This window comes from Myotis daubentonii, chromosome 9 (assembly GCF_963259705.1).
Source record: "Myotis daubentonii chromosome 9, mMyoDau2.1, whole genome shotgun sequence".
NCBI lineage: Eukaryota > Metazoa > Chordata > Mammalia > Chiroptera > Vespertilionidae > Myotis > Myotis daubentonii.
In genome coordinates, this window is record NC_081848.1 from 25,327,779 (window position 1) to 26,481,211 (window position 1,153,433).

Here is a 1,153,433-nt window from a genome sequence, read left to right on the forward strand (position 1 = left end):
TTTTACATTATTTGAGGGAGGTAATTTGACAATATCTAAATGTAAAATGTGCATAGCCAGAGATTTCAATTTTAAGAATTTATCCTACAGAAATAATAGGTTGAGAACATAAAGATATACATATAAAGAGGCCTGTTGCAGCATCCTATCTAATAATAGAGAAACATGGTAATTAACAGTAACTTCGCTACCCTTCCCATTGGCTAGTCAGCGAGATATGCAAATTAACTGCCAACCAAGATGGCGGCTGGCAGCCAGGCAGCTGAAGTGAACAGGAGGCATGCTTGCTCCAGTGATGGAGGAAGCCAAGGTTCCCTGCCTGCCGCTGCCGGCCTCTGAGCTGCAACTCTAAGAAACAATGTTGCAATTATAGAAGGTAAATAAACCCCAGAAACCTGCTGTTAGCCGTCAGAGCTGGAACGAGCAGGACCGCAACAGTGTTACAATTATAGAACCCAAACAAACCCAGATACCTGCTTTCAGCAGCTGAGGTCTCAGAGCTGGAGCTGAGCCTCAGAGCTAAAGCGGGCTCTCAGCTCCAGTGACAGCCATAGAAGGTAAATAAATCCCAGAATAAAAAAAAGAAAAAGAAAAAAAGGAGAGGTTGGGAGCTTCAGTCACCTGCCAGCCTGAAAACGGCCCTCAGCCCCTCACCCAGACTGGCCAGGCACCCCAGTGGGGACATCCACCCTGAAGGGGGTGTGACCAGCTGCAAACAGCCATCATCCCCTCACCCAGATTGGCCAGGCACCCAAGCGGGACCCCCACCCTGATCCAGGACACCCTTCAGGGCAAACCAGCCAGCCCCCACCCATACACCAGGCCTCTATCCTATATAGTAAAAGGGTAATATGCAAACTGACCCTAACAGCAGAAGGCCTGGGAATGACTGGTCACTGTGACACACACTGACCACCAGGGGGCAGACGCTCAATGCAGGGCTGCCCCCTGGTGGTCAGGGCACTCTCACATGGGAGGAGCTCTGTTCAGCCACAAGCCAGGCTGATGGCTGCAAGTACAGTGGTGGTGGTGGTGGGAGCCTCTCCTGCCTCCTCAGCAGCGCTAAGGATGTCCGACTGCAGCTTAGGTCTGCTCCCTGCTGGCAAGTGGGCATCCCCCGAGGGCTGCCGGGTTGCCAGAGGGATGTCTGATTGCCATCTTAGGCCCAATCCCCTGGCGAGTGGGCCTAAGCCAGCAGGTGGTCATCCCCTGAGTGGTCCCAGACTGCGAGAGGGCATAGGTCTGGCTGAGGGACCCCCTTTCCCCTCCGAGTGCACACATTTTTGTACACCGGTCCTCTAGTTGTTTATAATTGCAAAAGAGGAACAAGAGAGAGCAACAGAAGAGTACATTAGTTATATATTACTGTGTATCAAATTATCCCCAAAATAGTCATTAAAAACAACATTGACTATCTTACAGCTTTTATAGATTACTAGAGGCTCAGTGCATGAAAATTCATGCACTGGACGGGGGTCCCTCAGCCTGGCCTGCCCCCTCTCACAGTCCAGAAGCCCTCAGGGGTGGGAGGCGACCCAGCGATCAGGGGAAGGCGATGCCCCCATCACACATCTGTTGCTGCCACTGCTGGCAGCGCAAGCCTCGGCCGGCCCTGGTTACCTGAGCCTTGGGCAGCCCTGGGCGGCTGGGCGGCCGCCATCCAAGGCTTGCTTGTGCCCTGGGCTGGCCCTGGGTGGCTGCGGGGGCTGAGGGGACTGGGGACTCTGGAGGCAGGCATGCCTGGGGGCAGGCCTGGCCTTGCTGCACGCCTGCACTCCCATGGGGCTGAGGGGACTGGGCGCCACCATCTTGTGGCTGTGGGTGCAGCCATCATTGAGGGCATGGCAGTCAATTAGCATATTCCCTCCGTATTGGCTGTGGGTGCCACCATCTTTGCGATGGCCTGAGGGTCAATTAGCATATTCCCTCTTTATTAGATAGGATGAATTTGATTGCAGTGTATCTGGGTGATTCTGGCTCAGGGTCTCCCATGTGATTACAGTCAAGACAGCTAGGACTGCAGTCATTGAAAAGCTTGTCTAAAACTGGAGGATGTGCTTCTAAGATGCTCACTCACGTGCCTGTTGGCAGAGGACCTCAGTCCCTCTGCACGTGGACCACATGGACCTTTCCATAGAGCCATTTGAGCATTATAATGACACAGCAGCTGGCTTCTCCCAGAGAGAGTGACCTAGGAGAGAGCAAGAGGAAGCTCAAAGGCCTTTTATGACCTATTCTCAGAAGCTTTACCTTATTATTTCTACAATATTCTACCCATTAGCACCATGCCACCAGGTCCCGTCTAAACTCAAGGGAAAGCAAGTTAGGCTCCGCTTTTTGGGGGGAAGAGTGTTGAATGATTTGTGTACATACTTTAACACTATCCCAACTTGTTCTCTGGTCACAGATCATTAAAATTCTTTGTACATGGAAAATCTACCCATCCCCTTCCAGCACTATCCCCTTCCCCTACCTCAAGTCTCACCCCTTCACAGCATCAGCTTAAAGCCCAGAAACGTGCCATGTTAATCAGATCCAGGCATGGATGAGTTTTCTCAGGCATCCTTGCTTAAGCGCAGCTCCTTGAGTGCAGTTCCTTCTGTCTGCAGCCCAGTGAGATGAAGAGACAAGTTGTTTGCTCATAGATGCACCCAACAGACATATGTGGAACAGGTATAGCATAACTACTTCAGACATTATTTCTCAAAAAGAGGAAAATGGGAGGCCCAAAGCAACCACTGCACTATAGCAATTCTGAAACCCACCCAGGTAGATGTTAGAAGTTTCTTGCTTTGGCCTGACTGGCATGGCTCAGTGGTTGAGCATCCACCTGTGAACCAGGAGGCCACTGGTTCAATTCCTGGTCAGGGCACATGCCCAGGTTGCAGGCTCAATCCCCAGTGTGAGGTGTGCAGCTGATCAATGATTCTCTCTCATCAATGGGGAGGGTGGTTGGGTGAGAGATAATTAACCAAAGACCTTGTATACATATATGCATAACCCATGGACACAGACAATAGGATGGTGAAGGGAGCAGGCTGGATGGAGTCAAGGGGGGAAATCAGGGGACATAAGTAATATTTTCAACAACAAAGATTTATTTTAAAAAATGATGTTTCTATCTCTCTCTCCCTCTCCCTTCCTCTCTGAAATCAATAAAAATATTTAACAAAAAATTTTTTTTCTTGCTTTGAACTCAGTTTTACTCCTTTCTAGGAATAATTTTCCATGGCTCTTGGCTCTACCCTTTGGGTTGTTGGTTCCATCCTCTCATTAATCCTTCCTTTTCCTTAAAAGGTAGCCTTTTGGGGATCTGTGTAGTTTTCTCAGTAAAATTTTAGTCTTTTTGTCTGTCTCCTTCGGTCTTAGCTGCTGGTATTTCTTTAATGATAACTATTCTTAGAAACTTTCTCAGTATCCTATATAATAAAAGCCTAATATGCTAAGTGTCCAGTCGTCCGTTCAACCAATCAAAGTGTAATATGCTAATGATATACTAAGGCCATTCAACCACTTGCTATGATGTGCACTGACCACCAGGGGGCAGATGTTCCAACTGGTAGGTTAGCTTGCTGCTGGGGTCTGGCTGATCGGGACAGAGCAAGACGGGCCAGACACGCTCTGGAGCCCTCCCGCGGTCCCTCCCCAGCTGGCCAACCTCCCACATCTCTCCCCGGCCCCAGTAGTGCACTGGTGGGGTCCCTCAGCCTGGCCTGTGCCCTCTCACAATCCGGGACCCCTTGGGGGATGTTGGAGAGCTGGTTTTGGCCCAATCCTTCAGGCCAGGCCGAGGAACCCCACTGGTGCACAAATTCGTGCACCGGGCTTCTGGTTATATATAATCTTATTGCAGTTCACTTCATTAGGCAAAAGTCACACTCACAAATCTCTTTAAGGTAAGTTCTTCTCTATTTTGGCCTTGTGCTGAACGAACTATTGTAGGACAATATCCTTAAGGTTCTTCGAAGCTCTATTGTTTGACTAGAGTCCCAGTGATGGCGAACCTTTTGAGCTCAGCGTGTCAGCATTTTGAAAAACCCTAACTTAACTCTGGTGCTATGTCGCATATAGAAATTTTTTGATATTTGCAACTATAGTAAAACAAAGATTTATATTTTTGATATTTATTTTATATATTTAAATGCCATTTAACAAAGAAATTTCAACCAAAAAAATGAGTTCGCGTGTCATCTCTGACACACGTGTCATAGGTTCGCCATCACTGGACTAGACCATTCTTTGAAGTCCAGAAAGATCTGACCCTTATTGTGGTCATAAACAAGCTCTTCCTTGGCCACACCCCTGGACCACATTTTCCTGGCGGTGACCTGGATTTGTTCTTTGCTGGGAAAGATCTAAACTTCTTAATTTTAGCTTTGTTTGCCACCTGGAAAAGTTGGGAATTTTTAAAGCCATCAAGTTCTGGCTCCACCAGTTTTAGCAATCCTTCCTTTAGTTTTTCTATTTTCTCTCACATTTTCTTATAACCAGCAAGAAAAAAGCAGGTGGCACCTCCAGCATTTTACCTGGAAATATCTTTCGCTAGATCACCTGGTTCATGTTCTACTTTCCCCATTACCACAGTATGGCTGACAAGGATTCTGCCACTACAGGACAAGGATTCTTTTTCCTTACTTTCCTTTAAGCTCTTACCCACAGCCTCTCTATGGCCATCAGGCATCTATTAGCAGTATCTTTAGGCTTTTACTACCACTCTTCCTCAAAGCCCTTACAGCCTTTGCCCACTACCTAGTCCCAAAGCAATCCCACAATTTTTTGGTATTTATTATGACATCACCTGACTCGCAGGTACCAAAATAAGTATCAGTTATCTACTGCTGGTAGCAAATTACTCCAAAATGGCATCTGGCAGTCGCCATTTATTATATCACAGTTTCTGTGGGCCAGGAATCAGAGAGCAACTTAGCTGGCTGTTCTGACTCAAGATTTCTCATATAGATTATGGTCAAGACATCAGTCAGGGCTGCAGTCGTTGGAAGGCTTGACTAGGACTGAATGTCCCTGCTAAGATGGCTCACTCACATGCATGTTGGCAGAGGTCCTCACTGGTGGTTGGTAAGAAGCCTTAGCTCCTTGCCACATGGGCCTTTCCTAGAGGCTGCTTGAATGTCCTGTGACACCACTGGTCCTCCCAGAGGGAGTGATCTGAGAGAGAAGCAAAGGGGGAGCTGTGATGCCTTTTATGTTCTAGTCTTAGAAGTCACACATCGCCAATTCTGCCATATGCCATTCTTGGAGGTGAGTCCCTAAGGTCAGCCCACACTCAGGAGAGAGGAATTAGATGCCCCCCTTTGGAGAGGAGCATCTAGAACTAGTGGACTTATTTTATTTTGTGAATATACTTTAAAGTTGCCCATTCAAGTCAATGAGTTATGTCAGAATCACTTAGAAAATTGTTGCAGTCCAGAGGAAGCTGATATCTAAACTCACACAGGTTAAAGCAAAGAAGTAAGTCAATTCATGCAAAGGTAAGATTTCCTTCTTTTTAATAGCCAAGTAGTATTCCATTGTGTAAATGTACCACAGTTTTTTTATCCACTCATCTTCTGATGGGCACTTGGGTTGCTTTTACATCTTGGCTATTGTAAATAATGCTGCAATGAACATAGGGGTGCACATATTCTTTTGAATTAGTGTTTTGGGTTTCTCTGGATATATTCTGAAGTGACTCGCTGGTGGGTCACAAGAGTTCCATTTTTAATTTTTTGAAGAAACTGCATATTGTTTTTCACAGTGGCTGCATCAACCTGCATTCCGAATAATAGTGCACAAGGGTTCCCTTTATTCCACACCCTTGCCAACACTGTTATTTGTTGATTTATTGATGATAGCCAATCTGATAGGTGTGAGGTGATATGTCATTGTGACTTTAATTTGCATCTCCATAATAATTAGTGATGGTGAGCATCTTTTCATATGTCTGTTGGCCATCTGTATGTCATTTTTGGAAAAGTGTCTATTCAGGTGTTTTGCCCATTTTTTAATTGGATTATTTGTTTTTGTGGTGTTGAGTTGTATATTCTCTTTATAAATTTTGGACATTAACTCATGAGCTGTATCGTTGATGAATATATTTTTCCACTCAGTGGGTTGTCTTTTCATTTTGCTGATGGTTTTCTTTGCTGTGCAAAACGTTTTAGATTGATGTAGTCCCATTTGTTTGTTTTTTATTTTGTTTCCCTTGCCCTAGGATATATATCATGGGGAAAATATTGCTACAAGAAATGTCTGAGATTTTACTGCTTGTTTTCTTCTAGGATTTTTGAGTCTAACATCAATTCTTTAATCCATTGCTATTTTATTCTTGTGTATGTTGTAAGAAGGAGGTCTAGTTTCTTTTCTTTTTTTTGCACATATCTGTATAATTTCCCAAACAACATTTATTGAATAGACTATTTTTTAAAATATATTTTATTGATTTTTTTACAGAGAGGAAGGGAGAGGGATAGAGAGCTAGAAACATTGGTGAGAGAGAAACTTCGATCAGTTGCCTCCTGCACACCTTCTACTGGGGATGTGCCTGCAACCAAGGTACATGCCCTTGACCGGAATTGAACCTGGGACCTTTCAGTCCGCAGGCCAAAGCTCTATCCACTGAGCCAAACTGGTTAGGACTTGAATAGACTATTTTTACCCCATGGTATGTTCTTGCCTCCTTTGTCAAATTTAATTGACTATAAAGATGTTGGTTTATTTCTGGGCTCTCTATTCTGTTCCATTGATCTATATATCTGTTTTTATGCCAGTACCATGCTGTTTTGTTTACTTTGGCCTTGTAATATAGTTTAATATCAGATGTTGTAATGCTTCCAACTTTGTCCTTCTTTCTCAAGATTGCTGTAGCTATTCTGGGTCTATTGTGTTTCCATATAAATTTTTGGAATATTTGTTCTAGTTCTATGAAATTAGCCAACAAATGCTATATGATTTCAGTTATATACAGAATCTAGTGAACAAAATAAACTAACAAACAAAATAGAAACAGACTCATAGATATAGAAAACAGACTGACAGCTGTGAGAGGGGAAGGGGCTTGAAGAGGCTGGGTGGAAACAGTGAAGGGAATAAGCAAAAAACCCAAGCTCATAGATACCAACAATGGTATCGTAATTACCAGAGGAAAAGTGGGATGGGGGGAGCTGGAAGAGGGAATAGGCGAGATAAATGGTGATGGAAGGAGACATGACTTGGGGAGGTGAACACACAATGCAATATACAGATGATGTATTATAGAATTGTACACATGAAACCTATATAATTTTATTAACCAATGTCAACCCAATCAATTCAATAAAACGTGTAAGTTGAAAAAAATTACTTAGAAAAATGAAATTTAGGAATGGGAGAAGTAGATCAGTAAACTACCTTTTCATTATGAGCCTTTCTATTGGACTTTCTAATTATGACTATTTGACTTTCTAACCATGTATACATATATAAAAATAAAAATGAAAAATTACTAATTATTAATAGCTCTATTTCCACCCATAGCCTAGAAACAGACTCATAATCCTTGCCAATATCTATTTTAGGCTTTTCAGAGTTGGGTCGTTAGGTGAGAACTATTGGCCAGTTTTGGCCTAAGAGGAAATACTCAATCTCTTATAGGCCTGGCCCTGGGTTTATGAATTTAAGTGAAAACAAATCCAGAGTCTGTTTTATGATATACCAAATTGGAACATGTATCCTGTATAACTAATTCTGAGAAACACCTCAATTAAAGGATGTAAATCACCAGTATAGAGCTCTATTATTCCAGTGAAATCGCTACAGTTGAAAAATACTATTTAGGTTTCTAAACACTAACATGAAGATGTACTTTGAAAGTTTATAGTACTATGATTGATAGAATTTAATTACTTCAGAGTTTTCAGAGTAGCACAAATAACTCCACTAGAGATATTGGCATAACACTGCTATAAGAAAATCATGTTTCTTGAAGTCAATGTATAGTTAATTCACATTTGAAGATGAGGCTGCTGTGACAACATGACAATTTAATGAGGTTTGAATAGCTTCATAAAAGGGATTATTAAAAGGAAGAGAAAAGAAATGCTTTATGACAGAAAAATAGAATACCGGACTTAGCTAGACAACTTTTAACAGTTATTTGTAAGGACTTTTTGTCACTCTTTTATCATAGTTTTCATTCTTTTTTTCCATTTCTATTACTACAGCAGTGGGGCTTATTATTTGTTCTATGATGAAAATCAGTTTCTGTACAAGATGGAAGGAGCATACTTAAATCTTTCAAGCACAGCAGCTGTTAAAATCTCCTGGCATTTTTCAATAGCACTTTTATATTCCTTGGAATTTTATTGTCTCTGCCTCCTCTTTATATTAATCACATGGTGAGTGTGCAAGGGCAAAAGTTTGTAGCTTGAACTTTCTGGCTCACAAAGTCTCAGAGGAGGTTGTATCTCAGATCCTGGAGAGGAAGACCTAATGGTGTGTGGTAAATCGGATATGGGCCAATGTGGGTAATGGTACAATGTTAGACAAAGCATCAGAAAACCGAGGGCCCCAAATTCCACCAAGCCAGTGGAATGATTTTGAAGAAGCCACTCTGAATCTCATCTCTCTCATCTGTAAAATGAGATGATTGGGTTTAATGATCTCTAAGATGCTTTCCTACATTCAAATCCCTTAAGAGTGATGCGACATGTTTTACTCTTGTAGGATTTCTATGGATGAGTGTTTGAACATAGAAAGTATGTAGGTAGGGTGGCCTATATTCTCCTAGGGAAACCAGAAAAAGCATGACCAGTGTTAATACCTGTGCCAGGATAAGTGCAGTGTATGTACGAATCCATTTGGGTAGTTTAAGGTTGCTATGATTATGTGGAGTCAGGGAAAGGTATTAAAAAGCTAAGTATCATTTAGAAAATATCTCCGTAGGAACTATCTATGCCAAGAATAAAGCTTTAAGAAAAGTGAAACAAGGAAATCCCTAAAGACATGACGTGGCTCATATATACTTTTACTTGTTTGTTTGTGGACAAGGTATGAAAAGGAATTATATACTTTTTTGGTGAGGAGATGTAACTTGGTTGAGTAAGATATGGGGTAGCAATTCAGATCACAGCCTTAGCCTTACCTCACAAATTTGGGTAAATTATTTTTATTTCTGGTTCATCACCAATTAAATAGTTAAATTCCCTTAATAGTGATGTGACATATTTAGTGTTTACATTTTAGTACTTTATAAAGGAACATAATGGAACAGAGTGATTATGTTCACTCTGGAGTCAAACAGAGTCAAACAGAACTGGATTTGAACCCCAGCTCCATGACTTTCCTCTTGTGTGTTCTTGGGCAAATGAAATGGTCTCTCTAAGCTGTAAGGAGAGAACGTGTCTGTGGTAGAAATCTTCCGTCTTTGCCTGCCTGACATATTTCGCCTTATTTTAGAAACCCTCTTTCCTGTAGGGACACTCCTCCCATGTGATTAGTTCAGATAGGGGCTGAAACCAGTCTGCTCTAGTCACGTGCTTGGGTATGACCTGGGCCTGGCCAACCACATTACCCTTCTCCCTAATCCAGCTCAACTTCAGACCTAAGTCAGCCAATCAGACAATTCTCTGGGCTTTGACTCCCAGAGCCGTGGACAAGATGCTTCCTTTCTATTTGAGTTACTAAAGGGGTAGAATATAAATTTGAGTCTAATGAGGAGACTTTTTGGAGAGATAGAGGTTGGGATGGCAGGACTCAGAGCAGGGGGCAGATGGCATCAAGGGCAGGTGAAAGAAATGGCCAGGACACTTTTATCTGTTAAGATTTAGTTTGTCTGCACACCCAACAACAGGAAACACAATTCTTGAACAGGATAGAGACTTGTTTCTTTCTTACATAAAATAGCTAAAGATAGGCAGCTTGGGACCGGTCAGGTCCCTCAGTGGTCAGAATACAAGGCTCTTTCTAGGTCACTGTGTGAGCCTCACTCAATATTGCACATGATGGCTTCTGGAGACCAAGCCATCGAGTTGGTGGTCCAGGCAGCAGTTTGATGGACGGGGTCCAAGCAGGGTCCATTTAAGTCTTATTATCTAAAATGTGGGTCATTTCCCCACACCTAGATGCAAGGGAGACTGGAAAATGTGTGGGCAGCAATGTATCCACCTAAAACCCAGCATTGTGTTACTAGAGAGGGGATAAGATGGGTATTAGGAAGAGATTAGTAGTCCCTGACACACTACTGGAGGGAAGCAGCATGAAAGGGATGAGGCTCAGAGCAAGGCAGTCTGTCATTGCTAAAAGGGAGGAAGCAAGAGCTACTTCACTTGCACAGGCAACAGCAATCACAGAGACAGACAGCATTCACACATCCAACAGTGTATTTGCTGTGTTCCAGAAAGATCTGTATGCATATGCACACACACACACACACACACACACACACACACACACACACACTTATGTGCACACAATACACAGTAGGTAAAAAATATTGTCTTACAGTTCTAAATAGTTTGGTTACAGAGATTAACAATAAATATGAAGTAGACTTGTCAGTTCTAAAATTCAGATGATTCAGCTTTCTCTTTAATAATAACCAAACCAGAGCACCCTATAAACATTTTCAAACATAAACTCCTTTGCTATAGTCCTTACAAAAGTTTTCAAACTCAGGGGAACTGAATATTCTAGGATGTCAAAAGGATTTTTGGAGATTTGGAAAATTTGAAGAGCTAAGAGTTAAGTATGTGAGGTGATAGCAAAACTAAAGATAGCCATTCAACTACCGTTTCAGACAATGTGTATATCTGTCCGTCAGACTGGTTTTCAGATTCTCAGGAGATCAGGTCATTAACAAATATTCCAGAGGCTTTCGCATCAGAAAAGGACAAATGTTAATTATCTGCAGACTCACTATGCGAGGAGGACGGGGGCCAGGTGCAGTTCTGCAGAGGCAGTGCCCAATTTACCAGAATCATGTCACAATTCCTTCACATTAAGGCAGTGTGTGTGCAAAATCGGCTTGAAACTGGACAAACATATGCTGGATGGCCACTAGGAAAGCATGTCTCCCAGGGTAATATATTATACCGAGCAGGTATAATTTATTCCTGATCTGCAAGACTCATTTGGCATTGTCTCTGGGCATCCATGTCAAAACCTTGAAGTGCTAGAGAATAGACTAGCATGAAACGCACAGGCTTGCCAGAGTTGACAGGGCATTCCACATTTGATGCTCATACATCGTCAAGTGTGTGCTAATGAATTACAAGTGGTGTCACACAGTCTTTGCATGTTGTGATAGTAGTTCAAGACTTCAGAATTCCAAAAACGCACTTTCGACATGGTTCAAGTGTATAAATATTAAGGAGGCATTAACCTTTATCAAAATGATTTTTTCTTGTGTGAAAAAGATCAAAATTTAGCATAACAGGGCACACAGTTTGACTTTGCTGTAAGGTGGTAGATGAAAAGAACAGCATTCACCTCCAAAATTATTCATGTAAAACTGAGACCTTTCCTTTACACTTCTTTGGTAATGGCAGGAGTGGGGATGGGAGCTGGGGGAAAAAGAGGAATATTGCAAGTAGTGAGAAAAGAGTAAATTGAAAGGCGTCAGTTCTTTAGTTAATATGCTGCTTGTCATTTTCTTAACGTAGAGAATAACAAAAACCTGCAGGCACTAAATAAGATGAGCCCTCCAGAGGTTTCTCGCCCCAGACAACCTACCAAGTTTGTGTCAATTTGGAATCGCAGATGCAAACATTTTGTTCAAATGATTTATTTGTTTTCTAGCCATATGGCATCAAGAAGAATGTTTTCAAGATCAAATGAATATTTTTATGAGTCAGAATGTGGGATTTCATGAACCAGCCTCCTTGAGGCTGATTGAGAACCTTGGTGAAGCAAATTGGAGCTTAGCTCAAGTCCTCCGACCAGGGACATGCTTACATAGCTGCCAATTCCCCTTAAAACAGCACTTTTTCTCCAGCAGGATTCGTAACTGAAGTCAATCAGCCTCAGGAGAGCCCAGACCAGAGAAAATAAAATAGTAAAACTACTTAGATTTATCTTACGTTGTCAAAATCTTCAATTTGGGGCAGCTTTTTGATGGTTGCATCAGCCCCGCACCATTAGGGCAGCAATCACATTGAACTTGTCCACTGGCATACCATTTTCTGGCCCAGTGCCTGGCTCATAGCAGGTACTCAGTAAATATTTGTTGAACAAAAACATAGATATCAAGGGTCACATGATTAAAACTGCCTATTAGAATTAACTTAGGAAACATATCAGCGTGTATTAAGCAGTAATTGAAATTTTGTATTATGACCTATGTCCCAGAAACTTCTTAAGGGACTTGTGAATTTGTAATATGCTAAGCTCTCATTTTGTAAAGAAGTTCTGTGCTTTTGGACTTGCATACAAATAATTGGGGGTATTTATTAACTCTGGGCTGTAGGAAATGAATCCAAGCAGTAGTAATACTGCTGTAATTAGCTAGTTAGTCACAATAGGAAAGGAGCAAAGGGGGAAGCCAGACATTATAGGTATGTCATTTGGGCAGCTTCACCAGGAAGCTGCAATTTCACACTCTCCAGGGAACCACCCGCTCATTCCCTGCAAAACACTGGGGGAAAGGGTCCACTACATGGGAGATAGATGCATGAGCAGTGAAATTGGGGTGACATAGGGAAGGTACTTGTCTGTCAGTCAAATCTAGGAATGGAGATTATTTGCCAGGCTAGGCGGGGCCATTGCAAGCCTGTGAAAGTTTGGGGATATATATATCCCCCAAACAAAGGAATTTTCTCTCTTGGCTTCCTTGCATTCACCCGTGTCCCCTCCAAGCCATGTGGCCCCGGGGGCCCCACATGCAATGGACTGATGGACTGTAGCAGGGAACACAAACTAAGCCGGCCTGATGCTGGACTGGACTCTGCTCGGCATGGAAAGGGAACTCCGGATGCTAGCTCTGATTCTAGCTCTGCTGAAGCCGAAGTCATGCTTCTTCCTTGGCGGGACCAGGGGAATTGGGGCCTTAGAAACTCAGGGGTGTAGTTCCATAGAAATAAATCTTTCTACACTGTCTCATCCTCCTGTGAGGGGCCCCTGGAAATCCTTATTCCAGCAGTACCCCAAGAACCCCCCTTAAACCGATAACAGAAGGTGCTTCCTATATAATTCTCTGTGGGAGGATAATATAAATTGTGGGACGCTTTAATTGTGATTACATAAACAACTCTAATGATATAGCATGCGATGGAAGAATAACACATTTAATACACCACTTACATCTCTTCCATTTGGAAGGGAGGTCCTTTCATGGAAACAACCTTCACAGCAGCCATGAAAGGGGCACTGTGAGTGTGGTCAGAGCATTGGGGCTTCCATTTTCCATCATACGGGATAACATTCAGCTTGGGCAACAACTCTGATTAGCGTTCCCATGGATTTATTTGGGAAAGAAGGGGAAGAATGGGCGATGATTTTACCTCTAAATTAAAAGAAGTTCCCTGGCTGGTGGTTAGAGCATTGGTCTGCATACTGGAGGGTCATGGGTTTGATTCCTGGTCAAGGGCATGTACTTGGGTTGCAGGTCAGATCCCCAGCCCTGGTCAGGGCATGTGCGGGAGGCAACTAGTCGATGTGCCTCTCTCACATTGGTGTTTCTCTCTCTCTCTCTCTCTCTCTCTCTCTCTCTCTCTCCCTCCCTCCCTCTCTCTCTGTCCCCCTTCCTCCCTTCCACTATCTCTACAAATAAATATCAATGGGAAAAATATCCTCACACACACAGTAGGGCATCTAGCCTGACTTTATACATCTTTATTTGAGCTTTCCTGGTTTGTAATTGTAAAGAATGTGTTGATATTTGCTGTTATGAGTGTTTATTTGTGTTATTTTAAAAAAATATATTTTATTGTTTTTTTAGAGAGAGAAAAGGAGAGGGATAGAGAGTTAAAAACATCCATCAGCTGCCTCCTGCACACCTCCTACTCGGGCTGTGCCCGCAACCAAGGTACATATCCTTGACTGGAATCAAACCTGGGACCTTTCAGTCCACAGGCTGACGCTCTATCCACTGAGCCAAACCAGTTAGGGCTGTTATGAGTGTTTAATACTTAATGCAATTTGTAAATGGTTGCTGTGACTGCTAGTTACCACCTATTGTGTTATATAAATGAGCCAAAGATGGTCTCTGGGTATTGCCCCTAGTTTATTGTTACACTGAAGGTTGAGATCTATTAGTTCAAAAGCCTACCAGAATCAAACTCAAAACTTTACACATTCAATTATTTTTAAAATAGCTAAACAAGAATATTTTTATCCATTTAGAGCCTACCTGCTGTGTGTATCCTGTGACACCTAACCCCACATATGTAGGCCATTGATAAGATAGCGTTTGTGGTTATAAGTCCCTGAGTTGCTGTGGCCCTTTGTAGCTCTCTGACCCAGGGACACATGACCTAGTCACATAAGCTTCCCCTCCAAACTTTCTCTCCCCTTTGATTTTCCTTGTTTCTCCCCTAATGGATGGGGCTCCCACACTGTAGCCTTTGGACATGTTCATGCAGTGGGGGACTTCCCCTCTCATGCAACCCTGTCCAAGCATTATCCATATGAGGGCACAAGAACATAGTCATCTATGAGCCAGAAAGCAAACCCCTGCCAGACGCAAAATCTGTTGTCGGAGACCAATTCCAGCATGACAGCAGGGCTGCATCTGGGAATGGCTGAAGGCACCTCCCCAAACCTGAATAGGATACATTAAATTGATTTCTTGGCTGCCAGGCAGCTAAAAGGCATCTTAATCTACATGTTATTGCCTCCTACTGGCCAAACACCTGAACAGCCGTAGGCTAATTCCCCCATTCTAACAATGCTTGTGTATACCCTTTGAAGTGTATATCTCTGCCTTGCCTCAGGACAAATTGTGTTAATAAAAAGCATGGGGTCCCGGGACGAAGAAAACCTAAGACCTTAGACCTAAGATCTTAGAACTTAGCTCCTTTAGCTAAGCTCCTCTGACCCCCCAAAATGCCTTTCAAAATTATATCTCGTTTCCAGACTCTTTATTAGCCTCTGGATTCCTATTTAACATCTACTCACAGCCTTCTCCAGATTCCTGAACCCTTCTTGATGCTGGGACAAGAACTCCAGCACTGCTGGAGCTTTGAGCTTGAACTTCTCAGAATCCAGAACTGTGAAAAGTAAATGTTTGTGATTTCAACTACCCAGCCTGTGGTATTTTTGTTATAGCAGCAGCCCAAAGAGACTAAGGCAACAGTCATCATAGCAGAAAGACTGCAGCCAAAGCTCGAAGTGGGAGCGTGAGGGATATTTGGGGGATAGCAAACAAGCTAGTTGATGGCGCCATGGAGTACATGCAGGGAGAGATTGGGAGAAAAGCTGGAAAGTGTCACATAGAAGGCCCTTGAACACCAGCACTGAATGCCATTGATTTTGGCCAGCAGTGAAGGGCCCCTACGGCTCTGGAGAGAGACAGCGATGTGATCTGGAGACAGTGTGAAGTCTGGTCTGAAGAGGGGAAAGACAGGAGCTTAAAAAGATTTCACTCCCATGGCTTTGCAGTAATCCAGCAAGATAAAGAAAGTCTGAACTAAAGTGGTGGAGGAGGAAGATGCAAGAGACATTCAGAGGTTATTGATCATTTCTCCAGCCATCATACAGATGATGCCATCCTAAGTGACTCATTCTTGTCTATTTTTATCATTGATGTTATAGATACCTAGAAGCCAAGAGGTATTGCTTATAGCATGACCATATCTCTTCACTTTGAACACATCGCAACACTCACAAAGAGAGTCTGAGCTCCCAAAAATACACAAACTGCAGAGGTAATTTACCAAACTGGTAGAATTAAATACTTTGATAGAATAAAAACAAAATGGATAACTAAAGAACCTTGTTGGCTAGAAACAGTAACTTTCCCAAATACAGTTAATTAAAAATGAAATTCGTAAGTTCATGTGTTGATTTAGTGGTATCTTTCTATAAAATACATTTGTAGTTGTTTTTTTCATAATACCTGCTAGCCTCATAAATTAATAAAATTTAGGTAAAAATGTCACTGGAAAGGAAATAATCAAGCATAGTGGACTTTTGCAGTTATGTGAAGCAATTATCTCAAATAACATTCATTGCTCAGGTGCTGTTAACAGTGCCCAGGCAATTGGAACATTCAAACTGCAACCACAGAGGAGAATGGTTTCCAAAGTTACTTAAAAGCATTTGCTGCCCTGGCCGGTTTGGCTGAGTGGATAGAGCATCAGTCTGCAGACTGAAGGGTCCCAGGTTCGATTCTAGTCAGGGGCATGTACCTTGGTTGTGGGCACATCCCCAGTAGGGGGTGTGCAGGGGGCAGCTGATCAATGTTTCTCTCTCATTGATGTTCCTAACTCTCTATCCTTCTCCCTTCCTCTCTGTAAAAAATCAATAAAACATATATTTTTTAAAATAGCATTTGCTATTGTCTTAATGGAGTATTCATCGCTTCTCCATTCCTTTATCTATTCCTCCCCCCCCAAATATGGGGGAGTCCTTTGGCTCCTGGAAAATCACCCCAGTTCCAGGGAAGAAACAAGGCCTATACTATTAATGCTTTCCATGGCTCAGTGTTTCCACTCCCACAGTGAATGCTTCAGCACTCATACCTGATCCGGGGAATCTATGGAGGGTCACTACCTTTTGCTTACTAACAACAGAAATTCTGACTTAACTTGGTTTTAATAAAAACATACACTTTCTTTTACAACAAGAAGTCTAAAGGTAGAGCAGTCTTAGCCACACCATGATAAGGACTCCGGTCTCAGCTTTGCCTTCTCCATGGCTTGTATTGTCCTCAGGATGTTTTCCCTTATGGCCACAGAAGGCTGCCAGCAGCAACAGGAGGACACATTTTGTCCCATACCAAGCAGGTGAAATAGAGAGGAAGCATATTGCCCTTTGATACAACTGAGCTCATTTACTAGTAGATCAGATGCTCACCCTGAGCCAACAGCAGACCAGGAGAATATTTTCCTGATTAACTTAAGGTTTGAGTCCTGATTCAATCACTTATAAGAGGAATAAACATACTACGATTGGGTGATACTAGTCGGGATCCATGCAAGGAGCTAGAGTTTGGATGGATACCCCCCAAAAAATGTTCTCTTAGGAACACCTCTTAGAGGTGGGGAGAGATGAATTTTGGTGCAAAAAGATGCTGAAATGCATGTATCATCTAAGGCAACAACATGATCAGTGAGTTGTAAAACAGATTACTGGGCAGAAATTTCACGGTAGATGGCAGAGTTGTCAGGGAACTGATTAGATGAGTCACTCCTATGGACGACTTGAAATGGGAGAGGGTAGAGATGGAGAGAGGATTTGGTGTGAAGGATTTTTAAAGAAAGAGCCGTGGTGTCCTGTGAGTCTTGAGCCCCCATCCTAAGCAGGCAGGGTGTCTACTCTTAGACAAGCTGAGTCAGAGGGGCTGCAGGGAGTCACATGGGTAGCTTGCTGTTTCCCGTGCAGTTAGGGAATCAGTGTGGATGTGGCTTGACTCTTGTCCTGGAAATCTCCAGTCTGGAGATGGGCTGTCAAGCTGTTTGGGTGGCAGAGAGAAGGGGGGTTGCTGCTACACTATAATGGACCTGCACTCACAGAGTTTTTGGGACAATAATTGTGCAAATGTTTCCTGTGGCCCGGTGTGGGCTCTATGTGTGAATTTGAGAGTCCATAGGAGACTTTCTTAGATCTTTTTCATTGGGATCATGGGAGGAACAATGAGACTTGAGCAGAAATGAAGCTGAGGTGGGTCACCCGTTCTGTAGAGCTTGTAGAAGAAGGAAGTGCATGAAAAGCATGCATTTGCTCAAAACAGAGAAACTGCAGGTGAAAGATGACAGAACCCCCTCCTTTCCCCCCACTCGACCCCCACGAAGTAAGTCAGCCTTAAATATCTGCCAGACCCACGAAGTGTGACGTCATCTTACCACACTACTGGTCACATAAAAACTCTCCCCTTGTCTTTCCAACCTCTCTGATATCTGCTCCCACAGCGGTCATAAACTGGAAAGCCAGTGGGATAAGGAAGAACAGGGAGAGAAAGAAGGACCATACCTTTAATGCAAGGTATGGCCAGCAAGTGGCCAGCCTATAGCAGGCCAGAGCTTCGTTCTGGGGAGGGAAAAGATTTTAAATTTGAATCAAGTTTAAAGAGCATTTTAAGCAATCGAATTGACATTGTCTTTGCAGTTGAAGGTGACTTTTGAGCTTGATGTTAGCTAAGAGAGACCCCAAATCATAGGCTTTCTGGGAGTTTTCATCCTGGCACCACTTCCCTTAGGTCATGACCTGCAAGAGCAAAAGGGATCCTCTGCGCCATACATTTCAATGCCCAGAGCTCAGTGACCAGACTCTGGGACCTCTGCTACAGCTGCCAAAAAAAAAAAAAAGGTATCTTGATGACGGTGCTTGCAAAAAGCCTCAGCAAAAGTGTGGCCTCTCGTGTATGATGTTTGCTTCCTCCTAAATCTGGCTCAGGGGTATCTGCCCAACAGGATCTAGACCAGGTGCAGAATTCAAGCTGACGGGAGTCTGAGCAGTCTGAGCTGTCTAGGCCCAGGCAGGCAGCAAGCCCACCCCTGTCAGGCAGTGGCATGGGATCCAGGGAGCCAGCCTGCAGTACCTGGCACAGCGCCTGCACCACACACCTGGGGTCTGTCCCTGAGTAATTTCACTGCGTGCATGTATTTACTCAGGAGATGGGTTAGGAAATTGCTTTATAGCCGCCCTGTGCATTTGGAAGCCAGCTACTCACTGACGTCCAGGAGCGAGCCACAGATCCAGGGGACACCCAGGGTAACCCTTCACTGTCTCCTGCTAAGTGGCCACCTTTCCCCTGGCCCCACCTTTTCCTTGAGCAATGAAGCTTCTCCCCACAGGTCTCTATTGACATCTGACCCATCCTTTGGGGTCCCCCAGGAGCCTTTCCTTGGCTCTCCAGTCTCCCTGAGTTCCCTCTTTTCTGTGATTTCCAGCCAGAACACCATCTTACATGCAGTTGCATAAGCCTTGAATTCATAGACAAATGTTTTCATTCATTTATCCATCCTTAAATGTATGAGGACCCTATACAAGGTGCTTTGCTATGTGCTAGGAGGTGAATTTGACAGGCATGGTTCCTGCCTTCTTAAAGCTTGAAGACTAGTGTGGAGGATATAGCCCTTAAACAAGCAAAAAACATATAAATATAGAAGCACAGCGTGTGATAAGAGTGTGAACGTAAACCTCCAGATGAGCTGAGAGGGTAAATCCTGGGTCTATCTTAAGTTGCACTATCAGAGAACGTGTCTCGGGGTAAGTGAAATATAAAGCGGGAAGCAAAAGTAGGGATTAGCCAGGTGAATACAGGAGGAAAACATTCCGGACAGAAGGAATCATATATTTAAAGACCTGAGGGGTGGAGCAGCGGCGAGGCGGGAGCAGCAGCGATGCCACTGGAACTGGAGCTGTGTCCCGGGCGCTGGGTGGGCGAGCAGCACCCGTGCTTCATCATTGCCGAGATCAGCCAGAACCACCAGGGCGACCGGGACGTGGCCAAGTGCATGATCCTCGTGGCGATGGGGAGGGGAGCGCTCCAGACGAGCGGGGTGCCAGGAGGAGTGGGCGGGGGGCGGGGGGGAGCCGGCCTGGGAGGGGCTCTGGAAAGGAGAGGGGTCCAGGGAAGCCGGGTCCACCTTTCTCTGCCTCTTGCTTGGGGTTCTGGTTTCGAGATCCATTTGTGAATCTTTTTTAAAAATATTGTCTTTATTGACTTAAGAGAGTTAGGGAGAGGGAGAGAGAGAGAGAGAGAGAGAGAGAGAGAGAGAGAGAGAGAGAGAGATCAATTATGAGAATCATTGATCGGCTGCCTCCTACATCCCAGACTGGGGATCGAACCCGCAACCCCAGGCATGTGCCCTGGGACTCGAACCCTGAGCTCCTGGTTCATAGGCCATTTTTGAATAAAGACCTGGAGTCAGGAAAGATATCTGAGCATTTTTGAAACGGAGAGGACAATATGTCTGGGACACTATGGCATGGGGCACGAGTGGGATAAAGTTAGAAATATAGGGGCTTCCAGGTTGTGTTAAGAAATTTGGATTTAAAGTTAAGGATATTGGAAAAGTTTTGAAGAATTTGTGGCAGAGCACTAATATGACCAAATTAATGTTTTAATGTTTTAAGAGAATGCCCTAGTTCTTCAATAGAAACCAGATACAGAAGAGTAAGCGTGAAAGAAAGAAAGAAAGAAAGAAAGAAAGAAAGAAAGAAAGAAAGAAAGAAAGAAAGAAAGAAAGAAAGAAAGAAAGAAAGAGAAAGAAAGAAAGGAAGAAAGGAAGAAAGAAAGAAAGGAAGAAAGAAAGAAAGAAAGAAAGAAAGAAAGAAAGAAAGAAAGAAAGAAAGAAAGAAAGAAAGAAACTAGGGAGCAATTACAAAAGCACAGACGAAAAGTCACAGTGGTTGGTTACTCATGGTGGTTGCAGGGGAGTTGGAAAGATGGTTTATAATTGGGATCATACGCTTTGTATCTATTGTGCATGCCAGGCATCTTGCTTGGTGGAAACCTATAGCTGTGCTCAGTCAGTAAATATAATCTATCTATCTATCTATCTATCTATCTATCTATCTATCTATCTATATATATATATAAAGAGCCAGGGGCTGTCACATCCGAAACAACTGAACAGATGACTGAACAGGCTGAGTGGGGCGACCAGACCAGCAGGGAGGTTAGTGAGGGATGACCAAACGAATGAGCAGCAGGCTGCGTGGGGTGACCAGGCCGTCAGGGAGGTTAGTGAGGGACGACCAAATGACTGAACAGCAGGGGTGACTAGGTCAGCAGGGGGGCCAGTGAGGGGTGACTAGGCTGGCAGGGGGGGCAGTTGGAGGTAACCAGGCCAGCAGAAGGGGGCAGTAAGGGTCAACCAGGCTGGCGGGGACAGTTAGGGGCAATCAGGCTGGCAGAGGGGGGTTTTTGGGGTGACCAGGCCGGCAGGGTGGGCAGTTAAGGGTGATCATGTCAGCAGGCAGAGGAGGTTAGGGGTGATCAGGCTGGCAGGGGGGCCAATTAGGGGTGATCAGGAAGGCAGGCAGGCAGGTAAGCAGTTAGGAGCCAGCAGTCCTGGATTGTGAGAGGGATGTCCTGGGGATCGGGCCTAAACCGGTAGTCAGACATCCCCCGAGGGGTCCCGGATTGGAGAGGGTGCAGGCTGGGCTGAGGGGACCCTCCTGCCCCGTGCATTAATTTTGTGCATGGCCTCTAGTGAATCAATAAAGTAATTAGTTAATTAATCACATGCTGTTTTAATCTTTTAGAAAGAGAAGCTGACCTATGCTGTTAACTGGATCAAATATTTCACAACAGGAAGCCATTGCACAAAAACATGGTCAATCTGGTTTGCTGGCTAAGAAGATAGACTTGTTATAGGTCAGTCTTGTAACTTTGGCCATATTAACAACTAAATAATACAGAGTTATGTTTAGTCACTATACTAGCTTAACTCTAACATCCCCAATACTGCTACTGATGGCTCCTCTGACAGGTAGCACTGGGAACCTGATACAGCCATTGCCATGGCCACCATCATCCCCAGAATGGCTTCTGGGCAGTCCTTGCTTCTTCATAATGCTGGTTTCTGATTCAAAGTCTAGGGTGCACTTCCGGTTAGTGGAGTGTAGCTGGAGTCTCATGTCCTTGAAAGGTGGGAAAGGGAGCTTCCAGGGTTGGAGGCAGATTTATAGAGTGCAGAATTTTACAATCATAGGAATAGGGTTTAGATATTGGGATCCTTAAAAAAGACAAATATCATCAACTATCCACATCAGTTCATAAAAGAAAAATCATTTAGTGCCAGACTGAAAAAGGGGGCAAATTGCAGTATATAGGACAGCCTATTAATGGAATACAGTTTTGTTTTTATTTTTTAAAATATGTTTTTATTGATGGCAAACAGAGGAAGGGAGAGGGAGAGGAAGAGAGAGAGAAATATTGATGATGAGAGAGAAACATCAATCGGCTCCTCCTGCATGCCCCCATTGGGGACTGAGCCAGCAACCCGGGTATGTACCCCGACCAGGAATTGATCCGTGATCTCCTGGTTCATGGGACGATGCTCAACCAACTAAGCCACATTGGCTAGGCTGTTTTGTTTTTAAGTAGAAAATTCGCTGTATTGTCCTTCCTGTTTTATTTTTTTATTGGTGGCAAATCTCTTCCTTGAGGCAGCTTGGTCCACAGAACTGTTTTGGGAGCCCATGTGTGTAGTGGATGTGGGCTTTGGAGTAGCAGACTTGGTCTTTGAATTTCAGCTCTACTACTTAGCAGTTGTACAATCTCAGGTGAGTGAACTCTGAGATTTTAGGTTATCGTTTGTAAAGTGGGGATAATAATTCCTAGCTCCTAGAGTTGTTGGGGGAATTAAATGAGATCATATATGTGAGTGTTTAGCAGGAAACCTAGAATGTAGGAGCTGGGGGTAAGTTCTCCTCTTCTGTTCTTACCATCTTGTTCTGTAACAGGGTCTGCATCCTTCACTAGAGCACTATACTGTCAGCCCTTCGCAGGAATGAGCTGAGCTAATAATTTTTACTGTTGAGCCTCTGGTACCTAGTACAATGCCTACCTAATAAGTCCATAATAAGTGCTAGTGACTGCTTGCTAAATAAACAAGTAGCTCTTACTTAAATTATTACTAACTAGGGGCCAAGTGCACGAAATTCGTGCACTGGGTGTGTGTGTGTGTGGGGGGAGTGTTCCTCAGTCCAGCCTGCCCCCTCTCACATACTGGGAGCTCTCAGGCGTAGACCCCCATCACCCTCCGATCGCCTGATCGGCCCCTTGCCCAGGCCTGACGCCTCCGCCAGAGGTGTCAGGCTTGGACAGGGGACCCCCATCTCCCCCTGATCACTGGCTCTGGCCCCCGCCCAGGCCTGAGGCCTCTGGCCCAGGAATCATGCCTGGGCAGGGGACCCCCATCTCCCTCTGATCGCTTGCTCCACCCCCCGCCCAAGCCTGACGCCTCTGACCCAGGCTTCAGGCCTGGGCAAGGGGACCATCATATCCCCCCAATCCCCAGCTCCGCCCCCCGCCCAGGCCTGATGCCTCGGCCAGAGGAGTTGACCCTCATCACCCTCCGATCACCAATCACTGGATCGGCCCCTTGACCAGGCCTGAGGCCTCCTGCAGAGGTGTCAGGCCTGGGCAGGGGACCCCCAGCTCCCCGTGGTTGCAGGCTCTGCCCCTGCTCAGGCCTAACACCTCTGGCCTAGGCGTCTGGCCCGGGCAGCAGGGACCCGCAGTGGCAGCGGCCCCGCGATCGTGGGCTTCGCTTTAGGCCCAGGCAAGGGACCCCTAGCTCCTGGGACTTCCAGCTTCGACCGTGCCCAGCTCCCATTGCTGGCTCCACCCCTACTTCCTGCTATCACTGGCCAGGGCGGAAAAGGCACCTGATTCTCCGATCATGGCTGGGGGGCAGGGCAAAGGCGGCCCCAGGGCCGCCTTTGCCCTGCCCCCCAGCTCTTAGCTCCCCCCTGGGTTTCCGATCACTGTCAGAGGCAGGGGGCTTCTTCCTGCTTTCCCTTTCACCTCCCTGCATTGTGCTTACATATGCAAATTAACCGCCATCTTGTTGGCAGTTAACTGCCAATCTTAGTTGGCAGTTAATTTGCATATAGCCCTGAGTAGCCAATGAAAAGGGTATCGTCGTACGCCAATTACCATTTTTCTCTTTTATTAGATAGGATTGTATGAAGTAATAATGTGAAACACATGACATCATTCTTGGCACAGAGTAGGAATTAAATATGAAATTGAAGCAGTAAAAACTCCCAGCAAGGGAGAACCAAGATGGCGGCATAGGTTAACGCAGGAGTTTGCTGCTTTGAACAACTACTTCAAAAGTGAAACCAAAAAACGAAAGGGACATCACCCAGAACCACAGGAACACTGGCTGAGTGGAAGTCCTACAACTAGGAGGAAAGAGAAACGCACACGGACACTCAGAGGAGGCGCAGTGCTGAAGTCAAATTCTGAGGTGCGGAGTGCGCGGAGTGCGCGGAGTGCGCGGAGCGGGCTGGCGGCGGAGGGCGCGGTTGTTGTTTTCAATCGGGAGGGAGTCGCAGACTCTGAGCACCAGATCCGGGCAAGTCTTTAGGGACCCAGACTCAAACGGGAGAAGCGGGACTGTCTGGCTTCGGTCAGAGTGCAGCTTTCTCTCCGAGCTTTGCAGCGGGTGCTGGGACTCAGAGAGGCAGAGCCCCTGGGGACAGGACTGAGAGCCTCCATAACTGCTCTCTCCGGCCCACCCTGTTGATCCTGTGGGACCCGCCCCGCCCAAGCCCTGCACACAGGCATTTGCCGGATAGCCTCAGGCAAAGGCTAGATTAGCACCTCCCTAGAGGACAGAAGTTCTCTCACTGCTGACACAGCTGATTCTCATAGCCACTTGGCCTGGAGGTCAAACCCTCCCTGGAATTAGCTACAACAATCAAGATTTAACTATAAGACTGCGAACAAAGACCACTAGGGGGTGCACCTAGGAAGCATAACAAAATGCGGAGACAAAGAAACAGGACAAAATTGTCAAAGGAAGAAATAGAGTTCAGAACCACACTTTTAAGGTCTCTCAAGAACTGTTTAGAAGCTGCCGATAAACTTAATGAGATCTACACGAAAACTAATAAGACCCTCGATCTTATATTGGGGAACCAACTAGAAACTAAGCATACACGGACTGAAATAACGAATATTATACAGACGCCCGACAGCAGACCAGAGGAGCGCAAGAATCAAGTCAATGATTTGAAATGCGAGGAAGCAAAAAACATCCAACCGGAAAAGCAAAATGAAAAAAGAATCCAAAAATGCGAGGATAGTGTAAGGAGCCTCTGGGACAGCTTCAAGCGTACCAACATCAGAATTATAGGGGTGCCAGAAGATGAGAGAGACCAAGATATTGAAAACCTATTTGAAGAAATAATGACAGAAAACTTCCCCCACCTGGTGAAAGAAATGGACTTACAGGTCCAAGAAGCGCGGAGAACCCCAAACAAAAGGAATCCAAAGAGGACCACACCAAGACACATCATAATTAAAATGCCAAGAGCAAAAGATAAAGAGAGAATCTTAAAAACAGCAAGAGAAAGAAACTCAGTTACCTACAAGGGAATACCCATACGACTGTCAGCTGATTTCTCAACAGAAACTTTGCAGGCCAGAAGGGAGTGGCAAGAAATATTCAAAGTGATGAATACCAAGAACCTACAACCAAGATTACTTTATCCAGCAAAGCTATCATTCAGAATTGAAGGTCAGATAAAGAGCTTCACAGATAAGGAAAAGCTAAAGGAGTTCATCACCACCAAACCAGGATTATATGAAATGCTGAAAGGTATCCTTTAAGAAGAGGAAGAGGAAGAAAAAGGTAAAGATACAAATTATGAACAACAAATATGCATCTATCAACAAGTGAATCTAAGAATCAAGTGAATAAATAATCTGATGAACAGAATGAACTGTTGATTATAATAGAATCAGGGACATAGAAAGGGAATGGACTGACTATTCTTGGGGGGGGAAAGGGGTGTGGGAGATGTGGGAAGAGACTGGACAAAAATCGTGCACCTATGGATGATAGTGGGTGGGGAGTGAGGGCGGAGGGTGGGTTGGGAACTGGGAGGAGGGGAGTTATGGGGGGGAAAAAAAAGAGGAACAAATGTAATAATCTGAACAATAAAGATTTAATTTAAAAAAAAAAAAAAAAAACTCCCAGCAAACAAAAGCCCTGGACTGGATGGATGGCTTCACAGGTATTTAATATAAATGTGAGTTACCAACTTTAATTTCTAATAATAGTCAACTAGGTTGTTGGGGTGCCCCCCCCCACCTCATAGATTATTTTAAATTGTGGTAAAATTCATATAATATAAAATTTATCATCTTAACTATTTTTAAATGTACAGCTCAGGGGTATTAATATGTACATTTATATTATTGAGGAATCATCACAAACATCCATTTCTAGAATTCTTTTTTTTAATTTTAAGATTTTATTTTTTTAGTGCAGTTTTAAGTTTACAATAAAATTGACTGGAAGGTACAGATATTTCTCATATTTCCCCTACACTCATACATGCATAGTCTTCTCCATTATCAGCATCACTTATCAGATGATACTTTTTATTTTCCAAGGATGAACCTATAGATATACATCATAATCACCCGAAGTCCATAGTTAACTTTAGACTTGACTCTTATGTTGCATATTTTATGGCTTTGGACAAATATGTAATGACATATGCTTATCATTATAATATCACAAATTGTATTTTCATTGCCCTAAAAATCCTCTGTGCCCTGCCTATTCATTTCTCCAACACCCCAACCCCTTGCCACCCCAACCCAGGCAACCACTGATATTTTCATTGTTTCTATACAGGGTGAGGCAAAAGTAGGTTTACAGTTATTTGTATGGAAAAGCAGTACAATAATGAATAATTAATAATGCAAGAATAACCTCTGTATTTCCTATACTCACAACTGCAAACCTCCTTTTGCCTTTTTTAGAATGTCATGTAGTTGGAATCATATGGTATGTAGCCTTCTGAGACTGGCTTCTTTAACTTAGTAATATGAATTTAAGTTTTCTCTTGGTCTTTTCATGGCTTGATAGTTTTTTTGTACTGAATAATATTCCATGTCTGTATGTATCGAAGTTTATTTATCCATTCACCTACTAAAGGACATTTTGGTTACTTCCAACTTTCAGGAATTATGAATAAAGCTACTATAAACAGCCATGTGCTGGCTTTGTCTGGACATGAGTTTTCAACTCATTTGGGTAAACTCTAGGAGTATAATTGCTGAATCATACGATACAAGTAAGTTTAGTTTAGTAAGAAATCTCTAAACTGTCTTCCAAAGTGGCTGTGTCATTTTGCATTTCTGTCAGCAGTGAATGAGAGTTCCTGTTGCTCCACACCCTTGCCAACATGTGGTGTTGTCTGTGTTCCAGATTTCAGTCATGCTAATAGGTGTGTGACAAATATGGAGCACCTTTTCACCCACTTACCTGTAATCTGTATATCTTCTTTGCTGAGATATCTATTAAGGTGTTTGGCCCACTTTTAAATAGGTTGGTCATTTTCTTACTGTTGAGTTTTAAGAATTCCTTTATAGTTTGGATAACAGCCCTTTATCAGATGTGTCTTTTGTCAATGTTTTCTCTGAGTCTGTGGTTTGTCTTCTAATATTTTTGCTATTGACTTTCACAGAGCAGAAATTTTTAATTTTGGCGAAGTCTCAACTTATTGATTACTTCTTTAATGGACTGTGTCTTGGGTGTTTTATCTAAAACAGCATTATCACACCCAAGGTCATCTAGGTTTTCTTCTACGTTATCTTTCAGGAGTTTTATAGTTTTTCATTTTACATTAATGTCTATCTGGGATCCATATTGAGTTAATTTTTGTAAAGAGTATAAGGTCTGTGTCTAGATTAATTTTTTTAATGTGACTGTCCAGTTGTAGCACTGTTTTATAAATGGGCCCTGGTTTTATTAGCCTTGCATTCCAATGGGGATCGAATTCATTGTCTTGTATTTGAACTAGGGAGCCTAAAAAATGCCCCCTTCCATAAACAGGGACCTGAAGGGCTACATTCTTAGGGTAAAGGTGAAATAGTCGTCATCCTGGCCTCAGAGGTAGATTTACCATGAAGTTAATGAAACTTAAACTTTAAGGCTCCTCATTTACATCAATGTCTTCTAGGGCCCAGGGAGGGCCTGGGAAATGTTTAACATTGAGAATAAAGAAAGGTGTCCATACTCCTAAGGGAAACCTGGTTGTTCTGTAGCCTGAGTAGCAAGAAGCTATCAGAACTGGTTTTAAACTCTTGTTCAATTGTCTCAACGAACACCCCTTTCAAAGTCAGCCAAACAGTGTCAGCCAATCACTCCTGAAAGTTAGCCAATCAGAGACTCACTCCAATGAACATGCCTCTGAATGTCAGCCAATCAACAAGAGGATCACCCAGTAACAGCTTCTAAAGATGACGTCAATCCTCTTGACCCTGAAGATCACCAATGCTGGAACTCCACCCTTACTAAAACCCCCTGTAGCTCAGCAGTCTGCTCCACAAGCAGAGGCTGTGCCCAAGTATAGTAGATAGTAGGCAATACATTCAGGTGTGTGTGTGTGTGTGTGTGTGTGTGTGTGTGTGTGTGCGCGCGCTTTCTTTCAAATATTGAGTGGCAGTTTCATGCTTTGACAATGTGATCATATGTTTTTGTAAAGTTTGTAAAAATAAGATATTTTGACTGTGAGCAGATTAGATGCTGTCTCTCTTTGGTCGCTTTCCCCTACTGGCAAGCTCCCTCCCGTTGGGGCTGTGCTGTTTCCACACATAAAGCTGTGGTAATACTCAGACCCTAGGGATGGACATATGTATGTAAAGTCACGATATTTTCAAAATGCAAATTTTAATGAACTATGCCAGAAGGATTACAGAAAGTTAGAAAAATATTTTTTTATTAATTAAATGCCTGACAACCTAGAATGCTACATTCAGTAAAAAGATCTTTTAAGAATAAAGGTCAAATAAAGATATTTGCAAGCAAATGAATACAAAATTTATCACTACCATAGAAGGAATGAAGGATAAATAAAATGAAAAAAGTATGAGTAATATTAACTGTATGAAACTATAATAATATAGCGTAGTGAGATTTTAAAATGAATTAACATATGAAGCCACCACAATACACAAATTGGAATGTGTTCTATTGAGGTATGATGTTCTAAATTTCTTGAATTATCTAGGAGGAAAATATAGGTGCTGGTTTACTTTACATTTTGATGAATACGTGTATTGTTGGATACTGTGGTTTGTAAGGCAACTCTCCCCAATAGAACTTTCTGAGATGATGAAAATGTTCCATTAGACTGTTCAATATAGTAACCACTAGATGCATATAATGTTAGAGCACTTGAAATGAAGCTACTGTAACTAATGTACTAATTTTTAATTTTAATTTTAATTAATTATAATATAAATAGCCATATGTGATTAATAGCTACTGCATTAGAGAACACAGTTCTAGGTTAACCATGAACAGAATAGAAACAAACTGTATAAATTGGAAATTAGTAGGAGAAAAATGAAGTAATAAGTGTTCCATTGATCAACAAAAGGTAAGAAAGGAAGGAAAGAAAAAAAACATTGAATAAGATATATGCATTAGAAATGAGAAATTATATTTTTAAATCCAAATATATCAATGGTTATATTAATTATAAACTAACAGAAGGATGCAATTAAAAGGCGAAGATATTCCAGCTACTATTTTCAGGAGACACATCTAAAATCTAAGGTAAACGTTTAGGAAAATATATACCTTGCAAAATTACCTACCAATGAAGGTTGGTGCAAGCTACATTATTATCAGAAAAAAATAAACTTTATGGTGAAACAACTGCTAAAATAAAGAGTGATTTCTTTATTTTGATAAATATATGGATAAATATATTCAGTTCCTTAGACTATCTAGCAATTATAAAAGCATATGATCAACAAACATCTCCTCTAAACATGTCAAGCTCAAATTGGGGCATTCTGAGAGAATACACAAAACTACAGAGTCGCCCATTTTAATCCACTTATCTCGCTAAATAAGCAAACAAATAAACTGACATGCAGAAAAAGCAAGAATACAGATTTGTATAATATAATGGATTAACTAGATTTAATCAAATTATATAGAACACTGCAGAATGCTACAGCTATTAGATATTAATATAGGAATTTTTATGAAGAACTTCATACCAATAAAGTTTTAAAATTTAGAAAAACAGGGCAATTCATAGGAAAAAATGTTACCAAGTTACTAAAAAAGGAATAGAAGTCAAAACCTAAATTTAGATGTGTGATCAAAACTTTCCCACAGACCAGGTGGTGTGGCTCAGTGGTTGAGTATTGAGAGGTCATGGTTCGATTTCCGGTCAGGGCACATGCCTAGGTTGCAGACTCAAGCCCCAGTATGGAGTGTGCAGGAGGCAGCCAGTCAATATTTCTCTTTCATCAATGATTCTATCTTTCTATCCCTCCCCCTTCCTTTCTCTCTAAAATCAATAAAAGCATATTTTTTAAAAAAACTTTCCCCAAAAGAATTGCTGGCCCAGGTGGCTTTACTGGTAAGCTCTACCAAACATTCAAGGAAAAAAATAAGTCCAATCTTGCACAAGATTGAAATTCTAAAAGAGGGTACACTCCCCTATGGTTTTAAGAGATTTGCAAAACTTTTAACCCAAAACCTGACAAGGAGTGTATGAGAAAAGAGAATCACAGTCCAATTCACTAATGAAGTTGGATGTAAACAAAAATAAACAAAATATATAATGGATAAAATATTATTACCAAATTGGTTTATATCAAGAATGAAAGATTGGTTTAATAATAGAATACCAATCTAATATCATAGAATATCACTTCATATGATCATCTCAATAGTTACAGAAGAAGTATTTAATAAAATTCTTTTCCAATCATATTAAAACGGTTAGTAAATTTACATAACTTATTACTTTCTCTTCCAAAAACTTTTGTGATTGAAAGAGAAATTCATTCTGGTAAAGAGTATTGTGATAAGGAATAGCCACAAAAATCTTCAGTGAACATCATACCTAATAATTATACCTAATGATTAAAAAGCTTTTCCTTGAAATCAGGAATAGTACAGGGATGCTTCTATCAATATTTTGTATTATAGATCCTTGTGAGACCAGTTAAACAAACAAAAAATGAATAAAACTATAAAGACTTTAAGGATTGAAAATTGTCATTATTCACAGGTAATATGAATATATGCACTGAATATCCAAAAGAAACTACAAAGGAGTTGTTGTTGTTGTTGTTAGTAGTAGTAGAAGTAGTAGTAGTATTTTTAATCCTCACCTGAGGATATGTTTTCATTGATTTTAGAGAGAGAGTAAGGGAGAGGGAGAAAGAGAGAGAGAGAAATATAGATAGGTTGCCTCCTGTATGCAACCTGACCAGGGATCGAACCAAAACCTAGGTATGTGCCCTGACCTGGAATCGAACCCATGATCCTTTGGTGTATGAGAAGATGCCCCAACCAACTGAGCCACACCAGCCAGGGCAAGGAGTTATTAATAAGAAGGATTAGCAAGCTAGTTGGATATAAAAAATATTACAAAATCAATACATGACAGCAGTGGAACTAAAGAACAGCCCACTGTCTATTAATAACAGAATGGATAAATGAATTATGCTATAGTCAATGGTTTATATATAGCAATAAAAATGAATGAATTATAGGTACATGCAAGTTTGTGGATGAATTTTACAAACATAATGTTGAACAGAAATGCAAGACACAAAAGAATCATAACATACATTATGGCTCTGTTTATATACGATTCAAAATCAGACATAAATCATGCTCAGCGAAAGAAGCCAGTATATACTGGGTGGTTCCATTTATATAAAAGTCTACCAAGGCCAAACTAAGGGATCTTGATAGAAAGCAGATTAGTGGTAGCCTGGGTCTGGGTCTGGAGTATTTACAGCAGAGGGACACAGAGAAACTTTGGGGGGTGATGGAAATTCTATCTCTTGACTCAGGTGGTGATAACATAGGTGTAGACATTTGCAAAACTCACTCAACTGCATGCTTTCAAATGGTGCGTTTTGTTGTACATAATATATGATATAAAAAATTTTAAAACAGGCTCGGTGGTAAAACTACAAGGAAAATAAGAAAATGATTATTCCAAAAGCCAGGCCAATGGGTTCCTCCAGAGAGAGAAATACATAGGGCGACTTCTCAAGTCTTGGCAATGTTCTATTTCTTTGCCTGAGTAGTTAGTGACTATGTCAATTTTACTTTATAGTGTTTTTTTGGTTAAACTATAAATATAGGGTGTCACCAAAAAAGTATACACATACTTTGAATAATTATAAGGGCAGTGTTTATTAAAATACAATTCATTTTCAAAATTGAGCTGTCAGCTGTTAAAGTGTGTATATGTTTCATGTGTGTATGTATGTATGTATGTATATATGCATATGTTTGTGTAATATGTACATGGCATACAGTGAACAAACCATGTTAGCAGTGACCATGTTGATGGACGATCCGAAGGACATTTCTTTAAAACAAGTTATGCCAAATGCCTTATTTAAAAACTATTTTATTGCATACAGTTTCCTGCTGGTGTAAGTGTGGGATTTGGTCCCCACTTCAGTGCTGACTACAAAAGAAATTTCTCTAGATTTTGAGGAGACTCAAGTTAAGAGAGGTTTAATACCCTTAAAAAGCAAACTAGATCCCTGGTATTGAGGCTTGACTCTCAGATACATACTTTTCAGACAAGTTTTTTCTTCATGTTTTTGATTTTGATTATTATCTATAATAATAAGTGTAATATACTAATTAGACCAGATGTCCTTCTGGACGACCTTCCGGACGAAGCCAGGGCTGCGAGGGAAGCCTGGGTCCTGGGTGTCTGCTGGTGGCCAGAGGGAAGTCCAGGTCCCAGGTGCCAGAGGGAAGCTGGTGCCGGCAGCCGGGGGAAGGAAGGCCTACTTTTGCACGAATTTCCTGTGTCTCTCTCTCTCTCTCTCTTCTCTCTCTCTCTCTCTCTCTCTCTCTCTCTCTCTCTCTCTCTCTCTATATATATATATATATGTATATATATATATATGTATATGTATATGTATATATATATATATGTATATGTATATCTACACTAATAAAAGAGAAAAATGGTAATTGGCGTACGACGATACCCTTTTCATTGGCTAATCAGGGCTATATGCAAATTAACTGCCAACTATGATTGGCAGTTAACTGCCAACTAAGATTGACAGTTAACTGCCAACAAGATGGTGGTTAATTTGCATATGTAGGCACAATGCAGGGAGGCGAAAGGGAAAGCAGGAAGAAGCCCCCTGCCACTGACAGTGATCGGAAACCCAGGGGGGAGCTAAGAGATCGGAGAAGCAGGCGCCTTTGCCGCCCTGGCCAGTGATAGCAGGAAGTAGGGGTAGAGCCAGCGATGGGAGCTGGACATGGTCGAAGCTGGCAGTCCCGGGAGCTAGGAGCCCCTTGCCTGGGCCTAAAGCAGAGCCCACGATCGCGGGGCCGCTGCAGCTGCGGGTCCCCGCTGCCCGAGCCGGACGCCTCAGCCAGAGGCGTTAGGCCTGGGCAGGGGCGGAGCCTACAACCGCGGGGAGCTGGGGGTCCCCTGCCCAGGCCTGACACCTCTGCCAGAGGCCTCAAGCCTGGTCAAGGGGCCGATCCGGTGATTGGTGATCGGAGGGTGATGAGGGTCAACTCCTCTGGCCGAGGCGTCAGGCCTGGGTGGGGGGCGGAGCTGGGGATTGGGGGGATATGATGGTCCCCTTGCCCAGGCCTGAAGCCTGGGTCAGAGGCGTCAGGCTTGGGCGGGGGGTGGAGCAAGCGATCAGAGGGAGATGGGGGTCCCCTGCCCAGGCATGATTCCTGGGCCAGAGGCCTTAGGCCTGGGCGGTTGCCAGAGTCAGTGATCGGGGGAGATGGGGGTCCCCTGTCCAAGCCTGACACCTCTGGCGGAGGCGTCAGGCCTGGGCAAGGGGCCGATCAGGCGATCGGAGGGTGATGGGGGTCTACGCCTCTGGCTGAGGCATCAGGCTTGGGCAAGGGGCAGAGCCAGCAATCGGAGGGGTCTGGGGGTCCCCTGCCCAGGCCTGATGCCTGGGCCAGAGGCATCAGGCCTGGGCTGGGGGCAGAACCAGTGATGGGGGGAAATGAGGGTCCCCTGCCCAGGCCTGACACCTCTGTCAGAGGCGTCAGGCCTGGGCAAGGGGCCGATCCTGCGATTGGAGGGTGATGGGGGTCAACGCCTGAGGGCTCCCAGTATGTGAGAGGGGGAAGGCTGGGCTGAGGGACACTCCCCCCCCCACCACCCAGTGCACGAATTTCGTGCACCGGGCCCCTAGTATATATATATATATATATATATATATATATATATATATATATATATATATATATATATATATATATATATGGCTAATATGCAAAATATCCCCTCAGGAGTTCAACCAGGAGACCGGGAGTTCGATCGCTTGCTATGACGTGCGCTGACCACCAGGGGGTGGCATGGAATGAAGGAAGGCCCTGGCAGACAGCTGGCAGCCAGGGAAGGCCCCGATCGACCCTGATCGTCGGCCAGGCCTAGGGACCCTACCCGTGCTCAAATTTCATGCACCGGGCCTCTACTCATGTTTATATTCTCAGAAAATTGACATATTTTCCCTCCAGAAGTTAGTTGCTGACTTTATCAGTTGGGTAAATTGGATTATGCTCTGTTAATAAAAACTGGTAAAATCTCAGAGGATTAATAGAACACACATTATTGCTGAGTCATGCTAAGCCCCCTTTTGGTCTGTGTGCCTCTGCAGACATATGTTCTCCATGTGGTGCAAGGTTGCCATGCTGGGCTGCTTCAGTGTCAATGTCAGCATGCACTTCCATGATCACCAGAGTAGGGAAGACACTGGCAACAAAATGTTTCCACATGGAAGTGGTCATGCCATACTTTCATTGACTGACACAAATCCCATGTTCAGTTGTACCTTCAAAAAGCCCGGTTCTCCTATAAGCCCAGAAGGAGAGGAGAACTGATATATTAGTGAGCAGCATAATGTCCCCCACAGTTACATATGAGGATTAGGCCAAAATAAAATTTATATTTTGTAAAACTGAATTGAGCCCCACTTGAATGAAAAGCATACTGGTGATCATAATATCTTACTTTTGTTTAATACTTTGGAATTTATGAAACATTTTCCCAACATATATTTATTCTGCAGGTATTTTGAGCACTAGTTTATGGGCCAGGTACTATGCTAAGTATAGAACATGTGAGTAAGATATAGGTTCTGCCTTTCCACATAATGATGTCATGTGGTTATCTTATATATAAAAAACCCTAATATGAAAATAGACCGAACAGCGGAACAACCAAACAACTGGTCGCTACGATGTGCACTGACCACCAGAGGGCACACACGGAACATGGTGGGCACAGGCTGCAGCGGGATAGTGGAGCAGGTGAGCGGGGATGCCAGACCAAGGCAGGGCTCTGGTTGCTGTCATTGGGGAAAGCCTCTGGTGGTTACTGAAAATTCTTTGCTCCCACATGCCACGGTCCCGCCTGGTGCTCACACATGCTACCAGCGCCAAAGCCACAGCTCGCACCCACTGCCAGTGCCCAGCTGGGGCCCCAATTGCCCCTGAGGGCTTCTTTACCTGCCCCTGCTCCTGAGGGGCGATCAGGGCAGCAGCCGCTGCTGGCACCTGCTGCTGGATCTGGCCCCAGTCGTTCCACGCCATCAGCGGGTGCAAGTGGGGCCAACACCTCAGCACGTGGGAGCAGGGCTGCCGGCAGACAGGGGACTTGGGGCCATGGCAGGAGGGGCTGAGCAGGGGCACAGAGGATGGGCCAAGACCCGCCCCTGTGCCCACCTGAGCCTTGTGGCCCACAGTTCCTTCCAAAATGCATGAATTCGTGCACTGGGCCCCTAGTTGAAGGATAAAAGGCTGGGTGGGCACAATGATGGCTGAAAGGAGGGAGTTCTCATCACCAACAGGGATAGAGAGACTTCTTACATGAAGTGATACTTACTTAGCCAGAGTTTCAAAGACACATAGGAGTTTATAAGGCTAATAGGATGGGGAAATGGGAAAGACAATTTAGGGAGTGAGAAAGGCATGCACAAAGGCACAGAAAGTTACCTTATAGGCTCTTCCCAAACTCCCAGGAATTAGACATGTAACACTCTCCCAATTTTATAAATAAAGAAACTGAGGCACAAAGAAGAGAATGGTTTTCTCAGCTTAAATACCTACTTTAAGGCAAAGTACATCCCAAGCCTTTTCATTCCAAATCCTCTGTTCTTAATACTTGACATCATAGAGGTAAAAGACACACTTTTCAGTAATGGACATATATAACTCACTCAAAGTATCTTGATCATATTCATGCCTGGCATAAAATGAGTAGTTAGTAAAGGATGGTAAAATGTAAAGCTTTAGATGACTTTGCCTTCTAGGCATATGGGCAGAAATCATGTCTCTTTTCTAAAACATTTTTACTGATTATTTTTAACAGAGAGGAAGGGAGAGGGAGAGAGAGAAACATCGATGTGAGAGCAATACATCTATTGGCTGCCTCCTGCATGCCTCCTATCGGGGACCGAGCTGGAAACCCAGGCATGTGCCCTGACCAGGAACCGAAACAGCAACCTGTAGGTGCATGGGATGCTGCCCAGTCACACTAGCCAGGGCCATGTCTCTCTCTTTTTTATTGAGGTATAATTGCGTATAACGTTATATTGGATTCATGTGTACAACATAATGAATTGATATTTATGTATATTGCAGAATGATCACCATAAGTCTAGTTAACATTTGTCACCATACATGGTTACAATTTTTTTCTTGTGATGCAAACTTTTAAGATTTATTCTCTTTTCCAATATACAATGCAGCGTCATTAATCAGTCAGCATGCTGTACTTTGCATTCCCATGGTTATTTATTTATAACTGGAAATTTGTACCTTTTGTGTCTCTTTTTTATCATAATTTCTCCGGTTCCAAGTACAGTATCTGATACATTATAGGTTCTCTATAACATTTATTTATAGAAGGAAGGAAAAGAAGGAGGGAGGAAGCAAGGATGGAAATAAAGAAGGAAGGAAGAAAGGAAGAAGATAAGGAAGGAGGGAGGAAGGAAGTAAGACAGGAGGAGGAGGGAGGGAAGGAGAGAGTGGAAGGAAAGGAGGAAAGGAGACAGGAAAGAGTCTCCAAGTCTCTATCCTTACACCAGAGGGGAAAGTTCCTCTGCTTTATTTAATCACGAAAATAATCCTCTAATTTGCATTCACAGAACTGCCAGGTTTTTTTCTGAGTGTTAGTTTTTCACTGACATAGAGCAGTGAGGACCTAGAGGTGGGCAGGGAGAGAGGCCAGTGTAGTGCTTTGAACATGGTAGGTACTCCCTACGTGTGGGCTGAATGACTGAATGGCAAGATCATGGCTGTCATTATTCATCTGAAATAACACATCTGTGTGGCTTAAGCCTTCAGAGACTGGAGATTTATTACACATTAGCGACTACTTCAAACATTGGAGATTAATGAGGCATGGGAGATTACTCCAGACTTCAGTGATCTCAGGAGTTTGGTAAACACTGCGAGCTCTTCAGTCAGCACTGCAAGGTCTGAGGAGGCCGCACCACCTTCTTTATAGAAACTCTCTTCTGCCCTTTTGTCTGTGAGAGAAGATTCCAGAGATGGTTTGGGGGGATTGCACACCAGCACTTATCCCAGTGGCCCATCAAACTGCTCCAGCCGGTCGCCTTTAGGAGTAACCATCTTTGTGTGGCTCTTCAGAGAATCTTGGACTTAAAACGTGGAAACTAAAGGACTACCTGTCTGTCAATCAGCAATGGGTTTTAAGAACTTACTATGCATCCAAGGGTACGTGAATTAGTCTGACACAGATACTAGAGAAACAAACATAAGGCATATTCCTTGTGCAAACCGGGTGGGGAAATCTAAGAGAAGTTTTGAATCAAGTGCCAAATAATTGGGCAAAAGGTCTACAAGAAGGAAATGCCCACAGGGTGCTGAGAGCATCCAGGAAGACTTCCTGGAGGAAGCTGAGCTGAGATTCTGGGTTTGGAAGTCAGTCCTGCCTGGGACTCCTGGGATCCAGGCACACGGTATTTCACCACCTGTGAAGCACACACATGTATTTTCTACAAAGTTATAGGCCTCATGACATTATGCATGGGCTGTTCGCTCTGCCTAGAATATTTCCCCTCTACCTTTCTGCCTGGCTCAATCGCTCTTCAAGGTTCAGCTTTACCATGGCTTCCTTTGCCAGAGCCTTCTCCTACTCCTTGGGCACCTGGGCAAACGTCAGCCCTCCCTGCTCTGTACCACCACAGCCTGAGTGTGTCTGCAACGCAGCACTAACCACACTGCCGTGGGATGAGTTGTTTGTGTGTCTGCCTCCCCACTCCCTAGTCCCGGACAAGTCATGGGCTCTCATTGTTCGCGTGCGTGGTTGATAAATTAACTGGAGGGGATCTTCCCAATGAGAAAGATCTAGTGAGATGGGACCAGACATCAAAGGACCTTGTAAAAGACAAGCCGAGGGCAAGGGGGAGAAGGGAGGGAGGGAGGGAGGAAGAGATACGTTCAAGATTCAGGGAAACATTGGAGCTGGGCGCTTATTTAGAGAACCCAGAAAATAAAAGCCTTCTGTAATCCCACTTCTTAGAGATACCATTACTATTAACGTTATTTATGTTTCCCAGCAGTTTTCCTATGCATACAAATACACTGGCAAATTTCCCTGCAATTTATGCTCTTCATGGAGGAGAGTGTTCAAAAATCCAGTCCAGTAACAAATATTTACTGTGTGCTTAAGGATTGCTGTATTATGGTAAACAAAAAAGATATTACCCCTGCCTTCCGTGGATTTACAGGATAGTGGATAAAACAGCAACTGAAAAATTATGAATTGTGATGTAAATTATACTCAAACACGCAGATTCATCTCCTCCACTGCTATGGATGTTTAACAGAGGCATGGTATGATGGAAGCAGCATTTGGGATGATTTTGTTGGCTGCAGAATAGACTGAAAAGGACAAATGTTGTGAAGGACCTGGGCATGGGTGATGGCAATGGGATGAGGGGAAAAAGTGGAACCAGGAGATACTTTAAAGCAAAAGTTCTTAAACTGTGGACCACGGACCCATTTTGGGGTACAAGGATACACCTTTTGAGCCCTCACATTTAAACTTCATGTATATTTCTCCGGCAGTAAGTTTCATAGGTTTCACTAACCTCTGTGTAGGCAATATAGCAGAGTGTTGTTTCCCCCCCAAAAAATAGTTTATTTATTTTTAGAGAGAGGAAGGGAGAGGGAGAGAAACATCCAAGTGAGAATGCAACATTGGTCACCTGCCTCCTGCCTATCAGGGATCAAACCCGAAACCCAGGCAAGTGCCCTGACTGGGAATCAAGCTGACAACCTTTCCGGAGCAGGGGACGATGCCCAACCAACTGCGCCAGGGCAGCCGGGGCTGGCAGAGTGGTGTAAGAACACGGACAGGCTCAAACACCACCTCTATCACTAGCTTTCAAAACTTAGGCAAGTTACTTAACCTTCTCAAGATAACAAAGCAACAAAACCACTATACTATAAAGTGCCTAAAACCCAATTTTAAAAAGTTCTTCAAGGGTCTGTTACCCAGAAGATAAAAATCAGTACTTTAAAGAAAGGACAGATAAAACTTGATGTCGGGTTGATAATGAGAGGGAGAAAGGAGGAGTAGAAGGAAAGGGAGTCCAAGATTTCTGGCGGAGGAGCTGAAATGGGTTGATTTATTATCGGAGCATGAAGGACCCTGTGGCACGCTCCTGTGGTGTAGGAGCCAGGCCCTCTGCACGGCACAGTAAATTTTTAGGATACAAGGCGGGCCCAGATTGTACTTTGCTTTAGAAAGTTTAGGTCACTGTGCTGATTATAAAAAACTAGGGGCCCGGTGCACGAAATTCGTGCACTGGGTGTGTGTGTGTGTGTGGGGGGGGGGAGTGTCCCTCAGCCCAGCCTGCCCCCTCTCACATACTGGGAACCCTCAGGCGTTGACCCCCATCACCCTCCAATCACAGGATCGGCCCCTTGCCCAGGCCTGACACCTCTGACAGAGGCGTCAGGCCTGGGCAGGGGACCCTCATTTCCCCCCATCACTGGTTCTGCCCCCAGCCCAGGCCTGATGCCTCGGTCAGAGGCGTAGACACCCAACACCCTCCGATCGCCTGATCGGCCCCTTGCCCAGGCCTGACGCCTCTGCCAGAGGTGTCAGGCTTGGACAGGGGACCCCCATCTCCCCCTGATCACTGGCCCTGGCCCCCGCCCAGGCCTGAGGCCTCTGGCCCAGGAATCATGCCTGGGCAGGGGACCCCCATCTCCCTCTGATCGCTTGCTCCACCCCCCGCCCAAGCCTGATGCCTCTGACCCAGGCTTCAGGCCTGGGCAAGGGGACCATCATATCCCCCCAATCCCCGGCTCCGCCCCCCACCCAGGCCTGATGCCTCGGCCAGAGGAGTTGACCCTCATCACCCTCCGATCACCAATCACCGGATCGGCCCCTTGACCAGGCCTGAGGCCTCTGGCAGAGGTGTCAGGCCTGGGCAGGGGACCCCCAGCTCCCCGTGGTTGCAGGCTCCACCCCTGCCCAGGCCTAACACCTCTGGCCTAGGCATCCGGCCCAGGCAGCGGGGCCCCGCAGCTGCAGCGGCCCCGCGATCGCGGGCTCAGCTTTAGGCCCAGGCAAGGGACCCCTAGCTCCCGGGACTGCCAGCTTTGACCATGCCCAGCTCCCATCGCTGGCTCCACCCCTACTTCCTGCTATCACTGGCCAGGGCGGCAAAGGCGCCTGATTCTCCGATCATGGCTGGGGGGCAGGGCAAAGGCGGCCCCAGGGCCACCTTTGCCCTGCCCCCAGCTCTTAGCTCCCCCCTGGGTTTCCGATCACTGTCAGTGGCAGGGGGCTTCTTCCTGCTTTCCCTTTCGCCTCCCTGCATTGTGCCTACATATGCAAATTAACCGCCATCTTGTTGGCAGTTAACTGCCAATCTTAGTTGGCAGTTAATTTGCATATAGCCCTGATTAGCCAATGAAAAGGGTATCGTCGTATGCCAATTACCATTTTTCTCTTTTATTAGATAGGATGTTGACCCGTTTTCATTGACTACTACAAGCAGATGTTGGTAGATTGGGGAAGAGAGAGGGAGGAGAAAGCTGAGCGGGAGAATGGGGCTGGGCAAGAAGATTTCTAAGGACTTTAGATTCTGAATCTGCAAGGAGACACTACTCACACGGCAGCTGATGAAATTCTTACACTTGGCTGGGAGTCAGACATTGTTTACAAATAATAACACACATAAAGGGTGTCCCCCAAAATGTATGCACACTTTAACAGCTGGTAGCTGTTAACTGAAAATGAATGTGTTTTAATAAACACTGCCTTTTTAATTTTTCAAAGTGTGTACACATTTTTTGGGACACCCTTTATGGGTGTTATTCAAAGAAGTTGTTGAGGATCATACAACTTAAACACATGTATCTCATTGCCAGCCCGCACCAACTATACTACACTGTGATTCATATGTTTGTTACTGTCGTTTTCCTTTTCCTTTTATTTTGAGAAAAAATTTAAACTATAGAAATACTGTAAACTGATCACTAAAATTATTTTTGTTAGAGTTCCTTCGTTAATTTGTGTATATCTTTTAATTATCTTACAAATAAGGCAGGACCCACAAAAAATGGAAATGACCCGGGCCTCTCCAGTTTTCTAAGCAATCTAGAGCTCTACAAAGTTACTGTGAGAGATGGAATGAGGAGGGACACAGAGGGCAAGGAGGGCACAACCTTTGCAAAGGACTCCAAGAGAATTTCTGCTTTAGTCAGACCTTGAAAACTATCAGAGAAAGAAAGAAAGAAAAGCAGGTTATTTCCACTTACCACCGAGCAAATGTTTGTCTTCAATAAGGCAGGTTGCAAGTGCTTTTTGAGAATCTTTTATTTACTTTCCTTGGAATTTGGGGAAATAGTAATTAAAATACATGGTTTTCTATTCTCAAGCGTCCAATCTTGCTGTGGCATCAAGATGTATATCCAGGAGATGATTGGGAAAGAAAAGCAGATAAATCCTGGGAGCCTCTTGGGTTGCTATTTTAGTGGTTCCTTCCTTGTGTGGTCAAAGAGGACAGTTTGTAATAACGCCTGTAATTGGTTTCAGCCCAAACCACATGACGCTAAGTGCATCCCGTTTCACGCAGAAGTGGGGTCATCCAGGAGAAAGGTGGTTCCTTGCATCCTACGTTGCCAGGATTAACGTTGTATGACCCTGCTACCCGGCCAAAATGGATTGAAACAGAAATCGGGTCAAAAGGAATTGCCAGGAGCTGAATGTAGTAATAAAAGCTACATATTTCATGAGCACTTATTGTGAGTCAAACACTGTGCTGAGGCCTTTACTTGATTGTTTTATTGAAGCTTCACAACTGTTCTGTCAGGTTGGCAGGAATATTATCAAATGCATCTTTGTAAGAATACACACAGAGGTACCCTGGCAGGACGCAAAAAGTTCTCAGTAATCATCCAGCGTTAACCATGCGTCTCATGACCATCCTGCAACATCACGGAGGCTTCGTAACTGGCCACATGTCACAGGGTAGGAAGTGGGGTTGCTGGAGCTTGAACCCAGGGCCTTTCTGTCTGCCTGACTCTAGAGTAGACACACTACCATGTGCAAAGGCAGTAACTAATGAATCCCACATGCCTGGGACCATTTATATATCTGCTCTTCTAACTGCTTTCTGTCCTTACTTTTAACCCATAGCCTGTGTGGTCACTTCATTTGCTTAATAAAGGTGCTCCATATGGGATGGCTACGATTCAATCAAATCCTCTCCCTCGGAAGGGTATGCTGAATGGAAGAGAGAGAGAGAGAGAGAGAGAGAGAGAGAGAGAGAGAGAGAGAGAGAATGGAAGCAACAGAAATATAAAGAAGCAAAGGTAGAGAGAAGAGGCTTAGGGCAATAGGTGTGAGAAGCAACCAGGAGGGCGAGATGCAGTTTTGTTCCCAGGGCTCAGGCCAGGCCACAGAAATGCTGGACACACGGAATGACCCCGAGGGATTCAACATCCCAGCTCTCCTTAGGCCTGAGCGTGACATTCCTCTCTGGCCCTTGTTCCCCCAAGCAAACCTAACTAACATGGAAATGATGTTTTGCTGGGGCAAGAATCAGGTTCCTAAATAAATTGTCACCTCAGAAAGTTAACTCTGACAACATGCTGGCACTTAATTAAAGAGCAACATGGAGCGCTCTTTAATTAATGACATAGATTACCAGTACTTCGAGAGAACTTAGGAGCAGATCTGACTATGAGTTGAGACCTCCTGAAAGCTTACTTGAAGCAGTTTCCAAGGCTGCCTGAGAGACTTATTAGTTTTCCAGACCTTCAGCTTCTTGAAATTCTCTCCCAGAATTAAATTAGGCCACCGTTGAGTCAAGATTTAATATTACGGTGTTTGCTGTAATGGAGTGAGTCATATAAAGAGCATCATTTAAAATAATAAATTCCTTTTGTGTCACTGGGAGTACAGTTCAGTTTTTCAGGTGAACAACATATGCTTCCTTCAATTACAGGGAGAATTTTAACCACACAGTAGGTTTCCTGCCGTTCTTGGCTGCCGGGAACACGCAGACACCCTATCACGTGCAAAGGCAGTAACTAATGACTCCCAGGGGCCTGGGACCATTTCTATATCTGCTCTTCCAAGAGCTTTTTGTCCTCATTTTTAAAAAAATGAACTGTTTTATATATTTTACTATTGTAAGGTATCCCCAGACATGCTTGAGAGTGGTAGGTTGAACCATGTAAGTTGCCAATAGTCAGTAACTTTTTTTTAAAGAGGTGAGATTTAATATATATATATATATATATATATATATATATATATATATATATATATATATATATATAATTGATTTTTTACAGAGAGGAAGGGAGCGGGATAGAGAGAAACATCGATAAGCCGCCTCCTGCACAACCCCTACTGGGGATGTGCCCGCAACCAAGGCACATGCCCTTGACCAGAATCGAACCTGGGGCCTTTCAGTCTGCGGGTCGATGCTCCATCCACTGAGCCAAACCGGTTAGGGCAATAGTTAATAACTTTTAACCCACAAAAAGAGCGATTCCAGATGGTTCGACCGATAAATCAGAAGTAAATGCCGGAGGGACGCAGGTGCCTGGGGAATGCCCCAGAGGGCAGCTGGCCACATTTTAATGGTGAGACCCTGTGGTGGGGCCCTAGATGCCTTCTCTTTGCTTCTTTCTGCTTTTTGTGTTTTGTACATTTTCTGTTGCTTCTAATTTACTCACCAACACGGATGCTTCCTCCTCTTTGCTCCTGTCACAGATTGTGCCTTAGTCCCCTGTGACCATTACTCTGCACTTACGACCCTGGGTTGTGCTTTAAAAAAAAAAATCCACTGTACCTGGCACATAGGAGGGGCTCAACAAATGTTTGCCCAGTGGAATGAATAAATGTACCTATGTCTGGCTTAACTAAATCAGAACATAATTTACTTATAACATTTTTAAGTAATTGATTTTTCGAAAAATAAGTGAATAAAGCTTCATAATGGCTTCTCGTATTTTACATCTTGTCTCCTGTGAATGTGCTGACCTTTGGATGACATACACGCTTAGATTATATCCAGGTGACATTTACATTTCCTTTCCGTTCATTCTGCCCCAGCAGTGGCTTTTAGCATTGCATGACTATGGCTCTAAGATCATACTTGGTTGTGTTCCAGATTTCTTAAATCGAACAGAAGCTCCGTTCAAAGGACGTCCTTGACTCTTGTCCTTTCTGGCGTGGAATTTTTTCTTTAATGAACCCAGTTCCATCGCAGCTCTGCAGCAGGCAACCCGGGGGCATTTGGACTCCGCTTTCCTCTAGTTTTACGTCAGTCAGCCTGTGTAGAGTTTACAGCATCCCTTTAAGAATGACCAGTTTCAGTTCATAATGGTGCCTGGGGCCTGAAATGCATCAGTCTCCCATGTGCACGAGGCAATTTACTGTGCATGCAAAATGTGGATTCTGATTCACTTGGTCTGCGGGTGGGGCCCGAGGTTCTGCATTCTAACAAGGTCATAGTTGGTGCTACTGGTCTGGGAGGAGAAGGGCTATAAGCCCTCTTGTGTAGCCCTGGGTAGCCTACGGGAGGCATGAAAACAGAGTGGGAGAAGGAAATGTGAAGACAAAGGCAGAGAGAGAAGTGGTACAGTCACAGCCGAGGCGGTCTCTGGATGCATCAAGAAATTAATACACTATTTCTATTTCTTAGTCTGTGAAATGAGCTAATGAGAGCAAGGCTAATGGCTGCACTAAGGTGAGTTTTCAAACTAAAACTGTGGCTCTCAGACCTTACTGGATGTAAGAATCACATGGGGGCTTGGGAAAACGGAGATGATTCTACCCCAGAGCTCTGATAGTATATTTTGGATTTATGAACCTGCATTTTCAACAATCACCTGAGGCTTTCTGACTTAGGTGGTCCATGGACCACACCTACAGGCATTGCTCAGTGTGTGATTATAGATGAGAGTTCACGCCCCTTGGTGGGCCAGTGGAGGAGATTTTGGGGGAAAGGAAACAAAGGTCTAAATCACCCCACGGGGCGTCTCCCAGGAATGAGTGAATCCTTGCAGGGTGCCTTGAAATGGGGTTGAGCGTATCATTTCAGAGATGGCATCCATAGGATAATGATGATGATTTTCTGTTTGGTAGCAGGAGGTGGCAGTAGCCTGTGCAGGCTGTCCTCAGAGGGTCTTGATTCTCCCTGGCATTCAGAGATATGGAATGTCCCCGGGATAGCTTGTCTGTCCCTCATGTTCAGAACACATTGGCAATTTCTGATTGAGAATACCTGAACCAAGTGCATCTTATCTATAAAAGCAATGGTCAGAAAAGAGGACAAACAGATTAAAAAATAAAAATAAAGAAAGCTTAGTTGGGCTCTTACCCAGGGGTGGGCAAACTTTTTGACTCGAGGGCCACAATGGGTTCTTAAACTGGACCGGAGGGCCGGAACAAAAGCATGGATGGAGTGTTTGTGTGAACTAATATAAATTCAAAGTAAACATCATTACATAAAAGGGTACGGTCTTTTTTTTTTTCAGTTTTATTCATTTCAAACGGGCCGGACGGGCCGTAGTTTGCCCACGGCCGTCTAGGCACTAAGACCCTGTTCTGAAGGAACTCACAGTGAGCTGGCGTAGGCAGGTAGCCATCACCGGGCCAGGTACAAAGGGTCAGAAAGACGAAAAGAATCTTATAGTAGAGGAATAAGAATAGCTGACACTTAAAGTGCTACTAATAACTTTAAAGAGCTTAATCGAATGCCTGTACCTTTCTTTAAATATGCCATCCATCAGTGTTACATGAGCCCATAGGGGATACCGAATTCTGCCTGCAGAGGGTGTGATGATTAATTTTGTGTGTCAACTTGAATGAGTCACAGGATGCCCAAATGTTTGGTCACACATTATTGTGGGTGTTTCCGTGAGGGTATTTTTGAATGAGTTTAACATTTCAGTTGATAGACTGACTAAAGCGGATTGCCCTCCCTGGCTGTCCGTCCGTATCCAATCCGCTGGGCCTGAGTAGAACAAAAAGGTTCACCTTCCCCCGCAAAGAGGGAATTCCTCCTGCTTGACTGCCTTTGAGCTGGGACATTGATCCCCCCGTCCCCCTCCACCCGCTGGCTCCAGGCTCACCTGGAAACATGGGCTCCCCTGGGACTCCAGCTGGCTAACTTCAGACCCTGGGACTTAACCTCCACAATTGTGCCTTTTATAATGAACCGCTTTCTCTCTATATCTAGTTACATCCTTTTGGTTCTGTTTCTCTGGAGAACTCTGATTAATACAGATGGTTATCGGGGAAGCCTTCACAGAGGAGATCACTTTAGGGAGATGTTGAAATAATAGATGATCTATTTATAAATATCCCATGTTATGATTATACATTGAAATTCCTCTAGCATTTGTCCATTTCAACATGCATTTAGGGTTGAGATGATGTAGTGAATGCTCATTGCGTGCCAGGCACTTTGCTAGGCACAGAAGTGGGGTCAAAGGGCGAGACGTCAGCCCAGCCCTCTGGTGAGGAAGACAGGCTTCAAGGCCGAGCACTGCAGAGCAGTTGTCACAGGTAAAGTGGCCTTTCAAAGTGGCAGTCCGATTCTTACAAAATACAAACATCCTGCCCAGTTGGGTTTGTCAGGTCAGATGTTCCATGGGACATGTAACCATTTGTTGTTGATCTGAAATTCAATTTAGTTGGGTATCCTGTGTTTTTAATTGCTAGATCTGATTACTCTATGTCCAGTCATCCCCCCCCTGCCCCCCCATGTACAGCATGGTATAGAGATTGGGAAGAGAGGGCTGTCCTTGAGGCCTAGAGAGGAAGATGCCTTTCTCTACACTTCTGGAATATTGCTTTCAGCCCTGCCCTCTCTACACTGCTGCCCCCCCCCCCCGCCCCCACTTCCCCCACCAGTCCCACCCCTGGGATTTTCACTGCACATATTGCCTTTCACGCCTGCTGAGAGTGTATCTCATCTCAGATATGATACTATAGGCCCGATGCACCGGGTAGGGTCCCTAGACCTGGCCGGCAATCAGGGCTGATCAGGTTCTCCATCTCCTTGCTTCCTCCTTCCCTAGCTCCCTCAGCACTTGCCGCTGGTCGCCTGCCATGTTCTGTGCCGCCCCCTGGTGGTCAGTGCATGTCATAGCGAGTGATCCAACTCCTGAGGGGACAATTTGCATATTAGCCTTTTATTATATAGGATAGGAAAGCCCTGCTGGGACATACAAGAGTGGGGACCTGCATGGCCTGACTCTAATTATGCTTTTCCCAAAGCCCCACCTGCTTGCATTACTGTTTGGGGTACTTTTAGTTATTTAAACCCCAGGGCCAGGGTGGGAAAGATGCCAGCCCTCCTTAGGGCTGTTAGAGACAAGAGGAAGTGGAGGTTAAACCCAGGGAATTTAGAATGAGCCACCTGGATCTGAATTGTTGCTCTGTCGTTTACTTGCTCTAGGAACTTGGCAGGTGACTTAACTTTCCTAAGCCTCCATGCCCTCGTTGCTAACTCGGGGAAGCTCGCTCCACTGTGAGGACTGAATAAGGACAGTCTGGTATCTACTCAGTAAACTGTAGTGGTTGTTAGTGCTTCTGGGTCTCTTTTCATTACTTTTCATTACATCTAATTCATTACTAGTTTTTTGTTTCAAATGTGCTGCTGCAAACATTTTTGTGTGCACTTGACTTTTGTAAAGCTTTGAATTTGTTTCCTGGAGTAAATGCCTAGGGCAGCGGTTCTCAACCTGTGGGTCGCGACCCCTTTGGGGGTCGAATGACCCTTTCACAGGGGTCGCCTAAGACCATCAGAAAAAATATATGTATAATTACATATTGTTTTTGTGATTAATCACTATGCTTTAATTATGTTCAATTTGTAACAATGAAAATACATCCTGCATATCAGATATTTACATTACGATTCATAACAGTAGCAAAATTACAGTTATGAAGTAGCAACAAAAATAATTTTATGGTTGGGGGTCACCACAACATGAGGAACTATACTAAAGGGTCATGGCATTAGGAAGGTTGAGAACCACTGGCCTAGGTGTAGTATGAATTTGTCAAAGACTATCAGAGGCATGGGGCATAGATGCTGAGCACAGGCTCTGGAGATCAAATCCCAGTTGCTCTACTTCCCGGCTGTGTGATTTGGGGCAGGTTCTCTCACTCCTCTGTGCAGCGGTGCTATGGAATTTAAATTGGTGTTAGTGGTTAATATGAGTTTGTGATGGATCTTATATCTAAGGGCAGGGTGCCTTTGAAAACTACGATAATTTGATTACCATATTAACAATCCCGTCCGACTCAGTATGGAGTTTCCTCAAAAAGTTAAAAATGGAACTCCCATTTGACCCAGTGATCCCACTGCTAGGAATATATCCCAAGAAAACAGAAACACCACTCAGAAAGGATATATGCACCCCTATGTTCATAGCAGCACAATTCACCATAGCTAAGATCTGGAAACAGCCTAAGTGCCCATCAGCAGATGAGTGGATTAAAAAACTGTGGTACATCTACACAATGGAATACTATGCTGCTCTAAAAAAGAAGGAATTCTTACCATTTGCAACAGCATGGATGGAACTGGAGAGCATTATGCTAAGTGAAATAAGCCAGTCAATGAAAGAAAAATACCACATGATCTCACTCATTTATGGATAATAAAGACCATTATAAACTGATGAGCAAAAATAGATACAGAGGCAGAGCAGCATTGAACAGACTGTCAAACTACAGCGGGAAGGCTGGGGAGAGTTGGGGGGCAAGAAGGGGGGGGTAAGAGATCAACCAAAGGACTTGTATGCATGCATATAAGCATAACCAATGGACATAAGACACTGGGCGGTAGGGGAGCCCGGGGGAATGTCAAGGGGAGAATAAAAAAGGAGACATATGTAATGCTCTTTGTAATACTTTAAGCAATAAAAAAAAAATTTTAAAAATAATAAATTAAAAAAAAAATCCCGTCCGACAGAGCAGACCCATATTCTTTGTCTATCGTTTTCTTAAAAGTGTTTTCACATTATTTCTCTGCTTTCCTTTATCTTAATTTTGTTGTTATCACATATATGTTTATTTTACATCTTATCTGTCTTTTCCACTATAAAATCTTCTGTTGTGTCAAGAGTAAAAATTATATTCCATTTGCCTCATGTAAATGGCTCTAACTTGGTCATTCAGGAAGTGAATGGGGAAGATATTTAGGAAATAGGAAACCTTTTTAGTATCTTCTCTGTATCACCAGTAGTAAGAAATTTGAGGGCAGTCGCAGGAACCAGGGACTCTGCGATCCACAGTAAGACTGGCTTTGAATGTGAGGTACAATTATTCGCATAGTGGCAAAGGATGTTTTTAGTAAAAGTAGAAAGAATGTCGGATTCAGGATCAGAATGTTGTTTTGCTTGTAGCATAGTCTTTGGCTGGTCTTCTGGTCAAGTCATTTTCAAACTACCTTTTAGAATTTTGCCTGCTGCTCCATAAGCTGTAACCAAATGAAGGGCCCTGTAGAGAAGACATTTGAAAAAGGAAAGGGGGCAGGTATTGTACTTTGGGCAATATAGACAAAAAGAAATAAATAGAAAACGGGACTAATTGCCTAACAGCGCATACTTCTACCACTGGCTCTAGAGTACACTGCCCTCAAGGGTAGGCATTTTGACTTTGGAGATGAATGGAAATGGATGTAACGATTTCTCCAGGACTAGTTGGATTCCACTAGGCCTGTACACGGAGCCGCAGAAGTAGGCAAGCCTGTGTCTCAGGGTATCACTTGAACAAGATGGATGTGAGAGAAACATCTGCTCCGCTTCTATGGAACTCTTCTCCTGCCGCTCCTCCCCAAATATTGTCCACTGGATTCAGGGTGACCTCTCACTGTCCCCGCCCCCCCACCTCTGCCACATCACAGATAGATGCACAGTTCTCTCTGGTTTATTTTCTCCTCATACCCAACCGGAAGAGCAAAAGTCCAATTTTGATTGGCTCCCAGTTTTTATCTGTTTAGGAAGATAAGGTTCATTAAGCACACTGTTCACCTGGCTGACTTAAGCTACCTGGTTCTTACTAGTTTTAAGTCCAAACATACTTACTACCTGAGTTCTACACATGACAGCATGCATTTACTCCTCTTTCCAGGGTTACATACAGAACAATGTTAGCAACAGGGAAATTCCCAAGCATAGACTGACGCCTGTTTTACCTGTCCTCCTTCTCCAAGGTGAGATAATCCCAAATGAAATTTAAAGAAACATTCAATACAGCAATCTGTTAGCTTCTCTCAATTTCAATTTCCTTACCTATAAAATGGGAATAATAGCCATGCCAATCCCTACCCACCAGAGTTGTTATGTTAAGTGACAGAATGGATACAAAATTATTTCATGAACCACTAAAGTGCTTACAAATATTAGTTAATATTTTTATTAGCTTCAAAACATAAGCCCTAATTCCACTTAGTACTAACAGAAACAAGAAAAAGACAAATATTCAGAAACACAGTAAGGATGAAAACAGCCAAAGCAATTAACTGGTGATCATTAAATATACATATATTATGTAGATTTAAATATTAATTCTACTAATTTTTAAAAATTCATCAATTTCATTTTAAATCTTTATTAATTTCATTTTTCTATTTTCCCCTGTTTGTTTTGCTGTTCTCTTTTTCTAATTTCTTGGATTGAGTGTTGATCTGTTTTCATTTATTATTATTTCATAGTGAAGAGTTTAAAAATAAAAATTTACCTGTGAGTATGACTTTGGGTGCACCTCAAATCTTTGATATGTAGTGCTATTACTGCTATTTTCTAAGTAGTCTGGAATTGCAATTTGATTTCTCCTTTGATCTGAGTTTCTTGGAGAGAGTCTTAACATTTTCAGGGAGTTGGAGTTTTTTTATTTACACTTATGTTAATAATTTCTACCTCTATTGTATGTTGATCAGGGAATATTGGTGGCAAATTTTCTATTTATTTTTGGAATTTATTGAGATTCTTTTTGTGGCTTCCTATATAGTTAACTTCTGTAAATAATCCTGGGAGCACATGAAAAGGAAAAGTGCAGTATTCTAATTTTCTTAGGTGTAGAATTCTATGAATATACTTATTACATCATTAATTAAAGTATTTATCTTCTCTGTGTTAAGATATTTTAAATGGGTGATCCATAGATGACCTTCAGGAGATCTATGTGTGCTTTTTTTTTTTTTTTTTTTTAATACGGAGAAGGTTCATAATTTTTTCCAAGTTCTCAAAGGGATCTGTGATCCACCCACCCACCCACCCCAAAATATTAAGGAAATGCTTTATGTCTTACTTGATCTGTTAAAGAACAAGAAAGGGAAGTTAAACTACTTAATATAACTTAAAATCAACATTAAAAATTATTCTCAAATAAAAATTTTAATTATTTTATTAAGATACAGGATTCCCGATAAACAGTTATATTGCATTTGCTATTTATCCACCCTATGAATTGTGCTAACTGGCCTTTACTTGTTTCATTCTGGGCCCTGGAATGAGACTCACATGGGGCTGGGCTTCTGTAGGACGGCAGAAAAAGTGCCAAGTCACTTACCAACATTTATCAAATCTGAAACATATCGGTCAGGAATGTTCATTTTCCTGTGAGTTTGCACTCAGTGTTTTACAATCTCCTCTGACGAATTCTCCATCTCTTTTCTGAATACTTCTCACTGGAGGCTCTCAGGAGACTCAGTCCCGTTCAGAAAGCTAATCATGTCCTTAGGGTGACTCAGTTCAAAGTCACATACCCCCTCGAGTGAGGCAACGAAGTAAATGCATCACTTTCTAGGATGGGAATGACAACCACTTAAAAACTGACACCAAATTATGGATGTACTTGGAACAGAAGTATCTGCTTGACAAACAGGTCATGCATTTTTAAACGTATGTGAAGAATTTTAAGTTCACCTTAAAAGAAAGACTGAAGAGGTCTTAAAAGGAACAGTGAGGACTGAAATTGTAACTTATGCTCTACAAAAGTCCCTATACCTAACCCTCAAAGGTACTAGAAATTCTTAGGGCTGATTTTTCCATTAGGTACATTCTCATGCTTGAGACTTTCAAGACCCATGAAAATGTCTAATTTTGTTTAAAAGCAGAAGGAAAATGACTCTAATAATAACAATGAATATATAATCATGAATCCAGCCTGGATTCTATTTATCTTTATACCAAGGCAGTAATAATATATTATGTGTACTAGAGGCCTGGTGCATGAATTCATGCATCAGTGGGCTCCCTTGGTCTGGCCTGCGGGATCGGGCCAGATTGCGAGAGGGCACAGGCCAGGCCGAGGGACCCCACCAGTGCATGATCAGGGCCAGGGAGGGATGCGGGAGGTTGGCCAGCCAGGGAGGGGCCGCAGGAGGGCTCCAGGGCATGTCCGGCCCATCATGCTCAGTTCCAATCGGCTGGACCCCAGCAGCAAGCTTACCTACCAGGTGGAGCATCTGCCCCCTGGTGGTCATTGCATGTTATAGTGAGCAGTTGAGCAGCCTTAGCATATCAGTAGCATATTACACTTTGATTGGTTGAACGGATGACTGGATGACCGGACACTTAGCATATTAGGCGTTTATTATATAGATTAATATAATATATATATATATAATATGTAATATGTATTTATATATAATATATTTATATATTTATATATATAATATATTTATATATATATATAAAATTTTCCCATGGAAGAAGGGACCCATGAAAGGAAAATCCCCTACATTCCATGAAAGTAATTACGAGGCCCTGGGAATAATTATCCATTCAGTATGGTGTTTGGTCAGTATCTGAGCAGAAGCCTTGTTTGATGTGTGTTTGTGCATGTTTTTATATGCACGGTATTGAAGGATTGTTTAGAATACATTATATTTTCTTAGCAGAATGGAAATCAAGGCTGTGTAGCCTTTTATGTGTGTGCTTCTTTCTTCCTGTTTGCCTTGCCCTGTCTCTTTCTCTCCATGAAGTTCTTTTACATGCTTATCTTTCACACATGGCCCAATAGTCCCGCCCCCATTTAGCACCAGCTCTACCACTGATGTTGGATTTTTGTGGATCTGAGTTCAAATTCTCTGCTGGAACATCTTTTATTCAGGTGTTCACCATATGTCCAATTAGCTGTAGCTAATCTTTCCCTCCTTTACCTTCCCCCACACTCCTGCATGCCCCTCAACCTTGGTGGAATGTATGGTGGCACCTTCTGCAAGCTGTGTTGGAGCAGCTAATGAAATGTCTTCTAAACATATAGTTTTAATATGACTTGATTATACTCCTACAGTAAAGTAAAAAATCACATGAGGAAAGAGCCTAGCAGAAAGTAGTGGTCTTACTATAATTACGTTATTATACTTTCTCATGCCCTTGATTGTCATTTTGCCACATATTCAGCACATGGGAAATGGAAGGCTCTTCCCCAGGAAATGCCATTTGCAGAAATTGTGTCTAATCCAGGCATTGCTCAGTGAAGAGCCGTATTGCATAATCAGGCAGGACTCCCGCCTGAAGACTGAGCCATTCTCTGAAGATGAACAGACACCCTGCAGAGGCGCTTTTTGCTGGATGAGTGACCTATCTGAGTAAGTACTCACATCACATACACTCCTGTCACTTCGGGATTGTAATAAGCCCTCTGCAGTAATGATTATATATTAGGAACATCTAGTAGATGTGACTTTAATAGCAAGCTGAATTTTATTTAATTATCACAGTGTCACACACCTCTCTACCTCTATAGAATTTTAATACTCAATAAGCACAATATTGTTTCACTATAAAGAAGTATGATTGGTATAGCAATGTGGTATTACCAAGATATATGTTGTCTATCTCAAAAAAGATGAACCCTGAGATATAAAAAACTCCCACAAGCTTTATGTTATATTTATATGTGTAATTCCTATTTAAAGTGAAGAACAGAAAACCTTACAGTCTTTTTTTAAAAATGTATCTTTATTGATGAAAGTATTACAGATGTCCCCTTTTTCTCCCCATTCACCCTCTCCACCCTGCTCCCACACCCTCCCCAGGCCTTCCCCACACTATTGTCTGTGTCTATGGGTTATGCATATCCTATAGAATAAAAGGCTAATATGAAAATTGTTCCTTCGACCAGGAGTTCAACCAGGGGTCCGGACCCCACCTGTGCACAAATTTGTGCACCAGGCCTCTAGTATGCATATAAATTCTTTGGTTAATCTCCCCACCCCCATCCCTGTGAGGTTTGTCAGTCTGTTCCATGTTTCCATGTCTATTTGTTCATTAGTTTATTTTATTCATTAGATTCTACATATAAGTGAGATCGTGTGATACTTGTCTTTTCTCTGACTGGCTTATTTTGCTTGGCATAATATTTTCCAGGTCCCTCCATACAGTCTTTCTCAATAGAAGAAAGCTTTGAGCAAAAAGACTAATCAATGACCATTGTTTTCCTTTTAATATTATATTATTAAGAGAGAAAAATCTGCTATGAATATTGTATTAGCCAGGGTTAAGTTTTGAAGAACAGAAACTATTCAGCAAGTTTAAAAGAAAGGGATTTATTAAAGGGTGTTTTGTGGTTTACTGTACCACTGGGAGGCAAAGAATTGCCTCTAGGCTGATCCTCCAAGATCAATTTCCAAGACCAAACTGTGGAACTGGGTCAGTGGAGCAGTTGCCTCTGCCATGGTCAAGAGGCTGCCATTCAGGAAGCTGATATCCCAGCTGCTGGCTCCTGTACAGTCTGTTTCTCTGCCAATGCTGCTGCCCATACCAGCCAAACAATGTGCCATCCTGTCTCTTGTCCCATGTGGCTTAGTTCTAAATCAAATTCTCACTTGAGTTCATTTAATTTGTGAAGCTATAGCTGCAAGGAAGTCTGAGAAGTGTAGTTTTTAGCTTTCTGGCCTCTGCATCTTAAAAGGGGGACAGAATGGCCAACTGAGCCCATTTAGAATACTCACCATGGGTATGTCATTGGGTGATACTAAAAAGTGAAGGACATATAAATATCTGTCACATTCCTCAAACCTCTTCTTGTTCACACTACATTCCTCTTAGCCACTGAAGCACAAAGCTAGCCTACAGCACTGTAGGGAACTGTCAGGATTCTAACCACATTGGCAGGAAATTGATAAGGACATAGAGCGTCCATTAAACTCAGCCTGACGTAGTGTAACAATCATTAGGCAGTGAAGTAACACTGAAGGTGCCACTCAGATATGGTCATCTTTAGGTTTTCCCCTTTCAGGACTGGACTTGTATGAATCCCATCAGTGATCTATGTACGAACACTAAATTATGTAATATAATAAACATTATGGACCCACCCACTACCAAAAGAAAAGCTAGATCTGTGATAATAACCTGCATCTAATCAGGCATCCCTCAACATTCCTCTACCTAGTTAACCACCACCCTGGATTTCATGTTTTGTTGCATTTATATGTATTATAAAATACCTTTTTATTTTAGAGTTTTGATACTGTTATAAAAATGGGATCATACTCTATGTAATCTTTTGGCTTTAACCTTTTGCTTTGAACATTCTATTGTTAAATTCATCCATAGTTTTGCATTTCACTGTAGCTCATTTCAACTGCTGTGTTCTGTGGCTGAATATGACAACATTACTTTATGTGAATATTCATCCGTTTTTCTCTTAATGGATATTTGGACTGCTTCAAAGTTTTGATCCTGGGAACAGCTCTGCTTTTCTTTCGCATGTAAAAGAATTTGTTGTGGGTATTTACCAAAAATGGAATTACTGGATCATGGATTAGAGTTCTTTATGCTGAATTTCATAAAAAAGATATGATGTTCAGCCAAATCTGGTTTAAAAGTAGTGAACTAACATAATCATTAAAGAATACAAAGTATAGAACTTAGAGATTGGTTTTTTTCCCTTCTAATTGGAGAAACAATTAAAAGTTTATTTTTGACATTTTTTATAAATAGTCTTCTTCTGAAATACCCTCACCCAGAGACCCAGCACACCCTTCCCTCTTGGTAGAGAGTGGCCAGCTAATCAAAGTTTCTTGATATTTCACAATCATCCTTCTTAGACCACAACCTTAGGACCCTGATCTCTATCACATTCCTCAAACCTCTTCTTGTTCATTCTACATTCCTCTTAGCCACTGAAGCACAAAGCTAGCCTGCAACACTGCAGGGAACTCTCAGGGTTCTAACTCCATTGGCAGGAAATTGATAAGGACATAGAGCGTCCATTAAACTCAGCCTGACGTAGTGTAACAATCAGTAGGCTGTGATCAGACGTTTGATGTACACCAGCCTGCCTAAGCTACAGAAAGAACCCTTAAATTCCATATCCGTCACAGAATAGGTTCCCTGGAAAAGAACTCTGAGGTAAAGAGTTATGTGCATCTGGTTTATTGGGAGGACGCTCAGTTACAACAGCTGTCAGGGCGTGAGGCAAGCAGGACTGAAAAATAGGGGAAGTTGGACTGCAAAACAGTTGCAACAGAGGTCTCAGCTGAATTGCTGGGAAGCTCTGGTGCTGAGATGACAAACTTTAGCTGAAGCTCTTTCAGTGCCGATTCCTCTTGGCTTCCGGCTTCCAAGGATATATTTTTTTTAATGGATTACCCTTCAGTCAGGTAATAATGTATGCCTTCTTTTCATTCCCTCTGCTTTAAGCCTGGTCTATGTCATTATGATCTCACAAGCCTAGACTATTGTAATAGTCTCTTACCAGCGACCTTCCCTCAGGTTTTTCTCAATTGAAATCTCTGACACGGAGCGGAGTAAGATCAATGGGCTAGAATTGCAGTAGCTAATGAGTAGCCACTAGCCACGTGAGGAACATAAAGCATGCACAGAAGAAGCAACTTGAATTAACTAGAAAACAATAGATCAAGCAAACCGTGTACTTAAAATAGCCTATAATAGTGTGATTCGAATTGCATATATAAGTGCAGAGAAAAAAAAGGACTCTATTCCACACATGTGTACAGAATTCAATGCCAGGGCTCAGAGGCCTGTTTTATGGCGATCCGCCTGTCTTGCCCAACAATATATCCAGATGGAGGCTTAAGAAATATGTTCTCAATTCCACAGTAGTAACATGTACAAAGCTCAACAATGGTTAAGGAATACACAGGGGGTCAATGTCAGATTCCTTTTATAGAAATACTTGAAGTGATAATGTTCTAAGGAAAGAGCACATGAATCAAAATTTACTAAACAAATTGCTCTCTGGGTTTCCTTTCCTTTGGGAAGGTACCTATCAGACCCCCATAGCGCTCCTGGCTTGTGCAAAAGGTAATATACTCCCTGCAATTCATACAGAGGCGATGGGGCTATCGCTAGGAGGTGCGGGTCTCAGGGTAAACCGCAGTCTGCGGGCTTCCCCGCAGCCAGAATGTTCATGCCATTGAACTCTGGATAAAAGAAACCGAATTTTAGCTTTTGAAACAGGAAACTGAATGGCAAGATGCAGCCTGAAGAATGAGGGGTTGGGGGTGTCAAATGTCTGGCTACAGTTCCATTTACTAATTAGACATTGAGACCAGGAGATGCAAAGTAAGGTGAATGAAGAGTCCAGTAGGTCAAACAGAGGAGAGAGGCAGTTGAGAAAATAACATACAACGCCTCAGACGCTGAGCTTTTGAGTAAGGAAGGCACAGAGCATGGTAGGGGCTCGGCCAGCTGTAGTGAGCATGCCCCAGCTAAGGAGGGAAAGGCCTCTCATACCAGACAGTTGTTGCCAAATGGAAATGCAGGCCCTGCGTTGGAAAGCTTTTGATTTTATAAAAGAAATATTTAAAATCTGGATTTTTTAAAATTGGAAATATTCCATTTTTAAAAAGCCATGCAGAGCAGGGGATATTGTAGGGGTAAAGGAGGAATATAGTATATTTAACTCTGCAACTATTTTCAGAGCTAATGTCAAACCCCAGGAATTAGATATTTTAGTGTCTGTTACTTGACGACCTATTAATGGAGGGGGAGGGAGCTTTTATTAAATCAATAAAGCCTTTTAGTAAATTTTTATTTTATTATCTTATTTATCACAACAGTTCTATTTATAAAACAGTAAAATGGATCTGTATGCGCCAAATATTTCATTTGTAATTTCATTGGTAAAGTTTTATGTGCATACTAGAAGCCCAGTGCACGAAATTCGGGGCAGGGGGATTCCCCTCAGCCTGGCCTCTGCCCCCTCTCATGGGGTCTGGGAGCCCTTGGGGGGGATGTCTGACTGCCTCGGAGGCAGGAGAGGCTCCCATCGTTGTGCTCACCAGCCGTGAGCATGGCTTCTGGATGAGTGGTGCTCCCCCTGTGGGAGCGCACTGACCACCAGGGGGCAGCTCCTGAGTTGAGCATCTGCCCCCAGGTAGTCAGTGCGTGTCATGATGACATGTCGTTCCACTGTTCAGTTGATTTTCATATTAGTCTTTTATTAGATAGGACTAGGGGCCCGGTGCACGAAATTCGTGCACTGGGTGTGTGTGGGGGGGGGGGGAGTGTCCCTCAGCCCAGCCTGCCCCCTCTCACATACTGGGAGCCCTCAGGCGTTGACCCCCATCACCCTCCAATCACAGGATCGGCCCCTTGCCCAGGCCTGACGCCTCTGACAGAGGCGTCAGGCCTGGGCAGGGGACCCTCATTTCCCCCCATCACTGGTTCTGCCCCCAGCCCAGGCCTGATGCCTCGGCCAGAGGCATAGACCCCCATCACCCTCCGATCGCCTGATTGGCCCCTTGCCCAGGCCTGACGCCTCCGCCAGAGGTGTCAGGCTTGGACAGGGGACCCCCATCTCCCCCTGATCACTGGCTCTGGCCCCCGCCCAAGCCTGAGGCCTCTGGCTCAGGAATCATGCCTGGGCAGGGGACCCCCATCTCCCTCTGATCGCTTGCTCCACCCCCCGCCCAAGCCTGACGCCTCTGACCCAGGCTTCAGGCCTGGGCAAGGGGACCATCATATCCCCCCAATCCCCAGCTCCGCCCCCCGCCCAGGCCTGACGCCTCGGCCAGAGGAGTTGACCCTCATCACCCTCCGATCACCAATCACCGGATCGGCCCCTTGACCAGGCTTGAGGCCTCTGGCAGAGGTGTCAGGCCTGGGCAGGGGACCCCCAGCTCCCCGCGGTTGCAGGCTCTGCCCCTGCCCAGGCCTAACGCCTCTGGCCTAGGCGTCCGGCCCGGGCAGCGGGGACCCGCAGCTGCAGCGGCCCCGCGATCGTGGGCTCCGCTTTAGGCCCAGGCAAGGGACCCCTAGCTCCTGGGACTGCCAGCTTCGACCGTGCCCAGCTCCCATTGCTGGCTCCACCCCTACTTCCTGCTATCACTGGCCAGGGCGGCAAAGGCGCCTGATTCTCCGATCATGGCTGGGGGGCAGGGCAAAGGCGGCCTTTGCCCTGCCCCCCAGCCCTTAGCTCCCCCTGGGTTTTGGATCACTGTCAGTGGCAGGGGGCTTCTTCCTGCTTTCTCTTTCGCCTCCCTGCATTGTGCCTACATATGCAAATTAACTGCCATCTTGTTGGCAGTTAACTGCCAATCTTAGTTGGCAGTTAATTTGCATATAGCCCTGATTAGCCAATGAAAAGGGTATCGTCGTATGCCAATTACCATTTTTCTCTTTTATTAGATAGGATTATTCATTCAGCATTTATCCACAAAGCTTTATGTCTATGCACAAAGATACCTAGAAGGGACCAAACCCATTGTATTTCTTTCAGGATATTGTCCCTTTTGTTTCTCTAGCAGCCGTTACTTACATAGGTTTCATCACAAGCACTCAAGTCTACCTTATTTTTGTTTATTAATCTAATCTTATATTTTGTCCAAATCTGCCCCTTTGTGCAAGGTAGCCTAGGAGGTAAGAGCATGGGCTCAGAGTCAAATTTTTACTCACAACTTCAACTAGTAGCATAGCTCTTACGCTAGTGAAGATCCTTTCCTGGATGTGAGCATCGGAAAACCTAGCTAAACTGTTTCACTCATGAAACTGGGAAGTCAGGATGACTGTGATCCAGGCATAGCTTCATCCAGGGTGTCACACAATACCTCTGTGCACTGCTCTCCTCCATCTCTTACCTTTGCTTTTCCTCCCCCCGCTGTGGAGCCTGAATTCTGAAGGGAGAAACCGGGTGACTGCCAGGGTGCCTGGCATCCTTACTGTGCCAGTCCCGGTCTGGAGTGTCTCCGTTTTCTCTCATCCTGCCATCAGATTTTGTACTTTTGAGTTCCGCTCCAGCCACTGCTGTGTCCCAGTCGGTGCCAGCCCACTTTGGATGAATTGCTTTCTATAATCCAGCCGATTGAATTTCAGAGTTCTCAGACATTGTGCCTGTGGCGGCTGAAATGTCAGACTTCTGCGCTGTGACTGCCCACATCCCATCATGTGTACTGTTCCTCTGGTTCTTTCCTTTTCACTGTGGTAGAAACCCACATCGTGGCAGGCTTCATGCCCCCAAGTCTGAATGTGCTCTGATGAAACTGCGCTCTGCCCAGGAACACCTGCTGCAAAAGATCCTGTAACCCAAGAAGAGTGTTCTTACAGGCTTCCCTAAACCTAAGTGGAAAAAGAATATCGCGTACGAGCTGTGGCCTGAAGATATCCTTGTTGGTCAGAAATTGGTTTTCTTATGATCTCATTGTCATATATGTACCAACCCTGCCTAAATCCCTGCCCTCTGGGTTAAAAGTTCTCCTTTTACACCCCCGGGCACATACCCAACACAAATTATTTACTTGATCACTGAAAGACATCTACAATAATGTTCACAGTATCACTATTTGTAATAGCCTCAAACTGGAAAGAACCCAAATGTATATTTATACAATGGAATGCTATACATTCATAAGAGTGGCCAAACCATGACTACACCAAACAGCAGGAATGCATCTTGCCAGCTAATAATGGGCAAAATAAGCCAGACACACAGGAATGCACAAAGTATGATTCCATGCATAAGTTCAAAGCTCGGCAAAGCTAATACAGAGTTTTGAGGTGGCTCACTTGAGGGTAGGAGGGAGGGATAGTGTTCAGAGGATGGCACGAGGGGCCTTCTGGTGCTGCTAACATTCTGTATCTTGACCAGGTTTCATCACTATGTTCGTTTTGTGGTAATACATTGAGCCACCCACTTGTGATTGGTGTACAGTTTTTACCCCAAAGGGGCTTTTCTTCATAAAAGTTGCCCATTAGATTCATTGTGAAGGTTTTGTTCAGGTCCTACTTCTGCACGAGCGCTGCTCATTACCAGGCAATTCTGGGGGCTGCTCTGGGCTGGGAGGGTTTTTCCTTGGGTAGCTGGCAAAAATGTGTGTGTGTGTGTATGTGTGTGTGTGTGTGTGTGTGTGTGTGTGTGTGTGATATATATCCTATATAATAAAAGGGTAATATGCAAATCGACTGAACAGCAGAACGATGGGTCGCTATGACATTCACTGACCACCAGGGGGCAGACGCTTAACACAGTAGCTGTCCCCTGGTGGTCATTGCACTCCCACAGGGGGACAGCTGCTCAGCCAGAAGCCAATAAGCCAGGCTCATGGCTGGCGAGTGCCTCTGCGGCAGTTGGACATCCCCCCAAAGGCTCCCAGACTGCGAGAGGGTACAGGCCAGGTTAAGGGACCCCCCCTCCCCATTGCACAAATGTTGTGCACTGGGCCTCTGGTATATATATATATATATATATATATATATATATATATATATATATATATATATAGAGAGAGAGAGAGAGAGAGAGAGAGAGAGAGAGAGAAGAGAGAGAGAGAGAGGGGATAAACTTGTTCTCCAAGAGGAAAATTAAGGTTGGAAGAAGACATACCATTCAAAAAAAGGGTCATAACTAGATGATGAAAAGGGAGGCAGAAACTGTTGGGGTTGTGACCCAGAAAACACGAGAAATTATAGAGCACGGTGGTTACACGTGGACTTTAGAGCCAGAATCCTTGGGCTGATGATCCCTGATCCCCTGACTTCTGTTCAGCTCGGTCAGGTTCTTGAACCTCTCTGTGCCTCAGGGCCCTCGTCTCTGAAATACACCTGAGAAATCAAGGTGTAACACGGGTCAAGCCCTCCCCGCCAGGCTGAGCCCCTCTCAAATACTGCTTACAGGTGTGCACAGGTCCAAGGTGAGTCCCAGAACATATAGACACATCACCCTTCCCAGTCCCTGGTAAGTCATCTCCATTTCCCTCCCTTCCCCCCTTAGATAATCATCCTAAGTACCTTTGTGACTGGCCTTGCTATCCTCTTGGGAAGGGGAGAGAAAGTATCTTTCCAAATTGATGCTGGTGAAGTTAAAGCTTCAAAAAGCTGGTGGGGACCCAACACATGTGAGTTATAGCTACTACCGCATCGGCATCATGTTTTGGTGTCATAGTCCCTGGACTGGAATAGGACTGCCCACTCCTTTGGAGTTTAAGAGGAAAATAGGGGACCATTTTCTCCCTCCCACTCCTAAAACTCCCACATCAGATACCTCCCCCGTACATGAAAGCTATACCTGCAGAGCAGGGTGACACTGTGAAAATGGCCACTCACACCACAGTAGTGAGTTGAGGGTCATAAGTTCAAGAAAAGGGGAACCAGTCGGTGTCCAGAAAGACAGAAGCGAGGAATGACTGGGGAGATAACCTAACAGGAGTACACATCAGAGGCCCACCTTTATTTAAAAGTAAACCATCCCTCTCCTCACAGTGTCGAGGTGTCCATTAACCCTGAATATTTGCCCCCAATTTAACTCTGCACTTAGTCAAGTCAAGACTGATATTTTTTCAGTTAGAGAAAAAACAGGTCACGCTTCATGAGACGAACACTTTTATTTTATATCCCGCTGGCTTTTTATTCGGTTGCTTTTATCTCAATGCTCTGCTTCTCCCTGTGTTAGCTCAGAATTTCTGAATGTTCTCCTCTAACAGCCAATATCAACCCAGTAAACTGTGTCGCAGTCAAGAATCTTGATGTAGAAGTGGAGGCACTTTAGCTCCAGGCATCCAAGGAAGCCGAGATACAGCGGGGAGAAGCAGGAAGCGCCGGTGATCCGCACTGGGAGATTTTACAGTGCTGGGGGCTGTGGCGTGGGGAGAGGGCCGGCGCTACATCGGCATGCTAAATTTCAGGTGTTAGCAGAATATTGAACAGGAATGTTGGCAGGCAATTCTAAATATAAGAAATGCTTAGAACAGTATGTTAAACAGAATAAGTGCTACCTAAAGATCGTTCAAAAGGATGTGTGAATGAATGAACAGAGGAGAAATCAAGCATTTGCTATCATTAATATGTAGAACTTTTGAGAAATCATGGGACCTTAGAATTCAAAGGGACCCATAAAGTCTCCTTGTTCCCCTCAAAGTGGTTTCAGCTTGAGCATCTCAAATATCAGCTTTGAATTAGGAGCCAGTAAGAAAGAAAGAAAAAGAAGTCAACACTGATCATGGATTTTTTTTGGGGGGGTGGGGGGAGGGAGGACAGATCTTTCTAAAATAATGAATAGCTGAAAGACAGTTTTTAGCAAAAAAAATCTATTATGGGAGAATTGGAAAGGACATCAAAGAGGTCATTTATCATGTCATCTCTCCTCTGGCTGTAAAATACAAAAATCATTAGTTAGTACCAACAACATTCTACATTTGTAGAGCACTTTTAGCTCCCGAAATCATTCAAACACATCTCCATTAATCTTCACAAGGAAGTAGGTATTCTTTTCAGAGATGAAAAGAAGTTACTAGCCCAGAAGTAATGGGTGCTTTTTGACTTACAGGAGTTCCGTGACCTTAAGACAGAAATAGGAAATGTCCTTAAAAAGAGAGCTCCACAAAAGTACCTTCACTCACAGGATGAATTCATGCACCGGGAGTTGCTGAGAATTAATTGGGACCTTGTATTTTTGAAGCTTTAACTTCACCAGCATCCATTTGGAAAGATACTTTCTCTCCCCTTTCCAAGGGGATAGCAAGGCCAGTCACAAAGGTACTTAGGATGATTATCTAAGGGGGGAAGGGAGGGAAATGGAGATGACTTACCAAGGATTGGGACGGGTGATGTGTCTATATGTTCTGGGACTCACCTTGGACCTGTGCACACCTGTAAGCAGTATTTGAGAGGGGCGGGGCTTAGGTGGGAGGTGCTGCTGGCAGGCCTTGGAGTCACATGGCTGTGAGAGGTATAGCCATAACCTACCCAGGGCAGCAAGCCCACTGATAACAAAGCACAGAGCTCGGTAGCCGCCATGGACAGCACAAAGGGCAGCGGTACGGGCCAGAGGCCTTTCCCTCGACTGCATAACTCTCAGAACTCTGGGATTGGGCTATGAACTACAGGAAGTAGAGGAAAATTGAACAAATAATGAAAGAATATTGGACTTGTTGCTAATCTTGGGAAGCAGAGATCTGATTTGATTTAGGAATATAAAGACATATGATGTTTCTTCCACTTGAGGTGTCATGGAACAATCGTTCTCAGGTTAGACTTTATTCAGTAAGCATTTACCGAGCACCTACTGTGAGCCTGGCTTCGTGGTAGGTGTTGGGGATGTAGTAAGAAACAAGATAGAAATGATCCCTGTCTTTGAGTAGCTTGTTATAGCTCTCAGAACTGATAGACGATGAAATAATGATAACAAGGCAGTGCGCTGAGTGTTACGGTAGGAGATGTACAGGGGTCTGCAACGCCAGAGAGCAGGGGTGCACACCTCATCTAGGGGCCAGGGCAGACAGCCCCACAGAAGCCACATTTAAGCTGAGATCTGAAGGATTCTGTCCTGTGCCACATCACACTTCACTGCCATCAACACGGCGCTACACATTTACATGGCTACACAGAGTTTGCTATTTTCAAATCCCTCACTCACCATTGAGCTCCTGGAGGTCTTGGAGCATGATGTAAGAAAACTGTTCTTTAAATCTTTGTGTCCCCAGCCCCTCTTGCAGAACTACTACAAACAGTAGGCTTTCCGTGCGTGGCTGCTAAGTGGGAGAAAAATGAAGTGGATGAGTGAGTGAGTGAATGAATGACTGGTATCCTAATTGCACTATATGGTAGAAGTGCTAGCGTTCATCTGCAAAGAGCCCAGGCTGGATGCTGTCTCCTAGCTAAGCAATGCCACTGCAATGCCCTTTTCCGTGCAGCCCATGATAAGCATTAGCTAATTAAGGCTATACTGCCACTGTGAGGGCAATCCAGGTAGTGCCCAGATTGGACAGGACAGGGATGCCCGCTTTGCTTAGCTTCAGGCTGGTAGCACTAGCAATGCAGGCTCCTGTGCCCCATTGTCCCCTTAGCTCAGACAGCAACCAGCCCTGCAAAAAAGGGCATAAAGTCGTTCCTTAAAATGGAAGGCCAGGTAAGAAAACAATTGCATTTTTATGGCATGACATTGGGGACACAGAGAAATGGTGTCAGGTCCTTTCTTCACGTGTAGGCTGGAAAGGAGACCTTCAGACCCACCCCACTTCTCTCATTGCCCAGGTTGATCATTATCTTAGTTCAGAGGCCTGGTGCACAAATTCGTGCACCAGTGGGGTCCAGCCAAGCCCAGCCTGATCAAGGGTGGGGGTGGGTGGGGGGAGGGGCCACAGGCAGGCAGCCAGCCCCACCCCCTGGTCAAACTCCCAGTTGAACTCCTAGTGGAGGGGACAATTTGCATATTAGCCTTTTATTATATAGGATACTCAAGAACAAGCCACAGAGCAGCTGGTCTGTGCTTTTCAAAAATATTAATGTCAGAAGAGACAAAGGAAGGCTTGGGAAACATTGTAGATTCAAGGACATTAAAGAGCTATGACAACTAAATGCAAGGCATCATTCTCTACTGGGTGCTCAATTAAGGAACAAACCATATTGCTATAAAGGATATTGTTGGGACAGCTGGTAAAATTTGTATATGATGCATGTTACATAATAGCATTATATCATCGTCAAATTTTCTAAATGATCATTGTTCCATGTGAAAGAATATCCCCGTTTTTAAAAGATAGATATGGTAAAGTGTTTAGGAGCAGATGGTCATGATGTCTGCAATTTGCTATCAAAAGATTTATCAGTAACATTAATTACAATAATATCATTGTATATGAAGAGACAGAGCAAATGGGGCAAAGCATCAGTAATTGGTGAGTCTCGGTGAAGGATACATGAGGATTCACTGTTGTGATTTTGCAAGGTTTCCATAAGCTTGAAATTTGCAACAACAAAAAAAGCAAGACAAATACTTTAATCCCTTAGGCAAAGTTCTCTCTTCAGCCAGGTGACATAAAAACTACTTTCCCTTTAAACCGAGGGGTCTCCCACTAATATTTGCACTGTCACCTTTTCTGTTGGTAACTTTCATTTCCCTGGCTTGGGCAGCTGGTGGACAGAGGTGACGGGTACAATTGGATTCAGTACATCTGAGGTGTTGAGGGGAGGCCCAATGAGGCAGGAGCTCAGAGGAGAGGTGGAGGCGAAGACATGGAATTCAGTGTCAGTGGTGGTACCCCCTTGAGAGTTATCCCGGGGGAGCTTGGAGAGTAAAAGTGTCAGCCATGAGGGAGACTAAGACGTGGCACCCCGGCAGGTAGAAGCCAGCGCACCGTGTCTCAGGAGTTAAGGAAGGACAGGATTTCAGCAGGAGGCCATGGTCAGCAGTGTAAAATGCCGAGGAGTAAAGCCGACACCTGAGAAGTCCACTCTATTTGGCAGGTAGGTGATCTGTGGTGACCTGGGCAGCAGCGATGTCTAGGGAGAGGAGGGCGGGGTCAGGGTTCAAACCTGCTGCGGTGCGTGAAGGAGCAGGTGTCGGGGGCGATGTGCTGAGTCTGCTCTTTGACCAGCCCATCCCAGAGGGTAGGAGGGCAATACCATGGAATCCACGGCGGCAGCTGGGTGAAGGTGGGTTTTGTTTTTGAGTTTTAAAGCTGAAAGGGGTCTGACCATGGATAGAAGGAGGTTGCAGAAGCAGCAAAAGGGAGATGCTTCAACGAGCAATGGCCCAGAGGAACCAGCAGGCAGGGGATGTGGACACAGTGGTGGAGGAATATCTTTCCCCACCAGTGGCCTGGGGCCCCGGGGCCTTCCCTTACTTCCTATCAGGCTTCTCCTCTCCTCGCTCAGCTCCCAACAAAAGTGTTCCCTCCTTTCCTGATATCTCCCCTTGAGCCACCCACAGCATCCTGCAAAGCAGAATACTGATGCGGGAAGAGCTCAGAATTTGGAGCGAGAACACAGCTTTGATCTTTTTTAACTTCCTGGTTGTGTTAGTTTTCTCAAGAAGCAATTTCCTTATCTTTAAAATGAAAAAAAAAAGTACTCTGTTTCATAGAGTTTTTTTCTGAGAACAAATTATGATAATATATGAAAACATCTTACAAATCTAAAGGGAAATGTGATTAGGTGGCTTTTGGTTTTCATCTTGCTGTGTGTGGGATTGTTTCTCTGTTTGCACCTATTGTGGCAAAGGTTCACCTAGCGGTTCTTTGTCAAAGGCTCGCCATGTGCCAGGCCCTCCGCTCTTCCAAGCCGAGCCCACAGTGTCCCAGTGCCCGGGGGACCTGGCCATTGCCAAGGACGTTCTGTAGTGGTCACTGGTCCATGACCAGGCAGCTCACACAGGATTATGTGCTTGTTTGCTGTTTTGGGACAAAGAAAGGAAAAAGGTGCATGACACAGACGTGGTCTCTGTGGTTGGGAATTGTGATGGGCTGTGCAATGCAGGTCAAAGGGAGCCAATCGCAATGATGCAGGGAGGCATTGCTCAGAGCAGCGTGTGTTAATTAATTTTCCGCTAGGTGGCAGCAGAGCCCATGGTGTTATCCCAACCTTCGTTTCTCTTGAACAAAGAGTGAGAACCTCCTAAAAGATGCTGCTGTTCTGAAGAGAGTAATTATTGCTAAATGATTATGACACATGCCCTTGAGGTGTCATGGTTGCTCTCTTGAGATAGTTACATTGCAGACTTTCAGAACGGATTTTAGTGTTTTGATGTTCTAAGTCACTTGAACTTACAGAAACGACAACAATAATAGAAAAGAGCTAACACTACGAAGCATTTGCTACGTGCCAGGCACTATTACAAGTGTGTAGGGCCTGAGGCTACCCCACTTCTTAGGGGTTTCAGAGGGACTGAAAGGGCTATTCCTGTAACTGTAATGCAGCAACATAAATGTGTGCTCACAGCTTAAGGTCAACATATTAATAGTTTAGTCAAAAGCCTTTGACAGGGTTTCATAGACAATGTTCATCTATAACTGGTGTTTCTTGGAGCATTTATCTTTTTTTTAAAAAAGCAACAACTTGTTTTCCTCTTAGACTCATGTCAACCCCTGGCTGGGTTGCTGCTTCTCTCGTCTTGGGGATGTCTGGTAAGTTTCTGGGCGACCCCAGGGAGTCTTTGCTAGGGGCCAGGCTGAAAAGCCTGGCAGAACGAGCTTGGCTCATCATGGTTCCAGGCCTCAACCATGAGAAGGGAGTGGTAATTAGGGCTGGTGGCTGGCATGTACTCCAGACCCGGTCCCTGGATGCTTGCCTGAGTCCTGGGCGGAGCAAGGGCTGAGAAGTAAAATGACAGGTCTGTCTGGAACACGCTGATGCGCAAGCAGGTCTGCTTTGGTTTTCACTATCAGAATATCACCTAGATACCAGAGAGCCATTCTAGCTGGCTCCTATAAAGCTGCCTACACAGCTTTATCAATTCTTAGTTATTTCTATCTCTGAAAGAAGGCTGGACAAAATTTTAAAAGGCACAACAGGCCAGACCGTGAAAAAGTAAGTTTTCCCTCCCACATGGTTCCCCACAGGAATCCACTGTCACCACCATTACCAGTTTCCAAGCTGCCCAGCTTTGGCCCCTGAGAGAACCACTGCTGGGCAGGGTCGCGGTAGAGATGCTGGCTCGTGACCTGGCAGTGAGAGTGGCTCAGATAATAGAGTTGGTTAGGCACATGTGGCAGCTCCTGATGATTCTCAAGGGGCTACGAGATCAGAGTATGTGGGAAATGAGCCAGGGGAAATTGGGAATTCATGACATGGTGACCTTATTAGTACCCATAGGCTGGGAAATTTGGTGTACTCTCATTATAGAAGTGGCACATGTTATCAAAGGAAAGTTTGAAAATACAGAAAAGTAAACCTCCTCATGTAAGTGCATAAATATACACATATACGGGCACATACATATATGCACTTCCATATATGTATACTTACATATTGTCTATGTATATCTATATATATAAAAGCCTAATATGCCAATTATCCCCAAAGGAGTTGACCAGGAGACCAGGAGTTTGATTGCTCACTATGACATGTGCTGACCACCAGGGGGTGGCGAGGAACAAAGGAAGGCCCTGGCCGGCAGCTGGAAGGCCCTGATTGGCTCTGATCACCAGCCAGGCCTAGGGACCCTACCTGTGCATGAATTTTGTGCACTAGGCCTCTAGTATTTATATATGATGCAGTTTTTCCCTGCCATATGGAACCCAAACCCCATTCTCCAAGTTTCATAGCAACCCAAGAGTTAGCAAACAATGTCTCCAAGCTCGGGAAGCTGAGACTCCAAAGGTCACCATGGACCATACCCCACAGTGCCAGCTGGAAACACAGGAAGGCACAGCCATTGTGGACTGGCAGCCAGCCTAGGCAGACACAGCGGCCCCCAACCCTCATCCATGTGAGCACTGGAACCAGAGCTTAGCTTCACTCAGACATGCAACCTTTCCATCTCTTTTTTCTCTGATGTGAAATATTAGCCCCGTAAATCATTGAGCCCAAGAGCTTTAGAGTCAAACATGCCAGAGGTTAAGCCTGGTGGTGGGACCTTGTTAACTGTTATGAATTTCACTTAAAAAAAATCTGAAGCCCTAACAGGTTTGGCTCAGTGGATAGAGCATCGGCCTGTGGATTGAAAGATCCCAGGTTCGATTCTGGTCAAGGACACGTACCTTGGTTGCGGACACATCCCCAGTGGGAGGTGTGCAGGAGGCAGCTGATCAATGTTTCTCTCTCATCGATGTTTCTAACTCTCTATCCCTCTCCCTTCCTCTCTGTAAAAAAATCAATAAAATATATTTTTTTAAAAATCTGAAAATGGGAATAATAATACTGATTTCACAGCACTTCTGTATTAACTGTCTCGTTGCCTAGAATGTAGCAATCACTCAACACATGCCCTAGTACAGAGAAAAGTCTCCTTAGGAAGACTCTTGAATGAGTGAAAGTGTTCACCTAAGGCTATGTAATGACCACTCAAGGGCACTGTGCTCTTTTCTTTCCAGGTAGGAGGGGGACTAACTGTCCCAGGTTGCCCAGGACGGAGGGGTTTCCAAGGATGAGGACTTTTAATGCTAAAAGCAGGAAAGTCCTGAGAAAATTGGGACAACTTGGTCACTATTAATTATGGTGCTATTTGTTCCTTTCCTGTTTTTGTCTGACCAGTCCAGCTTCCCCAGAGACAAAAGCTGCATTCAAAGAAAATCATTAAAGACCTGCTGATTGAACAGATATCCTCATTGTAATAATAATAATAATCTATAATAATAAAAGCATAGTATGCTAATTAGACCAGATGGCTGGACAACCTTCCGGATGAAGCTGGGCTTCCAGGGAAGCCCGGGTCCCTGGTGCCAGAGGGAAGCCGGTGGTGGCAGCTGGGGGAAGGAAGGCCTACTCTTGCATGAATTTTGTGCATCAGGCCTCTAGTAATAATAACAATAAGGCATATTTAGGAGGGAACCTAAATCTCACTGGGATGAATTTAACAGACATCTCAGAGCTCTAAGAATTAGCACTGGGAAGCTGGCTGCTCTAATGGAGAAGGAGGTAAAAAGAGAAGCTGGGGAAATTGTGTACTTCAGGTCTGGTGCTCTGATCCCCACAGGAGGGTGTGAAGGTGGTCAACCCCACCTGAGGCGTGAGAGCAACAGGAAGAGGTGCAAATGTGAGGTGTCTGCTGCCCTCTGGAGAGGTGGGGCCAGGTCTGGAGGGGATGCTGGCTTCGTGGGCTGCAGCCAGAGCAGTTGCAGCCTACCTGTGCCCCAGCCTGGACCCAGAGGAGTCATCACTCTCCTGGGTAGGAGTAACCATGGCTGAGGTTATTCAGAGGGATCCAGGTCCTCCAGAGAGATCCCTGAGCTGTAGCACTGCTGGGGCTGGGGGGAGGGGAGGAACCAAGATCAGGGCACGGTAGGAAATAGAGGCCACACAGGGCACAGCTTGGTAAACTCAAAGAGTTCAAGACGTAGGCTGTGGTCGTGGCTGAGGTACCAGAAGCTTCTTTGTACTGGGTGCCGGGCAGGTTGTGGTGGGAGTTGATGAGATAATGCAAATGAATAAATAGCACTATTCATGGCACACAGTCAAAACTTACTCTATGGTAGCTATGATTAGATTTGCACCTCAAAAATTAACAACTAACATCCCCTGGCATGTAAGCAAGAGACTGAAGATTAAGACATGGCTTTCTTTTCTGTCACTAAAAGTTGTGGAAGTCGTGTTTGTTCCGCCAACATTTTTCATTGGTGCAAACAGGCAGGTGGGAAGATAAGCATCCGGGTCTACAGTGGCTGTTACAGAAACAAGCAGTGATGAGACCTCTCACCCCACCCCCACCCCCAACCCCACCCCCAGGGGCATCATGACCTCAATTTACCCCACAGACCAAACCCCTAATGTTGCTGATCTATGAAGAGACAACTTATCTCTAAGGATTTGCTCCAAACTTACAGAAGACATATACAAACCATCATCTGTGTTTTTTCTAGTTTTCAGTTTTTATTGTTTTTATTTGTCAATGGTGTAATAAAATGAATGAAAGAAGGCCATGCACGTACTCATGGTGACAACGTGTCACTAAACAAAGATATTGGATAGGCAATTAGCAATGTCTGCCCTAACGGGGTACCAACTGATTAATTTTCAATGAGAAATTGTTGTGGGGATACTGGAGATTTTACAATCAGGGCTAGGTTGATGCTCAACCACTGAGCCACACCAGCAGGGCCCCAGCCTTTCTTGCTCATCTCTCCCAATGCCTCTCTCTGAGCTGTTCCAGAATCCTTCTCTAGGCGCTGGCCTTCACTTCATTTCTCTGTTTAAGTTAAACAGAATCTGCCTCTCTTTTTTATACCCAAATGCTCTCAGGCAATTCCCACTCTCACCCCCTTTAACAATTTAGAAGTACTGGGCGCTGAAGAAACCTTTCCCTACTGAAAACCCTTTTCTCTGAGTCTATGCTGACTTTGCCTTCTTGTGGCTTCTTCTCCTGTAGCATCTTCTTTGTTTCCACGTGACTCCTCTTCCTCCTCCACCCCTTGGAGAGAAGCTTCACAGAATGTTCTGATTGGGAATCTTTTTTACATTCTCACGTAGCCAACAAAAATTTCAATGAGCCAGAAACCCTGTCCCCTCAATTCCAATGACTCCAAATAGAGTCCAAGTTTTAGACGTACATTTGTGATTGGCTGGTGCCCATCTCCACCTAAGGTGACCCATTGTCATCTCAAATGCAGTGTCTTTAAAACCAGACTTGACATTTTAGCTTTCATATGATTATTTTTTCTGGTTTTCCTACCTCTACAAGAACAGCACCATCCCTGTAGCATGGGCTTACATATCAGAGTCATCTCTAATTCCTCCTTCCCATCTGGTCATGCATGAACCCCACTGATTCCAGCTCTGTGGCTTGCTCCCCTCAGCAGCACATGCCCACAGTCACCCCCCACCCCCCACTTCCCTGGGCGTGCTTACATTTACATGTCACTTGCTGTTGCAGGGGCTTGCTAACTCAGCCTCCGCAATCAGGCTGCGCCCCGCCCGATTATCTTCTACATTGTTGCCCAGGTCTTCCGAAAACTCAGTTCAAGCCACATTTCCCAGAAGGGCAGCCTTTCTATTAGTAGTTCTCACCTGGGAGGCCCCGCAGAATTGCCCAGGAGGTTTGAAAAAGTGCAGATAAGACTTATATTATAACCCAGTCTCCGAGAGTGGGACACGGGTGTGTGTATTTGAGAAAGCTCCTCAAGGGATCCGGATGTAGACCATGGTTAAGAGTCATGGCTGTAAGGGAACCTCAATAAGGTCTCGTCAATAAGGATTTCTCATTGCAATATTATAGGCACCTTTTGGTTTGTGCCGTATCTCCCTTCATTCCTTACATATTCTATAGTCTGGCCAAATGCATTACAATATCTACTGTTTCCTGAATGCCCCCGGACATCACAACTTTCATTCGTCTTTTCTTACTACTGGTAATACCCTTTCTGCTCCATTTCGACTTCTCTCAATTATACCTTTTATCATTTAAGTGCACGCTTAAATGAGGCTAATTTAGATCCTGACACCATAATTTTCATTCGTTTCTTTTCTTGCTACCAGGAATACCCTTTCTTTCCCATTTCTGTTTCTCTCAATTATACCTTTTATCCAAGCGCAAACCTAAGTGAGGCTAATTTAGATAAATACATTTGAAGTATAGAGAATAGCTCTTGAGTCATAATAAGCCTTCCATGAGTGCTAATTAATGTCATTATGATGATGATGATAAATAATAAATTCTACCTCCATGAGTCCGTACCATCCCTAAGTCAGGACTTCTCTCTCTTTCCTCTGTGTGTTCATTGCCCTTGGTTTCCACTCCTTTTAGGATATGTACTTACAGGTCCCACTTCGCTCTGCAGTTATTTTTACGCCCACCTTCCCTCTCCTGGCAAAGGGCAACTTTGCTGTCGAACTCTTTCTTGGTCAGAGACTACATCATATTCAAAAGTCTACTTAGTCTTGCTTGCAGTATATGCACAACAAAGTTTCACTCTGTTGGATTGGGTTCTCAATGACCTGTGTCTGCCACCCCATCCAGATCCAGATGTTCAAGGACGTTTCCAGCCTCCTTACCCAGCATGCTTTGTCTCAGAGCTGAGCAGAGGAGAAGCCTGCCTCGGAGCCCTTTAAATCAAAAGTGCATAATGCTCTCCAGTTCCATCCATGACGTTGCAAATGGTAAGAGTTCCTTCCTTTTTACAGCAGCATAGTATTCCATCGTGTAGATGTACCACAGTTTTCTAATCCATTCATCTACTGATGGGCACTTAGGCTGTTTCCAGATCTTAGCATTATGCTAAGTGAAATAAGCCAGTCAATAAAGGAAAAATACCACATGATCTCACTCATTCGTGGACAATAGAGACCATTATAAACTTTTGAACAATAATAGATACAGAGGCAGAGCTGCCTCAAACAGATTGTCAAACTGCAGCGGGAAGGCCGGGGAGGGTTGGGGGGCAGGAGGTAGGGGGGTAAGAGATCAACTAAAGGACTTGTATGCATGCATATAAGCATAACCAATGGACATAAGACACTGGGTGATAGGGGAGGCTAGGGGACTGTCTAGGGCGGGGGGATAAAATGGATAAATATGTAATACCCTTTGTAATACTTTAAGCAATAAAAAAATAAAATAAAAATAAAACAAAACAAAACAAAACAAAACAAAAAAAATAAATCAAAAGTGCATTCATGTGGCTAGGGAATTTCCAATTAGCGCTGGGGAAGAAGACATTAATATTTGAGTGCAAACAGGACATGTTTGCCCTGGGAACATCTGGGAGGCCTGGGGCTGCTTCAGCCCACCCATTGTTTGCCTCTGTGACATTTGTGGCTAATGTTTGCTCTCCAGGTGTTTCTGAGCATCGTAAAGAGGAAACAGTTGACTGGGTGGCAACACCAGGTATTTAAGTTGTCCTCTGAGCACTGGGGCCAGAGCTGTTGAGCAGAATTTGTAACTGATGAGCTTGCAGTACTCTTTGAGAAGTATAATGTTCTGTTAAAAGTGAAAATATCTGGGTCCTTTGCCTATTATTATCAGCCAGGTGGCTCTCTAAATGGTTTAGAAGGAGGATGCATTTTGAAGAGCAGCAGCTTTACCAAAATCCACACCAAGGGTCTTGGCCCATGGCATCGTGTCCTAGTGAACAGAACTGGGAATATAGATCCACCTGCTGGGATAAGGGGCAAAGGTGGCTTCCTGGGCATGTGCTCCCCTGTTGGAAGGTGTGTATGGGGTGGCCATATAACTTACTGTTTAAATTGGGATGTTGGAACCAACAGAATACATTGGGACTATCCGAGGCAAACCGGCACCTTAGAGATGAGATCATCCCTTTGGGAATGAAGTTAGTGACAGCCACTTCTTTCAACAACACATAAGTGCCAAAAGAGAAGGTAAGGTGTGAGTCCTGAGAGCAAGTACTAAAAATCTCAGGATGTGCCAGGTTAATCCTGAAGTGACTGAACAAATGCTAAGGGGTTGATTCAGTAAATCCCTAACAGAATGCAAGAGCGGGCGTCTCAGTCAGCAAGTCATGCCCTTGGTCGGCTGAGGAGAGTCAGGCCTCTCCTGCAAACACCACCCTGAGACAGTGGGAAGGCGTCAGATCTGCCTGAACACTGAGGCTGACACCTGACCTCGGACTCACACTGCTGCATCCAGTGTCTTCTGTCCCCTCCAGCCAAGTGGAAATCCCAGGACTTCTCCAAGTCCTGACCTTCTCTCTAAGGCTCACTAAGAGGTGAATTCCTTTGGGAACCATTCTTACTGTCCTCCAAATCCCATTGCTTTCTCCATCCCCAGAGATGCTCTAGCCTTCTCTACTACAGACTTTGGGATTTAAGGGGAAATTCATCACCAGCCTAACTAGACGGTATCTCTACTTATTCTGAATTCTTGTAGCCTTGAGAAGTGGTTTAGTCCAGCTGAGCCTTGGCATACACAGCTGTGCGGTGGTGATTTTTTTTTTTTACATGGACTGTTTTATCTTCCCAAATTGACTGGGTATAGGAGCCATATATTATTGCTCCTCCTCCATCCACAACTCGGTTATCAATGAATACTTCGGTTTTGAAAAGTTCATTTTGTACGGAGAACCATCTTGGTTTGTTCTGAATGGAAGAGCTATTTACTTCAGCAAAAGTTACCTGTGCTTTCCCATCATTTCTGAACACAGAAAAAAAAAATCTATTGTAATCTGGAAAACACATCAGACTTCTTAGAGGCATAGGGGCATGGGGCCAATATTTTAGCACACAGGATGATGCTAGAAGCCCAAAGTATGCAGTGGAGATAAGAGAATGAGTAGACAATTTGAAATCTATCAGATCAGAGTTGGGGGTCCTGGTTCTTATTGACTATGGGACTTTGAGATGCACTTCTTCTCTGAACATGTTTGTTTATTTCTAAAATATTGATAACAACATCTATTTTGCAGGGCTAGTGTGAGGATAAAATGTGATAACATATTAAAAGCACTCAGCGTGATGCCTAGAACAGGGTAAATGCTCAGTAAATGTAGATAATTCTCATGCTGAATGGGCCACTGATGTTGTTCTAGAGCAGCGGTTCTCAACCTTCTGGCCCTTTAAATACAGTTCCTCATGTTGTGACCCAACCATAAAATTATTTTCATTGCTACTTCATAACTGTAATGTTGCTACTGTTATGAATCATAATGTAAATATCTGATATGCAGGATGGTCTTAGGCGACTCCTATGAAAGGGTCGTTCAACCGCCAAAGGGGTCGCGACCCACAGGTTGAGAACCACTGCGAAGATGCCAAATCCTAATTCTAGGACAAGAGCATGGGAGTAATTGTGAGAAAAAGAGGACTGAAGAATCCTAATGACTGTGCCCGGTGCCAGATGCTTGAAAAGGAGTGTGGTGATGAAATAGTATCCTGAAATTCGAATTGACTTCTCCAGAACCTTTCCTGTTAAAGGCAACCAATTGTAAACGTATCCTCAGCCTGAAAATATTTCAGTGAATTTGGGAAACTGCGGAAGAGCATGTCCCAAAATTTGGTCCATGGCACACCAGTCTTAATAGTTAATTCATGAAAAATAGTTCTGATGTGAAGTAAATAATTCATAAGCTCTAAACTGCACGCCGCTCTGAGTTGTATGGTGAAATCTTGGGCCATCCCTCCCCACGCCCAGAACAGGACCCATCCCTTTGTCCAGCATATCCGTGCTGTATACGAGACCTGCCAATTAGTCATCTCCGTTATCAGATCACCAGTCCCGTGTGGCAGTGCTTGTGTCCCACGCATCTTTAGCTTACTTAACAGTGCCCCCACAGCCATTCACATAACTTTCATGCTATTATTATAATTGCTCCATTTTATTATTAGTTATTATTATTAATCTCTTATTGTGGCTAGCTTATAAATTAAGCTCTGTCATAGATGTATGTATAGGAAAAAAAACATAGTATATATAGTATCTGTGGTTTCAGTCATGCTAGGGGGTTCTTGGAACTTATTCCTGGGGACAAGGAGGTACTACTGTCTGCTGTTCTGCTGTTTTAGAATATGGTATATAGGAGAGCAGCCTCTTTTTTTTTTTTAATTCTTTGACCATTCAGTTGTAACAACCTGGAATTCAGACCAATTTGGACTGGAGGCTTCATTTACTCCAGGATATTCCTGAAGAAATCAAGCTGTGGAACATGCATAGCAACTGAGAGGTCCTGTTTAGTACAGCATGAGGCTGTAACGTATAGTCAACTCCAGGAGGCACCTTCTTAAGTGTGGAAAAGCCACATCTCCCCATGAATGGAACATCTACTCTGTCCCCATCCCTACTGTTCTAGCCTGAGTCCAGAAGGTATGAGGCCAAGCAAATTTTACCCACGGAGCTCTATATTTCAGAACTAAGTTTTGGTAATTAAAATAAAAATAAAGATACAATTAAGAGCTTTTTTAAAACAACAACAACAACAACCCTGAATGTTATGATTTAAATAACATTTTAAAAATATTTTAAAATAGATTTTAGAGAAGAAAGAGTAAGAGAGAGATAGAAATATCAATGATGATAGGGAATCATCGATCGGCTGCCTCCTGCATGCCCCTCACCAGGGGTTGAGCCTGCAAACTGGGCATGTGCCCTAACCAGGAATCCAACTATGACCTCTTGGTTCATAGGTCGACCTTTAACCACTGAGCTACACCAGCTGGCAAAATAATACTTTTTTATTTCCCTAAAAAGTCACATTTGAATGAACACTAATGCAGAGAAGGTCAAACTTGTTAGATGGTAAAGAGTATTTTGATGCATTGAATGGAGGTCCAAAGAGCTGACCAGAAGATGCATTAGGAAACAGTTATATCATGCGAAATGAACTGTTCCTTGGTCAATTTCTCACCTCTCTGACTTAATACAAAGGCTCATCTTTAAGAAATCAGTCAAAGACCTAATTTATTATAAAATGGATGCAGTCTATTGAGAAAAGTCAGGTCAAAGTGCTTAGCTGTTTTTATGAGGGAAAAATCAAACAATGAGCAATTATGTGTTATTAGGACTGAAAACAAAATCGACAGGAATGGTACCATATAAATGGAGCTCGATGTGACTGGCAACCAGCCTGGCCTTAAAGAGACAGGCTGGTGACATTTCCTCTTTCCAGGGACTTCTTGTCTTAAAAATTCCCGAGGACATGAGCTAGAATGCAATCCTGGAACTGGGCCACCTCCTTCCTCCCACGTGGAAGCTTTCTAATACCCATGTCACTTCTTTTTATTACCAAAAAGCAGGTTATACGTTTGTTTATTTTCTCTAATGAGGCCCATTGGGATTAGTGTCTTTTAGGCAGAATTTCCTAGTGAGCTTTGGTCTTAGTTCATCCCAGTGGGGCTGGTATTACTTAGCAAGACTATGAACTCGTGAGCAGGCTTCTGGAATCACCATGGAGAGTGTTCCAAGTAGCAGGAATTGTGAGATTCCTCCTGCATGACATATGTCTCAGGTGACCTACTTACCGTAAGTAAGTCCCATTCTCCCTTTGAACTGTGATGAAAAGGAGGCTACACAAAAGCTGACAGGTACAGCCTGTTAAATCCAACCCCAAAGCAGGCTTTGATGTGAAAATGAAAAAGAGAGGACTTATTAATTTACAGGCGAGGATCACAAATTCATCATGTCCACAGAAAACCCAGAGTCCGTACTCGGCACCACCACAGTTTTATGAGAAGACCACACGAGGGAAATGGTATCCTTGCAGGTTAATGTTTAACTGGCACATAATGCTTAAAATGGAGAGAGGCACATTTTTGAAAGCACTTCTTTCGAGTTTTTGGAATTACACTGGGGATTTACATAAGTACAAGCTTTAAAGCCTATTTCCCATGTTTGTTAAATACCGAGAAGAATAAATACCAAGTGTGAGCTTCCTAGCATTTACCATAAGTTGCTTTTTCTGTTGCCTTCGAAGAGTAATATTTTCAGAAGGCGGTGTTGAATATGTTAGCAGGGGACATTTATGTCAGTGTTAAGCTCCAATAGTGAAGCTCAATTGCCTGATTTTATGATGATTTTCCTATTCTTCCCTCAGCTGTATGAGAATGAATAGGCAGACGTGTACAGGGCTCTAATGCTACATCACACCACCAACCTGGAATGGCACCACAGCCTGGGGCTGAGAGGCACAGTGGCTCAGAGCACGTGTCCTGGGCTTGCAACTGAATTAGGTTTCCAGCTGTGGGATTCTGGGAAAGTTGCTTAGGCTGTGTAAGCCTCAATGTTTTTCAACTAAAAAAATGGGGTAATATAATACCTACTTCATAGGGTTATTGTGCAGGATAAATGAGGTCATGCTTAGCATGAGGCCTGGCTTAACACAAGTTAGATTTCCTTCTTATCATATTTATTAGTAGACTACTTTTAACAAAATTAACTAGACAATTGTGGTGTGAGAACTCTTCTTAACTTTTTGATATGACTACAAAAGAAAAGGTGAAGAGCAAAAATCTAGTTAAGGGGGCTACACTGAATTAACTTTGCTCTTATCATTTATCCCATTGTTAAGCCCAAACTGTGGCACACTACCAAATGACAGAAAACTGCAGCCTCCGTGGACAATTTTCCAGGATAATTTACAACCTGATGGCCCATTACTAGGACAGTGTATCCTCAGTGGGACCCTTCTGGGACTGAACAAGGTGAAGGGAAGATCAGAGGACCGGTTTGCAGAAAATTCTGCTCCCAATTTAACAACCGTGAAGAAAGGAGAAGAGGCTGCTGGATGGGCAAAGTGAGTGATATTTGACAAGGGACCCTCACTTGCTACCATTCCATCCAGCATGCTTATTTTTTTGTCATTCCCCATGGCCTGAATACATGTTTCTGGAGACAGTGTGGTTGAATCTTGACTCCTCTATTGCATTTTGAACAAATTGCTTAACTTCTCTTAATTTCAGTTTCTTCACTTACAAAATGCAGATAATCATTGAAGTTTTTTTTAGGGAAATAAATGGGATTATTTGTGTATGTGCACTTATAATAAGGATCTCACTAGGAAACAGCAGACACACTCATACAAAGTACTAATGGAGGGGAGTCAGGCAGAGGAGCTACTTACAATGACGTTGGGCTGGTTTTTCGGAAAATCGAGAGGGGATGATGTGGTGCCCTGGGCAGGCAGTGGGGAGGAAGGACATGCCTACCTCTAGGCCTGGACAGGCAACAGGAAGGAATGTTTGCAGGAGCCCAGGGAGAGCTGCTTGCAGACGCTGTGGCTTCCATAGAGGAATAGAGCCAACCTGCAGTGGGGAGGGCGCCAGACCTACTTGGCCTCTGTGCTATGACCTCTTCCACTACCTCCACTGGAAGCCAGAGCTCAAGAAAGCCCATTGAAGCCCTCTGTACAGGAAAGCCTTCTGGGCGCAGAGTAAGATGGAGAAGGAGCGAAAGTGGATCTGGAGGGGAACTGGAGAACATCATCATGTGCGTGGTATTTTCCCTGCCACACAGACAGTACAGGTGACTCCTGAACAACATCGTTTCGAACTGCACAGGTCCATTTGTTTGAAGAATTTTTTTTTCAATGAGTCTATTAGAAAAAATTTTGGATAACTGACAATTTGAAAAAACTTGCAGATAAACCATGTAGTCCAGAAATATTTTTTTTAAATTAAGAAAAGTTAGGTATGTCATGAATGTATAAAGTATATGTAGATACTAGTCTATTTTATCATTTACTACCGTAAAATATACACAAATCTATTATAAAGACTTAAAATTTATCAAAACTTACAAACACGGACCATACATGGCGCCATCTGCAGTTGAGAGAAATGCAAACAAGTGTAAAAACCCAGTAATTAAACCAGAACTGCCTGACATGTACTGCGGCACATACTGTAACAATTGTGTAGCCACCTCCCATTGCTATTGCAGTGAGCTCAATTATTCCATTAAGATGCCGAGTGATGCTAATCATCTCCCCGTGAGCAGTTTGTCTCTCCAGGAAAGTGAATGTTGCAGTAAACAGTCATCTCTCGCTGCTCCTGTGTACTTTTCATCCTGTTGAGTGCAATACTGTTAACCTTGACTAACCTCATGGGACCCATACGAAGTGGCACTAGTGCTGCTGGAAGTGCCCCCAAGAAGCAGAGAAAAGTCAGGACATTGAAGTTGAATTGCTTGATATGTACCGTAGATTGAGGTCTGCAGCTGCAGTTGCCTGCCATTTCAAGATAAATGAATTCAGTAGAAGGACCATTGCAAAAAAAAAAAAAAGAAAAAAAAGAAAAAAAAGAACTTCATGAAGCTGTTTCTGCAGCTACACCAGCAGGTGTGAAAAACTAGCACGTTTTGCAAAATGCATTTTTATTTTTATTGAAAATGCAGCTTTATGTGGGTGCAAGATTGCTATAAGACAGACATACCTATAGACCCTTAATATGATTCAAGGAAAAGTGAAGTCATTATATGATACTAGTTGCCCGGTGCACGAAATTCGTGCACATCATAAGGGAATTAATTAGAGGAAATATTTTAATATTGCTATTTGCCCTTTCTCTATAATAGAAGTATCAGAGGTGAAAGAAAATTAGTAAAATGTATATGAAACTCTCCCTCCTGTCAGAGTCTGGGGCATGCCTTGGGACCCAGAGTCAAGTCTCAGCCCACCCACGCATACCTCGAAATCCTGAGAGATGCAGACCCGGCTGGCCCTGCCCTCGTCCAGCCCCACATGGTGGGGGGCACAGCCTCAGATACCCCAGCCTGGCCCCGGGTGGGGGGTGCGGTCTCAGGTCCCCCGGCACAGCCTCAGGTCCCCCAGTGCCAGTGCTGGGGCAGGGGCATGGTCTCAGGATCCCCGGCCCGGCCTCAGGTCCCCGAGTCCCCGTGCTGGGGCAGGGGGCGCGGCCTCGGGTTCCCCTGCCCCAGTGTGATGGTATGAAGGCATGACAACCATTTGCATATTAGCTCTTTATTATATAGGACTAGAGGGCCAGCACACAAAATCGGGCACGGCTAGGGTCCCTAGCCCAGCCTGCAATCAAGGCCATCTTCCGCCCGCTCACCAGTCCCCAGTCCCGCCCCGCCACCGCCCACCCTGGTTCTCTGTGGTTCCCCATTTGCCATTCAGCGATCAGAGCCTGCGGGCCGGGAGGAGGGACAAAGAAGTCGGCCATTCCACCTAATCACCAGCCCCCAGTCCCGCGCCGCCGCCACCCACCCCGGTTCCCCGTGGTTCCCTGTTCGCCATCCAGTGATTGGCCTGCGGGCTGGGGGGAGGGACCGAGAGGTGGTCAATGCACCTCATAGCAACTGGTCAATTGGTTGTTCTGGTCATTACGCCGTTATGATTGCTGGCCTTCTGTTATATAGGACAGGATATGGAAACACTATAAGGAAGGTGAAGGATCTAAAGCTGCAGAATGTAAGGCCAGCGAAGAATGGTTTGATAATTTTAGAAGGAGGTTTGGCTTAAAAAATGTCAAGATAATGGGAGAAGCTGCTCCTGCCCACCAAGAGGCAGCAGATGAGTTCCCACATGCCAGAAACAAAACCATTGGAAAGCAAAGATATCTGCCTAAAGAGGCTTTTTAAAATTGAATTATTGGGGTGACAATGGTTAATAAAATTATATAGGTTGCAGCTGTACAATTCTATAACACATCATCTGTACATTGTATTGTGTGTTCACCACCCAAAGTCAAGTCACCTTCCATCACCATTTATCTCCCAGTTACCCTTTTCTACCTCCCCCGACCCACCTTTTCCCTCTGGTAATCACCATCCTGTTGTCTGCATCTATGAGGTTTTTTTCTCCTAAACAGGTTTTTCCTATTCTGAGGGGGGAAAGCCACAACGGATATTTATTAGTAAGGATCACCAATGGGATGAAAGAGAACCCTGATAGAGAGAATATAATGAAAGTCTGGGAGGATTACCCCATTGAAGATGCCATCACTGTTATAGAAAAAGGCAAAAAACCATCACGCCGGACACAGTAAGTTCCTGCTGGAGAAAACTGTGTCTAGATGTTGTGCATGACCTCACAAGATTTATGACAGGGCCAACCAAATAAATCACAGGAGAGATTGTGCATATGATCCCCCAAAAAGGCGGGGTGTAAAGGGTTTCAAGATAGGGATCTTGGAGAAATTCAAGAGCTACCAGACCCCACCCAGAGGACTTAACAGGAGACAACTTGATGGAGAGGAGAGCTTCTGAACCCGTGACCAGACAATGAGAAAGATGTAAACGCAGGGCCAGAAAACAAATGGACATCAGACAATCTGGCAGAAGAGTTCTGATGATTCAAGACTGCTTCTGACTTCTTTTACAACACAGATCCTTCTGCAATATGGCACTGACACTTCAGCAAACAGTGGAAGAAGAATGGGTACCGTACAGAAACGTTTTTAGAGAAATTAAAAAGCAAAAATGTCAGACAGCAATGACAACATATTTCTGTAAAGTTACCCTGTGTGTGCCTGCCTCCACTTCCTCCTCCACCTCTTCCGCCCCTGCCACCCCTGGGACAGCAAGACCAACCCCCCTCTTCCTCTGCCTACTCAACGTTTAGACAGTGAGAATAAAGACCCTTAAAATGATCCACTTCCATGTAACAAATAATATATCATCATAACACAGTACAGTTAATAGGCTTATCTGTTGTGGGTGGTGTGTGTCTTCCTGTGAAAATCTAATAACTGTGAAATGTTTTTGTGTCATCATCATGGCCTGAGTATTCATCATGTGCAAGACTTGCATGGAAGTGCATGGCCTAGCGTTACAGAGGCATAAGGTGAGTGATATTTCATCCTATCTAATAAAAGACAAAAAGGGTAATTGACCGTACCTTCGCTACACTTCCCATTGGCTAATCAGAGTGATATGCAAATTAACCGCCAACAAAGATGGTGGCTAATTTGCATATGTAGGCGCCAAGCGACACGGAGTGAAGCCAGCTCGCCCCGGGGAGGAGCAGCAAGCGAAGGCCGGCGTAGCAACCAAAGAGCAAAGAGGGAAGCCTGCCGCCCTGGCCCCGCCCCCGGGGCCCGAGCAGCGAGCAAAGAGCTAAGCCCCTCGCCTGCCGCGCCAGCCTCGCCCCCGGGGCCGGAGTGGCCGGCAAAAAGTGAAGAGCAAAGCCCGCCATGCCGGCCCCTCCTGGCAAAGAGCAAAGGCCTGAGTTCCAGGCGCTGGAGGAAAACTGGTGCCAGCAGCCAGGGGAAGGGGCCCCTAAGAGGCCCCAGACTGCGAGAGGGCACAGGCCAGGCTGAGGGACCCACCCGAGTGCATAGATTTTTGTGCACCAGGCCTCTAGTATAAAAATAATGTGTTAATTTTCTTATTATTTTATAACTTTGCTTTCAAAGAACTACATTACTGTACAGTATGTCACTCCCTCTCTCTTAATTGGAGAAACTGTATCAGCTTATCATCACAGGTAAGTGGTATTTTTTAAAAAGTAACAATGTTTCCAATACTATATTATGAATATGACTGCAATACTGAATGCTATAGAAATTTTATAATGATTTTTTTTATTTGTGTAGAGGCTAGGCTACTGTGAAGCAATCATATCCATCACACTAGGCTCCCATAAAACAATCATATTGCTGCTTTTTTTAAATCAATGCATGAGTCATTATACTTGTAAATGAATTTCTTTTTCACATTATATTTTCATTTTTGATGTCTAGTGTTAATAATATGTGTAACATGCAGTGTTTTATACAAGACAATATTTATGTAGGTACTGACAGATGATTCATCTTATAATCAGGTGACATAAACTTACAATGTTGGCAAATATAGTACCAGTAACTGTAAATGTATATCCTCTTCCTTGTGATTGTCTTAGTAACATTTTCCTTTCTCTAGCTTACCTGATTGTAAGAATAGAGTATACAATGCATGTAACATACAACATATGTGCTAATCAACTGTTTATGTTGTCGGTAAGGGTTCCAGTCTACAGTAGGCTATTAGTAAAGTTGCTGGGGAGTCAAAGGTTATAAAGGAATTTTTGACTGCAAGGTGGTTGGTGCCCCTAACACCCACATTGTTCAAGGGTCAACTGTATTTCCTTTCCTGCATCTATAAGAGTATATGCATCAGCTGTCAACTCCTGCAGGTCATTCTGTTGAAACAAAGACACAGAGAAGGATACAGCTTCTCTCCTGCAGGGACTCACAGGGTAGCTTAAGCCTCAGACAGGAAAATAAGAATTATACAAGGGGAGAAGTGCTTTAACAGAGATGTGAACAAAGATGGATACAAAGAAGGAAGTAATTGAGATATGATCCAGGAAGTTTAAGTGAGGAAAGGAAAGAAAGAAATTTCCAGGGTTCACACAGTTTGATTCTTGATGATGTCTCTGTCTCCAGTTTACAAGATCTGGAGCAGAAGTAACAGTAAATGTCTTCTCAGGTAGTGACATATGAAAACCACAATTCTCTTGCTCTTACGATCATCCCTATCATTTGGCTTATCTGCGCAGTGAAGACGGAGCATGGCTGCCCGCCTCAGCCCAGGCTCAGGCCTTTTTCCTTCCACACAGCCACATCTGCTTTTCCTGATGCTGAGATTGTAAGACAGTGACTTTTGATTCCTGTTCATACTCAACGGATAAAGTTCCTCTTTCAAGATACTGTCTCAAGTGTTCTCATTCTAAGGGGTAGTTTTATGGGCAGCGACCTGTCTGAGGCCTGTCTTCTCTCCCACAGACCTATCACCAGGTGCCCTACCCTGACTGGCGTTACGGACTATTCCTCAAGTTGTAACTCTGGATAGAGTTCTTTTTTCTCTTCCTCCCCTACATCTTTGTTAGGTGTCAGGAACATTTTAAATAAAACCTTTCTTTGGGGTTTGCAGGTGTATGTGTGTGAATGATTGAGGGTGACCTAAAGGAAAACAAGGGTTTTGGCAAACCATCATTACCACGAGTGAAATCTACAAAGGATGCAGCAGGAGGACAGATACATAAATATTATGTAATTGTGTACCGTTTTAATCCAGGAATTTTAAATATTTAACACCATTATCATGTAGTTACATCAGTGGTCTTAGAAGTTAGACACCCCTCCCTACCAAAAAAAAAAAAAAACCCACAACTTTTCTAAGAAGACCCCTACTGAAATGGAACCGACAAAAAGAAAAAGTGTTGTCTGGTGTCCTCACTTTAAAGAAGTATGAAATTAAAAGAAAAAAAATGAAAGCAATGTCAAAAGTTAAAATCACTTTCCTTTCTATCAAAAGCTTGCCTCATCCATTGATTCATTAAATATTTATTGGCACCCACCTGTGAGCCCCAGCTCAGGCTGCAGGTAGAATTTCAGCTTTGCCACGTGCGGAGCCTTGACTCCCTCATCTATAGAATGGATAGAAACGTGAGAATTATCTCACAGGCTTCTCATCAGAATTAAATACGACAATGCAGGCGTAGTGCTCAAGACTGCTTGACACCGCGTCAGTATAATTACTCTTAACCTTTATTTCCTTTCAGCCCTGCGGTTAACGTCAAATCCTTAAAGTGAAATTTTTGACTATATTAAAATCTACCGAGTGCCTCCTGTATCTCTAAATCAGGGCATGAGGAGATCAATAACCCAGGAGCAGTCTGAACTCAGCAGGGATAGGGCAAGTCCCTCCCGCTTTGGACCCTCCCAGGTGTCTGTCTTAAGGAGAGCTGAAGCCCTGCAAATGGACGGGCTCCTCAAATGTAGGTTCCAGGTCATCTTTGCAGATGCCCCACCCCTCAGGTCACCCGGCCTTTCCCCAGCCCGGCACCCCTCACTGGGGTTTGCTACCCGGGAACCCTTCCCCGACAGCCGCCTCCAGGGGGCCCCTCGCGCCCCCGCGCTGGGCGGGGCGGGCGGCCGCACTGCGCATGCTCCGGGCTGGCGGGCTGGGTGCGTGGGCCGTGGGCGGGCGCCGGCGCAGGTCCGCTCGCTCGGCGGGAGGCCGGGGCTGACGCCGGTGTCGGTGTCGCAGCGGCGAGCGCGCGCGGCGGGCGGCGGCGACCTGGAGACCCCCGAGAGATGGAAGCGGCGGCGCCGACGGCGGCCGAGGCGGCGGGGCACGAGGAGCTCGGTGGGTGCCGCGTGCGGGCTGGGCGCGGGGCTGCGCGCCCGTGGGATGCGCGGAGGCTCCGGGCCTGCTCCTGGCCTGGGCCGGGGAGGCGGGTGCGGGCGCCGGGGCCGCCGCCGACCCTGCCCCGCGAGCGGGGCCGGCCGCTTCGGGGTTCAAGTTGCTAGTCCCTGGGCAGGGAGAGAACCGCCCCCCCCCCCCCAAAAAAAAAAAAAGAAAAAGAAAGAAAGAAAAACATCCGGGGCTTCTGTGTGCCAGGCACTGTGCTAGGCACGGGTTGGAATTTAAAACCCAGCAAGGCAAACCCTCCCGAGACCTTTGGGACAAGGTGAGGCTCAGGAGTAACTGACTCCATGTCAGGGTCTACGAGGGCGTCAGGGGTGTGTGTGTGTGTGTTCAACCAAGAGAAGATAGGAACCTTTGTAGATTTAAGGAAAGATATGTTTATTTGGGCTCTGTTGCCGGGGAAGAGTTCCAAGAAGGGGATGTTTACATAGGCAGCCAGGCATCAGCAGTTCTAGTTAGTTACCTACGTTCAAGGAGGAGCAGGTTTGTTTTACATCAGGTGGGGAGAAGATGCAGATAAGGAAGGGTCGCGGAGCACCTGTGGTCAGGAGTCTTGGAAGCAATTATGTTTAAGTTTTATCAGGTTGAAGAAAGAACAGGCATTTCCTTCCATAGTTATTTACCTTTTTAATTGGAACTGTTTGCGTCTACGTGGCTAGCCCCGCGGAAGGCCTCGAGTAGGATTTACTGTGTTCCCTTGGTTACGAGTCGAGTCGGAGCAGCAGCTTCAGCCACGCCTTCTCCGAGCGCGCGGGGCGGGTGCGCTGTGTGTACACATCACCGCCAGCCAGGGAGTGGACAACACCCTTACGGTTTCCAGCTGCCAAAGGGAAAACAAAAGTAAAGATGTTCCTCTTAGTTAAATGCATTATACTAGTATTTAGGGATATTTTTAATTTGATGCTAAATGATTAAAAAAGAAGTGGAGTTTTAAAGAAACACCTTATTACGGTAACTAGTTGGTTGACATTCCTGTAATGTGCAGGGCACTACAGTTTGATATCTTTTAAGTCATAATAATGGTAGAAATAAACTCAGCATTTTATTGAATGTTTGCTGTGGATCGCATAGTGTGTTAAGTAAGTGCTTTACATATATGCATTATCTTCTTTAATCCTCACAACAGCGGGGTGAGGTAGGTGCTATTGTTATCCCCATTTTATAGATAAAATAATTTAAGTTCATTAATGGCATAACCCAGATATGAACCCAGGTTTCTCTGACTTTTCTTTTTTCTTTTTATTGAATTTATTGGGATGACACTGATTAACAAAATTACACAGGTTTCAGGGGCATAATTCTATAACATTATTTGACTTTTAAATTCATCAATAACCTATCTAGGTGAGGATGTGGGGAAATGGGCATGCTCATGCATTGTTGGTAAGAGTAGTATAATGCATTTATCCTTAAAAATGCACAGCCTGACCTACTCAGTGGCTGAGTGTTGCCTGACCTATGAACTAGGACAGGGGTGGGCAACCATTTTGTGAGTGCCAGCCAAAACCAGCAAAATCTCTGACTCAAAATTCTTCTGCGTGTCAACCCTAATTTTTTGAGAACATGTTACGCCTACTTGATATCTCTTAAGGTGTACGTATGTGAAGAACCTTGAAAAAATAATAAAATTCATTCGAGTGACAAAAACACAGTATATGATGATGAAAAATACATTTATTTTTTAATGTATACATGTACACTGATAGTCCGACAGAAAACTTTATGACTCCGTTTGATATTATCAGTGGGACTTTTGTTGCTGCATCACTGATGACAGAGATTTTACATCAGGTTTATATTTTGTGACCTTCAGAGATATGCACGAGCTACTACTTTCATCCATCAGGCTACTCCTATTATGAGACTTAACAAAATCAATCACTGAGAACAAAGATTCACAAGTGTACGTGGATGAAACCAAAACACTGGTTGGATCTAGAAAGGCAGGGAGAGTTAAGGCAGAGGCATAGAAATTGCTCTTCCCCTCTCTCATCAATCCATGTCTATGGTCTTTAAGATAACTTGTTATGTAAAATTATTTATCTAAGATGCACCTACACTGAATTTATCTGAAAAATAAAAAAGTTGATATTAAGAAAAAAATTGTAAATGGAAGATTATAAGAGGGTTTCGCGTGCCAGAAAAGTTACTAGCGTGCCATGTTTGGCACGCGTGCCAGGGGTTGCCCACCTCTGTTCTAGAGGGTGCGGTAATTTTAATTACAAAAATGATGTTTATCTACATATTTACTGATTGTCTACATACAATCAGTATGTAGCATCCCATGGATGCTAGAAGACAAGAAATGAATCATTTTAAAATGCTGAAAACAATTCTGCCAACCTAGAATTCTGTACCCAGCAAAAGTAATCTTCAAAAAATAAAACAAACAAAACATTATGGTATTCATGCTATGATTATTCAGCTCTTTCCCACTCAGCATATGGTACACTTTTGCTTGTTTTACTGAGACTTCAAAACCATAATTTAATGATATTGTAATACTTTACATAGTGGATGCACTGTGTAGTTAATTTAGCAATTTCCTGATTGTTGCACATTTAGATTGTTTCCAAATATTTAACATAAGTTATGTTTCAATTAATGTCTTTGTGCAGAAATTCTTTTCTCCATATACTAGCTTTTCAGAAGTGGAATTATCAGGTGAAAAGGATAAACATTTTAAGGTTTCAATACATACTGCTAAATTGTGATTTTTCTGATTAAAACTGGAAATTTAGCTTGACTTTAGTTTAGGAAATTGAGATTGAAATAATTGTCTGAACAATATAAGACAGCGTAGAAGCCCTGCATAATTTAAGAATGTCCCAATTGTATGCACCACTAATGTATACATATGGGTATAAAGTATAGTGTATAATACTGACTAAAGCTATGTCCATTTATAAGTTTTCCATGTATAAATAGAAATAATTAGGTCTAGGTAGCTTGACATCCATTGTTTAATAGTATTTTATAAAGTAGTGTGAACTTTTACTTACAGTAATCACATAGCATTTTTCAGAGGTTTTCAATTCAGCACTTGGCCAAAAACTACAGCATGACATTGGCAATAATAGACTTTATGTATAATGCAAATTGGATTTTATGATTTTTAATTACTTTGTGTGATTTTATTTCATATGTTTTAACTGTTAAAGCTTTTATTATGTTAGGTTTTTAAAGTATTTGTCTCCTTTACTATTATCTATTTCTTTCTGGCTGGCATAACACGTTTTGTTTATCTTTGTAGATTCAGTATTAGCTCATAAATGCTCAGAATTACTATTATTAGTAAATTAATTTTTTGTCAAAGCTTTACATTTAAAAATTCTATGTAGCATAATTTGCTTCTAATACATCATTTTATTAGAAGGGGAGGAAACTAGTAGTTATTGATACTGTGTGCCAGGGGCTAGGCTCCATGCTTCATATACATAATCTCATTTCATTATCGTGAAACCCTGTGAGGTAGAAGTTATTACTCTCATTTGACACAATGCAGAGATAGGCCCAGAAAAAATCCTGGTTAAAATATAATCAGATCATGTCATTCCTCTGCACAAAACTCTCTACTGTGGTATTGTTTAGTATGGTAGCCTTTAGCCATATATGCAATTGAAATGTGGTTTGTCCAAATTAAAATAGACTGTATATATAAAATATATACTGGATTTCCAGGACTTATATAAAAAATAGAGTGTAAAATATCTTGTTAATAATCTTTTATGTTAATTACATGTTGAAATGATAATACTTTAGATATATTTGATTAAATAAAATACATTACTAATTTCACTTGCTGCTATTTTCCTTTTTTAAGAAATATGGTTATTAGAAAATTTAAATTATGTTTGTGGCTCACATTGTATGTCTGCTGGTCAACACTGCTCTAGTGGCCTTCATGTCCATTGGTGTCTACAAGGCTGTATACCTTCAGCTCTTTGTAGTGCTCTGCTCTCCTCTCCCACTGCACCCCCCTTGCTCGCTCCTCTCTGGCTACTCTGGCCTCCTTCCTACTTAAACACACCAGACTCTCCACATGGCTAGAGCCTTTGCCTTTGTTGTTCCCACTGCCTGATTGCTCTTCTCTGAGATAGCTACAGTGTTCACTCTCACCCCTCCTCAGGTCTTCTTTAAAATCCCACTTTCTCTGTGACTATCCTGTGTAAAATTACAGGCTCAACCTTCCTGAACCCCAAATCAGGCTTAAGTCTCTCTCCTAAGTGTCCCAAAGCATCCTACAATCCCCCTATAACAGAGTTTTTAACACATCGTTTTATACTAGTAATGGTCAATTTTACTTGTATGCATTCTCTACTAACTGATAGGAAAGGTGTTAAAAATTGGTGTCTGTAAAGGATACATAGAAGTTTTGTACTATTCTTGAAAATTTAATGTAAATTTGAAAGTATTCGAAAATAAAAAGTTTTAAAAGTTATGTCAGTCATTCCCAACAATCATTTTGTTTGCCTCAGCTCTTTGTTATGTAGGTTTATTGTGTTTGAATGGAACAAACTTTCATGACTTAAACTATCCTGTACTTCAGACTTTACTAATGCATAACAGTCATCTCAATAAATCTGAATTTAGTAAATTTTACTAGAACAGGACAGAAAGTGATGGCTAGTGTTGCTTTTCTCCCTGAAATGAGCAAAATCATGCTAAAAATTGCTATATATAAGTGCAAATTTTGGTTCTAAAAATGTAATGGTTGGAATGGACTTATAATTTTAAGTATTTAAAAATATGATTACTTGTATATATAGTATGATTTGCAGTTAATGAGATAAAAATTCATTTTGTTATTTCTTCACATTTTTCATAATTCTATGACCTTTACTGTAAACCTCATGTAGACAAAGCAGAAAACATTTTGCATTGAATACTTATGCTTTTCATTTTGCACTGCTTAGTCCAAACAAAATGTTCAGCAAATAAGTCTAGTTGTTTATTTTTAAATATACTAAAAATCAGGATACTAATGTGCATTAACTTACGGTAGAAATAGTAAAGATGAGTACCAGTGGTATATACTACTTAAAAATTAATTTATACTAGCTTTATCCCACTTTTAAAAATAAATAGTGGAGTTCTTTGTTTTTCTCTTTAAAGATATGGATGTAATGAGGCCCCTAATAAACGAGCAGAATTTCGATGGGACATCAGATGAAGAACATGAGCAAGAGCTCCTACCTGTTCAGAAGCATTACCAGCTTGATGATCAAGAGGGCATTTCGTAAGTGTTATGGTTTACATGTCTCCTTTTCACTCAGTATATACTTTGTAATCTTCTATGGGCGAGGGGCCCTACTAGATAGTACAGAAGACACAAAGATGAATAAGACATAGTTCCCGCCCTCAAGGTGTTGATAGTCTATTTGGGAAAGAACAAATACATCTAAATTACAGAGTAGTGTATAGGAATTACTCCAATGATGATACATATCAAAGGTTATGGATCTTGAAGGAAGATCTCATTGAGAGGATATAAATTTTAAGAGAAGTTGCTTCTGAAATAGGAGTTAGATCGTGGGAGGTAGGTAGTAAACCCTTCGTTATGCAGTTGAACTTTTTAAAACTTTTCTTATTAATAGATTTGAGTGAGTTCTTATTCTAGGAGTAATTAATGATTTAGCAAAGTAATGTTTTAATTGATAAGAAAAGAATAGCATAAACTAAAAAGTTTTAAGCATTTTTATTTCCTAAGTTTAAAGTTTGTGCTAGTCTTCCCAGTTTATTTTTTTCTTGGTCAAGAGACCTCCTTCAAATGCCTGTTTAGAGGAAACTTTTCTTAGGTGAAACCCCTTAGGGCAGTGGTCAGCAAACTGCAGCTCGCGAGCCACATGCTCTTTGGCCCCTTGAGTGTGGCTCTTCCACAAAATGCCACGTGCGGGCGTGCACATACAGTGTGATTGAAACTTCGTGGTCCATGCGGTATTTTGTGGAAGAGCCACACTCAAGGGGCCAAAGAGCCACAGTTTGCCAACCACTGCCTTAGGGAGTTCATAGTCTAAAAGTTAACCAGTATTTATCTTACCTAATGATACACATTGTTTTAAAACTTGTATCTTTTTTTCTTTTAATTAACTTCCTCTTATGTTCATCATAGATCATAGATCAAATATGTTTAGTACCATAATTACATAGACAATGTCAGTAAATTGCTATCTTACCAACCTAGCTATATAATCTTCAGTATTGTTCTGAATATTATAGCAGCAAAGAGTCTTATGAGAAAATTACCTTTTCTTTATTAGTTTAACTAAGGGCCCAATGCATGAAATTTGTGCAAGGGCCTTGGCCCCGGCCCCCGCCTGCCGCCACAGCTGGGGACCTCTGCCGCCTCTGCCTTGCCCCCACCTACTGCGACTTTGTCTGGAAGGAAGGACATCCAGAAGGACATCTGGTCTAATTAGCATATTATGCTTTTATTAGTATAGATATGTACAAAAATAATTTTACTTAAATATCTCATTTAGTCTCCATAATAATCCTAGGTATTTTACTTTTATTGTATTTTTATTCTTTCTTTATTTTATTTTTCTGGTCAAGTTCTTAGGTAGTGTTGAGAACTCTTTTTTTGGGGAAAATAAATTAAAACCACTATTAAAAAAATCAGTCAGTTGTATTTTACTTTTAAATGGCAAAGATGGGACTTGAACCAAATATGACTTCTGGCCCATTTAACTTCTGGTTGAATGGAAATGTTGATTCCTTGCCTAGATTAATTTTTAATTACCTCCTAATGCTAAAACCATGATCATGTGATTTTAATAGCTTTTGTTCTAAAATGTTTAAATCTTACAACTTTTACTTTACAGATTTGTACAAACTCTTATGCATCTTCTTAAAGGAAATATTGGAACTGGCCTTTTAGGACTTCCATTGGCCATAAAAAATGCAGGCATCGTGGTAAGCCTTATCATTGTGCTCTGTAGTTACCTCACAGCTTTCAGTCTTCATTTACAGCAAAAATTACCACAAATTAACATCTGACCTAGTCAACTAAAACATGGTCAGGTGACAAATAAACATTCAGCCATTGTATTGATAAAGTTATGCCAATTATGATAATAGTATCTAACCAAAAATGACAGTTAATTACTCTTTTCATTTCTACTTAATTAGTAATATGTATTATTTGACAGAAAGATCCTAAACTAGTATTTGAGTTTACAGGTATGTTTATATCTTATTATTCTTGGATTTTCAGTGATTTACTAGTAAGCAGTGTACACATGTCAGCACATTTATTTATAGAGAAGATTATTTGTATTAGTGAACTTACAGTTTTTTAGATTCAGAATAAAATATGTAGTTTTCAGATTTCAAGAACAATAGTTAAAAGGAATAACATTTTTTGAAAACAAATATTTAAATATTAGAACCAATTATTATAGTTGTTGCAGAGACTCTAAATAGGAGAAAATTTACTTACGTAATGAAATTATATTTAACCCTTTTTTAAATGACTAGTTTTCTAAAAAACAATTTTAATATCATCTTTCTCTGCATTTGACTTGGTTCACTCTAATTTAGAGAAACTTAAAATTTTCTAATTATAAAATGAACTTTGGCAATATTTTGTCTGTGTCTCAGCAACCCAAGAATAACTTTAATTTTAGTAATAAGTACTTGAAGTTTATGTACCATTTTTTCAAATAATTATTTTCTAGGCACAGTTCCTCACACATAGTAAGTGCTCAATAAGCAGTCTATAGAAGAAATGGATTGCCCACAATCCCAGATTGATAAGAGTGCTGTTTGAGTCATTCAGCGGTCGCCAACAGGTGGTCTGCGGAACACTGGTGGTCTGTGAGGTCCGAAAGGTTGGCGACCGCTGATTTAGATAATGATTCATAGTTGCATGTAATTATTTTGGGGGGGCACTGGTAATGATAGACTTGCTGTCTCATGTTAAATAATATGTATTCTGCCCTACTTTGTTGCATATCTAGCTGTACTCTGTATTCATAGGTTTAGAATCCAGGGGTGGGCAAACTTTTTGACTCGAGGGCCACAATGGGTTCTTAAACTGGACCGGAGGGCCGGAACAAAAGCATGGATGGAGTGTTTGTGTGAACTAATATAAATTCAAAGTAAACATCATTACATAAAAGGGTACGGTCTTTTTTTTTTAGTTTTATTCATTTCAAAAGGGATCCGGCCCGCGGGCTGTAGTGTGCCCATGGCTGGTTTAGACAGTCAAGTTGATAAGATGGAATTATATGTGGTAATTTAAGTATTACTGGAATTCTTTCTATATCCAGTTTATTAGTTTTCCCATTAAAAATATTTAATCATTTTGTCCAACAAATATTTATTGGCAAATGCATAGTTTTTTGTCTTATTGCTTATAAGGCAACTTAAATTTTGTTAAACTTAAATATGTCAACCTTATAATTTTTCCCCTACAGCTTGGACCAATCAGCCTTGTGTTTATAGGAATTATTTCTGTTCACTGTATGCACATTTTGGTGCGTTGCAGTCACTTTCTCTGTCAGAGGTAAATGTGGATTTATTAAGTCTATTTATTTTGAAGCTGTGTAATTATTTAAAGCAATAGATAGTCTTACATTTCTACACTGCTTTGCAACTAGCAGTTGTATTTCCTGTAATCTGTTATATAGACAAGTTTAAGATAATGAATTTGGAAAATGGTAGCATTTCATATAGTTGAAATCTGGTTAGTATATATTTACTTATTTTAAAATATAGCCTTGCTCTAGCCCATATTGTATAGTGGTTAGAGCAAAGGCCCACGCACCAAAGGCTTGTGGACCCGATTTCAAGGACATGTACCTGGGTTGTAGGTTCGATCCCCAGCCCTGGTTGGGGCTCTTGTGGGAGGCAACCAATCAATGTGTCTCTCTCACATCGTTGTTTCTCTTTCTTATGCTCTCTCTCCCCATCTCCTTCCCTTTTTCCTCCCCCTCCTTCTCCCCCCTCCCCTTCCTTCTTTCCCTTCCACTCTCTCTAATTATCAGTGGAAAAAATATCTTCGGGTGATGATTAACAAAAAATGATAAAGTGAAATATAGCCTTATTGGCCTTAGCTGGGTAGCTCAGTTAGTTACAGTGTCATCCTGACACACCAAGGTTGCAGGTTCAATTTCCAGTCAGGGCACATACAAGAAGCAATCAATGAGTGCATAAATAAGTGGAACAACAAATTGATGTTTCTCTCTCTCTCTCAAAATAAATAAATATATTGCCCTATCAGTCGTAGAATGGTTTCTTTTATTTAGTGTAAATGAGAAAATCAGGAAAGATATAGGGGAAATGGAGGAAGCAGTACTGTTTTTAGTTATAGTGTAATGATCTCCAATTTGTTAGTAATTCAGTTTGGGGTATAGTGACTTTAGTGTTCTTTGCTGATATGTGGATTGGTAGATAGTCCATAAAATAATATTCTTTTTTCTTTATCTTTTATCATGAAATGCTTCTACTTTATAATGGACCACTTTTAAAAAATAAATATTGTCTATTCTAGTAAACTAAAATTCTTTGTTATTGTTAATCCTCACCCCAGGGTATTTTTCCATTGTTTTTTTTTTATTTTTTAAAGAGATTGGAAGGTACGGGGAGAGACACACAGAGAGAAACATTGATGTGAAAGTGACATGTCGATTGCTTGTCTCCTGCACGTGCCCTAATGGGGCTGTGGATCGAGCCTACAACATGGCCCTTGACTGAGCCAAACTGGCTAGGAATAGTAAACTAATATTCTAATCTTTAACTCTTGTTGTTTTAAATGTTCTTAAAACTGTGGGCAAGTCATTTATGATTTTTAAATAACAATGTATACTTGAAAGAAAAGTGGGAAAGAGGACTTGGGGAAATAATACCTACCTCATGGGGCTACTTTGAGGATTAAAGAAGATAGGTTATGTGAAAATATATTGTAAAGCCCTGTACAGATGTATTAAGTAATGCTATTCTAAGAATGCTTTAGTCATTAAAATTAATAATTTAAGCATGAACAATGTTTTTAGGTAATTGAAATATTTAAATCCGTGAAGCACAACTATTGTTATATGAATTCTACAAATATATAAACTTCAACAGTAATAAAATTAATATATTGGTAATAAGGACAGATAAAATTTTTAAATTTCATGAGACATACTTTATGCAGATCTTGAAATTTCAAAAAGAATGTCAGGGAATAGCCCTATAGTCATTAATTCCCATTTATTTGATGTCTTTCAGAGGGAAGGGTTTATGAACCTACTGGAATTTTTTTTTCACATACATGTATGTCATTAAATTACAGGTTTAAAAAGTCAACATTAGGCTATAGTGACACTGTGAGCTTTGCTATGGAAGTAAGTCCTTGGAGTTGTCTTCAGAAGCAAGCAGCATGGGGACGGTAAGTGCTTGCTATATTATTAATATCTGGTTATTGAAATTACATTAATTTTAAGTACTTTAACCTATAAATGCTGTTAATTTATACATGAATAAAAGTATGATAAAGTTGGGGGAATAAACATAATCTTTAAAGTTAGACAGACTTGGGATCAGATCTCAACTCTACCATTTTTCAATTTTATGACCCTGGACAAATTATTTTGTTTTAGTTTTCTCACTATCAAATGAGTTTATAATAATACTTGCTTCACAAGCTTACTACAGTAGTTTAAATAATATTTATTTAAACTATAGTTTAAATAATATTAAATAATATTTATGAAGCACCTGGCAAACTTCTATACTAATAAAAGCTTAATATGCTAATTAGACCAGACGTCCTTCCGGATTAAGATGGGGCTGCAAGAGAAGCCCAGGTCCCAGGTGCCAGAGGGAAGCCGGTGCTGGCAGCTGGGGGAAGGAAGGCCTACTCTTGCATGAATTTCATGCATCGGGCCTCTAGTATGATATAATCATGTTCAATCATTTTTCAAGGAAAAGAAAAAAGTTGTGATCTCATTATTTCAAAGAAAATTATGCTGTTTAGCTACATGCTTAGAAAACATCTGAAGTATGCATTTTAGGATATTCTTATCTTTTTTTTTTTTTTTTTGCTTAAAGTATTACAAAGGGTATTACATATGTGTCCATTTCCCCCCCCCCCCCCCCCGCCCTAGACAGTCCCCTAGCCTCCCCTAACCCCAGTGTCTTATGTGGATATTCTTATCTTATTGGTTAAATATAACTCTATCATTGGTGGACATGGCTAATCAAAGTGAGATGAATACAGCCCTGGAAAAATAAGCATAGGTGTTCAACAAAATGCTGAGTGTGGTACAAATGATATGTGCAGTGAAAATTAAAAGAAGAGGGCTTGCAGCTGCCTGAGCAGAGGGTGGGGATGCAGCCTGCTGATCCTGTGGTAAAGTAATGCTGTAAGGGGCAAATTTGCGTATTCCTCTATTAATAGATTAAATAGTGTTGTAAGGGCTAGAATGTCCTCTGAAGATTTCTACCCCTTGGCCGGATAACTCAGTTGGTTAGAACATCTTCCCAAAACACCAAGAATGTGGGTTCAATCCCAGGTCAGCACACATACAAGAATCAATCGAGAAACCAAGATGGCGGCATAGGTAAACACCGGAGATTGCTGCCTCGCACAACCACTTCAAAAATACAACTAAAAGATGGAACCAACATCACCCAGAACCACAGGAAGGCTGGCTGAGTGGAAATTCTACAACTAGAAGGAAAGAGAAAAGCATACCAAGACTCAGAGGAGGTGTGGTGCGGAAGTAAAATACTAAGGTGCGGAGGCGCATGCAGAGCCAGCTGGCGGCTGTGGGCGCGGTTGTCTTTTTCAATCGGGAGGGAGTCTCAGGCTCTGAGCTCCAGTTCCGGGCGAGTCTCTGGGGACCCAGACTCAAAATAGGAGAAGCAGGACTGTCTGGCATCGGTCGGAACTCGAGGGCAGCTTTCTCTCCGAGGTACTTGCACCAATTGCTGGGACACTGAGAAGCAGAGCCTCTGAGGGCAGGACTGAGAGCAGCCATAACTGCTCGCTCCACCCGCCCTGTTGATCCCTTGGGATCTGCCCTGCCCAAGCCTTGCACACAGGCATTTGCTGGATAGCCTCAGGCAGAGTCTAGATTAGCACTTCCCTAGAGATCAGGACAGAAGTTCTCCCACTGCAGACACAGCTGATTCCAACAACCAATTGGCCTGGAGGTCAAATCCCCCCCAGTGTTACCTACAACAGTCAAGGCTTAACTACAACAAGACTGTGCACAAAGACCACAAGGGGGTGCACCCAGAAAGCATAAAAAATGCAGAGACAAAGAAACAGGACACAAATGACAGAAATGGAGGAAAGCAAACTGCTGGATATAGAGTTCAAAACCACACTTTTAAGGTCTCTCAAGAACTGTCTAGAAGCCGCCGATAAATTTAGTAAGGCCCTCGAAAAGACTGGTGAGACCGCCGATAAATGTAGTGAGATCCTCAAGAAATCTAGTGAGACCCTCGATGTTGTGATAAAGGACCAACTAGAAATTAAGCATACACTAACTGCAATAAAGAATATTATACAGACTCCCAACAGCAGACCAGAGGATCGCAAGAATCAAGTCAAAGATTTGAAATATGAAGAAGCAAAAAACACCCAACTGGAAAAGCAAAATGAAAAAAGAATCCAAAAATATGAAGATAGTGTAAGGAGCCTCTGGGACAACTTCAAGCGTACCAACATCCGAATTGTAGGAGTGCCAGAAGAAGAGAGAGAGCAAGATATTGAAAACCTATTTGAAGAAATAATGACGGAAAACTTCCCCTACCTGGTGAAAGAAATAGACTTAAAAGTCCAGGAAGTGCAGAGAACCCCAAATCCAAAGAGGACCACACCAAGACACATCATAATTAAAATGCCAAGAGCAAAAGACAAAGAGAGATTCTTAAAAGCAGCAAGAGAAAGAAAGTCAGTTACCTACAAGGGAGTACCCATACGACTGTCAGCTGATTTCTCAACAGAAACTTTGCAGGCCAGAAGGGAGTGGCAAGAAATATTCAAAGTGATGAATGCCAAGAACCTACAACCAAGATTACTTTATCCAGCAAAGTTATCATTCAGAATTGAAGGTCAGATAAAGAGCTTCACAGATAAGAAAAAGCTAAAGGAGTTCATCACCACCAAACCAGTATTATATGAAATGCTGAAAGGTATCCTTTAAGAAGAGGAAGAAGAAGAAAAAGGTAAAGATACAAATTATGAACAACAAATACACATCTATCAACAAGTGAATCTAAAAATCAAGGGAATACATAATCTGATGAACAGAAAGAACTGGTGATTATAATAGAATCAGGGGCATAGAAAGGGAGTGGACTGACTATTCTTGGGGGGGAAAGGGGTGTGGAGGATGTGGGAAGAGACTGGACAAAAATCGTGCACCTATGGATGAGGACAGTGGGTGGGGAGTGAGGGCGGAGGGTGGGGTGGGAACTGGGAGGGGGGAAGTTATGGGGAGAAAAAAGAGGAACAAATGTAATAATCTGAACAATAAAGACTTAATTAAAAAAAAAGAAAATTAAAATAAAAAGAATAGTGTTAATGGTTTATGGTTAAATGTGGCCTTTCTAGGGATTTTCAGGAATTTAGATGTATTTATGAGCTGCTGAGAGTTCTTGATTTGCTGAGTAGGAAAAGGAAGAAAACAGTTTCAGGCCCTATGGATTTGCCCCAATAATTGTATCTTCTTCCTCCTGCTCCAGTCCAGAGGCATCTGTGTCTGTTTTTTCTATCAAAAGAATGGCTTCATATAGAAGTGGTTGGAATGATTACTGGTGGGATACTAAAGTCAAAGATGAATGAAGAGACCTTAAGGGGAATACTTAAATTAATTCATCAGAGAGAAGAAACTTGAATTCATTTCAGGGTACCAAGAATACTTCCAAAAGAGGTACCTGAAGAACCACGGAGAACTGTAGAGATAGGGCCAGAATGAAGATATAGGCAAGGGCTCTTTTAGTTTCAAATGGCAGAAGGAGGGTCTGTAGATTGGTAGACCAGATTATTTGACAGCTTGACAATGATGGTCACATGAGAGACTACAGTGAATTAGTAGGTGCATGCCATTGTAGTCACTTACTGTTCCCAGAACAAAACTGAGAATATTGCCTGGCCTAGTGGTTCAGTTGGTTGAGTGTTGTCCTGTACACCAAAAACGTTGGGGGTTTGAATCCTGCTCAGGATACATACTTAAGTTGCCAGTTTGATCCCCAGTTGGGGCACATACAGGAGGCAACTGATTGATGTTTCTCTCCCACGTTGATGCCCCCCGCCCCCTTCCTCTCTCTCTAAAATCAATAAAAATATCCTCGGGTGAGGATGAAAAAGATTGAGAAATATGGGCTATATATTAACATGTAGACAAATTTGTGACTTGATCAACTGCCATACCCAAAGAATGCTAATTTGGTGATATCCCTTTCCCTTCCTCCTATGCTATTTTATGTAGCTGGAATTTTATAGATATCGCTTTAGAAAATAAGAATAGAGCTAAGCTATTGAAGAGGTCTCCAATGGCATGATTCGGGCCATGCCCTTAGTCCTCTCCTATTCCATATTATTAGTGATTTGATAGTAGAGAGTATGCTCATGATATTTGCAAATGACATGAAGCTGGGAGGCTTGGGAAATACACTGGGTTAATCTGAAAAATATCGTGAGAAGTAGAAGAGTTGTGCTTAATCTAAAAGGAGAAATGTTTTCATTAAATTATTTTATAAGTATATACTCACAAACGGTTGAATTTCAGAAATAAGTGATGGGAAAATTTTGGCCTTTTAACTTAATGAAACATTCTTTTGCTCAATAATAATTGTAGTGATATACTGATCATAACAGTATGCTTTTTGTAGAAAATATTTTAATTTTTATTTTAAGGATGTGAAAAGAATATAGACTATTATATGTTTTTAAGTAGTTAAAAAGAAAATATATATTGATATTTCAGCAGCTCTTATTAATACTCATTTGTGGGTTTGTCTTTTTAGGAGTGTGGTTGACTTTTTTCTGGTGATAACACAGCTGGGATTCTGTAGTGTTTATATTGTCTTCTTAGCTGAAAATGTGAAACAAGTAAGTATTTTTCTCCAGTTATTGAAATCATTTTCTTCCAATGCCATAATTATAGCATCATGTTTCCTCTGAGTAAGCCATGGCCAAATATGCAAATGTGTTTCTTTCATTAATTATGTTTCTTTGTAGATTTTTCTTTAGTTGGATTTCTGCTATTGCTGATCTTACTTTTCTTATCATTATATCAATAATGCTTGTTCGTTTGGATCAGAACAGGACATAATTTACTGAGTCTTAGCTACTCAAATTTTAGGTACACAGATGTTCGGGAGCATATTCTTTACTTTGATGTTTTATAAAGACATATATAAGGCTTTAGCCAGCGGCTTAAAGAGTGAAGTACAAAAGTGGACATTACTAAAATGCAACAATTATTGCCATGGTCTAAAAAGTTACTGTGTCCAGGAGTGTACAGTGTTCTTTAATTTTCTCCACATCTCCACATGTAAATATTTGCTTTAAGAGGAAGTGGTTTGCAGTCTTAATAGAGGCTGTTGATTTGAACAAATATGCAAAGCACTGAAATAAAAAAGCTCCTCTATCAAAACAGTGACAGAGCACATTTCTTTATGTGCTTTCACTGGTAGTTTGCCTTTATAATTCCTACATTACACCCTGCTCTTTCTTTATTTTAATTAATAGAGTTTATTATCCACATGTGTATGGTGCAATACTAGGCATTTTACATAGTAATATGTAGTACTTGTCTTCTAGGTATTTTAATGCAAAATTATAATGTGACTGTTTTCTAAAGAACCCGTATGTATCCATATAAGTATATCTGACTCATTTTTCTAAGTATAAAGAATACTTTATTTTTTATTTTATTTATTTATTTTTTTATTGCTTAAAGTATTACAAAGAGTATTACATATGTCTCCTTCTTCCCCCCCCCCCCCTTGACATTCCCCCGGCCTCCCCTACCCCCCAGTGTCTTATGTCCATTGGTTATGCTTATATGCATGCATACAAGTCCTTCGGTTGATCTCTTACCCCCCCATCCCAGCACCCAACCCTCCCCAGCCTTCCCGCTGTAGTTTGACAAAAAAAAAGAGAGAAAAGAACTGATAAATGTGTCATACAGTATAAGTAAGCAAGTGGGATGGAAGAGATTTACTTCATATACCAAATCATAATGAATCTTTCATTAACATTTTGAGCCCCCTACGTGCAGGAGGAACAGAATAATAAACAGTAAACCACCAAAAAAAAAAAAAAAAGAATACTTTATTTTATATTTAGATCAAGGATTGGCAAACTTTTCTGTAAAAGGCCAGATAATAAGTATTTTCAGTGTTTCACTGTTGCTGGGCATATGGCCTTTGTCTCAACTCAGCCATAAACAACACTACATAAGCAAATAGATATGGCTGTATTTCAATAGAATTGTATTTGCAAAAATAGGCTGGATTTGGTCTTTGGGCCATAGTTTGCTAAAGCCACTGGCTTAGATTTCTATTGTTGGAAAGGCTTATTGAATCAAACCCCCTTTTATAAAAGAGAGAATTGATGCTTTTATTAGCATTACTCATTATAGATGATGTACTTTTAATTTTGCAAGTAGTTAACTTCACAAGTTGCAATTTTCTAGGACTACTAACTCAGTTGAGAGGCTATTTATTGTCAAGAACTGATAAGACATATCATCTTACCAATCATTTATGTAGAATACAATGGAAATGATGCTTTTCTAGGATTGTGCAACATGGTAGTATACTCTATCTTTTTTATTATCTCCTAAGAGAGCAACCAAAAAGTTTGATTTGAGTGTATGAATAATGCTAATGACGCCTTATAATTTTATATTTATAAGCTATGACATCATTTAATCTTTACAACTACTCTGTAATGTAATGTAAATACTATGCTCATTTTATGAATGAGGAAACTGAGTCTTGCCATATGTGAGTAATGTGCCCTAAGTCATATAAATTAGGTTGAAATTTAAGTTTGACACAGCTGCCACCCAGTATATTCATTGCTCATCACTGGACAGAACACTGTCTGATTTTAGGTGTGTGTGTGTGTGTGTGTGTGTGTGTGTGTGTGTGACATAAAGAGTATATAAAGTACATAAAATGAATATCTGAAGCTTAGGATTGGTGACGTTCTCCTACAAAATACTATCAGTTGCTTCCAAAGGGAAATAGAAAAATTTAACTCATTTGCACGTGTGCTAGAACACCAGGTAGAAAAGTGATGCTCTGGGAGGTAAGAAGAATGCCTGTTATGGATAGAAAGATGAAAGGCCTTGTGAGAAATAAAGGGCAACATGGAAAAAGAAAGACATTGAGACTTGAGAAAAATGGAAAGGAATGGTGAACGTGTCACCTCGGCACAGCAGACAGATGGTCACTGAAACAGCAGCATCAGAGATTTCCACTCTCTCCAGAGGCGCTCTCTCACATCTGATAGCAGTCTCTGGTAGTTTGATCAAACTTTACCAACACACAGGTTGATCAAACCTTACCAATTACTATTACTGTTACAGTTAAAAACGGTAAGATTATTACCGCCTTAGTCCACATAAAATTGCAAGTGTAGTATTTCATCAAACTAAAGAAGGGTTTAGATGTGTGAACCTCCTGCTCTGCAGCTGCCATATGGCTGTCTCATTACACCACCGTGGACAACTGGGAGGTGAAAAAGCCATAGTGCTCCCCATGATTTAGTCCACTGTGGTTATAGCTCCTCTTGGTTCTTACTCTAAGATACTCTAGAACATTTCAGAGAGATGAAATAGTATATATGGGCCTTATGAGAAATGAAGAGTTGGGAAGGGATATTAGATTTTAAAAAAAGATTTGGTATGGACTTTAGAGTTAAAAGATCTGAATTCAAATCCCTGCTCTCTCAGTTTTAACGCACTCATTGGGTAAGATCCCCTTATCCCTACTCAAGTCTCAGTTTCCTTGTTTGTAAAATGGAAATAGTAATAACCCCCCCCCCCTTCCCCGTTCCCTTATTGTGAGGTTCAGCTGACAAAAGGGTTGTGAAAGCCTTTGTAAACTGTCAAGCAGCATACAAATGTAGGGTATTATGGCTTTGATTTTGATTTTAGCTTTGCTGAAAAACATAACCTGCTTTGGAATTTTAACCATTAGATTACTAAATAATTGAAAAAAAAGTTAATAAGTAGTGATTTTTAGTCAATTTGAGCTCTAACTGGAAACAACTGAATTTAGTAATTTTATTTTATAATATTTATTTCAGTGTTTTGCATTTTGGTAAACATGTGAGATCATAGGAAGTCCTATTAGATAGCCAATCTCTGTCTCTAGAGGGCACCAAAGGACTCAAATGTTTACCTGAATCTTGCTCTAGGTATGTATCTACACTTTTATTTTATTTTTTAATCCTGAAAATTTTTATAATCATTGTTCTGCCAAAGAATACTAAATTATGAGATATTTGTGATAGAATTAATTTCAGATTCCCAAGCACCTCATGATTCAAAAAACCATTTTTAAAACTGGTTATGTAACTGCTTTTCTCTTGCCAGCTATCCTTGTTAGCACCTAACTTTGATCAACATCTAATCTGGTTATTGGAGTTACTTCTTTGATGCAAAAGTATTTGGCTCCAAATAATTTGGCTACTGAGAAAATTGAGTCAACAAATAAAATATCTTCTTAAGAGCCAGATATTGTGATTACCAGTTTAGCTTCTATTTCAAATGATAGAAAATAAAATACAAAGTTTTGATGGCCACTTACAAGAGTAATGTAAGCTATACATTTCTTAAATGGTGCATTGTGTAACTTGACAGTCCAGTATGAGTAAGAAATTGCCTATATAATTTAAAACTAGTAGATATATTCCCTGCAGTTGAAGATGATTTGTACATTTTTAGGTGTTTATTGTGGATTATTAAGTATAAAATTAAAGTTAACACTTGAATTGTTAATCACATGAGAATCTGTTCTGAACTTCTGATTTGTTGGCCTGTTAATACTTAATCTATGTAGAGAGAGAGATGTTGGAGGGGAAGCCAGGTGGCTACTTGGGCAGGGTGGCAGTATTTTATCAGGTCAACATGTAGCTCTTACAAGCTAGATTCTGGAGTCTCAAGCTTAGGTTTGAATTCTCCAACCAACACTTACTGACTTGAAATTATGTAAGCTTTTTTTTACCCTCCATAAACCTCAGTTTCTTCAACTATAAATTGAAATTAATACTACCACCCACCTCAGAGAGCTGTTTTGAGAATTAAATGAGATGCTGTATAGATACATAGAAAGTACTCTATTAAAAATACTTGCTCTTCGCCCTAGCTGGCTTGGCTCAGTGGATAGAGCTTCAGCCTGAGGACTGATGGGTCCCAGGTTCGATTCTGGCCAACGGCATATGCCTGGGTTGTAGGCTCCATCTCCAGTAGGGGATGTGCAGGAGGCAGCCAATCAATGATTCGCTCTCATCATTGATGTTTCTTTCTCTCTCCTTCTCCCTTCCTCTCTAAAATCAATATTATTTATAAATATATTTAAAAAATAAATAAATAAAAAATACTTGCTATTTATTAGTATAGTATCTGGTTCTTGAAATTTTATGTATTCAGAAACTTGATAAGTTATGCTCAAAAGAGGGTACAGTGTTGGGGGCAAGTAGATTTTCACTGGTATTTAAATTATGGTAAGATCAGTCTCTGCTGTGAATTTTTAAAATTGTTTTTAAGGTGTTCTGTCATTTCATTACTATATTAGTGAGTTGGGTTATGTGATTAATTGAATCTGAGACACATTTTAATACATGGATTCTATAAATCATTGTATCTCTTTTGAAAACTGAATATTAGTTTATAAAAGTGGCTGAATAAATTTTAAGGTAAAGTTGACTTATCTTAAAGAAGGTTTTTTCCTTAACAAAAATTTATCTACTGTCTAACATATGGCCATGAATGAATTTAGTGGATTCTTAATAAATACTTATGGATATGATGATCATGTAAAAACAATTGATTTTTACAACAGTTTTAAAGCTACTATGATTTCTAAATTTTATTTGGACCACTGCGCATTTCTAAGAGGCACTTGGAACTTTCTGCTGTGAAGAAAGCAAGCTGAGTAGCCTACCAGTGGCCGTTCTAGACAATAAGCCGCCTCTTCTGATGGTCTCAGACGCAGATTCAGCCTTTGCAGGATCATGAAGCATCATGGTTAGTCACAAAGCTTCAAAATGAGTTAGTAAATCCACCCTCCTCATTTTCTAGTCATTTTTCTGTTCACAGTATGGTAAAAATTATTTTGAAAGAAGAGTATCCTATTTTAATATCCTTAAATTTAATATATATATTTCTGGGAAACTAGAGCATCTTTTAAAATGTAAATATTGTAAAGGAATTTATCACTGAATGTATAGATCATAAGTTTCTTTTATGATTATAAGTTGATGGAAATTTTTTCCCACCCTCTTTCTTATTCTCTTAATAATCCTGTGTAGGTTCATGAAGGATTCCTGGAGAGTAAAGCGCTTGTTTTGAATAGCACCAATTCATCAAATCCATGTGAGAGAAGAAGTATTGACCTAAGGATATATATGCTTTGCTTTCTTCCATTTTTAATTCTCTTGGTCTTCATTCGTGAGCTGAAGAATCTGTTCATGCTCTCATTCCTTGCCAACATTTCCATGGCCGTCAGTCTTGTGATAATTTATCAATACGTTGTTAGGGTAAGTCTAACAAGTTTTCACTGTCATATGTTTCTTAATAAGTAAATTTTTTGTTTACTTTGGAGGTAAAAGTAGTGATGTGTGAAGACCCCTGCTTCACATGTGGCACATAGGAGATAATCAGAACAAGTTGCTTTCCTTTTAGAGCAGTGGTTCTCAACCTTCCTAATGCCACGACCCTTTAATACAGTTCCTCATGTTGTGGTGACACCCAACCATAAAATTATTTTCGTTGCTACTTCATAACTGTAATTTTGCTACTGTTATGAATTATAATGTAAATATCTGATATGCAGGATGTATTTTCATTGTTACAAATTGAACATAATTAAAGCATATGATTAATCACAAAAACAATATGTAATTATGTATTCAACTAGGGACTCAGTGCATGAATTCATGCACCTTAAAAGGAACTGTGGGCCGTGAGGCTGCGGTGGGCACAGGGGTGGGTCTCGGCCCATCCTCCGTACCCCCACCCAGCCCTCCAGCTGCGGCTCCTGGTCCCCTGTCTGCCGGCAGCCCTGCTCCTGCTGCTTCTGCTCCCACATGCTGATGGCGCTGGCCCACTTGCACCTGGGTGTGAGCAGCAGCTACTGCCCGAGCACCCCTCAGGAGCAGCGGGAGGTGAAGCCCTCAGGGGTGATCGGGGTGGCAGCCACTGCTCACACCCACTGCTCACTCCCGCTGATGGCGCTGAGCAGTCAGGGCTGATGCTAGGCACCAGTAGCAGGTACGAGTGGAGCTGGCGCTGGCAGCAGGTGCGAGCACCGGGCAGGACCGTGGCACATGGGAGCAAAGAATTTTCAGTAACCACCAGAGGCTTGCCTGGATGACAGCGACCGGCACCCCTCTTTGGTCTGGCACCCCCTCTCACCTGCTCCACATCCTGCCGCAGCCAACGCCCACCATGTTCCGCGGACACCCCCTGGTGGTCAGCGCACATCATAGCAACTGGTTGTTCAGTTGTTCCGCCTTTTGGTGTATTTGCATATTAGCCTTTTATTATATAGGATATGTGTTTTCCGATGGTCTTAGGCGACCTCTGTGAAAGGGTCATTCAACCCCCAAAGGGGTTGCGACCCACAGGTTGAGAACCACTGTTTTAGAGGATATTGCTGATTGCACCCATGTGTGACCTAGAGGTTTAAAGTACAGGCTTCATAGTTAGATCTGGTATTGAAGCTTGGTAACTGTGCTTCTGGGCTTTATGGTATGGCTTCCAAAGGTAGTAATACTCACCTATTAGAGTTGTGCGATTTAGGGTCACACCTTGGTACACTGCCTAAAAACTTGTTAGTGTTTTGTTTATTCCTTTAAGATTTGATTCAATCACAAGAGATGGGGGTATAGACGTAATTTTATAGTTTTCTTTCACTTCTGAGCCTTTATTTGCTGCTACCACTTCAGTCCACTCACACTGCATTAGTCTGTAACCTCTTTATTGGAACTGTGCAGTTAACCTCAACTGATTCCATTGTTCATAATCTGGGGATTCTTAACCCACTTCCCTTAAAAGAATGTATTCAAGGGATTCTGCAAATCCCTTGAAATTATTTGTAAGATTTAATGAGTTTCTCGCTGTATGTGTGTGCTTTCTCCTGGGTACCTATACAGCTTTCATCTCTCAGATGGGCCAAGGACTCAAGAAAGGTGGAGACTCTTTGTTCTTTCCTGACCCAATCCATCTTGCATATTGCTGCCAAAGCAGTTATTCTGAAATCTCCCAATAGCAGTGATTATAGATTCTCTTATGATGGATGGATATTTCACCCTCCCTCGCCCCCCGAATTCCAAAACCTGTAGGCTCTTTCTTATAGCATGTACAAATGGAAGGGGACAGGCAGGAATATCTTAAGACTTCCTGGAGTTCATGATCCTTAGCTGAACGAGGAAGAGTTAGTGGAGCAGAAAAGGAAGTTCCTTAAATAGAAGGGGCAGTGTGAGCATTGAATAACAGTTTAATGTTATCAGATGATCCAAACACTTTAATACCCTTTTTATTCTGACTCAAGCTTATATTTTTAGTCATGTATCTCCATTAATCACACAATTCTACCTAAGTTTCAAATGTTCTAGACCTCTCTATTTCCCAAATTACCTGTGTGCTTTCACACTTCAATTTCTTAGGCCTTGAATTCCCCTTGCAATCAGATAAGGAAGAGAACACGGTTGGGACTAGGAGAGTAGGGACTAGGAGACTTGGAGTTGCTGGAAGAAGTGGCCATTGTGGAGCCAGAGATCTTGAACAAGATGTGCAGTTTGTAAGTTTTCAGATAGTGAGAGTCGGAACAAGGCTATGAGTCAGGACCAGGTAACCGCAGCCCAAGTCAAGGTATATGCACAAGTAATAAGCTTCATGTCAGCTGTCAGGTCAGAGACTAACACCCTGAAAACGGGGGACCTGGGCTAGGGAGCAGCACAGCATGATGAGGTAGAAAGTCAGAGTCTGGAGCCAGGTGTCTTAGAGACTGAGCCATGAAAATAGAGAAGGAATTTTGTTGACCATCCATAGTAGTTGATAACTGATTAAATGGCTCTCAGTCTCTGAGTATGCTTATATATTTCCTGTTGTGGTAGGATCCATACCCAGTGTGAACAGCCTGGGATTTGCAGATGGAAACAGGTAATAAGGAGCATTTAGCTCAGATGGAATGTGTGGGCATGAGAAAAACAACTGCTTTGGCAGTGGAATCCTAACAGCTTGGCTACATTTAACAGAGGATGCTTCAAGTGCTTATTGAAAGAATTATTCATTTTGTAATGCATATGGGGTGGGGCAAAAGTAGGTTAACATTTGTTCATATGGAAATAACACAATAATGAAATAATAATACAATAATAATATCTGTTTTGGGTACTCAAACTGTAAACCTACTTTTGCCACACCCTGTTCTTGCTGCTGTAAAGCTGGGAAGTGTGTGATTTTGCTCTTTCATTTAAAATTCTTTAAAGTAAGTACAGATGTAACGTGCCTTATTTTTTTTCTTTCTCCAGAATATGCCAGATCCCCACAACCTTCCAATAGTGGCTGGTTGGAAAAAATACCCACTTTTTTTTGGTACTGCTGTATTTGCTTTTGAAGGCATAGGAGTGGTAAGGATTCAGTCTTTATTATTTTTTACAATATTAAATCAACTCAAAGATTTATGTAGTCTAGCTGCATTTAAAATGTATGTTTTTAATATTTCTATTTATTTCTAGAATATGATATGCATTTCTTAGACATATCACTTAAACTCTAATTCTCTTTATCTTAATCTGTAACATGAGGACATTATATTAGATGATTTTTAAAATTTTTATTATGGAAAATTTCAAACATATACAAAATTTAGAGAATAGTATGATGAATTTTTATGTAAGCATAACCTAGTTTAAAAAACCATTAACTCATGGCCAGTTTTGTTTTATCTATATTCCATTTATTCTACCAAGCCTGGATTATATTCAAATCCCAAACATCATATTGTATAGACTAGATGACTTGAAGTGAATTGAAATTGTTATAGTGTTACTCTTTCATAAGAAGAGTCAAATTAGTCAAATCTAATATTAATAGATTTGTGCGTATTATGTTTGTTTTGAAAATAATGTCATTATAAGGGTAATTCCAAGAGATACAGGCATCCTGAGGATTTCAAGACCTTAAATGATTCCTTTCAAGATTCTTCCAGTTTTTTAAAAGCCTGGAATGTGTAGATTTGTGGAAAATAGACTATCGCTCTCTACTCCGTAGCTTATGTTTCATAGTCTGATGGTTTCTTATGGGAGCAAAACTACTTACAAACACCTGTTAATATGAACCACAGACAAAACAGATGTAAAAGACAATTTTACACCATTTCACTTGGGTTTCTGCTTTCTGAATTCTCCTATAGAGAATTCTCACAAGTTCTTGCAGCTCCACTTACCACCGTTACAGGCAGTTTCATTCAGATTTTCATGTCTGTCTTTACCTACTAAGCTTTCGTTAACTGTTGGATATTTACAGTTAAGTGTTTTTTGTGTGTTTTTCTGACATCTCAAATTCAACAACTCCAGATTTTGACACATACTTTCTTAAGCTTTACTTTTTCACTTCCCTATTTCTCTCATTTTACTTTCAATAGCTGAAGCTTGAAACATTGGAATAATTCTTTTCACTCTGTTACTGGTTTCCTCATTCCAGTCAGTAATTAAGGCATGTTGATTCTTCTTCCATGTTTCCCCAAATCTATTCAGTGAGACTTGACACAGAGGGAGGCTTCCTAAATGCTAATTCTAGCTTCACCGGCACTATTCTTGATGGTAGCCCCTTATTTCAGGCCTGAATTATGTCGAGAGCACCCAAGTTGTTCCTTGTCCTCTCTTCTGTTAACCAGTTAATATTTCCATATGGATCTGAAAAATGGAATATTAGAGTTATTATTGCACAGGGTTATTGTGAGGATAATGTGAGATGCTACATGCAAAGCCTTTAGAAAAATGTGTGGTACACTGTAAGCTCTCAGTAAATAATTACTATTATTGTTACTTAGTGTCTTTACAGTATGGTCAAATCATATGGCCAAAGTCTCTGAAGATTTGCCTAAAAACTTAACATTTTAATTAGCCTTTTTTCTTTTCCTTTACTTTTTTACATAATAAAAATTACTTATTCATCTCACTAAATTAACAGACAGTAGATACAGATGGAAAAATATAGAAGCAATTATAGACATGTGTACACATGGGTTGCTCTACGTATGTTTTCTAGTACTGTCTGCTGAGAGGCCCATAAGCAGTGATACCCCAGTAGCAATAAGCACACTGAGCACCCAGATCCTGATTTCTAGATACCATTCTCAACAAAAGAACCAAAGTTCCGTGGAGAAATGGCTGATTCTGGGGTTGAAGCAAGGAAATTCAAGATGAGTCTGGAGCATCTTGTAGTGCCAGGAAATATGGAAGCGCTCAACAAACAAAAGAATGGAGGCAGGTCAACAGGACACAGAAACCAACCTGTTAGAATTTACAATGACCAAAGCTGGAACAATATAAGTAACAAAATAAATAACAGTGTTTTGTATTCATACTCAAAGTATAAATAAATACATGAATCCATACTATTGTAAATTAAATAATTACATAATTTAATCAAATAATTTATGTAACTGCTCCCTCTGCAGGAGGTGTAGCTTAATCCCCCCCTAGTCCCTGGAGTGTGGGCTGGCTGCCTTGAGTGACTTGCTTCCAAGGAACAGAGTAGGATGGGGGGGGGGGGGGGGAGAAAAGACCTTTACAAGCAGAGAAACCTGGCTAGCACTGCCTTAACCAAGTAATCAAAATTAACTTCACCAGTGATAACTCATGTTGATTACAAGTGTGATAAGAAGGGCACTTCATCCCTATGGTAACCTTTTCTAAAACTAAAATCCCAGTCTAGTCAAACATCAGACCTAAATAGAGGGACATCATACTAAATACCTAGCTGATACTCCTCAGAACTATCAAGATAATGAAGAAAAAGGAAAGACTGAGGAACTCTCACAGACCCAAGGAGACCAAGGAGGCTTGGTGACAAAATGCAGTGGGGTGTCCTTGGCGGGATGGACACTGGACCAGGAAAAGGACATGTGGAGAATCTAGTGAAATGCACCAGTGCTGGTTCTTAATTGTTAACAAATGTACTTTGGTTGTGTAAAATGTTAATAAGAGAAAGTGTTGAAATTATTACTTTTTAAACAAACAGGTTTGTCCACTAAGAACTGATTTTAAATTTTTTAAAGAGTTTAAAAATCTGTAGTGATAAAATACTTCAACATTTATAAGTGTTTTAAAGGAAAAAGATTTTCAGATAAACTACAGAAAGATTTATTTGTATATATATGACAAGAAATTAGATGGCTTTAAATGATTTGTATTATTTGCACTCTCTTCTTAGGTCCTTCCACTTGAAAATCAAATGAGAGAATCAAAACGCTTCCCCCTAGCATTGAACATTGGCATGCTAATTGTTACAACTTTGTATGTAACATTAGCTACCTTAGGATATATGTGTTTTCAGGATGAAATCAAAGGCAGCATAACTTTAAATCTTCCTCAAGACGTATGGTAAGTAGCTATGAGTATCTCAATCCTAGTTTGTATATTATATATAGTTTGCCAATATTTGATGATAAAGTTGAATTTTTGGATTTATAGTTTAAACATACGAATTTTTACTGATTTCTTTATTTGTGTAATCTAGAATATTTTTATAATCTTCAGAGGAGACCATCTTTGATTTTACAGGTCTTTTGGGGCTTTTTCAAAAAGATAAAAAATTGTAGATTGTTCCAAAATTGAGTTAAGTATAACAGTAAAACATGGATTCTTTTAATATAGACACTTTAATAAAAAGTTTAACACTTATTCTTACTGCCAAAAATCCAAAACTCCAGTTCCTGATAAAAGAATATAACCTGGCCCTACCTGGTTTGGCTCAGTGGATAGAGCGTTGGCCTGCGGACTGAAGGGTCCCAGGTTCAATTCCAGTCAAAGGCACATGTCCGGGTTTTGGGTTCGATCCTCAGTAGGGGGCGTGCAGGAGGCAGCTGATCAATGTTTCTCTCTCATCATTGATGTTTCTATCTCTCTCTCTCCCTCTCCCTTCCTCTCTCAAAAACAAAAACAAAAACAAAAAAACCATACACACAAAAAACTAAAGATATGTATGCTTTAAATAAATAATATAACCTGTCACTTAGGTACCCCACTATTTTACTGATCAGCTTAATATTGTATATACCCCAAATCTTTTCAGAACACAGAGTACATTATAAATAAATAATGTGTCTTAATAGTCTCTTTAATATTAGAACCATATTCTACTAAATGAAGCAGCATATAGTTCTTTCATTCTTTCAGAGATTGGTTTTTGGAGATTGAAACGAGATATTGGCAAGGATTACCATGCATACTTGTTCCCTTGTTTATAAAATGGAAGATAATCACTTAGTTTTGATAAAGGCAGAGAATACATGCTAAATTGATTTAATTAGTGTCACACTGCTTCTTTACTGCTTGAAACCTTAAATGTTAAATATCTTCTGACTGGCTTCCTGATGAAAGGTTGTCTGCTATTCAGCAATCATTTGAATCCTGGGCCTTTAGTAGTGTCAGAACTAGTGTCAGGATAAATCTATGTAAGAAGCCATTCATGATAGAGGATACCCAGAGTAGTTTCCAGGTTGCACAAGGGGCACACATGTAGTGGGTTTATCTTTTCTGTTAATTATACTTTTACTTTACCTGTAACATATATTTCATAAATATATTTCATTATGAAAGTATGAACAAATGCATGTCTTCTATAAAAAAGATATATATATATAGTTGTTTAGCATTATTTCATTAACTATGTTATAGTTTATTATATAATTGTTTCCTTCAAATGTGTTTTTTTGTTAATCTATACTAATTAAAGGCTAATATGCTAATTAGACCGGGAGACCTTCTGGATGTCCTTCCGGACAAAGCCATGGTGGCAGGGCCGAGGCAGAAGTGGTTAGGGGCGATCGGGCCAGGAGGGGAGGGCAGTTGGGGGTGATCAGGCCGGTCGGGGGGCAGTTGGGGGTGAGCAGGCTGGCAGGAGGGGCAGTTGGGGGCCATCAGGCCAGCATGGGGGGGGCAGTTGGCAGCTAGAAGGCCAGCGGGGGGGGGGGCAGTTGGGGGCGAGCAGGCTGGCAGACAGAGTGGTTAGGGGTGATCAGGCAGGCAGGCAGGTGAGCAGTTAGGAGCCAGTGGTCCTGGATTGCATCCCCCAAGGGGTCCCAGATTAGAGAGGGTGCAGGCCAGGCTGAGGAACACCCCCCCCCCCCCGCCCCTGTACACAAATTTCATGCACCGGGCCACTAGTAATTTAATATGGACTAGAAGTTTATAGTTTAATATAAGAGAATTAAGGCCAAAAATTATGGTAGTATAGTCTTTTCAAATACTATACAATAAGCATGTCAAACTTGTGGCCCATGGGCCACATGCCTTGTTTGTTTGGCCTGTGTTAGCCTTTGAGTTTGACATGCTTGCTATACAATATCTAGAAAGTAGAATGGCATTTTCCCCACATAGAATATTTAGACTAAATCTTAAAAATAATTTTATAAATAAATTAGGTAAGTTTAAAAAACTTACTGTTTTTATTGCTTTCAGAGAGGGGAAGGGAGGAGGAGAGAGACAGAAACATCAATTATGAGAGAGAATCGTTGGTTGGCTTCCTCCTGCATGCCCCCTACTGGGGATCAAGCCTGCAACCTGGGCATGCGCCCTGACCAAGAATGGAACTGTGACCTACTTGGTTCATATGTCAACACTCAACCACTGAGCCACACTGGTGGGGCTAGGCAAGTAATTTTGATGTCAAATATAAAACATATGTGGAACAATCTTAATTGTTTCCTACTTTTAGTCAGAAAAGTTTTTAAAGAAAATCTTAAGGGAGAAGGGACTGAAGTGGGAATGTGCATGCTCATCAAGTTAAGGTGTTCCTGACCTCAGGAAGTTTACAACATGGTGAAGGAACAGTGAGCAGAAATAAGTAGGGAATGCTTTTGGTACTCACAGTTTACTCCGGACGGGGGTGATACTGTCCCTGCAGTAGCTCTAGTTGATCCTTCTCCTTTTCTGCATCCCCCTTCTCACTCTCCCCTCTCTAATAAGAATGGAACTAATTGCAAGTCTTCATGAAAAAGGGACTATTAGATCATAGTTCCTATTCAAGAGAGCCTAGCTCGATACCTGCTTTTCATTTAGAGGAATGCCTAGGGCAAGTATGGTAAGGCACAAACTCTGGGAAAAACAGGAAAGGAAGTCAAGATAAATATTCTCCTTTAGAGAACTATTGAGTAATTTCTTTGCATTGTGGAGATATAATGGCTTTTGTGGCCTGTAGTTACTTTTTTTTTTTTTAATCCTCACCTGAGGATATTTTTCCATTGATTTTTAGAGAGTGGAAGAGAGGGAAAGATAGAAATATCAATGTGAGAGAAACACATTAATTGGTTGCCTCCTGTATGTGTCCCGACCAGGGCCCGGGCTGGGGGAGGAGCCTGCAGCCGAGGTACATGCCCTTGACCAGAATCGAACCCCATACCCTTCGGTCCACAGGCCAACGTTCTATCAACTGAGCCAAACCAGCTAGGGCAAGTAGTTATTTCTTTATGGTCTCTGCAGCTGGGGCAGTTAAAATAATAGCCACTGGAGAGGAGATGCTTGTCTTTTAATAGTGATAGCCTTCTGTAAAATAAGTTTGAACTAGAATAGTCAGGGATTATACCTAAGATTCCTTTCTTGACTTACTGTGTATGTCTCTTTGTCCCTTCCCTCCCTGTGCTTCAGGTCATGGGCCTCAGAAGTTAGAGAATGTTCAGTATACTCTGTTGGCTGAGTAGAAAGCCCAGCCACAAGAGCCTAGGGAACCAATAGCTGCTAGCTGTGTGAGATGGAATTAGAAAGCGCCTCAGGATAAAGCAAGTGTGAATTAGAGAGGCTCTAACTCAGTGGTTCTCAACCTTGGCTGCACATTAGAATCACCTGGGAATCTTTTTAAAATCCTGATTTCTGGGCCTCATCCTCCGGAAATTCTGTTTCTTTGTTATGGGGTGAGGCCACAACATTAGTAACAAAGAAACAGAATTTCCAGAGGATGAGGCCCAGAAATCAGGATTTTAAAAAGATTCCCAGGTGATTCTAATGTGCAGCCAAGGTTGAGAACCACTGCTCTAACCTATTACACCCTTACTCTTGCTAAGGTGTCATCTTTTCAAACTACAGTGGGGCCTTGACTTATGAGTGTCCCGACTAACGAGTTTTTTGAGATACCAGCTGTCTCTCCACCGATTTTTTGCATTGAGTTAGTTGATAGAGTAATTTGAGTTAACAGCTCCTTAACGAGCTCGGTCTTGGAACGAATTAAACTCGTAAGTCAAGGCCCCACTGTAGTTATGAGTAATATTGTTCAATGTATCGCATTTAGCTTTTAGAGTAAAGAGTATTTTAATAATGACAATGAAGTAAATCCACAATTTCGAGCTAGAACATCACAGTGGGGCCTCTCCCATGTTTATAATGCATCTCCACAATCTTAGCGCATTGCTCAGCATTTAGGAGGCACTCAGTAAAGTTTGTTAAGTAGTATTCCTGTTACTTGATAGCATAACCAAGGCACCACCACTAGTCCTAGTTGAGTGATGTTTTAGCAGTGTTTTCCCAAAATTTCCACTAAAGTAACCCCAAGTAGCAGAGGAGAGAAAGCAAGCATCCCCTTGGGAGTTTTGGGGGCAGTGTCCTAAATAGCCCGCCTCAAGCATAGCATCCATTCATGCTGTTTGAAAAAATACACCTTTCACATTCTAGTTCATAATCTCTAAGTTGCTTTTTATATTAAAATAATTCCTCCTCAAAAGAACCTTTGAGTAAAGCTGATGCTTCAGAGCCATGCTCCACATTTAGCCTAGAGCTGTGAGAGCCCCTGAGCGGGAGGTGAAATTACAGGCGCAGGGCAGTTGCACGCAGAACACAGGGAATGATGACCCTCTTGATACTGGATTTCAAAAATAGATACAGATAAAGTCACGATAACAACAGTAACAGACTATAAAATGATGTTTCTTTTCATCTGGATTGAAATTTTCACATCACTTTATGTAGATTCTGTTCTTTCACACAATTGGTCTCAGGTTTTAACATGTTACAATGTATTATTTCAACTTAAAGAAATCTCCTTTCCAACAAGGAGACTGAAGTAGGAGAAGTTTGTGTGAGATTAGTCTGAAGAAAAAATGGGGATGTGGAGTTAGGCGATTAACAGCAGAGACTTTAAAAGCACAGTATTGCTTTTTGAGTTTGTGTTTGAAAGTGAATGTCATGTTCTTATTCTCTTTAATATTAGAACCACATTCTGCTATCAGTGGTTCTCAACCTTCTGGCCCTTTAAATACAGTTCCTCATGTTGTGACCCAACCATAAAATTATTTTTGTTGCTACTTCATAACTGTAATGCTGCTACTGTTATGAATCGTAATGTAAATATCTGATATGCAAGATGGTCTTAGGCGACCCCTGTGAAAGGGTCGTTCGACCGCCAAAGGGGTTGCGACCCACAGGTTGAGAACCGCTGTGCTAGATGAAGCAGTATACAGGGCTTTTCCTTCTTTCAGATACTAGTTTTTGGAGTGACTGGATTTCATATTCTCTAACTCCTCTAGCAGTAATTTATGGAATTTAAATAAGACGATGCAGATTTCTAGCTTATGTTGGTGTGGAGACGATGGTAATCATTGAGTATGGGTGATGTAATAATTTCTCCAGAGGACTTAAAATAGCAAATAGTGTTTATTTGGGTTCTGTATTACTGTGTCCTCTTGAGTTATGGTGTGTACATAATGGGAACAAACATCTTTTTGTTGTTTGTTTCATTTGTTCAGTTTTTGTCTTGCTTTCTTTTTGTCAGTCTGAAACACAAGGTCTGTTCTATCACAGTTACTGTGCCTGTTTATTTGGCTTTAGTTAGTGGCTTTTTAAAACTACAACCCATAGTGAGAAAGGAAAATATGGTTTATAGAAAAATGCCTATAGGAATAAGTGTATATGTATCTGTATGTGTATGTGTTTTTGTGGTGCTTTCCTTCCACACACATAAAAATTGAAATAAGGGAAAGGTTAAATAAAAACCATTAGTTATTCTGCATACAATGTCCCCTGATATTCTCAGTTCCTGTCTGTACATTAGGAATCCATTCAATTGATATCATAACTCACTAAAAAAAGTCATGATTAGAATCTGAAAAATACTGGCCTAGAATAAATTCACATTTTACTCATTAAATCAGCACACATAGCAGTTCTACTAAGAAATATTAAGGGTATTTGATTTTCATACAAACATTGAAAACCAGTAAGGTGGCTGCTGGTGTTTCACATGTGGTACCTTGGTGAAGCATGTACTGGATAGGAAAATCAATCCAAAAATAGGGAAGTGATGAGGCAGGCCTTTTAATTTATTAAGATAATTAAACTGTTAGTTCATCCCCCCCAAAAAACAGAACAAACCCAAAGTCTAAGCCCATGTTATAGCATACAGGAGCCAGAAGTCTGAATATTCTGGGAAATAAAGCTGATGGGTAGTGAGTGACAGGTAATCAAGTTATGTCTTAATTGATCCAGGCAATCAAGGGGTTGAACTCTGAGGAGTTTATAACCTAACATAAAAATTTTTAGGCAGGCATGGACTCAGCAAGAGGCACAATAAATAGAGAAATAAATTTAAGGAAACTGGAAAAAGATGATTCATATATTCTGGACTATTCCTTCTGTCCTCTCCTTCACAAATTCTTAATAATCTTTCTCCAATATTAAGGTTGCCTATAATTAAGAACCCTGGCCCAAACTGCCTCTGCCTTTCCTCATTGTAATGACTATTATTAACTGCTAGAGGCCCAGTGCACGAATTCATGCACCAGTGGGGTCCCTTGGCCTGGCCTGTGGGATCGGGCTGAAATGACTCTCCTACATCCCCTGAGGGTTCCAGATTGTGAGAGTGCACCAGCCAGGCCAAGGGACCCCACCAGTGCATGATTGGGGCTGGGGAGGGATGCAGGAGGTTGGCCAGCCGGGGAGGGACCGCAGGAGGCTCCAGGGCGTGGTGTCTGGCCCATCTCACTCAGTCCCCCAGTAGCAAGCTAACCTACCAGTCAGAGTGTCTGCACCCTGGTGGTCAGTGCATGTCATAGTGACTGGTTGACCAGTCGACTGTCTGCCCCCTGGTGGTCAGTGTATGTCATAGTGAGCGGTTGAGCAACCTTAGCATATCATTAGCATATTACTCTTTGATTGGTTGAACAGACGACTGAACGACCAGACACTTAGCGTATTAGGCTTTTATTATATAGGATATTAAATTCAAAATGAAGGGTATCTATCAAATTCATTTATCTAGCAGATAAAGGGATTGGCAAAAGTAGGCTTACAGTTGTGAGTACATGAAACAGTGTACTTTTGTATTATTTATGATAGTATAATTATTGTATTAACTGTAAGCCTACTTTGGCCTACTAATCCTATATTTATTGTATGCCTTTTGTGTACTGGGCACTGTTACAGGCACTAGAGATACAGTGGTGAACAGATAAAAATCTCTTTCTCATAATGCTACATTCTAGTGAATATGCTATAAAAGTTTAGTGGTTCAAAGCATTCAATCCAGTGATGAATACTAGATAACCCTAGTTGTCTTATTTTTTAGCTGAGAATGAAATGAGGTTCTTGATAAGGATTGAAGCTAGTCCTCATAAACACTTCTTTTCTGCTTAACAGAGCTACCGGTAAACCCAAGATTCTTAATCTGTGTATCATGAAGGGTCTAAGAGGGACAGTGAGTTATCAACTCTTTCCAGGGGTAGCTTCTGTATGCAGCCTTGAGAGAAAGAATCAGTCAACAACTTATTTCCTAGATTAGCTTTAAAAATTTTTTAATATATTCATACCTGTAAATTAAGATTAAGTATTGATTTTTTTAACCAGTGTGGGGAAAGAATAGAAGCATTGCCAGTCTTGAAATCTTGTGTTTTCAAAACTAATGCTTTTACTGGACAATTTTTAGTTGTTCCCCCACCCCAAAATCTGATTTCATATATTGACTAAAAAACAATTATTTAAAAAATAGATTTCTGCTCTTTACTCAGATATGAAGTCATTTTGCTGCCAGCATAACATTTTGTTTTCAAGCAAGAATCATTTTATTTATTTTTTTAAAATATTTTTTATTGACTTTCAGACAGTGAAGAAAGGAGAGGGAGAGAGAGGGAAACAGAGAGAAACATCAGTGTGAGAGGGAAACATCGATTGGCTGTCTCCTGTACACCCCCTCTACTGGGGATCAAGCCCGCAACCTGGGCATGTGCCCTGACCAGGAATCAAACCAGCAACCTTTCGTTGCACAGGACGACGCCCAACCAACTGACCCACACTGGCCAAGGCCATTTTATTCTTTGAAGTATTTTATTTGTGATATTGAATGGGTATAGTTTCTAAAAATTACCTGTTCATACCCATTTTTATTAATATTAATTTCATATTTAATAAGTATCATTAAGTGCATTGGGGGGGGGTATACAGAGAAGAATAAAACATAGTCTCTAACTTTCAAGAACGTTTAATGTACACTACACATTACTTACAAGTGGTTTGATGTTCTTATATGACCTCAAACAAATTCCTGATTTCAAGAACATTTTTTATCCTTTGTCTAGATAGTTCAATGGGTATATTCTTATATGGACCCTTACCATAGATGCTCACTTAACACCAAAATGAGAACAAAATTTGAGTAGAGAAAAATAGTTAAGAGTGATTGAAAATATAGATGTCAAACATAAAAATTAATGGATTCTTGAAAACAGAAAACAAGCAGAAGTGGAACAATTGATTCTAAAAGACTGAAGTGTTTTTCTTAAACACTCTTATTTCTATGTTACTGTTCTTTGGATGATGATGTGCTAGTACACCCACTTTCAAAAGAGCCAAACCATTGTATTTTCCCATTTTGATTCTGTACAACACCAAAATTATAGTAGTTGCATAAAATGAATATTATTAAATGGTATTCATAATCAGATTCTTAGCCTGTACAGCTTACTATATATCAGTAGAAAAGTAATTATACTCATATGCATAATGATGTATTTTAAAATACATTGTTAACCATATTTTAAAAACATGTAAGTTAAAAGATAATTAGAAAAAAAAGGAATGTCCTAATAAACTAATAAGAACATTCAGTTCTCACAATTACATTTCAGAGCATATGAAGCAGGCATCTTTCACTTATTTTATTTAACTAATTTGATGATTTTGTGTATAAACTTTAAACCTCAAGCTGAGAAATATATCCTGAGATCATTTTAAAGTTAATGATTTATTGTTACCAGCCTTAAGGAGTTCCTTCTTTCCTCAACTATGCTGTTTGCAGTGTTTTCACATCTATTTCTGCTCAGCTTTTTTTCCTTCCTCTTGATGAATACGTTCTAGGGGGAAACTTACTGAAGTCTTTCTTGATTGGCTACAGTTGAGAGAACTGTTCATAATCTTGACTGCTCTGAGTCTTAAGACATCAGAAATAAGCTGAAAGCCTAATTAATGTTGAGGCTTTCTTCACCAAAAGTGGGATATTTTATATTCCTTTAAAATGAATGCATGCATTTTTCCTAAGAAAGAAATATAGTACTCTTCCCTATGCATAGGCCTCTTAGGGGGGAAAGTGGACGTCTTAAGGGAAGATTGTGGTGTTAATGACATTTCTACTTAAAGGGGACGAACGTCAGTCATTACCCCTAGTGCTGCCGCTCATTCGATCCAGTCTCCTCTCCAGTTTCTTTCTTACAAAATAAGAGTAATTGGGTTTTTCTTTTGATTGTTATAAAATATTCAGAATTTCAAAAAATACAACACATAATTTTATTCCTTATAACCCAAGGGAGTAGGTTCTACAGTGATCCTCTGAGTCCTACAATTCTATATATTCTCTGTCATTAACATTTAAAATAATCTTTTGCCAGATAAAATGAATTTTCCAATTTATTAAGACAATGCATGTTGAGTTTTGATGGGAGGCTATCTACAATATAGAAATCTAAAGATGTTTATAAAACTGAACATTGCTGTGCTCTTTTGAAGCACTGGGCATAAAAAAATAAGTTTATTTGGAAAAAACAATAACTAACCCAAATTTATTTCCCTTACTAATGCAACTTTAAAATAGGTAAAACTCCTATATAATCTGGACAAGTTTGCAAGTTGAAACCATTTAGGTGGCCTCTTTTTAGACTTAAGAATGATGACATTTCTGCAACCAATGACATACCTACCAAGATTTTCAAACAAGGAGAACTGTATAACTCAGAGTTATATCTGAAGTTTTTCTTCTATATATAAATGTCTGAGATCTCAAAGGCATACAATATGGTAAATTTTTAAAAAGAAAGTTGTAAAAACATTAGCTCTTCCTGGGGCTTAGCCTAACCTTCAGAACATTGGCTTAGCCTAACATAACATCTTTACAGCAGTATTTCACAGATCTTCGCATGCCACTCTTTCGTAGGTTTGTCAGAATGAATCGTCCACCTATTGTCTAGAAATTTAAAGATCAGCTGGCCTTTTTTTTAAATCCTCACCCTAGGATATATTATTTATTTTAGAGGGAGGGAGGGAGAGAGAAAGAGAAAGATTGATTTGAGAGAGAAACATTGATTAGTTGCCTCCCATATTCACTCCAACTGGGAATCTAACCCACAACCTTTTGGTAAATGGGACAATACTCCAACCAACTGAGCTACATTGGCCATGGTCAGTGGGCCTTTTTTTAAATTTTTTTTTAAATCATAAGCATTTAATTAGTAATATACTGGCCTTAATTTGTGTTGGATTTCTTGTCTAAACATTAAAAATGAAAGAAAGCTAGATTCATTCTAAGATGACAATGTGAATGAATCTCGAAGTTCATTTTGCTAAGTGAAATAAGCTAGACAAAGACAAATACTGCATGGCATCACTTATACGTGAAGTCTGAAAAAATGTACAGTTCATATGAGAGTAGATTGGTTCCCAGGGGCTGGTGGAAAGAAGAAAGCTCAGTAAAACTTAGTTTTAAGATAAATAAGGTCTGAGGATGTATTGTATAATGTAGTGACTATAGTTGATAATACTGAATTGTATGATTGAAATTTGCCAAGACAGTAGAACCAAAGTGTTCTAAATAAATAAAGTAAGTAAGTAAGTAAATATGGGAGGTGATGGGTCTGTTAATTAACTTGCTTGTGGGTATCTTTTCACCATGTGTATGCATCTCAAATTATCACATAAATTTTAAATATATTACAGTCTTATTTTTTTATGTTGTACCTCAATAAAGCTGGGAAAAAAATGACTAAATTTTGAATTTTTTTTTGACAGGTTATATCAGTCAGTGAAAATTCTATATTCCTTTGGCATCTTTGTGACATATTCCATTCAGTTCTACGTTCCAGCAGAGATCATTATCCCTGTGATCACATCCAAATTTCAGGCTAAGTGGAAGCAAATCTGTGAATTTGTGATAAGATCCATCTTGGTTAGTATTACTTGTAAGTATCACTACATATTTATATCATAACAGTTTTTCATTGTTGAATTTCATGTACTGAAGCAACTTCAAGTATACTTTTAAATATTTTTGAACAATTTTATTCACCTAGCTGGGATACTTGTTGGTTTAAAATTTTATTATTCTACATAAGAAAAAACACAACCAGATACTATCATACTTAGAAGAACTAATCAAAGTATTATTTTGAAAATGATATCAGTGATGATTAAAATATAAGTATATTTAAATAAAATGCATAAGGGATCCCTTATATTGTTGATAGACATTTTACTATGGTTCTAGTTTTCCTCCGGTTTTTTCCCTGCTAACTTTTATATATTGAACAGTTAAATTCTCCATGAATATTTATGGGAATGGGCTTTGTTTTTATCTTTAATAATTTCAGTGGGTTATTTTACTTATTATTTGAGGGTACATAATGTGTTATCAAGGTTTTGCACTGGAAAATGCTTTTACAAGTATTCATAAAGGAGACTTATGACAGGGAGTTAGGTATAATGGAGAATGTGAGTTGTAGAGTCACACTAACCTGATGGTTCAAACTCAGGCCTACCACTTCCTTGCAGACCATCTTTGTTTTAGTTTTTTGAGGAATCTCCATACTGTTTTCCATAGTGGCTGCTCCAATTTCCGGACGCACCAGTGGTGCACAAGAGTTCTTTTTCCTCCACATTCTCACCAACACTTGTTATTTGTTGACTTTATGATAATACCCATTCCGACTGGTGTGAAGTGGTATCTCATTGTGTTTTTCATTTGCATTTCTCTGATGATTAGTGACATTGAGTACCTTTTCATATGTCTGCTGGCTATCTGTATGTCTTCTTTGGAGAAATGTCTCTTCATATTCTCTGTCCATTTTTTTATTGGATTATTCATATTTTTATTGAGTTGTGTGAGTTCCTTATATATTTTGGATATATCAACCTATTATTCTATATATCATTTGCAAATGTATTCTCCCATTCAGTAAGTTGTCTTTTTGTTTTGCTAGTTTCCTTTGCTGTTCAGAAGCTTTTTAGTTTGATGAAGTACCATTTGTTTTACTTTTGTTTACCTTGCTTGAGGAGACATATCCAGAAATATATTACTAAGACTGGTATCAAATAGTTTGCTACCTATGGTTTCTTTTGGGAGTTTGATGGTTTTAGGTCTTATGTTTAAGCCCTTAATCCATTTTGAGTTTTATTGTTGTATATGGTGTAAGAGAGTAGTCTAGTATTCCCAACAACCTTGTTGACAAGACTATCATTTCTCTACTATAGATTCTTCCTTTTTTTCTTGTGGATTGACCATATAAGTGAGGGTTTATTTATGGGCTCTCTTTTTTTTGTCCCATTCATCTGTGTATTGGATTTTGTGCCATACTATTTTGATTATTATAAGTTTACTAGAGGCCTGGTGCGTGAATTCATTGGGCCGGGCCAGCCAGGAAGAGGGGCCACAGGTGGTTGGCCGGCCAGCCCTGCCCCCTGGTCAAACTCACGGTCGAGGGGACAATTTGAATATTAGCTTTTTATTATATAGGATAGTAGTTTGACATCAGGGTGTGTGATATCTCCAACTTGTTCCTCTTTCTCAAGATTGCTTTGGCTATGTTTTTGTGTGTGTGTGTGTGATTCCATATAAATTTTAGTAGTATTCTAGTTCTGAGAAGAATGTCATTGGTATTTTGATAGAAATTGCATTGAATCTGTAGATTGCTCAGTTAAATTTATTCATGTATTTTCTTTTTTTTACAACTATAAATAGGATTTTATTTTTCCTTCTGATGGTTATTAGTATATAGAAACACAACTGATTTGTGTAAATTAATTTTGTATCCTGCTACTATACTCAATTCATTTATGCTATTAATTTTTGGTAGATTCTGTATGGTTTTCTGTATAGAATATCATGTCATCTGAAAATAGTGACAGTTTTACCTCTTCATTTACAATTTGGATGCTTTTTATTTCTTTACCTTGTCTGATGACTGTGGCTAGGACTTTTAATACTATATTGAATAGTAGTGGTAAGAGTGAGTATCCTTATCTGTTTCTGATCTTAGAGGAAACACTTTCAGCTTTTCATCATTTAGTATAATTTTAGCTGTGGGCTTATCATATATAGCCTTTATCATGTTGAGGTAAGTTCCTTTTATACCCACTTTGTTGAGAGTATTGATCATAAATGATGTTGAGTTTTGTCACATGCCATTTCTGCATCGGAGATGATCATATAATTTTTATTTTTGGTTTCTGATGTGATGTATAACATTGTTTGGAGGATATTGAACCATCCTTTCATTCCCTGGTATAAATTCCACTTGATCATGGTGCATAGTCCTTTTAATGTATTGTTGAATTTGGTTTACTAGTATTTTATTGAGAATTTTTGCATCTATGTTCATCATGGTTACTCACCTGTAATTCTCTTTTTGTTCGTATCTTTGTCTGGTTTTGGTATCATGGTAAAAGCTGCCCTCATAGAATGAGTTTGGAAGCAGCCCTTCCTCTTTAATTTCTTTGAATAGTTTGAGAAGGATAGGTATTAATTTTTTTTTAAATGTGTGGTAGAACTCACCTGGGCTTTTGTTTGTTGGAAGTTTTTTTATGACTACTTCAATTTCATTGCCAGTAATCAGCCTGTTATATTTTCTATTTCTTCCTGGTTTAGTCTTGGAAGTTTGTATGTTTCTAGAAATTTATCCATTTCTTCTAGATTGTACAGTTAATTGGCATGTAATTGTTCATAGTATTCTTTAATGATCCTTTGTATTTCTGTGTTGTCTGTTGCAGTCTCTCCTCTTTCATTTCAGATTTTATTTGGGCTCTCTTTTTTTCTTGACAAGTTTGGCTAAAGATTTGTTAATTTTACTTATCCTTTCAAAGAACCAGCTCTGAATTTCATTGTTCTTTCCTAATTTTTTGGTCTGTATTTCATTTATTTCCACTCTATGTTTTCTTCCTTCTACTTACTTTGGGTTTTCTTTATTCTTCTCTTTCTAGCTCCTTTAGATATAAAGGTAAATTGCTTATTTGGGAATTTTCCTGTTTCTTGAGGGAGGCCTGTTTAGCTATGAATTTCCCTCTTAGAACTACTTTTGCTGCATCCCATACATTTTGGAAGGTTGTGTTTTCATTTGTCTCAAGGTAGTTTTTGTTTTTGTTGTTAATTCTCACCTGGGTATATTTTCCCATTAATTTTCAGAAAGAGTAGGGGAGGCAGGTAGAGACAGAGAGAGAAAAACATGTGTGAGACATACCAATTGGTTACCTGCCTCCCGCAAGCATCCCGACCAGGGCTGGGGATTCAGCCTGCAACTGAGGTATGTGCCCCTTGACTAGAAGTGAACCTGGGACCCTTCAGTCTGCGGGCTAATGCTCTATCCTTGAGCCAAACTGGCTAGGGCTCAAGGTAGTTTTTAATTTCCTGTTTCATTTTTCTCTTTGACCCATTGGTTATTTATTAGCATGTTATTTAAATTTCATGTATTTGTTTTATCCAGTTTTCTTCCTTTAGTTGATTTCTAGTTTTATACCATTTGGGTCAGAAAAGGTGCTTGATATGATTTCAGTCATCTTGAATTTATTGAGGCTTGTTTTGTGGCCTAATATGTGGTCTCTCTTGGAAAATGTTCCATATGTACTAGAGAAAAATGTGTATCCTACAATTTGGGGGTGAAATGTTCTAGAAATGTCTATTAAGTCACCCTAGTCTAATGTGACACTTAAGGCCATTATTTCCTACTAGTTTTCTGTCTGGATGATCTATCCATTGAGGTAAGTGGGGTATTAAAGCCCCCAACTATTATTTTATTACTGTTAATTTCTGGCTTCGTGTCCATTAATATGTGTTTTATATTCTTGGGTGTGACTATGTTGTATGCATATTTACAATTGTTATATGCTCTTCCCGGATAGACCCCTTTAACATTATGTAATATTCTTCTTTGTCACTTTTTAAAAACTTTGTTTTAAAGTCTATTTTGTCTGATATATTTATTGCTACCTTAAATCTCTTTGATTTCTATTTGCAGGGAGTATCTTTTTTCATACCTTCATATTCAGTTGGTGTGTCTTTTGATCTAAAGTGAATCTCCTATAGGCAGCATATATAAATGGTCTTGTTTTTTATACATCTGCCATGCTATGTCTTTTGATGGGAGCATTTAGTCCATTTACATTTAAAGTAATTATCATGAGGTATGTTGTGGCTTATTGCCAATTTGTTGTTTTTAATTTTTTTCTGTTTCTGTTGATTTTTTTCCTTTTGGTATGCCGGTTTTTTTCAATTAGTGTTTTGTTTGGGTTTCTTTCTCTTTAGTTTTGGTTACCATATATCCATCTATATCTACAGCAGTCTCTTTTAAGATCATGTGTGTTTAAGTTCAAACACATTCTAAAAGTACTACATTTTTACCCCCCCCACACACACACATTTTGTTAGTAATGTCATGTTTTATATCTTTTTGTTTTGTGTATTCCGTATTTATTGTAGTTGTAGTTTGTTTTGCTAGTTTTATCTTTTTAAGTGATGGATTCATTGTTTATTATTTATTATATACTAGAGGCCCAGTGCACAAAAATTTGTGCACTTGGGGGGGGGTCCCTCAGCCTGGCCTGTGCCCTCTGGCAGTCTGGGACCCCTTGGTGGATGTCCACCTGCTGGTTTAGGCCTACTCCCCGGGGGATCGGGCCTAAGCTGGCAGTCAGACATCCCTCTCGCAGCCCAGGAGCCCTCAGGGGATGTCCACTTGCCAGCGGGGACCAGGCCTAAGCTGCAGACATCTTAGCGTTGCTGAGGAGGCGGGAGAGGCTCCCGCCACCACCACTGTGCTGGCAGCCATCAGCCTGGCTTGTGGCTGAGCAGAGCTCCCCCTGTGGGAGCGCACTGATCACCAGGGGGCAGCTCCTGCACTGAGCGTCTGCCCCCTGGTGGTCAGTGTGTGTCATAGTGACCAGTCATTCTGCTATTAGGGCCAATTTGCACATTGCCCTGTTATTATATGCCTGGTGCATGGGTGGGGGCTGGCTGGTTTGCCCTGAAGGGTGTCCTGGATCAGGGTGGGGGTCCCCGCTGGGGTGCCTGGCCAGCCTGAGTGAGGGGGGCTGATGGCTATTTGCAGGCTGGCCATGGGCCCCAGCCACCCAAGCTCCCATTGGATGCTGGCTGGAAGCAGGTATCTGGGATTTATTTATCTTCTATAATTGAAACTTTGTTGCCTTTAGCAGAGGCCACAGTCGGCCAGGGCAGGCAGGAAGCTTGGCTTCCTCCATTGCCGGGGCAACCAAGCCTCTTGCTTGCTCCAGCTCTGTGGCTGCCAGCCGCCATCTTGGTTGGGTTAATTTGCATATAGTCATTCTGATTGGCTGGTGGGCATGGCTTGGGGGCATAGTGAAGGTATGGTCAATTTGCAAGTTTCTCTTTTATTAGGTTAGATTTGCCTTTACCAGTGGTTTTCTCCTCCCTGTATTTTATTTCAAGTTATTGTTTTTTCTTTTCTGCATGAAGAGGATCTCTTACCATTTCTTGTGAAGCCATTTTAGTGGTGGTGAACTTTTCATTTTTGCTTGTGTGGGAAGCTCTTTATCTCTCCTTGGATTCTGAAAAATAACCTTGCAGAGAGTATAGTAGTCTAGATTGTGGGCTCCTTTTTATGTCCTTTAATATTTCCTGCAACTCCCTTCCAGTCTGTAACATTGCTGCTGAGAAATCAGCTGAGTGCCTTATGGGGGTTTCCCTTGTATGAAACTTGTTTCCTTCCTGCTGCCTTAAAGATTGTCTCTTTACCCTTAACTTTTGCCATTTTAATTACAATATATCTTGGCGTGGATTCATCTTCTTTGAGACTCTCTGTGCTTCCAAGACTTTGATGTCCCTTTCCTTCCTCAGATTAGAAAACTTTTCAGCCATTATTTCTTTAATATACTTGCTGGCTCTTTCTCTCCTTTTTCAGAAATCCCTATAATCCTATAATGTTTGAGTGCTTGATATTGTGCCAGAAATCCTTCTTATTTTTAAAAATTCTTTTTCGTTTTGCTGATTGGGTGCTTTCCACTACTTTTTCAGATCACTAATCTGTCCTTCTGTGTTAACTAACCTGTTTATTGATCAGAATGGGCAAAAAAGATATTCATGTAATAAACTGTCCTACTGAGCTATCCAATTCCTTCTAATGTGTTTTCCTTTTAAGTTTTTGTATTCTTCATCTCTATTTGGTTCTTTATTTTCTAACTCTCTGTTGAAGTTCTCTGAGTTCTTCTATTGTACTCTCAAGTTTGTTGAGCATCCTATGACTGTTTAAATTTTTTATCTGACCAATTATTTATCTGTTTCAGTTTATCTCCAGGTTTTGTTGTTTATTCATTCATTTGGGGCATATTCTTCTGTTTCCCCATTTTGTTTGACCTTTGGTGTTTGTTCCTATGAGATGAGATCGCTCTCTCTCCCAATCTTGAAAAAATGGTCTTGTTTAAAAGTGGCCTCTGTGTAGACTCTGGGGTGGGGAGTGGTGGTTTCTGGGATGCTGCCTGGCCTGAAGTTGCAACTTCCAGGTGGTATAACCTGGTTTGTATGAGCTTTCCTGCTGTGTCAGGTGGGGCAGTCCTATAGGTTTGTGCTACAGAATCCTGCTGATTCTGCTTCTGATCTAGGTAGAACAACCTGGTGTGGGGGGCTGAGGCAAGCCCTGTTGTTTTGATTGACTGCTGCTGGTCTGGGTTGGGAGCCCTGTGTAGGCCTGAGGTACAGAACTCTCCCTCTTACTGGTGGGGGGGGGGGGTACTTTCTGCTATGCATACAAGGCTCACCCTATTGTTTTGATCGACTGTTGTGAGAGCCTGGTCAGAGATAGAACACCATGTAAACACGATCACCACAGCACCAATTTCCCTCTCTCTAGACACGGCTACCCAGGATGCATGAGCTAGGGTTCTCGTGGTTCTGCTTTGGGTGCTTGCAGCCGTGGCCTGGTAAAGGGTAACCTCTGCACCCTGTTGGGCCTGTTGATTATAGCTCCAGATGTGTGTGGGGGGGGGGGGGAGGGGAGAGGGGTAGGAGGGGTTGTGCACACCTACTATGGCTCACTTATTTTCCTGCTGGAGTTAGCTCCAGGAGGGCTGGCTAGAGATGTGTTACTGTAGCCTAGAAAGTCAGCCAGAGCACCTAGTTAAGCTCCTACTGAGCTATCTAAGTGCAGAGGGCATGTAAACAGTGGTGCTTACCAGTTCCTTCGTTCCTGATGGGTTCCCTCAGATTTCTGGTGGGCTCCCACAGTTCCCTACTCTTCTTTATGTAGTCTTTCTCTCCTTTGTTGTTCAGTTGTCTCTCAGAAGGAATTTCTCTAAATACAGGTGTACATTCAGGCATTTGGAGTTTTCATGGGAGAGGGCAAACTCCATGTCCTCTTTCACCCCCATTTTGGACCCACCTCCTATAATTATTAAAACCAAGGAATTAATACAACACTACTATTAATCTGTAGACCTTATTCTGATTTTGCCAGTTTTGTCTCTAATAATCTTTTCTGATCCAGGAACCAGTACAACATCCCACTTGATTTAGTTGTCATGTCTACTTAGTTTCCTCTAGTCTTGACAGTTTTTGTCTTCCGTTTGAAGTGTCAATAATTCTGTAGAATTTCCTTCAGTTTAGATTTGTATGATGTTTTCTTATGATTAGGTTGAAGTTAAGTATTTTTAACAAGAATTCCATAGGTGATGCTTTGTACTTCTCAATGCATCACACGGTGGTATCAATTATGTTTTATTAGTGATGTTAACTTTGATCACTTGGTGGAGGGTGTTTGAAAGGTTTCTCCACTATAAAGAAACTCCTTTTCCCTTTATAATTAAGTATTTTGTAGGGAGATTCTGCAATTATGCAATTAACCTGTTCTCTACAGTTTTCACCCACTAATTTTAACATCTTTTAGTGACTTTTCGTACAACAGTTATCACAGTGGTGTTTGCTTAATATTGATTTTCTATTTCTATTGTTCCTTCTATTTGGTTAACTGAAATTCTAGTGTAAGGAATAGCTAGCTTTCTCTTCTAATTTATTTAATGATTGATTTATTTCACACCACCTCATCTACAATGAACTGAATGGCAGAGTAATGAAAATGCTTTGGAAATAAACTATCCAAACTTCTTTGCCCAAAATCTCACAGCAAAATATTAAGTTTTTTATATAATAAATTCTGACAAGTCAAAGTTCAAGAAATGTCACTCACCATTGTGTTTCTTTGTCTTCAATTTTAGCTCAACAGATTCTTCCATAAGGATTTAGTAGTGCCTACTTGCATTAATTAACTTTAATGTAATGTATTGAAAAATACCTATAGTATTTATGTAATATTTAAAGACATTTCCATTTAACAGGTGCCGGAGCAGTTCTGATTCCTCGTTTAGACATTGTGATTTCCTTCGTTGGAGCTGTGAGCAGCAGCACATTGGCCCTGATCCTCCCACCTTTGGTTGAAATTCTTACATTTTCTAAGGAACACTACAATATATGGATGATTCTGAAAAATATTTCTATAGCATTTACTGGAGTTGTTGGTTTCTTGCTAGGTACCTATGTAACTGTTGAAGAAATTATTTACCCTTCTCCCAAAGTTATATCTGGTACTCCACAAAGTCCCTCTCTAATGAATTCAACATGCTTTACATCTGGTCTGAAATAGTTGACATGGAATTATGAGTCTTCTACTTTTGTCTCAATTCTGAAAATGATTAAAATAAGTACTACTAGAATACATTGCCATTTCCTTAAAAATAGAACCAAACTCTTTTCTTTTGGCACAATATTGATATTTTGGCAGTAAATTTCAATTCTTTACCAACAGTGGTAAACTATTACAGATTCTTGGTTTTAAATATTAGCAATAAAATTAAAACGTTAATTAAAAGACTTCTGTTATTCTTCATTCAGCCAGAAATAGTTTAACCAAGATCCTTTTATCCTCATGCTACTGTTTGCCACCCAGCTGAAGAGAGAACAGGATTCAACAATAAGAGAATTAAAGGACGCAAGTAAAACTCCAGACCATCCCAGTGAATGTCAAAGCATACTTTGTGTATAGTGTAAAAATATCTCGATTATTTTTTTTTTTATTAGAGAGCCAAATACTTATGATTAGCCCCTGGAAGTATAGAAAACTCTCACTAACCATAATGTTAGCATCAGAAATCCATAAAACCAGAATTATTTTTGCAATATTCTGTCATGGTACTTGATCTCCATAATGAAAACTACGAGGTACTCTACAAGATTCTGCCTTGGTGTTTCAATTAAATTTGAAAGAGACTTTAAAGGTTACCCAATACAATTCCCTTATTTCTCACCTGAGGAAATTAATGCCCAGAATGGTTAAGTAACTTGGTCAAGATCACTCAGCCTTGAGATCTAGAGAACTGAACTTTCAATTCCTAGTCCAGGATTTTTTATTTCTCACATCACATCTATAAAAAAGAATAAATTCAGTTCAGTTCAGTTTAACTTTAGTGCTGAGTCCATTTAATTATTTTTAATACTCTGAAAGCCGGTGATCTTTGAATAGCACATGTGACCTGAGCAGAAAATTGACTCTAAAAAGCCTGCACTTCAGCCATATAAACCTCAACAAGGAAAAGAAGCAATTTTTAAAAAAACAACAAAATAGAAACCACTTGCTAGTTTAACTGCTGGCTGGTAGAAGGTGCCAAGCTCTTACTATTTCTCTTTGTGGTGTGAGCTCTTTTTATTTCTTCCTTTGGAGGTTGTTTTAGGCACCATCCATTCTTCTTAATGGCAGAAAATAGATATCTGACAAAATACAGGATATTTTTTCATTGTTTCCTGCCCTGTGGCTTTCCGTTTATTGATCAGAATGGGCAGAATAAATAAAAAGATATTCATGTAATAAACTGTCTACTAAACATTGAGATACTCTGTTTCTTCCAGAGAAATACTTCTCTCTATTCCATGTTCTTCAAGCCCAGTTATTAGCCAAAACAAAGAAACTCAGTTGATATGGAGGATTAAAATTAAGTGTAAAACTAAGAATCCTGATTTTTAAAAAATTTATAATTTAAAACATGTTGAACTTTTTAATCAGGCTGGTGGTACTCTAATTTGTAATAGTATAAGACATCAAGATCACTGTCGTATATATATTCTATATTTTTATATGTAAATGTTAACTTAGTTCAAGTATATTTTGCTTATATCATGAATGAATCATCGAGTAAAATCCTAAAGAAATATCAGAAGCTTTATTTTGGTACAAATTCATATGAATCAAACTCTTTTTTAAACATTTGCATTGAGTAATACCAATAATTCTTTGTGATACTTTTATGTCAAAACAATGTTATGTTGAACATTTAGTCATATTGAGAAGATATGAAAGAAGTTATAGGAAAAGTAATCATCACTGAAACTAGTGTTATATAATTTTGAATCTAAGAATAAATCAGGAGTTTTAAAAAAAGTTTAGTGTATAAACTGACTTCGAAACCATTTAATAGAAAGCACTATTAAGTTTTTGTCAGCTGTTTTTACTATTTCTAGTCCGCGTGTGAAATTTTATTTTATACATTCACCTGTTTATTTCCCTTATGAATTCATCTAATTCAATGAAATTTTGATTAGTTTATCATAGTAATAGATAAAATTTAAATGAATAAATGTTGAGCACAGTATTAACTAGGCTTTCTCATGCAGTGAGTGCTTAACTGACATCCAATACTTAATTAGCAATACTTTCGGTACAAAGAAAAGTTGAAGTGCAGAAAAGAAGAGGACTAAGAAGGGAGAAAGTAGTTTTAATTCTTAACAGGAAACACTATTTAGATTTAAATTATAAATGTACTCTTATTTAAGGATTCTTTGATGATGTATTTTATTTGTAAAAAAATCAGTGGGCAATATTTTTCCTCTGAAAATTTAGTTTTAATGAGTCATAACATTTTCTAAAGATTTTTAGATAAGGTATTTTTATTAGACAAACCTTTGCTTTTATATTAGGGCCTGGAAAAATGAGAGTGATTGCACCTGCCAAATCTGTGTTTGGTATCTTTGCTCCATTACATTATGGCTAAAATTATTACTTCAGCATTTCATCTGTCACCACCATAAAGTCCCCTCTTCTCTGAAAGCTGATCAGGTGCCTGAGAGCCTTTCCTAACTGGGGTGAGGGAAAGGAAAGCTTTGATACCCTGTTTTCAGTTATCACTAGTCCCTTACATCCAAAAGGGCTTCACCAGTTTTAAAACTGACTTGTCAAAACACTGGTTCTCAGACATTTTTTATCAGAGAATCTTCTTTTCTTGACATGGCCAGATTTCTCCACAATTAAATAAGAACTAGGGTTTTTTTCTTGGTTAAAGACCAATTTGTATGGTGTTACCAAATGAAAGAGCTATTGTATTAGCAAGTGCCACATGTTTTAATAATGTCCTCACTGGATTCTCCTTTATTAAAACCATTTCTGCCTCTCACCTAGGATGCACTTAACATTTTATAAGCATCTTATGCAATATGCATGTTGTAAGTTTCTTAAGGCCTAATTTCATAATAGTTACAGAAAAGCTCTCTAACTACAAAATACTCTAAAATATTACTTGAAATATTAATTGAAGTTCTACATTAGTGCCATGTCTTGCTGTGGCAAAGCACAGGTTTTCTGTAGCTTACCTGTGGCACCTCTTCACTGTAGACATCCGTCAGCATAGCATCAGAACAGTACGTTTGTTTACTGATATCTATACCCATTGGGTCTTGGCCTCAGTTCTCCTTTCTCTAAAAGGAAGAAGATACAGAATATAGATCATGGAAATAAGTAAAATTAACACCAGTGGCTCAATGAATATTTTCTGTTGAGGAAAAAATAATTTGATAAAAATATTGACCATTGATAATATGAGTTTTTAAAAAACTGAGCCTATTTTTAGTTTCCCCTTCATACGAAAATTTGAGAAATTGTGATTTTAAAAGTATAACCATACATTTCCTAACATTAAATGGCTGACTGTAACAATTAATTAATACTTTAGCAATATTATGGTTAATCTTGTTTATGCCACTAGTGTTCACCAGGCTAAACGACTTTCTGCAAGTGATTGGTTTTTACCAAGGAGATAAGAAAACATGCTTAAGAAATGTCTAGGAATGCTATATATTGCTGTATGATAAATGGTAAATATTCTTAAAAATTAGCTAGTTCTTATGCACATACATCAGTGATCTATTTGAACTAGATACTAATACTAACGTACCATTTAAACTGGGTCCAGAAAGATGATGTGTTGAAGTATCACTCTGAAAATTATTCCATTAGCATTTTCTTGATAATATATAGGAAAACATGTTTATGCCATAAAGAAATTAAGCTGTGGATTTTTATTTTTCAAAATGATTGTGTTAGTTTGAGTGAAAATTAGATGTCATTGCACTTGAGTCAATTCTGTTTCTTTTAACTTATTTTTTTTTTGTAATTTGAAAAAAATGCCTTGAACTGTAACTTCTCAATTTTCAATAAAATATATTATTTTGCTTGCAAATGCCTTTTAAAATAAATTTGTCCTATATAAGGTTAAGAGACATTGACAAATGTCATAGCTGAAAAAGGCATTAGTTATGTGTAGTATTCTCATAACATTTTAATAACTTTTTGTGGTTAATACTTTGTCATGTGACCTTCAACCTTGGAGCTGAATTATGTACCTCTAAGAGCAGATGTTGATCAACCAAAGGACTTGTATGCATGCACATAAGCATAAGTGATGGATGTGGACAACAGGGGGTGAGGGTGAGGACAGGATTGGGGGGATGAGAAGACATTGGGGTGATAAGGACACATTTGTAATATCTTAATCAATAAAGGGGGGGAAAAAAGAAAAATGAAAGGACATTCGGCACTCAAAACCATGACCTGGACTTCCTACAGAGTAAATGCAGAATGAGCAGTCTGCAAATGCTGCATTCATGATTTAATGTACCACTTTCTTAAGGTCAAGTAGTAGTAGTAGTACATGCTCTTGGCAAACAACAGAAGGAAAACAAAGAAAAAAACCATAGGGTTGGGATAAGACTTAGGTATACAGATATATAAATGCAATGAAAAGCCCTATGGAATACTTGCTGAAAGAAAAAATTAGCCACTTTGTAAAATTAAATTTAGTGGTGGTTTTATGAAAAAGGTATATATAGAGTGGTGGTGGTTTCTTTGTGTGTGTGTGTGTTTTTAACAGATATACACAAGCGCTCAAAATTTTGCCTAGAATTGATGGTGTTCACATTTCAAGGTTGTCCGCAGACCTGAGGGTAAAAGTTTCTTGGGAAAGGTGCATCAGTATTTGAAGGACGGATTTGGTTCAAAGTTTCCCATAAAGGTAGATTTGAAGGCTTAAAATGTACAAGGGAATCAGGTCCTTTGGTCGTCCCAGTTTTCTGTACCATGAAGCACAGAACCACAAGGTACCAGGTGATACAGTGCTTCTCAAACTAAAGCTAATACATTAATCTTGCTTAGGCACTAGGGCAGCCATGGGCAAACGAATAAATGAATAAAACTATTGGAAAAAAAAAGACCGTACCCTTTTATGTAATGATGTTTACTTTGAATTTATATTAGTTCACACAAACACTCCATCCATGCTTTTGTTCCGGCCCTCCGGTCCAGTTTAAGAACCCATTGTGGCCCTCGAGTCAAAAAGTTTGCCCACCCCTGCACTAGGGAGTAATTTTGCTATATCCTCCATCCTGGATCTTTTTGTGGGCTGAAGGACAAGGACTAGATACTGACTATCCAATGCACTGAGCAGAGAGGAATGGTGTGGATCAAAGTTGGGCAGGTCTAGAGCAGAACAAGAAGTAAACCAAAAGACTGGACAATGCAGAAGCAAGCACCTTCAGATGATGTACCTATAACGTCTTGTATCTTTTAGCTCATGCATCTAATAGTGCTTCACAGAAGCACAGAATAGGCACTAGAAAATCTGATTTTGACACTTAAGTCTTCTCTTAGAGATGTATTGTCCACTCGTAGCCAGGAGTTTGACATGCTTGGTGTAGATGCTAAAAAAACAGTTGAATGAATGAATGAAGTGACAAACCTATCAAGGAAAAGTCTATCTTAGAGCTCTGGTATAAAAATTTTGAAGTATGGGGCAAAGTCATGTTTTTGGTACTGTCCTCTTCACCCCTGTGCCTATTTGTTTAATGACTGCAGCCAACCCATTTTCTGCTTGGTATGCTAGCTCGGTGGGCTACACTATTGCAAAAACACCTCCAAGTCTGAGTGTCTTACAGAAAATGCTATGAATCAACAAAGCCTTATAACATACAGGAGCTTCTGATGTGTGCAAAGTCTAATAAGGAAAAGACTGAAAACTCTTCCTCAAGCCTTTATGCCTTCGTGTTGTAATATGAGCAGACTGTTTTGTAAAACAACAACAAACAAAACCAGAAGTTATACTTCCTACCCATTATTTTTAAAAAATCACACATGACCTAGAATGCACTAGAAGGCAAGTGGTCCATGTTTGTCTAAAAACTAGAAGTATCTGCCTAAAGTGTGCCAACAGCCCCAATGAGTATTTTCCTGAACTTTTGATGCTTGAGAGTTTCTGCATGTGCAGCGGTTTCTCTCACGAAGGAGGGTGTTCTCTGGCTGCTCTGAGAAACTACCTGTTGTCAAAGTACACGCCATCACTGGACCCCAGGAAAGATCATACATACCAGAAAAAAAACAAGAGTGGGAATCTGTAAGTGTTGGGAAAGGTGACTGAGATGATCATGTTTTAGAAATAGCTAGAAATGAAAAGTGAAAGTAAGTGTAGGAATGGATATCTGCAAATTGAAATTAACTAAAAATCCATTTGCTCCATATATTGTCTTTCAGGTGTTATTCACTCAGAAAGCACAGTGTGTTCTAGGACCACAATTATACTTTCCAGTATAAAATAAATAGACGATTCTTTTCATTGGAAAAAGACAGGCTTTTCCACAAGGAAATTTTCCACTGGAAGAAAATAAGATTACATTCCTCATGGTAAATGCAGACTCAGGTCATCTTCTTCACTATATTCTTGTAGACTAGCCACCGAGTGTTGATGGCTTGTCAATATCCATATTAAAAGGCAGTGCTAAGACTGCTAATAGCAATGGTAGACATCAACATGGAAGATGCTCATCAAACGGGCATGCAGACAGCAGTTCTACTTTTCAGCTACCTGTATACTATGTATGTGAAGGAAGTGCTTGATGACCTTTGGTTGCTGTAATACAGAAAACGCAGACCACAGGAGAAGAAATATTTATATGTTATTTTGGAGCCATTCTATAGACTGGAGGTGTCTTGTGCTCATTCTGACAGAGACCCAGATTCTTACAAAATTAGAAGAGTAGCCCCTGCATGCAAATCCACACACTGGCTTGGTTTTCAGAGATTAATTAGCAGTCTACCATAGAGTCTCCTAATTGCAATTGTATGCTGAAGGAAATAGTGACAATTTTAACTATGATTAACTTGTAGCTATTGCGTGTACACTTTTTCAGCACATTCTGCCAAGAAATGGACAATGAATATGATACACTATTCCCCCACTGAAGAACCCTGGTTGGTAGAAATAAATGTGCTCTTAGGAACTGTGAGATAGGGGTAAGGAAATTTCTTCCTGACACTGATAATGCTGATTAAGACCATTTCTATTATTTCAAATGTCTGGTTTATCTCAGCAACACCCTCAGTTTTTTTTGACAAGCCTGAATTTATCACTGCAGGGATGAACTACAGCCAATTTTCAGTGGTGAGAATGAGATGTCAGGACTAAAACAAAACAAAACAAGATGTGGTACAAATGCCTCAGCCACTGGGAATTTGACTCACTCCCAATATTTAATGATTTCTTTTTAATTGGAGAAAGCCAAGCAATGAAATCTTAGGTATGTTTAAAAGCCACATCAAGGGGCTGCAATAAAATAAAGAATTGCTTGACGGAACACAACTGCAATCAAAGTAGATCAGGAATTTATTTGTTACTAGTCCAAGTAGACCCAATCAAACTGCCAGCCTTTAATTCAATTTCGGACTTAAGAATTTTCAAGAGACTTAGTCATTAAATCTCCATTAATTCTGGGTCCATGTTTGACCTGAATATCCAGAACTATCTGATGAAGTCTTCAAATACTTGCTGACATTCCCAATCACCTATAATTATAATTTTAGTCCTATAATTTAGTAGCAATAAAGAGGCAGAAAAGAAACATACTGTGTGTAGAACCCAATGCTTAAATTATTGTGCCAAAATTTTAGCAAAAGAATACACTGAGTAACCATTAAGTAGTTTGGGGATAACAAATGTTTGAGAAAAGCTGATCAGAGTGTTGGTGGAATAAATGGCTGAGGGCATTCTCTGGGATGCACAAGTCCTGAAGAAGATGAAAGAGAACCTCCAAGGGGTTTTTCCTGGTTGTAGTCATAGGAAATTGGGAATAAGTGTTGAGACCTGGTGCAAGAGAGGAAGTGTTACAAGTCCTAGGATTTGCATTTGATAAAGACAGTGAATACGGGGATGATTGAATCTTTTGAGACTTCAAACATAACTCATGTAAATAATCACATTAGTGTAAAATAAATTGCATCATTACACATCATTTTTCCTAACGGCATGACAATAGGTCAGAAGACTTTAAATCTGCCAAATGATGCTAACAATTTTTCCTCATGACAAGAGGATTTACTCACTAAAATTTGATCCTAAACTAGCCTGAAAATACTGTATTTTTGCATGGTATTCAAGTGACCTCTCAATGATTACCCTGAGAGAGCTCATTGAGTTTCAGAAAAAAAGAAAATAATTATTTTTGGTATCCACATATTTTTGTGAGCCTGAGGTCTAGAAATTTTGGATTCCCAATCTGATGTTATTATCATTCAATTCAGCCCCACTTTCAAACCTGACTAACTCAATAAAATTGCACCTTGATGAGTACAGTTGGGAGGGAAAAAAGTGTTCTAATGGTGTATTAAATAGGACAAGTAATATAGCTGCTATAACACACTACCCCAAAAGTCTTAGCAGCTTTCCATAATAAAAGTTTATTTCTTGTCCATCTCACAGTGTGTTGTTGAGCCCCTCTCCTCCATGTGGGGATATAGGGATCCCTGCTTTTTTGTATCTTGTGTCACTACCATACTAAACATATAACCTCCAAGGTCACTATGGAAAAGAGAGAGAGAGCATGGGCAACCTCGCATGGAGTTTTGTGGCCATAACTAAAGACAGAACATCACTGCCACCCACATCGCATTGCCTAAAACCTAATCGCATGGCCATGTGTTACTAATTCCAAGAGAGACTAGGAAAAAGTCTTTTTGTGTGCCCAGGAAGAGGTGGTAATGGGATTGGTAAACATCTAGCAAGTCTCAGCTGGAGATGTTAATAGAAAATACAAAAAACAATTATACTATTAAGATCTGAAAAGCATCTGTTTTTTTTTTTAAAAAAAAAATACAGCAAAACACTTCAAAGGAAATGAGTTTAAGGATTTCAATTTGGGTTCAACTATAGTCACCTGAGAAAATATATTCACATTCTGCTATCCTAACAGAAATCTTGGTAAAGAAGTCTAAAAAATTAGTAGCAAAGAATTCAAACATGACCACTTAGCAGAAGAAACAAAAATCCTCTCTGGAGAAAGAGAAAACAATTCCAGTTTTAAAATATTACTCAATTTTTTAAATGCTATGTCTAGCACATAATCAATGATAACCAGGCATTTGAGAACATGATACAGTAAGAACAAACAATAAAAACAGGCAGTGACTCCATATCCTATATAATAAAAGCATAATATGCAAATCAACCAAACGGCTGAACGACCAACTGCTATGATGCACACTGACCATCAGGTGCAGATGCCCAGCTGGGAGCCCCGGACTTTGAGAGCCCCAGACTGCGAGAGGGATGTCTGACTGCCAGCTTAGGCGTGGGGGATTGGACTTAAGCCAGCAAGTGGACATCCCCAAGGGGTCCCGGAGTACGAGAGGGTGCAGGTCAGGCTGAGGGAAGGACCTCCCCGTGCCTCTGGTATTGAAATTGTTTGACACAAAACTTTAAAGGAACCAAGACTCCAGAGAGGGAAGAACCTTGGAGAGGTGAGCTGACTTCTACAGCCACTTTTATCCTAAAGGCATGTGCTAATTCTGAGTGTAGTAAGAAGGCTGAGAGCATGGTGAAAAGTCTGATGCAAAGTTTGGAAGGGATGCTGTAGGAGAGCAGAGAAATTTTTGGCAGAGATGTTGGGTTCCTCAATCACAGAACTAGTTTCTCCCTCAGTACATTTCCAGAATACTAGGGATGTATGGGCAGACTAAAAAGCTTAAGCAGGAAAACTTTGGAAAGGAGTTTGTTAGCAGTCCTGTGAGGCAAGGTGAGAGGTGGGGGAACCAGTGGGGAAAGAGACCACATAACTGCAACAGGCTCTTATTTGAAACTGGGAGAGCCAAAGACAGGTGTTCCCACTTGGACTAAAATAATAAACCACCACCCTATTTGCCCAGTGGAGAGGTAAACCCTTTCTAGAGTCAAGTTATATCATCTGGAGCTCCACCACAGTTTTATACACATTGTCTGGCAACAAATAAAAAATATTAGGCATACCAAAGACAAGGCACTATAAACCAGAGAAAAAAATTATAGAAACAGACATACAGAGGATTCAAATATAGAGTTGACTAATAAGGATTTTAAAAGAAACATGATCAATATATTTTTAATAGAGAAGGAAATGAAGAAAATAGATGAAAAGATGTAAATTTTCATTAGAGATTTGGAATATAAAAATAGTTACTTTAAATTTTAAACCTGAAAATATTATAAAAGCATTAAATGGCATTTTTGAATTTTGGAATAAAGTAACAAATATTAATAATCCAGAAGTTGGATAGCCACTTGGCCTGGAGGTCAAACCCTCCCTGGAATTAGCTACAACAATCAAGGTTTAACTATAAGACTGCGAACAAAGACCACTAGGGGGTGCACCAAGGAAGCATAACAAAATGCGGAGACAAAGAAACAGGACAAAATTGTCAATGGAAGAAATAGAGTTCAGAACCACACTTTTAAGGTCTCTCAAGAACTGTTTAGAAGCTGCCGATAAACTTAATGAGATCTACACGAAAACTAATAAGACCCTCGATCTTATATTGGGGAACCAACTAGAAATTAAGCACACACGGACTGAAATAACGAATATTATACAGACGCCCGACAGCAGACCAGAGGAGCGCAAGAATCAAGTCAATGATTTGAAATGCGAGGAAGCAAAAAACACCCAACCGGAAAAGCAAAATGAAAAAAGAATCCAAAAATGCGAGGATAGTGTAAGGAGCCTCTGGGACAGCTTCAAGCGTACCAACATCAGAATTATAGGGGTGCCAGAAGATGAGAGAGAGCAAGATATTGAAAACCTATTTGAAGAAATAATGACAGAAAACTTCCCCCACCTGGTGAAAGAAATGGACTTACAGGTCCAAGAAGCGCGGAGAACCTCAAACAAAAGGAATCCAAAGAGGACCACACCAAGACACATCATCATTAAAATGCCAAGAGCAAAAGATAAAGAGAGAATCTTAAAAACAGCAAGAAAAAGAAACTCAGTTACCTACAAGGGAATACCCATACGACTGTCAGCTGATTTCTCAACAGAAACCATGCAGGCCAGAAGGGAGTGGCAAGAAATACTCAAAGTGATGAATACCAAGAACCTACAACCAAGATTACTTTATCCAGCAAAGCTATCATTCAGAATTGAAGGTCAGATAAAGAGCTTCACAGATAAGGAAAAGCTAAAGGAGTTCATCACCACCAAACCAGGATTATATGAAATGCTGAAAGGTATCCTTTAAGAAGAGGAAGAGGAAGAAAAAGGTAAAGATACAAATTATGAACAACAAATATGCATCTATCAACAAGTGAATCTAAGAATCAAGTGAATAAATAATCTGATGAACAGAATGAACTGTTGATTATAATAGAATCAGGGACATAGAAAGGGAATGGACTGACTATTCTTGGGGGGGAAAGGGGTGTGGGAGATGTGGGAAGAGACTGGACAAAAATCGTGCACCTATGGATGAGGACAGTGGGTGGGGAGTGAGGGCGGAGGGTGGGGCGGGAACTGGGAGGAGGGGAGTTATGGGGGGGGAAAAAAAGGAACAAATGTAATAATCTGAACAATAAAGATTTAATTAAAAAAAAAAGTTTTAAGGGATGACCAGTTTAAAAACCTAATAAAGTAGATAGTAGTTCTTAGGTAGAATAGGATTTAAAACAACAACAACAACTGAGCCCTGGCCGGTTGAACTGCTCACTCAAATGGTTGGAGTATCGTCCAGTAAACCAAAAGGTTGCCTGTTCCATTGCCGCTTAGGGCATATATCTGGTTGCAGGTTCCATCCCTGATCTGGGCGAGTACAACTGCTCGATGTCTGTATGTCTGTCTCCCTCCCTCCCTTCCTGCTTGCTTCCCTCCCTCCTCCCCCTTCTCTATCCCCCTCTCTCTCCTTTTCTCCCTTCCTCTCTCTCTGAAACCAATTAAAAAAACATATCTAGGGGCAGGGGGAGATCCTTAGAATTATTTCTTGCACTTAAGGAGCACATTTAATGAGAGAACCAGGCAACCAATAGACAATCTCTGTGACAAATAATGCTGTAGGATTAGAGGTGGTGTTGAGGGGCCAAGACACACAACTTTCCAGAGGAGTTGATGTGTGCCTTGAAGGACTTAACCAGGTGAACAGGAGGAAGATAAAGCATAACAAGAGAACGTAGATCACAAAGAATTGTACATGACTGGAATTAAGGGGTATGTGTCAGGAGAAGTGGGAAAGGAGGCTGGAGAAAGGGCATGAAGAATTTGACATGGTATGGCTTAAAAAAAAAAATAATAATAATCCAGAAGTTGTGTTTGACAGTAGATTAAACACAGCTGAATAGAATTTTTTTTAAAAAAAGAAGATAGATCAGAAAAAAATTATACAGAATAAAAAATGGGAAGAGAAAAGGATTAAAAATATAAAACAGAGGGTAAGAGACACAGAAAAGACAATGAGAAGGTGCACCATATTGCTTAAATGCGTTTCCAGAAGGATAAGAGAGAAAAAGTGTGGGACAGAGGCAATATTTGAAGTGATAATGGCTGAGAATTTCCAAAACCGATTAGTTCAATGCACAGATTTAAAAAATTTTCTGCAAACCCCAAGTATGATAAATAAAAAGAAATCCAAACCTAGACATCTCAAAATGAAACTGGTGAAATCACAGACAAATAGAGGATCAAAACAGTAGACAGAAAAAAAAGAATACCTTCAAAGGAGAAACTATTAGACTGAATTGATTTCTCATCAACAACAAAAAACATTCAAAGTCAAAATAGGGAATTTTGTAGAAAGAGTAGCTATAAGCCTAGCAGTTTATACGTAACAAAAACTCCTTTCAAGAATGAAAAGTCAAATAAAGACACTGCAGATATACAAAATTGAAAGAACTAATTGCCAGCAGACTCTAAAAACAAAAATAATATCCCTGAAAAAGTTTACAAATACTAGAAAAAGGCAAAGATATGATTAAATCTAAATAAATATTGCTTCTATAAGATAATAATATATTGTGACATATCTGTGTGTTAGAGAGTGAAGAGGAAGGCTGAAAAGGAGAGAAGGGGAGACGGAGGAGAGGAAGGAAAAAGGGACAGAGAGAAAGAAAATTTAAATATACAATAACATATACATCAGCAAAAGCATAAATATTGGGAGATTTAATAATTTAACAAAGTTAAATTATTTTAAGTTCCTTTATTGGGGAAGAGGATAAATCTCAACATATAATTTTGATCATGCAAGAATTCATATTATAGTTTCTAAGAGACTAGTAAAAAGTATACAACTTATAAATGAACATAGACAAAGAACATTTAATATAAATAGCGTAATCCTCCTATATAATAAAATGCTAATATGCTAATTAAATCAGATAGTGTAATGACTTTCTGGAATGACCAGTGGGCAGGGGGTGGGGCCACGAGGCAGCTGGGGCTGCGAGGGCCTAGCCTTGCATGAATTTCATGCATCAGGCCTCTAGTCCTATCTAATAATAGACACAGATTGAAATTAATCATATCTCTGCTATGCTTCCCATTGGCTAATCAGTGAGATATGCAAATTAACTGCCAACAAAGATGGCGGTTGGCAGCCACACAGCTGAAGCGAGCAGGGGGCTTGCTTGCTCCAGTGATGGAGGAAGCCAAGGTTCCCCGCCTGCCACTGCCCAGCTCTGAGCTCCACTCTAAGCAACAAAGTTGCAATTATAAAAGCTAAACAAACCCCAGATACCTGCTTTCAGCAGGCCGTGGCCTCTGGGCTGGAGTGGCAACAAAGTTTCAATTATAGAAGGTAAATAAATCCCAAAAGAAAAAAAAAGAAAAAAAGGAGAGGCTGGGAGCTTCAGTCGCTGGCGGGCTTGGCCAGCCTGAAAACCCTCAGCCCCTATCCAGACTGGCCAGGCACCCCAGTGGGGACCCCCACCCTAAAAGGGATGTGGCCAGCCTGGAAACAGCCATCAGTCCCTCATCCAGGCTGGCCAGGCACCCCAGTGGGGCCCCCCACCCTGAAGGGGGTGCGGGAAGCCTGAAAACAGCCATCAGCTCCTCATCCAGGCTGACCAGGCACCCCAGTGGGGTCCCCCACCCTAAAGGGGGTGCAGGCAGCCTGAAAACAGCCATCAGCCCCTCACCCAGGCTGGCCAGGCACCCAAGCGGGACTCCCACCCTGATCCGGGACACCCTTCAGGGCAAACCAGCTGGCCCCCATCCGTGCACCAGGCCTCTATCCTATATAGTAAAAGGGTAATATGAAAACTGACCCTAACAGCAAAAGACTGGGAATGACTGGTCACTATGACACACACTGACCACCAGGGAGCAGACGCTCAATGCAGGAGCTGCCCTCTGGTGGTCAGTGCGCTTCCACATGGGGGAGCTCTGTTCAGTCACAAGCCAGGCTGACGGCCACACGCCAGTGGTGGTGGTGGGAGCCTCTCCTGCCTCCTCAGCAGCGCTAAGGATGTCTGACTGCAGCTTAGGCCTGCTCCCCGCTGGCAAGTGGACATCCCCCGAGGGCTGCCGGGCTGCCAGAGGGATGTCTGATTGCCAGCTTAGGCCCAATCCCCCCCGGGAGCAGGCCTAAGCCAGCAGGTGGTCATCCCCTGAGGGGTCCCAGACTGCGAGAGGGCACAGGCTGGGCTGAGGGACCCCCACCCCCCGAGTGCACAAATTTTGTGCACTGGGCCTCTAGTTGCTTTATAAAAAGAAAAATATTCAGACACTAATGAAAAAAACAAACACATACTGCTTACCAGTGACATAACAAATACATGGATGCAGAAGGTTGACTTAAAAGGACAGGAAAAGATGTGCCTATACTAATATCAAACAAGATAGATTTTAATGTTGAAAGCATTACTACAGAGGAAAAAGAAGTGCTTCATAATGATAGGTCATTTGACCAGAAATTCTAAATTTGTATGGATAAAATAAGGTCAAAATATATAAAGCAAACCCTGGCAGAACTACAAGGAGAAATCAACTAATCAACAACAACCCAAGATTTAACATACCTCTCTCAACAAAACAAACAGATGCTAATCATTAAAGCAATAGAAGATTGAACCACAAGATAAGCTTGACTTAATGGACATAGAACACTGCACATGATAGCAGCAGATAGACCTTCTAAATAGGTCATACAGCAAGTTGCAACAAACTTAGAGTGGAAAGCATGCTTCAATCTTGTGATATTTCAGAAAAGAATATATTTGGTCATTCAGATGACCAAAACATTTTTCATATACATTTGGTTTTCCTACATGGTTCCAGGCTCACAACTTTCTAAATCTTTGGAATTTCCTAAGCTTTGAGAGTGATAAAAAGGTTCTTATATTAATGAAGTGACCTTTAGGGAGTATCTAGGGATGGAGGCTGGTTGCCAGTGGAGCCAATCATGTAATTAGAGGATTAGAACTTTCATTCCCACCCCCTAACCTCTAGGGAGAGGAGAAGGGCTAGAGATTGAGCTCAATCACCAATGATCAATGATTTAATCAAGCATGCCTCTATAATGAACCTTCCATGATAACCCAAAAGAATGGAATTCAGAGAGCTCCTGAACACATGGAGCTTCTGGGAGAATTGTACTTCTGGAGAAAGCATGAAAGCTCCACACCCAGACCCCATACCTTGCCCTGTGCATCTCTCTCATCTGGCTCTTCCAGAGTTGTATCTTTACACAATAAGCCAGTATTTTAGTAAGTTAAATATTTCTGAGTTTTGTGAGCTGCTCTAGCAAATAAATTGAACCCAAGGAGGTGGTCATGAGATCATCTGATTTATAGCAAGTTGGTCAGAAGTACAAACTACAACCAGAGCTTGTGACTATGGTCTGAAGTCTAAGGAGGAGGTCACAGTAACCTCTAATCTGTATCTAGTTGGTCAGAAGCATAGGTAACGACCTGGGCTTGCAACTGGCATCTGAAGTGGGGGACATGGGAAGGAGGGGACAGTCTTGTAAAACTATAAACCCTTAACCTATGTAACTTGATGCTCTTTCTGAATAGTGTCAGAATTGAGTTGACTTGTAGGACACCCAGCTGGTGGTGTTGGGAAAATGCACAGGGGCTGAGAGACCAAAAAAGGAGGTTGACAACTTCAGAACTATATCAAGTGAACTTACAGACAGAAGCAATAACTCGAGCAGAAGCAAGATGATAGACCTCTACACCCAAGAATGGCTGGGGCCTGTTATACAGAGTCAAGTGGCACATGCTAACACAGGTGGCATGTAGCTGCATCACTCATGCTGGTTAAAAGCTGTTTAATACAAAGCAATAAACAACCTAATGGGCCCACTTATCTATGCAAGAATATTCCCTTCAAGTTAAACAGGGTCCACTGCTGCAGGGGTAAACTGGAGGTTAGCTAGTTATGGTTGGTCATGTTAAGTACTGGGAATTATTTTGCTTGGTGGTATGGGGTGGAGGGACCCCCCTATATACATACACATGTTAAAATTGGTCTCAGAACCAAAAGACATACATTTTCTGACCACAGTGCAATTAAGCTAGAAATCAATAACAAAAATATAACAAATCTTTTTATGCTCTGAAATGAATAAACATATTTCCAAATATTTAAGATGTCAAATGGTAAATTTAAAATACGTTGAACTGCATAATAAAAATAGTACCTCTTTAAACACTGGACTATAGCTAAAGCAATCCTTAATGGAAAATGTTCTTAAATACATATATTTGAAAAGATAAAAATTAATGAGTTCAGGAATCATCTTAAAAAGTTGGAAAGAGAACTATAAATCAAATCTAAAGAAACAGAAGAAATGATGAGAACATAAATTAATGAAACAGAAAAAAAAGGACACTAAATTAACAAAGCCAATGTGGTTTATGATAACCCAGGGAGAAGAATTTATATTCGCTGCATGCCTGTGATGTGCTTTACTGAGATATAACTCACATACCATAAAGTTCGCCTATTTAAAGCATACAATTCAGTGGTTTCAATGTCAGGATTGTGCAACCATAATCACAATCTAGGTTTAGAACATTTTGGTGTCCACATTGAGAAACCCCATACTCTTAAGCAGTCACTCCTCATTCCTTTCCACTCCCCTTTCTCCCCCACCAAGCCCCTAGCAACCATTAATTTCCTTTCTCCCTATAAATTTGCCTTTTCCTGACATTTTAAATTAATAAAATCTCACACTATATTGTCTTCTATGACTGCTTCTTTCACTTAGCATCGTTTTCCAGATTCACTCATGTTGTGGCATGTGTCAGTAGTACTTCATTCTCTTTTATGAATAATATTCCATTGTATGGATAAACTACATTTTTGCTTATCCATTCATCAGTTTGATGACATTTGGCTTGTTTCCACTTTGGGCTCTGATAAATAATGCTGCTGTGAACATTCACATACAAGTTTTTTGTGGATTGTTTCTCAAGTTATAAGGGGTCTTTATATACTGGATATAAGTCTCTTATTAGATGTATGATTTTCAAAATATTTTTCATTTCTGTGGATTGTCTTTTAGCTTTCTTGATGGTACTTTTTGCAAATTATAAGTTTTTAATTTTGATGTAGTTCTAAGTGCTATATTTAGGTTAATGGTCGATATTTTAGCTCATTTTATGTATAATTTAAGGTTTACAACAGCTCTGTAAGATGGGTATTGTTATAATTATTTTATACTAGGGGCCCGGTGCACGAAATTCGTGCACTGGGTGTGGGGAGGGGAGTGTCCCTTAGCCCAGCCTGCCCCCTCTCACATACTGAGAGCCCTCAGGCGTTGACCCCCATCACCCTCCAATCGCAGGATCGGCCCCTTGCCCAGGCCTGACGCCTCTGACAGAGGCGTCAGGCCTGGGCAGGGGACCCTCATTTCCCCCTATCACTGGCTCTGGCCCCCACCCAGGCCTGAGGCCTCTGGCCCAGGAATCATGCCTGGGCAGGGGGCCCCCATCTCCCTCTGATCGCTTGCTCCACCCCCCGCCCAAGCCTGATGCCTCTGACCCAGGCTTCAGGCCTGGGCAAGGGGACCATCATATCCCCCCAACCCCTGGCTCCGCCCCCCGCCCAGGCCTGATGCCTCGGCCAGAGGAGTTGACCCTCATCACCCTCCGATCACCAATCACCGGATCGGCCCCTTGACCAGGCCTGAGGCCTCCGGCAGAGGTGTCAGGCCTGGGCAGGGAACCCCCAGCTCCCCACGGTTGCAGGCTCCACCCCTACCCAGGCCTAACGCCTCTGGCCTAGGCGTCCGGCCCGGGCAGCGGGGACCCGCAGCTGCAGCGGCCCCGCGATCGTGGGCTCCGCTTTAGGCCCAGGCAAGGGACCCCTAGCTCCTGGGCCTGCCAGCTTCGACCGTGCCCAGCTCCCATCGCTGGCTCCACCCCTACTTCCTGCTCTCACTGGCCAGGGCGGAAAAGGCACCTGATTCTCCGATCATGGCTGGGGGGCAGGGCAAAGGCGGCCCCCAGCTCTTAGCTCCCCCCTGGGTTTCTGATCACTGTCAGTGGCAGGGGGCTTCTTCCTGCTTTCCCTTTCGCCTCCCTGCATTGTGCCTACATATGCAAATTAACCGCCATCTTGTTGGCAGTTAACTGCCAATCTTAGTTGGCAGTTAATTTGCATATAGCCCTGATTAGCCAATGAAAAGGGTAGCTCGTATGCCAATTACCATTTTTCTCTTTTATTAGTGTTGATGAATCATAACTGTGACTCAGAGTCTACACGTGTTCCCCAAGATCAAATCAATATGCAAAGATGCTGGCATTCAGATTCAAATTTCAGACTAGTCGAGATACAAATTCACTACACCCCAAAGCCTGCCTAATGCTTCTACCATATGAAATCTAAGTCATTTTTGAAGTTGGCATTTTATTCAAGGATATACTCATTGAATGAAATGCTGTTTCATTAGGTGTTTAGGTTGGAAAAAAATAAAACAGTTCTGGTAACATCTTCTGGGGCTGGAGTTCATTAAAAAGACATGTAGAGTGAGATGAAAATACATATAAAAAGACCAACTACTCTACAGAGATGTTTAATAAGTCTCAAACCACATCCCATTATACTTTATTTCTTAATTAAATGCTATGTAAGTATTAAAGTACAATGTTTCTACTGTACAACTAACAATCTCACTAATATCAAAGGTCAGTAAATAGATGTCTTAAACCAACTGCTTCATGGCATCAAGAAGCTGATGTTTTCTCTGGGTGAAGAAAACTCAAATGGAGCATAAGTGAAAAATAGTTACCAGCAAAAGGAAGAAAAAGAAATTGGGGGGAGGGGAACCACCACTTATTTTTTAAGGCAAATGGTTTAAACAATGATTTTTTTATGAAAGTGCAAGTCTGAAATGAGAATTAAATAAACTGCCATTTGGAAATACTTTTTGCTAAAGAATTTCAAAGCCCAGGGTATGGGGAAAAAAGGGGGTTGGGGGAGAGAGGGAGAGAGATGCACAAAGTGATGACTGTTTTTCTTTGACACAGAAAACCTGACTGCCAAATGCTTGTTCCTTGATTAGAGGTGCCCTAGAGAATTTGGCCCTCCTATGGATCTCCCAAGAGATAAATTGAAGTACCGGAAATCCTTCCCTGGGAGAAAAAATTGGCAATAATAAAAGACATGAACCAAGCAAGGTGTGCAGACATTACAAATGCATTAGCAAGGACTTTAAAGAAAAATTTTGCTTTGGGCTTACTGTCGGTCAATTCAGGCAGCTTTAACAAAATACCACAGATTGAGTGGCTTAAATAAGGAGCATTTACTTCTCACTTTTCTGAAGGCTGGAAAGCCCAAGATCAAGGTACCAGCAGATTTGGTTCCTGGCCAGAGGGCTCTTTATGGTTTGCAGAACAGGGGTCTTCTTGATGTATCCTCACATGGTGGAAAGAGAGCAACTCTCTGATGTCTTATAAGGGCACTAATTCACGAGGACTTATTTCATGGCCTAATCGCCTCCCAAAGGTCCCACCTCGAGATATCATCACACTGGGGATTTGGGCGCTAACATATGAGTTTTTGGGAGACACATTCAGTCTACAACACTTACTAAAACATGAACAGCATGATGTAAGAAGAAATAGATTACTCATAAAGAATTTAGTGATTTTCAAATAAAATCTTTCACCCTTTCTCAGAACTTCCAGTATGTGAAATTAATAGCTGTCTGATCTTAGTGGCCTAGAACCCTATGTGGTTCATTCTCCTCCATTTCCAGCTAAGATACCTTTCATATAGCACACTGTTGAAAACTATTGCTGCTCCAGAGCAAGACAATTTCTTTTTCCTTTTTTTTTTTTAGCATTAAAAATGTTTTACATGAAGTGGTGGAGTGATAGATGGCAGTCATTTTGTTTTTAAGAGTTGGCTTGGCAAAAATCAAAACAAAAAAACCTGGCAATTTTACAGTGGCTTTGCAAATTTAAAAAATAAATCTGTCAAACTCTTATGGGTTGAGTAGTATCCCCCAAGAAAGATGTTGAAGTCCTAACCTCCAGTATCTCAGAATGTGACCTTATTTGGAAACAGGGCCTTTATAGAGGTAATCAAATTAAAATGAGATTTTCAGGTAGGCACAATATGACCATGTCCTTATAAAAAGGGCAAATTTCGCCAGAGGCAGACATGCATGGAGGGAAAGTGATGTGAAGACACAGAGAGAACACCATCTACAAGCCAAGGAATGCCCAAAGCTTCCAGAAGCTAAGATAACAGACTGGACCAGATCCTTCCCTCAGAGTCCTGAGAAGGAATCAGTCTGCCAACACCTTGATTTCAGATTTGTAGCCTCCAGAACTGTAAGACAATAATAATATCTATTGTTTAAGTCACCCTGTTTGTGGCACTCTGCTATGGCAACCCTAGGAAACTAGTACACAAAGAGGAAATATTATTGATGCCTGAAATCTCAAAGTCTGGGGAACACTCGATGAGCATATTCAAGAGAACAATAAGGACCATCTTTTCCCAGAATAGGAAGACAATCCATCCCAATGGTATCCCTCTCACGTAGCAGGCACAACACAAGGTTTGGTTTTACTCATCTCATTTAATCCTCATAGCAGCACTAAGATATTGCTTATTAATTCAATTCTATGGATAATGACATTAAAGCTCAGAGAGAATAATTTGACCTTCTCCAAGGCCATACTACAAATCAGTGGTGAGTCTGATTAAAAAAAATAATGATACCTAATATTATTGAACATTTCTATATCCAGGAGCTATGACAAGGGCTTTATGTGTATTAACTCATTCAATTGTCACAACAGCCCTGTAAGGTAGCACCCATGAATGTGAGCTACTGCTCAGTAATTTTTAAGGGTTTTTAAAAATAGAATTATCATCAAGACATTTTCTCCATAGATATCTTGTGTTTCTTTCTTAGATCAATTCCTCAAGACTATAGTTTTGTTGCTATTATAACATTTTCCAGTTGGTTACTGCTGGTAGAAATTAATGCTATTGTGACTTCTATAAGACTGTAGTTAAAATCTAGGCCCTATACCAGTGGTTCTCAACCTTCCTAATGCCACGACCCTTTAACACAGTTCCTCATGTTGTGGTGACACCCAACCATAAAATTATTTTCGTTGCTACTTCGTAACTGTAATTTTGCTACTGTTATGAATCATAATGTAAATATCTGATATGCAGGATGTATTTTCATTGTTACAAATTGAACATAATTAAAGCATAGTGATTAATCACAAAAACAATATGTAATTATATATTCAATATGTGTTTTCCGATGGTCTTAGGTGACCCCTGTGAAAGGGTCGTTCGACCCACAGGTTGAGAACTGCTGCCCTAGCCAGTGGTCGGCAAACTGCGGCTCAGCAAACTGCAGCTCGGGAGCCACATGTGGCTCTTTGGCCCCTTCAGTGTGGCTCTTCCACAAAATACCACGTGTGGGCGCACACGTACAGTGAGATCGAAACTTCATGGCCCATGTGCAGAAGTTGGTATTTTGTGGAAGAGTCACACTGAAGGGGCCAAAGAGCCACATGTGGCTCGCAAGCTGTGGTTTGCCGACCACAGCCCTACCAGTGGTCAGCAAACTCATTAGTCAACAGAGCCAAATATCAACAGTACAACGATTTAAATTTCTTTTGAGAGCCAAATTTTTTAAACTTAAACTATATAGGTAGGTACATTGTTATTAACTTAATTAGGGTACTCCTAAGGCTTAGGAAGAGCCACACTCAAGGGGCCAAAGAGCCACATGTGGCTTGCGAGCCGCAGTTTGCCGACCACGGCCCTAGACGGACACTCTCTGCAGCTTCACTCCTTGTTCTGTAACCTTGGACAAAATATTTAATCTGTTTCCTGCCTCAGTTTCTTTATCTGTATAATGGGGATAATAATAATACTTAACAAATAGGGTTGTTGTGATAACTAAATTAATACATTTAAATAATTAAAACAGGCCTAGATTATAAATGTTAGCTCTCAGCATTATTATTTATTGTTATTACCCATTTTACAGTTGATAAATTCTGTAAAACCTAGTTTTTTTCCTTTTTGACCAGACACACAGGTTTTCAAGTCAAACTGACCTGGGTTTGAATTGCAATTCTGTCATCTACTAGCTGTGTGACATCCTCAAAGTTCCTCTGCAGGTCTTGGTTTCCTCAATTGGGGAATTTTAACTGTTTAAGAGCAAATTAAAGTTGGGGCTACTTTAGAGTTTCTTAAGATTGCCAAAGCATATCTATTTTGTAGCAGTGCAGACAGAAGACAACAAAATGACTGTTATCTAAAATGGCAGAAAGTAGGTTTAGTTTCTTATGATATGAAAGAACAAGAGCTTAGCTTTAGGCAGAAAATGAAGGAGATTGATAGAGAGGAGAGAGCACAATAAATTTATTTTAAAGTACAGTGACATCTAAAGTGATTGGTGATATCTACAACTTATTAATGTCTTTCTGCCATTATTAAAACATGCTTTACAAACCTTAACATATAGTTAACATAGATAAGGCCAGATTTTTAAATAAAACAATTTAACATCATAGAGTTTTCATGGCTTTGCCTTTACAAGGAGAAGGGCATCAGAGCAAAGTGTCAGTTTGACGGAGGAGGCAGCATCATCAATTTTGTCTTTTGGGGTCAGCGAATGAGCTCTAGATCTCTAGCTCTGATTCACGGCTTTGTCAGCATAGAGGGAGGCCTTTAGAGAGCATTGCATCTGCATTACCACGTATTTTCATTTATAGTTTCCCTTTGATTAAAGCTGATTCCCTTCTTAACAGGACATTCCTGTTTTAGATTACATATTTCCTTCCTCAAAGAGAGGTCTTATTTGACTCTCTTTAATATTTCATGGGCTTGCTATAGGGATTTAATGAGGTGTTTGCAAAGTTCTTAGCACACTGGTTGGCAATGAATAAACAATCAACCTTGTAATTATTATACTTCCCTGGGATGTATAAACATTAACTTTCTATCAGAAGGAACATAGAGATGATCCCATGTTAGCAGCCAGTGCCTTTTAGTTTCTTAGGGAGATACATTCTTCTCCTTCTCTACCTTCCTAACTATAAGCTTTAAATGTCTTTTTTTGGTAAGTTAGTGGACTATGTCAGGGCCCTTAGATATTTTCAAAGCTTATATTTTTATAGTCTTATTTTCAAAAAGCAAAATAGTGAATTAAAAACAAAACAAAACAGAAGAGGACCAAAAGATATTTGAAACAATATTTGACAGTTTGGTCATCAAAAACAGCAATGTATTTGATTCATTTCTGAGATGGGAGAATAAATGCCCTTTAGTGATGTCTGTATGCATTTGTTCTCCAGAAAAATCACATAAAAACCTTGGAACTCAACTCTGTAGGGTGCCACCAACCATCTCACTTCATCACTTCTGGAAAAGTTTGCAATGCTGCCTCCTAAATGACAAACATGAAAGACTAGATGGCATAGCCCTGGCCAGTGTGGCTGACTTGGTTGGAGCATCATCCCGTACACCAAATGGTCACAGGTTCTATTCCTGGTCAGGGCACATACCTGGGTTTCGAGTTCAATACCCAGGCATACAGGAGGGAACCAATTGATGTTTCTCTCTTGCATCGATGTTTCTCTCTCCCTTTCCTTTCCTCTCTAAAGTCAATTAAAAAAAAAAACACCCCGTATCTTTGGGTGAAGATTAAAAAAGAAGCAACAACAAAAAAACCCAGATGGCATACAAAAAAGTTCCACAGAGTGATAAGAACAATTCCTACTATTTTGAGCCCTGCAAAAAGAACTACAGCTACCTCAAATTATGATGAAATATTAACTGAACTATATATGTATGAACATACATATTTATACTCCCATCTATTTCTTCAAATGATTTTAAAGTGGCTCATAATAAAGGACTTTCAATTAAATAATAAAATTTGAATAGAATAATATATGTAGGAATCAATTTTGAGGAAGTAGCATGATTAATGTAATTTGCATAAAATTTTGTTCTAAACTTCCTCGAAGCCCAAGCAAAAAGGGACTCTCATTATTGAGGTGGGGGAATAGTGGGGAGACACAAAGCAAGGTGTTAGAATTGAAAACTGGAGAAAATATGGAGCTACTGATGACTGCCTGGTGCTCTGCTGGACCTTCTCCACAGGTAAGTCCTGGAAGATCAAGTAAAGCCCCCTGGATTCTGACTCCCAACCAATCCCACACAGACATCCAAAGACAAATAAAAAGTCATGTGAAATGCCCACACAGCAAATTTGTCCATTTAGTTCACAGGTTTTATTGGGGTTTGGGGAACTGAAATGCATTGACCAATTAATTTTATAATGATCAGAACTCGCCTGTATCACTTTGGCTGATACATCTGGTTGTATGTAACAGGAACAAAATTTATCCAAATAGTCTTATCCCCCTCCCCACAAGAAATGGTTTATTTATTTTTTCATGTAAAAATATCTGGAGTGGGACAGAGGATGGGTCAGGCAGCTTCAGGAATACAACAGGAATGAATCCAAGCCCTTTCTTGCTTCTCTTTCCACCATCCTTAGTGCATGGCTTGTTTTCTCATCTTTAAAAGATGGATACTTTATCTCTAGGTATATATCTGTGTTCTAGGTAGAAAGTAGTAAGAGGACAAAGGGTTAAGGATAAGGAGAGGGGGGGGGGCGGAGGAAAGATGTATGAATTGTTGAACAAGCTTTCCAAGAGACTCATGTTCCATGTTTCTCATTAGCCCAAACTTGGTCGCATGGTCAATTCTAGGAGCAATGAAACCCGGAGAAGTGAATGTTTTTTAACTAGGTATCTTGATATCCTAAACAAAATTGGGCTTTTGTTGATAAAGAAGGAAGAAAAAATTGATATTGGATGCACAATTAACAATATTTGCCATAAAAATTTTGGCATCCTTACCTTAAAAAAATAAAGTAAGGCATATCAATTTCTTTCTTCTCAAACCTTCCCTGAGTTTTAGAAGGGGAGGACATGTGTATGGGTATGTATGTGTAGGAGATTTCTGAATCTTTCATATTTTTAAAATATATTTTGTATTGATTTCAGAGAAGGAGGGAGAGGGAAAGAGAGATAGAAACATCAATGACGAGAATCATTGTTTTGCTGCCTCCTGCTTACTCACTATTAGGGATCGAGTCTGCAACCCAGGCATGTGCCCTGACTAGGAATCAAACCAGTGATCTCCTGGTTCATAGGTTGATGCTTAACCACTAAGCCATACCAGCCAGGCCCAGCACCCATTTTTAATAAAAACTCTCAGCAAAGTGGGAATAGAGGGATTATACCTCGATATGATAAAGGCCATATATGACAAACCTACAGCCAATATCATACTTAGTGGGCAAAAACTAAAACCATTTCCCCTAAGAACAGGAAGACAATAGGGACATCTGCTTTCACTACTCATATTCAACACAGTACTGGAAGTGCTAGACACAGTAATCAGATAAGAAGAAAACAAAAGGCAACCAAATTGGAAAGGAGGAAGCAAAACTCTCATTATTTGTAGATGACATGATATTATACATAGAAAACCCTATAGACTTCACCAAAAAACCACTAGATTTCACAAATGAATTTGGCAAAGAAGCAAAATTAACACCCAGAAATCAATGACAATTTTATATACCAATAATGAATTCCCAGAAGGAGAAACTAAACAAACAATCCCATTTACCATTGCAAAAAAATATATAAGTAAATAAAGATTCTTAAGAGTAAGCTTAATCAAGGAAGTAAAAGACTTATACTCTGAAAACTACAGGACATTGAAAAAAGAGATAGAGGAAGATATGAACAAGTGAAAAAATGTAACATGTTCACGAATAAGAAGAATTAACATCATTAAAATGTCCATACTCCCCAAAGCAATCTATAGATTCAGTGAAATCCCTATTTAATTACCAATTGCATATTTCACAGATCCAGAACAAATGCTCCAAAACTTTATATGGAACCAAAAAAGACCCCGAATAGCCACAGCATTTTTGAGAAGAACAAAGTAGGGGTGGTCACAATACCAGATATCAAATTATACTACAAAGCCCTTATAATCAAAACAGCCTGGTAGTGGCACAAGAATAGGCACATAGATCAATGGAACAGAAGAGAGAACCCAGAAATCTACTCAAGTCATTATGCTCAATTGATATTTGACAAAGGAGGCAAGAGCATACAATGGAGTTGAGAGTCTCTTCAATAAATGGTGTTGGGAAAATTGGACAGGTACATGCAAAAAAGGGGGACTAGACTACCAACTTATACCATAAATAAGAAAAACTCAAAATGGATAAATGACTTAAATGTAAATCATGAAACCATAAAAATCCTAGAAGAAACTATAAGCAGCAAAATCTCAGACATCTCTCGTAGCAACATGTGTGTTGATACATCTCCTTAGGCCAGTGAGGGCGAACCTATGACACACAAACTCATTTTTTGGTTGATTTTTCTTTGTTAAATGGCATCTACACTAATAAAAGAGAAAAATGGTAATTGGCGTACGACACTACCCTTTTCATTGGCTAATCAGGGCTATATGCAAATTAACTGCCAACTAAGATTGGCAGTTAACTGCCAACAAGATGGCGGTTAATTTGCATATGTAGGCACAATGCAGGGAGGCAAAAGGGAAAGCAGGAAGAAGCCCCCTGCCACTGACAGTGATCGGAAACCCAGGGGGGAGCTAAGAGCTAAGAGCCGCCTCTGCCCTGCCCCCCAGCCATGATCGGAGAATCAGGTGCCTTTTCCGCCCTGGCCAGTGATAGCAGGAAGTAGGGGTGGAGCCAGCGATGGAAGCTGGGCACGGTCGAAGCTGGCAGGCCCAGGAGCTAGGGGTCCCTTGCCTGGGCCTAAAGCGAAGCCCACGATCGCGGGGCCGCTGCAGCTGCAGGTCCCCGCTGCCCGGGCCGGACGCCTCAGCCAGAGGCTTCCTGCAGGGGCAGGGGCGGAGCCCGCGCGATCGCAGCGCCCCCCGCTGCCACTGCGGGTCCCCGCTGCCCGGGCCGGACGCCTAGGCCAGAGGCGTTAGGCCTGGGCAGGGGCAGAGCCTGCAACCGCGGGGAGCTGGGGGTCCCCTGCCCAGGCCTGACACCTCTGCCAGAGGCCTCAAGCCTGGTCAAGGGGCCGATCCGGTGATTGGTGATCGGAGGGTGATGAGGGTCAACTCCTCTGGCTGAGGCATCAGGCCTGGGTGGGGGGCGGAGCCGGGAATTGGGGGGATATGATTGTCCCCTTGCCCAGGCCTGAAGCCTGGGTCAGAGGCGTCAGGCTTAGGCAGGGGGTGGAGCAAGCGATCAGAGGGAGACGGGGGTCCCCTGCCCAGGCATGATTCCTGGGCCAGAGGCCTCAGGCCTGGGCGGGGGCCAGAGCCAGTGATCGGGGGGAGATGGGGGTCCCCTGTCCAAGCCTGACACCTCTGGCGGAGGCGTCAGGCCTGGGCAAGGGGCCGATCCTGTGATTGGAGGGTGATGGGGGTCAACGCCTGAGGGCTCCCAGTACGTGAGAGGGGGCAGGCTGGGCTGAGGGACACTCCCCCCCTCCCCCCCCCCCACACCCAGTGCACGAATTTCGTGCACCGGGCCCCTAGTTTAAATATATAAAATAAATATCAAAAATATACATCTTTGTTTTACTATGGTTGCAAATATAAAAAAATTTCTATATGTGACACGGCAGCAGGGTTAAGTTAGGGTTTTTCAAAATGCTGACATGCAGAGCTCAAAAGGTTCGCCATCACTGCCCTAGGGAAAGGGAAAGAAATGAAAAAATAAGCAAATGGGGCTACATCAAAATAAAAAGCTTCCGCACAGCAAAAGAAACCACCAGCCAAATGAAAAGGAATCCCACTGTATGGGAGAACATATTTGCCAGTGATACATCTGATAAGGGGTTAATTTCCAAAATATATAAGGACCTATATGCATATATGCATAACCCGCGGACATAGACAATAATGAGGTGAAGGCCTGTGGCGGCGGGGGGGGGGGGGGAGGGAGTGGAGTGGAGGGGGCCAATGGGGAAAGAAAGGAGACATCTGTAAAACTTTCAACAATAAAAATAAATTTTAAAAAAATAATCTAATTTTCATGCTACATGACATCCCCAACAGTTCCATGACCATTGACAGTCAGAATGTCAATGACCTGAAGGGATCCAGCAAAGACAGCTACCAACTATGGAGAATCCACCCTAGGATGCTCCCTGAGAATCACCAGACCCGCCTAACCTCTGTCACCAAATGTTCATTCTACCTACCTGATGACACTGTTCCTTCTCACCATTCTTCTAGGCAGTACCCAAAGAGACAGTGATCCTGTCCACATCAACCCATGTAAATCCCTCCATGAAATTTGAGTATCCTTTCTCTCTAATATATCTGAGTCTAGATTGCTAATAAATGGTATCAGATTTTGCCACTAACATTCAGAAGAGTTGACTTGTTATTCCCCTCTCCTGCAATGTCAAGATTCCCTTGATGCAGTGGGAGCAGTGTGGGTATGTCTCCCTGTACCTGTTCTCTGGAAATATGTGTTCAAGAAGGACATTACTTCTATCTTAAATATTTCGTCGTTGTCTTACCCCCTGCTAGGGACACCAGCACATGTAAGTCACCTTCCTGGCTTCTCTGCAAACTTTTGTCCTGGCCTTTAAAACTTTCTCTTCCAAATGTCCTCCTGACACAGTCACCTTTCCTTCTCCACTAGATGCTGCTCTGCACCCACCTAAGACAACCACCATCCCCGGTTCCTTGGTTGCAGTGTGGATGAGACAGAGGTGATGTACTCCTCATTTTCTAAAGGTGAGGAGGACCGACTGCTTACAGGGCTCACTGACATTATGGTGACAACATTAACTTCAATAGCTATAACTGGTCAAGCACTCAGCATGTGCCACAAGCACTGTCGGCAGGTTGTCATGTGTCCACTCCCCTGGGAACCTTGAGGGCAGTACCCACATGTCCCCAGAGCCTAGCTCAGAGTTTGGCTCAGAGCATGACCTCAGTTAATGCTGGTGAATAAGTGAGCAAACTGCTGCAGGTTATACACCAAGCACTTAAAATGATTGCAACTAAAATACCTTATTCTTGGAAATGAAAACAAAAACTTAGCCATCCTTTTTAGTACATATTGCCAGCCAATTTTCCATATGGTAATCCTTAATCTGACCTCAAACTCATATCCAAAAATCGGTTCCAGGTTTACCTTGTATTGTGAATATAATTATTCAAGGTTAACAATAAACTTATAGAATAAAAGAAAGGAGAATGTTTTCATGATGTTGGGGGTATGCAAAGATTACATAACTAGGATAAACTGTGCTAACCATGAAAAAAAATCAACTACTTTAATATGAAAAACTTTCTGTTCATCAAAAGATACAATTAAGAGAATGAAAAGATAAGCCACTTAGTGGAAAAGGCTTTTTGCATACACATATCCAACAAAGAATCTGTGTCTATGGGGAAAAAAACACAAGAGAAAATGGGCAAAAGATGTGACTAGACTTTTCACACACAAAAGGGGACATCTGTAATACTTTCAATAATAAAGATAAATTTTAAAAAATACTTATGTGCTCAACCCCATTAGTCTTCAATGAAATGCAATTTAACAACCCAGTGTGATACTACGACACATCACCAGAATGCCAAAAATGAAAATAGTCAATATCTAGTGCTGCTGAGGATGGTTGGATAAATGGATATAATGCCCTGGACAACTATGTTCGTATTTCCTAAAACAGGACTCCACAGTTTCCCCTCTATATCGTCCCAACACAAACACACACAAACTGGAATATTCATAGCAGTAGCACCACTATCCTAATAGCCTCAGATGTAAAACTGTCCAAATACCCATCAATAGCCACTGGATAAAGTGTGACATATTCACACAGTGGCCACCACACAGCACTGAGAATGACCAAAGTACACCTGCATACAACCATGTGGATGAATCTCACAAATAAAGAGCAAATAAAATCAACACCAAAGAGTATCACTGCTTGCCAGATACAGGTCCCCCACTTATCACAGGGGATACTTTCCAAGACCCCCAAGGGGTGCCTGAAACTGTGGATAGTACTGAGCACTATACTGGTAATGTATTATGTTATTCCTATGCATGCATACCTATGATCAACTTAAGGTTTCCTTTTGGTATAACTGAATTGCCAGCATCACTATTCCTGAATTTTGGGGCCATTATTAAGTAAAATAAGAGTTACTTGGACACAAAGACTTCAAACCACAACCATCTCAGGGGTGGGGAATCTTTTTTCGGCCAAGAGCCATTTGGATATGTATCACATCATTCACAGGCCATAAAGTGCCAGAGGGAAGCCGGTGCCGGCAGCTGAGGGAAGGAAGGCCTACTCTTGCATGAATTTTGTGCATCAGGCCTCTAGTATATAATAAAAAATGTTTTCTGAAAGTTTGCCACAACAGAAAGTCCTAAACAACTCAACAATCCAAGTTCAAGGCCAGCCTTGTTTAACCTGGTGATATATTTCCCTTCGGAATTCAGAGCATGAACTTGCTTATAACAAACATAAATAGCAGCAACACATAAAACTGTGGCAAATTTTAACATTGCCCCAAAGAAGCACTTTCTGGAGCCACTGTACCAGTGTCAATGATATGAGGCGAAGCAGGGTCAACATGTTGGAGAGTGATGGCAGTAATGTATGAAAATATGAGAGCAACAGCCGTCCAAATGACAAGGACCAAAGGAAGGAAACTGAGTCCTTGCTGAATCCAAGGTCTCCAACAGGTCTTACCTGCTTATTTGGTTTTATCCTCCTTACTCAACTTTAAGTTCTGTGAGAGCAGGAACCAACAGTTTTGTTCATCATTATATTCCCAGCTCCTGTTTTAGTATCAGTCTTCAAATCTGCCCAAACCTGCTCCTTTTGTAGATCCTTGCTTGGATGCACTTGCCAAAGCAGACCATTGGATCCTGAGCCTCCAGGGTGGACAGAGATGGGGCAGGCCCTGGGGTGCACCACCTGGCATATTCTAATAAAATGATCAATAGAGCAAGACACAGGGGTACCCCGAATGACAACAGACCTGATCCTGAAATGAGGATAACCAACACTCCCAGTTTTCCTGTGAAGGTGGAGTCCCCTGACTTGAGACTTCAAGTGCTAAAAAGTCCTTAGCAAACTGGACAAATTAATCTTCCTACTTAAAATGGCACAAGTTGGTTAGACCCTCGCAAATGGAATAGAGCCTCCCCACCAGCTCATCTGGCCCTGCACGTGAGCATCTTCCATTCCAGATCATCTTCCTCTTGTCAGGTGATCATTTGACCTTAGTTCAAATGTTGGGTCCTGGTTGATATGACTGTCTGGGTAGCACCATCCAATGGACTCCTCATCTGTCCCCCCCAACCCACTGGAGCCTCTTTACCACACTAAAGCCAAGGTTCTTTAGAATAAAAAATGATGCCCTTCAGTTCCAGGGGCTGAAAATCCTTCAACAATTCCCCAGTGTTCCACTTACCAGTCCATTGGATGGTACCAACTAGACAGGCACATCAACTAGGACCAAAATTTGAACCAAGAGCCAAATTATTCAAGGTTATTACAAGAGGAAGATTATCTAGGATTGAAAAAAATCAGTTCTTACATAAAGTATCAGGAATGAAGTTCTGGATAAAGAGCAAATCCCTGGGAAGCCACAGATAGGACTTGGCCTCTGTCTACTTCTTACCTGAATCTTATGCCGTATTCTCTCCAATCATTCTGCTCTAGTTTCAGTAGCTTTCTTGCTGACCTCACTCACACCCATCATTCTCTTTTGGGCCACAGGGCCTTTGCTCATGTTCTTCCCTCTGCCTGGAATATTCTCCAGGCCTCTATCCTACCGCTGATGCCTGTTAATCCTTTAGATCTCAGCTCATGAGTGGCTTCCTTAGGGAAGCCTTCCCTGACCTCACAGTCCACGTAACAGCCCCTCCGTTGCAGCACCTTCATAGCTCACAAACTCACATGAGAGTGTTTGCATGTACCTGATTCATTCTCATCTCCTCCATCAGCTCCTAAGGGAATGACTATGCCTCCTTCAATTGACATTGTATTTCCAAGACTACCACCAGCCCTAGTAAATGTTCAATAAGTAATTGTTATTAGAATAAATGATGAATATTAATCAATATATATATTTGAGTTTTTTTTTTGAATGGGGCAAAACATTACTAGGGCTGTAAAGTTACCAACACAATTCTTGTTGAATCAATTGCATCTCAAATTTCCTCCTAGCCCAGCACAATAGCTTGGTCATCAGGAGACAAGGTCCTAGATCTTGGATTTTTTTTTTTTGGGGGGGGGGGGGCGGGTCGGGGCTGAAGATTGGAGGTGGGTGGCAGGGAGAGAAGGACATCAGATAGCAACACTTTTAATTTTGATAAACAAAATTAAACAAAAGCAACATAGACATGTTCATTGTTCTATAATTTCATAAAAGAAATGATTTTAACATCTAAAAATAGGAAGGACATAACTTCAGAAAATAATAATCACAGCCCTTCCCAGGCAGGGACAGTTGGTGTCTTTATACTGACACTTTGCTACAGAAAACTGCCACTGGTGCATGGATTTGAATTTTGTCTCCAACACTTCCTAACTGTGTGACCTTGGGTAAGCAACTTCACCTCTCTGCTCCTCACTGCCTCCTTCTTGGAGGTGTTATGAGAGTTAAATGGTTTAACCTATATAAAGCCTTTAGCACACTCCATACACTAGAGGCTAATGCAGATATATCACTTTGGTCATTCACTAGACAACAGCGCCACCTGGTGGCTCTTCAGCCCAGAGTACAGACAAGCTGCTACTGCAGAGCAATAATGAGGCATCCACAGGCAGTGAGGCTGAGGCAGAGGCAGGAAGAAAAGCCATAAATATTGGTGGAATCATAAAACTCAGATCTTTCTATCTTCCTAAGGAGAGAAAATGAAATCTCTCCCCCTGGCCCCTCAACCATGAGGTCTGCTTTATTTGGGGTGGGGAGCTGTCTATTCACTGGGGCTGACAGGAAAGTAGGGCCTTGGCACGGTCACCCACTGGGTGGGGGCAGGGTATGGGGGTCACTGTCAGCGGCAGCCCTCCCTGCCTCTTGCTTTCCTGATAGTTCTGAAGAATTAAAAAGAAACAGCAAACTGAGGAAGCTTTTCTATGATGTTCACAAACATCTTAAGTTCTGTGCTCTCGCTGATAAGGGTCTTGCATTGTTGGAGCCGTTTAGCCACTGGAAACAGCCCTGTGTCTTCAGAAAAGTCCTTTCAGGAGAGTCTGTGAGAGCTGAAAGTAGACTTGAGCACTCTCTCTTTTCATATTTCTTCCCCAGTGAGAGAGATTGACACTGACTTTCCTTTCTTGCCTCTGCTTGCAGATTTTCATTTACCCTGTGAACCTGGGAAGGAACCTTACTTAGCAAAAGACAGGGAAGGTTGGCTCTGGGAGTAGGTAGGCTTGTGTTTGAAACCTTGTTCTGACACTTGCTGACTATGTGACCATGGGCAAGTGACTGTGTCTCCTTGAACTTGTTTCTGCATCTATAAACTAAGAATGATAATATTATACCCCTTAGGGATTTAATATAAGACTTGAGTGTGCTAATGTACCCCACAATCTCAGATGCCTGCAGGGGCCAGACAGACATGATTAATGAGAAAAATGGGTCAAGTATAGGGCATAGGGAGTGGTGAGGACTGCAATTAACCAGGAGCACAAACACCAAGTAACAGGGACAGCTGCTAGTTAGCATCATCTGATTGAGCGCACTCATGTCTTTGATCCAGGGTATTACAGATAACCTCAAAATTCCAGAATTTGGCAGTTTTGCTTGAGTCCATGTGTGGGCTTTGGCACTGCTGGGCCTACCTGACCTGAGAGAACAGATTTGGTTAGGAATAAAATGTGGTAAAAAGAAATGTAGGCTCAGTGCTGCCAGTTTTTTTCAAATGTTCAAGAGAAACAATCATCTCTCTTTTTTTAATGCTGGCATCAAACATTGAAAAAATAATACACCATGATTCAGACAAAATCCTGTGTTAGCTTGTGACCTTGGGCAAGTCTCTCAACATGTCTGGGCTCTATTTCTTCATGAATAAGGAGGGTAACAATATACTTAGCTCCTGATCTTAGCAATTTATATAAATTTCTTAATTTAACCTTTCCCTCAACATGATAAAGAGGTGTTACTATTATCCTTTGTTTTTCAGATGAGGAAACAGAGGTACACAGGAGTTGAGTAACTTGCCCAGAATCCCACAGCTAGTAAGTGGCAGGGTTATTGTGAGGCTTTAGAAGGAAATGCATGTGAAGTGGTCAGTGAATAACAGTTATTGTTGTGTCGTTGTTATTATTATTACTATTATTAACACAAATGGTTCAAGGTCAGTTCTCATACTTAATTTGAAGGTCAGAGTATGTCCTTAGACTTTGAGCTGTCAGACAAAGATGAGGGCTAGCTCTAAATTATGTGGTATGTATTTTTGCAGGTAGCTCTTAGATGAATTAATAGTTCATTTTTACATAGGCACTGAGCCACCCTGCCTTTGGGTTGCCTGGGATGATAATTAGATTTAGACCCCTGGTACAGTCAATAGATTATCATCTCGGGGTGACCAAGCCAATCATGACCTGCAATTTACAGCTTGAGTTATTTTCAAATCAATATAGATTTGCTCTTCATCGAGTGGGCTGTAAAGCATGGGTGACAGACGACCCTATAAAGCGGTTGACATAGGAGTGGAAAAATTGCAGAGGCCTGGAGAGGGGCCAGGTTATTAGGGGAGAGATGAAGTAGAAAGTGGAGGAGGCCGACCTCTGGTTAGTAGGCTGTGGTAAGAGCTGGCCACTGTTACCACTGGGACCTACTTAGGACAGAGTCTTATTGAGAGAGTAGATTTGATTGGCAGAGAGTGAAGTGTGTTAGAAAGAGAACAAGTTTTGGAGATGGGTAGAAATGGACTGGTATTTTTGCTGTGCAATTTCCTATCTATCGTACTATGGGAAATTGGACTCTAGTCCCTGATACTTGGTTTTCTCATCTGTAAAATGGACAATAATTTATTGCTCAGATGAAGATGAAATGAGTCTATATTTGCAAAACACTTGTTTTTTTGTTTTTTACAATGCAAAGCTATCAAGTTCAGTCATTAAGAGGCCGTGTAGTCAGATGGACCTAGGGTCAAGTCCTACTTCTTTCACTTCCAAGCTCTCAGAGTAACTTTGGATTAAGTCGCCTGGTTACTTTGAGCTTTAGTTCCCTTATATTGGACTAACAATAGAAGCCCCTGTTTAAGACAGCTGTGATCATTATATTAGATAATGCACATAAAGATAAATTAGTACCATCCACAGAGGGTGAGCTCAGCAAGAAGAGGGCATCATTTCTGTCCATGTGAATTTTATCCATCCCATACTGGGCACAGAGAGGGCTCTCATGGAACACTGACTCAACTGCATGATGACTGAAATGTGTTCTTCAAGAAACAGATCATATCCTCAAACTGGGTAATTTGAGGAGAGTTTAATTTAAAAAATTAATGACACTAAAAACATATTTAAATAATAAAACAGCTGTTAAAATTACACATGCATGCATTATTTACAAACATGTCAATGGGGCATTGGAAAAACAACACGGGACAGTGCTAAAGACAGTGCTGTGCTAGGGAGGAGCCATTTCCATCTTGGAAAAGCCAAGATGATTGTTTCAGCACTTCTCTTCCTAAGCCATGTGGTCTTGCCGTGCCTCCAAATAAAATGGAAGAATGAACATCCTCACACCATTTGACCATGTGACTTGCTAAGGTCAACAGATTATGAAGCAGAAAGCAATATTAGCTGAGGCTAGAAATGTGCTTGTGTGGCTTGGCTCACCCTCTTGTATGTCTGTCATTTGCCATGAGAGAAGAATGTGCTCCAGGAATCAAGAAGGAAACTCATGAAGCAAATCTGAACCCAACTGGCAGTTTGGATCAAGATCAGCTGAGCCCAATAGTAACAGAGGTGACCTACAGATCTGAGCAGAAAATTAAATGTTTTCTCCAGTAGCTACTGAGATGTTAAGGTTGTTTAAATGCACACCTCTTGATTAGGAGGAGCAAAGGGAGGGACAGTTACTAGATTGGGCTGCATAATAGGAGCTGTGACCTCAGGAGAGGGAAGAGAAGGCTCACCTATACCCTGTTCCCTCCTTCTGTCTCCTATTGGTACCTCCCATTGGCTGAACTTAACTACAAGTGTAGAGCAAGGGATCCACTGGTAGAGCCATTCAAGATCAGGCCTCTGGCACAGCACATGGAGGAGAAGGTGGAGAATGGATGTTGACAGGAGAATAGGAATTAGTCAGTACAATTAAAGAGGAAGAAGAATATGTGGGGCTCTTAAATTAACAAAGTACTGTGCTAAGGGCTTTGCACAAGGAGCCCCATCCACCTGCAGCCCTTTGGGTACCTTCTTCCCAACTCTCTCCTTGGTCTCCCTGGTTTTCTCTTGTTCTGTCTGGTGATCGGGAACATTCTCTGGGATCTAAAGCTCAGTGGAGTTATCCAGCAGGGCCTCCTCAAACAATCTGACAATTCTTTCAGATTTCCCCCTCCCCAATCCATCAGCCAAACAAGAGGTGTCTCCATGATTATTATTATGGTTGAGAGGGAGCTTTCAGGGGATGCATTTTATTTCAATCTTTTATTTAGCAAAACCATGTGTTCCAATGTATTGTTCCCAAGAGTCCCAGGCGTCCCTTTTCTTGGGAAGCAGCAGTTTGGCACACATGTGCAAGCAAGAGTTTTGAAGTTAGAGCCAAGTGGTTGTAAAGCCCAACTTCCCCTCTTATCAGCTGGTTGGCCTTGAGCAGATAATTTCACCTGATTTCTGAACCAGTGAAGATAATATCAGCACCAGGCTCTGGGGTCACTTTGAGGATTAAATGGGATATACATTAATGCCCTTAGCATAGTACATTGTTAATGTTCATTAAACTAGTATTGTTACTGCAAACTTCCTAAATGATGTCAGGATGACTCTGGAATGGCGCTGGGGTGGCACAGAATGCTCTAGTTCAGCAGTTGCCAACCAGTGGTCCACAGACCACTGGTGATCTGTGAGGTCTGAAAGGTTGGCGACCACTGATCTAGTTGATGCCACAGGATCTGGTTACCCATGCCTGGTATTGGAAGGCCCATACACAGTTCATCTGTCAGCGAGATTCCATCAGTTCTTGAAAAAGCAAAATTTCTCTCATTTCCAGGCAGGTAGAAGCTGAAGCATCCTTTAGCCTTTCAGGGCTCTGGGCTCCACTGGGCGGGGAATTTCTCCTAAGATAGACCTGTTGGTGGTCTAGTGTTATCCACCTATCAAGCAGCCAACCAACTTACTCCATTCTAGAATTATAGGTATCTGTCAAACCCTGTGATATCCTGTAATTTATGAATTCTTAAGATTGAATATATTTGTATGGGGATCAATTTTATGATGAATTAAAACCTGCCTGAATTATACACACACACTATGATTGCAGAGGAAAAGGAGAGAACGTCTAGGAAGCTATGACTATTAGATGGGAGAGAAGTTATTGTCTGTTTCCATAAACCTATCGCACACCCACCCCCATTCACCACAAACCCAGCTACAGACTCATCTCTTCACCCACTACCCACTCCATATGACACCTAATGCCCACCCTATTTTCCATCCATTTATTTCTCCACACATGCATGCCCTTTCAAACCCATCCATCCACCACATTCATCCACTAACCATAGTTATCCATCTATCCACCCATCATCCATTCACTCACCACCCACTCAATCCACCATCCCAATCATCTATCTATTCATCCATTTATTCCATCTACCCATCTAGTCATCCATTCACTCTCCACTAACTACCATCCACCCATCCATCCATCCACCCACCAATTATTGACCTTTACCCATCCATTTGGCAAACATTCATTAGTTAGCCATAATGTGCCAAAACTTATATTATGGACCTGAGATACATATGAATAAGACATGGCTCCTTTCCCCAAGAACTTCTCTATCCAATGTGCAAAAAATATACTCCAAAATAAAAATCACAAAATACAACTCAGCTAAATTTTAATAAGAAGGCAGCATTTTGACCAACTTGACTTTGATCTGGGCTCTGCCACTTGCTAGATGGATATCCTTGTACCAGCCACAACACTTAATTAAGCCTCAGTTTTCTCATCTGTTAAGGAGGAATAATAATTGCATTTACTTCAGAGGATCATGGTGAACACTAAACAAGTTAATGTTAATTAAGTTAACATGTTGTAAGAGGGTCACATAACAAATAACTGCAGACATCCTTTAGAAATTGAGAGTAGCCCCAACTGACAACCACCAAGACAATGGGAACCTCAGCCACAACTGTGAGGAACTGAATTCTGACAACAACCATCTGAACTTGGAAAGAGATGCTGAGCTCCAGAAAAGAGCCCACAAACACCTTGTGGTAGCATTGAGAAGACCCAGCTAAGCTCTGCCTGGACTACTCAATTCACAGAAACTGGGAGACTTTGTGTGTTATTTTAAGCCACTAAATTTGATGTAATATGTGATGTGGTAATATTTAACTAAGATATTAAGTAACTTCCCAAGGCTACAAATCCCCTAAGTGATAGAGCCAGGGTTCATAATAACAAGGAGTCAGAGGAGTTAAAATGAAAATGATTTTCTAATTAGCATTCAATTGACTGGAAAATTCAATTAATCAAAATCTCTAATTCCTGGACCTTATGATTAGTGAGGGATTTCTGAACTTGAAATCAAGTTTTTCATGGCATTTGGGGCAAACACCATGGATGCCCTAATGTTGCTGGAGAAATGCAGTGAATGTAGAGTTGGGCCTGATTCAGATAGCCAAGTTCCCATTTTGAAAATGTGATGGGGATTTCTTATTGAGCAGCATACATCTGACCTTATGCCTCTACTCTATTTCTCAGGCCTTTACACTGAAACCCAAGGCTAAATAGAGATGATTGCTGGTTTTCCTTTATTTCACTTTACCAATGTCCCATGCTGCCTCCATCTTAGTGATACCTAAGAGGTGACTAAGGTAACGCAGCCTGTTACATCTGGAAGTTATTTTTAGCAAGTTCCTGTATAAAATCCTCTTCTCCTATTTTAGAAAGAAGTCTGCTTCCTTGATGCATTTTCTGGTTGGTATATTGTTTTATGGTATTCTTGCTGTGCTGTGTTGTAACTCAGGAGGCTCTCAGAACTTGTTGTGATGGACATGGGTCCTTAATTAGCAGTTTGAAAAACAATCTCTTCTTTGCCTTTCTTAGGCTACCATTCATTATGTGATCTTAGAGAGAACCAGGCTACTTTCTGACCAAGAAAATATCTTTGGTTTACTCTCTCTGTTCAATTCAAAAGTAGCTGGAAACTATTTTTTTGTTTTTTTTACCATATTTCCAAAGACATTTGAATTGATAGATAGAAGACAAGAACTAGATAATGTGAGATGCAGAAACAAACAGTGAGCAGTGTAGTGGGGTAGCTCCAGATAGGCAGCCCCAAAATGGTTGCACACAACATCTGAGAGCAATTTGTACCTGAATCCATCCAAGTGGACCCAGAGCCAACACAACCAGTGGTGGGCTTCAGACCACACCAGAGCTTGACCCAACTAGCCACACAAGTGACACATCCAGCGAAAGAATCCAGCAAGCACTAGACCCTGCTGGGAACAACTCCACGTCAGGTGGCAGCTCCTGCACACCTCATACATGGTGACTGTAGTTTCCCCTTATGACCACCAAGCCTGAAGGATTAACTCCACTAAAGGCCAACAGCATTCATCTAAAAAGTAACTAAATGGGGATCGAACAAGCCACAAGAAATATTCCTAGAGCACAGAGCATAGGTGATCTGGAAAATTGTTCCACTGAGCCCAACATGACACCTTGAGACTCCATCCACACAGCAGCCTGCACACTGTGGTTAGGTTGAGCCTCAGCCAGTCAGTCTATGGGTCAATCCTACCCACAAACGGGCCAACAGCAATCAAGACCCAATTATAACAGAAGGGCCCACATAATTCACACTAGGGACATTCCTAGAGCACCCAGCTCATGAGCTTAAGGAGATCTCTATCCCTTGCTCATTTTCTTCTCCTTCTGGTGCCTTTATGATGCAGATGTTATATTTCATATTGTCCCAGAGTTCCTTTAAAATATCTTTGTTCCTTTTTATTCTTTTTTCTTTTTGTTGCTCTATTGGGTGTGTTTTTTCTACCTTGTCTTCCAAAATGCTGATTTTATCCTCTGCTTCATCTAGCCTACTTTTAATTCCTTCCAGTGTATTCTTGATGCCAGATATGATATTCTTCATTTCTGACTGCTTCTTATCCACGGTTTCTATGCCTTTTTAATGCTGAGGTAGTTCCCACTAAGTTCCTTGTAGTTCTCATTAACCATTATTTTGAACTCTATGTCTGATAAAAAACATGTTCGCAGAGATAATGATAGAAAACCTCCCTAGTCTGGTAAAAGAAAAAGACACACAAGTTCAGGAAGCACAGAATATACCAATCAAAATGTCAGACTATACCATGAGTCCCAATCAAAATTAACACAAAGAGACCTATGCCAAGACACATCATAATTCAAATGCCAAGGTTAAAGACAAAGAACCTTAAAGGCAGCAAGAGAGTGACAGTTAATTACCTACAAGGGAACTCCCATAAGGAGCAAAAGTCACACACACAAAAAAAACAGAAACACTTCAAGCCAGAAGTCATTGGCATGAAGTATTTATTCAAAGTAATGAAAAGCAAGCACCTGCAACCAAAACTGCTCTATCCAGGAAGCTATCATTTAAAATTGAAGGTAAAATAACAAACTTCCCAGATAAAAGAAGGCTAAAGGAGTTCAGTACCACTGAAGCAGCATTGCAAGAAATGCTAAAAGGACTGATTTAAGAAGAAATAGAGTGAGAGAGTTTAACATAGGCATAAAGGGAAAAAAAAGGCTCAACATCACTAATCATGAGAGATGCAAATTAAAACCACAATGAGCTATCACCTCACACCTTTTAGAATGATTACCATCAATAAATCAATAAATTAGTGCTGGAAAGGATGTGGAGAAAAGGGAACCATATAGCACTGTTGGTGAGAATGCACGCTGGTGTAGCCACTGTAGAAAACAGTATGGAATTTCCTCAAAAAATTAAAAATGTAACTGCCTTTTGACCCAGTAATCCCACTTCTGGAAATATATCCCAAGAATCCCAAAATACTGAACAGAAATAGTATATGCACCCCTATGTCACAGCAGCATTATTTATAATAGCCAAGATTTCGAAACAGTCCAAGTACCCATCAGTAGATGAGTGGATAAAAAATGGGGCTGTAAAAAGGAAGGAATTCTTGCCTTTTGCAACAGCATGGATGGACTAGAAATTATAATGCTAAGTGAAATAAGCTAGTCAGATAAAGACAAATACCATATGATCTCACTAATATGTTGAATCTAATGAACAAAATAAACTAATGAACAAATTAGAACCAAAGTGATGGATACATGGTATAGTCTGACAGACATCAGAGGAGTGGTGGGTAGAACAGATGGGATGAAAGGCTCAATTACAACAGGAGGATGTACATAACCAACAAGGAACATTCCTGGAGCATGGAGCTCAGGTGATCTGGAAGATAATACTATTGAACCCAACAAAACACCTTCATCATAATGCCATCATGACAAGTTTGGGAGTCATAGCAGATACACCTAATACACAGAGACAAAATGGGAGGAGAAAGAAATATGCTCCCAAATGAAAGAATATGAGAGATCCCCAGTAAAAGAATTAAATGAAATGGAAGTAACCAAAATACTAGGTATGTTCAAGGACCTTAGGGGAAGAATGGATGGTCTCATTAAGATTATAAACAAAGAGATAGTAAGCATTAAAAAAAAAATACATAGTAAAAAAAATAAAAAAAGCCAGTCAGGGATAAAGAATACTATATCTGTAATGAAGAATACACTAAAATGGAATCAATAGCAGGTTAGATGAAGCAGCGGATCAGCAATTTAGAGGACAAGATAACAGTAAGCATCTAAGCAGAGCATAAAATAAAAAGAGAATTTTAAAAAAATAAGGAAAGTCTAAGGGACCTCTGGGACACAATCAAGCATAATAACAATTGCATCATAGGGATACGAGAAGGAAAAGAGAGTGAGCAAGAAATAGAAAACCTGTTTGAAGAAATAATGGTAGAAAATTTCCCTAACCTGGTGAAGGAAAAGTCACACCCCACTGTCATCAATGGATAAAACTTTCACACAAAAAATCAAAAAGGCAACAATTACCTTAAATAACACACTGGATCAAATGGATTTAATTGATAGTTACAGAAAATTTCATTCCAAAGCAACATGTACATTTTTCTCAAGTGCACATAAAACATTCTCAAAGATAGACTACATGTTAGGACATAAAATAAACCAACAAATTCCCAATGACTGAAATTATATCAAGCATCTTCCCTGACAATAATAATATGAAACTAGAAATCAATTACAATAAAAAACAAAACCTGAAAAGTATTCAAACACATAAGCTAAATAGTATGTCACTAAACAATGATAGGTTAACAATTAGGTCAAGGAAGAAAAAAATACCTGGAAACAAATGAAAATGAACAACCCAAAATCTATGGGACACAGCGAAAGCAGTCCTGAGAGGGAAGTTCATAGCATTACAGGCCTACTTCAAAAAAAAGTCTCAATAAACAATCTAACCCTACAACTAAAAAATTCTTCTTTCTTCTTTTTTCCTCCTCCTCCTTCTCCTCCCCTTCTCCCCCTCCTCCCCCTCCTCCTCGCCCCCCCCCCCCGCCCCCACCCCTCCTCCCTGACAACCCACAGCCAACATAATATTCAATGGCCAAACACTGCAAGCAATTACTTTAAGACTGGGAACAGGAAACTAAGATGGCGGCATAGATAAACACCGGGAAACTGCGGCCTCCCACAACAATCGGAAAACACCTCAAAGGACAGAGCAGACATCATCCAGAACAACAGGAACACTGGCTGAGTGTAAATTCTACGACTAGAAGGAAAGAAAAGCACAGGGAGAGCCAGAGGAGCTGCGGAGGTGAAGTGCAGAGGTACGGCGGCTCGCGCAGGTGTGCGCACGCGGAAAGAGGGTGGCACCTGAGGACGCGGCTGTCTTTTTGAATCACAAGCTCCCGACTGCTCTGAACTCCGGTTCCGGGAAGTCTCTGGGGACCCAGGACTCATACCGGGAGAAGCTGCACTGTCGGGCAGCGGGCGAACTTGAGGGGGGCTTTCCCTCAGAGGTGCTTGCAGTAAATATCGGGTCACTGAGACTCGGGACTCCTTAGGGCTGGGTGGAGAATCAGCCATAGCTCTTTGCTCCGCCCTTTGATTCCCGGAGACCCCGCCCCACCCAGGCTGCGGCAGAGGCTTTTGCATGTGAATGTACCGGCCCTTTGCAAACTGATAATTACCTAACTGCAGCTGAGCCAGGCAGACCCGGAACTTCCAAGAGAAGGCCCAAGGCCCCGCAGCAGCTTGCATTGCTTCACAGCTGAGCCTCCTCGTGGCTCCTGCTGTGTGGCCTCAGGCAGAGGCTGAATTAGCACCTCCTTAGATCCAGGAGCCACTGCACCCAGTGGTCAGATTGCAACCCCTCAGATCCATAAGGGACACACTCGGGGAGCAGACTCAGTGAGCACCAAAGCCCCACTGAAGCAAGTCTTGCCCCAGAAGGGTGTCTTCAGCACAGAAGTTCTCCCACTCCAGACACAGCTGATTCTCAGCCAATTGGCCTGGAGGTCAATTCCTCCCAGTGATCCTACAACAACCAAGGCACCAAGAGTGCACCAAGAGTGTCCACCTCAGGTAACTGGGGAGGCTGAGCCACTGGGCCCTACAGGACACCTGGTGCGCAGGGCCACTCTATCAACACAGGGAAGCAGCCAAAATGCGGAGACAAAGAAACAGGTCACAAATGGCAGAAATGGAGGAAAGCAAACGACTGGATATAGAGTTCAAGGCCACGTTTATAAGGTTTTTCAAGAATTTTATGAAAACCGCTGATAAATTTAATGAATCCCTCAATAAGTATAGTGAGAACATGGAGGACATGAAAAAGGACCAACTAGAAATTAAGCATACACTGACTGAAATAAAGAATAATTTACAGAGATCCAACAGCAGACAAGAGGATCCCAAGAATCAAGTCAAAGATTTGAAATACAAAGAAACAAAAAATACCCAACCGAAAAAGAAAAAAGAAAAGAGATTCCAAAAATATGAAGATAGTGTAAGGAACCTCTGGGACAACTTCAAGCGTACCAACATCAGAATTATAGGGGTACCAGAAGGAGAGAGAGGGCAAGATATTGAAAACCTTTTTGAAGAAATAATGACAGAAAACTTCCCCTACCTGGTCAAAGAAATGGACTTACAAGTTCAGGAAGCGCAGAGAACCCCAAACAAAAGGAATCCAAAGAGGACCACACCAAGACACATCATAATTAAAATGCCAAGGGCAAAAGACAAAGAGAGAATCTTAAAAGCAGCAAGAGAAAGACAGTCAGTTACCTACAAGGGCGTACCCATACGACTGTCAGCTGATTTCTCAACAGAAACCATGCAGGCCAGAAGAGAGTGGCAAGAAATATTCAAAGTGATGAATAGCAAGAACCTGCAACCAAGATTACTTTATCCAGCAAAGCTATCATTCAGAATAGAAGGTCAGATAAAGAGCTTCACGAATAAGAAAAAGCTAAAGGAGTTCATCACCACCAAACCAGCATTATATGAAATGCTGAAAGGTATTCTTTAAGAAGAGGAAGAAGAAAAAGGAACTCTTACCATTTGCCACAGCATGGATGGAACTGGAGAGCGGATAAATACCACAGGATCTCACTCATTTGTGGAATATAATGAACAACATAAACTGATGAACAAGGACTGATCCAGAGACGGAGAGGCATTGATTGGACTGTCGGGCCTTGGAGGGAAGGTAGGGGAGGGGAGGGGTAAGGGGGAAAGATCAACCAAAGAACTTTTATGCAAGCATATAGGCCTAACCAATGGACACGGACAACGGGGGGGTGAGGGCATGAGCGGGGGGGGGGGGGGGTAGAGGGTAACGTGGGGACAAGGACACATATGTAATATCTTAATCAATAAAAAATATATTTAAAAAAAAAAAGACTGGGAACAAGTAAAGGACGTACGCTTTCACCACTCTAATCAGACAATAAAGAAGAAATAAAAGGGATCCACATTGGAAAGGAGGAAATAAAACTGCCACTTGCAGATGACAAAGAAAAACTCAAAGATTCCACCAAAAAACTACTAGATCTAATAAATGAGTTCGGCAAAGTAGCAGGATACAAAAGTAATATTCATAAATTGGTGGCATCAGAAAGAGAATTAAGACAACAATCCCATTTACTATTGCAACAACAAAAAATAAAGTACCTAAGAATAAATTTAACCAAGGAGGTAAAAGACCTATTCTTGGAAAATTATAAGATACTGAAGAAAGAAACTGAGGAAGATACAAATAAGTGGGAGAATATGCTGTGTTCATGAATTGAAAGAATTAACATCATTAAAATGTTCATACTACCCAAAGAAATCTATAAATTCAACACAATTCCTATTAAAATATTAATGGCATATTCCACAGATTTAGAAAAAAATATTCCAAAAATTTATATGGAACAACAATAAAAAAATCCCAAAGAGCCTCACCAATCTTGATAAAGACTAACAAAATTGGAGGTATCATCATACCTGATATCAAAGTCTACTACAAGGCTATTATAACAGTATGGTACTAGCATAAAAACTGACATATAGATCAATGGAACAGAACAGAGAGCCCAGAAATAAACCCACACCTTTATGGTAAAGTAATATTTGACAAAGGAGGCAAGAGCATACAATGGAGTGAAGATAGTCTCTTCAATAAATCATGTTGGGAAACTGGAAAGGTACAAGCAGAAATATGAAATTAGGCCACCAATATATACCATGCACAAGAACAATCTCAAAATTGATTAAAATCTTAAATGTAAGTCATGAAACCATAAAAATCCTAGAAGAAAACATAGGCAGTAAAATCTCAGACATCTCTCAGAGGAATATTTTTTTTTCTGATATATCTCCTCAGGCAAGGAAAACAAAGGAAATAATTTTCAAAAATGGGATTACATCAAACTAAAAACCTCTGCACAGCAAAAGAAACCATCCTCAAAATGAAAAGGGATCCGACTGAATGGGAGAACATATTTGCCAATTATACATCTGATAAGGGGTTGATTTTCAAAATATATAAAAAAAGTATACAACTCAACACGAGGAAGATAAATAACCCCATTAAAAAATGGGCAAAGGACCTTAATAGACACTTCTCTAAAGAGGACACACAGATGGTCAATAGACATACGAAAAGACGTTCAGTGTCACCAGAGAAATGCAAATTAAATCCACAATGAGATAACACCTCACACCTGTCAGAATGGCTAACATCAAGAAATCAACAAACAGCAAGTGCTGGAGAAGATGCGGAGAAAAGGGAACCTTAGTGCACTGCTGACTGCTGGTGGGAAGGCAGACTGGTGCAGCCACTGTGGAGAACAGTATGGAGTTTCCTCAAAAATGTAAAAAGGGAAGTGCTTTTTGACCCAGCGATTCCACTTCTGGGAATATATCCTAAGAAACCCAAAACAATAGTTTGAAAGAATATATGCACCCCTATGTTCATTTCAGCATCATTTACAATAACCGATATTTGGAAGCAGCCCAAGGGGCCGTGAGTAGATGAGGGGATCAAACAACTGTGGGGTATTTACACAATGGAATACCATGGCAGCAGTAAAAAAAAAAAAAAAAAAAAGTTAATCTTAGCTTTTACATCAACACGGATGGACCTGGAGAGCATTATGCTAAATGAAATAAGCCAGTTCAGAGACCAAAAAATACCATATGATCTCACTTATCTGTGGAATCTAATGAGCAAAATAAACAGACGAACAAAATAGAACCAGGCGTGTATACCAGGAACAGACTGACGTCGGGAGGGAGGTGGAAGAGTGGATGAAAGAAGCTGAAGGGATTAACCAAAACTCATATATGCAGAACAGACACAGGCGACAGTGCGGTGAGCCACGGGGGGGTGGGGGGGTGGGCGCACCATGCAGTCTGCAGCTGACCGACTTGTACACTTGAGACGTGTACGGTAACCAATGTCACCTCAAAAAATTCAATACAAGTTATAATAAATATACTTTTAAAAAGCGTATTCCCCCCTCCGAAATCCTAAAAGTCCCTCCCGCGTGGCATCCCAAGACAGGCCGGAAGACCTGCACAGAACCGCGGGGGGGAAGGAAGCTGGCACGAGGGGTCCCCGCTGCACAGGCCGGGCCCCCTGGGACGCACCCCAAAGAAGCCCGGGGGGGAAGGTCCTTGCTGACCTGCCTAGGGGCAGGCTGTCCGAGGACGCTCCTGGTCCTGAGAACCCCGAACCCCAACCGCGTCCGCGGGGCCTGGGGAGGAAGAGGCCTAGGGCAGGTGGCCGAAGGCTAGAAGCCGACTTCCCTGACCACAGCCAGCAAGAGGCACCCGCCCAGGAAACGGGGAGACCAGCCGCGGCCTCCCTGGAGGAGACAGGAGGCGGGCGAGGGGCCTGGGACACTGGGGTGACCCGAACTTCATCCCGGGGTGGCGGGGAGGCCCCGCTGCCAGAGCAGCCCTTCGGCAGGCCCGGCCTCGGCCCCTTCCGCGGGGCACGGGGCCTGGGCAGGAGTGCTCACCTGCGGCGTGTCTGGTCCGGCCTCAGCCTCAGCGACGACACTCCTGTGGTGCAGGTCCCACAGGAACAGGGAGGAACCGCGGACTCGCTGGGTGCATGCACCCCACTGACCATCGGCCCTAGCGGCCCTCCGCCCCTCCTCAGAGGAGCCAGGCCGGGGGGGTAGTCCTGAGTGAGGAGCGCCCCTGACACCAGCTAAGGCTCTGTGCCGCCCCCGGGGTTATTTGGGGCAGTTGGCGCGGCCTCTGTGGAGGAGTCGCCCCGAGGAAATGGTCCTGATACTGTTGGACCCGCTCCCACAGGGCAGCAGGCAAAACCGCGCAGGGCCTGGGACCCACAGTGCGCATGCGCACGCGCCTCTCCCCACCGGAAGTCCGCGGAGGAGCGGCAGGTGGGACTGGGTTCCCGGGCTCTCAGGTGGGACTGGACTTCCCGGGCGCTCAGGTGTTCCTGCGCTGGGCCTGCCCCCGAGTGTCCTCAGCCAGGGTTGGGTAGGGGTGTGTGTGTGTCCCATCGTGGACATGTGGTACAGCCAGAAGGATCTGGAAGGGGTGGTGGAAGCAACACAAAAGGAGAACCTGTTGCTGAAGGGCAGGCGTGAGGCCTCCGAGTGAAGTCCCTGGAGATGGGGAAGATCGTGCAGGGGATTAAGGGGATCTGTGCCAGGTGAGGCAGGAGGCTCAGAAGCAAAAGGAAGCTGCCGAAGCCGGAATCCAGAAAGAGAAATAAAAGGATCAACTTACCGAAGACCTGAACTCCATGGAAAAATCTTTCTCTAACCCAGTGGTTCTCAACCTTCCTAATGCCGCGACCCTTTAATACAGTTCCTCATGTTGTGGTGACCCCCAATTTCATTGTTACAAATTGAACATAATTAAAGCATAGTGATTAATCACAAAAACAATATGTAATTATATATGTGTTTTCCGGTGGTCTTAGGCAACCCCTGTGAAAGGGTCATTCGACCCACAGGTTGAGAACCGCCGCTCTAACCAATTGAAGCGGTTTGAAAAGCTACCTGATAAAAATCAATGAAGTAAGTGCACTGGGGATTGCACGGTAAAAACTGAGAAGGAAGGCCAGAGTCACCAGGTGCATACGGGCCACGCAGAAGAGAAACTTAAACGGACAAAGGAGGAGAGGGCCTAGGCCCCAGCAAGGCCCGAGGGGAGGTCTTGGCCTTGCAGGCGAGCCTGCGGAAGGAGCAGGTGCAGGTCACTGCTGGAGAAGACCAGCGAGCAGAGGACTGCAGAAAACAATGACCTCACCAGAACCTGGGATGACCTCCTCTCCAAGCTGGAGTAGATCTGATATGCGGAACACCGACCAGCAGTTGTCCTCCCTCTGGTCTGTCCAACTGCCTGACTCTGTTAGGTTTCATGTTTTTTCTTCTTTCTTGACCTCAGTTTATTTTGAAACTAGATTGGTTTAAAAATAAAATTAAAGTTTTCCTTAAATTAAAAAAAACAACAACAAAATACAACAGACCAAAATGGTGATTGAGATGTTGGATGTTGGCGCTGGACTAAGGCCTTTATGATACAATTAGCCTGATGTGCTGCTCTGCTCTTTATGCTGTATCCATTCTTAAATTGAAGTAAAACTCATGCCTGGAAAGTCTATCCTGCATGTCTTGTAGCTCTCTCTCAGTGACAATCGGAACCTGGAATCCTTTCCAGTGGTCTTGAAAGTATTATGAGATTTATAGGTAAAAATATCTGAATTTGATTTATTCTCTGGGTAACTTTAGGCAAGTCACTTAATTTACTGAGCCTTGGGTTCCTCTTCCATAAAATAAGAACAAAAACACTTTATAGAGTTGTGATTCACTAAATTAGATAATATGTGCCAAATGCCTAGAACAGTGCCTACCCCAAAACTTAATGATTATGTAAAATGCCCAGTGGGTCTAGGAAAGGAGATTTTTCTATAGATTTCTCTCCTGCTTATCAGGGACTATCTGGGTCAGGAATCAAATCCCTAGTTAGTTATAAAGTTGCCCCTTGCGCAGCATTTAACTTTCTCTCAACTCTCACTAGGGGAGTCTTAATCTACAAATACAGCATTAGTTTCATGAGGCAGAGAATGTCTAATTCATGTGTAATTACCTTTCCTATCTTTTTTGGCAAAATGCTGTAAATACCTACAATTGTTTGGATTGTATGGTTAAAAATATATGTCCTAGAGAGTTGAAGCCATTAAACCTGCACAGGTACGTTGGTGTCATGTATTGATGGCCAGGCTGAGTATGGACTCTCTCCTATGTGCAGTGGGGAGCCATGGAAGGCTTTTGAGCAAGGGAGTGGTATGATCAACCCCATACTTACTATATTTATAATAACAATAGTTGTATTATTGACATCAATGACAATGGTACCAATTATAGGGAAATTTGAGCTCTTCCTTGGTACACAAAACTGTGCTAAATCCTTTACACCCATCATGACATTTAGTCCGCACAAGGATCCTCTGAGCTTAGAATATTAAATAATTGGCCATGTGCTGGATGGACTGAAGGGCAGAATGACTGGAGTCTTTTGAGACTAGATACAGGCCTCAATTAAGGGAGGACAATGAAAATGGAGTTGAGAAACCCTCAAGCACATAGCACATATTTGTCAATTGTACTGGTCAGCCAGATAACTCCTTCGTTCAGTAAAACATTCAACCAAATAATTTTAATCCCTTATGTCAGAAGAGTCCAAGAAGTCATGGCTTGTAGAGAAAGAAACTTATTAGGTTTAAAGGGACTGGTGTGACTTATTTGTAGCTGGATCATAATGTCCCCAGAGAGGACCTTATAAGAAGTGTTTGTGGCAGGTGCGTTGCACAGTGTAATGTGTGAAGTAGCAGATTTGGGGCAATTTTCTCCCAGGTACGGGTTGTGCCCTCCTGATTTGAAATATTTTTTTTCTCTTCAGTGAAATTTGGAGACTATTCTGAGTCTTCTGGTTGGCCACTATTTTATTTCTCTTCAACAATTCCAGTTCTACGCGCCACCACCATTCTCTCACTTAAGTCAGAAACCACTGTCATCCTAGCAACCCTCTCTGCCCAGTCCTATCAGGTCGCCAAGCTTGCCAAAATGGATCCCCCAAGAGTTCTTACATTCATTCCCTTCTCTCCATCCCCACTGCCACCACCATCCAGGGCACAGTTATTACTCATAAAAGAACAACAGTGGTGTTCTATACTGGTCTCCCTGCCCCAGTCTTACCTCTCCATCCTATTCTCCACATTGCAGCTAGAATGCTGTTTCAAAGATTCAGATTTGATATGCCATTCTCTGGCTTCCAGACCCAAACCCCATGTCCTGGTATTCAGTGCTAGTCATAACCATCCCCTCCCCATCTCCCTGTTTTCAAGCTGCCACTCCTTACCTGCTCCATGCCTGTCTGCACAAGGCTCTCTCAGATTCTTCTGGGGAATCAAGTCCTTAATCTGACACTGCAAAGCTCCAGTAGGTGACCTTATTTCTCCTGCCTCTCACTCCCTTGTTCATGCTCCCATCAGCATGTGGGGCTGGTACTAGTAAATGAGGGCCCTATTTCCCTGGGAGGTTCCTCTAGGCCAGTGGTCGGCAAACTGCAGCTCGCGAGACACATGCGGCTCTTGGGCACCTTGAGTGTGGCTCTTCCACAAAATACCACGTGCGGGCACGCGCGTACAGTGTGATTGAAACTTTGTGGCCCATGTGCAGAAGTCGGTATTTTGTGGAAGAGCCACACTCAAGGGGCCAAAGAGCCGCATGTGGCTCGTGAGCCACAGTTTGCCGACTACTGCTCTAGGCCAGTGGTTCTCAACAAACATTAGAATCACCTGGGAATCTTTTTAAAATCCTCATTTCTGGGCCTCATCCTCCAGAAATTCTGTTTCTTTGTTATGGGGTGAGGCCACAACATTAGTAACAAAGAAACAGAATTTCCGGAGGATGAGGCCCAGAAATCAGGATTTTAAAAAGATTCCCAGGTGATTCTAATGTGCAGCCAAGGTTGTGAACCACTGCTCTAGGCTGTAACTGCAGTTGTAGGTGAGATTGATGAACTTTCAAATGATGAGGTTTCTCGGGCATTTATTGACATATAAATCAAAACCCAATTTATGTGAAGGAAAATCCCAGTTGGTTACGTGGCAGGATTATGAAACAGTTTTTGTGTTGTGCACAGCTTCTTAAAGTCATATGATATAAAATTACTTTACCTTTCACAAAGAAAGCTTGACTTTTTAACTTCTGCTGGCATTTTCCTGGTGTGACCTTGACACTGGGTTCAGTTTGAGCACTTCCCATAAATTGCCTTTCTGAGGTTGCCAACTTTTGCCAGTGGTCTGACTGAAGGGAGGAAGGAAAGTGAAATGTGCCAGGCACATTCCTACAATGTCTTATTTTAAGCCTCACAACAATCAGCAGAGTATTTGACATCATATTGAAGACCTTATTTCAACCATGTGACTGTTCTTTTTCTGAGAGGGTGTATTATTTATCTATTGCTACATGACAAATTACCACACACTTAGCAGCTTATAGAAACTTACATTTATTATCTCACCATTCCTGTGGGCCAAAGTCCAGACACAGTTTAACTGGGTCCTCTGCTCAGGGTCTTACAAGGTTGCAATCAAAGTGTTGGCTAGGGCTGCGGTCTCATCTGAGGCTTGAGTGGGGAAAGGTCTGCTTCTGAACTCATATGCTTGTCGGCAGTGGCCCTTTACTATTGGGCTATGGAACCGAGCATCTCAGTTCCTTGTTGCCTTAAAATATGGCCTTTCCAACACAGCTCCTTACTTCTTCCAAGACAAGGAGCTACACAGAGTCTTAAAGAAAGACAGATGCTACAGTCTTATGTAACATCATCACAGAAGTGATGTCATTCCATCATCTTGGTCATATTTATTGGTTAGAAGCCAGACACAAGTCCTGCCCACACTCAAAGGGAGCGGGTTACACAAGTTGTGAGTCCCAGGAGATGGGGGTCATGGGGGCTGCTTCAGAGTCTGTCCCAGAAGGGTTAAGGTTACTCAGCTAGTTTTCTGTGGAATTGGGATTTCACGTCAGTGGTCACACTCTCAACATCATGCTGTCCCTTCTGCTCATTCCATAGCCTGTGAATTCTAAAGCAAAGTTGATCCTGGGAGATTTATCTTAACTGATGAAGTCTGGGTCATTTGTTCTTCTCTGGAGCTACTATGAGTCATCAGCACCCAAATCATTAAAACTGTTGTAGAAGTGAGGCAGTTCTTCAAAGAACAACTGGGGTATTAGTACCCCATATGGTGAAGGGATCCTGAGGGTCCACTTCTGCTGGAGTTCCATGGGATGGAGAACATATTCTCAGATAAAGCCCAAGTGATCCACTGTGGCCTTGGGAAGAAATTCACGTGGCTGCTCAGGGGTAAATACCATCTCAGATCTCTCTCTTTGTGGTCACCCTTCACAAGAGTGGCCTTCACCATCTGGCTTAACAGAGTATTGCTGCTGTGTTTTCATTTTTCCACCAGCACTCACAGCCTCCAATTTATTGTTTAGGGCTCTTCAAACTCTTAGGTTCTGAGTAAGACTTGTGTTAACTCCCACATGGCTGTCTTGTGTAGTTGTATGGGTTGTGTATTTCATAAGGGTGAGTGGATCATCTACAAAGCCAGCACATTGAGACTTTGTTTGGGAATGGCAGTGAACACACTCAAATCCCTTTCCCTCCTTGTAGTAAGAACACCCTAGTTGTGTTTTGTTTTGTTTAAGATACCTTCTCCCTTCACTCTAGCCTCATACCACTCATTAAGTCAGAAAAAGCTGTTTTCTGCCTGGGAGATGAGGCATCTTTCCCCACTTCACATACAGAGATCCATCTAAGCTTGCAGCTGGACTGGAGGCATGACACAATCTGCCCAAGTTGACTTTGAGAGCCAGCAACTCACAGTTGGATTTTTTTTTTCATTTAATTAAAAGTACATCCTATCTAATAATAGAGAAACATGGTAATTAACTGTAACTTCGCTACCCTTCCCATGGGCTAATCAGCAAGATATGCAAATTAACTGCCAACCAAGATGGCAGCAGTAGCCAGGCAACTGAAGCGAACAGGAGGCTTGCTTGCTCCAGTGATGGAGGAAGCCAAGGTTCCCCGCCTGCCGCTGCCGGCCTCTGAGCTTGCATTCTAAGCAACTATGTTGCAATTATAGAAGCTAAACAAACCCCAGAAACCTGCTTTCAGCCGTCAGAGCTGGAACAAGCAGGACCGCAACAGTGTTACAATTATAGAACCCACAAACCAAGATACCTGCTTTCAGCAGCCGAGGTCTCAGAGCTGCAGCCGGGCTTCAGAGATAAAGCCGGCTTTCAGCTCCAGTGACAGCCATAGAAGTAAATAAATCCCAGAATAAAATTTAAAAAAAAGGAAAAAAAGGAGAAGTTGGGAGCTTCAGTCACCCGCCAGCCTGAAAACGGCCCTCAGCCCCTCAGCCAGACTGGCCAGGCACCCCAGTGGGGACCCCCACCCTGAAGGGGGTGTGACCAGCTGCAAACAGCCATCATCCCCTCATCCAGGCTGGCCAGGCACCCAAGCGGGACCCCCACCCTAAACGGGGTATGACCAGCTGCAAACAGCCATCATCCCCTCATCTAGGCTGTCCAGGCACCCAAGCGGGACCCCCACCCTGATCCGGGACACCCTTCAAGGCAAACCAGCCAGCCCCCACCCGTGCACCAGGCCTCTATCCTATATAGTAAAAGGGTAATATGAAAACTGACCCTAACAGCAGAAAGACTGGGAATGGCTGCTCACTATGACACACACTGACCACCAGGGGGCAGATGCTCAATGCAGGAGCTGCCCTCTGGTGGTCAGGTCGCTCTCACATGGGAGGAGCTCTGCTCAGCCACAAGCCAGGCTGATGGCTGCCAGTATAGCAGTGGTGGTGGGAGCCTCTCCTGCCTCCCCAGCAGCACTAAGGATGTCCGGCTGCAGTTTAGGCCTGCTCCCCGCTGGCAAGTGGACATCCCCCGAGGGCTGCCAGGCTGCCAGAGGGATGTCTGATTGCCATCTTAGGCCCAATCTCCCAGGGAGCGGGCCTAAGCCAGCAGGTGGTCATCCCCTGAGGGGTCCCAGACTTCGAGAGGGCACAGGCCAGGCTGAGGGACCCCTCCCCCCCGAGTGCACAAATTTTTGTGCACCGGGCCTCTAATATATATATATTGACATTCAATATTATTTTGTATTAGTTTCAGGCATACAGCATAGTGGTTAGACAACCATTACTTCACAAAGTGTTGCCGGATATTTCCATTACCCACCCGGCACCATACATAGTTATTATAATATTGACTATAGTCTCTATGCTATACTTTACATCCCCATGACTATTTTGTAACTACCAATATGTACTTCTCAAGCCCTTCTCCCCCAGGTCCCCAACCTCCCTCCCCTCTGGCAACCATCTGTCTGTTCTCTATATCTATGAGTCTTTTTCTGTTTTGTTTGTTTGTTTATATTTTCCTTTAGATTCCACATATAAGTGAAATCATATGGCACTTCTTTTTCTCTGTCTGACTTATTTCACTTAGCATAATGCCCTCCCATCCATGCTATCACAAATAGTAATATTTCATTCTTTTTTATGACCATTGTATATATGTATCACCACTTTAAAAAAATGTTTTTATTGATTTAAAGAGAGAGGAAAGGAGAGAGAGAGGGAGAACATCAATGACAGAGAAACATCATCAATGGAGCCTGCAATCCAGGCAAGTGCTCTGACCAGGGATCAAACCGGTGACCTCCTGGTGCGTGGCCTGGTGCTCAACCACTGAGCAACACTGGCCAAGCTGTAACACCACTTTTTTACCCATCTATCTATTGATGGGCACTTGGGTTGCATAAAAGTTCCCTTTTCTCCATTTCCTCACCAATACTTGTTGTTTGTTGATTTATTGATGATAACCATTCCAACAGATATGAGGTGGTTTTAATTTGTATTTTTCTAATGATTAGTAATGTTGAGCATTTTTTCATATGTCTATTGGCCATCTGTATGTCCTCTTTGGAGGCATGTCTATGTCTATTTAGGTCCTTTGACCACTTTTAAATTGGATTGTCTTTTGTTTTGTTTTTTGTGTTGAGTTGTATGAAATTTGCTATCATAAAATGTTATTTTTCTCATTTTATAAAAGCAGTTATCTCAAAACAGTAAATAACTAAAAATAAAAAATAAATACAAAGAAAAAGGGAAGGAAATGAGATTTGGAACCCACTAAATATAAGATCCATATAACAAGAGGATGAGCACATGGATGTTCAAATAAGTAAAAATTTACCTATATTCTTCTGTCACATTAGATATCCAAGCACTTAACACTATAATTGTCAGAATCATAAATATCTTTTAAACATTTTAAAAAGCTAAGCATGGAATTAAAAACAAAATCAAACAACCATAGAATATACAAATGTCCAGAATTTTAAAAGGATAGATTATAAAGGAAATCTGTTAGAACTACTAGAAATGAAAAAAATATGGAACTTAAACACTCATTTAATGAATTGTAGCAGATTAGAGATAGGTGAAAAATGAAACATAGCAATGGAAGGTACATCTGACATATTTTCCAAGCTCAGGTATATAAAGAAATGGAATATTCACATGAAGCAGATAAATAATATGAAACACATAATTAGAAGGTCTGATAATCTCATTTTTTTTTTCAAGGGGAAAATCCAGACAATGGAGGAGATGAAGCATTCCAAACCCAACTGATAATAGAATTAGTACAAGAGTCCCAGGGTCTTTCCACTACCAGGGGTGGGCAAACTTTTTGACTCGAGGGCCACAATGGGTTCTTAAACTGGACCGGAGGGCTGGAACAAAAGCATGGATGGAGTGTTTGTGTGAACTAATATAAATTCAAAGTAAACATCATTACATAAAAGGGTATGGTCTTTTTTTTTTTTTTTTTAGTTTTACTCATTTCAAACAGGCTGGATCTGGCCCGTGGGCCGTAGTTTGCCCACGGCTGCCTAGACCATGATTTTTTATCTGCTTATTTGATAAATCTAATTAGGTTTTGTGCAGAAATTTTAAGAAGCACTGACTTCCAAAAGTTCTTAGTATAGAAGCCCAGTCATTTGCTGAGAATTGTGCAGTTGTAAATGTTGAAACCTAGGAGATGTCACACTCCAAAGGAAAAGAAGAAATATGGGAGTATTGAAATGACTTGCAATGAAACCTTAGCTAATCCACCAAGGGGTTGTCATTTTTCAGAGGATCAGGATTTCTGTGGAAGTCTGAATAGTTCTTGGAGCAGGAATGGGCCCCTGATGAGAATGCAATGTCTGCCAGGGACGCAGGGACCCTGTGGCTCCAGTCAGAAGAGCCGGGGTTACCCCGCAGGAAGCTAGCTCTCTGTGTAAGCCCCCGGTTCTCCTGCATATGTTTCCTTGTCCTACAGGGAGCTGTGGAAACGCTTGGGAGCAGTTAACATAGAAATGGCTCAAAATAATTTACGATGCTTTGTGTATAAGGTTAGCCTTTGAATCAAGTAGGGGATTATTACACAAACTCTGTGATCAAAGCCTTCAGACATTTTGGAGGCAGAATGTACTCCACTTCCAGGCACAGTTCCTGGAAAAGGCATTAAACTGCCACATTGGGGGATATAAGCATGAAGTGTACTTTTTCCATGACTGAAACTCATTAATGTTCGCATCCTATCACTTGGGGGGGGGAAGCATTTGTTAATTAAAATAGACCAGTGAGATTTATCAACCTAGACACTGTTTCCCATTGATTCGTTTTCTTGAAGAAATTCTCCAGTGCTGATCCAAAGACCCCCCGAGGCAGTTCTCTTATTTTCAATTTCATTTTCTACCAATATTTTATAGCTGTATTAAATGTAGCTTTTTAAAAAGTTTATTTCATCAGATTTTGTTGCCCTCTCCAGTGTGTTGTGTTAGCTTGTTGCCTGCATGTTTAGAGGCCCCACATGAAAATCAGGATAAAATTGGATGGTAAATCATCTCCACCATTGTTTGTACCATAGTCTCTGTTTATTTCCCTCCACAATGTCATCATAAACAAAAGATCAGATATGTTAACATTCTTGATAAACACTACAATTTCCAGGAGGCACATTCAAAGCTCTGACTATATATGGCAATTGCCTGAGTTATATGTAATACATATGTTCAGTTCTGCCCTTTGCCTATGGAGTATTTAGCAATGAACCTTGGTTAGTACTAGGGAGCATCTTTATTGGTCAGGGTCTAGTCAAGACAGAGAAACCACAGCAATTATATTATTATGGAGATAGCTTAATATAAAAGACTAGAGGTCTGGTGCATGGAATTCGTGCATGGGGTTAGGAGGGGTCCCTCAGCCTGGCCTGCACCCTCTCCCAATCCAGGACTGCTGGCTCCTAATTACTCACCTGCCTGCCTGATTGCCCCTAACCCCTCTGCCTGCCTGCCTGATCACCCCTAACTGTCTCTGCCTGCCTGCCTGCCTGATCACCCCTAACCATTCACCTGTCTGCCTGATTACCCCTAACTGCTCGCCTGCCTGCCTGATCGCCCGTAACCCTTTGCGGTCCAATTTTATTTTTGGAATTCAAACAGTCTTGTCCAAATTAATTGACGGGATTGAATGTTGAACCGGTTTTTGGTGTCTCAGCCTTGACATTGGACCTGCTCCCTAGCGCCTGGTCTGTCGAGTCAGCCTCCACGTTGGACCAAAAAGGGTTAATCCCTTTGCCTGCCTGCCTGATCATCCCTAACTGCTCACCTGCCTGTCTGATCACCGCTAACTGCCTCTGCCTCGGCCCCCACACCCGGAACCCAGGCTTCCCTCCTCCAGCCAGCCGCAGGCAACCGGGACCCGAGCTTCCCTCCCTCTGGCTGGCTGCAGGCACCCGGGACCCCGGGCAGCTTTGCCCGGGCCCCAGCTTTGTCAGGAAGGATGTCCGGAATGACATCTGGTCTATCTGGTCTAATTAGCATATTACTCTTTTATTAGTATAGATTGTTAGCTAGGTATCAAGAATTGTCAACAAAATAGGTAACTGAAAATGCAGATAGAGAACAATAAGATATCCCAGAGGTAGCAGATTCAGTTGGTTGCCCCACCCTGGACTGGGAGAACAGAGAGAAGAGGTTGTGATTATTAAAATTTAGAAGGTAGAAGACCCCAAGTTGTGACTTAGATCTCCAGGTGGCGGGGAATCTCTCAGCTGGTGCTGGCATTTCTTTCCTTGGCAGAAGGGCCCAAGGACCTGAGACGCCCACCTCTGAGGAGGTGACTGGTGCAAAGTTGCTGCTACCCTGGAAAACACTGCCACTGCCAGGGAAGAGGAGACATGTGGCAGGGGACGCTGGCAGGAAGGGAGACCAGGCTGTGCAAAGACCTGGTTACAAGTACCTGCTCTTGAGTCAGAAGGGCTGCTTTTGCATCCCAGCTCCGCCACTTTCTAACTCTGTGAAAGTTACTTAGCCTCTTGGCAAGTTACTTGGCCTCTCCTAGTCTCAGGTTTCCTGTACATAGAATGCAGCTGGCCCTCTTTATCTGATATTCCACAGTGACAGTCTATGTAAAGTGTGTACCTGGTACACAAGCCCCCAATGCACAATTGCTGCTATAGCTGCTAATAAATGCATGAGGGTTTAAATCAATGCTTCTTATTCCAGGGTGAGAAAGACAAATACTGTATCATGTCACCTAAATGTGGAATCTAAAAAGCCATACTCATAGAAACAGAAATCGAACGGTCGCTGTCAGAGATGTGGGGATGGGGAGATGGGGAGATATTGGTCAAAGGGTACAAACTTCCAGTTATGAAATGAATAAATTCTGGAAATCTAATGTGCAGGGTGGTGATTATAGTTAGTTATCCTGCATTATATATTTGCAAGTTCCTAAGAGAATAGATCTTAAATGTTATCATCACAAAAAAGAAATGGTAATAATGTAACTTGATGAAGGTGTTTGTTAACACTATGGAGGTGATCATTTTGCAATATAAAAATGGAACAGATCAACAGGCTGCACACCAACTTACAGTATTATTCATCAATTATATCACGAATAAAGCTGTGGGGGAAGACCTTGACCACATTCAAGGCTGTACCATAAATAAGTTGCCTTAAAGCCCCCATGTTTTAGCAGGGGTCCTCAAGCTACGGCCTGCAGGCCACATGCAAATACATATATTGTATTTGTTCCCATTTTGTTTTTTTACTTCAAAATAAGATATGTGTAGTGTGCATAGGAATTTGTTCATAGTTTTTTTTTAACCTATAGTCCGGCCCTCCAACGGTCTGAGGAACAGTGAACTGGCCCCCTGTTTAAAAAGTTTGAGGACCCCTGTTTTAGAGGAATGGGGTTGAGGATCCAATCCTACTACCAATAAACCCTGTGACTTGCCTTGACCAAGTCTGCGGCTATCTCTGCCTTAGGTTTCCTCTCACTGAAATTAAGGTCATTGGAAAGACTTGCTTGGGTTAATTCAGGGTATAAATTTCTAAGGTTTTTATCTTGCTTCTTTCTTTTCAGAATCTAAAATCTCCAGGTCTTCCTTACTAACATTAAACACACTAGTGTGTTTTTTTAAACCCCTTTTCCTGCTAGAGTGGAGATTCAATAAGGATAGAGATTTATTTACTTTGCCTGCAAATCTCTGGCTGTGTCTTCAGCACCTAGACTCTGGGTCCTAGAGTATTTCCTGGTTCATAGGGGAGACTCAATAACTTGAAAGTTGGATGATCTCAAGTCTTTTATGGTCTAAAGGTTGAGACAGGAGAAACAGGGGGTGGGACAGGCAATGGGTTTGTCAAATGCAGAGTAGGCAGAGCAGAATAAGAAGCAGCATTGGCTCGGTGGTTGAGCATTGACCTATGAATCAGGATGTTGAGGTTTGATTCCCGGTCAGGGCACATGCCCCGGTTGTGGGCTCGATCCTCAGTGTGGGGCATGCAGGAGGCAGTCAATCAATGATTCTCTGTCATCATTGATGTTTCTGCCTCTCTCTCCCTTCTGGTCTGAAATCAATAAAATATATATTTAAAAAAAAATAAAATGCTTAAAGAGCACTGGCTGGCATGGCTCAGTGGTTAGAGTGTAGGCCTGCATACGGAAGAGTCACCGGTTCCATTCCCAGTCAAGGGCATATACTTGGGTTGCAGGTCCAATCCCTGGCCCCCATCAGAGCATGTGGGAGGCAACCAGTAGATGTGTCTCTGTCACAATGATGTTTCTGTCACTCCCTCCCCACCTCCTCCCTTTCACTCCCTAAAATCAATGGGGAAAAAATATCCTCACTGCTCAGGTGAGGACTGAAAAAAAGAATGTGCTTAAAGAGATGTTATTTAAGCTGAGCTTGTAGTTTGAGCAGGAGTTTGCATGGAGAAAAGTGAGAGGGAAGACTTTATAAACAGAGTATGAGATATGCTAAGGCTTGGGTAGAATGAAAAAAGCAAAGTTCTTTTCAAAAACCGCAGACTGCCATAGTTTAGATCTGGCTGGGAACAAGATATAGCAAGGCAAGCATCAGGATATAACCTGAGAGGAGGGCCAGAACTGAGAGAGCTGGTCTGCCAGCTGGCTCTCACCTTCAAGGAGTGTAGAGCAACCAAAGAGTTGTGACATGGCCGGACTGGGGTGTGACAAAGCATTTACTGAGTGTAATGGGGAAATGTGGGGCCAAGCAAGAGGCAGGGAGCAGAATTAGACACCAGGTCTGCCTGTGGCTGAGCGGGAGATGGTAGATCTCTAATCCAGCCATCTTCTGAGTTAGCAAGGTCTGTTCAATTTACTATTATCAGGGGTTTCTCTGCTATTCCAGACAATATACAAGGTTTTAAAAACCTTCAAAACTCAAAACACCTTATAGAAGAATAATCACTGGGTATATTTTGCTAAACTCAAGTGAGATGTTAGTTGGTATTTCCATCACTAAGAGTTCCCTACTTGTATTGGGCTGGCTGGTTTTGAATGAGTTTTACACTGAGTCCAGTTTCTATATTTAGGTTCTATTATATGCATTTCCTTGGAAAGTTCAATAACATATTCTTTCATCATCATTGTCAAATTGCCTGGCAGGCTTTGTGTAAGCGTATATGCAAATATTTTTTGAACTTTAAATTTTCCCTACTAGACTCATTTCTGAAAAAAAAAACAACAAAAAACAAAAAACAAACATACTTGCAATATAATTCGTTCTTACTAGGCAATACCAATATCACCAAATGGGATCAAGTAGAAGCAAAGAAGAAAGATTTCTCAGTTTCTCATTATTCTGCGATTGAATATATCTTTCTGGACAAAGGGATTCATGCTATTTATTGAAGCGTGTTTTTCTTTTCCTTTTGCGCATTCACTCGTCATTTTTAACGTCTCCTTGTTCTCCTGTTACTATTTAAAGTTTTATATTTCCATATATAACTGTCTTCATATCAAGAAGGGAAGACTGGCCATTAGGGTCCAAATACCACTCACATTGTCGGGTTTATTACTCACTTTATGTAAAGGGAGAGGCAGCAAGTTTATCTTGCCCTTTTAAGATTTTCTTTTTATGTGCATAATTGTGATGTTTTTACAATTTAGCAGAACACATGCTCTTCCCCCAACTACAGATGAGACACAAAGAGCACCATTGAGTGGGTAACAATAAGTATCATATCATTAGGGCTTACCTACCTCATTACTCTGTTTTAATTAGCCCTCTAATTACTTTCAGCTGCTACTAATGAGCTTTAAATGTGCAAAGAAACACCCTTTTATTAAGCATTCTGAAAACTGCACTTGCTCACCTTTTCAGGTCAGTGGAGAGGGGATATTAACAGGTTCATTGGCAGTGAAAGTCATGCTGACTTTTCCCCTGTGGATACAGCTGATCACACTGAGCTTTTATCAAACTGATCATCTCCAATCCACCTTTTGATTCACAGTTTTTTTCTATATTCATGGAAGAGAAACCTTAATCTAGTAGCCTAAATTCAGACTCAGTTTAATTCCACTCAGCTCAGAAAAATCCGGAGAAGTTTTAGCTGAAACAATTTTTCTCCTGAGAGAGCATCTTCAGCACACGTGTTCACAGTGATTGTGCAGATTTCTCACAGACTTGGAAAATACATAAAGAACTATGACAAGTGTTTGCTTTACTGAAAGCGCTCCCTTCTATTCCATTCCTCAGGTATTTACTGAGCATTTACTATTTGCTTTCATCACCTTGCATGGCTGCTAAAGTTTTTTCAGTGGTGCTTCATTACTTACAGAATAAAATTCAAACCTCTTAGCCTTGTAGTCTAGGCCCCAGCTAGGGTGATTCTACTCCCCATCTCCCCCAGTTACCACCAATATACACAGACACACTCCAAACATGAGTCTCTAGATGTAAATATCATTCCTTCTTTTGAACCTATGCTTACATTCTGGACACTGCCTAGAATCCTGTATATATGATTTCTCATCATTCTTCAAGGACACCTATTGCAAGGAAGCTATAGTATGCTAATAAATATTTCTCCAGATTAACAAACAAACAAAATAAACAGATTTGCAGCATTTCCTAATTTCCATAAATACTCTCATTATGGCCAATGTCAATCTCCCAATGTGATGTCACTGAATACAGAGTTGGGAAGAGATAAGCAATGGCACACTGACATGAAGTATCTCTATCATTTCTATATAATAAAAGGCTAATATGCAAATTGATCAAAAGGCAGAACAACCAGTTGCTATGACGCTCACTGACCACCAGAGGGAAGACGCTCAATGCAGGAGCTGCCCCCTGATGGTCAGTGCACTCCCACAGGAGAAGCGCCACTCAGCCAGAAGCCCGGAGCCTGGCTCACAGCTGGCGAGCACAGCAGTGGTGTTGGGAGCCTCTCCCGTCTCCACAGTAGCACTAAAGGATGTCTGACTGCTGGCTTAACCCTGCTCAGATATCCCCCAAGGGCTCCTGGACTGTGAGAATGCACAGGCTGTGCTGAGGGAGAGGGATCCCCCCCACCCCAGTGCATGAATTTCTTGCACCGGGCCTCTAGTCAGATATAATAAACCTGAACAATCTCTAGAGCATAATAATAATATAAGAAAGCAAAATATTAAGAAATGAGGAGTCTTGAGTATTTATTACCTTTATTTTCCATATAGCTGAATTGTAACTTCAATTTAATTTTTAATATTGGCCATATTTAACAACTGAAAATCTGACAATTGGCTCTGGTGAGCGGTTTAAGCCAGCTCCAGTCCACCACTGCAGTGACCCGACCATACTTCCCTAGAAATCTCCCTCTGTATGCACTTATCTATATGACTATTCTTCCAGTTCATTCAAGCAAATATTTATTGAGTACCTACTGTGCACCAGAAATTCTAGCTCAGGGATTCTAGCTCAGGCAAAAGGCACATAGGGAAATAAAAATACAATTTCATATGTAATCAGTTCCACCAAGAGAATAGTAACTGGGAGGGAGTGGTACCATTTGTAGGAATGAGATACACTAATGGGATGAGCAGACACAGTAGGGAGGGAGAGGAGTAGGGACTTGGTTTCAGATGCCTGTTAGACACCTAAGGAGGAGAAGCAATTAGACAATTTTTATATGGATTCTAGCACTCAGAGCGGAACCAAGGCTGGGAATACAGCTATAGGGGTCATCAGCATTGATGGTATTTAAAGTCACAGGAGGGGAAGAAATCATTCCCAGAAAGAGTAAAGATAAAAAAGAAAAAAGCACAGGACCCTGAGATGCTCCAACATTTAGGAACCGGGTGTCATTGAGTGAATTTTGTACACACCAGAATTCATATGTTGAAGTCCTAATCCCCAGTAGCTCAGAATGTGACTGTATTTGGACATAGAACCCTTAAAAAGCTAAGTTAAGATATGGTTATATGTGTGGTCTCTAATCCAATGGACACGTGTCCTTATAAAAAGAGGAGGTTAGGACACAGGCGAGGACTGAGAAAAGGGATGTGAAGACCCAAGGAGAAGAGAACCATCTACAAACCAAGGAGAGAGGCCTCAGAAGAGGCCAACATTGCTGACAGCTGGATCTCAGACTTCTAAGCTCCAGAATTAAGAGAAAGTAGCTTTCTGTTGTTTAGCCACCCGCTCTGTGGTGCTTTGCTCTGGCATCCCCAGTGAACTAACACACCAGGCTAAGATAGTGGCTATCTGCTGCTTTCCACAAACTTTTCACGCATGTTTATCTTCCTTCCTCAGCTGAACTCTTTGATGACAGGAGCCTTGTATCCCTTAAGTGTCTGCCACGCAGTTGGGCTTATCATGCTTCCCCACCCAGGGGCTTAATTAGGCCCAAAGGCAGCAGCAGAGCGACTGGACACTCATACAGAGCAGAAAAGGAGCCGAGGATGCCAGTATCTCTGTTCCATACAAGGCAGCTGCCAGCCATTCATCCTCCTCGGGGTAGTGTGCAGCACTATGGGAACCCTAGAATGCCTTCTATTTGCATGGCATCTCATACTTAATACCAAGAGCCTGTGAGCTAGTATTATCATGTATTATACTTGTATTATCTAGTATTATCACGACTGTTCTACAGCAGAGAAAGTGAGCCCAGAGAGTGGCAGAGAGGGAGCCAGGTCTGGGGCAGAACCAAGGATGGAACTGAGATTTTCTGTCTCCCTGCCTGTTCGAGTTCCTAGGGCGGTTTTTGGTACAAAGGTTGATTCCTCAAGGGAACCTTAGGACCTAAGAAAGAATAAAATTAGAAGTACCATCAGGAGTGTGAGGCAAAGACTTCCCCAGAGAGCAAATAGCACTTCAACCGAGAAAGAAAAAAAGCAGTCTCACTACGAAGTTGGAAGTAAACAAGTTTGCATCATGCATTACTCAGAAAAGTCATTCCCTAGCATGATCCACGGTGCCATTTCACTTACCTCGGCTGGGAACTTATCCTTTTAATAATAGACTCTGAAGTTCCAGAGGCAAGAACCCTTCCCGCTTTTGTAAACACAAGCAGACCTCCTTTCTTTTAAAAATGTGCCTGAAATGCAGGCTTTGGGTACCAACAAGGAAATTAATGTAATTTGCTCATACAGTCATTTTCTTTGAGGACAAACCTCAATTACATATTTCGATATTCCTCCTAACACATAGTCTCTCCAGACACTTCGAAGACTGAAATGTAGTTATCTAGCATAAGTGGCCTTTCATCCTTGTTTTGGCACAGAAGGTAATTCCCACAGAGCTGGTGAACGCCCAAGTGCCTGTTAGTCCTCTGAATCAAGCCCTCCAGGTCTCAGTGCTCCATTTCCTAGGCTGCGCAGTCATTCACAGGAAAGAATACCTAGCTACCCAGAAGCCGCAACTGAAAATTTTCTGTGTATAAAACTGGCTTGACTGTTTTTAGAAAGAATGACTAGTACATTTACTTTTTGTGGTTTGTTTTTATATTTATTTGTCTTTTTCTAAAGCCACATTGGGCTTTATTTACTTGTACCCAGAAGCAACTTAAGAAGAAACATAATTTGTTAATGTTTTCTCTCTTTTAGTCTACTATTCAGTTCTGTAACATGCTATTTTCCCCAAATTTTTAAAAAGTGTGGTAAAATACACATAATGTAAAAATGTACTATCTTGCCCTGGCTGGTGTCGCTCAGTGGTTAGAGTGTCAGCCTGCACACCAAAGGATCCCGGTTTGATTCCTGGTCGAGGGCACGTACATGAGTTGCAAATTAGCAGATTCAATCCCCAGCCCCAGTCGGGGCATGTGCGGAGGCAACCAATCAATGTGTCTCTCTCACATGTCTTTCTCACATGTCTCTCTCTCTCTCTCTCTTTCTCTCTCTCTCTCTCTCTCTCTCTCTCTCTCTCTCTCTGTCTCTCCCCTCCCCTCTATCCCTCCCTCCCTTCTATTCTCTCTAAAAATCAATGGAAAAAATATCCCTGGGTGAGGATTCACAAAAAAATAAATAAATTTACTATCTTAATAATTTTAAGTGCACAGTTCAGTGGTATTAAGTATATCTATCACTATCCATCTATAAATATGTATGTATTTTATATATATTTTAAAAATCAGCAAATGACTCTCTCAGTTGATGTCACATCTGCAATCCACATAATAATCGACATATGTCACAGGTACCAGAAGGCTGACGAGGAAGTCTATGATGTCAGAGGGAAGCTATTACATGAGGAGAGAGTGGACTGGTTATGCAATTAGGGTTCCCAGGGAGGCCAACAAGTGTTTTGCTGGAGGAAGAGAACAAGAGTCTGGCAAGGGCAGATGCGTTCAACTAAGTTGTAAATTTTCAGCAGGTGTGGCCTGAGAGGAGGTGGCTAAAATAAAACAGAGATGAAAGTTATGGATTTGAGGAAGTCATGTAATAAATTGAAAAGATAGAAAAATGTCCTGTTTTGGGGTGACTCAGGGAGCTGTCCTTCTGTCTGTGGCAAGGAGCCCCTCTTAGGGTCCAGACTCCAGGCTCTGTCAAAGTTCCAGTTCCATCCTTTGACTTATGGCCTTCAATCAGCACACAACATTGAGACCGCTAATGCCATCCAGGAATGCTTCAGCTGTCCTTTTGGCAAAGGTCCAGTCTAAGCCCCCAGGAAGATGCACAGGTCTGGTGGAATCTTGGTAAAATAGCTCAAAGCTATAAAGAATTCATGTTCATGTGCAATCAAAACATTCTCCATGACACAGTGATTCCTGTGCCAGTATCAATTGCACTAGAGATAACTATCCTACTGTCTTTAAGGGCCCTGACAAACTGGTCTCAGGCCTTAGGAATAACTGGAACAATTTGGGGTGAGGAAACAGGTAAAACATGAAAAACAAAAGTAATCTTGTGGAACACTTCAGGGTTCACCCAGTAGACACAAACCTATATATGTACAATTACAGCCTGAAGAAGGTATATATATTTTGAAATACAATCTCCTATCTCAAAATTTGGACATAATTAGGGGTATAAAGGATTGTACAGAGTGTGAGGAAAGAGGACAAGAGGGAGTCTGACCTAGTCGAGGATTCTTTCTCTGAGGAAATGCTGCTTGAACTGGTATCTGAAGGATAGGTAGGTGCTGAATAGTAACAGGGGTGAAAGAGGGTGAGGAATATTTCAAACAAAGGCCAAAGCACGTGCAAAGGTCCTGAGGTGGGGGGTGGGGGATAAGTTTGAGGAATTTTAAATGGCTACTTTGGCTGGAAACTGATGATGAATATTTAGAGTGACTAATCTAGGGAGAAGGGTAGATATCTCAATATCAACTAGGTTGTTTTTGGCTGCAAGTAACAAAAGACCCTTAGTCTCTTTAGCTGAAGTCCAGAGGTAGAACAGGAGGCATGACACAACTTTACTAGAGGTCTTTCATCCCTCCTCATCATTTCTTTTGGGACTGGTTCTCATTGAGGTGGTTGTTGACAGCTCTAAGCTATATTCACTCCAAGAAACGGCTTCTAGAGACAGAAATGAACTTCTCTCTGAAATCTCCTTCATAAGTATGACAATCCTTCCCAAAAGCATCTCTTCAACACACACACACACACACACACACACACACACACACACACACACTACCCCAGATCTCTCTGTGATGGAACAGAGCTGTGTGGCATGCCCACCTCTACACCAGTCCCTGCCAAGGGAATGAGAATCACCAGAATTCACTGAATCAAGTTTTACCTTGGAGTAGGAATAAGGTTCCCTTCTGAAAAGCCAGGTATAGAGCTGGTGGACACTAAGCAAAATTGAGGCTCTGGCAAGAAATAAAGGAAAAGTGGATGCTCAAAAGGTTATCAACAGTATTTGCTATAGTGTGTAGGCCACAACGAAACATCATCTTTAAGACAAAGTTGTTTGTGTAAGCTCTCTCTCTCTTTCTCTCTCACTCTCTCTCTCTCTCTCTTTGGGAAAGACCTCAATTAAGTGGCCATGAGGCTTAAGTTTATTTTTAAAACAGATTAATTTGTTCTGACGTGAAAGAATTATGCTTTTGGACCATTGTGGCAAAAGGAAGGCAATTCTTAAAATGTTTCTACATTCACAAAATTTCTTTTAGTAGGCATGAAACCTACTATGTAAAATTTTATTGTCTCTCTATATAAAAGCCAAGCGACTGGAACACTGAAATGACTAAAATGACTGGACTGACCAGTCACTATGACCTGCCAGCTAACCTGCCCAATGGTGGGGGCGAGGGGGGTGGTGACCCCTCCCCCAGGCCAGCCCAGCCCTGATCACCCCACATTGGGGCAGGCTGGCTGGACCCCACCTGTGCATGAATTCATGCACCGGGCCTCTAGTTTTTTAATAAAAAATTGTAATTGAGGTGTAAATAATGGGGTAAAATGCACTAATCTTATCTGCATAGCTTATGGAATTATCCTACATGTAAATACTCATGCAAAAAACATCTGGATTAAGATACAAAACATTTTCAGCACGCTATAAAATGCTATTGTCCTTTTCCCCGTTGATACCCCCAACACCTGCAAGAGCTACCATTATTCTGACTTCTATAATTATTAACTTCACCTATTCTTAAACTTCCTATAAATGGAATTATATTGTGTGTACTTGGGTGTACTCTTTTGCTTGGTTTGTTTCACTCAACATGGTGTTTTGAGATTCACCCAAGTTGTTATATACTAGCCCTTTAAAAGACCACCCTTTCCCCCTGAATTGTAATGCCCCAACTATCTTTTTCACTCTCTACAGACAGATATCTCCTGGCAGGAGTTCTATCAGCCACTAAGATCAAGAAGATTAGAATTTGTCAGTGATAAACTGACTTGTGGTATTTTGTTTATTTTGTGTTTCCTTTTGGGTGATCTTTCACCCTTTCCCCAAACTCATACCTTCCCCAGGCTAATAAGCTAAGAAATCAATTTCACTTTGTTTTAAAAGAAGGAGAGCAAGAGGCATAAAAACTCTCTCTTTCCTACTATAAAATAAGCCAGGCTTTTCCTTAATTAGCAGCTGTACTCATTTGACAGCAGGATCATCTTTAATTCCCCAGGTTCACCAGACAAGCATGGTCGGGAAGCTGCACATCTTCCCATGCCTCTGTTTCCTCAGGATAAACGATGGAATCTGTGGTACAGTTAAGCGGAGCTGGAAATGTCCCTCCCGTGGGCTGGTGCCTGCCTGTGCCAGGATGCACGGCAAAGCAATCTAGGTCAGTAAGAACACTCAAGACACTCCTATAATCTTATCTGCTCTGCCCTCAGGGCTTCTTGTTCGTAACACTGCATCTTATTCAGCAGAAGCGCTGGGCTTTCTCTGGAGCATCAGTTCACACTGCCCATTTGAAAAAATACAAACCCCAATGTAAATAAACAAGCAAAACAGAAACAGACTCCTAGAAACAGAGAACAGACTAACGTCACTCAACGTTGCAGGCTCCAAGATCACGCGTGGGAAACAGAGCTGCTACTCGCTGTATAAAGACTGCTGGCGCCAGACTATTTTCTGAGAAACTTCTGATGACACCTTATCTTCATTTCCCACTAGTTTTGTTTCATATGAATCACGCATATGTGTACACACACACACACACACACACACACACACACACACATTTCAAAGGCCTTCCCTCGGCTTTTTGGTGATGGCATTCACCACCTCCAAGTAAGCAGGAGGCACTAGTTTCCCAGCTGGGGTGCGGTTACACTCATTTCCCCCAGAATTAAAGGGCCTAGCTAATGTATCACTGCCTGAAAAAGGATTGACCAGTCATAAAGACATGCTTTAAAGTCATTGATAATAACAAAACACATAGGGCCACCTTGCAGCCTCTTTTCCACCTTTTTCTTTATCCCTCACAGCCGTCATCACACATGATGGCTTACTGAGACATGACAACACTTGAGGGCTCATTTTCCCTTTTTGCAATAATCCAACCTGTCAAAATGAACGTTGCCACTCTCCCCAGCATGCAGTGTAATGCCACTATTTTGCGTATTATCATGTCTTAAAGCTAAAATACTTGCGGCCTGCAGAAAGAGATGGGTGCCGCTCCTCCTCTGGGATGCTGAACATCTCGGGGCTGACATGCCAGAGACGCCTGCTCAGTAGTGCAGGATGCAGTGAAGCAGGCTCTGCTGATATTTGCTCGAGTCTGTGTGGGGTCTTTGGCATCCTTCCAACAAACCAAAGCCAGAGCATCACCTCTGAGTTTTCAAGAGGACATATCCTAAGAAGGCGAAGACTGATAGTTGCAAGCTCCCAGGCTACTCACGAAAGTGGTAGGGGAAAGACTGGACCATAGTCCAAATTTACCCCACCAGAAGCAATTCTATTAATATACTCAGGATTCAACGTAAACAACGATCCTTAATATATTGTGTTACTGCCTGATAACCTCACCCCAGCTGGGAAACTAGTGCCTCCTGCTTACTGTGGAGGTGGTGAACATCATCACCAAAAAGCTGGGGGAATGCCTTTGAAATGCCAACTTCACAAACCTCAGAACTTTATTTTTGTAAACCACATTTACTCATACGGTGTCCTACAGAACACCAAGTCTCTGCTACGGCTTTGTATGCTTAGAGGCATGGGTTAGCTGATCGTAGCCCGGGTGCAATAGAGCGCAAATACTAGCTTTCCACCCCTCCTTGAGAGCAGGGCGAAAAAACATGTCCATCACAGTGAATACAATGTGATCTTTTCCAGATCAAAAGTATGTTTTTAATGCCTGCCAAATGCTCATAATTAATCTGTGGGTGTGTTTCATCTCTTCCCTGAGAGTCATATCAACTTGTGCTGTCAAAATAGGGCACCATCTCACCAGTCTTTGAACTGTGGTGTAAGTAGGCAGTATTTATTCAACACCCTGTACCCCCTTGCAACAAGTTGTCGAGTAATGTCTTTACAGTATAGAACACCAGCCATATTTGGAAACTGAACATTACTCTCAGAGCAGCGCTGAAACTCTCTTTATGGATCAAGCACCTTATTCTCTTCATTGCATTGTACAAGCTCTCCCCTGTCAGCTGGTATCCGCTGATAGAGCTCCAGCATTTCAGAGCTATGATGGACCTACATAGTTTGATCCTGAAACACCTTCATAACATGGGGACTTCTCCCACATGTCCCAGGAAGCCCAAGGCCTGTGGAAATCTGTTTAGCTTCAGGGACTAAAAGTGGAGATTCAGGGAAGTGAGATCCTATGCATGCCAACACCCCTCCCAGGACATCATGCTGAGTGGTCTCTCATACACTCACCCTTGTGGAGAGCGGCTACAGTGTTTGTACAGGTTCAAGTCTCGGACTAATGAGCTATAGTTGTAAGCTTGACTTTATGGTTCGAATCTGTGGTCCCACGTGGCTAAGTGATATGGGCTGCGGAAGGTGTAGCAAGTAAACAAAGCTTGATCAGGTGCATGTAATTGAGCAGATTTGAAACCCGTGAGAACCATGCCCTTTGCCTCATGGAATCTGGCTATAAAATAAAGCCTCGGTTTGCCAGCTGTGGCGCTGTCTCTCTATCAGAGAAGCAGCGTTCCACCTAGCCCCAGCTTTATTCTCTTGTCTGTCTTCTCCATCCTTCACTATCCCCTCCCAGGTTCACCCATGGCCATGCCGGCTCGGCACGCACCCTAAGACTTGAATTGTGGGTGCTAAACAGTCTTGAAAATCAGCAGTGACAAATCTGTTTAAATATTATTAAAATTGGTCCCCAAGTTTCCCCTCTAATGTATGTTTAACATGTGTGCTTCATAATTTAATATGAGGTTTGTAGCCTGGGTTCTTGTATATATTCAAAGTATTTGGGGGTCCAAAACCAGAGATATACTTGCCCTTTACAACAGCCCCCCCCCCCCCCCCCCCCCGCTTACTCTGTAGCAAAGCCTCACATTCGTATTTCTGTGAGGAAACACATCAAAAGCACTGACCACTCAGTGTCTTTTCTTGAAAGCTAGTCTGTGTGGTATTGTTTCTCACTGTGCCATTCTGCAAAAGCTGAGGGAGTGGGAGAGGGAGAAGCAGCACGGACCACTTCTCCTGCTGTGATGATGAAAAATATGTTTGCAATCACATTGGTGTTTATTCTTATTAAGTACATGGCATTGGCCAAAGATATGCATACAGCCTCCACATGGAGAGGAAAACAGTGGGTTCAGATACCCCCCGTGAAGGTGAACACAAAGCATAAACTGAGAAGCCTATCTCTTTCCAATGACCATCTATATCTTTGTGCATCTTTTCTAGGTCATCGGGAAAGGACTCTCCCAACATGGCCTGAGGAATAAGGAAGCAGTTGAGCCATTTCAAGCCAACAAAGTGTCTCTCATTCTAATGTCCCCAAATAAACTCCCCACACCCACCCTAGGAAGTCTGTGGGTTTCAGTTTCCTTTCTGGAGAACTGAATATTATTGGAGTTATATTTTAGGTCCAGAGATAACCCAATCAGAAAGCCTCTTTCTTAGATATTATAAGAAAAATCAATATTATGTCATCTGACTATTAGCAAAACTTATGTGATAATAAGCTTATTGCCTTATTAAGTGGTTCATAAGACATACTTTTGCAGGGGAGGGGGATAGGGGCTGGGTGGAGGTGGGTAAAGAGGGAAAGGGGGACATCTCTAAGAGTGTCAACAAATAATAAAATTTAAAGAAATGATTTTTAAAAAAAGACATTGTTTTGGAACTATTCTGTCCATGACAGTGCTGGCAAACTTTTATCCATTCTTTTCTTTTCATTAAATTTATCTTTATTGTTTAAAGTATTACAGATGTCAACTTTTCCCCCCATTGACTCCCCTCCTCCTCACTCTTGTCTCCTCCCCAGGCCTTCACCCCACTATCCATTTTCTTAATCAAATGTTCATATACTGACAAGGTACCCCTACATAATGTTGATAAAACATATTAATAAAAATTACTACTCTTTTTCCCCCAGAAATTGACAATAATTGTACTTAAAGTGGCTGTGGGAAACGACCTATTGTCTTCTCTAGCAGAGGTGTGGACAAGGGGGCCGGATTGCTGGTGACTCTTGAAGCCCTGGCAAAGGTCAGGGCTATGCACCCACTGTTTAGTCGAGACAATGGTAGCTGAAGCAACTTCCCGACCAGATAGTCATGTAAATCCTTACTGATAAGATAGTCTGTCTGTTACTGGAACTTGCCTGCCTAAGGGCTATAGGTGTATCCCAAACTGAATAAAAGGATGGCGAGGCCTGAGCACAAGTGGAGTCCATCCTCTTGGGATGGGCTCTCGCCTAGCCCCCCAATTTCCAAATCATTTCTTGTCTCATATCTTTCATTTGCGTGCGGCCCCTCTTCCAGATCCTGAACCTGAACCACACGGGACATGGGGGACCATTCACAGTGGCAGCAGTGAGTCTCTTGAAAGTTATTTTAACCCTTTGCACAATAATCTTGAGAGTTGCTGGATCGCTATGTCAGGATCTATAGATCCAAGTCCTTTCCTTCCAAGACTGTGTCTAACATTTGGGATATGTATGCTGATGGAATGCTTTGCTTTGTTTTGTTTTAGGTATACTCTTTCTTCTTCTGGAAAATTTTATTTTTTAGTGGTATAGGAATAGGGAGCTGCATTTTTGTATTGCCAGCAATGGCTAGAATCATTCAAGGTCAGTGGTAAGAACTTTTGTGTATGACTTTGTGAGAATTTTATACTCTTAAAAATACAGTGTTATATTTTATATATGGCAATTTATCCTGAAATACTTATGTATTAATAGTATGGTATAAATCCATGTGCAGATTAACCATGTATTAATCAGAAAAAAATTGTTTGGGGACCCTTTTCCCCTCCCCATGTGGGAGTCTGCGCATGTTCTTCAATAAATCTCCACCTTTGCTATACAGTGGGGCCTTGACTTACGAGTGTCCCGACTAACGAGTTTTTTGAGATTCCAGCGGTCTCTCGGCCGATTTTTTGCATTGAGTTGATAGAGTAATTTGAGTTAACGAGCTCCTTAACAAGCTCGGTCTTGGAATGAATTAAACTCGTAAGTCAAGGCCCCACTGTATTGCTAGCTGCTGGTTTACGCGTTTCTAGCGTTTCAAAGCAGCTGTTCTCCTTAGCATTCACTAGGTCTGAATTGGAGTCAGAGGCCACTGTGCCACCTGTTTGCTCAGGCTCTGGTAATGAAAGGGAGGAGTCACTCCCCATTTCCAAAGGAGATGTGTACCTTCCAATACAGTTCATAGGACAACAAAAGCATTTTTCAGAATAGATATCTCTTTCACAATTAAAGACCTGGGATACCACCCTGGGGCTCTGCACATCAGCTTTGTGTCCAGAGAGAAAAGATACATTCGACAGCGATATACACCTTCCCAGTTGCCAATGTCTTCAATTCCTTTAAAATGATGACAACTCCAGATCTAGTCTCTCCAGCCAGGAACTCTCATCTGTGCTCTGGACAGATCCATTCCAGCTCTCTACTGGCTCCAGTGTCTCATACATGTTCATTATTCTCTCCCCAAACCTTCATTACTGTTGCTCCTCCTCCTCTGCACCTCTTCCACACAGTGTATCCTCATATCGCCCACCATCCAGAACCCTGTGTGGTTGTGTGTATATGTGAATGTGTGTTTATTTGCTGGAAGCCAGTCCATCCTTGCTGCTTGACACAGTTGCTGCAGGGAAGAAACATCTGCACAGCATATGTTTCAAGGGACCTGGCGTATATGGCATACTGTTCTTAATATGTTTGCTCCCCTTCTTAGCGCTATGTGTTTTAACCAAGGTCACCTCTCCAAGAAAGGTTGTTTCCCCAGGTGGAGATTTTTCCTTGGAGTTAGGGATTAACAGGACTAAGGAAGGGAATAAATCAGTAAAACCCCTTAACTAAGTGCCAGGTGGGTAGTTAATCACTTTAACTACGAACAATCAGGTTTAAACTACATAATCTTTACTTAGGATAATCTCCTTCAGTTACTTCCTTGTAGCTTAACAGAACAATAGAATAGTGACCTTGGAATGGAGATAACAAACGCCCTAACCTTTGGAATAGAATGGATAGGATTAAAATCAACTGGTATAAATACAGATGTAACAGAATAAAGACAGAACCTGGCTGGAGAACCTGGCTGGAGAACCTGACTACAGAACCTGGCTAGGCTGCTGATCAACTGAACGCTGTCTCCGTGTCATTTCTTCTTCGCTGACTCTGTCCACACCTTTGGGAACCCCTGGACCTGCTGGGGTTGCACCCCAACAACTGGCACCCGAATCCAGTCAGGATTGGAACCATGTCGGTGGCCAAGGAGCTCTTACAGATGGACCTGTATGCGCTGCTAGGCATTGAGGAGAAGGCGGCGGTCAAAGAGGTGAAGAAGGCATATAGGCAGAAGGCCCTCTCCTGCCATCCAGACAAAAATCCGGATAATCCCAGAGCAGCTGAACTCTTCCACCAGCTTTCTCAGGCCTTGGAGGTACTGACTGATGCTGCAGCCAGGGCCGAGTATGACAAGGTCAGGAAAGCCAAGAAGCAGGCAGCAGAGAGGACCCAGAAACTAGATGAGAGAAGGAAGAAAGTGAAGCTTGACCTGGAGGCCCGGGAGCGGCAGGCTCAGGCCCAGGCCCAGGAGGAGGAGGAGAGCCGGGGCACCAGGACACTGGAGCAGGAGATCGAGCGCCTGCGAGAAGAGGGTTCCCGGCAGCTGGAAAAACAGCAGAGGCTGATGCAGGAGCAGATACGCCAGGAACGGGAGCAGAGGCTGAGAGGAAAGGCAGAACATCCTGAAGGCAAAGGAACTCCCAAGCTAAAGCTAAAATGGAAGTGCAGAGAGGAGGGGTCAAAAGGCGGCTACTCCAGAGATATCCTCCTGCAGCTTCTTCAAAAGTACGGAGAGGTGCTCAATCTGGTACTTTCCAGCAAGAAGGCAGGCACCGCCGTGGCGGAGTTTGCAACCATCAAGGCTGCGGAGCTGGCTGTCCAGAATGAAGTGGGCCTGGTTGATAATCCTCTGAAGATTTCCTGGTTGGAGGGACGGCCCCAGGGCAAGGACGGCCCCGGCCACCCAGGCCGGTCACAGGGCTCGGTGGTGTCCGAGAGGGACTACGAAAGCCTCGTCATGATGCGCATGCGCCAAGCAGCTGAGCGGCAGCAGCTGATTGCCCAGATGCAGCAGGAGGACAAGGTGGGGCAGCTGACGTAGCATCCAGCCCACCACCCCACAGCCCCTTTCACTAATAAACTTTTTTTTAAGTCTAAAAATAAAAATAAAAACAAGGAAATGTAGGTCAAAGGAGCAAAGGAGGACCCAAAACATACCATGATGTAACTATAGAGGCATGCTTATAGGATCAAATGGTATAAATACAGTTGTAACAGGACAATAAAGGGAGAACCTGGCTATGCTGATCAACTGAACACTGCCTCGTGTCCTTCCTTCTTTGCTGACTCCGTCCACACCTTCGGAACCCCTGGACCGGCTGAGGCTGGATCCCAACATTTATACTATTGAAACGTGAATACATTAATTCAATTGAACTTTGATTTTCATTCATAGTGGGGGTGTCTCTGTCTCCTTTCTGTCACTCAAGGGCCCAGGCTGAGACATGCCATTTTCACATGTGGCTTCCGAGGTCACTGTGGACATGGACATTCAGGCAGCTGACAAAGGCAGAGAAAATAGATTTGGCCTGTAGCCTGCAGTTTTCTGACCTTTGCTTGAAAATGTCAGCTCTAGAAGATCAGGAGTCTTACCTGTCTTGTTCACTCTATATCTCCTATGTGGTCAAACATTCTTGACCTTCTTGGAGAAAAAAAAAATCTTCATATTGCACTTGAAATCTGCTAGAGGTGCTATTTATTTCAAGCAGGATGCAGAGAACAGAAACTTCACTAGGATCTGATAGTCTTGGTGAGTGCATTTAAGGCAAAATCAATTTCCTCTAACAAGTGTACTTAACAGTCTAAGTGAACAAATAAAATTTCCTAAAATAAATGTTAAACAAGTTTTGCTATTATAAAAAATGTATGGTTAAAGTTTACAGTCCTGTGAAAGTAAATGAAATAACCCTGAGTATCTTAGAGAACTATCAACTTGCTTTTCAACACCCTGAGACTACTGGTGGGAGAGAGATTTAATCCAGAGACAGGTATGTAGCCAAGACTTGTTGGATATTACTAGGCATTAAAAAAGGGAACGTAATATGAACAAAGGATTCTTTTGGCCAACTTTCCTGCTAAAAACGACCACAAATACTGCAAATATTATATTTAAGAAGTACCACCTTAAAAACATGGAAGAGTTGGTAAGAATGCTAGTCATTAGGAATGTTTACCAATATTTCAAGTTCTCCTCCTTCTGAGCAAATGGTAGCATTGTCCTTCCCAGCCACCTTGAAGCTAGTGCAGCCATGTGACTTGCTTTGGACAATAAAATAGGAGCGGAGCTAATTAAGGTCCATGTATGATTCACCATATCCCTTCCCACTTCCAGATGACCATGCTTCTGTCAACTGCCTGGATCCCTGAGTGAGACAAATGTGGAGCACACCACCTGCCAACTTGACATGGAGATGTATATTATCAAGAATATATCTCTGTTGTGAGAAGTCACTCATTTATGGGGTATTATACATATATTAGTATATTGTGATTAATGTATTAAGATTATAAGAAGTTACCGAACTAAATTATAAAGGGGTGTGTGAACTCAGAGGGCTTAAGCAGGAATAGAGAGCAGAAGAAATTTTTTTAAAATATATTTTATTGGTTTTTTACAGAGAGGAAGGGAGAGGGGTAGAGAGTTAGAAACATCAATGAGTGAGAAACATCGAACAGCTGCCTCCTGCACACACCCTACTGGGGATGTGCCGGCAACCAAGGTACATGCCCTTGACCGGAATCGAACCTGGGACCCTTCGGTCTGCAGGCCGACGCTCTACCCACTGAGCCAAACTGGTTAGGGCGAGAGCAGAAGAATTTGAACTTGGTTTTGATGCTCTTGTGGTGCTGGGAATAGAGGTCGAAGTTCATGACTGTCCAAGGAGACCCCTGTCATGTTAAGCTGGGATCCTAAAGGGGCTACACATTAGAGTAAGGCTGAATCAGAAGGAAACTCACTTGCAGCCCAGAGAACTTCAAAGGAAGTTAACTTCATTGATTATAGCCATGAAGGAATTCAAAACAAACAAACAAAATCAACAAAACTCGTCCTTGTGAAACTGAAATCAAAACCCCTATCTCTAATGGGTTTACAGTCCAAATTCATAGCACGTCACCTGGTGGTACTATCCTGGAAACGCTTCCTTTGATGACTTACACAAGAAAACCCAAATTCTTTCCAGAGAAAGGATCTTTTATCCTAGACCTAAAAGAACACCACAGTAATATTTCAAAAATAGTGATCAACAGACAATAAAATAAATTTTACTAAGTATACAAGGAAGCAAAGCACTATTAGCGAGAGCCAGCAATAAACAAGAGCAGAGAATCGCAAGGACTTCAGATATTAAAATGATCAAATTTTTTAAAAAGAGGCTCACTTTGTTCAAATAAATAAAAACAAACTTGAAAGTAACCTCAGGAAAGAGGAAAATTATAAAACGTTATCTAGAAGATTACAAAAAGAATCAAATAGAACATGGAAAAGCAGTTATCAATATTCACGACCTGAGAGGCTTAAAAGCCCATTAGACATAGGTAAAGGATATAGTTGGAAGGCAGGCCAGAAAAAGTTATATAGAATGAAACATAGGGATAAAATAATGGAAGACATGGAAGCAAGATTAAGAGACACGAAGGATAGAGCAAGAAGTTCTAAAACACTTAATCAGGGTGCTAGAAGGGAGTAGAATGGATGGGGCAGAGGCAATATTTGTTTAGGCAATGGTTGAGAATTTTTTCAAAGCTGATGAAAAACACCAGTTCACAGATTTGGAATTGTGATTCCGAAGTAGAATAAACAAAAAGAAATCCTAATCAAACTCTCCCTAGTGAAACTACATACAGTTTTTGCCTACAAGATTAAGTCCTAAAAGTAGAAAAAAAGGTAGTTTACCTTCAAAGGAGCAATAGGTTAGAACTCCACCTGAACGCTCAAGAAGCTGGGAGACAGGGAAGTGATATCGCCAATGTGCTGAGAGAAAATAAATGGCAACTTTCATACTAAAACCTGTAGCATTCTCATTTTAAAAAATTTAAAAATGAGAATAAATTGATATTTTTCAGGCAAACCAACAGAGAGAGAGAGCTCGCCAAAATTAGTTCTGATTAGAATGAAATTTTAAAGGAAGTGCTCTAAGTAGACAGAAAATCATAACAGATGCAAGTCTGAGGTACAAGATTAAAGAAAGAGCTAAGAAATAGTAGATATGTGGGCAATTTGAAATGGACATGGGCTGCATAAAACATTAATGATTTGTGGGATTTTAAAAATAGAATGAAAAAAACATAATAATGTGTGAAGTATTCGTGCTGTAAATGAAGTAAAGTGCTCCAATGTTCCATGTGATCTGATCTGAAAGGAGGTAACAGCTTTGATTAACTCTAAAGGTTCATTACATATGCATGTTTTAATTTCTAGGGTGACCACTAAAAGAACAGAAACTCCCAAACGAATAGAATAAAATGAAATTACAACAAAAACAATCAATCCAAAAGAAGACAAGAAAGAAGCAAAAGGAAATATACAATAGGTGGAACAAATAGAAAGTAAAAAATACACTGTTTAATTTAAATCCAAATATATTCGTAATTATATTAAATATCTCACTAAAAATTAAAAACTGAGAAATTAGAAGATTAATCTTGCTTATATGAAGATAGAGAAAGTTTGAAAATAAAAATAAAGGTACACAATGCAAATATTAATCAAAAGAAAAATAATATATCTATATTAATATTAGCTAAAATAGCCTTATAGCAAAAAGCCTTATTAGTGATAGAAATAGCATATTTTAGTAATAAACTATTAATTTACCAGGAAAAATAACAATTCTAAAATCTTTTTCATCCAATAAGATCTAAAAATATATAAGTCAAAAATGTATAACATAAGGATAAATATATTAAAAATCAGGGCAACAAATTTTAATACAATCCTATATAATAAAAGCCTAATATGCTAAGTGGCTGGTCACTTGGTCGCCATTCAACCAATCAAAACATAAATGCTAATGATATGCTAAGGCCGCTGAACCACTTGCTATGACATACACTGACCACCAGGGGACAGACAGTCGACTGGTTGACAAGTTGCTATGATGTGCACGACCACCAGGGGGTAGATGCTCCGACCCATAGGTTAGCTTGCTGCTGGGGTCTGGCCAATAGGGACTGAGTGAGATAGGCTGGACATGCCCCGCACCCCTCCCGCCATCCTTCCCTGGCTGGCCAACCTCCCACGTCTCTCCCCAGCCCAGATCTGCACCGATGGGGTCCCTCAACCTGGCCTGTGCCCTCTCGCAATCTGGGACCCCCTTGGGGGTTGTCGGAGAGCTAATTTCAGCCCCATCCTGCAGGCTCTAGTGAATATATAATAGTGAGTTCCATTTCTATATGTTTACAAAACAAAACAAAACAAAAATCCAGAAAATGACATTTAAAAAAAAATATTCCATTTACAACAGGATCAGAGTGGTTAGTTGCAAAACACAGAACTGACTCCAGAGACTGGGCAGCTCACACTGATGCTAAGCTTCTAGAGACAATGGTTAAGTCCAGGCAGCAAGAAAGGAATTCATCCACTACTCCAGCAATGTTGCAGATGCTGCTCTGGAACTCGACCTGTGGCCGCCCTCCAAAGCTGAAGGATTCTGCCACAGTCCTCACCGGAAAAATGTTCCCCACATGGGGCCACCGTCCACAAGTTGTTAACTTCTAAATTAAAAATCTCATGTGGGTGAGTCATGTCTGTTCCAGGTACAAAGGACTATGTAGAGCAGAATTTCCTAGGTTTACCTGCTTCAAAAATATAAATATCAGCATAGATTCAAAGACTCAATATTGCAAAAATGAAAATTTTCCCCAAATTCATGTAGAGATTTTTGTAATTCCAAACAAAATTCTAACACAGATTTTGTGGGATTCGACAAGATGATGCTAAGATTTTTATGGAAATTTTAAGAACCTAAAATGGTCAAGAATAGGCTAGAGATTTTGGTCTACCAGAAATCAAGGCTAATTTTAAAGCTAAAAAAAAAAAAAAAAAAAGCCGAAACTGGTTTGGCTCAGTGGATAGAGCGTCGGCCTGCGGACTGAGAGGTCCCTGGTTCGATTCCGGTCAAGGGCATGTACCTGGGTTGCGGGCAGATCCCCGGTGGGGGATGTGCAGGAGGCAGCTGATCGATGTTTCTCTCTCATCGATGTTTCTAACTCTCTCTATCTCTCTCCCTTCCTCTCTGTGAAAAATCAATAAAATATATTAAAAAAAAATGAAGCAGATGTGGTTTAGGGCACAAATAGGTAAGTAGATCAATAAAACAGAGTAGAGAGCCCTGAAACCTAACCATTACTATGTGGGTAGAAATACATGGTGTGAGTGGCACAGCAGATTAATGGGACAAGGTCAGTCTTCACCATAAATGGTGCTGAGACAACTGCCTTCCCCCATACACAAAGTCAATTCCATGTGGAAGGCAAGATTAGAAAGACTAGAGGATGATTTTTTAAAGGTTTTTTAAATGTAATAATAAAAGAAAATTTTGATAAATTAGACCACATTAGATTAAGAACTTCTGTTTCTCAAAAAACAAACAAACCAACCAACCAAACAAAAAAAAACCACCATGAAGAGAATAAAAAAGGCAAGCTGCAGAGAGGGAAAAGATATTTATGTCATAAAACCAACAAAATACAGAATATATGGGAACTCCTGCAAATCAGTAAGAAAAGATAAACAACACAATAGACAAAACTCCCAAATAGGTACTTCTCAAAAGAGGAGATCCAAATATAGAATAAGCATATGAAAAAGTGTTCAACTTATTAGTCATCAGGGAAATGTAAGTTAAAGAGATAAGGTTTCATAGCTTCCCAAATTTAAACATCTTACACTACCAAATGATGGCCAGACAAGGGCGTATACATTGGAACCACCGATTTGAAAAAGAACATGGCATTTATTAGGTAAATTTGAAGATGCACAACACCTAACACCCTACAGTTTCACTCCTAGGAATATTCTCTAACAAAACTCGTGGGTGGAGATGTTTGTGATGGGAAGCGGCAGAAAAAGGGGTTTCTGGGGTGTTGACAATGTTCCCTTTCTTGACTAGAGTGGTAGTTACATGGACATTTGCTTTATAGTTACCACAGATCATACAGACCCGCCTTGTGCACTATTTTGTAAGTGCTGTATTTCACAATCGCAAAAGAAGCAGAGCACACGGGGTTTTAAATTTGTCACACTTGCCTATTCTCAAAGTGCTCCTCGTTCATGGTGCTCCTGTGATGGCCGGAATGTAGACATTCCCTGACTTTCTCGTCCTCTTTTTTTCTGAGAAGGGCAATAAATGGCCTTACACTTGGATTCTCCAAATACTTACTTCAACAAAATTATTTTTCCCATGAAATATCATGGTAATGTAGTTTCTTTTAATATTTTCAAGACTGATTCAAAGTTTGAGTTTATCATTTAGTTCTACAGATAGCAGGTGCTCAAATTTGTCAACTGAAAAGTTTGAGTTTATCATTTAATTCCACATATGCTAGGTGCTCAAATTTATTGACTAAATTATATAAACCTTTTTGGTAAGATAAGTCTATCTCTTTCTTTCTTCTAGGAAATTTCCCCCTTGATTTTAAGCATCCCCTGGAGCCTCTCTGGGGATTTGTAAAAGCGGTTAAAAGTACTAGACACCGGATATAAGTTAATTCTACTTTTCATAAAAGGGCAGAAATGGATTTTGCAAGCTACCAACAGGTAAGGATGATGTGCATTCAAGTAAGGTTCTGGAAAGGGTCGAATGTGAACATAAAAATGTGCTTTTCAGTGCTCTTCATAAAACAGGCTGGGAAGCTTTCCCTCTAGAACTAAATAGCAGACAAAGTTTTCTTCTGCTGAATACCCAGCATGAACTTTTTTTTTTTTTTTTTTACCATTTTGATAAGAACTATGTAGTGCACAACCTCAAATTTTACTCTGAACTGCAAGGAAACAGCTTCAGCCTCAACCTTATCAACTCTGAAAACCTCTAGTCTGCATAATTGGATTCTGTTTTCTGCCCCTGGCCAGTATCCCCATTCTGATTGAAAACTCCTTAGTCCTGCTTAATAGTGCATATTTATGCTTTCCTATTATTTAGTATGCATGTAAGACCCGTCAAGTCCTTACTGAAACAAGGTAAGGGCAGCAGGAAGAGAAAGGAAGATGGGATGTAAACGCGGCAGAGGACACCATTGCCATGGGTTTTAGTATGGTTTCTTTAAGGAACAAGTCATGTTGGACAAATCTAACTTTCTTTAATAAAGGGTCAGATTGGACCAATAGGTAAGGAAGGTAAGAGGCACAGGTACCTCGGTTATTTGTACCTTCTGAAATGCCAGGATGCCTTTCTGGTCAGCATGAAGACATCTGTAGCGATAGCAAAGCACCAGGGAGATTCAGCCCGTTTGCCTTTAAGCCATGGTGACTCAGAGGAATTCCGCCTCTGGGTGGCAGGGCTTGTGCGTGGGCCCAGTATCTTCATCCAGAGCAGCCTTATCAAAGTTCTGATGCAGTAAGCCCATCATAATCTGGACAGGCATGGGTTTGGTGTGAGAAAAAAAATACTGGTTTCAAATTCTACCTCTGCCCACATGTTAGCATGTCATCTTGGGTAAGCCATTGCTGAGCCTTAGCTTTATATTCTATAAAATGGGAATGTTAATTACACTTTCAGGTTTGTTGTGAAAAATTAAAGTCAGTCTACAGAGCACCTGACATGGAGCAGGTACTCAAAAAAATGTTGAATATACTTGATTGCATAATTAGGACCGGAAAAGATTAGGCAGGCTGGAGAGATGAATCGAAGCTAATAAACTAAGATGGGATAGCTTTATAATTTCGAATTTGGTTAAAACAAATGAAAATAAATCAACAAAAATAAATTGCAAAGGTCCATGGAGGGGAAGCTAGGGAACAGCTCTCTCTCTGCAAGCCTGACTGTACCGGACTCTGACAGCTTCACTTTGGGCACACACCTTAGCCAAAGTAGAGTCTGTGAGGAAGCCAGCTGTTAGCCAAAAGCAAACTCCCCATGTGCTAGCTGTGTGACCTTGCACGTGACCTGTGGTGATGCTCTCCCATCAATCTCTGCATGGAACGTTCCGGTGGTGAGACACGTAGATCCTACCCCAGTACTTTGTAGCTCCCGTGCAGCCAATGGAAAGCATTTGCTAAGCTGCATCTTTCTCATTCTCCTCTTCTTAAATCCACCTGTTCACGGCTTTGAGCACATCCCAGGGAAGTGCGGGACCTCCTTAAAATAAGTTCAGGGGTAGAACTTTTTCTGGGTGAGGACCAGAGATATGTTGGATTATCGTCTCATCTGGAATGATTAACAACAGCTCCCCACTCATGGAGAAATATAATAAAGATCATCTCTTGAATTTATTCATGTTTGCCTGAAGAGGCTAGAAGGAACAAGAGTTGTTACACAGTAGCTGCTTCTCCAGGTCTGAAGGGAAACCTAAAGTTGGCCTTTATTTTTGGCTCCACGAAAGGAATCCATTTAGTCAACAGAATCTGGTGAGTAGCTACGGTGTTTTAGGCACCACATTAGGAACATAACCATGAATAATGCTCTCTTTTGTCGGTATGCTTAACTGGTCATGGCCCCTATCATGCCAGAGGCCACAGCCCTTCCTTAAAAAGTTACTGCTTCCCCCTGAATTCATCTTCCCGCCACCCAAGGTGACATCACAAGTCAGTTCTCTGAAATCTCCCACCTGCTTGCTTTTTAACTCCTCATCTATTCTCACTTGATTGACAGCTTAGTCTCAGACGGTCACCTTGGCTCTGGTGCAGAAGCCCACAGAAAGCTGCCTCGAGAGACCGCCTCTCAACCCCACACCCTACTCCACAGGCAAGTGGAACTCAGGACTGGAGCACTGCAGGCCCAGCAAGGCAGCCTCCCCCAGACCCTCACCAGCCAGGAAGGGAGAAAGAGGAAACCTGTCCACTCGCAAGGCAGTCCAGATCCACCTGCACATCCCACAGCCAGCACAGCTGAAGACTCCCTCACAGACTCCCTGGAACTCCCAAGTGCAGAGCAGGTGGTCCCTCTGAATTCCTTGGAAATAATCTATGTAAATGCACAGTGATTTAGCTGTGGCAGAGTTAACAGGTTCCTAGGACTTGAATGGGATAGAAAACCTGTTGGATTCCTGCTTGCCTCCAATGTTGCCTGATGGATGACAAGCCTGAACCTGCTTGCAAGTCAGCCTTGCCTCTTCTCTTGACATCCCACAGCTTGGCTGCTCAGCTAACTCCACACAGCCGTGTCCCGGCTTCCAGGTGACTTCTGCGTAAGCTCACACTAGAATTCAACAGCCCTCCCTGGGTACTCAAACTGTGACTGCATTTCAGTGATGAACTTTTCTGTCATTAACCGATCTCATACAAAATGAGTGTTATTCACCAGACATGAGGGAGCTAGAATGTTTCTATTAAGAGAAGCTATACAGTGTAGCCAGAAGAATTAAGAGGAGAAAACTAAAATTTATTGAGCACCTACTATAGGATGTGAGGGTAGAGGAGGAGGAGGAGGAGGAGGAGGAGGAGGAGGAGGAGGAGAGAGAGAAACATCAAGTTTTTGTTGTTCCACTTACATATGCACTCATTGGTTGAGTCTTGTGTGTGTCCAAACCCTCAACCTTGGCGTATCAGCACGATGCTCTAACCAACTGTCTACCCGGCCAAGGCTTTATCTTTGCATTCTGATTGCCTTTCACAATGTTAAACAAATAAGAGGCACTTAATAAATATGTGTCAGATAAATGAAGAACAAACACAAAAGGAAAGAACCCATAAATGAAGAGGCACTTTCTAATTTATAAAAATATTAACTTTCACCAAAATAAATGAGTAACTCCCTGGGCATCGCATCCCTTCTGAGGTGACCTGAGAGGTTTTAGGTGCACCTGTCCCTGTTGTTCTCAGGACCTGCCATCACAGGGCTCTGGCTCCTGACACTCCACATCTCCGGTCTCCGTGGTTCCTTGGAAAGCACACCGAATTCTAAACCAACTTTCCTCTACCATGATGATAAACTGCTCGCATGACATCTTAGCTTTGTCCAACCACTTTGTCACTCCAGGAAGGAAGTGAAGTAGAAAGTGATGGTACTTTCCTAATGGTGAGAGCCATGGTAAATGGAATTGCCTGAGCTAATCTGAGTGCACTTCTGTGTCCAGAATGATCCTCTCACATTCCATTCCATTTTCAAGTCGTCTTCTCTGTGTCATATTGATTCATGAGACCTCTCTGAGTTGCATGAAATCATGGTAATGTGTCCCCTGTTGAACCGAATAATTAAAACGTTGTGTCTCATTTTTTAACTGCCTTTTCTGCTATAGAAAAAGGACATTGAGAAGCAGAGAGCACCATGGAGTTAAATTCCCTGCCTCAGGGAACACCCTATTACCTAGCTAAGCCAGTTCAATGGAGAATGACCTGCTTAGACATTTTCTTTCTCTGATCCATACATATAAATGCAAGAACTGAGTAGCCCCCAGTCTAGTAGGAAAAAAGAAAGGGAAATGAAGGAGGGGGGAGAAGGATTTGCTGGGAGCGTACTGTGGCTGGAACTGAACCAGGCACTGTCACACAAGCTACCTCACCGCAGGGGCTGAAGGACGTTGAGGGCTTGCTCAGGGCAACAGGCAGCCAGGTGGGATTCTGAGCTAGGTCTCTGCTGCCAAAGCCAGGGTCCTGAACACCACACGCCAGACCACGATGCCTCTTCCAACCTTTTGGTCTCACCCTCCCACCGAACACATTCATATACACCCTAAATTCCAGCCACAGCAGACGATTCTCCAAACTATATACTTTAAAGTTACTGCCAAGAATATATCTAAAGGAAATAAAATCAAGATCCATTCTATTTACACAAATAATAGTCATCCATACCTGCTGTTCTACACCTTGTGCTTTTTCTTCATAATGTACATTGGAGATCATTCCAGCTCAGATTATAAAGAGCCTTCTCTTCCCTTTACGGCAGCATGGTGTTGCACTGCAAGACTCTGCTGAGGTTTATGCTGTGACATACACTTGTTTCCAACCTTTTTCTCTGACAAACTGTGCTGCAATGATCAACCTAGTCCATTTTGCACAAGCATGAGTGTATCTCCAGGACAACTTCCTAAAAGAGGAATCGCTACATCACATGTAAGTGCATTTGTAATCATAAGAGATCTGCTAAACTTGTACCAACTAACACTCCAACCAGCAACACATGAGAGGGCTTGTTTCCAACACTGTTGTCCACACAATATCACATTCATTTCCCAATCACTGTCCATCTCATAGGAAAAGTCCGACTATGCATTTCAGGCCTTCAGACCTTTGCGTTTGCAGTTCCATCTGATTCACCCTTCTCCCTCTGACGGGTGATCTTCTATTGATTCTGCACTGTCCAAAGACATTCCTTCTGTGAGGACACCTACAGTTCCCACACGCATGTGAAATGCTCCCAGGGCACTTGGTCAGATCTCTGTTATTGCACCTTCCACATTATTTGTTTAGGTGCCTATCTCCCTATCAATTTCTTCAAGACAGGAATCTTGGCTTATTCACCTTGGTGTCCTCAGCACCCAACACCATCCTAGCAGACAGGTGCTCATTTAATGAATTTTTAAAATACCTTGGTTGCATGTCACTTGGTGATAAAATTAGCAGACTAGATTTCTGCAGTTTGAAGTAATGTCTCCTCTCGGACATACTTGGGTGGTAACCTGCCACACTAGACCATCTCTAGGTCAGGGTCCTTCTCTGATTTGCCACTGGATATTCATTCCTTGCAGAGAAAAGGAAAATGGTTGGTAGGAATGGACTGTGGAGTTGACCATCAGACCTGACACCATACTTCCTGGGTGATGTCTGGCTTTGAGTAATGAATGCATGTGAGCAGAGTTGTAAAATTCCAGGCTCCAAGGGAACACATCCCATCCAAGTCTTAACTAGAAAGGTGTTATAGCTGTAACATTTTAGCCATTGAGAATTTCCCTTGCAAATTTACACTGCCAAAATAAAGGGTTGTGGTATTGCCAGACAAAACAAACCAGACTTCTTTTAATGAAAGAGATGGAGCTAGCTTATTCACTAAGTATGAATTTTAGGGTCATGACAACAACCCCTGACTACTTTGAAAAGGAAATTAATGTGAACTGCCAACTCCGCTCATTTTTCTCATATATGAATGTGTCTTCCTCCTACCTACCTCTCAGCTGGGTTAACTGAAGAGGAATGATGATGTATCACATCTACTTACCTAAATTTCATTTTTTCTCATCATAAGCAATTTATATGAGGACTGGCATTAATTAATCCCAGCTTCATCTATCACATAGTTCAACATTTAATTTAATCTCATGTATCCAATAAAAAACTAGTATTCCGAATTCTAGAGTCCTTACCTTGAGTGAAAAAGGAGGCCATAAATCTAAGACGGCACTTGTGTCTCTTCCTTTTGCCTACTACTCCATCAAATACAAGCAGATACTGACTTCAGGAAAGTTCAGGAGAGAGAATCATCCAGATTGATGGACTTAGACCTGATGTGGCGGTATGCTTAACCATGACCAATCTCTCAATTCCTAATGACCCTCATAATAAGAAGTCTATCATGAGGACTATTTATCAGAAATTCTAAGAGCCTTAACTTTGAGTCAGTACTATGTATTTCTTTAGTGTGTGTTGTGATTTCTTTTTTGAATCCACAATCCTAACTAAAGAAATTCTAACTGTTGAGCTTTGGAGAGCCAGCCAGAAACCAAGGTCTGTAGCACTTTCCCAGTTACCCTGAATGGCACCAACACCTGCCTATTTCCCCTCCTTACAGCCTCCTGATCCAGAGCTCAGAACACCTGACCTTCCAATGTCATCTTGGCCTTGCCCCATACACTAGTCAGTGGTCATGTTTAAGTGAATGAATATCTTTCCACTGTTCCAAGTGCAATTTATTAAACACTCTGTTCTTTCTTCACTGATTTGTAATAACAGTTTTTGTATACACACACACACACACACACACACACACACACACACACACACGCCTTTGGACTTGTTTCTGTTCCACTGATCTGCTTATATATTACAGCAGAGTGCTTCAGGTAAGCCCAGGGTTAAAAGGTTCATGTTATATTAAGAGAATGGTTGGTCTTAATTTATATTTGCATCATACCAGTAAATACAACTTTAGTGTTCTGTGAGAAAAATTTAAAGATTTGAAATGACTTTCCTTGACACTGGTCGTTGGGATCTCCACTAGCTTCAGTAGAGCAGAAGAAAGACAGATTGTGTGAATCTGATAACTTGAGGACATTTAAAAGCTTTATTCTTTATCCATTCCATATATCCTATCTAAAGATTCTCTGGAGTTTCTGTTTATTCATTCATTCAGTTTAGATTTATTACACACTTGCTATGTAGTATATATGCTATATTAAACACAGAAAGAACAAAATTAGCTAAGAAACAGACCTTGCTCCCAAACAATTTATAGCCTCTTTAGGGAACACACAAATGCAAACAAGTTTTGTTTATAAAAGCTATGATAAAGGTAGGTACAAGATACAGCAGTGGCCCAGAGTGGGAATACACGAGATCAGGGAAGAGGAACAGAAACATATGAGTACTAAAGGTTAAATATGAGCTCACGAGGTGGAAGAAGGCTTGCCAGGCCATCCAACAGAGCCAGCACTGACAGAGGCACAGGCCACAGCTGGCCTGGAGCCCTGAGGTAACAATGGTGAGGGCTTCTAGGAGCTGGAAGACAGAGAAAACGCTGTTGGTGAAGTAGGAGAGACAAGCAAAGAAAAAAATCATTAAGGGCTTTTGAGCTTCATAAATGTGAAGAACTGCAAGAGTGATTTTCATAGGGAGATGAAATGATCATTTTCACATTTTGGAAAAATAACTTTGGTTGGAGTATGGAAACTAGATCAGAGGAAAGTGATATTAGGGCCACAGAGACATATGGGATTATAAGAACCAGGCTATTATGACATCTATATAGACAGAGATGACAGGAGATCCTGTGATAGGTTAAGTAGCCATATTGTTTTTCTCTTTTTCAAGCTACATTAATAATGATTGATCACTTAAAGAGAAAAAAATAAGAGATTTTTATTGGCAATTGGGTAAACTTGACAACACAATATGTACATAAACAGAAAACTGGGCAATAAAAGTTAGCTACAAATAAACTCTTAGAAAGATTTTTCTGAGTCATTAAAATAAGAGAGATTTAATCCTAGGCTATGTTATAAGTTACAACCTAATTCCCCTGACTGAAATTTTGAAAAGGGGACATCATCTTTTTGAGATCTACACTGTGACTTTAGTTCAAAACAATGACTCTGGCCTGGCTGGCGTGGCTCAGTGGTTAAACATCAACCTATGAACCAGGAGGCTCGATTCCCAGTGTGGGGTGTGCAGGAAGCAGTCAATCAATGATTCTCTCTCATTGTTGTTTCTCTCTCTCTCTCTCTCTCTCTCTCTCTCTCTCTCTCTCTCTCTCTCTCTCTCCCTTCCTCTCTGAAATCAATAAAAATATATTTTTTAAAAACCAATGACTTTGACTTTGGTATAGGAGTAACTAATGAGGCAAGCAGTTCTCTTTAAGTATTCTCAAAAGAGGTTCCCAGCACACCAGGGAGGAGTGTTCCCTACTTAAGCAGCAGGGGTATGGAAGCTAATATGTTTGGAAAACAGCTCTTCCCCATGGTTCCCCCAGGATATAACCCACTGCATTTCCTTATGAACTGAAAAAGAACATGTGCATTTCCTTTTGTCTTAGAAATTTGCACCTTTATCTTTATCCAAATTTATATTTTATATTCATTTAATATCAAGTTGACCAGTTAATATTTGGGGAGAGTCAAGAACCACTTCTGATCTGGTCCTAATGTGTGGAGTGAAGTTTCCAGCGATTCACGGCAGGTGTCATCCATCTCAAGATACTGAAAGCTCATGGGAAGAGAATTAGACAGGAAATTGGAGGCTACATCAAATGGGAGAGTCACTGGGCAGGTTCGCTTCTATCTTTCCTGATAAAGGCTCTGCCACTTGTCATAGGATATGGTTGTTATGGTGACAGCACAGAGGAGGATGGGATGGAGGGTGAGTAGAGAGGGTAAACTGTGGCAGTAAAGTAAAACATGACAAGCTAATGAGCTTGGGCATGCTTGTTTGGACGGGGGTAACCTTGTGCAAGTCTTAAGACCTCCATAGTCCGCTGCCATGATGAGGCCAAGACCTAGGATTGGTTCCTGTCCTCCCTGTCACCGGCTGGGACTGTCCTGCTGTGCCTGACTCATTTTACTCATATTTGATTATTATTTTTTTCTTGAGGTTACTGTCATCTCCCAACGCTATCCTGCTTCCTTCACCACCGCTCCGGCGATCCATCAATCTTTGCCTGCTTATGCCTATGCGTTCATTAGAAGCAGGGTGCCTGTGCCAATAAGGACTGTGGTGTGCCATCACGTGTTTTTCCTCAGCAGCACACCCACACCTGAGCTCCAACCACACGGGAGCCCCATGACATGCATAAAACACCCAGCACAGTGCCAGGGGCATGATTCCAGTAGGATTACGTAAGAGAAAGAAGTAGATAAATATCTCAAAATACCAAACCAAGTGTACAAAACACAAGAGAAAGGAGAGCTGCAACACCAGGAACGGGTAATCCCAGGACACCTAGGCTGATGTGCTTGGATGTGTGGACTGCCTGTGAGTGGAAGAGAACGAAAGAGACTAAGAAAGAATCATCAAGCGCTTTCAAAAGAACTGGAAGAAGCCCATTTTGTAAAGCCAAACACAACTCTAAATTATAACAGAGAGACCTTACTTTTAGGATTTTGCCTTAGGAGTGGGGGAAACAAGGATTTTACATTCCCTTTGACTTGTGCTCCTTAAACGCTTTGGGAATCTTTAAAACCACTTTTAGAATAAGCTTGCTTTGCCTCGGTCATGCGCATGGCTCCGTGTTGGCATCTACACATTAAATATAGGTGCCAGTGCAAAGAGCAATAGAACAAATGCATGCACAGCTGTAATACAAGGCAAAGGAAAGTAAGTGGCACCGAGAGTGTGTAGGACATCATGCAAGGACTTCATGCATGACCATCACACTGGTCTCTGAGAGGAATCGTGTGTGGCTGTGGATCTTGAGTTGTCAGGTTTGAGTAGATGCTTCTGCAGAGATCCTTAGAAAGCCTCTTGGCCACGCAAAGCAAAGTTCACTGGGCAGAGTGGGTAAGGGAGGACACCACATTAACAGTCTTAGTAGTATCTCAGAAGAGGCAAGTCAGGGAGGGTATTTGTAAGATGTGTGTGTGTGGGGGAGAGGGGGCCTAGGTTTAAGTGGTTTAAGGTGAGTTCCAGTGGGTAACTAGCTGGGATTGGGCAAGTTTTGTGACATGATAGTTTAGGATCAGCAAATCCTGAGAAGTAAGTTGTTGTCTAGTAAGAAGCCATTTGCCCAGATGGATACAATCTATTGTCCTTATAGTAGAGCTGTTTGCCGAGATGAACAAACTCTGCCCAAACCCATCGGTTTATAAAGATTTCCTGGAACACGCCATGAAATTAGATATGAGTATAAAACCTTATCTTTCTGGGCAAAAATTTTCATGAAACAAATGGTGAGGTATTGTTGACACAGATGGTCTCCGGTCTCTGTTTCATAGTTAAGGTCTGAGGTTACAGATAGCCTCAATTTCCAGGTCAGTGCTGAGGATGAATTAGAAGATAACAGGAGATGAAGCTGGAGGTTGGGTTGTTCTAAGCCCCGGCGACTTAACTGCCAAGTAGCAGAATAAATAAATAAGTTGGGATAACCTACTTGAAATCTGTAGACTTTATCACTGCAATGCTGCTAGCTTTGGTCATCTGCTTTCTCTTCATGTTACTACTATCCCAGGTAAAGTTTCTTCTGTATTTTTCCTAGAATTAGAGTCTTCTAAATGGTCCCCCACCCCTCTGGTCTCTCTCCTTTCCATCCATTCTGCCTCCTGCTCTCAGATTATTCTTGCCAACATATGACTTGGGCCCTGCCATCTTCCCACTCCCACACTCACCCCCGACCACACCACTCTTGAACTCTAATGAGTAAGCCTTCTGCTAGGTCCTGACCCTTCCCATTCATTTCCCACCCCTGCAATATCCTGTGTGTTCATGAACACCTGCCATGCCTTCATACCTCACCCTGACGTCTGAAGAGCTGGGAGGACATTGTGGATGAGGTGGGAGGGCGTCTCCAAGTTAAGAGGAAGGGTGTGATATACAAAGACACACTCTACCAAAGTCTGTGATAAAGACTCAAATAGAAATCAATGCATGGGGCTTAAGGTTTAGTGGACTTTAGATTTTTATTTTCTTTAAAAGTGGCTTTCTAAGCTGTGTGCTCAGTGTACTGAAAACAAACAGAAACCTGGTTTTAAGAGTGTAGCCCTGTCTGGTGTGTTTCACTGGTTAGAGCATTGGCCTGAAGGGTTGTGGGTTCAATTCCCAGTCCAGGAGTACACCTAGGTTACAGGTTCGATCCCCATTCTGTTCTGGGCGCATGGGGGAGGCAGCCAATTGATGTGTCTCTCTCACATCAATGTTCCTCTCCTCTCTCTCTCTCTCTCTCTCTCTCTCTCTCTCTCTCTCTCTCTCCTCCCTCCCTCCCTCCCTTCCTCCCTCCCTCTCTCCCTCCCTCCACTCTCTCATCCCTCTCTCCCTTCCACTCTCTCTAAAAAAAAAAAAATCAATGAAAAAAATATCCTCTGGTGAGGATTAACAAAAAAAAAAAAAAGTGTAAATAAAGCGCTTCCCCTTAATCTTGCCTACCAGTTTCGTCCTCATTATATATGAAGTTCTAGGGATGGGACAACTACTTTGTGCCAGCCCCAGTGTCAGGAACTTGACTACACACAGTCGTTCAACCCACTCCATGACCAGAAGAGTTGGCTATTATTCTCCACGTTTCAGAAAAGGAACCTGGGTGCTGAGAATTCACACAAGCAAGCTAGGTTCTCATTGCTAGAATGTGACAGGTTAGTATTTCATTTCAGATCTGTTTGACCCCCAGATCATGCTATCTTGGAGGCTGAATTTGCAAACCCAAATTTCAAAAGGACTCACAGCAACTCCATCCACCTCCATTCCATAGCAGCCTGCCTCGTTCTCGTACACCTGCTCCTTCTTCCAGAGACCAGGTTGCTCATGTTGATCAGCCGTAGCCCACGGAGAGGCCGTCCACTCACACCTCTTCTCCCCCAGCACAATGCTGCTACTACCAACCATACTACTGATACTGTTCTTCCCTCGGCTGGCCGCGGCCCCTCCTCGCCCCCCAAACCTTTGCTAACACTATGAGTACTTTCCCTGGGTCATCTGAGCACTCTGCAGACATTATTACATTGCCTTCTGGGAAGTGGGGTGGTGGGGGGGGGTGGGTTGAAGCATTTACAAAAGTATTTTAGTTTAAACCACTAATAGGTTGAATTCTTCCTTTTTTTTTTCCTCATAAGCATTTGACTTCACATAGACAGAAACTAACATAACTGTTTCTGATTCTGACAGATCTGTCATTGCAGAAGTTCTCCTGCAGCTTTCCCTTGTATCAGGATGTTTTCCCTAAACCTGGGCAACCACAGGTCCCCCTGTACCTGGGATGGTCGACTTGCACCTATTGTCTTTACATACTCATTAACAGTTCCTTCTTCCATTTCCAAAGTACAGTATTTGCTTATCCTACTTAAACCTGCTGCTGCAGCTAAGGATAAACAATAAACATTTTGCAAGGCTGTAGGGCTCACTACAGCTGTAACTGCACTTCTCTCAGAAAGCCTTTCCCAGCGGGCATCTTTGCTGACATCATGTACCTATCACCTGCTTTCTTCTCCTGGCCCAGGTGGGGCTCTGTTCCTGTGAGTGATGCTGGGAGTGTATGCACAGCGACTATCTGCATTCTTACCTAGTGTTTGTGCCATTCCAAGAATGGCCTTCATCCTCCTCTTCGCAGAATGAAGAAGAAAATAATGTGATTTGTACTGTGTACTAAGGAAAACAAATAGTCAAAGAAACACGAGGGCAGAGAATTCTCATGCCCCACAGGATGAATTTCCCTGCTAAGTACTAGTAAAGTCTTCCTTAGAATGCATCCGTCACCCACAATGGTGTGCAGGCTCCGTCTGCGGGGTGATGGTGGTACAGAACCTGATTTGGAAACTGCAACTTGATCAAAGGTTAGTAAGTTTCTATTTCTTGACTTCTTCTGTGCAATTAGAAAAATGTAGAGCTACTTGGCCATTCAAGAACAAGTACTCCTGATTAGGGATTTCCTGGAAAGAAAGCACGCCCCTCCCCCCCCCCCCCCCCGAGATAGTCTAATTGAATGAGGAAGCCAAGTTGAGAATATTTTGAAGGAAAAATTGCTTGCTGGGAGGCAATCTAAATGGATACCAGTATCAGTGTGCCTGTCAAATGAATAGGTACGCTATGAAATATTTACACAGTGGGGCTATGGTTCAGACCTTATCTCAGCAGTCACACGCTTCCTCATAATGGATGCATGTCTAACGAGTCTTGTCTCAGACCAACTCCCACAGTGGTGGGCAGACGTGATTGTTCTGCTTTATAGATGAGGCTTGGAGAGAGCCCCATACTCTCCCATATGAACTCAGTTAGGTGGATCCGTGTATACATTTAGGCAAGTTACTTAACTTGAGCTTCCCTTAAGCCTCCATAAAATGGCAATAATTACACCTAACCCATGGAAATGATGCGTAGAAAGCGCTTGGGTAGGGCTGCCCCACAGCAGACACTCAGTCAGTGGTAAGTGGCCTCGTCACTATGGCTGTGATCCTTCTCCTCCTCTCCTTCACATCGCTGCCCCCCTCCCCCAGTCAGGGTTCTAGCAGGAAAACCTAGAAAAGGGTTTTCTCCTTGCATTAGAAGTTCCTCCCTCTCATGGGACTGTGAACTGCTCAGAAGGCAGAAACCACGTGTGACTCATCTGAAGTCCCCGTCCTGCCAAACCCTGCGCAGTGCTGATACCGGTGAGCAGTCCGTGAGAGAGTCCAAGTGTGGCAGCCGCCTTAGCATGTGACAAATCAGCGTCGCCATCCCCCTCTCATCCCCGGCCTGTCCTTTGGCTGTGCAGGTTGGCTACCTGACGCAGGTCAGTGGCAGACCGCTTCATTTCTCCAGGCCTTCTGTTGGCCTAGCTTCAGGGTGGGGTCACCCACCGTGCACATTTTGACCTGGTGGCTTATTGATCTCCACGCTTCTACCTGATTATCATAAAAGAAACCGTACCCATGCTCTATGAGCACACTTCAGATCTGATTATAATTTGTCGGCTTGAGCTTTTCAAAAAGAGGAAACAGAACTCTACTACTAGCTATAGTCTTTTCCATTGCCCCCCTGAAAAACATTTTATTCCGCGGTGATTTTTTTTCTTTGACCACGGTTATTTAGAAGTATGTACTTAATTTGCAATACAGAAAGGTGCAGGGAAGAGCTAACATAGCAGGTCTGCGACTGGCATCCTTAGAAAGGCCTGCTTGTGAGGCTGGCTTTGGTGGCACCTGGGAATTGGATTTCAAGAGGGTTTCCACCATTCTGCACCTGATAAGAGCAGCTCATTGAACATAAACTATTTATACAAATATTGCGGTTTATGATGAACACCAACTTTCTCTGGGGAGTCTGCCAGGCAGAGGGTGCCTGTGTGACTAACCTCCAGATAAAAATCCTGGACATCTAGGCTCAGGCCAGGTTCTCTAGCAGATAACGCTTCGTGCTTGTTGTCACAATTTGTTGCTAGAATAACTATTCCCTGTGTGACTCCATCAGGAGAGGTCTCTTGGAAGTTGGTACCTGTTCTCATCCAGATTTTCCCTGTGCCGCTACTAATTTTGCTTTGTTTAATTTTCTCTGCTCTGTCCAGTTCTCTGTTAAGCCCTTCAAATAAACTTTTCATGTCTGATATTATATTTTTTATTTCAACAAACCCCTTTTTGGTGTAGATTGCATCTCTATACTAAAATTTGCCATCACACGTGTTGTCGACCTTTTCCACCACAGCTTTTAATATATCTGTCAAAAGTTATCTTAAAGTCCTTGTCTTCTGATTCCAACCTTTGTACCATCTCTGGATCTTCTTCTATTGACGATTCTTCTCTTGTTCATAGGACACATTGCCTTTCCTCTTTGTATGTCTCATAAGAACAGTCAAAACAGAACAGTCAAAACAGAAGTAGAATACATTAATCCCCAGGGAAGGACACGCCCACTCTCCTGTCAGGCTTCTAGTGGGGTAGGCAGTGGTCGGCAAAGCAGCTCGGCAAACTGCGGCTTGCGAGCCACAGTTTGCCAACCACAGGGGTAGGTGATTGGCCTGTCTAATTTGTAGTGACCTAGGACTAGCCTTTGCTGCAACTTTAGTCAGATTCTGTTCAACACTAGCTGTAAACATTCTGAAGGTAGAACTACAGGATTTTCTCTTGATTAAGCCACCCACTCTGTGCTTTTTATGGCAGCCCCAGCAAACTGATACAGATGGAGAGGAAGGTTGGTTGCAAGGCGTATGGTACCTTCAAACAAACTGTCCAGAGTCAAGAAATCAGAGGATGGATAGAGTTCCCACACTATTGTAGCAAAATTGTCTTTATTTAAGTCACAGCCATCCATGTGAGTATGTACATGGCCCAATGTCCCAGGTTTTCCCCATGCCCCTTCCTTCTCTCAGCTCCTGCGCCATCATCAAAAACCTGCGGAAACATAAAAGGTCCCAGTGAGTGGATGGTCAGTGCTGGGATCTGGCAAACCAGAAAACCAAAGAGGGCTTTTGTTCCTCCATTCTGTATTTATTGAGCCGCTCAGCTCAAAGCTAAGGATAAGGGGAGTACGAGGGGACACCTTGTTACCCCCACGACGGGAGTGAAGGGAAAATCCATGCCTTCGGCAGAGAGCAAATATATGCCTTACCTGGTCAGCTCATGCTCTGCCCAGAGCCAGGAAAAGTGGATGTAGCTCAAGGAAAAGCCTTCGGCCTCATGAGTCTCTCAGATTGAGGTCTGAACTGGGAGGTCTCCCTGGGCAGGACGCTCCACACCCAGCAACTGGATCCCAAGTGCCAGCAACCAGAGCTGGAACACCTACACGTCTAACAGTCTGGTCCTGACCTCCAGGGGCTGAATCAGATTCCTAGGGCCTTCCCCAGATTTCTACGCTGGAAGCCTTGTTTGTGGAGCCCAGAGCATTTGCTAATGTTTAACAAGCTCCCAGGCAACAAGGTGACTAAGCACAGCACCCGGCCTGATTCCTCACATTACGTGGGAAGGAGAGCATCGGGCCTAGTGCCGGAAGATCAGCATCTGGGCTCTTCCTCTGGGAAGCAGCCGGCTGGCGGAGGGAACTTCTCTCTCTCTCTTTGCAGCCTCTAGGCATCTTATATACTTGGGGTACGTACTCCACTCCACTTTGTTGCTGCCACACATTCTAAGCTGTATGTATAGGGGGAAGGGAGACAAAGTGGGTGCTGCAATCAGACAGACTTGGGCTCCACACTTAGCTTTGAATTCAACAGCTCTGTGAACTCAGGAAATCATCTCACTTCTTTGAGTTTCAGTTTCTTATGAAAAATATGGATAATCATATTCTCTCAAAGCGTTTGATAAGGATTAAGTGAAATAATACATACCAAGCATGTACCACAATGCCTGATACAAAGCTAACACCGATACATGTTAGCTGATATTGTTTATTAGCATACTATGGCTTCTCAGAGGGCAGACAACATGCCCTTTGTTGCTTCTGCTAGACTGGTACTCAATTAATATTTGTGGATTTGAAGAAGGCAGATAAGTCTGTTGGTGCTAAATGAAGACCTGACGTCTACAAATAGAAAGTCCATAAACACACTAGCCGTCAGAAATTCGGATGGAGCTGCCCTTCTCCCACTTCCACACACATCTTCCCTTTCTCTTTCCTCCTATTCCTTTGTGTGTGTGATTTCTTCTCTCCTTCAAGGCTGCCTTTCATTTTGTGTAGTTAGTTAGAATAATAGTAAAAACTAGTGATTACTCAGTGCTAGCCATGTGTCAGGCATTGTCCTCAGCAATTCATCACAACTATCTTACGAGGAACAGGATGATCCCATTTTAAGGTGAGTAACTAAGAAATACTGAGGTTAGGGGACTTGTCCCAAGTCCCTCAACTGAACTTGGAAAAATCAGGCAAGGAAACCAGGTAGACTTGGTGTTTCAAGCACATGAAGAGTGATGTGTAGCTCATTTGTGGTCTGTAACCACCTATAGTGTGATGTGTACATATATACAGATCACACACAGTGTGAGGTGGTGGCATGTACAATGTATATATGATGGTGTGTGTGCAGGTGCATGCATGTATGTGTGTGTAGGAAAGGTCGGGGGGGGGGGAGAATATAGACTGCTTGCCCTCTGCACCCACCCCAGCCCCCTGAGGCCCCTACACAGCTACCCACCTTCCAGCTCTTCAGAGCTTGTTCCTTCATTCTTGCTAACTGGAAGATATCCATTCCTGCCACCCCTCAGGGGGGAAAAGAGAAAGCAGCAAAGTGGGGATTGAGAACACCCGATGAGAAAGAATTGGCTTCTTCTGCCCCAGGCCTTTCCTTATTCTGTCTCTTTAGACCTTGTAGACGTCAAGCCTCGAATGCACCACTGAGAATATCTGCCAGGTCCGAGCCTATCCTCAGGGGACATGGCCCCCAGTACCTGTAGTTGTCCCTTGACCAACCTGAATCAAGGGTGGTAACAGGCTTCTGTCCACAGAATAAAGTTCCACAAGCCACGTGCTGTCACGCTAACAGGACAGCACAGCAGGGTGTCTGATCTCACCCTTGGAGCAGATTCACTTCTACCAGTGCTGAGTTTGCCTCCCAGCCGGTGTGTCTCAGATCCAGGCTAGAGAGCGTCTGCCTGGACGGGGTGCTGGGCATTAACAACAGGTAGATCCTGGCCCTGCTGCCCCTCAGTGTGGCTGCCCCTGGAAGTGTCCTGAAAGCAGAACCAGAGGACCGAGACAATCTTCTTGTATTCCCTGCGGAAGTTCTGGTTCAGGAGCCCGTAGATGATGGCATTGAGGCAGCTGTTGAAGTAAGCCAGGAAGTAGCTCGTGACAAAGAGCCCTTCTGGCACCTGAGGAGCCATTTCCTCTGGGCTGATGGCCACAGCAAGGCCGATGCAGTTCAGCGGGGCCCAGCAGACGGCGAAGATGACAAAGACCACGAACATGGTGAGAAAGCTCCGGATGTCGCTGGGCCGCAGGCGCAGCCTGCTCTCGGACTTGGCCTTCCTGCGGGCCTGGAGCACCAGCAACCAGATGCGCAGGTAGCAGAAGGACACGACGGCCATGGGGAGGAGGAAGTGGATGGCCACCACCGCCACGGTGTACTGGGTACTGGTCGTCTGGTTAAAGGTGCAGGAGTAGATGCGTGGGTCATACTCCAGGGACCCCACGAAAAAGTTGGGCACCAAGGCCACCACGGTGAGGAGCCAGACGAGGCAGATGTAGAGTGGGGTGTGCCAGTGCCGGTAGATCCGGTTGTAGGCCATGCTGTGGCAGATGTAGCAGTAGCGGTTAATGGCAATGGCAGTAATGTTGAAGACGGAGCAGATGACACTCAGGCCCATCACAAAGGCACTGGCCTTGCAGTGCACCTCCCCCAGGGCCCAGCCGTCATGGAAGATGGCCATGAGGATTAGTGGGTAGGGGTACAAGGCCACCACCAGGTCAGCCAACGCCAGACTCACCAAGAACAAATTACCTGGAACAGGAAACAGGAGGCAGGAGTCAGGATGAGACCTCGTGACTTCTATTCTGTAACATGTTCTATTCTTTGTTCAGTTACTTCATAGTAACTAACTGGGTTACTGTTAGTACTGGGAGTGGAAACCAGGTGGCTTTGAGAGACATGGAGTTCTGGATTCCAGCCGCACCTCTGCTCACTAACTGTGTGACTGAAGCAGTTGCTCAGACTCTCCGGGACTCATTTTTCTCATTTGTAAACGGGGGGTGATGATGCTACTTTATACTGTGACTGTGAGAATGAAATAATGGTTCATCATGCTTGGGGGCACAGTGGGTGCTCACGAATGGTAACTGGTTTCATGATAGGCACAGGTGCTCCGTGGTTTTGATCATTTAACTCCGGCAAGGATTCTGGGGAGATGAGTCTGAGAATCAGGAGTATGGACTTGCCATCCCTCCCCTCTTCCTGCCCACCTCCCGCATCTCTCTCTGACAGTTTCCTTCTGCATCCTCTCCCCACTGGTTGACAGGCACTTTCCAAGAGTTTTTAATTCATTTTTCTAAATGTGAATTGCATTTTGCAGGTGGCATGGAAGAAAGGTTTTGAGAACGGGAACGATGAGTTCTGGTGTTCCCCTGTCTGCCTTACCTGGGGCCTAAATGAAGCCACGTTGCCCTGTGGCAGACACCTGGCATGGTGGCTCAGAGTCCAGTTCTGTGGAGGGGAGGAGCTGTGGATGCTCCGTCTCACAGCATCCACGGGCCTCCCAGCTGTGCCTGCACATTCCCTCGCTTCCTGAACTGCCTCCCTCCTCTGAATAGAACATTCTCCAGCATCACCAAGAGCAGCCATCTAGGGCAGTGATGGCGAACCTATGACATGCGTGTCAGAGGTGACACGTGAACTCATTTTTTTGGTTGATTTTTCTTTGTTAAATGGCATTTAAATATATAAAATAAATATCAAAAATATAAATCCTTGTATTACTATGGTTGCAAATATCAAAACATTTCTCTATGTGACACGGCACCAGAGTTAAGTTAGGGTTTTTCAATATGCTGACACGCCGAGTCCATACTCCTGGCTCTCACTGATCTAGGGAGAGCCTCAGAAAACCTCAACAACCATCGATCAGTGTGTTGTAGGCATGTTCTGGGCCAGCATCCCAGGGAGGAGACAGGACTTAATCCAAAAGAACAGTCTCTGTTTCTAAACAGACACTGACTCATGAATGAAGCACCAAAAACCTGACCGTTCGGACAACATAAAGTCCCCAATGCCATTTGTTTTATTCACCGTGTCATACTCTCTGAGCCCCTACCGTGAGCTCAAAAGATACTCTCCCACCAGCAGAGGCTCTTGGGGACACAGTGGGTGCTGGACACAGTGTTTCAAGTCCTCTGTCCTCTTGCCACATGGTGAAGAGTGGCTGACCGCCGAGGGCAGAAGGAATGCATTCGCACAGGGGACTCTCCACGGAGGCTAGGACACTGATGCCCCACTGCCGCCATGCCTCTGCTCTGCGCTCCAGAGGCCGATGTGACCAGCCCAGGAACCCAAGGGTCAGGCAGATGGGAAGAGTCCAAAGGCACAGTGATCAGAGAGGCCGGGCTGTGTCTGGCTTCAAAAGGATTCAGATAAAGGGAGTCTCAGAGGCACCCAGCTGGGGGTTCCCGTGTCAGACCTTTAGGTGAGGTGGACTCCAACTTACACTTAGGGACCTACAAGGTTCTTCAGTCCTCTTTCATCCTAACACACATTCTCACCCCATCTCAACGAAGTTTCCATGGGACATGCGCCAGGTGCCCTTGGGAACCTGGAAGACCCACAGGCAGCCGTCCTGAAGTGCCTATTTTGGCCTCAGAGGTTTGGGGTCAACCCCACTCAGAACCAACAGCAAAGAAATCTGTTAGCTCCCTGGGAGTTCTCAGGACCTAACCACTCCTAAGTCCAGACAACTAGGTTAGGGCCTGAGGGAGACAGGATGTAGAGGAGAGAAAGAGATCATTTGGACAATTGGAGTGTTTGTGAGGTAGTGAGTGAGTGTCCCTGTCTCTTGAGACATTCACATAGAGGTTGATGGTAAAGGAGACTCCAGCCTCAGATTGACCTGCAGGATTCCATCCAAGCTACTATTTTAGGAAATCTATTTACTCAATGGGATAAAGCCCCCTCGTGTTCTTTCTGGTTGGGTCTGCAAGGCAAGCAATGCACATCTGAGGACTTTCCTGGGGTGTGGAGGGGTCTCCTGCTTCTCCATTTAATTCCCAGCCTTGTGTGCTGTCTCCACTGGTAGCTCTGTCTCTGACTCCCCTACTCAGACCTTATTTGGTCCCAAAAGAGTGGGGAGATTTCCTCTCTGCCAGTTCTTGTTTTCAGCTGAATTTTAAATGTCCCTTTGACATTTGGAGGTGGCGCTGGAGTTGGAGTGACTTGGAGTAATCTCAGTTCGGCCACTTTGTGTCCACGTGAACTTGGGTGAGTTAATGAACTTCTTTCTCTGTGTTGATTCTTTCATCAGTTCCCTGCTTGTCTTTTGAAGGCCTCTTTCCCCCTCCTCATGCACACTCCATATGGCTGTTTTGATGAGGAAAACCGCTTCTTTCCAGCACAGGAATATTGGTCTCAGCCAGGCCTGCTAAGTGGCAAACAAGCTTTTGGTACTTGCCAGTACCTGGGGAGAAAGTCAAGAGCTGCTGGGCACCGGTGCAAACCGTCCAGCTGTTTCCCCAGGAAAGTGAGTCAAGCTCTGCCATGTTAATGTGGCTCATCCCCTAATAATGCCCCAAAGGCTGGCAAACAGCTGGTAAATAGTGGGGAGGACACATCCAACTCCACGTGGAAAGTGATTCAATTACTCTCCCCTATTACTCTGGCTGTTCTTAAAAGGCTGAAATCAATCAGTTCATGCTGTACAGTTAACTGCCCAGATGTCATACTGTCTTCTGGCTTTCTTGACATCATTCTAAGTCAGGCGAATAAAATTCTGGTTTTGTCTCTCATCTGTAAGAAGTCAGGTTCTACCTGGATGACAGTCAAGGAAAGATAACCGGTTCTCTATCTGTTTCTTCCCAAGCCAGGTGCGAAATCAGCCAGGATGCACACAGCCCTAGTCATCACCCCATGCACAGGCTTCTGATGAATATTTATGTCACAAGTCCCAGTGTGACTTATTTCCATTTTCCTCCATCAGACAGGGCGTATTAGCAAACACAGACAACAGGGTTCTGTTTACTAATACGTAATTCGCTTCCACGTTCACACGCAAAGCACAACCCTTCACATATCAACCATCACGATTCCCTCTCTTCTCCCCTCCTCTCTTTCCTTCTTTCTGGGAAACCTATTTCTTGTTGAGGACCTGGTACACTAGGAAAGAGCCAGCGAGTGTTGAGCTGTCTAGTTTCCATCAGGCATGTAGGAGAATTCTGGAAGACAAAGCCCTTACCTCTCATCCTCATGCCCACCCTGCATGCCCGGGAGAAGAGTTTGTTGGATTTATTATTATTTTTTTTAATATATTTTATTGATTTTTTACAGAGAGGAAAGGAGAGGGATAGAGAGTTAGAAACATAGATGAGAGAGAAACATCGATGAGCTGCCTCCTGCACACTCCCTACTGGGGATGTGCCTTTACCGGAATCAAACCTGGGACCTTTCAGTCCGAAGGCCAATGCTCTATCCACTGAGCCAAACCAGGTAGGGCAAGTTTGTTGGATTTAAATTGTCACTCGTCACTGAGCTCAAATAGGCGGTGTAGAAATACACAGTCATTGAGTAATTTACTCAACAAATATTGCTGAGTATCTGCTAGGTCCTGGTTCTGCCTATGCCAGGGCTCAGGGAAATGTGGTGAGCAAGATAGGCACACTCCCTCCCTTTACAAAACTCAGGGTCTCAGAGAGGAGGTACTTAAATAAAAACAAGATGCAGTGAGGATTATGATAAGGAAGTCAACAGATGGTCTATTATTTCTAACGGGATTAAACTTCCTGTGCCTTGCGCTCTTTTCTATCTTCCACCCATTCAAATATGTAATGCGTTTACAGTATTGAGTACCTACCATGCTTGGGTAGGCACAGTGATGGATGAAAGACACAGCCCCTACCGCTGAGATGCCAACTGTGCTGTTGGGGGAGCAGACACAGAAACAGTGGCCCTTCAGTGGGTGAGAGCTGGGAGGAAGGCCAGGAGATGGTGGGAACAGTGGGGAATAAATAAGCTGGCGTGGGACTGGGGGCAGTGTTGGGGGATGGGGCTACTTATGCAGGATAATTCAAGAAGCTGGACAAAACCACCAAGACCCTGCAGCAGGCTGCCTTCATCCCTCAAATAGGACCCCTCAAATAGGATCTTGTCTGGGAAAGGGCATAAGAAATGAATGTGAGATTTCTTTATTACTTTCTAAAGATAGGCATTTGACATCATTGTGAACAGATCATTTATCAAAAACTTGATTTTCTTAAAAATACTAAAACAATGTCTTTTATATTAATGTAAGCTGTTAATTCGATTCCCAAATTATTTGAGGGCAGGAATTGTTTCCCTCAAAAGTCACATTATTTATGAAAATCCTAGAGTATGTGGATGGGTCATAAGGGCTGAGCTGAAATCTAACTTCACTTTAATTAATGGAGGAAAGGATGGCAAAGCAAGCTAATAGTGTAAATAAAAATATGATAGGGGATATTTCAACTACTTAAAAAGAAGTATGTTTAAGAGCTTAAGCATTCATTTTTAAAAAACTAACTGTGTATTACAAAACATTCTGCCAGAATCATTAAAAGAGGTCACTTGGAGACTCTCAGAGTAGCATTTTATTACCTTAATTATATGTCATAATAAAACAACAATTGGTAAAGCATCTTAAAGTTCATGATGTGTATTTATATAAATTGACTCACGTTTCTCAACAGAATCCCTTAATGTTCAGAGTGTGATTTCCATTTTCTAGGCCAGTGATGGCGAACCTTTTGAGCTCGGCGTGTCAGCATTTTGAAAAACCCTAACTTAACTCTGGTGCCGTGTCACATATAGAAATTGTTTGATATTTGCAACCATAGTAAAACAAAGACTTATATTTTTGATATTTATTTTATATATTTAAATGCCATTTAACAAAGAAAAATCAACCAAAAAAATGAGTTCCCGTGTCACCTCTGACACGCGTGTCATAGGGTCACCATCACTGTTCTAGACCAAAACTCCAACACATGAATTATGTGAATTGCCTAGAGCCACACAGAGAAAAAGTGCAAAAAAAAAAAAAAAGAAGAGAAAACAACAAAAAGAAATGTCAAGTGGATTAAGGGCAATAGTGTAGTCTCCTGGTCATCTCTAAAAGTGAGAAAGAACAGAAAAATTCCCATTTAGCTCAGCAGTTAGGAGACCAACAGTGATATCAGCAGGGGCAAATTCTGTTGAATGTTGGAGAATAAACTTTCGTGCTGTAGGTTCCACCTTCAAGGGAAGGAGAGAAGTAGAGTGGACTTAGAAAGGTATGTCCTTTGATGGGGGATTGTGCAGGGTTGGTTTTTTCGTTCTTTTCCTCTCCCTCTTTCTTTCGAATGAGATTTGTACCTGACACATAATAAGCACATAGTAATATCAGCTATCATTTAGGATTGGTGTTTTTATACTATTATTAGTTGCAGAGGAAGAACAAGACAGAGGTTCAAAGTGCTGGAGTAAGATGCAGAGTGAGTGTTGGACTAGGATGCCTGTGAGATAAGCTGTGAGAAGGCAGTGGAGAGGAGGAGGATAAAGAAGATAAAACGTGTCTATGAGATCCTTAAGAACTAAGAATTTGGAATTTACTTCCCAACTCTCTAACTTCTACTCCTTCAGCAATAAATATGTAGAATGGTGAGACATAAGAACAACATCAGTATCTTTTCAGTTTTGCAGTGTATCATGCTAATACAGAATCCAACTTTCTGGGTTTGGGGAAAAGGCAGTCAAACCTGAAAGTCTTCATATCCCTGGGCTATGGAGAGCTACACTGTAAGAATTAAAGAATATCGTGAGCTTTCATGATTATTTGGCTAAAGATGTAATTATGGGATTTAAAATGTGTTCATTTTTGCTCGGGAAGAGATAATAAGGTACTGTATTCAGAACTGAATTATGAGGTTGGAGAGCTCAGGCAACCTCAGGGAGGGACTCCACCTTAGCCCAGTTTGGTCTTCCTCTGATAACAAGCACTCCAAATTGGACAAACTCAGCAGTCCAAAGACATCTGTCACCAAGAGGCATCTCCATGAGAGGTCAGCAGTAGGACAGAGCCCCATGATGAAGTAGGCTCTCCTTACCCTGTAACGCCTGGAGGGCAAGGACTGTGGGTCAATTCAGCAATTTCTCCACACCTCTTGAGAGCCTTTGTACAGGGCCAGCCTATTTATTTGCTTACTAGAGGCCCAGTGCATGACATTTGTGCACTGGGGGGGGGGGGCGCGGGGGAAGGGGGATAAGTCCCTCAGCCCAGGATGCACCCTCTCGCAGTCCAGAAGCCCTTGGGGGATGTCCACCTGATGGCTTAGGACTGCTTCCCACAAGGCCGCTCCCCGTGCCCTGCTGTGGAGGCAGGAGAGGCTCCTTCCACTGCAGGTGCTCTTGCCAGCCGTGAGCCCGGCTTCTGGCTGAGCAGCACTCCCCCTGTGGGAGCGCACTGACCACCAGGGGGCAGCTCCTGCATTGAGTGTCTGCCCCTGGTGGTCAGTGCTCATCACAGTGACTGGTCTTTCGGTTGTTGGGTCGCCTAGGCTTTTATATATATAGACTAGAGGCCCGGTGCACAAAAATTTGTGCACTGAGGGGGGGGGTCCCTCAGCCCGGCTGTGCCCTCTTGCAGTCTGGGACCCCTCGGGGATGACCACCTGCTGGCTTAGGCCCGATCCCTGGGGGATTGTGCCTAAGCTGGCAGTCAGACATCCCTCTGGCAGCCTGGGAGCCCCCAGGGGATGTCCACTTGCCAGCGGGGAGCAGGCCTAAGCTGCAGTTGGACATCCTTAGCGCTGCTGAGGAGGCGGGAGAGGCTCCCACCACCACCACTGTACTGGCAGCCGTCAGCCTGGCTTGTGGCTGCGCAGAGCTCCCCCAGTGGGAGCACACTGACCACCAGGGGGCAGCTCCTGCATTGAGCGTCTGCCCCCTGGTGGTCAATGTGTGTCACAGTGACCAGTCGTTCTGCTATTAGGGTCAATTTGCATATTACCCTTTTATTATATAGGATGTCTGCTGAGAAGGGAAGGAAGGCAGAAGGAGACATAAAAATCAAGGAAAGTTTCTTTTTCTTTTAAACACTGGAGACCCCTGTATGTGTGGGTATGTGTTGGCTAAAGGTTAAGAGGCAGGCATGAAAAACACATAGAAAAGAGTGAAGGACTTTGATGGAGGAAGGTTCCAGAACAGCATGGGAAGGAAGAGATAGTAAAAATCCAGGGACTGACATTGGGGAGGTCTAGTCTGGGGTAAGAGGAGCAGTGCCTAGTACAGGGAAAATCCTCATCTGCTGTCAGGGGAGCCCCAAGAATGACAGGTACCCAGGAAGCACATGCTGAGAAGGATGAGATGCCAACCCTGTGCCAAGTGTGCTGTGCGAGGCTCTGAGAATACAGCAGAGTGAGCACATGCCTGGCCTCGCCTTCTAAGTGGAGTCAGTTCCCTGCATCTGTCTCCCCCTTCCCTCCATCCCTCCTGTCTGTCTTTCTCTAGTTCCACCTCTGAAAAAATCAACCCAACGCCTGCAGCAATAGAAGCGGCAGACAGGGCAGTCCTGACCACATACTCTGCCATCAGGAACACCCCTGTTAAGAATGGCAAGGGTCTGGCCCCCAGAGAAAATGGGTTTGTAATAGGCAGGCAAAGGATACTGATGTTTGCTATGAAAGATGCTATGGCCTTAATATAAACTGGGTGCCTTGGTTATCGGAAAAATGTGTTCTCATTGTCATGCCTATATTCTTAGCACCAAGGAATTAAGGAACCAGACTTAATTACAGAAAGGTCTGAGGTCAGTGTTTCTTAAAGGAAACCCAAACTCTTTAATAAGAGAAGACCTGATTAATAGTGGAATGAATGGTGCTAACTATTCAAAATTCAGTTTTTAAACTATATAAATATTTCAAGAGGATGGGAGAGGAACAGAGAGGTAGAAACATCAATGAGAGAGAATCGTTGATTGGCTGCCTCCTGCACACCCCTGACTGGGTGGGGATCAAGTCTGCAACTCAGGCTTGTGCCCTGAGTGGAAATCAAACCATGACCTTCTGGTTCATGGGTTGACACTCAACCACTGAGCCACACCAGCCGAGCTCAAAGTTAAGGTTTTTTTTGTTGTTCTTTTTTTTAAAGTTCAAATTTTTTTTTAATTGATTTTTATAGAGAGGAAGGGAGAGAGATAGAGAGTTAGAAACATCGATGAGAGAGAAAGATCGATCAGCTGCCTCCTGCACATCTCCCACTGGCGATGTGCCCGCAACCCAGGTACGTGTCCCTGTCCGGAATCGAACCTGGGACCCCTCAGTCCGCAGGCCGATGCTCCATCCACTGAGCCAAACCCGTTTCGGCTCAAAGTTAAGTTTTTAAGCACCTTCTGAAATCTCACACTGCCAACATTATTTTAAGTCAATACTATGATTTTTCATTATTATCATTAATAAAGCCAAATGGTTAAACTGAATGCCTAGAGCAGTCACTAGTGTGTGAGGAATCAATGTCATGTAGATATAGTGTTAAATGTTTATTTTCTGGTGCTGAAGCTGTACAGACTCAACAGGAGGCAGGAAGGATGGAATAGAGGATGTGCCAGAAATGTAACACGTGCATGACCTGCTCCGACCATGCTCTCAAATCACTAAGGTTTCTGTGAGCCCGACTAGCAGTGCAGAAAAGGCCAGCAGGACAGAAGCGGGGAAGTGGCACTCTCTGCCCTCAGCCACCAGCTCTCTCCTGGCAGGCAGCCCACAGTACTGAGCAGGGCTACAGCCCCACCAGGCCTGCTCTAAACACCCCATCAGTCAGGCAGAGAGGTGGCCAGTGTCAGAACCCGGAGGGCACGGTCCTGCTTGCCCCGGTCCCTCTGTGAAGGAAATGAATGTTTGTGGCTGCTGCAAATAGACGATGTGATGGACAGTATTAAATACAGCTTTCTAATCATAACCTGCTCTTTCCTAATAGACAGGCTTTTCCTCAAAGGACACAATAATATCTTGAAAATATTCCAAATAATACTGGCCACCGCTACTGAAAGGGCTGAGTTATTGTTTTCCTTAGTAGGAACAGAAGCTCACTTTTGTTTGTTTGTTCTTTAGATAAAAATCCTAGAGTCACAGGGCCACCCGAAATGTAAACATTTAGCCATTGACTACAAATGGCCATTCTGAACAGCCTAGCTCCTTAGGAAAGCATGTTTAAGCTATATAGTTGGCTTTCTGCTGTTACCTTTTCATTTTAATTCACACCAGTATATGAGTAGCCTCTAAGGGAGGAAATTACAAATTGACAAATAGGTCACTGAGCTTCTTCTCAAGCCGAAATGGTCAGCACACTGCTAGGACCCTCCAGGGCCAGAGTTCACTACTCCCTCCCTCTGGCTGTGTTCCCTTGCAGACCTGAGACTGGGAAAACAGAAATGAGACTGGGCTGAAAGGGGGAAAACATTTTCAAGACTGCAGCGCTATTTGGCCAAATCATTGTTTTAATCCTCGATCAATCTCACGAATGCCCTGCCCTCAGGACAAAAACCAACCAACAAATAAACCAAAACAGACCATCTCAAAGCAATCCAGCTCGGTCCAGGCAGACCCTGCAGATTTCTGCATTTGCACTCTCTGGTTGGAACTGGATCTTCAAATGGCCTGGAGATAAGTTCCTGACACAAAACCATCCCAATGCTTCTATTAATGCACGCATTGTCTTAGCAAATATTTTCTAAGCACCTATTGCTTAAAGCCACAGCGCTTGAGGGGAGAGTGAGGAATATTCAAGATCCTGAGATGTCTGTGGCCAGAGAGGGGCCCGATATGGACAGGCACTAGCTGGAACTCCAAGGAGAGCGAGGGTGTCCAGCCACGTGGGTACCCGCAGCCCCTGCGCCCCGCTACCAAGGGCGCAAGAAAAACTTTCCCCAAGTCCTGCCGGCACCCGTGGGCCAAGTGCGCCCTCAGCAGCTCCAAGAGGCGAGCATCAGAGCCGCACATCGGGGGCGAAGGCAGCAACTCACCCAAACTTCTGAGTTCAGGACCAAACTTGGGGACTAGATTAGAGAGAAACGAACGGGGGACCCCAGCACCCAAGAGGGACAGGGCGGCGGATTGCGAGGTCAAGGCCCAGGGGACCCCCGAGCCCAGAAGCGGGCGTGGCGCTCACCTGCGTAGTTGCGGAGCTTGCGGTTCCTGAGCACCGAGAGGATGACCAGCAGGTTGCCCAGGACGTCCACCACGGTGGTGACGACGAGCACCGAGAACAGAGCGGGCGCCACCCAGGGAGGCCGAGGGTGCCCGGACGGCTGCCCGCCGCCCGCTCCGGGCCAGTCTGGGCGCCAGGCCCGCCCGTCCGCCTCGCAGCAGTTGCGGAAGGATCCGTTCTCGGGCATCGTGGCCCCTCGTGCGCCGCGCTCCCGCCGCCCCCTCTGGCCGCCACAAGCGGTGCAGCGCCCGGTGGAGCGCTCGGCACAGCCCGGCAGGAGGCCAAGTGGGGAGGGAGCTAAACGAGATAATTAAGCCCCGGCAGGGGGCGGAGAAAAATGTGGGAACAGGAGGAGGTCTTGGGGTGCAGGCTTTGCCAAAGGGAATGCGTCCCTTGACAGCTTGCTCAGGAGCAGCTGCGATGGAGCAGCTTGCTCTGCCACCCAGAGACCAGCACTTGTCAGACTTCCCTTTCTGAGCGCAAGGATCCCCCCTTCTGTACGCCCCCCACCCCCACCCCCACCCCCCGGAAGCTGTGCTTACGAGGGCGGACAACCCAAGTTTGCAGACTAGATAAGGTGCTGGTGGCCCAGACCTGCTGTTGTCGGAAGGGGAAGGGCAAAGCGCAGCTCTAAAGAGAATGTAATCCCCAGGCGATGGGAACATAGCCCAGAGCAAAGTAAGGTGGAAAGTTACACGGAGGCAGCTGCAGGAGAAAGGTGAAGCTGTGCTATTTATTGAGCACTTGCTGTTCATCGTGGGAGGCATTGGTGACGCTCTGTGCTGTCCTCTATAAAACCGAGAAGGCACTTTAATAGATATGGGCAACTCTTTAAACTTAATACATGAACAGATGCATGGTCAACACTGGAGGTTATTGTAATGGAGGGCTTAAAACAAGAGTAAAATGATTATAAGGGAGAAGAAACTTAGATGCCCTTTATTTAGAATGTTTGAGCATTAACCCTGATAATAATGATAATAATAGCTAACCTCTTTGGAGGGCAAATCTTATGCTAGGAACTGTGCTGAGTACTTCTTGCATCACTGGAATCACGGAGATAAAAAGGCTGATAATCCTAAATTTGGGGAGGAGGTGAAGCACCTGGGACGACACTGCTTTCATCAGAATGCAAAGTGGTGCAGCCACTTTAAAGAGCTGTTTGGCAGTTTTTTGTGGAGTTAAGCATAATCCATCTTATGATCAAAAATGAATGCATAAGTGAAACATATGCCCACAAAAGGATTTGTGCAAGAATATCCAGAGCAGCCTGATTTATAGTAGCCCAAACCTTCAACCAGCCTAAATTTCCATCAACAGATGAGTGGGTAAGCAAATTGTGGAGTATTCATACAATGGAATACTACTCAGCAAGAAAACTACTGATACACACAACCACGTGGATTAATCTCACAGTATTAAACTGAACAAAAGAAGCAAGATATAAAAGAGTACATACTGTACCATTTTATTTATGTAAAGTCCCAAAACAGGAAACATTAAAGTGATAGAAATCAAAACAATGTCTGCCTGTGGGGGTGAGGATTGACTGTAACAGAACACAACATAAATTTCTGGGAGGTTATTTGTATTTGTGGGCTTTAATATAAATTATACTCTCTCATCTTCCACCACAAATACAAAAACACCAAGGAAGAATGAGCCTTGTCCAGGTAGATCAGTTGGTTAGAGGGTTGTCCAGATATACCAAGGTTTCAGGTTTGATCCCTGGTCAGGGCACATACAAGAAGCAACCATGAATGCATACATAAGGGGAACACCAAATAGATCTCTCTCTCTCTCTCTCTCTCAAATCAATGAATAAAAATTTAAATAAATAAAAAGAGAAAGGAAGCATTGGAGAGGGAGGGGCTCTGATGATGTGATTATGCAGAAGATGGTCATTAAAGGAACAAACGCCTTGAGGGATGAGCTCATCCAGAGGAGGAATGTTATTGTTAGGAGAGAAATGCTTTCTCCCCTACAGGAGAAAGGAAGCAGAAGCCAGGTGCCAACTCAGAAGTGTTTCTAGATTGGGTGAGAAGATGAACTCCTTCCTCTCTGGCTGCTATTCTCTCGGGGAGTTTGAGGCTCCCTCATTAGCCAGGATTCAGGGGATTCAGGGGGAGAGAGTGTGGGAGGTGTGCAGACAGAAGAAGGTATGAAATGTCATTTCAAAAATGGGGAAGTTACCTAGGAAAGCATGACAGGTATGCCAGGAGAACAAGTGGCCGTATGGTTTGAGATTGAGACTTTAAATGAAGCTTTGTCGGGTGGTTGTTAATCAGCAACTTGGAACAGCTGGGGACAGGCCCAGAGAAGGCAGAGGGAACTTCAGTGAGGATTGGAGTTTGCCAGCCAGGCATAAATAACAGAAGGAAATGCAAGGACATGGCAGGAAGATCGACTCTAGGATTTGCGTTAAATGAGGGATGATGAGAAGACAGAAGGGGGGTGATGGATCAGTAGAAAGATGTGGGATCGAGGGATTAGAGGGATTGAATTCAAAGAATTGTGGTGAGTGAATCTGAAAAAAAAAATAGATTGTGGTATTTTAGAGAGTGACTCCTTTGAAATTGAGATTTCTGAGCAGTGCAAATTGTACTGATGCGAGGGTTCTGATGATGATTATGGGAGTGGGGCGCCAGAGAAAGGTGAGGGAAAGCTTGTTGAAATGAGAAGCTTATAGAACCGAAAAGTCAGGGGGTAGATTTCATGATGATGAGATAAAACACCACCAACAACAACTATGATTCAGAAGGCAAATCCCCTATGAATGAGAAGGGATGCCCAGCTAGTTGGTAGTAGAGTTACAGGGAAGAGGAGAAGGACAGAACTGGATGTGTGAGTGTTCAGGAAGAAGAGACAGCCATGCTTTCTGAGTCTTACACACACACATATATCAAACATGTAATGGTGCTTCTCTGACTTTCAACAACCCTCATAGCAATAGATAAGTTGAATACAGGATAAGTTGCCCCAGTCCAGACACACTAATAGCACACATTAGGTTAATTGAGCATGAGGCAGGAATTTGTCCTGTGCTGCCCCAGAATGTGCACCCTGCCATATCCACAACAGTGTCTCTCAAGACCTTTCGGCACTGAGAATTGGGGTACCTTCTACCTAAGAAGCCAATGCTGTGCCTTGGCACAGTTGACCAAGCTGTGCCTTAAAAGGGCCGCGAAATGACCAAGCTGAGCCTTTAAAGGGCAGCAAAATGATGCAGCCACTTTGGAAGACAATTTGGCAGTTTCTTAAAAATAATAAAAACAGCCCTCACTGGTTTGGCTCAGTGGATAGAGCGCCGGCCTGCAGACTGAAGGGTCCCAGGTTTGATTCTGGTCAAGGGCATGTACCTTGGTTGCGGGCACATCCCCAGTAAGGGGTGTGCAGGAGGCAGCTGGTCAATGTTTCTCTCTCATCGATGTTTCTAACTCTCTATCCCTCTCCCTTCCTCTCTGTAAAAAATCAATAAAATATATTTAAAAAAACAACAACAAAAACAAATACACTCTTACCATACAATTTGGTAATTGCAACAAAAGGTATTGTCAACAAAAGGTTGCTGCCGCCAATCTAAAGCCAACAGGAATCCCCAACCCAGGGTGCAGAAAAAAGAGAAACTTTGTTCAGGTAAAGTTATCAAACCAGGAATAGCAATCACTGGAGGAAACTGAAATTGCATCCCCCAGAGACAAACAGGAGGCCAGCTTACATTGAGAAAGTTCCTGCCCTGATCCCTGATTGGTCCATTTTTATGCAGATCAGGAATCCAAATTTGTACAGTTTGATTGGTCCAAATAGCACTGTCCTGATCAGTCAAAATCTTGCATCCTGATTGGTCATTATGGAGCTGTTCTGATTGGTCAGGAAAACTGCAATTGAACAGGGAAGGTCTCAGCCCATTGGTTGAAATATGATTCAAGGAACTCCCTTATGGGGTTTGGCTCAGACAATAGGAACACAATGCACAAGGCTTAGAAGTTAAGTCTGTAGCTTTCCCCTGTTATCAGCATGAGTGAGAGGCCTCTGTTAATAATGGCTTCTAGACTCCAGTTATGAATTTGTGCCCAGTTGACTATGAGGAGTCCTTTTTGACAGATGTATTACTCATTGAGGTCCACAGAATTTATCCAAAAGAGTTGAAAACTTATGTCCACATAGAAATCTGCAGACAGATGATTATAGCCACTTTATTAATGATTTCTAAAACTTTGAATTAACCAAGATGCCCATCAGTAAGTGAATGAATAAATAAATTGTGGCACATTGATACAATGTAATATTGTTCAACACTAAAAAGAAATGAGCTACAAGCCATGAAAAGACTTGGAAAAAATTTAAGTGCATATTACTCAGTGAAAGACACCAATCTAAATAGGCTACATACTATCCCGACCAGTATGGCTTAGTTGATTGGGCATCACCTTGTGCACATAAGCTTGGGGGTTCGATTCCTGGTCAGGGCACATGCCCAGGTTGTGGGCTCAGTCCCCAGTGGGGGGCATGCAGGAGGCAGCTGATCAATGTTTCTTTCTCTCTCTCTCTTCCTCACTCTCTAAAAAAATAAATAAAATCTATAATAATAAAAGCATAATGTGCTAATTAGACTGGACAACCTTCCGGACAAAGCCGGGGCTGGGAGGGAAGCCAAGGTCCCAGGTGCCAGAGGGAAGCCAGTGCCGGTAGCCGGGGGAAGGAAGGCCTACTCTTGCACAAATTTCGTGCATTGGGCCTCTAGTATTAAATAAATAAGTGGCTATATGCTACTGTATGATTTCAAATATAAGACGTTGTGGAAAAGACAGAACTATGAGACAATAGAAAGATCAGTGATTTCCAGGAATTAGGAAGAGGAAACAAATGAATATTTGGAGCACAGAGTATATTTAAGGGCAGTCAAACTACCCTGATGATACTACAATGATAGATACATGTCATTAGACATTTGTCCAAACACATAGAATATACAACACCAGGTGTGAACCCTAATATGTCAATGTAGGTTATCGATTATAACAAATATACCACTCTGGTGGGGGATGTTGATAGTGTGGGAGGCTATATATGAGTAGGGGCAAGGGTTGTATGGGAACTCTTTGTAATTTGTACTCAGTTTTGCTTTGAACCTAAATCTGCTCTAAAAAATAAAGTCTATTTAAAAGGGAGGGGGCTGACAGGGTAAGAAGGAAGGTTATTGCCAGGGCGGCTAAAAATGCCCCAGATCTCAGTCAAAACAGAATCCACAAAACTATCAACCAGGCAGATATAGAGGGAGAAGTCATGAAGGAGAGGAGATTGGAACTAGGTCATCTGAGGCGATAGAGAGGAGTGCTCAAGTTTAAAAGAGGGCATTACCTTCAAGGAACTGAAAAGACATCTCAGAAGGAGTAAGCTCAGGGCAGAGAAGCTAGAGACTGGGCTAAAGAAGTGGGGAGGAGCCCTAGCCAGTTTGGCTCAGTGGATAGAGCGTTGGCCTATGGACTGAAGGATCCAGGGTTTGATTCTGGTCAAGAGCACATACCTTGGTTGCAGGCTCCTCCCCGGCACGAGCCCTGGTCAGGGCGCGTGTAGGAGATAACTAATTGATGTGTTTCTCTCACATCTATATATCTCTCTGTCTGTCCCTCTCCCACTCTCTCTAAAAAAAAAAAATCAATGGAAAAATATCCTCAGATGAGGATTATACAAACAAACAAAAAGGAAGTGGGCAGGAACTGGTCCAGGTAAGCCTCAAAGGCACCTTGAAGACTCTGGACTTAATTCCAAGTGCAGTGGAATCTGTGGATGGGTTTGCCAGACACCTGCACTCTGCCCCACTTTTGCAGTCTTCCCTTCCAATGCAGAGAAGATGTCTACAGCAGAAAGCAATTCCCGAGTTAACAGCCAAGTGTAGAAGCGTGGTGATTGCTTCCAGTGTTGCAGGCTGAACTAAGGGCTCTTAACTAAGAGGGCTCCTTTCACAATGGGTGAAGACAATAGTGGCTGCAACAGTGAAATACAATTATACGTGAAGAAAATCAAACCCTGAAGAAGGGAAGGGAGAGAGAAGAGAGGAGAGGGGTTCAAGATTCTTAGCTGGTCTCTTAACCAAACAAATCAAAATTTTGAATACCTACAGAGTATCCTAGGGTTACCAAAATGAGCAGGACTGGTGTTCCTCATACCTGCCTTCAAGTTCACACTCAAATCAAAATATGCTCACACAAACTCAGCTTCCTACACTCCAACAATAATACCTTTCACTCTGGATGGTGCTTGAAACTTTCTCCAAACCGCTTTTACACATGCCATGTGGTGTCCCCTCTTAGCAGCTCTGTGGGGCCCAAGGAGCAGGTCTGATTGTCCAGTTGGAAAACAAGGAAACAGATTCTCATAAATAGATAACTTACTAAGGTTAGGGGCTGATGATTGGCCAAGATGAGTCTGTTACCCAGATGTCTAACAGAATCCATTTATTTTATTGAATGCATGATGGCTTTTATTCCCTCAGTATGAAACGTATAAAAATAAAATCAAAATTTTGTTCTGCTAATCAGCTTGCAACATGGCTGAAACAACCGCTTGCTCTTTTAATAATACTATAAACAATAACATTAGCAGCCTCAGCTCATATTGCATGTCTACTCTGTGCTGAACATATGGGACATTGGGATTCTTTCATTTAATCCTCACATCTCTATGAGACGGATGCTTACTGTGCACCTTGAAGAAACTGAGATTCAGAGAGGTTAAGAAATCTGCCCAAGGTTGCCCAGCTAGTGGATCTCAATTCTAGGATTGGAACCTAGGCTGAATCCAAAACCTGGTGCAGCTTTTCTCTTGCATCGGGGAATATTAACACCTCTGGGCTCTTCTCCACCTCAAGAGAAGGATAAGGAAGCTCATGCATGTTGAGCAGGTCAAACCCTCTGAGAAAATGGTTTTGCCAGTTTTGAAAAAGATGATTTTTATAGGTTACTTAGAAGATATGCCACTGCCTAGCATCATGTCGCTGCCCTAATCTTTTCCTGAATCGAAGAATAATCTGGAAAGAGGGATATTATATAAGAAAAGAGTAAAAACAAAACAAAAAAACCAACTCCTTTGGGGCAATCTTCCTCATCCACCCGGCACATGGCCATGGCAGAGACCAGCAGCGTGACCCCAGGGCCAAGCCAGGCCAGGCAGGGTCAGAACAGCAAATCATCTCCACTGCTGGCTGCATGAGCTTCGCCTTTTCTGACTTTTTCCTTCGGGGGAAACATCAGAGCCAAAGCTTCAGTCCTGGTTATTTCAGATTTGAAGGTAGACCAACAGCTCAGTGTCCAAGCCAAAGGGGCTGACCATTCCCTGGGAATCCACTGAACACCAGGTCAGTGTAGCTCTATTAGCACACACTGTCAAGAAGGGGTTATTTAGCCAAAAGGTTGTATAATGAAAATTGTTTAATTTTTGCTTTATTGGAAGTTTTTGTTTATAGTTTTTAATTTACCAGAACCATATACTTTCCTAGTAAAGATGAATTATCACCTGAAAATCATAAGCAAAAAAGATTCAAGTGAAAGGGCTACACCAGTGTTGTAAGGTTTTGACTTCTGCAGAAAAAAAAAATTTATTTTACATCTTAATGTCTGTTTTTAAAACCTGGGGATGAGGGGACCCAACCATAGGTAAACCAGTCAAAGGACGAGCTTTGTTATTTTTTGTTGTCATTTTTTTTTTGTTTTTTATGGCCTTAAGTAGTTTTATTCTATTTTTACCTTTATTATTATTATTATTTTTACTAGTAGCCCGGTGCACAAAAATTTGTGCACTCAGGGTGAGGGTGAGGAGTGGGGCCAGACCCCTCAGCCCAACCTGCACCCTCTGTCATGTTCCAGGACCCCGGCCACTCCTGGCCTAGGCACAGGCCTACAGGCTTGGGGTAGCCTGGCTCCCGAGGCCCCATTTTATCAAGAGAACAAAGTCGGCGTTAGTTACAGCCCTCACCGAACCCAGTACACTGCATCTGTGCGTACAACTGCCTCGTTCATGTGCCTGCTTCGCCCTACTGAATTACTGACATCTTGAGGACATAGCTCTGTCTTATCCTGCTTCACCTTCAGTGCCTGGCCTGGTGCCATGGACCTGAGTGGGTTTGCTGAGTGAGTGAATAATGAGTGAGTGAATGAGTGAATGAATGAGCGAGTAAGTGAATGAGCAAGCAGCTACCAGCGGGGATAGTTCGCACTCTGCGCTGAGCTGCCTGATGCCAACCCTGGAAGTTCCTGCCCTGCTCCCAGCGGCCCCACTCCCCTCTCCCGGCTGCATAGTTCATGCAGGGCAAAGGCTGCCCAGGTGTGCGTTTTGGGAAATCAGTGCATTAGCTCCTGCCAACCTGGGATCCCAGCGGAGGGCCGTTTGTGGGTGTGGCCAGTGACAGATTGGTGCATTAGCACAAGTCAGCTGGGGATCCCCCTGGAGGGCCGTTTGTGGGCGTGGCCAGTGGAAGATCGGTGCATTAGCACCTGTAGGCCGGGGATCCCCGCAAGGGCCGTTTGTGGGCGTGGCCGGTGGCCAATCGCTGGGGTTCTGCCGCCAGCCCTGGGTCTGTTCCCATAGGGGCTGCCTGCCACCCGGGTCGAAAATAGCAGGCCCGGATGGCAGCGGGGCAGGCAGGATGGCGCTGTCCCGCCCTGCCTGCAATATGCAAATTAGCTGCCATCTTTGTTGGCAGTTAACCGCCATCTTGGCTGGTGATTAATTTGCATATCTCTCTGATTAGCCAATGGGAAGGGTAGTGAAGTTACAGTTAATTACCATGTTTCTCTATTATTAGATAGGATTATTATTATTATTATTATTATTAAATTGATTGAGGTGACACTGGTCAACATGAACATATAGGTTTCAGGTGTGGGTTTCTGTTACAAGATCTGTATATTGATTGCACCATGTGAAAGGACAAGCTACTTAGGAAGCAAAGCCCTGGCAAGAACAGGACTGTTCAGGGCCAATGTGGACTCCACCTCCTGGGGTGGAGGGAGCTGACATATCACCTTGAGCCTCAGCTGGATGGAAGGTGTAACCACCGTCCTGTCTTTTGGGGCCACGTTTATGACAGCAGAATTCCCACAGCCCCACAGAGATGCTGTTCGCAGCCGGGCCTCTTCCCCAGGGCCCGGCTGTTATCAGCCCACAAGGGCCACAGTTGCACCTTCACCTCCAAGGCTGGTGAGCGAAACTCTCAGCCTGGGGCAGAATTTCAACATGAATGACTCCCTCTAGGCCAGTGGTTCTCAACCTTGGCTGCACATTAGAATCATCTGGGAATCTTTTTAAAATCCTGATTTCTGGGCCTCATCCTCCGGAAATTCTGTTTCTTTGTTATGGGGTGGGGCCACAACATTAGTAACAAAGAAACAGAATTTCCAGGGGCTGAGGCCCAGAAATCAGGATTTTAAAAAGATTCCCAGATGATTCTAATGTGCAGCCAAGGTTGAGAACCACTGCTCTAGGCTCTCCCTGTGGTTGCTTAACTAGAGCGACTTCGCTCCCACAGCCAAGTTAATTAGCTAGGTCTGGCCTGCCTTATCCCCACACTAATGTCTTTTTCATAGAGATTTGAGTCTGCTCCTGAGCTTGGAGAAGCAGCCCTTGCTAATGTGTGGGAATGTCTCTATCTTTGTCCCGAAAGCCCCCCATCCCAGACAAGCTTCATGAGTCAGTAAAGAAGACATGTGTTAAACATGGAAAACCAGCTTATTTGTAAAGGCCTATCATCGCCTACACGTCAGGCAAGAGGCAGACCACCAACATTCATCCATCAATCAGTCAACTCCCTTTGACATGTCATTGGGGAATGGAGGGTTTTATCTTTGATCTGGAAGATGGTCTGTCCTAATAGGAGACAGAGTTATTGATCCAGTGCCTGGGGACATCATGAGAGCAGCTGAGCACTTGGCTGAAGTTCCTGAGAATTCACTGCCCATTATTTTCCCCAAGACATACGTATCACCCCTCTGGGCCCCTGCCTCCATTCCTCTACACAGGATCTTTCTGGTACCCAAGATCTACTTTCACCATTAGGAGAGAGCAAAATAGAGTGTTTCAGGTTCGATTCCCCATCAAAGTCAAGGGCAGTACCTGGGTTGCAGGTTTAATCCCCTGTCTGGTTTGCGGAGGCCAACTGCATTTATCTAGTGCAGTATATCCGGCTGCACCCCTCTTCCTTTGATCCAGTTCAAGGAGTTGTTTGACTTGATTAATTCAGCCAGGAATAGTGTTATCCAATATGCAGTGCACCAGCAAGCTCTCCACATCAGCTACATCTATGCTTACCTCTTTAGGAATAAAAGGAGTATGTATTCTTGAGTAAGGTTTAATTAATTTAATGAGCACTTGTGTTCTGATGTTTCACAAAAGCTCTTTAATGTGTGCCCTTACGAAAGGGTCATCCGTGATGCTGCTGTGATTTGTTTTCAGGATCTTCAAATTTAGTGAAGTAATTATTCTGATAAGCACTTACTAAATATGTTACCAGAAACCCCTGGTTGGGCTCAGACTGCCTGTAGCTGTGTCCAATAATGAAGGCAGGGTTGAATCATATTAGGCATTTATTGAGAAGGCCAGTCAACCAAGAAGACAGGGTGCTTATAAGCATCAAATCCTGCCTTCCAGCAAGGTGCAGGGGCCAGGATTATAAAGGGGAAGGGGCTGGAGTGAGGAATGCAGATATGTGCAGGCCTGGGGGTTCCACAGATGTCAGCTATTGTAGTTATCAGGCGATGAGACCATGTTGCTGAGATGATGTTGACGAGATGATGTTTTGAGTCCTGGTGGGTTGGCCTGACCATGCTTATTGGTTCTGCTTGCTGGAATCACAGTGGAGTCACCTACTCAATCACTTCACACAGGCCTTGAAAAGGAAACTTTAAGAAAAACATAACCCCTTATCCAAATATAATAAACTTAACCCCCTATTCACATAAGTATATGTGTTCTAAGATTTAAAATAATATGATTACTTTTCAGTTTAATTCAGGTGCTCTATTAGAGTACAGGTTCCTCCTATCAAATTCATCATGGTGAGAATTTCAGTACGGTTTGGCCTTCTGTGAGTCAAATGGATTTACTCCCAATTTCATTAGCATATTTGCTAAGACCAAATACTTTAAGCAAGTGACTCGTAATGGATTTCCTCATTTACCATAATTCTCAAAGGCTTCAAAAAAATCAGTGTGTGCCTTTTAAAATTCACCTTCTCTCAAGTGCATGTTACCTTGCGGCACAGACCAAGGTAACCCAGCCTGGCTGTCCCCTTCTACCTCAGAGCAAACACAGCTATGACTACAAGCACATTGAAGAGCACTGTAGATTTCTTTTTTTAATGTCTTGAGTGTACAGGGCAGGAGATTATGTACATGACTCTTGACAAAAGATTTTAAGACCCTTTTAAGCTTCTCCCTCTTTTTCTAAAGTTGCTTTGAGGATGGACTGTGCCTTCAGCAATTGTCCTGAATCTCTCTCTCTTGCTTTCTTTTCCCTTTGCCCCAGCCTTTCTCTTCCTTTCCAGATTTTCTGTGTTGAGTCCATTCTCGAGCAGAGAAATGTAGCCCTCTGCTAGCCCCTTACCCATCATCCTCACCAGCAGAACACTCCCAGTGATTCTTTTATTGCCCACTTTCTTTCTTCCCCTGGAGGAAGAAAATTCACCCTTCTTAGAAATTAATACCAAAGATATGGGCAACCTATGATTGATTTTTTCCTACTCCACAAATATTCTATATAATAAAAGGCTAATATGCAAATTGTCCCCTCCACCAGGAGTTTGACTGGGAGTTTGACCAGGGGCGTGGATGGCTGGCCAACAGCCTGTGGCCCCTCCCCCTGGCTAACCCCCACCCCCACTGCCCCCCCCACCCCAATTGGGGCAGGCCGGCCGGACCCCACCCATGCACGAATTCATGCAGTGGGCCTCTAGTTGTCTTACAATGGGAAAGAAGGGACAATGTTTGAATATATGTTAAGTACCCATTATATACCCAAGATATTCTCATTACATGCTCAAGTTAGTATGTATTAGCCATCCAGGAATAAGGCAACTTAATGAAGAACAGGGTCCATTTCTTCAGGGGATGAAGTCAGTTTTGTTTAACCACAAAATTATGGCTCATAAGGCACTTTATAAATATTTTGATTAGATATCAACGATTGGGTATATGAAGTTCTCACATAAAAATATTGACATCTGGCTTCTCTTGAAAAAATTGGAGCTTTGGCATGCCTGGCCTGACAAGGGTAATAGAAGCTGCCACCCCAACTACCTGCAATGGGGCCTGCACCCTGCAGGGTCCCACAGCCCCCTCCCCACTACTGTTACTGAGTTCTTCACACCAAAGTAGAATCAACTGCCATCTATCATCATGCTTGTACTGTTTCCTTATAGTAAATAGAAAATTTAATATTTTCAACGCGGGTAAATGAAAGATTTAGGGTGCTAAGTGCTCCTTGCACCTACCCACTAGTTCCATGGTTGGCAAACCACAGCTCGTGAGCCACACGCCGCTCTTTGGCCCCTTGAGTGTGGCTCTTCCACAAAATACAACGTGTGGGTGCGCACGTACGGATATATATCTTCTCATATAAATAATTTTAAGAATTAGAAAAATGTTATTGTTTTACCACCTCTCTAGATTTTTTGTTTTAGAAAATATGATAGTTAAAACCATTTAGCTCCTTTTCCAATACAATTGATGCTTCCTGGGAAAGACAGAGAATCCTGAGGCCAAGGTGGAAGGATGATGCCAGGGCTGGGGGAATGAGTATCCTCAGAGGAATATTGATTTCACTCTCGTTTGTGCCGACATCTCTCTCCAGTCTACCTCACCTTTATTTTAGACCCATTTGGCTCCTTACTAGGTTCTAACAAATGTACACTCTCTCCCTCATTAGACCAGAACACTTTGAGGATGGACTGTGCCTTCTGTTTCCTCTTTTAGCCCCATTAGTGCCTGACATGGTTTCGAGCATACGCGTTTAAAAATGCTCCTTGAAGGAATGAAACTCTTTTTTTTTCTGGCTGGAACACCCCCCATCGCTCTGTCCCCTCTCATGGCTCTTCCGTGTGGAGACTGAGGGGCATGCGGACACTGGAAGGGAGAGGCCAGCCCTGCCTCCAGTTTTTCCCGCTTCAGTTCCCACACATCTGAGTCTGGGAGACGCACAGAAAGGATTTATTGCCCTCAAATTGAGGAGGAAGCCCTTCCCCAAGGCAGGTGCTGTGGCAGATGTTTCTTAGAGGCCTGGGCTCTTCCCTCAGGGAAGGAAGGAGTGTAGATGAGCATCATCATTGCCTGGGGGTGTGGGCTGGCTGGGAGGGGCAGCCACCTGGAAACCAGGCCCCAGAGTGCAGCCCACTGCCCACCATGCAGGACCAACCCAGTTGGTGATGGACACCCTCAAATATTCTCACACCGTCCCTCAAACCAGTCACTGGCGCTTTATCCCGAATGCTTTAAAAATGAATTTACCCAAGCTATCCCCAATCTGCTGCTGGCAGCTATGGAACTGTAAAAAACAATCTGAGCCAACATTTACAGGGTCTGTGTGGCTGCTCTTTAGAAATCAGAAGCTCCGACACCCACGGCCTGCCTCCCAGCGCGGCCTCCATGGCAGCTGTCCTCCGAGGAAGGGCTGTGTCTCAGGCCCGACCTAAGCTGGTTTACTCGCCCATCGTGCCTGCCTGGCTCCTGCAAGCATCTGATCGAGACCCCATGGCTTCATTAGCTTCATCAGACATTTGGAGCAAAAGCCACCTTTGGAGCAAATGCCATGAGGTTGCAGAGCTCTTTGGGTTATTAAATCCTTTCAATGACAATATAATACCTGTATCTACGATCCATGTGTGTAAGGAGGAAAACAGCATCCAGTACTCTTCCCACCAGCCCACACCTGCCTGACCCTCGCTTCTGGCAGGATCCCAGCACACTTTCCTGTGACCCCGTCTCACTGGCTGTGTCCATCCACACCCTGTGCCCCTGCCTCTGAGCTCATGTTCCCAATGAGCAGCTTATACTTGGCAGCTTCCCTCAAGCAAGAGTGAGAGAGCAAGAAAGTATGCTCAGGACAGAAGCTACAACCTTTTTAAACCTAATTTTGGAGGCAACAAAAGGCATCACTTTTGCAATATTGTATTTATTAGACATGAAGGGAAGAGGTTACTCAGGGACAAGGATGCCAGAACACGGGTGGTCATCTACTACACATATCTTCCATTCATTCTTCCTTCCTTTCCCTGTCCATTCTCACTCCCTCACTGCTTCCTTCTAGTACTTACTGTGTGTCTATTATGGTCCAGGAGCTACATCAGGCACTGGGAATTGTAGACCCTAAGAAAGAAGATACCTACTAAGAAGGGCTCCTGGTGGCTAACTGGGCTCAAGTGGAAAAAAAAACAAAAACAAAAAAATAAAAACAGAGCCTAGCAGCCATTTCTATGCAGGGCTCTCATGCAAACCACACTTCAGGGAGCAGTAAGCTGCCTGCCACCTTCTGGCTGCACAATGCTCCTGCCATCTGAGCCAGTCTTACAAAGGAGTTTCTGGAATCTCATTTCAAGCAATAGGACTGAAACTTTCCCATCCAATCTACTCCCTGCCATCTACATCTTCACCAACCAATCAAAGAGGCTAAATTCTGACCAATCAAGACAGTCCCTTTTGGATTAAACTGTGAGGATCTGGAGTCCTCATTTGCATAAGGATGGACCAATCAGGCACCAAGGACAGGAACTATCTATATATATAAAAGCCTAAGCAACCATTACGACCAGTCGACTGAACAACTGGTCGACCAGTTGTTCAGATACTCAATGCAGGAGCTGTCCCCTGGTGGTCAGTGCACTCCCACAGCCAACCTCCCACAGTCCCTCCCACCTGGCTGGCCAGCCCCGATAGGCCCTGATCTGGACTGGGCGAGACGGCCCTGATCGGCCTCAATCACCAGCCAGGCGGAGAGATCCCACCCATGCACAAATTCGTGCACCAGGCCTCTAGTATATATATAAAACCCTAATATGCACATAGACTGAACAACCAAACAACTAGTTGCTATGATGTGCACTGACCATCAGGGGGCATGCACGGACCATGGCTGCCATCGGCAGCAGGCGGCAGAGCGCGGAACATGGCAGGCAGGCTGCGGCGGGATGGTGGAGCAGGTGAGCGGGGGCACCAGACCAAGGTGGGGCACTGGTTGCTGTCATAGAGGCAAGCCTCTGGTGGTTACTGAAAATTCTTTGCTCCTGCACACTGCAGTCCTGCCTGGCGCCTGCACCTGCTGACAGTGCCGGCCCTGCTCACATCCACTGCTGGCACCGGAGCCACTGCTCGCACCCACTGCCAGCGCCTGGCAATGGTCCCGATCACTCAGTGCTGTCAGCAGGTGCCAGCGGTGGCTGCTGGCCCCAATCGCCCCTGAGGGCTTCTCCACTTTCCCTTGCTCCTGAGGGACAATCAGGGCAGCAGCTGCCACTCACACCCAATGATGGCACCAGCCCCGCTCACACCACTGCTGGCACTAGCCCCAATCACTCCACGCTGTCAGCAGGTGTGAGCGGGACCATGCCGTCAGCACATGGGAGCGGTGGCGGCGGGGGGGGGGGGGGGGGACCTGCCGCCAGAGAGAGGACCAGGGGCCTTGGTGGGAGGGGTCAGGTGGGGATGCAGAGGATGGGCTGAGAACCACCCCTGTGCCCACCGCAGCCTCGTGGCCCACAGTTCCTTTCAAGGAACACGAATTCATGCACGGGGCTCCTAGTTATCTATAAAACTCAGCTCCCTGTTGGCTCAAAGAGCTCACTTTCTCTTTTCATGGAAGACTGAAGACTGTTTTCTTGCTGGAGCTGAAAAACCAAAGATATCTCACTAGAGCAGACCAGTGCAGGCTAGAGAAGACGGGCAGGCAGGGAGCAGAGCTGCCTCGCTGGAGAGGGGCCTGGCTGTGGGCCGCCTCACCCAGGGCCACCTTGCCCCAGCACCTCCTAGCAGCCCTGCTATTTCACAGCCACGTTGCTCCATAATTGAGCTGTAACATTGTCGAGCTGTTCCAAGCCATGCTGTTCTCGTAGCCATGGTGTATCGCAATTGAGTTGTTCTCACAGAATGAAATTTCCCTCTTCACCGCATCCCAAATTAGGGATTCCTGTTGGTGCCAACAACCATCAGCTGACAGAATACAAAGTCTGAAAACGCAGGTTCCCAGCCTACTGGAAGAGAAAGGGCCAACAAAATTAACTGTTTCCCAAGCTTCAATCACTCACCCATTGGCCATAAACATGAATGTCCCAAACCTTTTCTTATTCAATATTTTCCTTTAAGTTGATTCTCCTCTAGAATACAACCTCACCCTAAGCCAGTTCTTCACCCTGGCTGCCCATTAGCCGCACACAGGAAGGCTGCTTAGCCTGGGGGTGGAGGTGGGGCTAACACAGGGAAGTTATTCCCACTCCCCACATTTACATTAGCACCCACTTATGACCACCCCAAGAGGTCACCAGCAGGGAGATGGCAGCTTCCCTGCGAGGAGACCCACCTTCCTGACCTGTGACTCCAAGCTCTGCCTCCTTATTCTCCCCACCCCAGCCCTATACCCATGTCCCCCCCAACCCTGTACTCCTTTTACCTCTCATGAACAAAAGAGCTAAACTAGCTTGTTTCAGCCAGGCACAGCTCTCACTGAGGAAAAAGAACTTGGCTTTCTTAATAAGAGATGGTACCTTATTGTGGGCACTTGTGACCCCCGGTGGTAGAGAAGGGAAATACAGGCAGTGAAGTCAGGAAGGCAGCATCTCTCACCAAAGCCCCAGACTAGAGCCCTCACTTACACTAAGCAAAACAGCGCCTACTGGGGGCAAAAGCACCGCACACAAGATAAAGCACCTCCGCTTCTCACCTCTCAACAGGCACGTTCCCCAGGACAAAAACAGCCAGAAGATACAAATGCCCCTGTCCTACCTGCATCTTGTCCCTAGCATTTAGGGTGGGCGATTCTCTGTAAGTGGGACATCTCCTGGTGCCTGAAGGCAGCTGCAGTCGGTGGTGAGCACACCAGCTCTGCACAGACTGGCTCAGCTCTGACGAGCTGGGTAGCCTTGGGCAAATTACTTAACATCTTTGTGCCTCAGTTTCCTCATCTGTCAAAACAGGATGAAAATAGTGCCCTCTCAGAGGGTTCTGAGGCTAACCTGAGTTAATATAAGACATGCTCACAATAGTGGCTGACTCATAGAATATTAAAAGTGCCAGGAGGTATCCCTGTGTACTCGGCTGGCCATAGTATTGTCCTCTTCAGGGAGCAAAGCAGAGGCTCAGAGCAGTTCTCCTTCAGCATGACTTCTTTTTCTCACGTGGAAGATGGAAAATTTGAACCCAGATTAGGACTCTAGACCTAGTAGTCTCTAAGCCCTGGCCTCATAGCTCAGTTGATTAGAGCGTTGTCCTCCTACACCAAGGTTATGGGTTCTACCCCTGGTCAGGGCACATACAAGAAGCAACCAATGAATCCATGAATAACTGGAACAACAAATGGATGCTTCTCTCTCTCTCTCTCTCTCTCTCTCTCTCTCTCTCTCTCTCTCTCCCTCCCCCCCCCCACAAACATACAGTCTCCCTCTCTTTCTCTCAAATCAATCAACAAAAATTTTGTGTTAAATGGTGGTTAAAGAAAAAAGATCCAGTAGTTTTTTCCCTATACCCGTATGGGCCCTCCTGGGAGTAGGGGCTGGCTGTATAGGGCTTCCACTGGAAGCCTCAAATCCCTGAGGTGGGTGAGCTGTACATAGAGCTGGGACATGCAAGCTAGAGCATCCACATGCCAGTGTGCAAGGACACAGGTGCAGAACTGAACTGGGGTGGGAAAAGAAGGTGCCAGGCCATAGGCGGGGGAGGGAGGGGAAGTTGGGGGAGGGGGTCAGGGTTGGCAATCCTTGCGTTGACTGCCACATTTGAGCACAGAATGCTAAGAGTTCCAGGAATTCTAAATTCAAACCTGGCTTTCCAATACTTACCTGGCAGGGCAGGGAGACACCATGATCATGAGGGTGGTTTTCCTAGGGCAAGGCACTCCAGATATGCGATTTCCCCAGATGTGGGAAACTCTACTGCATAATCTATGGTAATGGGGGGAGCGGGAGGTACTGGCTTTCCAGGTCATCTTGAAAGTGAATTTCTCAAAGTAGGATAAAGCCTTTTATGTAATGATTTGCTACCTTGATATAATCGTTAAATATTTAGACATACTAGAGGCCTGGTATGTGAAATTTGTACACAGGAGGGGGGGTGTCCCTCAGCCCGGCCTGCACCCTCTCCAATCTGGGACCCCTCGGGGGATGTCCGACTTCCCTCTCACAATCCAGGATCCCTGACTCCTAACCACACGCCTGCCTGCCTGCCTGATCACTGCCTAACCGCTCCTCTGCCTGCCTGATCACCCCCAACTGCCTTCCCCTGCCTGCCTGATTGCCCCTAACCATCTCTGCCTCAGACCCTGCCACCGTGGCTTTGTCTGGAAGGATGTTCGGATGGATGTCTGGAAGATGTCTGGTCTAATTATCATATTACCCTTTTATTAGTATAGATGCTATGTGGACCTCTGCACTCTAGCCTAGAGCCTGATAAATGAATGAATAGATCTTATCCCTGGATCTCAGCATTTGCCACATGGAGTGTCTGGAAAAACACAGATGAATGGTTCATGCACATCAATCCCCTCAATGGCGAATACATCTTATTTGAGGTGGGGATCCAGTTGCCCAGTGAGTAATCTGTGAGGGATGACATGTTCCTTCTCAGGGCAGCTCTTACTTGATGCTTCCTTTCTGTAATTCAGTGACAAGTGTAAGTAACCGTAACAGCTAATATCTGCTGGGTGCTTATGTTCAGGCACTGTTTTAAGCCCTTTATATGGATTAATTCATTTAATATTCATGATCCTAGGTACTGGTATCTAAATATAAGTACTGGTATCATCTTCATTGTACAGATGAAGAAACCTGAGACTCAGAAAAATTAAATAACTTGCCCAATATCACACAGCTAGAGAGTGGTAAACTAGAATTACATCCCCAGGCAGCTTGCGTACCGTGTGTTGTGGTGTATGCACAAGTCCTGCTGTGTGCTTCCTAGTTATCAATCAAATCCTGGAATTGACTAATATTCCCATGTCTAATTTCTACATTCAGTCTCCTCTTGTAGACTTAGGAATGCAGAGATAAGACAAAGAGTATCTCGTGGTAAAGAAAGTTATTGGATTTTCATTTATTAATTACAACATCAAGGGGCCTGGATGGGAAAATAAATCATAACTCCTAACAGTGAATTTTTCATATGCTGTGAACTTTAATTAGGAAGAATATCGACTTTCTGCAAATGCTCTAGTTTCCATTGTTAGAAAGGAAAAGCCCAAATCCCAAAGTGAAAGTAGAGAATCCCTTTCCTTCTCTCAGGCCTTGGGATCACCAGCATCAAGCTCCAAGGATCCCCAGGTGCAGTCTAAGCCAGGTCAGAGTTGGAGATTGTGGGGAGGACTAGGATGGGAGAAGGAGAAAGGAGGATATGGACTCAAGATTAAGGAGTCACCAGAATACTATGTCCCCAGATTTTCAATAGGTGCTCACGTTCTTCCACGGGGAGCAGGAGGTGGAGGGATGGGTGCCATTACCAAGGTCAGGCTCAGTATCAGCTTGATATGATCTCCCTGGGGACATTCAGAGCCACTGGAGGAATATAGGGTAGTCTCATATGGTATCAGTGCTAGTCAACAATTTAGATAAATATTTTTGCCTGATAAAATGTTTTTATTTCAGTGTTATTTTAGGATGTTATTCCCTGCCCCATTGTTCATAATAGCAAAAAAAGGAAAATACCTTCTGAATTCTCTAACTGGCACTCAATTAAGGTCAATTCTTTTTTCCTCTCCCACTCTTGTCCTGATCTTCCACTTCCAAACTTACAAACCTGCATTTCACAGGCTTGTTACAGGAATGAGATGAGATAAACTATGTATATGCTCAGCACAATTGCCTTTTACCCCTAACCACGATTTATTGAAATGATGTAATGTAAAAGTTTCTGACACATGGTAAACATTTAACACATTTGCTAAAACAAAACAAAACAAATAAAAAATGCTTGGAAAATGGCTAAACTTAAAAAGACAACCCTCCCCTTCCAGGCTTCCATGGATGTGTCCCAGACGGAGTGATGGAAATAAGCCAGACGGAAAACTTGGGCTATTCCCAATGATTTCAAAGCAGGTAACAAAATCCAGGCTTTGGCACCAGCTTTCCTAACACACAAACAAGCACAAACTTCTCGGAACAGTAACTTCCAGTTCAAAGAAACTGCCTATGTTTTTGAATGATCATTCAGAAGTCACATTTGTCCCGGATTAACAAGTACTTTCAGTTCTCACCACTACTCTCCAGGACTGAATCTGATCTACTAGCACTCCTTGAGGCAGTCACATGACCTTTCCCCTCTGGGTGGCCTCCCACCCTGTTGCCCAGATGGTTCTTCCCTTGTTGTCATGCAGCCTCCTTCTGTAGGTCACATGGGCCTGGACATGGGAAGCCTGGAAGTAGGTTCTAGTCTTGCTCTGACCCTGCTTTTCCAGTTGTTCTTCAGCAAACCATTGGCCTCTCTGAGCTTCTGTATCTTCATCTGCAAAATAGTGACTGCAGATGGTCTGCCCCAGGGGTCCTCAAACTACGGCCCGCGGGCCACATGCAAATACAAATATTGTATTTGTTCCTGTTTTGTTTTTTTACTTCAAAATAAGATATGTGCAGTGTGCATAGGAATTTGTTCATAGTTTTTTTTAAAACTATAGCCCATGCTCCAACGTTCTGAGGGACAGTGAACTGGCCCCCTGTTTAAAAAGTTTGAGGACCCCTGGCTCTGCCCTATCACTCACTGTGTGACTGTTATGTTGGAGAACCTGGTGGACTGTTACCTCTTTCCTGTTACTACTTCCTTCCGACACGCCCCCTGCTGTGTGTTCATCTCTCTACTAACACACTTTGGATGCTGTATGTTTGGTGTCACCTTTTTTTCCTTACCTCCCTGGATCTCAGTCTCCTTAGTGCCTGGAAAGAGTGGTACTCAAAAATGTTTGATGAACGAACACTAAAAAGCACAATGCTCTAAATCAAGCAAACTTACTTATAAAAGTTCAGATATTTCAGGCTTTATGGACCACATGTCTGCTGGGGTAGTCCCCAAGCAGCCACTGACACATGTCAATGATGGATGTGGCTGTGTTCCAATTAAACCTTACTTATAAACACTGAAATTTTAGTTTTATCTGATTTTCACACATATAAGCCATCATTTTTCCTTTGATTTTTCCCCCCCAGCCATTTCAAAATGTAAAAATCATTCTTTTCATTCAGGCCAGACTTGAAAGAAAGCTACAATCATTTGATCAATTCTGTGCCATAAGTTGATTAAGTCATTGGAGGGAAGAGGACTATTGATGCTTCAAAAGTTGACCTTGTGACCTTCATTTCAAGCTCAAGGGATCTTTTAAACCTTCTTTTGCTTAGCGTCCCAGCCTACTTGTTACTGTTGAAAATATCCAACATTCTTTCAAAGGCCAAAGTAAAACGCCACTTTTACCATAAAGATCTGGGAATAGCAGCCCTACCTGATTTAGCTCAGTGGATAGAGCATCAGCCTGCAGACCACTCAGTTCAATTCTGGTCAAGGGCATGTACTTCAGTTGCAGGATCCTCCTGGGCCCTGGTCCTGGTCAGGGCACGTGAAGGAGGCAACCAATCGATGTGTTTCTCTCACATCGATATTTCTTTCTCTCTGTCTTTCCCTCTCTCTTCCACTCTCTCTAAAATTCAATGGAATCCTTGGGTAAGGATTAAAAAAAAATGAACTAAAAAAAATCTGGGAATAGCAGAAGGCATTTGCATTATACTAGGAAAGCAATATTCCAAAGGGATTCTGTATCTCAGTAGCATCTGTAGAGAAAGGATTGTAATGGTGCCCAGCTCATAGGGCTGTAGTGAGGATGAAGTGAAGCAATGCATGAAAAGTGCTCAAATCTGTCAGAAGGTCAAGGCTTTTCTTTTCTTTTTGTTATTTTACAGTGAAGCAAATTGGTAGTGATGATCTTTGCAGTTTACACAGTCAGCCTCTTGCTTGGTTCAACTATCATCAAAATCCGTCAACGGCATGCATCCATCATCGTCCCAATCCAGGGCCACAGTGGCTGTGTGGAGTGTGGGACTCACAGCTCTGCCAATGCATAGCTCACATGGATCCAATGGTCAGAGACAGGCACTGCTCTGCTCTCTAATGATATGAGAAAAAAAATGACAGCAATGGCTTTACTAAAAAGACTGTTCTCAGGTCTACAGAATCAATAAAGGCCAAAGGGGTCATTTAAAAGCCCCAGATACAGCCACACTATTGTATAGAGAAAAATGGTATGCTATAGGTGGCATTGAGAAATCTGGGGATTCAAGGTTTCACAATCTCTCATGATTGTTAAGTGCCAAAGATAAACAGGAGTGTGACTTGTTTCCTTATGAGAAATGCAACCACCATGGGGACTGCTTTTTCTGTTCTATTTTTCTGTGCTCTAAACCAGTATTTTCCAAACTGTATTTCTCAGTACATTAGTTCCATGAGTGGTTAATAGTATGCCTCTAATACCGGGTTCCCTAAATATGTGGTGCTATGAGCTTTGTTTTTATTATGAAACAGGGATTCTGGAATGTAAACTGTAGATTGCTCTGTTCACAGCCCTGATGAGGCTGCTGTTTTATCCCTACTAATGAAGACACAATTCCCCCAAGATTACATTTTTATTGGCTTCTTGGGCACCTAAAATGTACATATTGTTGCTCAGTTGGGGTTACTTCTCCAGAACATTAACCTCACCAATTACTCGCAAATTTTCTCATTATTTCTTCTTTTTTCGGTTTCATTTTCAGAGCATTAGCAATATAGATTTCCTTATCATGGCCAGGTAGCTCAGTGGATTAGAGCATCGTCCCAATATGCCAAGGTTGTGGGTCCGATCCCCAGTCAGGACACATACTAGAAGCAACCAATGAAGGCATAAATAAGTGGAACAACAAATCATTCTCTCTCTGTCTCTCTCTCTCCTCCACCTCTCTCTGTCTCCCTTCTACTTTCTCTAAAATCAATCAATAAATTAAAAAAAAGTATAGATTCCTATATGTTGATAATAGCCTCAGCTCACCTGACTAACTTTAGCTCATGTTCCTTCTTTTTTCATGCCTTCTGTTCTTGCCAAGTCTTTTGTTTTGACTTCAGTGATTTACCAAATACTTTTGACTTTTTCTATTTCATGACCATCCCCTCCCCCCATTCTCTGCATGAAGGTTAATACTGCTTATGAATCTTGCTAATTTTAATTGATTGATTGATGAGAGAGAGAGAGAGAGAGAGAGAGAGAGAGAGAGAGAGAGAGAGAATATCACTGATTGGTTATTCCACTTATGTATGCATTCATTGGTTGCTTCTTGTATGTGCCCTGACTGGGATAGAACCTGCAACTTTGGCATACTGGGACAATGCTCCTAACCAACTAACCAACTATGTTACCCAGCCAGGGCTATGAACCTTGTTAAAATGCTACCTTATTCAGTCAGTCTGCCAGCCAGTCAGTCAACTGTTAAACACTGAGGACCTTTATGAGCTGGACACTGTTGTAGGATCTGATTGAAAGGATCAATGAATTAACAGATTTACTCATCCCTGGGAGTTGGGAAGATCTGTTTAATAATGCATGGCCAGCCCTAACTGGTTTGGCTCAGGGGATAGAGCGTCGGTCTGCGGATTGAAGGGTTCCAGGTTTGATTCTGGGCAAGGGCATGTACCTTGGTTGGGGGCACATCCCTAGCAGGAGATGTGCAGGAGGCAGCTGATTGATGTTTCTCTCTCATCGGTGTTTCTAACTCTCTATCCCTCTCCCTTCCTCTCTGTAAAAAATCAATAAAATATATTTTAAAAATGCATGGCTAGGTATGGTTATCTTTTATGGAGACAAGTGCTCTATAAATCAGGGAACTATTGTAATATTTACATGTTGGTCTCATGAAAAATGATATAAGCAGTTTCCACTAGAATACGAATCTTGGTAATTTGCATTTATATAGCACATTATTGGCACAACAGCTTTGTCCCGTGAAGTAGCTTCATTTAAAATGGTTTTGTTTTAATTATCCCTCACACAGCAACTATAAACTGATTGTAAAACAATTTGTGTGTGTGTGTTATCCATAAATGCTAAATAACAGTTAAATTATAAGCACTATGCAGTAGAATCTGACACTTCTCGGGATAATATTTTGGTTGTTCACCTGATGTACTGTCAACTCTGGAGCATTAGCATCTGAAAAAGGGCAGGTGTGTGTCTGGGGAACTAAGTGGGGGGGGGTACACCTACCTTAGGAGCATCCCCGAAGAAGGAGAACTTTGGTTTGCTCTCTAAAATGTGTCTGTGTCTTACTCTCAAATGAAATTATTTCCAAAGAAAACCAAGGTATTCATAAAACATGTATGTACTCATGGACTGATAGCTTGCATTCAACTGTATCAGGTGCTTTAAGCATTAACTAATAAATGGGCACTAAATAGACATTTGAGCCCTTCATTCGGTCCTTCATTAATGGGCTCTGTGCAAATCACTGTGAAACAGCACTGACCGAGTCTGTCATGATCCCTGAACACCCATCAAACAAAGGAAGCACCTGGTAGCATTTACATAATCACTTTTCTCCTCTGGTGCTCTGGGAATAACATCTATGTTTGCCAGCACTGCAGAGTTAAGTTTAAAGTTCTCGGCCTCTGCTCACTTTGAGTACAGGTGCTCTGTGAGCCTACAGCTTCACTTCCAACCCACTATTGCATCCTTTTAAGGACTAGTAGAGGGACAGGGCAGGGGTGGTTTCAGACCTGTTCTACAGGTGAAGACTTCACGGTTCAGAGAGTATCAGTAGCTTATTACAGTGAAAAATGAGAGGCGGAACCTGAATTTAAGACCTCTGGAATCAAGGGAGGGGAGGGTGCTCACAAATATGAGACATCTGCAATCTGACTTCCCCTACACCACATGCTTCGCGATGAAAAAAGTTAGAATTGAAAGCATGTACTTTTCCATTGCTACATGAATGAATGCTTGATGGAATAAATGAATGAATGAATGGAAAGTTCTACTCTGATATCCTCTACTGACTTCTCAAATACTTGCTGTCTTTAAAGAAGGGTCCCTGTGACATTGAATTTTAACCGTGTCCTTAACATTTCTCTTGTTACCACCAACTTTATCGCCACCTCATTCTGCTTCCTTCTCCATCCCCATTGAACCACAGAGGAAAGGAACCCCCACTTTGCTCCAGTTCTTCTCCTGAGATACTCCTTTGAGGAGATCCTGGGGCTAGAGGTGGGGCAGCTTTGACAATTTCAGTCTCCCATCTGTGCCCTGCCCTGCCTCTGAAGTTCAGAATCTACTTACTGTTGGATTTATACTCCTATCTGGCCTGTGATCCAAAGTGAGTAGAGGTTGGGAGTTTCAAAATGAACCGCAGCCTGGCAGAAAGAGATGTTGCTGTGAGAGCACTGGAGAAGAAAATCAACTAGGCAAATATCACCAGGGGCTTCTTCTGTTGGATGGATGCTCAGCAGAGGCACCTGTGGTCAGTCAAATCCATCAGCAGGACCCAGGGAGGGTGTGTGATCCCACTGCCTGTGTATTGGAAGGGCCTGCAGTGTGTGGGGATAAGGGTGTAACCCTAGTTGGCCTGAGATATCCCGGAGGCACGGATTCTTCTTGCGCAGTGCCTAGCACATAAATGTTTATGGACTCAAATCAGATTGAATCAGACTTGCCTGAGCCTCAGATTCCACATCGAAGATGAAGGTTCTCTACTAGAATGATGCCCGGGGGACTTCTAAAAATGAAATATGTTCTGGCTGGGAGAAGAATGTCACTTTTAGAAAAGCACATGTCCTGATTAAAATCCCAGGTCCACTGCCTATGTACTAGTTGTGCGGTTTAAACTGGTCACATTACTTCTCTGAGCCATCTGTAAATGAAGGCAAACATGTCCGTCCACAGCATTGAGCGGGGGGGCACATTAACAAAGGAGCTCGGGGAGTATTTGTTGAATAAATGATGCTCAGATAGTTCAGAGGAACTACTTTCCATTTCATTTTTTAAAAATATATTTTTTATTGATTTTTAGAGAGAGGAAAGGAGAGGAAGAGAGATATAAAAGGTCTATCGATGAGAGAGAAACACGCCTCCCGCATACCCTGTGCTGGGGATCGAGCCCACAACCCGTGCATGTGCCCACAGGGAATAGAACCCTGACCTCCTGGTTGCATGGGTCGATGCTCAGCCACTGAGCCACACTGGCCAGGCCTGCTTTCCATTTTAATGGGCTTTGACCAAACCTACCCATCCTACAGTTTTTCCCTAAAGTTGTCAAGCTTTGGAACATTCCCCACCACAGCGAGGGTGGCTTGTGCGGAAAATCACTAATTTAAAGTCACTAAAGTGTTAAGTCCTTTGTCTCCTCCAGTGCTGCCACTCCAGCTCAGCGGTGCGGTGTGGGTGACCCATCCCTGTTTTCCACCTTCCACTGTTGACTCGGTGGGAGCACGGATCATGGTCGCACATGCTCCAAGACTGCACCCTGCAAGATGCTCTCTAAGCATTTGTTGCAAAGAAATAACTCCTTCTACTCAGAATTTTGTTTCCTGTTTCTGCAGGTCTGCAAACTGGATATCTCCTTCTCCAGGTAACAGCTCAGACCCTGGGAGAGCTGGCTTTCTCAACGCACTTGAAACTGGGCTGCACTATTTCAGAACAATTATTTAGCTGGAAAAACATCCATTTTATAAATTATGATAAGAGAAGCTTGGTTACTGGAGGAATTGGAAAGGGAGGTCTTCCCCATGTCTACCTCAAAACCTAACCGCTTCTGGAAGACACCCCTATTCTAACCTAAACTGGCTCCAAACAGAATGGTTTTATTCCTACCAGAGACACAAAAGTTACAGTGCAGTAACTTCTTCACTATTTAAATTAGAGCTATTTGCATGGCTCAACAAAAACAAACTGCTGTGGCTCTTCTAATTTCTTGGCATTGCATGTTGAACGGTCATCATCGAAGTTCCTCATTACTAACTTCAGCTTGCTTCATTTTGTGTGTTTCTTCTCAAATATACTAGTATTATTGTGCAGGCTCAGCCTATGTCTGTGATGAGTTTTGTCCTGAACTTTGGTCAGAGTGTGGGAATCTCATGGCTACACCTCTGCTCCCTAACTATAGAGACCAAGGGACTTTGGTTAATAGTCATTTAGAGAGATCAATTAATTGATAGATGTATTTAATTCATATGCCAATATTGGTGACATCATTTAGTCCTTTAGGCATTGACCCTCCATGTTGGGTTTTCTCTAGAAAGTCACTTCTCCTTGTATGATGCAGTTGCCCAACCAGCACATTTTACTAATGTAACTTCGTTTCTCTCTGTGACTTCTCATTGCACTGTGCTTGCTGTTCTAAATGATTTTATTTCATCCTAACCGCCTGAAGTCTGCATTACAGCCACTATAGATTCATTTCTAATTCTTAACCATCTCATCCCAGAAGCTCTGATAACTTTACATCTATGAATTGTAAATACTATTCTAATAAAATGAGAGTGAGTTGCCAAGTCCCTTCAAATTTGTAAATATTGGGAATATTTCCCTAACAACAGCCAATTACAGTAGGCAGGGAAAGTCAATCTAACGGGAACACTTATCCTTTAGCCTATTTCAATGTCAGAAAACCTCTTGATTCTGATTATTCCTGCAGTTCTGAGTCAGCACAGAGATATTATGTAAATGGATCAAATGGAAGAAGTGTAGTAATAATTCCTAATGGCGAGACCATCTGGCTCAGAAGCAGCCTGGAAACCCACTGAGCGGAGAGGTATTGTCCTGTGTCTTCATTAGCAGAAAGCAGTTATTGGCCACTTGCCCTGTGCCCGGCACTGTGCAGGAGGCTCTCACTTAATCCTCATAAGCAAGCAATCAGTATTATTTCCATTTTATAGGCAAGAAAACTGAAGCTCAAAGATACTAAGTTCACACAGCTGGTCAGTAGGGGCCGGATTTAGACTCAGGTCCATATGACTCTGAGGTGAAATGGTCTTAGATATTTAATTTGTCTTTCTGCTATTTCAGAGGCTGAAATTCCAAAAATGGTAATATAGTTTCAGGCTCAGATTGGCAATTTCAGACCCAGAGCAAGAAGTGACCAGCTGACCCTGGCCAGTGTTGCTCAGTTGCTTGGGCACACTGAAAGGTTGCTGATTCGATTCCCAGTTAGGGCACATGCCCGGGTTGTGAGGTTGATCCCAGTAGGGAGCATGCAGGAGGCAGCCCATGGATGTTTTGCTGTCACATCGATGATGTTTGTCTATCTCTCCCTCTCTAAAAATCAATTTTAAAAATCTAAAGAAAAAAAAAAGTGGCCAGGCCAGCTCAAATGTGTCAGTTGAATGGGCTATAGTGTCAGGAAGGGGTCTAAGCTCTGACCCTTTAGAGTTCATGGTAGAGTCTTCAGGTTGCTGCATCGAGGGCTTGACACTGACTTTGGGATGAAGGAGAAAATGTTGAAAAATTTATGCACCCCCATCCTGATGGCATGTACCCCCATTAAAACTCTTGCTACTTTCCTCTCTCTGACCCTCTTTTCTCCTTGTGTCAAATATGTATCACCTGCCATACCTGGCTGAGGCCCAGTCACCCCCACCAGGACTCTTGCAGTGGCCTCCCGAGGAGCACCCTGCCCCCGCTCTCGGCCTCTCCAAGCTTCTCACCACTTAATGAATAGAGTAATTTTTCCCACGAGGGCAATAAAGACTAATCAAGAGATTTAAGCAGGGTGATTACATAATTGAATTTACAGTTTAGAAAAATTAAACTCTGAGGAGTTAAAGCATGATGATCTCCCCCCACCCAACCTTCCCTAATCTCTTTAGCCACCATTTTCTCCCTCCCATTCGCTGCCCTCCAGGCAAATTGAGTGCAGGACCATGCTCAGCTGACTCCTCTGTCAGGTGCCCTTCCTGCTCCAGTGGGCCCTGGCAGGCTCACTGTCTTAAAGACCCACCACAATTTTCCTATGAAGTTATCCTTGCTTCCTCACACACCTGAAATAACCTCACTCAAAGCACTCATGACCCACTCAATAAATTGAAATACAGTTGAGCCTTGAACAGTGCCAGGGTAAGGGGCATCAACCCTTCCCCTCAACTCACAGTTGAAATCCCCATATTAATTTTAACTCCCCCAAAACTTAACTACTAATAGCTTACTATTAACCAGAAGTCTTATCGATAACATAAAAAGTCAATAAAAACAGATTCAGCATGGTATCTATATTATATACTACATTCTGACCATAACGGGAGCTTAGAGAAACGAAAACATTATGAAGAAAATCATGATGAAGAGAAAATACATAGATACTATGTATTGAAAAAAATCCAGGTATAAGTGGACTTGCCAAGTTCAAACCTACGTCATTGAAAGGTCAATTTTAGTTTATTTGTATTCTGTCTCCCCTACCAGAGTGTGAACCCCTCAAAGACAGGGGCTGTATCCCTCATATTTCCATCTACAGCTCCCACAGCATAGCCAAGCCGTGGTTACTCTCAGATGATAGTGGAATAAACTGGCTAAACAAATCGTGTCTTCTAGAAGATGACATGATAAGGAAAAGATACAGACACTTAGGGGTGAAGGTGGAAAATGACTACTGAAGAATGAGAAGTATGCCCTAGGACAGTGGTCAGCAAACTGCGGCTCACGAGCCGCATGAGGCGGCTCTTTGGCCCCTTGAGTGTGGCCATGAAGTTTCAATTGCACTGTACGTGCGCGCCCGCACATGGAATTCTGTGGAAGAGCCACACTCAAGGGGCCGCAGTTTGCCGACCACTGCCCTAGGAGGTGGGCCTCAGGGAAACCAGGAACCCTGAAAGTCCAGATGACTGGCATGAGTTAGGGCGAAGAGCGGGAGAAAATAGTGAGCATTTACTGTATGTGGGATTGATCTGTGCGAAGGACTTCCTAGGGAAGGCTAAGACCCTTGGCCTCAGAGAAAACTCCCAACAGCCACAGTCAGACTCAATGCAGCCCAAACAGATCTTTACAAAACTGGACAAGTCTCAGCAGACCCTGCTGTTTCTCCAGGAACCTGGGATGGCCTGCTCCCTAATTTGGGGTGCTCAGCATCTCCCTGCATTGAGCACTGCTTTTCTCAATAAATGCTGAATGAATGAGTGAATGAAAGAATGATTAGCTACCACTCTGCACTTCAGTCTTGGAGAGTCACCTGTACAAAGTCTGGCACTGTGAAGAATGTATTCTGTATTTTCTCCCCCATCTCACCTTTAAATTTCCAGTTTTCCCCCCATCACCACTCGAAAGGCCCAGCAATTTAATTAAACAACTAATACTGGGCCTCACCCACCCACCTTTCCTCCAAACATCCAATTAGCCCAGGCAGACGTCTGAGACGTTGGCCTCAAGGTAGGGAGTGGCAACTCCTAACAAGAGCTCTGGTTTCTGATTGTTTTTTGTTGTTGTTGTTAATCCTCATTTTTCCTATTGTCTTTTAGAGAGAGTGTAAAGGGCCATCTGCGTGTGTGTGTGTGTGTGTGTGTGTGTGTGTGTGTGTGTGTGTTTTCAGGAAAAAAAGTCTATTTAGATCTTCTGCCTATTTTTAAATTGGATTGCCTGGAGAAATTTTGCTATTACATTGTATATATAAAATATATATATATTTTAAATGGCTATTTTTAAAATATATTTTATTGATTTTTTTACAGAGAGGAAGGGAGAGAGATAGAGAGTTAGAAACATCGATGAGAGAGAAACATCGATCAGCTGCCTCCTGCACATCTCCTACTGGGGATGTACCCGCAACCAAGGTACATGCCCTTGACCGGAATCGAACCTGGGACCTTTCAGTCCGCAGGCCAACACTCTATCCACTGAGCCAAACCGGTTTCGGCTATATATTTTGACTATTAACTTTTTATCAGATATATGCCTTGCAAATATTTTCTCCCACTCAGTAGGTTACCTTTTCATTTTGTTAATGGTTTCTTTTGCTGAGCAGAAGCTATTCATTTGATGTAGTCCCAAGTGTTTATTATTGCTTTTGTTGCCCTTTGCTTTGGGTGTCAAACCTAAAAATCATCACTAAGACCAATGTCAAAAAGTTTACTTGCCTACGTTTTCTTCTAGGACTTTTGTGATTTTAAGTCTTACTTTCTAGCTTGAATCCATTTTGAGTTAATTTTAGTGTAAGATGGAGGTCCAGTGCAAACATTGTTGGCAAGTGGGGTAAGCTCCTCTCATTAGAAACTCCAAGACCATGTCTCTGCCGCCCTGCAAAGAGCTGCAAGAACTGACCAGCGTTTTGGGCTATAGCAGTGCAGACTGGCATGTGAGAGCTCTGGCATTTTACCTGAGAAGTAATGCCTGCGGGCCCAGAGCCCTTAGTCCTTAACATCATGTTGCAAATGGATCTAAGGCATGCTGGGCAGTCACAATTACTAGCTTCTTTGTTGACAAGTATTGGTGACTTCCCCGTTAGCTCTCCCCATGCCTGTCCCTGAGACCATTTGGTACAATGAAGCAAGTCTCAGACTGAATTCTTGCCCCCTGTGCCCCCCACATACTTCTATTACCATAAAATAGTCCTATGTCTATTGTAGGGTTTGATTAAGTCTCAGCAATTTTCCCTTTCAGTCTCTGACGAGCATCTCATGTGCAGGTAGAGGACAGCACCTGGCAGAAGGCTTAAGCTAGCCTTCCAGTGGCAGATAACCCTTTGGAAGTGACTCAACACAGGGTGGATCCCGCAGTGGCTGCCTCTCCAAAGGGTGGAGGCTGCTGGGCTCACCTGTTTATCCAGGAAGGTGCCTATACAATAGTTCTAGTCAACTCATATGTCAACGTACTCATTTCGCCAGGGAAAACCCTCTACTAATATTCATTGTGACAAACAACAACCCTCTGGTGCTGACTGGAGCTAGTTAAGGTTGAGGCTTGTCCAAGCTTGTGGGGGCTTCTGATTACTCAGTCAGATGCTAAATAACCACCTATAGAGTGTGTAGGCCCAATTGAGGGTCTTCAGGTGTTAAACAACCACCCCCACTGTGTATAAAACTATCCTACAGACCCCATGTGTCACATTCAGACTCCATATGAAGTCCTTGGGCCCACTCCTTCCTGAGAGATTACACAACCCCAACCCAGTCTCCCTTCCACTTTCTAGAAACCCCAACTGGCTTCCCTCCAGTCATGGGTCAGTGCTGGGGAAGCTTTCAGGCTGCCACTGAGCCACCCTCTGAGGTGAAAGCCTGCCGTACCCACAGCTACCTCTGGCAGCCCCTGGAGGCAGAGCTGGCCTGACTGTCTCAGACCCAAAAGGAAGCATTTGGCTCCCATTATTTCTCTGGGCACTCTCCTCTATCTGTCCTATTCCAGCGCCTAAAAAGCTTCCTGTCCGCCCTGGCCAGTGGGGCTCAGTGGTTAGAGCACCGGCCCCCACGAGGAAAGCAACCAATCAATGTGTCTCTCTCACATTTATGTTTCTCTCTCTTTCTCTTTCTCCCCCTCCCTCCCTTCCTCCTTTCCACTCTCTCTGAAAACCAATGGGAAAAAAATATCCTTGGGTGAGAATTACAGTAACAAAAAAAGCAGCTTCCTGTCCGGTGAGCTGTAAGGCCATCTCTGGCGGCCAATTCAGGAGTCTCTGTAGCTCCCAACCTCCTCCCTGGGTGGTCTGCGCCTGCGTGAAGGGAGCTGACACACATTGCTCACAGGGCCCAGCCCCTCAGCACTCCAGGCCGTGGCGGTGGCCCTTGATCCTGCAGACTCACTGTGGACACCTGCTTACCCCACCTGCCTGAGGCTAGGAAGGCGGGAGCCACTCACCTATCATGCAGGCATTCCTTCCCTCTTCTATCAGGTATTCTCGATGACAAGCGTGGTTGACCTGGTTGAACACTCAGTCCTGCCCACCCAGATATCCGTCTCTAAGGGAGACAGACAAGTGACTAGGAAATGATAACATGAATTGAGAAACGCTGTGATAGCCTAACTGCAGGAGGCTGTGGAAGAATGTAAAAGGGGCAACAGCAAAGCTTGAGGAATCAGAAAACGTCTTAGAAATGCTGACCTCTATGAAGAGCATGTTCAAAGGCCCAAAGGGGAGCCAGCCTAGGAGGGCGGCACGGCTGGCCTGCAGGTGGGGACGGTCAAGAACGGGCAGGTCATTGGAGGCCTTGGTGTCGAGCTAGGGAGTCTGGACGTGGTGGCAATGGACGTGAGGAGCCATAGCGTGTTCAGGTGAATACCTTTCCGCTCAATGAGCAGTGCAGGCTTTGAGCTGTCTCAGAAGCATCACTGGGGCCCTAATCCTATACTAATAAAAGAGAAAAATGGTAATTGGCGTACGATGATACCCTTTTCATTGGCTAATCAGGGCTATATGCAAATTAACTGCCAACTAAGATTGGCAGTTAACGGCCAACAAGATGGCGGTTAATTTGCATATAGGCACAATGCAGGGAGGCGAAAGGGAAAGCAGGAAGAAGCCCCCTGCCACTGACAGTGATCAGAAACCCAGGGGGGAGCTAAGAGCTGGGGGGCAGGGCAAAGGCGGCCCTGGGGCCGCCTTTGCCCTGCCCCCCAGCCATGATCGGAGAATCAGGCGCCTTTTCTGCCCTGGCCAGTGATAGCAGGAAGTAGGGGTGGAGCCAGCGATGGGAGCTGGGCACGGTAGAAGCTGGCAGTCCCAGGAGCTAGGGGCCCCTTGCCTGGGCCTAAAGCGAAGCCCACGATCGCGGGGCCGCTGCAGCTGTGGGTCCCCGCTGCCCGGGCCGGACGCCTCAGCCAGAGGCATCCTGCAGGGGCAGGGGCAGAGCCCACGCGATCGCGCCTCCCCCTCCCCCCCGGCTGCCACTGCAGGTCCCCGCCGCCCGGGCTGGACGCCTAGGCCAGAGGTGTCAGGCCTGGGCAAGGGGCCGATCCTGTGATTGGAGGGTGATGGGGGTCAACGCCTGAGGGTTCCCAGTATGTGAGAGGGGGCAGGCTGGGCTGAGGGACACTCTCCCCCCCAACACACCCAGTGCACGAATTTCGTGCACCGGGCCCCTAGTGTAAAATAAACACGATGACAGACCAAACCTGACACTTCCATTCGCTGCTATGTGGTCAGGGTACCCCCTCCCACTTCCATTAGACTGAGAGGGCCTAGTAAGGAGGGCATCCATGTCACTAGCCTGGAAATGAATGAGCAAACTCTACCAGACTGAGACAATCCCTTCCTGGGGTACAAGTGAAATTGAAATTCTGAAACGACTCTGCTGTCATTTGTCTGAATACAGTTGATTTTGTCTTGTTCCATTATACCAAGTCCCAGATACTAGAAACAGAAATCCAAGATGCCACTGCCTGTTCATATAAACAATTAGTTTTTTGGCCTTGGATGGAGACACACCAGCTCATGTTTACGGAGCTGTTTGCATTTGCTGATGACAACATAATACAACTGAGAAAAGTCACCCTATGGGAAAATCTGCTTTCCTTCTGTTCCGGAAAGCAAACTCACAGGACATCAGACAAAGCAAGCATGTCCGGCCTACGAATATAGCACAGCAGACTAATACCCTCAAAGAAAAATCTGCCTCCCCCTCATCCTGTTTACTTACAGGCCCACTGGAGGTTGGAAATATCCAGAGAAGAACTTTATACCTTACTCACTTCCGTTCCCATTCCCCATAATTAGGCAAGTCCTAATGACTCCCTGTATTGTCTCTGCCACATTAGCTTTGTGAGATGAGGGTGTGTGAGACAATGGTGCATAACTCAAATACAGGGCCAATCTAAACGAGAAACTGGCAGAGGGCTCATGGGACAATTGCATTATTCGTGAAAAGACATCAGAACAATTGGAGGATAACATTAGATTTTAAATCACAGTGGCAATTACAAGACAATTATCCAAAATGGTGTAATTGCTACGGCTTCAGTGTGCGTGGCAGAACCTACGCAGTGTTCGTGCCACTTTCTCTTCACGCCACGAGGAAAACAGGTCTGCGCATAGTCAGAGGAAATTCTCCAGAAGAAAATACTTGTATTCTCTCCCCCTTGCCCCAGACAGCTAGTAACCAGAGCCCAAGTGAGAAATGGAGCCTGAGGTCATGCCTAAGTCCTTCAGGACAGCACCCCCCCTTGCCTTGATTACTCCAAAACGTGCTGCTCTCAGTTATTCCACCCTGCCCCTGTGTGAATTACAATCCAAGCAGAGAACCTGAATCCCACTTTTTCTAGATGATATCTCTTAGCCACGGATACCCCATATGGGGCAATGGGGAGTCACTTACTTTGGAGGTAGCAAACTTGGTTTTATTAACTGTTGTAATACTGATATCATAATGTTGTGTCTGCTATTATAAAGGCAGCTACAATGTACTGAGTGAATATGACATGCAAAATACCTCTCATAACTTATTTAATGTCCTGTGAGTCTTGATTTTTATGCATTCATTTATTCAACAAATATTTATCCAATATCTTCTTTGTATCAGAATCTGTTCCAAGAGCTTGTGTTGTATTAGTAACAAAACAAGACTGAGCCCCGTCTTCTTGGAGCTCACCTCATGGGAGTCATTTTGCATAACCCTCATGGGTACAATGGACTATCTATAACACTGGCAGAGCCAAATGCAAATTGGTATCAAAATATTCTCCACTTCTTTCCTAATCTCTCTCCTTTCCTTTTTTACTGTCTTTGCTTTAGAACTCTGATTATTTTCAGAGAAATTCAACAAACACTACTTAAGCACCTACTAATTTGACAATAACTAGCAGTATTTAAAAGTGGGCATACCCTTTGATTGAACAATTTCAGTATTAGGTTTTTATCATACAATGTACTTGCACAGGATTGCTGAGATGTGTTCAATGATATACATTGCAGTGTTGTATATGAGAGACCCAGACTGGAAACAATGAAAAATGTCCATCAAAAAGGGGACTATTAAATAAATGAGGGTGGATCCACACATCAGAATATTATGCAGCTGCTAAGAGAATATGCTGACTAAGGGGAATGTCCAGAGACTCCCATGAAATGAAACAGGCAAGTTCCAGAATAGTGTGTACAGTTGAATCCCATATTTGTAAATTTCACATATATATAGAAGAAAGACTGGAAGGATATGCATCAAAATATTATCTTGGGGAGCCTCTGGGAAGTAAGTTGGGGATAAGGAAGACCTTCATTTTCTTCTTTACTTATCTTCTGATTTAAAATGTGTACAGATTGCTTTTGTAGTTAAAAATGTATGAAGAACATGGATCATCTCCCTAGCCCTGGGCACTGAACATTCGGAGATGACTAAGAAGGCATGACTTTCTGCCCTGGAGGAGCGTGATGGTTAGCATTAGGAGTCAACTCGGTTGGGCTATAGTGTCTGGGTATTTGATCAAATATTATTTGATCAAAAATTATTTTGTGAAGATGTTTTTGTTTTTTTGGTGTGGTCAACATTTATATTAGTGGACTGTGAATAAAACTGATTATCTACATACATAAAAAGCTAATAGGCAAAGTGTCCCCTTGGGAGTTTGACCAGGAGACTGGGAGTTTGATCGCTGACTATGATGTGTGCTGACCACCAGGGGGCAGCATGGAATGAAGGAAGGCCCTGGATCGGCCCAGATCGCTGGCCAGGCCTAGGGACCCTACCCATTCACAAATTTCATGCACCAGGCCTCTAGTCCTCTATAATATGGATGAGTCTCATCTAGTCAGTTGAAGGCCTTTAATAGAAAAATGACTGGCCTTCCCAGAGCAAGAGGGAATTCTGTCAGCAGACTATCTTTTAGATTTGAAGACAAATCATCAAAACGTAAGTACGATGGCTTTGTAAAAGCAAGAAAAATCTTATTTACACAGAGTGAATAAATAGAATCTATAATAATAAAAACATAATATGCTAATTAGACCAGATGCCAAACAGTGGAACAACTGTCCGGACCACCTTCCAAACGACCTTCCAGATAAAGCCAGGGCTGCAAGGGCCGAGGCAGCAGGGGCTGCGAGGGCCAAGCCCCTTGCATGAATTTCATGCATTGGGCCTCTAGTACAAAATAATGTCAATACTGTGATTACAACTGTGAACAATTATACAAATGAATGAAAGACTGTGAAGTAACAATAGAAAAGAAAGATAAATTGTTAGGGTGATAGAAGTGTGTTGAGTTCTCCTTGCCACCAATAAAAGTTTATTTAGTTCTGAGGGGCATGTGCAGCTGGCCTGGGTACCAGGTCACATTCTCTTGGGGCAGGGCCTCCTTTAGAATTTAGGGGTTAATTGTGGGGTACTTATGGATTGCTTTTCTCTGGCTCTTCTTTTAGTGGGGCCAAGAGCAATAGACTTCTGAAACATAACAGAGAATAAAGAAGCTTAGAGGGGGTTTGCTTTTTTAAACAGAAAAGGAAAAAAAAGAAAAGAAAAAGCTTATTTAGCACTGCAGTTGTTGCTTGTCAATGAACATGTGTCAGTCAAAATGGAAAACTGGATGAGAAGCACAGGACTGTCTATTTCTATTGGGCTCGTTCCTTTTCTCTAGGCCGACTTGAACTAGAAACTAGAATCTTAGCATGTGCCAAGCACTTATTGTATTTGTGACTATCAGCGGGATCTCATTTAACCACTTACCCGGGTTCTGTAAGGTAGATGTGGTTTGTTAACCAGTTCTTGAAATCTGGGAGTCAGCAGGGCTGGTTCCTTGTGGAGTCTCTGAGGGAGAATCTGTTCCCTGCTTCTCTCCTACTTTCTACTGGTTGATGACAGCCCTTGGTGTTCCTTGGCTTGTGGGCAAGTCACTTCAATCTGTCTCCATCTTCACATGGCATTCCCCCTTGTGTATGTATCTGTGTCTCTTTTCCTCTTCTTATAAGGACAATAGTCATATTGGATTAGGGGTCACTCCGATCCAGTGTGAACTCATTTTAACTTGCTTACAACAGCAATGACCCCATTTCCAAATAAGGTCACTTTCACAGGCATTGGGGGTGGGGCTAATATTTCAACATACCTTTTTTTTTAAAAAAAAAATCCTCACCTGAGGATATTTTTCCATTGATTTTTAGAGATTTTTAGAGAGAGTGGGAGGGAGGGGGAGAGTCAGAGAGAAACATCAATGTGAGAGAGACACATCGATTGGTTGCCTTTCACACATGCCCTGACCAGGGCCAGGGATTGAGCCTGCAACCCAGGTATGTACCCTTGACCAGAATCAAATCTGGGACCCTTCAGTCCATTGGTCATGCTCTATCCACTGAGCCAAACCAGCCAGGGCCAACATACCTTTTCAGGGACCACAATTCAACCCACTGCAGAGGGAGTCAAGCCCAGGCCTCTCTGTCTCCAAATCTATGCTGTTGGGTGGGGCCCTGAGAGATCTCCAATGCACAATTAAAGTAGGGATTTTATAGGTACAAAGTGAGGCAACAGAGACTATAAAATCATTCTCACAGTCTTGAAAATGCAGGCTAGATAACTGATGCCTTAATTAAAGCATTACAAGTGCACCTGAAAATATTTAAATAATCACTGTTGAAATAATGTGAAAAGTGGGTAATTCAAGCACAGTAGATTGCAGCACATTTTCTGTGAATGCTGGGTTCATCAAAAGTGAATTTAGTTCTTAAATTTTTAACTCTATGAGTACTAATTGGAGACTAAAAATTGACAGCCTCTTCCTGTCAAGGAAAGTGAGTGTAATTTCTTGGTAACTCGAGTTCGCCTCCATTATATATATAGGAATAACTTATTCATTTCCCTCACCCCAGCACAAAACATCAGATAATGAAATAGATCTACACACACACACACACACACACAAAGGGAGCAACTTAGTGTTAAGGAAGACATGAGATTCCATTGCAATTTGTACATTTTTCTCTCAAGTATTTTTCAACTCTGATGATCATTTCCATGATTTAAATTGAATTATTTGATCCCGATTTTTACTGGAAAGCCAAAATCAAAAGAAATAATTTAATTTGCTGACTGCAGTGTGTGAACCTTGCTCTTCACATTATCCAAATTTAAAATCTATGCCAGAAGATGGGAGACTTACATTTTCTCATTGTTAAAATGATTGGAATAATTCAGTGGCATGCCTCCAGGTTATGGTTTTTCTAATTACCTTGTATCCTGAGTTCTTAATTAATTATATTGAGACGTGAAGAAGTCCCTTTGTGCTCAGAGCTCATCCTAAGCCTTTTTCTGAGCTGGGTGAGTTATATTTACACAGTGCATCTCATCACTGCATTTCAGTTTTGTCCCTGAAGCTGCTGCCCTTTTGGTCATTTTAATCTCATTCCTCTCAGAATCCATTTCCTACCATTTGGAACAAGCATCCGGCCGGGTAGCCTTCCCACACACCAAGATCGGGTCACCTTTCACCTAATTCCTCAGTGACCGAGTTAAATGCCGTTTCTTTCTGGGTCACAGCAATGATGCAGCATTAAAGGCTCTGCCACGGGAAGCAGCTTCTGAAATTGATCAGGGGCTCAGCTTCATTAGAGAATGACTGGATGAGGGAAACGATGAGCCTCCATACGATATTCAACGGCATCAAAGCCCCGAACCTCCTATCTGTGCAAAACACGTTTATTTAAATGAGACGCTGGATAAGGCCCAAAGGGCTTTCTCAGCCAGCATGACTCCAGAGAACACCTGAGTTTTAATTCAAAGAATTTTTCTTAATACTTTGAATCATTATGACTGATGGGACCCCTGGAAATGATGAAAAGAAAGAGGGCGGGGAGAAAGCTCCTTTACACAGTGGGACTTGGAGGAAAATGAGGGAAAACGACACGTGGCTACCATTTGAGTGCCTATTTGTCAGGCACTGTACTGAGTTCTGTGCAGGCATAGCATCATTGGATCTGACCTATTTTGTAGACGAAGCAACCAAAGAACATAGTGTCTGAGTAACTCACCCAAGTCCACATGGCTGGTATGTATCGGAGTCCCCGTCAAAAACCCAGCGTGCTTCCCAGGTATTCACGGGCATACGAATCACCTGGGGGACTTGTTAACATGCTGATTCAGACTCGGTGGGTCTGGGATTCTGTGTTTCTAACAAGCTCCTGGTGAGGTCAGTGCTGCTGGTCTGTGGACCACAATTTGAGGAGCAAATTACAGTCTCTAAACAGTGGTTCTCAACCTTGGCTGCACATTAGAATCACCTGGGAATCTTTTTAAAATCCTGATTTCTGGGCCCCATCCTCTGGAAATTCTGTTTCTTTGTTATGGGGTGGGGCCACAACATTAGTAACAAAGAAACAGAATTTCTGGAGGATGAGGCCCAGAAATCAGGATTTTAAAAAGATCCCCAGGTGATCCTAATGTGCAGCCAAGGTTGAGAACCACTGCTCTAAAGTAATACACTATGGTTCCTCTTAATGTTCCCTTTTCCTTTTCGACTGACAAAAGCTCACATGGAAAGACACGTTTTAAGGAGTCCTTGTGTTTTTTTTTTTTTTAAATTGCAGAAATGAACATTCTCAAGGTTAAAGTTTGTGAAATAACAAACATTCAGACGCACCCGATGTTATAAGAACCTCAGCATTCAAGCTCTGTGGAATGTGCTCAGGTTTTTCTTGGCAAAATCTGTCTTGCCTGGACCCTCCTGTCTAAATGTGTGTCTCGAGAGCCAGGCATTGAATGTGTCAGAGAGAATCCGTTCTTGGTGGTTCGGCCAGCGGCCATCAGCCCTCCTCGGTGAGCCCTGCCCTGGACAGGCAGAGAGTATCACAGGTGACAGTGTTTGTAGAAGTGGAGACTTAATGGGTCAGTTCTCAGGGTGAAGGTAAGCTGCCAGAGCAGTCCCCAACCGAAGGTCTCTGAGAATCTGTGGAGTGTGGCTTCTGGAACATGGGCCAGTTCCATGCACTTGGTGGAGTGAGCTATGCAGTTGCTACATACTATGTGGAAATGTTGGCAGGGTTAGTCTTGGATGAAGCCATTTTGAAGGCAATTAAAAGGGGAGAAATGCTCTGACTTAAAAATGGACATACTTTTTGACCTAAAAATTCTGCTTCCAGAAATCTATTCTTCAGAAACCCTAGCATATGTGCCCACCTGTTCCTGAGAGCATTATCTGTAATGTCCAAAATTAAAAACAGTCCATCAATAAGGGCACAGTTAAATAAATTATGGAATGGCCATAATGCAGCCATTAAGAAGATCGTAGCACTGACCTGCGAAGGTGTCTAAGCTAGATTGCTAAGGGGACACAGAGAGTTTCAGGACGATATGTAAAATAGGCTCTGATTATGTAACTCCCTCCCATCTACATATGTGTCTATGCACATACACGGAGAGTCTTCATTATCTGAGCATTTTGAAGGCACCCTGCAGGGGTTGTTTATGTCCTTCTTTTGCCTGTCTTCACTTTCTCATGTTTGTAATAACCTTGTGCTGCTTTGGAAAGAAAAAAAGAAAGGAAAAGAAAGAAAAGGAAGAATGAAAGAAAGGAAGAAAGAAAGAAAGGAAGAAAGAAAGAAAGAAAGAAAGAGAAAAGGAGGAAGGAAAGAAGGAAGGAAGGAAAGAAAGAGGGAGGGGAGAAATAGCACCAGAAAAATTAAGGGAACACTTTTTAAAAATATTTTTGAATTTTCTACTTTTTAAAAAATTCCCACCTGAGGATATTTATTCCATTGATTTTTTTTTATAGAGAGAATAAGTGGAAAGAGGGGAGGGAGGAGGAGGAGAAGGAGGAGGAGGAGGAGAGAGAGAGAGAGAGAGAGAGATCCAACCTGCAACCCAGGTACATGCCCTAGACTGGGAATCGAATCTGGGACCCTTGGGTATGCACCAACCACTGAACAACACTGGCCAGGGCTTGAATTTTCTACCTTTAACCTACTTGTTCCTGCTCTGCTTGTTAGGCTGTCTTAATTTTTGTGCCAGTTGTTTCAAGTTATCATTTATTGTTAGATATTTAGGTTGTTCCAAATCTTCTTTATTAAAAACAGAACAGAGCAAGCATAATTGGCTGGAAATTAAATAGAATTTAAAAGCAAAGAAATGGAGACAAAAATGTAAGAATTTTGAGAAATGGGCCAAAATGCTTCAAGACAAATATCTAGGTTAGAAACTGCCTTGTTATGCTCCCAAGCTAGCAATTATTCAGAACTAGTTACTGAAAATGATACTTTTTGCTCAAATCAGTATTGAATAGCAACATTTGATTGACCAGCTTGTATTCACCCAGGATGTTTTGGCAGAATTGTGTTGGTTGGCTCCTCTGCTCCTGCGCAGGCCGCATGAAAGGGTCCACAAAAAATGCAAATCGTTAATTATTGAGAGTTTGGGCAAACAGGAGTGTCCACTCCAGGTAGAAATTTCAGGTGGAAATTCCAGAGGGACTGGGCAGAGACTAGAAGGCCCAATGCTATCCTCTGTAAGGCCTGCTTACAGGGTTGGCCCTTGGCTGGTGTCTGAGAACTTGAACTTGAGAGTGTTCCTACCACCTTGGTATCATTTATGCTGAACACCTGCATTCTTCCTGGGAGTCTGGAATGTTGGCACACCCCGGGCAGAGGCTGCTGACAAGACCTGACTCTAATGAAACTCTGGGTGCTGAGAGTGTAATTAACTCCCCAGATTAGCAATAGTCATGAGCACAACTATATGCTGGGTCCTGAGTCCTCCTAGGGAATCGAACCTGGGAGTGCTCTTGGGGACCCCGACCCAGGTACACACACAAAAGGGACCTTTCCACAGAGACCTATTTCCAAGCTTGGAACCAGCCATTTTTCTCAGGAACCAGCAAAGAATGAAGATTGACATGAAAATACTTTTCTTTTCCCCTTTCCCCAATGTACCAATACAATTTTTTTTTAAAATAATTTTTTTTAAAAAATATATTTTTATGGATTTCAGAGAGGAAGGGAGAGGGAGATAGAAACATCAATGATGAGAGAGAATCATTGATCAGCTACCTCCTGCAGACCCCACACTGGGGATCGAGCCCATAACCTGGGCATGTGCCCTTGACTGGAATCGAACCTGGGACCCTTCAGTCCGCAGGCTGATGCTCTGTCCACTAAACCACACCAGCTAGGACCCAATGCAATTTCTTAACTGACATCTCTGGATTGCTCTACCATTGCTGAGGTATGGATGGACCTGTAAACTAACTCTCTTTCTGCCGCGGGTGGCCATGTAAAAGACCTGGACAAATATTTTCCTGGTGCTTAATTCCTGACTACATCACTGTAGTGCTGGGGGAAAGGCAGAAGACTTCTAGCTCTCACCTCTCTTGAAATCCTTCTCACTGCAGTTTCTAAGGTCACCAAAATGAGGAAGGATTTATGAGGTCAAGGGGAGTTAGCTGGAGACATCATCGATTTATTTTTCAATCAAAAACATTTAATGAGGGTCAGTACTGTACTGGGAACCTGGAAAACAAAGAGAGTGAAGACACAACTCAAGTAGTTTATGGCCTTGGTGGGCAGGCAGTGGTACGCTGAAAGTGGCTCATACTGGCTTGTAAGGGCCACTGTTAGAGCTATTGCGAGCAGGTTCACATTACCTTGGTAACTTGAAGCCATGATAGGAGTACTTCTATCATAGAAATTGGCAAATGCAACCAATTGGTGCTCCCCCTTTTTCATCTGGTGTTAGGCATTTACCTGCATACCACAGTGGGGATGGCCAGGTGGTCAGAGGGGTGCCGCACACTGAACTCTGCCAGCACAACAAGGATTTCCAGTAAGGGAGGCGGCCTTGAAGGTGTGGGGTTGTGTCTAGCAGAGATTTCTGCAGAGACAGGACGCCATGATCCTCCTTTGTCCTAGTCTCCAGCACTGTTTTCATTTTCACCTGGGGAAACCCCACAGGGTATGTGCCCAGGAAGGAGCTGCATGCGCTTCCAGCACAAGTGCACCAGAACCAGCAGAAGTCTTTCCGGGGGTGAGAAGTCTCTGAAAAAACCCACCCGCCCTGTGGAGACTGCCCACAGGCCACGTGCTCAATAACTGAAGACAAATAGAAGGAGACACTGAAGAAGAGTCAACACAACGGCTAGTTTCATTTTTTTTCTTTTTACTTGAAAACTTGTTTTAACCATCAAATTTTTAAGTTATAAACCTGTACACTGTTGGGTTTTTGTTTTCTTTTTGGCTGTCTTTTTTGTTGTTTTTGTTCTTTCATTTTATTTATTTATTTTTTATTTTTTAGAAAAAGAACACCAGACTAATCCTGCCAACAGCAATATATGCAGAAACACTCCGTTTCCATCAGGGGCAAGATTTACTGCAAGTGTTAGCTTTCCCCTTTGCATAAGGTTTGGCGTGTGATGTGTGTGCAAGTTTAGGTGAGTGCACATGTGTGTGGAGAAATGATATGTTTTAGTCTGAATCTGAAATGGCATTGATATTAGAGACAGAGTAACTGGGCAAAACACACTTATTTAAAAAATGCCAATAAGAACATCTGCTTGAAAACAGAGAAAGCGGAATGAAAACAGTAGAACCAAAGAATGTTTACAGTACATTTTGAAATGATTAAAAAACACCATTTTCAAACCCCAAATCCTTTATGTGATTGTGTGTCGTTACCTCAGAAGGTTGCAGACCAACAGCATGGATGACTTAGAATTGTATTCGACCCCCCAAATTAAAGCATCCTGATAGGCATCAAATACAGTATCTACAAAAGCTTGGAAAATTGAAACCATTATATACAATTTTATAAACATTTTAAACACCAAAACATACATCTTTTACAAACCAGCCTGTTTGCAACAGGTAAATTTACAAGACAATCTCTCCAATACAGTGCTTAGAAAGAACTGCTTCCACTCCCCACACATTTCTCACTTCCCGAAATGCAGTAGTATGGGCTCATAAAATTGTTCAATAGTAGCAATTCAGGTATTGGTTTGCTGGAAGGGTACTACAGTACATACTAATGGGTCCAAACACTCTCCAGGTGACTATATGATTCTCTAGTGCATCCTAAACATTGGAAGAAACTTATTATGGCCTTTGTGTAATATTACATACTTGTAATTATTGCTTTCATTATTACATAAGGAAAGAAAATCTTAATTCTTTTCCTCTCTCTTAGCCAATTGGCTAAGTAGTAACTGATGCCAAAGCCACCAATGGTGACTCTAAACCCTAGAATTATACAACCAGAAGCTTAAAGACACTGTGGATTTTCACCAGAATAATGTGCAGTTGAACGTTGCAGGACAAAACCCAGGGAAAACACAGAACCACCTGCTCACAGACCACACAAAACTATGATGCTGAAGAAATGCCTTTCCCAATCCCCATGCCCCATGGTTTGAAGCTAAAAAACATAAGACATAAAAGCCTAATCACTTTATCAATACCTGTGTCTTGGAAGGGCAGCAGAGGAAAGAGAAGAGATAATTATTTGGGCAACCCTTGCAAAATGAACACTAAATCTTCCTGAATTTTCTCATATGAAAGCATTTTCTGGACCCTAAATGATTTATTTTGCTATATCTTTCCTCAATTTCCTGACTTTGATTATGTAGACACAGCATTAATGGGGACAGTGGGTGGGGTGGGGGGGAGTAAGTAGGAGATGGTTGACGGTATACACACACACACACACACACACACACACACACACACACACAATGGGCAAATGTAGGTTTATAGTTGTATGTGAAACAGAGTTTATCCTTGTACTATTATTTATTCTTGAATTATATATTTTTCCATACAAACAACTGTCAACCTACTTTTACTCACCCCTGTATATCTTACTTGCTTCTTTCAAGGCTGTAATAGTGATTCCTAAGGGGGATTCCCAGGGAAGTTCCAGGAATGCAGCATAAATTCCCTTTCCAGGCCTTCACACTGGTTCTCTGCTAGGGTAAACAATTGCATGGACTTGACCTACTCATATTGCTAAGTCTTCTCCAGTGGCGCTTTGTGAATGGGCAGGATGTGAGTACATGGAAAGCTGGCATGGAAAGGAACTCAGCAGCAACAAGGCGCGTACAAGACATTGAATAAACACCTACTTTATTCACCCTTTAAAGCCCCAGAGCTCTGCTTCCCATGTGACAAACATCCAGTCTCACCAGAATGTGCACCATACAAGAAAAGTGCCTACAACAGGCTATGGCATTGGCTTCCGGGAGGCGGCACATACATGTGAGCAAAATGGGAAAACACTAGTTGGCTTCCATCGTATCCGCGTGGTTTAGCACAGTGGCGGGAGTAGGAACAGACACCAGGACTGGTCTGGGGAAAAAAAGGAAAAACCACAATGCACCCAGTCGATCATCTTATAAACCGAGTGCCACGTCACCATAATTGATGACTAGCCTGGGTTCCATTCTGTAATTATCATTCCATCCTCATTTTAGAAAACATTCATTTGGTGAAAGCAGCATTTTGATACATGTTCAAAGAAATGTGTGAATTCTGTAACTGTACGCTCCCTAGCGGAGCTGCTAGCAAACATGAGGTCATGAGGCTTCCAAAGAAATAATCTCCACGATTTCTAGCATATTCCACAGCAAGAACGGTGGGAAGTCAGAAGTCCAGCAGATGCCATGCCCCAGGCAGTGTAACGGTGACTGTTACGTGGAAAGAATATTGGCCAAATGGATGTTCAGCTACTTAACCTCCTGAGTGAGGTTGGGCAAGTGCCTTCCCCTCTTTGGGCACGTTCCCTCTTTCATACAAATACAAGGGTTGGACAAATCTTAAGGACCCTTCCAGGTCTTCAAATCAGCAGACATCCCACCTAGTTCCATCTGACTGAAAACCATTTCATAATCTACAGGGAAGTCCAATTTTCCAAAAAAAATGAAAAGCTACGTGTTCACAGGGTAATGAATAAAAACGTACCATGCTTGTCTGGTATACATTTAGTTGCAGAGCTATTCTGCAGAAAACCAGGGGAAGCTCTTCTGATGAAGGAGGTATTTTATATAGGTCAGAGCCAAGGGAGGGCACGGATTTCTTGGGTGACTTCACAACTGCATTAGGTTCTATTTATTCCTTCATTATGGTGTCAGTCAGGCATTCTCCCCGGAGGGGATGCTGTGTAAGCAATAGTGACTCACTGGCATTAATCTCCTTCTATTATTTCCTGGGGGCGAGGAATGAATTGTTGGTTTTACTTTGATGGTTTTTATGACATTGCATCATTAAAAGTGTAGCAGTGATTCCATTCTAGACCATTAGCTTGTTATTTTCTCCATGATTCTGGAAAAATGTGCTTCTTACGTAAGAAAAATACCAAAGGTTTTTATCCTCCAAAGCAGCCAGGGTGAAATTCATGCATTTCAAGCCCACGGTGCAGATAATGTTTCCGTGAGTAGGTCTAAGCAAGAGACAGGCAGAGGAGAAAAGCCGAAACATTTGTGAAATGTATCCGTGGACTCAGGAAGCTTGACAATGAAAGGATTTTTTTTTTTTTTATAACAAACTTCAGGAACACTGACTCCTACAAAGAAGTGGATTCGACATCACTGAAACAACGAAAAATATGTCTGAGTGGGCGACACACAGACTCGGGACGGCGCAATTACACACCAATGTCATGTGTCATCAGAAACTGTGGACACAGATTTGCTCATGAAGCAGATAGTGCAAATATGCATTTACTTACCACGGCCACCACACACGCAGCCATCATCTGATTGAAGCGAAAGAGGAAAGTCACTCAACGTTCAGCTTCGAGTGCTGAGTTATTGTACTTCCCGTGGGATGATTCCCCTGTCAGTTTTGGAAACTCACGGCCAAAGTCCACATGTCAGATAGAGGAGAACCCCAGGGTGTAATGAAACATTACAGTTTTCAAACAAGAGTTTAGTTCCAGAAAATGATAACAAAATACTGTTGTATTTTTTTTTTAAAAAAAGCACAGTTTTGCTTTAAGTTAATATAAATGGCAGTACCAAAATAAAGTTAACTGAACCGGAGTAAAATATGGCGTTTGGTGTTTCTCTGACATCATAGATCTAGAGAAACTGGAAGGTCCGCTGCGCAGGCAGAATTTTCCACGTAGTCCATAGCCTAAGACGTCCACGTTCGCGGTCCTCAAGAGCAGCCTTACTGAGTGCAAGCACGTGCTTGTACGTAGGCACACACACACACACACACACACACACACACACACACACTATTATAATTTATACACCAACACGAATGTACTTTTCTAAAAACACAATTGCATTTATAGTGATGATGCGAACCAGTTTAGAACAACACTCAAATTGTATTTGCATTATCAAGAACTGTGATTATCTGGTTGAACACTTTGAAAGTGTTATATTTGATTTTTTCCCCTAAATTTGTGAATTCTGCTTAAACTTCTAAATATCTCTCATTTGTAGAGATTAAGGTACCAAAATATTACCTTTTTCCCCTCTTTTATTTCCTAATTCTCAGAAGAAAGGCCAATTTCTGCAGGAGTGTTAAAATTGTTGTTACAGCCAGGAATGTTTCATGGAAAACAGGTAATCACATTCTTTCTAATGCTTGAACAATGTTAACGTCCCCAGCCCACAGAGTGGTACCCAAATATCCTCTTGTTCCTCTTCACTGTACCTTTCTCGAAGATCATAAAACCCAACTATATAATATTGGATGCTTAACACAAACAAACAAAAATAACTAAGCATATTAAACATGTTACCTAAACCTAATTTTATAGCTGAAAATTGGGCAGCTTATAAAAAAAAATAAAGTTGATTTTTAAAGGCTCCAGCCCATTTTCTTGTTTGTTTAATAATATCTGTTTTTCTTTCCTTTTGCCTAAGTGACTAACTTTTCCAACAATGATAACTAGTATTTTCATTCCCTCTCCCCCACCATTGGCTGAAAAATTACATGCCTCTTTGCTCATTGTTGCCAGTTATTAATACTGCAAGGGCTGATGCTGGAATACTTTCCAGGGCACAATACTGCACAAAGCCATACAAGACCGACGGTGTAACTTAGGGGGTGCAATGCGTTCCTCCTTTAAAACCAGAGCGAGCTTTCTTGGTACTCCCATGGGATGATTTCCCATGGGAAATACACAGGTACATACTGCAAGGGCGATCAGTCCCTCTCAGAAACAATTTCTGAGCCTTTTCCTTTGCACCCAACTGGCTTGAAACAGCTTGACTTGTGAAGAAGATCCCCGTGGGAAATACCTGCATTTCCTCCTCCGCTCAACACACTGCTCTGCATGGAGACACAAGCCCAGCCAGTCTCCTTCCGAACCCAACAGCGCAAAGCACCGAGGCGCATCCCCTACACTTGGGTCTGGTGTTGAGTCTCCATAAAGGGGATGTGAAGGCTGGCGAGGCTGAGCTCCCCGACGCTCTCGTAGTCACTCATGGCTACGTCGGCATCCTCAAAGCCGCAGCTGGCCGACACATCGGAGGATGAGGTGCCTCTGGAATTGTGCAAGGACAGAGACACACTGTCTGCTGGGCCCGCGGTCTCGGTGCCCTGGTTCATGTTGACACCAAAAGTACTAAATTCACAGCCGGCTGGCGGGCCCACCAGCTCTGCTTCGTTGGGGAATGGGTGAGGTGGGAGGTACTGGCTGGGATGGAACTGGGGCCTCCTCCTGCAGTCTGGGCTCAGGGTGCCGGCCAGTGAGACAGGCTGGGAGGGTGGCAGGGCCTCGTACTGGTCCGGGAAGTCCTCCGGCAGGGGAGGGGGCAGCTGGTCCTGACTCAAGAACTCCTCTTCGTGAGGGGGTGGGTACTCGCTGTCAATGTCGTAGCCGCCCAGGTAGTAGTCGCTCTCCAGCTCCCGTGTGCTGCCCTGGTGTGCAGAGCCTCCCTCCTGGTTCTCATAGTTGGGCACCTCTTCTATGTCCGACAGGCGGGCGGCCGGCATCCAGTCAGAGGTGTCCCAGTGGTAGGCTGTGAGCAGAGAAGCCCTGATAGTTAATTTCCTCCAGGCTGGAGTTGGGGCAGGGTTTGGAAAGGAGCAGATAAGGGACCTGGCATGCAACTCACATCCGAGGGACCCTAAGGAGCCAAGTCACGTGCATGCTCCTTTCAGGCTCAATCAGCAGCCAGCCCATGCTCTGGCCCTGGGGGAGCAAGGCAATGGCAGCTCTGAGAGATGGGGCTGCAGCACCTTACACCAGCCATGCCAGGAGATGGCCAGCGAGGGCATGCTGAGGATCACAGAACCCCTACCCCATCCTCTCTTCCTATCCCTACGCCAAGTGCAGAGCCAGGCTGGCAACATGCTCCCAGAGAGATATGCGTCAGCTGTCCTGTGGACCACAAAAGTCAGGGAGGTGTGCACGCCAATGGATGAACCGCACGCATAGGAGTAGCTGGGGGATGGGGGGATGTGGGCAGGGCTTTCACCTCCAATACCAAGCTCACAAGACACCTGGAACATGCAAAACTCAGATCAAAGAAAAATGGAGGGAGAGGGACAGGATAAGAATGAACTCAGCCATTCAGAACACAGAAGGAAAACGTTATGCTGGGTCACAGCAGAGTCACCTCGGTTGTAGTTCTGTCCTTGATCCATGACAGACACTGTTTAAACACAAAGTGAGAGGTAAAACTGATCATCCAAGCCATGTGCAGGGGGCAAAGGAGAACATTTTAGACGACTTAAAAACATGCCTCTAGTTCTCCCCACTGTTATCTAGGAAATAAAAAGATAAATCCCATCCACACCAGGCCCTAATTGTATCATGACACTAATACAAGTTACCTGATTGAAATTGATTCCCAATATATTGAATGATTTCTTTTTTTTTCTCTTAATTGACTAAATATAGCTTTATTTAAAATTTAATAAAATGTTTTTTTTCTAATTTTGCTTTCGACCAACAATAACTTTCTCATGCATGAATGCCTATCTGTGAACCATCATTTAGAAAACATTGTAGTAGATGGCTTTGAATAATTGTTTCAATATTGAGATTTTAAAATACCAAACCATGTTGTAAGCCAATTACCCTCCTACTTCTGATGGTGGAAGTAGTTCAAATTGTTAAAGGCAAATAGACTTATATGTAAATGTCCCTTTCTTTAGCTGTTTATATTATTATTAACTAGAAATAGTTAATGAAGTTATGTCATACCTAGTACACCAGATCACTTTAAATCATTTTGATAAGGGTGAGACTGTGTTTAGCTCTGACCATAGAGTATTTATCAGAGCCCCCTGCTTTAGTTTAACCTAAAGTCTCACTTTAAGATGACACAATAATAAACCAAACAAGGGATTCTGAGAAGGCTGAGGGTACATCGAAGTATGTAATGTGAGTTGACCAATTCACAAATAATCATTTACTTCCTGTGCCCAGAGAGCATGGCATTTCCATGTCTGAAATCAGAAAATTCCATTTGTATATAGAGCTATTTAATGCTATGAAACCTTATTCCATGTAAATGAAGAGAGAAATTTTAACTTTCTGATGGAACAAATATAAATAACATCTTGGAAGTGACTTCTAATTCAATTTGCTTATTTTTCAAATGAAGAAAATGAAACCTATAGCTGTTAAGTAACTTGGTTAAGGTCATACTTCAAGTTTGTGGCCCAAACTAGGAGTTTAGACTCTAATCCCTCAGTTCAATGATCTTTCTATCAGACCATACTGCCACTCAGATCTCCAAAGCTCATTTGCAATGTTTTTAGAGAGATGTTTCTAAGAAGTCTGAATTTTCAAAATATTGAATGATTTCTTAAGTGTTCCCACTCATAGTAGGTGCTCAATGAATACACATTGCATGTAAGAATGAATTTAGCGTTAATCTTGATTCCAAGTATTTGGGTACTCTTCTCTTGGAAGAGATTTTATAAAAAGAGCATCCCATGTATTTGAAAAAATTATAAACTCGATTTTTTTCAAAATTTTAAAATTTACCCCAATTCCTTGAGAAATATCCAGTGTCTCCCTTGAAAGCACCTGTGTGTTGCCTCCTCTACTGCTAGCTGACTGAAATCACCCCTAGTTCAGCGTAACAAGGATGCAATATTCCCAAAAGGATAACTCTTTACACAAAGAAACGCTATGGAAGAAAAAAAGTAAATACCTTCATTCTCTATAGTGTCAACTACATTGTTGACAAGCTGAATGACAGTCACTATGGATGCTTGTGGCCGGGAGAAGAAGACAGGAGGGAGGGGAGGGACAGCTTCAGGTTAGTTATGTATTTTACACATACGTTATTTTTTCTTAACAACAGCAATAGCAACAACAAAGGTGCAGCATGCAAACACCCAGAGCCTTCCCACAGTCCATCCAGTAGGCAGTGATCCAGTGGCCACTGTTTTCCAGGGTCCCAGGATTCTGGGAAGAGAAGGGATATGGCACACATCCAGGGCCATTCCTCCTTGAAAGGCAGGATGGGCAGGGATCGCTGGGTCATACATTCACACTTCATGGCCCAGTGAAATCCATCTAGGAAGGCAATGGCTCATCAAGCTCAGGCTAATTTCTCATTAGCAACTCCCAGAAGCTCTAGAGGAGACCTCACTATTCCCAAAGAGAATTCTTTGTTGATCAGCCATGCCGCCACGACCAAGTGCCATGATGGAGGATAACCTTTGCAGGACTGGTGGCTTCACTCTCACACGATGCCACCATAGCCCAGAATGATCCAAGGCCCAGTTCTCTCCAGTAAAGTGTAGACAGACATCAGCATTTGACCTCTGAAACAGTTAGAATCAGGGAAGGAGATTTCTGTACTCTCTAAGAGTTGCATTAACACTGGATACCAGCAACTTGTTAAAACTAATGAGAATTCCTTGTACTGCCTAGTCAGAGCACATAGAGCAGAGCCCATGAGAATAGTCAACTTGGCATCACTGCGGGAGCTGCTGCCTGGAGTTTGGAAACTATCGGTTCTCGGTTGCTTCTCTACAGAACACAAACTGGTGACAGCTGTTTCTCTCTGGCTGGGGATGAGAAAAGGAATGAGCACCCAGGCAAACCTAGAGGCAGGCACCTGACCTCCTAAAAATGGTCAGAAGAAAATGCACTGTTATATAGTGTGTCATCCCAGCAGCCAGATAAACTGAGGCTCTCAGGGGTGCCAGTTATTGGGGTGGAAGTGATTTTGGGTAGTGGTGGTGACAGTGGACTATCTTATTTCCATGACTGCTATGGCCTTCGAGCTCTCCTGCTCCTGTGTTTACCTGGAGGGCAAAGGCAATGTTGTTTTCATTTTGCACTTCTGGGCACAAAATGTCCAGCATAGGGTTCAGCACACAAAATAAATTCAACAAGGGTTTATGGGTTGAATGATTACATAAAGTAATAAATATTCAGCTTTTGCTAAACCTATATAATAAAAGGCTAAAATGCAAATCAACCGAACAGTGGAATGACTGGTCACTATGACATGTACTGACCACCAGGGGGCAGATGCTCAATGCAGGAGCTGCCCCCTGTTGGTCAATGTGCTCCCACAGGGGGAGTGCCACTCAGCCAGAAGCCTGGCTCACGGCTGGCAAGAGTAGCGGTGGTGGCGGGAGCCTCTCCCACCACCTCAGCAGCGCTAAGGATGTCCAACTGCCGGCTTAGGCCCACTTCCTGCAGGGAGCAGGCCTAAGCCATCAGTCGGACATCCCTCAAAGGCTCCTGGACTGTGAGAGGGTGTAGGCCAGGCCAAGGGACCCCTCCCCGAGTTCACAAATTTCATGCACCAGGCCTCTAGTTGCTTATAAATGAGAAAATGACACAGGTAAGGCTAACTATCTCTGTGGATGACTATTTGAAATTATTCTCAGTTCACCACTCTGGCTGCATTAAGACCATTTCTGCTACAAGGAGCACAGCCCATCTTCCAAAGCTGGTTCCTTAGCTCTGGAAACCCAGTCCAGCAACCTCTTCATTAACGTAAGTTCACAAGAGGCAGAGGTAAATGCTTTGGAGTGCCAAGGAGGTCCATGAACCACATGGAATTGCATGCAACTTCTGGGTGTATGTGCATTTTTCTAAGGAGCTGGTGCATAGTATTCAACAGATTCTGCAAAGGCCCTTGACCCCAAATGATCATAAGGGGGTTCAACTGAATGAAGATGTCACTTCTGTGGGAAGGAGTTTCTATGGGAAGGTCTTGCCTCTTAACTAATTTCTAATAAAATGGAGGTTGGATGTATAGTGAAGAGATAATGATTAGTAAAATTTTAAAAAAACACACACACATAAATTACACTGTTTGCTAGTGGCTATCATTTGGGATGAGGCAGTTCCATCATGAACCAAATCAAAGAGAACGCATTACTGGAGGCCCAGGGGAACCTTGACAACCCCCGATGCAGATCCCCAGGCCTGCTCACAGTTGCAGCTCAACAGATGCTCCTTCAGCAATGAGGCCCAACAATGGAGCCAACCAGAAAACTGGTGAACACATGCAAATGCCCAGGATCAGGTCAAGAACCCAAACTGGTCACATCCCCTTCCTCTCAACCACTGATGCCAGCACAGGAAGCAGAAGCCACCCCGGGGAGACAGATCCATGACTTCTTACCATTATCGTCACCAGAATCCGACTGGAAGGAGCTCAGAGACTGCACTTCAGAGTTGCTGCCTTTGTTGCTGCCTGCAAAGCAGGTCACTTCTCCCGGGTCATCAACTCCTTTGTCTTGGTGGACAGCGAGAGAACAAGCAGAAATGACACTGGTTACCTCGTGCGTACTTCCAGCCCGGCCACCCCCGGAGTTCACTCCTCGGAGTTCTTTCATTTGCTCAGAGAAAATAATTTAGCTCCACAGCAGAGAATTGATTGTGCCACTGGGGGCAAAGGTCTGTCTGTCAATCAAGTGATTTACATTATGGATTCAAACCCTTAACCCTTGGTAAATGAGCTTCCAAAGAGCTGACAGCCCAAAGTAGCTGCTCCCTCCTCAAAGGGAAGCCTAACTGAAGAGTGAGCCGGGATGAAGTGTCGGGGCTGCTCTCTGCCACTCAGAGTTAATTTAAATCATTTACATGAACCCATGTGGTGTCAACACCGGGTTAAATGAGATTGCTTTTAAAATAGGGGTATACATATTTTATAGGCAAGAACGCCTTTGCATGATCCTGACTTCCATCTCTGGGAGCGAGTGGAGTTCTCAGCACTGCCTTCTAGAGGGCAGTGTCGCATCAGCTTTGGGAATGACCATGTTCTGCACTCAGGTAGGAGGGCAGCTGGTGGTGTAGAGGTGCCCTCATCCACACACTTCCTCCTTTGCCATACAAAGACACACTGAACTCCCTCCCTCCCTCCCTCCCTCCCTCCCTCCTTCCCTCCCTCCCTTCCTCCTCAGGGTTACCTTCTTATTTGATGGACTAAGGAAAACAATAAAAACAACCCATATTTTGAAACTGTCAAGTGAAAAATGAATTGGCGACCTGGAGATTGTTTCACCAGCTAACCGCCTTGCTTAACAAAGAAAGAAATGTATTCAATAAAAACCCAATAATACTTCGGGCGGGGGGGGGGGGGGGAGGAGGGGGGGCGGGGAATGTGAGTTTTGGCCTGAGGTGGATTCTGGAAATAAAGCTGTCACATTACGAAGCGGGTGGAGGGAAATGACCACCAGGAAAAGCTTCAAATCACCCTGTAACATGATGATGGCATGATGGTATGAAGAGATGGAGGCTTGTGACTCAGGGAAAAGTTGCTCCTGCTCGTGGCTGGGGAAATGCCTGATTCTCCCACAAAGGGTGATGGCAGTAGTGGGCAGCGCCGTGGCTCTGTCCCTGCTGTCAGATGCTGAAGACACAGCAAAATGATGAGCTAGCTAAACAACTCATCTGAGTGGAGAGAGACGCCCGCCAGGGAGAAATTCACCTTCCAACAGTCACACCACAGACAATACGAAGATATGCCTTTGAAAAGCATGAAGTGGGCACCAGGCTTAGCCCTGAACACAAGGGAAAGAATGACAAATGATCTACCCTGGTGAATATAGTGCCGTGCATAAAACTGCTCTCTGCATGTCTCCATTTATTCAAACCCCGCTTCTTCATTGTTAAATAAAAATGAGCCTTTCCTTTATCTAGTGCAAGCATGTCAAACTTGCGGCCCGCATGCTTCATTTATTTGGCCCGTGTTAGCCTTTAAGTTTGACATGCTTGATCTAGTGGCTCGGCAAGTTTAACTTTACAGATGATTTTAGAGAGAATATATTTATGGTAAAAAGTCCACCAAAGACATCAACTTAAAGTATAAATGTGTCTCCAGAAAACCAGAGTCAGTAGATTTAGAACAGTTGGGGCAGCACTAGAATAGAACAGAGGCCCACCTCCTCTAGCAAGGGATGCTCTCTCTCTTACATCCCTCTCCCTCCTTCCTGCTATAGCTTCCAAGGGCAGTGTTGGTGAGACCACAGGCTCTGAACTCTGGGGTACCAGGTTTGAACTGTTACCTCCCCCTCTTGCTAGCTACTTTCCGTTAGGTAAGTTATTTGGATTTAAGATGATCGCCACACTGCAGTGATGGTTTTTTTTTTTTTTTTTTTATCCTCATCCAAGGTTGCGTGTTTTTTAAAATTGCTTTAAGCGGGGTGGGGGGGGGGCGAAGGGGGGAGAGAAAGAGAAAGAGAGAGAGAGAGAGAGAGAGAGAGAGAGAGAGAGAGGAGAAAGAAACATCAGTCAGCTCTTTGTCCCAACTGGGGATCAAACCTATAACCTAGGTATGTGACCTGACCAGGAATCCACCCCATAACCTTTTGGTGTATGGGACCATGCTCTAACCAACTGAGCCACCTGGCCAGGGCTGCAGTGATGGCTTTTTATGTTTATCTCATACCTCTGTTTTCTCACCAAATCTCTTTGTCTTGAACCTTTGCCTTCTGGATTCTGTCTTGGTAACTCACCAAAATGCTCTTGAGATCATTAAGATCTTCTAAATGCTGAGTGCAATTCAGATTTTAGCCTGTGTCCTCCTTGACAGTTTTACAGTACTCAGCCCTGCAGACCTTATTGATATCGTTGGCTTCTGCATGGCTGCCCCTTCCTTTTTTCTGTGCTCTCTTTGTTGAGACACGTTTGTCTCCCTTTCTGGCCTTTCCCCTCTATCCATTTCCTACATGTTGGCATCTCCACGGTTCTTTTGCAGGCCCAGCTCAACCATCCTCTCTGCTCCTGCTCCCCCAGAGAGCTCACCCTCCTAGAGGTTCAACCCTCCTGCATGCAGATGTCCACCTCCAGCCTCACCTATCTCCTGAACAACAGATCCAGACACCCCGCGTGTGTCCTTTCCCCTGGTCCAGATGCTCACTGCTTCTGGAAGGCCCTCTCCAATAGGTTCCTACCAAAGTCTCACACATGCTCAACAACAGCAGTAGGCATGCCCCTTTCCTCCTGGAGGACGCCCAGTGTCTCCTCAGATGCATATGCTCTCTAGCTTCATTTGAAACCATCTTTTCTCCCTACCTTCTACCCCAACACACATCATAGTACACCCAGGGTATCTCTGCTACTCAAATAGAAAGCTATTTGGCCTGATGAAAAGTCACAGGTTACAATAGAGCTTGTCTTAGTTTTATCCTGACTGATGTTAGGGCAGGGGAAATCATCACCGGCCCTCACCCGGATGTTCACAAACACTATCTCTACTTTCTTCTTTCATTGGTCCCATTTAGTCTCTTCTCCAAGGAATAGAGCCATCTTCTAAAAATAAATTAGATTATGGCACTCAGCTGCTTAAAAACCCGCACTAGGCTTGCTGTTAAAATGCACCCACGCCCTCCGGTGGTCACCAAGTTCCGACTACATTGATCTCCTCCATGTTCTTCAACATGCCCAGGGCTTTCCCTCCCCGAGGCCTTTGAACCTGTGGCTCTTCCCTTTGCCTAGAATACTGCTGCTGCATGAGGCCGAAGAGGTGGGAAACACCACCGTCTGGCCTAGACCGCTCTTCCTGCCTTTGGTTCACTGTCTTGTTTCATGGACCCTGCATTCCAGTCAGATAGAACGACCTGCTTTCCTTCTGGTCATGTGGAATGTCCTCCTTTCTCCAGATCTATGATCCACCAGCATCCAACTCAAAGGCCTCTGCTCTTCTCAAGTCCTCACTCTGTAAGACCGGAAACACTCTCTTCCTCTGACCCTCCCGAGCGCACTCTGTGGGTATCACTCCTGTAGCTACACTGCTTGCTTTCCCGCCAGTGGTGCGCTTCTGTGAGAAGAGCCTGGGCTTCAGGGTTTGGCAGCCCTGCACGCAGTCCCTCTCATTAGCATTTAGGCTCTCACTAGCCTTGTGACCACGGGCACCTTACGATGCTCTCTGAGCCTCATTTTCCCCATCTGTAAATGGGGATAAGAACTAGAGCAGTTTTTGAGGGTTGCTCTGTGAACACAATATCAGAACATGTCATAACGAGTGCGTGTCTCTGCGGGTTCTCTCTCCCTCCCCAAACCCCCTTTCTCAAGTGCCCACACATCTGTGGCTTCTTGTGACCGCCAGTGGAATAGATAATAGATAAAATAGATAATAGATATTAGATAATAGATAATAGGTAATGATGCATAACTTCCTACTCACTCTCGGTCCCAGCATCCCAGCCATTCTTCCGGATGGAATCGCAGTCCGAGCGGCAGGGCGACACGGCAGGCAGGTTGGGGGCCACGCTGCACACGACCACACCCCGCCTGGCCGTCAGGATGCGCGGTGACTCGGGGTGGAAGGTGGTCATCTCCTGGTGCTCGCCCCCCAGCCCGTCCACGGTCTTGTCCAGGTTGCTCCTGGAGTCGCTCTGGAAGCAGGGGGTGTAGGCCATGGGGCGCACGGGCACCTGCGGGGGCCCCACCTCCTGGTAGAGGTTGCGGCTGTCCCCTCCGCCCCGCAGGTTCCGGAAGGGAACCCCGTTGCTCTTGTGGAGCAGCGCGGCCGTGGCGGGGTCCTGCACCAGCGTGATGTTGTTGCGGGAGTAGTGCTTGCGGAAGACCTTCTTGCGGAAGACGATGAACAGGACCACCAGGATGAAGATGACGAAGAGGACCACGGCGATGCCGATGAGCTCCTCCTTGCCCACGTAGGCGTGGCCGGCCTGGATGTTGGGCACCACCACGGGGCGCAGTCCGCAGTGCGGGCCCGCGAAGCCCGGGGTGCAGTTGCACAGGAAGGTGCCGAACACGTTGACGCAGGAGCCGCCGTTCTCGCACTCCTCCCGCTCGCACTCGTTGATGTCCTCTTCACACCTGCGGGGCCAAACACACACAAGCCCCCTCTCCAGCCGCGGACCAACCACACAGGCTCCGGCCCTGGAGCTCCATGCAAGCTGATGTCTTGAAAAGAAAGGACCACGTAAGGGGTGTGATGGTGTGTGCGGGAGGTGGCCTGCATCATCAGCATGCATTAAGGTATTTCTCTCCCCAGTCTCTCCCAGGCAGTCTGACCCTACCTGGGCGGGGGCAAAATAAAGGCTGTTTTGGGAGAGAAGGAGCAAAAAGAGAAAGAATGGATGCTGTGGACGAGGTACTGGTTCCCAAATTCTTGGGGCCAGACACATTTGAGAATTTCAATTTTTGCAATTTTAGAAATGACATATAGTACATATCTTTTATAGTGTGTAACAAACCCACCCCACCCAAGAAACAGGCATAGGACCCAAAATCAAACACACCAGTGTTTCCACAATAAAACATATAGATATTTACACTAAATGAAAGAAATCAAGACCAGAAATAGTTTTATAGTAGCTTTGGCTGTTTGGAGTACCAAAGTAGTTTGCCACTAATTTATCAACAATCCTGTCAGTTCTCTGAGCTTTGGGTTTTGTAGAATTGCAGATAAAGACCTGTGAAACTCTACATACCCTATATGGAGTTTCCTGAGAGGAGGAAGCCTTTAGTTCTGACAATTTCCTGTAATGGTTACAGTCATTTTTGGCCTTTGTGCAACTGGGGTAATGAGGTGTGATAGGTTAATAGGTGGGTAGGTGCATGAAGGGCTACATGTCTACATGTCTTCAGATTTTATGCCTATGTTAAAAGCTAATGCTAATTGCAGCCCCAGCTGGGCAGCTCAGTTGGTTGGAGCATCATCCTTTACACCAAAAAGTTTGCAGGTTTGATTCCCCATCAGGGCACATGCCTGGGTTGTTGGTTCCATACAGAGTTGGGGCAACTGATCGATGTTTCTCTTCCTCTCTCTCTCTCTCTCTCTCTCTCTCTCTCTCTCTCTCTCTCTCTCTCAAATCCTTAAAAACAAACAAACAAAACATATCTTCGGGGGAGGATTTAAAAAAATAAAGGTAATGCTAATGCAGCCATGATCGGAGAATCAGGTGCCTTCCGCCCTGGCCAGTGATAGGAAAAAATGACTAAAACATTCTAGTGAAATATAATTAAATTACTTTTATTCTCTTTAAAACAAGCCAAGACTTGCTTTGAGTATAATTATAAGGCAAACATTTAACTCTTACTACTATTTCTTAGGTTAAAGTTATTTGAGAACACAGAGCCATTTTTCCTTCCCTTTTCTGTAATTCAGCAGTTGTTCCGCTATATGCATTTAAAAGGCCCCATCACCTGTATTTTTGGTAATCCACTCCTTAAAATGTAGTCAAATGTCCCCAATTTGAACAGACTGAAGTCAAGTCAGTTGGAAATTAGTCAGAATCACTGAGTATTTAAAAAAATAAATGTAGCTTTATTACTTTAAATTGCATCCAAAGACTCAAAGTCAGTTAAGTACTTCCTGGTAAAGTCCTCAGGAGATTTGCTTTAATGAATACCTAAGACTGATCTGTAATTAGTCTATCACTTGCTTGAGATTACATGTATAGACTTTTAAAGCCATCAAGGATGGATGAAGGTGGCATTTTAGTAAAAATTTAAAATATTTCCTTTTCATCCAAATAACACTTTAATTTCCCTATTTCTTGGGAGTGGGAGAGAGAAGATTTGCAAAGGAAAGGTAGGCTTTAGTTTCTCAGAATGATCATAAAATGCTAAGGAGTAGAGTCCTGGTAATAATTTCTGGGGAAATGGATAGTATGTCTGCCTCAGAATTATACTGGAAGCATTAGGGGTCAGTGATGACCTTCTTTAAAAGAATTGTTTTCTTGGTTACATGACACATAGTAATTATATAAAAATTTGAAAATATAGAGAAGTATAAAGTAAAATATATAAATTACCCATAACCACATTACCCAGAGATAATCCCTGTTAATATTAGTTACTCGTCAGCACTCTTTATATAAAGACTAGAGGCCTGGTGCACAAAATTTGTGCAGGGGGTGGGGGTGGGGTGCTTAGCCTGGCCTGCACCCTCTTGCAATCAGGATCCCTCTTGCAATCTGGGACCGCTTGCTCCTAACCACTCACTCCTAACTGCTCACATTCCTGTCTGCCTGATAGCTCATAACCACTTGCCTGCCTGACTGATACCCCTAACCACTCACCTGCCTACCTGATCACCCCTAACCACTCGCCTGCCTACCTGATCACACCTGATTGCCTGCCTGCCTGATTGCCCCTAACCACTCACCTGCCTGCCTGATCGCCCCTAACCCCTCTGCCTGCCTGCCTGATTGCCCCTAACCACTCTGCCTATCTGATCACCCCTAACTGCTAGCCTGCCTGCCTGATCAACCCTAACTGCCTCTGCCTCGGCCCCTCACCACTGTGGCGTCGTCTGGAAGGTTGTTTGGCTGTCTAGTCTAATTAGCATATTACACTTTTATTATTATAGACTAGGGGCCCGGTGCACGAAATTCGTGCACTGGGTGTGTGTGGGGGGGAGTGTCCCTCAGCCCAGCCTGCCCCCTCTCACATACTGGGAGCCCTCAGGCGTTGACCCCCATCACCCTCCAATCGGAGGATCGGCCCCTTGCCCAGGCCTGACGCCTCTGGCTGAGGCGTCCGGCCCGGGCAGTGGGGACCCACAGCTGCAGCTGCCCCATGATCGTGGGCTTCGCTTTAGGCCCAGGCAAGGGACCCCTAGCTCCTGGGACTGCCAGCTTCGACCGTGCCCGGCTCCCATCGCTGGCTCCACCCCTACTTCCTGCTATTACTGGCCAGGGCGGAAAAGGCACCTGATTCTCCGATCATGGCTGGGGGGCAGGGCAAAGGCGGCCCCAGGGCCGCCTTTGCCCTGCCCCCCAGCTCTTAGCTCCCCCCTGGGTTTCCGATCTCTGTCAGTAGCAAGGGGCTTCTTCCTGCTTTCCCTTTCGCCTCCCTGCATTGTGCCTACATATGCAAATTAACCGCCATCTTGTTGGCAGTTAACTGCCAATCTTAGTTGGCAGTTAATTTGCATATAGCCCTGATTAGCCAATGAAAAGGGTAGCTCGTACGCCAATTACCATTTTTCTCTTTTATTAGTGTTGATATTAACCCTTTGCCTGGCCTATCACTGGTAAATATTTCATCCCAGTTAGTTGTTTACTGTTTTGTCTTCTTAGCAACAAGAAAAAGCATAAAAGACTTGAGCAATCTCACTTACGTGACTCCAGTGAGCCCAGCTTTGCAACTGCAGATGAAAGTATTTCCTATGGGGTCGCAGGAGCCTCCATTCCGGCAAGGGTTTGGGAAGCAGGCTGTGATCTCCGATTCACAGTTTCTCCCAGTGAACTGCGAGAGACAGGAACACTGATAGCCTGGGGAAACAGAGGACCTCATGAGCCACGGATGCTGCTGGTAACACTCTGAGTGCACAGACTCAGTTATTACATGTCCTCCTAATCCTTCTGAACCAAATCAAAGGCAGATCCCAAATTCCAAAGATGATTAGTAAATTGGTTATTTTGAACTTGGAACACAGCTTTTCACAAAAATGCATGTAATGGTTTGGGTATCCCAGAAGTCCTCAAAAATTCACTTCATTAAACACATATATGAATGCTCGTGAGAATGGTAAGAGACACCCAAGGAACACCCAAGATTCCAAGAGCAGAGACCAGGATCGGGAGGGAGATGCTACTCCCACCACACTGCTATTGAAAAGGACAGGATGCTTCCAGATAGGAGTTTGTCACAGGTCATGCCCATGTCACCAGCCTCCTGAGAAGAGGTTTATGTATAAAAGGTAAATGTTGTGAAACCTTGCATAGCTGACCATATCTTTACTTCACCCTTATGCCTCTTTGTTAGGTTGTGTATGGAATTCTAAGCCAGTGGTTCTCAACCTTCCTATGCTGTGACCCTTTAATACAGTTCCTCATGTTGTGGTGACCCCCACCCATAAAATTATTTTCGTTGCTACTTCATAACTGTAATTTTGCTACTGTTATGAATCATAATGTAAATATCTGATATGCAGGATGTATTTTCATTGTTACAAATGGAACATAACTAAAGCATAGTGATTAATCACAAAACAATATGTAATTATATACGTGTTTTCCGATGGTCTTAGGCGACCCCTGTGAAAGGGTCATTCGACCCCCAAAGGGGTCGCGACCCACAGGTTGAGAACCGCTGTTCTAAGCAATTACCTCCATGTTACTTTTCAGAAATCCGAAGTTGTTTTGTGTCCTCGTTTATGTGTGAACTGGTTTCTCTTCATAACAGCTTGGAGTGTGTTCTCTTGTCCCCAGTTTTCTGAGATTTCACAATGATGTACTTCAGTGTGGGTTTCTTTCAATCAGTACTCCGTCGGCCCTTGCAATTTGGAAACTCTTGTTCTTTAACTTTGGGAAATTTTATTTATCACATTGACAATTTCCTTTCCTTTGTTCTCTCTGTTCTGTCTTTATAGAACTTTTGTGGTTTTCAGCTCAGGTCTTTTGGATCTTGCTTGAATTTGGTCTGTCTCTCTTATATTACATCCCTGTGGGTTTTTGCTTTATTTTCTAAAAGTGCTTCTCAACTTTTGAAACTTTTGTGAGATTTTCATTTATGTTGTCATTTTCCAAGGGCTCTTTGTTTGCTGAGGTTTTCTTTTTTTTTAAACACATTGCACCCTGCTCGTATTTTGTGCTTGCCATATTTTCTCTTATATCTCTAAAGATATTAATAACATTTTTATGAAGTTTTCTCCCAGCATAGTTTCCTCCAAGTTGCTTTTCTTTGCTTCTGTGTTTTGGTCTCTGTGATGGTAAATTTTATATGTCAGACTGACTAGGCCCGTGGTCGGCAAACTGCGGCTCACGAGCCACATGTGGCTCTTTGGCCCCTTGAGTGTGGCTCTTCCTAAGCCTTAGGAGTACCCTAATTAAGTTAATAACAATGTACCTACCTATATAGTTTAAGTTTAAAAAATTTGGCTCTCAAAAGAAATTTCAATCGTTGTACTGTTGATATTTGGCTCTGTTGACTAATGAGTTTGCCGACCACTGGACTAGGCTATGGAGCCAAGTTGTTGGTCTAACACTATTCCAGACGTTGCTGTGAGGCTATCTGTGGAGGTGACTAACATTTACAATCAGGTGACTTAAAGGCAAGCAGACTGCCCTCCAAATGTGGCTGGGTCTTGTCCATTCAGCTGAACGCCTTCAGAAGAAAGGATTCTGCCTCGGAGTACCATACAGGAATCTTGCCTGGGTTTCCCGCTTTGAAGATTTCAAATTCAAGACTGCAAAATCAACCCTTACATAAATTTCCAGCCTACTGGCCTGCCCTATAGATTTCAGACTTTCCAGCCTCCACAATCCTATGAGCAGCTTTCTTAAAATCCATCTGTCCGTCCATCCATCCATCCATCCATCCATCCATCCATCCATCCATCCAATTGGTTCTGTTTCTCTGGAGAACCATAATAAAAATTCCCTTTCTTCCAAATTAGAGGAGTTCCTTCCTTGTCTGGTAATCCTGGCTTATCAGCTCACAGTGAAGAGTGGGGAGGTAAAAACTAGAAATCTGAGGGGAAGTCTAAGCACTTGAGTGAGGCTTGTTAATGATGATACTGTGTCAGTACCTTTGAGGTGGTCAATTTCCCTACAAATTACCTTTATCATCTTCACAGAGGGAGGTTCAAAGGCCTGTTTTTAACATGGGATGGGGGGGGGGGGCTGGGTGGTGGTAGAGGAAGGGTGGTCGTGGGTCTCAGCATCCACTGAGCACATCATACTTATTTACTCCATAAACCCTGCAAATAACCATCCTCACGAATGTGAAGGGCTCTTGGACTAATCTCTGTTCCCCCAGTGGTCAGTGACTGATGTTGGGATTGTGTAGGTTGATCTCTAAAGGTATAAGATAGTTAATAATCTTTAGATGGAAACAGCACATGCTCTCATAAACATTTTCCTGAATCCACACTACAGAGAACTCTCCTGAACAGGAGGACATTATGATTGCGTGTGAGTGTTCATCATTCAGAGAGAGAAAGACTCATCTTCAAGAGGCAAGAGAGCACTTTACATTCTACAAGGAGGGAACTCCAAGCTTCGCTGGCACCAAGAAACACAGAGACGGAGGCTGAGAGAGACACACTCCTAAATGTAACACCGATGAAATTCCAGGGAACTAACTTATAAGGAAAGAGCATTACTGATGCAAACTGTGTCTGCGGATGGCCAGCGTGAAGTCTGAGGGCAGGTGCAGTGGGCTGAGATATGCTTGCTTCAAATAATGCTGACGTGGGATTCTTTTCCAATTTGGAAAGTTTTCACCTAAATGGAACTGAGGGTTGCTGAAAGCACTTGGGACTGGGGAAAATGCTTCTTTGTGTCACCTGGCTACTCCTTTACACCACAGCAATCACTAACTGCTACAAATCAGGGCTTTTATTTTTAGAGAGCTGGCTTACCAGCACTCCTTGGCCAGGATAGCGTGCCATTTAGAGGTAGAGTAACGTGTGAGGATGAACTAGATTCCTTTTTTAGAGTAACAGGAGGGGTGGGACAGCTGCAGTACAGGATTCTGGAAAGCACATCGCTGGTGAGGAAGAGGGGAAGTCACAAAGGGGCAATCTAAGGCAAGGGGGTCAGCTCAGGTACCACTCCTCCCTCTCCAGCTCCTTTTTGGCACCATTCTGGCAATTGCTCAAATAAAATATAGCAGAAGTAGTCGGTAGCAAGGGAAAGGCTGTCTGGAAAACAGGGACATTTGAATCACTATCATGGAAACTGGATTCTAACAAGGGTCGTGGGTTTGATTCCTTTGATTTGATGTCTCCGAGCCCTGGAAAATCAGACTTTAAAACGAGGCCCTACCTCTAGTGCACTATTTTACGCCCACACATTTCTTTCTGCGTTTTGTCAGTTTCATGATCTTTTGTGGGCTCTCCAGTGCTACCTGATGCAGCAGCCAGCCTGGCTGATTAACCCATTCACTGCCTGAGTGCCTAAGCAATAGGCCGTGGTGTGTTGGGGCCAGCTCAGGCAGGGCGCGAGAGCTAACTGTTAACATTTGGGGAATTTGGCAGGCCTGTTACTGAACAACGGGTAGCCTGGCATCAGCCAAGGTGGGAGTATGTACACCACAGAAATCAGTAAATGCTACAAATCAGGGCTTTTATTTTTAGAGAGCTGGCTTACCAGCACACCCCTGGAATAGGGACTATGGCAGGCCCTGGGAAGACAAAGACAGGAAAATTATAGACAGCATGAGCACTAAGATAGCTCCAAAACTGCCCTGAGAGCAGGCACAGGGCGCAATGGGAGCACAGAGTGGGGACCTGGGGCCTGCGCTGGAAAAAACATGCACGACTGGGGAGCTCTGTTCTGCATCTGAGAGAACTTGCTGTCCATTTTGAAGATGATGATGATGACGGTAGCTAACACATGACACTTACTATGTGCTAAACAATCCTGAGCACTTTACATATATTAACTCATTTAATTCTCCAAAAATGCCTATGGAAAAGGGACTATTATCATCCCCATGTTATAGAGGAGGAAACTGGGGTATGAGAAGTTGATGACTTATTCACAGCCATGGACCCAGAGTGGATTTGAACAGGGGCAGTCTGCCATCAGAGGCCTGAACTGTTCAGTATGATCTCAAACTGTATTTCCATACATCACACTTCATTACACCCTCTACCTGGATTTCTCTGTTTAGCTAACAGGAAACCATGTTGGATCTGCTCTCATGATCTCAAACCCCTGGGACAAAGGAGAGACCCTTTGGAAGAAACCTCGATTTTTAGAACTTTAAATTTGGAGGAGTTCTTATGTTAACACAATGAGAGGGAAAAGCAATTAGATTTTTTAAAAAGTGGTCAGATTTTTTTTTTTTTAATGAAAGAAGAGTGATCTATTATTTGGCTTCATGAGAGAGGCTTGTTGATCAAAATTAACTTGTTCTCACAAAATGTTATTTATGGTCTCATTATCCAAGCCTGGGCACTATTATTAATAATTTTTATAATATCAGTAAGTCTGCTATAACGATATCAAGTGATCTAATGCTTTAGTGCTTTTAAGTCACTTTCAGTCATTCTATGGAGGATAATAATAATCCGAAGAAGGAAAAATAAGAGGCCCATTAACATCCCAACTCCATGGGGTGTTAGACAGGCTAGTGGCTTGTTCAAGGACATACAGCTAGTAAGTGATTGAACTTGAATTCAGGCTTTCAGATTCTCTAATCTTTCTACCAGACTGTATCGGCATTGGGACTTGTCAGTGAGCCAGAGCTCATTACTTGCTAGGAATAAGAAGGAGGGGCTCAGAGTTACTCCCCACAGCTCTCCAGGGAGCTGAGGAGCCACACTGAGATGAACAGTATCAGACACCCTTTCTGGGAGCCAAATAATCATTAAATAATAAAGATAAAAAATGGCATTATAAAGTTTCTCCTCTTCCCAAGCGTTACCATATGTTATTATAAAACACAAATAAAAGGAACAGAATTTCAAGAGATATCCAGGCATTATTTGATCACACATTATTTTCATTTTTGTAAATGTAAAAGAAAAAAAATAAAATTCAGTGGATGATCTCAAAATCTTATTAAAAAGAGCAGATTTTTTCCCCCCTCTGGGTTGGGGGAGAATGTCAAATAAGGAAATCATTAGCAAGAACAACAGCTTATTAGGTGCTAGGAAAAATGCTAAGAACTTCCTATGCATTATTCTCATTTAATTCTTAATAACAACCTTATGGTATAAATACTATTATGATAGTTATTTTACAAATGAAGGGGCTGTGGCGTAAATAAGTTGGCTTGCCCAAAGTTACACAGTCAGTTCAGTGGCAGGTGCTACTTTATACCAGCTCCCAGATTTAAAAAAAAGACAATCGGCCTCCCAAGTATTGAGATACATGTTAAAAAACAAAACCTAACAAATAAAAAACCCCCTCAAAACAAAGTCATAGCTTCTCTCCTCTCAAATCTGGCAGGATGAGAAGTGTATTTCATCGCCTTTCCTCAAAGCTGTGCTCTTGTTTACAATCCTTCTAGTTACTGTGGAGGCAGATGGTTTTGAAATCTGCATCCGGACGAATGTAAAATGCTCCCTCCTTTCCCCGCTCAGAGAAGAACATGGAAAAACCTATTAAGTGCAAAAAATAGAGGTGGTTTGAGCAATTATAGAGTGCATTTGGGCTGTGTAGGCAAATAATCAAGATAATGCCTATCTTACTTCTGTGACTTCTTAGTCGTTTTCCAACCTGATTCATTCAGGTAATGGCCTCACCCCTCGGCCCTGCTCGCCAGCTTAGGTGAACATCGTTCTGATCGGGGTTGGCTGCCTTGATAAGGAAACATCTGCCTGCCGCACAAAGGGAGAAATAATGACAAATGTGCAATGAGCACTTGGGATCGGGAGCCGGCATCAACCACTATGCTCGCTGAATTACGGGTTTCATTTAGAAACTCTGCGGACTTACATGGTTTGGGGAGGCAGCTGTGATGTGGGGGTGAGGCCCCAGATGTAAGTATATGTTCTGTCTGTTACCCAGGAGACAGGCATGATCATGGCCGAGCTGCCTGACCTCTAGGAACCCCTCTGTTTTTATCTGATAATTGAGCCTCACCAATACCCATTTCTCAGAGAAAAATAAGGTTTCTGGGTTCGCCAACCACAACAGAGCACCCACACGTGAGATGCTTCATTGTTGTGACTATTATAATGACTATGGATTCTGAAGTTTCTGTGTTGCTCATAAACCAAACAGTTGAAAGCGATGGGAGTTTTTTTCTCTTTAGACTGGACATTGGAAAATGTTGAAATTTCTAGTCTGTGTGAATCTCAGTGTGAAAAAACTAGAGGATGCTAAACCTAAGTGGGACCAGCACAGCTGCTGATCATAGCCTCTGTCGTTATGTCACCGTTTCAATGTGTAGGCATACGGACATTTCTCTCCCACCAACCAAGGACACACAATACCTAAGACCTTGTAAAAGAAAAACCTTTGAAGGCTGGCCTGTACCTTCCCCTAGGAAAACTGGCTCACGTTTCATATCTTGTATATTGGGTTGAGCCTCTTTGAGGATCTGGAAACTTTAATGTGTGAACAACACTAAGCACACAGTAAATCCTCACCTGCTAGCATGTTCTCTTGTGTCCACATATAACCTGACTGCTTTAGGGTTTTGAGTTTCTCTATTAGTATCGATATATTATTTATGCCGCTACCATGAGGTTTTTCAAAAGTATGAAGGAAAAGTTTAACTCTAAACGCCACTCAGAAGGAAAAAATTTCCCCCATAAGCTGCAAAGTTCAGTTAAATGATGGCCACAGTATATTCACGGGAGCCTGGCTTTTCCCTTCTCTGCCCTCTGTGCTCAGTGGACCAGTGTGTTCAGTCCCCTTAAGGCAGCTACGAAGGGACGGAGACCACGCAGTTCAGTCCATTGGTCACAGAAACGGCAATGGGACCCCAGAACTTAACATAAAGCTCAGCACAAACCAGGCATTTAATTAAAGTTTGACCAACTGCATTTATATAGACCCTTACAAGCCAGGGACACAAAATATTCAGTAAAACATCACCCAAAGTGCCCTAGCTGGTTTGGCTCAGTGGATAGAGTGTCGGCCTGCGGACTGAAGGGTCCCAGGTTCGATTCTGGTCAAGGGCACATGCCCGGGTTGCAGGCTTGATCCCTAGTAGGGGTCGTGCAGGAGGCAGCCAATCAATGATTCTCTCTCATCATTGATGTTTCTATCTCTCTCACCCTCCTCACCCTCTCCCATCCTCTCTGAAATCAATAAAAAATATTTTTAAAAAACCCAAGAAAAACCCATCATCCAAAGTAGCAGGGGGAGCTTTGTTGCTGACAACACTTCTATGCCCAAACATTTGTAACATCTAAGAACTTGTTTTGTGCAATTTGCTTAGAGGGACTAGGAAGACACTGGTACCTTTATCTTTGAAGGGATGCTCAGGGTGACTTCAGACTGTTGACTGTCTGGAGAATGAAGCTCAATCTTAATGTGAAAGCAATTATAAAAATGCACGATGAGCATCTGACACCAATTCCTACGTGTCCTGTGACTACTTAACTCTTCTGGAATTTACCGAGTCACATTCCTGCACACACAGAGTTTACTGAGATTGCCAAGTACCAGGGGTCCTCAAACTCAGATGTGCATGGTACCCTGGAGCCTTGTTAAAAACAGAGATTCCGGCATCCCTACCTGCGCAGGTTCTGAGATTCCGGCTTGTAGGTTTGAGTCTCCCTTACCCCACGGACTTTGCACTGAGAAATTATTCTTGGTGGGAAGTTCAGAAATTTGCGAGTACAATTCAGTGACCTAGCACAAGGTTCCTCTGACGGGGGCAGCAAGTGATGGAGGCGAGTAAACAGATGTTCCTTTTCCCTTAACAATCAAGAGACTCTTCTATAACACAGTCTTATCTTAATAAGGTCCTTCGGTGATGCAGCTGCACCTCAGAGTTCGAGACCCACGATGTGTAATATGTACAAACAAAAGAGAACAAGTTCTCCTAGGTTTCGGGGCAGTTAAGAGACAGAGAGGGAAATCAGTATATCACCTAGGGATCTTGTTAAAATTCAGATTTTGATTCAGTAGGTTTGGGGTGGGACCTGAGATGCTGCACCTCTATACCCAGTGAAGTCGCTGCTGCTGGTCCCGGGCACACACTTCGAGTGACGGGACAAGAGCATAGGCTGGGTGGTTCCACAAACTTTATTAGCTGTGTGCTGCTGGGATAGTTACTGAACCTCTCTGGCTTGTTTCTGTATCTGTAAAATGCAGGTAGGGGGAGAAAAATAGCACGGATCCCAGAACATTGTTGCGAGAATGATGTCACAGTGCATGAGCACTTGCAAGGTAAGCGTCTAGCACAGTGCCAAGCACATAGTGAGAGTTTAACAAACGGTAGCTCTTAGCATTTAAAAATTTACCAGCTTTTCGTTTTAAGATTTAGACTTCCAGTCTCATGCAAAGCTGTCTGGATGACTAGTTTGTTTGGCCTCGAGTAGCCTCCACTAGATTTTCCGGTAATGGGCTTAAGCTGATCAGGAGAAGGCACGGAGAACTGAGGACTCCTGATTCAGACTGTGGGTGCTCACTGGGCCGCTCCCTACCCACTGGGTCTGGAAATGCAGGGGTCAGAGTGGGACCAGACCATTTCTTCTCCACAATGGTTGCTATTTCCAGTTCACGTTATGAAATATATATAATTTGAAGGCTTTACCAAAAGAGAGCCTTCCCTCTGTGGTTGCTCTACAGCCTCATATTTATACTCTTATTACAAGTCCGTGTTCTGGCCTCTGAGTCCCCGGGGACTCCACGGCTTGCTCCTGGGACAGCCAGAGTCACAACACTGGTCAAACCCGCTGACCATGGCATTCCGAGCTAGCAGGCGTGGCTTCCGTGCCCTTCATGCCAGAATCTGATTGTGCTTGGAGGTGGTTACAGCAGAATCCTTTTCCTCTGACAGAAGATGCTTCTTGCTGTGGATTGCCTGCTGGAAGAACTCTGAGTGTTCTGCAGTAATGTGCTTGGATGGCCACAGTGTGAGAGTGGGCCATCAGGAGGGCCAATGAGCAACAGTATTACAGCATTCTCCAGTGGTTGAGAGAATGATTATGCTAAATACGTGTCCTGCAACGTTAGAGTATCACATGGTAACACAGGGTTCCCACAACAGTGAGATGTTCAAACAGTTAACTTGTGCTATCAACATTCTCCTGTGCATGAGGTCACATTTTAATGACTTCTTTCTACTCTCTCTAGTCCCAATTTCCTCTTTGAATACCGCACGCATTCTAGCCTTTGATCTGGGGAAGCAAGACTCTCTCCCTGCCATTAAACACTCCTGGCAGCCAGAAGGAATCCTCCAAGGCATGAATATTCTTTCATGAACGACTCAGTCTTATTGTCCTTTGTAAACTATCATAACTAAGATGCTTTTTATTTTAAATAACCTTATAATTAGCTACATAGTTTCACAGAGCTGAGTTAAAAGCCGGATTGTTGGTTCTTTCTGTTCTTGTCCCTGCCCCCTACTATTTGGCACCAATGGAGGGAATGTGCAGATAGGATACCAGGACCTGGCAAAAATTACTCTAATAGGAACAGATAATGGGGGGCAAGGAAATGGAGTCTCTCTCCTCCTTCCTTAGAAGCTGAGGCCTTATCCCTAAAGCCAGGAAGCAGGTAGGTGCCGCCTCACATATCAGAAGAGGAATCTTGCGCCTTTGATTCCACAGGAAGCAACAGAAGCCCTCTTCTTGGATTTCCTGGTGAGTGTCAGGAGTTCGCTCTCCCTGGGCTCAGTACTGCTATGCCTAAGAGCCCAAGGTTGCCCCACCTGGACCATGCCCTGGCGGCTGCTGAGATCAGAACCAGTGGGCCCCCTCCATTCAACAGAGGAGTAGGCTTGGGAGAAGGAGGTTGTGAAGATGGAGGTGAGGAAAGATACTTTCTTTGCTTTGGGAAAACATATGCTCCCAGGCCCGAAGGAGAGACTTGAGCAGGTTAGAGGCTCTCACTTTGGAAGAAGGAGCACCTGTTGTGGAATCCCAGACCCGATCATTGGTGGGAGTGGAGAGCAGGGGGACAAAGAGGAACATGAGAGAGCAAGTAGGCAAGGTTGACCTTGACCACAGTGGGCAAGGTTGGGTCCCTGGAAAGCAAGTTCTTTGGGCCATGTGAAAAGTATATGACAGGCGGGTCCTCAGTGCTGGAATCTGGTTAAACCAAAAGGGGATTAAAAAAATACAGGGAAATCGCTGTTGCTGATGTGGGTTACAGTCATTTCACGAACATACCTGCACTGAATACTTAGCGCAAGGATTTCATGGCAATTAAAAAAATAAAAATAAAAACGCACCCTGAAGAGCAAGAGTCCACAGGCTTTTTCCTTAATACAGTGGTTATTATTATTTTTAAAGCTAACCCATCGTGGAAGCCCATAGCTCTGCCAGAAGAAACCATGTCCTGCCATCGTTAAAAAGTATGTTACAATTTGTGGCTGTGTACCTAGCATTTGACATGGAGTGGTGTTCTATTTCAACCCAATTTAATTATATGCTCCTTTTATATATCCTAGATGGCTCACACTCGCAGAATTGTTTTGCCTGGTGAAAAACTGGCCATGACTTGTCATAATGGGCTGGTTTATAGAACCACTGAAGTATAGTTACTGCCCATCATTCGGGAATTATGGCACCATAACAACCCTTTATTTACATATACTGCTGAGATAGTAAAAACAGCAAATAGATTTCTTAAATCGAGCCTGCAGAAATTCCCCCCAGGGCACTCGGCCCTCATTGTGGCAGTAACATATGCAAGTCTAAATACCTCTGGTGTCTGTATTTCGGCTGTGCATCATCCCGCGGACAGTTCATACCATTCTAATAATAAAATGGACTCTAAATTTGGAGCTGGGCTTCACGAACATTAGATGGTAATGTGCACAGCAGAATCTCTAAGTGATTTGTGAGGACGGTTTAAATTTGCTAATCACAATGCCGCCGGGAGAGTCCGAAAAGGGGCTGCTGTAGAATCAGTGGCTGAGCCACAGGGAGGTGCAAAGGCTCCAACCCAGAGAGGGCCTGGCCTGGTCTGCATGAACGCACAATGCATCTGGGTAATGTCAGCGGTTCTTGTATCTGCAGACTCCCAGGACTGCCGTAACCTTGGCATTTCCCTCAAACAACAGAAACCCTCTGTAAGTCCTGCCACCCTTTTGTTTGGGGAGGGGGGCACCTTTTTGCTCTTTCTTTCATCTTCATGATGCATCTTGGGGAGGAAAATTATTGGGGTAAAGCACGAAACCCTCACTGACTGTCAGGAGATTTCAGGTCAATTGCCCTCTCCTTATTCTTGACTTTTCACTCCTTTATAGAGTTGTCACTAGACTCATCTTTGATACACACATTCTAAAGCATGCTCCAAAACATCTCCGCTATATTTCTACTCCTGGGTAGTGGGTTCACCCCCCGCCCCACCCCTTTAGCTTCCAGTAAAGTTATATGTCTACGTGTGAAAGGATTGTGTACCTGCTGCCATATGGTCTTCGTCACTCAGACTGCTACCAGTTATTCTGCAGCGACATGCAGGAGACTCAAGAGGGCAACAACTTAAAAAGGGGGTCTGACTCCTCCAAGCGGCTGGGGCCTGGGGGAGTGTGGGGCGGGCCAGGGCTGTGATAGCATCTCTAGATTCCTGTGGTCAGGGTCCTGCACCGCCTATGGGATGTTGCACATGGACTGGCCAAACTGGACACTCCTGTAGTTGCCAACCACTCAGACCCCCCAAGAGGGTTAGGAAGCTTTGCTAGCATCTTGGATGAATACCGTCTCCCGGCAAGCACTTGGGATGGCTATGCATGTGAGAGCGAGGCCCCCTGCAAGTCTATCGCCCCCCACCCCTCTATCCACCACTGCCCCCGCAGGGTGCCCAGGGCGCACCCGGCACACTCACCCCCGGAGGGCAGGCCGGCGCAGCTGCCCCCGTGCTGGCAGGGGCTGCGCTCACAGGCGTCAGGGTAGAGCACGCAGCCCAGCTTCAGCTCGGTCAGGCCCACCACCTCCGCGAAGCTGCTGCGCTTGTTCTGCAGGGGCAGCTCGTTGTTGTTGAGCACCACCGAGTCCAGGCAGCCCTGGAAGCCGCTCAGCACCTGCGTGACCCGCGTGTCGGTCAGGCTGCGGACGTTCTCGGCCTGCACCAGGGCCCCGAAGTAGATGGTACTCTCGGCGCTCAGCGTCTGGAAGTAGAGGGGCGCCCGGCGCCGCTCCACGTAGCTGTCATCCAGGGACAGGCTGGTGAAATTGCGGTTGAGCTCCAGGAAGACCGAGTGCCAGCTCCCATCGTTGACCGCGCGGCCCGAGATGCCCAAGAGTCCGGGGCCACTGCCACAGTCCAGCTGGAACCACAGCTTACCGTCCACGATCTGCGCGGGGGACGACACCAAAGCGCGTTTTAATATGCATCAGGCAATACATTCCTGTACACCCTGTCCTCCAGCGGGGACGGGGAAGGGAAGGAACATAGACCTTCCAGGTCACTAAGAGCTAAGGAGATATGAATGGCAAATGAATTCACAGAAACAGACGGAGCCAGTCTTTCCGAAAGGTTTGACTCATGATAGACCCGTGAGGGATTATCACAGCATCACTCATTCTCACAATAGATTACATCTCTGTGCTCCAGTATGTTCCACTTGCTCATTCTTGGGGACTCTCATTTCCACCTCTGTGGCTCCATGGATTCCCTGGTACCTCTTTTTTTTTTGGCATAAATTTCATAGGCTCATGCCACACAAGCATGTACACTATGTATAGAAGGTGGGAGGCTCTGTGAACCTGGAGAGCCCTGGGAAGTTAGGAATGAGGATCTAATTGGGGCTTTGTCCCGTATCACCCAGGTCACCTGGAGAGAGCCACCTGGTTGAACCCTTATCTGTAGAGCAGAGATATCTGCGGTGGCTTATTTTACCAGAAGACGAGGTCCCTAAAGAATGTTTAGCCACATCATGCACAGTTAGTACATACACACTCTGCTCTGTAATGCAAATGTTTGGACGTAAAAAAGACTGCAGACAAATATTTCTTTTCTTTTCAGAGAGCTTGCGTGAGTAGTCTATGCTGTTGTCTTTGTTACTTTTTCAGTTCAACAAAATGGACCGAGTGGATATTGTAAATCATACCAGAATACTTGCTCAGTGACAACTCCTGGATACATATCCATATTTTTATTTCGATGTGAGTCATAAAATGATCAAATGTGACTTCGGGGACTACCTTCTGCACAGTCCATCTGCTGTTATGCTCTGTGGCTACAAAGTGGTGCCCCTAGTCTACCGGGGGAAATCTGGTGGTGAGGGTACAATTCATGTAAGGTTCTGTAAAAGGAAGTATTCAATTAATATATTACTTGGTCTGTTCCCCTCCCCAACCCGACCCCCTATCTCTTGGGATAATAACCAAGTTACAAATTCACCCAGGAGAACTGATGTGGCTCTGATGTACTCCTACCCTGGAGCTCTGTCACTAGGAATCATAAAAGTATCCCAGACTAACACTGAGCACTGCTAAGGGTACCTTTTTCTTTCCTGTTGGAAAAAAAAATAACAGCAGCAGCACAACTGAATGAACAGGAAACCAGAGGCCTACATGATCCTCAGCTTTTTGAAAAGAAAACTCATCTGTATCTTCAAAATTCCAGGAGTTTGAAATTATAAGCCTTGTTTAGATGACAAACTAGAATGCTGATGCCAAAAGCTGCCTTGAAAAGAGTTAATCTTTTGCTATTTCAGAAGTATATTCTGCCAGGGAGAGAAAAGAATGCTCTCATTCTGGAAAATTATACTCTGATCCTATTTATTTTTCTCTGTCTTCAGAATAGGGTTAACCCAGTTTTAAAGGATCTCTCTTTTAAGAGAACAAAGCTTTCTCAAATCAGAGGGCAAGCTATTTTAATAGAATTTGAGGTGTGCATGAAACTGTAAAAAAAAAGTTTATAGCAATGATCTGAAATGATGTGCTGGGTGGAGGGAAGGAGGCAATTTCTTCAGTGAAATACATAATTCAGAGAGTATTGCCCTAATGTTACAAAACATTTAGGCTCTCGGGGTTGTTTCAAATCAGTGATATGCTTTAACTCAGGTCTTCTGTGGCTCGAGGCTTGGGAGACAACATATCAAGTTGCCTGTAAGAGGTCTTCTTGGAGGAATGTAGAATTTTGAGCAAAGAAGTTTAAATTGTGACACAGAGTCTTACTGCTTTGGATCTTCGGTGTGATAATAAACCTTGCAAGGGGGTTACTACATGTTCTTTGAAAAGGGGACTTTTAACAAACCTATTTTCACGGCTGCCATTACTAGCTCTCTGGCACACAGTAAGTGCTCAAAAATACATTTTGAGTAAATCAATTATCATCCCAGCCCTCCAAATCTTTTCTCTTTATAAACATTGTAGTGCCCTCAACCTGTGTACCTCTGTCAGAAGCCAAGACCTACCATTCCCCAGCTTTCACTTTGGGTATGTCACTGAATCTCTCGGAGCCTTGGTTTTTTCATCGGCGAAGAGTAGTCACCACGGGTAAGGGTTTAGGTATGTCATTATTATAATATGTTAACTCCCTTCTTAGTGATACTCTGATGCAGACCCTTTGGACACTGGGATCTTGGGTGGGGGGCTTCCTCTTTACTCTTCTAATCTATGTTAGAAAGATCTGGATTCTCCAAGTGGCCAAATAAGCTTTAAAAACCGAAGGAACTCTCCCTGACCAACCTCTCCTTCAACCGTGGGTGTGAAGCTAGCCATGTTCGAGAATCACCAACATAAAGCAATGCATCATCTAGAACTTCTCTAAAAGCTAAAACAATGTGACCGCTCTAAATGAATAAGCAAGGACTTGTGCTTTTGCTCTAACACTGGACCTAAAAGACGGGCACAGGGGAAATGTTACTTGTACCTGGCAAATCTCTCCTGGTGATCTGACATGTTTTTATTACAGGTTCAAGGACAGCCACAGAACCTACCCCACCATTTTCATTCTTGCGTTGGCTGCCAGGAAACTCAGAGTTATGGTTTCTGTTCCACTGAAGTAGCACCCCTAGATCTAGATATTGTAGGGATGATGTTCTGCCCTTCCCCACTTCATTGGTTGGCTCTTATTCTTTTGTGTGGGTTTTTCTTAATGGTGTTTCGATTTTATTGCATTTGGGTGTTTATGTTAAGCCTGGAATCTTCTGGAAGGAAACAGGGTGTCCATGTTGAACAGATGAATGCCCCCCTTCACTGCTGCCTGGAGATAGCAGCGCTCCCTGCCCATGAGCATTTTCACTTCTTGAGGTCTCCACGTACTTCCTTCGCTGTTTGCAAGGGATGCCCTCCACCCCACTGACTGTCTTAAGTGCTTTTTAGAGAATGTGCTCTAACTGGGAAAATATCAACAGCCAAAAGTGCAATTTAAACAAAGCATTTCAGCGTAGTCATTGAACCAAAGTGCAAGCCACACACCGTACCTAAGGCCAATAAAATTAAATCTTGCACGAGGTTGGAAATGTTAAGCAAACAGATCCAAATCCCCTAAGTGGATATTCCTGGCGACCGTAGGAGAATATCTGCAATAGTTCAGTACAGCTGTGTCCTGCTTTGGGTTAACCTAACATATGAAAAGCAAAATGTAAAGAACAGACAGATTGGGGGGTGATTATTCACATCACAAAGGGATTAATGGGAGAGAGTCCCTTCAATCGGCAACCATCCCGAGTTTATTAGAATTCCATTTATAGAGATTCAATTTACACAACTTCCAGAAACACACTTGTTCCATGAAATACAATCTGCCTTAGGAGCTAGAGCTGCCTAAAAGGTTTAATTCTTTTTTGCCATCCTCAGGGAGCTGCACATTTTAGATATTTTCCAGTGACGTGTCAAATGACAAGCTCCATTTTAGGGTCAAGCCATCCAGGTCCAAGGTTTTTCCTTCTTCTCAAGTTTAACGCAATTTGAGAGAGTTGCTAATAGAAAGTGTTTGCCTCATAAGGATGCTCTGCACCCACCAGCCCTTTTGAAGGAGGAGAGAGGAAGGTCAGTAACACTTAAGCAGAACCACCAGGAGCTGGCACCTTGAAGGGCAGAGCATTTCCCAAGCGATTAAACCAACCTCCACACTCAGGGTTTTTTCGAACGTGATCTATGGTTGAAGGCAGTATGCTTTGGGGCCAGGAGAGAACAAAGACAGGAGTTAGGTCTTTGAATTTTTCTTCTTCCACCATGAATATCTGATTTGAAGTCACTGTTTTCTAAAATTGCACTTCCAGAATAAGATTTTTATTGTTGCTGTTTTGTTAATCCTCACCCAAGGATATTTTTCCCAATGATTTTTTCAGAGAGAGTGGAAGGGAGAGGGGTGGGGGAAGAGAGAGAGAGAGAGAGAGAGAGAGAGAGAGAGAGAGAGAGAGAGAGAGAGAGGAGAGAGAAAGAGAGACATTGATGTGAGAGAGACACATGGATTGGTTGCCTCTTGCACAAGCCCTGACCAGGTGAGCCCCAACCAGGGCTGGAAATTGAACCCATGACACTTGGGTGTGTGGGCTGATGCTCTAACCACTGAATGCACTGGCCAAGGCCAGAGTGAGTCTTTTGATTCCCAGTTAGGGCACATAAAAGAATCAACCAATGAGCCCTGGCCAGTGTTTCTAAATGGTTAGAGCATCAACACGCACAACAAAGGATCACGGGTTTGATTCCCAGTCAAGAGCACATACCTGTGTAGCAGGTTTGATCCCCTGCCAAAGTCAGGACGCATGTGGGAGGCAACCAATCCATGTATCTCTCTCACATCAGTGTTTCTCTCTGTCTCTGTCTTTCTCTCCCCCTCCCTCCCCTTGGGTGAGGATTAAAAAAAAAAAAAAAAGAACCAACCAATGAATGCATAAATAAGTGAAGCAACAAACTGAGTTCTCTCTCTCTCCTTTGCTCTTTCTCTAAAATCAATAAATAAAAAAATTTAAACACAACGCTTTCCTTTGCAGAGCTAAAATTATTCTCTGAGTTGAATGAGTAAGGACAGTGGGCCTCAAAAGTAGCCAACTTTTGAATTCCAACTCCCTGATCACTTACTCTTGGCCACCAATACCTGGCAATAACACCTGGCAAAAGTCTATGTGACAGGGGAAGCCACTGGCATTCAATTCTCATTCAATTCTCTCCCCCTAGGATTAAAGTCTGGGCCACCTAATCAACTTGGATGTCACCTATAAACAATCAAAGGATAGAAGCTAGGAAGGTCCACCATGACTCCAGTTAAACCTAGTGATAGAATCCTAGGGAGGAAACACTGTCAGCCACTTCTGCCTGGGTGGGCACTTCCTGCAGGACAGACTATATATCTCTAAAGGCCCTTCCAATGGGCTGGTGTAGCAACCTGGTAAGAAACGCATTTGATTAAGCATGTCTTCCACATTCTTATTTCTTCTCCTCACAATACAGGAGGGATTAATCTGTCCTATAGACACCCAGAATGTGTTTTTAAAATTTTATTGATTGATTGATTTTAGAGAGAAAGAGGAAGAGAGAGAGACTTGTTGTTCCACTTATGTATGCCTTCATTGGTTGATTCTTGTATGTGCTCTGACAGGACATTAAATCCAAAACCTGGACATATTGGGATGATGCTCTAGCCAAGTGAGCCAGGGCTAGAGTGTTTTTTGTGGGTTTTTTATTTTTTTGATAAAATAAGTTATAGTGTCAATACTGAGAACTAGGGGACCATGGAGATTAAGAGACTGGAGTGCAGGTCCAGGGTCCAGGCTTTACCACTTTTATTAGCTGTACAACCTTAGGTAACTTACTTAACTTCTCTGAACCTCTATCCTCTCTATCAAATGGGGATGATCATATATAACAAATTTACTAATTTATATTAATTTTATAATAAAAATCAAATGATTTGTGTAAAGCTTTTAGTACTATTGCTGTTGCTGTTGTCATGAAGGTACCAGAAGCTCTGAGCTAACACAAATGACAGACCTGTTCTAAAGGAAATCTGGCTGCCTTTGGAGGGTTTCTGAGGCTGGAAATGACTTTAAAAATTGGGCTATTTGTGTCAGATAGGACATACAAAATCTTCCACACCCCACATCTCCAACTTCTCTCTGAGCAAGGACAGAAGTCGTCTCCGAGGTCAGTGGGGATAGAAGAGCACACAGCCAACCTTTTTAAAGGACTAACCCTGCCATGGAATTGATTAGGAGATACATTCTAATGAGCTGTTGAGTGATTACAGCTCCAAGGAGGCCAGCCCTTGAACCCACTCTAGAGAGAGAGCCCCTGTCTGCCAAGAACCAGTTTCGAAGCCGAATATACAGAAGGAAACGGGTGTTGGCACACTTCCCAGTTTTGCTGCTGCTCCCTCTGTCCTAAAGTCTGCTTCTGGTCTTCTGAATTTAAAAGACAACACAATTTCAGCAGCCCCCCAACCCACGAGCCAAAAGACTAACATGAGAACTGACTGCAGGAACAGATAACACATTTTAATTACCTTCAGAATTATGCAGGGATTTGCTCTGGTGTACATGATAATCCCGTTGCTTTGCAGTGTGCGCAGGCGCAGACCCAGCTTAAAGTCCTCTTCTTTGCTCTTCTCAGAAAGCCGGTATTTGATGTAACTGTTTCCAGCAAAGCTGAGAGAAGTGTGCCCTGAAAAGATCATCATGAGAAGACACACAGGCTTTTAACTTTCAGAAATGAGCAGGGACACCTGAAATCACCCAACAACTACCAAGCAAGGTGATGAAAGACCACGGGAAGTTAGTGAAGGCATTGAGGAGAAACCATTTTTGATTAAAAACTGGTTCTCCATTTCAGGTCACACTCAAATTTCAAAGTGAAAACAAATATTAATTAGTCCAGATGCCAAAAAAAAATCTTAGTTGTCTAATGACAAGGGCAACTTGGTAACCAGAATTTCATTAGTGTCACTAAATTCCCAATTCCCACTTTCTAAAATTAGCTCTATTACAGGATATCCCATCATGCCCATCCCCATCACTTAGACACTTAAGAACTTTCAATTCCATGGAACTAAGGGAAGACACAAACATTTTCAAAGACTATCCGTATTCCCCACCTATCCTAATGCCAAATAGCCAAATCATGACATTTGCACCAGCGTTTGAAAAAGGTAACGGATAGAAAGGGAGTACATGTCATATGCAGTCACAATTCTACCTTGACTATTAATTTCAAGGCTCCCCTTCTAAGAATTTTTAGCCCTATTCACATCATCCACTTCTGAGTTTACCCTCTTTTTTTTTTATTGCCTCCAACTTTATGTTTTAACAAGCAAAGTAATGGTTGAAAAGCTGTCTTGCTGGGAGGAAAGGTGCAAAGTGTGGAAATACGCCGAATGGATGATAATTGTGAACAATCAAAAGTGTTCTATATAGAGAGGAGAAAGGAGATGGGCAGAAAGTGACACCTGACATTAGGAGGCTTGGCCTCATTGTCACCCCCCTGTGCATCCCCACCTGCTATGTGCATGGCATGTGTGCTGGTGGGGGGACAGCATACATATCTTCCAAGTCTAAGCCTTAGATGACTTCAAAAGCAAATACACTGGTGATCCCTTCACTTAACGGGCAGCTCTGTTCTTGAAATCAGCTATGGAAGAGCTTTGGCTTCCATTTCTAAGAACAGTGCTTCTCTTTGCAAAGGCTGAATTTATTTCTGGAACCCACTGCTTAGCAAAGTGCCTTGCACACAATAGTCATAATCATTTTCTATTATCAGCACAATTACTATTCAATCATTACTCAATCTAGTCCTTGGATTCCAAAATTGGCATCAGTGTACCTGTATGTTAAATATATCCTCTACCAAAGAGAGGGTTTTATTGGTGCCGAAAGTGAACAATACTCTTGTTAGAAGAAAAAAGAGGTAGAGAATACATGAATCAAATGTATTGAGTGAAGATCAGGCACAGAGGGCCATTTGGATTGAAATCATATAAATATGGATTTCTTTCTTTCTTTAAGAAACAGAGGTGAGCACCTACAGTTTGGGGAACACGCAGTGAGCTAGACATCTCCAGGGGAGAGCCTTACGTGGTGCTCTAGGCTGGGCTAACCCCATGCAAGGCCAACTGGACTGGCTCAGCTCTACCTTCTGTTGGTCTCTGTTTTGGGGACTATGGGTCTGTGCACCCCTCTGAACATCAAAGGTCATGCCACCGACACCCCAACTCTCCTGCCAACAAATCGTTTTGTATGTTCCATAATTTCACACCCATACCATCCATGCAACATGATTGAAAACACATGTTGTGGTCTCCCCATTATGTCAGGAGTCCACGGTCACTGCACGTGTTCTTCACACAGGCTGCAGCTGCCATGAATGCCGAATGTGTTTGAGGGGGGAGGTCAGCGCTGGTCCATTCTGAAGGACAGTATTGCCGGCAGGCAGAAATGTCTTCTGAAAAGGGCCAGGGCAGTGTCATTTACTCAAGGGCAAGTGCTTCAGGACCAGGAATTTAGACCCTCGTCATGGCAACCCACTCTGCACCTGAGCACTCTCCGAGCTTCCCCGGTGGACACTGGCAGAGGAACGGTCTCCTGCTGGCTTCGTAACCGACACACTGCATGTCCCCTGGACACGGCTTCTCCACGCAAGGATCATTGGACCCCGGGCACAGTCCTCCTGCGACAAAGGGGGAACATGCATGATCAGCACAAAGGGAATCACTCTATACTCCAGAAGTACAGGAATGGGCGGGAGCTGGACTCCACAGGCTGCCCGAAGCAGGGGTGGGCTTCACGTGGTGTGGGCGCCCATCAAACGTCCCTGGATCTGCCAAAGCTCACTGTCAGACTCAAGTAGGTCGGGCACAAAGGGTAAATGGGACTCCTCCGCTGAGGCTAAAATATGCTAAGGTTGTGACTAGACCAACTTCAGCTGAAAAGAAATCTTACCACAGGGGCTCTGGTGGTCTTTCTTGGAGTGGGTTCCTGCTTACCTGGGGCCATTTATATGCATCACTTGAGTTTAGATTTCTTCTACACTCCTCTCCTGCCCTGGAAAACTAGGGGTAGACATAGACTTTTCTAAAGAAAAGTAGGACTACACAACTAATGCTAAATTGTAAAAGCACAACTAATGTTATTTCCTAATCCCTCCTGCTGCATGCTATTGTATTGATTAGCTGTAAACGTGCGCTACCGGCTCTCAAAGCTAGCAGAATTCTCTCTGGCAAAGGAAGGCTTCCTTCCTACTTGTTTGATGTTCACAGCTCAGTGAGATGAAAGGTTAATCCCTCACGGAGGAAATCCTGGAAAGCAGATTAAGTGATTGAGGCAGAATTCAGGGCCCAGGTGAGTCGTTTCAGAACTGCAGCGATGGCAAACACGGGTCCACTGAAGGAAGCGCTCTTTTCAAAGGCCTTGGCTACTTCACATGCAATTAGGCCACTTTCCAGCTCGGGAGAGTTTAAGCGGTAACGGGATTATAAAAAAGGAGACATTCAAAATAAGCCACAACTAGGTTAGCAGAGGCCGAAAGGAGCGCCCCTGCGAACCTAGAACAGGCTGGGCATCAGCAAGATCTGGGCCTTTATCACACTCCTCTCCATCCAAACTCTTTCCTCCTCGTTAAGCATATTATTCCACTATACAGTCATTTCCTTGTCTGGAAGAAAGCAAAAAGTTTTTTTTTTTTTTTTAATCTTCATCCCCAGATATTTTCCCTTTGATTTTTAGAGAGTCCAAGGGAGGGGGATAGACAGAGAGAGTGAAACAACGATGTGAGACAAACACATTGATTGGTTGCCTCCTGCACACACCCTGACCAGGGCTGAAGACCTAGCCTGCAACCCAGGTCTGTGTCCTTGACCAGAACTGAACCCGGATCCTTCATTCTGCAGGCTGATGTTCTATCCACTGAGCAAACTGGCTAGGGGGTTGAAAGCAAAAATGTAATGCTAACTACTTATAAACATTTTAAACACTGTAATCCATGAGAGGAGCAATATAAGTAGCGCCAGCAAACTTAGAATTCATAAATCCTATTTTCCACTGGTTTAGAGCTCAGCTTCGTATCAAAACGATACTCCTTGGCAATGGTCCAGCTTACATAGTGTTAGATGATGAAGGGATTTTTAACTGAAAATTTAGAATGATCCCTACAAATGGTTCTAAGAAGACATAAAGTACTACATCTTCCTATTTTCATTCAAAAAACATCTTTATTCCTGCCACAGATGTATCAATATTTATGGAATTTGCAAAAAGCTGTTCAACCACCTTATGATCTGTCTCAAGAGGCTTTTGATAACCAGTTTTTACATAACGTTTGGTGCATTCATTCAACAAATAATTTTTCAGGCCTAATGAGGTGATAGGCCCGGACATGTAAAGATGAAAGGAAATGATTGTGTCTCTTCCTCTCCTACGTAACAACCCACAAACACATGATTACAACAGAACCAGGAAACTGCTTTCATAGAGATATGTGAGTGCAACGGAAGTACCAGAGAAGGAAAAGTGTGATTCCTGGGAGAATGTCAGTCTCCTATAGAAAGGGAGCATTTTACACTCGGACTTGAAGGATGAGATCCTTTGAGTAACAAGGAACTGTGTTTCATGGGAATGAACCAACCATAGTTAGTCCTTAACTGCACTCATGTGTTTAAGTTTATTCATGGAAAGCTCACAACTCTACCAGCTGACCCTTTGCTGTCTCCATGAGTGGCTTCCTTTCAGTGTCTGATGCCCTGCACACTTCCATGCTGCTCCTAGATGTTGACGGGTGAGTATCCTATATAATAAAAGCCTAATATGCATATCGGCCAAACAGCAGAACGACTGGTCACTATGATGCACACTGACCACCAGGGGCAGATGCTCATGCAGGAGCTGCCCCCTGGTGGTCAGTGTGCTTCCACAGGGGGAGCACTGCTCAGCCAGAAGCTGGGCTCATGGCTGGCGAGTGCAGTGGTGGTGGCAGGAGCCTCTCCCACCTCCGCTGCAGGCTGGCAGTAAGGAATGAAGGGTCCCGGACTGCGAGAACCCTGGACTGCGAGAGGGATGTCCGACTGCCAGGGGGATCGGGCCTAAGGTGGTTGGCAGACACCCCTTGAGGGGTCCCAGACTGTGAGAGGGCACACGCTGGGCTGAGGGACCCCCCCCCCCCCCCAGTGCACAGCTGTCTTGCACCAGGCCTCTAGTATGCTAATAAAATGCAAATAGAGCCCAATGCTAACCTCTGCTACATGGAGGCGGCAATGTGCACAATTTAAAAAATGTATCACATGACATAGTTGTAACTCTAGATTACCTGCATAGTTCCTTCCAATAAGACACAGAAAGAGGAATTTAGGATTGAAGAAATCTGTTACGTCCCATTCCATGGACACACCTCTTTTCTTGTCCTATTTTAAACAGCCTAAGGACGTCCTTTCCATATATTTCTTCATTTCCGAGACACATCTTCATAACCTTTTCTGCTCTAACGTAATGGCTGCATTGCTATGAAACTTTGCATTATCAAAAATCCAGTTTAAAAGCCACTGTTTCCAAGGGGACAAGAGGGCTAGGTAATTTCAGACCCATGATAGAAAAGCTATTTTCTCCTATAAGAATTATGGTAACTTAAAAAAAAAAAGAATTTGCCCTGGCTGGTTTGGCTCAGTGGATGGAGCGTTGGCCTGGAGACTGAAGGGTCCCGGGTTCAATTCTGGCCAAGGGCACATGCCCCGGTTGCGGGCTCAATCCCCAGTGGGGGGCGTGCAGGAGGCAGTTGATCAATGATTCTCTCTCATCGTTGATGTTTCTATCTCTCTCTCAGTTTCTTTCTCTCTAAAATCAATAAAGAAATATATTAAAAAAGAGATATAAGTGCATATAATAAAAACTAAACACTGTATTTCAGAATAAATATAGCATTTGAGTAGTTCTCTCTTTTATTCACATGTTTTGACCTTTTCTTTGACTGTCAGTCCTGCCCTGGTAATTAGCACAGGGCCTTTCATTTTATCACTCATCTCTCTTTTTTGAAAAAAAAAAAAAAAAAAATTTGTTGATTCTAGAGCAGTGGTTCTCAACCTTGGCTGCACATTAGAATCACCTGGGAATCTTTTTAAAATCCTGATTTCTGGGCCACATCCTCCGGAAATTCTGTTTCCTTGTTACTAATGTTGTGGCCGCACCCCATAACAAAGAAACAGAATTTCCGGAAGATGAGACCCAGAAATCAGGATTTTAAAAAGATTCCCAGGTGATTGTAATGTGCAGCCAAGGGTGATAACCACTGTTCTAGAGAGAAAGGGAGAGGGAGAGAGAGACAGAAACATTAGTGATGAGAGAGAATCATTGATCGGCTGTCCCCTGCACGCCCACACTGGGGATCGAGCCTGAAACTTGGGCATGTGCCCCGACTGGGAATTGAACCTCAACCTCCTGGTTCATAGGTCGATGCTCAACCGCTGAGCTACGCCAGCCCAGCTCACTTATATCTCTTATGCTGGTTAAAGCACAAAGCCATTTAGACCCACAACTGAAGTTCGAATTCACAGCTTTTTTCTTCCTTTTTCCTTATGTCATAACCATAGAACCCATATAATTAAATCCAGTAAATTAATGAATTATGTTAGAGACAGTCCGAATTATGAAAATTCTAGGTGGAGGATCTGTAAAAATATATTAATACAAATATAATACATGTATTCTAAAATTAATGATGTATTAGGTATATAATAATGTACACTTCTAATTATTCTAGCAATTGACTCTGATAGGTTATTTTTCTTTCTTTTCCTTTTTCCAATAGGTTTTTTAAGGTAATGGGGACTGTTCTTGGCAAGCAATCTTACTCAACGCCTGATGCTTAAAATTCCTCCGGGGCCTCGTCCCCAGTCCTGGCTGAGCTGGGAGGAGCCATAAACAGCGGGGCTCCAGCTGCAGCTGTCTGTTTGCTCTGCTCACTGTCCACTCTCTTGTGGTTCAAGGAAGTATGAAGGCAGGTTAGCGTCTGGAGGTCCGTGTAAATACAACGGCTTCTTAGCTGGGGGCAGATGTGAGCATGTGCATAAAACACAGTCTCGGCCCTGGCTGGGCAGCTAGCTCAGTTGGTTAGAGTGTCATCTGGATATGCCAAGGTTTCAGGTTCAATTCCAGTCAGGGCACATAGAAGAATCAACTAATGAATGCATTAATGAGAGGAACAATGAATCAATGTCTCTCTCTCTCTCTCAAATCAATTTTCAATATGCAATCTATTCTGAGTAGATAAATACTTCTAGTTACTGAAAAACAGGTTTCCCAGAACTAAATAGTTCCCATATGCAGTGTTGTAGTTCTCTCTCTATGGACCATGATAAGAAATATATATTGTCAGAGAGACCTGATCTTTGAATGTCTACCCTGAACAATGTCCTGTGTCCTTCAACCTCAGATGTGCTCAAGTCTGGGTCCTGGGGACAGATTCCTGGGTTTAATGAGCATCTTTTTGAGCAAAGGCTTAAAGTCTCTAGCAACATAAAAGCCAGTATACTTTTAATGACGCTGAGCAGTTAACTTGTTCTTAGAGCCATGTTTATGTCATCCCCTTTACCTACTGTCGTAAAGAGCCTCTCAGGCCCTCTCTCTGGCGGTAGAAAGTGCCTGATCAGCTTTCCAGGACCAGGGAAGAGACAACAGTGTCAGCTCCTGTTGGCTTCTGGGAGGAAGTTATCTTATTAACTATCATTAACTAATCCAGGTTTAAGAAACTTGTGCTGTGATCCGGGACAGCCTGGGGGTGGGAGCTCTAGACCTCCATGCTTGGCATCTCCAGGCACCCATCCATTTGGTGCCAGAATGAGCATGAAGGGAGAAGGGTCCCACTTTATCAAACCAGCTGACGCCGTTTGCTGTACGTCAGAGCAGGACAGGAGGAGCAGACATTTTTAGCAACTGCCAGAACATAAAGCAGGCAGAGAAGCTCTGTTCCCGTCCCAGGGCCCCTCTGGAAGGCGGGGTAGTGTAATCGACAGCGGTGCTGCGCTGACAAGCAGCAGACCTGGATTTTGGCCCTGACTCCGTTGTTCAATTTATTCAGTGCATGGCTCTGAACAAGTCCCGTGATGTCTCTGGGTCTCAATTGTTTCTCAGAAAAATGAGGATAATGATTCTTAGTAGAGTTTTAACAATTAAATGGGCTAATGCATGTGAAAGCAACTTGCAAAGAAAAACAAACAAACACTTATAGTAGAAACAAATTCCAAGGTCCCCAAATTGGGGACACGAGCTTGCCCCAGCAACATGGCAGAGGCCTGAATTCAAGTGCAATCTTTTCCTTACTGTCCTTTCTGGGTCCAATTCAGCATTTTCAAATTGACAGGTAAAGTGAAATACCAGGTACATGGGAGACACGAAATAATAAGGCCTGGAGCTTTTTATGAATCAGTGTCCCAGGCCACGTGCATTGTGGGAGCCCCTTCACCGCCTTGGAGGTGTGCTTTTCCATCTCCCTCTAAGGAGAAACATGCACACAGTGTAGCCATTCTCCCAAAGAAGGTTTCCCACCTTCTGAAGTTTGGCTCAGACAGAAATTTAGGTCACTCTCCACAGAGTTAACAACATGCAGCTCACTCCAACAGCAGCTTCAGAGCTTTGGAAACCGCAGGGAGGAGAAAGGTAATCCTCTTGAGGTTTTAGAAGGTTCTCGCTACCATAGTTAATGACTCTCCTCTCTTCATCTCCCCAGCATTCCCACAGCCATCCCCCACCCCCGGCCCCCCGCCATGAAGTCAATGCCTTCAGCTAGCACATCAGTATCTAGCTGTGATTATTATCGCTGCCACTTCGAGCTGATTCAACCCCTCAATGCATGTTTCTGCCTCATTACACGGAGAATCCAATAACTAATGGTAAACAATATACTGAGAATCCAGTAACTAAATGGTAAACACCTTGAATGCATGTGCTCTGCCAAGCTGTCCTGTCTTGGCAAATGCCACAGAAGTCATTTACCTTCCATTTTAACTCCTGGACGACGTGACATTTTAAAACACCTTCTCCCAAGGTCTCTTGGCTTTGAAACGGTCCCTTGCGGTTCTCCCAGAAGCACAGAATCATGTGTGAAGGTGTTTTCTTGGCTCAGCCATATTTTCCGGGAGATTTTGCTAAGGGCTAAGTGAAGTTTCATTAAAGACAACTCTTCTGGGGCAGGTGTGTGTGAGCTGAATATATGAGGGAATACCCAGACACTGAGAAGCTGGACACCTCCAAACCTCTCCTGACATTTTGGGACTCAGGTGCTGGGGATGAGGGATTTGCAGAGACATAGCTAAGGAATGTCTCCTTTTAGATATATTTCTATATCAGACCTTTGAAAAATCAGTGAAAACTTTCCAAAATAGACAATCAGCCCAGCTCCATAGACTGCCCCTGATGCTCTGTCTGCCTGCTTTCCCTGAGGGGGCTCAAGGGCATCTATCAATGCCCTCGTCGCTTAAGTTGGTGTCAGGTTTTCTCAGTGAAGTGCCAATGTTGATTGGACTTCTGAAGTTTACCAGGGGCGATCTCATGACATCAGAACTTTATATCTCTTGAACTTCCGTTCAAACATGATGCTGAATGGGGGCTGGAATTCAATGAACCTGTCTGGCACTAAAATTCAAGTTTGCTCTCATTTTTCAAAGGAACTTGGCATTTTGGTTCAAGATGCTAATGATGCTATTTAGACACAAAACATTTGCATGAGAAAAAGAAGTTAGGAGAGGGATAAATATTGAGGCCAAATCTGTATAAATATTACTTTACAGCCCTCATCATCCTGATTATTCCACCACGTGGTTAGAAAGTCCATTGAGTGAATCTGCCAATTTTCCAGAGTAAGCAACCCAATACTAGTGTGTGTGTGTGTGTGTGTGTGTGTGTGTGTGTCTGTTGCAGGGGCATTTATGGAATTTAATTACCTCTCCTTTCCAATAAATGAGATGCCTAAAATGCATGTTTTCCTTAATAGTTCTTCACTGTATTTTATTTCAGAGGATGCTTTACAAGAAGTAAGAGAGCTATTACTATTATACCTAAAAGCTTGCCCCCTGAACCTGGAGGAAATTCTTTCTGCTTTATCTTGCTGTGAGATCTCACAAAGTTTGATTTTCTGACCACTAGCATTAGAATCACCCAGGCTACATATATAGATCTTAGGCTCCACCCAGAACTTCCTGATATATCTGAGTGTGGGGCTCAGCCATGAGCATTTCTTGTAAGCCCTGTGCATACTGCAGGCTGAGAAACCCACTGCCATCCTGAGGTGGTATGGTGAGTCTGGGCATTAGTCTGCTGGGAAAAATGGGGTTATTTGAGTATTCCTACAGAGCACACAGCACTGGGGTTATAACTCACATAAAAAAATGGAAGAGCCCTGACTGGTTTGGCTCAGTGGATAGAGTTGTCGGCCTGTAGACTGAAGGGTCCCGGGTTCGATTCCAGTCAAGGGCATGTACCTTGGTTGCGGGCACATCCCCAGTGGGGGGTGTGCAGGAGGCAGCTGATTGATACTTCTCTCTCATTGATGTTTCTAACTCTCTATCCCTCCCCCTTCCTCTCTGTAACAAATCAATAAAATATATTAATAAAAAATGGAAGAGTCCCTGTTTTAAGATGCAGATAATAAAATAGGGGCCCCAAATGAACCTTCACTGAATCAGCATGCCCCTTGCACCAGCTGTATGGCCCTAGGTAAGGCACAGAGACATAATATTTACAAAGCAGAACTGATCATATATCACCTGCTGAGACAAGATGACCTTTTAGGGTCCTTTTAGCATTAAAATCCAGTATTTTATTCGAAACCCATGCACTTGGGCGGGGGGTGTCCCTCAGCCCGGCCTGCACCCTCTCACAGTCCAGGAGCCCTAAGGGGATGTCCGACTGATGGCTTAGGCCTGCTTCCCATGGGGAGCAGGCCTAAGCTGGCAGTTGGACAACCTTAGTGCTGCCACGGAGGCAGGAGAGGCTCCTGCCACTGCGCTTGCCAGCCATAAGCCTGGCTTCTGGCTGAGTGGCACTCCCCTGTATGAGTGCACTGACCACCAGGAGGCAGCTCCTGCATTGAGCATCTGCTCCCTGGTGGTCAGTGCATGTCATACAGACCAGTCGTTCCACTGTTTGGTTGATTTGCATATTAGCCTTTTATTATATAGGATTATAAGAATGACTTGAAGGTGAGAAGAGGCTGTGGGCAGACCTGGATCTGCACAGAGCTCCCATTAAGGAAATGTTTGCTTTCCAAGCAAGGCTGCTCAGGGGATGTCTGTAGGCTGAATCACAAAACATTCCAACATTCTGCATTTATGGGGAGTAGAAAGGTTAATGGGGACTAGAGAACAGGAGTCCTGGGCAAGGACACCACCCCAAAAATTACTGCATTGAAAACATTAGTGTCTCATGCAAAATGCAGAGCAAGCCCCTCCCAATAAAAGTCAACCCACTAAATCCCTCCTTTAAAGAAGTTCTGCCAAGTCTGCCCTGTCTCTTCTTGATGAACTCATACCCCTCCCTCAAGACCAGTACCTAAGTGATCCCTCATGCACAAATGTCACAGAAAGCTTTCCTGTGGCCACAACAGGGAATCTGTCTTTTCTACTCCCTAGCAGAAGTTTTACTGCAACATTTTCATTGCAAACAGGTACTTGCAAGTTGACTTCACAACAGCCAGCTCCTGAGTGCAGGGACTGTGCCTTTTTTTACTCTGAATTTTCAGAGTGTGGGACTCTGCTGCCTCCACCGATTTTTGCTGAATGAAACCAGTTCTCAGAGTACAAGGCTTAATTAGCTGGTTTAGTTTCTCCCGAAGGGTCTGCCCAATCCTGTGGTGAATGCCTTTGGAACTCTGCTGTGAATTGTCTCACCGAGGCCCTGGCAGAGCTCTGGGGCATCAATCAGTTTGCCTACAGAGGAACCTAGGTGAGACCTGGACAGCTGGCATTCATAAATCCTGCATGTTGGTGGCATCTGCCAGAATGACACTGCACCTAGCGTGCATGCTTTGAGTTCTTCTGGAACGAATTTGCATATTCAACAGGTCAGACATCACTGCATCTATCCCATGAAAACAGAAACAGAATTCACTGGGTACCGAAGAGTAAGAAGCTGGAACTCGTCTAGGCTGCTGGGAGGCTGTGTAATTGTCTCTCAGAGGGAACTATGATCTTGGCGGTCTTCCTCTGATAAACTTATTTTCCAAACTGCAACCAAAAACTTTCTACACAGGAAGAGGTCAAGGCCCTGCCTGTCCCCCATTACCTAAGGGGATGTTTCACAAATGGCCTTTCTTCTGGCCACGGTCCCTTTGGGCCAAGTTCACACTGTCTAGAAGGACTGGGTGCAATTTTCCTAGAAGAGGGCAGTGAATTTTTGGCTCCACATGTCAGAGAGAGGAAAAGAGGGAGGGAGCAATGCTTCTTCCTGACCGCCGTGGGCATGCGACCCTGTGCAGTTACAGCCTCTGACCAGGAAAGGTCAAGGTTCAGTGATTCTTGTTACATCAACGAACACGAAGCAGTCCATCTCTGCTGCCCCGAGGGCTGACTTCATCCCTTGACTGTGCTCCCGGACATCTGGCCTCTGTTTTTCACTGAAGCAAATCTAGCTGACGTGCCCTCTGCAATGGCTTCCTAACTTGTTTCCCTGCCTCTGGCCTGGCCCAGGCTAATCCATCCCCTCTGCAGCCAGCACGCTCTTTGTGAAAGACAGAGCTGATCCCGTCACTTCCTCACTTCAAATCAGCCAACATTTCCCAGTGCCCTGGGATCATTTCTAAAATCTTCATCCTGGCTAGCCCTGTGTGGTCCCCGGGGCTTGCTCACAAGTTGCACCCGTCATCACTCCCCGCTCCTTCCAGCGACAGGAAATCTCTTTCAATCCCCTCAGTATAGGTTCCTCTCTTGCCCTTAAGCCGTCCTCATGCAAGGCACCCTCCGCCTGGAATGCTCTCCTTCCCCTACCTGTTTTCACACGCCTAGTCCCTACTCCCCCTTCACCTAAGCCCCTAGACATACTCCCTTTAGGAAACCTTACCTCCGGATTGGGTCCTCCTGAAGGACTGTACTTCCCCTAACAATACTGACTGCAGGTGCTCAAGCTGGCCTGTTTGTATGTCTGGGCTGCTCATGAGCCATATGTTCGATGGGAGGAGGGCCTGTCTTGTTACCCCCATAGCCCCAGAATCTCTCATGGTTGCTAGACACATAGTAGATGCTCAGTAAATGTACTGTGGAGTGAGTGAATGAACAAATGCATGCTCACCAGGAATGGCAGCCTAGTCTAATTAAATCTCAGGAGGTGAGGTGGGAGGGACTCTAAGCCGCACTCACCGTTACAGGTGCAGCGCACGTTCCGGTAGAAACGCGGACACACAAAGCTGATGCGAGCCGTGCTGTAGGTCATGAGCGCGTGGGAATCCAGCGACAGGCCCTGCTCACAGTGCTGCTCCTGGCAGTCCAGCCCCGAGCAGTTCTTCTCCAGGATGGCCGAGATGCGCATGACGTTCTCCAGGTGCCTCCTGGCATTGGACAGCTTCTGGATGAGGTAGGCCGGCTTGTAGAACTCGCTGCTGTGCGTCTCCACGGCAAACAGCATGTCCAGCTGGCCGGTGCCCGCCACGGGCTGGATGCTGATGATGTGCAGGCTGTCCTGCTTCTGGGTGAGGACCGCGTTCCGCAGGCTGCGCCGGAACCCGTGCATGTGCAGCCCCACGAAGTCCTCCGGGGACACGTTCTCGAAGCGGATGGTGACGGTGTTCTGCAGCATCTCGTGCACCAGCTGCTCCACGTGCACGATCACATCGATGGGCACCTGGAAGCGGCCGTCGCTCACCGACACGTTCAGGACGTACTTGCCACTGTCCAGGCCTCCCAGGGCGATGATTTTCCCATCATGACTGTTCACTTTGAACAAGCTTTTCTGCTCCGATTTCAGGGCAAACGTGAGCACGTCATACATGTCTTGGTCAGTGGCGTGGATCTTCCCAATGACTCCACCCGGAAAGTCGTCCTCCATGGTGACAATGAAAATCTCCAGAGGGATGGCCGTGGGCTTGTGGATACTTTCCTCAATGACCCGCACGCGGATGTAGGAGTGAGAAACTTGCTGGGGTTTGCCTGAGTCTTTCGCCTAAAACAACCAGGAGGGAGATAGGCAAGGAACGAAGAAAAAAAAGTCATAGTCATTAAAAAAAACAAACACAAACTCAGAAGACCTCTGCTCCTTTCACCACATTCGCTTCTTTCTCCATCCCCTGCCACTGGTCTGCAAAACGCTGAAGATGTGCACTTAACTAAGAGGAGCGATTTATCACCTTTAGTTCCCACTTGTCTGCTTTGCTATGGACACTAACATGTTTCAATACAATACATGGGGTGATCAGGGAAGGAGGCTAGAGGGTGCTGTGAGACCCAACATACCCACAATAGGCTGGCCTTTTTTTTACTTCTGGACAGAAGCCATAAGGGAACCTCATCAACTGGTGTTCCCTCTTGGAAGAAAAAGATGTTTTTATTTTTTATTTTTATTGATTTATTTGAGAGAGAGAAAGGAAGGGAGAAGGAGAGGGGGAGAGAGAGATTTGCTGTCCCACTTATGTATGTATTCACAGGTTTATTCTTGTATGTGCCCTGACTGGGGATTGAATCCACAACCTTGGCATATTGGGATGATGCTCTAGCCACCTGAGCTACCCAGCCAGGGCGGAGAAAAACTTCCTGTTCTCTTTGTATTCTTTCCTTTTGATTGGACCAGATGGCACCCCTTTGCACACTTAAGAAACAGCATTATCTAAGTGGGACTTGCACAATATTAAGGTTTAGAATGAAGAGTGGTGTATGGGAGGGGAAAACGGGTAGCCTAACTAGAGCCTCTTTTGTCTTCTTTCTTTATGTCAGCTGATGGAACAGCCACTCTGACAACAGATCTTCACTGAGCGCCTGCCACTGGCAGCATGGAGGTAGTCAGAGCTGTGGGGCTTCAATGAAGGGCAGGTTCCCACAAGCAGGGCCCCCAGGACAGGTGTCTGAGGATTCAGGGCTGAAGTAGACCTTGCAGGCCGGATGGAATCTGGGGAGGTGTGTCCTTGTAGGGGAAGGCAGCCTAAAAGCAGAGGCTTGGGCATCCCACAGACTTGAGTTCAAATCTTGGCCCTGCCGCTCATGTCTGGCTTTAAGTTACTTATCCTCTCTGAGCTTCAATTCTTGTATCTTTAATATGAGTAAAATAGTAGTTTTTACATCACAGGAGTCCTGCATTGTAAGGATTAAAAGACACTGTAATTGCCAAGTGCTGAGCCATGGCCTGACCCACAGAAGTGCTTCGTATATGAGAGTTCCTTTTATTACCCTCATCACATGCTTTATGGAATGGAATTTGTGAACCAGAGATGCTGACTCGGAAAATTCACGGAGAAAGGATATGTTTAGCAAAGTAGGTCGAACTTGGAGTCAAACTGTGGGGGGTCTCAAAAGACAGTGATGAGTTTGGACTTTATAAGCCAGAGGTTGCCCACTCAAATGTCTGAGGCCAGAGAGATGACAGAAAGGCATGAAGCCGCTGGGTGTAAAGTGATAGACCAGTGGGCTGCTGTGGCCTGAGGACTACAGAGTCATGTCCTCCTAAAGACCCTGAAATTCAGAATCTGAAAGAGTCTGGTCCAGAACTGAGCCTGCAGGCCACACATTTTCAGGGACTGGGAGCCCGCAGATGGTTTAGTTTAGGGCCGGGGTTGACACACCTCTTTTGTAAAGGGCAAGGTAAGAAACAGTAGTTTAGGCTTTCAGGGTTATACAATCTCTGTCAACTGCACAGCTATAATCCCAGCATGGAGGCAGCCACACAGCACATGTAAACAAAGGGGCCAGGCTGCGTTCCAATAAAACTTTATTGATACAAACAGGTGGAAGGCATGATGTGGTCTAGGGGCTATAGTGTGCTGACCCCTGGGGTAGGGGAATGACAAAGCGGAATGATTAATTTAGAAGTGGTATAGAGATGGATCTGAAAAGAATGCGGCTAAACCTGGAGGAATTACCCACGCAGCTTCTGCAATAGTATGAGCATGGCGCCATCTAGAATAAAGTGGGTGGTGGCAAAGGGAATGTAACTGATGCACACAGGGACCTTGGGAAGGCAAAAGTGCAGGACTTGGGGGGTGGTGGTTTAATGTGAGGAATGGGAGGAGAAAGCTTTCTATAGTATTTTCAAAGTCTGAGATGTGAATCCGCTCTCCAATAATCAGAGGAGGTAGGCAAGGAACCATACTCGCTTCTGCGAGACGGCACTACAACTCTCTCCTTGCCCTTAAGCATCTATACTGTGATATAAAACCACATAATATAGTTGGAGGAATGCATGGCAACTGAAGAGTTCACTCACATGCTCGGAGCCCAAAGTCATTCGTTTGGAAGGTTTTATGGAGCACAGTAAGTGATAACTTATCAAAAGAAACGATGTACACAGTTAAATGCTGTACAAATACAAAAAATTACTATGGTTATGATTGCCAACATTAATAATGACTTTAGGTTGCCCAATTGTGTATAAAAATGGGCACTCACCCCGGCTGGTGTGGCTCTGTGGTTGAGTGTCCACCCATGAAGCAAGTGGTCCCTGGTTCATTTCTGGTTCAGGGCTTTTGCCCTGGTTGTGGGCTCAATCCCCAGTAGGGAGCATGTAAGAGGCAGCCAGTTCATGTTTCTCTCTCATGGATGTTTCTATCTCTCTATTCCCTACCCCTTCTTCACTGTCTAAAAATCAACAACAACATATTTTTAAAAAATGGTCACCCAGTTTCACTGATGGGGCCCAAATCTTGTTCTGCCAAAATTCAAACATAGGGACATTTGGGTGCTCTCGCATTTCCTGCTCCTATCCACAGGATGCCCAGCCCGGCCCTTTACGCCTCTTTGTCCTGTTTCACTGTACACATGCCAATGACCTTGAGGGAGCAGGAATGTAGGGAGACCACTGCCATCTGAGCACTTGATCCCCTCCTGTCTCACTGAGAAACTTATCAAGCAGAGAGGTCTCTTCAAAATCAGAGGCCATGATTTGGCTCCATCCCGTTAGGACCAAGACTGGCAGCTTCCCCGAGTAGGGCGGCATGGCAAACACTACTCAGTACAAAGCAGCAAGCCTTGACTTTGGGGGTCAATTAGAACCCCAGGAGTTTTCGGAATGCAGATTTCAGCCCTGGGACTGCTGCCTGGCACACTCTGCAGGCATGTCCCTGCTGAACTACGACGCTTCCCTTCCTTCCTGTTCAATTTCACACACACAGGCCGCTTTTATTGGTGTGAAATTGAATTTGAGATTAAAAGGGGAACATGCCTGCATGGTAATGAATTATGTTGACGTGCTCCACAAAGGAAAACCAACCGATGGGCCCAGGAACAGGCCTGGGGGAGAGGCAGCAGGGCCCGGTGTGGCCAGAGGGGGAGGCGCACCTGGACACGCAGCAGGTATTCCGGAGACTCCGTGTGCTGGAAGACCACGGCTGACCGCAGCGTCCCGTGCGGGTCCAACACGAACTCCTCCTCCTCGTTTCCCGACAAAATAGAGAAGGAGAAGGGAGGCCCGTTGTGAAAGGAGTCTCTGTCTGTCACCACCAGCTGCAAAATGCTGGTGCCTACTGGCTTATTTTCCTGAATAAAAGAGTACATAAGAAAAGGGAGATAAAATTACACATCTGCTCACATTTTAAGAAGCCCTGTCATTACCGGCGGAGAGCGCTGTGCTAGGAGACAGGGCTTTAGAGGAAGGGATTCCCTGGGATAGTATCTCATCTTCTGAAAATACGCTGGTGTCTGAAAGCATCATGCTTCAGTCCTTGGCTGCCTCCCCACAGCTGCCCGATGAGACTAGGACAGGGGTGGGCAAACTTTTTGACTCGAGGGCCACAATGGGTTCTTAAACTGGACCGGAGGGCCGGAACGAAAGCATGGATGGAGTGTTTGTGTGAACTAATATAAATTCAAAGTAAACATCATTACATAAAAGGGTACGGTCTTTTTTTTTTTTTTTTAGTTTTATTCATTTCAGCCGTAGTTTGCCCACGGCTGGACTAGGGGCTGCAGGTGAGAACACAGGACTTCACCTTGAACAGGTCTAGAGGTTCCAAAGATGCTACTGCCCCACCTTGCCCTTGGCTAGGCTGGGGATGCACTGAGTTCATGCACAGCTCTGGAAATACATGGTGCTCCCTGGCCTTTGTGATCATATCAACACTCCTCTCAGACCAAGAAAACATCAACCTTTTGGGATGTGACATAATCATGTCACAACATGATTATGCTGAGGCCCAACATGGTGACATAATGTCACAACATTGGACTTGGGGGGAGGGGGGAGAGGACCTTCTGGCAACTTCCCAGTAAATATACAAACGCTTATGCCAGATGGGAAATGGGCTTCACACCCCACAGCTCAGAATTCAAGTTTTGCCATGTTTCTTGAGGAAAGAGGGGGGGGGGGTGGAATATTTCTCAACTTCATCAGAATATTTGGAAGCCTCGGAGTTACTATGTGAGCATTATTTTGTGGAACCTCTCTGCCTCTTCCCCCAAAATAGAAACACAAAGGTCTTTTCATCCTTTCTTGGCTCAAAGGCTAGCCTCGCTTTGAAAAGGCCAAGTCAAATTCCTCTGCAGCTCGGCCACTGGTCCCCCTGCCCCACGCTGTTTAGACTTCAGCATTACCACGGTTAGGGCTGAAGTCACTCTCATTAGTTCAGGCCTCGGATGATATCGATTTGGGGTTACATGAGCTTGGGTCGCAGAGATGAAGACAATGATACGCAGCAGTTTGGAGGGGAGTCACGCATGGGGCCGGTACCCTTGTTTCATGTGCTGAGTTAGTCTTATAAAAACCAGGTGTTGGAATAAGAAAAATCCTCTGGGTTGTAAAAAGGGAGAAACACTTTTTGTAGGAGAACAAGAGCAGGACCTCAGAGATCTCTTACTTTGCCCCTTTGCCTCAAGCGGTTTTTGGTCATCAGGATCGAGACTTGGCCTCCGTCTGGAACCAGTCGCGGAACCGCCTCTGCCCAGCATGGATTTCGTGTTCCACACTGACAGCATACTCAGCACCACACAAAACGGAAGACTTAGCGGTTTGTTTGCTCAGTCTACCAAGGCCATTTCCTCCATAGGAGAGATAGGGAGAGAGAGGGCGAGAGAGAGAGAGAGAACCCCTGGGTCCCCATCGGAGAAAGAAGGGTGAAATATAACATAGGCCCCTCGCTGCAGATATGAGCCAGGGTCACTGCTCACAGCGGAGGTTCTTGGTTCTTTCACTGCCGACTTCCTGTTGTGCATGTGGAACAGCCTGTCAAGCTGATGGATGTGTGTCATAAAACTGAATGTTGAGTAGGCAAAGCCCATTTTGTTCAGGGGCGAGCACCCAGAGGCGGGAGAGGCAGAGAGAGCCCAGTGGCGACAGTCTCAGAGAAGAGCAGTCCGAGAGGAGGAGGATGGGGGGAAGGTGCAGACCCTGCCTGAAGCTCCGTGGGAGCAGGAGAGAGATGGGAATGCACAGCTGCTGGAAAAAGCATCAGAGAGGAGAGGAAACCCAGAAGGCCAGCAGGTGAAGGGATCTGGTTTCTCTGGCAAAGCGGTGGGGGATGAGGAAGCAAGCTGCTGGCTTTATGACTGCCTCTCGCCCGATTCCTAGCTCAGCGGTGCAGGGGAGCAGGCTATGGATGGCCAGACTCAAAGTCTTGAATGTTATTCCAAACAGGCCCCTCAAGACCTGGCTCACTATCATCTTACCTTCTACCCACAAAGCCCTGGGCCCCATGAGGGGTGAATCTGAGGCCAAACTGGATCAAGCAGAAGCTGATTCTCTAGACCAGTGGTTCTCAACCTGTGGGTCGTGACCCCTTTGGCGGTCGAACGACCCTTTCACAGGGGTCGCCTGAGACCATCCTGCATATCAGATATTTACATTAGGATTCATAACAGTAGCAACATTACAGTTATGAAGTAGCACGAAAATAATTTTATGGTTGGGTCACAACATGAGGAACTGTATTTAAAGGGCCAGAAGGTTGAGAACCACTGCTCTAGACTATCTGTGGTCCCCCCAAGACACGGATATCAATCTTGTCTCTGCTAAGTCCTCCACACGGACTGTATTCCCGGACTGGATTTCCTGAACCTCCGAGGTCAGTTACCAGCTTCTAGAAACACGGGGAAGTGGAGGTAGCTCAGGCCTACTACTGTGCTAATTAAGTATCTTTTGAATAAGAGAAAAACAGATGGAAAAGAGAGTCATTCTGATTGTAGAATGCCAGAAGATACTCCATCTAATGTTAAAGAGCTAGTGGATTTAAAGTGCTAAACACATTGCTTATGGAAGAGTGGGTTTAGTGAGTAGCGGCCCTATCCTGAATTCCAGTCTCCCTTTGACTGATGACCCAGTTAGTATCAATCTCCCTCCCTGGCCGGGATAGTACAAAGTAGCTTAAAGGCAGCCTCTGTGGAATGAAAACAGTTTTTGCCAAAGACAGATCTGAGTTCTAATCCTGATTCTACCACTTCGCTGCATGATCTTGGGTGGGCTACTTAACTCCTCAGATCCTTAGCTCCTTCACTTCACGGGGGTGGGGTGGGGACAAAAGGTGTGTGGAACGTACCTGACACTTGAAAGAACCCCACTGGTGACTGCACGTCTCAACATTTGTGAATCAGTTGCAATAGAAAATTCAGACTCTTTTTATACCAGCCCTGTGCCTGGGTGAGTTGATATGAGGTAAAAAACAGTAATAAACCGTGCGGAGAAACAGCAGAGAAAGGAAGCTGAGTGTCAAGACAAGTGCCCGACAGGCCCGACTCACGCACCTGAATCACAGCGGTATAGTTAGCAGGTGTGAAGACCGGGCTGTTGTCGTTCACATCGGAAATGTCAATGTTGATGGTGGCAGTTGACGACATCACAGGAATGCCACTGTCTGCTGCCTGGACAAGCAGGGAGTATCCGGACACCTGTCGAAGCGCAGAGAGCTGACAGTGAAGAAGTGCAGTGTCTCCTTCCTTCTGCACAAGCTTCCTTCTGCAGGCTCTGCTTGGCTTTGTTGAAGTTCAGCCTTCTCCTCTTAGATTCTAAACCAGGGTTTCTCAACCTTGGCACCATTGGGGCCAGGTAATTGTGTGTTATTGAGGGCTGACCTGTGCTTGTACAATGTCTAGGGGCATCTTTGGTCTCAACCTACTAGAAGGCAGTATCACCTCCTGCCAATTTGTGACAACCGAAAATTGACAGGCTCCAAACATATGGTGGTGGTGGTGGGGTACCCATATGTTCCCAGGGTTGGGGGCAAACCCATCCCTGGTTAGCATCGCAGCTCTTGGCCTTTGTTCAGACAGGACCGCTGTCAACACTGATCTACCTTATCAGTTTCGATTCTTCGGGAGTTAGGGGTCTATATCACCCAGTGAGGTCATTCTGCTTGTTAACATCACTGCTAGAGCACCTTTATTCCCATATTTAATTTCTCCTTGAAGATAGTATTTGTTGGCTAAAAAAGATAATGTTTAGAAACTTAGTTCAACCTTGGACAGAGGAGTTTTCTGCATCATTCTTTTTGACCGAGATTCCTTCAGGGGGTCCTTCCGTACCACAGGCTCCCAGTGCTCAAGATGCTTTTCTGCCTCGTTGCTGGAGGAAGGACCAAACTTCAAACCATCCAGGAAGACACATATTTGCTTTTCCTTAAAACCTTTGTAAGTAAGAAACTGCCAACATCTATTGGCAGAAAATTCTTTCAAAGTTCTAACACCAATACACAGTGCTGCATTTTAGCCCCTCCCTTTTCACTCTTAGCATTTAGAGCAGAGAATCTTCCTACTGCTACTCATTGAGCCAGTGCCCTATTCCACTGAAGGGATGGGTGTGGATGGGAGTGGGTGGGAGGGGAGCTGGCTTAAACTAGCTTACCCGTTCCCGGTCCAATTTCTTCTTAACCTTCACAAGTCCCAAGACAGGATCCACAGCAAATTCATTGTCCCGATCGCCACTCACAATGGAAAAACGAATCTCTCCGTTGGGCTGGCTATCTGCATCCTCTGCTATTAGCTTGGTGGGACACAAGCAAAACAGAGGAAAGGCATGACACAAAAGGTTTATTCTTAGGGTTCTAGGTCTGCATAAAGGTTTATTCTTAGGGCTCCAGGTCTAGACACAGCTCTGGCGGTTTTTGGAGGCACTATGATCAGCAGCAACAGTGAGCATAACCCCAGGAAGACATGATGGGTTTGGTTCCAGAAGGAAGCCACTCATGCTGGAGCTGCCATTTTATTTCTGTTAGTTTTTATTTGCCGACAGCCTGCTGCTAGTTAGTCCTGATTTTTCTGAGGCCCGGAGCTAGTCAGGATAGAGCCAGAGCTAACTGTTAGGGATACTCTTGTGATTCTTTTCCAGTTCTCAACCTATGCATTCCCATGCTATGGAAGCCCAAGAAAACTCCCTCTCCCACCTGGCCGACATACTCCCCACGGCCTGCTGCTCATGTTGGTGCTGCTGGGATTTAAATGTGTGGGAACAGTTTCACAATGTCCAGGAGGGAGAGAGGGCCTGGGGAGCCCACCTCTGACGTGTAAGGAATACACACCCACAGCCTGGTGCCGGGAGGCCAGAGATAAGGATGAGTGGAAGGGACCTGCCCAACCTAGGGATGATGAGCATGGTACGGACGGGATTCACTGTTTCCAGAATGTAATGGGTAAGTCCCAGAGAGCCTGTGTGCTCGCAACACATGATTTGTTCTTATTAGAAAAAAAACCATCTGGAAAGAACTCTACGAGTGGCCTATTCATCTTAAACTTGCTCTAATTTCTCTCTCTCTCTCTCTCTCTCTCTCTCTGTAAGGGGCTGGGAGGGATTTTATTCTCTCCTTAGCTACCTAATATCATCTAAAGTCACAAGCTAGTAGGAACCATTATTACAACTTCATTCCACGGTGTATCTTATTTTCTCAAAAAAAAATACACAGTCCTGGGAGGACAGTGATTATCAGTCACGTGCACCTTGATAGAAATGCATTTTTCAAACCCTTTCTAAGACACCCTGGAGAAGGAACGTGGGAAAGACTGGTGCCTCACTAGGGTTCTTGGGGTTAAAAGGACTCTGAAAGGAACGTGGGAAGAGAACCCAAGACAGACTTGGCTCACTTTTTCACTCCATTGAGGTTTATCAGCCCCAGACATCTGGCCCTCCCACTGGCACCTACCAAAATGACAGAGTCCCCAACCAAGGCATCTTCACTTATGACCGCGCTGTAGACATCTTGGCTGAACGTGGGAGGATTGTCATTCACATCGGTGAGGTTGATGTTGACGGTGGCCACGGCGCTGAGAGCCGGGGTGCCCCCATCTTTAGCTTCCACCACCAGGTAAAACTTTTTGCATAATTCATAGTCCAGGACTTCAGAGACTAAAATACCCCCTTTGAAGAGAAACGGGAAGCTTTAGACTTGATTAGGAAAAAAACAGTGGTAAGCAGTTCCACAATCATGGAAATATTTATAACATCATCTCCAGCCAAGAATATTAGCCATTCAGGAATTTGTTTATTGAATGCCCTTCTGAAAGCACCCGGAGTCTGATGAATGCTGTCAGTGAAAACAGAGCGACCCATCAGACACAACGCTGAAGGCATCAAGTCTCTGCGTGTTTCTGCAATAGTTTTTTCTCAAGCAGCCGGAAAGCCTCTGGCATTAGTCGCCCTCATACAACCAGGCAGTAGGGACAAGAACCACACCCCTGATAAGTGTCTCCCAATGACTCCTCACGTGGACACGGACTGACGGAGAATGAGCCGAGATGTGTGGGTGTGAGTGTATGATCCCATCCCTCGTCAGCAAGTAAATACTTCCAGAAAGCTGAAATCTCATTAAAAATAGCTCCAATGTTCCGGGCCTTCAGCTTTCTGTGCTTATTTAAAACTAGGATGGCACAAAGAGGGCAAGGATCTCAGAAACGCCAAAGGATCGTGACACAGTGGAAAGGGAAATGCCTGGGAGTCAGTGGCCAAATAGTAAGTGTGAACTCAGGGTCCACAACTACAGGACAGAGGCCATGCCCGTGTCACAGATGTATTTAAATTAAGCAAATAGAACGGGTGAAAGCAGATTGCTGGGTGCCTCCCCTGGGGGAAGTTCCATGAGAGCTCTTTCCCTCCCAGCCCAGCCCTCTGTGGTGAGGCAACCCCATCCTGCCTTCATTCTGCCGTTGGTTACTGGTCATTGTACTGCCTGCAGAGCAGCTCTCAGGGGCACTGACCCATTTTCCCGCCTGAAAAGCAACCAGCAGGACCAAGGTGAGTATGTCACATCCAACTTCTCTAGGAGCGAAGGCTGCCCTTCACTTAAGGCGAGAAACAGAAGTCATACCAATTCTCCATAATTAAGTTTTCTTAGCAGTTATCACCCTTAGCACTTCATGTCTCGTTATCCAGTGCCAAATGTAAGCAGTACTTACCCATTTCCCCATGGTGTCCATATACAATATCATAATTAGACCAGCTAAGACTAACACATATTTAAATGAGGAAAAGCCCCATACCTTTTAATTTGAAGTAATGACCTTAAACAGAGTTACTGCTGGGAGAAGCCGCTAATGTAATTCTTTCATCAATATTTCCACCTCCCTACACTTAAGGTCAGGGACTCTATCTCCTCCATTTTTTTTGCACCCTCCATAGCATAGCAGTATAATTTAGATGTTAAGCAGGTATTCCAAAGTCAGAAAGATCTGAGTTCAAATCCTGGATCCTCTTACAGTGGACCCTGGGAAAATTATTTAACTTCTCTGAAACTCTGTTTTTCCTTTTATGGAAAACGTGAGAAATAACTAATGATGCAATAGGAATCTGGTGCATCTGCTATGTTAGTGACTGTTGCTAATTATGCTAATTATGATAGTTTCCAGTTTATATTTACTGGACTACCCAAATGGACTTCCTTTACTAACTTGCTCAACAAGTGCATATTCCTTGAGTAATGAGGGAATTATGTCCAGTGGCCGGGAAGTGTAAGACTCACCTTTCTTATTTGCAAAATGGGACTACTTTGAAAATATTAATACACACACTGTATGAAAATACAAGGATGAATATGTTTACTCTTCCAAAAACATCTAAGCTTATATTCTAAATTGCCACCCTTATTTACCCAAATTACCCCTAATAGTTTTAACTCTCTGATGCAAAAGCCCTAGGGGTTTCTCTTGTTTCTTCATGGGCACCTTTTTCCTAGATCAGCCGTCGCCAACCGGTCCACAGACCACTGGTGGTCTGTGAGGTCCAAAAGGTTGGCGACCGCTGGTTTAAGGAAACCTTTGGAGCAGCGGTCGCCAACCGGTGGTCCCCGGACCGCTGGTGGTTGGTGAGGTCGGAAAGGTTGGCGACCGCTGCCCTAGATGATGCCACATCTTCCCTAGGGTTTCAAAAGCGTGTGGTGAGAAATGACCATGTTGTGACCAGGAGCAGTGACAGGGTTCAGATACGGTCCCAGTTCCAGCTGACAGGGGTGCGGCTGGGAGGACCTGCAGGTCACTTATCAATGTCTGCCTTGGCAGGTGCCAGAGAGGCAGCCTGAGTGTGGATGGTGGTGAGCAGACGCTCATCTCCAGGAGCACTTCCAAAACTCATGATCCAAGTTAGAGAACCAAGAAACAAACAGCAAAGAGAGAGGAATAAACAAACCCCGTGCTTGCTGTGCAAAGAATACTTCCTCTCCCCAGCTAGGAAGCACATCGCTGCCCCCAACCTTCCTCTGGGAAACCCTGGAGACAGCCTGGGGGTCTAGTATCTGCCAAGTGAGCCCACAGCAGGGGCTTCCAACTGAGGAGGGCATCCTTAGAAGCAGGGTGCCAGAGGGCACTCTGGGATCTGCCAGCAGGCCCTGCTGTGTGAAGTCTTATTTCTGCTGCCAGGGAAGTGGCAGGAGAAAGAGCCCACCAAGAAAAGTGGTTAGGGGGTGGGAGTGGAAGCAGGACAGAATGAAGCCTTGAATTCTAAATGGGCTGCTGTTTACCCACCTGTCCTTGGGTTGATCCTAAATTTCCCTTGTTCATTCCCAGACCGAATGAGATACGTAATCTCAGCATTTGTGCCGATATCTTTGCTGGTGGCGAAAACAGTAAGGACTTGGGTGCCAGGGGAGGTGTCTTCAGGCACTGTCACCAGGTAGTCCCTCCTTTCAAACACAGGGGGGTTGTCGTTGATGTCCAGGACGGTGATGGTGACGGTGGCGAGAGAGGACAGGGCCTGCCCGGGGCTCTGGTCGGTGGCCTGCACGCTGATGTTGTAGGAGGGCTGCTGCTCTCGGTCCAGGGGCTGCTCCAGGATGATGATGCCGGACGACTCGTCAATGGAGAAGAACCCACCGGCCGAGTCGGCCAGGGAGTACATGACCTTCCGATTGATGCCTGCGGGAGACACAAGAGCGTGAGTGCAAGGAAATGCAGCCTGATGCTGGGCTCGAGAATCTTGTGGCTGTGCTGACTCCGCAGGACCACACAAAGGAAAACAGCAACTATAGAATCAAAACCCACAGATTTGCTCCTACAAAGATGTCAACTTCAGTTTGTAAATATATAAGCAAATTAAATAGTAAAGAAGTAAATATTGGCAACAAATATCAGAAATAGTTGGATATTCCTCATATATTGAAGGAAGATATCTAAGATGCCAAAAAATACATGTGTGAAAAGATGTGCCACAGAAAGAGAAGTACTAATCAATTAATTAATCACTTCAACAAATGTTTTCCCAGAGCCTATCAGGCACTGTTTATTCTAGTGCCACAGAAAGAGAAATACAAAATTAATGAATTAATCACTTCAATAAATGTTTACCTAGAATCTACCAGGCACTATTTATTCTAGATGTCAGCGAATCTAGAAATGAGCAAAAGCCAAACATTTGCTGTGGAAATTTTTTATATCCTAGTGGGAGTAAATAAAAGATTGACAACAAAGAATAAAAATAAATGGCATGTTCGGGAGTAAAAAGGGAGAAAAATGAAGCCATAACGGGGCATAGCAGTGCTGGGGGGAGAGAGTATTTGGGAGACGGAGGGCAGGTGGTGATTTAAAACACGGTGGTCAGGGAAGGCCTTGGCATTGGAGTAAAAACCCCCTAGGAGAGGAGGGAGTGAGCAGTGCAGCTGTCTGCAGAAGAACACTCCAGGCAGAGGAACAGGCGGTGTGAGGGTCCTGAGGGGGAAGCCCATCTGGGTGTTTGTGGAGCCCTGCAGAGAAGACAGTGTGACTGGAGCCAGGAAGAGAGAAATGAAGATGAGATCAGGGGGCAGATCCTGTGGGTGGGGTGGTCAGGTGGGAAGCCATTGGAGGGCTGGAGGAGTCATGTGATGTGACTTAGATTTTAACAGGATCACTCATGAACGAAGAGCAGGTAAGAGAGGAAGCAGCTGGAGGCTCCCGCAGGAATACAGGTGTGCGCTATGGCAGCTTGAACAAGGTGGTGGCGAAAGAGATGAGAAGTGAGAAGGGGTCTGGTTCCAGATCTACTCTGAACATGTAGGTGGTGAAGATACTGTTGTAATTAACTAGTTATTCATAACAGGAAAGGAAGAAAGGGAAGGCCAGACACTAGAAGCATGTTCCCAGCAAAACAATGGGGGAAGGATCCAATAAAGGGAAGATAGGCACATGCCCAGTAAAGGAGGGGTGACATAGGGAAGGTACTTTCCTGTCAATCACACCTGGGGACAGAGATGATTGGCCACAATGGGCATGGCCACTGCAAGGGTGTGAACATTTGGGAATGCATATTCTCCTAAGAAATTCATTCAATTGTTGTGCTGGACTCTTGGCTGTGGGGCTCTTTTGCTCCTACTCTCTTGCATTGGCCCCTGTGGCCCTCAGCCACGAGGACCCCCACATAACGGACTAATGGGCTGCAGCGGGAAGCACAAGCTAGGCTAGCCTGAGGCAACAATTGGACTGTACAGAGATGGAAAGGAAACTCAGGACACTGGCTCTGATTTTAGCTCTGCTGAAACCCCAGCTACATTCTTCTACGACTAGACTAAGGGAAACTGGGACGTTGGAAACACAGGGGTGTAATTCCACAGAAATAAAGCTTTCTACTATAGAGCACTCTCCTGTGGGGCCCCTGGCAATGCTTATTCCAGCGGTACCCCAAGAAGCCCACACCCATGAGCAACAGGGGAAGACGAGGCACCCCCCTCTCCCTTAACAGTGAGATATGACTGTTTTATGACTGTGGCGCTGGCAAGCTATGGGATGCGGCCGAAAAAGAAGATTCCAGGATGACTCTTAGGTTTTGGCCTGAGCAAGTGAAAAGAGGGAGTTACCATCAGCCAAGATGGAGAGGATGAAAGAGGATGAGGATTTGGATGGACCAGGAACCGCATATTGGACAATTAAATTTGTGATGGGCATTTTACTAGTATATTTAAGTAGAGATTCAAGTAGGAAGTTAGTGCAGGGGGCTGGAGATCAGAGGTTCAAGCTGGCGCTATAAATGGAAGGGTCCTCAGCATTCAGATGGTCCACTGAGCCAGGAGAATGGATGAGGTCATAAGGGAATGTAAAAGAAACCTAATGGCCAGTGAGCCCGGGGCACCCCGTCAAAGAAGGGGGGAGATCTAGTCAGAGGGTGACCTAATGGCTGGTGAGCCCGGGGCACCCCGTCAAAGAAGGGGGGGAGATCTAGTCAGAGGGTGACCTAATGGCTGGTGAGCCCGGGGCACCCCGTCAAAGAAGGGGGGAAGATCTAGTCAGAGGGTGACCTAATGGCTAGTGAGCCCGGGGCACCCCATCAAAGAAGGGGGGAGATCTAGTCAGAGGGTGACCTCCAGCTCTATGATTTAAAGCAATGTACTTAGTTGCCAGAATACAATTTTATCTTAATATATACGAAAGCTGAAACATATCAACCAGGAAATACCCATCAATAACCAGCAAGTTAGTGACTGATGACTGGGTTGACTTCTGGTTCTGAAAACCGGTTTAATTGTTTTCATCCGAGGATCTCAGCACTGCAACAAGGTTTATAAACCTCAAATTCACCAGTCATTAAGATTTATAAGAATAAAATTTTAAAAGCTGTGTAGGCTGAAAAAGCACCACTTGGATCCTAAGTACTCGTAATGAGGACAGTCAGCAGTCACGACTTCCGCTATGACAACATCTGAAAGTGTCTTCTGTGAATCATGGACCTGCAGCATAGAAGCACTTAGAGGGCCTAAGCCTGTGTTGTTTTCTGTGGTAACACCTCACCACGGGGACAGACATTTGGCAGTAACTCCTCCACTGTACAATTTCCCTTAAGCCAAAGTTCCCAGCAAACCAATAAAATAATATATCTAGAGGGGATGACATAAATTGCATTATGTGGCTTTAACCAAAAGGTCAACACTAAGAGCTTGTTCTTGGTTCCATTCCAGAGAGTCCATTTTTTCTAAAGTTTCATCATTTACTTTAATTTATTTCTCAAAACAACCACCGTATAATACATAAACACAACCTCTGATTTTATTGGTGGTGAGATTTAAAAAACAACAACCCGGCTTTCCTCTTCTCTTGCTGCCGCTAGAAATCAGGCCCCAGAGCAGAGGTTTTCGGGATGGTTTGGGGCTATTTTTAGAGTGTCTAGAAGATTTAATTTTTCAGCATCAATTCCTAGGCCCTAGGGTAAATGCACAGAGGGTTGTGCAGGTGAGCAAGCTTGCACCTGAAACACAGTAACACTGCCTGGGTGTCAGAGCAGGTTGCCTGCCCCAGAAGCTGCCTTGACTAGTTGGATGGTCACAGGACACCCCTCAAAGTCACAAGAGTGAATTTATGGGAACATATGAGCAATGGACATAAATACATCAAATAGTTTTCAGGTTTTTAAATCACACGCATTCCCTGTGGATTTGACTTCCACCCCCAACTCATGGAAGACCGGTTTTCCCAACAATAAGATGGGGCAGGAGATTCATGCAGGGGCGTTCCTCTGAGCATTTGCTGACAACTATAAAACGCACTCCACTGATGCATCAGCCAAGGCTGATGGATTTGCCTGGCGCCACTAGCATTTTTAGGTAAGCACCAGGGCCAACGTCCTGTTTTCCCAATGCTCCCCGCTCAATCCCTTTAAGGGTGTAAGTTCTGCTCTTGGACATACTTCCTCTTCAGGCCTGAAGATCATTTAGGAAGCAGGTCCTTTTGGATTCCCTGTGCTGGGAGCAGCTGAGTTGGGAGAGACAGGGGCTGGATTTAACATATGCAAGGCCTAAAGGGAAGGTGCCTGTGTTCCCTTCCTGGGACAGGGAGCTGAAATCTCAAAAATATCTCCCATGTTCCCGGTCTTCAGCTTTCTCGTCCAGCCCCATTCAGAGGCACCAGACTCTGCTCAGATGCCCAAGCAGGAGATGCTGCGTTCTCCCGTGTCTGCTCAGCCGGCCAGCCCTGTTGCTGGGGCACTGTACTTACAAGGCTGACATTAATCAGCCACACAAAGACCATGGCTCCCCTCCGGGCAGATCCTGTTCATTTAAACTCGGTGACAGGATTTTTCTGCTTTACCACGCAGAAAAACCATCCCCTCCCCCCAAGTTGCTGACCTAAACTCCCCCCCGCCTCCCCATACATTTTGCTTTTGACAGTATCTTGGGCATCCACACCAAGAGGAACTGGGAAATTTATTGGTTACCTCTCCTTTCTGTTACCAATCAGACCAATATGGAAGCAAGACCACAAAAGGTGGGAGGAGTGGGGGGATCCCAAACCAACGAACCTGCTAAATGGCATCTCTTATGATTTGGTGGCTCACAAGAAAAGAGCAGGATATATATTTTTGAAACATATTAACTCCAATTGAGACACAATTGTGATGGCTTTTAATGATTTCTAGAAATAAAGTCAGGCGTGGAAATGCCAATTCGGAGGCTGTACTTTTGGTGGAGCACTTTCTGGGCTGTGTTTCCAGGCAATGGGGTGCTGTCATTGTTAAATGAATGCAGGTCATGTCACTAAAGCAGAAACTTCCTATCCAAGGGTGTTTGATAAATGCCATCCTTCAAATCACCACCCCTTTGCTACATACCCAGCAGAAAAGATGAACCCGAGCAGAGGACTCGCTCGCTAATTGGTCCAATGCTCTCACCACATGTCATGATGTGTTACCTTGAGGTATAACATTAATCCATCATTTTGTGTCTGTGTTTTTAAGTATGTAATTCTGTTCTCCAATTTGAGCCTAATTTAATGAGGACGGAGCTACTTAGCTTCTTAAAATGCTGAAATGCCAGGCTACCAAGAGAAGTATGACTTTCACTGCAAGTGAAGTTTCTGCACGTTAGCTGCGGCAAATGGAGCAGGCCTTCAGAGGATTAACATCAAGCAAAAGAAGAATGATTACAATCCCTATTTGCTCAAAGGAAGTAATAGGTAGTGGCGTTCTGTAGAGTGAGGTTGGAAGACAAAAATAGCACATGAAAATTCCCAGTAGGGAAGGCTGTGAAATCCTGGGATGGGTTGCCAAGGGCATGTACATTCCTTCCCTTGAAAGGTTTCTAAATGGAGGTGAAGTTCCTCTCAACTTGGCCAAATGGGAAGATGGGTGTTTTGTACATGGGACTGTCAATTGGTCCAGACCTGGAAGACAGGAGACCTTGCTGCTAGCCCATGATCTGCCGAAACTACGCAAGTAAACCTGGGCGAGTTGCTTCACTTCGCTGGGTCTCAGTTCTCTTCATTTTTAAAATGACAGAATCGAAGTCAGCTGCAGTCTAAGAGGATCTTCCAGCACTCTGATTCATTTCCAAGTTTAACTAACGACTCTGGTTTTTATTTCCGAAGGACTACCCTTCTCCCACAGCCGCCCATTAAGTTGCTAGACCTGGGCAAAAGCGGGCAAAGAAAAAGTCCACAGACCCCTTGATCATGATGAACTACTGGATTTTATGAATAGAAAGAAACCTCAACACAGCAGATTGAAACCATTCAGTTAAATGTTCAGAGCTCACACATACAGCTCACAGCAAGGCTCTTACACCCCAGTGAGAAATAACACCCGCGGCGAGGATCATCCCCAAGGATCTAATCCAGTGTCAGAATAACTCCACTTTACGTTTGAGATTTTAAAGGTGTGAAAGTCAGCACCAAAACCAAATGGCAGGAGCGGGCAACACAGCAAGTGCACTGAGATTATTTTCAACTTGATCTTTAAAAAATGTTTTCTCTCCCCCTCCAAAGATCAAGCTCCCTGAATTAAGAAACCCAACAAGAGCTCACGTTGAGGTTGAGGTCTTACGTTGGTAGCTGCTTTGACTCTGTCAGGGCAGGGCCCTGTCTGTGACACTCATTGCCATACCCTCCTGTGACTGCCCAGGATCTGGCCTGTGTGCAGCACACACACAATGTGGGTCATACAAAATTACTATAAACTGGACTTTATAAAAGGGTTCAAATATACATGGAATACAGGGTGTATGCACACTTTGACTAATGATAAAGGTAGGGTTTATTAAAATACATTTCATTCTCAATATGTAATAGAATCTACAGACAAAGTGTGTATTCTTTTTTGATGACACCCTCTATATATCTGGGAAAGAAATAATTTGAAACAATAGCAATAAGCTGACTCCAGTAACACCTTAAATTTTGGTTCTAATCATTTTTATGTGACCTTCATTGAGGAGTCATAATTTACATACAATAACATGAACATGTTTTAAGTGTGCAGCTCATGAATTCTGATACGCCTACCCCCATGAACCCACATCCCTCGTTGAGATATAGAACATTTTAATCCTGAAAGTTCTTCATGTCCCATTGCAACCAGTCCCCTAATTCCATGCCCCAGGCAACCTAATAACTTGATTTTGAACCAGCGTTTTCTTCTGCCTTCATTAATGCCTATTCATAAGCGCTTAGAATCTCACAAGTCTATTTAGATTTCATAGCTTTTATGACCCAGGCATGGTGATTAAGGCATGCTCTTATTTAAACTATAAGGATTATCTTTAGAAGAAAAATGATAAACAAAGCTTTGGTTCTTGAATATGTCATTGCATTCCTTTGCTACGGCCTTTTCCTTAAAAGACAGTAGTTGCTTTTGAGAAGTGCAAGGGTTCTATCTTCCTCCCAGAAGACTGGCTATGACCCTTCCATTTAATAAGGATGAGGCACTGCATTGAGGGGAAGTGGAGCCCAAAGACATCGTCCCTAACTCTAGTAGCTCAGCAATGTGACAAGGGATTACTTAAATTAAAGCTTCCTGTCTGTCTTCCCAACTCCCCCCTCCCGTCTGATTCTGAATCTACCTCCTGTCTTGAGGCAGGTTTCACTGCCAGGTAAGGCTCCTGTCCCCTCTCACCCAGACTGCTGCAAGACTCCTGACTACAAGCTACTTAAGACTCTACCCTCTCCTGGCCAATCTTAACCAGAGTGAAGTCCTAAAACTGGATCCAGTCTTGCTCAGCTGCTCAAGACGGTTTCTGCCTTCTCACTTCTTACAGTCACAAGTAAAAACTTCTGAGAATGGCTCAGAAGGCCTCTGAGCCTGGTCCCAGCCCACTCTCTCAGGGTCACTTTCTGCTCCACTTTCGTCACATACTGTCTACTCCCTGGGCTCCTGAAGACATCACCCACATTTACTCCCCAGGCCTTGGCCTGCGCTCTTCCTTCTGCTCAGAAGGTTCGCTTCCTCTCCTTCCTTTGTCAAAACCCTACATATTTGCAGGGTCTCCCCTGGAACAGTTTTCTTAATTCCCCAGTTACTTCATTTTCTTTGGTCCTTTAACATTATTTTTGCATGATCATTAGTTATATTTATGTCTTCTCTCCTACTCGATTAAGGTACCTTTTGGGCAGAGGGACTGTGTCTTATTGTCTTTGTACCCTGTACTGAGCTCAGAGCCTTGCACACAGTAAGAAAACAAAGCACGCTGAACTGCAGAAGAAACAACCAGGGGACCAAAGCAGGTGTACCAGCATGCCAATGCAATGAATGGAGGTGATACGCATGCTGCGCATGCACGGCCACTGCAAATGCAGGTTAAAGAACTGAAGAAACACAAAAGGGTGCAACACAGAGAAACCAGGAATATTTAGTATTAAAAATGTACATAAAAACCTTCACAGCTATATCATAAGCTATTGCTAAATAAATGTCTGCATTTATGAAAAACAAAACAAAACTGGAAACTACCCAATTTTCCAAGAATGAGGACTGGTTCAATAAAATTTAATATATACATATCACAGGAACACTATATATACCTCATCATATGAAAGTGTAAAAGGACCTATAAGGACACTGAAATGAAGGGAAGGCAAAAGGAAGTTGACAGTTGTGAGTACGTGGAAGTTTACTCTTGTATTATTATTGAGTAAGTATTATATTATTTATTACAAACAAGTATAAGCCTACTTTTGTCCACCCCTGTATGTTGTAAGCCAGTGAAAAAGGCAGGTTATAAAATAATATCTAGTTTATGAGTCACTTTTTGTAAAGTAAAAAAAAAAGGCAGAAGGTACTTCTTATCAAAATGGCAACAGTGCTTAGAACTGACTTGTTTTTCCTTTTTGCTTGTCCTTACAGGTTTTGTACAGTGGACACAGATCATGTTTGTAATAAATAAAGTAACTATTACAAAAATCACATACAGGGAAAATAACTCTTTAGTATCACTTTTGGAGAGAAGTCTAAATTTCAAGGTATTTCTAGGCTAATTTAATGCTCACCACACCTACCAACTGGAATAGTTGTAGAAAAAGATACTTACATATGGTGTAAGAGTCCTTTTTCTGGGTATTTACATTCCTCATTTTAGTTTGTGCTCAGAAAGACACTAGCTTTACTTAGAAAATCATTTTTGTTAAAAGTCTTATTATAAAGCTATCTCAAGGGATACACTTTTTGGACAGTTTTTTTTAACACTAAAATTAAGCCATAGAATTTTTAGGCTAGCCTAAAATTCTCCTTTCATTGTCTGTGGGAAGCAAGTAAAATCCTATTACAGTGGAAGAACTCAAAGTGACTGCTCATTTCTATCTTTAAAATATGCCTGCAGATGCTATGAAATAAAACGGAAAGTTGCCATGAGGAGGTCCATGGAATTGTAATTACTTATCAAGTTAGAAATGACTTTTAAATAGACTTTCCATTTCTGTTTTAAGTGCCTTTTAAAATTTTTTCACTGGGTGATGACTAACCCTGGCACTTTCCCATGGGCAAAATACCAACTCTGGGCTCCGCAGTCCCTTGGGTCTTTAAATGGTCAAAAGAAAAAAAAAAGACAGAAGGCAGCACCAGTCACAGAGTCAGGGGGAGATCCTGATTATAGCATAAACCTCCTGGCAACTTGCCAGATGGCCTGGCACCAGCTCTGCTGCATAGGATCGGCGACATGCTTTGAGGTCCCATGCAACAGAAAAAAAGTTTGAAAAATATTAAAGAGTTCAACACAGCCACAGCAGAGCAATGAACCAAATAAGGGGCCCTTCTAAGCAAGGCGCTCTATATACCCACAAAGCTGGCCTCATTGCTGAGCGAGACCACCTCCTGTGATTTCACAAAGATAGTTCATCTGGGTATAAATTCTTTCAACTTTGGTAGGCCAGGGATAGTTAAGTGTAAGTAAATTAATTCATCAACTAAGTGCTCAAAACTCCATCTCTATTGATGCACAGAACTTCCATGCTGCACTGCTACCTAACAGTAATATTCAAAATGTTTCCTGCATGATTTTAACTTAGTATGATCATTGTATTGATTGATTGATTGATTCATTCATTCATCCATTCAATAAAGATTCACAGGACTTTGTCGCACTCAGATATTGGGGATGCAAAGAAGGATGGGTCACTCTTCGATCCTCAAATGGCTCTCATTTCTCAGGAGACAACCATGTATATAGTTGATTTTTGGAGAAGGGTGGCCAAGGGAATTTTCCCAGAGAAGAGAAGAACCGAATTGAATCATGAAAGAAAGATAGGAGCTGTCAGGAGTACTGAAGTGGAAAAGAGACAAACAGAATGAGCATTTCAGGTGACATGAACACATGTGAGGGTGAGAATGATGTAACCGCAAGGTGTACTCAGAGAAGGGTAAAGGGTTCAGCCAGTATTGCTAAATTAGAAGTCTGCAATGGCAGGAGCTGAAGCTGTCTATTTTCAGAGCCACCAGCAAATTATCAGCGCTGTTACAAACAATTATAGCTAGAGTAATCTAAAACCTGGGCATAAAACAATGGATACATTTGCAGAGAAGGAAGATGGGAAGGAGCAAGTTGGAGAGGGTATGTGGGTGGGAACCGGTTTTTAATATGTGGGAAGTTATTCAAAGAGCTCCCAGCGGATGATGGACAATATAATTGTGCTTGTCAAGGAGGCTTCACAGGGTGAAGTGAGAGTGTATATCCTGCAGCAAAGCTGATAAGCACACTCCACTGAACCTCGTCACGCCCTGCAAAGGCAGGGAGCCAAGGTGGGAGATCCTTGGATTCTGTACAAAATGCCCAGGGGGAGGTGGAAATCCCCCCAAGACACCCTAGCACTCCCTTAAATCCATTGTTTGCATTGCTGTATGTTGGATCAGGATTGATCCAGTTGAGCAGCTCAGAGGCAGTACCGACCAGGGGCATCTATGGACGAGGCCAGTGTGAATGGGTGAGCTCATGGGAATGAATCAACTGTTAGAAATTAGAATTCCTGCCCAAGATTGACTGCTAAAATGTTTCACGAAGAGTCCTTTTCTGAAAGGAATTAGTTATTTCATTAGACAACTAGTGTTTTTGGGGTTTTTTACCCCCTGCTTGGAAGACACTGGATTTTTAAGAGTAATAATAATGTATATGTATCAAATGCAAAGATTCCTAAACCAGACAAGGCATTACAGTCAAGTAGAAAAAAAAATATATATGTAGAGCCCTACCCTAGAATTTCTTTTTTTTAAAATATAATTTTATTGATTTTTTTTACAGAGAGGAAGGGAGAGGGATAGAGAGTTAGAAACATCGATGAGAGAGAAACATTGATCAGCTGCCTCCTGCACACTCCCCACAGGGGATGTGCCCACAGCCAAGGTACATGCCTTTGACCGGAATCGAACCTGGGACCCTTGAGTCTGCAAGCCGATGCTCTATCCACTGAGTCAAACCGGTTAGGGCTAGAATTTCTTAATCAGATTTTGGAGATGGATCCCTTGCCTGTTGGTTTATTTTTGACTGTTTACTTCAGTGGTTCTCAACCTCCTGGCCCTTTAAATACAGTTCCTCATGTTGTGACCCAACCATAAAATTATTTTCGTTGCTACTTCATAACTGTAATGTTGCTACTGTTATGAATTGTAATGTAAATATCTGATATGCAGGATGGTCTTAGATGACCCCTGTGAAAGGTTCGTTCGACCGCCAAAGGGGTCGTGACCCACAGGTTGAGAACCAATGGTTTACTTTAAAATCTTCCAAGGGGCTGCTGGTACATAGCCAGAGCTGATAATCAATTTGCCTGGTTTGGGTGCATTATTTTATTTGCTGCTGGATTCTAGAATTTGGGAGAAGGTGGTTCGTAGGGCCCTGATCAACTGAAGGGATCTTATTTCTTGTGCAGGGGGAGGGTGTCACTTCGTATTCCCAAATTAAGTCGTGAGTGAGAGAAGACTTTCACATTATCTCCAGTGGAACTGGAGAAGGGAACCCTCAGCCTCTGAGGATGTCTGCAGGAAGGACCCCAGGCTATGTGTGTGAAAGCCCCTGGAACCTTAGGGGATTTAGGTGAACTGTCTAACTCAGTTCCCCCAACAGCTTGACAGTTCAACAGACATGTACTGAGTGGCTGGTGCCAGTGCTGGCAACACAGGTTATCTGGCTGGTGTCCCAGCTTCCCAGGAGCTCATGGTCTGGTGGGAAAACAAAACAAGAAAAATTAATATCTCCATTTTCCCAGAGAAGAGGATTAGACTTCAGAAGGGTTGGGGAACTTATTTAAGGTCAGACAGATGGTAAGGTATGGAACTGGGATATTTAACCAGGTCTCATCCCAAAGCCACTGTATTAGGTGGCTTCCCAAAATGACAGGCAATGTGACACAGAGGTGATGGGATATCATGGCCCCGCCTTCTGGCTGCATGCACTGCAGAAGGTGTCCTGATGCTGGCGGGAGGTAAAGCATTCTGGGAGGGGCTTAGCGGACCCCAGAGCCCTTTACTTAGGACCACTCTTCATTTAACATGCCTTCAAAGAACCACTTAAACATTTTGAACCTCTGTTTTTCCATCTGCAGGTGGGAGTATCAAGATTTATTCTTGCCGCAGTAAGATTACATGTGGTACGTGTTTGGGGCTCTCTGGAGAAAGGCTTCAAATGTAAGATGATACAGTTTTTTATATCTGCAACAGACAAAGGGCTTTGACCTCAATGTGCTCGAGAGAGTGGCCCACATCTCTCAGTCTTTAGGGGGATGATTTAATTTTTGTGGACATTTTAATAGTTCCTCAACTGTCTTCAAGGATTTAATACTTCAGAGAATAACAGAGCTTTGGGAAGAAAAAAAATCACTGACCTATGAAGCTTAGAGGTAACATTTTCTAAGGTGTTAGGGAAGATACAGAATATATGATATTTAAGAGCAGATGGGCTGAATTCAGAATTGAATCCTTCATGAAACATCTTCTGGTAAAATTACTAGAATATAGGAGAGAGCACTGGACTGAGTGTGCGGATAGCCTGCTTTCAGCCCAGTCCTGCCACTGATGAAGTCATCTTGGGTAAATCTCTTTGTTCGTGGGCCTCAGTTTCCTCTTCAGAAAAAGAACAGACTGATGGTTGCCAGAGGTGAGAGGGTGTGGGGGACTGGGTGAAAAAGGTGAGGGGATTAAGAACTGCAAATTGGCAGTTACAAAACAGTCACACGGATGTAAAATTCAGCATAGAGAATACAGGTAATAGTACAGTGGGGCCTTGACTTACGAGTTTAATTTGTTCCGTGACGGAGCTCGTAACTCAAATTACTCTATGTCAAATCAATTTTCACCATTACAATGAATTGAAATGCTGGGCTGATGTTGTGGCGTTCACCGTGACGTTCGCTGCGCCAACTAGCGGTGGGGTATCTGAAGCTGGCTCGCAACCCGAATTTTAGCTCACAACTCAAAGCAAAAAATTGGCCGAGAGACGGTTCATATCTCGAAAAACTTGTTAGTCGGGACACTCATAAGTCAAGGCCCCACTGTATTGTAATAACTACTTATGGTGCCAGATGGGTACTTGAATTATCTGGGGAATCACTGTAAATTATATAATTGTCCAACCACTATGCTGTACAATTGAAACTAATATATAATGATATTGACTGTCAACTGTAATTGAAAAATAAAATTTTTAAAAAATAAGTATTTTTAAAATAATTTTTTATTTTTCATTACAGTTGATGAACAATATTATATTAGATTCAGGTGCACAGCACAGTGATTAGACATGTATATAACTTTTGAAGTGATCACCCTGATAAATCGAGTACCCGTCTGGCACCATACATATTTATTTTAATATTATTGACTATACTCCCTATGCTGTACTTTCATCCCTGTGGCTATTCTGAAACTACTAATTTGTACTTCTTAATCCCCGCACCCTTTTCACTAAGTCCCCCAATCCCTCACATCTCTGGAAACCCACAAAGTGTTAGTTCATCTTGTTTGGCACTCTCTATGGTTCCTAGACTTGTATGTCTATTTCTTTCACCAGGGAAGTTTTCCATCAATATATTTTTTTCCAAATAGGTTTTCAATTCATTGCTCTCTCTCTTCTCCTTCCAGCACCCCTATAATGTGAGTGATGGTATGCTTGGAGTTGTCCCAGAGGCTCCTTACACTACCCACATTTTTGGGACTGTTTTTCCTTTTTGCTATTCTGACTTGGGGTTGTATGCTTCTTTATCTTCCAAATTGCTGACTTGACCCTCTGCTTTACTTACTCTACTGTTAATTCCCTGTAATGCATTTTTCATTTCTGTTACTGTGTTCTTCATTTCTCACTGATTCTTTTTTGTTTACTATTTCATTTTTATGTTTTTATCTCTTGAGAGCTTGTTTGGAGGTTCTAGCAGGGGAGCGCAGCTACTCGTATACCCTTGACTGAAGACCGGTCCTCTCCTGGGGGGGTGTGGGGGGGAAGGTCGTCCTCTTCGACCGAGCGCGCAGCTTCGGGAGGGACGCACATGGATTGGTGAGGGAGGAGGGGGACACCCGCCTAGCCAGCCAGATCAGCCGAATCAACCCTGGCGATCAATGGGGTGACAGATGTCGCAGCCAGATCGCCCTCACATCCTATGTTTTTATCTCTTTGTTGAAGTTCTCAAAAAGTTTACCTACTCTTTCCCTAAGTCTGTTGAGCATCCTTATAATCAGTGTTTTGAATTCTACATCTAGTAGATTGTTTGTCTCCATTTTGTTTAGTTCTCTCTTTTTTTTAATAGTTTTTTTTTTTTAAAAAATCTTTTATTGATTTTTTACAGAGAGGAAGGGAGAGAGATAGAGAGTTAGAAACATCGATGAGAGAGAAACATCGATCAGCTGCCTCCTGCACAACTGCTACTGGGGATGTGCCTGAAACCCAGGTAAATACCCTTGACTGGAATCGAACCTGGGACCCTTCAGTCCGCAGGCCGATGCTCTATCCACTGAGCCAAACCGGTTTTGGCAGTTCTCTTTTTTAAAATATATTTTTATTGATTTCAGAGAGGGAGAGGGAGAGATAGAAACATCAATGATGAGAAAGAATCATTGATCAGCTGCTTCCTGCATGTCCCCTACTGAGGATCGAGCCTGCAACTCAGGAATGTGCCCTGGGCTGGAATCGAACCTGGGACCCTTCAGTCTGCAGGCTGACGCTCTATTCACTGAGATAAACTGGCTAGGGCTGTTTAGTTCTTTTTCTGGAATTTTGTTCTGTTCTTTCATGGGGCCATGTTTCCTCATCTCCTGATTTTGACCGACTCTGTGTGTTTGTTTCTATGTATTAGGGTGGAGCTTCTATGTCTCCCAGTCTTGGTAGAGTGGCCTTATGTAGTAGGTGCCCTACAGGGCTCAGTGGCACAGCCACCCCATTCACCCAAGCTGGGCTCGCTAGGTGTGCCCCCCCTTGTGGACTATGTGCCCTCTTCTTGATTGCTATTGGCAATCAATGGGAGAGATTTATCCCTAGGTGGATCAACTTCAAGGACTGGCTGAGACCACTGTGGAGGATCTGCTGTTCAGAGGGAGACCCCATGAACCAGGACTTGTTTCATGGGCTTCTGGTACCCTGATGAGTCTGCCCCTTGAGTGTGTTGCTCATGGAGATAGTTGGGTGGTGGTTAGGTTTAGTCTGAAGCTGTATATCGGGTGGACTGGCTCTGGGGCTTCCAATCTGACAATGGATTCTGTACCAAACTCAACCCCTTGCCTTAGGACAAATGTGTTAATAAAAAGCAAGGGGTCCTGAGACAAGGAGAACTTAGTTCCTTTAGCTAAGTCAGCGGTTCTCAGCCTGTGGGTGCCAACCTGTGGGACGCGACCCCTTTGGGGGTCAAATGACCCTTTTACAGGGGTCACCTAAGACCATCAGAAAACACATACATAATTACATATTGTTTTTGTGATTAATCACTATGCTTTAATTATGTTCAATTTGTAACAATGAAAATACATCCTGCATATCAGATATTTACATTGTAATTCATAACAGTAGCAAAATTACAGTTATGAAGTAGTAATGAAAATAATTTTATGGTTGGGGGTCACCACAACATGAGGAACTGTATTAAAGGGTTGTGGCATTAGGAAGGTTGAGAACCACTGAGCTAAGTCTTCTCTGACTCCCTATAATGCCTTTCAAAATTATGTTTCTTCTCGGGACTCTTATTTAATTTATGCACAGCACCTTCTCCAGATTGCTGAACCCTTCTAGATGCCAGATCAAGACCACCGGCACCACTTCCTCCTTATTTCTCAGCCTCTCCCCTTTTCATCTTCTCAGTATCAGGTTCTCCTTTCTGCTTTACTCTTTTTCATTTCTAAGGTCAAGTGTTCTCTCTGTGTTGCTGAGGCCAACATAGTCGCAATGTCACTCTCTCCTGTATTTTTGGGACCTGCTGAGGATGTTGTCCCTTCCTGCTTCCTGGCTGAAACGAGTGCTCACCAGATATCCCATGGCCGCCCCTACCTTTCCTACCTCACTCAGACTAGTTCTGGACAATGGACAGTGATAAGGTGACGTGGGCTTCTCCCCCAGCTAAAGCTGCTAAGAACTGGTGTGTCTCCTTCTTCCCTCTCTTCTCCTGCAATGGTGACCGTGGGAACCAAAGGTCAAGAATGTGGTGTTGACAAGATAGAGATCAGATCTCCATGTCACCTGTACTTCACATGGGAAAGAACTGAACTTTTGCTGTGCTAAGCCACTGAGACTTTAAGAAAAATTACCCCAGTGTAGCCAAGCCAACTTGGCTGATACAGTCCTCATTCACTCTCTCTCTCTCTCTCCCCATTCCCTTTCTCTCTCTCACTACTGGATTTTCCCCTTGTTCCTGCCCTTCCAAATTCAAGCCCCATCCTTTAATACCCAACTTATATGCTAATGACACTTTGTAGACCCTTCCTAAGTTGCCCCAGTTGAAAATTCATTGCTCACATATCAATGTTCCCAAAGGAACCTGTACTAACATTTTATATGTGCTGATTAATCCTTAGAAAAGTCCTACTTTTGCCAATGCAATTCTATTATAACATTTATTACCTTATTCCTTGAATGTTCATTTGTACTATGACTGTAAATCCCTTGGAGACAAGACCTCTCCGCTTTGTCATAAGTTGCAAACTTATCCTAACATTTTTTTCTGAAGGACTCTATTCTTAATTCCCTATTACCTCCATTTTTTCCTCTTTCTCTTTACACCAAGTCCTACTTCAGGCCACCTATTCTGTTTCTGTTCATATAGCACCTTCAGCTGTGCCCACACTTGACATCTTGCCTACCTTATCTTCCCAAAACTTAGAGAGTACACATCTAAAATATCTCATTGCACTGTTTAAAAAAATTTTCAATAACAGTTGACATCCAATATTATATTAGTTTCAGATGTATACCCCAATGATTAAACATTATACCTTACTAAGTGATTATCCTATAAATTTCATACCCATCTGACATGATACATAGTTATTAGACTATTATTGACTATATTCCCTATACTTTCCCTATGCTGTACTTTACATCCCCATGATTCATAGACACAGAGAACATTCTGCTTCTTTCTTTTAAATTACAAAGCCACCACTCTAATTTTGGCCCTTGTGGTCTTCCTTAACCCTCTCCTACAAGCTTTCCTTACCAGCATTTTAGAGGTTTCTATCGGATTCACATTTCCAAAACCCAGAGCTGATGATGTCTTTTCTTTCATTAAATATTTTTAATTGATTTTTATAAAAAGAAGAAGGGAGAGGGAGAGAGAGAGAATCAATGTGACAATGAAACATCAGTTGGCTGCTCCCTGTATGCATCCCCAATGGGGATCGAGCCTACAACCTGGGCATGTGCCCTCACTGGAAATTGAACCAGCAACCTTTCAATGCATAGGATGATGCCCAACCAACTGAGCCACATGGGCCACAGCAATTTCTTTTCAACCTTGTTTTAAGTACGTGATTCCCTTCATGAACCACCATCCTCAGTCCCCAGACTTTTTTCTCACCTCATTTACCTCTTTCATCCTGCACAACATGATACTCTCCATTTAGTTAGGTCCACCATTCCCAGCTTTACGACTTTATCTTCCTGAATGCCTTCCTATTGAAATCCTGGGAGCTCTGCCTTTTAGTAATGTATGTGTGTTCCTGACTCATGCCTTTCTTTACTGTGTATGACCTGAGGCCTGTCACTGCCTTTTCCTCATTGTGCAAATCTTGCAGCTCCTTCTGTAGCACCTACTACCTGGTTACTCATTAAATATCTGTTAAATTGAATGGAAAATAGCTGTAATGTGTGTTATGAGCCTCCAAGTTCCTCTGAAGCCCTGAAAGTAGTTCTGTGCCTTGAAGGAAACATTTTACGGGAAAGGAGTCAGTTGCTCATTGGAACATTTCTTTGCTTTATGTCTCTCATCCATAAGAGGAGAACCATGTCTTATTGCATTTCAAATATCTGGAAATTGGACTCTCAATAAAACATGGTCTATAGCATATATTCCAGTGCAAATTTACATTTTATTTTCATGTCATTTTGCCAAAAATGGTCATAGATTTTAGCTCTGAACTTTATCGTTTTATATTCCACTAGAGGCTTGGTGCACAAATTCAAAATCGTGCATGGGTGGGGTCCCTCTGGGTGGTCTGTGGGGATTGGGCCGACATCCACAGTCCAATGCCACCTGCAGCTCCTACCTGCTGCTCCTGCTCATCCTGGCCCCACTGTGCCTGCTGTGGGCTCGCGCCCAATCAACCCCTATCAGAGAGGCTTGTGTTGCCAAAGCAGTGCTCACCAGCTGTGAGCCTTGTGTCTGGCGCCCTCCCGAGGAGAGTGGCCTGCAGGATCAGGCTGAAACCAGCTATCCGACATCCCTCAAGGGGTCCCGGATTGTGAGAGGGTGCAGGCCAGGGTGAGGGACCCCACCGGTGCACAATTGGGCTGGGAAGGGACCGTGTGAGGGCTCCAGGGTGTGTCTGGCCCATCTCGCTCAGTCCTAATCAGCTGGACTAAAGCAGCAAGCTAACCTACCGGTCAGAGCATCTTCCCCCTGGTGTCAATGCACATCATAGCGACTGGTCGACCAGTCGACTGTCTTCCCCCTGGTGGTCAGTGCATGTCATAGTGAGCATTTGAGCATCCTTAGCATATCATTAGCATATTATGCTTTGATTGAACGGTCGACTGGTCATCGGATGACTGGGCACTTAGCATATTAGGCTTTTATTATATAGGATTTGCTAGAGTAAAAAACTCTCAAAAATTGGAACCTGGTAGACTAAATTGTAAGATATTAACCCAAAGAGCAAACGTCTCCTAATCCTTACTGAAAAGATTGAGTTTTATAATTGCTAGGTTGTATCATGCCATCAGTTCATGGGGTTGAAGATATTTCCATTTTATGGGAAAACTAAGAATTTAATGCTAAAATCTAGACAATTGCCATGCTATTTCTTAGAACTCCTAAAATGAGTATTGAAATTATCTTGTCCGCCTCTGGTTTTATTTTATTCTTGACCTAGGCAGTTACTTTCAGAGAAAGGAATATGCTTAACAAAAGAAGTTTCATGAACCAAACAGCCCTGTCATTTATACAAGTGCAGCCAATGTTCTTCATGAGAATCAAAACCAATTGAACAGCCTGGATGGACTCAAGCATGATGCCGAATGGAAAAAAAAAGGCAATCGCAAAAGGTTGCAAACTCTATGATTCCATTTAAATACAATTTTTGAAATAACAAAATCATGGATATGGAGACTAGCGATTGCCAGGGCTAGAGCAGCGGTTCTCAACCTGTGAGTCACGACTCCTTTGGGGGTCAAATGACCCTTTCACAGGGGTCGCCTAAGACCATCGGAAAACACATACATAATGACATGTTGTTTTTGTGATTAATCACTATGCTTTCATATGTTCAATTTGTAACAATGGAAATACATCCTGCATATCAGATACTGACATTACGATTCATAACAGTAGCAAAATTGCAGTTATGAAGTAGCAACAAAAATAATTTTATGGTTGGGGGTCACCACAACATGAGGAACTGTATTAAAGGGTCGCGGCATTAGGAAGGTTGAGAACCACTGGGCTACAGTCTAGAAAGGAAATGCAAGGAGGAGGTGGATGTGGCTATGAGGGGTTAATTTGTTCTTCTCCAGATAGCTTAGTTCTTTTATTTTTAAAAGCTTAATAAGTTCTACAAAAACCAAAAAAAAAAAAAAAAATGAGCCATAATCTGGTATCCTAAGCTAGAGCCCTGTGGTGGATGACTGTGGTGCTGGTTACACAAAGCTGCACAGGTGACAAAGTTACATAGAAACACACATGCGCGCCACACACACACACACACCTGATTATTTACTGCAGTTATGCAGGATGTTATCATTAGGGGAAAGTGCAATACATTTTCTTTTTTGCAATTTCCTATGAACCTATAATTATTGAAAAATGAAAAGTTTTTTAAAAACCAGATATTTCCTTGCCACTTTAGAGAATAGGCCTCTGAGATCAGCAGTAACACAAGCAGGTGAAGTGGGTGGGAGTAGGGAGGCTGAGAACTGCCAGATGTGAAGGAGGCAGCTTTGATTTGGCTCCTCCTGCTGTGGGGCTGTGCACTTGGAATTGCTGAGGCTTCTGAGGGCTGTTGCTGTTTTTATAAAATGCCAGAAACTAAAGTTTTCATGTAAAAATTTCCTGACTTTTATTAATAACTAATTCAAACTTTTTTTGAACACTGTATACAAGCCATACTAAATATATGTGAGGGCTGGAATCAGCCTAATGATTCCTGTGCAAAATTAGCTTCAGGCCAGAGGTGCAGTTTGACCCTGAGATGAACTGCCCACTTCACAACCTGGTAGCCTCCTCTGTGGTTCCTTTGGAAAAACGGAGAAATGGATTGTTCCCAACGAAGCACGAGTTCTTCTCTGGCCACTGCTGAAAATGGCATAAGCCACCAGTGAAATTCTGGAGTCTGTCGGTTTGATTACAGCTCAGAATCACGCTACCGCTACTGGCTTCTGACCCAGACCTTCACACCGGCCTCCTCAGCATGGTGTCCGGGACAGAGCAGGTCCTCAGTTTGTGTTTTTTGGAAGAGTTAATTTGTTCTCCAGATAGCTTGGTTCTTTTATTTTTAAAAGCTTAATAAGTTCTACAAAACTAAAATGTGAGCCACGATCTGGTATCCTAAGCTAGAGTTTTCCAGAGGCTGATACCATGGCCCGATGAATGCCATTGATATATAGGTGTCAGCAGCACTCACAACTTCTGTGTCTATTTGACATTTAGTGCAAATGAGCAGAGGGAGGTGTTGATAAGGTCATTATTCTGGTTTTGGTCCTTTAAAGGCTTTATCATCTCTGCCCTGTTCAAGGCCCAGAGTCTAGCCATCCTTTCTTCTCAGATTACCCAACAAGGACAGCCAACTCAGCAGAAGTAAAAAGGGGCGGGCCAATCACGTATTCTTCACTACACCACCTGGTGAGTCAGTAACATCGCCCCACCCTTCCCTCTGAAACATCACGGCACTAATCAGACTCCTTCTGTCTCAGTTTCTAGTAGATAGAGCGCGGCACTCCCAATTCCTTCATGAAGAAAATGAATAGAAAAATTCCAGTTTCCTACAATTGGAATTTTAATTCAATTTCATTTTAATTAAAATGCATTAAACCTTAAAATTTCACCTATGGCGCAATTACACATTGTCAAAGTCAAATCGAAATAATGAAAAGATTCATTTGCATGATTTCTGTCCTCTTTTCCCCCAAAAGTCTGCTAAAGAGAGTACAGAGAATGCTTCTAATCTTCCTTTAAAAAAGAGCATTTGTAGGTATTGCATAATTATAAGTCAATAAGAGCCTTTTCTTATTTATCATTTCTATCAAGCTTTATAATATGCGGATTTTAAAGGGTTGGTTCCCAGCCTCGATAATTATGCTGATGAGGTAAGAGCATTAATTTAAAGTGTAGCCACTAATTTCTCTAAGGGGACATATGCAAAGACCCTGGACTTTACATTTGTTTTCAACTAATTATTCTGTATTTACTTTTCCATTAGTCCAGTAATTTTTCTTTCAATTCAGAATTAAGCAATAAGACACTGAATTACATAAAGGCCTGTTTAGCATAGCAGACACACCCCATCATTCCCTAGTCCTCTGATTTACAGCTATTAAAATGCTAACCAAGAGGCTGTCTATATGCCCTTTAGTATTCATATTCCATCATGCAGTCACCTCAGTAACCTATTCATTCTCAGAAGGACTACCTGGCAATTAACTCCGGTCTTCTCTAACTCACCATCTCATTATGTAAAGTGGTTTTGAACACAAACTTTATTAGCAACTTTCATTCTCATTTCTTCTTATTTTATCCACCGTCAGCCTGCCTAGAAATGTCAGTTTATATGTGACCAAAATGCTCTGGAAAATGGCAGTTTAAAACCGTCTGCACCGGACAGGCAGCACATTTCGTAATTGGTCTTTGCACTGTGGGGCACTAGCATATTGAGATTGTCATGTTTCAGCTGAAGCATATGATGCAATTTTTTACTGAAATGGACATGAATTCCCCCCTGCCACACAATACAGCATTTTAACTACGTCCAGGAGGAACAAGCAAGTAAGGAAGCTGTTATTTTTATCCTAAAGATTAAAAGAAAAAAAAAAAACAAATTCAAAATTCTTTGTTGCAAGTAAAGGAACTCACAGTCTCGGAAGAGCTGAAATGTGGTTCAGTGTACATGTTCTTGGTAAGGAACCAGAGTGGGCTGATGAGACGATTGGAAAGACAGCACCTGAAAATGTGTTGAATCCCTGGACAGGGAGACATCCCACTGGTGCAACTGACTTACCAACGTCGGGATCCACGGCTTGAACTCTGGTCAACAGAGCCTTGGTGGCCGTGTTCTCATAGACACAGGCGTGGTAGTGGTCAGAAGAGAACACAGGGGGGTTATCGTTCACGTCTTCCAGGATCAAGTGGATGTCAGATTGGCAGAACCTGCCACCCCCATCAGTGGCCCTGGCGATCAGCTTGTATGCAGGGACCCTCTCCCGGTCCAGCGGTGACGAAGTTTTTAACTGGCCTGTGAAAAGAAATAGCCCACCTTTTCAAAAATTGTCTAAGTTCTTTGAAAAGCAGAGGATCAATTCTATAAAGAATCCCAACATAGGAAAGACCAATGATATTGGGGCTCAAGTGTCTCATAATTTTGAAAAATAGAACAAATATGGTTTAAAGAATCAGAGAAAAAATCCTGATATTTTGGATGCAACAACAAACCAACGGCAGGACCTTCAAAATAATTAATGCCACTGTGAAACCTCTGGCATTGGGGGTTCCTCCTTTTGGTTACATGGAGAAGCTCCATAGCTCCTTCGACCTCCCCAGCTATGTCTCTGGGTTTCTTCTGTCTCCAGAGAATGGGCCAGGGTCTGAGTTCTCTGATAGTCAACCATTTCAATAACCTGAAGACCCAGAAGGGGCAGGCAGTCTCTCTGCTTCCTGTTACCCACCATCTTTTTGCCCCATCTTTTAGAGCAGTGGTTCTCAACCTTCTGGCCCTTTAAATACAGTTCCTCATGTTGTGACCCAACCATAAAATTATTTTCGTTGCTACTTCATAACTGTAATGTTGCTACTGTTATGAATCGTAATGTAAATATCTGATATGCAGGATGGTCTTAGGTGACCCCCGTGAAAGGGTCATTCGACGGCCAAAGGGGTCGCGACCCACAGGTTGAGAACTGCTGTTTTAGAGGAAAACAAACAATCCTAACAGAGGCTGGTTACAGCACAAAGAGGACTTTAAGGAGCCCTATTGTGCCAGGTGAACCCTGCTAGCTGGACTGTACAGGGGTTCATGGTTGGTGGGGAGGGTTCCGGTGAAGAAATATTTGAGGAGCTCAGAGAAGCAGCTATTAGGAACCAACATGGAGGTAGGTTATATATTTTAACCACTGGAACACCTGTACTGGTGCTGGGTGTCAGACCCCTTGGAGATTTTGTGGTTGTTGTTTAGAATTTAATAGTTAAACATCAAGACCTGAATTAATGCTATTTGGTGTAAAGTATGACTCATGTAGTATTATTATACTTAAATAAAATGAGCAGGCATTGTGTGGACCATGCCAGCCCGACTCATAAAGCAGTTTCTCCCATGGCTTCCTTGATCCAGCCAGTTCTCAAAGATAGGTTAGGTTATTTCCCTCTCCTACTTCCAAACAGCCAGTTTTTTGGTTGGGCCATTCAAGACCCACTTGACATGGTGATGTGGCTGAAAGTTATTTTTCCCAGCAAGAACTTTGATCACAAACCATTCTACAGCCCCTCTCACCAGTGACAGTGCTGTCCGTGGCGTTCCCGGGATGGGCCTCGTCCTCTGCTCCTGCTGCCCCCTGCAGGGTCCTGTCTGACTTACTAGGATCCTGGCTGCGTTCAAATGTCAGCTATTCTTTAAAACAATTTTCGTTTTCCTCTCAGTAGAATATTACTTACTTCTTCCTCTGAGCCCAGATATATCTCTCCTGGGTCAATCATTTCATTCTGTCTATTATTATCATTATTGTTATTATTATTACTAGATGCCCATTGCAGGAAGATTCCTGCAAGAATAGGGCTTCGCTCCCGTCTCTGCGGCTCCTACCCCGCCCTTCTCTGCCGTTCCTACCCTGCCGTTCTCTGTAGCTTCTCTCCCGCCCATCTCTGCTACCTCGGCTCCATTGCTTGGCTTCCTTCTATGGTGTCTTCAGTCTTTACTCCCAGCCAGCATATGCAAATTAGCCACCATCTTTGTTGGCGGTTAATGTGCATATCACTCTGATTAGCCAATGGTGGGTGTAGCGAAGGTACGGTCAATTTGCATCTTTGTTATTAGATAGGATTAGCTTACTGGTCTGTCTTCCTCACTCGACATGGTTTGTTTTGTTCATCTTGGAGTCTACCACAAATATGCCATAAGTCCTTTTATGTGGATTAGCTACCCAATAAGTGTTAGCTATTGAATACATAAACACCAGGCACATATGGACAAGTAGTATATTCCTAAGTAGCTCAGTGCTTCCAAGTAGAAAAAGATGCTGTGGGAGTGAGCAAGGAGGAGCCACTACCTCTTGGAGTCTCAATATTTTGTGGTTCAATAGGACCAAGACAACACTGGAAACATGCAAGTTGTTCCATCTTTATACTCCATTTACAAATTTCCAGTAGATGAACCATCTAGTGCATAACACTGAAATAATTTACCTCCATAGAAAATGTCTTTTCCATTAGCCCTGGCCTTCAGTGCCGGCATCTGCTGTGGCGTACATGACCTTTCACTTTATACATTTTACCTGACTGTGTAAGCAAATCTGAGGGCTCATAACTTTGGAGGCAGGAATGTTTAATGAAAACCAGACAAGTGTGCTAATAAGCATCGGGAAGGGACCCAAAAGGGATTTCAACAGGGAGAACTCTCCTTACTCTGCATTGCTGTCTGGTTTGCATGGCAACTTGTGTTGCTGATGTAATTCTGTTTAAACTCTTTATAGGGCAGATGCTTTAACTCAACGACTATGAGAAACAGGAGAAGCAAGTAGACCTGTCTGATTACTTGATGCTAATAAATGTAAGTAAATCAGAGCAAGTTTATAAGCCAAATAAAGTTTGTGTGCGCCAGAGCACCCATCTTCAGATACCATGCACAATTAGGTTTTTTTTTTTTTTTTAAAGAATAGTTTAATGATTTTTAGAAAGTAAGGGAGAGGGAGAGACAGAGAAACATCTATGTGAGAGCACACCATTGCTAGGCTGCCTCCTGCATGCCCCCTACCAGGGATCGAGCCCAAAACCCAAGCATGTGCCCTTGACCAGGAATCAAAACTGCAACCTCCTGATGCACAGGATGATGCCTAATGCACTGAGCCACACCACCCAGAGCATGTGCAATTAGTATTTCTTAGAGCCCAAGATAGCCAGGCATCATATGAAGGCTCTTGTGTATTAGTTAGGCACTATTGATGAGACCATAGGAGAGCTTAACTTCTCTCCTGGACTAACAATGGCATTTATCCAAAGAATAAATGTCACCTTACCACTTTCTGGATCTAGAAAAAATTCATTGTGTCCAGATCCATAGAGTGAGTATCGTATATCTCCATTGGATCCAATATCGGCATCCTGGGCACTGACCTTCAGAATGATTTTATTTGAGGGAATGTCTTCGGGAAATAATGCTGTATATGCAACCTAGTCAAAGGTAAAGAAAAGTAATTACATCATTAGTATTTCTGGGGCAACTGCCATAGTTAGCATGCATTCAAATAATTTAGATGCATTCACATAATTTAGCTTCAGCTTTTTTTTTTCTTATATCATAGAACCAACCATTTTACAATATAGGATGAAACATGGTATGTCTCTTGCCCTGCCGCTCCCATGCTCATTCATTCAACAAATACTGATTGAACACTACTATGTGCTCGGTACTACTTAGATTCTAGGAGTACAGTGTTGAGTAAAACAGATAAAAATCCCTGCCCCTGTACAACCATGACGCAGGTCTCATATGGACCACAGTCCTCTTTCTGTTAAGCACCAGTGAATCCTTGGGACCCTTCAACTCTTTAAAAAGCTACTACTAGCATTTGGCATTAGTATGAGAGATTAAGTCTATTTGCATTTTTCTAAGCTACAGAATACCAATATTGTGGCTCTGGGTCCAGATGGTGATTAAAAGAAGAAAGGTAAATGAATAGGGATTTAATTTCAGTAAGAAGAAAACAAAACCTAGTACTGGCACCTTGCACTGACTGTCCTGTTTGTTATGTGATAGAAAAGCTATCTCATGATGACCTTGGGGATCTGGGTTCATTGCTAACATGGCCATGAACCAGCTGTGTAAACTTACAAAAAAAAGTAATTTATGCTTTTGAGGGATCCATTTCTCTTTTATGAAATCAATGATTTAGAATAGTCCTTTAAAGTCCTTCATGATTCCTCTAAAATTATTTAATTTTAGGACTCATGGTTTTGTTTTTATTTTTGTGGGCAAAATTATGTACCTGATTCATGCTACCTCCTCTACTCTTTCCATGTTTATAATATTCCATCCAAGACTCCAACTCCTAGCCTCTTATATCCAGTTGGAGCTCACTAACTAAGCAGGTCAGAGCAGAAATTAGCTTGGCCTTAAGCAGAGAAGGGAAATGGGTCTTGACTTAATTTTAGAGAAGCAGAATAAAAAGGAGCAATCTATCTGCGATAGCCACAAACCTTACCTGATCACACACTGGGCTATTGTCATTCACATCGCTGACAGTCACTTCCACCATGGCCTGTGTGACAAAGAGCCCATCGGTGGCCGTGATATTGAGGAAGTAAGCATCTTGTTCTTCCCTGTCTAGAGGTCTTTTCACATAGACCTTCCACTCACTCTGCACCAGCCCCAGGGCAAACCTTCCTCGGGGATTCCCTCCTGCAGTAAAAAAAAAAGAAAAAAAAGAAAGAGGTTTTGAAGCTGTGCAGTGACGGCGAGAGGACAGTGTAGGGTCATCCAGGTGCCCCACAAACTATATCATTTATGATACTGAACAATGCATTCTCACTTCCTTTTGGTTCTTGTGCAAGAAAGCCTGATATTTATATGCTTGGCTTGTGTGGAAAGTAAAACAGTAACTTTCAAGAGAATAAACTTCACTTAGAGAAGCCGGAGGTGAGCTCTTGTTTAGTTCCCCTTAAGGACAATCAAATTCAAACTGTGAAATCAATCCTTCTCAGGATGATACAACCGTCTTTCCACTTTGTCTCAAGAGAGGATGTAATACACCGTAGCTCTTGTTACCAAGACAATTTCATTAGCTGTTGATAATCAAGGAAAGGCAGTCAGTACTATTGAAGAATCTTTTTAATTTATGGGGGTGACATTGGTTAATAAAATTATATGGTTTCAGGTGCACAATTCTATAATACATCATCTGTATATTGTATTGTGTGTTCACCACCCCAAGCAAGTCTTCTTCCATCACCATTTATCACCCTACACCCTCTCCTACCTCCCCAACCCCCCTTTCCCTCTAGTAATCACCATACTATTATCTGTGCCTATGAGTTTAATTTTTTCTTAAGCCCTTCACCTTTTTCACACAGCTCCCCAACCTCCCCCTCCTCTCCTCTCCTCTGACAGCTGTCAGTCTGTTCTTCATATCTATGAGTCTGTTCCTACTTTGTTTGTTAATTTTGTTCATTAGATTCCACATATAAGTGAAATCATGTGGTACTTGTCTTTCTCTGACTGGCTTATTTCACTTAGCACAATACTCTCCAGGTCCATCCATGCTGTCACAAGATTTCTTTCTTATTTTCCTTCCTTCCTTCCTTCCTTCCTTCCTTCCTTCCTTCCTTCCTTCCTTCCTTCCTTCCTTCCTTCCTTCCTCTCCTCCTCCTCCTCCTCCTCCTCCTCCTCCTCCTCCTCCTCCTCCTCCTCTTCCTCCTCCTCCACTTCTTCTTCTTTCTTATAGCTGGGTAGTATTCCACTGTGTGAATGTACCATAGCATTTTTATCCACTCATCTCCTGATGGGCACTTTGGCTGTTTCCAAATCTTGGCTATTGTAAATAACACTGCAGTGGACATGGGGGTGCATATATTCTTTTGAATTAGTGTTTTGGGTTTCTGCTATTAAGGAATCTTTTAATGAAAGATTTATCATACAGCTGTACTCTCCCTATAAGGATTGGGGTTTGGGGGAGAGAAGTTTGTATGACAGAGGAAGACCATTAGTATTAAAGGGCCCTAATGAGGGGTCATTGAAGGTGCAGTTCAAAGATAAGCACTACAATTAGATCAAATGTATCAGAGCAAAGCTGGGGAAAGCGGGAGAGAAGGAGAAGAGGTGAAATGGAACAGCTTTTGATGACGCTGAAACACTGACAGTGGTCCCAGCAATACTACTTCCAGCACCACTGAGTTGCATGGGGGCCACAGTGGCTTGCAGAAGATGGGAACAGGAGGGAAGAAAATACTTGACCTTCCAATCCCAAAGAGGAAAATAATGTCGCTTCAAACAAGGAGGAAGACTGAACGAGACAGCTGGCAAGGAGCCTGGAATTCAGTTAAATCATCACTGTTTCCCTGGGTTAGCCATTTAGCAAGTATTTATCACCTGCTCTGGGCCAGACTCGGCTCCAGGCAGTGGCGCTACAGCAGTGGACAAAACTGACCCAAATTTCTCCTGCTGGAACTCACATTCTAGTGGGGAAGACTGACAGTAAACAAATAAATAAGGAACATATTGCATCCTGCTGCTACTTCACTGGAGTGAACTTGCCTTCCTACAATGAATCTTTAAAAGAGCCCAGGGCAGAGCTGCTGGTCCCGTCCAGGGGATGGAGTGGGAAGGGTGGCATTTTGAGAGCCAGACTGCGCACTGGATTATACGGCATGGTGGGGGGTGGGCTCAGTCTGGGGTCTCAGCGGTGTGGGGCTAACAGGATGAATGGCAGACAGTGCAGAAAAGGAGGGGTGCACCCTCCTCTAGGGCAGTGGGTTTTTGCTGGGAGTGACTGTGCCTCCTCCCCCACCCCTCAGGGGACACTTGTCCATGTCTGAAGACATTTTTGAATGTCACATCAGGGGTGGTGAGGTACAGCTACTGGAATCTATTGGGTAGAGGCCAGAGACACTGGTAATCATCCCACAAGGCAGAGAACTGCCACCTATGACAAAGACTTATCTGCCCAGAATGTCAAGTGTCCAGGGTGAGAAATCTGCTCCCGTGAGGCTTGGGGTCCTCCCTGGGAGATCACTTTCCTCCATCACTGGCTAGGATTCAGTTAGACTGTGGTTGAATATTCAGCATGCACAGATTTAACCTCGCCGATGCTTCTGGTGCAGGCCCACACTCTTCTTTTGTTAAATAAAATGATTAATGGTCCTTTGTTAATCTGTGGAAGCACAGCCAAGTTGTGCTACATCAAGAGCAAAAGTTAAATCTCATTAAAATCAGTTGGTGGTTGGCACTGCTAACAGTAACAGTAGCTTTAAGCTACTCTGTTCTCATTACCTTGGTAAAGTTGATAGGCTGGCCCCTTTAAATCTTCCATTCAGAGACAATGTATAAATAATTAAGGCTGAGTAACAGTTCTTCCAAAGAGAAGAGTATCCCTTAGAATGCTTAAGAAGCTTTTTATCTGCAACTGAATGCAAATGAAATCAAAGTGATGCTTTACTCACCTAGTTTTCTTTACCACTATTGCTCCTGTCTTTATTGCAGAAACATACATTCTAATAAAAAGGAAGTTATCAGCTAAAGCATGAAATGCATAAATAGCTTTAAACAGAAAAAATCAAGCAAACAGTTCCATGAAGAGGAGTAGCGTGGAGAAGTGTGGCAGTCGCTAACACGGACGCATATGCCCTCCCGTGGATCTTATTCTGCAGTGATTAATTAACTTTCCCACCAACGTACTTAAGCAGACTCTGTGTCCTGGGGGCATTCTAATTAATTCATTTTTCACGGTGAATAATGTAGTTTTTCTAAAGGGAAACCACCTGACTACAAGTATTGATGGATTCTTTAAAATCTTTTGGCACTTGGCTTATGTTCTGCCTTTGAATGTCACAACATCAAAATGTTCGTTTTAAAACCCCAAAATAGTTTTAGGAAGACTGCTCCCACATCACCAACCCTCTCCTCTTTGTAGTTTAAGGCCAATCACCCCCAGAAAGCTGCCCCTGATCAAGACACCCCTTCTTCACTCTGATGTGAAATCCTCAGGCTCTCAGAGCAATGGTGACATACTTTGTGCCCTCTGGGTGACCTCATTTGTCTATCTTGGCTCTCCCATTGAACTGCTACTTACTATTTGGAAAGACAGGAAAGGGATCCAAGAAAAATGAGCTGTCAGGAGAAATATCTTTGGCTTAGAGTTATAACATTATTTTATTTTTTTAGCAGAAGGTCAAATCTGGCTCTCTAATTTGTAAATGTGAATGTATATGAGTTTTCATTATCAGAGGAAACAGCTATTTGCTTCCCCCCCCCCCCCTTAAAAATGTAGGGAAAAGAAATACAGTTAAAATACATCTTATATATTTTAAAAATAACAGCAAAAAAGAGCTGTTATTTTCACTTCTTCAGCTGAGAAGTTTGGCTGGACTCCACTTGCAATGATAAAAAGTGACTCAAGGCCTGGGTACCGATCTGGGTAACCAGTTGCAGGCAAACCAATGAACTCCAAATTAAGGCTGAGTGAGGAATAACCAACAACCGTAACTACTCAGATCTCTTCCTCAGCCCCAGAGCATCAATGCTCTTAACCCCTCATCTCGCCTTCTTCTCTCCTACTCTCACTGCCTGCCACCTTCCATCTCTGGAAGGCAGAGCCCATAGTGAAAACCAAAGGGTGGTAGACTGACCTGTAATGTGGTAGCTCACTTGGCGATTGATGTCGGAAGTGTCTCTGTCCCACGTGCTGAGGACGGCTACCACCTCGCCCGGAGGGTCGCTCTCCTTCACATTCCCTTGGTACACCTCACGGGCAAAGACGGGTGCGTTGTCATTTATATCTGTCACCCTGACAGAGACCAAAGCCGTGGCAGAAAGAGAGAAGGCCTCCCCAAGGTCGGACGCCACCACGGAGAAGGTGAATGAGGGGTCTGTTTCGTGATCCAGGTCCTTCAAGGTACTGATCCAGCCGGTGTTGCTGTCAATATTGAACGCTTCCATTACCTTTTCGGGCTGGGAATCTGCGTGCAGGGAGTACGTGACCTGCCCATTAGCTCCCCAATCCATATCGATGGCTCTCACCTGGGTGAGTTTGGTGCCGATAGGCATCCCTTCCATGACCATGGTCTCATAGCTTGCCGTCTCAAAGACTGGCTTGTTGTCGTTCAAATCCAACACCTTGATGTCCACGTCCGCAGTAAATACAATGTCTACCTTGTCGAGGGGTATCGTGGCTGCTACTTTAAAGTGGAAAGCTGGGCTGACTTCATGGTCCAGGCGTTTGTCGAGCTTGATGGTGCCTGTGTCCTGTTCTATGATGAAGACACCCCCTTTGTTATTTTCGGGACGTTCCCCGTTAACTGTGCTGAATTGGACATTCTGACTGGGCAAAATCCTTAGGGTGTCCACTGTGCTCCCAATGGCCGTATCTTCTGCAATGGTAAAAGAATACTGAGACTGGGTAAATGAAGGCAAGAACGTTTCAGGGGGCAAGACGTGGATGTAGACAGGGATGAGGGAGTGCTTTACTGGAATGCCCCCATCGACTGCTTTGACAAAGAAGGACAGCACTGTGTTTCTCAGCTGGTTAAAATTGCCCTTCGTGACCATCCAACCGTTGTCAGGATCGATTTCCAGCAGGTCGGCCACGGAGACCGAGGCCTCGCTGTACAGGGAATAACTAATCCTTGAGTTGGCTCCGTCATCTGGATCCATGGCCTGCACCTGAGTGACCAAGTGGCCCCGTCCCACGTCTGCCCTGACGCTGGCCCTGTATTCCACTGTCATGAACTGGGGAGCATTGTCATTTTCATCCACAACAATCACCCTCACGGTGCAGAAAGTTGTTCTTCCCCCGCCATCAAGGGCCCTCAGAAAAATACTAATGTCGCCTTCCAGAGGGTTTTCCCGGTCGAGCCTTTCTGTTGTAATGACTTGTCCATTGCTGTCTATGAGGAATCGATCTTTGGCAAAGTCATTGATGATGGCATAGCTGATCTGCCCGTACGTCCCTGGGTCCCCATCTGTGGCTCGAACGTGAATCACCTTTGTCCCGGCAGCCGCATTCTCTCTAACCTCAGCTACGTAGGTGCTTTGTGAAAAGGTGGGGCTGTACAGGTTGGCCCCCAGCACCCTAATATGCACCTGTGCAGTGCTGGTGAACAACCCGTCAGAGACGGACACATTGAGACTGTACAGAGGCTCCATCCGCTGCTTGCGGTGGTTGGATAGTGTGATGACCCCACTCTTGCTGTCCATCAGAAAGCTTGTCCGGTCATTCCCAGATAAAATGTTATATTCCAACCGGTCGAAGTCAGAGCTGTCTGCATCGGAGGCCTGCACACAGGTCACAAAATGGCCCCGGGGGGCTAATTCACTCACATAGGACTCATAAATGAGCTGATTAAAAACCGGAGGGTTGTCATTAATGTCTGAGATGTAGACATGAACCAGGACCTCACTGCTCAGCGATGGGAAGCCACTATCAGTTGCTCTGACTTTCAAAGTGCAGTGCTGCACTGACTCGTGGTCCAGCATCCTTGCCGTCAGGATTAAGCCACTGGCGCTGTCTATGTGGAAATAATCGGTGCTGTTGTAAGTGTCCTGGACAATCTGGTAATGAACCATTTTATTGTTTTCTGAGTCCACATCAGTGGAAACAACTTGCAAAACAGGTGTCCCAATGAGAGAGGCTTCTGTCAATGTTGTATTGTATGTAGGCTGATCAAAAACAGGGGGGTTGTCATTCACATCATTAACTAGCAAGTCAACGGTGACTTCAGCCCTGGCACCGGTAAGGGCATCGCTGGCTCTTACTGTCAACTTATAAACAGATGTAACTTCATAATCCAAAGGGCTAACGACTTTCAGGACCCCAGTGTCAAAGTCGATGTTAAATTGTTTATAAAGATCCCCATCAATAATGATATATATGATGCCTTGGCCTTCTGGACTGGTGGCATTGATGCTTAGAATAGGTGTATCCATCCCAATGTCTTCGTTGATGGATGCTGTGTAAAAGGGCTTATCAAACACAGGCATCGCTTTGTTGACAATTGTGATGGGAAGTTCTACCAATGTGGACAAAGAAGGGTTTCCACCATCTTTGGCTAGGACAGTGACACCATACTCAATGTTGGACAAGTCAGAGTTGAATGCTTCTTTTAAAATAACATTCCCCGAATTAGGGTTAATTTCAAAGTGGCCATAGTCATCCTGTAGGACATAGGTCACTTCTCCATTTGCACCTTTATCTTTGTCGATGGCTGTCACCCGGTAAATCGGAGTCCCAGGCTCAGCATCAACTTGCACAGCAGCATAGTAAGGGAGGCCCACGAAGACTGGAGAGTTGTCATTTATGTCTTCGATGCTGACTCTGACCACTACCCTGGCCACACGCAAATGGTCCGTCTCACGGCTGGCTTCTACCACCAGCTCATATAACTCTTGTTCCTCACGGTCGAAGGGGACTCCGGTGGTCTGGATGACTCCTGAGGTAGATTTTATCTTGAATTTATTTCCTGGGTTTAAGATGCTATATTTTAAGGGCTCATTAAGGCGATTTCCAATGGCATTGACAATAGCAACTTTGGTTATATTAGGGTTGTTCTCTGAGATTGAGGTGGAGTAAAAGCTTTGTGTGAAGTGGAGGCCGCTGTCCATGGCTTCTTTAACCAAGATGGTGACCATGGACGTGCTGTAGAACTTCCCGTCCGAAACTTTAACTATCAGTGCATAGTGGTCTTTGGAGAGGTTGTTGTTTTTTATGGAGAGCACACCAGTATTTGAGTCCATTAAAAAGTAATCCACGCTGCCTTCCAGTAGGCTGTATGTCAGTTCGGGGGGCACCTCGGAGTCAGGATCTGTGGCACTAACTTTCAGCACCTCCACTCCGACGTAGGTAGGTAGGAGCAGGACCGTCTCAAACACAGCCTGGGTGAAAACAGGCGGGTTGTCATTCACATCTGTCACCTCTATGCTGACTTCAACGGGACTCTCTGCAGTCAGCTGGGGGCTGCCGCTGTCTCTCACGTGCACATGGAAATGGAAACGGGAGATGGTTTCGTGGTCCAGGGTGGCAATCGTTCGGATGGCCCCCGTACTGGAGTCCACCGTGAAGAACTTCTTGGCCGTGGACTCGACGATCTGATACACAAGCAGAGCATTCCGGTTGCTGTCGGCATCGGTGGCCCGAATTACCAGGGGGCTGTTATCTAGGCTCCTGACAATGCTATTAACTGGGGCAGCCTCACTCAGGCTGCCTGAATATTGAGAAAAGAGGAAAATGGGGGCATTATCATTTTCATCAACAATCTGAATATTGACGGAGACATTGGAAGCCATTCCTGCCATGTTCGTGGCCTGTACAGTGAGTAGGTAAGAGGCAGTTCGCTCATAATCCAGTGCTTTCCGGGTAGTGATGACTCCAGAGTATGGATTTATGGTAAAGATCCCATCTGTGTTTCCATCTTTGACATCATAAATGAGGGTAGATTGACTAATCGCAGAGATCAGAATGACCGATGTTCCAATATCAACATTTTCATTTACTTCGGCCTGGTAGTCTTTGTGAGCAAACTTGGGGTGAGAATTATCAGACATGGTGACAGAAATGCGCACAATTGCAGTGGCAGACATGGGCGGGGAACCCTGGTCTGTGACTTTGACTGACAGGACAAACTGACCCATAGTTGTCATGTCTGGTTCTTTGGAAACGGTGATGATGCCCAGGACTGGTTCGATCTTAAATGTGTTCCCCGTGTTCCCTAAAATAAGGAAATCAACGGGGAAATGAGTTACAATTGGGTCATTTTTTTGATCATTAACTTTTCATCTGAAGGCTACTTGACTGCAACATGGCAAGCAAAAAGCAATTTTTCATATTCATACCATCTCATTCTGAAATAAAACAAGAGACTTCTCTTTTAGGAGTATTCAAAAGCAACTGAAATGAGTTTTCTGGTAAAATTGTGAATTTCAGATCACTATCTTCTTAATCCAGGTTAACAACAACAACATAGCGCTGTGTACTTTAAACCTGGTGAATAAAAGCTTGAGGGGGAAACTTCTGTTTAAACTTTCTTATTCTCAGCCTTGTGAGATGAGGACCAGACTGGCCTGGCACAGGCTAATGTCACTAGTGAAAAGGTATTTTCACCTAAACCATATTCTGTGTTCCATGTTACGAGGAAGAGAGCTGTAGAAATTGTTTCGGAACACTACCACACAGTCATTTGGTTTCAGATTATCCTAAAGGTAAGCTTTACTACATGGAATTGGTATCGTTTCACGCTATCAAAACCCCATTCATCTGAAACACTACTTTGGTGAGGGGGTTTTGTTTAGGCAGGGAGAATTCTTTCCAAGTCGCTGTTGGCTTTGTAAATCATGAGGATTTTTTCTGACAAACCGATTCTTATTTTCCCACATCCCCAAACACACACATGCACACACAGACATAAAACTAGACAAATAATGATAAGGCAGTTGCTCCAATCTGTAACCGTTCTAGGCGCCAAATTTTTCAGAAGTTTCTGGTGAAGTAGGGAACTGTTGATCATCGGAACCAACATCCAAACCAAAGACTGAAGATGTAACCTTTATGAGACTGAAAAACGGGTGCCCGCTTGGCCACCTCTGAAACGGGAAGGGCTGTGAACCTGGAAACTGTGCGAGTTTAGAGCTCTGTCTCTGAAATGTGCAGGGGTGTGAGGTTGGGATTGTTGAGGAAAATTAAAGAGAAGATAATGGGGAACGCACAACTTGAAGAATGTAAAGAATGCAGTTCAAAAGTGGTGGATGGTGTGGAGTAGCATCCTTTACCGAGTCGCTTTTGCTTCTCTCATCAGCCTCCCTAATGCTTCTCAAGGAACACAGCTGCTTCTGTGTCTAGATTTGTTTACATCCAAAGTTAATGATGTTGGTTATTCAATTATATTGGGGTTATTCCTTCTTTTTGAAGTACTGCAGTATGGCAGACACATGGAGAGTTTAAATGTCATCATTAAAGAAGGCAGTTATATAATGTGTCCATTGAAATATATAGCAAGCACAGCTGTATACATACTTCTTACTTCATTCTTACTAAATAAACTTTTCCAGGTCTGAAAATGAAAAAGTCATGTCCCTATAAATCCGTTTCTGTAAGGTGTTTGCTTATTTTTAAAGAGGAAGTAAATGGAACAAAGAGGTAAAGAATTTGATTCTAGCCCCCACATGTTGGGATGACTCTTCCTTTGCCACCTAAACATGAGCATCCTGTGAGGACCACAAGTTCAATGATCTCCTAAGCAAGCCTGCAAATTTTCAACAAGCAGCACTGTGCAACTGAGTGGGAGTCTGACCTTTGATTCATAGATCCTCACAAGGAGGCAGCAATCATTTCACTTCAGCACCTCAGAGGAGAAAAATATAGAGGCAGCTGAGCAATAGTCACCTTCCAGCAATGGCACCAGCATGCAACCCTGAAGGATGAATGCAAGAGAGCACACGGTGTCCCACGGTGGTTTCCAGGTAAGTCCTTCCTCACTCTACACAGCAGATTTCTACATGCCCAGCAAGGTACCATGGCAGAGGCGAAGTGGAGCCAGCTTCTTTCTCGAGTAGACCTTCGTAACCCTGCTGTTACATGGTTGCTGGCTGCTCATTACACTCCTGCTCGTATGTCAGGTCCAAAGTGGGCTCTCTGCTCTTTTCCTCTTCAATGTACTGTCCTGTATTCTTAGAGTCCACTCCTGCCTATTCTCTCCTGCTGTACTTGGATCCTTGGAAACCAACCTCTGCTTGTTTCTTTGGAGTCTACAGCTGGGCAAGAGCTGTGCTCATCTTATCATTATTTATCTAGTAAACAGCACAGTACCTAGCACAAAGAAGGTGCTTGATAAATATTTGTTCAGAATGATTGGGAGGAGAGATTTTAAAAGATTTTTAACTCTCTGTCTGTATATATCTTGGGATCCAATACATCCCCATCCTAACTCAAATCTTAGTTCTCGTCTCCCCTGTACTGCCCGGTCTCAGAGCCACACACGAGCCACTCTTGGTGCCCGAGTTAAATAGAGCAGTGGTCGCCAACCTTTCGGACCTCATGGACCACCAGTGGTCTGCGGACTACCTACCGGTTGGTGACCACTGAAATAGAGGACCAAAGCTTTGCACTAGAATTCTGCCTCAGTCCTTCAGGCCAAACTAAAAAGCTCCAGTAGTTACTTACAAACCAGGCAGAGGACGGAATGCATGGCCCGCCAGTCAACAGAGTAAAATCTTTGCTCATCAGAGGGCTGTGAGAGAACTTAAAATGCACACTTCACACAACCACTTGGCATTTGCTTCAAAATGTTGAAGCCTCCGGGATCCACCTCTCTCCTACCCTGATCTGGGAAGAAGCTGGCCAGGTAGGACCAGTCCAGGTCAGTGTGGGTCTATCTGTCTGTCCACGAAGGGGCCCAGCGACCACCTGAGATTGATTGTATCCACTGTAATTCCCATTAGCTTTGTACACATAGAGGCAAAAGCTGCTTTTTGAGTTACCAATCATTCCTGTGGGTTTCTGGAAATTCAAGTGTTCTATATAAAAGGTGTTTTAAGGAAATAACTGTTCTCTCTAGTTTTAGTCAACTGTGAAAGAAATGACCAAGTTCTTTCTCTATGCACAGCACCAGGCTGTCCTCTGTGGAGGTTAAAAGGTAAGGGAGACAGTCCTTTCAGCTGGATGGTAATTTCCTTTTAAATTACTCTTCAAGAACATCCAATTTGGTTTACAAATGATCTGGCTATCTGAGAGGAGTATAATAGTAGCCTTCCTGACAAATATAAACAACAAGTAGGCACTCAGACAAATGCTTAGACAAAGTCAAGTAAGGAAAGTAGACATACAACCCTATACCTAAATGATTTCAGTGACATGAAACAATGGATATGCATGAATGAATATGGGGAAAATATATGTCAGGGGAAAACTGTAGAAAGAATATAAAGAGTTATTGGATTAGGTGACATTTTCTAGAATGTTACTGAAAAATTGCTTTTCTAAAAAGAAGTTTATATATTATTTGTAGGAAAAAACAATAAGAATGAATAAACTAAGAGATACAAAATACCATCTTAAAAATTATTAATCTAGAAAAGAAATGTGTGAATTCACTGGGGGTACCTGGCTGTTATGAACCAACATATTTTATTTTACTTTAATATTTTATTTTTTTGTATAGAGTTTAGCACTGATTTATGAAAAATGTGGATGCCTAATGCAGGGAATAATTTTAGATCGCAGGGTTTTTTAAATAAGGTTGTTGGCTTTTCATTTTCTACTAGTTTTTAGTCCAAAACTGTCATTTTAGCATTCATATTTTTGTTTCCACCAATCACAAAAATGCTCCCTATTTACATCAAGGGAAAGCTTTGCAGTGCTGGCAGGAGAGGAGACAGCGTCTGGCACGATGCGTGACAGACATAATGTTGCAGAACATTTTGGAAATATGTGGCCTGAATATTCCAAAGAAGAAGGAGAGGAAAAGGGAAAATAGAGTAGATAAAGGATATTTGTAATTTTTAGGTTCACAGTCCTATCCTTTGATTGGAGATTTATGTCTTCTGTCATTAATGTTTTTTAGTGTTCTATCCTCAAACTATGGTCCTCCTTATAGATGTTAAAATCAATTTTTAAAAAATCTCTAATTTAACAAGAGTCTGTATTTATTTATTTTTTAATCTCTCTCTCTCTCTATATGATATATATATATATATATATATATATATATATATATATATATATATATAATATGTTATAGATTTCAGAGAGGAAGGGAGAGGAGAGAGAGATAGAAACACCAGTGATGTGAGAGAATCATTGACCAGCTGCCTCCTGCACACCCCCTACTGGGGATAGAACCACAATCCGCAAATCTGGGGATAGACCGAGAATTGAACAGCGACCGCCTAGTCATAGGTCGATGCTCAAGCACTGAGCTATGCCAGCCGGTGAGTCTGTATTTATTTATCTGTTGGGTTAAGCAGGCAGTTTAGTACCTACCAACTACTCTGCTACTCAGATCACTTCCAATGAAGCGAATTTGTGTCAAGGGTAGGGGCATAGGAATCTCTGAAGCCCACAGCCCACCCACTGACAAGTAAACAAAGACATGTGAGGTTCATTCACAGAGCTGCCTGGCAGCCCTCAGATGATGCGAGGCTTTGGTCTTTTTCAGTCTGTGACCATGACTTGTTGACCCATAAGTATAAGACACCGAGTTTACTACACATTTCTTCTCTCTTTTCCATCCCAGAAAAATCTGAGATTGAACCTAATAAAAGGGAACTCTTTCCTTGCTGTCAGTGATGGAAAACATATGACTGAAATGCCAAGAACTTTATACACCACCATCATGCAAATGGGGCAGTTGCTTGGCCAAAAAAAAAAAGCAGTTGGAGATGTTCCAGCAGTAACCACGTGAATGTGACAAGGTGATAAATACTAGAGGGTCTGGTGCCATGCGTTATGCTGCAATCAGTGCAACAGCTCTCACCTGCTTCTATGGTATATATGAGTTCTGCATTTTCCCCTTTGTCTTTGTCCAGAGCCGTCACTTGCAGAACAGCTGATCCCAGAGCAGCCGATTCAAACACAGATGCTTCATACAGCGGGTTGGTAAAATAAGGACTGTGATCATTAGCATCTTCCACATTCACAATGACTCGGGCCAAGTTTCTTCGATAAGGAAACTCCTGATCTCTGACCTTTAGGCAAAATAACAAGAAGCAGTAGGACTAGAATCTTAAGTTGCAAAGAACTCACAGGGCGATGTCTGTAGTGAAAACAAAATGACATAATGTACACAGAGTGCTTGACACAGTCCCAGGCACATAGTAGGTGCTCAACAAATGGTAGTATTATCAAGTCAGATAATCAACTGAGAGCAGGGACCACATCCTCTTTATTACTTGGTGTTATGCCTGATGTTTGGTCTGTGTCCAGTCTGTGTTTATGGAACTGATACTGGATATGACAAACACAGCAATTTCTTCTGGTCCCCCTCACACAGCCACCACCTCTCACTTGTGCAAATAGCTGCTAATTGAATGGTGGATGGAGGCTCTCCTAAAGAGGAAGCTAAAAAGTGGAATTAATGAATGTAATGTAGGCATTGTCATTCATTCATTCACTCATTTATTCACTCATTCATTCATCGAACACTTATTGTCACCTATTATCTGTTAAGCTCCAGAATGGACTCTGGTGGTTCAATGGTGAATTAGATGCAGTCCCTGACCTCAAGAACTTTAGAGTTGACTGGGGAATGCAAATTAGTCAACAAACAGCTCTACAGCCCAGTGGAAAGTGCCAGGATGGGACTAGTGAGAAGCACTTCACTTTCTATTCTGCTTTTTGGAAGAGGTGACAGAAATAAGTACAAGTGGTAAAATGGTGTTGATGGTTGTGGGTGTGGGCACGTATCTCAGGCAAAAAGAACAAACGTAGACAGAACCCCGGTACTGGGAGAGAACCCTGTTCACTGGGAAGATGAACTGAATCTTAACTTCTAAAATGTGAGACCCCATTTTCACTTCACCAAGGAACCTGCCTGACTGCTTTCAAGTTTCCCCTCTTTTGCATACGGCAAAAGCTTGCAAATAAACAACTCTTGAACCACATGATTCTGAAGCAATTTTATGTAGCAATGATCAAATGTGTCCTTTCCGTTTGTTCAATTTTAGGCACCATAATTTGAAAGATGTGAAAAAAAATTAGAAAATGTACTGAGAAGAGCCATCAAAGGGGAAAGGGGGTTTTCAGAAATAATACCTAGAAGGAATGAGCAAACTGACTAAAATGCTTGCCATGGAGAAAGGCAGCATAAAAGACTTGTTTGCGCTAAATATTCAGCCACGTAAATGACAGTGGCACAGGGTCACCAAACTGAATTTTGAGTTTGTTAAGGAAAGAATGAACAGAAATGACTTGAAGAATCATGAGAATGAAGTTAGTTACCTGCCTACGGTTCCTGCCTCTGAAGAAATACCTGTAAAAGCAACCTGGTGAGTGCACTGGATTTCCCTGTCTGTAGACTGGCCGTCACACCCAAGGACCAAGCTGGACTCTGTATTTGGGGATTACTGAAATCCAGGTCTGTTCCACATGAATGCCCAAGGGTGCTGGGACTTTGTCTGTTTTATATCTTTGGTGCCTAGGACAGTGTTTGGTACACACTAGGTGCTGGAGAAACATCTAATGAATGAATGAATGGTGGTCAGAGTGATGGGTTTGATGATTCCCGAGTCTCTCTTCTGTTCCCTGGGGTCTCAGCTGGAAACCATCCCCGAGGGCACGGCACTCCGGTTTCCTCTGGTCCGGACAGGTTTCTGGACTTGGGAAGGAGGAGCAGCACTTTGAAGAACATGAATTCCAGCTGCTTGGGAACTGGTAGTCTCTTGGCGTGTTTTAAAGCCCAGCAGTACAGGAGATTAAGCCCCTGTTATCCCTCCTGGTCTTAAGGAACCCAGGAGGGCTCTGAAGGCAGAGGCTGTGCAATTGCCCCTAGGGTTCTTGGGTGGTTATAGGGACAGATTTTAGGCCATAAACGAACCAAGGAGGCTTCTTGTTAATCTCTACCTCCCAATTACGGGAACTAGGCAAACTCCACTTTAAAATGAAAGCAACATCCACATAACTTGGAGGCCCCGTGAACCCACATGCATGTTTAAGGCTCTCTGCAGGCTTCAGTGTGTGTGAGTTCTCTTTTGTGCACTGGTATTTACTACAAGGTCAATGCCGGAGCAACGGTAATAAAAGAATTCTCTAAATGCTTCCAAGGCCCGAGCACGGCATAGGTTCAGTAAAGAATTACCATTGTGATTAACTTCTCAAGGAACTTTCTTTAAACGTTTCCACAGAATCTTCTGGATGGGAACCAATACTATGTACACTGGGAGATTTATGGAAACACGGCCTGTTCCTCCCTCTCAAGTCAGTCTGTCGGCAGCATTTACCGAGCAGCCACTGTCTGTAGAATTCATCTCAAGTTTCAGTTTGGCAAAAATATGGAGTCGCTGCCTAACAATAGTAATTCCTCACTGAAATAAAAAGGTGAAAATGAAGGCAGCCCTGCTGTGTAGAGACCAGGTTTCCCACTGCTTACAAAACAGATGGGCCTTGTAGGTCTGGGGACTAAGGTGTGTGCCTCGAGGGGCCAGTGATCCTGCCAGGAGAGCAATTAAGCGTTTGGGCCTACCATGACGTTGAGGATGTGCTTGTCCTGGGCCTCGTGGTCCAGCCGCTCGGCCGTGTAGAGCACGCCGGTGCTGGGGTCCATCCGGAATTTTCTCATGCTGGCGGCGTCGATGCTGCTGTGCACCGTGTAGCTCAGCTTGTGCTTCTCGTCTCGGTCTGTGGCCTCGATCTGCAGGATCTCTGTGTCGGGGAGCACGTCCTCGGAAATGGTCACATCGTAACTCGGCTGAGAGAATTCCGGGCCGTTATCGTTATTATCCAGCACTTTGATAAATACCTATAGTTAAAAGAAGACAAGACTGAGGACTAATGCCGATGCCCTCTTTCCTCCCGCCTGGTCCTTGGATCCCAGCTTGGAGGAGCTATCTCAATGTGTAGGAAGTTCTTGTATGAAAATACTCTGTAATTAGAGGCTGACAGTAAACCAGGAGTTCACGGTGGCAGGGACATACACTACAGCTGATCAATACTCTCACTATTAACTGAACAGCTAAGCTGGCCCCCAGGGGTGACAACTCCACAGGGTCACTTGAGGCACCATGTGAGAGACCACAAGGTGACCTCAGTGTGTTTTGTTTCTGTTATCTTTTGTTTTTTTTTTATTAAAGCCATCTTGTGTACCTTTTTTTAAAAAAAAGTATATATTTTTTATTTCAGAGAGGAAGGGAGAGAGAGATAGAAACATCAATGATGAGAGAGAATCACTGATCTGCTACCTCCTGCACCGCCCCCCCCCCCCCCCCCCCGCTACTGGGGATGTGCTTGCAACTAAGGTATATGCCCTTGACCGGAATCGAACCTGGGACCCTTCAGTCCACAGGCCAATGCTCTATCCACTGAGCCAAACCGGTTAGGGCTATTATCTCTCTTTTTAAAAGCCATCTCATGTACTTTATATATATACATATATAACTTCAGAGAAGAAGGGAGAGGGAGAGAGATAGAAACATCAATGATGAGAGAATCATCAATCAGCTGCCTCCTGCATGCCCCCTACTGGGGGCTGAGCCTGCAACCCAGGCATGTGCCCTTAACCAGCATCAAACTTGGGACCCTTCTGTCTGCAGGCCGATGCTCTATCCATCGAGCCAAACCAGCCAGGGCCGTTCCTATTATCTTAAGTTCTTGTTACATGCTCCTCATAGTGGATTTAAATGTGGAGACAGGGATAGAACGGGGACAGGGACAGAAGAGGCTGAGGATGGAGGAGTGGACACAGGGGTGGCCTTCTCAGAGCAAGCAGAGCTTCTCAACTGCAGTGCCCACACATGGCGGCTCTTTCGGAAGGGGCGTGTTGAGTAAAGAATACGATAGTGAAATACGAAGTTCCTAACTTGTGTTCCTTTATAAATCATTTTGTTATAAAAATGTTCAGGCAGATATAAAAGTCATAGCTTAATGAACCTTCATGTATTCATTGCTCAGCTTTGATAATAAGGAATTCATGGCTTAAACTTGTTTCAACCCACCTGCTCCCCCAAATTATTTTGAAGCAAATCCCAGCCATCATGTAATTTCAGTGTGTGTCTCTACATGACAGGGACTCTTAAATGCACACAATACCATTATTGCATCTATACAGAGAGAACTAATTCCTTATTGTTATTAAATATTCAGTTGGGGTTCATCTCTCTATAATTGCTTTTGAAAATGTTATGTACATTTGTATTATACACATATATGTATATATATTTCATAGTTTCTTTTAATCAGGCTATGCAAATAAGATCCAAACATTGCATTTGCTTGATGTCTTTTGATTTATAGATTTTCCCTTTATTTCCTTGCAATTTTTATGTTGTTATCATTGGCAGTGAACAAACTGAGCCATTTTATCTTTATGGTTCTCACAGTCTGAATTTCACTCATTCCATCCCTGTGGTTTTTTTTATACAGGTCCTACTGTCCTTTGTATTACTTATACATTGGTAGTTTGATATAGGAGACTTGATAGATTCAAGTTTAATTTCCTCCTCCTCCTTTTTCTTTGACAAAAATACTTCATGAGTGATACAGTGCACTTCCATTCGGAGACACATACATAATACCTGGTTCTCCCTCTGGTTATGTGATATTGACAGCCATTGATGATCACTGTATACATAACATTAACTCATTAAAAATGCAAAATGGTAATGTTTTTAATTCTACAATTTCTTTCACTTATTAGTGTTTTGTTTCCTTGTTAATCCTCACCTGAGGATATTTTTTCCATTGATTTTTAGAGAGAATGGAAGGGGGAAGGGAGGGATGGGGAGAGAGAAACATGGATGTGAGAGAGATACACTGATCGGTTGCCACCAGCCTGCAGTCCAGCTGGGGCTAAGGATGGAACCTGTAGCCCAGGGAGGTTCCCTTCACTGGAATGAACCCACGACTTTTTGGTGTGCTCCTGCCACTCTAACCACTGGGAACACTGGCCAGAGCAAAAGTTCTTTGTTTCTAATAATTATTTCATGAGTTGATATTGATACCTACAATTTAAAATGAGGGCTTCTCGGTTTTTACTTAATTTTATTTTTTTAGTATTTGTATCTCCATTTTGCCATGCTGAAATTTCTCATGCCAATGACATCATCATAATTACTCATTGTTTTATTTGAAACACAAGAATAAAGCCTAAGCATAACAATGCCAACATTGTTATTATAATTACATTACAATTATGGACATTCAAAAACAATTTAGTATTATTTTGTAGTTATTTTTATCCTCGGGATTTATCCTGCTGGGATATACAGTCAAATTAATACCTTTAAAATCACTTAGATGCCCTAATGGGTTTGGCTCAGTAGATAGAGCGTAGGCCTGCAGACTCAAGGGTCCCAGGTTCGATTCCAGTCAAGGGCATGTACTTTGGTTGCGGGCACATGCCCACTAGGGAGTGTGCAGGAGGCAGCTGATAGATGTTTCTCTCTCATCGATGTTTCTAACTCTCTATCTCTCTCCTTTCCTCTCTGTAAAAAAATCAATAATAAAATGAAATGAAATAAAATAAAATAAAATCACTTAGATTAGTTCTTCTCTATGTGCTAAGCATTCTACAATGCAGAGGACAGTCCCCCACAATAAAGAACTATCTCACCCAAAATGTCAACATGTCACTTCATTATATCCTGAAGGTCAGTCCACAGCAGTTTAGAAATATTCTTTCAATGGGTAGATAAATCATAGTTAATTCAATCAATCCTCTACTGATGTTCATTTAAAATGTTTCCTACTTTTGCTCTTAGGGCAGTGGTTCTCAACCTGTGGGTCGCGACCCCTTTGGCCCTCGAACAACCCTTTCACAGGGGTCGCCTAAGACCATCCTGCATATCAGATATTTACATTACGATTCATAACAGTAGCAACATTACAGTTATGAAATAGCAATGAAAATAATTTTATGGTTGGGTCACAACATGAGGAACTGTATTTAAAGGGCCAGAAGGTTGAGAACCGCTGTCTTAGGGTGTATAATGAAGAGCCTTGTACCCATGTCTTTTCATATTTTTGCTAGCATACGTTTGGGACCCTATATTGGGATTACTGGATCAAAGGAGAAGTGCTCATTCAATTTTGGTTGATAATTCCATAGTCCCTGACCCAAAAGTTTTATCATTCGGCATTCCCAGAGCAACACAGAGTGGGGCCAAAGTAGGTTTACAGTTGTGAGTAGATAAAACCCAGAGTTTATTCTATTATTATTTACCAATTATAATATCATTTTCCAAACAAACAAGTGTATACCTACTTTTGCCCTACCCGGTGTATGAGAGTGACTGTCTTCCCACAGCCTATGCAGTAAAACTTAGAGTTTCTGCTAATCTGATAGTTGAGAAATGGCATTTTAATACAGTTTTCATTTTCTTTTCTCTTATTATGAATAGGGTTGAGCATATTTTCCAATTCATATGTTTAATAGTCATTTGCATTTTGTTTTCTGGTTTTTTCTATTCATTTATTTAAATTTATCTTTATTGTTGAAAGTATTACAGAAGTCCCCTTTGGTTTTTTTTCCACTGACCCTCTCCACCCCACAGCCACTCCTACCAAGCCTTCTCCACACTATCGTCTATGGCCATGGGCTATGCATATCCTATATAATAAAAGCCTAGTATGCTAAGTGTCCAGTCATCCGTTTGACCAATCAAAGCATAATATGCTAATGATATGCTAAGGCTATGCAACTGCTTGCTATGATGTGCATTGACCACCAGGGGGAAGACAGTTGACTGGTTGAACAGTCACTATGATGTGCACTGATCACCAGGGGGCAGACGCTCCAACCAGTAGGTTAGCTTGCTGCTGGGATCTGGCGGATCAGGACTGAGTGAGACAGGCTGGACATGCCCTGGAGCCCTTCCGTGGTCCCTCCCTGGCCCCCGATCGTGCACCGGTGGGGTCTCTCAGCCTGGCCTGAACCCTCTTGCAATCCAGGATCCCTAGAGGGATGTTGGAGAGCCAGTTTCGGCCTGTTCCCACAGACCAGGCTGAGGGACCCCACTGGTGCACAAATTTATGCACCAGGCTTCTAGTATGCATATAAGTTCCCCTGTTAATCTCTCCACCATTCCCCCCACCCCTGCCTTTCCTCTGAAATTCCTATCTGTTCCATGGTCCTATGTCTCTGGTTCTATTTTTGTTCATCAGTTTATGTTGTTCATTATATTCCACAAATGAGTGAGATCATGTGATATGTATCTTTCTCCGACTGGCTTATTTCGCTTAGCATAATACTCCCCAGGTCCATCCATGCTGTGGCAAATGGTAACACTTCCTTCCTTTTTACTGCTCCATTTCTTTTTCTGTTAAAACTATATCAAATCATTCTTTTATTAGTGAAATGGGCTTTCCCTTTATTTTTGGAAAATATAATGATATAAATGGCAAATGTTTTCAATTTTGTCATTTATCTTTATTTTGCTCATGGAGATGTTTTGCTATGCAAAGTTTTTATTTTTTTATTTTTATGGTCATGTAATTGAATACATCAATCTTTTCCCTTGTTGTTTCTGGACCTTAAGCCATAGTTTAGAACATTTTCTACACTGCTAGGCTACAGTGAACACACTCATTTTTTATAAATAACATTTACATGTTCCCTTTACTTACATTTCCATCTCTAATCCATTTGGAATTTTTCCTGGTATATTATGTGAGGAATGGATCCAGTTTTATTTTTCTCCCCACATGGCTCTCCATTTATTTCAATGCCACTTTTTAGATCAACACTTTCCCAGAAATTTAAGAAACCACTTTATTGTATACTAAGTTTATACATGCAAATGGTGCATGTCAGGCTTTTCTATTTAGTTGCATTGGTTTACCAGTCTTTTCAAGCATCGCTATCAAATGTTTTAATTACAGAGGCTTTTCAGCACATTTTAATTATTTGGAAAAGCTAGGTCCTCTCTTTGTTCTTTTTCAGGGTTTTCCTGGCTATTCTTGCTTGTTATTCTTCCAAATGAACTTGATAATCCACCTGTATAGCACCTGACAGAACTTGAAGCATTTTAAATTGGGGTTATGCTGAGGGAGAAACGGTTTCTTTAGGATGGAGTTTTCCTACTCAAAACCATAGTTTGTCTTTTTTCATTTGCTCAAACTACTGTTTTGTTTTTCAGAGGCGTTTTAATTTTTCTCAAATAGGTTTTGAACATTTTTTTTAGAATTCATTCATGTGCTATCTTAAATTGTCTTCTTTTCCATTACACTATCTTTTTAATATTTTTTTTTTGCTATAAACATAGGCTATTGTGTTTTGTAACTTAAATTTATAACTTGCCGCTTTACTAAATTTTCTTATCACTTCCAGTAGTTTTTCCATTCACTCTTTTGAGCTTTTCTGATACATAATTATACTACATGCAATAGGTATCATTTTACCTTTTCCTTTATAATCCCTATAATGCAACTTGCATTGACTACTACTTACAACACTACTTAGACAGCAGTGGAAATAGTGACATTCTTGTTGTATTCCTGACTAATGGGCATGCCTTTCGTGATCACCATTAAATATAGGCAGGCATTTGGATGCATTCCAGAAAACTGTTTACTTTTAAACATAAATTTAGTCAGACCATGGTTAGCCTCTTATCTGCACGTTGGCCCAGACGTGCTTTTTAAAAAATATATATTTTATTGATTTTTTACAGAGAGGAAAGGAGAGGGATAGAGTTAGAAACATCAATGACAGAGAAACATTGATCAGCTGCCTCCTGTACACCTCCTACTGGGGATGTGCCCGCAACCAAGGTACATGCCCTTGACCAGAATCAAACCTGGGACCTTTCAGTCCACAGGCCGACGCTCTATCCACTGAGCCAAACCGGTTAGGGCCAGAAGTGCTTTTTTTGAGTGAGAGAAGTAGGTCCTGGCTCTCACCTCTGTGCCAGGACCACCTGCCCATGGGAGTGACTCTGACATGGGCACAAGCTTTGCCGGTGGTTTAAGGCAGAAAAAGGAGTGAGAAGTGTGCCTATAGAGTTCTGGATATTGTTTTTATCCCCACTGTACTTGGAAAGTCTACTACATTCTCTGAGTGTCAATTCTTTCCTTTAAAAAGTTCAAGTTAACTTAGTCAAGATGCTACAATATTTGTGTTCACAGAAGCAGTTGCAGCAATGGGGTACAGAAGCCTTTGCAGCAGCAAGCCTGCCCTGACCTTCAGGAAGTTCCAAAGTCGATGTGCTCTTGAAAAGCTGGCCTCTTTCTGCTTGCTTTGTCCTGAGCCTAATCTACAGTCAGAACAAGTGTTCTCTGTAAAAAGACTTCCTTTACCTCATTTGCTTTTTATTTCCCACAGTTGGGGCCATTTGTGAGCTCCTGGACTAACAAACAAAGCAAAGTAACTCTCAAAGATGCTGTGTTCAAAATGGTCATTGAAAGGCCTAAGGAAGGACAATGGGCTCAAAGCAGGAGGAGCCCTGAATGTAGGAAGTCTCTTCAGGGCTGGTTTCCATGCTGCCCACCGCAAACAGTCTGGGCTTTGCAGGCTCCTCTCAACTAAGCCTGGGTGAATGCCAAGCCCGGCTTTACAAAGGCTCATGGTGGGAAGCCCATGGGGTGAGCTGCAGGGAAAAGCCTGCCTTTTACCAGAACCAATTAAGTCCTAAATGACTGAAATTCTGTTCTGCCTCTGTTGGTATTTTAAAACCATATTTAAAACATTCTACCGTTGTGATTTCAAGGGTCACGCCCCCTTGTATTTAGAATGTATAAACATAAAAATCATGTCAGTTTTGAGTTTGTTTTGCAGTGCACAAACCCGTATCATCTTTGTTTCTTAATCTTTGTTATCTCTAGTTTACCAGCGTTGTGAGAAGCAGAGAATTTGAGGAATGTGCCCAAGGTGACAATGGCAGGGCCAGACTTGAACCTGGGTCTTATGGAGCCACATTGTGAATTCATACCATGCATCCCATCATCCCATTCCATGTGCACTTAAACTCCACACACATTAATTGTGAAACACATCTGAACAAATATGTATGCAAATATCATGGACCTTGCTATACAGAACTCCTAATTTCCAAAATAGATAACTGACATGACAGCTTTCTCTTTAGGAACGTCAATCATAGGGTTATTCTAACTAGAAAGTTCTCTGCTGCCCTTAACATCGGAATTCGTTTTCAAAAACTGATTTATGTATAAACTAGGGGCCCGGTGCACGAAATTTGTGCACTGGGTGGCGGGGGGGAGTGTCCCTCAGCCCAGCCTGCCCCCTCTCACATACTGGGAGCCCTCAGGCGTTGACCCCCATCACCCTCCAATCGCAGGATCGGCCCCTTGCCCAGGCCTGACGCCTCTGGCCTAGGCATCCGGCCAGGGCAGCGGGGACCTGCAGTGGCAGCGGGGGGGTGCTGCGATCGGCGGGCTCCGCCCCTGCCCCTGCAGGACGCCTCTGGCTGAGGCGTCCGGCCCGGGCAGCGGGGACCCTCAGCTGCAGCGGCCCCACGATCGTGGGCTTCGCTTTAGGCCCAGGCAAGGGACCCCTAGCTCCTGGGACTGCCAGCTTCGACCGTGCCCAGCTCCCATCGCTGGCTCCACCCCTACTTCCTGCTATCACTGGCGAGGGCGGAAAAGGCACCTGATTCTCCGATCATGGCTGGGGGGCAGGGCAAAGGCGGCCCCAGGGCCGCCTTTGCCCTGCCCCTCAGCTCTTAGCTCCCCCCTGGGTTTCCAATCACTGTCAGTGGCAGGGGGCTTCTTCCTGCTTTCCCTTTCGCCTCCTTGCATTGTGCCTACATATACAAATTAACCGCCATCTTGTTGGCAGTTAACTGCCAATCTTAGTTGGCAGTTAATTTGCATATAGCCCTGATTAGCCAATGAAAAGGGTAGCTCGTACGCCAATTACCATTTTTCTCTTTTATTAGTGTTGATTGTCAGACACAGACCTATTAGAGGCAGCGACATTTTGCCATTATTTTTTTTAGCAGAAAGTCTCACATTAGAGTTGGCTTGCTGCCTTATTTTTTTCTCTATATAATTGCACTTGTCCCAGAATTTTCCTAACTTAAGTATACAAGGAAGTTTTGGGCCACTGCCCTTTTCCCTGCTATGCGTGCCACGGCACTACAAGACATGAAAGAACACCTTCGATGAGGGCAGTGTTCCTTGGGAGTCCCTTGATCTGGGGAATCATGGAGCAGCTTTGGCAAAAGTGGTTTCTTTCTATCTTTCCCTCCAGCACCCACCTTTTAAGCAGGTGCAGGGTGGAGAGAAAGGATAATACCAAGCCTGTGAGCTTGGCGGGTTAAAGAGAGGGCAGTGAGGAGGGTGGGATATCATGTATGGCTGGCTATGAGACATTCTATTCTAATCGCCACAGGGGGTGCCATGTTCCTAAGGCATCCACTGTAAAAAGTGTCCCCCTGGCAACTAGTAGGGCTAGGTAAGTTGCTCTTCCGGCCTTAGAACTGAGTTGTGCCTTTGAGAGGCAGCACAGTGGGTGGTTCAGAGATAAGGCTCTGGAATCCAACTGCCTGTGTCTGAGCCCCGATCAACTCAACTTCCTGAACCTTGCTTTGCCTTAATTTCCGTATCTATAAAATGGGCATGACAACAGGGGATTAGTTTGCGAATTCAAAGGGGTCTGAAGCTCAGGGGAGCCAGATGGCAGGTCTGACAAGATCAGTGACCAAAAGGAACCACACCGGTTGGTATGATCACAAATTCCTAACTGGGCAGGTCACAGCAGGTAGTCATGTCTCAGACCTGTGGTTTCCTCAGCAAAGACCCATCTTTACTGTAAAGTGAGCTCTGTCATTGTTCTCATGCAGGTAGGGTCACATGCCTTGGACATGGCCGAGTAACATTCTTTTCTAGACCCCTGGAAGGGACAACAGCAGGCACCAGAGCACCAGACCATAGGACCGCTCGTAGCTACCTGATCCCTGCATACCATCTCTGTGTGCTGTAACTGCTAATTATTAACGATCATATATGTGTTTCCATTCTGTGTTTTACCCAGTCCTAGAGAACTCCCTGCGTTGCTTTCTCCTGCCTCCTTAAGCTACCACCAATGGATTTCACCCACCTTCCTTCCATCTTCTTTGATTTTAATGTATAAAACAGCTGCCATTCTTCAGAGCATTTGAGCTCTTGCTCCCTGGCCTATGTCAACAGTGTGGCCCAGATAAGCTTATGAAAATTCCCTGGAGGTTTGGATGTCTCTTAGGTGGACAGTTTCCTATTTCTAACATAACAAATTACCAGACTTAGCTGTTTAAAACGACACTCATTTATCATCGCCTGGTTCTGTAGATCAGAAGTTTGAGTATGGTAAGGCTCAACTGGGTTCGCTGCTAGCGTCTCGCGAAGCTGAAAGCAGGGATGTGTTCATTTCTGGAAGCTCTGGGGGTGAATCAGCTCCAATTTGGCTGCATCCAGTTCCTTGAGGTTATAGGCCTGAGGCCCCTTTGTCCTTACTGGCTGTCAGCGGAAGCCGCTCTCAGCTCCTCAAGGCTGTTCATGTTCCTTGTCATGTTGCCGCCTCCACACTCAAACTAGTGGTGGTGTTTCAGATCCGCTCACGGTTGGAATCTCTGCCCCTTTTGCTGCATCTCCTCTGACTTCAGCTGGAGAAAGTCATCTGCTGAGGGGCCCGTGTGAGGAGACTGGGCCCACCTGGATAATCCAGGATATTCTATCTTTAGACCTGTCACCTGAATATTCTCCTTCCCCTCTCATAGCAGCTGGTGCTCCTGTGATTCCTCACCGTCCTCTAACCCTGTGGTCGGCAAACTTTGGCTTGCAAGCCACTTGTGGCTCTTTGGCCCCTTGAGTGTGGCTCTTCCTAAGCCTTAGGAGTGCCCTAATTAAGTTAATAACAATGTACCTACCCATATAGTTTAAGTTTAAAAAATTTGGCTCTCAAAAGAAATTTCAATCGTTGTACTGTTGATATTCCAACAGCGATGTGAAACACTGCGGAAACAGCCAGCTTGGTCACCAGAGCAGGGAGGCTTTGAAAACCAACAACCCCCTCAGGTGTGTAAGTTTCCTAGGAAGCATGGGTGGTTGCATGATGAAACTTTTAACTGGAGTTTCTGAGTGATGAAAAAGTGATGATGAATTAATTTATCCGATATTTTTGGGCCACATATGCATTTGGATATCTGATGAATACTAAGGATCTACTCTCTAAAAAAAGGAACATACACACCAACTTTTATAAACAGGTTCATGGGCTTAAGCACCTCTCAGACAATCTTGGAGAGTTTAATTTGTTTGCACACCTGGGTGCTGATCTGCATTGGTTTGCTGGAGGCAGCAGGGGTTAGAAGTTGGGCAGAGGTCTTGACAGGAAGGAACACAGCTGGAACCAGAGTGCGGGTCTTAAATCTCTCCACTCCACATTATTCATTTCTTGGTCTTGATCCTAGACCCTTGAGTGATGCTATTTCTTGTGCCAGTCATGAACTATTTGTTCCCATCCCATCACATTATACATGTAGAAACCGGCAGTAGGTTTTTAAAACCTTGGGGGTAATTCTTGGAACACAGAAAGCACTCAACAATGTTGGACGGTTTTAGGCAAAGAGAAGACTGTCAAAGAGCCATCCAAAGTGGCCATCCTGGGAGGGAGCCTCAGGAACTAGGAAAAACCAGGAGTGCACCTCTGGTGTGCTCCGAGGCCTTGACAAGTTCTGCCTGGTTCGATCTGCATTGCGGTTACCTTCAGGGATCATCTTGCCCTTCCATCCCAGGACAAGTCAGCAAGTGTCCAGAGTAGGCCTCCAGGAAAAGCCTGGGATGCAGCGCTGAGTCATCCCCTTCCCCAGAGCGCTGTCTCAGGCTCTCATTCATGTCTCACAACCACCTGGGTGGCAGTCTCCATGATACAGATGGTCACCTAGGCTAAGTGATGACAGTAATACTAGCAGAGGTAGCTAATATTTATTAAGAACTTACTATGTTTAGACCTCATGCTAATACTTCGTATTTGTAAACACATGCAAACCACAGCAATTCTAATGATGCAGGTGTGAGTCTGCCCATTTTATAGATGAAAGGACTAGAGTGCAGGGAAGTTTATCGACCTGCACCTGCTGGAGGGAATTCAGCTACTACGTGGAAGAGCTGGGATTAGAACACGGATTTATTGCTACCGAGCCCGTGCTGTCAAATACTCTGCTGTGTTACATAAAGTACAGTAACGTCCTTCATAAAATCAACAACTATTTTATGCAGAGGCCCTTGTCCATTTGCCAGGTTTCTGCATATGTTGGGAGGCTTTGTTCTTCCATTTAGTACATCTGCATCTTTGCAACTTGAACTCCACAGAACCATTTTACAGTCAGCACTCACGCTGGGGAATCTCAGTAAGGAAAAGGATGTTTACCCATCACCAGATAGGGTAGCTCTGAGGCACGAGAATCCTGTGAGTTGGGAGAACAGGCAAAACCGAAGATGAAGGAAGCATTTTCATGCAGACAGAGAGCCTCGAGGCTCAGATTTATTTGACATTCGCCAAGTAGACTTCCACATGTTGTTTACGGCCGATTGAAACGTGTGTCATACCATGTTTTATGATTCCAGATGAACAAAGTAGAGAATAGTTCCCAAAGGGAAAGCGAACAGGTGCTTGGGGGCTCCGGGGCATCTATTCAGTTATATGGTGAAGGGTATCTGTTTGATGGTGGAATCATTAGAGTAAGGGTTGGAGCACGCTTTAGTGGTTTCTAAAAGAGACATAGGATGCTTTTCTTTCTCCAAACACCCTCCTGTAAAAGTGACCTTGACACAGAGGGCTTTGACCGACTCGGAGAACAGCTGCTGTCACCACTGCCAGAGGGGCTGTGGCACATGTGAGCAGAGGCTGATGGGCAGAGGCTGGTGGGGTCTCCAGGCCCAACACAGCCCGGTAGACAGAGTGATGGCTTTTTGATGGTAATAATGATGACAGACAAGTTTGTACTTTGGAAACTGTTAGTTCTCATTTCTTGAGAGGGTCATGGCCCTGGGTTCACAGAGTAACTTGGAAGCTTTTGACATGAAAATCTCTTGATATCCTTTATTAGTCCACTTAATTTAGCTTAGCTTGGCCTTACCAAGGGGAGGCTCCAAGTTCGCCCCAATTCTCTAACGCCTTCCCAACTGCCCTGGCAATCATTAGTCTGAAATAAATTCCATATTATTTAAAAACTAGGTACACATTAGTGATCTGGTTTTAAAATCTGGATCACGGTGACCTCAGGCATCTAGTGCAGCTCCTAGCACATGGTATGCATAAAGAAGTAGTTGTGAAATGGATGCTGTGAACTCCTTTCTTGTTGGGTCCTAATGAAATTCTAAAATACAAGTTTCATTGAAAATTTTTTTGCTTTACGTGAATTGGTTCTGTGCTTTGGATCCAGCATGCTTGCCATACAGGTCCTGTTGAATATGTAGTGTCTGCTATTCATTTACTTATTCTAAAAATACTTAATATCTCTCTAGAACATCCTGGGCATACTGATTTACCATTTAATTCAATTATTCTAAAACCCTGGAGTAAAGTATGGAACTGAATATGGTTCCATGCTTTATTTGTATTTTACTCAAATATATCTTGTGTTTTTCAGTGGTGCTAGAAAGTTGAGGTTGGATATTATGCTAAGACATGGCTAATTTAAAAAGTCTGACTTAAATTCCCATTTAAAGTGAATTAGCACTGAAGACTTAGCAGTACTGCAAGTGGGTTATTTTATATTAGGCTGGTGTGATTCCTGTAGGCTGTCAACCACAGTGTCCTTTCCTGGTGTGCTGAAAATTCCTGGAAACTGTACAGATTTAGATAGGGTGACCATGTGATTTATTGTCCCAACTGGAGCAATTTTAGGAGTTAATGAAATACTATTAATTATACCAATGCCACAGGAGTGAATGGGACACTCTCAGGCAAATAGGATCCTTTAGTCATCCCAGGAAAGGACCAGGAGAGGTCACATGCGGGATGCTTTATCTTGTGCATGCCACTCCCTTTCTAGGTTTCAGTTTATTCAGATGAAAAGTAAAAGGGTTGTACTATAATAATCCTTATTGTTTCCTAAGATTCCCAGCATTCTGTGATTATAAACAGCGTCAAAGGGGTCTCAGCGTATTTTTGAAACCTCTTCAAATTAAGAGGCAGCTGCATAGACAAGCACATGAAACCCTCCTCCTCTTCTCCCCTTTTCAAAACTACATAGTTACAAAGGATTACATCATATTTTAAACACGTCAGCACTTGCTTACTGCAGGGCTGGCAAACATTGCATCTTCACTACCTGAAGGACTGTGTTGAGGAGGATTCTGAGGACATCTGGGCTCAGTGGGGAAAACGATCTTGATCAATAGTGATGGCTTCCGGGGTCATGGGAACAGGAGAGGGAAGTGGGAAAGGTTACAGGACATGTGTGTGTGTGTGCCAATCCTGTCATAACTGGTCTAAGGTATCTGATACTAAAATAAAAAAACAACAACAAAAACTGTTCTTGTATTTAGGGTATACCTGCCTCACACTGATAGCTAACAGTGTGTTAGTGTCACCTAGAGATTTTCTCCTCTTGATTCCATGCCCTCTCATAAGCTCTCAAGTAGCAGAGTCGAAGGAGTGGTCCTTGGCCTTGGCTGCCTGTTAGAATCCTGTAGGATCTCTGTGGGTGGACCCAGGCTTCAGTGGTTTTAACAACACCTAGGTCCCTCTACCGACCCATTGACATCCAGGCTAACATGGGAGGTGGGAGTCTGGGCACCTAGATCCCAGTCCTTGTCTTTATTAATGTGTGTGACCTAGCTGTATCACTCATCTGATCGCAGTTTGTAAAATGAAGTTGGACCCTTAGGTATTCTCCAGCTCTAACTTACTGTGACTAACAAATGAGGTGAAGAATATCATAGTGTGTTAACTCAGGCAATGTAGCTGTTCTCCTCTTTGTAAATTCAAGGAAAGCGGGTGTTGTCAAAGAGGCAGATCTACAGCAAATGATCAGGGAACAAACACATCTCACTCTCCTGCCCACGGATAATCAGGATTTCTGGAAAGAAGCAGCTAAGTTATGCAATATCCGTGATAGGATCCTTTTTCTAGGTTGTGCTCTCACTAGAAATCCATGGACCTAATTCACTATGTCCAATGCATTTTTCAGTTGTTTACAACTCTGATTTCGCAGACTTTTCAGCAAACCCACTATTGAGCAATTTGATGTCTTACCTGAGTGACAGCGATGTTTGTCCCGTCTGTGACTTCCACAGTCATATTATAAATGGATCTCTGCTCTGCATCCAGAGGTTTGGCAATGACAATGGTCCCGACACCCTTCTCTGCGTCAAAAGAGCTGTCAAAATTCCCCCCTGATGATGTCACAAAAACAACATCAAATTAGCATATCTGAGAAGTTATTACATGGATTGAAGCACATTGCTTTAAAGTGAGCTCTTATAATATTTTTGACAGGCATCCTTATGTCTCAATTTTGTACATATCAAATGGGACCTCTTTATATCTAACTTAATTCATATTGTAAAACACAGCTGCTGTAATACATAACAAATGTCACCCCAAAATAATGTATTGTAAAGAAAACCTCAGCACTAGTGTTAAGAGTAGTGAAGCATAAACTGACTCCATAAAATATTAAGAAAACTAAAGACCCATCAACCCCTCATGTCTTCTGGGCTAGGAATTTGTATAACTTTTGGCTTTTCCAAAGTGGATTAAATTCTAAATTAACAAACAGTCCAATTGTGAAGAACAAAAATGAGTAGACATTCCTAAATGTCTATTCCAGGATTGATGGTAAACATTTGGTGCTAGAGTTCAGAGTCCCCCCATTACATGTCAAAAATAAAATTATAAATACTGGGGGAAAACGCAAAAGCAAAATAAGAGAAGAATTTCATATAAAAATTTTATATCTGCAAGTTGGGATATTTATAGAAATGTTTTTATGCTATTTTGACAATGTGAATTATTTTTCTCCCTCCAAAGTAGAAAGTCTATGGGAGACTTACAAAATGAAATCTGAAAGAAGTTGAGAAAAACATCAGCTTATGTATATCAACTTATAAAATAATTAACATAAAAAGTTTAGAAAACTTCACTTGTTCCCTTCTGGAATAGGTATAATCTACAATCTGTGAACGATACACTTAAGACAACGCAGGCCTTGCAAAATTATTGTAGATGTTTTCCATTCCTGTGAACCAAAGTGTGGTTTATGATTGTTCCAAAATGAAAGGTTTATTTTTAGGGGAAAGAGAAGATAATGGGTTTATACCATTTATAGGCTAGAACAATTTTAATTAAATATCAGTACATGTTCGCAAGCTCTATTTATTTTTGTCTGAAATTTCATGATGTGAATTTTGCTCTTAGACAGTAGTTTTATTTAGCTACAGCTCACAGGGCAATGCATTTACTGAATTTCCTATTTTAGAAAAGAAATCTTGAGTTCTTTTACAGTCAGCATTCTTTTCCTTTCATTTTGCTGATCAATGAACAATACTCTATACAATTTTTATGATATTACAAATGAGCAGGTGAGTTCAGAGAAAGGAGACATTTACTTGAATTGCTAGAATGTGATATACAGTGACACAAAATAAATATAGTAGCCGCCCCCCTTATCCACAGGGAATAAGGGGGGATTCCTGATCTAGTTGCCAAAAACCCAGGATAGTACTGAACTTTGAATACACTATGACTTTTCTGACACATACATACCTATAGTAAAGTTTAATTTATAAATTAGGCTCAGTAGATTAACAACATTAACTAAAAATAAAATAGAACAATTTTAATACACACTTTGTAATAAAGGTTATGTGAATGTGGTCTCTCTCAAAATACCACCCACTGCACTCACCCTCTTCTTGTGATGATGTGAGACGGTACAATGCCTAAGTGAGGTGAATGACATAGATATTTTCAGACCGAGGTTGACTGCAGGTAACTGAGACGGGAGAAAGTGAAATAATGGATAAGGGGGCACTGCTGTACCATGCTTAATTAAAAAAACCTGGTCACACATATCTCAAATACTTATTGCTTGCAGCTGTCATATACACTGAAGATTATTTAATTGCCAGAGAGAGCATAATTGCCCTTGACATTTCATTAAAGTTATGGAGACACAGGGGTACCACAGAATTGCTTGGAGAAGATACATTTTTCAAAAATTTCATCTAAAAAGAGACTCATCATCCAATTAATATCTTTAACTGATTTACTGAGAACTAAATGTTAATTATAAATTTAAAAAAAAAGTATTTTGAAGAACAGGATAAGGAGAAAGGGGAGGAAATCTAGGCTGAAGAGGGAAGCAAGCCCTGGGTCACCACGTCTTCTCCAAGGGGGATGTCTCATGTTGATTACCGCGTGAAATAAAAGGTAAGGCTGACTCTAGGGTCTGGAATAAACATCTTAATGAGCAAAGGAAAATCATTTGCTATCGAGTGGTACCTTCTGAAAAAAACCTTTGCCAAGGAAACTTTCAAATCTCCTCAGACCTGTGTGTAAAAAAAAAAAAAGAATGCAACTTCTTAAGACATTTCTTAAATCACATTTCACATTAGTTTTAAACTGTTTTCTTAACTAAGACTTACAGTAGCTCTGGTTTAACTTTCAACTGCGGTCCAAAAACATTAAATGAAAAATTCCAGAAATAAACAATTCATAACTTTTAAATTGCTTGTTCTTAGTGTGATTAAATCCTGAACTGGCCAGCTCTATCCTGCCCTGGGCATGAGCGATCTCTTTATCCAGAGTACCTATGCTGTTTACGCCTCCCTTGGTTATCTCTAACCTCCATTCAAGTAACCCGTATTTGACTTAATAATGGCCCCAACGTACAAGACTAGTGATGCTGGCAAGTCAGATATGCCAAAGAGAAGGCAGAAGTGCTTCATTTAAGTGAAAAGGTAAAAGTTCTCGATGTAAGAGAACAAATCTTGTGCTGCGCCTGCTAAGATCCGTGATTAGAGTGAATTTTCTATTTGTGAAATTGTGATGAAACAGGTAAGTGTGCTAGTTTTGCTGCTGCAACCCAAACTGCAAAAGTCACCGTCACAATACGTAGTAAGTGCTTTGTTAGGATGGAAAAGGCTTCAAAGTTCTGGGCAGAAGACATGAACAGAAAATGGGTTCCAACTGATGGCTTCGTTCTGTGCCAGGAAGTATGGAGCCTCTATGAAGATGTCAGCAAGGGACCCCCGAAACAAGTGACACCAAGCCATTTACTGCAAGTCAGGACAAGGTTTAGACTGAAAAATAAAAACTACTGGAGAGAGAAAGACCACATTCACATAACTTTTACTGCAACACATTGGTACAATTGTTTTCTATTTTATTAACTTTTATTGTGAATCTCCTCCGGTGCCTAATTTATAAATTAAACTTCGTCATAGGTATGTATGTCCAAGAAAAAGCATCAGATATAGAGCAGGGTACCATCCGCTGTTTCAGGCATCCACTGGGGGTCTCAGAACGTATCTCCCGAGGATAAGGGGAAACTACTCTATTTTCTTAAATCTGAGGACACTGATTGTTTTGGGGGGTGAGGGTGGAAAACGAGGTCACCTTTCAACATCAATTATTTTAGAAGATGAAAATTTGTAGATTAAGGCAAAATAGAATTTATGCAAATTATAGAACTTTGGATTAGAAAACATGCAAGCAAAGATGTCCGGTCTCAGTTACTGTTTAAATGGGGCAATCCTATAGGTTCTCCCTCACCTGCTCGAGACTCACATTTTCCTCAGGGTCCTGTGCAGACATACATGATCATTTCATGTGCTTAGTGGCATCAAATGGACATGTTTTATGTATGGCATATACCTAGTTGATTGTGAGCTTTATTATTCGCTATTTTTCCTATCAAATATTATTTCTGGCTACTTTTAGGGCTGTACATTTTTGTAGTTCTCTCTCTTCCTCTGTGTGTGTGTCTCCTTCATTCACCTTTACTGTTTCAAATACTCTAGAATAGAAACCTCTAAAGGGGTCGGGGAGACAGACAGACAAAAAGCAGACCAAGGAGCGCCTGAGAGAGCCTGTGAAGTCGCTCCCAGTCCATCAGCATGGCTAACAGCCTGCTGATCATCGCCTCCAGGGCGTTTGCTCCTAGTTAAACCAAGATTTCATGTAAAGCAAGGTTCCCGAAATCTTGCCTTGTGTTCTAAAATGAATTTCTGACAGGAGACACAGAACCTAGACCAGCAGTTCACCATCAACCCTCAGACAATTTAATAACCTACCACTTAAGCATCCCATCTCATAGATGACTCCGTCTCTCCCCCGCAGGGCTCATTTTTCAGGCTCCCTTTTAGCCTGCAAGGTGATTTCATTTCTTAGCAAACCATGGCCAATTCATCTGGGGTGAGACTCTCGGATGGAAGGAGTCCGTTTCCCCGAGCAGCATTCCCTTTAACCAAGCTGTGCTTCCTCAGAGCCAGTAACACAACATGCAAAGCCAGAGTGTGCTGCTGCGGCAGCCTTAGCTCAACAAAAGGGGGGAGGAGAGAGGGCACCCCAGCGGGTCTGAGTTTCAACAAAGTGGGGAATTGGAAAAGTCACAGCCCGGGCGTTGCTGCAGGGGTGTGCGGCAGAGATGGTTAAAGCGAGGTTGTGAACAGCCCACATAACAGATAAGTCACGTTGGGGACATTCCTCTGTGACTGTTTTCCATCAAGACAGGGTAATAGGGTCAACAAAGAGCAGACGAGGCATCTTAGATATCTACTGGATTCTAAAATTAAATACAGCAAGAATGTCCTAAAAAGCTTTAAAAAATGGGACAAGATGAAAATACTATGAGCCAGCAGCTACCGCTTGAGTGTGCTGGGCGGCAGGGTGTTGGGCCACATTTGGTTGTTTTTCTCTAGGAAGGGTGCAAAGCATCACCATCTCTCCATGGTGAGCCCCAGGGGTGAGTATCACCCCCCTTCCCTCTCAGAGAAGCTTCCGGGCCCTTCCCCTAGCATATGATCCCATTCCACTCTCTGTGCAACTGTAAAAAATATCAACCCAAACCTAGTAGTCACCAAGGGGGAAGTGTTATTTGAGAAGCTTCCAAAACACTGAACTGCTGAATCTCAATGAATTAAGGGAGTCGTTCACAAGCTGTTCATTCAAGTTCCGTGTGTGCACGGAACTTAAGGGGAAATGCTAAACATTTGATCGTGAATAATTTTCTGCCTTGGAGTGAAGCAAGCACAGCACGGGGCTGAAAAGGGTATTTTCATGGAGGGCAGGAGATGCAGGGCGGAGGTCAGGAAACAGTGGTAGGAAGGAAAACGCCTTCAAGAATTTGATTTAAAATTCACTTTCTTAAAACAATGAATATAAAAACTGCTGCTTAGGCTTTTTACTAGTTTCCTAACATTTCTGCGAGTGTGCTCCCATGGCCTGCATTGTTGCTATGGAGAAAAGAGGTGCCTATTTGGGATCCAATTTGAGGCGGAGTGCAGAATAGCAGAAATGAAGTATTTGATGTCAACTGAACATCAATGGAGCAAACGCCACCTTGACGGAGTGGCAGCTATGTTAGAAATGGTGCACAGACATGGTTTCTTTCAGGAGGGGTGGGTAAGAGTGTTGTGATAAAGAAATGTGACCATTTGGTCAGAGAAGACCCAGACACGTCCAAGCTCTGGTCAGAGAACAAGGCTGCTACTAGTGCTACCAAAGAGTTGAACTTGTCCACGTGATCCAGCCCTAAAAACAGAGAGCTCCATTGGGGGCAAGGTTCAAGATGGACAGGTATTAAGCTTATGAGACAGAAGCATCCAAGAACCCAGAGTGTGCAGAAACCAATGACAATAAGGGTCCAGGCAGTCCCTATCTACCTGCAACACAGAAGAGTATTTCCACCCGAGTTGGTCCTGTGTGCTAGCCCACACCATTAGAGAAGTATTTCAAGGAATAGCCTGTTTCCTCTCTACACATTGGGTGAGGCAAATGTACAAAGATAACGTCATTATTTACTATCTACATGAAAAGCTTTTTCTAGCCTAAGTCGGGTCTGAAGCAACAAAAGTGGGTGGCAACACCCCCCATCAAACTGTGGGTGAAGAGGAATTACTTGAGGTGGGCAATGATGGGGGTCTTTACAAGACAAATATTTGCCATTGGGATAAAGATATGGGGACTGAACGGCGAACCTCTGTGTGTGCACATTAGCGAGTATGTAAATCACAGAGCTACTGAGATGAAATTAGAGTCTCCTGAGAAGTGTGAAGATATGTGATAAAGCCACCAAGGATTATGGGTTAATTTTGTTCCCTTCATTCCCACCCCCCACTTTTAACACACAGAAGGAACATGCTGTGCATTGAGCTGTTTAAACACAGAACAGCTGAACTTTATTATGTTTCCTTTTAATAACAGCTTTCTTAACTAGGTTACAAGTTGGGCTTCTGTTTCTGGAAGCTAAGCAGAGTCTAGCTGAATAACATCTTGTGAGCAGTGGTCTCTTTGGAGACACAAGAAAGTGACTGGCAGATCTTTGGGGCAGAGACTCTAGGCTCAGGAACAAAATCATGCTGGCCATACAGTTTCTGTAAATTCATATTTTGGTGGGAGGAAAAAAATGCAATTAAACAAGAATCAAGTAGATGTATAACTATGGAAATCAGGAGACTACTCTCAGGGGGAAAAGCATGCTGAAACACTGTGCTCACTTAATGAGAATTCATCCATTACAGCAGCTGTAAGCTGTAAGTGCTATATTTTCTGTTACCCTGGGTGTCAGTATAGGTGTCTGAATGCACTAGGTTTATAATGGAAGCCTGCCTTGACTCCCCTTGGAAGAGTCATAGAGTATTTACCTGGGCAAGACCTACTTTAACCGGAGACCCCGTTTCAGATCCATGCTGACACTGTATGCCTCGTGTCTATTCTTAGCATTCAATTATAGTGCACTGCTAAGTTTCTTAACCATTGGAAGTACTGTTCCCTCTTCCCTCTATTGTTAGCTTGGCCAGGAAAGATGCTTAGGTAAGGAGGAAGGGAAGAGAGAGGAAAGTTTCAATGGCTAAGGATAACTAAGCAGCAAATCTTAAAAGTGAGAATGAAACATTTGAATATGATTTTAAGAAAACAACAGGCTGTTGTCTGGAGATTGGAAAAAAAATCGTTAGATTAGAAAAGATTTTCAAAGGGGGATTTTGTCGAAGAGGGACCATATCTATACTGAAAGCAACCAGCGCCTGGGGAAAATATTTTATTTTTGCAGTGAAATAGAGAGTTGGTGTTTCAAGAAGTTGGGTAGAAATGTGGGGGTGGAAATAAAATCATGTTCTGTTTGAGCCTCCAGCTAAGTAAGTTCTATTTGTAGGAGAAGCTTGGCTAGAGGTTACCTGGCCCCCAGTGAAATCTGTGATGGAAACATCACAAGCCAGAGGGACAACCCTGTGGTCTTCATTAAAGGAGCTACTCAGTACACGGAATCTGAGAGGATTCTATAGGAAGAATGCAGCACTTAGAAACACAAAGAGGGAGAAACAGGAAACTGATGCCATGGTTTTGACAATGATTCCCAAACATGCATTGGGAGCAGCCTAAAGGGACTCTTCCTAGGGAGGGCTCTCATTTGCAAACTGCCCCTCTCAGGTGTGGTGGTGGATATGGCTGGGAATGCAATGGAAGGTCACACTAACTCAGTTGGTCTCAGTTGGCATCACAGGGTTAATGCATTGTCTACCTGGGCCGTCTCCATTGGTCACCATAGTTTATCCCACGCACCCTCAATGGACCACAACAGAAGCATTGGCAGAAGGAAGGAATGGGGAGACAAAGGTCTTGACCTTAAGGTTTATGGATGGAGATAGGAGAAACACGATTGAAAATATACAATAGCACTAATAATGCTGATATAAAACATGCAAGTAAGGCAACATGCAGTACTACTAGACATGCTTACCTATATGTAACCACACACACACACACACACACACACACACACACACACACACATGCAGGAAAGCTGAGGAATTACAAACTTAACTTGGCTAACGGGTCAGATGGCTGGTCAGAATGAGCATCAGAGAAAGGTGTGCTTGCGGCGCTTTTGAAGAGGGTAGGCAGGGAAGGTGGTGAGATGTGCTGAGGGTCAGGAGGTTGCATGCATGGATCACACAAGGGACAGGAGCAATACTGTTAGGCTGTCCAGGTGCTTGCAAACTGGACTGTCAGGGAAGGAGGGAAGTAAACTGGTGGCTGATGAGAGAGGGCAGCTCCTCCCACAAGTCGGGGCAGCACTCCAGCAGGCCCATTGCCTATGGGTTTGGACTATACTCCTTTGGGTTACCTAAAAGAAGTCACTATCACACATGCCCCTGGAGGCCCGGCACCAAGGACACATGTTGACATTGAATTGCACTTTCTGAGATTCCACCTGGGGGTGGTGGCAAAGGAATCACCCAAGCAGATGAAATAGGCAACCAGGCGATGCATATAAGCAACGCTTAGTTTCACCAAGAAAGAGAGAGCTGCCTCAGATAATAACCCAACAAGCTGAAAATTACTGAGAAGATACAGAAGCAGAGACATGTTCCATGGACCAAAGGAGGTTCCATTTCAAATGCATGAAGCAGAGATGAAGAAGGAGTTGAAAGCTTGGAATGAGGATGGCCATGTACAGGGATGCTGTGATGAATGCCAACTAAGTAAAACAGAGACGTCCTACCATCATTTCAGAAAAGTGACATATGCAGAAAATAGGCCCTTTCTTGCTTGGAGTTCGGAGGACCCTCTCTACTGAGGTCTGGTTGGGGGTCAGGAGGCATGCTTTTCCTGTGCCTCATTAAAACGGATGTGGAATGTTCTAAATGCTTTCCCCAGATCCAGCCATTCCTGGGAAAGAGAGGCAGGTTCTTGCCCATCTTTTCCAGGCAGTGACATGTGGAAGGAAATGACTCCCCCAGACCAGCAATCTGGATTCCCTGCCTCCCACAGAGAACCGTGGGAAGTCAGCTCTAGCTCAGCCGAGTCAGATCCAGGGCTGGCAGACACTCTCCCCTCTCTCTGAGCTATAGCCTAGGTTTCCTGGTCCTCAGCACTTATTTCCTCTCCACCGCTCTCCCTGCGGGTTTGTTGAGGGCAGCCGTGCTGTTCGCCCTCTCCTTTTGCAGCCTGCGTGCTTGCTTGCTTTCAAGGAATTCAAAGGTTGGCTCCCAAGGTCTGTCCTGTGTGCTTCCATCTGCTTTCTCTATTCAGCTCTTAAGGGAAGCTCTCACTGGCTATATATCCCGATTCCATTTCCTGCCCTTCCTTTTGTGGAGAGCAGCCAGGAAACTCTTCCTGGTGGGTTTTTTGGGTCTAGGAATGGCATTACTGCTGCAAAACAGACGAGTTGGGATATATTTTACTTTACTTCTCAATTGGAAAAGGCCCAGTTAAATAAACCAACCTACAAAAAAGATGAAAACAAAACAACAAAAAGCCCAGGATACCTCAAAAACAATGAATAATAAATCAAAACAACCCCCACTGGAAACCCAAACCCCATCCAACCTCAAACAAAAGAGTCACTGGATACGAGTAATGCAATCGCTGTTAGAGGCGGGTATGAGGTCTGTGGGCTGCACTTCAGCCTGTCACAGGCGGTTATGAAAGATGTCATTTAATTCGCTTTAAAAAACTGTAAAAGGCAGATTGGATAGTTGTATTTTAGCAAATGTGTTTGCACTAAGGGTACCTTCTGTTGAACAGTTCTGCCCACAAGCTGTCTGTAGAATATAGAACATCTCTCGAGCATGCTTGCCACCTTGAAGCAGGGTAGTCGGGAGCAGAAAAAAAAAGAACAGAATGCAGAAAAAAAGGTGAAGAAAAAGAGAGAAATGAAGGACAGCAAGTCTAGTACCATCAATACATTTAGAAATGAGATTAGCCAAGTGTGACAATAGAATTTAAATGACACACAGAAAGACATTAAGATTGCAGTAAATAACGTACTATGGAAAATCCAGCCAGAGAGCACTTTCTGTTCAGCTTAGCTACAGAGTCGGAACGAAAGCACATGTCTATTACTCATTTTACTGGCTCTTTTGCATTCCAGCACTATACATGTTTCAATCTTAGCACTGATCATTCGTGGTTTTTTTCTTAATTTGTTTTTTTGTTTGTTTGTTTGTTTTTTATTTTTTTGCTAGTTGCTCCAAACAGTCAATGATCACATTGCCCCAATACAGCTCTGGAGGACTCAAACTTACCAACTATGTCAAACCACAGAGGGGTGTTAGCTGGCTGCACAGACACAACCCCCACAATCTCGGTGACTCTATCACTCTCCATGACTGTGAAGTTATAAAATGGCTCATCGAAGGTTAGCGGTATAGGCGAAGGGGGTGGTTTCTTAATCCATTCAATGTGCAGACGGGCTGTGGAGGATTTCTGTGGGCGCCCATTATCCACCGCCTTTATCTACTCACACATGGAGAGAAAACAGAAAGATGTCTTAGAGCTCGGGTCCTCGCAGAAGTTTGGATCTGTCACCCATACATTGTTGAGAGAGCTGAATGTCTATACGCCTCACTGTGTCAGCAAAGGGAAGAAGAGAGTAGAGATTTGGGAAGAATGAGCTCAGGAACTGGAAGGGAAATAGCTTTAACTTGGTCACCTGGGGGTCCCATGCCACACTCACCAGAAGGGGATTTGGACCACAGCCAACCTTATAGAAGTGGAAAACTTGAAAAACAAATGTTGCACTTACAATTCTCAGCTTTTTATGGTCACGAATGAGAGTTACATGTGTAGAAATAGCTCATTTGATTCTTTATACCTCTGAGGGTGATGCTTGAAAGGGAATAAAGTATATTGTGAATCTCTGCTTAAGTGTGAATAAAGTGTGTGCACAGAAGTGTGTGTGTGTGTGTGTGTGTGTGTGTGTGTGTGTGTGTGTGAATGGTTATGTTTTGCAGCTCCTTCCTTCTGCTTTATTCTGGAGAAGGATTTCACTCACATCGTCCAGGATGAGTGGAGTAGGTGTGGGAAAGGCAGCAGCCTTGCTCTAACTGCCTCAGAGGCCCTTCAGTTATGCCAACTGAATGATGGTGAAGAACTCTCTTGATGGAAGCATGGGCTCCTGAAGGCAGTGGAGTGGGAAAAAGGGTGTTAATGATTCTTCTCTATGGTCTGATGTAAAAGCCAAGAAAAGCATGTCTCCTCACTCATATAAGCAGGGTAAACTGCTATGGTGTCCTAGGCTTAAATTGTGTGTGTGTGGGAGGCAGTTACGTCTAAAAAGCAGACACCACTGAGAGAAAAGGAAAACAAAGGATTTTTAAAATATCAGGTTAAAATGAACATTTATAGATGCATGGGTAATAGTTACAGCCTTTAAAAATGGTGGCAACTTCTAGCTCCCTAGTGCTCTGTGTTCATGGATGACCACTTTGCCCTAGAAAATTCCTTTGAGAGGGAGGGCCCTTGAAGATAGATGTCTTAGGTCAGGTTCCCTAGGAGCAGAGCCCGAGACAGGGATTTGAGTGCAAATGATTTGGGGGTGGAGGAGAAGTGTTCTCATGAGAAAGAAAGTGAAGAAAGCAGGATGGACAGGGGGAAGATGTTAAGCAAGGATGTGGTCTCAGTTAAAGTCTCATCTCAGCCTGATCCCATAGGGACCTTGGAATCATGAACTGCACCACTGAATTGGACCCACCTGGAGGCTAGTGGGTTGGAGTTTTGTATCAGGTGTTGATCAGTCATTGGTTGTGGGCTGCTGGGCTGGGGTGGGAAGGTGGAATCAAGAAGTTCGGTCAAGGATGACTCTCTGGAGAAGAGGGCACTCTGAGCCCTTAGCAGCCAACACCCAGTCACTCAGTTTGGGGATAGCTGCACCAGCCTAGTAACGGGAATCTGGGTGGGCACCAACAGCATCCACTGCCGTCCATGCCATCCTCAGAGATTCCCATCGGCAAGTCTCACACAGCTGCAACAGCACTTACCTCAGCAGAGCTTTTCATGGTACAAACAGGGTTAGTTTTTTATTATCTTCTTTTCTCTGCCCACTGTTTTGGATGCATTACTGAGCAGGAAAAGAACCCAAGTCCAGAACATAGGAATGAAAAGATAAATTAAGGGACAAAGGGCATCCTTTAAAACAATAAAGAACTGACTGTATACAGCAGAGAGGGTTGAGGACTAATAGAAAGATGGCAGATGGTGCTAACTCAGGCCATTTGTTGGGTCCCTAGAAAGTGTCCATCATTTGTAGGATGACCAGCCCCCTTTCTGGCATAAGTATTATATGTCTAGCGTGGTTAGGAGTGGGGGGAGCTGGCTGGAACCTTAGACATGGGAGATTAAGTCTCTATTTGAGATGGTGCTCATGTCTGTTTTTGTTTTTAATTTTCTAACACTGAAAAATTTAGTCACTTTTTACTTAAGGTCCCCCGACCCCACACACTTTTTAGAGAATAAGCATAACTGTGATTTGTGTCTCACAATTCACAGTTCATGTTCTATCACATTGTCAACAATTATAAGAGCTGTTTTATTTGGAAATTCTTGGAGACACATTGAGTGATGCTGAGTAGCAGGTGGAATGTGTCACTCTGCTATTCCCCTACCCTCAGTTTACATCTATGCACAGTACCTTGAAACAATTTACGGTCACAGGGAATGTGTTGAGTATGTGGTGGAGCAGGATGTGGACTGGGAATGAAGGAGGTTTGCTGATAGGACACAACCAAAGGAAATGGTATCATTAGTTTAAAAAATATCACTGAAACAGAGGTAGCCTTCCACTACTTTTTACTCTAAAGATTCATTGTTCAAATAAATATACATGAATGAGAAAGTGACTCCTTCCCCCTATTAACGTTACTGAGGTTCAGAAAAATCTTACCGTTAGGATGTCATAACTCCCTGCTGTAAATTGCTTTCTGGAAGAAACCATGCCAGTTTTAGGGTCAATAAAGAACTTTCCATCATCATTGCCATCCACTATACTGTAGGAGATTTCGGCGTTGGGACCCTCATCTCTATCAAATGCAAAAGCTCTGTAAATGGGTTCTCCCCTCTTCTTCCGGTCACGTTCCGGTAGCTTGATCTGGTAGACCTTCTCGGGGAACTGGGGCTTGTTGTCATTTTCATCCAAAACCTGAACCACCACCCAGATGGTTGACTGTTTTGGAGAGGAACCGCCATCTGTCACTGTCACCTGAGATTTGGAAGAGATAGCATTTTACAATCAGGAAGGAGAAAATCTCTTCTTGCCAGTCGTCCTCCTGCCACCCCACAAAAGGTCTATTCTGTACTTGAGAACATCTCAACTTTTCCTATTCCTGTAGTTCATGTCAAAGGCACTGCTCTTCATAGTTTACCCACAGAGGGAGGGGAAGCCTTAAATCCAGTAGCAGAAGCCATTGGGGAAAGGCTATGAGAAAGGCAAGGCTCTCATGGTATGGAGTGAAGAGGGAGAAGAAATAGGACTGCTTTACAAAATGAGCCAGCTTATGCAGACCTAGGGGACCTATCTTATGCTTCCCTCAACAGACACAATAAACACCATGACAATTAGTATATGTTAACCCATGAGTGTTTCTTCTGATCATTGGACAATGCTATCACCATTCAAATGTTTTCACTATTCATTTTCTTTTCTTTCTCTTCTATCTTCATGAAAAATTTGTAAATTTTACATTTTACATTGTTAATGGATAAAAGGGAAACTGTGATATATACTTTACAATTCTGTGGGTACATCTGACAGTTAAAATATGTTTTGGACAGTCACAAAATAACTTTTTTCCTCTCTGGAAAATAGGAGGGAATGGACACCCCTTCTCATATTTCTGAGATGCAATTCTTATGATTCTTATGTATATTGGTAAACATTGAGCATACCTATAAAAATGAAGAGCATACCTATAAAAATTTGCATGGCAGATATAAAAAGTAAGTGAGTCTTACTGTGAATGATCTTCTTGGTCATAGTGATGAGAATTATTATCAGATTAATACTTAACATGCGGATGGTGGCACAGTATATAAAGCATTCTTCCTTGCATTATTTCATTCACTTTCCAAACGCCCTCTTTAGTAAGTGAACAGGTTTATTTATTTCCATTTTACAGATGAGAAAATAGAGGCACAGAGGTCCCATTGTTACTAAGTGCTAAAGCCCAAGTATTGAATTTTTGGCAATTCTGCTTTACCACAAAACCTGAAAGAACCTATATTTAATCTTTTTTTTTTTCTGTTTAATCCCCACCTGAGGATTATTTTTCCATTGATTTTTAAGGAGAGTGGAAGAGAAAGGGAAAGATAGAAACATCGATGCGAGAGAAATACATCAATTGGTTGCCTCCTGCACGAGCCCAACCAGGGCCCGGGCCGGGGAGTAGCCTGCAACCAACTACATGCCTTTGACCAGAATCAAACCCAGGGCCCTTTGGTCTGCAGGCCGACGCTCTATCCACTGAGCCAAACCAGCTAGGGTCCTATATTTAATCTTTAAATACTACCTTGAATACAACAGCTTATTACTTCAAAATATGTATTTGGAAACTGGAGGGAACATGGAGATGCATTTGTTATCAATAGGAGGAAAAAAACAGTGAATTATAGAACCCGGCCATCCAGTTTTTCACCTAATAAACCAAACTGACAGGAATAACTGGAAAAAAAATCCCCACATTTGGTAAAACAAATTAAAGCCTTTTTGCAAAACAGAATTGCAATCTAATTTAGTTTCTCTTACAAGCTGCCTGGGAGGATAGCTTTAATACATTTAAGGTAAACTTTCAGAGTTCTTGCTTTCTTTGAAAAATCAATCAAGTTTCCTTCCAAAGTTATTTTCCCCATTGGTTTGTTAGGATTCATGAAAGAAACACATCGAGACCAATATGTTCCAAGGCTGGATTTTGACTTTTGAGCTAATTTCTGGACATGCTGAGTTCCAAAAAAGGCATGCTCTGCTGCTGCCAAGCTAAAATGTTATACTCCCAGGCGAGCTGTGTTGACCAAAACACATTGATTTCTTGGCTTTTCAATTCCTCTGCCTTTCTTTTTTGCTTGAACAGCCTCTTTCCAAATCCAGACAACGCTCACAGTCCTCACCTCCTCACTGCTTGTCAATAAATGCCCACAGTCAGCTCCAAGATGGAATTCCGGTGCCGATTCAGGTCCAGGTGGCTGACAAGGGAAAGAGCGACTCTCCTGGCTGTGACTCGCTGCTCACTTAAGGATCCTGCTATTGTAAACATGTTTTCCTTTGGAGTAAACCTGGACTGACAAACCCAGGTCGTCAACGTGTGTGCAAGCAGGGAAGAGTGGCAGTTGCATGGGCTCATGAAGCAGCTGCCAAGTGTGTTATGGAGAGTTGGGTTACCTACATGACCACCTCACCTCAAGCACCCACCTCTCGTTCTCTCAGGCTACACAGGCACCTTTCAGGCCCTTGAACACACTCTACCATCTCAGGGCTTTTGCACATGCCATCTTCTCTCCCTGGAGTGTTTTCCCCATCCCTTCACCTGGGTCTTGTCTATTCTTTAGGTCCAGTTGAAATGTCACTTCCTCAGGGATTCCTCCCCTGACCCCACAGACCAAGTGCCAGCCCCCTCCTCCATTCCCCTCCTGAATTACGTACTATTAAATTGCCCTAAGTACTTTTCTTTTGTAGTACTTATTGTTATGGAAATTAACTACATACATGATTCTCCAACCTAAGCTGAGAGGCCGCAGAAGGACAAAACAGACTTCGCCTTTTTTTATTCACTGCCCTCACCCATGTCAAGCTACACAGAACATGTTCCACACATGCTTACTTAATGAATTAAACTTTAATTCAACTCCAACTTGGACAATCTCTTTAGCCAAGGCAGTTTCACCATGTAAAACCTTCAGAAGTCACTCAAGGCCCTTTATAACATCACTACAAGCTGCCTTTCCTGCCTTTAGCCTACACGTCTTCCATCTTCTTATCCATGGCTTCAATCATCACCTATATGCTGATAATTCCCCAATGCGTACCCTTGTGCCTAAGCCTCGTTCTCCACCTCCAAACCAACATGTTCAACTATTTACTAGGAATGTACTCTCTGTCCCTCTCACATGTGCCCCAATACCCCAAATCACAGACTGAAATCATTATCCTCTTCCTTCTCCTATTTTCAATGAATGATACCCCCATCTACTCACATACTGGTCCATCCATCTAGAGAATCCTCAGCTTCCATCTAGAGTCCCTGCTCTGTCTAACTATTCATATCCAACCAAACTTGGAAGCCTTCAGGTATCTCTTATGTGTAGCCTTTATGCCAATCTCATCTGCCTAACTTGCCCTATGAACAAGCCTCATTTGCAACTTGCTTGGACTACCACATTAGTCTCCTGGTCTTCCTGCCTCTGGCCTTCACCTTTGTTAAAAAGTGTTATTTCTTCACCAAAATCTGACCTGTAAACTATTCTTCAGGGGCTCCTTGAGGACAAGGAACTGGCCTTGACTATCACCAGATTTTCACTATCTGCTCCTTTCCCTCTCTCTATGCTCAGTTACACTGAGAGCCTGGGAGGCCCTCAGTATGCCATGCTCTTGCATCTCCATCCCACTGCACAGCTGTTTGTCTCCATGGAATGCTTTCTGTTGAGAATACATATGACTCATTCTAGAGGCATCTATTCAAACACCCCTTCTTCTGCAAAACCATTTCTGCGTCCTGCACCTTCACCATATTCCCACTCCACTGTGTACATAGCTCCAGGACACTGATTATCATCTTGCATTTTTATGATATACTAGAGGCCTGATGTATGAAATTCGTGCAAGAGTTGGCCTTCCTTCCCCCAGCCAGAACCGGCTTCCATCTGGCACCTATGACCTGGGCTTCCCTCACAGCTTCGTCTGGAAGGTTGTCTGGAAGGACGTCCAGTTTAATTAGCATATTATGTTTTTATTATTATAGATTTGCTGGTTGGTCTTCACTCAATCATTTCAGACCCTGAGCAACTTGAGATCAGGGCCCATCTCTTACTCATCGTTACATCTGGCAGCTGGCGCAGTTCTAAGTGCCAAATAAGTGTTGTTGAATAAAATTAAGAATTAATTTACCCAAAACTCTTCCCTATGATAATAAATGGAGAGCACATTCAGATACTAAAGGGTCTGTCTCTGTTTCTTCATCTGTAACTAATAAAGAGGTTAATAATATATTATCTTCCAAGTGCTTCTCACTCTATGATTCTATGAATGGGGATCAGGTAGAGATAGACAAAATTTCAGCCATGTACTCTAGGGTTTATACGTCACTGAGAACACTACTAATCCTATGATTACTCATAATGATTTCTAGCCAATTCCAAAACTGAGCTGGCCACTTATCTCCAATCTACTGAAATGATTTATTCATGTGTTTGGCTCCTTCCGTTCACTGTGAGCTATTCAAAGGCAGGGACCTTGTCTTTTGTATCTCTTTCCTGGAACCTGGTGTACTCATAATAATGTTGGCTGAACTGAACTACGTCATTGCTAACCTCAAAGTCTTAATTTTCATTATTATTTCTGTGAAAGTTGATAAATACAAAGCTCATTTAAAATGGAGTTGAGAGGCTAGAAAGAGACAACTCTCACACACATGTCACTCCACGCATACTGCTGATCCCAATAGAAAGAGATAGGAACCCTGTATTGCCAACAGGAAGTGATACCACATTACTACCTCAGCAGGAGAAAGAAAAGATTCCTCCTTGCCCAGTAACAGCTCAGCCAAAGGGAAACTGCCATAGCTCAGCCAATGAAAAGACACATATAATATACTTTGAACTTCCACTTTCCTGCAATGGAGTCTTTATTTACCTCACCACCTCTAAGTCCATAAAAGAGCATTCCATCCCCCCTCTCCCCTTTGTTTCTCTGGTCTTATGTGTGGTTCAACTGTAGATCACATGCCCCAAATTACAATTCTTCCTTGTTTTCAAATAAACCGATTTTGCTGGAGAACTATCTGGCAGCCTATTTGTTTAAGGTCAACATTTTTCTAGAACCATGCATGTGTCCAGCTATGTTTGTACCTGGAATGTTAATCATTGATGTTTGTATCAGATTCTTAGACTTTATATTTAATACTGACATTGGCCTCAGCCCATCATGAGGAATTAGCGTATATGGGAGAAGTAGCAGCACTGGGGACTGAAGCAAAACTAGCTGAGATAAGTCACCATTATCTCTTCCTCTGTGTCATTTATCATTAACGATGCAAGAGATTAGCTATTGCTTAGAAACTACCCATTATCTTCTTGCTCTGCCACAACCTGACAAGAAAATACCAACTTAGATTTTTAAATATTAACTTAGATTTTCTATTCTCATCATTGATCAATAATCAGTGGTTTGGGAATTAATCAAAAGCCCAGAAGATTAATATCTTTCTATGTTTACAGCTAATAAAAGGAACCACAAATAGTTCAGTACCACTGAAAGAATATCACAATCCCTTTCAATTTCCTATTGTACCCTTGTGGTCTGTGAATATCAGGCAGAGCCAGAAGGTAATCCACATATCCCAATAGATTATGACAAAATTACAAAGGGGAACATGATTTCAAGTCTCCCCCTGGAAGATGCAAAATCTGTACAGGACCAAAAATGGATAGACATTGATAATTGTAAAGTTATAGCATCTGGTGGAAGGCCATACTTCTCACTCATTGAAAACTGCCTGATGCATTTATTTTGTTGTCTCTCTCCCTGAAGTTGAATATAATGTGTAAACAGTCTTAGAACTGAGACCTTGTGTGTTGCCCACTGCCTTGTCCCCAGTGATTAAAAGAGTGTCTGAGAATATATTCAATTATTTTTAATATGGAGAGTTCAATTCCGCTATTCTCCTCAAACATTAGCTTATCAAAAGAGGCTATTTACCAGACACTATATTTAAAGTTTTAAACCTTTCTTCAGGTTTACATATCTCCTCCACTGCTTTTTATTTGTCCTTGACCCTTTATATTTATGTGATTTCACACACACACACACACACACACACACACACACACACACACACACTATTTTTATGCCTATTGCATTTCTGCCTCTATTAGAATATGAGTTCCATAACGCATAGATTTTCATCTGTTTTGTTCACAGATGTATTGCTAGCACCTATAACAGTGGATGCAGTAAAAATTCAATAAATATTTGTTAAATGAATTAATGAGATTTTCATCCATTGCCATCTAGTTACAAAATTCTTTTCGAGGCAAATTGGGAAATAAACCAACAAACAAGTATACATAGATTCCTATCAAATTCATTTCTCCCTCATATCTCAAATCCTCTACAATATTCCAAACTGACTACAATCTAGATATTTTCAATAACATCTCAATACCTTATGAGACAGCCCACTTGTTATTTGGTAAGTTTAATTTTTAGAAAGCGCTTCTTAACACTGAGCCTGAATCTACCCGCCCATACTTAGCCTAGATTGCCTATACGTTGATAGACTAATTTTAGTCTTTGTAACTTTACAAAAAAGTCAAATTCCTCTTCCACATTGTCTCAGTTATTTAATGCAGTGTAACCCAAAATTAGGTGGCTTAAAATAACCATGACCCTTTTCTTGTCTCTCATGGTTCTAGGGGCAGTTCTTACTTGGTGTCTCTCATACAATCACAGTCATAAGTAACCGGGCATGTAGTCATCGAATATGCCTATTGGTTGATGGTGGCCACTGGCTGGGACCTCAGGTGGAACTGAGATCAAAAGCCCCAGTACTTACAAGGGGCCTCTTTGTGTGTCCTGTGCTTTCTCACAGCACAGTGGCTGGGTCCTTACGGCAAAAGGCTGAAGTCCAGAAAGCAGCAGTTGCCAATCGTAAGGCTGAGCTCAGAAACTGGCACAGCATCATCTGATCCGTATGCTACTCAGTAATAGTCTCAAAGTTCAGATTCAAGGAGAGAGGTCATAAACCCCACCTCTATGAGAGGAGAGTTAAGTTATTTAGAGGGTCATGTTTTAAAACTGTCATACTAATAAAATCCTGGAGTATATTTGAGATCCTCACTCAAGACTGAAAAACTCTAATTCATATAATCATCACTCAGATCATTCATTATTTATAATGAATTGGTTATTCATTATACTGGTTACTTCTTTCAAGTATTTTCTTATATAACAGCTTTCTTCTTAGAATACAATGGCCAGGACAAAGCAATACCATATTAAACTTATTCAGTCCATGACTACTTATTTCGGATGGCAGCCCTGTCACACAGCTCTGTGATATGAATGAATTAAACCACTTGGGTCTTTTTCCTGTGAAAAGCAATAAATTATAAGTTTGTGGTTTTCTTTTGGTAGCCAAACTGCAGGCTTTTCCATTTGTCCTTACCAAATTTCATCTTACTGGAGATTTTGACTCTCTACTCTAGATTGTTGGGATAACCATAATGATGGCAGGTACCAGGTGTCAAAAACCTACTCTCTATCTATCAAGGACTCACTGTGAGAGGCCAGCTCATGCTCCTTCAATTGTCCCTTTAATTCCTGTAGTTGTTAAAACAATCTCATGAGATAGTTTCTATTATTACACACATTTAATAGATAAAGTAATTGAATTTACACACTTGTCCGAGGTCATGCTGCTCATAAGTGGCAAAGCCTTGTTTTAATGCTGGCAATTTGGCTCTGAACCAGGGATCTGCAAACTCAAACCAAATCTGGCCACTTGTTTTGGTAAATAGTCTTATTGGGATACAGCCATGCCCCTTCATATGATCTATGTACATATTATCTATGGCTGCTTTGCTATGCTGTAAAGGCATAATTGAGTAGTTGAAGCAGAGACTGTAGGGGCCACAAAGCCTAAAAAATTTGGCCTTTTACAGAAGAATTTGCTGATCTCTGTCCTAAACCCTGTGTCTGCTGCCTCTTTTGTTATACTGATATCACTTATTTCATACCTGCTTTGCTCAGTGCACGGCATGATCACTTACATTCTCACTATTTTTTTCCCAGGAACCCTGTAGGCACTGCCATTTCTATTCTTCCGTTGCAGACAACGAGACTCCAGAGTTTAGTAACTCTTCCAGGGCCACTCAGCCAGTAAGTGACAAGACACGAGGCTGTACCCAAGTCAGTTTGGCGTCAGAGCTCATGCTCTTTCCCCTCCCCTGTACAGCTTATGTAAACGCACCTGGTAACCATCTGTGGAAAATCCCCTCCCCAGTGTGGCTCTGGATCAAAATCAAACTCATAGCTGTGCTTCAAGCTTTTCCCTCCTTTGATAATCGGGACCATCCTTGGCTGTCTCTAGTCTTTGCACACCTTTCCTGTTTTCCTCGATTGCTTACACACTGCCCCCAGGTGTGGCACACGATGGCAACTTCTTCTAGTTCTCCAAGTCTTAAGACCCACATTTATTTACATCTTCTGCTATCTTGTTACACTTCCACATCTTCAGCTCCCTCTCTCAAAATCTGCTCTACCCTTCTCCCCGATGAAGGAGGTCAAAGGAAGGAAGGGCTGGGTGGTCCCCAGTTTTCATTCTCTTCTATTTATCAGGCACCTGGTGTTTACTCTGTGCAGACCTTCTTCTGAGTGCTTCATAAATATCAACTCATGGGTCCCGGGAGAAGTGGGGATGATTGAGCCCATACTACAGATTAGAAACCAGCCCTGAAAGATGAAGTGCATTCAACCTGGTCCAGGGTCTGTGCCCCTAACCACTACCTTCTCACCTAAATGCTTGCCCCAAATAGTGTGGCCACACTTTCTGCCCTCAGAACACAGTTCCACTGGCCTCCGCACTGTGGTTTCTGTGAGGATGGCATGTGCGCTGTGCCTGCTCCATTCTGCCGGCTGCACCCTGAGGCCACAGTAGATAGCTTACTCTTCACACTGCAGGTGGGAGGTGTCCTCAGCACCCCCGATGGAGCTCCCAGAGCACTGTTACTGCTAAGGCAGCTGCCACTGTCCAGGCTGTACACCCCCAGATACCAAGTATCTCTGCACGCATACTTGGCTGCTGTCTCCCTTCTCCCTATCCTGGCAATTCTCCTTCTTCTTCCCCAGTACTTTGTGCCCTTATCCTGAGACTCCTGGTTGCTCTAAGCTACTTTAGCACATGATATTCTGCTTTGCTTTGACAAAGATCAAAAGAAATGTAAGAGGACATCCAGAAAGCCAAGAGACATATGAAAACATGCTCAAAGTCACTAATCATCCGAGAGATGCAAATCAAAACAGCAATGAGGTACCATCTCACACCTGTCAGACTGGCTATCATCAACAAATCAACAAACGACAATTGCTGGAGAGGATGTGGAGAAAAAGCAACACTTGTGCACTGCTGGTGGGAATGCAGACTGGTGCAGCCACTATGGAAGACAGTATGGAGTTTCCTTAAAAAACTGAAAATGGAACTCCCATTTGACCCTGTGATCCCACTTCTAGGAATATATCCCAAGAAACCAGAAACACCAATCAGAAAGGATATATGCACCCCTATGCTCATAGCAGCACAATTCACCATAGCTAAGATCTGGAAACAGCCTAAGTGCCCATCAGTAGATGAATGGATTAGAAAACTGTGGTACATCTACATGATGGAATACTATGCTGCTGTAAAAAGGAAGGAACTCTTACCATTTGCAACGTCATGGATGGAACTGGAGAGCATTATGCTAAGTGAAATAAGCCAGTCAATAAAGGAAAAATACCACATGATCTCACTCATTCATGGACAATAGAGACCATTATAAACTTTTGAACAATAATAGATACAAAGGCAGAGCTGCCTCAAACAGATTGTCAAACTGCAGCGGGAAGGCCGGGGAGGGTTGGGGGGCAGGAGGTAGGGGGGTAAGAGATCAACCAAAGGACTTGTATGCATGCATATAAGCATAACCAATGGACATAAGACCTGGGGAATAGGGGAGGCTAGGGGACTGTCTAGGGCAGGGGGATAAAATGGACACATATGTAATACCCTTTGTAATACTTTAAGCAATAAAAAAATAAAATAAAATGTGAAAAAAAAAGAAATGTATTTTCCCCTCTTCCCTCTCACTATCAAAAGTCTCAGGGTTCAGCTAATAGATTTTATGCAAGGAAGAACTCTAAAGATAAGACTATTTCAACTGAGGCATAGCTCCCAACTGCAAGTGCCAAGTAGATTACAGATCTGCAGCAATATTGATCCTCATAACTCTTGGGTAGATGAGTATAACCTCACATAGCTGGGCCCCAGGGCTAGTCACCTCTGGCTGGGGTTAGCCTTTCTCTTTACCTAAAGACACTGTACAAATATTATCAGAGCTTATGTGCATCATAATGGGAAAAGGAAGCTCTGTAATAAATTACTAACAATATGTTACCCTTCTCTTAGATTTTATTGCATTTTAAAATAATATATCTAGAGAGATCATTGGATCCAAAGGACACACCCACTTTTTAAGGGTAGGATTTTAGATGCTGTGACTATTGAAAACTAATTCTGGTGAGGAAGCCTATCTATTTTCACTAGTTTCTTACAAGACCAGTTGTGAATAGCACAGCTTTTACCAATTGTGTGTGCTTGGGTGTCTCCATCCTTGGTCACCACACAGGTAGGCCAATAGGTGACGGGACCCACTGTCATGTGTTCACATGTACTGAAGAGCTTCAGAGCAAAGGGAAACGGCCTTTCCTTGCCTCTTTTGTACACAGGAAAGCACAGAGTCACTAGGTATGAAGAGAACTCAAGAGTAAGTGAGAGTTTAGACATGATTCCGGCTCAATCCACTAGTTTTACAGATGAGAAAACAGGTTTAGACAGATGAGCTTCAGAGCCCAGCACCATACTACTAGCAATAACCTCAGTCTTCCAACATTGGTTCCATACTTCCAAACTGCCCCTTTCTGCACTGCATTCATAATTCTCATCATTATGAATTAATCACTTCTCATCTGGGGGATCTCAATACTGCAGAGGTTTTGATTAAGGTATTTTTCAGAATGTTAAACTCTTTAAAAAAAATGTGTTGAGTAGATGTTATATTTATTTGTAATCTTTAAAATGTTTCACCAACATTAAATAACATTAATCCTCCCAAGAGAGCCGAGGTTGAAAACAACTTTATCTCCTCTTCAAAAGTGGAGAAACAGAAATGACCTTCTCCACGCCTCAGGGGCTGATACCAAGGTGGGGGCTGGAGTACAGACCTGTCTGCCTATGGGCTCAGACCACTGCACAGTTGGGAAGACAAGTATTTTCAGCCTTTTTACGGAAAGAAAACTATGTGCAAAGAGTAAATTAAAGGGTAGGTCTCTAAGGAGGAACAGCTCTTGAAGATAAACTTTCTGAAAGCACTGAGCTAAAATTAACCTGGACTGTGACCCACATTTTCCATGGAGGAAAAGAAACAAGCCAGTCTTCAACCATCTGCTCAGGTTTTATTACACGTGATTCATTTGACCTATAATTTGGCAGTAAGAATTAATTCTATCGAGATGGGTAGGTGTTCCGGTCACTTACCGTCCTGTCTTCTCTGCCCTGTGTCATTATCTATTAGGTATGGTTGAGGGACATATACTCTGGACTGTGAAATACTCGTGTCCCTGCTATTTCCAGTTTCAGTAAGTCAGGTATTTCAGGAGATGTATACTTACTAGGTTGAATAAATTTATTGGATGGTTTATTTTGTAAGGGAAAAGTCTTCATCTGAAATAATAACAAGAAAAGAAGTAGGATTTAAAAAGAAAGAGAAGGAGAAAGAGACAAGAGGAAGGAAAAAGGAAAGGAAGAAGAACAGATGAAGTATGGAGTAAAGGGAAGAAAAGAAAGGGAGGAAGGAAGGTAGGTAACCTTTTGGGAAGAGGTGAATCTAGAAGGCACAGAGAAGCTCTCTCAAAAGAAAGAGGTGTCATCCCTTCATACAGGGAAGGCCCTTTAGAAAGGAATCAAGAGAATCCATTGGAATAAGATAGATCAATCAGAGGAGAGTTTACTCTGGAGTGTCTTTTGAAAAGTCCATTTTCCTAAAACATGTTTTGAAAGGCACAAATTAGAGGCACTCTATGATCTGTGGAACCATGGAACCTAGATATTGGGGGTCACACCATTCATTTTTGCATCTTTCTCTTTGCCCAAAGATGCCACAATAGTGTGGAGCTCCAGGACAAAATCTAATCACAATCAACCCAGAGACCCCCTCTGTGGTCTGTCTCATGCAGAGCGTCGATTCCCACAGGTCTGCCAGCTACTCCAGGGGCTAGCACAGCCTGGGCATGTAGTTGGTCCTCAATAAAATTTGTTGGTTGAATGCATATGTGAACACTGCATCTCAGGACAATGAAGGCATCTTTTCCTTGCCATGGTTAGACACAGCAACTGCTAAATGGCAGCTTTTCAGAAAGATCCTTAACCAATTCACTTTGGCAGAGGCTGCTAGGATTACAGCTTTGTCCAAATCTCTTTGCACTTTAGGAAATAAAGTATTTCCCAGCCTGACGTCTCTTAAAGCTTTTTTTTTTCCCTGCAGAGAGGTATACATCAGCTACTAATCTCATCACATTTCCATTTCCTTGCAGGCTCATCTGCTCATCATTTTCTATTCATAAAATGCGCTTGATTCTAATCTTCCCTATCAGCAGGAACTAAACACCTCCTCAAAGCTTCTTTAGAATGATGGTGATTACCACACATGTGCTAACTCCCCTTTCCAAACACATGGGTCCAATCTCTGGGCTCACATGTGAACCATTAGAAAAGTTCTGCCATGAACCAAGATGTGACATCATATTAGCCCCAGGACTAAATCCCCGCTTACTATTTCCCAGTTTCCCTGACATCAAGGCCTTAGTCAATATTCGATTCCACATTCCCCTCCCTGTGAGACAGAGTCCACCAGGTATGAATTACAATGCAAAGTGTTGATTCCTAGCCTCCCCTATTTTACAGCCCTGGGCCTCACACTTTATGGAACTTTTATCCAGGAAGACCCTCAGGCCTTACCTCTGCTGATGATGCTATTTGAGTTCAGCACTTCCCTTCCACTAGGCCTCAGAGTTTTGGTCTTTCTTCCCACAGTAAAGACTTCATGCAAAAATAAAAACATATTCTAATTATTAGCTCAGGAAACACGGCTTTTCTCCTCTCACTCAACAACTCCACATGAGTTTGCAGAGCAATTTAGCAGGTTATTTAACACCTTGTCTTCCTAAAAAATATGAATTTTCAATCTATCAACTTAAAAAAATTGGGCCCATATGGACTGAGGTAGGTAGAAATGATCAAACGGTGGCCCAGAGATATGCTTTTATTTTGTTTGGGCCTATACAGTGTATTGTAAAATTTCTGCCAACATTTCAAACTGGAGAAATGTCACATACAAAATTCAAATCGCCAGATTCTCCCGAAAAATCAGAATACCTGGGCCACCACTCTCTATTGTGTTCCTAATGCTGCAGCCTTATGAGTTGTCATTCATCACCAATACTGTCAGGAAAATTTTCTTGGAACTGAGAACTATTTCTCATGATCCATATTCCTATCTAAACTGGTGATAAAAAATAGATGGAGAAGACTGCATATTCAAAGGCAAATGGAAGAGAGCATATTTCTTTTTGTAAGTGAAGTACCTTCCTGTAAATTTAATGTGTGAACACTCAGCCTGCTATACACGTCACTCTTGATGCCTGAATGGGCTGTGTAGACATTTGAGTTTGTAACCCTTGGTTCAAGGTCTTCGTAAAATCTCTGTGTGATGGTAGGATGTATATTTTAATGTATGTTGGAGATAAACCATAGCTTTTAAAATATACCAGTATATAATATCTTTTTATTGATTTCAGAGATGGAGAGGGAGAGAGCGACAGAAATATCAATGATGAGAGAATCATTGATCAGCTGTCTCCTGCACGCCATCCACTAGGGATCGAGCACGCATCCTAGGCATGTGCCTTGACCTGGAATCGAATCATGACCTACTGGTTCATAGGTTGATGCTCAACCATTGAGCAACATTGGCCAGACAACCATAGCTTTTGAAAGCGACTGTTCAGAACAGTAGAACTGCACATTCATTATCCCTTCAGATACTATTATTTTAGAATTTTTTTGGAAAAAAAATTAAGGCCTCTTTAGCCATACAATCATTTAAATATGAAATAAGAGTTATGATGAAAGCTTCTCTTGCTTTCCTTCCACATCTCATCAGTCATTAACCAAACACACTGTTGGCTGCTGATTAGAACTAGGTGGCCTTCCTGAGGATGAATGCAGCCAGGCCCTGGATGTGCCGTTTACTCACAAAGAGTGGGGACCAGATTCATTTCCCTGTGACCTACTCAGCCAGGTGTCCCTGAGCAGGGCACAACTTGTATACCGCTAATGACAGCCCTGACAAGTTCTATCTCTGAAATATCAGTTGTAATTCTGGTTCTTGGTTCTGGATTCTTGGGGTCAAGCTCTCATTACCTCCTGTTGCACCTGTCTTCAACCTGCTCTCCTTGTCTCTGGTCTTGCCTCATCTCAGTTCATGCTTCAGAAGACCAGAGAATCTTTTAAAACGAAATTCAGATGATACAATTCCCTGCCGGAAGGTCCTTAAGTCCTCCCATTGCTTTGAGCAGATTTCATAAAATGTGTCATGGAGAACACCCATCTTGCACAGTGCCTGGCTTAAAAGAGACAGTCCAGGACCCTAGAAGTTTGAAGAACACTATGGAACTTTCCTGAAGCTTTACAATGCACGTATTCAGAGTAAAGGCTCAAAGAAAGTCCAAACAAACAAACCCGTAGTTTCCAAACTTATTTGACAACAGAACCCTTTTTTGAGTGATGTGTATTAATGTCCTTAAGATTTGACATTTTAAGGAACATACTTTGGATAAAGTTCACACACTTAGGACTTGCCTACAAGATTCTTTAGTAGTGATAGAGCATGTCCATGGGGCTATTCTCAGCCTTGAGTTTCTATCCACTCTATACCTAAAGTTTTAATCACACAATCAGATCACTTATTTCAACTCACAATGTGCAGTGTTTTAGACACTTTATTCTTGTACTTCTTAAAAAATCCTCCAAGGCCCGATCCAAATGTCTGTTCCTTATAATGCCTTCTCAGAGACCACACCCAGGTAGATTACTCCTTTTTATGACTCACTTGAGTTTATTCATATACTAACACATTGCTTATCACATATCAATCATTATGTCTGTCCTTTTTAACACCTTTGCATTGAACTAGCTTGTAAGCTCCTTGGGGTGAAGACAATGCCACACCAATTACTATACTGGCAGCATCCAGCACAATGTTCTGATACACTAATATCGGTTCCTTTTGGTTTTCATAAAAGGGATCATGAATAAGGCCCAGCACTGCTGAAGGAATTATCTTGCTTTGCTTTCCTACTTTTAATTTGAGTCATAGCAAGGATCTTAGATGGCTAATAATTTAGGATAAATTAGGTAGATGTCCTGTTGGTTAGAAACAAACATCATGCATTATCTCATTAACAGAGCTATTAAAAATCCTGTGTACTCTTGTATTCATCACCCAACAGGTAGGATTTGTTCTCTACACATAATGAAATTAAAAACCCTGGGGAAACATGTCTCCGGATACAGCTACTAAAAGAGAAAAATGGTTCATCTTAGATATTTAAAGTATCTTAATTACTATCACAAGACAAAAGGGAATACATGTAAGTTTTAAATAAAGATCATCAGTAGACTTAATAGATTCAGAAAGATAAATTCCAGGGTGAACATTATAATCAATATGCAATATTTAGGAAGTATTTATCATGTATCTGTAGTCAGCAAATTTATTAGAGTTGTATTTATATTCATCCAGTTCTTGCCTTACCTGAGAATGTAAGACACACACCCAGGCCCAAGTCTAAATTGTGTTCTTCTTCTGGGTTACTTCAGAATTTATGTTCATTCCGATCAAGCCACCTATAAGCCTGCATTAAAAGTGCTCATCTCTGAGTGCCTCGAAGGCAGAAACTGTGTCTTTCATCTTCCCATTCTCAGTACTTAGAATAGGATGAATGAAAGCAATGCATGGAAAAGTAAACTGCTAAAGATATGAAAACTCAGACATGAAAATTGTTGATGGTAAAATAATTCCACACTATATCCAGAAAATAAAACAAATCACAAATATAAAATATAAAACTCATCCATCAGATGAAAATCCTGGAAATTTTAATATTTTAGTAAAGAGTATAAAACAAGAAAACACATGTGTGGCTCTAAGACAGCCGTGGGCAAACTACGGCCCGTGGGCCGGATCCGGCCCGTTCGGCTGTTCTATCCGGCCCGCGGAGCCGAAAGAGCGGAGGGTTCTCTTGCTCTCCCCTCCGCTCCTTCACCAGCAGCAGTGTTAACATGGCAACGTCGGGAAACACGGCCGCAGCTCCTTCTTCTGAGTCCAGTTTAAGAACCCATTGTGGCCCTGGAGTCAAAAAGTTTGCCCACCCCTGCTCTAAGAGCACCTCTTTTGTTATAAATTCTTGAAAATGTGAACGTCTGTTGCAAAATCAAGAATGCAACAGTTTTCTTTTTAAATATAAACAGTGGTTTTTAAAATTCTTTCTACCAGAGAGAAGGGGGAAAAAGCCAAATTAACTTTGGTCATGAAATCAAATAGATTCAGAAACCCAAAAACTTAAAAGAATGAATAATTACCTGAAAGAATAAAAATTTTTTTGAAAAAAGCTTAAAGCTTCCACTCTGTTCCCAGTAAACACTCTATCTGTTTAAATTCCATGAAATTTAAATATCAAACGATTCTTTGCTTTTCCCTTTTTCAACAGTGGAGGCAGAGGGCTAAGTATGAACATTCTAATCATCTCATCTTATCACCAGACCTAAGGAATGTCAAAACAGAAGCTGTGAACTTTCTGCCCTGTCAAAAGCAAAACAGATTAAATGCGTTAAATCATGGAAGATAAATGAGAGACACACTGCTCCAGGAGTCAATCAAAAATGTATAACTCAGCCATGCACCTGTAAACTCTAGAAATAATATTTTGCACAGCAGAAAATATCGAAAAGGCACCTGAAACAAACAAACAAACAAAATCCTTCCAATATATACTCAATTTCTCTGCTGGGTGGAAATATAATTCAGTAGTTTTCACAGATGATACTTCACATTCCTGAATTTTATTCTCAGAGTGTTATTATAACACTAGAGGCCTGGAGCACAAAAATTTGTGCACTGGCGGTGGGGGGATGTCCCTCAGCCCCACTTGTGCCCTCTTACAGTCTGGGACCCCTCGGGAGATAACAACCTGCTGGCTTAGGCCCACTTCCGGGTGGCAGAGGGCAGGCCCAATCCCTAGGTGCAGCCCCTGGTTGGGCTCAGAGCAGGGCCAATTGGGGATTTGGGGCGCCACCCCCTGTCATGCACAGAGCAGGGCGGATCAGGAGGTTGCGATGCCACCCCCAGTCACGCTCAGGGTAGAGCCTATTGGGGGGTTGGGGCGCCGCCCCGTCACACTCAAGGCAGGGTCAATGGGGCGGTTGCGGCGCCACCCCATCACGCACAGAGCAGGGCCGATCAGGGGGTTGGGGAGCTACCCCTGTCACACACAGAGCAGGGCCGATCAGGGGATTGGGGAACTCCCCCCTGTCACGCACAGAGTAGGGCCGATAGGGGAGTTGGGGCACCGCCCCCTGTCACAGAGCAGGGCGGATCAGGGGCTTGGGGCACTGCCCCCTGTCACCCACAAAGCAGGGCCGATCAGGGGGTTGGGGCACTCCCCCCTGTCACACTCAGGGCAGGGCCGATGGGGAGGTTGTGGCTCCACCCCATCACACACAGAGCAGGGCCCATGGGGGTGTTCGGGTGCTGCATCCTGTCACACACAGAGCAGGGCCAATCAGGGGGTTGGGGCGCCTTCCCCTGTCACGAACAGAGCAGGGTGGATAGGGAGGTTGTGGCCCTGCCCCGTCACACACAGAGCCACAGGGCGATCAGGGGGTTTGGGTGCTGCTCCCTGTCACGCTGCTTCAGGGGCCAGGAGGCCTCACGGTTCCACTGATCCCAGTGCTGGGAGGCTTCGCACCTCCGCTGATCCCGGGGCGTGAGGCCTCGCGGCTCCGCTGATCCCGGTGCTGGGAGGCATATTACCCTTTTACTATATAGGATAGAGGCCTGGTGCACGGGTGGGGGCCGGCTGGTTTGCCCTGAAGGGTGTCCCGGATCAGGGTGGGGGTCCCGCTTGGGTGCCTGGCCAGCCTGGGTGAGGGGATGATGGCTGTTTGTAGCTGGTCACACCCCCTTCAGGGTGGGGGTCCCCACTGGGGTGCCTGGCCAGTCTGGGTGAGGGGCTGAGGGCTGTTTTCAGGCTGGTGGGGGACTGAAGCTCCCAACCTCTCCTTTTTTTCTTTTTTTTCTTTTTTATTCTGGGATTTAGTTACCTTCTATGGCTGTCACTGGAGCTGAGAGCCGGCTTTAGCTTGGAGGCTGGGCTCCAGCTCTGAGACCTCGGCTGCTGAAAGCAGGTCTCTGGGTTTGTTTGGGTTCTATAATTGAAACACTGTTTCAACTCCAGCTCTGAGGCACAGCTAGGTGAAAGCAGGTTTCTGGGGATTGTTTAACTTCTATATTTGCAACATTGTTTCTTAGACTGCAAGCTCAGAGGCTGGCAGCGACAGGCGGGGAACGTTGGCTTCCTCCGTCACTGGAGCAAGCAAGCCTCCTGTTCGCTTCAGCTGCCTGGCTGCTGGCCGCCATCTTGGTTGGCAGTTAATTTGCATATCGCCCTGATTAGCCAATGGGAAGGGTAGCGAAGTTATGGTTAATTACCACGTTTCTCTTTTACTAGATAGGATTATATATGACTCTCTACTATGTGCTATCTTCACACACCCCTGTGTGTAAAGGACAGCCTCTACCCATTCATTTTGTGAACCAGGACATGATATTACCAGGACAGTTTGACTACTTTATTTTCTCTCATTTTTTTTTTTCTCAGATGAGCTTGCCCACAATTAGCTATGTGTGAAAACTTCTGAGATCCCTGGTAGGCAGCACCAGAGAAAAGTGAGTAATGAATAATGAATGTCTCCTTGTAAGAGCTCTACTTAGCAGGCAGCGGAAACTATTTTTACTTTATGGCAAAAGTACTCTGGGAGAAATATTCCCAAATCACATTTCCGAATGTGTGAGAGGCAGCGGAGACTGCCAAGCATTTGGAGAGATTTAACACCAGAGTGCACGCTCACGGAAGGTTCAGTTCGTTGCTCCAGTGGTCATGAAAAATCTCGTCCTAGACTTAAACATGTGTCTTTGTGAATGAGCATCTTTCTTTTCCTTCTGGCTTTGTCAAAGGAGTATGTCAGGGATTCCGATATTCAACCAATGCAAGAAAAAATAATTCACTAAAATGTATGGAGAATGTCCTAGGAAGCACTGCACTATGACAGGAAGAGGAACCAGCTTCTGAAGTTCCCAAACTGATTAGATTTTACTAGAATAAAAAGCTCAGCAGAAAGCTTACGAGAAAAATCATTCTTGGACAGACTTCATGGGAATGGGGATACCTATTGATCGTAAAGAGTTATCAGTTTCCAGGCTCCAATGAATAGGCCTAATACCATAACACAGTGGTCGGCAAACTGCGGCTCGTGAGCCACATGCGGCTCTTTGGCCCCTTGAGTGTGGCTCGTGCACAAAATACCATGTGTGGGCGTGCATGTACAGTGCGATTGAAACTTTGTGGCCCATGCACAGAAGTCGGTATTTTGTGGAAGAGCCACACTCAAGGGGCCAAAGAGCCGCATGTGGCTCGCGAGCCGCAGTTTGCTGACCACTGCCATAACTCAGCAGTTCACAGACTTCCCTGGAAAATGCCAGCAATTATACAGAGAAAATGATCACAGGAGGCATCAGGACAGTGTGTCGGCAGCAGCTGAAAGCTAACTGGCTGCTATCCAGATGCTGGTCCTCTCAGTTTTGGGGGTCATGGGCCAGGACACATCTATGCGATCCAGGGCCGGCTGAGTGTGAGATGGCCTGAACTCTCGTAGCTGCTCCCCGGACACACGTTACATCCTCAAGCAGCTCAAGTCTTAGGGCTTTTCCTTGGTGCTTTTGAGGTTGGTGGGTCTGCTGCCACGGTGCTTTATTATTGAAAGTCACAGGGTAACAGGGACCCTTCATGTTCTGGGTCCCTAACCCATTACAGTAATAACAGTGCGGTCACCTCACTCATGCCACCCCATTCGGAGCTCTTTCTTACCTGTGATCTCATTCAATTCCTCCCAACAAATTAACTAGGAAAATTGGTTCAGGAATATTAATCCCATTAGATAGCAGATGAAAGACCCTGCAAGGTCGAAAGCTTTGTGTAAAGCCACGCAGCTCCTGGGTGACAGCATGATCCTATAAGACATAGCACTTTGTGAAATCCAGACCGATGGTATGACACCCTCAGACTCATAGGGCACCAGCTCAAGTTCACGCATACTCCTAGGAAAACCAACTAAATGTGGGGGAGGGGTATCATGTCTTCCTATATGCAAGTATTGTATTGTTTATATCAGAATGTGATGAATTCACTACTCCATCTGAAATATGTACTGCAGGTTCAGCAACCACTTCTTGGGGATCTGCAGTGAAAGGTACTGTGGGGGAGTGAGATAGCAAGATGAATGAAAACATGGTCTCTGCTCCTGCAGGAGCTTGCATCCAAAGAGGGAATGGGCATGTTGATGAATAAGGAAGGGATGATGGAAGGGGGATGAAGCGCTGCAAGTGGGCTGTGTAGGGAAGCTGTCACTCTAAAAGTTCCTAGTGGCATTGTTAATGTTATGGTGCTATTTTAAATGCCACCCTAGTGTCCGGGGGAGACTGGTGTTTTTAGGAAATTCCCTTTACTTTTGGAAAATCAAAGTCTTGGAGAAGAAATCTGTATTATTTATTTCTCATTTTATAAGGTGAGTATAGAAGTCTTCCTCATGAGATGGGGTGTTTTGCAATCTATCAGGAGTGATACATTTGTGCTGTTTTGGAGAGCTGCCCAGAGGGTTTCTCAAGGTCCTGCTTATCCTTAGACCTGTACTTCTCACAAAATGCTACAGAATAAAAGGTGATAGGTTTTACACATCCTATTTATGGATTTATAGGCCATCAAGTTTATTTGCCACTGGCTCTTGGCAACCCTCCCCTACCCCCATCCCTATGCCAATGTGAACAAGGAAATAAACCGTTCTGGTTGTTTCTGGGGGCAATCTTAGAACCACGAGGATGCCAGCATCTGGATAACCTGACAGGACAGCAGGGCAGAAGAGCTAGGTTTTTTACATTGTCACACAGTGGACCAATTCCCACCACTGCATGGCTGCTGGGCTCCTGTTACAGGAGTAATGATTTCTGATTCAGTTTATTGTTCCCAAATTTCAGGAATGAATTCTACTGTATTTTAAAAAGCTGGCTAGCCCTGGCTGGTATGGCTCAGTTGGTTGGAGCATCATCCTGTACACCAGACACTGGCGGATTTGATTCCCAGTCAGGGCACATACCCAGGTTGTGGGTTTGATCCCTGATCAAGGCAACTGATCAATGTTTCTCTCACACTGATGTCTCTCTCTCTCTCTCTCTCTCTCTCTCTCTCTCTCTCTCTCTCTCTCTCTCTCTCCCTCTCTCCCTCTCTTTCACTCTCTCTTTCCCTCTCTGTCTCCCTTCTTCGCTCCCTAAAAATCAATTTTAAAATTAAAAAAATAAAGTGCTGGCAAAAATATACTGAGAATTCTGACTGCTCATTTTTACTAATCATATGTAAAAATAAATTAACCATGTAAATGTTTTATCTAATGGCTGGCATTCTGTTTTTATTATTCACATGACTTTATCATGTGTTCCTTTATGAATAAACTTACACACACACACACACACACACACACACACACACACACACACACACACACACCATTTAACTGTAATTTAGGAAGATGCTCCGGGTGAGGTCTTTAGTGTGTCTTTGGATTGCTGTAGGTAGGGGATTAGGGTCCAATTACTTGCCTCTGACATCACCATATTATAATAGAACAAAATGCTCTTTGCTATTCTTTAGATCATAAGTACCTGGCTACCCAGAGAGAAACCCTGTGGTAATGAAAGGACCCCAGATGAATGGAAATCAGAGACCAAAATCAAGGGCTGGTACATCCTCTTTGTTACTGAGTGTAATCAGTAGGCCAGGCAGATTACTTGGAATTCCAATGCCCCCCACCTCTGCTGACAGTATGCTTTCTGTTCTGCTTTTCCAAACATTTTGAATTGTGATTGAGGATTCTAGGAGGCATTACAGCTTTAGTCTTCTGAAAGTTGCAATTAAATACACTCTAAGTAGCTGTCACCTTGCCACCTTTTTGGAAAGGTATAAGTGGGGAAAAAAATTAGCCATCAGAGGAAAAGAATTCATAGTTAGGGCTCTTTCTTCTTCCTTAACCACAATCTGTTGTCTCTTTATGGCAACAAATGTCTGTAATTGGAGTCTGGTTCCAGCTTTCTAAAGACATCAGCAAGATGGGACAGGCAGGAGGATCCTACCTCTGTTTTACACATATGAAAGGGGGAAAATAAAGGACCACCCTAGAAGTGACTGAAATTGCATCTGAGCAGCATATCTTTTAAATGAACGGATCAGAGTATGAATTTATAGCTCAACTACTAGGAATCTTTCATTTCCAAAAGGGTATAGGTGTTGCTATACTTATGAATTTCTGCATAAAGACAAAATTTCTATAATATCAGTAGCTGAATGAAGCTTGGGGACTTGCTGGAGAATTTGGTAGGACAATGCTAATGGCCTCTGGTGGCAGGCATTCAGGAAGCAGGTCTCTTAAAATGTGTGTGTTCTGGTAGCAAGCAATCTTATGTGGGTCTGACCGAGCACCTAAGGCAGTGGTTCTCAATCTTTAGGCCCTTTAAATACAGTTCCTCATGTTGCGGCCCAACCATGAAATTATTTTTGTTGCTACTTCATAACTGTAATGTTGCTACTGTTATGAATCGTAATGTAAATATCTGATATACAGGATGGTCTTAGGCGACCCCTGTGGAAGGGTCGTTTGACCGCCAAAGGGGTCGCGACCCACAGGTTGAGAACCGCTGACCTAAGGAGTCAATTGGAATTGTTTACTTTTTATTACTTAACAATTCTGCCTCCAAATGCCATTCTTTTACTCCATTTCACTCGTTTGCAGTGTAATCGGGTTCCACTGAATCAATGGTAATCATCTTCATGGTTCTCTGAACTCCGCCTGGTGGCCTGTGGGTGAGGAATCACAGTGTGCTCTGTGGAGGGTGCACATCTGGGCTTGGGGAGCATCTTGCATGACTGGGATCCTGAAAGTCATTACCTGGTTCATTGCATGAGCTGGGGGCTGGGCCTGCTTTGGCTCTGGCTCTTGGCAGGGGCTTCTTGAGTGCAGATATGAACTGTCTGCATCAGCACAAACGAGTGGGCCGCTAATAACGAAGACACTTCTCCATGACCTGAAAGCGTAACTAGGGAACTGTATAGAAGCTCAGGTCGGATCACATCACACAGTCCCTTCAAAGAGCCATGTCCATGGCAGTGGGGAGGGAGAGAAAAACAATGCTCCCGGATCACATAAGCTTGTGTTCCATTTCCACTTCTCCCTGCTTCCGAGCTGTACCATCTTTGGGCCAAGTTATTTAAATTATGCCTCATTGTCCATGTCTGTTACATGAAAATAGCGATATCTCCCTCACAGCTATATTACTAGAATTAAATACAATATTATGTTCATTATTCAGCAAACCTTTTCAGAACCCCAACTACCCGCCAGGTAGGCACTGAGGGTGCAAAGGGCCAGGACCCTCCCCCTCTGTCTTCCAAGAGCAGTTTTTTCCCCCATTGCAAAGGGATTGCCCCCCTAGCTGAACACTGCCACCATGCCACATAATTCCCACTTCTTTTTGTGGTGAGAACATTTAAGATGTACTCTCTTAGCAACTTTCAAGTATATAATACAGCATTTCCCAAAAAGACATACACATGGCCAACAGGGAAATGAAATGGTGCTCACTGATCACCAGGGAAATGCAAATCAAAACCGCGTGAGCTACCATCTCCTGCTTGTTGAAATGGCTCCCTTCAAAAAGACAAGAGGTAAGTGTGGGCGAGGATGTGGAGAAAACCCTTGTGAACTGCTGGTGGGAATGTAAATGGATGCAGCCAAGAGCTTTGAGTCTATTAGTGTTTGTAAGTGATCAAAACAGTGCCTTGAATCAAGCTGTTTTAATAAATATAAGTTCTCTTGTTACTAAGTCATTTTCTTTAAGATTTAAAAAAATAATTTAAAATTCGTTTTTAAAACTTATTATTTCAAAATTGTTAACATGTTCATGGAAACAGAGCATCCACTGCTAATATTAATTTATATTTGTCTATCCATCCATCTTCCTAATCATTCATTCATGAACAGTCTGCATCCATCAGTTTAACACACACACGTACACACATGCACACATACACACACCTGGTTTAATATTCAAAGAATTTAATACTGAGTGCGCTACTGTGGTAGCTAGGATTTTGAGAGCAAAAGCTATTTAAATAGTGATTTTCATGACCCTGGTCTCATGGGATGGTCTTATGCAAATGACTTTGTCCTAAGATAGCAAAATCTTCCTCCTGGGTGAACTGCAGTGATTATGCTCTCAGTACTGCAATTCAGTGTACAGTTGTGGAAATGCTACGATTAGCCCCCTAGTGACCTGAAAGTGTCAGTGCCACTTCCCAGAGTGTCAAGCACACAATCAAGCAGAAGAGCATCAGTGCTGGAAAGATCAGGCTCATCCCTCAGCACAGGTGGGTCAGAGAGGATGCTCCCAGGCAGATGTGACTTGCTCAGACTCCACCGGGAGTCCCTGAATGGTGGCATTCCAGCATCCTCGCCTGTTTATTCACACATTTGATCAGCCACCAAGTTCTGTCAATTCTACCATCCAAAACTATCTAAAGTCCACCTCGCTTCCCTCCCCACCTTAGTTCAGATCCCAATCATTCTCCTCTAGACCAGGGCAAGAACCTCCTGGCTTGTCTCTTGGAATCTGGTTTTGCTCTGGCTGTAATCCAGGCTTCCCGCTGCAGGCTCAGGTATCGTTTTATAAAGCAAATGTGATCGTTTACTCACTAACAATTTCAGCATGATCTCCCAACAAACCTGCACGCCAGGCCCATTCTTCCGTCCTCTGTGTTTTTGGACACATACCGTATTCCTTCCTTCTGGAATAAACACGCCTTATTCTTTAATCTCCTTACCTATGTGACAAAGATTTTTTTTTCCATTTTTGAATACTCTTAATGTTCCAAGGAAACATGTTGCTTTTTATAAAAACTAATAGACTTCCCAGTTTTCCCTATTATTTATTTCTTGTATTAGTGTGATACATTTGTTATAACTGATGAACTGATAATTATTATGATGAACTGGTATATTATTATTAACTAAAGTCCCTAGTTTACACCACAGGTCATTCTTTGTGTTGTACATGCTATAGGTTGATAAATGAATAATGAATGTGTCCACCATTACAGTATTTATTGTACAGTTCTACTGCCTTAAAAGTCCCCTGTGCTCTAGCAATCCATACTCTCCTCCCCTGAAAAATCCTAGCAATCGCTGAATATTTATTTATTTATTTATTTAGCTGTTGGTTTTCAGAGAGGAAGAGAGTGAGAGAGAGAAACATCAATGATGAGAGAGAATCATTGATCGGCTGCCCCCTGCACACCCCGCACTGGGGATCGAACTGTGACCTCCTGGTTCATAGGTAGATGTTCCGCCACTGAGTCATGCTGGCTGGGCAACCACTAAGCATTTTATTGTCTCCAAAGTTCTTCCCTTTCTAAAATATCATATTGATGAAATCAGACAGTATTCAGCCTTTTTAGATTGGCTTCTTTCATTAACCAATGTACTTTCATAATTCTTCCATGTCTTTTTGTGGATTGATAGCTCTTTCTTTTTATTATTTTATTTTATTTTTAAATATATTTTACTAGGGGCCCGGTGCACGAAATTCGTGCACTGGGTGTGTGTGTGGGGGGGGGGGGGGGAGTGTCCCTCAGCCCAGCCTGCCCCCTCTCACATACTGGGAGCCCTCAGGCATTGACCCCCATCACCCTCCAATCGCAGGATCGGCCCCTTGCCCAGGCCTGACGCCTCTGGCCTAGGCGTCCGGCCCGGGCAGCGGGGACCTGCAGTGGCAGCGGGGGGTGCCGCAATTGCGCGGGCTCCGCCCCTGCCCCTGCAGGATGCCTCTGGCTGAGGCGTCCGGCCCGGGCAGCGGGGACCCGCAGCTGCAGCGGCCCCACGATCGTGGGCTTCGCTTTAGGCCCAGGCAAGGGGCCCCTAGCTCCTGGGACTGCCAGCTTCGACCGTGCCCAGCTCCCATCGCTGGCTCCACCCCTACTTCCTGCTATCACTGGCCAGGGCGGAAAAGGCACCTGATTCTCCAATCATGGCTTGGGGGCAGGGCAAAGGCGGCCCCAGGGCCACCCTGCCCCCCAGCTCTTAGCTCCCCCCTGGGTTTCTGATCACTGTCAGTGGCAGGGGGCTTCTTCCTGCTTTCCCTTTTGCCTCCCTGCATTGTGCCTACCTATGCAAATTAACCGCCATCTTGTTGACAGTTAACTGCCAATCTTAGTTGGCAGTTAATTTGCATATAGCCCTGATTAGCCAATGAAAAGGGTATCGTCATACGCCAATTACCATTTTTCTCTTTTATTAGTGTTGATTGATTTTTTACAGAGAGTAAGGGAGAGAGATAGAGAGTTAGAAACATCGATGAGAGAGAAACATCGATCAGCTGCCTCCTGCACATCTCCTACTGGGGATGTGCCCGCAACCCAGGTACATGCCCTTGACCGGAATCGAACCTGGGACCTTTCAGTCCGCAGGCCAACGCCCTATCCACTGAGCCAAACTGGTTTCGGCTCTTTCTTTTTATTATTAAGTAATATTCCATTCTCTGGATGTACCCCAGTTCATTTATCACTTAATGAAGGACACATTGATTGTTTCAAAATTTTAGCAATTATGAATAAAGCAGCTATAAACATCCATGTGCAGTTTTTGTGTGGACATATGTTTTCAAATCATTTGGGTAAATACTAAGAAGCATGACTGCTAAGTCCCATGTTTAATTTTGTAAGCATTTTCCACACTGTCTTCCAAAGTGTCTGTACCATTTTTTGAATTCCTATGAGCAATGATGAGACTTTCTGTTGCTCTAAATTCTTACCTGCAAACACAGTTACTTGTGTTTTGGATTTTTGTTGTTATGATCAGTGTGTATTGTGTATCTCCTTGTTAACTTCAGGTTACCTCCTCATTTTTCATGTTCAGGTGTTTTCCCTTTGTAATACCCTCAGAACTCTCTTATACCAAGTGTTGATGTTCTTGAACTAGAGGACCTGTATGATTACTATGATTTTCTAAAATCTACATGCAATTCAACTACCATTATATGCTTAATGTTTTGTTAATCATAATTGTCAACTAAGTTAGATAAACAAGTTTATGTCATAAATTTAATATGACCTCGATATTACTTACAATAGATGTACCTTAGATTTGACATCACTAATAAAAGCAGCAGCTCTCAATCTCAGTTTCAAACATTACCCTCTGTGGTCATCATCTCCTACCCTTGCATTCTACCGTCTTCAGTATTCCTGCTCAAACAGCACAGTTACAAGATCCCATATCCACTGGATTTTCCACATGTTCACTACCTACTACGCCCCTTACTCATCTCCCTCCTCACTCAGCTTGGATTCCCCTCTAGCCTACTCAAGGGCTTTGCTCATGCAATTTTATTTTTTTCTCCTGGACCACCATTTTTCACTCCTTTAATAGTAGTCACCTTAAAAAACAAACAACAAAAGAAATGCCTTCCTTAACTGGAATCAATTGTTATTGCCTCTTTTCTTTACTCTCCTTCACAGCCAAAACCCTCAAAGAGTTGGTGCTATTGGCTAACTCTGCTTCCTAACTTCCCACTCCCATGTAGCTGAGCTTTTGCCTCCACAATTCCATTGAAACTGATCTTACCAACATCATCAATGCTGTGTGCTGGCCAAAGCCAATGTTCCATCCTGTCTTCATCTTACTTGGCTCCTCACTACTTCTGATACCTCCAACCATAGCTATTTCGAAATACTATCTTCTCTGAGTCCAAGGCACCATTGATTGTATACTCTCCTCCTGCCTTCAGTACCTCCACCTTTCCAGTCTTAGCAAGATGTTGGACAGCCCTTAGCCCTTACCCTTTCCTCTCTTCTATCTACATTTTCAGTCTTATGGCCTCAAAAACTATCCATATGATGATGGCTCCCAGCTTTAGATATCCAGCATGGGATCTTTCCTTAAAGCTCCAACTCCCAGTGTAAAATCCTTTAAAGCCTCCCCCTTACATCTGGAGTAAAATAAAGTGTGTGTGTGTGTGTGTGTGTGTGTGTGTGTGTGTGTGTGTGTGTTTAATATAGTTTTCTTAACCGTGCTTTCTAAGGCACCTACATAACTGTCAGTCCTCAAACTATGTCCCCAACTCTATCACTTGCTGCTATCTTACCCATTTACTAGGTTCCAGCCACTCACAGTGGCCTTCTTTCCGCCCCTGAAACATCCCAAATTCATTCTTGTTTTGGGCCTTTGTACTCGGTGTTGCTTCAGCTTGTAAATCCTATCCCCCACCTGTCCTCTTCTTTTCATTTAGGTCTTAAATCAAATAGGACCCCCTCACAGAGGCCATTTACGGAAGCAACCTCCCTAGTCACTCCACTTCATTATGCTACTTCTTTTTAAAAAATATTTTTTTATTGATTTCAGAGAGGAAGGGAGAAGGAGAGATAGAAACATCAATGATGAGAGAGAATCATTGATCGGCTGCCTCCCACACATTCCCTACTGGGGATGAGCCCGCAACCTGGGCATGTGCCCCTGACCGGAATCGAACCTGGGACCCTTCAGTCTACAGTTCGAAACTCTATCCACTGAGCCAAACCAGCTAGGGCTATTTCTCAACGTGTCTGTGGTCCACCTAATTCCACTTTAATATAGGCTGTATGAAGACAGGCACTGTGACTGCCTCCTCTCTGCTACATCCTCAGTGCCTGGCACAGACTGGTGCCAGCTGACATTATCACATTTAACTGCTAAAGCAAATGTTCAATGTGACTTAGCCTTTAGGGTATGCTTTAAATCACTGGCTTTTCTGCCCTACTTCCCTGGGCAAGGTCAGCCTCTGCTTCCTCTACTGCTTTTATAATTTTTGTATAGGTCTCTTTTTAGGCCTTATCCATACTCATTTTGATTCTTTGCTTGACTTGCCACAATAAGAACTTGTTGTATCCTTAGTATTTAATCCAGTGCCTGATACATATCAGGCACTCAAATATGTTGGGGTCCCATTGACATACATGACACCAAACTGAATCTAAGCTTGCTTCTCTCTCCCCACCAGAGACTCTCTTTTCTAGAAGAAGCAGGTAAACTCCCATGCACGGCATCTGCTTATTAAGAACTCTCATAATTAAGCTAGTGACGCCCCCCTATGTATTCCACTGTCAGATGCTCATAGAGTGCTTGGGAGGCTGGAAATTTTCACACTGCTTCCAAAGGTGTCAATTTACCATGAGGGAGTTAAAGAACACGCTGGCTTATTAGGTAGTAGCACATATTAAACAGATGTTTCCAGAAAAGAAAGTGTATTTACAAGTGCTGCTCTGTTAATCAAATGTCCTACAAAAACAACTATTTAACACCAGAAAAACTTCTTTCAAAAACTGACATAAAGAACATGAAGAAGCATTTGCTTATTCTTAAAAAAAAATCTATGTTTTGATGATTCCCAAATCTGTACCTTCAGATTCAATTTCTTGCACATGCCTTCCCCAGATATATCCAGGATCCAAATGGAAAGTTTCATTTTTTTGGCTCTCTTGCATCTAAAACATAATGCACCAAACTCAGCTCACCATCTGTCTCTCAAAACACATCTGTCTATTTCATCCAGGAACCACCATGCTGTCATTTACCTAAGCTTATACTTAGTTGCAGGCTCTCCCCTCTCCTTTTCATACTGCTGGTTCTTCCTTCCAGAAGACTGGGACCCCTCTCTTCATGGCTGTTTCAACTGCTCTTCCCTATGCAGGTCTATAGTTTGATGACTAAATAATAATCACATTATCTGGTATGCAAGCCTCAAGTCTTGTGCTAAAACACCCAACCCCTTTGCAGATAATTGACCACCAAGCCTACCAAATTCTACCATAGTCTTTGCCTCATTCTACTTAAACAAGCCTCCTAAATTTTCAAACATGATCCTTGGGCTAGTAACTCCAGAATATGCCAAATTCACTTGAATTTACACTTCCAACTTTCTGAAATGCAGAATTATTTTATTCATCTATTAAGTAGTTAGCAAGCACTCTGTTTCTTCCAGTGGCTCCCAGTTGTATCCATACTCTAATAATGCACACAAAGCCTGCTGGCATCCAGCTTTGCTTCTCAATTTCTTGTGTTCCTACTGTCCTTGTCCCTTTTAGCACCCCATGTCTCATCTTCCTCTAGCCCAGGGGTCCTCAAACTTTTTAAACAGGGGGCCAGTTCACTGTCCCTCAGACTGTTGGAGGGCCGGACTATAGCTTAAAAAACAAACTATGAACAAATTCCTATGCACACTGCACATATCTTATTTTGAAAACACAAAACGGGAACAAATACAATATTTGTATTTGCATGTGGCCCACGGGCCGTAGTTTGAGGACCCCTGCTCTAGGTTCCAGTCAACCACCTACCCATCAACAATCTGCTGTTTTGCTTTTATGTCTGGAACATTGATTGTGATCAGTTTCTTCCCAAGACTAAGTTCCAATCATTTTTAACATTTAATTGGTGGCTTTTCTCCCCAGGAAAGCTGTTTTTCTTCACCTCCAAGTCAAGTGAACCTGCTCTATGATCCCCTGGATGGAATTTATCAAACTATCCCAGAAGATTTGTTTACTGTCCATTTTTCCTTCCCAAATCATGAGCTCTTTGAGGAAGAAACAGTATTTTATTTATCTTTGTATCCCTAGTAGACACTCAAAATTGCTTCCTGAATGAATAAATGAGTGAGTGATGAGTAAAAATGAAATAAATATAATATGAATATGAAACTGTAAACAATACAATTAAAGCCATTCATTCATTTGTTACTTAATTTTTTGTGTTTCCATTATGCTAGGTACTGGCATTATGCCCTAATTTAATTTACTAAGAGACCAAAACAATATCCTTAAATTGTAACAAACAAAAACCAAACAAACCCTATTCTACTAGAGATGTAAAGAGAGGATAGAGATGAAGGAGTGACCAACTTCTCTCCTTTACTCTTGGGTGCCTTCTTACTAGCCTAAATGGCTTTTACCCCTAAAAGATTGAAGCTAAGGCCCCACAGAATCCTTACGCCACCAGAGAGCAAGCCACCTTCATTACCCTAGATTTGAGGTGAGAAGAAAGCCATTTGCTATGCAAGGTTACCAAGAAGAACCAAGAGCGAGTCTGGATCCCTGGAATGTTAGTGGGCCTGCTGGTTTAAATGCACATCTTGTAAAGCCCGCAGCTCTATTCTTCAGTGGGAAAGAGCTGAGAACATCTGGGAGATGGAGAGGAAATATCAACGCTGTTGATCTGTTCCAGCGTTTCTTACCATGGGCAGTACTGACATTTGGGGTCATGTAATTCATCATTGTGGGAGTATATCCTGTGCATCTGCAGAGGTTTAGCACCATCCCTGGCCTCTACATACTAGGTGCCCATCCCCACCGGGCTCCCCTGGCCCCTCACTATTTTGACAAGCAAAAAGTATCTCCAGACATTATCAAATGTCCTCAGAGTGCAAAATTGCCCCTAGTTGAAAACCAGTTATCTATGCCATGCTTTGAAAGCATTTCTGGTTTAAGAATAAGTGGAATGCAAACCATCAATTAGTTTTCTCACATACATTTTCATATTCAATAAAAATGTCTAACCACTATGCTGTACACCTGAACTAATCTCTCTATATAAAAGGCTAAGCGACCATTACGACTGAATGTCTGGAACAACCAGAACATCCAGTCGACCAGTCGCTATGATGTGCACTGACCAACAGGGGGCAGACGCTCAATGCAGGAGCTGCCCCCTGGTGGTCAGTGAGCTCCCACAGCCAACTTCCCACAGCCGGCCAACCTCCTGTAGTCCCTCCCCAAGTCCTGTTTGACAGGCCCTGTCTGTCAGCTGGCCTTGATCAGGACTGGAAGAGACAGCCCCAATAGGCCCTGATTGCCAGCCAGGCCTAGGACCACACCCATGCACAAATTTCATGCACTGGACCTCTAGTATAAAATAATATTGAATGTCAACTGTAATTGAAAAAAAAAATATTTCCTCTCAGTGATTTTTACTAGAGTTTTTTGTTTTGTTTTGTTTTTAACATAGCTATTTACAAATTGCGTATGTCTTAAGCACACAATTTCATCTCTGGTCTTTCATTTATCTTTTTTAAAAAAAATTCTACATATTTACAACTTTTGTTGATATGAATAACTTGTCTTCTGGTATGGGTTAAAATAAAACATTGGTGATCTCAAGTCTAAACTTTGATAATCCTTAGATTTCTAAACAAGACTACATGGAGTTAAAGCTTGGGAACAGTGCAGCAACATACAGACACTTCCTGATAGTGTCAGGGACTCACAGGCTACATCTAATGAATTTGAGGTGTTCAATCATTCTGGGATGCCACAGCTGGCCAGCATGTTCTCTCAAAGACCTACCAGCACCTTGAGATGTACAGAAGGTGACAGGGAACAGCAAGAATAAAAATAGGAGAAGAAAAGTAACTGGGAGACCAGCCTTAATGGGGGCCCTGGAGAGCACTCACAGAACAGCAACAGTAGGCAGCGAGAAGCTAGGAGCCTACAGGTGAGACAAAAGACAAAAAGGCATGGGACTGTGGCTTTAAGGACAAAGATAATCTGCAGCACATGTGAAAACAACAGGAAGGGCCCCTACAAAGATGAACACTGGAGACTTTAAAGAAAGCCAGCCCTCCTCCTCCACCAGGACCTTCTTGCCCTTGGTCTGCATGCCCTTGGTCTGCATGCCCTTGGTCTGCATGCCCTTGGTCGGCATGCCCTTGGTCTGCATGCCCTTGGTCGGCATGCCCTTGGTCTGCATGCCCTTGGTCTGCATGCCCTTGGTCTGCATGCCCTTGGTCGGCATGCCCTTGGTCGGCATGCCCTTGGTCTGCATGCCCTTGGTCGGCATGCCCTTGGTCTGCATGCCCTTGGTCTGCATGCCCTTGGTCTGCATGCCTCGGCCCCTGTAGAGCAACCACATCATCTGCAACACCTGCTGTGGGGATGACAACTCTATTCCTCTAATCTGTTCTGGCAGGCAGGAACTGCACTTCCTGTTTTACAAAATGTTTAATTACAAACCAATTAAAAATAGGAAGTTCCAGCTCTCAGGCCCTCCTCTCATTTCACACTACGCCTACTTCTTCTTCTTCTTCTTCTTCTTCTTCTTCTTCTTCTTCTTCTTCTTCTTCTTCTTCTTCTTCTTCTTCTTCTTCCTTTTTTTTTTTTTTTTTTAGCAGTGTTACATCATGGCTTTTTAAAAAAGCACTACTTTGACGCGAGCTAAATAACTAGTTGTGTAACTTTTATTTAATGTTTGTGTCTCTTGGTATACTGTAACTCCCATAAGTTTAGGAGCAATGTTTGTCTCAGTAACCACTGGATACCCAATTTCCTAGCCAGCGACTTTTGGCACTCGATATTTCTTTTTTTTTTGAATCTTTGATTATCCAGTTTGTTCTTTCTCTGACCAGATATCAGAAGAAAGCAGAACTGCCAAAGATCAATATGCTAAAATAAACAATGCAAAGCCAATGTGCTAAAAAATCAATGTGTTAAATTCACCAAAACATTTTTATTCTTGTAACTGTTTACAAGTTTAATGAAAATTCATTTACATTAGGTGGTTTTAATAGTTTCTAAAGATTTTAGGGAAATGACACTTTTTCTATTTTGTCTTAAGAGCAGCATTTTAAGTGAATGTTCATTTTGTTGAGAGTTAAGAACCTGAGTGACTTAGACTTCTGAATAGATTTAACATGATGATAAATTTGATCTTTTGAGTAATCCCATCCTATTTCTTTTATATCGCATTAGACAGTTTTCACTTTTCGGTAGCCTGCCCATTGCTACCAACTTGACATATTCCACTTATAGATACCCCAGTTGCTAGGGAATAACAAACGAGCTAATCATTTGAGATGGAATGATTTTAGACATTCTAGACTTCTTTAGTTGTTTTTGAATGTCATTTTCTATTATTTTAGAGTTTAACAATTCTTATATTTTCAATCAGAGAGACTGAGCCTTAATTTGGCTTCTGGCAATTCACTCGTTAAAATTTATTATATCATGTGTGAAGATGTTTTAGGCATCCGAATGTCTTCCATCCTCTATCATTAAAAATATTTCACATTTTAGGCATTTTATCATTCTTTTATCAATGGCTGAAAGGGCATATCAGCTTAAGATTTGCATTTCTAACAAGTAACAAAAAATTCACCATTTGCTATTGATATGGTTGCTCTGCAAGTTTCCTCAGCAAATTCGTATGCATGATGAATATATGGGAAATTAGTGTCATCCTCAATTGTGGTTGTTGACTATGAAATATACATTTCTGAATAATAAACATATTGATAAGAAAATTAAGCCAAATGTGACTCTTAGTTCTTAAAAAATTAAATATACTTAAAATGCTGGATACAGAAAAGAAAAAGAAAAACCCTGAATCAGAATTTCCTAGAAATTGTCACAGCACAGGCTGTGACAATTCCATTCAATGTGAAGTCCTGCAGACTTCAGAGTTGGTATTTTAGTAAATTTGGTAAAGTGCCTTAGAGATCTAGAGAGAGTTATTTTGGAGACTGAATAATCAAAAAATATTTTAAATTAGAAATTTTTAGAAATTTAAAAAATATTAACTGTCTGTTTGTAGAGCAATACTGAAGAGATGGAAAGTCTCCCCAGTGTAGCACCCTGGCTAGGCTTTCTCCATTGTTCCACTTGTGACTCAGTGGACAGAAATGGTGGAAAGGAGTCTCTCTATTAATGTATCAACCTGAAGATTATAGCAAAGAACAGAAATTTCTGCTTTAAAAAAGCTCTTTATAATCCTCAATTTACATGCTACTAAGAAACTGGCTTAGTACTTTTATTAAAAAAAAAATCTCAACTCTATCTGGGGGCAACAGATTATAGAATAAAAGAATCATTTAAGATACCCTTTAAGATGTTAGTCTTCTATAACTGTATAATCAGTTAAAAATAATCTCTAATGTAACAATTTCCTTCCTTCTTCTTCTTCTATCAGATAACTTGGAAGCAGGCATTTATTTTGATACCATCACACTGGAAGCTGTGTTTTTAGAAAATGAATGCCTAGGGATAGGAAATTAAACTGAACAGCACACTTTGATAAAGTAGTTGGGGCGTGAATTTTTCTGTTTGAGACCCAAGGTTGAACCTGAAGAGGTTTTTCAAAGTCGAATTGTAAAAATGTTTAATGGCTGTGAACAAAGGTCTTTGGTTCTGACATGGCTAATGTCAAATGTAGACTTGAGTGGTTTTTTAGCTTGACCTGGGCATTCTGCTCTCCACCTAAAAGGGGGAGACTTCTCTCTTAGGGACAGTTGGCAAGAGAATGATGATCTCATAGTTTTAACAAAGAGGTAAGATCATATTTGGCAATTTCCCACTTCCTGTTGATGATTTTCCTTTTGATGGGTAGCTTAACCAAGTGTGTATTTTATGAATGTATTTTCTAACATTAGTCAATAGGATGTAGGGTGTTATTTCTTACTCTTGTCTTGTTGTGTTTCTTGTTGTATTCATGTGAACGTTTTGGTCTACTCCCCAACTTTTCCCATTGCTGTGAGAAAAGTTCTAGCTAGCAAATGACCAGAATTAGAACATAAATCATGTTGTTGATTCTCAATAATCCAATGTGTACTAACCACAGCATAATTTTAATCCCATCAAGCGTTCCCCATGATCCTCTGGCATTAGATTTCTACCTAATGGTATAAAAATTAGAAGCACAAAGAAATACTTATGTTAGATAAATCTGTGGCAAAACTCAAAAACAAAATTTAAACAATTTTGGTAATGGTTGCTGTTATCCCTGCCACTTCCAATAAGGCAATTAACCCCAAACTTAATACATATGTAACATTATGACTGTGTATTTAACAACATCTAGGGTCAAATCATCTTCATTATGAAACTTACTCTAATTAAAATGAAAGTGGTATACAACACCTAACCGGATTCACATAGATAGTATATCATGGTGAATTGTAAAAACGGCCACGCAATTTCATAGCTCCCTGTATCAAGAAGAGAATTCTATTTCTATTTCCCCGGCTTTTGAATCAGGTCTGGCTTGGTGTTCTGGACTGAATGTTTGTGTGTCCCTCCAATTCATAAATTGAAATATAATCTCCAATGTAATGATATTAAAGGATGGGGCCTTTAGAAGGTCACTAGGTCATACGGATGAAACCCTTATAAATGGGATGAGTGCCCTTATAAAGAAAGACCAGAGACCTAGTTGGGTCTATTTTTGTGTGTGTGAGGATATAATGAGAAGTTGACAATTTTCAACCCAGAAGAAGGCTCTCACTAGACCCCCACCATGCTGGGACCCTGATCTTGGACTTTATCATCAGTCTTTGGACCTCTGTTATAGCAACCTAAGCTAAGACACTTGCTGACTTGCTTTGAATAATAAAATGCAGTGGAAGTGACATTGTGTGCATTCTCATTCTGAGCCTCAATAAGCTTTGTGGTTTCTGCTCATGCTACCCTTTAAACTCTGAGATCACTATGCAACCAAGTTAGAAAATAAGAGGCCAGTGGAGGAGAACAAAGCACCTCAGATGCCAGCCTGCCCACTGCCAGACATACAAGTGACTGTCCTAGATCAACCAACCTTCTCACCCGCTGACCACAATCTCCTGAAAAAGCCCAGCAAAGATCAGCCCAGCCAGAGAAGATAACAGCAACTCAGCAATCCACAACATTGTGAGATAAATAAAATGTCTGTTGCTTTAAGCCACAAAGTTTTGTTACATGAAATAGGTGACTGATGCAATTATGTTTTATATTTTACTAGAGGCCTGGTGCACAACATTCATGCACTGGGGGGCGGGGTGTCCCTCAGCTAGGCCAGTGCCCTCTCGCAGACCAGGACACCTTGGGGTCCTTAGTGCTGCTGAGGAGGCAGGAGAGGCTCCTGCCACCGCCGCTGCACTCGCCAGCTGTGAGCCCGTCTTCTGGCTGAGTAGTGCTCCCCCTGTGGGAGTGCACTGGTCACCAGGGGGCAGCACCTGCGTTAAGCATCTGCCCCTGGTGGTCAGTGTGTGTCATAGCGACTGGTCGTTCTGCCGTTTGGTCTATTTGCATATTCACCTTTTATTATATAGGATACCTTTGGCTCTCCAGGAGCAGTCCCTATCAAAATTGAACTCAATAAATACCTCACAATTGGCAGGATCATCAAAGATGCTACATTTTTATGTCATAAAATGGAGCCATAGCTACAGACAAGACAAAACTTAAAAAAACTTCTTGGGCAGTTGATGTTTACACCATCATAATGGTGCAGTTAATATTTGTTTCAATTGAAAGTTTATTAGGATTACCGATGCTTTTTATAGTACATGTAAATTAAACCATTCTTTCATTCCTTCACCAGGACAGTTCTTTATTTATTTTTTGTTTTTTAATAGATTTTTATTGATTTCAGAGAGGAAGGGAGAGGAAGGAGAGATAGAAACATCAATGTTGAGAGAGAATAATTAATTGGCTGCCTCCTGCACACACCCTACTGGGGATCAAGCCAGCAACCCAGGCATGTGCCCTTGACCAGAATTGAACCATGGACCCTTCATTCCACAGGCCAATGCTCTATCCACTGAGCTAAATCAGCTAGGGCCAGGACAAAGTTTTTTTTTTTTTTTAAATCAGCTTTACTGAGATGTAATTTAGATGCCATAAAGTTCACCTGTTTAAAATGTAAAATTAAATGTTGACGTTTTTTAATGTTTAAGATCTGTTTATTATGTTATTTTTACAAGTAGAAAAGTCCCTCTGTTTTCCCTCCAGGTTAATATATATGAATATAAAAAACAATTGATTTCCACAATGTTCACCCCACCCTCGTCCAACTGGGTTAATAGGAAGTTGTGAACCATAAACAGCCTCCTGAAGTAGCTGTGCTTTCCTCCTTAACTCAGTCTTGAACGCTAGCACCCCAGTCAGTCATCCTCTTGCTGATTTCTCTTCAGTTTAAGAAAATCGATGAGTTTGTGAACATCTTCCTGTGTAGAGAGGCCCACAGAGTCCTGGGGCAGTCGATAACTCAGAGACTGGGTTGAACAGTCACTTCACCGTTTGTGCCATGGAAAGCTGTAGAATCCTGCTCCAGAGCCCCTCCTTCCCTAAAATAATCTTTTAATTTTCTTCCAGATATTAGTTCTTCCCAAGTAAACAGCAGTGAATCTGTTACTTCACCCAACGGATTAAAATTGATTAGCCACACCTCCCCGTTACTGTCTTTATTATATCCAATACAAAGTCTTCATCTAAGAATTTATACTATCTGTGTTTCTTCAAGAAGTCTTGTATACATCTGAAAATCTCATCCCTTTGTTTAGAAATATGATCATAGCCTTGTGAGCAGTCCCTCTGAGAAATACCAATAAGCTTGTTTTCCTTGAGAAAATATCGGCACTCGGCCCCCAGTAATTAATTCACACCATTTTCAAAGCTCATATTCCATACCAGCATCTGAGGAGTCATCAGTGCAATGGACAACAGGCTGAATGAAGTCACAAGTGATGGAAGCAGAACTCCTGAGCAGTAAAAATATGTTGCTGAGGTTTTTAGATTTCAGAAAACGATTCATTGCTATCCAGTACTCATCCCTTGGGGTACTCCAGATAAGCTTAGGAAATACACTGCCCCCAGGGCATTGCTAGCTTCTTGGAGTCTAGTGGTGAACTCAGGAAATTCTGGTGCTTACGTGTGATTGTTTTCCTCATCCAGCCACTGCCTTTCTTCTGCCTCATCATCCCATCCAGCTGAGAAGCTGTTGGAGGAGCTTCTCTTCCTCAGACCACCAGAGTTCCCTCTTGGAGTAAATAATCCTTCACATTCGGAGGAAGTGGAAGAAGGACACTCTTGACGGGAAGGCTTAGGAACACAGTGTGTACCACGCAGAGAACTGACAGTGCAACACGTGCTCCTTCTAGGTCTTACACCACCTGCTGCAGCCTCTCTCTCTCCCAGCACCTTTCCAAGCCCACCTCTCCAGTGCCAGAAGCACTCACCGAGCTACAATGGCTCAAGGACTATTCTGGTCCACAAAGCATGTAGAAAGTGACAGAAAAGGCAGCAGAGGAGGAGAATCATGGGGTGTACTTTTAGGGTACACTCATACACTCACACACAGAGTTTGGGTCCCAGAAGAGGAATTCTCAAAGTGTTGAGAATGGGACTTTACGAAGCACATGGCTCCGCCCAGCTTCTCTCCTAGATGGGCTTGTACTGCCCAAAGGTAATCCTGTAGGGCTAAGTCAAGGTGGGGTCTAAGGATGCCCTGGGGGCACCTGTACATCCTCTTATAACTGCTCGGGGCTGTGTCTCATCAGTAGCGTGAGCTTCTCTGGAGACTGCTGCCTCAGATTCGTGTTTTCTTCTTTCGACTCCATTCCCAAAGTAGTCTTAAATGTTTTTTAGTATATTTATAAAGTTGTGCAATCACCAAAGTCCAATTTGCATCACCCCCAAAAGAGTCACAGCTTTTTACTTCATATTTTTCGAACAATAGCTGATAAGACCCTTTACTATCCCATTTAACTTGTAATAACATACTTCCTGCATTTGCTCAGGTAGACCTTATTGTACTATGTGCAGTGTGTGCTTGTTACTAAAGATATGCCATGGCATTTAGAATCCAGGACTAGCACACATAAATCCTCAGAGGATAGCAAAGGCTGAATTCAAATATTATTTGCATTAAAGGAGCTGTGCAATAGATTTTGAGTTTGAAGTCCTGGTGTAGGTTAATAATAATTCATTTTTATATGCAAAAACTTTATGTGAATTTAGATGGCTATTAAATAACTTCAAATTGCCATTAATAATATGGAGAAGAGTTAATTAAGTTCCAGAAGCTGGAGCATTGAATCAACCTAGAAACGGAGATGAAGAAAATGGGAAAACTAGATAGGGTTGAGACTTCTCAAAGTATCAGGAAACGCTTTTACCACTCTCTCACCCAGTGTACAATACTTTCAGATTATAAGTCATGTTTTAAATAAAAATATATCTCTAATTGTATGGCAAAAAGTGGCCAGAGAATAGATTCACTTTATAGAAACTAACTCTGTAGCTCATCTTGTGTATACCTATTTCTTAAAGAAAAGGTTAATTTGATTATATCTTAAAGTATTTTAAATTATAGGTTAAAGCAACTATATTGACAGTGGCTTCTTGTTTCATTTTCAGTGTATCAGCGTCCTAGATAAAAGAAGATAATCAATCCCATAGTTTCAAAGATGTGAAACTGCTCCTGGAGATCAATCAGTAAATATTCCACAACAGTTTTTAGGGCCTAAGCCGTAGGCACCATGTTAAGAAGTGAGAGGTTACAGATGAAAATCAACCTCTTATTCGACTTTAAAGATATCCTCTGGGATATCTCTGGAAAGTGGACGTGTTTCAAATTCTAGACCCTTATATTCTACAAGTTCCGGTCATAAATAACACTAATTAAGCCCCTATGGTATTAAAAAAACACTCAAGGAACAGTAATGCAACAAACATTTATTGTGCTAAGGGAGACTTAAGGGTGAATAATGCTCTACCTCTGATGGAGTAAGCTCATAGCATCACTCTCAGCTTTCCACCACATTCCCCTTAAACAGAGGAAGGACAATGGAAAGTTCAGTCTCACTCAGACTTTTTCCAGTGTGTCTTAGGAGGAAGGTCCATTTATTAATTACTAATACTAATAAAGTAGGTTTGAGGAGACTTACCAGAAAAAGTGTGTGTGTAGAGACATATATCATTAAAATTATCTCTCTCTATAAAACTCTAATATGAAAATAGACCGAATGGTGGAACAACCAAACAACTGAACAACCGGTCAGTATGCTGTGTGCATACTGTGTGCATACCACCAAGGGGCGCACGAGGAACATGGTGGGCATTGGCCGCAGCGAGATGGTGGGCAGGTGAGCAGAGGCGCCAGACCATGGCAGGGAGCTGGTCGCTGTCATCAGGGTGAGCCTCTGGTGGTTACTGAAAATTCTTTGCTCCCATGTGCTGTGGTCCCGTCCGGTGGTCCCACCCGGTGCTTGCACCTGCTGCCCATGCCAGAGCCACCGCTTGCATCCACTGCCGGTGCTGGCTCCGCTCACACCCGCAGCCAGCGCCAGAGCTGCTGCCCACACCCGCTGCCGGTGCCATCAGCGGGTGTGAGCTGCCACTGCTGGCCCTGATCACCCCTGAGGGCTTTTCCACCTCCCCCTGCTCCTGTGGGGCGATCTGGGCAGCAGATGCCTCTTGCACCAGCTGATGGTGCTGGCCCTGTTTACACCCACTGCTGTCCCCGGCCCCAATCGCTCCACACCATCAGCACGTGGGAGCAGTGGTGGCAGTGGAACAGAGCTGCCAGCAGACAGGGGACCAGTGTGTGTGTAGGGGGGCAGTGTGGGAGGGGCCAGGCGGGGGTGCGGAGGATGGGCTGAGACCCACGCTACCCCTGTGCCCACCACAGCCTAGCAGCCTGTAGTTCCTTTCAAGGTGCATGAATTCGTGCACTGGGCTCCTCGTGTATATATATAATTTTATATGTATATAGAAAAAATGGCAAGAGCTAGGGGTGTGAGTGTGGTAGGGATAACAATATGAGAAAATCTAAGCTAAGGGAAGCAACTAGTGTTCAGCACAACAGTTGCTCTATAATAGATGGCTAATGTAATAAAGGAGGAAATTTCCCAAGCCCCAGCTCTAAACTTGGAGATCCTGCTGCATGTTTCTTTCCTAGTGAATGACTTAGAGGACATTGTTCTGAGCAGCACCTGTACAAAATATTCAGAGACAGGGGGACATAACTGTGTGGGACGATAATGTCAAAAAAAATCAAGAACATAACGCTGTAAAAATATTTCCATGGGAAGCCAGTGTAACTTGATCCATGTACATGGTTTTCTGGCAATCTGACTTGATATGAAAGATATAGCTCAAAGCATAGAGAAGAAGCAAAGGCTAACATTCCCCAGCCATTCCTTTGGGGGTTTCAACTTATAGGAGAGGCAGCGCAAGCCACTCAAACTTAAGATCATTACAATTTACCTTCAGTGCACCTGTTCTCTGATGGGTTGGCTAAGCATTAGGATTGAGTACAGAGAAACTAATGTTCACTTGTAGAAGTTCATTCATACGCAAATATTTACTGAGCATCTATTGGGTGTCAGGTACTAATCTAGAGGCTGGAGATTCGGTGGAGAACAATATAGATTTGGTCTCAACCATTCATCACGCAGGTTATAATCTGTAGAGAGGGTAGAGAAATTAATAAAAAATAGGAAAAAAATTTAAAATATACTTTTAGGTGCTAAGTGCTATGAAGACACTTGCAATAAAGATTAAGAAAGAGTCTGACTCCCTTTTTCTGACTGCTAACAGCTTTCAGGCCCCACCACATGCTCTTCTCTCTTTGCTCCACATCTGGGCAGGTAAGTAGAGGAGAAAGCTCAGGTACTCCCACCTTCATGCTGGTAAGAAGTGCAAACCACATCAGCAGCAGCTCCACAGCAGGAACACGCACTTCAGCCCCAGCCCCAAGCACACGCAACCCCACGCCAGTTTCCTTTCCCTACTTTCTCAAGCCATTTTCGGACTAGCTTGAGAGTTTAGTCTGCTTTCTCCAGAAAGTGAATTATTCCAGCAACGAACCCTTCATAACCTTTTGGTGAATGTGTGGCATCATGTCTAGAGATTCAACTCAAAATTTGGTAGAAGGGTCCATCTCACCTCTGAGGAGTGACCCCATCATGAAAATGGGGCAAAGTCTCAGGATTAATAAGCACAGGAAGAACAGAAGCAATATCTTTGAGGGCCCCAGCTCAGAAATTCTACATGTTTTTTTCCGCTGGATACAACTGATGCTTGATCGCAGCAAGTTACCAAGCCAAGGTTCTACCTCTTGATGGGAGAAATTACGAAAATGTGTGGCCATTGTGACAGTTCATCTTGGTTATCTAGTTGAATACAGTTCAGCATCATCCAGTTCACCCTTTTCATTATAATGTCCCTGTCACACTGAACACAGAACCTGCATGTCCTAGGCACTGAAGGAATGGTTGTAGAAATGAACTAAAATCAATTTTAACTTAAGAACAACGTAATAGCTGAAAAATAGGAGTAAAAATAAAGTCTGCCATAAAATATTTTTTTTAAAACTCTTCTATATATGTTCATACAGCATATCATCCACATTTTTCAGTCATTTTAAACACAGCAGTATCAAACCTAGATCTGCAGTCCGGTGGCTGACAAAGCCATTCCACATACTTCTACTTTCTAATAACATAATTGGCCACCTGATCTGTAGGAGGGTGAGTCATCTGAGCCTCCTGACAGACCTGTGAGAGGGAATAAAATGGCTCACCTTCAGAAGTACAAGAGCAATACACACACTTGCATGTCAGCAAGGATGTATGTTAGCTGAAGTGCTGAAAAGATGCCTCCAGTGTAAGGCAAACAGGTATATTTATAGATATTACTGCTTTCCCTAGTCCTTAAAATGCCCTTTGGCTTTTGCATCCATCGAGCAAAATATTCACTGACTATGCTAGGGCTGTGCTAGGTATTGGGGACAATGAAACATGCCTTGTTTTTGCCTTGAAGAAGGAAATTAACAATAGTTGATATATTGCTATTGGCAAAGCATTCTGCTAGTCTCTCTACATATGCTCTCCACACAGCAATTAAAACCACCTAATGAGGTGCTATTATCTTCCCTCTTAACAGATGAGGATACTGAAAACTATCATAGATTACAAATTTGCTCTATTATCATTCAACAAATAAATGGAAGAATCTTGATTCAAAACACCTTGGTCAGCTTGAACCAAGACCCAGGCATTTTGCAGCCAGTAAAATGGGTTCCTCCCAGCTTTACAAATGTTCCATTGGTTTCCATTCTCTTAGAGAACATTAGACCACTACTACAGTCATAGAAGGGAAACCTCCCTCCTTTCCCTAAAGAATCTCTCTAGAGTCCATCTCTATACCATTGTGATTCAGTTGGGATGATGGATTTATCAGACAAAGAGGCCCTGGTGAGTGAACTGCCTCCTCCTCATGGTCACCTCCCAAGTACACATTCAGTGAAGAAGAAAATTAAAATACGTGGACTCTAAGTCAAACTCACCTGTGTGAGAAACACTGCAGTGGCCAGAGTGGTTGCAACATGCAGAGTCAAGAACTTTATGGAAATGAGTAAAACTAAAATACATGTATACTAGTATTTACAACAAAAAAGAAGAAACATTTTTCTTTCTATCCACCCCCCAGAAAATATGCTAAAGGGGCTTCTTTTTTTTGCAGAAGACAAGAATAGACGAATCCTGAGGTCATATTCTGATGGTGAATGAAAAAGAGATACTTAAACAGTTAGCAATCAGCATGATAAGCACATCATTTCATTTAGGAAGAATCACGAATGAAGCCAAGCACACTTACGAGGTCTTTATAGGTCGGCTGCTGAATATTAGCTTCTGACAACTGTGGGAAATAACTACCCTTGTGCCTCCCTTGAGTCTCTCATTCAGTCCCCAACTTTTGCACATTTCCCCACGTATCTTTCATCTTAGTGATATCCCCACTGTGTGTGATTGGGTAGCAATCCCCTCATACCTGGATCTGCCCTTTCTTAACTGGCTGGCTTGCTCTCAGTCCCTTTCTTACTCCAAAGCCCCCTTTCACTAGATACCAATAAATTACCTTTATATACAACTTCCATCATGTCACCATTTTGCTCAATAACCTTTCATTGCTCTGTATTTCCTATGGTCAAAACTACTACCTCATTCTCTCCACCCCCGCACTTATCTCCAAATCCTATTTCCCTTGTCATTTAGGCCAACCTAGTCAGTCTCCCAAGGGTGCCATATCCATCCCTGCATACTTGGATCATACATGTCCTCTTATTTTACAGGGCTCCTCTTCTTATCCAAGGCCAGATCAAGCCTCAAATCTTCCATGAAGTCCCCCTTGGTAAGTCAGCCTTTAATTCTTACAGGACATACACATTGTTTCTCACAATTGGATACATAATGTGATTACATTCTGTCCTACGGTTAATTATTGCATTAATTGTGTTATTCTGGTGTCCCAACTGTTTAAGAGCAACCTTGAGTCTAATCACTGTTTTATGTGTAGGAAGTAAGCATGTGTATGTATATGTGTGTGTGTATATATGTATCTGTAGTTACTTATTTACTAGGGGCCCAATGCATAAATTCATGCACCTTTAACTGTGAGCCATGAGGCTGTGGTGGGCACAGAGGTGGGTCTCAGCCCATCCTCCACACCCCTGCCCGGCCCCTCCCACCACGGTCCTGGTCCTGTCTGCCAGCAGCCCCGCTCCCGCTGCCACCACTCCCACGTGCTGACAGCGCAGAGCAATTGGGACCGGTGCCAGCATTGGGTGCAAGCAGGGCCAGTGCCGTCAGCGGGTGCAAGCGGCTGCTGCTGCCCTGATCACCCCTAAGGAGCAGGAGGAGGTAGAAAAGCCCTCAGGGGCAATTTGGGCCGACAGCTGCCACTTGCACCCACTGACGGCGCTGAGCGATCAGGACCGGTGCTGGGCACTGGCAATGGGTGCGAGTGGCGGGTCTGGTGCCAGCAGTGGGTGCGAGTGGGGCTGTTGCCGGCAGCAGGTGCGAGAGGCAGCTACGGCCCAGATGGCCCCTCAGGAGCAGGGGGAGGTGGAGAAACCCTGAGGGGAGATTGGGGCCAGCAGCCGCCACTCGAACCTGCTGATGGCACTGAGAAATAGGAACTGGTGCCAGGCACTGGCAGTGGGTGCAAGCGGGGCTGGCGCTGGTAAGCAGGTGTGAGCACCTGGTGGGACCACAGCACATGAGAGCAAAGAATTTTCAGTAACCACCAGAGGCTTGACCCGATGACAGCGACCGGTGCCCCGCCTTGGTCTGGCGCTCCTGCTCACCTGCTCCACCATCCCACCACAGCCAATGCCAGCCATGTTCCACGCTCTACCACTTGCTGCTGACGCTTGCCACATTCCATGCATGCCCCCTGGTGGTCAGCGCACATCATAGTGACCGGTTGTTCTGCCGTTTGATCTACTTGCATATTAGGATTTCATATATATAGATTGTATTAGCTATGGTCTGTTAACCAAATCTCACACCAAATATTTGCCTATTTTCACAAATAACTATTTACATAGATTTAATATCAAATTAAGTATTCCCACAGCATTTTATTACATTATCGATAAATTAGATTTTTAGCTCATTGCCCTATAATCCCAAATGAGATACAAGGAAAAGTTAAGGATTTTGTCAGGTAACCCCAACACTTTTCTCTTTTAAAAAAAGCAATAAAATAACCAAGACCCTGATTTTTAGAACAGCTGGGAATTTTCCTTCATGAATCATTCATTCATTCATTCATTCATTCAGCTAAATATTTCTAGAGTGCCTATTAGATGCCAGGTACTGTAGCAGGTATCAAGAACATTATGGGTATCAAAACTCTCTGTGGATAGTTTGTATTAAGCCAAAAGGAAAATTGAGTTTCATAAGAGAAATATACTATATATATGCAAACTGACAGATATTCCAAAGTCTACTGATAGCCGAATTAGGCTGAGGGACAAATTTGGTTTTTCTGACTTAAACACACACACACACACACACACACACACACACACACACACACACACAATCTTGTTCCAGCCCTGTTCCATTTCTATTTCAACCTCTACCATGGACAGACACAGTTCGATTGAGGTTGGTCAGAACTATTTAATTACCGTAGACCTATTCAATTTTTCCCTATTTCTCTTTTTTTGTGTGTTGGGGGATTATGATGTGGATGGCTTAGAGGTCAGAGGTTGGAAAAGCCGATACACTGAGCTTCTGAATTTTAGTGTGGGAAGTAAAGTTTCTCCGCTTTTTAATGAATTCTTGGCCAACCCCATGGCTTTGCTCCAAAAATGTTCTGCTAGAGTGGAGGATTATCTTACATGGGTCATTACACTTCCAAGCTCTAAGCCCCAGAATGGGCATTAAATTAAAATTCCCTGCACCTTGTAGGCAGCACATCGTGGCACTCAAAAGATGCAAAAGTGCTAAGTGAGTTCTGAGCAATAATATGATCACCACTGCATCTTTATTGAGTTCAATAGGATGCTAAGTACCATATAGACAGATAGTAAAAGCAGCCTCCACAAAAAAAGCAACAGCAATGGTCTTATAAGGACTCACTCATTCATTTGCTTTCGGAACAGACACTGTAACTAAACTTGTTAGAAATAGTCTCTTTTCAAAAGTATCCTCAAGGCTGTCTATCCCTTTTTGTTTGATTTAAAAGTGGCCGATTTTCTAGTTATCATGTATGAATGTTGCCATGTCTCCTAATTTCAAAATGACCATAAGAATGCTGTAGGCTTACACTGAAGAACTTCATCCTCTTGCAACTGGAAATTATGAATGGGGCTTTCTGAGACATCTTAAATAAATCAGTTGTAAAACATGATATACATACCATTATGTTTTTTTCAGTCAACTAACAAAATAAATGTTTTCAAAATTAATAACATGGCCTTTTTATACTCGCCTTCAATTTTCTGAAAAAAAGCATACATTTGAAAGCCAAAATAACTTATAATTTAGTCTAAAATTAAAGTGCAAATATTCAAAGATAAAACCATGAATCAAATGCCCTATTTTTAACAACTCTAGACACCAGCAGAGGAAAAGTTAAAGTACAATACATCCAATATGTATGTATAAGAACCAATACGCATGTGGGTGAGCACAAAGAATAACTTTGCATATACAAAAACTAATTGAATTTCAGAATCCTGACTTTCTTTATTTAAATGCCAGCCCATCAGGGTTAGAAGGGGGGAAAAAATCAAGCACTTTTGAGAAAATGGGTTATAAACTGTCATTGTTGAGTTTAGTGTTCTGACAACTTTGAAAGTAACTATAATGTAATTTCCCAAGTTGGTAGCTAAAATAATGGAACATCTGGATGCCATTGAAATGTATGACAATCAAGAAGAGAACAGTAAAGCAGTGGGAACAATGCTTTCCCTTTGATTATAATTCTTTGTGGTTTTGAACTCTGACTCCAAACCTGGGTTGTGGCAGTCCAGGGCAACTCCCTTCTCTAAGATTCACCCATCATTCCTGGTTTTATGAGTCCATCTCTGGGCCTACTATTGCTTCCAGCAGCTGTACTTTCCACTGGCTTGTCCTCCTAATCTGCTGTCAGACCTCATGCCTGAACACCTGTGTGAAATGGTAAGCAGCGGGCAGTGTCATATGTAAACTGGTCAGAGTGCTGATTTCAACCTCATATTCTGGGTCTGGCCTTGGGAAATACAGGCATCTCCAGAAAATACCATTTATCAGGCAACCACAGAGACATTCTATTCTTCTGAGAACAAGTGATCCTTGTGGATGACATAATGAAGTTGAACTATAGAGACAAATGAACCAGTTAGATTTGTCTTACCAACTGGCAGCCTCATGGATGGTGCTGCCTTCTATGGTTTCTGGAGTGGTTTTGCACTTGGCAGGTGTCTAACATTATATATGATGTTTGTAGAAATATCTGGGCACAGACCTACGTAGCTAACGCTCCTCCCAGATAAGAACTAATTGTAACTGAGTTGAGATCCATGTTTTCCTTCCTGGAGTCTGACCACAACAGGGAGGAGGGAAAAACATTTTTTTTTTTCAATCCAATCCAGCCAATACTTACTTTGAGTCTAATAAGTTAACCTCAGTGCCAGGAGGAAAACAAAAATAGTCATTAAGGACCTTGTAATATGAGGCCTCACAATAGACACATATTCATGAATTACATATTTCTTTACATTTTTACCCTCAAAAAAGGATATTCCATGGAAGCGTGTTATTTTTCTTGCCCTTCCTGACTAAAAGCCGCGCTCCAAGGTTGTCTGCAAGTGGAGTCACTCTGACTGCAGAGATGACTTATTCTTGGCGTGCACGCTAGTCTCTCTAGGGGCCCTTGTACTTCACGGCTCCAAGCTGAAACTGATGGGCACACGCAGGGGCTGCCCTTCTTCCTGCTCCTTCTACTTGCATCCTCTGTGGGGTCTGGCTTTTAAACATGGACAGCCATATGTGCCCTCTCAAAGACATGTCAAGCCTCAGCGACAGTTTGGGTTGGATCTCGTCCCTCTTTTTACACCACAATTTGTCACCGATACAGAATGCAGACAGCGATGCCAAATGCGAATGCCGCCTGCATGCCCACATTCGGCAAATATTTACCCAGATCTTTAATTTGGGATTTAATAGTCTATCATCTAATAGAGGATCTCTACGGCACTGTTTAGGGCTGACATTTTATGATTCTGTGGGGTTCATTTGCACTTTTGTGAACAGAAGCTTACAATGAATCATTTTGCCTTCAGTGAGAAAATGTTATAAAGTAGAATATTAATAGCTGCCCAATGCTGTTATATTCTACAGTGGAAGAGAGGGGAGTAGTTCACATTGTGTGTATAACCTTTAGCGGTCTATGTTTGCATATTTAGGTTACATGTTCAGGTTTCTGATATAGTTTTCCAAATGACATGCTATAATATGCAGGAGTCTTTTTCCCCAAGTGTTTCAGAGATGTTTCTTTCGGTTAGTGAATCCTCTAAGGAAGTCTTCATAATTCCAATCAAATGAAGGAATTTCACTCATACCTGTGAGCAGCCTGGTCAAGTGCCTGATACAACCTGTTAGATGACATCCTACCATGTCCAGGGTCTTTCTCCCAGCTGATCCACAGGCAGAAGAGAGGTTAAGTAAACACCCGGCTGGAAGTGGGCACCGAGCCCACTGCAGAGTGTGAATGGGGGACTGGGCTGTATCCACGCAATCTTCCAGAATAAGTGACAGACTGCCCATCCCTTAAGATCATTAAAAACCCTACCACATGCAATCTCACGCTACTGAAAAACTAACAAACTGAATATGAATTTGTTAATATAAAAAATGCCAAAAAATAAATTGACAAATGCAAAAGAAGGGGTTACAAAACAATATGCAGAGCATTATTTCAATCTTTTTGACAAATTTTATGCAGGATCATAAGTAATGCGTGAGCTTAAATACACAAATGCAAAGGGAAGTTTTGAAAGTTTATATTCCAAAATGTAAAAATTGATCATTATTACATGGGAAATTATGAGTGATACATTTTTTCAGAAACAGAAAAAAAAATTGCTTATCTCTCTCTCCTTTTTTTTTTTTTTAACAATGAACATGTATTCTATAGTACATATTTCTGGGACAACATAGTTACCCATTTCTAATTACCCTATAATTAGAAATAAATAGTTTTAAAATTCCTACCCTAAGCACTATGTAATTTCTAGAAGAGTCTTGAAAGAGACTCTAATTTTCTCTCTTTCAGGGAGGTGTATATACACATGCTTCAAACTGTTAAAAATTGAGTTCACTCTTCCTTACATATTGATGTCCTTGTGATATGACAGGAACTTTTAAATGAGTTGCTCCTGGAAGCATCATTTTTGAAGATGGGAAATGGTTTTGTGCACGTTATCAAAGCACACATCATGGGTCTGTCACAGCCTTGCACACAGAGATTTGTCATTCTTTATTGCGAGGTGGAGCAAGCATGTTCTGGCTACTGCTGATAGAGATGGAATGACACCCACTCTTGTAAAATGCTGAAGAAAACCCCACCATAGTCTCTAGCTGAAACCAAACAAGCCCGTCTCCAATTCCTGCCTTCCACGAGGATCTATGGCAGCCCTGACTCCTTGTTGGCAGGGCTATGCTGCTTTAAATTGAACTGCGGACATGCTGACTTCTCCACCTCATGAGCAGCGGCCCAAGGCCTTTCATGGTAGTGATGGAACATGTAACCAGAAGACTCGGCCAAGTGTATTCTCAAGTGGCAAAGAGGCTGTCCCCAAGCAATGAAGAGAAAAATGAAGCAATTTTGTAACCTATAGGACACCAAAAGTTGTTTTCACAGCATTCAACTTAAAAATAAGACAAGAAGCATGGATACGTGGAACAGAGATCTCAGAGGGGAGGGAGGAGCCTGGGTGAAAGATGGTGGAGGGATTAGCCAAAGAACATGTATGCATAACCCATGGACACAGACATCAGTGTGGGGAAGGCCCGGGGAGCGGGGTCAGGGGCTCGGTGGAGGTGGGCGAAGAGAGGGTGTGAAGAGGGACACCTGTAATAGTATCAACAACAACAACAAAAAGGAGCAAATTAAGTCCCTCTTTATATGAAGAAAGTTAGAAGACATCCTGCCTTTTCAGAACTTGGTGTCATTGATCAGCAGCCCCTGCTCCGGAGGTACTAGCTGCCTAATTTAAAGTGTCTGCAGGAAGCTTCTTAACGGGGCGATTAACGAGTCCTCAGGTATCTTTCAAAATATTGAGCTCTTTCTATTTTGCTTGAAAGTAGTACCCTAAAAGTAGATTTTATCTCAATTACATAATAGCAAAGCATACATTAGCACAGAGCTTAACCCCAGATCCCATTTTAAGATTTATCATCATATTTAAAAGTGTGTTGCAACAAGCCAGGAATTATAACACTTAAATGTGCAATGCACATGTAACCCGCCAACCCTCACAAAATCCTATAAAGAAGTTATTAGTGTTATTATCCTAATGTACAGAAGCAGAAATTGAGCTGGATGAAGAAAGATGACACAGCTGCGAAGTCTGCCTGTCTGTCTTCCAAACCTATGCTTTAACCATCTCTGTCTACACTGGCGGCACAAGATTCGACGGCTATAAATTTTAGATTGATGTGAACTTTTAAAGAACTACTATAATCAGGGCAGTATTTTAGGAGATGTTTTATTTCTTACTAAGTCAGACTGAATAGCTGTGTAAAATACATATATGGCTACAATAGAAATGATGAAATAAGCCAATTTATTACAGGTTTTCTCGGTTTTAAAAGGACTGATAGTATTTGCCCCGATATACCGGCCTATTTTCCTTGGCGCTGACTTTGGGACTCTCCTGCTTCATCTTCCATTCAGTGATCTGCCTCTCACTGACAACCCTCTCAGCATCTCACTGAACCAGCATTGCCACCAAATAGATGAGGCTGGTAGCCCCCAAATTGCCACCAAAGCAAGTCACTTGAAAGTTTCTGAAACAACAGCTCATTTGATCAAAGCTGTCTGCAGCGCAGGAGGCAAGCGAAAGGAGCTTTTCCTTTTCATTAGTAGGGGCACTTGAGTCGGCATCTCGTGTCCTGCTCCTGCTGCCGCTACATTTTTGTTCTCCCGCAGGCACACTCACAGTGCTCAACTGGGTCACTCACACCTGGTGCTCGGCACGGGCGTGGATGGTTTCTGAAGGGCCCAAATGAAATCGGACTGGACAGATCATCCCGCTGCTCAGTATGCTGCACAAAACAAACCAGGGAAGCAGCACGATGGCAAAAGTGGGAAGAGGAGCTTCAGAAGCGCAGGGCGGAGGGTCAGTTTAGCATCGCTGCGCTCAGGGGAGAGCCAGCCTGGCGTCCAGGATGTGAGATTCGCAATGGAGTTCAGGGATAAGCCATTTATGGGACCAGACCTGCAGGGTAAGAGGTTCTCCTCGACTCCTTCCCTCCCGACAGGACCCCACAGCATGAGCCCCGGAAGGAGCAGCACAGCACTCCATTCGGGAACCTTTCAGGAGTGGACACAAAAGCAGAGCCCTGGTGCCCAGCTCAACAAGCGGTGACCCGCCTGGAGCAATGATCACTGCAGAGTGCAAAAGCCGGCTCATTCCCATTTCCATGCTGAGCCAGGGAATGGCAGGACCCTCCCAGGTCCAAGGGAATGGGTTTCATTTACTGTTGCTCTGCTAATTAGGATTCACATTCAAGGGGGAGCAAGACAAATGCAACCTTGCACTACCAGGTAAACTAGAGGTGGTTATTTATGGCATCAAGGATTTATTCCAGACAATTCTCCTACGGTATGTGTTTGCCTGCAGATTGTTAACTTGGAGGCTAACCAGGAACACAGACAAGCAAGGTTAGGCCTGAAGAGCTGCCAGGGGGAGACAAAGCAGACAGGAGGCCCAGGAAAACTCTATGTAATCCAAGGACCCACAGCACTCCCCTGCCCTTCCCTGGTTCATAGCAGAGGGAGTGGGAAGACACCCTCAGCTGAGATCCGAACCAGGTCCTCACAGGCTGCTATTTCCAACCTCTGGGCTCATTTCTAATATTTCCCTGAGTCCAAAGGGGAACTCTGTGAAAAAATGTGGGTAAAAGAGATGCCACGAGCCCTAACTGGTTTGGCTCAGTGGATGGAGCATCGGCCTGCGGACTGAGGGGTCCCAGGTTCGATTCTGGTCAAGGGCATGTACCTTGGTTGCGGGCCCATCCCCAGTGGGGGGTGTGCAGGAGGCAGCTGATCGATGTTTCTCTCTCATCTATGTTTCTGACTCACTATTCCTCTCCCTTCCTCTATGTAAAAAATCAATAATATATATATATATTTTTTTTTTTAAAAAAAGAGAGAGATGCCACAAAACAAACTGTATTCTATAATACCTGTGAATTATTTTATTGTGAGAGGATTACATTATGAAGCAGGAAAGAAATCTTCCTTTATATCATATGTTGCAAAACAGAGGCTCATTTTAAAAAATGGAGGTGTCAACATTAGTGTAAAGAGATCTGGCATGTGAATCCTACTTTGCTACTTTGTCTGATGAAACCGGGCCCACCTGTTTCCACACCTGCCCCTGGCTGAGCCTGTTTAGAAGGGCAGGTGAGACCCTCCATCCTCTCCCTCTGTCCCCACCACACACATGCTGCTCCTCTGAATTCCCTGCCCAGCCTTGTGGGCATCTTGCGCTCTCTGTTTTGAACAAAGTACCTTTGAGAATTAATAATTTGTCTTGAAAAATTCGTGTGTGTGTGTCTGATTCAGTGTTCACTCTTTGGCCAATTGGGAAATACATCTGCAATTCACACTGCTGGGAGGATCTCACAAAGGATCGCTCTTCAGGGCCCGCACCAACCTGAAGTGTTCTGCAGAAACTGGAATGACAACTTCATGTGAATGTGCTTATGTATGTGTGTGCACACACCACTGTCACAACTACTGCCACGGCCACTCCTGACTGCCCTGCTGACACCCTCTCCGGGCATGATCCCAGACTTAAGAGAAATGTACTTCTGGGAAGAGCTTCATTCACGAGCTAGAACACATCCCCTGGGTAAAGCTGGAGGGTTTCTGGGCAGGAAACCCTCAGTGAGGACTGTGGAGGAGGCAGCGCTCAGAAAAGCAGGCCCTTGGAGCAGTTAAAAGCCAAGGCAGGCCCTGAAGGGGACTTCCATGAAGGTTTTAACTGGTAGCATGGAGCCTGCAACATGGAAATAACCGTATTTAGATGGTGGTTTTATCCCCTTGGACTGTAACTGTGGTTGCCTCAGTCCCTTTGGAAGCCTTGCGAGATGGTTGCGGAGAAGCGAGGGGCAGGCCGGGCCAGAAAATGAAGTCTGGCTTGCTGTAGGAGTTTGCTTTGGGTTGCCATAACAGAAGGTAAAGACTGGGTGGCTTACATGACAGAAATCCATTTTTTCATCCTGGAGGCTAAAAGCCCGAGGTCAAGGTGTGGACAGGGTTGGTTTCTTATGTGGCCTCTCTCCCTGGCTTGTAGATGGCTGGCTGTCTTCTCCCGCTGTCTTCACATGATCTTCCTTCTATATGTGTCTGGTCCACATTACATTTTCTTAAAAGGACAGCTATCCTATTGGATTAGGGCCCAACCGAAAGGCTTGATTTTAATTTAATTACCTTTAAATAAAATTTTAAAATTGATTTGAGAGAGAGAGAGATTCATTGTCCTACTTATTGATGCTTTCATTGGTTGATTCTTGTATGTGCCCTGACTGGGGATCAAACCTGTAACCTTGGTGTATTGGGAGGATGCTATAACCAATTGAGCTACCCAGCCCGGCCTAATTACCTCTTTAAAGACTCCAAATAAAGTCCCATTGTGAAGTACTAGGGACTAGGACATCTACATATGACTCTGTGGGGAGGTACAATTCAGCCCATAACATCTGGTCTATAGTCATTCTTCTGCTGGGGTCCAAGCTGGTACTCACAGTGTGGGCACAGCATCCTCTCAGGTGGTTCCCAGCAGCAGACAGATCCCCTGTCCAGAGCTAGGTGCGCAGTGAAGGAGAGAGCAGTAGGTACTGAGGAGCAGCTGAGGGAGTGGCGAATGGACAACCAAAGAGAATAAGAGAAAAACCTCGTCTTTCCAGACATGTGTATGCTGATCCCTCAGCACCTGGTAAATCTATTAGACAATGACAGTGGGCAAAGATGACTCAATTTGCCACATTTCAATATGCTGATGGATGTGTAGGACCGTATCCGTTCTATAAAGAAGGAAGACCTATACTGGGCACTACAATGAAGTGACGGTGTGACCTTGGACCTTTCTCTCTTCTCTTCTCAGTTTCTGCATCTATATAGTGGGAGAGAAGCAGTTTGGATGATGTGAATGAAAATCAGCTACTTGATTCCAGGACACCAGCTAACTGTAGTAGCTCATGAATAACCAACAGTTTTTAAAAATATATATTTTATTGATTTTTTTACAGAGAGAAAGGGAGAGGGTTAGAGAGTTAGAAACACTGATGAGAGAGAAACATCCATCAGCTGTTTCCTGCACACCCTCTACTGGAGATGTGCCCACAACCAAGATACATGCCCTTGACCGGAATCGAACCTGGGACCCTTCAGCCCGCAGGCCGACGCTCTATCCACTGAGCCAAACTGGTCAGGGCATAACCAACAGTTTGGTCTCTTAAAGACCTCAGTGTGAAAGGCAAATAGAAAAACAGTCACTTTGGTAACAGAACCTTACTGCCTACCCTTATGCCAGGCCCAGAATAAGCATTTGATAAAGCTTTTAAGACAGGAGGGGAAAAAGTGAGTTTCCATGAACTTAATTCAAGTTGATGCAACATGGATATGAACAACTAAGGCTTGAAAAGGCATGGGCCTGGAGGTAGAGACCTGGAAGAGAGGGTGCCATGCTCTCTTGGGAGCTCTGGAAAGCAGAAGTGATGCCCAACTCTTCTTCTGAGTCCTGAGCCTGTGACAGGTGCTGTTTATGTGCACATACATCCATCTTTTTTTGAGGGCCTGCTGGTACTTCTTGCAAAGTTTTTGAGGGTGTCAGAAAGAGGAACCTAATGAGAGAAACTTTCATTTCTCTCAGTTAAATGATCGAAATATGGGCTTTTTAATGGGTTGAAATAGGCCTGCGATTCTTCAGCACCAGAAATTACCATCATTTCCAAAGCAGATGCTTATCAAAGTAAGAAACCACTAAGGAGTGCACTCACTGAAGAAATCAATTTGCATCCTAAATCAAGGAGGAAATGTTATAAAAACTTAGCAAAGGGCAGTATATTTTTTCCCTCTCAGAAAATAAAACTGTAAAAAGGGATGATAATTTCAGACAGGAAGAGAAAACAGTCACATGAGATGCCCCTTACCCAGGATAATGGTTATGGATGAGTATGCGAAAGGGACAGAGACTAGGTAACTTACATTCCTATAGATCTAGTGTACTCCTCTGTAATGTGTTTTGCTACTTATAACAACTGTGCTATAAAACATCACCACATTCTCTTGGCTACTTCAGGTTATAAGCACACAGAACATCATTTCTCGCCCTCTGTCTTTATACGGGTTCCTGGGTCTTGTCATCCTCTTTGATTTGCAAATAAAATAATCTCTCTGTTCTCTTATCAGAACCATCCAGCCCTGAACAGAGAAACATTTCAAGATCAAAAGGGAGGCAAACTAATACTCTTTCAGCAAGCAAGATAAAGATTCACCCATAATTAAGCCAGCAGTATAGAGTTATTTAAGTGGACATATCTTTTAAGAATAGTCAAACTGCTATAAGCTATTCATACTACTGGGCTCAGTACTGAAAAGAGAAAGGGAACTGACAAGGCGTTTCCTGAGGAAAAGGAGAAAAGGGAGGAGGTTGAAAAAAGGGAGGCACAGAGGATGGCTCGGTAGTGTCTCTGTGGGCCAGGCCCTTTGTGCAGTTCATCCATGAGGTCGGGTGATTAACTCCGTTTTACAGATGAGGAAATGGAGGATCAAAGCAAATGGAAAGAGGCAGGGCCTTCCCTTCCATTCCTTCTGTGTCTGAGTTCATGCACTTTACAGTATGCTAATACCCCCTCCATGATCTCATCTGGGGGAAAATAAAGGTCTCAGATTAATCACTCAATCACGGGGCATTATTGAGTGCCTCCCATTTTTCAGGTATGGGTCTGGCTGCTCTGAATACAGAGATGAGAAAAGCATTTGGTGCTGACAACAGCCACCACCATTCAGGGAACACTTACTGTCTAACAGGCAGCATCCTGAGCACTTTTTACCTGTCATTTCATATACTCTTTCCATCAATGCTATGTTAGGCATTGTTACAGATGAGGAAAAGGGGGTTCAGAGAGGTCCAGTGGCCTCTCTAAGCTCTGTGAGTAGCTCTAAAATAGCACCACGGGCCTACCTGAATGTAACATCCAGGCCTTCCCACACCACTTCCATTGACTAGCTTGATAAATCAAGTTTCAATCCCACAAGGAGTTTAAATTTAGGAGGTGAGGAAACAATCTGTACAAGTGATTATAAGAAAGAGTTAGTGCCTTTATTTCTTTATTTCACAGCTGCCATCTCTGATAATGAGGTAATCAGGGCTGAAGTCACAACCACTAAGCTAAAATGTTAACTCACTATTTACTTTATGCATCCATTACCAACTTCTTGCACCTATTTGCTGGGATTAGGCTTCTACCTCCACTATCATCATAATTGGCTATAAAGTTATGTATATGACTTTGAGTAAGTGAGCTGAAAATTCCTGACTTTTGCATTTTATGGGAGGGAGAGAAGATCAGACCAATTATTTTCACATAACAGACTTCCAAATTAGGCAAGAGTTTAGAGCTCAGACTTCACCTAAGAAGTATAAGCTATACTTGTGAATTTTTCTACAGTTCTTTGTTCTTGCTTTTTTTGCAAGTCCCTTGGATTCTGTTAATAACTTTCCTCCTATAGTCAGAGATTTAAGGTGAATGCTTACAGACTCAAAAACCCTTACAGCCCATACATGGTCAAGCTAAATATCTTAAATCAATGTACAGGCAGACACCCAACAGTGTAAAAAGTGCCTACTATCATAAGGATTGAAAACTACAAACAAATCATTAATGTCCTCCTGGTTACTTATTCATAAGAGCACCTGCCAGGTCAGATTCTAAATGACTCCTTTCAAGAAGAGAAATTTAATTTTATTGGGATGGAGAAATATAAAATAGAGCCAGAGGTTAATAGGAGTTTAAGAGGAGCATAGGGTTATCTTAGCAATTAAAGGCTCTCCAGGAGGTTAATCACCCCCACATAGTACTTACAAATGACACATGTATCATCAGATATAAAAACGTGTGTACAGTGCAGAACACTAATCTGGATGATACACACACACACACACACACACACACACACACACACACACACTCACACACTGGAAGCCCAGTGCACGAAATTCATGCACTTGCGGGGGGGGGCGGGGGGGGGAGAGTCCCTCAGCCCAGATTGTGAGAGGGAGCAGACCAGGCTGAGGGATCCCACCAGTGCACTACTGGGGCCGGGGAGAGACGTGGGAGGTTGGCCAGCCGGGGAGGGACTGCAGGAGGGCTCCAGGGAGTGTCCGGCCCATCTTGCTCAGTCCCAATCAGCTGGACCCCAGCAGAAAGCTAACCTACTGGTCGGAGCATCTGCCCCCTGGTGGTCAGTGCACATCATAGCGAGCAGTTGAGCGGCCTTAGTGTATCATTAGCATATTACACTTTGATTGGTTGAATGGCCGACTGGACACTTAGCATATTAGCCTTTATTATATTGGATATATATGGTATATTAAGTATGTATGTATATATGTATGCATGTATGTATGTATTTTGCAGGACTGAGTTAAACTGATATTCTTTCTACGATCCATTCAGAAAAAATAAATGGCCCTGGCTGGTGTGGCTCAGTTGGTTGAGCATCATCCCATGCACCCAGAGGTCACTGGTTAGATTTCTGGTCAGGGCACATACCTGGGTTGCAGGCTTGATCCCAAGTAAAGGGGCTTGCCGGAGGCAGCTAATCAATGATTCTCTCTTATCATTGACCTTTTTCTTTCTTTCCCTCCCTCTTCTTTTCTCTCTCTCTCTCTCTCTCTCTCTCTCTCTCTCTCTCTCTCTCTCTCTCTCTCTCTCCTTTCTCTCCCCCCTTTCAAGAAATCAATGAAAACATTTAAATTTAAAGAAAAGATATGAATGTTCTTCAGATTGTCACAGCAATATTATCTGTAAAAAAGCAATGTGGCCTAGAATTATATGAGAGAGAGAGGGAGAGAGAGAGAGGGAGAGAGAGAGAGAGAGAGAGAGAGAGAGAGAGAGAGAGAGAGATTGATTTAAGTTGTTTCTGCAGCAGGAGGTGATCCCTGGAAGCATGCAGAAGACAAGTTAGTATGGCTCAAATGATCTAGTTTTAAAAATCTCCATTCTGACAACTCAGGAAGGCCAGTGTGCTGCTTTGAACCACTGCCTTCACCCTGTTGAAATAACTTTCTAGGCCCAGCATGGAAGTGCTCCTGTCCAGGGTGCCAGGTCAAAAACTGAAACAGGTAACGTTTCTGACCCTGTCAATACTCTGCTTGACCAGAAATGCAGCATACCCAGCCAGCCATGCCCGACCACCAACCCAACCCTGTGCCTTCTCACCCCAAGCAAAGCTGACTATGTAGTCCCAGCTGATGAGATATTTCCTCTTTTTCTCTCCCTTGTTCTTTATTCTTTATTCTATTAAAGCACCCTGCCTTCAGCCCCGCTTTGCAGTTCTCTAAATGGAGACAGTCCACTCAACGAAGTGTTAAATAAAGTGTGTTTCTATCACCTAGTCTTCTCTCATCATTTTTATTTAAATATATATATATTATTGATTTTTTACAGAGAGGAAGGGAGAGGGATAGAGTTAGAAATATCGATGAGAGAGAAACATTGATCAGCTGCCTCCTGCACACCGCTTACTGGGGATGTGCCCACAACCAAGGTACATGCCTTTGACCAGAATTGAACTTGGGACTCTTCAGTCCACAGGCCGACGCTCTTCCATTGAGCCAAACCAGTTAGGGCTCATCAGTTTTTAACAATGCTCATCCAAACCTCCATCATCTCTGGCTCCCACTAAAAGACCCCACTACTTGTGCCCTGCCCCATCCTGTCTGCCCAGGAGAGCAGCCATCTACCTCTTACACTGGCAATGGTATCATGTCATGCCACCTTAATGACTTGTCACTGCACTCAGAAATATTTCAGAACCGTTACTACAGCCCTGGTTGCTTTCTCCAACTGTTATACTACCACATTTACCCCCCTCCTCTACCTTTCTACCCTTAATCACTCTGGCCTTGGTAGTCATACTGGCCTTGAATAGAATCTTGGCTTCATGTCACCAAGTTGCTATCTCTTTAAAGAGGTCCTCCTAGCTAGCCTATTGAACATTGACTACACCAAACCCCACTTTCAGGCACTGCCCTGGAACCTTCTTTGAGTGGCCTCAGAGAGCTTGTAGCTGAACTCATAGCATTTCTTTCTTTATCACGTGTTTTTCCATCCTTCATGTTCACTCTGTATCTCTAGCACATAGGGCAGCCCCTACAACATGGCAGAGTCCAGGGGTTGCTGCCTGGGCTCCTTCTGCATTCCAGTGCCTGGAGCTACTATCATCTTGGAATGTGGAGATGAGTCAGATCTTTAAGAGGGCTCAGGTATTATGACAATATTAGAGGCCTGGTGCATGACATTCATGCACTGGGGGGAGGGGAAGGATCTCCTCAGCCTGGCTTGTGCCGAGCGGGCCTAAGCCAGCAGTTGGACATCCCCTGAGGGGTCCTTAGCACTGACATGGAGATGGGAGGGGCTCCCACCACGGCTACTGTGCTCGCCAGCTGTGAGCCCGGCTTCTGGCCAAGCTGCACTCCCCCTGTGGGAACGCACTGACTAGCAGGGGGCAGCTCCTGCATTGAGTGTCTGCCCCCTGGTGGTCAGTGCTCATCATAGCGACTGGCCATTCCTTCATTTGGTCGATTTGCATATTAGGGTTTTATTATATAGGATATAATAATAATTAAAATCACAGTGATTATAACTATACTTTACTGAGCACCTGCTTAGCACCAGATATTGGACTGGATGTTTGACAAAGATTTCATATTTGATTCTCCCAACAGCTCTCGGAGGTTGTTAACTGCTCTACTACGCTACTTCGTTAGGCAGATGATACCAGACACTAAGCCATGATGGACCAGATCCATCATGTCTGTCTAAAGAACCAGAATGTTTGGTCAGTATTGAGGAAAGTCTATAAAGGATGTATACTCACATGCCTGGAAAACACTCCTGTGTTTTTCTCTACAGTCACACTGCACCACACACACCCTGAATACACCACCTTTCCAGGGACAAGCCAGTAAGTGATCTCAGGCAGATTCCCCAGCTAATGAGAGCCCCTCCCATTTCCCTTCAGGCAGGTAATGGGTTCCACTATTTGAGAACACAGCCTCCCCAGGAATCCTGGACTCTGCTGCAAAGGCAAGGAGCACAAGACAATATAAAGTGTTACTGTTCTGGCAAACGTTCTCTAATTCTGGACCAGGTACATACCACAGCCCATTAGTGTAATTTTGAAAAAAAAATTAGAATTACTATTTTTTGGCAGCCTGGAGTCTTTGATCTTAAAAGATGATTGCAATGTTTTAAAAGGGTTATCAGGATGCTGCATCATCATAATAATGACCCTTTATTATGTACATTATGCCTTAAGAGCTTTAAACAGACTGTGATATAAGAATGTAAGATTTGATCCTAATAGCGATGCTTTGAGGTATACGGAGTAGTAATTATGTGTCACATTTCACAGTAGGGGAAACCGAGGTCCAGGGCACTGAAACAGCTTCCGAGACTTCACGCCAATCATGGCAGTGCAGTTCTGGGACCCAAGGGCACTGATTCCTAGTCCACTGTTCTTTATATGTCATTACAAGTGAACTGATTTAAAGGAGAACAGCAGGGATCTGAGGGGCATGCACGTGTGTGTGAGTGTGTGTGTGTGCGTGTGTGTATGCCAAGAGGACCTGTGAATTCCAGTGTTTCTTAAACTCTAACAGATCATCTTAAAAGCACAGACTCATTGCAACACCTCACAAACCCCTAACTTCTAAGCATTGTCATCTGTTCCGTACCAGACAATCATACTTAAATCACAATGTCGCACATACACCTTGGACTTCAAGCTTCCCAATAAACATACTTGAGATATGTACGGAAAGACTGTTCCACAAAGCTCTTTCATGCCTATTTTTCCATCTTTCCCCTTCTGGTGTTTCTTTTTCCCATCCAGAAATAATGTTCTTATAGTTTATAATTCTGCTGTTTCTGTCTTAATGAATTATAGGAGTGCATTTTATAGTTTCAGAAAAGTCATCTTGGGCAGTGAATCAACTCGCAGCCTTCCCTTCCTCAAATCTCTTCCAGGGGAAAAAATAAAAGAGGAGCAAAGCCAGGCGCTTCACAAATGATGCACTTCACTCTCAGGGCAGCATTCTGCTCCTTCTCGCTCTGCAGCTGAGGCTCAGAGGGCTCTGTTCCTGAACTTTCTTTTCCTATAGTTGACCAAGGAGCCTGAAGTCAAGGAAGAGACATCCATGCATCTGCTTGTTTTCAGCAGAATGCAAAGGCTGCTCTGCTTCCCTTGCTGGGCACACAGGCGTGCATACAGACCAATGTATGAGAAATCTCCAAATTCAGGACCAGTCAACCCCAGGTAAACACCTTCACTGTGTAGGCCAGTGATCAAAGATAGTAAAGTTATAGTCTATGTGGAAGGTTAAAGAAGTTCAGTGAAAGTGAGTTTTAATGAGTGTCAGTTGCCTCTATGCGCTTACCTCCAGAAAATGTTCTGCCTGTTGTTCTCGATCCAGTTTCCTTGAAGTTGTTGTAATCAGACCTGTGTAGAAATGAGAATATTTGACTTTTAAATATCTGGGGTATGGAGGGTGAGAAATAAGTCCAGTTAAAGAAAAAGCAGAAGTGATGAGAAACTGTAATTTTCCAGTCCCAGTGGCAATAAGATGGTCTCAGAATTCTTCTTTGTTTTATTTCTGGATAAGCAGTTTAGGAATCTTCAGAATTATTCTGTTATTTTTAGGTTAATCCTCACCCGAGGATATTTTTTCCATTGATGTTTAGAGAGAGTGGAAGGGAGGGAGGAAGGAGAAGACAGAGAGACATACATAGATGGGTTGCCTCCTGCATACACTTGACCAGGGGCTGACGATTGAACCTGCAACCCAGGTACCTGCCCTTGACCAGGAATCGAACCCATGATCCTTCAGTGTGAGGGCTGACAGCTCTAACCACTGAGACACACCAGAATTATTCTTAAAGCAAAATAACATTTACAAAGAAAACTTGAAAACTGTGTTGGGGTTTTGCTTACCTCAGGTAATGTAATCACTTTGGGGACATAAAAACTCACTGAAGAACCATTGTTTTTCTGATAAGAAGGAATTTCAATGATTTATTTGCATATGATTAAAATTATACAGTAGGAACCTCATTAAAGAGTTTAGAGTTCTTGAACAATTAATATGTTGTTGATGCAGATTAGATTCAGGCTATGAAACAGCACTTTCTTATTTAACCTTTTTATGCTTATAATTTTTTTTTGTTAAACTTGACAAAGAAGGTTATTTCTGTAATAACTATTGTGCACAAAATTATTGCAAATTTAATAACTCACATACCTAAGATTTCATACTGTAATTTTATCATTTATTATGTGTTTAAATCTTCACACAAAATAAGTCCCACCTGGGAAATGCCTATCTTTCCTTTGAATGGTGTTTCTCATAAATGAATCGCCCATTTGAGTATAAAGACAAAGCAAAGGGAATGCGAAGGCAAAACCTCCAGCCACCCAGCTTATTGCACCAATTTGTCTCTTGCAGGTTTTATTATTATTATTGTCAAATGGCAATTAGGAGGTCAAACTTACATGCCATTTCTTGATTCTGCAATGTCCCTGAAGACAAGAGACTTATGGATGGGGCTGTTTTCATGACATATGCTGACTGACAGGAAATTGCCGCCAAGAGTAAAACCCCATGAAAAGCTCACTCCCAAGGTTGGCAAAGTACGTGGAATAAGGAAAAGCTCTCCTACTGAGGTTGGCTGAGGATCTCATGACCTCCAGCTTTTATTTTATACAGAGGTGGTGGGTGGGAGTACGTGGTAGGCCTTAGAGAAAACCAAGAAGAGGCCCATAGGCAGTTAAATGGCCTTCAAAATAAAATCCCACTGGGAGTAGCAGGGCTCTTTACAAGCCACTCCCCTCCCCTCCTTTCTCACCTGTCTACAATCCTATGAAGGGAAATCCATGTTACCACTGCACAAATGACCTGCCTTTCTGTGAATTCTTCCTGGAATGTGTCCCACTCCACTACTTCACCCACTGACTTCAAATGTAGATCAGCTGTTAACTCAGGTGTTAGCCAGGGTAAGTGCCCATGTGACATGTCCCAACAGAACGGTGTCCTCCACCATCATTGTGCTTTGCCCTCTATGATCATCCTTTGCTCATATGTCTGCATTTCACCAACAGACAAGTTGACCCAGTTCCTTCATGGGAAGGGCCTGACTTTTCATTCATAAACCCACCTAGCTTGTGCCCTAAAACAAAGAATGGGAACTTCATTAATGCTCAGTTGACAAAAATTGCTGTGGAAGAGAGAGATTATTTATATTTTAATCTTCAATTTTACTACAGACTTAGAATGTTTGCTTGGGAGGGTACTGCTTAGTGCAGTGATGGTGAACCTTTTGAGCTCGGCGTGTCAGCATTTTGAAAAACCCTAACTTAACTCTGGTGCCGTGTCACATATAGAAATTTTTTGATCTTTGCAACCATAGTAAAACAAAGACTTATATTTTTGGTATTTATTTTATATATTTAAATGCCATTTAACAAAGAAAAATCAACCAAAAAAATGAGTTCGCGTGTCACCTCTGACACGTGTGTCATAGGTTCGCCATCACTGGCTTAGTGTGTAAGGAAAGTCTATGATGGTGGGCAGAATGTGGGTGCCTTGAACATTTATTTGAAGCCATTGATTGAGGTCCTCTCTGTGAATGGTGACATCCTCCTCACTCTCAGATACAAAGACGAGCAACTGTTCAAGGTTGTGGAGAGAAGACTGTTATCAGGAATTGTAAGGGAGAGAATCAGTAACTTCTCTTTTCCAGCTCCCCATCAGAGCTCCCAGGGAGACTCAACAATTAGATTCTATGTCCCACTCCACCCCATTTACTGCATCTGAATCTCTTGGGGTGATGCCTGAGAAGGCCCACTGATTCTAAGAGAAGGATTACATCATCCCATGACCCTTTGCTGAATCTCACTATGATTCTTTATTGATATTAGTGTTTCTGCTCAGCCACATGCAGGATGGGCGTACACTGAGCTGCTTCAGCATCTGGAGCAGACGATCAGGCTCAGTGTGTGCCCGGGGGTGAGCAAAGGGGAGATGGAGATGATGTGTGAGTGCACTAGTGGGTGGGGTGATAAAAGAGGAATAAAAGGGAGCACAGCTCCCTGGTTCATGTTGACTATGGGTCGATGTGGTCACACCAGTGGACATCTAACACGCCAATACGATGCCTTCATTTTCAGGCTAGTCTACCCTATAAGGTCATATGTCACAGAGGCCCTTTCCAAGTGAGAAGTCACTGTCTTCTCAAATGGGGGAGGGGGCTTTCACCTCTTCCGGGAGCATCCTCTGTGAGGGGTCACAGTGAGAATGAGAAATACTTGTTGTATTGAGGCTCTGAATGGATGAAGGGCTGTCACTTCTACTCTGCTGCCTGCCTGCTGCTCTTCAGGAGCCCTTTGCCCTCTGTTCCCCTGAGGGCACTCGTGTCATTTGAGGTCCTACTCGCAGAGTTTCACAGCCCACTGCAGTGTAACGGGGCCCAGGGAAGAGGCCAGCTTCCTCCCCTGATCATTCTTAGGGTAATTTTTTAGGAGGGTCACACATTTTAATAAAGCGCATGTGTAACTGAGAGAGCAGTGACTCCCCTCCCATCTGTATACCTTCACCAAGATGTGTTTTTCACATATTCATCAGCCAACAGAGGAAGCTACAGGCTTCCTGAAAAGTCTGAAACAGCATACACAACAGTGAACCTGGGGCTGTGAGGAAGACAAACAACATCTACACCTGCAAGAAAGGCAGGCCAGCCTCTGTGGGCTTCAGGTCTCTAGGTTTGTATTGCCTTTATTTTCACAGAAATAAGATAAAAGTGTCTAATGGGTAGGAAATCAGATGAGGTCAGCTTTCGGACAGGGATTAACTACTAATGGGCACAATGTTTCTTTTTTTGGGGGGGAGGGTGAGTAATGAAAATACTCTAAAATTATAGACTTGAATTTTTAAGGGTTTTAACCACTTTCCTTAAAAAATGCCAACTCATTGAACCGGAATTATAAATGTAAACAGTATACTCATCCTTTCACAGCTGTTTGAATGTGAGTTTTCAATGTTTTATTATATAAACACTAGGGGAACCGGGGGTGGGTGGTGGTGGGGGGCAGGGCTGGCTGCAGACAGCTGGGGAAGATGGCCCTGATCATAGGCCAAGCCTAGGGACCGTACCTGTGCAAGAATTTCGTGCACCAGGCCTCTAGTTTTATATAATTATACATCAATAGGGAACCATAACTCTGTCTTTTAGATTTTAACAAATCTTCCTAGTTGGAAAAGTCAGACATTTCAAAATATTTGTTGAATGGATGATGGGGTGAGTGAGTTATTTAGGAATCAGGCATGAAGAGGGGTTGGAAGGAAGAGAGTGATCAGGTTTGTCCATGGGGATCTGGAGCATAACAATAATGAACAAAACATTTTGGGTTAAAGCCACAACTGGTAATTATTGCACTGATAAAAATAATCCTCATCAAGCCAGGGACAACTAAGCCAAAAACGGGCAAAAGTTTTCTTCCTTCTAAAGCAGTGATTTTCAAACTTTTTCATCTCATGGCATGCATAAACTAATTACTAAATTTCCGTGGCACACCAAAAAAATATTTTTTACCAAGCTGGCAAAAAAGGTATAATTTGATTGATTTACAAATGATAATAGTAACAACAGAAATAAAAATGATATTAATTACTTCCCCTTTTGGCTCCAAAGTAACCTTTAAAAAAAAATCAGGTGCCTATAAATCTATATAAGGACTTCCGGTACCAAGAATTAACCAATGAGATGCAACCTTATTATGCAGCATGACCAATAAGATGCAACTCTATTATATGACCTATATGTTTATGGTCCAAGACAGGGCATTCACACTAATGGTTAATGTTGTGTTGACTGCTGTCATTTCTTTTATTTGACAATCTAGGGCAAAAGAGGTCAGTGCCCCTGACTAAACAGTCAGGTACTGTATGTTTTAAAAATTCTTGCAGCCCACCGGTTGAAAATCGCTGGACTTAGGGAACACACATAGGATGAGCTATGATGCTTCAGCAGCACCGTGTATTTTACCATCAGAAAGGAATGCAGTGAGCCATCCCTCACAGTCCAGAGGAATTAGTCGAAATCGCCAAAGCTGCATCTTCATTTTTAACAACTTTGTTGGAGCAGAAGGCAGTTGGGCTTTAGAAAAGGAAAAAGGATAAAGGAGAGCAACCTCCCTCTGCAACTGCTGTGATTCATCACCGTGGAAGGCCACCTCATTGCAATCTCCGCAGGAGACAGGCATGTACATCACGCATGTAAACTGCAGACCCATTGGGCACAGTAAATTGGGGACTGACATGACGAAATTGAATTTCAAAGATAAATCACCGGCAGGCGTCTGAATGTGGCACGGAGATAGAAACAAACACATCATTTGATATAATTACGTATGCAAGCCTCCAGTTGAGGAAGGGGGGGCGGCAAGTTCAGTCCGCAGTGAATGATACTCAGTAAAGAAGGCGGGAGGGCACACGGCTGGGACCGTGCAATTACTTTACAAATGGCCACTTTTGATTTTCTGTTGTGGAGACGGAGGAGTCTAACAGTCGCTCTCAGAAACAGCCTGAGAGCATGGACACGTGGCTGCCTGTCCAAAGGGGACTCAGCCTGTCCTCAGCAGTTACGGTCAGAGGCGTGACATTTGTAGGATGACATCTTTTCCCTGCTCCTTCTCCCCATGGGTGTCCTGGGACGCAGCTGGGCAATCTACTGCTTGACATTCACATTTTCTGTAAGTGCTACTTGAAGCACTGTAGTTCTTAGCTGTTTCAGCATAATTTTCCAAGACCCATGGAAGCTGGGTTTGTCTTAAAAATAAAACTAGAATTATCATTCCTGTGAACTGAAATTAGTGCTTTAAATCTGTCTTTTTCATATCCCATTTCTCCACGCCTACCCCCAGCTATCCAATAAACCCCTCACCATCCTTCCAGACCAGCCGTGGGCAAACTACGGCCTGCGGGCTGGATCCGGCCCATTTGAAATGAATAAAACTAAAAAAAAAAAAAAAAAAAAAAAAAAGACCGTACCCTTTTATGTAATGATGTTTACTTTGAATTTATATTAGTTCACACAAACACTCCATCCATGCTTTTGTTCCGGCCCTCCGGTCCAGTTTAAGAACCCATTGTGGCCCTCGAGTCAAAAAGTTTGCCCACCCCTGTTCCAGACAGTTCCCTGGTCTCCTTCTCTCTTCTAGCATGCTGCATGTGACTCTACTATTGCCTCAATCGCCCTCGTGATTTCAGCAAAGCAGAGACTGGGTAGTTCCAGTTGAGCTCAGGAGCATGGATCAGTGCCTATCACATTTGTTGAATATATAAATACTGCAGTCATATCACCCAATAGTTGGCTCTAGTTATTCCTTGAAGATTCAGTCTTTCCAGATAGTATATAGACTAGAGGGTAGTGACTAGATCTTATTCACCTCATGTTCTTGGTATTTAACATAGAATCAGACACATTGTAGGTATCAAGCAAAACATGTTTGAATGATGGTGACATGGATGCAGTCTCCCAGAATTCTCAACATCGTTTTATAAAGAGCCCATAATAGTCCCAAAGCATGGGAGTTAACGTTATCTGAATGCTCTCTTCTGTTCTCTGAATGATTTTAATATTTTCCCCATTTTTGGACACCCTCTTCCATGCTGATAGTGCGAGGTCATTAGAATAACTCCTGAGAGCCTTTAAACATTTTTTTTCAGCTGCTGATGAAAAATTGTATTCTTTAATGTCAGGCACAGGGGCTTTGTGGCTATTCCACCATTCTCCCACGTCTATCTAATTTACGGGAAAGGTGGGCAAATACTAATAGGGTAGTGTCCAACATTTGAGTACTATGTACCAGGCCCTATACTAAACGGTTTACCTATGTGTTCTCATTTAATCTCACAAGAATTCAGGTAAATGGGAACTGTTCTGACTCCATTTATAGAAGGAAACTGAGGTAAATAACTTGCACAAGGTCTCCAGTGACTGAGCAGTTTCAAACCCAGAAACTCTGAAGCATCTCGCCTCTTTCCCAGGCAGGCAAGCATGCGGAGTGGTGGCAAAGCTACCCACTTAGGAGCCAGGAGACCTGGGTCCCAGTCTCAATGCTGTCAGTAACTGGCTGTGCGATTACAGCAATCACGTCTTTTCTCTAGGCCCTTGTTTCCTCTTCTAGGAATGTCCTAAAGTTTCTTCCATGTAAAAAGTATAAATATCAGGACATTGAAAGGACATGATTCTCCTCCCTACTCTCACCACTTTCTTCTTGATGGACCGGAGTCCAGCTGTGTAGGTCACCTGGGCAGGAAGAGGGGCTGTCGTCTAGTTTTTGTTTACCCACAACATCAACACTTGAACACCCATATGCATACTTCTCAGAAGAGAAAAGGTAAAAATGTCATTTAACCCTGGGTGTATGTTTTTCACGAGGAAAATAAAAACCTTGGTCATTCCCAGGAATTTATTGTCTCTTCTCTAAGAGGATAACTTCTAGAACCTCTGTCTCCACCTCTCTTTTTAGCCCATCAGGAAGCCTTAAAATGTTCCCTGCAACATTTACACACGGACATAGGGCTGTACAATGAATTGAGAGAGAGAATAAAAGGGTCACAGTAAGTGCAGATTCAGGATTGTAGAAAAAATTACAGTTGAAGTGAACACATGTATTACGCTTATTTTTAAAAATACTAAGTAATGGGTGGTATCAGGCTATAGGATGCTCGTTTGGAAAGAAAAGAATAAAACAAAAGAAAAAAATATAAAAGACTTACAACATCAGTTAGGAGGGGGTTAAAAACAGGATTCTAGAAATTGGCCCCAGAAGACACGCTTCTGAAGTAAGGGCGGTTTCAGCAGGTGTAAAGATTTGGAGCTGCTGGAGTGAGCATGCAGCGCTGCTATGAAATTTACTTAAGAAAACCTGACAGGGGAAATCACCGAGGGAGCTTACACCTGCAGCTCAAACTTCCTTTATCAATAGTTACTTCCAAGATGCTCACAGAAGCTTTAAAACTGTGTAAGCGAGGGGGCATCTTTTTATTATTATTATTTCTTTCTTTATTGCTTAAAGTATTACAAAGGGTATTACATATGTGTCCTTTTTTTGAGGGGGCATCTTAAGCCAAAGTCTGAAAACCCTGAAAGCCAAAGTCAAACGTGCTGCATAGCTATTGCCTTTCTGTAACAGGTACGTTGCATGTTCTCGTTCTGTGAGCCCAGGCATTTCCTGCCTTAGCAGCAGGGAAATCAGAGGCGGCATTTCTCCTGCCAGAAACACTTTCCCCTTTGGACCCAGGATTCGGTAGCTGCTACAGGTAGCCGAGGGAAGAGCCAGCTTGTGAAGGAAAAGTGCTGACGCTGGCACGCCTGGCACTTTCCCTTGGGGTCTAGTTAACAGATGGAGTTGCCCACAGCCCGAGAGAGTGTTGAGGTGCAAGCAAGCTCTGGTCCCTCATTGTACCACTCATGGCAGACTAGATCAGTGAGGGACATCTGGGTCAAGGCACCTGCCACCAGGGGGAAGGATAAGATAGTGGCAAACAAAGGAGGAGTAATAAGTAATGAAGAAGATCTATGGTGGATAGTAGTATTTCCAAAGGCCTTTCCTCTGAATAATTCTCTCTGGTAGCAGGTGGTCCTGCCCCCCCCCCCCCAACACACACACACACTTAGGACCAGAGATGCTGTGAGCTTAATTTTGCCAGAATACTTCACTAGTCCCATATGTCCTCACCTCGATTCCTCTCCACATCACCAATCCTCATGGCTCTCCTGCAAATCTCACATAGCCCCGCGGCTCTGCCTTTTGATTTGGCTGGGATGGAGAAGTATTTATGTACCTGAATGAATCTCCAGGCGATTTTAGCTAAACCTTGAATGACATATGGATTTCTTCAGAGAAGTTCAGCTACAGATGGTGAACCGAGATTAAGGATGGAATATGAAATGATGCCACCTTTAGGGGCCATGAACATACCACCGACGTGTGTGCTCAGATGTGCAATATGGTGCACATCTCTCCCCTTCTCTTTCTGCCAAGATTTTTTTTTTGCATAATTCTAAATACTGGTTGATCAAAATAAGGAAGAATTAAATGTCCTGAAATCAAAATTACACTGTCTGGATGGGTCTTAGAGATGATCTAGTCTGAGAAGCATCCTGGTATACTGGTTAGCAGTATGCCAACCACACTCAGGCTCTGGCATCAGACTGCCTGGCTTCACATCCCAGCCCCACCCCTAGGCGACTGCCTGTGCTTCGGCAAGTTACTTAGCTTTCTAAATACCAGCCTCCTCCTCTGTAAAAGGAGGCTTATTAAATTAAATAACCGATTTAAAATGCTTAGCTTGGTTCCTGGCACGTATTAAATGCTCACAGGATGTTACTCTTACTAGAAGCTCCAAAGAGGATGCCTGGAGTATCATATGTGTTTAAGGGTCTAATCTTGACTCATTTCCATTCTGAGATTCCCTTAAATGTGTCTAGACATTTGGGCAACAAACCCTGTAAAATGTCTACTACATCCCCTGTCATCTGGCAGATAAGGACACTGATGCTCACAGTTTAAGTAAATTGTTCAAAGATTTATGCATAAGAAATCCGTCATCCATGAATTGGTAAGTGTTATTGCGAGGGCAGCAGATACCCTAGGTCAGTGATGGCAAACTTAGGACACGCGTGTCAGCAGTGACAAACGAATTCATTTTTTTGGTTGATTTTTCTTTGTTAAATGGCATTTAAATATATAAAATAAATATCAAAAATATACGTCTTTGTTTTACTATGGTTGCAAAGATCAAAAAATTTCTATATGTGACACGGCACCAGAGTTAAGTTAGGGTTTTTCAAAATGCTGACACGCCGAGCTCAAAAGGTTCGCCATCACTGTCCTAGGCCCTCAAAGTGTAGCACGGCTTAGCAGCATCAGTGGCACCTGGGAGCAGGTGAGCAATGCAGAACTGCAGCCTCTTCACAGGACACCCCTTTTTGAGAACCTGGACCTTAGGCCATTGCTGGTTTTCAAACTTGACGGCGTGTTGGAATCTCCTGAGAGCTTTAACATAGGCAGATGCCAAGGCCCCACCGCCAGAGGCTCTGAATGATTAGGTATTGGGGGTGGGGGGGGGGAGGCCTAGGCACAGGGATTTCCAAAACACTCCAGGTGACTAATATCCAGCCGAGGGTGAGAATCACTGTCCGTGCAGTTGTAATCCTTGGGTGATGGGGTTGCAACAATTAATTTTTGATTTGTCTAGTTTTTCCACAATGAAAATCCTTCAGTTTTATAATCCAAAAGAACTTCAAGGCCAATGCAACGGCACACAGTCTCCTGCCTGTCCTCACTGAATTCCACAAGGCTCTATCTAAATCTTCCCAGCAACGGAGTCCACTACCTGGTTACCAGGTTTGTTCTTATTTTAGATCTGACACATGCTTTGTGTCATCTTCCCCTAAGACACTGGCTTGTGTCAGTTACAGTGTGGCTTGTTCATGCCAGCATGCTCTCCTGTACTGCCTGAGGTGTACACCTCTCCCCGCTCCATCTGGCCCCCAGGAGTCTTGGAGCAGAGGTACAGCATTCTTGGAGCAGAGGTAATGCTACACATTCCCCAAGAAGCACATTGGACAGAAGGCACGGTGGTAAGAGCCACGAGGATACAAGTTCCCACGTTTGCCTTCATTTGCCTCCATGCAACAAACAACCCCTTGAGGTTGACAGACACACAGGCAAATAACTGTGATTCAAGGTGTGGTCTAATACATTGTCCTTGACAACCCAGGGTGCCCTGCAGAAGGAGAGATAATGCTGAATTGTGCGACTGGAAAAGATAAGAGAATAAGTTGTATTTTTACCAGGCCTCAAATGGCGAATGAGATTCCAATTGAGAAGTTGGAAAAAGTTACAATACCTAACCTGTAGCAGAGAATAAGGAGACAGAAGACTAACCTAAAAAGGTAAGTGGGAGTTTAAATTCAGGCTCGGCTATTTCTTAGCTGTGTGAGCAAAGACAAATTACATAACGTCTCTGACCTCAGTTTTGCTGTCTATGAAATGGGGATAGGAGTTCTCAAAGGCTTTTGGTACCAAACAGTACAGACGAAGTGCTTGGCAGAGAGCTTGCACAAAGCAGATGCTGTTTGAAAACAGACACAGCACCCATACAAAGCTGTGTGTTATCTTTTATGTTCGGTAAAAACCCTAAAGGCACTGGGATGCTATTCTGATTACATTCAAAAGGGAAACCTTATTGTCCCTAGATTGGTCCCCTCTGACAATGTCTGGACATTTAATAACCAGGCAACTGAAAGTTTGTTTCCTTCTGTTTACTTGAATGAACACCGTAAAGTTGTTTAATTCCTCCACACCCCGGAGGTGTGAAAACCACCACCGCACTCCCCTCAGAAATGATTTCACTGGAAATAATTTGTTTCTACATCTGTTTTCACATGACAGATGAAATCAGGAGGATGGATGAAGTGCAAATGACTCAGAGGAGGAGGTGCCAAGGCTTGAGAACACGTGTGTACTTCGTAGGTACCCAGGTCATTAAGAATGTCTTTGCTCCATGACTGATACAAAGTCTTAGGTAGGAGCAATGTTTTAAAACCTAATTTAAAAAATTCTCGGGAAAAATATCACTTGTTATGGAGAGCTTTGAATGTTATCAGGAGACTGACAACACTTGTAAAAAAATATCACACATTTTCAAGTTAATTTTCACATACTTCAATGCTTTCTTTCTGTTCTAAATTTTACATATTTACTGTAAAACCTCATTTTTCATTCCACCTATCTGGACATTTGTAATAGTTATGTGGCTGGTTGAAGTTTACCTTTGTACTACCGAGGTAAATTAATAGGGTGGAAAAGTCTCAGGGGAGTATTTAATGTACTGGAAACAAACCATTTGCAAAACCTTTTAATGTTAACAACCAGCATTTTGATGTTTTAATTGCAAACAAACTGTGTACTATTCATTAGAGACTGTCCAAGCAGGTCTTCTGCTAGGCAACACTGTTAATAGTAACATTAACCTTATGAAATTAGTAAACATGTGTTCCCACATTTCCTTTTTAAAAAAATTCTTTTTATTGATTTGAGAGAGAGAGAGAAACATTGATTTGTTGTTCCACTTATGTATGCATTCATTAGTTGCTTCTTATATGTGTCCTGACGAGGGATTGAACCTGCAAACTTGGCATATTGGGACGACACTCGAACCAGCTTGAGCTACCCAACCAGGACCAAACTCACCTTTTCAACTGCTATAAAATAATCCACAATGAGAGTCTGAATTAATGAAATTTTATGGTCTTTCTCTTCTTTGGGAAGAAGGGCCATCAATTTCAAGAATAATGAAATTTGTGCTTAATCATTTATCAGTGCAGCAATTTTGTGCAAGTCTTTAAAACTGTTGTATGCCTCAGTTTCTTCCTTTGAAACATAGCAATGATTGAATGGGGGAGCAATTAACCTCTTCCTCGCTAGGAGTAACATACACTTTTTTTTTTTCTTTCTAAGTGGAAATGAAGGAGGAGCTAGAATCCTAAACACTCGCTCGGGGAAAATGCTGTCCACTCTGGGAAAAGGTGTGTACTCCTTCTGCTATCATGTAAAGAGCATTATAAAAATTCTGTTATAGCTTTACCACACTGTATTCTGTCTGCATGTTTGTTTCCATCAATAGACCATGGCCTGTCCAGGACAAACATATTTTTATTCACTTATTGTGCATTACAAGAGTACCTTTTAAGAGCCTAGGCCAGTGATGGCAAACCTATGACACGTGTGTCAGAGGTGACACGCAAACTCATTTTTTTGGTTGATTTTTCTTTGTTAAATAGCATTTAAATATATAAAATAAATATTAAAAATATAAATCTTTGTTTTACTATGGTTGCAAAGATCAAAGAATTTCTATATGTGACACGGCACCAGAGTTAAGTCAGGGTTTTTCAAAATGCTGACACGCCGAGCTCAAAAGGTTCGCCATCACTGGCCTAGGCTAATCTTTGTATCTTTTATGTTTAGCACAATGCCTGGCATATGGACGGTGATCAGTTCATATTAGTTTGCTGGATGAACAATCTGTACTACTGAAAATATGTATGGAAGTATGTGTGAATGCATGTACATACACACCACCCATAGCAGGTAATGGACCATATATGTGAGGATGATCACCTGGCATTTATGTTATTGCTTGCAAAAGCTTCCATTCCTTTTGGGAAAGGCTCCCAAATAAATTCAAAATAGAATTATGTGCTCTGATAATTACTATTTTTGATTTTTAACAAAAAACATTACACATTCATAAAGCCATGTGGTTTTTTTTAAAAAAAAAAAATTTGGTAATGTATGTCAGAGTCTCCGTCTGTGTGGTTAATTGAGGTTAATGGGAGGAAATGGCAAATTGCCAATGTTAATATTTTTCTTGACTCTTTATACTATGTATTTCATTTCTCTTTTGCCTTTACTTCCAGTTTAACTAAATTGTTATTTATCCAAGAATCTGTCTCATAAGTAGGGATTGCTAAGCTGTCAGAGAGGGTTCAGCCCATGTTTCATTTCCCATGGGGGGGCGCGGGTGAAAGACAATGGGGAGGGTTGCAAAATCAGCCAGCCTCTGACTTCTGTAGGTCCACCAAGCATGCCATGGTGAACACTGAAATGGAAGAGGAGTCAAAGGGCCTTGTAGGCTCACACTCCTGGCTGAGCCGAATGAGTTCATCCATCCAAAATGCAACCAGTAATCTAGAAAGGAGTGTGCTAAGAGGTACCTCAGCTATGGAATATCAAAAGGGTAACGAAGTTTCTGCTTAGGAAATGAAAACAAAAAAAAATTGGCAAGAAAGTGAGAGACATTGAAAGAGTAGAGGTGAGGCGGAGTCAGAGAGCAGCAAATGCTGGTTCTGTGAGATCGGGGCTGGCTCGTGGAGTTGGGCAGCCTCAAAGCCCTCCGTGGCATCCGCCTCTAGTTCCTGTTTATTCCATATTTATCCACAAAAGCAACATAAACACATATCTATTGAGACCTCCTCTGTGTGACTCCTAAGTCTGTGCCCCTCAGCTAGCACACTGTAATTGTTTTCCTTCGTTTCCCGCTATTGGTTCTCTTGGTAGAAGTGGCAGGAGCTTGTTTGGGGCCTTCTCCTATGTCAGTGATGAGAACAGTGACAGCAGACCGGAAATGCGGGCACGGTTCCTGGCACATCCCACATGAAAGGCTGCAGCCGAGGGTGGGTCTGTGGGGCACACGTGTTCAGGTTTCTGTCTCTCTTATTCCTTCTCTTGCATCCCAAGGTGAACCTCCACCCCTCCCTGCAGTCCAGCCGAGGCGCCAGAAGCAGGGCTGCAAAAACATTTCTCCTGCATTGTCAGCAGTTTGGCATCCCCTCTTTGGGACCAACAGTTTACACAAGAGATACCCATTTTAAAACCAACCAGCCAAATAAACACGCCACCCATGTCAAAAGGAAATGTCATCTTTGTTGGTGTTCAATACCTATTGGACAAATGGCTATGCATCCAGAGACTGAGTGTGCATTTTTACTGATGTGTGTGTGTGTGTGTGTGTGAGAGAGAGAGAGAGAGAGAGAGAGAGAGAGAGAGAGAGAGAGAGAGAAGGAGAAGGAGAAGGAGAAGGAGAAGGAGAAGGAGAAGGAGAAGGAGAAGGAGAAGAAGGAGAAGGAGAAGGAGAAGGAGAAGGAGAAGGAGAAGGAGAAGGAGAAGGAGAAGGAGAAGGAGAAGGAGAAGGAGAAGGAGAAGGAGAAGAAGAAGAAGAAGAAGAAGAAGAAGAAGAAGAAGAAGAAGAAGAAGAAGAAGAAGAAGAAGAAGAAGAAGAAAGAGAGAGAGAGAGAAGGAGAGAGAGAGAGAGAGAGAGAGAGAGAGAGAGAGAGAGAAGCATCTATTTGTTGTCCCTCTTATTTATGCATTCATTGGTTGCTTCTTGTAGGTGCCCTGACTGGAGATCAAACCTGCAACCTTAAGTTTTGGGGATGATGCTCTTACCAACTAAGCTACCCTGCCAGGGATGAGTGTGGGTTTTTAAACTCTTCATAACACAGTGCCAGCCCTTCGTTCTCAGTGAGAATGAGCTCGGTTCTTCTCTGGTTGTAATTAGTGGCTGATTAGTATTTGTGCATGTCAATGCTGCTGCCTGGTTTAGCATCCATTCAACATGATTATTTCATTTTGCTGCAATTTTAATGCTTTCGTGCCGCACAGGTGCCCTGGCACTAGAAAACCTGGGACTCAAGCTCAATAGCCTAAGGTCTAAAATTATGTTAATGGGGTTCATTTTTTCCCATGGGGAAGGAGCATGTTGGAAGGTTGTAATCAACCAGCCAGCAGACAGGACAGAGGGCAGGATGCTTCAGCAGCCATTCTGGGCTCTGGGTTTCTAATGTAGCACAAGCTAGAGTTTCTGCCCCACCGCTGGCCTGGCACTTGGGGTGCTGAGCTTCAGAGAACTCTGAGAGGATGGGGAGTAGCAGCGAATAAATCAGTAGGAGGAATTATGCAAAGAAAGTAACACGAGGGCATGGAGGGGTCAGCCATGAACCCCACCTGGGGGTGCAAGGACATGCTTTTCAGAATGGGGTCCTTTGGTTGGAGTGAGTAGACGTTTGTCAGGTAGACAAGGAAGAGAGGAACTTTCGCCATATTCTGATGGGACAGGAAAGGCAGACCGGCAAGAAGTACCCCTGGGCCTGTCCCACAGTCCCTTCAAGAGACCGTGAAGTAACATTTTATGTTTTTAGTATTTATGGTTGGGAACAGAAGAAAAATAATACTTTCTCCTTCGGAGTCAGTCAGCTCTTAACTTTTAACAGGGAGGCGTTTTTACATTTTTGCACATGATGAAACAGCACTGTGGGTGACAGTGGGAAAAGTTCTCCTTCCATTCCTGTCACACTCAAAATAAAGGGACCAAGACCACATTACTAGCCAAGACCTGACCCTAACAAAGTACACATATGGGATAATAGGAGAACACCCACCAGATACCATTTATTCCCTTTGCCTCCTCTTGGGAGCAACCCTTTTGTAGGGTGAGCAACCATCCACTTTGCCCGAGACTATCATGGCTTTAGCATTGAAAATGGCAATTCCACATCCCAAGACATCGCTCGGCCTTGGGCCAACCAGGACAGCTGGGCTCCCTAGCATTAGACCACAGCGAACGCCAGATCTCTGTGACTAACTTGTCAAAGAGCAGGTTTTCAAGGCTGGGTGCCTGTGAGTGAGAGCTTTTACTATCTTGCCCTGGCATCCACTTCTGTTTGCAGAGGGGAAACTGAGGCCTAGCTAGGAGCAGCACTTCGTCAGACTCCACAATGCTTAGCTCCAATAAGTTGATGCACAGGCTCAAAAACACTCAGAACTGCTTTAGAACTTCCTTTTGTCTTCCTCACACAATCACGCATTTCTAGGTAGATAGTCTATGGTCTTATGCAGGTCACATAACCACTCTGTGACTCCCTAGGGTTAGTCCACACCGAACACGCTTACACCAGGGATAATAAGAACTATTCTTACACATAGCTCATCCATTTATCATCACCCAGGACTTCCTGACCACTACTTCTCAGTAGCCTATTGAGTCAAGTCCCAACTCAACCTGATGTTAAGGACTTTCTGATCAAATCCCAGCCCTTTTCTAGCCCTCACCCTCCTGTGCACTGTGCCTAGACATAGTGCTTTAGAAGACACCAATTGAGAGAATGAATGAAAATGAGAGGATACGCATAAGACAACTTTAAAAGAGCTATTTCAAATAAAAAGTGTTACATTAACAAAATAGAACAGTGGTTAAAGTCTTTCATATCTTAGGCCTTAGTATAGATATGTGACTAAAAAAGGATGTGAAATGACAAACCCTCCAGCCATTCCACAATTAAATCATCATGCTTTGTCTAACTTCTTCCTAACCATACCTATTTGAAAACCCAGTTTCAATGTCATCCCATTCATTGATTCACTCAACAAGAGTGTATTGAATGCTTTCAGGCTAGGCATCAGGATCCTTATCTCCTTCAGGAATTTTTCACGTATGACCCTTTGGGGACAATGCCTGCCATCTCATTTGCCTGTGGGTGAAATGCCTTTGCAGCAATCACGCTGACCTCAGCCATATCTAAGTTAAGATGACCAGAATAAAACATATTGGGCAATTAGCCAATGTGGCTCAGCATTTGAGCATTGACCCAGGAACCAAGAGGTCCCAGGTCTGAAACCCGGTCAGGGCACATGCCCAGGTTGTGGGCTCAATCCCTGATGGGGGACATACAAGAGGCAGCCAATAGATGATGCTCCTCTTTCAACAATATTTCTATCTCTCCATCACTCTCCCTTCCTCTCTCACTAAAAATCAGTAAAAAACATATTTAAAACAGACTGGGCTCTAGCCCAAGCTTTGTTCTTTATTTACCATGTGATATGGGGCTGACTCTCTTTGCTCATCTGTTAGGGGGAAAATAATAGCAAGATTATGTGCTTACTGAAACTATAAATTATGATCACACATATATAAGCATGTAGCATGAGGGTTGGAGCAGAGTAAGTGATGAGCCCATGTAAATACCTTCCTTATGCTGACCACATCACCATCATCCATGACTTCCCTACCACCGCATCTTCGTAGCCTGTTGAATCCTGATTCAACCTGATATTCAGGGCTTTTGGTGATCAGACACCAGGCTTACCCTGGTCTTAGCTGGATCATTCCGATTGGTATTAAAGTTTTTAACTTGGTGAAATGCAAGGGTAACAATTGTGGAAAGCCAGACAGACATTTGTTGCTTACTGCTTCTCAGGGATTCCCTGGTTCTTTTTCCTGGGCCCTGTGGCCTCAACCTCTGCACTCATTGTCCCCCTGTTGTGTTTCTCTTTCCAGAAAGGGACTCTCACAAAGGCTGCCCCTGTCATGTGGTCTCTGGAAGAAAAGAGAAGCGAACAGAGCATCCAGACAGCAGCATCCTCTTTACAGCTTTCTCACCTCTGAAACAGAGAGGCGGGGGGCACCACCCTAAATGACACAATCAGCCTAAAAGGGAAGACCATTTGTTTTTCTTCTGTGAAAACTTTAAACGAGGAGTAATATGAAAGGGAGGGATCTTGTGTTTCACTCCTCTAGGAAGGCTCCTTAGAGGAGAATAAGGTCAGGTGAAATTTAAGTTCAATTTGACCCAAGTTCTCTTAAGATAAACACACCTCAAATGGAGGGTGATGGGAACCTCATTACTTAGAATTGGACAAATAACCTAAGGCAGTAAGATTATAACCTGGCAGCAGCAATGGTTTGCTCAGCAAACGACTTGAACCTCTACTGGGAACATTTAACACCACTTGTATTTTGAAATCAGAGGCTACATCTACAGGCAATAAAGACCGTTATCTCTCCGATTCATTGCAGTTGCACAAACACCCAGTTAATTCAGCTATAACACATCTGCCCAGAGAAATATTTACTTTTGGAGCCTCCTGGGTATGCTTTAAATTTCTCCTAATGGCTACGCATTGGGTTCTAAGTTGAAGCTGTTGAGATGAACTTTAAGTGCTATTTCTATCCAGAGAAGCTCACCACTATCAAACATAAAGAGCAGGTTCTTTAGTACATGACCTAGGTGCCCATTTAGGAACTGTTTTCCTCCTCCAAACTGCACAGAAGAGGTTCTCTCTGAACCTACCTAAGAAGATGCATTTTTTTCTTCACTGCTCATTTGGCTTCTCAGTAGAGCAAACAGACGATAAATGTTTCTCAAGGATCACAAGGGGAGTAACAACATTCACGCTTCCTCTTTGAGAATTATAGTTCTCAGCTACTCAATCTGTAGGAAATGAAGTCTCGGGATACCTCTGTAAGTAGTGACAGCAACAAGGATTCTTATCCCATTAAAATGCTAAGAAAATAGTCAGAGGAAGATCAATTTCAGAGGAGGAACAAGGAATGAAACCTAGCAGATTTAATTTTCAGAGGTGGTGCTAATGATGAAAATACCTTAATGAACATAACTTACTTATCTTGTTCATTCCAAAACGTGTGTGTGTGTGTGTGTGTGTGTATCTTTTTATTGGTTTCAGAGAGGAAGGGACAGGGAGAGAGAGATAGAAACATCAATGATGAGAGAGAATCATTGATTGGCTGCCTCCTGCACACCCTCCATTGGGGATTAAGCCCATAACCCAGGCATGTGTCCTTGACTGGAATTGAACCCAGAACCTTTCAGGCTGACACTCTATCCATTGAGCCAAATCAGCTAGGGATATATATATATATATATATATATATATATATATATATATGTTTTTTCTAGATTATTTTGCTCCTTTAAGATGCAGGGTTAAGTAACACAACTTAGAAGTGAGAACTGGGGTGGGAGTGAGAAAGAGGGAGTCCTAACATACTGCCCCCAGGTTCTCCATGGTTTTGCTTCTCAGTGCACCACAGCACACACCTGTAAATCGTCCCCTTTCTCTCCTTGTCCTAAACCTCAGGAGCTCACACTAATGTCACAGTGCTCTGTCCTCTACTTCTCCAAATTCCTCATTGCTTCCCACATCACACTCAGTATCTTGCCTGGACCACAAGTGTTTCTATTGGTAAATTTCTGAAAAGTCAAGGAGAAATCCTCACTCACCTGGTTTCATACCATTTTTGAACCATTTCTACTGCATTACTAAAACATTTTTATTGCAAGAGTGAAGGTCAGACTAGATTGAAAAGTAATATACAGTGTTCATGTCATAGTTAATGTCCAACATATAACAAACTAACATAGCACCTTGTGAACGTGTAGGTATCTTACGATGGGAAAATACCAATTTAATTGCAAACTCTTGGAGGAGAGGAAATACGTCTCATCCTTCTTTGCATCTGGGTGTGTAGCAGCTGACCTCCCCCTGGAAGCCTCCCTAACCACTTATTCTCACTGAGGACAACTTACACAGTCTTCTTTACACTCACCTAGTATCTATATACTAACTTCCCTCACGGCACACTCACCACCAGCACTGTTACTGCTGATGGACTTGCCTGAATGTGCCCATGAGTTCCCTAATTACAAGGTCTATGTTCTCAGTGTCTAATACGGCCTGGCCCACCGTAAATAAGCAATAAAGATTTGTTGCACGAATGCACAACACAAGTGTTCAATAGTGTTTATTGAATTGAACATAATTGTATACTTAACAGTAAAAAAAATAAAATAAAAATGACACTTGGAAAAAGCTTTTTAGTTTATGACTTCGTTGCAGACCAATGAGTATGTGTTGTTCATGAAAAATTGAGAAAATAATCTAATTTCAATTTAATTTCCCTTTTAAATCAATTTAGAAAATCAGCCTGACCTTCAGATCCTGAGGCCTGAAGTCAAGCAGCCTAAATCCAAATTCAAGTCAAACCAATAAATGGAGTTTAATAATAATCCCAAACAGAATTAGAATGACTAATGCCTAGTGTGGAATGAGCTCTGTAGTTCATCTGAGAATCAATACGAATGCTTTTTGCAATATCCCTAACACATGGTCAACCAACCTCTATCTGGATTCTTCTCACAGCTTCATGACAAGTCATCCTTCACTTCTGAATCCAAAAAGAGATCATAATCCCGCCTTGTAGTGATTGAAATGTGTGTCCCTATCTACCTAGTATGTCCTCCAGTAAAACACAGAAAACTCTACTCCTGTTCTCCACACTCTGGATATTAATGAAAAACATTGAACTTCCCCTTTGTCTTTAAGGATAATCTTTATGTCCAAGTTCCCCATTCCAATTCAAGAGTCAAGGATTTCAGATCCTGTCCCATCATGGTCATCTGCCTCTAAACCAGCTCCCCAATCTGTATATCTGGTTAGATCACAAAGAAGTGGGAACAATGGGGCTGGCTGGTAATGTTTTAGGTGACTCTAATTGATGCTGAGACATGTCCTGATTACACCAGATATGTCTGTCAGCAGAGAACAAATAGCAATATGACTGCCAGAGACTTTCCATCATAAATTGCAACCATTTAAAATAAGGGGCAGAATCAATGGCAGCATTTACTCCGAGGTTTCAGATGTTTGGAAACACTGCAAAATCCATTTCTGCTCTAAAGAGGTGTCTGTTAGATTTCCCTGCCCATCCAACGATGAGCAGGCTTCAGACTACATGGATGGAGAGCCTGACTCTAACAGAGTCTTTCGATGTGATAAAGATGTCAGGGTGCCAGGCGAGGAGAACCAGGATTGGATGGATGGATGAGTATGGGGATGAGAGGTATTTTGTCCTATTGGCTTAGCAGTTTCCTATCCCTGCCAGAGACCTCATTCATGCATTAATTCATTCTAGAATTTATCTCACAAACCTCTATTATTGTCTAAGATCTTTACTAGATATAAAAAGGGTATCTAACAAAGAGCAAAGTAGATTCAATCCCCACCCTCATGGAATTTACAGTCTACTAGGAAAGACATACATTAAACAAATAAACACATAATTATAGGATTGGGATTTATAGGAAGTGCCCCAAAGGAAAACCAGTTAATACAATAAAATGGATAAAAGGGACTAAGTTTAGATTGGAGTTTACAGGGAAGGCCAGTTTAAGCAGGAAACCTTACAGGTGAGTCCTGCAGGATGGGCACAATCCAGTCAGCCCGAGTAGGGAGCCATTCTAGGCAGTGACCAGCATGTGGAAACCATTTGGGTGGGTGGGGAGAGCTCAGTGAAAGCAGGCCAGTGCGATTCAGAAGAAGGAGTCAGGAGTGATGGGGTGGGACGAGGCAAGGGCTTTGTAAGTTGGGTTTAGGAATTTTTTGAAAATTATTTTTACAGCACTGGAAAGCTACTTAAGAGTTTTGAGAAAGGGAGTGACATGATTGATTATCAGCATGGGATCTAGAGGCTTCCTGAGCCTTCTTCTTGTCCTATGATTAAGCTCCGGCTAGACTTGGAGTGTTCTGTGTCCAGACAATTTGTCCACCCTAACCTGTCTCGCTTCCCCGCCACAGGTGTTACCCATTTATAAAATGCCTTTTTCTCTTTTGAAATTCAAGCCATTTCTCCTGCAGATGTTATCACAGTGTAAGTAATCTAGCACCCGCTTTGCTACAGAAAATTTCAGGCAATGGAATTCAGGAAACTTGTGTCATAAAACACTGTCTGGCCCCAGTTCCCAGGCACCTTGGCTCAAAAGGTTACCTGATATGTCAACACAACTCATCCCGCTAAACAAGGCAGTTCGGCTCATTAACAAAGTACTTTGTCCCGGGGGTAAATTGAGAATCTAAAAGGATGCGATTTGCTGCTATGTTTCATTAATAAAGAAACAAGCAATGCGGCTGCAGATCCGTATCTAGAAATGGCTGCACAGTGGTTTTGTCTAATTGGGCGGGAGAGACACTGATCAGCAATGAGTCATCTGAAGTTTGTAAATGGGAAGTCTGCTGTGAAGGAAAGCTCCAGAATTAGAAAGCAGCTATTTCGACCAAAGGAGTGAAATGTCCCCATCACAAGCATATTCATTGAAGATCAATTAGAAATTGCCCGTGCCTCAAAAGTATGTCTATAAATCTGATGCCAGGCTATCAGAATGAAAGCCATCTCTGGACATCACCACAATGACTAATTAAAGCATTCATCAAAATAAGAAGGACACCACTTTTATTTTATCTCTTTTAAGCCAGAAAACACTGCTGCGGTATCCACATGAGAAGAATTATTAGTGCTTTTGACATCCTAAGGCAGTGGTTGGCAAACTGCGGCTCGCGAGCCACATGCAGCTCTTTGGCCCCTTGAGTGTGGCTCTTCCACAAAATACCACGTGCGGGCACGCATGTACAGTGCGATTGAAACTTCGTGACCCATGTGCAGAAGTCGGTATTTTGTGGAAGAGCCACACTGAAGGGGCCAAAGAGCTGCATGTGGCTCGCGAGCCGCAGTTTGCCGGCCATTGATCTAAGGGAAAAGAGGTCAGTGTCCCTGACTAAATAGGCAGGTATTGCATGTTCTAAAATCCTTGCAGCACATCTGTTGAAAATCACTGTGCTAGGGGCTAACCTCACAAGGATTTATTTTAAACTCACAAAGTTCCTACAGGAGGATACGGTTTTCCTTGTTTTACAGCTACTGGAAAGCCAGGTTCCGAAAAGCTTAATGACTTCACCAAGGTGACACCACTTGCAGGCAGCAGAATCCAGTTTCTAAGCCACATTGTCTGAGTCCATAGCTCATGTTATTTCTCCATCCCTACTGCAACCTCAGTTTCTACACTGGAAGCCCTAATCATTGCCTGAGGCCAGAGTGAAACAGAACCACCAGGGTCACTATGAAAACAGAAATTCAGCCCTAACCGGTTTGGCTCAGTGGATAGAGCGTTGGCCTGCGGATTCAAGGGTCCCAGGTTTGATTCAGGTCAAGGGCATGTACCTTGGTTGTGGGTACATCCCCAGTGGGGAGTGTGCAGGAGGCAGCTGATCGATGTTTCTAACTCTCTATCCCTCTCCCTTCTTCTCTGTAAAAACTCAATAAAATATATTAAAAAAGAAAACAGAAATTCAAGGCTACATTTCCCACGGTCAAGGGTCACTTCTTTTCTGTATTTTCCACTGCATGTGCTGGGTACATGGACGGTACTGAGGATATGCATTTGGAAAAGGCTCCCTGTGACAGGATTGGGAGCTTTGGTTGAGGGCACCGTCAGCCAACCCCACTCCTGATACAGGTCACTAAGGGGAGATCCCTCAAGAACCCCCCACAAATGCATGTTGACATTGGGTAAGAGCTCCTAGCGAGGTCTTTTCACTTTGTTGTCCGATCATCCAGTCATGGAGGCACGCTGGGCTCCCAATCCAGGAGACAAAAAAGGCAAAATATCAACCCAACAGTCCATGCAGGCTTCATGCTGCTCTGCTGCATCTTGCCGAGTGTGGAGGGAGTGCAATGCAGGCTCCTGTCCCACCACGCTCCCATAAAGCAGGTTCACTTCTATTTGCACAAGGAAAGCATACACACCACTATGCTGATATTGAAAAGGCCTTGGTGGCGAAAGTGGCTCATAATCCACTTTGATATGAGAGTCTGACATTTGGGCAGCAGAAAAAAAGAAATCCGTTCGAGCCAATGACATCTCTATGGGAAAGGCCCCGGCACCACAAAGGAGCTAGGGAAAGTGGCAGCTAACCCTGTGGTGGCCCTATTGTTCTTCATAAATGACTGGGAACACCAGGACCTCCGGGAGGAGGGCTCAGAGAAAGAGGCTGCCACCTGTTGCTAGGGATGACATCACCACCCCAGCAAGAGCAGCTTGTGTGTATGTCATTAATCAGCACTGGCTTCTCTGCAGGCCTGTTCACTAAGATCTCAACTGTCAGCACTCCGGCTTCAGGCTTCCAAAGGGATCTGCCAAAATGCCTGGCCTCCGTCCGAAAGAAAGTTGGCCTGCATTCAAAATTACCTTGGAGGGGAGGGGTGCTGGTGGTGTGGTGATATTCTCTTGCTTTGTTACTATTGTGTGTGTTTACAAGCCTGCTGGGGTTAAGTAGGAGAGGGGAAAGGGGAGCAGGGAGAAGGGGAGAAGATCAGGCAGAAGCCCACCTGATCCCATGTGAGTAGAACAGGAAAGAGGGCAGACAGAGTAATTCCTTTTACACAAGTGCTGTAGCCCATTTCTCATTCTTCTTTTTTTTAATGTTGAAAAAACCATCTAAGAATTAACTGCAAATGGTGTAGCACAGCGGTTGGCAAACTGCGGCTCGCGAGCCACATGCAGCGCTTTGGCCCCTTAAGTGTGGCCACGAAGTTTCAATTGCACTGTATGTGCGTGCCCGCACATGGTGTTTTGTGGAAGAGCCACACTCAAGGGGCCGCAGTTTGCCGACCACTGGTGTAGCATAATCAGCTCTGTTAAGGAGTTGGAATCACAGATGTTAGTTAAAAGCAAAATCTTAGGAATCACCTCTTCATCTTGCAGGTGAGTAAACTGAGTCCCTGAGATAGAGTCTTGTCCCTAGTTCTCTATTGGCAATAGCTAGCTCCTCACTGTAGCTTGTTTCTTCTTCTTCCTGTGCAAACCACTGGACTAGAATTCCCAGCTTCCCTTGCAGGTAGCTGGGTGTGGCCATGTGACTGACTTGAGGAGATGAGAAGCATGTCACTTTTAGGCTGGCCTGGGATAACTTTCCATGCCCTGGTTTCATGCTCTGTCCCTTCTGCTGGCTTACTGCAGCCACTGATAAGGCTGGACTGTAGCTCAGCTCTCCTATCTGCCCCTCTTCCCCTCCTGGTCCATGAAGTAGTGCCTGGTTCACGCTGCTATCTCTCACCATAGCAGAACAATTTACTCCAGCAACCTATCCTTCAGGATATATTTTTAAATGCCTTTCCAATTCATCTTTAATTATGCTTTAGAAATAAAATCGGGATAAATTAATCTATCAAGTATTTTCTGTTCCTTTGCCAAATTAATGTTTGTATCAATTACATCATCAAACAGAAGTTTCCTCAGACTCCTCTCTACCTTGATGTTCCTAGTTACTACTTTCATAACTCAACCCTTTTGTGAGCCTCTTCTTTTAGCAGCAAGTTGCCAACAGGCAGTATCATAAAATTTGCACCAAATGAGGCAGAAAAGGTGTTTTAGAATAGAGTATGTGGATCCTGAGAAAGAATACATCTGTCAAGAAGGACTTCTTGTGGTTAACTGGGCTAAAATTCATAACCAGAGTCCAGCAGCCATTAATGATAGAGGCCTCTCACAAGTACTGCATTTCAGAGAATAACTACAGGCTGAGCTGCCAGCCTTCTGAACTGTCTTCCTGATATCTTAGCCAACTCTTATAAAGGAATTCCCGTTATTGTCTTCCCACCAATGGGCTGAGACCTCCCTGTCCAATCAAAACTACACTGCTATATCCTCGTTGGCATCTTTACTGATCAATCAGAGCTGCTCCTTATGACCAATCAGGATGCATGATTCCGACAAATCAGGAGAGTGCTTTTTGGACCAATCAAGCTGTACAATGTTGGATCCCACATGTGCATGAAAATAGACATGGACCAGGGCAGAGACTTTCTCTATAAACCATGGGCTGTCCTTTGTCTCTTCAGAGCACACTTTTGGTTTCCACCAGAGGCTGCATCTCCCTGGTTTATAAATAGTTTCCCTGAATCAAGTTTTTCCTTTTATTGCACCCCAGATTAGACTCCTGTTGGCATTAGATTGGTGGCAGAAAACTTTTGCTGACAAGTGTCAAACAGAAAAATCTTGAAGTGCAAGAAATTTGAAAGTAGAAGAAAAGGAAGACTCAGAGCTACTTGCATCTCTCCAACACAGAAAATGTCACAATCCTGTGAGAGCAAGCTTATACAACAGTATGAATGGAATGGTTTTCAAGGCAGCCTGGTAGAGAAGAACAGAGAAGGGGAGAGGCATACCTAGTCAAAAAGGAAACTTATGCACACATAACCCGTTTCCCACCAAGCTTAGAGCTGAGATCCAGGAATGAAGAAGACTGACTTCATGCTTCACTGGTCTCTGGTCATTCTTTAATTAAGATTTCAGTGATTAGCAATTGAATGGCACAACTTGTTTGACAATTCAGTTCATGGAAGTTACAACAAGCTTAGAAAAACTCTCTTGGGGGTTCACTGAGAAACACTGCTGTCATGTCTTTCCTATTTTGAGCATTTTTATTTCTTCTCCTTTTTATTAATTAGAAAAAGAAACCTTGCTGTCAGTAGAACTGGATGAAAATAAGTACAGTTGGTACTTACTACATTAAAAATACGTTATTTTTACTGGCGTCATTCTTTTATACTTGACAGCATCATATTGTGAGATGCATTGGTCAACCACTCATCTCTGGTGATAGCACAACAGAGATGATGCAAGGTCAGTACAGTGGGGACGTGGCATTCAAATAAATGTCAACATGTATTTGTGGGAGGATCTTAATATATTTATTAGGCAAACAGAGACTCTTCAAACATTCCTTTCTGACATTATTAAAGTAATTTTGGCTGTAGAACATAATTGGATTAAAAATGACCTAACAAGTTCTTAGAGGAGGTTGAGCATGAACTGGCATGGCAACTATCATAGATGACAAATGAGACAAAAAGACTCCATGCTTAGAATTTTTAGGGTAGAAATTTCAGACCAAACATATGACTAAATTAAAACTGTTTCTTATTCATTAAATCAAATAAAATGCAAAACAAATAACCAATCCACCATTTTGGGAAGTAAAGGAGGGGGCTGATGGGATGAGGAGGGAAGACTAAATAGAGCAGAGGAATTCATAAAAGATTCCACTTCAAATGGCAAACAAATAAATAATATAATATTTGAATACTGTATATAATAAAAATATTTCCCTGAAGGATCAGAAGTTAATCTAATGTTTAAAATTCTGGTACAAGGACTTCACTGGTGAATTTTATAAAACATTTTAAAAAGAATTAACACCAATTACTTGCAAACTCTTCCAAAAGAAATCAAAGGTGAGGGAACATTCCCAAACTCATTTTATGAGGCCAGCGTTATCTTGATACCAGATCCAGAAAAGGACAGTAGTAGAAGCAAAAGCTACAGGCCAACATCCCTGATGAATATAGATGCAAAAATTCTCAATAAAATACTAGCAAACCAAATTCACAAGTGCATTGAAAGATCTTTCACCATGATCAAGTGAAAGTTATCCCTGGCATGCAAGGATGGTTCAACATGCAAATCAATCAATATGATACATCACGTTAATGGAATAAAAGAAATGAATCACATTGTCATCTCAATAGATACAGAAAAAGCACTGAATAAAATTCAACATAAATTCATGAGAAAAACTCTTAACAAATTAGGCATAGAATGAACATATATCAACATAATAAAGCCCATATATGGCAAGCCCACAGCTAACATAATCCATGGTAAAAGTTTGAAAGCTCTTCCTCTAAGGTCAGTAACAAGTGTGCCCATTCTCACCACTCCTATTTAAGAGAGTACTAGAAGTCCTAGTCAGAGTAATCAGACAAGAAAAACAAATAAAAGGTCTCAGGATTGGACAGAAAGAAGTAAAATTGTCTTTATTTGCCCATGACCTGGTATTACTTATTAAAAAATATCCTAAATACAGTTAAAAAAAACTGTTAGTACTAATTAATAAATTCAGTAAAAGTGCAGGATATGAAATTAAGATACAAAAGTCAATAATGCTTTTATACACTAACAGTGAATTTTATGAGACAGAAATAAGAATATAAATCCAATTTACAATAGCATCAAAAATGATAAAATATTTAGGAATAAATTTAAGATGGTAAAGATCTCTACTCTGAAAAATATAAGACATTGATAAGAGAAATCAAAGAAGACACAAATAAATGGATTGAAATAATTAATATTGTTAAAATATCAATATTGCCAAAAGCCATCTATAGATTCAATGCACTCCTCCTAAGATTCTAATGGCATTTATTTACAGAAGTAGAAAAAGACCACCTAAACTTATATGAAACCATAACAGATCCTGAATAGCCAAAAAAATCTTGAGTAAGAGCAAAACAGGAGACATTAAACTTCCTTGTTTAAGATATACTACAAAGCTATCATCCATCCAAAACTATATGGCATAAAAACAGACAAATAGATTCATGGAACAGACTTGAGAGCCCAGAAGAAATCCAAACACATACAGACAACTAATATTTAACAGGGAGCCAAAAATACTTAATTGAGAAAAGACAATCCCTAACAAATCATGCTGGGATAACTAGATATTCACATGTAAAAGAATGAAAGTAGATCCATATCTTACACCATTCACAAAAGTTAACTCAAAATGAATTAATGACGTAAGTGTAGGACCTGAAACTGTGAAACTCCTAGGACTAAATATAGGAATAAAGCTCCTTGACATGGGCCTCAGTAATAACTTTTGGATATGACACCTAAAATACAAGAAACAAAATAAAAAATATATACCAGCAGGACTACCTCAAACTGCACAGCAAAAGAACAACAACAAAGTGAAAAGACAATCTATGGAATGGGTCAAATATCGCAAACCGCGTACGTGATAAGGGTTTACTATCCAAAATATATAAAGAACTCATACAACCTGATGGTCAAAAACCAAATAACCCAATTAAAAAGTGGGCAAAGGACCTGAGTAGACATTTCTCCAAAAACACATATATGAAAGGCCAACAGGTATATGAAAAGATGCTTAACATCACTAGCCATTAGGGAAATGCAAATTAAAATCACAAGATACCACCTCATGCCTATTAGAATGTCATCATCAAAAAAACAAGAGATAACAAATGCTTGTGTGAATTTGGGGAAAAGGATAGCCTTGTACACTTCTGGTGGGACTAAATTGATGTAGCCACTATCAAAAACAGTATGGCGTTTCCTCAAAAAATTAAAAATAGAACTACCATATGACCCAGTAATTCCACTTTTGGGAATATAGTCAAAGGTAATGAAAATGCTAACTTAAAAACATATCTGGCCCTGACCGGTTAGGCTCAGTGGATAGAGCATCAGCCTGTGGACTGGAAGGTCCCAGGTTCGATTACGGTCAAGGGCATATACCTTGGTTGCGGGCACATCCCCAGTAGGAGGTGTGCAGGAGGCAGCTGATTGATGTTTCTCTCTCATCGATGTTTCTAACTCTCTATCCCTCTCCCTTCCTCTCTGTAAAAAAATCAATAAAATATATTTAAAAAAAAACATATCTGCATCTGCAAGTTAATAGAAGCATCTATATATATAAAAGGCTAATATGCAAAGTATCCCCTCGGGAGTTCAACTGGGAGACCGAGAGTTAGATCACTTGCTATGACATGCTCTGACCACCAGGGGGTGGTGTGGAACATGGTGGGTGGCCAGCAGCGGAGGCGGGGCACTGAGGGAGCAAGAGAAGGAGGAGGCAGGAGGTGGGGGGAAACCATCAGGTGACAGCGTGTGGGCAGTGAGGGAAGGAAGAAGTAGGGAGGGGGCGGGGAACTTGATCTCCGGCCAGGCCTAGGAACCCTACTTGTGCATGAATTTCATGCACTGGGCCTCTAGTTATTTATAATAGTCAAGACATGGAAACAATATAAGTGTCCATTGATGAATTAATAGATAAAAATGATGTGATACAATAGAATATTACTCAGACATACAAAATGAGGAAATCCTACCATTTCCAACAACGCGGTTGAAACGTGAAAAGCATTATGCTAAGTGAGTAGGTTAGATAAGAGAAATACTATATGATCTCCTTATATGTAGAGTCTAAACAACACAAAACAAAAACAAACTCATAGAAAGAGTGATCATATGTGTGGCAACAAGAGGCAGAGGATGGGAGAAGGGGGATTAGAAGAAGGTGATCAAAAGATACAAACTTCCATCCTATATAATAAAAGCCTAATATGCTAAGCGTCCAGTCATCCATTCAACCAATCAAAGCATAATATGCTAATGATATGCTAAGATTGCTCAACCACTTGCTATGACGTTCACTGACCACCAGGTTAATAGACAGTCAAGCGGTTGACCAGTTGCTATGACATGCACAGACTACCAGGGGGCAGATGCTCTGACAGGTAGGTTACCTTGTTGCTCAGGTCCAGCAGATCGGGATGGAGCAAGATGGGCTGGACATGACCTGGAGCCCTTCCACAGTCCCTCCCTGGCTAGCTAACCTCCTGTGCCCCTCCCCGGCCCTAACTGTGCACCAGTGGGGTCCCTCGGCCTGGCCTGCGCCCTCTTGAAATCCTGGATCCCTCGGGCGATGTCAGAATGCCAGTTTCGGCCCAAAACCACAGGCTAGGCCGAGGGACCCTGCTGGTGCACGAATTTGTGCACTGGGCCTCTAGTTTATAATATAAAATAAATAGGGATATAATGTACAACATGATGACTATAGCTAACATTGTTATATGACACACAAGAAAGTTGTTACGAGAGTTAATCCTAATAGTTCTGATCATATTTTTTCCTTTTTTTCTTTTCATTGAATCTATATGAGAAGACGGATGTTAGCTGAACCTATTATGGGAATCATTTCTCAATATATGTAAATTAAACCATCCTGCCATACAACTCAAACTTATATAGTGATGTATGCTAATTATTTTTTGATATAACTGAAAAAACACTCTGGGATGAAAGCATATATCAAATATATTATGTATTTCATATTTTATTTCATAAGTTACATTGGTAATTATTATTTAAAGAGATATAAATTACTTATTTTAAAGTACATGCTTATGCTAGTAGGATAACATATTTGTCAAGTGCAAACAATATGTTAGATCAAGCATGTCAAACTCAAAAGCTAACACAGGCCAAATAAACAAGGTTTAAGTTTATGTGGGCTGCAAACACACACACACACACACACACACACACACAAGCTTCAATTTTCATAGAAACGTAGGTTTATTTCTATAGAGACAAAGGAATACAAAGGGCTGAATACAAAGGTCTGTAATAAATGAGTAATAGTTAACATAAATAATAGCACATTTTAATAAAAAATATTATTTTTTCTTGAACATTAACTTACCAGACACTGAATAATTGCACAAATTAATAAGCATGACATAAATAAACCTATTTTTCTTGTTCTTTGAAAGCAAAATATTTCCTGTTGCACACACCAAACAAGTCAGTCCAAGACTAATGATGTGGCAACTACCTGCTAAAATATTTGCTGCTAGTATTAGTGGAGAGAAATGGTGCGCCCGTGTGTAAGGCACATAAGGGAAATGACTGCAACACAATTATAGTAATTAGCAAATGTTGTAGTTTGTTATTAATAATTATGTATAGCAGGGTATTGCAAAAATTAAGTTACAAAATTTTTATTAAAACGTTTCTTACATATCATTATATTGGCTGGGCCACAAAAATATTCATTGCGGGTCGCATGTGGCCTGTGGGCCACGAGTTTGACATTCTTGTGTTAGATGTTTTATCTCTATTAATTCATTTTACAGAAGAATAAAAAGTAAATTTAAATGCCATTTGAGAACCTGGTTAAGAAATGGAACATCGATAATCAATTGATCACCAAGATTCTGAATGTAGTCATCTCTGGACATTGATTTGTGTTTCTTGTTTATCAGGTGACAACAGGAGAATTAATATCAATCAAACCAAGTCACTATCTTCAAGAAGTTCACAGTTCAGCGAGAGAGGCCGATATGGGAAAATAGCTTGTTAAAAGGCAACGGATTAAAAAAGCTAAACTATTCCCTCTGCACTAGGCACTATCGGAGTATAGAATGGTGAACTGATCACTGTGAAGAGGGAACAAAGGAAATAATCCAGTTGGGTTTTGAAGGATGATTGGGAGTTTGTCAAGCAGGAAAAAGACATGACATGCTGAACATGCATTATGTATAAAATCATGGAGATAAAAACAAGCATGTGCATTTGCAAAACACAAGCCCAAACATGTTGGTGTGGAGTGGGGTGGGGTAATGGTGCCAGGATGGAAAGGAGAACAGGAAGAGGTGGCAAAATTGTGGTATCTACAAAAAGCATAGGTTCTTCCTTTGGTCATGGAGAGCCAATGTTGATTTTATAATTTGCAAGTTACATGAGTTTATCTGTTTTCAAACAATAAGCAGCAGCCACAGGAAGCCTGGACTTGGAAGGGGAAAACAACAACAGAACTGAATTGGCTGATGTAGGACTGTTTTAAGAGAGTGGCCGGAAATGAGTCATAGGAAATAAACAAATTCTTAAAGTAGGAGTGAGAATCTATCAGATGTGAAGATTGGTTTGAGGTGGGAAGTGGGAAAAAGCACACTTAAGAATAATACGGTTTTTTAAAGGTTTGAATGGGTGGGTGTGTGTTTTTCTCAAAAAGGAAGAATGAGTTTAGATTGGTAGAACTTTTCGACATGCTGGATTAAAGATTTCACATGAGAAATCCAGAGAGAGCTACTCAAGGGGCAATTAGATATTTAGGTCTGAAGTTCAGGAGCGAAGGCGTGGTGTGGTGGTGGCATATCTGGGAGTCAAGCAGCAATGTGCTCTTCCTGAGCTGCAGGTCTGTCACTCTGGTGCGGCGACTTCCTTTAGCTTAGCGGTTCTCAACCTGTGGGTCGCAACCCCTTTGGCGGTCGAATGACCCTTTCACAGGGGTCGCCTAAGTCAAAGACCATCCTGCATATCAGATATCTACATTATGATTCATAACAGTAGCAACATTACAGTTATGAAGTAGCAATGAAAATAATTTTATGGTTGGGTCACAACATGAGGAACTGTATTTAAAGGGCCAGACGGTTGAGAACCACTGTTTTAGCTCCTCTGCTGCCCTTAGAACCAGTGCAGGCTCCTTATCTAGACTTTCAAAGACCACTGTGAGCGAGTCTCAACCCTCTTCTCAGCCTTATTCCTCTCAACCTGGATGCTCAAGCCAAAGAAACCAGTCACTTCCTGAACAGGCCTTAGGTATCCGTGCTGTTACCTCAGCTTTGCATTCCTGTCCTGCACATTCACTCCATTGATTGAAATTAGACTCATTTCAGGTTTCATTCTGGACCTGATTTCCCATCTTGACTTTCAAGTGTTCCCCCAATGGTACCTCTCAATGATAATCTGCCTCTCTTCTTGACTGGACTCCCAGAACACACAGTTCACACCTCTGATGCAGGGTCTTATTCCTCCAGCCTGGCTCCATGAGTCACTCTCCTGCATTCGACTGGGAGTTTATCTGGAGTAGGGCAGTTCCCGCAGGACAAGCTAAATCAAGGCGTGCTGAACAGAGAGGCTCCTTGGGCATAAAGCACATAACCCCCATTGCTCTGCCCTTGGGAACAGTCTTGCTATCACATCGGAAGCTAAAAGCTTCAGGGCTGATCACTTGGGCCCCAGTGGGGAATAGAGGGCTCAGGATGATGTGATGAAACATGACAAATGACTTAGTGAACTGACAAAATTGCAAAGATTAGTCCTTCCTTCTTTCCTGGTGCTCACCCGGCTTCTCTACTTGACATGACCCTTCCTGCCAAGTCGGAGCATCAGGACTTCTGCGTGCAGAGCACAAGAAGTGGGGACGTGTGACTTCTTTGGCAATTTAATAGTGAGGTTTTCATGTTTATGTACTCATTAGATTTTTAAAAACGATGCTTGCTACTTATGTGAAAACACAAGCATCTGTGACCCTGACTATGGATGAATGGAGGCTGTGTGTGTGACCTTCACTGTCAACAGTTAATATCTTTCCAGGAAAACAACATAACTCGGCCTCTAATTATGAAGGGATTACTCTAGAAAGGAATTAGGTTAATGAGGGGCAGACCTCAGAGTAGAGGCAGCCTCTCCTTCCTTGTAAACTCTCTCATACCTAAGAGTGAGGGATGCAGAGACAAGTAGAAGATGCTCCCCAGCCCCCACTGCTGTTGAAAGGTTGACAGCACACTGTGTCTGCTTCGGATAATGGCTCCTGGCACCCGATGCCCTGTTCTCACTCCACATTAGCTGAAAAGACGCGGGCAACTTGGGTTCCAAGTGCCAACATGAATGCACATATCCTTAGGTTCTGTGCATGAAATAGAGCTCCTTCTCTGTTTGTACTGGTCAGCTTTGTTAATGTTATCCTAATAATTACGGCAACAGCAGTAATGCTATTAATACAGAGGTAGATGAAACAGAGCATCTTCTTGGCTACCAAGAAGCCACTTTTCTGTTTAATAATCACTTCCATTCACAGATGTGTAAGGCATACTTCCTACATCTGCTGGGAGATCTTCTGGCTGTCAAACAAAAAACAAAGATTCTTTGTGTGGCTCCATCTTATAATTCCTTTCTTCCCATCTCTGCCTGGACTATATAAATAGCCAGTGCTTATTTTAGGAAAAAAAATTAGATGCTGATTTATTGATCATTTGTAAAATGCTTGTCACCTCTCTCCAGTTCTTTCTGAAATGTTCGCTTTTTCAATTTCTGAAGACAAATCTGTTTCTCCACACATGAATGTCCTGATGCTTCCAAACAGATAGTGGAGATGGAAACAGTTATATATTTGAGTGGACCTGTGTCAACATGCTCTGAAAAAAACACACAGAAAAATGCAAAAAGGACACCAGTGCATCGCAGGAGCACTGCCAAGCACACACTTTAATGCCCATCCATTACGCCTTGGAATCCATGTATGAAACTGTCTTCGTGACTCTAGGGGGTCCTTGGCGGCAGGATGTGGGTCTTGAAATTGAATTAATTTCAAGTCTTCACCACATATGGTAACAGCATCTCCCCTCCGAGACGGTGGTGGTTGGGGGGCCAGTTCTGGACACTTCATGGACCACGGCCAGGGTTCAAAAGACCACACACCTTTCTGTCTGCTTCATGTGACCACATTTTATCAAGTGTATTCCATGAATATTTCTGTGCACCCTTGACTGAGATGGAATTATGTATTGGATGTGAACTCAGACAATTCGTGCCTGAACTGCTTACCACATAGTCACCCCTGCCTCCTGTCCCAACTCCACGGGCTCCTCTTGGGTTCTGAATCATTTCCAATACCACTCAACACATTTCTTTGCCTCAGTCCCACAGCTCCTTCTGCTTCATTATCAGGTACTTACATAATGAAGTGCCCAGATTAAAATATATATGTGTAGATGGACAGAGAAGTAGAATAATATTTTTTAAAGGATTAACTTACTAGGTCTGTTGACACTACAATATAATTGTCATTGGACCTAAAAGTTGAAGAATCCCCACTGTGAAGACAGCTGTTGCTGTTTAAGACAAAATCTAGAAGAAGATGTGTTTTATGTGCTTATGATTTTGGAGAAAAGTGTAGGTGAAAGCTATATGATGAAAGTCTTTCAGCCCATGAGGTCAGTGACGGGCTGACTGTTGTTTACCTTTGTCTCAAATCCATGAAATTCAGAGCAAGAAAAGGCTACGTCCACAGTTTAAGACCACAATTTAAATCACTGCATGAGAGACACAGACTTTTCATTCCCTCTTCTCCTCTCAGGGTAATACTACCTCTCACAATAATTACCATCACTCTCCAAAAGTCACCACCACGAGACACCTCTTCATCAAACTTAAAACAAGATTTCATTAGTAAGTGGGATGCAGGAGGGGCAAGCACTACTGGAGTAGGACTGTTTATCAATTTTATACATCTTAGTGGACAGACTGCTCTGAACCTCAAAAGGGTAATGCCTGCTTATCTCATCACCCAGCCTCTGCTACCCCTGTCCCGGCCCCAGCCCCCACCACTTGGTAAGATGTTAATGAAAATGAAATGCTCTTGATATCATTATTCAGTTGGAACTCTGAATTTTAATTTAGGAACTCATCTCTTTCATGGATTTAAAGACCTTTTTATAAACCGTGTCCTCCCCCCAACCCCTGTACAAATGTTCATGTATTTCAAATCAGCAATTCACTCTTAAAATAGATGCTAAAAGACTGCAAGAAATAAGTAAAAGAATAAAATAATACCAGTAGAAATTCAAAGTTATTTGTATTTTATTGTATTATTCTTATCCTTATGTGAACGTCCCTACAGTTTATCAGACCAAGAAAAACAACAAAATCCTAAGTGATGCATAACATGGCTACATCAAGTCTTTCCTAATTTTCCTTTCATGATTTCTGTACATGTCACCTGGAAAGTCCAACCATAATCTCAACATGTGGCTAAGTAAGAGCCCCAAGAAAGAACGATAAATCTTGGCTCCCATTTCTTCCTAGTACCTTTCCAGTGTTCCTCAAAGAGTTACTGCGTTAAGCAGCATGTGCACAGGCTTGGTGTCCACACATAGGCGGTCCAGTCTGAATTCCCTGAGATGCACTTGGCAGGCTCTCCATCGTCTCTCCTACTTGGCTGCTCCCTGCAGTGTGTCTTCATCACTGTCAGTCATCACTCGTCAGTCACTCATGCTTTGGGAACAATGCCATCTTCTTCCAACAGCTTCATACTTCCTTTTTCTTTTTCTTTCTTTCTTTCCTCTCCTCCTCCTCCTCCTCGCCCTCCTTCTCCTCCTCCTCCTCCCCCCCTCCTCCTCTTCCTCCTCCTCCTCCTCCTCCTCCTCCTCCTCCTCCTCCTCCTCCTCCTCCTTCTTCCTGTTATGCTCCTGACTTTACAATAGTGAGTCTGAACCTAGGCAGCAGCCCTCCCTGAGACATTATTTCTCTAGAAACCAATGTTTCTTCACTAACACTTGACTATTTTTCCTCTCAGAAACTTCCTGAATTTTTCATTGGCAAAATCAGGATAATTAGGAGGCATCGGTGAGGAAAGTCATATGATAGTGTTTTTGAGCATTCCTAGAAAGAGAAGGTAAAAGTGCAATCCTCATTTGATACTCATGGGTATGACTTTATAACAAACAGGGAAGAAGGCAGTCTGCCCATCAACTTGTTTGGGAGTACAAACTCAACAGACAACATAATTGTGTAACAATGAGGACTTGCAGCGTTATGACATTTCCTCCAATAAGGATAAATAGCATGGACACGGGAATAAAGTCCCTCTGAATTTACATCTGAGCTCTGCCATGTCATCTTGGGCAAGCTGGATAATCTCTGAATTTTTGCAATCTGTACTGTGAGGGTTATGTGAGAATGAATGCCTAGCATATTTTAGTTGCTTTTTCTCTTTTCCATAAACTCCACAGTTGGATACATGAGATGAGGACCTAGTTTCTCTTATCCCCAAATAGGAGCTTTAGTTGGATAATGAGGTTTTGGGGATCTAAAGGGAGAAAGGGAAGATGACCACACTGATGATGACAATGGCCAAGATGATGAGGGCACCTACTTTTTTGACCCTTTACCCATAAGGCACTTACAACTCCTAATGAGCCAGCTGTCTCTCCAAAGAGAGGTTATCTATTCAGAAAATGCAATGGGTCCTTGAGGAGCTATAAACATGCCTACTTTTAGAGAAGAACTTGACAAAACAGGTGACACTGTAACTATACAAAGACTAAAAATGTTCAGGCCTTGTCAGCACCAAGTCAACAGCCTCTGGGAAAACAGCAAGGCCAATGGCAGTCACTGGACTGGGGCTCAGCAAAACTGGATGAATTGAGATCAAACTAGAGGTCATTCAGTCTGGCTTCCTGCCACTGCGTCCGATGGATGACAAACAACTCCTTCGCATTTGCCCCCTGTTCTTGATCGAGACGCTACCTCATCCCGATGCCCACACTGGGTATGATTCTGAATCTACCCCTGCACTGTCCAGAGCACATGAAATGTGGCCAGTGCAACTGAGGAACTAGCTTTGAAATCTCAATTAATTTTAAGTAGTTCAAATTTACATTTAAAACCTGATACTTGATTTCATTTTGAAAACTTTTAAATGTATTTGGAACAACTTGAATTTGTGAATCTATTTTTTTCTACTATAAGTTTTAGGAAATCTAAATACAGATTATTTCTGGTGAAAACAGCATTCAAATTGAGACGTGCAATTAGTGTAAAGTGCAGGGTGGATTTTGAAGACTTCGAATGAAAAAGAATGTAAATAACCCATAAATATTTGTATAATAATGACATATCAAAATTATGTTTTGTGAATATTAAGTTAAATAAAGTATATTATGAACATTTATTTTGCCTCTATTTTTAAGCTTTTAATGTGGGTAGTAGAAATTTTTTAATTACAGATATGGCTCAAATTATATATTTATTGGACAGCACTGGTCTATACACTCCAGAGATAGGTATACAATTTCAGATATTGTCTGACCACTAACAATGTGCTGGGAATATCATATCCTTTGTAATGGATTTGGCAGGTCTCACAGGGCACAGACATTGGAGCCAACAGCGGAATCTGAATCTAGCCTCTACTAATTTAGATATCATCAGCTTGCTATTGCTGTCTGAGGTCTCCCTGATCTGTGATGCAATATTCAAAAGCATTTGCTTTCCCTTTTATCTTTATGTCCTCTGAAAATTTGATAAATATGCCTTCTACTATTTGGTCAAATGAAAAATGCTGTGGAATTCATCTGAGAAGGCTTCAAAGATGTATGAATTCCACAGTACACTCCAACTTCCTCACATCATTTGTAACAATTAAGACATCTCAGTCCTATCAAAGGGGCTCTTCTGTACTCTACATGTTGATTTCACAGTCCTCACTATAAGCCTGGCGACCTAAAAGTCCAGGGCTACAACCACTACTTCCTTTCCGTGTGTCCAGAGTGAAAATAATAATGAAATGCTGCCTACTGAACATCTGCCATCAATATTATTATCCAAGAAATATGAAATGAATATATTCAGCCTTTAGTGATTATTTTTATTCAGAAAAATTTGCTCACTCTGAGTTTATTGGGAACACTACTGGATGCACTACAGTAGATGCATTTGGGGGATGGCCAACCACTCAGAGTAATAGGGGATCAGCTTGACCCTTATTCTGAGTGGGCAGTATGGTGGGTCTTCGGTGATGCCACTGAAACATGGTCATGCCTTGCAACAGATCTGAAAAACACTTAACAATGTGACTTCCAGGTGGAAATATTAGCTCCAGTTTCACCCCAACCCTTTCTTCTCCTAGGACAAGGTCTTCTTTAGCTCAATTTTTGGTGGTAGTCACCAAGATTTTTTGTGTGCTATAGCTATCACAGACTTCTCCTCCCCTCCCCTCCCCCCTCTCCTCCCCTCCCTCCCAGAACAATCTGTAATGCAAGCTTCTGGGGAGGAAACATGTGGTAAAATGAACAGTAGAGGAGGAGGCAGAGAACTAAATGGAAAAGACAGAGCTCTGAGGGCCAAGTGTGAGGCAGCCTGTTTCAGTTGCTCCCGCTACAAAATGGAGTCCAGCATGACAAAGTCTTCCACGCAGGGAGGCTTCATTAATTGGCTAATTAATGACCATGATTCACTTTTAAAAACCCAAAGAATGTCATTACTGCTAAGTATTTTTACCACAGAAACCATTTAAGCAATTAGCGAAACTAAGGTCGCTCTGAATTAGAAAGTAAATTTTAACTTGAGAATCCATTATTAGGATGGTAAAATAAGCAGAACTAATGTGGTATAAGCCATCATAGTGGGGATTTTATATCACTGTCTAGTGGTTTGGTTGTGTCATTATATCAAGAAGATGGGTAATATGCAATGAGCGGGTGGCTTGGGTTATAAAAACAAATATGTGGAAAAAATGCATGCATGCAGGTGCAAAAATGAAGTAGAAAAGAAGACACCTATATGCTAGAGGACGATGGACCTTGCCCAGGACAAAGAATCACCACTGAGCGCCCAGTTGACTATACCAGCACTGGGGTGGATTTTAATGGGACAAGACAAATGCATCCACAGTTACTAATCTGTATTCTGCAGTTGAAACAAAGGGACATTTAATAACCAAGCCCCATCTTCATGCCACTGAACATTATATTATTTTGTTTATATTACCAAGATGACCTGGTGATCATTTGTCACAGGGAGAAGAGTCAGTGGATTGAATCAAATGTGAGGTTAAGCAACCCAATTCCAGGTGCTCATAAACCTCAAATTCAGAGGCCTGTGGGTCTTTACCAGTGTGTGGGCCAAGATTTCAAAGATCTCACAGCTCAGTCCCTCCCGTGTCCACAAGAAATACAGGGTGGAATGGATTTAATACATCTAGTAGCTTAAGATTTAGTGAAAATTATTCACTCAACCAATTACTCATTCATTGAATATCTATGAAATGAGAACTCCATGCAAGGTGTAACCCTGGCTAGACAATATAAAGTTACAAAGCGGAATTAGACAAAGGCCTGCTCTTCAGGAACTTCCACCCAAGCTTCCGAAATAAACCAGTAATAACCGACAAATAACCATGTTTGTACCCAGCACAACACCTGGTATCTTGTGGGCACCACAAGAATGTTGACTAGCAGAACACAAGGCAGAGAGGTTATGAATGCCATGTTCAAGGCAAACACTCTGGAAGGTCAGAGTCAGGAGAGGGCACTTCCCATCACCTCCACGGAAGGCTGGTGGAGCACCTTCCCCGAGAGCTGAGACTGAAGGATCTGGGAGCAGACAGATGGAGCGATGAGGTAGAAATGTACAGGGAAATAACAATAACGATAACAAACATCGACAATTGCCTATTTTACTCAGAGGATTATATAACTACTATAGTTGGTCTTCATGAAGAATCTCACTTACAGATAAAGAAGCAAGTGCAGAAGAATTAAGCAATACGTCTATGGACACAAAGTAATAGAGCTAGTATTCCTTCATCTTTTCAGCCAGCTATTCATTTATCCTATACTTACTAAATGTCTAAAACGTGCCAGAAATTGTTCTATGTGCCGGAGTTACAGAGCTTTACAAAACTGGCACAGGTGCTGCCCTCCCAGTGGGTTGGGATTCTGAAGGAAATGTGTAATAAATTTGTCTCTGATCAGTGTATCTCTTGAATGCTGCAGAGTGTGCAATATCTAAAGTCCCTTAAGAAAGTGCATTTCTGCCATCACTGGCAAAGAAAAATATTCAAAGTAATTTAAAAACATGCCACAGAATAAGAAAGGAATGTGGGCTTAGAATGGAGTGATTTAGTAACTTATAAGCAAAATTTAAAACAAAATATCACAGGCTTAGAAATATGCAATATGTCAATAAGATTTATGGAGAGCTTTGAAAATGGTAAGCAATATGTGTAGGAGTTGTTTTTCTAGAAGCATGGAGAAGCCTTGGTTTAGAGGCAGCACAAATAATCTATTCTAGTGAAAAAGAAAAAAAAGGAAAGTGGATATATTGAAAATACATGGAAGAATTAATGTTAATTAGGCCATGCTTCGGTAGCCACGATGATGAGGTGTAATTTGCTAGGTTCACAGTAGGAAGGAATAACAAGGAATAGGAACAAATATCTCCCCAGATCATCCAGTGCCCGTTCTGATTCCTAGCCGCCTTCTGATACCTGGAGGAGGAGCAGACGCCAGCAGTGTGCTCATTAGAAAGGTATACTCTCAATTGTAATGACAGAAAATGGCATTACTATCAGCTCTCTGTGGACCTGATAGTTCTGTAATGTTTGATCCCTCCTCGGTGATCTGATGAAGCCAATCGTCTCTATACACAACAAGGACCCAGTAGTCTCCTTGGAAGGGCAGGACTTCCTCTTCATGTATTTGCCGCAGAAATAAAGCGCACAGGGAGAAAGAAAAGGAAAAGAGAAAGGAGGCACATACATAAATAAAGTGGGTGTTCAATGAATGCTTGCTGAATAAATGACAAAAGATCACGAAGAACGGAGAATTCACTTATGATTTCATTTTGATCTCTAACCATCTAATATCTAGATCTCTGTCATTGCACACATAGAAGACAGACCAACCTGGCTTCACCAGAGCACAGGCACCTGCTCCTTTATTTGCCATCCCTGCACTAAGGGGCACTCTATGCAGCCCTGTGAGATGAAGGGCTGGGTATCCAAGCACTTAGCCAAGGTGCGAATGCCTGCTCTGTAGCTTTGGAAAAGACATTTCCAAACCACGGGCAATGGATGTTCAGAACAGCTACCTTCTGGCCATAGGACAAGGAGATAAGTCCTTCTCAACAAGGGGCAAAAGCAAAGGGAAATGAAGACAGAAAACAGCCACTTTTAGGGGAGCTCTGGAGCTCTGCGCTAAACTCCATAGTAGCCTGTGCCTCAGTCAGGCCAGTATTACAAAGAAGGGCAGGGAGATTTGCAGACAAAGCACACGCAATCTTTTAAGTCATCCAACGCTGATTTTTATGGCACTGCCCAGAGAGCCCTGCTTGCTATAAAACACGATCCTAAGGTATCTATAGCCGTGGACTTCCATTTAAAGATTCATAACTCCACACAAGTTAATGGAAATCAATAGATACGGTGACCCTATGTTCGTTATAATTAGTGAGAAATGCTGGTCTTCATCATAATCCGGGGTGAGGCCTGTTTCATCATGGGCCCAGACGCTGTTCCGCACACTAGATATGAAAGACAAACATCAGCATTTATGCCTCACTGGGCAGGGACCTGAAGCTGAATCATAAAGACAGATAGACATGGATGAACTCAGAACAGGACTGAGGAGAACAGGGATGGGAAACAGCAGGGAAGGAGAGCCTCGCTCAGTCCTGGAGGAACCGAGATGCTGGGAGCATTCTTGGGCCATCCCTGTTGTTTCCTGACAGCCTCAGACTGGGTTGCCATGGGCCTTATTTAAATGCCTATCGTGAGTCCCCGGCAAAAAGTACGGGCGTGACAATTGGTAGTTAGATCCTGGTATTGGGACACGATTTTGAAGACAGGATATATGTTGTGCTCAGGTTCCCCAGGAAGCAGACCTAGACAAAGATTAGTGTGCAGGAAGTGTGCTGGGGAGATCACAGGACCAACAGTCCTGGGCTTGTGACAGGAGAAGGATGAGGCACATGGAGGAACCGAAATGCAACAAAGGCCTCAGCTGATCCAGGGAGAGCGCTAGAACTTGGGTGACCTTGCAGAGTTTTTCTACCTGGAGAAAGGCAGGCCTTTGCATACCCCTGGCTGTGGACTGGCCCCAGGAGGACAGGGTGGCTCTCTTCAGCTGAACTATTCTCAGAGATGGAAGCAACTTAGAGCTTCAGCTGCCAGCACTCCCAGCAGCAGGAGGAATGGTGTTGCCATCCTGGAGGGGTCAGATAGCACACCACAGCATCTACTTCACGCTACAGTCTAGAGTGGTCGAACATGCTGCTCATGCCCCAGCCGGGTGGCTCAGTTGGTTGGAGCACTGTCCCATTCACCAAAAAATTATAGGTTTGAGTCCAGGTCAGGGCACATACCTAGGCTGTGGGTTCGATTTCCAGTTGGGGCACGTGAAGGAGGCAACCCATTTATGTTTCTCTCTCACATCAATGTTTCTCTCCCTTTCTCTTCCCTCCCTCCTTCCTTCCCTCCCTCCCTCCCTCCCTCCCTCCCTCCCTCCCTCCCTCCCTCCCTCCCTCCCTCCCTCCCTCCCTCTCTTTCTCTTCTCTGTAAAATACATATCCTCTTGTGAAGATTAAAAAAGTGCTGCTCACATACAAAGCTATTATAGTGCCTTGTCTGGTTTCCAGTGGTGTCAATGACCACACTGTAGTTATCCTTCAAGTAACCACCCACATGTACCTCTGTTGCATAAAGACTCATTCCTCCAAACTAAAATATCACAACTTGGTTCATCTGCTATTTATAACCCAGAAAGAACTTTACCGTTTTCTCTGCCTTATTCATCACCACAGTCACTTGCTGGAATATGACAGATCAAATGATCAGAATGAAGATAAAAACACCTTCTCTGCCTCCAATGTCCCCCACTGATCGCTTCCTGGGACATGGCCAGGTGAATTTCTACTGAAACCTCCATTCAGGTCATTCTGTCCCACGGAGGTGAAGGCAGCCTCCTGAAATCCAGGTCTGCCAGTGAAATGAGACTGGGCATAGTTTTTCACAGGGTGAATGTACATCACAGGAAACAAGCACATTATCATTTCATTTAGTCACTTCCTGTGTCTGTACATTTAACATTTATTAAAACCCTGGTCATGAGGAGCAGTGTATTTCCCCAAAAGTCTACTATTTCCTGTGTCCCTTGTTCAGAAAGCCAGAGGAATTAAGATCAGGAAAATCTGATAGGGGAAATACAGCTTGTCTGCTAGGCTGCTGGCTGCTAATCAACCAAAGTGTTGTCTCCCCAACTCTATTATGAGCTTCCTGGAAGTGCAAAATGCATTTTACCAGTCCTAACATTTCCCAGACCCCTAGCAGAGCTCGCTGTTCACCCTGGGCCCTCAATGATGACGAAATGAAAAATGTTATAAGAATTCTGACCAACTCTCTTAATGAGGAAAAGGATAGAAAAAAATATCCTTGAAAAATGCAAATCCTTGAGAAAAGGACATGTTGTATCACTTTGAAATACTTTGTCATATTGATGTCAGACTTTCCCAATTTTACAGTTAAGACAGGCCCTTTATTCTGGCGTTCAAGAGCTAGTCAGATGACCACAGCTCACCTTATTCATCTTATTTCTACCAATTATCACATTTGAAGTCCATTCCACATATCTGTCTTTGTTCTTTTTTAAAAAAAATTCAATATATATATCTCTCTCAAGGCCCGGTGCACGAATTCGTGCACATTGAAAAGAAATTAATTAGAAGGTGGCCGGTGGGTTTGGACTGGGCAGGGCGGAACTGAATGGCTGGAAACATCCTGGAGCCAACCTCCCACAGTCCCTCCCTGGTTGGACTGGGGCTCGAAGGGTGTCTGCGGAGTGAGCGGGGTCCCTTTGGGAGGTGGGGTCCCTCAGCCTGGCCTGTGGGGATTGGGCCAAAACCGGCAGTCCAACATCCCCCAAGGGGTCCTGGAGTGCAAGAGGGCACTCTGCAAAGTTGCTGTCACTTGGCAACTCCTGTGTTGAGCATCTGCCCCTGGTGGTCATTGAGTGTCATAGCTACCGGCCAGTCGCATAGGCTTTTATATATATAGATTTCCTTTTCATTGAATTTATTGGGGTGACATTGGTTATGGAAATGTTTATACAAGTTCAGGTGCACAATTCTATAACACATTATTTTTACACTTTATTGTGTGTTCACCACCCCCATCTATCACCATTTATCTCCCCCCATATCCTCTTCCACCTCCCCCAACTCCCTCCTCCCCAGCAATCACATTATTGTCTGTGTCCATGAGCTTTTCTCTCTCTTTTTCTCTTCTTTTTTGCTCAATCTCTCCATCCATTTCCACCCAGCAGCCACCCCCTTCACCTCCCTCACAGTTGCAGCCTGCTCTCTAATTCTTTGGTTCAGGAATCCTAAGTTAAACTATATATTCTTTTTTAAATAAGGATTTTATGTTATTTGTTCATAATTATTTCTATACCGGTTTTTAACTTTAAGGATTAGCATAATCAGTATGTGCTTGCTTAAATCATTTTGTGGACAGTTTTTCAGGTAGATTAAAGCAAAAAGTTCATACAATAAACTAGCAAAACAGAGATTTGGGATATTTGGACAGAAGAAAAGGAGATGCTGCAAAAATTCCAGATGGAAGGCTCAGTATAATTGCCCAAGCCTCAATTTGGGTCTGAGCCTCCCAGAAGCCAACAGGATAAAGAAAACAGGAACTGTCCCAGTTCTTGTCAGAAAGAAGAAAGCAGGACAGGTTTCACAAAGCCTATTCTTGGCATGATTCTGAAAAAGAAATCTCAAGGGATTCTATAAGGAGAATGCAACCAGCATTTCACAGAAAACGCAGTTGGAGATGGTGTATGTTGTTTCCTACAGTGCCTTTCTGAAAGTGGTAGAGGTGATATTCCAGGCCTATCCTCTCAGACAACTGGCCACTGCTGTCTTGCCCTCTGGGAACCCAGTGGGCCATGCTGTGGGAAGCCTAAGCCCCATGGAGGGGCCATACCGGTCCTCTGATCAACAGCCCCAGTTCAGCCCATCCTTCCATCCATCCCCCTCAAGGACTCGGCATGTGTAAAGCTGTTGTGGACCCTTCAGACCGCTTCATCTGCCAGCTGAGCACCAAGTGACCATCACCAGCAAGCAGAAGGGAAGAACTCCCAGCTGAGTCCTGCCCAAATCCCTAGACAACAAAATCTCGAGTTCTACTGCAATGATAGTTATTTTTTTATTTTATTGACTTCAGAGAAAGGAAGAGGTAGAGAGAGAGGAAAGAGAAAAACATCCATGTGTGAGAGAAACATCGATCGCAACCTCCCACATGTGCCGCGACCGGAAATTGATTCCACCCGCTTTGGTGCACAGATAGCGCTCCAATCAACTTAGCCACACTGGCCAGGGAAATGTTAGTTCTTTTAAGCCACTTAATTTTGGGGGTGGTATGGAACAATCTGTAGCAAATCAAAAGCATCCTGAGGCTGAAATCATGTAATCAGAGTATCCACCACATATAAGGAACTACTGTAGGAGCATAAAATGAATAAGGTAAAAATCTCTACTCTTTTTTTTTTTTAAATAGGTTTTTATTGATTTTAGAGAGAGAGAGGAAGGGAGTGGGATAGAGAGATAGAAACACTGATGAGAGAGAAATATTGATCTGCTGCCTCCCGCAGGCCCCCTTCTGGGGATTGAGTCCTCAACCCGGGGAATGTGCCTTGATGGGGAATCGAACTAGTGACCTCTTGGTACTAGGGTTATTGCTCAACCACTGAGCCACACCAGCTGGGCAGCATCTCTACCCTTTTAAAGCTGATGTTTTATGTGGGGGAGTCAGACAAGGAACATGAAAATAAATAGTGCTACTTCTGTAATATCCAAATTTCCAGGCACAGTGCTAACTATAGAAAGTGGCTAATGAATGCTGCACTTCTCTGCAGTACAACACAGCTAAATCTGTCACGCTCAATTTAACCAAAAAAAAAAACGTAACTGAATGCAAGTATTTGGAAGACTAAGTTACTAACAAGACATGTTAGATAAGCCAGAGAAGTTTATAAACAACCCATTTCTGGAACAATGGGTGTAATGAAAAGATGGTTACCTGGTTCTCTAAAGCAGCGTCTTTTGCTGTGGACTCCTACAACTCTTATTAAGAAAATGGGGGTAAACCCCCAGGTTTTCAGAAATTCAGGTTATTACCTAGCCAGGGTGGAATGTAATGCTCCATAAAATGTCAACATCAAAACAATATAGAAAAAATAATTACAGATAGTGTTAGTGTGGTAAGCGGATAAGGACCAGATGGTCTTTTGTATTTATGGTTTTCCTTGTGCATACAAATGCTTTGGGGATCTAATTAGCCTTCTACAAAACTCAAACTGGGTAATTACTATCATTATCCCCTTTTCAAATAAATCTCAAGTCTAAACTGCAATTATGTTTTTTAGTTTACATTTGGTATTCACACATTCTAAGAATTGTTCTTTGCCATCCACTCTGAAAACTTTTTCCCATGGACTGAAGTAAGTAAGGCGCAGGAGGGTTATAAAACACACTTTAAAAAAAACCCAAAACCAGCAACAACGAATCACTCTGTGAGAGCAAAGTGCTGACAATGAGTGAAGCACCTTCTCACCGCGAGTCCTGTTTCTGTCACATTTACACTCCAATCAAGAACACAGCCCCTGCTCTCTGAGGCTCCGTATTTCCACTTCTGCTTTGCACAGCAAAAGAGCAGACTTTCCACACGGAGACATAACCAGTCACGCATGTTAGAGAAAGGATTCTCCGCGAGATGCAATGTGGCAGCCACTTCAATTAACTTCTGACTCTGCCCCCAAAGTGCAGCACCTGGGCTGGCGGTGAGCTGTGGAGACGCGGCGGTACACATAACAAGGCGGGCATGTCATCTTTATTGGATTTTGGCCTCAGGACAGTCAAGTCACATGGCAACAGCATCTCCGTACTGCGAGGCAAAGGCGATGTAATCATGTGCGCCAGTGACTCATAATACGAATTCATCACAATCTATCTCCAGCGAGAAGTGTGAGAGAAGGGGTGTGAGGAGGCAATCATTTTATTGCAGGCCCAAGGCCAAGGCCAGAGGTTATCAGGGGACACGTGGCTCTTCCCCGACAGGATGAAACATGGACAGTGACAGGTATTGGGAGCCATCTCTTCTGCAATAGCTCCCACTGAGGACGGTCAAGAATATTCAGAATGTCTGGCCGATATCTCAAAATTTAGTATCATGATTATTGGTCCAGAGGGCACAATCCGGAAATAGTTGACAGAGGGGAAAATGCAGATGAGGAACTGAAACTGAAGCGGGTGCTTGACAGGGAAGGCATTTCTGCTAAAGAAGATGCTGTATGTCAGGGCAGCTTCAGGTGGCCCCCCTGGCCTGCCTGACTGAAGGGTGGCTCCGGGGCTACCGCCGTGGCCTTCCGCCCCAGAGACAGCCCTGGGCGGCTCTGGCAGGCAGCAGCTCAGGTGCCAGGCACTGACAAGGAGGGCTGCAAGGTCAGCACTTATCCTCCCTGAGTTGATGGCAGTCACCTCACAGCTCCCGGAAAAGAATCTCGAAGGCATGCATTCCTTCTTCCATCCACTCAGCAAATATTTACTAGGCATCTACTCAGTGCTTTCTCTGTGTGAGGCAATTTATGCAAGTTGGTGTGCCAATAACACATTGGCCGTAAAAACATCGCAGTCAGGTTCCCTTCATCAAAGGTGTGAGAGACTCAGCCCAACACTGAGCTGAAGTCCACATGCATAGCACGGTGCTGATGGCCTAGAGCAGTGATGGCGAACCTATGACACGCGTGTCAGAGGTGACACGCGAACTCATTTTTTTGGTTGATTTTTCTTTGCTAAATGGCATTTAAATATATAAAATAAATATCAAAAATATACACCTTTGTTTTACTATGGTTGCAAAGATCAAAAAATTTCTATATGTGACACAGCACCAGAGTTAAGTTAGGGTTTTTCAAAATGCTGACACACCGAGCTCAAAGGTTCGCCATCACTGGCCTAGAGGGTTTATGCACAAGCAGTGGGGTTATCTTTGCGTCTTGGGCTTCTGTGCCAGCCTGGCGTGTTCACAGCCATGATTATGGCTGGGGATTTGTAATGCAAGGGACAATCTATGAGTTCACACATCTCCTTGTATGAGCACCTTAACATTTGTACAGCTATCTTTTTTACAATCTATCTTTACTTACCACCATCATTCCCTCTTGTTGGAAGCCTGACATGATAGGTGGCATTACTCTAATTTTACGGATGCACAAGATGGATCAGAAGCATGAAGGGACTTGCCCAAAGCTAGAAAGCAAGTAAGAAGCCTAGCAGACTGCACACCAGGTCTTCTCACTGCAAACTCAAGACTTCCCAGACACGGCGCTGTCTGACGGGGACTCTTGCTGAAGCCTCTGACCAGAAGTTTGGGTGCCAGGGCACCTCGCCGCAGGGCTGTCTGAGCAGCCTGTTAGGCTGCTTGACATCTCAAATGTCCCCCTTGCTTCTGAGGTTACAGGTAAAAGCCAAGAGGCATCTGAATCAGGACAGGACCAAGGTACCTGTGTTAGTTAACTTGCAACCTGATGTAGTACAAAGAGCAAAAACGTTCAGCTGGCAGGCACAGGAGCAAGTCTCAGGCAGGCCCGGATGAGCAGCATCAAGTAACTTAACTTCTTTGGGACTTGGCTTCCTCCCAGGTATAGGTGACTGGTGGGTCTGCAGCAATTGATAGTAAATCGTAGCATCCTGAGGGTGACATGATGTGTTCAACTCCCTTTTTCATTCACACCACCTCTCAGGGTCACTATAAGGATGGGATGAGATGACGTGGCTAATATGCAGGTGCAAAGCCTGGCAAGTAGTAAGGGTTAGCTCTGCTCCTCCCTCTATCAGACTCCCCTGTGGGCTTTGTTCTACTCTGTAATGGGGGTGGGAGGAGGAGGGAGAGTGTTCTTAAGAGTTTCCATCATGGGGATGCCCCAGAACTTTTCGTAATGCAAGAGGCTGCCCATCTAGAGAAGGCCTTGCTGTGGCTAAAGGTCAAGAAAGCAATCAGAGGGAAGTCCCAGGCATGACATAGTCTGCTGTCTCCCAAGGAGTGAGGGAGGGAAGCCATGTCCCAGTGCTATCCAGATGTGCTCAGCACATCCTTCAATAGGCAGTACTGCTTCGGTGTGCGCCCTTGTTTAAGAATGTGAGTTAGGCCCTGGCCAGGTAACATGGTTGGAGCACAGTCCTGATAAGTCAAGGTTGTGGGTTTGATTCCCGGTCAGGGCACATATATAAGAATCAATCAATGAATGCATAAATAAATAGAACAACAAATCAATTTCTCTCTCTCTCTTCCTTTCTCTCACTCTAGAAATCAATGAATTTTTTTTAACAAGAATGTGAGTTAAAGAGAAAATAATAGCAATTGTGTCTGTAATACTATAAGCATTTCTTGCTGATTTAAATATAACCTTAATTCTCTGGTTAGGATGAAATCCAAATAACCTTCTAACACTCACTTAGCTGAGTGGGCTTCCTGCCAGTCAAATGGTTGCACGAGGCCCGAACAATAATTGAGATGACAGTCCAGTTTTGCACCGGAGGTTAAAATATCACATTGCATCAGCTCTGTGTCCTGATCGTGATTCACCCTGTCAACTTGCTGGGCTCTGCTGATGACAACTAAAGGCTCAGGTTGGCCATTCTTCTGTATGAGGGCATCTTTGAGTCATGCTACTCAGGGACTCAAAGGTAACCATGGGGCAGGATGAAGATGGGAAAGAGGATGATGGGGCTTAAGGCCCAGGCAGAGCTGCCAGGAACCTTTCCTCCACCTGCATGCATGGCTGTCTTGGATCAGTTCCTTGGATTTCACAACGGCAAATCACAAGGCAAGATTCAGAGGCCCCTGTTTGTGATATATGCATCTCATGATTTACCACAGCTGCTCCCATTTGGGGAATGGACAGGTGGTCCAGGTGGGACCAATGCCTTTCACAGGAACTCAGTCTTCCTCAAAAGACTCCTAGAGTGTGCTTTGTGATCTTCAACCGTGTTCTATGGATCTCAGCATTTTATGGTAGTCAGTGTGTTGAAATAAGTTTTCAGTTAACCTAACAGCTATTGTTTTTGTTTGTGTTTAAAAGTTGTAGCAATAAACTTCACTTCCAAACTTAACATAAATGATAGAGTTACATCATGGTTATAATAGGTATGCACAAGGGTTGTAATGTGTATGAAGTGGGTTGAATGGTTGCTCCCTCAAAGACAGCTTCAGATCTAAGCCTCAGAATTTGTCCATGTGACCTTATTTGGGAAAAAAGGATCTTTGCAGATGCAATTAAGTTAAGGATCTTGAGATGAGATCACCCTGGATTATCTGGGTGGAGCCTAAATCTAATGGCAAGTGTCCTTCTAAGAAAGGCAGAGGGAGAGGTGAAACACGGAGGGGAAAGCCCTGTGAAGAGGGCGGAAATTGGAGTTATGCAGCCAGGAGCTAAGGAATGCCTGGAGCCACCAGAAACTGGAGGAAGCAAGGACAGATTGTCCCTGAGAGCCTTCAGAGAGAGCAGGGCCCTGCATACTTTGATTTTGAACTTCTGGCCTCTTATAAGTATAGAGAATAAATTTCTGATATTTTAAGCCACCAAGTTTGTGGTACAGTAATTCCTCACATTAACCCTTGGAAATTAATACAGTATATTCATAACATGTCTATGTTTAATATATATCTATGTCTCTACCTATCATCTATCTACTCATCCATCTGTCCATCCATCTAGTGTTTGTGTATTATATGGTGAATGTATTGTTTCATCACAGGAAATATAAATTCATCATCCCAGGTTGCATGATGGGACACAAAATAAAAAAGGTTGTGACCCATTGACCAACCACATTCGACAATTCTTATATGGGGAAAAATAATGGTTCTGGAGCCCATAAATTGGGAACTGAGTTGAAAGAAAACAATACAAGGTTATGTTTTACTCAGAAAGAATCATTGAATACTAGGTCTAGTTAGGTTACCTGACAGAAATCAAGCTACCTGCATTAACAGAATATATACTCAACTACAAATGTGTAATCTGCTCAATAAATATTCAAAGGATATATGGTATGAAACATAGAATAATGGTTTGTATAAACTATTGTAATTCTATATCCTTATTTTTATATGTATGCATTTGGAGAAAACCTTTTTTATATGTTTCTAACCTGTTCTATAATAACCATAAAATAATAGTCATGATGGCTATAATTAACTAGAGGCCCGGTGCACGAGATTCGTGCACTGGCGGGGGGGAGTGGTCCCCTCAATCTGGCCTGCGCCCTCTTGCAGTCCAGGACCCCTCAGGGGATGGCCAGCTGCTGCCATCAGACATCCCTCTTGTAGTCCAGGGCTCTCACAGTCCAGGACCCCTTGCTCCTTACCACCTGCCTGCAATGGAGATGGGAGAGGCTCCCGCCACCGCAGCTGCACTCGCCAGCCACGAGCCCGGCTTCTGGCTGAGCAGTGCTCCCCCTGTGGGAGCTCCTGCACTGAGCATCTGCCCTCTGGTGGTCAGGGCACGTTATAGCAACCGTTTGTTCCCCTGTTCGGTCTACTTGCATAATAGGCTTTTATTATATAGGATAATTAATGACACCGAGTATGATTCAGACACCAGGCTAAACCACTGATGTATATTATCTTGTTTAAAAAGTCCAGACAGAATTTCCCTGAGGAATATATCATTGTATCTGTTTTTCGGATAAAGAAGCAAATGTCATGCTCGTCAGGATGCGGTCACTGGCCCACGCTGGTGGTTGTTCGAACAAGCAGGAGGGACAGCCTCCAACGACAGCTCTTGGGGTGCAGAGTCTCGACCCTAATGGGTACAGAGCAGGCCTGGGGCAGGTATGACCCAAAACCTGTGTGTGATCTCTCATTTACTAGTCATCAATAACAGGATACCGACTGACCTCTCCAAATTCCCTGCCCCTATTTGTTTGAAGACAGAAAAGGGGAAAAAAAGTCGCCATACTAAAATGAAGACTTGGAGAAACTGAGAGGTATCACCAAGCTGAGCCGGGTTTGGACAGAGAGAGCTTGGGAAATGGGCCCTCCAAGGAGGAGATATGGAGGTGGAAAGTACAGGCACGTTTGAGAATCTGGCCTGGCACAGACCACGGAGCCTCCAATGCCCAGCACGTGAGTCTGAGCGTAGCCCAGTCCTTTTCTTGTAAGGTGGCGATTTTCAACCGGTGTGCCGCAAGAATTTTTAAAACATGCAATACCTGACTATTTAGTCAGGGGCACTGACCTCTTTTCCCTTAGGTGGTCAAATAAAGACCTGACAATAGCCAACACAACAATGGCCTTCCGGTGTGAATGAATAAAAATAATACCCATTTCTTCTGTCAGAGAGGGAAAACTATATATTTTTTTGCTGTACCATGAGATGAAAATCGCTGCTGCAAGGTGATTAATAAATTTCCACTCCAGAGAAGATACTTGTAAAGTGGTTAAGTGTGAGCAAAATCCATGTAGTTCGTAAGACAAAGTGGTAATTCCCAGCAGCAACAGAGCCTACCTGCCAATAAACACCACGCCTGGCTGGTAAAGGAGTGCGGAGTACAGTGCCTTCGGAAGAGGAGGGCCCACAGAGGCCCTCAGACTCAGGCTCCTCACGGGCGGAGCAGATTCACACAACTCAGACGGTTCTGCTGCAGGCGAATTTCTAAAGGCAGGTATATTGTCAAGCATCATCCTCAGACTATAAATGGCTCCCAGCAGAGTGGGCCAGGTGGGTTAAGGAAGAGAGGAAGGGGGGGGGGGGAGAGAGAGAGAGAGAGAGAGAGAGAGAGAGAGAGAGAGAGAGAGAGAGAGACTGGTTTCTTTATAACCACACTGCCGCGCAACTTGCTGAGAACTACAGGAGAGGCATCTGGCCCAGTGGATAGTCATGATCCTTAGAGTATAATTTATTAGACTACGGTAATCAGGCTCAGTTGTCCCCCAACATAAGGAGAATGGCAGATACTAAACCTGGAGCCCCCAAGGTCCCACCAGGGCTTTCTGTTATTATTTCTCCCCCTCACACATGCATATGCTAATATACATATTAGGGAAGGGCCAGAGGGTTGATTCTAGTACAAGAGGGAACTTAGTCTGGAAGGCAGCCTGGCTTAGTTATCTGTGTTTGTGCCTCAGGCTATTAGCACCAATATACTTATCATATTATAATTACTAATTAATGTATTAATCCAGAGAAATATGGGTTCATGGGGAATGAACTATGCTGATTGTGCTTGGGGGTATGGGATCTGCGCCTTCTCAGACATGGCTTATGTCAGACTAGCAGGGGCACCGGGAGGTTAATAATAGATCAATGAACAAGTACCATTATAGTCTGAAACCTGCCTAATATCACTACCAGACCAATCATCGTCAAGTTCCTTTATTGTATCAGGTTGAACTTTTGGACCAAGGGATTAATGAGTATTGGAAATCAGCTTTGCTGCATACAATTGGCCAAGTTTCACTTACTCCTTGATGAATACAATCCAGAAAAGCAAAATTCACAGTGGAATGTCTTCATGACATCTAAAACTTACTGACACTGACATTCGCTGTGATGCATGCTAATAAGTTTCCAATTCAATTGCAGAATGCACCATGGGTCCAAATGTGGAGAACGGAGGGGAAGGACCTGTATTTCAGAACTCATTTCACTGAAATTTAAATACCACAGTGCCAAACATTTCTTTCCCCATTTATAAAATCTGGACTCCATAAAGTCCACATTAATGATCTAGCTTAGCTTACTCAGTTCACTGAGAGGTAAAGGGAGAATCACAGAGAAGCTTCCAAGGCTGACAGTCAGGATGGGATACACTTGAAATCTCAGCTAAGGCAAACTGACATAAAAGCAAGAGCGGAAAATGCCTAAGGAAAAAAAAAAGTCCTAAAGTAGAACTGTGACTACTTTATAGAATTTGGGTCAAGATCACGTTCAATAGATCATGAAAAGACATAGGAGTTCAGGGTTATGTATATACTTGCAGACACATGCTTATTTGCTGTCCATGTGATTTAATGTAGCTTAAATTTAATATGCAAATAGTCACCCTATCACCCAGTCCAATGAGTTCCTGTCAACCTTTCTGAAAGGCATTTTACTGAGCTCTACTTATTGAAAATTGAAGTGAATTAAATCCATGTGATGAGATTCAACATTTCCACATGACCATGACCCATGCCAGTGGAAGCGCCAAATCCGCTAAACCTAACAAGAAGTATGTGGGCTTCCAATCCTCAATAGTGCCTGCCACCTGAAGGAGGAAGGTGTAACATATTAAGGTAAAAAAGGTAATGTTCACACAACATGCAGCTTTTACTGAGAGTCAAATTAATTTTCAGGAGCTTCCTATGTCTGACGTGTTATCTTATTCACTTTAAAAACAAAAGCCCCATATATCATTATCTAGACATATGATAGAGTCAGAATTGTTTTCACAGCACAGACACTATTCCGAAGCCCAGGAAGGTAAGATAAACCCCATTATTCACAATTACCTTGCTCTTGTTTACTTGGGAGATTTTTAGAACCACATGGAGGTGAACACTGATGAAGTGGCTACGGCGCTTACATCTCTTAACAGCACATGCCGATGCCAGACCATAACTTACATGGCTACTCAGTGAAAATGAAAAGTGTGTGGCTATTTGTTAAGCCCTGCTGCGAGGAAGGCATTTCTGACTTCAGTGCCATTAATGATGAAGGTACCCTTTGGTTATTATTATTCTCTGTCATAATTCATTGCAAAAGTGATAGAAATTAAATCTTTTCAGCAAGATGGGAGACAGGTTACATTTTCTTAATTTTGTTGCTAATGAGATAAACGGTATAAAAATAGAACCCACCCTTCCTGACCCTGTTAGCCATTTTCTCTGAAAACAAACAAACAGTAGATATGAATGGGGATCTGAGAAGAAGGGATAGGCAAGAAGTTGGGTACTTTTACCTAAACCCATGTCCAGTGGAACATTGGTTTTTCAAACATTCCATCCCTGACACCACCTCCTCAACAAACTGTCATCCTTATGAGGGTAGGGACTGCCTTTTCCTTTTCATGTAACTTTGTACCTCCCTTTCTCACTTGGGTCCTGACTCTCTCTACATAGCACCTAGCCCTGAATTTTCCTCAGTAAAGGTTTGCTATCATTGAATGAAGGGTCCTTTGAATGTTGACAGAAATGGGCAGGTTGGAGGAGGGTGGAGAAAATATTATGAAAAGACAGTGTGAATGGTTTGGCACATGTTGAGTTTGCAGTGACAGCCAGATGTCCAAGTAGAGAGGATATACAGGACCTGCACTGATATTTTTAGCCAGGATGACTTAAGTTTACAAAGGTTGGTCATTAAGTCATGAAAAATATACAGCTGGGTTGTGCCCATGGTTATTCGACAGAAACACACTATCTAGTCTGCACCCTGCACCTACACAAAGGGAACGTCCAAGGATGTTCTGGGGAGTTGCTAAAATTTCCTATCCAACAGCTAGGATGGTCTAAATCAGGGGTGGGCAAACTTTTTGACTCGAGGGCCACAATGGGTTCTTAAACTGGACTGGAGGGCCGGAACAAAAGCATGGATGGAGTGTTTGTGTGAACTAATATAAATTCAAAGTAAAAATCATTACATAAAAGGGTACTGTCTTTTTTTGTTTTGTTTTTAGTTTTATTCATTTCAAAAGGGATCCGGCCCGCGGGCCGTAGTTTGCCCACGGCTGGTCTAAATTCTACTTAAACCTCTCAAGCCCTATTTGTCCCTGCTGCAGTCTAAGTCCTTTAAGAAGATGTAATGACTGAAAGGAATTGTAATTTCTAAAGAATTCTGACAGGAATATAGATTATGGATAAGGTAATGAGAGGTCTCTGATTTATAGAAATATGAGTCCCTGGTTTAACTTAGCCTCAACTTCTCTTGTCCACCCATGGATCATAATCAAGTTTGAAGGACACCTTTGTGACTTTTAAGAATAGAGCCCTGCCTGGCTGGTGTTGCTCAGTGGTTGAGCATTGACCTATGAACCAGGAGGTTATGGTTTGATTCCTTGTCAGGGCACAGGTCCCAGGTTGGGGGCTTGATCCCTGGTAGGGGGCGTGCAGGAGGCAGCCAATCAAATGAGTCTCATCATCTCTCTCTCTCTCTCTCTCTCTCTCTCTCTCTCTCTCCCCCCCCCTTCCTCTCTGAAATCAATAAAAAATATTTTTTAAAAATAATAGAGCCCTATAGGAATGGCTTACATCTATCTCTAAAGCTTTGTTACTGAATTGCTGCCCAGTGACACAGTATGTTTTTCCTAAAGATATTATAGCCACTTCATATTGTAATATTTATTTTGAATTGTGAGACAGAATACTTTTTGCCTATGCTTTAATTTTCCCTTAGCACAAAGGACTGTAAGTCATTCCAGTTACATTAAAAGAGAATAATCAGTTTCTGTTCGGTACTAGCCGAGTTAAATAGCAGCTCTGTTTCCAGAAAGATAATAATGTCAAAAATTAGAGAGAAAACAGCAGGCATTCTGGGGAATTTAACTATTGAACAAATGGCTGGGAGGTGTTTCAAAGTCAATTTAAATATTTTTTTAAAAAATTACACCCTGACTTGAGGCCTCAGAACTCTTTTTCTCTCTATGTAATTAAAACATAATGCTGAAGACCTCATCAGACAGTGATCCCTGATATTTTAATAATAAAGTAGAATGCCCTCATGATATGGCTGATTATTAAATACTGGAGGCCCGGTGCATGAAATTCATGCAGTGAGGGGGGGTTGTCCCTCAGCCTAGCCTGCACCCTCTCCATTCCGGGACCCCTTAGGGGATGTCCGACTGCTGGTTTAGGCCCAATCTCGCAACCGGCAGTCAGACATCCCTCTCGTAATCTGGGGCCACTGGCTCCTAACTGCTCACCTATCTGCCTGCCTGGTTTCCCCTAACTGCCTTCCCTGGCTGGCGTGGTCACCCCTAACTGCCCTCCCTGGCCAGCTTGGTCACCCCTAACCACCTCTGCCTCAGCCCCTCACCAGTATGGCTTTTTCTGGAAGGATGTCCGGAAGGATGTCCAGAAGATGTCTAGTCTAATTACCATGTTACCCTTTTATTAGTATAGATAAGTACTTGTCATATTATTCTCTACTTTTCTATATGTATTTAAAATACTCCAGAATATTTTAAGCAAATAACAAACGGTCAGGTTGTAGAAAAATAAAAGTTTTGAAATACAACCTGGTAGGCTTGAAAGCAACAACATTTGCGTAAAAGGGCATAAGTTGCAGTCGGCAACAAAACTTGTTGTTAGGATTGCTTGGTTAATATTCTTTTGTTGGAAAGGTGTGGTTTGGGCAAAGGAGAAAAGGAAACCAGCCCTATAAAAGGGAATATCTGATTGGGCCATTGCCACAGGTGTAGCAAAGGTTCAGGCTGTCCCACAGGCAAGGATGTCTGTGTGTCTGGGACACCAAAGGACACCTGTCATACCTGAACACAATTTGCTAACACTCACAATTGCAGAGCTCAGAAAGAATCCCTGTTTTTAAAACTATTATTTCCCTGACATATAAAATATACATACACATAAATATACATGCACTCTTCTGAGCTTCCCCTGTTCTCCACTTAATATTTGGCTATGGCCTTCTTTTCATGTCAACCAATTGGATGTACAGACATAATTTTTAATGGCTACAGTGTTATGCCTGACTGTGTGACATTACTATGGTTTACTTCACTAACCCTTTATTGTGGGGCAGGTTGTTTCAGTTTCTCCTGACATCAACAACTTCAGTAAACATATTGCTTATTTCACTGTTTACTTAGGACACATTCACAGACATGGAACTCCTGGCCCAAAGCTAATTCACTTGAATTGTGATCCACATTTCTAAATTGACTTTCTAGAAAGTGCTTCTGTTTGTTTAGTCCATTGGTTTTAAATCAGATTACACTCCCACAAATGGGTTAAGAGAAAACTGTTCAACATGCCTTGGGCAAATCGCAACTCTTGCTGAACTCCAGCGACCCCTTCCCTGCATAGCTTTCAGGGCACTTTTGAAGGAAGGAAAGGGATCCGGAGCCCCTATGGCTCTCCCGCGGGGACAGAGCTGGAAAAGTAAAGTATCCCAAGGAGGTGGAAGCCTAGCGGGGACCCTCCCAGCTGGGGGAGGGGCGTGCCTGGATGCCCCCAGCAGTCTAGGGCTGGGGTGGGGCACACAGGGAGGGGCCAGCCCTGGGTGGGCCCAGGGGCGGGGCGGGGCAGCTTGGCCATGTCGCCCTCTGGCCGCATCCTGCCAGGCATCCTGCCAGCCCTGAGCGGTTAGAGCCCCTGGCGCCCTTCCCTGTCCCTTTCCCAGAGCGGGTGGGGACAGTGGGTGGTGGGGAGACCATGGTGGCTCCCAGTCCTGACTCCCGAATCCCTCAAGCTATATTACAGAGAAACCTTAGGCAGGGACAGGCCATCACCAGGCGCAGGACCAGGAGGTAGAGAGACACATAGAGAGAGAGAAACAATATGCTGCGAGAGATGCACTGATTGGTTGCCTCCCGAATGCACCCCAATGGGGAGAAGGGGAGTCAGGATTGAGCCTGCAACCCAAGTATGTGCCCTTGACTAGAATCGAACCCACAATACTTCAGTCTGCAGACTGACTGTCTGAGCAAAACCAGCTAGGGCTGGTGTCAGCTCTTAGAAGGACATTAATACTATCAGATCAGGGCCCTACCAGTATGACCTTGTTAACTTACCTACTTAGAGGCCCCATCTCTAAAAACAGTCACACTGGAGATTAGGGCTTCAACATATGGCTTTTAAGGGGACACAAACATGTAGACTGTAACACTTTTCATTTCATCCCTGTTCTGTGGGAGGTGCCAGGTCCTCCGAGTGTGCGTGACTGGCCCCAGAAAAGCGAGGAAAAGATCTTACCACCCTGCCCTGAGGCCCTACAAGAAGCCCTGTGCTCTCCTCCTTGGAGCAAATGACCAGCCCCTGATTCAAGAAAATGAACTTTCTGAGGAAAGGTCAAAGGAACAGGAATCGTATTGCTGTGAGAAGATGGAGGTGACTTAACATCTTCAATATAGGAGGAGGTATTATGCATAGATTTCTGACCAGCTGTTCTCTATTGCTACTGGGAGCCAGTCAGGAGAAAACAGGATTAAGTTACAACACTGGAGAGGTTTAAATGAGATCTAATGGTTAGAAATCGTGACAGCACAGGTTTGTTGCCTGACCATGAGAACTGAGATACAGGAACCTGGATTACAGTGGGGAAACCTGGGCTCCCAGGAGCTGTAAGAAAGAGGCAAGGGTCCCAAATGGTGGAAAGATACAGTGAAAGGTCAGAAAGATCTGTCTCACCAGTCCTTGTGCAGGGTTCTGTTGTGTTTGAAATTTAAGATTTCACTGTTGGAATCTCAATTCCTTGGCATAGGAAATTAAAAGTTATAGGTATGCCATCATCGTTACATGCTCATGTACCTGTCTCTGCTTTAGCCCAAGCTCCCTGAGAGAAGCTGCATTCATTTAATGCCTATAGTCATAATACTTAGCACAGTACTCAGGACAGATAGGCAAGGATCAGTAAATCTTTCCTTTCCGAAGTGAAAATTGTAACACCTAGAGACAGAGATGATGAACCCACTGATCCTGGACAAGTTCAATTTTACTTTATCTTCAACCTCACCCACTGAAGATCTCTTTGGAAAACCATCATTGGAAAGGAGACCAACAGTGACCAGACTCATACTTATCAAGTGATATATGTCCTTCCTTCCTTTATCTCTAAAGCTAATAAGCAGCAGGATGAGCGAGAGTCTGGCATGGTTTGCTGACCATGGATTGGTCATGTACATGGTTTGGTGACCAATGTATATTGGAAAGGGGAAGTTCATTGCCTTTCATGGTAGGCCTGCATCTTTTGTTCTCCCTTCCCCATATCAGTGTGCTGAATCTGAGGACACAGAAAGTGAATGACACACTGTGGAATGATTCAACAGTCTACTGACTACACTGACCCCTCACTCGGTCAGCGACATTCACAGAGTTCACAGGGGCATGATCCTGATATTTAGGATGTGGGCAAGCAACGGATGCTTGTTAAAGCCACTCTCTGACAACAGAGTTGGCTTATTTTGCCTTGGAAACTGTAACCAGCAAATGTACGCTTTTGGTTGTTGTTGTTTGTCCTCACCGAAGGACATTCTTTTATTGATGTTTAGAGAGAGTGGAAAGAATGGGGAGAGACAGAAGAGGGAAATACCAACGTGAGAGAGACACATTGACCAGTTGTCTCCTACAGGCACCCCAACCAGGGCTGGGGGTTGAGCATGCAACCGAGGTAGGTTCCCTTGATGGAAATCAAACTTGAGGCCCTTCAGTCCAAGGGCCAAGGCTCTATCCACTGAACCAAACAGGCTAGGGCAGCAAATTTACTCTTATCTAGGAACACCCATCAGATAAGAAATGACTGTCTGAGGCCATAGGAGCCAGGACTTCCTGATATCAAACCTGGGAAAGGTGTCTCTTTTATATTAAACACCATTAACCCACGAGGTATTAAAACTCCCTTCGTTGTAGTCCTTTTGTGAGTGAAAAGCTCCTTTTGTGAAGCTACTTATGTATAAACAGAATTCATGAAAGTAGTCAAGCCACTAATATGTCATAAAGCATTAGAGAATGAAGAAAAAGAACCAGGAATACACGACTAGCTTTTTGAATAAATAAAGTAAATTTTACTAGTAAAACAATCATTTCAGTTAATCTTCAATACAGGTAGTGGGGAAAAAGAGAGAAACATGTGTAGAGGATCCGCATAGGAAGTACTGTCCCCGCTAACTGAGGCACTTTTTCAGAGGCAGTAAAATAACTGTACTGCCCAGCCCACTGATCCCATGGGCTCAAGACACGTGTTTCTCCAAAGACCGAGGGATAAAGAGAGGCGCTTCCTTCCTGACCTCAGGCCCGAAATAAGAATTAACCTCTGATTATACATACGCAGTGAAATGTGGAAGATTAAAACTACAGGCCAGAAGGTGAACTCCCTCAGTGCTTCTCTGCCTCCTGCCTCTGAACCCGCAGCACACGGGACTTTTCCTCTGACACTGATCAGGGACTGGATTCTACTACAGGAAATTGTGTACAACCATGTTTTGTTTACCTGCTGGACTTCTCTCGCATCCTCCTGAACAGAACCTGGCTGAGAGGAGGCCTCAGTGAATGCCTGTAGAACAGAAGTGACTGCCTAGCCTCAGGAGCAGTCAAAACGAGTTGACTAATGCCTTTTGAAGTGGATTTTCAGGAGCTGATTATCCAGTTGTTGCCTCAGCTCATCCCCCAGCTACAGCTCCTTCTCCGGTAACCCGCCTGCCTCTTGGCCATTTTGCCTCTCATTAGTGCCTTTCATGAAAGTGTACGGGGGGAGGGGGAAGGGAGTAGAAGAGGATGTGAAATTCAAATGACAGCCTGCGTGACAGCAGGAAAAGATAGATAATTCTGAGTGACTCAAGATTTTTTTTATTATTATTATCTGTAGACTTAAATTATCCATACCATGTCCAGTCCTCTTTGCATGGCTAGTCAAGGCCTTGCTAGAATGGCTATATTTACTACATGGCAGGTTATGCAGCAAGCTGCCCTTCAAGTCCTCACATATGTTCTATGTTGATGATCTTTCCAGTGGCTGAAGCAAAAAAAAAAAAAAGGCAAATAATCCTAAAAACAGTTGCTGTAAACATGGTCTTTTAAATGTCACCTATCACCCATGGCTACATGAATAAGTACTTATTGAACTTGATGTATTTCCTCCAAGAAACTACAGATGATGCAGTTATCCAGTGACGGGCCAGGAAAGCCAGCAGGTTTGGCAGAGGGAGATGGGAGTGTCAGAGGGAAGCGGAGTGGCTTCCTCAATGTCAAAGAAGACGGGAACTCTCAATTCTCCCAGGTAATCAGCTGACTGAACAAGTGCTTGCTGCCCTGTATATGGTGTATGGGGGGGGGGGGGAGGTAGGTGATGGGTTTTAATTTTTCAGTGATGTTTTATTGCAGCAAGTATTCCCACCCTGTGAAAGATCCAACAGAGGAATCAGAGAGGCGGCGAGGAGACTGCTATAGCGACCCTCTGTGACAGAGGAGACCCCAGCCACCCTGACCTGCCTGTAATTCATGGCTAATCTGAATAGGTCAGGAGAAAATACAAATTTGAGTAACTCATTGTACAGTTTGAGATTCATGGCAGTGAAACCAGAAAAAGGTCACTTTTCGACGCAATAGCTATCCTGTCTCTGTGTGAGGAAACAGTCCAAGCTGACCTAGTTTGGCGCGGGGGACCTAAGGGAGGGAAATAAATCGCAAACTTCTCTGCTTAACACCAATGCCAATCCGGTTGCTTGCAATTCAGGTTTTAAACACTCGAGCCCTCAAGCTCATTGCTTCGTAAGTTTGATCTGTAAGTAAGAATTTCCCAAGAAGCTGTGTGCTAGATGGCTCACACTTTCATTCATCTAACGCTATTGATCACCTGCCAGGCTTTCAGCTAGATGCTGAGAATACAGCATGAAGAAGCCATATTTTCTAACTCCATGGATCTAACCATCCTAGAGAGAGGTGGTGAGAACATAAATAACTGCTAGATGCCTGGAGGAACCTGTTAGAAGACTGTCACGAGGGGGCATGAAGGTCTGAAGCGGGGAGAGGAGAAAACGCAAAAAGAAACATTTAGGACAAAAATTGGAAGGTTTTGGTAATGTTGAATGTTGGAAGTAAGGAAAATTAAAAGGTCACTGCCCATGTTTGGCTTGTGTGGCTCTGGGATCTCTCCTGGGAGAAAACGTTCTTTGGGTGGTTTAGTGAGGAAGACAATGGGTTCAGTTTTGGACACCCTGAGCCTAAGGGGCTTCCAGGGCGTTCCCACATGTATCTAGTACCTGAAGATAGCTATGAATGTGGAGCTTAGGTAAGAGATGGTCAGGGATGCCAGTACATGTGGAGTGTCATCAACTTACCTGTGGCTGGTGAGCCATAAGGATGGATGAAGTAGCTCAACATCTTTAGGGAAATAAGATTAGAAGGCTGAGCATGGTATTTGGTGGTGGGGGGGGGGGGGACCAACACTGTAAGGATATGATGAGGAATTAGAATCCACAAAGGATACCAAGAAGGAATTGTCCAAGGGGCTAGAGCCGTGGTCGGCAAACTGCGGCTTGAGAGCCACATGCGGCTCTTTGGCTCCTTCAGTGTGGCTCTTCCTAAGCCTTGGGAGTACCATAATTAAGTTAATAACAATGTACCTACATATATAGTTTAAGTTTAAAAAATTTGGCTCTCAAAAGAAATTTCAATCATTGTACTGTTGATATTTGGCTCTGTTGACTAATGAGTTTGCCGACCACTGGGCTAGAGGGATGAATGGGAGAGCACAGAATCACAGGCACCAAATGGGGAAAGTTTCAAAGTGGGGGTGTCACACCACGTTCAGCGTTCTAAGTGGGCCATCATGCCGCTGCATTTAATGGTGAGGAAGGACACAGTGTCCTCAGCAAATGCATTTTCACTGGCATGAGGGTGATAAAAGCCAGATTGAGCAGGACTAATAGAGTCAATAGGAAGAGAAGAAATGAGGCGAAGAGTATAGATTAGGATCCAGGATGGACAGCACACCAGAATCAGCCATGGAGCTTGCTGAAAAGTATAGACAACTGAACTCAGGAATCTGCATTTTATCCAGCTTCCCTGGTGATGCTGATGTACAGGTTGGTTGAGCACAGGCTATTTTTTTCAAGACACCTGGCACAAAATAGAGAGAGAGATGGGCAGGAGTCAGGTTCAGATGGGAGTGGGGGCCAAATGTGAGAGACGAGCATATTTATCAGTTGAAGTCAGGGAGGGAGGAAGGAGAGAGGTCATGGTGCCAGGAGAGAAGAGGCAGAGGATTCAGGGGAGTAAACGGCTTATCACATAGTAAGTTCTCAATAAAATATAATCTTCTCTGCTTTCATTTTCCCTTTAGCAGAATAAAATTTCTAGCATTGTTATGAGTAAGTGAATTCTCTCACTGCTACTATATACTGATTCAGTTCCAGTCACACTGGTTAGCAAAGAATGACCAGCTTGTAGGGAACGATTTGGGTTCACACTACAAATTAAGTAGCAGGGCCCCAGATTGCTTGCAGTTGTAGGTAGTATCTTAGGAAAGAAAAGTTGTACATCTTCTTTCTCTTGTCAGTCTTTTAATCCTGAATGACTGAGAATCCAGGCTGTCTGAGAGCAGAGCAGAATATAAGTTCAACTAAGTTATGAACAAAAAAATGGATGCACTTTTCCCTTAAAAATGCCTGTGATAGGATTATTTTAAGAAACAATTCCTGCAGTGCAGCAGGGAGGGAGGCAGGGAGGGAGACAGGGAGGGAGAGACTGGGAGAGAGAATGAGATTGAGTGTACGTATCCTTCTTGTTTTAGAAGATCCAGCTGCCAAGTCACCAACTTAAATAATAGCTCCACACACATGACATCATAATAGTCTCCACAGCAACTGTGAATGATATTACAAACCTGTCGGCGACTAAATGGGAAAGATAAGCAAGAAGACAAGAGAAGACAATCTCCTAAGCAACAAATGCGCCTTTTCCATGGAAACACCGCCTTGTGGAAAAGAAAGGAAACATAGATAATAGACAAAGGTACACAATAGTCCCTAAGTACAGGATTTCACTAAGCGCTCTGTCAATTGCAATTTAAAGACCATTCCACCTATGAGAATGGTCGCTGGGAGAATCGTTTCCCCCGTTGAATGTTGCAGGAGAGGAGGGCAGAGGCATTGTCGTGAGTCAGTCACCACGTATCATCACGGCTACTCACACAGGAGGGCAAGGGTGAAGGCAAATTCTTGGTATGCCTTTAGGTTTTCTCCACTTTAAGAAAACACCACAGAAAAGAAGCCAACTTTATAAGCCATATAAATTATAAGTAGGAAATCAACATTATTAAAATCCCTTTATGAAGAGATTCAAGCTGGAGTCCTTCGGAATAGCAAGTCCACTTAGTGAATATAGGATAAAAATTTTTATTCTAAGAGTTATTTTAAAAAACAAATAAGGGAACATTTGCCAAACATGCCAACGACAGAGTGCACATATGCATTACTCAAAATTCAAGGCCCCATTGCTGATGGCCCCCTATCTGCAGACACTATGCTACGCTCTGGGCAACTAATAACTGAACTATCTTATTCAATATCCCAGTGAGGAAGACTATCATCATCCCTGTGTTAAATGAGGGTATGGTGTCTGTGGGGGCAAACATCTCCTGTTAACACAGTAGATGTTGAGCTCTGATTCAGACCTGTTTCCCAACTCCAAAGCCCCTCACTCTGTTTGATGGTCTCTTGCTCACAAAGTTGTTCACACCTTACCTTTCCCTAAATCCTTTCATGATTGATGTCAACTCAGCCTCATAGTGCCATCACCCTATTTTTTCAGTAGCATGCACATTTTACTCTCTATATTATAATCATTACCTGTTAGAGGGAGGGGAGACTTCAAGAAAAAATGACCAAGCATCTCATGTTAATGCTGAGAAAATCAAAGTGCAAAGAGCAAATTCCTTCCACAGATGTGAGAGTTGAATCATAGTCTCGCCTGGTTCTGGAACCACAGCTTCTCACCACCTCATCTACCCATGACCTAATCCTTGTTATTATTATTGATGTTATTTTCCTAAGAGGACATCTCTATCTCTTCTTCCTTTCCCTCCCTTTGCCCCTTGCAACTGTAAATTCCTGGATACTTAGGAGCCGTTTTATACGATAAAAGCTTAAATCCCAGGGACCAGTTCCTCCCACTCTGTTAACTGCTATAAAGGAGACTGCCCGAGGCTGCCTCTTCCCATTCCTCCCCAGCCCATTATAAAATCATACTTCCTTAGATTGCATTTATCTTTTCTGATGTAACAGAACATGCACCTATGCATCAGGCCATCGACCTTATTTGCTCATGGAGGGCCACTGAAATCACTGCCTGTGTCTTCCTTACTAACCTTTATATAAAAAGTTCTCTCTCATTAATCTGTGACAATCACTGATTAATGTTCACATGACTTACATGCATACCAAAGAAGACCCTGATGATTCGACAAGTCAATTTTCTCTGAAGGCCATTAACAAGTAAGACCTCTGTAGACTACCCTTCACTAATAAATGGGGATTTGCAGGCTGATTAGAATTCACAGGACGAGGAAGTCTAATCCAACAATGTTGCAGCTTTGCTGGTAAAATTCACTCATTTTTTCCTTAAGTGTATGTCACTGGGTAAATTAAAAGTGTCCTGTCGAATGGCTCTTACTGAGATGAAGAGCATTAATGATGGGCTCCTTCTATACCAGCACAAGTGTCGTACGTAGTTCATACAAAGTGAAATAAGCAACTTCCATAGCTGGCAGCACTGTGACAACGATCCCATTTACTCCACATTCTCCTTAACTCCTTGTAGGGTTGAGGAGAAAATCCAAACCTCTTCACAGTCACCCCAGTTCCTTGTGAAAACGCACTTCATTTCTCCATCAAAGCAAAGTCCCAGAACTACTCCCCATTCATTCTGGAGCTAGCACATCTGAGAAACTTCGGTGTCTTCTGGGTTATAGTAATTGGCCCAAAAAGGGACCTATGCCATGTCAATCAGTGGTCATTGGCACTAATCAACACCAACAGGAACCCCCAATTTGGGGTGGTGACTGGGGAGACTTTATTCAGTGTAATCAGTTCACTCGTGATACAGCAAAGCTGTGGAGCAGCAGAACTGTGAGACAGCTCAAATGTGTTACAGCTCAATTATGATACAGCACATCGCTATGAAGTAGGTATGGGAGCTAGGCGGCCCTAGTCTGCAGCTCCACTCAGCTCCCCATCAGCAAGGCAGCTGCTCTGGCCTGGTGTTGGAGCTTAGCCCCTCTGTGGCAGCATGGCTCCATTCCACTCTGGTCTGGCAAGACAGCTTCCATGTTACATTTCCAGCCAGGGAAACACTCTTTGATGGAAAGGGAAAGTGTATGCCCTGAACCAGAGGGGAGATGACTTATATAGAGAGAAGTCCCCATCTCTGGTCTCTGATTGATGCAAACAAGGACTTAATGCAAACAAGGACTTCAAATCCTCAGAATTTGGTACAAAAAGCATTGTCCTGATTGGTCAGAATGGTGCTGCTCTGATTGGTCAGTAAAGATGCTAATGAGGCTATAGCTGCACAGCTCCTAATGAACAGGCAAAGTCTCATTCCTATTGGTTGAAATGCAATCCTGTATAAGGGTTGGCTCAGAGGGTAGGAACACAGTGCAGGCGGGCAGTGCAGTGCAGGTGGCAGGCAGTTCAATGCCTGCTTCTCCCTGAAGCATGGCTTGCATGAGAGGCCCCTGTTCAGCACTGGCTGCTAGGCTGTGCTTTTGTTTGTTGGTTGGTTTTCAGTCCAATAAGCCACCAGGGGCCCTTCTTAGTATTTTTTTTCTCCTTTCTCAGGTCAACAGCATATATTAGAAACAGAAGCTGTCAAGTAATTTGATAAATTCACTAACTCATTAAGGAAAGCAAGACGTTCTATTTTTGAACAACAAAAAATGGATTATGCCATGCCAATGTCAAATTCCTTTTCCCTTGATCCAAATTTTTTTTGCTTAGCCAACAAAATAAAACATATGAATTTCTTTTGACCATTGTAATATAAAAATTTCCTGAATGTTAGTCCCAGAATGTTATTAAATCAGGCTACCAAGTTAAATCCCAACTTCTGAAACTATTATCTCAATAGTCTTTCTTTGAAATTAACTCTCAACAAAAATAATTTGGGCAAATATAATACCATTGCCTTTCTTCAGTTGAGGAGAAAAACAGCCTTGGATAAACCCAAAGTTAGGCTTTGGGGCTGTTCCAGGGGCTATAAGAAAAGGTGTTTTCCACAGTAATACTTGGTCGTTTTCCAAACCTCAGGCATCTTCCAGCTAATCCCCCATTAGGATGTCATTTGTTTGGTTCACTTCAAAACCCTGGCTGTATTCTTGCATTCTTCTGAAAACAAAGAGTTATCTGTGGAAATCACTGTGTCAGGCAATTTGGCAAGTCGCTTACAATGCTCATCAATTTCGGTACTTTAATTAAACCCAGGAAGCCCCTCTTTCGGATGTGAATCTTCTGAGTCACCATTCATCTCTGCCTTCAACAGGACCCAATGCTTCAAAGTGACAAAGGAGAAGACTCTCAGACTTGAGGGTTAGGTAAATATGTTTCCAGCTTTGGGCAATACTGACTATCCTGCTTTAAAAAAAATTAAAGGACAGATACTTGGTTTACTGACTTAGTGGTTGACCGTTTACCCACCCCACCTCACCTCATAGAGCATCAAATGACCATGGCCAATGACAACTTGGGGGAAAAGAAAGAGTCAGTGCGGTGTCTGAATTTATTTAGCTGCTACATTAGACAGCAACATCTTTGCTCTCTGGGCTACTGGTCTGGGCTTTGCTAGGGGCTCCAACTGACAGTATGATTGTGGAGAGCTCCTGCAAGCTGGTTTTGCTGGCCACAGGTGTCATTCCTGACGATGACAGCCACTGTCTTGAGAAGGGGGGAGTTGAAACATGGATTAACCGTGTCCACAGAGAATATCGTAAAGGCTATTCAATCTGACAGCCCATGTATAATAAGCTGGACAGCCCAGGGTTTCTCCACAGCAGCATTCCCTCAGGCACTGTCAGAGGACTGAACCAATAAATCCAGATAAACACAGAAACAAAGGTGCTGAATAGGCATAAAACACGTCACAAAAGCATGCAGCTCTGTGACTGTAAGACCATTTTTAAGCAAAATGTGGCACGGGCAACATATCATGAGACAAAATCATCCTATTAGCCCTGCATCCACCAAATCTCCCCCTGCGTTTTCAGTGAGTGGCCCCGCACCTACTGTCAGGGATTGAACTGTGTCCCTCCAAAGATATGTTGGGGTTCTAATCCCAGGTACTTCAGAATGTGATCTGATTTTGTGATAGGGTCTTTATAGCGGTTATCAGGTTAAAATGAAGTCATTTACGGTGGGTCTCAATCTGAAACTGATGTCCTTACAAGGTTGGGGGATTTGGATACAGGCTCAGACATATATAAAGGGAAGATGACGTGAAGTGATAGAGGGAGAAGATGGAGATCTACACACCGGAGAGAGAGGCTTTGCACAGATCCTTCCCTAACAGCCCTCTTGCTGTCTCCTTCATTCCAGACTCCCAGCCCTCAGAACTACCAGACAGTAAATTTCTCTTCAAGTCATTCAGTTTGTTATACGTTTTATAGCAGCCCTAGCAACTAAAACAGAAGCCAAGCCAGACATTGACATTCCATTTCTCTCCCTCACTCTCTCTTGATCTATAGCCAAGAGTAATCTTTGGTCTCACTAACTATATCTACTTAATGTGTTTAGAAACCATGCACTTTTCTCAACCCTATTGTTAGACTAGTTCAGATCGCCATCATCTTTCATGTGGATCACCACCCGAGGCTTTAGCTGGTCAGCTTGCCTTAAATCTTGTCATATTCCAATTCTCACTGTTGCCAAAGTAGTCTTTCTATAATGCGAACCTGTTCCTAAACCTTCAATACATATCTCCTGACATCAGTGTAGGGAAAGTGTTCTTGGCCCATACATACCAGAACCTTTGGGATCTTAGCTAAATTCTCCCAGACTTTTCTCTTGTTAATGTCCCCTCCCTCAAATCCATGGCTCCAACCTTACCTGGTTTCCTAAACCTTCCAGGCTCACTTAGCCTCATGAGTTTATGTTTATGTTACTCTCTCTGCTGGGAACAGCCTTCCCCTTACACATCACCTGGCAGAAAACCACCCAACCACAGCCAGGTGTCATCACTTCCAGAGGCTTCTCTGGGATGCTGTCTCTGACCCCAGTTGGGCTTAGTTCCTTTCCTGAATTGCTCCCATAGTACCTGTACATAACTCTGACAAAAGACTTATAGTAATCCCCATTACCTGCAGTCAAAGTTATTCCTAGTTAATCATGGTCCAAAAATATTAAATAGAAAATGCCAGGACTAAATAATGCATAGATTTTAATTTCATTGCTGTTCTGAGTCATGCAATGAAATCTCATGCCATTCTACTCCATGCTGCCCAGGCTGTGAATCACCCATTCGTGCAGCTTCTCCACACTGTGGATGCTCCATGCTGGCTAGTCACTTAGTAACCGTCTATGATGTCAGACCAACTGTCACCGTATCACCCTGCTTGTGTTCAAGTAACCCTTATTTTACTTCACAATGTCTCCTTCACCTCACGTCATCTCATCACATAGCCACTGCATCATTTCACATCATCCCAAGAAGGGTGAATATGGTATAACAACAAGATATTTTGAGAGAGAGAACACATCCACAGAACCTTTATTACATTGTATTGTTATAGTCTTCTATTATATTATTAGTTATTGTTGTTGATATTTTACTGTGCCTAATTTATAAATTAAATTTTATCATAGGAATGCATATATAGGGAAAAAAATAGTATACATAGGGTTCGGTACTATCCTCAGTTTCAGGCATCCAATGAGGGATTTGGAACAGAGGCCTCAGATGTATCCCCCTTGGATAAGGGGAACTGCTGTCCTGTATTGCACTGTCATAGCTTCTTGCCTGAGAGCAACTTAGGTAGGGGCCATATCTTTTCTGACTTTCTATCCTTGCTTTTGTATCTAGCATAGTGCTGGGCATGTAGTAAGAGATGCATACCTATTGAATGGGATAAAAAGTTTTAATATTTTAAAAAGGTGATACTAATTCTACAACATTCTAAATGTTATTTAAAAACATTCACAGTATCTCTCCCCCCGCCCCCAACAATTTAGTATTTCTTCTAAAGCAATAAGTAATGAATTATCTTGCCCTTAAACAACATTGATATGGCATATTACTATTCGCTTTTAGGTATACATAACAAAAAAACTTGAGTTCACAAATCCTCTGCTAATCCATCTGATTTAAGACTAATTAAGACCAATCTGCTTTAAGTCAATGTTTTTCTAACAAGAGCATGTGTACTGTGATTTCTGCATGTTGCACATTTAGTAGGGTATGGAGGGCACATGGGTGAGGAAGGCAGGTGGCATGGGGAAGATGAAAAATACCAACATGAATTATAAGGTCCATATCTTCAGTAAGCTCCAAGATCATTGGGGGAAGCATACTTCCCTCTCTGCGATGTCTAGCTTACTCCATATGGCTATAAAGGATCAACATTACAGAAATGTTTTGTATTCAGGTTCTTTTTTAAGTTTTTAAGATGATGTCAGGGATGAACACCAAGGCTTTCAAGAGGGAAGAGTGAAAGACACTCAAAGTCATCCCGGGTCAGCCTCAGTATTGGAGGAGTCTTGAGTCCTACATGCTGGGAGGCCAATCTGGGAGAGCTCTCAGTCAGTGACTGACAATATTTCATGGAACCACCCAGGAGCACGGCCGTAATTCTTTAAGAGGAAGCTTGTTCACACAGCAGAGGCAGACATGAGGTTGCTTTTATAGCCAAGTCTCTTACAAGGCATCTCGGGGAAGAAGAACATCATTTCAGGGAGAAGATTTAAACTCCTTTTTATTAACCTCTGTGGCTTCACGATGAAACTAGTAGGGCTCAAATGAGAACTCGACGTGACCCTGCACTTGAGAAGCAACCTCTTCTCCCTTTAGCGAATTTCCCACTACTTCCTAAAATCTCATGAAAACATGCCGGGAGCCGGTCCATCCTTGCTGTTTCAAGGGACCTGGCATATATAGCATACGGTTCTTAATGTGTTTGCTCACCTTCTTGGCGCTGTGTTTTAACCAAGGTCACCTCTCCGAGAAAGGTTGTTTCCCCAGGTAGGGATTTTTCCCTGAAGTTAGGGAGGGGATGAAACTCCTTAACTAAGTGCCAGGCGGGTAGTTAATCAATTTAACTACAAACAATCATGCTTAAGCTACATAATCTTTACTCCCTGGAATGGAGATAAGAAATGCCCTAACCTTTGTAATAGAGATTGACAGGATTAAAATGAACTGGTATAAATACAGATGTAACAAGACAGCAAGACACAGAACTCAGAACACAGGGCTTGGAAGACAGGACCAAGAGAGACAGAGCCTAGGCACAGAACCTACACAGAACGTTCTCTAGAGACAGAAGAACTTCGCTGGCGAGAGCATGCTGGAGGATCCTGGACAGGGACTGGCCTCGGAGCTTGGAGGCAAAGCCTGGCAAGAGAGCATGGCAGGGGATCCTGGACTGAACCTGACTGCGGAGATTGGCAGGAGAGCCTGACTAGAACCTGGTGACTGAACCTGACTGGAGAACCTGGACAGAACCTCTCTGGAGATCGAGACCAGAACTTGGCTGGAGATCCTGGCTAGGCTGCTGATCAACTGAACGCTGTCTCCGTGTCCTTCCTCCTTCACCGACTCCGTCCACACCTTTGGGGAACCCCTGGACCCGCTGGGGCAGGACCCCGGCAAAAACAGGTCATGCGTGACTTCTGACGTGCGACAATTTCACTTGAAGGTTGATATAAATACATACGGCATACACATTTTTTTTTTTATCACAATGGGAAACCTCAAATGCTCCCCAGGAGACAAGGCTGAGGAAGCAGCAAGGATGGGTTCACAAGCAAATCTCACTCGGAAATGACCTTGCCCTCTGTCTCTCTACCCATCTACTGCTGCAAACACTTGCTATTGTGTGTATTCTACTGCCTCCAGAGAATTGCTCAGCAAGGGATTATTGGGAATACTGTCTGTGATCAATAAGTAATATTTAGTACATAAAATGACTGCATTAGTAAGAGAGTCCGATCTCCAGAACTCTTTCAGAATTATGTTCTACCAGCTTTTTGAAGGTACTGGGGGAAAACTAACTAAGGGCTAACAGGACAGAATTCTTACGTACAATGAGTTTTTGCTCAATAAACCTCTACATCAGTGAATCTAAAACTTCGGTACATTAGAATATTGGGGAATTGTTAAAATTCAGATTCCTGGGCCACAACCAGAGCTACTGTACCAGGATATGATTTTCAAACAAGCACCCCAGCAGTTTGATACAGCAGTTCTGCTGATCAAACCATGAGAAACAACAGTGTGATCAGTCATTCAGGTTGGCTTTTAATATAAACTCATGCACCTTTAATGCCATTCTTAATATTAGAAACTCAAGCAACTCAAAGAAAAAAACTTTAGGAATCACACCCATTCAAAGAACAGCTGGATTACTAGGACAAAGTAAAAGAACAGGGAGAAGAACAATCCTGGTCATGAATGGCCAAGGACGGTCATGAGCTACCTGTGCAGTGGAAACTAGTGGTGCTGCAGTGGTGTCTGGAAGAGTGAGCCTCCTCACACAGTGAAGCTTTGGCAAGTGTCTTTGTGAGACACTTGACTCTCTCCATTGCCCCCAAAGAACTGATCTGGTTGCATGGACTTCAACGCCTCAGAGAGGAGGATTTAGGAATCCTATATATAAAAGGCTAATATGTCCCCTCGGGAGTTCGACTGACCGGGAGTTTGACTGCTCGCTATGATGTGCGCTGACCACCACAGGGTAGCATGGAATAAAGGAAAGCCCCAGCCTGCAGATGGCAGCCAGGGGAAGGAAGGCCCCAATCAGCCCTGATCACCAGCCAGGCCTGTGCATGAATTTTGTGCACTGGGCCTCTAGTGAAATATAAGCAAAAAGTGCTGGTGATTTAATCCACTGGGAAGTCGTTGCTTTCCAAAGATCTTAAAACTAATTTTTCTTTCTTCCTGACTTCTTACACAAGACAAAGAAATTTCTTGCTTCCTCCCATCTCTCTTTGTTTGGATACTCTTGATTCCCTGATGAACTTTGAGCATATATAAATGCATTACCTGGCTGACTGGGAAGAAGATGTTCTGATAGGAATAAAAGGCAGAATTAAAGTTTGGAGTCAAATCAGGAGGCAGTTTTCACAATCAGGCTGTGGCATAGAAAGGTAGGAACTGCATGTTCGTATTCCACTAAACTCATCTATTGAAATCTAATGCCTGATATGATATGTGGCGATGGAACTTGGGGAGGCAATTAAGTCATGAGGATGAGCTCTCATGATGGGAATGGCCTTCTGAAAAGAGGCCCAGAGAGCTGCTTCCTATCTCTGTGCTCTCCAATCTGTGAGGACACAGTGAGAAGATGGCTGCAAACCTAGAGCTGGGCTCTCACCACACACTGGTCCTCTTACCACCTTGATCTTGAACTTCCAGCCTCCAGACTATGACAGATAAATGTTGTTTCAATTTTCCAGTTTATAGTATTCTGTTATAGCAGCCTAAAACGACTAACGCAGTGAGGGAGGGAACAACAAAGGAAATAACATCAAACAAAAGAGATTTTGAATCAAATAAACCCAGTTAACTCAATCTTCAATTACAAATATAAACTGCAAAATGGACTGTGTTAAATAGTGGGAGAATAAAGGTATATGAAGGTGGAGTAAATAAAAGAAACCATTTAAAACTTTTTTTAAATTAGTTTAGGGGATGGAAACTTGTTTTTTAAAAAAATATGTATTTACTATAGGAAAATACTTGACAGAAAGGTGAAATTTTTTAAAACATGGGGCTTAAGTCAATATAAAAATCTGTACTATGGAGAGTTCTATGTCAAAGCACATAGATTGTGGAATAATTTGGCAAAAGATCAACAAAGAAATAGAAGACTTGTTTGGCTGGTGTAGCTCAGTGGTTGAGCATAAACCTATAAACCAGGAGGTCACAGTTCAAACCCAGTCAGGGCACATGCCTAGGTTGCAGGCTCAATCTCTAGTAGGGGGCATGCAGGAGGCAGCCTGTCAATGATTCTCTCTCATCACTGAATGTCTCTACCTCTCTCTCTCTCTTCCTCTTTGAAATCAAAATTAAAGAACACAGTGCTAAATAACCAATGGGTCAATGTAGAAATCACAGGGAAATTACAAATACTTTGAGGTCAATGAAAACAAAAGCATAACCTCTCATGGATGGAGGACAGAAGCCTCTTTCAGTCTTTGCCCATTCACTGAGTCCCTCTACAAATATCTCTAAGTGCCAGGCCCCGGCAGTGAACAGGATAAACATGTTCTTTATCCTGTGAAGCTTTTAGGATAGAGGGGAGAGAAGCACTAAAGAAAGACCTTTAATTGTGTAATTTCAATTATGGTAAGTACTATAAATGTAGGATGCTTTGAGATCATAAGGAGGGGATCCAACCTGTTCAAAGATGCCAAAGACAGTGTCTTTGAGGACAAGATACTTAAACCTAGATTACACAGGTATAAAGCGGAAGCTCAAAAATGGAAAGGATACTAACGTGCCTGAAAAAAAGGAAAGTTGGGGCTAAATACTGGTCTGAAATAGAGAAATGATGGAACTTTAGAATATTTTTAAGAGCGTAGCCTGCCCTGACAAGGTGGTTCAGGTGGTTGTAGTGCCACCCCGTACATCGATGGGTTGTGGGTTCAGTTCCCCATCAGGGTACATACATAGGTTTCAGGTTCCATCCCGGGTCTGGGCAGTAGAGTAGGCGACTGATCAATGTTTCACATCGATGTTTCTCTCTTTCTCTTTCTCTCTCTCTTTCTTTCTTTCTTTCTTTCTTTCTTTCTTTCTTTCTTTCTTTCTTTCTTTCTTTCTTTCTTTCTTTCTTTCTTTCTTTCCTCCTCTCTCTCAATCTCTCTCTCTCTCTCTCTCTCTCTCTCTCTCTCTCTCTCTCTCTCCCTCTCCCTCTCCCTCTCCCTCTCCCTCTCCCTAAAAAATCAGGTGAGGATTTAAAAAATAAATTTTAAAGGGGTGTAGCTTGATACTAAAGAAATACATTTTAAAGGGGTGTAGCTTGATACTTTTCAAACATATATTGTAACATAGATAAATGTTATAAAAATGTTTTCAAAGGTAACATGAACTTGTATTAAGGACCAGACTTATTCTACCGTGTCCCATTAGTATCTTTAAAAAATTGCAAAGATAATGTCCTTAAGAAGAATCTTCCTGACAATAAGCTAGAAATGTGCAATAAATACTTCCTGAAAGGGTGACTGAAATACTCCTGCTAATATGGTTTTTACTACTAATTTAGTATAATAATTTAATATAGTTAGCAATCCTTAATACCAGTACAACAGTAAATGTCAGCTCTATAAAAATTAAATTACCTCAAATTTTCAACTTACTAAAACGAATATTAAGTGAAGAAAAATTCAAAAGGAATCTGCTTAAAATGCTTTGTGAACCATTAATATGAAAAAAATGAGAATCTCGAATGGGAATTTATTTCTAATATTATTGACAGTTTCAAAGTTAGTAAGTAACTCTTCATTTTACTTATTAATAAGAAAAGACAACTTTAGTCTGCCAATTTTAAGTAGCTCAGTATCAATTATTCAATATCTAAACCCATAAATTAATAATAAATGATACAGCTTCCAGGCCTTTTTGGAGAGTGCCACTGAAATGGTATCAATAGGAAACAGTAGGATCAAATTGTAGACACACACACACAGCAATTTTCCGGTATGTGCTCTTATTCACAATAAACAATCCTTGATTTTCAACTCTGATAATTGTTGATTTTCACTTGTGTATCTGTTCTCTAGTTTTTATTAAAATCCCCAAACAATCTCTGATACAAAAGTATATTTTCTTGCCAGCCACTTAAGTTGGGTTAGACAGCACCTGATTTATAATGAGCTTTTGTATATTTGTTTCTTATAAATTCATACAGTGAAACTAAATTCGGAATCCATCAGAGATTTGTGTAGTACACATTTAAACACAGGGTAACATGCAAACTTATGTGCATCACCCCTAACAGACACACTCTCACAAGCACAAAGCAAACACATATTGCTACCTACAAATTCCCAAGCGCTTTTAACCTACATGTACACGAGTTATTAACTCGGAACTCTCCCGGCCCCATTCTGTGCTTCTGGAAGTGCTTTGCTATTATCAAGGAATTGCTTAAAAGTTCATTTTTTCCTGAGAAGCAAGCGGCAGAGAGACACCAGGGAGCAAGAGGTGTACACAGCGCATTAGAGTTCTGAGAACCGAACGACCCATGGTTAGTTATTCAGCAATCAAGAATAAGTATCAGTGGGAAAGAAAGGGCCTCTTTGTTCGTAAGTGCTCAAGGATACATCACTCTTAAAATGGACGCAAACCAAAATATATACGTTCATAAACAGCAGTATTCAAAAGCCGTAGCCACAAAAATTAAAAATTAGGAAGCGTCTCTAGAAAAGGCCCCCACTTATCCTCACGCTCTCCTTTCCTTGCTCTGTGCCACGAAACTGTAGCCTCAGGAAGCCTGGGCCAAGGCAAGAGTTTGCTTTCCATCTTTCCAGCAGGTTCCAGCAAAAGGGAAAGCTCTCAGAGTGTTCTCTGGCTGGCTGGCTCTCCAAGGTGACTTCCACCCTGCCTGGTGGAGGGGCTATTCTTTAGTCATCGATTGCTATGCTAAAACGGCCTCCTTGGATAGAAGTTTTTTTTTTTTTTTTTTTTTTTTTTTTACTGCTGAAGGCAGGACTGTAGTTTTATGGAGAACATTACCCCCACTATCAGATTCTTTTTAATTCCCTGATTCTTATAGGCATAATTACCCAAGAATACTACTATGTAATCAGCTAGCCCATTCTAAAAGCTATATCCTATTTCATTATATTGTCAGGGTGGAGGGGATAGTTGGAGAAGTTTTGAGGTATGATGCCAGAAGGAGAAACAGGCTGAAAATATGTAACCTGCAGATTCACATATTTCACACCCAAGCAGGATTTTTCCATTTAGTTTTCTATTAAAAGTTGAGTAATTGCAATATGAAAGCGTGAACACAAGATTGAAAAGTAACAACTAACAGCATATCATTCCACAAGAAGTTGAAAATGAAAAGTAAATTAACTGAGTCTTGGCAAGTTTCAATATCCGGGTAATATAAAAGCCATCAGAACTCATGTGTGTAATACTGCCTCAAACAACTCACTGGATATGGAAATAAAATGCATTAACTTAACGTTTGAAGATGTTAAGGTCAGGGAATTGGTATTTGTTCACAGCAAAAAGGCAGCAATGGCTCAGCTTTCAGATATGTGAAATTTGTTACACTTATCATCCATGTATCATTATCTCGAGGTTCCTGCAGGGATTCCAGCTTTTAATTTCCTGAACACGCTTAAAACTTCAAGCACAGTGTTAGATGTCATAGTATTTCATTTTAAGGCGAAAAAAACACACACAAATGTGCAAAAACAGAAGGCATTCTGTTGAGCTGACCATTTCTAAGGAAATGTAGGTAGGTGTGAGAGATGTTGGTCCAAAGTCCTATTAGGATAAAGGAAATTGGACAGGGCTATGGAAAGTGGAAACCAGTATTATTAAGGGTGACCAAACCCATATTTGTGTTTACTCACAGCTGTATTAGAACACAGCTGTGAAAAATGGATCAGCAAGGAAAGTTGTTGCCTTTTCCATTTTAAACGTGCATGAAAAATTGGTAATAATTTTTGACCAAAAACGTGACTCCTGTTTAAAGAAAAGGTTATAATAATAAATAGTACATGAAATATGGGGATAATTTTAATAATGTGGTATTCAAGAGGATCCTTAACATTTGAACTGTTTATCTTACAGTTAAATACACATTTAAAATATAGTTCTGCTTGGCTAATTTGTTTCAAGACTGCAGAGCAGAACAATAATTATGCCTTCATATATGCGAGAAATTCCTAAACATTTGTTTTAAAGGTGGTTTGAAAAAAAGTGTGTGTATGGGGGGGAACAGATGAAGTTCTTTAAGGAGACAAAACATTCTGTTATTAACCAAATATATTACAATTTCTCTAGAAGTAAATTTTAAAGATGGATGTAATTGCTGCCCTGTTTCTTTGATCAAATGGATGACAGATAAGTTAGCTAGTTGCATGACTAGGGGCAAGTCATTTTCCCTCTTTCTTAGTCTCCTCCTTCAGCAGCGCCCTGCCCTGCTTACCATGGCAGTGCATGCAGACATGAGAGAGTGCAGAGAAATGACGGAAAAACATCATGGGGTAAAGCCCAGTGAGAATGTCACTGATCACCAATAAAAATTTCTCAGCATCACAGAAAATTCACATCTACCAAAAATAGTAATTGTGCTCCCAGCTAAAATCTTTCAACCGAGAAATGCAAACATTACAATTGACTACTCAGGTGAAAACTAAGGACCTTAAAGGGATGTGATGGTTAGGTTACACCTGTTCATTGCTAATGATGGGGTGGCTTGGAACAGGGAGGATGAAGATGAAGGAAGTTGCTAAAGCTGTTCTGTAAAGTAACAAGATGCTAGGGTCCCTATGACACTTTCCATTTCCCCCACTTCACTGTCTTAGTCGGGAAGGGGTACCTGCAGTGAACCAAATGATCATAAATTGAAATGAGATGCAATACTTCCCACCCCCATCTGCTCCAAAGCCCACAGGAACTCATTAAGAACCAGGTTTGGGGCCCTGGCCCGGTAACTCAGTTGGTCAGAGTGTCATCCAGATACGCCAAGGTTGAAGGTTGGATCTCTAAATCAGGACAACACAAGAAGCAAAAGAAGCAACCAATGGGGGAACACTGGAGACACCTGTAATACTATCAACAATAATCAACACTACTAAAAGAGAAAAATGGTAATTGGCGTACGAGCTACCCTTTTTCATTGGCTAATCAGGGCTATATGCAAATTAACTGCCAACTAAGATTGGCAGTTAACGGCCAACAAGATGGCGGTTAATTTGCATATAGGCACAATGCAGGGAGGTGAAAGGGAAAGCAGGAAGAAGCCCCCTGCCACTGACAGTGATCGGAAACCCAGGGGGGGGCTAAGAGCTGGGGGGCAGGGCAAAGGTGGCCCTGGGGCCGCCTTTGCCCTGCCCCCGAGTCATGATCAAAGAATCAGGTGCCTTTTCCGCCCTGGCCAGTGATAGCAGGAAGTAGGGGTGGAGCCAGCGATGGGAGCTGGGCACGGTCGCAGCTGGCAGTCCCGGGAGCTAGGGGCCCCTTGCCTGGGCCTAAAGCGAAGCCCACCATCGTGGGGCCACTGCAGCTGTGGGTCCCCGCTGCCCGGGCCGGACGCCTAGGCCAGAGGCGTCAGGCCTGGGCAAGGGGCCAATCCTGCGATTGGAGGGTGATGGGGGTCAACGCCTGAGGGCTCCCAGTATGTGAGAGGGGGCAGGCTGGGCTGAGGGACACCCCCCCCCCCATACCCAGTGCACGAATTTCGTGCACCGGGCCCCTAGTGTGTATACACACACACACACACACACACACACACACACGCACGCACATTTTAAAAAGCAACCATTGCATGCATAAACAGAACAACAAATCATTTCTCTCCCCTGCCTCCTCTTTCCTCCCCCACCTCCTCTCTCTCTCTCTCCAATCAATAAATTAAAAAAGAAAAGAATCAGGTTTGGGATTCTGACAGAACCAGGTTTGAGTCCTGAGCAAATCAGTTGACTTTCCTGAGTCTTAGTTTACTCAGCTCTAAATGTGATTTCATAATAGCGACCTCAGAAAATCATGGTGAGGATTCAGTTAAACCATGCCCATGTGCATAAAGCAGTTAGTGGGATGCTGGCACAGAGCCCGCACTCCACTAATGAAAGTGCTTTCATTCTTGCTCTTATCACTTTCAGCAAGTGGAGGTGTCTGCTCATGAGTGAGTGGAATGCAGAGGTGGGAGGCAAAAGCACACAGGAGCTCCAGGCCATGCCCAGGTACTGGGTCCTGGGAGCGCCCGGTCCCTGGCCTACGGATGTTTGCATCCTCCAGGCAAGGACATGCGGGTGGCACTCCTGTCCTGGCAGGAGGAGGAATGACTGCAAACTGGGAGAAGCTGGAAGGGATGACATGGCTTCCACCCAAATGAGAACAGCATTTTCTGCTTAGCAATTAAAAAAGAAAAATAAAACCAGCAAGAACTTTCACTGATCACCAACAAAGATGTCTCAATCTCACAGGCAACTCCTGGGACAGAATCCCAAGGTACCAACACTGCAGTAACAGACATTTCCTAACTCGTTTGAGAACACGGTGATGCTTTCTTGACTTCGCAGAAGTAGGTGGAAAACAGGAGGCAGCTGAGGCTGGGAATCCGTCACCGGTTGTTGACGGCCTAATGAGGGGAAAGCAGACGCTGTATCACAGCACCGGCTCCCTCAGCTTGTAAATGAGGAGGGAACAGGGGTTTCTGGTTAAAGGATAACATTCCTCCACATTCACTGAATTTGCCATCTGCTCTGCTCCAGCCGCTTCCCTGGCTGGTCACCCTTCTGAAACCTGATGTCCAGGAGACCTGGCGAAGGGGCCCTGACAGGGAGGGTAACAAACTGATCATAAAACTAAGCACCCTGCACTGTGGCTACTCCTGGAGGCAGTCCAGGCTCTGCCAGGTCATGGGTGTTGATTTGGGTTAAGAATGACTCTCCCTGAGTTTCCATTTTCTCATTTGCAAATGGAGGATAATAGTGGCTATTTTATTGCATTTTTTGAAGTTTAATTTTTGGAGGCTTAATTTTTATGATGTGTACAGAATACACAAAGTAATAATATTATGCCATTTGTACCATTCAGATTTCTCTGAATTTTCCAAACATATTAGCACCCTCTCCCCTTATTCTTTTTCTCTGCATTCTCTTCTCTTCAATATATACTAGTGTGTGTTTATTGAAGCACCTTTTCCCCAGATGGTAGCCTGTCTGAGGGCAGAGATCTGCAGGGCCATGCTCACGGCTGGTAAAAGCCAGGGCCTGGGAAATACTGGGGGACGAGGGCCCCCTGACCCAGCACAGCACAGCCCACCCTGGAAGCGTGCTGTAGATCCAGGATCGCCTCCTTTCATACACATGCTGCTGACTTATACCCTCGGCAGGAGGAGGCAGGCCTGCTTTCACCAGGCAGCCAAGAGTCAGTAGGTATTTGTCAAGCTTCTCTTCTCTGTCCAACCAGGTGGCATGTGGGTATTCAGAAGACAGAATCTAAGCTTCTGCCTCACAGGAAGTCCGGGACTCTGATTCCAAGTGCAAGGAGGCAGCTTGGGAGGGAGGGAGAGGAGGGGAGACTATGAATGATGCTGGAGGCACTGGGAAACCTTCATAGGATGGACCCTGTTACGGCTTTGTGCATTGAGCACCTAGCTGCGCCAAGCACCGTTCGACACTCTACATACTTACCTCATTTCCACCTTCATAAACAGAGGCACTATATTTCCAGATGAGGAAAACCAAGTTCAAAATCTTTAAATAACTTACTCAGAAGTGCTCAGCAAGTAGATGCCAGAACCCATATTTGAACCCAGGCTTTGCTGACCCTTAATTCTCCGCTCCAACCATTACTGCACATCACCTCTTCCTGGGCTCCTTTGAAGGGGGCGGTCCATGCCTGTGAGGAGGACAGGGGAGTGGGGACAGCCCTCCTGGGTCCAGTACTGCTCTGGGAGCAGAGTAAGATGATGTAGGAGCATATGCTCGTTGGGGTCAAGTACCGCACGCAGAGCAGGGAATGCCAAAGCCCCCACGAAAAGTTTGAGCAGTGCAAGAAAATCCTCTTCTTGGAACTGATTATGGTCCTGAGGTATAGCACAGTTTGGCTCCAGGGAAAGACTGTGAGACTGGAGACCACCCAGGAAACATTACAAATGAATAACCTACAAAACGGACAATTCTTGTGCCATTTTTTTTCTTCACCATTCCTGGCTTAGTACTGTAGACATAGAAGATATTGAAGTATAATTAAGTATAATTAAGTTTATAACTTTATTTCTCACTCCTCAAGCACAAATCCATAATAAAATATATAATCCTTCCCCAGAATATCGGTCCCTATATATATTAACATCTGCTTTTTTACAAAGCATTTTTGGAACATTTTGCTGTCTGTTGAGTGTTAGGGTGGGATGTAGGCCTCCAAGGAGCTCCCCTCTGGGAGGGAATATGAGAAAGTGATCAGCACGGCTGATGGACACACTCACAGGACCAACAGAAGCCTTGGGCAAGGCAGACACCGAGGAGACGCCCACCGCATTGTAAAGGAGACTGTGTCGGCCTCCTCCACAGAGGGAAGTTCTGATGCACAGCACAGAATTTTCAATATAAGAGATTAAGATGGCATTTTCAACTGAACATTAAGGGCAAATTAAAATATGTATCTGGGTGTGTTTTCAGGGTGCAGAGTGTAAGTCCATGGAGACCAGAGATGTTGGAATAACTAAAAGTTAGGAAGAAAAATGTGATGTTGTGCTTCTTTTTGGCTTGTTACTTACCTGCCACCTGGTGAACTGCTCGGAGCTGTCCGATTTCACAAACCTGTTGTAGGCACGAGATACCTACAAGGCTTGGTGTTAGGTGGTAGGAAAACCCAGAGATGAAGCAAGACCCAGGGGGCGCAGAAAACAACGGGACAGAAGCACACCCGGGTGAGGGCACAAGGGAAAAATAAAACGCACTCAAACCAAAGAGCGAATGATTTCACCTGAATCTATACCTTTATGAGGAAGGTGGAGCTTCTGAATTCCTAACTCCTTGTTGAAATTGAGGTACAGTTTTAATTAATGGGGCTCTCATTAACAGCAAAAACCATTTGACTGAAATGACCAAGCGATTAGCCTTGAGCATTGCAGATGAACAAACACAGTTCAGTGTTCTCCCACCATTTAGACTGGTGAGCTCTGAGCTTTTGGCCTCATTCATACACAAACTAGTCTTCAGGAGGAAGCGGAAGTTACTATGAAATTGCATGGTCCTGGAAATGCTTTTCCTGGGACAGCAAGTGACAGGCATAGCTGCCACAGGGGTAGATGGGCAGCAGCAGGGCACTGGAGGGCTTGCAGTTCTCACTGATGACTTGGAAGTCCTGGGAAGCTTGCACACTTCAGGAATGACTGAGAAAACAGTAGCCATCGCAACGTGACTTCTGTACATCTATTCTGATTAGTGAAGTTTGGGTTAAATGATTTATCACCCTATCTCACAGAATGCATACTAAAAGTAATAAAGTCTTTCTCATATGAACCTCCCTTACAGTGTAGGCTATTAAATATTTGTTGAAAAGCATGTAGAAGCTGCTAGGATAATACCTTTAATTTTTTGTGACTGATAAGTAGCAGAGCCAACAAGTAAATGAAAGAAAACTCACCAAACCTGAGTCCACTAAATCTTTTGTTCAAGGGCTTAAAGCCTTTATTATTATTATTATTATTATTATTATTATTATTATTATTATTATTATTAAACTAGTAGCCCTGCGCACAAATCTGTGTGCCAGTAGCTCTCCACCCACTGCCCCACCCTCCTGTAGCTCCCCCCACCCCCCCTCATAGCTTGCTGCCCTGCCCCTTCCTGTAGACCTCTGCCACCTGCTTGTAGCCAGTAGTTCGCTGCCACCCTCCTGTAGCTCTCAGCCTGCTGCCCCACCTTCCTGTAGCTCCCTCCATCCCCCACACCCTGCCCCACAGCTTGCTGCCCTGCCTCCTCCTGTAGCTCTCCCCCACCCGCTTGTAGCTCACTGCCCCACCCTCCTGCTGATCCGTGATCAGGTCGTTATGCAGTTGGTCCTTATGCTTCATGGCGTAATGTATTTGTGTATTACATCTTTATTATACTAATAAATCCAACAATAAACACTTACCATCCTTCTATCAAAGGGGCCTGGGTTTGATTATAGCAGTGGTTTAAGAAAGAAATAGAGCAGATGGGGGTGGAGCGGAATAGTAAGCCCTTCCCAGGAGCAATGAGTGGCAGCTCATCTGAGCCTCTCTGGTTTGCCCCATGCTCCATCCACATTTGTATCCCTAAGAATTCTTACAGTAACTGGCATCAGCCCCTGAGGCCTGAGGGCGGTACACTGGTGAAGAGCCTGGACTCAGAAGTCAAGCTGACTGGGTTCAAATCCAGACACCTCTTCTCATTATCTGTCACCTTGAACAAGCAAATTGGCTGACTGCCTGTCTCCGCATCAACAAAATTGGGATAAAAATGGATGTGAACATTAAATAAGGTAATACACATAAGCACTTAGACTGTGCCTTGCACACAGTGTGAACTCAGTAAATGTCAGCTATTGTTATTCTTACCGAGGGAGAAGCAGAATCAAGGGTGCTCTAAGTACCTGCTGGAATCACCCCAAATTCACCTTCCAAAGCCCCAGATTCACTTAGGGCATATGCCAGCAACATTTTAGGATTGCTATTTTGGAATGAGAAACTGTGGTGTCATTTCTTTTATGGAGACTTTCAGAAGTGATCAATTGGAACTAATGGTGTGAATACCAACCTCAAGTTGTCTTGCAGAAAGATAAGCAGAGAAATGTAGCCTTATCAAATACAAAATTCATTCTGTATGTAATAGATTGCATACAGTTATGTCTTCCTTTAAACTCTGTGTGTTTCATTCTCTGTTATGCACACACACACACACCCTCTTGCATTCTATGTTTTTTTTCCTTTGAATATGCCTGCTTTGTCTATCTTTACAATCATCTCCACTCCTGCTGCCATCTCCACCTGCTCCCAGAGCATACAGGCAACTTTTTAAAAGAACATTTGGTTCACATCACTCTCCCCTTAAAACCTTCTCTGGCTTCTCCTTGCACTCACAGTAAAACCTGAACTCTCATGTGCTCCTGCCCTTCCTCCCTCTCAGAGGTCATTTCCCCTCTCTGCCTGGCTTCCGCCTCAGCAACTTGTTCTCTGGGCCTTGATGTTGCTAAGTTTGCTCCAGCCTTAAGGCCTTTGCATTTCCATTGCCCTTACTGGAATTCTCTTTCCCTGCTCTTCCCCTGGCGAGATCCTTCTCATCATTCAAGTTTCAGTTAACACCTCACCTCTACCATGGCCTTTTCAGCCACCTTCCCTAAAGCAGTCCCTGAAGCCCTCACTCAAAGTCTCTACCATTCACTTTCCTGTTTTTCTATCTTATTTGTTTCCAGCTATTTTATCCTTTGATATACTCTTTTTTTCTTTTATTTTTTATTTTAATTTTAATTTTTTTATTGCTTAAAGTATTACAAAGGGTATTACATATGTGTCCATTTTATCCCCCTGCCCTAGACAGTCCCCTAGCCTCCCCTATTCCCCAGTGTCTTATGTCCATTGGTTATGCTTATATGCATGCATACAAGTCCTTTAGTTGATCTCTTACCCCCCTACCTCCTGACCCCCAACCCTCCCCGGCCTTCCCACTGCAGTTTGACAATCTGTTTGAGGCAGCTCTGCCTCTGTATCCTTTGATATACTCTTATTCCTTTTTTGTTTACTTGCCTATTGTTTTTCTACTCTCACATATCTGCTCTATGAGAACAGAAACTTTTTTGGCTTATTTAGTTTATCTTGTGCATCTACAACACAACCTTGTCCATAGTAGGCACTGCATAAGTATTCTCTGAACAAATGAATGGCTCAAGTGAGTGAATATCACCTCTAAGTAATTCTCGGAGGTCTACTTGCTCTTATTCTATGAAGCTCTTTCTAATGGCTTCACCTAATCTGAACTCCTGATGCACTTACTATCAAGACTGAGCACTTTCTTATAAACATAACTGTTCTATTTCATCTGTAAATGTGTAAGTTTCCACTCCCCAACTGGCTTCCACTTCCCTTAGAACAGTGACCTCGACCATCGCAAATGCAGTATCAATCAGAAGTTCACACACTTAATTTGGGGGAGAGGCTGCTGGGGCCTCACGAAGGGTCTTACACAGGAATAAGAAGTCCAAAGGCACACCTATATGCAGGGAGGACGGCATTTCACAGCGAGAGTCAACCCCTACCTACCTCAGCAATGCCTAAGGTGTCATGACAGCAACCACCTTACAGCACAGTGTGATCACAGATGTGCTTACTGATTACTATCAATTATTAAAGACACGGGAACGTATTATGTATCTTAGAGCACTTTACAATCAAAATAAGTCCTTTGAGGTATAAGCACTTAAAGGCGTAGTTTTCAGTTGTACAGGTTTCTCCTCTTTGTGTGGGACACGTCTTTTCTGGTGAGGTCAAACAAATAAGGTGTTCTTGTTGCAGGCTCACAGAGGGATGCACGTAGTTTTTAGCTCTGGCATTCTTTCTTGGGGAACCAGCCTAGGATGTGAAACTCAGTCTCTGCAATTGCTAATTCACGTTGCTAAGTGGTAACAGTTTGAACTGCTATTGGCTGGGTTAGTGGAGGGGCGGGGTGATTGGAACCCCTAAACATTCTATTAATGTTTCTTCCTGAAATGTTGGGGTCATTCCTATGGGCATCTACGTCCTAGATAGTAACACAAAGCAGAGAGGTGAGAAACAGCAGAGGACTGTTCTCATCTCCAGACGTGATGTGGTCGGAGATGTCTTCCTGAAAGCGTCTTCCATGGCCATCAGGTGCGGGATGGCATGGAGGAAGGGGCACAGGCAGGAGCCAACGCCATTGCAAGAGGAGCTGACATTTACTGAGTATTTGTTTTGTGCTAGAAACTGTGCTGAGTACTTTTGACCATCATTTAATCCTAAGAATAGTTCTATTGGGTCTTTTCTATGACCATCATCATTATCACATGGAAGAAGAAACTGAGGAATTCAGAGCTTAGTACCTAAGGTTCACCAGCTGGTACAGAGAGGAGCCAGGCCTCAACTCCAGACCCCGTAATTCCAAAGTCTTTCAACTTATCATTTACACCACATTACCTCGCAAGGTCCAGTTTCTTTTTTAAAAAAATTATTGTTATTGATTTCAGAGAGAAGGGAGAGGGAGAGAGAGTGAAACATCAATGATGAGAGAGAATCATTGATCAGCTGCCTCCTGCATGCCCCCTACTGGAGATTGAGCCTGCAACCTGGGCATGTGCCCTTGACCAGAATTGAACCCGGGACCCTTCAGTCCACAGGCTGATACTCTATCCATTGAGCCAAACCAGCTAGGGCATAAGGTCCAGTTTCTATTGTGCCTTGCACTTTCTAGTTGGATGTCTTACAAATCACCTAAGTTTGCAGCCTCAGTTTTCTCATCTATAAAATGGGAATGTATTCATCCATACTCTCTCCCTCACAGAGCTGCATGAAGCTCAAATGACTCCCTTAAATCCCTGCAGAAACTTTTATGTGGGATACAAAAGTAAACTCTATATATCTGATTATTTCTATGTGAACACCCATATAGCAGAGGAAACATGTTTTTCGCAAACCCAAGAAACCCATTTAAGAAAAGAAAATGCTATCTAGCCTTTACACCAGGAGTTCACATGTTTGCTATTCCCCCCATCCCTCAATCAGATTCTTCAATAGGGATTTCTAAATTGTTCTCCTGCTAAGATTGTCCTCTTCGGAAACTTCAAGTAAAATACAGACCTTTTAAATAAGTGAGGCCATTTGTAGTCCCATGGGTTACTGATGCATTTTTTTTCCTTGAATATTTCACACATTTTCCCAAACGTCTTTTCCTCTTTTGATTCATATGGGTATGGCATGTTGAACTTTGTCATAAACTGTGGACCCATCATTCATCCCTGGGTCATTCGGTTTTGTATCCTGTTATCAATTAGATATAACAGAAGCTACTTTGGAAGAAATGCCTACATTTCTCAGAATATACTGTGAGTCCACATTTTCAGCAAGCTGCCCGGGAGGAAAGGACTATGTCAAACCTTTTACTCCTATTCTGCATGCAAATGAGCAGCTAAGGAAGCATTGCTTAAGACATGGTCATAGGGCAGTGATGGGGAACCTTTTGAGCTCGGCGTGTCAGCATTTTGAAAAACCCTAACTTAACTCTGGTGCTGTGTCACATATAGAAACTTTTTGATATTTGCAACCATAGTAAAACAAAGACTTACATTTTTGATATTTATTTTATATATTTAAATGCCATTTAACAAAGAAAAATCAACCAAAAAAATGAGTTCACGTGTCAAATCTGAGACATGTGTCATAGGTTCGCCATCACTGTCATAGGGTCTTCCAACAACCAAGAATTCTCCCCAGGAATTTTTCGAAGAACATATAGCAAAATGTAGTATTTTTCTAATAAACAAACGTGGTTGTGGTAGGACTTGTATATGGATAAAGATGACCTGGGAAACATCACTCTCATAAGCCTTCTCACACCAATGAGTTCTCCACCACCGGAAACCCCAATCTTTTCTGGGCCATACACACAAGCATTGCCTGATGTTCTCTCTTATTCTAAGCTAATCAGTAACAAGTGGGTGCTGATTACCCTTCCTGGATCTCAAGCATGAGAACATGAACACGGTAATGGGGATGGGAAGCTGCTCTGGGGAGTCTGACCAGGACTGCGACTGGGTGACATTAACAGCATCTGAGAACGTGTCTGTATGTGCATACAGTGTCAGTCTCAGGGTGTCACTGTATATGAATAAGCTGTATATGGATACATATTTATATATTCTGTCTAACGTCCAATCCACTGCCATGAGTACTTAAAATGCTTCCTAGTGAGAAAGTATGTGTTGTACCTTGGAATAAGATGTGGGAATAAGCCTGCCTTTAGAAAGAACTTATTACGTCTTTATTTGGGTTACAAAGGTCTGGTTCTTTTCTTTCTTAGGTCAAAAACCAACAAAAGAGAGAACAAATTCAACAAACATGGAAATCCCAGGCCAGGAAGTACCACCATAATGTTCGGGATGAAAAGCCATTTGTGCTGTGGACAGAATGCATTTCTCTTCCACTGTAAGCAGAGCCTTTTAAAAGCCTGTCAGGAAATAAATAAAACACTTTTCGTTCAGTTGCCCACATCCGTGTACTCAATTAAACTGACTTCAGCCTGCTCAGAAATGTCATCTAAGGTCAAACCAAGGAGGACACACAGGCTGGGGGGTGGGAGTGTCCCCTGGAGCTTTGTTCAGTAGGAACTCTGGCTCCCAGGGACACTGGCTTCACCAGAGACTCTGCCTCCGCCACCCTCTTCTAAAAGCACGTGCTGTTAAATTCCCATTCACATCCCTGCCAGGCTCATCCTTCGTGGCAAAGGGAAGCATTCATCTTAGAGAGAAAAAGAGGAGTGTCATTGAAGAGACTACATGTAGACACCAAGATCACCCTTATTCCTAGCTCCAAAGGAATTATATATACATATATATGTGTGAATGCTTTACTATTCATGTTTTTATAACACTGTATTTTATTTTAAGTGAACCCTACTATACATAATTTTTTCCTCTAAGCAATCCACCTCACAGCCATTTGGAAGCACCACCAAAATAGAAAGCGATTTGAAGCATAATGTGGATTTTGGCAGCAAATATAAAGGGAGGGGACGCGGGAGCTGGGTTTTATGGTAAAGCCATATGGGATACTATTGCAAAATGTATAGGCAGTCTTTTGACTAAGAACCTCTGCCTTATGAATGATCCATAAAAATCAACAGACATTAAGTTTGGAGACTAAGTTATGCTTCTCACCACCATATCCCCTGTGCCCAGCTGACCCACACTAAGTACCGAAAAGATGTGTTCAGTACAGTTTGGCCCACTAAGTGAAGGATAAGTAAGGTGCAGGGGGAATTTGTATACAGAGGTGAAAAATGGCCTTGGTTTCACGGTTCTAAACACCTAGCAAACCAGGAAGACTGTATTAAATCATTCCCTTATGCACATGTGTAAGTTAAAGGATTGATATTCAAAAGTTTCTGCAGTGTACCCCCACCCCCAGCTCCTTGAACGCTGCCTCTAGATTCCTCCTGGCTGTAGCGCCGAGCCCGCACTGTGACATATGCCACTGCCTATAATTGGGGAAAAGAGGGCTGGGGAAGGGGTCCCTGCCCCTCCTGTTTTGTTCAGGGTATGAATACGCCGAAGAGCCGGGATCTTGTGTTTCTGACATCATGACCAGAAGTGGGAGCATGTGTAACTGAAGTACTGCTTTATAACAAAAAACTATCATACCTGTATCATTGTTTGCTTCAAGGCTCTCCTAGCCTAGCCAGGGAATCCAATTCTATGTCACAATGGCATGTGTTCAACGGCATGTGTTGTTCCACATTCCTAGACTATAGAAGGTAGAGATGCTGCTAATTGTTGGCTGATGCCACTAGGTAACTGCAGATCAGTCAACTGACTGTAAGGAAAACACTCTCAGAGCTTGCACAACCTAGCCCAGAGTCTTCTACCCAGTAGGGGCTCAGTAAACATCTGCTAAATGGCTAACCAAAACCAAATCAGAATACCTCACACCCATTATAATGGTTACTATAAAAAAACAACAAAATAAATGTTGGTGAGTGTGTGGAGAGACTAGAATCCTTATGGACTGCTAGTGGAAATGTAAAATGGTAGAACTGCTATAGCAAACAGGGTGGTGGGCCCTCAAAAAATTGAAAATAGGCTTATCACGTGATCTTGCAGACCCACTTCAGGGTATATACCTGAAATTGATGAAAGAAAGGTCTTGGAAAGATGTTGTGCACTCATGTTCACAGCAGCATTATTCACAATAGACAAAAGAAAGAAGCAGCCCACGTGTCCAACCACCAATGAGTGAATAAACTGTGATATATACATACATACCATGGACTATTATTCAGCCTTACAAAGGAAAGGAAATTCTGACACCTGCCTCTTTGTGGATAAATGTTGAGGGCATTATGCCATGTGAAATAAGCCAGTCACAAAAAGACAGATACTATATGATTCTACTTATGTGAGGTGCATAGAGTAGCCAAGTTCATAGGGATAGAACATAGAATACTGAATGCCAAGGGCCTGTCGGGAGAGGAATTGGGGAGTTGTTTAATGGGTATAGAGCTCCAGTTTTTCAAATGAAAAGAGTTTTGGAGATTGGCTGCCAAACAATTGAACATACTTAACACTACTGAACTGTATACTTAAAAGTGGTTAAGATGGTAACACTTATGTTATTGTATTTTGCCACAACTAAAAAAAACCCACAAAGTCCATAGAAATAATAAAAAATAATATCCACAGTACCTAAAGAAATATACTTCCTTAAAATGATCAAATATCCATCAATAGTCAAATGGCCAATTGCCCCATAAACATCTTTTAAATATAGCTTGTTTCAACCAGTACTAAATATGGTTCATACTCTTTATTTATTTATTTTTTTAAAGAATTTTCTTTCTTTTTTTTTTTAAATATATTTTATTGATTTTTTACAGAGAGGAAGGGAGAGAGATAGAGAGTTAGAAACATCGATGAGAGAGAAACATCGATCAGCTGCCTCCTGCACACTCCCTACTGGGGATGTGCTCGCAACCCAGGTACATGCCCTTGACCGGAATCGAACCTGGGACCTTTCAGTCCTCAAGCCAACGCTCTATCCACTGAGCCAAACTGGTTTCGGCATCATACTCTTTAAACAAGAATTAAAAGATTCCTGATCTATTGTTGGGCAATATTGTGGTCTATGAAAGAGTTTGTAACTAGACAAGTTTATACATGATACATGTTCCATGACCATAAGACTAAAAAGGACATTAGGGCAGGGTTTGTCTGACTTATTCTATATCCCCAATGTCTAAGAACAAATACTGAATAAATGGCCAGAGACCACACTCTTTCAGTTTAACTACTTTTAAAACAGAACAGGTTCAAAGAAACATAGATAGAAAATGTTCATTTCCTTTGCAACAAATCATGTCAGAAGCCAGATGCTTGTTATTCTACCTGTAGCTAAAATGATAACATGCTATGCGTTTTTAGAAGTAATATATTTTAAGCCTCTCTTGTGAGCTTTTTAAAACAGCTTGTATGCTTATAATTCAGAAAAAATTGACTTGGTATTCCTACTTAGTGTCTACAATAGTGAAACTGCATTAGACATGGAAACTTGGAGAAGATAACCCTATAGGAGAAATAAGGAGGTTAAGAGTGATGTAATTAACACACTGAATGTCCCAGCTGTAATGCTTCTGTTGCTGTGATGCGGTTGTTTATGATAAAACTAGAAACCTGGTGCACAAAAACTCATGCATTGGAGGGGCGGGGCCCCTCAGCCCAGCCTGCATCCTCTCTAAGTCCTGGACCCCTCACTCCTTACTGCCCGCCTGCTTGCTGCTCCTTAGCAGAGGCGGGAGAGGCTCCCGTCACCGCTGCTGTGCTCGCCAGCCGTGAGTCCAGCTTCTGGCTGAGTGGTGCTCCCCCTGTGGCAGTGCACTGACCACCGGGGGCAGCTCCTGCGTTGAGTGTGTGCCCCCTGGTGGTCAGTGCGCATCATAGCGACCAGTTGTTCTGGTCGTTTCACTGTAATGGTTGCTTAGGCTTTTATTATATAGATAATGCATCCTTTGAACTGATAGAAATATATGAATATGTTCCATGGTGATGTTGAATACTTGCAAAATCACCTCTCCTAGAATGTTCCTCTTTTATAATGCTTCATATATGTAAGGCCTGCACTGTGGAAACGAACCCCTCCCAGAAGCCCATGTGTGCAAGCACAAGGGCCCATTAGGAACCATGAGCTATTCCGGCACTTGCTGCAGAGACGAGGGTTATTAAACTTCGGCCTAAAAGGATGAAGTCACTAAAGCCTCATTTTCAAAGCCAGAGGCCATTATAAGTACTTTCAGTGGGTTTTACTGTTTTGTTCCTGGCTTGGTAATAATATTCTTCCCACGGGTCCTGAATCTGTATTAGCCTTTTGGAGACTCTACCATAAAACACCCAGGCCAACATACTCAGAAGTCAGCCTATTTGGGCTTGTGGTTGAATTATCTGTCCAGTAGTGGAAATGGGTTCCTTCCCAATTTCTAGTCCATTTTCCCTGGTAACCAACTTAGCACAGCTTTGGTTCCGTGTCAAAATCCTAGCTTCTCGCCGATACCGGTTTGGCTCAGTGGATAGAGCATCGGCCTGCGGACTGAAAGGTCCCAGGTTCAATTCCGGTCAAGGGCAAGTACCTGGGTTGCGGGCACATCCCCAGTAGGAGGTGTGCAGGAGGCAGCTGATCGATGTTTCTCTCTCATCGATGTTTCTTACTCTCTATCTCGTTCCCTTTCTCTCTGTAAAAAATCAATAAAATATAAAGAAAAAGATATTAAATTAAAAAAAAAATCCTAGCTTCTCTGACCACATAAACAGAGATAGAGAGAGAGATTGTTATCAGAAGATGAAGATAAAAAATATCACCTTTACTTTTATTTACTTCTATATCAGCATATTCTCTAAGCCCAGCATACAGTGAATGCTAATAAACTAAGAATTACAGTGAATTTTCAGTAAGCAACAGCTTTGAAGTATTTGCACTTGACCAAACTAGAAGATTACTATACAACACACAGGACTATTTATGGATAAAAAAACATTAGTTTTCAAGCACTCTTTTCTTTAACCATTTTATATAAAGCCAGCAATGTTTAGGGCATAGCAGAAGTAGTGATAACTAGCCAAAATAAGAGTTTGATTTCATTATGAGAAATTGTACTTTGGTGAGTCTGACCACTTCCTGTAACATACATTATCAGTTACTTAGCCATCCACAATTTGGCTTCTATCTACTTATGCAGTTTTTCTCATTTACTCTCCAGCCCCCTCCAAACAGACTAGTGCACTCTCATTCTGAACTTTGTCATCTCTGAAACTCAGCTCTCCTTCCTGCCAGTCAAAGCCGTCCTATCATGTATGTCCTTCCAAGGTTTAATGGCCAAGTTCAAATCTTCTCAAGGAGCCTTTGTCAGAATTTCTCATTTTGAATTAATTTTTCCCTCCCCCATACTCCTCCAGTATATTGTTTATATATTGATTATACCATGTAGAAGTTCCTTGAACTTAAGAAGAAATTCTCTGTGTCAGCCTTCACATACTAAGCATCTGAACTGTGCACAGCACTATAATCATAGAAGCTGCTTCAAGGATATTTATTGAAATTATATTAAATAACATCCTCCCCCACCAAAAAAAAACACAAAAAACCAATGGGGAAAAGGGTTCTACAGAGAGAGAAGTTTGTTCCAACTTAAAAATCTACTGAAATTTAATTTGAGATAGACACAAGCACCTAGGCATCCATTCATATTGGTCTAATGTAGCAAGCTGGTATTCCATGTGCTCCCTGATGTGTAAGATTGATTTCCTGTATTTAAGCATCCTTTTATGACAAACGGTGCTTGATACAGAAGTAGACAGCAGCCTCACAATATGAATAGGCTCAATTAGGCCTCAGTTACACGTGTCACATCTCTGTTATTGAGATCCGAGGGGACGGAATTCTTGTTTACATGGCCAGAGAGAGAAAGACCATCAAAAGTCCTTCAAAAAGATAAGCTTACTCAAGTAAAGCAACTAAGATATAGCCACTTTGTTGAGCAAGTGTAGGCTTAAGTGGACGGCACAATTAAATTAGAAGGTGAAAACTGCTTAGATAGTGTGTGTCTACCCATGGGGAGAAGGTCAGGAATTGGTATCTATAGACTGGAACTTGCCAAACATCTTCACATATGAATCAACTCATTCAATAAATATATATTGAGTACCTACAAGGGGTAGTTATATGCCATTTGACAAAACTTTCAATAGTAAGGGAGAAGTGCTATGGCAAATGAATCTGCAGTCGAAACTGCCACTTGTCCACCACTAAATGTTCTCTTCTTACACAGTAATGGGAAATCATGGCCACTAGGCGGAAACCACATACATGTCTCAGCCTCCTTTTAGCTGGATATCGCTAGTTCAGGGCAATGGAATGCAACTCCCAGGTCATCTGCAAGGTAAAAGACAAGTCATATACCCTGGAGTTCCTTTCTTTCCTTTTTCTGAGAGCTGGAATATGAATGTGCCTATGACTCAGCTTCAACCATAGATATAAAGATAATGCCCAAGGAGATGGAGTAGAAAATTTCTAGTCTGTGACTAATTCCATGAAATAGAACCAATGCCCCTACCTGGACCGTCACTTCATATCTGTTAAAGAGAAATAAATGCTGGACTGTGAGAGTTTCTTTGCTGTAACTTAATTTCTATCTTATTTAATATAATTCTTCATTAATTCCCTATTATAAATCTCCCAGAACTATTGGAAGGTGGTTGCATTTAGACTTTCCATCTTGATTGAGAAGGGGGACTATGATATGACGGTCATATTTTGTGGGAAATGTGCCACATACTTTGTCTACCATCCTCTGTGGTTACTTTAGATCTTCACTCCACCCACACTCATCTGGCTGATGTCTAAAAAAGAATGGCTGAATTATTTCTCACCCTGTCTGATAGGTACCAGGGACTTGCTGAATGGTCTGGACAAGTCTCTTAATCCTTTTCCATCTGTGATAGAATAAATACCCATTTTCCTCTATGGTGTGTTTTGTTAATTAATGTTGGTAGGATAGAGGCTGTTCCAAAGCAGGACTATTATTTTTAGCCTCCTTTAATCCAACTGCATAAACAATGTTGGAACTAATCACTCAAGAAGCAAAATCAGTAGAAAGTTGTCAAGAGGGTCAGCCTGTAATTAATCAATGAGGTCACTGCCAATAACAATAGTACATTTGGTTACATGTGTAACTGGATTTAATGGATGTACTATACTAGCAAGTTACGGGGGGGGGGGGGAGGGCGCGCGGGGAGGGGCAGAGGGGGGAAGCACTCCATCTCTGCCCTGAAGTGGCATCTTATTGCAAAAAGCAAATGAAAAATCAGTGAGCCATGCCAAAATGACATCAAAAAAAGAAGAGTCACAGAGGCTATTGTTGGAAACACTATTGTTCTAAAAAGGGACCCAGGTAAATAGTGGGAAAAGGGCACTGCTGTTGAAAATACTAGTATACATGTTTTCCAAGTCTCAAAGCATAAATCTATTGGAAAATGTCAGCACATGGAGATCCTTAGACCTGCATGGTCATCCTCTTGAGGGTGAAGCAAACTGGGGGGCCACCTGCCTAAAGTCTTGGAAGTCTTCAGGTAACTCAGAGAAGGGATGAGATTTTACAATAGACTTTGAGTTAATGAAGGGTTGTTATTCAGTGCTGCCAGTCAACTTTTCTCCAATTCCGCTGTTAAGGAAAAAAATGAATGAATTTGTTCCTTGATGAGATTTGGCTTTAGATATAGCTAGGTAAGGGCTGGCTTTGCCTCTAATTTTATTTCTGTCTGTGTACGAAAGGGGCCACATGCTAACCTGGCAAGCTCAGGGAAGGCCTGCATGGCAGTCCTGCAAACTCAGAGATCTAAAGTAACCACAGAGGATGGTCTGAAATTAAACTTTAACTAAAAGCAATTATGGTGGATAGCTACATCCTAGACTGGTATCTTCAGTGACAAGGTCAACCTTTACCTTAACTAAGCCTATCTGTCTTTTTGCATCTATAATAGCATACCCTTGGAAATGTCTGGGTAACTTGTAACTTCCCTTTTGCTGGACCCCTTGGGGCACAACCTAATGTGCCTGGGCACCAGGACAAATACCACAAATTCCTTCATTGTTATCATGTTAACTAGAGGCCCGGTACAGGAACTCGTGCCTGGGTGGCGTCCCTTGGCCTGGCCAGCAATCGGGGCCAATCAAGGGGGCTGGCCTGTAGTGGGGAGGGACTGTGGGAGGTTGGCCAGCTGGCTGCAGGAGGTTGGCTGTAGGAGCACACTGACCACCAGGGGGAAGCTCCTGTGTTGAGTGTCTTCCCCCTAGTGGTCAGTGCACATCATAGAAACCAGTCGACTGGTCTTTTGGTTGCTTAGACCCATGGTCAGCAAACTGCAGCTCGCGAGCCACATGCGGCTCTTTGGCCACTTGAGTGTGGCTATTCCACAAAATACCAAATGCGAGCACGCGTACAGTGTGATTGAAACTTCATGGCCCATGCGCAGAAGTCGGTTTTCGGCCTGGGTGCGTCTATTTTGAAGAAGTACTGTTGATATTTGGCTCTATGAGTTTGCCGACCACTGGCTTAGGCTTTTATATATATAGACTAGAGGCCCGATGCATGAAATTCATGCAAGAGTAGGCCTTCACAGACCTGGCTGCCTCAGCCCTCGCAGCCCTGGTTGCCGGGGCCCTTGTAGCCCCGGCTTCGTTTGGAAAGTTGTCCAGACAGTTGTTTTGTTGTTCAGCTGTTCGGTCGATTTGCATATTATGCTAAGTATGTGTCTATCATTTTACTTTTTTTTAAAAAATATATTTTATTGATTTTTTACAGAGAAGAAGGGAGAGGGATAGAAAGTCAGAAACATCGATGAGAGAGATCGATCAGCTGCCTCCTGCACACCCCCTACTGGGGATGTGCCCACAACCAACGTACATGCCCTTGACCGGAATTGAACCTGGGACCCTTGAGTCCGCAGGCCGACGCTCTATCCACTGAGCCAAACCGGTTCGGCATATCATTTTACTTTTTATCCAAACCCAGGGGTTTCCCCGCTTTGCTTTCTCCTGCCTCTCTAGTCTACCACCAATGGATTTCATATAACCCACCTACATCCCTTCCTTTGATTGCAATGTATAAATATAGATGTAACCTGCCATTATCTGGAGCATTACCTCAATTCGTTGAGGTTCTGCTTCCTGGCAATTGTTGACAGTTTGGCTCAAATAAACTCACAAAAATTCTTTACAGGTTTGAATGTTTTTATGTTAACATATCAAAATAAAAAAAGAAAGAAAGAAAGAAAGAAAGAAAGAAAGAAAGAAAGAAAGAAAGAAAGAAAGGGAATTGTAAAGAACTGCCATGTGTTTCTTGAAGGAGGAACCAAATCCACATTAGCCCTCCAGGATACTCTTCAGGGGTCGGAGCTTACAATCCTACCTTCCCTGAAGCCTCCCAAGGAAAAAGAACGTCTATGTTCTCTAGCATCATGTGTGGTCTGAGTCAACAGACCATTCCAAGAACACAATGGAACATTCAAAATCAAGGTTTTATTTTGCTAAGTTAAACCTGATATACTTGAGCATTTTTAATATTAAAAATACCTTATATACATAAAACAAGGGGGGCATTTTATTTTTTGAGACTACAAATGATTTAGCAACATTTTTCAAAAGCCTGAAAAATGTTCATTTCTTGGACATGGAAGTCAGCTTCTGGGAATTTATTCTAAGGGGAGAATAAAAACAGATTAGTTTACAAAGATGTTGATCACAATATCTTTTGAATATCAGTAAAAATTTAAAAACAGCTCCACTGTAGCTATTGGAGACAAGAGAAAAGATGGTATATGTGATCTGCTGTAATGAAATTATACTAATATCCCACTTTCTATAGATCAAGGTCCTTGTCTTGAGGATCCTAAATATATTTTAATGAATTCATTTGTATTTAAGAGGAGTGTAAAAGTGGGCGCAGTTTACAATGAAATAAAAAATATCCCTAGAAAAGTCATATTGATATTTTCCCATCTCTGGAAGAAAGTGAAGTAAAGAGAAAAAAATCAGCTATAAGGAGATTCTCATCGCTACTAATGCAGGTAAACATATACTTAGTAATAGGAAATCAGTTGCAGAGCTTTATACATGTTATTTCTGCTATGCCTCTTAGATTTGAAATTATTCCAAGACAAGGAAAATCCCTTTCCCTTAATTACCTGGAATCTATCTTCTAAAACTCTTCAGTTAATATCATTCAGAAACACGATTTTACAAGAGCAAGTCAGAGAAAGTGGTTGCTGAAATGCAGCCCATTATTTAAAACCATGATATTTCAGTGAACCAAAATATGTTCCCAAAAGAAAGCATATAAAAATATTGCCATTATTCAGACTCATTAACTGCAATTAACAGAAACTTATTTTAATCCACGATTAGTGGAATTTTATAATCCCAGATTCTGGGGTCTTGGTTAAATTCCAAACTTTTAAATTTACTGACAAAAAGAACCAGAAAGTAACAAGACAACTCATTTCCAGGCCATTGTTATTATTTATTTATTTCAAAATAATTTTAAATTTACAGAAAAGCTGCAAGAAGAGTATAAAGAACTCTCATAAATCCTTCACTTACAGACCCCGTTTAAATTTGTCAGAATAATTTCCTTATAGTAAGAAAATCCAATCCAGGATCACATGTGGCACTTAGTGGTCATGAGTCTTTAGTCTTCTTCAATCAGGAAGACATTCTTCAGTCCTTTGTGACCTCCGTGGCCTTATCCTTGTGGACAACACATGCTGGGCTCAGGTATGCTTAAAACTACCAAGGTGTCCCTACTTCCAGGCATCTTTACAGGACAACACTCAAAAATATTTGTATGTAAATACACATAGATACACCCTTGCATCAATATTTACTTCTATTGCTAACTATATACTGTGAAAATGTACCAATACCTTGAAAATGTACCAATCCCTCTAATTCCAATCCAACATCACAGATTAGGACTAACTAGCCTTCCACTTCTCCTATTTGCAACACCCTCTCCTCTGATAGTAAAAACAAAAACAAAAACAACAACAAAAAAACAAACAAAAAAACAACTGGCTTCCATATTCCCTTCTATATTTGCTCAGCACCCCCATATATCACCAATCTCATCTACTGATACAATCAGCCTCTGCTCTTCCCAGAACCTTCCTCCCTCCATCTCTGACTCCCTGTGTCACCCCTGCTCAGGCACCATCCTGAGGCACCAACCCACCCTGTCACTCCTCTTCACCTGGGCCTGCTATTTTTTTTTTTTTTTTTTGCTTTTTTTTTTTTAACTGAAATAGAAAGAAGGAAAAAAGTATGGAAGGAAAGAAAGAACACTGTAGCAATACATAAGGAGCATTTAACGAAGGAAAAAGGTGGGGAGTGTGGAGGAGGAAAAGGAGAAAGAGAATAATGGTCTAAGAACATGGTCTCTGGAATCCAACTCTTGGATTTGAATTTTCAATCAGGTACTTACTAGCTGTGAAAATTTGGGCAATTTAATTTACTGTCTTAATGCTTGTGCTTTTCACCATCTTTAATACAGAAATCATGTGCCTATCTTATTAGACAAATGTGTTCATAGCATATATGTAAAGCACTTAGAATAGCACATGGTACATTGTAAGAGCAATTGAATGCCAACTCTTTTATTACTTATGTATAGAAGTGCATAATTTCTCTCGTTAGATAGTAGTATGAAAGATGTCACTGTGAGACAACCATTTTAAGACACAAATGAGTCCAACCAAGATTTTTACCTTAAGCTGTCCTGGCAGGAATGCTGATGATATAGAAAGACAGTACAAAATTAAATTCATAGTCACCAGAATTAGAAACACTGAAAATGCTACTCATTATCATATTCAGCCCAGACTCCTTCCTATTCCCTAATCCCTCATTTCTACAGAATGTCTACATCCTCAGAACAGTCTAGGTTTCCTTGGTATTCAAAGATTTGCAAATATTAATTACTCTCCCAGTAACTTCATTGCCAATGACTGCCTTTATCATTTCTATCATTTTTTCTTCCCACAGGATATTAAGATATTTCTTTAGCAGTTAGCATTCCTAGAATGAAAGCACCTATATAAATAACAAAGGGGTACTACTTTAAATTACAAATCTCCAGCTCAAATAATCTAAGTAAATTCCACAGGCTATTCAAAACACAGCTCAAGGCAAAATACTATCCTCCAGCTGAGATAATGACTTAATTTCCTAATGAGTCTTTTTTTTCAATCTACTGAAAATGCTCCCCAGCATTTATAAAATGAAGTGGTTTCTAAAGAAATATTCTAATTTATATATAGTTACCACACACACCTCTGTGATGATCACAGACTATCAAAAAATTAAAATGTATGCATTCCACACTTTTGTATATTTTGTAACACTTGTCACTGCATCAGTAGCCCATGAAGACCCATTTCAACTTCTATTTCATATTCCTGGACACAACTGTTTCACAAGTCAATGACACTAACATGGCCACAAAGTGAAACGCTAACTCAGCATATACTCTCACCTCTGGGTCTACAAACAGGTGCAGGGGTTGCTACTGACTGAATATTTATGTTCCCCTAAATTCATGTGTTGAAACCTAATCCACAATACAATGGCATGAATGGAATTAGTGACCTAATACAAAGAAACCCGAGAGAGTTTCCTCACCCTCTCCACCATATGAGGTTACAGAGAGAAGACATCTGACTATAAGAAAGTGGGTCCTCACTGCACACCGCATCTGCCAGCACCAGGCTCTTGGACTTCCCATATTTATTTTCTTTAAGCTGTGAGAAATAAATATCTGTTGTTTGTAAGTCACCCAGTCTGCGATATTTTGTCATAGCAGCCTTTATGGACTAAGACAGGCGCATCTGGGTAGTAAGATGATAAGGTAAAAAAATTTCCCCAAATGAGTTACTTAGCCTTCAGATCAGACTTTAACTAAATGTCAAACAAACAAACAAAAAAAGCTTTCTATACCCAAAATACACTTTAATAAACTCCATGAATTACAGGTAAATCGATTTTTTAAATGACCGAAAACACAAAGATTTGGTCTTGGAAGAATCCAAGGACCAGTATGATCGCTGATGTCACTGTGAAAGGAAAGTCATGGTGCCCTAGGAGGGAGTGGATGAAGCTGTGGGCACAGGGCTGCTGAAGGGACTGGCACACCTGATCCCAACCACCATATACATCATATGTTGATACCGTTGTAATAGCTGGTTATTATTTAACAGGAAAGGAGTAAAAGGGAAGACTGAATATGGACATGCCATTTATCTAGCTTTGACAAAAAGCTACATTTTACACTGTCCAAATCTGTTCCCCACTGCTCACTGATGGGGAAGGGACTAGACCAGTGGTTCTCAATCTTCTGTCACTTTAAATACAGTTCCTCATGTTGTGACCCAACCACAAAATTATTTTCGTTGCTACTTCATAACTGTAATGTTGCTACTGTTATGAATCGTCATGTAAATATCTGATATGCAGGATGGTCTTAGGCGACCCTAGTGAAAGGGTCGTTCGACCTCCAAAGGGGTCGCGACCCACAGGTTGAGAACCGCTGGACTAGACAAAGGCAGTTTAGACTCCTGCCCAGTAAGGTCTGAGTGACCTGGAGGCTAACTGCCTGTCAATCACACTTGAAAACAGACTATTGGCCAGGATGGGTGTGGCCACTGCAAGCAAGAGAAATTTAAATGTATATAAACAAAGGAGCTACACTCTTTTGGCCCTAGGGCCCTCTGCCCACATGGAGCATGGCCATGCTGGGCGCCACACATGGGTAATGGACTTTAATCTGGCCTGACTGCTGAGCTACAACCCCAGTGCAACATGGAACGAACACTCTGGACACTGGCCTCATTTCTGAACTCCCAGCTGTACCTTTTCCAGGACCGGCTTGGGGGAAATGGGACATTGGCACCAGAGAAATGTAACTCCATTCAAATAAAGCCTGTTTCCAGGTACCATCATCCGTGGGGCTTCTGAAAATTCTTATTTCAGTGGCACCCCAAGAGCCTCATTCCCACTCGTGTTTGGGAAGTCTCACCCATTAATCCCACCGGCAACAATATAACAATAATAGGTATTTTAAAAAAACATATTTTTATTGATTTCAGAGAGGAAGGGTGAGGGAGAGACAGAAACATCAATGATCAGAGAGAATCATTGATCGGCTGCCTCCTGCACACCCCACACTGGGGATGGAGCCTGTAACCTGGGCATGTGCTCTGGCCAGGAATCAAACAGTGACCTCTTGATTCATAGGATGATGCTCAACCACTGAGCCACACCCTCAGGGCAATAATAGCTATTATCTATGGAGATTCAAAACTGGCCTTCACCCAACAGAAAGCAAGGACAAACAAAGGAAGGAAATGCTCCCTACACTTTCCCCCTGTTCTTCCTCATTAACACAGAAGAGTGTGTCTCTATTCCAGGGGAATGTACCAAGCCCCCTCCCTTAATAGGAAAGGTCTGCATAATGCTAATTAGATCCAGTAAATGCAAAGATATTTCCTTTTAGACAAGGAAGCCTGAATTAAATTTAATTTAATGTAATTGTAGGAGATGGGTGGTTTAAAAAAAATTCTGCAAAGTGCTAATGTGATTTCACTGTAATAACAGTCTAATAAAGGAAACCAATGTTTACTGGGAAGTATATTAAGTGAAACACAAGATTATTAAAGAGTATTTAAAAGGCGCCTCATACAACCTATTTTGTTTCCACTGCTCTCTACTGTACCTATTGTGGCTAAGTTTGGATGTAGGTTTTGCTTTCATGCTTAGAAGAAGTCCATTCCTGAATTAAAATAATATGTAGAGGAATACATTTTCCAACTACTGAATAGAACTTATATCTTTATAACATATATTTCACATTTACTAAGTTAAGAATAGTGTTTAGCCCTGGCTGGGTGGCTCAGCTGGGTGGAACATAGTCCCTTACACCAAAAGGTTGAAGGTTCTATCCCCAGTCAGGTAGCATGTGGGAAACAACAGATGGATGATTCTCTCTCACATGACCTCTCTCTCTCTCTTTCTCTCTCTCTGCCTCTCCCTTCTCTCTCAAACAAACAAACAAACAAATGAATGAACATATTCTTTGGGTGAAGAGTAAAAAAAAAGAAACACTAATAGTGTTTAAAGAACACATACTTTTGCAGCCAAAAGGTTTCATCTGAAATCTAGCTCTGGACAAATTACTGAATGTCACTGAGTCTCGGTTTCCTCATTTCTAAAGTAATGGATGTAATAAATACTTTGCTTTTAGGTATTTTGTGTAAAGGGTTGCTAGGTTTAACAAATTAAAAGACAGGATACTCAGTTAAATCTGAATATCAGATAGACAACAATTAATATTTAGAGTAATTATGTATTTATTATAATACAGGATTCAATATTTGCACCCTATATTTTATCTGGCCTAATTGTGTAAATTAAGTTAAATAATTCATGTAGAGTATCTAGTATCATGCCGGGTACTACATACACACACACATACACACACACACACACACACACACACTGACTACCATATTTTCTGAGGAAAGTTTAATGGCAAATGAGAAGTTTATGGCATCATCTACCCCTTGGGATCCTTTATAAGCTAGCTGGTAAGATGAGCTACCCATTCCTGAAAGAATCATAGGATAACAATTCAGTCAAGGCCAAAATCATAAACACAATGTGGGGGGAATGAAAGAGAAAAAATGAGATGGCCTGAATTAGTGGATTAAAAAAAAATCATCGTCAGAGTAGACCTTAAATTGGGTCCTAAAGGAATTGTAAGGAAAAAAAATGAGAGTAAGGAGAAAGGTGTTCTAGGTGAGGGACCACTTTGTGTAAGGAAACACCCAAAGGGCATGAACCTTCATCCTAAACCATCACCAAGATCAGCCCGGCCTAGAGGAGTGGTTGTTTGAGGGTAGCTGAGACAGAACTGTAGATCAGCGGTTCTCAACATGTAGGTCGCGACCCCTCTGGGAGTCAAACGACCCTTTCACAGGGGTCGCCTAAGACCATTGGAAAACACATATATAATTACATATTTTTTGTGTGATTAATTATGTTCAACTTGTAACAATGAAATGGGGGTCACCACAACATGAGGAACTGTATTAAAGGGTTGTGGCATTAGGAAGGTTGAGAACCACTGCCGTAGATGCTGGCACAAGAAGTTGGCTTGCTAGCTTCACAGGGGCCATAATTCCCCTTCTTTCAAGGAGAACAGCACATCTCTGGCCCCTGCTAGGGTCTGGGGAATGCTGAACGGTGACTTGCACTGGGCGGGGAAAAACTTGAAGAGAAAGTAGAGTCAAGGGCCAGTTCCTGGACAAAACTGAAGTGGAAAGCAAAGCCAAGAGCTGTCCAAGGAGGGCGATGACATAATGGAATTAGCCAGAGGCTAAACACAAGCATGTGGAAACAAGTTAGAAACTAGGGACCTCAAAGCAAACCTGGGAAGATGAAATGGAATGGCATGACGAAGGTAGTTGTTGGAAAAGATCCCTGAGCTATTAAATTGTAGCTGTGGGGTTCGGATGGGCTCCCAACACTTGGCAGGTGAGGAGGAGACTGCCAGGAAATCCAAACATGCTCAGAGGCGGTGGTTGGGACAGGAATTCAGCTATAAATCACCAAGAGAGGCCCAGGCCATGATCGCTAAAATGAAAATGGCCAGAAGACACTCTGTTTGAAGGCAGAAAGAACAGGACAATAAAGACAGTGGGCAAACGACACAGGAAGGAGAGGAGATTCAACAGATATTTAGTCAGCATCCAATATGTGCACGATAACATTGTAAGCTTTGCAAGGAAGATAAGGGTAAGTAAGACATCAATTCCTTTAAAATGCTCCTGACCAAAAGGATGAAGATTGAGGATAAGATAGAGAACAGTAAACAGCCAGTTTCTGATGCAGGGCAAGTGAAGGCATGAGCTAGGTACTGTGTTCAAGGCAGGGAACTCTTACCAAATTAGGGGTGAGGAGGGAATTGAAGGAAGTTTGGTTGAGTTGGATTTTAAAGACTTGGTAGGGTTTTAACAGGTGAGCTAGTGCTCAGGGACATTTCAAACAAAGGTAACATAAAAAAATCATAGTAGGCCCCAGCCAGTACAGCTAAATGATTACAGTGTAGGCCTGTGAACCAAAGGGTTGCTGGATTGCTCTCTGGCTCTGGTTGGGGTGCGTGCAGAAGGCAACCAAGATGTGTCATGTGTCTCTCTCACATCAATTTCTCTCTCTCTCTCTCTCCCTCTCCCTCTCTCTCTCTCTCTCTCTCTCTCTCTCTCTCTCTCTCTCGTTTTCTCGTGCTCTTTCGCTCTCTCACACTTCCCCTCCCTCCCTTCCATTCTCAATGGAAAAAATATCATTTGGTTTGGTTAGGAGTAACAGATATATATATATATATTGGATTAAATGGCCCATTGGGCTCAGGGTATACTGAGGCATCTAGGTAAGACTTCTGTGTAATTGGCTGGAAAAACAAAATTAGAGCTAAGGAGAAAAGTAAGATTCTCAATAGGAGATAGGAGTCATTAGTCATCCTGACCTAATCTTTTTTGTAACAACAGCAAAAAGCTTACATTTTTAATTTTTTCCATGCTAACTTAAAAATAATAAAAACAAGAAGAAAAGCAAGGTTATTTAAGTGCCTTATGCAATTCAAGCACCTATGAGGCATATAATGTACCCTGAATAACTAGGCTTATGTAATATTCAAGTTTATGCCCAATAATTTGTTTACCCTAACTACTGGTGTGTTTAAAGTGTATTAATTACATTGAAATATTCAGAGATTATATAATTACTTCTTTTTATAAACCTTTTATTATTTTCAGAGAAGGCATCCAGCAGTTTGCCATCAGCAATATCAAGAAGGTGTTTCATAAGGTGATACAGTGTGGCTAGTCCCATAACTTGATTATGGGGAGACTCTTCTGATGTCATTGCTAAAGTGGTCAGAATTCTGTGACTGTGAGGAAGAGTACCTGCATTGTGCGTTCCTTAATAGAGGTCTTTACTTAATAGGCTGAGTAGCATTTGATTGGGGTCCTGAAATACTACAGCTCTTCCAGCGACAGACCATACACAGAAGTACTCTGTCCCCAGATTTCATTATCTTAGGGCATAACCACACTGCATGATAAAATGCACCCTTTTATCCCCAGCCTCTAGCAACCTGCTGAAATGGAAAGGTGGCCTATTATTAAAGATATCTCCAGAAAAAAAGGAGATTCCATAAATTAGATCCATAGTACATTTCAGTAGCTCACAAGCTCCAGGTGCATCAGGCTCTCCCTTGGGCGCCACCTATAGTCCTCTGGTCATAATTTAAATCCATTTCTTTCCATTCTGTCCTCCAGTTGCCATCCACCTCTCATATTTCTCTCATCCTGCAGCCTTGTCTTTTATTTTTTTCCTTCCCTCCAACCATTCCCTAATAGGTTTTGCTTCCCAATTCTTGAATCATTTTCACTGATCCATTACTGACCTCCTCCAAATATTTCATTTGATGTAGGTTCTTGACATAGCGATTTAATAAGAACAGATCATTGATCTTTAGGTTACAAATTTTACTCCCATACTAGCCTGGCTTTTAGTTAACAACACAATTATGGAACTACAGATACTCCTCTGGTTTTTAATGAAGAATTGTCTTGGTGAACCATGGGCTCAGGAATGCCCTTGTAAGGTAATACAATTCCAGTCGCAAAGGTAACTATTTTTATTTTCACTCCTTTCAACTCCTCTGTCAAAGCCACATACTTAATTACCTTTCCGGCATTGGTTATTAGGACACATTAGACGATTATGGTGAAAAATGTTACTTTGCCATGTACTTATCTTCTAAAGTACATAAAGCTTTTTTCGTACGTGATCTAATGTGTCCTTAAAACACTCATCCCTGAGAGATGGAAGGTTTTATTACTTCTTATAAACAGGGAAGTGAGGCCTGGGAAGATCACATGATTGAGGTTTTACAGATGGAAAATAGGGGCCGACATTGGGCTGCATTTCCCAGGCTCACTGCTGCCTAATGCAGCCAGGAGATAGCACTGTGTAATAACTCTCAAATTTGCAGTCCATTATCAAAATAGGAAGTATTTCCAACACAGTGTGACTCTGGGCAGGCACCATGGCCTGGTGGAAAGCTGACAAGGTCTGCAATGTGAAGATACCAGGTCACCACTTCTTAGATGTGTGACTTCCAGCAGACCACTTAAGCTCTCTGGGTTTTTATTTTGTGAAATGGTCTTGAAAACAATGTGACCCACAGGATAAATCCTGGAGGACAAAACAGTGCTTCAAACTGGGTATGGAAGTTACCACCATGATAAACCCCTGAATTTTTATTTTATTTCTTTATTTAATTTTTTAGTGTAATCCTCACCTGAGATTACATTTATTGATTTTAGAGAGATGGGAATGAGAGGGAGGGAGGGGGAGAGGGAGAGAGAGAGAGAGAGAGAGAGAGAGAGAGAGAGAGATGAGAGAGATGAGAGAGAAACATTGATCAGTTGCCTCCAGTACACACTCGGCCAGGGAACAGAACTCGCAACCTCTTAGTGCATGGGATGACACTTCAACCAACTGAGCCAACTTGGTCAGGAGACCCCTTGAACTTTTAATGCATTGTATAATTATTTAAGAATAGTGACCCAGTGCATGGATTCATGCACACTGAAAGGAAATTAAGTAGAAAAATATTTAATATCACTATTCGCTCTTTCTCTATAATAGAAGTGTCAACCAAATTCACATCGACAATGACAGATGGAAACACACACATGCAATTGGTGCCAGCAAGAGCTTTATATGTATCGTGCATGTGCGAGTCAACATTTATTTTAAAATTGCCAGTGCACATCATATGTATTGGCCGGTTGGATGTATGGACGGCTGGTCGGTCACTTAGCCTTTTAGTATAGATTACTTAGCACAGGTACTAGTACAACTTGTTAATAAGGACAACCAAGTTATCCTGTGACCCCTATGAGTCAGTGTTGGCTGAGTAATCTTCTGAATACTACCTGTTAGTATTGGTCAAAATGCTAGTTTTTCTTATTCTTAACATTTAATAGTCAAAGACTGATTTTTCTGGCAACTATTTCAGTATCTCTCTGAGCCAATAATTTATTAGCCTGAAAATAATTTTAATGTCTTTTTGTTCCAGTTTTATTAAGATATAACTGATATGCATCACTGTATAAGTTTAAGGTGAACAGCATAATGGCTTGATTAACATATACTGTGAAATGATTACCATTATAAGTTTAGTTAGCATCCATCATCTCATATAGCCATAAAAAGAGAAAGCAAAAAAAAAAAAAGAAGAAGAAAAACATTTTCCCTTGTGATGAGAACTCTTAAATAATTTGGCAGAGCCTGCACTTTATTTTACATACTAGCCATGTATCCTATCATACTGTACATACCATAACTATACCATGGATATCTGTTGGCTAATTTCTAATATTTTGATTACTTTCAATTGATTTCCTTTTCATTGTATAGGTTCTCTAGTTCAGTGTTTTCTCTCTGTTTATTACCTCTTCTTCTCATTCTCTCTCTAAATATCACCTTTCCCCCCCCCTGGTGCCCCACAAGACACAGGTGAAGGAAATAAAACAGTCAAAAATGTATATAAAAAAAAGAGAAACATCTGTGCATCACAAATAGAGCTATATTTTTGTTTGGAAATGACTAGTTTATTTCTGATGCCCTGGAATGTCTTTGCAGAGCTGCTGTAGGCAGCCTGCCTACAGGGTCTCAGTGCCAGGCTACTAGTTTTTGTTAAAGCCTCTCTTCTTTCTTGAGGAAGTTAAAACTTGACTATAATGCATGTACTGCTTCTTCCTCTTCTTGATCATTATCAAAAGCAAAATCTAAGTTAGATTAGAAAGTTGTTGTTCTTAAAGAAAGCTGGTTTTTCGCCACGGGGAGTGGTAAAAATGTAGTAGTTCTTCCTATCTTGCTCCCTCCACTGATTGAAACTTCTGACTCAAAGTTGCTGCCAACTTTCAGAGCAGGTATTCCTTAGAGAGTATGCAAACTTTGTGTGCTTTGCCCAAATCTACAACATGAAGCATTTGAACATCGAGGCTAGAATTTAAATGGAGTATCCCAAAGGCCTAACAGGGTTTCACAGATTGCACTTGGTGAAATAAGAACAGCGTACACATCCTGCTTGGGAATGAGCACAAGATCTATAAACAGAAATATGAACTCCTCTCTCTGTCTGAAGATTTATAAGTTCACTTGTGACATAATCCACCTGTTGGTTAAAACATCCCAAAGACCTCACCACAAGATGCTATTTAATGACACAGGCAAGATCCTGTTAAGGTTCAGACCAACAGGCAATTGAAACCAAACCAAGTAATTACATATTCTCTGGGAATTCACTCTGGGGAGGCCCCTCATCACTGCAGCTCTGTGAGGAAGCTGTCCCCTGTGAGACTGCTGCTTCCCTTAGGTCTCAGCCTCAGGACCAAAGTCCTTCCCTGAGAAACCACTCCGATAATCTGCCTGGGCTGCGAAGCCGGTCCCAGGTCTCAGCAATTACCTACACTGGTGAAGCTGGTACTCAAACTTCTAATTTATAATTCACTTTATGACAGCTAATTATGAAAGTAATTAGCATGAAAACTCAAATTAAGGATGGCACATTTTAGTACAACCTACAGGGCAAGATATCTGATACTTTTAAGTGTCTTTCATTATTTCTAGTCTCAAAAAAACAACAACCAGCTAAATATAGTTCTGAAGAAAAGCCTTTTCCCCTCTGCCTATTAACTCATTTGTATTAAAAATACTTCTGAAGTAATAATAAGATACTCTCAGGGAAAAAGAGAGACAGGAAGAGAGAAAGAGGCAGATAACATTTATTCATGTTATTTATGAAACTGTACCATTTAAAAGTGCCAAATATGAAGTTAGCATATCCTCTTATCACTAAATTATTATGACAAGCATGTGAAGTAACTATTATCAACCCCATTTTACAGATGAGGAAATTGAGGCATAAAACGGAAGGTAAATGTTAATATTTTCAAAGAAAGAACCCCTTCACCTACCCTCCCCACCCTCAAGTTCTTTTACAAGGTCTTTAGAAGAGCCTTAGTTACTTAATATTTAGATAATTAAGTTGACAGTAGAAGAGACAAAATACAGAAATAATGTTTAAGTGAAAATTTGTTTCATTTTAGGATATCTCATTATAGACTCATAATGTGTTATCATTATTGTTTCTGCCATATCATTTGCAATCGACTTATTGTGTTGGCTGAGAAGTAAAGAAACTGGACAGGGGGAGGTGGTGAGGGTGGGCATTGATTGGGAGGCTAAAGGGATTGTAGTAAGCGCATGCCTTTAATGGGCCAGAAATGGGGCTGGAGTTTACCTGTTAGTTCAATTAATTCTTACAGCACAGGTATTAGTTTTATATATTGTCCCTCAAAGTCCATAAAGTAGCTAAAAGATAAACATGGAAAATAATATCACAAATAACCAATAAGTGAGAAATCAGGGGAAAGGGGCAACCATTTTATAAAAGCAAGGCATAGTATAATACTAATGTTTTGTGTACTTGGAGGAGGCTTGGGCTCTGAAGCCACCAGGTCTGAATCCAAGTGCAGATGGCAATCTATCCTTTCACAGAGGTGGAACCTCGAGTTAAAGAAACACTCAAAGCCTCAGTTCCCTTCTCTGCAGGGAAGTTGCTGAGCACCTCACTACCCCCACACCCAGTTACTGAAAGATATGCAATTAAGACAATATCTATAATAATAAAAGGGTAATTTGCTAACTAGACGGGACCTCTTCCGGACATCATTCCGGACGTCCTTCCTGACGAAGCTGGGGCCGGAGGGAAGCCAGTTGGGTCCCAGGTGCTTGTGGGCGGCCTGGAGGAAGCTGGCCCGGATCTCAGGTGCTGGAGGGAAGCCGGTGCCAGCAGCTGGGGGAAGGAAGGCCTACTCTTGAACAAATTTTCATGCTTCGGGCCTCTAGTACGAAATACTTAGCACAGTGTCTAAATTGAAGCAATGCTCCACAAACATTAGCCACAAACACTAAGGGCAGTACACAATACATAGTACACAAGAGGTGTGCCAAAAGCCCAGTCCATTTGCTGGAAGCTCACCAGGATTTGGCTCCATCTCAAACCCATTAACGTAAAAGGGGAAAAGATCTGCTTGAGGGTGTGCAGGCTGTTTGAGAGGAGAGCAAATGAACCAGTGGGGAGAAGTAGAGCTGCTTTTCCCTGCCTGTAAGGAGGCTGGCGAGCAGCGTTTCCCGTGGTGGACAGCATTACCTCCATTCTATCAAAGAAATGAAGGCCTGCAAAGTTAAACTACAGGTTCAGGGGCATGCGTTAGAGGCTGGGCAGGACAGAGGGCTCATTCCACTTGAGCCCTTTGCGAGGTGAAGGCATCTGGGCTTTGCCGAGAGACTGCTGGGGAAGCCATCCTGGGAGCACATACGTCTGTCTTCTCTGATGTGCACCATGAACGTGTTTCAAAGTCTCTTCCAAATCCGATGCAAGGGCTGGGAGTCTGGGGTGGGATTTTTGTTTCCTGTTGCTTTGCTGATACAGGATCATCTCAGATATTTGTGTTTAACTTCGGCCACCCAGGACCACAACACTTCTAAACAGGTGTGTGGCACGGCTCTGTGACAGCCAGCCTCACCCGCTGCGACACTATTTTCAACCAGCCTGGGGAATAAATCCAATTTCTCTTTCCCCTGAAAGCCCTGGGGATGTTTCAAGGCATGTCGGCCTTGGGAAAGTAAACATTTGCTCTTTTATTAAACTTGTCTTGAGAGGAATGTGCCAGGTTTATGTGGTGGCTGAACGGAGAACTTTCATTGTAGGTGATTTCAATTTTCTTTATTAGGTTTTCTTGTGTTTTTTTTTTTAATTGACCAGTATGTTCACTTCCCAGGGCTGCTATAACAAATTACCAGAGAGTTGAAGGCTTAACTAAACAAAAATTTATTCTCTCACATTCCTGGAGGCTAGAATTCCAAGCTCAAGGTGTGGGCAGGACTGGCCTCCCTTCTCTGAGAAAGAATTAATTCTACTGCTTCTCCCATAGCTTCTGAGGACTGTGGGCAGCCCTGGACATTCATTGGCTTGGAGCTGCATTTACTCCAATCTTTGCTTCTATTTTCACACGCCTTTCTTCTCTCTGGGTGTCTCTGTCTCTTATAAGAAGGTTCACCATTGCACATAGAGCCTGCCCAAAATGACAGTGATCTCATTTTGAGATCCTTGATTTAGTGGCACAAAAAAATCGTCCAAATATAGTCACATTCACAGGTACTGAGGTTAGGACTTGGACATATATTTTGGGGGCTACTAAACAACCCACTACAACCAGTAATGATTGTGGTTTGTGTTCACTTCCAACAACATAGAAAGCATAGGGGTTATCTATTTGGGAAACTTCTATTCCCTACCAGCATGGACACCCCTAGGGGGCCAGGGAGGGAAGGCAGAGTAAGCCACTCCTTCAGGGTCCCCCACAGCACCCTTATTTAAGCATTTATGACCCAAGATAGTAATTTAAGCATTTATGACCCCACTGGTCTGTTGGCTGATGAGAAACAGGGGCAGCCTTTTTATATTTGTACTTTTAGCACCTGCATAGGTCCCAGAACATAATAATTAACACAGGCGAGCTATAAGGAAGGTAGGGGACAATGAAAGGAACTGGACTATGAGAGAAAATAAAAGAGCTTCAGTTTTGTACAATTCATTATTGCTGCCTAAGTCAAACCCTGGCATTTCTCAATTTTGACATGAATCTACTAACAATATGCCTTCTCCTTTTCACTTGAGGTCTAGGCATCATCTTCACATGGCACCGGTTTCTTAATTAGGTTAGCAAGATTCTGCATGCTCATCAGTTAAGTCATGAGGAAATCAGATGCTTACATTGTAAGTGCTGAAAATTCAATGTATATTAAAGAAGATGAAAGGTTCTGTTGTCTAGGCAACAGTACAGGCGGAATCAGGACAGCCCACCCATTCAGCAATTAGCTACTTCAATTACTAGTTAACTAGTTAAAAGCAACTCAATGTACACAGTCATTTTAATTCTTTTTTTCCTGTAAAATTCTTAATCTTTATTCCTCTCCTGACATGCCAGTGGTATACTATTTTCGCTGTACTATTAAGGTTGCAATATTGACAGCTTTTTTTAAAAGCACGGTCAGATATTATTACTCTGCTCAGGTAGCACAGAGAGCAGCACTATTTAAAATAGCCCTTGGCATTCAATGTGTGAATGAGAAAACATTGAACTATCTGTAGTGTTTATTTCATTTTATGTTCATTGTCAGATTCTCAGGTACCATTCCATCCTGACTGGCTTCAGGATGAATCTCTTCAGAATCTATCAGCTTTTGAGCATAAAAATTACCAATGCAACTTTTTGGTAGAATGATATAGTAGCTTAAGTAAATAATATATTTAACACTGTAGACCTTCAATAAGACCACTCAGTTTAAATTGTACAATAAATGATGCATTTTAGGGGGACAGTTTCTCACTGGGTGGTGAGCGCCCTGTGGGCAGGGGCTGTGTCTTCTTCATGCCAGTGACAGAGCAGATACTCAGCCAACACGGTCTGAATGAACAGGGAATGTATGGCTTTTATTGAACACTATTCAGTAGAGGACAGACATTTCATCCTCAGAGAATGAATGAATGAACAAGCTCCCAGCTCTGACACTGAAATTACACCTTGTCAGTAGTTTAGTTCCACTAGCGATTACTAGTAAAGAATGAGAATCTTGAGAAACCCTGGAAAAGGCAGTTCTGTGTAGTCAAAACAGGGCCCAAATACTTAGGGAATGTGCCTCTTCCCATCAGCAGCATTAAGACACCACGTAGAGCTTGCTGCTAGCAGATATCCCGTGAAGGCTGAGAATGCAAAATAAGTCCCGTGTTTATTTAATTTACTGCATTATCTGCACACACACATATCAAAACCTTTTCTATATGTTTTCTTCAAAATAGTCTGGTGGGTGAAGGGAATGCTAGGGTCAGAGATGAGACAAGGTTGGCCAAGAGTTGACAGCTGTTGAAGCCAGATGATCCCTTTTATGTACACTTAAGGATCTTCATCATCAAAACTTTATGAAACTATCCCAAGGTAACATCACTAATGATTACCCAACACGATGTTAGAGCCTCCCTCATGCAGCCCTTCATCTGGCATTGACTGAGGAGTCATATGTACTGAAACAGCTTTATGTGCAAGCATTAGGAGATCAAGGACTGGGCCTGTCTTAAGGGAGCTTACTGTCTAGAGGCGACACCACATGTGCATCTACTATTATTACGATACGGCAGAGGCTGAAAAGCGCTGACAGTGAATATAGAGCTAAAGAGTAAATTCAACTTAAACCAATTGTAGTTTCTCATTCTAGCCAACTGTTGCATATTCACTCTATCTTTTTTTTTTCCACAGCCCAAACCCGATTTTATTACATGAGGCCAAATAGCCGTTAAGGACACACTCACAACAATTCTCATCACCAACTGAGGTTGTGAATTTCAGGTACCTGCTGGCAGAGACATTAAAGGAACTTACACAGTCAGACAAAAGAGAGAAATAACACATCACAGACTGACAAGGGGGCCTGTGGTGAGATGAAACATTCACTCGGAGCTCCAGATAGCATGAGCTGCTGGAAATCACTTTTCCAACCAATTACGGTGATGAGCCACTGAGATGGTAAAGACCTGCAAGTCCCACAGCATACACTGGGCTCCTAATGAGGCGGCGAGCATTCTAGCTTTATTAAATATGCAAAATGATCTAATTAAAGGGAGGGGGCTTTAATTAAGTAGGGACATGTCCACTAAATTTATCATGAAGACAATGGGATATATAGCATAGTTAACCATTTCTTTCTTGGGGTAAACAAGAACAACTACAAAAATTACAGGGGCAGCAGTGTTTCTGCTAAATCTCCCACCAGCACCACAGGGAATCTTTCAAACTTAGAATTTCTCTTGGGAAAACAGGGGCAACAGTGATTTTGGTGTCCCCGTCTCATCTTTCTTTACTCTTCTTCCTGTGGTCACATCCCTCCCTCCATCCACCATATCAAACTTATTCAAAACACGCAAGAACATAATGACCTAAGTACATCATTTACACTTCGAAGGCTACACATACATATGTGTACTTGCATAGATTTCATATGTTAACAGCAGTAGCTACCTGCATTAAATGTTCTGAGAGCTTTGCCTTGAGTATCACATTCCTCCGACCTCATACCAAGGTTATAAAATAGGTGTGCTAGTTGTCTTCATTTTACGGAAAAGGAAACTGAGACACATAGAGTTAAGTAACGTAAATAAGACCATAGAGCTAGGTATATGGTAGAGCAGGGATTGTGTCCTAGCGGACTGACACCCACACTTAGCCACTGGGCCATGCCGTATCTGTTAGAAGTTTTACTCTTTTTGCAAACAGAGGGCTTGGATCTCTGCCCCTTCAAGTTCAGTCCTGTGAAAGCTGATGGGGCAGACACACTGGGGGAAACGAAGACTTTTTAACTCCTGAAAATCAAGTTTTACCCCGAATGCCTCCCAAAACAAAACTACGTTCATTTTCATGAGGACAGGGAGGGATGGCACGTGTTCACAGTTTAGCAAGGAAAAGAGAAAAGTAAAGATAATAAAAATAACAGAAACCTCAGGTTTGACAGGCATCCAGGCCAAGGTGCCCTCGGAGGCAAGAACACAGTGAGTAATAACCCTCTGGAAATACCCAGGGGACTTCACACAGGGGAAGATCTTCCAGCCGAGTTTTGAAGGACGAGTTGGAAACGGGTAAACAGGAGGAGGATGACATTCAAGGCATGTACAAATGTGAGAAACAGAACTGACAGGAGCCAGAGAGTGAAGATGGCTGTAGGCCAGGTCAAGGAGGATGGACCCTACCGTATTACGATAGAGAACTAGTCAAGGGTTTTAAGCAGGATCTTATGATCAGTGGAGTCACCATGATCTATCCGCTGCCTCAGGTTTTGTTCCAGTTTTGTGTATGTAGGTCTAACAGGGGCACTTTTGCTGTTCTTTGCATTGCTGGCATTAATCACAATGAAGCATCATCACATACATATTTTTGGCTCCCTCTAAAGCAGATACAAAATATAAAAACTTGCTTACTAGTCCACTTCCTCAGGTTCTGATGAGGTGGTGTCAATGTGAATCTGTATATTAAATACCAGTAAAATGTAAATTCTTCTGGTCTTGGGGGAGGTTAAAAGAAATGTATTTACAAATTCCAAAATGCATTTTGCTTGCCTCCACTTGGCAGGTAGACTTGTGTAAGGACAGAGACAGAGGCTGTGTTTATTTGTACCTTTCTGCATTGTCAGGGCCTAGAATAGTGCAAGGTAGCTGAGTAGACATTCAATTCTATTTTGTGCTGACTGAAGAGGGTGAATTTTGAATGGAGTTTGTAAAGTAGGATAGATGGAGAGAAAGTCAGACCCAAGAATTTCTTTAATTTCTCAGCTAAAATTATCAAGATGCTTATCCTTGTTCATATTTCTTGGCCAAGACTTAAAGAACTCTGAAACTTTTTTTATTAATATTAATAATAATGTATTTGGTGAACCATTTAATTTGTGACATTGACATAAATCTGTTCTTCAATGAATCACAAAACATTGAGGTGTTTTACTGAAAGTTGTGCCTGATCAAAAAGTTGGGAGACCACTGTGTCAGTTACTAAATCACCATAATTACTTACAGCCCCTCCTTCTTTCTCACAATTTTCTATCACTTCTACATAACCCGTATTATATACAGAGAATCCTTTAATATTCAAAGAATTAAGCAGCTACCCAGAGACCAATTAGAAAACTGTTTCTGAGCAATTACTCTCCAGATGACAGTGGGCTTGGAGCAGAAGAACCTTGGGTAGAAGACACAGAGAAACCAGAGGCAGAAGCCCACTCTCCAGCTCTTCTGAAATGCAGTCCAAAAATCAAAGCTGTTCATAAAAATAATCTAAATTCATACTCACAATAGCATTATTAGATATTATATCTATTTTCTAGGTGAGATAACTGAAACTCAGCATATTTAGTGATTTATTAAAACAATAAATTATGTGAATGCAGGGGAGAAAGAAAATTAATGAGAATGGATAATTTCATAAGGAATTTCCTTTTTTTGTACCTCCTATAGGAGGCAGCCACATATATATGTCACATAAGAATATAAATATCTCAGTGACTCATATGTATAAAAAGTTCAACTGGTGGAAGGCTAAAGAGTGACAGAGTTGAGCAGGGCAGGAAAGGGAACTGAAAGCATGCAGGTAACAGGATGGAGGGTGGAAGGGAACAACTGTCCTTTGCAGGGTATTAATTACCCAATTTAGTGAAAAGATGCCAACACTAATTAAATCAACACCCCCAAATCCTCCTCCTTAATAAGCAAGAGACATTTCTATTTATTGTTTAAAATTTCAAATGGTTGATGCCAATTAGAAAGAAATGTGTTACTCCCTCTGAGAAAACAAACAAAGCAAAAAAAAAAAAAAAAGTGGTAAAAACTATGAACCGCAACCTACTTTACTTAGAGTAAAGAAATGTATTTCAACACTCTAAGGTATTTTAATTGCATGGATTTGGGTGGAAATTTTATGAATATTAAACAAATAAATAATTGACTTTTCTTTGTATAAAGGCCATACTTTCTTTCAAAGAGCATTATTAATACATAAATCAGATAACATTACTAATGTATAAGGCAGATAAAAGTGTCATAATGGAACTATTTTTGGGTAAACACACACAGGAAGCAGAAAGCTCTGAGAGACTGTCAATGCTAAGGAGAAGAGCTATAAAAGTGTCAGGCTTGCTGTATACACTAGGGTACTGTGGTGACAAAAACATCTCTGAAATTTGGAGAATTTCTTTTCATATGCTTCAGATAGGCTATTAAGTACCTGAGAGAAATTTTCTTTCCTGCTGATAAGTGCTGCCTAACCAGGCTTAAATCACCTGTTAAATATTCTGTCAAAAAAGTTGATAACATAAGAGGGTAGTGCATTGACAGGTATTCTATCATATTGTTAAAAGCTTCTTTCAAATTTTTTAAGTTTTTGCAGTAAATACTACAGTATTTCTGTAAAAGTGTTTTTAGAAGGCCAATCTGGGAGAACAATAGAAAATAGCAAAAAACATAAACATCAGATAAAACACAGGAGCTGAAATATGTAGTTCACACAGCGACCAATAAACAACAGCAAAGCCCCAACCAAAGGTTGCCCAGCACTTACAATGTACAAAAACGATGTCTGACGGGGGAAAGGAACCTTTAGATAGCCCACAAATCGGATGACAGAAATTTCTATGATTATACATATCAGAAACAGGGTTTTTCAACAAATCTCAGGATTCTAGAACTAGGGAATATACACATAAAAAAGAAAAATATACTTGAGAACAATAAAAATAATTAGAAAAATATAGGGGCAAGTTTTTGTGACCTTGGTTTTCCCAGTCGGTTCTCAGATATGACACAAAAAAATCACAAGAAACAAAAAAATAATAATAAACTTGTACTTCATTAAAATTAGCAACAGTCCTTCTTCAAAGGACACTATTAAGAAAGCTAAGGACAATCCAAAGAGTAGGTGAAACTGTTTGTACATCATATAACTGATAAGGAATTTGTATCCAGAATATATAAATAACCATTACAACTCAGTAAGAAAAATAAAAATAAACCAATTAAAAAGTGGACAAAGGACTTAGACCAGTGATGGCGAACCTATGACACGTGTGTCAGAGGTGACATACGAACTCATTTTTTTGGTTGATTTTTCTTTGTTAATACATTGTATGTGGGAAACGTATTTATATGTTTTACTTATACGTTTTATGTTGACTGGTAGTAGAGCGCGGGACACGTATTAATATGTTTTTTATAGACTAGCGGTAGAATGCAGGTAATGTATAAATACGTAAACTAAAGTTATCGTAATTTTACTGAACGTTGCTATTTGCGCAAAAAATTAGCAAAAATGGCCCGCGCCACCTGTTAGCGCGCGATAAAAACTACCCGCAAACAATGTGTTAAATGGCATTTAAATATATAAAATAAATATCAAAAATATAAATCTTTGTTTTACTATGGTTGCAAATATCAAAAAATTTCTATATGTGACCCGGCACCAGAGTTAAGTTAGGGTTTTTGAAAATGCTGACACGCTGAGCTCAAAAGGTTCGCCGTCACTGACTTAGACATTTCTCCAGAGAAGATACACAAATAGGCAAGAAACACATGGAAAGATGCTCAACATCATTAGCAATGAAGGAAATGTAACTCAAAAGCACAGTGAGATAGCACTCAACACACAATGGGTAGCAAAAACCAAAAAGTGAGAGAGTAACAAGTGTTGGAGAAGATGTGGGGAAATTGAAACCTTCACATACTTCTGGCAAGAATGTAAAATGGTTCAGCCATTTTGGCAGACTCTAGGACATTCCTTGCAAAGTTTAACAGAATAACCATGTGACCCACGTATTCTATTCTTCATATATTCCTAAGGGAGTGAAAATATATATCCACCCAAAAACTTATTCACAAATAATCATAGTAGCATTGTTCTTAATAACCAAAACATCACAAATGTCCATCAGCTGGTGGATAAACAAAATGTAGTATATGCATATAATATTCAGTCATAAACATAAATGAAGCACTTGGACATATAGCAACATGAATGAATCCTGAAAACATGCACAGGGGCAGAATCAGTCACAAAAGACTACATCTGATATCATTTAACTGATATGAAATGTCCAGGAAAGGAAAATATATAGGGATAGAAAGTAGGTTTGTTGTTCCTTAGGACTGAGGCACAATTCTATGAATATAACCAAAAATACTGATTGTGTACTTTAAATAGGTGAATTGTATGGTATGTGAATCATATCTCAATAAAGGTTTATTTAAAAAAAAGGTAAGTTGGAAGTTGCCAGTGGCTGCAGGTGAGAGTGAAAACATACCTGGTGCCACAGAAAGGAAGGCACACTAGGACACAATGGAATTTTGAGACTGATAAACATAGGTTGAATTCCAGTTATAATACTTATTAACTAAATGGTTTGGGGAAAGTTACTCATTCTCTTTAAGCCTCACTTTACCTCTTCTAAAAAAAGGAAGTCATGATTTTACCAAGCATAGAATTATAATGAAGAGCACTGATTTGTTTTGAAACTGAAGGATTCAAATTTGTATGGAAAACTAAGAATTATCTGACATCAGTGGCTCACACTGTCCCTTGGCAACCAACAGAAAACAGAATACTAACAGCAGGTGCTCATCAATCAGCTGCAACCCCAACGGATACATCTAGGCCCTGCAGGCCACTGAGTCTGCCACTCTGGAATAATGATTAAGATCCTAGGGTTGGGAGAAATCACTCTTAAAATGCAAAAGTAGGTTTAAATACTATGTTACTAAATATCCATTTGCTCACCTCTGAAATGGGGAACAACAATAGTGACCTCATTGGTTGTGATGCAGGCCAAAAAAAACCACACACAAAAAAAAACAAAAAACAAACAAACAAAAATATGAAAATAACTGAGCACAACACCTAGCATATAATAGCACTTGGGAGGTTTTCTTTAAATCACTGGTGGAAGCCAGAACATAGTGTTAGAAAATGAGGGCTCTGGCTCAGTTTTAATATGCACCTAAGACTAGTTGCCGATATGTGTTCTAATACCCTCCGAAGTCCTCCTTGACCCACAATAAGTGGGGTTTGGAGGTATGTGAAGGTGAAGGAATAAACCACTGGAAGTTTTTCAAAAGTCAGCTCTTTGTCGTCAAGGGGAACAGCTTTCCACCCAGGTGCAAAGCAGCTATTTGCAAAGGCTCCTGAAAATTTCTTCTTCAGGTAACCAAAAATATAAAAACACTACACAAACAATTTTGCCCCTGTATTATTAATTACCTTTCAGGACAGAAATAAAACAAAACAAATTACCCCTGCTGAGTAGCGTGATAACCAGACACGGCACCAGATGAGCTAAGCCTGTTTCATGCCAGAGACAAATAGGGGTTGCTCAGTGCCAGAGATAAATTGGGCAGGCTCATCTCTCATTAGAAATAACCCTCAAAATACAAAAGCAGGTTGAAGCACTCAGCAGCTTGCACATGCACACACATACACACACACACACACACACACACACACACACACCCCACCCTACTGGCATACACAAACAGATCACACTCTACACTCACACTTTGGCTTCTGAGAGACCATTTGAAATGTAATCTAATGCTGGTTAGGCAAGAGTTTATCTTCAGGGGAAAAAATCTCCTCTTACCTAAACAAACATTTTATGGAATTATTACAATAAATTCCTACCCATGTTTAGTAATTTCGCTCCCTGGAATAAGCATCCTGACAAATGTATCTGAGAACAGACGGTTTCCCTGTGTCTTCCAGAGAGCCAAGGCTGCATGCCCGGCAAGCATGGGCCGTCATGGAGGACGATGGCATTCCTGGGATCCTTCACGTCTCCAAGCATTTCTCACACCCTGGAGGCCGGCAGTAAATGCCTGATATGATAGCATGAGACACCTGCTCTGGCCAAATAAAAGAAGCCACTCCAAAGTAAGGCCATAAAATACATGGCAAGTGCCTGCAGGCCTATGAAAGTTTCACATTTTGTCAAAAACAATCGTGGCGAATCTTCACCCCCAAATAAGTCATCCCTCAGGAACACAGGATGAGCTCTTTTATTTTCCTTATTAAATTCAGACATTTCTGGGTTTCTAGCACACCAGAGGCCAAGATTTTAAGGCATTTTTAAGTCATCATATGAATCTAGTTTCCTTGCTTCCAAACCAGGATAACCTTACTAAAGCACAAGTTTTATCCCCCCTTCACTGCTCAGGAATTTACAAGGCTCCCTCCAGTTTCACTGGGGCAGAGAGCTGCAGGCTGTCACTGCACCATGGCTGGATTCAGGGTAGGCCTGCCATTGACCCCAGAGTTTATCAAGAATGGACCAATCCCTCTTGGCAAGGTCAGGGCTGTGCAGATAAGGGGGCTAGGGTTAAACAGGAGTGAACTAAGAGATGACTTCCGGCTTGAGGGTTGGAACATTCCACAAGGCCAAAGGCAGGTAATGAAGGCACAGAGATAAAAAGTAGGGATCGACAGAGACAAGGAGAACTTTATTTGGCTTAAGGTCAGTCCTGTGCAAAGACTCTTGGGGGTGGGGGGGGCACCTGACAATTAAATTCAATAAACTTCTTTTTAGCCTGTGCTATATTGCAGGTGACTGACCTAGGGCCCAATAGGAAGCACAGATGGAGGAGCATCTGGGAGAAAGAGGGACCCCGTGATCCCTCCCACTGCTTCCCATAATGGTGGGAGTAGTGAGGGACAGTGACAGTCAAAGCAAGTTAAAGGGAACTCAAGGAAGCTCACATAAAAAGTGTGAACACCTTTGATAAAACATGAGCCGAATTCCTCTGGAGAAAGTGAAGATGGAGTGAAGGGTGCAGAAAATTTTGAAAGAGAAGCTGAGAGGACTGTTACAGAGAGAAAAAGAAAAGGTTAAAAAATATGAATAATGGATTTGCCAATCAGCAATCAGACTAGTTACAAGGTTGAAAATGAGGAACACATTAACTGACATAAATTCAACACAAACTAATTGAATCTGTACTTTAAACCAGGTTTTAATCAGGGGTACAGAGACATATAAAACAATGTATGGATCTCTAAGTTTAGTTGGGAGACAGTTACGTAAACAGAAAGTTACAACTCAGTGCGTGATGAGTGCTGTGATCTGCAAAGGAACAGGCATTTATAAATAATAATCTGTAATGGAGATAATTATCAACTCCTAGATGTGTTTCCTTCCTCAAGTGGGACTTAGCAGTCTAAAAATAGAATATACAACCAGTGACTCCACTGACCTAGAATTATGGGTTAATAAATTATACGTGAAGACACTGTGCTTATAAAGCAACACTATTGCTGCTACAAGTGTTTCAGCACCTTGGAGAGTACCAAGGTCAGACTAAGGCCCCAGTAAAAATGTTTAAAATTAGGAGTACATGAATTAAAGTAATAAATTTCCATGGCTCTTTAGTAAGTAGGAAGTTTATGAACAGATACAGAAGACTAAGGAATTGTGGGAATTCAGTTTTAGGAGCAGGGCTTAATGGAAACACAGTAGCTTTGCCATGTAAATGAGCTGAAGATTAGAGTAAATGGTTTGGGTTCAAAACAATGTACTTTTGGGAATCGTTCATGAAGGTGCTGTAGGATGACAGTGAGGGGAAGGATAGAGAAGATGATGGTAGATGAGGTGTGGAGCACACGATTTGTGAGAAGCCATCTGGGAGGCTGGAAGATAACAGCTAAAAGGAGAAGGTGAATTTAGGGCAAGAGTCTATATACATTACCTTGATTCCTATATTATATTCTCCTTTACTTGATACAGTTTCCAGGAAAGTGAAGTTCTCCACTTGTGAACTGGCTAAGGGTAAACTCATAAAAAATGCAGTCATCATTGCTAACATTTGTTGAACATTTACAGCCTGGGTGCTGAATTAATCACTGTACATGCATTATCCCGCTAAATCCTCACCCTAAGCCAGTACTGTTATTAGTTTCATTTTTAAAATTAGCAGATAGATGCCTTAAGGGTTTATGTTTAAGTTGTCTGGTCAAAAGCAAGTAGTAGTAGAACTAGGATGTAAACACAGAGTGCACACTTTTTAACTAATAGGCTACAGAATGGATGACAAAAATGTAGGGTTTGGGGATAAGTGTGGTCATTTTTCGGTGTTTTTTTATTAAAAATATAAAACTAAATAAACTTCTCAAAATGAATCCATGAATACTGTTGATTCTACCAATGGCTGAGCTGAGTCTTACTCTGGCCCAGCCCTGAGGAGGCATATGCCTGGCAGGATTAATAACCAGAGGCCACTCACTGCTCTCCCTTCTGTTCACACACAAGGCACAAAAGGGCAGTGACAAGGGAGAAACCTCTCTGCTCAGCTCAGCTCAGCTCAGCTCTGGGTGTTGGCTGAGAAAAACTGACCAGAAGGTGGCTGAATGAACACAGCAATACAAGCTTTAACAAAAAAACAAACTTGTCCTGGGAGTTAAAGGTTTATAAACTGTTGTTATCCCAGAGGGCACTTGGCTTAATAAAAAAGGAAAACATCTTCAAACAACCACAGCTCCCCATTTCCATTTAAAACTAATTTTAGGGCACACAGTTCAAGTTATTTCCAATGTTAAGTTGCATAAGAAAGAATATTATTCCTAACCTTAACCAAAGGGAACGTTTCTTTTTTATTTTGCACTTAGCTATTTAAATCGTTAATTCTGTGGTACAATCACTATTACATCATGGTAGTGACAATCACAGAATCTGTGAATCGCCTCAGCAAGTCATCTTGTCTTCCAGGAAGAGAAAATGTATCTGTGTTTGTGGTATCTCTGCAATTTTTCCATCTAAAGCACCAACTACTTCTAGGTATCATGGGGAAAAACTAGAATTCTTTTTGTCTTAAAGCTTTTGTTCTGACCATAGGATTTAAAAGCATGCCTCTGTAACATTAGATATTCTTTTCCTGAGATACTAGTGAATTAGCCCAGGAACACCAATGAATAAAAAGGTGCTACCAGCTCTCTAATCCTCAGTGTCATCATTCTCCCATTTTATGAGCTCTGTGCAGCACACGTTAGAATCAGAAGCTGAGGCGAAGATGTCTCACACTTTCTCCAATGACAGCCTCGGAAGTGCACAGGGCCAGCAAAGACACTGGCACCAACACGCCATGACACATACAGCACCTGTTCCCCCTTAAGGAGAGGGGACTACTTTGCTCTATAACCAGTGTGCACCGGCCATAGGAAATATAAGAGCTGGCACAAGAGAGGGGTCTAGGAGGACATACTTCTTGACTTTTATATTATGTTTAAAGGAAGTGGTGGAAAGATTGGGATTAGAGTTAGATCGTAGATGTTATAAGCATTGATCTCATCCACTAAACCAGTGGCCGCTTCTTCCTACTGTGCCTCCTCTAGTTATGGGTTTGAAATAAACAACGAATGCTGCCAAGTCCTACATTTTCTTTCTTTCCCAAACCAAATCCTACCCCACCCTGCCTCTCACAATGATAAACCGTAGTGGGTTCTAGAATATATGTCTTCAATTTCCCATCAGTGCCCCTCCAGGGATTATCTGCTCCTGGTGTGGCAAAAGCCCAACTTCGTTCCAATTTTGCACATGCACCTCTGGTTTTCCTGTGTGGTATCAGCCTTCCCCCATTCTACAGCTGAACAGATGCCTGGTAACTCCAGTGGTGGAGTATTCCTGCTGCGAATTCCTTTTTTTTTTTTTTTCCTGGAAGAAATAACCTCACTAAATGTTAAGTTCTTTGGAGCCAGTGTTTGTCCCTCATTCAACTTTATAATTCACAAAGTTCTTGGCACAAAAAGGAACTCCACAAACACTACTATTAATTTAAAAGGAGAGGGGGAAATACCTGGTATATGGGCAAGATCTAACCTTTGAACAAAATATAAAGAGGTGATGCTTACAGTTGTAAAGCTACATTAGCTGATTTGCTTCAGTGGTTACACAGTGTCAGCCTGTGGACTGAAGGGTCCTGGGTTCGATTCCGGCCAAGGGCATGTACCTCGGTTACAAGCTAGATCCCCAGCTCCAGTGGGGGTAGGGGGCATGCAGGAAGCAATCAGTTGATGTGTCTGTCTCTCATCTGTGTTTCTATCTCTATCTCTCCCCATCCCTTCCATTCTCTCTAAAATATCAATGGGAAAAATATCCTTGGGTGAGGATTAAAAACTAATAGTAATAAAAGATGTTAGCAGGGTATTAGGGACCATGTTAGATACAGTTAAAAGAAAATAGTAGCCACTATAGCAAACATACCATCAAATTCTGAGACTTTAAGATTAAAGGAATTGCTTCAAGCTATTTATCTTGTAAATAGCAGAGCATGGACTTGAATCCAGAGCTCATTAATCTAAAATCAGAACTCATTTCACCACATGTTTGTGCCTCTTCCTCCCTCTCAGCAGGAAATGAAGTAAATTCCTTATATTTATTGATAACAGTAAGTAAGAGTCGGATGCTCCATTTTTTAAAAAGGAAACAGAAAAGAGTGTTTTTCGCTCTGCAAATATTTTAAAATGAGTTGGTATTTACCAATATGATACTGAGATTTGACTTTTTCCATTTGAGTATGTGATGTTATAAAAAGAGACACTAATATCTAAATTATTTAAAATGTGATTATTCAAGCTATATTTAGTCACAAACACATCACGATTTTTTATGTTAAAGGAAGATAAAGTATCCCTTTAAGTAATTTTGACATGATTTTCTACTGTCATTCAATAACTGCCTAGTCCTGAGGAGACTGAAATTTTCATTTCAATTCTTAGAGTTAATATTTTACATCACTGGTTGCAACCCTAGCGTACGAGCAATATGTAATGTTAGCATTTCTTTGGATGCTGAATATTAAAGTCTACTTTTGTATTTCAAGGGTTATTTCTAATTACATGCACAATTGCTGATCCATCTGCCTACTACATAGATGTCTGTAGTTATATATGCTTGAATAATTATTGAAAATTAAATAACATTGGAAACAGTCAAATTAATTTCTTTGAGCATACCAAAGGCAGGGAGGCTGCACTAAGACAAAATATGACTTGCCTGGAGAAGCAGGAAGACAGCTTATCTTATACCTCGCTGAGTTTGTCACAGTCTATTCTTACTTGATAAGAGTTTTTTTGTTGTTGCAGTTTTTTGTGTGTGTGTTTTTTTTTTGTTTTTTTTTTTTAAAAAAACAACTTCCTAAAATTGGAAACAAGTAATACCCGAAAAGTACTAAATAGCAACAAACCTTAGCTGGATGAATAATACAAATTTTTAGTTTAAAGATGTTTCACTGTCAAAACAATAAGCCCATAACGTGTCCCTGTAAAAACATGGCCAAGTGTAGCAGTTTCAGGAAGAAATTCTAATAATACAGAATTATAAAAGTAAAAAGAGAGAGAGAAAGACTTGTGCAGTCTGTGAAAAATTTTTTAATCCAAATTTAGAAAACAGGTTGAGGAAAAGTTGGTTTGCTGCTGAGAACGAGAGGGAGAGAGAGAGAGAGAGAGAGAGAGAGAGAGAGAGAGAGAGAGCACCTATGCCTGAGTTGCAATTATAAAACAGGTCAGGTCTGGTGGGAGGAAACTGAAGGAACAGGTCTCCCTGTTTTAAATATGAAATATGAACGTCAGGGAGAATTCCATCCCATGCCTTAAAGCCAGATAAGAGGGTTTGCATTGACCAAATCATTTTCCTAGAGTGGAGAGATTTGGGAAGTCCCAAGGACTACAGATTTGAACCTTGTATTTCTACTGCATGTTCATTCATAGGGTGACCCCCATACTGGACCAAGACATCTGTTCAGTTGAGGTTATTTGCTATTAGTCTATAGTAACCATGTGGGGCCAGCCCTGCTAAAGAGGGATCTGATCATAGATATAGATAGAGGAGGATGGTGGCACAGGTAAAAGCACTTGGAGGTTCAGCCTCATCCAGGACAAAGAAGTACGGAATCTGGAGACTGGAGCATGCTCAACGGCTGAGGCTGGTGCAGTTCCTGGGAAGGAATCACATGCACAATTGCAGATCACCTGGAAGCTCAGGGACCAGAGGAGGGCAGAACACAAGTGCTCATTCATGGAGCAGGTGACAAGCACTAAGCAAGGTTGAGTGAGGACCTCACAGCCAAAGAAGGAGCATAGCTGGGATTGAAGAGACAGAAGGAAGCTAGGCAGTCCGGACTTGGGACTATAGAGGAAGGGGGGCGGGGCGGGAGGAAGTAGACCCAGGAACCCACCTGGGTGGAGTTACTAAGGCACCCCAACTCAACAGGAAAGGAAAGGCCTGCAGAAAAAGCATGGCCTTTAACATGTATGGGTATTGCTAAGACAGTTAGTGTGCAGATAACCAATCACAAGGCAGTGAGGCATATAAACCAATCCCAAGGATGTTACTAAGGCAGAATTATTTGAAAGAACCAATTAAAAACTAGCAAGCATGTATGCAAAAAAAGCATGTGTTCCTTTTTCCCCCTCACCCCTTGTGCACAATGGGTTCCTGAAATTCCTGTGGCAGGGGAGCACATCCCCTGCACCCACTTGGCTTATGGCCAGGTGTGGCTCTACACATGGACTAATAGACTTTAACACCCGACTGTAACATGGAGAGGAAGCTCTGGACACTGGCCTGCCCATGGAACCCCAGCTGCACCTTTGCCAGGACTGGCTTCTCTCAATAAACTTTGCTTCCATTATCCGTTTCTGTCCATGAATCCATTCTTCAATTTTGCCAGACAAACCCCACATTTTGGTTTCAGGATGCTGCTGAGGGAGGTCAGAGGGGTGAGCAAGAGGCCTGCCGGACACAGGGAGACCAGCAATGAGCTGCCAGCGGGCAAAGACACTCTCCAGTGGGGGCCCAAGGACAGTGTTTCCTGGATTATCCTTAACACCTCAGGGGTCCATTGTCCGTAGACACAATAGCATAATAAGCAGCCACGCTTTAAGTGTGAACTAAAATCATATTCCCATAAGTAGCTTCTTGAGAGCACACCCTGACTTAGAACAGACCTAAATTAGAGTTCTACTCCTCCACCTGCTGGCTGTGTGACCTTGGGCCACTTAACATGACAGTGAGCATCAGAACAGTGTCCAGCACATGCCCTTCCCCGATCCTACACTCTCTTCTTCTTTCTGTTGGCTCTTTTCTCACTAAAGTGACTATTGCTAGGGATAATATTTATTTCTTAATTACACGTAGAATTAAGCTTTTGTTTAATTCCTGCATGTTTATAGGTATCCCCCACAAAATATATTTTAGTTTTTTTTATTACCTCAATGTCACCCCCTTCACCCATAGCAGGGGTCGATGAATGTCCAATGAATAAAAATTAGGTTCATGACCTTTGGGGAATCAATTAAAATGTGAGTATCCCAGTTTCTGTTTCTGTATAATGGGGGGAAGCGAGGTTACATAAACTCTGAGTGCCTTTGAGTCTATGCTTGTACTGAAAGGAAACATTGGGATGACTTACCGCTCAACACTCTGACATACAGCACATATTCGCACATACACTCTATCCTCTTACAATGTTCAGTTAAGGTGCCAACAAGATGTCAAGAAGCAGAGGACTCTCAATCAAACCCCATACCTAATAAAGAACTGCATTCCAAAATGGAAGGCCATTCATTTTGCTAAGCACCTGTAAAGACCCAGATACGCTCATGCCAAGGACAGTTTTAACAAAAAAGCTATGAAGTCACATACTTGCACACACAAATCCTATATTTTTTAAGAGAAAAATGAGGCAACCAGGTGAAAGGAACAAGGTAATTTCAAAAGTCCTAGCTTTCTCTTGGCAGGGGATTTGGGTAATAGCTTGCCAATTGCTGGTTACTGCTGCCAAGGAGCAGGACTGCTGTGCTCAAATTGCTGGCAATGGCCACCTATTGTTTGTGAATTTCTATCTCAGCAGGGGCTCTGCAAAGAGGCTACTCAGGTCAGCAGGAATGAGATTTAGCCAGTCCTCCCAGGGGTCATCTCTGCCTAATACAGAGAAGTCACTAGAAACAACTTGAAAAAGAGGACACTTATGAAAGTATCCCTGAAAAAATTATTTAACATATTCAGGACATTTTGCTGTGAAATTTTATAATTATGTAAAGATTATAACATATACAATCCCACATATACACAAATGGATATGTCCTCTGCAAAATAAATTATAAAATAATATTGATAATAATCCACTCTAATCACTGAACATTTATAAAACCACAGCTTGCAGCCAGATGGCTCTCTGGATTGGCTGGCTGTTTGTTCATTTATACTGGGCAGTAGGTAGTACACCACACAGCCAGATAAAAGGACCCATTTGGAAATTTTGTTTGGTGAACTCAAATATAGATACTTTGGCATCTCTTTTATGGCTTAATTCTCTAGCATTATCTGTTAAATGTCATAGAAAGTGATTTTTAAAACAAAAATTGGCTTTTAATTCTTGAAGGTTTTTCCCCTTTCTGGTCCAAAGGCAATGCAGCACTCCTGGGGCTCCAGCGTAAACCCTAACTCCTGTACTTACAAGCCTTGTCAACGGGGCACAGTTATAAACTCTCAGGGCTTCCGTGTCCTCCGCTATAAAATGCAGCTAATCATAACACCCTCCTCTGGCTTGTTGGAATGAAATGAAATGAGAGCATATGTGTAATGCACTTCCTATTTCTAAAAACTGTTGGCTATCATTTATCTCTCTATGCATGGTGTACTGAACAAAATCACAGGCTCTCATGTAAGTGAGTCTGGCCTTGAGTCTGACCTTGCTATTGACTAATTGAGTGACTCTGGCAAGTTAGATTCCTACACTTCATTTTCTTCAATGATAAATTGGGAACGATCATTCTAATACCACAGGTTTCAGTGTATTATTGTGAGTATACAATTACAGCTGGCCCTGGCCTGGATGGCTCACTTGGTTAGACATCATCCTGTGTATGGAAAGGTTGTATGTTCGATTCCTGGTCAAGGCACATGCCCGGGTTGCAGGCTCAATACCCGGTGGGGGATGTGTAAGAGGCAGCCGATGAATGTTGTGCTCTCCCATGGATGTTCTTTTCTTTTTCTCCTTCTTCCTTTCTCTCTAAAATTCAATAAACTATTCTAAAAAAATAAAAATCATGGCTGTAAGTATGCTTGGCAAAGGCATATCAATGTATAAGCTCATCACCACCATTGTCATCAATCTGTCCCTTCACTAAGTGCCAGAATCGTAATAACACCTGCATATATCTTCTACCATTATCTGAGATCCACAAATAATCCACCGCCCAACTCATTTGGGCCATGTAAGAGAAGAGGAAAAAAAGGTACGTCAATGATAGGCTGATGGTGAATGAAAAAGAAAACCTTAATCCACAACATAATAAAACCAAATGGCTCCTTTATTATCAAATCAACAGAAAACATTTTGAATGGCCTTCTAGGACTGAAATATTATATGCAACTAGAATCTTATGCGTGTACCAAAATATGACTGATTGCATGTCCTAAATGAAAATGTCCAGATAGTAGGGACAATGCCTAAGATAAGTGCCAATGAGTCTGTAAGAAAGTGAGTGTCCAATGATACTTATTATATCTAAGAAGAGGCCCTAATGGTATATTTTTAGACATTTGGAACTATCCTGCACATAAAAGAAGTATTCTATGATGGGTTTATACAGCCTTACGGCTAGACAGTTAGTGAGCATTATTTTCTCAGCAGACTAATTATCCAGACTTTCTTTTTTAAACAACTCATTTAATATTCTAAATAAAAGAGAATATATGCTTGATGCCAACACTCAATGGCTGTCACTGTTGGCCAATAAAAACTGTAAGTGACAATTTTCTCAATTCAATATGAAGTTCTAAATTCCACACCAAATAGCCAGAGTCTTATAATTTAAGAAAGGTTTTGGTTTACATTGTATTTAAAATATGTTCCTCTCAGTAAGGAAACCCTCTCTCCCTCTCTTCTCTCCTTCCTTTCTAAAACAAAAACTGAAGGCTGTCTTTGCAAAGACCTCCTACTGAGGCCATTCCTCAAAGTGACTCAGGTATAAGTTTCCAGGAAAATTTAGGCAAGAATCCCTGCACCGAGTCTTGTGAACAAAATAATTTTAAAATTATGTATAGCTTTGAAAATAGTCATAAAGACCAGAAAAATGAAAAAGTTATGACCATCAGATTCAGAGAAAAGATGAACTTTTTCATGTTTAAACATCATCTTGCTAACTTCCTTACTCTGTTGTTGTTCACCTCATTAAAAAGTGAAAGATAATTCAAGGACTGGAAAGGCAGGCTAAGGCTGCCCTTGCATTGAACCAGAACTGCCTAAGCAAACAACTGTGGCTGAGAGAGTTACATGGGATAGCTCATTGCCAAGGGCGGATGTTCTGTTAGGATGAACCAGAATCCAAAGGTCTGAACCATACTTGGTCAGAAGAGCCCTTGATGTGCCAGAATAAAATGGACTTTGCCATTTTCCAGAGGAGCACAGCAGCCTCAAGGAAGTTAAGTCACATGCCGCTGACCTAGCGAGTGTTTGGACGAGGGATTAGGTTTGGGTATTCCCATATGTCTGACCAAAAACCTGTGGTTCTGCAGGAAGATGCACTGCCTCTCCTAAGCTAGATCCTCCTGTGTAAACTGAGACCTTGGGACTCATAAGGGGATCTTTAAGATCTCATTGGGAAGAAATAGTCCATAAACCACGGACTCAAACACTGCCTTTTAGATTCCAGCCACAGAGACCTCTGCCCCTACAATGCAGAAGGCACCCCCTGGCCCTCCTTCAGCCACGCCTCTTCCTGCAAGGCCAGGAGTGGAGGAGCCAAGGAGATATGCCCACGAGGTGTCTGTGCATATGTTCTTCCCCACTCATCCTCAAGTCTAGGTTCTAGAAGCTCTGTTTCTAGGCATGCGGGAGTTCTCTGCCCAGATGACCACCTAGGCCAGTGATCGGCAAACTGCGGCTTGCGAACCACATGCGGCTCTTTGGCCCCTTGAGCGTGGCCACGAAGTTTCAATCGCACTGTACGTGCATGCCCGCATGTGGTATTTTGTGGAAGAGCCACACTCAAGGGGCCGCAGTTTGCCGACCACTGACCTAGGCTATTTCCAGGACCAGGGTAGGTCTCTTTGCTGGATCTAGTCTCCCTAGGACAGGACAGGCCTCCCCAGTGCCCAGGATTGAGGATTGGTGAAGAGGAAGCTGTTTATAGGGGGTGGTGAGGTGAGGGTGGGCGATCAGAGCTGGAACATGTGGCCTGAGGTGTCCACACACCTGTGCATGGGACAGAGCCAGGGGTGAGAAGAGCAGCTGGGCAGAGTGGAGGGTAGGCAGGGCCTGTGCTCCCCATTCTCATAGGACTTAGAGAACTCTAAGTTTCAAATCTGGCCTTTCAGATTTGGATGTTTGTCAGAGTCAGAGGATGGCATAGATCCCTTTAATAATTTTGACAGCTTGATTTACTACTTGTAAATATTTACACTTGTGGTATGTGAGCTTCTACTTGTTCTCTTTTTTATCTCAGACCTATGAAAAGGTTAAGACCATAGGATGTTTTGTTAGGCTGGCAGGAATGACTGCTTCTTTTAGATTTGAGGTAACACTGTATAGTAATCAGGGGATTTGGCATGAAAACAGCAATTGGTAGCCACTTGTGAAGGAAGACCTCTGGCCATTCCAGGGCAACATTCTGGATTCAACCATCCTTTGGGATTCGCAGCAGCCCCCTTTTAGACAGGGCGGGACAACCATTCGGTCCCCGTCAGAGATGTAGGGTAAAGCTTTGGGCTGGACCGCGTAACCAATGCCCCCCTTTCCATGGAGACCTTTGACCAGGCCGGGTCACTACCTGTGAACCTTCCATTACCTGACTTCCTAGGTCGGCATCTGAGCACAAGGCCCCGGACCTGAAGAAACCCTGAGATAATTAGCTGAATCACCACACCTAAGAGGAGCATCCAGGGAAATGAATCGAATTGAGCTTGTTTCGTGAGCAAATTAGCGCCATGTGTTGTAATGAAAGATAGAGTCCCTGGCCTTGTGACTCTCACTGAAGGCAAGAACATGCAGGAATCACTTGCACTGGGAGAGAAGTCTCTTAACTACTTGTCTTTCTTCAGTCCAAGGCATGCCTGACAAGCAGTCAGTTAAGGGCATCTTTCCTGACTGAAGAAAAAAAAATCCCCCTTAAAAAACCTTGTTGAAAAATAATAAATCCAAACAATGAGACTATCATTTGTATCTTCACACTGGAACCTTCATCTTTAATAAGAAGGATAATGTTATTTGTGCTTCACTGTGTACCATAATTTTTTTTCTCCCTAAAATTGAAAACTCTACGGTGAGTCTAATTTCAGTTAAGATCAGAAAATAACAGCATATGGTGTATGGAAGCAAAGTTAATTATGGCCTCAACATCCCTCCTTAGCTCTTTCTCCTCATCACGTATTAATCTTCTGGGTACTGTTCTACATGTTAAAATAAGGAGTATGAATTGCGGTTAATATGCTGTTGCCAGGGTAAAGTACTAGGGAATGTGAAAATGTCAGAAAACAAATCCCAGAGAGAAATGAAACACTGTTTTCCTTAGCTTGTGATTACCATACAAATAGACTCCTTCTGAATTTAAATTACAATGACAAAAAAAAAATCCTTTACATTCACTTAAGCACACAGACAGGGGAGAGAAGGCAGATGATCCGCACACCAAGGTTCCAGGGTATCACCACCATTTCCACAGTTCCACATGCAAAAACACAGTCAGACAACACACTCCCGCTCCGAAACTTGGAAAGTAACATGTTGTAAAACATTACAGCAGATGAAATTTCTTGAATTAAGAGCAAAAATCTGTTATCTTCAACCGCAGGGAGAAGTTATTATAAACAACGTATGGGAAAATCTAACAAGCACGTGTGGAGAGAGGAGAGGGGAGAAAAATGACGACTTCTCTAAGGAGAGTTGTGAATGTTTCCAGGATCAGAAGCTTCCTTTTAGAAATGCCTGGTCACATTCACCGATCAGTTGTAATCTCAAGGTGGAAAGGTTATTCGCTAAGCACCCACATGTCCATGTCCAGAGGTGGCTCTGAAATGGCTTTGGTGTGCAGCATGACACACCCCTGACTGCAGAGGGAGAGATGCTATCCTTAGACAGAGGCTTGGCAAGCAAATTCCCAAACAAACCCAGGGCACTGGAGAGAGGATGTGGCTGGCTGCCTGTTTCCACACCTTCATGTCTTTTCTCTCCTTGACCAACTTGCCAATAGCTACACAGTTTTAAAGATCAAGTTTCCATCTTACCTACTCCCTGGCCTTTTGGTTTGGAAGATTAAGGCACGGCCTCTAGACTGCGTGAGTACAAATTTGGACCCCACTATGTGTAATCTCTCAGAGGGAGAATTCTGGCAAATGTGTTCTTTTACAAATTCATCCATTCATTCAACAGATATCTAATAAATACCTACACCTTGCTAGTCAATGTTCAAGGCAGAATAGTCAATGGTCCGCAAACAGATAACAGCCCTGTCTTCATGGAGGTTCCATTCTAGTAGGGGTGGGGGCGCTAAAGAATAAGCAAAATAAATAGGTTACATATGACCCTTGTTAGAGATAGTGAAGAGTGCTCAAGAGAGAAAGCAGAAAGGGGCAAGAAAGAAGTGGGAATTGCAGCAATAGATGGGTGACCAAGGAAGGCCCGGTTGGAGGATGACCCACAAAGTATGCCCAAAGGGACTTAGTAAGCCAGTCATTTGGGGACCAAGGGGAAGAGCATTCCAGGCAGCAGGACCACAGTCAAGAGTGTGTCTGAGTCTCAAGTGACTTAAGGAGGGAAGTGAGGAGTGAGGCGAGGAGGGGGCAGAGATGGGACAGATGAGACCTGTCCTTAGCAGCCAACAGAAGAACCTGAGCTTTGATGGAGCGGGACAAATGTCTCTGAACATCTGTGGAACAGTGAACACTAATTACAGTGTGTGCCCCCAATAGGTATGCGGCTTCAATAAGACCCTGGCACACATCAGTCTCACAGCTCTCTAGGAGGGCATTATACTTGCGCTGCTTTACCACCTGACCACATGAATGTCTGTCCATCTAGACCTGGAGTGCCCTGAGGCTGAGGTGGAAGCGGACTGTTAGTCCTTCCTGTCACCAGAGGAGGGCGCTGCACCCAGGAAGTACGGAGAGTATATGAATTCTAAGAGAGTCTTTGTGAATTCTAAGAGCTTTTCTGGTTGGGGACAGGACTCTGGGCACCTCTCCTAAGGATGATCCTGTTAAAGGTCCAGCTTTCACAATGTGATTTTCTTCCTCGGTGCGTGGAGGCAGGTCAGGTGCCGACAGACACAGACTGTCCTTGTCATGTTTGATTGGTGGTTATAACAGATCGGTGGGACTACGTTTACTTGTTAAAGAAACCAGCTACTCCTTGCCAACATTCTTTCAGACATGTGTACGGTTTAATGCTTAGCTGGGAAGTGTATGCCCCGAAGCACGGAGGTTCTTCTCTGTAGAAAGGGCTGACGACGGGCTTCACACACAGGGGAGCTCCCCTAGCACAGCGAAGTGCTGGTTTATGATCACTCTTGTCTTGGCAAAGAACCTAGGATGCAGGGGAGATTAAAGCTATACAGGGTAAGAAGCCAGTTGTTCAGCAGGGATCAGTAAAAATGAAATGAAGTACTGCGAAATTTGGAACCAAAGTCCAAGGGCAGTGGGCCGTGACAGACAGACCCTGAGGGCCTGGAGGGATGATGTGTTTCTCCTTTTGTTCTCTCAGGGCCTAGCACAGGGCCTGACACAGAACAGGTGTTTCATACATGTTTGTTGAATTAATTAATTCATAATTAATACATAAGTCAAGGCAAAATAATATCTATCATCAACTCATTAAAGCCAGAGAATGTTTAATTTATTCAGAATGAGTTTATGAAAAAGGCCAAAGCCATAAGCACACAATCTACTACTTTCAATATTTTGTTATAAATAAGCTTTACACACAGGTGCCCCTAATTTTATTTTATTTAATTAATTTATTTTGGGGGTTAATCCTCACCTGAGGATATTTTCCCATTGATTTTTAGAGACAGTGAAAGGGAGGAGGAGAGATATACAAATAGAGAAACATGGATGTGAGAGAGACACATGGATTGGTTGCCTCTAGCATGTGTCCCGACCAGGGCCAGGTATCAAGCCTGCTACCTAGGTACCTTTCCTTGACCATAATCAAACCCAGGTCCCTTCAGTCTACAGGCCAGGCCAACACTCTATCCACTGAGTCAAACCGGCTGGGGCTGGCCCTACTTTTATCACCACCTCCCCCTTTATTTATTTATTTTTTCTAACTGTTTTATAGCTTTTTTTTTTTTAAACAGAAAGAGGAAAGGAGAGGGTATGAGAGCGAAACATTGATATGAGAAATATCAATCTGCTGCCTCATACACACCCCCTACTGGGGATCCAGCCCATAACCATGCCATGTGCTCTGATGAGGGATCAAACCGGTGACCCTCTGGTGTACAGGATGACACTCAACTAACTGAGCCAGGGCGCTTCTCCCTTTATTTTAACTATCAGTGCAATGGCTGACCTTCCTCAAAAGTGAAGGATCTAATCAGTGTGGTCTGGTAACCTAGATTTGTCTGTTGCTTTTGATTCTAAGGCATAAAATTATAATTCTAGAGAACTTTTCTATAGATTCCCCAGATAAACACTTACCTTGTAAAAGAGGTTATTCTTAACCTATCATAGATAAACTAGGTAAGAGTTTTAATATTGTGAAGCATCATATAATTTACAATTATGATAGCAATTAGGGTATCCATTAGAGGAGACCAACTCCCATATTTTTCTTGTTCATGAAAGTAAAAGGCATTTCTCAAATAATTACTGCTCCCTCCCCCCACTTATCAAATACCATTAAAATCAAACAATAGAATGATAGTATCATAGAGGCAGAATATCAATGTTAAGACCTGGCACAAAATTGATGCTGCAATTCTCAAAGAGCTTTTATAACCTAGAATAAACTGATGTGCAAAGCAACTAAAGACCCCTTAATTTTCCTTTATGAACACTTACGAAATTTCTAGTATTGTGTGCATTCTGAAGACTTGTAAACCATGTCAATATAAAACTTCCCTTAATTCCTCAGAGGCAAGTGAATCCCGAGATGGCATTTTGAAATAGTTCAAATGTCAAGTGGAAGTTTAAACAAAACAATTACAAGAATTTCAGCCAAGGTTATATTTCAGTAAGGTTTAAGTATTTCTTGCTACAAAAGAAACCCCTGTGCAATATTAATAGATGATACATATTATTCAAAGCATTCATTCACCCACTCAGTCATTCACTCATTTGGCATTTCCTTAGAACACACCTACTGTGTACAAAGCACTGTCCTTGGGATAGATAACTATTGTCTTATTCCACATTGTACCCTGGTAATACCACAGTGCTTAGCACACAGTAGGTGCTCAATAAGGAACACTGAATGTTGAATAATAAAGGAGTAAGAAACAACCCTTCCCCCATTCTGAAAAACTTACCATCTTGTAATACATTTCCTATATTATGAATGACCTAAAAATAATGACAACATATTTCCTTGGTTTTTGCTTGCTTTTGCTGCAGATAGTTTGGATAGTGGAAACCAGAAAAATACACCAGAAGGAAACTAGAAATCACTGCAGAGAGAACACTTCTACTTGATCTAGCTGTTAAGAGCTAAGTAGACAAAGACAAATGAGGTTGCATAAAGGCAGGCAAACCTAGCAACTGCGACCTGTGTCAGAAAGGTATGCCATGGTTTACTTTAGCTACGTGGACAATCTGGAGGGACAGAAATGACTAGAATCCAAAGAGTTCCCTTATGGTCAATAGTGAAATCTTCACTGTTTATAGGATTGAAGTAACAGTGGTCTCATAAAAAGAAATCTCACTTGCCTTCTTATCATCCATAGTACTCTTGGAATAATTGGGCTTTTAAAATAGATTATTCACAACAGTTTTCCTTGAATGGAAATGGGCCAGAACTGCAGGGTCCCACCTGGCGTTAGCACAGAGACAGCCTCCTCCCCATGTGATCAGTCCAGGAGAGGCACGAAACCCGCCTGTCATCACTGAGCACATGTTGCAAAGGCTCGCTACTGATGCTGTGGTGCTTCCACTAGGTGGGAGGAGTCTTCAAGGTCACCCTTCAGAGCCTGGTGATTCTCAGCCTACTTACTATTCTAATGCCTTATTTATATGGTGTCTCAGCAGATGAGAAGCAGCAAATTAGAAGGCAGGGACCTGGAAGAGAGAGGCATACTGATAACAGAAGTCAGTGCTGGCAAGCTGAGCTCCACTGAGGAAGTGGGAACAGGGCTGCACTTGATGGCCCCAGACAGTAATTTCCAGTCCAAATGAAAACCTTGTATTCATGATGGGCTACATAATTTGCAGGGCCCAGTGCAAAATGGAAATGCCAAGCCCCTTGTTAAAAAATTATGAAGGATTTTCAGACCATGACAGCAGAGCATTAAAACAAGCGTGTGGCCCTTCTGAGGAGGGGCCCCTCATGACAGCATTGATTGCAAGTCCATGAAGCCAGACCCGCTTGTACCATTATACTCAGTATACTATGCTTGAAAATGAAAAGGCACATCTCATACACCTTGGAAAGCAGTTCAGAAATATCAACTTTGTTTGTTTTGGCACCTAAAGAGTTAAACTTCGGTCATCTGGGAAAACCATTTATGTATATCTGAAGATACTAGATAACACTGAAATTCCAACATGCAACTTCTGTAATAGCTCAGGATTCACCCTAAACACAGGCTTTCCCTTTACAGCCAAGTGTTTTTGTCTTGTGAACAGCCTGTTTGCTTCTTAGGACGGAGAAATTTCCTATTTCTTTGTATTCCTCCCCAACCCATGCTCAGAATCCAAATCCATAAAGGCTTACTAAATCGGAGAAGGATAAATGCATGAAATAATTCATGTCACTTATTAGTCATTACAACTCAGCAAAGCATTGCTAGAGATCTACTGAAAGCACCTCTAATATTTCTACACGTTTGCAAGTAAACACAAATCCACCAAGTGTATTTGATTGGAGACTCTGGTGATCAAAGTCCATTTCACACTGGAAGTCATTCCATTGGGTACTAAAATACTTAAATACTCAAATTATAGAAATACTTCTACATCTCGTTTTGTAATAACCATTTTAATAAATATCCCTATTTCCCATGCACGAACATCATTTCTTCAGAGGAAAGCATTTCTCACTGTGACAGAAAACAATTTAACTAAGTAAAAAATGAACAATTTAGTACGTACATAGCCAAGATGAAGTATGTCTTTATAAAGCAGGAAATTTTACGGAGAAGAGAAATTAACTTAAGTGGTAGGAGGTAAAATTGGATTTGTCTTCCTTAACTAAAGTATCTGCAATGGCAACATGTTTTTAAATGGCGCGCTGGCAAAGGCTTAGCATTTTCTGCCTGGTATAGTCTAATGTGATGGATTTATTTGACATCTCCTCATTCAATGTCTCAAAATGTCTTCCTTCTTAATACAACCAATATATACTATAACCATTTATTATTGTCAGAAAATAAAGTCCCATAAAAAGCCTGAAGATTCTTTTCATTTTAAAGCTGTGTGACAGTAGCAATTGATGACAGTTTGCGGTGAAATCACTCTGGCTTATGAGATATTAAAGGACAGAGTTCTTGTTTTACCATCCTCAGACCCTCTATGCCTAGCACAGTACCTGGCATACAGTAGTTCATGTATACCTGGCGTACAACTTGAACATGTATTATACACCTTAGTGTTGTTGTTTTTAAAGAAGACTTTCTTTTTTTTTCCTTTTTTAAAAAAAATATACATTTTATTAATTTTTTTACAGAGAGGAAGGGAGAAGGATAGAGAGTGAGAAACATCGATGAGAGAGAAACATCAATCAGCTGCCTCCTGCACACCCCATACTGGGGATGTGCCCACTACCTAGGTACATGCCCTTGACCGGAATCGAACCTGGGACCTTTCAATCCGCAGGCCGACACTCTATCCATTGAGCCAAACCGGTTAGGGCACACTTTAGATTTTTAATGTATTTAATCAGGATGATTCTTTCTCAAATTACAAGAAAGGATTCTTTATAAGCAAGTTCTGTTGAAAGGCAAGGAAGTTGAATGCATTTAATAAGTACTGGATATTAGTTAATATTTACTGAGCACTTCATGTGTACAAGGCTAAGCTACGTGGTTTATAAAATACATTAGCCCTTTTGCCCGCCCAAAACTCATGTAGTATCCCCACTTTACAGATGGGGAACCTGAGCCTGAGAAGTTACAAACTTGTCCTCTGCCATGTGACTGAGATGGGGCTCCAACTGAGAAGGGATCCAGGCTTCCCAAGGGTCGCTGGGTGAATTTCCCAGGGTGTAACTCCTGTGCATATCTTGTTCCACCAGTTAAGGATAAGTAGAGCTGTCTAAAATAGGGTGCTTGTTGGCAGATTTTCCTATGGAATGCTACAGATAAAATTTAAACCAATAAAACATCCATCTAAGAACTCTTAATAAAGAGAGAGAGAGCTTAATCCAAGCACATGCTGGAGACCACACAGATTCTGGGTCATGACCCGCAGAATGTCAGGAATGGCAGATAAGAAGTGGCGGTCAGCATTCAGGCTAATGTAGACGAGACATCCAGCCATAATGCAACCTAGAAAGACAAATACCTCCCGCTGATCTCTTCCGTTTACCCAATCTAATGGCTTCTTGTGGTCTTTAATCTGTTTGCAGCACCAACATGAGAGAACACATTTCTTCTTTCTGGAGCCTCACTCCTGACTTGCTTTCTACAGTAGCAGCCTCTTACGGCCCTTACATAACGAGAAACCTATTTCAAACTTTGGCAAAGTTATATATTATCAGACAATCGAAGGGCAAAGAATAGAGCTGAGTCTCACTAACATCGGGGCAGCCACCGGAAGGTCTTTAGGATCATGCCTCTCAGAGCCCATCTGTCCGTGTCTCTAGGCTGCTTCATGCACACAGCCACTACCTTCGTATGTTCTGGGCACCGTAACAACATACCTTACACTGGGTGGCTTATGAACAACAAGACTTTCTTTCTCACACGTATGGAGGCTACAAGTCCAAGGTCAAGATGCTGGCAGCCGCTTTCGGCATCTGGTGAAGGCCCACTGCCTGGCTGACAGATTGAGTCTCCTAGCTGCGTCCTCACATGGTGGCCGGGGAGGCAGGTCTCTCCGGGGTCTCTTTTATAAGCACCTTACTCTTAGTAACGAGGGCTCTGCCTTCATGACACAGTTACTTCCCAAAGGCTCCACCTTCAAATACCATCATACTGGGGCTTTGGTTTCATCATGTGAATTTTTTTTGGGTGGGGGGGCCGCAAATATTCACTTATATATAGTTCTAAGGCTTACAACTTCTCAATCCCACCACAGACAGAGATTATCTCTGAATCCCACTGACAAATCCCAGAAGGCAGAACCTCGGTCTCAGTGTCTATCCCCCTCTAACTGGCTGGGGCAAGGAGGGGGTACTCTGAGAAAAGGGTGTTGTGGGCTGGCCCAAATATGTCCAATGATTTACAACAAGATGTCTCCTCTGTGAGATTTCAAGCCTGGTGCCCCTTTCCTTACACCCTTCAGACTGTCTTCACCGCTCATGTCCACCTATTCTCAGTGTCACCAAGTCCCGGGTATCTGTATTTCCACCACGTCTCTACCCACAGTTCCTCTCTTTCCTTCCCTTCAATGCCGCCGTCATTTATAGACTCAGAGGCTATCAGAGGTAGAAATGATCTCAGGGCCTTCAGTGGAAAATAAATGCAACTTCTCCTAGCAGCTCCCCAACAGTGTTAGGCTGAACGGGTGCCAAGCATGGGCACAATATGAAAGGCTGTTACAAGTGATTAATGATGTCTACCATGGGAGCAGGAAGCAGGGGCGGCACCCATCAGGTACTGATGTATTTGATTCTTGTTCAAACTCATTGATTTATAGGTGAGGATTCCGAGGCCACGGGAATGAGGTAAACGTGTCCATGGTAACAAGAGTAGTTAAGGGCAGGGTCTGGATAACCCAATTATTACTACTAGTGCTCTTTCCAAGGCATCTTATATTTTATCCTTGCAAAGTAGATCTAAAACAGGGAGAGAGGTTTCCAGGAGCCCAAGAAAGGGCTCTCTGGCGCCATCACAGTCCACTTTCAGCTACAACTTAATTTAGATCAGCGGTTCTCAACCTGTGGGTCGTGACCCCTTTGGGGGTCGAACAACCCTTTCACAGGGGTCGCCTAAGACCATCGGAAAACACATATATAATTACACATTGTTTTTGTGATTAATCACTATGCTTTAATTATGTTCAATTTGTAACAATGAAATTGGGGGTCACCACAACATGAGGAACTGTATTAAAGGGTCGCGGCATTAGGAAGGTTGAGAACCACTGATTTAGATGCTCACACAGGGAAGTGAGCATGGCAGATGGACAGTCTTACAAGACGATACTTAAGGTATCTATAAGCAAAGTGTTATTGGTAGCTTGGAAACACCAACTGCCTACGAACTTAATTGCATAATGTGGATGCAAATTAACTAAAACAAACTGTACATGTGAAGACAATCACATTTTACATACATTGGGAGTTTACTACATGCCAAGTACTTTTGAAAGTACTTTACATATATTAACTCCTTTAGTCCTGGTGGTAAGGCAATGCACTAGATATTACAATTTTCCCCATTTCCGCAGAGGATGAAGCTGAAGCTCAGAAATGTTAAGTAATGTGCCCAATATCACACGGCTAAGACATCGTCGAGTTCAAATTCAAATGCAAAGACATCTGATTCTAGTGTCCAAGCTCTTGAACACTACTCCATGCAGCTCCTCCCCCTCCCAGTGTTATGACTTTGCATGGCAAAGCTCTAAACAAACATTTGTCATTTTTGCTATAAAGTTATGAGGTTGCTAACCATAACTCACCACATGTTGGTTTTATCATTTCATTGTTAGATTTTCATATGCTTTCCTAGAATAATCTACCTCAATGTGAATAAAATGTATAGATTTTCAAAACAATTGGGCATTTTCATAAGAATGTCAAGAAGCTAGAACCAAAGTCATTCAAAGATGGCAGACAATGACAAGAGGAGAATATGCAGTGGTAACAATACTAAAGCTGAACTTCAAGTTCTCAAGGTCGATGGTGAAGCTACGCTCCATCCTGGAATAACTTTTCAGGTAGAAACTTCCATGACTTAACAGGAAAGTACTTCAAGAGAATCTACCTTAAAAGACTGAGAAATCACTGAATAAATGAGACTCTGATGAGATCTGATTTATGAAGCACATCGAATGCCAGTCAACACTAACTCCCCCACAGTCAGCCCTATACAAGATGAGAGGGCCATCCACGGATGATCTCTCAGAAGTCCTGGCATAGTTATAGTGATTCAATGCCACATAAGGCTCTCTTCAAAGCCCTATCGCTTTTAGAACAATGAAATAATTAAACTCAACTCGGTCAAACATAGTGCAAAACAAACAGAAACCTAACTAAGGCCAGGCTTGACTATGGTAAAAACACACACAAAAAAACTACTTAAACTCTTAACATTTAGTCTAATAAGAACACTGATTAGGAGTAGGTGGCCCTTGGTTTTGTCAACTAGCTTCATTCACTCCCTTAGGAGAGCTCAACCTTCCCACCTGTAGCCTGAGATTGCACCTGTTTCCTAAAGCTGCTACAACAAAGTACCACACATGTGGTCGCTTAAAATAGCAGAAATGCAGTCCTGGCTGGGTTGTTCAGGTGGTGCGAATGCAGACCCTATACACCAAGGTTGTGGGTTTGATCCCCAGGTCAGGGCACATATAAGAAGCAATCAATGAAAGCATCAATAGATGTAACAACAAATCAATGTTTCTCTCTCTCTCTCAAATCAATAAATAAACAATTTTTTAAACAACATACTTATTCTCATAGAGTTCTAGAGGCTGGAAGTCTGTGGCCAGCAAGGCCACACTTTATTTGAAGAGTTGATAGGGAGAGTCCTTTGTGCTTTCCTAGCTTCTGGAGGTTGCTGGCAATCCCCAGCATTCCTTGGTTTATGGCTGCCCAACTCCATGCCCTGTAACCTCTGTCTCTGTGTCCAAATTCCCCTCTTCTAATAAAGACGCCAGTCACTGAATTAGGGTACACTTCAATCCAATATCGCCTCATTTTAACGTAATTACTTCCACAAAGACCCTCTTTCCAAATCAGGCCACATTCATGGGGACAGGTATAGGGACTTAAAGCATGTCATTTTGGGGGACAAAATCCCACCCATAATACTCCTGTAAAACAGAGAGTGTGCACACAGTCATCTGAAAGATTTCTGGGAGATCCAAAGTTCTAGGATCAGTAATGTGTTTATTGAATTTGCTCACATTTCTCAAATTCAATAGCCTCTGTCTTTAGCATTACGGACCATTAATCAGAACAACCCTAGCTCTGCACCTACTAGCTGGGCGACCTGGGGCCAGTCACACAGTTTCCCAGAATCCCAGCTTCCTCCCAGGATTGTGGTGAGAGCCAAAGGATTTTATACATGAATATGCCACCATGGCTCAGGTCACCAAGCAGACTTCTGTTCTGGGTTAGGGGTCCTCCTCCCACCCTCCCATCATACCTGGGGGAGGGGGGGGCACAAACTCAGGGAGATCCAGGAGTCTCCCTAACAATGCTCTGGAAGAATGAAGAGAGGCAGGCAATGTTTTCAATTAAAATTTACTGTTTCTCTCAGAACAGAAGAAAGTAATAAACTGATGTAGTAAATTATTGCAGTAGAATACCAGGTAAATAGCCAGATAGAAGAAATAGAAGAGAAATATATAACCTTAATCAATCTCTCTCTCTCTCTCTCTCTCTCTCTCTCTCTCTCTCTCTCTCTCTTTCTCTCTCTCTCTCTCTCTCATACACATACACACATACACACACATACACACACACATCATCATCATCATCATCTCTTTTATTTACATGACTCAATCACCTCCCAAATAATTCTCAGTAATTTCCAGTAGCAGCTATGCTGGCAGCTGAACTCCAGGGCTAGGAGTCTAGAAAGGCTGTCCCTCCTCCCCAGCCCCCAGGTGGGTGAGCAGGACACAGGACCAGCTTGGAAGACATGCAACACCACTAGTCACACGGAGTGGCTGGCACCCTACCCCTCCAGGAGTGCCTCTCAGTCGCCCACAAGACCAGAGTAAGTTCCCAGCCGAGCAGCAGCCTCGTTTCTCCTCTCTCCAACTTGTGCCAGCTCAGTCTTCGCTCACTTTTACCAAAGTTCCCATCCCTGCCTGTAGTTCAGTTTTATAAAATCAGCCCCTGTAAATGCTTTTTCCAATCACAGTCATATTAACTCAAAGATCTGAATCTCATAAATGGGGGAAAAAAAACACATGATGCTGCCTAGCTAGTGGCCAGGCCCATTGAAACTGGACTTAATTTGGGGGAAAAGGTTTCCTTCTTATTACTGAGGGTGGCACCAGGTCCCACTTAGCAAGTCTTTCCAATCCTAAGATTTATCCAAGGGGGCGATCTGGGACACTGGTTTATGTCCCCAGGAACCTACCACTTTCTGGGGCTCCTAAGTGAGTGCTGCAGGGTTCCCAGGGATGACCAAGAGCTCGGGACCTTATCTGGCGACATGGTTGCACAATCTCCAATCAAGGTCAAAGGGATTTGTTTTTCTTTTTCATCACTTTTATTCCAGGGAAGAAACAGTCTACATATGTATCTGTCAGAGGCTGACATTAAGCAGGAACAGGATTTGGAGCTGCTTAAGCATTTCAAGGGAATAAACCCTGGAACCCTCAAAATAATCTCTGCCAGCTGTCTTCGGAGAATGCTATTCAAAACTGACTCCGGTGAGAATTTTGTTACCAGGCAAATCCTCCCCAAATACTAAGATTTGAGAAAATGATAACTTCCTCCATATTCACTGTTTGTAGATTTGTTATTGTTTTCTAATAGATTTGATTTCAAGTATTCATAGGGCCTTCAACATACGAAGATCCTGGAGTTACAGTGCAGTGAGAGAAGGCTTTGGATTTCTTCCCCTTTGTATTTTGTCATTTTATTATTAACTAGTGACCTGGTGCACGGATTCATGAACATTGAAAGGAAATTAATTAGAAGGTGGCTGGTGGGGTGGGACTGGGTGAGATGGGCCAGACACACCCTGCAGCCAACTTCCCACGCAGTCCCTCCCTGGAGTCTGCAGAGTGAGCAGGGTCCCCCCAGCAGGTGGGGTCCTCCAGCCTGGCCTGCAGGGATAGGGAAGAAACCAGCTGTCTGACACCCCCTGAGGGGTCCTGGAGTGTGAGAGGGCACTCTGCCAAGTTGCTACTGTACAGGGTGTGGAACGCAAATGCAAGTGTGCAGTAACCAGATTCGGGGCTGACAGTGCCCCAGCAACAACCTAACTCACGGCTGAAGGGGGAATCGCGTGGCCCTGCAAGGAATCGGGCTCCCTCCTCTCTGGTTTTGGGGTGCGCCACCTGAGAACCGCCGCTGCCAAGTCACTGCAGCTTGGCAGCTCCTGCATTGAGCGTCTGCCCCCTGGTGGTCAGTGTGCGTCATGGTGACCGGTTGGATGGTAGGAGGGTCACTTAGCATATTAGCCTTTTATACATACAGATGATACATATGTGCCCATATATAGAGATATATGCGCATACACATTTTTTTTCCCGTTAACAATACCATCACACTTCTATAACCAGTACATCATTTTGTAGAGGGTGCTTTTCTCAGGGCCATATGTAATCGAGGCCTATAGAATATTCCGAATTACCTCATGACTCTCAACGAGGCAATTTTACTCCCGGAGACAATGTCTGGAGATATTCTGGCTGTCACAAAGAGGGGGAGAGGTGCTACTGGCATCTAGTAGAGGCCAGAGATGCTGCTAAACATCTTATAATGTATGAGATAGTCCCCTACAACGAAGACTGCTCCAGTCCAAACTGTTAGCAATCCTGAGATGGGAAAATCTGAAACCGGTACTTACATTCAAAACCAGCCTTCGAACAAAATCAAACCACAGGAAGGCAGAGCCAGAGTCCCCACCAGGAGAAAACATGGCCACTTTGACTAAGCCTTGTGCACCCCTGGGGTCCCCTACCCCACTCCCCAGCTCCCAGTTAAGAGTTGATCAAATGGGGAAACACACAGCCTCCTTAGGGACATAATGGCAGGGCAGGATGGTTCCCTTTGTCCTTGTTCACTGGGAGCTCATGCACCAGGGAGGCAAAGGTCACCGCTGAATTTAAATAACCTCCTGTGATAAATCTGCATGAGCCCCATTTGTTCTAGGGGACTTGTTGGATTAAATGAACACAATTGAATGTTCTATAGGACAAGGTCTCCTTTCATGGCTGAAGGAAGGAGCGAGGGTGATTTACAGTTTCATACATACTCATTCGCTACATTATCCACTTTGCGCCCAGACTTATGAATATCAACTCATCATCCAGCGGCCATTTCTGCTCATTCAGAAGTGAGCTTTCATTAGGCAGGAATAAGGAATAGGAGAGGGCAGCAGGAGGTTTCTACAAGGTTCACTATGAAGAAAAAGCACCAATATTCGTATGGACCCTTGTCCCTCATCCTGTGTGTTTTTTTTCTTTGTAATCTCTGATTTTATACATAGTAATTTATCCTTCTGTTTTCCAGGGAAAGGTGGTTTTCTAAGCAGAATATCACCAAACAGGCTGTGCATAAATCTAAGACTTAGCCTATTTAAGAGACCAAATTATTTTTGAGCACGGCTGCCTTAAGAACTAACATTTTTTTATAGAGATATACTAAAATCAAATGCTTGTTTATTTATCCACATAGGTATGTCTGAGTTCCACTTTAGTAACAATTTGTTTGATTCTACAAATATGAAAATAATACAAGGATTTCTAAGTATTATATAGCCCATAGTTTTGTTTTTATCAACTATGAACCTAGTTCTAATGTTTTGCTCTTGGAGAATTAAAAGGACAGAATTTTCTTTTTTCACTTCATAAAACAGGAAATATAAGCAAGTTGATTGGGGGTGATGGTGGAGAGACCACTTTAAATTTATAGTCAAATCTCAAAACTCCAGGACTCTAAGTGGATGAATTATAAAGTTGGCTACTTTGTCCTCAGGTGTATATCTAAGCACCTTGTGACCTCCCTCTTTTCTTTCTCTTTGGCTGCTAAGGTCCAGAGTCTTACTAACCAGGCTCTCAGGGAAGCAACATCAGCATCATCTAGGACAGTGATGGCGAACCTTTTGAGCTCGGCGTGTCAGCATTTTGAAAAACCCTAACTTAACTCTGGTGCCGTGTCACATACAGAAATTTTTTGATATTTGCAACCATAGTAAAACAAAGGTGTATATTTTTGATATTTATTTTATATATTTAAATGCCATTTAATGAAGAAAAATCAACCAAAAAAATGAGTTCGCGTGTCACCTCTGATACGCATGTCATAGGTTCGCCATCACTGACCTATGAACTAGTTAGAAAAGCAAATCATTGGGCTCTACCCCAGGTTTCTGCATTCTAACAAGCCTGACCTGTGCTTACTGTCATGCTGAAGGGTGGTCTAGATGCCTCTTTCAGTTACCGCTTCCTTAATACCCACTACATCTTATACCATAGACCTGTGGTCCGCAAACTGCGGCTCACTAGCCACATGCGGTTCTTTGGCCCCTTGAGTGTGGCTCTTCCACAAAATATCACGTGTGGGCGCGCATGTACAGTGCGATTGAAACTTCGTGGCCCAGGTGCAGAAGTCGGTTTTCGGCCTGGGCGAGTCTATTTTGAAGAAGTGGCATTAGAAGTGGTGGGTGTCGGTTGGTCGGGCGACGGGAGACATGGCGCAGGCGGGCTGCGGGGATACGCAGCGCGGGGGAGGTACATTGTTTTGAGGTACATTCGCTGAGGTCGACCCCTTCCAACTCTCCCATCCACACTCGTCTATCTGAAACAAGTATACAAGACGAGTGTGGATGGGAGAGTTGGAAGGGGTCGACCTCAGCGAATGTACCTCAATCAGATTGAAGACGTTTTTAGCAAAGGCCAGCTTAGGAGTACCCGAATTAAGTTAATAACACTGTACCTACCTATATAGTTTAAGTTTAAAAAATTTGGCTCTCAAAAGAAATTTCAATCGTTGTACTGGTGATATTTGGCTCTGTTGACTAATGAGTTTGCCGACCACTTCCATAGACCAAAGAGGAGCTGATGTTAGAGTTGATTTTAGAAATACGGGCATTCAATATTTTAATGAGGCACTCTCCTGTTTTAATAGGGAAAATGACAAACCCCAAGGGAATCAATGGTTAAGAGTAGGCTTCGAGGTTTTCCTGCAGCTACCACACTTTGGAAGAGGATCTCTTCCTCTCAACTCATCTGGCCAGCGGGTCTGCCTATCAGTCAAACAAGCTTTGGGCAGGGTTCTTGCAAGACGTTCACAGAAAGTAAAAGAAAGCTGAGCTTCACCTCCACTCAAATACAGGTGACAATTCCTGTGATGGGGCCACAGGGAGATACTGCCACTGCAGGAAGGACTTGAGAAAGCCCATGCCCCGGATAGCCAATCACGGGAAGATCTGGAGTGAGCAAGGAGTGCTTTCATAGACACAGGCCCGCAACACAGCCCAACTGATCTTAGACTTTCGTTTATTTCAAGTAGGCCTCTCTGAAGGAGGTTATAAAAACACAGATTTTAATATATTTAAAAAACACACAATGAAAGATATCAACAGACTAAAAAAGCCAAGGAGGTGTGCGTATTTGCTACTCCTGATATCGTGCAACACTCCAGGCAATTACGAGTCTGTTAAAATTCCTTTTCTAATCATCCAGTGCCTCTCAAACTAGCTCTAGTAGCAACAGATGGGTCTCAAGGTCAGTGTAACTGGTTTCTATTCCCTGGGTCGCCCTCTGGCTTTTCTCTGTGCAGATGGACCCACGCTTCGGGACCCACTTCAGGTCTGTGGAGTCCTTGCTCCAGCCCCTTTACTCCAGCTGGCACCAACCTCCCCTAATTTGACATGTGACCTTGTTCACAGCTGACATCCCATGGAGGTTGACCATATCTTTCCAAATTGCCTCATGTGATTCCTAGTTTTCCCCATGAGGCTAAATTCCCTGAGTGCATAACCCATTTTATACTTTGTAATATCATCTATCCTGCCAACATCTGGGGTCTAGAACAGCAGCAGTACAAAGTAGTGCACAATCCTCTATAATAAACAGCTAATATGCTAATTAGACCAAATAGCAGAACAACTCTCCAGACAACCTTCCGGACGAAGCTGGGGCTGCGAGGGCTGGCCGAGGCTGGGAGGGCCAAGCCCCTTGCATGAATTTCGTGCACTGGGCCTCAAGTATACTTTATTAAACTGAATGGAAGGCTTTAATGCTACATACTAACTGATAAGAAGAGACATCACTACCTTTCAAGTACACCTTCCTCAAGACAGTGGAGGTGTATGCTTGCAACTTACACAAACTTTATCCCAGTGAGAAATACAGGATGACTAACAAGAACAATTAAAGTCCACTGAGTGTTTTATTAAGTGTTGGCACTGTGCTAAGTGGATTCCATGCATGTAGACAGGACTGGAGTAAACATTCTGAACCCCTAGAGCAGTGGTTCTCAACCTTCTGGCCTTTAAATACATTTCCTCATGTTGTGACCCAACCATAAAATTATTTTCGTTGCTACTTCATAACTGTAATGTTGCTACTGTTATGAATCGTCATGTAAATATCTGATATGCAGGATGGTCTCAGGCGACCCCTGTGAAAGGGTCGTTCGACCGCCAAAGGGGTCACGACCCACAGGTTGAGAACCACTGTTCTAGAGGAACTAACTTCCTACACCTGTTCCCTAATTCAGCCTGGATGGCCAATCAGCGGCCAGCTTGGATTTTCTTACAAGTGCTAACAAGAAGTCTCTGATTCCTGCTCACCCAAAGAGCAAGTGAACACCAGTCTGCTGTGCAGAGCACACAGGCAGGGCTCCAGTTACTGACTGGCGAAGGCATGCACATGCGAGGGGGCTGCATTTGATTGAATTCACCTGCTCAGCCTGGAATTAATCAAATGTTTCTGTACAGTCCAGAAAGGACCTCACGCCATTACAGCTTTTGTTTTCCTTCTTAAGCCACAGGACTTACTGAAGAAGGTCCACACAGACTACTGATACTACGTGATTTCAAATCTGGTAGAAAAAGCAAACAGTTCTTTGGAGAGAGAACAGAGTGTTCAATACAGAAACCTCTCTCCCTTCCTGGGTCCAGGACATCTGTTATCTGCTGCAAGCTGTGGATCATAATTATTGATAGTATTTGACTTTGCATTCATCATTTTAATCTCTATTTATTATGTAGCACATTGCCAAAACAAAACAAAACTCTATAAATTTCAGCTCTAACCCAGAGGAAGGACTGAAAGGTCAGTTTAAATGAGTCTACATCCAATTTTTACTTGAGAAAATCTAAAGCACAAATCTTCCCTAAATATCCTGGGTAGGTACATCTCCAGATTCATTACTAAAAAATGTTACATTAACATAACTATTTCAGGCAAATGACTTCAGGGAGACAGGAAGGAATGCCAAAAATGAAAATGTCTCTTTGGAAAGTTGGTTGAGCTGGCTGAGAATTGCTCCACAGGCACCATGGTACTTAGGGCAACACGCTTAACAAAATTGCACCAGGCCTGTGGTTCTGCGAATCCCAATAGAAATGCCCATAGTAAAAGCACGATTCTTACAGAGCTTTGTAGTTCACCTACAGCCTTCAAACACAGCATGGCATTCAGTCTCATGAGCAACCCCTGGGTAGTGAGTAAGGTCATTCTCACTTTCCAGCTAAGAATCTGACGTGCAAGGGGATTAAATGGCATGCCTGCAATCTGAGTGGAAGCCCTCAGGATGCTCTCAGCCTGCACTGCACAGCTTCACTGTGCCAGGCACCAGGCAAAGCATTTCACAGGAGGTTTCGATAGTCCTTGCAACAATCCCTGCTCCCTGAACACTGGAGTTCAGAGAGCTCAAGAACTTTCCCAAGTTTACGAAGCTGGTGAAGCTGTCTGATATAGTCTATGTTTTCCTGTTTCTCAGGAAGTGCAGCAAAAGGATTGGAAACATAAGACTTCTAATCTCAAATGTCACCTCCTCCATGAAGCACTCCTTGACTATCACTCACACTAACCTCATAATGAGTGAAACTTCTCTACCATAATCAATTATTATACTTTTTATTGTATTATATATATGTGTATATATATATGCATATATATGTATTATTTTAATTTCATTTTTCCTTGGGTCCCTGAAAAAATTGGAACATATCTTATTTATTAGATCTTGTTTATAAACTACTGGGCACAACATTTGCTTGGTGAGCGATCAAATGAATAAACAATACCCAGTGTTTTCTCACCATGTGCTTGAGAATTACAAAGTATGCGATATATTTATCGTAGGCAATTTAAAAAGTTAGTCTAAAATGTCATTCCTAGCACAAATGCTTTTAAAAATCTATTGCAAAAACATAGAAATTAGAAATATGATTAAGACTCTTATTAGGTAAGATAGGCCAAATTGTAGGAATACAATATTTTCTGAACATTCATGTGCACACTTTTTAAAAAGCTATAAAAAAGACAGCTTTGGTTACACGCGTCTACAGATTCTCTGCACATAATGTACAGTCTACATTCTTCACATCCAAGCCCAGTTCTTCCCTGTGACATTCACACTTCCTTTATTTTCCGTTGAAAGTGCCCTTCTGCAGTGTCTTTTATCATAAGGAGCATGGTGGGCTCATTGTTAATGATCAAGGGCTAATGAAGTCAAGGTGGAAGATGCAGAATCCGACTTGGTATCTCAGATTCCACAGGGGCTATGAAATGTAAAGATGTTTGTGTCCTCGACCTCTTTGCTGTGGCTTTTTTGCCACTATTCTCTCTCTCTCAACTTTCTAATGTATCCGAATTCATTTCTCTGTCACCATGTGACACGGAGCTCTTTGTTACAGCAAGAAAGCGAATCAGGAGGGACTTCCCAGCACAGCTCAGGCGTTCAAGTGCACCAGCCATTTTCCCCACTTAATGGGGCTCTGAAACGTTGGGCCAGGCTCCAAATCTCTGAGACTGAGCTTCTTCAGGTTCAAGCAGGCCTCACTCACTGACAGATGAAGACCACTCTTTTTTGTAATGAAACACAATTCAAATCCTGATTCCACACTGTTAGAATGCTAAACTCTGCTTAACCAAATGACCAACTCACTCATCATTAGAGAAAATCAATAGTTTCCAAAATACTTGGCATCCTCTTCAAATTATGTTAATGGGAACTTCACATTTATAAAATGCCTGGGGTCAGCTATGTGTTTCTACTTTATGTTTTCTTTGGAATAAAGCAGGCAGGAGAAATAACTACCAACACGATCAGCCGTTTGTTTGGAAACCTAGCAGTGCCCACACCAACAAATAACAACCTACCCTAACTTTTCACTTTTCCAGGGTGCGATAGCAATAGTATCTATTTTTTACATTCTTCTAAATTTCAATTAATTAAAACTTTATCCATCACAACTCTCACTGAGTGTTTTACTTCCTGAGTTAAGATCTAGAAGAGGCAAATCACAAGAAAGCAACAAACTGAGATTCGCTCTACAAAGCATTTTCCAGTCTACAGACTTGTCTCAGAATGCATTCCAACAAATTCCACTCTGGCCCTTGATTCTTATTAAAAAAAAATTTTTTTGTTACATGCTCTAGAAATGTTTTGAGCAAAAGACCAGAAAATTAAATGTTTGTATACTTTGTGCAGAGATTGGGACACCGGAAGTTCTCCTAAACACTGACACTTCACTGATGGGCAGGTATAGGAATCACAAGAAACTACAGGCTTAAAGTTAAGACTTTCAGGAGCTCTTATAGCAAGCAGGACTGAGAATGAGCGAGGAGGAAGTTCTGAGAAGGAGGAGTGTCACAAATAGCTCACTCATAGCCAAGTTACTCTCTCCCAAGAAACAGAAAGACAGTAGTTGGCCCTCTGAGTATCCTGGAACCATTTTTCTTCTTTTTTTTTTCCAAATATATATATTTGAGGAAGGGAGATGGAGAGAGAGATAGATACATCAATGATGACAGAGAATCATTGATCGGCTGCCTCCTACACGCCCCACACTGGGGATGGAACCTGCAATCTAGGCATGTGGCTTGACCAGAAATCGAACTGTGACCTCCTGGTTCATAGGATGACCCTCAACCACTGAGTCACACCGGCTGGGCCATTTATGTTTTCTTTGGAATAAAGCAAATACAAGGCTTTCTATAAAAGCCTCTAATTTTTATTAGATCCCTTCACCTTGGTATCAGTTGAAATGTAAATATACCATAGATAGTAGAATGCTTAGCTTTTCAGAAACCCCCCTTTGAAAGGAGGATGCTGTTCTCCACACAAAATAAATTAGGGAATAAATAAAATAATACAACTAAGCAGTCGTCAGGCCGATGTATTTAAAAGCTGGACTACCAATTTTAAAGAGTCATATGAGCACGCTTACCTGTTTTGATATTGATGGCAAAAAAATTCTGAGGATTCCCACTTGTAATCCTGTATGTCAGTTTTTCATTGGAACTCGCGTCAGGATCCTCAGCTTGAATCTGAATGACAGACACATCCTTGGGAGAGTTTTCCATGACGACAGGATAATAAATGGGTTCTGAGGTCAGCGGGGCATTGTCATTCACGTCCTCAATTTCAATGTAGACCTCAATAGTGGAATAGAGTGGAACCACGCCCCGGTCTGTGGCATACACTGTCAGCCAGTAGGACCCTGTTGTCTCTCGATCCAGGATGTCTGCAGTAGAGATGACTCCTAGGAGAAAACAGAGAGCGTGATTGCTACCGTGAAATTGAAGGACATTAAGTAAATCATCCCGAATTCAGGAGGGCTGTGCTAAGTAATGTTGGCATATAAAAAGAAGCCCATATTACAAGATTACATTAAGATGTTTCCGCCTTACATAAGAAAACTATTTTCTGCAAAACCATATTAATGAGTACTTCTACCATTTGAGGATTATAATTACATTCACAAACGCCTTATTTGCATTTGGGGGATAGGCAGACTCTCATTACATGCGTGCACAACACAGAAGGCACAGTTGGAAGCAATAGAAAGAGAGCAGGGCAGGGGTCAAAATACTTCCCATGTTGCTTGAGGAATTTGAACAATATCAGGTTAATGTCTCCATGTGACCTGATATGGCATTGATTTCCTATGCAGCAAAAACTCTCTCAGGGTACATTATTTTATGTGCTCATTCACAAAAATAAAAAAGGACCTTTCAAATATTCTTTTGCCGATTAGGATACAAATAATTTGTATGCAGAGATGTCAGCCTTTTTTCATACTGTTTCCCCGAAACTCTAATGGCACAGTTATTCCAAACAATCACTGAAGACACCATATCAACACACTGGCTGAATGAGCTTTAGGCCCCCCGAAGAACACTACAGGAAGCCATAAATAAATGCTGAGACACTTGGAGAGATACTCATAGACAATTATTCAAAATTAAGACCAGATAAATGCCCAATCTTCTCCCTCCCACCTTTTCTAATTTCATGGATGAAACAAGTGCCAATAAGGAAGTGAGGCATCTGCCAGAAAAGCCAGATACAGTGCTATTCAGTGTCTTTACAGCCCTCACCCAAGTCACTGTGCTCAGAAACTGAGGACAGGGACCTCATTTCCACTGTGGTGGGGAAGATACTCTGGGGCTCGGCTTACAAAAGTTCTAAGCAGTTAGGATACTCATGGAGGGCATGGAGTTCATGTTATACCCCAGTCAAAAATAGTCCTTCAATTCTGATCTGAAAACTCTTACCTTCTGTATTTCTGACAGACTCTGGACAGACCATATTAGGCACATACAGACCCTGCATAAGCAGATTGACAAGTATAGCAACTGAGAGGGAGGAGGGCATCTGTCTAGAAACAATTAGGATGAAATTCTCAGTTGCCTAAATCTCAGAACTGCTAAACTTTTCAAAGGAGATAACCCAACTGCTGCTGACCTTTCAACTCCAAAGTTAGCCACTAAAGAACCCTGCACAATGTTAGCCATCTGAAAAAAGATAACCTTAAATATTCTCAATGGAAATATGTAAAGCATAAGGGTTCCTGTAGATTCATGGATGATTCCAGAAAGTCAGAAATGCTAATATGGCATTAGAAGAGTAAATACTAGATACGAGATTAAGAAGAAAAACGGGGGGAAAATATAATGATTGCCATGGCCAGTGTGGCTCAGTTGGTTGGAAATTCATCCTATACACCACAAGGTTTCCTGTTTGATTGATGGTCAGGGCACATGCCCCAGGTTTCGGGTTTGATCCCCAGTCTGGGCGCAGCAGGAGGCAACCAATGAGTTAAAAAATAATGATTGCAAACACGAGGCTAGGTGTCCATTGACTGAATGAATAACAGGCAGCCTCATCAAACTGGGTTGAGAGGTAGAATGTCAACATGACATTAAGGTCCAGAGAAGGCTCTGAGAGAAGGAGACCTGGTCAGGTGTGAGAAGATCTGCGAGTACAGGGCACATGCCCATCACAAAACCATGGCCAGCTGAGTGGAACACTGGAAGCCGTCCCAACCACGTGCCACCACACAGACCTGGGTTCCACCCAGGGGAACTGGAGCTCTTCCAATCAGAGGATGTTCAAATGATGGAGATCAAGTGGTCCCTGGAATGAAGACAAAGAGTAGGCAGGGGGGATCTGGGATGTGGGACACTGGTTGCAAAAAATTCTCTAAATGTGCTGGAAACACCTCTTGAAGACACCTGTCAATTGAATTCATAAGCACCTACTGGACCCTGTGCTGGGCACTGGAGGGACAGAGATAAGTGAGAGAGAGTCTCTGTCTTCATGATACTCAGAATCTTTCTGAGTAGACAGATCTTGAACAAGGAGAGCTGCACTGAGTGGATACCTGCACAGCCAACAGCTGGACTGAGTCTCATGTGCTTGAGACTGACAGACTGGGAAGGCAAAGGATCTGGAAAGAAGGGGTTGGGAGGTCAGTGGAATAGCGTTTACTGAGCATCTATGATGTTCTATGAGACTTGCAACACAACTTCCCTGAAATGTAAATATTATAATTCTTTCTTATAGATGAGGACATTAAGTCTCAAACTCAAGTAAGCAACTTATCCAAGATCCCACAGATGTGTGTAGAAAAACACAGTCTGTCTGCCTCGAATGCTCTAGTTTCAAATCCAGACTCAGTACTTACTACCTGCTTGACCTTGGACAAGGTATTTAAACTAAACAAGCTGAATTTTATTACCCATATTTCAGTTGTAGTGATCATGGAATTAAATGTATCCTAAGACTTTGGCCAAATGCTTGCAACATAGTAGATGCTGAGTGTAAGATAAATCAATGTGAATCAAAAGCATGGTAAATACTAACCACACCCCAAAGCAAGGGACAATCTTGAAGGGAGAGAAGTTTGGGATATAGTATCTTGTGAGATGTTAATTTCTTCTCTGGTCATGGGGCATTCTTGCAGTCTGTGTGACTTGCCCATGACATACCCTTTCATAAAAATATCCGGCCTGCTTGGGAAACGGAAAAGTAAGGCCACTAAAAAGAAAAAAAAAAAGCCTCAATAAGCAGCAACATGAAAGAAGTTGGTGTGGTTTGTACCTTCCTGACCATCCATAACACATGCCCTCATGTGCACTAACATGCGCCCAGATTTGCCTTCACAGAATTGCTCTGTGACTCTTGGAAGTTACTTAATTCTCTTTCCTTTCACCTGTCAGACAGGAAGTTGGTCTATCACAGACTTTGACATTAAATGACTTTGAGAAGTCCTTGGATAAAAGGCATCCACTAATGCGAAATAAATTATATGGTTGGATTTTACTGGTTTTTTTTAACAAAGGATAGAAAAGTCATCTAGAAATCAGAATTAACTCTCTTATTAAGATAAAACAATGTCTATGGCTATATTTACTCATTAACTAGAAGTGTGAATGAGTATCGTGGAACACAGTGTTCTGGCATCCATCTCATGATCCAACAGTTTGAGGACAGATTTAAAAGAGTGACTGAAATATGTTCACAGTAATTCCAAGATTCATCTCAGGCTCCATATTAGCCATATGACTGCTACCAATATCCAGTGATAGCATTTCCTCACTTTCTTCTATACTCTCACAGCTAATGACGATCTACAAGGTCACAACTGAAAATGTAAATCCACCTGATTTACCACCAAGCAAAAACTCACCTTCAAGGTTCCCCAAATCATGTCATGAGCCCTTAGCTTTGTGACAACCACCATGCATTCTTTATTACTTTTTAAAATTGAGATATAACTGACATAATAAACTATATATGTTTAAACAATTTGGCAAGTTCTGATATCCTGAAACCATTAAAACAAGCTAATACACATAACGACTAGCCCTACAAGTATCCACCTTCTCATTTTTAATCTCAATTATGAATGTTTCCAATTCTCCCTATTGCCAGGCATCAGATTACCTTCCTGTCACGAGATTACTTGGTATTTTCTTCAATTTTTACAGAAATGAATCATACAGGTGTACTCTTATGGTTTGGCTTCTTTCAGTTAGAGTGACTTTTTTGAGATTCACTCCTGTTGTATTCACAGTGTGGGGCAAAGGTAGGTTTACAGTTGTTCGTATGGAAAATAATCCTATATAATAAAAGTGTAATATGCAAATTGACCCTAACAGCAGAATGACTGGGAATGACTGGTCACTATGACACACACTGACCACCAGGGGGCAGAAGCTCAATGCAGGAGCTGCCCCATGGTGGTCAGTGCCCTCCCACAGGGGGAGCTCTGCTCAGCTACAAGCCAGGCTGACGGCTGCCAGTACAGTGGTGGTGGTGGGAGCCTCTCCCACTTTCTCAGCAGCACTAAGGATGTCCAACTGCAGCTTAGGCCTGCTCCCCGCTGGCAAGTGGACATTCCCCGAGGACTCCCGGCCTGCCAGAGGGATGTCTGACTGCCAGGGAGTGAGGCTAAGCCAGCAGGTGGACATCCCCTGATGGGTTCCAGACTGCAAGAGGGCACAGGCCTGGTTGAGGAACCCTCCCCCCCCCGGAGTGCACAAATTCTTGTGCACCGGGCCTCTAGTACAAAAAATAATAATACAAGAATAAACCCTGTGTTTTGAGTATTCACAACTGGAAACCTACTTCTGCCCCACCTGTATAACAACATATCATCCCCTTTCCCTTTTATTTCTAAGTAGTATGCCCTTGTATGGGTATACCGCAATTAAAAAAAAAAATTATTGACACGTTGAGGGACCTTTGAGTTGCTTTAAGTGTTTGGATGTTACAAATAAAGCTGCTAAGACATTCACATACAAGTTTTGTATGGGAGTACTTTCATTACTCTTGAGTAATTACCTAGGAGTAGAATGGCTATAGCATAAGACAGGTCTGTGTCTGCACCATATCCTCTTCCACCAGCAGTAACTGTGGAGCATTCCCGGTGCTCCATATCTTCAGTTGGCATGGTTAGTTGGGTATGTAGTCACATCTTGAGGTTTTAATTTGCATCTTCCTGATAATGTTGAGCATCTTTAAAAATGCTTACTACCATCTGCATATCTGGTTTGGTTAAATGTTCAAATTGTTTATCAATTTTTAAAATTGGGTTGTTTTCTTTTAAGTTTTGGGAGATTTTTATATGTGTGTGGGTAGAACTCCCTTATCAGATAATTTACTTTCAAATATTTTATTTCAGTATGTGGCTTGTCTTTTCATTCTCTTAATAATAAATATCTCTGGAAGAGCAGAAACTTTTAATTTTGATGATATCCAAATTATCATTTTTCTTTTGTAAATCATGCTTTTGGTACATATCTACAAATCTTTGCCTAATTCAAGGACAGACATTTTTCTCCTATATTTTCTTCTAGAATTTAATAATTTTAGGTTTTATGGTCATGTCTAGGATCAATTTTGACTGAAGTTTGTATATGGCTCAAGGTATTGGCCTAAGTTCATTTTTTTATATGTAGATATCCATTGTTCCAGCCCAGCCTGTTGAAAAAACTCTGTTTTGTCCACTGAATTACCTTTGAATTTTTCTCAAAGGTCAATTGAACATATACATCTGAGTCTATTTCTAAACTCTCCATTCTGTTTCATTGATCTAGTCTTCTATCTTCACATGGATATCACACTATGTTAAGGTAGCTTCATAGTAAGTATTGAAATCAGGAAGTGTAACTCTTGTTACTATGCTCTTCTTTTTCAAAGTTGTTTGAGCCATTCCAGATCCTCTGTGTTTCCATAAAAATTATAGAATCAGCTTTAGAATCCATATAAAATTTAGAAAAATCTACTATGATTTTGACTCTAAATCCTTTTGGTCAGAATTGCCATCTTAGCAACTTTGATTCTATTGATGCTTAAATCTATTTATTTATGTGTTCTCTAAATGATGCTTTATAGTTCTATTATACAGATTTGCACACTTTTGTCAAATTCATTCCTAAACATTTCATGTTTCTCATGCTAGGCAACAGCATTATTATTTTAATTTCAGTTGTTAGTTGTAAATATATAGTCATTTTTTATGTTGATCTTATATCCTATAACCTTGTTAAACTCAAATCTTAGTTTTAACAGAATTTTAGAGCTTTCTATGCAGATGACCATATTATCTCCAAATAAGGACAGTTTTACAAGCACTATCATCACTACCATCATCTCCACACCTATTCATTAAGGGCCTGGTACTATGGACATGCGATAAATGCATTCTTCATTATATTTTCTAAATCCCTCACTTATTTGGCAAATATTCATTAGTGTCAAGCACTCATGAGGTAATTACTGGTTTTTGTCCCTATATTACTGATAACAGAGATTAGGTTAAGTAAACAGTACACAGAAGATGTAGTTCTCAACACCTGGTCTGCCAAACTTCAGACCAGTTGTTAACTAAAACACTATGAATCCATAGAGATATCAAACTTGCATAGTATTTTGTGCCCAAAGAAATTTTTTTTCTCCTCTGATAGAGAAGTGTCATTAATTGAGTTGATATTTTGAGTTAATATTGAGTTAATATTTTCCTATATTAGTTCTTCAGGTTGACTGTAGAAAGCATCATAAGGTACTTTTTGGTATATCATTGTAGAATATTACTAACTAACTAACTAAATAAATAAAACAGTACTGGTCCTCTACAAAGAGTCTGTTTTTGATTTAGAAAAATATGCAGACTATAATGTTTTGGATATATTCTTGGCCCATTACCCAACACAGTGCTGGAGCGTTGATCTCTAGAAAGGAGTTTCCTTCCATACACCTGTTACAGAAAGTCAGCTCTGTAAGGAGAGTCTCTGTTTGTTTAATACGTTATAGTCTCACTGCCCACAATGGTGCCTGGAGTGTAGCTGGCACTCAGTAAACCTGTGTTCATGAATAAAGGAAGTCTTGATATTGAATCAGCAGTAAGTTAACTTAGATCAGTGATGAGATAAGTTTAACCTCACTCAAATGAGACCTGGAAGGGACTTCAAAGATCACTGACTATAATGAAAGCATCCCTCCCACAACATCCTTGACCAGGCACCCAAGCCAGTTCTTAGTCTGTGACAGGATCCTCTCTATTTACTAGGCTGTTTCAGCTAAAGTGAAGTTCTTCACACTGAGGTGAAATGTTGGTCTCTCCAATTTCGAATGCTATTTCTACCTGCACCCGCCTCACATCGCAGAATAAAACAGAACGGATCTGCCTGCATCCACTGTTTCCTGTGACAGCTGTTTAAATAGCAAATGTCTTTCTCTTTCCAGGGCTTTTCTTCTCCACTCTAAGAATCCCGCCCTCATGTGTTACGTAGGCTTCTAGTTCTTTCTTCTCCTCATCTCTGTCTCTGAATCAGCAGGGTCTGACCTCTGTCCATCCACACATGTGTATTAAGTGGCAGTGGACATGGGTAATATATCTTATTAAACAATAAACCAGTTACAGTGAGTTTGTAGCATGTTCTAGGTAGTGCTGCTCAGTGAAAAAATTCAGGTGTGATATCCAGATGTGGACTCCTACCTTTCACATTTTCATCTATCATGGAAATGCTCAAAGAGGATTCAAATGCGATGCTCAAATTTTATGCGGGTATGAAAATCTCATTTAAAAATTCTCTGGAAATATGTTTGAGATTTTTATACTCTTTATTTTTGAGATCTGTTTATGATCATAAAATTTTTCTTTTCCTGTATCATCTTTATTTGCTGTATAAGAAAGGCAATAGCAGACCAGAATCCTTTCGGCATCTTAATATTTGATTGTATAAACAAAGAAGATACACAAACAATATGTATGTATGATGCATTTATAAGAACTGAGAACAGCTTCAACTGGAATTAGTTGATCCCAGCATGTAGCACATGTAAGCTATAATTGCTCTTTGTTCAAAAACAAGTATTAGAAAAGGATGTGTAAAGTGTTCTCATCAAACAGGCTCTAAATATTTAAGCGGAAAGGGAAAAATGTACGGAGCTGTTCACAATCAGATGACTATTATATGCTGGGGTACTCACTTTTTCTATTTTCCAGCCATATCCCATATGCCATAACCCAGTCTCAATCACATATTGCCCCAAAAGAATGACACCCAAACACCCACAACAGTGCTAACACAGCTTGTCAAAAAATAGTTCAGGAAATCCTCTGGGGGTCATGTGCTTACAACATAATGAAAATGACCCTGGAGAGATAAGTATTAAGAATTCTGAGGCAGTTAAAAAAGAAAAAGAAAAAGACAAACAACAATATAAAAAACACCCTGATGGCACTTTCTTTGTAGATGATTTTAATAAAGTATACTTACTTGTGCTAATTCTTATTTCTAGTGAGTTAAAATATTAATTCCTCATTCTCAGTGCATTTAAAATATTTGTTACCTTTTTATTTTGAAGTCATTATAAATTCATAGGAGGGTATAAAGAAATGTACTGAGAGATCCCATGCACCCTTCACCCAGCATTCCCAGATGTTAAAATCTAAGTGCACTTTTAAATTGCTGAGAGCACCCTGAATTCTTTCAGGGGCTCTGAAACCACTTTTAGCCAACCTTGCTTGCCTTCAGCAGGATCACACAGATACCATGTTCTTTCTTTGCCTATTAATCCCTGGACTTGCATTAGGCTCTTAATACCTCAACAGTGAACAGATGGTCATAATTAAGGAAGAATGGGGATTTTTTTCATCCTCATAAACCCACGCAGTCCTATTGTTACATCTGTAACTGCTGCCAATTTGAAATGACATAACTGAAATGAGCTGACCTGGGATGAGCCAAGATGAGTAGGGAAACTGTGGGTGAAGAGGATCTTAACTTAGATATTTAAAATCATTCAAATAAATGTTAGTATATACATATTATATGTGCATATACTTTTATATACTTTATATATCACATACCTGATACACAGTGTATTTAAATGTATACTTTAATGTACTTTTTTAAATTGGCAATTTTAAGCGAATCGCCCAGCTCATCAAGTGACAGATTCAAGCCTGGAATCTGGAGCAGTGAATAGGAGTCACAGACTCTTTTCATTACAGGAGTTGCCTGCAGATCTATCCACATGTGTCCATTATCATGAAAAAGAAGGCAATTCCATGCCCTTGAGATCCTCACAGTGGGCTGGTACCAGCTCTTTGGTAATAGGAAACGCAACAGTTTTATTCCCTTCCTCCATTTCTAAAACAGGTCTCATTCTGCATCCACTTTTGTATCTTCTCAGAAGATTCTCAGATGGTGGGTTGGTTTGAGACCAGGTGAACTGATGGACCTAGTCTTCCTTAAATATCCATCACTCCTTTGCTTTTATAAAAGAATACTGCACATGCTGCTTCTTTGGCCCTGCCTTCCAAACTGCCTCTGTGTTCAAGTTTCAAGGGTTCAGATTCAGAGAAGGTCCCTCACTCAGCCAGGCTAGCTAGGGGCTTATCCCATCTGCCTTTATCTTAGCCTTTTATTATTGTCCCTGCAGCACTGGACTAAGAGCTTCCAATGGGAAGGAACCTGTCTTATTTTTCTCTATCCTAGGATGGTGGCTAGGAATCTGGAACACTGTAAATCTTGAATAAATAAGTGAAGAATAACATTATGACACTTGGTATATTCAAGCAAGTTGGGGTGTCTGACCAATAGCTGCATTGGGGGTAACTGGCTGTACTTGAGTCAACTAGATAGTTTGCTATCCTGGGATCACTAGGCAAAATGAAATGATGGACTGAGCTTGTCATCTAGTTTAGTCTTCTCTAATGCATATGCAGAATTGATAGTTAAATGGCTCTGAAATTTAACTATTTGTGAATTATCCTATTCGATAAGACCGTTTTCTTAAAAATCATGTCCAGCTTTGCGTTGTCCCTTCACTACCTAACAAGCAGATGGTGCCATGGTAATATCCTCTGAGCTTAAAGCCAAGTTGCAGCCTCATTGAGACACTGGTTGATTTTCTCCTGCACTTAGAGGAGAAAGGGAACACACCCCAGGTAGTCAGAATCAATGCCTTCAGGCCCCCAGGGAAAGCAGCAGGCCTCTTTCTCTCTGCGGGCTCTCATTCGCTGGTTCACTTCCACCCTGTGACACTTTAGTTCTACTCTGATCCCTCCTCTTCATGCCTACTCCTATTGATTAAATATCTTCCATCTTGGCAGAAGGAGAAGAAAAACCCACAACGCAGTGGTGGGGAACAATTATGTGCTGGAATGCAAGCCACCTTCATTCCGGTATTTCACAAAGCTCAAAGCTGGAGAGCGGCGCAGAAGACGAAGACAAAGGGCTGCTGGCTGAATTCAAGCTTTTATTGGGAGTTAATGAAAATGGACAGCTCTCCTTGTGTGTGTAGGACCTAGGAAATCTAAACTGTGCTGCCTGCTCTAAACTAAGCCTGCCTGGGGGTGAAGATGTGTAGGCTCAGTAAACATACATTTGGGGTTAAATAAAAAAAACAAAACAAAACAACCACCCACAAACTTTTAGGTACTGGTTTTTAATGAACTCAAGATGTATACCTGTTCTCTCTCTACAGTGATTCTAGTGTTCAGGCTGTTGGTGAGTAGCTGGCACCGAGCACCAACAGCCTGAAAAGAGGAAGCAGACAGGGAGTACGAGGCTGTGAGCAACACACCCAGCTTGCATTCAGTTTTGATCTTTTTCTTTCCTGTAACCCAGACTCAAATCTTTTCTGTGGTCTGCGCTAATTTGCATATCCACCATGCCCAGTACAATGGTATGAATCCACACAGACAAATGGAAAGGGAGGCTGAAACCTCAATGGGGAAAATGCTTTCAGACAATATAGGAAATAAAGTCCAGAAGTGGTTTTGTTAAGTGTCTGAAAGCACGGAGGTTTTTGCATGAAGGGCACTAATTAGCTAGATTCTATTTCTTTAGAAGAAGAAATGAGCACAAACTGGAGCACACAGGAGTTTGGTTGGATATCTAGACATAGAGTCTGATAGCAACGGTGGACAAAGGAATAGGGAAGCTTTTTTGTATTCCTGTGTTTCAGGCACAGATGATAGATGAGATAGATAGATGGGAGGGGAGAAGAAAGGGGAAGACTGAGGGGGAGAAGAGGGCAGGAATTTTTGTTGCAATCGAACTGGTTACTAGGTTAGTCTTTGTGTTTAAAAAAATTAAGACTTCATTATAGAAAAGATATGCAACATAAGTAAGTAAAAAAAAATCACTCACAAAACCTCATTATCTCATGACCCAGAGGTAATAACTGTTAACGCTCTTTGGTGTATTGCTTTATTCAATATTATTTTCACCCCAAAGCAGCATATTTCTCAGTAATTGTAGAACCTCACCATCGCATACTGAATATTTTTCCACATCAGTAACTATAGCTCTATATAATTCACTTTTAACAACTGTGGAGTAACGCTCACTTTCCCACTAGCCCACCAACACAATCAAATGTAAGCTTCTGTTGCATCATTGTTGTGTACCCTAAAGGAATGGCTAGTACACACTAGGTGCTCAGTAAGCACGTGATATACTCATATGATATTTTATCATTTATTTAATGAAGCCTCTCTTGATAGGTCATTCGTTAGGTCATATTTTATTTTTCCCTATTATAACTCATGATCAGATGAATAACCTTGTATCTATACCACTTTCCAATTATTCTTTAGAATAAATTCCTAGAAGTAGAATTAATAGATCGAAGGATATGTACATCTTTAAAGGCATTTGAATTATCTGCCTTATAGAATAGTTGCACCAATTATCACTCATCAGCAGTTTCTGATCACATTTTTGAATAAATCTTGGTAAGATTTGTATTATTGTTATAATATAAGTTACCATCTATAATAGATGGCCTCATAAATAAAAATCTTTAAACCATTCCTCACTGTATTTCCACCATTTGACTAAGCAACGGACAACCGGGAAGAAACTTTGTCGACAGAGACATGGTGCTGAAAATGCTGTTGAGAAGAAAAACTTCACACGAGGCACAGCTTTCATTAAATTAAAATTTGTCCGTAAAACTCTTCAACCTTGAAAAGTGCTGTGGGAAGTTTAAATAAAATGTCAGAACATAAGCCTTTAGCACTTCAAGTAAGAACACGTTCATGTGGACAGGCGGTCAGCGTTAGTCATACTTTAATCCAATATTTAGACTTACTTGCCACCAACTCTAACTCAGCACAAGGAGCGTCTGGGGCCTCTGAGCAGACCAGCTATACGCAAGTCTTCATTTGGACGGGGGCTTTGAGGTTTGCTTAGAAAAGCCTTTTTAGGTTGTAGATGTTAGCCTTGGAGAAAGATTCTCTAAAGCAAAACGACTGGGGCAATTGCTTTGCGGTGTGTACCCACGTGCCCATTCACAAAAGCACATGCATTTACTCTGCAAGCAATGCTGGATGGTACGATGCCCAATCCTGGCTGTGGGGCAGACCCACCAGTACTTCTCTCCCTTTCTTGGCTGTGGGGCAGACCCACTGGTACTTCTCTCCCTTTCTGCTGACATTTTGTGCTTTTGGGAAATTGAGGGAGCCCTATTTTCTTTCCTTGATTTCTCCCCATATCAGAATAGGAAAAGTGTAAGTAAAGCCACATCCAACCAGATACGCCTCTCCTACCACACGTCCACACAGAACAACAGCCTTCAGTGATGTCCTAATAAAATAACGGAAGCGCACAGCTCACTCATTCTTCTCTTAAGCAAATGGACTCTGCTTTCCACAGATGATTGGACACATTTACCGAGTAAGCAAAATAGCTGAACTCAGTCCCTTGGCAAAAATACATTCTAGGTGATGGAAACCAAACAGAGAACAAACAAAGGAAGATGGATGGGGTCTACGTTTAGTGTTGTTGCTTTTTCCTATTTGTGACCTAAAAACTGTGAACTATCTTTATTTTGACAAGTTTAGAAGAGCTTACCATGGGAAAAGCCCCCTACAGAACTTCTGTTTTCTTTCATCCTTTCAGGTTAAATCCCCCTAAGCATCCTTTTCCTTTGACCAGCGTGCTGGAAATCTCAGACCATGCCATGCTTAGGTAATTAAGTTAGGTTGATTAGGTTATAGGGACTGTACATAAGCATTGGAGCACATGAATGAAATCCTGAAGACCACCTCACCTTTCCTCACAATGGAAACAATAAACTCTTTGCTTTCCTATTTATAACCAAATAAGCAACTACAATAGTGCAAAGAAACCCCGGCCCAGAAGGAGAAAAGTGTATGGTTTTCTCTAATTGAGTTTCTCCCGTTCTCATCTCCTATAGAGGCCTGGGATTGTTTTCCAATTTTCATTCGCATTTCATCCCATTAAATGCTTCTAACCTCTGACTCGGGCTCCTCACCCTGTGTTCATCTTCTATGGGTAATTGAGATGAAATGTGCCCACTTGCTCTGGGCAGTACCAGAAGCATCCACAAGACACAGATAAGTACTAACTCACTGTGTTAGATCAGGCTCCGACAAGACAAGAGACAAGAAAACAAAAGAAGGATCTTCATCGAGTTACAGTCATGAAAATCAGTGTGCATATGCACAAGGCTTGCATTTTTGCTAAATATGTGGCTGTTAACTTGTACAGAGAAGGAAAAAAAGGGGGGGTATGCTGTTAGAAGACCCATGTGTGGTTACGATGCTGCTTTTATGCTGCAGATAGGATGTCTCTTCAAAATTTCTATTTCCATGTGCTTAGGGATTCTAAACTGTGTAAACAGCAATACGGGTAAATGTTAGTTTTAGAACAAATTATTAAATTTGTGAACAAATTACTATGCACTTTCCTCAAGACAGAGAGATGAAAAATCATGTTGATTTTTCTCCCCTTTGTAAGAATATTAATTTAGACCCTGCCCATAATGTAAAGCAAGCAATATGCATAGATAAGAAATAATTATTTTAGAAACTAAAAAAGAAAAGGTACTGTGAGAATTCAAGATGATATGAAAAATGTTCCAACCTTATATTAACAGACTATTAAGAAACGTGCTTGCTTTGTCCAAGTGAGAGATTGTGATGCTCGGTACAGACAGTGTATGTACATCACAGACACATATCCAATCTCCAAAGGAAAACTGATTCATGAAGTAAAAATGTATGAGAGTGGTATGCGGGAGCTATCACTCGACATAGGCAGCTCTAGGTTAAACTTGGGAGTTTCTTGGTCAGACAAGAGGGACAAGCTTAGGATTCAAGAGAAATAAAGGGACTATGTTCCAAAAGGAGGGCCTCTTGGATACCTTGGCCACCACCACATCCTCACCCCTTTCACTCATCTACACTTCAGAGTCCAATAGAGGTAAATTCTTAGGTACCTGTGGAAGTTTGCGACAGATAGGAAAACACGGCACTGTGGTGTGAAAAGAGAATGAAACTGGAATTGCAGATCATTCTGGATGTAGGTTGCATGGGTAATTTTTTGGTTTAGGGGCCAGTTCTGGCCAGCTGCCTGCTCAAAATGAGCTAGCGTGGCTCAGTGGTTGAGCATGGACCAATGAACCAGCAGGTCACAGTTCAATTCCTTGTCAGGGCATATGCCCGGGTTGTGGCTCCATCCCCAGTGTGGGGGTGTGCAGGAGGAAGCCAATCAATGATTTTCTCTCACCATTGATGTTTCTATCTCTCTCCCTTCCTCTCTGAAATCAATATAAATAAAATTAAAAAACAATATTTGGCATGTTCTCTAGCCAACGATGCATTGCCCTGCCTTTCTGAGGAGTGGGTTCCATCACATATGACTTTAATTGTAATGCTAATGTCCATCTCCCCCCATACACTATAATATCCCCCAGGGCAGAGAGGATCCTGTGTGTCTTACTCAACCCAGACGCTAGCACCTGACAGTTACTGCACATAGTATCTGAACAATAAATATTTGTTGAATAATGAATGGTATTTCTACTTCCAATGGAGCTTTCATGATTGTACAGAAGAGCCCAGCAGAAGATTATTATAATTTTTTTACATCCATTCACAGTGTCAACCACGTGGCCATGAGTTGAAAAGCAAAAAGAAATACACAAATACACCTAGTTAGCCCCAGGAGAGTGGAAACAGGAAGAGAGGCTAAAAGCAAAGTTTAATTAAAATAGCAGGAGGCCCAGTTGAGAAAATCTAAGCTTCTCACCAGCGGGCAAAGTCTTCACATAACCCAAGCAAAGCTGTCGCAGATGTAGCTCTGCAACCTTGTCCCACTGCAGGCAGCCCTGGGGGGCGGTGATGGAGGCCAGCAGCACCCGCCTGGCACTGCAGCCTTGGCCCCTCCACAGCGCATCTGCTGCACAACAGGAGCGGGACTGGAGATGTAAGCAGGCACCCAACGTCGTGAATCAAGTGTAATGTTGTCAGTCTCCAGTGAAAAGTCTCAGCAAGTCCAAGAATGACTGCAAAGGGAGTACCAGAGGGAGCCACTCTCCTCAGAGAGTCTGTACATGATCACATGGGTGAACCAGCACCCAGAGCTGCTCCAGAGGAGGCAGCAAGTGCCCCTACACAACCTCCAGTAGGCACACATGGCCACCTCAACGATCCTTCCACTCCTTTCTCCAGCCTCTTCTCCTTCCATCCCCTGTTCCATCCACACGCATACTCCACACACCCCAGAATTGCTTCACGTTGTTCCCTCATCCTGGGATAACCACCCTTCCCTGAACACTTCCTCCTCTGTGATGTCACTAACCCCCAGAACTGTCCTGGCCACTGATTTCACGCTTTATTTGTATCTATCACTAGGATAGTACTTACCACACTATTTTGAAATTTTCTTCATCTCTGATACCTTGATGAGTGTCTTACAGGGGGCCAATGGCTTATTCATCTTCTGTGCTCTCTGTCCCTGGCACATATAAGCTCTCAGCAAATGTGTGTTGGGTGAAAGGGAAACGTTCCTGAACTAAAGGCATTTGCAGAAGTGCCCTGTCAGGGAACATGACAACAGGTAACTCATGTCAGGAAGATCTGAAAGTTTGCCAGGATAACTGTTCTTGTAGAAAGAAAAATTATAGCAAGGAAGGGGAGGCAACAGTGCAATATATTAATTCGTAACCAGTGAAAGCAATGCTTCCGAGATATCCCCAACACAGGGTTTTTAAAATTAGCTATAAAATTGTTTCATTTTTAGCGGATAGAGCTTATCAGCCATTTGCATGACTTCCTGCAGAGAACTAATATTAAACTCCTAATAACCAAGGGACCTTTGGAATATCTTACTTCAGTTTCTGCTATTAAACCTGAGCCCCAAGCAGAGAACACAGAGGTTTCAAGTGGCCCTTAAACAAATAGGCATAGTCACTGGGAAGCATCCAAGAGAAGATGAGGTGGAAAAAACCCACCAAAATAAATTGGACCTGCTCCCTCCACACCCTGGTCTAATCATTGACCTCCCAAGCAGTCTGGCTCCTTCACAGACTCTGTGCTGTCTCCTGGTTCCCACATTGTATTTTTTATGGCACAACTTGGCTTTTGTGTATGATCTGGGACCTGACAGATATGGCTGTTCTCAAATGAAAAACTACAACCAGTTAGCTTCCATTACATAATAATTCACAATCTCTGATGGAAATGTTCAAGTCACTTAGGACTCTGATTTGGAACAATGTATCTGTTTTAATTCAGATGACAGCAGTAATTCATCTGGACAACATGATTCATATAATGTGCTTCTCCTTCACCATAACCTCTGCCGTTAGGAAATGACACTGTTTCATGGGACCCTCTCAAAAGAGTAAGAAGCAAATCCTTTTACATACATGAGTACTATCATTCATCCAATGTATACAATTGTTAGTCCTATAGGAAGAGCTAGAACAAGCCTGCGTTATTTTAAAAATTGTAATTAGTAATGATTTACTTAGTAAGATCACTTAATATGTTTGGCCTGTGTATTTTTTAAAAATGAAATACAATATGATGAAAAAAATCAGAATATGTTGTATGGAGTAAGGATAAATAGTGCTTTGTAAAATGTGTGTGGGGGAATAAAACAGGAGGAAAATGGAGGGAGGGAGGAAGGGAGGAAGGAGGGAGGAGAGAGAATGAGAGAAAGAGAGAGAGCGAGAGCAAGAGAGCCTTTGCAGCTACAGTGGATAAACGTATTTCTTTCCCCCACCCTCTACAACAAAATTTTATTTACTGCAAAAGGTTCCATCAATTCTTTTTTTTGTTTGTTTGCAATTAAAGCTGACCTATGATCTTATATTAGTTTCAGGTGTACTACAAAGTGATTAAACATTTATGTACCTTAGGAAGTAATCATCCCATTAAGAATAGTACCCATCTGACACCATACAGTTATTGCAACATAATTTTAAAATATTTTTTATTGATTTCAGAGAGTAACGGAGAGGGAGAGAGAGATATGAACATCAATCATGAGAGAGAATCATTGTCCAGCTGCTTCCTGCACGCCCCCCACTGGAGGTTGAGCACAAAACCCTGGCATGAGCCCTGACTGGAAATCGAATTATGACCTCCTGGTTCATAGTCTATGCTCAACCATTAAACCACGCCGGTTGGGCTATTGAAATATTATTGACCATATTACCTATGATGTAATTTACATCCCCATGATTATTTTCATAACTGGAAATGTTTACTTTTTCATCCCTTCACCTTTTTCACCCATTTCCCCAACCCTCCTCCCATCTGACAACCATCAATTTGTTCTCTGTGTCTATGAGTTTGTTTCTTTATTGTTTGTCCATATGTTTTGTTTCTTAGATTCAGCATCTAAGTAAAATCATATGGTGTTTGTCTTTCTCTGTCTGACTTAATTCACTTAGCATAGTACCCTGTTCGTCCATCCATTTCATTTTTTATGGCTTAGTAATATTCTATTGTATATATGTACCACTGTGTCTTTATCCATTACTCTATCAATGGACACTTAGGTTGCTTTCATATATTGCCCATCATAAATAATACTTAAATGTATTTCTTACTGAGGGTCATGGCCAAAAAAGGTGAAAAACAGCTAATTCACTGTAAATGACTTTGATTCTGGAGTAATGATGCACAGTGAAAATTCAGATGAAAAATCCCAATTTAGCTTATTTATTAGTTATGTGACCTTGTGCAAGTAACTTCTCTAAGCCCCCGTTTCTTCATCTATAAAATAGGGATGATCCCTCATAAAATTACTTGAGGTTTAAATAACATACAGTGTTTACTGGTAATTCACCTAGTACGATGATAATGGTAGAAAACAGTGGGTGTTTATTATTTAATATGTTAGCAAGGTGCCTGCCCATAAAACGCACTCTTTAAATGTTGCTCTTACTATTATTGTTTTTAAATCATGACTATTGTTTTATAAGGCAATATGCATATTACAATCCGGTGTTTTCCTAAAATGCAAGAATCAAATATTACTTCCCAAGTTCTATGGACATAACTAAATAAAGTAGATTGGGACTCTGTGGCCACACTTTTTGGTTCAAATTGCTTGACATTCATTTGAAAAATGAAGCCTTGCCTAACAAAATCAAGGACCTATGCACTGAGCAGTATATATCAGGGTTTCACCAGCTCATCTGTTACCAGCTAATCATCTCCAGCTCCCTTCTCACACTAAGGCAAATAATGAAGAGTAGGTGTAAAAGATTAGAGCAATAATTAACTACCTTTTATTGAGTGCTTACTATATTGTACTTACATGTATTGTATTCAATCCATTTTGAGAGAAAGGAACAGATTTAAAAGTTTCAGTAATCTTTTCAAGTTCACATTATTAGTAAGTGACAGAATCAGGCTTTGTTTCCAGGACCACTTGCCATGCCCTAAGAACTTCAACACTGTAAGTGCATCATGATCAGCAGAGGCAAACATCCATCGACAGCAGGCATTCAGCATCTCTTTAGCCTGGGTCTGAAGGCCTAATGTTTATGAGCTCACTACTTCCCAAGCTTTTCTGCTCCGAATGCGCAGCTGTGATTGTTAGAAAGTGCCTTCTCATAGCCGGCCCACATATTTGCCTGTGTGCACTTTCCACCCATTGAAACAGCACAGAATATTTATTCAGTCTTTTCTATACCAGGTTATCTTAAAACAATGAATGAATTTCTCTTTTTTCTGTCTTTTTTTTTTAAAATATATTTTTATTGATTTTTTACAGAGAGGAAGGGAGAGAGATAGAGAGTTAGAAACATCGATGAGAGAGAAACATCGATCAGCTGCCTCCTGCACATCTCCTACTGGGGATGTGCCCGCAACCCAGGTACATGCCCTTGACCGGAATCGAACCTGGGACCTTTCAGTCCGCAGGCCGACGCTCTATCCACTGAGCCAAACCGGTTTCGGCACTTTTTTCTGTCTTTTCTTCTCTGCAGTCAGCATTCTTAGTTGTTTTTGAACTTCACTCTATAAGATGGTTCTTACCCATTGGTTCCATGCTGCTTACCTTCTCCTAGGTGATAGTCAGTCTATAAACATCCCCTAATGCAATACTCCTGATGCCTGTGGCTTGCATTGGAGAAATGGCTTGTTTAAACTCACAGTTGTCTATCACTTCCTTCGAAGGCTGCATTATGCTTCTTGGAAACAAACAATTTCATACTCTGCTTCATCCCAGTTTTTGGTAAATACACACACACACACACACACACACACAAAACAAAACCAAAACATCAAGGTATTTTTCAAATGAACTGCTGGGCCATCTGTCCACCCTGCAGTTCTACAACCTCATTTCTGAACTTCAATTTAAGTTTTATTTTTATCCCTGTAATGCTTCCATGCCTTACTTTGGTCCAGCTTTCCAGCCTAGAGAGGTCATTTCAATGCTTAATTCTTTCTTTCATAAATTTAACTATTATTCTTGGGAGTAGATCACATACATGCAGATGTAAGAATCATGGGGTTACATTAAACTATAATAAGTTGACAGACTATTAGAGACAGATGGAAATTCACACACATACACAAAAGCCTACATTTTGGTTTCTCTCGTTAATTTCTAAACTCCTCGAGCGCATGAGCACTGCCTGACTCTTTTAGTACATCATGGGCACAGAGGTCACCATATTCATTTTGACTGAATGATTATTAATTTGCACATGTCAAAATTCACTGCTAGAACTGATGATAAGCCAAGAGGCAGGAGAGAAAATAAAACACCACACATCTGAAGTGCAGGTTCAAAGGCAACGACTGGCACATGTTGCTTCCCTGAACCCAATCAATCATAGAGTTGACAGAAAATGGGAATTCATATCAGAAAAGAGCCCAGCAGAAAGACAAAGAGGAGGGAAAGGGACAAAAAGAAAACACACGAGTGCACATGCATGTGCGCGCAGACACAGACACACACACACTCATACATATACACACTCTCTGATGGCTGAAATACCTTAAGGGACGGCTTTCACACATGAATAGCACCACCAAACGGCATTAGGTCTTTGACTTTGTATTACTATTAATAGGCAGTCTATTAGGGCATTGCTATTTTTGAGCTTCCACAAGGCAACATGATTTCCCAGTGGTATATGATCATTAATTGGCAAAAGACACTCTAGGAATACCGGTCCAAGACAATAGCTCAGCCACAATGAAGGCAGGATTGCATTTGCTGACCTAGACGACAAAGCAAAGTGTGCCTGGGAAATTCTCAGCAATATTTTACAACCTGAACTAATTAAAGATCACATTCCCCGTACAGCTAGAGAGCAGACATGAGGAATACCCACAGCTGAAGACTTTGCTGTTTGATGGTGACTATAATGACTTCAGTCCCAAAGGTTCAAGACAACAGAAAGCATTTCCATTTGAAGGTTGTGCAATGAAACTCTGACTTCCCTTAATTCTGGAGCAATTCCTCCTTGTGCAGCCCCAACCAAAGGCTGCAGTCCAATTTTTCTGCAGCGAACACAGGGAATATGGGGGCGGGGCGGAGGGGGGGCAGGGGGAGGGGGGCTGATCTCATTGTAGCCTGCTACACTTCTTAAACAGATTTAATGTTGACAAAGATTAAGAATAGCATATCATCATTGCCAGACGGTGTGCTGGATGAATTTCATTTATTAACATAGGCGAGCCTTTGCTCATCTAAAGGAGGCAGAAGACTAAAAATGTTTTCACTGTATGATTAAAGTATCTTTACACAGGCAGCCCTAGGCAGCCCAACTTATTGCTCTATCGCCTGGAGGTAAATTAAGGTGATACTTTTCCTTTTTCCCATCTCTAATAGGATTGTACATTCCGCTGCTGGCAAAACCAATTCCACTACTACCTATTGCTAAAACCTCATTCCTGAATGCTGATGGGTGTTCTGTCACATTTGGCTTGAGGAAAATTTACCTCTTACTAACTTTGTTCTTCTGATAAGGGGGAAACTCACAGGAAGAATGTTTCCAGGGCGCGAGAGAGAAACATAAAGGAAAAATGCACGTAAGGCCATGAGTGTGAGTTAATAGGTATCATCATCTGAAACGGTTCATCTTATTTTTCTTCCTTCACATTTCTTTTACAACCAGCTTAATCATGTTTGCCAGCATTTGCGACGATCAATGCTACCTTAATAGGTTCAGTTAGTTTTAACCTTGAACACAAATCTGTTCTTAGAAGAAAATAAATACCTCATAGATAATAAGATATCTAAAATTAAACTAAATTTTATAGTAACTTAATTTAAAGTAATACTGTAGGACCCAATACAAATCTTTGGAAATTGATCCTTAAAGGAAAATAAAATAAATATATGCGTATGTGATGAATCTTAGCATTTTCATGTTAATGAGACTTTTAAAATCCAGTCAATAAATATTTACTAAGCATCTACTATATTTGTAGACATTTCACAGTCTGTGGATATAGTGTGGAATGTGAAATCCCAAGGAAGCTTAAAAGCATTCTGAATTGTACGGCATTACTTACCCTTGCTATTCTAGCATATTGCTTAGGTCTCAGTATAGTCCCAGACTGAACATCAAAAGTTTCTACATCCATCAGACTACTGCTTCTCTGAGAAATGCCACATTTCTCATGCATCCTCTTCCAACACAAGTTAACTGACTGATTTTCTATGTTTTCTAAGGTTCAATATTTCAAATGATGCTCATTTCCAACAAAGCAATCAAAGTCTTGCTCATATACAAGATGACTCTACATGGCACGGAGAACAACAAAGCCCAGTTCAGATGTGACCACTGGGAAGTCAGCTAGGCCCACTCACTCTGCAAATCCTTTGCTTCCATGAAGCATCCAAAGTCAGGTGCTTAAAACTGGATTCTCACCTGGCCAGACTGCTCAATGGTTGAGCGTGGACCTATGAACCAGGAGGTCATGGTTCACTTCCCTGTCAGGGCACAAGCTGGGGTTGCAGGCTTGATCAAGTAGGCGATGTGCAGAAGGCAGCCTATCAATGATTCTCCCTCATCATTGATATTTCTATTTCTCTCTCTTCCTTTCCTTTCCTCTCTTAAGTCAATAAATATATATTTAAAAAAACACACAAAACTGGATTCTCAGTTAAAATTGCAAGTACTCATATCAAAGCACTCTCAAAGTAGTTTCTGAATAAATCCAAAACCACTGATACTAGATCCAAGAATAACTAGCATTTGAATAGTAAATGATAGTTCCACTTTATATAATGTGATAAAATATATGGTCCGAGCTACCACTCAGAGAATGAAGTTAAATAATTGGGTCAGCTCATACTGTATAGAGACTGTACCAATTCCTCTCCACCAGAATTAATTTCTCCATTCACTAGATTTCAAAAAAAAATTCTGTGTACCACTAATAAAGCACTCCAACCCGGCTAGCATGGTTCAGTGGTTGAGCGTGGACCTGTGAACCATGAGGTCATGGTTCGATTCCTGGTCAGGGCACGTGCCTGGGTTATGGCCTCGATCCCCAGTGTGGGGTGTGCAGAAGGCAGCCAACCAATGATTCTCTCTTATCATTAATATTTCTATCTCTCTCTCTCTCTCACTCCCTTCCCTGACATCAATAAAAATAATGATAATAAATGATCCTTATGCTAGAATCATTTTCCTTTTGAACATACATATTCAAGGTCACAGAATAGATACGGCCGCAGGTCACATGTAGTAAACACCTCTGTATCAAGAAGACAGTAGTTTCTCAAGAAATGTCTGCTACATGAAGGACACCACAATGCCACACAACAGAAAAATACACTATACATATAAAAGGAACAGCACAGGTGGCTCCTGTATTACCATGAGAAGTTTAGAGTGATTTTTAGTAGCAAGATATTCTGGTATAATAAGTAGAGTGCTGGAGGGTACGTTCTTTGAGGGCAAGAGCAGCTCTGCTTTTCCCCGAGGCACAGCGGGCCTCCCAGAGCTTCACACACTGTACCTGGCACAGCCAACACCCTCCATAAACAGTTGGGGGACAAGATGAGAAGTATTATAAGGGATCTCAAAACCAGATTCTCTAATTTGTGTACGTTTTATCTGTAGAGCAATCTTCTTTATAAGTACACTAACTGTATTAGAGATAAAGAACATAGATGTATGCCCCATGGACACGAACAATAGTTTGGTGAAGACCAAGAGATTGGGAGGCAGGGTGGTTAGAATTGAGCAAAGGAGGGAGGGGTAAGGGGACACTTGCAATAATGTCAACATTAAATGTTTTAAATTAAATTAAAAATATTTTTTTAAAAAGACTACACATCATGCAATTGCATCATCGAATTACAGACCAGTAGGGAGCCAAGAACCTTGGAAAAACCATTTAGTCCACATTTGCCTTTAAGAAAGACCTCGCAAAAATGACCACAGACTAGATTCCTTTATATAGTTCCTTGTCCTATTGATTGATGGTTTCGGACCATCTTAAGCTGTGTCACCTCCATAATTACCAGATGATGTCATGTTATAAAATCTGGAGACAGACTTGGGTCAAGGTCTGACTCTGTCATTAACTACCCATGTGACCTCCAGCCAAGGATTACATTGCTCAAGAGCCTCGGTTTCCTGCGTCATAAAATCGCGATGAGAATGGCACCCACCTCGCAGGGGAGTGAAGAGAGAAATGTACACGAGAGCTGCCACTGACTTGAGGATTTATTTGCATAAAATGGTCCATACTAAAATCATACGTTTCTAACCAGAAGCTCTGTGTTAAGCACTAATTGGCAGTATTTAAAATGCACATTGACTTAGATTTGATCCTCTCTATAATAATAATCTTCCTGATGCAGATTCATTTATCTAACAAAAATGCACTCAAACCTTAAATGCCAGGAAGCAGGGACCCAATCATGGTCCCTTTTCTTTCTTTTTTTTTAAAATATATTTTATTGATTTTTTACAGAGAGGAAGGGAGAAGGATGGAGAGTTAGAAACATCGATGAGAGAGAAACATCAATCAGCTGCCTCCTGTACAACCCCAACTGAGGATGTGCCCGCCACCCAGGCACATGCCTTTGACTGGAATTGAACCAGGGACCCTTCAGTCCACAGTCCGATGCTCTATCCACTGAGCAAAACTGATTAGGGCCATGGCCCCTTTTCTTCTGCAGTGAAAAGACTAAGAGAGAGACAGAAACTGGGCACCCCACTGTGACAAAGTGCATGGCTTTGAGACTAGATACACACTTAATTCATGACAGAAGGGGAAGCCCAGGGACCTATGGAAAGAGTAGCAGAGAGAGCCAACTAGGCTAAGGAATTCCAGATAAACTCCACGACCAAAGTCAGGTTCAGTGCAAATCATACTCAACCCAAGTGGGGAAGGTAACCAAAGGCCAGTGTGTGGCATCTGAGTGGCACAATGAAGTAATCACTGTGAAGAGTGTGCAGTAGGGAGTGTGCGTGTGAATCATTTTTACAATCATCACCGTGAGGGCGAGGCTGACTTTTAAGCCCTTCTCCACCTCGGAGTGTTCCTTCCCTGCTCTCTACGGCTCTCTCCAACCACACAGGAGGATCTCAGAATTTAAAACTTAATCCCCTTCCTCCTAGTATTTTGTTTTGCAAGTCTAATAACCTTTGGGCTACACTTAGCATTCCTTCCTTCCTTCAACCCAACAAGGAATTAGCAAGTGTCCACTGTGTGCCCACCACGACCTGTGAAAGAAAGAGGCCCTGCACTCATGGTTGTAGCAGACCTTAGAGATCCCACCATACGCGACAATGAAGGGTGTCAGAGATGGCCATGGAAGTGTGTGCAAGGGAAAGCGAGGCACAAAACAGGCACGCTATGAACTCTGGGGCAGATGTCACAAGGTCCCACAGAGGAGGAGAATGTGACCTGGCTTCATAAAGTGAGTAAGATCGCCAGGCAGGAGATGGGCTACAGGAGAAGAGATTTTTCCAAGAAACAACAGAAAGTATGGCGTGCTTGTAATGGAGGGCACCAGGGTTAGAAGTGTGTGTGTGTGTGTGTGTGTGTGTGTGTGTGTGTGTGTGTGTAAGACAGGGGAGCAGAGGTGAATGGAGAGTCAAGGGGTAAAGATGGCAAAGGTCCAAGACACTACACTGCACTTATGCAACAAATATTTACTGACAGGTATCTGAGACAGAATCGCGAGCAAAATCTCAATGCAGACAGAATATTATTTAAGCAAAAGGTTCCATACGCTGTAAAATCCCTTGGCCTTTGTTAAGTGCCCATTCTGTAGGTGGGCCAGCTGACGGGATGGTTATGTGCTGGGAGAGGGATCCTAGTCCGAGCCTTCTCTCATCCTCTGCACAACAGATTTAAGCAATCAACAGTCCCCGAATTTTTGCACTGAGAACTCTCAGCGCTCATCTTTTGCATGGATCCACACCAAAGCAAATGCACGTCCAGTGAAGATTTTACAGATTACCAAGATAAAGAGCTAAAACTTGGAAATGTCTCTTCAACTCTGATGTAAACCAGCCGATTTGGGTTCAAATAGCTAAGCGTTAATGACCAAAATCATCCCCAGCCCATGTGGTTCCCACTACAAAGAACTCTGTTAAAACACGCTATCGACGATCTGAAAAAACACTACACTGTGTACATAGTTTTATTACTCTCTCGGGACCTCCTAGTGGATGTTATGTCCCAGAAATCACAGTAGTTGGGTGGGTGTCCTCTCTACCATGAAGCTGGGCTCCATTTTACAAGCTCCAGGCAGATTATTCCCAGTCATGACTGACGAGAGGAGAGTCTACGTTAACCACTGACTGAAACGGCAAACTTCCCTGCTCTGAAGTCAGTTCAGGCTTCGGAGGAAACAACTTCCAAACCAGCCCCATGGTTTGCTTTCTGCCTCTTTCCTGCGCACCAGCAAACTGGAGATAATGTGCTCCTAAACTCCTTTACAGATACAATGGAAATCACAGTGAAAAGATCTTCAATTATTTTGAGCCAAATCAGCCAGTCAACATATGTTGAAGATTTCATTGAATACACTTTGTTGCAGCCTTCAGATACCAATGCAACAAGCGTTTGGGGGAAGATGCACACTGAGCCAAGAGACCTGGATTCCAGCCAGGCTGTTACTAATTACTCATGTGACCTTGGCTAGCACCCTCCCCAAGAGCCCCAGCCACCTCATCTATTCATAAAGAAGAATGTCCTTTGCTGGGCCTACCTCTCCTGGTGCTATGAGGATCAAATGAGACAGGTTTACAAAAGCACTTAGGAAAGTGTAACTTCCTAGACAAATGCAGAAAATTCTACCTATCCTAGAGGAGGTAGAAAGGAAAAACAAAACACAACACATTCTAGATTTGCTTTCCTGATAAAATCAGTATATATACCTGTTAACCTGAGGACCTTAAAGGAAGACATCAAACATTCATCTCCTAAACCCGTTTTTATGCTGCTCTAAATGATGCTCAGTGGCACATAATTTATGTATTAGGATTAGCTGGTCCTTTTGTCCATTTCTGGGTAAATCTGGGCCTTGGAAGACAGTGTGTCATGTGTGTTTCAGAGGCAGAAATTGCATTTCCACATGTTCTGTTAAGGCTCCTATAGCCAGCACTCAGGATAGCTTCACATGGTTGTTTTCCGACAACCCTGGAAGGGGCATTATAGGATAGTGGTGAGGAGTGTCGGGGTTTCAGCAGGACTTGTTGGCTGTAAATCTCAATTACTTATTATGGGAGATATTGGGCAAGCCACCTACATTCTCTAATCCCCAGTTCCCTCATCTGTGTAATATACGTATATGTCAATGAGCCTTCTTATCATACAGGATTACTGGGAGGAACAGTGAATGAGAAAATGTATAGAAAGTGCCCACCACAGGGCTTGGCACACTAAATGTATATTAATAATCAGGACGGTGGGAATAATAGGGTGGATGCCGTATACTCAGACAATGCAAAAGATACATGCAGGGAACTCCTTGAGTATATATCATCTTCAGTCTTGAAGTTAATAATAGGGCATTTCATTGAGTGCCTACCATGGGCCAAATGCAGTAGCTCTAAGTAGGTGCTACTAACCACAGTTTTACCGAAAGTGAAATGTAGCATCAGAGAACCAAATTTGAATGAGGTCCTAGAGCAGTGGTTCTCAACCTGTGGGTTGCGACCCCTTTGGCAGTTGAATGACTCTTTCACAGGGGTCTCCTAAGACCATCCTGCATGTCAGATATTTACATTATGATTCATAACAGTAGCAACATTACAGTTATGAAGTAGCAATGAAAATAATTTTATGGTTGGGTCACAACATGAGGAACTGTATTTAAAGGGCCAGAAGGTTGAGAACCACTGTCCTAGAGGTACTAAGTGATGGAATGAAGATTTGCCCTCCCGCCTCTGAGTACTGCTCATCTACCAGGTCATTCTCCCAGCTCACTGCTAACTGTGGCTCAGTTTCTGATACTCTTGGACTTCCTGGTATCTTCACTTTCCAAATGCTTAGTTGACAGTGGCCCCAACAGAATTAAATCTGAAGGATCTACTCATAGTCTCACTCTTGCCATTTTCCTTCAGCATGTCAGTAGGTCGTTTTTCCTTCTCTCCCTGTCTCCTTAGTTATAGGCATTAGGGCACATTTACTCTATGCTTATAGTGCACCAGGGGCTGTGGGTCCAATAAAGATTCACTTTTTATAGCCCCTGTGCCCTAAGAAATCAACCTACGAAACTAACAATGCAAATAGGTATTATATGATCATCATGAATGCTATGTGCTTAGTAGATAGCAAGGTAGTCTGGGTTGAGGACTGGAAGTGACAGTCACCCTCATCCTTGAGGATGGAAGGGCAATTCAATCAGAAGAATATGCATTAGCATATTCAAGAACCTGCAAGCACTGTAAGGTATCAGAAGAAATAACAAAAGACTGGGATACAGCTACTTGAACTCCAGCTGGAGCTCAGTCTGGGCCAGGGAAACTTGAAGGGCCTGAGGCAGGCAAGTGCACACCATCAGTAAAGTGCCCCAGGTACTGTCTGCAGCTTGGAGTAGGGCTGTGAGCCGAAGGGTAAGGGCTCTGGGAGTAAATAGGAAAAATGTCTCTCTCCCCTGCTCAGCCCCCAGTGGTGGGGGGGTCTAGTGCAAGCAGACACCAGAGGCCAGGGCAGAAGTGACTGAGCCAGAGAATAAATTCTGGGAGTTCAAACTGGGATTGGAAGGGGTGTTACCAGGAGACTGGTGCCAACAAGGGTTGAGATATCTCCATCCAAGGTCAAAACCATCTATGAGAAATGTCTGGCAATGTCTCGTGATCAAATCAGAAAAACATATTTCACCTTGGAGAATGATAAGTCATCTGAAATCTACTCAAGTTTGAGGGAGAGAAGAATCTCTGCCTATTTTGTAAAACTTAAAAGAAAACAAAGCCAAGCCCTGACTGGTTTGGCTCAGTGGATAGAGAGTTGGCCTGCGGACTGAAAGGTCCCAGGTTCGATTCCAGTCAAGGGCACATCCCCAGTAGGGGGTCGTGCATGAGGCAGCTGATCGATGTTTCTCTCTCATCGATGTTTCTGACTCTCTATCTCTCTCCCTTCCTCTCTGTAAGAAATCAATCAAATATATTTTTTAAAAAAAAGAAAACAAAGCCAAACAAAACAAAAACTCTGTGATTCCCCTTCTTTTCACCCTTGACTTTGATTTAACCTCCTTTTTTTTTTTTGCAAGCAGTGAAATCCACAAAGCATCTTGACGATGACTGCCTCAGGGAGAACAGAACCGGCATTTGTTCAGTCTCTACTTCGTGCCAAGACTTTTAAATGTTTCATTTCGTTTGGTTCTTGCAAATCACCCGGTGATGCTCAGAGAAGTTAAATAAACTACCCAAGGTCACAAGCTCAGGATCACAGCTGCTGGTGCAGGACTGGTACCATGCTGAGGTGGTGGGACTAAGCAGTACAATGCCATGGCGTGCTGGAGAGTGGGCGCTCTCTTAAGCAGAGCTCCAAAACACGGGAATGGGAATGCACCTCATCACCCTTCATATCCTCCACTATCATCAGCCCTGCCATAATAGCAGTAATAATACAGCTAATATTTGTCTAGAATACTTATTACCACAGTTTCAGATTCTTTGCATACCATTTCTAATCCAGAATACAGCTTTGCTAAGTGTTATGATGTCCATTTTAGAGAAGGCGGCATCTGCCAGAAGTCCCATAGCAAGCAAAATCCAAAGCCAGAATGCCAACCCAGATTTGCCAGCACACACATATTAGGGTTGAAAGATACATTGAATAGAATTGATTGTAACCAAATTGAAGCTGTGGTATAATAGAGAGGAGGGAATCATCCTGCATAATTGGTACAATAGCATGGAAGGCTAGCAAACTGCATTGGCTGGAGGTCCTGTATTACTGCGTATGAGCACCCTGAGTACCACCGTGCATGCTGCCTCATCTCATTTCTCTAGAGCTGAGACCACGGAGGAGACACTGTACCAGGGTCCGTTGATACAAAAGCTAGGAAAGACGTATTCAGTGCAGGTGTTCAAGTGCTCGCCTACATGTGATTCATCCCTTGCAGACACCCACTGAGAGGAGACCAGCACAGGTCTGTGGGGACTTGAGGTTGGCCTTGACTGCCTGCCCGCCTGGTTTCTGTAGAGTTGTCTCTCCATGAACTTAAGACCTGATGGGATATTCACAGGTTGCCCAGCAAAAAGAATGATCATCACAGACAAAATGAGTTTACAATCCAACTCATATTGTGAATTACTGCTAGAAAAAGGGAACTTAACACACTGCTTCAGTGTCATCCCACTACTTCTCCTCCCAGAAATGCTAAAACAGCACCAAAAGAGCTCAAACATTCCGATGAATTTCAGGCCTCTCTACTTTGGCAAATGCCTCACTCTTTGCCTGCAATACCTTTTGCTTCTCTATAGCCTGCTTGAAGAATTTTAAAATTATATTTTCAACCCCAGTTCTGCGTTGCCTCCTTCAAGCCTTCCCTGACTCCTCCAGCTAAAGAAACGTTTCTCAAACTTGGCACTACTGATATTTTGGGCCACATAATTCTTTGTTGTGAGAGGTATGGCTGTCCTGCACGTTGTAGGATGTTTAGCCGCATCCCTGCTCTCCAACCACTTAGATGTCAAGAGCATCTATCTGGCCAGCTGCAACAATAAAAGCTGTCCCCAGATATAGTCAACTGTGGAGGTGGGGGCAAGGGTCATGTCACCACTAGAGTATTTTAGTGCTAGATCTATACCTTGGTTACACTTAGATCTCAGGAGAGGAATAAATCAGTGAAGGCCCCTCCTAGTTCCATGTTTCTTCACTAATGTGAGTGAAGGCTACGAGTCAAAGAGGGGAATTTGCACAGTGATCCACTCCAGCAAACTCAAGGTCCCTTTCTGTATTATTTCCATTATTCTTCACAGAATAGAACTATGCCATGAGGACAAGAGAACGATGAATTATAAAGACCCAAGTTCAAGCTGTATCACCTTGAACCATGATCCTAAATTTCTTATCAGAAAAATGGAGCTAATTTTATCTTCTTCACAAGGTTTCTGGGTTAAGTGAAATATATACATCAAGCTGCCTAGCAAGATCACCTTTCCCCTTTCACCAGGTTAGGAATGGGTTAATATGTGAGAAAATGTTTCATAAATTGTAAGTGCTAAACAGTTTTAAGTTGCTATTATCTGATGTTTAAAAACAATCAGTAATAAAATCTAGCTTTCTTTTCTGAATATAGCATTCAACCAAACTTTACAAAATCACTTTAGGATGATATGAATTAGAAATAATAGTCACTTACAGGTAAAGAAGACATTATCCTATCTAATAAAGCTAGGGTATGCAAATTGACCACCACACCATCGCAAAGATGACGGGGCCCATAGCCACAAGATGGCAGTGCCCAGTCCCCTCAGCCCCACCAGAGTCCCACAGTCCTTTCAGCCCAGCTGGGGGAGGGGACACAGCAGGTGCACGGTGAGGCCAGACCCGCCCTCAGCCCCCCAGTCACCTAAGGCTCCCCGAGGCTCAGATAACCAGGGCTGGCTGAGGCTTGCGCTGCTGGCAGTGGCAGCAGCAGAGGTTTAATGGGGGCATCGCCTTCCCTTGATGGCCGGGTCGTCTCCTGCCCCTGAGCGCTCCTGGACTGTGAGCAGGCCAGGCTAGGGGACGCACCCCCCCCTCCAGTGCATGAATTTTAATGCACCGGACCTCTAGTAGTTTATAAAGCCCTTTCATTACACATAATATCTTTTTAATAAATATTCTCATCTGTGGATATGTTCACTTACTTTTTAGAGAGATGGGGAGGGAAGGAGAGAGGGACAGAGGGAAGGAGATAGTAAGTGAGGGATGGAGAGAGATAAACATCAATCGGTTGCCTTCCATATGCACCCTGAATGGGGATCAAACCCATACCTGGTAAAAATGTAATTAGCTAGTTATTAATACCAGCAGTACCCCCAATAACCCCACCTCCACCAGTAACACAACCTTTTGGTGTACAGAAGGCCACTCCAACCAACTGAGCAACCTGGCAGGGCCATATGATATCTTTTTATGATCTTGATCGTTCAAGACAGTATTAGAGGAAAAGTGAGGACACAGCCAAAGAGAACTAGAGAATCTCCCCACATTTCCAGAGTTGGAAAGTAGAGACACAAATCCATTTTGCAATAATGTACTTGTTTCCAGTGAACATTGCAGTAATACTTTAAACATAGAACAAAGAGCCATTCTGTCCAACCTTCCAGAAATTTTAATTATATCCTATATGCAAAACTAGGTAGACAGTAAAGATCATTAGAACTGATTATGTCAATGGCTATCATCATTAGTTGCATATAAGTCAGCATTAAGGATTTTCAGACATAAGAAAGAGCTAATATTGTATAATTGTCCAAAGCAATTATAATTATCAAAAAAACATGTTCAACCCAAATCAGATGGAGGAATAACAAAGGGGGCAGCTGGGTAACTTCCATAATTGCATACAAAAACTCTTAATTAAACCCAGACATTCAAAAGAAGTTTCAGAAGAAAGGTCACTAAATTAGGGTAGAGAGGAGAACATCTCCAGGGAATCTTGCAGACTGTAGTTTTCTAAGCCAGCTCTCAGGATAAAGTAAAAAAAAAAAATCTACAGAATACATTTCTTTTAGCAATCAAGAATGAAACTGAGCCACCCTCCAGCACAGTACAAAGAGAGCTGTGTCATCATCTCTTGTGGAGCACTCTGACCAGCCCTGAAGACAAGTAGCTGAGTTCTGGGCTTGATCTCAGAGAGATCAAGTTTGGTTTAGAGCAATGATGTGCTATTAGCATCTGGTAGATGTACCACTTTGAAACAACATTGAAGTGAGAAGGAAAATCTTAGGAAGCAAAAACATTCAAGAGTTTGACCCAAGTACAATTATTGTGTGTTTTTATTTTATTGATTTCAGACAGGAAGGGAGAGGGAGAGAGAGATAGAAACATCAATGATGAGAGAAAATCATTGGTAGACGCCCTCCTGCCTGCCCCCTACTGGAGATCAAACCCACAACCTGGGCATGTGCCCCAACTGGGAATCAAACCATGACCTCTTGGTTCATAGGTTGGTACTCAACCACTGAGCAACACTAGCTGGGCTATTGTGTTGTTGCTTTTTAATCTTTACCTGAGGATATGTTTTTATTGATTTGAGAAAGAGAAAGAGAGAGAGAGAGAGAGAGAGAGAGAGAGAGAGAGAGAGAGAGAGAGAGATTGACCACTGTGAGAGAGAAACATCAATCAGCTACCTTCCATAAGTGCCCCAACTGGGGATCAAACCTGCAACCTAGGTATGCACCATGATGCCTGACCGGGGATCAAACCTGCAACCTTTTTTGGTGTTTGGGACAATGCTCACAACCAACTGAGCCACCCAGCCAGGGCTCAGGTATAATTATTGAAGAGTACATCTCCTCCGTATTCCATGGCAAAACCAAATTGTAGGTGATAGTATGGAGTCCACTGGAACCCAAGATCAAGGACAACCTAACACACTCATCATAACCCAGTGGATGAAGGGTAGTACTCAGGGACTGGTACAACTAGGAACTGAAATATAGAGGAAACTGCCAACTGGAAAGAAAACATATTGATCAGGGAATAGGCCTCCTGGACTGGGGTTGTGTTACCTTTCATTCATTCATCAAATATGCACTGGATCTTTTGACTGTCCATGTTGTGCCAGGTACTGCTCCAAGCACAGGAGCTAAGAACGGACGCAAGGTTGGCCATGAGTCCTACTCTCTTGGTGCTTATAATCTAGAAGGGGAGATGGAAATTCAAAAATGCAGAATTACAAAGCACTGAAATAAGGGAACATGTGTCTATGGTATAGCTCACAACAGTAATAACAACACAGAAAGCCGGAACCATCACCATTTATTGAGAGTACACCAAGTGCCAGGCAGGTTTCCATGCATTTAACTCATTTGATTTTTCTCTCTTAATAAAATAACCCAGTACCATCAGCCAATCAATCCCATTTTAATGCGGGAGATGTTAATTTTCCTAATATGATGAAGTAACGAAGCATATCACTTTAGTATTGAGGAAAGGGAGACGCATAAAGGTTAATTAATTTGTTCAAGTTTCCATAGCTAATAAAATGGTGGAAGTGAGATTTGGACACAGACCGATGAGTTTCATAAGCCCATATAGTTCATCCCCAAGTCAATACACAAAAAGGACTCCTCATCCAGGCAGAGGTCAGAGAAGGCTTTGCTAAGGAGGTTGCCACTTGTGCTAGAAGGTGAGTACAGGTTCATCCAAAGAGAGATCAGAAGTTAATCTGGGTGGACAGGGTGAGTCTAGGCAGAGGAGGGAACTGGGGAATGGAAAGAAGGACCTGTGTCAGAAGGGAGGAGGGAGAGACAGCCAGGGAGCCGGGCTGCAGCAGCAGAGCGTGCACCTTTGGGAGGTGCTGAAAGGTTTTCAGGAAACAGTAATATGATTTGCATCTCAAGAAGTTCTCTGGCTGCAGTGTGAGAAATGGAAGAGAGAGGTAAGAGAGTGTATGAAGAGAACAAGGAGGATATAATGCAATTGTCTAGGTTCTAGGCCAGTGATTCTCAAAGTGAGGTCTCTGGACCAGGAGTATTACTATCCCCAGAGACATTCTGATAAATTCAAATTCTTGGGACCCACCCCCAGATCCACTGAATCAGAAACTCTTGTGTTAATTATCTACTGGTATGAAAAAGGTACCACAAACTTAGTAGCTTAGAATAGCTCATATTTATTATCTTCTAGTTCCCATGGGACAGGAGTCTGAGCACGACTTAGGTGGGTCCTCTGCTCAGGGTCATAGGAGCTTGCAATCACAATGTCACCCAGGCCGTGTTCTCATCTGGAGGCTTGACTGGGGATTATCTGCTTCCAAGATTATTCCAATAGTTGGCAGCCTTATTTACTTGTGATTGTGGAACTGAAGGCACCAGGTTCTTGCTAGCTATCATCTAGGGGACGCTACTCTCGGGCCCTGGAGGCTGCCAGCAGTTCCTTGCCACATGAGCTTGCTCAGATGGCTACAGACTTCATCAAGCCAGCATTGTCTCTACAGCAAATCTGTTAGCAAAAGAGTCTTTATAAAACATACTGTTAGGGGTAGAAATAGAATATTGGGGACCAGCTACAATTATAAGAAATATTAATCATGCTCTGTTAACCATGATGGCTCTGTTTTGCTTAGAGAAAGGACATCCTAAACTCGCTGGGAGTTATACACCCTGGGACACTGGAGCTAACATCAGAATACAGTCCATCCTCCTTCAGAGAACTGCCTATCATTATGGAAAGATTTACAACCTTGTGGCCAAAACAATCTAGTCCAGGAGGCACCTGCTCTTTACAACCTCCAGCCCCTATTACCTGTAATCTGGTCCCTGGGCACCCGGGAGCACCTGCTTTCTGTGACACACCCCCTCTCCAGCCCACATGATTTATAACCTGTAATGATTATCAGTGCCCACTTTCCCATGCCTGCAATTCCTACTTTCCCATGTAATATTTTTCCTTCTACCCAATATAATCAGCGGGCTCACGGTGGGGTGGAGAGCAGATGTTTGTGGATGACCTGCTTCTCTCCCATAATGCCAGCATTATTGCAATAAACACTCATATAAGATTCAACCCTGTCTCTGCTTTATTGGGGAAGTAGTGACCTGCAGCCCAGACCTCTTGGTTGTCCAGTTACAACACCATAATCATGAAAGTGATAGCCATCACCTTTTCTATAGTCTACTGGTGAGAAGCAAGTTATGAATTCCTTGCACAAAAAGAGGGGATTATACCAAGACAGGAACAAACATCAGGAGGTAGGGATTGTAGAAGGCCACCTTAATATTTGTCCACCCCAGACCCCATGCTCTCGGTTTTAGCAAGTTTTCTAGATAACAGTGATGCATGCTCAAGTTTAAGAACTATTAGTGCTCACAGCACATGTACTAAAATTAAAACAATACAGAGAAGTTTAAGAACCACTAGCCCAGACAATAGAGAGACATTTTGAAGGCAAGTTCTTTGAACCTTGCCTTCTAGGTCAAAAGACGGAAAGATTGTAGTAGCTCTGTTGGATTACATAGCTCAGTGGTTCCCAAACTTATTTGGCCTACCGCACCCTTTCCAGAAAAAATATTACTCAGCGCCCCCTGGAAATTAACTTTTTTAAATTTTAATAGCAATTAAACAGAAAGATATATGTATTAATGTTTCTACCTTTTTCGTAAAATATAGTAAAGAAAGGTGTAAATTAGAAACATTGAAGTTTGAAATTATGAAACTATTTATTGAACTCAGAATAGAAAGGTAATACAAAAAAAGTTAAAACAAATGCACCTGTGGCCATCACCGCCCCCCTGGATCGCTGCAGCGCCCACCAGGGGGCGGTAGCGCCCACTTTGGGAATCACTGACATAGCTTAACACTGTGGTCCTGAGCATGGGCTTTGGAGCTATCAATATCTAGGTTCAAGTCTCTACCACCTTCTAAATTATGTGAACTTGGGCAAGTTCCGTAACCTTGTGTGGCTTCAGCTTCTTTCTCTATATGATGGCCTTCCCACGGAATCTGTTTCTTAGAGTTTAGGGTTGTTGTGAGACTTAAATGATCATCAATGTAAACTATATCTGGGTCTGAAACAAAGACCACGCTCAATAAATAGAGACTACTGTTGCTAACATATGTGGGGTTCAGTTTCTTCTGTAAAATGAGACTAGAACGTGTAAGATGTAATGTTCCTCCTAGATTTCAAGTATATTATAGATGAAAAATCTTACTTTTGAGAAAGGCGTATTTTTTCTCTGCTACCTATAATAAGAATAGCAACACCCAGAGGATGAGGTTTGTTTTGGTTTGATTTTTTAAAACTCCTGTGTAACTGAAAGTAAGCCACCACCAGCTCCCCTCCGTTTGCTAGAAAAAAATGTCTTCTGTGTAGACCTCCTGAATGCTTTGTATACCCTCCAGGGACCCAGTTCCTATACTTACCTCCTTTGAAAGAAATAATATGAAACAGATTACAGAAAGTTATACCAACACACTCAAGGAAGTAGCTAAACGATGACCCTGTGGGGAGCCCATTCTATGGAAAGCTTGCCTTTAGCACTTACCACACAGTGCTGTGACTGTGGGCTGACTTTTCTATCTCCCTTTCTAGACTGAATCCTCTTTAGAGGCAGGAGCCATGTCTTATCGTCCTGGATAAGGGGGAGGAGAAGCTACTTCTGCAAAGTGGAGATGACTCTTTTATACCCCAACCTGCTCTCTCCCCTGTTCTTTGGGGTCCCCACTCTCTTCTCCAATCACAATTACCTTCCCAATTTTGGGGAAAGCTTTTCACTTAAGGGAATGTCTGCTAGTAGGGGTCTGAAGGGAGCTGGACACTAGGGAAAGTTCTTGGTAGAAATAATAGACAACTAATGTCAAACCCTCCTCTAGTTCTCTGTGCCATAAAGGTAAGCATGAGAGTTCCTCTTTGTAAGCTGTTTTGTTTAGAAAAGTCACTTGCATGCACTTTTATCCTTGCAAAGGTAAAACAAAGACTTAGAGAATAGAGATGAGGATACAAGAGAGGAAGACACGAGGAAACATCTGGAGAATACCAAACTTACAGCTATTGGTTGTGGAGTTCTGGGTCGTGTTATTTGGGCAGATCAAACAGGAAAGATAGAAATGCTAGGAGTTGTTTAAATTGCACTTGATTACATTATCTAGAGCAAAGTAAGTGCTCAATGCTTATAAAATAGAGAATAAATGAAATAAAATCCTATAATCTTGTCCCTGTACGTTGCAATTGACCTCCCACTACTGACCACTGAAATAAGAGATGGACAATGTCCAAACAAATAGCACGTGTGAAAAAACACACATACACAACGTGTCCCTACAAAACAGGCACCACCATCTGCCTACATTGGGAAGTATAATTTAGTGAAGAAACAGGCAGAACATGCAGTTCCGAGAATGTTAATACACAGTCAATAAAGTAACTAACCAATCCATGGTAACAGCCCCCCAAAGGACAATTCTGGAGTGTTTTATTCTGAGAGCAAATTAAAGCAAAACAAAGATGAGTCTACCAAAAAAAAAAAAAAAAGGCAGGCTCTCCTCTATTTCCCATATGAGTCCTTAGAGGAATTCATGGAAAGTATTGCTATCTTTCCCCTATCTCCTACTTACAGCGTACAGTGCCCGCCTAAAACCCCTTTGTTTCAGGGCAGCTACACTGTATGAAATGTGGGCTCAACCCTTTTCTATTCCCTGCACACAGAATATTTTCAGAATTAACTATTCATGAGTAGTATTAATCTAGAAACAGAGATTTGATAAGGTTGCAATTAGCCAGTTAACCAGTCAGAAGTCCTTTCATCAAATCATTAATGGCTATTTTTAAACAGTACAATTCCTAAGAGTACTAAAAGCTGGTATTTTATTCTTTGTGATTGAGGACTGTTTCCATGCCTTTTTGGTTACTCCAGCAGCTGACGAGAACTCCCACGGAATGTGTGCTTGTTTAGTACAAACACATTTGTGTGTGTATGTGTGTGTGTGTGGGGTGGGGTGGGGGGCAGAGACAAATGCTTTGATTCACATAATATATACAGGACCATAGAATTAGCTGTCCAGACGCTAATTTGGAGCTTAGGCCCTTTCATTCCTCTGCAATCTATTGGATTTTGTGCCTTCATTTAAGATAATTAAAATAAGCCAGTCTATCAATATGTGGTCCAATTATTTTGATTGTCTAAACACAGCTTTAGCCTGGTCCTTTTCTGTCTCTACAGAAGAATGATTTTGGAGATCACTTTTCTGGACCTTTCTCAGGAAACTTTGGACACTCCACTCTCCTTTTTGCCTCCCAAAAGAAATCAGTCAATGAGTAGATGAGTGGAGGGTGGATGAATTTCTCCAGTCTTCCATGTTTATTTAATACCTATGATAAGTCACAGTTTCCAGACAGTAAGTAGTGGACAGTAGGGTTATAACCCAACACTAGAATTCCAAGGAGGTAAAATGTCATGTTTTCACTGTATTACCATGATGTATGGAAGCTTTTCAAATTTGAATTATTATTTTCTTTGAAGTCAATTGACATTTAAAATGACCTGTTCCCCCCCTCCCCCCCCGCAACAGAGGAGTCCACTTGTAAACTTAGTTCTTCCTCTATTCTTTACCCTGTTAATCTTGTTCTCCAAATTGGTATACTCTGTAAAGTTTGGTTGTATAAATATATACATGAACACATTTTCACCACAATCATATTTTTTTAAAATATATTTTATTGATTTTTTACAGAGAGGAAGGGAGAGAGATAGAAAGTTAGAAACATCGATGAGAGAGAAACATCGATCAGCTGCCTCCTGCACATCTCCTACTGGGATATGCCTGCAACCCAGGTACATGCCCCTGGCCGGAATCGAACCTGGGACCTTTCAGTCCGCAGGCCAACGCTCTATCCACTGAGCCAAACCGGTTTCGGCCACAATCATATTTTCAAAGGCATTTTTCAAAAATTACTTGTCCAATTAACTTCTTTATGAACAAATAAATCCTGTTCATATATAGATAAGCTACACTTACAGTCTAGCAACTGGGTGTCTGATTTCAGAATATTATTAATGACGGTTATTAGTTGAAGGTGCAATGTAGAAGTGATCATATAGGGTGAAATTTATAGTTACTGCTCTGTGGAGAATAGTAAGAATGACTCAGTCCTTCTAATTTAACTTACATACAATATGCTGTGGGTTTCAGATGAAATGATTAGGTTTTTTTCTGTAGTCCAATAATTTACATAAGATAGAACTGATGCTTTGTTATCAGCTTCCATCATCCAAGATTTTAAATCTTTCTTTTTCCTTCTCTGAGGAGGTCTAATGAAGGAGATATGCCATTGCTCTAAACTAATTTTTATTTTCTCATTTTCCAGGTATATTTCATTGAGTTGCATGCTATTCCTATACCTACCCACCCAATGAAAACAGACACCCTTATTAACAACATTCTTTAAGCAGCATCTCCCAAAAGTTTTTTTTTTCTCTTTTTATATATTTATTGATTTTAGAGAGTAAGAGGCGGAAGGGGGGGGGAGAAGGAAGGGAAAGAGAGAGAGAGAGAGAGAGATCAATCTGTTGCTCCACTCACCCATGCAATCACTGGTTGACTCCTACTTCTATACGTGCCTCAACAGGGCATATCAAAACAATGCTTCCTGCAACCAAGTGAGCTACCTGGCCAGGGCTCTCTTTTTCTTGTATTAGTCAAACACTAGTGAAAATTCTACACATGGGTAAAATTTGCCCAACTTGACAATATATATTATGGTAATAGTTCTGGCATAAAAAAAGTAAATAAAATACAAAACAAAAATAAAACTACTAAGGGGGAAAATCGCACAACAGAACCTGTGAGTTAATAATTTATTTTATTAATTTATTTTTAATCTTCACCCAAGGATTTTTTTTTCCTAATTGCTTTTTAGAGATAGGGGGAGAGGGAGATAAGAGAGAGAGAAACATCGATGTGAGTGAAGCATCAATTGGTTGCCTCCTGAACATGCCCCAACGGGGGATCAAACCTGCAACCCAGGTATGATCCCCCTGACAGGGGATCAAACCTGCAATCTTTTGGTTCACAGGACAACACCCCAACCAACTGAGCCACCCGGCCAAAGCAACAAGAATTTATTTTTATACCTTACATAGCATAGACACAGGGTCAAGGGGGGGGGGGGGCTCTATGCCAAAAACACACTTTGAAACAATAAGTGATCTTTTAGAAAATTTGTGCAAATGATCACCTTGAAAAAGTAAAGGGAGTATAACCCTTGACCACCTGCCCTTCTCACATGCCAATTCTTAGAAAATTAACACTGATTATGAGCCCTGACAAATCACCCTCATCTTAGTATATTACAATAAAAATAACTACCGTATTTTCCCGTGTATAAGACGCTATGTTTTTCTAAAATCATTAGACTGAACATCAAGGGGTGTCTTATGCATGGAAGACAGCCAAGGCGGGAGCTGCATGGGTGCTCAGCTGCCCATACCTTGTCAAACAGGCTTCCTCCAATCACGAGCCTTATTGTTACTGACATCAGCTGATGCCCTAATTGGAGGTGGTGGTGGAGAGTGCACAGATGCAATAGGGGCTGGAGAGTTCTGAGCCCATAAAGATGTCAAAAAATAAAAAGACAAATATGGTAAGCGATTGTCTTACTCTGCAAAATTCAAACTGAATGTAATCAGCCATGCAAAAGAACTGCAAGGAGACAATTTGGACCTCCTCCCGCTGAATATATAATCAGATAGTGGAGAAAACAGGAAGAACAACTCCTTAAGATGCCAGAAAAGAAGAAAGCCTTAAGAGGAAAATCAACAAAATGTTTAAAATATTGATTTCTTAACTTTGGGTTTTAAGAGTGGGAGTGTCTTATACATGGAAAAATTACTGGTACATTAACTGGGCAGACAAGATGGGAATTGTATCATGGCAGCAGGCATTCACAACTTGAACTGAATGAATGAGCAGACAAGTCAGTCAATAACCCTGAGAATCAGCTTCCATATCTGTAAGAATTTAACAAATAAATGTAATAAATGCCTTTCTTGAGTATCTTCTCTGTGTCAGACACTATGTGAGAGTCTAGGTTTGTCAGCACTTTCTATTAGATAATGAGCCTTGTAAGAAAATAGTCTGCATCTTTCACACACTCATGTATCTCTAGGGATATGATGTGTCTCATAGTGCCTGGCAGAGAAGAGATTGTTAATAAACTTGGATGGGAGAAAGGAAGCAAAAAAAAGGTAGAGGAAAATATGGTGAGAATGAAAGATAAAAGAGATAGGATCCACACCCACACAGATCTCACAGCCTAAAAGACAGCGAGCCACATAAACAAATGTTAGAAAACAACTTTGTTTAGAAATAACATAAGAAAATAAAAAGTAGAAAAAGAAGTGTTGGAAGGGGAAACGAGGATAAGATTTAGAAAAGAGTTGAGTTACGATGGACACACAGACAGTTTCCAGACAAATGTACTCCTCCCACACAGCACCCAGAGGTCATTCAAATACTGTACAGTCTGTACACTGTAGTTCACATACTTGTCTAAGCATCAGCATGAGATGGTGGTTATTTTTGCAATATGAGTTTTACCGAATGACATGCCAACATCTTCCAGTTCATTTATTTGGCTGCTCCCAATACTTGGTTGTGCCAGTATGATTCAAAGCACCAAATAGCATGATGACATGATGATTTTCCATTTTGGACATGCATTCATTTTTCTTTCCATTCCCCCACCAACCCCCGATTTATGAGGACAGCTGCTCTTTGTGACTGACTCTGAGACTGCTGGTCAGCTGGAATCTGTTGGCTGACAGCAAAGGCATTATAAATCCAGAAAACCTAGAGGGAACTTTCCCCTCCCACTCTCAGGCTTAGGTAGGCTTCCACATCTACCAGGGATGTAGCCTAAGCAAGGGAGGCCAACGCGGGCTTGAGGAAGGCTCTGGGCACAACAAGGGCGGGACTGGAAGTTTAGGCCTGTCTCCAGATCTCAGGGTCAAAGGAGAGGTTGGGGGTTTATACTTGGCTGCCAGGACAGCAAAGGGGAGAGAAATCTGGAGTAGAAATTCAAGCTGAGAAGAGAGAATGTGTTTGGGTGGCAAAACTCCAATGGAGATGTAGGCATGGCGATGGTGGCAAGAGGACATCGATGGCCTATAGAATCAGAGAGACCCGGGTTTAAGTTCAGATTCTGTTTCTTATTTGCTAGGTGACTTTGGGCAATTATTTAATCTAAGACCTAATTTCCTCAGCTATAAAAAGAGGAGACAAAAAAAAACAACCCTGCCTAATAGGTTGTGGTAAGAATTAGAAGGGAATACTGCACTTTCTCAGCAGAATATCTGGCACATAGTAAGGACAATAAAGTTACCAATGGCTACCACTATTAATATTCAATCTATAATATCCACTATAAGGATATTAATTAACAGAAATACGTAAGTGAAGATGTCTATTCACTGTAATAATGTTGGAAGTAATAAAAAATGGAAGACAATCCAAATGTTCACTAACAAAAACAGGGCTTATGTCATAGTACATTTCTACTATATTAAAATTAGTGTTATATATCTCTGTGAACTGACATGCAGATGCCCAAATGTATAATTAAGTAAAAAAGTTCAACAATACCATTTCTCCAAGTAAATAAAACGCATATTTTAAAATCTGTAAAGTAGAAGCATCAAGTTATTAAAATGGTTATCTCTATGGAAGGATATCATGAAAGAAGATGTTAATTCTTTAAATTATATTTTGCATGTTTGTGTGTTTTAACAAATATGTACCTATTTTGTAATAATGTTAACTATTATTTCCAAGTAGCAGGTATTAAGATGGCTGAGCCTTTTCTTAATAGTCTTATTCCCGATAGTCCATTTGCTACCTGGTGTCCACTGATAACTGGTGTTTTTCCACTTCATCATCAGCAATTTAAATCTCTCTGCAATCTCACAACGGAGAGAAATAAAAGGTGCAGTAATTGAAGAGACAGAGCTGCAAGCACAAAGCTCTTATATTGAAGGTGTTGACCCTTTCTTCATTTCATTAGTTAATTTGCTTCTGAGAAATTATTAGAACAAATGAAACATTATAATTTTCCTTGAATAATACCAACGAATCCAAATCTACCTTCAATTAGAAACTCTTCAAAACATTTCTAAACAAAATAAACTGGATTAATGCACAAATACACTGTAATAGGTAATATGCTATTTCCTTGAATTTGTTAGTTTCGTATAACCTCAGAGCTTATGCTCTAATTGCTTTATTTTTTTCTTCAAAAAGTACTTTGGAATTAGATTTAGGAAGTGATAATGCAAGGCTAAAAACATCACTAGGATCCTAATATATAATATGAAGAGATAAATATTCCACACAAAAATAATACTTCAAAGTATACATAAAAAATTAAATATCATTGCTCAGATACTTTTATTTAGATGAGCAAGGAGTGGAAACAGTAGGATTCCAGCTTAACTGATTAGAATAATTTAGTATTGTCCTTGCAATGCATACTCACAACTCAACAAATGCTGAAATGAAGCTATGATTACATTGACAGTCCAAGTCTTCCTTCCTGATCAACAGTCTGTTTCTTATAAGTGAAGCATTCTAACTTCTAAATTTGCAACAATGTCTTGCCCAGCGGTTCTCAACCTGTGGGTCGCGACCTCTTTGGCGGTGGAAGGACCCTTTTGCAGGGGTCGCCTAAGACCATCCTGCATATCAGATATTTACATTATGATTCATAACAGTTATGAAGTAGCAACGAAAACAATTTTATGGTTGGGTCACAACATGAAGAACTGTATTTAAAAGACCAGAAGATTGAGAACCACTGGACTCTTGTCACTTATAAACATGAATAACAGGAATCTGACAGAGTGGTTTAGTCGCTTTTTTAAGCTTCATTCACACAACAAACGTTTGCCAGGAATTCTCCTAATATCTCCTCTTACTGCTTCTTGCATAAAGTCATAATTTCACTTTACATGACTTATTTATTCATATGTTTTGGTTATGCAGCATCCAATGAACATATTTTATTCAAGTCAAAATTGGCCACTGGTCGACTCCCTTGTGCTATAACTCAGTATTTACTTCTCTTATAGTCACAGTAAAATAAGCATTGCTTCCATTTATATGACTGGAGCTTTTCTGATCTCCCAGAGAAATTCTCATGTATCATATAAAGTTACTGAAGGGGAACGTGTGGAGGATTAGGTACCTTTTGCAGGTAATCTTAGCAGAAACTAGAACAGCTGTTTCATGGGCACTTACCAGGAAAGCAGAACATAAAGTTAGTCATTCCTCTTGCCTTTCACCCCTGGGTTGCACTTCCTCAAAATACTCACCATTGTGGTTTGAGCATTGAGAGCCCTTTGATGAAAATGCTTTCCTTAATTCTAGAGAAAAAGTTCTCCCATCAGTTTGCTCCATAACTCAGGGTAGACAGAGACAGTCATCTCCAAAACATATCAACTCCTTAAATTTACTCCATTTGAAATGTGCATTTCTGGCACTGTTTTAATGGGCCCCTGTCTACCTTATATTGAGAGAAGGGTTCCCAACACAGGGTCATGGGAATGGCAGAACACAGGACACTCAACACTGGACAGATGAGAGCAAGAGCAGTTTATTAGTCACAGGCACTCACAATGCAGAAGAGGAGGATAATGCATGTCATGCAGGGTCACAAGGGGGCTGTACTCAGGAACAAAGTGAACAACTAGAGGCAGTGGGAGGCAGGCTTTGTGGTACTAAAGGGGAACAGTGACCCCTGGCTCTCATTGGATTATGTGATTGCTTTGTTTGAATAATTTTGCAGGCTGGCAGGGATAAGCGGGAACTGTGCCTGGTCCCATTGATAAGGGGGGGCATCTGACCAAGGGATCTTATCTGCAGGACCAGAGTGGGGAGGAAAACTTGCAGTTAGGCCATTCAAGGCCTTCCTGATTTTACCAGATGTTAGGGTAGCACATAATACCGAGCCTTGATTTTAGGCCTTACACTAGTAAATGCTCATACGTATTGTTCAACAAGTGAGTGAATAAATGAATGTGGTGAAAGTGGGAGAATTCTAAAACTTTGAAGTATGCCTTGACCTTGAGTAAGACGCTGAACATCTTAGCTGCATGTCAGTCATTGATAAGGTGGGAATTGTAATATCTATTCTATTAATCTCAGGAGGTTGTTTGAGAGGCTAAAATCATCAACAAATGTGGACTAGTTTCCCAATCATTCAAAAGTTCTAAAAGGCCCTCCACAGACTACCTGTCACACACCGCAAACCCATCTCCCTCATATCCCAGGCACACGGGCCTTTCAATAGATGGTTCCACAGTCCTTCTTACATGAACAACAGGGAGTAAGGCATTCTCTTTATGTGCTTTCAGAGCAGCCCGAGTTTCTACTTCCCAGCAGGTTGAAACTCTTTGTTTGAAGCACATCTCCTGAATGCCTGACACAAAATAAATGCTTAACAAATGTTTGTGGGAGAAATAAATGAATAGAATGTGATCATGTTACCATAGACAGTCCATTGGAACTCAGACAGCTGGCAGGGTGAGCAGCAGCTGGGGGGCCACTTTAGAGCGCCGGGCAGAGTCAGGGATGCGCAGAGGACTCAGGCACCCCAGAATCCAGGGGTGCTCCGCAGACTCCAACCGGCTTTCCCAGATTTGCCTGTGCCATGTCCAATGTGGAATGCAGGCTGAGGGCTGCAGCATCTCCAGACTCCCTGACAGGTCCTGCAGCCCACGCCCTCCACAGTGACTCTGATACCCTAGACCAGCGGTTCTCAACCTGTGGGTCGCGACCCCTTTGGGGGTCAAATGACCCTTTCACAGGGGTCACCTAAGACCATCGGAAAACACATATATAATTACATATTGTTTTTGTGATTGATCACTATGCTTTAGTTATGTTCAATTTGCAACAATGAAAATACATCCTGCATATCAGATATTTACATTACGATTCATAACAGTAGCAAAATGACAGTTATGAAGTAGCAACAAAAATAATTTTATGGTTGGGGGTCCCCACAACATGAGGAACTGTATTAAATGGTCGCGGCATTAGGAAGGTTGAGAACCACTGCCCTAGACAGTCAGGGGGCAAGCACCAGGGTGTCTCCTTCATTGACCAGATGTAAGCAGGTTCTTACACCGAGCGGGCCAAAAAGCTAGAAAGATGAATGGACAGAAACCGAGTGCATGCCAAATGCTAGCAATATAATGGAATAAAAAACCACCCCCTAGTTCCACCAGAGCAGACATCTTGTGCCTGTGTCATGTGCATGAGCCCCATAGGGCCAGGGAGACACCCAGCTTCTGCGTGGGGAGGAGGCCGAGGCCACAGCTCAGCTCCAGGGAGGCTCCGGCCCCTCAGTGCCTGTGTCTGGCAGAGCCGGTGTGAGAGGAAGAGACAAGCCTTCCCTGCTACCAGGGTAATCAAGAGTTTTGGCCAGACATTTGAGCACACACCGAGATAGTGGGGAGCCAGGCACAAAGCACAGACGATGGCACTGAGAGGGATTAATAAGGAACTTCGTGACTTGGCCTGTGACCCTCCAGCACAATGTTCTGCAGGTCCAGCTGGGGATGATGTTTCATTGCCAAGCCACAATTATGGGACCCAATGACAGCCCATATCAAGGTGCTGTATTCTTTTTGACAATTCATTTTCCTACAGACTACTCCCCTTCAAACCACCTAAGGTTGAATTTACAAGAATTTATCATCCAAATATTAACATTAATGGCAGCATTTGTCTTGATATTCTAAGATCACAGTGGTCTCCTGCATTAACTATTTCTAAAGTTCTTTTATTCATTTGTTCACAGCTATGTGATCCAAACCCAGGTGACCCTCACACCCCTCCCCCCTAGTGTCAGCGATTGCATGGATCTATAAAACAGACAGAAGAAAGTACAACAGAATATCTCGGGAACGGACTCAGAAGTATGCCATGTGATGCTACCTTAAAGTCAGAATAACCTGCATTATAGCTGGAATAAACTTTACTGTTCCTTTTTTAATTTTCTTAAAAAAAACAACAACCAAAAAAACATAAAAAGAAAACAAAAAGAACCACCACCCCTTCCTTATTCCTATAAGAACCCTGGGCATACGCAGGAAGCAGGATAGTCTCTGAGAGAGGAGGCCACTATTCTCCCAGGTCGGGGTACCTAAATAAAGTTCTTTCACTTTGCATCAGAACTTGACTCATGAGTTTGGCTTTTCTTGTGGCAGTCAGCTGAACCTGCGTTTTGGTTACAATAATATCTATACAAGCATACTTAGAAGTTCTAAGCACTCCACACAATTAAAAGGGCAAAATTATTATGACTTTTGCCTCCCTATTCACTTGTGAGGAGAGCCCTCTCTACCCTTCTCCACGCTGCCTCCTTTGTTCAAGCCATACAGTTGCTGTGGTATCTGTCTTGCAGAGTGAGAAGTTTTGATCTCAGCTAGTAGATCATAAAGTTCAATCCTTTCTTTTGCTGTCCCAGAGCTGGGTTCTATCAGAACAGACATAGAAATCCCCCACACAGCAAGAGGTAAATTTTCATCATTCTTTTACAATAAAAAAGGAATTTAGACAACCAGAAAAGTCTAAAAAACACTAGTTCCTCAGTGTTTTATAATTTTCTGAGTACAGGTGTGTCACACCCTTGGTTAAATTTATTTCTAGGTATTTTATTGAAGAAGATACTAATAAGGGCAAGTGTATACAGTGTTCATGGATAGGAAGAATTAACATCATTAAAATGTCCACACTGCTCAAAGCAATCTACAGATTCAATGCAATTCCTATCAAGACACCAATGGCATGTTTCACAGGAGGTCATATTAATCAAATCTTCATGGTACTAGCATATAAACAGACATATAGATCCCTGGAACAGAATAAAGAGCCCAGAAATAAACCCAAGCCTTTATCATTGATTCATATTTGACAAAGGAGGCAAAACATACAATGTGGTAAAGACAGACTATTCAATAAACGGTTTGGGGAAAATTGGACAGATACATGCAAAAAAAGAAAGAAACTAGAACACCTTCTTTCACCGCACACTGTTGGAAGCCGATCCACCCTGGCTGCTTGAGGCAGTCCCTGCAGGAATGTTTCAAGGAACCTTGAAATAGAGATGGGAAACGCCCTAGCCTTTGGAATGGAATGGATGGGGTTAAGATCAAATAGAATAAATGCAGATGTAAGAGGACAATAGGGGGAGGAACCTGGCTAGGAGAAGAGAGGTTGTTTCCCCAGGTGAGGACCAAATAGTATAAATACAGATATTAGATGACAATAAAGGAGAGAATCTGGCTATGATGGTCACCTAAAAGCTGACTCCGTGTCCTTCATTCTTCGCTGACTCCGTCCACACCTTGGGGAACCCCTGGACCCGCTGGGGCTGGACCCCAGCAGCACACAAGAATAAACTCAAAATGTATTAAAAACTTAAATGTTAGACTCACTACCATAAAAATCCTAGAAGAAAACATAGGCAGTGAAATCTCAGAGATTTCTTATAGCAATATTTTTTTCTGATATATCTCATTGGGCAAGGGAAACAAAAGAAAAAAATAAACGAATGGGAATACATCAAACTAAAAAGAGCTTGCACAGCAAAGGAAAACATCAACAAAATGAAAAGACAATTCACTGAATGGGAGAACATTTTTGCCAGTGATACATCTGATAAGCGGTTAATATTCAAAATTTATAAAGAGCTTATAAAACTCAATACCAGGAAAACAAACAATCCAATTAAAAAATGGGGCAAGGACCTGAACAGACCCTTTTCCAAAGAGGATAATCTCAAACGGCTAATCGACATATGAAAAGACGCTCAATGTCACTAATCATCAGAGAGGTGCAGGTCAAGGCACAACCTGTGCTTGCCCAGGGCCACCCAGTATGAGGTAAGAGCGATCTGCAGGTAGCTGCTACTTGTGCTTGGCTTGGAGGTGCCCAAGAAAGGCCCCCCACTGAGAACAAGTGAGTTCCTGGGCGGGTCTTTTAAGAGGAACGGCTGGGGCTCCAATAGCCCTCCCTCTCACTCAGCTACAGTTCTTGCTGGTTTTCCCCGCCACAATTTATGGGACTTTTGTTCCTGGCAATGGAACCCTAGGCTGGGGGCTGAGGTGGGGGTTGGACCCCTGACTGCTCAAGGGGGACCTCCAGAGCTTAGATATCCCTCTCAATTTCTCACCTCCCCATGTAGGTATGTGAGGCACCAGTCCATTCCACATCGCTGAGCCTCCTATCAGTCTCATCGTGGCTTCTTCTGTATAACTTTAGTTACAGATTTCTGTTCAGCTACACTGCGGGTGGTTCTGAATGACGGTTGTTCTGTAATTTAGTTGTAATTTTAATGTGGCTGTCGGAGGAAGGGAGTACTACATTTACACATGCCAGAATCTTGACTGGAACGGGGAAGCAATTTTTTGAAAAGATACGGAGAAAAAAAATAAGAATCTAGTATGTCTGTTCTGGGTGACTGGGAAATGATGTTTTTAGAATCAAAACTAGATGAAGCCAGAGAGTTATGGTGATGAATGCAGTCACCACATCAAGAGGTTTTCTGTGAAATATGCATCTTGAATACTGAAATTAGTATTTTCTAGGACTAGGAAAACATTTTGTTTTGAAAATGTTTGCCTGGCCTCACATAGCCTATTGCTAGCTACCTTAAATAACTTTCCTACACAGTAATTTTCCCCAAGGACACTTTAGAAATGTAATGCGCCTTTCTGGCTTACTCACAGATGTACAAGGCCTTCTGACTTCTATGCTGAAGGCCATTACCATGGACAGTATTACTGACTTCTAAGGAGCCCATTGTTTCACAGACCCAAGCCATGCTGCCATTTTGACAGACCTCCCAGAGCATGCTGTTGTAAGGTACCCAAGGTCAAGGCTGATTATGGCTTGCATACCCTGAGCTGCCTATCTGATCTCATGTTCTAACAGAGACATAGAAAAATTCCATAACCTTGAACAAGTTTAACCCTATGCATTGAGTGGGCATCTGCTCTGGGGTCAGACACCAGCTGTGTTAAGTGTACGAGCTCCAAAGATGAATAACACATTTTCTACCTTTAGGAAGCTCACAGCCAAGCCTGAACTTAAGACAAATACTAAGTACTCTCACACACATTAAGTACGAGAGGAGATGTAGATATAATGGGTGAGAGAGATGCTGATATTCAGTGAGATAATAAACAAGGTTAGGGAAAGAACACCACAGGAGAACATTTGAAGTATAGACATGTCTATAAGAACAAGGCTTTACAAAAGGATAGGTACAAAAATTACCCAGAAGAGGGAAGAGGCACACTCAATTTGGGGGGTTAGGTTACAGACCTCATTTTGTATCTATTTATTCAATTCCCTAAACTAGGAGCCTGACAGTTTGTATTTTTAGAATGCTGCATTTGCAACCTACGTAAGCATGGGGCTGTGGACAAAAATACACTTCACATCAGAAACCCCCAAATAGTGAAATCTACATTGTCATCTGATATAAAGAAAAATAGTCTCAGGTTACCACAGACACCCCCACTCTCTTCTGTGGGAAAGTATTTTAAATAAAGACATCAGTCTCATTTGAAAATAATAAATGAAAGAGCAATTATGGTCCCCCTGGATTCACTAATAAAGTTCATCAATGAACTTTCACCATCAGGTATTCAGAAACCAAAAAGGTGGCATATGGAGGAATTTTCAATGCAATTAAAGCACACCATTTACATTTTATATTACCACCTTTGCCTGCTGGTAGTCTGAACAGAATTAAATAACTTGTTACCCAAAACTAGGCCTCACATGGTGGTCAAGGTAGCAGAAGAAATAAACAAGTAGAGGAGAAAGTCACAGCAAAATATACTTGATACGAGCAATTTCCTACAATTTTCTAGAACACATTTAATTCATTTTTAGCCCTTTTGAATCACTTTCTTCTGATCCTCCAATGCAGTGTACTCATACCTGGATCATTTTAGTAAATGTCATTTTGCTTCCTTTTGCCACCTGTGTTTCCCACCATGCCAAGCTCTTCAGGTGTCCTATTATTTAAAGCTTATGGGCTCCATTAGGGCAGTTGTTAGCTTTATATTCTCCCAGGGCTCACTACTTACTGTGCTCTGATAGAGTTAGTGCATATAAATGTCTTTTATGCTGGCCTGGCCAGTGTGGCTCAGTTGGTTGAGTGATATCCCATGCACTGGAGGGTTGCCAGTTCAATTCCTGGTCAGCACACATTCCCAGGTTGCAGGTTTAATCCCCAGTAGGGATATGTATAGGAGACAACCCATCCCCCCCCTTTCTCTCTCTCTCTCTCTCTCTCTCTCTCTCTCTCTCTCTCTCTCTCTCCCCCTCCCTCCCTCTCTTCCTCCTTCTCCCCCACCCTCCCTCCCACTACATAAATGTGAACTGCTAAATCATTTGCTCTCCACTTTCTTCAGCATCTCATGCTATTTTCTGGTTTTGTGCATTTCTGCATGCATATATGTACAGACTGTGTGGTGTGTGTGCTGCTCTGCTGAAAAGTCCCATAAAATTCCAAACCCTCTTTGTACCTCCACAGTAAGACCGTAGCCTATGGAGGACAGACGCAAACTTGACTTAGATGTAATTTTTTTATGACCCAAACACACTTATTAGATGGCTTCTATGAATAGTGTTTAAACTGGATTACACAAATGAGAGATATCATCAATTGAACATTTCCAACTGGTCAGCTTGATTTCAGCTGACCTTGTCAGGGGATTTCAACAAAAAGATGGTGGTCCCGCCAAAGCCAAAACAAGGTAAAGCAAGCATGTCAAACTTGTGGCCCACAATGAATATTTTTGCGGCCCAGCCGATATAACGGTATATAAGAAACGTTATAACAAAAATTTTGTAACTTAATTTTTACAATATCCTGTTATACATAATTATTAATAACAAATTACAACCTTGGCTAATGACTGATTACTATAATCGTGTTGCATTCATTTCCCTTATGTGTCTTACCTGCAGGCACACCATTTCTCTCCACTAATACTAGCAGCGAATATTTTAGCAGCCGATTGCCACGTCATTAGTCTCGTACTAACTTGTTTGGTGTGCGCAACGGGAAATGTTTCGCTTTCAGAGAACAAGAAAAATAGGTTTATTTGCATTGCGCTTACTAATTTGTGCAGTTATTCAGTGTCTGGTAAGTTAATGGTCAAGAAAAATACTAATTTTTATTAAAATGTTCTATTATTTTATGTTAACAATTACTCACTTATTTCAGCCCTTTGTAGTCAGCATGTCTTTATTGAAATAAACCTACATGTCTATGAAAATTGAAGGTTTTGTTTTTTGTGGCCACATAATCTTAAACCTTGTTTATTTGGCCCATGTTAGCCTTTGAGTTTGACATGCTTGAGTTAAAGGCTACCCTCTTGACATGTGTCTTCTTTTCAGTGTTTTATAGACACCTCTTTACTGCACACTCACCCCATTCTGAAACCCTGTCCAATCTGCATATATGCTCACAAACACTTGCATACACACTCACACTAACTCATTGCTGGTCGGACTGGTGCTTCCACTAGGCATGTGAACTATGAAAGGGAGTCAATCTCTTGCTTGGCTTATCTCATAAACCATTTAACCTTTCTCCTGTGCTCTATATTAACCTTTGGTCTTTAGTTTCTTCCTTCTCACTTGATTTCATGATCTGCTCCTCTCAATAAAGCCTTTTCATTAAGATTTGTATTGAGGTGACTCCCTAAAAATAAATTTATATTTGTCTATGATGATTCTACTCTTTTAAAATTTTGGACTATTCCCCTACATTTTGTTCTGCTAAGGGATTTTTGGTTTGTTTCTTTGTTTTTGCCTTCCACCGATCAACAAATAATGTTAGCATTTTGTAAAGTTAGGACTGAAAACTTACACCCGTAAGAGTAAGAATTGTAAGATTTGTGTTTTTGAGGGGCGGGGATGGGGGGATAGGCATATAACCAGCTTTTCACATGTATATGTAGGTCCTTTCTGACCTGTTCACCTTCCCCCTGACCCTGGACTCCCCACAATGAATAACAACAGTGTAGAGCAACATCCTAGGGTATGTCCTTGTCTTTTCTTCATCAGTGACCCAAGGACAAAACATAGACAGCCTGGACAAAAGAGCCAGCACAGTGCTGCTGATCTGTGGCGTTCTCTGCCATGGATGAGCAAAATGGCTTGAAAACAGTCACTAAAAACAGCATTAAAAAAATGCAGAGCATCACAGAATCTCTGAAGAGACAGGAGAACTACGAAAGAGTGTTATCACCAAAACTACAGGAGACACAATCTCCACACTCCACAACCTTGTCATGAAAATGGGAGACATACATGAACAAAAATAACCTTTAATCAAGACCCACGGTGATAAAAAACACCCATCCACATCAAGCAGGATATGGAGAATGGAGTCACCTCAGACCAGCAAACACCAAGGAAAGGCAATGTTCTCCTTTGGCCTTCCCCATGCACTTCATCACCATATCATCACTGCTTGTATTTTTCTAAACAGAGCAGACAGTAAGTAGAATCGGTGAGGGATGACAGACTATAAAGACAGCAAAACACATGCTCTGGCATCTCCAGTCTTTTCCCCACCTTCCAGCTTTTTAACTCCCTCTTGTCACCAGCCTAGGAGTAATGTGGTATCAGTCTTTACCTTGGCACCATTTAATGGAAAGAAACACTATCTCTTCCCTTGGTAACTCATACTCAAACTTCAGGCTTTGCTTTGATTTCTGTCTCTGAAGGCTCCTAGTTTATAATTGTCATCCTGTTGTGGGATCCCAGAGTCTCCTCTTCTCACTGCGACCATCATCACCCTCTGGTTCATTGTCTCAGGCCTCTTTCCCCTGCCACACTGCACCTTAAGAACCTGGAAGGCAGCGATGACATCTATCGGATCCATCCCTCTTATTCCCAACACACAGAACACATTCAATACATGAATTCTTACCAATGGAGGTAGATTCTGTGCCAACCCTATCATTCCCAAGCCCATAATTCAACTGGCTATAGTGGCTCAAGGTTTTATAGGAGTTAATCTACTCTTCATGCTATTTTGGGGGAACATATTTGTGTATCTCCTTTTCTGTATCTCTTCCTGGTAATAAATTTCCAATAGAGAAACGTTTCATTGGCACAACCACTCGTCACTAGCAAAGAAGTTAGTATAGCCTGTTAGCAGGCCTAGGAGATCCCCATTATGCAAAATGGGAATTTGTGTTGGGAACAAGCACAGGAGTGAGCCTCCTGCAAGGTTCATGAGAGACCATTGGGACAGTCAGGAAGAACTCTCATCCTGAAGAAAAAACAAGGCTGCTCGTTTATCTTTTGACCATTCAAAGTTCCATTCTCCACGTCGATTTCACTTTATCTAACGACAAGACATCCATGCAATGTTTGTGATTACCAGCCCCACGAGCACGCTGGCAGCAGACTGTCCTGACCACAGGCTTAAGTAACAGTGGACCCCAACATTCCCATGGGAGCGAGGAGGCCACTTAGTGAGTAGTATTTCTACACATAAGGCCCACGAAGAACTCCAATCATTCCGGACTAGGACTGAAGGAATGGCATTTTGTTTTATCGGTGGGGAAAAAAAAGCATTCCGAGTTTCTTGCCAGTCCCTATGTTCCCATGGTGTTTTCTCTGTGAGAGGACTTGCTGAACCAAGTCCACTTATTTCCGGTATGAGACATAACACACATGATTACTGGGACCCCAGCTTTAGAAATTAATATTTAACGTCAATGCAAACCTGAAGACAGCGAATGTCTCAGAAACCCTTGGAGAGCGTCACCATGTTTTTCACAGGGATTACTCCTAAAATGCCATTTAGTTCTCTCTTTATTGAAACCAAAGACGAAATAATCAAAGATGTGCTTATTAAATTTGCAGATGACGTTAACTTGGCAGGTGTTCCAATACTATAAATAAATGGATATACTTTCAGTTTCAAAACTGTAAGGAAAATATTAAATGCAAAAGATAGACAGACGGAGTGAAAATATAACAAGACAGTGGCTGACATTCATATTCATCCTCTCTCTCTCCCCCGCCTCGTGTGGGGGGAGGGCTGCTTGTCGTCCTCATTCTCCCATACAAACAGAGATTATTTCTAATTCCAATTAAGTTCACAAACATTTACCGAGTACCTGTGCTAGCACTGTGCCAATTAAGTATATAAACGTGAAGAACATAGTCTGGCTGTAAGAAGCTTATAAGCCTAATTAGGGAGATAGATACACACACTAAGAGCCGCAGTGAGGGCCAACGTGTGCAGATATCGATATGCACAGGGACTCAGGGGCCCACGGGAGAGACTGAGAAACTCGGAAGATTTTCCGCAGGAATTTACATGTACGCTAAGTCTTAAAGGAAAGTCAGGTTTGCCAAGCAAATGAAGGATAAGAAAATTCTAAAAATGCATAAGAACAACCTAGAAGTCAAAGGTGGATGGAAGAACAAGCGGCCTTCTAAGAACCACCATTTGGCCTGTGGAGTGTGGGAACTGGGAAGGAAAGTAAGTGGGAGAGCTTAGATGATGAGGCCTCAAATGCTCAGCTAAGGAGCTAAACATCATCTAGCATCTTCGGAAAGGCTTAGCCGCAGTGGCATTGGCAATGGTGTAGAAGAACTTTACAGTGACCCCTCTGGCCAGTTGAACAAAAAGACTCCTCTGGCCGGTGGACAAAGGGAAGCAAACTGGGGTTGGAAAGCAGTCTGGAGGCCACGCCAGTCACACTGGAGATCAGCTTCAGAATCTGAAAGGGTGTCAGTACTCCAGTTTTTACATCGAAAATCCAGTTGCACTGAGGACTCAAAACACTGCATTTTGCACATGTTAGATACTCAAAACCATGCACTGACTTGAGTGATTAGCTTAGCTGGAAACAACGTGGGAGTTTAAAAGGGTCAGGTAGTTTGTAACAAAGAAAAATCTGTTCCACTGCTTGGAAAATAACCTTGATTCTTGCCAATCTCCCAAATGCTTTTTGGTTTTCACAGGAAAACTAAACTAGAGAGTGTGGATCTATCAGGCAGGTCAAATCTATCAGGGCTGATAGAAAAAAATACTCAAAATTAAGCTGTGGAGACACCGTTATTGGACTGCCATCAGAAATGGGGTGGTCAAGGTTGGAAAAGGTAGGAAGCATAAATAACACAGTGCCGGTGGAAGCAAAATTTGTTCTTTTAGATTTCAGAACACTAAAAAGCACAGAAGATAACTATAATATACACTATGTACTGCTCTATTTAGCTTAAGAGCTAAAACTTTACAAAAATAATTGAAACCCTGTGTAGACGTTCTACTCCATTTCCCTCCATATATCACTACCACAAATTTCTCATTTTCGTGCATGCTTTTTAATACATTTGATCCATGTGAATATCTCCAAAAATAATATATAGCAATGTTCTGTGTTTTAAATATTCTTTAAATGATAGACATATATACACAAAGCAAGCTTTTCTGATGCCTCCATTTCCCTTCAGCAGCCTATTTTTTTAAATTTATTTCTACTGATAAATGTGCTCTTGTTTGTTTCACAGATACACAGTATTCAAATGCATGAATAGACCGCAGTATGTTACCTGTTCTTCCAGAGACAGACTTTTAGGTTGTTTCCTAAAAGTATAACAAACTTTTGTGCACTTATAGAAGCATGTTCTCTGGTAATGATTATCCTAAGTGCATTTTCACCTCTCCTTCATTAAATATGGTTGAATTGTTCTACCGAGGTGTTGAAATAATTTACACCCTCCCAGCAGTGCCTGCATTTCTATTGGTTCGCAGCCTCAAAACCACTTGGTTGGAGCCAAATTTAATTTTTGCCAAATGATGAGTGTGAAATGGTTTCTGCTATTTGAATTTGTTTCTCTGATTGCTAGTGAAGGTGAGCATCTTTTCATGTTTACTGACCACTTTGGTTACTCTTTGGTAAAATGTGTAGACAAGACATATACCCATTTTTCTATGGGACTATTTTATTGGTCTGATTTCTTTTTACAGGTTGATACTAATCCTTTGTTTTAAAACTTTATAAACAACATATTATTGCTATGTGTTAACAAGGCCTTTAAAAGTGTTCAGACTCTTTCACTCAATAATTACACTTCAATGAAATAAAAATAAGAAAGCAATAAAAGTGGGTTAAAGATTTAGGTTCCCTCGTGCACTGCTGGTGGGAATGCAGAATGGTGCAGCCACTGTGGAAAACAGTATGGAGTTTCCTCAAAAAATTAAAAATGGAACTCCCATTTGACCCGTTGATCCCACTTCTAGGAATATATCCCAAGAAACCAGAAACACCAATCAGAAAGGACATATCACCCTTATGTTCATAGCAGCACAATTTACAATAGCTAAGTTTGGAAACAACCTACGTGCCCATCAGCTGATGAGTGGATTAAAACCTGTGGTATATTTACACAATGGAATACTACGCTACTGTAAAAAGCAAAGAACTCTTACCATTCGCAATAGCATGGATGGACCTGGAAACATTATGCTAAGCGAAATAAGCCAGTCAGAGAAAGATAAATATCACATGATCTCACTCATTTGTGGAATATAATGAACAAAATAAACTGATTAACAAAAACAGATACAGAGACAGAGAAGCATTGAACAGACTGTCAAACCTTAGAGGTAAGGAAGGGAGGGTGTGGGAGTGGGTATGAGATCAACCAAATGATTTATATGCATGCATATAAGCGTAGCCAATGGACACAGACACTGGGAGGTTGAAGGCACGTGCGGGGAGGGGTGGCCAGGGGGAGGTCAATAGGGGAAAAAGGAGACATGTGTGATACTATATGTAATACTTTAAACAATTTTTAAAAAGTCCACCTTTACCCCCCCCCCCCCACAAAAAGATGTAGGTTCCAAAGTTGCTCATAAAAGCATTGTTTATAATAACAAATATCATAGCCAATATACTTAACGAATATCCACAAAATGAAAACAATATTAAATTTCCCAACAACAACAAAAGATTGGCATATCCAGAAAACAGACTGCTATTTAGACATTAACTGACATTTATAGAAGCATGTTTAATGTATACAAAAATATCAAAAATATATTAAATGGAAAAAGCAGATTACACAATCTTCTCAAATAAAATTTGACACCCAGTGCAATTACTTTAGCTAAAAGAAATTTATTTTCTTCTTTTTATTCTTATGTTTTTCTAAAATTTCTATAAAGAATTTTAATCATTTTTAAAAGTTTTTCATATAAACATAAAGAGGAGACTCTTTCACAATTGGACTATAAGGAGGAAAATCAATCTAAAAGAGAATTTTGAACAGCACCAGATTGCAAGGAACATTAAAAGGTACAAATAAGGCCGGTGTGTACATGTGCGCAGGTTTTCCATTCCCACGGCCAGGTATGTCAGCCAAGCCCACAGAACATGATCACCCTTGGATCACGGCTGTCTCACCGAATGGGAAATAATAGCCCCCAAAGTTCCCTGGGTTCCACACACACCAGGGCTGGGTGATTCCCAAAGGACTTCCATTCTAAGTAAGATGGATGAGACCATTAAGACAAACAGACAAGGGATGAGAAAGGCAATTTGTACCCCAGTCATGGAGTGGGCACATGGTTTCTGTGTCTATGCTTACATTTCAAGACGGTTTAGGGAGAATCAAGCCAGATCTAAGTGGAAAATGTAGCTAGAACTGGATTCCGAGGGTTTTAAAATAAGTAAATTTTATGTAGTTGATAGTAGAAGACATCAATTCAGAATGAGAAGACAGATTTTAAAACACTTTGACCCCAACATCGGATGGTCTGAACCATTGGTATAAGTGACTTCACTTTATGAAACATTTTGGTTATAATTATCCAGAATTTTGAAAGAATCAAGGGCACATATTGGAACAGAAGACAGAGAGCATCCTCCAGTTACACCTGGGTGAAACCTTGGGCACATTTCTCAACCTCTTTAGCCTTAATATCCTCATCATAAGAATGGGAATACTATCAGAGTATCAACCTTGCATGGCTATTAGAGATGCTGAAAATAAACCCTACATGTGGCATGTTGGAGGCACTCAATAAATGAAAAACATTAATCTCAGGAATGCAGTGGTTTCTTCTGCACTTGGAATTAGATCATCATTGGATAACATAACCCAGATATTTAACTGCTACACTATGTAAATCACATAAAACTCTAAAAGCTTTGATTAGAAGCTTACTGGCAATACAATTTGGTTTCAAGCTATATTTTTTCCATTAAAGTATATTTGTTTATCTTAAACAATCAAAAATTAGAATGATTTAAAAGATAACTTATTAAAAAAGGAGTAACCCACAGTCAAAGGCAAATGCTAGCTCTCCCTGTTTCTTGCCCATGTAAAATATACAATTAATATTTTAATCTAGCTCCTAAAATAGTATCCAACCATTTCTCCTTTGTCTTGCCAAGAAGAGACAGATGGCACATTAGCTTATAAATCAGCCCCCAAAATTCTTAAAGGCAAATAAGTGCTTTATAAATCAGGGCTCTAAAAAGGTCTCATTTTTATAACAGTTATTACTTTGAAGCAATCTTTCCCTAATTATATTCATAAACATTAACAGGGCTAATTTATGAGTTCCTGAACAATTTTGGGTTTTTGAATGAAACAATCAAGATCCCACATGTCTGCCTTTTCTCTTTTAATCATCACTAACATATACAATGACCTTGATCAGCCCTATGGTTCGTTAAGCTATGACCCTCATAGGCAATGAAACCATGGTGAAAAATTACTATTCAGCTTTAAAACTCAGATTACATTTGAAAATGACTTGGGGATAACAAGACACCTTGGTGATTTGGCCATTTCTCACATCCAAAAAGAAGAAAAGATCAGCAGGAAAAATTACTTATAAAGATTACCACAAAGTTTCTAAACACTCCCCCCGCCCCCCAACACACACCTTTTCAATGTTGTTTGCTTTTGCAATGGCCTCAGTTTCCCAGAGGGAAAAAGGGAGAAATTATGCTACACCTCTCTTCTGAAAATAGTGAGCCAGTGCATAGGAATGATTTAAGAAAGGGTATATATTTAAGGTAAGTTTTAATAGAAGAAGCAAGACAGTAACTTAAGGGTACTTAATGAACGTGAACATGTGAGTGTGTGTGTGTGTGTGTGTGTGTGTGTGTGTGTGTGTGTTTTCACAAAAGAGGAAAATTACAAGACAGAGCTGTCTAGGGATTCTGTCAAGTTTATAAAACACCATGTTAAGCCAACAATATTCAAATTTGGTGCATCTCTATAAGAAAATATGTACTGTTGTCTAATCAGAGAATGGAGCGTTGAATTTCTATAAAACGGCATGTGGCACACAGTTACTTTATACAATGATCCTTGTGTTATTACAGGGCTCCAATTCCTGATCTATCCACAGCTCTAAAATCCCCAAAGCTCTGAAAACTCGTTTAACTATAAAACTTGATGTAACCAGAAATAGTTTAATGATTACACCCAACCTTGCTCAAAGTGGGGCTATTATACTCAACCCACCAGTGTGACTCTCCATATGTTTTGCCACTGAAATACTAAAGTATTTGATTACAAGCTATTGCCTTAGACCCTGCTGAGGATGTCATGCATATGTTACAGTATATGCCCCCTCTCTATTGCCTTTCAAAAATCCTAGAGAATTCTAAATTCTGAAACACATCTGGCCCGAAGGGTTTTGATGCGGGACAATGGACTTGTGTTAACGTTTGTATTTTCCTTTCTTCAACTAGCAAAGGAGAAGTTAGTGCTGCAGCCCTAGGTTAGATAAACAGTGAAAACTCAGGCAAGTATTTTTTAAAAATGGTAAAACTGTTGCCTCCAGATTAGAGGGCACTGTGGTAAGGTCAGCCCTCAACCACACAGTGACTCAAATGAGTGGTTCACTCTGGGTATCTGATACAAGCACAGCCTGAAGGAACTGGCAGTGGGCAACAGACCAACACTAATGAACACATACTGGACTCAAGTGAGCCCTGGACAAACACAGACATGATGGACCAAATCATACAGAGGGCAAGAGATAAAGTTATTGAGGACTGGAGAGTGAGGTCATGATAAGTCTGCATCCTTACATAGCAAGAATTGAAGCTGGGATCATGACTCTTCCTGATTAACCCAAAGGAAGTAAGTTTTAATAGAAGAAGCAAAAGAGTAACTCAAGGTTGGCACCTATTGAGTGTGTGTGTGTGTGTGTGTGTGTGTGTGTGTGTGTGCGTCTGTGTGTATGTAGAGGAAAATTACATGTCAAAAGACATCAGCAAAGGAGGCAACGATGTGGCCTCTTGGCAGGCCAGGTGAACAGGGACAGTGGGGACACATCAAAGATGCTGAGTGCTGACGTGATGGACTAAATCATGGTTTCAGAACCAAGAGATAAAACTCTATGAATGCAACATCTGGGAACCATGTTCTTATCTACATACCTCAATTTTTGGTTTTTAATTGCTTGCTTTCCATTTCCCTTTCCCAACCTCTGGTTTCACTGTATAATTGGTAATAGTAATAATTACCCTGTATATCCATTGAGATAGCACTTTTCAATGTACTAAACATCTTCATAACATGAATTGATTGAGGTAACAGTGATTCAAGGATAGGTATTATTATCCCTAAAAATGAAGTGAGAGTCAGAGTCAGAGTTCAAATCCCCATTGGTTTGATCATCCCTTCCTTGGATAAATTGATTAAGCTATTAAATCCTCAGTGTTTTCCTGGAAAGACAAAAAATTTAATAACTCCTATATAAATTTTAACAGAATTAAATGATGTGATATACATGAAAGTGCTTTTCAATGCTTATTAACTCTATACCCCTGTACCTAGTGTCTGTGATTATGGTGAAGACTAAATCTGCGATGTTCACGTTTTACCCTTAGGAATTATCTCCAATCTTTTCTTCCTCCTCCACGAACAATTTATTTTTTGTTAAAGCAGTGCTTTTATAACACAGTCAACATCAGTACTAGGAAGCCTCAATTCAATTTTCACTTTAAAAATAATCCTGATAATTGCACTGGCTTAATATGAACTTTCTGGCATAAAGCAAAACTGGAGCCTAGCAAGGCACTCAACATTTAAAATGCAATTCCATTAGCTTGCAATTAGTAGTTTTCACACGTACAGGAAAAATAAATTGATTTAGCACCTTTCTCCTGTCCACAGTAACACTGAAGATTTTTTTCCCTCGCCGTTATTGTACCCTGGCTGCAAATATTAGTCACCCTAACTGCATATCACCTAAATCAAATAAATGTTTCTCCCCAATTCCCTCCCCCCATAATCACGCTGGCAGCTGCTCCAGCATGTTTCAATGGCCATCCACTGGAACTCATTAAGAAAGCATTATGTATAGTAAATTAAAATGCAAGGTCCATGATCTGCAGACAAAAAGATGACAAAGCTTATCGCATGTATGCTTTGGCCTTCTCATTAGCTCTCGGGGTTTAAATGACATTGTCCTCTCTAACAGGTCCCGGAGCATTTTTATTTGTTAGGAGCACAGCGAAGTCAGACGACCTTTATATGCCAGAGATAGTTTCAACATCCCAAAGAAATCATTTTAAACAGAAATTGAAGCCTTAGATTACAGCTCAGGGGTATTCTAAGAACTATTCAGAAGCACTTACTTTTTCTGTTCAGCTTTTCAGTGTTCTTCCACAATGACTGAATCCATTCACGTCAGCATTATAGGTCCAGACATGATTGTCAGTCGCAATGGTATTATTTCAAATGAGAAACAGTTGCCATATAGGCCTTTTAAAGGGCCCAACATGCTCTTCTGCTGAGGCATCCATGCCATGAGAGCTGTTTCCTTAGTTTCTCTTATGGTCGAAGGTACTAGTAACCCTGCTAATGGGAGCAGAGCGTAGGAATGGGGAAAGCCCCACAATTCCTATATGAGAAACAACTGAAGAGCTGGGGATGCTGACGTGAAAAACTGAAGCAAGGGAGAATATGACATCTGCCTTCAGATATTTCAAGATGGCACCTTCAACCAAGGATGAGACTTACTCTACAGAAACCCAGAGGGGTCTATATGGCAAGGACAAATAATTAGAATGCACAATTGGCTTGCTACACCAGAGAGCACTTGTGACAGAGATGTGTACCATTTAGATGATCTCCGCCTGCAGGGAGTGGTAAAGGAGTGATAATAAATTCATCCGATGAGACTAGTTGATCCTTAAATGCCTTTCCAATTATTGGGCCCTTCCAACTGCTGGGAGCCACCCTTCATTAAAACACTGCAAACTTGAAGATGAATACTGTCTTCATATCCCCAGCTTCTAACACAGTGGGTAACACAAGCTCATGGGACCAGCAGCCAAGCTTTAAGCACTTACTATGTGCTAAGCACCAAGTATTCGGCATTTATGGTTCACCACATTCATATAGTTTAACCAAAATCTTAGATGGCATTATTTCTATTGTACAAGTTAGGAAACAGAGGGCCAGTGTGTTTAGGTAATTACCCAAACTTAAAGAGACAGGAATCGGCTGAGAACTGAAATTCGGAGGCATGTTTTTCTATTTGTAAATTCCAGTCATTTACCCTTTGCTGTTCTGCAGTTGACAAGCTCCAGTAAAGACATGGGTGCCGGAGTACCTGTGTAAGAATAAATGGGAATGCCCTGACTGGTTTGGCTCAGTGGATAGAGCGTCAGCCTGCGGACTGAAGGGTCCCAGGTTTGATTCTGGTCAAGGGCATGAACCTTGGTTGTGGGCATATCCCCAGTAGGGGGTGTGCAGGAGGCAGCTGATCAATGTTTCTCTCTCATTGATGTTTCTAACTCTCTATCCCTCTCCTTCCCACTTCTTCTCTGTAAAAAAAAAATCAATAAAAAAAATAATAAACAGGAGTGCCTGTGAAAACCACAGATTCTGGAAATTACCTGGAAAAGCTGATTGAGTAAGTCTCAGCGGGAACCAAGAGCTGGTATTTTTAACAAACTCCCCAAGTCAATTATGATGCTAATAAAAATAGCTGCCATTTATTGAACACTTATTAATTGCAAATTCCTACATGAAGTGCTTTACACAGACCATTTCATTGCTTTTCACAGGAACTCTATAAGGTACTTCTAATATTATCCCCATTTTATAACTTTGGAAGCATTCAGAGCCCTCCCCAAGGTTACATATGTTGTTGGCTGGCGGAGCTGGAATTTGTACATAGGTTGTTTTGTTCTGGAACCAGTCCTCTTAACCATCGTGCTACATTATCTCCCAATAAACATATCAATGATTCGATAATTTTCACAAGAATATCACCACGCACTTGTTCAGAAAAGGCTGGTATAAACTGAGAGCATTCCAGAGACTATACTTACCACAAGGTAGATAAATGTGGTTAGTCTTCCACATTTGGTAGGCATCTTTTAAGTGCTGGCACAGATACTGGCTCCTCTAGGAAGTTTCACAAAATATCCATGAGAAATAAACTTCTCACTCTACTGTGCTTCCAAAGCACAGCAAACCACCTCTGTCACCCACAAACCAGTGAGAACAAAGCCACTAGATCTGGCCATGGACTTGTGGGTCTTGGTGCTTAGCACAGTTCCCAGCCCATAGCAGACAGCAACCTGTGCTTGTGGAAGGCAAAAATAAAGGGCAGAATTGGTGCCAAATGGTCAACAGATTCGGCTGCCGAAAAATGGCATGTTTTTTTCTGAGACAAAAGAGATAATGAGATGTCGGAAGTTCTGTTTGGCCAGTGAACAAGACAAACACTCATTTAATCTCTTACATTTTGTTGGAATCCCAATTCCTAAAACAATTAATTTTTCTCCTAGCTTTGCTGAGGTATAAGTGACATATAATGTGTAAGTTTAAGGTGTATAACATGATGATTTGATATATGTATATATTGTGAAGTGATTGCGATAAGTTTAGTTAAAAGGGTCATCACTTTACATAGCTATGTGTGTGGTGAGAACTTCGCCAGTTTCCTATACACAGTATTGTTAACTATGGTCACCATGCTGAATATAAGAGCCCCATAACTCATTTTATAACTGGAAGTTTGCATCCTTTGACCAACATCTCCCCATGTCCCCCACACCCCAGAACCCTGGAAACCACCAATCTACTCTATGTGTTTATGAGTTTGGACATTTTTAGATTCGATATATAAATGAGATCATACAGTTTTTGTCCTTCTCTGAGTCATTTCACTTAGCATAATGCCCTTAAGATTCATCCATGTTTTTGTAAATGGCAGTTTCATTCATTTTTATAGATGAACAATATTCCATTATAGATTATATATATATATATATATATATATATATATATATATATATATATATATATATATATATTTTTACATTGTCTTCATCCATTTTTTTTTGTCCATCATTGGTAGACACTTGGATTGTTTCTGCATCTTGGCTATAAAACACAAGTTTTAATGAAAAGCTTGGACAAAGATAATCAGCCATTGCAGCAGGGTGTTAAAACCTGAAAGCTAATTAATAATTTATATTTTGAACTCACCAGCATGAAGCAAAGAAATGACTCAGGGTAAGCACAAAGCCTCCCAGGTTTTCTCAGAGAATAAACAGGGAGAAGACAGCGCTTTGTGGAAGTTCTCTAAGTGGTCCTCCACTTTCTCTGGGTTCTCTCTTCCCTTCGGTGTTTGCTCACTTTGTTTCTGCCTTTCTCAGCTATTTTTGGACACAGGTGGACAATGACTATACCTTAACCCTTCAGATAAAATCCTACCACTAAGATGAGCTGGTATTTTCTTTGTAAACCAAGGGAAAGAGAATGAACTAAAAGAAACATAAATAATATAAAAATATGTATTCAGACTATAGGATTCTGAGGATACAGCAAAGGGCTAGCTGGAGTCATAAGTTATCTCTTAGGACATATTGCTACTCTCAGTCCCAAAGGTGGAATATCATCAAGGTACTACCTGCTTTTCTCAACCAGGTTGGTGTCTGCTATCAGCATGTCTTCTTGGACACTAAGGATTAGTTTATGTCACAATATTTATTGACCACCATGCTAGACACAGGGAATAAAACAGTCAAGACACATTCCTTACCCTTGTGGAGTTTTCAGGCTAAAGGGGTTTAAAAAAATGTAACCAAGCACTTACTATACTGTGAAGCTGTGGGTGCATCAGGGTGGAGAGAGAGAAAGTCTCTTAGAGGAGATGACATCTCAACTCCATCACCCCTATCTGGACTTCTAACCTTAACCTTCAGAGGCCATCCTATTTTGGCCCCTGCCTCCTATTCCAGCCCCTTGAGTGCCTCCCCTCCTCTACCACCTGCCTGTCCCATTTGTCACTCCCTTTTTTTATAACTTGGCTCTTCACCACAATGCATCCTCTGCATGGCCTTCTCTCCCCATCTCACCTAGCGCACTAACACTTCTCATCAGGTGTCCACAGCTTTTCCATGTGGCTGTTTCTGACTACCCTGGATGAGGTCTGGATGCATGCAGGAGGCAACTGATAAATGTTTCTCTCTCTCTCTCTCTCTCTCTCTCTCTCTCTCTCTCTCTCTCTCTCCCTTCCTCTGTCTAAATCAGCGGTTCTCAACCTGTGGGTCACGACCCCTTTGGGGGTCAAACGACCCTTTCACAGGGGTCGCCTAAGACCATCAGAAAAGTTTAAGGTGTGTAACGTGATGATTTGATATATGTATATATTGTGAAGTGATCGGAAAACACATATATAATTACATATTGTTTTTGTGCTTAATCACTATGCTTTAATTATGTTCAATTTGTAACAATGAAATTGGGGGTCACCACAACATGAGGAACTGTATTAAAGGGTTGCGTCTTTAGGAAGGTTGAAAACCACTGCTCTAAATCAATAAAAATATCCTCCTGTGAGGGTTAAATAAACAAACAAACAAACAAATAAATCCTATATAACAAAAGTCTAATATGTAAATAGACTGAAAGGTGGAACGACCGAACAACCAAACAGCAGATCGCTATGACGTGCCTGACCACCAGGGGGCATGTGCAGAATATGGCGGGTGTCTGCAGTAGGAGGCAGAGTAGGGAACATGGCGGGCGTCAGCCAGGACGAGATGATGGAACAGATGAGTGGGGGCGCCAGACCAAGGCAGGGTGCCAGTCGCTGTCATCAGGGCGAGCCTCTGGTGGTTACTGAAAATTCTTTGCTCCCGTGCACTGCAATCCCACCCAGTGCTCACACCTGCTACCAGCGCCAGCCTTGCTTGCATCTGCTGTTGCCACCGGAGTCTCCGCTCACACCCACTGCTGGTGCCTGGCGCCTGCCCCGATTGCTCGGCGCTAATAGTGGGTGAGAGTGGCGGCTGCCAGCCCCAATCACCCCTGAAGTGTTCTCCACCTCCCCCTGCTCCTGAGGGGTGATCAGGGCAACAGCCACCACTCACACCTGCTGATGGCACCTGGCCCCGCTTGCACCCACTGCTGGCGCTGGCCCCAATCACTCTGTGCAGTCAGCAGGTATGAGCAGGCCGGAGCCTTCAGCTCCTGGGAGTGGAAGCAGCGAGGGTGGGTCTGCCTGCAGACAGGGGCTCGGGGTCTGTGGTGGGAGGGCCGGGCGGGGGCACAGAGGATGGGCCAAGACCCGCCCTGTGCCCACCACAGGCTCACAGCCCAAAGTTCCTTTCAAGGTGCACAAATTCATGCACTGGGCCCCTAGTAAACAAACAAACAAACAAATTACTAGTGCTTTGCATTTTGTTAAAAAAAAATTGTTTATTCTAATTTTTAAAAGTGTGTTTACTCTGATTTTATAAATGTGTTTAACCTGATTTTGTCTATCGTTACTTCCAGACCATTAACTCGATGAATGTAGCCACTGTGTCCGATTCAATTATTATCACTTAACCAGGAGGGGATACCAGGCAGCGGGGACAGCATGAGAAAGCTCCTGTCTCTGACCTCTCCTGTCAAAGAGAAATGCAAAGGGCCCCCTTGGGAACAGAGTGATACATGTAAGATACCCATCTCACATGCAGAACTTCCATAATCTCGACAGATAAAATCCTAATGCGACATTTAAAAAAATAAGTTAATGTAATCCATAATAAACAAAATATCAAAACTTTGAATAGAAACAAGGTCAGCATTACTGAGTTTTCCTTTATTGGCATGCTCCAATATGGCTAGGCATGCATACCCCTGCTAACATCTACCTGCTTCATACAGCTCAACACCAAAGGACCTCTTTGGTTTCTGAATGACTTAACAATCATCTGTAAAGTCAACAGGGCAGTGGTGAATGGTTCATGTGGAGAGGAGTCCCCTCCCCTCCTCACAGAGAAAGAGCCTGTATCATAAAGCTTCCCATTTTATGTCTGCAACACAATTATACTTTACCTATAGGACACCCATAACGTACATCTAATGAGAGTAGAGATACTGGGTATAGGTGTTTTGACTGCGAATGAGCATGTTTCTGCAGAGCATAAAGGTCACTGCCTTGCAGTGTGATTCTAAATTTCATCTATTTGTTCTATAAGCAATAGTGGGCTAAAGACAAAACAAAAGAAGACGTATTTTTTCTTTGTTTTGAACTAACCATAGCTCCTGTCCCTTGATATTACATTCCGAAGGAGCTCTAGGCATGTAGACAAGGCAGGCAAAGTCACAGATTAACTAGCTTCTGAACCAATCAAATGGCAAGAACACATCATGTCCTACAACAGCCAGATTCCTGTTCGTGATCCCCAGGGAAACATGGGTTTGATGGTTGGCAGATAGATGACACCAAACCACTCTTGGCTGCTCCCCCAATTAGCCAAGTGAGGCAACTGCTGTACTTCCAAATAAGCAGAAAGTGAATGAGGTCCCATCTGCTCAGATTGGAAAAGTTTTGGCCAAAATCATCCATGTAGAACTTTACATTCATCCTCTCATCCAATACTTCCCAGCACGGCCTCTGCTAGGGGCATAGACAGTCAAGTTAGAGAGAGTTTCAAGGAATGTGGGGAACTTATTTAATGGAACCTGACAACAGCCCAGAAGGTAGGTACAGCCTAGCCGGTTTGGCTCAGTGGATAGAATGTTAGCCTGAGGACTGAAGAGTCCCAGGTTTGATTCCGTTTCAGGGCACTGTACCTCTACCTCGGTTGCAGGCTTGATCCCCAGCCCTGCTTGGGGCATGTGCAAAAGGCAACTAATCGATGAATCTCTCACATTGATGTTTCTCTCTGTCTCGCCCCCTCCCTTACACTCTCTCTAAAAATCAATGGGAAAATATCCACAGGTGAGGATTAACAACAAACAAACAAACAACAACAACAACAAAGAAGGTAAGCACACATGGAATGTTATCACTGTATTATAGAAAAGAACTCAAAAGAACTCAGAGAGACAGGTTGGGATTTACCCAAGCTACAAAGGTGGCAAGGAGGAGATGCAGGCACCCAAAGCTGCTCCTTCCTTCCATTATTCATTCTCTCCATTGTCTTTTGGCTCCAGAACACCAAGAGAGCAGCTCTCAGAGCCAAATGGAACGTCCTATAAGGGTGACGGGATGCACCAATGTGCCAGCAATGGTTGTGAAGCCACAGTTTCTGAAGGAGCACACATCCTATTGCGCACACACGCACCAATGCCGCCTCATTCAGCCACCGGGCCTTCTGGAGTTGTGCTCTAACAGGACTTCGGACAGGTGGGCCGATCGCCCTCGGCAGTAATGGTCACAAGACTGAAACACAGGGCTGTCTGCATTTCACTTGTCAGAGGACGCCTTTTTGATGTGGGGAAATATACTCAACTGTCTTAGCACATTATAGGAAATAGTCACAAATTTGCCTAAATTCAAATTTAGCAAGTTATGAAGAGCCTGGGCTTGGCCCCTAGAGGGCACATACATCATTGACTGATGAGTCTTGTTGAACGAAGGCATTGGGCCAAACTCTGATGGGATCAGAGCAAGGACTCCAGTGCTCTCTGAAGGACTGATGTCAGCCTGCCCAGACCCAAGACCACACAGAATGGTGCTGCCTCTTGTCATTTCTCTCCCTAGTGTATTACAAGCTAACAAAGCCAACAGGTACACATCTCTGGAGAAACCAATAGAAGGTCATTTAACCTAAAAATGACAGTCACAATGGTCCACACCATTTTGGAAATTGAGCGGGTAACGGACACAAAGGAAGGTCACTGTTATAGCTGAAAAGGGGAATGGCAGAAATAAGGGGGTGCAGATAACAGCACTGGGTTTCCCAGTTTCATGGCAACTTACAGAAAACAAGCTGGATCTCACTAGTATATGAACACTCTTCCCTACTGAGTAAGCGGTGAAGAAAAACATATGTCATAGGTTCTGAAAATGTAAAGAAAATGACTCTATGGAAAATGCAGCTACCTAACCTACATACACAGGGGTACAGAGTACAAGTACATGCCAGAATCTGCAAAAAGCAAGAAAACACTGCTTCCAAATATAGATTAATGGACATTATGGCATTTATTATTCATCAGTTAGCCCTGTATAGTTCTGCTCAGCGCTGTGAGTCCCCAAGGCAAAAATATAATAAAATTCCACTAGTTAAAATATTTAAAATAACCAAGCTGGAATACCACAGTCTCCTGATAGCACTGTTTACCATAGAAGGAAAAGGAAAATCAGAAACCACCCAAAAATAAGTGATATGTTAGAGAAAATGAGGGATTTTCTTCTGGTTATAAGTAGGAGGCTTTGATGAGAAAGGTGATGCTTTTTTCTCAGCCACTAGTCAGGTGAGAGACAGGAAAGACTGCTGGCTTAATTTTGACCCAGTGGTCAAAGAAGTTTTAGTTTATTTTAATGTGGAATTATATTCAATACAATCTTATTCTTTGAAGTTACACTGATTTGGATAAGTCATTTTCCATGGATTATATTTTAAGGTAAGGATATCCATTGATGTTCACTGATCAGCTTTTCGTCTTCGTTTCTCTGGGCAACCAAAGTGGACCAGGGTCCTCTTTGCAAGGCAACTCACAGGCAGTGACCACAGGCTCCCCAGAGTGATCCCAACCATGAAATTGTCCTGCTAGCTTCTCAGAGCTCATGGGACCAAGCCTCACCTGACTACACATGCTACTTGCCCTTTTCAGGCACTCTTGCATTTCCTCTCGACCTGGTGTTTCTGTTTTGTTTTGTTTTAATTAACCCTCAACTGAGGAGATCTTTGCATTGATTTTTTAAAAATATATATTTTATTGATTTTTTTACAGAGTGGAAGGGAGAGGGATAGAGAGTTAGAAACATCGATGAGAGAGAAACATCGATCAGCTGCCTCCTGCACACTCCCTACTGGGTATGTGCCTGCAACCAAGGTACGTGCCCTTGACCAGAATCGAACCTGGGACCCTTGAGTTCTCAGGCCAATGCTCTATCCACTAAGCCAAACCGGTTAGGGCAACAATAATTTTTACAGAGAGGGAGGTGGAGGTAGAGAGAAACATCGAACAGTTGCCTCTTGTATGAGCCCCAACCAGGTATCAAACCCATAGCTTAGGTATGTGTCCTGATCGGGAATTGAACCTGCAACCTTTTGATGTATGGGATGATGTTCCAACCAACTAGGCCACCCGGCCAGGCACCAATCTGTTTATTTTTATTTATCATCCAAAACATGTTTCAAGGTTTTCCACGTAGCCCAGCTCACAGAGCTTTTGGCACATCTCTGACCTCTTAGGACAGAAGTTCACAGACCCAGAGGGACATGGGCTGAGGGGGCCAGCCCTGCAGTGACCTGCTAACAGGGTTCTTCCTAGGCTTCCTCTGCAGGGCCTGCGGGCTTGGCTTTGCTGGCCTTGCCTGTCCTCTCCTACACCTGAATTCTACTGCATTTTCCCTCCACTCTAAGGCTTGCTGCCTGGGACTGCCTCTTCCTGCACCTCCCTCTGCCCAGTAAGTGGACAGCAGGTCCACCTCTGCCCTTACCTCCTAGCTGCAGACCCATGCCTATCCTCTTTACTCAGAAGTTCAGATCAAGCAAAACACTTCCCCAGGCTGCACGCCAACCATTTTAGTACAAGGTAGTCTCATCATAGTGACGTTTCCATGGCGCACATACCCACCAAGGATAGCTCCTAAATGTCCAGCACTGGGGATGGGCTGCGGGAATTATAGCATAACCATACAACAGAATAGCATTTGGTCATTTAGAAATTATTGTTGAGAAACATTTATTGATGGCTAACAATATTCATTAAGAAGTCCAAAAATAGGTAGCAAACAGTATGGGTAGTATAATTCTATTTTTAGAATGTTTGTATATATATACATTAGGAGAAAGATGAAAAGTTATATAAAATACATCAAGATATTGAGCATATTTATCTCGAAGTGGTGTCATTATGGGTTTCATTTCCCCCTTCACCTTGCTTATCTATATTTTATAATTTGCCTACAATGTCCATACATTGCTTTCACAATAAGAAAATATAAATAGAAGTATTTGTGTTGGTATTTTGCTTTTTCTTTTAAGTCATTTGAGTAGGGCAGCGGTTCTCAACCTGTGGGTCGCGACCCCTTTGGCGGTCAAACAACCCTTTCACAGGGGTCGCCTAAGACCATCCTGCATATCAGATATTTACATTACGATTCATAACAGTAGCAACATTACAGTTATGAAGTAGCAACGAAAATAATTTTATGGTTGGGTCACAACATGTGGAACTGTATTTAAAGGGCCAGAAGGTTGAGAACCACTGGAGTAGGGAATGATGAGGAGGTACTTGTAGATGAGAAGATTGGAAATCACTGTTCTTGACTACAGGTTATACCACACAGGTGGCAATGAATCAGAGATTACTAATTATTTCATGTGCAAGGTCTGCCTCTCCAAGTAACCTATAAACTCCAGAATATTGTTCATTATTGTGAACAAGAGCTAATTGCTCCTGAGTATTTACCACGAGCCAGGCACTATTTTAGGCATTCGATATGTTTTACTTATTTCATTCCCACTGTGACCCTATGATGTAAGTACTATTTTTATCTGCATCTTTATAGATGAAGAAACCAAGTGGTTGAGGACCTTGCCTGAGTCACTGAGTTAAAAAGTAGTAAAGCCTCTAGCCGAAGCCCTTCTGAAATCATTACACGGAACTGAAGGCAAAAGTCTCGTTTGCAAATTCTCAGAGTTCAAGGATTCAAGCCACATATGCAGCTTGCTCCCCCACCTGTAACATCCTTCTATCTTTTTTCTACTTCTTTATATACTCTTATTACCCAAAACTACCTAGAGTACTATTTTAAGGAGCTTTTCCATGTTGCTACTAGTAAGTTAACAATAAGTATCTACATACATTTGCTAAAAGGTTAAGTAACTTCCAGATCTCAAAGTAAGAAGTGGAGTTAGGGTTTGGGTCCAGTTAAATCTCACTCAGGAGTTTATGTTTTATCCCGCCCTCCAATTAATGGAATTTCTGCTGAGTAGCAGCCCAATGAAAAGACTATACTTACCAAATGACATTCTTTCCACCCAAAATGATATCATGTAACCGAGCTAGTAGAAGCAGACAATTGTCAATGTTTTCCTTGCCTTCTTGATTTGATTTCCCAGATCACTACCTACAGGAAGCCATGCTTCAGCCTGGGAAACATCAGCCCATGAATTAACAACATAATTACCATATGATATCAGCAGACACCGCACAGTAGTGAACAGGTGTCCTGGTAGAGTAAGATTAATGAAGTGACTGCAGCAGGAGCTTGTCAGAGCCTCAATTTCTGGGAGCAGAGAGAGTCATCATGTTGAAATTGCAAGGTGTGGGTAAATGAAATTATACCCAGAGAACAAAGATCTTTTTTTTAAATCCTTGCCCTAGGATATGTTTATTGATTAGAGAGAGAGGAAGGGAGAGAGAAATAGAGGGAGGGAGAAAGAGAGAGAAACATCTATGTGAGAAACATCTATTCATTGCCTCCGGTATGTGCCCTGATCAGGAATCAAACTTGCAAACCTGCAACCTATGTATGTGCTCTGACTAGGAATTGTACCCACAACCGTTTTGTGTATGGGATAATGCTCCAACCAACTGAACCATCCAACCAAGGCCCAGAGAACAATCTTGAGTCTCCAGGACTATGTTCAAACTGTCCCCCAAGGTTTAAAATAGAAATGCTATGATCTGCACACACTCAGAACTGAAGAAAGTATTTTGGCACTAGGTGTCATGGATATTCAGTGCTCTTCTCCCAAAGGACATATACATGCGCAGTGGTTAGTCTACAGCCACACAACCCTGACTGTTCCAATCTTGACTGAACCCAGAAGGAGAGGATTCTCAGATAGAGAGTATATGAGAATCCCAAGTTCTATACTAGTAATAGCATGGGCTCTGGCATTGAGCAAAACTGACAATGTGGAACCTTAGTCAAACTTTTCTAAACTGCCTAAGCCTTCTTTTCCTCCTCTATATAAGGAGGCAATACACAGAATGGTAAGGATTAAAAGAGATGATGCATATTAAATAGGGCTTGGTACATGGAAAACACTAAGGGTATGTTAAGTATTACTCTTATTATCTACTTCCAAATAAACACATGCACCCATATCCATTCAACTTACACTCTATTGAAATTTCTCTTGCCCTCAAAGACTAGTCCAGTGTTCTAACTAATGGGTCTCAATAATATTCTTCTACTACATCCACATTCCTACCAGGGTTTCAATACACACCAGGTCAACTCAAGAACCTATCCTAAACAAAATTAAATTTTATCCTGACAAGGTTAAAGAAGGTTATCCTGACAAGGTTAAATTCCTGTTGAATTTCAGTAAGTCATAAAGACTTCCATTAGCTATGTTCCCTCTCCATTGAGTAAACCTGGATGAAACTGGAGATGAATGAAACAAACATCAAAGAAACATAAATATACAACTAAATATCTTTTACTAACGGACTCACAGGGGCGAATGATGATGTTGGGGACAAATGAGAACTGGGTGCACCACACTCCTGGAAGCAAGGGCAGAGGAGATTCTCCCAGGAGGTCATCTTGGGATGGAGCTGCACTATCCAGAGTATTAGTCACTAGCCAATGTTGCTACCGAGTTCCTGAAATAAAGCTAGTGTGACTTGAGATGTGTTGCAAGTATAAATTATGCCCGGGATTTTAAAGACTTAGTAGAAAAAAAAAAGATGTAAAGTGTGTTATTACTAACTTTTATATTTTGGATATAGTGAGCTCATAGAATATACTATTAAAACTATTTTCACCTTTTTCTTACCCTTTTTACTAGAACATTTAAAACATATGTTGTTGGCAATATGCCTATTGGACAGTGCTATTGTCGACCATGAGGTCCACAAATCATACATGGGTGTATATCATTTGTTGTCCTTTTAAGTACCTATTTATTTGATGGTTTCACATGTCATATATATTTTAATTTATCTTTATTGTTGAAAGTATTACAGATGTCCCTTGACCCCCTATTAACCCCCTTCCCCTCCTCAGGCCTTCACCACACAAGGTGTTATAATGAAACAAAAGCAGGGTAGGCAATAAAATTATGCCCAGGACAAGAGAGTTACTCAATAAATGTTAGCTATTTAGAATAGTTATTATCATGCTCAATACAGTTAGTTAAAGCTTAAGTTTAAATAAAGCAAAATGTTTGGTCCAGGGCTCCTCCGAATACTACTCTATATTTATCTGGAATCTGATTCTCAAAGTTGGTAAGTGGCCAGTGTTTCTCAGATTTATTTGATCACACAATAATTGCATTCTTTTTGTTTTTTGAGGACCAAATAGGACTAATTTTTCCCCCAAAAGAAGTTTTGGGAAATGGCTCTAGTCTTAAAAATCTGGAGCAGTACAAAAAGATGTCTTCTACTTGGACCAGAGACTTCGGAGTGTGACAAGCACAACAAAAAGGACCTAAGAAAGAGAAATAGACCATTCGGCCTGGCCTAAAATACAGAGGACGTAGTACGTAGTAATACATGATGGATATTTAACTTATGGCATTTAGTTTTATTAATGAACAGTATGAAAAGCAGCATTTGAGAAATAATCTGTCTCACTATGACCCACTCACTGAATCCAAGCCCTAAGAACATCTTTTGGTTAACTTCTCAACATTCAGATCCTCTCAATACTGACTGTGGACGAGAAGAGAAGCTAATGGCCAATAATGTGAGTGGTAATGGGTAAAGATCAGTAACTAAAATAGAGATATCCACTTAGAATTGTCATGATGGATGTTTAGCAGTTAATCCCCCTGCCCTCTTTGTAGTCATTTCTATCAAGGAAGGAATATATGCTTGTTGTTCCATTGAGCACTAACTAAATCACGCTATTCAGGTCCTTGTAATACCAACCCTACTTTGGCAATTCGGAGACTTTCAGAAAATCTCTTCTCTGCCACATTCTTTACCAAATAGGTATTGATCAACATCCTCAGTGGCAAAGATGCTTATCATGCTCTTCATAAGAACAAAGGACTTCCATTCAGATTCTACAATCATCTGTTGGTCTCTACTACTTGTCTAAATCATTTCCTTGGAGGTGTCTATCAGAAGTCACTGTAAAATCCATGTGTTTAAAGCTAGATTGATACTCTTGCTTTATCTTTGGGGGCAATCAGACACACTATCATTTGCATATTTTATGGCAGTAATTCTAACAACATGAAATAAAGGCTGGAATAGGCCAGAGGACAAACACACCATTACAAGAGCTCACTAGCAGACAGCATTTACAGATAGAATGCTAATGCTCATTGGTTGAGAGTGTATCTACTGCCTGCTCTGGAAGCTCCCACTGGCTGAAAGCATACATCCAAACTCAGAGCAATCAATAGACAGATAGAACTGTGTCCTAAGGGGGCTGTTCTATAGTCTCTCTTTCTCAGCCTCTTTCACTCTTGCTCTCACTCTCTCATCTGTCTATCAGTCTATGTATCTATACACACTTAAAGAAAATTTCAGAGAAAACAATGCTAAAAAGAATCAGAGTTGTTTGGAGAAGTGTTAAAAAGACATGCACTCAAAATCATATGCTGCACATTCTTTAGGCTTCTACTTGTGACCGACCTACACTAGGCACTGTCACAGATTAGATATGTAATAAAATGAACATACACAATATCGTGGCCTTAAGTTCTTTTTGCAGCAGAAAACTTAATGTAGCCTGAAACTAACTTTTATCTCTCTTATAAAGGTGTTTTTAGTTCTCGTCCCTGTTCATTAATTGAGTTGCCACTATTCACTTCCCGCTGTTTCATGTGGCTGGTGCTACCAAGAAAATTAAAGGGAAAATGCAGTATTACATTTCAGAGGAATATCTACATACCTATGATAAAAAGCATCCCAAAATGGCCATGCTCACATAACTAATGTTCACGTCCTCTCATTCAAAAAGGTTTTCTTCTTTCCTCCTTTAATGTCTTCCATAAATTTGATCTCCAGGGAATGTTGCTGCTGTTAATTAGGCATATTGAGTCCCGCTGTGCCAGAGGAAACGTAATTATTCTAATTTTCAAGGTCACAGAAACATCCAAAGGTGCAGGTTTGACAGTCCGAAGAATAATGCTAACTCAAGGGAAGCCGAAACAGGGCTTGTTATGGAAGGCTCGTTACAACCTCATTCATGGAGCGCTGCTGAAGGGTCACTAGTTTCACAACCCAAATCAAATCGCTTAGGATAAACTCCCCCAGAGTGACCGCCCAATGACCTGGCCATAAAGAGGAAACACAAGAGGGGCGGGTGATTCTCTTTCCAGGGTCCCTCGAAGCTACAGCCTCTTGCAGATAGGTAGGTGCTTGTGGAGTCACTTTGCAAAACCACTTAAACTTCCTGCTCACCCACCAAGGTTTCAGCCAGGGCAACATGAAGAAGGAAAAGAAAGAAAGTGCTTTGTATAATCTATAATAATAAAAGCGCAATGCAAATCGACCAACTGACCCAACAGTAGAACGACCATCCATAAGACCTTCCAGACTACCACGCTATGACACATGCAGGTGCAATGCAATTGGTCGGGGGGGCTGCCATTGCCCCACGATTGCCCCGCAGAGGGAGGCCCAGGCCACTCTGCAGGGCGATCAATGGGGGTCGGGGGGCTCCGTGGAACCTGGGCTGAATCAGGCAGTGCCAGGCCAAGGTGGTGCGGGTGGGGGGGGTGGGGCCATGAGGCAGCCGGGGCTGCGAAGGCCTACCCTTGCTTGAATTCCGTGCATCAGGCCTCTAGTCTATATATTTAAAAGCCTAATATGCAAAATGTCCCCTTGGGAGTTGGACCAACAGGGAGTTCGATAGGTCGCTATGACGTGTGCTGACCACCAGGTGGAGGCGTGGAACAAAGGAAGGCCCTGGATAGCAGCTGGGGAACGGGGAAGGGAGGCCCTGGCTGGCAGCTGGCAGCCACTAGGGATGGACCCTACCCTTGCACAAACTTGTGCACTGGGCCTCTAGTTTTAAATAAAATCTGTTCTACATTTTTTAGGAAAAATATCTCTAGGATATATTTCAAGAGTCTGGCCTCTTTGGAAATAGAATCAAGGATCAGGATTCTATTTCCAAATTTCTTGTGGAACCCATGTCTGGAAGCCCAAGTTTACAGGATTCTTATATTTTAACTACAACTGGCCATATTGAAAGACTATTTATTACCAAAACAATGCAAATATATACAGAGAATAATATTTTGAGGGAGCCCAACCAATAAAGTATCCATATTATCAGTTTAGCAGACCCACAAATGCAAAGGATATTTTGGTTCCTAAAATTGCTATTTTTGAGGTAAGTAGGCTTTGGGATTCCATGGCTTCTGAACTATAACTTCTAATTCACCCAAAAGAGACACAATTCTAAATTTCTGCATCTAACTCTGAGTACAAGATTAACCTTTTTCCTCCAACTTCCCAAATCTTGCTGCTACTGATTATTTCCAGCCATATGTGGTTCATAAGGTCTCAGGGAACCAGAGGCTGTGATACTGTGTCTCCTTCTGGCTCTTTACCTAGCTCATTCATAGGAATCTTCCAGGAAGCCTCCTATGGGAACTGCACCCATAAATCCCTCCATATACACAGCCATGAGGAAGCCAAGTTCTGAACGTGAATACAGTTGGATAGCAGGGTCCCATCCAATGGCAAATGTTTAAAGACTGCAATTAAAATGTTTAAATATTAAACATCACAATAATCACATTTTAAAGAAGGAGATTGTTTTAAAAACAAGCCCTCAAAAGAGATAATGGGCCCTCCATTGGTCTGCCAATGCAACAGGTCGGGTAAGTGGTACAGAGCGGGTTGTCACAGTCTACTGGTGCTGGGGCCTCATTCCCCTCTGGCTAAGGAGGTGATCAAGGCTAGGAAGACAAGACATTGGGAAGGAAGTGGGTTTCCAAGTAGTCTGTGGTCTAAAAGCAAGTTTCCCAGGTGTGGCTTTCATATACTAGGTCAGAGTCAGCTTTAAGAGGAAAAAGTCCACTGACCAGGATAACTTCATGCGAAGGTAGTGACCTGTATCCTGAAAGATAAGGTCTCCAGCACTTCCAACAGATTGGTAAGAGCGAAAGGACAGTGAGCCAACCTAAGGGAGGAAAAACCTGTGTCACCACTTGGTTTAGTTTATGGAAAACCTTGTTTTGGATTCCAGAGGATGAGTGACCTTTCATAGATCTTTCCTATGTCAAAATGCCAGTTTTTCAATTTGGAGAAAAGCTCTAACTCAGCCTAAGGTGGAAGAGTGGAAAGACTGTATTCAAAGTTAAGTTCCACGGCTAAGGCGATGGTGAAGCCTCTGCAAGTTTTCTCTGTACCTCCGTTTCCTCATCTGAACTTTACCCTCCACTGATTCCAGGAGGATGTATTTTCCCTAAACCAACTTCTGCCTCTCTCCAGCACTTAATGCATTCCATTCATCCACAGGAGGGGTGGCTCCTTGGTGTAGTACATTTGGGAAGAATACTGTACTACAGCTCTACACTGTTTCCTCTGGGGACTGAGCTACCCTCAGAGAAGCCCAATTCCACTGCCCTCCAGGGCTCAGATGCTGCTGGGGACCCAGGGTCCAGGTAAGGATGCTTCCACTGCTGTTGTAACTGGTGTGCACATCTGCCGAATTCTGGAATTAAGTCTTTGCGAGCTCATTTGGCTATGACGACAGCCTATGACCGCCAACTTAGCATCTCTACAATAAAGATGAATTCTGGCCTCCATCTTTACTCTTTTGCTTTATTTCTTAAATTGTTCAGAACTCAGGCTGAGAGGAGTGATCCACTCGGGCATTCCCAAAAATCTACAAAATAGACATCAGAATGTCGTGAGGACTATGAGGACTTATCTGAAGCCTCCTAATATTGAGCCCAGTCCATTGAAAGATTTCACTAACTGCTGGCCAACTCGAAATTTCATACCCACTCCGAACTGTTGACCCACGTGGGGCGAGTGCATAGTGTGCCAGCCAGCCACACACAGCTCCAGACTTAAGACAGGGGCTGTCACCTGAGCAGCCACATGCTGCCCTTGGGAACTACCTGGGTAGAAACATCTGTGAGCCTTGTAGTACATTTTGCAGTAACAGCATGAAAATCTTAGCAGAATCCAGAGATCAGTGGCGATAAACTGGGCTTAGTGACAAGTGAAGTCCCAGAGACTCTGAATGCAAAGGAGCAGGGAGAGGGAGGCGTGAAAGCAGAGTTCTGTTTTCCCAGCACACTTTCCCCAGGCAACAAGGACAATAAATTAGTGAGCATGGGAGGGAGTCCAGACCTACCAAAAACCCCAGCTGTGGTTATAGGAATTTAGCACAGAGAACAAGACACACAATTTGAATCTTAAACAAACACCTTTGCTAAAAACTAGACTATGTGCTAACGTCAGAAATATGTGGACCGTTTACAGACTTTTTGTTCTGCCTGGCAAATACATTCTGTACTACTCATGCCTATCTGAATGCACATTTTGCATTTTACAGATTAATAAAGACGATAAACAATTCTTAATATAAAAAGCAACTATTTCCATGACTTTAATAACAGAACCGGCTCAGGACTTAGAATTCATAATGCCATATATGTATCTGCACCCAGAAAACCAGAAACCTTCAGAGTCATCTTTTAAATGGAAAAGCAGATAAATCCAGGTACAATCATGAAAAAAGAGGGGGTGGGAACCTTAGCAAGAGAAAAAGTGCCCAGTCAGACCTCTGGGGTTAGGTAGATTATGACAGCTAACATTTACTGAATGCTTACTTTTTGCCATATATTGTTCCAAGCACTTTCGTAAATTAATTTCCTCAATCTCCACAATATACCCAGAAGGTAAGTGCTATTTTACCCCCACTGTATAATTAAGGAAATGACCACAGAAAAGCAAAAAGACTTGTCCAAGGTCATACAAGTAATTAGTGGCTAAACCAAGAGCTGAGCCCAGGCCCTCTTGTCCCTAGTGACTTCAGTTGGCCACCTCCCATAAGCTCTCCTCCTAGCTCTGAAATGAGCTTTTAAAACTCCAATTCAATTTGAACTTCATTCTTGATCTTGCCTACCTGTCATTACGTTTGCAAGATTTTATTCAGCATCCACCCTCTTCAAAGCTGTAAGTGCTCTAGACAGGCCTATGCTCCCTCTCCCACGGGGTTAGCTTTGACTAAAAGGAGCCTTCCTTTCCACTCTCCTTCCAGAAATGTTTCTACGTTCCTGACTCATGGTCCTGACTCACTGTGGTGGATGGACCTGCTCACCTGAAGACACTTGTTCTGGCAACTTACACAGGAAAGCCTCGTCCAGATTCAGCAAAAGAAGTGTGGTTTTGTCTGTTTCCAAAAAAAAAAGACTAGGGGAAATTCACTGCGTCTTATCCTCATTGTACCTGCATATACATGTTACACCTTGCTTTGTACATTACCATATTTCAGACTGGGGTAAATGGTAAATGGAATTTTAATTGTAATATTGCTTAGCTCTTATTGGGCATTTATTGGGCCATACTGGCACATCTTCAAGAATTCCGCCTTTATTCTGTCATTTAATCTACACCTGCCAGTCGATATTATTGTCTTCACTATATAGAATAAAAGAGAGAGAGAGAGAGAGAGAGAGAGAGAGAGAGAGAGAGAGAGAGAGAGAGAGATGAGGAGAGGTCCATTAACGTTGCCAAAGTGACTTAGGGAGTGAATATTGCAGTGAGAACTTTAGTCTAAATTAGCTTAACTTTGAAACATGTGTTTGAAACCACAACATATACATATGTATGTATCCATTCACATATATTATATGCATTATATGTATATATAGCATTTCCAGTTAGAGAATATGTTAATAACAATTATTATGCTACATTCAATCAATATTCATTGGCTACCTAATTTGTTCTGCAATTTGCCAAGCTCTAGATTTAGAGATGAGTTATAGATAATTGTCAAACCTCAAAAAACTACAAACTAGATGATTTTAGGAGATAAAATGCTAAGACATATGTGGCTGCAAATCCAGACACATCAACTTAAAAAACCATTTGCAGATATTTACTCTGATGACTATCTGGACCCACGTAGAACTATGGAAGTGTCTTTGCATAGGCAAAACACTACATATAAAAATATATATGCTCCATTTGCAATGACAGGAAAATACCAGAAGGTTGAAGACTAGAATATAGTAGGCAAAATGGAAATAGTTTTTGTATTAAGATGGGCTTATAAGTACAGGCTATGGACATATGGATATTTTTATAATTCACTATAGGAGAAGATTATTACAGAAACCCACCAGATTCAAGGAAATCATACTATATTACTTTTTTATAAGTGAAAATAAGAGACTTGTGTAAATGAGACAATAACCCTAAAATATCCATTTCATAAATTTTGACCTTGGTTTTTTTATTGGGAAGCCTGCTATAACCTGATATTGGTTAGGAAAACTAAAAGCCACGTTTGCTAGGATTAGGTCTAAAAGAGAACAAAAGAAACTGAGAAAAGGGCTTATGGAGGAGTTGATGGGTAAGTTTAGGGTTGGAAGAGACTAATAACTGTTAAGATCAAGGGCTCTGGAATCAAACTGCCTCTACAATCTCTTAGCTCCAGGATTTTAGATGAGCTACTTGACAGCTCTGTCCTGGCCTCAATGTGTTCATGTGTAAAATGGGGATACTAGCATTATCACAAAGTTGTTTTAGGATTATGAATACAAATAAGCTTCTTGCTTGTTGAAGACAATACATATATTCATGCATACATACAAACATAACATATACCTACATACACACACACACACACACACATAAAACAAACAATAGGCCATTCTGAATCTAAAATATCATCAGAATCACTTATAGACTGTCTTAAACATATAAACTGCCCCATCCCAGAGCTCCAAAGATACAATCAGAATGTCTATGAACTTGCATTTAAAACAATCTTTTTTATTGATTTCAAAGAGGAAGGGAGAGGGAGAGAGATAGAAACATCAATGATGAGAGAGAATCATTGATTGGCTGCTTCCTGCATGCCCCACATGGGATTGAGCCCACAACCCTGGCATGTGCCCTGACTGGGAATCGAACCGTGACCTCCTGGTTCATAGGTCAACACTAAATGACTGAGCTAAACCAGCCAGGCTGAATCTGCATTTTTAAGTAGCTGCTCAGATGATTCTAAGGATCCTTCAAGTTGGACCATCCGTGATCCATTGGCATGTCTTCCTTTGCTCTGGGACTAATGAGCCTCAACTACCCAGTGGGTGGAAGTTTTGTTTTCCCTCCTTGAAAGGAACTGACTCTAAATTCTTCTGAAAGACAATGGAGATCAGCAATTCTCAACCGAAACTGTACCAAGATCTCCTGGAAATTTTTGAAAAACAGCCATCCAGGCTCTGTTCGCAGCAATTCCGACGCCACTGTTCTGGGATGGAGCCCTGAGCATTGATATTATTGAAAAGAAAAAAAAAAAATCTAAAGTGATTCTAAAATGCAGCCATATTTGAGAGCTATTGACTTAAAACAGCGTAGTTTGCTAGGGTTGCTGTAACAAAGCCCCACCAACTAGATGGCTTAAAAAGACAACAGGTTTTGTTTTCTCACAGTTCTGGAGGCTGGGACGTCCAAGATCAAGGTGTCAACAAAGTTGGTTTCTTCTGAGGCCTCTGTCCTTGGTTTGTCTTCTCCCTGTCTCCCCACATTATTGTCCCTCTGTATGCATCTGTGTCTAAATATCCCTTTTATAAAGGTACCAGTCATATTGCATTAGGGTCAAGCCTAATGGCCTGGTTTCCATTTAATTAGCTCTAAAGACCCTATCTCCAAATAGTCACGTTCTGAAATGACAGGAGGTTAGGACTTCAAAACGTGAATTTGGGGAGAGGGGTGGAACACACAAATCGGCCCATACTAGTTTATGGCTATTGAATTTTATTATGTTCCATCAAAATGACAGAACGTTTTCCTTCTAAGACACATGCCGCTGAAAGGGTATAGTCATTACTTTTCAATTATGCAGTTGCTGCTAATTTCCTATTGAGAAGGGACTTGTGCACCGACAGCTGCCACAATTGGATGTACTGAGCATTCTTATCTAACTTCTGTAAAGCTGAATCATCCATTCTTAAAAATCGGTGTGCTTCTAAGAAAATAATATCAACTATATGTTGCATTACTTTATCCCGTAATATTCATGAATATCATTAAAGTCTTTTTCTTCTCAGGAAATCGGTGGACATTTTCCAACTATGTCAGAGATAAACTCTAATAATTATCTGTGCTTCAGTCTTTCTTCCCATAATTAAATTTTTATTTATCAAATTTCAATATAGGCCGAAACTGGTTTGGCTCAGTGGATAGAGCGTTGGCCTGCAGACTGAGGGGTCCCAGGTTCGATTCCGGTCAAGGGCGTGTACCTTGGTTGCGGGCATATCCCCGGTGGGAGATGTGCAGGAGGCAGCTGATCGATGTTTCTCTCTCATCGATGTTTCTAACTCTCTATCTCTCTCCCTTCCTCTCTGTAAAAAATCAATAAAATATATTAAAAAAAAATTTCAATATAGCACTCATTCTGGGCAGGACCCTGGGGTTCAAGCCTTTTACAAATCTACTAGGTCACATTGTAAACTCCACATTGTACATGTAGAGCTATGAATGCAAATATGGGATAAATCATTTGGCAGAAAAATGTATCAGAATATCAGACTTTGAATCACAAGTTCAAAGCTCTAGCCCTGTCATTTTTTTAAAGATCTACGACACATAGGAAATAATACCTTTAAAAAACTGTTTCTACTTCTCCCCACCCTCCAAAGAAAACCTATTTCTTCACTTGTGACATTAGATGTTAAATTAGATACTAACACGGAAAATCACTTTGCAAATTTTAAAAAAAAACAATTTGAAGGATATAATTATGAGCTCTTCCTCTTCCTACTCTCCCTCCTTCCTCCTTTTTCTCTTTTTCCTCCTCCTCCTCCTCCCACTGCCAAGAGCATGTCACTTTGGAACAAGAGATTATAAAAGTAAAGAGCTCTCTTCCCACATGCAATGAATTGGCTTCTTGCAAAGCCCTCCAGGAAATATCTCAAAATATAATGTTTCAGACAAAAATGAAATACATGCTTCCTGCTGGACTGGCCCTGGTGACTCGCAGTATACACTGGACAATTCTCATGTGTAAGGGGCCACATGGCTCTCCATCTCTATTTTTCAACTTCTGTTCTCTGGGCCAAGTCAAGGGCTTACATCTCCCTCTGGCAACAGTTCAAAAGAATCCAGGAGAATCTGAACATTTTATAAAAACAAAATTAAAAGAAAAAAAGCTAAGCTGTTAGAACAGAACACATATGCCAGGAATTTTCTCAGTAGCTTTGCAAGCCTTTGACGATACAGGGCACTCAGGGACTTGCAGCTACTGACATCCATCCTTGCTCCCCAACAGCTGTGCCAAATTAAGCAAGCTTATTTTTAGAAACAATAAACCAGGAAGAGCCTCTCAGAAGATTGGTTTGCTGACTTGGTTTTGCTTTCACTGATTTAGGAGATTGCAGAATTACATCTCTGGGTTTGAAAACACAAACGGTGCCAATGTACAAGACATGGACATTTACTTGTCTGAAGCTTTCATGTGGTTATGGTTACAATTAATTAGAGAATCAAAACAGACATAAAAGAGGAATCAATTTTTTGTCAGATTAATTAATAGACAGCTCCTTGCTAGCGTTTGTTTATCACTGTTGAGTTTTCAAAGGCTCTCTCTATATATTTTACATTTGTTATTAGAAACATTTTTTGAAAACAGAAAAGGGAAAAATCTGAATTTTAGAGGATGCTGAGGTTTGGTGGGATCAAGCATGTCAGCTAATAGGTCGCATGCAAGATACTAAACCTCAGGTCTTTAAAGGAGCAGCCTGGGGTTCTCCTTACTACACAAGACAGGGAAAATTCCCTGGCAAGCTTCATCAGAGACGGAAGACGCATCCTGCTTTTGGTTCAGTAGTGTGAAAATATGGCCTCCCTGGGCACCAGAGCAGCAGGCAGACAGAAACACATTAAAACACATTAAATGCAGCAAATGCACGCAGCGAAGGAGCTGGACCAGTGTCATGTCTCGATGCCTTTTGCCGGCAGCCTTGCAGGTGTCTGTGCCTCACCGCTATTTTGTAAAGTGCATTAAGTCTTCATTTGCCAAGTAATTTTTCAGTTTCTTCAAGACAGAGAGACTATAAATGTATTGGTTTTATGTATTTATTTTTGGTGGCACGACACATAGCAATCTGAATATCACAGGTACACAAATATATGTCCTAAATTTTGCATTAAAAAAAGACTATTTCAGGACTTCAATACTGCACCAAATGCCTGATTAAAGAGGTGCACTACATTTCAAAACATCATTTATAGAATAACCCCTAGGTCGTGAATGTGCCTGCAGAAGGTAGGTAATCGAAGGAAAGAATAAACTTCTAAGAGATCTTTGTAGAGTTTATTTATGTAGGTTCCATACCCAGGAAATTACTGGTGTTCTTTATGGCTAAAATACATCCTGAGGAGTTCCCCCATCTATAGTGGCTGGATCTAGAATAATTTGGTGGTTATTATTTATATTTCAAATCCGAACCAAGGTCCACTTCCGCCTGTGTGTTGGTCAAGGGACAAAAGGGGACAAGGCCTGTTTTATGGCATTTTAAACACAGGTTCCCCTAATTGGAATGAGAGGTCATTTTTAGTCTTAAATCACTGAGATGGACAGCAGATTCTCCACGTTCTGATAGGGAGCAATGAAGTGAATCTAGCGGCTAAAGACCGATATTAAAAGGCCGGCACCCACTGTGGAGTTCCAATTGGTCATACCCGTGCCTCCCACTCAGGGGTCAGCTATAATTCACAGCCAGTGCTAAAATGCTTTCAGAAGTATTTATTATCTTCCAGGCACAATTTACTGCTTTTGATTATTCATTTTTCATTACTGTGGAAAGCAAGATTAAATTGTTTCAGAAGCAACTGCTTATAGTAATCTTTCAAACACATGCTCCATGTAAAATTCTCTGTCAGGCAAACGGATATATTATAATTCCTGCTCCAAAACAGCCATCAATAAAAATAAACCAACACTAAATAAAAACAGTCCTCCAGTTCTCGAGTCCAAGATGAGATGCAAGAACACCGGCAGACAGAGAAGATACAATGGAGCAGGTTCAGAGGGCAGGTGGGGGAGGGGAGGAATGATGGGGAGTCCATTTATTAGACCCATCAAATTTATTCCATGGACATTTAATTTCAAAAGTAATTTAAATTAGCTCTTTATTTAAGTGTGGAATTAGATTACCTCTCTGTTTAACATGTCATACCCTTATGAGCTTAATAAACAGTAAGTAGTGAGTGAGGTAGGAGTCAGACCACATCTTTGGATCCATACAAATTGCATTTTAGTGCTGGGAGAGATGGGAAACAACAAGCTCATTGTACCCACAGAGGCCTGAGGCCCTGAAAGGAAAGGCAGGTATCTGAGGTCACACAATTAGCTAGTAACAGGGCCAGAACCAGAACCAATTTACAGAGCAAGTTGTCCATTACACCTCTCCGGTCAATGCATATCAGGATGGTTTGGGGTTTGAAAGCACAATTACTACTGTCCTTTTAGCAACGTATTCTTTTCCCTTCTTACTGAAACTCCCCCTCTCACCGACTCACAAGACACTGCATGGCATTCTACTTTATCTCCGTCTTCTCTTTCTGTTTCTTCCACTGACACCACAAGGGACCACTCATTTAATGGAGGTACCACAACATTCTATTCTCTTCCTTTTGTTCATGCTGAAATTTCAAGCTACATACAGCACTGAAACTACTGCCTGAGATTTTATTTTAGCAACAGAAGCACACTGCACCTGTGCATGGCAAGCTGAAAGGGCCAGCATCAGCGCCCCTGAAAGCAGTCCTCATCCAGAGATAGTCTGAGAGCTGTAGATAGGGGCTTCCTTGGCCTTCAGTTGGGGTAATTCTGAGGTGTGTTACACAGTTTCTCAGAGTTCCTCAGTGGGGCTGAACTCCACTGACCCTCAGTGGTCATGGGCTTCCTAACACACCATTACTGATTTCTTTCCCTTCCCACCTCCTTTCTTTACCCCCCTACTAATGTTTCCTGGGATCATCGCCCAGTAAATGACTCCAATTCTGCTTTTGGGAGAATCCAATAAGACATTATCCAAACACCATGCTGTACATCTCTAATTCTCCTCTCTGACTTGAGCTATTCTTTCAATTGAAAACACCCCTTTGGTGCAGATCCACTTTATCAAGGTCACCCCCCCTTCAAGGTTCAAGGCCATCTTCATCCCTACTGATGCTCCTTAGCCACTGGCCCATAAAGAACTCCACCCATCCGAGAACTGTGTAGTCTTAATAGCATACTTCAGTGGGCCTTGTATGAGGACGTGTACATGTGTATTTACTTCTACTACAATCCAATGACTAAATGATGAGCTCCTGGAGGCCAGACACCCTGTCATATTCATTCTCGCCTCCACGGGAGCAACTGTGCTTTCCTGTGGTAGACATTCATTAAATGCCTGCTGAAAGGAGGTGAACCTTAGAAATGTCCCTAAATAAAACCATGTGTTTCTTATTGAAGGATGCTTCCTTATGGAGTGTTTTTCTTTCTTATCTCACAGGAAGACCTGGCATTCACATTGTGGAATAAATATACCTAATAAGATAGAATATATCAGAGGGAAAAATGCTAAAATACTCTCAATTCTCTGTTTTAGATCTGAGGCACTGGGGCCTGCAGCTCTAAAACAGATAATTGAGAGTATTTTGCAGATAATGAAAAAAATAATTTTATTACTTTGAGAACTTCAGTTAATGTTTTTCAACAAAGGCTTCTATAAGTTAAGGAATTTGGATATCAGAGAATCCAAACATATCCAGCATAAAATTGAGGTTGAGTTTCTTTTTGCTGGAACAAAGCAAGGCTCTCCCAGTCAGCCATAGGCTACTGCAAGGATTTCTGCCTCTATCTATGTTTTTCTCAGACATGTAACCTTAACCAGATTTCAGACTCTTGGTTTCCTGAAGGTGGTATGACCATGGAAACGCCAGCTCGGTCAGGGATCTGGTGGTTCAGCCACAATTTCCATGCCACTATAATCAGCTGGTGCCCACCAGAAGCCTACAGGGCCCACGTCCTAAGTCCAGTTGCCATCGACTTGTCATGCCAAATTTATCTCAGGAAAAAGCACCTCTAATCCAAGGGGATAAAAAACTGCAAATAAAAATATTAGACAACTGGGCCTTCTGTCAGTTCCTGTACTTCCTTTGCATTCTAAGTGTCATGATCTTGACACAGGATATAATTTCCCACATCACAGCAATTATTAAAAATATTACCTATGTTCTAGATATGGATAATGGTGATGGCTGCACAACACCGAGAAATGTACTTAATAACACAGACTTGAACACTTAAAAAATGGTTCCAATGGTAAATTTTAAGTTATGTACATTTTACTACAATAAAAAATCACCTGTGACACAACTTCACAAAAAATAACCATTGTTAACATTCTTTCTGAACTTTTATGGTTTAAATTCTTTCTGCACTTTTATGAATGAAGACATACACTTTCACACACACATGAATTTTTTAAAAAAAATGAGATCACACTGACATAATAGTTTATACTTTAAAAATCATTTTAGCACTATCTTGGTGATCTATGTTAAAGTTTGTTAGTTTTAAAGCACTGTTTCTGAATACTTTTGTATTCCAAATTACCAGGATGGAGGGAGGTACATACATTGCCAATGACCTTCTATACTTTCACCTTTTAGAAAGAGGGCCTCCTCTTTCTATACATCACCATCCAGAAATGCTCTCTTAGCCCAGCTCTCTGTCGCTGTCTGTCTCTCTCTTTCACACACACACACACACACACACACACACACACACACACACACACACAGTCATCTATTGGCCTCTCTCCCCCTCTCAGACTAATAATTGAAGTTTAAATCCCATGTCCTGGCATTCAAAACCATCCATGATCAGGTTTCAACTACTTTTTCAGAGTTTGCCTCTCCCTTCTTGCACTAATGCAACCAGGACAGAGCCAAGCTGGATCACTCCCCATGTACCCATTATGACCCTCAATCCACTGCCTCTGTTTGTGTCCTTTCTTCCTGGAACATCCTCACCCACCACTGACACCTGTTGACAATGCCTTCTTTTTTTTGCAGTCCATCTCAGAGCACATTTGTTCCTGCCCTTCCCTGTACTCCATCATAATAGCTACTATTTACTGAAGTGCACTAACCAGTGGCAAGTTTATCTCATTTAATTTATAACAGGTCTGTAAGCTCGATGGAGAATATTACCTCCTGTCATATAGATGAGGACACTAAGGCTTAAAGACCTTAAATAACTTGCCCAAGATCACATCGTTAATAAGAGAGGTGAATTCAAACCCACTTCCTCTGCCTTGATTGAATCACTACATTAAGTACCACTAGGCAAAACTTTTAACTTGGCTTTAAGTTCTCTCACTTTAACATAAGAGATGGTAGATTAATTAGCCATGGAAGTATTTTCAACTCTGATATGCTATGAGATTTCAAGAGTTTCTTAAATATTTTATGTCCTTTGCATCCTTCACAATAACAGAGAGGTTTGTCTGCTGCCTTCTCAGAACATTACTTAGGTAAATAAGATGTTGTCCTCTAAGTTCACTGGAGACAAGAATAAAAAAGTCACCACACACTGCATACATGTCATTGCTATTGCTACTCTTAATGACCAATCCATTCCCGAGAGTGGCAGCATAAATATTTGCCAAAAATGCACTGACCTGGCTCAAGATAGCATTGGAAAACTAGTGTCAAAAAACTACTTTTCATTCAAGACTGAAATTTCGAGGCTTCCATGGTAAGGGCAAACATGCACCTTCTCTTGATTTCTTCATTTCAGGGCAGCTGTGCCACACATACTATCATCCTGGTATATGCTCAGGAAACAAAACAATACAGAACAGAAACCAGCAGAGCCAATGGACCTGTCAGGATTGGAAACTCAGAGACAGAATGGTACATGTGGGCCTCAAAACAGACCCAGGGCATCCAGTCAGAGGCTCGTCCACATCTCTAGGACCAGGAAGCAGATTTTCATCCTTGTTCCCAGGAAGAGCAGTGCCTGCTGCCAGCCCAGCCCCTGGAGGGATTAGGAACCAGGTTAGGAAAAGCCAGGTCCTTGCCACTATGCTAAGCTGACAGGCAGTGTCTGAACTCTGAAAGATAGAACCTGTTCTCTCAAGAAGGGATTCTTGTCTGAACAGAGGTAATTTGGGGTATCAAGCTAAAGGGAGAATAAAGTGGCCTTCAGGCCTGTGAATCATTAGGCTGTGTCTTAGGCAAATGAGTGCATCATTAGATGTGCTTTAATTCACACATTTATATATTCATAATCCGGGCACTACTGGACCACAGAGCTAACATGAGGCTACAGATAGTAAAAGGCTGTTTTATTCACCTAAAACCTTCAGCACTTAAAGTACTAGTGATGGGAATAAAAAGGAAATGAGAAGGGAGAGGAAAGTCCTAAAGAATAAAGTCCTTAAGAGATGTGTTATCACCTTGGGCTATTTCTTGGTGATGCACAAATGCCAGTTAGGACCAGTCACAGTGTAGACACCAAGGAAGAGCCGCCCACTGGTATACGGAAATTTCATGTTGGAGGACACTGATGTAGATATCATTAGGGAAATCCATTAATACAAATAAAAAGAGCTTCGTTTAATGTGTACTTGTCATATACCAAGTCATGCATGAACTGCTAGAAGTAGATTATCCAGCCCTCAAAGCAACTCTGAGCAGTAGATGCTACACACCCATGCTAGAGAGGAGCAAAGAGAGACATAGAAGGTTAAGCAGCTGAGGTACACAGCGAATCAGTGGATGAGACTGACTTTTGAGCTTTGATCTGCCTGGCTCAGTGCAACGAACTAGTGTCAGGGCTCTAGAATGGCAGAGGCAGGAGAGATTCCTAGTCCCTACCTACTACTTGGGGTCTCTCCACATTGCATCATGATCAAGAGTGGTGATGCCTCTCCTAGGTGAACACAAGCTTTCCTGACCACATAAATAAGGCAATCTGAAGGTTCTCCAGACTCCTCTGATGAAGATTATACTCACTGCTGATCTATTTTAAGGGTAAAAGAACTACTGAAGACAGGAGCCCTTAGTGTACTTTAGATGTCAGTAGAAATGATGTAAGTAGACCTGAACATGAGATTCTAATAGCGCTAGAGTCCCCCTCCATCCCCCTTGCCAAAAATCCCCTGTGTTGCACTGGCAGTGAGAAACATGAGCATCCCCAGCAAGGCAATTTCCATTGCACTGCCAGCTCCCTCTCCTGGACTACAAGTTCTTTGAGTGCCTGACTCACCAGCCTCCATTAACCCACAGTGAAGTGAGATAGCTAAGACTGATAGTGCCTCTCCCCTGATCAGCATCCCTGAATCTAAGTTAAAGGCTCCTCTGAAAAATTAGCTTTTTGTTGCCACTTACCAAGCAGCTCATCCCTTCATGAAGGTCTCCAAAAATGCTGATGAGGTGTGGGTCCTGTCCAGCCAACCTCAGGACCCAAAGCAGACAAGGCCCGATAGGAATGCTATAATCCTAATATTCAAAATCAGCCAAGAAAATATCTAAAACACACTAAACCACAGGAAAGCTTCATTCATAAAGCTGTACATTACTGCTTTATTTACAACAATGGAAAAAATTGGAAAACAACTTGAAGGTCCAGAAGGGAAGAACTCTAAACAACTTAAATGCAACATACCCACATGATGAAACTGTATGTGGATTATAAACCTAACACTTGTAAAGAGTACTTATTGTCATTGGAAAAGGTTCTCTTTTAAAAAAAAAACACCACAAACATTTTTATTTATTTCAGAGAAGAAGAGAGAGGGAGAGAGAGATAGAAACATCAATGATGAGAGAGAATCATTGACTGGCTGCTTCCTGCACACCCCCGCAACCCAGGCATGTGCCCTTGACTGTAATCAAACCCAGGACCCTTGAGCCCACAGGCCAATGCTCTATCCACTGAGCCAAACCAGCTAGGGCGGAAAAGGTTCCCTTTTAAGTCACCTGACAAAACACAAGTATATAACCAACATGGTTATATATGGAAGTATATACCAATGAAATCTTAATTTTTAAAAGTTCCCAGAAAATAAATAGAAGGAAATATTCATAAGTTAATGATTATGCTATAATATGATCAGAGCTATCATTTTTTTATTTCTTCAATAACTTCCAAATTTCTCTATAAGCAATCCTTCTAAAGTTGATGAAAATAAAAAAGGAATTCAGCACTAGGTTGACTACCAGTTCAGCAAAGATAAACTGATGAGAATTTCACTTTAACGTTTTTCAGTATGGAACTTTGCAGAATTCTGTCTCCTGCTTCAAACATCCTAGCAAGGCCATGTTTCTGCTGGAGATTTATCAGCACCTCTGTTGAAGTTTACTAAAGGGCAAAGGTACCTAATAGGTAGTTCCTGCCAGTTTGTTAGAATCAAAACTTTCACAGATTCTTGAGGCACTTCAGAGCCTTCATTGTTTTTCCTGGAGCAAGAGAAATGCAAGTTGCTGAATAATTATGAAGGCATTTTTGTGGCAAATTTTATAGGATAAATAGTGTGTCCAAGAAGACATGCTAATCAAGGAGCATTCTTCTCCAAACATTTCACAAAATATTTCATACAATATTTAAACACCTTTAAATATAAACAGTTACACATGGTTAAAAATCTATCTCAATTACCAAAATGAGAAGTTAAACCTTTTTAAAAACATATTTTAAGAAGACATAAGTTCAAAATGGCAATATTCAGTAAGTTCTTTGCTAATAACTATGAAAGAAAAAAAACAGCACAAACATTTTAATAAACTGCCCAGCCTCAGCATAGCCATGGGACACTAAAGGAAATTCCGTTGCTGTGTCCATCCACTATTTGTATTCCTTAACACTAGATTGCCCAAGGAAGTCATTTTGACTGCTTTTTAATTTCAATTAGAAAAACAATTATGTATATAAGGACACAATGTCTTAGAATTTTGTGGCTTTTTGTACAAGATATAAATGCGTTTATTAATAATTGTAGTTACCTCCCCCCTCCTTCATTTCCGGTATATATATGTGTTATACCTATATTGCCCAAAAGCAGTCATTTTGACTGCTTGGGAAATTTTAAATAATCAAATGACTCTTATTATTGAATTGAGTAAATTTCTTATATGGCCAGTTCGGCTCTGTATTGAAATAACAGTTTTCATTTTTTTTTCCGATTACCGTCACATGATAACATACAAATACATGATAAATTGTTGATACTTGATAAGTTACAGTTGCTCAATAAGCTAAACTAGTACTTGTTATTCGAATCTTTATGCAGTGATACTTATTCTAATAAGTTGTTTATTTTATTTCTTTTGTGCCCTAAATTCATGAAAGAAATGTCGAATAGAAGTGAGTTATTGGAAAAGCTAAGGAACATAAGTGAAGAGTGCTCCGATATTATTCTTTCACAATTCAGTCATTTTGACTGCTTTTGGGCAATATAGGTATATACTAAGTTTCAGTCTTTCTAGTGTTAAATAAATAGTGTGCTGGTTACTTTTATATGACAATGTAACCAGAACCAAGGTTCAGCTGTCTGTCACCATGAAAGCCAAACAGATGCTGGTGAAAAAAGAAAAGTGGTTTATTCAAGTGCTAGTAACCTGAGAATATGGGAGACTCTTATAGCAAAGCCCATCTTAACATCTCAGTGCAGGCAGAGGTTTTTATAAGGAGGGAGAGGGAAAGCAGAACAAAGAAATCAAGGGGAGGGGGTTGAAAAGTTCTTTACATGTAAAACAACACAGTCCATTCTCATAAGGATCCTGAAACTGTCAAGTGATGGTCTAGTGCAGTGATGGCGAACCTATGACACGCGTGTCAGAGGCGACACGTGAACTCATTTTTTTGGTTGATTTTTCTTTGTTAAATGGCATTTAAATACATAAAATAAATATCAAAAATATAAGTCTTTGTTTTACTATGGTTGCAAATATAAAAAAAAAATATTCTATATGTGACACGGCACCAGAGTTAAGTTAGGGTTTTTCAAAATGCTGACACGCCGAGCTCAAAAGGTTCGCCATCACTGGTCTACTGTATGTCATCCTGGTCATCATCATCTGGTTTTATGGCTGAAGGTCAGCAAATCTCCTAGGACTGAGATGACCGAATGTTGGAGTCTGGAGCTTCTGAAGTTAGTTCCTAGGATTCTTGTACAAACACACTAGTGGTCAGAGTCAGCATTACAGAAATAATGTCAAAAGAATGGTAGGGTGAGTTGTAATTCCCCACTGTTACAACAACTTGGCTAGGCTATGGTGCCCACTTGTTTGGTTAAACAGCAGTCTAGATGTTGTGGTGAAGGTATTTTTTTATACGTGATACATATTTAAATCAGTGGACTTTGAATAGAGCAGATTACCCTCCATAATCTCGGTGGTTTCATCCAATCAGTCCAAGGCCTTAAAAGCAAAAACAGAAGTTGTCTAGAAAAGAAGTAATTGTCCTCAAATCTGCATCAAAGGAAACGTGTCCTGAGTTTCAGGCTGCTGTCCTGCAGCACAAATCAGATTCAAGACTGCAACTTCAACTGTGACCTGAATCTCCAGTCTGCTTCTGGCCTGACTTACAGATTTGGCTTTCAGACATGCCAGTCCCCACAATCAGGCAATCCAATTCCTTAAAAATCTCTTTCTCTCTGTCTCTCAGATAGATGATAGATAAACAAATAGATAGATCTAGACATAGATCTATATAAAGATATGTGCATATATATATGTATAGATAGATTTATATGTAGATCCATATATAGATGTGTGTAGATAGATAGATAGATAGATAGGTTGAGTTTCTCTGGAGAATTCTAATGCAGGCAGAGCAGAGTGACTCTATTCCTTAATTAGCTTGAGGCAGTCCCTATTTATGCTGTGTGCTGTGGTATAATTAAAAGCCACCCCTTTCCCTCTGAAGTGTATCCTGGTTGGCATAATAAATTATATGGTCTCTTTACATGCAGAGCTGAAGAAAGATTTATGGTATTCCTAAGTAATGAGCTCTTTTCACTTATGATGTTGTTTTTCAGTCTTCTTGGTGACCCACAGTAAGATATATATCTTCTGTCACAAAACAGAACTGACCCTTATGATGTGCAATGCAATAGGCTGTTTTATGTTTTATAATATGTGTCATTTCAAATGCTTTCTGCAACCCACTAACTTCATTGCATGATCTGTGGATGGGATCATAACTCAGTTTGAAAAGCTGGCTTAGAGGAATCCAGGGCTGACTGGCATTCAGTGTTGATTACTTACTTTACCCCAGGACACACTGGTGACAGTGAGGGGAGGGAGGGGAGAGACGGGCACATGTATCAGAGATTTTACTTTGTCTATACACCACATCGCCTTAGATGTGGGGTATATTTCTCCTAAATATAAATGAAGCGATAGTGAATGTAAATATATCATCTAGAAGCATGATTCCAGATCATTTTCCTTCATTGCATCTCTACTTTCCTAAGAATCCTACACACAGAGAAGAGGGAGAATGAATAACACTAGCATCCCAATGGGTTGCACTGCCTCTAGCTTCACTCTACTCCAGTCCAATTAATTTCTCTTATAGGAGAACTCATAAAGTCCTGATGCAATCATTGTCCATCAATAAATCATCGCCGACTGCCAGTGTGAGGCACAGGGCAAGGCACAGTTTCTCCTGAAGCTAAGTTCCAACAGCTCTCAGCTGCAAACAGAATAAACTCCAAGCCCTATGTGTGTATTCCAGGCCCCACGCTGCAGGTTCAACTGACTTTTCAGCCTTTGTCTCTCTCACCCTTCCATGCCCAACAGAAGCATCCTATCCACATACTCACTCTCCTCTCCTCCATGTGTCCTGCCAGGCTGCTCCTCTTCAAAGCCCCCTTCAAACTGCATCCCTTTCATAGGGCCTTCCAGATGCTGCCAGTGAATGAACAGGTCCCACCGCTTTAAGAAAGGATCTGGCTCAAGCATGAGGAGCTCAACTTTAACACAAGCACTTCCTCCCCATCAAAAGTTGCCCTTAGGAACTGAAAAAGTACAGGAGGGTCAGGGAAGTACAAGTAAGAGGCGAAGTCAGGAAGAGAACTGGAAATGGAAGGCAACAGGGGCAGGAGACAGCACAGTCCAGTTCAGGAATGAATGGGTCAGAACTCAAACAAAGAGGAAATGGGGTTGTGGGTAGAGGTTACGAAAGAGAATCGGGCATATCTCTTGGTGGGGCAGTCAATTAAATTTGACCCGAGAACCTCAGGAAAAAGTGACAGAAGGTTTGCCACAGGTGGGCAAAGGGCACAAGAAGTAGCCTGTGGCCTTTCGTGCCTGTCAGATCTGCACTGAAAGCTCCTTCCTGTCACTTGCTGGGTGACTCAGACAAAGGTCACCTCACCCTCTAGATCTCAGTGTTTTCATTAGTCAAACCAGGAGGAAAAAGAGCAACTTATAGGCAAGGACAGCTATGATGGCGCCCATGAAGGCTTAGCGAGCTTAAGGCACTCCACCTGGAGTGGGTGGGGGTGGGGCTCAGCCAACTTTTCCCCTTCCTCTTGCATGTCGCTGGCTCCCCTCACAAACAGAAACTTGCCTCAGTCATCAACAGAACAAAAACTCAAGATATGGTCAAGAGTAAAAGGAAATACATCTTCAATGTTTTGAGGTAGATTGTCATTCAATAAAAATGCAAAATGTATTTTTAACTAAAAGACAATATTTCAGAAAGCTTCCTCTTCAAGTCTGTTTAGATACAAAATTTTTAAGATCTCCAAAAATTGCTCATGCAAATTTCATAAACCCATGTAAACACACAATTGCTGAATTACCATACACACGGTCACTTGCCAATAAAACAAGAGGAAGCTAAAAAAAAATAATAATTCAGATGCCTTATGCGTACTTAGATCTCTTCAGCAACAGACTGAGACTCAACAGAGAATTAAACACCACACTGACACATTAATCTAGGACCAGATATATTTTCTAATTACTTTTGCAGACAACAGGAGCTGAATAAATGGAAACTGAATTACATCTTTTTATCTAAAAAACAGAAAGTAAATGTTTTATAAAATGTCCAGCAGGCTCTCAGCAATAAGAAACTACTAAATAGCAAACCACAAATTAAAACAGTTAAATTCAAAGTGATGCAAAGTGATAGTCAAGTTACAGCATTAGAAGTAAAATTTGACAAACAAAACCAAAAATTATTCTTTGATATTTATTCAGATATATTCATCTTAACCAAACTTCAAAGAACGTTCTGTTAGTGCATTTGAAAGACGCATTTCTGTTGAGCTACACAGTATCAACAGGCAGGAGAATTATCTGAGACAGGAAAACATCGACTAATGGAAAATTAGAAAATTAATAAATGAAGTCAAACTGGGTATTTTACGAGCACTGCTGAAAATACAATTGATAGAAGTAAAACACCATGGTTATGACTGAGCATAATAAGCCGATTACTTGTCTTAAAGGCTATGTGTGATAGAAATCATTTAAATCAATTGAGTTACTGTTTCTTAGCAATTTGATAAAAGGGAAAAATAGTGTAATTGAGAATCAAGTGCTCCTTTGGGAGCTTAAAAACAAGCTAGATGAGTTGGTAAGAGCATTTTCATCTGCTTGGGCATTTTTTCCCTGCTTAAAAAGGGAAGGACAGGAAAGAGTCCCTCCTTTCTTGAGTCAAGCTGGAAAGTCCTGAAATTTGTAGAATTTAAATTATTAGTAAGCGTTTAATTAAGATAGTTCTCTCTGCTCCCTGGGCTCTGTCAACGAATTACATGCCTGGTGAGAGATTATTCTAGCCACATCTTCTGGAACTGTTGAATCCTCCCCGACTAGAGACTGAATATGAGATCCTGCTCTCAATGAAATTGGGGGTAGATGAGAACAGCGGCCCTAGGATGTCTCCCTAAACTGACCATCACTATCTACACACAACCTTGGTTTCTGCCTTTCCTACCACTATATTCTTTTTGAGTGGTCAAAAAAAAAAAAAAAAGTTCAAACACTTTTAGGAAAGCAGCAACCATAATGTATGGATTTCTCAATAAGACCCCTGCTTTTTACAACTTAAAATTATTAGCTAGATTGTCCTAAGAAATATTAAGCACCAGTCATACTTTAAGGCAGGGTTTGGGAAACTTTCTCTGTGGAAAGGGTCAAATTAAGGTTTTATATAATTCAGGTAGTAGGACAAGTACTCAACTCAGCCCTTTGTATGCCAAAAGCTGTGTCCCATTAAAACTTTATTTATAAAAGCAGACAACCAGTGTGCAGGCGATACTTTGCTGGCCAATGCTTTTACAATCAACTATAGAAATCAGGATGCGCTTAAAATGTCAATGAACTTCCTGCCTTGGCCATCCTTGAGAAAATGATTTTTCATATAAAATATTTCACATTTTTTCCTAAAGACTCTAAGTTATCCTGGAATATGATCAAGTATCCCTTGAGCCAATGTGTGATTTTGTCATTGAGCAAGAGGGAGGCACGAAGCCTTTCAAATAAATTTTAAGAAGCGCAAATGAAATGGACTCACTAACTCTGGATTGTCACCTATCTCACTTGAGACTGGAAGAGGGCCTGGTTTTAGTGACAGGCATATAGCTGAAGATGAACAGATATACAACTAAATAGAGTACTGAAAAGGCAGAACGTCAAAATTCAAAATTCTACCCTTTCCTTGCTAATCCAACCCTGGAGATAAGAACTACCCCAACACACAAATCTGAGGTCTAAAGGAAATGTACTATACTCATCCTACCTTTACTTTATATCTTACTAGAGGCCCAGTGCATGAAATTCATGCACGGGTAGGGCCCCTAGGTCTGGCTGGTGATCAGGGCTGAACAGGGCCTTCCGGCTGCTGGCTGGGGCCTTCTTTCCTAGGCTGCCAGCTGCCAGCCAGGGCCTCCCTTCGTTCCACACCACCCCCTGGTGGTCAGCACAGATCAAAGCAAGTGATAGAACTCCCAGTCGAACTCCCATGGGAACACTTTCATATTAGCCTTTTACTTATATAACTAGAGGCCTAGTTCATGAAATTCGTGCACATCAAAAGGGAATTAATTAGAGGAAAGATTTTAATATTGATATTTGCCCTTTTTCTATAATAAAAGTATCAGAGATGAGAGAAAATTAGTAAAATGTATATGAAACTCTCCCTTCTGTCAGAGTCTGGGGCACGCCGTGGGACACAGAGTCAAGTCTTTGCCCACCCGCACATGACTCGAAATCGCCAGAGACCCAGAACCGGCCGGTCCACCCCAATCAAGACCCGCAGGGGGGAGTGGCACAGCCTCAGGTCCTCCAGCCCCGGTGCTGGGGTGGGTGGCGCGGCCTAAGGTCTTCTGGCCTGGCCTCGGTGTGAGGGCACGAGGGCACAAGGGTGTGAGGGCATGATGACCATTTGCATATTAGTTCTTCATTATATAGGATAATTAATCTACATGACAATCTTCAGCTTTTTCCAAGCCCCAAATGCTCTGCTTCAAGGCACCCTTAGAATAAGATGAGCAAAAATGGGGGCCCCATGAGTTTCCTAGATCTTTGTAGGTCAATATGCAACTCATTACAAGGTTTCCCTGAAAGTCCAGTCTATTTAGGAACATGGAAGTGCCTTAAACCACTTTTAAGAATGCCACATAGAGATGAAACAGCATCTGAGCACACCACCATGAAACACAGCAACAGAAACATTAAGCTGTCTAATAAGTTTACATTAAAAAAAGAAATTAGAGGTCATCATAATGGTTGCAGTCTCTAAAGGAGTTTCCATAGAGAGCACGAACACTTTAAGGTAGGATATTAATTGGATTTAGGGAGCAAGAAGCCCGCACTCAAGGGCTTTCATTCAGTGAATCTAAATCAGGGGCCTGGGGTGAGGAAGAGTCTGAAAACCCCTTTGCTTTGTTGGTATCTTTTTTAACTGGAGAAATGTTTGGCCCAGAGGTCTGGATATTATAAAAGTGTTTTTCTCTCCTGGCCCAGTGATTTCTTAAAAGCTACAATAGGCGCATCTTTGTCTGGCAAAGCCTGAGAGCGCTCTGAAGGTAGGAACCTACACTCTGCTAGTGACGTATACCACTGAGCCAATTCCCAGCAAAGTTATGTCAATTTTTTTTAAAAAAAACAGCTTTTTGAAACAGAACTTTGATTCACAAAGAATCCAAACAAATTCCCTGAGCAAACCACATTATGCATCTGTCACTGCTGACAGGGATGTGTCCTCATGGCTGGAGGGGCTCCCAGAGCAGCAGGGTCAATACACACTTCTGTTGGGTCCTAGGGTCCTTCAGGAACAGTGAGGCGGACTTGCTCCCAGTAGTCTCTTTGCCAGGTGCTCATGGCCTTCGGAAGACTGGGCGCGCCGGATCACACCGGGAGGGTGACCATGAGGATTGCAGCAGGTACAGGGTCTGAGACGCTTGGTAGTGTTAGGAAGGAAACATCTATTTTCTCTTTTGGGGGATGAAAAAAGTTGTTCAACTCACTAAAGTTTGTTGTTGTTAGAATTACTCCTAAATATTATTTTTTAAGGTAATTTCTTCTCTAAGCTAGTAAAAGCTAGCTTCCTCAGGGTCTGTATCTGCCCTGACCAGGGATCGAACCTGCAACCATTGAATATCAGGTTGATGCTCCCAACTGAGCTACCGGGTCAGGCCAGAAGATGGATCTTGCCTATGTTTAAGGACAGCTATCTCGTAAAGCTCCACAGGAAGCACCAACATGCTGTGTTATCATTAGTACAGCCAGAGTCTATTAATTAATTGGTTTTTATTTTAATTTTTAATATTCTGTAAGTCTATTCTTTCCCATCAAGAGGGATTTAAGGCACATAAAAAACCCCATCTATGTAACTTCACCGTGCTGTGACCCTGCCCACTTTTCCATTGTATATCTTTTTCCTTTCTGGTGAATTCCTAGCCACCTGACAAATTGCTTCAGATACCACTCCCCCTCAGAAGATAGCCCTGCTTCACACACCCCTCCAGGAGAGTTAGCCATGGCCTCTTCCATGCTATATTTTTTTCCTTATACATTTCTGTGGCTACACTCACTCAACACACTAGTTGGTAGTAAGTGATCTGTATATATGTCTTCCTATGATAGAGTAAGTTCTAGGGGAACACAGTCCATTTCTTCTCATTTTTGATATCTCAGAACCCAGCACAATACCTAAGAGGTATCCTATATATGTTTATGCTAATTTGAGTGTGCAATTCAAAATTGAGGGGTTTAATTATCCAATGAGGAACATACCCTGTTACCAGCTGAGTGTTCCCCACAGCTGCGATTTAGAAATAACTTGCATAGCGTGTTATAATTTTTAAAGGAAAAATTAAATAACAAAATTCCATCATGACTTCTTAAGAACTATCAAAAGAGCGGGTTATGCAAATGCAATGATGACTAGAATTCATTTTTAACCCCCCCAAAGAGCTCATAATATCAGACAGTTGACTCGATACCCTATTTATCCTCCACTCCCTTATTACAGCCCTAAGACTGTTCTGCGTGGCTGGTTTTTCTAAGGCATGCGTCCAAGCTACCTTGGCCAGATTCCCCGGGACACTGCCTAACCTCCAGCATCTGTCGTGGTACCATCCTCTGCTCCAACCCAAGGTCAGACACATCAATCCTTCTCAGCGGGAGGTGGACAGATCTGCACCTGTGAAGAACGCTAGCGGAGCCATCAAGAGAGGCGCTGGTCAGTTTCCCCGTGTGTTTGCCCTCTGAACTGAGACCTAATAAACAAGGCATCTCACAGGTGACCTCACGCCCCACTAAAATCTCATCCATCCGGCAAGGTTTCTGGGGTGGGCTGCTAAGGTGTGAAATGCTTTCAAGGAACAACATTTTGTGTGAACTGTTTAGGTCTCCAGCCACATTCCCGTGTATAGCAGTTAAAGCACTGGTAGAGTTTAGAAATACTCCGCTCTGCCAGTGGCTTCCTCCTTACTCTTCAGAGAACACAGCATCTCCTTCTACCCAACTACAGGAAAATGTATAAAATATACTAGGTTGAGCCGAAACCGGTTTGGCTCAGTGGATAGAGCATCGGCCTGCGGACTGAAAGGTCCCAGGTTCGATTCCGGTCAAGGGCATGTACCTGGGTTGCGGGCACATCCCCAGTGGGGGATGTGCAGGAGGCAGCTGATCGATGTTTCTCTCTCATCGATGTTTCTAACTCTCTATCCCTCTCCCTTCCTCTCTGTAAAAAATCAATAAAATATATTTAAAAAAATATATATACTAGGTTGAGTCTCACATTATCATTAATGTTGATATGAGAAATGTTTTCTTAAGAAGGCTTCGATGAGTCCTATCTAATGTGTGAAGATGTCTTTCTCTGAATTATAAGGAATAGGGATCAAAACAAAGCAAAAATTGTTATTGTGAAAGATGGATAGATTTCCCAGTATGACTGTTTACACCCCTTCTTACCGTCAGAGGGGTAGAGGCTATAACAAAACATACTTGAGGAGCCAATTTGGACGTTGCAAAGCTCACAGTACAGGGAAACCCCCAAAGGTAGTCCTAGACTTCAGCTGCTTTGAACCATCTGAAGGCACATGGATTTGTGCCTATCAGTATTTCTGTTCCTTTCAGACACTAGAGGTGTTCTTTTTTCAACCGCGGCAAACTAGCATCTTCCCTAATCACTGCCACTGAGATGTGAAGATGGAGGCAGAGGATGGTCTAGGGAGGCTTCTCATTTCTGAAACGGGGCCCACATTAGTAGGTGAAAAAAAACAACGCAATTCTGCTCCTCCAGTGACGCAGGAGGACAGATCAGAGGCCGGAGGCATCTGTCCCCACCCCCAGGGTTCTGATTCCATGCCCACTGTGATTCAGACAGGCCAAGCACACACAAACATCTAGGCATGCAGCACCCAAGGCATGTAACAAACTACGAGGCTGATCAGTGTGTGGACTGCCATCAGCACTCACTGCTGCATACATTAGATCAAATGAGAACACATCTGAGATTGTGAAATGGCAGGATTATTCTAGGCTTGTAACTTACAAAGAGAACAAGTGAAACAGGCACCATGGTTATTCATGCTGAAATTGGCAGGAGAAGCTATTTCCCCCCAGCACATCAGGAAAAGAAAGTCTTGTATTTTTCAACTGGGAACGTTCTGAAGCAGAGATGTCACTGCAAAAATATTAAAATACAAGCCAAATGTATCTAAGTGAGTGTATTCTTTAGATTTTTTAAAGCCCAGTTGTGAGAGGGCAGTGTGTTTTGTTCTCCTGCTGAGAAAATTATGCTTTTATTACATACAGCTTTGTCAAGCATGTTTCCAAGAAAGAAAATCGTCCAACCCCATGTGTTGTATTTCTTCTAGGCCAAGAAGTAGCAGAGAAATACAAAACTGGTGCAATGCTCTAAAAAGGTAAAATAACAAAAGGCATGCTAAATTTAAAATTAAACTTTGTGAAAGTAACTGCATTTTGTTTTGCAATGGAAAGCCATCAGTGCCAGGACTTGACAAAAGGGAAATCACGTGGGACGTCTAATTTTCTAATCGATTTCAAATATGCTGCATTGACCAGGTCACCAAATCCACGAAGCCTTTTTCTGGCCCTCTCCTTAAACATGGGACTCTCACTTGTTCGCTCCTATGCTTATGAATTGGGGCCATAGGGGGTGAGGATCTTTCCCAGCTTGTTTTCAGATGGGTGAATTTTGTTGTAAGCAAAGTAAAGCCTAAGGAGAGAAGACAAATAGAAATGACAAAGAGAGGAAATGATATTCCAGCTGGCAGAACAAGAAGAAATCATATGAACTGAGCAGTGAGATATCAAAAAAGCACCCATACAAGGACATTCTCAACCCCCCCTCACATAAAATGCAAAACAGACACAGAGGGTAGGTGTGGTGTCATCTGTTTCTATAGCAACAACTAAAAGGGCAACCTATGCCAACATCACCAACAGACACCACAGGTCACAGAGTTAGAGGGAAACTTGAGCCAAGAAAACTGTACCTCCTTCATAAGAGGCCCCATAGAGACCAGCCACACCTTCATCTCAGCTCTGCTAAGAACATTTACTTAATCCTCAATACCCTGCAGACTCCTGCATCAGAAATGTTCCTCTCCTGCCTGTCAGTGTATATAGAAATGATGTTCTTGGTGAAAATTTAAATGATTATATAGAAAGGTGTCTTAAATTTTCCATGTGGTGCTTTTCAGCAAACCCACTCCATACTATGTCCTCTTTTATTGCTTTTAGTTCAAGCTCAAATACTAGACAATCAGTAGAGTATGAAGGGACCTGTTACGGCAAAGTACACAACAGAGAAGGCCAACTCTGACAGAGGAAACTCAAAACGGAAGCTTTCCTCCATCCCCTCCCCACAGAAACTTAACAAGAAGAAACTAATAAGAACACAGGGGTGTCGCTGGAGAAACTATGGCCCCATTTTACCGATGCGATCTAAACACCTACTATGTTCTTCTACAGACTGTAACCACTTTATCGTCACAATCAGTATTGATGGATAGTTTTCTCCCTATTGTACAGATGAGGACAGGCCATCATGTCCAACGTCTGACCTATTGTCCCAGTAAATGTGTTTTCAAATCAGCAGGGCTCCTTTGTTGACATTGATAACTGCATATTCCCAACATGATAGACTTTTAGTCTAAGGAAACACAAGAGGATAAAACAACAGATTTAAAATGTTACTAATCCCTATTTCAGCTAAATATATCAGGAAAAAAAGATAGCATGCTTTTATGTGGGAATCATGATAGTTATTGAGTCTCTGGACAATGGCCGGTACCTACATGAGTCTAAGAATCCCATAGGAGCATAATTCTAGTCCCCACAGAGTCCACAGAGAACACATTAAAATACTACTCTACACACTGCTTCTTCTCTAGGTAAATTCTCACAAAGGAAGCTAACATGTGGGGGCTAAGATATTAATCCACTCTGCCTACAGAGATAGAGGCCTCAGCACAGCACCAGGTTTAGTTTGGGTCTTTGTAACTTCGGAGAAATATGAAAAATTAGGGGAAAGTCCAGACAAGAGCAATGAAAATGATGAAAGAGTTGGAAGGTAAGAGAAAAGGCTGACGAATGAGGATTAATTAGCCTGGGGAAGAAAAGACGGTGGGGAACTTACTATTTGCCTTGAAATATAGCAAAGACTATTACACAAAATATAATCACCGTGATTCACAATTCCACTGAGAATGGAAGCAGAGGAAACAGCCTCATGGAAAAGCATGACAAATGGAGATTAAATGCAGAATAAATCTTTCATTCTAAGAGATGGAGGCACTAAAATAGGTGGCAGCCTAAGGACTTTGCGAACTTTGCTTTCCTGCAGTGCCTACTCGTGTTCTGTAAGCTCCTCCTGACCAATTTAAACACCAGGTCCCCCAAGAGCCCCAGGATTCTCTTTATGCAGTGAACAAAGCCAATATTTCTGAAACTGCAGTGAGCATCATTGTCAAAATACAGATGCCCGGAACCCATGTCCCAGAATAGGATCAGATGGGGCCCATGAAACGGCATTTCCAAGAGCAGCTAATTTGCAGATACACTTTTAGAAGCAAGGGACTAGATGCAACCTTTCCCTACTTTGCCTCTCATAAAAACACATCTGTACTTCTCTGGGCACTTGTCATTGTTCTTATACCATAGCATGTGATGTGCTTTCCTACTAGACCTCGGTTTGATCTGACTTTGACACTTCTATGGTGCCAACACCCCCTTAGCATGTTCCCTTAAAAGTGGGTCATCCTACATTGCCTAGAGTTTTTGCTGGCTTTCGTATTTTTCATGTATTTCTTTATCCTGTTTGCTGGTCTAAGTGACTCCACAGCTTTAAGACATTCCAGTCATTGCATGTGAAATTGTCACATATGCCAACTATAGCTAATGTTCACAATTAAGAAAATAAAATCTAGTGTGATATATGAAAATTTCCTTCCCATAAGGTTTATTTTTCCTCATTAGAGCAGAGTTTTGGCTTCTGCTTCCAAGACTATAATCCAAGAAAATGGCAGGAAAGGAGCCATTTTTTTTATTTATTGTTTATTTTGCCTGGTTTCTGGCAGGCAGGCCAGGGAGGTCAATGAGTAAATAAGGACCTGGCACGTCTGAAAGCATGCTGGTTGCAGCTGAAGTCTGGGCCAGAAACTTATCTGGAAAATTATTTAGTAAACTCCCTGCTCCTTCTATTTAACTACCAAGCTAACTTATTCACTAAGAACTAAAAGCCAATAATGCCACAAGAATTTACACAACATCAAAAACCAGGACCCCCTAATAGAAAAATTGGAGAAATGTCTCTTGGGCTTCAAGTTAACTCAAGTTCACTTAACAAAGCTATTTGTCAGATGTATGCCCAGCACTAGGACATCATATCATAATCTCTCGGATGTTTCTAAAGCATAGGTTAAGCTCCACTATCCCCCCATATTAGCCCCAGAGTGATTATTCACACACACACACACACACACACACACACACACGTACAGTGAACTTTTAAATGACCACATAGTACAATTAGCATGTATGTAAGAAAGCTGGGCAGAAAACAGTACAAAGGATTTCTGGGTTTGTGGAATCCCATAGCTGATGACAAAAAAGAAAAGAAAATCATAGGCCACCTTACACAGAGCAGCTATAATCATAAGCCTAAAAAAATTCTCAGGTAAAAGAAATCTAAAAAGTGCACTTTTTTTTATTCCTTATGTTCTGACCTGCGTTTATTCTATGCATTTTTTTCTTTTCCTAGCATCAAACAATGCCTGCTCTTTGTTACCTCTTCTTACAAATGAGTAGATAAACCAATGCACCAGCACAATTTAGCAGTCAGAAAGATGATGTCCATTCCGCTGCACTCTATTTGGGAACATTAAACCGCCAGGAGAAACACTGTCTGAGGCTAGCGTAACACAAAAGAAAATAAAAAATACAAGTACACTTCATCTCGGAGCAACTCTAAGCTGTAAGCACTACCCTGCAATCACACCGGCTCATAGCTGTGAAGTACGGTCATTATCTTATAGAACTGATCTAATTTTGCACTCACTGCCCTAAAATGAAGGGTTTCTTTTGAATATCAAATATAAGAACTGGGACTGAAAAAAAAAGATAATAATTTGACAGCACTTTAAAACACAGTTCATTTTCCTCCCTCCTGTCACACTGAATAGCACCAACTGACAACTACCTCACAGGCTGAATGAATGAAAGAAGATGCATTTGCTGAGCTCAGGAAATGCCACAGACACACTGTAGTGGAGGAGTGATATCAGCTTCTTAGAGGGCTTAATACATAGGCACAAACAGCATCTTTAACGAAAATCTACAAAGGTATTGAAATGCAGCTGGAATAACATACCATGATTTTTTTTTTCAGTACAAAGGAAGAGATAAAAAAAATGCTTATCTCTTTGAAAGTGCCAATGATTAGGCTGTACTAATGGATCATATATATATATATATATATATATATATATATATATATATATACACACACACACACACACATACACACACACATACACACACATCATATATATATACACACATACATTGATAATATATATATATAAAAACTTCATTAATTTGGATAACAAAGAGCATATATACTGTGGTGGCCTTTATTAGCATTTGTGCTAAAATCATGAATAAGAATTTTATTTAACGCTTGGCCAGATGAGTTTAATTTGAAATACCATGAAAAGAAAGCCCAGGGAAGATGTAAAATATTTTCTCATGAGACTTATTTGCAGTGCGGAAACTAAAAACAACACTTCTATACATAATGTTTAATTCATTAACAGCAGACAGGATTATTAAAGAAAAATATTTAAAGATGGCCTTAATTTTAAAACGAAATTCTGCTGAAAATTATTCCATTTCATTTTCTCATCAAAGAAAGCCCTTAGCCTAATCCCATGATTTGGAAGAATAGAATTAGGTCTCTCTCTCATTTACTCCAATCATAAAAATGTCTTCCTTAGCATCACTATTCCATAATTTCCATTGAAGTTAATGCACTTGCTAATCCTCTCATTTTCTCAGCATCACCATTTCTTCGGAAAAATCACATGTCCCCACATTTGATGCAGGCTTCAGAAGATTTTTCATGCCCTCCTGGAATAACCTCCACTAATCATTGAGAGAGGCATCAATACCAAAAATGTGCCTGCAAACCTGGGGCCCAGCCTGCCCCGGCAAAGAAGGGCAGGATCCAAGTGACCATAATGTGGCAAGGAAGAAGGTAGAGGCTGGCATTTGGTACACCTCCTGTGTGCCCTGCCCTGGGCAAGTTCTTTCATACACATATTCAATTCACTGCAATCTCTCGACTCAGGCTCTGATTATTACTTGCATGATCTAGGTAGTCAGGGAGCCCACCCAACTGGCCACAACCAAAACAGGTAAGCAGAGAAAAAACTGGAGTTCAAACCTGAAGCTATCCCTCTATATCAGTGGTCGGCAAACCACAGCTCGCGAGCCACATGCGGCTCTTTGGCCCCTTGAGTCTGGCTCTTCCACAAAATACCGACTTCTGCGCATGGGCCACGAAATTTCAATCGCACTGTACATGCACGCCGGCACACGGTATTTTGTGGAAGAGCTACACTCAAGGGGCCAAAGAGCCGCATGTGGCTCGCGAGCCACAGTTTGCTGACCACGGCCCTATTTGAACTGAAATGTGTCTCCCAAAATTCTCATATCGAAGCCCTAACCCACAATATGACTATATTTGGAAATGGGGCCTACAAGGAGGAAATTAAGATTAAATGACGTCAGAAGGGTAGGGCCATGCTCAGATAGGTCTAGTGTCCTTAGAAGTCTCTCATTCCCTCCCTGTCTTTTTCTCTCCCTCCTACCTTCTCCTTCCCTCCACCTCTCTCTCTCTCTCTTTCTCTCTGCACTTTCTCAGAGGAAGGGCCCTGTGAGGACAGAGCAACCATCCAGAAGCCAAGAAGAGAGCTCTCACCAGAACTGAATCATCCTGGAACTGTGATCTTAGACTGCTCAGCCTCCAGCACGTGAGAAAATAAATTGCTATTGTTAAAAGTCCTGCCCCCCCCCCAAGTCTGTGGTATTTCATTCTGGCAGCCCAAGCTAAGACACCCACTCTAAAGCTCTTCCCTGTCATGTTGCCTTGTGGGATGGGAAAGTTCATCCCTCAGCAATTTCTGCAGCAAATGCTTCCTTCTGATCCTCCTGGTCTTTCATTGTCTCCTTGTTAGCTGCATCCATATGAATGAAATGTGTGATTCTGCAGGAGGCTCATCGTAATTTAACAGGAATTAATGTCCTCTTATTATAAAGGGCCCTACAAGCCGCTGCTTAACAGTCAGCAACAGCTAGAATTAATTCGTGTCAAATGAACATCAAGAAAATCCATTTGTGACCCCGAAGTCATGAAATTTAGCATAATTACACATGCTCTTGTTTGGGTAATTTTTTCTCTCCTCATTAAATTAGGAGTCTACATTAGATTTCAATCTGATCAGTCCTGACCAGTTACATGTCTGTAATCAAGGGCATTTCCTCTCAAATCAACCAGGGTTTCGTAGGCAAACTACACTAAATGCATGAACATAAGCTGAGGTACAAGAGCTGAAAAACTTTGAAAATAATACATCGGTGATTATACAGAAATTCACTCATAATATTGATTCATATGTTCCCCTCAACAAATTTTATTGAGTACCTACTATGTGCTAGGCAGTGTTCTAGCTATTTTGGAGATGTATAGATAAATATAGCATGAGGACAACTCTAAGTAGCTCTTTGATAACAGTACCTGTCTTTTTTCTCACTACTGTATCCCTAGCTCTTAGCATGGCCCCTAGCACTTGATATTTGTTCTATCATCAATGGGGAAAGAACACATTTTCTAAAAAAAATAATCCTTAAATGTTGAAAGTCAATCTCAATCTCCCTATCTTTTTCTTAAACACACTCTGCCCTGCCTACTATTTGAAATATCGCCTAAATAAATTTTCTAGCAAATAAAATCACCTGTTTAAGCCTGAGTAGAGCTAATACTCATGAGGTAGGTCTCTGGCAGCTAGAATGATTTTCAATTTCAAAAAAGTTTAGCTCTTCACAGCCCCTTGTTCTGGCCTTTTAGAACACTAAAGGAAACTTTTAAAAATCAATAAACTCAAAATGGATAAAATACTTAAATGTAAGTTTTGAAACCCTAGCAATCCTAGAAGAAAACAGAGGCAGTAAAATCACAGACATCTCTCATACCAATATTTTTGCCAATATATATCCTAAGGCAAGGGAAACAAAGGAAAAAATAAACAAATGGGACTACATCAAACTAAAGAACTGCACAGCAAAAGAAACCATCAACAAGATGAAAATGGAACCCACTGTGTGGGAGAACATACAGTGGGGTCTTGACTTACGAGTGTCCCGACTAACGAGTTTTTTGAGATACCAGCTGTCTCTCGGCTGATTTTTTGCATTGAGTTGATAGAGTAATTTGAGTTAACGAGCTTGGTCTCAGAACGAATTAAACTCGTAAGTCAAGGCCCCACTGTATTGGTCAATGATACATCTGATAAGGGGGTCATTTCCAAAATATATAAAGAACTTATACAACTCAACAACAGGAAAACAAACAATCTAATCAAAAAATGGGCAAAGGACTTGAATAGACACTTCTCCAAAAAGGATATACGGATGGTCAATAAACATATGAAAATATGTTTTCATATGTCACTGATCATCAGAGAGATGAAAATTAAAACCACAATGAGATATAACTTCACAACTATCAGAATGGCTACCAGCAATAAATTAACAAAGAGTGCTGGTAAAGATGTGGAGAAAAGGGAACCCTCGTGCACTGCTGGTGGGAATGCAGACTGGTGCAGCCACTGTGGAAAACAGTATGGAATAACCTCAAGAAATGTAAAATGGAACTGCATTTTGACCCAACCATTCCACTTCTGGGAATATATCCTAAGAATCCCGAAACACAAGTCAGAAAGAATGTAGGTACCCTATGTTCATAACAGCACACTTTACAATAGCCAAAACCGGGAAACAGCCCAAGTGCCCTTCAGTAGACGAATGGATACAAATGCTGTGATACATTTACACAATGAAATACTACGTGGCCATAAAAATGAGGAACTCTACCTTTTATGAAAGCATGAATGGATCTGGGATTGTTATGCTAAGTGAAATAAGGCAGTCAGAGAAAGACAAATACCATATGACCTCACTTATATGTGAAATGTTATGAACAAAATAAACTGATGAATGAAACAGAACCAGAGGCATGGATACATGGAACAGACTGGCAGCTGTCAAAGGGGAGGCAGGGGTGGGGGGGAGAGGGGGGACTGGATGAAAGAAGGTGAAGAGATTAGCCAGAGAACATACGTATATGCATAACCCACAGACATAGACAGCAGCAAGGTGATGGTCAGAGGGAAGGAGTGGGGGCTGGGACTGGGTGGAGGTGGGAAAAGGGGGGGGATGGGGACATCTGTCATAGTGTCAACAATATAAGTAAAATTAAAAATCAATGACTTGACAATGTGATGAAGAAACAGAGGCCTCTCTAGGCTCCATAGGGTAGAGTCCTTGATTGATCAGGAAAAAGGCACAGACCTTGAGGAGCCTGCCTTTGCCTATAAGGATGTGTCTATTCAATCTAGGTTGGCAATCTCAGTCAACTAGATCCCAAGACACCTGAACCTGTACACTAGGGAGCCACTGCCATGTGCTGTTTCTGGCTCCTGGGAAGGGGTTGAAATCAGTGTTACTCCAACCAGGTTCACATGGGGCATATGACTGGAATGACTCCACATAGTTCAAAGTTATCTTTCCCTTTTTAAAAAGGGAAATTCTGGAAGTCCACTGTGATCTATGCAGCATCCAGGCCAGCAAATTAATCATGTTCATGAAGCAAGGAAATCAGATTATATTTGGGGAAATGAGATTTGGTTCCCTTGGTTATTCTAATTTAGGAGCCACTAGGTGTTTATTTAAGAAAGGGAACAGTTAGTTAAGAAGGAACTTTTAAGGATCCCTCAAGTTCTAAAAATGCAATTAGAAAGGAAGTGTATAAACTGCTACTAAAATAGGGTTTATATCATGGATTGGGGTAAACACAAGGAACCAGAAATAAAACAGCTCAGTTTTTTACACTACTAACTCCTAAAACAGTTCAATTCTACAAGACAATCTCCATAGAAACACTGAGACAAAGTCAGAGAACGTATGGCTCAAATGGTAAAAAGGAATCCTTTTTAAAATTTTACTGCTGCCAGGCTTAAGACCAAAAATGGAACTCTTAGTGGAGACTAAGAAGGATTTATAAGCAGCACTATATAAATCAAGCAACATGTATTAATAAACTAAGGAATGAAGCAAGGGGTTTTTTTTGTTGTTTTTTTTTTTTTAGCTTTTGCAATAAGAAAGCATACTTCAAATTTCAGAAATGCATCCTGAAATATTCAAAGTTTCAAAATGTTCATGGGTTTAACTAGGAAACTAGAAAAATTCCAAAACAAAACAATCTTTCTTAAAAAATGCAAACTATCACTGGTGATAAAGAATTTTAAATTTCTTTGCAAGTTGCTCAAGAATAGAACATTTCTAGTCACTCCCACTCCCCTCTTTCCATGCCCCACAAATACATACTTTTCTAAGAGTTCTCCAATTGATTAATGGATCTTACTCTATAAAAACCATGTTTAGATGCCACTCCAAAAAGTGTTTGATGAGACCATGTTATAGAGCAAGTTCTTGACGAATAACAAACCTTTCTCATTTGAACCAGGCTTGAGAAAGGCTGTGCCACAGTGAATTTCACATTTCAGCAGGAACTGTTCTAACGATGCTCCCAGGTGCAGCCTCAGTGATCTCTGTGCTTCTCTAGAGCATCATGGGAAGGCATCAGGCAGGCATCCTCCCCAAGCAGAGTGATTTATATACATGTGGGGAAAGCAGAAGCAACCTCCACCCCGGGAAGTAAAGTATCTGTCAAACAGGACAGCTCTCCTCGGGGAGAAATGGCCACGGAGAGCACAGGAAGAGCCAGTAAGTAACAGGTGTTTTGGAGCAACTGCCAGCAAGGCAGCTTCATCCACCTGCCACACTAGGCTCTGAAGCCATGACCCACACACACACGGGGTCAGGCTGTGACCAAACACAGATGGAGGACCTCCAACGTCCACTGATTTCTCAGCGAGAAATAGTGCTGAGGACCTGACAAAGATGGATCACGTACGCTAAGTCGTCCAGGGTAGTTTACTTGAGATTACATCCTCCCAGTGATTTGTTATTCTTCCCCCTGCCTGACAAAATTAATCACTCCTTCTTCTGGGCCTCCCATACCCACTCATACATTCCACCAATAGAGCACCTGTCGTAGTTTCTTTCAGTTATAGACACATCTATCTTCTTAGTTGCAAAGCTCCTTGAAAGCACAAATCATGTCCTTTTAATACTCGTACTCTGGATGGTAGCATGGAGACTCAATATTTGTTGAATGGGGGAACAAATAAATAATTCACAGATGAAAGTTCCAAAATCTTTATCTGTTGTTTCATTATAGTATAGCATCCCAAAACAAACTTTTTCCATACTTATTTCCCAAAACTCCTCAATACAAACTTTTCCCCCTACCTGGAGCAGAGCGAGCAGGACATTGGCCTTCAGGTTCCCACCTCCCGGCATTTAACAGTGCTATTGGCCTGGCCCTCAAGTCCTTGTAAATCTGCAAATGGCAGTCCAAAATTCCAAGACCTACTTCAACTCTAATTCCTTTATTTTGTCTTCCTAGACTGTGTCCACAGATTTCATCTCTAAAGTAGAGGCCTGGTGCATGAAATTCATGCACAGGGGTGGGGGTCCCTCAGCCTGGCCTGCACCCTCTCCAAATCCGGGACCCCTCGGGGGATGTCTGACTGCCCGATCCCTTGTAGGATCAGGCCTAAACCAGCAGTCAGACATCCCTCTCGCAATCCAGGACCACTGGCTCCTAACCACTCATCTGCCTACCTGCTTGATCGCCCCTAACCACTCTGCCTGCCTTCCTGATCACCCTTAACCCCTCTGTCTGACTGCCTGATTGCCCCTAACCACCCTCCCCTCCCAACTTGATTGCTCCTAACTGCCCTCCACTCCCGGCCTGATTCCCCCTAACTGCCCCCCTGCTGGCCTGATTGCACCTAACCACCTCTGCCTTGGACCCCGCCACCATGGCTTTGTCCAGAAGGAGTACCGGATGACTGGAAGATGTCAGGTTGACCTGGTCTAATTAGCATATTATCCTTTTATTAGTATAGATGCCTACTGTACTTGTGTTCTGAAATATCCACATGCTACTTAATCATATGTTGAAATATTATTTGCATTTAACTTGCTTTTTCTGGGAGCCTTCTCTGTGTTCCAAAGAGCAACTCTCCTTTTTAGGAAATAAGAGAGAGTAAGAATGTCTAAGGGAAGCACAGCTAATATCAGAGAAACCCAGGGAACTTAGAAGACTGGGTAAAATAAAGAAGAAACAGAAACCCATATAAAAGGTCAATGAGACATCCTGCTCAGCTACCACAATCTTTTTCTATTTGCTGCCATCACAGCTATATTTGGCCCCCATCCTCACTTCTCTTTATCTTTATTTTTTTACATTTATCTTTATTGTTGAATGTATTACGGATGCCCCTCATTTTTCCCCCAATGACTCCCTCCACCCCACTCTTCATCGCACTATTATCTATCCATGGGTTATGCATACATCTTTCTTTCATAATGTACTATAAGGCCAGTGCATGTATTCGTGCACCGATGGGGTCCCTCAGCCTGGCCTGTGGGGATCGGGCTGAAACCAGCTCTCTGACATCCCCTGAGGGGTCCCAGATTGCAAGAGGGCAGTTCTCAGAATCAGGCTCCATCCTCTCTGGGTCCAGGGTGTGGGTGAAACAGATTTGGGGCTGACAGTTCCCCAGCAGCAACCTAACCCTTGGCCAATTCTGTGAGGAATGGGACTCTGTCCTCTACTGGTTGGAATGTCTGCCCCCTGGTGATCATTGCACATAATAGCTAACAGGCAAATGGTCGAACAGTCAGATGGTCACTTAGGCTTTTATAGATAGATATAGATATAGACATAGATATAGACAGATTTTTTAATTGATTTTTGAGAGAGAAGAAGGGAGAGGGAGAAAGAGAAACATGATGTGAGAGTGAAACATCAATCAGTTACCTCCCACACATGCCCTGACCAGGGATTGAACCCTCAACCCAGGCCTGGGCCCTAACCCAGAATCAATCCTGCAATTTTTCCATGTATGTCAGTGATACTCCAACCAAATGACTCACACTGGTCAGGGCTTTTTGACTTTCTTCAGAGAAAGAATCTATATGTATAAAACCCTAATATGCAGAGACCAAACAGCAGAACACAGAACAACCAGTCACTATGATGTGCCCTGACCACCAGGGCGTGTGTGCGGAACATGGCGGGCATTGGCAGCAGGCAGTAGAGTGCAGAACATGGCAGGCATCGGCCACGGCGGGATGGTGGAGCAGGTGAGTGGGGGCACCAGACTAAGTCAGGGCACCAGTAGCCGTCATTGGGGTGAGCTTATGGTGGTTACTGAAAATTCTTTGCTCCCACACACTGCGGTTCCACCCAGTGCTTGCACCCGCTGCTGGCAACGGCCCCACTCACACCCACTGCCGGTGCTGGTCCCGCTCGCCTCCGCAGCTGGCGCCTGGCACCAGTCTCAATCGCTTTACGCTATCAGCGGGTGTGAGCAGCAGCTGCTGGCCCCGATTGCCCCTGAGGACTTCTCCACCTCCTCCTGCTCCTGAGGGGCAATTGGGGCAGCAGCTGCTGCTCACATCTGCTGACTGCACCGGCCCCACTTGCACCCGCTGCTGGCACCAGCCCCAACTGCTCTGTACTGTCAGTGGGTGCAAGCAGGGCTGGTGCCATCAGCATGTGGGAGTGGTGGCGGTGGGAGCAGGGCTGCTGGCAGACAGGGGACTGGAGGCCGCAGCAGGAGGGGCCGGGTGGGGGCGTGAAAAATGGGCCGAGACCCATCCCTGTGCCCACTACAGCCTAGCAGCCCACAGTGCCTTTCAGGGTGCACGAATTCATGCACTGGGCACCTAGCAGTTGATAAAATCTTTGGCTCTGGACTATGCAAGGTGAAATCATAGTACCATCAATCAATAGCTATATGACTAAGCAAATTACTTAGCTAAACATTTTTTGATATGTTAATCAGCCTTTTTAATTGACAAACTTCTTAATGTTAAACTATCTCCTAGGAGAAATACTACTTGGACATAATGTACTTTTTAGCTTATGGTATTGGATTCTGTTGATAATATTTTATTTAGGGATTTTCACATTTACATTTGCAAATGGGAACTGTCTAGACTTTTCTTATTCTGTACTTGTCCAATTTTGGTAAGGAGGTAAGACATATAAAACAATTTATGTAATTTCTCTCATTCCCCATCTCCATTAAAAAAAAATTCCTAGAAATGTTTTTTGTTTTTTTTATAAATTAGAGTTTAAAGTTAGGTAAATTTGGTTGTAGCGCTTATGTATTGGTTATCTTATTAGGGAGGAAGGCAAAGTTGGGTGGAGATAGAAAAGAAGTGTGGGACAGTTTTGGCTTCTGATTCTACTTTGTCATGTTCCCCTGGCACTGCCTTTTTTCTCTTTGTCTTTAATTTCCTGCAGTTTGAATATAACGTATGGGTATAAATTTTTGGTGGTTTTTGTTGGGTATTTACCCTGCATGGCATCATGTGAGCTTCTTGGATCCGTGGTTTTTGTGTCTGACATTAATTTTGGCAATTTCTCAACCATTATGACTTCAGATATTTCTTCTGCCCTGTTTTCTCATAAAGATATGTTACAGATTTTTTAAAAAAATATATTTTATTGACTTTTTTACAGAGAGGAAGGGAAAGGGATAGAGAGTCAGAAACATCGATGGGAGAGAAACATCCATCAGCTGCCTCCCGCACACCCCCTACTGCGGATGTGCCCGCAACCAAGGTACATGCCCTTGACCAGAATCGAACCTGGGACCCTTCAGTCCACCGGCCGATGCTCCATCCACTGAGCCAAATCGGTTAGGGCTATGTTACAGATTTTTATACTGTCATAAAGTTCTTAGAGGTTTTGTCCTTCTTTCCCCATTCTTTTTTCTCTTTATATTTTAGTTTCAGAAGTTTTCCTATTATTTTGGTGTTGTTGTGTTTTTTTTTTGGGGGGGGGGGGAGCTATGTTAAATCTACCTAACAGCATATCAAAATTATTTTTTATTTTTTACTGTATTTTTTATTTCTATCATTTCCTTTTGATGCTTTCTGTTTACATTACCCATGTGGGTTTGTGCATTCTCTACATTTTTTTCATTAAATCCTTCAATATGGTAACTGTAATTACTTTAAATTCTCTGATAATTACAGAAGCCGTGTTGTATTTGGGTCTGGTTCTGATGACTGTTTTGTGTGTGCACATGTGTGGGGTTTTTTGTTTTGTTTTTGCCTTTTGTCATGCCTTGGGAATTTTTTATTGAAAGTAGGATAGGACATCTGTATAGGATAATAGGCATTGAAGTGAATAGGCCTTCAGTGTGTGAATTTATATTAACCTTTCTAGGAGGTGACCTATGTTTAATGTGTGTTGTATCTATTGGTACCTGGGGCTTCAAATTTCTATAGTGGTCTTCTTTGTTCCTTCCTTTTGGCTTTGAAGTTTCCCTCTTTACTACTTCTCAAAGACAGTCTGTGCTTTTCAATTTCTTCATGTGTACTCCATTGCTATTATTACTGGAGGCTTGGTAGTGTAGCAGAAGGGTTTAGGGGCAAAAGATATTCTCATATATTTTAATTAACTCTTAGTCTTAGTGAGCATATCTTCGGGGAATGGCTTTCAGAAGGGTGTGATCCTTCTCCAGGAGTAGAGCTTTATTTCTGTCCTGTTCCCTATTGGCATGCCTGGCTGTAACATTCCCAGTCTATTTCATTGACGCACTGTCTGCTCTCTCCTCTGTTGACTATGGATTTTATTTATTTATTTCCCCTTAGGTGAAAGAAGAAGGATATAGGCTGCTGGAGGGGGCAGGGCCAAGTTTCCTTCCCTCAGCTGGGATAAGGATTTAGGATTGCCCTGTGGAAAAGTCCTTCCCTCTGGAGACTAGGCCTTTGTTAGGTTTCACGATGCCTACTCTACCCTACTCTCTTTCTCAGCGGTATGAGAGGTGCTTTCTGGAATCCAACCCCTGAGTACCTAGTAGGATTCCAAAGTGTAAAGCTTGTAAAGTGTGGGGACCCACGTAGACTACAGCCCCCAGGAGCTTTTCAATCTCCCACTTCTCTGCATTCAGCCTCCAGCAATTCATCAACATTGGTACTAAAATATTCTTCCTAGTTTATGGGACCTAGTGTTTTCAGGTCCAGGTAATGAAATCTCAAGAATCAATTTGTCCAGTAATTTTGTTGTGGTGGTAACATCAGGAGTAACAGCTTCCAGTCTCTTTACTTGCCAGAGCTAAAGCTAAGTATCTTCTTTTTATGGTTTTAATCTTTTCAGTTTTTCTATTTCTTCCTGGGTCAATTTTAGACATTTATATATTTTACAGAATATTGTTCATTTCACTTAGATTTTCAAAATTATTGGCACACGGTTATTCATAGCATTCTCTTTGTGTGTGCATGTATTCATATAAATCTTTTTATTTCTACTGAAGTTAAAAATGTGTATTTTTAAATATAACTGACCTGTGTTTTCTCTCATTTGTCAATAGATTTTTCATTATTTCATTTTTTAAAATATATTTTGATTTTTTTACAGAGAGGAAGGGAGAAGGATAGAGAGTTAGAAACATCGATGAGAGAAAAACATCGATCAGACGCCTCCTGCACACCTGCTACTGGGGATGTTGTCCGCACCCAAGGTACATGCTCTTGACCGGAATCGAACCTGGGACCCTTCAGTCCGCAGGCCTACGCTCTATCCACTGAGCCAAACTGGTTAGGGCTCATTATTTTATTATATGTTATACTGAATTTCTACTTATCTTCCCTCTGTTTGTTTAGCTTATTGTTATTTACCTAATATTTAAATGTTTAGTCTCACATTTCTTTGGGAAGAAAACTGCATAGACAATACCTTTCTCACAGAGCTGTTTATAAGAAAAGGAACTTCCGATAAAGTATAAGTAATGCACAAATAGAAGATGATATGACTACCTATTGCCAACACACAATACTTTTCACATCAGACACCTTCATTTTGGATACTTTCATAATTTAGCTCACGCACTATACTAGCCATTTCTCACCAACTTACCCTCTGAGCATTCGGCCAATTTAATGAGGAGTGTGGTCTGCTGAGAGTACACTTAAAAGCAAAGTCAAAGCGTATTCCTTTCATGTAAAAGTGATCCAAGGCTAAGATAGTTACAAAAAAAAAAAAAAAAAAAGTCTTTCAATTGTTTCAAGCCAGGCTGCAGACCTCCTATAAATTTCTTTGGCATTAACTTACAAAGTTAATGAAACACCACTTGGCATTTCCCAATAAAGACCCAGCGAAGATAAACATCTGCTTTTTTCAAAAATCAGCTTAACCTTGTTTTGCTATTTTTGGCTATCCGAAAATAATGACACAGTCAAAGAGTCACCTGCATCAGCTCCTCCACTGTGAGATGTGGGTTCTCTTCCAGACAATCACGAAGGTGCTGGAGAAGAGCCAGGAAGCTGGAGAAGAGAATATATCCCAAGTCCACTCCAGGAGCACCCTTGAAGCACAGCACACACCAAAAACTTACCTATGAAAGTGCACTTCTTTCTCCATATAGTTCTACTCCTAATGTTGGCTAGATCTGCCTTCCAAATCATAATCTAAGTCCTAAATCAGTGGTCAACGTGCAGGTCGGAGGGAATGTAGAAGGTTTAGACAAGAGGCCCGTAAACCAGCGATTTTCAACCTTTTCCATCTCATGGCACACATAAGCTAATGACTAAATTTCTACGGCACACCAAAAAATACATTTTTTGCTGATCTGACCAAAAACAGGTATAATTGTGTTGCATTTGCGCTGGACAGCTATTGCTGTGTTGGCTGTTGTCATTTTTTTTAAAATTTGACAATCTAAGAGAAAAGAGGTCAGTGCCCCTGACTAAATAGTCAGGTATTGCATATCGCAAAAATTATTGAGGCACACTAGTGTGGCCACTGCAGGCACACTGGTTGAAAAATCACTGAGATCCGATTCACATAAGTAGTTGTTAAAGCTGAAACTCCCTTAATCCACCAAATCAACCATTGCTCTAGATTTCCTCTATAACATAGGGGCCAATGGCCATGTCAGACTGAAGGGTCTTGGCCAGTGGGTATTTCTGCAGGTTACCTCCATCTCTGCCCCCTCTAACTGAGCCACGTCCTCATTGAGTTCGTACCCTAAACTGTGCATGCCAGTTTTACTTGTTAGTAACATTTTATCATTTAATTAAATATTCAGAAGCTGAAAAGATGAGTGTGAACAAAAAGACAGAAAAGTTGAATGAAAATCAAATTTTAAAAACCAGCCATCATATTAGATGTGAGCAAGATAACTGTGAAACTTTCCAGGAAAGCAGTTAACTACTTTTTTACATCAGCAGAGAAATCTCTACTGAGAATTCTATACTCATATTACTTTGTGTTTTTAATTCACTCCATTACATTAATTTAAAAAACCTTTAAGAGGAAACCATAAATGATAATGAGCTTTATGCAAGAAAAATGCAGTGAGATATAAACCATGGGACTCTTAAAATAACATCAACAAACAAAACTCTTGATCCAACATTAAAAGACTAGAGAATAAAAAATTAATTATATCTTGTACTGTGTGTGTGTGTGTGTGTGTGTGTGTGTGTGTGTGTGTGTGTAAAATTGTTAATAGTCCCATGTTTCATTGAATTTTTTGATTAACAGATCCTGGTTATACCAGACATAAAGGATTCTATGTAGTTTCCCTGAGCAGATCAGAAGGTACTGCTCACAATTTCCTATTCATTTTTACTTTTTAAAATTTTATTTAACTTATCAAGCACCTTCTCATATTTTCTTATTAAGTCTCACCATAGACTTGTAGAGATTATATTTTCATGTTTAAAGGAGGAAACTGAAAATCAACAACGCCAGGATTCAAATGCATAATCACTGCCCTAAACAGTATTTTCCAATTAATGTAAAATCATTTCAGTAAGAAGCAAGGTCCATTCAACGAGAGAGTGGAATAGACATTAAGGCATTATTTAAGGGTTAGTTTTCCTTATTGGTTGAATTTGTACCCCCAAAAAGATATGGTGAAATCCTAATTGGGGATATCCCTCACTCCAAGACCTCAGAAAAGGTGACCTTACTTGAATGTAATGTCACTACAGAGGCAGTCAAGTTGAAATGAAGCTATTAAGGTGAGCCCTAATCCAATGTGACTGGTGTCCTTATAAAAGATGTGAATCATACACAGGGACAGATATGCACAGAGGAAGGTGATGTGAAGACATTGGGAGAAAAGGAAAAGATAGCCATGTGACTGGAGTGATGCATATACAAGCCATGGATCACCAGAGCCTGCCAGGGAACACCAGAAGCTAGAGGCAGAGAAGAATTCTCCCCTAGACTCATCAGAGAGAGCACAGCCTAAGCTGACCTTGATTTCGGCCTTCTGGCCTCCAGAACTGTGAGGCAATAAATGTCTGTAGTTTTAAGTCAACCTGTTTGTGGTAAATTGTTACTGCCACCCTAAGAACCGAATACAATGCTGTTTTGTGAAAGCTTCTATGGAGTGGGAATGGGTGTGGGTGTGGGTGTGTATTCTGGGTCACAATGTAAATTTAATTCCTACTGTGGATTGTGGTCAAAAGGTTTGTAAAACAGTATTCCATAACCCAGGCAAATCTGTTACTGAAATCTATCTGGGCAATCCCCTAAACCAGAAGGCAGGCAAAAAAAGAAAAAAACAAAAAGAAAACCACTCCGGATAAAGAACAAGAGAGGTGTAGTGTTTGGGGTGGGGATGCAGTTTTCCTGAGAAGATGGGTAGAAAGAACAGCATGATTAAATGGAGTAGCTGGCAACTGGGTAATATACTGTGTGAGAATAACCATGTGTCCCTTGCAAGAGAAAACAAAAATAGCCGTTTTTGGCAGGTCTTTGGGGAAAGGTTTTAGCCAATCCACTTTGCATAAGTAGAAATGATTTAACCTAGCCAAAGCTTCAAAAGAAGCTATGTGAGGCGTGTTAATGATATTGGGCACTCCATCCAGACAGGGAGAAAATCAGAGTAATGGAAAAGCAGACCTTAAGGGACCCATGCACTATTGACAACAGACGGCGGAAGACTACTTAATATTCTTACACAATTAAACTAATTCCCTGTAAGCTTCCTTCACATACCATAAACAAGATCTCTGTATTCCTTAGAAATTAACTTTTAACATCTGGGCAAATGTATTGCATAATGTCCAAATCTCAAAACCCCCAGTTTTGTGTTGTTGTTGTTTTTTACATATGCCAAACCAAAAAGCATTTTGTAGACAGTTTTAGCCTTGCTTATGTCATGCACATTGTGACAGGTAAGTGGCACAAAATTTCTATAATGTAGGCTCACACTATCATTGACTGAGAAAAGCTGCATTATTACCATATCTCATTTACTTATAAAAGTGTGTAGCCAATGAAAGTGTCAAAGATGAAACCTAATGGCTTATTCTGTTACTGAGAACAAAATGGGGAGATGGGGAAGCCTGGCATGATTTCCTCAGGAGTTGCTTTCTCATGTAATCACAGGACTTGCCATGTGGTCCCCTGGCTATTCACACCGAGCTAGAAGAGACAGCTGATTCACAACACACTTAAATACCCAACACCCACTGGCAAGAACCTACTCCCTGGTGCTTCATATACACTGGATCTCCCATTTCCAGCTCACATAAGCAAGCAGATGGACTTTTAAATTCTTTTTTTTATACATTTTTATTGATTTCAGAGAGGAAGGGAGAGGGATAGAGAGAAAGAAACATCAATGATGAGAGAGAATCATTGATTGGCTGCCTATTGCCCGCCCCCTACTGGTGGGGGGAGGGGACTGAGCCCGCAACCCAGGCATGTGTTCTTGGCTGGAATCGAACCTGGGGCCCATTAGTCCACAGGCCAGCGCTCTATCTACTGAGCCAAACCAGCTAGGGCTGGACTTTTAAATTCTGTCCCTCTAGCTCACATGATAGGCCAGGAGAAAAGATAGTAAGGTAGCAGAGCAAGAAGGGAGATGATACTTTCAATAAATCAAATTTTAACATGCAGTAGCTCCATGCCTCTGGTTCCTCAGGAACAAAGCAGATTAATGATCAGACTCCTTTCAAGGAGTTTCTGAGGATTTAAGGAGATAGATGGTAACTGAAATGCCTGGCTCACAGGTGTGCTCCAGTCCCCTCAGATTTCAACCTGCACTTGTACCTGAGGGAAGCTGTTGCCCACTCCTTCCATTTACATGTATAGCGTCCAAAACATGCTGGGGACCGAGTGGGTGCCAGGGTGGGATGGTGTGAGGGAAGGAGACGGGGGAGGACACAAGGGTAAAAGCGCTAGTTTCCCGGAGCTGGACAGGCTCAATCCTGAAAAGTAGAGACCTGAGGCACCCAGATGAGTGTACACAATAGTAACATGGGTTCACTATGTCCACAGAAGGAGAAGCAAAGAGTCAAGAATGCCCAAGGAAGAGAACAAAGAAGGTGAAACTGAATATGGGCCATAAGGATGCAAATTAGGGAAGAGAAAAAGACATTGGGGGCGGGGGGGGGGGGGGCGGGGGGGAGAGGTAACATCTTGGTAGAAAGCAAGAAATGTGCTGAAATGTAGAGAGGCTAAAATTCAGGACTCTGGGTAGACAAAGGTCAAAGGTAAATATGCTATGAAAGACCTGGGACAAATTGCATACAGTCTTGTTTTAGAAGTTCTTATGAGCAAAAAAGGTACCCATGTACAGAAGGGAACTGATAGTCAATACGACGGGCAGCCATGTTTCCATAAATATAATATTTATGGAGCACCCACTGTGTGATAGGGGCAGCTCCAAGCGCTGAAAACTGTCAATACCATCAAACAAGTCAAGTGTATTTGAACTCTAATTCTTTCAGCTTCACAGAAAGACAAAACAAGAAATTGGTAAAGGATGAAAAGGATACATTGAGGGAAATTATAGAAAAAAAAATTAGTACTCCTGAAAATATTTTAACTGATAGTATTAAGTTGTAAAAAATATTATGTATACCACTCTCAATTAAATTAGAAAGGGTGTGGGGTTCATTCATTCATTCACTAGCCAACATTCAACACCTACTGTTGAATATTGTGTGACAGGCTTCTTCTAGTCCAGCCGTCGCCAACAAGTGGTCCGCGGACCACTGGTGGTCCATGAGGTCCGATAAGTTGGCGACCGCTGTTCTATTCAATGGGCATGGCAAAAAATAAAACAGACAAACATCGCCGCCTTACTGGGAGTGGAATCCTAGGGGCATAGTTAATGTTTACTTAATTTAAAAAGTTAGGCAAAAGTAGGAAAACTCTTACCCCTTTAACCTTCATCTGTATAGGTAGGTAGAAATACTCTATGGCACATATACTAAGGTACATAAACTATTGTTTTCTATTAATTGTGGACTGTCAAAGAAACTCTGGAAAGATTGTACATATAATTTAAAAATGAGTTTTCTGCTCTAATTCTTGTTATATGTAGATCACTTTTTAAAAAATATATTTTTATTGATTGAACGAGAAAGGGAAGGAGGGAGAGAGAAAGGAAGGAAGGAAGGGATAATAAGAGGGAGGGAGAGAAAGAGAGAGAGAGAAAAACACCCATAATGACAAATAATCACCGATTGGCTGCCTCCTGCACGCCTCCAACTAGGGATTGAGCCCGCAATCCAGGCTTGTGCCCTTGACCGTAATCGATCCCTGGACCCTTCAGTCTGCAGGCTGACACTCTATTCACTAAGCCAAATCAGCTAGGGCATTTGTAGGTCATATGATAAAAGTTTAAACTTTCATAATCTGTTGATGACTTAATTATATTATAATGTCTCCTAAATAAACCTTATTTGTCGATGTTATTTTTTCACTGAGTGATTTATTGAGCAACTCCTAAGTGTGCGATGCTAGTGCGTGTCTAGGGATGAGAAGAAATAGAATGTGGACCCCTACCCTTAACAGGTTTATCACTTCTCGTGAGAATGAGGGGATGGATAAAACATACACATCTGAAACAACTGGGAAGCATTCCAGAGCAATTCTTGAGATATTGCAAGATAAATGAGTCAGTAGCCTGTGAAATGCATGTGTTAGTGACAATGGCAAGTGGAAAACTCTTCACCAGAAGTTAGGTAACTTTTCTCAGCCCTGGATGCTGTGGCTCCGTTGGCTGAGTTCGATCCCTGGTCAGGGCACATGCCCAGGTTGCAGGCTCCATCCCCTGTAGGGGGTGTACAGGAGGCAGGGATTCAACGTTCGACTCTCACAGGGATCTCTCTCTTTCTCTCTCCCTCTCCCTTCCTCTTTCTCTAAAACTCGATTTAAAAAATAATAAAGAAAATTTATCCTGCCTCTTAAGAAAATACCAGCTTTCAAGTGAAGCCTTTCATGCCATTCTGTTTAATGATGCTTCTCACTAACAACCAGTCAGTAGATTAGGCCTGGGAAAAATACCACTCTTTGTAATTAATTAATCCATTAATTACACTGTCAATTATTGTGAGTAAGGAGCAAATTCAACATTATTTTCAATACCGATTGTTTCAGAAATCAAAACTACAAAACATCCCATCCTCTCCCGTTATCAAAGCCAAGCACAAGCTGTGCTTATCCCCGATGAGATGTCGGCCGTTGATCTATGATGCCTCACCCTTGAAAGACCGGGATGCGGGTATTACTGCTGATGAGAACATATGGTTTGGGTGGTTTGGCAGGCAGAATCCTGGCAGAAGAGCCTGAGCATCAGCAGATGCTGCCATCGCACAGACATCCAAATGGTGGCATAATTGCCGCTGCTGCTTTGACACCACATGTTTCACTGTGATGACAGCGATGCCTTTTCCCGAGAGGCTGGGGGCACAACAGAACCCCTTCCTATTTCCCACAGACAGACACACAGGAGTGTGCACGCGTGCATACATACACACATACACACACACACAGGCATGTGTGCATGCACATGCACACAGGTACACACAAAATTAGGTGAGGTCTGCCTTCCACAGGTCCTTCATCCATCTCCAGGGGTGTAAAGCCAGCTAGAAAGGGAACAGCAACTGGAGAACTATTTTGTTCTTTGCTTACAAAATGGATCCTTGGGTTCCAATCAGAAAACAGGAAGTCGCCACCAGTCTTTCACCAAACTCATAATCAGAGAAAAGATGGCCTGTTGGCAACTTAGAGATAGGTTCAGAGTCCCCTGGTCTCCCTACCGGCCTGTGGCACTGACAGATCCCAACAGCTCCTGTCACAAATTGCTCAGATCCATCTTCATCAGACTCATTCAGTTGGTCAGCAAATATTTACTGATCGTCTGCTATGGATCAGGAGGGGAGGGGACTGCAAGAGCCACAGCCTCAAAAGAGATGAAAGGTTGGATGCTCCCCTAACTACCAAGTCACTTTCAGTCATTCATTCCACCTTTACCAAACAGTGACAGTCTGGAAACACAGTACCAAACAAGACAGACATGGTGCCAGACTCTAGCAAAGGAGTCGGCAAGATAAACTAGTGAATGTGGTGTGTTCATGCTACAGTAAGTGATGGGCTGGTTTGGAGGCCCTGGGAGTAAGGGGGCAGCACACCGAGTCCCCAGGACTAGTTGGAGTTAGCCAGGGGTTAGGGAGTACAGGCAAGGCAAAGGAAGCAGACTTAGTGTCAGACAGAAATTTGTTCTGGGTCATCAAATGCTCTAAACATTAGCTCTTCAGCTATTAAAAGGGAAAAATGGTAATACTAAATGAGAAAATGTGTTGTAAAGAACTTAGGACTAAAAAAAACTGATAGCCATATTATCATTACTATTGTTGTTGTTATTATTAACATCTACAGATGCTTGGAGGTAAGAAAATATAGAACATTCTGGAAATTTAACCTGGCTCAATTTGGCTGTAATATAATATGTATTTGTGTGTGTGTGTGAGAGAGAGAGAGAGAGAGAGAGAGAGAGAGAGAGAGAGAGAGAGAGAGAGAGAGGGGGAGAGGGAGAGGGAGAGGGAGAGGGAGAGGGAGAGAGAGAGAGAGAGAGAGAGAGGGGGGGAGAAAGGAATGGAGACTAGAGGGGATTATCTGATGGTAGATGTCTGAGTTACTTCCACCTTGAGCATGATGTTGAATGCTAATGAACAGCCACAACTGAGTCCAATCAACCGTCATCACTCCACTGGATAGGAATATAACTTCTGTATATTGTGGATTCCTCATCTATGAAAAGATCATGAAGATACTTGTCCTGTCTATCTCAAAGAACTGCTGCTGTTAATGGATCCCATTCTGAACTCTCAGGTGCCAAGTAAAACTCAGAAAGGACAGGTAAAAGTATGAGGAAAGAGAGCCACTGTCATGCTAATTTAGATAAATCTCCAAGTTGGAGTGAGTAACTGATCTAAAAGCACAAAACTGCCAAGCCATCTGTTTTGAGGTGTCAAACATTTGCAAAGTCCACATTCGTCATTCACTGAAGGAAAGGTAGACAAATTAATGAGCTGACAGAATACAGATCTAAACCATACATATGTAATAAGAACTCACAGTAAAGCATGCAAATTGTCTTCCCAGGGCACATGAACTAAGTTACTCTGAAGGAGTGAGGGGGAGAAATTACACACCTGGATCTCTTACAAAGCACGGATCCAGGAACTAAGATGTCAGGATAGAAACTGTCTTCCAACAGCCTTGGAGTTGGCCAAAGCTTGTGGAGGATTCTCTCCGATTCCACTTTTCAGTCTAAACAGAAATTAAAAGAATGAGGGCCCACACAACCTGGGAATAACTGGGCTAGAAGAATTTATGGGGGACAGAGGTGTTAGGGATTTATACTCATTTGCAAGGCTGCAGGAACACACTGACCCCCTGGAGGGACAGACTGGAGTCTGACTACTCTTGAGTCAAGAACTGCTCAAGGTGGAGGAGGAGCTCAGGGGCAGCTTGGTAGAGCTGGAAAAAACACAAGACGTTGCCTCACACAGACAAACCTAGAATTCAAATCTGAGCTCTACCTCTTCTCAGTTGTGTAGACTAATGTCAATTACTTAGCTCTCTGGTGTTGTTTTTGAATATTAAGTGGGTCATATGTCTGTGTTAAATGCATAGTAGAGGATTTCATGGAGCCATTATAAAGATCGACAAACAAATAAAAGATGGTTTCAATGGCTCCCCGTTGACCACAGGCTGAACTCTAAAGGATCATTTCTCATTCAAGACATTCTATGACAGAGTCTAGCCCCGACTTGTAGGATTTAAGTACTTCCACAACACGCACTAAGCTTTCCATGGCCATGTGTCTGCTCACTCTGCTCCCCTCCTAGGAGGCTTTTCCCACCTCATCTGTCCTCCCAGTACCTTCCCATCCCTCAAGGTCCTGCACTGGCGCCACCTGCTCCTGCAAGCCATCTTAAGTACTCTTCACTTCTTCCTCTGAAATGGAGTTAGTCCTACCCAGGTGGTTCACACCAAGACTCTGCAGAATCTCAGGGCAGAGGAGGAAGCATTGGTTCTAGCAGCACTCACACAGCCACCAGTGAAGGCCCGCAGGCGGTGATGAGCAACCCCTGTGGTTCCTTGACACAGGTGTCATCTGACACCCATTACAAAGGTGAAGGAGAGTAGGTTTGGGCGGGGCTCCCACAGATGGCCATGGATGGTGCTCGGCATGTTCTCCACATTTGGCTTTGCTCTTTTGATGCTAGTCTTGGAAACTCTCGGGCTGAAGAAGAAAGCTTCTGCATCTTCCTCTAGTCCCTTTCTGATTTATTCATATGGCATAGACTCTGCCCAGCTGTACCAGAGACCTTCACTTTTTATTCTCAGGAGCCTTTTCTTCTAACAAAAGTTAGCTCTTGAGATAAAAAACAAAAACAAAAAACAAAAGAAAACTTCTTTGCTTTTAAAACTGTCAAATGTAAACTTCAAAAGCCTATTTTGGAAGTGAAAAAAAATGTTAGCCTCATTTTTTCTTTGCTTTTGTGTGGACATGCCTCCTGCTTAGTGTTCTCCCTGCCTAGACTATCCATCATTCTGCATAAGGAAACATGAAGACCACCAACTGACTAGCAAGCCAGATGTAAGGCAGTGTGGAGAAGGAAACCTCAAAGTTTAACATCTCACAGTGTTACACTGCTTGAATACCATAGTATTTCAGAGAATAAGCACTGGAAACAAACAGACCTCACATTTACTCTGACACTAATACAGATGTGATGGCAGGCAATTAACTTGCCTGTGCTGATTTCATCATCAATAAAAGAGAAAAGTAATAGTACTCATTTCTAACTGCTACTGTGAAGTTATGTTATAAATTACTAATTGTATAAAGTGCTTCCTTCACCCAGAATATGTCACATCCACGGCACTCAATAGAAGTGTAGTTTTATTATGCACCAGGCATTTGACAACTGAGTCGGTTCTGGCCTTACAGTATGTCTAATATCATTAGTCTTTATTATTTAAATCTATTTTTATTTCACTTTCCATGCATGTAAGTCTTCTCTCCCTAGCTAGATTTTAAAGTTCATCCACTATTTTCTCAACTGTAAAAAAGGAAAATGAATAATTTGCCTCCCAAAGTTACAAGCATTAATAGGGGTTGTAAGCATTAATAGTTCTTAGTTTGACTCTAGGACAGAGAACAATAGTCATTACTGTTATATCCCTTATGGGAAAAAACTAAGTACCCAATAAACTCATCTCTGAGCTTGGATCCATGAAAGAAAGGCAGGTGGCAGAGGAGACACTGTCAGTACCCTGCTGATATCCCAGGGACTCCGCCATTTCAGGGTGCTCTGGAGGACTTCCCACAGCATCTCTGGGTATGAGGGGTGGCTTTTTTTCTGGAGCTAGAGCCATTTTGCCCCCTCATAGTATGCTGAGTGCCAGGAAATTAATTTCCCCCACCTCTCAGCAGCTCCCAAGCAATGACTGAATGCACATGGCACGGTAATACTTCAGCTCCCTCACCCCTTAGAATCCTTCTGAAATGTCTTTTATACCATTTCCCAGAGTTTCTCCTCAGAATCAGTCCCAGTTATTCAATGTGGTAATAACATGTCCATTGGCCAGCAGCACTCTCTGCTTACCCCAAACAACCTCCCAAAATTCCAATTCTGGGAACCCCGAGCTAAGACAGTAGCAGCACATGCCCATCCACAGAGGAGTGGACAGAAACATTGTGATATCCTATCTAATAAAAGAGAAACATGGTAATTAGCGTACGACCGCTACCCTTCCCATTGGCTAATCAGGGCAATATGCAAATTAACTGCCAGCCAAGATGGTGGCCGGCAGCCAGGCAGCTTAAAGCGAACATGAGGCTTGCTTCCTTCAGTGACGGAGGACTCCAACATTCCCTGCCTGCCACTGCCGGCCTCTGAGCTGCAACTCTAAGCAACTATGTTACAAATATAGAAGCTAAACAAAACCCAAGAAACCTGCTTTAGTCTGCCGGGCTTTAGCCAGCAGGATCGCAACACTGTTTCAAATACAAAAGATAAACAAAGGCCAGAAACCTGCTTTCAGCAGAGGAGGCCTAAGAGCTGGAGCCAAGCCTCAAAGCTAAAGCTGGCCCAGAATTTAAAAAAAAAGAAAAAAAGGAGTGGTTGGGAGCTTCAGTCACCCACCAGCCTGAAAACAGCCCTCAGTCCCTCACCCAGATTGACCAGGCACCCTAGTGGGAACCCCCACCCTGAAGGGTGTATGACCAGCTGCAAACAGCCATCATCCCCTCACCCAGACTGGCCAGGCACCCCAGCAGGCACCCCCACCCTGATCCAGGACACCCTTCAGGGCAAACCAGCCGGCCCCACCCATGCACCAGGCCTCTATCCTAAATAGTAAAAGGGTAATATGCCTCCCAGCACCGGGATCAGCGGAGCCGAGAGGCCTCCCGGCACCGGGATCAGTGTGACAGGGGGCAGCACACCAACCCCCTGTTTGGCCCTGCTCTGTGGGTGATAGAGGGCAGCACCCCAAACCCCTGATCCGCCCTGATCTGTGTGTGACAGGGGGCAGTGCCCCAACTCCCCTATTGGCCCTACTCTGTGAGTGACAGGGGGGAGCTCCTCAACCCCCTGATCGGCACTGCTCTGTGTGTGACAGGGGGGAGCTCCCCAACCTCCTGATGGGCCCTGCTCTGTGCAAGACAGAGGGCAGTGCCCCAACCCCCGGATTGGCCCTTCTCTGTGCATGACAGGGGGTGGCGCCACAACCTCCCCATCGACCCTGCCTTAAGTGTGACAGGGGGCGGTGCCCCAACCCCCAATCGGCCCTACCCTGAGCGTGACTGAGGGTGGCATTGCAACCTCCTAATCCGCCCTGCTCTGTGCATGACAGGGGGCAGCGACCCAACTCCCCAATCAGCCCTGCTCTGAGCCCGACCAGGGGCTGCACCTAGGGATTGGGCCTGCCCTCTGCCACCCGGCAGCAGGCCTAAGCCAGCAGGTCGTTATCTCCCAAGGGGTCCCAGACTGCGAGAGGGCACCGGCCGGGCTGAGGGACCCCCCTCCCCTCCCCCAGTGCACAAATTTTTGTGCACCGGGCCTCTAGGATGTATATATAATGGAATATTATTCAACCATAAACAATAATTACTAGTAAATCTTACCATTTGTGACTAGAGGGTAGTGTGCTAAGTGAAATAAGTCAGGCAGAGAAAGACACATGCCATGTGCTTTCACTTATATGTGGACCCTAAAGAACAGAATAAATGAACAAACAACATTGAAACAGAATCATAGACACAGAGAGCAGACTGGTGGTTGCCACAGGGAAGGGTGGTTGGGGAACTGAGTGAAAGAGGTGGAGGGATTAAGAAGCACAGACTGGAAGTTACAAAATAATCATGGGGATGTAAAGTTCAGCATAGGGAATATAGTCAATAACATGTGATAACTATGTATGGTGCCAGTGGGGACTGGAAATATGGGGGGGGGGGTGAGGAGGGGGGCACTTGGTAAAGTCTATGACAATCTAACCACCATCAGCGATTTTCAGCCTTTTCATTTCATGGCACATATAAACTAATTATTAAAATTCTGTGGTAAACCAAAATATATATTTTTGAAATCTGATTTAAAAAACAGGTATGGGAGAACATATTTGCTAATGTTATCACTGATAAGGGTTTAATCTCCAACATTTATAGGGAACTCATACAATTTAACAAAAGGAAGATAAACAATCCAATCAAAAACTGGGCAAAGGACCTGAATAGACACCTTTCAAAAGAGGACATTCAGAAAGCCAAGAGACATATGAAAACATGCTCAAAGTCACTAACCATCTGAGAGATGCAAATCAAAACAACAATGAGGTACCATCTCATACCTGTCAGAATGGCTATCATCAACAAATCAACAAATGACAAGTGCTGGAGAGGATGCGGAGAAAAAGGAACCCTCGGGCACTGTTGGTGGGAATGCAGACTGGTGCAGCCACTATGGAAGACAGTATGGAGTTTCCTCAAAAAGTTAAAAATGGAACTCCCATTTGACCCAGTGATCCCACTTCTAGGACTATATCCCAAGAAACCAGAAATACCAATCAGAAAGGATATATGTATGCATCCCTATGTTCATAGCAGCACAATTTACAATAGCTAATATTTGGAAACAGCCTAAGTGCCCATCAGCAGATGAATGGATTAGAAAACTGTGGTACATCTACACAATGGAATACTATGCTGCTGTAAAAAAGAAGGAATTCTTACCATTTGCAACAGCATGGATGGAACTGGAGAGCATTATGCTAAGTGCCAGTCATTATGTCAGTCAATGAAAGAAAAATACCACATGATCTCACTCATTTATGGATAATAAAGACCATTATAAACTGATGAACAAAAATAGATACAGAGGCAGAGCAGAATCGAACAGACTGTCAAACTACAGTGGGAAGGCCAGGGAGGGTTGGGGAATGGGGGTGAGAGATCAACCAAAGGACTTATATGCAGGTATACTTTTAGTTGATTTACCAAAAAAAAAAATAGTAATAGTAATTACCAACCCTTTTTGTTCCAAGGTGACTTTTTAAAAATTCTTTATTGTTGAAAGTATTACATGTTGCCTTTTTCCCCCATTGACCTCTCCCAGCCTGCTCCAGCCCCCAGCACAGGCCCTCACCTCCCTACTCTCTGTGTCCATTGGTTACGCTTATATGCATACAAGTCCTTTGGTCGATTTCTTACCCCCGCCATCCCACCCTCCCGTGCCTTCCATCTGAGGTTTGACAGTCTATTCGATGCTTCTATATCTCTGAATCTACTTTTGTTCATCATTTTAATCCACAAATGAGTGAGATCATGTGATATTTATCTTTCTCAGTCTGGCTTATTTTACTTAGCATGATGCTCTCCAAAAAAATAGTGATAGTGATTACCTACCCTTTTTGCTCCAAAGTGACTTTTTAAAACAGCAGGTGCCTATATTTGTATCTACCAGTAAGGATTTCTAGTACCAAAAATTAACCAATCAGAAGCAACCTTATCATGTGATGTAACTGATATGATGCAACTCTATTATATGAACTATATTATTTATGGTTCAAGACAGGGTATTCACATTGAGGCTATTGTTGTGTTGGCTGTTGTCATTTTTTTTAATTTGACAATTTAAGGGAAAAGAGGTCAGTGCCCCTGACTAAACAGTCAGGTATTGCATGTTTTAAAAATTCTTGTGGCACACCAGTTAAAAATCGCTGCACTAGCTTGTATTGCTGAAACCAATGCAAGATAATATTAGAAGTAAACTAATTGAAAATTTTTTAAAAAGGTAACAGGAGCACCCATGTACACTGCTTCATTGCTCACTGAGCTTCCACGGGGATGTAATATACTTATTTCTAATATGGTGATGCTAATGAACAAGGTGGTTTAGTAAAAAGAGTCTAAGTGTTAAAGTCAGGAAATCTGGATTTGGTCATGGTTTTCCTTCAAATAACTGTGTGACTCTGTGCTACATACTGAATGTTTGTGTCACCCCAAATGCCTATGTTGACACCCTAGTCCCCAATGTGATGGTATGTGGAGATGGGGCCTTTGGGAGGTAATCAATAAGGTCCTGCAGGTAGAGCCCTCCAGAAGGAATTATGTTCTCTTACAAGAGACAGGAGAAAGCTGGTTTCTCACTCCCTCATCCCCCACCAGCCACATGAGGACACAGAGAGAAAACAGCCCTCTACAAACCAGGAAGAGAACCCTCACCCAAACCCGACCATTCTCAGACTCCTAGCTTCCAGAACTGTGAGCAAATGAATCCCTGTTGCTTAAGCCACCCAGTCTATGGTATTTTCTTAAAGCTGCCCGAACTAAGACCCCTTGAGAAAGTTTTCAATGCTCTGACTTTTAGCTTTCTTATCTGTAAAAATGGGACTGATAGCAACATCTGCGCCAGGTTGCTATTCTGAGAGTAAAATGAGAAATTTCATGCTCTACTATGGCACTTGCAGAGCCTGGCAGGGGGCAGGAAGTTGCACAGACAGGGGTCCTGCCCTGAAGGGGCTCCAGGATAGTGTAGGAGAAGAGACTCCTGCTAAGAAACTGCAACACAAAGCCAAAGCAGCAGATGCATTTGAAGAAGCGCAGATAAAGCATAAAGAAAGCCCAGCTCAAGGAAAGGGCATGACCTTCAGCAAAGTTGCCATCTAGTTCAAACAAGGAAAGCAAGTCTGAGACTGCAAAATAGCACTCCCTCTGAGAAGAATTCCTCACAGTTCTCCAGGTGGTTATGCTCTGAACCCCCATGCTATTGTGGACACACTTCCTTTGCAGTACTTTTCCCTCACTGCTTCGCATTTGTTTGGAAACCCATCTTCCCCTAGAACAGCGGTTCTCAACCTGTGGGTCGTGACCCTTTGGGGGTCGAACGACCCTTTCACAGGGGTCGCCTAAGACCATCGGAAAACACATATATAATTACATATCGTTTTTGTGATTAATCACTATGCTTTAATTATGTTCAATTTGTAACAATGAAATTGGGGGTCACCCCAACCTGAGGAACTGTATTAAAGGGTAGCGACATTAGGAAGGTTGAGAACCACTGCCCTAGAAGTTATTAAGCTTCTCCAGGTCACCACTACTAGGCCCACTTGTTTTATATATGAAACCCCATCTGCCCCCATGAGGAGACGAACCACAATATCTGCTACACAATAATAAGTCCTAAATAAATGTTGTTGAGATATAACCCAATTTTCTATCTTACCAGGTCTAAATTTATTATTATTTTTTTGTTAATCCACACCTGAGGATTTTCTTCCCTGTTGATTTTCAGAGAGAGTGAGAGGAAGAGGAGAGACAGAGAGAGAGAGAGAAACACCAATGTGAGAGAGACACATCGATGGGTTGTCTCCCACACATGCCCTGACCTGGGCTGGGGATTGAGCCTGCAACTGAGGTACATGCCCTTGACTGGGAATCAAAGCCTTAAGTCCATGGGCTAACACTCTAACCACTGAGCAACTGGCTAGGGTGCCATGTCTAACTTTAGAAAGATTAAGAAAGAAATTATGGCAACGTCTTCAGTTTTCTAAATATTGCTTCCCCACTATTTCTCTTCCAGGAAATATCTTGACTTCAGGAACTGGGCACCATAAAGTGAGTAACCAAATGGGTGATGAGTTATATTCTACCCCCTCGGTGAGGGTCAGGAGATGAGGAGGAACCTCCCCTGAGAGGATGTTAAAATGAACTGACCGAGTATTGAGGGGAAAGGGAACCAGCATAGCCAGGCTCAGCCACAAGGAGAGAGCAGTTCTTCTAAGAACTGGCATTTCCTTCCCTTTCAAAAAAACAGATAAACATTCGCTTAGCATAATGCTCTCCAGTTCCATCCATGCTGTTGCAAATGGTAAGAATTCCTTTTTTTTTTAACAGCAGCGTCGTATTCCATTGTGTAGATGTACCGCAGTTTTCAAATCCACTCATCTGCTGATGAGCACTTAAGCTGTTTCCAAGTAAGCCATTCAGAGAAAGATAGATATCACATGATCTCACTCATTTGTGAAATATAAGGAACATAAATCAAGGAACCAAAATAGAACCAGAGTCATAGAAGCATCGAACAGACTGTCCAACCTATGAGGGAAGGTGGGGGATGAGAGGGTAAGAGGTCAACCAAAGGATTTGTATGCATGCATATGAGCAAAACCAATGGACACAGACAGGGAGGTGAGGGTATGTGCTGGGGGGTGGGAGCAACCGGGGAGAGGTCAATGGGGGGAAAAAGGAGACTTATGTAATATTTAAATAAAGAATTTAAATTAAACAAACAAAAAAACACAGATAAATAGTTGTGACATATGCACAACACCATGCTGAAATCATAAACATTTCATTCCTTTATCTGCTTGGAGCCAAGACATCAAAACTATAGTCAGGGCTAATCTACTTCTCTCTGCTTCTAAGTGCTACCTCAAATAGCTGACAAAAAGTCTCCACATGAACATTCGTTATTCAGAGTAATTCCTTTCACCAGAAAATACCCTTGTACTATACTGAAAACAAGGACAGCATACCATGGTTCTTTACTGACTCGAGAATTACTCTGAGAAGACAGAACTTAAAATAAGCTAATAACACCCAAAGCTACTTCATCAGGAAAAATCCAGAGACATATATTAATTCAACTAGAACAGTGGCTCTCAACCTTGCCGGCACATTAGAATCACCTGGGAATCTTTTTAAAAATCCTGATTTCTGGGCCTCATCCTCCGGAAATTCTGTTTCTTTGTTATGGGGTAAGGCCACAACATTAATAACAAAGAAACAGAATTTCCGGAGGATGAGGCCCAGAAATCAGGATTTTAAAAAGATTCCCAGGTGATTCTAATGTGCAGCCAAGGTTGAGAACCATTGAACTAGAAGAAGATAATCTGCATGAAGTTCGTGCTTTCTGGCATCAGCTCCACAGCAGTTCCTACTCTGTGCCAATCCTATTCAGGAGCCCCATCTGATATGTCAGAGGCTCATCAAAATCCACAGTGTAACTAGGTGGTTGAGTGTCAACCCATGAACCAGGAGGTCACGTTCGATTCCAGGTCAGGGCACATGCCTGGGGTTGAGGGCTCAATCCCCAGCAGGGGAGCATGCAGGAGGCAGCCAATCAGTGATTTGCTTCCATTACTGATGTTTCTATCTCTCTCCCCCTCTCCCTTCTTCTCTCTGAAATCAATAAAAACGTATTAAAAAAAAAACCCCACTGGTACTTATCTCCCCATCTTCACCTTAGTCTTTCTCCTATGTTTTTAATCTATATAAAAGACCTCACACCATTCCATGCACACCATGACAAGCCAGAAACTTGAGAACCAACTCCATCTTACTCAGCTCACCACCACCCTTCTCCCTGGCACAGACACATCCATTGGTTGCCAAATTCAGTGAATTCTCCCTCCTTCATAACTTGAATCAGTTCCTTCACTTCATCCCTGCTGCCCTATCCTCACTCCAGCTCCTTATTTCTGGTTTTCCTGCAGTGAGGCTTCCTGGCTGCAGTCTATCGCCAGACACCATAAACACCGCTGCTGGCTGGCTCTCCAAAATGCAGCTCTGATCATGTCATTCTCTGCTTAAAAACCATCCAATGGCCATGCACCCCATCCAGCATTCACCCTAGACCTCTAGGCATGCTGAACTAAGGATGATTACTCACCGCCATGGCTTTCTCACTCTCCTCAATCTTTGTAAATGTGACTCTTGTGTCTTCAGTGTATAATAATCTCCACCTACCATGGGAGGCTAATACTAGGCCCTTCTTGGGACTTGGCTCCAACTGGACCTCCTTTGAGAGAGGATGCTTTGACACCACCTCTCTCCAACACACTTGCACATGCACACTGGCTCCCACAACCCTGGCTATTGTTGGCTCACAGCATGTATCACAGCACATGATAATTCTTCTTTGCATCACAAGTCTCTCTAACAGACTGTGATCTCTGCAAATGTCTTTGGATCTCCAGAATCAGACATAATCCCTGCCACTCAGCAAGCACTCGGAAAATGCTTATTGGGGACGAAAATGAAGAAGGTGAATAAATAAAGGCTTCCCATTCTGCCATGAGATGATCTTGCCCCAGATCTATTTCCCATAACAGTCAGGCTGCAATGGGAGCAGTTTAAACAACTGAACACACCCAGGAAACCTCCCAAGCAAAACAGCCCCTTGGGAGCTCTCCATTCAAATTGGGTACCAAGTGGCTCACCACTTACTTATTGTTTCATGCATCTTCTCCTATCTTCTCTCTCAAGTTAAAACCACCCAAAGGCAGTGACGGACATCCATTCATTCACCGAGTACCTGACAAACAGTAATCATGTGTCAGGCAATAATAATAACTAATGCTTATACAGCTCTTGCTGTGCCATGCTGGGTCAAGCAAGCTCCATTATGTTTTTAGTGTTGCTGTAGGCAATGGACTAGACACCAGACATACAAACAACTTCATACCGCATGGGAAACATTCCACCTAAGCATTCAATGTCTTTTCCAACAAACATTTATTGAACACTCACTATGTCCAAAGCCTTTTAAGTGTATCAAGTCATTTTCTTGAGGTAGACATCCTACTTTTATCAAAGAAGAAACCGAGATAGCAAGAGATCAATTATTTTCCCGAAACCCCACAGATGAGAAGTGGTAGAGCTCGGATTTCAATCCAGGTAGCTAGTTTCAGAGCTCCTCATTTTTATACACTAAACAAGACCACATCTTGCTGATTGCTTCAAAAATAACAAGAATGGTTATCTGTGAGAATAAGTGAGTTGTCTTTTTATCATCTCCTCAATTTCCTTTCGTTTTTTGCTTATCCATGTGTTCTAGTTTTTCTACATTGAACCATGTAATAATCTTGAACATCTACACTAATGAAAGAGAAAGATGCAAATTGGCCATATCTTTGTGATGCCCACCAGCCAATGAAGAGTGAGTATGCAAATTAACCCAACAGAGATGGTGAGTTGATTTGCATACACAAGCGCAAAGTGGCCAGGGCGGGGCAGGACTCTTGTGTCGTTTCCATGGCGACAACACAGGTGCTCCGCAGAGCCCCAGCTGCTCCGGGCCTCTGGGCAGCATAAGGCAGCTCTGGCTGGAGCAAAGGCGGTGCCCGCAGCTAGGGGAAGGAAAGCCCATTCTTGCATGAATCTTCATGCATAGGGACTCTAGTAATTTATAACAGAAAAAATATAGCTGACTGTGCAGTGAAAACAATTGCTACATTAGAGAGAAAATGAGCAGAGAGATAATAAGATGCTAATGGGATGAGCTGTCTAAAGTCAGTGGGAGTTTACTACCAGACTCTCCACTGATGGACATTCAGGGTCACCAGCCCGCTTCCTGAGATATCACTAAACCAGCCATAGTCAAAGACAGTAAAAATGCTGTAATTTAAATGCTTAAAAGATCCCTTCATGAATTCAGAAAGAGATGCCATCAAGAATAAACAGGAAGACTTGGTTGTTGGTGCTGTTTTCTTAGGAGGAAACTACCAGTGAGTGATTTTCAAGTGAAAACATTGAAGTTCAAGGTGCTGGGTGCCCCCACACTGTGCTGTTCAGCCTGGAGCCCAGGGATCCTTTCTCTGCTCTGTCTTCTGGGTGTCTGCAGAAATCTGGGTCACTCAATCACATGGCTGACCCACATTTACAGAAACCCAGCCTTCCCATCCTATTAGAAAAAAAAAAAAGAGCTCCGTGGAAGCAAGTTTTATGAATAACTAAATTTACAGATAAGCCTGTTTTAATTAGCCAGGGAAGAATAACACCATTCCTTCCAGAAAAAAAGCCAATACTAATGTTTCTACATCGGCACATCCTGTAAACTGCTCCCGGCCTCTTCCACTGCACTGATTAGTCTAATTTAAATTCCCTTTGAATATCATTAATATGCTTTCCCCACTCTTAAATTCTGTTCATCAGAAGGGCAGCACTTTTGAACCACCAATTTGCGTGGGATGACAGCAATGTGTGATCTCCCAGCTGCCTGGTACCCAGTTGCTGTGTCAGCTTCAATTCAGTTTGCTTCAGGTTTTCACAATGATGTGGGGGCAGTGGGGGAGGAATTAGCTTAAATAAGGGGTGAATCAAATTTCTTTCCTGTCATTTCATAGTCAGAATTATGAGGTACACATATTCCTACTACTTTCCTTTTTCTAGAAATACACCCTCTTAGAAATACAGTTTTATCATTGAAATGTGCCACGGGAATTCCCTTTTTTGTTTCAGGCAGCAATTCCATACCTTTTTCTTCCCTGATACACAAAAGAAACAGAGGAAGGTATCAAGGCCACTTAGCAGTAATGGGAGTAGGGGCACGCAGATGAGAAAGTGGGGGGTGATCAGTATAAAGCCTTTGGAGATTTTTACAGGAAAATGCCCATCTCTGCACCTTTCCCAAAAATCATTGCTTCAGGGTTAATAGAGCCCCCCACCCGCTTCCCATCACACAACGAGGGAAGTTGGTATTGAAGATTTAAGTCTGCACACGTTCCTGTGGGGAGGGGAAACCTTTCTGTAAAACGCATGTGGATTTCTTTGTTAGGATAGAGTGACTCCTGGGAAGTATATCTTACAATCTGCGCGTTCCAGATGAAATAACCAAAGAAATTTGTTGATTCAAATTTATATATTTGGATCAGCAGGAAAGTGGATAGCATGCCAAATTAATCCCACTTTTGTCTCCCTTTGTTTAAATTTAACTTTCCCTTCTCTTTTCTTCTTTCCATTTTTTAAAAAAAATGTGTTTGCTAAACGGGTGGATCAGGAAATTTCTGCACATCTAGCATAGCTGGATGTCAGCAAGGCATTTGATAAAATCTCTCCTGAGATCCCAAAGGGCAAGACGGGGGAAATGTGGGCCGAATGACAAGCCAGGGAACAGGGTTTAAGAGGGATTGAATTTCAGAACACACAAGGCAGTGTCAACCTGGAGAGAAGTCTCCGGCGGCTTGCCTCAGGGCTCTGAATTCAGTCTTGTGTCTGACAACATTTTTCCTAATGACTGGGATTAGGTTCTGGACATCTCACCAAATTTTTACATGACTTAAAACCTGACCGGACAACAAATATACTGGATGACAAAGCAAGGCCCCAAATGACTTCAATAGACTAGGAAGGTGTTTCTCAAAGCATATCTGTATATCACCTATATAAGAATTATCTGATTTATATCAGATTAGAGGCCTGATGCACGAAAATTCGTGCAAGAGTAGGCCTTCCTTCCCTGGGCTGCCGGCACCAGCTTCCCTCTATCACCTTGGACCCGGGCTGCTTTGCTCAGGCCGCCACACCAGGCACCTGGGACCTGGATTTCGCTCTAGCCCCAGCTTCGTCCAGAATGATGCCAGGAAGGACGTTTGGTCTAATTAGCATATTACCCTTTTATTATTATATATGATTTAAGGTTAATCATCTGGCCCTGGCCTGTGTGACTCGGTTGGGCATCCTTCTATGCATCAAAAGGTTGCTGGTTCAATTCCCCATCAGGACACATGCCTGGGCTCATTCCCTGGTGGGGGGTGTGCGGGAGGCAGAAATCAATGTTGCACTCTTGTGCTCTCACATAAATGTTTCTCTCTTCTCCCTTCCTTTTTCTCTAAAACTCAATAAACTATATTTAAAATAAAGAAAGAAAAATAAAATCAATCATCTGGTTTAAAATGCAGATGCCTGGCCCACACCAGGTCTGCTGACTCATGGCAGGTACCGTGACCTGAAACAGTAGATCCTGACCTGTAATTTCATGTGTCTGTGAACATCCTTTCTGGTGCATACATGAAAAAGCCCTTCAAATGCTTGCTACTTCAAGATCAGCAAAACTGGAAGGAGAAAAGAACCTCTAGAAAGTTTGGTTTTTGTTTGTTTGTTTTTTAACTCGAGAAAAAAAAAACAACAAGGAGCATTTTTTTTAAAATGAATTCAAGCTGAAGGCTGATAGGCATCTAAGTGGCGGCATAAGAATTAAGACAAATTACACTCAGGTAGAACGAAGAAATGCTCCAGTTCAACCCTTAGGGGTTCTTCTTGTGAGGCAGGACCCTCCTGCTCTCCCCTCAGTAAATGAAAGGTTTTGTTCCAGGTGCTTTCCTGCGAGTAAGCACCTCAGCAGGTAATTCCATTAGCTTTGTCACTTTAATAACAACCAGATTTACCAAAGAAAAATGGAAGAAAATATTGAACAAAGGACAATGTAAATATTGTTTGTTCCTGAAAAGGACACTCCAACTTATTGCCATGCTTGTTATTTTTCTATTTTAAATAACAACTCTGAAATCCACTTTTAAAGGCCACTTTAAGACTAATGCAACTTTCAAACTTGAGCAAATTAAAAATACATGTGAAGCCATGTCTTTTCACTATTAAATACTGGAAGTCGGTATTAAAATCTGGAATCAAAGGAAAACCCAGGTCTTGCCTCTTTACATAAGCCTGCTGTCTCCTACTATAATATGCAATTGATTTGAGCCCAAAAGTTCAATTTTCTCCTTGATATTCTGCCATTTTATGAGATTTGGCCCTCTGAAAGTAACTCATACTGCAATGAAGACGCAACAAAACCTCATGAAGCAAAAATCCTGCTGAATGAACACAAATGGAGGAAAAGACAGGATCTCATGTTTCCTTCATTCTCTTTTAAACTCCTGATACAATCATTTTCTCATAATGAATGTTCAATGTTTCAAAAATATTTCCCTTTAAGGAAAAAAAATGGAATGGGGTACTTAAAAGAGAGATTAATCCATAAATTTCCCAGACTGTTACTGGAATTTGCTGGAAAAAAAAATACAATTTTAAAATGGAAAAAAATACCATCAATTCGTAATTTTTCAGCTAGCTGCCTCTCTCCTTGAACAAAAATATATGAGTTTACTTCTTGAGAGTTGGATCAAAGGTGCTTTAAAAAAATTAACATATTTCTTTTATTACTAAAGGGTAAAGCAAGATGTGGCTTTATTCTTGAAACTCACCTCGTTGATTTATGATAACATAAAAGAAATGCCAGTCCCGAAGATCCCATCTTCTCTTTTAACATCGGGGTAATTGAATCATGTTGCATCCCATATGGTTATCGTCTATGCTTATAAAAACACCACAAAAATAGGAGACAGAAAACATACTGGTGGTGGCCAGGTGCTCAGGAGGGAGGGAGATGGCTAGGAGGTTCAGAACCAGAGAGAGGTGATAGTTGTACAATACCATGAATGCCCTAACTGCCACTAAATTGAACTCTGGAAATGGTTACTTTTATATTATGAAAGCTTCATCTCAATAAACCAAAAACAGGAAAATTACATGATTTCCCTAAGGACATCATCCCATCAACAGCTGACAGACAGAGAGAGCTCAATGGGATTCTAAGGGCATTGAGTGGGAATCTATATTCTAGCACCCACTCATGGAAATGTGATCTCATACATTTCTCAGCCTATAAAAGAATTGCAGCTGCTAAGCAAAAAAATCAAAGTACCACCAATAGTTACCTCTCAAAAAGAGCTGGTCTAAGCGTGAAGGGATCTGGGTTGTGCCTCAGCTCTATGACGAGCTAAATTATGCTATCTGTGAATTCTTATCCCTGAAGTGTGGGTAATTATACCCCTTAGGCTGGCTGTGAAGATCCCGTGGGCAACACCTCACGTGAGGGAGCACAGTCAACACTGTTTATTTTGGGGTCTTCAGGTCCAAACTATCCACTCCAGGTGTGAGCAAGAGACACAGTGTCAAAGATCAACCACAGCCGAACCGGTTTGGCTCAGTGGATAGAGCATCAGCCTGCAGACTGAAGGGTCCCAGGTTCGATTCCGGTCAAGGGCATGTACCTTGATTGCGGGCACATCCCCAGTAGGGGGCGTGCAGGAGGCAGCTGATCAATCTCTCTCATTGATGTTTCTAGCTCTCTGTCCCTCTCCCTTCTTCTCTGTGAAAAATCAATAAAATATTTTAAAAAAAAGATCAACCACAAATGGGAATTGTGAAGATAAGAGACACTCTATGTGACTAACGGGTGCATTCTCATTAGTTTTCAAAATTGACCTTTCCCACACATAATCCCTGTTATTAAATTTAACAAGAATTATCTTCACAACAGAACCTCACCTTAACATTTTGTTCCTAGCTTCCTTTAATACACCTCTCTCCCTCTCTCCCTCTCTCTCTCTCTCTCTCTCTCTCACACACACACACACACACACACACACACACACACACACACACACACACACAAGAATCTGATACAAGATACCATTCCAACCCCAAAACATCATCAAAAAAGAACACAGTCCATCTTGTTCCTCATGGCTACTGCCTCCAAATGTTCTTCCAGTTAATGATCTAATCAGCACATTTAAACTGCCCTCTGACCCCACCTAACCTCACAGCCCCATTCTGGGACACCAGTCTTCCAGGAACTGGTCTGATTCCTAATTGACCTTCTTCCTTTCCTATATGGTTAGAGCTAAGAAGTCCATATTCTTCTACTCCCAAGATCCTATTCTGACCATTTTAGTAATTCCAAAAGAATGACAAACATAAAATACAAACCCTATTGAAAAGTTTGAGTTTTTCCTAATACTTAGCACGTTTTCAATCGCATCTGTGAAGGTTCTGGTCCTGAAAATGAACAGATGAGGAAGTCCAAGGCAAGAGCTGACCCACAATCTTTTTCCCCCCTTCATTTGTTCACAAGAGCTTCCCAGCTGTCAGAAAACGAACTGTCCCAGTCCCAAATTTCAGGCTTCATTTTCCTCTATAGCCCAGCAAAGTGATTTTGGAAGAGGCAAAGGCAGAATAACGTGCCTGGGTCTGAGTTACCACCAAGCAGCCTTGGAACAAGCTAGTACAAAAGAGACGACTTCCTGTTCATGAGGACTGTTTTTCTGGCCCCATCAACCAGAGTAACTACCAAAAGTAGTGTAGGTTACCTGCCAGAAGAAAAAAAATGAAGTCACGGCTTGGTCAATGCAGACATGTTTGATAATGGAATGCTTTTTGTGTTTCACATTGGCATGTCTGATGGTGTAGGGGCAGGTGCTATGGAGCACACATAATGCCCATTACATTCCTTTTGGAACGAGAAAGGCTAAAATACATACATAAGGAATCCAGACACGGTGCTCTATGCTGCATATACAATAACTCATTTAGTATCTAATACAAAATTGGTTGTGGAGCAAGCTCAAAACTATGCTCTCTGAGGAGAAAGACCGTTTCCTACTTAAGATGGAATAAAGGAGAAGCTAGAGTGTTTTTAAAGAAAAGCTCTGCCTGCAGAAACCATATGGATGGAAGGGAGGGTGAAGGTCAGAGACCCAACTTAGAAAAACACTAAAGTACTTTAAAAAAAATACCAAAAAAGGACCATGTATATAAAATAGAAATCGAGGGCCTTGAGGATGAAGATATTAAAAAACTCTTTAAGAGAGTGGTGAAATCCGAGGTCTTGGCACAGCAGAAATGATATAAAATGTCTTATATAATTGCTGCCTAAAATGAATCCAAAGTTCTAACCTGGGTATGAGAGGCAGCAGCTGCCCAAGGGAGGAGGAGGTATGGAGGGACTTGGTTAGCTAAGTTCCCAATAATAGGTTTATGGGGCCTTACGAAAAGATAGAGAGGAGAGGAGACAATAAATGAATTACGTTGATGATAAAGCCCTCCAGATGAAAGAAATATAAAGTGTCAATCCAAGACTTGACCAAGTGAGCATTAAACACATTATAAGATTAGAACAAGCCAGGTGACAAGAAAGCTTGGGGAATTTGAGATGACTGAATTTGTGAGAAAGTGATGGTTAGGTTTGTAGACACTTTCTTGGCTCTGTTAGGGCAGGGAGAAAGAAGCCATAAATATAAGCTAAAAAACCCTACTGGGTTCAATAAAATGGACTGAAAATTATTGAAAAGTCAAATGTTTTTTTCAATGTAAGTTATTAACATTACTTTTGTCACTACCTTAAGTGGCTCGTGAAAAAATAAGCCACAAACTCCCATATTTACAGTTAAGCTCTTCGTAGATCATCCATGACTCAGTGTTCTCTGTCTACACATACATTATTCAAAGCTTTGAATCACAAAAGAACAAAGAAGGTACTAGAACAAATCCCCAGCATGTTCAGAGGTGAAGCTGATGGGCAAAAACATCTCTCCATCTAATCCACCCTTGGAAAAGGAATGTGACAGAGACTCGGGGCTGCTGTTGGATATATATGCACAGCCAGCCCTTCCTTCTCTTCCTTTCTTTGCAAAATTACCTACTGAGCAGCGATCATATGCAGAGCTCTGACCTGCCAAGACACAGGACACAACAGTGCCTTAGAACTAAATCCTGCCTTCAAGGAACTTACCATGAAGCAGAGGTAATAAGACAAATACACAACTGATGCTGAAATAAGATGAAGTATGGCCACTGGCTGTGAATTCAGCTGGGCCTGTATACCAGATCCGTGGGCATGCTCAACCATCCCAACCAAACCAGCTGATCTCACAGCAGTAGGTGGAAAGAGCTAGACAGATTCTTTGACAGTATGACGATCAGCTAGAAAAGTTTTATCTCTTACTCTCTGGGCAGCTGAACAGAATCTTAATGCGGACAGATTATAGAACACTTAGTCTAAATGTGATTTTAAATAACTGGACAACAGTTTTTATTTAATTTCCTAGGGACATGGGCAGCACTGTTGAATTTTTTAAAAGTATCCTGTCTAAACAATTAAGTTCAACCATGGGCATTAACTCCTGTCCCTGGTTGAGTGTTCCTGGAAGAAAAATGTAATCAATCTTTGAAGATAGATTGTTCAAATTGTTAATCTTAAGATTTACACATTCATAAACACAAGAAGAAACAATGATTTGTTGGAAAGATGAAGTATTTGGACAAGTCACCAAACCTTACTGTGTCTCATTTTACTTATTTGTAGAGTTGAAAGAGGGTAGATAACTCACAGATTACCTATAACAATAAAATGACAAATGTAGCCCTGACCAGTGTAGCTCAGTGGTTAGAGTGTCAGCCCAAGCACTGAAGGGTCACAGGTTCAATTCCTGGTCAAGGGCATGCACCTGGGTTGCATTCAGGAGGCAACAATCATGTGTCTCATTTACATGATCTCTCTCTCTTTCTCTCTCTCTCTCTCTCTCTCTCTCCTTCTCCCACCCTCCCTCCCTTCCACTCAATGGGAAAAAAATACCCGCAGGTGAGGATTAACAAAAATGACAAATGCAGCAATACTATCAAATGTTTTACCAATATACTGTTATATATTCTCCATGTTGCTATATGCAATGGTGTACAGATGATGGTCATAAACATTTGTTCCTACACATGAGCTCTTGCTGGGTTTCACTCATTTCTTCATATTCATATACGTACAGGATGCACAGTTTGAAATTTGTACCTCAATATTCTGAAGCTCTGAATCTATTTCCAATTGAAAGCCATCTTCTTAATATCTACTGAAGGGAAATTACAGTGTATTTATCGCCTGGACATGATCATTACCTTCCAATAAAAATGACTCATTAAATAAAAAGCAATTTTCACCTGTGAGCTCCTAGGATATATTTGCTTACTTATAGCCTCTTGCTCAATATTTTCTGTATTTCTCAGTACAATTACTTAAGGTTCACATGTCTGTTCAAGGTTTCCCAAATCAGAGCAACTCAAAAACACTAAAAGACAAAAAACAGTAACAACAAACACCCAAGGGAAGAAAAACACACTCATTATCTAAAGTGAAAGATTCTAGGATCCATTTTAGAAGGACAGAGAACATCTGATCTTTATTCAGCTTCTGGTTAGAAGTCAAAACACAGCAGGTTTGCTGTTTCCAACATCTTCATTAATAATCCCATGCACCTACTCGGAAATATTCCCCTGCAAGAGAGAGGAATCTTGAGAGTGACAAGCCATTCACGCATACCTGGGGTATGGAGCTCTGCATGTTAAATGAGCACTGGAGGCCCCAGAATGATTAATTATTGCCTGAGAGCGGACTGCACGTTCCTGTTCCCCACATGGGTTGCTTTCCCAATGCAGCTCTGTCTGCCTGAAACTAGAACTGGTACTAGACAAAGCAGATAATTTAATTTTACCAAAGGGCTGGAAATTTGACCTTACAAGTTGGAGAAACTGCATTGGTTTGATCAGAACAAAAGAATGCAGAGCCTCTCTTTCCCATCTACCCCTAGCTAAAGTACGGGGTCTAAACAGTCAACCCCAGCAGAGAATTGTCAATGCTCCAGTGTACACCCAGGGAAGCTGGAGTACCAGGGACATCACTTTGTATAACAGGCACTGTCAGGAGTGATAGGGGAGGGGTTGTGCTGTTCATGTTCTTCTTAGCTCCCTAGTATTTTATAATAACCACTAGAGACCCGGTGTACAAAATTCATGCACTGGGTGGGGGGGGGTCCCCTCATCCCGGCCTTTGCCCTCTTGCGGTCTGGGACCCCTCGAGGGATGTCTGCCTGCCAGCTTAGGTCCAATCCCCAGAGGGCCTGATCCTGGCACTCATATACCCCTCTCGCACCCTGGGGCTCTCACAGTCCAGGACCCCTGCTCCTTACCTCCCTGCCAAGGGGGAGGAGGAGAGCGCTGCTCAACCAGAAGCTGAGCTCGCTGCTCCTTAGCCCTGGCCCCACCGCCTGCCCACTGATGGGGGGGTGGACGATCAGGGGCCAGGCCGGCCTGGGAAGGGGCTGTGGGAGGTTGAGGTGCTGTGGTCACGCTCCGTTCCACCTCTGTGGAGGCGCTGGGACCATGCTGCCCCCTCTCCTACCGCCTCTACAGCCATCTCTGTGGAAGGGGAGGCACCGGGACTGCCATGGCTGGCCTGGCGGCACAGGCTCGCTGGCCCCACCCTCCGCCCACTGGTCGTTCTGCAAGGTCGTTCCAGAAGGTCATTCCAAAGTCTGGTCTAATTAGCATATGAGCTCTTTATTATATAGGATGATACTGATTCTCGGTTTAATGTCTAGTGTCTTAATGTTGGTTTTGTCTTACCCAAAACAACATAATAATTGCAGAGTAGGAAGCCACTTTGGGAAAAGAATGTTTGCATATGCTCATGATTTAATTTAAAGAGTTCTGTGACTAAAATCTGAAGAATTGTGATTAACAAAATATGCTTTCATCTGTGCTTCAAATGTTATGTGCGATGTTTTCAGGTCAGTAAAGAACAGAATGTGAAATACTATGTAGCAAAATAGCATGAAGGGTAGGATCACTAAAAAACTTCCTAAGTGCACCATAGTCAACTCAGGCATCAGCCATTCTTGTCAAAGGTGATGCCTGCTTACAGCCAAGTCAGTAACTCATCTCAGCAATAAATACAGTTAATAATGACAACCTAAGACATTTTTTAAAAAGCATGTTTTGAATCATCAAGACATCTTGGAGCAAAACAGTGCCCAGGCTTAAATGTCCTGGGTTCAAAGCTCAGTTGTACCAATGACCATGGGATCTGTGAAAAAGCCACTTCATCTCAACAAGTTTCATCTTCCTACATGATACAGGTGATGGTCCTGACAATGCAGACAATGACAATGAGGATACAGTGACAAGAAATGAAGATGGGACACTAAGTTTAACAGACAAAACTCTCACAAAATCCTCAACCTCTAGGTCCTCTTCTATCTCCCTCTGCATTTCTAGCCCATAAATTTGTACACACACATTTGATAAAATAGTACACTGTGTCAGATGCTTCTAAGAATGGAGAGGTACAATGGTATGACTTTGCCCACATCAGTCACAGAATAAGAAATGCTGACATTGCTTCCCTTGTAGTACTAAGCAATCCAGGGTCTGGAGAAACAGGAATCATACCACCTTGACCAATAAGAGCCTTTAGAAAACGTGTTGGTTTGTGTAGTTGAGTTTTCTGAAAAAGTAGTTGAGCATCTGCCCAAGCAGCCATCACAATTTTATGGGTCATGTTTCCTTTGTTTTGAGGAGAAATATTTCCCCAATACACTGCAAATCTTTGCCCAGGGTCAGTTTGCACCATCAACATCCACTCATCCCAACCTGTTCCACCACTTCCCGGGCCTCAACTATTCACCAGCTTCCTAACAGGAGCTCTTGCTGCTACAACAGAAAAAGGAGCTCCCCCCACAGCTGACAGGAGACAGAGTAATGAATGAATAATGCTCAGACTGTACATTAATCACAAGGTCCTGGATTCCACATAAGTTGCCCAGGCACAGAACACAATCCAAAAGAGCTGGGAAGTTCATGTCCTGGGTGGCAGATCTTACCCATAAGAGGTAAAAAATGGGAAAGAGTTAAGAGGAAAACTGCTTGCCCTCCTCTTCAATTCTAGGCCTCATTCAGCCTCCCCGGAGACATACAGTGACTGAGAAAGATGTTGAAGCTATGGGCAATTCGATAACACTCCACTTTATGTTTGGTCTCCCTTCTTTCCAATCTGGCTTCCTTCTTCCTCTCACCCTTGCTCCACTGGAATCCACAGCCTCAATAAAACATGAGCATGTATTGTAACTTTTGCCTCAGGTCTGTTTTCCAAGGAAGGAGAGCCTCGACAAGGGGTGGGAGTTTTCATTATAATGATCAGCTAAGCTGTGCGGTGATGAAGTGATGGGCTCCCAAGTTCTCCATTAACTTATTACTACACATTTCTGAATCATGCTGTGTGACTGTGGAATATAGAATTCTGACTTAGTATCAACACCCTTGGTTGAAACACAGAAATTTAGGGACTATAAAGGGAACTCTCACCTAGTATGATTCTGAGTATTTGCCCTCTAGGATAAACCTACCAGACAGGCAGAAAAAGACTACACCTGCACTTTTAGCAACTAGAACAATGCTTTATGAAATTGGTACTCATAATTTAAATACTCTTTTCATTTTAAGGCTCATTCAGTTTAACCATGTAGTAAATATTCCTTTAGAAATATCCTCATGGTGTGAGAAATCTCTGACTCCAGCCAGGTTTGGGGAAAGATGAGCAATATCATGCACAAGAGCAGGGCATCCACATACTTAAGACTAACTTACTCTCCATCACCAAGCTTCATTCAGGATCTCAGGGCCTCATACTGGTTCAAGTATGATATGATATCCCAAGTATATAATTCCATTTGGAAGTTGACTGAAAGTCAATGTTTATTTTTAGTAACCACAGGGTTTTAACAAAGGTAGAGTCAAGGAAATCAGAAACATCCTACCAATCCCAGCAGCCCAAGGATATTAAAATTATTGATCGTGAGATGTGCTATTGCTATGTACATTATAATAGTAATACATTAGATTATCTATAATAAAATTTGATAGTAATATGGAAACTATGGTTCAGTGAAACCCATGTGGTTTGTGGGAAAACCCCCCAGTCAGGTTTTAGGATACAGATGATGAGTCTAAGGGAAAGAACTGTGACCGTCATTAACACACCTCTCAAAGGCCCTTGTATTTGCTCCCAGGTCCAGATGTATTCTCAGTAGTGAACTGCCAAGTAGGTGTCATAAAAAAGAGTGGGCCCACTGAACAATGTCATTCTCTCACCAGCCATCTGCTCTGAAAGGACAGAGCTCACGAATGTATTTCTTAAACTTAGAGATTTTCTCACACGTCCAGTACAGTTGGCAACAGAATTTCCAGGACACCTCCTTGGAGACACCTGGGGGCCAGATCCACTCACATGTCACCTTGAATTTATGTCCTTCACACAGGTTTGTCTGCTGGTTTAATAATACATGAGAGTGACAGAAACATTAAATCTGGTCTAGCTGTCACAGATTTTCAAATCAGGACCAGTCTTTGTGGCCTGGCCAAGCATAGTCATTCTTCCGTGATGATCTTGAAGACTTACTTCTTTTGAAAAGTGTTCATGTACTGACATTGCTAGGCAGGCAGATGCATATTTAACAGGAAGTGTCAAAGTTGAAGCTTCCAAGCCCTATGTAAGACCCTGGCAATATATCTCACGGTTAAACATTTTTGCAAAAGTAGTATATTTTAACAACAATAACTTAATTTTTGTTTTTCCTTTTTTCCCCTCCAGTGACATTTCCCATCATCAGGTAGAGTGGCTGCAGGCATCTGGGCCATCTGTTCAAGGGAGAATTGAGTTGAGGATACATTTAGTTTGAAGTTAGTGGCATATGTTTATGTGGTTCACCATCAATTCCATGTACAGTCAAATTGTTGTTAGTCATCCCAATGTAGAAATGATTCCAAAAACACGCCTACTGTATACTACACTGAGACACATAACACTATAGCATGGAAACGAAGGACTAGTACTTGTGTCACCATAGGAAAAGCATTTCTAAACTATCAATAATAAAACACAAATTTAGATCAACAACACTGGAGGAAAACAAAATAATCTTTCTGTACTTTCCATTTTTAAATTTTATTTTTCTTTGTTTTTTGGTTAATCCTCACCCATTAATATTTTTTCCCATTGCCAGTCAGAAAGAGTAGAAAGGAGGGCGGGAGGGAAGGGGACTTTAATAGAATCAGGTGGAGAAAAACCTATAAAAATGGTAGAAGCTCTATGTTATAGATTTTGGGGTAAAGCACAACGCCTTTATGTTTTTACCACAATATCGTGTGTGTGTGTGTGTGTGTGTGTGTACCTCAAATTTTTAGCTTAATTCCTTCAACCTACATTCACTTTTTGACCCAAGACATTTCATATTCAATGTTTTTCTGACTATTATTCTCAGCAGCATACTGCTTTCTAAAAGCAACTAGAATATTACCTATGTTATGCAAATGAAAATCTGTGAGTTTAATCACAAAGACTGGCCTTAGAGGAGCCACTAAATCCTCCAATGTCCAATGGGAAAATCTGGAGAGCCCTACTATATTCAATAATTCATTGACCGGTTCCCAGAATTTAATATAAATTGAACTGAATGCTACATACAACTCTGTGTAGATTCTGTCTGTTGATAAGATGTGCTTTCATAAAAACTGGCAAGCTAAAAATACAGACTACAGCCCATTTTAATTTTAATTTCATTTTTTTTCAATGAGACATTGTGAATGTAGTGGCATCACAGAAATATTTATCGAGCTCTGTAATTCTTCCAAATGTAATGATAAATGAAAGTATCTTCAAAACACTTGCAAAAAATATTTTTAGAAGACTGAAATGAGACGCGAGCTATCCAGAGTCAACACATTTATCCCACACATTCTAAGAACCACTAACATGTGAAGTAATCAGTTGGTAGGTTTTGTACCCTCTGCTTATTAGACCCCTGAATTTCATTCCTGTTAACTGAAGAAATAAAAACAATCCAGTTTCACTTGGCACTGAAGAAATAACGACCGTGACGTGAAGGGCCAGGTAAGCCATTAAAAATTTCCATTACATTAATAAAAGAAAGTCCAATTTCAGAGAAAAGACCACAGGAGTTTCCACCTTGTTGGTTTGCCACCCTATTTGAATTTCCTCTTTATGGTGGTCATTATTTTTATCACTTACTAGTTACACAGGGACAATAGCAGCTCGAACTTGCTACATGATGCAGACATAATTACAGATTTGAACCAACAGTCCTCTATTAAAACCTAAATTGCCTTCAGCCAACAGTTAAGGAAAGGTCAAGAAGAAGGCACCTGCTGAAAAGAGTAATAAAAACATGCTGTTCATTACTTTCCAGAAGCTTCTAATCCTTTCTCCCACCTGGCTTACATGACAACCACTAAGTTCATCTGAGTGTTGTGGAGTGTTCCAGACTCTGCTGGGACTCATTATTTTTCTCTCAAATAATTATGTTCAAAAGTCTAGACCTTAGAGTAAAAATCCAGATCCAAGAAATGTTTCTCAGTTGACCATAACTTCATTTCTCTCCTTTGCTTGCTCTGGTCCTAAGGGCAAATTTTAAGGGTGAGCGTGGGACAAAAGTCATTGAATCTCTTTTGACTTAGATGGGTGGAGGTAAAAATATCACCTCAAACAAAGAATGAGGATGGGGAATGCATTTACTCTGGGATTGTCATGAATTGCACCAAAGCCACCAAATAACACCTGCTTTACTTGTCAAGGAGAAGTTAATAAGCAAGTTGGAGGAAAAAAAGCTGGAAAGATGAAGAATCGCCATAAGATAAAATATGACTTCCAGTGCCTCGGAATAGAAGGAAAAGGAAGCTTATTATTATTATTATTATTATTATTATTATTATTATTATTTATTATTACACTAGAGGCCTGGTGCACGAAATTCACGCGTGAGTACAGTCCCTAGGCCTGGCGAGTGATCAGGGTCATCTTCCCTGGCTGCCCCCAGCCAGGCCCAGCCCCACCCCCACCCACCCCCGGTGGTTCCCCATTCGCCACTGGGTGATTGGAGCCTGCTGGCCGGAAGGAGGAACCAAGAGGTCAGCCTTTCGCACCCACTCGCAAGCCCCTCCCCAGCTGTGGGTTGCCCTTGGTGTGGGGCAACTGTTGGGGCAGGGGCCTTGGCCTGGTGCCACCCGTGTGCCATGCCACCCAACCCTTGTTCTCCGTTTGCCATTGGATGATAGGAGCCTGCCAGTGGGGGAAAGGGACCAAGAGGTGGACAGTTTACCTCATAGTGACTTGTCCAGCAGTTGTTCTGGTCATTCTGCTGTTAGTGTCAATTTGCATATTACCCTTTTATAATACAGGATTATGCAAGATCATGCTACTATGGGAATTACCCAACACTTTAAATGTCTGGGCTGGGACTAATGGTTCCTGCTATGATGAAAAGCTCCTTATATTTCTAATTCACATTTTCCCTTCCTTGTTTTTCATTTACTCACTCTTAACTAGCTGATGACTACAGACTACAGACTGAGTATTAGACTCAGCACTGGCACCCAGAAACCAGTACTTCAGTTGAACTAACTAAATAAAGGCTGCTCAGTTTTATGTCTGAATTTCTCCCCAGCCACCAGTTGAAATGAATCTTCTCCCTGTAGCAGATCAAAGCACCGCATCTCAACATTTGGGAGCCTGAGAGATTCTGATACCACACCATCCATCCGGCTGCTCCACCTTTTCCTATGCCTGATGGATCAGAATCCTCAGCAAAGCATTTTCTTTTCAAAGTAGAGAAGATGGGGAACGCATAAACTAGCTGGGGAAGCAAAGCCCTCTGGTTCACCTTCCCTTGTGAAAGGAAAGTACTAAGTAAGTCTTATTCTGTTGTTTCTCCAGGTCTCCAGTGGAATGTGCGAACACACAGAGCAGCATCATAGGGATTGGAATTAGTAGGAGTTGCTAGACCACATCAGCTTTAGAAATGCTTTTAAACTTAAAATTTGTTTTAGGGTATTTACATACGAAACATATTTTATCAGCCAGGGTCCCGTCAGAAAACAGATGGTACACTCAAACTGGGTAATTGAGAGAAGCATTGAACAAATAGGCTGTTTACAAAGGTGTGGGCAGGGCATAGAAAAAAGTAATCATAATTAAAAAACAGATGCTGTGCTCCAGAGTTGATAACAGTAGGGAGCTCTTTCTACCCATCAATGGGGGGGGGGGGGGGCAGCCAGTCCACAGTAACCAGTGTGGAATGAGTCAAAGGGAGAAATAACCTGAACGAACTCTCTTTCATTCTCCATGTTCCCACCAGCAGAACCAACAGATGTCAGGGAGCAAAGGAGCCCACCGGCTGATGAGCTCAGGCTCCTTCCTGGACACGAAGCAGAAAGGAGGGTGGAGAGTGAGTCTCGAGTGGCAAAAGGGAGAAAGCTAGCACAGATACTAAACACAACCATAAAGCTGTAGTTATTGTTGGAATGGTCTGCACACAAAAGGAGTCGTTAGTTTTACAGTGCTTAATGACTGTGAGAAACTTATTACAGGTGTCTGTTTGAACCAAAGTGCTCATTAGACCTAAGTCTCTGCTGATTCTATCAAAACATTCGCAATAAAGAAAGCATTCTAGGCTCACAGAAGCTGGGGAAGTGCTGTCTAGAACCTCAATATAAAGAAAGGTCAATGTGAGTGCATGTTTTTCCTTTTAAAATACCAGATGTGTAAAAATAAGAACACAACTGTCCCTACCTTATGGGACAATTGAATGAGACCATCTGTATAAAGCATTTGCACAGAACTTGTCACAGTTAACCACTGCCGCCATCGCCACCAGCACCATCACCTGCAGCTGCATTCTGGCCTCTCAGACAGACTGGGAAACTTCCTGGCCTGGAAGGCCCAGGCATTACACCTGTAGCTGTATGTGTCTCTAGTGGTTGGCCCAGGGCCTTACACATAGGTAGCACCCAATTAATTTTAAGTTTATAAAGACCATAAGAGAGTTGTCAGAGGCTATGTCAGGCTGTACTATTATTCAGTAAGTATTCATTCCTCTTCCCTCCCTCCCTCTATAGAAATATTCTTCACTGCCCCACCTCAACGCTGAGCTTAACCCTAAGGACCTGCTCTGGCTAATAGGATGTGAGCCCGTTCTGAGCAGAGGCTTTAAGAGGCACTGCAGGTTTCAGCAGCCCTGTCGCATGTCTGACCTCCCCTTTGAGAACATCACATCCTAGATAGCTGGGCTCTCCTTCGGCCTGCATCCTGCAATGGGAAGACATGTGGAACATACACTCAATCCACAGCCTGCAACAGGGCTGCTTCAACTGTTCCCCAGGCTCCGGAGCAAGGGAAAAAAGTCTGTGTCGATAAGCCACTGAATTTTGTGACTGGTTGTTATGCAGCCATCATGATACAGAAAAATGTGACCAGTGGATGTTTATAAAGGTTATTACAGCATGCTGGAGTGGAAAGAGAGTGACTAAAATGACATTTGGTGCCCATTTCTGGAGTTCCAATCCCAGCTCAGATAACGCCCAGGTGATGACCTTAACTGGGCAAGCATCATTAAACTTGACCTTGCTGAACTACTATGACAATTATAAACAGTGTCCATAAAGCACCTAGCACAGTGCCTGGCATATAATAGATACTTGATAAATGAAAAAAAATAATGTAATTAGCAATAATGGATGGCAAAAATATCTTCCCAATTATAAATGATTAATGTCCTAAACTAGAAATTATTTATCTTAATTAAGCATTTATTTAATCTTAAGTAAATAAAAATGGTGAAATCATTGCTTAAGTTTACAGCTTGCAAAAGAATCTAGTGGAAAATAACAGTTTAAAATAGATAATGTGTGCTTTCTAAGCCATCTAAAACCTAAACATTAAAGAATATGAATTCCTGTTGTGTCAAAGAATAAGAATGCATTCTTAGTGAAGGAAACAATGATTACATTCAGTCTTCCAGACTAGTAATTTAAATTGTGATCAAATCCACTGTGGATGGGCCCCACAGTTAATCCATTTATTGTGAACATTATTAAACATTTATTAAATGCCTGTGAGTGGTAAAGAACTGCAAAGGTATGGTTTTGTTCACTGAGTTCCAGAAACGTGGAGAACATAAAATTACTAAATGGATCAACTAATCCCAGCACATGCAGTTTCACAAAACAGGAGCATGCAATTACTGAGGCACAGAAATAGATTTTTGATCCATTGGGAAGGCATTCAGGAAACTATCATTGCTAATAAATGATAGAAGATTTATCTGGATTGTAACACTCAACTAATAAGGAAATTTATCTAAAATATGAACTCAATTCCCTGCCTTTCAAAAGAATAAGGAAAAAGACTCTACAGGAAAGATATAACCTGGTAGACACTCTCTGAAGAGGCCAAGTAAATTTAGGGTAGTGTTTCCGAACCACACGCAAAGGGAATGCCTGGAGTGCCTGAATGAAGAATCCTGGGCTCCTAGCCCAGACCTACTGAATCGGCATCTTTGGGACTTGGCCCTGGGAATCTGCATTGTTAACAAACTCTGTAGCTGATTCATGTGCACTCCTAAATTTGAGAACCACTAGACAATGTGAGCTATTAAGTAACCTTTGGCAGCTGACTTAAAGGTTCTTGAAAGACAAAAATCCAAACAAGTTTAGGCCATTCTATGCCCAAGGGTCAAATGGAGACAACGGAGTCTGAACTACAGTCTCAGTAACAGCTGCAGGGCTAAATAGCTGTTCACGCTGCCAGCAGCTCAAGCCATGATTTTTAACACTGGGAAACCAAGAGCTTATGGATCATTCAACAGAAGTGCAAACCCAACAGCACCATGGTGATGACGTCTCTCTTGTTGGGCGTACATTTGCCAAACTTCTTAACCCTAGCATCTCCCTAACACAAGTCCAGGCAATCATTCCTCATCAACGTCTTGGGCTCAGCTATTAAAATCTATAAGAGGTGAGAGGGGAAGAAGTAAGATGATTAAGAATATTATTATATGGAAATTCTAACCTTCATTAAAAACTTCAACATCGGGCCCCAACTTTTTTTTCTATCATATAGAGAAAAGCATAGTTTTACTTTCGAAGAGAAGGAAGCAAAATGAAAAGTGGAAAAGGACAATGCCACTATAGTTTTAAATATTAAAAATCCTCTGGGGAAGTAAGTCAGAAACATATGTAATGAATGCCCCCAAAAGAGCACTGTATTAGGAGAGATCCATCTACGTCCTCTTGTGGGCATGTGAGCAGACATGACTCCCGTAGCTTCTCTTTAACCCAAAGGAGTGAATGTTTCCAAGAACGAGCTTTTAAGTCACACAGCAATGTCAAAATGTACATGGCACTATTATCATCCATGGCAAAGCGCACTGTATGTACTTTAGGATCTAACAGAACAAATGCAGAGCAGTGCGGTGATTTCTCAAGAGAGGTAAAGGACCTCAAACTTCTGAAGTCAAGAATTATAAGGGAAGCTATATCATCAGAGGAAATGATACACACATTTTTCTGAAATAACACCCAAGATGAGAACAAAATAACATGGTACAAACAGAGGAAATCTAGGCCACTTTCAACAAACTGTTCCTGTTCTTCCCTGCATCGGGCTACACCAAGATGAAACTTCCTAATAAAACAGCTCAGTGTGGCTTAATGTAGTCATCTAGCCAGCAGTAGTTAATGATTCAGTCCAACGCCTTCCTGCTGACCCAACTGCCCACATCCACCTGGGTCCTAAAGGTAAGCTTCTCTAACAGGAAAGCCACACAAACAATGGGATTCTAAGGGAGATAGAAAGGTGATTAATGACCTGTGTCATCAGCCAATGAGCCCAGGGTTTAAGGACTTTAAAATCTGTTCAACACTTTATTGTCTTACAGATTTTAGATCAATACCAAATTCAAATATATGTAGGAACATGCAAGGAAGTCCATATCGGCTCTAGATGGCAGACAGCATAATATACTGCAGCACTCAGAGCTAAGTTTGAAACCTGACTCGGGTTATATACCTTCTCTGAATGTCAGTTCAGGAGTTCATTATTAGTTCTACTCATGGGGCTATTGGGAGAAATAAATAAGACACGATTATAAAGCCCTTCAAACATTTTACTGCCCACTGTAAGTATTCAAAGAAATCATTATTAGTAGTAGTAATAAAGTATTAGCACAGAGTAGACACTCAATAAAGATTACTTCCCAGCCTTGCTCATTTTGTATGTCAAAGGTGAAAATATATTCCAAAAAATATAGCAAGTTATATATAATAAAATAGAGTAGGTGGCTGAATCAGAACCCAATTTTCTTGACATTTACCTTTTCCTTTATTATGGCTATGAAGACAGATTTTATCATTTAACACCGCCCATAATCAGAGCCCAGGTATACACAAAAATTACAGTTTAAATTTGTGAGGGTACACATTTGTAATTCCTATCCAATATTTCATAGATTGTATCAAATCCTTTTTCTGGTGTGATTGATGTACAGTTAGTATCCCTATAATGGACCTTCCCACTCCCTGTTTTAATTATCATCAACATTACTGGGAACAAAGCGCCCTGTGAGTGTTGTTGAAAATGATTTAATATAGACACGTATGTCCTGAAGACTGTAAAATGCTAATATTACCACTTACACAAGAATAAAGAAGACACAGCCCCTGTTTTGAGATGTCTTCAATCCAAAGTAGACTAGAAAAATGCACAGTGCTAATCAAGGAACATATACATATATGTACATGCCCAGGCGCATGTACACTTAAAGGACACATAATAAGAATAACAAAAAATAGAAAAAAATATACATATCTGTATTATGATGGACGGTAATTAAATAGGTAGGGGGCAATAATAATATTGGGTAAATTCTGCCCCATATTCTAAAATATAAAAAAATAATTCTTAAAAAAAATCTTAAAATAAATTTATTTACTAAATAAAATCTACAACACACCTGCTCTCATCTATCACGAAAACATCTGTAAAAGCAGGTCTCTATATGTTAATGGAGCATATACGGTGCAAATGCTGTTGTTCAAGGGGCCAGATGTGCCCTTGAAACACGAAGACCAAGCTACTGATATCACTTCAGCAAAGCATTACTGTAAAGGGAAAGATTAGTACACAAGAGCCATTTGAAAATCTATTTCACACTTCTAATGTAAAGCCAATTCAAATGTAATTTTCTTTGTCAAGGCCCTTAATTTAGTGAAAGTCAAAAGTGCAATCAACAAAGGTGAATATTACTTATGCTTATCAAGAGATAATCTAGAAACAGTGCTAAATAAGAACAAAAAACAAGGACATCTCCACTGAAAGAATGACCATCACTATATAAGCAGGTCTTTTAAATCAACGTATTCTAAGAAAAAGCTTTTACTGTGTCACCTCCACACCAAATACAACCTCATTTGTCATTCTATTGTAGTGTGTGAGAATATCCATTTACTATTCCATTTTGACGATTTGTGAGAGGCCAAACTTACACTTCTGACACAAAATATGAAACTTACCACTCTCGTCATCTATATTGAACCTTCCAAGACCACTGCCATCCCTGATGGAGTACTGGATCTCTCCATCCCTCCCAGAGTCCTCATCTCGGGCAGTCACCTGCAGCACACTTGTTCCAATACGCGAGTTTTCTTTTACAGATCCAACCACAGCAAAGTCTGGGAAATAGGGGGTATGGAGGTTTTCATTGACATCCACCACTTCCACCTCAACAAAGGAAACCGATGACAGAGAGACAGGCCGCCCTTTGTCTTTAGCCCGAACCGTGAGATTGTAGAACTGCTGCTTTTCATAATCCAGCTCTTTGCTCAAGCGAATGGCACCACTTGCTTTATCGATTTCAAATCTCCCGTTATAGTCATTGACCAAAGAATAGCGCACTTGACCCCCCAGTCCAAGATCTGGATCGTGGGTCTCCAGCCAAGCGATGACAGTGCCCACGGGGAGATCTTCAAGAACCTTCACGCTATAGCAGCTGGGTATGAAGGCTGGGGAGCAGTCATTGACATCATCCAAAAACACCTTAAGAGTGACAACTGAAAAGAGCTGTTGGCCACTTTCCGCCTTGTCTCTGGCTTCTATTTTTAGTGAGTAGTTTGCTTTGGATTCCCGGTCTAATTGATCAGCTACATAAACGATTCCAGTTGAGCTGTTGATGGCAAATTGCTGTGTGTCTGTCAAGACTGAGTAAGTGACTTCACCATTAGAGCCCAGGTCTTTGTCTCTGGCTTCCACTTGTATAATCTCAGTGCCAATACTTGAACTTTCAAGAATGTTAACTGTGTAACTGTCTTGAAGAAAAATTGGGCTATTGTCATTAGCATCCTCCACATTGATGGTCAGCAACCTCCATGAAGATTTCTGTGGATTTCCTAAGTCATAGATGGTGATATTAAGGAGATAGAGGTCGGTGTGCTCTCGATCCATGGGCATAAGGACTTTAAGTTGCCCAGTCTCCATATCAATATTAAAGCAACTATCCGTATTGCCATCAGATATTGTAAATAGCACCTTTCCATTGAAGCCAGAGTCGGCATCATAGGCTTTAATCTTCAGGATGTTAGCACCAACTGGCAGATTCTCCTTCACAGCCACATCAGAGGGAAATGACTTGTCAAAATGTGGTCCTTGCCTATTAATTGAATAAAAATCAAGAAATCCATCCTCCAGATTCAGTTTCCCATTTGCTTTTGCCTTAATGAGCAGTTTCTCTGCCAGCTTTTGAGCCACACGAGTTTCTCTGCAACTGAAGCTCTTTGAAGACACCTTCCCGTGTAGGACAGAAATGTTTACAGACATGGGATCCGCAAAATTCTCTCCATCGGTCGCTGTAATCCTGAGGGCAAACTGACCATTTTTAATGCCAGAATTCATCAGTGACTTTTTAAGCTGTAAAACACCAGAGTCGGGGTTTAAATAAAAGAAACCAAGTTCATTTCCAGAGATGATTTTGTACTTTACAAGTTCAAGTTCATCAATATCGATGGCTGAGACAGCTGTGATGTGACCCCCAACTGGGAAATCATATGAAAGAACTCCCTGGCAAGCCACTTTCTCAAAGAGAGGGGTGTTGTCATTGACGTTTCCTATTTGAATAGTCACATTTACTTCACTTTCATGGCGATATGGGGAACCCCAGTCAGAGGCTCTGACAATGAACCTGTAAGTTTCTGGAGAGGATTCAAAATCCAGCTCCTCCGTTGTGCTAATAACCCCTGTAAACTGGTTAATGGCAAACGGCAACATATTCAGGCTGGCGATACTGTAGGTGATGTACCCATTTTCTCCTTTATCCTTATCAGAAGCTGAAACCATCAGGACGCTCGCTCCCACTGGAACACTTTCATTCACAAAAGCATCATACAGTGGCTGCTGAAATTCTGGGGTGTGGTCGTTCGCGTCTTCTATGCCGACGGTGACTTGTGCTTTTAAATCCCCTTCCTTGTTGGTCACCGCCAGTTTATAAACCTCCTTCTTAATGGTATTCAGCGGCTGTGCTGTGACAATGAGACCTGACCGAGGATTAATTTTAAAGTACTGTGCATCCTCCCCGGGTGACAATTTGTATTCCACATCCAGCGGTTCGGGACTTAATTTTACTATAGCAACCACAACACCAGGAGGGGAAAATTCACTAATGCTCACATCATACATTTCTTTTTCAAATCTAACTGGGACTGTGTCTCTCCTGGGGTTTGCAATGTGGACTATCTTGACGGCAGAGGATTTCTGCGGCGAACCCTTGTCTTTGGCTTGAAGAGTGAGATTGTAGCCATAGGGAAAGCTCGCCCAGTCAACCTGTTTTCTCTCCTTAATCTTATATTCATGTATCCACTTTCCTTCCTTAGTCAGGAAGAACTGATCTAAAGGATCTCCAGCCACAATGGAAACAGACTCAATCTCTCCATTGGCCCCCTCATCTAGGTCATCGACGGTCACCACTGCATATGTCGGCTCTTTGTCCAGCGAGAAAGGAACATGAGTGACTACATGGAGAGTTGGGGCGTGTTCATTTATCCGTTCAATGTGAACATAAAGCTTTGCAGTACTGCTCACTCCGTTGTTTCCATAGAGTTTCATCCCTCGGTCCACAGCCAAAATTTCCAGATCATACCTGTTCTTTTCATCATAATTCAATCGTCCGCTTAAAGAGATGACACCACTCGTGGGGTGAACGGAAAAGAGATCAACTTTGTTTTTAAAGTAGTAGTAGAACTCCCCGTTGGAACCGATATCCGCATCTGTTGCTGTCACCTGGGCGACACTAGTCCTTAGAGGTGTGCTTTCTGCTATTGTAACAGAGTATGTGGTGGGTGAAAACAAAGGTCTCAGATCATTCATATCTAAAACCTGGATATTCACTTTGGTCCATGCTTCCAAATCCTCCCCTCTGACAGAACCTTTAATTATCAATAAATAATTGTCCTGAATCTCCCTATTCAATATGGCCGAATTCCCACCTTTAGTTCTTATTCTGAGAAAACAGAAATCTGCAATGATGACTTCTTCTGCTTTGAAAAAGCCTTCCTCGTCTCCAGATACTATTCTGTATTTGATATCCCAGGACAGATCAATTAAGGTGATGCCCATTCTGCTCTGACTGTTGATGTAGGTCCTGGCTGCCGAGTTCTCATACACTGTAGCATTGTAAACAGAATGTGTGAAGTGGAAGCGCAGGGGCCCGGTCCCCGGCAGCCCCTGGGAGACGGTGGCCAAGAGCTTGAGAAGCAGGAGGACGAGGCAAGAAGGAGGAGGCCGTGTACCCACACAGTATCCCATCGTTATATCCATCACATCATACTTCCATCCTGGGGGGGGGGGGGGAAGAGAGAGAGAAAAATAAGTTAACTTAGAGGAAAGTGGGAGAAGGCCTAGGAAATAACTGTTATGAAACAGCGCTATTAATACTATTATTATAAAATCTTTTTACCATAATGAAAATGAACATATCATAGAAATGTACACTTGAAACTGATAGTATCCTATTAACCAATGTCCCCCCAATAAATTTAACTTAAAAACTCTTTTTACTAAAACATAAACGCAATTTTAAAAAAGTAGAAACCTTTCTACTACACAATGACAAGGAATTCAAAATCACCAGGATTTAATCTCAACTGGTTGATTTTTTAAAAATTGACGCATACACTACTGATGGAATAATTCCTTTGTGAAAGATTTCTTGCATTCTGAAGGGTGATTTAGAAATATATGCTGGAAGAATTAAAAATTGCATTTAGCTTTGACTTGGAATTATCTTCTAAGCATTTATCCTAGGGAAATAATTATACAAGTATACATTTACTTATAGCTCAATTTAAAATACAAAAAAATTGAAAAGATACTAATTGCTTATCAATAGAGAATCAAATAATTTGGGCGTATTCATAAAGTGAAATACTATGCAGCCAGTAAAAATAATTTTTAATAAAAAGACATGTATTTTCAAATGTAATAAGACATAATGCTAAGAAAGAAACAAGATCATAAAATAGTATTGAGGTATAATTCTATTATTAAACATCTAATGTACAGCTATATTTTTATATTTAGAAAGGATGATCTGTGTAGTGTGATTTATGCTCATTTTTAACGTTTCTTCAATTAATATTACTCATTGATGGTTACATAATTACTTCATAATTACTGTATTTTAAAGAAATGCATCCAAGACATTATCATCTTTTGCCGTGCTGACTTTTAAAATGATCAAGGTTTATGCATAATCCAACACAATGAGAATGAACAAAACATCACATAACAAACAAAGCAGAGAGAACCACCCCTAAGAAGTTGCACCACCTAAGTGATATCCATGAGCGGACTGTGCTACTCAGAACAAGAACGGTAAGATTTTGTGCAAAAAAAATAAATAAAAATAAAACCTACAAAAACGAAAGAATTGTAAGAAATTTATTTTCTTAAGAGTAATTCAAGGAATAATGTCCAATTATTTTTATCAGTCTATTCAATTGCCACAGTCACAACAGTTCTATGAATATGCAGATTAAAAGATAAAAATATTTTCCAATTTTGAGCTCTGTCAAGTATTTAAAACAGAAGGTGGAGAGAAATGGGCTCTTTAACAAGAAACAGCTATTCTATTTGCACCCTGATGGCTTCGATTTTTAGAATCCCCTCGTTTATGGTTCTTCCACTAGGGGACATGCTGCATGACCTCACATTCCCTTTCTCCTCTATGGGGAATGTGGGGAAAATCAGGCATGGGAAATTAAATGTTTTGCACATTAAATGGGAAATTAAATATTTTGCACACTGTGAGTTGGGCATTGTGTCAGGAATTTCCCCACTTTGTTATATTAATCCTTATAACAACCCTAAGCTACTACCAAACTCTGTTAGAAAACTGAAAGAGAAGTTAACCTATTGGGTTGGACTACTGTCCCAATCAGCAGAGGTCTCGGTCTTCCCGTGGTAAGTCACAAAGGGGGATCTCAGACCCTTGTCTTTGTTATTGTAAAAGCCATGTGTTGTTTTTTCCCCCATCGCACCATCTTTCTCTCTAAATTATTTGCAAGAAGAATGAAATAATTAAAGCCCCCTAAAAGCATGTATATCATCATTTAATTCTATTAAACTAGGAAACATGTATCATTGATGGGAAAGCATAAAACCCACCCACCTTTTTTCTATTTGGTTATCTCCTTTCTGGTTTTAAACTAGTTCTGATTACTGGCTGTAAGCTGAAAATTACCCTACCAAATTTTAACACTTAAAAATATTATAAATTATTTTGTAGTTTGTAGTAGTCTCCCCTTACCCAAGGGGGATACTTCCCAAGACTTCCCAGCAAATGCCTAAAACCACAAATAGTACCGAACCCTATATATACATATATATAATGTTTTTCCTACACATACATGATTTTTCAGTTAAAGAAAGCACTTTATGGCTTGTCTTTGGCATATCCCAATTTCTAGGATCACCCCTCTAACACTTTGGAGCCATTATTAAATAAAATAAGGGTTACCTGAACACTGAGCTACCATGGCAGTGGCTTAGTTCATCAAGATGGTGGCTACTACGTCACCACCAGGCCTGAGCGTAAAGGGCGTAGACACGCTGGACAAAGAGATGATTCACGTCCAGGGCAGAATGGCAAGAGGTTTCGTCACGCTACTCAGAATAGTGCCCGATTTTAAACTTGTACATTGTTTATTTCTGGAATTTTCCATTTAATATTTTTGAACTGAGGCAGACTGTGGGTAACTCAAACCTTGGAAAGTGAAACCATGGATGAGAGGGGAACAACTGTATAAAACGCTTTCACATCCTGGATTGGCAGGGCACGGGTTATTATACCCTTTCTATAGATGAGCCCAGCAAACCTCATTTTCCTGGTAGCAGAGGCCAGTGTCCAGGCCCTCTCCACACCGAACAAGGCGCGCTCTCTCTCTATTTTTCCGCCAAATTCTGCTCTTCAGGAGACTCTCATAAAGCACAATTCCAGACATGCATTGCTTGGTTCCAGCTGGGAGTGAAATATGCCTTGCCATTCTCCTCTGCTTTAATAGCTAGGAAACACTGAGTAGGCAGGTAGAAAGAGTACAGCTTAATATATGGATTTCAGAAGCAGAATAGACAGTAAAAATGAAAAGCAGAAATATAGGATACCTTTTTATAATGGGAAGCTAATTTCACATGCAACGCCTCTGCTGTCTGTCCTTAGGAAACGCCTCAGGTGCTTAGTGTGGGAAGCAGTAGCTTGGAGGCAGTAGGTTCAAATGGGACCAGCGCAACCGGAGGTGCCTCGCTATGGAGCACACAGTGAGACATGGAAGCGAGAGAGCCCTGTTTATGGATCAGGGATGTGAACCAGAAGAGGCTTTAATAATACTTCCTATGCCTCAACAGACTCTTATTTCATCATCTGAGAATGCTCCAGGATAGGGAGGTATTTTGGGGTTCACGATGAATATAATAGAATGAGACATGGCTCTCATAAGGGAATGACCAAAGGCCATGCATACTCTCTCCAAGTAGAAAGCGGAGGTCACGTCTAGCATCCCCAGGGAAATACCAATACAGTTTCTGCCTCATTTCCCACTCACTGCCGGTGGGAGCAGTTTTGTTGACACTTTCCTCAAAGAGTCTGGACTCTGTGGTCATCAGGGAAGAAGACAGCTCCAGGGGCAAATTCAGTTCAACTGAACTTGTTTTCAGTCTGTCCACTCCCCCCCCCCCCCGGCCATTACCACCCTAAACCCAGACTAAAGGAAACCTGAAGGGAGGAGCAGCAATTGTAGCTCATCCTATTCCCAGCACCCAGCACAGCAGATGCCATGTAGGAGGAACACATACTGGTTTGCTGAACAAAGCATTCAGATCCAGGTTTACCCGGAGGCCCAGAAGCCTTTACTATATTCAGTTTCCAGATCCCCCCAAAATAAGCACATCTCACTTCAGGAAACAGAACCAAGAAAGTATTCAGACTCTAAAGAGCCTTAAAGACTGGCTGGTCCAATCTCCTGAGTTCACAGATGAGGAAACTGAGGCCCATAGAGATGAAGTGATTTCCCTAATACTAGGTCTCAGATCTCCCAGGTACAGAGCTGGTGCCACACTGAAACGTGTGTTAATTGAATTACTTTTTCTTTGAGTTACTTAACAATTTGAGAAATGTGGTTTTATCATCATTTGGCAGTGATCATCATTTTCTGACACCTTATTACTCTCCCTGGTCCTACTCTCCCCTCTAAGTAGTTAACTGTTTCTAAGTAAACATTTAAGTGCCCAAAGGGGACAGTTACTTTTACAAACCCTTCTGGTGAATCCTGCAAAGCACAGAATGCTGTCATAATATGAAAAAAAATCATTCAATTTAACTCTTCCAAGGTTGGTATGTTGCATGCTAAGTCGTTTTGTTTTGTTTTTTCCCCAGCAAGATACACTGCTGGAAATTCTTTTCTTATAAAGCAGAATCAGTTATCTTAAATGCAAATAGAAATGACTCCAAACCAACCGGTCATGGAATAGTATTATTGTGTACTGAAATTTGGGTTTAACACCAAAAACTGAGCAGGACTAAACTTTTGGACTCAGTTCTTAAAACTAAAACATCTAAACAATCATACGTTTTTTACTTCCTTATTTTGGGGAGGGGGGGGGGAAAGTAGAAAAGAAAAAGCCCTATCTGGCACAAATTAATTTAAAAGCCTTGTAAGTTTTTTTCATTGGTTTAGAAAATTAGTGAGTGCTAGAAATTAAGAATTCCATAAAATTTTCAAAGTTAATACTAGCACTGCTTTTTCTGCACTGAAACCAACATGATGGTTACAGTGTTGTGGATGTTCTACATATTGATTTATTCTATTGCTCCTGGGTTATTTTAAAGAAAGCACTTAGTTCCCAACCTCAGAGCCTATTTTCTATGACTTAGTAACATAATCAATATTTTTTTGATAAAATCTCCAAAGAGCTCTTCAAGCCATCAATCAAACTTGGAGACATTTATTTTTCGGAGGCAGTCCGACGGGCCTCCCCACCCTGCCCTGCCCACTTGGAGTGGATCTGAGCATGGGACTCAGAAGGGCAGGGCAATTTTCCTCTCCAGAGGTGAAGAAATAGCAGAGACCTCAGGAGCAGGGACCAATCCTCACCAAGGCCACCACTCTGGCATGCACTGACCCAGCAGGGTGCCTCTGCTTGCTTTGGTAACCCAGTGAAGCTGTTTTCTGCCATCATTAAACTAGCCTCCTTCAGTAGCTGAAATTCCTGAAGAGTAAAAGAGGCATCTTAAGAAAACATCCTATTTTCACTCCATCCCTTCCTAGCTTATATATTTTGAAAGGACAGACATGGTACTGAGGAAATGTTCGGTTAGGCCGCACCATAAAGAAAAAAGTCAATATACGAAGGCCGTAGTTTTGCAAGACATCCTTCATGAAGATGGCGTGTGTTAGAATAGCAAATGGAAATCAGCTGCCGCTCAGGTGAGTCCTCCACCTACACACAGGCTGTGTGTGCAGCGGGGTCCGGAATACAAGCTGTGATGCCTGACCGCCTGGGTTTGAACCCCAGCTCTGCCGTTTACTTGTGTAACCTTGGGTACATTATGTAACCTCTCTGTGCCTCAGCTGCCTCTTCTATCAAATGAGAAAAATCGCTCCTACCAACCAGGATTCGAGTTAATAAAAATGAAGCACTTAAAACAGTTCCTGGCAAGTGGTATGTATACAACTGCTAGCTATTAAGTTAAACATGGAACTAAGACAAAATCTGTGGGCCACACGATGGGGAAGGAAATTTACAAGCTACTCTGACATTTTCTTTTCCACATCAAAGGTAAAGGAGAGGATGTATTTTCTTTACTAAAGGCAACGGCTTACTATATTATACCCCAAAGTTAGAGAACCCTGACTCAAATCCAGGCTTTGTCGCTTTCTGGTTGGGTGACCTTCGGGTAATACTTAAGGCTTTTTAAATCTCAGTTTCCTTATCTTTAAAATGGTGACTATAAGAATTCCCACTGCCAGATAAGAGGGTTGGAATCGTGACGGGCACACAGTACTGGTACATGTTCCACAAATATTATATGGCATTTCATTATGAAGGTGTTCAGAAGAAGGGATGCAATATGGAAAGCAGGTTGAACAAATGGGTTAAGGATCAAGGGTCAAGAACGAGACGATCCACAGGGTAGCCATCCCCCTTCCCCAGGCCCCATGCCATGGGTCAGGGTCAGCGCCAGGGAGGCATCTGTACATGGTGACACGGGCCAAGGGCTACTGCCACAGCTCTGCAACCTATTCCAACTCCCACATGTACACTTTCAAAGTTAGGAAACTATCGCTGCATTAGGAGCTCCTCTGCAGATCTGCATTTAATTCCAGGGGAGTTCCAGGAGCATTTCTATTGCAATGATGAGTCCCAGAACAGTCAGATACTGCTAAGCCTGATCTCCCAGAGCAGCTTGCTCCGATGCTGCTCAAATTACCATCCTCATGACACTGCTTTATGTTCTGGGCCCTTGCTCCTGAAATCAGTTATGCACTGCCTATATGACACTCAAGGGAATCAAGTTTTACTCTCTGGCTGATGCTAATGGCCGCCTGAAAAGAAGGAAAAATGTTTACTGTGTCGTTTTTCTTAATACAAACCATTGTAGCTTGAGCGTGTACAGGATAATATACTAGGCACTTGGGTCACAAATAATTCATGTCGTGCCATTACTCAGCTAGTACCAGAGCCACGTAAACTAATTGAGTTTTACAGTCAAAAGGATCATAAAATTGTCTAACCCAACACTCTAGTTTTAAAGTGAAGGAAACAGATTGAGAGAGGTTAAGTGATTTGGACAAAGTCACATAGCTTGCTAGTAAAAAAGCTAGAGTTGGCCCTCAGATCTCTACTGTGATTTTGACTCATAGTGCTATTGCCTCCTGTAAGAATATAGGTCTAGCCCAGGCCGGTGTGCTAGGTGGTTAGAGCATCAGCCTGCATACCAAAGAATCATAGGTTCCATTCCCAATCAAGGGCATGTACCTGGGTTGCAAGTTTCATCTCGTCTTGGTCAGGGTTCATGCAGGAGGCAACCAATTGATGGGTCTCTCTCACATTGATGTTTCTCTCTCTTCCCACCCCTCCTGCCTCCCTCCCTTCCACTCTCTCTAAATATCAGGAAAAAAATATCCTAGGGTGAGGATTAACAACAAAAAATGAATATAGTTCTACTGTTCCACTGTCCACAAGTTTTACTCATCTTCTAAGATTAAAAATGCCACCTATTCTATGAAACAATCCCCGAGATTCTCCATCCAAGTGTGAACTCCACTTCTAACGCTGTGATTCTCAAACGTTCCCAAGAATCAGAGTCATGGTGGGCTTCACATTGCTGGGCTCCACCCCACAGTTTCTAGATCTGATGGTCTGGGATGGGGTCAAGAATTTACAATTGCGACAAGTCCCCAAGGGATGCTGGTGCTGGAACGACCATCCTCAGAACCCTGGCTCAAAGCTTTTTCTGGCTTTTGCCTACATGTACCTCTCTGATAGCACGTCCTTCTTTGTATTGAAGTTCATTATGTGTGCCTTTAAATTACATATTGGGTAGTAAGCCCCCTTATTTCTTCTTACAGTACCCTTGAAAGGCCAAAACTCCATCAATTTTTATTGAGTAAAACTTGCCTAATCAGCATACACCTGAATTCCACAACACGCTTTAGGAAGAAGATGAAAGTGAGTCTCAGACAAATCAGGAATTATAAGTGAAAAACTTAGAGACCCTCAGGAAATAGTCAACCATTTCCTTTAACACATGATTTGCCAGTTCCATGACACATTATTTTATGAGACGTGAATAGGTCTACAACTAAAATAGCAACATTTTAGGAAACACTGGTTAAACAAACATAAACAGGTTACATAATTTGTAATTTCTTGGAGACTTTAGTATGCTTCAAAATAAATGTTCCCCATTTCCTATCCTTAGTCATCGCTGATCATTTACCCTACTTTGGTATCTCCTTATGAAAGCACAGTCTATATTTATTGTCTATTTCCACTAATAGTGGTACCTAGGACTGGTACCTAGGACTCAGGAAACACTTGTTCCACATACAAACACGCTAAGTAAACCGTGATTCCAAGGGATATAATATGCACAATTTCTAAAACCTATTTGTTCATTAATCTCTCTTCCCACTCCTCACACCCCCAGCATACATAGCCACTTGCAGGGGAAGACAGCATATTTTGTGAAATACAGTTGGGAAATACTGTGCCTTAGACAGTTCACACAGTTGCCTGGAAAGCTTTGGATGTGAATGTCATCTAGGATTCTTGAGACTAGTTCATTATTCTTCCTCCTACACTATATCACAGGGTATAAATTCTCATTTCAACTAAGCTGAGAGTTATTCATGAAGAAATTGCTTCAATACTTGTCATATAAACACATCTCCATGCCCCAACTGAAGAATGAGATGACTGCTCCATAGTTTGCAGTGCTATTTTCTCCTCACATAAAAACAAAAACAAAAAAAGCAAAGAACTGGCATGGTTCTATGTGCTACAAAGACTGGCATGAGAGGAAGAAACTTAATGTTGACTAATCATCCATACAGCCTCATAGTTTTTTCATCTATTTTTATATAGTCAAGGCCAAAATCAGGGGGCCAAGTCAACCATACTCTGAGATGCAAAACCTAAAGCCAAGTTCAGATTTCACTCTTCTCTGGAAAATTCAGCTTATCTCCTAGAGTCCCAAGTCTAAGCAGGTTTTTCGAAGCAAGAAAAGCATTTCATTTACAAGGATATGGTATCACCTCTTGTCACTCCGAAGGAGGAAAAAGAATTCCAACCAGCCAAGTGTACCTTTACGCAACGCCCCTCCCCTCCCCTCCCCCGTTTTCATGGTAATAACACTGTAAATTCTAACTTTGTCCAGTGGTGCAGATCTTTTGTTGTTCAAAAGTGGTCTCTCAGGAGAAAAGTCAGTCAGCATGAAGCAAGTGTAATTCAAGGAGGTCCTGAGAAAAATGGGAGAGCCAGCCACACAGGGGCAGTGATATGAATGCCCTCCTTTTCTTTCTCCCCAGGTGCTAGACATATTTCCATACAACACTGGTTAATGTCAAGTATCATTTCATCAGCAAATGCTTTGAATTCAGGGCTAATTCAACCAGGGGCTATCAGAAGGAAAGATTAGCATGTTGTTCAAGCCTTTTAAAAATCACTTCTCTCTCTGGAGGAACAAATTCATCTTGAGGTGAGAAAAAAAAATTATATGGAGAGGACATAATTTGCTCTTATGCTTGGCTGAGAAAATATTCCAAAGAAATGCATGATTTCAGTTTTTCTCTGGTGGCCTCCCTGAAAGAAACCAAAGGGTAAACACACTAGTATTCACTTATGCTCAAGATTTAAAAAGCAAAACAAGAAAAACCATTTCCAAGTAATTATTTACTGTGACATAACTTCCTGAAAAAGGTTAAAAAAAAAAAAAGAAGAACCCGAATAGTTTCAAATAGAACCAATGTCTTTAATGGTGTTCATTCCAATACGTAGGGGCACAATACGGTTGAGGGGGACAGTGCTCTCGAGCTTTCTGCTTGCTGCACTCGGACAGAATTCACATTTACTGCTGGGTTAGGTCCCTGCGCTCTATCCGGTTTCCAAAATTTAACATCCTTTGAGCCATGGTGACTGTCATTCTCCTTTATAAAGGAGCCTCCTTCAAGAAAAGGAGTATTCTGCATGGTAAAATCAGAGATCAGGAAAGCAGAATAGTGGAGCTTCCCACAGCGCACCCCTTTCCTGCAGTGATAAGCAATGGCAATGTTAGGGCAAGAGGAAAGAGAGCATCCATGGGAGGGCTCAGGGGGACACAGAGCTCTAGGACCTAACGGAGATCAAGAACATAGCATGTTTACCTTTTCTGAAAGAACTAAACCACCAAAGAAAAATGTGAGAAATAAGAAAACATCCTAAAGGTTGTAGAGGACTTCTGGGAGAATAGGATTCAACCCCAATTTTTTCCCAGGTAACTCCTGGGACCAGGTCTTACTGTGGATAAAGCAGACCACTGGTTCCATAGAGCAGTTCTGGCACTGCCTATCTCTTTAACCAAATGCTACCCTAGAGTGTGAGACAGCAGCACTGAGCCTGCACATGTTAGGTGCCCAGTCTAGAATTGCTGAGTATATCTAATGAGGAAGGAGTTACACACTCAACACAACAGAGTAATACCCCATGTTCACCTCATGAAAGTTGGAGCACTGATAAATGCCGATGGGGAAAAAAGAATACTTATGCAAGAAAAAAAGAAATGGCCTTCACCAGTTTGGTTCAGTGGATAGAGCGTCAGCCTGCGGACTGAAGGGTCCCAGGTTTGATACCAGTCAAGTGGTGCATTGGTTGCGGGCAGTTTGGGTGTGTGCAGGAGGGGGTGTGCAGGAGGTGGCTAATCGATGTTTCTCTCTCATCTATGTTTCTCACTTCTCTATTCCTCTCCCATCCTCTCTGTAAAAAATCAATAATACACACACACGCACGCGCGCACACACACACATATATGTATATGATGAATCTGTATAAAAAAAGAAGAAAGAAATGGTATGTCAGGAAATCGGCGAGATTCTACTAGGTGCCTCAGTCAACAATCATAATGAACTCTGAAAGGAGAAGAGATGACAAAACAGCTTACATGTGGAAGATGAATATATTATGGAGAAAGCTTAAACTTATAACATAGAAGGAGACAAAGATTATTTGGGAATAGGAAAGATAAAAGTTGCCAGGATTTAAAACAGCTTGCATGTGGGTCAAGAAATGCTGCCTAAAAGTTTGCTGATAATCCAGAAAACCTGTCAGTCACCTCCCCTGGCATTGCCATCATGACAACTGTGTCTGAGCAAACAAGGCAAAAATGCAAATTTGGTTCCTTCAGCTCTCCCGTACTCCCCATTAAGATGATTTATTATAGATGGATGGGTTTATGCCCACTTGCCTGGGTTAGTACTCAGGTCTAATGAGACCAGGTCACAGGTTCTGTGTCCACATGGGACCACCCACACAGTCTTCCTAAGGCGAGGTCAATGAGGACATGTGAGCTCCAGCCACACTCCATCTCAACTAAAATGCTCAAGGCTACAGAACCATCCGTCAGTGGGGTCCTCGTGTTCACCTAAGGCAGCATATCTTCTTAGAGGGGCAAGACATTTTTAAACATTACTGTAGACACAAGCTGAAGGAACTGTCAAAGAACCTACCAAGCAAGTATTAACAATTTTTAACATAAACAACCTTAGCCTAACATACTAGGTCCAGGACAGGGTTACTATCCAAAAGCCACCAGAAATGGACTAGGAGTGAGAACACTCAGCGCCTCAGTGATGACCTGACAAGAGTTCTGCCCTCAGAGGCGTTGCCACACACAGTGAAGGCGAAAGGCCAAGGGCAGATCCTGTCTTTGGAGAGTGATTATTAAGCACACCTGGGCAGGACTGGTCGATGTTTCTCTCTCATCATTGAGCTCACTCTCAGTGATGGCGAACCTTTTGAGCTCGGCGTGTCAGCGTTTTGAAAAACCCTAACTGAACTCTGGTGCCGTGTCGCATATAGAAATTTTTTGATATTTGCAACCACAGTAAAACAAAGACTTATATTTTTGATATTTATTTTATATATTTAAATGCCATTTAACAAAGAAAAATCAACCAAAAAAATGAGTTCGCATGTCACCTCTGACACGCATGTCATAGGTTCGCCATCACTGCTCTAGGAGATGGGAATCCCACTGCATCTCTGTGAATACTACGGTACATGGCAACTCTGGAGGAATTAGGGCCCCAGTGGTAGTTGCTTAATGAAGTGGCTCCCTGGGACTCACCCTCACCCTCCTTCTTGGGACCCTGGCTGGCATCATTTTTGAAACTGAAAGCCAGAAGTGAGAAAACACTTAAATGCAGTAGGTTCAAAAATCAAATGAATGTATGAGAGTTCAATGAGTACATACCCCAGGCTTTGGAGAAAGAAGAAATCAAATTCACACTCTGATGAAAAAAATGAGGGTGCCACTAAGAGCCAAGTGCTGGCCCTTTGTGTAAAAGAGGACAGTACCCTACAGCCTCCACCCCTGACCAGCCGGATGCATCACCCTCACCCTCTCCATAGCATTCCTGCTACAACCAGCCAGTCACTTACCTAAAACCTGAGCAAATCCTCCTCCTGCTGAAACACTTCAAAACCTTCCCTATGCTTTCAGGTTAAGAGAGACCCAAATTGCCAACACGGCTGAGACAGTCCGGCCAAATTTGGCCCTGACTTCTTTTCTAGACTCATCTCTAACCACTCTGAGTTCCAGCCACAGTGGTCTTTTCTTCTTTCTGGTTCTTGGCAGATCACCTCCTGCTGCAGGTGCTTTGCATAGGCTGCTGCCCTTGAATTCAACTCTCTTCTCCTTCCTGATTCCCCATCACAGAAACACACCACCATTCTCTGATCCCCGAGACAACCTGCGGCCCCTCATTATGTGTCCTCAGAAAACCCAGAGTACTTCCTTCATGACATTAATTACCATTTTAGTGATATTTCAGTAAGACTCTTTGATTGGTGTATGTTATCCCAACTTGACTGCAAATTATATGAAGGAAGATACTGTCTCCATTGGCCACCATTGCTGCCCATTACTAAACACACTGCTTGGCACATCATAAGTGCTCAGTAAATATTTGCTGTTGGATAAAACACAAATGACTTATAAAACCTCACGAAAATATAGGATTAGAGTAGTGGTTCAACAAGAGACGATTTTGTCCCCAGATGGCATTTGGCAGTGCCTACAGGCATTGTTCAATGTCACAATGAGAGAAGGGCTACTGGGATCTAGTGGGTACAGGCCAGTGATGCTGCTGAGTGTCCTCCCAGGCACAGTACAGCCTCTGAAACAAAGCCTTACCCTATGTAAAATGTCAATAATGTTGAGGTCACACTGGCGTAGAGGAAATAGGGCAATTATATTGAGAAGGATAGATCCAAGTATACAGAAAGAACACAGAATTCCCAAGAACAGTCCATCGTGGATACACTGCATGGAACTCTTCCAGGGCCACTGAGATTTCCTAAGGATCATGCCTCATGGAGATCAGCTCTGGATCCCTGGTGCAAAGAACTGGGCTCCCCTCCTCTGGACTTCTACTCTCAGAGTATAAACCTGGCTGGACACAGAGAATGCAGGCACTGTCACCTCTCAGGGGTAGAACCGTTTGGCCTGGCTTCTCCAGGAAGAATTCACGAGTGGCAAGGCCATCAGTCACCCTGACAGCCAGGATCTCCATTTGCTCCCAAGGACTGATGTTCACCAGTTCTGCATCAACCTGACTGGGATCGCACTCTTTACAGAAGCTATTACTCTGCCAACAAATTCAAGACCCTGAAAGATTGATATTTCTAGGTCAATGGAGGGCCACCTCTCTGAAAGTTTACATCATTTTCTCTGCATGACAAAGATCACAGCCTCCTAAGCATTTAAGTGGCCCCACTTGTCCATGGTTTTGAGGAATCATTTTACTCTGCAGCGTGGTATACAAAACAGGACTACCAAACCATGCCCTGGATTGAGAGACCAGGCACAACTCCTCCCACAATCCTACCTCAAGCTACAAGAACAGAAACAGATTTTCAAACACTCTTTAATAGCAACAGCTGCCGGAAAGTAAATGGGTGGTTACTCTGACAAGACTTAAACCAAGGACACTCATTACAGGTTGTTAAATTGAGTTTTCTTCTAGTCCACCCCTGAGTACATGTAGTTAAAAACCAAGTACTATACACTTTGCCACTAATTATGTACTACAAATAAATAGTTTACACAAGCATATGTAAACTGTGAAGGGGGAGAGCAGCACTTCTGAGCATCCCCAGCAGATGTTTAGGGACAGCTGTAGAGGGAAGCTGATGAGAATTTAGATGAAATTTATTTTAAAGTCCCACTGGAGAGAGAGAAGGTTTGTTTAACCTTTACCACACCATTCCACGTAGGTGGCTCAGATCTGAATTTTCCTTTAGAACAGATTTCTATTGTTGTGTTTAACAGGACTCTCTGACTCTCTCTCTCTCTCTCTCTCTCTCTCTCTCTCTCTCTCTCTCTCCCTCTCTCTCCCTCTCTCTCCCTCTCTCTCCCTCTCTCTCTCAACATGTTAAGCACCCACTCAGTCACTGGTGACTGACATTATACTTTCCATCCAAAAGACAAAACAGGCTGGGCACTTAACGTGTTAAAATTAAAGAAAAAGCCTTAGTGATTTGACCATGATGGGCAAATTTCATTAAACCATTACAAATGTAAGCCCAGAAGCTTGCTTTTCCATGTCCATGTCTCAGCGGTAAATGCTAACAGACAAGAGTAAATATTACTAATAAAGAATTTAGCAAGAGCAAAGTCTATATACCAAGTAGCTAATGTTCTGAGCGTCAAGAATCCACTAGGTTACACAACTGTTTTCAAGAACTTTTATCTTCCACATCAAAAAGAAAGATGTTAGTTCTCAACCTCACCTGTGTAACAATACCATCCTGCCAATACTTATGTGTTTTTAGGAGAAAGAAAAAAATGGTTTGATTGGTGAAAAGTTACTGATTAAACATTTTTAACCAGAATTTTGACAGCAGCAATCCTTTGCCTCGCATACCTATATTCTTCAAAATCAACTAGGTATTCATAAATGTTAGCTGACTTGGGGAATAACAGTTAACACAGAATGAGCACTGGCCACATTGCCTGACCTTGTGCATTGCTCTGTTGTATAAGATAACTGAAGGTTGGTGATTCCGGAATTAGGGAGGTTAAGGGGAAGAACTTTCTGAGGATTTTAGTTCAGCATCTTTGCCCTGGAGTTGACATGATGGTGCCAGAAATTCAGCAGTCGTCACACAGGCTTGCTGATGGCAGGGCCAGGATGAGAACCAAAACTCCAGACTAAAAACACACAGTTATACTGCTAGTATCTTTTAAAATAATATTCTGAAAGTACAAAGAGAATATTTATTGACCATCTTCTCACAGAATCTCAGATGAAAGCCATAGACTTCATGACCCAACCTCTCCCACTCTTGAATTTAACATGTCATAAGAGATAGTCAAAAACCATTATTTGATAGTTTAAGATTACCTGGTTTTGCAATCAAATAGTTACTGGTTATTTGATTTTTTCTTAAAATCAGTTCTGTGCTAGAGCATTATAATGCTGATCTTTCCACTAAGTAAAAGTTAAATAGATGAATACATTATTTGTGTAATTTTGCCCTTCACAGTTCATATACAGATTATATAAAATATATGCCCAAATGATTCAACACATAGCAATCTACTTTTGAAACACTGGACTTTACTGTGTCTATCTGATTAGGGGATTGTGGGGGATTTGGGAATGACCTTTATGCTCTAGATCAGCGGCCCCTTTGAAATGAACAAAACTAAAAAAAAAAAAAAAAGACCGTACCCTTTTATGTAATGATGTTTACTTTGAATTTATATTAGTTCACACAAACACTCCATCCATGCTTTTGTTCTGGCCCTCCGGTCCAGTTTAAGAACCCATTGTGGCCCTCGAGTCAAAAAGTTTGCCCACCCCTGCTCTAGATTCTTCTCCTTCTCCTTCTCCATTGATTCCACTTTAATATAAGTCCCAATTTTTTTTCACATGTTCAAAATTTATGTGACGTACTGTGTCCACTTCATTCTCCCCTAGCACCACCTCAAAACCATTAGCTTACAGTTGGAAAATAATGCAAATATATTTAATACTACTAAACTATACACTTAAATATAGAGGAGATGATAAATTTTATGTTACATGTTTTTATCAGTTTTAAAAATTTAAAATATTCCTTCAAGGCCAGTGCTTTTATGTTTTTACACAAGATTTATATGCTGACATACAATGCAGAACATCTGAGATTTTTAAGCAGTCAGGTTTTTTGGAAGGGGGGTGGGAGGGAGTTGTTACCGCAGACTATGTAATTGCAAACAATCCCCTCACTCAAACCCAAGGGAGAACACAATAACTCTAACACATCAGCTTCTGTCCATCATCCCATGGATTGCAAAACTAACTCCTGGGCCTGTCAATGAAACCTTAATCAACCACTTAACCTAAATTAAAAAGTCAAAGCAGGAAAACCTTCCATGTCAAGTCATTTGGGAATTTTGCATATGTTCCGTGTCTGAGTGGGGAGACAGGGAGACATTTAGGGGAATTATTCCAATTTTTAGCAAAATACACAAATAGGTTTCCAATGTAGACAACAAAAGATGGGTTCAATGCACAGGATGGGAGGAAATGGGCAAAGGGAACTCCTAGGGCTATTCAAAGCAGTCAGATGACAGAGATGACTTTGTCTCTAAGGTTCCCGCTGTGGCATCATCTCTTAATGGGGTGAGCCCTTCTCCTTCCTAATATATGCAGAGTTCATCAAGATCCTGGCACACAGCCCCTCCAGGAAAAGGATTTCCACAGGTCTAATCAATGGCGAACACACAGGGCAGTGCCTCCAGCTTGTCATTCCCTCACATAAGCCTAATTTAATTGTGAACAATTCTTATCTGAGTCAGCTCTTCACACAGAAGAGAGGAGCTCTGAACAGGTTTCACAAATGCTGGCCTGAGGCTGTTTCAAAGTCTTTCCATAATTGAAGCAGCTATCTTTGCTCCTCAAGGTGATGTTTTCATATGCTACCTGGGAAAGAATTCTAAGCTAGATATGAATGGCATTATTGGCATGGAGGGTGCACCCTCCAAACTCATAGAATCACTGCTTTATCAATGGCACTCTCTGGAATCTCTCTATATAGGTGACTGGAATTAAAAAATGAAGACAGAAAGAAAATCATACACCACAGATTAACCTTGTATGTGGGGGTGTAAAATAAATCCTGAGCAAAGTGGATCCTGACAAAAGCCATAAGGTATTAGTAAGATATTTTTCCAAATTTACCAAATATAATGGTGTTACTCCCTTTTAGTTATTGAACTCCTTTCTCCTTTTAAGAAATATCTTGTATTGGTTGATTTGAGAGAGTGGGGGAAAAAACACACATCAATTTGTTGCTCCACTTACTGATGCATTCATTGGTTGATTCTTCTATGTGCTCTGACCAGGGATCAAACCCACTACCTAGGCCAGGGGCCCTCAAACTATGGCCCGCGGGCCACATGCAAATACAAATATTGTATTTGTTCCCGTTTTGGTTTTTTTACTTCAAAATAAGATATGTACAGTGTGCATAGGAATTTGTTCATAGTGTTTTTTTTAAACTATAGTCCGGCCCTCCAACGGTCTGAGGGACAGTGAACTGGCCCCCTATTTAAAAAGTTTGAGGACCCCTGACCTAGCTAGGCATATGGGATGATGCTGTAACCAACTGAGTTATTTGACCAGAACTATTACTTCCATTCTTCATGACATCACTATAAATGAGAAGAAAATGCAATATATAAATATAGAAAAATACTGGTGAATTCTTTGCTTCCTAATTAAATATTCACCTTCAATCCCTTGCCAATTGTAATCTATTTAACTGGAAACAAAATGAAAAAAAAAATTCTCCCCTTTAGCTCTTTTGGAAAGCAGGTAGGATAATGAAGGGACGGTCTTGATTACAGAGTTGCTCTCGGGAGGGTAGCAAAGCTCTGTATGTCTTGCTGCTACCTTAATAGAGAAATAAAGTAAGTTTAAATTAAAAGATATCTGTAATATATAGGGAGGATGATAATTTAAACATGATTAAAGGTTGAAAGAAACTTGCCTGGTTTTTCCTATCTCTGATGCTTCAAGATAAGAATCTAGAGAATTCTGATTAGGTTCAGGACTTGGTGCTCCAAAAGCCCCACCAGATAAGGGCACTCAGAGAGAAAACACACATATAGGGTGGGGCAAAAGTAGGCTTACAATTGTGAGGACATAAAACACAGAGTTTATTCTTATATTACTATTTATTAATTTCCGTACTATTTTCCATATGAATAACTGCAAACCTACTTTTGCCCCGCACTGTTTATAGAGAAAGGAAAAGGACAGATGCAGAGTGACTGCCAAACACAGAGCATGCACTCCCCTTCCCTCCTGGTCACAGGCCACCAACATCTGCTCCTTTACTGGAATAGGAGCTTGACTCCTACTCTATAATTTCAGTGATTTGAGTAAGTCAGTTGCTATGATTACTAGCAAGTTAGCATTGCTAATATAATTTAATGAGAATCTACAACACAGAGAAATCACTAGTTCAATAAGTACTTGCAACTTTACAAAGGGTGCAGACGAAACCAGTGGTGCCTAAGTCCAAATACCCTGGATATGTTTCCATGTCGAATGACCTTCGCTCAGCTATTTGACCTCTTCTGTCCTCCCCAGCTATTTACAATTGAAGGATCTGGCCTTCAACTCCGCTTGTTTTCAGTTATTACACTATAAAAATATGATGCGTGGGCTTTCGGCATGGCCTAGAACTATGTGTTATCTAAAAGAAGTCCCATTTATTTTATGGTGAAATCCATTTAAATCTACTGTTACTAAGTACACTCGTTCAGCAATTCAACTCAACCAACATTTGTGAAAAATACCTAGTAAACTTCAAGGAGCTTAAGGAAATGGAAATGCTGACAGAATATGGCAATACCATCAGGTAAAGATCCAAAGGGTTATGCGAGGGGAGGCTAACTGCTGGGTGGGGCAAGAAAACATGAGACCATCCATGGGGGGAGGGGGGTTCATAATATTTTACCAAGTACCTACTGAACGCCAGGAATTTTGATCATCCATGCCTCACATATTTAATTCTCACAATAAATTCATGAGGTGTCATTATGTCCATTTTACAGATGATGAACTGCGTTTTGGAGGATGAGAGGTTCTTGCCCATGTTCTTATGCATATATGACAGAGCTACAATTTCAAGTTGGGTGTGTTGGATTTCAATGCCCAGGCTTTCACCCAGCCCAACATCATACTCTTCTCTGAGGTGGGTCACAGAAGGGCAGAAAGAATGCTAATGATTGAGTAAAATCTTTGGGGTAAGGAAGTATAAAAAGTGCAAGGCCACTGAAGGAACCAGTGACCCAGTTTAGCTGGCCTAGGGGGAAGCAGCAAGAGGACAAGATGGGGAAAAAAAGGTAAATAAAGCTAAAGAGATGGGCCAGCAAGCCTTAAATATCAAACTGAAGACCATGCACTTGAACTTAGAGGAGATTCTGGAACCTGCTCCCACCTCCAACAGCCACTCCAGTCATTGCAGCTCTGTAGCTAATGTGTGTGGGATGTAATGGAGGGAACAGACAGATAAGAGGCAGGGAGGTCTGATAAGGAACTCTAAGCTAGAAAAAGGCTATCTTAAGAATATATAATGGCCCTCAGTCAAGTTAATCCATCTCAGCTTAAGTATTTTATATATATGCATTATTGTTTAATGCATAATTTTATTACATGCCAATACTATCTTTATCCAACAAATAAAAAGTGATCAACAAAAACATTATATTAAAAAAAACACCTTATTTTTAAAGCAAAGTTCAAAGTCAGTTTTTGATTCATGTTAGGCATCACTGTATTATGGATGTCACAAAGCCAAAGACAAGAGAGTAGGTATCTCGTTCCTGGAGTATCTCAGTCCGAGATCAAGGCAAAGAGGTGGGAATGGCACTTTACAGCCACTTGGGTTCAAAAGAACATCAGCTGCTCCTCAAGCCCTGGGACAGCGACTTTCATCAGGAGGGTTTACTGCTGAAATAACACCCGCAGCTGCCCTGGGAGGCTCCCCCAGCGCCCTTTCACCACTACGTGCACTTCAAGTGCCTTTGCCACAAGCCTTTATTCTGTTAAACAAACTATGATATATGGCCTGCCTGAAGAGAAAATATTTATTCAGATCAGAGAAGGACTTTTAATATCTTAGAGCGGTTTAGCTGGAACTCTCATTTACAAAAAAAAAAAAAAGAAGAAGAAGAAGGAAAACATACCTTATGTGCATTGCATTTCATTAACCATTCCCCACACACAGATACTGTAAGGTTGAACTGTGCAATAGGAGTGCTAAATATTCTTAAATTACTCTTGATCTACTACCTCTAGAGAAAGGCAGAAATCTTACTTTCATTAGCACGGCTAAGTATACATTTTATTTGACATGATAAAGTATTTTATTACAGGTTTTATTTTCTTAACATTTATTTACACAACTGTGTCTAGCATTTGATAACAACATTTGAAAAGCTGTAAATGTAGTTATAGTTTTACACACACACATCCTGTCAGTTTCATAAGCAATCCCTTCCTTTACCTCATTACCATAATTTGCAAACTAAAGTCAATGAAAACTCATTAAAATACTTCGTATTATTCAATATTTACTATGTTTATCAGATATTTAAAGCTTTTCCTTCCAAAGTGCTAATGTTTCAATAATAAAGCAATTACACATTTTGGAGGCATAATGGCAACATTCAAAATGAATATTTACTCAAATAACAATGAAGCAATAAAGTACTCTATGTAATTGCATATTTTTGCCCATTGTCCAAGGTCATGTCCTTACAGTTTATAACAGAGATTTTCAACCTTTTTCATTTCACGGCACACATAGAGTAATTACTAAAATGCTGCGGCACACAAAAAAATGTATTATAGTTGTTGCCAATCTGACAAAAAGAAAATATAATTTTGATTCATTCACACCAGACAGCTATTGTTTTGTTGGCTGTTGTCATTTTTTTTTGACAATTTAAGGGAAAAGAGGTCAGTGCCCCTAAACAGTCAGGTATTGCATGTTTAAAAAATTCTTGCAGAACACCGATTAAAAATTGCTGATTTTAAACCTCAGCCAAGCAGTGGAGCCAAAGAAATTGGATTCAGAAAGTGAACACTTGAGTTGCACTCCTGCTTGCCTTGAGACCCTAAGCAAAACATTTCAACTCTCTACCTCCGTCCTCCTCACTTAACTCCCCGAGTGATAATGAATTTGAAAGTGCCTTGAAATTTAATGCAGAAATGCCCCCTCATTGTCCTGATGAAGAGGCCAGGGATGAGAGAGAAAATCTCTGGCCCAGAGTCAAAGCCAGAGGGCAAGACAGACAAGCCAGCTGTGCTAGGTTCCCCAACAGGCAGACTAACAATTGTTAAGATTTCAAAAAGGAGAATGGAGGGGAGGGCAGCTTCCGTGACTTCATGCCAAATTCTGCAGTCATCCAATCTAGAAATGTGTAGGCATACGGGCATGAGCGGAGCAAGGACAATAGGCCAGATACAGAAGGACCTTACCTAGCAAGGGGACGGTCCTTTCCTCCCGTAGCCTATCACTGTCAAGTGGTTTAGACCCCTTGACCTTTCAGATCGCAGGTCATGCAGCTCAAGGCCCCTCCCTGTGTATGTAGCTATTCATGTGGTAGACGCCCTTAGAGGAGAAACATGGGGGCCAGAGAATAGCCCCATCAGATTCCGATACAAGCCACTCCCTTAAGCATTAAGCCCTCAGGACAAGGAGGTTTTGACCCGCATCAAATTAGGAACGAAGCCTCCGGTCTTTTGACCACAGAGACAGAGTTTCGGTCAAACTAGAGAGAACATCTAGACCAGCGGTCGCCAATCAGTGGTCCACGGATCACTGGTGGTCCGTGAGGTCCAAAAGGTTGGTGACTGCTGATCTAGACCTCAGTTGCGTTTCAGTTCCAGGCCCAGAAAAGTTACAAGGCCAGGCAGGGTGGCACCATGACCAGCTTGGACAACTAATGATCCTCTACCCTAGTGCCAGCCAATCAGTGGAGACCATAACCCTGAAAGGACACACATGGGAAGCTGATGAATGTTCGATTGAGGGCCTCTCCTAGGACCTCCCATAAACTCCCCTCCTTAAAAATCCTCAAGAGGAGGACCCAACACGCTCGCTCTGTCTAGAGCCGAAACTGCCTTCTTCCTTTAAGTGTGTACCTTTGCTTTCTTTCTCCTAGTCCAGCCGTGGGCAAACTGCAGCCCGCGGGCCAGATCCAGCCCGTTTGAAATGAATAAAACTAAAAAAAAAAAAAGACCGTACCCTTTTATGTAATGATGTTTACTTTGAATTTATATTAGTTCACACAAACACTCCATCCATGCTTTTGTTCCGGCCCTCCGGTCCAGTTTAAGAACCCATTGTGGCCCTCGAGTCAAAAAGTTTGCCCACCCCTGTACTGGGAAGGTCCTGTTGCCATTTCATAGCCAATAGAAATGCAATATTTTAATTTCAACATACATGAAGGTTATGACTTTTCAAAAAAAATAGCACTTTATTTCGATTTACATATGGAATATACATCATAATCTTCCCATGGGAGGGGGGACGGGGGGGGGGGGGCAAAGGAAGGTCTTAAATGGTCTCTAGGAGAAAAACTAGGTCTTCTACTTTATCCTTCAGTTCTCTTTCCACTACGCCATAACTGCTGTTAGGTTTGTCTCTTAGTCTTCTTCTCATGCTATGGATTTGCAACCTTCACTTGAAAAACACTAAATGTTCAAAGGCAGTTTAATGTTTGACTTTAAGAATATGGCCAGTTTCTATTAACTGAAAAATCTGTTCAAATGAGGCTGAAGTTTATTAAGCACAGGTAAGAACTTCCTAAGTTATCAAGTGTGCAAGTTTCAAACCTACCCAATAGGTGATTACTGAAGAAACTGTCAAGATTCATACTGATAGGCAAGGCTCACAAACACTTGGAAAAAAGCTAACAAACTCAAACTGCAGAGGGGTATTTCTGTTCCTTAGTTTGCATTCAACAGTCCTTTATGCAACCTGCTCAGAACTCCTTGCATGAAGCTGCCAGGCTATCACAAAAGAACTGGACACTTGTGCAACCATTAACCTCTGTTTACTGTCTGAGACAAGAAACAAAGAAAGATAGGTGCCCAGCAACGGAAGCTCTGCAGGAAGAATTTAACTTGGCCCCCAACTCTCAGAAGCTGAAGTTAAAACAAATTACCCAACAGGCAGTTTCTCCCCAGCAATTCCTTGCATCCTGAGGGCTCGTTGGCTGAAGATTTTAACAGTCAAGGTTGCATTAGATGCAAACAACTCTTAAGGACGAATGAGTGCCTATTCAAAAACTGCTTGCCAAGATCCACTTCCCATAGAGTTCTCCAAGGTCTTGCTTTTGGGAATGTGAGCTCTGGAGCATATGACTAGTCACAGGTCTCTGTGGCAGGTAGGTGAGAACGCAGCCAAAGGCTGATGGATGCTTAGCGCCTGTCTCTAAACCACCCTTCATCTCTCCAAAATGAGAGTCAGGGGGAGTTTTTGACAATCCATCTGGAAGTAAAGCATTTTAATTTGACTGGTAAGGAAGCAATACAGAAGCTTTATGAGATTCTGACTGGACATGGATACCTCAACTCTCCACATTGGAGGAAAACCTGGAGCATAGCTCAGTGGCAATCTATGATCATCACCAAACTTCTATGTAGTGTCTTCTACGTGCACAGCACTTTGAGAGCTAGACACTGGTGGATAAACAAAACTAGACAATGTGATCTTTGCCCTAGAAAGCTTAACACAACACCACAACACACCCTCCTTTACAATGTAAAAATACAATTCAAACTTCCCTTCTAAGCAAAACACACACACACACACACACACACACACACACACACACACACACACCACAGAGACACCGACAACTGTGCAGTGACAGCCAGAGTGAAAGGGGGTGGGGTAGGTGGAGATGAGCAAAAAGGGGATAAAATAAATAGGGACAGGAAAAGACTTTGCTTTGGGCAATGGGTGCACAATGCAGTGTTCAGAGGCTGTTTTTGTTGAGTTGTACACTTGAACCTGTATGGTTTTGTGAACCAATGTCACCCCAATAAATTAAATAAAAAATAAATTTTAAATGTATCTATAACGTTTTAGGGCAAAATAAGTAAAGATAAACATTTTACTGTCATCAAAAGAAACTTGACTTATATCAGAATGAAGAACAAGAAATGCTCACAGTCACTTACAGCACATTTTATAATCTCTCCATCTGCCCAGGGTTTTCCTAATCATGCAGGTATTTTTTATGTGCACTAGCTTTTTCTTCATAGCAACCCTTGGAAGCAGTCATTATCTCTCCTTTTGCAGGTGTGGAGGCTGAGGCTCAGAGAGGTTAGCTGACTTGAGAAAATCAATCCACTGATAGGATCCAGAGCAGTGACTAACATCCCAAGGTCTTGGTTCACAGTGGTCTCAATGATACCAAGATGTGCTTTCTATATTTCCAAGAAAAGCGTACTAGGAATAAATTCCTTCTGCATGCAATTTTTCCTGGCCTCATGACCTCTATAAGCAGTCCTCTAAGCCAATTATCTGTGCATGTTCCCTAAGCCATTTGGACACTCTGTATTATTTAAACACACTTTCCACGAATGCTCCGGCTTTGCGTTCTGCATCACCCACGTTGCATCTGCTTATTGGTAGGATTCTCTTCCAGATGAAAAAAGGTATGAATTCTGCAACCCAGCATAAATGTGGGTCTTTGCTGTACTCCATCTCAAGATGCTTGCTCTAGCATGTATCTTCTTGGACATCAAGCATAGTCTTTTGCACTGTCTACTGAGGAACCGATTCAAATGACTTGTTTTCTTTCATTAGTCATGAAGTCCTGGCGGACTGGTCCTGAAACAGGCCTTGATGGATTTAAAATAGGAGCACGTGATAGTTTATAACCCCTAAGATCTTGGTGGGAAAATTGCTTTAAGAGGCCCAGCACCTTGTGGGTGATGCTGATCATCAACTGCACCCCCTAAACGCTTCTTCAGATCCTAGTCCCACTAGGAGTTCATTTTGTTTTCCTTTCTCTCTCTCTCTTTTTTTTTTATTTTGAGGAAACTCCACACTGGTTTCCCCTGCAGCTGCACCATTTTTACCAATAATGCACCAGGTTCCAATTTCTCTGCCTCCTCACCAACACTTACTATTTTACTTTTGCGTATTTTATTTTATTTTTGCAAGACCCATCCTAATGGGGGTGAGTGGTAGTTTCTCATGTGGTTTGACTTGCATTTTCCTATTGGCTCCTGATGTTGAGCATCTTCTCACATGCTCATGGCCATCTCTGTGTCTTCTTAGAAAGACCAGCTTTTCTTCTTTTTTTTATGGTCAATATTTTGTTGTTTATTTAAAATGAAATTTTTATTTAAATACAGCTTGACGAAATTGCAAAGTTAGCACAGAGTTCCCCTAAACCCTACTCCTGGTTTCCCCTGTGAAGAACATGTTACATTAATATCGCTCATTTGTTACAATAAAACAACATCAGTGACTCATTATTAACTAAAATCCATATTTTTCCAGATTCTCTGCTGGCTCAGAATCTGGTCTTGGCGCAGATTCAAATCTAACAGGAATCCCCTAATTTAGGGTGCTGTGAAGGAAACTTTATTCTGTAAAAACAGCTCAACTGTGATAAGCTCAGCTGTGAGAACAGCTCCACTGTGCTGCAGTGTGGTTGTAACATATTCATAACAGGGGAACCTGGGAGCAAGGCTGCAAGGCCGCCCTGGGGCCAGCCCCTCTCTGGCTGCACAGCTCTGCTCTGCTCGCTGCATGCTTTACACGCACTGGTGGGCTCTGCTATGGAAAGACATCGTCAGTGTATCAGCTCAGCCACGGAGATGCAGTTCAGTTTTTGGTGGAAAGGGCAAGTGCCCATTTTGTTTTCTGGTATAACTTTATATCTTATTTTTGTTCCTAAAATAATTTTCAGTTTTTATGACTTCACAGTAAAAACCATACATGAATCAGGCATCTATACACTAAAACAGCCAAACAAAAGCAAAAAACAAAACAAAACACAAAACAAAAAACAAACAAAAAACCCACAAAACGTTAAAAGTACTACAAAATATTTTATAATATTTCTAAAATCTTGGCAGGGAAAGGTCTTCCTTAAATATGACACCATATTTGCAAGCCATAAGAAAAAGGCTAATGGACTGGACCACATAAATTTAAAAATATGAGCAACAATAATAACAACAAAACAAAAATGCTAGAGAGAAAATTGAAAAACTAAAAACAGACCAGAAAGAGATCTTCCTTACCACTAAGAGGAAAATAAATACTTCAAAAGAAATTTGGAACAAATATATGAACTAGCCCTTCACATCAGAGGAGATACAAATAGAAAAAAAAATTAAAAAAAGATGTACAACCTTCACATGACCAGAAAAATATAAATTCAAATGAGAGTCCTTTATTTGTTTATAAAATTGGCAAAATCAGACTTCATTCCCCAACGCTGGTGAATGTGTGGGGAACTGGACCCACTCTGACACTGCTAGCAGAAGAGTAATTTGGGGTGACAGTCTCACAGGACAACAGGGCAGCCCTTATTAAAATTTTAATGGAGCACATTCTAAAACTGCAATTTCATTTCTTTGAATCTGCCTACAGAAAAACTGTCATAATACTTTCTGAAAGATTGTTTAAAATAGTGATAAACTGAGGACTACCTGTTTAAAATAGTGATAAACTGAGGACTACCCACGTGCCCTTCAGTAAGAGTGAATATTTCTGGTGAGTCCATTCTGTAGAATTTCAGGCACCCATTAAGAAGAATCAAGTAAGTTGTGTTTTTTTTTTATTAACAAAGGAAGATTTTTTAACACCAACTATGATTCATTTAATATATATATTTATGAATATGATATATATATATTTATTTTTATAACATAAAATATACTTATGTATATCTGTGTGTGTGGACACATATATTGATATGGTACACAAAATGGTCTGGAAGATTGCACACTCAAAACTAGCTCAAAAAGAGAGATTAGAATGGAGAAGATTTTACATTCGGTTTTATAGAGTCCTTTGGTGCCTGAAGAATATTCTTTGAAGAACAAAGACTTGTTATTTATTATTTGGTGATTTAAGCACAATCTTCTAACACATTAAACCAGATGGTGGCTCTGTCCCATCCCCAGTGAACTGTCCTGACTATGCCACATTAAGTACTATCACCAGGTGGACCGTACTTAATGAGACAAGTCATGGTATAAAATATCCCCACTCCTCTGTGCCACTCAATCAAACACCTGTCTTTGCTGAGTCCACTTTTAAAAGCTGGAGAAAGCCAAAAAGCAGCTGGCAGTAAATGTTTTACACCTGCAATAAATAAATAAATAAGCCTCCATACAGCTGAGCTCTGTCTCACTTAGTGGTCATCTTCTCAGTCAGCATGACCCTTCAACATGACCCAGTGTACTTGAGTCAATGGGGAGAAAGCAGATGAGGGCCAGGAGGTGGAACTTGTGAAGAGGTGGCTCTCACAGAAGCCAGCGCCTCCATGGGAAGACTTGGGTGCCAGTTCTTGGTTTTTCGCTTTTTAGGCAGATGACCTTGAGCAGTATCTGTTCCACCTCTCAGAATCTCGGCTGTTAAAATGAAACAGAAAATTCCAGTGAAAGAGCACTAGGTAGTTCATGTGTCTGGTATGAGGAGTATAGTAAATGGGATGCTTAAAGTGAAAGCCTTCTGCAGAGGACGAAGCGCAGTGGTGGTCAACCTTCCTAATGCCGCGACCCTTTAATACAGTTCATGTTGTGGCGACCCCCAATTTCATTGTTACAAATTGAACATAATTAAAGCATAATGATTAATCACAAAAACAATATGTAATTATATATGTGTTTTTCCGATGGTCTTAGGCGACCCCTGTGAAAGGGCCGTTCGACCTCCAAAGGGGTCGCAACCCAGAGGTTGAGAACCGCTGTTTTGTAGGGTGTTATTTATATTTCCTCCATCTAGTCTACCAACTGGAGATCCTTTTCAGGGGGACATGATGCTCTTTAAAAGTGCAAGTACCCCTGCTAAAGTTCAGCATCATTTGACAACCCAATGTCCACCACTTTAATCAAATAATCTGGCAACTAGTTGAGTTTGGTTTCTGTGTTCAGAGAGTAGAGAAGTTGACAGGAATGGGGACTGCATTTCGAAGCAGGAGGGCCAGCCTGGTGGGGTATGAGAGTCCAAAGCACTTAATTTCTGGGCAGAACAACAAAGAAAGGTAGAGGGGCAATGTCCCTAAATCCCAGAAGGAGGGGCAGCAAGAACAAGGGAGGAACTAGAGGCCCCCCACCCCCAACCCAAAGAGCTGGTCTGTACACTGACAATCACAGTCTTTCTAGGCACTGTCCTGTCCTCTGTGGAGACAGGGGCTCATGGAAGCTTCGACCTCTCCTTTGCCCACAGTTAATATCGGCTTAGACTCAGAACAGTAATCCAAGAATTTCTAGATTGCCTTTAAACTACACAGTTCAAAGTGAGAGCAACACCCTGATCTTAGAAGCTGAAGAAGCCAAACAGCCCCATTGCTTCATTAGTGAGAGCTCTCTCAGGTTAAGTGACTTCCTCCAAGTCAATGCTAAAGGACCCACACTTCTCAGCCTAGGGGCTGCTCTTGTCTCCATCGCCCACACACATGGGGAGCTGGTGGTGTCTGAGACGATTCAAAGGCTACATGCAGCAGGAGAGACACTTTTCACCCACCTTGTAAGAACCTTGGTGAAAGCCATTTGTCTTTTCATGACAGATTTTTAAAAATCGCCAAATCATTTCCTTTTACTAGAAGAAAAGAAACCACGCAGACCAGTAAGTGTTTTTTAAATGTTCTACAGGCCTCCATCCACTATAAATCTTGGCTTCTGACTCTTCTGAAACACCCTGCTCTAAAATGAGAACCTATCAGAGTTGAACACGCCAAGAACTCCCACACTGTCCTGGTCTCTCAAATACAATGTGACCTGGTGCTGTTCGTCCCCTGCTTCACTCTGCTTGAACAATAAAGACATTTGAATTATCTGATTCCATGGTTCTGACTCCTGGCTTTGCAAAGTAGAAAAAATAATAATAAAATGAAATCTACCATTCTGCCTAAGTTGCCTTTTAATAGGAAGCCTACAGATTTTTTTTCCCTTTTTATTCAGAAAAGAAAAAGTCAGTAACAAGTTGCATGATAAGCAGAAGCAACTCCGTATCTTTTTATAAATATGATTGAAAAGCTATCTACACTGCATAAAAATATCTTCAAGTTATGGTTATGCCTATTTCACATTGAAAAATGACTGGGTAAAGGAGAGGGGACGTCTAACTTTGTGTTCCAAAGGCAATAGTAGAATAAGGAAGCAGCTACTTCATACGGGGGCCTGGGAATGCTGATTCAGGCGCGATTTAGTCTCCAAAATTATTACAGAATTATTCAACTGTGACTCACTAATCTAGGTAATAATGGAGTCAATACAGGGCCCTATTTCTAAGTGAATCTTGGGAGTAAATAAGCAGATAGGAAATAAGCCCACAGTTTGGATGAAGCAGGGATGAGGGTGGGGAGGGAGGGGCCCCTGCATGAATGTAGACTGTGTTAGGAGAACATACCAGTTGGCTTTGCCTGGTCCTGAGAGGGTGTATTAGGAGTAACAGGCTCCATGCTTGTTTGGATGCCTTTAGGTCGGCACCCACCATGGTAAAACATGGTCCCACATCATATCCATTATATCCACCATAAACTACAACCATCCTGATGGATGTAATCAAGGGAAGAAAAGCTGTCATGAAGTCAATGGAGACTGGCTGGTTCAAATGCTCCCCCATGTGTCCACTGCACCTAATAAGCAGTACTCCATTAAGCATGTTCAGTTCACGCGGAGAGGGATGAGAAGGAGCCGCATCAACTGTTTCTCCCTGGTGTTTAATTCCTCTAATCCAGAAGGCAGCTTTCACAAAGGCTAAGCTGAGGTCTACAATATTGTCAGAGACAACTTTTGTCTTCCCGATAGTCATCACCCTGCGGTTGCTTAAATGGCATTGTATTTAATTGTAGCGCCAATATGTCCAACTCCAGGTGACTATCATAGTTGATCTCCTTTGCAGCTAAGATGTGACTTAGGTTAGGCCAATGAGACTAGCATAAATGACAGTCAGCAGGGCCTTTCCCTCTTCTTGCCTGAATGGAGATGTGATGTCTAGAATTCACTAGCCATTTTGCAACCACATAGGGAAAAAGGATGAGAGCAATCTATGAGAATTACAGAAACATTGGACCTAATATTGCTGAGGCCCTAAACCAAAGCTAGCAGCCACCCATCTTTGTGCAAGCTGCTGTAGTTAGGTTTCCTATTACTTGCTGCCAAATGCATTTCTAAACAATACAAATGTTCTACCTTGTTACGAAATTAGGTAAAATATATTTAGATATAACTAAGGGGTGGGGGTGGGGACTTTAAAAATAGCCCAAGTAAAAAAGTAAAGTTAAGGAACACCAAAGTAATCTTAAGCTTGCTGATGTGACAAGTGCCAATCTCTTTATTCTATTTTCAGTCACAGCCACCAACATAAGACAGTTTCCTGAGAGCAGAGATGCATTAATTCAGAAATTCCATTCCACATTTATATCAGTATCATTTATCACTTAAGACTGTCAAAGAAAGACCTGTTCTCCAAGAAGATAAAAGATAGAGATATTTTATGTTACTGGAGTGACTCCAAACAATAATTACAGTACCACTTATAAAGTACCTACTGTGTACCTTGACACTGGGCTTTTAAATATACCCTCATTTTACCTTAAGACAACGCTATGAGGTAGGTTTAATTAGGCTCTTTTCTCAGATGGGGAACTGGGTTTAGAAACTAGTCAGTATATGACGAAGCCTGTGGGAACCCAGTGCTCAGCGTTCTTCGTAATGTTATGTTGCCTACTCAGGAAGCACTGCTGGTTTTATACTATTTGGCCAACATGCATATGGCTTGGGAGCCAGACCCTAAGTCATCAGGGCTTAGGCATGCGTGAAAGAAATGCACACATCCTCACAAATAAAGAATGGCCCCTAAAAGATGTCACTCAAGCTGCCGCAGACATGCGCCAGCTCTGCCTTCCAAAAGCACAGACACCACTGTAGCCACATGTCAAATGAGAACGAAGGTAAGGAATTACTGTCAGAATGAGAAAATGTCTGTTTTCAATTAAAGCTCAAGTAAAAATGAAAAAGAAGAAGAAGAAGAATGATACTCAGGCTATGCAACTAGACAGTCACCGATAACGGGACCAAGGTTTCTAACTTCATAGCAACCATCAACCTGAGGGCCTTCTACCGTTCTCAGCAAAACATTCTTTCACGCACCTCAGGCACAGGGAGCAAAAATTTTCACTGTTTGTATTACAGGAAATCAGAGAAGCATCCTCAGGTCCCTACCAACTGTTTGGAGCTGTCAGGGCTGGCAGACAAATCCGACAGCATCAAGACAAGCTTTTCATAATTGCACCTTAATGACTTCACAAGCTGTAGGACTCTCACCTGCTCCAAATGTCACACAAGGATCCCCAGAGAATATTCAGATCCCGGAGGTCTCTCCCCAGAGCCATCATGGAATTTACCTAACACGCTGGAAATAGATTTTGAATGTTATCAGATGAAAGGTCCTGGTTCCAAGAATATCTCTGCAAGAATCACCTTCCAATTCAGGTGGCAGGATTCAGTGAGGAACTACAGAGAGTTCCAGCACACAAGAACATCAGAGATAATTGGTCTTTTCTTCCAAGCATCTTCAGATCAATTGTAATTGTCAGGAAGCAGGTTAGAGGCCACCACTCATGTACTGTTTTGCTTTGTTATCTTACATTCACTTGATTTCCTTGGACTGTAAGACAAAGCCTACGTTTAACCCCGGTCTGCATTTCAGCAATTAAGTTTTTTGATGACGACTGTATGAACATTTTCAAAGCCCTTTCATCTATACTTATCATCTTAAAGGTACAGTCCCTTGAATAAAACTGATTAGGGTTACACTGTCTTGAATGAAGTGAGAGTATAAAACAAAGTTCACTTCATATTCCATTCAATCTCTGTGGGGAATGACCTCTGCAAAGAAGAAAAACAAATGTCTAAGGACAGTATCAATGAAATGAGTGTCACATTAAAGAATAATAACACATCAAGATGGTCTCAAAGTAAGAGTTAGATCTTTACTGCTACCTGAACTACCAGTCTACCCAAAACATACAACTCAAAGGTCCTAACCAATAAAATTGCTAAAGATCATTTTTACATTAAGCCTTTTACATTAAGAGAATGTGTGAGCCAGCGTTTTCTAAGCTGTTAGTTCCATAAATAAATTTTTGCTGTAAAGTAAGTGGGGGGTGGGGCTGCATTCTGCATGTCAGTGGGACCTTGGACCAGTGCTGAAGCAGACTAACTAAGTCACTGCCTAAAAGTAGTCTCCAAACGTGTTTGTCACCTTCCACAATTATGATTCCACTAGAGGCCCGATGCACAAGGATTCATGCAAGAATAGGCCTTCCTTCCCATCGCTGCCAGCACCACCTTCACTTTGGCCCAGAGACACCTTTCCACCTTTGCTCTGGCCCGAAGCCATCTTCCACCTTCATGCACTGCTCGGAGGCCCGGCCCGGCCTCCACCATCTTTGTCGTGTCAATTTGCATATTCCATCCTTATTGGCTGTGGGTGCCGCCATCTTTTGTCATGAAGTGATGGTCAATTTTCATATTCCATCTTTATTAAATAGGATAAGTCCATGAAGGGTGGGGATTTGTGATTATGATGCCAGATTTCAGGACTACTGCTATAACCCATGTTGGAGATTCACAATGCTCATCAGCAAATTCAAGGTTATGAAAAGCATAAATAACTAAAACCTACTTACTTCCTTTAGTCCAATATTTGCCAAAATCATTTGGCCATGGGAACTCCTTCTGTCCTTCTCCTCTCCCATAACTGTTAACATTTTCCCATCAAATAAAGTTTGGAAAATACTAATATAAGCGAGTTCAGAATTTCCATAACCCTCATATTCTTAGAATCTCATTTTTATACACACTAGATCAGAAATGGTAAATATACGGAAATGCTCATATCAGGAATTTATTGCAAAAGGACTCCCTGGAGATATATACTAAGTGGTTCCTATTCAGAGCTCCGTTTCCCTATCTCCTACAATAAAACTACAGAACTATAAAAGAGAAAATGACTTTCAGAAGCAGATTTCCATAGTCTTTCATTGATGTATAAGACCTTAAGGGTAGGGGTCATTTCTTACTCATTTTTGTATCAGCAACATTTCACACAGGGTATTAAATGAGTCAACGTTTGTTACCGGAGCAGTCAAAATGAAGATTCACATCATTATATTTACTAAACATAAGAGTTTATGAAGTTTTTTTAATATCATGAATTGAAGCAAAAATGGTTTATCGTTGCCTAAAATCTCAGAAAAATCAAACAATGTTTGAAGTCTAACACTTTGTATTTTTCCAATCATTCCTTGTCACCTGTTGAACACATAATGTTCACTACTTGTCAGCTTGACTCATTCCAGACTATCAACCAATGATACCCCAATCTATCTGAGCAAAGATGGAAAACTATAACAGACACCCAAAGGAAGGCTTTTACCTTTCCACCTCCTATTTGTGAAAATAGGAATTACACAGGGGCGGGGATCCTCTTTTCTTTACCCCATGTTCTTTCAGAGAGGTGCTAATAATCATTTTGGAGTGTATCCTTTTCCAACTGTGTGAATAAGCAAATGATCAAAGTTCTCCCATTGGGTTGAAGGTCTCAAGAGAGGAGGATGTTTGTTTCATTCATTGATGGTTCTAGGAGAGTGCCAGGCATGCTGGCTCCATAAATAGTTGTGCATAGATGAGGGAATTAATGAATTCCACATTCAGCACATGCACTTTTTCAAATGTGCACGGTTCTGACCTTCCTTCTCTCCAGCCCTTCTTCCCTCCCTCCCACCATCCTTCTTTCCTTTCTTCCTTCCTTCCTTGGGACTGACCTATTTACCCTCAGAATCATCAGTACTCAAATCTCAATTCCTCATCTGCTACCTCCTTGTTGAGGCAGCCAATATGCTCTCTCTATGTCCAAGGATTAATTGGGAGGGTGAATGGTTTATTCATTCTTTGGCCCCAGAATGGTAAAGGATTGGAATGTAGGAAATCATGGCCTGAAAGCTACAATAAGGCTATTAAATAGTTGACTCCACTTAGCACAGCAGCATAGAGGTCCCACAGACCTTCCTTAACCCAGACCCATGATCAAAGAACGGATTGAAATGTAATGATTCCAAAGTGTGATTTAATAATCTTTTCCCTCAACAGAAAAGTTGGGCACATGCAATTTCAGCCACAATTTACTTTGTATGCATTTTTCTGCTTAATTTTGTAGAGACTTGACAAAACAGATCTACAATTTGGTTGTGTGATTTGCCAAGACTAACCCAAGCAGTTCATTGGGCAGTGCTCAAGGAGTAAATCATCTCCAATTCAACTTCTAAAGCCTGGCCAGCTGGGGCATATTTCTGGAGTGATATTAAGAGGACCTTTGTGAATAGAAAAACAGACATTTAGATTAGTTTTTGAAACCAAAGCAACTAATAAATATGTATTGTGTTTATTTCTTCCAAAACCAATAGATATACCACTGCCAACAAGCATGTTATCTTAGAGTGCAGACTGTGTCTGAGAACTGAAACCTCACACTTTTCAGCTAAATGAGGCCTGTACCTGCTGAGCTCCAAGTGGAGTATCTTCTCTATGCTCCCTAGGTAACCGCTTCTTCCTATCCATTTTGTATGCCTCATTCTGCTTTGTTCCAGGCATATCAGAGGACTGTAGACTCTCCCTTTGGGGATCTTTCAGCCTAGCATCGTCTATTCTATTCATTTTTAACTTGGGAACCCTTTTTTCACCATAATGTGTAATCACTGGAAACCCCTTAGGAAATCTTTTAATCATTTCATCCTCTTTTTGCCGAGTAGATGATAAGGGATGTAAAATAAAGCATTTCACTTGAGATCAATACATTATTAAAGATTTTATCATAAAGTTCATTTAAAACAATTTTTATAAGATTCATTATGTATGAAGACAATCTCAACCTTTCCCTATTTAATAAGTAATACATGCTGCTTAATTTACTTTAAATTTATAAGAATAATAATGATTTGTCTACCATTAAAATTTTCAATATCATTATATCAGGTTTTATTTTAGGGATCAAGCACATATTAAAATGTAAATTGAGTTTTAAATATCCAATGTTGTTTCATAAATAAACACATTTTGGTTGTGATAATTAAATGTATCATATACCTGCACAACATCTTTATAATTTTCATGGTTTCAGGTTTTGATTTGCATGCACCTCTCAACATATAACTGTAGAGTGGGTATAAATAATTTTTAACCTTAGCAAATGAAGAGCCAAAGTGGATGAAATAGACATTGTATTTTATATTTTTAGCACCTGTTATACTATATAAGAACTCTGATCAACTCATCTTTGATCTGCTCAGGACAATCTCAAGGTTATTAGCAGGATTATAATTTCTATGCTTACTTGTCAACTTATTTATATGTCAACATCAATGTTTCTTACGTTTCTTTTTAAACAAAAGTTCATAAGGTTCTAAATTAAACTATGCATTTGTATTAATCTGCTTGGGTTGCAATAAAAAAACATGAAGGCTGGGTGGCTTAAGTAGCAAAATATTAATTCTCACAGTTCTGGAGGATGGAAGTCCAAGTTCAAAGCACCAGCTGTTTCAATTCCTGGTGAGGACTCTCTTCCTGGCCTGCAGACTGTAGCCACCTTTTCACTGTGTCCTCACAGGGAGGAGAGCAATAGCTGGTTTTTCTTCCTCTTTTTACAAGGACACTTGCCTTGCTGGATTAGGGCCCCACCCTTATTACCTCATTTAACCTTTATCACCTCCCCACAGGCCCTATCTCCGAATCAACAGTCACACTGAGGGTTAGGGCTTTAACATATGAATGTGGGGTTGACAGGAATATCCAGTCCATAACAGTATGTTTAAGTGTACAAATTCAATAAGTATAATAATGCTCAAGGCTCAGACCTTAGTCACTCTAGGTAAGTGACTAAGTTCTGAGCATGGTTATCTTACCTTCTCTAATGACCACAGATGTGCCCAGGAAGCTAGCTTTCAAATGGTTACACTTTAATAGAAGAAGTTCTAGGGAAGGGGCAGGAGAGGAGCTCCATTTTACAACTGAAGACAACGGAACCTGGCCCTAGGCCTGACAGATAACAGAGTTAGAAACCAGGGGCTCTAGGACAACTGAAGGGCCCCAACTAGCTCCACACTCTGACCCAGTCTTGTTCAAATCCATAGAGAAGTTCTGCAATGTTCTAACGGGTAAGTTTGCTGGTGAAGCAAACAATAACCTAGCAGGAAGTGGCCCTAATGGTACTGAGAGCACCATCAGGCTATAATTACTTGGTGGCCAAAAGTCAGAACCATGAGCGGAAACAGAAACAAAAGCCCAAACTCCAATTACCAGGCCCACAATACGAAGACATTAAAAACAAACCAACAGGCCTGCAGTGCATACTACCACTCTATCACTTCTGAAAATTAAAACACCCTTTCTTTTCTACCAAACCAGACAGGCATTCTTGTTTCATACAATGATGAGCTTAGTAATTTTTCGTAAACACAAAAAAATGAGCAAATTTGGATTCATTTGATAAAATTTTATACCAAAAGTATGATACTATCTCCATGTTTAAAACTGAAACTTAGAATCTGTTAAAAATTATACGATCCAATGACCTTAATTGTTAATTACCTAAAACCACAAAACTCTTCTTATTTCTAGGTTTTGACCAAGACTTTAATAATTTTCCAGAGGTCTTCACCTTTGAGAATCCCACACAAATTTCCTTGATATCTGGAGGTTTAAAAAAATGATTATTCTGAGGCAATCCTAAAGAGCCACTAGGGGAAAAAATGCAAAGTAGGAAAAAGCATGTCAAGTTGACCACGTTCACAGAAGATAATGCTGGGACATACAAAATGCCCTCAACATTTAGCCTCTTAAAATTTTAACACACCAGAATCATTACAGTCAGTTCTGCTGCAACAAAACATGTGTTCTTAAAAGTATCTATGCTATGCAAGTGGGGCCATAAAAACCAGAGAGGGCTTATAGAGAACACGGGGTTAGCAGTACAACACTGAGAAAGGATATCAGTAACATTAAATCAAAATCAGAAGCTTAATAAAAATGGTAGCACAGTTCTACATATGTAAAATGGTTAAGAAATCCATAAATACTACAATATTAATGGCACTTTACCCCATAAAAAGCCTAGAGTTTGCCTAGAATTGGGTGTGGGAAAGGATGCATCTTGTGAGTTGTCCTGCAGCATGGAAGAAGGGTGAACTGACATTAACTGGAAAGCTGTAACACCAAATGTAGTTGGGTGGGGCTCATAACACATGGGTAAACTGAGGCTGTAGATGACCAGATGTATACGTGCATGCGTTTAGCTGTCCTTCAGCTGGCTGTAGTTTGTAGTTCCCTGCATTCACCTACTGTTTCTCCAGGAGGAAACGGGACATGTGCAAATGGAAAACATTTGTGTTATGTCTGTTCCCTAACATATCCAATGCTTTGCAACAAATCCTTATTTTCAAAAGAAGTGTTTTAGCAGAACTGATTCTACAGAGAACTGATTAAACTTAAAAAATAAATAAAGACTCAAGTTCAGAGTTTAGAAAGTTGGGAATGACTTCAGGATCATTTAAGATAGTATATCACAGGTAATATTAAGATATCAGTATCTTTGAACTTTATTTTCTTTTAAGGGTCTTGCCTCTATTCCTTAGGGACCTCTCATAATTTTTAAGACTCATTCTGAAGCAGAGAAAATACTAGCAGAGAGAAGCTTTAATAGGAAAAACAAACGCTTAGGTCACGGCCATGGATATGGTGCCTCATCTGATATGTAACATCTACCTATAAGTGCCTTAATAGTTGTTTGGGAAATCTATAATTATTATCCCAGAAGCACATTCCTAGTGGTTCAAGTGAAAAGATACATATAACCCAAAAACAGATGTGAAAAGAGAATGTTTTAATTTGCTGGGTTCTCTCCATCATATATTTTGAGGTTCAGGAAAGCCAGGGAACTGGGGTACACAGTAATTTCTAAGAGGACTGTCACTACATCACTGCTACAGAAGTAACTACAGGGATGGGCAAAAGTAGCTTCACAGTTGTAATACAAATAAATAATACAATAATGAATAAATAATACAAGAAAAAAGTCTGCTTCACATACAACTGCAAACCTACTTTTGCATTGTTTCCTGTGGTGGAAAATGACTAGAGGACCCTATTCACCTACTTTCCCAGGTGTGAAATATGTGCAAAAGAAGGCCATCTTTCAAAAGAAGCCTGGTTTTTCCCAATATGCATGTAAGACACATAGAATGCTCCAAGTTCAGCTAAAGAGGAAAAGATTTTGCAGTAACTGTTAAGCAATATGGCCTGTTAGAATCTACTTTGAAAACATTTCGATATTTCACATTCAGTGAATATTACTGAACACCTACCATGTACCAGGCACAGATGCCAACTTGCAGAACAAACTCCTTGATGGTGGCAGCTAGAGCCCGCATTATTCAAACACTACGCAGGTGAGCCCTATGACCATCCCCAGGTTGAGAGCCATCAATTTAGTACATGAAAGGGTACCACACTTTAAGGGATAAAGCCAGTTGAAATTCCAGAAAATAAAGCACAAAAACTTGGAACGGAAGAAAAAATGCATATCGAGAAGTGTCTGGATTCTTTTCCTTGTTTATTTCGTCTTTGTATAAGAAGGAGATGTTTGGGATACAACATTGAAGGGGGAACTTAAGGTCTTCATGAGAATGTGCTGATCTGAGCCATTCCTATTGATTTTTTTTCCTCCTCACCCAAGGATATTTTTCCATCCATTGATTTTTAGAGAGTGGAAGGGAGAGGGAGAGGCAGAGAGAAACACTAATGTGAGAGAGATACATCAATTGGTTACCTCCCGAATGCCCCTGACCAAATCCAGGAGTCTGCAACCCAGGCCTGTGCCCTTGACTGGAATCTGGAATCTGGAATCTGGAATCGAGCCTAGGACCCTTCAATCCGCAGGCTGACACTCTATTGACTGAGCGAAACTGGCTAGAGCCCTACTGATTATGAATGGAAGGTCACCCATCCCTGCTGACACATTAAGAAAACCAGAGGACTTGGTGACAGAGACACCACATACACTATGGGAAATGGGGGTGCAAGATGGCCATGGGAGAGAACCGGGCTCTGAAGTCTGAGCCTTGCTCTCCTTACTCAACTTTCAGCAGTCCCAGTGGGAACCTGTCAGAGTCAAGGAAATAAAACTTTTCCCCTTTACAGAGAGCATCTCCCCTTCAGTATCTGCAGTACTGCGAGTCTCTTCTCAAAGACTAAGCACTAAAGGAATCAAGTTTGTTTTGCTACTATCACTAGGATGTGTAAGTAGATTCATCAATACGCCCTTTTGGAGGGAACACTTCCCACATGCTCTTTGGACCAAATTTTATAAAGTAATATATAAAATGAGTTGACTTAAATCGGGTATCCAAACATACACCTTCCCTACATTCGTGGCTCATGAGACACATTGATGAATAGAGCTAGACTGCAACCCACATCACATGCCGTGAGTAGCAACTGTAAAAGAAAATATCATTAAAGGGATCTCCATCTCCAATAAAATACAACCTACATTACTAGCAAAGAGACATCATCAATCACCAACGCTTAAGAAAATAAGGCATAATTTTTTTTTTTTTTCAGTAAAGCTCAGTTGGCTTCAAACTGTATAAATTCCATAGTGATGTGCAATATGTTTTTGGAATTATGTTTGTTAACCAAAGGTACATTTTTCCTGAGAGATAACAGGCAATTGATATTCTAGTTTCAATTACTTTAAGTAGGAAGCTTAAAAACATAACCGCATGGTCTATATTTTTATAAGAGTTATTACTAAAATTATTTTGCCTGTGCTTTCTTTTATACCTGAATTCTGAAGACAGAAAATTCCTTCTAAACATACATAAAAAAGGAAATATGGGTGATTTATGTTTATCATACATGTATTTATCCATCCTAAAGTAAACAACCAATGTGTTACTATTCATTTAAATAGTCTCCAACGTTCTTCACTCTGATTACAGACAGTCCTCGGGTTACATCGGACTTGACGGACGTCATTTCGTGGTTATGTCACCATCTCCCATTTATTTATAAAAACAAAAAGTTTCGTCATTTCGACGTATGTACCTATGTGCTTTATGTTTATTATTTATTTACCACAAGTAAAGGTCAGGAATTGTTATCTCTCTTTTAAATTTTGTTTACTGTTTCACTTCATTACTGCTGTGTCTGTGCTCCAGGTGCTTATGTAGGTGGGTTCTGACTTACGGCGAAAATAGCCTTATGTCGCTGTAGGAACGAATCTCCGACGTAACCTGAGGACCTACTGTACTCAAATGCACTGTAATTTTTCATTGATAAAATGTAATCTGCTAAATTAAAATATTCTTATCTTGGGAAAGGACCACAACTCCTATTCCCAAAGTTTACAGAAATCATTGAGAATGGTGACTATACATGCACCTCATGTCTTCATTGGTGACAGATTTTAAATGAAACATCATGGAATCAACGTTGTTGGTGTGTTTTTTTCCTTGAATACATGTAAATAGACTTTCCATCATTAGCCACAAGACTGCCAAGATTAGTTTTCTTTTAGATACTCAAAAACTCAGACAGATCTAACACGATAAGCTACAGAAGTCATGCAAAATCTCCCAGTCCAATCTTCCATCAAGAGCCAATTAGTTGAAGGCCTTAGAAATAGAACAATGCCCCAATTCTTTGCAGCAGCAAATTAAAGAAGCCCTTACCTTTTAGTCAGAATAAGTGACAAATAACCAGCATAATAAACTCAACAGACATGCCTGCAATGCACATTTCTCAGTGGACTCCCCAGAGCACTGTGCATAAAACCCCAGCCTGCCTGCTCCAACCTTCACTGTCTGAGACACCCGCTACCAGGGTAACAAGAAAGGGCCGAATGAAGCAGCAATCTTAGTTTCTTAAAAACCTTTGTCCTGGGAAAAGGGAGGAGAAAAGAGCAAGGGGTGGGGAGAGGGAGAGGAGGAGGAGGACAGAATAATTACTTTCAGGAAGGTGAAGTGGTGTTTGCCATAGACTAAATGCACAGCGACCAGCTTTTCAAGTTTGAATGGCTCTGCTTGCAAGCTCCTAAAAGAATCTGCCCCTACTTCTGCCACTTGAGGGGAGAAAGTAAGTGTGTGTGTGTGTGTGTGTGTGTGTGTGAGAGAGAGAGAGAGAGAGAGAGAGAGAGAGAGAGAGAGAGAGAGAGAGAGAGAACCAATGATGTATGGACAGGGAAGGGAGGGAAGGGGGATGGCTGAAGGAATGGGAGGCCAGTGGAAGGGTGGGGGAGAGTGCTAAGATGTGACCCACATGTGGAATGAGCATTAGAACAATGAGGCCAGGACAGCCAAACCAGTGCACTCTGGGGCAGCAGTTTTCAAAACAAGGCTTCACAGCTTTGCAGGAAAGAGGGTATAGGGAAACATAATACAAACACAAGCTAATTGAAATAAGCAACCGGACACAAAAGGAGCTGGCCAAATCACCAGCAACTGGGACACTGTGGGCTCCTGGAGTTCATTTCTATGCAGCCTGTAGGGTTTTTTCCCTCCTCACTGGAATGTTTTTTTGGTCCCCGGGGTCTAGAATTCCAGAGGACTCAATTAACACCATACTTGGCTAGCTCCCTGGTCTGATCAATATGAAATAAGCTGCCTTTTAGCATCTCCATAAAATAAAAGAGCCCCCAAACTGGGGCTGCTGCTCTTTTATTTCCTCTGCAGAGTAACAGCCAAATGAGCGCTGAGGGGCAGGGGAGCCACACGCATATGACACATTAAGAGAGGATAGAAAGGGCAAGATGACGGGGTTGGACATACTGAAGCATCTTAAATCTGATAGAGCTGTGAAGTCAATGAAACCAGCTCCTGCATCCTGAGGCCTTGGAATGCCAGCGGTGTTTCACGTGTGAGACGTTTGAGCTTAAACTCACTGAGACTCTAATGATTGCTGTGTTCTGTGTAACATAATTCTGTCTTTTGGCAAAGGATGCATTCATACACATCTCAGAAACACTGATCCGGTAAACATTACACGGTCCCCCCCCAGTAACCTTCATAAAGCCTTCCTTACAAGTGATATCCTCTCTGGTTCTGATTTCACTTCACTGTTAAACAACTGATTTTTTTTTTCAAAGCCCAGAGATAAAACAACATCAAAAATAACATTGCTAAATCTAAGTATTTCATTTTTTAAAAAAAGGATTGATTTTTTTACATCCTGGCTCAAGAAAACCTTCAAATGGGGTTTCTTCCATCCCAGTAGCTTTTATTTAGTAATACTTTATTTCTAGTGCAATGAGTGTTATATAATAGTGCAAAGCATTTCTACATCCTGCCCACTGCTTACTCTGGAAATGCAGGTATTCAAACAACCTGTGAAACAACAGATGACAGCAAAACTTTCCAAACACACACACACACACACACACACACACACACACACACACAGTCAATTTTAGAATGAGTGCCATGTTTCTTGTGTGTGTAATTCCAATATTCAGATTTCAAAAGTGTGGGACCAGGAAAAAAAATGTCCATGGTAAATTCAATGCAATGCTAGCTAGGTTCACAGCAAGAGAAAAAAAAAAAAAAGCAAAAACAAAACAAAACACAAACACCTAAAGATCAAATTTCCATAAGAATAAGCTCAAGATAAAATCTTCATGCAGAAAAAGATCCTTAATCTCCAAGTGTTACAAAGGCCTCACCAGTTAAATCATGGAATATGGAAACCTGTGTTTAAATCATTTTTAGGCAATGACACAAGCTGAGGAGGAAAATAAAATAAATAAGTGACAGGAAAGAGGGGCTGTCAACACCAACTCCAAATTTCATGCTCCTTGGCTTGATCTTGTATTTCATATAACACAGGTATTATCTTACGCAGGAATAATGGGCCTCTTCCTGTGAGGTCTGGTTCTTTAAAACCTAAGTTTGAAGAAACTTGGGCTGTGACTTATCTGAGAGATAAAATGAAGTTGGATTAGCTGGCGGCTGGGCTGGGGCTGGAGGCTACAAGTATTCACTGGTGTTTACAGCTGCAACTGCAAGTCATAGTCCAGGCAATGTTGCAGCTAAAGGTCCAAAGTGTGTTCCTTGGAGCAGTGATCTTTTGGATGTGGCAAAGCTGAACTTCTGGCCAAATAAAAAGGGCGCTTTTTATTTGCATTTACTTTTGTTTTATTTGTCATTTTGCCTAGCCAGGCCATGAATCAAATCAAACAAAGGAACACTTTCAAAATGCTATATTCCAGCTTCAACTTGATGTTGTTTTTGTCTCTGCTGTTTTGAAATATGAGCCAGGATGTAAATGGGCTGTGTTGTCATGCATGGGGGCTGCCTCAGGCAAAATATTCCTATTAAGTGGGCGCATTCCAGGTATTGTGGGGCCTGAAGCAAAGCACTGGAGGATCCTCTTTAAGAAAAGTGTATAAAATTAGAAATTGAAAATTAAGTAGAAGGCTTTGGAAAGGGCCCATGAAAGTGAAGGGGTCTGAAGCTTAAGCTTCAATATATTCACAGTATACAGGGTGTCCCAAAAATGCATAAGTACTTTGGATGATCAGAAAGTCAGTGTTTATGAACATTAGTTAATTTTCAAAATTTAAAAGAATCTACAGAAAAGAATACTTTTTTTTGTGAATGCCTATTTTCAAACTGATGACCCTACTAATCCAGGCACTGCTGATAACATGAAGCAATGGAACCTCAAACATCAAGAATCATTTCCTTCTGTATCTGTGCACCCTCAATTGCCAGTTTTGTACCTCAAATTTTATCTTTGATATATCCCCATAAAAAAAAAGGTTTAGTGGCACTTTTGAATAAATTTTCTTTGTTCAAAGCTTAGTCTGACTTCACCCATTATTACAAATCAGTTCAACTTGAAAAGGAGTGGAAATTAAGTGACTTATCAGCTATGAAAGTGTGCATACATTTTTGGGACACTCTATATATGACTCTACTATGGGACCTCCCTCAAGAGCACTTCAAGGGGTCCAGCCAGGGTTGCTCAGTGGTTGAGCATCAAACTATGAACCAGCTCAATTCCCAGTCAGGGCATATGCCAGGGTTGCAGGCTCCATCCCCAGTGAGGGATGTGCAGGAGGCAGCCCATTGATGATTCTCTCTCATTATTGATGTTTCCATCTCTCTCCCTCTCCCTTCCTCTTTGAAACACACACACACACACACACACACACACACACACACACACACACACACGAGCAGCGGTTCTCAACCTGTGGGTCGCGACCGCTTTGGGGGTCAAACGACCCTTTCATAGGGGTCGCCTAAGACCATCAGAAAACACATATATAATTACATATTGTTTTGTGATTAATCATTATGCTTTAACTATGTTCAATTTGTAACAATGAAAATACATCGTGCATATCAGATATTTAAATTACAATTCATAACAGTAGCAAAATTACAGTTATGAAGTAGCAACGAAAATAATTTTATGGTTGGGGGTCACCACAACATGAGGAACTGTATTAAAGGGTCACGGCATTAGGAAGGTTGAGAACCATTGTACTAGAGGCCTGGTGCACAAATTCGTGCACCAGTGGGGTCCCTCAGCCTGGCCTGCGGGATCGAGCAGAAACTGCCTCTCCAACATTCACTGAGGGGTCCCAGATTTTGAGAGGTCACAGGTCAGGCCGAGGGACCCCACTGGTGCACGATCAAGGCCAGGGAGGGACATGGGAGGTTGGCCAGCCAGGAAAAGACTGCAGGAGGGCTCCAGGGTGTGGCCAGCCCGTCTCAGTCCTGATCAGCCAGCCCCCAGTAGCAAGTTTACCTACCAGTCAGACCGTCTGCCCCTGGTGGCCAGTGCACATCATAACGAATGGTCAACCAGTCGACTATCTGCCCCCTGGTGGTCAGTGCATGTCATAGCGAGCAGTTGAGTGGTATTAGCTTATCATTAGCATATTACGCTTTGATTAGTTGAATGGAGGACTGTATGACCAGACACTTAGCATATTAGGCTTTTATTATATTGTAAAGCACCTCAAGGGTAGGAAGGCCCAGGTACTAGAGAGAGCTGGAACTTCCATCCTCCTATAGTAGAAGTGTTAGTATCTTTTATTATTGGTGATAAGAGAAAAAAGGAGCCTTGAGAAGCTAAAAAATTTAGTCTGCATATTCAAGTAAAATGATAACATCAAAGTCTCCATGTGCTTTTATTTTCTTAGATGACTAGATCTGTTCAGAGACAGGATATGAGGGAGTTCATGGATTCACTAGTTCACTGAAGCTAATGTCTCCTAAAGAAAAGAGTTTTCCCTTCTTTTTTCTGAATTTCAAATTTACAAAAAAAGTTGAAAAGCTAGTACCACTTTCCCACTTACCTGTCACTCAGCTCTCCCAGATTATATAACATTATAAAAATTATAGGAAACTAATATTGATGCTATGCTATTAGCTAATCAACAGACAATTCAGTTTTTGCCAACTGTCACAGGTATGTCCCTTTGCTGATACAGAATCCAATTCAGGAACCCACAGTGCATTTAATTGTCATGACTCCTTAGTCTCTAATATCTGTAACATTTCCTCAATCTTTCTTTGTCTTGCATGACCTTGACCTTTGAAGAGTAGTAGCTACTTATTTTGTAGACTGTCTTTCAACTTAGCTTTATCTGATATATCTTCATGATTAATTTAAGGCATGCATTTTTTGGAAAGACTATCATAGAAGTGATGTTCTCCTTTCTTCTGCATCATATGAAGAAGTACATGATATTGATTTGTCTCATTACTGGTGATGCTAACTTTGATCATTTGGTAAGGTCGAGGTTGCTAGGTTTCCCCACTGTAAAATTACTATTTTCCCCTTTTAACGTATATTTTCCTATGGTGAGATACTTTGGGACCACACAGATATCCTGTTTCTCCTCATACTTCCACCCACTAATTTTAGCACACGTTGATGCTTTCCTCACCTGCAACAATTATCGCTGTGTTGTTTCCTAAAAAAATAATTTTATATTTCCATTATTCCTTCTCCATTTATTAATTAGAATTCTACTGTAAGAAAGAGCTGCCCCTTCTAGAATAGAAATAGGATAAAAACTGAATTATCCCTAAACCAACATAGTTGGTTTATCCACAAAATAGCACCTCTGTGCCACCCAGACTGTGATAGTATGAACATTCGGAAGGCTTCCCTTTCAACCTCTGCAACTTTCAAGCTCCTTCAGCAGCTCCACTGCAGTGAAGGAGAGGGCAGAGGCAACGGGAGGACCCAGAAATGCCATCAGTTTCGCACTAGCAACTAAGGCTTATAATGAGAAAAGTTTGTAACAAATGGATAACTTCTCTTACAAATGTCTATGAGGCAGACTTAGCCAATATATCCCATTTATGGCATTTTTCTGGTCCAGGATTGAATTCAGCAACTCACACCTCATTCTGTTGTCATGCCTGGGTTGCTCTGGCTCATTTAAAGGATCACACCTGCCCGGCATGATACACCTGGCCTGCAAAAGGCAATGAATGGCCAACATTCCACACCTCACATCTGCTGACCACCAGTCCATCCTGATCGCCATGTCTGTGCTTCCTCTGAGCCCTGCCTCCACGTGCCTGCTCCAAGTCTATGAAAGATCTAGTTTCTCTGAGTCCCAGACTGAAGCTGTCTCCTTAACATTCATTCTTCAAATAATGCCTCCCAGTTAGAAACTGCACAGACCTCATCTTTCCTACCCTAGTGTGTCCTGATCAAAGATAAGACCCAGATACTAACAGACTTTGCCCCTTCACATCTACAAACACCTGAGAGAACCACAAGCTGGCTTAACGTACTAGCTATTAGACTACAATTCCAGGCATGCAAACTAACACAAATAAAAATAAATTCAGTCAAGAGGAAACTCTGTGACAGCAAAGCCAGATACTCATTCCAGGAAGAGAGGAGCACACTGTTACCATGATTGAGACACACGCTTGCCCAAGGTTCGACTCCTCACCAATTCTTTCTCTGGGCATCTGTAAAGTAGAGGAACCTGCCCTGGGGTTTGGGCATAGATCACACTCTGCCAGAAACAGCAAGGAGAGAACAAAGAAGCAAAACAATGGATCATTAACATCCCAGAGAAAACTCCCAGGGGGAACCCTGATGTATTGTGCAGGAGGAAGGCTGGAGGCCAGCAAAGGAGCTACCTAGACCAGTGGTGGCAAACTCATTAGTCTACAGAGCCAAAACTCAACAGTACTACTATTGAAATTTCTTTTGAGAGCCAAATTTTTTAAACTTAAAACTATATAGGTAGGTACATTGTTATTAACTTAATTAGGGTACTCTTAAGGCTTAGGAAGAGCTACACTCAAGGGGCTAAAGAGCCGCATGTGGCTCGCCAGCCGCAGTTTGCCGACCACAGACCTAGACCCCTCTGAGGTGCCATGGAGAGGTGTACTGGGGCACACTCCTCAAGCTGGCATGCCTCACCTGGTGAGGATTAGGTGGGAAAAAGTCTTAGGAGGAAAGGTTACAGACTTACTTGGAAACCACATTACATAGTTCCCTTACTTTTTAGGTATATGCTCCACAAACATCCTTTAAAATCACTAAAACAGAATATGTTTCAAAATCCCATGGGCTTTCAATCAAAACCTGTATATAACCATACAATTGCTAAAACAGAGCTCTGTATTGATTATTTATTATTGGTATCTAAAACCTTTTAAATTGAATTTTAATAGGCTGTTGACACTTCCTCAAGATTTGCAACACCAGGGGCTAAATTTTCATCCAAAATAAATGATGATGTAATAAGGTGAATCCAATCCACTCCCTGTTATGATACCATTGTTTCCATAACTGCCCATCCCAAGATGGAAATATTTCATAAAGGAAAAAAATGAAAAGGCTACTTCAGCACCTAAGCTGCTACTGGAACTCTGAGCTAAACAATAAATGTATTGCTCTTAAATTAATTTGTATGGTCATAATTCCAAAGACCTAGACTCTATAACAACAAAATGCTGAAGCAATGTCTTCCCCTTGGTTTAAAGTGTACGGCTCAATACTTCAAATCCCAGGGTAATCAAAACTATTAGTCACTCAGACTGTTAACTATCCAGATGGTACCTTTAAGAGTCAGAAAACTAAATAGATGTAAATCTTTGAAAGATATTCACAAGATACAACCAAAAGAGCTGACTTAAGAGAGGAAGATCTCCATTCTGACAAATGGGTAAAAAATGCCTATCACCATTCAATAAAGAGAGGGAAAATGGAAGAGGAAATAATGCAAAAGAATTTAAAAACTAGCACCAACAGACCAATCCTAATTTTACAATAAAATTTTACCTCCAAGTCTATATATAAATTTTTCGAAAAACTGATTTCTACTTAAAGGGGTTTCCTCTTCTGTACATTATGAATCAGCACAAATTTAAAATTATACACGGGCTCTCAATCCCCCCCATTAATTCACATGGATCAAGCATCCATGGACACATCATACTATGGTAGAGACTAAGCATCTTTCATCCAAACTACACTCTCCTGATGTCCATGCCCACCCCCGTGACTCACACCCTGAATAGTTCTACAACCTATTTTCCCACAAACACTTGCTCTGCTCATTAGCTATGCACTACAATACAAGATGACAACGCCTGGCTCTGTGCTTATTTCTATAGTTGTTATGAAGTAAATACCATTTTGGTGAATAAAATGAAAAGAAACCCAGGTACATGACAGGACCTCTTTCCCTTCCTTGGGGCCTTATTTACATAGCACTGCCAGAAAGTTCATCAACACCATACAATTGTGAAATAGTTAATAAAAACAGTGATTATAATAATAAATTCCAACTTGAGACCATTTCTCATTCAAAACAGGTCTATGAGTTCCATTTGGATTTTCCTGCCAGCACGAAAAAAAAATGTTTACAAATGTAGAGACTGTTTGTAAAGGCAGCACCTTTCATGCTACTTAAGAGGTTAGATAATATTCCCCAAAGGGTGCTTTCTATCAATAGTTTTTAGCAATTTTTTTTCTTTCTTTCCCTAAATTAAACCTAATATACACATAAATGGTGGCAAACCTGAAAGGAAAAAAAAAAAAAAAAAAAAAAAAAAAAAGCTCAGGAAATAAAACCACCTTTCCAGTAACATGCTTAACATGAGAAAAGGTTAGGCAGATAATTACCATTTACATTTACACAGTCAACTGCCAGATTTTTAAAGCTGACTAAATGCTACTCTAGTTCATTATGTAACCATGCGACAAAGGCTATTTTTTTCTTTAGAATTTCAGTTTCCCTGAGGTAAAACCACCAGGAGATTTGAATATTATCCAACAGTATTTCAAAACTTCATTGAGACATATTCTCATCTTTTGTTAGGCAGTTTCTACCACTTTGGCTAATCGTATATAATAAAAGCCTAACATGCAAATCGACCAAACTGTGGAATGACCAGGGAATGACCAGTCACTGTGATGCACACTGACCACCAGGGGGCAGATGCTCAATGCAGGAGCTTCCCCCAGCCCGGGGGCCCCAGGCCAGCCAAGGCAGGTATGAGCAGGGGCCCCCTGATTGCCCTGCCGGTCGCCCCCCAGATCAACCCTGATTGCCATCCAGGCTTAGGGACCCTACCCATGCATGAATTTCATGCACTGGGCCTCTAGTAATCAACAAAAAACAAGGCAACTATATTATCTATGGTGGAGAGGGTTATGGTATGTATGTATGTATATACGTATGTATTTGTGTGTGTGAGTGTGTGTGTGTGTGTGTGCATATGCACTACCCTCCCCAAAGCAGAAACTAGATGGGTTAGCACCCTGATGTTACTTGAGGATGTGTCAGTGGAACTCAAGCAGGTTCAGCAGAGTTAGGCTGGATAATGAATGATTCTCTGGGCCCTTTGGAAAGAGGTAGGGAATTGTGTGAATGCTTGTGCTTACAGTTAAACCTAAAACAGATGCACACGCACATGCACACGCACATACACATGCACATACATCCCGAGTCTAGACCTAAAATGAGGCTTACAAAGATGAACCAGTTATGTCATCTAACGTTTCCACAACTGTGATTCCCCTGCTCCCCTGGAATAACTGTAAAATAAACAATAAGCTCGGTTAGAACAGAAAAACAATAAAACAGCTTAACTGGCTATTCTGGGTCCCAAGGCTGAGAATGCAGTAGGAGTAACTGTCCAACTGAAGAGTGGGGCTGGGCTGCCCATCCAGCAAAGCTAGTTCTGCAGCCTCACCCCATCACCCACCTCTAGACTGCAGAGCAGAGGCGGTCACACCAAGGATGACTGTTGCCTAGAGCTGTGGGCCCAGGATGGAGAGGTCTGTGCCTGTTCTGCTCTCACTCCATGGAGGCAGAGCTGATTCTACAGAGGGAGGGAGAGAGGTGCCACCCAGTCACTTCCAGCCAGTGAGCAGAGCCTTCCGCACTCAGGACACTCACCTGGTTGGAACTCCAGGATTTCCCAGTCACAGCTTACCCACTGTAGTACCCTCGCTTGCCATCTACCTATCCTCTTCCTTCAACTCTGTCCTTATTCCCTATGCAACAGTCCGCAGTGACTAAGGAAAGAAGGGGGAAAAACAACTTGTTTTCTTCCCTCTCAAATGTAAGTCACACACAAGGTTGTCCATCTGACTTGATGGATACAAGCAGCTGAGAAAGACAAGGGAGGTCAGGAGACAACCCCTGACCCCAGGCTGTCAGTCACCAAAGCACAGGAGTGGAGGGTTTGGGCCTCTGTGATCCAGAAAGCGCTCATTTTCTGTGCAGCATCTGCTGAGCAACGCTCCACAAAAGGTTAGTGGCATGGAGCTAAATGTGGCAAAAGAAAAAAATGCCATCCCGCTGCCATTATCTTACCAGCAGGGAGGGGTAGAGGGGTGGGAGGGTGGAATCAAGCCCAGATAGAGAAAACACTATTAAAACATTGTGAAGAGGTTTGTTTTTTTTTTTAAATAATAAAAGGTTTGTTAGACCAGAAACAAAAACAAGGTAAAAGGGAACCAAATGACTTCCATGACGAATATGGACTGAAGGCTTTCCATGGGGCAGAAACTGTTCTAGGTGAATAAGACAAATAACGTCTCCATTCTTAGAGAACTAACATTTAGTAGCAACGGACAAAGGCAATTAAGAAATAACTTCACAGAGTGGTGTACGCTCTGAAGACAACGCAAAGCAAAAAAAGAGAAACTTGGACGAAGAGAAGGGTCTATTTTAATAAGGTTGCAGGTAAGGCTCTCTGAGACTGAGTCATCCATTCAGAGGTCTGGGGAAAGGTATTCTCCGCAGAGGGGACAGCAAGCGCAGAGTCCCTGCCTTCCCAGGAAAGCCTGCATTCCTGTAAATTTCATGAAGCTGCTATTTTTCACGAAAGTGAGCAAGACAAATCCCCTGCCTCTGAAGTCGCCATGTGGAGTGACATGATAAGTGCACACCCAAGCAGCCACACGAATACCAATGGCAAGAGTCCGTCACAATTTCCAAGAAGTCACCTTGAAGCATGAACTTGATTGAAGAGTTGGATTGTGCTCCAGACCTGTTTAAAACAACATGCTGGGCGCAGGAAATAGACTGAGCAAAGGCATGACATGTCAATGAGCCACACCTGTACCCTGTCCATTACACTCTGACACCATTTCAGCACTTAATTGTATGAATTTGTTTCATGTTTCCCTTCACTACTGGAATGTACATTCTCTGACAAAAGGGAACTTACTCATTTTGAACCTTGAGTTTCTTGCACAATGCCTGGTACACAGAGTCAGGGAATGTCTGTCCAGTATATGGGATGAGGAGTGAAAAGACAGGTTGGTGGTACCTTGTGAAGGTTGGAATGTGCCAGGGGATAGAAGTCGGACTTCTTTCTGTAGATATGGGGGCCATCAAAGACTTTCTAATTTACAAACCTTATGAATGACAAAAGTGAGCTTAACCTACCACTGAACCCGGAAGCCTTCCTTTATACTAGTAAAGCTTGTATTGGTGGTGCTGACAGCTGCAGCTGATGTTGTTTAAATGAAGATGTGGCTTTTTGTTTCCTTCAGGGAAGAGACATATATTAATTGCAGTGCTTTTTAAGACATGAAACATGGTTTTAAAAGCTTGATAATCACTTCTACTAAAGGTTTCCTGCTGCGATTGTCAAATATGAGTCTTCACCCATTCCCTGTGACCCACTTCCCTGCCATTGCCTTGCTCCACATTGAATCAGCCAACGCATGTGTATTTATTGCATTCCTCCTCTGCGGACAGCGAGGAGTACTGTGTGAGATAACATATCCTTCACACTTCAGAATAATAAAGTATCCTTAATGGCCAAGGGCATTTTTGTTCCTACTGTATGTTATTATCCAGTGCAACCCTTTCATCTCATTTTCAACCCAGGTGGCTAGGCTGGCTCCTGGAAGAGCCAGATGATAGAGTGGGTTTCCTGGCTTCAGGTCATCAGGAACCACACTTTGTTCATCTTGGGTACCTCCAGGAATGACCAACAAAAGTGCTTGGCACTTCCAAAGCTCTAGGCATTGCCTCAGATAAATGACTCCATCCTGTACCACCATTATAACTACTCTCACTTCTGTCTTTTTGCCCCAGTGGCCCTCTCCAATCTCCACTCTCTTTTCAGACCTCAGCAAGATGTCAGAGCATTTGCTCATGGAAGCTGTAGAGAGCTGCCCGCCCCCTATGGTGTAGCTCTGTGTACCAGCAGGAACTCGGGCATGGAAACAGATGCCACAATTTGCCAACCAGAAATAACACAGACGTGGCCGCACACCTTCAAGTACACAGGCACTAAGATTAGATAACTGTTCATTTCAACAAAAATGCAGCCCAGCTGATAAGAGATCCATTCGTTTCAGAGACCCATCCCACTTACAGAAAGGAGCAGGCAACTCCATGAGTCAGGTTCAGATGCAAACGGAGCACTCAGAGGTTCCCAAGCTCACTCATACCCTGACAAGTTCTAAATACTCCATTTTACTGGGATTCATTCATTCATAGTTCTTTATGCTACACGGGGTGGTCCCCCTTAGAGAAAAAAAAAATTACAAGAAACATAATGAATGTCATTAATAGTATGATGAGTTATCATGAGGAAAACCATGAAAGGTAGTTGACCAGCTCAAAGACATTGAACCAAAATCAAATCATCAGCAAGAGACATCAACAAGCATGACAAATGTCTCTTCTAACATGTTACTATTTTTAACTCCTGTGACTTGCTAATAATCTAATACCACCCCCTTTTATAAAACACTAGCTTGGAAATTAGGAAGTTGAGACACATGAAGACTCACTATACACAGTGAAAGGGAAAATCCATCAAGAGAAAGGGAAAGATGGCTCTCTAAAGGAATGGGAGGAATGGGACCCTGGGGGAGGACCAAGTATCCTAAGTAAACGAACAAATGAAGAACTTCTCCAACAGTCCTGCAGATTCCCACTTACTATGCACAGTTATTTCCTTAAGCATAATGCATTTATCTCTCCAAGACAGAAAACCATAATTTAATTAAAGTTAAAATGAAGAACTTAACGAGTTGCTACATTATTAGGTCCCTTTGAAAGAGTTAAATGTTTGCATGCTCAGATCTCCTCTCTTCCTGTGCTTCAAGATAAGTACTGGGAGATTTATGTGCCATGAATTTCCAATTACCCATCTCTACCAGCTGGGCTGTCAATCACCACTTGTCTTATCCTGGATGTCTTCACCACCCCCACTTCCTCCTGTACTCAGAAACAAGCTTATTCTTCCAAAAAGAGCTTACCACCAGGCAGGCAAATGCTAGTTTTTATGTCCAGTTTCTGCTGGACAGAATTTCTCCCTCAAATTACTGCCATCCCAGCGTCCCAACATATTCAAATAAACCAAGGGTTGCCACAAATTGTGGGCAATTTAAGATTTCAAAAGAGAATTTACATCATGCATCTTCCCAGCGTCCACTGAAGCAGAAATGATGAGCTCTCCAGAGCAATCCACCTCCCCCTTTGACATCTGGAAGCAGGTGGGAGAATTCTAAATGATAACTACCCTCAGACACCAGCATAACACAGAAAAAAGCATGTCTGCAAATGCATGCTGACATACTAGTTGTAATCTTGGAGGAAAATAATGCTGGAAACTCTCCACTGCTCTTGGACCTGGGTTTTATCTGGAGCGTGAACACTTAAAAATGAAGGCATCAAAGACTCCAGAAAAGTAGTTTAAAAGGTCTGACTATCAGTATCACAATTAGATACTTGAAAATAAATAACAGTTGTCGTTCAATGGTTAGCATTATGGTGGTAAGTCTTAAAGGCACGGATTCGTTTCTTGTGATTGTGCCCAAAACATGTATCTCTTCAGCTGACAAATATTGAATACTTACTATGTGAAAGGCTCTGTGTTAAATCTTCAGGGAGATAAAAAAAAAAACAAAAAAAACAACTAATCCCACAAGCCCGTGTTAGAAGGTTGTAGAAGTATACGCATAAATAATATTAGCAAAACAAAAATTGGTATCAAAATGCCTGTGGAACACGCTGTGAATTCAGAGGAGACAAGATCTTGCATCTGGCTGGAGGAGGACAGGAATTCAAGGAGAACATCATGAAGGAAGGCTTCACGGATGGTGAACTAAATGCAGTCCACTACAGTATGGCAGTGCTGTGGACCTTCTAATTCTTCGGTTGTTCCTCTTCCTCCTGTCCTACTTTGCTTGTTTCTAGAGGACAAGCAGAAGCAAGATAATGGAAACTCAAGCTCCAATTTTTTTTTAAATATGCAGTTTGGATAATTTTGACGTATACAGTCTTATTTAATTTAGAAAATGAAATATATGGATCACTTAATGTTCATTGCTCTGGTTACTGAGAAGTATAAATAGCATGAAAGGCATATTCAAATCCAGAAAAGTAGTCAGTCCTTCTTTCCAGGTTCTGAGCCTGGAGAATGCCATGGCACGGGCACTGTCATGAGCAATGGGACCCTCCGTTCATGCACCATCCTGATAAATAGGGCAGTGATGAGGTGGGAAAGTCAGACTAACCACTGAGATCAGCTCCAATGCACCCAGGGCTTTGAAATGTCTATTACCCATTTCATCCATTTATTCCCCCAATTGTCAGAAACGCATGAAACAGATGGGGCCTGACACGTTGGACCTGATGTGCACCCAGCCACCAGCAACTTCCTGAACTTGCTTTCCACTCCTCTGACGTTAGATAGAGGATAGCCCCCAGCATTGTTAGTGCTGCGATGGTACTCGTGGGCCAAGATCTGTTGTTGACCCTCACACTAGATATGCTGCCACCATGACAGCCAATATGTGGTGGGCCCTGCCTTTGTACTCAGTCCATTGAAGTGTTTGAGGAACAGTCTCATTTAACTATGAAACAACCCTTAGATATATGGATTATCCCACCATTTTCTAGAGGTAGAAACTAAGTCAGGGTAACATTAAACAATTTCCTTAAGGCCACATACCTGCTAAGTGGAAAAGCTAGGATTTTAATTCAGTTCTCTCCAACTCCAAAGCCTGTGGTCTTAACCATGTGCTCTTAGCCACAGCTCTGTACTGCTTCCCTGAGACTGCCTGGGAATTAGAGGTGGAATTCTGAGTTTTTATCCCAGGATAAACTGTCAAGGATGTGGGTCTAATGCTGAACAAAAACTTCTCAATATATTCCCGCACGCTGACTTTGGCCATGACCACTGGCCAAAAGAAACCACTAACGTGGCCTCCTCCCTCTGCTCCTCATGTCTTATCCCCTCTATTTACCTGGAGCAACTAACTGTACCAGACCAACCATCCAACCAACCATACCAGGGTGGAGACTGAACTTGATCTGGTGACATGGGGGATCTCAACCTTGGCTGCACATTAGGACCTCACGCCCCCTGAGATTCTTCTGGCCTGGGTGAAACCTATTTTTTTTTAAATATCCAAGATGATTCTATTGTGTATCCAAGAATGAGAATTATGCCGAAACCGGTTTGGCTCAGTGGATAGAGCGTCGGCCTGCGGACTGAAGGGTCCCAGGTTCGATTCCGGTCAAGGACATGTACCTGGGTTGCGGGCATATCCCCAGTAGGAGATGTGCAGGAGGCAGCTGATCGATGTTTCTCTCTCATCGATGTTTCTAACTCTCTATCTCTCTCCCTTCCTCTCTATAAAAAATCAATAAAATATATATATATATATATATATAAAAGAATGAGAATTACTATATTAAGGGAAAATGTCAAGGGTTTGAGGCCCTTCTTTTCACAGTCAGCAGAGCAACTGGCTTCATCTCATGCTTTTGTGAAAGCCCATTACTATCTCCCTGCTGATGACAGATTGCTCTTTCCAGAAGAGAACAATGTCCCAACTGTAACCTAAAATTTAAGGAGGGCAAGGAAGAAAAGCAACAGAGGAGAAACGTCTCAAAAGAGTAAAATGCATTTCTAACCACAATTTAAATATAAAATAACTGATCATAATACAATGGGACACTATTTTTTGCAACTGAGAAGATTCTTTTTATTTTTGACCTTGCATCCACAATTCAGTGAGAGAATTATATTTAGGCATCACATAGCTCAAATTGGCAAATATGCAGTTTGTGTATGAGTTTAACAGTATTTTCTATCCCTGCGCCAGTCTACTCCTATCTCCAGGTAATTCTCTCATTCTGCTTTGTACCCACTAGTTTCACCCGGCAGGGTTTAAGGCAAGTAGTAAATACTTTGTAAATATGAGTTGAATAAATAAGACAGCAAGATGAAAAATGCATTTGACAAGGAACCTCCAGCTCTCTGACCTCCTTTTCTTAGCAAACTGAGATTTCAGGTTTGTTCCTGATGAGGTGATTAGAAAGACCTTGAGAGAAGAAACCATGCCTATGGACACTGAATAAAGTGAGAACGCTGCACTAGAAGAGATCAATAGAGATTGATAGAGATTACGCAGCTGTACTAAATCTTTCAACTATCTCTTTAAAATGACAAGACTTAGAGGGAAACAGAGAGAAGTGCATGTCTGGAATTAATATCAAGACAACTGCCTGATTCCAGGCTCTAAGTTTTATTTTATTTACTAGAGGCCCAGTGCGCAAAAATTTGTGCACTCAGGGGGAGGAGGGGTGTCCCTCAGCCCGGCATGTGCCCTTTCGCAGTCTGGGACCCCTCAGAGGATGACCACCTGCTGGCTTGGGCCCGCTCCCCGGGGGATTGGGCCTAAGACGGCCATCAGACATCCCTCTGGCAGCCCGGCAGCCTTCGGGGGATGTCCACTTGCCAGTGGGGAGCTCCTGCTCATCCCGGCCCCACTGTGCCTGCTGCCACCTCTTGGTAGGCTCGCTGCAGCTCCGCTGCAGTCTCCCAGCTGTGGCGGCCAGCCAAGCCCTGCATCTGGCGCCCGTTGGTCAGCTGAGTGGAGTTCCCACTGTGAGAGTGCAGCTCCTGTGTTGAACATCTGCCCCAGTGGTCAATGTGCGTCATAGCAACCAGTCGGCAGGTCCTTCAGTCGCTTAGGCTTTCATGTATATGGATATTCCAAATTTTTAAAAAGGGGTGGATAAGATAGAGGATTTGTATAGCTTACAAGTTTTCATATAATCCAGCAAGATGATGCCAAATAGAACAAAGTAAGAAAGAAAAGACAAAAATGAGTTCTATTTCTTTGTGCCAGAGGTAGACAGCAATAGAGTCAACCCTGTTTGCCTCCTCCTCTCCTACCTGACACCTACTTATCTCTAAAGGTGTAATTCAGATGTCACTTCCCGATGGATGACCTAACTTATAATCCCATGAGTGTTTACGCTCAATTCCATTCTTGCATGATATAGCAATTGCTTATGGAAATGTCTCCATACCTAGGGCTCCTTAACAGTACAACAGCAATAGGCACCTAACACTGTTCGTTGGACAAGTGTGATGAACTCAATATTGTATCATATTCTGATACATATTCTGAAGCCCTAACCGTCAGTATGTGGCTATCTTTGTAGATGGGACCTCCAAGAAAGCAATTAAAGACAAGGCCCTGATCTTCCATCCTCTGGTAGAATTAGTGCCCTTCTAAGAAGAGACACCAGAGAAATCTGGAGACTTATCTATCTATCTGCCTATCTACCTCTACCTCTAGCTCTATCTATTGTTATCTCTTTCTCTTTCTCTTTCTCTATCTGTCTCCCTCTCTCTCCCCTCCCACTGGAGATCATTCACCAAGGAAAGGCCCTGTGAGGACAAAGTTAGAAGTCAACTATCTACAAGCTAGGAAGATGGCCCGCACTAGAAACCAAATCAGCTGAAGACTTTATCTTGGGTGTCTAGCCTCCAGAGTTGTAAGAAATAAATTTCTTTAAAAATAAGCAACTGTTGTTTAAACCACCCAGTCCATGTTATTCTGTTATAGCAGCTCCAGCTGACTAAAGCAACAAGAAATTGATGAATTTAATAACGTGGTGGAAAAGCCGCTTCATTAGAAAACTCTCTCTCCAATATGTATTCATAAAAAAGCAACGTAAGTCCAATATTCCATTTCTTCGTCTCTAATATAGACAAGATAAAACCTCCTTTATCTAGCCTTAGTGACACTGTAAGAATCACAGAAGCTCTGAATAAATAATTATTATTATAAACAAAGCTGGGTCCTTCCCTATGTACTCCGACAATCAGTCTTCAGTGGCCTGCGTGCTGTAAGCCCTCGGGTCCTCCTCTTGAGGCCTCTCTCTTCCCACAGGCCATTATTTCCTAATTGCTCAATTAAGAAACCCGATGGTTAATGTATTAAGTATAAGGGCATAGTTGGTATATTCAAATTAGATAAGAAAAATCTTATCTGCTATTTGAGGCTCTACTTCAAAAATATATCTGCTTATATCAGGTTCAGGTAGTTATGAACATGGTTGTAATTTTCTTCTTTATATTCAAGTGTATTCTCTAAATCAGGGGTGGGCAAACTTTTTGACTCGAGGGCCACAATGGGTTCTTAAACTGGACCGGAGGGCCGGAACAAAAGCATGGATGGAGTGTTTGTGTGAACTAATATAAATTCAAAGTAAACATCATTACATAAAAGGGTACAGTCTTTTTTTTTTTTTTTTAGTTTTATTCATTTCAAACGGCCCGCGGGCCATAGTTTACCCACGGCTGCTCTAAATTGTCAAGAGACAATTGAGTTAATTTTGAATGAAGAGCAAGAGAAAATCACACAAGGTAAAGACTAAAGAAAAGAGTCACATCCTACCCAGCAACCTCATAACCGCTGCTCTGTGCAAAAACAAGACCTCACTCTTCCTCCACGACCTCACCTGCATCTCTGCTTTCCACTCCTGCTCCTTCACACAAAACCAAAAATGTCCTGGAAGTTCCCAAAATGCTCTTCTACTTCATCAGTTCAGGTCACTGAGAACTGATTTTATTCCAAAGTGTTCAGGGTGATCCAACCCCATCACTACTCTGCCTTCTTAAAATACCTCTAATTTCATACCCTGGCTGGTGTGGTGCGCAGTCAGTTGGGCATTGACCGGTACACCAAAAGGTTGCCAGTTGGATTCCCAGTCTGGGCACATGCCTGGGTTTCGGGCTCAATCCCTGACAGGGGGCATGCAGGAGGCAGCCAATCTATGTTTCACTCTCACGTTGACGTTTCTCTCTGTCTCTCTCCCTGTTCCTTCCTCTCTCTCTAAAAAAATCAATCAAAAATCTTTAAAAATAAATAAATAAAATACCTCGAATTTCTGAGTTCAGTAGGAAATGCCAGCTTGTGCACAAAGCACAGATCTAGCCCACTGCCAGGCACTAAGAAGGCTCTCCATAAATGTCAGTTCCCTTCCTTCCTACACTTAAACCCCCTTTTAAATAGAAGTGTCACTTGAGGGGGGCAGAATTAGCCATATGCAGTATTGTCTCAAACTTTTGTACACAGTCACACAGATATTCAGGGACATAAAAGGAATTTGCTTAATAAACACTAGCATCTCCATTCTGTGTTTTAAACTACACATGCTAATTTTCTGGAAGACAGAAGGCGAGTGTCCCACAAATTAAGTTTCCTTATAGACAAAAGCAGCTGTCTCACCTCACTTACCATCCCTACGGTCATGTTCAACAGCTCTAGCTTTCAAACTGCTGCTGGAGGTACATTTAAACTTAAGGAAAAATACAGTTCCGGACATCTGGAATCATTAAAAAACAACCTAGCTTCTTCTCTCCCTAAGGATGATGATGATAAAGCCCATACTTAATGTAGTCACACTCTTACGCTAAAGTCACACAGTTAGCATATTTTAAAAATTCTTCTGCTTATTATTAACCTAAGAATATGTTTAACCATCAGGCTATGTCTCGATTAACGGATCAATATCTGTTAATAAATACACTTGTATGGGTTTCACATCCATTGCTATATTTTGCCTTGTAACAGAAAAGAGGGATTAAAAGAGCGACCAAAATTTCACACGCCAGCATCCACATATAACATTACTTACACAAATTTATGTTTTTTTTCTATGAATAAACCAGAAACAGAAAAGCAAGTCATGATATTTGCTAACTGTCCTTACTATTCTCTGGAAAAATAACTGCAAATTTTCTATTGCATTTTCGCTCTTAGGCTGAATCTTAAGTGCAAGTAGAGTTCACCAGAGTAGCATGGAAGGGGAGTTTCACAGGAGCAGGAAAGGAGAATGCGAAGTCCAGGGTGAGGCAGAGAACCACTGGTGGGCACTCAAGGACAGAGAAGTCCTGCAGCACAAGCTCCCAAATCCACTTCCGAAATCAATGCTCTGATGTTGGTCATCAGAGGACATTGGGATATTCCCCGTGGCTCAGGCATCAGGAAGAAGCGATAACATACAGAGAAAGACAGACATTTGGACATCTATTTACACCAAAGCTCTGTGTCCAGAGGGAGGTAAGAGGTCCACGTTGTGTCCAGCAAAGTGAGATGTTCTGGGCTCCTCTTCCCAACTGAGTTTTCCATTTCCTAATGCTCCTCTCCTCCCCAGGGGAAGCACAGGGCTGAGGGTAGGGATTGGATACTGTCCTGATCCTTGAGGAAGGGGCATGCACTGTTCTCACTCTGTGTTCTCTCTGTACCCCTGCTGGGCCTGGTTTTATGAGTGCAAGGGTCAGCTCCCACCAAAGATAGAAAATGAAGGATCTTAGTGAACGCCTGAGGAGTGAGGAGTCAATCCCTCCAACAGAGCAACAGAGCAGAGTGGTTACACACCTCCTGACATGACCACCTACTAACCTTTGAACTTGACAAGTTACTTAAGCTCTTTAAAACCTTATGGTCCCCATTTGCAGAATGGGAAAAATACCCACCTACCTTACAGGGAGAGAGATTGCAAAGCATTTTAGTAGGGTATTAGCCAGATAAAGGCTCAAAGAGTGTCAGATATTTAGATATTCTGGCTTCCCATGTACCTTTGCAAGTCCTTGCCTTTCAAGTTAGTATTTACAATATCACCATTATAAATATGTGAAAATTCCCTGATTAGATAGAGAAGAGAATCACATGGAGTTCTAAGGTGGCTGTTGTGTAGCTGTCAGAAGCCATATAAACTAAACCCATTCCTTCTGCTGGTGGGCTTAGAATAAAACATACTGACATCACAGAAAACAGAAGCTTTGGGCCAGGAAAAGGCAGATTTCACCAGAAAACATTTATTCCGTTATTCCAGGTACTAATGGCTTATTATGGGTCAGGCCCCATTAAGGAGCTAGTGATTCAGGCCCAGAAAAAAAAAGAAAAAAGATGATAATCTTTGCCCCAGAGGGGTTTACATTCTAGTGGAGGGAGACTAAAAAGAAATGAAGAACGAAAGTATGTATGCTAAGGACTGTGAAGGGAAAGAAGTAGGAAAGGAGACAGCAGCACTGTGCGCAGGTTAGAGTTTCAGCAGGGCCCTCAGGTAGGATGACACTTGAATAAACATGTAGACATGTGGGCAGGGGCAACCCAGGCTGCAGACGCAGCACAGTAAAGGCGACCGGATGGGAGCAGGCCTGCTGTGCTCCAGAACAGGAATGAGAGCCTATGGCGAGTCAGTGAGCTAGAGAATGGAATGAGACCTCAGAGAGAATCAAGGCATTAGATTCCACAGAGTCTTTGTCAAGTTCACCCCAAGTCAGAGAGGACGCCCTTAGTGTTTTGAGCAGAGAGAGATGATCAGACTGATGTTAGCCATATTATTGACCTGAGGTGTTGAGGTGGTGGCAATGGAAAGTGGTCAGACTCTGAAAATATGTATATCTATAAATATACCTTTATATAATTCATAATTTTAGAAATATATAATACACAATATATAAATGCAATTTATATTATAATTTATAATATATTATCCTATCTAATAAAGAGGGACTATGCTAATTGACCCTCACGGCATCGCAAATGATGGCGGTGCCCACAGCCAATAAGGAGAGAATATACTAATTGACTGTCCCACCCTCAAAGATGGTGGTACCCACAGCCAATAAGGACGGAATCTGCTAATTGCTGCCCTGCCCTCAAAGATGGTGGCACCCACAGCCACAAGATGGCAGCGCCCAGTCCCCTCAGAACCTCTGGGGCAGCCTTGCCACATGCCTGCCTCTGGAATCCCCCAGTCCCCCAGCTGCCCAGGGCTGGCCTGAGGCACAGGCAAGCCTCAGATGGCAGCTTCCCAGCCGCCCAGGGCCACCTGAGGCTCAGGTAACCAGGGCCGGCCGAGGCTTGCACTGTCAGCAGTGGCAGCAGCAGAGGTGTGATGGGGGCGTCGCCTTCCCCTGATCGCCGGGTCGCCTCTTGCCCCTGAAGGCTCTCAGATTGTGAGAAGGGGCAGGCCAGGCTGAGGACCACCGCCTCCAGTGCATGAATTTTCCTGCACCGGGCCTTATTAGTTTATCATAATAAGCCAGAGTAGGATGAAGCTGCCATTATGGAGGTGAGACAAGGCAGATGGTGGAAAGAAGCAAATGTGTGGGATTAAGACGTGGAGATTCTGATTGGACATGCTAAGTTCTAGAACCCTTTAAAAAACACATTTGAACCTGGACTGTAAGCGAGCGTAAGGCTGGAGCTCTATATTTGGGGTGTACAGAAGGCATTAAAAGCCTGGAGGCTGCAGGGAATCACTAAGGGAGTGAATTTCATTTCAGAAGAGGAGAGGTCTGAGGACTGATCCCTGGGCACTCCAGTGTTTGGGGATAAGGGAGACCAGGACTGACCAGCAAAGGTACTGAGAAGGAGCGGCAGAGAGGTGGGAGGAGAGCCAGTGTTTCCTTGGATGAAGAATCACTCTAAAGCTAGAGTGATGGAATGATAGGTTGTGTCCAATGCTGCTGGTGTGTCAAATAAGAGGGCTGAGAGGCACTGTGGCTGGTGTGGCTCAGTTGGTTGGAATGTTGTCCCGTACACTGAAAGGTGGCAGGCTAGATTCCTAGTCAGAACACATACGCAGGTTGCGGGTTCGATACCTGGTTGTGGTACCTGCGGGAGGCAACCGATCAATGTTTCACTCTCATAGTGATGTTTCTCTCTCTCTCTCTCCCTTATCTCTCTCTCTCTCTCTCAAAAAAAAAATCAATAAAAATGCATATCCTTAAGTGAGGATTAAAAATACAAGAGGGTGAGTGCTGACGACTGGATACAGCAACATGGGTCACTGTGACGCTGAAAGGAATAGTTTCAGTGCAGTGATGAGGACAAAAATCTGACCGGGTTGGAGCTAAGAAAGTATGGGTGGAAAGCAAGTGAAAGAAATAAGAATAAGCAACACTTTAAGGAGTTTTACTAAAAGAGGGAGCTTAGGCCTTCAGACATGTGAAATCAAATAAAGGAGTTTTCTTTTGAGTTGCGAGGGATTACAACAGACACGTGTGCCATTGGTAAGTAATAGGCAGCAGAGAAGATGCAGGAAAACAGTACAACAGGACTTTCCATTCAGAATCAAGGACCCAACCCTGAACCTGGAGGAAAACACAGGTAAGAGGCAAGGAAAACTGACGGCCCCTGAACAGACAAGCATTGGAGTGGGACCCTTCAAACACTGGCATTTCCAAACTGCCAGCCAGCATGTGCGGAGTGATTTAGAGAACATGGGCTCCTGGGTGAATCTCAATGGCTTATCTATGACTGTTTTCACAGCCCTGCCCCTCTCTGCCTCAGGCCTGACCTAGCCCTCTGACTCCTGAGCCTGCAAGCAGGGCCTGAGCTCACAGCAGATTATTACCTTTCAGGCTCCAGCAGCTGGGAGGCAGAGTTGTCAGCACATTGACTAGGAATAGAAAGAGAGGCAATGCCATGGGAAACCTCTATTTTTCTAGATCAGGTTTAACTACCTTTCACCAAAGAACTTAGCCAAGTGTCATCCGGCAAACCTAGCAGATTAAAAAAATGCAAATATTTGAATTATGCTGCTCATTCCCTAGCAACACTGCTCGGATACTCACAGGCACTTGAGGAAATGTTAGATGCTGTACGTTTGTTTCATTGTAAACACAGTCCTTGTCTTTATGCAACTCCAAATTTGAGGGGTGTGGGAGGGAAAGTAAGCAAGATCGACAAATGTGCAGATTTATAATACGGATAAACAAACAGATTGATAAGAATGAACATGTTAAAACACAGAAGGCAGAAATTCATTCACTTATTTATGTATTGTCTTATTTTTGGAAAGATTTAAGATGAATTAAAAAAGAGCATAAATAAGCCAGCAAGCATCAGGGCGGAAGGACAGAGATGCCGGAAGATAACTCAGTTACTGACAGACTCCCAGGCTTCAGGGACATCCCTTAATCGCTCTCGGCCACAGTGTCCTCCTCTCTAAAGCAGGGGACAGACCACATGACCTCAGGGCCTCCTTTACTTCAACACATTTTTGACCTCCCAATTCCTCTTACTTCCCAAAAGATATTTCTCAGCCCATCTGTGACTTCCGTTTTATAAATGCATTCTCCATGCCTACAACCATATCACAGACAACTCATTTACTAGGCGACATTCCTGTGCCTGCCAAGTGGCTCCAAACTCAGGCCACTTTCAGTGATGCCACAGCCCCCAGTTCCGGGGCTATTCCAACATGGTTCACAGCAAACACATAAAAATAAACAGCAGAGCCCTGACCGGTTTGGCTCAGGGGATAGAGCGTCAGCCTGCGGACTGACGGGGTTGGAGCTAAGAAAGTATGGGTGGAAAGCAAGTGAAAGAAATAAGAATAAGCAACACTTTAAGGAGTTTTACTAAAAGAGGGAGCTTAGGCCTTCAGACATGTGAAATCAAATAAAGGAGTTTTCTTTTGAGTTGCGAGGGATTACAACAGACACGTGTGCCATTGGTCAATTCCAGTCAAGGGCATGTGCCTTGGTTGCGGGCACATCCCCAGTAAGGTGTGTGCAGGAGGCAGCTGATCAATGTTTCTCTCTCATCGGTGTTTCTAACTCTCTATCCCTCTCCCTTCCTCTCTTTGAAAAATCAATAAAATAAATTTTAAAATTCCAGCTCGACACAGTAACTCATGGACAGCAGAACCTGCTTCTGAAATAAATATCCTGGCTGGTAGTTGAGGATGAAAAGGACGACACCATGAGATCACTTAGAGAAGAACACAAGTATTTGGAAGGGTGAGGGGAGATCTTAACCAAGGAGGAAAAATGTGAAATAGAAGATCTGGAAGGTCTGAGATTTGCTTATTATTTCTGCACACAATTCTACCTCCTGACAGTGGTATTTCTGACTGAAACAGTAAGACGGGAGAGCCAGGCCCCAAATAAGCGCTAAATAGGGCTCTGCTACAAAACATGCTAGGGTACACTGGGTAGAAACAGGCCGGTAATAAAGGGCCCCCAGTACTTCTAAACAAGTTTCTCAACTGCGCTGTACATTTATTCCCTCAGATATCACAGCAGGTTTTCACTGCAAACCACCCAAGTATGTAGATTTTTAAACACCACTTAAACGCTCATCTCCCCAAGGAATTAAATTACCATGGATAGCCTAGTCCTCTATTAAAAATTAATGAATTTCCCAGCTCCTAGGATGGAGGCCTTCATTTGTTTCATAATGAAAAAAATAAAAATAAAACGCTTTGATCTGCAATTCTCCAAGGCTGGGATTGTTTTTATTCTTCGGTCCTTCTCATTAAAAATAAATGCTCCATTCTTTAAGATACACCTGCAAAGCACTTAAAACACCCATTCGAACAATGGGAAGCCTATTTTCGTCTCCCTGCAGAAGAATCCGCTGCTGAAAGCACCGCGGCAGTGGGAAAAGCACTTTTCTTCAGTCCCAGGCACCATTCTGGGTGGCAAAGGAGCAAAATTGAAGGTTTGCAACTAATCAGTGTTTACAGAGCAAGCTCAAAGGGCGACTTCTTAGAACCGAACATCTGAGCTGTAATCAGAATCCTTCACATATTGTCTTTTGCTCAAGAGGGAGAAACGAGCCAACTTGCAGTTATAGTTCAATTCATGGAATACTTCAGGCCACACCCCTACTTCAGTCCAAATCGCCTGGAGCACCTTTTCTCTAGCAGATGCCACACAGCCTTAATAGCCAAAGGTAAATTAGCGCTTAGTGCATAACCAAAACACGACCAGCAACAGCTAGAGTTTTCTCTCTCAAACGATCACTGTAATAAAGTGCTCCTAACCAGGTCCTAAGTGTTTTATGTATTATTAAAACAAGGGGAGTGTGAGGCCTTCCAAAATGAACTAGTTATGAGAGACTTCCTGGTAATTCAAGTGTGGTCATTCAGAAAAACAGCTACATCAGAACCACGCTCTGTCCTTGAATAACACAACCCATCCCACGCCAGTGACCCAGTACTGATTATGTCAAGGACTGGATGCACCAATGGAGTGCGTCCCCTCACAGTCTGAGGGGAGGTTTCTCAAAGCAATTTCCAGAATCTGGGCATTCACATCCATTACTCACCCTAGATTACCCAAGCTTCTGAGACTCCAAATTTGGAATAATCAACAACCCTGGACGGACCTGTCACTGGCAGTGATTGCCTGCCTAGCAGTCTGAAAGCAGACTGGAACCCTGAATCGTTCCAAGGCACAGACATGGCTCGCTGACTCCCTACCATACATCAGCTGCTGGAATGACAAAGCGTCACCAGCACTGTGCATCCCCGCTGCCAGAACTGGGAGAGTTTCCCACTAGGATCCCTCTCTGATCTAAAGCCTGGGGCCAACAGCAAAGGGAGGCAGGCCATCTCCAAGGAGAGGGGCCGAGTCATGCTGTTGTTGGGCAGCAGCTCCTGCCAACACTCCCATCTTGGGGAAGAGCATCTGCAGGGCTACTCAAGAGAGCTGCCAAGCTGCTTCCCCACTGCCTGCCATCCTGCCCACCCATTATCCTCCACGGAGGGGCAGGGAAGCAAGGTGGGACATTCTAGAAAACAAAACAGAATCCCCCAAATGAGTGACATGGCAATACTCCCCTCCCCCACCACCACCTCTCCTCAATGGAACACACAAAACATAAGTACATAAGTGACGAAAGAGAACTGTTTTTTAATTTTGGCACTGAATTAAAAATATATGAATGCTTCATCTTAGGAGACAAAACACTGACATGCACAACAGAACCAGATATAAGACTCTTCTGCCAAGATGACTGCTTTTCCCTAAGTATAAAGAAAAGAATTTCGAATTTGGCTGAGATAAGATTGTTTCAATGAAAACAGAGGAGCGCTGCCTGCCTGTCCCCAGATGTCACACAGATGATCGAACGTCCACTTGAGGAGACTCCTCAAATGAGCTGTAAGAAGAGGATGGGGCTCTGAATAGAACAGGCTCAGCACTTCACAATGTGCACTGTGTATTACTTCTGCCAGCACCCTAACTCCTTCACCTCTCTACATACATCAATACTGGGGCAGAGCGGTCAATTCACCTACGTTCTGGAAAGCCTAACTATTTGGCAAAACAATGATAACAGCATTAATAAAAATTACTAAGCCCTTGCCAGTGTGGCTCAGTTGGTTGGGCGTCATCCTGTGTTCTGTGCACCAAAGAGTTGTAGGTTCGATTCCCATTCAGGGCACATGCCCAGATTGTAAACTCAATCCCCAGTGGGGGGCATGCAGAAGGTAGCCAATGTATGATTCCCTCTGGCATAAATGTTTTTCTCTCTCCTTCTCCCTTCCTGTCTTTCTAAAAATCAATAAAAACCTTTAGAAAAAAAAAGAGCATTGTAGCATTGTAGTTGATAACCAATGAACAAAGTCTGATGTTTAAAAAATAAATAATAATGATACCATGTTAATAGATAACAGCTTGTCCTTAGTAGAAACTAGATGTATATACAAGTGTGTGTCTAATGGGAAAAAAAATAGACTGGATAGGTTTTCAGAAGTTGCATTCTTAGCTGTGAACACACAATTCATAAGCAGACCCCCCGCAAAATCATCCTAGATACTCTGCTCTCTCACTCCTCCCCTCTAAAAAATGGAAGACATCAATCTCTGACTTGATCATGCAACCCCAACTTTCCTGAACACTCCCCAGTTCACATCCCAGAGATAACTACTAATTTCACGACAGTCTGCTGCCCTCCTCTGTTGCAGCTCCCTCCCATTCCCATTCCATAAAGAAACCAGGAAAATAATATCTGTAATGCCATTTTCCTAATAGAAAAATTCTATCACCAATGAGCTATGCGCACCTAACTTCAATCTAGATGAAAACCCTGTTTCTTCTGTCCCCAAGGTAATACCTTCCTTGGCTATAATTCAGCAATTCAATTCCACTCAGATGATATTTATAGAGGATCTGCCATGTTCCAGCACTGCACTCGATCTGGAGAAACAAAGAAGCATGAGCCAGCAGCAGCCAGCAGTGGAGAACTGACCTGAAAGCACTCCAGGGCAATATTTCAGGTATTATGTAGGGAGTATGTACAAAGAGCTAGGGGCAGATCGATAAAGTCCCCCTAGCACTCAGCCTCTCCAAAGTTCCTCTTAAAAAATCCAACACAGGTCAGTTCAAACACAGCATGCCCCACGGTCCACAAAGGAAAACTAAAAGCACCCTAGGGTTGGATGGGCCCATTCCAAGAGCCCTGGATGCCTTCCCACCCCAGTCCTACTCAGTCCTGAGCTCTGGGAAGGATTTTCCAGGCTCTAATCCTCATAACACGATATTCCCATTCTAACCCCATTCTGAATTGCTTTCGTTTCCTTAATACCTAAGAGATGGAGTCTTCAGAACTGGTGCAAAGACCAGTGAGCAGCAACATTATTGGCTTTGCCTCTTCTGCAAAAAGTACCCCTAGCTCCTTTTCCAGCGTTACGTCCATTCTGTACCTCTGTGGATTCCACACTACATCCAAAAAGAATCACTTCTGGAATCACAGACTTCATGATTTCCCATTTTTGTATCTCTGATAAGCTGCATCCTTTGCGATAGAGCCTTCCCTCCCTTTGCTACACGTCCATCCTTTAAAGCCAGCTCAAATGCCACCTCCTTGACCATCCTCCCAATGGAAGTCTGCTTGATGCTGTGCTAACTTTCCATTTGTTTATTCATTCACTACACATTTACTAAAAACCTTTTCTGTGCTTTGTTTGGTACCAGAGAGGCAGAGTGAATGAATAAAAGTTGCTCCAAGCCCTCAGGGAATTCAGAGACATGTACATATAGAAATGCAACATGATAGGATAAGAGATATAATCAAGTCCCAAGAAAACATTTGTGCCCCCAGACCCAGGAGAAAAAATAGCATCTGCTTGGGTAGGTCAGGAAGGCTTTAAGGAAGAGGTCTCATCACTCCTTTTGGACTTAATCTACTCTAGAGCAAGGTCAATGTCTGGTTTGTAACTCTCAAGGTACACCAACCCAATAAACAGTCGGTAAAAGAAAGGAATGAATGCATGGATGAATAAATAACATATCAAACTCACCCTGTGGCTTTCACGATATGCAAGGCCATTTTAATCAATATTTCCAGAAAGCACCAAGGTTCCAATCTCACTGCGAAGACAGGGGAATAATATCACTTAGCTGTTCCTGAATTGAAGGGGAGAACAGAAACATACTCAAGTGAATAGGCCGCCATTAACTGTAAAACTGCAAAACTGGATTTAGCTCTTTGGGGCATTCGCCAAACTGCGAGCTTAAAAGTCCCTGAAACCCAAACTATTAGAACTAATCAGCAGAAAACCTAGGAGGTGTTGCAGAAGCAGTGTCCTGACAGAACCAGGCTTACCTGACTGTCATAGCACCGAGGCCGCTTCAGAAAATGATTTAAGGTTTCATTCTTAAGGTAGCTGTTTGCTGTCAACATTTTTGACTGATGAACTTTATAATACTCCAACCTCCATGTCAAATAAAAAAACCTGAATGCCTCTCAACTCAGGGGCAAAGCTTGACACCAGTGAGTCTCAGATTTTATTTTGCTTTAAGGGAAATAAAATGGTTAGCAGTATAACAGTTTCTGGGGAGGCAACAGCAAGATGATGGAAAAATAGTTTAAAGAGAATTGGTCAGAATAGCAGACAAGAGCACTGAACTAGGATTTGCACAGGAGTGGGATTCTGAAGCTCGTGTTCCAGTACCAGCCCCATAACTTAATTGTTGTATGGCTCTGGAGAAGTCAGTCAACCTCTATACCTTACTTTTCTCATCCATAAGACAAGGGTAAGCATGCTTACTTCAAAGGCTTATTTTTAAAGTTAAATCAGATTATACATTTCAGGTACATGCAATGGATAAAAAATAGAACTCACAATTACTGAAGGCCTATCCATTGCTGAGCTTATCTGCATTCATAGCAAACCTTAATGTGGAATACAGATTAATTTATGTTTTCTAAACAGCCTAATTACAGTGGGCCAAACAGAATTATATTTTTGTTCTACAAATGAAGGAACATAGAGGAAGCTGGGTCTACTGATTTTTTTTAAAATATTTTATTGACTTTTACAGAGAGTAAGGGAGAGGGATAGAGAGTTAGAAACATCGATGAGAGAGAAACATTGATCAGCTGCCTCCCACACACCCCCTACTGGGGATGTGCCCGCAACCAAGGTACATGCCCTTGACCGGAATCGAACCGGGGACCTTTCAGTCCACAGGCCAACACTCTATCCCAGGGGTCCTCAAACTACGACCCGCGGGCCACATGCAAGTACAAATATTGTATTTGTTCCTGTTTTGTTTTTTTACTTCAAAATAAGACATGTGCAGTGTGCATAGGAATTTGTTCATAGTTGTTTTTTTAACTATAGTCCGGCCCTCCAACGGTCTGAGGGACAGTGAACTGGGCCCCTGTTTAAAAAGTTTGAGGACCCCTGCTATCCACAGAGCCAAACCGGTTAGGGCTGGGTCTACTGATTTCACATCCAATTTTACATCCAAAATGTCACTTGGTACCATGTTATTTTGTAAACTCTCAGGCTCCATAGATACAATACCAACTGTCACCCAAACACAGACCTTTATAGGTTCTTATCAGGTGGATTTCAACAGATTCTCAACTGATCTCTCTGCTTCCCATATCTCCTCCTGCCCCCGACTCCAGTTCTTTCTCACTACACTTCTCCTTTCCCACGACTTTCCAGCATCGCCTTACTTATCCACAGGGCTGCTCATGCTTTAAGGAAAGTTCCAATGTTCTTTCCCATTCTCTCCACCACCACCCTTCTTTTAAACTAAGACTTGTGACCGATTTATGTCCTTGAAATTCATTTTGTCTTCTCCCACTTTTGTTTTTCTCACTGGCCACCCCAGGGTCTACTATTTCCTCTACTACTCTCCAGCTCTTACCCATGTTTCAAGGCTCAGCTCATATTTTGCCTCCCCTGAGAAGCCTATGTATATACACCTAGTGGAAATCAAGTCTTCCATCTTCACACTCCCCCTGCACACTGCCAGTATTTTTCTCACTCCACTTGTCCCGTACCATGTCTAAATGTAGAGTCTCTTAGTTGAGGCTGAGATATCATTCTGAGGACCAGTAGTCATATTTTGTCATCTTTAATGTATCTGTAGTTTTCATAGTGCTTTACAAATAATAAGCATTTAGTACCAGCTTGTTGAAGTGAATGAAATTGAATTTATTCAGCCTTCACTGTTTATTCCACAAATATTTACTGAGCTCCTTCCATGCGCCAGGCACAGTTATAGGCTGTGGGGATACAGGTGAGAACAAAACTAACATTCATCTCTACTAACCTATTTGAGGTTATAGGTAAATGAGTAAACCATTTAGTATGTTTGATGGTGATGATTACTATAGAGCAGTGGTTCTCAACCTTCTGGCCCTTTAAATACAGTTCCTCATGTTGTGACCCAACCATAAAATTATTTTCGTTGCTGCTTCATAACTGTAATTTTGCTACTGTTATGAATCGTAATGTAAATATCTGATATGCAGGATGGTCTTAGGCGACCCCTGTGCAAGGGTCGTTCAACCGCCAAAGGGGTCACGACCCACAGGTTGAAAACTGCTGCTATAGAGCAAAATAAAACAAAAACCAGATCAGAGACATGTAAAGTTCCAGAGCAAAACAAACAAACAAACAAACAAACAAAAGTTTTCAGTTTTAAATTGACTAGTCAGGGAAGACACAAATGAGAAAAAAAATCATAAAGCAAAATTGATGATATATGGAAAAAATCATTTACAGAGTACGGACTATGCACAAAAATGTCCTTAGAAACTGCACTATTAAAGACTGCAACCTAAACCAGACATGCTCAGACCCTTGAGGATCCTTAAAGTATGACAACAGAATAAGACACAGACAAAAAATAACTAACATGAGACAGAAGACAAGAAGTCCTAATAAAGAGACTTAAAAATCTCTGATCACAAACAACAGTGTAATGACTTCCAGGGGAAGGAAGGGGTGGGGGTAGGTGGAGGAGGGGATGGGGGGATAAATGATGTTGGACATTGTTTGGGATTTTACTGAAAGACATGAGCATTACTGTGGAGGATGTGTTGCTGAATTGTGCACCTGAAACCTGTAATTTTGTTAATCAGTGTCACCCCAATAAGTTCAATAAAATGGGGGGAAAATCACTGATCTGACTAGAGACATCAGGACGAGCTTCAAAGAGCTGGAAGTATCTGAAACTGACCTGAAAGAAGGGGCACAATTTGTACAGGTCATACAGTGCAGATGGGGACTTGAGCAGTAAGACCCTTGGATATGAGGACTGGTTTAAGTTCTAGGACAAGGAGTCACCCAAACATACAATCATTTCTCCCAGGTCTCAATGCTTTCAGGTCTACTGTTACCACCAATAGGCTAGGGAGTGATTAGGTGGCTGCCTTAGAAGAATCTAGTTTATTGATTCATAACCTTCAATTGAGCACTCACGATAGGGCAGTTGCTGTGCCCGGATCTGAGGAAAAGCCATTTTTAAGACTCAAGGCTGCCCTTAAAAATGTCATACTTTAGGATTGGGGAGACACGAATAAATCGGGGATTGGCATTCAGTGCCACAAATGCACAAATAAAGTGAAGCATGAGGCCAGCAGAAATGCAGGAGAGGCATCCTGATCAGCAGGGGAGTTCGTGGAAGGCTTCTCAGGCAGGTGCATACTTGAGCTCATTTGCATGTGTTTAATTAGAATGCTGTCTTAATTATAGAACATACTTATACTTGCAGAATCTTGGAAAACCTAATAAATTAGAATATAAAAAAATAAAAACCACCTTAATTCTACCACCCAAAAAGCTTCTACCAATTTTAAGCTATTTCCTTCCAGTGATATTTGCAACCTCTCTCTTCCCCTCCTCACTAAAGATAGCAATAAACACTCAAACATATACATGAGAATACATACACATGTATTTGTGTTTCATACTTTTTATGTTATAGACCTTTTCTAATGTTATCAAAAATTTATGACAATACAAATCTAATGGCTATGTAATACTGCGTACCATTTATTAAACCATTTCTCTAATATTAGATGTTTAAGTTGCTTCAGATACAGTATTTTTGCTATTATAAATGATGCAATAAACATACTTGCACCTAAGTATTTGTTACAAAGAAGTGGAATTATTAAGTCATAGAGAACATACATAATTTAAACAGGCTTGAGTTTTGAAGAACAATAGAAGCAAAGTAATAAGAAATGCAAGGGCAGTATTAGCACAAGAAATAGTATTTATGAAGCTACATGGTCATGAAACAGCCTGACAACTTCTAGGAACTTCAAGTAATTTGGCAAGGCTATATCAAGGGGGTGTGTATGTTGGGGTGAGGGAGTGGCTGAACGGAGATGAAACTGGACTGATGAACAAGGACCAAACCATAAACATAAATAGTCTTGAGAGCTGAGTTATAGGGATTTAACTCCATCACAGAGTTAGTCATGAGAAACTGAAATATTATCAGGAAAAGAGGAACATGATGATATTTATGATTTAGAGAGGCCACACTTGGGCAATGACAGATGGGGAGGAATGCTGAAGCAGAAAAGACATGTTTGAGGGCTACTGTAATAATCCAGGAGAATACCATGAATGGTGTGAAGCAAGGCAACAGTGATGTACAAAAGGGATACAAAGGAAGGATACTATGCTGCTGGAATCTACAAAGTTTGGTAACTGATTTGGATGAATGAGAATTCTACAGGTAATCTACATGGTCCTCATGTCAAATATGCTGCTGAGGTTCTCTCCAAAACCTTTGCATGTCAACGTACACTGAGTGGTCAGATTATTATGACCACTTGATGTTTGTAGGCAAATTAGCCATACACTGCATCGTATATGGAAGCCGAAGGTCTGTTGGAACACCTTTGCTGTCTGCAGTTACCAAGATAAAACGTCTCCAATTCACACAGGAGCACAAGGATTGGACAGTCGAGCACTGGAAAAAAGTCATGTGGTCCAATGAATCACGTTTCCAGTTGCATCATGCAGATGGCAGAGTGAGAATTTCGTGGAAACAGCATGAAAGCATGCACCCCACATGCATGAGTACAACCCTTCAAGCTGGTGGGGGCAGGTTTGGGGCATGTTTTCCTGGCATGATTTGGGCCCTTTAATTCGTGTGGAACAACATCTGAATAGCACAACATACCTAAATATCATTGCTGATCAAGTTCATCCTATCATGTTGATGGTGTATCCCAATGGAGATGGCTTCTTCCAACAAGACAATGCACCATGCCATGGCGCTCATATTGTGCAGGAGTGCTTTCAAGAACATGAGGGAGACTTTACCTTGCTTAGGTGGTCCCCTCAACCACCAGATCTCAATCCAATTGAGCATTTGTGGGACAAAGTTAGAAGAGCCATCAGGCAGCTGGTTCCACAACCATCAAATCTCACAGAACTAGACAGTGCTATTCATCAGGCATGGTGTCAGATGCCTCGCATCACCTTTCAATATCTTGTGGAGTCAATGCCAAGAAGAATCGCAGCAGTATTGAAGGCGAAAGGTGGCCCAATGAAGTACTGATGGGGTGGTCATCTGCTGACTCCAGACAGATGTGTATTCAATACCTTAGAGTTTTGTCTCCAAAGTGACCTCCACTTTGTACCTATGGAGGAGACCATGACCCCAGCAGCAGTCAATGAAGGGAGAGGTAGGGTCACACATGGGCAGATCACAGCAAGAATGGAAAATAGGTGAGCCCTGATGGGTTTTTAGACAAACCTGCATACTGTAAGGTTACACTGTACACAGTACACAGGGTTTATGAAGTCTTACCCAAAGGAACAGTAGTGTAACTTTAAATGATGTTACTTTTCTTTGGACCGACCTTGACACTACACATGTGAGGATTTGATCCTTATGGTACTGGTATTTCCTAGTTCAGGGCTTTTGTATTCCTTTCCTCTTCTCTGTGCATATCTGTGGTCCTTAGAATCCAGCTGTACCCACCATAGAGGACAGGAAGGAGTAAACAGGGCACACTTAATCAACAAGCACTGTATTTATCATATGTGAGATAGATCGTCTCCTGAGATGGGCTGGTCTCCAGAAAAAACGTCCCTCACTCTATCACCAAATCTTTTCTAATTGGCACCCGGGGCAAGGGAACCTGGCATGAATCACTGCATGTTGCAAAGTAACTTTGTACAAATAGAATTCAAAACTAAAGAGCTCAATCACAACTTGTTTTCATTCCTCCAGGTATTTTGACATTTGCTTATGATTTGCTTCTATAGGAATAGTGTGTATATAAAATGTATGAAATATATGTATTTGTGTATATATACTATGTGCTTTGTAAAATACACACACAGATATATATATATATATATATTACTCCAACCACCACAGCTTTCAGCTTCCATTGTTATGTTATTTAAGAATATTCCTAGATTTAACAACCCCCAAAAATATGACCTTTAAAATTACACATGGAAAATCCAAAGAGGCTTAACAAATTCTAAATATGTAGAACATCCCAATATATGCCTATCTATACGAAGAACCATTACAGTGAAGCACAAACATAAGGAAGTGTTCATTCCAATAGTTGAAATTCTTCATGAATATCCCAACCAGGAATAAACGCCAATGAAATACCCTTTACTAAGTTGTTCTCTAATCCAATGGTTGGTCAATTACTCTAAAAAGGTGATTAAAGTGGTTAATTCATGTTAAAACATGAATTTTAACATAAAATACGAGTTTATTCTCTAATCGTCTGGAAGAACCAAGGCCTCTTTCAGAACCATCTTGTAAAAGGCATACTTAGGTCACTGCCTGTGATTTCCCGTCAGGCATTCTCAAAGTAGTCACTTAGGGATATTTACAAAGAAGCTTCTGGTCGTTACAAGTTTTCCATTTTCATACAGTTATCTGACCTGCCTAATTTGACAGAAACTTTTTGGAAACTAGCTTTCTCCCAGCATTTAACCTGTTTCCCAGGAGCAACTATCTTTACACAGACATGTTTCAGGATTTTACATTACGTTGAATTAAAATATATAAGTACAACCGGTATCAGCTTGAGCACCACTAAAGCTTATTGCTCTTGTGGGCACCTAACAGCCACTGAGGGCAGAAGCATGTGGGCACACTGAAGAGTAAGCTACAGGCCATCCATGAGGCACGGGGAGCAGCAGGCTGTGTCTGAGTGGGAAGGGAGAGGCTGTGAACCCAGAAAGGAATGGAAGTGGGTTATTTAGGAAAGTTTCTACCAGAAATGAAAATTCTTTAATAACAAATACGGTTGTCCTCTGAGATTGTATCAATAAGAAATTGCAGCAATAATGCTACATAACCAAGTAGCCCCAAGGCAATGGCAAGTAATAATAAGCAATTTGTTCTCATGCTCATAGGTCCCCGAGTCAGCTATGATGTGGGCAGGTCAGCACCTTTGCTTCAAGCTTAGGCTACATGAGCTTGGTTCCTCATTGTACATTGGGCTGGGTCTGCTCTATACACAAGCATCCAGGTGCCCAGGCTGAAAGGGCAGCAGCTATCCAGCATTTGATTTTGTCTGCTCATGACAATGACAAAGCACAGAATAACTTTCAAGCCTCCTCTTGTGTCATGAATGCTAGTATTCTATTGGTCCAATACAAGTCACATGACCACACCAGTCATCAAGGGACAAGTAGCAAACTCCAAGACTCACGTGGCCAAGTCCCAGATCCCAGAGTGAGAAAATACACTTCTCCTACAGAGATGGGGGAAGGGAGTGAATGTTTTCACCAATAGTCTAACCCACCACACAGACCAAAGTAAAATGCTTATTTGGAATCTTGAATATAATGAAAATTCTGGTTAAGACTGATTTTCAAAGTTACTTCCAGCATTATATTATGTTACAATTTTATAACTACTTTATAAAAAATTGAATGTTAATGGAAATACAAAGAATTAGGGTTTTAGACATTATTTTGTCAAACAGTTTGGGATGAACATTTTTGTTTAGGGCTAGTTGCCCATGCAAAGTTGAACACAGAGAGCTGCAATTTATCCGAAAATATATTTCATCATAGGACAGCAAAGCGCCCTCCCTTTCACATCCAATATTTGATTTAATGAGTATAGTGTCCTTTTAAAAAAATACTGTCACTTTGTGTGTATCATATATGTATGATATCATAAACATAACTATGTACTCTTAAATTTGATTCAAATTTTAATGGTGAAAATATTCTTGAGATAAGACAGACACCTAATCCAACTCATTCATTTTATAGGTTAGGAAAGTTGCTGGGAAAGTGGAATTATTGGATATAAAGGTTGTGTTTAAGAAGCATCAATGTATACAGGTCTCAAATGAGAGAATCATTATCATCAAAATGAACATTTAGAGGTGTTCCTTGTTTTACAAAGCATATGTGCTCCTGAAAAGTAAACCAATCAACTGGGCGTTAAGTGTTACATTGCTGGTAGAGACTTAAGTGCTGTCTTTGGAAGTAAGAAAGGGTAGTGACTTGGGGCACATGATGAAGGTAAGAATCAAACTGGACTTTGGAGGATAGATAGGTTTTGATGTAAATGAAAAAAGAAAACACACCTGAGGAAACACACTTCAGAAGAGGGAGGGAGTCGTCATAACTGAAGTCATGGAAATAAGAAGAACATTATGTCTGCCAATGAATGGAACCGTAGATGAATGGGGGGGGGGGTTGTTGACAGTTAGAGAAAAATAAATTTGAATATAGAGATTGAGGTCAATTATGGCAGCATTTGAAAGTAAGACACTGGAGTTTGGATTTGAGATGGTGAGGAATTTAAATGTTGGAAGTGGCTGAAAATGGAAAGACATATGGAAGGATTGATTGCTAGGGCTTGGCTAGGATTACAACACCCCCTCATGGAGAGAGAGAGAGGCTCCTGGTTCCAGTGTGGTGACCAGGATGACTGTAGGATCCAGGTCTTAGAATTCATGGCTCACCCTACAGCAGCCGTTCCCTGTCACTGTTGCTATGTGTACTCACATTGCACTAAATGCCTGATATGTATATACAACTAAAATACGGAAGTAACCATTTTGTGTATGTGTAAATGGGTCCTTGTTTAAAAATATATCCTAATGATCCCCATCTACAAAGTCACTGTTCTTTCATATAGATCTAAGGGTTTCCAACAGCTGTGCAAAGCTCTTTATACTAACATACATAAAAGCAAACAGCGCAGCAAAATAAACATATAAGAAACATACAGACAGATGCGGGTGCCGCACAGATACATAAAAAGGTCAAGAATTCAGTGTCTTATTTTCTTCTGGGTTTAAAAAAACGGGTAAAATGAGACTATTAAGGTGATATTAACATCCCTATGCTATAGTTTTGTCCCTAAACTGGTAAAAAAAATCACAGGAATATAGTGAAATAACATAAAGGTTTTGCTAAGTGTAAAGTATTTTTAAAGGTTTAAAAATATATGTATACTCTTGGCCAAAATATCTTCTGTAAGAAGAGGTCTCATATTCTTTAATTATTTAAGAAAACTTGGTAACTAACATGTCACATTCACAGAAGAAGAGATTTGGAAACAAACCTGAGTGGTCGAGTAAATTAATGCACATGTAAATTGGTGCTTCTCAGGTGTTCAAAAATCTGGGTCTCTAAATTTAAACCTAACGTTTGCAATGTATTTAACTAAATGAATCACACTACATAATTTCTTAGAAAACACCCTTTTTACCAATAATTCAAAACCAAACATTAGTGACCCTCCAAGCTATTAGAAATTGAATTGAACACCAAATCAAGGGTTTGCAGAATGATTACAGTAATAACAAAACAGTTGCTTTGTGAATAGAATATATATATATATATATATATATACTAGAGGCCCGGTGCACAAAAATTTGTGCACTCGGGGGGGATAGGGGGTCCCTCAGCCCGGCCTGTGCCCTCTTGCAGTCTGGGACCCCTTGGGAGATAACGACCTGCTGGCTTAGGCCTGCTCCCGGGTGGCAGAGGGCAGGCCCAATCCCTAGGTGCAGCCCCTGGTCAGGCTCAGAGTAGGGCTGATTGGGGAGCTGGGGCGCCGCCCCGTGTCATGCACAGAGCAGGGTGGATCCGGAGGTTGTGATGCCACCCTCAGTCACGCTCAGGGTAGGGCCGATTGGGGGGTTGGGGCACCGCCCCCTGTCAGACTCAAGGCAGGGTCAATGGGGAGGTTGCGGCACCACACCCCGTCATGCACAGAGCGGGGCCAATCAGGGGGTTGGGGAGCTCCCCCCTATCAGGCACAGAGCAGGGCTGATGAGGGTGTTGGGGTGCCTTCCTGTCACGAACAGAGCAGGGCGGATAGGGTGGTTGTGGCCCCGCCCCCTGTCACTCACAGAGCCGCAGGGCGATCAGGGGGTTTGGGTGCTGCCCCCTGTCACACTGATCCCGGTGCTGGGAGGCCTCGCAGCTCCACTGATTCCAGTGCTGGGAGGCATATTACCCTTTTACTATATAGGATACAGGCCTGGTGCACAGTGGGGGCTGGCTGGTTTGCCCTGAAGAGTGTCCTGGATCAGGGTGGGGGTCCCACTTGGGTGCCTGGCCAGCCTGGGTGAGGAGCTAATGGCTGTTTGCAGCTGGTCACACACCCTTCAGGGTGGGGGTCCCCACTGGGGTGCCTGGCCAGTCTGGGTGAGGGGCTGAGGGCTGTTTTCAGGCTGGCGGGTGACTGAAGCTCCCAACCGCTCCTTTTTTTCTTTTTTTTTTTTTATTCTGGGCCAGCTTTAGCTCTGAGGCTTGGCTCCAGCTCTGAGGCCTCGGCTGCTGAAAGCAGGTATCTGGTTTTTTTGGGTTCTATAATTGAAACACTGTTTCAACTCCAGCTCTGAGATCCCGGCTGGCTGAAAGCAGGTTTCTGGAGTTTGTTTAGATTCTATATTTGTAACAATGTTTCAAACTGCAAGCTCAGCGGCCGGCAGCGGCAGGCGGGGAACATTGGCTTCCTCCGTCACTGAAACAAGCAAGCCTCATGTTTGCTTCAAGCTGCCTGGCTGCCGGCCGCCATCTTGGCTGGCAGTTAATTTGCGTATCGCCCTGATTAGCCAATGGGAAGGGTAGCGGAGGTATGGCTAATTACCATGTTTCTCTTTATTAGATAGGAGATATATATCTATATCTATATCTATATCTATATCTATATCTATATCTATATACTGTTCTCTGCCCTGGATCCCTGTCAGAGTTTCTAAAAACCCTTGTGATTTCTAAGTGATAACAGCACTAAGAACATCTTTTATTCTATTTGGTCTCTGAGCCTAGTTCCTGACACAAAGCTCCTAAATCCACTGGAATTTCCTGGGTGATAAAGGTGTCTTTCCTTTTAGAGGTGACTCTTGGTGGGCCCCTGTATAGCTACAGGATGAGGGCTGATTACCAGAAAGACCAAACCAGGCTAGAAGCTTGGGACTTTTCATCCACGTCTCCATCCTATGGGAAAGGGAGATGGACTGGAGACTGAGTTAATGAGTGATTAGGCCTTCCTGATGAAATTGCCGTAGAAATCCCAGGAGTACAGGGTTCAGAGAGCTTCCAGGTTGGTGAACTCCTGGAGGTGCTGGTACAGTGGCTCACCTGGAGAAGGCATGGGAGCTCCCTGCTCCTCCCCACATGCCTTGCCTTGTGTGTGTACCTCTTCCATCTTGATGTACATCTGCATCCTGTGAATGTTTCCCTCAGTTCTGTGAGCCATTATTGAACCCAAGGAGGGGGTCATGAGAACCCTGATTCAGTGCCAGTCTTTTGGAAGTACAAGTGACAACCTGAGACTTGCGATAGGTGTCTGAAGTGCAAGTCATGTGGCACTGAACCTTTAACCAATGGCATCTGATGCTAACTTCAGACAGAATGTCAGAACTGAAATGAATTGTAGGACACCCAGCTGGTGTCGCAGGATTGCGTGATGTAGGCAAAGCCCACACAGGTGATTGGTGTCAGACACAAAGTGGTGGGCAACAGTAGTGTGAGCCTGGGGGAAAACTCACAGAAGTGTGTTTTCCAACTTATACTTATTTTCAAAAAAAAAAAAAAGGCACAGCTCCCTTAATTATGCTCAACCATCCTATATAATAAAAGTGTTGTATGTAAATTGTCCCCTCCGCTGGAGTTCATCCGTGAGTTCGAACAGGGGGTGGGGCCAGCCAGGGAAAGGGAGGGAGGCCCAGGCCAGCGGTGGCAGCAGCAGCAGGTGACCAGGGGCAGAAAGGAAGCACCCAGCCGGAAGCCTCTAGGGATCCTACCAGTGCACGAATTTTGTGCACTGGGCCTCTAGTTATTCTATAATCATGTTCTAAATTCTGCATGGGAAGAAACAGTGAAGAAAGAATGCTGAAGGAAATTTCAATAACTTCAGTGCCTGAGAAAGATAATGAGAGCACAAAGTGATTAAAGTAATAATGAAAGTTTTAGAAATATTGAGACCTGATTTTTAATAAGGAAGCTAAGAAATACCATCATAATTTTCATTAAACTTTTGATAACAGCAGACATTTCATTATGGGCCATTAAAACCAATGTGTTGAGTTATGCACTAAACTTGCAACCTGCAGATAGCAGACCCCTCATAAAGTTGGTTTATTATACCAGAAATGTCCTAATGAACAGAATCATATTCTACAAATCAAGCAATCTTGTGTGCTAACTCACGTCAGCTCCGAAGAAGAATGATTAAAGCAAATAGGTGGATGAGGGCCTCATTTTTTACTCTCTATTGAATAACAGGCTCTAAGAGACTCAGAGCCTCACACAGATATTAACTTAATCCTCAGAAATCTATTCTGGCTACAGAGCTTTATAATCTTCCCCTAATTTAGTCCTAGGGGCCTTGCTGTTCTTCTACTGTCACCATCTTCTAGACCCTCTGACTTCCATTTCATTTTACACAGAGGCACCATAACAACTTCATTTGCCGGCTTTTAAATTATTTTGATAAAATGCATGATATTATACAGTTATTACAAGTAGGACCGCAGGAAACATTACCAGATCGATATCACCATCGCCCATTAAATGGCGATTCAGTGTGTCAGTAATTTCCTTTCATTGCACTTCAAATCCTAAAATACCAAAGATCTTTTTTATTATGTCCTCTACAACCCCTGCAGGCTCAGAATATGACAGAGACTGGAAAGGGGGTGGGGGTGGGGGTGACAGGAGGGAGAGGGAGATGAAAGAGAAGGACTTAATAGGACTGCTAGGAAGATGTTGAAGAAGTCATTTTCTTTTTCTCCAAAGCTGAAATGATTTTAAAGGCCGAAGATGCAAGTTCTCTATAAAGAGCCTTGGCTTCACTTGTATAAAATACCTGAGATGAATATAGGAGGTATACAATTTAGGAAAACTTATAACAGACTCATGATTTCACAGACACTATCGTTTAGGATGCGATTCAATCTATTTAAGTAAAATAGAGGATAGATTTAAAGAAGATTATGTGGTAAGGAATGGTACCCAGTAGTGGCACATCTGTAGAAGGTGGTGTATGAAAACCTGATTTACGGGGAAACTGGGACCTGCAAGAACGGGTCGGATAGACTTCCCCCAGGTCCATTGCTGGCAGACACAATACTGGACAAGGTTTAGGGTCATATCTGACAGCTGGACAGCAGCTCTGCAGATAAATAGTTTACTTGGCTCAAAAGATCTTATTTCTGCAAAATGTCTAGCAGCATTCCTTGGCAATCCTTTCCTTGACAAGATAGTCCAAGGTCATTGACAATAGCAGAATGAAGGAGGCCTGAAGAGTGCTCCACCCCAAACCACATGTGCTCCCCAAATGGCACCCCTTCCATGCAGCTCTCCCTTTCTTTATTCTCTCCTTTCCCTCTTCCTTCTCCCCGGTCCTTCTTACAACCTACCTGGGACTCTCCCCCTTTAAACACTCTCCCATTTTTGCTTTTCTTTCTTTCTTCTGGCTCAAATCATATTCTGCCTATTATGCTGGTGGTAATTTTCATATTTATTAATGAAGAGCTTTTTGAACACAGGATCCATGCCTCACTCACCTTCTCATCCACTCTTACCAGCACTACTCAGTGACTCAAAAAATGTCAGACATTAGGAACTCAGAAAGTAGTTTTATTGTGCCATGGGAATGCAAAGTTTATGCTAGAATAGAGAATCCTTAACCAGAAAGTTGGTGTAGCCCATTCAGCCTTACACCCTGGCTTCCTTTCTAGCTTAGTGATCTGCAACCAGGCGGGATTCCCATAGAAGCAGGGCACAATGAACAGTGGGACCCCCCTCCTTCATTTCCCTTCCTTTGCCTTTCAGTGGCTGCATTGCTTCTTCCCATCATCACCTTCCCACCTCTATATAAAATGTGTGTAGGAATTTAGAACAACCTCAATAAATGAGCTCTCTTTGATGAATAACACAGATCTTTTTCCTTCTGCAACCCCAGAGAAGTGAGGTGAAGGGCAAGGACTCCTTGGGAGAATTGATCTCAGTTCTCATACAGCCAATAACAACAAAGACGTAATCTCAGGGTAAACCACTCCCAACCCGAGAGAGAAGAGAGAGAAATCAGTATAATTTTCTTCCAAGAGTTGTCATGCATAGGTTAAAAAATGGGACAGGAACTTTGCAACATAAAATAAATCCACTTCCAAACCTGGATACCTAGAGAAAGACAGAAAATGCAATGCTACATTAAAAAAATTAATGGGATCTGGGGAGATAGTTTATTCAGATGAATGTGGCAAATCCAATTTACTCAGCCCAGCACATCAAAGGGAATTGTTACCTCTTTCCTTACAAGGTAAATCAAAAGAGCTACAGAAACAAAGAGAAAAATATAGTCAACCCATGTTTATCAAGCAGCTACTATATGCTCACTACGAATACACACTGGAAGGCATCAGCAAGATAGTAATTTGGCCTGATATACAGTTTGGCTCAGTGTGGGTGAGGGACTTTAACAATACAAGACTGGAGGCAGGGAGTCTGTCCCAGACAAGAACTACTGCAATAGTCCTGGGGAAAGATACTAATGGATTAAATAAGTGTTATTAAACGGAGATGGTGAGAAGTGGTTGCCTTTGGGATATATATTGGAAGTGAAAGAGACAGGATTTGCTAATGGATTGGATGTGGGAAATGACAGAAAGGAAAAAAAATCAATGATGACTCCTAGGTTTTTAGTCTGAGAAAGTGGGTGATGGAGGAGCCATGTATGGAGATAGGAAAGACTGGGATAAACACAAGTTTCAGGATGGGGATGGAGAGAACATTAGTTCTCTTTAGCCATGTATGCACATGCTATCCTTTAAACATCTAAGTGGAAGTTCAATTGGATACATAAACTTAAGAGCAATTAACCTAGAGATGGTATTAATAGCAATGGACTAAATGATATCACTCAAGGTAAGGAAGGAGAAGAGATAAAGGAAAAGGAGGATCCAAGATCAAGCTCTGAGATTCTCTCAATATTCAGAAGGTGGCTGGAGGTTCAATAAAGGAGACCAAGAAGGAATGGCCAATTAGGTGATGTGGATGGAGAACCAGGGGGCAGGGCAATATAACTGAAGACCAGAAATGAAAATGGTTCAAGATGAAGAGAGTGATTATCTGTGCCAAATGCTGCTGAGAAATACCACCTCCTCTGACAGCTTAGAATCCTAAAATACAAACCAACAAGATGGTATTAATCACAAAGCAAGAAAGTGCCTTAATGGAGAGGAGAGTGGCCACAGCCAAAGTAGGAAGAGCACAACTTCTTCCTCAGATGGCTTCACCATCAATTATTTCTGAAGTATCCAACTAATAGCTTAATGCATGTTCAAAGAAGTGAGTTTCAACAGACAGCAGGGAAATGGCTTTTCAGTGGCACTAGAGAATGTATGGGGAAGGCTTCCCAAAGCCCAGCTTTCTAGTGGGCTGTCAAATAGGAAGGGGGAGTGGGGCAAGAGGGTAGACAGGTGTCAAGTGAATCGAGTACTTGGATTTTCTTCTGAAACTCATCTACTCCATTTCTAAAACGGCAATACTCAACACTAAGTATCTTCTATCTAATAAAAGAGAAACATGGTAATTGGCATACGACCGCTACCCTTCCCATTGGCTAATCAGGGCAATATGCAAATTAACTGCCAGCCAAGATGGCGGCCGGCAGCCAGGCAGCTTAAAGCGAACACGAGGCTTGCTTGCTTCAGTGACGGAGGACTCCAACGTTCCCTGCCTGCCTTGCCGGCCTCTGAGCCTGCAGTTTGAACATTGTAACAAATATAGAAGCTAAACAAAACCCCAGAAACCTGCTTTCAGCGAGCCGGGATCTCAGAGCTGGAGTTGATACAGAGTTTCGATTATAGAACCGAAACAAACCAGATACCTGCTTTCAGCAGCTGAGGCCTCAGAGCTGGAGCCAAGCCTCAGAGCTAAAGCTGGCCGAGAATAAAAAAAGAAAAAAGGAGTGGTTGGGAGCTTCAGTCCCAGCCTGAAAACAGCCCTCATCCCCTCATCCAGGCTGGCCAGGCACCCCAGTGGGGACCTCTACCCTGAAGGGTGTGTGACCAGCTGCAAACAGCCATCATCCCCTCATCCAGGCTGGCCAGGCACCCCAGTGGGGACCCCCACCCTGATCCAGGACACCCTTCAGGGCAAACCAGCCAGCCCCCACCCATGCACCAGGCCTCTATTCTATGTAGTAAAAGGGTAATATGCCTCCCAGCACCAGGATCAGCGGAGCCGCGAGGCCTCTCGGCACCAGGATCAGCGTGACAGGGGGCAGCAACCAAACCCCCTGATCGACCTGTGGCTCTGTGTGTGACAGGGGGCGGGGCCACGACCTCCCTATTGGCCCTGCTCTGTTCCTGACAGGAGAAAGTGCCCCAACCCCCTGATCGGCCCTGCTCAGTGCCTGATGGGAGGAGCTCCCCAACCCCCTGATCGCCCTGCGGCTCTGTGTGTGACAGGGTGTGGCGCCCCAACCCCCCCACCCCACGGTCCTTACTCTGTGACGGGGTAGAGCCATAACCTCCTCATCGGCCCTGCCCTGAGTGTGAGAGTGGCGGCGCCCCAACACCCTGATCGGCTCTGCTCTGTGGGTGATAGAGGGTGGCGCCCCAACACCCCCACCCCACGGGCCCTGCTCTGTATGTGACGGGGTAGAGCCATAACCTCCCCATTGGCCCTGCCCTGAGTGTGACAGTGGTGGCGCCCCAACCCCCTGATGGGCCCGGCTCTGTGCATGACAGGGGGGAGCTCCCCAACCCCCTGATGGGCCCTGCTCTGTGCATGACAGGGGGGAGCTCTCCAACCCCCTGATGGGCCCTGCTCTGTGCGTGACAGGGGGTGGCACTGCAACCTCCCCATCGACCCTGCTTTGAATGTGACAGGGTGCGGTGCCCCAACACCCCAATCGGTCCTACCCTGAGCATGACTGAGGGTGGCATCACAACCTCCCAATCCGCCCTGCTCTGTGTATGACAGGGGGCAGCGCCCCAGCTCCCCAATCGGCCCTGCTCTGAGCCCGACCAGGGGCTGCACCTAGGGATTAGGCCTGCCCTCTGCCACCAGGGAGCAGGCCTAAGCCAGCAGGTCGTTATCTCCCCAGGGGTCCCAGACTGCGAGAGGGCACAGGCCAGGCTGAGGGACGCCCCCTCACCCCCCCGAGTGCACAAATTTTTGTGCACTGGGCCTCTAGTATACAAATAAGTGAGGAAGAAGGTCATTGTTTTATTGCCCAAGAGCACTTGGTACTCTGGACCCATATACATTATTGCTTCTATCCTTTCTTTTTCCATAACTTCTAATTAGAAATCGTCTTAATATAGATCCATCCTATGACTTCAAACCATAGGCTCTTCAACAAATAACTTAAAGATGAATTATAGAGCAAAAGTTCTGTTTGTTCAACGAGTATGACCCAGATTCATATTTTTCATGGGATGCGGATAAAGTCAGAAAAATAAATATAAATCAATAGGATATTTTTCACTCTCATCAAAATATTCTGTGAAAAGGACCAGTGGGAGTCTTACCTAGTACATACTTGCTTCCAGGTCTGAGAACAGTTCTAAGTGATTTGAATTCAGGGCACTTGTGGTTGGGGGGCTAAATGGCCAGGCAAAAGTGAGTGTTTCTAACTCATTAAGACCACACATCTCTCAACTCCCGCGGCCTTTCTGGAATCTGTCAACATTGTGAGTCATATCGTAACTATAAGGAAACGCTTTTAACTTAACTTTTGACCTTCAGTATAATGAATCCTCTAATTCTACCAGTTCAAACTGTTGAATAATTCAACAAACAGTGTTCTGACCCAAGGCAATTTAAAATATGGTGATATTTTTGCTCTGAGATTAAGAAAAGAGCTGATTCTGCATTTCATTCCAGCTCATCATGTTAAAAACACCTGAATACTTTCATTTTTTTAAATTTTTCCTATGCAGAATTTAAAAAAAAAAAAAGCTGAAATGGTAAAAATAATAGTTTCAAACCATAGTCTCTCTTTACTGTAACCAAAATCTCCCTTGAAAACGCCTCCCTTTCCCTCCCCCTTAAAAGGAAGAAAATTGTAAGTTGGAACACTGCTTACCAAGGGGTATATTTTGTGCATGCTTGTAAATGCCAGGAGTTTTCTGAAGCCAAGGGTAACTCATATTTTAGTCAATTCTCTATGAATGCCTGGGGAAATATGTACAACATTAATCAGGGTAACCGCAATTGCAAACTATCCTCCAAACGGAAAAGAAATACATACAGAAGAGTGACTGTAGATTAAAATTAAGTTAGTGATGTGTCTGAGAACTCTATGCAAAGAATCAAACTTTAAAACAAAAAAAAAGGGAGGGGGGATTTTGAAATTACAGTCTCAAGCAAAATTGTTTTTACTCTTTAAAAAATTAAGAAAAGGAATTCTATGCTAATCTCTTTTAGAGTTGGCATACATGTTTAAATTTTTTCCAAGTTAAGTAGTATGATATATTGGGAACTTTATTGTTTAGTTCCTAGTCCATTTCTTTATCACTAACTAGTTGAAAGGCCCTAACTTTGGGTAGTAGAAAGAGCATGAGCTCTGTGACCAGACAGATCTCAATCTAAAAACTCATCCCTGCCTCTGCTGTGTGTCCTTGGGCAAGCCCCTTAACCTCTCTGAGTACATTCCTCATGTGTGAAATGGTGATAATAGCAATCAGTCAGGGCTAAGATTACATAAGACAGTGATCTGAAAGTGATCAGCACAGAGCCGGCACCAGGATGTGTTCTCCTGCCTGAGGAACATCAAGAGATAACTAAATTTTCTTTATACTCTAAAAGCCTCTAATTTTAGGATTATACACTGAAGAAAGAAGAATCTAATTTTTCAGTAATCTAGGCACTCGATCTGAAGAACCAGCTCCTCCCAGGTCCTAAAAAGTAAGTGCTCATGTATGTCATTCTGCAAAGTGTTCCTTATAGTTAGGTAAATGATTTTCACAGATTCAGATTACTGAAAACTTTCCAAGTGTTAGCCTTCATGGAATACCTCCAAATAAGTCATCCAATGGCTTCTGCTGAGAACTGTCAAAATTAAACATCCCCTTTTTTATATTCTTTTAATACACTTCTGGGTAAAACTACATTTTAGCCACTTAATCAGAAAATATAAAAAATCGACAGAAGGTGAGAGGTCTAACTGGTAGATCTATTTGGGGGGATCACTTCCCATCACCGTTACTGCTCTTTTCCATATCTCCAATCCCATTGGCTGTTCCTTCCTAAAAGCAATTGTTCCTAAGGTGCCATGCTTGGCCCAAGGACCCTCCTCAAACTCTGTGCACCTTCCTGGCTGTGGAGAGGACCTCTGGCTTCTGTCCTCTTGTTCCTCTGTCCCCAGTCAAAATCTATCCACCATTCTTATACTTAAGGTTTAATTTCTTCTAATTAACTAATTAGATTTCCGGTAGGAGGTTTCAGGATTTACTTAGAAATTCTCTGCAAACACGGAAGAATGTTCCTGCACTGGGGAATCTGTACACAGTTTTCATCTTCTTTGCAAAGTGAAGGAGCAAACAAATACAAAGATTTTGTTTTCTATCCCACTTCTTCTGTCCCGAATAACAACTAATAGGATAAACTCATGAATACCAAGTAGCTTTCTTTTCCAGTACATGTTTTCAATAAGTGAGCTGGTGGGAATGTAGGGAGCAATGGCTTGTGGCAGGCGGGCAGCCATTCAATGTCCTTCCACACCACAGTGGAGGAGCAGCAAAGTCCAAACTTCTCCTAGAAGACTGGTATCCGGTCAGGGCAGCACGCACACATGCCCACGGGCCACTTGCTCATTGACTTAACTCTGTGAGTGATATGTCAGAGTTAACTGAGAGGTATGGAGAGTGAATCACAGAAAAGGGAAATCATTAGGTACGCTAGGGGAGAGGCCCCCAAAAAGCATGCCCACATTTTCAGATGGTGTTTCCATAAAACTCGGGCAAACAGTCGTCCAAAGAGAAGACACTCTCTCTGCACAACAGAACTACAAATGGGGTGAGTCTCAGAGCAATTCCTGCTGCCTCTGGGCAGAGGGCTTTTGACCAGAGGTTGGATAAAAAGGCTTCCCCAGTCACTACCAAGCCAGACAGAGCAGGCTGAGGCTGTTCAGAGTGGAAAGGGACATGCATTTGTCCAAGGCAAAATGTTGTACTAAATCCCCTAATGGAAAGTGTACCCACTCAAGTTAATAAAGAAATGAAAGCACTCTAGATTACGCTTAATTTTCTGACACAGAGAGTGATAAAAGCTGAAAAGTACCTATCAACTGAGGCCACACAGCTCACTATGCTTCCCTAATGACACTTCATTAAGGAGGATTTGTACGTGTCAAACAGGGAATAAATAGCATTTTGGTCCTGAAGACACTTCCTTTGCTCCTGCCCATACTAAACAGAACATCCCGTGTCAAGGGTATTTGGACATAATTTTTCATTGTGAGGCCAGTTCTCAAACTAGAAAAGGAAATAAACAGCATGAATTGCTCCGAGAGCTACTTTGATGAATTTTTGAAAAGAAATGTAGCCTATTTATTACCCCTTTCCCTTAATGAAAAACGAGCCGGCATTTCTTTAAAAGAGGCACTTAGAACCTGAGATAAATCTCCTTCCAAGTTAAAGACTTGAAGGAAAATATCACCAATTGTGTCTTATGTTTAATAATAAAGGGTAGTTATTCAAATCATAATCTGAGTTGGGACAAATGTGAAAATTAATATCAAAAGATGGGTAGAAAAGAGGAAGAAAGAGGGAGGGGGAGAAAGAAAAAGCAGCCTGAAGCCTCCGGCCCCTGCCTCAGCCTTAGCCATTCTCTGGGAAGTCTTCCCAGCACTGGAGGCCTTGGGGTTCCCCTTGCCTATTGTAATTTCCTGTTTACTCCTCTGTCTGTCTTCACCATGAGAGTGGGCCTCTGTGAAGACTGAAAGAGATCTGCCCAGTCACCATTTATCTGCAGCTCCCAATACAGTGCCTGGCACTCACTCAATATGGGAGGATGGCAAGGAAAGGGAAGGGAGCACAGTAGAGGGAAAGGATGAATATGAAAGGACAAGGTGGAGAAGTGGTTGTTTCTTTTTAATCTCCTTAACATTTTCTGTCATTAGCCTAGTGAGCAAAAGGCAGTATGCTTTTGACCTTTCCAATAAATGCAGGGCTTCAGCTTCTGGATAACTCAAACATTGCTGAACCATCGCCTACAGCTATCTGACTCTATCATGGTTCTCTGAACTCACACGGTTGGTCCAAAAGAAGGGCCCCCAAGACAAAAAGCTCTAGGGTAGAAGTCAGTGGTAAGTTTTAGACTCTTGGCTTAGCAATTGTTGTGGTTTTTATTTTCTTCTCCTTTCTTCTACTTTTCTTTCCTCTATGCCAGTGGTCGGCAAACTCATTAGTCAACAGAGCCAAATATCAACAGTACAGCGACTGAAATTTCTTTTGAGAGCCAAATTTTTTAAACTTAAACTATATAGGCAGGTACATTGTTATTAACTTAATTGGGGTACTCCTAAGGCTTAGGAAGAGCCACACTCAAGGGGCCAAAGAGCCACATGTGGCTCGCGAGCCGCAGTTTGCCGACCACAGCTCTATGCTGAATGCCAAGAAAACACCCCAAGAATCTTCCCAGAATTAAGTCCTTACAATCTAGAAAGGTGGGCATGGAATAACACTGACTCCGAATCCTCTGTACCCAAGGAGATTTAGATTTCAAACCCCAGTGGAAATAAATACCTATCTTTGAATGATGATAGTAAGGAAAGATGTGTCATCTCTTGGCATAACCTCTCTAAGGAAAGACTATCAATGTGTCTAATGACAGCCATGCTGAGTCCCTGGACCGTTACTGAAGGGAAGAAATGATTGCATAACTCAGAAGGGGCATGGCGAGTGTCCTCCTCACTTCTTTCTCCTTGTAACATCAGTCAGAAAGGATAGATATGAAATGCAGACTTCAGCAATATTCAAGCTTCATGTGTTTATACTCTAAAAAGGAGAAAATGAAAATATTTCCATCGTCATAGCAACCTGACTTCGCCCACAGTAAGTGTATGCTATGTGATAGTGGTCATTCTGAATTACTGGTTAAGCTCCCTCTAAATGCGTAGTTTGTTCTACAGGGCAAGGGGCAGAGATGAATTCAATGTCCTTAAAACAACTTTGGTTTCTGTGATTTAACCATTTTGATATGCAGTTCCCTTACACTGCATATAACCATTTTCATGTTCTGTTCTTCAGATGTGGGAAACAAAGCACTGTCACACTATCCTGAAACAAGTATAGCAAAACAAGGCTCAAAATTTGAGTCTCAAGGTGTTCCATATTCCCATCAGAAGTAAACACAAGCACGAGTGTTCATGTCCCTTGGTTTGTCATGAGAAAAGGAAAATGTCATGTTACTCATGCGATTTATCATTTCCATGATTGAATTAGACAAGGTGAACAAAATGATGCCTCGAATGCACCAGGTAGAAGAGTTATAATGATGGAGTCATAATGGGACTCGTGGCTTTGCAGTGATTGGCCAGCAGCTCAAATGTAACTATGTACCTACAGCTCTTGACTACTCCGCAGCGCAGTTTCTCAAGGCACCTACCTTGCAGCACTTCTCCGAGCGCTGCCTGTCTAGCTCAATGCCTAGAGCACTGTGGTTGCTCAGTACGTGTCAGCTTTCTTTCATCTTAAGAGCTAATCTCAGATGCAGAGCCCTGCTCTTGGGGCCTTAGAAATGTAACTGCAAAAGGCGGGACAGAAAAGGAGAAAGAAGATGAGAAGCAATACAAAGTCAGATATGATCAATGCTGACAGATGAAACACTGGGGAAATGCTTCACCATTTGTTCATTTTTAAGCATTTAGAATTTAAAATTAATGTTATAGCATGCATCTACATTTACATTCAAATACCCCACTTATCAAATGGAATGTATCTACAAGTTCCAATGCTAATCTTCATACCTTCTGCAGACACGAGGAAGGAAATTTTACAGGAAGGATAAACAGGTTTTTTTTTTTACAAACCTTTAAAATGGATATGGTTATTATTCCCATAGTTTTGATGATGTAAAATCTGTTTCTGTTTCAAAAAATCAATTGCCTATTTACCACTGCCTAATGAGACATATAATGACAAACTACAATATATACATAATTCTAGACTGTGATATGACACGGATCCCTGAGGAAACCAGGTTAATTTTGGTACCTCCTTGACCAGAGCAATTATCTCTTTCTCTGTGCTTCTATATTCTGTTCTCTGTGGGACAGAACTGGCAATCATCCTTCAGAAGCAGCGACAATCACTTGCACCTTGGCCACGTGCTGTAGATCTGGAAGCATGAATACTGGTATTGCCACCCACCCACATTTCCTGTGAAGATTTCCTAATCCTGGTTTTATCATAATCCCATATGAAAATCTTCTCATTTTCTCCAGAAGGGTATGGATTGGATTCCCAAGTAATTATCAACATAAAACTTGTTTCAATTCTTTCATTAAATTATTTAAAATACATCATGCTCTGCCCTAGTCAGCAAAAGTTCCACTGAATGGGGAAAGGGGTTTGTCTAATTCCCGTAGACTCTTATGTATCATTAAAGGATCTGATGATCTCTTCTGAGTTCTGACAAGAAGCATCAGGCCAAGGATCCCTGAAAGGTATCTACTAACAGTTCAGGGTTTAGATTCTCCAAATTCTGAGCTAAGGATTCCTCAGTTGATGGAAAGAGCTTGATATATCAAGTAACTCCTCTGAATTCAGTAAAAGTTAGCATATGCTTGGATATTTTTCCATTGATTTTTAGAGAGAGTGGAAGGGAAGGGAAGAGACAGAGAGAAACACTGATGTGAGAGACAGACACATCCATTTATGGCTCCCCACACACACTCTGACCAGGGCTGGGAATCGAGCCTGCATCTGGGGTATGTGTCCTAGACCAGAATCGAACACCAGAGCTTTCAGTCCAAGGGCTGGTGCTCTATCCACTGAACCAAACCAGCTAGGGCTCAACGCAGTGCTTAAATGATTCATTGAAACTACTTTGGAAAGAGACAACTACTTACAAGAAAATATAGGAAAATGAAAGATTAGGAATTCTGAAGTTTTTTAAAAACTAACTATGAACATGTTTTCATATGTCTCTTGGCCTTCTGTATGTCTTCTTTTGAAAAGTGTCTATTTAGGTCCTTTGCCCATTTTTTTATTGGATTGTTTATCTTCCTTTTGTTAAGTTGTAGGAGTCCCTTATAAGTGGGCTCTCTTGTTGTTTTGTTGATGGTTTCTTTTGCTGTGCAGTTTTTTATTTTGATGTAGTCCCATTTGTTTATTTTCTCCTTAGTTTCCATTGTCCTAGGAGTTGTATCAGTAAAGATATTGCTACGACCTATGTCTGATATTTTGCTGCCTATGAATTCTTCTAAGATTTTATGGTTTCCCGTCTTATGTTTTAAGTCCTTTATCCATTTTGAGTTTATTTTTGTGTATGGTATAAGTTGGTGGTCTAGTTTCATTTTTCTGCATGTCCAATTTTCCTAACACCATTTATTGAAGAGACTGTATTAACTGCATTGTATGCTCTTGCCTCCTTTGTAAAATATGAATTGAACATAAAGGCTGGGGTTTATTTCTGGGTTCTCTATTCTATTCCATTAATCTATATGTCTGTTCTTGTGCCAATACCAGACAGTTTTGAGAACAGTGGCTTTATAATATAGCTTGAGGTATTGTGATCCCTCCTAATTTGCTCTTCTTTCTCAGGATTGCTGTGGCTATTCGGGGTCTTTTTTTTATTCCATATGAATTTTTGGAAAGTTTGTTCTAGCTCTGTGAAATATGCCATTGGTATTTTAATGGGGATTGCATTGAAAACATGCTCAAAGTCACTAATCATCCAAGAGATGCAAATCAAAATGACAGTGAAATACCATCTCACACCTTTCAGAATGGCTATCATCAACAAATCAACAAAGGACAAGTGCTGGAGAGGATGTGGAGAAAAAGGAATCCTCATGCATTACTGGTTGGTGATGCAGACTGGTGCAGCCACTGTGGAAAACAGTATGGAGTTTCCTCAAAAAATTAAAAATGGAACTTCCATTTGACCCAGTAATCCCACTTCTAGGAATATATACCAAGAAGTCAGAAACACCAAACAGAAAGGATATATGCACCCCTATGTTCATAGCAACAGAATTTACAATAGCTAAGATTTGGAAACAGCCTAAGTGCCCATCAGCAGATGAATGGGTTAAAAAAAACCCTGGTACATCTACACAATGGAATACTACGCTGCTGTAAAAAAGAAGGAACTCTTACCATTTGCAACAGCATGGATGGACCTGGAGAACATTATGCTAAGCAAAATAAATAAGCCAGTCAGAGAAAGATAAATATCACATGATCTCACTCATTTGTGGAATATAATGAACAACATAAACTGATGAACAAAAATAGATCCAGAGACACAGAAGCATCCAACAGACCATCCAACATCAGAGGGAAGACAGGGCAGGGGGAGATTAACCATTGGACAAGTATGCATGTATATATGCATACCCCATGGACACAGACACTTGGGGGGTGAGGGCATGTGCTGGGGGGGTGGGAATAGCTGGGGAGAGGCCAATGGGGGAAAAGGAGACATATATAATTCCTTAAACAATAAAGAAGCTTAAAAAATAAAAACAATAGACTAGAATTTAAAAAAAAGAAACAACAACTACCTATGAACATTTATTACCAGTCAAGGGCACTTGGTATAGCCTTCCTGGTCTAGATCCTATTTTGTTTGCTGTTCAACAGAATTTCTAAGTAAATATTCCTTCTTGGAGGTTCTTATCACTATTCCATCTTTGCAGATGTTTCTGCTAAGCAAAAGGTAATCTAAATGGTAGCCTTTGTGCAACTGTTTCTAGGTAACGAGGAAAAAAATAATGCCTGCGTCGATTTATTCTTCTAGGGACTTAAGCAATAAAATATAAAGAAAAGAAAAAATTAAATATGCATATTACTTTAAGATATCTTTACACTGGGCATAGTCCTCCCTCACCTTTCCTATGTAAAGATATGAACTCAGTAAATGGCTTTCTGGCTTGGATGAATTCTTTCCTACATTCTAAAATTCCTCCCATGAAGAAATTAAAATAATTTTGCCTCTGAAAATACGATCTTGTAAAAAAAAATCCCCTGAGTATAGGGATTTGGGATGATTTATGGAACAACAGTCATCTGAAGGAGTTCATTGTCACAGCATTTTTTAATATGAATAATGATACATCTCCTTCTCCTTCAGTAACTCTGCCCTATAATAAACTATCACCACGCTACCCACAGATAATGATATAACATTTTCCCCCAGCTATTCAAACTGCTTAATATCTGCAGACAAAAAGCGAATCGGATACCCACTACTTAAGTTATTTTGCTGTCTATCTGCTGTCCTGCAAGTCAGCCTACTCAGTCAGCTTGCAATTCTCAAAATCTGCTCAACTCTCCTATGAATGTTCTAACGTCCACTTCAACTTCTCAAAGACAGGCCATCTACTGCACGCACCCACTGAGATGGCAACTGCAGTGCCTCACCTTCAGGATAGATAATGGACCAGGTGAGACTTTACAGTCTATTTATTACAGACACTTCCTGTAGCCTTCCTGGTCTAGATCCTGGGTCCTGAATTCTCTTACAGCCTATTTCCTGGAATATAACTGGCTGAGACCATGTTACACTGATACATTTACCCACAAGGCCTCGAAAGCCCTTAGAGAACTATTAAACGTGTAAGTTTACAAAGATTTTAAAGAAATTGTCAGCAAAATTCAACTAGAGGCAAAAAGCCCAGCTATTTTTAGGCCATCTGTTCCAATTTCATGCCTTACCACTTTTATAACCAAATAAGAAAGCTGATAAGGATTTCTGCTCCTCTTTTTCCCTACAGGGCAACATTTCCAGTGCCCTGAGTCATTTTTTTTTCTCCCTTTGGATGCCTAGAAGACAAATAGGAGTCAGAGTTCAATCATACCAATGAATACTCTTAGAACACACACACATTCACACATACACACATACACCACTTCTAAGCTGCTAAATCTGGAACATTCCTAATAGGAAACAAAAACAAACCTGATGAAAGAAGAGGGCTAGAGGCGAAAGAGGGCACAGTCAAAGGTTGCATCTGCCCAAGAATCCGGGTCACACCAACAGGTTTTATCAAATGGGTGCTTAGAATTCTGCATGACAGCTGTGCAAAGCTCTTCAACTTCACTTCCCTGCCTCAAAAATAGCAGCTGTTTGGGCTGTAATAGATCCTATTCCTGGTAAGTAAAATTATCTTATCCTTGGAAGACTTAAGGGCAAAAAAAAGAGACTTAAGTCCCATCTTAAAAACACCCCAACCACATCTTCTGCTCTCCATCCCCTATTTGAAAAGTACCCAAAGGAAGAGGAGATGAAAGCAGGTTGAAAACTTTCTCCTTTAAAAACTGGGGAGGTCATTTAGGTTCCCTCCAGCATTGAGGAAAGCTCAATCCATTAGTTTTCAATGACAGGTCTGGTTCCTTTCCAATTCATTTCTACTCAACAAACGTCAAGTAACTTAGAAGCCCTAAGTTTATTTACAAGTTGTCAGATGTAGAAAAACAGCTGAGTTATTTCTGAATATTGAGTTTGAGCACTAAATACACCGATACCACCACTGCAAGGTGGAAGTATTCTTGTATCATCAACCACCTATAAAGGTAGGACAGGAACTTGAAGGTACCATTTTTTAAGCTTCTAATGTTCATTACATATTCACTAGCGTGGTCTCTTAGTAAATTTCAACCTATTTCCTATTTATTACACATTACACAATTAGCCTTGACTATAAATGTGGCCAGTGTAGGTGCTGCCCCACATTACTGCCATCTTAAGTGTCAAAGGGAAAAACTTCCTCTTCACTAATTAACATACCCTTCCGTTATTCATTCAAATTGCATTTTTCTGCTTTAAATGTCAAGAATCTAAATCTTATGCAGTGGCAAGAAGTTCAGAAAATTTCCATATTCTATTTCCTCTTCTTCCCTTTTCTCACTTTCTGAGAACTGTTTGAACATTTCATTCTCTATTTTTCTTAAAAAAAAAATTTGAAATATCGAATCATAAGAATTGAAGATATATTTCCCAAGTGCAGAAACATGCGCAGAGGGGTAAAGTACTTGCCCAAGATGACAGGGCTAAGAAAATGTCAGATCAAGCTCTGAAAGGAAGATATCTCCTCCTTCCTCACCTAATTTTGTTACCGTCACCATCTTTCTCTTTGTCATCCAACCTCTAGTCCTTCAGCTTCCTCCTCATGCTGAATCAGTGGTTCAACTGTTGGTTCTCCTTCCACCATAGTCTTGGTCTCTGGTCCCCATCTCCATCCCATCCACTCTACATCTATCCCTTATTACCACTGATCCTAACTCACCTGCCTCTTCAGTCTTTCAGTCTCTCTCTCTCTCTCTCTCTCTCTCTCTCTCTCTCTCTCTCTCTACCTCTACCTTTATCTCTATCTCTATCTCTATCTCTATCTCTATCTCTATCTCTATCTCTATCTCTCTCTCCACCATGTCCTTCCAATTCACTATGCACACTACACAGCCTCCATATAACTCTACACTAGCCCTGGTTCTCAGAATAATGCCAAAATGCTCTGATTTTTTTTCATAGGAGTCCCACTTTCTCATTGATAAGGTCCAAGCTTCCTCCCCGACACCCAAGACTATTCGAAATCTGGCTACAATTGTCTCTCCCACTAGCACCCTCCACACAAACAATACTCTGTACTGCCCAATCCTGGGCCTCCCCTCATGTTCCTGTACCTAGCTGGAATGTCCCTTCTTGGCACAGTCAACGCTAGCTAAATCAGACGATCTCTCCCATGACCCCTCAAGCCAAGGTGAAATCTCCCTGTATGAACTTCATAGCACTTTGATCCCTTATAGCTTGCTCCATATAAACCAGGTATTTCCATTTCTTCTGTAAATGACTTACTTCTCTCAATGCAGAAAGCAGTGAGCTGGTGTTTGTTTCCCTTGGGGTCCACCTTGGCAGTAACACAATAGTAAGCACACAGGAAGAACTCTCACTTACTGTTCCGATGACTATATTTGGCTGGCTCCCGCTATAGGAGCACAGTTATTCCCAAAGCCAAGCATAGTCTTACATGCATCAGCCAATAATTAAATTTAGAGAAGTAGGAAAGGTAGTAAGAACAGATACAGTGTCATTCAGGGACAACATGAATAATCATAAAACACATTAAAATAGAAGGAGGTATTGGGATATATCCAGAGGGGGGAAAATGCCCTTTAAGTTCCTGATTCCAGATACAATTTCCAAGCAAGTTGGGGATGGAGTGTAGGAAGTGTTCTGGGTGAAAACTGATTACATACTGGGACATTGTGACCAAGAAACCTTGGTATGCAAACAGCTAAGCCTTTAGAGTCTATGGAAAAAGAAAATGCTTAATTATAATTAGTTTATGTTGTACATTAAAATATAGTTCCAGCTGCACCCAAACCCATCTTGAAAGGAGCTGAATCTCTTCACTCGCAATGCTTTTGAAGGGGAAAGGGGCTAGATAATTTGTGTTTTCAGTCCCACATCAATCTGATTTGTCTCCCTTGCTTGTCTCTATTCCGTACCCACCCATTCTTGAAAGGCTGGCCAGGAGAACAGGAGTTCACAGTCCTGAAGAAAAATGGAAGGGGTTACCAGTTTCACTTTTTTGTTATTTTTTGAAAGGTGGTGTGTTCTTTTTTTCTTTCCTAAAATTTTGAGATGGAAAATCCATTAGGTAATTATGTACAACCCAAGAGCCCACTTCAAGATTGTTCCCTACAGTTCACTCTCCAGCAGTTTTCCAGGCCACTTCCCCAGGGAAATGTTAACGTTGTCTCCCCCCACAGTTACTTTCAAATTCAGCCGGAACCTGGTACCACTGCAAAGCTTTAAATGTAAACTTTATAATAAGACCTGAGCTGAAATTGCAAACAGCCAAAAAACAGGATCTCTGCTTTTTTGCAAAGAAGCAAAAACATTTCTAGGCACAAATGAAAAAGAACACATCATGCTTTTAAGCATTTCTGAGTTAACCTTACCAGAGCTGTTCCCCCGAGCAAGTCTCAACTCCTCTGGGGATTTTTTTGGTGTTGTCATTCTCAGAAAAAATGACAACTTCTGAGCTAGGTCACAGGTTTTTATTTTGGATTTTTTTTTCGATGCCAGAATGCTCAAAAGCAGGCTACCAACTTTTAGAACTTTCAAAACATTAGTGAGAGGAGCAAGGTTTTCTCAGCATCCTACCTAGGACCTGCTGTTAATGTCACAGGATGCAAGTTTCCTAAGGGCTGAGATAGTATGATTTATAGCCTAACTGTGGTCAACAAAACAGATCTGGGAATGAGGGCAGATCTGGGTTCCAATCCTGACTCCACATGTTACTAGCTATATGATCTCAGACAAATGAAGGGATGTCTCTAAACCTCTGTTTTTCAACAATAAATTGGACATTATATAAAGCCTACCTCATAGAACTGAGGTAGATGATCTTGACACAACACATAATCAAATGCTTAGCACAAAACATCCTGTATTCCAGAGTAAATCCATAGTAAATGATCTATACTAATAAAAGTGTAATATGCTAATTAGATCAGGCATCTTCCAGATGACCTTCTGGACCTCCTTCCTGACACAGGCAGGCCTGGGCAAAGCTGCCTGCCCGCAGTCCCAAGCGCCAGCACCTGCGCCTGAGGCCCAGGAGAGGGAGAAAAGCAGCCTGCCCTGCGGTCCCAGGCGCCTGCAGCTGTGGCCAGGGTGAAGCTGTCCACCCACAGTGCCCTGCGGCTGCAGCTGGCCTGGGCAAAGCTGGCCCCAGTCCCGGGTGCTTGCGGCCGGCCAGAGGGAGGGAAGCCCGGGTCCCAGGTGCCTGCAGCCGGCTGGAGGAGGGAATCCTGGATCCTGGGTGTGGGGCCTAGGCAAAGGTGGTTAGGGGCAATCAGGCAGGCAGGCAGACAAGTGGTTAGGAACCAGAGTCCCAGATTGTGAGAGGCATGTCCGACTGCAGGTTTACATACCACCAGCAGTAGGACATCCCCCAAGGGGTCATGGATTAGAGAGGGTGCAGGTGAGGCTGAGGGACACCCCCTCCTCGTGCACTAATTTTGTGCACCGGGCTTCTAGTAATGTAATAAAAGCACTTCATTTACTATTAAACCTAATAGAACCACAGCACCTTGCATTTAGAAAAGCTTGATCCACACATGCCAAGTGATGCCTGAGTTTGTTTGTTTTTTCTTCTGGTTTTGTACTTTGTTTTTTTTTATAATTCTCTACCTCCTTTTTATTTATTTATAACCTTGTTTGTTTATAATATTAACAATATTAAATTGGGAGGATGTCTTCTATCTATGATTTACAGTATTTTATAAGCTTTACAAGTAAGTCAGACATAGTCTTGCTCACTTGGAAACTCCCTGACTATAAATTCCAAATACTGAAAGCATTCCTCTGTCGCTGAGGGAGGCTATGAGCAACTCAACAGTGTACGTGAGCTAAGAGTGCACTGTTCCTACGGTGGTCCCACCCAACGCCCATCTTCCTCCTGGAGCAACATGCCCTGCTCCATAGGCGATCTACTTCTGTGCCAACAGATGGATGCCAAATCCTTTCAAAGTGGAAGAGGGAAAAGGTGAAACAAAACAGCCCCAAATACCCAGTGTCATCTAGGCTCAAGAACACTAATCTGCCCTATCCGGTTTGGCTCAGTGGATAGAGCAGTGATGGCGAACCTTTTGAGCTCGGCGTGTCAGCATTTTGAAAAACCCTAAGTTAACTCTGGTGCCGTGTCACATATAGAAATTTTTTGATATTTGCAACCATAGTAAAACAAAGACTTATATTTTTGATATTTATTTTATATATTTAAATGCCATTTAACAAAGAAAAATCAACCAAAACAATGAGTTCGCGTGTCACCTCAGACATGCGTGTCATAGGTTCGGACATCGCTGGGACTATGCTGGGTAGGGGTGGCCCAGTAATGAAGAAGACAAACACTATGTCTGCCCACAAGGAGCGTATAAACAAATAAGACAATTTTTTTTTTAAATCCTAACATTAAAAATTATCCAAATACTTAAATAAAATTTACCAAAAAAAAACAACAAAAACAACAACAAAACCCTACAATGAGAAATCAACAACAACAAAACCAACAACAAAAAAACCCTACAATGCAAATGATTCATTAAATAAAGTCAGGATCACTGCTACAAGACAGAGAGGACCCTGTGACAGGATACAACAGGGGACCCATTCGGGTCTGGGAAAGCAGGGAACCATATTTCTGATGCTGCTGATGGAGCCACTACCTAGGGTTAACTTTAGCCACAGCATCTACAAAGGCAGTGACAACTCAATGTGTGTCTTTAACATTTGGATTCCTGATTCTTGCCCATTTGGAACTGTTCAGTCAGTGCCTGATTTTCAAAAACAATACAAGATAGCTGCCGATAAACCTTCCTTCCATCCCTCCTTGGCTGTCTATGTTACTCCTAGGAATCAGATCAGTTTACAGGTTCGATAGGGTAACATGTCATAACATGCTTTCCCCAGTCCTAAAATCTCAAGTTGTTCTGAATCCTCTAGCCTGGCATCCAACATTCCTTTGGAGTTTACCTAAGCTGCCCCCCTGCCTAATGATTTGCAAGTTTTAATATAGAAAAGTTTTAATATACAGCAATGCCATTTTTTCTTCTCAAATTCTTATTGGGGGAAAAATCAATAGTTCTAGCCAGCAAGATCTTAATTATTTGAAACTTCTTTTTTATACTTTGTCCTTTAAAATCTTTCTAAAATGCATTAGTGCAAGGTTTCATCTTAGTTAACATTCTGGTGAATAAAAAATAAAACTGATCTCTAGTTAGACAGGATCTTGGATCCTTCTGTAAGATTTCTCAAGATATCAACATTTCTTAAGTCTTGACACACTGACCATATTTGGATGTGGAGAACAGGGCCCTTGGTGTGCAAGAGGCGGTATAGTTTTCATAGACCACAGAGAAGCGGCCCAGTTGCTGGGTTTCTGCTTTGCCCCCACCTTCCATCTCTCAGCAAGAAGCGCACACACAAGTAGAAAGAAGAAAGGGATAATGTAAGAACCCTTCACCCAGAACCCATCAAAGTACAGACTTCTCTCCCCCTGAAACCAGAGGAACTTCAATTTTATCTAGTTCAATCTGGAGCTCCCATGAAGGATTTCAATGTCAAGAAAGGATGCCACTTCTTTAAAAGGTCAGGGAACTACTGATACCTGATTTGAATTAGTTCCAAACCTAAATGAATTAAATCTCAGAGTAACCTAGGAATTTGCAATGTGATCTTGTCATTCCAGAATTCAAGGATACACTGGAAATCTTTTCTAATTCTCTTCCCATTTGAGATTCTATAACTTAACAAATCTGCTGTCAGCCTAGACCGCTTAAATTTGGAGGTTTCTGAAGTAATCAAATTCCTCACAGAGGCTGACTTTCTTAAAACCTGCCTATTAAAAATGTATTGAGACGTAAGAGAATGGCTAAATCACAGTTACAATTTTGTCTAAGAAGGGTATTACTTCATGTTAAAAGAAACCTGAGTTGCTGTGAAGAAATGCTCTCTATAAATACCAAGTACTGAATAATCATCCTTAGGCTGATTTCCAGTTGGTTTCCTTTTCAGAAAGCCAATAAATATGTCCTAGGTGCTCCTGGCAAAGGAAAGCACAAAGTCCCATTCCTTGGAGGGGAAAACTCAGAACAGAAAGCAAGAAAATAAGCAGAAAGAATGAATAACAAAGAAGGGCGATTATTAACTGTGAAGTTAGTGTTGACATGTTAAAATACAGGGTGGGGCAAAAGGAGGTTTACAGTTGTTCATATGAAAAATAATACAATAATTAACAAATACAAGAATAAACTGTGTTTCATGTACTGACAGCTGTAAACCAACTTTTGCTCCACCCTTTATACCAAGGAAAAGCAGATCAATGGAAGAGAGTCCCCCCAAAAGAGGTGGGACCAAATCTGAAAGCACTGGGTAGAGCAAGGGAAACTTGCTGGGGTCCTGCCCCAGCGGGTCCAGGGGTCCCCAAAGGTGTGGACGGAGTCGGCGAAGAAGGAAGGACACGGAGACAGCGTTCAGTTGATCAGCAGCCTAGCCAGGATCTCTAGCCCGGATCTCCAGCCAAGTTCTGCTCTGGATCTCCAGAGAGGTTCTGCTTCGGATCTCCAGCCAGGTTCTGTGGCCATGTTCCCTCGCTAGGTTCTCCAGCCAGGTTCTGTCCAGGTTCTCCAGCCAGGTTCAGTCACCAGGTTCTAGTCAGGTTCTCTTGCCAATTTCTGTAGTCAGGTTCAGTCCAGGATCTTTTGCCATGTTCTCTCCAGCGAAGTTCTTCTGTCTCTAGAGAACTTTCTGTGTAGGTTCTGTGTTCTGAATTCTGTCTGTTGTTGTCTTGTTGCATCTGTATTTATACCAGTTGATTCCAATCCTATCAATCTCTATTCCAAAGGTTAGGGCTTTTCTTATCTCCATTCCAGGGAGTAAAGATTATGTAGCTTAAGCATGATTGTTCGTAGTTAAAATGATTAATTACCCGCCTGGCGCTTAGTTAAGAGGTTTTATTCCCTCCCTAACTTCAGGGGAAAATCCCTACCTGGGGATTCAACCTTTCTTGGAGAGGTGACCTTGGTTAAAACACAGCGCCAAGAAGGTGAGCAAACATATTAAGAACCGTATGCTATATATGCCAGGACCCTTGAAACAGCAAGGATGGACCAGCAGAAACTGAAGCCTTCCAGAAGATGGGGAGCTGAGAAAGGGGTTGACAGCCCTATTACGGTGTGATAGACCAACGTTGCTCCCTCTGAGTGGACACATCACCCTGATCCACTCAGGACATGGGACAGGGAGAACCGGTTTCAGCATCACAGCAGGAAATTTGGCCAAACTTGCTTAGCTCCTGCCCAGGGCCTCCTCCCACCACTGTTCAAAGGGAATAAAAGATAAGCCACAAGGCTGCTCCCCAGGCAACAGGGAAGAGGTGACGGAGTCGGCTTGATGCGCACCAACTCCTACAAAACACAGCTTGATTCAGGCAAAAAGGCAGAGGTAGTAGTAAAGTGTGGCAACAACATGAGGAGCATGAGGAGCTTCGGCTTGACTGCTGATCTCAAAGTGAAAGTCAAGCCCCCTGGGAAAAGCATCACGGGATATTTGCAACTCACGGCAAAGTTCTACCGGGCAGGAGGAGTGGAGGGGGGCTGATGAAGAAATGCCTTGCCAGCAGTTTCGCTGGTGAAGAGCATAGAAATAATGCTGCTCCTAAGGGAAGGTTTACCAGCTCTGACTTGCTTATGCTTTGCCAATTATGAGCCACAGTCTGGGGATCCTGGGGATCTGTGTTTTAGAACCTTCCTGATTACGATGCTCCGCCAGGTTTTGGAACCAGAGCTTAGGAAAAAGCATTCACACTAGCATCTGACTGTTAGAGAAACAAACATCAGTAGAAAGGAAAGGAAATGATGCCTGGTTCCAATGCACTGTTTGCAGCCAAGTAAATTCTTTGAGGTTCTCAGTTGACATGATTTAGTTAGGAAAGCTGTTCTCTCCTTAATGTCACCTCAAAGAACCATCAGCACCGGATTCCTAAGAAAGGGTCAAAAGTTCCGGTCCCAGCTCTGCAGCTGTTAAACCATGTCACTGTGGTGGTGGTGATGGTCACCGAGGGCAGATGAGGCTAAAGGGCTTCATTTGATTCCATTTCACTGACCCAGATACGTAACTTCCTAGAAAGAGTCTCAATCCCAAGGATTGTGTAAAAGGCTGGTCTTGGGCAAACTCACTACATTTATTTGCTGCATTTTCCTCTCGGGCACTTCAGGCCTCCCCTCAGATGTGTGGTCCCTGACGCCCTGGAGCCTCTCCAGAAGGTTCCCCAGCCAAGTGGCTTCTGCTCCCTTCACACATTGCTGACCAGCTCAAGGCCCTCAGAGCCTTGATATTTCATAAACTGTTGAAAATGGAGTAATATACCACCCTAGGTGACCTCATCACATTTTCAAAAGTAGCCAGTGAGTTATGTATGTGTGAAACCGCCTGGTCTGTTAACACAAAACAGAAGGGAAGAAACAGTTTGCCAAGTAAACTAACAGCACTTTCAACACAAGCACGTGTTCGCTGCGTCTTTCTCTAGGTCACAGACAATTGAAAAGTGGGTAAAAGCAAGTCACATTTATTATCTGTCTCTCCTCAAAACACCATACGTTTTATGTATGTATCACCGGTGGCTTCAGAAAGCTGACACAAGGTAAGCACTCAAATTTCTGATTTTTTTCAATGAACTAATGGAAAAATCATTTGTAATTATGAAATGTAATTTGTGGGCCTTTACTCAATGGACTTACCTTTTTTAAATTAGATTTCAATTTCAATGAATAGTAAAAAATGTATGAACTCCTTAAGCACATTTCTGAAGAAATGAGAGGTAAGAAAACCAGAATAGGAAAAAATATCCTAGTTGTGGAAAATCTACAATAATCATGAGGTAACTTTGCTCAATAACTTCATCAGTTATTTTCCATTGTTTTAAGTTATGTACCTGCCTTTTTGCCCAAATGTAATATTGTAAATGTTTCTAAAGAAATGAAGACAAATGATTAGATGGATTCAATTAGTATATGATATATGCCACAGCCTTTAAAGGAAAACTATGATCTCCAACATACGTGGGTTCCATTACTTATCATGTGTGGAACCATCAACAAATTACCCTCCCTCGGGCTCAGGTTCGTCATATAAAGCTGAAGGGCAGTACCTACCTCAGAAGCAGTGAGACTTACATAGACAATCTATACAGTAAGCGGCACAGTATTGGCTTTCAATCAATAGTGATGCTTTTTATTACTAAGGCACTTGAAATTTATCCCACTGAGGTGTTGTTTTGTGGATTTTGGTTTAAAGGGAATTTCTCTCAATCTGTATGTTTACTAAAAGTGTCTCAGGAAAACACCACACGTACTGTAGAAATGGACTGAGCCACAGTAAACATGGCAATCCTTATCACATCACTTCCTTTCTGAAGCAACACTGTGAGAGTTAATGTCATTTCTCTAAACTAAGGCAAAAGACACACTTATGCCTGTAAATTGTTTGCAAACTGTGTTAAGGAATGACAGCTATTCCCAGAACATTTCCTGTCCTCCTGCCTCATCCTCACGGAGAAAATATTAGCAATGGCTCCGAGTTGCTAAAGTGGAAATTGGTGCAGAGACCCTCTTCTCAAGCCTCATTTGTTTTGCTCTTTCTAAGCACAGTCCCTTCAGAATAAGCCACTTCTCGCATATAAGGGTTTAGTAGTCTGCAGTTCTTCAGAAGTCAGCTCTATTAATTACAAACATCCTCAAATTCACTGTGGCTTTCTTTTTCCCTTTTGATGTATTAAACTGGCTGTCAGAAATTAAATTAATTCAGACAGGAATGACTGAATATCTCCAAATTAAATCAGTTGTTAAAGACTGCCTGGACTATGATTTTTTTGTTGTTGCCAATACTGGCTTACAGAGTTGACTGACTTGCTATTTAAGAAAACAATAGGCATTAATACTGTACAACTGCACATGCCTTTCCATTAAAAGTCCCATATAAGTGGGTTATATTATATTAAAAACACAGATACTAAAATATAGAAAACTATCCCCTTCAGTGTTTATATACCGGTTTGTAAACAGGAAAAAAATGTTATAAAACTCATCTATAAAATAAGAATTTCAAATGTCAGATAACTGCTTATCTTACAATCAAGAACACTGAGATGCTAGAAAGAGCAAAAAAATTGTTTATGTAGCAGTGTCTACCTAGAAACTATAAAAATGAATATTTTAGGATTCATCCATAAAACAGGAATTTAAAAATGTCCACAGAAGAAAGAATAATGGACACCTTTTTCATAAAAATGTAACAAAACTTCGATTCCTAAGACTTATTCAGGACATTTTAGGAGAAAAGATACTTAGGTATCAATTCATCTGTCACTCTATGTAGGCAATATAAAATATAACCCTCCAAGGCTGATGAAACTCTATTCTATTCTGCACCAAGATTACAGATTTGCAATCGGGTAATAATGTCTGTCATTATTTACAAGGGTGGCATCTCATCATGTAATTAATATTAAACTCTCTTCTTGATTTCTAAAGTCTCTCCCACTCTCTCTGATGACTTCCATGTGTGCAAGGCAAGAGGTTCCATCAAACTGAGGAGGGCTGGATGCTAGTGCCACAGCTTTTTATAAGGTGTTTGCACTGCTTTTAAATTTGTTTCATCATAATGACACGATCTTTTGATGCTTCACTCTTGCATATGAACCTGAAAGAAGGAAGATGAAGTTCTTTGTTGCTATGATTCGAGTATCAATCTTTTCCAGTACTCTCACTCTACACACACAAAAGGCAAGAAACCTCTCAAAAGAAGGTGATTTATGAACTTGTAAAACCCAAGAAGTCAATCAATATGTAATGAAGTAAAGAGAAAAAGAAAGAAAAGCAGGCAGGTGTGACAGAACGCCTGGTCGATGGCAATTACTGGCCTGCCTGGATTGAAAGCATTCAGTTCACTTACTAAGACCTCCAATTCTGATAAACACTGATTGATGAGAGAGAGACACATTTCAGATTGCTTGTCCCCCTGCATTTTCACTTCTCCTAAGTCAACAGGTGGTGGGTCTGTACTCACACAGGCTGCCTTCTTACAATCTCACATCCCTGCTTAGGATCATCATTTTCATCTCAATTGCTTCCTGCAAGTTCACTTTGAGGTGATAATGTTTGTTTCCAGAGTGAAGTAGCTGTCAAAATGGTCCCATGTTTTGTGAGCAAAATGAAGGTAATACATTAACTTACTTTTAAACCACAAATTAGTATTTAATATGCCCACTACAACTTTAAAATTGAGCCTTAAGTGCTGAAAATGCAAGTGCTTAAAAGTAGATGGCCAATTCGGGAAGGCACACAGGATTTTAGAATATTAAATTCTAAGCCCTCCACAGGTCCCTAATTAGTTATGTGATCCTGGGCAATTCAGTAGCCCTCTATGAATCTCAATTCATCCGTTAAAAAAAAAAAGTAAATCAGATTCACTCTAAATTTTCTTCCAGTCCTAACTGTCCATGACTCTTAACATCCTTTCAGGATCATTAATGCAGCTATTTTGTTGGAATTTATTCTGCCCTTAGGGATTATCTATATGTACAGGCTATGGAAATACCAAACTATATGCATATCCAAAATGTACAAAGAAATATCATTGCTATGTGGTAAGTTCTGAGATCCTATGTTTGACCCCCAAGTTCTATTACCATAAGTTATTTCTCCTTGTCCAATACCTATTATTTTCCACAACAACAATATACATAAACTAAGTTGGGGTAGAGTTTTAAAGAAATTTTTTTCTTTTTAAAAATTTTGATTTCAGAGAGGAAGGGAGAGGGAGAAAGAGATAGAAACATCAACGATTAGAGAGAATCATTGATCAGCTGCCTTCCTGCATGCCCCCTACTGGGAATGGAGCCCACAACCCGGGCATGTGCCCTGACCTGGAATCGAACAGGTGACCTCCTGGTTCATAGGTCGATGCTCAACCACTGAGACAGGCCAGCCGGGCTTTAAATTTGTTTTTAATGTTTTAGTTCTCAATATATTGGTCAATGTCAAGTACAGGGTAAACTTTTCAGCACAGATTTAGTCTAAGGGTAAACTTTTACACATTCCAGCAAAACAGATAAGGTATTCACAAATGGCTATTCTAAACAATCTTCCTCTGATGTGCATTAATTACCTTTCATATTTCTTTCCTTTGGTGATTCCTAACTGGAATGAAATGTGCAGAGGACAATGCCATAGTATGAGATGTGAAATCTAGTGAGATGTGTTGATTCCAAAACTTAAAATATGATACTAGTTCCAATTCATTTTCTCTGACTTTTCAACTAATAACATGACAGTATGAGATAGAAATCAAGCCATTCCCATATTTATTTTAAAAAAAAGTTTCAAAGACAAAGATAAATTTAAAACATCGTCCTCTTTTCTGAGATGAAAGAACATTGTTGTATCCCTAAGAGAAAAAGAAAAAGAAAAAGGAAGGATTGTGACAATGGGGAGATATTTCTACTGAAGCATGGGTCCTCTATAGTGAAACCGTTTTAACCAACAGTTTTAAACCCTTCTTAAAATTTCATTTAAATGTTAATCTTGATTTGTTATGTACATGAGTTTGTTTTTAATTTAGAGAGAAAAAAGGGGAGGGGGAGGGAGGGAAGGAGGGTGGGTAAGGTGGGAGGGTGGGAGGGATCGATTTGTTGTTGCACTTATTTATGCATTCATTGGTTCACTGGATGGTTCCTGCATGGGCCCTGGTTGAGAATGAACCCACAACCTTGGCCTATGGGGATGATGTTCTAACCAACTGAGCATGCGTTTCTATTTTTTAATAGAAAGAGATTCAGTTTATTTTTAGGTGATCATAAATCAGAAGCTTGACTATGAAAGACAAATGAGCTCAAATATTTTACAACAGACAGGCTTCCTCAAAGAAGCCAGCTGCGACACAGACTTGAAGTTCCCAGCAAATGTTCAGAAATGCCTAACAACCATAACCTAGTAATGTTTGGTAGGGAGGAAGACTTCATCTCTCTTCTATAGAGGAAACTGGAACATGACTTCAGTCTGTTTTGGAAAGGATGGTCACAGAGTTCAAATGACCAACACAGAAGCACCCTATGTATCTATAATCTTTCTTCATGCTTCTGCTAGGTGGAAAAATGAGCAAAGTGGGAGTGAAAATGTCTGGTGAATTACTTGAGTGGTCAGAGAAGAGGTAAGCCATACCTGGCAAGGGCAGAAGCAACCATGAGCAAGGACTGGGGCGATCCTACACAAACCAAAAGGAGAGACAGGGTTTCAAATCTCAGCCTGGCACAGAGGGTGAGGCAGGTGGAGGACCGGGTCTCCGTGCTGTGGCAAGAGCTTTCTCCTCTCCTGCTATCATCTTGTGTGACTTCAAGGTCTACCCTGCTAACCTTCACAACATACTTACCTCAATTTCTGACAACCCTCCTCCTAACGGGACTTCAGAACCTAATTCCTCAGTGACACCCCAGGCCTTTGCCATGCCTTCGAATTGCCACAACTCTGAAATCACTAAGAAAGTCCAATCCTCTCCAATTCCCTTCTGTCTCGCTCTAAACCTGTTCTTCATCTTCACCAAGACTCCACTTGGTTACCTTTTCTTCTCCATTTAGTTTTCCTTAATATCCTCATTCATGGGCATCTGAAGATCTATGACTTGATGTCTTTCTGACTCAAATCTCTTAACACACTGCAATTCTGACTATCTCTTCCGTCTGCTTTATTTTTCACCCCCCACCACCCAGGCTCCTAAGAACAACAGCAAAGTCCCATACAACAGGGTGATACCGATGCACTAATACATGAGCTCCAACTCCAACAGAATCCTCAAGGCCGCCTGGTAAACTTGGTTACTTACCTTTGGTGTATTCTCTGCCTCATTGTCCACTCCAAACCTTCACCAATTTCCTTCAAATTCCCAGTGTTTCCCACACTCTCTCTCCACTCTAGCCTAGCTTCCAACTTTTCCAAGGAAACAGACCATCAGTTGGGAATGCCCTGACTTGCCTTCCTTGGAAGTCCCTGCAGGAGGCCCTGCAGGCTCTCTTAATCCCTCTCCATCCTGGCTCTTTTGAGAACCTTTCTCCAATAATCCTCTCTCCTCTCCTGTATTTTCATTTGCTCCCTTTTCAGTCAATACCGCACAATTTGGGGGTACAATTTTCTTAGGAAACAATGTGTTTGCAGCCCAGGCTCCTGTTTCTGCTGGTCCTTTCCTTTCTGCCTATAAACATACTTGTTTTCCTCTTATCCTCATTAAAAAAAGGAAAAAAAAACCTTCCTGAACCCAACTTTCTCCTTAAGCTTCAGCCCCAACCCCCTTCATTCCTTTCCTGCCAAACTTCTTGAAAGAGTATTCAACATTCACTGCCTCCACCTCTTCCTTTACTTCAGCCCATTGCCATCTGGCAGGCATCCCTCCCCACCACTCTATTCAAACTGCTCAGTCAACAGTTAGTTATTACATCCTAACTGCCAAATGCAAGGGCTTCTTTCAGCATTCATCCACTCCTGCATCCTTAATTGCCCTGCAACAGTGGCTGAGAGTGACTCCTGCTTTCATTCTTGAAAGTCTCTGATTCCTTGGCTTTGGGGACACTCTCCTCGCTTGCATCTCCCACCATCGCTCAGATTGTTCTTTCTCTGGTTCTTTTTTCTCTGCCCAGTTCTTAAACCTGGATATCCTTACTGCTCATTTGCCACTCTAGAGCAGGGCTTGCAAACTATGGGAGCTTCCGTGGGCCAAATAGGGCCAGTCACCTGCCTTTGTACTAGGAAATAAGGTTTTACTGAAACGTAGCCACGTTCTTTCGTTTACATATCATCTATCACCTATGGCTGCTCTCAAGCTACAAAGGTAGAGTTGAGTAACTATATCAGAGACATTACAAAGCCCAAACTATTTAATGTCTGGCCCTTTACAGAAAACGTTTGCTGATCCCCTCTAGAATACCTACTACATGGTGGCTCCCAATGTCTGGTCTCACCCCAGCAGAATTGACATTACCTGGGAACTTGTAAGAAATGCAGTCCTCGAGCCCCACTCCAAACCTACCAAATCAGACATTATGGATGGGGCACAGATATCTATGTTTTACAACACCCTCCCACATGATTCTGAGACTCATTCCAGCCTGAGAACCATTGATTGGTCTACACAATGACCCTGGCCAATCTCCAGGGCTTCAAGCACCCCCACCCCATGCATGAGACGGGGACTCTTGAATCAAGTTCTATTGTGCTCTAAGTTAGAATTTTCAACTATCAGATATTTCCATAGATTCTACAGGCTCATTCAGTCATTCAACAAACCCTCTCTCAACACCTTATATAGGATAAGCTGTGATCTGTGCAGGAGTCCGGTTGCCAATAAAAATATACTTCATGCAACATTTGTGACATACTTTACTAAACAAATTGTTTGTTGCTTCTCTGAAATTCAAATTGAACTGGAAAGCTGTATTTTTTTTTACTCATCTAGCAATCCTATGCACAGCTACAAAGTGAACATGAAAGGGTTCTTACCCCAAAGTAGCATGGAGTTCAATCAGGGAGCCAATGATGTAAACATAGTACAAAACAATAGAATAACCTCAAAATCTCACATTTGAAAAACCTCCCTCCCTTCTTCCTTAGTCAGTGAATAACTAGCTAACTGCAAGGTCTTATTGGGTGAAGCTACTTCAAAGGCCTCTTCTAAATACCCAAAAAAGGGCTTCTGACCCTGGAGTTGAGGGAAAAGTGGTAAGGCAGAGAGGAGCATTTTAATCAAGTGTGTGCATAAGAAAAGGGCTGTGCTATGAATCATAATGAATTCATAAGAAAGACATTAAAAATACTTGGACGTTCACTTCTTTCAGCTTTGATCTTTATCAGTCATTACATATAATGAGCAGTAACATAGTTGGAGCTTACTATTTTAAGATATTTTAATAAAGATTGCTTCCATTGTTTAAAAATGATATCCACTGAAAAGCTCATGGCTTGGAATCTGGATCTAAGATTAAATCCTTGGCTTCTGGTTCAGACTCCAGACCACAAGCCAAAGTGCTCTGGCTCATCTGGTAGCATTTAACCCCATGAGCAGGCTGAGGATCCAGGTAGAACTCTTTAACATTGTGTTTGCAAACACTGATGATGACAACAGTATGTGTACAGCATTTTATTAACTAGCATCCTTGTAACAAGAAGGCGGATTTCTAAAACAAATAGGTAATTTGACGTGGGCACATGGTCCTATATACAGATTATATAAATTAGTAATCCACACATGTAGCCTATATGTTCGTGTAGACTAATGTCACCCCAATAAAATAAAAATATATAAAAATAAAACAATATGTAAAATTACAAATATTTGAACAAATAAATTTTTTTAAATTTTCTGACAGTTTTCTATTTAGGAAAAAAATAGGCAATTTCCTAAAAACATAGACCAAGGCCTTTTAACAAAAAAAAAAAAAAAAAAAAAAAAAAAAAAAATCGAGGTTTCCAGCAAAATACATTTCCATCTAACTCTGAACAAACTCATTTTGAAAAGTTTGCCCACAAGCCCCCAAAGAAAACTTATTGCTACTATAATTCACCCACGCCTGAACACTCTGCACTGAATCATCTGGGGTAATGGAAACAATGACAGCAGAGACCAGTGCAATGCAGACTTTATCTCATTTTAGCTAATACATAGTCTTTACCTTTTTCGCCGCTTCTCATTTTAATCAATATTGGTCGATTTCAATTCAACAGGTCTGGCCCTCGACATCTGGTTTAGCTGGAAATAGGAAGGCAATGGAAAAGAGGCAGCTGCCAGGCATCGGGATATTTCTGTAAATTTAATACAACTATCCCCTGACTTTAAATGCCTAACATTGTTTTAGTAAATCCAAATTCACAACTCATAAATTATACGTGTTTCTTTACAAAAGAATAACGTGTGCGGCTTCTTCAAGTGAAAAGATTTCACCACCATTTAAAAGAGAAAAAACAAACATACCTCCAAAGATTTCTCCTTCTGTCTCTTAGAACAGACCTAATAAACAAGGTTTTCTTCTAATCCTTCCTTGAATAAATCTTTTAAAATGCCAGAACAGATCGGGAGCAGCAGGTTGAGAAACCTGACTCTTCCAGGGGTAGTTATTAGGTCTCGTAAGCCACCCTGAGCTACTGTATCAGGCTGAGCAGCATGGAAAGGGGAGTCCTGCTTGGAGGTGACCACAGGGTCCAGATGGGAAACCAAATCCCTGGTGAGTTCAGAGAGGACCCTGTCATGTCAGAACCAGCAGGACACAACCACTGCGGCAATACCACTTTCTATTCCCTGGAACAGGACCTGGCAGCCTTATCTCATCCCCATACCTTAAGTTCCTTTAGGTCAAGAACAGTAGTTTTTATCTCCTTAACCCTTCCAGCATCCAGCAAGATGCCACAGTATAACAGAGCTCCATGAATATTGATGAACCAGTAGAGAACAGGATAGGAAGTGGGGAACCACACCAAAGATGGTTCTAAGCTTTCATTTTGAAGTTGCACTTAACTGGCCCTTCAAATATTGTTCCACTATTTTAACTAGTTTTCTACTGTCCTTGATAAAAATCATGAAGGTATAATCCCTCTCTCGGCACATTTAAAGATAACCTGTCATTATCAGCAAAAGTCTGAGCAGTTCTTCATGCCAGCAGGCAGTCAGATAAAGACACGTTTAGAAAAGTACTGGTTTATATGAGGTCAAAGTACCATCTTTAAAAGAATGTGTGTTTCAGTCAATACCTTAATCCAGAGATGCCTTCTTAATCCTTAAAAGAGTCAAATCCTCATTCTGGAATTCTCAAGTTAAACACAAAGTTGTTCAAATCACCCCTCCCATCAATGTCATCATTCTAATTCTTAATGGGTAGGAGACAGTGGTGAAAGCTGAATATTTTCTCCACAGTTCCCAAGCCGTCTTATACCAAGTGTAAAGTACACTTTCTTTGAGTTAGCAGTTATTTTTTGCCAAAATTTCAGAGCAAACTCAGTGTTTAGGCAGCTCTGTATCTGACTGTGTGTAAAGAAAACCCACTGTACTGAAATAATCCTTAAGCGTATAATTAATTAATAAGTTAGCCATTTAAAATATGGCCAGTTGCGCAAACTGCAAAAGGCTCATCCAAAACTAGAATTAAAAGGAAAAGAACTATATATATATATATATATATATGCCTAAGCAACCAAATGACCGGTCCATCAGTCGCTATAATGTGCACTGACCACCGGGGTGCAGACACTCAATGCAGGAGCTGCCCTCTGGTGGTCAGTGCACTCCCACAGTCAACCTTCCACGTTCCCGCCCCCGCTCCCCGCCAGCCAACCTCCCACAGCCCCTCCCCCCATATGGCCAACCTTCCGTACCCCCCCAACACCCCCCACCCCCACCCCCAACCCCATAGCCCAATGGTCCTGATTTGAGCAGCCAACCTCCCTCAGCCCCTCCCCTCGGCCAGCCAGCCAACCTCCCCCAGCCCCTCTGCCCCAGCCAACATCCCATGGCCCCAATTGGCCCCGATCGCTAATCAGGCTGAAGACCCCACCCGTGCACAAATTCGTGCACCAGGCCTCTAGTACTTCTATAATTACTTAAAAAAAACAAAACTATCTTACTAGTGAATTAAACACACCCTTTAACCAAGCAAATGAAACACCAGTAAAAAACCTGGTACTTATTAAAGGTAGCTCATAAATTACACGTGTTTCTTTACAAAAGAATAACGTGTGGGGCTTCTTCAAGTGAAAAGATTTCACCACCATTTAAAAGAGAAAAAAAAACAAAACATACCTCCAAAGATTGCTCATTCTGTCTCCTAGAACAGACCTAATAAATAAGTTTTTCTTCCAATCCTTGGCCAGGTAGCTCAGTTGGTTAAAGTGTGGTCCCAATATGCCAAGGTTACAGGTTTGATCCTGGGTCAGGACACATACAAGAAGCAACCAATGAATGCATAAATGAGTAGAACAACAAGTTGATGTTTCTCATTCTCTTTCGCCCTCCCATTCCCTCTCTTTCTAAAATCAATCAATATATACAAAATTAAAGGTAGCTGGTCCTTACTGAATTAAAATCAGATTCCACTACCGTCAGTAACTAGTTACTGTTAACACATCTGCTAAATCAGATGAAATCAAATCTGAATTGCAGATAACTTTGAAATAAGTATTACATGAACATTTAACAGCATCGACACACATTTTTCTATGAAATATTTGCAAGAACTCATCACAGATGCAAGTGAATAAAACATCTATCTAAAAATGCAGTATTTAGTAATAATAAAAATACTTGAGACACCAAAAGAAACACATCACACATGAGCTTTCCCAATACTGCCTTGGCATACAAACAAGTGCACCTTGCAAATGTGAGTACTGGCTTTCCTGAGATAGCCCGTGCTGAGAAGCTCAGGAGAGCTACAAAAAAGTCCCTGAAATGAAAACTTCCACTAAAAAAAGGTGGTTAAGCTCAGCAGCCTACAATAGCAAGTTCAAAGCCCACAAAGAGTTAAACACATAGGCTAGCCCAGTAATGAATGCTTAGCAAGTTTGGCCAAGGAATATCAAGTAGATACCAGGGCTAGAGCAACTGCTAAAGGGATGACCTTCTTGCATCTCATTTGCATAGCAATGAGATGTCACAAAGGCATTAAGTCTGAAAGTACAATGCTGTTTCTAATCCATGCTTTATTTTGTTGTGACATTAAGCAAACTGCTTTTTAAAGTAAAACAGAACTGATTCCAGCAATGTGGGGCTGGGAGGTTGTGAAGAAGGGGCACCAAGTATGGATTATAAAACAGTCTGGAAAACAGCCAGGCAAAGAGCTACTGAGTCACTCTGTGAGCAAAACCAGCTGAAAAGCATAATCAAGTAATAACTTCGGAAGGCTATTTCCAAAGTGAGACCAGGTAAATTACTGGCTTTTGTCAACTGATATGTTACTTGGTCCAAGAATAATTCAGGTCTACTCACAACAGACCAAACAATATGTCAATAAAATGAGCCCAATTCTCTCAAAATATCTGTTTCTGCCTGAGGCTGTTGCCTGTTAATGATGCAAAAACCTTCCTTTAAAGCTTGGGGCTTGTTTTTGTTCTGTCATATTTTGTTGTAAGAAATTGTGCTTGCAAGTATTATCATCATTAGCTACTACTAAGATGGATGGAGGGCTTTTCCTCGACCCTTGAGGAATGAAACTTCTTTTTAATGCACTGGATTAAATTACACTTCTAGCCAAGGCTGCAGAAGAACAAGGAAAAAGCAGCACTGAAGTCAAGCTTTTGTGTTCCAGCAGTGACAAACTGAAAAGGCATTCAACAAAATCCTGAACACTCAAGCTCTACCTATATTTTAAAAAAAGAACAGTTCCAAGCTTCAAATGTCACAAGTTCATTTCTCTCCCAGAGTCTTAGGCATCAAATTCAAACCCAGTCACAGTGTAATTAAAGGAAAACAAAACAAAACCAAAAAACCTTTCCCATGATTCCTTGAATATTTCAGTTATGGTTGTTCACTACAGTGATTACCAAAGAACATGAGATTTTTCACTCATTTCTGTCATAAAGACAGGCAAAAGGAGAGTACCATTTTAGCTGCCTATTACTCAAATTCCTGAATCACCTTTCCAAAAGCATAAAATAATAACTCTATTACTTTATGATTTTGACAGAACTTCAAGTTTTCACCAGACCATATGAATGTACTTCAGGCAATGAAATTAATATTTCAGTAAGTCTTCTTCCATGAAACAGAAAGCCTTTAAATAATGACCTTGGACCTGAGGATAGAAAAAGAAAAAAGTGCTTCCAAAGACAGAGGGTAATTGCAATTCAAAGACTCATTTAAGTAAATGAGACCCCTAATAAGCTAATGCCATTTTCCAAATTTTAGCTTCCATCTTTTTATTTACATTCAGCTGTGAAGCCCAAATCAGAAAATAGCAGAGCTCCAGCGTCTGGATTCAGCCTGTTGGGGGCAAGCACAGTGATGGAAAATGCATGCCAGTCACTCTTAATCCCAGAAGTACTAGTAACATGACAGGAACTCAGAACATCCCAACAATTCTGAAGTCAGTTCCAGCGAGGAGTGAATGGCTCGGGCAGGGGCTATAACCCACAGTTTTGGGGCACTGGTTCACTTTTCCATTTCCTTTGGTTATCAGACTAGTCTGGAAGGGAAAAATCAGTTCCAAGAGGGAGCTGTGCGTTGCTGCCAGGCCTCTCTGGAGGCAGTCCACGTGCTTCCTGCTGACCTGGGTGCACATGCAAGTTTTAGAGAATCGGGCCAGGTTTGCCAGGACCGTGCTGGCAGGTGTTTTCAGGGATGCTGGATGCTTCCACAGGTCACTTGAGAGTCACTAGCTATGAATAAGGCCCCTGGGACAGGCCAGGAATTCAGAACTCCACCAAGAAGAGAAACACCTACTGGCCCAGAAGAGGGGTAGTGAACAAAGGTGGTAAAGTTAGATAAAGCCAAGTTAGAATCCGAACTGACACCTGCTGAACCATGTCACCTTGGGCAAGTTACTCAGCTCTGGGCCTCAATTTCTTCATCCATGAAGTGGAGATAATAAATAGTACCTGCCTCAAAGATTTGGGGGATAATTGAGATAATAGATGTAAACCTCTCGTCCAGATTGTTGTTAGTAAATACCAAAATGAATGAGAAAGTTGTAAATGGCAAAGTTCTAAACAAATGCAAGTTCAGTACATGTTGCCCAAGTATTAGTAATCTTATTAAGAATTCCTTTTAACAGTATCCTATCAATTCAGTGCTTGCTGACCATAAGGAAGTTTGGGAGTGTTCTGTTTTTCAGGATTCTTAATCCATATTCTCCTTTTCTCCCTTCGTCCATTAACTTTATCATCCACACAATAAAACCAGGATAATAAAACAGCCCCTTGCAAATTAACTATATGCCTAGTATTTGTATTTGTCCTTGCCAGCATTATTATTATTATTATTATTATTATTATTATTATTCAAATAATGCAGGGAGGTATAATTCTGAGTCTGCTCCTCAAACTGGATTAACATCAGTTTATTATTGGTGCTTAAAGCTCCTGGATAAACAAGAATGAAATCATGGTGAGTTGTAGCAACTTCCCTATCTCTGACAGCTCCAGGCCCCTGAAAATAAGCATGCAATCTAAGTAAAACTACACTAGCCATGGAAACAAAATTTCAAGATAGACTCCCCAATCTCTCGTCCCACCAATCACCATCTTTGATTCTCTTTATATGGAAATTCCAGAGATGTCCCAGAGGATATACTGGGAACAACTTTTAGATGGGTCCATTTTTAAAGATTCTTGGGTGGTAGGGATTAAGTACTCAAATAATTTATTTAAAATGTCATGTTTACATAAACACATTATAGAACAGATTATAAAATTCACATGAATTTTTGAAGCAAAATAGTCAGCCAGCAAAGAAATCTAAATGATGCTCATGCCCCATATTTAGACTCTACCACCAAGCTCTGAGAGTATGAGACCATCCTCCTCCTGCATGGGAATTGGTGTGGCTATATTTGAAAAGCCCTGGTTGTTGGCAAGAGCTGTGAGTCTAAATCCCAGTCCTGCCAATTAAGGTCTATGACCTTGGTTCAATTCCTATCCATATCTTTACCTGAGAAATGATGCTAACATCTACCTCTTAGAACACAGTTGATACCAGAACAAGACTACATATGCAAAGAGCCTAATACAACATATGCTAAATAAATCTTAGCCATTTTCTTCTCCCTAACCCCATTCCCCTTTTCCTACTTGTTATTCAGGATCTCAGATCATAATGATGCAGGATCTCAGATCATAAAGATGCTTGGAACTCCATCAAATATCATCTATAACTTCTACAGATGTGAAATCACTCCAGCATCCAGTTCCTACGTAGCAGCTCATTCATTCATCCACTTGGCAAATATTCACTGAGCATCTATTTTGTGGCAGACACTGCCTATGAGTGAAAAGGCCCAGCAGGCAAGAAAGGATATGAAAATATACTATTCCAGGTCACAATTTTACAGATGAAGTATTTTCTGTGACATCCAATGACTACAAAGCTTTCTCAATTGGGGGGAAGAGGGAAGCAATGACAAAACATGCTGGAATTCGGATAATTCCTGTGTAGTTTAATGTTCTCACCGGTGTTCACAAAGATACTGGGGTCCCAATTCACTTCTCATCAGGGATATTAAAAATAACCAAAAGCTAAAAGGGAGGCCAAAAGAAAGAAATGAAAAGCCCTCAGAACCAAACAAAGAAAAAGGTTTCCAGCAGCAAAGAGCCACCAGGAAGAAACTGCTGGAAGTTGATCATTAGTGCCTCATCTACACAGCCTGCCCATTTTCCCTCTTTCTAGTTCAGTGGTGACAGAGATCACACCATTTAGACCCAGCACTCCCAGACTGCCCCCGCATTGCCAGAAATATGCATGGAGCAAAGGGGCCAAGTGCCCTTTCATCTATAAAACTGTGCAGGAACTCTCTGCCCATTTAATTGAGATTACCTCCCACTATTTAGAAGGATTTTTTTTTTTTTGCATCACAAAACCAACTCTAATCAATATATGCAGTATATCCCAGCTGATTAGTGTAATTCTTGCTCCTCTATGGTGCTGGAGTTGTGCCAGCCTTACCTAGCACACAATTAAATGTCTGGTAATGCCTGCTGCTACCCAGCAGGCCTCATGAGTTAATAAGGAAGAAACGGGATTCACATTTGCTTCTACCAGCCCCTCAGTGCCCTTGCTCTCTCTCATCTGCTTGTAGACACGCACAGAGCGTGCCTGGATAAGTAAAGGCCTGGAACAATCGCACAAACCTAAAAGGCACAGGCGCATAAGAAAAATATCTCCAAAGTCCAACGCATCATCTCCTCTTTTCAGCAAATCCTTCCAGAAATTAAGACATCACTTTCCCCACCATCTATTCCAACACTGAACTGTGAGTGCATTCTGTGTACAGACAAGACTCAGGTATCCACACTCACCTAAATCCAATATTATGAGTTATGTTCAGTGTACCTTCAAGCCAATTTTCAATAAACACAAATCATTGAATAAGAAATTAAGAGCATTACACATTTCTCATGCTCCCATGGATTTGGTATTAATGAGATTTTTGTTTGTTAAGCTCACAGAATGACAAAGTGTCTAAAAGACAGACACAGCCTTTTCCAACTTCCATTCATTCAACAAATAGTTATTGAACAATTTTATAATTTAATAGTCCCAAGTCACGCACCCGTTTACATGTTGATGTTACATGCCTGCCTCTCAACTAATGCTTTAGTGCAGTGCAATTGAAAAAACACACACATGATATTTGGAATTTTATAATTCTTGCATTTTAACCTAGCCTATTACTAACTGCCAGGTAATTACATTCATTCATTTGTACACAGAGAAACTTTACTATGTGCCAGACACTATAAATTTGACCCTTAAAGCAAGAGTCTCTTGCCCACAATGGTGAGCAGTACCTCTCTGCACCTCCATGATGCAATATACAGTGGGGCCTTGACTTACGAGTGTCCCAACTAACGAGTTTTTCGAGATACGAGCCGTCTCTAGGCCGATCTTTGCTTTGAGTTGCAAGCTAAAATTCGGGTTATGAGCCAGCTTCAGATAACCCACCGCTAGTTGGCGCAGCCAACGTCACAGTGAATGCCACAACATCAGCCCAGCATCACGTGTCTCACTCGTTCACTTTAATGATTTGACATATGAGGGATTTGAGTTACGAGCTCGGTTACGGAATGAATTAAACTCATAAGTCAAGGCCCCACTGTACACTGGAATGATGTAATGATTATGACTTAGGGTAGCAATGGTGACAGCACAAGGTGTATATGAAAAATTTAAATTTTAGATATAAATTATAAAGGCTCCAGGGATCCTCCAAAGAACATTCTATGTACACATTCTAAGCTTTCCTGAGACAGAAAAGACTCAGCACTGCGATGACTCCCACCTCTCGTGCCTATCAGCCTCCGTGCCTATGTACCATGAGGCATACAATTCCTCTGGCAGGACCTCCTCAAAAAAGCGGTGTTCCTGGAAGGTAACCACACATCTGGATGCATACAACATGCCTTCTTGGTGTCTTCATCACACTCACTGGCAGCTTACAGGAAGGACCCGTAGCTCTGACAGAACCTCAGTATCAGAACATGGACTGAAAGAACTATCAAGAAGCTGGATGTATATGTCTGGAGGATCTTCCCTTCAAGTAGAAAATGTGGGCTTCAAATGCACCATATCCCATCAGCACCAGAATCCCAATGCAGTCCTAATGCCTCAGGGATATTTTTTTCAATATATGGGCATGGATGTCCCATTGCAAAAGCTAATGACACACTATTCAATTTGAACACAAACAAATATGGTCTTTCATTTCTAAAATTTAACACTGCCAAGACCCAACAGTAATAAGAGTGGGGTATCAAAGATTAATGCTACGCTGCTGAGGTCTGGGAATAATGGTGTATAACGGGGGAAGACAACAGAGGTAGTTCCATTATAAGGGAGATGCTATTAGTGAAACAGGAATTTTAGGGGTAAAATAGGATAGGTTTAGGAAATTTTAGAAATTAAGGGGACCATGGAGGAAGCACAGGGCTGCAGAGCAGCAGAAGGTATTTTTCCATAGAATAGGGAAGCTGAAAAGCTTCAACAGGTATATTCCATAGAATGAGGGAACTGGAAACAGCAAAAGGTCTATATTTACAAAATAAAGGGAAGGAAGGCCTTCATCCAGAAGGAGAAGAAGAAAGCCCAGAGGGAACAGGAAAACAATAAGGAAGGAGGGGGGAGAACCTCCTATGTCCCATGTCAGGTTCAACCTTTGAGCCCAGGAGTTACTATAGTAACCACTCCAAGAAAATAGTGACCAATCAAAGGGGATATCAAGGCACTAGGATTTTCAGCCTTTATAAGCCATTGGGAAAAAGGATTCAATGGGACCCTTACCCCCTTCCCACCTGGGAGTCCATTCTGTGGGACTCTTTCCCTCTCCCCATGTGGGAGTTTGTACTTGTTCTTCAATAAATCTCCACCTTTGCTATAATACTCTCTGTCCATGGATTCATTCTTCGACTCTGACAAAGAATCCGGGTTCCAGCCCAAAAATTCCGTTTCATTAGGTGGCATAATAGTAATACAAACTGTAGTGGGGACCTGAAAGCAGAAATGTGAAAAAGAAATATAGGAGGTGAGCTCTAAGCAAACCTTGAGGATGGCATAGGGCTCCAAGCAGTGACTGCAGGAGTTGAGAAGAGTGGGGAGAGCTATAGGGGCCAACTGGCAACAAAGAGAGCAAAAGGTAGGAGTGGGGACTGCAGCAGGCAAGAAACCCTGAGAGATAAAGGGAAACCTCTCTGGATATTCCAAAGTCTGGAAACAAGGGTGAGCTTATTCAGTATATTCACAAAAGAGCTGATGCCCTCAGAGGAATAACTGAGTGGGACTGGCCTGAACCTACTGCCCCCAAACTCTTAAGCTTTAACATTTCCCCTAGGTCTCCATAAATAAGGTGGGCATTTTTCATCCTAACTGCAGCCCCATTCTGTCTTCTCTTTAGCATCCTCTCTCATGTTTCTCAAAGCAGTACATTTCCCATAAGTATACACTCTTGCCTCTCTAAGAAATTTGATATACAAAAATTTAAAGTTAAAAAAGATAAATTAAGGAGAAACAAAATAGTCTTTACTTTACAAAAGAGTGTGCTATGGAATCTGCTTCAATAGTGAGTCTTCCTAATTGAATGCATTTAAAATGGGATTTGCTTTGAAAAACGTAATTTACACTCACGTTTAAAAACATATCGATTGTAAAAAAAGGCAATCTAGGCTTATTTACTTTGATTATTATAACAAGCACTGATGAGCTATATAAAAGTGGCAAACCTCATAAAACACAACTCCCTCTCTCTCTTTGGAGAGGAGGTATAATGTTATTAATCCTACCTATTTAACAGAAACCTAGAGTATAGATTGAACAGACTTATGCATTGCTGAATACAATTTGGGAATAAAGTGATTAACGCAAATAATTACACATACAAAATCTACACTTCCCAAGTAAAAGAAGATTTTCTAATTATTGGATAATTCAAAGACATCTAGGAAACCGATTTGGCAATACAGTAAGTCTTTGTCTTACATTTCCTAATCAATTTTGTAGATTGCATAGTTTCCTCCTTGTAGTAGTGAAGTATGGTAGCAATCATCTCAGGTAGAAACTATAGTTTAACTTAAACCTACTGTTTGGCTTCTGTACTTATTTGCTTTGTTTAACAATAGAAAAGTTATTTTGATTTTCTAAACTATATAAATCATCCCATTCAATTGAATACCTTATTGATTGTATGGTGAATACCCCATTGGTTGTGGTCATACTGGTTTTAGAAAGCACATTCCTCTGTACCTGGGAACCAGGACAGCACAATTATTCCAAGACCCGAGGGTTCCAGATAATGTGTCCCTGTCAACTCAGTGGTCCCAAGACCCAAAACTATAATTAATCTTTGTAGATAACTAATCAGCTCAATCTCGCTTCTGTAACTACTTTGTGCAAACCAGGGTCCTCATTCCAAACCCTGGGATGTAATCAATACTTTTGTGATCTTTGCCGATATAAATCTGATGTTGGGGCTGAGGAGGGCACTATGAGATCTGGGAGAGGGAAATGCCCACTCATAGTCCTGGATTGCAATAAATGTCTCTTTAATTCGACTTCTTGAGGCGTCCTTCTGTGATTCGCGGGGTACATTACAACAGTAGTATCTCCTGAATACAAATGAAAGGCATTATGGTCCCACTGTTAACATAGGAACTTCCAAGCAGTTGATGTCTCCTCAACTCCAATAAAAGATGCTGGTGCCATCTTTCTGATTTGGGGTCACGCATGCCTGAGGCCTACCTAAGTAAGCATTCATTATTTGAGGAAGAAAGCTAACTTGTGAAGGGTCAGACACCACCTTTGTTTAGTATGCTCTATGCAAAATCAGACCAAGGTGATAAGAGCGCTCAATACATTTCTGCCAACAAGGACATGGATTTGAAGAATCCAGCACAGGCCATCAGACAGACTAACAATAAAATGTGCTCCTAGTTCACCAAGACTGTGCTGTGAATGATCTGTTCTGTCTATAGGAAAGATGAGATGTTAGATGATTTTAACAGCTCCTAATGAGACAACATACGTATGAAGATGAGGAATTAAGAAATCTTATAAAAGTAGCTGTTCACACTAATGCCAATACAGGAGGCAGCTAAAATTTAAATTGCAAAAACAGGCAGTGACAAATCCTCAACGATCAAGGACCCATGAACCATGTTTCTCTCTCCCTCACTCGTTGTCAATATTTCCTAGGTATTTCTTTACGCTAATGGCAGTACTTCCAAGCATTTGTAATCATCAAATGCAGTTCAAAAAGACATATATCTAGCCTGACCTGTGTGGCTCATTGGTTGAGCATAGACCTATGAACCAGAAGGTCACAGTTTGATTCCGGATCAGGGCACATGCCAGAGTTGTGGGCTCAATTCCCAGTAGGGGGTGTGCAGGAGGCACCCAATTGATAATACTCATCCTTGATGTTTCTCTCTCTCTCCCTTCCCCTTCCTCTCTGAAGTCAATAAAAATATATTTTAAAAAAAGAAAAGACATAGATCTCACATTAAGGATTTTAAAAGAGAATTTCCAAGTCTCCTGTATGATTGGAAACTTTTCCACATCTACCATCTGGGGGAAGAAGGATTTATACCACTAAAAACATCGACTACTAAAATGGAAAAGGACAAGGAGAAAAGCGGATTTAAATGTAAACTATGCTGTTAGGTAAATATAATAGAAAGTTTTACAGAAGAAATTAATCTCACAAATTACTTTCAAAATGCTAGAGCAAAAATTCCACAATTAATAGTGTTAGTTCTCAAGCCTTGTTTTTCAGGGATTCAAACCCTGCCTGACGTTTTGGTGACACTTCATGACGTTAGAAAATACCACGTGCTCAGTCCATTGGGAGCTGTACCACCATCACAATGAGTTGCAAAGCTAAACCAACAAACAAAAAAGAACAAATCACAAGTCAAGAAGCTCAAAATGACAAGTGGTCAAGTCCCAACAGCGATAAAGATCCAAGACATTATAAGCTTTTAATGAGTGAAACATGCCATGAGAAAGAGACCCTCCATCAATAAATCCACATCCTGGTTCACTAATTAAACCATTTAATACAGTATCTGAATATGTAGACACTAGACTTCAACATTTCTTAATTATATTCAATCCCAGGCATATTTTTCCATTCTGAAATGCCTTTACAGCTAGGTACCAAATTCTCACAGGATATAGCTACACGCTTCTGAATTTTGACTCATGTGATTGAAATTGTTTTTATGAAACTTTTTTTTGAAATGTAGGAAAGATTCACACCCCACTTTCTCCATAAAAACAACAATGTAAAGTCATCTGCATCTGGCCCACTTTTATGTGTGTATTTCTTATTTTTGTTTTGTTAATCCACACAAGAGGATCTTTTTTCCAGGGATTTTTAGAGCAAGTGAAAGGGAGGGAGGGAGAGAGAAAGAAAAAGAGAGGGAGGGAGCGAGAAACATCAAAGTGAGAGGCTCATCAATTGGTTGCCTCCAGCATGTGCCCCAACCATGTGGAGATGAACCTGCAACCCAGGTACCTGACCCTGACCAGGAATTGAACCTGCAGTCCTTTGGTGCAATGGCCAATGCTCCAACCATTGGCACATATCGGCCAGGCTCAATGTGTACAGTTCTTTATAGTGAGGCTCTCTTCAGCCAGACCAATCTGATGGAATTGTAACGTGGCAATGGGACCTTGCCATATGAGTCACACAACATACTGCTCAACCAATCACAGCACCAACTGCCATCATTCAGCCATTACTTAGAGCCTAACAGAGAATTTCAAACCAAGCCTTAAAAACAGACTTCAGATGCACTAATATTAATCACATACTTAAGACTTTTTTTAAAAATCGACAAAACGCCATTTGTAATAAATGCTCTAGGTTTCACAAAAGATCAGATACCCCTCCTCCCAAGATATAGCCTCATTCTGCCTTTGAAGAACAAACACACACTCACTCACACACACACACACACACACACACACACACACACACACACAGTTTATCCAATAGAAAAAAGAAAGATGATATTAATACTGTCATTAAGCACATTTGTCACTATATTGAATCTATATTATCTGGCATGATTTCAGATGTTTACAAGTGTTTAAATAACACTCAATGATATTTAGAAGCATTCATAATTGGGGGTTTACTTCAAAATGTGAAATATGATAGCTGCTCCAGCATGCTCACTTTTTAACCTTCCATGGTACTGAAAAGGGTATAATTTTTTTTTTCAGATTGTTTGGGATTTAATTTAGTTGAAGTCCTGAAGTTACAACTAAACCTCCAGTTAACCTTTCATACCTGCTTCTCATTCAACAGCTGGACTTATCTCTGACGATTCAAAATAGAAATAAAAATAACTGAAATATTGTTTGTAACTGCTTTGCACAGTGCAGGTATCAGCAAGCCAAGGTAGAATGTCCAGGTTCTAGCCTTTCCACCCACATTCTGGAAGCTAGTGGTACTAAGCATATCATTTACTTGACGTTCATTTTTAAATGTTAAAATGCAAGCAACAGACCTGAATGCTGAATTCTTAAAGGACAGAATACCTCAGAGTTCTCTGTGCCAAAGCGAACTCTCAGACTCATAATTACACCTCAAACACAGGAAAACAGGGAACTCAGAATACGCCAAGTACCTCATTTTGAAAGAATGAAGTTTCTTCCTAGCACCTGCCAGAAGCATGCCTGCCAAACTTAGTAGGTTCCTACCACCTCCAACATTCAACAGTGCTGTGAATTTTTCCTTGAATGTACACATTCTTAGCCACAACTCGACTGTAAGCTCCCTCAGGACATGATTCATTTTTTTGGGCAACCCAGCTCTTGTAATCCCTTCCAATAAAAAGAGAATTGAGCAAATATTGATGAATTACTTTGAACTGACTCCCTGAATTCAGAATTTCATATCAAATAGACTCCAGAGCAAGAGTCCAATATGATAAGAGGAGGCATTCCTGGAGATGTCTGAAACCTTCCAAATTTCATTGACCAGCTCCTGGACCATGCTCTGATTATGATCTGGAGAGGAACTGAGGCAAACTAGAGTGAAATTGAGGATAGATCCACATCAGGCAACAGAAGGAATGTAAACCACTAGCAAAACTGAGAACCAAACAATGCAGGAGGGAGGAACCCATGAAGCTTCCTAGCCACCCGCTTCAGGGTCAGTCCAGCACAACCTGAACACAGTACAGAGACTCAGGAGTTCCATTCCCAGCAGGAGATGGAAGAGCATGTAGACCAAGCATGTCAAACTCACAGCCCACAGGCCACATGCAGCCCACACAAATATTTTTGTGGCCCAGCCAATATAACGGTATGTAAGAAACATTTTAATAAAAATTTCCTAACTCAATTTTTACAATATCCTGTTATACATAATTATTAATGACCCACTACAACATTCACTAAAGACTGATGACTATAATTGTGTTGCATTCATTTCCCATACGCGCCTTACGCAGGCGCACCATCTCTCTCCACTAATACTAGCAGCGAATATTTTAGCAGCCGATTGCCATGTCATTTGTCTTGGACTGACTTGTTTGGTGAGCGCAACAGGAAATATTTCACTTTCGGAGAACAAGAAAAATAGGTTTATTTGCGTTATGCTTATTAATTTGTGCAGTTATTCAGTGTCTGGTAAGTTAATGTTCAAGAAAAATATTACTTTTTATTAAAATGTTTTATTATTCTATGTTAACAATTACTCATTACCTTGTGCCCTTTGTATTCAGCATGTCTCTATTACCTACGTTTCTATGAAAATTGAAGCTTTTGTCTTTTTTGTGGCCCACATAAACTTAAACCTTGTTTATGTGGCCCGTTAGCCTTTGAGTTTGACATGCTTGATGTACATGCTCTTGATTTTCACTCAGATTCCCTGAGGTCTAGGAGCTGTAGACAGTAATGAAGATCTGATGCACCACCTTTGTAGCAGTGTTCCTCAAACCAATAAAATCTGCAAGGCTTTAAAAAATGCTGACGCCTGGGTCCCACCCTCAGAGATTCTGATGTGAATGGTCTGAATACCACTTGTGCATCAGTTGTTTTAAAAGCATTCGGGTGATTCTAAAGTGCAGTCAAGGTTGGGAACTCCTGCTTTAGGACCACTTTTGAGAGCTTTGGGTAGTGTGAGAAGCCCCATGGAGTTAACTATTGAGGAATCATAGGTAGTGCCAACAAACAACCTATTACATTCTATGAAAACAGCAAAAATGGATGACTCCCTCAAATGCAGCTTATTTGCATGGATACTTTTTCGTTACTACCAACAGGCAACTGCAAAACCCAGAATTAGAGATGTAACCAACAGGAAGCACAGTGTGTGTGCTATGTTTGGGAGGAAGTGGGGTCATGCAGACACATTTAAAACACCTAAATGTCCTCTTTGAAGTTGGAGGAGTCCACCAAAGGGTAATGGAGAAAAGCGCCTGAATAAATTCTGGTGTCTTTCCAAAATACGGACTAACATTCCAACAACCCATGTGGCCTGTTCCATGAGTATGTTCTTCCAAAAGGAGCCCTGTCCTACAGAAATGAAAGAATTCATTCGTTTTATGGTTTTTGCCCACATTAGGGTTTCACTAAGAATTATGACAATGGATTCTATTTACTTTATACTCCTCCTAAAAGTTTGATTCAGCTCATATCTCTCCCTCTGCCTCTAGGTCCCTGTTCAGTGAAACTCTTTTGTCAATTAACAAATATGGCCAGGTGCTGATTTCGAATTTGCACATATTGGCATCTCCCATCTTCCCCACAAAACAGAAGCACACAGAAGCAAAGAATAGATTTTACTTTCACAAAGGATATATGTGAATCTTGCCCAATGGTTTATAGGATGGTAGGTTCAGGAAACATTACTAAAAATACGTTTAAAAGAAATGAATTTTGTAAAGAGATAAAAAGAAACAAAGAAAAATAAAATAGGGAAATATAAAAGTGAAGCTTTTTTAAGAAAGAAAAATAAAATAAGTGCCTTTAAACTCTGTGTGACTTTACAGAATAAAAACAAAGGGATAAATTTAAGACATACAAGGGCAAGAGTTAATTAAGCAAACTTCCTTTATTAACTAGAGGATATTATCCATAGTCCTGGAACCCTGAAAGATCAGAAAGATGAAATACTAAAATGTGCTCAAAGAGTCCTGTACAACATTCTGTCCAGGCCAGGGAATGCTCTCACAAAGCAATGTCTAAGGAAGATGTCACATAACCCTCCCTGTAACTCCACCTGGGCCTCCGCATTCATACATATCTACCCAGAAAAGGAAGAAACACCTCTGATGATATGAAGAGCTTGATCATTAAGTTTTACAATCTGGCCTCTATTTTTCTCTGAACATCACCATGCCAGCAAATTCATTCTCAAATTGTCATCCCTCCTGCTTTAAACAAAATACCTCAATCCCAGGATAGGCTAAAACTAAGACTCACCTGGGAGTGCCATCCCACCTCAGAACTACTAGAATGGGTCATTTGTCAGTATTCCACATAACTGATAACCTATTCCAGTAGATCAGACAAGTGCCAAATATGTTCTCAATAAATTCAATCTGTGGCATTAAGCTGTTTTTTTTTTTTTAAATATATTTTATTGATTTTTTACAGAGAGGAAAGGAGAGGGATAGAGAGTTAGAAACATCGATGAGAGAGAAACATCGATCAGCTGCCTCCTGCACACCCCCTACTGGGGATGTGCCCACAACCAAGGTACATGCCCTTGACCGGAATCGAACCTGGGACCCTTCAGTCCGCAGGCCGACGCTCTATCCAGTGAGCCACACCGGTCAGGGCTAAGCTGTTTTTTTATTTCATTTTATTTTTTCTTTAAGGGAAGGCAAGCTTTCTTAGAGTTATTTTTAGAAACTTGTACACAAAAAAAAGAAAAAAAGAGCTTATTTAAAAAAAAAGATACTCTTCAATTGACAAAAAATCATTAAGTCTGAGAAAGACTATAGAATCAAATAGACCAAAACACAGAAAATATCTTTATCCTCAGGGTCTTCCCAGAGGAAGTCACCTAAACAGCCAGTATTTATTTTGTGCCTATTAGGCCTTAGGCACTAAAGTTGTCCTCAAAAGGACTATAAAACATAGACCCAACCCTCCCTAGTAGGTAGAGAAATGTTCATGATGATATAGTCAACAATTAAGAGACTGAAAAGTATTTCAGAAAATGGTATCCATAAGCAAAGCAATATACAGAGGAGTTGTGTTTCTTCCTTCAATTTTTTAAGACTATGAATATCTGTGAAGTCAGGGCTGCCTTATTTGCAGAAGAAATTGGGCAGGAGATGTGTCCTTTCCTCTGGGTCTGTCAGAGCCCCTTCTTTTAAATTTTCATTCTTCCCTGGTGTTTGTCACCATCAGCAAAGACAACTGTTCATCAACAATCCTTCCTCAGCAATCAATGGGAATGAACTTGCCCACCTGATCCCATCAGATGATCCCCCACTCAATGCTCCTGCAGAAGGGAGAAACCTAGGAATGGCCCATATTGGGGAAAAAAAAACAAAGAAACAAAACAAACAAACATCCCCCATATTATCCTTTGCCTCTTGTCCAAGAGGAAAAACCCAACCCACCAGCCAGTGGACAGCAGGGTAGGTAGCATGGAATGCCACACACCAACTCCACAAATGGGAAGGTGAAGCCCTCTTAGTCCTATTTGCATTATGAGCTATTAAAACAGCACACAACAGCCATCGGGGGCACTCCTCAGACCAGCTGGTAATAACTAAATACGCTCTTCTCTGGTAATTGCCTACTTCTTTCTATTTGACATAATTCACCAGCCAGATGAGAGCAGGTCATTCTGCCGCGAGTGAAGAAAGCAAGGATAACATAACCTGACACATCAAAATGTTCTTATGTGAGCTGCCTGAAGAGCTGCTGCTTTACAAAAAGCTATGAGCTGGCAAAATAACCGTATCGCATACAGGTCAGTGGGCACACACTCTGTTTATTGCTACTCATTTCATTTTTGAGTAGCTCAGCACCACTGTAATTGCTAGTTAAGAGAAAGACTGGGTCCTGACTATTTTTAAAAAATCCCCCAAAATGACTGTGCCAGGAACCAGAATAAATAAAATTTGGGAAAAACAGCAAAAGGGTGGAGTGGGGTAGGAGCTTGATAGCCAGTCACTGGGCAACAAACACTGGCTGTGAAAATCCTGCAGCGACAAGAGATGGAGCCAGCCCAGCAGCTGACCGATTTCTGATCTCTGAGCCAGCTGCCTTTCATGTGGAGTTCTCTGTGTGGTTCGGATATGAAGACATTATAACTGGACAGTTCTGGGAACTTTTTCATCCCAGCGCACAGTGCATAGAAATTGGGCTCAGCACCCTTTATTGTCCAAGTTCCAAAAAGGCAAGGACTAGGATTCCTGGTTAAATGCTGGCATTGGTTTGCATTCTAAGAGACAACTTTTCTCCTTGTAAAATGTTAAAAACCCTTCCCCCACTCCAATCTTACTAGAGGGGAAAAAAAAAAAGAGCACATCAAAGAGCTAAAGTTATTATGCATTTTTTTTGTCTTTGTCTCTTGGCACCCTGGTTTTCTTGGCTGTTCTTTAGTCTCTCACTGCTCAAAGGCTCCAATTTAGGAATAAAAACTCAAAAAAAAAAAAAAAAGAGCAGGAGCAGTTGGCTTTGTGTAATTTCCAGGATTCTGCAGAATCCCAATCTCCGGATGGCTTTTCCCTCTTTCTCTTTATCCCCGTCCTCCGTTTCCTTGTCAGACTCAAATCTCCAACGCACAGTCCAAAACATCGTTCAAGCAAGCGTTCGATAAACGTTAAGAGAAGTTCCGTGCCTTGTGGTGGAAGCGAAATCTGGGATCGATAATGAAAAGTGGGCACCTCAGTCCTCAATTCCTAGATGGCAGGCTTCTCCTTTTCACCACCTGGACTTGCCTTCTGAATCAGAGGCAAAGTCGTCTGCAGTCTTTCAGGTCGGTTCCCAGTCCCTGTGCATCTATTTTAACTCGACCCGGGTTACAATCAGAGAATCTAATCCTAGCAACAAAGCCAGGAACACAAACCCACCGAGATGAACTGGTCTGCCTGCTCCCCCACCCCCTTCCTCCCACTGCCTCCAACTAAGCAGTGGGGCCAGCAAATTAATACGTCCGAGGCCAGGAGGAGAAAAGCGGCGGAATACATGTGGCCAGGGGTGGTTTGGGTTTCCTTCTTTTGTTTGTGTATTTTTTTAAGCATCAAGGACCCGCAAGCGTGAACCCAAGCTGGACAAGCCCCCTAGGATGCGTCGCACAGCCCTCAGCGCCGACCAGACAACTCAACCCCCGCCCCCTCCCCCGTCTGGCTGGGGCCCGCGCGAGTGGGGGAGGTTTGCGCGGGTTTGTCTGACACTTGTAAATGGAAGTGGGATCCAACTTGGAAAACAAACGCGCTGGAGTCTGGGGCGGGGAGAAAGAGGAGGGGAGGGGAGGAGAGGAAGAGAAAAGGCCCTTCCAACAGTAGCCTGGTCTTCCCTCCCTCCCTGCCGCCTAGGTTGCAGCAGGTTCGCCGAAACCAGCAGCGGAGGCAGCGGAGACTCAGAGGGCGCGCGGCGGTGGCGAGAGGGAGCTGCGGCTGAGACCCGGGAGTCAGCCAGAAGCCGCCAGCTCTGCCACCGGTGCCCACGCTCCTGGAAGCAGGCGCCTCTCCCTCCCAGGAACCTCTCTTACCCCTCTCCCCCACTCCCCATGGCTACCTCTGCATCCTCCCTCCAGCCTCACGCTCTTCCAGGGACCGCTTCCACTGCCTAGTTTGCCCACACGGAGCTGCAGCTGCAGGATGCTGCCACCACCGCCACCCCACAGGCGCACACCTCCCGGGAGCGCCACCCTTTCCTCGTAGGCTACTCAAGAGGCTCCCTTAGCTCACAGCCAAACTCCCACCACCTCCTTGCTCCAAGCGCACGCCAGCCCACGAAAGTGGGGAAGGGAAAAGCGAGCAATAAAAGTTGTTCTCCGCCAAGCCCAATGTTGGCCCATGTTTAACCATCGCCGAAAGCACACGCGACAAAAGTCGGCGGGATACGGGAGGAAGGAACACAGCCCACAGTGCTGCTAAAAATACCCGTGCTCGCCACCTCGCGCCGGCCCGGGGGCCAGATGCACTTTAGCTCAGCGACCCCCACTGGCGGAATCCTGGCGCGCACCGCGTGCAGCGCGCACAGTCCCGGCCACGACGGCTGCCTCCTTGCCCGCGCCCCTCAGACCCCCACCTCGGCCCCGCACTCACACTGGTCCGGGCGATGGGGTCCATCCAGAACCTCCGGTGAAGGGGTTCCTAGTGCGGAACTGGCACGCCCTCTGGTTCCCAGCCCCCGACCCAAAGATGGCTGCAATGCACCCCTAGGACAGTCAGGCCCCGCTCAGCTTCCTTGTCAAAGAGAAGCAACCTTCACTCTCGCCCGCCAAAAATCCTGCATTCTTCCGGGGCACTCGGTTTCCCATCCCCTGTCAAGATAGCGGGAAAAGTCCCTCCTCCAGCCAGTCCTTAAAAGGCTGTCGCTCCAGTCCGAGACCCGCTGCAAATCAGTAAAGCACACCCCGCTCATGAACCCGCAAGCCGGCATCGAGCGTGGAGCCGACCCACAGACCGGTCACTCCTTCCCCTCCCGGGTCAAAATGCATCTGGGCTCCCTGCTCCGTCCGGCGCCTCGCCAAGCTACGACCCAACTTGTGGCTCCCGCCCCCTCCAGTGCATTCATCCGCATCCGAACATCCCTCCTGCGCCTGATGGGCACGGGCTACCGGGCAGGCACGCCGCCTGGACCCTCTCATCCACCTGCACCGGCGGCCGGGGCTGGGAAGGGGCGGGGAGAAGTGCCCCTATCCGCAAGCCCCTCTCGCTTCCTCCCTAAGCAAGTCCTCAGTCCCAAACTTGGCCAACTCTCCATGCCAACCTCCTGGCTACCACCGCAGCACACAACCTCTTTCCCCTCCTTGCGGCGGCGGCGGCCCAGGTGGCTCGGAGCCACGCCGAGGCAGGAACTTTACAAGGTGAAAAGTTTCCCCCCACGCGCTCCGCCGGCTCTCGCCTCCCCGAGCCCACCTCGCAGCCCTTTTGCGCCTGTGGTTAGGGAGCGCGCTCCCGCCGGTGCAAAGGGCAGCCCCCAAATCACGTTATAAACCCCACGCACCCTTGTTTCCGCCGGCGATCCACGGCTCCACCGGGCGCTTCCCCCGTGGTCTTCCTCTCCCGGCGCTCCTGCTCAGGGCGAGCTGGCCACCCGGCCGCCGCCGCCGCCGCCGCCGAGCTCACCGCGCGCTCGCAGCCGGCATAGAGCCACAAGCGGAGGCTCAGGGTGCTCTGCGCTCTGGACGCCGACCGCCCGCCGCCGCCGCCGCCACCGCCACGGGGGCTCGCAGACCGAGGAGGGTAGCCAGGAGGAGGGGAACGGGGGCGCGAGATCCCAATCTGCAGCCCAGATCACAGCGCAGCCTGCCGGGAGGAGCGCCTACTCTCGGGCTGGCTCCGAGCTGCCGCCGCCGCTACTGCTCGCCGCCTCGCTGCTCCCAGCTCCCCATCACAGCCGACGCCGACGCACGGCCAAGCCCCTCTCTCTCCTCTCCCCCTCTCGCTTCTCTCTCGCTGTCTCCTCCTCCCAAACCGCGAGAGAAAAGGGCGAGGGGGAGAGCAGCTCCAGCGTCCGGGCTGACTGGCGATCTCTGAGCGCGGCGCACGGAAGAGGGGGCGGGCGGGGAGAGGTGGTTAGCGGGGGAGGCACGCGGAGCTGGAGGGCGCTCCCGGCGCCGGGCCTGGCGAGCTGGACTAATTTTAGAGCTCTAGGCTTCCCCCACCCGTCTCTCGGGGCGCGAGGATCACACCAACGTGCTTTCCTGCGGCGCGTAAAGTGAAGTGCCGGCTTCACAGAGCGCACGCACACACGGCTTGCAGTCCCAGCAGTCCCAGCCGCACCGCAGCCCCGCGCAGAGGTCCAGGACGTGTTACTCTCCTAGGACAGAGGAAGAAACTGAGGCACATCAAGGTGAAAATGGCTTCTCTTAGAGCCCAAGGTTAGTTTGTAGTGTGGAGATAAAACCCTCAAATGTCTACCTTGATTCCAAATGTGCTACACAGACAGGGCTCCTGCTACTTTGTCCATTTGACAACCTTAGGAGAAGGGAGGAATAAAAACTAAAAGGTAATGTGGCCCATTCTCTTCCTTCCATTCCTGCCCCCAAATAGTTTTCAACAATTTTTGTGGAAATGGAGGCACTCTGAAGGGAATGAGTGATTGATTTGGGGCTTGATGATTTGCAACTCAACCTGCCAGTAAACCTGTTCCAGTTCCTTCTGCACCCACACTCCTAAGACTCCTGTATCACCACCAACCACCTCCACCAACACACACACACTGCTGCAACCTGAGCCTACATTTGTCTCCCCCATTCCTTACCTCCTCACCCAGCCCCTCTCTGTGTATCCTCACTCTTCCACTTTTCTTTTTCTTCCTCTCAAAGCAGAGAGGCAGTCTTACACCCCCACTCCGCCTCCCCCAGACACACACACGCAGAGCAATGCACAGATCTATCTCCCTAAAGCCAACATATAAACGTGCCCATTGCCTGGGATGCTGTCTCCTCCAGTGGTCGGCAAACTCATTAGTCAACAGAGCCAAATATCAACAGTACAACGATTGAGATTTCTTTTGAGAGCCAAATTTTTAAAACTATATAGGTAGGTACATTGTTATTAACTTAATTAGGGTACTCCTAAGGCTTAGGAAGAGCCACACTCAAGGGGCCAAAGAGCCACATGTGGCTCACACGCTGCAGTTTGCTGGCCACAGTACCTAGGCTGTTTCTCCCCAGCTCAACCTTTGATACATGGGGAGAGGCTCACAGGGCCTGCAGATCTATTCTCCAGAAGAAAATTTTACTTTTTTTTGAACCATGAAATTCTCTTTTCGGAGCTAGGTAGGGGTTGCTATTAGGGGACTTTGTACTCAGCCACTAGAAGGAGCCTTTGAAGAGCCAATTCAGTTTACCTTTCTGTCCTTCCAGCTCCGAGTCTAGGGCCTCCTCCTTGTCACAGCTACACAATGGCCCACCACTCTTCACAGGTGGAAAGTTTCCCTTGAAAGCCTCTAGCACAGCGGTTCTCAACCTTGCCTGCACATTAGAATCACCTGGGAATCTTTTTTAAAATCCTGATTTCTGGGCCTCATCCTCTGGAAATTCTGTTTCTTTGGTATGGGGTGGGGCCACAACATTAGTAACAAAGAAACAGAATTTCCAGAGTATGGGGCCCAGAAATCAGGATTTTAAAAAGATTCCTATGCCGAAACTGGTTTGGCTCAGTGGATAGAGCGTCGGCCTGCGGACTGAAAGGCCCCAGGTTCGATTCCAGTCAAGGGCATGTACCTGGGTTGCGGGCACATCCCCAGTAGGAGATGTGCAGGAGGCAGCTGATCGATGTTTCTCTCTCATCCATGTTTCTAACTCTCTATCTCTCTCCCTTCCTCTCTGTAAAAAATATATTTAAAAAGAAAAAAAAAGATTCCCAGGTGATTCTAATGTGCTGGCAAGGTTAAGAACCACTGCTCTAGCACCTTGGCCGCCTTGACTGCTCCATAAAACATGCCACGCTCTGGCCACTGTGAGAGTTTAATGTCAATACTGAAGGACAGCGACAGCTCCCCAGACATCAGCTAATTCGGAGATAATCAGCATGTTACCTAGGGCTTCATTGTCAGATAGGCCAGAGGATGGGTCTGGAAGGAGGGAAGCCACCACCAGGCCTAGAAAGACTTACTTGCCCTCCAGGCTGTTATATTGTGAATAGTTTTATTTGCATCTTTATATCAGCAGCTTCCGAGGGCATTGAAAAGTTTATTACCATATCAATATGTCCCTAGCATGGCATTTTTCTTGTGACCAATGGAATACAGCTAACTGCATCAAAGATTTTAATGAACCAATATACTTCCCACCTGAGTGTTTCTGTGCAAGCGCTGAAGTAAGTTGGTTCCAGAAACCAAGTACTGTGGGTAGAGTCATCTGTTGGTTGGTTGGCCAATGGGATGCTCAGGGAAAGAGTGCTGGCCAGGAAACTGGGCATCTTCCACCTTTAGCCTGGGAAGACTGCCAGATAAGTGTAGGTGTGGCCGCTGCTGCTGCTACTGCTGGTGATGCTCTGATTCCAGCTCCTAGAATGTTCTATTATGCCTCAAAGGTATCGTACAGGTAAGTACAAAAAATCTCTCTAAATCTCAGCCTCCTATTTCCCTAGGCAGTACATAGAGAATAAAGTAAACAGTCTTTACTCAAAGGGCAGGCACAAGTCATGGGTAAGAGACTTCCTGCAAGGATGATAGAGTGGTTTATCTAACAGAACACCCTTCTGGTCATTTAAGATTTGCATAGCACTTAATCCTCATTTAATACTGATTGTATTAGAAGACTACTTTATTGTATTTAAAATTTCCTATTGTGTGCTAGTACCGTGGTAAGCACAGTGTCCATAACACACTAAGCTTTATGACAGCAGAGCGTCTGTTTCTCAGACAGGGTGGCACACAAGTAGGTTTACAGTTTGCATAGAAAATACTATAATGATTAATAAATAACAATACAAGAATAAACATTGTTTCCCATACTCACAACTGTAAACTTACTTTTCCCATACTCCATGTTTACATTTCTATCCACAGTTCCCTACATAGGGCCGGGCACACTTAATGAATTATTAGTAACTGCTCAATACATATTCAAAGAATATGCAGATAATGAAGGCTTGAGATGGAAGTTGCTATAAGAAAGGAGGCCCAAAAATTAAAGATTGTGAACCTATAAGAAAATAATGTTACTTGCTATGTTACATGCACCAATTTCCTTGCCAGCACTCTTTCCCTCAACATCCCATGCACCACTTGAACTCCTCTGAGTCTCACCTGTGTCTTTCAGCCTCTGCTGGGATAACCAGTTCTAAATGGCTCCGGCCAGCTTCACGCAGGTGCAGTTTGACATTGCCTTGCTTTAGGCCTCTCATACATCTCTCCTCCCACTGACAGACTTCTTGGTTAAAGTTTCAGGGTAGACTAAAATCCAGAAAGAAGCACAAGAGATTAAACACCCTGTGATAAATCTTTGATCAATGGGAGATGAGAGTCCACTCACTAATAAATGCTCCCCTTTCAGGCCTCAAAGAAAGGATGCTGAAAAGTGTTACATGGTGCTCCTCAGGTGGTCTTACTGAATTAAGCAGCCAGTAGCCAGAAGCAGGGGCCAGCTTGATAAGGCATGCAGGTACTGGCTCTCCTTCCTCTGCTGGCCCTCCCGCTGTCCCTCACAGGCTCCCTAGGAATATACTCCCCAAAAATGTACTTCCCACGAGTCCTTACAGCAGTCTCTATTTTCTGACAATTCCAGGCTAAATATCCACATTTATCCTAAATATTTACATCAAGGAATAGTCAAATGATTTTTCAAAGTGCTCTATAGCATATACATATGTAACACACACACTACTCTTTGTGATCAATTACACCCCCACCCAGATCTGTTCTTATTAATCCCGTTCAGTTTATTTGTGTTTTACAAATCAGGAAGGAATGTGTGTAGTGTGACATTTGAGTCAGTGACTATCTTATTGTTAAGCTGTCCATAAAGCATTCAATAATGGAAGAATTTGTTACCACAATGAGCTATTGAGGAGAATGGTAGAATTTCCTTCCCTGGAAGTACTGAATCAATGGATAGATGTTTATCAACTTGGGATGGGAGTGGATCTGTCAAGAAACTATGGTAATAGGATTTTTCTTGGAAACAGATAAAATCAAGCTATATTATGACAGAGAGTCAGTTTAGGTTGGTGGTTAAGTGAGCAGCCCCTGGATGTAGGCAAACTGACTGAATTAGAATCCTCACTTTCCACCCTCAAGCTGTCCTATCTTGGATATTTTTTCTAATTTCCCTAGGTCTTAGTTGCTTCATATGTAATATAGGACCTATAATAGTATCTATCTTATAAGATTATTGTAAGAGTAAATGAATTAATTCATAAAAATGTGTGCTCAACACATAATAAGAACCCAACAAATTTTAGCTATTATTATTTTGGAGACAGATTATTGAGCAATTATTTCATTTCACCTGAGCTTAAAGTCAATTCCAGAAGCCAGCACAAAGTTCAGACTCTACTACTGTAGTAGGCAGTGAGATAGGCCTGAGCAGAGCAGGAAGGATGGGCCAGATACAGAGGGTCACCAGGGTCAGGACCTCAGGTGCCTGGCAATGGGCAGAACTACAAGCCCTTGCTCCACCACTCCCTTAAGCATTAACCCCTGGAGATGACATATAGGCCTCCCCTGTATTTCAACTGCAGACCCATAAAAGCAGCAAAACCAGGCAGAATGAAGAGCCAGCTGTATCCACTAATGACCTCCACCCCTGGTGCCAACCAATCAGTAGAGACCAGGAGGGGGCACACCTGGAAAGCTGGTGAATGTTCTATTGAGATCCTTCCCTGAGACTCCAGATAAAAGCCCTCAGGATGGATAACCCCGTGGGGTTCTCTATGGAAGATGACCCTTGCCTTTCCCACCCAGCGATTAATGCTTCTTTTCCCAGGGGGTCTCTCTCTCTCTCTCTCTCTCTCTCCCTCTCCCTCTCCCTCTCCCTCTCCCTCTCCCTCTCCCTCTCCCTCTCCCTCTCCCTCTCCCGGAGTACTCAGAAACCAGGCACCTATCCTCCCTCTTTCGTAAGATAAGGCACTTATCTCTCTCTCTCCCTCTTACTCCTAGGCCCCAAGGGTCCTTCTACTACCTCTGCAATGTTCTAAAGAAAATTTCCCTTATAATTCGAGTTCCTGGGCTCCGAATTCTTCTCCCAGCCAGAACTCAAGTGCCCAGGTTGCTGAACTGAGGGCCACCTAACTCATCTCTAATGCATGGTGCTGCTAATGCCTGGTGCTGTTTTTCTGCCTCTAACACTGCTATCATCTTCCATACTAAAATTCTGATTCCAACTCCTAGTCTGGAATTACATCTTGTTATCCACATAGCTCTTACAGGCCAAACTTTTATTCAAAACTTATGGAACCTCTTTTTAAAAATACACATATATATATATATATATATATACCCATATTCTTTGCATTATATTTCAGTATTTTCAGATCCTCTAAATTCTCTCCATAGAACACAGATTAGGGAAAATGTTGTACATGAAAAAATACAGTTCAGAATTCGAGTTCTGTTTCTTCAGGTTTTTAGTTACTGTGCTAGCATTGCTTTTTTGAATTTACTGCTAAAAGGAAGGAATATGTAGTACTTCAGGAGTTGGAGGTACAAACCGTACCTGAAATGAACTTGGGTCATTCCAAACTCTTGAGAATTTACTCTTAAAACAAACATGTAGCCCAGACTGCATGGCTCAGTGGTTGAGCTTCGACCCATGAACCAGAAGGTCACAGTTCAATTCCCGATCAGGGCACATGCCCAGATCGCAGGTTTGATCTCCAGTGTGGAGTGTGCAGGAAGTAGCTGACCAATGATTCTCTCTCATCATTGATGTTTCTATCTCTCTCTTCCTCTTCCTCTCTGAAATCAATAAAGAAATTTAAAAAAAAAAACAAAAACACAAATGTGTAGCTAAGGCCGCCTGTGTTGGGACCCACTATACAACTAGACATTCTCTGAATTAACTTCTACTTAGACTACAAAACTTATTAAAAGATAAGTAATTAAAAAGTGCTAATTTGGGATATACAAGCTCCAAATTAAAACTCAACAGTAACCTAATTAAGACAAAAGTGACTGCAGGAATTTTTTAGAAATTAGACCAAAAATATCTTATTACAGAGGAATGTTTTATCACTGATGTTTCTCAAAATTGCAGGCATACAGCAATACTATAAAGCAGACTTTTTTTACTATCTGAAGTTTTACATATGTCTCCTTTTTCCCCAATGACCCCACCCCAGGCAAGCCCCCACTGCCCCAGTATCTGTGTCCATTGTTTATGCTAATATGCATGCATACAAGTTCTTTGGTTGCTCTCTAACGCCCCCCCACCTCCACTTTTTAAATTCTCTACAGATAATGCTTCCACACAATCCATTACCTGCACATTGTGCAGGTCCCTCCTACTGCCCGACCCTTGGTGTACCCACTGCTGGTAAGACTTGCACAGAACCTTCATTGCCACTTAACTCTCCTAAGGCTGATCAAGCCAATCCCCCTTATTTAGAAACAACAGACAAAACTTGGACAGATCTAACTACTTGGCCTTTACCAAGTAAATTGTCTTGCTGACTGTTCTTATCCTTAAAAAATATATATATTCTATACTCCTCTTTGGCTATGACTCCCCCCTCTTTGGTTACACACAGACTAATAATAAATGTAATTTCATTCTTAACACATCTACAATTCTATGTTCTTTAAACCATTTCTCTTTTTCTTACTCTCTTATTCATTCATTCAAAAAAATGCTTTTGAGCAGCTGTATACTCCATTCTCTGCTAAATGCTGGGGATATAATGGTTAGCAAAAACTTCTAAGATACCTGTCTTTTTGGCTCTTTAAGCCAGAGGAGAAGTCATCATTTATCAAACTGTTCCTGGCGACAACCAAAACAGCACCAGGTGTTAGACCAGTAGAGTAAGGCTGGGCCTCGGTTCAGCAACCTTGGTACTTGAGTTCTGGCTAGGAAAGAATTCAGAGACAAGACTCAAACTATAAGAGAAAGTTTATTTAGAAAGTCACAGAGGTAGAAGAAGTGAGTGGTAGAAGAAATGGGCTCAGGAAACAAGTCACATACACAAAGGAAGGGCCCTTGAGGCTTAGGAGAGAGAAAGGTAAAGGTAATGGGGGCAGGGCAGTAGAAGAGAGGGAGTGGGAAGACAGGGCATGTTCCTGGGAGGGATCATAACCAGGTCCTCCATCCTACAGGCTTTTAAGGGCAGGGATTTTAGGGAAAGCCCCATGGGAGGGTCTCAATAGAATATTCATCAGCTTTCCAGGTGTGTCATCTCAGGCTCCTGGTCTCCACTGCTTGATCAGCAACAGGGTAGTAGGTCATTAGTCAGTACAGCTGGTCCTGATGGCAGCCATGGCATCACTTGTCTTGTTTTGCTGCTTTTCTGGGCCTGGAGCTGAAACACAACTGAGGCCTAGATGTTCTCCCTGGGGACCGATGCTTAAGGGTGTGGACATGCAAGGGTCTGCATAGGGGTAGCATGAGGCCACTCTTGGCCTCTTGTTCCTCCTCCAAGGGGGTCTACTGCCTGATTATTGACATCCAGGGGAGGAAAGGTCAGGGGAGGGTCTGAACCAAATGACCAGGGATAGGAAAGGTCAGGGGGTTTAAACCACATGACCAGCCATACACAAAAGGAGGAAAGATTACCCTGGGGGCCAGGTCCCTGTTTGTCTAGTTTTGCCCAGTTGCTAGGCACCTGGTGACCTTCGGTACCTGGCCTACTGTCCTTGGTCTGCTCCTGTCTGTCTAACTGCCTAACAGTGGAAAGGGCTACATATGAATGCCTCAGGTTGTTTGTTTAAGGACCATCACCACTCCAGAGAGGACAAATTTTTAATTATCTCCCTACTTTATTAATAAAGTTCAGCACTAACCAGGGCTGATAAGCAAACAGGACATTGAGTGCTACACCTGGTATATGTTTTGACACAATGTTATACATGACAAATGTCATCAAATACTAAGGTGTTAATAGTTTGAGGATCCCACTTCAACATCTTCACCAAAAGTTTCCAACTACCCCATTGACCTCTAGTTAAACCTTCTTTTCCTCAAGTATTCTGAGATGAAATTTTAGTTTTTCATTCAAAATCGCTGCTTTTAATTATTTATAAATTATGGATAATTATTATCTGCCCCTATATTTCAATACAGTTATATTCAGAATGAAATATGCTTATGTGGGCTAATCTAGTTAGACCACAATTTATAACATCTTTCTGTGGGAAAAGGCATTCCAAGTTTAAAACACAACTGGCTTACAGACTTTTGGAACATGACTTGTTTGTAAATCAGGACATTCTTTTACCAAAGGGAAAGTTACTATATAACATAAAAATGAGGTAATCATTTCTTATAAGTTCTATAAAATCTTAAGAGTTAGAAAAGTAGTTAGAGTTTATATCCCTCACTGTTTTGACATTTGCCCACATGTCTTAGCTGCTGATTCCTTCAGTTTTGACTTGCTTCTCTAGTGCGCCTCCAAAAAATAGTCTAGACACCGGGTGAAGACTTTTGTCTACTGGCTAAAAGGAGGACATTTGTGTCTTTTCTACCTTATTCATAGATGAATGCAGAAAGGAAAGTTAAAAAGAAATGCAGCTAAACTAAGCAGCTCCAAAACCAAAGGAAAGGAAAAACCCTTTCCAAGAGTTTGGTGAACAAATTATAGCAATTGATTTTTTAAAAACCAGATCTTAATTGAATCAGTGAAGTATTATTAAAAATAAATGCAGGCATATTGCCTTAAATTAATGACTATAGACCCCCTTTTCATTTTGAATTCATGAAAAGGGTCTATTTACCTTTTATTTTTTGAATACTTTAACTAAATGAGTTAATACCTACTTCATTTCACCAGGCCAAATGTTAGCCATGAATGTCAGTGTAATTTTTCAAAAGTGAGCTGCATTAAACAGTTTGCATAACAAAAATGTCACTGTGAGCCAGTACCTTGCTCCCTTTGGCTGTTGGAAGCTAGGTGAACATCATCTATTTTCTTATCTGACAGTTTTGTCCACCGGAAAATAACTGACCCTTACCAAATGCAGTTGATTTTCAGTAAAGTTAAAAACAAACAAACAAAAAAACACAACTACTGAGTATGAGGAAGTAGCAGGTTCAAGGAGTTGATAATAGGATTCAGCTTTTTATTTTTCATTTCAAAATCTGCCAGTCCAAATTCAAACCAGACTTGTGGTGATTAAAAAGTTCTTTTCCTCTGGCTCTGACTCAGGAGTCAGTTTGAAACAAGTCACTTCTCTCAGTACATTTTCCATTGGGCAGATCAGCTCATTACACAGTATTTATGACACATTGACAGCAATTCATTCATACGCTGAAAACCTACTATGTGCAGAGGGGCAGATGTTGGAGATCTTTTTTTTAATTTATTTTTTTATTGGTTTTAGAGAGGAAGGGAGAAGGAAGAGAGAGTTGGAAATATCAATGATGAGAGAGAATCATTGATTGGCTGCCTCCTGCACACCCCCATTGGGGATTGGGCCTGCTACCCAGGCACATGCCAGGACCTGGAATCGAACCATGACCTCCAGTTTCATGATGGATGCTCAACCACTGAGCTATTCTGGTCCAGCTAGATGCTGGAAATCTTTGCAGCATAAATGGTCCCTGATAAAATAGGAAGCTTACCCATGATAACCACCCAAATCTAGCACTGCTGCTAGACTCAGTCACTTTGCCTCTTATGAATATAAGCAGAACTCTTAACCTTGATACATTTATTTTCAGTTCTTGGCTACTGCACCAACCCCCGACCCTGGGGGCTTTTCCTGGTGACCTCCAGTCCCGGTGAAGTTTCTGCGTTCCCAGTGGCACCTCTGTGATGTCACTTCTCACACTATGTTGGCCTCATCTTCATCTTGTTTTATGTCTGCCTTTCTACCAGACTAGGGGCCTCCTGAGGATAGAGGCTGGTCTTTATGTCACCAAGGTGGGCATCATGTAACAGCTGCTCAACAAAATGTTTGCTTGTTGTTGAATGACTACACTCAACTAGTTTATTTGTTTGTGTTTTTTGTTTTGTTTTAGAGGATGGAAGACTATGGAGTTGCCCATAGGAAGCCTCACACCGGTTTCATTCTTCCTGGGCCTAAATCAGTGGTTCTGAAAATGTGGTTCCCAGAGCAGCAGCATTCCCATCAATTGGGAACATGTTAGAAATGCTCACCCCAGGGGTTACACCCCACCTAGTGAATCAGAAATGTTGCAAGTGGAGCCCAGTAAGCCGGGGTTTAACAAACCACCCAGGTGATTCCAATGTTTGTTACAATTTGAGAACCACTATCCTAGGTCAGTGGTCAGCAAACTGGCCCCTTGAGTGTGGCTCTTCTACAAAATACCATGTGTGGGCGCACACGTACAGTGCGATTGAAACTTCGTGGCCCATGGCACGGGGCCAAAGAGCCGCATGTGGCTCATGAGCCGCGGTTTGCCGACCACTGGCCTAGGTCTTCCTACATTTATACCCACAGTTCAGAGTACACCCGCTTAAAACCTGCTTTTGTGTCCTCAAGGACAGAAGCCCCGCACCCCTTGAACTCAAACTTTAAATCCATGCACAGGATGTAGTCATTTAGTCTGATTTGGCACAAACTCCAAATTACCCTACCCCTTTGTTTGCCTAGGGAAGGGCGTGTGTTTGAGTTGCCAGGTAATTGCTTCAGTTCACCAATTCATAGTGCTTTCTTAGACACAGCTGGTGGTAAAACCACCCACAGTATCCTAAAGGTGTTCTAGCTTCTTCCCTCAAGGTTGAAGCCAGCCAGAGACCTGCCAGGGAGGGGGAATCAACCAGCTCAGGAGAGAACAGGGCCAGTGCCTGTATCTCTTCAACCCTGTTCACAAATGTCTCTCATTTATACCCCGGTTCATAGGATTTTATGCTACCGAGGTCTGTCTGGCACTTGGGTGACAGGAGGCAGTGTTTTCCATGCACCATCAAGTACACTTTGGCTGCATCGCCCCCATCGTCAGCTTCATCACCGGAGAAGTGGATCAGACTGGGGAACGTTCTCTTGCCTTTCCTCAACAGCTTTGCTTTTCCCGCCAATGGTAAGTGCAATTTTGCTTGTATGTGAACTGGAATTTAAGTCATCTTAGTCCCAGGAGAACACAAGTTCTGAAAATGTGGGAAGGGCATTTTCAGGCAAATAGTGAACTACAAGCAATTCCTGTTGCTTGTAAGAAATAATCAGATCACATACACGGATTAGGCACCTGGAAATATGAAAGAATGCTTAAGGAGTTACTATGGAAAGTATGCACCTAAAATTAGCAGTGTTTTCTTTGTTTTGTCTTTTAAGCCATGCTGCAAGTATTACTTTCCCAGAGATATTTGAAAGCAGATGCCAATAACTTTTTATTTCCCCTTAAGACAAAATTGATTTGCTTGATAGAGCCTTCTACCTTTCCGAGTTGGAAGGCTTCGGTGAAGAAATGTCTAAAGAAAATTTCATTTCGAAAAACATATTTCTGAGCTTGTTTGGGAGAGGCAGTGACGGCATTACAGGGCATTGGCGTGCTGCTCCAGGAAGCTAGTGAGAGGCCAGACGGGGGCGAAAACCTGCAAATCTGTTGAGCATCCCCAGCTCTTATAGGTCTCACAGCATGTCCTTATTAGTGGTCACCATCAAGGCAGCGGGCCCAGTCCTGAGATTGACAAGGAACATTTAGAGGCCACATCATCATTTTTTGTTTAGTTGTTTGAGCGGAGGCAGAGGGATTTTTTTTTTTTTTCAAAACTCTGAGTAAACATACATGCTTTAGTTCATTATGGTTAGAATATTTGGGAGCTATAGAGAATTCAGGAAACATCAGGTTTTAATTCCCGTAAATTCGAGTGTTACTTACAGTAGAGGGTTTATAACAATAATAGTCTGATAACCTTGGACTAATGTACTCAGTAAGAGCCAAAATAGAAAAAGACCAAGAGTTGTATTCGTTTATTAGCCCACTTATTTACGTGTGCAAGCACAAAGGCATTCCGGGAACACTCCTGAGGGTCTATTACCTTCCAGAAGCCGAGGGCCTAGAGGTTAACATGACATAGTTCCTGCCTCAAGGAGCTTGCATCCTCCTCTAGTTGTACTTACTGGCCTTCACAATGCCCTAGCCTAGAACTCAGGTGTAATACCTATGCTCCCTTTCCAGCGTGGCTGTCCCCTTCTCTAGTCCCCAACTTGCTTTTATTATACAGAAAAAAAAAAGGAAAGAGTTATTTTTTTTTAATGGATAACTACTTGAAAAATATTTCCAGAGCAGCTACTAAGATCTCGGTTGTGTGTCTCCACTTCACATGGTGTGGAGACCTCAGTCTGGTTCCTGGACAATTTTCAGCAGATTGTTTCCGGTAGTAGTTTTTCGTTTTTTTGTTTTTTCTTGGAACAACTGGATTCCTCTGGGAATAGGAATGGCAACTGATGGGAGATGGCTCAGCACCAAGTATTCTCCCACCCAAAAAGGACCAGAAACTGCCCTTGAGAACAAACCTCGGCAAGCTTTTCATTTATTGTGATGGCATGTGCCAGTGCATGGATGAGATGGTGCCTCCTCACCTCCTCTCTAACAGGGCACATGTCGTCACATTCATTAGCATTGCCATAAGAATTGATTACCTTGGAAGGAACAATAAAATTCAGTCTGAATGATCCTTCCATCCTAAGTATGAGAAGTGTACCATTGTGATTTTGCATTAACAAGTGCTGATAAATTACAGTCTTCCCTGATTTTCTCTTTTCACCCTGCCAAGCCCTGACTTGGCCTGGTAGGTTGGGTGGTATTCCATCATGTCCCTGTTAAAGTCACCGGGAAACTGTGTCAGCAGTAATATCACAGCTACATTTGCCACTCAGGAGTCCATAGCTCTTGAATGGAGCCAGTTTGAAATCTTGGCCGGGATCTTTGAACTCCAGCCCAGCCTCAAGGCTGATGAAACCTGCATTTGTCTCACAGTGGACTGTCTTCCCTTAGTCTCTGTCCTGGCATAGAAACACACAAGGACCCTCCCAACAGAAAAGGGTGAAGAGGCAAAGAAGAAAGGGAAGGACCATTTTACAGTGTAAAGATATGAGAGTTAGCCCTTTTTTACTCTAAATCAATACTTTCGTATAAATACATTTAGTACGTGTCATCTGGCTAGCTTAACCTAACATACTTAGTTGCACTAACCATTCAGGGGATAATTCTTATTGACTAGATATAGTATTTGTTTTGTTTGCTTTGGGCCATGTTCATTGCTCTCAATATCCGTACACTCTCTAGGTTTAGAGATTTGTGTTATACTCCGAAGAAAGACCAGTAATCATAGGAACATTATCAAACTGCCTAGAGAGATTAGCAATTCCTAGGAAATGAGAAATGATTGCATTCTGAGATATTAAGAAAAGTTTCATTGAAGAGGTACAACTTTGGCTGAATCCTAAAGGATGGGGAGGAATTCAGAGAGATGGGCAGAATGAATTGGTAATTTCAAATGACATAGACAAAGGGAGAGCTATGTAGGGCAGAAGTGCATTAGAGCTCTTCCGGGGAAAGGCAGCGTGCTGAGCTAGAGCTCATCTGTGGGAGCTTTAGTGGAAAATAAGAATGTGAGGACCAGATGTAAAAGGTTTTGGAATGCCAGGTAAGGGAGTCCAAACATCATCTTAACACCACGGAGAGACATGGGGCATTTTCAGTTGAGAAATGACAAGATGCAAACTTTCAGGGCATTAATGGTGGTGATGGGCGATCTGCTTTGAACAGGGAAGAGCCGAGAGGCAGAGCAACCGGTAAGAATGAGGAGAGCATTGGCTGAGAGGGCAGGGCTTGGGATTCCATGGATCTGGGTTCCAGACTTAACCCCTCCATTTCCAAATATGTGCACTTACCCTTGGATCTGGGTTCCAGACTTAACCCCTCCATTTCCAAATATGTGCACTTACCCTTGGATCTGGGTTCCAGACTTAACCCCTCCATTTCCAAATATGTGCACTTACCCTTCTGAGTGCCAGGTTCAGATGCTAGTCTCCATCCTCTCCATACCTTCCGCAAAAAGGACTGAGAATCTACTCTGCCAGACACTGTTGTAGGCCCTGGGGGTATAGTGGTGCTAAAATGAACAAATTAGCTACCCTGGGTTGCTGTTCTTCGTGGAGATGGGGAAATTGGGAGGATTAAATGAGGTCATGTATATACAGTTCATGGCACACAGCAGACACTCAAAAAATGGTGACTAAAGAGTCCATTGTAGTAGTAAACTCAGCAAACGATATAGAAAAACTCTCAGCAATATGTGCTTTTCCAGGATCTCCAGTTGCTGGAGAAGAAGCTCAGCTATACATTGCAGGACATGGATTTCTTCCCACTGGCTCTTTCTCAAGGAAGTCTCTGCCTTTTTGTTCCAATGCAGCCAGACTTCAGTAACTTAAACTTTTCATGCCGGCGTGGGGCTTGTCCTAGACCCACTGAGTCAGGCTCCCTTCTCAGATGCCGAGGCCACAGAGTCTGCCCCAGCCTCTGCTCAGTAGGGAGCAAGACGCCTCCCCTCCCCTCGGCCAGTCCACTCACCATTCCTTTCCTCCTGCCAGGACAGTGAGAACTGGAATTATCTCCTCAATGTCCCTGTGCTCAGGTCAGCTCCACTAAAGCAGAATATATCCTTGAAGGATTTGCTCATGATCTGAGCACCTACATTTTTTTTTTTTTATCACCAGATGGTTGGCCAAAAGAACAAATGATGCTTGATATCTTTAATAGTCTCCAAAGTAATACCAAGCAAAGCTCAGAAACACTTTTTTTAATACACGTTAGCAACTTCGTAATTTGACTGGAGTCTGCTGCTTTTTAGTTATTCAACAGTATCTACTGACTCTCCATTATACACGCAGACTGTGGGGCTAGATGTAAGGGCTGAAAGAGTGCAGCTTCCAACCAGGCTCCTCACAGTTATACCTCAATGGAAATATCACTAGACTGAGAGGCAGAAAACGAGGGCAGATTCTAATCCTGGCTGTGGCATGGGATGCTACATATGCATTTAAAGTAACTGTCAAATCAGATATAAAAATAGTTAAATTCATTGTATCACTAAGTGCATGGCAGTGTACTAAGTGCTTCATGTGTATTATTTTATTCTCAAGGCAACCCAATGAAGTTCATATTATCATTATTCTTGTATAATACATGAGCGATGTGAGGCTGGGAATGCACCCCTCTCCCCCACCCCCCTTCCACTAGTGAAAAAAAAAAAGGTGAAACTACATATCTCTTAATCCAGAGTCCCAGGCTTAACATCCGTTCTCCAGGTAACCGTGATTTTCTCTGGGTGGTGATATTAGAGATGGTCTTTATTTGTATTGCTTTTATCTAATTTTCCCTATTGCCTATAACCATGTTCTACTTTAAAGTTAGAGAAAAAATTCTAGTTATTAGAAGTGAACCTAAAAAGTCACTTATTCTCTCTTTGAAAGAGCCATTTATTCTTTATTTTAAGTTTTTCTTCATAAAAGCAAATGTGTGTTTCTGCTTGGTGAAGCACAGTGGCATTTCATATGCTCCTACTTGTCACACATCAAGAGCTGCTATGGTTTATGCTGTAATTCAGTTGCCAATGAAAGCCCAGAGATGGCTTCACATTTCAGGTGTGTGAAGCTACCACTACAGAGCGGCTGAGCACACATTTACTGGTGGGAGGATGGTATCCATGACAATAATGATGGGGAAGAGCACAGAGTGAGTAGTGACAGCATAAAGATGTTGTCAGAGCACGCAGATGGACAGAGCCCCAAAGTCTAGATTTCATCTGCATTCCGGCCTAAGGCATCCTGACAGCCCTTAGCCTCACCTTCAGGTGATGATTGATAAGGAGAAATAGGTACAGAGAGTAGGTGGCTGGCTATGTGGGGTAGTGGGAAGATTGCGCCCACCCTCAAAGTTTGTCATAGATGCCTGAAATTCCACCATTATTACCTCACCATGCGGGATTAAGCAGTAGCTACCACCAGGTGAGTCCTTCTGTGTATTCCTGGCAAGATAATATATTAGACCATTATCAGTTCTTATCATTTTATATTGAATATCAGATTTCTTGTCTGTGGCAACAAATTAAGAACAGATTAAAAGGACAAGAAGTATAAAAAGGAGTTTGACTTCAGACACTCTACAGCAACCAGGTATTGCCTACTGTAAAGAGAGCCAAGGGGCTATGTCTGACCCCCCCCCCCCCCAAAAAAAATAATTTTTTATCTATCTGTCATCTATCATCTATCTATCTCACATAACCTCAGGCCTATTTTGTCTGCAAAGTCCAATTTGACTGCAAAATGTATATCGTAGATTTCTTCCATGTTTTTTACCCTTCCTACATAGGCTTTCCAACTTCACAGTTGCTCCCTCTAAACTTTGAGCTCAACCATAAATCTAGCTTTGACCAATGATGTATGAACAGAAGTGACAGTCCTCACTTATTTCCACTTGATGTCCTCCTGCTCTTCTGACATTGTCCTGAGAAGAACAGGCCCACATGGCCCTCTGATCCAAGGAGCCTGAGAGAGCCTTGAAGAAGAGCTTCCTCAGATAAGTGCAGACTAGATCAGCTGGGCCCTGCGCTGACCCACAAATGCATAATCGGTAATTAATGATTGCTATTTTATGCCACCAAGTTTGGAGTGCTTAATTGAGAGCAGTAGCTGATGATACAATGCTCTTTCTGGTTCTGTAGCTGAAATTCATTGTATCATAGCTCAGAAATGTTAGAGCATCCTGTGGGCAGGACCCATTTTTTTCTGCAGCACGGTCTTTGGCACATAATAAGTGATTGATAATGTTTGTTGAATGACTGATTCTTTGTAGTAGCACCCAACCGACATTTTCAGCCTTAATTTTTGTTATGGGTTAAATCGCGTCCCCCCAAAAAGATATGTTGAATTTCTAAAACCCAGTCCTTCAGAATGTAAATGTATTTGGAAGTAGGGTCTTTACAGTAGTAACCAAGTTAAAATAAGATAATTAGGGTGGACCCTAACCCAGTATGACTGATGCTTTTATAAAAAGGGGATATTTGGACACAGTGACAGACATAGGGAAAAGAGGGCCATGGGACTGGATTAATGTATCTACAAGCCAAGGAACACCTAAGATTGGCAGAAACTATTAGAAATTAGGAGAACCCAAGGAGGAATTCTTTCCTAGAGCTGCCAGAGAGAGAGATTGGCCCTGCCAATACCTTGATATACTCCAACCCTCAGAACTCTGAGATAACACATTTCTGTTATTTCAGGCCATCCAGATTTTGTGACAGCAGCCACAGAAAAACAATCACACCAATGCTGTTCTTCTTGTCTACTTCAGTCATGTCAAACCACCCCCATGACCATTTATTCCTCTCTGCCCCTACACACAGGATTCCTCTTTTTTGAAATTCTTCCCCCCCGCCCCTCTTTCTTAGCTTTTTAACTTCCTATTCAACTTTCAAAACCCAACAGAAAGCTCACCTCCTCTGGGAAGTTAATCCAGGTACCACAGGGTGAGTTCATTTCACTGTACTGTGTTCTTATTTTCCTTCTTCTTTTTTTAAAAAAATATATTTTATTAATTTTTTAGGAAGGGAGAGGGATAGAGAGTTAGAAACATTGATGAGAGAGAAGCATTGATCAGCTGCCTCCTGCACACCCCCCAATGGGGATGTGCCTGCAACCAAGGTACATGCCCTTGACCAGAATAGAACCTGGGACCCTTCAGTCCGCAGGCCGACGCTCTATCCAGTAAGCCAAACCGGCTAGGGCTCCTTGCTTCTTAACTGTCCTATAGTATTTTTCACATTATAGTTCACTAGTGATTTGGTGCATGGATTTGTGCACATTGAAAGGAAATTAATTAGAAAGTGTCGGAGAGGTGAGACTGAGCAAGAAGGGCCAGACACACCCTGGAGCCAACCTCCTGTGGTCCCTCCCTGGAGTCTGTGGAGTGAGCAGGGTCCCTCCAGCCTGTGGGGTCCCTTGGCCTGGCCTGTGGGGATCAGGCCAGTGCTGGCTCTCCGACATTCCCCGAGGGGTCCCAGAGTGCTAGAGGGCACTCTGCAAAGTTGTTGTTGTACAGGGTGTGGAACGCAAACACAAGTGTGCAGTGAACCAGATTTGGGGCGAACAGTGCCCCAGCAACAACATAACCATGGCCGAAGGTAGAATCACATGGCCCCGCGAGGAATCGGGCTCCCTCCTCTCTGGTACCTGGGTGCATCACCAGAGACCACTGCTGCCAAGTCACTACAGCTTGGCAGCTCCTGAGTTGAGCCTCTGCCCCCTAGTGACCAGTCAGACAGGCAGAGGGACACTTAGTATATTAGCCTTTTATATATATAGATTGCCTGTTTGGATGCTTTTTCCCCCTGCAATGCTGAAGGGCAGGAACTGTGTATTATCTCTCTTTCTTTGCATCTTGCATTTCTACTACAATTTCTGGCTCATATCGGTCCTTGATAAATACTTGCTAACTGACCATAGAGGTTTAAAGAATGAAGCTTTAATTTGGGAATAAAAGCTTGAAAGGTGACCCAAGGATGCCTGGATAGTGGCAAAGGGCATGGGTGTCAGTGGGGGGAGGAAGGGCATTCCCTAGGGCTGGTGAGGTGGACTGAAAGGAGGATGAGGGTAGCTACTTAAGCTCTCTGTCCGAGGAAGATTCAACTCTCCTCACAGCAAAGATGTGAGTTAAAGTGTATTTCTGGTTCTAGTCCACACACTCAGCATCTGCTTTTTCATCCTTGGAATTTCCTAACTGAAAGGAAAAGAACAAAGAGCTGAAATCCTCTTTCTATCCACCCAACTTGGCACCCTTACGTTAGAGCGTAAAGATCTTGTAGAAGAATATGTAACAAGCAGGGCCTTTGCAGTCAAGAAGACTTGTGCTAGAATAGTTCTTGTACCACTTCTTTACTGTGTGACCTTGGGCAAGTTCCTTTACCTCTCTGAGCCTTTGATTCCTCATTTGAAAAAAATAAAAATGATTCTTTCTGATTCGTGAGGCTGCTGTAAGGATCAAAGGATGCACATTCTCTGAAAGAGATTGGGGCATAATAGGTGTTCTTAAATACCAGCTTCCACGCTTTGTGCCTAATCAACTAATAATGTAACCCAGAATAAAAACATTGCCTCTGTTGCAACATGGGCAAGTGATTAAAACATTCTGATCTTCAGGTCACACTGATTTATCCTGCAGTAATCACTGTAGAATGTATAAACGTGATTAAAGGACAGAAAACATCGGTGCAGTCCCTACAACTCTGAAGAATGTATGTCAAGTTCAGCCTTTTATACAGTTTAATAGATGAAAAACTCCCAGAAATGAGGGTCAAAATGAAAATAGACTTTTAACTCTAGCAGTACACGGGGGTCTCCTTTTGTAATGCTACAAGTACAATAACCCTTGGTTAAATTTGATCAGGGCTCACCGCTTTAACTGCTGGATACAAATCACACAGTGGTACCTGGATACAGGAAAGAATATAAATAATATATTTGTAAATGCCAACAATTTTGTGATCTCATTTCATACCTGTCACCTCACATTAGGAAATACATCTTTCTGTGGGTATGCAAACACACCGGCCTTCCTTTGGTCTTTAGAACTGTTTCCATTTCCATTATTAAAGCCTGTTCAGAGGCACATGTTTGTTCTTGGAAATTGCAGTTCATGAAAACCATCTTCGAACTGAGTACAATGATTTCCACAGCATCTGGTTCCTTCATGGATGCACTCATTTTTATTTATTAGAAGAGACTTCCTGGCAGCCAAGTACAGATTCGGCAACAGGTTGGCAGGTATTCCAGATGCTGGACACAGCTGTCCTTCACAGCCGTGGGTCAGCCTCCACTCAGGAGGGCCCCCCAAAGGCACCTCTGAGACGGGGATTCCTTTCAGGCTCAAAGAGGGGGCAGAGACAGACAGAGCTTAGCCTTACGGTGAATACAAATACCTTTAAAATATATTTACCCCTGGAGGTTTCAGTTTTATGGTGTGCGAAAAAGAGAATGTGAGTTTTAGTGCCTTTTCTAACCAAGTTCTCCTATTAAATTCTTTAACTTGCATATGAGAGAAATAAAATTAAAGAAAGGCAATATAAATAACCAAATTATAAAGCTTGTATAATAAACACCTCTAAATCAGAAGAGCCCATAAAAATAATATTTGGAAGCTTTTATTAATATTATTAATGTGGAAACACTTAAGACATGAATATACACAGTGCTGCCCCTGTTCCCTGCAGCAAGCTGGAAGGGCTGTGCCGATACCCTTAGCCAGCCTGTAACGCGTCCTATGGGTTGTACAAGGCACAGAATTCATTTCCCCTAGTTTGTGTTTGGGGAGCTCAGACCATAAGGAGATGAAGTAGGTCTCTGGATCGCTAAACCCCACTTGACAGGTTTAAGGTTATACTTTTTTGAATTCTTTCACACGGTGCATCTTCTGTGATTCTAGCCCCAAATGGCTGTAGCCTTCCCACACTGCCTTCTCCCATCCCAGAGCCAAGTGGCTTTCCTCAGATGTCTGGTGCTCATGCTTCCTTTCCAGTTACAAAGTCACTTGACTCCTGTCCCAAAATGTGCCCCTCAGGCAGAAGCCGGCTCCGATGAGGAGCGCTTTGTGCAATCTTTTTCCTCCCACAAACTCCTGTCTAACCGGCAGATATTGCTCAAAGTACCAACTCATAGGGCATAAAACTGGCTGAAAAATACAAAACTAAAGGCCAGAGTCAGACCCGACTACCTTAGCAAGCCTCAGGACAGTCCGGGAAGGTAGGCGTAATTTTCTCTTGGAACAGAGTCCTGCGTGTCTTCACTGATGCATCCATCATTTGTGGATAAGCCACAAACTCCTCACTGGGAGTACAAAGATAAGGAGCCTTATGTTGAGATAATGTTGTAAATTGTCCCCTTAAGTACCATCCTCTCCCCCCAGATAGGAAAAATATTCAATGAGAAATTAAAAAACAGATCCTTGTGCTTTAAAACAAGACAAGATCTCCATGGACCAGAAATAAAATATAGATGCAAAGCGGAGAGCAAAGCTGAGAAGGTGTCTGCTGGCCCCCTGGCCTCCTGTTCAGTAACAGAGGCAGCCAAGAGTCCAGTTAATACAGGACAGCGGGACTGAAAGCGTTTGTGAGGTGGGGCCTGAGCCAGGCTCCCTGCTTGCACCAGTGGTGCATCTCCCACTGGTGAGATGATGTAGAAAATGCATTGCAACTGCTTTCTAGGCTGGGGTTTACGTGTAGCTATAAGAGTGATGGAAGCTGGAGGACTTAGTCCCGGCCTCACAACCAGGAACAGAGCCAAGCTGGCTACCAGTTGTGCAAAAGGTTGGGTGAAAGCAAATTGAAAGGATGGATGGGAAGAGGAGGAGGAAGAGGAGAAGAGAGAGGGTTCAAGAAAGGGAGTGGGGCTGAAACCGGTTTGGCTCAGTGGATAGAGCGTCAGCCTGCAGACTGAAAGGTCCCAGTTTCGATTCCGGTCAAGGGCATGTATCTTGGTTGCGGGCACATCCCCAGTAGGAAATGTGCAGGAGGCAGCTGATCGATGTTTCTCTCTCATCGATGTTTCTAACTATCTCTCTCCCTTCCTCTTCCTTTCTGTAAAAAATCAATAAAATATATTTTTTTAAAAAAGAAAAAAAAAAAGAAAGGGAGTGGAAGGAGAGGGAGAAAGGCAAGGAGAGAATAACAGAAACCTCTCTATCAAAATAGATCTGCTATCCAACCATCTAAAATACGTTTAAAATAACAGAAACTAATAATAAGGAAATCCAAAAAGTTCACCAATGGAGGAGGGATTTACCACAGAATCAATAAAAGTAATAGGAGAATTTAAATAAAGATTATATATCCCCACTAGAAAGAAAAGATCAGGAAGATTTTTTAAAAAACAAAATAGATATAAAACAAAAATAATGGCTATGAAAAAATTTAGAAAAATATGTTCTGGTAAAATATAAAAGCATCATTTATAAAACATAAAATAAGAAAAGAAATCTCACTCTCTTGAATTCTCTCCAACATATTGGAGAGAGAAGCCAGCAAAATAAGATTTGAAAGAAAATATTAGCAATAGAAACTTATTTTTAAAATTCAAGACAGCATTTAAAAAGTAAAAAGACAAACCATGAACTAGGAGGAAATATTTGCAGCAGTACACAACAACATTGCACTAATGAGGTCAATAACATTATTAAGAGTAATATGGGATCAGAAGCCTAGAACCTGCGTTCGAATCCAGCTCTACCAATGCTAACTGTGTGACCTTAATCAAGCTAATTTGCCTCTCAGTATTCTCAGGTCTTTCATCTATAAATTGGGGGTAATAATAATACTCACCTAGTAGGTTTTTGTAAGGATTAAGTGATGAGGGTAAACAAAATAATATTTGGTTGTTCATTATTATTAAAAGAGAACCTTCCTGATTGGAGTAAAACAAAAAAATGAAGAAGATTTAGTCCTTGCGCTCCAGTACCCTGCCTAGAGCAGTGGACCTCTGAAGTTGGTGCAGGTACCCTCAGGTTGGGCAAGAGCATCCAACAATATATTCAGGAAGTTCGTTTATAATTGTATTTTTTAAATCTAAAAACAAAAATAAATCAGGCTATCATATTAGTGCTGTGGATTCTCGCCAGCACCCTGCAACTGTAGAGTGGGAGCAGTATGCCGGAAGCCGGTCCATCCTTGCTGCTTGACACAGTCACTGCAGGAAAGAAACATCTGCACAGCATATGTTTCAAGGGACCTGGCGTATATAGCATACTGTTCTTAATATGTTTGCTCCCCTTAGCACTGTTTTAACCAAGGTCACCTCTCCTAGAAAGGTTGTTTCCCCAGGTAGGAATTTTTCCCTGAAGTCAGGGAGGGGATGAAACTCCTTAACTAAGTGCCAGGCGGGTAGTTAATCACTACAAACAATCATGCTTAAGCTACATAATCTTTACTCCCTGGAATGGAGATAAGAAACGCCCTAGCCTTTGTAATAGAAATTGACAGGATTAAAATCAACTGGTATAAATACGGATGTAACAAGACAATAAACAGCAGAACCTCTCTGGAGATCCAGACCAGAACTTGGCTGGAGATCCTGGCTAGAGATCCTGGCTAGGCTGCTGATCAACTGAACACTGTCTCCGTGTCCTTCCTTCTTCGCCGACTCCGTCTACACCTTTGGGGACCCCTGGACCTGCTGGGGTTGGACCCCGGCAGCAGTATACTCTGGGGAGGGCAGCGGCTCTGTCACTCACGAAGGGCCAGGACGTTTTTCTTATTTCCTCCTTTACTGCCCCATACATTTACTGTGTCATACAGGTGAGCCAAGGTTTTAAATCAGGCTTTGTAATGTCGGATTTCCTGTATTTCTCTTGGTAAGCAATACAATGCATGGGTGACACAAGGAAATAAAAAGAGAGAAAACACAGGCTTTGGAATCAGGTAAGGTGGGAAGTTTGAGTCCAGGCAATGCCATTTGCTCTGTGACCTTTCTAAGTGCCATCTCCTTTATAACCACGGATGACCTCATCAGCAAATGATGATAAGAATGCCTACCCGTGATCGGCAAACTGCGGCTTGTGAGCCACATGCGGCTCTTTGGCCCCTTGAGTGTGGCTCTTCCTAAGCCTTAGGAGTACCCTAATTAAGTTAATAGCAATGTACCTACCTATATAGTTTAAGTTAAAAAAATTTGGCTCTCAAAAGAAATTTCAATCGTTGTACTGTTGATATTTGGCTCTGTTGACTAATGAGTTTGCCGACCACTGGCCTAGGCATTGTAGGCACTTTGAGGGTCATGCGAGATGGCCTGCGGTGGATGCTCAGTGGTTGCTATGGGTGGTCAGGCTTCTGGAAAGATCAGTACAGGGGGCAGCACAGAGCCAGCAGGGGCAGCCTGCCTCGTGCATTGTGAGGGAGGACATATTTCGCTTGCACATTGTACCCTGACCCTCAATTACTTTGAGGTTACACATTAAGAAAATGAGAGGGAAGGAGGAGACCTTTAGAATGAGTCCTGTTGGGATAGGACAAAGAAGTGGAGGAGGTAAGAAAAAGCTTAGAGAAACTCTCTATGGAAATCGCTTTTAAAAGGAGCACTCTGAGAAGGGAAAAGAAATGACCTTGTGTTTGAGAGGGAGAAAACCTGGAGTAAATGGCCTGCCGGAGGGCTCCGGACAGGGATAGGACAAAGATTTCCCCTGGTTTAGTCGCATATCATCAGCAAGGCTTTGAGGAGGGCAGGGGAACATTAGGTAGAGAATTAGACAACCAATGTCGGGGAAGAATTGCTATCACTAAGAGAAGAAAGGGGCACAAAAGGCAGGAGAAATAAAGTTATGGTGGTGGTTGGGGGTGGTAATAGTGGTGTGTGTGTGTGTGTGTGTGTGTGTGTGTGTTTAGAGGGGAGGATGTTTTGTTTTTATATTTTGAAGAAGTAAGTGGAAGAGAAGTCATTTTATGTCAGGGAAAGTTAACTGGAGAGAATAACACTAGAAAGCAGAACAGGAGACCCAGCTCTTCTCAGCTTCCTGGGGAAATCCAGGGCACGCTGTCACTCAGTCACAGCACCTGTGTCGGTCTCCTGTGTGACGGCTTTTTATCTGCAAGACTTCTTGACTACTGGATTGGCAGCCTCCAGAGGGAGCAGGCTGAACAGCACAGGGAATACTCACCAGCCTAGGTTTGCTTTAAACGACTTATGTGAGCATCCAAGCTCTCTTCCCCCTGCGTGTGGATCTGCTGACATAGCCTAGCAATTAGACCCAGCCTCGGAGTGGGCCCATTTCAGATCACTAGCGTGTCTCTTCTAGGGAGCAACAGTGCCAGACATGGCCTCTTCTCCACTCAGCTCTCTCTCCAGGAACGCCCAGCCTCTTTGTTGGCAGGGGGAGGGGGAGAGGGAGGGAGTAGGTTGCTCCAACCACTAGAGTATTTCACTTCTGTGGAAATTGTCATCACAAGATGTGATGGAAAGTTGTTTGTTGTTATTTATTTGTTTTTTCATTTGCTTTGCCAGTTACTGGAGATTTGGCTCGGGCAACTTAACTTATCTGAGCCTCAACTTTCTCATCTACAAATGGGGAGATAATATTCACCTCAAAAATTGTTAGAAAGATTGAATAAGAGAATATGTTTGAAGTAACAGGGACAGTTCCTGGCATATATGACAAACAATAATCATTCCATTTAATAACAAATTGCTGAATCCTCTGGCAAGGCTTTCTCCATGTGACTAATGATCCCATAAACAAGAGGGTGACCCCCATCAATCTTCAAAGAGCACGGGTCACAGTATTGGTCACATATCTACCCTCAGACCATGATAGTGTCCAAAGTGAGTGGATACTCTGACCTACCTGTGTCACTTGACCACTCCTATGGTGAGGAGAGTAGACAGATAAAAACAGCAACAATATCAGGGTGCACATTACTCGAGTGTAATTAATGTGAAGTGGCGGAGAGATGAGAGATGTATAATGGTAGCTTTTCAATGCTATACACAACTTTCAGTGGGAGCTTTGACTTCTAAATCTGTAAGATTCTTCCCATTCCTTTAATTCCATAATTCTAAAACAATTGGTCATTTGTTCCAAAAAGCACAGGTAGTAAGAATATTATATACTTAGTATTAAAAAGAATGACTAAAGCTTTGGCTGGTGTGGCTCAGTTTATTGGGCATTGTCCCATGCACCGAGAGGTTGCCGGTTCGATTCCTGGTCAGGGCACATGCCCGGGTTTTGGGCTTGCTCTCTGATAGGGGCATGCAGGAGGCAGCCAATCGATGTTTTGCTCTCTCCTCGATGTTTCTCTCTCTCTCTCTTCCCTGTCTCTCTCTCTAAAAATCAATTAAAAGCAAACAAAAAAAAGCATGACTAAAGAAATAAAATAAGGAAAGGTAAATCATCAGGAGTAACATTCTCTAAGTGACCGTGAAATAAGAAGCTGAGAAACCATCACAATCTACTTCCTGGGCTTTATACACATCAAAATGCCAAAAGTCCTAGGAGACCTGCTACCTGGATATTTCTAGTGTGCTAAGTATCTATCTCTAATTTCTATCAAGGGGCCAGAGAATCCTGAGAAGTCTGGATGAAGCAACAAGAAGGAAGTCAGAGAAGTGAACATGGATAAGAGGCCTGGCAGACAGTTAGGAGATAGACAATGAAAATGTGCATCGGGAATACACCGCCAGACAGGTACAGAGCTGACATTATATTTTCTTAGCCAGAGTATAATAGTGATAATAATATAGCAACTTGTCTGTAGTGTGTATGGCGTGCCTGTGTTAAGCACTCTGTATATTGTTTCATCCTCACAAGAGTCCTATGAGGTAAGGATGTGATATTGATTACATTCTGACACCAATTAGAGGTAACAAAAATGATGAGAGGGTAAAAGGCCACTTATTAAAATAAATATCTCTTTCCCTAGTGAACTGCAACCCTCTTTTACCTATAGGAATGTCAGTCTGACCCCCATAAGCAATTATCTTTAAATCTTGTCGTTGATTTATTTTATGTAAAATTGTTTGGGAGAAGTCAAGTGTCTCTACAGTAGGAGAAATCTTCCATATTCTTAGGGGCAGTCTTAGCACCCACCTCACCTGATGGCATTTCTGGACGTTTTGCTTGTTGCTTTTGGCTTTGTAAAATGAACAACTTTGCATCGCTGTTGCTGTAGAGTACGAAACGTTGGATTTATAATGTTGTCAGGTGAGGAAATAAAGCACTTTCTATAATTAACACTCATTAGAATGTATCTTACTTTTTCAAGCAAATGACAGAGGTGGCACTTAAGAGATAGATCCTAGATATTTCAAAGCATCAGATTTGATAAAGGATATCAGCTGACTACCCTGGAAATATAATATGTTTAAATACCGTTGGGCTTTGCCTCTAGTATATCTGTCATGTCCAGTGGTTTTGTTCCATCTATCACTCTTTTAAAAAAAACCTCTGGTGACAAGCTTCTATATTGCTCATTCCTCGCGGTTACCTGGAGATGAGAATCAACCAGGTGAAAATATTTAACTCATGTTAGTTAGAAGTTGAGAGCTAGACTTCAAATCTGAATTTGCATAGTTCTCAATTCTTTGAGCCAACTGATTCTCTTTGAAATCATGTTTATTATGGTTTATACATTTCCAAGATAATAAAAAAATCTTTAAAATAAAGGAAAATAGACTCACAAAATACCATTCTATATTTCATGATATTATCACTCTTGAGTCTGTGTCTACATGCATACATATTTTATGTATATGTAACACAGGCATATCTGACAGACCCAGGATTCAGAAATTACTCACTTTTAATTCCCAAATGCCAGTAGTTGGAGTCTTCTTCCTACTCTGTTGCAGGAAGGACAATATGCTATTAAGTTTGCCTCCCCAAAAATTTTCTATGTGGCCTCCCAAAGATATTCTTCTACAGAAGTGGCCTAGACCCAGTGATGTGCTGGCTCTCCAGAAAAATGTATGCATTTACATATGTATATGTTATGTATATAAGTTTATGGTTAATGTTTTTGTTATAAAGGCTGTGTAACACAATTTACAACAGTAATAAGATATGCAGTACTTTTTATAGCAAATTCCGTATAGCAATGGATTCTCACAGAATGATTTCATTCCTTTTTATTTTTTGCAGAACTTTTGTGCCCGTAGACAATATATCAGTGATGGTGAACCTTTTGAGCTCAGCGTGTCATCATTTTGAAAAACCCTAACTTAACTCTGGTGCCATGTCACATATAGACATTTTTTGATATTTGCAACCATAGTAAAACAAAGACTTATATTTTTGATATGTATTTTATACATTTAAATGCCATTTAACAAAGAAAGATCAACCAAAAAAATGAGTTCGCATGTCACCTTTGACACGCATGTCATAGGTTCGCCATCACTGCAATATATGGTTGCAATTGATAAACAGGTGTGGTTCTGACATAAATGCTAGTTGATATTTTTCTTGTATTAAGGAATACAGCAAAATATAAACAATGATAACAGATGTCGGAGCTTCATTCATTGGGTTTTGGGCAACGTTTTGTGCTATTCACAATTCAGATTAACTAGTTGTTCAACATTTTCTGTATCACTTTCTTAGTCTAGAAAGTCAACAATAAGTCATCCCCTGTTTTGTACCAGTTGTTGATTTCCACAGTCAATATAGCCACCGTGGCTGATTTCAAGCTATCACTATGTCACCATGAGTCATGGAGTTGGGAAGAGCTGGGCAGTAACATTCCATTACACAGCATTTTCACCAGACAGATACAGAAGACAGAAGTAACTTCAGCAGCATAGGTGATCGTCAAATATAATAAAATACTTAGGAGGTAATGAGCTTTGAGTATTTGTTACCTTTAATTTTAATAAAATGTATTTAATGGTAAGATTATACAATGAATTATAACAAAGGCTGCTTTTAACAGGGATCTCACAAATTTCTGTTATGAGCTGCTTTCAAAATGCTATTTCCTAGCCTGTGTTTCTACACAGTTCTAGTTCCAGCCTCTTAGCCAGACCCTCCCCACCATTGCTATCCACAGTGGAGGATGGGAGGGTGGGTTCAAGAGGTTTCTCAAAAAGTAGACAATCAAGCAGAGATGCACCTCTGCTTACCCCAAAGACAAACTCATTATCACAGAACAGTTAAGCTCCACGTGTCCTCCTATTTCAGAGAAGGTATTTTGCTTCACCAAAAAGTCCACCAGAACATTCCCTTCCAGAGAAAGGACTGGTGTGCTCCAGAGGCTAACTCATTTCCACGTCAGAAAACAGACCCTACTTATAGCCTTTTAAATAGCTCTCCCTCTCTTTATAACCAGGATTGGTTTTAAAAATTCTGTAAGTCTACTCTATGTCCTAATGGGCTTGGAAGGATTGTAAACGTTGTGTATACAGAAAATATATACATATTGTAAATGTTATGTTATACATATTGTAAATACTCTGCACAGTTATATTTTACATAATGTTTCTTATTTTGCTTCCCGCACATAATATACTATAAACATTTTCCTATTATGTTTGTAGTTTCCATTTTACTGACTGCATATGACAGAATATTTCCTACTGATTATAGTAATTTTTACTTAAGTTCATTTATTCATTTAACAAAAACTTATGGAGAACCTAGAAGCCAGATGCTTTCGTACAGGCAAATGATGGATGATGCATAAAACTCTTGTGGTCCTCCTTCACTCATAACTGACACTCCAGTGGGAGAGAGAAACATTACACCAAACACACAAATACTTACAAACTGGGATAAAAGCTGGGTGGGAAAGTCAGCATATGCTTGGAGGGATAGACAGAGGCAAGACTCTATAGCTCTTGTCAGCCTTTTAAGAAGATTAGATTTGCCCTGGCCAGTGTGGCTCAGTAGGTTGAAGTGTTGTCCCAATTCCCAGTCAGAGCTCACACCTAGGTTGCAGGTTTGATCCCATAGGGATGTGTGCAGGAGGCAGCTGATCAATGTTGCTCTCTCATCTCTCTCTCTCTCTTTCTCTCTCCCTCCCTCCCTCCCTCCCTCCCTCCCTCCCTCCCTCTGTCTCTAAAAATCAATTAATCAATACATACATTTTAGAAAAAAAGGTTAGATTTTATTCTGAGTGTGAGGGAAGTCTTTGAAGCTTTTACAGAGGGTAGGTACGTGGAATGAGGTTTACATGTTGATAGCTCTTTGTGGCTTTTATTTGGAGAGTGGATTGGGATTGGGGCAGAAGGGAATAGGTGATTTTGAAGGTTGAGAAGATGCTGGTGGGTTGGACCAGTGTGGTTTCTGTGATGGCAGAGTTAAGTGGAGATATCTGAAATGCCCTTTGGTATTAGAATTACAGAATGTGGAGGCGATTGGATGGAGGGGTTTGAGCAACTAGGTGGATGGAGACACTCATGGTTCAGGGAGGAGCAGCAGGCTTCTGGGATAGGTGGGTGCCTGACAGTGAAGGGTCAGGATTTCACGGTATTTTGTGTTTTTATTTTATTTTTTATTTTTTTAAATATAATACTTCAAATTGTAGTAAGCTAAGGTTAATCTCTCTGCTTATTTTCTTTTCTGGTGACTAACATAAAAATTAAGTTTAAGGCCTCAGAGAGCGAATTAACACATCTGACAGGGAACTATTAGAGGGAAGAAAGAAGGAACATGTAAACGAGTTTCTTTCAAATCATAAAGAACCATTGGAAATTTCGTACCGCATTATGAAATTCTGCAGACTAGCTAGTTATTGGCATAAAATGATTGGAAGCTCATAAATTTCATATATGTGATTTTCCCCTACTTATTAAAAATGGCTTTTGCTTAAGCCACGTAAGAGGCTATGGGTTAAATAATGTCATAAATGGGGGGGAAACTGGTTATAGATGACTTAGCTTATATTGAAGTTATATCTTAGGTGATCTGAGTTATGAGGCTTCTGAATAAGTTGCAAAGATACTTTTATGTTTTTTTTCTAAAAATAAAAGTTCTTTTTCCATGCGACACCACAAATATGGATAGACCTGATTTAGTAGCTGTCTGGTTACTGGTGCTTCTAACCTGACCTGTGCACTCTGGGCAACAGACCTTCGTTGTGATTATCATTGAGGTCCCCCAAATTCAGTCTTCCTTTTAACAATATCTTAAAATATTTATGGAGAATATCAGGAATAGATCAGTACATATGCCTAAACATGTAGGTATTAAGCAGACTACGCATAACTACACAGAAAAGGTGCTTAGCCTTTCTTAGTCTTATTTTCCTTATGTGAATTACAGGGACAATAATACTTAACACATAGATTAAGGATTGATATATATAAATAGGATTAAAAGAGATCCTGTTTATAAGTGTTTCTCACTGTGCTTGGCATAGAGTAAACCCTTATTAATGAGTAACTGTTATTATTTTATTTACGAAGGTCAGTATTATCATTTTGTTTTTTTATCTCAAGTCTTCCCCAATAGGGATTTCTTGAAATCCTTATTTTATGTGCCTTTAATAGACTTTTATCTTTTTGTCACTCTATTCTTTAGTGTCTGCTTATCTTGTATTGGGTCTTTCTTCCACACAAATTGCAACCGGGCAATCACTTACTTAGTCTCTACTATGGGTTATAGGATGTTTAAAAGTGCGGCCCCACACCAGCAGGTGCAAGCGCTGTTCCATAATGGACTGAGGTACCAGGAAGCCTATGCAGGATGTGCAAAACAGTTTTCAAACTCCAGTTTTGCAACCTAGCAATCAACACCCATCATTAAAAGAACTATAAAGTGGGAATTAGAGAATGCACGTGGAAAAGTTGTTGAAGCATTTTCTCTTACATCACCCCTCCCGCTCTATTCACACTCACCCCAAAATGAGTGAGAGTCACTTTAAGGAAACCACTCATGGAGATTGACCTGTGTTTTCTGTAGGCACAGAAAGCCTAGAAAGGCCTAAAGTTATGAGACTATGGCTGGTTAGATATGTCTGTAGCAGAGCGAGGGTAGGTGGTAGTGTTAGTGTCTGTCTGAGCAGATGGGTGAGGTTTGCCTGAGAAGCAGATGTGGGGCAATAAGAGACAAAATATACCCGGAGATGTTTTCAAATAGCCTTCTCCAAGAAGGAAGAGTGATGGGCCCTCAAAAGGGAGAGTTTGTGCAGAGTAGGTCACACAAATGTGGGGATTTTATGGGACCAGGCAGATGAGGCATTGCTTCTGTTATGGGAATTCAGATGAAAGATCCTAGTAATGATATTGCCTATGAAGAACTCAAGAAAAAGAGTCTAAACTTGTGTCAATCCCAAAGAGACTTAGTCTTTGTGGTCCTTAAGAAGGAATATGCCTGCAAAAAAAGGACTCTTTGTGGTTAACTGGGCAAAAATTTCTAACTAGAGCAGGCGTGGGCAAACTTTTTGATTCGAGGGCCACAATGGGTTCTTAAACTGGACCGGAGGGCCGGAACAAAAGCATGGATGGAGTGTTTGTGTGAACTAATATAAATTCAAAGTAAACATCATTGCATAAAAGGGTACGGTCTTTTATTTCAATAGTTTTATTCACTTCAAACGGGCCGGATCCGGCCCGCGGGCCGTAGTTTGCCCACGGCTGAACTAGAGTCTAGAAGTTACTGCTAACAGAGGCCTCTCACAGAAAAGCTATAGACTGAGCTGCCAGCCTGCTCTACAGTGTTCTTGCAGTCTGAGCTGACCCTTATAAAGTAGTTGCTGTATCATATTTTGACCAATGGGTTGAGACCTTCCCTGTCCAATCAGAACAGTGCAGCTATACCCTCTGTGTATCTTTACTGACCAATCAGAATGGCTCCCTAACAACCAATCAGCATGTATGATTCTGACCAATCAGACTGTGCAAACTTGGAGTCCTTACATAAAAATGGACCAATCAGGGACTAGGGCGGGAACTTTATAAAAAGGGGTCTGCCCTCCGTCTCCATGGGAGCACTTTCAGTTTCCACAGGAGGCTTCATCTCTCTGGTTTGCGAACTGTTTACCTGAATAAAGTTTCTCCTTCTGTTGCACCCCAGACTGGGGACTCCTGTTGTCATTAAGTTAGTGACAGGCATCTTTTGCTGACATTTAAACCTACAACAAGTCCGGAGGAAACCAAGGGTAGATTGCTAATATCAGGTAAGTAATACCTCTTGTCTCGCTCTTAAGCTTCTATCCTGAAAGAGCCCGTGCAGGCCAGTGCTGGTAAAAATGAGGTGAGAAAGGAAGAAATAGCTACCCCATTGTTGAAAGAGGTAATTGAGAAGATGCGTGAAGGCCAATTAACCTGAGAGCTGGACCCAGGCAACCAGAGGCTTCTTACTCCCGCCCCTGTCCCTGGAATATATGTCCCAGCCTCTATTCCCATAGCTGGAGCCATTTTCAAGGATACAGCCTGAGAGAGTAAGATATTGCTGAGAATATGTGGATGGTATATGTGACTGGCCTCTGTATATACTCTTAAGGTTTTTGTGGGCAGATGTCGAGGTTACTAATCTTGCAGGCACAGAAGACAAGCCTCGTGACTAAACCTGCCACCTACCCGCAGTGTGGACTGGTCTGCCTCTTTTACAGGTTGTTCCTTGCCCTCCGTGCAAGAGCCAGTTTGGAATTCTTGCCAGCAACTCCCAAGGTTGTGAACCAACACCCATCTCTCTGGTGGAGGAGAAGAGAGGCTTTCATTTTAAATAATGTTATCGTACTGAAATAGGCATATTAACTACTGAAACAAGACTATTTGGGGGACTGACAGTAACAGTATATGTATGTGTTTGTGTGTGTAGGTTTGTACATAACATCTCAGAGGGAGTGAGCACGTTATGGAGGCTGCCTGAGATTTCATCTAATAGGAGGAGAGAAAACCCCCCACAGAATGTGTTTGAATGCCCAGTTGGAGTACAGGGGGCTCTTTCATTGCCCCATGGAGTCCCATTGAGACAGCCCACTGGGTACATTTGAACCTGGCACTGTACTGAGGAATAATTGCTAACATTTTTTGAGCACTGGTCACATGCCAGGCACATTATGTTTCAGCACAATTTTTTCGACCTATTCTACATCTCATATTCATTATGTATGTGTATTTATGTTTGTGTGTACATACCGTGTAAGAGGGAGTGCCCTCTTTCAAAATAACATTTCCTTACTTTCTATCCCATAGATCCCTGATATTCACCAATCTAGCACTTTCTACATTTTTTTTTAGTTTAAATAATTCCATTTAATTAATTGTCTATCTTCTCCAACAGGCTGTAAATGTGTGAGACTAGGTCTTCCTGGTATGACTGACAGTATGGTGTTTTCAGAATTACCTCAGTTATAATAATCTAATATGTTGTTTTGTAAGTGAGCAATGTGAAGTTCAGGAGTAATGTGCCTGCCTAAATTCAAGTAGCGGGTGGTGGTGGAGTTAGAATACAGTTCTTTGATTCGGGTTCGTCTCCGTAACTCTAAGGAGTACGGGAATTTGTATGGCTTCTGTATATGACTCTGCTGATGCACTCTCCTCTGACAGACGCAACTCGATTGCTGTCTAAACATCTCTTGGCATTAAAAGAAACCATACAATATGTGGAAAAAAATAAAACATTTCATACATTCAAGGATTATAGCCTTGTTACCACAGATCTATGCAACCTTTCTTAATAATGCATCTCTAGTGAAATTTTGGTGAAAAACAAGAAAAAGATAAAGAATTTTTAAAAATATGGCACTAAAGAGTATGATTAAAACATATCCTGTAATGATAATTTATGCAGAGGTCTAAAAAGAACCATTGTAAATTGCAAAAGAAGGCTCTATAAAGACACTCCTCATTCAAAAATAAAAAGGAAATGGATTATAAGCAGGAGAAAGAATAGTCAGAAGGCTGAAAATTGGCAATATTAAATAGATAATATTTTGTCAAGAACAAAGGCAATTAGAAACTTCTGCAAAAATTAAATGAAATTTTATGAAAAGTCAGTCTAAATGTGAAGGAAATAAAGGTATTGAATGAATTAACAAAATATGTGGTAAAATACTAGTAAATCAATTTGATTTTGATAGTAACAGCATTCTCCTTGGGAGGGAGGAGAGGTGGAACTAAAGGTAAGAGCAGTAATATCTTCATTGTACATAATTGAGAGTCAAGGTGTACTTTCCAAAGCTGAGGAAAGGAAAACAGCTAAATATAATGATAATAATAATAATAATAATAAGAAGAAGAAGAAGAAGAAGAAGAAGAAGAAGAAGAAGAATTATTATTTAAAAATTGGGTGGGGACTAAGAATGCAGAAAACAGGGTGAAATAAGTTGAAATTTACTCTTTCATACCAAGAATCAAGATATAATACATTAAGTTTGTAACAGGAAGTAAAACAGCTAATATCTAGAAGTGCTAGTATCTACAAATTTTAAAAAGCAGTTACCTTTAGAGACTAGGACAATTTGTAGGGGGTGCCTAGCAAGATAATGGGGGACAGAGACTGTTGCTTTCCATGATAATTATTTTTGTATGATATATTTTATCATTATTATATTCTTATTATCACATGGTTATATCATCTTACACTTAATAAAATCAAATATGCAAAAGGCACATACAAAGAAATGTAAGAGATGATATTATAAAGTGTTATACGTGAAATACAAATGGTGAAATATATTTAGGGAATACAAAAGGGGGAGATCATTGTGGGCTAAAAATTAGAGACTTTCATGAAGGGGGTGACAAGAAAAATATGAAGATCAAGTCATTTTAGTTAGACGTATGTGTGTTTTTGTCTGTTACACTAACAAAAGCTAGTAGCATGAGAAAGAAATCCACAATTCATTTTTTTCTATAGTCAGAAATAGTTATAAAAGTAAAATGAAATTAAATTATAGTGAAATAATCATTTTTATACCTCTAACACCTAGCTTGTTGAGCGACACTAAAGTAGACACTTGCTATGTGTAAGTGATTAGTTAATAAATGAAGGAATTAATTGTGAATGATTAGGAAATTACTGAAGGAGAGCATCCATATATGTAAAAAAGAAAGTCATGGCTTGATATATAAAATATATCAATATAACAAACGTGTCATAGATTGGAAAAATCTCCCACATAGAGTGTCAAAGCTATAGGAAAGGCCATCATCAGCTTTGTGTTGTATGAACCATCAGGTACATATGAGGCTCAGTGAAAACAGAACTGTGATGAACTGGTCTTGGTATTCAAGTCATTTCAGATACTAATTGGAGAAAGATTTAGGGTAAGGTAATAAGCAACCATGCTGAGGAAGTCCAGATATAGTATCAAAGTTACAAAAACAGAATAGAACAGACCTGAATTCTAGGCATAGGCAGTCAATTAGAATTTGGCTGACTTCTCATATTCATGGCTATCGGAGGGTTTCCTGGACATAATTAAAATAAATCAGGGAGTATTTCTCTCTGCATTTCTACTTTCTCAACTACAAGTTTTGTAGTTTGGGAAAAAAGAGTAGGTAGTTTTATAACTTTAACCAGGTCATTGCTAGGCTGGAAACCCATCTACCTATTCATTATCATATTCCCATGTCTCTGTGGTTAGCGACCCAGAGTAGTTGCTTTATTGATATTTTTTTGAGGAAGAAGGCAATTCCTAAAGTTCTGGCTTATTAAGTCACTTCAAAATTGATCTCAGAATTCTCTGTTTGAACAGCTTCAGTGATGGTGACTTCACACTGGCTGGGCAAAAGCTCTTCCATTTGTAAATAGTGGTACATGGTTCATATTCCTCCTACCTCCTGGACACAGATCCGAAATACTGCCCAACCTGTGACCTCCATAGTACAGAATAACAGGGCATTCTGCCTTATTTTGAGTTCTATATATCAAGTGAATTTATTTATTTATTTTTTTGGACAGCCATGCCAAGGAGTTTACTCATATTGAATTTATAATTATTTTTTATTTTTTTCCTGCATGGATGCATATTGAACCATATCTTTCTCATTTTATTTTTATGTATTTTGTAAAAGAAATAAGATATTTTATTTTATTTTATTTATTTTTTTAAATATATTTTATTGATTTTTTTTACAGAGAGGAAGGGAGAGAGATAGAGAGTTAGAAACATCGATGAGAGAGAAACATCAATCAGCTGCCTCCTGCACATCTCCTACTGGGGATGTGCCCGCAACCCAGGTACATGCCCCTGACCGGAATCGAACCTGGGACCCTTCAGTCTGCAGGCCGACGCTCTATCCACTGAGCCAAACCGGTTTCGGCGAAATAAGATATTTTAAAGTAACCCCTATTATATATGAAACCCTCCTAAAATTAAAAGAAGGTATAATTTGCATTCAGTAAAATTTGCATATTAACTCTACAGTTCTGCTAGTTTTGACAAATGTATATATCATGTGACCACTACTGCAATCATGATGATAGTTTTATTGCTCAAAAATATTACTTAATGTAGTTTTGTAGTCAATCAGTCTTCTGTGCCCACGTCTGGCAACCACTGATGTGTTTTCTATTCATATAATATTGCCTTTGCAAGAATGTCATTTGAGGAGCCATACAATATGTAGGCTTTTGACTATGGCTTGTTCATTTAGTACAATGCATTGAAGATTCAGTTATATTGTTGCATGTATCAAGTGTTCGTTCCTTTTTACTGCTGAGTAGTATTCCATCGTGCACAAATACTACAGTCAGGTGTATCCATTTCCCAGTTGAGAGACTGCTAACCTGCTTTTAGAAATGTGATTTGCAGATATTTTCTCCCTGTCTTTGGCTAGTCTTTTCAGGCTCCTGACATTGTCTTTTTCAGTCTCCTGACATTGTCTTTTTAAAAAACATTTTATTAAATTTATTGGGGTGACATTGGTTAATAAAATTATATAGGTTTCAAGTGTACAGTTCTATAACACATCATCTGTATATCGTACTGTGTGTTCACCCCTTAAAATCCGATCTCCTGTCACCATGCATTTCACCCCCTTTACCTTTTACTACCCCACTCCCTTTTTCCTCTGGTAACCACCTCACTGTTGTCTGTGTCTGTTAGTTTTTGTTTCTCTTGTTTGTTGCTTTCAGTTTTATACCCCACTTATGAGTGAAATCATATTGTTTTTTACTTTTCTGTCTGACTTATTTTGCTTAGCATGATATTCTCAAGATCCATCCATATTATCACAAATGGCAGTATTTCGTCTTTTCTTATGTCTAAGTAGTATCCTATTGCATATATCTACCACATCTTTTTTATCCAATCATCTATTGAAAGACACTACAGTTGTTTCCATGTATTGGCCACTGTGCATAATGTTGCACTAAGCTTGGGAGTACATATATCTTTATGAATAAATGTTTTCAAATTTTTCTAGTAGATAACCAGAAGAGTGATTGCTGGGTCATATGGTAACTCTAGTCTTCATTTTTTTTCAGGGACTTCCAAACTGTTTTCCATAGTGGCTGTACCAGTTTACATTCCCACTAGTAGTGTATGAGGGTTCCTTTGTCTCCACAACCTCTCTAACCCCTAGCTATTGTCTTTTGAAGAGTAGATGCTCTTCATTTTGATGAAGTGTAAATTTTCAACTGCTATCTTCAATGGACTATGCTTTGGCTATTGTATCTAAGCAATTATTGTTTAACTCAATACAAAGATTTTCTCTTATATTTTAAAAAGTGTATAGTTTTAGGCTTTAATGATTGATTTTCAGTTAATTTTTGTATGGGGTGAGAGGTATGGATTGAGGTTCATTTACAAATATTTTTACCCTTGTTATATGTATAATCATCTTCAGGAACATTTGTTAAAATGGCTTTCCTTTCTCCATTGAATTACTTTTGCCCCTTCATGAAATATTGATACTTATATGTGTGCATCTAATTCTAGAGTCTATTGTGTTCCATTTATTTTTATGTCTACCTGCTCTCCCACATCAGACTGTTAGAGTAAGTTTGGAAATCAGGTAATTTTGAAACTTCCAACTTTGTTCTCTTTTTTCAAAATGTTGTGACTATTTTATTTGCCCAGCTGTATGAATTTTAGAGTGAGTTTGTTGACTTATAAAAATATATCCTGGGATTTTGATTGGGAGTATATTGAATCTATAGATCAGTTTGGGGATAATTGGCATATTAAGAGTTTTGAACCTTCTAATCTGTGAACTGTTAGATCACTCCATTTATTTAGATCCATTTTTATTTCTTTCATCAGTGTTTTGTAGTTTTTAGTATACATATTTTGCACTCATTCATTTGTAAGATTTTACAGATATTCCTTTTTTGGGTGCTATTGAGAATGGTAACTCAAAAATTTAAATTTGTGAGTATTCACTATTAGTACATAGAAATATTAAATATTTATATTGACATTGTATTCTTCAACCTTGATATTCATGAATTAGTTTGTTGCTTTTTACAGTGAGAGGAAGGGAGGGAGGGGAGGAAGAGGAGGAGGAGGAGGAGGAGGAGGAGGAGGAGGAGGAGGAGGAGGAGGAGGAGGAGGAGGAGGAGAAGAAATGAGAAGCATTGGTCTGTTGTTCCACTTATTTATGCATTCATTGGTTGCTTCTTGTATGTGCCCTGATGGGAGGTCAAATCCACAACCTGTTGTATCAGAATGATGCTTTAACCAACTGTGCTACTTAGGGCACTCACTAATTAGTTTTAATAGTTTTTTTGAAGCTTCTTTGAGAGATTTTCTGTATAGACAATCATGTCATTTACAAGTAGAGACAGTTTCTTCATTTCCAGTGTGTATGCCTTTTACCTCTTTTTCTTGCATCTTTATTATAGTTTTACTTCTTTATTTAGCCCATTGTTCTAGCCTGTCAGGAACTTTGGAATCATTAAAGTTATCACCTAGTTTTTTCACTGCTTATCAAAAGTTCACCAATTCTCATCCCATTTTGTATTAAAAGCACTGAACCTGATAGTTTTTGTAAAAATATAAAACAAGCAAACCCACTTCTCATTAGGAGAAATTTCAAATATATATAGATGTGGAAAAATAATATAATGAACACCTTGCACCCATCACAGAGTTTCAGAAGTTATCAACATATGGCCAATCTTGTTTCATGGGTACTTCCACTGACTCTCCATGCCTACATAGAGATTTGACAGTGAACTCCTCCACTATGTTGTAAGCTGCCCAAGTTGGGGATGGTGTCTTATTCATAATTTTATATCCAATGAATAGCTCAGCATCTTGCACATAGAACATATAATCAAGACATTTTTGTTGAAATAAACTTTTATGGAATCTCTCACTTTAGCATAGTTTAGAAACCCTTTCTCCCTTTGCTTTTTGAAAATCAGTCTAGCTTACTTTGAGGTACTTTTCTATATTTAGTTATTTGAACAATCTTCTTTTTAAAAGCATTTTCTTTAATACATATCACTATACAAGTAATATATTTGAGAATGTCAAAGCATATTAATGCAATATACTAGTACACTCTTTCCAGAAGTTATATGTATTGTGACTTTTCCCATTCAGAATTTAAATAGTTATATAATTATGTAGACATAACAATCTTAGAAAGGATATTGTTTAGTTTAACTCATTTTTGAGGCTTATAAAAATGCTATTACGTTATGGTTCAGTTTCTGTGAATTATCATTTAAATTAGAGAATCCAGACAATTTACATTTTATGAAATTATTTCTGGTTCAATTTAAATATACCATTTTTCTTTGTTTTTGTCTTATCTGTTTTTTGTTCACTTTTCTGCTTTTCCTGACTTCTTTTCTTATTAATTGAACATTTTTTTATTCTATTTCACCACCACTTGCATTTTTAGTTAAATATCTTTTATAATTTTTTGGTGATTGCTCTAAGATGTACAATATGTCTTTAAGTCGTTATAGTGTATTTTCACATTACATTATATCACTTCACATGGAGTATATGAACCTTATAACAGCACACTTTCTTACCTCCCAACTTTCTTACTATTGTCATACATTTTATTTCAATGTTATAAGCCCTGTAATACACTTTTGCTGTATTTGCTTTTTTAAAGTTAGTAAGAAACATAATTAAAAACTCTATATTTACCCTAATTTTTACCATTTCTGGTGCTTTACACTTCTTCATGCAGTTCTAAGTTTGCGTATGATCCCATGCTCCTTCTGCCTAAGAACTTAGCTTAAAATTTATTGCAGTTCAGATCTGCTGGCATTATGTTGTCTTAGCTTTTGTTCATCTGAAAATAGTCTTTGTTTTGCCTTCCTTTATGATGTATGACTTTGCTAAATATAGAATTCTGGGTTGACAGTATTTTTCCTTTGAGCACTTTAATTACGATGTTTCATCACCTTCTAACTCACAAAATTTCTAACAAGAAGTCTGTTCTTCTTTTTCTTGAACTCCAACTACATATGTTAGATTATTTGATATTGTACCACAGCGTTGGATAGTCTATTCTAGTTCATTCTCTCTCTCTCTCTCTCTTTCTCTCCCGCCCACCCTGCGCCCCCGTCCCTCCCTCCTTCTCTTCTTTGTTCTTAACTTTGGATAATTTTGATTGAACTATCCCAAAGTTCACGGATTCTTCCCTTAGCTATATGCAGTCTACTGATATGTCTGTTGAAAGAATTATCTCTGATATCAAGTTATTATTTATAGCTTTTCTATTTGACATTTTTAATAGTTTCCATCTCCCTGCTAAAATGCCTCATCTTTTTACATATGTCATAAAACTTTTCCATTAGATCCTTTAGCATATTAATCATAATTATTTTAAAATCTCTATCTGATAGATGTAACACCTGAGTTATCTCTGAATCTGATTCTAATTATTGCTTTATCCCTTGGAAATCATATGGGGTTTTTTTCTGAGTTTTTTTGTATGTCTCATATTTTTTTATTGACTACGGGACATTATTTGTAGACAGGACAGAATGGAGGAGATAGCATTTGTCTGGAAATGGGTATTTCCTCTTTGCTCAGACTTATGGGGGTTTGAATCAATCTAGTCACTGGTTCAGCTGAGTTACTCTTTTGTTGTTGCTATAGTTACTCTAGATTATACCACAGGTTTCAAGTTCCCCCATCAGTGAACAGCTATTACCTTGATTTCCCAGTGGGGTCTGGAGTACTGGACGCTTATTCTCCAAGCTCCTGCTCTACCCTCAGCTTTCAGGAGTCCCAATTATGCCTGTGTTGCAAGGGTCTCTCTCCACGTTCTTTCCCCTTCCTCAGGGGTAGCCTGTTATTGCTTGTTACTAGCTACTAGGTTTGTTGCGGGACCAGGAGGTATTTTGGTTCTTCTGGGTCAGTCTTAACTTTAGCCAGGACCTGTGCACCTGGGCCTTGTCTATAGGACAGTCTCAGTGTTTCTGCCAATTCTGCTTGTATCAAGCAAACTCGACCTTGTATCTGTGGCAGAAGCATTTCCTGATCCTCGCCTAGGGGAGCAGCCTTCTGCTTTGTATTGATGCAGCACCCTGGGACATGAAGATTTCACTTCTCTGGGCCTGGAGAAGACAACTTTGTTTCTACCCTGCCCTGGGAAAGTTAGCCGTGGCAGGAAGGGGAGTGTCACAGTGTTTCTTCAGAGGTAGATGGATTTTACTTTTATCTCTTTTCCTGTGACCCTAGATAACAGAGGGTTTGCTGCCCTTCCCCGAGTGGCTGAGGTGTTTGTTTTTTTGTGAGAGATGGTCCAGGGAAGTGCAAGGTGTTTTCTACCTGAATCCAAGCAGAAGCTATTCACCTTCTGTGCCTGCACCACTGAAGGGAGAGCTCTCTGCGCTCCTGTTCTGCCCCTAATCTTTCCTAAGAGCACTCTGGGAGCCCAGGGGAGAAGAGCGGGTGTGTGAGTATGAACCACCCTATGTCTGGGGCTCCTGGTTATTCTAAGTTTACATACTAGCTTACAGTTGGCCTTTAAGATCTTATTAACATTTACCTGATTACTTACCTTCTTCTGAAGTGGCCCCCTGTTTTTCTTTTACTCTAGCAAAGGGAAAATAATTTCCATGTATTTTCTCTCCTTGGAGGGGAATGCCTCTCCTGGAAATTCAGCTCTTGTGGTTGCCTTACGATGACCTCAGCTCCCCGGTGGGTTCAGTAGAAGTTATGATCTTGTATATCATCTGGTTTTTGTTGTCATTAGGATGGGAACAGCATTTTCTTGCAGCTTTCTACAGCTTAAGTGGAAGCAGGATTTATATGGCTCATTTTCTTCACTCAGCATTATATTTTTAAGATTCATTTGTGTTATTACATGTAATTACAGTTCATTTATTTCCCCTGATGTATAATATTCTATTATGTGCACATAACACAATATATCCATTTTCCTGTAAATAGATATGAGGTTGTTTCTAGTTGTTTATTTTTATGAATGACACTGCTTTGAACACTCTTAGTCATATCTGTTGGTGCACATTTGTAAGTTTATCTAGCTTATATATCTAGGAGGGGTTTAGTTTGATTGTAAAATATGTATGTTGAAGTTCATCCTTACAAAATAATACCTTTGATTTTTAATTTATGCCTCTACATATTCTGAGGGATAAAAGCTGCACACACCACTTCTATTTACTCTCTTTCCTTTTTGTCATTACCTGTATCCTTTTTTTTTCTTTTTATGATCTCTTGGATACTAATTCCTCTTTTTTCCAAAAAAAAAAAAAAAAATGGAACTTAGCTTTACCTGTGGCTTATGATTTAGCTCTTGTCTTCTGTTATTGATTTGCTTGGTATTTGACTCTTTACCAGTGCTTCTTAAAATATTCTGGCTGGAACTCACTATGTTAGCTTATATTGTGTTGATCTATATAATATGATAATTTCTCGTTTTATTCAGCTCTTCAATCCTCTGTCAGCTCTGGCTAATTGAGCCACCCTCCTGGCTACTTACTCATTGGTTCTCTCTCTCTCTCTCTCTCTCTCTCTCTCTGATTATCTGAACACTTGAGTTTGAAATAATTTTCTTAATCCTTGCCCTTTAGCTAGACTTAATTTCGCTCTAGAAACTGGTTTAAATAGTCAAGTAGTCACAACCCCAAGCCACATTTCTCTGCTTTGTCTTTGAGGATATTAAGAAAGATAAATCAAGATTTAAATACACAGCTCAGGACAAAGTGATCTATATTCCCCCCCTCAAACTGTAGGCAGCTCAGAGAACTGGCTTCATAAGGCACAAATTAAGATTTTTTTCCTCCTTCGGTCTCCTTGCAGTGAATCTATGAGCCAGAATTAGAGTGCTCATGGGAGGCATTAATACTTGGGGCATCTATATTCTAAAAGGCCTGTGGCCCTAAAGCTGTAATAACCAAAGATTGGTGTGGGTGGGTGGGGCTGCAATGTGGCGGGGTGCGTGTGGGTGGGCAGGGCTTCCACTAATACACATGAGGACAAATTTAGTGAGATTCTCTGTTTATGCTGCCAATGTCAATTGTCAGGGAATGTTTTATACTAACAGAAATATAGGTAAAGAACGCGGTAGAATTTATGTGAGGTACTAAAAAAAGCACTCTTATTTTCTATATGCCATGATTTTCATTTTCCCTGGGAAATATTGATTCAAAACAGCTATGAAGTGATAGAATTCTCTTCCCTTGATAGTTATAAAGTTAGGAGAAAACATGATCTGTGCTCTCAAGGAGATTAGAATTTAACAAAGATTCGTATGCTAACCAATACCAATGGATGCATCAATAAACACTTGGTAGAAAACAAATATGAATAAGTAAAGATACTCAGAGGGCTGTAACTCAGTGTTAAGAAATAGTTGGATCAGAATAGGCTAGGCCAGTGGTCGGCAAACTGCGGCTCAGCAAACCGCAGCTCGCGAGCCACATGCGGCTCTTTGGCCCCTTGAGTGTGGCTCTTCCACAAAATGCCGGCTCTTCCACAAAATGCCGACTTCTGCGCATGGGCCACAAAGTTTCAATTGCACTGTATGTGAGTGCCCGTACGCGGTATTTTGTGGAAGAGCCACACTCAAGGGGCCAAAGAGCCGCATGTGGCTCACGAGCCACGGTTTGCCGACCATGGGGCTAGGTGATGATATTTCAAGAATGAGCAGCCTCATCAAAAGGAGAATGTGGCATGAATAAACATTTCCTTATTCAGAAGTTTATTTTTCAAAATGTACCTTTCCATACCGCACACTTGAAGTATTACACTGGACGCTGTTGGTGCCCTGCTGAAATAAATACTCTTTACCAGACAAGTTCATCAGGCCTCCAGCTGTTGTGTTGGCTGCAAAGTGCTCACAGCTGCCCCTACTCCGGAGAATCATCTGAGCTCAGTGATCAAAAGGAGTGGCTCCCAAAAAGGTAACATTAATTTCACCTGGAAATTTGCTACTACTACAGATTTGGAACCTACTCCAGAACTACTGAATCAGACACCCTAGGGTGGGGCCCAGAAATCTGTCCTCTGTAGAGCCCCAAGTGATTCTGATTCACAGTGAAGCTTGAGAACCACTGTCCTGGTTGATGGGAACCACCTTGTCTGGGAGCCCGGGCACCACCCCCACCCTAGCTCCACAGATGATGACGATACACACTACCAAGGCCAAACGCCTTGCCTCTGGAGTGGGGCGCACTCCTCTGTGGTATGATTTATACTCCAGAGAAGCAGTTCGAAAACTATGGTTCCTCCTCCAAATCTGTCTTCCTGACTTTTTTGTAAATAACATTTTATTGGAACAAACCAGGCTCATTTATTTTATTGGCTACAGCTGTTTACATCTACAATGGCAAGGTTGAGTAGTTGCAGGAAAGACTATCTGGCCCTTTACAGAAAAAACAAAAAATGGCTGATTCTTGTTCTAGATCAGCGGTTCTCAACCTGGGTCGTGACCCCTGTGGCGGTCAAATGACCCTTTCACAGGGGTCGCCTAAGACCATCCTGCATATCAGATATTTACATTACGATTCATCACAATAGCAACATTACAGCTATGAAGTAGCAACAAAAATAATTTTATGGTTGTGTAACAACATGAGCAACTGTATTTAAAGGGCCAGAAGGTTGAGAACCACTGTTCTAGAGTCTTGCCTATTCCCAACCCATCAGACCAACACTAGACTTCACTTGACACCATGTCCTGGCTTAGCTCTCTCTCCTTCTCCATTCTGCTTCCTTCTCTCTTATAGATTGCATCCAAGTCTTTGCCTCAGGCTCTGCTTCCTGACAATGAAACTTGACAAATATACTCACATGCTTCTTTATTTTCCTGCTACTTTTTCTGTGTTTGCATTGGCATTGAGGGGGCTGTGAAGTTTCCCAGACACGCTCAACTTGCTCAGTAGGCAGTTCCCTCCTTGTTGGTCTTTTGGATCAGAGATACTCCTCTAAGAAAGGGATGTGTTTCTGATCTTTGAAACCCCAACTTTTCTTTCTACCACTTCTCTAATAGAGTATCAGTGACTACTTGGAACTGTCTTTACTACCATGGTTTAAGGGTCTCATATTATTTTATTTGCATTTATATTTATAGAGCACCAGGAGAGTCCATGAAATTTTTCACCATATAATATCTGATTTGGCCAATGGCCAAGGACCTCTGGAAATACAATGAAAAGTAAAATAAATACTCATCCCAACCACTAGTGATAGTAAACTGTGGGCAGGAGTTGAGCTAAGATATTATTAAAAATAAAATAGATAACATATTTTGTCTACAGTTTGCTAAATGTCCTATCAAAGGAATTAAGTTTTAAGTAGCATCCAGGCCTGCAATGTCCATCCTAAGTTGTATACCTTCTTAATAATGAAGCAGCACCAGATTTTTTTTTTTATTAGGATGATGTTTTCATTCGTGATACTTGCAGTTGATGCTTAGAAAAATATTCATGGTTTCTAATGCAGCATGTTTTAAAATATTTTCTTACAAGATAAGGAAGTAGGGCTAACACATACTGTGAACAATATAATGTCAGAGTCAAAATAGCAAAAGTCATTTTCTGGAAGGATAAAGATCTGGAATGAGAAAGAGAGTGAGACATTAATGAAACAGGATCAAGCATAATGAGGTTGCACTTTAATATTGGCTGACGATTCAGGCTGGGATGAAGAGTGAAGGGACTGCTCTTGTCTGTGTTTATAAAGTCTGTGACTATTCCTCAGGACACAGAAAAGGGATAGTTTCTCTACCCATCTTAGAAATACCTGTTTGCCTGTCAGAAGACCACTGCAGGACTTTCAAATGCATGCTTTCATATGGCTTGTAAGAAGCTGCTATATGTGTGGTAGTAGAATGATTTCTTCATCAGAATAGGAATTTTATGAACTGAAGTTTAATTTAGAATGTCATTTGTTGATGAACTTCAGTAAAGTATTTTACATTTGAGGGGCTTTTATCAAAGCCCTTTTCAGCTTCCCAGTTGATTAAAAATCATTGTTGAGCACTAATAGGGTGAATAGTGGAGCACTCAAGATTTATAATTACATGCTCACATACAACCATTAGATTTTAATGCAGTCATTCAAATCCTGCAATGATCAATATAATGGAGTAATAGGTAATAAAACACCACATTTGTATATCATTTAAAAATTCTCTCAAAGTACATTCATGACTTTATTTTAACTGCTCAACAATGCTGCAAAGGGGAATAGATATTTACTTAATTAATTAACTTAATCAAGCTCAATGCAAACTTAATATAAAAATTAATGTTTATCCCTTTTTCCCAAGATGTCAACAGTGGAAGAAGAGTTCCCACTGCCGCGGCTCCCAGAGCTGTTCGACACTAGCCAACAACTTCTGGATGAAGTGGAAGAGACGGCTGAACCCAGCACTTCCAAGAGAATCCAAAAGAAGGTCTCGGAGGGGCTAACACAACTTGAGAAGGCAGCCGAAATGTTGTCAAAACTCGACTTGTTCAGCCGAAATGAAGATTTGGAGGAGATTGCTTCCACAGACCTGAAGTACCTGCTGGTGCCAGCACTTCAAGGCGCGCTGGCCATGAAGCAGGTCGACCCCAGCAAGCGTCTGGATCATTTGCAGTGGGCTCGGGAACACTTCGTAAACTACCTAACTCAGTGCCAATTCTACCACGTGGCAGAGTTCGAGTTGCCCCAAACCAACAACAACCCGACTGAAAATAACACAGCTCTTTCCCCCGTGGCCCATCCTAGTCTCCTTGCAATGGCAACTAAGAGACAGACGAAAATAGAGAGATACAAGCAGAGGAAGGAGGTGGAGCAGAGGTTGTCCGCGATGAAATCTGCCATGGAAAGCGGCCAAGTAGATGATGAGAATGTTCGAGAATATTACCTCCTCCAGCTCCGAAGGTGGATTGTTATCAGCTTAGAAGAGATTGAGAGCATCGACCAGGAGATGACGATCCTGAGAGGAAGAGGCTCTTTATCAGAGGCATCGACTTCACCCTCATCTCATCAGGACAGGCCTCCAGGGAGACCATTCATTCTCACTCGGAATGTGACCCAAACCAAAGTATTTGGAGCTGGTTATCCCAGTCTGGCATCTATGGCGGTGAGCGACTGGTATGACCAGTATGGGAAATGTGGAACATTACCAGATCAGGGAATACCCAAGACAACATCCGAGGTCAAAATAGCAGCTCAGGGAAAGGAAGAGCAGAAACAAAAGAAGAAAGAGGATGATGAGCAAACACACAGCCGAGCTCGGGAGTGGGATGACTGGAAGGACACTCATCCTAGGGGCTACGGCAACCGACAGAACATGGGTTAGTCTGCCCACAACATGACGGGACTGTGAGGGGCACATTTTCCCCATGAAGGAAGGCTGTGCTGTCTCCCCTCGCTGGGTTCCTGCTTCAGCTCTGTACCATGAAGGCAGTGATGCTTAATCTTGCTTTGTGTTCAATAAAGTGTCAAGCAATTAAGTGTGTATTTGTTCTCTAGATGATGAACCAGCAATTTTGTTTTGGCATTATCATGCTCATCATGACGTATTCCAGTTTCTTAAGTGGAAAGAAAAGAGTATTGAGAAAGGCTATGTATAATCAATGGCTAAGTGAATTCTCCTTAAGGAATAAAAAAGTCTATTCTATTACATGATGAGCCTGTGCAGAAAAAATAAAGAAAATAAAAATTAATGTTTAATAGGTAGGGGTGCCACAGATAGGAGTACGTGTTTTAGACAAAACCACAAAAGATTGGGTTCAAATATAAGTTCTGACCCTTACTACCTTTGTAGCATAGATTATGTTATTTGACATACCTGAACCTCATCTTTAAAACAGACAAATGTGTTATTGAGTAACACCTATGGTTATATATGTAAACTACTTAGAACAAAGAAAATGTTCAGTGAATGTTGCTTCCTTTGCTGTTCACTCTCAGATGTATGCCTCTAAAATTTTCAAATTTTCAAAAGAAGCTTCCAAGTTAAAACATCTTGTAAAATGGGTAGTTGATGACTACAATAGAAAAAAAAATGCTATCTAAAAAAAAATCTACCCCAAAATAGTGCCATTAAACCTAGGTGAGTTCATTCAGCTATGAGTTTCCTAACATCTAAAAGGAAACGTCATCAGTTACCTGATGTCCACTACAGACAAAAGAAAGCTTGCACATTACACACACAAATAAACCTTGACTTGAAATCAAGGTAAGTGAGGTGAATTTCTGTGGGCCTTTTTAAAACTGATACTTGCAAGCATAGTGGACACTGCCTAGCTACAGCTTTACAAAAACAATAGAAACACTGATGAGACAGTTTCCATATCGACCCTCAGTTTTGCTCAGGGCAAAACTTTGTATCATCAATCAGTGAAGGCATTTCTATGGAGAACTGAGATAATTTGGTGCAAATACATTGCTTCTTGATGATCTAACTTAAAATGGGCCAAGCTTAGAGAATCGAGCAGTATGAAAAGAAGTATTCAGCAGGTCCATTAGACTGTCTTTTTCAAATATCAGATGTCGTAAGCCAGCCCTTTGCAAGTGCTGGCTCACAGACAACTCACGATTAAACTCAAACAACTACCCATAGTGCAGCTCTTCCATGCTGCTGGCTAGTGTGAAAGCCATATGCTTTAGACACTGAATGAGGGAGGCAGAGTTCTCATTATGTTAGGAAAGTTGTGACCTTTATTTACATTTTTGCTAACTCAGTGGGCCAGACCATCAACCTATTTCAGTAGAGACTTGAGGCAATAGCGGTATTTGTAGATAAAGTTGTTATTTCCCTTTTCAAGTGCGTGCAAGAAATCCTTGGTTGCAGTCCTCAAGTTCCGTCCCTTGTAACGCACAAAGGATGATCATCATCTTCATAGTACAGACATGAAGTGTCTCTTAATGCTGCAATCTGCAGCATATTGCCTAGAATATTCATTCTCTGATTCCCTGGACCAGAGTGGTTTACAGTAAATAGTGCGCATGGCCTAAGCTGCTAAAACAACCCAATCACAATACTACTTTAGCATATTGCTTCTGCCTTTCCTTCTGGTTCAATCCATTCTAGATGAAATGGTCAGTAATCTTGTTTCATGTCATAAAATTCTGCTTTGGATGTGTGTTTCCAAAGATGAGATCTTTCAGACTCAGCTGGTTGCCCCGATGTCAATATATGTTTGTTCTTTAAAAATATTTTTTTATTGTTGAAAGTATTACAGATGTTCCCCTTTCCCCCATTGGACCCCTTCTGGCCCACACCTGCCCCTCACCCCAGGCCTTCACCGCACTATTGTCTGTGTCCATGGTTATGCATATGTGCATAGAAATTCTTAATCTCTTCCCCTCCCACCCACCTACCTCTGCTTTCAAGGACTTTGGCTCAGTCATATAGAGTGGACCTGATTTTTTAAAAATCTATTTCACATTATTTATGTAGCTCTTGCAAATATTTTCATTATTTTTTTTATAAGAAACCATAATTCTAAGATTTGAAGAACAGAATGAGCTTTGAAAATTTAAGGCAGGCACCCTGTTCAAATATTTGACGCGTAAATGGAGTATGTCAGTGCATGTGGCATACGTTTGAGAGAAGAGACTGATGGTTGTGTAATAGCTGCTCACTTATTTTAAAGACTAGAGGCCCGGTGCACAAAATTCATGCGGGGGGGGGGGGGGGGGAACGGGGGTTCACTCAGCCCAGCCTGCAACCACTCAAATCGGGGACCCCTTGAGGGATGTCCAACTGCTGGACACCAGCAGTCGGACACCACCCCTCTCACAATCTGGGACCGCTGGCTCCTAACCACTCACCTGCCTGCCTGCCTGATTGCCCCTAACCCCTCTGCTTGCCTGCCTGATTGCCCCTAAGTGCCTCTGCCTGCCTGCCTGATCACCCCTAACCTCACTGCCTGCCTGATTGACCCTAACTGCCCTCCCTTGCCAGCCTGATCTCGCCCCCAACTGCCCTCACCTGCCAGCCTGGTTGCCCCCAACTTCCCTCCCCTGCTGTCTTGATCTCATTCCCAATGGTCCTCTCTTGCTGGCCTGATCTTGCCCCTAACTGCTCTCCCCTGCCAGCCTAATCACCCCTAACTGCCTCTGCCTGCCGGATCGCCCCTAATTGCCCTCCCCTGCTGACCTGATCTCGCCTCTACCTGCTCTCCCCTGCTGGCCTGATCACCCCTAACTGCCTCTGCCTGCCGGATCGCCCCTAATTGCCCTCCCCTGCTGACCTGATCTCGCCTCTACCTGCTCTCCCCTGCTGGCCTGATCACCCCTAACTGCCTCTGCCTGCCTGATCGCCCCTAACTGCCCTCCCCTGCTGACCTGATCTCGCCCCTAACTGCTCTCCCCTGCTGGCCTGATCGCCCCTAACTGCCTCTACCTGCCTGATCACCCCTAACTGCCCTCCCCCGCAGGCCTGATCTCGCCCCCAACTGCTCTCCTCTGATGGCCAATTTGGATCTAATTGGTCAGTTTCTATGCCAGTCAGCGTCTCTGGGCCTATCAACAGGGCCTGGTCAGAAAGGCGGGACTGGTCAGCAGCCCCGGTGGAGGCCTGGAGAGAAATGGAGGCGCGGCTGTTGGCCATGGGAGAGAAATGGAGGCAAGGTCTGATCAACGGCTGCCACAGAGGCTATGGATCAGACCCTGCCTCTCTCTGTGCAGGTCTCTCTCTGGGCCTGATCCGCAGCCCCCTAGGCAGTCAGTGCTGCATCAGGGCATCCACCGTGGCCTCAGTCATTGCTGGGTTGGTGACCCAGCACTGACTTCCGGTCTGGTAGAGCCTTCTGTCATAATTGGTCATGTAAGGGATCTACTTTACTTAGAAGACAGTTCTCCAGACTTAGTACTGGGGTGAATGCCAATGGAGCAGGTGCCATTTTGAATTAGTTCCAGTCTGTTCTGTCAGTTGGCCCTCCGCAACAGGGCCAGATCGCTTGCCTCATCACTGGAGGGACGAGGCAAGCATTCTGCTCTGGCCACTCCGTGCCTGCTGCTCAGAGGCCCTCCACAGCCAGGGTGTAACATTTTCCTCATCGCCGCAGCAATGAAGCAAGCATTCCGCCAAGCCACTCACGCTGCCCACTCTCAGCGGCCGCCCCCCGGGACTGGGGGACTCTGGCGGGGATGAGAGGACTGAGTGCTGCCATCTTGTGGCTATGAGCACCGCCATCTTTGTGGAGGAGTGATGGTCAATTTGCATATGCCCTCTTTATTAGATAGGATTCCTTTACTGATGATGTTGCCATTTACATATGCTATACACTTCTGACACCCATAGTAAAGGGGGATTGTGACAATAACACATGAGCATACTTTTCAATCCAATGTTGCACCTGGTCTCATAGTTAATGTGGTATTTCTTTATCATTATCTGTCTTTTGTAAGAGAAAAGTTCCCAGACATGGGGAATATATCATGTTCTCCTGGGACTCATCCTAAAATTAAAATTTGGCAGTTGTAGCCTCCAGCTTTATTGTATTTTTTATTACAAAATAGAAAGTCTAAGTTCTGAATTGTTCAACGTGAAATACAGAGCTTACTCTGACACCAATACTATTCCCTTGGGTGGTAACCCAAGTCAACACTTTGAGGTGCATCCTCTTTGAAAAAAATTGATTAATGTTTAGTCTCAACAATTTAATGGTTGGTCACAAAATAAAATGTTCCTATATATATTGACAGGTATTTCATGAGGTATTTTTAAATATGCAGTATTTATTAAGAACTAACTGTGTCCGAGTATACTGTGAGGATTATGGATAAAGATAAAGTTCAGCCCTGACCGGTTTGGCTCAGTGGATAGAGCATCGGCCTGCAGACTGAAAGGTCCCAGGTTCGATTCTGGCCAAGGGCATGTACCTTGGTTGCAGGCACATCCCCAGTAGGAGGTGTGCAAAAGGCAGCTGATCAATGTTTCTCTCTCATCGATGTTTCTAACTTTCTATCCCTCTCTCTTCCTCTCTCTGAAAAATCAATAAAATATATTTTAAAAAAATAAAATAAAATATATATTTTTTAAAAAGATAAAGTTCAATCCCCATCCTTGATGAATTCATTGATTAGTTGAGGAACCTGAATATAAATGCATGATTTAAAATATAGCATATTAACTTTAAAATAGGTTATGAGCAGAGTGTTATGGGAGCCCTGCTTCTAGGAAACTTAGAAAAGGATATTTGGTCTGAGCATTTAAGGATAATTAAGAATTTTCCATGTGAAGAAAAGTGTGTGTGTGTGTGTGTGTGTGTGTGTTCATGGTGGTGGTAATGGGTTGCTGTTTGGTCAACCCAATTGTTTCCTAAAGTATAGGAGGGAATGGTATATGGAGAAGGTAAGTGCATTTGAAACAGAGTATTTGGCCATGGAGAAAAGCCCATCATAGGTGCGCTGAATTGGACAGTTAGATTTCGACCAATTTCAATTTCTGTTGCCTTATTGGAAGTCCTAAGGAAATTTCCAGCACATAATGTTATAACTTATTCATCAATATCTTAAAGCAGTGGTTCTCAACCTGTGGGTCGCGACCCCTTTGTGGGTCGAATGAGCCTTTCACAGGGGTCGCCTAAATACATCCTGCATATCAGATATTTACATTATGAATCATAACAGTAGCAAAATTACAGTTATGAAGTAGCAACAAAAATAATTTTATGGTTGGGGGTCACCAAAACATGAGGAATAGTATTAAAGGGTTGTGGCACTAGGAAGGTTGAGAACCACTGTCTTAAAATATAATAGACATCTGAGTCTGAAACATCTGGGACCGAAGGAGTCCTCCAGATTGTACTTCTGTAACTTCAAGTCCTGGGATTAATGTAGTAGTAGATGGATGATCAATTGCTCATGCCTCTTAGGCCTATGTGTGTCTTCAGTATAACCCAGACTTCTTTGTTTCTCCTTGTCTATGGGATTATAATGCCACCCTGTAAGGCGAGGCAAAACAAATGTTAGCACCTGCATCCTTAGTATGCTGAGTAGTGCATGTTTACACTATCAGCAAGGTACCTGCATGTACCTTGCAGCCCATGTGCTGAGACAAAGATTCACTTTGATGAAAAGAGGTGGGAAAATGTAGGCCACATTTAAATAGTGACATATCTGGAGAACTGAGTCAGTTTCAGGAGGGACTGAGCATCCTTCATCATCTTTAACTGCTACTGAGCTCCCACTCTAGGATTAACATGGTTGGTATGGGTTTTCTTTATAGAAGGCATTGGGGTTGGCAAAGTCTTAATTCTTTCAAGATCCTGGAGAAGACTCTTCAAGGCCAGTGTCTGTCTTAGTCACCATTATTTCCCTCACACTTAGAAAAAATGTTCATTATTTATTGAATAAGCATATGTTTCCTGTATAGTCTTACGTAAAATTTTTCTCAGCTATTTTAAAAGTACTATTTATAAGTATTTAAACTTGAAGATGAAAAAAAGCAATTAGGTGCCCATCTGTATATTGGGAACTTTCTTATAAAGTATTCTTATTATGTTCCCTGGGAAACTAAGAAGAGAAGTCATAAGGACTATATTTAGTGTTCAAATAGTATATCTTGACTTGAACAACAACAACAAAAATAACTTGATTCATTCATATTGGTCAACATGACCTAGACAAAAAATGTTTTAGCTTGCTATATTTCTCTTGTTAAGTAAGACATCAGTGAGCCAATAGTAGTAAGACACTAACCTTTTGCCCTGGGTTTCAGAGGAGATGACAGTAAGGGAAGGCCCTCATGACAGGTAATAGCCCTGATGGAGAGGGACCAGCTAAGTCAGGAGGTGGGGCAGGAGGTGGTGACTGAGCTCTCTATGAAGCTCCAAGTCCTATCTCAGCCTGATCTACAGTTATCATAACATTCATTCAAATGATCCCTCGAGACCCAACACTATATCTTCATTTGTCATCAGGACAGGAAAAGCCAGACAGCATGGCTGATCTCTAGTCCAGAGGAGTCATCCAAGCTGCCCCAGCTTTTACCCACAGATACCCTGAAGGCTTCATGCTTGATAGGAAAAGATTTATAGGGTTAGCCTGTGGCAAGGCTGATCATTGGAGGGTTCCCTGGAATCGTGCAGTGAGCAGTGTGGCTGAGGAGGGGCCCTGATCTCTCTGTTCTTGAGGAAGGCCAGGAACATGGGGACCCAGGAGCTGGTGCGACTCCTCTCTTTGTTTTCAACTGAAAATAATAAGCTTCTTTTCTGTTTTTAAAAATATGCTTGATGCATTGCTAGCATTGTTTGAAACAGGTACATTTAGAGATAACAGAAAGAGATTGTAAATAACTCAATTTGGTACAGTAGCTTTTCTGTGATTCTACTGGAAATAACCATTTGTAGGGCAAGAAGAATAAATGCTGGTCTTACTTTTAGCAGCCAAAATGCCAGTCAGAGGAGGGGGTCATTGACTTTTTCACCTTTATTTTAATTATCAATTATTTAGCACTATCTATAAACCACACACCATGTTAGAAGCTGAAGTGTCCTCACCATCATTGCAAGAGGCATCCACAACAAAGCTGCTGCCCTTCTTTCCTGCTCTCAACATTTTGTGTTTAAAGGAACTAGGGGGTTGACATTTATAAGGGGAAAATATAACCTAGTAGTTCTGCTCTTAGCATGAGGGGCTTCATCAGGAAAGTGCAGTTGATGAATAACCTAGTTTGAAAATTGCACTGATGTGTTACTGACCTGCCAGAGAAATGCCTGTGGCTGGGGGCTGTGTTGTGGTGATGTATGGGCAGGACAGGTGGATTCATAGCTAGACTGCTCCCTTGCTCTTGGTAAAACAAGGCTTCTGTCATACATGACTTCAGGTGTCATAATTCCTAGAACAAGAACCAGCATTTCCAAGGAAGTTTCTGGCAGTTGCTTGGAGGAGGTTAAATTAAGTCTGGGTATAAGGTTAATATTTTTTTCCTTCGATAAAATTACCAAGAAAATACGGTTACTTGCAGGAAAATCGTTATCCAAATAATTGGTGGACTTACTTTGTACTTTCATCTGTAGAATGTTCCAGAATGTTGATGTGTGATAAAAATGATTTCTGTTAAGTAAAAAAAAATTGGAAAGAACAGTTTACTTTTTTTGTTTGAGGTCTTTGTTTTATTCTTAATAAAATCAGAATATAAGTAATACAACGTATGGAGGGGTTGAGAAGTAGCTTATAGATAGGATGCCTGTAAGGAGGCCTGTGAATAACTTAGTGGCACAAAAATGCTTATTATCAATAATAATAGTAATAAGCAGTGAAGGATTCAGCGGAAGAAGTCAAAGGGAAGACAGTGTCACATTGTTTTGTTGGAATTTTTTAAAAAAACTTTGGCTTTTTTATGCATGTGACACTTTCAATTGTGTAGGAGAGAATAAGTGTTCTAAATGCAGTGCTTGGTTGTCTAAGGAATTCTTGATGGAGACAGACTTCACATGAAGTCTAAATTGTCACTCACTGTCTGAGTTTCAGCATTAAGAACTTTGGAAGGTAATTTGTTTATTCTCAATGTAACCTCAGGCTTATTACTCTTAGGTTATCTAGAAGAAATGTCACTTGTAAGTAGAAAATATCCCTGAGACTGCTTCAGGCTTGAGCAGTTTTTCTTGTCAAAAAATTAAGTCCAATCTTGAAGGTTATCAGTATATATATATATATATATATATATATATATATATATATATCCCCATTTTGTCCGTTTCCCAGGGACTAGAGGGGGAGGAAAGGAGATTATTCTTACACTGAAAAATACTAAGAATCTAAGAATATTTGATAGCATTTTCTAAGTGTGGATTAATGATCTGTGTGTACATGATTGATATGTTCTGAGTCTCTGCAAAGAAAGGTCATAGGCTGTTACCTATACAGAGAAGATCCTAAAACAACTGTGTAAATTCACATTCTTTTACCACTTCCTTCTCAAATATCAATTTATTTTAATGAATGGATCATTTTTAATTATATATATTACTTTAAAAAATAATATTTAGAATTATTTTAAAGGGCAAATTAATAATATTTTAGTTAAATTGTGTTTGTGTGTGTGTGTGTATGCATTTTCCATGTAGAAATATGAAAGGCAACATCCACAGTAAATGTATTTGACTTTGCAATGTTATTTCGCTCATGAAAAGCAGCCTTGGTAAGAGGAGCACATAGACTGGACAATCAGAAAGAAAGAGGCCAGGATTCTGAACCTGGTGAGCTGCTGGGAGCTTGTGTGACTCAAAGCCCACCCTTGCACCTCCTAGACAGAGGGGAGATGGGAGGTTTGCATTCTGTAATGACAGTGTGGGCCTCCCTGATGCTCTCATGAGTGCTGGAGTCCAAGACATTTCTTTTTTTAAAAAAAAAAATATATTTTTTTTTATTGATTTCAGAGAGGAAGGGAGAGGGAGAGGGAGATAGAAACATCAGTGATGAGAGAAATCATTGATTGGCTGCCTCCTGCCCACCCCCTACTGGGGATCGAGCTGGCAACCTGGGCATGTGCCCTTGACTGGAATTGAACCCGGGACCCTTCAGTCCACAGGCCGATGCTCTATCCACTGAGCAAAACCAGCCAGGGCCCGAGATATTTCTTGATGTAGATCAGAAATCAAATTCCTCTGGAGGAATTCTGTTTTTGTTTTTAAGCGGTTGTTCACATGGCTGCAATCCTTATTAAACACCAGCACCAGGGAAATGTTACAGACAGGAATGCATCCTGTCCATCACAGTTTAGACTAGTTTGGCAAAGGATTAGTAATGATTTGGAAAATTCCAGAACTAGTTTGATGTCAGGATGTTAAAAGTACTTTATGCTGGGGTCAGAAAGGTGACTTTGAATCTCTGGGGGGAGTCAATTATCTGACCAAAGCCCAGATGTTTTATTCAAGACAACAACTAGACCTTTAGAGGGGCACATACAGAGTTATAAGCCATGGCCTCTGTTTTAAAAGAGGCTGCAGTTAGTTGTGGAAAAACTCAGAACTGTATGATAAATAATGGGAAAAGGCAGGATATATAAAGTGCCCAGTGGAAGGTAGGGAAGGTGAAGGTGGAAAGGAAGAATGTGTATGAGTTAGCGTTCTTTAATTCAAATCAACAATATTGCTCTGGATAACCTGGGCAAAAGAGGATTTATTTGAAGATTTTTAGAAACACAGGCTTGCCAGGAAATCTTGAGAGTCTGGCTTGGAGGCCTGGAGGACACAGGCTTTGAAGGCTTACAGAACAGCTTGCAGGCGCTGTCCAGGAGCCTGGGGTGCCATTAGTCCTGGTATTTGAAGAAATTATAAGTGTTAGATTACTCCAAGTCGTGGGGATATTTTTATCCCGCCATAGATGTAGAGATGGAGTTTATGGTATACTTGGAAGAATGCGTAGGTCCTTCTGCTTGAAATGAATGACTAATGCATGAGGAAAGAGAGCAAATTGGCAAAGTAAGTGGGGAGCAGATTAAGGAGCCTTGCTAAAATTATCTCATGGCAGTGGGGAGCTATTTGTAATATTTAGCAAGAGTAGCATGATGATAATAACAACACTTTAACACTGTTCTTTAGAGTGGCACGATTTCAAAGAAAAGAGCTCTAGCCCCTTCCTTCCTCCTGAGATTTCTGAATTCAGCCTTCCCAGGTTTGTTCCGAACTGCTTACTTTCCTTGCAACTGTCATTGTCGAGGGCAGCATTTCTCAATAGAGTAGCCAAAGGCTACCTGGGTCAGAAATGACTGCTAGGAATTTTGTGAGGATCAGCTGTGGGAAACAGACTCTCGCATCATTTAGCTCCCAAACTCATATTTTCTATGACATCATTACGGCTTCAGGACGACTTTTTAAAATAAAAACTATCTCCCTTCCTCTGGAAATGCTGGTCTCTCTCTGAAATTGAAGGATATTTCCTGGAGACAGCCTTCTTTCAGTAAGATGCTACGGAGAGCTGAGAAGACCCCAAACAAGCCATTGCATCCGTCTCTTGCATCCTGTGCAGAAATCAAAAGTTCCAGTGAAGTTCCTGTCAACTGACTCTGGAACCGAAAACGTACATGCTTTGGGAAATGTCCTGTCAGGTACCTAACGTGTAGCCCTGCTTCTGCTCTTCCAGCCCATTGCTTTTGGAAAGGGCACTGAGCTCCTGCTGCTCAGTCAGCTGCTCCAGGTTAATGGCCCTGCACTATTCAGCTAAAGAGGCTGGAGGTTGTTCTCTGTGTTTCTCACCCAATGTGTGGTTTCCTGTTTCTTCCCGTTCACCTGCTTCTCTTTTCTGAGGGCGCAGTGTGCTGACATTTCCAGAGCTGGCCAGACACAGCTGAACATGACCTCTCCTGTCTGGCGTGGCTCAGTGGTTGAGCATCGACCTACGAACCAGGAGGTCACAGTTTGATTCCTGGTCAGGGCATATGCCTGGGTTGCGGGCTCATTCCCCATTGGGGGGCGTGCAGGAGGCAGCCAATCATGATTTTCTCTCATGATTGATGTTTCTATCTCTTCCTCTTCCTCCCTCTCTGAAATCAATAAAAATATATTTTTAATTAAAAAAAATAAAATAAAAATGACTGTATAAGAGATGTAATGCCGCCCTCTTCCCCGAAGCAGTGTTTGTGTTCAGGAGAGGGTACTGCTCAGCCCAAACAACTGACATCTCATCAGAGATGGCTTAGGCTCTGAGGCTCAGTCAAGTGCCCTTTCCACTCCGTGGATCGCCCTCTTCTCCCAGGTAGAATTACTTTTTCCTTTGTGTCCGCCAACATTTTGCTCACACTTTCATAGTTGCTATCACAATCTAACTTGCTTGTTCATTAGCTATAATCATGGCCTTGTTATGAGACAAAACTGGACCTGTATCTCAAAAATATTTGTATGCGCAGCATCTAGAACAGTCTTTGCCCTCTACAGAAGCTCCTAATGGTTTGGTGCATTGAATGGAACTGACACAGTTATCCTGGGGCAGGGTAAACAAAGAGTACTGTGCATGCTTTCACTTTGAATTCATTCAGAATAATTTGCCAGAGGTGTAAATAGGTGTAGAGAGATGAGATGGGCATTCCAAGTCATTCTCTAAGAGATCAACTAAACACTCTTTGTCCCGTTCCTAATATACATTTAAACACTACCAATGTGGGTATCATCTGTCAGTTATTAACTGGTTGGTCCCAGTTGCATAGCTCTGATTGGTTATGGAGCAGTTCTGATGAGATGGGGCAGACCTCAGTCCATTGGTCAAAAGAAAAAACCAGGGTCTTCTTTATAATAGTTGACTCAAACAGCATGAACAACCATGGCCTAGACTCGAGACCGGGAGTTCAGCCAGACATATTTCCCAGTATTCAGAGTGCATGAGAAGCCCAGCCAGCAGAGGGCCGCTAGACTCTCATTATTTATAAAATTTGAGTCCTCGGTTGACCACAGTGAGTCCATCTCAGCAGGTGGAACATTCCTTCTCTAGGATCACATCAAATGTTTCCTGGGGTCCGCAATTGTGAGCATTGAGTGAAATAATACATGCAAAGCACTGAGTACATAGTAACTTCTCACTAAATATTCTTTATTTTATTTTTTAAATTATTTTTATTTTCATAATACTGAGATTCAGGATACTTCCATTTTACAGATGAAGTAATGATAGTAACTGTCATGTATTGGGTGCATTCTTTCGTTGAATTTGTACTATAAGCTTGTGGGAAAGTATCATTATCATCCCCATTTTCCCAAAGAGGAACCAGGCTATATCCTGGGGCACCCATCTGGGTAAGAGTAGAACTGGGATTCAAACTTAACTCTGACCAATTCCCCTGGCTTCCTTCTTTCAACGATGACAAGCTGCCTATAAGGATTGCCACTTTAAAATTGCACTCAGCCTTCTTAAAATATTTGTTCTTCAAATGAAATACCCCAGTCAGTTCTAAACCTTCACTACTTGGGGAATCGGAGGCTCACCCAGTGTGATGCTGAAGTGCGCCCCCTGTCCTGCGAAACCTCAGACACAAGGGCTTTTGGCTCTGAGCTGCCTGCACTGTACTGAGAGGCTGGAGGAACTTGGGAGGAAGAGCCTTGTAAATGTAAGCCGCTGTTTCTGCACAAGAGGTTTGTTGCCATTACTGAATATATTAGTTCATTATACTTCTCCATAATAATTAAAAAGCACGTTCAGCAAGCATTGTGGAATCATACATTTCAAACCCTACACTGACATTTTATAAGCTTTTTGTTATTAATATGTGAGTTTTAACTATTGGTCCCCGTCAGGGGGTAACTGATCGCTGAATAAAAATTGTTAAATGCAGCTTCAGCTTTCAAATGTGAACAGATAGGCCAAAGCAAAATCGGATTGGAAGTTGGACCCTTGCCAGCTCTTGAGTCCTGAGAGAGATCTGAGACCTCGGGAAAAATAGCCAAGTTATAAAATATGATTTCCTTTTGCTTTCACTTTGTTTCTTCAAATGTAACATTCCCATGTCGTCCGTAGTGATGTTTGATCACATCAAAGCTAACTGACATACATCTTGTGAAACTCTCAAAATATTTTGCTGAATAACCTAGAGAGGTCATTTATACTTTAGTGTGAATAAGACCCATATTTATTAGAAGTGATTCCAAGTTTTCTCCCCCATCCCAAGATTTTGAAAAAAGTTCCCCAATTCTGTGGGAAAATGAAGGGCAAATTGGCATATTTTCCATGACACTAAATTCATTCATCTGTAAGTGCTGCTCCTTTATTTTGTGGTTCATTCTTTTCAAAATGTTCTGTGTTGATATGTCCCTTTGTATTATGAAATAGTGGTAATAGTAGACTGAAGTTTTTACTTGTCAATATTTTTGGAACTATGCAAAGTTGCTAGCTCTATTTCTGTTTGCCATTTTTATGTGTTTGTTTTTAATTTACTAGCCTGTATAATATAAATCTGGGAACCACTGATGTGTTAGAGGCTTTGAAATCAGAAGCCCCCAAATTTCCTTTCTTGCTGGATCTGCTGCAAGCCAGATGAGCTGGGACCCTATTAGTCCTCTTAGAATTTCAGTCTCTCTATTTGTAATGCAAAGGCCGCAGTATTGCTGAAATAATTTAATGTGATCACATGCACAATGTCTAGCTCACAATTCTACTACTTTTTTAAAAATATTTTTTATTTATTTCAGAGAGAGGAAGGAAGAAGGGAGAGAGAGATAGGAACATCAATGGTGAGAGAGAATCATTGATCAACTACCTCCTACATGTCCCCTACTGTGGAGTGAGCCTCCCCTGAGCATGTGCCCTGACCAGGAATCAAACTGTGAGCTCCTGGTTCATGGGTCTACTCTCAACCACTGAGTGACACTGGCGGGGCACAATTCTGTTACTTAATAAACAATAATCTCTTCTCTTTATTTTTTTCTTCTAAGGGAAGAAAAAGTGTGATCTTTGGTTGAGATTTTGGGGAAGAGCAGATAATGGAGACAAATCACAAAATATAAAATGGAGATCCCACAGGCAAGTCATATCTGAGGTAAGCTTTTCTTTCTATACCTTCTGATGTTTCTGACATTGAGGAAGTCTGGGTGGCACGGATAGGTTTTGTTACCTTTGATTCCGCAGCGTCTGGCACAAGGCAGCGGAGAAGCCCTGCTATAGGTAATACGACATGGGAAACAGACTCTGAATTGCCTATCTGCATGCAGGAAGTTTATAGCGGTATAGTTCTCAGCCTAACACTTGTATGGAGGGGAAGGAAGAAAGACCAAGCAGAAGTCTCTGCCAACACTGCAGGGAGTTTGGAGCTGGGACAACCTTGGAGAGTGATCCTGAACTGCGACCAGGGATCCAGACCGCACAGTCCCTTCACTGATCAGTCACAGGATGTGGGTTGATATCGAGAAGGGGACGTGCTCTGGGAGAGGTGGCTCTCTTCAGCTGAGGGCAACCTGGGGTGGAGTGTTCGCCATGAGCTCTCGGTTGTTGTTATGAGTTGAATGGTATCCCTCCAAAAGATGTTGGAGTCCTAACCCCCATTATCTGTGAATATGGCCTTATTTGGAAATAGGGTCTTTGTAGATGATCAAGTTAAGAGGAACCCATTAGACTAGGTCCTCATTCCGTATAACTGCATCTTTATAAAAAGAGGGACATTTGGACCCCAAAGCCGATGTGTGTAGAGGGAAGACAGTGTAAAGATCAGGGAGAATGCCATCTATAAGCCAAGGCATACGTGAGGCTTCTAGAAACTAGGGGAGAGGCATGGGCCTGATGCTCCCTCACAGCCCTCAGAAGGAATCAAGCCTGTCAACAGCTTGATTTGAGGCATCTGGCCTCCAGAACTTTGAGATAATAAATGTCTGTTGTCCAAGCCACCCAGTTTGTGGTCCTCTGTTACAGCAGCCCTGGGAAACTAATACAGGTGCCAACACTCTGAGCAGCTGTGTAATGTAAACCTGAGTCCTGAAGTGGGGGCAGCTAGTGGCACTCCAGGATTCCTGTGGCATGAAGGAGGCTTCATGTTCCAGTTTTGATCAATGTTGGGTCATTTTCCCCAAAAAAGAATTCTACTAACTAGGCAGCGGACTCATCTGTCCATCTAACGATGCCCGCACTCCTCACTGCAATGAAACACCCAGTCCCCGAAGAGTGCCTCGAGGCTACCTCTGTCCTGAAATGGACAAAGGTATAGAGATCTGCACATACTTAGAAATCATGCATAAACAGAGGTGACCTAGAAACCAGGTATATTTATGGAGTTGGATCTCAACATAGACTAGGACTGTAATTACCACTCTTGTGTTGTCAGCTTGTTCAAGGAAATGATATTTTAAAATGTATCAACAGTCCTGACAGTGGAGAAGAAAGGAGGTATCAAAAAAGGGAGAATAAGGAATCTTCATGCCACAATAATACTTAAATGCCAGTGAACAATTCTCTCAGGATACAAGAGAAATATGGATGGATTCACATACTTTTGGATTGATATTTGCTGGGACTACATGTTTCTCTTTGATCTTTGGATGTTGTCCAGCCTTTAAAAGGCAGGGAATTGGTCGTATTCATTCCAGTAGCCTTAGCACCAAGCAATGGATAAAGCTAGGGATGGAATATGTGCTGAGAGCTGGCAGTATATGAAACTGGCCTACGTAATACCCCTTCTTCCTGTAAGTTGTGGGTGTTAGCTATATTCTTCTCCTATCAATAGAACAGTAGGAAAGGAGGAATCCATTATCTCACTCATGCCCACAACTACATTGTCATCAGAGTTTAAATTGCACTTTTTTCTTTTTACATCAAAGACAGGAAGAAAACAACTTGCTTTCTACTGAACTCCAGATAAGCACTCAGGGCTTGAGGTTAAAAAAGGTAATTATTGAATGGATATTGAAGGCATGATTAAAGCCCTCCAGTACCTGCAAGTTTTCATCTTTGCATTGTATGTAAGTTTATGCCCATTAAGGAAACCACAGAGCTTAGTGCAGAAAGGACAAACTTCCATTCCTTGCTTGCAGCTCACACTACACAGCACTGAGGTTTGACATGGTAGGTGCTCTGTAAATATCTTTGGAATGAAATGCTATGTTGCATAATAGAAACAGGTTCCGTAAAAGGAGTTTGCCAGGTCTCATCTGAAACTTCTTTCAGGAGAGGAGAGTCATTTCTTAGATGCTATAATTATCAGCTCCCCTTCCATCCCCTTTTGCTGTTTATTTGAGAGCTCTCTGCTCCCTTGCCTGGTCTACAGCTCCAGAGGCAGGGAGAAGACACAGTGATGGGGATTCTGACAGCTCCATCAGCTGGGTTCAGTGCTGGTGAAGACTTGGGGGAAGGGGGTCCTCAGTAGCAAAGAATACAAAAGACCACAGTGGTGATGATGCTTGCTGGGGTTCTCCTGCTCTCCTTTTCCCTGTGGGGTGAGGGGTTCCACCTTGGTGCTGAGGTGCTCTCGACTGAGGACTAGGGTAATGCAAACACCATGTTTCCTGTGCTTTTCTATGAGGTCATCACAGTTTTGGAGCTCGGCAAAATTTTTGGTTCTTCTTCATTATACCCAAGAGCTTTCACAGAGCAATTTTCATCAACATTGGACTTGTTTATTTATAGATTTTGTTGTTTTAGTTAGTGAAACAAGTATTGGGACCTCCTTGCCCACCATCTTGTTGATGTCTGCCATAGTTCCTTTCATGACTGACCCTTCTATATGTGGGTGGTATTCACCTCAGGAAAGTCCCTCCAATGTGAGGGAAAACTGAGCAACACATTAACCCTGCATCTGAGCCACTTCCATCACCTTTCTAAAGAGTTGAGAGCCATTCCAGCCAACCTAGGTTGAACTCTAGTTCCTAATTTGATTCTTACACTCGGAGAATGTTTTGTATTGTATGGACTTCTCCAGAAGCCCTGCCAAGTCACCCTGAGGACAGACTCCCACCCGTTGTCAAGTACAGCTGTTACAGTTTACTGTGAGGTTCTGGAAAGCAGAGACTGTACCTCACTTACTGGAACAACTGGCACAGCACCTCTCCATAAGGTACTCAGCAGATGTTTGCTTGATGATGTAATGTCCACTGGGGACTCGATTCTGCTGTTAGCTTTGCAATTTAGGCAACTTTCAAAATCACTCAGAGCTTAACTTTCTCTATGTCTACCATATAGGACTGTGGTGAAAATCAAGTAAGGGAGTGGATAACACAGCCCCAAACCCATGCCTGGTATAGAGTAGGCATTACAGATATCCTTGTGCCTCTCTTCTTCCATCTCTCTTCTTACCCCCTCCTGCCTACTGTAGCTTTACCTATCATTGCAACCTCAAGGCTAAGCACAGGACCCCCCATTCTTTCTTCAGTCCTGTATCAAATGCTTCCTTCTTTCTCAGTGGTCTCCCCTTTAGTCTCTCTCATCTCCTTTCTTTCTTTTCTACTCTTCCCTTGTGTTCAACATTCAGCCCAACCTATACTTTCTCCTCTGACTTTCTTAAAGTTTAAAAGGAACATCAGGTCCCTCTAGCCTGCCCCCCTAAATAAACAAACAAACTAACAAACAAACAAATAAGAGATTGTGCTCTTTAGTTAGATCTAAGTATTAGTCCTCAAACTGTCCGCAGAAAAAACGACTCTGAACCTTGTCTTCTGCTCCCTGCTGAGACAAAAGGGCCTCCTCAAGTGCTGAAATATTAATAGAAAAAAAGCCACCAGTAAGGCAAGGGCCCACGACAGTTTGGGTGGGAGACCAGCAGGTCTTCTGGAGCTCTCTCTCTTCTGTGGGGAGCCCGCAGGAGGGCTGACATTCAGCCTGCCTCCACCCGGAGGTGCAGATGGCTGCTAAGCCTATTTCAGTGAGCATCCAAGGATGGGGGGACTGGCAGAACAGAGCCACAGTCCCTCTCCACGGCATCAAGTTGCCAAGGTCTGAAGACAATTAAAAATGGATAACTTGAAGGAAGGCACACAGGGTGGCAGCTTGAGCCTTATTAAAATTCATTGAAAACTTTTTTGGGGAAAAGAAGGAAACATTTTTCTGATTTATTTTTAAGTATAAAAATATATATTCCACAAGATTGGCCTCTTCTAAATAGGGTCGGTAGGGGCATGGATGTATAAAAATAAATCCATTCAGACTTCCCACAGTATCTTCCTTAAAAAAGATGCCACTAAATTTGTAATACTGCCAAACTCCAAAAGAACAGATTGAAATACCCAAGATTATAAATTCAAATTTTTTGCCATTGAAATGGCATTTTAATTGTCTTCCCTAGAGTACCCTGGGCGGGGGGAGGGTCACTTTCTTTAGATGCTTTCTGGCTCTCTCTCTCTATCTCTATCTCTCTCTTTCTTTTCAAGTGGTGAGTTCTAGTTGAAAGAGGTAAGAATACTTGGGTAGATTTGGTTAGAAATTATTTTGGGTTTCCCCATAAATCTGCCAAACAATATCCATATGTGAAGATGATAAAACGATAAGCAAACAGTAGTTTATTATCTCTGATAATTCCTGCATGTCCAAGCAAAGCCTATCTACTTTGTGGCATTCATATGTTATAAAGGAGCCTTCCACATATAAAAGTATGCTATTTTTTATTCTTGGTCCTTTCTTCACCATTATAAAGTTTATAGCTCATATTTATAGTAGAGTGTTTAAGAGCTTACACTCAGGACCTGAATTTAATTTTGGGTCTCATCATTTACTAGTTGAGTGACTTTGGGCAAATTACTTCATTGCTTTGAGCCTCAGTGTATCCATTCATAGAACGGGGATGTTAATAGCTGCCCCTTGGGTCTCTGTGAGGGTGACATGAGGTTCAGCATGAAAGGCACTGAGCACACTGTCTGCCATGCATGTAAGGAGTCAATGCTATGTTAACTAGTGTTATTTCTGCTGCCTGAAAAGTCAGTATTACATTGATATAATAACATGATATTTTCATAGGCTTTGCAAATTTCAAAGCATTTTCACTTACATTATGCCATGTATCCTGTGAGGTTGGAAGGGTAAGAATAACCTATTCCCATTTGACATATTATATTTATAAACTTAACCAAACTCATTCAGTTAGAAAGTATTAGGTTTGGGTTTAAACCATAGTGCTTTTTAGTCCACTGCTATATCTATGAAATATTAATAATAGAGTTAAAATTTAGTGAATTGTTACAATGTACCAGGCACTGCTCTAAGTGGTTTACAAGAATGAGCTCATTTAATCCTCACAATATAATGAGGTAGGTAATTTATTCCCCATTTTACAGATGATAAAACTGATATTTAAACATGTTAAGTGCTTTACTTAAAGGTACACAGCTTTTACATGGGAGCTAGAGTTGGGCTCAGTTTCATGTGACCCCAGCATCTGGCTTCTTAGCAAGGCAACTAGCTTTCCGTCAAAAACACTCAGACTCTCTTAAGTATGTCTGACTTTTCAGCTGTGTAAGCTTGGATAAAATCACTGAATTTTTCTACATTCTCATTTTCTCGTCTATAAATTGGGAATACTAATTCAAGCTCACTTCTCAGAGTTGTGAGGATAAAATAAGACATTTGAATGGCCCTGGCCAGTGTAGCTCAGTTGGTTGGAGCATCATTCTGTACACTGAAAGGTTGTGGGTTTGATTCCCAGTCAGGGCACATATCTAGGTTGTGGGTATGGGAGGCAGCCAATCGATGTTCTCTCTCACATCCATGTTTCTCTCTCTCTCTCTCTCTCTCTCTCCCCCTTTCCCTTTCTCTGGAATCAATAAACATATTTTCAGGCAAGGATGAAAAAGGACATTTGAATGCCATTTGTAAAAATAACATGCAGGTACTAATTATTATTAATTTGGTAAAAGTCAGTTATATGGATGTGTGTAGCTAAAATAATAACCAATTATCTGAGTATATATACTGTTTACTTTTTAAAATGCTGTTTGGCAATATGTAGACACAGGCATGACAAGAGCTCACTAGCAGTCCGTCAACTGAGATTTCTTTAAGAATTGGCTAACTTAGCAACACTTCCACAGCTCAGATAAGTTGGCTTCCTAAGTCCAAATTGTCCACAGCCAGGTCTCTGCTGGTGCTTGTGCTTCCAGCTCATGGCTTCTGGACCAGCAGCCAATGAATTCTGGACACCGCTCTTTACTGGATTAGAAGTAATTCTAAATTCATGCAAAGTGTTTTAATATTTGTGCAGATAATGCATATGGACTCTGTAACTGCAATTGATTTTGGCTGTTCATTCCTCAACTCGAAGTTCACTTAATGCAATTATTTGAGGAAGGGTGTCTGAGCAAATAGCTGTGTAGACAGACCCGGGAGCCCCTTCACCAGCGTTGCTTACCTTGGTATTTAAAAATATCAAACTTGACTTGAAAGACATGACAATAGGAAACGTACGGTCTTCTCCAAACTGGTTTTCAGGCTCACGGATGCCATGTCTTCCTACTGTGATCACATAGGTGAAGCCTGAATGTGGCACACCCAGTAAATGATAGTCCTCAATCCATTTCTGTGGTCTGTATTCCCCGTGTAAGAAATAAGGCGATCCCCCAAAGTCAGGGGTCCTGGTAGAACACAAAACATACTTGGGAGCCAGGCAGCAAGACAAATACCTTTACTTCTACTTAGAAGGGTGCTCATGCACATGGTCTGGAAGCTCATGCACACCGAGCATGTGGTATGCTTGGCTTTATATCCCTGACACATGTGACCTGTCCCTTACTCTTTTTTTTTTTTTTTTTTTTTTTTTTTATCGCACTGGTGCCAGGCCAGGCCTTTATTTTATTTTATTGCTTAAAGTATTACAAAGGGTATTACATATGTGTCCTTCCCCCCCCCCCCGCCCTTGACAATCCCCTGGCCTCCCCTACCCCCCAGTGTCTTATGTCCATTGGTTATGCTTATACACATGCATATAAGTCCTTCGGTTGATCTCTTACCCCCTTCCCTCCTGCTCCCTAACCCTCCCCAGCCTTCCCGCTGCAGTTTGACAATCTGTTGATTGGAGCTCAGGTGCACAGTCTTTCGAGATTGACTAACTCAAAGGAAGGAGTTGGCCTTTGCCGTTTTAAGATGGTGGCCCCCAGGGGAGCTGCCAGTCATGTGGCCAACATGGTGAATGTCTAAACCAGCCGTGGGCAAACTACGGCCTGCGGGCCGAATCCGGCCCGTTTGAAATGAATAAAACTATTGAAAAAAAAGACTGTACCCTTTTATGTAATGATGTTTACTTTGAATTTATATTAGTTCACACAAACACTCCATCCATGCTTTTGTTCCGGCCCTCCGGTCCAGTTTAAGAACCCATTGTGGCCCTCGAGTCAAAAAGTTTGCCCACCCCTGGCTCTAAACTGTTCTTTGACAGAAAAGATGACTTGTTATTCTCACACCCATAGAGCCTGGCACAGAACATCACATCTGGGAGGGACATTAGAATGTGAGGTTAGCTCCCCACTATCCAAGCAGAGGAGTGGAGTGGCACGTTGGTGAGACTTAAGACTCTGGCATGTGTTCACACTGCAAACTCCAGGATGTTCCTTAATCTTCTTGACCCACTTTTGCTGGCCTGTAAGATGGGACTAAAAGTAAACATAGTTTTGAACTGAGGATAATGGAAATGATATAAGTAAAGTACACACACTACATAAAAATATAATTATTAATTTCCTGTGTGTTCTCTACCACTTACCCTCTTTTCTCACAATCTGAAGTTCTAAATCAAAAACCTTTAGGGAAGGGTCATGGAAGGTGGAATGTTTCTTAAACTGAGGTGTTTTACACTTATTATTTTGTCTTATCCTCACATGGTTCTATGAAGTAGGTACTATTATCTTCACCTTCTGGATGAGAAAATGAGCCTATGAAAGCTTAAATCAAAGGGCCTTATCTAGTTGATAAAAGTTTCAGAATTTGAACCCTGTGTTCTTTACTGAACAATATACTGGACTTGGAGTCAGGTGGCTTTTGTTCAAATAACAATAATAGAGCTCATACTGAAATGTCACCACATACCAGACCTGTGTTGAGCAATTCCAAGCACTATCTCAGTTACATCTGCCATAACATTATCCCCATTTTACATGCGAGTAAACTGTGAGGTTACCTGGATTGCTGCAGGTCAACAAGCAAGCATGGAGAGTCAGGATATGGCCCCATGCAATCTGGTCCCAGAATCTTTGTTTTCAGTTCAGCACAATATTCCCCAGGGGTGAGTTCACCTCTGCCACATTTCTCTGCTCTGGGGCTCAGCGTGTTAATTGGTAAAATGAGCCAGTCATTTAGATAAACCATAAAATCCCTTCTGTGAGTCTATCCTATAGAGTGAATCAATGTTGTCATAATAAAAATCACTTAAGGGCATGTCCTGCAGGTCAGACCCACACTGCCCGCTGACTCATGAAGTGGAGCTGCTGGGTGAGTCACAAGGACTGTGTGTGCCTTTTCCTCTTTCCGTGAGCTGTTGACATGGAGCTGCAGGGAAATATGCTATCTATACAGCAGGACTTTCCTGTCCTCTGAGGCAATTCCTCTTTGTTATCCTGGTAATTTTCTTCCCCAACTTGAACTTCACTGTAGAGTTAAAATGTATGTGGCAAAGGGATTGCAGGGGTTGTGATAGTCACCAGGAGTGTCCTCATTTTAGATTTAACACAAATGAAGTCTCATTAGTTGCTTTGGTCTCCTTTTCTCTGTTAGGGGACTAGCCCTGAAAAATTTCAGCCTAAAACTTGGAAGCTATAAAAATTCCGTCAACACATTTTCAAAACAGCAGAAGGAAAGTCCAGTCATGACATACGTGGGGGGAAAAGGGGTCCCCAGTGAGGAATTTCTCCTTCTTTAAGAAGGGTCCCCTTTCTCCCACTTAAGTGTCTTTATATCATAAACCCATTTGAGAATATGAAGAAAGCTGTGGACTACTTTCCTAGCATAAAGCATAGTTTCTGTCACACACAGTTTTGCATACAATTTCAGGGGTTCATAAGCCCTCCTAAACCTGCCCACAGTCAGGACTCCAGTTAGTAAATACACCCTTCTCTAGGGCTTTGATTCCTTTTATTTTCTCTCAACTTCTTTTTCTACTCATTTTGCTAATTCTTTTCTCGCCACTGAAGTACAGTAGTAGCCCCTTGGATATGGAAGGGACCTCAAAGCCCGGTGGACCTCTTTTCTGTCGGGTCCAAATGGCCACAGCATAAGCTGCACCTCTCCAGTTAAAAGCAATTCACCCCACACCGATGATTGCTCATTAGATTTTATAAATGAAGGAATTAATAACTGATTTTACTAGAAGCTTTTAAATTTTGTTGAGCAGAATCCTACTTTCTGTTGTATAGTGGATGCTGTTGGGCCCATATTCCCTTTACCTACTGGTACATCTGTCCCCCAGCTGCCACGAGGGTTGGCTGATTACAATTTACAGCTATTCTTTCCATAGAGAATTACCATTGGCTGAATGTAAGCTGCAAATTGCTATGTGCCCCACTCCTCACCTATTGCAGATTTCAGACAGTGACACTTGCCTGAGGTAGGACCAACACTGTGGTGCAGTTTGAGTCTGAAAGTATGCCTGTGGGATCAGATCTAAGCTTGTCTTCAGTTGGGGTCACAGTCTTGCTTAGCATGTATCCTATCCCTGACCGTGTGACCTTTGTTTTCCTTCTCATGAGCCCTCCCATTTCCACCCTTGGGCTCTGCTTCCAGACCTAAGGCAGTTGTTATCACACATGGTCGTGGGGTGAAATTCTGGAGTTGGATCACTCACTAGATAGATGGCAATGAGTCACTGGTAGAAGGTGGAGTCTTGATAGTCTCTGGCATGCAGTAGCAATGCAATTGCTAAGCTGTTCACCTGAGGTGAGCTGGGATGGCTACATGTGGAAGGGATGCATTAGCTAGTGCAGAGTCTTGGGCATTTGTTTGAGATGTGTGGGAAAATAGCAACTTCAAGGACTATGGAATTATGTACTTATTCTCAGTACCACCTAGTCATTCAAGAGAGAATATGACATTTTCAGATCTAGCTATCAACAATTTAAAGCAAAGTGAGAGACAAAGAACTTACTTGAAAGTTTTTTTTTTTTTAGAAGAGCCTACATCTCCTCCAGCTAGAGGAAAAGCACATCTGAGGGTCAGGAACAGGACTTACTTCAAAAGGAGGCAGACCTTCAGAGAAGTGTAAAATATCAGCAAGTCTTCTATGCCAAAATCAAGGACCTCACAGGGGGTGAGTGAGACTCTGAGACTTGAGATGGGGAATGCTGGTAGATGCATTGAGAACCTCGAAACTCCAAATTCCCTGGAACTTCAGGGAGGACGATGTAGCCTCCTTCTCTTTGTTGGAGATAGAGTACTGTCACCTTGACCTCTTGCTTGAAGACTATGAGGGGCTTCAAATGACGCATGAGCCTTACAAGACACCTCAGGATTTGTCCTCCTTTCTCTGGCCCACATATGCATAATTAAGGTCAAATTGCAATATAACATAGCCATCCTACTAAAATAAGACAGGGATTATATACTGAAGTAGCTACAGTATTAGGGCTAGCATGTATTGGCTGAACTGGATAGTATACCTGTGAGTGAATCCTAATGATGCCATGTCAAGGGACAGAGAATATCAAGCAAGATAAGAATGTAATCTCCTGTTACATAGTATTTAGCACCTGGGCAAGGACCCTGAGTTCTGTGATGGATCTCAAAAGCTTGGCTATAAGCAGTGGACCACATTAGACAAAATATAGATGTCAGAAGTGCGGTGGAAAACTGTAGAAGGAGAAATAAAAGTTCTCAGATAAGCAGATATGCTAGAATGGGATGATTGCAGAAGACTGGAAAACCTACCAGCTGACCATATTACTCACAAAAACCTAGAGGACACTACTTTTCAGGTGGTAAGGAATGTGTTGACGAAGGGGGCACCAGTATCACTGATAATCTCCTATTTATGTCTCTGTAGAATGGGACTCACAGTAGAAGTTCCTGTTGTAAACTGGGCTCCCAGTAATAATAGAGATGAGAGGATCATGGTTAAACAGAGGACTGGTGGCAGCACATTACAATCAGAAGTGATGTAGGTATAATTACCATCAAGCAGAATGGCAGCCAAGGAGACTGACTCAGAGGCATATGTGGAGATGGTTATAGAACACAATGTTCTTAAAGGCATGATAGAAGGGCAGCCAAAATGTGTGTGTATATATATATACACACATAAAAGAACAAAAGGCTGAGGGCAGGTGCCTTAATGGAAAGTCATAATATCTTGGTCAGTTTCTATGTCTGATATAGTTCTCAGACTCAGAGGACATCGATTGAAGAAGAGGTAGGTTCCCATGATGGAGAACTCTGAAGCATCATGACAAGTGTACATAGTAATAACTACTGTAGTCCTTTCGCAAAAGCTATATACTTGAGTATGTATACACTGAGGAAGGGGAACAACTAGATCTCTGGAGGACTTTGGATAGAGAATCTGAGTTCACAGTAATATCTGCTGCTGTGGTCTCTCTGATAGAATAGGGGTGTAGTGTGTATTGGAAAACAAATAGGTCCGGTGGGGCCACAGACCTAACATCATTTCCAGGTTCCCAAGTGTGTAATTGGAACAGACGTATTTGGCAGTCAACAGAATCCTCACATTAGTTCCTAGTTCTGAATATTAAGAACTATTGTAATACAGCCCAAGTTGAATCTCCCCAAACCACCCCCTCAACTAAATAAAAATAAGAACGCATTCTGGAATGTCAGCAAGAGATGCCACCCTCAGGTTTAGTGATCCCTATCATATTCCTATTTGCTTCATCAGTTAAACCCTGCAAAATCCAAATGGATCCTCCTGGGTGACAGTGGACCACCCAAAAATAATCAAATACTAGTATTAGTACCAATTGCAGCTGTATACTGATGTGGTGGCTTTATTAGAGCATATTAACACACAGATTTGGGTGCATGGTCTGAGCTATTAATACAACAGATCTGTTGATTTCTGTAATCATTAAGAAGGATGATTAAAAGCAGTTGGCATCACAAGAGACAAGTGACAATACACCTTCCTGGTCTAGTGCTAGTGCTATGAGGTCTCATGTTCTCTGTCAGAATAAATTCCAAAGGGGCCTGGACTATCTGGACAATTCAGAACATCACATTAGTCTACAAAATTGATGATGTCACCTTAATTTACCCTCGTAGACATTAAATAGCAAGTACTTTGGATACTTTGGAAAGACACATGCACTGCAGAAAATGAATGATACATCTTATAAAATTCAATGCCTGCGACGTTACAGATTTTAGGGACCTAGTAGTCTGGGATATACCGGGACATCACTTACAAAGTAAAGAACAAATTACTTCACCTTGCTCTTTGTGCCACTAAGAACGAATTACTGCACTGAATCCTTTGGATTTAGGAACCAGCATTTTCCACACATGGTGCTTTTACAACCCATTTACTAGGCAATATGTAAAGCTTCTAGCTTTGGTGGGGGTAAAGTTGAGAAAGACTACTGGGGCCTCTGGCAAGACCCAATAGGAGAGTCACGGAGCAGAATCTGGTAGTTCTGGAACAAAGTCTTACCATTTGCAGCAGAGCACTTACACGCCATTCTAAAATCGCTCTTGACATGCTTTGGGGCCCTAATTGAAATTGATCCCTGACTATGGGTTATTAAGTGATCATGTGGCCAGAAGTATAGATCAAGTGATGTGTTCTGTAAAACCCACCAAGGCATAAGGGTAAGTACTAGTAAGCCCAGCAGAAAGTCATCATTAAATAGAAGTGGTACATCTAGGATCAAGATTGAGAAGGCCCAGAGGGATCCAATAAACTACAGAGCGGAAGCGCAGACTCAAATGTCACTTCCTGTAATGTTACCTTTTCCTCAGCTCACACCTCGGCTCTCATGGTGGGTATTCCACACGACCAGCTGATGAAAGAAAACACTGAGTTTGGTTAAAGAATGGCCTGGCTTTGTGTAGGCACAAGCCATACATGGACGGCTGCTACACTACAGTTTCACTCAGGAGTGCCCCTATAAGACAGTGGTGTGTGGAAATTGTTCCAATTTGTTAATTTATTATAGTTGAAAGAAGTGAGAGAGAGGGAAAAGGAAAGGGAGTAAGAAAAAAAATATCTGAAAATTCTTAGATGTTACTGAAAACTTAGACAAACCTCCCAGTTGCTTTACATTGCCTTCACATGCAACAATAGTATTATTGTTCTGCAGGGACAATGGACAGAGCTTTGGGCACTGAATCTGGTCATTCACTTTGTGTGGAAAAAGAAGTGGTTTGGAGTAAGGGTATCCACAGAATTATGAGCAGTAGTGAATAGCTTAGTTAGCTGTTCAGAGAGAAACTGTGGAAGGAGCAAAATTGGACACCTGGGGACAAGGAATCCTAGGAAAGAGCCATGTGGATGTTCCCATGGAAGTAGGAAAAATGTATGAACATTGTATGCTATACGTCATTGTCCATCAGAAAACAGTCATGGTAGAAAAGATTAAAACATCCCAATAGGAAAGCTAATGTAATATAGCTAGTAGATGTAAACAAGCCTTGGTCATCAGCCACTCCAGTAAACAGATCAGTCACTCTGGTAGAGCGGAGGCTGTGCATGGGTTCCATAAGCCTGATCTAGCTAATACTACTGCTGAGTATTCTACCTGCCAGCAACAGAGACCTTGGTTCTGTGTCATCCTTAAGAGCCCAAGAAGTGATAAGTTGACAGATTGGACCTCTTCCATTTTGGAAAGACCAGTAAGCTATGTTTACTGGGTTGACACAGAATCTACTCATAGATTTGCCTTTGCCTGTCTGTAGTGCCTTGGTCAGTACCAGTATCCAAGACTTCACAGAGTATCTGATCTACCAACATGGAATTCCATATCACATTGCTTGGATCCACTTTATAGTAAAGGAGAAGGGTCTTTGAACATATAGCTATGGCATCCACTGATGCTTCCTCATCACATCCTATCCAGAAGCTATAGCCTAGTAGAACAATGAAAGTAAACTCTTGATGCCACAGCTAAAGCACCTCTGAAAAGACAGTATGCAAAGATTGAGCCCTATAAGTATATACCATAAGCCATTAATCATTATATGATATTATGGTCCCAAAAGGTAGAATACATGGGTCTGAGAACCAAAGAGTGGCAGTAGAAGTAGCACAATGATTTTGACTCCTTGTTACCCATTTATGAAATTTTTACCCCTTTCTTTAAATTTTGGTTCTGTGGCTTTAGAGATCTTAGGGCCCAGAGGGACACAGTAAGAGTACTCTTAATCTAAAGTTACAGCTGCCATTTAGTCCTTTGGGATCCTCAGGGTAGCTGACTATCAGCCAAAGAAAGAAACTAGCATAGAAGCAGAGGTATTTAACCCTGATTATCATGAGGTCATAGGCTTGCTTATACATAATGAAGGCAAGGAGGGATATGTCTAACATAGAGATAATCCACTTAGGTGTCTCTTGGTACTTTCATGCCCAATTATTATTTCAAATTCACAAAATGAGCAACCATTGCCCTGATCAGTATGGCTCAGTGGATAGAGCATCGGCCTGTGGACTGAAGGGTCCCAGGTTTGATTCCGGCCAAGGCCATGTACCTTGCTTATAGGCACATCTCCAGTTGGGGGTATGCAGGAGACAGCTGATCAATGTTTCTCTTTCATCGATGTTTCTAACTCTCTATCCCTCTTCCTTCCTCTCTGTTAAAAAAAAAATCAATAAAATAAATTTTTTAAAAAAGAGCAACCATCCAATATAATAAAAGGCTAATATGCAAAAAGACAAAACAGTGGAACAACTGAACAACCAGTCGCTATGACATGCGCTGACCACTAGGGGGTGGGCACGGAACATGGCGGGCATTGGCCCCGGTGGGATTGTGGAGCAGGTGAGAGGGGTGGTCAGACCAAAGAGGGGTGCCTGTCACTGTCATCCAGGCAAGCCTCTGGTGGTTACTGAAAATTCTTTGCTCCCTTGCCCAGTGGTCCTGCCTAGCTAGCGCTCACACCTGCTGCCTGCACCTGCACCAGCCTTGATCGCTCAGCTTCTCCACCTCCCCCTGCTCCTGAGGGGTGATTGGGGCTGGTGCCCTGCCTCTTGCATCCACTGCCAGCAATGGCTCCACTTGCACCCACTGCTGGCGCCAGCCCCACTCACATCCGCAGCTGGCGCCAGAGCTGCTTCTTGCACCTGGTGCTGGTCTTAATTGCTTGGTGCCGTAAGCGGATGCGAGTGGCAGCTACCAGCCCCGATAGCCCCAAGGGCTTCTCCATTTCCCCCTGCTCCTGAGGGGGTGATCAGGGCAGCAGCCGCAGCTCGCACCTACTGAGGGCACCCGGCCCTACTTGCATCCTCTGCTGGTGCTGGCCCCAATTGCTCTGTGCCGTGTGATTGGGGCCAGCACTGTCAGTGCATGAGAGCAGTGGCAGCAGTGGGAGTGGGGCTGCTGGCAGACAGGAGACTGGGGGCCACAGCAGGAGAGGCAGGGCAGGAGCGCAGAGGATGGGTCGAGACCCACCCTTGTGCCCACCACAGCCTCGCAGCACACAGTTCCTTTCAAGGTGCACAGATTCGTGCACTGGGCCCCTAGTAGTCAATAAGAACATAGAAATCAAGGTTTCAGACACCCTAGGTATAAGAATTTGTGGCAAATCATAAAACAAGACACCTAGATGAGTAGTAGTGCTTGCTGGCCCAGGGAGAGGGAAAGCTAGCATGGATATTTGAAACTATGGAGATGAATATCAATTATGCTGCTGTAGCAGCAGCAGCAGTTGGTGTAGTTCATTCCAATTAACCATACTCCTGTGAGTTCTCCAAGAAATTGAGACCAATGAGAATTCTGAGAACCTACCCACAGAGGGAATGAACTTAATGTAAGAGTCAAATGGATCTAAGTGGTGCAAGGGGTAGACTGTAGTGAGTGCTGTGGGTGCCTTGCACAGATATTTTTTAATCAGTGAGCCCATAACCTACCTACCTGCTGAGAGGGTTGGTTGAGAATACTTCACAGATTTTTCCTTCTTTAGAGAGTTGCCTTAGACTAAAAAGGAGCACCTCATCTTAGAGCAGGGGGCCATTCTTTGGAAATTCTGTTTCTTTGTGACTAATGTTGTGGCCCCACCCCATAACAAAGAAACAGAATTTCTGGAGGATGAGGCCCAGAAATCAGGATTTTAGAAAGATTCCCAGGTGATTCTAATGTGCAGCCAAGGTTGAGAACCACTGCCTTAGTGGATATCCCTGTTTAGGGGGCAAAAAACTCACAGGCATATGAAAGGCCAGCTCACTTGTCTGAAGATGGGACTAACTTTGTGGTGCAAATTGTTCTCCCCTGAGATATCAGAACAAAGCTAGTCTCTAGATGAGACCATTTTTTCCCCCTTGCTTATCCCATGTCACTCACTCCCTTCTCCCAAGAAAACTTACTAACTAAACCACTTGAATAAATGGTTTAACACATTCTATAGTGTTCACTCCTTAGTTCTTTTGTAGCCATGGCTCTTTATAAAATGCACTGGTTAAGAAGACAAAAATCCAATTAAAAAAATGGGCAGAAGACCTGAATAGACATTTCTCCAAATAGGACATACAAATGGCCAAGAGACACATAAAAAATGTGCAAAGTCACTAATCATCAGAGAAATGCAAATTAAAACCACAATGAGATATCACCTCATACCTATCAGATTGGCTATCATCAAAAAATCAGCAAACAACAAGTACCGGAGAGGATATGGAGGAAAGGGAATACTTGTTCACTGCTGGAGGGGATGCAGACTGGTGCAGCCACTATGGAAAACAGTATGGAGTTTTCTCAAAAAATTTAAAATGGAACTTCTGTTTGACCCAGTGATCCCACTTCTGGGGATATCTCCTAAAAACTCCACAAAACAATCAGAAAGAATATATGCATCCCTATATTCATAGAAGCATTATTTACAGTAGCTAAGATCTGGAAACAGCCCAATTTCCCATCAGTAGATGAATGGATAAAAAAGCTGTGGGACATTTACACTATGGAATACTATGCAGCTGTAAAAAAAAGATGGATCTCTTATCCTTTGGGACAGCATGGATGGACCTGGAAAATATGCTGAGTGAACTAAGCCAAACTGAGAAAGACAAATATATAATCTCACTTATCTGTGTAACCTAATGAACAAAATTAATTGACCAACAAAATAAGACCCAAAGCATGGAGGCATGGAACAGATTGACATACCTTGATATGGGTTTGGGGGGGATGAGAAGAGATAAACCAAAGAACTTATATGCATAGCCCATGGACATGGGCAACAGGGTAGTGAAGACCTGGAGGGAGGGTGAGTAGAGGCTGGGAGGAGGGGGTAAAGGGGGAGAATGGGAGACATCTATAATATTATCAATAATAAAAATATATTTAAAAATGAAAAAAGAGATAAGGGAAAAGAATAAAGCATGATATAGTAATGATACATTATCTTAGTTCTGTCTTTTCACTTTTACAAACACCAAAATTGAGTTCTCATGCTAACCATCTCCAAGCTCATTTCCTCAGTGGTCTCTGAGAATAATCCTGCTTTAATTTTAGGATGGCTTAAGGAGTACTGCCGAGAACCTGCTAAGGCAATTCATTTCATATTTGGAGGGCTTTCTGCTTTCCAGTAGGTAAGTAGAAAATCACTGCATCCAAGTCTTGTTGCCCATCCTTGACTTACAGCTTTGCCTTCCTGTCTTGTACTTAAGTTCCCTCAAGACTGAGACTTGTCATAGTTTAGATGAGCCTTGCTAAGATATGTAGTCCTGGCCCTTAATTCTATTTGAACAGTTGGTGTCTTCATGCTGCTCAACCTCACTGTTGCTAACTACTTGATTGTCTATCCGGCACTTCCATTTCACCTCATCTGAAAATAGCCCTTGTACCTCTTCCTGGATCATCCAAAACTACATCATAATTTTCTGGATCCTGTGTCCTACCTGCCTTCTTGGACCTCCTCCAGGTACTTTCTGCAAGGGATGGCTCATCATAACTGGCTCTGCTTAGATTGCAGAAACCCTTTGCTTCCCACAGTTTATAGGTGACTTTGTGGAAGAGATTTAATATATATGTTCCAAATTTCCTCATCTAATAAATAGAGCTAATAATTTCTAATAAGGGTTAAAAAAGAAAATACTCATAAAGCATTTAGGTGAGTGCCTGGAAAATAGTACCGTTTAATAAGTGAGTTTTTCGTGAGTTAGCTATTACAGCCTGCCATGCAGTTTTGTCAGGAAAACAGCAACCACTTTAGGAATTTCAGCAGGAAGGAATTGAACATGGAGAGAGGCTCACACATCTGGGAAGGACCTGGGGCAGGAAGATTAGGAAGGCCGCTGTTGGATTTCACACACACTGATGTGCAGGAATGACAGGAAAGCACTCCCGTTGGTCTCAGCTGCCTGCATCATGGAGGTGGGTGATGACCAGCTGTGTGCCACAAAGCCATGGCAAAACCTCTACCTGTCAAGGCCCATTTACCTGTACATAGCCGACAGTAATGTCTTCCCCTTTCCTTTATGTTTTTTAGGTCTTGTGCAAATACTTTACTGGTTAAGTATAAATTGTGGAGGAAGTACAGCATTGAAAATTCAGGTTCTAGACCAGTGATGGCAAACCTTTTGAGCTTGGTGTGTCAGCATTTTGAAAAACCCTGACTTAACTCTGGTGCCGTGTCACATATAGAAATTTTTTGATATTTGCAACCATAGTAAAACAAGGATTTATATTTTTGATATTTATTTTATATATTTAAATGCCATTTAACAAAGAAAAATCAACCAAAAAAATGAGTTCGCGTGTCACATCTGACACGCGTGTCATAGGTTCGCCATCACTGTTCTAGACCTTCAGTCCTGCAGTAGAGGGGAGAGATCAGAAATGTAGGGGTGTTCCTTTTGCAGTGCCGAAGCTGTTTAGTTTGATATAGTCCCTTTGATTTATTTTGGCCTTTATTTTCCTTGCCTTTGGGGTCAATTTCATGAAATGTTCTCTGTGACCAAGTCCATAAGTTTAGTACCTCTGTTTTATTCTATGTAATTTATTGTTTCAGTTCTTATATTTAGGTCTTTGATATACAATGAATTAATTTTTGTGCCTGGGGATAAACTGTAGTCTAGTTTCATTCTTTTGCATATGGTTTTCCAGATTTCCCATCACCATTTATTGAAGAGGCTTTCTTTACTCCATTGTGTGCTTCTGGCTCATTTGTCAAAAAGTCTCTGCCCATATACATGTGGGTTTTGTACCTAAGCAAAGCTAAAAACTGTATGATTTCACTAATGTGGATATAAAACTGACAGTCATGGACACAAGCAGCAGTATGGGGGAGGGAGGAGGAGCGGTGAAGGGGGAGGCAGAGGGTACCTAATATATGGTAAAAGAAGATGATTTGACTTTGGGTGGTGGGCACACAGTGCAATATACAGGTCTTGTAACATAGAAATGTATACCTTAAACCTATATGATCCAATGTCATTCTAATACATTTAATTTTTTAAAAGAAGAAATGTAGGGATGGTGCTAAGTATCAATAGACAATATGTACCACAGTTATTATTATTGCTATTATTATGAGTGCCATTCCAGCTCTGTTCTGTTAGGAATCATGTAATGGACAATCTACTGACAAGTAAGTCAGAGGGTATGATCATTTATCAGTAGTGCTCACACACGTGCAGTTGCACATCTTTGTATCAAAGTCAGCTGCTCCTTGTTATATTGTGGTCCCTACAAGCACCCTTTATAAGAATTTATGGAGCAGTGGTAGTTCTTTAAAGGACTCTCAAACCCCAGGGGTGCTGCCCGGTGGCACTTTACGTTCCTTGTAGACTCATTAACTAGACATCTGAGTAGAAGGGATTTGGGTGAGTGTTAAATAAAACTCTCCTTTTATTGGAGGGGAATGAGGACTACAGCATGAGGTATTTACACAGGTTCTCTCAGCTAGGTAGATGCAGTTAGCCCTTGACCTCAGGGCCCTCTAAAAATCTTGCTTGTGTGAGCAATAATGCCTGGCACCGTGCTGGTCATAGATATCTATATCTATATCTATATCTATATCTATATCTATATCTATATCTATATCTATATCTATATCTATATCTATATCTATATCTATATCTATCTATATCTACACCTACACCTATACCTATACCTATATCTATATCTATATCTATATCCATATCCATATCCATATCCATATCCATATCCATATCTATATCTATATCTATATCTATATCTATATCTATATCTATCTATATCTATATCTATATCTATATCTATCTATATCATCTATATCTATCTATATCTATATAGGTATATATTATTTATTTTAAATCTACAGTTTGGTTTTTAAAATCCTTTGGAAACCAAAACTAATATTTCACTGTAATTTCATGTTGTTCTTTGGTTCAGCAACTCACACCATTCATAGTATGCCCCTGTGTACACAAATTATTGCCAGACAAGAGGCAAGAGGTGGAGGAATAAATGGAGAAGCCCCTAGCACTAACTGAAGACAACATGGACCCAGGGCTAGAGCAATGATTCCTTTACAGGAGACCAGCCCCTGATGATCTCAGGACTTCAGTAAGACCTATGCAGATCTGAATTCAAATCCTACTTCTAGGACTTTGTAGCTGTGTGCCCTTGAGGGGATTTACTACTTCTGCTGGGCCTTACCTTTCTTAGCAGTAAAGTGGGGTTTTGTAAGGACAGTGAGAGGCATGTAAATAAAAGCATTTTGCCTGATAACTGAGACATAGTAAACACTCAATAAATAGCATATCTTCTTCTTATTATTATAGCTTATTTTACCCCTTGTTCCTTTTCCATAAATTTCCAAGTGAAATGTATGTAGTAGATTTCTCTTGAATGTAATGCACAAAATTAATAGATCTTGTTACAATAAGGAAAGAAGAATGGTATCTCTCATTCTTTGACCTCATGATCAGAAAAAATCAGCTTATAGGATGATGAGTAGTGTAGACAAATCTAGACCAGGATTTGGCAAACTATGGCACACTGGCCAAATCCGGCCTACTGTCTATTTTTGTAAATAAAGTTTTATTGAAACACTGGCACTCTTATTTGTTTACATATTATCTATAGCTGCTTTGTACTACAGTGACAGTTGAGTAGTTGCCACAGAGAGCAAGTGGACCACAAAGCCTAAATACTTGCTATCTGGACCTTTATAGAAAATGTTTTCTGGCCCTGACCGGTTTGGTTCAGTGGATAGAGCATCGGCCTGTGGACTGAAGGGTCCCAGGTTCAGTTCCGGTCAAGGGCATGTACCTTGGTTGCGGGCATATCCCCAGTAGGGGGTGTGCAGGAGGCAGCTGATCGATGTTTCTCTCTCATCGATGTTTCTTACTCTCTATCCCTCTCCCTTCCTCTCTATAAAAAACAACAACAATAAAATATATTTAAAAATAAAGAAAAAAAAGAAAATGTTTTCTGGACCCTGATTTACCCAGATATGACCCAATTGGATGTATGACAGAAATCTCAGAATGCCACCATCTGTAAGGGAAGGTATGTGAAGAACAGAAAAGAAACAGGGTAATTGGATTAGTTAGAGAGGTTGTCAACTGAAAGTCAAGAAACTTGGGTAATAGTTTCAACCTTACTAGCAGCTAGCTGAATGACCATGGGTAATATCTTCATTCCTTTATTGCTTCTTTATGTGCAAAATAAAAAAGTTGAATTAAATCAGCCCTATGGTCATTTTATCACTAATATTCTATGATTCTTTGGAAAATAAGCCTAGGGTAGAAAGGAGACAAGACTTGGATTGATATTTCCTTAATACATTTAAACTCCAATATCACTTTAGTATGTAGGAAAGGCCGGGAAGGGATCCTGGAATGATACAGAGGTAGACTGGAATTTAGGAAGAAAAGCAAAATATACATATTTCCCCAAAAAACTGGAATAGAATTATAAACTTTGTTAAGACTTTCCAAATTCTAAGGTGAATAAATAGGGTGCATTTTATAAAGCTATTTTTGGCTTTTTTAACTTATTTTGTTTTTTATTTGAGAGAGAGGGAGAATGAGAGAGAAAGAGAGAAAATCAATTTGTTGTTCCACTTATTTATGCATTTATTGGTTGATTCTTATATGTACCCTGACTGGGGATGGAACCTGCAAACTTGGTGTATTGGGACAGCACTCCCACCTACTGAACTACATGGCTAGGGCTAATTCTGGCTTTTGTCAACTACAAGAACCACATGGTTCAGATACAAGAGCCAAGCACTAAAAGCATTGAGGAGAATTCCTTTCTGGAGAGCATTGCTAACATGAGATTATGGCAACAGAGCACTCAGGTTGAAAAGTATAAAGAGCCTTTTAGAGAGTTGCTTGGGAGAAATAGATATTAATGTTTAAAATTTACATATATAGAGAGAAACACATACATATTTTTTTTTATTAATTAAGGTATTACATATGTGTCCTTACCCCCTCATTGCTGCCCCCATTCATGCTCTCACCCCCTTGGTGCTTTAGCTATATATGACTTATATGACTATATCTTTACCTGTCCCCTAGCCTGACATTTAGTAGTAGTTGAATAAACACTTTTGAATGAATAAATAAAAACCACCAGAGTCTCTACATTAGACTACTTACTCTTGGATTCAACAAATGTTTATATTATGGCTAATATTTCGATGATTGGATCTCTTTTCAAGTTACCCCCTTACAGAGAGTAATGAGTTACTTTTAGCACTCCAAATATTATCAATAATGTTTCTGAGATGAAATGCAAGGTGGGAATTTTAGAATCATAGTTTTAGAAGTGACAGGAGCTGGGCGAACCTCTTCACTCCCAGATGTATTTTTTCCCCAGCCTCTAACCCAAGGTCTCAGGGCTAGTTAAAGACAGTTATGAATAAAACCTGTTCTTTATATTCTTAGTTCAATGTTGTTGTTTTTTGCTACACAATACCTCAGCTTACATTTTAGACTTTTATAATGAACTCCTGATATAGAGCATCCTTGAATATGGTCAGGAATTTGGATGTTCTTGTTAATGGCAATATGGTTCATTTATTCATTCACTCATTTCTCCAATAAATATTTATTAAACACCAGCCATATCTGTTGCAATATGCTATGCTCTCTCATAGACAAAAAGGAATGATAAAAAAATCCCTTCCCTTAAGTCAGGAGTCTCCTGAAGGAATATTTCTCTGAACCTCTTCTGATACCCCTCAAGCTTACCTCCAGCATCATATTATACGGAATGTCCTGTTAACAATCGGTCTCTTCCATTAGTCTGTAAGATGCTTGGGGACAGAGACTATATGTTACTAATCATTGGGCATAGCCTGTCCTCTCTAACCCCCAAAGTTATTAGAACTGCGTTGACCTGATCTTATGGTATATTTGGGAGAGAAATATAATAATAAATTGCTTTCCAGTTTAAGACATATGTCATGGACTAAATGTATCTCCCAAATTCATAAATTGAAGCCTTAACTCCCAATTCATGGTTTGTGGAAATGGGGCCTTTGGGGAGCAATTAGGATTAGATGAGGCCAAGAGGATGAAACCCTGGGATTAATCCTTATAAGAAGAGATACCAAAGAGCGATCTCTCTCTCTCTCTCTCTCTCTCTCTCTCTCTCTCTCTCTCTCTCCTCTCCCCACCTCCTCCCCTACTAAGGAAAGGCCATAAGGCCATGTGAGGACACAGGAAGGCAGCCACTCTCAGGCCAGGAACGGAGTCTTCACCGGAACCATATTGGCCCGTTGATGTCAAATGTACAGCGTTCAGAGTGTGAGACAGTAAATTTCTGTTGTTTAAGTAGCCCAGTCTATGGTATTTTGTCAGGCAAATACAATGTACATGCAATACTTTTCACATTATAACTATACTGAAAACAAAAAAGTCTTCCACAAAATTATAACATTCAAAACTTTGTAGTCTTTCCGGATTTTTGTAAACTTTTCTAGGGAACCAAAGCATCTCTAGTTGGTTAAGACTGACAGTTAATGAAATGCTAGCTAAATGGAGAGACCCCCCTTGAGCAAGAATCATGACTGTATCAGTTTCTTGTGGCTGCTGTAACAAAGTACCACAAACTAGGTGACTTCAAATAACAGCAATTTATTCTCTTACAATTGTAGAGGCCGGAAGTCCAAAGTCAAGGTCTTAGCTAGACGGTGCTCTCTCTGAAGGCTCTATGAGATGATTCTTCTTTGCCTATTCCACCTTAGGCCTCCCCGGGATGTCATATCTCCAGTCTCTGCTGCCACTTGCACATGGTTAACCTCTCCCTCTGTGTCTCCGTCATCTTGCCTCTGTGCATGTCTGTCACTGTGTTTCTTCTCCTCTTCTTACAAGGACCTCAGATTTTGAGTTAGGGCTCACTCTGATGAACTCATGTTAATTATATCTGCAAAGACTATTTGCAAAGAAGACCGCACCAATATCAGGGGTTCGGACTTCAACATCTAGTATTTTTTGGGAGGACACAGTTCAACCCATGCAATGACCTAGTTCAAAATCTTATTTTTACCTTCTTCACAATAATAGCATCAACTTATACTATTTGGAGGCCATGCATTACATGCCAATCGTGGTGCTAGATACTTAATTATTTCATTTTATCTTCCTAACAAGCCTGAGAGGCGGGAAGTGTTAGCGTTGTTAACAGCTGTGAAATTGAGACTCAAGGAGGTCAGACATCTCCCACCAGCAGCTTTATTAAATGGTGGAGCCAGGATTTCACTCAGATGTCTCTGATAAGAAGGTTGGTGTTCTTAACCACGATGCAAATATTTGTGTTTTACCCATGAGCTTATTAATCAGTTTCAGATTCCCTACATCTTAAAACTTTAGAACTATTTTCCTAATGTCTGCATTGAGCATTGTGCTATCATATATCCAACCACTACCTAACTGAGGTAGACACATAGATCTATATATATGCTCTTTCCTGGTTAGGTTCTCTAAAACTCTTCTTCACCCTCTCTTTAGAACATCTGTTACACCTTGTCTCATCTTTCCCCTTGTCCTGGTAATCCATACTCTTCCTTGAAGTGATTTCTAGATGTGAGGTCCGGTCTCAAGGAGAAACTCAATGACTCTTCTATAGGCTTTCTTAGTCCAACCTTAGCCTGAAGTCAGTTTCTGTATCTAGCGAGCCTAACCCTCATACTTCTATGTTCAGTCACTGCATTTTCAAAGCTGACCTAAGACACTAGTTTAGTCAATTTGCCCTAGATTTGGAACTCCACCATGTACGCTGGGGCTTCCTCATCTTTTCCTGCCCCTGAGCCCCAGCCAGAGGCACATCCATGTACCAGCCCCACTTAGCTCTGCATGGATTTCCCCAAGGCACTTGGAAAAATCGTCAAATTATTTTCAATTGCATTTCTGCAGTTTGCAGCTCTTTGAAAAATTCCAGATTGATTTTTAGCCAAGCAATGCAGCCTCAATCCTAATAAGGTTCAAGCACTGAAAAAGTACAGCGATGAACCATTGATTAAGTTGACACTGCAATCTATTTTCCCTGCCCCTGGTAGGCTGAACTGGCTGCTAGCACTTGCATTTGCTAAATGTTCCAGGCTTTTGTCTTCGTGAATAATCTTATCTGAAACCAGAGCCGGTCCTGTGTTGGGTTGCTCTGTCTGGGTATCTGTCAGTGCCTCTTTCCAAGGGTGTGAAAATGAAAGCTGAAGAAATTAAGGAAAGCATACAGGGAATTCACTAATCTAAAAACCTAGTGTCCTTCTCAGCTACTGTGCACAGTCCCAGCTTTAGAGCGGAGAGGGAAGACTGTGGTTGGAAAATGAACATGTCCACAGGGAAATAAGACAGCGGGAGAGCACACAACTGAGTGAGTGTCACGTTTAGGGCATGAGTGGCCTTTCCACATTAGGAAAGTGTCCCTGGACAGTGCAGTTCTGTTGCAAACATAAATCACCAAGATATACAACATTGGGTCGTCTTCCCTCCATCCTAATTCATCCCCTTTCTCATCTTTGAAATCATGTGCTTCCGTTTGAATCAGTCTTGAAACTGCTGTGTGATCTTGGGAATGGCATTCACTTATCTCAGCTTCAGTATCTTCATCTCTAAAATGGGTAGATTACTGGCATCACTGCATAGAGTATTGCCATGATTAAATAAGCTAGTGGATAGAGTGGGTCTAGCATATAGTGAGCATTCCATAAATTAATAATAATGAAGCCAGGTTGAAACAGATAAAATCATGTTGAAAATCAACTAATTTTAACCAATATTTTTTTTTCTCTTTATACTGGTATATAAATGAATGGGTAAATATAAGTGGAATGGTTCATTCCCGCAGTGGGAATGGGTGTGAGGGGGCAGCCTGACAGAGAGAGCCCCTCATGGAGTAGATAGCCAGACTCACAATGTCAGTGATATGTCTCTGCATCAGCAATGGCAGGATGAAATAAGTGACTGGGGAAAAGGCATATGTATTCTTCACAAGCTGCCCAGCGCTGGCCACTCCTTCTCAGCTAAGGCATCCTCCCCGCTCCCTTCCCTTCAGAGTGATTTCTAGTCACATAACAGTTGTCCTAGCATAGCAAATATTAGGTCTTTCCAAGTCTCTTGTAGCCACATTTTAACCATCTGCATAGAGTCAACATGCACATATATCTATACATATAGTCACTCTCCTATGAATATTTATGGAGAGTATATAAATGCTTCCCACACAGTCCTTCACATAAGAGGAGAAGAATGGTGACCTGATCACTCAACTCCATCAGAACACAAATTATTTCACCCAGGACATGTAATTGCTCAAATACACTCGTCCTAGAGAGCTGATTCTCATGTGGAGCACAGTCACATTCCATACTCTCTCATCAGTCCACCCCTCCAATAATAGTCCCCCAGTCGTTTCCCACCAGCTCTGTCCCTATCTCCCGACTGTTCTGAAAAACTGCAACAGTCATGTTTGTGCATTCTAAAACATCGTGTATGCCCAGGGAAGCTTGGCTCAGACTCTTGATAAAGTGGTTGCCTTAAGAGATGGAGGCAGAAGGAGTTCTTTCAAACAGCACTGTTCAAGAGCACGTTCTTTGAGGGTAGAAATGCTCTTGATCGGTGCTGGCTAGTATAGTAGCCAATGGCCACATGTGGATATTGGGCACTTGAAATGTGGCCAGTGGAAATGAGGTGTTGGATTTTTAATTTAATGTTAACTAGTTTAAATTTAAATAGACATCTGGAACTAGAGTTTACTAAGTTGCCACTTAGAAATTAGGCAGCCCAATATCCTGCTTTTGAGGAGGTGAATAAGAAGTAGATGGCGAAGTAGATGCAATGGATTCAGGTGGACGTTGAAAACAGGTTACATCCTGTTTCTGTTCTAACACACTCAGTGTCTGAATACTCAAGATCTGATAGCCTGAGGAAAAAACTGAAGATTTTAAATGACTTATCTATTCCTTATCCATTTACTGAGAGCTTTAATGTGTCATTTTATAGCCTCAACATGCCAGGAAGTGGGGATGAAGAAATAAATAAAATAATAGCTCAGCCTCTGCCCATAGAGTGTATATATTCAGAACATGAGATAGGAACACATCAGAATAATTTTATATAGTAGATTGTAGAAGAGCAGCCATGAAAAATAACAAAAGTGTCATTACATGTTTGAGAGATAACATTAATTCCAATTGCTGTGAAAAGTTCAAATTCAGTCTGGTCTTCGCAAAATATAAAATATGACTCCATAGATTTAATGCACTTTTAAAATATGATAATCAAACATTGACCACTGTTTCTATTTTTCAACGCTTTGATCATTCCTCTGCCAAGTGTCTGTGTTGTCTCTCCAGGGTCAGATAGCATGGAAAGCCCTTGCTTTGCGGTCTCAGAAGCCTGGGATGTTTGGGGTGAGATAAGTAACCCAGGAGTGGTTTCTCTGCATAGCTTCTGAACTGTCACCACATTGTTATTATTTATAGACCAAACAAATATCCCAGAGTGACGACAGCTGTGTATTCAGCCTGCCCTATTCAAGATAAGTCAGAACTCTAAATATTTACAAATATATTGCCCTTCAATGACTGCTTCCAGTGACAACAGACCTATCGCCAGCACAAACTACACGAATATATCATTCTGCTGTTCTGGCGGATGATTTTTTTCTAAGAGCCTCCTTCCCCTGCCATCTTTCCTGTCTTGTCTCCTACCTCTATTTATTCCATAGTAGTTACTGACTGATCAGTGTTTGCCATGCTGGCAATGCAAAAATAAAAACAATTAAGCTTCAGTCTCTTCATTTATAGAATTTACAGAACCATTAGGGCAGTTTTTCCTAATGGTTAGGATTATATGCTTTGGAGTAGGTGGGTGCATCATCCTTAACTACTTATGCAATCCTGAGAAAGTCACACTTTTATGCTTTAGTTTCTTTTACCATAAAATGAGAGTAGGGAAGTGTGTACTTTAAAGGGTTACAGTGAAAATTATGTAGATAATGCATATAAAGCTCTCAACACTTTATCATGGAATATGATCAGTAAATGTTAGTCTCTACTATTGTTGTTATTAATCTGATTAACTTCCCAGGGCTTTTTACAGGTATGTTGAACTAGATAATGTTTTAGAAAGCTTATCTATGCCCCACGCTTCTCTTTCAATTCACGATATTTTTCATATTTCTGTTATAGCACTTTAGAGGTTATTTACATGTTATTATTTATATCTCCAATTTCCCCAAATAGACAATGTGCTACTTGAGGGCAGGGACTTTGAGTCATTCATCTTTGTTTAGCAACAAAATATCTGGCCCTTGGTCAGCACTGAGGAAGTATATATGGGATTTTCCTTTGCTAGTTTTGAGAAGCTTACAGTGAATTGGGGCGGGGGCGGGGGGGAGGGAGCAGAAGTAATGCTGTCACCTGCATGAGTAAGTTAGAACAATTGGGAAGTTCAGTATACATATTCAGTTTCTCCTTCCTCACTCACCAATCAGGGGTCACCCCATTTGTCTAGGGTAGAATAAAAGAAGTTGGGTAGAGAAGCCAGGACTGACAGATTAATGGAATCACTTTGACATGGAAAAAATCATTAGGATTGGGAAGACCAGTTACTCCCTACTGGAATGATTAGAATACCCATTTTAGAGATAATTAATCTTAAAGATGTTTAAGGCCTTGCTCAAGCTGTTAAGTTGCACATCTAGGATGACAGCTTAGGCTGAGAGAATTCAGATCTAAACTACTGCAGAGAGGGCCTGTACTATTTTCATCTTTAGTAATATGAACCTTTAAAGGGGAAAAAAAGGCACCTAATAAGAAGGACTCCTGGTGGCTAACAGGGCTCAAGTAAGAAAGCAGAGCCTAGCAGCCATTTCTGCACAGGGGCCTCTCATGCAAACTGCACTTTGTGAAGTGCCTGCCTGCACTATGTTTCTGCCATCTGAGCCAGCACTTACTAAGGAGTTCCTGGAGTCCTATTTCAACCAATAGGACGGAGCTTTCCCCATCCGATTGGAGCTGTGCAGCTCTTACCAATCAGAATGGCTCTATTCTGACCGATCAGACAGTGCCTTTCCAAGGCATCAAACAGTGAGGATTTGGAGTCCTCATTTGCATGAGGATGGATCAATCAGGAACAAGGCAGTGGGACTTTTGTTCATACAAGCTAACTCCCCTCTGGCTACAGAGTGCATTTATCACCAAAGATGGAAGACCCAAGCCCTCATCTTTCCAGCTAAAGCTGAAACACTGATGATGCCTCCTCAATGATGCCTCCCAGGAGTTGAGTCGACCATTGTGGAGCACAGATGCCTAGCTGAAGGCGGGCGTGGTCTCAGGGCTGCAGGACCTCAGGACAGCCACACAGCTGTGCCATTTTCACAGCCATGCTGTTTCACTGTTGAGCAGTTTGTGCTGAATAAAGTTTCCTTCTTCAGTGCACTTCAGATCGGGGATTCCTGTTGGTATTGAATTGGCACCAATTACCATCAGTTGACAGTATCTCCTTCATTCATAGGCTAAATATTTTTTTTTGAATTCACTACTGTGTGGCAGGCACTTTCATAGCCCACAGAACAAGGAGGTCTTTGATGTTCTGTCAAAATGGTGTAGTCCCATTCCTCCTTGTCCTCCCTCTTACAACTAAAAAACCCTGGTCTTAACACAACAAACCAGGCCAGAATGTCTGAAAGATGAAAAGAAGGAGGACTCTCCAGTGATGTTGGGACTTGCGGAACAGCATAGTGATACGTTCCCTGGGTTTCTTTATTGCCTCCAAAATGTTCCCAACAGAGTCCTGCAGAATCCTCCATCCCAGAACTGCCAACAGATGCAGACAAAAGTCTCCAATCTGTTCCCCTTAGCCAAAGGACTATGAAAGGGGTGGCCTAACACCAGAAAATGGTTGTGGCAATATGCACCTTAGTCCAGTTAAACATCAACAGAAAAATCATACCATCCCTTCTCCACAGTTACTTCCACTCCCTGGCCTATGTCCTGTGGTAGCAGACATTTTGCACCAATTTCCCATTAGTTGATGTCAGCTGGGCAGAGCAGGGACTTCTTCTTCTATTTTCTGTTTGGCAGAGTAGGTAGCAGCACTCCAACTCAACTACAAGATGGTATGAGTGAGCTGAGTAAGTAGCTGGTTTCTCATCTCCCACCCAGCAGAACCAGGCAGTACTCTGATATCCCCACCAGCTTGGCATCATTGGGGTCCATGGGCAAGATGAGCCTCCACCTCTACCTGGCATCAATGAGACTGAACAGGTGGTATAAGTTGGGGGTGGTAAGCATTTCATTTTCCACACAGCCATGCTAATGGGTCCCTCCTCCTCTCTGTAGCAACAAAGTCTTATGAATCGGCCCTGTGCTTACCCCTACTTGGTGGTAATGGGCCCAGAGTCAGGGTCTGATATTGCCCCCTACTTGGAGACAACAAGGCAATATAGTGTGACCATTGGTGCCTCATTTTTAAAGAAAGGAATCAGCAGAGCAAAGCAGGGAGTGGAAAATCGGCCCCACCAATCTGTAATGGGACAGTACAACTCAGTGCCACTCTTATGCCAGATGATGTTGGTGGGGCCCGTCTGCCCTTGTGTTACACCTCAACAGAGGGACCAACTACTAGAAGAAAAATATTAAATCAATTCCAGAGTGTCATAATATAATATCTAATATGTCCAGGATACAATAGAAAATCACTTGTCATACCAAGAACCAGGAATATCGCAGCATGAATGAGAAAAGACAATGAACAGAAACCAACCCTGAGATGAATTAGATGTCAGAATTATCTGACACAAAGTTTAAAACAACCATCATAAAAATGCTTTAACAATGATCCTGGAACAAAATAAAAATATAGAAAATCTCAGCAATGAAATAAAAGTTATAAAAAGAACAAAAGGGAAATTAGACAACTGATATATACAACTACTAAAAGTTAAAAACAACAAAATAAAAACATTTATTGTATGGTCTCAAAAAGTAGAATGGAGATGACAGAGGATAGAATTAGTAAACTTGAAGATAGATCAATAGAATCTACCAAATCCAAATATGAGAGAAAATGGGCTAAACAACATCATCAATAACAAAACAAACAATCTCACGCACCTGTGAGACAATAAATTAAAAAAAAAAGACTTCAAACATTTATATCATTAGAGTTTCAGAAGGAGAGGAAAAAGTGGTACTAAACCAACTTACACCATACCAAAATAAGCTCAAAATGGATAAAGAACTTAAATGTAAGACGTGAAACCATAAAAATCCTAGAAGAACCAATGGCAGCAAAATCTCAGACTTCTCTCATAGAAATATGTTTATGGGTACATCTGTACGACAATGAAAACTAAGAGAAAATAAACAAATGGGGCTACATCAAAATAAAAAGCTCTGCACAGCAAAAGAAACCATCAACAAAATAATAAGAGAGGCCACTGCATGGAAGAACATAATTGCCAATGATATATCCAATAAGGGGTTAACCTCCAAAATTTATAGGGAACTCATACAACTTAACAAAATGAAGATAACCAATCCAATTAAAAATGGACAAAGGACCTAAATAGACAAATCTCCAAAGTAGACATACAGAAAGCCAAAAGGCATATGAAAAAATGCTCAAAGTCATCAATCATCTGAGAGATGTAAATCAAAATGACAATGAAGCACCATCTCACACCTGTCAGAATGGTTATCACCAACAAATCAACAAATGACAAGTGTTGGCGAGGATGTGGAGAAAAAGGAACCCTTGTACACTCTTGCTGGGAATGCAAACTGGTGCAGCCTCTGTGGGAAACAGTATGGAGCTTTCTCAAAAAATTAAAAATGGAACTCCCATTTGACCCAGTGATCCCACTTCTAGGAATATGTCCTAAGAAACCAGAAACACCAATCAGAAAGAATATATGCACCCCTATGTTCATAGCAGCACGATTTACTAAGCTAAGATTTGGAAATAGCCTAAGCGCCCATCAACAGATGAGCGGGTTAAAAAACTATGGCACATGGAATACCACGATGCTGTTAAAGAGAAAGAACTCTTACCATTTGCAACAGCATGGATGGACCTGGAGAACATTATGCTAAGGAAAATAAGCCAGTCAGAGAAAGATACATATCACATGATCTCATTTGTATGTGGAATCTAATGAACAACATGAACTAATGAACAAAAATAGAGCCAGAGACATAGAAGCATCAAAAAAACTGTCAAACCTCAGAGGGAAGGCAACAGAGGGTGAGTGGGTGCAGAGATCAACCAATGAACTCCATATATGCATAACCCGTGGACACAGACAATAGGGTGGTGAAGGCCTGTGGTGGGGCCTGAGAGAGAGGTCAATGGGGAAAAAAAGAAACATATGTAATACTTTCAACAATAAAGATTTTTTTAAGCAGAGAAATTAGAGCTACAGGGTGAAAAAAAAGAGTGGTACTAAAGTATTTTAAAAAAATAATGACCAAAACGTCCCAAGTTTGGCAAAAGACTATAGATTCCAGGTGAAAAAACCTCAAATAGGATAAACCCAAATAAATTCATGCAAAGGCACATCATAATTAACTCCTGAAGTTAAAGAAAAGATGGAAATCAGTCATAGAGGAATGATGCATCACTGACCAGGGAACACCTAGTAGAATGGCAATGGGTTGGTTCCTCATCCGGAACTATGGAGGCCAGAGGAACTGCTATAGCAGCCTTTGAGTGCTGAAAGAAAGGAACTGACATGCATGAGTTCTTTGTTCAGTGAAAACTCCTTCAGGAATAAAGGGGAAAGAAAGACAATTTTAGATGAATGAAAACAAAGAGGATTTGTTGTGAGAAAACCTCTCTTTGAAGAATGGTTACATAGGTGGGTTGAAAGTGAAAGAATAGGAAAAGTTACACCATGCAAACACTGATTTAAAAAAAAGTGGTGCTAATATCAGATAAATTAGACTTTACAGCAGAAAACAGCCTTTGTCCCCTTTAAGAGATATTAACTATTTACATGTTAATTCATTGTTATTGAATGTTACATATTCAATTTTCAGCCAGATCATGGGTTTAGAGATGCAATTAAGCAATAATTTAAAAGTTAATTTCTTTTGAAATATAATTACTTCACAATATTTATTTCTAATGTGTATTTAGCTTTGTATATGTGTCCTTGAGTGATGTGGCTGATAGGGAAATTCCATGTACAGTGTGGTGTAATGGCATTTTGAGCTATTTCTAAAATATAGGGAAGGGATCTTTTGAGTGTCAGACACTTTCATTTGATTTATTGAAGCATAGATGGATAAGACAGATAGGGTCCCTCCCTTCAAAGAAATTAAGGTGAGGTTGATTAGGCAGTGATGAATTTGTGGGGTTGGGTAATAGGGTAATGGTGAGGTCAGATTAAGAGGAGTTAGAAAAGTGATTGATAAAGGATTGCCCATTGCCTTGATTTTGTTTGTTTCCATGTTTGTAGTGAAAATTGATATATTTAATGATGGAATTCTCTTCTAATAACTACTCTATTTGCAATAGTGATTCTTTAGAAATACATTAAAATTTATCGTATCTAATCTAATAAAAGAGAAACATGCAAACTGACCATACCTCCACTATGCCCACAAGCCACGCCCACCAGCCAATCAGGAGCAAATATGCAAATTAACCCAACTAAGATGGCGGTGGTCACAGAGCTGGAGCGAGCAGGAGGCTTGGATTGTCCCCAGCAATGGAGGAAGCCAAGCTTTCCGCCTGCCCTGCCAGCCCTGAGCTCCGCTCAAGGCTACAAAGTTTCCATTATAGAAGATAAATAAATCCCAGATACCTGCTTCCAGCCTGCGGCCATGGCTAGCTTGAAAATGGCCATCAGCCTCTCACCCAGGCTGGCCAGACACCCCAGCGGGACCCCCACCCTCATCCGGGACACCCTTCAGAGCAAACCAGCCAGCCCCCATCCATGCACCAGGCCTCTATCCTATATAATAAAAGGGTAATATGCAAACTGCCCCTAACAGCAGAAGGACTGGGAATGACTGGTCACTATGACACACACTGACCACCAGGGGGCAGATGCTCAATGCAGGAGCTGCCCCCTGGTGGTCAGTGTGCTCCGACATGGGAGCTCTGCTCAGCTACAAGCCAGGCTGCCAGCTGCCAGCACAGTGGTGGTGGTGAGAGCCTCTCCCGCCTCCTGAGCAGCGCTAAGGATGTCCGACTGCAGCTTAGGCCTACTCCCTGCTGGCAAGTGGACATCCCCCAAGGGCTCCCAGGCTGCCAGAGGGATGTCTGACTGCCAGGTTAGGCCCGATCCACTGGGGAGTGGGCCTAAGCAAGCAGGTGGACATCCCCCGAGGGATCCCAGACTGCGAGAGGGCACAGATCGGGCTGAGGACCCCCCCCCCCCAGTGCACAAATTTTTGTGCACCTGGCCTCTCGTAATAAATAAAATAAAACAGTGCTTTTTTTCTCCAGTGTAGTTACACCTATGTAAAAATATTCATGCATAAGGACAAAGGCTGAAAGGAAAATTGGGCCTATGAAAATAGCTAATCTCCTGGGGTGGTGGCATTGAGGGTCATTTGTGATTTCTTCTAAGTGAGCTTTATTGATATAATGTGCTCTTTAGAATAAGTAGAAATCAGCAGGAAATGGGTATGCTGAACCGAAAGAAGGAACAAAAGTCTCATGAATTCTGCTGTCTGTGAGCATGGACACCTGGCCCATGCCTACTTGGGGATGTGGCTCTATGTGGCAGAGTCTGCCCTTGGCTGAGTGAGGCTCACACTTAGGACCTACTTGTGAATTGCATGTGAATTGGTCTGTCCTCCACTCCATTTATCAGAAGAACAGCTCTAATATTAAAGATGTTTCATATTTGCACTTTTCCAAGCATGTTTATGTCATTATCAATCTTTAGGAGAATGCTGTGAGATAGGCATGAGAGGGGGTTATGCCTTCATTTAACAGACAAGGAAACTGAGGCATACAAAGACTCTACAACTTAGTATCTATGGAATTTTTGGTAGTAAACCCATGTCTCAGTTTCCTCATCTATAAAATAATGATGACAATATCATTTAAATCATAAGGAAATTTATGTAATTAAAGAAATCACATAAAAATTACTTTGAACAGAGTCTGGCACATTGTAAGGACTCAACCAATGTTAGCTATTATTATTTACTAAGTATTTATATCAGTATGTTACATAACTGCCTATGTTTATTGAATCGGCTGGTGTGGTCAGGACTACAGCCCTCTTTGCCAGCTTTCCTTGGTCCTAGACTACTTGAGAAAGTAGCATGGTGAAGAAGGAAAGATATGGGCATTGTAGCTAAGAAAAAATTCTTATTTAAATCTTAATTTCTTACTAAGCTATGAGACGTTGGAAAACTCTCTGCATCCTGATTTCCTCATGTTTAAGATGAAGACAATGCTGATATCACTGGTTTGGGTCTTAGCCTAGGTTCTCTGAAATACAAGGCCCACGTAAAAGATGAATTCCCTGTGCTTTATCTGGGAGATGCCTTCCCAGGGACTGAGAGTGAAAAAGGAAGTGAAGCAGGAAAGAAAGGGGTATTATGTAACAAGATACTATACTTTACAGGCCACTGCAGCATGATTTACAGAGACACTGTCAGTCACTTGGCAGGTGGCCTTATAGGATATTTCCAGACAAATGAGGCTGTGCTTCCAGACTGAGCATCAGCAAGAGGAAGGGAGCGGGAATTCATCTGCTGGCTTCCTTCTGAATCCTGTCTACAATTGGTCACAATTTTTCCCTCAGAGGAATCAACTTTGGCAGCAGCTCAGAAAGTCAGATCCCATATCCTGTTGCATGGAAGATTTTCACAATCTGGAAGTAGACATGGTGGAAGGAGTTAGCAACTAAAGAAATTAGTCAAGTTAGCTTGTGGAAGCAGGACCTCTAAGATCTGCTGGTTTGTGATTTGTTTCCTTATGGCCGTGCCAAACTCGGACCAAGTAGCCAAGGGGTCCAGGAATCAGGAGGCCCAGAAGATGTGCCTGTTGTGCCCGCAGACGGTGAACTAGGGTATAGGAGTTGTCTTAGCTCAGGCTGCTGTAATAGGATACAAATAGAGTGGGTGGCTGATAAACAGCAAAAACTTATTTTTCACAGTTCTGGAGGCTGAGAGTTCAAGATCAAGGCTACAGTAGATTCTGTGTTTGGTGTGGGCCCATTTTCTAGGTAATAGATGGCCATCTCCTCACTGTGTGTGCACCTGGTGGAAGAGAAAAAGGAACTCTCTGGTGTCCCTAAATGGGTACTTACCCCATTTATGAAGGCTCTACCCTCATGACCTAATCACCACCCAATGCCCTCACCTCCTAATGTCATCACACTGGGCACCGGATTTCAACATGTGCATTTTGGGAAGATATAAACCTATAGCTTATAGCTTAGCTGCACTGATATTAGTTACTAGAGTTGTCCACTCTATATTGAATAGTGGTGGCAACAGGGAGATGGCACTGCTGCCAGGAACTCTTGGAGGCACTTTGAAAACCACAACAGACCGCACGTAGCAGATATTCTTAGAAATAACATCATCCACCAACGTGTGCACTGAAGGCGAGGTCTTTGCAAGTTCATGTGCAATGCTTTATTCCCTTGGCAATGGTGGGAGGAGTTAGCAGTTACAGAACACCTGGTGGTCTGGCAGGAAAAGAACAGTAGCTAGTAGCAAGAGCATAAAACAGCAACAAACCTATGGCTTAAAAAATGCTTACAAATTTAGAAGCTGCTGTCTCCCATAGTGCAGATTATATTTTCCTAAAATAGTCACACCAATATGTGTCCTATCCCAGATGGTTTGCTTACTGCGCGGCACTGATGCTTCTATCCACGGAGGTGAATTCTAGGTTTCCAACTCTTAAAACTGGGGAGAACGTTGTAACTGCCTCAACCCATAGAATGCACAGGAAGTGATACTGTGTTTTCTAAGACTGGACCATAAAAGGGGAAATCGCTCCCCCCACCCCACCGAGGGTTCTTTCTCTTGGGACAGGCCTCTGGAGACCCCGAGCTAACATTTAAAATCCAGCTCCCCAGAAGCTGCTTGCTGGAGAGATTATGTGGAGAAAACAAACTACAGAGAGAGAGAAGAGCGAGAGAGAGAGAGAGAGAGAGAGAGAGAGAGAGAGAGAGAGAGAGAGATATGAGTTGCCGCATCTGTTTCAGCCTCGGGCGTTGGGGTCTTCCAGACCAGTCACCAGACACAGGAGTGAAGAAGTACTGAGATGACACCAGCCTTAGCCACCACATGACTGCACCGTGTGAGTGAACAGACCCACACAGCTGAGCTGCACCCAGTTCCCAGGCCATAGAAACTGTGAGTGAGAAATCACTAATTATTGCTGTTTTCAGTTGCTAAGTTTGGGGTAATTTGTTTGCATTATATAAGCTGGAATACCTGTGGTGCCCCAGGTGCTTTGATTAGAAGGCTGTCGCTATAGCTGTTTAAAAAGTGTTCCTTTTCCTTTTATTTTATTTAAAATGTTTAGCCCTAACCATTTTGTTAATAATCAAATACGTATTGAGTGCCTACACTTTGCCAAACTGTGCTGGTTGCAAGCGGTGCAGAGTGACAACGTGAGTCGCTGACTTCTGGAAACTTAGAGCCCAGTTGGGAGGGGAGAAGATGCCAGCTAGCATGTGATGCAGAGAGCCTCACACTCTTTCAGAGCTCTTCTATGTCTCCTTTTGGGGAAATAATCATTTTTGCACTAGACCTAGGCTGATTTACATTAAACTAATGAAGCTCAGGCTTCAGAGTCCTTCAATTTTGTAATAAGTCTTTTCAACATCCTCTCTGCAATCACCAGGTTTTATATATTTATAGGTATTATATATTACATATATTGTTGTGTAATTTGAAAAAATAGGGTATTGTAACTAAAAAGCATTTGCAACTTGTATATATCTCTTCCTACTCTGCCTTTTCTTCCATTGTTCTCCTCCTATTGGGTGGTGTTGGAGAGTCCATGACATTTTTGATAATGGCTAAAAGCAGGTTAGTTTGAGAGTAATTTTGGCTTGAATGTAGTGGGTCTTACCTATGTGGGTCTCAGTTAACTCTCTATAACGTTATTGCTGGTCACCCTGGGTGTGGGAGTGTTTCCAGGAATACTGCTGCCTGCTGTGCGGACTGACCAAGTGTCATGACACAGAAGGTCAGAACCAGAAGTTATCTTGTAATAAAAAGACATCCTGTATAGCCAGCCCCACAACTGGGAGTGCTTGGGTAGTAGAAGGGAAGCAAGGTTCAATATATATGGAGCCAGACGCTGCTGTGGAAAATTCTTTAAACATGAGACATTAAATAGTAGGCAAAATATATAGTTCTCATTGACACCTGGCCAAAGATAAGTCCTCCCCTATCAGGGAAAGTCTAGTAATGAAATATCTTCATTTTTATTTTATTATTAATTTTTTATCCATTCAGCCACTCGATGTCTTTTGGTTGGAGCATTTAGTCCGTTTACGTTTAAAGTTATTATTGAAAGGTACTTGTTTGTAGCCATTTCTTTTTGTGTGTGTGTGTGGCTGTTTTCTTTCTGAGCTTTTTATTTCTTCTTTTTATACCAGTCCCTTTAGCATTCCTTGCATTGCTGGCTTGGTGGTGACAAACTCCCTTAGTCTTTTTTTGTCTGTGAAGCTTCTTATTTCCCCTTCAAGTTTGAATGATAGCCTTGCTGGATAGAGTATTCTTGGATTCAGTCCTTTGCTTTGCATCACTTTGTAAATTTCAGTCCATTCTTTTCTGGCCTGATGTGTTTCTGTTGAGAAGTCATTTGACAATCTAATGGGAGATCCCTTGTATGTAACTTTCCGTCTCTCTCTTGCAGCCTGTAAGATTCTCTCTTTGTCCTGAACATTTGCCATGGTGATTATGATGTGTCTTGGTGTGGGTCTTTTCGGGTTCACCTTGTTTGGGACTCTCTGGGCTTGTGTGACTTTTTTCTTCCCCACCTCAGGAAAGTTTTCTGATATTATTTCTTCGAGTAGGTTTTCTAATCCTTGTTCATCTTTCTGTTGTTCTGGTACTCCTATTATTCGTATGTTGTTTCGTTTCATGTTGTCCCAAAGCTCCCTTAGGCTCTCCTCCTGTCTTTTAATTTTTCTCTCCAATTGCAGTACATTTTGGGTGTGTTTTGCTTCCTTGTCTTCTAATTCACTTATTCGGTCCTCCGCTTCTCCTAGTCTACTGTTGATACTTTCAATGGAGTTTTTCATTGCAGCTATATCACTCTTCATTTCTTCTTGGGTCTTACTTAGGTTGTTGATTTTTTCATCTGTTTCTTCTAGCTTCTTCCATATGTTATCGATTTTTTCATCTGTTTCTTCTAGCTTCTTCCATATGTTATCGATTTTTTCATCTGTTTCTTCTTGCTTCTTGCAGAGGTTGTCGATTTTTTCCTCCATCCGGTTTATGCACTCTAGGATCCTTATTCTGAATTCTTTATCTGTCATGTTGCATGCCTCTGTATTACTTAGCTGCTTTTCTGGAGAGTCCTCCTTCTCTTTCCTTTGGGGGTTTCTTTGTCTACCCATGTTTGATCTCACTGACATATCTAGACGTTGAGTTGTTCAGTGGTTGCTCCCTTGGTGGCAGTGACTCCTTGGTCTGTGGTTGCTCTTCGGGCGGTTGCGGTAGCAGCTGCTCTTCAGTTGGCAGCAGCTCCTCTGGTGGGTGCTGTTCACAGCTGTGGTGGCTCTTCCGGCTGGTGGGGCGAGGTTTCACGTACAGCTGCTGTTCCTCAGCAGAGGATGAGGTGCTCAGGAGGTTGCTGTTGCTTGGATCTGCTGCGTTGATTTAAAGGCACAAAATACAACACAACAAGGCACCACGTACCAGGCACTATACACAAATATATTCACGATATTAATAACCCCAATTAAAGGTGACCACCTGAATTAAGAGAATTAGGGGATAAGGAAGAAGGAAGAGAAAAAGATCAAAGAGAAAAAGGAAAAGAAAAGTAGGGACCAAAAAAAGGGAGTGCAAAAATGAAATTGGGAAAAAGGAAGGGGGAAAATAAAAGCGAGAAAAGAAAAAAAAAAAAAAGAGCGAAAAGAGAGAATGAAGTGGAAGAGGGAAGAGATTTTTTATATGAGGAGAATACTCCTATAGAACAGCCATTAATCCCAACAAATTCCAGCAACAGCTCCCTGGATATGAATGCAAACTAGAAACAACCAATAATATAACGATGAAAATAGAATGGTGAACACTAATCCCAAAATAAAATAAAGAAAAAATAAAATGGCACTTTAAAAAATGGTAAAATGGTAGCAGTAATAATACTGGTTAAAAATAAGAAGGTAGTAATTAAAAGGGTAAAATCAGGTGATGGAAAAAGAAGAAAAGAAAGAAAAGAAAAAAAAAAGAAAAAAAAAGAACAGAAAAAAAAAGAATGAAAAAAAAATTGGTTTCTTAGTTAAAAAGTGAAAAAAGAAAAAAAATTGCAGTAGTGAAGGTCCTTCGTTTCTTCTATTCTTCAGTGTGGCTCGCCTTAGACCTTCCAGGTATTCAGGAGAGTGTTGAGTTTCCCTGCGATATACTGTTCCTCTGTGTTGTAAACCACAGTCCTTATTTTAAAGCATGCTGCATTTATTTCCCAGACTGCCTTATTTTGTGTTTAGCAAAGAGTCAGTTTGTGGGTCAGCCTCTGGGTGGCAGTGTTCTGGGGTTGGCCTCTGAGGCTATAGGGCCTCTCTGTCCAGTGGAAGTTCACTGCCCAGAGCTGACTGCGTAATAGTTAGTTACCGGCGCTGTGTTGTTGCTGGGATTGAAAATCCCCCTATAGGCCAGACCCTGTTAACTCCCAGGGACTGATCAGGTTATCTTAATCCTTGAGCTCGTACAGGGTGGAATCTGGGTGTGGCTGTGCTCCTTGCCTGGGGGCTGGGGGGAGGAGACTCCCTCTCAGGAGCGGGTGGCTGCCCCAGTCCGGGGCTCTGGGGTGTCTCAGCACTCAATTCACTACCACCTCTCCCGGCTCCCCCTCTTTCCCCAGTCTCTCCCCAGATTCCACTCCCCAGCACACTCTCCCTCTCTTCAGCACAGGTGAGTGTCTGTATCCGAAATGTCCCATGAACAGGATTCAGTGAAAACAAACAAACAAATGCCGGCCGCGGAAACGGGGAAGTCTTGGTTTCTGTAAGCTTCTTCTCTTACAGGGACTGCATGGTCAGGTCAGCTCTTCAGGCTGCCCCCTTTAGGCTCAGTCCTCCGTGATCACAGAACCCAGCTCTCAATTTCCCTGGCGGCGCCAGGAATCCCGCGGTTCTCCTTTCCCCCGTCAGGGGCTGTGCCTGTCCCAAGGGACGCGGCTGTCTGCCACGCGGTCTCCCTCCGACTCTCTGGGCTCAGAGGTCTGGCAAACTTTCCTGCCCAAATCCCTGGTTTTTTTTTACCTTACCAGGGGAGTTCTGCTCTTCCCGGCTGTAAACCCTCTCACCAGCTGAGCAATTTCGCCAATTCGGTGTGAGTGTTACTAGCTTCAGCTGCTCGTTCCATTTGCTCCGGGACACGACCTGGGACACGTCTGCCTATATCGCCGCCATCTTGGTTCTCCTCTTTATTTTATTATTAATTTTTTAATTCTCTCCTGAGAACATGCAGACAGAGAGACAGACAGACAGAGAGAAACATCAATGTGCGGGAGAAACATCAATCAGTTGCCTCTGTACGTGTCCTGACCAGCCATCGAACCTGCAACCCAGTCATGTTCCTGGACAGGGAATTGAACCAGCAACCTTTTATTGTACAGGACTATGCTCAATCAATTGAGCCACACTGGCTGGTCAATGTATGCAGTTTTATACACAAATGACTAAAGCTGGTAAATAGCTCAAACACTGCAAAATCTAGAAAAGGAGCATGATACTTTTATTATTTAATATCAACTCAGCAAGAAAGTAAAATCTTTTGCCAATGTCATTATATTATTCACTCTTCTCCATTAATTGGATTATCAAACAACTTAGAAGTCTAGTTATCAGTGCTATTCAATATTCATCTCTGCCTCTTAAAAATTTACTGCCTTGGGTATGAGCTGAACAGATTATTTTTATAAGTTTTGATAGTCTCTATGTTAAAACAGTTTCTATTGACTCCAGTGCTTATCTTGTTTGTTTTCTTTCATATTTCATTAGCTTTTAATTTGATTTTCTTCATTCTTTAATAAGTAAATATAAGACAACAAAGAAGGTCTGCTTCCATGTTGACCAAATTGTGTGTAACTTCTCATTTCCTTTAAATTTGTAATCCTCATAATATTTTTTATCATTGTAAATAAATATTCACTTTCATATCTAATTTTTAAATACTTTTTATTAAAGAAGGGCATCAAACTATAGAAGCTTCAGGCTCATATACCTGGGTCTATTCCTGACTGGACATTGAAGCATGTCTTCTTTGGGGAATTCTGCCCTGATACCTGAAGCCTGAGTTAAGCACCCCCTTAATTCTCAAATCATCCTGTGCTGATCTCTAGAGATCACCACTTTGAACCAATACATAGTTTTTCTTTTAAAGCTTATAAGACTACTAGAGGCCCGATGCACGAAATTCATGCCATGGCCTTGGCCCCCACCGTGGCTGCAGCTGCCTCTGCATTGGCCCCCACCTGCTGAGGCTGTGTCTGGAAGGAGGGACGACTGGAAGGACATCTGGTCTAATTAGCATATTACACTTTTATTATTATAGATCAGATAGCATGAATGTCAATTTTATGTGTCAACTTTGCTAGGATATGGTTGGTGGGTTAAATACTAGTTGAGATGTTGCTGAGAAAGTGTTTTGTAGATGTGATTAACATCTATAACCAGTGACTTTAGGTAAAGGAAATAATGTGGGTAGACCTCATTAAATACTTTAAGAGCAAAACTAAAGTTGCTTGGAGATGAAGGAATTTTGCCTCAACAGTGTAACATAGAAATCCTGCTTGAGTTTCCAGCTCACTGACCTGCTCTGGGGATTAGGATTTATAGGCCATCATAGTCCTGTGAGCTAATTCAAATCTCTCTCTCCCTCCCTCTCAAAATTCTCTCTCTCTCTCTCTCTCTCTCTCTCTCTCTCTCTCTCTCTCTCTCTCTCTCTCTTCATTTTCCTATTGGTTGTGTTTCTCTGGAGGACCCTGACTGGAAGAGGTAATAATTGTCAGGATTTTATGGAAAATAAACCAGATTAGCAAGTAAATGATCTCAGGACTCAGAGCTGGTATGGGCAGACCAAGTCTATAGGCCTTTTTCTTTCTACTCTGCAGCATTGATTCTTTCTGGAGTCAGAAAACCTTCTTGGTCCAACTTTGTCTCATTGCATTGAGTGATCTTGGAAGCTTGGTACCCATCCTCCCTTAATCTCTCTTTCCTATGTGTCAAGTGTGCTAACAGTGGTTCTTATCCTACATATATCACAGGGCTATTTTGTTATTCAATGAGAGGTGTAGATGAAAAGCAAAACAACTATACAAGTTTTGTTGTTAAATAAGATGTGAACTTCATGACTTTTCACAAAGAGTCAGTAGTAAATATACTAAAATGATTGTGCTCTTATATACTTTGTTTAATTATCAAAGCACACATGGTTAAATAAGTATTATATCCATTTTGAAGATTAGGAATAAACACACAGAGGTGTCCAAAGTAATATAGTCAGATAACAATAGAGCTGGGGCATTCTTCACTATATGAAAGTAGAAGGAAAAATACCATAAAAGTTTAATCCATTTGAACCCTGAAACCATTGCCATAAAAAAATTCCTTACATTGCAGGAAGAAATGTCTTGAATTCAGATCACTTTTCTTCCCTAAAGGGAGCAATTATAATTTCAGTGATTAAGCTTTTAGAGTTGGCATTTCCATTTGGAAGACTCTGTGTCTGATTCACCTGCCACCACAAAGCTAAAGCTATCAAGCATGTGCTGCCCAGCTGGCTGAAGAAGATTAAACTCCAGAAAGGTATTTCAATAAAATTTAAATAATTCATACTTTGACTTCTTCTGAATGGCAAGGCCTCTCAAGTGCAAGAGGAAGAACAAGCAGTGAAGTCTTCAACAGAAGACCGAATGATGGAGGGAAGACTATCCAGAATCTGATTTTGTATGTAGGCTGTGGCTGACAAAGGGAGTTGATGTCTTTCCTTAATAAACCTCTAAACTAACTACTCTTATAAACTATTTTAAAATTAAAATGCACAGAGAACATAGATTGAATTGAGACTAGAATTTGGTTACCATATTTTTAGGGTGATATCGATGAACCAGAGCAAATTTCAGCATTGTGAAGACACTGTTGGAAGAGGGACAGTTAAGGAGCTGGAGGTGCCCAGCCTGTTGCAGGCTTAGGGGAAATAAGAAAACTGTTTTTCTATCTAGATGTTTAGCTCCAGAGGTGGAATATAAACGGAAGCAGATTGAAATCCTTTGTAACAAAGAGCACTGCCCACTCATGGAGCAGGCTGGTGTGGGGAGCAGGGCTCCTTGGTGCTGAAGGCAGTGTTCAGAATGGTGACCAGGGATGCTGATGTCTGCATTCCTACTTTGGGACATGCAGTGTTAGATTGCACACGATGTAAGGTCTCTTCTATTGCTAATATTCAAAGATAAAATGTTGGTTGGAACTGTTTCCATTAAAAATATGCTCCGGCGTGAATCTGTTTAAGCAGAAAACCATGATTTGCTCATTTAATTTGTCTTAAGGGGAATTAGTATGCACTAAAGACCTTTTACAAATTTATACAACCTTATTTCTAAGTCTCAGATTATTCGTCCATAGAATGGAATGAATATGTTGCCTACTTCATGTGGCTGTTGCAAAGATTGGTTTTAGATGATGCACATAAAGTGTTGAGTGCCTTGCACAGAATATTTTCCCAGTAAGTGTCAACCATTATTGTTGTATGTATATTTATTCCGCCTTATAACCTTGTGAGACTGATGATGTCATTCTCATCTTAGAAAGGAGGCATCAGAGGTCTAGGTCAAGTAAGCTGCTTTAGTCCCCGTCGTTGGAGAGATGTGGAAATGGAAGTGAAATCCACGTCTTGGTCACACCAAAGCCACGACAGGTTCTTTAGTACTCAACATGGCTGTTGAGGCCTTTCTTATTTTCTCAGACATTTGCCGTGAAAATGCCTCTGTTGTTTCATTTTGATGCTTAATCATTCTGAGTTCCAACAGAAGCAAAACTGTGGTTTTGTGTTATACACACACACACACACACACACACACACACACACAGACGCATGCATACAGCCTCAGTGACTATAGCAGAAACGTTCAGCATCAACATGATTCCATTATTTGAAACATCATTTGCTCATGGCTCCAGCAAAGCTTTTGATCATGCCAAGCTGTGTGCTTCAATGAAATCCATGTATAGAATCCTATCTGGCTGCAGAAAGATTGCATCAGAGAAGGCTGAATGGTTCAATTGCCGTTACTCTAAAGCCAGCATTCTGGGGAGAGCATTAGTATTCACAAACATCAAAAGAGTCGCTAGAATGGAAATTGACCCTGTCTTGTAATATAAACAGGTCAGCTGTTTGAGAGTTTTCAAAGACAGTTATGATGTAATAGCCTATATCCAGTCTTCGCAGTCTAATCTGTCTTAAGCTTCTCCTCTGGCATTCTCTTTCCCAGGAATGAAATAAAAGGAAAAGTGAATACAGATAAAGGAGAGAGCTCATCCCTCTTGCCATTTAAGAAATGGCCTATTGTCCGGCTTCCGTAGCGATATGGCAGCGCTGGTAAATTCAATATTTACATCACTGGAGCTGTTTTCTCAGAGACTTTCTTTTCATGTGAGATGTTATCATCTTGTGATTTATGATCTATGCATTGCCGCTGACATTTTTTTCTAAAGTTTCATTGTTCATAAGTGTACATGACACTAAGCAAATAGCTAATACTGATCGAGTTGACTGCAGGTGCAGCAGACATTTTAAATAAGAACACAATTCAATGGAAATCTGAGTCTAGCCAGCAGGATGTTAACAAAATACAGTACGCTGGGGTGCCCTGCACTATCGATTCTGTGGTATCTCTATATGCAACAACACACGGTGCCTTTGCCACAAAAAGACATATGTGTTTCATCAGAGCCCCCCCCCCCCAGGGGGTAGGTTGTAGGGGGAATTGGGTTGAGGCAATCCATTCAAATGTAAAATGTAAGTAAAAAATGGAGGTATACTCCTTTTGTTTAGGTTCTCCTTTCCCTTTAAATTTGCTGATTTTACTGGTCTCTTGACAACTCGCCCCCTCGCAAAATCCTGCAACAGTTATTGGTGAGCCTAAAAATTAGGAGTGGAGAATTAATTTACACTGAAAAATATAGCATCACAGTTTTTCCTAAAGTGACTTTTTCTAAAATTAAAGGTGAAGAGCCGCCAAGAAACTGCAGTTGGCAGAAATGCAGACTTATTTAACTTATCGCTATAAAGGCATTAAAATTGAACACATAGTTATAACACCATGGGTGTTTTACCCAGGCCAGTATTTTGGGGGCATGTTTGATCTGTGAGATTTTAACCAAATGTCACATATTATTCCAAAATAGGGTAAGAGGTCCATGGCTCCAAATCAGGTCAAAGGCTGGTGAATATTTAGATGGCTGGATAGTTCTCAGTTCTGCCATACACAGATCTCTAAGGTGTTTTCCCCATAAACGCTTACTTCATAATGGATGGTGAGCAAACATGTTCACAGCTTTGGAAAATCTCTCAATATATGGTTTTAAAACAAAAGTTAAATGTATTTTCCAATTTCTGACTTAATAGGAAATGGCATTTGTCAGCAAGTGTTTTCTTTGAAATTAAGTATCCATCAGCCATCTAATAAAGTCAGTTGGATTAGAAAATTCTATGGCCAATAAATCCTGTAACCATTCCTCTTTCTCAATCCCCAGTTGCCCACAGACAGTTCAGAATCTCCCGACATAGTTCCAGACACACACTAAGTCATGACATGTTATTCCAGTACTAGAGGCCTGATGCATGAAATTCGTGCAAGAGTAGGCAGGCTTTCCTTCCCCCAGCTGCTGGCACCAGCTTCCCTCACAGCCCTGGCTTCATCCAGAAGGTTGTCCAGAAGGACATCTGGACTAATTAGCATAGTATGCTTTTATTATTATAGATTCCAATGTTATGTACCCCTCGTCCTCTCACAACTCCATTTTTTCAAAGACAGGCAGCATAAAAAAATACAAAGAGCTACTGAATCAGAGAAACCAACCCAGGATCCCACCTCAACGGTCCCTGTTTGATTTTGTCAAATTAACTATCTCCTTTGAGTTTTGGGTTTCTTATCTATAAATAAATACTTCACAGACTTGTAAATACTAAGTGAGATAATGAGTTTAAAGTGCTTAGTACAATTCCTGGTATGTAGTTGTTGTTCAGTTACTGTTGGTTTGCTTTTTCTTGCACAAGAAAAAGATAAAAGGGATGTGATGATTCACTTCATGTTTTGTGTTCTCTGAATTTCATTTAAAAGGGGTACCTTGTTGGCCCAATGAAAATATAGATGATGGAAGTTTAGAGAGTGGGGCAGGCTAGTGTGAGAAATATTTTTTAAGTAAGGAAATTTTCTAGTTTAATAAGTCTTACAGTGAGGATACTGAGTCTACCCATGTCTCTGTTAACAGAGAAATAAGAACATCCTCATAAAATTACATTAAATAATGCCTTTCATATGCTTAGTGATCTTGATTTTAGGAAATTAAAGATCATTATTACTTGATCAAATTTAATTAAACAGAAACCACCACCTTAGAGCCCCTGGACTTCTATAAAGAGAATATGATGCTGGGTGTGAGGGGGTGGGGTGAAGTTGAGCAGGGTATAGGGGGGTAAATGGTGATGGGCAGAGATTTGACTTGGGGTGGCAAAAACACAATACAGTGTACAGATGATGTATTGTATAATTCTATACCCGAAACCCATGTAATTTTGTTAACCAGTGTTACCCCAATACATTGAATTAAAGGTGTGGGGATAATATGAATGCAGTGATTAAATCACGGCCAATAAAGATTCTCATCAGAAAAGAAAGTGGAAGGAATTACCTGATTCTGAACGCTGAGTCAATTCTATGCTTTGGATGTTTCATGAGAAGTCATTGAAATTTACCTGTGCTGAGATGGAGAAGAGACCATTTAGCAAAGCTATTCATTATTCATCCATTCATTCATCACCCCATATTTATCAAGTTTCTTCTGTGGTAGACACTATGCTGAACATCTTGTAAGAAATACATGAGTGAACAAGATGTATTTTCTGCCTCCCCCGCCATAAACTTGAAGGATGATGCACTCCCAAATGAATATAACCAATAAAACTTAGAATGCAGAAAAATATCAGTTTTGATCTGAAAACATCAGGAAATATTCTTTGAATAGGTGGTATTCAAAATTAAGATAGTTTGGTTGGAGCATGATCCTGATGTGCCAAGGTTGTGGGTTTGATCCCAGGTCAGGACACATGCAGGAATCAACCAGTGGTGCATTAATGGGTGGAACAACAAATCAATGTTTCTCTCTTTCTCATTGATTAATAAATTTTTTTATAAAAGATAGTTTCAGCATTTTTTATTAAATACTTTCCATATGTCAAGAGCTAGATAAGTACTGGAGATATAGCATCAGATACAATGGGATTGTGTCCCTTCTCAGCTATTTCCTAGTTGTGAGCTCTAGTAAAAGTTTTGTAATCCCTCAAATGCTAAATTTTCTCAACTTAGTTAACATAAGCTTTTACTTTATAGGTGAATATTGAGTGAAATAATGCACATAAAAGTAATTACGGGCTCGATAAAAGTTAACTGTTGTGATTATAACATTCTTTTTGTTTCCTCTCTTCTATCATCTTTCTCTGAACTCTCTTATCTTTGGATGTTAGTTTCAATCTCACTATGTAAAACTTTAATCAGCAAAGTTTAAGCACAAACTTTGGTAGCTTTTCAGTATCTCTTCAGAAGCTCTAAATAAATGCCTTGTTTTTGTATTTAAGGCGTTTCACAATCTGTTTCTAACCCTCCTATCATATGTACTGTCTAATTTCTTGATAAACCAGATTCCAGGATGTTATTGACATGGGCTCTGCTGTTGTTGCAATGGACTCTTATGGCTTTACTTATCTTTCCTTTGATTCTTATTTTCTGAAATAGAGTTTAAGACCCAGCTGAAATGTCACCTCCTCTGTTAAGCCCTGCCTAGTTCTCCTGGCTTATTACCTTTCTTTGAATATAGTATTGATCATGTTAAGACGCTTTGTTGGCTTTTAATTCCCTGATGAATCAAGTCCAAACATTTTAGCATGACATGTCCTTTATAATCAAGTCATCCGCATGATTTCACAAATATGCTATGTACATTTGTGTCTTTCTTAAGCTATGTTCTCTGCATGAAATGTCTTACAGTGCTGTAAAATCTTTGCCCTTTCCAGTGGCCAGATCTGAGCCTTCTGGGTTGCTTCAGTAGGAATTAATTTCTCCAACCTTTAGGTTGCCTCACCACTCCTCTTACATTCTAATGCAGCACTTACCTCCATCTCAACACACAGAGCATGCCTCATGTTTCTACCTCGCTTAAAAGAATATGAATTCCTTATTCTACAGACTCATTTTTTATTTATCATTTGTATCGCACTGCCTGACACAAGGTATAACTCAAGGTATGCCCATTTTGCTGGATTCAAGGAGTGAATTTCTCTGCTTTATTTTGGTGTCACAAGCATATAGAAGGATTTCCTCTTGGATATCTTCATCTCAACATTAAGGCTCTTGTGATGGGCTTTAAAACAGAGACCTTGAGCTGAAACTGGTTTGGCTCAGTGGATAGAGCGTCGGCCTCTGGACTGAAAGGTCCCAGGTTCGATTCCGGTCAAGGGCATGTACCTGGGTTGCGGGCATATCCCCAGTAGGAGATGTGCAGGAGGCAGCTGATCGATGTTTCTCTCTCATTGATGTTTCTAACTCTCTATCTCTCTCCCTTCCTCTCTGTAAAAAATCAATAAAATATATGTATATGTATATATATATAACAAAAAACAAAAAAACAGAGACTTTGAGGGAGCCATGGGGTGGCTGACAGCAGTTGGTCTGACTGGCCCCTCTGGGGACAATGGGCACTGGAGGGCAGTAACTAAGCAAATTCTTGGGTTTGGGCTCAATGCCCAGGCACTGCAGCCTTTCCACCCTGTGCTCTGGACCCCTGGGCCTGAATCCCGGCACCCAGGCTTCAGTTTTCCCCTGTAGGATTAATCATAACCTTTGTGAGGATGGATTGGCACCAGGCCTGGGATATGTAGTTTCTCAGTAAAAATAAGATTGTTTTCTATTTTATTTCTCTTCACTCAACCAGTTTAGGACCATTTAATATAGCATATAATTAAATAAATAATGTCCCTCTCCCCAAATTTGCATCAATTCTTGGAACACAGGACGATGTGTTGGTGCTATCACCTGGGTCTTCACTCCGTGCTTATGCACGACCTGCTCCATTGCCACTGAGGCCGCTTTCTCAAGGGCAGTGGCTGGATGCGTCTAAATAGTGGCACTCAAACCATCAGGCAATCACAGCGTGGTGCCTTCTCTTTCTTGGGTAAGTGTTAGATGGGAGCAAGCTCCTGGTTGGTTGTCTTAAAGAGGTGTGGTGCTCGGCAGTGTTTAATAATCTGCTTCCCTGCTCTGCTTGGGCACTTCAGTCCACGACTTGAGGTGGGAAGAGAGTCTAACGCAGCATTGCTATCTCTCCTGTCTGGCCCGTAACTCTTCGCTGAGGAGGATGGGATTATGATGGAAAGGGAGAATGGAGAAAACTGACAATGATAATATTAATGACATAATTGGTAAGAGATAAATCTGCAATTAAAATCTAGACCAAAACATGCTCTGCATTTTGGTTGCATTAATCTTGACATTCAAGCCATTATTTTCCATGTAGTGAGTGTCTCATTAACGGCTGTATGCAAAATGAGGACTAGATAATTACTGTTGGGGGAGGGGCATGGAACTTCATGTTTAGTGTTCTCTCAACTATGAGATTCTGTATTTTCATGAAATGATGATTTCCTATCCCGTGAGCCTCTACATGTCCAGTCATCACTGAGCCCACATGTATGATAAGGATCCCGGAGCTTCAGATAGCATCATGGAGCTGCCTAAGGGTCTGGAGAATCCATTGCCCATTGCCTACTGCAGTCAGTAGAAGGATCTCAGAACTTACCTTCTCTGTGCTAGTTTTTCCTTTTTCTGTTGCATGGTAAAAGGACTGAACATTCTGGGCCCAGAAAAAGACCTTGGGGAAAACCAAATCATCTATTTCTTCTTTCTTTCCATCCCTGACAGGTTTTGGCTGATAAGGGTGTGAGGTAAAGTCTGAAGGGAGGGCTCTGGTTCCTGAGAAAGAGTGGAAGTTGGAAGAATCCTAGTGTCCTTTCCATTTTAACCTTTAAAGCTCTCCCCATTGATGTAGTCAATGAAAATTAGGATGGAAACACCAAGGTAGTAGAGTTTGTTTGAAATTGAGACTAGATGTAACTTTTTCTGGTAATCCTTAAAGGATTTGAGTATTGATATCACAACAAACTAAAACAGGTGCTCTCACAGTAAGCAAATGATTTAAAACACTGTAAGCAACCTAGCTGGTGTTGCTCAGTGGTTGAGCATTGACCTATAAACAGGAGGTCATGGTTTGATTCCTGGTGAGGACACATGCTTGGGTTGTGGGCTTGATCCCTGGTTGGGGGTGTGCAGGAGGCAGCCAATCAATGATTCTCTCTCATCATTGATGTAATCTCTCTCTCCCCTCTCCCTTCCTCTCTGAAATCAATAAAAATATATTTTTAAAAGCAAACACAAAACTGCTGTAAGCAAAAAGTTAAAGATATTTGATCAAATGACATAAGGCCTCCATTTTATTTTATTTTTTAATTTTTTAAAATATATTTTATTGATTTTTTACAGAGAGGAAGGGAGAGGGATAGAGAGTTAGAAACATCTATGGGAGAGAAACATCGATCAGCCGCCTCCTGCACATCTCCCACTGGGGATGTGCCCGCAACCCAGGCACATGCCCCCGACCGGAATCGAACCTGGGATCCCTCAGTCCGCAGGCCGACGCCCCATCCACTGAGCCAAACCGGTTTTGGCAGGTCTCCATTTTAAACTTTCAGTTCTATCTTATCTTATCCTGTGTGCTCCCAGGACAGTTCATAATAGATGATACCACTGAAGATGTGAACTCTGGAGGAAAGCAAATGAATGCTTAATTCTATAAACAGAAGCGGGAGATCTTGAAGGACCTGCAATCTTAGGGGGCAGGCACAGCCACTTTCAGAAACAGTGTATTTTAGTCATGAAATCTCTAAATGAATTTGTAATCACCTATTCAAAGAAAAATAATAATACTTTTGAGATACAGTAACAAGAATTATGTGGATAATAAAGTTTGCATCACTGAAGGAAATAAAATACTTTAAATGTCTTTTTTTTAACAATTTCATTGAGATATAAGTCACATGGCATAAAATTCACCCCTTTAAGGTGTGTAATTCAGTGGATTTTGGTGTATTTACAAAGTTGTGCAACCACCAGCACTAATTTTAGAGCACTTTCCTCACTCCCAAAAGAAACACATGCCCATATGCGGTCACTGCCCCCTTCTGCTGCCCCCAGCCCCTAGTGACTAGAAATCTACTTTCTCTCTTTGTGGATCTACCCATTCTGGATATTTCATATAAATGGGATTATATAATATATATATGACCCTTTATGTTTGTTTTTTAAATTAGCATAGTGTTTTCAAGGTTTATCAGTGTTGTAGAAAATATGGCATATTTTCTGTTTATATGGCTGAAAACTCTTTCACTGTATAAATATATCACATTTTTAATCCATTCACCAGTTGATGGACTTTCCCCCAGAAACTAATTGGCTATTTGAATAGTGCTGCTGGGACATTCACAAGGTAGCTAAATCTTTCCCTTACCTTCAAAACTGGGAATAACAATAACTAACTTAGAGGACTGTTGTTTAGAGTCAATCATATAATGTGTATAGAATCTCCTAACAAAGTGCCTGGCACACTTCTATCATGTGATAGGGGCAATTTAGGAAGGTTTGGATCTCAGTTTGAAGATATTGGAGAGAGTGGTTCTGTTGCTCTATTTTTTTTCTCTAATGTTTTTTCACTTTCATTAAACTTGAATATTAAAAATATAAACTGAGAGAAGGCAAAGGGTATGAACAACTGGGATTGTACTGACTATCCTGTGTGAATGGACGGCTGGAATGTTGGGTGATTGTGTAACTGGACATCTATTCATTCATGTGTTCGCTCATCCGTTATTTGTTCCTTGGAAATATGTTCTGAGTGTCTGTGCTGGATTCCTTTCTGCCTCTCTGCTCTCCAGCCACTCAGTCAGTTCTTTCCTCTGTTCACATGTATTCCTTGTTGAGATCTCAATTCAAATTTAGTTTTTTTCAGAGCTAAGTTTTCTGGCCACCCACCAAATCCACTTCATCCAAGATTAAAGCAGAACCCACAGACTTGGTAGGCAAAACCTGTGGATTATTGATTACATCAGTATCTACCTGTTGATTCCACTGAACTGTAAGCCTTATCAGGGTGGTATTGTGTCCATTTTTCTCACCATAGTTCCATAAGTGTCTGCTGACTGGCTGATTGAATGAGTGAACAAGTGTTAGGCACTGATTAGGTTTCCTGTTAAACTGATGGTGACTCTAACCTGCTTTAGTACTTGCTGGTCAAGTCATCTAAGGTGGATGAGTGAGTGTCCTCTGATTACAGGAGTGAGGATGAAATAGCCCTGGGAGAGGATGGACCACAGGCCTAACCTTCGAAAAGCATCTTTGAACAGAACTGCCATCTTTACCACAAGGCCTCTTAGTGACTTTGGCTATGGAATAAAAATCAATCCTTTCCTCCCCATCTGACACATTTTCATTCTATCTATCAATCTCTCAATCTATCTATCTATCTATCTATCTATCTATCGATCGATCTATCATCTATCTATCTCTTTCTCTATTTCATCATTTGAAGCTAAAATCCTTCTTCACTTGTTTTGTTTGGTTTTATTTTTCTTTTTTGCCTTAGGAAGTAGTGATTATTAATTCTGAACGTATTTTTTTCTATGCAAAAAAACTTCCTCTGGTCTGGTCAGGAGTTAGGTTCACCTCTGTGTTTCTTTCAGCTTATTAGTAATAGGCATGATCAGTAGGGTGGGGAGGGAAGCGATGGACAAACGTGTTTTTAATATACATAGAATTTATTCTCTTAGCCTATAAAAAGCAAATTTAAGTGTGCATATTTGTTAAATAGTCCTTGTATTGCTGAGAAGACTGGCTTTTGTGGTTGTTACTGTTAATATGTGAAAACAAGCAGCCTTTATCTGGGCTTGCAATGTGCACAGTGAAATAGTAACCATGCCTCTCCTATGAATACTTGCCTTGCTCTGCCTGGGAGTAGAGTTCTGCTGATCTGTGGCTGTGACACCTTTGGGTTCACCGAAGAGAAGAGTCTTGCTTGTGTCTCTGGGGAATATGAAGCAAGACCTTTTTCTCCGTATTGCTACTGCCCACCAATTCTGAAAATACACCTCATTACACTAGACTAGAGGCCATTGGGGCAACAACACGCAGCATGGTCACAGTTTCGACAAATGGGTGGATTTCCCACCCCTTTCCCGGAGGCTTGTAAGTCTGTGAGGTGAAGATAAAGTAAGCGAATCCCCATTAACTGATTTAACTGGAAACCTCAGAAGGCCGCTTTCAGCATCCTGTATTAGAGGTATCATCTGTGGATGCGATTTTTCATTTCTCTGTTTACAGCAACCTGGAATTTGACTTGTTTTGTTATTCACAACACTTGTTTGTACAGTGGTCTCGATAATTAAACCAAAATGTCACTAGATCCATATGCCTTCCCATATCCACTTTCTTGTTGAAAGGTTTATCCCGCAGGAAGTAACCCAGTTTCTGCAAGTTCTGCTTCGCCTTAGGGAAGAAGAAGCACAGAAGCCAACTCATCTTTTCAAATGCTTTACTCAAACTGTGGAACAATTAAAATTATTTATATCTATCCATGCCACAGAAGTAGCGAGATGATTAAAATATACTTAATGAGTTTGCATTTTCCAGTTGTTTGACTTGATGTAGCAAAACATATATATGATTTTAATTATTGTTTTGGCTTCAGAAAATGTCTGTTTTTTTAAAAATCAGCAGGGTTCATAAGAGAGTTGATATGTTGACTTGTTGACTTGTTGATTCTTTCCTTAGACTTAGCAATTAGAATAATATGTGGTGGTGAGGAAATAATTTAACAAATTTATTTAAACGTGTTAGAGGTTTCAAAAGACTGCAATGCCAAGGTCTTTCTCTCTTTTTTTAATGTAATCTTTAAACCCACAGGGTCCAGTGAATAGGATAGCATAATTCACATAGTATTTAGAGGCAATTTTGTAGTGGAGGAAGAAATGTATCTGCTTCCTCCCCTTTCTCTATCTCATTCTCATCCTGGTAGATTAGAGGAGGCTGCATAGGTGGAGGCTAATCCCACCTTCTGTGCCCTGGCACCTATTTCCCCCTGAGACTCAATTCAGCAGTTACTCCTCCTTTCTGTTTCTTCAACCTCTGCCAGGATTGACTCTCAGTCTAAAAAGTACTCCTTTCCCTCCATGAGTATACTACAAAACATATTCTTACCTCTGATCCAGCAATCACATTCTTCTACTTAAGTGAGTTGAAAACTTATGTCCATACAAAAATTGGCACATGAATGTTAATTGCAGTTTTATTCATAATTACCAAAACTTGGATGCAACCAAGCTATGCTACAGAACGTCATTGGATAAATGAACTGTGATACAGTCAGAGAATGGAATATTACCACTAGAAAGAAATGAGTTATCAACTCATGAAAAGACATGGAAGAACCTTAAATACATATTACTAAGCAAAAGAAGCCAACCTGAAAAGCCTATGTACTTTATGAGTCCAACTATATGACATTCTGGGAAAAAATAGAGCTATGGAGACAGTAAAGGGATCAGTGGTTGCCAGGTGTTGTTGGGGAGCGAGTGATGAATAGAGAGAGTGCAGATTTTTAAGGCAGTGAAACTACTATTTATGATATTATAATGATGGATACATGCCATTATACATTTTTCAAAACCCAGAAATGTACAGCACCAAAAGTGAACCCTCATATAAACTATGGACTTTGGGTGATAATGATGTGCCAGTGTTACATCAGTTGTAATAATGTACCACGCAGGTTCAGGATTTGATAGTGAGCAAGGCTCTGTATATGTGGGAGTGAAAGTGTATAGTAAGTCTCTGTACCTTCTGCTCAGTATTGCTAAACGGCTCTAAAAATCATTTCCTTCTTTCAGCCTCTACCCTCTGCCTCTATACTGCCTCCTTCTTTCCAGCTAGAACCTCAGTTTTCTGACAGCCCAATAAAACCAACCAGCAAACCCTGCTCTCTTGTATTTATCATAGTAACCACTGTGACTACTATCCTTTCTTTCCTGGCTTATCTCATTCATCTATTTCTTATGCAGACATCTTAGCAGTGTCTCTATGCCTGTTGGTTTCAATTTCTCCTTTCCATCTGAATCATTGGTCATCAACAATGTGGCTTCTTCCATTCTTACCCACACTGACAACGTAGTTAACAGTAACTTGATGTTGTCAAATCTAATGGGCATATTTTGGTCCTTACTTTATTTGAACTCCTGTTAGCATTGGCACTTTGTACTAATCTTCTTAGAACTCCTTTGTCTCTCTTTTTTTTTTTTTCTGGTACCTTCTCTCCCCAAACATGTTGACGTTGACTCTTCCTTCTCAGTCTCCTTCAAAAATACCCTTCTGTTTCTATCTGGTGTTGTTGCCCCATGCCCCATGACCCAAGGCTCTGTCTGTAACCCAACTTTTTTTAGACAACGTATTTTGTCTGAACTAGCAACAACTTGAGAATGTTTTTTATTAAGGAATTCTTCTTAAATTCAGATTATTCTCAAATCTACATCTTTGCCCCTAATTTCTCCTCTTGACATGGGAATCCAGCTTCTTCCCGATGAAGAACCTCTCCATCTGGAGGCTCTGTATTTACTTTGAATTCAACATGTTTAAAGTTTATCTCAATCTGCTCCTCCCACACAGCCTGTTCACCTTCCTCTATCCACCATCTCCTCACTTCTCTGGCTCATAGGCTTGTTGTGAGGGTGAAGGCAGTCAATATGTGAACATGTTTAGCACAGAGCCCGGAAAAATGTAGATTTCAAGATATATTTGCCATTATTACTATTGCTATTCTTATCTCACTTAGTGATATCACTGAACCACGCTCCCAAGCCAAAATATTGAAAATCATCACAAATCTCATTTGCCACAAGTCCCACCTTCTCCTCCACAACCAAATAACTACAAGATCTGGCCTTTGCCTGCTTGTCCAGCTTTCACTCCCACCATTCCCTGCATCTGAGCTTTGTTCGAGGAGGACTCGGATATTTGGGTCTTTTTTTCTGTCTCTTTCTCTTTCTCTTGTGGAGTCCTCTATGTTTCTAGTGATCTTCCTTTCTTTCTTTCCCTGCTTTATTTTCTGTTGCTTCTTTACACTCAGTTCAGCATCTTCTCCTTCCTCTCATCCTTAGTGCGATTTAGATGCCTGTTCTTGGATTTCACACAGTGTTCTATGCAGTCCTGTATTCCATACAGCCTTCCATACTGGACTGTGTGAGTTACAAGGACTATGTCTTATTCATCTTTGTTTTCCTTCCACTCGGCAGAGTACCTGGTGTATAGTGTGTATTCAATAAATATTTGTTGAACTAAACTGTTGTTTAGCTTAGACATTGGACATTTAATTTAGACAACTTCAAAACCTTATGCTGTGTCTCCTCATATGTTTCAGAACCCACCTGTTTTAACTTATAAAACTATAGATAAATCCCCATTAAATGTTATAGCCCATGTTTATTTTGAAAATTAAGGAGAAAACTTTTTCAGATACTGATCTTCCTATTTTTAACTTGACGATCAAGGCATCAAATTACACGTTTAACCTGGTATAGAATTTGACAGGTTCTAAAATAGAGTCCTCAGAATCCATATATTCATTTAATCAGTAAGTACTACTGAGTGTGGCCTCTTCATAAAGTTTTTTTTTATTTTACTTAAAAAAAGGGTTTGCAATTTTTCTTAATTACAACTGTAGTGAAGCTTATTATAGTACTATTAGAAAGCATGGGAATTTACAGAGAAATAAAACAAAAATTAGCTATAATTCTACCACTAAAGATAATTACTGTTATAATTTGGTGCATGATCTGCCAGGATTTTCAATAGTTTTTCTTTGCAAAAATGCTACCATTCAAGTACACTTTTGAAGTCTGTTTTATTTTTCTCTTAGCAATATAAGAAAAACATTTTTCCATGTTAATAAAGATTTCCCTCTAATTTCATTTCTAATTTCTTCTTGGTATTTTATTGTGTGGGTATAAACCCTTATTATCTAAACATTAAAATCATTTACTGCTCTGGCTGGGTAGCACAATTGGTTAGAGTGTCATCCTGATATGCCAAGGCTGCTGGTTCAATCCCCAGGCATGGTATGTTCAACAATCGACCAATGAATGCATAAATAAGTGGAACAACAAATTGATCACTTTCTCTCTCCTCTTTCTTCTCTCTGTAAAATCAATCAATAAAAAAGAGATATTAAAATTGTTTACAAAAGTTGTAATGAAAAATGTATGCACATCTCTTTGCTATATTATCTGTTCAGATATTATTTGCATGACAAGGTGCTTACACACATATGTAAGTATATAGTTTACCATACAAATACATTTTCGAATGTTCTCTTGTTTATGTGGATGTGTCTCTTGGAACACTGACAAAAATGGGCCACAGTGATTCATGTCTTTCAATTTCGCAGCTGAGATAAAAATATTATTGCTTTGTAGACTTCTGGTGCTAATTTGCAAATGACTCATTTATGTAGGGTTGGAAGTATTTGGCCCATCCTTTGTGGAAGGCAGGAGGATGTTTTAAAGCACCAAGAGGGAAGCACATATACTTTCCATGGTCACTAGTTTCTCATTGATCTTACTTATTGTGATTTTGTTTGGTACCATTAATCCCTCCCACTCATCTAATCATGAATTAATGATGGCTCTTGGGTATGTTTTCCTTTTTGTGTGGATTTCTTTCTTATAAAGCAATCTCTGTGCTATACAGAAACACATAATGAGCATATTGCTAAATTACATTTAAAAATGGGCTATTGTTTCAAAGTGAACTTTAAAATATGGGAAGTCTCTGAAGTGTAGGAAAAGATGAAAGGGGTGGATTAAATGAGACATGGCCACCACAGGGGACATTCTAACTTCATAGAAATCCCAGAAATCTCAATGAAATCACTACATAATTTACACATGTTTATAAATAATCCATCTCAACCTTTTTCTTTAAGGATCCAATTTTCAAGTGCATAAAGTAACCGATCCTGGTGACCCAACACCAGCGTGAGATGGGAAAGTGTGTATTTAGTTTAAAAAATGACTTCATGGCTTGTGGTCAATGGAATATTTCCCAGTTTCTTTATCAAGGCAAAGGGACATTAGAAAATGCACAGCCTTTGATCATTTATTAATGCACCATGCTCTGAGCCTCTTAAAACAATTTTAGCACTCAGGAATGGGCTTATGGGAATGGCAGATGCTTGTGAGGGTGGCTGAACTGCACTTTGAAAAGTGCTTTTACCATCCTGGCTGAACAGTGCTCCACAATCCTTTCCCTTGCTGGAATTAGACACAGATATCATTATTACAACTCCAGTTTTCCTAGTGGGATAAAAGCTAGCAGAGGAGATAAAGGGTAATGATTTGTTCCTTGAATGATTCAGAGTCTGCAAAGAGAGGGAATACTAGGGTCTGAGGCCGAATTCCAGCTACCCACCATCCTGCATTCCACGCCTCAGAAGTAACTTCAGGTATTAAAGAACACAGCTTTCCCTCCATTGATGGATGAGGGTCTTGCCTTAGCCAGGGTAGGAGCCTCACATGTGCCTAAAAACTGGGGATTAGCCTTTTGGTGACCAGACATACTCATCCCTATCTTCCCCGGGAGTTATTCGGTGGGTGAAGAGATCATTCATCATCAGTGAAAACACAACTCACTTGTCTTTTCACACACAGGATCGGTCTCCCAAATGTGCACATCTGGAAATCTTATCTAGGCCTGCGTAATGGCCAGTGTTTAAGCATAATCTGTGTGTAAGTGAATTCAGCTGAGGGGGACTTTGCCTTTCAGCTTTTGCTGTCTGAAGCCTTGGCACTACCGAGCTCTCTTCTGTTAAGTTTTATCGCCTGTGCAAGAAAATTAATAGGAGCTGGACAAGAGGCTCTAAACCAATGATTTTACAATGAATATGGCTGTGCTTCTTGCCTTGAAATCATGCAGACTGTACAGTACCACTGGATAGCTCAGCAGCTTTCCAGGCTGTGAGTCAGCTTTTTGGATTAGAATGTCTTCTGATTTCAGGGGGCGGGGTGTCCCTGAGGAAGGGTGGACATTGCACAGGGACCCAGAATTGATGTTTTTGTGTATTATGACTTGTGTAGATTATCTCAATTAATCCCTGCAGAGTCTTGAGAGGGGCATTAGTACCCAGATTTATAGATGATATTCAAAGGGTGAAGTGACATACCTAAGAAGTAACAGAGATTGAAGCCCACCTCTATATCTTCATGAGTTTTTCTTACAGTTCCTTTCACAAATATTTTCTCGGTGGCTCAAGACTTCACCAATGGGCATGTGTTGACTTCTTTTCTCACTAGGTAAAATGATCAGAGGGCCATTTATGCCAATAGAAATGGTATATATGGCAAGATCATATGGAAATCCCTGGGGGATGGCTGCTGGCTTGCCTAGTGGTAGATGATGTCATTGAGGACCCACAGGAAGGCATCACACATTTCTCTGCCTTCCTCTTGGTTTCCATGTGAATGGTCATTGCTGGCCTCATCAGTATTTAGAGCAGTGCTGTGGGCGGTGTCATCACCAGCCCCTTATCAACCAGCACTGCTTATAATGTTGACAATGGTTTTGCAGAGGTCCTGGGTCTTTATTGAAAGCCCAGAGTCCCTGAAGAATGGCTGGTAACAGTGGAAAGAAACTGCCTCTAAAGCAGCGGTTCTCAACCTGTGGGTCACGACCCCTTTGGGGGTCGAACGACCCTTTCACAGGGGTAGCCTAAGACCATTGGAAAACACATATATAATTACATATTGTTTTTGTGATTAATCACTATGCTTTAATTATGTTTTATTTGTAACCATGAAATTGGGGGTCACTACAACATGAGGAACTGTATTAAAGGGCCGCGGCATTAGGAAGGTTGAGAACCACTGCAAAGGGAGTCTTGCTACATCTTGCTGACTCTGCACCTCTTAGAAAACAGAGAATGCTTTCATTTTATCAGGACGTTATTCACTGTATTACTTAGAGTTTGGGCTCAAGCAGATCTGAGTTTAAACTCTGGCTCTGCCATGTCTAGGCTTTGTGCCCATGGCAAGTTGTGTAACTTCCTGCACTTGTTTCTTTATCTGTAAAATGGAGACATCCATAATTCCTTACATATAGGACTATTTTAAGGTCAAATAAAAAAGTGATGGTAAAGGACTTAGAACAGTGCCTGGCAATGTTGATGTTCATTGTTATTTTAGTCTTTAAATATTAATTCAAGCGATTCCAGAGAATGTTTATGAAAATATTAAGCAGAAAGAGCAGAGCAAGATGTTTACTATTGTCCAAACTCTATAAAAATAGGAATGACTACAAATGAAAGCAGAATAGCTTAACCACTTATATCTTGGATTTTAGAATCTGACAGGCCTGGGTTAAAAACTTGGCCCAATTTATCTCTGTGTGATCTTAGGGATTTTTTTTTTCCTTAATCATTCTATTATCTGTTTCCCCATTTGTAAAATGGCATTAATTATAGTGCTAGCATTCTCAGGGCGCTTTAAGGATTAAATGATAGGCTCTATGAAGTTCTTAGCACAGCGCCTGATACATAGCATGGGATCAATACACATTAAATATTGCAAGGCAACAAATGTATTGTTGTGCCAGTGTGATGAGATGGTCAGCATTTTAAATACATTTCACTAACAGTTCTTTTACATATGTTATTTCAGTATAAAAGTGGGAATTCCGACCAGAATTATTGCAATCCAAGTCTGTCCTTAGAACTGGGATTCAAAATGACATTTAAACTGTCAATATTTACAGCCCATGACACCTGTGATCTTTTTTAGTGGATCCGGCCTAAAAATATCCAAGGAAGTCGATCTTGTGACAACCCAGACTGGAGATGACAAATCAAAGGAAACAAAAAGAGGAAATGGATTGTTCTTTGTACATATGGAAACATGATTGGTGTTTGGGAATATACTTTTCCAGATGAGGAAGTTGAATTATAATGAGAACCTCATTCAGTTCCCCGTGGGAAGAGGGATGACAGGGCCATCCCTGTGAGTGGGAAAGTGAAGGAAGCAGGATGATGACCCGAGTAATGTCATCAGCATCGATTAGGCCCACTGAGGTCCCGTGAGATATGCACTTCTCTTAGTCTCCAAGCCCCTCACACAGAATCGGTGTGTCAGAGCCAGGAGCGACCTTAGCAAACACCTTGTTAGGCCTCTCATTTGCAGAGCAGTGGAGTGAACTGCCCTGTGTGCGGCTAATAAGTGGAATAACCACTGCTTCAGCTTTCTCTGACACCTCCTAATCTAGCTCACTCTCCACTGTCAGGGGCCTCCCTGCTCAAGGCAGGTTTGAAGAAATTACCTTATGGAGGGAGGCACAATCAAAAAAGAAATGAAGGTACTGTAGGAACCTAGTTTAGAAAATTCCTAAACTGCTCTGACCTTCAGTTGCCTCAACTGCACTGGGCTGAAAGGATTCAATTTAAAAACTCTCCATAGCATCAGCTAGACCAGGGGTGGGCAAACTTTTTGACTGGAGGGCCACAATGGGTTCTTAAACTGGACCGGAGGGCCGGAACAAAAGCATGGATGGAGTGTTTGTGTGAACTAATATAAATTCAAAGTAAACATCATTATATAAAAGATAGTTTGCCCACGGCTGAGCTAGATGATGATAAAAATTAACAAATATTGAGGCTTACATGGGCCAGGTATGGCTCTCACTGCTGTCTTACATATTATCTCATTCAATCTTGAGAAAAACCCTAAAAATTGGATACTATCTTTATTCCCATATTGTAGATATTATAACCAAAGCTTAAAGAGGTAAAATTAAATGCCTAGAGTCATATAGTTAGAAGGTGACACAGTGAAATTTAATTGGGGTTCTGACTCCAAAATGCACATTCCCAATTGCAGTTGACCCTTGAGTGACACAAGGGTTAGGGATGCTGCTGCTCACAATTGAAAATTTGCAAATAACTTTTGACTCCCCTACACCTAACTACAGTCAACCCTCAGTATCCGTGGGGGTTGGTCCCAGGAACCTGCCTCCAGTGGATACCAAAATCCAAGGGTGCTTAAGTCCCTTATATAAAATGGCATAGAACAATGCATACAGTTGGCTCTCTGTATCCGAGGATTCCCAACATGAATTGAAAATGTTGTTTTCAATCCACTTTTTTTTTTAAATTTATGAATGTGAAATCTGGGAATACAGAGGGCCACTGTATATTTACTGAAAAATATCCGCATATAGGTGAACCCACACAGTAGAAACCTGTGTTGTTCAAAACATGCCTCTGGGTGAATGGGGAGAAGAAGGCTCCCAAATTAAGGAGCATAGTAGCAAGGAAGGCTTTCCCCTTCAGAAAGGAGAAAAAGGAAAGACACCAATGTTTGTGTAGTGCCAGCTATGCGCCAAGTACTTTGCCATTTGACTTGCATAGTTCTCTCAATGAAATCTTACCATAACCCATGAAGATGCATGCAGTTGTTGTTTCATGGATACCTTCAGGGACACCCAGAGAAGTGACAAAGGAAAAGTTAGAGGTAAGGTTTAACTTAAATCTGTTGGTCACTACGGTCCATGCTCCTCCTATATCACACTACCTTCCTGACATGTTAATTTTATCTTTTTACATCTCTTAACCACATTGAGATTAGCACACACTCCCGATGCACGTACACACATCTCTCCCCACAAACACACACGCTCCCTTACTGCCTCCTCCTCCTCCATTCTCTTTCACCTCCAGTGGGTCCTCTGATGAGTCCTCTGCTACTGCACACGATGATTAGATTTATTCTTAGGGATGTATGAGGCTGTAGAGACAACGTGTGCTGATGGAGATTCCAAACCACTGCACGAATGCACTGGGTCATTTATTCATCTCCACTGATCTAGGGACTAGATATACACAGAGAGAAAGTACTGAGTCCTTGTAATGACACCGGGTGAGCTTGCAGAGCATACTCAGGTCCCTGAACAGGGGCTGCAGCTGAGCCCTGGGGAATCACTTGAAGACACTGAGTGCCGGGAGCCGGTTCATGCTTGCTGTTTCAAGGGACCTGGCATATATCGCATACGGTTCTTAATATGTTTGCTCACCTTCTTGGCGCTGTGTTTTAACCAAGGTCACCTCTCCGAGAAAGGTTGAATCCCCAGGTAGGGATTTTCCCCTGAAGTTAGGGAGGGAATAAAACCCCTCAACTAAGTGCCAGGCGGGTAATTAATCACTTTAACTATGAACAATCATGCTTAAGCTACATAATCTTTACTCCCTGGAATGGAGATAAGAAACGCCCTAACCTTTGTAATAGAGATTGATAGGATTGAATCAACTGGTATAAATACAGTTGTAACAAGACAGAAAGAGACAGAACTTAGGAGACAAAACTGAGAAGAGAGAACCTACAGACAGAACCTACACAGAACCTACAGACAGAAGAACTTTGCTGGAGAGAACATGGCAAAAGATCCTGGACTGAACCTGACTACAGAAATATGGCAAGAGAACCTGACTAGAACTTGGTGACCGAACATGGCTGGAGATCTCAGACAGAACCTGGCTGGAGAACCTAGCGAGGGAACATGGCTACAGAACCTGACTGGAGATCCTAAGCAGAACCTCTCTGGAGATCCTAAGCAGAACCTCTCTGGAGATCCAGACCAGAACTTGGCTGGAGATCCGGGCTAGAGATCCTGGCTAGGCTGCTGATCAACTGAACACTGTCTCCGTGTCCTTCCTTCTTCGGCGACTCCGTCCACACCTTTGGGGACCCCTGGACCCGCTGGGGTTGGACCCCAGCAACTGAGTTCACCTGGAAGACATAGGTGTCCCCAGAAGGTAAACAGGAGCTTCTCCTTCAGATCCCAGTGCTCGCTCTCAGGCCGGCCTTCTGGCCTCAGATCATTAGACCAAGAAAGAAAAGCCTGGCTTGTAATTTGCATTGAGGTATGTGGATTTTTGTATACTGCTGTCATTCATTCAATCACTCATTCATTTCTCCAGGAAGTATTGAACGTCTACTGTGTGAAGACACTGTGTGAGGTACTAAGCTTATACCAGTGAACCAGACCCAGACCCAGGGCTCATATACAGAGCCAGCAGTTGAGATGCACTGTTTTATTATCTTTTAATCTGTTGTAACTCAGGTGATGGACAACCTTATGTATAACTATTATTTTACCCCTTTGCAAAATTACTAGTAGAGTTATGCTAGTGTGTTACAACACTCTGGGCAAGGAGGGATGGAAATTAGTACATAGGGACCATCTGTTATCAGCCAATCTCCTTCATACACCTTGCAGTGCAGGGTCCTATATTAATTGTTTGACACACTCCAAGCCACTTAGCTGTCTTTTTGCTTGAGTAATTTGACCAGCTTACCATGACTATTGTCTGAAACAGGAGTCAGAGTTCCCCTTCCCAGAAGTCACACACTATTCACTCACAGCTTGATATTCACGCCTTTAATGGGAGGCCACGTGGTGCAACAGAAGGAGGAACCAAGCTCTGAAATCAGATGTTTCTGCATCCTGGGCCTGCCACAGATTAGCAGGTGATGAGCCTCATTCCTTCCTCTATAGAAGGGGATTGCAACAGCCGCCGCTGAGGTCTGCTGGAACAATTATGTGAGATACATGATATAAATGTTCATTCCCCTCACCTCAAGCAGTTACTCAGTTTCACATCAGTTCTTTTACTACCAAAGCATGTTTGGAAATATGTGACTTGTGGTATAAAAGTCCCGCTGAACTGGACCCAGTTTCCCCTCCAGACTGATGCCTATACAGTGAATTGCATACACACGCAATCCCAATGTATTCTACAGGCCTAACGCTGTCCACCAGAGTGGGGATTCTTGAGGGCTGGAACCACAGCCAATTTGTTCTTGTATCTCTGGAGTCTAGCTCAGTTCTGGTCTGCCATGTTGTAGGCATTTAATAACGCTTGTTAAATTAAAGACGTCTCAATCTCAGAACACCACTGCTCTATGCCAAGCGCCTCAATGACTTTATTTTATGATGACATTTATTCTCTTCACCATCAGATTAGATCTTCTCTCCTGAGTCTTTTTCATTTCCAGAGCTGTTAACTTTTTTTTGAAAAATAATAATTTAGAAAGACTTTGTATTAAGGATGCCTTTTAAAGCCACTTGGCTGTCTTGAATTACAGCCATTTGATTATATGGCTAAAAGTGATACTATGAAGTCTTGCAGCTTGCTGGGAAAACCCATAAGGCTCATACTTGGTTATAAAATCAGGTTTGCTAGAATTGGAACAGAGCTGTGTCAGCAGAGTTTCTTTAGTGAGAAGGTAATTTTAACTGAATATCTGCATTATTTTGTTTACTCAGGGTCTAAGTGTGCGACTGCTTCTTCATGTTTCATTCAGTCACATTAAACCCTTATTGTAAAGCATTTTATTCAAACACAGCATTTACAAAAATTTAGTGAATTCCAAGTGCTAATAAGTAAACATTGTTACATTATTTCTATTTTAGGGATAAGAAAATGGAGGCTGAGATGAAAATGAGGATAGGTCAACAAAAAGCCCATGAATCAATACACTACCATTTAGGGTTAACTAGGGAAAAGGCCGGTGTAAATTACTGAAAAGTCTGAATATGTATTATGAAAATACTGCATTATTATTTTCAATGGCATAACATTATACAGAAAAAATGCTTCCTTATTATGTTCTACATTATAAATTATCTTATAGTAAGAAAGAGTGATTGAAAACTAATTTGTTTTTATGCAACATTGATTCTATAAGTGGAGCAGTCACTAAAATCATAAAATATGTCGATATGATAAACTTCTGAGTTTCCCCCATATCACAGAGATTAAGAATAGAGGAAAATTAGTTGATTAATAATTATAACAGGTATTAAAATCATAATGGAAGGCTATTGTGGCCTTAGGCCAAGCACCAAGGATTGCCTGGCTTCAGCCATGTGTCCAGCTTGGTGTGAAGTCTGAGGACAGCCAGTGCAGGAAGAAGTCAGAGCAGAGTACACGGACCTTGATGGGATAACGTTGGTCCCATAAGTTAATCTGGGCCCTAAGGAGGATGGCTTCTTTCCTAAACTATTCAGATCAAATATCCTGGAAAGAAAGAAATGTAAGGCCTATTCTTCCTATTTTTTCCAATCCCACACCGGAGTTTTCTCTTTCTCATTTGTGAGAGAGAAGGGCATCCGAAACAAATTAGGAAGTGGTGCTGGGGACACATCGAGAAAGGTGTCTTCCACAGGACTTAGAGCTGAACTAGCCTAGGCCCAGGCCCTTGCCCTTGCCGTGAATTCAAGAGAACCTAGGTGGTGCTGGTAGTGGAACAGAGTTGGGAGGATGGAGAGAGAGAAAGAGAGAAGAGAAAGGAAAGGAGAAAGGGAGAATAAATTGAACCTTGGGTATTCTTCCCACTCAGATACAATAAAGTAATAAAAAAAGATAATGAGGTCATACTAGGAACAAGGAATATTTAATTTTAGTAAGTGACTCCACATAATGGTATAGTGCCAAAAAAATTGTAAAGCTTGATCTAGACAGAGTGGGTCTCCTTCCTCTTGGGATGCAGTAAAGAGAAAGTCTCATAGAATTCCTTTAGGAGGCCACACTATAAGCATTTACATTTTCTCACCAGGGATGGAGTGGGTACTATTATTAGACTCATTTTATAATGCTTCTCAAAGAATTTAGAAAATGTTCCCTGAAAGGGCGAGACCTCAACCTAGAGGCCCTGATGCCCAGCGCTCCCCGCGGTCGGTCCTGGCTTTCCCCGCGGCGGGCTCCCACCAGCCCGGCCCCGCCCGTCTCCTGGCACCAGCGCTGGGTTGGCCGCCCCCAGTCTAGTTTCCTGCCCGGGAAGGCCGAGGGCTGCGGAGTGGGGGCGGGCCCAGGGCTCTGGGGGAGCAGGGGCGGCCGGAGCCCCCTCCAGCAGGGGAACGGCGCCCTGGGCTCCTGGGTGCTGAGGAGCGGCCTGCGGCCTTCAGGGAAGGACGCCTATCAAGGGGCAAGGACTGCGCCCTCCATCTTGCCCCGGGTCCTCCATTTTCGGGGCAGCCGCCATGTGCTCAGGAGAGTACCTTCTTCCCGGAAGCCTGGCCACGCCCAGGATTTCCTTTGTGCCTGGCCAATCAGTGGGGCCCACAGTCCCCTCTCCTGCCCTCACTCCACCCTCCTTTAAAACCCACAGTCCCATCAGGCTTTGCTCTCTCTCGGCCACTGGGCTTACCGTTGTATCGGTGAGTGTGGTCGGGAGACGAACTAGTTCGAAATGAAGGACTCTTTGCTTTTGCATCGGACTGGCTGGCTCCCTGGTGAGCCCTTGGGAATCTTGAAATCTGGGCACAACATTCCCAATTCACAGTTAGTAAACCATGAAGATTCAAACATAAGACTGCATGACTCAAAAAATGTAATACCAGATCTGGCAACAATTCCAGTGCCACAATTCCTCATTGTGTTACTCCAGACAAATAAATAGTTGCTGAATAAATAAATTTTCAATGAAAATATCCTGTTTCTCAGACTGAAGATAGTTAAGCCCCATTTCTTAGGGTTGCTATAAAAATTAAATGAAATAGTTTAACGACCAGCTATTGAACATTTAGTAAGACTTGTAAAGGGCTGAAATAAACTCTTTCTGAAGGAAAGAGGAGTTAGGACTAATTTTTTCTTAATTCATAACCTTTGAAGTAGATGTCAGAAAGAGGAAGTGTTGCCCTAGCCGGTTTGGCTCAGTGGATAGCACATTGGCCTGTGGACCAACGGGTCCCAGGTTTGATTCTGGGCATGTACCTTGGTTTTAGGTTCCTCCCTGACCCAGGCCCTGGTCAGGGGTTGTGCAGGAGGCAACCAATCGATGTGTTTCGCTCACATAGATGTTTTTCTCTGTCTTTCCCTCTCTTTTACAATCTCCCTTAAAAATTCAGTGGAAAAATATCCTCTGGTGAGGATTAACAGAAAGAGCAAGTGTGCTTTCACTGTCTATTGTTAAGAATCTAATGAGGAATACGACTGGACATTCCTCTCTGAGTTGACTTTGAAGATCTTGATACTCTTATGTTAATGTACAAATGGGTGCTTTTAAGGGGCTTGCAAGCACTTGGTTCTCTAAAGAAATATAAAATTCTTCCCTGCACATGATTATCTTACCTGCATGATTTTTTTCTTTTGCAAAGATACCAATTCATAGATGAATAATCACACTTGTGAAATAAAAATAGCATCGCTGAATCTTTGCTTCTTGTGTGAAAACAAACCTACCTAGAATTTACTTGCAAACAAAAAAGTGATTCCCAGATGAAGTACCACAGACCCTCTAAGGTGCCCCTGAGGTCAGGTTGATTCCAGTGGATCTTCTTGTGTATGAAACCTGGTTGGTGCAGTACTTGGCACGGGTCAGTCAGTGTTTGCTGACCTTGAACCCTTTCAGTAAGACTTGATGCCTTTCGAAATTGCCAGCTTCACTGTCGTGTTTAAATTATGACTGAATTTGGAGAGATTTGGCAGAACTGCTCAAAAATATTTATGGTTTCATCAAGATTTACCTAGATGATTCAACCCAGGAGTCTAAACATATATCCTATATGTTAAGCTTGACACCAATATCCCCTTTTTTTATAGGGCACTCCTCCACTTTTTCCTGCACCCACCATACTTAATCCCAGCAGATTACCTCATACTTTTCATACTTACTCTCATACTTACTCTCCCTGAGCAAACTAAATATATATCTTGAAGAATTTGATTTTAACAAAAATATGCTCTCTTTTCATTTGCCATACTTTTATTTTGTCTCTTGAAAGGACGCTTTTTATCTTCACCTTTTAATCTTTGCTCCACAAAACACCTCAATTTTCACAGCTGAACTGTGAGAAAACACAGAAAAATTAACACATTTTATTTGGAGCCAACTGATAACAAGGCCAACAGAAACCTAAGGTGCTAATCTGTTCTTCTCTCCTTTTTAATCAGCATCATCATTTATCTATGTCACCCAAGGTGGGAGCAATACCTTTGAGAGCACAGTTAGTCTTCAGACTTGATAAGAGAACTTTATAAGTTGCAATGCAGATTCCAATATTTTATTCATGGTTTTCATACTTCAAGTCATTACTTCAGTAACCTTCCATTCAAGGCAGCAAGTTAATGTACATGATGCATTTGTTTGCTAATGGCTCTAACAATGGCCTGGCATGGCTGGAGGTAGTCTCTGGCAAGCAATATTAGTCTCTTGTTTGGAGATGCAATCATATGAAAAGGCTAATTCAAAGGGACATAAACTATTTGAGGGAAGGTGGCCAACAAAATTACATTTCTAAAATGTGAATTGTAAGGACCAGAATGAAGCTCACTCTAAACATTATAGTTCATAACCTTATTTTTGTAACATTTTATCTGGATGGATATAAATTAGCCTTATTGCAATATCTGGAGCATTCTTATGTATAAAACATTGTACTGGAAGATCTATTTTGGACTCAGTCATGTCAGTAACTATCTGTGTGACCTTAATTAATTCAATTAATTTCTTTGAATCTTAGACTCCAGATTATGCATGGCTTGATAATAGATGCCCAGAAAATACTGTCGAGTTACATGTGTTAGAATTTAAGATCCCCGTGCATCCAAAATTCTATCTGGCAATGATTCAAACTGATAGAGTCTCTTTTGTCTGTTTTCTCTATTCCTGTTCTTATTCTTTTAGTTCAGACCACCATCCTTTCTCTCTAAAATTAGGTCAACTGTTGCCTGTTTTCCTACTTGTGATACGGCCCCTCTGTTAGTGTCTCCTTTACAAGGCAATGAGAGTGGTCTTTCTGAAGCATACATTTGATTGTTCACTTTCATGCTTAAGATTTCTGCCATAGGTTGAATGTTTGTTTTCCCTTCAATTCATATTTTAAAATCCTAATCCCAATGTGATGATATGTGGAAGTAGGGGCTTCAGGATGTGATTAGGTCATGAGTGAGGAATCCTCATGAATGGAATTAATGCCCTTATAATAGGGATCCCAGATGCTATACTTTACATCTCTGTGACTATTTTGTAACTACCAATTTTTACATAATATTGTAATAACTATCTATGGCCCCAGGTGGGTGCAAGACTTATTAGAGGGATCACTCCTTCAATTATATAAATGTCTAACCACTGTGTGCTACACCTGAACCTAATATAAAATAGTATTGAATATCAACTGTAATTGAAAAAAATTAAAATGATATTTGAAATACCCTCAAAAAAGTGAGCACTCCAGAGAGAACCCTCACCCCTTCTGCCATGTGAAGACACAATGAGAAGATAGCCATCTATGAAATAGGAAGCAGGTCCTCACCAACACCTAATCTTGCACTTCCCAGGCTCTAGAACTGTGAGAAGTAAATGTTTGTTGTTTAAGCCACCTTGATATGATATTTTTGTTATGGCACCTCAAGTAGACTATGACAGTTTCTCTGTTGCCCTCACTAAAAAGTACAGTTTCTTTGCCATGGGTTAGAATTAGCTCTAGTTCACTATTTCAGCTTTATTTTGTGACCACTCCTTTCCTTTGAACACTTGGAAATTCTATTGTTTTCTAGATGTTCTTTCACCCCTGGGTCTTTGTAAATGACACTCCCACCGCTTAAAACACTAGTCTCTTCCTCTTGACAAGCTGGCTCTTCCTATTCATTCTTTAGATTGTAATTTGCAAGTTATTTTCTCTACGAGGCTTTTTGATGATATTCTGAATTTGGTCTTCTGTGATAGTCTTTTTCTCACCCATCTTAGCAAGTTTTAAATTGTAATGTAATAGCCCATTTCTTTGTCTGTGATTGTCCCTAGACTGCAAGTTATAATGAGGGATAGAAATTACATCTGTCTTGAGCTGAATCACTTGTTTCTAGCAAAGTGTTTCACAAATTATCTGTTTGTTAAAAGGATTAATAAATGAAATACATGAAAGGATTTTGTTTAAGTTCTTTCACTCATTTTCTATTGAACACGGAGGCAAATTTGTTACTATGCATGGTTTCAATTTGTACCCCATCAGATGTAAAATGTGTTTTTATATGTACAGAGAAAATAGGATAATATGTTTACTCTAGAGAATAAGTATGCATCTTATCACTTAATAGAAAGAGAACAAAGAGAAATATGTAAGTATTAAGAGATTAACAAGTAAATTGTTTTTTTCTTATTAATTACCATGCAAGCATATTAAGCTAAAAATGGTATGTCTTTGATTATCCTTTCATACCTTAAATTGTATTAATAGGCTCTCTGGAGTGCGAAATGAACAGTATTATGCTCTTTGGGGGGGAAAATAGTCACTTTCTAATAATGAACTAGCTTGTAGGACATTAGCATCTGTGGAGAAAGTTATTAGTAAAAAAGCAGAGATTAAACCAAACCTTAATTTTCTTTTGTTTAGTATGTTCAGAAAAAGAAACTCAAAACAATAGTTTCAGATGGCATATGCAGGTTCATTACCAGGCCCAGAAACCCATATGAGGATGGGCATGAAGTAATGCTTACATTATATTTCAGTATAGTGAGTTGTGTTTCTTTCCATAGATATTTCTTGAATGACTGGCTCACTGAATTAATATTTTGAGGGCAGAACAAAAAGGACGGGCTGACTAATTGGATGTGGTGTCATAGAAAGAAGCAGTCAAAGATGCCTGTAATTTCTGGCCTCAGCAAATAGACAGATACCATTGCTAACAACAGGGAGAGCGAAGGCTGACATAACAGATTTGGAGAAGATCAGAAACTCAGCTGCAGACATGGTAAGGTTGACATTTTTTATCAGACACAGGCAAGTGGAGATGTTGCATAGGCAAGGGGCAGCTGGGTCTGGACTTTGGGAAAAAGCTGTACCAGAAATACAATGTTTATAAGTGTTTGAGACTCATTGGCTTGCAGATACTACTTTATTTCTTATTGAATTTATTGGGCTGACATTGTTTAATAAAATTATATAGGCTCCAAACAATTCTACAACACAACACATCATCGGTATATTGTATAGTGTGTTTACTACCCCAAATCAAGCCTCCTTTCATGACAATTTATGCCTACTTTACCCTCTTCTACTTCACCCAACCCCATTCCCTCTGGGAATCACAGTACTGTTATTTATGTCCATGAGTCTTTCTTTTTTATTAATGTTCTTAGTCCCTTTACCTTTTTCACCCAGCCTCCAAACCCCTCTCCTCTGAGAGCTATCAGTCTGTTCTCTGTATTCATGAGTATGTCTCCACTTTGTCAGTTTATTTTGTTCATTAGATTCCACATATACGTGAAATCAAGTGGTACTTGTCTTTCTCTAGCTGGATTATTGTAATTAGCATAATACTCTTCAGGCCCAATCATGCTGGATTTCTTTCTTTTTTACAGCTAAGTAGTATTCTACTGTGTAAATGTACCACAGCTTTTAAAAAAAACACAATTTTTAGATATTTTTTATTGATTTTTAGAGAGAGAGGGAGAAAGAGAAACATTGATGTGAGAGTGGAACATCGATCGGCTGACTCCTCCACTCCTCCTATTAGGGACTGGGCTGGAAACGCACGTATGTGCCCTAGACCTGGAATTGAACCAGCAAACTCTTGGTGCATGGGATGACACCTAACCAAACTGAGCCATACCAGCAAGGGTTACTACAACTACAACTTTTCTTTTCTTTTTTTCTCTTCTTTTCTTTTCTTTTACTTTATTTTATTTTTATTGCTTTCAGAGAGGAAGGGAGAGGGAGAGAGAGATAGAAATGTCAATTATGAGAATCGTTGATTGGCTGCCTCTTGCATACCCACCACTGAGGATCCAGTTCACAACCCGGGCATGTGCCCTTAACTGGAACTGAACCCGGGACCCTTCAGTCTGCAAGCTGACGCTCTATCCACTGAGCAAAACGGGCCAGGGCACTACAACTTTTTTATCCACTCATCTACTGATGGGCACTTGGGCTGCTTCCAAATCTTGGCTACTGTAAATAACGCTGCAGTGAACATAGGGGTGCATATATTCTTTCAAATTAGTGTTTCAGGTTTCTTTGGATATATTCCCAGAAGTGGAATCACCGGGTCATAAAACAATTCCATTTTTAATTTTTGGAGGAAACTACATACTGCTTTCCACAGTGGCTGCACCAATCAGCATCCCCACCAACAGCACACAATGGTTCTTTTTTCTCTACATCCTCACCAACACATGTTGTTTATTGATTCATTGATGATAGCCATTCTGGCAGGTGTGAGGTAATACCTCATTGATGTTTTAATTTGCATTTCTTTGGTGATTAGTGACAGTGAGCATCCTTTCATATGTTTACTGCCTATCTCTAGGTCCTCTTTAGAGAAGTGTCTATTCAGGTTCTTTGCCCATTTCTTAATTGGATTATTTGGTGGGGGTTTTTTATGTCGAGTTTTATAAGTTCCTTATATATTATGGATATGAAGCCTTTATTAGATATAGAGGCAAATATATTCTCCCATTTAGTGTATTGCCTTTTCATTTTGTTGATGGTTTCCTTTGCTGTACAAAACCTTTTTAGTTTGATGTAGTCCTGTTTGTTTCTCTTTTGTTTCCCTTGCCCAAGGTGATATGTTAGAAAAAATACTGCTATGAGAAAGGTCCAAGATTTTACTACCTATGTTTTCTTCTAGGATTTTTATGGTTTCAAGTCTAAGATTTAAGTCTTCAATTCATTTTGAATTTATTCTTGTGTATGGTGTAAGAAGGTGGTCTAGTTTTATTTTTTGCACATATCCAATTCTCCCCAACACCATTTATTGAATAAACTATCTTTACCCTATTGTATAGTTTTTCCCACCTTTGTAAAGTATTAATTGACTGTAAAGATGTAGGTATATTTCTGGGCTTTCTATTCTGTTCCAGTGGTCTCTATGTCTGTTTTTAGGCCAGTATCATGCTGTTTTGATTACTCTGGCCTTGTAGTATAGTTTGATATCAGGTAGTGTGATTCCTCTAACTTTGTCCTTCTTTCTCTAGATTGCTGTGGCTATTCGGAGTCTCTTGTGGTTCTATGTAAATTTTTGGAATATCTGGTCTAGTTCTGTGAAATATGCCATTGGTACCTTGATAGGAATTGTGTTTAATTTATAGAGTGCTTTGGATAGTGTCTTATAGATGTTAATTCTTTCTATCTATGAACACAGTATATGCTTCCACTTATTTGTATTTTCTTTAGTTTCTTCAGGGTCTTATAATTTTCTGAGTACAGGTCTTTTGCATCTTAAAGCTCTAACACTAGATAAGATCACCAATGGAGAGAGTGTAGGTAGAGCAGGGAAGAGAAGCCTGGGACACTCCAGTGATAAGGGATGGGGACGAGGAGGAACCAGCAAGAGAAAAGGAGAAGGAGGGGGCCAGAGAGGGAGAAGGAGCACCAGAGAATGTGGTGTTCAGGAAACCAAGTGAAGAAAGCACAGCAAGGAGGAGACAGTGATCAGCTGTGCTTTCTACTGTTGGCTCCATAAGATGAGGACTGAGAGTTCATCATTAGTTATAGCAACATGGTTGGTGACTTTGAGAAGAATGGGGGAGGCCAGAACTAGGTTCTCGCTGTAGTGGGTATGAGATTGAGAGGAAAGTAATTGTAGACTACAAGTATAGACAACGTTCTAAGGTTCTCACTGTAGTGGGTATGAGATTGAGAGGAAAGTAATTGTAGACTACAAGTATAGACAACGTTCTATAATCTATAAATTGTATATTTAAAAGCAGTTTTGAACCAGTTATGAGTGAACCTTTTCTGGGTTTTTACATGTTAAAAAATCTGTAGAACCAGAGTCACTTTTCCTTCAATGAAAAAAAAAAATCCGCTAATAATAAAAATACCGTGTACATGGGCAGCAGCGAGGAAGCATATGGACTTTAATGATTGGTAAAAATACTACAACTCACTGACAAGCTTGCTAGTTACATGGTTCTTATTTTAAATGGGATTTCCCATGAGCATATAAGCAGAGGAAATATCAAGTGTCGTCTTGAAGATGTAGGACTATTACTTCCCCTAGTCTATTTCCCTTGAATTCTGGTAACTAGCTGCTTTGTTCTGTGTCAATTCAGCTTTTTTAATGCCTTATATATTACCTTCCCCCCAAATCCCTTCATTCATTGGGCTTAGTCTTCACATACAGTATGGGCTATTAAAAAAACAGAAAAAATGCTGAGAATTTTTATTCACTGTGTAGCAGTGCTGTAGTAGGCACACATTCTGATTAGCTGGTTTTGTCATGATCACCAAGTTTAAAGATTCTGTTTGACCAGGAATGGGAATTTATTCCTAGATTATGTCTATAGGTATCAATCCCTTTCTTATATAGCTTTAATCAGCTGCCCAGAGTCTACAACACTTGTTCCCACTGTATGGGCTCCTAGGAAGTAAACTAAACCATGAGTGCCTCTATGGGTATTAACTGTGGTCTCTCCCCCATGTGAGTCCAGTCTGTTTAGTAGACTATCCTGGAATCACTCCCATTCGTGCTAGAATGGAAGCTTTGTCTGCCTATTCTCAAGAATTTTTCTTTCGCCAGGTGTGCTTATTCTGATGAAAGTTCAGAGTAGTTAAAGATACTTCTAGCCGAAACCGGTTTGGCTCAGTGGATAGAGCGTCGGCCTGTGGACTGAAGGGTCCCAGGTTCGATTCCGGTCAAGGGCATGTACCTGGGTTGCGGGCATATCCCCAGTAGGAGATGTGCAGGAGGCAGCTGATCGATGTTTCTCTCTCATCGATGTTTCTAACTCTCTATCTCTCTCCCTTCCTCTCTGTAAAAAATCAATAAAATATATTAAAAAAAAGATACTTCTATTGTGACCTTATTACATGAATTGATTTATCTTTTTATATAGGTCTCTTTCGTCATGGAGTTCATAATCAAAATAGCACAGGGATACATACATAAGTCGGAATGTAGTATGCTAAGAGCTGTGATGGTTTGTGTGTGAAAACACTCTGGGAGCATAGGAGGTAACAGTCTGCTCTTAGACACTTGAACTAGATATTGAAGTGAGCCTAAGAGTGGACCATGTGGAGGGGAGGTACAGAGGCACATCTGGCTATAGGACTTACAGCCAGAGTGAGCAAAGGTTTGCAGGTGGACATAAGCTTATGGCTTGAGTATTGGATGTATAGGGAGAATGTGCAGAGCAGTGAGACTCATGGTCTTATTGCTAGATTCATACTACACAAGACATATCTGGCTGAGACATGTCGTCACTTCATAAAGTCTTTTGTCTTCAGTTAACTATTTTAGTCGTTTGTATACTAAGAAACAAATCAATTTAGAGCATCAATCAGTGAAGGAGATAGAATTTGTAAGTACCACAGATCAGGGAGGATAAGAGGACACCAAGCTTGGGACTTGGAGGTGAAATCAGACTTAGTGTGTTCAGTGAGGATGGCAGCTGGCCTCTATCTTGCTATTAGACTTCCACCTCCCAGTGTTGCTCCCTGACTCTGTGACCATGAATACATGAATATTTTAAGTAGGAAGACTGACAGATGACCTCTTTTTACATTCTGAGCTCGGTTCCAATGGGAGAAACTCCCAATATGGTGGCGGGACTTCCCACTGACTCTCTAGCTTTAGCTCTGCTTGGGTAGTTTCCCTCATGTTACAACCTACTGTTTCTATGACCTGGCCCTGTCCTTTTCACTTCACATAGCATGTCTCCTCTCCTTTGTAGTCGGAGTGCAAGTAGGAATAGAGTTCCAAGGTTGTGAAAGATTTGATTCATCGTCTTCCATATTTCCCAAGGCAGAACTACTAGTTATAGAAACTTTTGCTCTATCTTCCAATTTAACCTTCTGTGTTTTACTCTGAAGTCTGCTCTTCTTTTACTAAAATGTCTATTTCTATTATTAAATTGTATTTTAGAAAGATCTGATAAAGACTAGTAATAAATACAAGATTCTGCTTTCCCTATATTTTCAGAAAATATCTTATTTTTTTAAATATTTGTTAGCTTTCTGGGAAATGAGTCAGTCAATGTGACTAACTTGGAATGTAGCTGTTATCTCCGGTTTAAAATTTATAATATAATTAGGTCATGGTTTCTTATGTTGATGTGTGCTTCACGGTAATTCTGATAGCTGATAGTTTAATTGAATGTTCATGTGTCTGAAACAGATGCTATAAGCTAACTCCCTCATCAGACTGGAAATGTTAGGCAGACAAATTTAGAAGACAGTTCTCCCCCATTGTTCATGCCCACCTCACAGTGCTAGAGCTGATTTAACAATCGACTCATTTTACCACAAACATTGACGTTACTCATAAGAGTTGTGTGTTTAATTTTTAGTCGTCACCAAAAGAGGCATTTCGGAAAAAGATTCAAGCCAAGAGTGTGATGTAAACTGCTTTTAAAAATTGTTTTACATATGCAAAGGATGGAGTATAAAAGTAATTATGCTTCTCATTATTCTATGCTCTTTAAAAATAAAATTCAGTATGCCAAAAATTATTTTGCTCTTTCTCTTGATTAATGTCAGAGCATACTGTGTGTATTTTTGGTCTAATGACTGAAATTTTGGGGGAAACAGATGCACACATCATGAGGACCTAAAATAACGTTACCATGAGTTCTATTATAACATATAAAACACCTAGAATTTATAGTAATTACCAGAAAACTTATAAATAATGGAAGAGATTTATCATGTTGACCTTGCTTAATCATAATTAACAAGACTGCCTTATATTGGCTCTAATTGCCCCCTCATTATACAGAAACTTTTCTAATCCTTCCCCGTCATGGGAACCTGTGTAACAAGCTACAGTGCTACTTTGGGTTGCTGAATTTCTTTTTGAGAAATTATTCTTCAGTTCTACCTTTTTCCTTTGAGCTCCCCCTGTCCTTTGTGTATTATCTCCCACTGTGCTCTCTGAATTATTGATACAAGAGATTCTCCACATGTCCCTTATAGGAGCTCCTGGGCCTTGGGAATGCCTGCCCATGCAGAGCTTTAGTCAGCACCCTCCTGCCTTACACAATGGCACACAGAAGTGCAAAAGCTCAGCATTGAAATTTCTCCTGCTGCGTAAGCAATTATGTGAGTGATTCCCCCCAATGCTGTTAAAGAATGCCTTTGAGAAACTGTATATATAACTGATGTGAGGATGCTATCTACTTAAAAAAAAATAAAACTATGTGTGTTTGGGGGACATAATGTAATATTAAAATTCTATTGCAGTATCTATATAATAAGAATAAACATATAAAGAAATAGAAAATAATTAAATATAGATAGAACAAGGATATTCCCCAAGTCTTCAGTCAAACACTTGACAAATATAAATAAGATATGTTAGATGGAGAATAGATGGACAACAATTCGTTTCTTAAGATTGTATGTATGATGTGAATACAATTACAAACACACACACACACACACACACACACACGTACAGTCATCCCTCAGTATCCAAAGGGTATTGTTTCCAGGAACCCTGGGGATACCTAAATCTGCTGATGATCAAGTTTCTTATATAAAAACTGGAGGCCTGGTGCATGAATTCCTGGCATGTGGGATCAGGCCGAAACCAGCTCTCTATCACCCCCTGAGGGGTCCTGGATAGTGAGAGGGCACAGGCCAGGCCAAGGGACCCCACCGGTGCATGATTGGGGCCAGGGAGGAACGTGGGAATTTGGCCAGCCGGGGAGGTACCATGGGAAGGCTCCAGGGCGTGTCCAGCCTGTCTTGTTCAGTCATGATTGGCCAGACCCCAGCAGCAAGCTAACCTACTGGTCAAAGCATCTGCCCCCTGGTGGTCAGTGCACATCATAGCAACTGGTCCACTGCCCTCTGGTGATCAGTGCACGTCATAGTGGTTGAGCGGCCTTAGCACATTACTAGCATACTACGCTTTTAATGGTTGAATGGCCGACCAGACAACCAGACACTTAGCATATTAGGCTTTTATCATATAGGACTAGAGGCCCTGTCCATGGACTTTGTGCACTTCAGGAGGGAGTTTAGGGGTCCCTCAGCGGGGAGCAGGCCTAAGCCATCAGTCGTACATCCTTAGTGCTGCTACAGAAGTGGGAAAGGCTCCCGCCACCACTGCTGTGCTCACCAGCCATAAGCCTGGCTTCTGGCTGAGAGACGCTCCCCCTGTGGGAGCACACTGACCACTAGGGGGTAACTCCTGTGTTGAGCATTGAGTGTTTGCCCCCTGGTGGTCAGTGTGCGACATAGCAACCAGTCATCAATTTGCATATTAGCCTTTTATTATATAGGATGATTTAACATTTGCCTATAGGCTACAGCAGAATGTGCCCACCTATCACTTCATTTGTATGGATTCAGTATACTGTTAGATGCATGGCAAATTCAAGTTTTGGAAATTTGAATTTGAATTTTTCTGGAAATTTCTGGAATTATTTTGTTCTGAATATTTACTATACATAGTTGATTGAATCTATGATGTGAAACCCATGGATACAGAAAAATGACTGTATATATAAGTGTATATGTATAAAACAAACCATAAGCATTAAAAAAAATCTTAAATTAGCCCTGGTTGGTGTGGCTCAGTTGGTTGAGCATTGCCAAAAGGTCTCTGGTCAGTGCACATACCTGAGTTGTAGTCTCAATTCCCAGTTGGGGGCATGCAGGCGGCGGCTGATGGATGTTTCTCATATTGATGCTTCTCTCTTCTTTTTCTCCTTTCTCGCTCTCTAAAATCAATTTCAAAAACTTAAAACACATTAAATATTAATAGTGAGTATTCTTTGTAGAGACATAAAAAGGTAGAAATTTTAATATTTTTCTATTTTAAATATTTCTTCAGTATGGTTATATCACATTAGAATGATAAATAAACTTTAAAAACCTACGCTATTAACCCTGGCAATTAGTTTGAACTGAGTCACACTGTGTGTGTAACTTGACTCCATCAATATGGACATAAGGAGTCAGAAACTATTTGCTCTGGTCTAATTACCAAATCACCCTCTGTTTGCTGCATGTAGCACACTACTAGAGTGAATGGTAAAGAAAGCAAAGGCCCAATTATCATAAAAGACTGTTGTTCTGGTGTTAATGGTTAGTATTTTTCATCCATGTGACTTGGGCATGAATAAGTAATGGACACAGATAAATTGTTTTTCACCCTCCATGACTTTATTGTGAGTTTGCCATTCTTACCAGTGGAATGCATTGATAAGTGCCTGGAACACGGGCTGTGAAATGAATGATGTGAGCTGGATCCACATTAGTTTCAACTGCTATTCCTATCAGCTTGCAAGGTTTGTCCTGTAACGATTCCCTGGGCTTGCTGCTAGCCACTGAGCAAATATTTCTGGTTAACAGCAAAATTCATCAATAAGCAAATGGAAAACAAATCAGTTCAGCTATATAGTTGAAAAATAATCACAGTCTTGTAGACGAAACCTGCAAGGTGACTTTACAGTAAGAGTGATAGTAAAATTGCCAGGATGTGACTTGAATTTACACTGCAAATGACTGTCACAGGAATGTACCACAGAATGCCAAATGATGGTGATATGATTGCTATGCAAAAACATATTTGTGCTTTCCAGTTACAGATAAGAATGCCAACTACTTTCTGAAAGTAGAACCTCTGAGTAATTTGTCATATGCTCTTTCAGTGTAAAAGGAGTATTCTTGTCCTTCATGGATTCATATTGTATAAACAGAGCGCTAACGTCATCATATACCCAAGGGACTTCCTGAGCACTTGATTAAGATGATGAAAAAAAGCTACATCTTTACATGCTTTCTATGCACCAGGTAATGTGTTAATGCTTTTGGTATAACTTATTTACTGACTACAAATCCCTCTGAACTTGGTAGCCCTTACCCAGTTGTCTCATTGTCTAGGGACTGATTTTCTGTCATAGACACATGCTTTATTCTGATTATTTGATGGATAAGCTTGACCTTCTGGATCTCCTTCTTGGTTCTGTTGTATCACATGATTTCCCTGTCTTCTACTTAATACTCTCGAGGTATGTATAGTAATCATGGTAGGAAAGGCTTTTCAAACACTATGTGCCAGCAGTTTCTCTCTCTCTCTCTCTCTCTCTCTCTCTCTCTCTCTCTCTCTCTCTCTCTCTCTCTCTCTCTCTCTCTCTCTCTCTCTCTCTCTCTCTCTCTCTCTCTCTCTCTCTCTCTCTCTCCTTTTCCCTCTTTCCTCTCTCTCTCATCCTCTCTCCTATTATCTATCTATCTATCTATCTATCTATCTATCTATCTATCTATGTATCTATCATCTATCTATCTATCTTCAATACCCTTCATTCAAAGACTTGAGTTTATTACTAATAGACAAGTGGGAGAACACCAAGAGCATGAGAAGGAATCTGTGGGTCAATAATAAGGTATTAAAATTAACTTAATCATGGATTTAGGATTTAGGATCTAATTGAAGGATTTGGGGGAAGGTCTAAGGAAGCAGGGATTTCTTCTAAATTGGATGTCTTCAAAAAGCAGAGGCAATTTTATGATCTCATTAAATCTTATCTTATGGGGCGGGAAGATTAGAGCCAGAATAAACCTGTCATGGGTAAAGTAGTAGCAGTCACTCATTTTGGCCAATACAAGGGGATTGCTTGGCATTTTTGAGCAGCACAGTGACCTAGCGTTTGTCTATTCTTAGAAAAAATTATGAAGTGGCTCTACTTGGTTTTACTTTATCATGTTTTCAGAGTAAACTCTTCCTGAAGTTGGCATTCTATTTATGTCCAACAGGAGAATAACATGACATACTTATGAGTGCCAAGTCAGCTTCCAAAGTTAAGAACTGTTGTTGTTGTTGCTGTTTTTATCTATCTATCTATCTATCTATCTATCTATCTATCTATCTATCTATCTATCTACTATGCTCATTTGATAATCACAACCACTCTATGGGATATGTATTATAGTTATCTCCGTTTTACTGATGATGAAACTGAGGGACATAGAAGAGTAGCATGCTAAGCATCTTAATGCTAACAAATAAAGACCTGGGGTCCAAACTCAGGTAGTCTGACTTTATAGTCCATACTGTTAACCACTGAACTAAACTGTTTGACAAGGAACCAATCTGATAAGTAGCCCATCCTTCCGTCACAGATAACATCCCCTTTTAATAATGATTTTCTCCATTGTTGCTTCAGTGAAAGAATGATAGAATATTGAGCTAGTTAGGAGAGCATGCTTTCATGGCAGCCTGATGGGCAGAGCTTTTTGTGAAGGAGAGTTTTAAGGAATCAAAATTTCATCTTGAGAATAGCTATTTACTTCATTCATGCTTAGATCTGAATGGGCTGATCAACTTACAGGATGTGAGCAATAGAGATCTGGAAAGGGGGCTGTACCAGCATGGGCTTCCTTGCCTCTTGGGATGAGAAGAGAGTCTGAAAACAGGAAGGTGGATATGATTACTCTGGCCAGGAGGAAGAAATTAAAAGAAAGTAAAGACAGCATGAAAACGTGGAGCAGAGAGGAGAAGGGTGGGGGATATGGAGGGAGAAGGAGGGGAAGTGGGCTCTGTTACTTGCCTTATTCTCCTGAGATCTCAGAGTAGTGTAGTCTCCCAGTCCAGAAGCTAGGGAAAGCGAGCTGGTCAGAACATCCCTTAAAATTCTGTTACTGCTTTGGCTCATGGCAGTATTTGCCCAACAGAAGCTGGTTCATGTGGACTGTCTACATTTTAGAGGCAGAGAGAGGAGATGATGTGGGTAGAGGACTAGAGAGATACCCCTAGTCCTGCTGGAGGCTAATAGTAAGAGGGACAAAATTCATGATGTCTGCCCTCAGCCTTAATTTAAAAATTAGCCCAGAGAAAAAAACTCTAGCTCAACTTCTAGTCTATGATATTAGACAAAATGGGAAGTCAAAACAGGAGGAAACGACCAGAATCCTTATTAGACATACATAGTGACATAAAATATATTTTGATAATAATTTGGGGTTTTATATATCTTATTTTTCTTTTCACATCCATCACATATCTATTAAGGGTCTACTCTGTTTTTGGCACTGAGCCAGGTATGGGAACACAATGATTAATGAGACAGTCAGGATCTCTGCCGGTCACAAAGTAGGCCCAGACACTAGGTCATACCGCTGATTCAAAGACAAGACACCTCAGAATCATAAATGTATTCTGAAAGCATACATAAATTTGAGTTATAATGTGCAAATCAGACTGCTGCATGGTAGTCAGCTTATCTACTTGGAAGAAAAGTAATTCAAAATTTGAATGATTGTATTTCCACACTGGACCATTGATGCTTCTTGCTTCTTTGGTGGGGAACAAAAGCCTCGGTCTCCATGGCTTTCCCAGGATTCCTGGGTGTTGAGGTAGATTGGATTCTCTCAAGTTCTCATCTTTCTCTGCCTTTGCTCTCTGTCACCCATTTATGATTTAGAAGCTGAAATCTCAGTGGTGTCAATGCTTGATCAGGTGCCTAGGAGAGTGCAATTGCTTCATAAATGAAAATAGGATATTGTCAAGTTAAAGCGACCTCTAAACCCAGGTGAATAGCGCTTCCTCAGAGCTGCGTATCAGTGTTCACTCTCTTCTTCCTTTTGAACTCTCCCCAAGGGAGGATGGGTTAGCTGAAAGGTCCCAACTTTTCCCGCCTGAATTGAGTCTTCTAAATAGCCCCATAAAGAAATTCCTCCAAGCCTCCAGAAATGGTCAATAAGTCCTGTCACAAAAGAGCATTCAGGGATTTTGTTTCTCAATCTAAAGAAAGTAGCGGGGGGTCGGGGGGGGGGGGGAGATATCTCTCTGATACTATCACTATTTTAGCTTTAATTTCTCATTAGAGAGATATTTCAAAAAGTCTGAAGAAAACTTTCAATAGCCTGACATCTTGTGAATACAAGCTATTGTACTACTAAGTGTCTGTTCGTGTCAGAAAACATGAGGTCTGGGTGCGTTTGTCCTGTTGATCCACTTTAGATATCTTTTCATTGTCTCTGAGAAACCTTTCATCACAGACCTTTTACCTTCCCATTCTCAGCTGAGTTGCAGAGTAGTTGGGCTTGAAGTGTAGCTCATTTTCTGATAAAAATGAGTCACCGGGTTCAGTTTTAATTTTCTGTTTTTTCCTAAGTCGATAGTCCTCTGTAAGATTGGTGTTTGTCGCATGCAGGAGGCACCACCCTCTGGAGTTGAACTGTGATACTCAGAAAAATACCTACACCCTTAGCAAACCAAAACCAAAACTCACCACAACAAAAAGAAAAACAAGAACAAAAGCAAATCCCAATTTAAAAGAAAATTAAAATATTTATAAGGGGCACTTTTCATCCTTTATCTCAGGCAAAAATCTTCCTAAAACCATATGCAATCTACACTGTTAGTTTACATCTGCTTTAAACTATGGGGATCAGGATAGACTCTTACAATATCTGGGATCAAAACTAAAAAGAGTGTGGACAAAGAGTGGCAAAATTGTGGGAAATCAACAATTGATTAGTCACTCATGCAAATAACATCTGTTTGGAGTTAGCAAAGGAAGGTAATTCTATATTTGTTTTTATTGGGTTTTAATGGGCAGTCATCTTTTGTTGAGGGAGAGAGGGTGAGAATGAGATACTACTGAATTTTCACTAGAACACAGGGAACAATATGGTGTCATGCTTTCTGCGTATTCTTATACCATCTGGCCTACCCTCTAATCAAATTCCAAATACTGTTGGCTTCAGATCTGATTATATCTGTTATAAATGATCTAACAGAATGTGGGCTGACTTCATTGTAGGATCCTATGAGGTATGGAACCAAGATGTTCTGGCCAAGGAGTTTCTTGCTCTCAAATACTGAATTGGGAACCTACTGTTCTCAATGATTTCTTTGGAATTATTTAATAAATCACTTGCATTATCTCTGTTTTCCAAATTAGATATTAGGTTTTTTTGTTGGCTTGTTAATAGCTGTATTTCTAGATCTTGGCATGGTGCCCAACGCATAGTTGGTGCTCAATAGTTATTTATCAAAAAACAAGAATAAATAAACAGATGAATGAAGGAATAAATGGACTTAAAAGGATTTTAGTCTATAAGTGTATCATTTAAATGCAGGTGGAGCCTCGGCTGGGTGGCTAAGTTGGTTGGAGCATCAGTCCTTAAACCAAAATGGTTGCGGGATCTCGTTAGGGCACATACCTGGGTTTCGGGTTTGATCCCTGGTCAGGGAGCATACAGAAGGCAACCAATTGATATTTCTCTTACATTAATGTTTCTCTCTCCCCCTCTCTCTGTCTCCCTTCCTCTCTCTCTCAAATCAGTAAACATATCATAGGGTGAGAATTAAAAATAAAAGAGTAAGTGCAGGCGGAGTCATATCTTGAGCAAAACTTTCTTCTGATAATGTGAAATGCGATGATACAGCAAAGTTTCTGGCACTCAGCAGGTGCTCACAGAGGTCAGCTCTCTTTCCTAGCATCTACCTTGGTGTTGATTTGTGAAGCTGGAAGTGAGTAGGATCTTGAAGGATATTTTGGTTTGAGTGCTGGAATGGCAAAGAGGGGCCTTCTAAAGCAGTAATTCCCAACCTTCTGGCCCTTTAAATACAGTTCCTCATGTTGTGACCCAACCATAAAATTATTTTCGTTGCTACTTCATAACTGTAATGTTGCTACTGTTATGAATCGTAATGTAAATATCTGATATGCAGGATGGTCTTAGGCGACCCCTGCGAAAGGGTCGTTTGACCGCCAAAGGGGTCGCGACCCACAGGTTGCGAACCGCTGTTCTAAAGGAAGTGGGAAAGTACCAAAACCACACTTTACCAGGCCCACGATTTTCCTTACACTGAAATTCTACCTGAATTACCAATATCCCCTCTCACTCAGGGACCCTGACTTAATAAACTACCTTTGTTAGAACTTCCACAAAGTGATGTCAGGATTTCTTGGATAACAATGTTTAACTTTGTATTTGTGACCTTACATCATATACAAAAATTAACTGAAAATGCTTCAAAGACCACAATGTAAGACCTAAAACTACAAAAATCTCAGAAGAAAATGGGAAAAGCTTTCTGAGATTTGGCAGTGATTTTTTGGATGTGACATCAAAAGCATAGGCAATAAAACAAAAATATAGATGAATTGGACTACATCAAAATTTATATTTGTAGCAGGTCTAAATGCCACAAGTGGTGCTCTTTCATACGAGAGACTGAAGAACATGTGTGGTTTATGCCCTGTAAGGATGATTTCCTCACAGATTTTCTCCTATGTTAAACACACTATCCCCTCTCAGCACTATTCGGTTGGGGAAATCATAGTATCTTTGTTTTTTGGTTGTTTTGGATTGTTTGTTATGATTTAGGTTTCTGGAAACTTGAAAAAGTAGCTATTCCGGCTAATTAAAAAAAAAAAAAGAGGTTGTTTAATGAAGGTGTATGAGTTGACTCAGAACTAAAGGAACATTTGAAGACCCACAGTCAGAAAGATTTGGAAGCAAGGGAGCTCTTGGGAAATCAGGTAGCAAGAATTAATTATAGTTTCATCAGATAACATTACAGATTGAGTGCCAGGCTTCTTTTCAAGTCTTTTGTCTTTACATATAATGTCTTATTGGCTAAGTTTGAATCATGAACACCTACCCCAGCCTTCCCTTTAAGAAAGAAATAATATCTTTATTTAGGATCAACCAAGACTGCACAAAATTAAAGAGTCAATTCTACTGAAGGAAGTAGGGGTGTTCTATCCAGAGAAAGAAAGTGTGCTGTATAGCAAACAAACAAACAACCCCAAGATTCCACATGCGATGAATTTGCAATTATCACCCATTCCTTGGGGGAAACTGAAGTCCAAGAACTAACTTCAAAAGGAACCTAAGGAGTGGAAAAGCTACTATTGAGTCACCATTTCTCTACCCCAATTGCGTTCCTATATCAATCTCCTTGGGCCAAACTGCAACACTCCAAGCTGTTGGAGTTAAAAAAGAAAAACTTGTTTCTCATTACAGAGCAGTCTTTTGGTCTTTAATTATGTTTGACTGCCCTGTTTCAGGTTGATGGCCATGTTTGTCAAATAGAGATGATGAATACCAAGTGTGTATTAAGAATCTGAGATGCTGGATCGTCGCCTAATGGCACCAGATCTCACTCTCTCTCCTTCAGCTAAAGTCTTCATTGTAGTTTCTATAGGAAAATATATATGATTTCCCAAAGATTCTTTATCCTGATTATTGCTCTGTTGCTCCCTGGTTCATGCTTCAAATACCATTAGATAGTGGCACAACTTTTCAGCCCCTTGCAGAGCCTACTGAATTGTTATTCTATCAATATTTGTACCCACCCATCTGTGCTTCTGAACAGACTCACACTAGTAGCTCACATGTTCATAGTGTATCTTCACAGATGCTTTTTCAACTAATTCTCATCAGCAATCTTGGAAGACATTTATGATTCCCATTTTACAGATGAGGAAAATGAGGCTCAAATTGGCTATATCTTTAACCCAGATCATGGAACAAGTCAGGTTAGAGTAAGGCTGGGCCTTCTGCCTCCAAATTGTAATACAGGAAGCACTTGAGATGAAGATAATCTTTTATACCTTCCTTATTATTTTTAAATTTCTGATAACATTGAGCACAATATCATATATAGAGATGTTCTCTTCATAAAAGCAGAGGGAGGTCTGATCAGTTTTTATCCAGTGCTTGTTTTCCTCACAGTCACCTTTTTCTTCATTTCTCTTTAAAAAAAAAAAATTATTGATAGTTAGAAACATTGATGAGAGAGAAACATCGATCAGCTGCCTCCTGCATACCCCCCACTGGGGATGTGCCCGCAACCAAGGTACATGCCCTTGACCGGCATCGAACCTGGGACCTTTCAGTCCACGGGCCGACGCTCTATCCACTGATCCAAACCGGTTTGGGCTCTTCATTCCTCCTATGTCTTGCTGTGCTTTTGGTCAATTCCTCCCTCCTGGTCAGCTTATTTTTACATTCATTCATGCACATTTAAGTACTGGAGAGCATAATGCCATCTATATTTGTGCAGCACCTTGTTTTTAAAGAACATTTACCTACATCAGCTCATCAGATTAACGTGATTCTCTTAACAATCCTGTGGAGTTTTACCGGTACTATCATTTCAGTTTCCAGAGGAGGAAACAGAGACTCAGTTAAGTTTCTGTTTTAACTTCACATCGCTAGAGAGACCTGGCACAAGTTGTGGAGCTAAAATTTGAATTCAATTTTTTTTTTAACTCTGCCTTTTGTTCTTTTTCTATTTCTCACATGGTACTCATAGCCCGTCAAAATGCAAGACATGGCATGCCAGAGATTGCAGTCTGCAGACTCATTCACCTGTTCCCCAGCTGCCTGCTAGCCAGGCTATTTTCTCATTGAGAAATTATTAAGCTGTATATCAGTAATAATGGTGGAAGGAAATTATTTTTTCATACTCCCAAACAATATTATTGCATAGATGTTTACTAAAATATAGCATTTCCTTACTCTAATTTGATTCTGGAATAGTGCTTTATGGTTTGAAAATGTGCAGTCTTAACATTTTTATAGCACTTGATTTGATTCAGATTTGCTTTGCTGAGGACTCTCTGCAAATGGAATGACTACCTAAGAATAAATGAGCTCTCCAACACTTGGAATAGTCAAACAATGGATAGATAGCCACTTAGTGATGTTATAGAAAGGAGACATGCTTCATATCTAGCTTTAGGTTTAATTAGACCAGCAGTCTCTCCCCATAAGCTTTATTGAGGTTGACTTTGACTGGTTGCATACAGATTAGGGAAAAAATTGATATGGGGAATGAATATGTTGTAGATAGTAAAAAATATTTTTAAAATAATTTAATTTGGTTAGTGGTCATTTATATAGAGTAGAGTGGATATATCAGAATAAGATCAAGAATTTTGGAGTACAATGGACATTGCTTTCATGGCCCTGTGAAAGCACTTAACCTCTATGGCCCTCAGTTTCTCATCAATAAGTTGGGAATTATAATAATATCTCTTCCAGATTAATTCCTGCAAAGTCTGATACCTGGCATATAGTAGGCATAATATTGGTATATGACCACCATAATTGTGCATGACAAATAATAAACCATGGAAAGCAACCACTTTGATTTTCTCAAGCATTAACTCTTTCACAAAACCAAATTCCTCTTCACTTCTTTCTGGGTGCACAGTTAGACAGGGCTGGTTTCCTGAGTGTGCGACCTGTGCAGTTTCACTGAACACTGTACTCAGAGGGCCTGGTGCGTGGTTTAATGCTCTGCTGTCACTGACCTCAATTTTTTAAGTAATTTTATTTTTGACCTGATTTTTATAAGTGAAGTCCATTGGGACAATAGAGCATGCACATTAGCAGGGGAGCTTCACACAATACACAGACCCACTGTTTCTTGCTGGCTTATTGGCATGCAGCGTTTGCAGTGCCTCAAGAGCACAGAATTCTGGTGCGAACATCATGTGTGGGTGTTCAGTGAGACTCAAAGTGAGTTCAAGGCCATTGTGTCATACTTATGACTAAATAAATGTTGTCACTTACAGTCTTCAGAGTCCCCTTGAACCTGAACTTGCTTTGCAGGCAGAGGCAATCATGTTCTAAAAAGCACAAATGGCTAAGAAACGCTATCATATCCTATCTTACTCATGTTACTGTCCCATGTTAGCTAACCACATACACTGAAATTGATGGCATAGAAGGAAAGCAAAAAATAGAATAAGCCATAGTTTCTTTCCTTTCAGCCTTCCTTGCTCATCAGTAAGCTAATGGAGGAGAATGTTAGCAGAATGTATCAAGAAGGAAAATTAAAATAGTTGAGTTCATTTTGGGCAGTGTTTCCACTGTTCTGGGGAGAACAAATATGCATGCATACATACACAACAGAAAACAACTCGTGAATTGTAGTGATTCCATATACAAATTACTCATATCTGTAACAAAAGCTGGCATTTTGACACATATAGTAATGAATGGCAAAACTCATGCAAATAATTTAAATTTTTAATTAAGTTACAAAGTCGTAAAATTTAAAAAAATACACCATGACAAATTGAGAGAGAGTGATCATAGAAGAAAAGTAAAAGCTTTCTATTTTAGTTTCAACAGTACTTTTGTCCTGCTTGGACAAGGGTCCCTACATTTTCATTTTCAATTGGGTCCTATTCATTATTTAATCAGTCCTGTGGCTAGAATGCATTTCTCAATCTTGCTTGTAGTTAGGTATAAGTATGCTACTGAGTTCTAGCTAATATATATGATGTGTGTCATTTCCAGATTCATTACACTATTGTATACATGAAACTTTTTCCACAACTGGCATATCAAAGTTTGAGATGGGCTAAGAAAGAGTTCATAGAAGGTGGCAAAGCCTCTATGTGCCTGGATTCTTTTTTTAAAAATATATTTTATTGATTTTTTTTTACAGAGAGGAAGGGAGAGGATAGAGTTAGAAACATCAATGAGAGAGAAACATCCATCAGCTGCTTCCGGCACACCCCCTACCAGGGATGCACCCGCAACCAAGGTACATGCCCTTGACTGGAATAGAACTTGGGACCCTTCAGTCCACAGGCCGACGCTCTATCCACTGAGCCAAACCGGTCAGGGCTGTACCTGGATTCTCAAGTGGCTATATGGTAAAGAGTCCTCCAACGGATCTAGAAACTTTTATGACTGAATACACAGAATACATGAATAATAAATACATTTATTTCTGTTTTAGCCCATGTACAATGTTGGGTCTATGTGTTAGCTTATAGTAACCATCTGGTTTACAATGCTCTTGCCTTTCTCTAAAATGTTACACCATTTTTGCTCATATCATCAAGTTGATTAGTACTACTTGAAATTTCTTATTGTTATTCTATTTTTATATTTATTTTATCCCACATTAAAGTAGCTTAGGATTAGAGAGTATATCCCTTTGGTACTTACTATCCTTGCTCACTATCCCATTGTCATGCTAGTCTACTATATTAATGACATCAAGTTGATGTAACTTGGTAAATAGGAAGTAGCAATCAGTATGAATTCCCATGTAAGGCACAGAATGTGGAAGATACCTGATAATGTTTCAGGGGCCTGTACAGTAATGAAGTAGTTTGAGGTAAATCAGACATCATTTTCAAGGTAATATTATTTGTCCTGCACCTAGAGTGCACTATGCTAAGTGAAATAAATCTGACAGAGAGAGACAAATACATTATGATTTCACTTATATGTTTAATCTAAAAAAACAAAATAACTGAACAAAACAGAAACAAACTCATACATACAGAGAACAAATTTATGGTCACCAAATGGGAGGTAGGCTGGGAGTATGGGTGAAAAAGATGAAGGGGAATAAAAATTATAAATTGTCAGTTATAAAAATAGTCTTGGGGACATAAACTGAAGAATATTGTCAATAATATTATAATAACTATGTATGGTATCAGATTGTTAGTAGACTTATTAGCGTGATCATTTCATAAGGTATGTATATGTCTAATCACTGTGTTGTTTATAAGAAGCTAAAATGTTGTATGACATCTCTAACTTGAAAATAACATTTTAAAATATTTGATATTTGGATGCTAAATAAAAAGTATTGGTCCTGTACCTTCAATCGTTAGGATTGAAGTATGGAAGCTTATAGCATTTTTTGATTTTAGAGAAAAAATGCATGCCACAATTAAAAATACTTTTCCAACCTATTTTTAAAGTTAATCAGAAGGCTTACAGTTTTGAGTGAGACCCAGAGCAAGAGACGGCTTTACTGTAGGGTAAGGTTATGATATGAGGAGCTCCGCTTTTTAGACCAGAAGATGTAGTAGATCCAGGGGAGCTAAAGGCATCTGCCTTTGATAAGAGAGCTGAGTGCAATCTCTGCAAGGCCTGACTAGAAAATCACTGCACACGCTAATGTTGTAAAGCAAGGCCATGTCATCTATGGCAGGAGCTAATCACTGTTCATAACGTTGCTCCTGCTGTGCTGTTGGGTGTGGCTGGAGACTCAGGGCTTGACCATGGGACATTAAGTGACTATGTAGCTGGAGTTGCCTGTTAGGAGTATTGTCAGACCCAACAAGTCATCAGTTTGGGAAGGCAGAGTAGTGATCTGTTATCTAATGGAAATGGTAATTAGGAATCAGGACTGAGTGGGACTGCAGGGTATGATAATGTGCCTGAGTAGGTTGCACAGAATCCCAAATTACTAATATTTATTGCTCTGACATCTCTCCCTCAGCTCACACCTCTAGCCTGGTGACAGGCTTTCTATTTGCATGATGGAAAATATAAAACCTGGGTTTTCCACATTATTGCCCTGGGAGTTGAAGACAAGGGGAACTGATGCAACTATGTTGATGCTCATGCTCCTTGCTGTGTCTTGGATAGTAAAGTTCTTTGTCTCTGGACTAGGACTTTCATATCTTCTGGCTATATATACGAAACAACAGCAGTGGTCAAATCAAATACCAGATCCAACATATATGTAATATATATATGTACATTCAGAACTTTCATGTATGTGTAATATGTGTTAATATATTTGTAATATATTTATAAACAAATTGGATGGCCATGTCACAAGTAATAACTTCCTTTTTTAAACTCATTTTCAATATTTTACAATTGATATATTATTTGCAATCAAAACTAAAGCAATAAGTATACTTTTAAAGCTAAAAACAAAACAAAATAAAACCTTGGCATGGTTCATGACTAGATTAGCATAAATGGTAGTATGCGTTAAAAATAGAATGTTTTGCACTACAACTCCACTGAGAGGCAAAAGGCAATGGTGAAGGGAAATCCTCCTAGTGAGCAGAGGTTTACTGAGTTCCTGGTCATCAGCTTTCTGTGTAAGGTGGTCAGAGGTAAAGTTAATGATATATGTATTCCTGGGAAGTGGCCAATGGCTCAGCTGGTTGGTAAGGAGATTGAAGGGAACTAAGATATTGAAAAATAGGAGTCATGTAGGTCTGAGGAAGAGGTGAGTGGGAAGATCTAGAAGAGTGGGAACACTAAGTGTGGATCTTTGAGCTTTAGGACACTACCCACAGGAGATGGTGGCAGATAGACTCTTAGATGGTGCCAGTGGTCCCTGTCTCCCATTAACCATGCCCTGGTAATCTCCTGCTCTTCACTGTGGGCTATACTACTTACTACATCTCCTGCTGTTCATTGTTGGCTATATTGCCTGCTACATCTCCTGCTCTTCATTGTAGGCTATACTGTTTACTACATCTCCTGCTGTTCATTGTGGGCTATGATAGCCATGACGTCTGGCCAATATATTGTGTCAAAGATGATACAATGCCACTTCCAAATTATATCACATAAGATAGTTAATTCCATCTCAATAGCAGTTCTCTCCTTCTTTCTACCTTGCTGACTTTGATGAAGTAAACAACCATAGAGGGGAGGCCCATGTGGCAAGGAGTTGAAGGCAGTCTCTAACCAACAGCCACCAAGGAACTAAGTGCCAACCACTTAGAAGCAGATCCTTCCCCAGCCGAGCCTTTAGATGAGCTCCCAGCCTGACAGACACCTGTGGCAGCTCTGTGGGATACTTGAAGTTGAGGACTCATATAAGTAGTACCTAGATACCTAACCTACAGAAGCTAAAATAATAAATGTGTATTGTTTTAAATTGCAAAGTCTTGGGGCAATTTGTTATGCAGCAATCAATAACTAATATAGAGAGCATACATAAAAGAAGAATTAACAAAATCAGGTGGATAAGATGACTCATCCAGGTAATGCCAGCCAGGCAATGCTAAACCTTCCATATGGTATTGTCCATAAAGGAGACCACATAGCCACTCAAGCCATCTGAGCTCAGAATGCTGAAGTACGTACTCATACCCTGCATCCAAGGTTTTTAAGTCAAAGACTATGAGCAATTTCTATAAAACTTAGCTAATAGCAAGACTAATTATTGAAGATATCTTCTACTTATTATATTCGTCCTTTGTTCCCTGTAACTTTGCTATTAAAATGTTTTGGCCTCTTCACTTTTACTGACAGATTGGCCCTATAATTGGAATTACTTTCCTAAAGGCATCACAGAATTGATGTTGCCCCAATTTAATTAAGCACCTATGAAAACCCAGTAGCTCTAATTAAGGAGGAAAGGAAATACAACTATTTGGAAGGAAAGAACATAGGAGAATGGAATGAATGCATTTTTTTCATATTCATACAGTCCTCTCTGGAATGCTGGGCTATTGATTTATTTTGCACTGTGAAGAGTAATACTGGTTGTTTTGTAGCCATTACCCAGGTAAAACCTTTTGAAACCACCGAGATGTGCAGTTAGTATTTCTGATTTTTAGGATGAAGGATTTGACTCTCAAACCCCCATGTTAGAGGCCAAAGGCTATCTATGTAGTAATGTTAGAGCTGAAAACAAATGATAGGAATCTCATTCCTCATTGTATCTATCAGGCACATTGCTTTTACCCTCTATTTGTTCACCACAAATTCCTATGGACCTAGGCTCTGTACAAAATACCCATCAGAATGGGCCCTGCTCTCAGTGACCTACCTTGTCAGCAAGTAGAATCTATGTTATATACATTTTAGAGATGATTTCCCACGTCATCTAGTCCTCGAGCTATGTTCTTCATTTTTTACTTCTTTGTACTTCCTAACAAGGAAAATAGTAGTCTCCAATACTTTTAGGAATAGAGTATTACAACTTATTTTTGAAAAGCAAACATTAATAGTAAACCTGGAACAAAGTTAAATCACCACTTGTTCTTTCAATGATGATTAATACCTATTCAAAGAATACCATGTTAGGAACAAGTAAAACATGAAATCTTCCCTAAAGAAAATATTAAACAAGTCAATAACCAAGTATAATAGAAGGCAGGATGAGGTTGCTTTGAAACAGAATCTCTGGAAAGACAGAGAAATGACAAATGAATTAGGGAACCATAGAACATGGAGCTAGAGAGCCTTGTGATGAGTAGTATCCATATCTATATTGCCAGTGATGTGCTTTATTAGTATACTAGAGGCCCGGTACACAAATTCATGCACGTGTAGGGTCTCTAGGTGTGGCCAGTGATCAGGGCCAATTGCGGCCATCTGGCTGCTGTTCAGGACCTCCCTTCCCCAGCTGCCCGCTGCTGGCCGGTGCCTACCTTCATTCTTCGCCACCTCCTGGTGGTCAGTGCATGTCATAGAGAGTGATTGGTCTCCTGGTAGAACTCCCGTGGGGACAATTTGCATATGAGGCTTTTATATAGAGTGATATTTTTCTTTGTTTCAGCTCACGTTTTGAACAAAAAATTGCCTATAAAGTAGAATCATTTACAAGTGATTCATGAATGCAGTATCATGTTTTGTCTAGCAAATAGAAGTACATTTAAGTAAAGCTTATTTGTAAGGTGGGGAGATATTTGAAGGCTTAAGAAGCAGTGAACGTGGAGACAGTGATATTGTATGTGTGCGTGTGTGTGTGTGTGTGAGTGTGTGTGTGTGTGTGTGTGTGTGTGTGTGTGTGTGTGTGTGTGAGAAAGAGAGAGAGAGAGAGAGAGAGAGAGAGAGAGAGAGAGAGAGAGAGAGAGAGAACAATCCTGCAGACAAGGCCCTTCCAGAAATGAGAGGGATTTAAAATAGTGGTTGAGGGTGGGCCAGTAAAGACCTCTGAAAATTTTTCCATTGGGAAAGATGAAACGATGGTGGAGAGAGGAACAATGAAAAAATTTCAGGGTGAGGGTGATGAGGAGGGAAAATTAGGAGTTCATGAGGGAGTTCCTGCCAAGGCAGGCAGAGGGTCACTGAAGGAGAGGAAAGAGGTATTAAGTGGTAATGATGATGAGATTTTGCTGTGTGATAAAGTTTGCTTTCTGGGGAAATAAAAACTCTCTTTTGAGTTCCCAAGAAATAGCCTTCACATCTATAATTTTTTACCAATTCTTTTGAATTTGGATTTTTTTTTTTTTTTGAGGAGCTCACTGGTGAGTCTGGCCTCAAGGTAGACTTAAATTAAGAAGAGAGATTGCCCAGATAGCACTAAATTCTTCCTTCTTCTAATTCTTGGGTTCTGATATTCTAATATCTGTTTTGTCATATGTACCACTCTGAAAATGAAATGAAATAAATAGATGCAGAAAGCCACTAAAATATGTATTATTAAATGTACATATAAGTAAATGATTCTTTTTTTAAAATATATTTTTATTGATTTGAGAGAGGAAGAGAGAAGGAGAGGGAGATAGAAACATAAATGATGAGAGAGAATCATCGATTGGCTCCCTCCTGCACGCCCCACAATGGGGAGCCTGCAACCCCGGCTTGTGCCCTGACTGGGAATCAAACCATGACTGCTTGGTTCATAGGTCGAGGTTCAACCACTGAGATATGCCAGCTGGGCTGATTATTTTTTTTAAATCCTCACTTGAGGATATTTTTCCATTGGTCTTTTAGAGAGAGTGGGGAAGACAGAGAGAAACATCAATGTGAGAGAAGCACATTGATTGGTTGCCTCCTGCAGGTGCCCCGACCATGGCCTGGGCCTGGAAGGAGCCTGCAACCAAGGTACACGCCCTTGACCGGAACTGAACCCGGGACACCTTGGTCTGCAGGTCGATGCTCTATCCACTGAGCAGGGCCGGGTAGGACCGAGCTGATTCTTTTTTAATGCTAACCTGATGAACCAGAAAACTTAGGATCATAAAATACTGATAAATCTCAATGAAAACATTCTGAAAATGTCCAACTACTCCCTCATTTGAAATATGTTTTTTGCTATCAACTTCCCTAACCATTTCCCTAACATCAGACTGTCATGCCGGTAGGGAAGAACCATTCATTTAACTAAGCAACAAATATTGAGTGAGTGACTACTATGAGCAGCAGCCAATCTAGTGGCTAGTGATAGAATGCTGAATGAGACCTTGGGAGTATTGATAGAGTTTGCATCCCAGTGTTTGCTGGTGCTGGTGGGTGGGAAAAACAAGCAACAACTAACTAGACCAGTATTCGGCAAACTGCGGCTCAGCAAACCACGGCTTGTGAGCCACATGTGGCTCTTTGGCCCCTTCAGTGTGGCTCTTACACAAAATACCGACCCCTGCACATGGGACACGAAGTTTCAATCGCACTGTACGTGCGCAACTGCACGTGGTATTTTGTGGAAGAGCCACACTAAAGGGGCCAAAGAGCCGCATGTGGCTCGCGAGCCACGATTTGCCGACCATGGAACTAGACAAATGGACAAGATCATACAGATTACTAATCATAACTATGGCTCATACATTAATGTATTCCCTAGCACAATGTCTAACATGCAGTAGGCACCCAGTGATTATCTGCTGACTAAAATATATAAATGCATATCTGGAAACTCATTTTATCTGAATTAAACACTCTCCTTTTTCCAACTGCTAAGTCACTTAAGCTAATGGGTTTTGTCTCAAGCATGCATTTTGCCGAAAGTTTTTTGGTTACTGCTGGACCAAAGGAGTCACTGGAATGCAGCATTGGCAGAGCCAGTAGGGAGCTGTTTGGGGCTCAGAAGCTGAGCGTCACATTTCAGCTCTCACTTACTACAGCATCATCTCCTTTCTTTGAACTCAAGGTCTACCTTTTAAGCAGGTGACATAATATGGTATTAATAATGAGTGAAGGGTATTATAAGCTTCTTTTGGGATAGCTGATTCTAAATTGTTTGAACATCATTCAGGTCACTATGTAATCTCTCTAACGCAAGCTTCCTGAAGATTCAATTCAACTAAGTAGACAACTTAGGTGAATTATTTGCTTAAAGGCTTGCCTAAGTAAGATTGTAAAAATAAAACCTTAAGGGAACTCTTGTAGGGATCAGATATTTTATAAGAACTTAAGATTATTTTTTAGGACTTAAGATTCTTGGTAAAAAATGTAATTCTTTACAAAGTCTCCGTGGGCTCAAATAATAACTATTTTCTAAGACTCTATCTCAGTATAATACTGTAGAGTGTTAGAGAATAGACAGGTGAAACAGATGATATTAAAAAAAAAAAAAAGGTGTATTCCTCCCTCCCCCCACTTCCTGTATACCATAATTTGGCTGTTTGCTTTATATAGAAGTAATAATTGACTATAAAGGATGATATGTATAACATAAGCTATGTTGCCTTGCATAAATGAAAAGTTACTTACATTTTCTGATGCTTCTTTCCAAAGCTGTAAATGTGAGAGTCGAAAATGGTGATATATACTTTCCTTCCAGTGCTAAAACTAGATCATCTTTTTGATGCCTGATTTTAATGTTTTGATTGGGAAACTAGGCAAGAACCATTTCTTTAACATCCATGTAAGAATTTCTGATAAATTAAACACAACATATTACTCATTGTGTATCCCGTATTAACTGTACTTAAAATATTCTGACTTAATTGAAGCTTTTCCTCCTCAAATGATATGCATGCAATTTGTCTTCTGGCTATGAAACAGCAATTTCAGTTAGAGACTTCTCATTTTTTAAATCCCTATGAATTAATTATCATTCTGCTAAATTATTGGAAAGTAAGGATGAGATTTTTGCTGTAGCCCATGAAGGAGAAACTGATATGGGACTTATCCCATTGTGAACAACTAGCGCATTGGGCAGAATCCATGTAACAACAACTCTGTTCTGACATTGGACTAGAAAGAGGCTGGATAGGCTGTGTGACCTCTGAGAGAAGGGGGGCACTGGAGGGGTCCTAGGATTACTTTGACTTTATGCCTGGAGCACATTATGAGCCATGGCACAGGGAGGGAAAATCAAGCAGAGTATTGTGTCTTGCTGAGTTGTGAAATGAACATTTTACTTAGCTTTTACAGAAGAGAAGAGTGCTGGACTGGAAATCTTAGCAATGGGAAACATCCAAAATGCAGCAGAAAGGGAAAAAGAATGAAAACATTTTAAAAGAGCCCCTAGGAGACCATATCGAGAACTTTAATTTTGCCACTCTGTAATTGAAATCTAAGGAAGAGGGGAACAGAAAATACATATTAAAATAGTTGAAAAATTTTCCATATTTGAAGAAAACTATAAACAAATAAAAAAATAGCAATAATTTCAATGACACTCAAGCAGGATATATTCCAGAAAAATCAAACAAATGACATAGAGGACAAATAAGATAAAGATGTCTTCAGCTCTGCCACCAAAAACAATAGAAGCCAGAAAAAATAGGAAGACATTTAAAGGCAATTAGCAACAACAAAAATGTTCAACCTAAAAATCTATATCCAGTGAAATTATATTTCAAAAAGGAAGTCAAAGTAAAATTTTTTTCTGATATCCAAAGCAGAGGGAATCATCATACAAAGCCTCTGACACTTTGCCAAACACCCACACAGTTTAAAGTATTTCAATAAGAAAACAGATAAATCTTAGATGTTGTAAGAAATATATAGTGTTTAAAAGTTATTTTATTCTCTGTTAAAAACTATTGTTTTAAGAATTTCTAAGAGCAATTAAAAAGGGAAACCATATACAAACTTAAAAAAAAAGTTAAAGGAAGTTCTTCAGACAGATGGAAACCAACATACCAGACAGAAGCATAAATCTATAAAAAAAATAAAAAGAACTAGAAATGGTAAATAATGGGGATTTTTTCCCTTTATTTTTAAAAGCTAATTCCCTGTTTACTGCAAAATAAGAATAATATGCCAGAGGATTTATAACATAAGTGAAATAAGTTATGTGACAGTAACAATACAAAAAGCAGGAGGAGGAGGAAATTAACATTTTTATATTATATTTGTGAAGTGGTATAATATTTGATAAGTTTAGAATAAAAATGTCAACCCTATAACATCTGCTTTAAAATAAAAAGGACTTATGACTAATAAACTAAGAGCAGAGATAAAATGGAATAAAAAGTTTACCTAATCTAAAAGAAGATAGATAACATTAAAAATAATAAAAAATATAAAGGATAATGAAAAGCAAATAACCAGATTGTAGTAAAAATCAAGCATGTCAATTATTACATTAGCTATATATTATGGTCTAAACATAACATTTAAAAGCAGACATTATCAGTCTGGGGAAAATTATACAACCAGTAACAACCAATTAAATATGAATCCCTAGATGAGTTAAAAGTATATTAATGTAGCCCTGACCAGTTTGGCTCAGTGGATTAGAGCATCGGCCTGGGGACTGAAGGGTCCTAGGTTCAATTCCAGTCAAGGGCATGTACCTTGGTTGCCACATCCCCAGTGGGGGGTGTGCAGGAGGCAGCTGATTGATGTTTCTCTCTCATCAATGTTTCTAGCTCTCTGTCCCTCTTCCTTCCTCTCTGTAAAAAAATCAATAAAATATATTTTAAAATAGTATATTAATGTAAACATGAGCCAGAAAAAGTAGGAATAGCTATATAAGTATCAGACCAAGTGTTCTCCAAAATGGGGAATATTGCTCATGATGAGGAAATTTTGCTAATGATTAAGTAGTTAAATCATCATGAAGACCTAACACATTTTGATGCATCTAACAATAGAGCTTCAAAATACATGATTCAAAAATTGTCAGAGCTGAAAGCAGAGATAAATTAAAGCTAACATATTTCAATATTTCAAAGTCCTTTTCAGTAATTGATAAATAAAAAAGTAGAAAGAAAATCAAGAAGAGTGTAGAAGACATGAACTATTAATCAACCTGACATTTATGGAGTACTCCACCCAATGTGAACAGAATATATATTCTTGGCAATTGTTAAAGAATAATCACTGAGATAAACTATATGCTGGTCCATAAAACAAATCTCAAGTAATTTAACAGCTTTAAGATCTTAGAGTCTGCTTTCTCACCAAAATAGAATTAAATTAGAAATCAATAATAGAGCAATGCATGAAAAACTCTAAATACTTAGAGACTAAACAACACATAAATCTGAAGTTAAAAAAAAAGATTTCCTATGCCAACTGCTGGTGAAGATGGGGAACAACTGGAACACTCATGCATGTAAAATGTAAAGGACCATAAAATGTTTTAAACCATTCTGGAAAACAATTGGACAATTTCTTATAAATTTACACACATCTGATATATGATGAAGCAATGCTACTCTCAGGTATTTACTCAAGAAATTAAAAACATATGGCTACAAAAACTTTTATATACAAGTATACAGAAAAGCTTTATTAATAATAATTCCAACCTGGAAACCATACAAATGTCTGTTAAGAGGAGAATGAATAAACAAATAATCATATGTCCATACAATGAAATACTATTCAGTAATACAGGAAGGTATGAGCGATAACATTTTATTATATAAAATATGTAATACATAATATCATAAATAAGATATTTATTATATAACTATAGGCCCGGTGCACAAAAGTTTGTGCACTCGGGGGGGAAGGGGAGGTCCCTCAGTCCGGCCTGTGCCCTCTCGAAGTCTGGGACCCCTCCAGAGATAACGCCCTGCTGGCTTAGGCCTGCTCCCGGGTGGCAGAGGGCAGGCCCAATCCCTAGGTGCAGCCCCTGGTCGGGCTCAGAGCAGGGCTGATTGGGGAGTTGGGGCGCCGACCCCTGTCATGCACAGAGCAGGGCAGATTGGGAGGTTGCGATGCCACCCTCAGTCACGCTCAGGGTAGGGCCGATTGGGAGGTTGGGGCACCGCCCTCGTCACACTCAAGGCAGGGTCCATGGGGAGGTTGCGGCTCCACCCCCTGTCACGCACAGAGCAGGGCCAATCAGGGGGTTGGGGCGGTGCCCCCTGTCACGCACAGAGCAGGGCCCATCAGGGGGGTTGGGGCTCCGTACCCTGTCACACACAGAGCAGGGTCGATCAAGGGGTTGGGGAGCTCCCCCCTGTCACTCACAGAGCAGGGCCCATCAGGGGGTTGAGGAGCTCCCTCCTGTCACTCACAGAGTAGGGCTGATAGGGGAGTTGGGGCACTGCCCCCTGTCACACACAGAGCAGGGCCCATCAGGGGGTTGGGGTGCCGCCCCTGTCACACTCAGGGCAGGGCCGGTGGGGAGGTTATGGCTCTACCCCATCACACACAGAGCAGGGCCCGTGGCAGGGCGGGGGGGTTGGGGCACTGCCCTCTACCACCCACAGAGCAGGGTCAATCAGGGGGTTGGGGCGCCGCCACTCTCACACTCAGGGAGGGGCCAATGGAGAGGTTATGGCTCTACCCTGTCACACACAAAGCAGGGCCGATCAGGGGGTTGGGGCGCCTCACCCTGTCACACACAGAGCCCCAGGGCGATCAGGGGGTGGGGAGCTCCCCCCTATCAGGCACAGAGCAGGGCTGATCAGAAGGTTGGGGCGCCTTCCCCTGTCACAAACAGAGCAGGGCGGATAGGGAGGTTGTGGCCCTGCCCCTTGTCACACACAGAGCTGCAGGGCAATCAGGGGGTTTGGGCGCTGCCCCCTGTCACGCTGATCCTGGTGCTGGGAGGCATATTACCCTTTTACTATATAGGATAGAGGCCTGATGCATGGGTGGGGCTGGCTGGTTTGCCCTGAAGGGTGTCCTGGATCAGGGTGGGGGTCCCTACTGGGGTGCCTGGCCAGCCTGGGTGAGGGGATGATGGCTGTTTGCAGCTGGTCACACACCCTTCAGGGTGGGGGTCCCCACTGAGGTGCCTGGTCAGTCTGGGCGAGGGGCTGAGGGCTGTTTTCAGGCTTGGCGGGTGACTGAAGCTCCCAACTGCTCCTTTTTTTCTTTATTCTTTTTATTCTGGGCCAGCTTTAGCTCTGGCTCCAGCTCTGAGGCCTCTGCTGCTGAAAGCAGGTATCTGGTTTGTTCGTGTTCTATATTCGAAACAATGTATAACTCCAGCTCTGAGATCCCAGCGGCCTGAAAGCAGGTTTCTGGGGTTTTGTTTAGCTTCCATATTTGTTACAATGTTTCAAACTGCAAGCTCAGAGGCCGGCAAGGCAGGTGGGGAACATTGGAGTCCTCCGTCACTGAAGCAAGCAAGCCCCATGTTAGCTTGAAGCTGCCTGGCTGCCGGCTGCCATCTTGGCTTGCAGTTAATTTGCATATCGCCCTGATTAGCCAATGGGAAGGGTATCGGTCGCACGCTAATTAACATGTTTCTCTTTTATTAGATAGGATAATAATAAATGAATCTCAAAAACATTATGCTGAGTAAAAGATACCAGAAACAAAAGAGTATACTGTATGAAATTCTAGAAAAGGGAAATCTGATCAAATGTTTAGAGTTGTGGATCTTTAGGGATTGAAAATAAAGGGGTACAACTTTTTGAGGTGATACAAACACTCTGTCTTTTTATGGTGGTGGTTACACATGAATATATGTGTTTGTCAGAACTAATTAAACTCTATACTCTACTTTTAATATTTATTTTAAGTAAAATTGATATACAATATTATATTAGTTTCAGGTATACAATCCAGTGCCAACCACAGTGAGCAGCCACCTGTGCCCTGTCTAGGACCATTTGGAATGAGCTACAAAGCAATCTACAGATGGCTGCTACTTGTGCTGGGTTAGGAGGTGCCCAGGAGAGGCCAAGATGCAAACCAAGGGCTTCTGTCTCTGCGGTCACTTAGCCAGCAGTATGGGGCATGCTGAGGTCAGGTGATGCTTGTTTGAAGATTTTAGGAAAGTTACCAGCATCAGCCCAGACAGGCCTTTTGTATGGAAAAGTCACTGGAAATAGCTGGGGTAGGCCTATGATGGGTGAGGTGGTATCTCTTTGAACCCCCAGGCCAGGTGAATAGTGTTAGCCAGCTTGATGGAGACTTAGATATGGCACCCACCTGCCTGCCCTGTGGAGATTGGGCTCAACAAAAGAACAATGGACTCTGTCAGCATTTCTGTCTGACAGAAAGCTGCCCCTCCAGCCTCACCCTCATGTCAGACAGTTCAGTTCTTCCCCATAGTCCCTGGTGCCTTGAGAGCTGTTGTCCCAGTGCTGGAGCTCAGAGCAAGCAAATTGCAGCAAGTTTGTTCACGGGCCCTTTAAGAGGAAAGCCTGGGACTCCAGCAACCTTCTATGCCATTCACCCCCACTGGGGATTGAGCTTGCATCTTGGGCATGCCCATAAGCAGGCATCAAACCATGACCTCCTGGTTCATAGGTCAAGGGTCAAGCCCCGAGGCACACCAGCTGGGCAAAAATCAAAACTGCTGAGAGATTAAACAGATCAGTGGTTGCTGGTGCATGGGATAGGGAAAGGAATGAATAACTGGAAAGCAGAAAAAAATTATGGCAGTTATGCATTTGTTTAAATCATAGAATGTACAATAAAAAGAGTGAACCCTAAAGGTAAACTATGGGCTCTGGCTGATCATAATGTGTAAATGTAGGTGGCAACAAATGTACCTGTCTGGTGGAGGACATTAATAATGGAGGCGGCCAAGTATGTGTGGGGGCAAGGGTCTATGGGAAATCTCTGCATTTCCTCTTAATTTTTCTGTGAACCTAAGATTGCTTAATAAAAAGTAAAACCTTAAAAAAGAGAGATGTAAGTATTTAGAAAATGAAGCAATATTCATTATTAGACTTACTGGGTTCATCAAGAATAAGCCATCCATGATAGAGTAATTTCCTTCTTTGATGGATTATGTACATACAATACATACAGCTGTTCCTCTCATAATGTTGTTTCATTCAATGTCCTTTTATTATAATGTTAATGAAATGCAGTAGGACCTTAGCTCTTCTTTGTATCAATAAGTCTCTGGTAAAATTGGTTTTCAATATACCTAGTTTTGCTTAAAGTTGCAGAACCTATCGAAGACATTGAGGAATTTCTGTACTTCGATTTCAAGGTGATCCCATGACTTCTTTCTGAATAGGTGGAACAGTATGAGGAAGATTTACTGTAATAAGAATAATTCATATGAGGTCCAATGCTTTTCTGATGGTGAATTTCTAGAGGCATGGGACCTTTCTTTGACTCTGTGTGTTTGTGTGTAGTTTTTGATTGTTTAGTTTTTCACTTTTAAACAATGACATATTTTTTAAAGTTTTTCATTTTTAAAAAACATTGGTAACAATGACATGCTGTTCAAGCATATTTTAAATGTCATGCTGATTAGAATTTTATATGGTTCAAAGGTGAGAAGAGTAGTTAAAATATTTGATACTAGAATTGTTGTCCATAAATAATTCAAGTGACTCAAATAATTGATGAACCATTTGAGAGAAATAAAAGTAAAAGGTAAAAGTAAATTTATGCAACTGGTTTCACAATAAAATAGTTACACCAGTAAAATATTATATGTAAAAGGAATTAAGAACTGTAAGGTGATTGTAAGTGGAATATAAATTAATCATCAACATACCTTGTCAAAAAAATTAATGGTAATAGTTATAGTTTATTGAATGCCTACTATGTCACAGGCATTTTTAGGATATTTGCATACATCTATATATATTTAAAAAGCCAGCAACTGTAATCCCGGAATTACCGGAACAACCCAGTCACTATGATGCCCACTGCAGCCAGCGAAACGGCCTGATTGGGGTGTGGGGGTGGCTGGTCAACCTCCCACATCCCCTCCCCCCGGCCAGCCCTGTCCCTGATCACCCCTCCTACCCCAATAGGGGGCCGGGCCTGGTGGGGTAAGTGCCGCAGGAGGTTGGCCACCGACCAATTGCCCTCAGCCCCTCCCCCAAGCCAGCCTGGTCCTGATTGGGCCCTAGCTAACCTCCCACTGCCTCCTCCTCCCAACAGGCCCAGCCCTGATCTGCCCCCAGTTGGGGCCAGGTTGGTCAGATCCCACCCATGCGTGAATCTGTGCACTGGGCCTCTAGTTTATCTATAAATATCATGTACTTTATTTTTTAAATTTATTTTTACTATTTTATAATGGAATTTTTAAGCTCAGATGACTGATCTAAGATCCTTCTTTCTCTAGACCCATGTCTTTTTTGCCTTGTTAATGTGGTCATAGGATGAATTAAGGTGGAAAAAAAATAAGCAATATAAAGGATGTAACAGGTACATTTTAATCTAAGCTATGCAGAGTCCCATGGGAGGTTCTTGTTTTGTTTTGGTTTTAAGTGAGAACACTAGGGGCTCATTCTTTACATCTCATACATCTCACACAAGAGAAAAGTTGGAGTACTTTTGAGTACTCCAGGTAATCAGGGAAGAGATTTGAATTCATTTGATATGAAGTACAGCCCACAGAACTAAGGATTTTTGTCCTATACAACTGGTGGCTGTCTACAGTATTATTTGAAAGATGCGTTAAATTTTTTGTTGTAACTCCAGAGAGTGGAACTAGGACTAATAAGCGAAAGTCATGAAATCAACTTGGAATAACGTAAGTTAGAATTTTCCAGCAGAGTTTTTTTGAAAGTGTACTGAAATCTCTGTATAGTGGTGACCTGACCAGCGCTGGAGGTGTTCAAGCAGAGTGTAGTTGGTCACTTCGTTGATTATTGAGGTTAGAATCACTGGTATTCTCAACTGACTTGTAAGGTTCCTTTGAATACAGTACTTGGGATCTTGATTGTTATAGAATCAGCAGTCTATTTAGGGGTTGGCAGTTAGCATGCATTTTTTAAAAAGCAATTTTATTGAATAACTTCATTATGATACCAGACTGAAACAGAAACAAGCAACAGCTCACCTGCAAGTTAAAGCAGAGAGGCAGTTGTTGGTGAGGAGGAACAGGATTTCGGTATTGTTTCATCCATTGTTCTAACAACGTGCCAAACAATAATTATTTACTTTTGGACGAAAATCCCTGGTGCATATTTTCAACATTCTTTAAGGGAGTTGATGGCTAAATGTTTTCATCTCCATATTCATCCCATCTTGAGTCTTGGCAAAGGAAGAAGCCACGGTGACCTTTACAGAAGGTGAGCATTCTTGGCTGTGATGGAAGGAACACTGCAGTTACCTGGGACTCATTCTTTCCATTTCACACACTGAAAAGACCTCCCTGAAAGAGCTGCCAAGACATCCAAGGTCCATGTAGCCTCAGCAGTAACACTCAGGCTACCTTGTGGGGGTCGTGGCTGGCTTTTAAGCAGCACTTTCAAAAGATAAGGCATATTCTATCCCTCTCTCTCTTCCCTCCTCCCTGCCCCCCCCCCCCGCTTATACCCCCGAAGTCCTCCATTGCCAGTTTTTCTTCACCGATTTGTTAAATAGTTACCATCTGTCTAAAAGCATTTTGAAGATCTTCTTGAATTTTTCACCCTTGCTACTCTAAGAGTTGTCTGTGGGCCAGTATCAGCATCACTGAGAGTTTGTAAAAAATACAAAATACTTGCCCTCACACCAGGACTATTCAAACAGAAACCCACTTTGAAATAAAATTCCCAAGTGATTTGTATGTGCATTAAAATTTCAGAAGCACTATTCTACCTGCTCATGATTTTATATCTTTTGTAAGTATAACATGTGGTTTAGTCCTTCTCCCATTGTTCTAATTGTCCTTTTTAGTGCATCTAGATGGATGCCTAAGATTGAGGTTAGTGATCTTTCTGGAGCTATTGCCTAAACTAGGATCTTCAACTCATCCTTTACTCTTCAATTCATAATTCAATTGTCCACCAATTACAGAACTTTAAATCCTGCCTCCAAATTGTCTGGCTTCCACCTGACACAACAGACCTGGATCAGGCTCCACCATCTCAGTTTGGACTGTAATGATAGCCTCTTTACTTCTGATTTCTCTCTGTTCTCATTCATTCTCCAAACTTCGGGCAAAGGTAATTTTTATTGAAAGCATCTTTGTCCAGGGACAATGTCATCCTAACTTATTATTTTGCATAAAAATTTTTATCTAATCAGTCTCCATTAACCTTTTAGCTTCTTCTATTTCCACATTCCTACTTAACACCTTAATTCTAAATATAAGCTACTACTGGCCATTCACACATTTCCATTTTCCTTAAAGCTCATCCTCACACTTCCTCCTCTTCTTTCTAGACACATGAAAATAAAGCCATCTATAGTCTTCCCAGAAGAATGAGTTGTTTTTCCCTCTGCTGATGTACTAGTAACAGGGTTTGCAGGCCATATCGTCATGTTCCAGCGTTATTTATGTTCTAGTCTTCATACAGAGCTAGATTGTGTGTGAAAGCAAGGTAGGAATAAGGGAGGCACTACAGTATTTGTTAAAGAAATAGGTTCTGGAATGAAATAATGTGTCAAATTTCATTCTTTCCTTACCATTGCATGACCTTCAGTGGTTTGTTCTCTAGCTCTGCATCACATGTGCCTACCCTCTTGGGGCTACTGGGTGAATCTTCAGGACCTCCAGTCCAGGGAACTCAGCAGGTCACTGTGAATTAAGATAAGTCACTGTGAATCCAACCAGTGATCTCTTGGTGTTTGGAGTGATGCTCAATCAACTGAGCAAAGCTGGCCAGGGCTTGTCACCCCTTTATATGGAGAGGTGTAATAAATGTAACATCATCTGATTGGGATTTTCTATCTATCTATCATCTATCATCTATCTATCTATCTATCTATCTATCTATCTATCTATCTATCTATGTATCTATTATCTATCTATCATATATCTATTATTATTATTATCTATCATCTATCATCTATCTGTTATTATTATTATTATTATTATTATTATCTATCTATCTATCTATCTATCTATCTATCTATCTATCTATCTAATATATACAGGTCAGTAGTATGCTACTAACCGCCTGACCTTAAACAAATACTCTTAACCCTTCAGTGACTCAGTTTCTGACTCTGTAAAATTAGAGAATTTAGACTATTTGCTTTCAGTAACCCTTTTAAGCACTCTGTATTTACACAAAGCTTATGTATAAGAACTTTCACTTGAAAGTATATCCTATATAATAAAGAAGTAAAAGCAAATTGACCATCACTCCAACACACAAGATGGCTGCCCCCATGTGGACACAAGATGGCCAGCAGGGGAGGGCAGTTAAGGGCAATCGGGCTGGCAGGGAGCAGTTACTCATCGATCAGGCTGGCAGGGGAGTGGTTAAGGGGTGCTCAGGCTGGCAGGCAGAAGCAGTTAGGGGCAATCATGCAGGCAGGCAGGCAAGAGGTTGGGAGCCAGTAGTCCTGGATTGTGAGAGGGATGTCCAACGGGCAGTTGGACATCCCTCAAGGGGTCCCGGTTTGGAGAGGGTGCAGGCTGGGCTGAGAGACACCCCCCCATGCACAAATTTTGTGCACTGGGCCTCTAGTTCATATATATATATGAGAGAGAGAGAGAGAAACTGAGAAGCACATGAGAAAATCTTTAGAGAGCCAAGTTCATGGTTTAATTGGGTTAAAACTAGCCCAGTTTAGTAGGAGTGTCATGTGCTTCATGGTAGATGAGTGGGAATGGGGATAATTCAATTAGGAATAACTATTGCTGAGACAGTGCTGGATTATGGTAAAGTAGAAAGAATATGGGTTTTGGAATAACAGACACCAGAATCCTGATTGATCAATCACTATTTATATAAGCTGAGCATAATTCTGAGTCTCAGTTTCCCCCTCTGTAAATTGGGAATCATTGTCAGGCTCTTGTAAGAATGAAATGAGGTAATGGGAACTAACCACTGGCACACGGCATAGAATATGGTTGGGACTCAACCAGGGCTATTTCCCCCTCTTTTCTCCTATATATGTGACAAGGCACAAACTTCCAAAATAAAAACCTGAGCTATTTCATTACAGAGTTCTGCAGATGATATCTCTGAACTATCAGATAATTACAGGAAGATCAGAATTTCAGAGAAGAACCTAGACTGACTCTATCCCCACTTCCTGTTCCAGAAGAACCACACTATCCTTTTTCCTGTTCTTTCTATTTTCTGAGTAATCCTTTTGCATTTGGGGGGAAGGTTTGATGCGTGCAGACATGGATGTCTGGCCACACACCATGGATGTTTGATTTTCCTTGTCTGTCCTTCCACCATCTCTCATGAGGAAGCCTTAATCAGAGCTGTTGCCAGGTGATGAGGTCTCTACATTCCTTCCAGCAGCTGCTATTTATGTAGAGTGTCTGGTGGTGTTTTAACACCTGGTTCAATATTTACCTGTGACGGCTTCACTTTTCTCTCTGACCTTATTCACAGAAAGGGGCTGTCCAGGAAATGACACCTTGGGGATTGCTATTAGGTATCCCCAAAGCTGACCACTTAGTGTTCACCCAGCTTTCCAGACATGTTAGAAAGTTCTGAAATGAAGTCTTCTGCCATCTTTTTTGGACTCTTGAAACTGTGAGCACTAGGAACATGATGAATTAATTAAAAGAAGCACATTCTGAGTTTGTTGGTTACTGACAGTTAGAAACAAGGGAATGAAGTGTTTTACATGCCTTCTCTATACCCTCTTATGTGTAAAGAGAAAAGATAAAGCTCTCAATTCTTAAAAGTCTTCTTCAGCTGCAATGCTCACTTGCAAAGTCATTATGGTGGAGCATCTAGCAATAAATATGTGTTTCCAGCTCCATTATTTCATTCCAGCTACCTCATGTCTCAGCACATGTCTTATTATTATCCCCATTTATAGATGGAAAATGGAGGCCTGGAGCAGGTAGGTAATTTATCAAGCCATTTGAAACCTCTGTGAAATCAAATGGGGAGTAATCAGGCAAAATAAAACATATGCAAAGAAATAGATACCACCTCTTAAAACCAGATGATATGATGGGACTGTTACCATTAACCCATTTTATAGATGAGAAAACCTAGCTAATAGTCATGTCTTGATTTGCTCAATTACATAAAATACTTGGCAGCATGATGAAGAGGATGATTTGCACGTTGTAAAAGATGCTGAACTAGGAAGTATGCCATGGAGTCAGGAGCATGGACATGGCTTCGGATAAGCCTGTCTTTGAATCCTTGTTCCACTGTGGGCAAGTGACAACTCTCTGGCTTTCATCCTAGTTGTGAATCATTATGTAGCTCAGTTTCCTAACTTTTAAAATAGAAATGGCTAATTTCTAATTAGCACTATTGTGAGAACTGAAGTCAATAGCGTGCCTGGCCTATGGTAGACTCAATGATAGAGAATTTGTTGTCAGTGTTTACAATTCCAGGAAGGTGCTCACACCATTTTGGTTTGTCTCTATTTTTGACTGGGCCTCAGGGACTTGAGGAGAGAGAGAAACTGGCTTGAAACAAACCGCCCCTGCACGTACACAGTTCTGGCTTGCCGGCGAGGTCTGCATCCCATGTAATTACAATGACATCTCAATATGTTCTTATGTCTCAAGTAGTCTTGCTTGTGTCACATTTGCATTTGAAAGTTACAGCTCCAGAACCGTAAATGCTGAACCATAAATGCAGGTAACCTGATGCCACGTGGAGCAAAAGAGCTCACCTTCCAAACGCTGCCAGGAAGATTCACTTTTTATGGCTCTTTTTATATAAATTCCCATGGAGGAGAATTCTCAGCAGAAGAATTTGGCCTCGTGGTTTAAAGCACATCTGGTTCTTTGAGTTGTCAAAGAGTAAGTAGTCCATAACAATTGAGGGAATGAGGTAAATGTGAAATCAGAGCTGGACAAAGTCAGGAGAAATTCAAATTGCAGACAGCTTTGTTTATCTTTCAAAACATCCTGCTGGCTCACAAATTAGATTGAGATTTAAAAAATTAATCAAAAATGAAAGACCAGTAGAATCCCAGTGGAGCTATGATGATATAATTAATTCTCCTTATTCAGAGGCTACTGATTAATTTGTGGATTTTCCAGGGCCCTTGCTTTCCCTCTCGCACCCAATTGTCTGCATTTTGGTTCAGTTCTCTCAGTTACACTTTCTTCTGTAATGTGTGGGTAGAGAAGGCAAAAGGGACCTAGGCAGTTAATCATTCGTGTAATCTAATGGTGTATCTTATATCGGCTTTAGGTAGGAATTAAAGAATTGTTTGCTGGGTGAAGGAAATATTCTACTTATTAGGAATTTGAACTAATTGGGTTCTGGAGTTGCCATGAATTTTGTTAATCCATTTTATTCTCACTATGTAGATAGATGATTGAGTCCTCAGAAGTCATAATTAGAGGTTTTCCTTTGTTCTTCAGGGATTCTTCATATTTCCCTGATAGCCCTTGGGCTAGAGAAAATATTTGGATTTGGAATTTTGTGAAAATGTAATTGTAATCAAACCAATAGAGATATCCAGTTATCCTAGTCAGAAGAAATTTCTATCTCCTGTGTGCTCTTAAATAATAGGGTTTGTATGGTCCCATTGTCATTGTCACCTGCCTTGCTTGTACACAGTTCTATCCCCCTCACTAGACTGCAGTGCTGTCACCCTGAGGACGTCTCTGTACTCATCTTTGTAATCTCCAGAACTAGCTATGTCAGCCACATTTGTAATTTATAATTCTCTAGTAGCCACATTAATTGAAATAAAAACAGATGAAATTAATCTTAATAATATATTCACTAAGCCAGTACACCCAAATGACTATCATTGTAATATATTTGTGATATAAGTAATGATTAGTTATTTTACATTTAAAAATACAGTTTTCAACATTTTGTAGGTATTTCCCATTTGTGGAACATTTCTATTTAGACAAGCCAGATTTCTAGTGCTCAATAGCCTCTGTGGCTAGTGGCTACCATATTGGACAGCCTGACTCTAGGACACTTTTGACCATGAGAGGTTATATAGGGCTCTCTGTTAGACGGCAGACTGTGTGGGTTCAAGTTCCAGCTCTATTGATTCTCTAAGCCTCAATTTCTTCATGTTCTAGAGTAATATTACTATGCCAGTAAGAACAATGCCTCACCCATGGTATATGTACAAAATACATCTGTTGCCCAGCTGGCATGGCTCAGTGGTTGAGTGTCAACCTATGAACCAGGAGGTCACAGTTTGATTCCCAGTCAGGGCACATGCCCGGGTGTAGGCTCCACCCCCAGTAGGGGCCATGCAGGAGGCAGTCTATCAATGATTCTCTCTCATCATTGATCTCTCTCTCTCTCTCTCTCTTTCTCTCTCTCTCTCTCTCCCTCCCTCCCTCCCTCCCTCTCTGAAATCAATAAAAATATATTTCAAAATAAGACATTTGTTAAATGAATCAAAATATTTTTCATATGGGGCTGTCTGAGGATTGAATGAGATAATGCACATAAAATCCTTAGCATAGTGTATGGCACATGGAATCTCTTCAATAAAAATTAGCTATTACTGTGTTAAGATAGTGTCTAGACACTAGAACATATTCAGTAGATATTTTCCCCTCATGTCTGCCAGTAAAACCTTTAATCATCCTTTATGCACATCTCCTAGAGGATCTTCCCCATGTGGCCTTCATCCCATTCAGTCAAGTCCATATGAATCTCTTCTTCCTCTGTTCTCTCACAGAACTCAATTCATTTACAAATTTAATTATTTTTGTGTTTTAATTGTTCTGTAGATTATAGACCTCCTCATATGGGGCAGTGTCTATTTATCTAGGTATCATTCCTTGTGATCACAGATTACCTGGCATATAGTAAGTGCTCAGAATATTTCTAATACATAAAAAGTGAACAAATACTTTTTATTGTAGCATGAGAGGTTGAGTTCTCTTCCAAAAGAAAACTTGTTAGATTGTTTTTCTGATCTGAACTGTTTTAGAAATAAATATGATGTCAGCTTTCCTCTCAAACATTTATTGATTTCATGGAGATTTCCCAAGATATTAAAGCTCATAATTGGTTTTAATAGGAGAGTTATCAGCCCTGAGGAGAGGATTAATTGTCTATGATTACTTAGTGATGGAAATTTTGTAAAAAGTCATCTGGCTCTACCTCTTCTCGGCCAGGTGACCATAAGCAGGTAAATTGATCTTTCTAAGCCTTGGTTTCTTCCATAACAAAATGGGGATAATTAAGCTACCTGTAGTGGGTGAAGTTGACTGGGACCGTTTGAAGGATTGTCAAGCAGCAAGGGGACTGGATACATAAGTCAATGCATGGAGAGCTCTTGGCAGAGCAGTAAGTGTTGACTAAGTGTGTGCTATTGCTGTTATTATCTAAACATAAGGTGACTCTTTGAAGTATATTGGTTCCTACACTCCTAAAATTGAACAGACTGTGACAGAATGTCACTTTATAGTCAGATGCAAGGTCTTCTGGTGACGGCATGAACATATATATATATATATATATATATATATATATATATATATATATATGCTTTTTTTCTTCATATCAGTATTTTCAAATTCAATTCAAAGCTGTTTGGGAGAGTAACTAAGGGGAACTTGCTCTGTCACTAATCCAGGGAAGACTTGCTCTGTCAATATGAAGAGATCTTTTAAAGCCAAAAAGATTTAAACCTTGTGATATTGGTGGAAGAATCATTAGATAGATCAATGGAAAAAATAAATAGTGCAGAGACAACTGTAGGTTATACAACTTTATATATAATAAAGGAGGAATCACAAATTAATAAAGAATGGACTATATACCCCTAACCAGTCTGGCTCAGTGGATAGAGCGTTGGCCTGAGGACTCAAGGGACCCACGTTCAATTCTGGTCAAGGGCATGTACCTTGGTTGTGGGCATCTCCCTGGTTGGAGGTGTGCAGGAGGCAGCTGATCCATGTTTCTCTCTCATTGATGTTTCTAACTCTCTATCCCTCTCCCTTCCCCTCTGTAAAAAAAATCAATAAAATCCTATCTAATTATAGACAAATATGGTAATTGACCATACATTTGCTATGCCTCCCGTTGGCTAATCAACGCAATATGCAAATTAACCACAAACAAAGATGGTAGCTAATTTGCATACTGCAGGCAGGGTGGGACAGCGCCATCCCGCCTGCCCTGCCACCATCTGGGCCTGCTATCTGTGACCTGGGGCAGCGGGCATCCATGTGCGACCCGACCCGGGGCAGTGCCCCAACCCTCTGATGGCCCTGCCGTGTGCTCGACCGGGGAGGCGGGGCAGGCACCAAGGGTTTGGGCCTGCCATCTGCCACCTGGGGAGCGGGCGTAAGCCAGCAGGTGGTTATCTCCTGAGGGGTCCCAGATTGTGAGAGGGCACAAGTGGGGCTGAGGGACACCCCCCCCACACCTCACCTCCCCCACCAGTGCACAAATTTTTGTGCACTGGGCCTCTAGTATATATATAAAAATGAATGGACTATATATTAAATTGTGTTGGGAAATTTGATATTTTGAAAAGGAAAATCAACATATATCCTCTTTTCAAAGTCTACATAAAAGTGCCATACCTGTGGATTAATATTTAAATATTAAACATATACACAATATAAAACACATGACCCCAAACCTAATCTGTGGTTAGAGAGATGACTCTTATTGCCCTTAGACAAAAATCTAAAAATTTTAATACTGCTTGAGAGACTTTCTGGGTTTTGCCTAATTCTTTGTTCTTATCCAGAATCCCTCTCCCACTTCCCACCCACTCTGCATTCCTTCTCTAGGGAAGTTGTCTCCTTAAATATGATGTGCTCTGTCCCATCTGCTGGACTTGACTTTGTTATTATTTTGTCTGGATGGTCCATTTCTCCTCTCTACACTCACCCATTCTGCAAACTCTAAACTTTACTTATTAAACTAACTTAACCATTACTTCTTATATTTTACAAGACATTAACTATTTTTATGGTATGATCACACAGCATCCGAACTTTTCCTGTCATAACATCCTCACAGGTGTTACAAGTTAGTGTCTGTATTCTCATTGCACTAAAGCTTACATGAGAGCAGAGCCCATGCCCATCTGACTCACTGCGGTTGCTCTAGTATCTGACCATTGCTTGATACACATTGGGCACTCAGAAACACTTATACCAAGAGACATAAATCAGGGGAACTAGAGATTCAATTAGATAAAAATTAAAAATGTTTGTGCCATTATAAATTATTGCAGAAGATAAATTACTATTAAATGGTGAAATAAAGACCTTTTCACTTTTTATCTCTACTCATAAATCACCCTCAAAACAATCACTAAATGCAAAACACAAGCACTATCTTCAAAGAAACTCTATGACAAATGGAAGAATGGTAAACAAATCTATAGCTCAGAGGAAAATTAAAGATAAATGCCTATAGATTGTGGCGGTGCCAGTGAGAAATACTCTTTTTTACCCCATAAACTTCAGTAGGGCTCTGGAATGGAGACACCAAGCACAAGTTAAGGCTAAAGTGTGTGTGTGTGTGTGTGTGTGTGTGTGTGTGTGTGTGTGTGTTGGGAAGACTTCTTGAAAAAAGGGAATTTGCTTTAATGTCTTTTTAAGGAGCAATTATAATCATAGATGTTCACTCCTTCCCCAGAATAAGTTAGTTGTGACTCAGGTGGAATGGAACCAGAGAGGCTAGGGATGTTAGGCATGGGGAAATGAGGAGCTGAGGCCTGGGACAGCAAATAGTGGACTAAGCACAGTCGTATTCAGCAGTTCCTGTTCCAGAACTTAGCAGCCAGACTGCGAGCTCTCAGGAAAGAGTTGAGAGGATCTGCCCTATAAAATGGCACCACCACAGAGAGAACACTAGCATGTACTGATTTTTGGCCATTCCAATAGAGGAGGGCAGCTGGCCACCACGCCACCATACATGGACACACACCAGTTGGCATTCCTTGCTTCATTTCCTCCCAAAATCTCCAGGCAGCATTTTAGTGTCCCACTCAGAAAAATCTGGACTAACAAGGCTCATTAGCATTTGAAGAAACCTCTAAAGAAATAATGAGATTAAGATAGTAGAAGTAGATAGATAAGTGAGAGGGAGATTTGGAGTAACAGAAAATGAGGAAGGATAAAATGTTTAAAAAACAAAAATTATCACTAATATATTTGAAAATATATTGCATTAATGAAACAAGAACATAATACTGTAAAAAAAAAAGACCATTTATAAACAAAGACTGAAGTTTAAATGTTTTAGGCTTTAAATTAACATTTTAAAAAAGAAGAAGAGCCATTCATTTACTCAACAAACACATTGAATGCTTACTACATGCTAGGCACTGGGCTAGGCGCTAATGAAATGAAAAGCCTTGCCTTCTGGTAGCTTACATTCCACATGGGCAGACATAGATGCTAAGCACATGCATATACAGTAAAACAGAAGCTATCAGCTGGATGATAAGTGCTTTGGAGAAGTAAGATAGGTGAGGGAGGAAGTGGTGCTCTTTTGTAAATTATCAGGGAAGTCCTCATTGCTCAGATGACATTTATGTGGAGACCTGAAGGAACTCAGATGAAGAGCCATGTGGATATCGGAAGGGATTGCATTTCAGGCAGAAGGAAATCCAATGCTAAAGACCTAAGAAGAGACTGTACTTGGATTGCTAGACAAGAAGGCTGGTAGAGATGGAAGTGATGGGGCCTTGGGAACCTCAGAAGTGACATAGGCCAGATCATATGTGTGCTTATCAGACCCAATGGCCCATAACAATTGTTTTGTAATGCCTCCTATACTTTACATATAATATAACCTACTTATACAAAATTCAAATATAATATACCCTACTTATACACATGTTTTCAAAAAATTCATCAATTCCCTAATAGTAAAATATTTGAGAAATTTCTAAAGTAGATGTAAACCCCAGTGTATGATTACACCAGAAGACAATGAAGTCATCAAGTGCTTCACCTTTAGTCAGAATCACCGTAAACATGACATAAAAAATACAGATTGATACAGCAGTGACTCAAAGATCATCAGTGACATTGTCATGGATGACATGACTTTGTGAAAAGAACAATTCTTGATAAAGATCCAAATGAAGTCATGTGTAATGTCCAGCGAGGACACCAGAAAGTCATGCAGGTGGCAGGGAGATGCTTCACCGTGTGGCCTTCCCATACGCTGCAGAACATCAGCAGCCCTGCCCCGCTCACTGGGTGGACGGTGGGCAAGAGTACCACTCATGGTAACAACAACTTCCTTCCCTCCCCTGCAGAAATTACAAAATGTTGCTTTGTTGTTATCATTTCCACTGAGAAACACTGACTGAAAACCTTAAGAGCCATGTTAAGGGTTTTGGCATTTATTAGGGAGTGATGTGGAAAGCTACTGGAAGATTTTCATCAGAGGGGTGATGTGATCTGACTCATGTTTTCTAGCAGACCTGTGTTGCAAACAGGCTATTTTCTTCGTGAGGAAGGGCAGAAGCAGAAGCTGTGTCATCAGGCTCTGCAATCAACCAGGTGGCTGCAGCTCAGAGTGTCGGTGAGAAGTGGCTAGATTCTGGATGCGTGCATTTTTTGTTTTTTATGTAGAGGTAGCAGGATTACTGATGAATTGCATGAGGAAATGATAAAGAGGAAGAGTCAAGAATGGCAGAATTAGGCATTAGGCTTCTCTGAGGCAGTGCCTGACACATTGTCCCTGATTCTTTTGTCATGCTTTCTTGGCATGTAGGCCAAACCAAGTTGTCAGGTTCTACAAGATAGGGCACTTGTTTGTCACTCATCTGCTAGGTTGTAAGTCCTTCACTTTCGCCCTTCACTTGTCACCCAGAGCTATGGCTCTAATATCAGAATGAGTAGTCTTTAAGAGTTCCTTTAATGAAGGCATATGCATGGTCCAATACTGCAAATCTCATTAACCTGACCAACATAACGTCATTCCACTACCTATCATCTTACCACTGCACAGCTGGTAAACTGGAGAAAGAGGTGAAATGAGTTTTCTAGCCCCCAAGGGAATAGGGTCAAAGCAACACAAAACCTCTGCTTTTCAGGGATAATATTCTTCAAGCCTAGAGGCTAATCACTAAAGCCAGAAGTCCATTTTTAAAATTAAAGTGCGCTATCGTATGGGAGTGTTTCTAAAACATCCACATCTTGCAGCAGTGAAGAGTCAACTGGTCCCAGCAGCTTGATGATAAAAACCAGGGAATGCAGCTAAAAATGACCTTCAATGCATAATCTTCCTTCAAGTCATGTTTTGTCTATAAAATTCATGTGAATTTTGTATTCTCTTCCACATTATTTCTATGCTTTCTTCAAATGGAAAAGTAATATTCTAAATTATTTCCTATTAAGTAAATTTGATGTATTATTATTTTTGTCTTGTGGCTTCTTATACCCATACTCCCGTGTATGCAGCAAGGGTGACCAAAGGGCATTTGGATTAGGTTGGATACAGACAAGTAGAGTAATTGAGAAGAGTCCAATGAAAGCATCATTTTAAATGGGGATGGGCAGAGTTAAGGAAAACCAACATAGAATGGGGAGGCATTGTAGAGGGTTGAATGGAAACCACCCCACAACATGCCCACATCCTGATCCGTGGAACTGCGAATATTGTCTTATATAATAAAATAATGAATATTACTTTATAAGGTAACAGATGTGTTTATGTTAAGGATATTGAGATGAGGATATTATCTGGGATTATTTGGGTGGGACCTATAGGCCTTCACAAGTGTTCTTATGAAAAAAAGAAAGGCAAAAGAAGATAATGCTTACTGAAGAGGAGGCAATGTGAAGATGGAGGCAGAGATTGGAGTGATCAGGCCTCAAGCAAAGGACTATAGACAGACCCTAAAGGCTCAAAAAGGCAAAGAATGGATTTTTCTCCCAGAACATCTGGCCTGTAATCCTGCTGACACCTTGATTTCAACTCTGGCCTCTGAAACTGGGAGAGAATAACTTTCTGTTGTTTCAAGTCACCCAATCTTCTGGTAATGATTGGAGCAACCACAAGAAAGGTAATACAGACACCTTTGTGCTAGCAATCATGTGGGGCCATTAGCACACTAGGTCTGAAGTGTCAGGGGAGGGAGTGGCTCCCAGCACTTGGACAGAGCTGTAACTGCCCTTCTGGTTGTAGCCTGAAGAGAGAGTCACTGACATGCAGCCTTTGGCAGGGGAATGTCCCCCAAATGGAGAGAGCCAGGGGGATAAATATCCTGGCTTCTGTCTCTTTCCAACCTCTGCTCTTTTTCAAGGCTCCCATTGAATCCAATCAGAAGCTTGGCATCAAGGGAGCCTGATGAATACATTCCACAGAAATCAACCTCCCTGAAGAGGGCAGAGCAGAGCAGGAGGGAGCGGGGAGAACAGAGATTGTCCAGCATATTTGTACTTCAGTTTGGCCCCTTCAGGATGGTGAAAGATTATTGGCTAAAAGTCAGGAGACTTGGATTCTAGTCACTAGCTATCTGTGTTCTTAGTGATCTCTGGGTTTCATTGTCTAATCTATTAACAATGAAAAATTTATTTTAAAACTTTAGAAGTTGGGGATGTCTCAGGGATTGTTAACCACAGAGGGATGGAAGGAGAAAGCGACTTATGTAGGCCACATGGCCGATCAGGTCAAAACAGGGACACCATCTCACAGGTTGGAGTGCTGCTATGGTTTTCTGGGCTTTGTGGGAGAATCTATTGTTAAGCATGGAGAGAAGTGGAAAGTACTGGGCACGTGTGAGGTGAGTGAAAGAAAATGCCCTTGTTGGAGTGGGGCTCTAGTTTTCTGGGAAATCCTGTGTGACTTCGTTCCTGTGCCTTGCACATGCTGTTCCCTGTATTTACCTGCCCTTTTCCTCTACCCCACCTTACCCCAGGCCTTGGGAGAATCAACTGAAACATTTGTTTCTCAGGGATACCTTTTCTGACCAACCAAAGTAGACCTAACCTTAAAATTCTTTGGACTACTATGAGTTTGTAAATTCTCTATTATTTCTTTTTTTTCTTTATTGATTAAGGAATTACATATGTTTCCTTATCCCCTCATTGTCTCCCCCCGCCCCACTCATGCCCTCACACCCCTGGTGTCTGTGTCCATTGGTTAGGCTTATATGCATGCATACAAGTCCTTTGGTTGGTCTCTCCCTCTTACCCAACCCTTCCCTACCTTCCCTCTGAGGTTTGACGGTCTGACCGATGCTTCTCTGTCTCTGAATCTGTCCTTGTTCATCAGTTTATGTTGTTCATTATATTCCACAAATGAGTGAGATCATGTGACATTTATCTTTCTCTGGCTGGCTTATTTCGCTTAGCATAATGCTCTCCAGTTCTATCCATGCTGTTGCAAATGGTAAAAATTCCTTCTTTTTTTTTTTTTTTTTTTTTTTTTACCACAGCCTAGTATTCCATTGTGTAGATGTACCACATTTTTTAATCCACCCATCTGCTGATGGGCACTTAAGCTGTTTCCAAATCTTAGCTATGGTGAATTATTTCTTTCATCACTATGTCTTTCTGTTATTGCATGCCATGTTGGACACTGTGCTTTGACAGTAAGCTCCTTGAGGGCAAGGAGAGGGTCGTGTTTCTCTTTATCTTCATGCCTAGTACAGTGCATGGCACCTAGTAGACCTTTAATATTACTGATTAAATGAATCAATAAAATAGCAGAGAAATGCTTGACATTTTGTAAGGGGATGACTTCCTCAGAATCTAGGTGACCCACCTATTTGTACTATGTATTTAGATTCATTCTATGATTCAAAAATAGGGCAGTTAAACTTATTAATTCAGGCTGGCTCCTTGACTGTCCCCATGTTTTCCACCCACCAGTGTTCACCTTTCTTCTTTCTTTAAAAAATATACTTTTATTGATTTCAGAAAGAAAGGGAGAGGGAGAGAGAAATAGAAACATCAATGATGAGAGAGAATCATTGATCGACTGCCTCCTGCATGCCCCGTCCTGGGGAAGGAGCCTGCAACCAGGGCATGCACTCTGACCTGCAGTGGAACCATGACCTTGTGGTTCATAGGTGGACACTCAACCACTGAGTCACACCAGCTGGGCAAGTGTTCCCATGTCACCCTGGATAAATATCAATCTAAACTATACCACAGTGCATGAAAGTATTTCTTTGTGTACGTGTCACTCACTACATCGGGAGCCCCTGAAGAGAGAAACTATGTCATTATTTTCCTACCCGTATCACAGTGTCTGATAGAGAATAGATAAAGTTTATTAAAATGAACTAGATGCCTACATCATTGAAATACATTTTTTCTTTGATAATTTCCACAGCACTGTAAGAAATGGCTGGATGGGTTTTTACCATTTTTTGATATGTTTGGAATTGCATGATGTAAAATTTTACATATATATATATATATATATATATATATATATATATATATATATATATATATGGCATGTGCAAGATTTATTTTTGGAAAAAGACCCAGGGAGCGATTCAAACAGTCAATCTCTGGAGTGGCTGACATTGAGAAACAATGAAGAACTCATGGGACTTTGGGAGAGACATGGCATATGCACGAGAAAACATAGAGTGCCTTTAAACAAAGTGGAAATCATGGGGTAGGTGCTCTAAAGAGTCAGCATTGATTTGCGTCAGGGCTGCTTCTCAATTGGGCATCTCTGTGCTGCCTGCTTCAGGGTAACTAGCAGCAGGGATGTTCTATTTAACTACAGGTAATTATGTCTCCAGCCACAGGAGACAGCCAGCTAATTTCTGTGATGGCAAGTGCTTTTCAAGGAACTTCCTGTGCATTAGTTCATTTGCTCCTCCCAATAACCAAGAAAGTTGCTTTATTCTCTCTTCATATGAGGAAGCTGAGGCTCAGAAAGTTTAAATGACTTGCCCAACATCACAGGATTAACAAATAGTCAGCTGGAATGCACACCACTATTTTCTGATAACAAAGATGAAGATTATTTCACAAAATTGTACCTCCCTCTCCAATAAAAGTTGCTAAAGAGTGTCAGTCCACCAATGGATTCAGTACTCTGATGGATTAGGTCTTCCTTCTCCCTCCCATTGATGAAAACAAGTCTTAATGAGAAGGAAGCCTGGGCTTAATTTCTGCCTGACGGATTCAGGTTTTCTGATCTAGCCCTTTTGTCTGAGCAAGTTTTTAATTGAATCTTAATATGGGGACCATACAGAAATCTTGGGAGAACCTTATAGAAAAAAAGCTCAAAGAGAAATTATTTGAATTGTGCCTGAGTCCTTTACAATTTTCCCCTGACTGTATCTTTTTTAGACAACAATCAAGAACTAGAGTGAACCTGCAGGAGACTCAGACGCGTAATGGCAGGTGATGGAAATAATGGGGACCTATTGCACACTGTCAGGCAATGTATCGTCTACCCTCAGCTTCTTGCCAAGGTTGGGCATTAATCAATCACCTCCTGATTCTGATCTCTCTGACAAGGCTGGTCTGTCATTCAATTTCATTTGCCACCAATTCTCTTCCTTCTGCCCTCCCTCCTACAAATACATTTGGAGTGACACTGAGTGATTCCAAATGGTAATTTTTCATTGATCCACTTGGCAATGTGGCTGAAGGAAGAATGAGGTGGTGGGCAAAGGTGATCAGCAAATGAGTTTGAGAAGACTGGGAGGGAATCTGCTCTGTTTGGCTCCCTACTAGTGAAATAGCTGAGCATTTGGCTACCTCCAACTCTTAGCTGGCCTGAGATCTTTATCTATTATGTGGTTTATCATCTTTTATAAACAAAGCGGGATGACTGTTGAAACTGCAGTATGACTGTGATGCTAAAAGTTCAAAGAAGCAGAGGATGTGATTCTGAGAGGAGCGAGGAAGTACCATACAGCATAGTAAAAAGGCCTGCAGAGCCTGTGCGTTTGTGGGATAAGCTGGTGGCTACCAGTTTGGTTTTAAGACAGAGACCTGAATTCAAATCTCTATATTCCCATTCTATAGCTGTATGACTTTGGAAAAGATATTTACTCTTTGAGTCTCAATTTCTTCATGAATAAAATAATAGTTCTTGCCAAGTAGAGTTGTGAGGATTAAATGCTTCACCATGTGGCAATGGTTAGCATCCACAAGCGTTCACTGATACTAGATTTTAACATCCTACAGTCTGTACATTGGCTGCATGTTAGAATGACTTGGGGAGTTTTAAAAATCCCAATGCCCAGGCAACTACCCAAACCAATCAAATCTGAATCTCTGGTGTTGTGTATCAGATTTTGTTAAAAATCCCTTGATGATTCTAATGTGTGGCCAGGATGAGAACTACTATTAAAACATATTATTAGCCCATAACATTTGATCTAGTGCAGATTGTATCAGGATAAAAATTAATGCTAGAATAAAGTTAAATTCTATTTAAGACCAATCATATGCTTGGTGCTTTTCACAATATTTTCATGTTACAGGCGATCAGATTAAGGGGCTCAGGGGGCTACAGTATTATATGATGGAACTAAAATTCCAATACAGGGACTCTAATTTTCAATCACTGCACTTTAGGCTACACAAGGGCCCTGTGCTTTCTAGGCTAGTCTGTTGTCCTGATGCTTGGATTTAATTCAGAATCTGTTCTTCTTGTTAAGTTCTGGACTAAGCCCTGCAGGATGGAATCAGGTGAGCATTACAGAGTATGTGGTGCCCTTTCCCTATGATCGTGCAGCTAACAGGATATTATAGCTGATAGTGGGTGGTTATTTGACTGAGTAGAAGCCTAGGAGTTAGCTCTGAGTACTGATTCTGCTCCTACTATTATCCAGGTGGTCTTAGACAAGTCACTTACCATCTCTGAGCCTTTAACTCCTTAACTAAAAAGGACAACAGACTACTTCCACACAAAAACCTGCACACAGATGCTTATTGAAGCTTTATTCATAATCTTCAAGACTTGAAAGCATTGAAAATGCCCTTCAATAGGCAAATGGATAAATTGTGGTACGTCCATAAAATGGAGTATATCCACCCAGCTCCCCTGATGCCAGGCTTCTGATTGGATTCAATGGGGGCCTTGAAAAAGAGCAGAGAATGGAAGGATATAGAAGCCACGGCATTTATTCCCCTGAATCTCTCCATTTTGGGGACATTCCCCTGCCAAAGGCCACATCTGTGTACAAAATATCTCTTTACCCTTTTTACTATTATTCTATTAAGGACTACGCAATGGCTCAATTAAAAATATGATATGTAATAATTTTTAGTATAATACTTTAGAGCTGCAGAACATAATATGAAGAGGAAAGTAGACCTACATTTCTTTTTTTTTTTAAGGATAATAGACTATTTCTGAAGTTGCTTTTACTTCTCATTGATCACTTATACTAACAATTAATTATTCAGTATTCCCGAGTTGTTGTAGAAATCAGTAGATTGAGAATACATTGCAGAATGCCACACTATGTTCTATTTTAAGGATGATCTAGCTCCGCTCTATAAAATAAAAGCCAGAGAAGTGTTCACATGCCCTGCAAGATAGTAGGTTCAAGTTAGTAGAGGAGGGAATGTGGACCAAACTTCCTAAATCCTACTAGTGTTCTTTTTCATCTAAATGATGGTTTCTAGTATCTATCCAGCAAGGGGCCTGCTAATCATGAAATATCCTCTATGTAATGTCATTGAAAATTCAGCATCAATTGCTGTGTTCAGGAGTACCAGTTTATCAGATAGCCTGAATCATTCTATTATGCTTACAAATTATTACAGTCATTATATCATTTGGTTTATATGGGGGTTAGATAGTTAATAATTGGTTAGGAAGAAAATATTTAAGTCAATGCTTATTTACACCCAAACTTTGACTGGTACTTTAGAACTGAATTGAGATGGTTATATAATATTTAATTTTAGAATTTGGAAACTTTTAATAAAGTCATTTTTATTTTTTCTGCTGAATGTGTCTGCAAGGTCAGTAATTGTTACTGAGCATTGCAACGTCTGACAATCCCTCTGGCTTGGCAGAGAATTCACTCCAGGGTGCGAAGCCATGAATGCCTTCAGAAGGAAATTGCCTGGCATGAATTTCTGAATGTGATGTGTGCCCAGGGAGCTGAATTATTTCCAGTGTGTATGGAAGCTGAGTGACCATTATACTTACTGGTGTATAGGATTACTGTTCAACAAACACATTGCAGTGTCTCCAAAAAGACAAAGTATAGGGGCTGCGTGCTGAAGTGCAGGGAGCGCTTTATCAGGGAAAGTCGTAAGAAGGAACCAGAAAAGGGCAATAGCAGAAGTAGGAGCTAATAGACTGGGATTCAGTTTTGGCAAATGCAACTTGATACATATGGGGCACAATAATGTGAAATGCAGATATTAGATGGATTAGAAAAACCTGGAAAGCGCTGATGGTGGAAAAGACCTTGGAGTCTTGCTACCAGGTAATAAATTAGATTTGGATTTGTAATGGGCAAGCAAAATAAGCTAGTGCTATTTTTTGGCTATGAAGACTAAGTCAGGTACCACATTATTTGAGATATAAATCTAGTATTTTTCTTTTAAAAAAAACACACTATCATTTTAATCTGACCATTCTTCTTTCTCCAATTTAACAGCCCACCTTTCCTAGATTTTTCTGTAGTGATAAAAAGGTTGTTAGGTTGTTGGGAGACAGGTCTGCAGACTCTGTGGGGTTTTATTTTGGGACATCTCACTTCACAGCTACATAAATCTTTTAATAAGACAGAAATGACTAAACGGTTAGCAAAAATGACAGAAAAGAAAGCAGATTCATCTTTTCTGGAGTAAGTAATTTTTATTTCCCTACTGAATAAATGTGAACATAACCTTATTCTGGGTAAGAAAGGATCATTTTCTGTAGGAGAAAAAAATGTGAGCCCACCAGCATCGCACATACATCTGAATGCCAGTTGGTGGTTAAAGTATATTTAGGATTTTGTGTATGTGGCCAAAACCAGAGGGTCTGAAAATGGTTGATCTGGTGCTCTTGCCTGTCTTAAAGAATTGATGACTGGATTTAAGGATTTAAAAAGCTGAGAGCCCCAATTCTGATTTGACTAAAAAAAAAAAAAATCCAGGTAATTCATTTTCAGCTGTACCCTGACATCCGTAGACTGGTTTTGATAATTGTTTACTTATAAATGCTTCTTTTGTGGGCCTTTTCTAGTGTATATATGTACAATAATAAATGTAGAAATGATTTTCTAGAGTCTGAAGGACTGAAATAAATGTAAGCATAAGAATTTTTGAGCAGTTTCCAGAGGAGCTAAAAGATAATGAAAACAGCTATCTACTGAGTCTGTCCAAGGATTTCTATCTACTCAAGAAAAGTGACCACAGAGATCAAGTTTTAGATGATTTAAAACACATAAAAGCCCCAGAAAAACATGTGACTAGAAGGATCACCACTGTAGAAAAATAACTTTTCTTCTCCTTCACTGCTATATTTTATGGCACACTTACTTTGCAATCATCTATCACTCCATCTGTTGAGGGTCTTTCACATACGCAATGTTGCACTGGACACTATTGCGGAGATAGAAAAATATAAAACCCGTTTTTATACTCTGCAAGAAAACAGAAAGAGTGATAAATTGATGTCCTGGCCAGTGGAAACTGCTGGTGTTTATTAACAATCTGACCCTAGCAAGTTATTTAACCTCTCCAAGATTCAGTTATTTCATCTGTAAATGGAATAGTAATGTCTGCCAAATGGGATTTTTGTTAGAATTAATTTAATGATGTGTCTATATGCTCAGACAGTCCCTAATACCTAGTAAGCACTCCATAAATTTAAAATATGTTCTTTTTAAATGACAGTGTATGACATTATGTGGTAATTGTTTAAAGTGCGCAAAAGGGAAAGGTTTGTGTGTAGTGAGGTAGAATAGCTTTGCTACAGATATGGGACTTTGAAAAGAGAAGGGTGAGCTCACCATCAATACATTTATTGAATCGATCCTTAAAACAAAAGTCTAGACACTGACACTGTCTCCCATCGCTGAACCCATGCAGCTTTGAGAGGGCCATGTGGAGACCAAAGACTTTTTGCTCTGGACTCAGGAAAAAACTGGATTCCCGTCTTGCTCCATCAATTACTGACTGATCTTAGGAAATTTACATAAACTCTGAGCATCAGCACCTGTCCTATAAAATGGGATGATGGTACCTACCTCAAAAAAGACTGTGAGGAGTAAAACTATTAATGTTATGCAAGGTGCTCAGAACAGTGCCTGGCATTAGCTGCATAAGCATTGGCGCATGTTAATGTTTCTGAGCTCAGTGTGCACCTCACAATCAATTGCAGGTCCACTGCTGTTAGCTGGACTATCTTAGAAAACAAAGGCAGAGGTCGAGATTATATACTGGTGATCTTTTTGAGTGGGGAGGGGTGTGAGGTGGAGATTGTAGTCTTAGTGATAGAAAAAGGGAAGTGAGTCAGGGAAAGAAGAGAAGCAAAAGCAAAAATAGAAGATGTGTTACCAAGCTGGCCATAGCTTCCCCCCCAAACCCAGCCAGTTCCAGGTCAGAAAGGATGTGTCTGTGGAAGCCATATGAAATCACTGTGCATCAGAACATTTTGATGTGTAGGGGAATGGTGGGCAGTTTCCTTCCCTTTTCTTGTCGCTCATTGGTCAGAGTTTGATTTAATTCTCCCCACTTCTGGTGTATGTTATCTGACCTTGCCCTTGGGGATGAGAGAGCCTGCAAAGATCTGGTTGTATTGGACTTGCGTGCTGGGACCCTGGAGGCCCACACCGCAGTGGACACCATGGAGCTCACACTGAAGCTAGATGTTTGCACAGCAGAAGGCCAATCCACTTTCTGGTCTGCCTGCTGCCCCGGGCCCAGGTGGTCATGTCTTTATAACCAGGGAACTGCTGTAGATGTCACCGGAACTGGAAGCAAGACAAGCAATCCAGGCTCGGGAAGCAGATGAGACTCAGTCAACCTGATGAATACAACGGGGTTCGTATAGAGCCACATAGATTAATTTAAGGTGGTATCTTAGGTTCAGTTAAATACAATAATATTAGCACCAACGTGTTAGTGTGGTCTCAAGGATTAAATGACCTTAACACAGGGTTGTCACACAGCAAGTTTTCATTCAATTTTAATGGCATTACTTATACTGTGACTCTTATTCTTAGAAACTCACAGAGACAAAAATAGAAAAGGTTAAGGCAAGGTGATTGAAAAATAAAAAATCTTTAGCTGGTGAAAAGATGCTGACAGGAAAACAAAGGCAGGTCTGCTTGTTCTTGAACTTGTACTGTTCTTATCTCCTTCCTTGGGTATAGTTAGAGCAATTCAGGCCTGTCTCAGCAGATTTATTTATTTATTTTTCTTTAAACCAATGCTGCATTCATTTTAACTTTAGGGTGGACAAGGAAATTCTGCAGTACGTACATCCCTGTTTAATTATGTGTGCACATTTGAAAATCAAGTCTTTGCGTACACAATCTCTTTCAACAAATCTATATTTGTTCAACGTACTAAGTTGTGTACTTGGCATGAAAAACAGTGCAAGAGACTAACAATTTTTCACAGAAAATACCCAAGATCATCCACAGGCAGATTGGTTCAGTTTGGGAGCATGCCTTATTGAAACTCAGCTTGCTCCTCAAGAACTTCTTCTTGGAAGAGAATGGTCTTTGATGAAGCGCACATTTTGCAACATTTGGAGGTTAAATGTGTTTGAATTTTTCTATAGTTCCATGGTTGTGTTCTAGTTTGCAATACAGTCCTGAGAACCGGAGCTCATTAATGTCTTTCATTGCTTCCTCTTTACAACTGAATTGAATTTCCATAAATTATATGTTCATAATCCTGTCCAATGGTGTGATTTCTTTTTTCAACTAGCACCAACCTATAATCATGGTGCATCAAAGAGATCTGTAATCTATGAAGACTATGTTGACTATGGGAATGCCTGATATTAATAACCTTTGTGTATATAGATTTTTTTCCAGATTATTTTCAACCTATTTTCTTGATAATGTGATATGTCTTTAATTTGTAGAGCATAAAACATATGCTAATCGGATGCTTCTTACATAGACTGAATATTAAGAACAAGGAATAAGCACTTCCAGGTTTTTCTATATGTACAAGCTCAACTATATGTCAAATTATTTACAGAGGACATATAATTTTTTATGTATACACATTTCACACTATCATTCCGTGGCTCCAAGGCAAAAATTCTGAATCTTGTGCTCAACCCATTTGGAAAAATCATCTCCCAGTATCTGCCAATTGTCAGGTGATTTATAATGGTAGCTTTCCCTTTATTATCAGTTGTCATTTTTGTGTGTGAAATGATATTTAATTCAAGATGAATGCTCAGATACCACACAGATCCCAATTAGGAGGAGGGTACAATAAAATATTTATAGAGGAGCCAAAGCCGAATCCAAGTGACTGAAGGCGCTGCTGACAGGTGCCACGGAGGGAACTTCACTTCACACTCCAGTTGGTAACAGGGCCCTCAATTGCATTGCTGACTTATCTTTTCTCTGGTATTAAACTGCAACCCTCTTTAAAATATATAATGTTATATCCTTGGTGGGAAGGAATAAGAAGAGAATTGTCAGTCGTTGCCCTTATATTAAAATCTTTCAACAATTTCTTATTTTCCTTAGAATAAAAGGCACACTCTTGTGGATGGATGGGGGGGGAAGGCCACATGCTGACCTGACTAGCTCAGGGAAGGCCTGCATGGCAGTTCTGCAAACTCAAAGGCCTAAAGTAAGCACAAAGGATGGTCTGAAATTAAAAATTTAACTAAAAGCAGTTTATAGTAGGGGGTCATTTCCTAGACCAGAATTATTCCCTGACAAAGATCAACTTCGATCTTTACTGAGCCTATTGTCTTCCTGCATCTAAGATAACATACCTGTGAAATGTCTGGGTAACTTGTAACTTCCAATTTTCAGGACCCCTCAGGACGCACCACATGGCGCCAGGGTGGACATCACAATTCCCTCATTGTTATTGTGCTAACTGTGGACTGTTAACTCTCCTGTGCCCACCTATGTAAAGAAACATGCCCAGAGGTTTCCTCGCTTTGCTTTCTCCCACCTCCCTAATCTATCACCAACGGATTTCACGTAAACCACTTAAGTCTCCTCTTTTGATGGTAATTCATAAAAACAGGTAAAAAATGCTATTCTCCAGATCATTATCCAAATACATTGAGATTCTGCTTCCCTGCAATTGTCCACAGTTTAGCTCAAATAAACTCACAGAAATTCTTTACAGGTTTGTTTTTGTTTTTGTTTTTATGTTAACACTGTAGCAAGGTGCTGTGGACCAAATTATATTTCCACTCAGCATATCTTGAATTCTAACCTCCAGTGTGAATGCATTTGGAGATAGGATTTTCAGGGTGTGATTAAAATTAAATGAAGTCATAGGTGGGACCCTAATATAGTAAGATTGCTGCCTTTATAAGAAGAGACATGGGAGCTTGCTCAAAATGAATCCTACTTGGCCAACACTTTGATCTTACACTTTCCCGCCTCCAGGACTGTGAGACATAAATTTTATTTGTTTAAGTCACCCAGTCTGTGGTATTTTGTTGTGACAATTTTAGCCATCTAAGACAGATTTTGGTATCAAGAAGTGGGGTACTACTGTAACAAATAACTAAAAATATAGAAAGGGTTTTGGAACTGGATAATGAGTAGAGACTGGAGAAGTTTTTGACATATGTTGCTAGAAAAAGCCTAGATTGCTATGAACAGAATATTTATATAAATGTGGATCTTAAAGGCCATTCTGGTGAGATCACAGATGGAAATGAGGAACAAGTTATTGGAAACTGGAGGAAAAGAGATTCTTGTTATAAAGTGGCAAAGAAGTTGGTTGAATTGTGCTCTAATGTTTTGTGGAAGGTAGAACTTGCAAGCAATGAAATCAAATATTTAGATGAACGAAAGAGTGACTTGTTTGCTTCTGATAGCTTAGAGTAAAAAAGAGGAGAGAGATGAATCAAAGAGGTCATTGTTAAGCACAAAGAAAGAATTCAAAAATTTGAAAAATTATCTACATATCCATATGCAAAACAAAACAAAACAAAACGGCTTGTTTTGTAGAGAACACTAAGGATGTGACTGGATAATCACTCCTTAAAGAACTTTCCATGATGTTAATCAACCATCTCAGCAGAAACCAGGGATAAAAAATGGGATTATCCCATCAGAGACACTGTCAGTTTAGACTAAAGGGAAGAGCAAAGGTGGAAGAGAATGAAGGAGATCTGCTTGACTTCTTGGGTTGCACAGGGCCAGATCATTGACCTATTTATTCTACTGTAACATGCAGAATTCTTCAAGGAAAGTGAAGAATTTGATTCAGATATCACCAGGGCTTCCACCCCCACCACAGGGCCGTGGGGCAAGGCCATTTCCTTCTTGGTTTCAGAGAAGGGGCACCTCAGAGAGCTGCAGGTAGTGATCCTGGCACCCCAGTGGGCATGGAATGAGGGACATTGAGCCAAAGAGGATTATTCTTGAACCTTAAGATTTAAAGGAATTTGCTTGTTAGCCTTTGGACTTACTTTCTTGGGACTCATTACCACTTTATCTTTCCCATTTCTCTCTGTTGGGATGGGAATGTCTTATCCTATGCCTGTTGCATCATTGTATTTTGGAAACACATTATTTGTCGGGTTCACGGGTTCACAAATGGAGAATTTTGCTTTGTACATACAGTCTCACCCATACCTGATTTAGAAAGATATTTAGATAAGATTTTGGACTTTAGTCTAGAGTTGATACTGGAATGATTTAAGACTTTGGGGGCTGCTGGGATAAGATGAATGTATTTTACATGCAATAAAGACATGAATTTTGGGTGCTGGGTGGAAATGCTATGGACTGAATTATATTCAACACAAATTCATGTTTAAGCCATAAATCCCAATGCATGGATCTCTGATCTGATAGAAATGTTGTTCTTATAAGAAGAGGAAGAGAGACCAGGGTTTGTTCTCTCTCTCCTTATGCCCATGCTTGCACGTATGGAAAGGTCATATGAGTACACAATGAGAAAGGTGGCTGTCTGCAAGCCAGAGAGAGCCCTCATCAGAACCTAATCATAGTGACACCCTAATCTTAGACTTCTAGACTCCACAACTGTGAGAAAATAAATGTTTGTTGTTTAAGCCACAAGTCTATGATATTTTGTAGGGCAGCTTGAGGTGACTAATGTAGATTGGGACCATTGAGATCTGGCTAACTCTGTAGTCTTTAAACTTATCTTCTCACCATTGACCCCAAAACTCACTTCTAGGGAGCTGAAGTCAACCATGCTATTCCTTTTATGTGTGGCTCATTCTCCCACCTATAAGCAAAGGCACACCTGAAATGGCACTTGCATTAGAAGCTTTCCCTTATCACTCCAAACATCATTGTAGTGTCTTGCTTATGTATTCCTTTACAGTGGTTCTCAACCTTCCTAATGCTGTGACCCTTTGATACAGTTCCTCATGTTGTGGTGACCCCAACCATAAAATTATTTTCGTTGCTACTTCATAACTGTAACTTTGCTCCTGTTATGAATCATAATGTAAATATCTGATATGCAGGATATATTTTCATTGTTAAAATTAAACATAATTAAAGTATAGTGATTAATCACAAAAACAATATGTAATTATATATGTGTTTTCCGATGGTCTTAGGCGACCCCTGTGAAAGGGTTGTTCGACCCCCAAAGGGGTCACGACCCACAGGTTGAGAACCGCTCCTTTAGAACCTTGTTACGTAATTCAAATAAGAGCCATTTTTACAAAATTCTATAATTATTGATTCTACAATTATTTGGCTCATTGTATTGACCCTGAAGGCAAAAACCACATTCAATTATATTTAAATTTCTGGATTCTAGGGAAGCATGGTTCATTGGTTAAATTTAGGACTTTAGAGTTAGCACCTAGATCTATCCCTTATTAACTTGGAGAAATTTCTCAACATGTCTAGTTTCTTCATCTGTAAAATTGGAGATAAAAATGTTAACTGTGAGTGGAAGTTTTGTTAGAACACAAATGTCTAGGACACACTAAAATTTTGGATTTAGTAGATCCGGGTAAGGTGGAGTACAGGAATTATATTTCTAATATGTTCTCAGGCAATGCTGATGATACTGGTCAAGGCCCTATAAGAATCATGGCAGTTTGAGATTCACAACAAAACAATTCATATATTCATTTAACATATTTATAAAGTATCTTTATATGCCAAGTTCTCAATAAGCATTAGATATACAGGAGTGAATAAGTCAAAGTTTATTTCCTCAGAGACCTTAAAAATCTCTGGTGGCAACAGATGTAAAACAATAAGTAAGTAAAACCAACAAAAATAACTTCAGGTGATGATAAATGTGAGGGGGATAAGATAGAGAATTTCTTGAGGAGTCTTTAATTAGATTGATGAGGAAAAGCATCTCTTAAAGCCATGGTTGGCAAACAGCAGCTCGTGAGCCACATGCGGCTCTTTGGCCCCTTGAGTGTGGCTCTTCCACAAAATACCATGTGTGGGCACGCATGTACAGTGCGACTGAAACTTCATGGTCCATGTGCAGAAGTCAGTATTTTGTGGAAGAGACAGTATTTTGTGGAAGAGCCACACTCAAGGGGCCAAAGAGCCGCATGTGGCTCGCGAGCTGCGGTGTGCGGAGCTGCAGTTTGCCGACCACTGTTTAAGGAGACGGTATTTGATTTGAGACCTGAGGATTAAAGGAGTCTACTATGTTAGAACATTGAAGAAAGGCAGAGGGAAAAGCAAGTAAAAGTCTCCAGGGATGGGAAGAGTCTGGCTTGTTCAAGGAATAGGACACACTCTTTGGCTTGAGGATAGTATGTGCAAAAAATATAAAAAAAGAGATAGGTAGGAGCCGGATCACCTACCATCTTATGACTCAAGTTGTTTAGATTTTATTGAGAGTACAATGGATTTGAGAGAAGAGGAGTGTCATCTGCTTTAGGTGTTAAAAGATAATCGGCTGCTATGTGAAAGGTTGTAGGGAGTAAGAGTAAAAGCTGTGATTAGGCTTCTAAAAAGTCCAGGGAAGAAGCCGATGTGCATTTGCTTTATGGAACTGGGTGTAAGGAGCATTGGGCAAGAATGGAGAAGGATTTTGAAAGTAGAACTTAGAGGACTTGGTGATGGATTAGGTGTGGTGATTAGGGGAAGAGTTTGTTCGATAGAAATTGGGCTTTTAATAAAAGAAGTGTAAATGATTGAAATTCCTTCAAAAATGCCTATTGGTTTCATGCTTGACATTTAGTTTATTATAAATAGTAAGTCAACATGGATGGAAAAATCTATTTGTTTCTCCTAGATAGGAAACTGCTGGCTTAAGCCGCCAAGATATTTCAGGCATTGTATCTGAGGAAGCAAGCACACACACAAGGAGCACTGATGAGCTCATTAGAGGAGGTTCTGATGGGATCCAGATGAACACACTTCTACTCTGAATTCTTAATTGTGCAGCAGATCAAGGCTCCAGGGGTAAGGACAGCGAGTGGTCTGGAGGAGAAAGGGGGCTGAGCAGTGGCACTAGCTTTTCTTCCCATATCTTCCTATCATCTCCCTGTAAGGCCTGGTTTCTAGTCCTCTTAAAATTCTCTTTTTCAACTTAAAAAAATAAGGATGGAAAATGAATAGAAGCCTACATTTTCAATATTTTGGTGCATGCGTACAATGGAATACTATTGAAAACAGATGCTGTCTGACATATGACAGAATGCATTTTATCTTCTTAGTTTTTTCTGCTCCTCCCTTTTTCATTTACTACTAGGCCTTCAGGCTGAGCTTATGGTCCCTGGAAAGAAAATAGAGACATAAGATGGCATTGCTTTGAGTTTCAAACAATTCTATTTTAAAATTAGTAGATAGACTTTCAACTTATATAGGTAGGATTTTATATGTTGAGAACCAATGCATAGAGCAGCAGTTCTCAACCTGTGGGTCGCGACCCCTTTGGCGGTCGAACGACCCTTTCACGGGGGTCGCCTAAGACCATCCTGCATATCAGATATTTACATTACAATTCATAACAGTAGCAACATTACAGTTATGAAGTAGCAATGAAAATAATTTTATGGTTGGGTCACAACATGAGGAACTGTATTTAAAGGGCCAGAAGGTTGAGAACCACTAGAGGGTTGGCTACAGAGAAAATTAAAGAATAACCAGGAGGACAATGGGCTATAAATGAAAATGTTGCCAATTATTAAAGGAAAATTCCATCCTGGAATTGGAGATGGGCAGGATAAAAGCAAGAAAGAGAAGAAGGAAAGGTCAAAAATAGAGAAGAAATTTCATGGCTCCTTTTTCTTAGTTGAGTCTTAGTAGTGGAAGAAGAAACACTAGTAGATTTGTAGAATTCAAAGAATATACAGGCATAGTCTGGAGAGGATGTAAGCTTCTCAGAAGCATTTTCAATTCAACACAGTCCTATTCCAACTAGTGCTTACAATGATAAGACATAGTAGCTATGGAGGAACCTTGACACGTGAGGCTGAGAAAATGTCAGTGTCTTGAACACTCCAGCATAAAGTAGAATGTACAGCTGAGAATTATCAGGCTCCCTAAGCAAGATGCAGATATTCTAACAGGACCAATGGAATTGAAGAATTTGGGATTCATGACTAGAGGGCACGATGATGTTGCTGAGAGTGGAGCTCAGGCCAAGGTCCACAGTCACCAGCAGGACTCCCAAAGGCAAGACAACACCAGCCATAGCCAAGCAGATACTGTTGAAGGACACGTAGGGACCCGTTCAGCTCAGCTGCACTCTAGTGAATACTACAAGGACCCCCAAAAAACATTCTGAGGCCCTGATACCCCTCATGTAATGCTACCAAGATGCCACGGTTGCCCTGAGACAGCTTCTTGGGAAAGGGAATCCAAGAAACGTGGGGAGAAACCCTGAGAGACAAAGGAATGATCCTCAAGTGAGTTTTTTAAGTAAGAAGATAGCAATTCATTCACTTGGCGAATTTAATCCTCAGTGGAAATGAGAGCTGAATAATACAAATAAATTTGCAATGAAAAATAAATTAAAATATTTACTGCTTTATTTAATATTTTTGTACATCTCTATAAACCTTAATCTAGCTACATTTACACTATGTAATAATTTTAAAAATACTGGAATAGTATGTTTATTGATATGAAATGTTTTTACCACGGCTAAAGTTTAAAATGAAAAGAAGGCCACAGAATGTCATTTATAGTGTGAAAAATTTGTAGAAAGAAAAGTAAAAAATATAGGTACAGATACATCAAAACTTAAATCATTATCTGTGGGTGATGTGTTTATGAGTAATTTTTCTTTATTTCTTTGTGATTTTCTTAGTTTCTTCTACATTTAAAACGTGTTATTTTCAAAATGAACTTTATTGAGATACAATTTTCATATAATGAAATGCAGAGATTTTAGGTACATAGTTCAGTCAATTTTGACAAAGGTATAAACCCATGAAAACATCACTCCTATAAATATCTGATAATATTCATTTGTGTCCCTTTGGAATCAAAACACTCTCTCTGCCCCACACTAAGGCTGATCTGATTTCTATCATCTTAGAAATTACAGATTTTATGTTTGGCTTCTTTGGGCCAAAATCATGTCTAGAAAATTTATCCATGTTGTTTTGTGTACCAGAAATTTATTTATTTTTAATTTTTAACTAAAATTCAATTACCCTATATAACAAAAGCCCAGTGACCAAACAGTAGAATGACCAGAACAGTCGACCAGTCGCTATGATGCACACTGACCACCAGGGGGCAGATGCTCAATGCAGGAGCTGTCCCCTGGTGGTCAGTGTGCTCCCACAGTGGGAGTGCCACTTGGCTGACCAGGATGAGCAGCACTCCCACAGCGGGCCAATCCCCATAGGCCACGCCCCCTACCAGTGCAAGAATCTTGTGCACCAGGCCTCTAGTTTGAATATAACATAGTTGTTTCTGTAAATCTGTCCACCTATCAAAATATATTTGGATTGTTTTAGCTTTTAAAATTCATTTTTAGTTAGTTTCTCTAGAGATCCCAATATAAAATATTAAATTATCACAGTATTCTTAGAAAATTATATTGAAATACTTTATACTTCACTGTTCAAGGATCATATTTCATGAATATATACATCTAGTAGTTTAATTCCATTTACCTCATCCTTTATGCTATTTTTCCATATATTTTACTTCCTTATACATTATAGACACATATTACAATGCTATTATTATTGTTTCAAATAGTCACTTGCCTTTTAAAGATATTAAAATAAAAAAATGATACTCTTTTTAAAATTATGTCTTTATTGATTTCACAGAGAGAGAAAGGACGAGGGAGAGAGAGAGACATTGATCAGCTGCCTCCTGCACTGCCCCCCCCCCCCCGCCCCTGAGGAATGAACACACAATCTGGGCATGTGCCCTGACCTGGAATTGAACCTGCAACCTTTTGGTTCATGTGACAACACTGGCCAGTGCTACTCTTTTTTAAATTTACTTAGGCATGAATTACATTTTTCTGAGCTCTCCTTTGCTTTCTGTAGATTGGTTTCCATTCTGTATCATTTTCTATCAGCCTGGAAAAATTCCTTTAGCATTTCCATGGTACAGATATGTTGGCAACACATTCTCTCAGCTTTCATTCCTCTGAAAATATATTTTATTCTCACTTTTGTGGTATGTGTTCACTAGACATTTACTTCTTGATAGACAATCACTTCCTATGTCCATTCCCATCCCCAAATTCAAGTTCTTTAAGATATTATTTCTTTATTTTCTTCTTTTCTTTCTTTCTTTCTTTCTTTCTTTCTTTCTTTCTTTCTTTCTTTCTTTCTTTCTCTTCTTTCTTTCTTTTTAAATATATGTTTATTGATTTCAAAGAGGAAGGGAGAAGAGAGAAAGATGGAAACATCAATAACAAGAAAGAATCATTGATGGGCTGCCTCCTGCATGACCACACTGGGGATCGAGCCCCCAACCCAAACATGTGCCGCTGATTGGAATTGAACCTGGGACCCTTCAGTCTGCAGGCCAAATTGGCCAGGGCTTTTTCTTTATTTTTGATTTTCAGCAGTATTACTGTGATGTGACTAAGTTTGATTTCATTGTTGTTTATCCTCTGGGAAGCTAGGTAAACCTTTGGGTCTGTACATTTATATTTTTTACCAAATTTGGAAAAATTTTATACATTTGTTTTTTTTTGGCCCCATTTTCTCTCTTCTCTTATTATGAGATTAATTACATATATACTCTTCCATAAGACTATTTTTCAATTCTGTTTCTCTGTTTTTCAGTGAGAGTGGTTAATTTCTATGGATATATCTTTAAGCTTATTGACTCTTCCTATTGCTGTTTCTAATATTATTTTAATGCTAAGCAGTGAATATTTTAAAATTTTAGATAATGTAATTTTCAGAGTTAGAGTTTCTATTGGGTTTTAAATTTTATTTTCATTTCTTGGGTGAGATTCTTAATCAGGACTTGAGTTCATTTTTTTGTTTGTTTAAATCCTTCATACCTATTTAATAGCTCCTTTCAAGTAATTGTCTGCTAATTATAATATCTGGGGGAACATAACAGTGTTTTTCCTTTGATTGATATTTTTCTTGATTGTGAATCATATTTGCTTACATCTTTGCATATATGGAATTTCTTAAAATTATATGCTGAGCATTGCGATAATATGTAAAATTTGGACTATGTTGTCTTCCTTGAAATCATTGAGCTTTTTTTCTGGCAAGCAATTGATTATTGGAAGATTTCCTTCATCCTGTTGAAGCTTTGTTTAGTATTTGTAAAGGCAAGTCTAGAGAAATTTTTCACTAAGACACACTTACTGTGGGGGTGTGGCCATTCTAGTGTTTCAGCTCCATGCTCAGGGTATGAACAGTGTCTTTTCACTCTGACTGGGCCAGTATTTCAAACGCTCCTAAAATATCTCCATGCCATTATTAACCTTGTAGGTCATCACTGAACATGTGCTGCCCAGTCCTTGTCCAGGACTCTGTAGCAATTCTTGTCCCCCATTCATGGCATCCATGGGATTCGGTTGCCTCCTACTGAACAGCTCATCTGGGCTACAACTTCCCGGGTTCCTTCCAGGAGCCCTGCTCTCTGATCTTTGCCTCTTCAGCTCCAAGGGACCACTGGGCAGTGTTTGGGTTGTACGTCTCTTGCTGCCTTTGGGAAATGGTATCTACCCAGGCAGAGAACAGGGTAGATGACAGGGCTCGCCTCTTCTGTTTCAATTCTCTCAAGAACTATAGAACTATTGTCTATTATCCAGTGTCTGAGTATAGTAGCCTTATATATTCTGTGTAATTTTTGTTTATTTATGTCAGGGAGTCAAGTCTGATACTAGTTATTCCTACATCGAAGGAAGTGGAAATCCTTCAAGTAAATAGTATTTTTTATGATAGCAATATACATAAACATCATTAAAATCCACTTCATGTGTCACTTTGTTATATGTGAGCCTTGAGTTTCAAGGTAGCAAATTCAATGTTAGTTCAAAGACGTAGGTGTATGGCACATAGTCAGTGCCCCAAAATAACTGTGACTGACTGACTGGATTTTTTGACAGTTGATATGAATTTTGTTTTCTAATTCAGATCCTTTCTCTTTTATTTCCACATCACACAATTATCCACACTCTCTGACAGAGATATGCACATGAGCATTTCAAGACCAAGGCAGAAAAGGATGTGTTGTCACATGCTACAGGAAAAAAATATTTTATTTTGTTCACTGCGATTGGTTAAGGACAGAAATAAAAGCGAAAAGAGAAATGTTTTAAACTTTTAAAAACTGTCAACCTGTATGAACAAATCCTTTTCTGAACCACCTCTGGCTCTTGCCTTTAAGTCTTTTTTTCAGTGTGTGTGTGTGTATGTGTGTGTGTGTGTGTGTGTGTGTGTGTGTGTGTACTTTTTATCTGTCTTTAATATGGTATTATTGAATGTACACTGGTATAAAATTTGCTTTATTTATTTTTTTCTTTATATACCTTATTCTACTTTTACCACTAGATCAAGGATGTAACTAAGGAAATTTGAAGACATCTAAATTAGTTTCTAAATCAACTGCCAAATGTTCTTCCTACAGACAAGTTACTTGAAGTGTCTATTTAAGCCTCCAAGTTAGGCATGTCTGAAAAAGGAGAATGCCTGTTTATTTTAACATATTAAGTCAAATACTTCTTAACTATACAGTTCACTTTCAAGGCATAAAACAGTGCATTTATTTGCTATTGGTCTGTTCCTTTTGGAAATTTATAGAGAATGTTGCCCTTTTTGAATTTTGTACTTATTGTTTCATATTATAATG

General features: G+C 42.0%; 5 protein-coding genes and 2 pseudogenes across 8 annotated transcripts; 4 read left to right on the forward strand and 3 right to left on the reverse strand.

Annotated features, from left to right (window-relative positions):
• Positions 1-87,486: 87,486 nt before the first annotated feature.
• On the forward strand, positions 87,487-138,130 carry SLC36A4 (solute carrier family 36 member 4). 4 transcript variants are annotated; one of them, XM_059708161.1, is made up of 11 exons: positions 87,487-87,678; positions 92,857-92,980; positions 94,566-94,656; positions 96,162-96,250; positions 98,021-98,116; positions 102,709-102,793; positions 108,233-108,460; positions 111,458-111,556; positions 114,366-114,535; positions 125,408-125,564; positions 133,967-134,125. In XM_059708161.1, exons 1-11 carry the CDS (start codon positions 87,627-87,629, stop codon positions 133,982-133,984), a joined length of 1,209 nt encoding a protein of 402 aa, XP_059564144.1. In that variant the 5' UTR covers positions 87,487-87,626; the 3' UTR covers positions 133,985-134,125. The 4 variants fall into 4 exon arrangements, with proteins under 4 accessions (XP_059564144.1, XP_059564143.1, XP_059564146.1 ...); XM_059708160.1 differs by having other exon boundaries at positions 87,488-87,678; positions 125,408-125,577; positions 133,967-138,130; XM_059708163.1 differs by lacking the exons at positions 87,487-87,678; positions 96,162-96,250 and having other exon boundaries at positions 125,408-125,577; positions 133,967-138,130.
• Positions 138,131-210,726: 72,596 nt separating this feature from the next.
• LOC132242050 (dnaJ homolog subfamily C member 17-like) lies at positions 210,727-211,705 on the forward strand. The gene has a single exon (XM_059710977.1). It carries the CDS (start codon positions 210,744-210,746, stop codon positions 211,650-211,652), a length of 909 nt encoding a protein of 302 aa, XP_059566960.1. The 5' UTR covers positions 210,727-210,743; the 3' UTR covers positions 211,653-211,705.
• A 23,573-nt stretch (positions 211,706-235,278) lies between these two features.
• MTNR1B (melatonin receptor 1B) lies at positions 235,279-247,039 on the reverse strand. The gene is made up of 2 exons (XM_059710978.1): positions 246,814-247,039; positions 235,279-236,460 (listed from the first exon to the last, which is right to left on the reverse strand). Exons 1-2 carry the CDS (start codon positions 247,037-247,039, stop codon positions 235,598-235,600), a joined length of 1,089 nt encoding a protein of 362 aa, XP_059566961.1. The 3' UTR covers positions 235,279-235,597.
• Positions 247,040-291,133: 44,094 nt separating this feature from the next.
• On the reverse strand, positions 291,134-811,556 carry FAT3 (FAT atypical cadherin 3). Its single transcript, XM_059708164.1, has 27 exons — positions 808,256-811,556; positions 645,081-645,395; positions 487,261-487,322; positions 423,684-423,998; positions 421,048-421,258; positions 411,050-411,189; positions 396,380-396,655; positions 393,677-393,887; positions 384,845-388,918; positions 380,707-380,903; positions 379,522-379,675; positions 376,299-376,532; positions 353,774-354,163; positions 350,965-351,179; positions 349,674-349,811; positions 348,578-348,721; positions 345,185-345,382; positions 341,066-341,864; positions 330,271-330,405; positions 328,250-328,407; positions 321,680-322,148; positions 309,391-309,544; positions 305,482-306,137; positions 301,477-301,590; positions 299,035-299,094; positions 297,487-297,522; positions 291,134-296,886 (listed from the first exon to the last, which is right to left on the reverse strand). Exons 1-27 carry the CDS (start codon positions 811,545-811,547, stop codon positions 296,264-296,266), a joined length of 13,770 nt encoding a protein of 4,589 aa, XP_059564147.1. The 5' UTR covers positions 811,548-811,556; the 3' UTR covers positions 291,134-296,263.
• Positions 462,185-465,211, reverse strand: LOC132241648 (cell division cycle protein 123 homolog; annotated as a pseudogene).
• On the forward strand, positions 692,056-692,553 carry LOC132242052 (ubiquitin-conjugating enzyme E2 D3-like; annotated as a pseudogene).
• Positions 811,557-995,459: 183,903 nt separating the features above from the next.
• LOC132242053 (immunoglobulin-binding protein 1-like) lies at positions 995,460-996,536 on the forward strand. The gene has a single exon (XM_059710980.1). The coding sequence runs from the start codon at positions 995,460-995,462 to the stop codon at positions 996,477-996,479; it is 1,020 nt and encodes a 339-aa protein (XP_059566963.1). The 3' UTR covers positions 996,480-996,536.
• Positions 996,537-1,153,433: the final 156,897 nt, after the last annotated feature.

Coding starts and splice junctions, on each gene's coding strand:
- SLC36A4 (XM_059708160.1), top strand. CDS start 87,627: ATGGAAGCGGCGGCGCCGACGGCGGCCGAGGCGGCGGGGCACGAGGAG. Junction 87,679..92,856: donor GGCGGGGCACGAGGAGCTCG/GTGGGTGCCGCG, acceptor TTCTCTTTAAAG/ATATGGATGTAATGAGGCCC. Junction 94,657..96,161: donor TAAAAAATGCAGGCATCGTG/GTAAGCCTTATC, acceptor TTTCCCCTACAG/CTTGGACCAATCAGCCTTGT.
- LOC132242050 (XM_059710977.1), top strand. CDS start 210,744: ATGTCGGTGGCCAAGGAGCTCTTACAGATGGACCTGTATGCGCTGCTA.
- MTNR1B (XM_059710978.1), bottom strand. CDS start 247,039: ATGCCCGAGAACGGATCCTTCCGCAACTGCTGCGAGGCGGACGGGCGG. Junction 236,461..246,813: donor CAAGCTCCGCAACTACGCAG/GTGAGCGCCACG, acceptor TTCCTGTTCCAG/GTAATTTGTTCTTGGTGAGT.
- FAT3 (XM_059708164.1), bottom strand. CDS start 811,547: ATGGATATAACGATGGGATACTGTGTGGGTACACGGCCTCCTCCTTCT. Junction 309,545..321,679: donor CGCCGGCCTGCCCTCCGGGG/GTGAGTGTGCCG, acceptor CTGTTTCCCCAG/GCTATCAGTGTTCCTGTCTC. Junction 299,095..301,476: donor GGATTCTGGTGACGATAATG/GTAAGAAGTCAT, acceptor CCCGGCCACAAG/CATCCATAGTGACTGTCATT.
- LOC132242053 (XM_059710980.1), top strand. CDS start 995,460: ATGTCAACAGTGGAAGAAGAGTTCCCACTGCCGCGGCTCCCAGAGCTG.